Source organism: Planococcus citri, chromosome 1 (assembly GCF_950023065.1).
Source record: "Planococcus citri chromosome 1, ihPlaCitr1.1, whole genome shotgun sequence".
In the NCBI taxonomy this organism is placed as follows: domain Eukaryota; kingdom Metazoa; phylum Arthropoda; class Insecta; order Hemiptera; family Pseudococcidae; genus Planococcus; species Planococcus citri.
In genome coordinates, this window is record NC_088677.1 from 63,930,177 (window position 1) to 65,083,609 (window position 1,153,433).

At 34.1% G+C, this 1,153,433-nt stretch overlaps 86 protein-coding genes, 8 long non-coding RNA genes and 3 other non-coding genes across 149 annotated transcripts in view; 57 read left to right on the plus strand and 40 right to left on the minus strand.

The window, feature by feature from the left end:
* Positions 1-1,055: 1,055 nt before the first annotated feature.
* On the plus strand, positions 1,056-4,590 carry HPS1 (Hermansky-Pudlak syndrome 1 protein). Its single transcript, XM_065347012.1, has 12 exons — positions 1,056-1,642; positions 1,716-1,874; positions 1,947-2,059; positions 2,138-2,383; positions 2,461-2,600; positions 2,679-2,806; positions 2,875-3,116; positions 3,209-3,445; positions 3,564-3,708; positions 3,915-4,028; positions 4,102-4,187; positions 4,282-4,590. The coding sequence occupies exons 1-12, from the start codon at positions 1,526-1,528 to the stop codon at positions 4,457-4,459; spliced, it is 1,905 nt and encodes a 634-aa protein (XP_065203084.1). The 5' UTR covers positions 1,056-1,525; the 3' UTR covers positions 4,460-4,590.
* A 1,284-nt stretch (positions 4,591-5,874) lies between these two features.
* Positions 5,875-5,956, plus strand: TRNAS-UGA (transfer RNA serine (anticodon UGA)). The gene has a single exon. It is a non-coding gene; the product is annotated as a tRNA-Ser (tRNA).
* Positions 5,957-7,343: 1,387 nt separating this feature from the next.
* LOC135833301 (peroxidase-like) lies at positions 7,344-24,287 on the plus strand. Of its 7 annotated transcripts, none has more exons than XM_065347031.1 (22): positions 7,345-7,732; positions 7,846-8,192; positions 8,283-8,435; positions 8,512-8,656; positions 8,737-8,882; positions 8,964-9,028; positions 9,120-10,689; positions 16,430-16,587; positions 16,764-16,863; positions 16,999-17,124; positions 17,211-17,475; positions 17,585-17,808; positions 17,887-18,063; positions 20,538-20,734; positions 20,889-21,084; positions 21,213-21,410; positions 21,552-21,696; positions 23,075-23,231; positions 23,310-23,480; positions 23,601-23,799; positions 23,887-23,995; positions 24,095-24,287. In XM_065347031.1, exons 10-22 carry the CDS (start codon positions 17,031-17,033, stop codon positions 24,177-24,179), a joined length of 2,217 nt encoding a protein of 738 aa, XP_065203103.1. In that variant the 5' UTR covers positions 7,345-7,732; positions 7,846-8,192; positions 8,283-8,435; positions 8,512-8,656; positions 8,737-8,882; positions 8,964-9,028; positions 9,120-10,689; positions 16,430-16,587; positions 16,764-16,863; positions 16,999-17,030; the 3' UTR covers positions 24,180-24,287. The 7 variants fall into 7 exon arrangements, with proteins under 7 accessions (XP_065203108.1, XP_065203103.1, XP_065203101.1 ...); XM_065347029.1 differs by having other exon boundaries at positions 17,007-17,124; XM_065347030.1 differs by having other exon boundaries at positions 9,120-10,673; positions 17,007-17,124.
* Positions 24,288-24,694: 407 nt separating this feature from the next.
* On the minus strand, positions 24,695-30,670 carry Pex1 (peroxin 1). The gene is made up of 19 exons (XM_065347025.1): positions 30,409-30,670; positions 30,126-30,344; positions 29,937-30,051; positions 29,497-29,866; positions 28,870-29,433; positions 28,655-28,770; positions 28,473-28,580; positions 28,238-28,403; positions 27,996-28,155; positions 27,733-27,904; positions 27,471-27,661; positions 27,261-27,395; positions 27,122-27,186; positions 26,992-27,051; positions 26,732-26,918; positions 26,503-26,656; positions 26,384-26,424; positions 26,084-26,178; positions 24,695-24,923 (listed from the first exon to the last, which is right to left on the minus strand). The coding sequence occupies exons 1-19, from the start codon at positions 30,514-30,516 to the stop codon at positions 24,851-24,853; spliced, it is 3,099 nt and encodes a 1,032-aa protein (XP_065203097.1). The 5' UTR covers positions 30,517-30,670; the 3' UTR covers positions 24,695-24,850.
* A 391-nt stretch (positions 30,671-31,061) lies between these two features.
* On the plus strand, positions 31,062-34,031 carry CycB3 (cyclin B3). 2 transcript variants are annotated; one of them, XM_065347039.1, is made up of 9 exons: positions 31,062-31,266; positions 31,408-31,610; positions 31,690-32,252; positions 32,323-32,461; positions 32,532-32,771; positions 32,841-32,996; positions 33,077-33,251; positions 33,326-33,431; positions 33,503-34,031. In XM_065347039.1, exons 2-9 carry the CDS (start codon positions 31,434-31,436, stop codon positions 33,561-33,563), a joined length of 1,617 nt encoding a protein of 538 aa, XP_065203111.1. In that variant the 5' UTR covers positions 31,062-31,266; positions 31,408-31,433; the 3' UTR covers positions 33,564-34,031. The 2 variants fall into 2 exon arrangements, with proteins under 2 accessions (XP_065203111.1, XP_065203112.1); XM_065347040.1 differs by having other exon boundaries at positions 31,064-31,266; positions 32,532-32,762.
* Positions 34,032-34,085: 54 nt separating this feature from the next.
* LOC135833300 (run domain Beclin-1-interacting and cysteine-rich domain-containing protein-like) lies at positions 34,086-38,566 on the minus strand. 2 transcript variants are annotated; one of them, XM_065347028.1, is made up of 13 exons: positions 38,357-38,566; positions 37,778-37,957; positions 37,546-37,700; positions 37,289-37,472; positions 36,758-37,206; positions 36,218-36,677; positions 35,979-36,144; positions 35,776-35,904; positions 35,525-35,706; positions 35,313-35,452; positions 35,055-35,237; positions 34,790-34,972; positions 34,086-34,716 (listed from the first exon to the last, which is right to left on the minus strand). In XM_065347028.1, the coding sequence occupies exons 2-13, from the start codon at positions 37,949-37,951 to the stop codon at positions 34,350-34,352; spliced, it is 2,772 nt and encodes a 923-aa protein (XP_065203100.1). In that variant the 5' UTR covers positions 37,952-37,957; positions 38,357-38,566; the 3' UTR covers positions 34,086-34,349. The 2 variants fall into 2 exon arrangements, with proteins under 2 accessions (XP_065203100.1, XP_065203099.1); XM_065347027.1 differs by having other exon boundaries at positions 38,073-38,566.
* Positions 38,567-38,880: 314 nt separating this feature from the next.
* Atg3 (Autophagy-related protein 3) lies at positions 38,881-40,951 on the plus strand. The gene is made up of 7 exons (XM_065347048.1): positions 38,881-39,133; positions 39,245-39,433; positions 39,516-39,644; positions 39,717-39,902; positions 40,127-40,273; positions 40,412-40,539; positions 40,610-40,951. Exons 1-7 carry the CDS (start codon positions 39,062-39,064, stop codon positions 40,758-40,760), a joined length of 1,002 nt encoding a protein of 333 aa, XP_065203120.1. The 5' UTR covers positions 38,881-39,061; the 3' UTR covers positions 40,761-40,951.
* An 873-nt stretch (positions 40,952-41,824) lies between these two features.
* Positions 41,825-44,134, minus strand: TrpRS (Tryptophanyl-tRNA synthetase). The gene is made up of 7 exons (XM_065347045.1): positions 43,866-44,134; positions 43,553-43,781; positions 43,289-43,471; positions 42,979-43,192; positions 42,733-42,906; positions 42,519-42,659; positions 41,825-42,301 (listed from the first exon to the last, which is right to left on the minus strand). Exons 1-7 carry the CDS (start codon positions 43,987-43,989, stop codon positions 42,152-42,154), a joined length of 1,215 nt encoding a protein of 404 aa, XP_065203117.1. The 5' UTR covers positions 43,990-44,134; the 3' UTR covers positions 41,825-42,151.
* Positions 44,135-45,815: 1,681 nt separating this feature from the next.
* Wdfy2 (WD repeat and FYVE domain containing 2) lies at positions 45,816-48,274 on the plus strand. Its single transcript, XM_065347044.1, has 7 exons — positions 45,816-46,489; positions 46,564-46,705; positions 46,775-46,980; positions 47,068-47,307; positions 47,380-47,485; positions 47,554-47,786; positions 47,865-48,274. The coding sequence occupies exons 1-7, from the start codon at positions 46,323-46,325 to the stop codon at positions 47,998-48,000; spliced, it is 1,230 nt and encodes a 409-aa protein (XP_065203116.1). The 5' UTR covers positions 45,816-46,322; the 3' UTR covers positions 48,001-48,274.
* A 156-nt stretch (positions 48,275-48,430) lies between these two features.
* LOC135833310 (DALR anticodon-binding domain-containing protein 3) lies at positions 48,431-50,318 on the minus strand. Its single transcript, XM_065347046.1, has 7 exons — positions 50,020-50,318; positions 49,755-49,934; positions 49,411-49,679; positions 49,151-49,314; positions 48,944-49,080; positions 48,690-48,857; positions 48,431-48,604 (listed from the first exon to the last, which is right to left on the minus strand). Exons 1-7 carry the CDS (start codon positions 50,170-50,172, stop codon positions 48,485-48,487), a joined length of 1,191 nt encoding a protein of 396 aa, XP_065203118.1. The 5' UTR covers positions 50,173-50,318; the 3' UTR covers positions 48,431-48,484.
* Positions 50,319-50,989: 671 nt separating this feature from the next.
* Ndae1 (Na[+]-driven anion exchanger 1) lies at positions 50,990-107,808 on the minus strand. Of its 5 annotated transcripts, none has more exons than XM_065347021.1 (24): positions 107,639-107,808; positions 85,248-85,407; positions 72,787-72,909; positions 72,100-72,238; positions 71,742-71,961; positions 62,034-62,157; positions 60,831-60,905; positions 60,487-60,540; positions 55,991-56,079; positions 55,741-55,926; positions 55,440-55,637; positions 55,190-55,335; positions 54,838-55,101; positions 54,562-54,727; positions 54,107-54,418; positions 53,926-54,021; positions 53,658-53,837; positions 53,403-53,581; positions 53,092-53,302; positions 52,909-53,016; positions 52,692-52,820; positions 52,419-52,609; positions 52,227-52,338; positions 50,990-51,489 (listed from the first exon to the last, which is right to left on the minus strand). In XM_065347021.1, exons 2-24 carry the CDS (start codon positions 85,333-85,335, stop codon positions 51,415-51,417), a joined length of 3,465 nt encoding a protein of 1,154 aa, XP_065203093.1. In that variant the 5' UTR covers positions 85,336-85,407; positions 107,639-107,808; the 3' UTR covers positions 50,990-51,414. The 5 variants fall into 5 exon arrangements, with proteins under 5 accessions (XP_065203093.1, XP_065203091.1, XP_065203094.1 ...); XM_065347019.1 differs by having other exon boundaries at positions 107,544-107,808; XM_065347022.1 differs by having other exon boundaries at positions 52,158-52,338; positions 107,544-107,808.
* A 24,342-nt stretch (positions 107,809-132,150) lies between these two features.
* On the minus strand, positions 132,151-137,256 carry LOC135833303 (zinc finger protein 239-like). The gene is made up of 14 exons (XM_065347037.1): positions 136,960-137,256; positions 136,771-136,887; positions 136,648-136,699; positions 136,399-136,569; positions 136,129-136,202; positions 135,852-136,057; positions 135,622-135,767; positions 135,396-135,541; positions 135,111-135,306; positions 134,204-134,277; positions 134,074-134,133; positions 133,877-133,966; positions 133,237-133,800; positions 132,151-132,596 (listed from the first exon to the last, which is right to left on the minus strand). The coding sequence occupies exons 1-14, from the start codon at positions 137,086-137,088 to the stop codon at positions 132,552-132,554; spliced, it is 2,070 nt and encodes a 689-aa protein (XP_065203109.1). The 5' UTR covers positions 137,089-137,256; the 3' UTR covers positions 132,151-132,551.
* Positions 137,257-137,618: 362 nt separating this feature from the next.
* On the minus strand, positions 137,619-139,359 carry Rpn7 (regulatory particle non-ATPase 7). The gene is made up of 3 exons (XM_065347018.1): positions 139,156-139,359; positions 138,582-139,022; positions 137,619-138,505 (listed from the first exon to the last, which is right to left on the minus strand). Exons 2-3 carry the CDS (start codon positions 139,015-139,017, stop codon positions 137,736-137,738), a joined length of 1,206 nt encoding a protein of 401 aa, XP_065203090.1. The 5' UTR covers positions 139,018-139,022; positions 139,156-139,359; the 3' UTR covers positions 137,619-137,735.
* Positions 139,360-139,592: 233 nt separating this feature from the next.
* On the plus strand, positions 139,593-141,802 carry LOC135833313 (speckle-type POZ protein-like). Its single transcript, XM_065347049.1, has 3 exons — positions 139,593-139,822; positions 139,904-140,104; positions 140,554-141,802. The coding sequence occupies exon 3, from the start codon at positions 140,634-140,636 to the stop codon at positions 141,618-141,620; it is 987 nt and encodes a 328-aa protein (XP_065203121.1). The 5' UTR covers positions 139,593-139,822; positions 139,904-140,104; positions 140,554-140,633; the 3' UTR covers positions 141,621-141,802.
* Positions 141,803-142,839: 1,037 nt separating this feature from the next.
* On the minus strand, positions 142,840-144,945 carry LOC135833311 (eukaryotic translation initiation factor 4 gamma 1-like). Its single transcript, XM_065347047.1, has 8 exons — positions 144,611-144,945; positions 144,423-144,544; positions 144,206-144,343; positions 143,927-144,130; positions 143,776-143,852; positions 143,539-143,689; positions 143,189-143,465; positions 142,840-143,114 (listed from the first exon to the last, which is right to left on the minus strand). The coding sequence occupies exons 1-8, from the start codon at positions 144,642-144,644 to the stop codon at positions 143,110-143,112; spliced, it is 1,008 nt and encodes a 335-aa protein (XP_065203119.1). The 5' UTR covers positions 144,645-144,945; the 3' UTR covers positions 142,840-143,109.
* Positions 144,946-145,504: 559 nt separating this feature from the next.
* LOC135833314 (uncharacterized) lies at positions 145,505-146,979 on the plus strand. Its single transcript, XM_065347050.1, has 6 exons — positions 145,505-145,644; positions 145,777-145,987; positions 146,071-146,190; positions 146,267-146,349; positions 146,436-146,581; positions 146,664-146,979. Exons 1-6 carry the CDS (start codon positions 145,576-145,578, stop codon positions 146,767-146,769), a joined length of 735 nt encoding a protein of 244 aa, XP_065203122.1. The 5' UTR covers positions 145,505-145,575; the 3' UTR covers positions 146,770-146,979.
* On the minus strand, positions 146,888-170,339 carry stum (stumble). Its single transcript, XM_065347026.1, has 6 exons — positions 169,886-170,339; positions 162,857-164,828; positions 149,731-150,433; positions 149,117-149,240; positions 148,615-148,809; positions 146,888-148,538 (listed from the first exon to the last, which is right to left on the minus strand). The coding sequence occupies exons 2-6, from the start codon at positions 164,707-164,709 to the stop codon at positions 148,432-148,434; spliced, it is 2,982 nt and encodes a 993-aa protein (XP_065203098.1). The 5' UTR covers positions 164,710-164,828; positions 169,886-170,339; the 3' UTR covers positions 146,888-148,431.
* A 4,639-nt stretch (positions 170,340-174,978) lies between these two features.
* Positions 174,979-176,926, minus strand: LOC135833296 (uncharacterized). Its single transcript, XR_010556444.1, has 2 exons — positions 176,618-176,926; positions 174,979-175,618 (listed from the first exon to the last, which is right to left on the minus strand). It is a non-coding gene; the product is annotated as an uncharacterized LOC135833296 (long non-coding RNA).
* A 4,582-nt stretch (positions 176,927-181,508) lies between these two features.
* On the plus strand, positions 181,509-323,648 carry Cbl (E3 ubiquitin-protein ligase CBL). Its single transcript, XM_065347038.1, has 12 exons — positions 181,509-182,338; positions 264,091-264,237; positions 282,227-282,358; positions 287,528-287,665; positions 294,544-294,763; positions 300,174-300,323; positions 318,700-318,771; positions 318,888-318,970; positions 319,113-319,195; positions 319,381-319,584; positions 322,618-322,711; positions 322,824-323,648. The coding sequence occupies exons 1-12, from the start codon at positions 181,788-181,790 to the stop codon at positions 322,864-322,866; spliced, it is 1,917 nt and encodes a 638-aa protein (XP_065203110.1). The 5' UTR covers positions 181,509-181,787; the 3' UTR covers positions 322,867-323,648.
* Positions 323,162-325,697, minus strand: l(2)37Cd (general transcription factor IIIC subunit l(2)37Cd). Its single transcript, XM_065347042.1, has 9 exons — positions 325,446-325,697; positions 325,166-325,382; positions 324,934-325,100; positions 324,669-324,857; positions 324,397-324,601; positions 324,169-324,323; positions 323,936-324,101; positions 323,672-323,863; positions 323,162-323,373 (listed from the first exon to the last, which is right to left on the minus strand). The coding sequence occupies exons 1-8, from the start codon at positions 325,554-325,556 to the stop codon at positions 323,730-323,732; spliced, it is 1,344 nt and encodes a 447-aa protein (XP_065203114.1). The 5' UTR covers positions 325,557-325,697; the 3' UTR covers positions 323,162-323,373; positions 323,672-323,729.
* A 194-nt stretch (positions 325,698-325,891) lies between these two features.
* Positions 325,892-327,684, plus strand: LOC135833306 (zinc finger protein 568-like). Its single transcript, XM_065347041.1, has 3 exons — positions 325,892-326,152; positions 326,222-326,389; positions 326,461-327,684. The coding sequence occupies exons 1-3, from the start codon at positions 326,015-326,017 to the stop codon at positions 327,529-327,531; spliced, it is 1,377 nt and encodes a 458-aa protein (XP_065203113.1). The 5' UTR covers positions 325,892-326,014; the 3' UTR covers positions 327,532-327,684.
* A 2,760-nt stretch (positions 327,685-330,444) lies between these two features.
* LOC135833316 (cell division cycle 7-related protein kinase-like) lies at positions 330,445-333,276 on the plus strand. Of its 2 annotated transcripts, XM_065347052.1 has the most exons (10): positions 330,445-330,590; positions 330,664-330,710; positions 330,964-331,074; positions 331,154-331,373; positions 331,459-331,552; positions 331,621-331,763; positions 331,831-331,945; positions 332,010-332,324; positions 332,402-332,762; positions 332,844-333,276. In XM_065347052.1, the coding sequence occupies exons 3-10, from the start codon at positions 330,972-330,974 to the stop codon at positions 333,158-333,160; spliced, it is 1,668 nt and encodes a 555-aa protein (XP_065203124.1). In that variant the 5' UTR covers positions 330,445-330,590; positions 330,664-330,710; positions 330,964-330,971; the 3' UTR covers positions 333,161-333,276. The 2 variants fall into 2 exon arrangements, with proteins under 2 accessions (XP_065203124.1, XP_065203123.1); XM_065347051.1 differs by having other exon boundaries at positions 330,449-330,710.
* A 2,641-nt stretch (positions 333,277-335,917) lies between these two features.
* LOC135833343 (C3 and PZP-like alpha-2-macroglobulin domain-containing protein 8) lies at positions 335,918-338,736 on the minus strand. The gene is made up of 4 exons (XM_065347099.1): positions 338,599-338,736; positions 338,367-338,517; positions 337,090-338,277; positions 335,918-336,979 (listed from the first exon to the last, which is right to left on the minus strand). The coding sequence occupies exons 2-3, from the start codon at positions 338,401-338,403 to the stop codon at positions 337,730-337,732; spliced, it is 585 nt and encodes a 194-aa protein (XP_065203171.1). The 5' UTR covers positions 338,404-338,517; positions 338,599-338,736; the 3' UTR covers positions 335,918-336,979; positions 337,090-337,729.
* A 3,495-nt stretch (positions 338,737-342,231) lies between these two features.
* disp (dispatched) lies at positions 342,232-686,857 on the minus strand. Of its 3 annotated transcripts, XM_065347081.1 has the most exons (18): positions 674,451-674,734; positions 674,244-674,367; positions 674,045-674,161; positions 673,799-673,930; positions 673,522-673,678; positions 670,584-670,810; positions 659,328-659,504; positions 658,854-658,989; positions 658,297-658,530; positions 657,986-658,184; positions 655,815-656,196; positions 655,361-655,734; positions 654,318-654,474; positions 653,309-654,231; positions 639,666-639,802; positions 628,023-628,080; positions 361,334-361,681; positions 342,232-342,469 (listed from the first exon to the last, which is right to left on the minus strand). In XM_065347081.1, exons 1-15 carry the CDS (start codon positions 674,456-674,458, stop codon positions 639,799-639,801), a joined length of 3,351 nt encoding a protein of 1,116 aa, XP_065203153.1. In that variant the 5' UTR covers positions 674,459-674,734; the 3' UTR covers positions 342,232-342,469; positions 361,334-361,681; positions 628,023-628,080; positions 639,666-639,798. The 3 variants fall into 3 exon arrangements, with proteins under 3 accessions (XP_065203153.1, XP_065203152.1, XP_065203151.1); XM_065347080.1 differs by lacking the exons at positions 342,232-342,469; positions 361,334-361,681; positions 628,023-628,080; positions 639,666-639,802 and adding an exon at positions 686,699-686,857 and having other exon boundaries at positions 642,009-654,231; positions 674,451-674,539; XM_065347079.1 differs by lacking the exons at positions 342,232-342,469; positions 361,334-361,681; positions 628,023-628,080; positions 639,666-639,802 and having other exon boundaries at positions 642,009-654,231.
* Positions 343,354-353,053, plus strand: LOC135833344 (C3 and PZP-like alpha-2-macroglobulin domain-containing protein 8). The gene is made up of 2 exons (XM_065347100.1): positions 343,354-343,526; positions 347,908-353,053. Exons 1-2 carry the CDS (start codon positions 343,514-343,516, stop codon positions 348,342-348,344), a joined length of 450 nt encoding a protein of 149 aa, XP_065203172.1. The 5' UTR covers positions 343,354-343,513; the 3' UTR covers positions 348,345-353,053.
* LOC135833340 (acetylcholine receptor subunit alpha-like) lies at positions 353,847-371,571 on the plus strand. The gene is made up of 12 exons (XM_065347093.1): positions 353,847-354,005; positions 354,665-355,123; positions 355,244-355,374; positions 356,074-356,118; positions 361,200-361,306; positions 361,397-361,598; positions 361,672-361,816; positions 362,365-362,517; positions 362,608-362,774; positions 364,983-366,446; positions 367,039-370,558; positions 371,257-371,571. The coding sequence occupies exons 1-10, from the start codon at positions 353,927-353,929 to the stop codon at positions 365,232-365,234; spliced, it is 1,740 nt and encodes a 579-aa protein (XP_065203165.1). The 5' UTR covers positions 353,847-353,926; the 3' UTR covers positions 365,235-366,446; positions 367,039-370,558; positions 371,257-371,571.
* On the plus strand, positions 365,987-367,145 carry LOC135835522 (16 kDa calcium-binding protein-like). The gene is made up of 2 exons (XM_065349791.1): positions 365,987-366,446; positions 367,039-367,145. The coding sequence occupies exons 1-2, from the start codon at positions 365,987-365,989 to the stop codon at positions 367,143-367,145; spliced, it is 567 nt and encodes a 188-aa protein (XP_065205863.1).
* Positions 374,564-376,767, plus strand: LOC135833317 (uncharacterized). Its single transcript, XR_010556445.1, has 2 exons — positions 374,564-375,969; positions 376,474-376,767. It is a non-coding gene; the product is annotated as an uncharacterized LOC135833317 (long non-coding RNA).
* On the plus strand, positions 378,505-379,751 carry LOC135833318 (16 kDa calcium-binding protein-like). Its single transcript, XM_065347055.1, has 2 exons — positions 378,505-379,059; positions 379,472-379,751. Exons 1-2 carry the CDS (start codon positions 378,597-378,599, stop codon positions 379,573-379,575), a joined length of 567 nt encoding a protein of 188 aa, XP_065203127.1. The 5' UTR covers positions 378,505-378,596; the 3' UTR covers positions 379,576-379,751.
* Positions 381,344-381,844, plus strand: LOC135835939 (uncharacterized). The gene has a single exon (XM_065350458.1). The coding sequence runs from the start codon at positions 381,344-381,346 to the stop codon at positions 381,842-381,844; it is 501 nt and encodes a 166-aa protein (XP_065206530.1).
* On the plus strand, positions 383,064-388,238 carry LOC135833319 (uncharacterized). The gene is made up of 5 exons (XM_065347056.1): positions 383,064-383,964; positions 384,330-384,788; positions 386,664-386,978; positions 387,113-387,418; positions 387,634-388,238. The coding sequence occupies exons 1-5, from the start codon at positions 383,778-383,780 to the stop codon at positions 388,104-388,106; spliced, it is 1,740 nt and encodes a 579-aa protein (XP_065203128.1). The 5' UTR covers positions 383,064-383,777; the 3' UTR covers positions 388,107-388,238.
* LOC135833321 (uncharacterized) lies at positions 393,879-398,319 on the plus strand. The gene is made up of 3 exons (XM_065347058.1): positions 393,879-394,086; positions 396,171-397,428; positions 397,748-398,319. The coding sequence occupies exons 1-2, from the start codon at positions 394,074-394,076 to the stop codon at positions 396,644-396,646; spliced, it is 489 nt and encodes a 162-aa protein (XP_065203130.1). The 5' UTR covers positions 393,879-394,073; the 3' UTR covers positions 396,647-397,428; positions 397,748-398,319.
* LOC135833322 (uncharacterized) lies at positions 398,556-401,764 on the plus strand. The gene is made up of 2 exons (XM_065347059.1): positions 398,556-399,102; positions 401,173-401,764. Exons 1-2 carry the CDS (start codon positions 399,090-399,092, stop codon positions 401,646-401,648), a joined length of 489 nt encoding a protein of 162 aa, XP_065203131.1. The 5' UTR covers positions 398,556-399,089; the 3' UTR covers positions 401,649-401,764.
* On the plus strand, positions 402,277-407,216 carry LOC135833320 (uncharacterized). Its single transcript, XM_065347057.1, has 4 exons — positions 402,277-402,743; positions 405,330-405,428; positions 405,884-406,348; positions 406,690-407,216. Exons 1-4 carry the CDS (start codon positions 402,722-402,724, stop codon positions 407,145-407,147), a joined length of 1,044 nt encoding a protein of 347 aa, XP_065203129.1. The 5' UTR covers positions 402,277-402,721; the 3' UTR covers positions 407,148-407,216.
* On the plus strand, positions 412,295-414,725 carry LOC135833345 (uncharacterized). Its single transcript, XR_010556448.1, has 2 exons — positions 412,295-412,955; positions 414,095-414,725. It is a non-coding gene; the product is annotated as an uncharacterized LOC135833345 (long non-coding RNA).
* LOC135833336 (uncharacterized) lies at positions 419,755-428,655 on the plus strand. Of its 2 annotated transcripts, XM_065347082.1 has the most exons (20): positions 419,755-419,949; positions 420,055-420,528; positions 421,938-422,068; positions 422,323-422,367; positions 422,451-422,560; positions 422,676-422,877; positions 422,978-423,143; positions 423,236-423,354; positions 423,451-423,492; positions 424,874-424,992; positions 425,080-425,284; positions 425,411-425,567; positions 425,670-425,788; positions 425,867-425,911; positions 426,112-426,218; positions 426,289-426,535; positions 426,611-426,752; positions 427,863-428,015; positions 428,114-428,223; positions 428,415-428,655. In XM_065347082.1, exons 1-20 carry the CDS (start codon positions 419,835-419,837, stop codon positions 428,631-428,633), a joined length of 3,027 nt encoding a protein of 1,008 aa, XP_065203154.1. In that variant the 5' UTR covers positions 419,755-419,834; the 3' UTR covers positions 428,634-428,655. The 2 variants fall into 2 exon arrangements, with proteins under 2 accessions (XP_065203154.1, XP_065203156.1); XM_065347084.1 differs by lacking the exons at positions 419,755-419,949; positions 420,055-420,528; positions 421,938-422,068; positions 422,323-422,367 and having other exon boundaries at positions 422,458-422,596.
* LOC135833341 (fibroblast growth factor receptor homolog 1-like) lies at positions 440,883-446,897 on the plus strand. 3 transcript variants are annotated; one of them, XM_065347094.1, is made up of 9 exons: positions 440,883-442,280; positions 443,685-443,793; positions 443,866-443,971; positions 444,126-444,360; positions 444,480-444,745; positions 444,834-445,027; positions 445,397-445,537; positions 446,472-446,589; positions 446,681-446,897. In XM_065347094.1, the coding sequence occupies exons 1-9, from the start codon at positions 442,088-442,090 to the stop codon at positions 446,801-446,803; spliced, it is 1,485 nt and encodes a 494-aa protein (XP_065203166.1). In that variant the 5' UTR covers positions 440,883-442,087; the 3' UTR covers positions 446,804-446,897. The 3 variants fall into 3 exon arrangements, with proteins under 3 accessions (XP_065203166.1, XP_065203167.1, XP_065203168.1); XM_065347095.1 differs by having other exon boundaries at positions 446,472-446,571; XM_065347096.1 differs by lacking the exon at positions 443,685-443,793 and having other exon boundaries at positions 442,084-442,280.
* Positions 449,783-484,912, plus strand: LOC135835958 (uncharacterized). The gene is made up of 3 exons (XM_065350491.1): positions 449,783-450,299; positions 450,523-450,609; positions 484,456-484,912. The coding sequence occupies exons 1-3, from the start codon at positions 449,783-449,785 to the stop codon at positions 484,830-484,832; spliced, it is 981 nt and encodes a 326-aa protein (XP_065206563.1). The 3' UTR covers positions 484,833-484,912.
* Positions 492,507-494,816, plus strand: LOC135842448 (neuroglian-like). Its single transcript, XM_065359917.1, has 7 exons — positions 492,507-492,682; positions 492,769-492,948; positions 493,029-493,267; positions 493,335-493,453; positions 493,695-493,884; positions 494,023-494,293; positions 494,382-494,816. The coding sequence occupies exons 4-7, from the start codon at positions 493,427-493,429 to the stop codon at positions 494,578-494,580; spliced, it is 687 nt and encodes a 228-aa protein (XP_065215989.1). The 5' UTR covers positions 492,507-492,682; positions 492,769-492,948; positions 493,029-493,267; positions 493,335-493,426; the 3' UTR covers positions 494,581-494,816.
* On the plus strand, positions 494,928-499,314 carry LOC135842455 (neuroglian-like). Its single transcript, XM_065359930.1, has 4 exons — positions 494,928-495,134; positions 495,229-495,332; positions 498,780-498,879; positions 498,985-499,314. The coding sequence occupies exons 1-3, from the start codon at positions 494,953-494,955 to the stop codon at positions 498,788-498,790; spliced, it is 297 nt and encodes a 98-aa protein (XP_065216002.1). The 5' UTR covers positions 494,928-494,952; the 3' UTR covers positions 498,791-498,879; positions 498,985-499,314.
* On the plus strand, positions 501,487-505,142 carry LOC135842464 (ligand-gated ion channel 4-like). Its single transcript, XM_065359942.1, has 8 exons — positions 501,487-501,631; positions 502,338-502,821; positions 503,472-503,590; positions 503,740-503,778; positions 503,895-504,001; positions 504,122-504,320; positions 504,433-504,568; positions 504,868-505,142. Exons 2-8 carry the CDS (start codon positions 502,707-502,709, stop codon positions 504,882-504,884), a joined length of 732 nt encoding a protein of 243 aa, XP_065216014.1. The 5' UTR covers positions 501,487-501,631; positions 502,338-502,706; the 3' UTR covers positions 504,885-505,142.
* LOC135833323 (neuronal acetylcholine receptor subunit alpha-5-like) lies at positions 507,575-516,920 on the plus strand. Of its 8 annotated transcripts, none has more exons than XM_065347067.1 (21): positions 507,575-507,772; positions 507,880-508,350; positions 508,651-508,784; positions 508,899-508,943; positions 509,023-509,129; positions 509,231-509,423; positions 509,972-510,131; positions 510,355-510,485; positions 511,381-511,422; positions 513,336-513,448; positions 513,518-513,755; positions 514,435-514,600; positions 515,024-515,139; positions 515,213-515,257; positions 515,342-515,448; positions 515,534-515,583; positions 515,653-515,864; positions 515,958-516,102; positions 516,198-516,350; positions 516,421-516,543; positions 516,670-516,809. In XM_065347067.1, exons 7-20 carry the CDS (start codon positions 510,023-510,025, stop codon positions 516,525-516,527), a joined length of 1,734 nt encoding a protein of 577 aa, XP_065203139.1. In that variant the 5' UTR covers positions 507,575-507,772; positions 507,880-508,350; positions 508,651-508,784; positions 508,899-508,943; positions 509,023-509,129; positions 509,231-509,423; positions 509,972-510,022; the 3' UTR covers positions 516,528-516,543; positions 516,670-516,809. The 8 variants fall into 8 exon arrangements, with proteins under 8 accessions (XP_065203139.1, XP_065203132.1, XP_065203133.1 ...); XM_065347060.1 differs by having other exon boundaries at positions 507,576-507,772; positions 516,434-516,543; positions 516,670-516,920; XM_065347061.1 differs by having other exon boundaries at positions 507,576-507,772; positions 510,358-510,485; positions 516,434-516,543; positions 516,670-516,920.
* LOC135833324 (uncharacterized) lies at positions 520,318-534,271 on the plus strand. The gene is made up of 14 exons (XM_065347069.1): positions 520,318-520,455; positions 524,752-525,222; positions 526,757-527,227; positions 528,375-528,677; positions 530,168-530,470; positions 530,945-531,250; positions 532,207-532,303; positions 532,381-532,486; positions 532,624-532,858; positions 532,983-533,248; positions 533,339-533,532; positions 533,597-533,737; positions 533,835-533,934; positions 534,048-534,271. The coding sequence occupies exons 1-14, from the start codon at positions 520,374-520,376 to the stop codon at positions 534,171-534,173; spliced, it is 3,201 nt and encodes a 1,066-aa protein (XP_065203141.1). The 5' UTR covers positions 520,318-520,373; the 3' UTR covers positions 534,174-534,271.
* Positions 541,183-545,996, plus strand: LOC135833325 (fibroblast growth factor receptor 2-like). The gene is made up of 10 exons (XM_065347070.1): positions 541,183-541,647; positions 542,431-542,736; positions 543,659-543,755; positions 543,833-543,938; positions 544,061-544,295; positions 544,405-544,667; positions 544,762-544,955; positions 545,024-545,164; positions 545,476-545,575; positions 545,688-545,996. Exons 2-10 carry the CDS (start codon positions 542,544-542,546, stop codon positions 545,811-545,813), a joined length of 1,455 nt encoding a protein of 484 aa, XP_065203142.1. The 5' UTR covers positions 541,183-541,647; positions 542,431-542,543; the 3' UTR covers positions 545,814-545,996.
* On the plus strand, positions 563,699-573,760 carry LOC135833326 (uncharacterized). The gene is made up of 2 exons (XM_065347071.1): positions 563,699-571,476; positions 573,290-573,760. Exon 1 carries the CDS (start codon positions 564,107-564,109, stop codon positions 568,097-568,099), a length of 3,993 nt encoding a protein of 1,330 aa, XP_065203143.1. The 5' UTR covers positions 563,699-564,106; the 3' UTR covers positions 568,100-571,476; positions 573,290-573,760.
* Positions 568,705-569,442, plus strand: LOC135835969 (uncharacterized). The gene has a single exon (XM_065350503.1). It carries the CDS (start codon positions 568,705-568,707, stop codon positions 569,440-569,442), a length of 738 nt encoding a protein of 245 aa, XP_065206575.1.
* LOC135842471 (fibroblast growth factor receptor homolog 1-like) lies at positions 576,178-578,660 on the plus strand. The gene is made up of 7 exons (XM_065359955.1): positions 576,178-576,270; positions 576,414-576,648; positions 576,758-577,023; positions 577,112-577,305; positions 577,370-577,510; positions 578,230-578,329; positions 578,435-578,660. Exons 1-7 carry the CDS (start codon positions 576,178-576,180, stop codon positions 578,555-578,557), a joined length of 1,152 nt encoding a protein of 383 aa, XP_065216027.1. The 3' UTR covers positions 578,558-578,660.
* On the plus strand, positions 581,623-592,924 carry LOC135833328 (uncharacterized). The gene is made up of 6 exons (XM_065347074.1): positions 581,623-581,744; positions 586,199-586,666; positions 587,340-587,816; positions 590,240-590,716; positions 591,849-592,161; positions 592,619-592,924. Exons 1-5 carry the CDS (start codon positions 581,663-581,665, stop codon positions 592,088-592,090), a joined length of 1,746 nt encoding a protein of 581 aa, XP_065203146.1. The 5' UTR covers positions 581,623-581,662; the 3' UTR covers positions 592,091-592,161; positions 592,619-592,924.
* LOC135833327 (fibroblast growth factor receptor homolog 1-like) lies at positions 592,791-598,895 on the plus strand. The gene is made up of 11 exons (XM_065347073.1): positions 592,791-592,924; positions 593,392-593,696; positions 594,167-594,472; positions 596,843-596,939; positions 597,012-597,117; positions 597,282-597,516; positions 597,643-597,908; positions 598,000-598,193; positions 598,258-598,398; positions 598,499-598,598; positions 598,704-598,895. Exons 1-11 carry the CDS (start codon positions 592,866-592,868, stop codon positions 598,830-598,832), a joined length of 1,938 nt encoding a protein of 645 aa, XP_065203145.1. The 5' UTR covers positions 592,791-592,865; the 3' UTR covers positions 598,833-598,895.
* Positions 601,140-605,113, plus strand: LOC135833329 (uncharacterized). The gene is made up of 8 exons (XM_065347075.1): positions 601,140-601,297; positions 601,734-602,216; positions 602,792-602,910; positions 603,061-603,099; positions 603,213-603,319; positions 603,462-603,663; positions 603,781-603,922; positions 604,849-605,113. The coding sequence occupies exons 1-7, from the start codon at positions 601,225-601,227 to the stop codon at positions 603,919-603,921; spliced, it is 1,164 nt and encodes a 387-aa protein (XP_065203147.1). The 5' UTR covers positions 601,140-601,224; the 3' UTR covers position 603,922; positions 604,849-605,113.
* Positions 610,087-615,985, plus strand: LOC135833330 (uncharacterized). The gene is made up of 10 exons (XM_065347076.1): positions 610,087-610,312; positions 610,612-611,091; positions 611,449-611,916; positions 612,202-612,669; positions 613,387-613,511; positions 614,548-614,586; positions 614,672-614,778; positions 614,855-615,050; positions 615,140-615,257; positions 615,357-615,985. Exons 1-7 carry the CDS (start codon positions 610,231-610,233, stop codon positions 614,675-614,677), a joined length of 1,668 nt encoding a protein of 555 aa, XP_065203148.1. The 5' UTR covers positions 610,087-610,230; the 3' UTR covers positions 614,678-614,778; positions 614,855-615,050; positions 615,140-615,257; positions 615,357-615,985.
* On the plus strand, positions 625,150-626,714 carry LOC135835978 (fibroblast growth factor receptor 3-like). The gene is made up of 5 exons (XM_065350514.1): positions 625,150-625,262; positions 625,337-625,442; positions 625,810-626,044; positions 626,155-626,420; positions 626,517-626,714. The coding sequence occupies exons 1-5, from the start codon at positions 625,150-625,152 to the stop codon at positions 626,712-626,714; spliced, it is 918 nt and encodes a 305-aa protein (XP_065206586.1).
* LOC135842480 (uncharacterized) lies at positions 626,785-627,542 on the plus strand. Its single transcript, XR_010558129.1, has 3 exons — positions 626,785-626,919; positions 627,012-627,111; positions 627,212-627,542. It is a non-coding gene; the product is annotated as an uncharacterized LOC135842480 (long non-coding RNA).
* On the plus strand, positions 628,254-632,231 carry LOC135833331 (uncharacterized). 2 transcript variants are annotated; one of them, XR_010556446.1, is made up of 9 exons: positions 628,254-628,508; positions 628,873-629,337; positions 629,567-629,688; positions 629,774-629,812; positions 629,911-630,017; positions 630,095-630,296; positions 630,377-630,522; positions 631,102-631,164; positions 631,623-632,231. XR_010556446.1 is itself a non-coding variant. In XM_065347077.1 (8 exons), exons 1-7 carry the CDS (start codon positions 628,424-628,426, stop codon positions 630,482-630,484), a joined length of 1,128 nt encoding a protein of 375 aa, XP_065203149.1. In that variant the 5' UTR covers positions 628,254-628,423; the 3' UTR covers positions 630,485-630,522; positions 631,623-632,231. The 2 variants fall into 2 exon arrangements, 1 of the variants encoding a protein (XP_065203149.1); XM_065347077.1 differs by lacking the exon at positions 631,102-631,164.
* An 8,569-nt stretch (positions 686,858-695,426) lies between the features above and the next one.
* Positions 695,427-696,393, minus strand: LOC135833332 (uncharacterized). Its single transcript, XR_010556447.1, has 2 exons — positions 695,847-696,393; positions 695,427-695,742 (listed from the first exon to the last, which is right to left on the minus strand). It is a non-coding gene; the product is annotated as an uncharacterized LOC135833332 (long non-coding RNA).
* Positions 696,394-702,627: 6,234 nt separating this feature from the next.
* LOC135833333 (uncharacterized) lies at positions 702,628-705,183 on the minus strand. Its single transcript, XM_065347078.1, has one exon. It carries the CDS (start codon positions 705,047-705,049, stop codon positions 703,061-703,063), a length of 1,989 nt encoding a protein of 662 aa, XP_065203150.1. The 5' UTR covers positions 705,050-705,183; the 3' UTR covers positions 702,628-703,060.
* A 27,178-nt stretch (positions 705,184-732,361) lies between these two features.
* Positions 732,362-815,533, minus strand: LOC135833337 (uncharacterized). Of its 3 annotated transcripts, none has more exons than XM_065347087.1 (18): positions 815,352-815,533; positions 798,785-799,384; positions 788,857-789,027; positions 783,359-783,536; positions 778,250-778,462; positions 773,779-774,034; positions 773,369-773,491; positions 772,650-772,824; positions 772,458-772,562; positions 769,291-769,512; positions 752,606-752,692; positions 748,343-748,513; positions 748,108-748,244; positions 747,876-748,015; positions 747,582-747,718; positions 747,222-747,437; positions 746,932-747,113; positions 732,362-733,467 (listed from the first exon to the last, which is right to left on the minus strand). In XM_065347087.1, the coding sequence occupies exons 3-18, from the start codon at positions 788,989-788,991 to the stop codon at positions 733,269-733,271; spliced, it is 2,676 nt and encodes an 891-aa protein (XP_065203159.1). In that variant the 5' UTR covers positions 788,992-789,027; positions 798,785-799,384; positions 815,352-815,533; the 3' UTR covers positions 732,362-733,268. The 3 variants fall into 3 exon arrangements, with proteins under 3 accessions (XP_065203159.1, XP_065203157.1, XP_065203158.1); XM_065347085.1 differs by lacking the exon at positions 815,352-815,533 and adding an exon at positions 814,254-814,481; XM_065347086.1 differs by lacking the exon at positions 815,352-815,533 and adding an exon at positions 808,136-808,306.
* Positions 815,534-818,820: 3,287 nt separating this feature from the next.
* On the plus strand, positions 818,821-822,028 carry LOC135835986 (protein croquemort-like). The gene is made up of 8 exons (XM_065350526.1): positions 818,821-819,043; positions 819,130-819,290; positions 819,369-819,510; positions 820,581-820,796; positions 820,892-821,100; positions 821,188-821,482; positions 821,578-821,651; positions 821,800-822,028. The coding sequence occupies exons 1-8, from the start codon at positions 818,933-818,935 to the stop codon at positions 822,005-822,007; spliced, it is 1,416 nt and encodes a 471-aa protein (XP_065206598.1). The 5' UTR covers positions 818,821-818,932; the 3' UTR covers positions 822,008-822,028.
* Positions 822,029-823,479: 1,451 nt separating this feature from the next.
* On the plus strand, positions 823,480-823,552 carry TRNAM-CAU (transfer RNA methionine (anticodon CAU)). The gene has a single exon. It is a non-coding gene; the product is annotated as a tRNA-Met (tRNA).
* Positions 823,553-824,401: 849 nt separating this feature from the next.
* On the plus strand, positions 824,402-824,474 carry TRNAM-CAU (transfer RNA methionine (anticodon CAU)). Its single transcript has one exon. It is a non-coding gene; the product is annotated as a tRNA-Met (tRNA).
* A 557-nt stretch (positions 824,475-825,031) lies between these two features.
* Positions 825,032-830,397, plus strand: LOC135833342 (isovaleryl-CoA dehydrogenase, mitochondrial-like). The gene is made up of 9 exons (XM_065347098.1): positions 825,032-825,347; positions 825,451-825,540; positions 827,176-827,397; positions 827,490-827,651; positions 828,416-828,584; positions 828,665-828,758; positions 828,839-828,929; positions 829,266-829,434; positions 829,503-830,397. Exons 1-9 carry the CDS (start codon positions 825,210-825,212, stop codon positions 829,634-829,636), a joined length of 1,269 nt encoding a protein of 422 aa, XP_065203170.1. The 5' UTR covers positions 825,032-825,209; the 3' UTR covers positions 829,637-830,397.
* Positions 829,955-850,308, minus strand: LOC135833338 (bifunctional 3'-phosphoadenosine 5'-phosphosulfate synthase 2-like). 5 transcript variants are annotated; one of them, XM_065347089.1, is made up of 11 exons: positions 850,160-850,308; positions 849,712-849,830; positions 849,524-849,605; positions 835,506-835,620; positions 835,077-835,312; positions 833,307-833,445; positions 833,119-833,237; positions 832,827-833,030; positions 831,290-831,535; positions 830,525-831,212; positions 829,955-830,413 (listed from the first exon to the last, which is right to left on the minus strand). In XM_065347089.1, exons 2-11 carry the CDS (start codon positions 849,768-849,770, stop codon positions 830,313-830,315), a joined length of 1,989 nt encoding a protein of 662 aa, XP_065203161.1. In that variant the 5' UTR covers positions 849,771-849,830; positions 850,160-850,308; the 3' UTR covers positions 829,955-830,312. The 5 variants fall into 5 exon arrangements, with proteins under 5 accessions (XP_065203161.1, XP_065203162.1, XP_065203160.1 ...); XM_065347090.1 differs by lacking the exon at positions 849,712-849,830 and having other exon boundaries at positions 850,160-850,289; XM_065347088.1 differs by lacking the exon at positions 850,160-850,308 and having other exon boundaries at positions 849,712-849,897.
* A 6,579-nt stretch (positions 850,309-856,887) lies between these two features.
* Positions 856,888-859,363, plus strand: LOC135833346 (uncharacterized). Its single transcript, XM_065347101.1, has 4 exons — positions 856,888-857,585; positions 857,675-857,856; positions 858,354-858,475; positions 858,757-859,363. The coding sequence occupies exons 1-4, from the start codon at positions 857,508-857,510 to the stop codon at positions 858,813-858,815; spliced, it is 441 nt and encodes a 146-aa protein (XP_065203173.1). The 5' UTR covers positions 856,888-857,507; the 3' UTR covers positions 858,816-859,363.
* Positions 859,364-861,055: 1,692 nt separating this feature from the next.
* Zasp66 (PDZ_signaling and DUF4749 domain-containing protein Zasp66) lies at positions 861,056-893,644 on the plus strand. Of its 3 annotated transcripts, XM_065347105.1 has the most exons (12): positions 861,061-861,476; positions 861,569-861,717; positions 861,892-862,156; positions 884,624-884,779; positions 887,618-887,671; positions 888,063-888,154; positions 888,275-888,316; positions 890,108-890,249; positions 890,327-890,362; positions 890,443-890,484; positions 890,782-890,914; positions 892,817-893,644. In XM_065347105.1, exons 1-11 carry the CDS (start codon positions 861,360-861,362, stop codon positions 890,863-890,865), a joined length of 1,179 nt encoding a protein of 392 aa, XP_065203177.1. In that variant the 5' UTR covers positions 861,061-861,359; the 3' UTR covers positions 890,866-890,914; positions 892,817-893,644. The 3 variants fall into 3 exon arrangements, with proteins under 3 accessions (XP_065203178.1, XP_065203177.1, XP_065203179.1); XM_065347106.1 differs by lacking the exon at positions 890,782-890,914 and having other exon boundaries at positions 861,056-861,476; XM_065347107.1 differs by lacking the exon at positions 888,275-888,316 and having other exon boundaries at positions 861,068-861,476.
* Positions 863,316-898,528, minus strand: LOC135833353 (uncharacterized). Of its 5 annotated transcripts, none has more exons than XR_010556451.1 (9): positions 898,389-898,528; positions 898,106-898,326; positions 897,888-897,994; positions 897,614-897,805; positions 897,134-897,354; positions 896,883-897,055; positions 895,742-895,871; positions 868,862-868,958; positions 863,316-863,372 (listed from the first exon to the last, which is right to left on the minus strand). It is a non-coding gene; the product is annotated as an uncharacterized LOC135833353 (long non-coding RNA). The 5 variants fall into 5 exon arrangements; XR_010556449.1 differs by having other exon boundaries at positions 896,883-897,066; XR_010556450.1 differs by having other exon boundaries at positions 896,883-897,066; positions 897,134-897,388.
* Positions 893,955-901,273, plus strand: LOC135833350 (X-linked retinitis pigmentosa GTPase regulator-like). Its single transcript, XM_065347104.1, has 15 exons — positions 893,955-894,071; positions 896,917-897,042; positions 897,311-897,403; positions 897,481-897,543; positions 897,633-897,794; positions 897,871-898,026; positions 898,108-898,263; positions 898,351-898,506; positions 899,820-899,950; positions 900,049-900,174; positions 900,254-900,541; positions 900,609-900,660; positions 900,834-900,935; positions 901,016-901,065; positions 901,145-901,273. The coding sequence occupies exons 1-15, from the start codon at positions 894,020-894,022 to the stop codon at positions 901,166-901,168; spliced, it is 1,737 nt and encodes a 578-aa protein (XP_065203176.1). The 5' UTR covers positions 893,955-894,019; the 3' UTR covers positions 901,169-901,273.
* LOC135833347 (titin-like) lies at positions 901,109-912,726 on the minus strand. The gene is made up of 11 exons (XM_065347102.1): positions 912,505-912,726; positions 907,585-912,409; positions 904,559-904,960; positions 904,384-904,471; positions 903,235-903,443; positions 902,917-903,042; positions 902,578-902,842; positions 902,361-902,492; positions 902,015-902,283; positions 901,781-901,928; positions 901,109-901,705 (listed from the first exon to the last, which is right to left on the minus strand). Exons 2-11 carry the CDS (start codon positions 912,386-912,388, stop codon positions 901,549-901,551), a joined length of 6,600 nt encoding a protein of 2,199 aa, XP_065203174.1. The 5' UTR covers positions 912,389-912,409; positions 912,505-912,726; the 3' UTR covers positions 901,109-901,548.
* Positions 912,727-913,114: 388 nt separating this feature from the next.
* LOC135833352 (26S proteasome non-ATPase regulatory subunit 8-like) lies at positions 913,115-914,588 on the plus strand. Its single transcript, XM_065347109.1, has 6 exons — positions 913,115-913,351; positions 913,481-913,550; positions 913,631-913,733; positions 913,808-914,000; positions 914,089-914,274; positions 914,343-914,588. Exons 1-6 carry the CDS (start codon positions 913,223-913,225, stop codon positions 914,478-914,480), a joined length of 819 nt encoding a protein of 272 aa, XP_065203181.1. The 5' UTR covers positions 913,115-913,222; the 3' UTR covers positions 914,481-914,588.
* LOC135833348 (CWF19-like protein 2 homolog) lies at positions 914,489-917,169 on the minus strand. The gene is made up of 9 exons (XM_065347103.1): positions 916,936-917,169; positions 916,654-916,845; positions 916,491-916,571; positions 916,242-916,414; positions 915,804-916,170; positions 915,410-915,727; positions 915,217-915,333; positions 914,806-915,144; positions 914,489-914,722 (listed from the first exon to the last, which is right to left on the minus strand). Exons 1-9 carry the CDS (start codon positions 917,029-917,031, stop codon positions 914,597-914,599), a joined length of 1,809 nt encoding a protein of 602 aa, XP_065203175.1. The 5' UTR covers positions 917,032-917,169; the 3' UTR covers positions 914,489-914,596.
* A 758-nt stretch (positions 917,170-917,927) lies between these two features.
* On the minus strand, positions 917,928-921,271 carry LOC135833355 (trehalase-like). Its single transcript, XM_065347111.1, has 9 exons — positions 921,083-921,271; positions 920,036-920,499; positions 919,690-919,925; positions 919,437-919,561; positions 919,206-919,348; positions 918,953-919,125; positions 918,665-918,863; positions 918,391-918,596; positions 917,928-918,284 (listed from the first exon to the last, which is right to left on the minus strand). Exons 1-9 carry the CDS (start codon positions 921,220-921,222, stop codon positions 918,120-918,122), a joined length of 1,851 nt encoding a protein of 616 aa, XP_065203183.1. The 5' UTR covers positions 921,223-921,271; the 3' UTR covers positions 917,928-918,119.
* A 1,444-nt stretch (positions 921,272-922,715) lies between these two features.
* LOC135833354 (trehalase-like) lies at positions 922,716-945,786 on the minus strand. Its single transcript, XM_065347110.1, has 10 exons — positions 945,533-945,786; positions 945,247-945,315; positions 927,149-927,612; positions 926,810-927,045; positions 924,880-925,004; positions 924,590-924,729; positions 924,302-924,477; positions 924,017-924,215; positions 923,231-923,436; positions 922,716-923,077 (listed from the first exon to the last, which is right to left on the minus strand). The coding sequence occupies exons 1-10, from the start codon at positions 945,652-945,654 to the stop codon at positions 922,919-922,921; spliced, it is 1,896 nt and encodes a 631-aa protein (XP_065203182.1). The 5' UTR covers positions 945,655-945,786; the 3' UTR covers positions 922,716-922,918.
* Positions 945,787-946,384: 598 nt separating this feature from the next.
* LOC135833356 (trehalase-like) lies at positions 946,385-951,359 on the minus strand. Its single transcript, XM_065347112.1, has 9 exons — positions 951,165-951,359; positions 949,834-950,282; positions 949,510-949,745; positions 947,908-948,032; positions 947,656-947,798; positions 947,377-947,549; positions 947,110-947,305; positions 946,826-947,031; positions 946,385-946,699 (listed from the first exon to the last, which is right to left on the minus strand). Exons 1-9 carry the CDS (start codon positions 951,308-951,310, stop codon positions 946,535-946,537), a joined length of 1,839 nt encoding a protein of 612 aa, XP_065203184.1. The 5' UTR covers positions 951,311-951,359; the 3' UTR covers positions 946,385-946,534.
* A 2,727-nt stretch (positions 951,360-954,086) lies between these two features.
* Positions 954,087-957,987, minus strand: LOC135833357 (trehalase-like). Its single transcript, XM_065347114.1, has 9 exons — positions 957,780-957,987; positions 956,863-957,317; positions 956,521-956,756; positions 956,286-956,410; positions 955,404-955,546; positions 955,127-955,299; positions 954,842-955,040; positions 954,537-954,742; positions 954,087-954,405 (listed from the first exon to the last, which is right to left on the minus strand). The coding sequence occupies exons 1-9, from the start codon at positions 957,896-957,898 to the stop codon at positions 954,244-954,246; spliced, it is 1,818 nt and encodes a 605-aa protein (XP_065203186.1). The 5' UTR covers positions 957,899-957,987; the 3' UTR covers positions 954,087-954,243.
* A 7,660-nt stretch (positions 957,988-965,647) lies between these two features.
* Positions 965,648-978,299, minus strand: LOC135833358 (uncharacterized). Of its 2 annotated transcripts, none has more exons than XM_065347115.1 (13): positions 978,081-978,299; positions 976,974-977,145; positions 976,710-976,894; positions 976,560-976,633; positions 976,298-976,481; positions 975,899-975,990; positions 971,705-971,795; positions 971,428-971,601; positions 971,197-971,335; positions 970,659-971,122; positions 970,402-970,567; positions 967,485-967,589; positions 965,648-967,387 (listed from the first exon to the last, which is right to left on the minus strand). In XM_065347115.1, exons 2-13 carry the CDS (start codon positions 977,086-977,088, stop codon positions 967,077-967,079), a joined length of 2,100 nt encoding a protein of 699 aa, XP_065203187.1. In that variant the 5' UTR covers positions 977,089-977,145; positions 978,081-978,299; the 3' UTR covers positions 965,648-967,076. The 2 variants fall into 2 exon arrangements, with proteins under 2 accessions (XP_065203187.1, XP_065203188.1); XM_065347116.1 differs by lacking the exon at positions 978,081-978,299 and adding an exon at positions 977,237-977,349.
* A 14-nt stretch (positions 978,300-978,313) lies between these two features.
* LOC135833359 (uncharacterized) lies at positions 978,314-979,811 on the plus strand. Of its 2 annotated transcripts, XR_010556455.1 has the most exons (5): positions 978,314-978,446; positions 978,512-978,806; positions 978,876-979,052; positions 979,120-979,335; positions 979,432-979,811. It is a non-coding gene; the product is annotated as an uncharacterized LOC135833359 (long non-coding RNA). The 2 variants fall into 2 exon arrangements; XR_010556454.1 differs by lacking the exon at positions 978,314-978,446 and having other exon boundaries at positions 978,508-978,806.
* A 5,407-nt stretch (positions 979,812-985,218) lies between these two features.
* CoRest lies at positions 985,219-988,958 on the plus strand. Of its 2 annotated transcripts, none has more exons than XM_065347118.1 (12): positions 985,219-985,537; positions 985,672-985,734; positions 985,916-985,990; positions 986,053-986,267; positions 986,343-986,543; positions 986,619-986,702; positions 986,782-986,900; positions 986,971-987,175; positions 987,304-987,448; positions 987,532-987,725; positions 987,956-988,073; positions 988,736-988,958. In XM_065347118.1, exons 1-12 carry the CDS (start codon positions 985,435-985,437, stop codon positions 988,852-988,854), a joined length of 1,641 nt encoding a protein of 546 aa, XP_065203190.1. In that variant the 5' UTR covers positions 985,219-985,434; the 3' UTR covers positions 988,855-988,958. The 2 variants fall into 2 exon arrangements, with proteins under 2 accessions (XP_065203190.1, XP_065203189.1); XM_065347117.1 differs by having other exon boundaries at positions 985,220-985,537; positions 986,779-986,900.
* Positions 988,949-992,094, minus strand: msl-3 (male-specific lethal 3). 2 transcript variants are annotated; one of them, XM_065347119.1, is made up of 12 exons: positions 991,943-992,094; positions 991,629-991,752; positions 991,444-991,512; positions 990,993-991,102; positions 990,583-990,877; positions 990,377-990,510; positions 990,156-990,302; positions 989,971-990,062; positions 989,755-989,896; positions 989,472-989,677; positions 989,311-989,395; positions 988,949-989,231 (listed from the first exon to the last, which is right to left on the minus strand). In XM_065347119.1, exons 1-12 carry the CDS (start codon positions 991,957-991,959, stop codon positions 989,165-989,167), a joined length of 1,488 nt encoding a protein of 495 aa, XP_065203191.1. In that variant the 5' UTR covers positions 991,960-992,094; the 3' UTR covers positions 988,949-989,164. The 2 variants fall into 2 exon arrangements, with proteins under 2 accessions (XP_065203191.1, XP_065203192.1); XM_065347120.1 differs by lacking the exons at positions 991,444-991,512; positions 991,629-991,752 and having other exon boundaries at positions 991,943-992,050.
* Positions 992,095-992,714: 620 nt separating this feature from the next.
* On the plus strand, positions 992,715-1,005,563 carry Tdg (Thymine DNA glycosylase). The gene is made up of 6 exons (XM_065347128.1): positions 992,715-993,047; positions 993,129-993,271; positions 993,351-993,500; positions 993,584-993,769; positions 993,843-993,965; positions 994,048-1,005,563. Exons 2-6 carry the CDS (start codon positions 993,203-993,205, stop codon positions 995,455-995,457), a joined length of 1,938 nt encoding a protein of 645 aa, XP_065203200.1. The 5' UTR covers positions 992,715-993,047; positions 993,129-993,202; the 3' UTR covers positions 995,458-1,005,563.
* Positions 1,005,564-1,007,893: 2,330 nt separating this feature from the next.
* LOC135833371 (uncharacterized) lies at positions 1,007,894-1,009,429 on the minus strand. Its single transcript, XM_065347136.1, has 6 exons — positions 1,009,255-1,009,429; positions 1,009,100-1,009,176; positions 1,008,923-1,009,015; positions 1,008,671-1,008,835; positions 1,008,407-1,008,583; positions 1,007,894-1,008,324 (listed from the first exon to the last, which is right to left on the minus strand). The coding sequence occupies exons 1-6, from the start codon at positions 1,009,280-1,009,282 to the stop codon at positions 1,008,091-1,008,093; spliced, it is 774 nt and encodes a 257-aa protein (XP_065203208.1). The 5' UTR covers positions 1,009,283-1,009,429; the 3' UTR covers positions 1,007,894-1,008,090.
* Positions 1,009,430-1,012,913: 3,484 nt separating this feature from the next.
* Positions 1,012,914-1,016,336, minus strand: Rab6 (RAS oncogene family member Rab6). The gene is made up of 7 exons (XM_065347138.1): positions 1,015,930-1,016,336; positions 1,015,749-1,015,807; positions 1,015,603-1,015,656; positions 1,015,090-1,015,195; positions 1,014,776-1,014,981; positions 1,014,230-1,014,296; positions 1,012,914-1,014,109 (listed from the first exon to the last, which is right to left on the minus strand). The coding sequence occupies exons 1-7, from the start codon at positions 1,015,994-1,015,996 to the stop codon at positions 1,014,042-1,014,044; spliced, it is 627 nt and encodes a 208-aa protein (XP_065203210.1). The 5' UTR covers positions 1,015,997-1,016,336; the 3' UTR covers positions 1,012,914-1,014,041.
* Positions 1,016,337-1,017,086: 750 nt separating this feature from the next.
* Positions 1,017,087-1,019,832, minus strand: LOC135833364 (dihydrolipoyl dehydrogenase, mitochondrial). Its single transcript, XM_065347129.1, has 12 exons — positions 1,019,616-1,019,832; positions 1,019,370-1,019,549; positions 1,019,154-1,019,292; positions 1,018,983-1,019,083; positions 1,018,767-1,018,913; positions 1,018,586-1,018,687; positions 1,018,295-1,018,519; positions 1,018,089-1,018,225; positions 1,017,817-1,018,006; positions 1,017,613-1,017,750; positions 1,017,455-1,017,544; positions 1,017,087-1,017,382 (listed from the first exon to the last, which is right to left on the minus strand). Exons 1-12 carry the CDS (start codon positions 1,019,655-1,019,657, stop codon positions 1,017,314-1,017,316), a joined length of 1,560 nt encoding a protein of 519 aa, XP_065203201.1. The 5' UTR covers positions 1,019,658-1,019,832; the 3' UTR covers positions 1,017,087-1,017,313.
* Positions 1,019,833-1,021,161: 1,329 nt separating this feature from the next.
* On the minus strand, positions 1,021,162-1,023,394 carry LOC135833370 (TAR DNA-binding protein 43-like). The gene is made up of 6 exons (XM_065347135.1): positions 1,023,249-1,023,394; positions 1,022,827-1,023,156; positions 1,022,578-1,022,756; positions 1,022,363-1,022,503; positions 1,021,886-1,022,047; positions 1,021,162-1,021,602 (listed from the first exon to the last, which is right to left on the minus strand). The coding sequence occupies exons 2-6, from the start codon at positions 1,023,050-1,023,052 to the stop codon at positions 1,021,375-1,021,377; spliced, it is 936 nt and encodes a 311-aa protein (XP_065203207.1). The 5' UTR covers positions 1,023,053-1,023,156; positions 1,023,249-1,023,394; the 3' UTR covers positions 1,021,162-1,021,374.
* A 141-nt stretch (positions 1,023,395-1,023,535) lies between these two features.
* Positions 1,023,536-1,025,322, plus strand: LOC135833368 (nucleoporin NUP42-like). Its single transcript, XM_065347133.1, has 6 exons — positions 1,023,536-1,023,877; positions 1,023,949-1,024,029; positions 1,024,105-1,024,213; positions 1,024,309-1,024,480; positions 1,024,565-1,024,648; positions 1,024,721-1,025,322. Exons 1-6 carry the CDS (start codon positions 1,023,769-1,023,771, stop codon positions 1,025,219-1,025,221), a joined length of 1,056 nt encoding a protein of 351 aa, XP_065203205.1. The 5' UTR covers positions 1,023,536-1,023,768; the 3' UTR covers positions 1,025,222-1,025,322.
* Positions 1,025,323-1,025,345: 23 nt separating this feature from the next.
* LOC135833372 (sentrin-specific protease 8-like) lies at positions 1,025,346-1,026,694 on the minus strand. Its single transcript, XM_065347137.1, has 2 exons — positions 1,026,512-1,026,694; positions 1,025,346-1,026,381 (listed from the first exon to the last, which is right to left on the minus strand). Exon 2 carries the CDS (start codon positions 1,026,343-1,026,345, stop codon positions 1,025,698-1,025,700), a length of 648 nt encoding a protein of 215 aa, XP_065203209.1. The 5' UTR covers positions 1,026,346-1,026,381; positions 1,026,512-1,026,694; the 3' UTR covers positions 1,025,346-1,025,697.
* A 685-nt stretch (positions 1,026,695-1,027,379) lies between these two features.
* LOC135833367 (solute carrier family 35 member E1 homolog) lies at positions 1,027,380-1,030,188 on the minus strand. Of its 2 annotated transcripts, XM_065347132.1 has the most exons (7): positions 1,029,870-1,030,188; positions 1,029,324-1,029,784; positions 1,029,177-1,029,247; positions 1,028,970-1,029,107; positions 1,028,766-1,028,891; positions 1,028,437-1,028,679; positions 1,027,380-1,028,098 (listed from the first exon to the last, which is right to left on the minus strand). In XM_065347132.1, the coding sequence occupies exons 2-7, from the start codon at positions 1,029,646-1,029,648 to the stop codon at positions 1,027,928-1,027,930; spliced, it is 1,074 nt and encodes a 357-aa protein (XP_065203204.1). In that variant the 5' UTR covers positions 1,029,649-1,029,784; positions 1,029,870-1,030,188; the 3' UTR covers positions 1,027,380-1,027,927. The 2 variants fall into 2 exon arrangements, with proteins under 2 accessions (XP_065203204.1, XP_065203203.1); XM_065347131.1 differs by having other exon boundaries at positions 1,029,324-1,030,188.
* A 193-nt stretch (positions 1,030,189-1,030,381) lies between these two features.
* Positions 1,030,382-1,036,269, plus strand: LOC135833362 (kinesin-like protein KIF20A). 6 transcript variants are annotated; one of them, XM_065347124.1, is made up of 18 exons: positions 1,030,382-1,030,489; positions 1,030,598-1,030,773; positions 1,030,847-1,030,935; positions 1,031,007-1,031,161; positions 1,031,236-1,031,408; positions 1,031,489-1,031,729; positions 1,031,794-1,031,968; positions 1,032,040-1,032,168; positions 1,032,243-1,032,532; positions 1,032,608-1,032,654; positions 1,032,743-1,032,858; positions 1,032,962-1,033,193; positions 1,033,265-1,033,333; positions 1,033,407-1,033,553; positions 1,033,622-1,033,697; positions 1,033,779-1,033,909; positions 1,033,992-1,034,114; positions 1,035,278-1,036,269. In XM_065347124.1, exons 2-18 carry the CDS (start codon positions 1,030,663-1,030,665, stop codon positions 1,035,350-1,035,352), a joined length of 2,379 nt encoding a protein of 792 aa, XP_065203196.1. In that variant the 5' UTR covers positions 1,030,382-1,030,489; positions 1,030,598-1,030,662; the 3' UTR covers positions 1,035,353-1,036,269. The 6 variants fall into 6 exon arrangements, with proteins under 6 accessions (XP_065203196.1, XP_065203194.1, XP_065203195.1 ...); XM_065347125.1 differs by having other exon boundaries at positions 1,030,417-1,030,528; XM_065347122.1 differs by having other exon boundaries at positions 1,030,396-1,030,773.
* Positions 1,035,844-1,038,561, minus strand: muc (dihydrolipoamide S-acetyltransferase muc). The gene is made up of 9 exons (XM_065347130.1): positions 1,038,278-1,038,561; positions 1,037,987-1,038,144; positions 1,037,782-1,037,918; positions 1,037,460-1,037,720; positions 1,037,214-1,037,387; positions 1,036,948-1,037,141; positions 1,036,717-1,036,879; positions 1,036,506-1,036,645; positions 1,035,844-1,036,431 (listed from the first exon to the last, which is right to left on the minus strand). The coding sequence occupies exons 1-9, from the start codon at positions 1,038,415-1,038,417 to the stop codon at positions 1,036,302-1,036,304; spliced, it is 1,497 nt and encodes a 498-aa protein (XP_065203202.1). The 5' UTR covers positions 1,038,418-1,038,561; the 3' UTR covers positions 1,035,844-1,036,301.
* Positions 1,038,562-1,039,139: 578 nt separating this feature from the next.
* Positions 1,039,140-1,041,618, minus strand: LOC135833375 (uncharacterized). Its single transcript, XM_065347140.1, has 4 exons — positions 1,040,549-1,041,618; positions 1,040,107-1,040,436; positions 1,039,504-1,040,022; positions 1,039,140-1,039,423 (listed from the first exon to the last, which is right to left on the minus strand). Exons 1-3 carry the CDS (start codon positions 1,040,805-1,040,807, stop codon positions 1,039,622-1,039,624), a joined length of 990 nt encoding a protein of 329 aa, XP_065203212.1. The 5' UTR covers positions 1,040,808-1,041,618; the 3' UTR covers positions 1,039,140-1,039,423; positions 1,039,504-1,039,621.
* Positions 1,041,619-1,042,268: 650 nt separating this feature from the next.
* LOC135833374 (uncharacterized) lies at positions 1,042,269-1,045,537 on the plus strand. Its single transcript, XM_065347139.1, has 2 exons — positions 1,042,269-1,042,460; positions 1,042,575-1,045,537. Exon 2 carries the CDS (start codon positions 1,042,578-1,042,580, stop codon positions 1,045,377-1,045,379), a length of 2,802 nt encoding a protein of 933 aa, XP_065203211.1. The 5' UTR covers positions 1,042,269-1,042,460; positions 1,042,575-1,042,577; the 3' UTR covers positions 1,045,380-1,045,537.
* Positions 1,045,538-1,047,063: 1,526 nt separating this feature from the next.
* Positions 1,047,064-1,056,201, minus strand: LOC135833377 (uncharacterized). 2 transcript variants are annotated; one of them, XM_065347144.1, is made up of 6 exons: positions 1,056,096-1,056,201; positions 1,054,220-1,054,356; positions 1,052,403-1,052,526; positions 1,049,056-1,049,139; positions 1,048,818-1,048,976; positions 1,047,064-1,047,580 (listed from the first exon to the last, which is right to left on the minus strand). In XM_065347144.1, exons 1-5 carry the CDS (start codon positions 1,056,172-1,056,174, stop codon positions 1,048,864-1,048,866), a joined length of 537 nt encoding a protein of 178 aa, XP_065203216.1. In that variant the 5' UTR covers positions 1,056,175-1,056,201; the 3' UTR covers positions 1,047,064-1,047,580; positions 1,048,818-1,048,863. The 2 variants fall into 2 exon arrangements, with proteins under 2 accessions (XP_065203216.1, XP_065203215.1); XM_065347143.1 differs by lacking the exon at positions 1,047,064-1,047,580 and having other exon boundaries at positions 1,047,749-1,048,976.
* LOC135833376 (uncharacterized) lies at positions 1,055,663-1,102,895 on the plus strand. 2 transcript variants are annotated; one of them, XR_010556456.1, is made up of 8 exons: positions 1,055,663-1,056,049; positions 1,056,136-1,056,273; positions 1,056,384-1,056,495; positions 1,056,612-1,058,354; positions 1,058,638-1,058,759; positions 1,058,827-1,058,942; positions 1,059,049-1,059,169; positions 1,102,556-1,102,895. XR_010556456.1 is itself a non-coding variant. In XM_065347141.1 (4 exons), the coding sequence occupies exons 3-4, from the start codon at positions 1,058,847-1,058,849 to the stop codon at positions 1,059,682-1,059,684; spliced, it is 732 nt and encodes a 243-aa protein (XP_065203213.1). In that variant the 5' UTR covers positions 1,056,970-1,058,354; positions 1,058,638-1,058,759; positions 1,058,827-1,058,846; the 3' UTR covers positions 1,059,685-1,059,733. The 2 variants fall into 2 exon arrangements, 1 of the variants encoding a protein (XP_065203213.1); XM_065347141.1 differs by lacking the exons at positions 1,055,663-1,056,049; positions 1,056,136-1,056,273; positions 1,056,384-1,056,495; positions 1,102,556-1,102,895 and having other exon boundaries at positions 1,056,970-1,058,354; positions 1,059,049-1,059,733.
* On the minus strand, positions 1,060,231-1,080,775 carry LOC135835993 (uncharacterized). The gene is made up of 11 exons (XM_065350536.1): positions 1,080,273-1,080,775; positions 1,071,791-1,071,882; positions 1,065,909-1,066,150; positions 1,065,770-1,065,821; positions 1,065,507-1,065,611; positions 1,065,366-1,065,411; positions 1,064,993-1,065,288; positions 1,064,300-1,064,907; positions 1,062,416-1,062,586; positions 1,060,906-1,061,157; positions 1,060,231-1,060,810 (listed from the first exon to the last, which is right to left on the minus strand). The coding sequence occupies exons 2-11, from the start codon at positions 1,071,855-1,071,857 to the stop codon at positions 1,060,661-1,060,663; spliced, it is 1,989 nt and encodes a 662-aa protein (XP_065206608.1). The 5' UTR covers positions 1,071,858-1,071,882; positions 1,080,273-1,080,775; the 3' UTR covers positions 1,060,231-1,060,660.
* Positions 1,086,964-1,087,536, minus strand: LOC135836000 (uncharacterized). The gene has a single exon (XM_065350549.1). The coding sequence runs from the start codon at positions 1,087,534-1,087,536 to the stop codon at positions 1,086,964-1,086,966; it is 573 nt and encodes a 190-aa protein (XP_065206621.1).
* An 18,007-nt stretch (positions 1,102,896-1,120,902) lies between the features above and the next one.
* Positions 1,120,903-1,121,296, minus strand: LOC135833378 (uncharacterized). The gene is made up of 2 exons (XR_010556457.1): positions 1,121,187-1,121,296; positions 1,120,903-1,121,103 (listed from the first exon to the last, which is right to left on the minus strand). It is a non-coding gene; the product is annotated as an uncharacterized LOC135833378 (long non-coding RNA).
* A 19,932-nt stretch (positions 1,121,297-1,141,228) lies between these two features.
* Positions 1,141,229-1,142,723, minus strand: LOC135836009 (uncharacterized). Its single transcript, XM_065350561.1, has 6 exons — positions 1,142,658-1,142,723; positions 1,142,429-1,142,560; positions 1,142,128-1,142,274; positions 1,141,925-1,142,052; positions 1,141,546-1,141,833; positions 1,141,229-1,141,460 (listed from the first exon to the last, which is right to left on the minus strand). The coding sequence occupies exons 1-6, from the start codon at positions 1,142,721-1,142,723 to the stop codon at positions 1,141,229-1,141,231; spliced, it is 993 nt and encodes a 330-aa protein (XP_065206633.1).
* Positions 1,142,724-1,147,131: 4,408 nt separating this feature from the next.
* Positions 1,147,132-1,151,526, plus strand: LOC135833380 (aminoacylase-1-like). Its single transcript, XM_065347149.1, has 8 exons — positions 1,147,132-1,147,379; positions 1,147,472-1,147,641; positions 1,147,736-1,147,907; positions 1,147,993-1,148,139; positions 1,148,228-1,148,415; positions 1,148,553-1,148,782; positions 1,148,979-1,149,039; positions 1,149,170-1,151,526. The coding sequence occupies exons 1-8, from the start codon at positions 1,147,301-1,147,303 to the stop codon at positions 1,149,311-1,149,313; spliced, it is 1,191 nt and encodes a 396-aa protein (XP_065203221.1). The 5' UTR covers positions 1,147,132-1,147,300; the 3' UTR covers positions 1,149,314-1,151,526.
* Positions 1,150,383-1,153,433, minus strand: part of LOC135833379 (histone-lysine N-methyltransferase set-26-like) — a 37,438-nt gene continuing 34,387 nt past the window's right edge. For all 3 annotated transcript variants that reach the window (XM_065347146.1, XM_065347147.1, XM_065347145.1), the window contains one exon: positions 1,150,383-1,153,433. This exon is cut by the window's right edge and continues 1,702 nt beyond it. The gene's annotated coding sequence lies outside the window, so the exon portion shown is untranslated.

The following is a 1,153,433-nucleotide window of genomic DNA, read 5'->3' on the forward strand; positions in this document are numbered from 1 at the left end:
ATTCAAAAGGAAAAACCCGGTTTTAATTCACTCAACAGCAAAGCAGCGGTTAATTTACCCAACCGGGAAGTTAAATGTTTATACGCCGGAGTCTTATTCTCAGTATGGTTGTATCTTTTCCAGCGAGAATTTGATTTAAACAATATTTCCGTTTTTCGCCGATTCGGCTTCGTCGTAATAACGTTGCTAATTTTGTTTCTTCGCCGTATACACTCGAAATAATGACGCGAAGCAAAGAAATTGTAGCTCTTCAAAACTTTGTACGTAAATCTCGCGTATTATTTAAATATAATCAGCGATGAGGTTAAAGTTATTTAATTAGTAAAAGGAGGTTTCCGTTAAACGAGGGAAAAGCGTTATGTACACGGATCTTATAGAAAAGTGCAGCGCGGATGATGAACGAATATATTATTCGTGGCAGAAGATAAAATTAATTTGTATTACGCCTTTTAGCGACTACCAAATTAATTACCTACTAATCGCTAGGAAATAACGAGCGTTGAAACACTGATAATTTTATTCCGCCAACAAAATGTTCTCATAGTTTCGAAATTTCCAATACATAACATATACTGAAGAGCTTTTTCTTCTTCATTGATCATTGAAAAATAAAATAAAATAAAAATAAATATCTACCTACTACACTCATACATCCTCTGACTGATCTTCTTAGGGCATGTTTTTTTGTTCAAAATAAAATGAAAGTTTTTATAAGTAATTTAACATAACATTGCAAAGAAATCGACATGAAATATTACACAAATCGCGAAAAAAATTTTGAAGGGCTTACAAAAATTTTCTCGACGTAATTTTTTTCATTTATTAAAGGTTCTAGTGAACTTTTAAACGTTTACTTATTTAGAGATCAATGTGGTCGTATATTAGCCTATCATATCCACCAATTTCGTCATTAGTCGAATTCGTCGAGTCTAAAATAGACCCTGAATGATTTTTTTGAATTTTAGAAATGCTCACAAAATTTTTCTAGGCTTAATTTTTTTCATTAAATTTTTCGATTTCTCAAAGCCTGGTTTCAATTTCAAAAGTTTATTTCGAAATCAATCTCATCAAGTTATCATCAATTGAATTTGTTGAGTCCAAAATGAACTCTGAAACCCTGATTGCCCCTGATTAATCTTTTCATATTTTAGAAGGGCTCACAAAAATTCTTGAGTTATCATTTTTTTCAAAAAAAAAAAAACGAATCGGAAGGTCGGAGAGGAATGAAGAGGAGGAAATGTTATGATAATAACAAACCGGTCAGTCTGTGGGAGGGTCGAGGTGAGGTGGAATTCCTTATCAGTACATGGATGAGAGAATTCAGATAGTTTCTTTTTCAGAAATTTAGATGAAATTTGAATTAAATAAGTGTTGTGAAGCTTCTCGCGATACTTTATATTAATAGTTATCAAAAATCATTTACTGAATAAAGTAAAGTAGCGTTTTTGTACAACAAACTACGAGTGAAATGATCTAATCTCTTCTAGTGTTTCATCCGCAGTAAACCGAACAAGATTCTCCAGAAATGAAATGCTTATTAATTTTCGACAGTTTGAACGATATAATTTTCATGAAACACAATGATATTTTCTGCAAGTACATTCAAAAACTCGCCGTACTACAGGGTTTAATTCCAGAAGAAGTAATTTGATTATTTTCCTTATGTTAATTTTGTTCTCATTTTTGTTTTTAAATGCGAATTTTTCCATTTCCAGAGTAAAGATGCTCATCGAACTGATTTTAAATTGGAAGCTGATATCGTTATGCAATTATTCTCTCCCTTGATTACATCGCAACGTGTCATGTTGAATCATTTTTCAAACCCTTATTCAAGCATTGCATGTTATGATGGCCTCAACATAATATTCGATGAAGTAAATTGATTCTAGCTCGATATAACGAAGACAAAAATGAAACTACTTTAAATTATTTTCTTCATATTGCAGTTTGTTGGTTATTTGTTCGTTGCAATCGGATACGACAGCGTATATTGGTTGAAAAGATACCTTGGTGTTTTCCTGTCCATAGTCAAACATGTTTGTGGGTTAGATTTATCGACGTAAGTACAAATATACCCAGCAATGACACCATTCCAAGTATTTATTCTATATTAATTCAATCGTTCTATTTTTTAAAGATTGAAAGCGAACAAAAGTATTACTACTTTGATCAGTAGATTATTAGATGTGTGGTACAGTCGTATAGCCACAGAACAAACTTACTTAGTCGAAGCTATCGAACAATTACGCGTCCCTTCAAAGGTTTCATCGATTTGCTTGAAAGCATTGACCGAATCTACCGAAAAAATCAAATCATCTGTCTCCGTTTCTCAAGTACATGCATTCATAATGGTTGATCATCGTTTTCTCTGTCTTTATTCTACGTAAATATTTTTACTCGACCTTATTTCTACGATCATCGTGACTACAGTAAACTACAATATTATTTTGCATTCGATAGTCGAAACGCAGCGGAATTATTGCTGAGTGATGTTACGTTATTATCATTAGTCGGCGAAGCTGTCGAACCAATTTTTGATGGAAATAGCTCTCATAAAACATGCGATGAAGACAAGGAACCGGCTAAATATGAAAAATCGAGTAAGATTATTTTTTGTTTTTTTGAAAAATAAGTAAGATGTATTTCATTGATTTAAATTATTGTTCTAATTCGGATAGAATTGCAATCGAATTACGAAATCAGAGACACGATGGATGATTTTGTGTTTCTATTGGGGAAACAGAAACCATACGCCGTTCATGTTTCTCATATCGCTCGAAACATTCCAATATTTCTACTTTACGAGGTAAATAAGTGAATTTTATCAATGTAAATGAATCACGATCATGCTACAAGCATTCTAATTTTATCCAGATTTGCAACGATCACGTGAATAGTGCATTATACGAGACATTGCAGTCATTATGTTCATTACATGATTTACACGCTAGAGGCACCACAGACAGAGAAGTAATTCATTCTTGCGTCGAAGTAGTTGATAATTCGTTCAAGAAACTCACAGAACTCTTCAAAAAGAAATCATTCTCGTCAAATTTGGATAAAACTTGTTTAAATAATTTCAAAGTGACCAGTAAGAAATGGGATGCTCTTAGAAAGTAAGTTTTCTACGAATAATTTCAAGACTGAAATATTCCAATTCTGTAATTTTAAACGATCGAATCACTAATTCTATTCATTTTTCTCGTAGACAATATCAAGAATATTTAAAAACTCATAACATCGAATGGTTGCAGAAAATTGATTCAACGGTTGATAGTATCATCTCGATGTTCAGAAGTATTTATTCGAGTTGTGTTTTCAACCTGTCCATTGCTCATTCTAACCATAAAGCCATTCTTCCCATTATTCAAAATATTCAGAGAACTTTACGAAATGTTAAGGAAATTTTAAATGAATCAGAAGGCGGCTCTCTGGGAATTGGATTATATCCTTTTACATATTCGTGCATGGTTTTAAGTAGGTGTTTTCGTTTATCAATGTTGTATTGATGAGATCTTTTAGAGTAAAATTACGAGTAATATTTTCCTTGACGTTATATTTACGAAATCAACTTTAAATATTAACAAATATTTGGAAGAATTTCCGGGTCTAGTCCATTTCATCTACATAGATCGCATCACTCATCGATTTGTGGCACCTTGCTTAGACTTTTCTTCAAAAGAAACGACCAACATGACGCGTAAAAAAGTGAGTTTGGTTACATTGTGTTGACCTATATTTTTCTTACAGTGTCATTTTCGCTGTTTTTACAATCTAGTATTTTTTTTCTTTTGCTTTACGAATTGTTTAAATAACTACTTGAATAACAACGTTTTTTTATTACCTTAATCCCTTCTAATTTGATCTAAAAATAACTAGTTTGTACTTTCAAAACGTTCATTTTTTCTTTAAAGGTTTGGAACATGGTTAAATTCGCGTGGTCTCATTTGCAAGAAGGCCGAACTGCATTGATGTGGAAAGATTCTATTTTCAATTATTCCCATTTTCTCTGGTTTGAAGATGTCTCGGTAATATATTGTTTTACTTTTGTAGCATAAAAATTTTTTATAAGCGGTATTAATTTGTTTAATGATTTTTCAGGGAACGCCATTGAAACCTAAAATAAGCCCAACGGCGGTAGTCAAAACTTTACCCCAACTAGGCTATCTGCATGGAGATTTTTATCAGTAAGTATTTTTTCTCATGTACTATAACACTGTAAAGTAATTCAGGTGTTAAGATATGAAATCATCTGAAATGAAAATTTGTTATTTTTTGCAGTCAGTTGATCAAAAAATGTTTTCCATCTGTATCAACTCAAAGAATACGTTGTTACGAATTATTCTCCGTTCATTTAGGCCTAGTTACGTCATCTTGTGTTCTGGAGCAATCTAGAAGGCTAACAGCTACTATTTGGGAAGTCACCGGCGTTCCCACCAATCCTTTGGATTTACTTTAAATCTTTGTGGGTGTAAATTAATGATTATGTGCAATATTTTTTATTGTTTCATTTTTATATTATTTTGTGTTTTTCCTCTTATTTTTTCAATTGTTCAAAAAAAAAATTTAATAAACAATTTGTAATATTAATTAGGTATCTTAATTTTTACGCTATCAGTTAGTTGTGTACGTGAAAATTTTTCTCCCTTAGGGAAAAATGAATAAAATGACTTCTTTTCAGATTGCTGTAACAATTGGTGAAACTGGATTTACATAGTTTAGGATCAAAAGATGACCCACTCTAATACAGACGATATTCGCTATTAATCTCTCGTGAATGTCAACAGAAAAAAATTTTAGTTCGTGAACATTTTATTCAAAAATTTGACAAAAAGAAAAAAATCCCCAAATTTGAAACTAATGCAGAATCGATTTGTTTGTGCCCTAAAAGGCTTGAATTAGTCCACATAAGGGCTCGGAGACGAATTCTTGAGAGATCAAAAGGGCTTACAAAATGACTTCAAATTCATCCTGAGAATACAGAAATGCACAGTCTAAAACATTTTTTAGGTGCTCGATTTTTTCTTGAAAAGAGACATTTTACTTCCCTTTTCCATTCTTTCTCTAAAAACACGAGGTTATTATTCATGAAAGGGAAGAGTTTCATATTCTGGATTCATTTTGGGGATTCGTGTTTCAAACATATTAGGGTACCTATATTTTTAAAAAACTGTCATGATATACATTTTTCGAGAAATTTATTTCCTCACATTTTATTGTCACTTATTTTATCAAAAATCCGACATGTAACATTTGACGTAGAGGGTCGCAGAAAAAAGTTGTTTTTTGCATCTCCAAAATGAAAAAATAAATCACTTTCATTAAATTATAAATACCAAACACAAATTCCAGTTCAACTTTTAAACAAAAATAAACCAAAAATATTGGGAAATTTCTAGGCGTGGGAGAGGAGAGAGGAGAGACAAAACAAAACCATTCTTTGCACTTATTTACCTATATACTTTAATTGATATCCAGTTTTCACATTTTTCTATGAGAAAAGTTTGCTCGAATTTGTGAGCAAAATGTCTTCGAACGTTCGAACTCGTATTAATGGTTCTAACCTATCTTTATCGTCAATAATCAATAAAGTTAGATTGGTTCGTTGCTCGAAGAAAATGTTCTTACCTATCTATTTAAAACTCGTTCATCACCAGTCACCACGATATAATTTTTCATTCATGAGTTCTTGAAGTACATTAACTTGAAAATTTGAAACGTATGTCAATTGAATACAGCTTCAAAAAACGATTAATCTCAAAAAATCGATAAAAAGTTTTAAAAAATAAAAAAAATTAACGAAAGCTCACAAGCAAAAATGATACGACAACAACGAAAGCTTGAAACCGCTGTAGACGGCCCTATCTAGTGCATGCTGCGGTGTCCGAGTGGTTAAGGAGTTGGACTTGAAATCCAATGGGTTCTACCCGCACAGGTTCGAATCCTGTCCGCAGCGCAACAGCAGCGAAATTTTTTTTTTCGTCGAGTTCAATTTTAGGCTACATGCAAGTATTAAATTGCATTCTTTTTTTTCATTTTTTAAATAATCGAGTTTTTATACCATTTTTTTACGTTTTAAATCATCACTTTCGTTGCTTTTTTAGCTGAATACTAGGTATAAATTTTATTTTCTTGAAAATTTGAAATTATTTGTTAGGTTTTATTTAGGTCAAATCATCAGATGTCAATGTCAGATGAAAATGAAAAGAAAATGAATTGAAAATCGTTGGTAGAGATCAAATTAGGCCTTTTTGTAAATATGTATTATTCAAGTTCTCGTTATTTTTCATAATCATATCAAAAAGATTAAGAATTTAGGATCCAAGTGTTCTTCATTTTCATTTGTAATGTTAGGCACTATTTACTTATTCATAATTTTTTTTTAGTTCCCCATGGAAATTTGTTATTTGATCAGATTTTATGAAAGCAGTTCAAGATTACAAATTTTATGTACTTATATGTATGTACATTGTATGTACCTAACAAAATAATTTCGTTTCGTACAAAGATATTTTCTCGTTGATGAAATTCAATAGTTAAACTCTGAATTAGCAGCTGATATAGATATGAATATGAGGAGTACAGTTTTTTACAAAATGTGGTTTTGTTCGTTGAGGAATGCTCTTTCAAGTAAAAATGAAAACACACAGTCAAGGGTTTGAAGGGTCAAGTTTTTAAATAGGTACTTATAGGGAGTTATGAAATGAATCCAAATAAATTTTTAGACGTACGTTTTGTTCCAACTTTGAACTTTTTCTTCTGTTTTTAAAAAAATTATTTACGTAGATCGTTTTTTGTTTACAATTAAGTTCCTTTTCTGAATTCTGAAAACTTTTTATGACCTATGAATAACGTTTTTTTTTTCGTTTGTACCTACTTTTGTAGTCATTGATACTCATGTATATTAATAATTCCTATTCATACCTACCAGTACTTCCAATTTTGTAGAAAAGAAATCATGGTGCAAAATACTCGAAAATTCTTGATTTTTTTAGTCGTTTTATTTGATTTAAAAAATATACCTACTCCCAAAATATTCTTATGAATAATATTTACTTATTTATTTAGAGAGATTTTTCGTTAGGTACCTGTTTATTATTTTCATTTCATTATAATCAGTTTCAGTATTATAAAAACTTGATCCTTGACTGAGTCAACTGGGTGTTTTCAATTTTTCATTTCTATACTTTACTTAGAAATTACAAATTTCAATAGATCACCAAATCAGGAAAATGCTAATGAAAAACTTTAAAAAAATTTTTAAAAATTAAAAGACGGAGTCATTGAAAACGAACGAATCAGCGTTTAGAACGAATAACAAAGATCATTCCCCTTATCAGCTGGATTCGTTATCAGACAACTGGAGGAAAACAGAAAAGTCGAGAAATTAGGAAATGCAGTAAAAAATTACGTTTTTCCTAATCCGGAAAAAGAAAATTAGTACATAGAAAGAAATTGAATTGGTTTTCGTATGTGCTAGTACATTAACTGGTAGTTGGTGTGTATTGCAACAATGATAGAGATGTTCTTTATCTCCGCATAAAATGGGGTAAGATAGCTCGACGTTTTTTCACTTTTTGAAAACTCTGCAACCTCAACAACATACATAAGTATAACTTGAAAATCCAGAGAAATATCAATGGTGTGGATGGATTATTCCCTTATCTACAAAGTAATTCTTCTCACAAGTTTATGGAATACTGTGGGATTCTTCGGCTCCAAAACTTTATCGGTAAGAAACCACATAGTGTTTTATTTTTATCGAATATTTCTTCGAAGACAACTGCTTCAAATTTCACGTCGATTCAATCTTAAATTCAACGATTTTTTTTTCTTCATTCGCAGATTTGCTTTTCGAAATTCAGAGTCGCTGATAAACGATGGAGTTTCATCACCACAAATCTGTTGCGTTGTTCCGGATACATTTTCTGTTCGGTTGTATTAGCATTGAATTTAGCCACTGTATCCCGAGTGAACTTCTGGAAAATCCTTTTAAATCCGGAGTTTCATTCTGCCAGTGTACTGACGGAGTACAATGAGAATTTCTTACTCGTGGAAGATATCTTCGTTTTCGTTCTTTCATTTTTTCTAACGCATTTACACGAAGTGATCTCATTAAGTAATATAAAATCTTCAGAGCTTAGACGAAGCATCCTTCTGACATTGTTTTTCTTGAGCGGATATTGTTGCAAGTGAGACCACTATTAACGTTGCTATGTATTATTTGAACTACTCGATAAATATATTGTCAATATTTTGTAATAATTTAATTATTTTTGCAGGTTTTTAGGAGTAATTTTTCTCGTTGGAGCAATATCCAGTGTTTCGCTCGCATTTCAATCCGCAGGTCGCTTATTTTATTCGAATAAAAAAAGTCGAATGAGTGTGATCCACGTAGCTAAAAATCTACCGATGATATTATTGTTTGTAATATGGTAAGGAGATCTGCATCTTACGTGTTAATTTTCTGTTATCAACCATTAAAAAAGAAAATCATCATTTCTATTTCAGGATGTATCTGTATGGATATTTGATTCCCATTTATTGTTTATACCCAGTAATGTTGAAGGACACAACCAGCGTTGAAAATAGATTCTGTTTCAATGTATTCAAAGGATCATTCGCGTGTTATTATTTTGCTGAAATTTTCAACTCGGTTAGAGAAACATTTTTATCAAATTATTTTTTTACAAAAAATTTAAAAACTAACAATTTCTATGGGTAATTTTGTTGCAGATATTCGTGCAAAATATTTATTCGTTTTTGAAAAAATTTATGAAATCATTTGCGAAGCTTTTCAAAGCAGTTCGCCGACAGTATTCGAATTCACCCAGTAACTCAAAATCACAGTTAGACGAAAAAGAAGAAACGATAAAAATGTAGTAAGTGTTATTAGTAGGTACGATAAGATGCAAATTTCTTAAATTGAATACAAAATGCAATAAAATAAAATTATTACTTAGCACTGGGCAAAGTAAATCGTTTCAAGAAATCAAAAGACAGATGGAATTGATGCAAATGGTCAAATGTAAGCATTCGTAACTTCTGAGCAAGTCTGAAGAAAAAATTATTACGCAAGAAGTGCTGATTGGTGATTAACAAAAATGATTATTTATTAGGTGTGGTAGCAATACGAAAAAAACTGAAGAGGGCGAAAGAAAATAAAGAAAAGTTGCAGTCGAAGCATGAGAAAAATGAAACGCATCATTAATAGTGTTTTACTAGTCAGTACAAGGCTTATTTTATTTTTACTAAAGTATAGATGTTTACCTTATCTATATTTCCTCTTTTTTATTTGTATGTAACTATAAGCGTTAATGAATATTTTACCATTGCTCAAATTTTAAATTCATTGTACCTATTTGTTTTTGTTTTCGAAGTACGTACCTATTATAAAAGATAGTTATTTTACAGTATCCACAATGCCACATTGAATCTCGGTTCAATGAGGAAAATTTAAAAAATTATTTTCAGTTTTTCAACAAATCAATGAATTATTTTCCCAAGCGATATAATATTATGTAGTTTTCCTATTATACAGAACCCCGTTGAGACTAGTCAAGTGTACTTGAGTAAAGGTATTTAAAGTGGCTAAAGAAATAAGCTCGTGAAAAAAGTTTGGCCCAGCAGCTTTTTAAGAACTGAAAAATTCATATTCCTTAAAATATTTTCCTTGTTGAAAATATAAAGGAAAAAGGATACAAAAAATGTCATTTGAAATGACTTGATTCAAGTACATAATAAGAGTTAATTGGTCGATGATTGCAGTCAATTTATATTCATCCCATTCATTACAGAAGAAAGTGCATTTAGAAATCGTGTAAGCTTTTTTTTTAATTTTTGAAGTTTGCTTTGTGCAGAAGAAAAATTACTAAAATTTGTAATGCTCGGTGATACTGAGGTGTGATAGTTACTTAAAATTATTTACGTATTGTAAGATTTTCTTTTTCCTATTTTAATTGTTATCTTTTCATTTATTCAAGTATTTCGAGTGTTTCATTTTGTTGTTATTTTTAATTTTTTCGGCAGCAAAGTCACGTCAGTTTTTCATTTAGTCAAAACACCCTGCCACATTTTGAAAAATATCTTCAATATTAAGCCCACTTGAAATACAATTTTTATCGCATATAAGCAAGTTTGTCGATGATTTTTTTTTTTTAAATTCATTTTTCCTTTTCCTTTTAAATTGGAATTATTTTGCTATTTTATTGAACTTAATGTGTGGAATGCAGTTTAATTGTATTCGATTTGCATTATCAAAATGTAAACTTCCTGCCTCTCGTTGATAACGATCTTACATTTTAAAACATTAGTCCATTATTTCTGGTTTTATCTCATTTTGCGGCTACAGAAGTGTTTTGTGGAAGTGTCGCGACGCAGATGAGTGTACTACATGATGTATTTTAAACAGGCATCTGTAGAGAATAGGAGAGTGAGCTACGGTAGCTAGCATCGTGGTGAAAACAAAAATAGATTTCATTTCTCCGATAAAAAAGCCATTTTACTTGTTGATTTTTTTCTTTTTATGACGATGTTTGGTTGTAAGTTCGCGATAATAATTGATTCGCATTGTGCTTAAAGTTTCGGTGTTATCTACAGATTCGAACGAATATTTTAATTTGTTTTTACGTACGAATACATTCGCTTTGACCTACCAACCACAGTTGTATTAGGTAAAGGATTAAAATGGTAATAATTGCTTTATGTTATTTTTTATTTAAATACAATTTACAAGTCAATTTTGATGTACCTTGCAATGTAATATAATTATTTTCCTGCGAGTACGATTTTTCTTTTTTTTTTGGCAAATATAGTATGTACATTTATTTTATGATCTATTTATAGTCTGAGGTACTCATTTCGATGTATGGCAGTAGGAAGCTAGACAGAGACACAATACATACAATCTGCGGAAGCGCCAGGCGACGCAGTGTAAATTTTGTCTATAGAACAGTTTTCGAATTTTATTAACGAATAAGTAAATAATTTGTCGAAAAAAGTTCCATGTGATGCTTAAAAAATGATCTCAAAATTGAAGGCCAATAATTTAGTTTCTTCAAGGCTATCGGTTCTAAAAAAAATTATCCAAGCTGCCGAGTTTGCTGGACTTCGCTGTTTTTTTTTCTAACTCGATTATCTAGACGACGGTTTCCGGTTTTCAACCTCGACAGGAATGTTGTTATACATATTTACCATCACGTGTTTTTATACGTATAGCTACCGATATTAATTATTGGAATCCAGACGCAGACTGAGTTGGTTGGAGGCCCCTGGCAGATGTACCGAATGAAAAAATTTGACCACCCCCCCCCCCACTCTCTGAATCTTTCTCCTTTTTTTCTCAGATTCGGATACTTAAATGCGAATTGTTAAATTTTTTAAAATTTGCCAAAGTGAAAAAAATACCAATTTTTCAGAATAAAATGATGAGCTTTCAAGATGAAATGAAAATTTTGCCAATTGATATAATAGGTACTCACATCATCAAGTTAGAAAAAATTGTAGTTTTCATTTTCGAATTTATGAAAGTTTCAAACTGGAATTTTTTTAAAGTTTGGAGATAAATTTTGGGCCGAGCAAAACAAGGGCAAAAGCTTTCGAGAATTCGGGATCCGAAAGGTAAAAAAATGACGTTTTAAAAATTTGATTATTTCTTTTGATCCAAAATTTTAGAATTTGAATGACGAGTGAAACGAGGGCAAAAAATTGATTCGGGAAGTAAAGTTTTTTCAGGTGAAAAGTGCATTTTGTGATTTACACATTTCTTAAAATTTGAGTAATATTTTTTTGAAAGATCAATTTGATAAAAAAACAACAAAGAAACGAAAGATCCCAAACGAGCGAGGGCAAAAGGTTTTAAAAAATTCGTATTTTGAGAGATGAAAAACAATTTTAGAATTTGAATATTGAGTAATTTTAAATTTTAAATTTCGAGAGTGAAAATAGTAGGTATATTTTTGGTTTAAACATGGGGCCCCTGGCGATCTCTAGTCAACATTATTCATGTAAATACCGGGATTATTCTTAGTGTTCATAAAACAAACGTAAATAAAATTTTAAAACGCTAGTTTACCACCTAGGGCGCGAATAAAAAATAAATTTTAAAGACTTCTGTTCATGTTTATTATTGAAATTCATTTGAAGTAAATAAATGGTATGTTTGTCTAGCTGAACGATTTGTACGTCTTGAAAATTTGACCGATAAAATCATCAAGCTATAGGTATATCCTGTAATATTACGAATTTGGGGTGTAGATTTTTGAAGAATATCGACATATCACGTTTTTTGTACCTATGTTAAGAAATGTATAAAAATAGATCATTTTATTTGAATTCAAGAACAAAACCCTGAAGGAATCCACAATCAAAATGTCAACAGCAAAAAATTCAATTAACTGGTTAACCGCTTTTTGCTAAAAAAAAGCTTCAATGTGTTGTCTATATTTACAATTGAAGGAGCAGCTGCAAGTTTGAAATTGTTAATGTTGCGATTGTGTGCTTATTTTTGAAAATTTTTGAAGAAGCAGCCAATAACCTAAAATTACTTATAGTCGGGGAGCCCACATAAGGATAAATTGCACTCTCCCCCCGTCGATCCTCCGGGACAACTTTTTTCTTAAAGGGGGAGTCCTAATGGAACATTTCTAGCCCTTGTACTCAAAAAAAAAAAGTGGCCCTACATACAAAATGGCGGCCATTTTGATTGACAGGTCAGCCGAAATCGCAGATTTTGTGTTCCAACATAGGACTTGCACAAAATTTTTCAAACTGTACAAAGGTAGATCGAAAGATCAGGCCAAAAATGAAGGAAAAAATCAAAATTTTACCAAATTGACCAAGAAAGCTGAAATTTGGGATACACCCTATTTTCGACATGCAAAATCGATTGGAAACTTTTTCAAACCATTTTGAGCAGTTCTGGGGCCTCCAGCAGATTTTCGAAACTCGAAATTCCAACAAAATGTCACCAAAATGGAGTTGGAAAGTTGAAATTTATTCTGCAAACTAATTTCAATACGGTACGAAGTCAACTGCAAGGGGATTTCAAGTCATTGGAGCCTCCAGTAGATTTTTGAAACTTCAAATTTCCTAAAAATTTCACCAAACCGAGATGGGAAGTCAAAATTCATTCTGCAATTTAATTTTAATACACTACGAAGTCGTCTGCTGGTGGATTTCAAGTGGTTTTGGAGCCTCCAGCCACTTTTTGAGAGGTCGTATGGTGTTTTTTGGAAAATTGAAATTTCCAAGAAGTAGCTGGAAGCATCAAAACCATTTAAAACCATTTGAAACCACCATGTAGTCGACTTCGTATCGTATTGAAATTAGTTTGCGAAGTAAATTTCAGGTTGCCAACTCCATTTGGTAAAATGTTGCGGGAATTTCAAGTTTCGAAAATCTACTGTAGGTTCCAGTAATTTTCAAAAAGACGCCGGAGGCTCCAAAACGATTTGAACGCACCTGAAGTCGTCTTCAGAGGGTGTTAAAATTGGAGTGTATAGTAAATTTCAGCTTTCCATCCCCATTTGATGAAATTTTGTAAAAATTTGAAGTTTCAAAAATCTGATGGAGGCTCTAGGAATTCTCAAAAAGTCGCCGGAGGCTCCAACACGATTTGAAATCCCCCTGCAGTTGACTTCGTACCGTATTGAAATTAGTTTGCAGAATAAATTTCAGTTTTCCAACTCCATTTTGGTGAAATTTTGTGGGAATTTCGAGTTTCGAAAATCTGCTGGAGGCTCCAGAACTGCTCAAAACGGTTTGAAACAGTTTTCAATCGATTTGGCATGTCGAAAATAGGGTGTATCCCAAATTTCAGCTCTCTTGGTCAATTTGGTAAAATTTTGATTTTTTCCTTCATTTTTGACCTAAATTTGATTTTCAAAAATTCACCAAAAATCGAAAAACGCACTTTAGCAATTGAAATTTTGACAGGTGATAAATTTTTGCTAGATACCTGTCAATCAAAATGGCCGCCATTTTGTATGTAGGGCCACTTTTTTTTTTGAGTACAAGGGCTAGAAATGTTCCTTAGGACTCCCCCTTTAAGAAAAAAGTTGTCCCGGAGGATCATCGGGGGGTGCAATTTATCCTTAAGCGGGCTCCCCAACTATTATGATGTGTCAAAAAAAAAAAAAAAAAAATTGGGAAAAATGATATACAGTAAAAGTCGCTTAATGTTATAACGTTTGTCCCAGCCCAATTTAATAATATTAACCGACTTATAACACAAACCGATTGGACAAAAAAGTGATTTTTTCACCAAAAATTTTTATAATGGGCAATTTTTTAATAAATATGTAGTCATTGAACTAAAATTTCGCAAAAATTGCGAGAAAAGGTGTTAAAAATAGGCTGAAACTTCAAAAAGTTATGAAAAAAGTATTAAAAAATGATGTCAATCAGAAAAAAGTCTGAAATTTCAGAAAAATTAGGGAAAAACTGGATGAAAAAGTGTTAAAAACATTTTAAAATATACATAAAAATACGAAAAAAGCCTAAAAATCACTTGAAAATTATAACATTATCCGATGCTCTAATTACAATAACCGATGGAATTTCAATATAATGAGATATAAAAGATCGGGACCAAACCATTTTAATAACATAAAGCGATTTATAACATTAACCGTTATAATAATAAGCGACTTTTACTGTAATTTTGGCTGAAATTTCTCTTCGTATTCTTGAATTTTCATAGCACCTGGAGCAAATTGTACGTATTACGACTCTCGCAATGCTCGTAATTGCATGCACAGGGTGTCTAACTAAATTTCAACATAAAAAAGCAGAACTTTCACAGGAGATTTCTCAAACACTTGTTGAGATTTTATATGAGGGGGAAGGGTGGGGATAAATGATCGAAGCAAAATTTTATATTCAAATTTTTCACGTTTCCAAAGTCTTCAAACATCTCAAGATTTTTTTCAAGTAAGCGGATGTCAAAAATATAATGTTATCATTTTTCAACAAATTATTTTTGATTTCATTTTCACCGTTTAAGGTTCTTGCTAATGCAATGAACTAATGAAATTGGGTGAATACAAAACTTTTTTCAATATAACAAATTTTCAAAAAATATATAAAAATTTAATGGAAAATTTTAACGCCATTTGAGGAAAAAATACATCAATTTTTCAATATGAAACGGCGAATTTTAAAGAGTAAATATTACGTAGGTATGAATAACAATTTTGCCATTTGGAAGGTATAATTTTGCATAATACATATTCATATAACATAAAAATTTTGATTTCCCTTCAAGTCAGGAATTTTTTAATTACAAAAAAGTTATTATTTTGCTTCAAAATTTTGAAATTCAAATGATAATTTTTTTTTGGAAAAATTCAAAATTGAAAATAAAAATCCAAACAGGCTCAAGCAAAAGCTTTAGAAAATCAGTATTTGTGAGGTAAAAAAAAACGATTTTTTTGTGTGTGTGATGAATTACCTGCTTAAAAAAAGTTTATCATTTTGCTTCAAAATTTTGAAATTCAAATGATTTTTTTTGTTGAAAAATTCAAAATTGGAAAAAAATGCGAAAGGGCTTGAGCGAATTGAGGCCAAAAGCTTTCAAAAATTCATTCGAGAAGTAAAAAAAAGAAAATTATTTATACGGAGGAGTTTATTTTTCTGATTCAAACTTTGAACGTTTCTTGAAGTTTGAACTACATATTTGGAAGTAGAAGAGCAAGCTCTCAAAAATGTGTAATTCAAGTTCTAAAAAAGTCGACAAATGAGCCCTTCTCTACAAAATATTTTTTCAAAATACCAGAAAAAGAAGAAATCAATTAGATAATTTGAAATTTGATTGAAAAAAACCAGGACTTTTCAATGAAAAGTGATAAAAAGCAGGACATGGCAGGATTTGCAAAATTCATCCGCAAAAAGCAAAACTTTTGCAGGACTTGCAACACCGTTAGACATCTTGATACACGTGATTAGACCACCTACATGATAGGCAAGAACATACAGAAGTAGGTACGAGTATGTAATCTAAACAAGGGCGATGCACTCTATTGAAAAAAATCATCTCAAATAGGAGTAAAAAACCAGTTCAACTGTACTCTCTATTTGTTAACTTAACGTGTTAACGTATATTAGGTACCTACCTATATGAGAAGTCATATCACAATTTTATAGAATTCAGTTTAAAAGAAATAAATAAAAGAATCGTAGGTGTGTTATGTACTTATAGATGATAAAAGAAATAGGTAAATACGTTAATGAAGCAAATCAAGAAGTGATTAGTATAAAGTGTTACGGTTATCAGATTTCATGCTTTAATTTGTGATGAATCGTCGTCATTCGTAAGCAACCCTATAACCCTGATAGTGATAATGAATGTTGTAACAACACTTCTTTTTTTTCTACCAAGGTGCATAGGTACAGTATTTTCGTGACGTTTAATTAAAATATTTGTTTTCAGGTGGTTATTTGTGAAATTTTTCACGAATTTTTGTAGTAGGGATGAAGACACTAGACACGGTTCACATAAACATTGTCGACAGACGGAGATATAGGCTTCATCATTGAGTAATTTTTTGATGACGAACCGTGTTCATGCACTTTGGACTTTCTGTATAGGTAGGTAATACCTATCTCTGAATACATTTATTTTATATTTCTTATTTAGACTGGAATCCACATTTTAACGAACCTATACACGTACCTATAATATGTTTGCAAACAACCTGACGCGTAGATACTTGCACGTTTATCGTTTTATTAGGTATATTTATTTTTATTTACTCGTAATTTAGATTTTCATTGATTCATAATACACGCTGTGCATGCGGTTGCCGGGGCTGGTGGTATTGATACTATTCCTATACGCTTATATATCTGCTGCAATAAATTGAGGTAAGATTAGATATGTATTTACCTACTCGCTATATTTTTCCAACTTTCTAGAAGAAAAAAAACGCTCATTACGTAATAAATTGTGTGGCTGAATTTTATACGATGGCCTTTTTTCGATTCGTTGTTAATTTCTAGTTTTGTAGGTATAAATATTCAAGAAAGCAGCAATGATGATCACGATGAGGAAAGTGCAGTTCTGTATCGTGTTTTACTTCCTTTGCGAAGTGAACGCCTTATTTTATAAAAAAATATCCCATCAAGGTAATTTGAAATTGCTCTGATTTTTCTGATAAGTAATTCCTATTTTAAAAATATTTATAACGATACCTATAATGTTTTTTTTTCAGATTTGACAGAGGAAGATACGACCAATTTCACCGATGTTTTTATTCGCGATTTGGAAAACTCGATCGTTATCGCCGAAGACCAAGTACATAAGCTGGCCACTTTCGAAATGAATATTCAAACATCTGGCTTACGAACAGAAAGAGTTTCCCCTTCGCATGGTCAAATGGTGGATTTTTTGCCCTCAGATGAAGCGATAAACAACACGAAAAGCGCTTTTATTGCCATCAAAGCGTCTCAGTATTTAACATCGAAGCATTGCAGCAGGTAAACCTCTTATTTATACTCATCCCTGATCCCACACTCGTATACCTTCTAGTAAATAATCGATTTATAGGAACAAATTTGCGATTTTATCATACTCGTAATTCAACAGGTTATCAGTTAAGAAAAAAGAATGCACGGAGCAATTAAGTTCCATCAAATTATTCGGCACTAAATTAGGCGAAGTTTGCTCGGATATTTACAAAAATATAAAGTGCGATGCGAATACGACAAAGTATCGAAATTTGGACGGCTCGTGTAATAATCTTAAAACCCCATTTTGGGGCAGGAGCAACACTGCTTATAGAAGATTGCTGAAAGCTGATTACGATGATGGTAATTTTTCACAAATTGGATTCGTTTTTACTTGCAGAATGCAGAGGATCGACCAATAATCCACTCGATGGTTTTCAGGTTTATATGCGCTTTGTGGCACCACGAATGGCGGAAAAGAACTACCCAGCGCTAGATTAATTAGTACAACTTTGGCCGAACCTACTGAAATGTTGGATTTCAGTCACACTCAAGCTATGGCTATTTGGGGACTGTTTATAGGACACGATATGAGTTACACTCCTGCTTCGAATATGGGTAAGCATGCAAGCGATGGAGGAAAAAATTAAATATGCCTTTTCAATAGGATAGCAGGTATCACTATTAGGGTGTATCTTATTTATATAAATTATTATGGTAGAAAATTTCTTTTTCGTGTTTTTCCGCTCCCACCCTCTGAAGTTGTTACGTCAGGTGAGAAAATCACACCATGAAATTTTCAGCACCCCTCCTCCTCCTCCCCCCGGTGAAAAATAAATGGAGCCAGTGAGCTTTCCAATTTAAAAAAATAATATGAAAAAATCTGTATCAGGGCAGCATTTTTAAAATTGTTCCAACACCTCAGTCAAGCTCCTACTTGGGTAAAATCAACTTATATACCAATTTTAGCCCCCTATCTCCACCCAAAACTAACCAGTGGATTAGATGGGGAGAGCCCTTATTTATACCTACGAGTAAAAAAATATTTGATGACGCCCCAATGTAGTCGGATTTCATGAGAAAAATGTCTCCATTCACGTGAGTAAAAATAAGTCGTGTCGGGAATCACGCCCCCTTCCTATTTCAAAATAGGTGTATAAGTAATCAGAAAAATTGAAATTTTTACTTTTTTTTTACATTCTACTTAATCCTTGAAAGATGAATATTTTTAGATTTTTTTTATTCTATATTTTAATCCTCGGATTTGGCCAATCTTCATCAGAAAAGCACTATGTCAGACATTTAAAAACTTGTAGGAAAAGGTACAATTTCTGACATTTTGACTTTGAGAAACATTGAAGTGGGTGTTTAGATCTTGAGTCTGACTTCCAACACCAAGAGCTTGAAATAAAAATTATTATGTCAAATTTTCACAGAAGACTTATTGACGTTCTGGCATCTTGTAATATAAGACTTTTGAAGACCTGGTTTTTCTTGAAAAAAGAATTATCTAGAAGTATTCTGCTCAAAGATGAAAAAATTCCAAAAATGTAATTTGTACCTACAGGCATCAATTTTTAATCTTTTTAGATATTTTTCGATTTTGAGAGTTTCATAAAAGGAGACCAAAATCATTTGGAGGACCAGTCGATATTTTTCTTGAAAAAATGGTTAGGGATCTAAAAGTACTCTGCTCAGAAATGAAAAATTTTCAAAAAAAATTTGTACAGATGTGAATTTCTCATTTTTTTTGTTGATTTTTTTTTCGACTTTGAGGGGCTGGGTGGTGTCTGGTGAGTGGAGATTTGGATATAAGCCGGTACGACTTGAAAAAAACGTTATTGGACAAGTTGCCTATTTTTAGAATTTAAGGGGCAACCGAGTTTTGAAAAAAAAAATGAGAAACATGAATTTTCGACCCTGGGAATGGGTAGTACTTTGGAAAATAAACAAATTTTGTCATCATCAATTTTTGCATAATTTTAAAAATGAAGGGGCTAGGAATATTTTAATAGAAAAAAATAGAGAAAAACGTGTTTTTGACCTTGCGAATGAGTAGTATTTTAAAAAATAAACAAATTCTATCATTATGAAATTTTGCCTAACTTTGAAATTGAAGGGGTCAAAAATACTTTACAGTCAACCGAACAATGTTGAAATCAATTCATAACTATAAAAATGAAATCAGCAAAATCGGGGGGGGGGGGGTATTAAAAATATGAAAAATATTTTTAAAAAAACAGAATATTTCTGGCCCCTTTAATTTCAAAGTTAGGACAACAATTCATAATGACATAATTTGTTTATTTTCCAAAGAGACTCATTCCCATGGTCAAAAATACATTTTTCTCAATTTTTTTCAAAGCTCGGTTGCTCCTTGAATTTTACAGATAGGCAACTTGTCCATTTAAAACGTTATTTTCAAGTCGTCCCGATTATATCCAAATCTGAAGTTTTGACATCCACTCACCAAAACACCCTGTAGGGGATCAACATGATTTGGGAGACTGGGGGAAGGGTTTTCCTGAAAAAGTGCTTAATCAGAAATACTCTGCCCATAAATTAAAACTTTTCAAAAAATGTATACAGACATCAATTTTTTATTTTCCGCAAATTTGAGGGGCTCCCTAAAGGATCATTGGGGGGGGGGGGGTTCAACAATGGTTTTTTCTTGAAAATGGGATTATGTAGAACAATTATTCTAATGTGGAAATGGGACATTTTCAACAAATTTTACCTGATTTTGATTTATTCTGATTTTTTCAACTTTGAGGGGCTCCTCACTGGGGGCCCAATATGGTTTGAAGGGTCGGAGAAAGTTTTGTCTAGAAGAGAGGATTATTTGGAAAAATTCTGACGCAGAAACAAAACATTTTCATAGATGAAACCTTTTTTTAATTTTTTGATTTCTTTTAAATGGGGGGGGGGGGGGCTACTGGCACCGCCACTTTTTTTACAGATGGGGAAAATAAAAAATAGGGAATTATTTCCTCACCCGAGGTAACAACTGGGAGAGGGGGTGGGAGGTGGGAAATTCCAACTTTGCAAAGGTTTACCCTAATCACAAAGTATACGTAATTTTTTTTTTTTAGTAAATATCAAGACTCCGATTACTTGTTGCACAAATGATGGAAGACCACTACCTCCGCGATACAATCACATTTCATGTGCGCCGATAACCATACCACACACTGACATATTTTATAACAAATTTTTTCAATCTTGTATGAATTACGTCAGATCACTACCCGCCATGAGACCCGAATGTACTTTAGGGCCCACTGAACAGGTAAGCAACAACAAATTATCCTACCTATATACAAAAGTAAATACACAGATGAAGGTCAATAGCCAACCTTTACTTAGGTTACTTTTTCAGATAATTTATGACGAATACACATATCCACATGGATACCTACATCGTATTTCGTTTGTCTGATTAGATGAATCAAGCCTCACATTTTCTCGACGGTAGCGTAATTTATGGTTCAACTGAAGCCAAAGCTAAATCTCTGCGATCTATGTGGGGTGGAAGGCTTATAACATCGATGCAGAAAAATGGTGCTGAATATCCTCCATTGTCAGATCGAAATAAAATAGCTTGCCATCTACTAAATAATTCCAATTGTTATAATGCCGGTGAGTATTTGCACTACGATAAATGGTATTCATTTTTACGTTTCGTTTTTGGGGGGGGGGGGGGGGGGGGTATATAGGTACCTGAATTTCGGCATAATCACGTGGAATATTTCTGTTTTTATTTGTAGGTGACATGAGAGTGAATTCGCATCCTCAATTAAGTGTACTTCACACGTTATTCATTCGAGAACACAATCGAATCGCTGATACTTTGGCCACATTGAATAATCACTGGGACGACGAACTTTTATTTCAAGAGACTAAAAAGATAGTAATTGCTGAGATTCAGCATATCACCTACACTCAATGGTTGCCTCGAATTTTAGGTACATACTCAAGTTTACAAAGTTGATTTTCAATTTATTTCAATTTAAAAGCACAAAAAATGTACCTACGCATTTTTATAGGGATCTAATCGTTCATCCCGAATGCACCTAATATTTTTCATTTCAATTCATTTTATTCAGGTAAAAAATATTTCGCCCATCATATCAAAATTTCACACCTCGAATCAGAAGATTTGTACAACGATCAAGTTGAACCAACAGTTAGTAATTCGTTCGCAACAGCCGCACTCCCATTTATAAATTCCATGTTGGATGGCGAAATTGGGTAAAATATCAACTTTTTAATCAAAAGCATAATAAGATCAGATTGGCCATTGCTCTTAAAATTTTACAAAGTTTTTCATTACTTTTTCTCCTCGTTACTCAACTGCCCATCGACCGCACAGTGGGCCACAGACCCCCCAAAAACGACGATAATTCGGATTTAACCCTCATCAATGTGTAATATGTCGATTGATATGTTTTCGAGGTCGTAGAATTCGAATCTGCACTTATTTTTTTTGTAGTGGTGGGGGGTGAGGCGTGGGGAGCGGGAAAATTTCAAATGTTGCTTATATTATCGTGTAATATATCGATTAATATGTTTTCGAGGTCGTAGAGTTCGAATCTGAAGTTATTTTTTTGGTAGCGGTTGGGCGTTGAGGCGTGGGGACGGGGAATTTCAAATTCTGCTTGTATTATCGTGTAATATATCGATTAATATGTTTTCAAGGTCGTAGAGTTCGAATATAGAGTTATTTTTTTGGTAGGGATTAAAAGTGAGGCGTGGAGAGGTGAAAAATTCCAAATTTTGCTCATATTATTGTTTAATATGCCGTTTGTTATGTTTTTGAGGTTGTTTATAATGTTGATTTGAAAAAATCATTTTATACCTCAAATAATGTATTTCAATCAAAATCGAATCGAGTATATCATGATTCGATCCTAAAATTGCGATATATCCGCAATTGTGAAGAAAATTGATGTATTTTTAATAGAAAAATGGACCTGCAGAGCAAATGTGCAATTTTGTGCAAAAAATCGCGAAAGCATAGTATACACCACTCCAAAATACACCTTCCTATGCAGAAGAGAACACATTGTCTTGCCATGTTCTATAAGTTTTAGACCAAAATATGTTCCGATTTCGTGTAAAAAACTGTAAACATTAAAAATCAGTGGTATAAAAAAACATCAAAAAGTAAATTTGGAATTTTTCACTTCCCCACGCCTCACCCTCACCCCTACAAAAAAAATAAGTGCAGATTCGAATTCTACAACCTCGAAAACATATCAATCGACATATTACACAATAATATTAGCAAAATGTGAAGTTGCCTCCTCCCCGCGCCTCACCCCCCACCCCTACCAAAAAAATAACTCCGGATTCGAACTCTACGACCTCGAAAACATATTAATCGATATATTACACGATAATATCAGCAACATTTGAAATTTTTCCTCTCCCCACGCCTCACCCCCCACCCCTACGAAAAAAATAAGTGCAGATTCGAATTCTACGACCTCGAAAACATATTATTCGACGTATTGCACATCGATGAGGGTTGAATTCGAATTATCGCCGTTTTTGGGGGGTCTGTGGCCCACTGTGGACCGTAATATGATCGAGTGCAATTAAAAATCGAAAAATATGGTTTCAACAGGTTATATTTGGAAGATCGTAATGTAATGGATATTACTCAGTTGAAAAACCATTTCACTCAGCAATCGCTTTTGACTGAAAATACGTATTTCGATAGTATAGTTCGAGGCTTGGCAACTCAAAGTTCTCAAAAAATTGATACAACTTTTTCTGAAGCAGTAAGAACGCGAATATTCCATTTATGATAACATTAAGATGTCATCCATGCTTGATTTTCTCAACATTTTTTCCCCCAGGTGACTCATTATTGGTACAGTTCATCGGGAAATTTTGGAATGGACTTGTTCAGTTTGGACATTCAAAGAGGTCGAGATCACGGTATACCCAGCTACGTGAATTTTAGAAAAATTTGCAACTTGACCGAGCCAAATTCATTCAAGGATCTTCGTGGCATCATCTCTCAAGGTGTACGAACATTTTTCTCGACTAATACGTACTTATCTATCAGCTTTTAAATTTCCTTCATTTTCAGCCCCCCTCCCCCCTAATGACCTGCGTAGGTAGTTTAATTAAATAAAATCTTGCAGGTCATCACTCGTTTGGAGAAAGTGTATCGAAAAGTCAATGATGTAGATTTGATCGTTGGTGCAATCGCCGAACATCCACTGAAAGATGCCATGGTTGGGCCCACATTGCAGTGCATTATTAGTGAACAATTTTCAAGATCGAGAATAGCGGATAGATTTTTTTACGACAACACCGGGCAATCCGGATCATTTTCTAAAGGTATCGAATTTTTGAATATGGAGGGAGAAGAAGGGTAATGCGAAAAAAAGCCTATTAACGATTCATTTTTTGACGATTTTTCGACAGCCCAATTGGAACAGATACGTAGATCCAATCTTGCGAGGATATTTTGCGACAATGGTAATAACGTAACGTGGATGCAAAAAGATGTTTTTCAAGTTCCCGATGAAATAAGGTAAGAAATGTTCATCTGCGAAACTCTTAAGCATATACCAAATACCACAAAGTGAAAAAGTTCTCAATACACACATTCCTTATAATGAATCAATTTCAGAAATAACTTATTGAACTGTCGAGAAACTGCCATACCATTCGTGAATCTATCGGTTTGGAAAGAAGAAAAAGATGATGAACGATGAGTGAATATATACGCATTTAATTTGAGGTTTTATATAAATTTATGGGTAGCATTATTTAGTTTTGCTTCGATACAATGTGACGAGATTAATTAAATGTTCTAAAATGTTGTACGTTTCATTTCACTGCATTAGTTTATCGATTCGATGATTAGGTAAATCTTTAATGAATCGCGAACTTTTTTCGTTTAAGCATAGCCATCGACTCGATGAATACTTACAGGCAGACAGACGACCATGAAAGGCTAAACAGGTTGTTCTGTGGTGAGGGGGAAAGAGAAGTGCTCTCCGATGAGCTCGCAATAGTTCGAAATTTTCTTTTGATTTTCTTAGCTAAACTGCTGCGTAAAAAAATTTGAAAAAGGGATCTACCTCGAATATGCTTAATTCATAAGTAACTCACTCATTCCACTGGTCTCACAATAGAAACACAGAATGACATCTGCATAAAAATGAATAGGTAGATACCTACCTATTAATATTCCATTAAAAATTCAACACAAAGATCGACTTCAAAATAACAAAACAAAAAAAAAGTTTATTTTTCTTCTGATACAGAAAAAAATTACCCTAATACCTGTAACTCCATGATCCAGACCATTGTAAAACCTGAGTAAAATCTTTTTTTCACTTCCATACCTAATTTACGTAAATACCTCTACGTATGAGGTTTTTTATGCGTATGTCAGGCGTTGCTTTTCCAGCTCGAGGCTCATGTTCTCATCATTATGAGAAAATCTTTGGTATCTGAAAGCGAAATTTCCGCTTTAATTTCTTACTCAGTCATAAACTTAGAATAATTCTCATATAATGTGCAATGCTCCAAATACCAAAGCAGTGGTGATCATAGGTATTAGTATAGCGATTGAAAAGCTGCATTTGATTTTTTTCTATGTACATTTTCAACTTATCGTAATAGGTACATCAGATATTACGAGTACTTTGTGCACTTGCAATCAACAAATTCATTTCCTTCTTTTTTGAAAATTCCACTCAAAATCAAGAAAGAATTTCACCCACAAATACTCAAAATCAAAAACCCTCCCAAAAAAGTAGGGAAAATTCATCGTTAACCCTACGAAAATTGTTCAAAATTCCACTCGAAATTATCTCAAAAAAATCCAACAAAATAAAAAAAATAATCCTTCAAAAATTCGTGTGTGAAAAAAAAAATACAGTAGGTATAAGAAAAAGTCCTAAAACGGGTTCAGAAAAATAATCTGCAATCTTCCCAAAGTCGTGTACATATTTCCAAGAGTCAAAGAAGCAAATCACAAAAATTCCGATCCTATTTCCAAAGGATAGAATGGCGATCAACTTCAGCATATGAACTAATATTTCATTTCAGTCCTTTTTCCCCCTTTCTTCAATAAAGATTAGCTCCATAAACTGTTTTTGCGATTTTCAAAAATTGATTAAAAAGCTCAAAATTTGATTCTGAGTTGAGTGAACTTTTGATCAGTCAAATCGCAGCTCAATCTGAGCTAATAGGTGTCTAGTAAAGTTTTTATGTTTAGAATTAGTCACGATTATATCGATCTTCTCTTTATATATTTTGACAGAGATGCGAAGCGCGATTCGCACATTTTTTCAATACTGTACTTTACAGTGTTGCAATATCGTTTTTAGGATTTTTCATCGATATCGCAACACATTAGACGTAGGTAATTTCCCATCGTCAAACAACATGAAAAAATAGCATTCTATCAAATCACTTCGATTTCTTCTACTGTCTCAATCTCAAAATCTCATTGCTTGGATAAAAACGATGTATCTAAAACGTCTGTACGCAGCTAACACTAACCAGCTGTGTACCTTCCTATATTCATATGGTCGACACAAAAGGTTTAAAAAAAATCAAAAGCCACAGCTAGAAAATACCCATCACCAACGAACACGAAACTTACATTCTCTCGTAATTCAGCCTTTCTTCCATTTTCAACGATGGTTTCGTTTCTTTCACAGCTTCGATCAAAGATTCCATACGAAGTTTCGTATCATTCTAAAACGAGCAAATGGAATTAATTATTTTCACAATAATATTACTGAAAAGTTTGAATATAAGATCAACAGCGTTACGATTATGACAAACAAGAACATGGGTAATATACATGTGGCATAGGCCGGGGAAAATTGTAAATTGTAAATAAAAAATGAAAAAAAAAAGGCGAATATTCGAAATCACCATCTATGAAACGAACACTCACCTCTTCCGACATTTCCAGATCAGTTTCTGCGGAAATCAGGTCTGTAAAAAAACAAGTACAAATGAATTTTTACTTTACAACATTATCGACCCGAAAAAACATAATTCATCTCTACTTACCCACTCGGCAATTCTTCATATGAGCGGTATAAAAAACCGCTTGTAGATCGGCGCCGGTGAACCCTTCGGTAACTTGAGCAATAAGGTGAAGATCAACATCTTCAAGAATCTCGGTAGAGGAACAAATCACTTTTAAAATCGATAACCTCTCGTCCTATTCAAGAGAACATAAAATCGTTACTCGACGAAATTCACGCACAATGATGGAAATTTCGATTAGGTATCTTACTTGATTAGGCAGAGGACAATACACCATAGACCCTAATCTACCGGGTCTCAATAAAGCAGGATCAATTAGATCAGGTCTCGAGGTAGCAGCAAGAACCCATACTCCGGATACACTTTCAACGCCGTCTAATTCGGTTAGCAGTTGATTAACAACACGATCGGTTACGCCGGTGATATCGTTTCCTCGCCTGAAATGATCACAGATTAAGATGAAAAAATCGGTAGCGTTTTTCAGCGAAATTGAAAATGTTGAATGCGTACCTGGGAGCTAAACTTTCAAATTCGTCGAAGAAAAGTATACACGGTTTAGCATTTTGAGCTCTGAAAATCACGTAAGAATGATTAGATTAAAACTAAATAAAAAATACGAGCTGAAAAATGGGATATGTACCTTCGAAAAGTATTCCTAACACCTTCTTCGCTTTCACCGACATATTTCGATAACAATTCTGGACCCTGAAATCGTTACGAAAAAATTAATCACGCTGATTCGTAACATATTGGCAAATGAGGGCTTTCAAATTGACAACCTTTATCGAAATAAAATTCAATGAAGATTCACCTGCGACAGCACCAGCCAATAACGTTTTACCGGATCCAGGTGCTCCGTATAATAATACACCGGACGGCATTTTCAAAGGGCATTGCTTGAATACTTTAGGGTACTACGAAACAGAAAATACAACGATGAAATAAATCAATATTGAAAATAAAAACACACACATTCGAGAAATGCTCACTTTTGACGGCCATATTAATATTTCAGTCAACAACTGCTTAGCAGTATCAAGTCCACCGACATTTTTCCACGTGATAGACGAATTCTTATGAAAATCAACACCTTTCAGTGAAACGGGAACGATTTCGGAGACGGCTGTGTCAACATCTTGTTCGTTGACCGAAATTTGATCGATTTTTGGACATATCTTTACTGTAACGTGATGAAAAACATGAATTACACTTGAACTTCAACTCGAATTCGATGGAATAAAAGTAATTTACCTTGACGTTTAATAGCTTCGAAATAAATTCTGTCGACTAGATCGGAAATATCCTGTATACAGTATCCTTCTAACCGCTGAACAACATCGTCCAAATACTCGGATTTCAAAGTATTAATCGAGATATGATACTTCTCGGTTAGAAACTGGAGCAAAGATTCACGTCGTGCGTTCTACACAAACACAAAAAGTCAAATAAGTTCAACGAAGTAGCCCTAAATATTACAATAAATCTTTCGATGTTTCTTGATAACAAGAACGAACCTGATCTAAAGCTGGTAACCGTTTCTTGATAGAAAATATCGGTGCTCCTCGCGCACTATACAAACTGGATTCGAACGATGAAATATTCGTAGCAGTGGCCATCACAGTAATTTGATGCGAAACGTAGGAACGGATGAGATCACTAAGCATCGTCGATAATCTGAACAGAACGAGAAAAATGTTCGATATTATACCAATATACGTACATTTCGGTAAAACCACAATAGAACAACACAACGTACCTGTTCGTGTACGAAGATACGGATTTTTCGTTATGCTGCTGATCACTCTGCTTGGACGTAACGAACATAACATCAAGATCATCAAAAATAATCACCGAAGGCTGGAAATGCACACATTCTCTGAAAATTGACTCGAAAATGGTCTTCAATTTGGCAACTAATTTTCCTGCAGAAAGAAAACACCATTAATACACCTTGAAATAACGATAACCAGCAAAAATCTGTTCAACGGTACCTTTCAAGGACTTGCACTCTACGATTTTGACAAAGACTCCGTAATTCGATTGAGCTAATTCATCACCAAGTAACTTTACAAGACTAGTTTTACCAGAACCGCTATCACCTAAGATAAAACACACACATTGAAATTAAAATTCCAGCGAGTTACACAATAAAAAGAAAAAAAACACGACGAACCTTCGACAATGACGTGATTAGAATTCACGACCGAACTTTCATTTTTTAAATTTCTCAAAAATCCAAGTTCCAACAATACGGTCGAGTGAAGTTCTTGAATAACATCTTTATAAAAACTACAACCCACGTGAAAATAAAGAGAAAAAAAAAAATTAAAACTAATTCAAATTTTTACAAATTAAAAAATACCAAAATACTTCATACGACTTTCATACCTAAAATTCAGCAAGTCCAAACTAAACGGTTTCTCTTCAACAGCGTTCACATTGGTTTCAATTTTTCGTTCAACCGATACAAAATTACACTTCTGAACGTCGTCATAAGACATCTCGACGTAAGGGATATTCAGAGGATTAAAACTGAAGTACAAAACTTCGCCGCAAATATTCATCGAGCAGTAATTATTAATTATAACTTCATCATAGACTTGAGTATAAGCGTTGTAAAAACTACGAATATCATCGACAGTAGTTTTCATTTCATGAGATGAAGAAAAATTGATTTCCGTAACATTACAGGATACGGATTTCTTCACGACATCTAATTTAACTTTGCTATTTCTTTTTAAACCGAAGTTATCTCTGATAGTGTCCGAAACGAAAATAGTAGGGTAACAGTTTGCGCTTCGAAAATGAACGGTGGGTTGGAACGTAGACATATCTTCCAAAATATGAAGATGAACGTAGATTTCCTGCGTCGCGAAAGAAGTGATGTCTTCCGTTTGGTCGGATTTATCGTCTTTTAATGACTTCGAAGAACCAGAAGTAATTTGCTTCAACCTAAATACGAATATCATAAGAATCATTCAAAACGAGAGAATTCAAAAGAATGAAAAATCGAACCTGCACAACTGTATTCCTCGATTCTTGATTCGTTCGTGTTGAAAATGCTTCTTCGATACGAATACGTTGAACGGGTAAGTAGAAAACGAAGATGTAGCTTGGAATTCGAGCAGATCTATCGAGCAGCATCTGAAGACCTTGGAAAACGAAAATTCCGATTCACAAATTTCGGGTTTAGATTCATCGGGCGTTTCTTCTTTAACAGCCACGAATGAAATTAAATCTTTAAAAAACGAACTCCATGAATTCACCGATCTAGATTTCGGACTGCTTTCTGACGAACACGATGTACACGGTCTCACTTCAGTGGACACGATTACTTCGGTGAAATTCTCTAATACACCGTAGGCGTTATCTTCACTTAACTGATCTGAAACACGAAAGTAACACAATAATAAAACTTCTACGGTATTAAGTACACTAACAGGTGGTTTCCTTACCGATATGTATCATCACCGAAATAGACTTCGAAACCCATACCGTCAAATTTTGGTGAACACCCACCACGCGGATTTGGTTCAGTAAGCTGTTTTGAATCGTATCGGCGCTATTTTCCTGCACGAAAAAAATATTGATCATAATATGTAACAAAATTACTCACGAAACACACCGATTGAGTTGAAATGTACCAAAATTTCCCAATCATCGGAGCTGAACGGTGTGACGTGCAAGAATTTCAATGACTTCGCTTCCACCGAAGAAACTATGACGGTAGAGCTTTCTTCAAGAGATAGAGATTTTGCAAAAGCTGCACTGATGTTGAATGCATTTTCACCATTTACATTGTACGGAGTGGCGTAACACGAACCGTAACACAGCCTTTTGTCGTGTTTAATTTCAACACATCCCTGGAAAAAAGGATGCGTAAAAACTCAAATTCAACTTTGAAATGAATAAAGTAAGAACACTTACCGAAGGATTAGAGGCATTTCGAAATCTGTTCAATAACTTGGAATGCAAGTAGATGAAATTATTCGCGACCGGAATTAAATTAACTACAAGAGCGGTGATTTCAACCATACTACTTCCTTACTGAATTGATTGATCATAACTTCAATCACAATTTTCACGTGCGGCAACTTGTTTCCATCCATGCATGCCGATAAGCTTTTCCATGGCTTTTCCAGTCTATTTTCCAGCAAGAAACATATGATTTTTTTATGCAAACGAAACTCGTCGTACATTTTTTTAGGAATGCGGCAAATTAGAGTTGCATGAAAAAAATCGAGTGAATTTTCGTCGATGCGCATTGCGCAATGCGCAGAAAAGAACCACATTTTTCAAACCACTGTTGCTATTTTTGAAAATTTACCTTTCCTGAATATTTTTTTCCAAATTTTGTTTTTTTCCAGTATAAAATCGGAATGAAAGAAGAATAATGACATTACTTACTTTATATTGCGTAAATTCGTTTGTTATTTGTCATTTATTTCCATTTGTGTGCCCTTTTTCGAATACGAAATTTTCAAATTCTTCCCTTTTTTGTATCAAGAAGAGAGAATTTTCATTCTCATATGCAAAATTCCCGTTGCATTCAAATCATATGTGTTTCTGTTTATTCTTGATTTTTAAAATATAACGAACTTTCTAGTTTTCAAGCTTTACTACGTGATTTATTTGGAGAATGGTGGAGTGTGGATTCAAGAATTATGCGAATTTTTTAGAGAAATTTTTATAGAAATGGTATTTAAATTGAAGTAGTAGTTGTTTTATTCGTTTACTCATAAATTTCACTTCGATTAAGTGCTGATTTGTTGAGATTTTTATTGAGTAAGTAACCGGCTTTGTTTTCCAAGTCCGTTATGGTTTCCTCCCTTTTGTAAACAATCGTTACCTTTATGCATGTTTGTACGTAAACCAGTAACCAATGTTTCGTTTCGATTGCTAATGAATTGTGTATTTTATGTGCAGTTTTATCGGACGTTATTTCTTGAATTATGGCTCCTCCCCGTGCTGCTACTAGAGTTACCTTAGCTAATATAAGAAAGTCAAATTCTATATCTTCAGAAAATTCAATCATCGGTAAAAACATGTCATTTGCGAAAAGAAAAGCAGAGAATTCGCCGCCTAAAGGTGGTAATCACAAGAAACCAGCGTTCAACGATATAGAAAACGTAAGATTCGTTTCATCTTCCGTTTATTTACTCTCGTTTATGACCTGATTATGTCACAGTTCTCGGTTGTTTTTTGCAGGATAAATCGAAGCTGTTTGGTCTTAAAGGGTTGAAGAGCATAGCAGAGAATCAATCGAACGTTCCTTTAACTAGATCGAAAACTGGTAAACCTATTACGACGACAGCAACTCGAAATCCGCTCGGTAACATTCCAACGAATGCTGTCAGCGGTATCAAGTTATCTCAAAACAAAACCAACTGTCCGTTGAAAGCTAAAGATGTTACAAACGTGGTTAAAGCGAAACCTAGTAAACCAGTCACGCGTTCTAGTTCGAATTCTACGTTGAAGCCTTGTATTTCGAGTAAACCTGCCATCGTAGTGACTAAGGAACAGAAACCTAAAGAAGTTACGAAAGTTGTTAAGAAAATCAAATCTAAGACTGAACTTGATTCTACGAAGAATGTATCCAAATTAGCCGTTAAAGCTGAACCCGAAATACACGAGAATCAAGAAAACATTAAACCGGTTGAAAGGGAAAGGCCAGTCACCAGGTTATCCAGTAGATTATCGCTTAGAAAAAGTTTATCAGAAGAAAAGTCGTCTGAAAGTAGTTCTTTGTATATTTCCGCCCTTGAAGAAATGTAAGCCTATCTTACACATTTACATTCTGTAGTAATTTTCCATGCTTTAATCTTGTTTTTCATTTTACAGTTCTATTACTTCGTCGAAAGAGAAAGTTCTTGCCAAAAATGAAAAACCTATTTCTGAATTCGATAAAGAATTACTCCACGATCCTCATCAAGTTTCTCTCTATGCGATGGAAATTTTCGAATACTTGAAGTCTCGAGAGGTAAATTCAATCGATGTTCGTTTACATTATCATATCAAATCACGTTGCTTATATGATTGTTTCTGTTTAGCCTAATTTCGCTTGCGAAGATTACATGAGCAGGCAAAAAAGCATAAACGAAAATATGCGTGCGGTGCTAGTAGATTGGATGGTTGAAGTACAAGAAAGCTTCGAACTGAATCACGAAACTCTCTACCTCGCTGTTCGAATTGTAGATAAATACCTGAGTAAAGTTGTTATTCCGAAAGAGAAGTTACAATTAGTGGGCGCAGCCGCGATGTTTTTATCCTGCAAATACGACGTAAGGAGGGTTTGTTTGTTGTTTTTTTTTAGACCAACATCTGTGTTGAGTTGTCATTAATCTTGGCTCATTTTCTAGGAACGTTTATCACCGCTGATCGATGACTTTGTATATATTTGTGATAATGCGTACACGCATGATGATCTCTTGGCCATGGAACAAAGCGTTTTGTATCAGATTAAATTCGAATTAAGTTTCCCTATTTCTTACAGCTTCTTGAGAAGATACGCTAGAGTATGTAGTACGATATCCATATGATTTGATCTATCCCTTGTTACACATGTTTTAATCGATTTATTTACTCGTTTTACCAGTGCGCAAGAATCCAAATGCCTTTACTCACTTTAGCCAGATACATTTTAGAATTAGCTTTGATGAACTACAAAACAGTCACGTTGTCAGATTCCAAACAAGCGGCTGCTGCTTTATATTTAGCATTTAAAATGGTCAAGCACGATGAGTGGAACGATAAATTGGAGTATTATACTGGTAAAATATTCGGCCTAATTTTAACAACCACGTGTATCGTTCTGTCAAAATACTAAACAGAATTCTTTCCTTAGGTTACAAGAAGAGTGACTTCAAAGATATCGTTTTATTGTTCAATAAAATGCTTCACCAAGATCCTTGTGAGCAATTGAAGACTATCAAAACGAAATACTCCCACGAGTAAGCATTAAAAATTAAAAAGGTAGTAGTCTTTCAACTTTCGAGTTTTTAATTTGATTCGACTTTTCCAGATTATTTTTCCGAGTAGCCAATACTCCGCTATTAGAGGACGATAAATTGGACTTAGAGTAAAAGACGTTTATTTACTAAATTTTAAAAAATTTTATCACTATTTTACTGTTTTTTTTTAACAAAGTCTTCAGACTGCGCAATTTGCATGCGTTTTAGTTTTTAAACTTTTTTTTTGTCAAACTGATCTTTCCTTACTTATGTATTGTATTTTTTTGTAACGAATTGTAAATGTACATACTTTTGTGTTCAATTGTATATTTATTTTAAAGTGATAAAATTACGAGTTTTTTTTATACGTATCAAAATACTTTTTTAATTATTTTTAATTTTAACAATTTTTTAGAGCGGTGTTTAGCGCATCGTTCTGATTAATTTAGTAAATTACGTGAAATTTTTTTTCGTTTCTGTTGAAAAAAAAATCATCGTGTAGAAACGAAAGTCGATTTAGAAAATATTGAAAGAAACGTTGAAAGTTGGACGCTAGAAGTGTAAAATTTTGTAATATATGTTTTTCTATTGTTTGGATAATTTGATTGTTTTTTTTGTCAATGTAACTGAAACTTGAAAAAGAAAAGAAAAAAATTTCACAATCAACGAATTATATTGAAAACTTTTCACAGCGTAAGTATCGAAGTGATATTAATACCTTAATATTAAAACAGTGACGTAATAAAATGACTAACAAAAAATACGAATGAAAATAAATGAGCTATGGCTTCTATAACATGAAAAATAGAAAGGACGAAAATAAATTCAAAATGATGGTTTCCTCCAAAAAGGAATATTATCACTAAAGATTGATTTCAAATTCGATATACCGAATTTGAATTTTTCGTTTAGTTCCTGTCAAGAAACGCGTTCGTTGAGATTATCGTTTCTATTGAAATCATTGCGATTATTAATTCGTACACATTTAGGGCAAATTTTCTTCTGATTATAACATCTGATATGATGACAAGAACCACATTTGATACATCGAACAACAGCGTTGATTTGCCAAGGGAAAATGATCTCTTGTTTGGAACATATTTCGCACATGAATCCTCGAGCGTGGCATAATTCGCATTGACTTACGTGATTTTCGCACGTTTTCGATATATCGAGTAATATTTTTTTCAGTTTGTTGCTTTTCACATCTATGAGATCTTTCAACGAATAATTATCTGGATCGTTGTAAATATGCGACGGTACACTTTTCAGCATTTCTTGAGATCTGTGCAGGGAATTGAATAAATTAACATACGTAATAAAGGAGACGATGTTATCGACGATGGTAAATTATTTACCTTTGACCATATTTACACGAGAATATGAAATCTTTGATGTAAAATAAGGAGACTCGTAGAAGGCGAACTTTTTGAAGATCTCGAGCTCGATGATAAAGCATTTGATTTAAATCCATGATATTGAATAATGGATCAGTGAACATCTGGTCTAATAAGTCGAATGAAAAATTTGATACGGTGTATCTGGAATATTACAAATAACATATTTAAAAATAAAAACTCAACCAGACGATACAGATGGTAAATTCAAGATAAGCAATCTTACTTATTGAAATCCCATTTGGAAAGTACTTTGCCTGGTATTACAGCCATTTGTTCGGTATGACAAGATGTGCAAAAATATCGCCCGAGGTATTCGCAGTATCGAAATTTGGAGGCGTATTTTTGCGCTACTTTAGTTCCACAACCAGCACACCGGTAACATTGTTTCTCCATCATTTGTTTCCTTCTGTAAAAATACAGCGTGAATTTTAACGTAAAGAAGTATTTCAAAAATTACACGATTCAATGTAATTTTACAGACATAGGTGCTGGATGAGGTGTGAATATAATCTGTGGTCTAGGAGGAGCCCACTCCGATGTTCCTCGTAAAAGCGTCGATTTATCCAAACTTTGCTCATCGCCGTCATCGCCGATGAGTAAATGATTAGGAAGGGGTAAAATCTACGCAAAAATTTCAATATCAAGTTTTCTGATTATCAGAAACAATATTTCATTCGATATGAACCAACCAACCTTCTGAGGAGCATCGCCTTCGGAAACCAACCACTCGATTTCAGAAGCTGCTGGTAACTGGTTATCTTTGAATCTTCGAAGCAACGAGATCGCTACATTTTCAGCCGAAAGTGATAAACTTGGATCGTTGTTGCCTATTTTTGAACTATCCGAAAATACGGAAGATTTGGAAACCGATAAACCTGCAAAATACTGCAATATAGTAACGCATTTGTGGCATGGAAATGAAGGATGTTAAACTTTCACTTTACCCGAGCATTTATTCAGTGGACTGTTTTCTTTGGCATTCTCTTCATCTTCGAAATCGGTGGAGATACTTTCTGAAGTTGAATAGACAGATGAAGACAGCGAATTGACGCTTTGATCAGTTGTTATGGTGGCTGGAAAAATACACAACGTGAATTGATTTCAGATTGTCCGGAAACAGGCACAAGACCTGATTCTCAATACATACCATCCGTTGTTTCAGGTGATACGATATTCCTGGCGTGAACGAAATGTTTTTCTTTTTGTTTCTGTCGACGACGTATACGAATAATTCTCTTGAGCTGATTAATTTCTTCGTCACTTTCTTCGAGCATTTCATCGGCAACTACGTTCAATTGTTGATTGAATTTCGCCTGAAAATCACGATTTAGAAATTTCATTTCAGGCTCGAAAATATGTACAGAGAATCATTCTTTCATCACTTACTTGTTCCAAGGCAGCAATCAAAGCTTCGGATACATGGAAATGGGCGTTTTCTCGATCCAGTTCCGCGTAAGTATTGGTAAAAACACCAGAAGACAAAAAACTCATGATACTTTGCCCAGGGGACGGTTTGGTGAAACTTCCAACACATAAAGGTAGAGTAATATTGCCTCCATTTTCTATGAAACTTTTCCTTCGAGTAAGTTTAGGCGATGGGTTGACTAAAGTTTTCGTATCTTCGGAACACATGCTGGGGCTTTCATCATCTGATTCTTCCCATATTCGAAACGGTAACTTGAAAAATGACGACCTTCTTCGCCGCTTGTGTTTAGGAGTACTTTCAGAATTAGTTTCCAGTAAGTTTGTATAACTCGAGTTATTTGATGTGTCTGAATTTCGGCGCAATGTGATGGGTAATGAATGGCTTTTCTCTTTGGTTAGATTTTTTTCTGGTTTATCGTACCTATAAAGAGAGTAAATTCGAATTAAAATCAAATAAAATAACTACGAAATTATAGATAATCATAAAGTTGAATAACGAACCTGACTTTAAGTAAATCGGATAATAATTCTTTATCGTTAGAAGTATTTTCTTCAGAAAAGGAAGACTGTGAAAAGCTATTTCGTCTCATTCGAGAAACACGAGTCACGTTTTTCAAAAACGATATCCTATACTTCTCCTTATAATGCATTAAATACAAATCGGAAGAACTGAAATACTTTTTAAGTAAATTTTGCCTAATGAAGTGTTTCGTGTTTTTTTCATCTTCAGTCGCTTTGAAAGCCGAATTAATGAATTTTTCATTCGGTAATTTTAACGATGGTGCTTGCACATGCTCGTGAGGTGCGTCTACTTGATCAACAGGTTGTGGTAATTGTTCAACCGATTCTTTCACAGCTACTAAGGGTTTCTTAACTGACCACGAAGCATCATCGAGTTTCGGTTCAGGATACGATAAACTTCTACGATGATTGGATTTCTTTCTCGTATACTGAAAATGTAAAATAATAGACGACAATTAAGAAACTGATTTTGAGAGAAAAAAAATTACCATAATAATGTTTTAAAATTACCAAAGTTGAATCGATTTTTGCGAGCAAAGAGAACTGACGTTGTTCTACGGCTTTTAAGCAAATTAGCGTAGCTTCGCTATATTGAACTTGGCGTAAATAAGCTGTTGATTTATAGCACGACAGTAAATGTTCATGATCTGAGAGCAACCATGACAATTTTTCGGATAGTGTGTAATTTTCAATGCTGTAAATTAAAACAACATTTCGTAGATAATTTTTGAATAAGAGCACGAAAATTACGATGAATTTTTTTTTACCTTCTGTACAGCCAAGTGATAGCCTTATCTGTAGTACGAATAGGTGAGCGGATAGGTGATGCGTGGGTTCCAATACCTAAAAATGATGGCGAAGCAGCTAAAGCAGGCTGTAGCCAACTCAAGCCTTGAATAAACACCCATAAATCCGGTTCACCCTGCAATACAACAATACACAATACAGGTCACACGTTGATTAATCGGTAATTCAATCAGAATTGAATGAATAACTTACATTATCTTTGAAAAATCTGAATCCATGCTTGAATATATCAACTATGGCAATATGCAATCGATGCAGACTTTCATGAACTTCCCACAAGTTATCAGGATTACGAGATAATAGATTTTCCACCGTGATTTTCAGTTGGTTCAATAAAGTAGAATAGTTCTCTTCTCGATGATCCATTACGAGCTGAAAATTGAGGAAACAGTGAAATGTAAAAATCATTATTATGTGAGTGTACCTTATGATAACAAAAAAATTCCTCAACTCAATATTTTACCCCAAAAGTTTCTCAATAACATACCATTGATTGTAAGTAGAACGTGCGAATCATACATAAATGAGGTGAATTTCACAGGTAAGGAAATCCACGTAATTAGCCATCGTTTTAGCGGATTTATGTAGTATTTACATTGATAGATATAACAGGATATCAAACACCTGGGTAAACTTATCAAGCAACGATGAAAATTCCAACTTGGGATGAAATTTCTAGTGAGTTTGAGAGCTTTACTGAATAGTGAACTTGAACATATTCGTATTTTAAACACACAAAGCATTCAGAAATGTTGAAAATCAAAAGCTTACATCCGGAAGATAAGGGACTTTGGTTACTCCATAAACGTCAACTTCTCACTGTTGTTTCACAGGTTTATTAATTGTTCGGAAGTGGAAATTAACGATGAAGAAATCACGAATTTAACAAACCAGTTAATTAATCAACAATCAGTAAATTTCAACATGAACTAGAATAAAAAATTCAAAAAATAAAAGTCGTACTGAATTTTTGATAAAAATTTTATCAAAAATTTTTTCATTTTGTTTTCAAGTTTCATTTCAAGAGATGAATTTTCGTGATTGTTGAATCTCTCTTGTGGTTTTTCACAACTCAATTTTCTCAAGTAATAAGAAATAATGTGACTTGTCCTTATGAATTTCTCAAATATACAATAAATTGTTGAGGATTCATTTTCAAAACTAAATGATCACTGAGAACTGTTAGTGAAAATCATATTCTTGAACGATACGAAATTCCGTCCAATACTACCCACTTATGTTCAAGAAAACTGAATAATTTCAAGTACACTTCGAAATCGGTAGATAAAAATTTTAGAGATAAACATACGCGAAAAGAGATAAAAAACACCATGAAAGTTTAGAAGTCGTAATTGGAGTGTTTTAAGCATTTTAATTTTAATTTCGGTCAAGTTGCATCAATCTTGAAGCTGTTTTCGGCAACACCGAACTGAGTTCTCGCCTTTATTGTATCTTCATGTGCCCAAGAACATCAGAATGCAGAGTGTCATCAATACTGTGAAAGGCACCGCTCTTGGGGTAGCTGAATATCTGACTCCAGTATTAAAGGTATAGTAAAATACAATATATTTCACTTCTGTTGAAGTATTGAAAGATTGTACGAAATACTCGGCCTTCTTCTTTCTTTGTACTTGAACGTATTCTTATTCGTATGTTTAGGAATCAAAATTTCGGGAGACTGGCGTTATAACCCCGGAAGAATTTGTCGTAGCAGGTGACCATTTAGTCCATCACTGTCCAACGTGGCAATGGGCCTGTGGAGATGAAAGTAAAGCAAAACCATATCTTCCTTTAAGGAAACAATTTCTTGTCACCAGAAACGTACCATGTTCACGCCGTTGCAAACAAGTGAGTAACCTGGACTTGATCTCAGCAGGCAGTACTGCTGAACTGTTCCTTGTAAACTCACAATGTCTTTCGATTCTTTCAGATGGAATATAATGACGAACAAGAGAAAGTTATCGAACCTGATAGCGAAGGTGGTTGGGTTGATACCCATCATTACGATTTATCTGGTGATTTAGAAGAAAAAGTTCTAGAACTAACGTTAGATTCAGCAGTAAGTTTGCATAATTTAAATAGATATGCTTTTTATGGGGTAAACCTGTCTAATCTCTTGAAAATTTTATAGGAAGAACAATCCGATGAAGGAGCATGTAAAAGAAACAATATTTTCTCCAACGATGTAAATAATGAATCAAAATCCAATAATAATGCCGATTCGAATACGTGTAATGGCGAAGACGATGATGAAGATGACGAAGCCTTAGACATGGATGAATACGAAGAGAGTGGATTATTAGACGCCGAAGACAATGTAATTAAAATAATTCGTTTTTTACATTCACACATATAGGTATCGGAGACTCGTCGATGATTGCATCAACGTCTTCGACTTAATTATCATAATGATCTTATAATCGTTTACGAACGTCTTGTAAATTATCATAATTGGCATACGTATATTTTTGAATTCTTAGTCAAGGTAAAACGTGTGTATATTTTCACAACAACCCTTAATCCAATTTAATTATGTTACAGACAACGGTTGATATTAGTCAAACACTTTCAAACAAGAAAGAAAACACCCTGGAAGGCGAAATAGTAAAAACACGTACTTATGATTTGCACATTACGTATGACAAATATTACCAAACTCCTCGATTATGGATATATGGTTATGACGAGGTAATTCAACTCGATCCTTCCTAAATTTATCCTTGGAATTGTGAACCATGTCGAATTTAGTGAATTTGCGTGGAATTATTTGAGCGTGTTTGAAAATATACACCGCAGGGGTTCTCAAATTGTAATCGCCTGTTTCAGAATCATAAACCATTAAGCGTTCAAGAAATGTACGACGATGTTAGTCAAGATCACGCGAAAAAGACTGTAACGATGGAATCTCATCCACATATTCCTGGCCCACCGATGGCTTCAGTACATCCTTGCAGGTAATTTATTGGTTTTCTTTCAAGATGGATTTTTCCAGATTTAGGGTAATATTTTCCATATTGATTGTAGGCATGCTGAAGTTATGAAAAAATTGATCAATACTGTACTGGAAGGAGGTGGTGAATTAGGTGTTCATATGTACCTGATAATATTTTTAAAATTCGTGCAATCTGTCATACCTACGATTGAGTATGATTTCACGCAGAACTTCGCTCTGTAATTTTCATCAATCGATTGATCAAGTAATCTCGAAAAATACATTTTATTACAACCGTTTATAATATTAAGCTTTGTAAGTTTCGTTCTTTTTTTTTTTATTTTCATGTGCAGCTATCATCTTGTATTTGTTACTTAAAATTTACTAAACCATCTGAAGTGTATAGTGTATTAATAAAATTATTTGTATTGTTACCTTCTTTCTGTAACTAATTACTTGGCGCTCAATTGAGTACTAATTTGTCGATAATACGTACATACAAGATCACGTTCTTGTTCTTAATGCACTTGAAAATTCTTGATATTACAAAGTAAATAAAAAGCGTGAGAAGCTGATATCGGTTTTACGATGTATAACGCAAATAGAGTGTTGTGAATTTTACTGAACTTTGTTCGATTCGAAACTACAGAAATTTTTTATCGGATTACGTTTCCGATAATTTTGAATGAATTGAGGGAAGTAGAGCAAATATTTGAAAGAATGATAATGAACTAAATACAAGTTGATGGGCAATTGGGCAAATTAGAATTGCAGTAGATATTTTTAGAAAGCTTCAAATGCTCTGTGTGGCACTATGTGTCGATATCTATGGGCATAATATCCAGTCAAACAAGTGAGCAAATCTTCCCAATACCGTTCTATCTTTTCGCTGATGCTGAGATATCCGTGAAGAACGGATGCAGCTGAATATTTCAACATTAGAACTTCCTCAAAGACACATATCAATCGTTGGTCTGCAACGAAACTGTATTTGTTAAACGATAAAATCCCATTCAACTTTTTTTCGCGTATTTCCTGTGATAATAGAATATCAACACAATCGTTGATCTACCTATTGCATCTTCCTGCATATTTTCGACTTTCAACATCTAGTAGTCATTAAAATTTTCAATCCTGTCAATATTCTAAAACATTGATCGAAAATTGAACCCAACATCAATATTTATTTTGAAAATTCCACATTATCTCAGAATGTGAACCACCAGCAGTTTAATCCGTTAAATTAGATTGGTCGATCTTTCAACCAAGTAACTCTAAGAAAAACGTCAGAAAAAATAATCAACGAATAAAAAATGACAACAAGCAAACCCGCCGTATAATAAATAAAATAAAATTGGCACATTTTTGCTGAAAAACTTCATTAGTGAATTATTTTTTTTCAAAACTCGAACTTAAAAAGTAGGTAATAAATTTCATCTAAAACGAAGTTGAATACTTTTCACAAAAAAGCATTGCATACGATAAAAAAAATTGAAAATACTGTGTAGCTTAGAAATTAGAAGAAAAAATAAATAACGTCGTTGCACGAGAATTAGGATCATTACAACAGGGAACTGATATATAAGACCGCGAACGTCAACTAAAACATACTGTGAAGGAATTAAGTCTGGTGTCTATTTCAACGAGCGCAAATTTGTGAAAGTTTTTAAAATCTCATCACTGGTGTTCTTTCTAAGAGTTTGGTGCTCGAGAACGATGGGCTGTATAATGCCAATTAGAATTTTCTTCAATTCGCCGGTCAACATTTCACCGCTAGAATATTTCTGAAAAAATTCAAAATCGTAATAAGAACTTTTTCTTAAAAAGGTTGAATTTGTTCTGAGAAAAATCCATCGATAAGATATGAATCATGCAACCAATTCTCTCATTTAATAAAAATTACTCATACGAGTACATATAAAACCATAATAGATAAATTAATCGATTAACGATTTAAATTGAACGAGTTTTTACGAGGAAATAAATATGAGTAATATTTACCTTTCCTATCTCTTCCAATTTTTCATCATCATCCAAGAAAAATTTCAGGTACTGATAGGATACATCTACGGAACAATTTCCACCTTTCGCTCTATGCTCTTCTATCGTAGCTTGTCCGCCAGAAAATGCGTATTTATTGACCTAAATAACAAATCAACAATCAATAAATCACACCATTTCATACTCGACTCCAAAATAATAACCGTCTTCTCACTTTATTAGCAATTTGTTTCGGAGTATCTGTCATAAATATAGCAGAATTATCATCACTCGCGGACATTTTAGTCATAGCTCCTTGAAGAGCTGGGAAAAATACTGAATGTATTAGCGCAGGTTTCGGAAAACCAAGCTTAGGGGCAACATCTCTCGTCATTCTAAAATAAGGGTCCTGAAACAACATCGAAGTAACTTTTAACGATAGTGCAATAACACGAAAACACGCTTTGGAAAGTATACATACTTGATCAATTGCACATGGTATCAAACAAGGAACTTTGGCTCCTTCCCCGAATATGAAAGGAAACGATGAAGACAGCGCCGGAGCAGCTTGAAACGGAGGAAAGCTTATTTTTCCAATATGATCACTATCCGTTAAACCGAAAATACCTTTTATTTGATTGAACGTAACACATTTACTGATTTTCGATATATTTTCATAAAATGCGCCACACTGTCTGAAAATTAAGATGAAATATCACTCAGTTGAGTTTTTGATTGATACTTAAACACTTAAAGAATAATGAAAAAGTGAAAAACACTCATGAACTTACCCCATATACGTAAAATTCGTAAAAATGAACGTTTTTTCGGGATTAAATCCGCAAGCAATGATATCTTTAGCATTTTCATAGGCTAGTTTCTTAGTGTCTTCTAATTTGAAATCTTTCCAGTAAAATTTCTCGTCATCAGTCAATTGAATTATCACGGGCACATTGAATACATCTTGTAACCACCTGAACAAAAGATTACACGAATACAATCACACGTGTGTTACATTTTAATGACGTTTTGACCTTAATCTTTGATCGACCAACTTTGTAAATATAAAGGGTATCATATGACCAAGGTGCAGCGCTTGTGACGAAGGACCTCTACCAGTATATAAGTAGAATGGTTTTCCTTGTTCGTAGGCATTGAGTATTTGATACAAATCCCGATGCGAAAAAAATATCTTCCTGCGGAGAAAATGATGTGCCTTATGACCGGTAACTTTTTCGAAACGAGCTATCAAATCATCGTCTATCTTAGAAGAACCAAATCTTTCTGTAAAGCAAAAATCACAAGACGTTAGGATGAAAGTGAAATGGAAAACACACAAGTTTACAATTTTAAAATTATGATACCGACTGATCAATTTATCGTAATCCACTCCGGTAGGTGAGGTGCTCGATACTTCCCATGGATTCACAACATCTTCATCAATATCGACACCGTTCAGCGCATCCGCCACTTCTTCAGTTTTGGACTCCATTCTACAACGATTATTGAAGAAAAATTTAGCACGTCACACCATGTAAACGAAAAAATTTCACCACAAAGTAGCACCAAATAAATAGTAAAGACAATGAAATGATGAAATTTCGTTCACCACGTTATCACCGTATCAGTCGTGTAATTTAATATCAGTGTTATGGGATTTTGAAATTTTTATTTCCTCGTCAACCGTTCAGTTGAAATAAGTTAAAATGATAAACTTTTTACGGCGAATTTGAAAATAGCACCCAGCAATCCATTAGTGAGCATGGGATAATTAATTAGACAATCATTTAATCATTTTCCCCACAAAATGAAGTTGAAATTTTAAACGAATGAAATCAAGAAGGAATATTTCACACTGAATTTCTCTGGTAACATTGCTTAAGCTTTCGTCAACGATGAATAATTTCAATTTTTTTCAGTGAAAAAAATTCTACGTAAATTTTGACGTGTCGGTTATTATTTACGAGGCAGGAAAAAATCATCGTCAAAAATCGTATACAGTTACAGCAGTAAGTTTCTTGTTGCTTGCACCATGTACCTAGACCTACTTGCTGCAATATTTTGTGCAAAAATCAAAATCATCAGAAAAGTAATGAAGGAATGTCGCAGCCTATTTGCTTCATCACAATCATCTTGAGTCTATAGTTCCCTACTTGAGTCTTGAAGCCGGAAACGCGTAATGTTTAAATGATAAATCAATCAGAAATTCAAAATTGGACAATCAAAAAATGAATTTACATGCGAAATGGACTGAGACAAACAATTTGAATAATTTAATTAAAATAATTCATAATATTTTGTTCTGCCTTCTAGGCTGTTTCCTCTTTACACTACATTGTGCAACGCACTACTAAACCAATTTTTTTATTATCATTCAAATTTACGAATACTTTTCGTGGTCTATTTTCATGTTCAAAGCACCAAGGCCGAGAAATTTATTTAATGAAATATCAATGATTTATAAACTCATTACTAACGAAATATTTCATCATTCTTATGAACCTAATGATCTATTAAATTTCAAGTAAGTACCTACCTACTTACTGAGCAAGTGAGCAAACACAGTTATAGAGTAAGATTGAAAATCTCTTCTGAGTTCTGATCATTACTGTAGAACTATTTCTTCAGTTAAAATTCAGAAAATAAACGAATTAAAGCTTATTCTGCTTCAATATTGTACCATTATTCAAATTCTGAATGGTATTTAGTATTTTCATTCTATTTCAAATTTGAATTGAACATAGTGCTATAAGAAAATGTTCTTCTGAAACTTTTCGATATTCGCTGACTCGCTGTTGTTGTTGTACGACACACTGAACAAATCTAAATTTGTAATGAGCGAAAGTTTCATGCAAATTGCAAATACTCACGAAGGAGAGAATAGGCAAATTGCTGAAGAGATATTTGAAAATATTATTTACAAATTTTTGAAATTTTCCTTCAAATAAGTTTATCAATATTTTGCAAAAATTGAACGAAGTTTTTTTGCTTTTTTCAATAACTTTTCTTCGTACATTTTCACAGAAATTTATGGATTTGAATTTTGAAAGTTACCAGAAATTTTTCTGTCATGAATTTTCACTTTTCAGAAATTATACTTTCCGTGGAAAATTTCCTATCATCTCTTCTCTTCGACTTCTAACTTCAGTTCTTCGTTCTTCCAAGTTGTATTCTGTAGTTGCTTTCCTTTCCTAGATTGCGGCGGCTTCATTCTCTAGTTCTCAGTCCAAATTTTGATTTTTAAATAGATATATTAATTATTATTTGATGGTATGATGGTAATCTTTTATTTTGAAATTTTTTTTAAAAAAGGGTCAACATTCTAGGCCAACTTGCTCTGCGATTGGTTAATTTAAAAATGACGTCTTCAAAACATCCAATCAACGAACAAATTCTCTTATCAGTGCTGTCACTTATCAATTCATCTTTAATCCACCAAAAAAGAATGCAGCAGTCAGTGAAAAAAACACTGTTGAATAAATTCTAATTTATTTTATGAGCCTAAATAAATTTTCCGGTGAAAAATAATAATAAAAGTGTAAATTCAGTCGTAAGTTTAATACTTGTTCGATACTCACGTTATATTTTTATTCTGTTTACGATTGAACGCAATTATAAGAGAGCCAAAGTAATCAAACCATCAACGAAAACTTCTTGAATGTTTTATTTTTTAATCGAGTTTTAGTGATTATCTGTTATCAGTAGAACGTTTTTATTTCTCATCTACGTTGTCTAGAAGTGTCATTAAAATGAACGGAAGTTGTATAATCAGCTAAGTTCTCAAGTTGACGTTGACTCGATTATGTGTAAATAAGTTAATATACAATGGCTGCGTTAATTAATCCTGGGAGCAGTGCAGGATCTGGAAACGATAGGCAGTTTTCCAACAAGAAATTGGTCTTGATCGCCAAACTGGAAGGATGCAATGACGATATCAATCAAGCAATATTAATACCCAATATTGAAGGCGTTATCAGTGTTTCAAACGATAAGTACGTATGGTTTATTTTTAAATTCGTGAAAGACCCTTATGAGGCTAAACACTGATACCTTATTTCTTTTGCAGAACGGTTAGAGTATGGTTGAAAAGAGACTCCGGACAATATTGGCCTAGCATTTGTACTTACTTGAATTCGGCAGCTACCTGCTTGTATTATCATGGCGAAACTAGACATTTGTTCGTCGGTTTAGAGAACGGTATTATAGTTGTAAGTATTACACAGGTTGTCAAACACACGTCAGATAAACACTCAGCTAATCACACCGTGTTGTTTTAGGAATTCAATGTGTCGGATGATTTCAATCGTTTAACTCAAATTAGAGATATTCAAGCTCATCAGTCTACAGTCACAGCGGTGTATTATAATGCTAAATCCGACTGGGTTATTAGTATAGGTCGCGATAAAGTTCTCCAATATTATAACTTTCAGACTGGAAAACCCATCAATAGTTATATTTCCAATGCTTGGTGTACCGCTTTAGCGTATCCTTTTTGAAATTTCGTATCTAGGCTTGCTTATAAAATTAAGATCGATGAAAATTAGAGTATTTTCCTTAACTTGTATTCTAGGTTTGATTCCGATACGAATCATGGCTTTATTGGTGATTACTCCGGCCAAATCACTATGTTAAAATTAGATAATATCGGCGTTAAAGTCATTACTACTCTGAAAGGACATTCGGGCAGTATTCGCACCTTGACGTGGGATATCACCAGTCGACAATTATTCTCTGGTAGTTTTGATCAAACCGTAGTTGCTTGGGATATCGGTGGACAACAAGGAACGGCTTACGAATTACAAGGGCATAAGTAATCCTCTTCTGCTACGAAGATTATTACCATACAATCGACGAGTGAAACTAAATCTCGTATTATTTCTAGGAACAAAGTAACCGCTATTTGTTACGCTCCTCAAAAACGTATTTTAGTATCCGGAGGCGAAGATAGCGTTATCGTTTTTTGGGATATGCGTATTAGAAGAGAAGAAGTATGAATTATTTTTATCGAGATGTCTCGTTCTTATTAAATACTTATCTCCGATTTGATAAACTTTAGACGCCTTCGTGGGTAGAATCAGACACTTGTCAACTATGCAGTGTTCCGTTCTTCTGGAACTTTCGAGCCATGATGGATCAAAAGCAATTTGGATTACGTCAACATCATTGTCGCGGCTGCGGACGAGCCGTTTGCGACAAATGTAGTGAAAATCGTTCAGTCATTCCCGTAATGGGCTTCGAAAACCCCGTCCGAGTTTGCGACACTTGTTACGTACACAAAAAAGATGCCGAGTAAGATATATTTATTTTTTTGCAATACGAGCACATTTTTGACATTGTTTAAACCTACCATGTTATTGCTTTTTGTAGCCTGACGTCTTTAGCATCGTTCCACGATGCCAAACATAGTATAGTTTTTATGGATCTCGATGAACCAAAGAAGAAACTTCTTACTGTTGGTCAAGACCGGCTTATCAAAATATGGGATACATCTGTGCTATTGTAAAGAAACCCGTTGACCCGTAAACTCTTCGTTAAGTATTTCTATGTTGATATTTCTGTCGTTTTCCTAATAAGTTAGATCTTATTTATTTGTTTATTCATCTTTTTCTACGTACTGGGGGAATCGCATTCATTATAAACGTTTAGATGCGTTAATACAATATATACTCTACTTCTTCTAATTTATGTGATATTTAAAATGGAAAATTTTTCTGTACTAAATATCATTGTTTGATAAACGTACCTATATTTACATTCAAATAAAGTAATTACGAAGATTTGACTAGTCATTTTATTAGGAGAGTGGATTTTTAAAAGTGAATTGATCATAACTTTCTCCGATGAGTTCATCTGACCTCTAGGCTACGTGCCTTACTGCACGTGATGAAAAAAAACAACTAGATAACTATACTTGATAACAAAAATTAGGTAAAAACATGAAAAACATTTATTACGAATTCAGTACAAACAGACAGTGGCATTAAAAATCACAGAGCAGGAGCTGGCTTAATACCCAATAAATTCAGTCCATTGGTGAAAACTTGATGAACTGCCTTAATAAGGTACATTCTTGCTACGATCAATGGAAGTAATTGAGGTCGATTATACTGCAAAAAAAAAACGTTTCAAACAATATTCCTTTTTAAAAATTTAAAAGCACGTAGGTACCTAAGTCTGTGGTAATCAACTCACCAATAGTATTTTTGTACTCCTATAATAAGAGCTGACTGTACGAGACATATTGTGTAAGAAATTATACAGTATATAAGGTGAAAATTGCCCTTTCTTTATATCTTTCCCTGCATTCAACACAACGTTGGGGAATTGTAGTAAAAAATTGAAAAGGATGATCCACTCTTTCTAAAAACAAACAAATACACATAATGTCGTGTAGTAAATTTCTTAAATTTTCAAATGACGAACTAGTCATGAATTACAATTCTTACTTCTTCTTTAAGCAAACCGAAATCAACAGAATCGACCGAAGGTAGCGGAGGATAACATTTTTTTTGTACTCTTTCTTCATATTCGTGAATTATGGCATTCAGTCTCGAGTAATTATACATGATAAAAACAGCAGTGCCTGTCACAAATGAACATTTATCAAGTAGAATTCAACTATAGATTATTAATAATAATTGATCAACATTCACCATCAAAATCTTCCAACAGTGGATTTAAATTCATTAAAACTGGACTATTAATTTTCACGTGCAATAAATTGAATTTCAAAAGAGCATCTGTCAATAATTCGGTAACATGTAGTAAAAGCTTATCCCTGTCTTTCATTTCTTCAATCATTATTTTGTTTTTTATCCTGAAAAATTTGAAATGACACGTTTTAAATCCGTTCTGCTGCGGATTAAAAAAAAATGAAAAATTAGTACTTCGAATAACATAATGTACATTATACCTTCGGTATTCAGGTACAGTGATGCTGGTTTCTTTCATTTTAGTTTCAGCGTTTTTTACAACTCCACATAGAACAAGTCGGTATTGCGAGCGATCAACTGAGCTATTTGATTTATGAGTAAAGTATAATTTTTGATCACTCTCGTCGTTTTCCATCACATCGAAGCCAATAGCTGATGTTAAATTTTTTGCAATTTCTACTAAATAATTCACTCTGAAATTTGTAAGATCATCCGAGGACGTTTCTCTATCACAGATGAAACAGATTTCCTGTCGAAATATAATTTGAATAAGAATCATTCGCATACTTGAAAATGAAAAAGGTGATGATATGTTACACCTTACTTCTTTAGAAAACTGAGAACAGTGGCCATAATCAGAAGACATCGAATTGATCTGCTGAATGCATCTGGTGAATGTTTCTTTTCGATCTAATGACACCAGTATACGATTTTTCTCGATCTTTACACTCTGGATTGGTAAGTTTGAATTTTTAGTAACGTCGTCCAAAGCTTGACGAGCTGCCTAGTAGAAACACAACGTAAAAGGGCATTAGGAGCATGCAAGAATTGATTGAAATTAACGTAAAAAATCGAAGGTTTTTATTCACTTCAGCAGAAGCATCATTCGTAAGAATAACGAAGTCTCCTTCGGATATACGTTGAGAAGTTTTGAGCACACATGGGCTCAGTCTGAAGGGTTCAATTGACTCCAGTTGTTTCACGAGGGTTTTCTGAAGATCAGAGAAGATATCTGTTTCCATTTTTGAATACTAATTTGGTCGTTTATAAAAGAGGAAGGTATTATTCTCAAAATGATCATTGGAGAAAAAAATTTCACTGGGATTTCACGATTGATAACAAATTTTTGATAACGATTCCGCTCAACAACAACAATGAATTATTTAGTAAGTGGTCACACTGAATTTAGCAACTTTTTGAAAAAAAAATATGAAAATTGAAAAAAGCGGAAAAACGAAACTGAAAAACTCGAAAAATCATGTGGAAAATGGAAAGATTGTTAAATTGAATTGAAATCGATTCGGAGTGTTCAACTTATGAGGACAGGATTAAACTTTCAGCAGTTTCAGCTGGGAGCTGATGAAGTTAGTTATAAAACCTTCTGAAGTAGGTACGTTTTGAATTTTGAAATTGCATGCTGTAGAAACGTCAAATTTTGCTGAAAATAGCTGGAAGCTCCAGGTCCAGATCGGCTGGAAATTGGTGATAATTGATTCGAAAGGTCAATTTTAGTACATGAACCGAGTTTTAGTTTAGATTTAAATCTCCATTTTTGCTATTTGCTCTTTCTGTAAAAATTATTACATCCGATAGGCTATTTCTGCTATCTTCAAAAATTCACCAATAATCGAAAAATCAACTTCGCTAGCTGAAAATTTGCTTCTGAAGTTTAGGTGACATGCTGTTTCAGTGAGCCAAATTTCAGTTTGATTGGAGTCGACGAGTTGTAAAGGTTCCCTTGTAAGCATTTACTTACGAGTTAGGTAGGTACCTGTTATATCCCATGTTCTCAAACAATAGAGCTATGAGCAGGTTAAATCTAATAAAAGTAAACCGAAGAAAAATTGCTCTGGTTTATTGATTTATTTTTACTATAAACACACAAAAACATTAATTAAAAAATAACAAACATGAGTAAATTGTTGCCTTCAAAATGTTTTTAAACAACAATGGATCTATAAAGTAGTTGAATCAGCAAAATCTACTACAATGTATCAGAAATCAAATTATTCAGGTTAGGTATCAAGTATAGGATACCTACCTGTAATAAGCTGTGTTTTTTAAAACGTTGATGAATGGAATTGAATTTAAACTATTTTTTAAAAGTCTAATCTAGCGTTCACATAAATAGCTATTCGCTCTTCACTGATGAATCTTTGACAATGGTTCAAATACTACCATGGTAATGTGTAATATAAGCGTTAAGCGCTTTTGAAGAATTCTTTCTCGATACACAACGTATTCATTGAACACTTTTCAAACATTCAGACTGGTGTTTCATCATCGCATTTCATTCCATTGAATACGTAAGTTGTTACTGTTCTATAGTCTGGCTTTATCTAAATTTAAAAAAAGAAAAATCCGAATTAAACGATCAAATACAAAGCAAAGTAAAATAAGATATCAAATCTACATAAGAATTCAAAGTTCTGACGCTGATTTTAAGACCGAACGTACCTACCTATTACCTACAAAAAGGTTTCTGTAAACTATTTTTATTTAAATACAAACACTTTTAATTTTATGAAATGTATAGAATCAAATCAAAAAGGAACCTGGCTATAAGGTTATTTTTTATTCAAGTAGATATTAAGTATGCATAGTTGCCAATTTCTAACTGTCCTCACAGATTAAAAATCTACGAAAAAGCATATAAAGGTAAAACGTTGTGCAAATATTGAAGTAAATAGATCGAGTACTTTTCTCTGTTTATGTTTCAAAAACTAAGTAGGTACGTTTGTTTGATTTTTGAACAATTTTCAGTTTGCATGCAATCTAGTTAGGTAAGTATACGGTAGATAAATATATTTAAATAAAGAAAAAAATAAAACAAATCATACCGAATAACAGATCAACTAACTAAGGAGGTATAGAATTTATACCATCTTTGGAATAAGAAGAATATTAAATTAAAAAAATAAGTTTTAAAAAAGTTACTAAAAGACTTATGTGAAGGAACAGATGAAGCTCGAACTTGCGATACTGGGCATGTGATTAGCCTACTTACAATAATGTGTATATGTTACTAATGCCGTGTGGGACTGATGTTAGGAGGTGTAGGGGGGATAGTCCCCACCTTTATTGTTAAGCCTTCGTCTTCCTCTTCTTCAGTCATTGTAGAAAGTTGGTGTTTTTCGTCTTCGCAAATTACATCCTTCTTATAATAAGATTTTTTCTGCGTTTTTGATCTACATTAAAAGTACATTTTTTTTAAACAAACGATCTTAGAGGTACCTATTTATCTTTCGATGAAATAAAATTACATTACATTGTTACTGTGCTGGGGGCATTTTTGCGATCATTTTTTCCATTCTCGTAATTCACCTGTTTCCAAATACCAGTTTTATTTACCTCTTCCGAGATATTTATCGATGATAGGGGAATTTTCATGATATTTCCGTTTACCAAAGGTATCTGAAGGTTTCCCGAAGATGGAGCGAAATCTATTGGTTTTTCTTCCTGTAAAAATAATATGTTTTTAAATTGATCGAATTTCGTTCTCACGATGAAAAAATGAAAATGAAGCACGTTAACAACTCACAGCATCTCCTAAACGTAGTTCTTCTTCAGTTCGTTTAATCGTTTCAGGCATTATATCATCTAATATTTTCAATTCTCTTTGAGTAAACACCCAATCCAACGCTTTCCTTAATGCTATCATTACAACTAACTGCAAATGGCAGAAAGCAATTCAATCAATCGTTAATTAGGTATCTTCGGTTTTTCTATTCTATATTAACAGTAAGCACTCTTCTTACCATTAAAGGAAATAGAATTGACGTTGATTTAACCGATTTAATCACCCATAAAATAATTAGACAGATCAACTGAATAATGGTAAATAAATGAACTCTTTTCAGTGGCACCTGAAACACAAATTAACAAAAAAATTACCTACCAAGAATTTTCAAATATTTATAAAAGTAAAATTTTATATGCACCTGTCTTAGGAACATATGGTCAGGTTGATATTTCGCCGGCATAAATATGATTAAAATTCGATCGAAGAATTGCAAGCCTTTAAGCGAAGCCACTCCCATGTACAAAAACACTCCATATAACACAGGCATCGGAATATGACGTAAAAGTGGAGTTATCAAGACAGATAAACCAATCATGGTAAATATCAGTACATGGGTTACTCTTTGCTCTCTAAGAAACAAACAAGCAAATAATTAATCAACTCGTCGAACTGTCGAAGGATATAAACTGCAAATCACACAAGTAGGTATATTATAAAAACTCAACCCACCGAACGCCTAAAAATTGAGGCTTTTCTCCAGGAGCTGCGCATTCGGATTCCAATTTCAGCGAATTTACGTGATTAATCGATAATACAGTAGCAGCCACAAACCAAGGGATTCCCATCACGGAGCATATTATTATCAGAATCGATAATACAAATAAATCTAAATGATATCCACAGCCTTTCTGCAAAGTATAATTTCCACATTTAGCAAAATAATAAACTCAAAAAACTCCGAACGTATAAAAAAACACGAGTTACTTTTAATTTATTCTCCTTTCTATTCACAATGACAGCGGTAATTTGCTGATCCATGAATATTAATATTGTCCCGAGAAGTGCGGGAAGTATGGCAATCGGAGCTGTCCATATAGGATTAGAATTAAAAGGAGGTACAATCCAGCCACGAGTCGGTGAGGTAGGTTTAAATTCTCGAGGAACCTGAAATAGGTAGGTAGGTGATATTAATCGTATACCTACTTAAACAAGCATTAGTATAGGATAACTTTGCTGATGAAATATTAATCACCTCTAATTTAGGGGTTTTAACGCCTACAACGTAGTCCATTATAGACATACTGAATATAGCAATGATGACAGCGAAATCGCTAATGAATTGTCGAGTCTGTTAAACAAATTACCAAAGTTAGTTCTTCCTTATCTTTGAAACATATTTTGTTAAGTAATGTCGCACGTTTAAATGTAGGTACCTTTGAAGAGAAAAATAAGGCGTTTTTAAAATCCTTCAGTTGGACAGAAATTAGAAACGTCCCGAAGAATAAAATTATCGACATCAGGAAGACATCAGGGACGTATGTAGCTGGATCACAAGCTTGCCCAGACCACGTACCGTTCCAAGATTTACAAGCATCTTTATCTAGAGATGTCCAATTGACCGATTCCGTAATATCAGGTAAATACTGAGAATCTTCGGGTGGAAAACAAAGGCATTCTGCTGTGTGATCACGATGATTCGAATTTATAGGATATCTTTTACCAATTGTGGCGACATTTTCTATAGCCTAGATAAATAAATAAAAACATAAATTAGTCGGAATTAAAAGAATGAATAAAAATTTAAAAAATTAAAAAAATTTAAAAAAATGAAAAAATAAAACAATAATGATAGTGAATAATCAGTTGAAAAATAATTTTTTTTAAATACCTTATAAATAAAAATAAATGCAATAAGTGTGGCGAAATTTTCTTCGGTAAACCTTGTAATATAACAAACAAATGCGCTCGCATCAGCAGCTACTAAAATCATTAAAATGCAACCGACCCATAAACCGATCCATAACCTGAATGATAAATAATTCCATTTTCGATCTCTGCAACAGGATTACAAAAATAAAAATAAAAATGTTCGATTATCGTACAGATTGTTGCAAAGGAATACAAAGCCTTTAGATTTGATTTTTTCTTTTAATTGAACACTTACGCGCAGAAATCGTATACAATTTGTTCAAAAACCAAGACAGGTCCAGTAGAACCTAAAATAGTCAATGGCTGGCCGGAAAACAATCCATAACCGATGCCACAAACGAATCCAGACACCAGGGATTCCATTGCAGCCATGTTTTTATGCGTGGCATCACTTAATAAGCCTCCAAAAGTTATAATTGGCGAAAGACAAGCGAAATATAAAAATATCCAAGAGGCGACGCATTGTAAAGCTAAAGCATCCGTAAAATCCGATTTATACCTGGAAAAATTGAAATAATTTTCAAATAATGTCATGTTTCCAGTCAATTTCAACGAAAATAAACGGTAACAAATGTGTGAGTATTTACCAAGGTAGTTTTCTTTTAACGTCATTGATTAATCCACCAAACAATACCCCTGTCCTGGACAAGCCTGATTCCTCACGTAATTTTTGTTCATCAACTTCTGTATCTAAATCTTCTTTTATCTTTTCCGAATGTCTTTTTCTAACATCCTGAAATTTATTCGAATTTATATTATAGGTATCAATGCAGTTTTATTTTTTGACAAAATAATACCTAAATGGAAAGAAAGGGTACATAGTATTTGGGTAGGTACCTGAGGAATAGCAGCTGGCGGTTCGATTCTAATGGACGGATCCCATTCCCCAGGAGGAAGTACAGTCACAGCATCTAAAAATTCATCGATAGCCGCAAGTAAATGATTACGATTCCGAGCTTTATAAGCTACCTCGTGAAATATCTCATCTGACATTAACGTGGCCATAGATCGACCAACTTCATGATAATCTAGCCCCTGTGAAGTTCAAGATCATGTTAGGTATATGTACCCAGCCAAAAACACTATAAGTACAAATAACAACTATGATTAGGTATAGAAAAATTGAAATTATACTCACTGTAGGACCTAACAATATAAAAATAAAACGAGACGGAATAGGCACTTCCGTCAAATCACTCAGAAACACCGCTTCCGAAAGTCTAACAAATGCAGAAACTGGTTTCTCCAAGAAATCAACCTGTCCAACTAAAATACTCGACGCTTCAGCACCAGCAGGAATTTTACGCATGAAATGCGTATTTCCCTAGAAAGTAAATCATAAAGTGAGTTATTAGGATCAAGTGAGATGAATTTCAATTTTGACTTACTTTATGATCAGGATTCAAATCGCCATAACTTTGTATTCTAGGCATTCCAACGTATCCTGTTTTCTCATTTTCTGTAGTACTAATTGCACCTAAAGAATTGGATAAAATATTAAGTACTGCTTACTCCCATCATCGTATAAAAATAATTAAGAAAGATAAAGATAGTAGATTGATATTTTCAAGTTGAAGTTAAAAATTGAGGATTCGTAAAAGTCTGATTATTATTACTGAAATTCGTTTGGATCAACAAGCGCAAATGCTTATCATTCAGATTATAAGTAAAACAGTGATAAGCTTTTGGGTGCAAAAAACATGTCATGGCATAACATTTTGCGTAGTGATCTTGTTCGACTTGAGTAAAATACTTGATCGGCAAAGAAGCTGTGAAATTGGCTCGATTTTAATTTTAATAAAAATGACGCAGAAATGTTAGCGATTGCGACTGACAGACTGCAATGGAAGATTTTGAAGATACTGTACAGTTATTGAAACGCATAAAAACATTACAATAACAATAAAATAATAAAGTCTTCGGATCATTGTACGTAAAATTGATCCAATAATCTAAAAAAAATTGGTTCAAATTTACTCGTACGTTGTTCAATAGGTACCTGTTATATTGCTTCAAATTTTCGTATTGAAACAAAAAATTAGAACAGTACAAAAAAATAATGAGACTTAATTCTCTCAGAACTTGAAGGAGGGGGTCGGGGGTGAAATGAGGGTAGTTCTCTAACCTCTCAGCCTCACTTGTAGCAGGAACCTATAAAAAAAACGAGTAAAATCGAAAAACATGAGGATCGATGCAGGTAGGATAGTTTTTTTGCGTTTTTACGGCGAACTGGTTATGCAATTTTATTAACACGAATGACATCAGTCCACGAATTTCAGGAAAAAGTAAGGGGAAAATTCCGACCAGGTTAATTTTAGGTACATAGTCAACATTATATACCTTTTTGATCAAAATCCCATCCTGATTCTAGATAAACGTAGCCTCTTGGTGAGGGGGTGGAACCCAAACAAACTTAAGTACCTACTTTGCATAAATTAGATATGTACCTCAAAAACGGGTCCTCCGATTTTGGTTAATTTTTTTCTACTAGTTTCCTAGTCGGGGGCCCACATAAGGATCTACAGCACCCCCTCCCCGCCGATCCTCCTGGACAACTTTTTTCTTGGGAGTCCTAAGGAACATTTCTAGCCCTTGTCCTAAAAAAAGTGGCCCTACTCACATAATGGAGGCCATTTTGATTGACAGGTCAGCCGAAACCACAAATTTTACGTTCCAACATAGGACTTGCACGAAATTTTTTAAACCGTACAAAAGTATATCGAAAGAGCAGGCCAAAATTTATCACCTGTCAAAATTTTCAAAAATCAAATTTTGGCCAAAAATGTGGGGAAAAACCAAAATTGTATCAAATGGGTCTAGAAAGCTGAAATTTGATATATACTCTATTTTCGACCTGCCAAATCGATTAAAAACTGTTTCAACTAATTTTTAGCAGTTCTGGAGCCTCCAGCAGATTTTTGAAGCTCGAAATTCTCACAAAATTTCATCACATGGAGTTGGAAAGCCGAAATTCATTCTGCAAACTAATTTCAATACTCTACGAAGTTCACTGTGGGTGGATTTCAAGTCGTTTTGGAGCCTCCAGCGACTTTTTGAAAATTACTGGAGCCTCCAGTAGATTTTTGAAACTTGAAATTTCCTCAAAATTTCATCAAATGGAGATGAAAAGCCAAAATTTACTCTGCACTCCAATTTTAACACCCTCTAAAGACGACTTCATGTGGGTTCAAGTCATTTTGTAGCATCGAGCGACTTTTTGAAAGGTTTTATAGCGTTTTTAGACAAATTGAAATTTCCAAAAAGTAGCTGGAAGCTTCAAAACCACCATGCAGTCGACTTCATATAGTATTGAAATTAGTTTGCAGAGTAAATTTCGGCTTGTTAACTTCATTTGATAAAATATTCTGAAAATTTCAAGTTTAAAAAATCTGGTGGACACTCCAGTAAAGAATAACTTAAGGAATTTTAAATCAGAAATTTCAAATTTCAAAAGCTCAAAACTGAACTTTTAAAATAAAAGTTCAACTTTTTATTATGATTACGGTATTTTCAAAAATTTAGTTTTCAAAATATAGGGCCTCATCAACACTTCTAGTTGGGCACGAAAGCCACATGATTCATTTGAGTGATCCTTTCGAGCTACCTTTCATTCCCCATCAATGCTATCAAATATATGTAGTTGGAATGGTTTTCGAGAGCACTGAGTTTGAGAGTTGAAATATCTCTATGAGTTTTGGATGCGACCCTCCTCCTTCTCTATTCCGAAAAAATTGAAATAAGTAGGTATTTCAAATACGTAGGGCGAATTATGTGTCGATTTTTACCAATTCAAGCTGTCACCGTGTTGGAAAAAATCTGTCTATTTTTTAGGTTCGACTCATCCTCGAGTAATTTAGACCCCATAGGAGCCTCTTTGGAAGCTTGATGTGTACCAAAAAATTATTTAAAATAGTGAAAATATGCTCAATTCAAAAACTTTTTTGGACTAAAAAATTTAGTTTGAAGGTCTCCCCTCTCCTTCAACTTCAAGTTTGAAAAGTAAAAATTTCAGTTGTTTTTGCTTATAATTTCCTTGTCATTTTAATTTCTTTTTTCACTATAAAGCCACAAAAAAAACAAAAAAAAACAGAAAATAATTAATTGAAAAAATTGTTGACTAAAACTTGAAATGAACAACTGCTGAAGGCATTACACTCGTAAAATCATAAGGAAGCTGATGAATTAGGAAAGAAAGGGGGTGAAACGCTCCCAAAATCTGAGAATAATTATTCCAGTAGGTACCTATATTTTTCATTTTAGCGTTTACTTTTTATACTTATCTGTAAAACTTGTAAATAAGTCAACTTGGAAGAAAAACTTTGATCCCTTTTCCCATAATTCCTCAAGGAGCTCTTATCAAAAAAATGATCGATGTGTCACAAAAATTTTTAAATCCATGAAAATTTTCAAAATTCAAGAATATTTATGCCTGGTTTTCAAATTGAAATAAATCTTCTGGTTGCATTTCTAGAGAGGGATTTGAAGGTAAAATGAATTCAATTCTGATGACAAAATTTGTAAAATTCACGGAAATACAATTTTCGAAGTAAGAAAGAGATAAATACCTAGAAGGAAGCTGGAAGATTATAATTGAAAGTACATATTTATTTAGATAGGTACTCCAATTTTTATTATGTACATAGGTAAATTTCAATTATTTTGTAAAATTTTGAGGCAGATGACTTTCCCACCTAGCTCACCCCTTCCCATATGGACCTTTATGAAGTAAATCACATTTCAAGATGAAAAATTTTGACGAAATCAGAATTCACATACCTACTTAGGTATTAAGTAAGTATAGATGACTTTTTAATTTTTTTATTTTGGCATCAGTTTTGAAAATCGTCTTAAAATCTACTACATTTAAAAAGTGAAGGAGCAAAATATAAATTCAGACTAAAATTGTCTGTGTAATTGTCTATCATTAAAATTAACAGAATTCAAAGCATTCGGATCTCAAAAAAAAAATGGAAAAAAATTTCAAGTTTTTCGAAATTTGTATGATTTGGAAATTGAAAGAGCAACGCTTGAGATTGATAAAAATAAAAAATTTCAATACTATTTTGATTAATTTTCTGAGTTAAAATATCAAGATCTATTTTTTGTTTTTAGTTGAAATGAACGCAGCTGTGATTCGCAAATCGAACTTTCAAAATAAGGGCCACCCTCATCATGATGATTACGTCCAAAACATTTTTTCTGGGTACCTATTAACTCATTATCTTGATAAAAGGAAACTTCAATTGTAACTTACTGTAATAGAGGGAAGTACTACAATTTTAATTCAAAAATTAAATATTTGAATCAGATAACTGTCTAACGTTATCTTCGACATTTTACACAAGTATAAAACTACCTTTAACTAATAGAAATAAAGAAGAGACGTTATGATCTAAAGGTGTACAGGTGTGGAAAAGATACGTAGAAAAGTTACTGTAGTGCACTAAAAATGAAGCTGTAAATAAATCTACCGTCATTTTATTTATGTCCAATAATAAAATGAATAAGAATTACTCTCACCGAAACAAATTTTCCTTTTTCTTCATCTAAAAAAAAAGAAGCAAATTTGAGTCTCATTTTTTGGTCAACTTATTTCCTGAAGGCTGAATAAGTAACTAGGTAATCTATTCATTCATTTATTGGACAATCATACGTTTTCGATTTAATTAAATTTATTATCACCAAACTGATTGATTTTGGACAAGACTATTTATTTACTACGATATACATAGGTATGTACGTATTTTCAAAAGCTGGACGAAATACACAGAAAATAGGTACCTACTATAGGTATACGAGGTACCCCAAAAACAAACACAATGATAACTACAAAAGACAAAATTTTAACGCAGTCGATTCTCGTGCAACGTAACTTACTATATACCTTTTATGGTCTTTCTTCTACCATGCCACGTACTACTTCTCCTACTTTGAAAATCTGCAGCAGGAATTATTGATTTATGAAATTTCAAACATCATAATGGTAACAATTTTTTTAAACTTCTAGTGCGTGATAATGACAATGTAGGTAATGTTTCCTATTAAGCTCTATATGCCTATGCGGATTCTTACGTAGGTAGGTACTAGATAAGTATAGGTATTTTGAACGACGATTTCAACATTTACATACATTTATCTAATACTCGAAAACACATAATATTGGTCTCTCATCTATCTATAAACCATACACAATTAGCAATATGTATCTTAAAATGTAATTAACCCTACCAGTAGGCGCAGGTGTTAAAAATCTTCCGAGACTTTGAACAGGCACCAGTGTAGGAGCTGAATGAGTCTCTTCCACTGCAAAAAGCAATTTGTGCATTATGTTATGAGTGCTTACCTATGCCTTAATGCTTATGTTAGTAAATTAAAAAGCTGCGATTAAAAAGCAGCGACAGTTTGTTTTCGTGTTTCAATCCGCAGCCACCTTTACCCGAACGGAATTTTAGTATGGCAATTAAAACACATAACTCTCAATTAAATCAACCGCTCGAAATTTATTACTCGGTGAAAAAAAAAATTAGATTTAGTTTCGAATTCGAGAAAGCACGCGAATCTGTTCAGCAGTATAGGTGGTATAACTTGTCCTTGAAAGTAACTTATTTCTTTGAAGACAACTTTAGACTATTTGTAAGAACATGAAGGGATTTACAAATTGCCTATTCAAAATATCCATCGTGTCGTGTTTTAGTATTTCAATAACACGCTGTTTTTTCCTCTATTTTTTTTAATAGCTTTACCTTTACCCAATGAAGGGTGAATTTTACCTGCTGTCAACAAAATAAACACCGTTCCCGTAATTAACTACTGTTCGCGTTAAAAATGAACAGAACACCTCGCCGTGTTTAAATACCTTCTCTAATAAAAAAATAATAAATATTGGAAAATTCATTCTTTCACATCCTACGTGAAAAAAAGCCCGTACATAATAGTTATAATTAAAATTGAAAAAAAAAGCATAAACTCCGTTCGAGTATTTCATTTATACGATTTTTTCCCAACGAAAAATGTGAATGAAAAAATTGAATTAAAGTCTACCGCCGCGTCGATGTATTATTGGTCTTTTTTGTGTAAATAAAAATCAGCCTTTTCGCTATTCAATTTACAAGCAAAATGTGCGCTTTTTTTTGTATATAGCGGAATTACATAGTGGAAATTCAACAATGCGGAAAATTTTCCACATTTTCGATTCTCGATTCGTTCATCATATATTTTTTTCTCTCTTTTTCAAATAATGTTCAAAGTAATTCCGTATAAGTATGGTTAACGTATTGTAAAAAAAAGAAAAAAGAAAAAAAGAAGCGAAGTTATGGGATAGAAATTAATTTAATAGCTGGTTGGATATACGAGTCATAATGTTAGGCTGAAATAATTAAATTGCTCGAATAAACATATATAGCTTTTATCAAATTTATAATATAAACTTACTCTTCGATGATGAATGGCTTTTGCCAATTTCAGCCAACGAGCGTATAATGGGTAACTTAGACATATTATTATCTTTTCTTCTCTCATGCTGATGCCTATGCCTTTGCAATAAAGTTTCTTTAATCTGAAATTTCAATATGTACGTTATTATTTCTCGGCTATAAACGCCAGACAATATCGAGTTAATAATGTCAAATCGGTATGAAATTAACGTTAACGCCTTATATATTGACGGTAACTAGATATGCAATTTATTTAACACGTCAACGTTGAAAGTTTTGATGAGAATTTTTTTTTAAACGCTGATACGAAATAATGAATTTTACGTTGTTTGGTTGATTGAAGAGAAAGTAAGTACGTTTTTAGCTTTAGTTATTATTAAAATAGGTGCTAGATCTATACCTTTTTCGTGTGTTTTTTTTTACATTAAAATGTTTTGCTCATGTCTTGTAATTTTTTTGGTTACTGAAGTCAATTTTTTTGTAAAAAATTAAGTACAGCAAGCCCTGTTTTTGGAACTTTGGAACCCCTGGAAAACAACTGACTGAAAAAATAACACTCACGCATATGCGTGAGAAGACCGACTTTTCTTCAAATAAAAATCTTTTACGAACGAATTGCTTCACTTTTTGTGAAACATTTATGTAGCAATTACCTATTGATCTGTTTACAATCGAATTGAATCATTTAAGGAGAGAGTTTTTCTTTTCCAATATTATTGGACTCCTTAGTATTGGTTCATCATTTACCTACGAACGATTGGTGATTAAATAAATAAATTTCTTGGTGAATCATTCGTAAATGGATTGATTAATTTTTAGTGAATCATTCACGAACGAATTGATTATTCGTTGGTGAATCATTCACGAACGAATTCAATAATTTTTTGGTGAATCACTCGCGGATCAATTGAATAATGTTTTGGTGAATTATTCGCGAACGAATTGAATAATTTTTGAGGAATCATTCGTTAACGAATCAATTCGTATAAGTAAGCGACTCGTTCGCTGACGAATAAATTCACCTATGACCTAATTAATTTTTGGTGAATCATTCGCGACCGAATCAATTCGTAGGTATAAGTAACAAAGTAACTCGGTCGCGAACTAATACTAATAGATTCATTTATTCAATTTTTAGTGAATCATTCGCGAACGAATTGAATAATTTTAGGCGAATCGTTCGCGAACGAATAGATTTATTTAATGATTTAATCAATTTTTGGCGAATCATTAGCGAACGAATTGAATATTTTTTGGTGAATCATTCGCGAACGAATCGAATAATTTTTTGGTGAATCATTCGCTAACGATTTAATTCGTAAAAGTGACTCGTTCGCGAACGAATCGATTCACATAATCAATTTTTGGTGAATCATTCGCGAGAATCGTGACCGAATTAATTCGCATAAGTAACTCGTTCGCGAACGAATAAATTCACTTAATCAATTTTTGGTGATTCATTCGTAAACGAATTGAATCTTTTTTGGTGAATCATTCGCGAACGAATTGAATAATTTTTTGATGAATCATTCGCGAACGAATTAATTTGTAGAAGTGACTCGTTCGCGAACGAATTGACTCACATAAATAATTTTTGGTGAATCATTCGCGAGAATCGTGACCGAATTATTTCGTTGTGATCTGTCACGAGAAAACCAGGTTAGTGTCCAAAACGTAAATTTTACAGGACAGGCATTTGAAGTTTTGAATCTATGTGTTCGGGAATCTATGATTCGTAGGTCCGTGAAACTTGGACCATTTTTGACCACCAGGGATGCCAACATAACCTGACATTTTTTTTCAAAATCAGGGTTGCCAAAGGCCGATAATCGAAATTTCCCTAAATCGATTTTTTCGTTTTTTTAAAATTTCGCACCAAAAATTTCGCGAAAACTACTAAGAATGAATTATTAACATAAAATAAGTTATTTATTGAGTTTTTCAATTTTTTCAAAAAACTTGTTCAAGGTGAAAAGAGTTGATTTTTCCAGCTTAAGCCTCATTCAAATTTCAAAAAAAGGGCCTTAATCCTACAAATGTGAGCGGATATCCACAAAAATTTGCATGCTGACTCCCCCGGGTATACATTTTAAGAAAATTAAGAAAAAAAATGTTTTTTCATTTTTTTTGTAGTTGCTCTATTTTTTTAACCTTAAATTTAGGGTCAAAAAAATCGTTCGCGAACGTTTTTACCACCACAGGTAGATTCTGCACCCTGAGTACTACCAATATCCATCAAAAAAAATATATCGATTTTTTGGACACTAACCTGGTTTTCTCGTGACAGATCACGTATTAGTAACTCATTCGCGAACGAATGGATTCAACTAATCAATTTTTGGTGATTCATTCGCAAATGAATTGAATATTTTTTGGTGAATCATTCGCGAACGAATTGAATAATTTTTTGATGAATCATTCGCTAACGAATAAATTTGTAAAAGTGACTCATTCGTGAACGAATCGATTCACCTAATTAATATTTGGTGAATCATTCGCGAACGAATTAATTTGTAGAAGTGAATCGTTCGCGAACAAATTGACTCACCTAATTAATTTTTGGTGAATCATTCGCGAGAATCGTGACCGAATTATTTCGTATTAGTAACTCGTTCGCGAACGAATGGACTCACTTCATCAATTTTTGGTGATTCATTCGCAAACGAATTAATTATTTATTTTTTGGTGAATCATTCGCTAACGAATTAATTCGTAAAAGTGATTCGTTCGGGAACGAATCGATTCACCTAATTACGAATGGATTCACTTAATCAATTTTTGGTGATTCATTCACGAACGAATTGAATAATTTTTTGATGAATCATTCGCTAACGAATTAATTCGTAAAAGTGGCTCGTTCGCGAACGAATCAATTCACCTAATTAATATTTGGTGAATCATTCGCGAGAATCGTGACCGAATTAATTCGTATAAGTAACTCATTCGCGAACGAATTGAATAATTGTTGGTGAATCATTCGCGAACGAATTTAATAATTTTTTGGTTAATCACTCGCAAACCCAATTGAATAATTTTTTGGTGAATCATTCCCAAACGAATCGATTCATCTAATCAATTTTTGGTGAATCATTCGCGACCGAATTAATTCGTATAAATACGTAACTCGTTCGTGAACGAATCGATTCATGTAATTAATTTTCATTTTTTGGTGAATCATTCACGAACGAATTGAATAATTTTTGGTGATTCATTTGCAAACGAATTGAATAATTTTTTGGTGAATCATTCGTGAACGAATTGAATATTTTTTGGTGAATCATTCGCGAACGAATTAATTCGTTTAAGTGACTCGTTCGCGAACGAATCGATTCATCTAATTAATTGTTGGTGAATCATTGGTGAACGAATTGATTTGTATGAGTGACTCCTTTGAGAACGAATTGATTCGTATCACTGCTGCCTTCGCGAACGAATTGATTCATGAATTGATGAATTATTCAATTTATTCGCGAATGATTTAATAAAAAATAAATAAAAATACATAAATCTATTTGTACGCAATTTATTCTTTCAAAAAATTAATCAATTCGTTCCTGAACATTGTGATAAATAATGTATACACGAGAGTACGCACAATGATAAGACGTTTATTACATAACGAACATACATGAACTAAGCAACAATGTATCATTACATCGAGTACAGTGCAATACATATGGACAGGGGGAAAAGGGTGGTAAACGTAGATAAATTCGTAGGTAAATGGAGCAGTACCGCTACAAATCTTCCCCCCCTTTGAAAAAAAAATCATCACCGAATTAAAAATAGACAAAAACATGAGATCGATAATTAAAAATATAAGTAAAATTGCCAGTAGATTGAAAAATAGGATTTTTTTTTTTTTTTTCTAAAACATTTTAAAATTTTTTTATCGCTTTTCAACTAAAAAAGTATAAATTACATAATAATATTTAAAAGTTAAAATCTTAAACTAATGGTAACTTATCACACATTAAAAAAATACAATTTTTTTTTTCAAAATTTTTTCGTTTTTTTTTTTTTTCACATTTTTCAAAATTAGGACCAATATACACGTAAATTAAAAATTAAAAAAGGTATACTACAGAACATAGTCCGCGAATCGGGCTGGTTTTTTTATCACTCTGCCCCTTGAAGTAACGGTGCTCGGAAGATCAAATGAGACTCTTCTTTGGGTAGAGGATGAAGGTGTTTGGGCAGGCGGTGGTGGAGGGACGATATCAGGCTCTTGAGGCAAAATGGTTGCATAATGATGGGATTTTTTCTTGAGAATTGGCGTAATTTTTTTTTCATTTTCTGCCTCTTCATCTGATAGGACATAAGCAGGCTTCAGTCTGTCAATAGAAACAGCATCCTCCTTTCCGTTGATGTCAATAAGAAAATATTTCTTTTTTCGACGGAGGACTGTGAAAGGTCCATCATATGGAGCCTCCAGAGGAGCTCGGACGCGGTCCACTCTAACGTAGACCTTTTTGCACTTCCCCAGGTCCTCACTTACGAATATTTTGCGATTTTGAAACTGCTTCGAGGCTGCAGGGCTGATTTTGCGAATGGAATCTCTCAACTTTTGTACATATTCGTAATTGTTGCTAATCGCCACCGGACCTGGGGAAATAAATTCGCCTGGGAGTACTAAAGGCCTACCAAATGCCATCTCCGCGCAGCTCACGCCTGTATCGTCCCTAGGGGCTGCTCGGAGACCGAGTAGGACCATAGGCAGTCCAGTTAGCCAGTTTTTACTGCCTAGAGCTCGAAGTGCCTCCTTCAGCCTCCGGTGGATTCGTTCCACCATGCCATTAGCCTTGGGGTTATAGGCTGTGGTCGAAATTTGATCGGACCCCAAAAATTTACATAATTCGCTCATCAGATCAGAAAGAAACTGCCTGCCTCGATCAGTAGTGATCCGCAATGGCACACCATACCTCGAGATCCAATTTTCAACAAACGCAGTAGCAACAGTAATGGCGTCCATACTTTGGATAGGTATTACCTCAATCCATTTGGTACTACGGTCGATCATAGTAAGTAAGTATCGATGATAACGCCATTCTGAGAGCACAACAATATCTAGGTGAACGTGTTCAAATCGACTGCTCGGGGGAAATTTGCCAAATTCGGAGACTGTGTGGCGATGAGTTTTTACCCTTTGGCACTGGTGGCAAGTTTTCACCCATAACTTGACATCACGATTCATGCCAGGCCAATAGTAACGAATAGAAATTTTTCGAAGGGTGGCTCTCCTACCAGAATGGTCCAGATCGTGCAATTTGGCAAAAATTTCGCGACGCATCTTTTTTGGAACAATAGGCCTGCAGTGTCCGAGGTATTCGCTACATAAAAGGGTTGAACTCGAGTCTTCGACAAAAATTTCCTTCAAAACGTGTTGCCGGTAACCCTTTTGGCGCATATTTTTCACCTCGTCATCTGCCTGCTGGAAATTGGCCAATTTGGCTGGCAGGGAGATGGCTGAGAGTTCGCAGAGCTCAGGTTCAGGCCTACTGAGCGCATCAGCGACGACGTTATCAATGCCACTGGTATGAATAATATCCGTGCTATATTGCGAAATAAATTCAGCCCAACGTGACCTACGTTCGATTTTGATAGGTTTTTTTGTAGTGAAGAGATGGCATAGAGGTCTATGGTCTGTTACAATGGTGAAATGACGACCTTCGATCAAATTGGAGAAATGGTCAACTGCTGCATAAATTGCATACATTTCTCTATCATAAGTGCTCCAACGCTGCTGACTCTCATCTAGTTTCGCCGAAAAATAACCAAGAGGCTGTCGTTCGCCCTTCAAAATTTGCTCAAGGACTCCACCTACTGCAATGCCAGAAGCGTCAGTGCTCAACGAAAGTTCTGCATCATTGCAGGGAAAATGCAGTAAGGTAAAATTAACGAAAATTTCCTTGAGTCGCTCGAAATCTGCTTCTAGCTGAGGGGACCATTTCACAGGTGTTTGGTCGTTCTTTTTGGTGTGGCCCTTCAGTATGTCGTTGAACGGAGCTAAATGCTGAGCAGCATTTTTGCAAAATCGCCGGTAAAAGCCCAATATGCCAATGACGCGCCTCAGCCCAGTAATTGTTCGGGGCTTTTTCAACTGTTTAATGAACTGGACTCGCTCTTCGGTAGGTTGAAAAACACCATTTCCAATCAGGTGACCCAAGAAGTTGACCTGTTCGCAAAAAAACTTGCACTTTTTGTGGTTGATGGTCAAGCCAAACTTATTCAGGCGCTCGAAAAGGATGCGCAAATGTTGTTGGTGTTCGGCCTCGGAAGAAGAAAAAATAAGGATATCGTCCATATAGCAGAAGACGAAATCGAGACCAGAGAGAACAGAATTAATGAAACGCTGAAATGTAGCTGGAGCGTTTTTCAAGCCGAATGGCATTTGTTTATACTCGAACAGGCCGAAGGGTGTGATGACAGCTGTCTTTTTCACGTGCTTGTGGTAAATGGGTATATTGTAGAATGCTCGGACCAAATCAACACATGAAAAGACAGTTTTTCCGGACAACCGATTCGTAACATCACGTAAGTCAGGCAGTGGGTACCTATCTGGAACTGTTCTCTCATTTAATCGGCGATAGTCACCAGCAATACGAATTGCCTTCTTTTTGATAACCACAAGGGGTGAGGCCCAATCACTTGAGGACGGAGAGCAAGTGCCATTCTCCACCATTTTATCAAATTCTTGCCGGACCTCAGCCTCGATGTCAGGCCGCAGACGCCGCACTTTGTCATGCACTGGAGGACCATTGGTATAAATGTAATGGACAACATCGTGACTGGGTTTCTCGTGATATGTAGGTGGTCTCAGGAGTGCTGGGAATTCGTTGAGTAGCTCCTGGACACGCGGATCGTCATCTGCTGTGTGTACAAGATTGATTGAAGAGGAAGTAGAAAATCGTTTTGCACAAATTGCACTACACAGCGTCGAACCATCATAAATGCGTTGCTTGTTGAGATCGATAAGAAGGTGATAGTGGTCCAAAAAATCGGCACCGAGTATAGGTACATCCACGTCGGCAACCACCGCATTCCAGAGAAATTTTTTTGGCAAACCTATGTCGATTTGCAGTGCCGATAACCCATAGGTTTGGATGGGAGTGTTGTTGGCGGCTCGTAGGGTATAATCGGCAGGTACCACTGTTTTTGCGTATTTTTTTGGTATCACGGTGACATCGGAGCCTGAATCGACTAAAAAATACAGGTGAGTATTACGATCGTATATAAATAGTCGCGACGATCGAGGCACCTTCGCTGTCCGGCTCGTCACCCCGGCAGCAGGGTCTATTCGTTTTTTTCATACTGGTATTTACAACGAGGTGCGCACTTTCGCGCCCCTTCACCAAACGTGGTATGATACCAACAAATTCCATCAATCATCTCTGGACCAGAAGAGCGATTTCGCGATGCTGACCTGCCCCTATCATACGAACGGGCACGCGGACGATGAGGTGTGGGGCTGCGGCTGTGAGAACGATTACGTTCACGATGACGCGAGCGGCTATCACGCGTTTCTTTTGCAATTTCATTCACTTGCGCCTGCAAGTTTTGTAGCATAGATAACAGCAACTCGTTCGTAGCATTAGAAGCTGTCGTATTGGCGGGGGGAGGGGCGGCACTCGATGCTTGTTGCGTAGCAAGTACGTTCGCAGATTGAACCGAGGCAGTGGAAAACCCGTTGGATTCGTATGTCTCGAATAAACGATCGGCGAGCTTGGCTTGCTCGTCAATACCTGCCTCACTTACAGCCAAAAACTCGCGAGTACGTTTTGGCAACTTTTTTAACCAAATACTCTTCAATAAGTCTTTATCGAAATTCTCACCTGCCAAGGTACGAAGCTTGCCAAGGACGATACTCGGTTTTAGACCTTCTTCGACGTGTGTATCTTGTAAAAGTTTCGAGATTTCTTGAGACCTGGATTGACCATAGACGGAAGTTAACTTATCACGAGCTGAAGAGAACTTTTTTTTATCAGTTTTACTGCTGATCACATCGCAGATGTAGGAAAGTTGGTCTGACTCGAGGTGCTGGAGCAGGTTCGAAAATTTTGCTGCTTCATCTTCGATCTCGTTTGCGGTGAAAATATGCTCAACCGCTGCGAACCACGTTTTAGGGTCACTGGGGGTAAAACTAGGCAAGGTAAATCGAACCACTTTCGGAACTACGATCGCTTGAGCTTCACCAGTCATTTTGGAAAAAAATATTCTCGAAAATTACACGAAAAAAAAAAAAATCACTGTCACGGTCGCCACTTGTGATAAATAATGTATACACGAGAGTACGCACAATGATAAGACGTTTATTACATAACGAACATACATGAACTAAGCAACAATGTATCATTACATCGAGTACAGTGCAATACATATGGACAGGGGGAAAAGGGTGGTAAACGTAGATAAATTCGTAGGTAAATGGAGCAGTACCGCTACAACATAATCAACTTTTTTTTAGAGTAGGTATAAATGATAGTTTCTACTACCGAATGACCAAAATATTGTGAACCTATACCCATACCTACCCCGCCAATTAGCACAATTTTTGTCAGGGTGTAAGTAAAAAAAAATTCTGAAAAATTCTCCTTACAAAAGTATGTAACTACATACATACTTACATCCACCTTAATAAAAAGGAATTAAGATGAGTTGAAAGATAGAAACTTCTGCATTTTCAAAATTCTATGAAGAAGAGATCAGAGATGAGAAAGTGGAAAATACAGGGTGGATAAAATGAAGTATTTTCCAAGTAAAAAATTAAAATACTCAAGAATTAGCAGGTCTGCAACATTCGAGAGTGAATTAGGAGACCAAAAATTGGGTTTAAAAACAAAATTTCAATTTTTCAACTCGAGCAACATCAAAGATATTTTCTGCCAGCCAAATTTTACCTAATCCTAAAAAATTCCCAAAACTTCGAAAAATCAAATTCGATGCGTAAAATTTTACACGCTGGTGTATTTTCAAATTCTTTTTATATTTTTTATTAGGTATACTTTGGTCCAAAAATTTTCCACTCATTTAAATTACGACCTTTTTCAATGGTCATTCGTACGTACTCGTAGATCCCAAATCACACGAATTTTTTGTCGTACGAGTCTCTAGTTATCCTCAAATTACAAACCAAGCTGGCGTTTGGTGGGACACCTTGTATAAATTTTGGTCTGAAATCCGATACACTCCGATGACGAGTGTAATACCTACTCACTCATCCTTTTCTCCTTTTTTTCAAGGCATGAATGACAGGCAAAAAATTAGCTGAAAATAAATCCAATTTTTTTGTAAACGAGCCGAATTTTTTTTTAAAACCACGAACGAACCTACTTAAATGGGAATAAAAAAAAGGCTCGTTCTTTGAACATAATATCGTATTACAACATTTGTAGCTATAGGTATCCAAGTAGTATAGGACGGTACATGAATGAAAAAAACGATGTTTTAGAGCAAAATACCATCAAAAAAGACTACGTAGTGTCGTTAAAACACAAAAAAAGGGATTCTCGCACTGAATAAAACGAAATTAAATCACGTTTAATTAAATAAAACGCGCCGAAAAAGCTCGAAAAACAGGTAAAATGGTGTTTTTTTTTTGTTTCAAAGAAGAAAGTGCGGATACGTTTGTTGACGTTGAAATGAGAAAACCTGGCGTAGGATTAGTAAGTCGAGCTGTTTTATTTATAATCTAATTTAATATATTCACCTTATCCTTGCAGTCGAAAGGTATGACCGAACAGCCAATCATATTATCCAACATGAGATCAGTAACCTCCTCCAAGGAATGGGCATCAGCGTCCAAAATTACAGTACCATTCAGAATAAAGCTACGTAGTTCGAATAACGCGTGCAATGATAACGTAGCTACATGTGGCTTAGACCACCGGTTTCCTCCTTCTTCCACATCTTCTTCGAATTTAATCCATCTAATAATATCGATTAAGTGTAAGTAGATATAGACAAGGATATAAGAGAGATGGGTACACGATGAGTATCCTATACTATCGTATAATGAATGAACGATAGAACGCAATTCCAATTACTACAGGTGGTGAAGTATCTACCTCGCTGTTTCTTTCCATTCCATGCCAGTTTCATCGCGCACCAATTCTTCCATTTCGGTGAAAAGGGGGTGTGGTTCGTGAGAACAGTTTTCAGCATCTTCGCCCAAGATGAACTGTACACGTTGAGCGGGTGGTGTGACTGTAAAGTTACCATTAATTATAGAAAGAAAAATCTATCTACCCAAGCAGGTAAAATTTGCGCACCGTTGCGCGATTGATGCAATTTTTCCATCGGATTGATTCCATCCTACCTATCGTCTCTTTTTTCTTCCATTGGGTAGGTAAAGCTACATAACTTTTATCCAGTTAGGTAGGTACCTACATAATACCTATATACGAAATGAAACGAGCTGTGCTGTTTCAAAGTCCACACAACCAGACTGACATTTTAGCTCGAAATTGTTACAATATTAATGATTTTCACCGAAAACCCAACAGACAGACAATTGTCAAGCTTTTAATGTATTCAGACACGAAATTATTGTAAATCGATACGCGTACGATATGTGTAGGCTTATTTTACAGACGATAGGGCGGTGAACTTGATTAATGGAAAAATACCTACTTTATTCCGTCAGCAAACTGATTGACGCTTTTGCTTATTTATTTTTAAATTCATCGCGCACCGGTGCATCAATAATCGAAACATTCGAATAATGTCATCTAATTAAAGAGAAAATCACTTACTAGCTCTTTCGCAATCCTCCGAATCATTTTTATTCTTCGTGTGTACTCGACGATGATGCCTACGATGACGTTTCTGGTTACTAGGAACATGGAATCCGCTGAATACAGAACGTGCCCTGTGCCCTGCGAATTAAAAAACAATATTTTATCTGCGAAGAAAATGTACGTATAGTACATATTTCATCGTGTTATAAACGACAAACCACAAATTGCGATTTAATTAAATTATTCCCAAATCCTTCGGGCTTATTCTAGCTATTTATTTAGACTCGTCTACGCTGCAGATATTTACTCTGCAACAGGATTACGCCGCCTTGGTCTTAATCATCTTCGTATACCCGTCCTTACATAATTAATCCCTTTAAAAACCGCCATAGAAAAGTTTTAAATCATCCGACAGCGACGATAGCTTTGACACCGATAATAACTCGAGAAATATAATTTCAGATCAAGAGTAAAGTATATGCAGAGAGAGAAAAGAGTTGAAAACTCGACTATGAAATTGGTTTAGTTGCGATTTTGCAAGAGCACTTTTCCTTATTTTTTTTCTCCTTATGTCAAACGAACGAGTCGAAATGTGAAGTATTGAAGTACCTATCTGTAGTGAATAAATATAAAAAGTTCAATGGCGTCCGTTTTCTATACATTGAATAGAGGATTTTTTTTACAATGTGACGCCTACTTATTCACGTATAGGTACCTAGGTCTAATAATTTCATTTCACGTATTGAAAATTCAATAGGTTTTTACTGTTGATGAAATTTAACGTGCTTTTGAGATTACAGATAATGTACCATTTGCGGTAATTTAGGCTTAAGTATTCCAAACCAAAAAAAAAATATTTTTATCACAAATGTAAATTGGAATTCAAAATCAGTATAGGTAGATACCCTTCGAACACATATCAAATGAATTTATCTATTGCATTACAATTTTATTCCTTATGACAATTTTCCCAAATAATTTTTTTCCTAACTAGGTACTGAATTCTCGAATCCGATTTGCTAAATTAATACTCCCCGAGACCTCAAACTACCATTCCTTCGAATGAATTTTCCCCCAATTTTTTTTGGCTGTTTGTAATTATGTACATGATTATTACACAGATAGAAGTTCTTACAGGCAGAACTGGCATGTGGGTTTTGGGGCCCTTTCATAGAGGTGATTGTGGGTGATTTTTGTGTGGCCAATTCTCAATCTGGTTATAATGATTTATTCTAGTCTACATATTTAGTTGAGATAGGTTTTTCCAAGGCTGAGAAGTTTTTTTTTGTTGGTGAAAGAGCTTGTTTGATGTTTGGAGAGACCAAAAGTTTTGCCATTTCTTAAGCGTGCTTTAGGTGAAGGTAGATTTAAGGTCGTCAGCTGTGGTAAATATGAGAGGAAAAGGAATAGTGGGGGATTTTTCATTTTCATCTACAATTTCATTTCCTGTGATTCCAACATGGCTGGGTACATACATAAACGCTGGATGGAGTAGTTTGAATTTTGTAAATCAAATAGAGTTTTATGAATATTTTGAATTAAGGGGTGGTCAGAAAATAGATTTTGGATAGCAGTTAGTGAGCTGGTTCAATTTCCAAGTGTAAGAATTTCCTGCAATTTTAGTAGGTCACAAAAAAAACTTTTAAAGAAATTTTGACAAAGAAGAAGAAGAATTTTTTCCATTTTGGATGAAAAAAAAACCTAAACTTTTTGGCAATTTTGGCCAAAAAAGCGGTCTTTGTTTGACAATTTTGACAGAAAATGGCCCTTTTTTACAGTTTTAACAGAAAAATAGAATTTTTTGCAATTTTGGCAAAAAAAAGGAATGCTTTTTGGAAATTTTAAACAAAAAATTGTTTTTGCGATTTTGGCAAATCAAATCAAGTTTATTCGTGCAATGGGCAGCTGTGCTGCATTTACAATTACAAAAGTCATCTTAAGTTTAAGTAATGCAGGTACAGCAGTTCAAATAGATGTGTTTAAGGATAAATATAGTTAAGTACTGCTAATGATGCTAACATTAAAATTTAAATGGAATAAAAGTATACACATAAATAATAGAAAATAATACATTTCAGAGCAAACAAACTTTGCCATGATTTTACTCCAGCTGCACAAACTCATCAATGCTGTAGAACGCATATCCCTGTAACCAGTTTTTGAGTTTATTTTTGAACAGTTTACCAGATGTCAGAGATTTGAATTCCTGAGGGATTTTATTGTATATTTTAGAAGCCATAAAATCAACATTATTTTGCATATTTTTTGTCCTTAAATTTTCACTTATTGCCAAATTTCGATGTCGTGTATCATAGGTATGAGAAGGTGTCTTGAGTTTTATTGTTTTGTTTTTTACCATAATACTAATTTGAATCGGTGGGTGCAGAAAGGGAGCAAGTCACATTTTTGGAATTTTTTTTTTTCACCGATATAGGGGTTTCAAAGTACGGCGGATCGACTGGTGATGTCAGATTTCCACAAAACTGCCGGGAAAGTGGTATTTGGGCGCAGAAAAAGGGCGGATCCGCATTTATGACTTTTTTGTAAAATTTTTTAAATTCCTTGAAAAATAACCAACATTTTTGAGAAGACCATTTTTTGAAATTTAAGTTAATCTCTGAACTGAAAAATGATGAAAAAATTAACAACTTCGGCAAAAAGTCTTAGAACTAAAGGGGTTTTCGGTCAATTTAAACGAAATAGCAGTCTAAATGATGTACTTAGATGTAGAATCAAGCCCCATTCGTGCCCGAGCAATTTCAAAAGAAATTTTGTCGATTGGGTGCAGAAAGGGTCTAAGTCCCATTTGTTTAGGCAGCAACAGCGCCGGCGCACGTGAATATTTTTTTTTCTAAACAGTGCTAAAAATTGTGTCTTGGGGTCCTCTTTCAATGACCTTAAACATGTTTACCAAAAATTTTTGATTTTCAAATAAATCAGTTTTTTGTTATTCCTGAAAAATGCGAAAATGTGACTTAGCCCCTTTCCGTACCCACCGATTCATTTGTAATATGTACTCACATGGGACTGTCAGTATCTTACTTTCAATGAAGATTGGTTTGCAGGATTCTCTCGGATTTTTTCGAAACATTATTCTAATAAGTCTTTTATGTGCTAGCAATACCAGTTGAAGTAGATTGTGGTTACCACCCCAAAGAGATATTTGATACGTATAACGTATTCAACAGAATCGACAAAGTCGATAAAATAACATGGAACTGCTTTTCAACTTAAATAAATTGAATTTTATTTTTCAAATAAAAAAATTCAAAAAAATAACATCGAAATAATATAACAATTGTCGAACATAAGAACGTTGTTGACAATACGAAAATCATAAGAGGAATGACCCCAAACGTATACACTACAAAAGTTCAAAATTTTAAGTCTAAATTTTCTAAACTGGCCAAGTATTTCTGTTTTCGTAAAATCGCGTAATTTTGAGTTTTGCTCCTGGCGCACTTTGGCAACCAACAATTGAGGAGCTGGATATCAAAACGCCGTAAGTCCATTTTTATGAAAATTGAGATAAGAGTGTTTTCCGATGTAAAATTCAACGGGGAATCGATTGCAGCCATCGTCGTAAATCCATCCGCCATGCTTCACCTCGAAAATCCCACTCAAAGTTGAGATTTACTTCAAAACGCAGTAAAAACCAGCAATTTTACTTCAAAACGCAGTAACTACACTATTTTTAGCGTTTTTTGTGTTTTAAGGTGGTAAACATTGATTTCAGAAGGTGGTTACTGTTGGTAATGAAATTACAGACATTTAAAAAATTTCCAACAAATTGTTCAATCATAATCACACTTGGCCTGAACATAAAAAACAAAATCTTGTGTCATGACTCAGTCACTATGGCAAACGGCGCTTCAATTTTGAATATTTTTTTACTATTTAATAGATAATAATCATTAAAATGGTTCTCTACCCATGTGTTTTTATTTCAGTAAGAGAGTGCCGGTGTATTTACTGCGTTTTGATATAAAATGTGCGTGATTTTTGTAGCAAGTTTCAGATCAAAACGCAGTAACTGTCTTTTTTCAGATCAAAACGCAGTAACTTTTTTTCTCCCCCTCCCCACGTTCCCCCCGGTTCTCAAAAATTTGGGCACTTTCATGTTTTGAGGTCATGGTGACTTCCCCTTTCCTCTGATACCACATTTGCCCCCTTCGACTACCCCCGACCCCACCACAGTTTTTCCTCATTTCTGAAAATTTTGCAAAATGGACTTACGGCGTTTTGATATCCAGCTCCTCAATTCTTTAAACGAATATAAAATACGTAACGAAATAAACAAAAGTTTCTTAGACTAGTTTTTAAAGACGAATCTACGTGTGATATACGTACCTAAGTACGATGCCTACGTTTATAGGTATTAACGAAATCTTAACACTCCCCCTTAAAATTAACATTTTTTAAATAAAAAATAAATTTTACAATATTTCACCGAACGAACGAACATAATAAATGGGGTGGTGTATACAATTACGTGTAACATATGCGCGAAGTCAAAAATAACACAAATAAAAGGTACGTTTGATAACATTTGTCATCAAAACACGACGATTATTTCAATTTATACATTAAATTGAACATTTTCTTAAAAATCTTTCGCGTAAGGGATTTGGTCATTGCATCTGCAATTTGATCAGTCCCTGCAATTTTAACGAGTTGTACGATGTGTTTCTGTACGAGATCGCGAACATGATGGACAGAAATATCAATGTGTCGCGTACGTTGACTTTCCGTAGTACTACCGATAGCAATCGCCGAAGAGCTATCGGAGAAAACGGGGATCGTTTCGATTTTAATATTTAATTCCGAGAGAAAATTTTTCCACGCTAACCCTTGCTTAGCTGAGAACGACATCGCTATATACTCTGATTCGGCAGACGAAGTGCTAACACAGTTTTGTTTTTTTACTGACCAATCGATAAGATTTCCACAGTGATAAGTCATAACTCCACTTGTGGACTTCCTATCGATTAAGTCACCGGCGTAATCTGCATCGACGAATATTCTGAAGTTGTATCTATCTTTTCTAACGTTCATATCGTACCGTAATTTAGTTCCTATCGTTGTTTTTAAATACTTTAATATGCGTAATGCATATTGATAAATTTCAGAATTTGCAAACTGTTGATATCGTGATAAGAAATTTACCGGGAAAGCGATGTCCGGCCTAGTGCCTCTCGATATATATCCCAAACACCCTAACAGAGCTCTCACTTTGGTCTCATACGATTTATCGAGTTTGGGTTTGACAATTTTTAGATTCGGTTCCATTGGAGAATAAACGTTATTGGCTCCTTCGAGACCATACTCCTTTATCAATGATTTGATATACGCTACCTGGTGTAAGTACGTACATTTATTACTTTTATTTCTATCGATTTCAATTCCCACGAATTTTTTACTCTCCCCGAGATCACGAATTCCAAATTTGTTTTCAAGAGAATCGACTAACCATTTGATTAGTTTAGAATCCCTACCCGAAATCAAAAAATCATCTACGAAAACAACAAAGAAACATCTCAATGGATCTTTGCTATCGAAATAAACGCACGGTTCCACTTTGGATTGTACAAAACCCAACGATAATAAATACTCGTTCAATTTAGAATTCCAATTTTTAGGGGAGGTTTTTAACCCATAAAGCGACCTTTTTAAAACGAAAATTTTTCCTTTATTTTCAGGTGAAGAACCCTGAGGTGGCTTAAAAACTATCGTTCGAGTGATATCTCCGTTGAGAAATGCCGTTGATACGTCTAATTGCCTTAAGGGCCAATCGTTTACGGTCGCTACGTTAATTACCTCACAAATGATCGGATTATTTGGAGTCGGCGCGTAAATTTCTGTTAGCTCGTACTTATGGAGGTCTTTAAAACCTCTCAAGACGAGTCGAGCTTTGAATTTTACTCCCCCATCTTACGTTTGCACTTGCAACGTACCAAGAAACAAAATTTATTAGAAATTTTACTACAAACAAACCGTTAACAATTTTTAAAGATGCCATGCTAGCACCGTTACGATCGACGATTCGAGGATTCGCGTCAAATAATACCGAAAAACCGTTTTCGTTTAATTTAATTACACTCAACAGATTATGAGATAATTCTGGAACATAGAATACGTCTTTTAAGTAGTATTCTTTATCGTTTTCACCAAAAATAGGTAAGTTTCCAACGCTCTCTTTAGTAAGAAAAACATTTTCTTTAGCAACCAGAATCGTTTCACCGAATAATTTCTTTTCATTTTTTAGTAAATTTGGAAAACGAACCATGTGATTCGTGCAACCTGAGTCCACAATGAACGTCAAGTAATCTTCACCATCATCTACGTTGGAATGACCGTATGTCGTTTGTAACGCGGAATCGAAGCACCCAGAAAGGTTTGCTAACGCGCAAATCGACGCATTACTACGTTTACTATTACGATTCGAACTACTACCAAAATTTTCACTCACCGTTACGGACGACGAGGCAGGCGACGAAGCGGACGACGGAGCTACGTAACCAGAAGAAGTCGACGGTACTGGATCAATTGAGCCAGACACTGATCCGTTTTGGAATGCAATCATAGCGGTGGGTGGAGGACGACCACCAGGTCCCTTGCCAGTATCATTCCTCTTGTTCTTCGCCTCCTTGCTTCGCTTTTCGTTCGCCTCGTCTCCGTAACGAGGGCACGATTTTCCGAAATGGCCTAAGCCGTTACATCTGTAACAGCGAATGGCTTCGTTTGGATTTTGATCACGTTTCGTATCATCAAATTTTGAGCGACACGAATTCGCTTTATGTCCTACCTTGCGACATTTGTAACATCTAGGCGACCTATCTTTCTTGTCCCTATTATCAGACGACGAATTCGACTTTTTCCCCTGTTCCCCAGAGGGGCCAGGTACCACTAACGCTGTACCTTTCAACGATTCCTTCGACGATGACGATTTGTTTCTGTCATCATAGTCTTTCAACAATGATGCCAGTAACTCAGGATCGGCTGGTTTGCCGTCTAATGCTGTGCGGGCCGAAACGCAGATATTATCGAATCGCTTTTTATCTTTAATACCCGTTAATATGTACGAGTATTTCTCCGCAGCGTTCACGACAACCCCAGCAGCCTCCAACTTGTTAAAGAGCAACTGAATTTCATCGAGGTAATTCCTACACGTATCGAACCTATCTATATCGACTTTGGCCAAGGCAGTACTGGTCTCTACTAACGCGATCTCGTCTACTTGACCATAATTGTCGTCTAATTCTTTTAATAATTTTTTCGGACACCGTTCCTCTTCAATAAGACGCGCGATCGTATCGTGTAAACGTTCGAATATAAAATTGAAGGCTTTGTCCCTTTGGTCGGGTGAACAATCATCGGGGGTTAATACGCATTTCTCTAATTTTTTAGCGCGGAGCGCAATTAATAAACGACGCTTAAACATTACATAATTTAAACCAACTTTATATTGAGCAGGATTATGCTCCTTACGGTCTCCAGACATTGCCGTTTCGTATTCGCCGGACGATTCACTTGAAGAACTCCGACTACTATCTCGACTGCTGTTTCTAGAACGATTTTGACTGCGGCTACGACGTATTGGCGACGGAGTCGGCGTACGAATAGGCGGAATCGGATTTTCAACGTTTACCGGATCAGGCGTTGGCGGTTCGACGTTTTCGGTGGATTGCGTAGACGACAACGGTTTCGGATTTGCGTTATTATTCGACGGATTTACGGTTTTAGATTGATCACCGCTCGCGGACGACGCTGCAGCTCTCAATTCTAGAGATTTGCGTAACAACTTCTTACGCGCGTTTCGTTTACGATTTCGAGCTGCACGGGTACTACCTGAAGTAAACCCACGACATTCACCGGATTCGTTCAAATTTAACGAATTATCGTCGCTCGTTTCGGAATCGGACTCGTTTTTCCTCGAACTAGTGCCCAAAATCGCACTCAACATTTACGAAATCGAAAATAACAAACTTGAACTCGGATCGGAAGGTCAATGAACCTTAGCTCGTGCTACCATCTTACGTATAACGTATTCAACAGAATCGACAAAGTCGATAAAATAACATGGAACTGCTTTTCAACTTAAATAAATTGAATTTTATTTTTCAAATAAAAAAATTCAAAAAAATAACATCGAAATAATATAACAATTGTCGAACATAAGATCGTTGTTGACAATACGAAAATCATAAGAGGAATGACCCCAAACGTATACACTACAAAAGTTCAAAATTTTAAGTCTAAATTTTCTAAACTGGCCAAGTATTTCTGTTTTCGTAAAATCGCGTAATTTTGAGTTTTGCTCCTGGCGCACTTTGGCAACCAACAATTCTTTAAACGAATATAAAATACGTAACGAAATAAACAAAAGTTTCTTAGACTAGTTTTTAAAGACGAATCTACGTGTGATATACGTACCTAAGTACGATGCCTACGTTTATAGGTATTAACGAAATCTTAACAATATTCCATAGCTCATATTTGAATGAAACAGGCCATAGTATGCGATTTTTAGAGTATTTAAATTTGTGATATCACGTAATTGCCGAATTAAGTAAGTATAGGTAGAGAGTTTTTTGATTAAATGGTCTACTTGGTTATTCCATTTCAAGTCCGAGTCTATTATATGTAATTCCCAAAAATTTTGTTGAGTCAGCTATCCTGTAGTTTTCACTAATAGAATGAGGCATTTTACCAAATGACAAAAAATTTGTTTTACTCAAATTCAGTATCATGTTGTTTGCTGAAAACCAAGATATTAAATTTTCTATCATAGTTTTAATGTGATCACTGTCCATGCTTTCATTTAGTTCAATGAGAGCAGTAGTATCATCAGCAAATTATTCAGTAAGACTATGTTCAAAGTAGTGTGCTAAATCATTGATATAAATTATAAAAAATAGTGGACCTAAGACTGATCCCTGCAGAACCCCCTGCCTGATATGTTCTGTCCCAGAAAATGTATTACTGTTAATTTTTACAATTTGGATTCTATCAGACAAGTAACTTTTGACCCAATCTAATAGCATTCCTCTTATACCATATTTTTACAGTTTTTTAAAGAGGATTTTGTGATCAACTCGATCAAAAGCCTTGGACAAATCACAAAGAACTGCCAATAGGCTTTTCTTTAGTTGCAGACCATTTAATACCTCGTGTACAAATTTGTATATTGCAGAAGTGGTGTTCATATTTTTCCGAAAGCCAAATTGGGATGGGTGAAGTAAGTTATGTTTCTCAAAGAAGGCTACTAATCGTTTGTGGAATAGTTTTTCAAATACTTTGGAAAAAATTGGTGTAATGGATATTGGTCTGTAATTATTTAGTTTATCTCTCTCTCCCTTCTTAAAGACAGGTGTAACTACACTAGTTTTTATTTCATGTGGATAGACTCCATTTTCAAAGGACTCATTGAATAGTATTGCAAGAGAGTGAGCTACAAATGGTGCAGGGAGTTTTAGTGTATTCACATCAAGACCAAGATGATCCTTTGCAGAGGAATTTTTTAGAGAATTTATTATGGTTAAAATTTCATACATGTTGGTGGGTTCACAAAAAAAGGAGGGGACTGTGAAGTGTAACAGTGAGATTGGATCAAAGTCACGTGATACTTGAGGTTTGTCTGCCAGATTTGTGAAGAAAGAGTTGAAAAGTTGAGCAATTTCATGAGGATCGCAAGAAACCAGATTTGAAAAACCAGTCATTTTGAAAACAGTTTTTTTTCGAAAATTTTTCAGTTGAAAGTATTAGGTCACAAAACAAAACTTTTAGGCAGTTTTTACAAAAAAGTAGAATATTTTTTGAAATTTTGGCAAACAAAAAGTGGGGCTATTACGCAAATTATGAAAAAGGAAAAACAGGTAGATATCTATTTATGCTATTTTGGCATTAAGTTAGACTTTACGGGCAAATTTTACCAAAAAAACAGCCTTTGTTTTAGTAATTTTGACAAACTGTTGATAATATTTTGATAAGAACTTTTTTTTTTTGCAATTTTGACGATTTTTTTCTTACATAAAATGCACACACCTTTTTTTGCGACAAAAAAAGCACGACTTTCTGGAAATTTTGACAAGAAAAGATTTTTTGCAATTTTGGCGGAAAAAACAAACTTTTTTGGCAATTTTGATAAAATATGAGTCTTTTTTACAGTTCCTGCAAAAAAGTGGAATTTTGAAAAAAAGAGCAAAATTTCTTAGTGATGAGAATAAAACTCTTTTTTTTGCAATCTTGATAAAAGGACAGATTTTTTGCAACAAAAAAGCCAGATTATCTGGAATTTTTACCAAAAAAAATTTGTTTCTGTAATAATTTTGGGAATGAACAAGACTTTTTTGGAGAACCAGACATTTTGAAAATTCTCACAAGTTGGATTTTTTGAAATATTTTGGCTTTGGTTAAAAATAAGATTTCCCAGGAAATTCGACAAAAAAGATACTAGTAAAAAACTGACGTTTTATCCACTTTTGTACGTTTGCTGTAATGGAGTTGAACCTTCATAATTTTCAGAGAATGATTTCGAATCCCATTTCAACACTCTTCAATCCTGTGCAAACAGATTTACTCCAACTTCTATCGATATCATTTCACAAGCTCCGAATTTATTGATATTGAAACAAAAAATCAGATCTGTATAGAATCATTGAGAACCCCCAGCCCGAAGCTCTTGAAGAAGGGGAGTGAGGAGGCTCTGAAGTGAAATAATAGTGGTATCTCAACCTATAGAATATTTTTAACAATATCACAAGTTCTCACAAATTACTCAATTTCCGGCTCATGCAGAAAGTTGAGATAGAAATTTATGATTTTTCGATATTTTAACCAATTTCGATAGGTTGCAAAACTTTTTCCAAAACCTCGAAAATTATGCACTTCAAAAATTGCACCAAAAATCATGTTCGTCAGAATATGTGTTTGTATATTTTTTGTTGAATTTTAAGCCATTTTGATAGGTCACATGGCACTTATTCAAAAATCTTGAAATTTTTGATCTAATTTTTGGCTCAAAATACTTCAAAATTGCTCAAAAACATTGGTATTTGTCGAAATATTCGAATTTAATAAGTTGCATGAGACTGATACAACCATGGCCCAAATTTTGGGCTCAAAATTCTTAAATTTTTGCTATAGTAAAGATCCAATTATTTTTCTATGATGATTTTGAATGGATTTTTCAAATTAATGAAGATGAATGATTGATGAATTTATTTTTAGATGATTTTAAGATAAATCTTTTGAAATGATTTAGAGCAAAGTTGGTGGTGATTCAGAATTGAATTTTCGTTTTGGTAAAACATGTTTCTGAGATACCTTAATTTTGGAGGATTTTTTCGAGATGGTTATTTTTTTTTTTTTGATGAATAAATGTTTTCGTGATTATTTTGAATGAATTTTTCGTAGAGATTTAGAGTAAATTTTTTGATTGGAATTTTTTCGTGATGATTTCAATTAATTTTTTTATAGTAAGTTTGAACGAATTTTTCCGTGGTAATCCAGAATAAATTTTTCCAGTCAATTTCATATGAATTTTTGTAATACCGAGCCAAAATCTCTTTTCCTTTATTTACAAGTTTTTCAAGCCCATTTTTTAAAGTTTTCCAAAACAAAACTCATTTTGCTTGCCTTATTTTTTCCCTAGATTTTTTGAAGAACTTCTAATATTGATTGACAGATTTAAAAAAATAACTTCTGTGTTTTACCTATTTCTCTCTCTAAAAAAAAAACCATCTACTTTCATCTCCACTTTTACAAAACAGACCTGACCTGACACCATTATCACAGGTTTACAATACCATACGCAAACTTGGAAATAATTTCAAATTTCGTTTCGTGACCATACCCTAATAGTTAAAATGTATCTAAGGTAAACATACATCCATGAATTTAGAAATTTATTATCTATGTCCTTGATGGAAAATACCCTGTGCAGCTGTATAGGTATACCTGCTTTTTAAAAAAAGAGGTCACATTCGAAAGAAAATTTTCCCGCCAGTAAAATACCGACGAAAACTCGTCTCTTGGTAACCCTAATTTGCACAATAATTCAAATATAATTATAAAATATGTAAATTTAAATGAAATTTTTAAAAAGCGACTCCATAATGACCGCATAGCTTAACACTCGTGGCATTTTTTAAAAGGTAAAAGCTCGTCGTATTGCGCTGAGATACAAAAAAAAAAAAAAAAAAAAAAAAAAACTATTCTCCGTTGCTTTAACAATAGTAAAACTTCAGATATAGGTACCTTAACTTGGTAAAAATATCGAACGAAAATTTCATTAATAATTTGCTTCATAACAGAATAAAACGTGAATTCGTGAGTTTTCGTGTAATAATAATAAACCCAGCGAAAAGCTTCCACTATTAAACTAAAGCGATGTTATGTAAGCGGGATATTTCTTTTGAGGAGTAAATTATTGTCTTTTATAATGATAGTCTGTCTAACAGCGGTGGATATTTTACCTTCGAAGTCTTGCTCGGTGTATCCTTGACGGAAAGCTTGATACGCTCGAGGATCTCTGGGAGCATCCTCTAGGGTAGGATTGTCCATTTTGTTGGCCTATTAAAATCAAATGCAATTTGGTTTCTTCATAATTGACACTGGTGTAGGTATTAGGATTTTCTGAAAATAAAAACGTCATCGTCAGATATGAAAATCAATACGATTACGAAACGTTAGTCCCGAATTTTTTTCTTATCAAGTTGGCAATTCGCGTCGTAAAAAGTCAACGTTAACGTTAAAATTATATTAACTCGTCGTACAACGTCTATACAATGTTGTTTCTTTTCATTTTTTTTTTTTTTTTTTTTTTTAATGCTAAAACTGAGCATAATTTTAGAAATTAAAAGAAACATAATTAGGTTTCATCTTTCGCGACTTAATGTAATAACTCGGTTCACTAAAATACTTACTAACAGAGACATTTTGAAAAATATTACGTCGTGTTTTTAAGCCCGAAAGCGTAATTTAAGGAAACAAATAACTCTAGTTTTCCTTCTGTCTTACACAAAGTTAGTCGCAGCACGAATTTATAATTTGTAAAACTCGAGAAAAAGATTACCTACTCGGTGTTGGAATTTTCTTGCGAAAATCGCATTTCAAAAATTAGAATATTTCAAACAGAAAATAACTTATTAAAGAATTTCTTACCGTAGGTAGGTATTGAATAAATAATAAATACCATTTCCAAATTTGAAGCGTGTATTACCTACTTATTGGATTAGGTACAAATTTTTTAGTCATCGGAGATCTCATAGTTACTTCATTTTTTAATAAAATGCTCAGCAATGTTTAAAAAGTAACAAAAAATTTTCAAATTTTTCGTTTTACAAAAGAAAATGCAAAGTTGAATATTTGTAGAGAAAATGCAAAATAAGAAAATAACATTTTTTTATTCTAAATTTTAATTTTTACTGCAAATTAAGTCTGATTTTTAATTTTTAATAAAAAACAAAAACGAAAAAACGATAAATAAAAAGATTTTTCTTTTTTCTTTTCAAGTCATTTATAACTATTTTTATACAACTTTTCGCACACTTACCTTATTTTCTGACATTTGTTCAGTTTTTGGTAATTTTCATTGATTTTAATGTATGGTTTTTCTCTATATTTTTGTATTAATTTTCAACACTTTTTCATCCATTTCTTAGCAAATTTTACTGAAATTTCACCACTTCTTTGGCAATTTTCATTGATTTGATTGTGTTTTTTTTCTCATATATGATTTCAACAAATTTTTAATACCTTAACTTATGCAACTTTTTCTACATTTTACCAAAACTGTATTCTGTTTTTCTCGCCATTTAGATACAGGGTTTTATTACGCTTTTATTTGTGTGTAGAAAAACTTTCAATGATGTTTTAAGAAATTTTTGCAAAACTTTCAGTGATTTCAATGCTTATTATCAAAACATATGAGTCACGTTAGCTTTTAAAAAGTGGAGTAGAACAAAACCGTTAAATTATCGATATTGTGCAAGATTTTTAGAAATCTAGAAAAAAATATTGATCAATATTTCTAAAAATCAGATAGGTACCTACTTCTTGATTTTACAATATTATTGTAACACTTTTGAGATTTTGGAACAAAAATGGCGAAAATTCTTGAATTTATGGCATTGTTTATAAAATTGCAAAAAACTACAAATTTTTTGACATTTTTAGTTACTTACACTAAAGCAGTCCTTTACATAGATATATGATAAAATTTGATATTCTACTTTTAAAAAAATCAATAAATTACAAAAGTGGTGTCAAATTCTCAAAAACAACTTTTGGTTAATTTATTAGTATTTTTTTTTTTGAATTACCAGTAATTAGATTTCAATTTTTTGGTGGAGCGAAATTTTTTGGTAACTTACGGGTAATTTGTGGTAACTTACGGGTAATTTGTGGTAACTTACGGGTAATTTGTGGTAACTTACGGGTAATTTATGGTAACTTACGGGTAATTTGTGGTAACTTACGGGTAATTTATGGTAACTTACGGGTAATTTCTGGTAACTTACGGGTAATTTCTGATAAATTACAAGTAATTTCTGGTAAATTACAAGCAATTTCTGGTAAATTACAAGCAATTTCTGGTAAATTACAAGTAATTTCTGGTAAATTTCAAGTAATTTCTGGTAAATTACAAGTAATTTCTGGTAAATTACAAATAATTTAATTTCTAGTAAATTACTAGTATCTTTGGTGAATTACGGGTAATTTTTGGTGAATATAATTTTAATTCCTATACTTGAAAGTTGAATTACATGAAGCCGAAAGTAATTTTTGGTAACCTCGTGGTATTTTTTGGTAAATAAAATAACATGAAGATCGTTTTAGATAAATTAAATTACAACAAAGTATCTAATTATCAGTAAATTACATCAGGGTAATTTTCGGTAAATTACGGATAATTTTAGGTAAATTAGGGTAATTTTAGGTAAATTAGGGTAATTTTAGGTAAATTAGGGTAATTTTAGGTAAATTAGGGTAATTTCAGATAAATTAAGGGTAATTTCAGATAAATTAAGGGTAATTTCTGGTAAATTACTAGTACATATTTTTTTTGGTAAATTACAGGTAATTTTTGGTATATATAATTTCAATTCCTACTTGAATTAGTTGAATTACATGAAGCCGAAAGTAATTTATGGTAAATTACATCAGTGTAATTTTTGATAAATTACGGGTAATTTGAGGTAAATTACAGGTAATTTGAGGTAAATTACAGGTAATTTCAGGCAAATGACGGGTAATTTCAGGTAAATTACGGGTAATTTTTGGTAAATATAATGTTTAGTAAGTACCTAATTGAATTACATGAAGTCAAAAGTAATTTTTCGACAACGGCTGGTAATTTTTGATGAATTCTTGGTGTTTTTCCAAAAATTACAACACAGTAATTTTCGGTAATTTACTGTAATTTTTAGAAAACTGCAGAGATCATTTGGTAAGTTACCGGTAATTTGGTATTTGTTGGTGAATTGCTTGTAATTTTTACATGGATAGGTATGTTTATCAAGTAGGTACCTAGAAGGTCTGTAAAAAAATTTTCATGGCACCAAATTTCATCCTACAAATTCCTGAAATTGAGTCAGACATTCTGCAACTTGAAAAAAAGTCCTGTAGAGTTCTTATCAATGGCATTTCTAATCAGGTTTCAAGCAAAAAAATAAATCCATGATTCGAAATATATTTTGAAAAGGAAACTTTCCCTCGCAAATGTTCAATTTTCAACTTTCGAAAAAGCCTATGACTGTTTTTGAATACCATATAGTCGAACAGCAGTGAAATCAGTTGCTTCCCTCTAATTAAGATTTAATATTGAAACCCTTGTTCCTAAAACCTAATTATTTTTTCAAATGAGACTTTTAGGTCGGTAGTCCTTCATCTCAAAGGTCATAAACATAACACTAATAAAATATTACATATTCAAATGGCATGTACTGCGTTAAATTTCAACAATGAAACTTCACTGTATGCTCGTAATCGTAATACATTATTAAAATTGTAAGTTTTGGCACTCAAATACCTATATACATTTTTTTTTTTTTTTTTTTTTAACTCTAGATAAGTTTAGTTGTTTAGCCGAAAACGAAAAAAAAAAATGAAAATAAAATACTATCAATATTATACAGCTATCGTCATCGATCAAAATTCTTTCTTCGAAAACGATGTTACGTTGAAAAAAAAATAAGCGATAGGTACGTACTACATATAGTCTACTTCGTAAACAAGTAACAAGCTCTATCTTTAAAAATGTCTGTCATATTTCACAAAACACATTTCAAAAAATAGTTTTTCAATTTTTCACTTTGGGAAATAATTTAACGACGTTAGTTACATTAAAAATGATGGTAGACTATAGATGTGAAATATTTTTCCATTTTACACCGCAATGCTTTATCGTTTCAAAATTACTCGCAGCTTTTCTTATAGGTAGGTACTAGGTAGGTACTATACAAGTTGAGCGAAATGTTGCTTTCATTTGTCTATAATACATAATAGAACGTCAGATATTATTGTCATTCTTGAAATATAGGTACGCTGATTTTCTTGTCTAAAGTACCCAACATCTCACGTCATTATTTATAAGATATTTGAATAGATACGAGGAACGTGAAGTGGAAATTTCGTCGTTTCAGCATTTTAATCCTTTTTTGAATACCTATCGTACGATGCTTCAAAAAACAAAATGAAATTGTAACGTCGCGTCGAGGAGGTCATTTATAAATTATATTAAGCACGTTTTTCCGCAGCCAGAAACAAGCAATGAGGTTTTCAAAAAAGCTAACGTTGATCTAAGGCAGGTGAAACTTCACTTATATACAAGTCTATACATAGGTATACCTGGTGTAGGATCAACTTCAACTCTCGAGTGTCAGAAAAGACGAATAATAAATTGTACCTATATCTACATCACAGTACCTGTACAAAAAATAAGATGAACTTTCTGAACAAACTTTATTCGCTTATATTTTTTTGTAGTCGGGATGATAAAAACCATAACCACAACGATATTATCTGGATGGTTTCAAAACCAGATGCTGCGATACCGCGAAATGAATTTCACCGCTACTTTTTCATCTATCCTTTTCGTTCAAAAGATATCATAGATCAGTACAATAGATGAAAATTGCCAACAAAGTGGATATATTAATACCGAGCAAGTATCTAATACATTTTGTAAAAAATATACCGAGATAAATGAGTCTTTAACGTATCATATCAATAACGAACATCATATTATTAAACGGCTTCATAGGTACTTTGTAACTTAGCTCTCGATGTCTGTCGAAGCTTTTTTTTTTCTTTTTGATCGCAATCTTCGCATGGAAAAAGTTAAACTGCATAAAATCATTCCAAAACGTGATCGATATTCATTTTATTTTTTTTCCAAGGACTTAGAGAAACGTAAATCTGTTAATATGTACATAAAAGGTTTCTTTACCGATATTCGTGATTTTAGCTCTATTTTACAAATGTAAAATATGCAAATGTACCGTGATTTTTGTTGATAAGCTTTTAACCTGTATCGTTTGCAAGTTTCAACGCTCTCGTTACTTTTAGCAATTTAAATTTTCACGGTGTCTGTGCGCGTGTGACTGTGTGTATGTGTGTGATTCTGATTACCTACACACAGTCGACGACGCAGTTCTGTATAGTGTTTTATAGACAAGACGAATTTCAAATTGAAATATTCGAGTCGCTATGTTAATGTTTTATACGGTGCCTACTTTGGCTGTATATTGCGATGTGTGTTAACAGAGTGGAGAAAATGTTGCTTCTTTTCAACACCGGCAACGAAGCGAATAAGAAACGTATTGGTCTTTTGTAAGCCTTTGTATAAAAGCCTAGCATTTTTCTTGCTGAGAAATTCTACCACAGAGCATTTGAAAGCTTACGTTTATGATGCCAAAAAAGGCGTGAAATTGTTATTTTTAAGAATTTATACACTTGTTGATGAGTGTACTATAGTAGGTAGGTATGTATTACGGTGCTGCTGGCGAGAAATGCGAGTACAAGCGCAAGCAGTTTCAAATTTCCACCATCTTGAAAATGTTGCCAAATTTATTCGTGGGTGTTAACTCGAGTATGAGATGGGACAGAATTGGGCGATTTAGAAATCTATTTAGTGTAAGTAATGTAGAAATAAATAAGGGTCACTGTATCGTAGGCATATTCTCACGAGGACGATTGAATGGTTTCAAGTTATTGAGTGAGTGGAGGAGAAACTATAAAATTTAAATGTAGGATTTGAGTAGAGAATTGCTCGAAACATTTGTGCCATTTCTACAACTCATATGAAAAAAATCGATTTTTGGCTGGATAAATCAATTTCCACGCTTACAAGAGAAATTTCAAAATTCTAAAGAAATCGAGAATCGCGCTGGAGGCTCTAGACTGGCTCTAGATAGTGAAATTCGAAATTCTCATCAAAAACCCCATTCGAGATGTCCGTCAGGAAATCAGCTCAAATGTGGATAAACATTTTGAATACCTAGGTCGAAAGTAAACCAATACTCAATTTTTAGCAGCAAAAATGAATTTTCAAGCCTTCTAGGGAAATTTTAAAATCCTGGAGGAATTGAGAATCACACTGAAGGCTCCAGAATTGAAAATTTCTGATTTCTTGAATTTTTTTCTTTCAGTATAAAATATTCTGAATTTTAAAAAAAAACGAAAATAAGCCACAACTCGATGTAGCTGCCCAAACTAATTTTCACCCCTTTTGTGGAGAACTTTTAAAATTTTGGAGAAACTGAAAATCACGCTGGAGACTCCAAAGTGACCGGAAAAAATGACGAGAATTAGTCATGAAACTGATAATTAGTTTCAGGACTAACTCTCGTCAGTTTTACTCGATAAAATACTTAAGTACCTGTATTTTTAAAAAGCGTATGAGTAAATCACTGAAAATGATCAATGTCGAATTTTCAAAAATTTGTTAAAAATCGACAAATTGATTTGAGCATATGAAAATTTTACAATGAGGGTTTCAGACCGTGTTCTTTCCAAAAATCCAAGTCCTGCATGTTCATTTCTTTTTAGGACAGACATTTTTTTCACAATCTTTTGTTTCTCAGCTTTCAACGTTGCTGCTTTTAGTGAAAAAAGAAATTCCTCAAAAGTTCACTTCTCCAACTCAAAATTAATTTATCTTAAAAATCTAAAAAATGAAAATAATCCAATAAAATTGTATTTAAAAATCCTTAAAATTATCTTCTCATGAAGAAAAACCCTCCCCTAGTCCCCAAGCTATTTTGGTATCTTTATGATGGAGCCCTCAATGTTGAAAAAAATAAAGAAAAGTAGAATAGTTAAATCAAAGAGCCTACGAATAATGTGTGAAAATTTCCAAATTTCGCGTCAGACCCCTATAAAAAAATTTTCTGGATCCCTAAACAATAATTGGACCCCTGACGTGGAATTGGGTATTTTTACCTTCAAAGTTGAATATGAAGAACTGACTTAGATTTTTTTCTTGAAAACTTGAGTTTTTCCCATTTTTTTTTTTTTCAAAGATGAAATTTCAGTAACACGTATTCTACAAAATTTAGCAAAAAAATGCATAAAATATCCCACTAAAAGCATTAAAAACACTCTTAATCACCACAAACTGATGGAATTCTTATTCAAACACGAGAAAAATTGTACGAAAAAGTGTTGAAAACGTTTAAATAAAAATTTAAAACCTCGAAAAAACATTATAAAGACTTGAAACATGTAACTAACTGAATGTCGTAAATAATCCCATCTCCTATCCTCTCAATCTTCCCAGATCCTTTTTACCCATCAGTACTTCAGTCAAAATATTCTTTTTAACAACAAAATGCAGGAGAAAATGTGTTACATATTTCTTCTTTCTGTCGATTTCTTTGAAATTAAAAGTGCTCACCAAAATACTCAATTTATTCTAAATTATCAGAAAAAAAACTTTTCAAAAAAAGCTAAAAATCGAGTATTTGTTTCTTAGAAAACCGAGAGTTGAAAAAACCATGTTCAAAACAAAAAAAAGTTTCAAAAAATGCATCTTTTTGTTAACAAAAATATTGAGTGGGAAACCAATTGTTTTCAAGTTAGAATATAAAAATGACAAACGTATGATTAAATTATTTTAAAATTAAACTTTGAACGTCTGCGACTGCAAAAAAAAGTGACCTTGGATTTTTTTATTGCCAAAGTATTTTTATCCTCATCTTTGATACAAATACGATACACAACAGCCACAGCCTCGAGTAAAATTTTCTTCATCTCGATATGCTTTTTTTTCGAAGTAGATAGGTATCTAAATTGAATTTTTCCAATTTTCAAGATACAATTGGAATCGGCTAGGGTTTATTGTAAAGATTATTTATTTTAAATTTACGACTGACATCAAAGAAAAACGTTCATTCTATTGACATTGATCACAGTATGAATGGAAAAAAAAAGTAGGTATAAGTACAGACATACACCGACCTCAGAATTAAGTTATATTATTACCTAGACCTACCTATAAAGAAAGAAACGAAAAATAAATAAATACAGAATCTCTGGCGTAGGAGATTAATAACGCATAATGGTAGGTATTTTAAGATATATCGTAACCAATTCGTTAAAATTGTATGAAAAATAATGAAAGAATAACTGAATTTAAAATTCTACTTTCGTTCGAGAAATATTCTCGAGAAAACAACGCGTTTATTTCGCAAGATGATGATTTTATTTCGTGCGTTGTAACACATTTTAGTATTCAACGAGTTCGCAAAATATCCTGTAATAAGGTAGACAAGACAGAGTATTCGCTTTCTTGTTAATCTTTACGCAAACGTAGTCGTTTGTACGGGAACGTGAACGTGAGCGTGAACGTGAATGTAACAAGGTCTAACGAAGGACATACTTGGTGGTGGAAAAACAAGAGCATTTTTATGGATAGCAACATAGACTTGAAGAAAATAATTGACAAATTAAAACATCAACAGTGCTGGAATGAATATTGAATATGTAGGTACCTTAGAATCGTTTAGTGAAGAATTATTTATCAAGGGAAAAAATATTTCGATATGAATGAAAGAAATTTGATTCCCAGTATTGTGTTGAAAGTTGCGTATTTTTTACCTGGTACCTAACACAAATTGCATTTATGTAAATTTATTTGTCAGTCATAAGAATTCGAAGAGTTACTTATAAAGGTTGTAGACCAAATGTAAATTCTTTAACATTTACGTTGCTTTTCGTGATTACTGTAGATGCTTACTAATTAGCTGCTACGTATTCAATTTACAAAAGTAAATTACCAGCAGTCGCGAGCATCTAGTATCAAAGTCTAAAATTAAAAGTTCCTCAGTATTTGTGTACCTCCTTTTTCATCCATTTGAGCCCGTTCTATTTTGAAATTGGACTGAAAATCATGTCGATTTTCCAAGGTTGCATAAATTACACTCAAATTGTAAGTACCTAACCTCACCTAATTTTGTAAAAATTCGAAAAAAATACGAAAACAAGGTCCTCCTTAAATTCTAATAGATATTGGACTATAATTGAAAAGTATTTTTTTATAGCTCTGCGAAGATTACAAAATATTGTAGAGCTCGAATGGCTCACATGAAAAAAATGAGTCAACCCAGCAAATCACAGATGATGTAAATATTTGTGAATTATTTTAAGGCCTTTGGGGGTTCATTTCAGAAAACCAAATTGGAATTCGAAATTAACACCTCTAAGAACCTAGAAAGCTACAAGTCACACAATTTTTTTTTTTTTTTTTTTTTTCAAGATTTGGAAGTATTGAGTCTATAATTTACAAAAATATTGAAATACTTATGTGTATTTTTTCAAGGGTATCAGTATTCTAATCCTGAAACTCGTTTTACTTACCCAAAACAAGTCTCCCAAGAAGTGGTTCGAAAAGTTCAAAATTTCAAAAAATTTAATATACTTATTATCGAAATGTAAATTTTTTGGATCACTAGTTCTAATTCTAAATTTCGTTTAACCCCACAAATTAAAATTAATTTTATTTTTTTGAAATTTGGGACCCAATTTTGATTTTTTGAGTCAAATAAATTTATAATCAGAATCAGTTTTCCAAAAATATAAAATTCTGTGTTTTTGCTGAAATTTTCAAAATTTTGAGCCTAAAATCCTCTTCTGAAGAGCTCAATTTTCGATTTTCGAGGTCAAATAGACGTTAGAATTAGAAATTAGAGTTTTCAAAAATCTAAAATTTGATTTATGCATGCTGCATTTTTTTCAATTTTGAGTCTAATTTTCGTTTCTGAGATGCTAAATTTTGATTTTTGGGGTCAAATATCTTCCAGAATCAGAATTAGCGCCTTTAAAACCCTCAAATTCGATACCCATATTGCATTTTTTGATATTTCGAGCCTCAATCACGCTTTTGAGGGGCTAAATTTTGATTTTGAGAGTCAATTTTCAAAATTTTGGGCTCAAAGCTGCCCTTTAAAGGGAGCTCACTTTTGATTTTGGGGGCAAGCGAGGTTCAGAATCGGAATCAATATTCGCTGAAAACGTCTATTCCAATGCCTATGTCACCTGTTGTGATGTTTTAAAATTTTTATAAATCCCATCCCCTTCATTCAGGGATTAATAATTTCAAAAATACCTTCACGAAAAATGTAAAATGTAAAAATACCCCCCCCCCCCGAAGTACATCTACATATCTACTTGAGAATACACTTTTATATCGCACTTTTTCCTTTTTCACCAATCACTTGGCTGGCATTTTTATTTATTTTACTGTATTTACGGCAAACTGGTTAGGCAATTTTATTAACACGAATGAAAAGTGACGATAGTTCAGGAATTTAAGGAAAAAACATAAGAAAAATCTCCATCAAAGTGATTTTTGATGCAGTCGGTTTGAAAATTGCTATCGAGAGGGTCACGTGCACTTTTTATATTACACCCCTTCCCCTCCTTTTACCTCTTATCAAGGCACCATTACAAAATATGCCTTTTTTTATCGTATCGAATTATGATGGACGAGGAAAATTTTGATCTTTGATTAATATTGAGTTGAAACTCTTCCCAAAAAATCGTTAGACCAAAATTGAATGTGCTTGATGAATTTGATCATCATACCTCCTTTAATTCTGATATTAAGCTACAATTTATTACTAAGTACAGGTAGGCAACCTGCAAGGAAATTACTTTTAGGCCAGTGAGATAATTCAAAGGTCAATTATAGGTCAGTAAAAGAAAAGAGACTTCTTCTTATTTGAACTACAATTTATTCAAAAAAAAAAAACTTTTTTATGCTCCTTATAGAGTTCTGCAACGTGATCATGCGTCACATTCTATCTATCTGCGACATTTTAGGATCAATCATAAAGAATTGGTAATCAACATCAAACATCCCATCACTTTGCTCCTCCATTCGTCTAGTTTTAAATGACGAATCATTACAAGAATTATTCATTACTTTTTATGGAACACCCTGTACACGTTACATTCCTAAACCTATTCCATTTAAATTATTTTTCGAGCATTTATGCGTATCTAGGTTCTGTATTTTTAGCACACAGTTGATAAGCATTCTACGCAGACATTTTGGCTAGATTAACTAATTAAATATTTCAACATGGCGAATAATAAAACAGTCGTCAACGTTAATATAAATCCAACCCTTTTTGAAAACGTCTCTATATATCCCTGTGGCTGTCTCGCGTCAAATGAAAATATCAACTCTCATTTTTTAGGCAGAAGGGCAAGCAGGTACCATACCATACATATATAACCAAATGCGTCAGCACGGTTTTTGCAAAAGTCATGTATATGGACGTATGGGTATTCGGTTTTTTCATTAATAATGCATTTTCAATTTCTCCACGTACCTAGTATTGGAAAACGAAATCGAAATTGGGTCATTTTATGAGAGTATAACATACGCAAAGGTAGTGGTGGTGGCAGTGCTGGCGGTGTTGCTTTTATGGCATACGAAGAACGAGAATAAATAGTAGAAAAGAGACAATTCCGAAGATATCATAAAAGTTGAAATTTCTACGCCGATTTAATCAAAACTTGGAATTGAAAGGACCAGATGTGCGGCAGTGCGGCACACCATTTAAAACTATAGTCTATAGCTCCCTCGTAACACACTTGATCCTGTATAGTTTTCAAAGCTATATAATGTGTTTTATCTGTTCGAATGATTCAGCTTTTAGAGAATAGAAAGTGTTTTTTTCTTATTGTTGATTACCAGTTTAATTGAAGGTATTTTAGCCAAAATCGAGGACGTATGATTCAAAAAATTAAATAAAAAAGCTCGAAAGTTATTTTTTATATACGTTGTCAAGTACTTAATATCTTTATTATGACGACATTAATTGCGAGGAAGATTTTCCGCAAAGAAGATAGGTACCTACTATGACGCATTAAAGATGCATTTGTATCAAAAGAATACACTAAACGCCAAGTACGAGTATATAATTTTCAAGTTGTAATGTACTCGAACTTTTTCCTCACTGCGTTGTTGAAAATCTCTGGAAAATTTTTCAAATCAAAGTTTCGCTATACTATAAAGACGTGAAAAGCATCGTAAGCGGTAAAAGATACGAGTACTCAGATAAATACCTATCTTTTCTGTACAATTAATGTCGTGTGTTTTCACGGTTAGCATTTAATAAAAGAATTAGGTGAACACGTATCCAACTAACTAATGTGTATCTCTTTCAACACAGGTATCTACCTACTTATCGTACCTATTTAATATACGTATCCCATTCAAAATCAGATTATACCGTTTGGTTTTTTGGACAAGAGCGAGTTTGGGTTCGAAATACGAGTATTCGTACATATTAAATCAATTATATTCGAGGTATTTGGAATATTCTGGACGGATAGAATATATAAGCTCGTACACTTGGATAAATTCGTTAAATTAGGTCAAGGTGAAAAATTCGCAAGACCTTGCTAATTGATTAAAGTAACTGATAATATCTTTCGCAATTTTTTTTAACGTGTTAAAAATTTCAGTTATTCGAGCGTTTTCAAGTCCTTGAAAAAGTTCAAGTTTAAAGAAATAATTTTCGTTCTGACGTCTATATACTTTTGTATTAGATATTCTATTCGTGATGAATTTTTTCCTGTTTATTTTAATGGTTTCTTGAACCGAAGGGGTTAAGTTAGGTCAGGTAAGTAGGCACTTGTTTTTCTACAAGTGTTATAAAATGTACGCTGGGTATCGCGAACGATGATAATCATTATAGTTTATAATTTGTGCGAAATTAAAGTGATAATGTTTCATAAGTTGTCGTTTACTTTTAATTGGAGGTGATTTTTGAATATGGATTGATGAACTCAAATCTTTCAAATACAAACACAATGAAAAAAGGTGTATAATTCAATTCAAATCGATTCGTTCAATTTGAAAAAACAACGAATCTATTAAAATTTTTTTTGAGAATTTTCTTCGTGAGTAACTTATTTTAAAATTCAACTTTATAATTAATTCAAAGTGATTGAATCTTGATCGAACGATTCATGAGATACGAGTGAATCATTCGCGACCGATACAATTGAATAAAATATTTCCTGAACAATTGTTCTCTATCTAACAATTTGGTTCTTTACAGGTGCGAAATTCGTTCAGTAACTTTTTCAGTAACTGAGTTACCTACTTAATTATGAATATGAGTGAATCGTTCGCGAACGATACGATTAAAAAATGAAGTACGTACTTCATGAACCATTTGATGTGAGGTGTGAAAAAAGTCACTGTCAAATTATTTTTTCACTTATGAGAGATTCGTTCGTTCCTGAACGTTCATTTTTTTGTCAGATAGATATGAATAATTATATTGTAGGTTACGAGCGAAACGTTCGCGATCGATACAACCAAATATATAAGTAAATCAATGATTCGATTACAATAGACCGACTTTTAAAAATCTTTTACGAACGATTGACGATTAAATCAAATAAATTGATTGATTTCTTGGTGAATCATTCGCAAACGGATCAATTAATTTACTATTGATTCGGATTTTGTGAAACTATGGTATAGGAATTGATCTGTTTTCAAGCGAAGCGAATCGAGTCGATTCATTCACAATCGATTGGATATTGAACAAATTGATTGATTTCTAGGTGAATCATTCGCGAACGAATTGATTCGTATAAGTGACTCGTTCGCGAACGAATCGATTCGTATGAGAGACTCGTTCGCGAACGAATCGATTCATTTACTCAATTTTTGGTGAATCATTAACGAACGAATTTAATTATTTTTTATGAATCACTCGCGAACGAATCGATTCGTATATGTGACTCGTTCGCGAACGAATCAATTCGTATCCATCGAATCGATTCGTATCCATAACTCGTTTGCGAACGAATCGATTCGTATAAGTGACTCATTCGCGAACGAATCGATTTGTATAAATGACTCGTTCGCGAACGAATCGATTCGCATCCATGACTCGTTTGCGAACGAATCGATTCGCATCCATGACTCGTTTGCGAACGAATCGATTCATTTACTCAATTTTTGGTGAATCATTCGCGAACGAGTTGATCAACGTTACTGAATCATTCGCGAACGAATTGATTCGTATAAAGTGACTTGTTCGCGAACGAATCGATTCGTGTAAATGACTCGTTCGCGAACGAATCGATTCGTATAAGTAACTCGTTCGCGAACGAATTGATTCGTATAAATGACTTGTTCGCGAACGAATCGATCCGTATAAGTGACTCGTTCGCGAACGAATCGATTCATTCACTCAATTTTGGGTGAATCATTCACGAACAAATTGATTCATAAATTAATGAATTGATCAATTCGTAGGCCAATGGTTCTTTCAAGAAATTGATCAATTCGTTCATGAATGATTCACCAAAAATTGAAGGGCCTGATGGAAGAAGGGCCTCCTCGGCCGGAGGCCCTTTTTCCGCCTTTTGGTGATTTGAGTTCCTTGAAGTCTTTACTACCTTTGGTCTGAGTTTCAGTTCATGATCTTGTTCCTAGAGCAAGCTACGTGATGTTTTATTCATATCTCTTTGAATAAAACATCTCAATCGGCGTACTGCCATACCGCAGGTACTTGTTTCAGTTTCATAAAAATTGATCTGGAGACTAAAGGAAGCATCCTACAAAAATTTCAAGATAACAAAGTTGTAGAGAATTAAATTTCCAATCGACATCATGTCGTTAGTTTTTTCTTGAAATGCTTAGTTTTTGATTTATATCACGTAAAAGATGAATTTGAATGAAAATCAAAATCAGCTTATATAAAAAAATTGATCTGGAGGTGAAAGGAAGCATCCTACGAAAATTTCAAGAAGTGAAAGTTGTAGAGAATTAGATTTCCAATCGACATAATGCCATTGGTTTTTTTCCAAAATGCTTAGTTTTCGATTTAATCACGTTAAAAGATGAAGTTAATGAAAATCAAAATCAACTTATGGAAGAAGGGCCTCCGACGCGAGTTTTTAAATCTCATTTTTTTCGAAGATGTGGATAAATTATTTGGCAGGTGATGGTCAATACTTGTTGCTGAAGTGACACTTCAAATTAAAAAAAAAAAACCAACCACACGTTGAGTAGTTTTTGATTGGCAACAAAAGTAAAACTTTAAACGCGTTTTTCTCAAAACTATGTTTTTCCGAGGAGGCCCTTCTTCCATCAGGCCCTTCAATTGAGGGTCGTAACTCGTAAGGTAGATATTTTTCATTTTGAATGGTAAATACATATGTATCTCTTTAGGCGTAGGTTTTTGGAATTTTTTATAAAGAAATTTTTCATCCCTCTTAATGAATAGAATACCTGTTTTTCTTCAATTTCACATAACATGCAGGCCACCCTGTATATCTGCATCAAAGCAACCTCTTTGCCTGGTTAATGCTTCAACCGCGAAGATGAAATTAGCTAGCTCGTGTAAGCATTCGGTATATACCTTTGTAAAGAATCGTAACCGACTTTCGCTTCGATTTACCTAAACACGTCTACACAATTGTGTTCATCGCATTCAACCAGACTGTTTCTCGGTTTGAATATTCATTCAGCATTAATCGTCTGGCAAATATAGCATCACCTCGTGGTAATAAAACGCTTATACACGCGGCTGAATAATTTAACACGAAACCTGACAAGTTTTAAATATATACGTAAGTATAGGCTACCTACGTAATTTTCTCGCCCTCTAGAGACATTAAAAACGATGAAAAAATTTGTAATTAGGACCATTTTGCTGTCTCTCACTATGGCTATCTACGTTCAACCTTTGATTGTTCCATTTGTGCAAAATGTGTTTTAAAAAAAGAGAACTGATAAAAAATCAGCCCACCTATCTATTCGCGTATTAAATTAACGCGAGTTTTATGCAAATTAAATTAAGCATTTTAGTACAAATAAAGGATTTTATAAAAGATATTTAAAACGTCGCGTCGCTTCGGCTTCGGTTTTTAAAATTACAAAAGCTCTACTCGCGCCTTTTTATACATAATGAGCAGAAATTACAAAAGCCTTATAATTACGAGTCGGTATCTTTCACCGGAAGTAGGAAGCCGCGAGTTCAAAGAAAAACACCAATCGGATTTCGTATACAGCGTAAAAGTTAAAAAGCTCGTTCATTTGTTTGCTGCGAACTTGATGAATTAGTTCTATTTAGTTATGTATACCAAAGAAATAGATTCCAGTAATCGACCGGTGTTTGTTTTAATTTGCCTACTGTTTTATTAATTATGACGGTTAATCATCGAGTACGATTAACAAACGTTAATCTTACCCGGATTAAGCGAAATTTTCAACCGAGTCGAGCGTATACCGCATTCACTCCTACTCGCTTCCATCAAACATATAATTATCAACTTTAAACATACACATTACACAATGTACGCTTATTTTTAAATTAATCAATTAAAACGAAACTCTATTTATTTTCCGGAAAATCATTCTCGTAGGATATTTACCGAATTAGTCAGGCTTGTTGATAGAAGAAGAAGATGGTGGGGAGAGGGTGAGGAAACAGTGTATCTTTTGTTTCCTAAAAAAAAAAAACTGCTTCTCATACAGTTTTCCTCGTGAAATATGACGCAACTCATGAGGATTTTAAAGTTTTCGAGATCATTAAGTGTCTTAAAAATTTTTGTCACGTTTTAGATAAATTCACATATTATTATTATAAGAGATTAGAGAGAAAAAATTAACGCGAGGAAGATTTTTTACAGCTACATTAGCTCATTCTTTGCATGAAAAGCTAAAATTCGTTGTTTTTTTTCCAACATCAAACTACATTAGGTAGGTATCTGATGTCGGTATTTTTGGTAGCAAATAATGATTACCTACCAATTTTATTAGCTGTAGGTTATGTACATAATACATATTAGTATATTTTCAAATGATTTCGTATTTTTCTTCTTAACTTGCTACATAAATGACTGAATTACATGACAAAAATGAATTTACGTGGTCATTTAGGTGGAAAAGTTTTCCCACTGCCAAATAACGGTTTCAAAAAATACAAAAAAATTACCTGAATTTTTTATTAGATTTAAAAATTTATTATTTTTTTTAAACGACCCTTTCATTTTGTGAATAAAAAAAATAGAGATACCTACTAAATCCTAATTTCAATCGTGTTCAAAATCATGACCAAAAAAAGTAGGTATTCATGGTCAATTCATCATTATAAATGTATTTGTTCGATTTCTAAGAAGCCTTCTGATGCTCTTTCATCAACATTGAGCTTTCACGAACGATTCAATTGATTCGATCAAAATAATTCGCGAACGAATTTTTCAAACGCAGGTACCTACCTCTACCTGCGTGTAGAAATAATTCGCGAATACGAACGACTGTTTGATCAAACTTTTGACAGATTATTTTTCTACGATTAAATTCAATCGACTGCGAACATTTAATTACCTACCTACAGAAAAGTCGTAATTCGTTCATTCATAAATCATATGTTTGGAATCGTTCGCGAACGAGCCCTCTATCTATGAATGAAATTGTTCGTGAACGACTCTTTGATGAAATTATAAGCAAGTTGTTCTATTTATTTATTACCGGATTATTTCTAGATATCAGGTATGGAAATACGAGTACGCCATTTTCGGTTATAGATTTCGTAGTTTTGACGGTGATGTGATTTTTTCATTTCAGTCGTATAATGAAATGGAATCAAAAAAATGGTGGGAAAATGTTTATTTTGTGTATTAAAATGAATATGAAGTAAAAAAATAACGTAAATTGGTGGTATTATTAATAAATTTAGTCCTTAAAAATTTTTTTCTATAACCAAAGATGGCGTATTTCCATACCTGGTACCTATTTAGTTTCTTAATTATATCGGTCGCGAATGATTCGTTCATTTGCGTAATCACTCACCTTTGAACTAATATGTAGCCATTGTTGTTTTCATTCACAATCACAAGTGATTCATTTTCCCCTACAACTCATGTCAAATCGTTCAAATATGGGCTCTACATAAATAGTTTCATTTCATTACATACAGGGTGCCCAGAAATATCGAGCACCCTGTATATAAAAATCCTGACTTTGATTCACTGATTTTCCTGAATAGTTCGCGAACGAATCTCCTGAATCTTTGAATTTTTCCAGATCGTATAGAAATTGACTTGAGCAGCTAAGAATCGTTTTCTAGCTTATTTTCAACCTATTCAGTGAATTTATTTATACTTAATTGAAGCAATTTCGAGGCAAACACGTCGAGTGTGTCTTTTTGACGAATAATTTTTGAATAAGTAGGTAAGAATTCATATTTTTCATCAAGTACACACATACATATCTACCTAAGTGAATGCAGTCAATAAAACACACTCGAGTTGTTCACCTAGAAAATCACCCAAACTGTGAATAAATTCGTTAAATTGGTTGAAAATAACTTAGAACTTGATTTTTAGCTGCCAAAGTGATTTTCGCACTTTCTGGAGAAATCAAAAATCGTACTGGAGGCTCCTGTAAGTTGGTATTAGCCATTAGGTAGCTGAAAATGCTCAAATTCCAAGTCGAAAAGTCCATATTATTTGAAAAAGAAACCAAAAGTGTACAAAATATTAATCCAAAGAATATCGGAAGATGAGGTAAACAGAGTCAACATTGCCCCACCAGACTGCGAAAAAATGGTCAAAGTACTAAGCAAACCTATGGAGTGATCCCAACAATGAAATTGAAGCGGCAAACCATGAGGAGAACAAGTATGAGCCATTCTCTTGGGAAGAGCTAGATGGAGCCTTGAAAAGCTCCAGGCAGTGATAAGTTACCAACAGACTTATTCAAGAACGCCACAATAACCATTAAGAAGGGACTGCTAGCTTTCTACAATAAAATACTATTAGGTGCTACCATACTTAAAGACTTCTATACTGCAATTGTAATACCTATTTTCAAAAAAGGAGACCGAAATGGACCAGGAAACTATCACGGAATTATCCTACTAAATGCTGCTTACAAAATACTTGCAAAGATGCTAGCGAGAAGAATCAAGAGCCATGCGGAGCCAATAATATTGGAATGTCAAAATGGATTTCAAAAGAGGAGATCATGCATAGATGAGGTATATGCAACAAAGCTGCTGATGGAGAAGACACGAAAATATAACCTAGAAAGCCACATGTGCTTTATTGATCTGGAGAAGGTGTATGGTCAAGTACAAATGAAGAAGTTGTTTGAAATCCCGAGGAAAATAAAAGTGAACGAACAAATAGTATGCTTAATTGAAGAAATATACACGGATAATGTAATAAGAGTAAGATCTGGAAACATGTCAGAAGCAAAGAAGATAGGAAGAGGAGTAAGACAGGGATGCCCAATATCATGTAGTCTGTTGAACACATCAACATTTTAGTTAACCTAGACCGCTAATCATACACAAAAAAACTCCACTGGTTATGTCGCCAACTCTTGAGTAATAAACAAACGCAACAGCGCATGCGTCAACAACTGATGATGTGGTGTATGTGTGTATATTGCTGATAGTAGTTGTGTTATGCATGTGCTGTTGCCTTTGTTTATTACTCAGAGTTGGCGACAAAACTAGTGGAGTTATTTTGCGTATGATTAGCGGTCTAGGTTAACTAAAATGTCGATGGTTGAACATCTATGTACTTTGATGACATGATTAAAGAATGGGTGAAAACCAAGCCAAAAGGTAAAGGACTAGACATTAATGACACCCATGTCAATACCCTGCTGTTTGCTGATGACCAGGTGGTCTTGGCTGACAACGAAGATGACTTACAGAGAGTGATGCACAACCTTCAGGATGAGAAAGGATATAAAAGCAGAGTAACCGCAGTGGAACTGAGATTCATGCGAGCCACAGCAAGATACATGAGACGAGATAGGAAAAGGAACAAAGACATCCTGAAGGAGCTAGGAGCAGAGCCAATCATTAGAATATCTAGTGAAAGATTACAGAAAGAAATGGCGAAAACACGTTGATAGAATGCCTGATGAACAGTCCCCTCAAAAAGTCAAAGAGTACACTCCAACTGGCAGGAGGAACAGAGGAAGCCCGAGGAAAAAACTTGATGATACATCGGCGAGCAATTCTTCTACAGTTTCCCAAACAGGCTGAACAGCTCACCGGGTCAAAGTTCAATGATGAATGATGATGAAAATTCATAGATGTCAAAAAGATCTCCACTTTTAGATTTTTAAAAATTTCCAAAAAATCTAAAAATCCATCTGGGTAGCTTAAATTTTGGTTATGGGAGTTTCAGAATAAGCTCATTCTAAAAATCGTAGACCCCTCGAGTGACCCACTTGTTAATGAGAGAAGGCCGGTATCCTGAGATGGGACACCTTGTATGTAAAAAGATTAAAATGTTCTCCAACAGAATACTTTAATTGTCGATCCTAAAAAATACAATAACGAGCTTAGCTTATAAAATTCCCAAGCACTGATAATGAAAATTGAATCAAATTTTATTCATTTTAACATAATTTGGCCTTGGCCGGCCAGCAACATAATTTGGCCGGCCAGCAGAATATAGTATAAGCTCAATTTACCCTTCCAAAATGAATTTTTTTACGTCTTTTCTGTTTATAATACAATTTTTCAATTCAAAACTCATTTTTTTCAGAAAAAGATTACCTACTCACAAATATACCTATCTAATGATATTCAAAATTCTGGTTCAAATAATGTCTATTTTTCCAATATAAAATGCAATCTCATCAATCAGCATATTTCGTTCATTTCGAAATCTCATACCCTTCCCCTTTCTTCCAGCTCCTAAAACCACTCTTAAACGAAACCTATATAAAAAGCTTACACCACTAAACCCTTCGCATGTTGCACTAATTCGCCCAAATTAAAAATTCGATTAATTGGTTCGACTGGTACATATAACGACGACAAACGACTGCGACGCGACGGCGAGAAAATTCCATCAGAGAATACATAATGATGTGGTATAACTAACCCGATTTTCAATACCAGTACCTCTCGAGTCTTTTGGGATTTAAGGTTTAGAGAAAAAGAGAACAGAGTGGCAAAAAGAGTAACAATAATACCTACTCTAACCCTTTTAGAATTTGAAAAAGGTACGTAGGTATCTATATTTTTACAAAAATACACACCAAAACCAATATACTCGAACCTACAATGATCTGGATTATATTTATCTACTCGTTGCATATCACATTCAAATTCGAATATTCCAACCAATCCCAAGTAATTTTTTTTTTTTGAAATATGCGAATCTAGAAAAAGACCATTGGCAAAAACTATAAGGGAAATATTTTACGCATTTGAAAGATATATACGTATACATAAACTACCCTTGGCCTTATACAGTGAGGATATCTTGTGAAAAGATTTTTAATATTCGAAAAAAACGTCAGCAAAGGTACTCGAAATCTCTTATTTTTTTCGATTTGAGAACGAAAAAAAAAGTAATCTTATCTAAAGGGAGACCCTTTTCAATAGTCGGTAATTTTACGAATTCTTTCAAATGTCCTTTTCAATTCGCAGCAAGTTCGCTGCAGCATTCATTAAGAATTTTATTTCGAGTTTTATAATCTATTTAAAAGTATTCCTATTTAAAACGTTTGGCTTTTCAGCTTTTGTTTTTTGGTACGAGTGGAAATTTGGTCGCGGTAGAAAATCTCGAATCTCGACGACCACATTCGTATTTATACACGTCGCAAGTAGGTATAATTTAATGGTAATTGCGCGGTTAGGAAAACGTGAAGGGATTTCATAGTGTGGTGGTAAGATTGCAAAAGCCAAAACGTATTATAATTTTACATCTCAAATGCTAAACCTTTGCACGGTTTTAATACGTGGGAACTCGAGTTATAAAGTACACACACAAACACACGCTGTGTAATAAGTTAAGTGGCTCGAAAGAATATACTAAAAACCATACAGAAATAAGGTATTAAGTGTACACGAATAAAGTACATGTGGTGCTGGCTGCGTTTTGGGGTAGGATGAGTTAGACACACAGCACAGAGGCGAGGGAGGAGTAAAAGCATACACGATAGACTCGATTAAAAGAGTGGTTAGCCGGGCCACGATGACGATGACGACGATGAGGTGAGAAAAACTCGCTATAAAATATGGTAAAATCAGCTGTAAACAAGCCGGTAATTAATGAAATGGAAAAACGATATCATCGAGGGTTAAATTTTACTTTGAAATATCATCAATTGGTACACCTATCGGAAAGGATTAACGATTAAAAGGTAGTAAATTAATACGTCGCGTTAAACGACCCAACGCATGCCATCTTGATAACACATCATAACAGATAAAAATCGCGTTAAAATCACAATATGCTGTTAAACTTACCCTTTTGTTAAAAAAAAGTATACGTATATTCCACCGGAACGTGCTACACGATTTTTCAAAAAAAAAAAAAAAAACAATAATAAAGTTTTACTCACACATGTTCGCAGCACGAATCAAAGTACTACCCGAAAATTGGCTACATTTTGCATTTCGAAAATGAAAATATCGCGCGACAGAGCTCAAGTAGTTAAATCTTGACCAGCAGCATTTGATCGGCGCCCTTAAGTGAACCGTACAAAACTGAGAATGCTACAAACGCCCAGAAATTAAACGTTAGTAACCCTTTGCGACGAACAAAGTTCGCGAACGATTCGCTTGTCGGTAATCCTCAGCAGGTAGGTAAGTCACGCATTTTCGCCTTCGCTTCGTCCACGTTCCATTTCCATTTCTCGTAATGTGTACCTCTCTTTCGTCAATTAACCAATCAAACATTACAATCGTGCGTGTTGTTCGAGCCACATTTCTTATATTTCTACTGTGTAATTGTCTTCGATTTCCAACAGCTTTTGCAGGTGGTATCGATGCCGACGAGCGAGGCGAGCTTGTCGCGGTGTTATTGGGGGGAGATGATGAGGAAAGCATGTCTCGCAAAAACAATACAGCAGCAGCTCGTAGTTGTGGGTTAGGTTAGGTTTTCTTGTATGTTCTAGGGATTTTTTCGTAATTACCTCTTCCCCTTTCTGTTCTCCTCGCAGCTGGGTGAAATATGTATAATGTTGCCTATCTCGTAATTTGCGGCGTGAATAGTGTGGTATTTAAATAGCTGGGTGATTGTTTCGAGCACAAGTTCGAGTACACGAGGATTCATTTTCACCATAGGTAGGTACATATTTTGTAAGTTTGAATGGGAGGGTTGGATTTTTTAATCGAGTCGTGAATTATGATGAGAAAGAGATGGAACTCGTTTTAGAGAGCAAAAAATTTAGGATAGAATTTTATCAATTTTTTTTCTTTCGAAGGGAAAGTGATTCGGTAAATATTCGTCGACGCGCCGTTTTGAAAGAAGACTTTCAAAAAGATTAATTTTATTAGTCTGCATAATTAATCACGAATTTCTTAATAAAGAAAATTATTGAACATTGGGGGGGGGGGAGTCGGTAAAATTTTATGATAGATTAATTTCGTAATATACGTGCCCCTTTCAATATGAAAATAATCGAAAAGTGTGAGTAATGTTTTTCCAAGCTATTGATCTTGGATATTTTGCAATTTAATTGAAAAAATTGTTTTAAAATACGTATAGGTATAGAGCCAGAGTCTTTGGATAATTTATATGTCAAATTACTTGCAAATTTTTTTTATTCGTTTGCTAGATTAAATCTTATTTTTTTACTGCAGGGTAAGTTTGAAGAGTCACGTAGGTATTTAGGTACTTATTTGAAATTTTCAGCCCAATTTTCCTTCTCCCCTCAACTCTGAAAATTTTCTTTTTTGATTTACTTAATCTATCTTTTTGTACAGATGACTCACTAGAAATACCTATACTTATTATAAAACATTAAAAAAGAAACCAAAAAACAGCAATAACATTTTTTTAAAACTTTGAAGTCAGAAAATCTGAAAAATTAAAAACATAAATCCCATTGCTTAATATTTTATAAAAACAAATTGCTTTTCAATTTTCAACGATTTTGATTTTTTCGCCGTTTTTTTTCAGTTTTCTTCAATTTTGACAGGTATTAATTTCATTCTAACAAGAAAAATATCCCAAGTGACAGAAAATTTTTTAAACACGACCAAGCTAGATCAAAAAAGCATACAATACTTTATCATCAACCAAAATTTCAGATGCCAAAGTACATCTTTCGATTTTTAGTGAATTATTTTAAAATCCCTGTATCTATTGGAAACGTTTTCCTGCAGTTTTTAAGGAGTTCTGGAGTCCCCGGCAGATTTTTTGAAAGTTAAAATTTCCACAAATTTTATTTACCAAATGAAGTTGGAAAGCTAGGTACCTATGTACTTTAATTTTAACATGCTGAGTTAATTGGAGGGGGTTTAAAACCGTTCTGAAACCTTCAGCCATATTTTGGAAATTCTAGATCAACAAAAACGCCATTAAAATCTATCCAGATTTAACTTCAGTACAAATTACCGCGATCTTGGCTGAATACAAACTATTTAAAAAAAATCATTTATGCATAAATTCAAGTCTTGCTGACTTGTTTAATTCTAAAACGTGAACATTAGTGTGAGTAGAGCAGCCAAAAATTATTTTGACCCGATAGGAATTCATTTATAGTGAGATGGGGGATGCTTCAGATTTTTTTAAAAGTATGCAATTTTAAAGAATTTTGTGACTTTATGAATAATTTTGCACGTTTTTCTATCGCTTTGATTTTTCAAAAATAGAATTCGCTGACCTCGCCCGTTTCAGAAGAGCCGGAAGAGGAGGGGCTTCCTTGAAAGGATAAAGAATCGTTGGAGCAAGTTGGATCCCTCAGTCTAAACGTCACAGCATCCCCCTTCTCTTTCCTTAAAAAAAAAAAAATTGGCAGGACTGACGAAACAAAAGCCCTACTTGTGCAGCCAAATCAGCAGAAATTATGTTAAAGGATGGAGCATTTGGTAAAGTTGTTCAGAGCATTCAGTCCAGACATTAGAACACTTCCCTTTAATGAACTTATAAAGCTAGATAGGCGATTTTGGGAAACTAGACAAGCATGCAGACAACCTTGAGAGACAGACAGAAAGGCAGACAAACTTGGGAGAGAAGCCAGACAGGTACGCAGACAACCTCGAAAGGTCCGGCAGTCAAACAGACGACCTTGAGAGGCCAGACAGGAAGACAGATGGCATCAAGAAGCCAAACAGACGGGCCAATGACCTTAAGGGAGCAGGCAGGCAGACAAGTCGTCACCTTGAAATGCCAGCAAGACGTGTAAATGACCTAGGAGACCCAGCAGATAGGTCAGTAAACTTGAAATGCTAAACAGACGGAGACGGGTAAATGATCTTAAGAGGCCTGCCAGACAGACAACCTTGAGAAGCCAGAAAGACGGGTCAATGACCTTGATAGGATAGACTGGTGGGGTCAATGACCTTCAGAGACCAGGTATGAAGACAGACGGTGGTCCCAAGAAGCCAAACAGACGGGTCAATGACCTTAAGTTAGATGGAGGGAGACAGGTCAGTGACCTGGAAATGCCAGCCTGTCGTGTCAATGACCTAAAGAAACCCAAAAACATGGTCAGTGAACTTGAAATGCTAGACAGACGGAAACGGGTCAATGACCTTAAGAGGCTCGGCAGACAGACAACCGTGAGAAGCCAGAAGGACGGGTCAATGACCTTAAGAGGCTAGACAGGCAGACCAATGACTTTGATGGGAAGTCATACCGGCACGCAGACAACTTTGAGAGGCCAGACAGATGGGTCAATGACCTTAAGACGTCAGACAGACGGGTCAATGACCTTCAGAGGCTAGACAGGTAGAAAAAAATGGGATTAAAATATTCATTTAGTGTACACAATCACATCGTATTTCTTTTTTTGGATGAAAAGAAACTGAAAAATATTAAAATTTAGGTATGAATGAAATTTTTCCTATTTTGATCTGAATTTGAAATTTCCTTTAATATAACCCCTTCTGATTCAAAATGCATCTTAATAGGAAATGCATCTGCATCATTAAAAAAAAATAAAAATAACACATAGCTTGGATTTGGACCAAATCCACAGAGGTAGTTCAAAACTTGAGTTGAATTGAAAATGTCTCAGAAAAAATTTGAGTTTCCTAATGTACGAGAGCGAAGGCATGGTCTATGGCTCCATAAAGTACCTAAAGTCACTTTTGAAAGAAAAGCCTCGTTTTTTGCGAGTTTAACTCACATGAATTTATGCACGAAACGATACGTCATCTTACCCTCTCAAAAAGATACGTTTTAGGTTTCTGCAGCATGTGCCTCATCCCTGACCATGATGCAAACATGTACATTTAAATTCGAAAGCACTATCAGGGTAGAAAATGGGGGTTGAAAAGTTGTACAACACGAAACTCGAAAATTTTCAGATTTAAAGAAATGAGAATTTATATGTACCCGTTTTTTGAAACAAAAAAACGTTGATTTTTGCGATCTGCAACATTTCAAACCTCGTCTTCCACTCTTAAAATGATTTCAGATTGGGATCCTTTGACCTAGTGAGCCATCTACGAGAATTACGTACTTTGTCCAAATCCACAGTACTTACGACTTTTCTTTTTTCATCTACACCTATAGTTCATTTTTCACATGTCATTTATAGTTTTAACTCGTGTCACATGAATTTTTGCAAAATTTCGATTTTATTTTTATACTTGCGCCTTACTAACATTTTTTTTACATAATTTAAGTTTCGCTCAAATCGTTTTCAACAGCTCCCTCAAAAGTACAGATAGGTACCTATCTAACGTAAGATAAATGCGATAAAACATATAAATGTACCTACTCATATAATATGTTTCTCTCGCTTCACATAAATAACTTTTGACGTATTATTGTTTCAATTCCCTGTGCGTTCAAAATCAAATTTGAACATTGGAATTGTGGATTCAAGGGTTGAACCGTTACAATCTCGTAAAACACGCAAAATAATTCGAATGGCAATAAAATATAGGAAGTAGGTATACCATAGACCTGCCGATACCTACGCAAGTATTTATACGAATACGGTATAGAGGAAAGGTATTTCAACGGTAAGATTATAACCTGGGATTACTGATGAAACCTTTGAAATATAAGATTATCCTTTTGTTTATGCTGGGTATAGGTAGTTTTTTTTCTTCCTATACAAACCAACACACAGTAGATTGTACGTAGTACCTGTTCCTATGTAGTTCAAATAGGTTTTATTCTGACATAAACTCAATCGAGACAGTAAAGCTACGCAGGTAAAAATAGTATTTCAAATTCATAACTTCGTTTTATATGAAAATTTCATACGACTCGTTTTGTGTACGAAAGTATACAATGAAGTCATCACTCGATATACGTAAAACGGAGAAACAACGTTTACAAATTTATACAAACTTGCAAACGTTTGTGAAGAGCTGTGCATGTTAAAGGAGTGTAGCGAAATAAAATTTAATGCAAAATAATGTTTCAAGGTGGTCGCCGCGAACGAAGACAGTTTTATTATTTGCATTTTAAGCGATGTTTTTTATTTTAAAACTGCGTTTACTTTTTTGATTAAATTTTGCGGGTAATTACACGAAAATGTCGCTAGGTGCGTTCCGAGGCGACGATGAAGGGGTGGAATTTAAATTACATTATGTGTAAGGCATTTTCATTTCAATGCAGCGTCATTAAAGAAAACTTTGCAAATGAATATATCCTGCGAGCAGAATTATTTTACGAGTACTTATACTATTAACCTAGTCGTCTTTCTCATGTTATCTTTACTTTTCAACGTTACTTGGTGCTTGTACAATCATATGTTGGTACACTGGTACAGTTGTGTAATAAGTTGACATGGCAGAGTAAACCAAACAAATGGACAATTTGTTCACATTTATATAAAAGTTCTATTTTTATCTACCAACCGGTGCAATTGAAAGTAAGCACATGATGGCAATTACCTATTTGTCTACATATCGAAAATTCGTTTACGTCAACTTGTCAACTCACAATATATGTACTACCTTCTCAAATACAGCTGCCTATCAAATTCCGGACAAAATGTTATAATTTTCACATCTCTGCGTGAAAAGAAAAATACCAACTCCGAGTCTACAATGCGTAGGATGAAAGAGGTACAGCGTTAAATTCGTATTATTTTATAATAAACCTATCAAGAAAGAAAGAGAAAAAAATCACACGTCGAAATGAACATTTACGAGATATTCGCAAAGTAAAGGTCAGGGACGTTTGAAATTATTATAACATTTTCGTAGGAAGGCGTTCAAATCGTATTTTCGTCATCAATTATATAATCTTTTGTTTTATAATGACGAAACTTAGGTAGGCCTATTCTACTTGAATTTACAAAAGCTTCCAGTTTTATAATTATGCGTAAAAGCAACCAAAACACAGGCAATTAACGTTAAACAATCATTTCAACCGTTTTATATGTACGGATATACGTATCGCTATTGGGGTAAAATAAAAGCCATCGCTCATTTTAATTCAAAATGAATTTCCAAGTACACCGTTTTCGAATTAGTTGCAAAATGGTTGAAGATGTAATGTAATCTTCTTAATGAAAATCACGTACGTATACGGTTCGAAGAGAAATTTATTTCGAATTCTTTATGTAGTACGTAATACGAAAAGAGCATAAGTTTACTTCGTGTTTCATTCATCTGGAAAATTAATAATTGATATCTTTATCTACCTCTTAATACGTTTCACGAGTATCGTGGTTATGGTATTTTGTATTTTCAAGCGTTGAGCTGATCTCGAAATACTAACGATGCAATCTTGACTACCTAACCTATACTGATTTAATGAAAGAGTCTTCTTATAGGGTTGGAAAATTTCAAATCGTTGGGCAACAGAAAAAAAATTGAAGACATTTTATTTGTGCCTATAGTACAACCTCCTCAAATTCCTCAAATAAGCTCAATAAATTTCAACAAAAAATGAAAAATTTGTATCTTGTCAACTTGAAATGTACCCTGACTCACAGCGGTTCCGGGGGGTGGGGGGTGGGGGTGAAACTTTCAAAAAACTGAATTTTACCAATATGGTTGTCTATAGGTTGTTATGGATTCGCTGATTTAAAATCTACTCTAAAATGTTGAATTGTTGAAAATGATCTTTTTCCACAAACGAAATACTTGGCAGATTTCATCTTTTTTATCATAAGAAGAATTGACACAAATTTTAACGAAAAAGTGCGATTGCCAAAAATAAAAATCAATGCGAAGGAATATTTTGAAGAACTCTGGAAGGATGAAAATACACAAGATACAAAAATAGAAGATGAAATTGGAGAAACAGAAGACAGAATATCATTTAAAGAGCTACAAGAAGCTCTGAAAACGGCAAAAAATGCAAAAGCTCCAGGAGAAGATGGCATACCGTCAACAGAATTGTACAAATATGCAAGTGGTGAATTTAAAATAGGACTGCTGGAATTCCTAAATAGGATGTACTAAGAAGAAAAGGTACCTGAAGAATTCAAAACAGCGATTGTAATAGGTATCACTGTTCAAGGAAGGCAATATGTCAAACCTGAAAAACTACCAAGGAATAAGTCTATTCAAAACCTGCTACAAGATATATGCGAAAATACTGGCGAAACAACTGGCAGAAGGTGCAGAAGAAAAGATGTCAGAAAGTCAACATGGATTTAAAAAAGGAAGATCCTGCACTGATGCAAGTTTTACAGCAAAACTACTGATGGAAAAAAGGATCAAATACAACCTAGAAACACACATGTGCTTTATAGGCCTGGAAAAAGCATATGATAGGGTCAATAGAAAAAAACTGTTCAAAGTCCTGAAGGATGAAGAGATAGCATATAAAATGTGAAAGATAATAAACAGCATAAATATAGAAACACTAGAATAAGAGTACGAATTGGAAATAAACTCTCAAAACAAGCAGAAATAAACAGAGGAGTTCGGCAGGGATGCCCACTGTCTTATGTTTAATTCAATGTGTGCATGGATCACATGGTAAAAGAATGGTAGAAAACGAAGCCAAAAGGAATCAAAACAGACAGGAGGCAGGAAATATCAACAGTACTATTTGCAGATGATCAAGCAGTACTAGCTGAATACAGAATATGACCTACAGAGATCAATGTAAGCTTACTATCTAACAAAAACATCGTTAAGGTATGATATCGTCCTCTTAATACCATCAGGCGGGGTCGCTTTGATTTCGCGAGGTGACTTTGATAGCACTTATTTTTCTGCACGTTTTGATCTGTGGAGCGAGTAAAACGTCGAATTACATTTTTTTCTGAGCAAAGTGGTTACATGATGTTGAATTCATATGATACCGGTATTACCGGTGATAATTTTGTAAATAAGTATTTTTTACCACATTTTTTATCACATTTTCTAAAAACGCTACATTTCTGAAATTTTCAACTACTCAATTTAAGTTGATGTTCTAATATATTCAGGTAAGTGATAAAACATTGGCTGATAGCTTTTCATAAAGGTACACTCTTTGGGAACTTTCACCAAAAATTTTAAGCTTCTAGGTTGAGGTGCCTCTGATCCTTGGCCCATTGTTCTCCAGTGGGATGTTATTGATTTTTCATTTTTGAGACTAAAGCGAAAATCAATGCCATTTTCGGATTCAGGGTGAAATTTCATCCCATTTTGATAGGTTGCAAAGGTATTTTATTGAATATCTAAAAATTTTGTTAAAAAACTGAATTTTATAAAAAATTGAGGAAATACATGGGGCTTTTATCACTTTTTCAATAATATGACGACTTCCTCTCAGCCAAAGTTGATGAAATTTTGTATGGTAGGTAGGTCTAAAGGTGGTGAGAAATCATTTTTTGAAAAAAAAAGTACCCCTATCAAAGTGGCCCATCTTGTGGGTGACTTTGATATGGCCTTTGAGGGCAATTTTAACTTTTAAGGCACAAAAAAAACAAAAAAACAAAAAGGTCATTTGGTGCATTTTGACGTTCATTACACACTGAGTGGTGCAATTTTTTTGAAAACATCTTTCTACACCGTACAGAACAGAAAACATTTTTTTTTATCAAAGCGACCCCACCTGATGGTACATAAAGTGGCCAACTCCATTTTTTTAAATTGTTCAGGAAATGTGAAAAACAGCGTTATCAACTCTTGATGGGTGTTACATAGTTATAAGGTTACTTATTAAAGTAAAAAAAAATCTGCTAAATTTTTTTTTCACTTAACACAAATTTTAAGCCACTTTGAGTGGAGTTAGATATTTTTCCCAACTTAAAACGCTGATACTACACCACTGAATTCACCTGAGGTAATTTTCAATATTGAAAGTTATTTACAAAGTGTTCACCTTTCAGATGGTGTTCATAACACATTTTCATGTAATGTAAAAATGAAACGGTTTCGCGTAGCTAAATACACAGTGCGTTATCCTTTGGCGGAGTTAGATAATTTTTCCGACTTCAACCACAGATAATAGACAAATGGGCCTGCACAAGCGTGTTTTTAAGATTTCAACTTATGAATTGAGTGAAGTGAAGAAAAATCAAATGACGCTCATAACTCATTTTGGTCAAAACTTGGAGTTAGCGACTTTGCATATTAAGACGACGATATGAGAATATCATCAGAAAAAACAAAAACAATGGCTTTCAAAGAAAAAGAACCAGTAAGAAGCAAGATTGTAATAAATGGGAAAATCATAGAACAGGTCAATAATTTCAAATACCTGGGAAACATGATATCATACCAGGGAGAAGTAGATGTTGGTGGAAAGATTGCAAAGTTCCTGAGAGTCACTGGATTGATATGTAAATAGGACCCTGAGAAGCAGTAAGGTATGAAAAGAAACAAGATTGAAGGTGTACAATACCCTTTTGCAATACCGCTGATGACTTATGGAAGCGATGTATGGGCACTGAAGAAATCTGATAAAAGCAGAATAACGACAGCGGAGATGAAATTCATGAGGAGAACGGCAGGAATGACTCTCAGAGACAGAGTCCCATCCGAGAAAATAACAGCAGATCTCGGAGTGAAGCCAGTCATGAAGAAGATAAAAAAGTATAGGAAAGATTGGAGAAATCATGTCGATTGAGAATTGGCTTGAACTGATTTGGTTCCATAAAAGGGGAGATGTATGTCCCAAAAATTAAATTTTTGACACTTGATTTCTGAGTAATTTTCAACTCAAAATGCAGGTCTTCACTGAATTAACACTGAATTTGGTTGAAATCCTCCGACTTTAATCAAATTTTAATTTTCATCAGCCAATATGATATTTTGAATTTCTGAATAAATCAAATACATATTTAAGTAATAAATAAAGTACCTAGGACTTCATAAAAATTTTCTCAAATCTCAGCTCGTGTTCTCAACTTGTAACTGGAGCAACAGTCATCGTAAAATAAAACACATTTTCAACGCTTCACATTGCATTCGGTAAAAACTTCTTTTTGGCTATACTTATTGAAAAAAATTCGGACTTTTTTTCAATAAATCCATCATTATAATGGTCTTAAAACTCAACATTGAATTTCTTACGAGTACATTATTACGTTTTTTCATTCGTTGTAAACTTTTTCGTACGTATTTTCAATACCTACACCTATCCTCTCAATTCACTTGGACGTATCTCTACTACCTACTCGTAGGCTGAATAAAATCGAATAGATCAAAATGTCAAAACTTGGGACACGAGTTGATAAAAATTACGCCAAGTTTGAAAGCGTACCATACTTACTGTGTGTGGGTAAGGTTATATTCTCGATAAATAAATTGGTTTGATACTTTAATAATAATATACTCTTATGGCATCGCTCGAGAAATTTTATTTGCATCAGGTGTTTGTACGAATGTTTTGTTAAGATAAGTAGGCAGACATAAGTACGTATCACAAAGAAGTACCTAGTTTTATGTAGTACGCCTCGTAATGTTTATTACGACTTATCACTCGAGCTTTTTCTTTCTACGCAATTCGCGTGCTTTTCAAACAAATTGATTCGGACGCACGTTTTCAGCCAAGGAGGGAAGAAAAAATCCGAAAGAATGAAATAAAATTAGTTGGTGGTAGGTATCTAAACCTAATATAAGCTCGCTATTTGCAGAAGTGTTGTTTTAAAGTGGCGAAAATTTATCAGTTTGGTTTTCAACCATAAGGAGAAGAACGCCACGTTCACGTAGGTATAGGCCTACGCAGGTACTTTCAAATGTTTATCTGATGAAGGAAACTTGTGTTGAAATTTATTCGGCTGAAAATAAACACCATGTTTGGTTACCCATATAAGAGCACAGAGGTGTAAAAACCATATAGAATCAATACGTACCTAAATCAAAATATTTGTTAAGGACGTTATCTTTTTCTATTTTTTTTTTCTAGACGACGAAGCAGGTAGATATATTTTTTTATATAAGTATACGAATGAAAATCGTATACTGTATTTAATTTCCTGTTGGGTTTAATTTTTTTTCTGCCTTTTTCGAAAAACTTATGCCTATTTGCGACAAAAAAAAAATGCATTTTTGTCACACTTGAAAAAATTCAAATGTGTATTTAACCTAGTATTGTATTCAGACGCTGTTGAAAATTACTGTTCTGAAAGAATGCAACGATTGGTGAAACAAATTTTTTACGCCCTAAAATCCAGAATTTATTTATTTACAACGAGGAAAAATATTCATTTTACACGCGACTAAAATACTGAAAAAATTCACACGGATGATATTAAAACAGGTAGTAGGTACCTAAGTACCTACGTTTTGTAATAAAACTAGGTCATTTGAGTAATGAAGCAAATGTAAAAATTTCAACGATAGCTGAACTGGCTGATTTTTTTATGGTTGAAAATTACGATAACCAGTTTTACCAGTTTTTATTTTATTTTTTCGTAATTGAGGAATCTCTTTAGGCATTGTAGGATTATTTTAGAACATTACTTCCTTGTAAAATTTTCCAACAGATTCACGATTTACGCATTAATGCCACTTTTAGTATCAGCGTTGTTTAATTTAAATGAACAACAAATCTCCGAATTTATTACCCGGAGCTTTTGTGTAAAGCTCAAGGTCACAAAATCCCAAAAATAATTCTCGTTTCGTCAGAAATTAAAAGCAACCCCGTCACAATCGATTTCACATCTCGAATACGAACATATCTATTCGTATAAAAACTATTCGCACTTTTTTCATTCAAAATGCATCCGCCCATTAGAGACCTACTATATGCAAACGTAGAGAAAATCTCAGAAATCACAACGTTTCTGCGAAATAAAAACAACCGCGTGGAAACTAGTAGCTAGCTCGGTGATGAATTAGATTCGTATATAAATCAAGTTCAAAGCTAACAAAGCAGGTATATTCGAGACATTTATTTCACCTCATTCATCATACTTTGTTTCACTTCAATAAATCCTTTATCGATACAAGCAGCAGCAAAAACGCAGAAGGATTTAGGCTAAAAAGAAAATTAACCCTTTTTTTGGGGAAAATTTCACCCATCACGAAGAAGACGTGGTCTTTGTGTGTGATTTTCCAAGGCAACTAACAGCCACAGGGTCCGGCGACGAAATACGAGTAAATTCTAACGCATGTAAGTAAGCCTCTCTATATATAAGATGAAAAATTGCTTGAGAAAAATACACCGCAACTAGACCGTTATAAATTCCCACGACTCTTTAATTATTGTTGTAACGAAAATTTCAAAATTTCTTCGACACGTAATCGACCTTGAAAAATATCGTATCCGCTTCACGACTTGTCTTTTCACTACCCTTGAACATATTTTTTTTATCCATATTTTATTTTCGATAAAAACGCGACCTTTTCAATACTTTTTTTTTTTGGTGGCAAGACAAAAAAGTGAACCTACTCGTAGCTTGTAGCAGACGTAACCTATCTAAAGTACCCTTTGTATGGTTAGGTTATTATGGCTGTGCTATGCTAGCGTGAAAAAAGTGTGTTTTTCGAACGTAGAGTGTTCTAAAACAATTGTCTGGAGAATAATATCATTATTTATACGGTCGCAGGACGGAAACGAAAATCGTCGCGAAACGTAGCTAATTTATAAACGAGGTTTTAAAAGTCAATGAGGAAAAATTAAGCGTACAATACGAGAGAGAAATGTTGTTTGTGGTCTAAATGAATATACGAAAAAGCGTGTTCATAATTGATGACTTGTTCGGCGCGGCGCATGAGGATCGGATATAAATTTACAGTGGCGAGGCGAGGAAGGGGTGGCAGTACCGTGAAGGGAAATGAGAATTGTTGTATCGTTGAAACTGTATCGATTAATTTAGAGTTGCATAGTGTAAATTTTATTCTTCAAATTTGAAAATTCTTATTTAATCAGAACTTTGTGATGTCTTTTCGTATAGGGCTGTTTGTGACATTTCTTCAGAAGGGCTACTCATTTTTTAAACCCATTTATAGTGACCTTAGATAAGTATGATTTTATGAGTATGTCTAGACACATTATATCATATTTCAGGTGCGATTTTTTCAACATGATTATTTTTTCTTCAATTGACTAAAAACCTTAATGATCTTATAACCAAAATTTCATTTGTTCAGATTGTTCAGATTGATATTTCTCGATTTTTAGCAAATTTTTGAAAATAAAAAATTGACCAACTGACAATTTCAGGAAATTCCTGTTTTGGTCGTGTTTTTTTTGTTTTTAATATTGGAAATTTGTTTAAATTTTAGCTCCGAGGGGGGGGGGGGGGGAGGAGTCATCTTCAAAATTCAAAACTCAAAAATATGTAATTAAGTATTTATTTAGGTAGTAAAAGCGGTGAGAATTTGTCCTAAAAATAGATATTTTGGCCTTCTGGAGCTCCCAGCGCGATCTTCACAATTTCTCCAGAACGCGCCAAAATTTATTTGGGTTGCTCAAAATTGAGTTGGGGCTTAATATTCTTGATCGTCTTAACGAGTTTATCCACATTTGAGTCGATTTCCATGATGAACACCTCGAAAGTAAGTGTGTCTTTTTTAGCAGCATTTACGAGTACATATAAAGGGAAACAAAATGAAAAAATGAAAAATTTTCCATTTTTGTAGGGAAATTTTTCCAATTTTTTTGAATGTTTGTGTTGTTTAAAACCGATCAACCCCCCCTCCAAATCCGAACGGCACTATTCCGAATTTCTACCGAATAAATTCTTCCACCCACCAAGTTTTTACTTAACATCCACTTGTTTAAATTTTTCTTTTCAAAACTACCAAAAATAGAGAAAGGAATGAAGCAAAACGCATCAAAAATTCAAAATGGGAGAGACAAATTTCAAACATACTTCTTCTCCTACTCCAAACCCTCCACCAGTGAGAGAAGGCCGAGGGGTGCCGAATGGGGAGAGGGGGTGTCTCACTTTCATCGCCCTCCGTCCTGGACAGAACAATTTTAGCAAAAAATTGGGGATTTTTCAGGAAAGTTGGGTGAGTTGGGCCAAAAACTATTAGTTTCTCATCTTGAATCAACAATTTTTGTAACCTTTGGCCCTCGCATCACTCGGGCTAAATCATTTTCCTTCTTCTTTTACTAACCAAAGTTATAAAAAGGTAGAATAATTGACTTCGTTCATCAAAAGTATATGTAATGTTGATTTACTTCTAAAAAATAGCAAATTTTGATAAGTTTTTGGCCTCACTCCGCTGGGATTTTTATTCCCACCTTTAAAAATAATATAATTTCCTGAAACTATTGTTAAAATTTGAAAATGTTGACGTCATTGGAAATCAACTTTTTGAATATAAAATGATTTTGTTTCACGTTTCGAATTATAAATTTTTCACAGATTTTTCCCTCGTTTCGTTCGGCCAGATTTTACTTCTGTACTGCGTAAATTTTCAAAAATGGAAAAATTGACTTCAAAAATTCCAAAATCATATCCAAATTAATAAAAAAAAAAATCAAATTTAGTGTATTAAAACATAGTTTTTGAGAATTTAAAATTATTCAACATCTTTGTTTCCAATTTCCCCTTTCAAAATTTGTTCGACCCCCCCCCCCCCTCACTGGAAAAATCTTGAGGCTCGGAGTGAGGGACAATTTGAGGCAAAAAGTTGAGAAACAAGGACCTAACATTTTAAAAAAGGGTTTACCAATTTAAAAAATGCAATATAGACAAGAAATTTCAAATTTTCTCAAGAAGTCTGCGAAAATACATCACGAGTCGAAATTTCAGGTGCTACAACGCATTTTTTGATTCATATAGCAACTTTTTGTACATCAAATTTGGACCAAAAATGGAAAAAAATCAACATTTTGTAATATTGACTACGAAAACTGAAATTTATCATGTAGGGCCTACCTCATTTTCAACCTTTCCCTCCAGCCGAGCCGATTCAATTGGGAACAGATTCAAACAATTTTGAGTTGTTTTTTGAAATTTTAAATTTCAACACATTTCATCCAATGATGTTAGAGAGCTCTTCATTTTTGTAAGTACCTATACTCTAACTTCAACATGCTGATTCCATTGAAAACTGTTTCAAGCTGTTCTGGAGCGTTTAGCTGTATTTTTGAAATTCCAGATTTTCAAAAAGTGCTATGAATACCATCTATTAATCAACTTTAGCACGTACTTGAGCAAGTATAAATGCAACTGATGCTTATCAATGTTGAACCACTCGACTAGTTACACTCCATTTTTCTAAACTCAATTTCTACCAGTTCGGAATACTATAGGTATTTCTACAGAAATTTCACGATTGAAAATTGAAAAATTTACTGCACTCCAGGTGTTAGGTAAAAAAATCCGAAATTAGGTGAATCTCTGCCCTATTTTTGACACGAAGAGTCGACTGGAAATGATTCTCAATCGTTTTGGAGCCTCCAGCAAATTTTCAGAAATTTCCGTTTTCGAAACTCTCAAAAATCTGTCATTTTTTTTAGCTCGGGTATTCATAAACGTGATGCGTGCTTTGACTGATTAAATAGTTAATTGTTACGAAATAGGTCTCTTCCGGCGCTGTTTTTCAACTTCGTTGGATATTTTGGGGAAATTTCAATTTTCAAGAATCAACTGGAGATTCCAGAACTGCTCAAAATGGGTTTAAAACCATTTCCAATTGATTTGTAGGCTCGAAAACACGATACTTGCCAAATTTCAGCTCTCCTGGGCAGTTTCGTAAACTTTTGGTTTTCTGGAAATTTTTCGCTAAAATTTGGTCTTCAAAAATTCATTAGAAATCAAAAAAATGTGTTTCCTGGTGATGCTCACATTTTTCAATGCTCTTTCGATTAGGTTTCTCTGGTTCAGAAAATGTTCTGGCGATTGGGTTCTAAAATCGATTTCTGTCACATCAGAACTTTATATTTTTCAAATTTTCTACTTTGAAATCGGTGAAAAAATACACCTAGCACGGTTTCAAATCGGCAAAATTGATTTTGAAAAAAATTTGGTGTGCAAACGGTGAAGTAGATCACTAATAAGCATCAATTGCGCTTATAAATGATGTATCGAAATTAGTTTGAACGGTTTTTATGGCACTTTTTGGAAATCTGGAATTTCCAAAACACAGCTGGAGGATTCGGAACAGCATGAAACCTACTACAGATGCCATCTATGAACTAGTCAACATGATTTCTGACATGCTACAAAATAATGAAAAACCTATTGGCATATTTTGTGATCTCTCCAAAGCTTTTGACAAAATAATACATAATGTCCTTGTGGCTAAATTGGAACATTATGGAATTCGGGGTGTCGCCAAAAAACTGATAAAATCTTACCTATCCCAAAGGACTCACAGGGTAAAACTTGTTTCAAAAGAAGGGATCGCAATATCTGACCCAGAATACGTTACAATGGGAGTACCACAAGGATCAAATCTAGGGCCATACTTTTTTCTCATATATGTAAATGATTTTCCCCACTGCACAAAAAACAAAACTATACAATTTGCAGATGATACCACAGCAATAATAAAAGGAATAAATTGGACCCTAGCATTTGAGGAAGCTGAAAAAACCCTCCTAGAAATGCAAACTTGGTTTATAGTCAACAGCATGGAATTAAATCTAAATAAAACAACAATTAGGTATGCCATTTTGTTCAACTAACACCCAACCCTCAACTTTGATCTCCCCAGACATCTTAAGTTATCTTGGTCACACCCATACTTCAGAAAATACCACATTCCTTGGCACTGTAGTTCAGGGCTGTTGGACACGAAATGTAAACGTATCGTTTCGTTTCGGTTGAGCTCTTTGAACCAAACTGTTTCGTTGTACCATTTCGTTTCATTCCATAAAAGTGGTATCATTTCGTTTTGTGCCATTTCGTGACGTTTTGTTTCGTTTCCTTTCAGCCAAAAAAGTGAAAAAAGCGGACATTTTTATTAATAATTGAAGAAGAGAACCCCTCAAGAGGCTCTAAATGGATGAAATTTGAGTGAATTTGGCAACATTTGGTCGAAATTTACAAAAAAAACTTGCAATGAAAAATCGAAAATTGAAGAAACAGAAATGATTCGTTTCGTTATAACGTTTCGTTTCGTGTAATTTTTTTGATTCGTTTCGTTTCGTGTCTCGTTTTGTGTCCAGAGGAAAAAATTTCCGTTTCGTTTCGTGTCTTTCGTTTCGTGTCTTTCGTTTCGTTTCGTATTAACAGTCCTGCTGTAGTTTCTAATAACCTAAGGTGGACAGTACAAACTGACAAGCTAGCAAGTCGCCTCTCCACAATAATCACATCAAATGAAACAAGAAAAATTGCTTATTTTGGACTATTCCAATCCGTTGTAACTTATAATTTGGTGTTTTGGAGGGGGTGGGGGGGTTTGTCCCAACCTGTTAAACAGAATATTCCTAATACAAAAACGAATTCTACGTAATATTTATGGCCTAACTTGTAGGTACTGAAACATGTAAAGATCTATTTTTAGTAGAGAAAATCTTAACCCTTCCCTCGTTATACATTCTTGAAATGGGAGTCATGGTGAAGAAAAAAACAATAAAAACATCCACAACATCCTATTAGTACCCCACACAAAATAGAAACAACCTTACAGTAAATTATTTCAAAACAACAACTTTACAATCCAACATTGACACCATGGCAGCAAAAATCTTCAATGCTTTATCCCCTGACCTAAAACCCATCAATTCTACAAAAACATTAAAAAAATATCTGAAAGCATGGCTAGAGACAAAGGCTTTCTACACAGTGCAGGAATTTCTTGAACTTGTTAACACTAAGATTATAAGTTTAAGATGAATATGTGTACCTACCCACATTAACTTGTACAACGCCGAAAAGTGACAACGAACGTACGCAATAAATAATTGAATTGAATTGAATTGAATTGAATCTTCAATCGACTGAGCATTTTGAAATTAGGGTATAAAGTAAATTTTAAATTTATAACTTTATTGGTTCCAGAATTGCTGAATAAACGATTTGAAATTGTTTCTAATGAATTCAGAGTGCCAAAAATAGGGTACATACCAATGTATCAACATTCTAGATCAATTTGGTGAAATTTTGATCATTTCACATTTTTGGCTCAAATTCTGGGCAGTTATTTTTAAAAATTCACCAAAAAATTGAAAGATGCACTTTTGTCCATGAAAATTTGGCTAGTGATGTAGGTATACATTATTCTTGTATGTTCTTTCAGCTTTGTTTTTTCCAATTCAAAAATTTCACCACCAGTTCGGATACTTTAATGAAATTGATGTTGGTTTGATTGAATTAAGTACTGTTTGTAATTTAGATTTGGTCAATTTTTTTTGTGTAGAACCACTAAAATCACGTTCAGAATTACACTTAGTACTTAGCTTTCACTTCAGAACTATCCAGGGCAGTACAGTTTAGAAATAGGTTCGTAAGCCTTTTAATTCACAATCATACAAAGTAGAATTCGAATGGCAAAAGAGGTACCTAATGCCTATGAGTCAATTCAATTTCCCAAGACATAGTATTTCGATCGCTTTGATGATTTTAATCTTCCCTCTATACAACCACAGATGAGATAGACACTCGAAACACAAGATTAAGAAAATTCCCCATCTCATCGCTTAAGAATATAGTTCCACAGAGACCATGGTGGAAAAATAGTCCAAAACAACATTAGCTTTTCCTACGTACGACAGCACTTACGAGTAAGCTGGATGTTTACAAGACGTACAGTACGTAGAATCTAATGCGTAGGTAGACCACTTTCGCGTGTACCTAACTGTACTCATCTATCGAAATGCAAATCTTGATATCCGTACGTAAATAATACATAATACAACATCCGAGCATATAAAATGTTTAACAAACTTTGGTATAGACGAAATCGCGCGTTAAAATTCCGCAAGCTCCTAAACCGCGCGTCAGCAAAATGGAAAAAAATAAGCGAAATCAAATCTTGACTTTTCTCGAGCTCGTGAATAATTTTTACATAAAAAAGGACGCTATGTATGGGTACATACGCGTATATAAATTGGGTACCCGAGAGCTAAAGAAAAACTACGCAATGTGAATTTTTCAAAATCGACGCCAAATATTACATTTTTTTTTTTTAGTTGAATAAAAAGTGGCAATAAATATTGTATTGGTTCGAGAAAGCGGCGCGGCGCGGCGGTCCTTTTCAGCGGGAAAAATTCCAGTGTTATTTTAAATAATTCGAATATATGAAAATTAAATACGCTATTGAATCATATTTCTCATTCTCAGCAGCGCAATATTTTACCGGCACGCTGCTCTTTACCAATCGTTCATACGCAAGCGCATTTTATCGATTTTACCAGCGGCGTGGTTTATCGTCTAATCCCAACTTGAAAAACTTTTTTTCCTTCAACTTGAGAACAAATTTTTCCCGGCTTTTATACACGTATTGTTTCGTGAAACTTACTAATAAACGTATCTCTATAGCGAAAAAAAGGAGGAAAGAAAGAAAGAAAGAAATAGGCATCAGCCCACACACACGATGATTGTAACGACGTTTCCTTCTAGTATTTGTACAACTGCGAAGTCCAAACATTATATAGCTATTTAATATTATCTGTTGGATGTGTACGATAATAAGACCCATACGATGACAATAGTGTTAGAAAATTCCGCTGTACTCTTATGATCGAAATAAATACATACGTTAAGGGAGAGCATCATCGGAGAGCTTTATAATGTATATAGTTTTTAGGTATCTATTTTACACAGATGAAAATCAATACAAAAAACATTCAACTGCAAATTCGACATTTAAAATTTTGTCTAAATTTCTCGTCACGTCTTTTGAGCGGCGAAAGGCAAAAGTATCGACGAGTTTTTTACGAAATGCCGGCCGGCGTGTGACCATATATGAGACTACGTAAAGTTGCAGAGTGTTCTGTCAACTTTTTTCCCAATATCAAAATTGAAGGCCTAAATTGAACAGCAGTCGATTTTTCTTTCCACATGTGGTTTTAAATTTAGGTACATATGTGAAACAACTGCACGCTGAGCTCGAAAAACTGTGTTTTTGTTCGAAATAAAGCACTTGTGCGGATTTTTTGAATTTAAAAATCTGACTGCGATGGTCTGAAACTCTCGATGAGTGAATGTGGTGACTTTCATCAACGTTGAGTCAACAATGGTCAATAATAATTTTCTCTTTCGTTTTGAGCATTAAAAAAAAAAAAAAAAAAAACTTTTGAGTACCCATTCCACGTTAAAAATTATTATTAATGAGTAATCACATTTTTGAGCTAAACCTCTTCTATAAAACCAATATTTGGCGTTTTTTCTACTTCAAAATGTATGTATCTGGCAAAGGTTTTATCTATGCTATACTAATAGTGTCAATTTTTTTCGAGATCGAAGACTGTAGCACAAGCAGGCGCGGACTCAGTCGGCTGGAGGCCCCTGGCAGATGCATCGAATGACTAAATGAGTTCCTCAGAATTTTACCCCCCTCCCTCCACCACAGAATCTTTCTCCTACTGTTTTTTCTCAGATTCGGATACTTTAAATGCGAGTTGTACAGTATTGTTTTTAAAATTTTTTATTCATTTTTGCGAAAATAAGTCAATCTGACAAGAATAGGAAGGGGGAGTGGAGTGGAGTGAGGAGGAAGAAGATGAAATGACAATTTAGCCAATTGATATAAACTGGGATTTTTTTCCGTTTAGATATAAGAATTGGACCGAGGGTAAAAGCGTTCAAAAATTCGGGTTTCAAGAGGTAAAAATAATGTTTGAAAAATTTATTCATTTCTTTTGATCCAGAATTTTAGAATTTAAATGATGAATTATTAAATATTTTAATTTTGAAAATGAAAAGTAAACGGACCCGAATGAAGCGAGGGCAGGGCTCGTACTCAATTCCCCCCCTCCCAATTAAGTGATTTTGGTACCGAAAACGCTCGAAAAGTAACCAAAAAGTAATTGAAAAGTAGTCAAAACAATCAACAAAATGCGAGCAAAACATTCTAATACTTACATAGAAAAAAATCACAAAAAAAAGAACAGAATATTATAAAATGAAAATGTATTTAATTTTGAAAAGTTGAACTATTTCGAAACTTTTTGATGAAAAATCTCGACTTTTTGACAATTTTTTGGGAGCAAAGTAAGGATTTTGGCAATTTCTGACGAAATAGACAACTCTTGGGAGAATAAAACGAGGCTGACAATTTCAACAGAAGAAATGGTTTTCTGACCGTTTCTGGCAAAAAAAAACGTGACATTTACTTAAAAAAATTTTTTTAAAAAGTAAAAATTCAAAATTTTTTGAAAAACGACTACCTATTTTTAAAAATTTTGTTGAAAAGCCAGGATTTTTACACAATTGTTGCAAAAATCAGGATTTTGACAATTTTAGCAATTTAGATAATTTTGAAGAAAAAAAATTTTAAAGCAAAAATTTGATAATTTTAGTAAAAATCATAAATTAAGAACATTTTTTCGAAAAGTGAGATTTTTCATTTCACAACTTATGGGAATTTTACATAAAAAGTCGAGACTTTTCCACTGCGAAAAAGCTAGAATTTTCATCAATGGGGAAAAGTTTTAGACAATTTTTGGGAAAAAATAAAGTTTTTTAGAATTTTTTGCAAAAAACCAAGAATTTTGACAATTTTTAGCAAAAAGCAAGAGTTACTATTTTTGGGAAAAACCTCAAATTTTTCGAAATTATTGGCCAAAAAGTGGTACCTACTTTTTCGCAACCTGCGTTGAAAATTATAGAAATTTTTTGGTCATTGACATTTTTTTAGTCAAAAAAGCAGGATTTTTAAAAAGAGGAAATGGATACTTTATGATTTTTTTTGTGAAAAAGTAACAATTTTTGGCAAGAAACGAGCCTATTTGGAAATGTTGACAAAAGGTACAGTAAGATTTTTAGATATTTTTGGCAGAAAGGTAGACTTTGACTATTTTGCATTGTAGCCAGCTGAAAATTTTGCGGATCAAGATACAGACAAGACAGACGGGTCAATGATCTTAAGAAGCCAGACAGACAGATAGACAGACAGACAGACAGAAGGACGACCTTTGTAAGTTAAACAGACGGGTCAATGATCTTAAGAAGCCAGACAGACAGATAGACAGACAGACAGAAGGACGACCTTTGTAAGTTAAACAGACGGGTCGATGACCTTAAAAAACCGGCAGGCAGGCAAGCAGATAACCACGCGATGCTAGACCGGTAGGGCAAGGACTTCAATAGATCGGTTAGATGGGTCAATGACTTCAAGAGGTCAGCCAGGCAAATGAACGACCTTGGGAAGCTATACATGGGTGGCTCAATGACCTTGAGAGGTCAGACAGGCAGACAGACGACCTTGGGAAACTATACACGGGAGGCTCAATGACCTTGAGAGGTCAGGCAGGCAGGCAGACAGACAACCTTAACAGGTCGGACCTGTTCTTCAAATGAAAGACTAAAATGAAACCCTTTCACAGAGGAAGAAAGCTGCAGTATTGAAACCATTTATTTTAAAACGACTTGAAACACATCTGGTATTTAAAATAGTTAATTGAGGTAAAAAGCATGCTACATTTTCAAGTTTTTAAAAATATGTACAACCAAATTTAATTTTTCGACAGAAGTTGGAGCTTTGAATCATTTTTTATACAACAAAAATTTAGAAATTAAAATTCAGCTCCTGAATTTTGGCATGGTGGTGTTTGTTTGTGTAGCTTTTCTATTAATCAGTTTTATTATTATTTTTTTTAGTTGATCAAAACAATTTTCTGTTGGTTGAAAACCTCTTTTTGGAGGGTGTTGAGGTGGATGTTACGTGGAGCAAAAACAACTCAAATAAACCCCTGGATTTTTTGTAGAGCGAAAATTGAGCACCTAAATCCTGAATCTATGTGACTCACAAATTGACTCTGTACCCATTCTTCTTACCCAACTCTTGGAATTTTATTAAGTATTGTTGGAAAAAAATTAATTTTTCGTAGAATCTCAACTCACACATTTTTTAATATGGAGACCTTGTTAGATTAGATACCTATTCCATTCATTCTATACATCTCGTAAAGGAAAATGGGCACAAGTAATTTTCAATTCAAGTAAATTTTTCAAGAACTTAATGATTTTTTTTGTTTGAAAATAATTATGTCTTCAACCGCCAAGAAATAAAAATTGATATGTACTTGAAATCAGATTTTAGCGAATGAAAAATTCAATAAATTAAAAAATTAATTCCTAAATTTCTCATTTCAGTTTGTGCTCTCCAATTTTATCGTACGAGTTATAGTTACTTAAATTAAAGAATAAAATTCAATTCTTCAAATCAATAAATGTTGAAATTCACTCCTTTAAACCATGAAACCATAATCAAAATCCATGTCCTCTTACACCACTAAAAACAACAAACATGATTTCTGAAAATTTTTCACCTTCGTCATTCTCTATTTTGAATTTCAAATCAGTAAAAGAATAAAATTTTCCATCGCATCCTAAAACACACACCTGGTATTTTTCTCGTGATTTACGATTTCAGCAATTCGCTTAAATTATAGGCGCACAAAATGAAACTGTCAACACGGTAAATACGTATAATATAAAAAAAAAAACAGTAATCAGGGAATTCGATTCGATATCGCAGCGTATAATAAAAGATTTTTACGAGAAGAAATCGACTATTCGTGTTCCTGTTCTCGTCTGCGACAACGACTATTCACATATCAGGTTCATCGAACTTTCACGAGAATATTATTATACGAGATAGATTTTCAATATACTTGTACTCGAGTTATGGTATTTTTTTTCAGAATAATTTCACCCCAACTCGAACTTGTTTTTTTGCTGGATCCGTATACTTATACGCGAGTAAGTATTTTGGAAATTGAAAAATAAATAGCTCTTATTTTACACCAGTGGAAGCGAAATACAAATGAAATGAATGTTTATCGTGCGCAGAGGGCCAATTACCTATTAAAGTGCTCTCTTGTCACACAATACAGGTAATTTTTCCTTTCAACATTCTGCTCGCGTCTATATTGTGTTTTTTGAATTCGTCAAACTTCCCAAAGAATTCTTATTCGGGGGAAAATTTCAATCAGTGCGAATTTTCTCGTGAAAATATCAATAACCTACTCCTAAATAAGAATTAATTCGCGCAATTAATAATTTTGTTTCAGGTTCAGCTGAGGAATTTCATTTGAGCGAAATATCACGTTTTCCTGTCACGAAATATACGAGCCATTAATAGAATAAACCTATATTTTTATAATCTACATACAATTATTTGTGGAGTTATGTAGCCTTTGGTGGATTACCGCAAAGGCGTCGAACGCCGAGTAATTTTTTTTTCTTTTAGTAACTTCCGCAGATTAAATCAATTTTTGTTTCCAGGGACAAACGAAACGATGAAAAAAATGTTAACTATTTTTTTCAAATGTAAATTTCAACAGCTGCGTGATTTTATTTTATAAAAAATATTTATGCATGTACCTGACCTATTACAGGTAAAATGAAAAGTAACATTTTTAAAACAATTGATTTTTTTGTGAAGGTTTTATTACCTTGAAATTTGAAGTAGGAAAATGGACCATCAAATCTATAAAAGTTCATTTAAAAAAAAAAAACAAAAAAAAGCATTAAAATCACCATTATTAATTTGATTTATTTAATTTAAAATAACTGAAAAATAAAACCAACTCAAATAAAACAACACTCAATAATAATTAGATGCATTCGAAAGATGTATAAATTTAAATTACGAATAAAACCGTAAAATTTATCGGACAAAGAAAAATTGAGCGGATTCATCACTGGAAGGAAGAAATTAAAAATAGCATGAGTTACGTATTTACATGGCCATCTCTCGAATACACCGCCCATAATTCAACATTTAACATAAAAAATTAAACATTTTGACTAGTTAAACAAATATTTTTTTTAAATATATAACAATAAAAAAAAGATCGCTGTTAAACGTTGATAAAAAAATTATGCAATTAGTAAACCAAAAAAATCAAACACTAAGTTACTCCACCACCTATCTTCACAGATCTATTTTCGTATTGACTAAATCGTTCAGATCGCCAATCTATAAAAAAAAAAAAAAAAAAAAAAAAAATACCAGCATCTAATATTAGTAGGTAGCGGTATAAACACGCAAATGCTCTAAGGGGAGAATATTTTTAGAAAATAATATTTATCGTCGAACAAACAAGACTAATTTCTGAATGGAAAAACAATTCAATTCGGAATTAAGTTACAATTCTATACCTTTACTTCCTCGTTCGGTTTGAATAGCTCAAAATGAAAACGAATCGATTGATGACGCAGTTCACGATGAAATATAATAACTTAATTGGGTTCTTCTCGGAGAAACCAGCGTAGAAATTTGAATTATTTGGTTCGCGTAATAGACAGCGAATAATTATCATTTGTAAAAAAATATTCGCGAAAATGTTTCAAATTTCTTATTCGAACAAAAACATCAATAACTGGAAAATTCAGGCGAGTAGGTTTGAATAAGCGAGATATAGCTCGATGCAAAAGAAAATAAAACAAGTCGACGATCCGAATGTAAAAACGTAATAAATTAGAACGAATACCGAAACGTACATAAACAAATTTCAAATTTTGCCAAAGTTTCTTCTTCGTTGGAATGTGTTAATTTGAAAAGCGAATAAAACCTACGCTATATAAAGGAACAATAACAACAAAATCTTTGAGCTTACCTCTTCGAAGCTGATAATTGGAGTAAACGTAGCGACCAGATCTTCCACATCGATGCAGTCGGAAGTCGGCGATGGAGGTGGCATTTTTTCGCAAGAATACAGCTCTGGTAGCTGGTTTTGTTTAGTAGAACAATCTTCTTTTCGAGAAGGTAACTCGGGTGGTTCTTTTTTGACCACTGTATCGAGTGATTTTTCAACGATCAATTTTGATTTATTTTTAGCCCTGCTTCTGATTACGATAACCTTTGAGGAATCGTTTGGAACCGGTGCAGTATTTTCTTTTTTAACGATAACGAAAGAATTTGGCGTATTTGTTGATTTTAAAATTAAAGGGATGGTTTTTTCTTCATTTTGATGGACAGGTTTTGCAGGACGATTAATCAAACAAGGTTGCATTGCAACCACATTTTCATCGGTTTGGAGGGAGCTCATTAGAAATGGTTTAGAGGACGTGTCTTTTTTCTCAACATTTTGTTTTTTTTCGTTTTTCAAGTTGTTTCCCCAATCGTTCAATTTTAATGAATTTTCAGCTAGAAAATGATCGAAAGAAGGAATGAATCTCTCCTGGAAGTAAAGAAAATTCACGTAATTAGTTTAAAGGTCATTTTGTACTACGTTGAAGGGAAACGTAAATCCTTACTTTATTATTTGTATTGTCATTGCTGTAAGTCATTGAACTGTAATCAATCTCCATTCGAAGTTTGGCTTTCGACGAACTCGTTTTCGTAGTCTAATAAAACATGAAAAAGAAAAAGAAACGAACAACGAAACGAATAATAACGAATAAGACAATTTAATAAATTTTACATTCGTTCGAAAAAACTCGACTCAACTTACTTTTTTCGGAACAGAATCAAGCCTGACATTTTTTGTAGATTTTTGATTTTTCTCGTGAGCCTGAAAAAACAAACAAAATTCAGGAAAACATACCCAATAATTCAATTTCGATAGAATAATTTAAACTAACCTTTTTATGACGTAGAAAGTTACTCTGGTCTGCGAACGTTTTTTTACACACGTCGCAGGAAAATGGACGTTCACCTGTTGATAATATAAGGTTGATAATATTTGCTTTATAAATTTATTTTTGGATCGAATTTTCAGAAGAGCTTTTTTAAGTAACGGTAAGATGGTGAAATATGCCCTTTTTTCAAATTGTACGAAACCCACTCAGAGGATTGGTTTTGATGTAACATTATCTCAAAAAATTTTGCAAGTCGACTCGGACCATTCTAAAAATGGGAGGGAGATTAAAAATGGGAGGGAGATTGAAAATGTCAAAAATTCGCAGGAAAAATGAAGAGGGAGTGTATTGAGATTGAAAAAAAAATGTTGTTATACCGTAAGGAATAACATACATATTTTTTGTGGAGCTCAAAAATCGACGCAACGCGTTCAAAAAAATTAAAAACGTATAAAAACGCGTTTTTCGTAGTCTTTTGCTGTATTTCTATGCACCATCGTTATTATTTTCGAATAAATTCTTTGGAGCAGCATTCCCAACTTGAAAAAAAACCTTTTTCAAGTTTCACAAAAAATCTATTTTTAAAAAAATTTTCGCGGGGGACGTCTCATTTTCTTGACAAATTATTGAAATTTTCAACCCGCACGCCCCCCCCCTTACAAAAAAAACTCCAAATATATTTTTCTGGAAAAAAGTGACTGGTTTATGCGAAAATGAAAAAATTTAGGTAGAAAATATTGGCAATTGGAGTAGGGGGCGAGGTTCAACTCAAACAATTTTTTGAGATGGTTTTACATCAAAACTAATCTTTTGGACGAGTTTCGTCCAATTTCAAGAGTGTGTGGATTTTACAATCTCACCGTTAAGCCTCTTACCATTTAAAAACTTATACTATAGCATGTAGTCTCACCTGTATGAACTCTCATGTGTTTCGCTGTGGAGTTTTTATCTGGAAACCCCTTACAGCAGACATCACATTGAAAGGGGAACACTTGAGTGTGCCTTCGATAATGAACACGTAATATTCTATTGTTGACGAAAGCTTTCTGACAAATAGTACACTCGTAAGAATATTCTTTGTCGTGTTCGTTTTCATGCATTTTCAACTGTAAACAAAATTCGATATTGGGATGAAAATAGCATTATTTTCATCGTGGGTATCAGATTTCCGTCAGCTACGGATAAAATTACGTACTCTGGAAACTGTAGGAAATTTACGATTACATCTCGTGCATTGGTAGGGTCTTTCGGTCAAATGCAGCTTTTGGTGTCTGTATAAATTACTAGAGTATTTGAACGCTTTATCGCAAACTTTGCAATGGTATTCTCTAGCTTTCTCGTCTAATGCAAAAAAAAATTACACGGTTAAAAAAATATATATCCTCGAAGTTGAGATAGGCGTGGTGCCATTATTCCCTTACTCTTTGGGCACTCCAATTTATTTCTGACTTTTTGAGGTTTTTTGCAAGGTTCATACTCCGAAGTATTTTTCTTACACGTCTGCATATGATCTTCGAGCTGGTTCTCCGTAATAAAGGTAGCGTGACATTGAATACATTCGGACATTCTGAAAAAAAAAATACATTAAATTGAATGGTTTTAGAAAAACATTCGCTTATGTTTTCGTATTACGGTACACAAGAGCCAATACCTTATTACAGAATGAATTCTTTTGAAATGCCTCTTGAGAAGCCTATTCGAACTGAATTTTTTATTGCACTCGCTGCAATTGTATAATTTATTTTCTCCATGTTTCGAATGGAAATGATACAGTACGGAGCTCCGGTGAGAGAATTTTTTACCACAGATGTCGCAAATGAAAATTTTACTAATCGAATGTTCATCTTCAGGATCGATCTGTAATAATAAATGTTGAAAATTTTTTGATAATTAGCAATACTAAAAAAAGAAGGAAAATTAGACCTTACATTAATCTGAGATTTTCCTCCTTTATTGATCTCTTTGGTGTAATACTTTCTTCCATTTTTGGGATATTTGAAATCTATAAAAGGTGAAATATTTGAGCATGTTTGATCATTCTTTTGTAAAACAGAATTGAACTAATTAATCTAATATCGTATATTCCCACAGGTTTACAAAATAATGATATTCAAATTTATTCATGACTTAATTTCAACTACCATATGTTCCTTAACCTCTCTAATCAACAATGTTATTTCAGTATTGGAATTGTTTACCTTTTTCGGTGGGATCGGGATCATTGACTTCAACATAGCTTGGAGAAACTTGTACTTTGGATCGCTCTTCAAAATGTTTGTAACCGATCTGTTCTCTGCAAACTGTCGCATTGACGATTCTCTTCAAATTTTCTTTAATTTCATCATCAGCTGCAATCGTTGCAGCTTCATCTGCGAAAAATAGTAAGGTTAGGGTTCCAAATGCAAATGATTTTACTCAATGATGCACTGAATGCACGATTTTCTTACCTTTAGAAGCATCCAAGATCAAATCATTTTGAACGTACTGTTGGGTCTGTAACTAAATCAAAACAGGAGCTTCATGAAGAATGGCAAATTATAATACTTTAAATTGAAGCTATCCTTACGTACCTTTCTGAGCAATATTTTTTGTCCATTGATGACGGAGATGAAAAACTTGACGACGTTTTGAAAATTAGCTTTACAGTTGACACATATTTTTGTTGGTAATTTTTCCTCTTTAGGTATCTGTTGGGAACACATACGTAAGAGTGAGAAATACTTGCAAATTTATATACGTTGATTAGTTCACATGCTTACTGTAACAGGTAGATATTCGTGAATTAGAGAATAAATTTCTTTGTCTTCATTTAACTCAAAAAATGATGAACCGTTCTCAAAATATACGGCACATAAACGGCAAATATTCGATTTATTTGATGTTTTCATTGGCTGATCAACGCGTGAAAATTTGATCAACAAAAAAGTCTTTCATTTACTGAAAAGTGCGCAAAATTTTTCGGATAAATCCTGAAAAATTGCAGGATAAATTCACAAAATTCGCAATCCATATTGAAGATTTTTAGTTCTGTTCTGATACCTTTGATAATAAGCATCAAGTTGACATCAATGATGATAAGAATTCATGAACGACTTGCTTGCACAGATACGAAGAATACATAGTTTTCCCCATCTTAAAGAACGATATTTCGCAATATGAAATTTAATTTCCAGCTTCCTTTTATTTTTATTTCAATGGTTTTTAATTTTTCGACGTTGACTTGAGATTAATTCTAATAAAAATTCACAGAACTGTGTAACCCTCAACATCCCAATCATACTCTGAAGGAGGTATTTCCCAATTCATCGATAATATTCGAAAAATTACATTGTTAATATGAACTTGTTTTTTCGCTCATCTCATTTGTAAAGATGACTCCATCATCAGTAATATTCTGAAATAAGATTACTCACGAAACTAAAATTAATAAAATTATAATTTCATACAAATATGTTTATTACAAAAAAAAATATAATGATTTATTATAACAAATTAGGGCATTATACACATTATCCAAAGACATTATCGTTGAAATTTAGAAATCAATAATCCTAGCAAGTTTCTTCAAACGATTAAGAAGAATATCGCCTTTCTTGACGGTAGATTGATAAAGCATACCACGAACCAAGGTAGCTTCCGGTGCTTCGGATTGAAAATCACTTTTACTATGAGTGTAATGGCTAGTAACTACAGCTCCAGCGACGGAATCAATTTTACACTGTAATCTGCCAGCAGCAGCAAATCTAGAAACTTCAGCTTCGATAAAATCTACCGTAACTCCAAAAGATTTAGCCATGTAGTCTAAACTCAGAGATCTATAAGCCTGTAAAATCTGCTTGTATGCCCGTAATCGCATTGCTTGATTGTAATGACGATAGTGCGGGTTTAGGAGAGGATCTCGTTTCATATCAGCTTCAACTTTCGCTAAACATATGAAGAAATCTGCGTATCTGCCATCGTAAAGGGAAAGGAAATACTCCTTTAGATCTTTATACTCTGAATTAAGAGCTTGAGCCATGACACCGTGATGGAGAAGTTTCTTCTTCAACTCACTACGAGGCAATGCAATCATACAAGCGTATACGGTGTATCTAATAATTGTACCGAACGACGCGAGTTCGTAAGATTCGAAAGTTGGCACTACGTCGACGAACAGATTGGCAGCTCGGGTGAAATCTCTAATTGCTAACGACCAGATGCCTTCGTACGCTTTTAGTTTGTTACGAGCACTCCAATCACCTCCGCTGGTTTCGATCAGATCGGCCGCCTTTTCAATCACAGATTTCATCAACCTGATGTTGCACCCTAAATCAAACGAAATCATGTTATTACTTTAGTTAAAATCTGCGTCAAGTGTTAATAAGAAATACAATTAACGCACCATGGAAATAGGCGATACGAAACAATGTGAAAATTGCATCTATTCTGTGACTTTTCGGTACAGTTTTATCATTAAATTTGGTCTCAGCAAGTACAGTAGCTGCTTGTTGATCACCGATGGAACACAGGTAATCCAACTTCGCTTGCCAAATACCACTAACTTGATCTTCTTCATCGATGAAATTCTTATCGTGTTCTTGATCTAGCTCTTGAATACGTTTCTCATTCGCTTCTGTCATGTGTTTCAGTAAGGCATTATCGACTGGCCAGCCGAAATCTTGGCACACTACTTTATAATACGGAGCCATATTGCCTTCGCGGATTCCTTCCATTAGTTTTGATTTCAATTCTTCATTGTTTTTGAATTCCGGCAGCGTTAGACAGAATTTGATATTGGCAAGATTCATATACGCGGGAGTGGCGATTTCTTCTTCCATGTTGCCTGTGAAATGAGCACACAAAACGTTAACTATATTAGATGACGAGGAAAATCAAATTATTTGCCGAAAGAATTACGAATTAAATCTTTGTGAACATTTTATCAGATAGAAAATGCATACATGCAAATCACGTACCTGTGCGGTGTTTTTCAGATCTTGAGAAAACTACCTTGTAGTGATGAAGGACTAGCGGATTTTATAAAGTCTTACGAGCGAAGAAATGAGCTAAATTTACTAAATACTGTTTTTTATACACAATTTTAATTAAATTCTTCAACTTTTGTTAAAATTGTGTTACCTACCGACAAAACAAGACAAAAATTATCAACTCATTGTCACAGGTCACAGCTGTTACACGGATATTTATTATTACACCACAGATCAAAAACAAAGTTTTACGTGATACCGTATTTACTTCGTATTTACCACAATATTTCAAAATTACCGAAAATTCAGCTGAAAAGCATCAGTGCAGCTCATTGGTCATTTTTTGACAAATTTACGGGAAAAAGTTGGGAACACTGATTTAGAAAAGACGATGGCGTTTTTTTCAAAAAATTTTCTGTATCCTGTTATTTTTTTGTATGTTTTTACTTTTTGGAGACGTAAATTTTGCAATTTTCTATGAATTAGTTTAATTTTAATTTTGAGGTGATGCTTAATTGCGTATCGCAAGTCGCAATAATTAAATTATTACGGTATGCGTTATATGTGACTATTCAAGCTGCTCGTTTTGATTCATAATCTTCATTGGAACTTCTCAGCTTTGCAACTAGTTGAGGACTGATGGACAGTATCTACGGTAAGTTTAAATAATCAATTTGTTCTCGAACAAGTATTCTTTATTCTTCTAATTGTAGTTATTTTATTATTCCTTTTAAAGGTTTGCCATTTAAAAAACATTGAATCAAATACATGTTTCAAGAGATTGTTTTCGGTGTTTGCGACTTTACGTGTTCCTGCATTCGTGCTGCAAGATCTCCGGCTGAAGTCTCGACAGCTTACTAAATTGTATTACATTCCTTCATCCTTTCCTTGTCAAGTTACCAACAATCAAAAGGATTGGTATTGGAACAGTTAATTGGTGAGTGGATATTAAATAATAATTCATGAAATTTCACTATTCAGTAGTTGTTAGGTTCACTACTGGAGTGGATACCTGCTTGTTTAGATTTAACGAAATCCTATTCTTTTTTTGAAGAAAATTGCGAAAGAAAACAATACTTTAAATCGAAAGTAATTTTGAAAACTTACTACTTATGGAATCCTCATCACAATAATTCCTTTCTTCATTTTCGTGGTTCACAATCACAGTTTCGTCATTTCTCTCTTCAGTCTTCTCCTTTCTTTTGGTCATTGAAACTATTGCAAGAGATTGGATCTCCGTCAAGAAACAAACCTCCCGGAATTATCATTGGAAAGATTTGAAAAATTGACCGTGAAATTTTTTAGAAGTTGATGCTTTTTAAATGTTGTAGTTTCAGTTCAATTTTATCAGTTTCAGTTTTAGTTTCATGTTTTCTCTTGTTCCAGTTCTGAACGTGTTCTACTTCTAGTGCCTAGTTCCTGCTCCAGTTTCGTTGAGTGTTTTGTTATTGGATTATCTCGCGAACATGGAAAATAAATCGTGTAGTACTGATGTTCGAGTTGACAAAGTGAATTTTACCTGGACTATTAATAATTTTTCGTTTCATCGTATAAAGGGAGGTTTTTTAAAATCATCGGAATTTTCATCAGTATCGAATGATGAATTCGAATGGTATTTACGGCTCTGTTTTGAAAACAATGAAATTATGTTAGCACTTTTTTTGAGTAAACGAAGCAAACGTAACAAAGTATTCGTAAAGTACAGTTTTTCTGTGAGTAATAAACGGAAGCAACTTGAACAGGTATATGACGATATTGTAGAATTCGAGAAAAGTCATGGCGTAGAATCCAGTTTATTCGATGAAAAGTTCAAGTTTCAAGACTATTTAATAAATGATAAATTAATAATCACTTGCAAGATGGAGCTGTCCGAGATGAATGACATCAAAACTTCTAATCGCCGTAGACCCAAAGTTTCGGAATGTCATCTTTCTTCGGATTTGGGATTGTTATGGACTAGCCAAGAGTTCGCTGACGTTATACTTTCTGTCAAGAATAAAGACTTTCCAGCTCATAAATCCATTTTAGCCGCCCGAAGCCCAGTTTTCGCAGCCATGTTTAGACATAAAATGACAGAAACTAAAGAAAACCGTGTAGTCATAAATGATATAAACGAAGAAGTTATGGGCGAAATGTTGAAATACATGTATACTGATAGGTGCGAAAATATGGATAAATTAGCACTCGAATTGATGGTAGCTGCTGATAAATATGCGTTGGATCAATTGAGAACATTGTGCGGTGACGTACTAGGCTGCTCGTTGACTGTTGAAAATGCTGCGGACGTTTTGCTAATGTCAGATTTGCATCATGCAAATTATCTGAAAAGTGAAGCGATCAAGTTTATTGTTTCTAAATTCGCCGAAGTATTGAATACGAAGGCTTGGAAAAATATTCTGTTATCGCAACCGGAGTTGGCGAATGAAGTTTGCCTGGCTGTAGCTCGTCGATGAGTATTGGCCGAAGGAAATGATAAGTATATACTTCAAATCGTCTACTATATTTCGTTATTTCGAATTTTCAATTTTTTCAATACTTTTATATATTGTATTTGGCTAGTGTAAGTCGTTTATTGTTATGTATTTTCAATACTTATTCAAAAAAAAAACTACATATCCAATTTACTAACGTTTTTTTACTGTCTTGTGTAGTCCTTGCTCACTCGTAGCTGAAAGGTAATTGAAGTTTTTGAGCCGGACAAACTTAAAACGTAAAACCACGAATACAAAAATACATCACCAGCCAAAATTTTTGGTGCTCAATGCATTTTTCAATTTTTGGTGACTTTTTGAAAATCAATGGGCCCAAAATGGGAAAAAATAGAATTTTGTTTGTGCCTTAGGTAGGCCTTATTTTTGGTGACTCAAAATCGATCGAAAACTGTTTTGAACTGTTAAAGCTCCCCGCAGATTTTTTGAAAGATTAATTTTCCACAAAATTTTGACGTAGCTTTGTCTCGTATTTGGCTAGTTGGGATACCTCTCTTGAAAGAATGATTTTATTTTTTCTTCTCTGAAGATTTAAATTCGATAAAGCTGGTTACATAGGTACTTTAGTATCGCCAAGAAGGACTCAAATCACTTTTTTTGGTACCTATTAAATTCGAAAAGATTCCTGACAACTTTTCAGAAAAATGCGATTACTTATTTAATTCATTAATCAAGTATCTTGGTAGGTATAAGTATGCAATTCACCAAGGAACTTCTTCGTCACTCAACCATTGATTTTGCTCATTTGTTTATGCTTATAGCTCATGAGAACCCATTGCTCCAAAAAAAAATTTCAGCTGCCTTAAATAATTAATGGTCATATACGAGGAAATGTATTTTCAAAAATAGCCCGAACATTAATGACCAAGCGTATTTCTATTAGAATTTGAGATACAATCACATGATCCAATTTTCACAGGAGTGGGAATAAATAGATATTTTTTGAAGGTTCTATTTCCATTTTTTCAGAGGAATAAATGCCTTAAAATCTCGAAATTAGCGATTAGACACTGTAACTGTAGAAATCTTTCCTGTTGGTCATATTCCTATTATAATTAGGTACGTTTTGTGGGTGATTTTCGACTTTAAAAAAACAGTGTTTTCAGCGCTTAAAAAAAAATCGAAATATACTGATGCTTTGTGCTTTGGAAGGTTTAACAATGATCGAAACTACATACATAGATTAAACAGGCGATCATTCATTTATTTCGAAATAATGTAACAAGAAATACTTACATTTTGTATCACAAATTATTTTTAAAATAACAGAAAAATCATTGACGTTCATCAAAACGTAAATTTCTCAACAATACCATTTTACACATTTTTTTCAGCATTAAAGTGAAATTATTACGATGGAAGTAAAGTATATCAGCGAATAATTCGGATCTTACATAATCATAGATATTCTAAAATACGATCACAGGAAACATCATAAATGCTGCTGAGTGCTTCATCCTGATTAAATAAAAATCTCATTAATTTCGCATAAATAAAAATATAGAATAGCAATGAAATGAAACCTAACGTACTAGAAGTACCCTTGTTAAATTTATTTCTTTTCTTTTTCGATTTCTTGGAGCTTTTGACTCGATTTTTGGATCCAAGTTGTTCCGATGAATTTTCTTCATCCAATAAATCCTGTTCGATTTGTTCTAAAGTCTTGGGTAACTCGAGCTTCAATCTAGGGCACCAAGAATTATTCCTCAAATCCAAGACATTTTGTAATAAACATCGAATCCGAGGCTTCAATCCTTGCTGCGCCAGTAACACATTAATTTTCTCGAAGTATTCTTCGGGAAAATTTTCCTAAAATAAAATATGTAATAATTAACCAATTGAGAACGAAAAAATGCAAATGAAAATATATCCAAATACTTACAACATTTTTTTCGTAAAATTCACCAATATTTGTTATTATCGCGCAGATACATTCGATACACATGTTTCTTCCAGATTCAAAAAGCCTGTCTAGTATTTGAAATATTCTATTGGAATGGATCATGTCCAATTTGAATAATTCTCCAATAAAGCTGTCGAATACAAAAATGTGATTAATTATTCACGTAAAAATAAAAATACAAAATGTACTCGATTTCTAAAAAAAGAAATAACTTACTGGCAATTTTCTACTGATTGTTTTCTAACCTGACTTTCTTCCAAGTCATATTCTCTTTTTAAGAATTTCCTCGTTTCCTGCAAATTAAATAGGATTAATATCGATGAAGAAATAAAGATTAACCACGAAGTGTAGGTGAATCTATCCATACTCGATCAGTACAAGAATCAATCTCACGTCTTCGTTTGTTGAATTCTAAATCTTTATCGAAGCTTTTATCGAAATGAGTTTCACATTTTGCTATTAATAACTGACCGAACGATTGAGCAGCTCCTTCTTTATTAAGAATTTGTATGTTTCGCATCAGGTTGCATAATTTAGCGTATAAGGAACGAAATTTCCATTCGTTTATAACCTAGAGGAAAATTGAATCATCGTAAGCAATTGTGGTGTAGTGATGTTTTCAGTCTAGTGATAATATGATGCTTACTTTTTTATGAATGATATCTATTACTCCTTGCATCCTCGTCGGTGTATCAATTGATAAATTTTTCACTTTATCTTCCAACTTGTAGAAATTTTCCGGTGTTACTTTATTGAATATACTGTTGATAGTCCTGTAAAGGAACTGAAACATTTACATTGAAAAATTTTTAGTCAACAGAATTGTATTTCTGGATTCGAAATAGTAGAGAATATTAATTTACCAAGGTTTTTTTATCATCGTTGTTCAACTCAGAAAGTGCTCGATTCAATCGATCTGGTTTCCATACTTCGTATTGAGGTTCAAGTACGGTGGTATTTTGATTTTGAGCTTCGTTTTTAGCATCTGTTAAAATATCAAAAGTTAACTATGAAATGAATATTTTAGTACACATGTTGCTAGTTTACTTACCACAAACTTTAGGAGGAAGTTTTGTTTCGCCCATCGCGAATTGGAAATATCTTAAATTCTCAGCACAGGTTTACAGAGCTAAGAGGTGTTCGTTCAGTTCAGTTCATTGGGATGGATTACTGAGCCGAAGAATCGATGTAATATTACTCTTTATTCACAGGGCACGCTGTTTCCAGTCTTATGAAAGCATATTAATAATTAATAATAAAATCGATTCTAGTTTTCAAAAGCAACAGATAATTTGCAGTTTTATAAAAAATGAAATGAACAATGAACTCTTTATTTTGTTTTGATTTTGTTATCACTGTGTTATTTGATTAGAAAATTTGGACTACTAACGCCCTCTATGAATTAATGAACCAACACGTGTAGCGAAAGCGATGAAAATCCATTCTCTCTGCAAGTTGCAACAATCTGCAACGTGTAAAAATCAAAATTTTTGAAAATTAAAAGCATGAATAGAAAACGATCTACTGATTGAATTAAAAATCTGGAAACTGGCAATTTTTGAATGTAATTTCAAAATATGTTTTCTTGTGAATTTTTATTCACTTAAAGTCACTTCTATTTTTCAAGATTTGTTGGAAAACATTAAAATAAAATAGGTATCTATTTTTTTTTATAGAATATGCATTCGAAGAAACTGAACGAGATAAGAGAAAATAAAGGACAATTTAATCTATGAAACTTTCGATCTCTGTAAATCTGAAACCAATCTTCTTTAGTTAAATTATTCTGAAATCCTGGTCGATGACTGTTACATCAATCTTAGCCAGTATTAAAACTACGTGTGATATTTTACCTGTTTCTTTTACGGAGTGAATATAAATCGATATGAGAAGCAAATTGAATTAGTCTAGACCGCCGTATGAGTAGCTTAATCCTATTTACACGTCAGCCTTTCAGTTTTCACCAAGTATTTATGTGACGAGGTTAACGTGGTGAAATAATTTTAAATTATTGACATGAATATTCTACCGATTAAAATAATTCCACTGCTGGGAATATTGTTTTGTTACTTTCATAAAAGTTTAGTAAGTCAAAAATTTCGTTACATCCCAAATAACTCAATAGTTTACCTATTACCTATTTATTCTAGATTTAAATTCAAGTAGGTACATAATAACGCCATTAACCCATTATACTCAATTCCTTGTTCTGTTTAGTGTAGTACAGTTAGTTTAAAAGTTACTCATGAAGTATTCCTTGATATAACAATCGATGGAAAAGATGTTGGAAGAATAACCGTAGGTCTATTTGGCGATGATGTCCCGAAAACGGTCAAGAATTTTTTGACTATTGCCACCAAAGGAATAAAAGGACGAACTTACGCGGGAACTAGATTCAATCGTCTGGTCCCTAGACATTTTATTCAAGGTGCCTATTCTCTATTTATCTCCTCAATCGTTAATTCGATCAAGTAAATGAGTACCTATTATAGACCTGTGTTGTTTCCTTAGCTGGGGATATTGTAAATAATGATGGAACTGGCTCCGTTAGCATTTATGGCGAGCACTTTCCAGATGAAAATTTCAAAATAAATCATACCGCGCCGGGATTTGTCAGCATGGCTAATTCTGGTAAGATTTACATATCTTACGTATTAATTTTCATGCAAATTGAACGTTCGAGTCCCTAAATTGGAGATTTTTTCAGGACCTAATACAAACGGTTGTCAATTTTTCATTACAACTTTGGAAACACCTATGTTTAATCGACGTAACGTGGTATTTGGAAAAGTATGCATTATTTAATCAATAATCATCGTCTACATACAAAGAAATATTTCCAGGCTCGAATCAAATTTTGAATTAATTTCCTGTAGGTTATTAAAGGGCAAAATATCGTACATTTGATCGAATACCAGAAAAGAAATTATTACAACGAAAGGCCATTGCTTGACATACGAATCTCCGCCTGTGGTGAATATCCAGTCTCTTCGCCTTATTATGTATCCGATCATCCATATACGTGAGTTTGTAAACGTTTACTTTGGATTTATTGAGAAAGAAACCACGACTCTTTAAACTTTGAGGATTTTTTTTCAATGCAGACTTTGGGCTTACTTCAGTGGTATCGTTCCTCCGTTGTGTTTCTCTTTGGCTATTTTGGGAACTTTTCAATGGATCATGAATCGACTGGATGCTGCCTGTATATAAGCGAAATACAATTTAATCGTGTGAAGATGAAGTATTTCATGCTGTGAACGCCGTGTGACACCTGGAGTAAAATTTTTATCATTTTAAAAGAAATATTGTCTGAAAAATTGAATTTGGAAAAATGTATAAGTATCTGTATTTGCAAGAATAATGTACAATCGTTAACAACAAGTTTACAAAAATTGAATATATGTTTTCCATATTTAAAAAGTATGTACCTACTATTTACACACCTGGTTTTGTTTCATCATTATGATCAATAATTCCAGTACTAAATACCAATTGTCCTATCAAAAAAATTTTCCTTTTCAAATGAAGTTGTGCAGGGATGTTCTGTTTGAGGATTTAGATAATTCTCCCGAAAATTCGCGAAAAAAGTTGAAGGATTTTGACCAAATTCAATGGAGATCTTCATTTTGAGTTGAAAGTCACTCAGAAAAAGTTTTTACTTCTGACAGCTCTGAGGTGGCACTGGAAGGAAGACATGGGTCCTCAAAAAGAAGTCATCTTAGAAAAAATCATGTTTTTTCTCAATTTCAAAAATCCAAAACGAATTGATTTTTTTTAATTACCTACTTTTTTGGAATATTTTTTCTAAATTTTGAAATTGGCAATAGTGATCAAAAAATAGCACCACTGCATTCCAAATTATTTCCCCAGTTTCAGAAATTATATCTTTCCATGTTTTGGCTTGATTAATTCGAAATATTTCAGAAGAAAAAAATTTCAAAACACGTTTACGCCCTCTCCTCCCTCCCCCCCCCCAAAAAAACAATTTGCAAATTTCCAATTGCTCAGTAGAACCCTAAAAGTGGTTTTGGATTTTGATGTCAATGACCTAAAGCACCGCAACATCTCAATTACTGTCTTTTGAGACTGGGCCATTTTTGTCAAAACAGGTTAGGTGGAGGCTAAAGCGAAAAAAACACGATTTTTTGAAATTGTCTCCTCTTTAAGATCTTATATGTCTCTTCCAGGGTCACCTCCAAAACCAAAAATTTTCCTGGTCGATTTTCAACTCAAAATGAAGGCATCTACTGAATTTGGTCAAAATTTTCCAACTGTTTTTCTTTCTCAGTCCACTCTAAAATATATAATGCTCTCATATTATTGGACCCTGGAGCATTTTTTTGAGATTTATCTTCTATTCCATCATGCTTAATTCATTTCAAAAAAAAAAAAAAAAAAATAGTCAAAAAGTATCAAAAAAAATGTAGTTGATTATCGCAGAATTTCGTCATTCAAAAATCATTTCATTTTTTCGTTAGAAATTTCCTAACTTATAAGAATAAACATGTTAAGAAAAATTAGTATAAACGTAAAATTAGGTTTGTAGGTATGTACGAGAAAATATTTTACGCTTAAATAGGTACCTATTTAAATTAAACTTATCAAATAGCATTTTCTAGAAGGTATTTCTGGAAAACGATTTTTAAAAACGTATAATTTCCGTACAAATTGTTCTTCAATCAAATCTCCAACTTTTCCATAAAAAATCATCACACATCTCATAACGTACGTTTACCTATTTATAGTATAGATGCCAATTTCTTGGCGAAGGGCTAATGAAAACTTCATGTTTTCACCTTCGCGATAATTTTAATAAAAGACGATTAAATCTTTTTCAGAAATTATTCCCATCGGTTTTTCGTACATTTTTTACTATCCATTGGCTAATCCTCGTTCAGCGTCGTGATTCTGATTCAGAACTGGTGTCGCGTGTGATGTCCCGATTGCTTGCTCGGCCAACATTATTCGTTTATTTTTCTCTGAAAATTAAAGTCGATCACATTACATTTGTATTAGGAATCCATATAACAGAGTTTTAAAGTAGAAAGAACTTACTAGCCATTTTAAACATAATTACTCCCCACCATACACTCCAACCCCAGCCGACTAAGCAAAACAATACGGTGAAAAGTTGAGAGCCGGCGACTAGCAAGTTCACTAAAAACGCTCCTATTCTCGATACTATGGAGTCATTGGGCGAAAACCTTGGCTTACCGACGAATAAACAAAATATTCCACTGGATAATGTACCTGTAACGTGTAATAAAAGTATAAAATTCCTAACTGATTCTAGATAAGATAAGAAAATTATATGACGCGCCAGCGCCACTGCCAGCTTTTCTTTTCGCAGCATTCATGAAATATTCATTTTTATTTATTTTCTTTTTCTTTCTTTCTTTCGTTCTTTTTAAATCGCTGTACTTAATAGAATGTAGTAAAGTAGTTAACTAATTTAGAATAGGTGCATCAATTTAGTAATGCGGATAACGGTATAGGTAGGCATATTTTCAATCGCACAATTTTAGACGAATTTTTGAATTTAATTAGTCTTACTTACCAAAACCTGGCAGGAAGACATTCAAAATTAAACATATCCAAGCTAATGGTACTGGCAATACTGGTATAGCTCCTCTCATCAATGATCCATGCTCGACGAAACTGTTATCTAATTTTGGGAAATCCTGAAAAGTGAAAATTTTCAAATATTGAGTTCAGAAGTTGAATCATGAATTCATGATTTGAAAGGAATCTAGTGCTAAAGTAGACAACTGAAATTTTTAGACTAACAATTTAAATAGTTTGAGTTATGCAAGTACTCGTATTATTATTTGGAATCGTGTTCAATTAGTACCAGGTTGGATGATCCATAATAAATTAATAATAACCAGAAGATATGATGAATTATGCTGTAAGATTCGTTATGCTCTTAAAAGTTTCTCATCAATTAGTTACGCCGCCATCACTATCCTATCTAAGCTACGCATTTCTCTGCAATGTAGGTAGGCATGTGCGCGAGATGATGCTACAAAATGCTCATCATTTAACACAAACCTACATTTTATTCAAATCAATCCACTCGCTGTTTAATTTGAACACGATTTTTTCGAGTTAATACATATTTTTATTCGTAAACACGAAATATTTGGTACATTTCAAACTAGATATACTTACAGTGAACATCCTCGTCCATCTTCTTTTCCTCGGAGCTGAAATGGTACTTTTTCTACGTTCCGGCTCAGTTAACTCTTTCTTCTTTCCTCCGCAACATAAACATTTGGAGCAACACGATTTCTTACAACAGTTACTCAATTTCAAACAAAAAGCTGTATTTAGACAACACAAAATGCTGAAACATTTGAAAATGCTCGATTTACAGCTACCACAGCAGCCTGGTTTCTTCGGTACGTCTACGCAGGCTACTCCGGAATCTGATTTTGTTGCCTTTGCCTTTGCCTTTGGTGGAACCGTAGCCTTTTTCTTTTTCTTACAAGATATCTTATTGAATAAACTTCTAAAGGCGTGCTTGCAATTGAAGCAACGGAAAGGAACCGATTTCTTTTTAGGTTTGGCTTGCTCAGGTTTGGCTTGCTCTGGTTTTACTTCCTTTTTACCTTTTTTTAGCTTACATTTGTAACAGCAACAGCAGAAATATTGTTTGAAGCAGGATTTTTTTGGTAATTTGTGTACATCTTCGGCTTTGGTGATTGCGCTAATTTGTACTGTTTTTTCAGATTTTTTGAAGCATTTCGGACATCCTGGTTTGAATTTGCTCCATCGAGATTGCAGTTTCTTCGGCTCGACTAGAATTTCTTTGGAGATGTGTTCTTTGGTGGATTTCTTCAACGAGAGCTTTTTCATCGTGTTTGATACCGGTCTGGAATCAGAAACGAGGATTGATTAGTTGAATTGGATGGTGCTTCGGTTTGAAAACGAATATGCAACTTTAGAGCACAGGTAAGATAGGTACTTAATTTCACACAGCTAAATAAAGTAGGTAAGCAAGTAAAGATATTCAATTCGGATCAGCGCATTGTTCTACAGGAAAATAGGTAATGAATGAATGAAGTAAGCAAGCAAAGATGTTTATTTTCGATCAGCATATTGCTCTACATGAAAGTGATGAAAAAAATTAATAAAGAGGTAGGAAAAATGCAAAAGTCTGCGAAGCAGAACGTTAGTCGAGTTTTAAATAGAAAAACCGAACATTTATTAAATGTGAAAAAGGATTGATAATTTGGCCTACCAACTAAAATTGCGTTTCAAGTATTTGGATGTCGGTTTATAAAAAGTTATAACGATCATCTTTTTAATCAACTAACAAAGATCTTTCAGGTCTCGCCTATAAATATACCTATCTACCTTTTAAAGAATAGGTATAGCCTAAAGTGCTAAAGCTTGTATACATATATGCACGATATGCCTATAATAAAAGATATCTCGATAATTTATGAAAAAGTATATACAACTACCTAGGTAACTTACATTAGAACGAAGTCTTGTCAAAAAAAATCAAACCCTTGACCGTGAAAACGATATAAAATGTTTCCTTTAGAATTCTTCAAATATTAAAACGTATATTTGTCACACTACCGAACACAACTACTCGTTACTATCCATTGCTAAGGACTGCTGCGTGCTAGCCCCTGATTTTCATTTGCAAGTATTATTTTCTTAAATATCCCTTTTAAACAGTAAGTTTAATAAAGGGTCAGATTTTACACCGAAGAAATGTGTAATTTCAATTCAAGGTCACAGGCTAGCGTGAAACTCTCGATTTTGCGGTATACAAAGTCAAATGATTTCGATCGACAAAACGCTTGGGTGAATGTATTCTATATTATATAGTGAAATATAATTATCATTAAAAAACATTAACGCGCATTTACTAACTGTGTACTCTCGGGTACATACCTATCGTTGTTTTTTTTCATGTTGATGCATTATTTTTTCATGTTCTGGTGCATTGACTTTGCAGGTGGAATGAATTTGTTGCGTTTAGATTGTAGGTAGGTAGGGTAATTATGGTTCGTGTGGAGACAGAGTGTGATGTATTGTTTTTGAATATATTAATTGACGTGTGGAGTTTTGTTGGAAATACCCGTGGAGGTATTTTTATTGGATAGGGGTGTGTATTTCCTGAAGTGGGGGTTGATGAAGTTGAAGTTTTTGCGGGAGTGTTAAGTGAGAATTTAAAAGTTGGTCTGATGAAGAATTTCCAGTCTGCCAGAGTATTTGGGGAGTGAGTGATCAAATTGAAAATTAGGATAAACTAAGTACTTGTGAACAAAACTTATGATTAACACGTTTTGCTTACTTTTAAAATTAAAGGGTAAAGGGGATGAATTGTTGACCCTCGAGGTGAGTCCAGTAGTTCAAAACATTAATTTTTCTTTTTGTGAATTAAACCATGTTTTGCAAATATTAACATTTTTGAAAATATGGCTCTGCGTCTCCAAAATCGAAATTTTGAGTAAATCCAAGACATGTCTATAAAATGAGGTCTTTTGGAGATGCCATTCGTGTTTTTGTTTTCAGAGTGAGAGTACAGTCAATGTCACTTTTTGCAATACTTATCTACCATTTTGTAAAGTGTAACTTCATTTTGTCGTAACCTGTACTTCATGAATAATGTTTTAATAATTTTATTGCTGTCAGTTGCTAAGTTTGTTTATTTAGATTAAAGATGAAATTTTTCATCCAAAAACTTGAAAATTCGTGTGTTGTGAACATCAAAAAGAAGCATTTGTTCTTATGGAAACCCAACTAAAGATAATGTGCCATGTGCCTAAAAAATTTTGAAATCAGTAAAAATTTCTCCAATTAAAAATGTTTTGGCTAGAAAATTTAAATAAATGCTGCAATTCTGTTTTGAGCATGGTAGGTCATTGGAACATGCTGGAATGAGAAACAAAATGCCCAAAATTTTGAACTTCAGTATTTCCTCCACTTTTGAACTTTTGGTTATGGCGTTAATTTTTTTACCTCTAAAACTGGATTGAAGGTATACCTACTCTCAAGATTTACGAAAACTGCGAGAACTCGTCTAATTCAAGAATTTTGTATTTTGGAATTGAAATGAACACTTTGATTTGGAGCATGACTGGAAAACGATTTTGAATAGATGTGTTCTTTTTACACGGATTTTGACAGATTTAGAATCCACAAGAATCTGCTTGGGTAGCAGCTTTTAAAAATGGATTTTGGGTTTACTTTGAAAAAGAAGGCTCGAGGTTTTGAAAAATTGGTGAATGTAATCTCTAAAGTGTTGAAAAAAAGAGATTTTAAAAAACGTCCAAAATCCAGATTCTCGAAAATCTGTCAAAATCCGCGTGAAAAGAACACATCTAATGCTTCAGAATTATTTGAACATTTTTAAGGTGCTGCACACGTTCTTTTTAAAATTTATGGTATATTTTTTGTGACGTGAGCTATCAAAAACTAAGTCGCAACGGGCTCAAATTTTCACTTGTATGATCCAGTTTGAATCAGTATAAATTTGGGGGCTCGTTTAAAAAAATCACTCATAGTAAAAAATCAAAATTTTACCTGATATCAAAACGACATACCTACTTGAAGCGTTCAAAGAAGGAGAAGATTTGATTTTAAGAGTGTATGTAGTAACTACATTGATCACTAAAATCGATCAAAGTTCAGAAGTGTTGAAAAATAAAATTATTTTTTTGATAAAGATTCACAATTTTCTCAATAATATAAGTTTAGTGTTGAGTGCGGTGGTTTATTAAACTAATGTACCTACCTAGTTGAATCTAGATAAGCTTATAAAATTCTTAAAAAATCATGAAAAAGTTTTTTTTTGTTTTTTTGAAACACAGTTTCATTTGTAAAATTTTTTATCAAAAATAGTGAAATATTTTTTTTTTGAATTTTGACGTAGATTGATTTTTTAAAGGAGTCTATCAATTGTTGATTGTTCGGATCACAGACCAATGTTTGATACCCATTTTAGTGCAAAAGTGTTTGGTTACTTTTTTCATTGACTTGAGAGAGGTATTTCAACTGTTGGAAAAGTTTCTTAACCTTACTTAGAGGATAGGAAGAACATCTACATAAATCCCCCCCACACACACAAAATAGCAGGCGTTTAACTTGAAAATTTATCCGTTGATTTCTGGTGAATTAAAAAAAATTCAAAATGTATCCTGCTTTCTGAGAAAAAAAGACCGAAATTTTTCAGAATCTGAAAATTGGTATGCCATTTTATAGCCCCCAGTGAATTTGTTTGATCTTATAGTTTTTGAAAAAGTCCATAAAATGGACCCGAATAAAATTCAAGCACAGCGCTTGTAAATTTTTTGATCAATTTTTTAGCCAAGTTTTCAAAATCTCCTTTTTTTATTTTAAAAAAAAATTAAAATTCCCAGATTGAGAATACACAGTACAGGACAGCTTGAAATTACCACCAATCAATTTAAGACGCCTAAAATGACCCTCAACCCCCCCCCCACCTCATCAAAAAATCTCTATAGCGGAAAAATATTCCTGTAGGTATGAATTTGAATCAGCTAAAGCAAATCTTTAAAACTTATGCCTGAATCAGTGATAGAGAACCATAGGAATACTTGATCCGGATTTGTAAACGCTGAATTTCATTATTTTTTATAAGGTATTCTTATTGATAACTAGAAAATCGAAAGACCCCTCTAAAATGGCTTGAAATCACTTGGGAAGTCAAAAATGGAACATGAATAAGGACTGAAAAAAATACAATTTTTGAAAGGAATAGAAATTTTTTCTGAAATACATATTCAATTTGATGGTTTTCCTTTCTTTCTGTGTTATGCACAAATATACCTATTTCACTTGATTATAATTTTTAAAGGGCAATTAATCCTTTGTAGTTTTCCTAATTATGTACGTATGTACCTAACTTGTTTTATTTGTTATTGAAATGATTACACAATAAGATTTTCCTGCAATTGCCGGTCCAGAAATTTTTAGATGAACTGAACATAAGTCATTTTTTAGGAGTGGAGGAAGGAAAGTTTTTGAAAATTTGGTAAGAAGTCATAACCTTGTAAATATATATAATGTTTTTTGAAAAAATAAAAAGAAAAAAAAACTTGAATGCCATGATATAATATGGTCCAAATTTCTAGTTCAAAAATTTGTAAAAAAAAAATCAGAAAAATGTAATTCAGTATTTGAAAAATATGGTAAGTATCTAATTCTGAATTACGTTTGAATTTTAAAGAATCTGGTTCTAAAAGAATTGTATTCTGGCCACATAACCTCCTTGCAAAGTCGATTTTCAATTTCGGAACTTAAAAAAAAAGTGGGTAGGTACAATTAGATGTTTAGACAATTGTTTTACTTTGATGAGAATCATTTTTAAGTACAAACTTCTCGAGTAAAAAAATGATAATCAAGATGTCATATTTTCAATCTCAAAATTATTAAGGCATTGCTTGATCTAAAATTCTGAGTCATCTGTTTGCTGCGACAGTTGCAGGTCTGTGGTTCAAGAGGATAAACGTACGTAAAATCAACTATGCAAGTATAGGTAATGAAAAAGTTGCATAGCCAAAACCTGTAGAGGATAAATGAACCTAGATATATTTTCTCTCACCCATCCGGCCCATCCCTCTCCTTACCCAAAATACAGACTGCTTCCTGATTTCTGAATTGCAAATATTTTTTGCTTATAATAAATTGTATTATTGATCATACAGTTTGTCACGTTTGTCTCATTATTAGCTAATTTTTGCTTTATTCTGTTTACACTGCTGAAATTGCAAATTTTTATTACTGACATTAGTACTTTAATTATTTTTTTCTCACTTTTGTCATTTTGTAAATTTCGTTTCAGAAGTCGTTAATAATGTGGAATAAATTGATTATGCTACCAGAGTTTGCAGATTCGAACAAGGTTGTTACTCAGGAGATACCTACATACGTAGGTAAGTGTCTCAGTTTGATGCTTGAGTTTCGGTGTTGGTACTTATGTAATCAATGTAATGAATAGGATTCAATCGCTGCTATATTTTTAAAGAATTGTGAACCAATAATTTGAAGGGCGGTTTTCCAAAAAGCGATAAGTCAAAAATTGTGATTTCGAGATAAATGATGTTTTTAGTGCCCATTTCAAGGCGCGATGCACTTGGAGTATGACACCTATCCTGCATGTTGTATTGGTTCTATCTCAACACGTATGTGTTGGTTTTGTGGTGTAACTCAAGTTTGCAGCGCTTCTGCGGCAGAAAAAGTAAACTGACTTATCGCCTTTTGGAAAAACGATTTTTCATGTTTTCATTTATATGGTAGAACCAGTGTTGCAAATTGATGTAAGTCAACTCTAATTCACAATACAAAAGTATATGACCAAAAAAATTGATTACAAAAAATTTTACCTGTGTCTTAAACAAAAATTAAGTAGCTACCTATTACAACACTATAAATTGAAAAAAAAAGATTTTTGATTTAAAAAAAATCTTACCACTATTTTGGCAATAAATTTATGAAAAAAAATTTTTGATTGAAAAAAAAAAATTTTACCTGCATTTTGGCGATAGAATTGGCAAAAATCAAGTATTTATCTACAGCACTATCATTTAAAAAAAATGTATCTGCATTTTGGCAATAAAATAAAAACGAAAATATAGTACATATTACAGTACTATCTATTAAAAAAACCATATTCGCAGCTCTATTTTGGCTATAAAAGTAATGAAAACGAAGTAATCATGACTTATCGCGTTTTGGAAAAACGATTGCAATCCGCAACTTACAGAAAAGCTGGATTGTACGTAGGTAAATAGGTATTTTGGGTAGGTTAGGCATTAAATAGGTGAGATACGACCTATAGAACACAATGGCGTGAAAAACTCAATTTTCAAAAAACTTGACTTATCCACTTTTGGAAAACCGCCCTTCATTTGATCAACATACAAATTAACTCAGAGGCTGATTGGAATCAACATCGATTGTACGAGTGTTCATATTTCGTACCTCTCTAGTCTCTACCTATTCTATGTACATGCGTCGGAAACTTGACTTGTAATTACACTTTTTTTTCTTTAGTAAATCAGTGTAGGAAAATGAAAAACAAGAAATTTCAACGATTTAACACGAAATACACCTTTCAACATTATCAAATCGCCCCAACTCGAGTAAATTTAGTACAATAGCGTTAAACACGATGTAGAATTTCATCATTTCTAGGTACCTATCGTTCATGTATGCTAACGAGTAAAAAACAAGCGCGAGAAAGCGCATCGTCGGCGATGATCAAGCTTCATACATGCGTTGTTTACCTCTTGGAAACAAAATCGAACATGTAGGAAGTAATGGTATCAAAAGATGTAAATATTTTGTACACACGGGTAACTTAATGAGCGGGGAATTCCAAAAGAGTAATAATTTTAAAGTCAAGGCGTACTATATGGCGAAATATATGCAAAAGGCAAAGAGGGAAAAGTAAAGTATGTCCATCGTAGTCGACCCAGTTCGTGCAGCGTAAGAAACCGATGAAATCGCCTGATAAACACGCGATATTCTTCGCATTATGGAAACAAAGGTCTGAAAATTTTTAAATTTGAAAGAAAAGACGCGAATGCTGTCGTATTACGAGGATAGGAAATCGTGTACTTGGCGAGTGACCACGATTTTATGTTTTTAATTTACGATCGAATATACTTACTTATACTTTGTGCGAAGAAAACGCTTTTTGAAACGAGCGAAAAATTTTCTTACGCGGAGGACTCTTACATATTAAAAGTTAAATACCTAACACGATTTGTTAATTTCTGTTCAACTTCTCGGTGCAGTAGGTACTTTATTTTTTTGTATTATTTACATAATTTGTTTTCGAGATTGGTAACGTAAACAATGAAAAAATTCGCCTAAATATTACAAATTATTATTCGAAGGTTTTAGCTCGAGCTCTACTATCATCGATGGTATGTTCGACAGCCCATTTCGTGTCCGCGATTATGGAAAAACTGGCAAAAAAATCATCCCGAGTACACTTTATTGCCTATTATCGATAAACACAAAGGGTGTTCCTTTTTCTGTTTTGGCTTTTTAAAGTGAATTTAATAAATTAAATTGATCATCATGTGATAATGGATTAGACGTAAGGGCGTAACCCCTCAATAAATTAAATTGCTAAACGTCTTACCCTATTATCGAAATTTTGAGATGTTCCATATTTTTGCCATTTGTAAAATTATGATTCAAAAGGTACCTAATACTATATAATATTTTTGCCTTTTTTTTCGCCCATCGTCGTGTACCTACTCGCTACCATGTTGAGCACCATTTGCGAGACCTCGTTTTAGGAGACCGATGCAAGGTTACGCATTTTTTAAACGTGTATTTCGATATGTGTAAATTTAAAAACTGACCTATTTGAATTTTATGAAATTATAACTACGTAGGTACTTTAATCATAATTTTTTGATTCTTTCCTTTTAATAACATCCTTCTACACGAATAACATATTTACGACTCATTGATTTTAATTTTACGCAGAGGTATGAAAAATATGTATTACAATAATAATACCGTTGTAATGTTTCGCGGGTGATAATTTTTTTTTTTTTACTAATTTAACTAATCATGTACCCGTTGATTGTAAACATCCTCTTGCGGAGTTAATTTTACTCGAAATAACTATTTAAGATGGAAAGTGCATACTATTTATGACTCCTTAGCATTCAACAGTCTGTGACTTATTTTTTATTTAATAGAGCGAAAAATATAACGGACAAGTGATACAGATGAAAGAATATTCTAATGTCGAAGTTTTGAATTAAGAAACTCTTAATCTCTGTAGCGAAGAAAGTAGATAGGTAGGTGTATTTTTGAGTCGCATAGTCCATCCGAAATATTCAATGAGGTAATTTGATGGGTCTTTTATTCACTCATTGATCTTACGAGAAAGTGAACTATATAGGTGTACCTATGTTTATTGTTTAGTGTCATGTTTAGGTTTCCGTGGGGAGTGAAAAGGAGGGATGAACGTGATTTTTATGAGGTAATATTTTAAGAATGAAGAGACTGGTGCTGCAAGAAGGATGAGTTCAATATCTCTCTATTTCAATTTTGAAAAAGTTGAAAATAACAAAGATGAAATCAGTCAATTTTCAGTTCGACTTTTTTTTGGGGGGGAGGATATTCCTCGAGTTTGAGGAGGGCATAAATTAGTTTTTGAGCTGGTCATGCACTTTTGGTGTATGTAGTAGAAATTGAGACGATTTTTAGTTCCATCTGGCCTTCTTGAGTGACGATTTATGTTGAAATTTCGAAAAAATCAAAAGAATTTGTAACATTTTTAGCCTTTGAAAAAATGAAAATCATCGCTTGAAAAATAAAAATAAACCAAACAACTAAAATAAATTTCAAGTTGTCTGGCTAACTATTCAAAATATCATCAATCAGGTCCAAAAGGAGTCATTTTATGCAAAGAACAAAAAAAAAAACAGTGTAGTATCCGATATTTCATAAACTTTTCCATCAGTTTATATTTGGTGAGTTGGGTTGGAGATGGAGGGGGGGGGGTATGTGGGTTTCGATCGTGGCCTATTTGGGAAATTAAACGCTCGGAACTTTGAGTTGATTTGGAAGCTGGACAAAGAGTAAACCAAAATTGTAGAAAATCATGTTTCCCCAAGAAGCTTGATTTTTGATATATTACTTATGTATTTGCAAATAAAAACTCCATGAATTCTGAAATTTTGAAGTAAAATAATTCGAAACTTTGAACCGTTGTGGATGGAAAAAATTATGAGTAAGTACTAAAATTGTAGAAAATCCAATTTTCAATCATTATTTTTGTCATTTGATTTTTTTTTAGGTTCGAAACACTTTACCAAAAAACTGCAAATTTTGGACATTTTTACTCATTTTTTGTGGAAAGCATAAATTCGTACCTACCTACCTATTTGTGCTCAGCAATGGTAACAAAAACATCAAAATTTGTGTCTATTTGGCATTTAAAAAAATTTAGAAGTGATTTGTAACCGTGGGCGGGGGGAGCTGTGACTGCTAAAAATCAATAACCAAAAAATGATAAAATTCAATAGTGAATTTTATATCTAACCAAAAAAACAAGATTTTCATGCTACGTAACATGATTAGTTGACCAGTTTGAATAAATTAGCTGGTTTTCGTTTTTTGACATGAATAAAGCATTAAAAATCAATGAAAAATTAACAAAAATTTTGAAATTTCAAAAAAATGTTGCGAAAGTTGCGTAAAATATCCATAAAACAGTCTCTAAAATCGAGTAAAAACATTGAAAACATTGTAAATCAACAAAAACCGCTGCAATTTAAGTAAAATTTGGCAAAAATCAAATAAAAATTGGTTTTAAATAACCAAAAATTTTTAGTAAAAAAACCAATATTATGCAAGAAAATACTATACCTAACCAAAAACAAAGTGAGCACAAATTGTCGAAATTGAATACCAAAAAGCCAATACCTAATCACAGTAATCACTTGTTCAAAAATTGGCCAAAAATGAAATTGAAAATCATTTTTCCTATCTAGGGGTGAAAAGTACTACTTTTCCAACCTCGCGAGAATCGCTCGGATGTAAAAATAAGTACTTTCCACCCTCGTTCAGGAAAAATTACTTCACTAAACTCGGAGAAACAGTGATTTTGAACTCGTGTGAGTTGTTCCCCTCACTTCGTTCGGGTCACAAACCTCACCCTCGTCCAAAATCACTTTTTCGGCCCTCGTTGTGTAATATACTATTACCAACGACCCTATTATCATTCTTATGCATGCAATTTCTATGTATATGTAGATTTTCCAAATATCCCCATCGATCGCAGGATTTTTTTTCTTTCTTCAATTTTTTAAATTTTCACAATTAGGACAACAAATTGAGTACTTATGGTGAAAAAAATTAGAGAAAATTCTCCTCCGGCGTGGAATTTTTAAATCCTGGTTAGGTATGTTTTATGCCATAAACTTACGAAATGTCATCAATAGGAACTCTGAAGGATTTTTTCGAACTTTTCAAAAGTTCGACAAAATGTCAGGAAGCCACTTCAGAAGTTTTCAGTTTTCACATTGCAATATTTTTCGATTTTTTTCCAAATTTTCAAAAGTTAAACTTGAGACCTAAAAATCTACTTCAATGTTAGGTACTCAAGATGCCGGAAATTAGTCATTTTTTCCAAAGTGTTTAAAAGTTTCACATAATTTCAAGAATTTATCGCAATTTTTCCAAGTTCTTGAAAGTTTTAAAATCGATTAATTTTTTATTTTCACAAAATGTCAGGAAATTTTTTTTCACCGTTTTTCACATAATGTTAACAATTTATTGACTTTTTTCATGTTCTTGAAAACTCAAGCTGTAACAGGGCAATTTTCCTAGTTTTTGGAAGTTGAACCAGATATAAATTTTCCAAAAATTCCTCTTGAAAAAATGAATGAATTCTTCGTATTTTTCTGGTGCAATTTGAACAAAATAATGAAGGGAAGAGAGTGTTACGTGTATTTTTGGATGCATGTTTCGTTTTCTATTATGTACTTTCCTTTTCGAAAGTACAATTTTTTTAACTATTACATTCTCGAATCTGATTTTTTCAACAAATATGACAATTTTGGCGTCCTTTGTACAGAAAGTCTGACAAGATTACTTTTTTCCATTTTTAGTTGCTAAACGTTTCATAGGTATTCTCCAAAAAGATTATCAAAACTTTTAGTCATTCTTCTCAAAGTTTTGCCACAAATTTGGAGAAAAGTTGTGGAAAATGTTCAAAATTTGGAAATTGACCATAAAAACGTACTTACATATTGAGTACATATAATGTTCTTTTACTTTTTAATAAAATTGTAAATTTTCGAGAGCTTCTGCCCTCGTTTCGCTCAGGCTACGTTTACCTATTAAATTTATTTCTTTTCAATTCTCGCATCAAGAATGTTTTACTTTTCTGAAACATTGATTTTTCAAAACTTTTTTCTTCGCTAATCGCTTTGTTCGCGGTGATTTAAATCCTATTGTACTAATTTTCGGAAATCTCTGGAATTGAACATAAGTAACGAAATCGATGAAAAAATTCAAATTTTTGGAGTACGTAATACTTGCTTTTTGTATTCGTATTCAGCATTTTTGTTTCTGACTCTTCTCCCCCCTCCCTTCCAAAATAAGTTTTTTTCATCAGTCTGACAAAGATGAGGAAGGAATGAGCGCCTCTATAAGCCTTCATTTTTGGGTCTGATTGAAAGTTGCAGAACCTCTTTTGAAAAAAATGATTTAATGTAAAGCTGAGATTTTTGAAAATGTGGGTAGGTACTTTATTCTTCAGAAAAAGAAAATTTTTATTGCTCAAAGTTACTGAAGTTATACGTTTTGAGAAAAAAATCGAAGTACGACATCATTATAAAATAAATACCTATAGATGAATACATTTTGTTCTGTTGAAAATTGGCCAAAAGTACACAAAATGTTCTGCATAGCTCACTGTACGACTAAAATAAGTATGTAGGTACCTACTTTTTGTAATGATGTTATCGTGATACGTAAAATTGAAGCGTAGTGTTAATCTCCCCCATCCCTCCTCCTCCTTCGCAATAAATTCACCTAGTAGAGCCTAGAATTCGAAAAAATCGACATTTTCCTTCCTTTTCTCTTTCTCGATGAAGAATTTCTCTGGTTTTGTCCCTGACTAGTGACATTGTGTAATATTCCTTTTCAACTTGAAATTTTTATTTTTCTGTCGATTTAAACAACGCATAACTACTCAAATTTTGGAAATTTCAACAAAAAAAAGTTTGTTTACTTCTTTTTTTTTATTTTACGATTTGATGATGCGAATTTGTTCTTTCATCAGAAGAAATCCACAAACCATAAATCTTGTTTAAGATCTACCTTCATACCATAAAGTAATTTTAAGTTACGTTGAAATTTCAACGTTCGAGTAGCTGTCGAGCTTACGTTACCCTCACCAATCGCAACTTAGGGTGTAAATTGGGGAAGATGGAATAAAAATTTAGGGTTTGTTGTACGATTACATGTCGTAACGTCATTTACCACTTGATCGTAAGGGGGTCATGACGTCACCAGTGTGCTATTTACCATTCGGGTGAAAAGTAAAGGCGCTTTCGTGGCAATTTTTTTCAAGCATGTGCAAAACGCTATTATTTTACTATTAAAATGAGGACAAGATGGAATTAATGAGAAAAATTTCAAATATGACGTCATTGTAAGAGATGGATGAATGACGTCAAATTACTTTTTATATGTACCTACTGTGTACTCTATATAATCGTTGATTGACAATTAGAAAAACTAATAAGCAGAAAAATTACGTAAATCTTACTTTTCATTTAGCCACGATGACTTGCTCATTCCGTTTCGGTTCTCGTTACTGATGGGATTATTAACACTGGCAACTTCTGTATCTGGCTCTTGCTTAATCTTTCCTACGTTCGTGATTTCTTGTTTAGGTTCTTCGATTTTCGTCACAGCTACCACGTGAACTGGTTTAGGCGAATTTTTCGGATCTGCTTGCCTGTTCAATTGGGGCGAATTTTTGACTAACGTTTCTCTAGACAATTTCGGCGAATTTTTCACCTCCAACTCTTGTTTTTCTAGCAGCGACGTTCGAGTTTCAGACTTGGAGATGATTTTTTCAATTTCGTTTTCGACTTGGGTTATCGATTCGATAATTTTGTCTTGTTCGGATTTCTCAACCATTGGCTCACTTTTTTCGACTACTGGTTCAGCAGGTGGTACGTTATCGGATGTGTGATTAGTCTGGAGTTCTTTTTTAACTTCTTTGATGCAAATTTCTTCTTCTTTCTTTTCATTCTTTTCATTCATGATGGCTGATCGAATTTCATTTATGAGGTCTGGTTCTACAGGGGCTAAAGCAGGTTCAGTCGTGGTACGAATCAGGGTAGCTGATGATTCGGTCATCGTCGAGCTTCCTATCGTAATTGGTAAACTTCTCGATGTATCCGAATGTGGCAGATCTTTCTTCTCTTCTTCCTTTTTGGTCTCAGGTTCGGGGGATTTTTTCTCCGGAGGTTTTTTGGTTTTTTTCGCAGCGTTCAAGAGGATATTCGTTGTTATGGCTTTTCTCCTGATATTTTTCATCGCTGTGATTTTATCTTTGGATTCTTCGGAAGATTTATCCGCTGATTCGGACGTGGGGGATTTTTCTTTATCGGCAGGAGACGTGGATTTGGCAGTTTTATCGTCTTGTTTGGTGCTCGCTGCGGCAGGTTCTTTCGGCGGAGGTTTTTTTTCATTTTTTATTATTTTGGAAGGCGATCTGGGAGGTAATTTGGTGATTTTAGTCGGTGATCGGGCAGGACTTGGTAATTTAGGGGCGAGATTTTCTTTGGATTTGACCGAGTTTAGTTTACCTTTTTCAGGAGTCTTGGGTATGGGTTGAGGAGGCCTGCTGGGTGATTTTTTCATAGGAGATGTGATCTTTTTGGGTTCAGGGCGAGGTAACGTTTTAGTCGGCGATGCTACTGGAGTGGGTTTTTTATCCGGTGTCTTGCTTAAGTTTAGAGTCTTTGGTTTCGTCGGTTTCTGCGGTAAAGGTGGTTTTTGCTGTCGAACAGGCGATTTGACCGCCGCATTCGCTGTGGTCAAATTTTCCGAACTTTTTAACGGCGGCGGTTTAATTAGATCTCGTTTATTAGCGTTCATCTCTTTTAATATTTCCTGAGTTCGATTCGGCGAATACGATATACGACGATTTAACGGTCTAGGAATTCCGGAGGTTTTCGTCCCAACCGGACTGACGGATTTGCTAACCTTTCTCTGGCCACGTTTAGCTATCGGTAATCTACTTCTCGACTGGTGTTTTTCGTTCTCATCGTTATCCCCTCGAGTCGGAGACGCTTCTCTGGAGTGTGGTCGAAAGCCGCATCCTCTGAAAGGACTCACTCTGCCGGATGGTGACGGATCACGAGACGGTGTTCTGCTACCGAGCTCTTGTATGATGACGAAAGATGGTCGTTTTCGAGATACGATCGGAGGAAGTATTCGATACGGATTTGGAGTCGGAGGCGGTCCGGGTATTTGAGGCGATAACGGGGGCAGAACCGTGAACGAGTCGGTTTTTACGAAATGATTCGGCACCGGATCGTTTAATCGTTTGCATTCTGGATACTCTTCGTCGTCAGAGGGACCGATTTTAATCAGCGTGAAATTCATGTTCGCTAAACGTTGAGACGTTTAGCTGCGGCTCATCCATTAAATTCGTACCGATGGTAGCCACCGGTCGTTGCGAAAGCTCTGGAATGGCGGCAATTCTTCTGGAACTTGGCGCTAGACTGAAACATGTAAGAAAACGATCCGTATGTAATATTTATCACGAAAACTTCAATTTATTAATGCATTGAAATTCAAGATATAGATGTAAATAATAGTGAAGGGGATGGATGAAAAAGGATTGCGGAAGGGAGGGGGGTTATCAAATAGTTTATCTATCAACCGAGGAAGGCAAGTAAATAAATAGTCAAGTAGAAGATACCTACCTACCACATCTGTTTTAAAAATGTTGAGTGCATTATTTTTTCTAAAACTTGAAGTGTTTTTGGTTTTAAAAAAGTTAAAGATTTTACTTTTCTAATGAGAAAAAGTCGAAAATTTTTCTTTTGAAATCCAGTAGGTAGAATAATTTTTGAACCAATCAGGTATACCTACCTACTCTTTTGTTTCGTAGGTTTAAAAACACAAATTATTATGAGAGTAGATCAGTCATTTTAGCTCACTGAGCTCTACAGCAGGTCCGTGGGTGTATTTCTTCCTTTACAATCCAAAAATTGAATTCGAACCAAGCAATTTCGACAGCTTTGACTTCGATTTTTCATAACGCAGCACTTGGATCAAACAATTTTTTCAAGTACACGAGAGAAGGATTTAAGAAATCAACGAGTTAATGCGAAAAAGTGCATTTCGAGGCAGTTCAGCTTGCTGAATACGAATTCGAAATTCACTGGTCGACTGTATGAGTTGAAAAGTGAATAAGGCCGGGGAAATGGGGTTCGTTTTGAAAATTTGAAAATTGATTTTAGGGTTCAATACACAAATGGAAGGCTGGCAAAAACAAATTTAAAAAATTGATTTTGATTTTCAGCACAGTTTAGATCATCGACCTGATATCGGTCTCATGTGGAAGAAAAAGAAGACGGTTTCGAGTGATTATGGTTTTTTAATGGATTTTTTTTTCAATATTGAGATTTAAATTGATTGCAAAAACATGGAAATCCAACCTAGCTTCCACCCTATGCAAATGTTTTATTTTTATGGTCATTTTCGTAGTCAGTGCAGGAGGCCAAAGTTGCGAAAAATTTTGGAATCTGCGTTATTTTTTAAAAAATCATGTTTTGCTAGTTTTTCAATTTTTGATTTATAAAGTCAAGTTGGTATTTTTTTAGAACATTTCAAACAATTTGCATCCAATTTGTTTCAATCCCGTATTTTACTCAAATGCTGGTGTTGTAATGGCACAAAATTTAGCTCTTTGTGCCTTTTCATTATCACTATTGTCGATGGTTGAGTTTTTCAATACACATTTTTCATAATTCATCGGCCAATTTATATTAAAACTTTGTGAGCTTTGATCCAATTATTAATCTAGAGTACAGATGATCGTAGATTTCAAATTTAAAATTGGTGTTGTCTTGGAACCGATAAAATTTGCTTACGGGGGCTCAAAAAATTTCTAAAATTGGATTCTTGCGATTTTCAGTCAATTTTTGGAGAAAAAAAACTGAACATAACATAAGTTAAAATAGAATGTTCTGCAGGTTTTCAATTTAAAAAATTGAAGTATTTTGCAACGTTTTGATAAAAAAGCTATAGTGAGACTCTTCGGAATTTCTTTTAAAAATATGATAACTGGCGAGCATTTTTGCCAAATTGAAAAAAAAAATGATTCGTTTTTGCAATTTTTGTCGAAAATACGAAAGTTTTTGGCAATTTCATGTCAATAAGCGAGACTTTTGGACAATTTTGAAATAATAAGTGTCAAGTTTCCTTTCCAAGGAAAGTTTCAAATCATGGATTGGATATGTTCTTTATTGCTCAAGTGAATTTAATGTTTTGAGTTCCAAATGAACAAAAAAGTCGGACTCAATTAAAATGCTATTTTTGAATTTTCGTCATTATTTCAGCAATTTCATCAATTTATTCCAAGTGTTTACCTTTGTCAATTTTTGAGGAACTAGAATTCTAGTAAATTTTTAACAAAAAGGGAAACTAGACTTTGACAAGTCTCAGTAAAAAGCAGGATTTTTAAAATAATTATTCGCAAAAAAATCATGCTTTTTCACACTTTTTGTCAAAAATGCGAGAGTTTTTAGTAATTTTATAGATCAAAAAGTGAAACTTTGCACAGTTGTTCATGGAAAAAGTGAGACTTTTCGGATTTTCTTGCATAAAAAAATGTGAAAAACGAGAATTTTTGTCAATTTTTGAGAAAAAGCGAGATTTTGACAAATTACAGCAAAAAGCAGAACTTTTTTGATAATTATTGACAAAAAATTATGCTTTTTGTTATTTTTTTGTCAAAAAAGCGACAGTTTTTGGCATATTTAGGTCAAACGAGACTTTTGGACAATTTTTGAAAAAATGTGACCTCTTAACCAAAAAAAAAAAAAACGACGAATTTTGTCAATATGTATTTGAAAAACAGAATTTTAGTCAATTTTTGAGAAACGAGAATTTTTGTCAATTTTTAACAAAAAAACATGACTTTTTTTATGATTGTTTGCAAAAAAATTATGCTTCTCCGCTTTTTTTTGGCCAAAAAAGCAACAGGTTTTGTCAATTTTAGATGAAGTGAGACTTTTGGACAACTTTTGAAAATAAGTGACTTTTTTACAAAAAATGAACGACGAATTTTGGCCGATTTTTAAAAAGCGATAACAACGAGAATTTTTGTCAAAAAGCATAGACTGACATTTTTAGCAAAAAGTAGTTCTTTTTTTTTCATTTTTTCTTGTGTAATACATATGTACGTACCTAGTTGAAAAGACTTGAAAAATATATCCCCTCCTCCTCCTCCCCCAAAAAATTTTTATTTAAATGTTTGAAAAGATGACGTCTTTTTTTCTTAAATTTTAAAAAATACGTCAAACTCAAAATTTGATAAATGGAGTAAAATTCTGAATAAAAACTCCCTCCTCATCTCCCCCTCCCCCAAAAAATTTTCAAGTTCAATTTAAAACAAATATTTTGTGTGTCAAAGTTGCAACCAGAGATCTTACTGAAAAATTTGACGGTGTATCATTGAAAGAAATCAAATTTTATAAGAAAAACATGAAAAAAGAGAAGGAAAAAAATACAAATGTCACTTTTTATACTTACATTTTATTTTCAATCAATGTTTTTATTTCAAGTTTAAATTGAACATCAATTTTTACCTACGTAAGTGGAAAAAAGAAAGAGAAACAGTGTTATCCGTGAGAGAACTCTTTGGACTCAGATGTATTGAAAAGGAAACAAAGTGGCTGTTCAAATTGACAAAAATATGAACTCAAAGGCAAAAAAAAGTACAATGAAATACTGAAAAAAAAACAGAAGAGCAAACAGAACCATAAAATCCACTAAAATGGTTCTTGTGATGGTTATTTTTTTCTAAAATTTCAATTCCTTGTGGTTCTAGTTGGCTACAATAATCCAGGGCTGTTTCTAATCATTCATTTTAAATAAGGAGTAAAATGGGTGAAAGATTTCAATTAAATTAAACTACAAGGGTACCTCTACCTACCAAAGTAACGAGGGTGAAAAGTGAAAATTGCCCAATCCCTTCAGTATCTGTACATAGTAATGCAAGAGGCTCATATGAAAAAAATTTGTGACAGAGATTATTATTTCTTGTTTGGACTAATAAAAATGATAATTCACCCGATTTGCTTAAAATTTCTAGCCAAAAATTAAAATAGCGATTAGTGAACCTGGTTTGGCCAAATAAAACGTACCAAAGTACGTATCTCTTAGTTAAACAGAAAGCTTTATAATTCGCAGCTCATATTCGTCTTCTAAACTTGAGATCATCATTTTAGGAAGAAGCATAACGAACATGCTGTCGAATTGTTTCCGTCAAAGTAGGCAGATTTTATCAAAAATCTCGTAAACTGTCACAGAGTGAAAGTGTACAGTTATGTAAATTACATGTTTATGCTCAGTGAATCATTTTCGTCTCTATTTTTCCGTCTTACACCGGATAAGTTGGGTATCAAGTATCAAGTACAGCTAACGGATATAAGGTTTTTTGGATTATTACAGTATATAACTCTGATTTGAGGAAATAGACGAATTCAGATTTCATAATAAGTATACCTACTTCGTATTAGAACTCTAATCTATGTCTTTTTTTTACGAGTAGAATTTTTCTTATTTTAGATCAATAAGTATACTTTGTGCATTGGTAGAGTGAGAATTAATTTTCTATTTTTGTCGGATTGGATTACCGGGTGAAAGAATGTTCATGTATTTCGATAACATACCTATTTTTTCCAATGTTTATAAATCATTGCCAAATGCATGCGGGTTGTTAAGTGTTATCTTTTTTCCACGGGTAAATCACCATTAATTTTTTTAATTGCCGAGAAACACGCGATTTGGACTCTCGAATATCTATACTTAGGTGTATGTACTTCAAGTTGATGAGTTTTCCATGAAATTTCATTCAAACGAGGCTTCTGTCTTATTCTTATCTTACCTAGTTGCTGTGGAATATTTGGACACTTTGGTTCGATATTTAGAATTGATTGGAGTTTTTCCGTTTTTTCATCGGGGCTATTTTTAGACTGGTTTATTTTTTTCCAACCACTTTCTTGAGAGAGGATGCACATTTAATCGAATAAAATGGGTACCTATTTATGTGCAATATGCATATTTACAGCTTTTCTTTTTGTTGTAAAAAAAAATCCTAAAAATCTCTAATGTTTGTTTACAATATTATGCTGCAGAAGCATTATTGAAACATTCAGAGAGCTAGAAATTGAAAATATCCAAGGTAGATTTGAAACATAAATTGGAAGTGCTGCGTCAGCATTACTCAAACCTGTTGCCAAATTGATTGATTACCTGCATATTCATTATGTCAGGTGACAGGATTGAATTGGTGCCTTTTTTGAAGCATAAAAATGAAGATTTTCTTTTTTAGAAAAGCATATGTACAGCATTTGAAACGAATGAACGAACGAATTGATTAATTCGAGTGATAATAACGTTTAAAATTGATCCCATAACAAATCAGCGTTGAAACGAAAAGGAAACCCCCAATTCGCATGCGGTATAAAAATGTAAATATCTTTCCAAGAAAAATAGTGCAAAAGTATGGGTAATGAGAAAAAAATATTAAACTTGAGAAACTCACTTTTTCATAAAGTTTACACGTTTTAAAAATATGGCATAAGCGAAAAAAAAGAAAACTCAACGAAACACGCGAATTACGAAAGAAAGAAAAAAAAACTAGGTAGGTAAAAATATTCCGAAAATTATTTCAGACCGTAGATCATTTTGAACAATATGTAAATCTTATAAGAACACGAACGAATACGATTGACGATTTGACGACGAATTGACAAACGGATGCTCTCATGATGAGGAGGTTATAACATCTCGACGCGAATCGTCGATAGCTGAGAAAGCGATCGTACGTAACGAACTAGGAACTGGATTGAAATCGATTTTTTCAAAAAGCTCTTTGTTTACGATGTAATAACTTTTTTAATACGACTGCAAGATACGCGAATTTCGGAGGACGGCCGGCACCTTCCATGTTTCTTAAAAACTGCTACCCATAATCGCCGTAATCACTGATACTGACCACCAGGTATACACAGGTAGGTACACTCGAGTCACGCGATTTTCGTTTCAACGTTGATACCACTTTGCAAGTAGAGCGCGCAAACGCGTCGCTTTGGTCTTTAAAAGAATCATTTAGTATGAAAATCGTCTTACTTCCTGATATGTACTTCGGTTCGGTATACCTACGATAATTATAAGAATAGACTTTTTAATTCGCATCAGCAGCTTACGTGGTTAATGGTAATATCAAACTGACCAATTAATGCCAACCAGTGTGTTAGAATCGTTCGACAGCCGTGCAGAATGTTGCTTTTGCTACGAGTACGAAATGTTGCCAAAGTCCTTATCGAGTTTCGCAATCTGAAAGAATTTTACTGGTTACATGACTATAAATTTTGACGATTGATTAACATTTTCTTTGCTACCCTTCACGGGTGTGTTTTTTTTTCTTTCCATTTTATGACTTTGGTACGTGTATTGATTGATGATGGTGCCGTATGATGGGCGATTATTTGAAAAGATATTGGAAAATGTTGATGGTGTGTTCATGAAGGTGTGGATTTTTCAATCTATAGGACACTATTTGGTTTCAAAATTAAACTTACCCATAAAAAAACTGTATGTTTCGAGGTTTGAAATGCCAAGAAAGAGGGAGAAAAGTTGCATTACGTACAATTATTGCTGCTTGCTGTTCATATGTCAAACTAATGGTGCAAAATTATTGTCGGTTTATGGGAAAAGCCAGTGTACCCATTCACTGGAAAACTGAAAACAGTCAAGGAATCCTGCTGTTGTGAAAAAGTAAGAAGTGTGTGTGAATTTAATGATGTTTCACTCCATTATTCAGAGAAATTTGTAATTGTGGCTGGAATTGAATGCATAACTGGTCAAGATACCTGCAATTGTCATCAAAGTGATCAAAAATTCTTCCTTTTCGCCAAAAAGTAAACGTAGGTACTGTTTTCCTACCCTTTCCTCTACTTTGGAAAAAACTGAAATTTTGAGCAGTGAATTCTAAACACTTGCCCATTTCTAATGTTTTCGGAAAATTGCATGTATTTAAATTGAAATAAAATCAAGTTTGAAATTTACAAAAAATGTGAAAAAAAAAACAAAAAAACGAAAAGAAATTAGAAATGATGTAGCAGAAGGCGAAAGTAAATTTTGATAATCCCGACGCTTATTCAATTCAATTCAATTCAATTATTTATTACGTACGTGTGCGCCTTTCGGCTTTATACAAGTTGAAATAATTAAATTATAGGTACATTGGAATATATCTTATATGTAGGTACTTATAATAGGTACTAGAGTTTACATAGTTCAAGTATTTAGTAAGTCCTGCACTGTGTAGAAAGCCTTTACCTCTAACCATTTTTTCAAATATTTTTTAAACGTTTTTGTGGAGTTTATGTTTTTTAGATCAGAGGGTGAAGCATTATAGATTTTTGCTGCCATAGTGTCAATGTTGGTTTGTAAAGTTGTTGTTTTGAAAAAGTTTATTGCAAGCTGGGCCCCTATTCTCAAAATTCTTTATCCCCGCTATTCGTGCAATTTGCGTTATTTTTTTTGTATAGGTGTATTCTTGAAATTCTTTATGGTGGGTTATCTGTCGCTATCTGTGCAATAAATAGCACGGATAGCGAGATCAAAAAGTTGTCGTTATGAACGTTATGAGTGTTATTTTTTGTAAAGACAGTTGGCTAAGAGAAAATTTCTGTGCAGAAAGTGGAGTTGTCCAATGAAAATGTGATAAGCTAAGGAGATCTTGAATTTTAGAAATTTCAGCTCAGCTTAAAATGAATTTTTTTACTCCAGTTTTGAAGTTTTGGCTCTGATCAAAGTGAAATATGTTGTAAGGATTTATAAAGGTGAAAAATAAATGCTTTTATCAACTATTTTGGCACACAAAATTTTAGGTTAAATTTTTTTTCATGAATGCCATTTTTAGATAACATTGATTACACCAATAACGACAATTTCAGAATAACTCAAATTGCACGAATAACGGGGATAAAGAATTTCAAGAATAGGCGCCCAGGGTTTCTATTTCGTGTGGGGTACTGATGGTTTGTTGTGAATGTTTTTATTGTTTTTTTCTTTACCATAACTCCAATTTCAAGAGTTGTCTACAGGTTGTGAAAGTATAGTGAAAATGTAGTGATTTTCAGCAATTTTGTTTGAAAAGTAGTGAAAAATGAAAAAAAAAATGGAAAATTCACCCAGTTGATTGATAATTCGAAAAATCAAGCGCCAAAGTTCATTTGAACAAATTTTATGGAAAACTGGAATTTCCAACAACATTTCTGGAGGCTTCAAAACGGCTTAAAACCATTTCAAGTCGACTCTTGTTCCTGAGAATTTCCCCGAATGCACTTTCCCGGATGAAAAGGTCTCGAATTGCCATTTTTCCCGAAAGAATGAATTTCACGAATGAAAAAATTCTCAAAAAATCGACGACTTTTCCCTCTGTTCCTTGCTCTGAAAAGCCTGTGTGTCAAACTGAACTAGAAAATCTTGCTTTTTTTGGAGAAAATTGATGTCTACTTAATTGTTTGTCAAAATACTTATACAAAAAATTGCTGTTTTGTTGGTTGAAATTTCTGAACGTTCTGCTTTTCTACCAAAATTACTGTCAAAACCCCTAATTTCGGACACCTTTTTCACGTTTTTCGTAAAAGGCTTTAAAACGAGCTATTCAACTTGGTGTTTGTCTTCACATTCTCATAGAATGTCACCGTGTGAACAGTTTTTGAGCATCAATTTATTAATTTTACGTGATTTTGTTTGTTTAATTTGAATTCGAAAAGTGTCCGAAATTAGATCCAAGGTACCCTAATTTCGGACACTTTTTCTTTAACGTGGGAATTCGAAAATTTTAGTTGAAAAAGAAATTATTTACCCCTGAAAAACGACTCCAATCAAAAACAGCTCGAATCATGATGTGAAATGTAGAAAAAAAAGATTTTTCAAGGAAATGTTCAGCACTCTCATTATACACTTTCTTGTTAGAAAAATAAGTTGGTAACATTGAACAATTTCTTATCAAATTCCTTGTTGATGATTTTACGGCTCAGATCTTTTACTTTTCAGTATGGTTTTTAGGAAAATGAGTGAAATAATAGTGCAATTCTTCATCAAAACTAAAAACACTTGAAAAAAATACCGTTGAACTCGAAAAATACACATTTGCAAGTGCATCAGTGTTACCCTTCCAAACTCAGTAATGCGTGATCCAAAGTGTCCGAAATAATGATCCGTTTCGCGACTTTTTCAGTTTTTAGGATTTAAATACTAGAAACAAAACGTGAAATTTGAGGAATGAATTTTATTTTTAATTACCAGTGACTTCTTAATATTTTAGAGCGATTTTCATGGTTATGAAAGCATTTGGATAGACGCCGTGAATAACTTTTTCCTCACTCTTTATATGAAGCACTTTGTGAAGTCCATTTTAATGACCAAAGAAATAGCGTAAAATGAAAATTCTTACATCAGGGAGATTGTCCGTGATCTAAACTAATAGAAGAAGTGTTCACTTTTACTTGTACCCTTAGTTCTTATCAATAAAATAGCGAAAACATCAAGTGTCCGAAATTACGTACCCTGTCCGAAATTATGGGTTTTGACAGTAACTAAAGAAATAATGCTGTTTTTTTAACCAAAATTATTTTTAAAGAATCTGTTTTTTTTTTTTTGTCAAAATTGCCCTTAGCTTTGCTTTTTTGGTCAAAATCGTCAAAAAGATCTTCCTTTTTTTGCTAATTTGTCATTGTATTTTTGAATTACCTATTGTTTTATTTTTAATTTTTTTATTTTTCGAGTTTGTTCATTTTGTATTTTTAATACGTACCTACATAAGTATGACAAATTGTAACAACTTGAGTAAATGTAGCGATGGTTTTATAATCATCAAATCAATTTCAATCCCAAACAAAAAAAAATGAGAAAAAAAAAGATTTTTTTGCGGAGGGGGGGGGTTAAAAATACTTATTTGGGAAATTGGTGATTGTTTTTTAAAAGGTAGTGAAAAGGTGGTGATTTTCGGCCAATAAATTCTTGTAGATACCTTGACGTGCGAAAAATTAATATTTTTGTATAAAGTAGGTAGGTAGGTAGGTAGGTGGTAGGTAGGTATCATAAAACTATGCTATTGGTAAAAGAAATCACTCACAGTTGCTAAAAATTTATGGAATATTAGATAAAGACGAAATGTCTAACAAATTTTCCAGCGATTTTCTGCAGTTTGGGGCACTTATTGGAATGCTAAATGGGCTTGTAGGTATAAAAGAAAAATGAGTGTAAATTCGAAATCAGTACCTCCAAAACCCTAAAAAATCGCAGATCACTCAAATTTTTCACTTTTTTAAAAAAGTTCTTACGTGATAGAAATTTTACATCAGGTTATTCATTTTACCTGTGATCAGCATGAAAATTCTAAAAAAAATTCGCCAATCTAAACGATCACTCAGTTTCCTCAAACTTGAAAAAAAACACTACACGATCTACGAAAAAAGTATAAGTACCTACTTGTACCAATCTCGGTTTATGGATCCTACTTCATGAACATTGAATTTCAAAATGACTCTTCAAACTGATTGAGTAAATTTTATCGCTGACAAGTAATCATAAGAAATTATTAAAACAAAAAACCACAACTGCAACTACTACTACGTATAATGTTGAAAAAACAATGAAGTTAAGACATTATACAAATTGACTTCTTGATGTACTCTCTTGGTATTTGATTTAAAATATGTATATGTGTGTAACTATCAAAAATCTATCTATAATTTACCCATATCTAGTACATAAAGAAAATCTCACAGCCGGAAGTCTACTTCTTTAAAGACAGGGAACATCCACAAAACTGTACCATTATCGTAGCAAGACAAACTAAAATATTTTATCGATAGCGGTTGCGGATCTGCCCATTCCAAGAAAGCATTTCCATTTTTTCTTCCAACTTGTATTTTATTTCCCTTTATTGTAATCCAGAATTCACGCCATTCGTTAGGTGACACCAAGGCCTCGTTAGCTCTTGTAGTGACTATGTCATCGTTTAATGGTCTTCTTCGGATTGTTGAAAACGTGTTTACTCCTGCGCCCAGAACTATTTCATAAAATGGCGATTCTTTATCCGGGAAAAGTGTAGGTGAAAATAAGATATGAGCGTCGCGGGGAGCTTTCACTTTGAAATTCAAATGGAGACAGTCGTTTTCCTTACTAATTGGAAAAAAGTGATTATATTTGTAAGAGATGGTTTTCAAAGTGTTGAATTGTACTTCATTGATATCATCTGAAAAAAAAATGAAAAATTGTATGTAGATGGTTGGTATTTAACGGGGGGGGGGGGGGATATTTCAGGATGACTTTCATATAGGTAGTTGTTATCATAATTCCAATTAATTTTTTCCAAGTTCTTAAAAGTCAGATTGAGGTATCTTGGACTACTTCATCGCGTGAATCAAAATTTCAGAAATTGGTGATTTTTTCAGTTTTCCAAGTTTTTAAAAGTCAGCGTTACACAAATTTAGGACAGACCCTCGGCTCAAAAAAATGTATGTCAAAATTGGAGTTTTTTTGGCATTTAGCCATCAGGCGCCGATTTTGGTCAAGAATTTTAAGAGGAGCTCCTTACACAAGAAAAAAAAAAGTGGAAAACGGAGGGTGCCAAAATATTTTAAAATTGCATAAATTGCTTAATGAAAAAATGCGATTGCCAATTTTTATCTTCGAAAGCCTCTTTTCTACATTTGAATTACATTTGCGGTCAGAAAATCCATTTTGACTTGAATTGAAAAAATTGTTTTTTTTTAAGATACTCCAGGAAAATTTTCAAAGTCTGAGCTGAGAAGGCCAATTATTCTTAAGGGGTAGAGATGATTTTTAGCGAAAAAAAATCAATTTTTAAAAAAAAAAAAAGAAAGAAAACATACAGCACTGGAGGAAATGCAAATCTGCATGAAAATTACAATAGAATGTTTAAAAAATGTTGCGACAAAAATATTATGTTAAAAAATCAACGAAAACTACAGAAAAAATTGTAAAATGACGAATTTTGAAAAGATTTTTTTTCAAAACGTCTTTTTTGAACTTTAGGTAAGTACTGTGATTTTCTGGACAATTCGGTAGATTTTTCCAATTTTACTAAAACTTGTTAGGGGCTTTGATTTTTTTTATTTTTGAAATGAAAAAAAATTGAATCCCATACTACCGTTGATCAGAGGTACACCCTTAGCAAATAAATAAGTGAAAATGATTGAATATTGATCAAGTACTTTAAAAGTTACTTTACCTCCGCAACTCATTTTGAATGGCTGTGTTGAAGAATTACGCTTGTTAAATCAAAAACACACGCGAAAAATTACTGCGGTCAATTTTAAGAATGTAACTGCTCGAAAGCTAAAATTTTATGTAAGCATACCTACTAAGTATCTACGCTATTTAAAGATTAATGTACGACTCTGTGTGCAATTTTTGAACGAATAGAAACTGTGGGCGAAGTACAAAACTGGTGATAACAAATTTTGTTGAATTAATTATCTCCGATGTTGTAATTTGTACCTACTTCGTAGAAAAGTCGATGCCATTCAGCAAAAGAAGAAGTTGTTGATAATACATTGTTGATTTCAACTTTTGCAGTATTCAAGCTGCAGCCGCGAGCCGTTGCACTAAAAGTACATTTTGAACCCCAGAAGAGAAATTCTAATCATATTTTTTGAGTATGTATTGCAGAAAAAAAATTATCTAATTATGAGCGATGCCATTTTCGAATAAATAAGATAGAAAATGCCTAATCTAATAAATGAGGTAGGTATAAATCTGCAAGTAGAAGTCCAATTTATTTACATCGTGGTATACCAAAGTGAGTCGATAGTCTCTACAGGGGCGTGCTCCGAGCTTATGGTAGGCAACCCAAGGTAGTGGGCCCTCATTTGGCTGAGGGCATCACCTGGGTAAAAAGGGATGATTTATCTATATATTTAATGAATTTTTCATTTTTTGAGCCTTCAAAATGGATGTGGAAAACAAACGGGACACTTGGAAGGGTCCCTAAATACGTCTGAGTACCGGGCCCCCAAAATGCTAAGCACGCATCGATTACTTACATCTTCCTAAGGACGAAGCTGACAGGGAGGGGGCTCGGACCCCAGCACTCTATTGTCATTATTTTTTTCACTTCAAATCGTTAATTTCTTTAAATTTCTATAGTCAATTTTTTTTAATGTAATACGATTTTTGCCTCCTAAAAAGTAATTTTTTATATCACTTTTTCAATAGCAAATTTTCAAAAGTTTTCGCCCTCGATTCGATCGGGCAAAATTGTTTTCTTCTTTCTAAATTATTTTAATGTACTTGGCAATTATTTATTCAATTCTCATATCGGAATAACTCCCAGCGAATTTTCCCATATGTATTTAATATTTATAATCGCTTTAACCTAAGCCCTTATTTTATTAACTAATATAATCTAAAAAATGAATTTATAAGAAAACATTATTCGCAATGTAGCCGAATGCTTAAATGCGATGGGGTTTTCTCAGGTATATTCATATGTTCATCGGTTCATTAAGATTCACCGAAATGGAATTTTCCCAGTTTCTTTCCAATTATTTCGCTTGAATTCAAGATTATTTTTCAATCGATTCATTGAAATGTGAGTAAAAGGTCATAAATAAATAAGGGAATAAAAACATTGTATGATATGAATAAATTATAGATGATAGAGAAAAGAAAATCGGAAAACAAGTTTTCTCATCGAGCATGTTGTTAATGATCTGTGTAGACTCTGTTAATAGTAACTGATAATTATTGATCCAAAATATTGGAAATTCGTTTAAAAAGATGGTACCTATATCTACCTATCAAATTCCTCTTCTCCACATCAGCTTCTCGATCAATTGTAATTTCACCAGAAAAATGTAAAAGCATATTGAGCAAGGAAGTGGTGTGTGCCTAAAATTATTTCAAATGCTCGTACTCATGAAAATTTGCACAATAGAATTTCTTCAATTGAAAAAATTATAGTGGACGCACCGCTACTGTATTTAGTTCTGTGACTTTTGAAACAGAATGTGCATGAAGACCAAAGCAAATATTAGGGATTAACTGATGCCTGAAACTGCTCACAATTTTGGGCATATGTATGGAATTATTGTTGAGGCAAGTTTCATCCAATTTTATGCATTTGAGTTTGAGTTAAACTTATAAAACTAAATTAATTCGAAATACGATCACCTCTGCACCTAGTTTTTATACGAGTACATAGGTATAAAATGCTGGTATCGTCTTGAATCTGAATAACAAATGTAAGTACCTATCTGTTTTAATTAGTTTGACCTAAGCCCTTATGATTAGAAAACTTTTAACGAAAAAAAAAAAAAAAAAAAAATGGTACCTATTTATTACAATGTATTTCTATCTACTCGTAGCTGAAGATTTGTACAATCATTTTTTTCTCAGATAATTTATATTTCATTACGGTTCACTTAACATTTTTTACAAGTTTTAAAGATTTTTTTTTTATATACTTAGTTAATTCATTAAAATAAGAATAAAAAGTCAGATTTTTTTAAACATGCCATTGATCGAAACAGAGAAAATGCAATTGCAAAATGAGTTTCATTATTTATGTAGTTACCTATCTAAGTATCTATCATACGATAAATTCTTGAAATTAAGTAAACCAGACTTTTAAAAACAGAACAATGACTAATTTCTCACATTTCAATAGTATGTCGGAGTTTCTAGTTTCTTATCTGACTTTCAAGAACTTGGAAATAAAAAAATAATCAGATTGATTTTTGTCATAATTTTTTTCTATTTCAAAATATATATGTGAAACAAACACCAATTTGTTGGAAGGGAAACCACGATTTTCCTTGAATTCTAAGCAAAAATCTAGTACGCCTTCTTTTCATTTTTAGTCAAAAAATTCTTAAAATGGTTTTGACAACGTTTGGCATTCCATACTCAACACCTAATTGATTCTACTCGAAAATTTCTCATCGTCGCTTTTACATCGATGTAAAATTTTCGGAAAAATTTCCATCAAAATTTCGCTTCAGAGGTCTACGTACACGTATTCTTTGATCACCACCTACTCTCATTTCTTTCTCTCTATAGTAACGAGCGTTGTAAAAGTAGGTATTTCTGATTCAGGCTTATTGCTTGAAACAACAGTTCAGCCTCTTTTATTAATATCTGTCATAAGCGTAGGTTGCAAAGGATCATTTATGAATCATTCGATGATTCTATCACCTCCTACTGCTCAATTCGGTGTTGTACGTTTCCAGACTGCGTACCATATTTGAGCGAGAAGTACGTGTTAGAAATGTTGAATGACTCATCTCGACTCGAGAAAAAAAAATACCTACAATTTTTAAGGAGTATTCGAATTAATTAGTCGGTATTTCTAACTTGATAATTATTGTAAAGCTCACAAAAAACGCGTTCAGTACCGATCGAAATACTACGTATTCATGTTGTTCTCGAATATGAAAAATTGGCTGAAGGCAGAAAAAAATATGAAAAGTAGAAAAAAATCTTTAAAAAAATATCTTGAGTACCATCAAGTATAGTTATTATTGCCAAATTTCAACGTCCTATGGAATTTAATTAGGTATAGACACACATTCTGAATTATTCAAATGCAAAATTTCAGCCTGTTAAATCAGTTAAAATTTCCAGCAATTTCATAAAATTATTATTTTTAATTTAAAAATTCACAATAAGACAATGGAAATGATATAAAGGGGGTAAGAAATAAAATCTTTCACACTTTTCGGGTATTCTTCAAAAGCGAGCCTTTAAGCTCTTTGGATCTATTAGGAGATATTTTGACTTTTTGAGCCTGACACTTGATTCTTTCGGGTTGAAAGATTCAATATTAAATTAATTTCTCAAGAATCAGATGCCTAAAAGAAACTTTGACGAGTACTCAACTACTTATCTTCGTCAAAATACCTGCGAATATGAGATTAAAAATGCAATGAAATTGTGCTTCGAGTTCAATTAAAATACAAATTGATTTACCATTACGAATTTTAGTGGAAAAGTTCAGTTCTCCTTCAATAAAATGAAAAGGCTTTTGCATTTCATTGAAATATCGAATGAGTAAAAGAAAAAAATCTCATTTTATTTAGGTTCCTACAACATTCCAATAAGCGGATTTTTTTTTTTGAAACATCTTATTTTTCTAGTTATAGTCTAGATTGAATCACTTAATGCGCACTCACTCTTTATTGTACAAAACACATTCCAATTTTTAAAAAGTAAACGAGCTTAATTTTTTAATATTGAAAGAATTGACTGGGTCAATTGTCATTCAAATAATTTTCGAAACAAGATAACCGTAGTAAGCAGTCCATTTCCTTAAACTTACGACTATTTTTATTTTAATTTCATGTACCTGCTTGGAAGTTTGAAAAATTAATAGCATTTGTGAGAACAATATCATCATTGATGAATTTGTTGTATTTATGGAACTTCGAACCTTGAATTCCATTCTGTCGCCATCGAAGTATAAAATATATTTATGTTTCATCATTAACTTTTGAATGATAATGACTTGAAATATTTTACTCTTCTTGATTGCTTACTTACTTCCTTGCTTGTTCTTACAAATTTATCTGTTATATTCCACTCCACTTTGTGTGTAGTGACTAGTGAAGTAGTGACTAATAAAATTTAGATTCATTTCAATTTTCAATCAGTTTCAAAGTCGATTTCAATTTTTAGTTATTGCTGCAAAGTGCAAATTGTACAATGAAATGAATGATGAATGAAGTGAATCGAACAGAATGAACTCGACTTCATTTTTGTTAGCTTATTCGCATTAATCGCATTCTGTTATTCCAAAAATAAAAATATTCTCTTGATTTTCACCTTGTAAAATGATAAATGAGTAATGAATGATCGAATAATTTTTAATCCCTAATTATATTTTTTTCAGATGCAGATTCATGAAAAAGATGAACTCGACCAACATCAAATCAACGAACAAACTAAATCTTGTCTGGAACTTGTTTGAAAAATTAAAAAAAAATCAATTTCCTGCTTTGGTACGAATTCTTGCACTAGCACTCCTAACAGCTGCAACGGATCTTCTCGCAACTAACTCGCGTCTTCTCAACTCCCACCACCAGGCAAGTAAAGTTTGCTCGTTTGAATCCAGTACGTCAGCTTTTGAGATTGGTGTTTTTGTGTTTCGTTCATGGTTAGGTACTGAAGATTTGTGAGTTTCTGTGCAGTGGGTTTTCAAAGTTTAACTTGTTCAGAATTTTAAAAGCACGCCGTGTGAATCGACGTTAACGCGATGTGTATGTTAAATTTGTTCGAGTTGTGTCGATATTCGCGTACTAATTTAAATTTGTTCGGGTTTTAATGGCGTGTTTCTCAGTGTTATAATGATTTATCTCTGAAGTGTTTTAGTTTTCGTGTTTCAACTTCTTCTACATATAACGATGGCGGCGAATTCGAATCGAAATAAAATGGTGCAACCGAAAAATATCTCGTCCATTCTGGCCAAATTGCACGGCGCTTTCACCGAGGCCATCACCGTACCCAAATTAACGGCTGATAAGAGAACTTTGGATAAAACATGCAAGCTGATGGACAAAGTAGTGAAATTATGTCAACATCCGAAAATGAACTTGAAAAATTCACCACCGTTTATTCTGGATATTTTACCCGATACTTATCAACGTTTACGATTCATTTGTTCCAAATACGAGCATCAATTACACATGCTGCATGAAAACGAACATTTCAATTTATTCATACTGAATCTAATACGAAAATGTAAACAAGCTATAAAACTATTTAAGGAAGGTAAAGAGAAAATGTACGACGAGAATTCCCATTATCGTCGTAATTTGACTAAATTAAGCTTAGTATTCAGTCATATGTTAAGTGAATTAAAAGCGCTATTTCCTAATGGATTATTCACCGGAGACCAGTACCGAATCACCAAAAGCGACGCGGCTGAGTTTTGGAAGAAGAATTTTGGAAATAGGTATGTGTACTTTTTTGATCCATTTCATCTTCTTATACATATATGTAAAGGTATTTTGTTATGTGGCTAGCAGCTGAGGTAATTTCCAAACATTCCAAATGATCGTATTGCGAATCATTGTGGTGATAAAGTAAATTGTATAATCGCGAACCCGAACCGCGATATGTAGCTACAGCTACTGAATAGCTAGCTATAAAGCTGCGTGTGTTAATTCATCTCGCTGTATGTCTATTGTCTGTCTGTGTGTGTGTTTGCGTTACTCTAACACTACATACTCGTATATTCGCTAATGAATGAATTTCTATCCTTGTAGTATGTTTTTATTGAATGATAGATAGATTCGCTCATCATCCGCTCGTCTTATATTGATAACAGTTCCTAAGTTCATTGCTATTCTCGACGTTTCCGGTGCTGTTATGATGAAGGCATTTTACACGAACAGGCGTTCGTTGATTTCAACTATCTCGTCGAAAAGCCCCCCTGAAAAGTATACCTTCTCATCTGTTAAACATCTAGAGTGTTCGAATGGTTAGACTGTACGTTGCGGAGGTTATCATTTGCATATTCGAGTGTTGGCGTATATACGTACATAGCTGAATGAAAATGCTTATTTTTCAAGTAATCAGCTGATAATTGTCATAATATCTCGAGGACAACGAGCTACGTCGAAATAGTACCGAACGAGTCAACAGTAATGAATTGTTTACTGGCGAGAAAACAGCGAGAGTGCAAAATTGGTTGAAATGGTTGATAAGAGAGAAGCTTCGCTGGCAGGGTACTCGAAGAGGAGGCGACGATTGCAGCTCGTCGTACTTTCAGCTCTCACACGTGTGGTAATTTCAATACATTATCGAAGGTATTCGATCTCTATTTAAGTTGATTATACGTTAGGTTTTGGTACACGACACGACCAAGCTTAGCTTATAGACAGAGTATGCTCTCGCAGTGAGCCATCGTCATCATCTCTCTCTGTGATCTCGATTATTTAAACGAGCTCTCGTCGCTTCCGCGTAGATTTGTCACGCTTGTGAAACGACGTCAGTGTGCGGTAATTTTTATCATCATTCTTTGTAAACGACCAGATTGATTTGACATCTGGTACGGTGGCATTTGATTCGTCTACTCGGTAGTCAGTCACTCGTCTTAAGACGTCGGTATCGTACATCTACAGACGCGAGTATTTAGGACGAGAGTCGTTTAGGTATATACGAGAATGAACGATAATTTCCAAAATTTCACCAACACCAGCGTAATGAATGAAAATCTATTTTTATCGCGGCCGTTTTCTCCTTGAATGACCCTCCTTCCTCTCGCCCATTCGTTTCCTTCCGCACCTAGCACCGCTAGTCTATGGTCCCTTTTTAAAATTACGTTATTAATCTGCGTGTAAGTGTAAATGTACGTATACGTATGTGTAGTATGTAAGAGTATGTAGGTACGTAGATTCTCTCGTGCATTTATTGTACATACTTATGTATAGAGAGAGATACACCGACAACACCGACACCGCCATACCGATGAAATGTGAATACGTTAATGCTCCGCATTTATCTGTCTACGAAAAAGAGCTATGAAAGGAAGCTGATTGTTTTACTTAGCTTTTTAGTACCTTTTATGTTACACGAACGATTAGCGTCGTTATGTCTGCCATACTAATTGTTGTGTTGTTTCAATATAACACAGTGTGTTGAACTTGCCCAACGCACCGAGAACGACACGAAGAACGAGGAGCGACGAGCGACGTTATCGTAAAAAGCTCGTTATCGAGGCTTTGAAATTCGACACTTGTGAAAGTGAAAATGAAAATGCTCGAGTTATGATTTCATAGCTTTATGTTACGTTGAACTTCCCTCGGGTGATGTTAATTTATCTAATTTTTTCCTGGTTCAGGAAACGTGGGAGGGGGAAGTTGATGAGGTGAGATGAAATTTGAGAATTTATAGCGTTTGAAATTGACCCAACGAATGTTTTAGCGTACCTCAAATGGTCTGAAGGTTTTTTAATCGAGACATTTTGGATTTCGTACGATTTAGTTTTTCTACAGCTTCGAAATCGGTCAATTATACAATGGGGGGGGGGGAGAGGTCAACGTCCTGATTTCAATAAGCATCGGAGTAAATTTTTGTTACATCAAAGATACAATTTTTTCAATAAACTCTGTCGACTCTCTTTCTAGGTGCGAAAACTACATTGTTGAACCCACTATAGAATCGAATTTGAGTTGTTGATGATAGTCATGTAGGACATTTTCCCTTTTGAATTTCGATGAAAAAAACTTCACGCCTCTTTCTGTGTAATATCGTGTCGTGTCCATGTAACTCCTCATTCATTCTAACTTCATTTATGAGCAATTTTCACCGCAGTATCGATGATACCATTGGCAAATACGTCGAATTGATTTTCTGATGTAGATTCGTGCAATCGACGCCTTCGTATTTCTGATACATACATTCCTGCAAAATTACTTTTCATTTTACCACCTATAAGTTGGCTCATGAAGAGGTACATACGTAAAATGATCTGTAAAATTTCATCAGAACAATGCCTCCTTGAAAAAATTATTCATACTTTGTAGGTAGAAAATTGCATGCTCTAAGAAGTTTTTTTTATTCATTATTTTCGTAGAGTATCTCTGATGATTTTTAAGAATGGATTTTAGTGATGAATGATGATAAAATTGAAAAAAATGTCTTTTCATCTCAAATGGAGACGATTGAAATTTTATCGGACCATCCAAGTTTAGCGCATGTCTCAAAAACAAAGCCCATTGCAAAAAAAAAAAACATTGTACTCAGCGAGTACCTACTTGAAAATGTTATACTTTTGTATATAGTTCTTTTCATTTTTTTCGTAACACTGTCGATTTCCCCGTAAAATCGAAAACTCTTCTAATATACGATTTTTTTTCTAATAATTATATTCCTCCTATTGATACTTTTGTACCATAATCCAAATATTTGTAGGTATTTTCAAGATGCTTACATTTTCATAAATGGTGAATTTGTTAATTGGATCGCTACAATTTTACGAATTTGCCATTAAAATTCCAATTGTACGGAATAAATTTTAATTAGGAAAGAATTTCGCGAGAAGAATGTTTCTTGAGGAAGAACTTTCTACGAAGAAAGATTTTCCCTGAATCCAAAAAATTGATTTTTGATGAGAAGCAATAAAGTATGTAATAATTGATGAAATTGTGCATGAAATTGGTATCTACTAATATAGGGTGAGTCGAAAATGACAAAACTAAAATTTTCAAGTTCAAACTACATAGGTGGAAAAGTTGTCCCTCAAGCAGCTTAATAGAATGGAAAAAAGTGATTCTTATCTACCTATATCTTTCAATTGCGCCAAAGCCTTCAATTTTTCAAAAAATGAGAAAAATATTGTTTTAGAATTTTCGTAAATTACTGAAATCACAAACACGTCCCCAAAAAAAATTTATTTAGGCCAAAATTTGTGACTTTTTTATAAAAAAATGGTGTTTCAGAATTTTTATAAAATAATTGCTATTACTCGAAATTTTAAAAAATCTGAAATGATCATTTTTTTCAGCAAAAAATATCATTTTTGGTCTAAATAATAAATTTGACGACCTTTTTTTTAAACAATTTTTATCATTTTTGAACGAATTCATTTTCATTTTTTGAAAAAATGAAGCCTCTTGTGCTATTGGAAAATATTAGTCGATTTGATGATTTTTTTTTCATTTTTATGCTCGCCCAGAGGTAATTTTTTTCTGCGATATTTGAAATCGCAAAACTTAATTTCATAATTTTCGATCCACCCTATCAAATTTTGCCTTTTTATGACTGTGACATCTTGAAATGACATGAATCAAACTAACATCTGAAATTTAATTTTTCAAATTTGTATTTTTAAATCATTTCTCTTCTTTCCTTTCTATTCCTTTAATGATGAAATCTCGAAGTATATACATAAAACATTTTGAGAAACATTCTACGAGAAAAAACCTAAAAACTTGGATGGATATTTTGTTCAAAATTTCTCGGATGCTTTTAACTTTGTGACTGATAATTTTTGGAAGTAGAAAAGGAAATGCTACTAATTTTTACTGAAGTCACATTGATCGAAATCATAAAGAAAATCGTCTTGTTTCTTTTATGAAAAAAAAAAAAAAAATTATAATGAATGCAATTTTGCATGCAATCCTCCCCCTCTCTTCCCTCCCTTCACCAGGCTAAACGTGAAGAAAAATAGCTGTTTTTATTAATTTTTTTTTCTCCAAAAATTTGAAAACAAATGATGAGTTAATTGTGAAACTTTGAACATTTTTTCAAGAAATAAAATAAGTAGGTAGGTATATATTTGCGGAATTTCCACTTTCCATTTCGAATGAAATTGAGAGAAAAACCGACCTGTGATGTGTCCCTTATTCAAGATCCATTTTTTGTTGGGGAGGGGTGAATATATATAATACGTCTTTTTAGCTGCAGGAACTCTTGTACTGGATAATGAATTTTTTACATGTTCGGTGTGTTGGAATTTTGAGTGTAGGTATCTCCAGTGGAGTAGAACGTCGAGAATTTCAGTTCCAAAAATGTTTTGATCACTTTGATCTAGAATTGCGTTTTTTGAATAGGTAGTTGATTTTTTTCGGTCGGTCGTTTTTGTGACTTGAAGATCTTTATATTGCAGCAACGGTTTTAAAAGATGGTTAACTTGTCAGTACCTTCAAATTTTGGTAAAAATGCAGTCATTGTGTTCGATTGCAAATTTCCTCCTTTGCAACATTGGTCATTATGAGTACCTTTCTGAACGCTTGAAAATACAAAAATCGTGCAAATTGAGACCGCGAGTTCTGCCAAAGAAAAAAAAATAGGATAAAATTGATGTTTCGTTTTACTTGTGAATTTGATATTTCGTAGGTACATACATACATTATTTGTATTTTTGCAAAACCCTCTCGATTTTTCAGGTTCAGAATTCATTCATGATAAGAAAAAGTTGAAAATAGAACAATTTCTATCGACTCTTTTGCCACTTTATTGGACGAAAATAGTACCTAACAGCCTACCTTTAGATAAAGAATTTTTTTCTCGCTTTCAATTGCTTTTGTGCTTGTGAGAATACGAATGTGCTCTGTCCCGATGTTTTTCCTCTTCCTGTCTCAACCAAAAATATGTCCTCGAAAGAGAGGAAGCGCGATTCCATCTCGAATAAACTCATCTTCCTTTTTTTTTGGTTTCAAAAATAGAACTCGAAAAATATGAACTGTAAGATTTTATTTCGTGACAACATCGTTTTTTTTTCTATCGATAGTCTATTTTTCAAAGACGGTTGTTTTTGTTATTTTTTGTATCCACTTGAAATATTTTCTAGTATCAACGAAACAGGAATTATGTGTTTTCTCGTATTATGTATTTTGTATTTTTCATACACTTGAAGAGTGTGTTTTTACATATACAAACATCGAATTCATAATATGCTTACTCGTATGCTAAATACCTATTTATTTGTTGAAAAGGTTTCTAAAAATATGACGAGTTCGCCCCTCATCGCCATCTTCTTGCTCGGGTTTAATGTGAAAATGTGAATAACCAATTTCTGCGAAAGTGTAAAATAAAATAACGATTTTCGTTAAATTATCACGGCTCATAAGTCTCTCGAACTCGAAGTGGAACTATTTTCGAACATTATCCCATCATCTCATTTCTCGCTTTCACGCGATAGTTAATTAATCCGAACTATCTAATTTAATCGGTCCGCGTATGCGGTGGTATCGAGGATAAACGATGATCAAATCACGCGAAAGGATATCGTTCGACGTTTAAAAAGGTTAATTTTCAGCCTCTGTAAATGCTCGCATTATACGTTCGATAAATTTTCACGAACACATCGCTGTAATCATTCGAGGCTCGTTTAATTGAGAAATGAGATAATTTATCCGCCATCCGGCGATTGCAAATGTGCTTAGGAGAGAATAAAATAACCCACAGAAAACGAATCTAAATTTGAGGAAAAATTTGGAATAACCACTCGTTAAAAAATTTCGCTTTTTTGAAAATTTTTCGAATCTTTTAATTAATTGACGAAGTAATTTTCTAATTATGTCGAGCAATTAATATTAATTTATCGACTGTTTTCGTTAATGATTTTGAAAATGATAATTTTTTTCATCGATCGAAAGGCTCGTGCTATGATTTTTTTTTTAATGACTTGAGAAGAGCCGATAAGTCTACCCGATTTGTCTTTTTGATAACGACGATTTTTATATGCTAACGTATGCGAAAAGTTATTCTTAAAATGTAGGCCACCACAACATAGAGTAAACTTTACTCGGCTCGAAAATACCATAGCATGTATTTCATCGTCGTCGTCGACGACTTGAGAAGAAATTACACGAGTATTTTGTACTTACGTCTCTGCTCTCTAGTCTATACGTGCGCGGTTATGTATAGTATGGGACGAGCTTTTTAATACCTATTTCTGCGTAGATAGAGATACCGAATAGAGTACGGTTTGGTTTGGTAAAATCGTTACAGTTGGTTTACCATTCATTCGTCTGATAAGATGTTATTTCATCGGGATGCGACGTGAATGAAACTTCAATAGGAATACGATGCTCGCCGATTAAAGCTGACCAGTATTTTACGAGAGAGCATTGTATACGTGGTTTGTTGTTTCTGCGAAATATTGATACTATAGGCGAAACCTTGTCGATGCTTGAAAACATTACGTAAAAGATTAATTTGCGGTCGTTTCGAGAAAATACAAGTAACCATTCGTAGCTTGTTTTGTTAGGAGTTGATTCTAACGCAGCTAGGTCTGTGTTTTTGGTAGACTGGGAATAAATTGAAGGAATTACTGGAATAAGACAACAAAGGTGCGGAATCGACTGAAAAATTTCGATTCATTTTTTCAAAATGTGCTTCAATTTTTTTAAACCCACTGTACGATTTTTTCGAATTTTTTCTTGGGAGAGTTGTCGTTTTAAAATAAAGATGAATTTTTCCCTGCTCGAAGGTCGATTTTATCCAACGACATTTTTTTCATGAAGCTATGTACTTAGGGATTCGTAATGCATTTTAATAAATTTTCAGCTGCTCAGTAAAAAAATTGATGTGGTTTTCCTGCTACCCTTTTCTTCGATTCTCATTCAATTTTTAAAATTTGTTTCTGAATTCAGGCCTTTCTTTTTCCCCTTCCAGGAGTGCTAATTTATATCTCAAACAGATTCACTCCTGGTTCAACGAATCTCAATATACGAGCTTTCAGAGTTCGATAGTTTTCTGAGAAATTACGAATGTGTGAAAATTATGAGCTCCTCCCCCCCACCCCGACTTATATTGAAGGGTTAGGGAAGGCATACAAAACTGCCAAAGGGTACTTATGAAAAAAAAAAAATTGAACATAATTTTGGTTTGAGGTGATATACCTAGCTACCTACTAAAATAGGCACATCATAAATTTCGTGTTAAATATAATGACTGATTTACAACAACGTACTTTTTTCCGAGCTTTTCGTCGACGTTGAATTCAACGAATATGAATCGGTGAACTGTTGACTTGGTACGATACAGCTTATTGGAAGCCATAGGCGATACGAATACCTTAATGGGATACAATTTACCTAATAAGGGTTAGCGTATCTGTTGTATAAACCCAAATAAATACGAATAAATAACTCGAAATATCGGTATTACATGATAAGGCCATTTTATACGCCAAGTCTGCTAATATACGAGGATATTGTGTACCACCGTAGGCTATGTACGTCTATGTAAACACAATACAACGTTATACATAGGTATATAGGATAGGTGGGTAGGTTAGGTAGGTATACAGGGTGTTCCAACTTCGAATGGCAAGCCGGCGTGTAGTGATAGTACTCGGTGAGACGAACAAAATTTGTTGTGTACACAAGTAGTCTATCTTGTAAATTGAAGGAGCTAAGTGCTTCGCAAAACTAGAAATTTACCAATTTTGAGAGGATCATCAAAAATAAAGATATGTTTGAATCATTCAAATGATGCCCAAAACCCATAGTACTCGAGTGGACAAACAAATAATGTTATTATGACAAATTGCCTATCTTCGAAATTGAAGGGGCAAACTTGATTCAAAATTTCCAAATTTGTCGTCCAGAGATTTTGAAAATTCTGAATTTTCAAATTGTGTTTGCGCCTTTAATCTTGAAGATAGGAAATTTGTCATAATAACTTTTTTGTTCATCCATTCAAATACTATGAGTTACTGAAGTGACCTAAATGATCTAAACATTTTCTCATTTTCGGCAAATTTTTCAAAATTGTTCAATTTTTGCCAAAAAATGGTGTAAGTTCTTCAATTTACAGATAGTAAGAAAATGTCTGCATAATTGAAATGACTTCAATAACCCATAGTGCTCAAATGGGCGAACAAAAAACGTTATTATGACGAATTGCCTATCTTTTAAATTGAAGGTGCAAACACAATTTGAAAATTCAGAATTTTCAAAATCCAGGGCACGCCAAATTTGGAAATCTTGAATCAAGTTTGCCCCCTCAATTTCGAAGATAGGCAATTTGTCATGATAACATTTTTTGTTCGTCCACTCGAGTACTATGGGTTTTGTGCATCATTTGAATGATTCAAACATTTCTTTATTTTTGATGATCCTCTCAAAATTGGTAAATTTCTGGTTTTGCGAAGTACTTAGCTCCTTCAATTTACAAGATAGACTACTTGTGTACATAACGAATTTTGTTCATCTCGCCGAGTACTATCACTACACGCCAGCTTGCCATTCGAAGTTGGAACACCCTGTATAATACCTATACACGAATGGAGAAATCAAGGGAGAGATTTTAAAATTAAATTTAAAAAGGTTATACATAGATACGTATACGTTTTGGCACTACAATGTTTACATCGCTTATCGTTTAGGGAATCGAGTGCAGCATATCGTAAATTAAAAGGGGAAAAGCGCATAGCGTGGACTAAATGAAGCAATTAATTCAACAAATGGCAAATTAGTTTTAAAACTGGTAATTATTTAGCTTTCGCAATCGCTAGTTTAATTTTGGATACGCGATCGTCGACCGAATATATTATTGTTTGTAAATTGAAAAATGAAAATTTCGAAATCGTTTTGAAACGTGGTCGGTTGTGTTTCGAAAGTGTGTGCATTTTAATGTCTTTTTTAAAAAGGACGAGCGAGCAATTTTACGAAATGTTTTGATTTTTGAAAGAAAAAGACTAAACTTTGTGTAATGTTTATCTATCGAAGATTTGCAACTCTCAGAGCAAAATGAAAAAAGCGATAGTGAGATTGGCAATTCTGAAATTACAGAAGAAAATGGTGTTTTTTAAAAATAGCATCGTTTATTTATTTTTCAACGTGTATATTTACTGACAATTTTTTGTGTTCTTTTTCGTTTTCACGCTCGTCTTTTATCTAGCACATTTTTCTCAAAATTCAGCCCTCTGCTGCGAATCCTGAACTGAAAACAGAACTGTGATAGAGCTTGTGTGAAGCTTTTGCTATTCTCCAGCCTCCGGACTTCGAGCAGGCAAAGGGATGTTGAAGGCTCGAATCTCAAAAAAATAAACATACTCGTGTATATTCAAACTGAGATGTCCCGCCATATTTTCATAGTTTTAAACTTTTTTTTTCAAAATGAGGATTGGAGATGGAAGCGTATTGGTGGGGATGGGGGGGGGGGGTTCAAGTCCGAAAAAACTGTGACAAAAAGCCTCCGTAAGTGACAACATAAAAAAAAAAGTAAATTTACTCAATGTAGAAAAAAGGTCTCTAGGTCTCCCAAGCTATTTTTGTTGTGCTTGTTATGAAGCTCTCAAAAACAGAAAAAATATTAAAATATTGTTCAGGAGGCTAAAAATGAAAAATTTTCAAGAAATTTGGCGAAAACTTCAAATTTTTACTTTTTTGTTTTCAGATTCGAGGGACTCTATACTTATTCGTTCATGATCTACATTGTTGTGGAATCGAAGAAGGTTTTTTTTTTTTGGAGAAAGAGGTTGCGTAGAAAAATTCTGGCTGAAAAATGGAAATAATTTTTTTTTTCAATTTCATTTTATTTTATTTTCCTGACAACTTGTGCGGTGGGGACTTATACGAGGGATTCAATGGGTAGAGGATGAAGTTTTGTTTTGAAACTGGGATTATTTAGAATAATTCTGACGCTGAAATGAAAATATTTTGAAGAAATTTTTTTTTTTTTGTTGGAATTTTTGAGTTTTTCCACTTGCGAGGGAGGGGGGGGGGTTTGCAGTACTAAAAGTTTTCAATGAATTTTTTTCATCAAAACGAAAAAAAATTCACTAGGTAAAAGTGGTGCTCAGTCAATTATGCAAAATTCATATTTTTCATGATTTTCAGTCACAAAAGTGTTGAAATTGCATTTTGAGTCCCATTTTATTTTGTATATTTTTGCGTAGGTATTCTAATAATTTCCGCATATTATTTTTTTCTAATTTCTTGTGTTTTCATCGTCTTTTTTGGAGCATATTTTCACACTAGTTTTACAAAAATATACCAAAATTTCATCATTTTTACGATTTTATGTAATAATTTTTGGGAAAACTTTAATTGAACGACAGATTAAGTGAATTGCACGACAGAAAAATCCCACGACGAAATCGTGTTTTTGAACGACAGCGATTTAACGACAGTTTTGGTCATTAAAACGACAGAATTGAACGACAGACCTCCAACGACAAGCATAGAAAATTCACGCCACGAGAAAGGGAATGCACGACGAACATGGGAAAGCCCGACGAAATTATTTCAATTGCCCGATTGAATTGTGTCCCTTTTTCGAGTGAGGTGGCCATCTCACTACTAATTTGGACAAAGTCATATCAATGGGCTGATTCTCGAAATACTTATGTAAGTACTTAAACGTTCTTTAAAATATGATTCCTATGATTAGAAAAATCATTTTGGTGCAGCTATCCACTCTAATCAATATCTACTTACATCCTTCCCTTTACGTTCAACATCTTTATGTATTTGAATTCGAATCGAAATTGTAGTCCTTATGCCTCTGTGCAAAAAGTGTTTACTCTTCTGTGTAATTTTTTCAAATTTTTGAAATGGTCGTTTCAAATTCTGTTCTTATTATGAAAAGTTGAGCTTTTATTGTGAAAATTCGATTTTGAATCTTTAAAAAATGATCTAGTTTGAATTTCTCATCCATTCTATTTCAAAAACTGCATACATTTTCTTAAAATTGAGCCAGTCCCGAGATTAATGATTAAGGACCATCGAAGACAAATTCGTAAAAAATTGTGAAAAATCAAAGAACTAGACTTACCTAATCGTAAAAATATATTACTTATAGAGCTTCTGCTCTACATATAGAATTTTTCTGATTTGTGTATTTTTTCGTGAAATTATTTTAGAAATTAGCGTTTTGACAATCTTGCATTGTGCGATTGGCCCGTAGAAATTGTTGCTCTGGGCTACTTTGTGTAGCTTGATTGTTGAAAAGAAGATACCTAGACCTACCTAAAAAGAGGCTGAAATCTCAGAATTTTGATTCGGGTTAAAAAAAGAGGATGTGATACTTCTATTTAGAATACTCAAAATGCTCACGGAGATATACAGTACGAGAAACACTGTATTGGCTCAATTTTGCTTGAAATTATACAAAAGCTTGTCAAGTGAAATCAAGTAAGTATAACCCAATTCAGGTCGTGTACAATATTAGTTATTATCAAGTTTGAAAAATTTTTCTTCCGCGAGAAACATTGAAGAGGGAATATTCGACACGAAGTAGGCGTATTATAACGTTCGCGAAACCGAAACGAAGTTATATCGAGAAATTTCCCAGTTTCGATACGATTTTGACGACTTAATGAAAGGATAAGCATCGTTTTCAAATTGATACTATCTTCTCGACACGTGACGAGTATGGGTAAATGAAAATACCTACCTCCAATATAGCGAAATTTTCACCTTCACCGGAGTGAGCTGCGATATTTCGCCCTTCGTATTCAACGTACGAGTATAATACGTATACGCCACCAGACCGAGATAATACTCGCATTTGTATACACAAGTTGGCAAATCGGCCCGTTTTGGAACGTTGACGAATGACAGATGAGCGCCGTCGTTCATTTACATTAATGAAATTTATATAAACGACGAGGCAGCGAAGGGGCCAAGAGCGAGGGCGCTTCGATGTGGCGACAAAGTAAAATTAGCGTAAATTTACTTTAGCTTTTTCGCGCGCGATAAAAAGAGCGGCGCGGCGCAATAATTCCACCTGCGGCGAAATTTTCACGAAAGGGGGGGGGGTGCGGGGGAGCGCGATGACGGACGAACGGTATCGGATCGGTAGCTTTTTAAGCTGTTTTGTAAACAAAGAACAGCGTATCTGCGAAAATGCTAGAGAAAGGGTAGAGTAGAGTAGCCGAATTATCTGAAGCTAGCGTAGCAATTCCGTTTACGTTGATGGTTGGTTGGCTGCTGCTGATTAATTAACGTCTCGACGCTCGATTTTGTTATTTTATTGTCTCAAACGATAGGTATAGACGAGAGGGCAGAGAACGAAGACCAAATGAAAATTTTTTTTCCTGTTGTATCGTTTTTTGGTTGCCGATGATACTGTGTATAAGAAGTTCCAACGAAGCGGAATTATTGGAAGAGTTAATTGCGTAGCGTTGAAGTAGACGGACGAGGGGCGGGTTTCCTGTTTATGGAAGTTGATCGTTTTTTCATTAACACGAAAATACACTCGTATTGCTCATCGAATGAATGGAAACTTACGTAGAGAATATGGTCGATGGTATTAAATTATTTCCGGTCTATGAAATCGTCAAAATAAATTTCAATTCGTTCTTTTTAGGATACGGTTCGATTTATACTAAAACGGAAAACGCCGCGAAAAATGAACGACTGGCGTGGTTTAAATTCGTCGAATTTTCTGATAAATAAGTCTCGAGAAAAAAGAAAACCACCAAAAAAACCCAGCGTAGGTTCGAGTGTTGTTCTTTTACCTACATCTTTTGTATTTGTACGAATTCGAGAGAAGGTTTTTCTTCCAACGAAGCTTTTACAAACATCCGGTTGTAAAAAGCGTTTGTGTTTTTTAAAAAATTTAATTTTCCTTTTGTGCTTTTGTTAGGGTAATTTTTTGCGAGACGACGACGATCGAGTGTTTTTTCTTCTTCTTGGCGGTATAGAAAAGTTTTCTTTTTCTTTAACGCTAACGCTTTGAAATAGAAATAAAAATGCTAAGTTGATTAGAATTAAAAGTCGAAAAGCAGCGTTCATCGTTACGAGAGTGTTGTCGACTGGATGCGATAGCAAAAAAAAAAAGTTGAATTGGATGAAATTTTCACTTAATCGGAGTATCTAAATTTTGCCGAGTAGGTATTTATAAACTCGTTAATGAGTATTTTAAAAATTGCCATCGTCCGTATAATTCAAGTACAATTAATTTGATTGGAAGAAAAAATACGAAGAAACGTAATTCGTTCCGAGAGAATAAATTTTCTACTCCAATCAGCGAAAAAAATAAAGAAGAAATCTATAATAAAACTAATTTATTTTATTGAACGAAAGTTTTACGAAAATTCGATGTGGCGTGGGTACGAGATGGGGGTCGTTTTGAGAGAACTTTCCAAGTTTTCGGTTCGTTTCGAATGACGTCACCGTTCGGTCCGAACAATTTCATTTTACGATTCGGCTTTCTTTATAGATGTGTCGACTGTCGAGTCGAGTCGCCGCATAGAAACATATCATCAGCGGAAACGCCGGAAACGTGTAGATATCGTGCGGAAATTTTCATTTTTTTCGCATTGATGAGTTCGTAAATACGATGGAAACATGAGAGATTGAAATTAAATCTAGGATTGTTCGCTTTGTTTGCTGTTTTTTTTTTTTGCGAGCGAGGAAGAGGATGACACGTGTATGAAAATCAGAATGTATGAACTGAAGTTACCAGCTATGAGCGTGATAATTTGGATCATATTGTAGTTTCATATGAATAATGGATTATGCAACTAATATTTGTCAAAATTGAAAATGAATTAGACGAGATTGGAATATGTATTTTCAAAATTGTATTCAAAATCGAGCTTCTATGAATTTTTTAAAAGTGAAACAAATTTTCTTGTTAAAATAAAGAATTTGATAAAATATTCAAAATTGAAGTAATTTTACATAGAATACAAAAGTTTGGAGAATTTGCTATTTGATTAGCCAATCGATTCTGAAAAAAAACTTGTTCATTATCTATATTCTCACCCTCATAAATTATACAGGTGTGTACTTTACCTACCTACCTACCTACCTAATGGAAAATGTATGAATTTTGATGAATTTTTATACTCACATTCTGAGTAACAAATCAGAAATTACGTTGTTAGGTGAGCTGAAATTGATTATACACTCGGTTCAGCGTGTTGTGCTTGTGCTATGGTAAAAGTTTTCTTCGAAATATCGTCGAGATAGTTTACGTGTGAATTATATACTCGACGATAATCACTTTTGTGCGAGTTTAACGCGTTTGTGAAGTACAGCGAGGTAAATTTTCAACGAAAAATAAACGCTTCGAACCTTTTTAGAAAGTTTTTCAAGTTGTTCGAGTCGAACGAGGCGTTTTTCAATGAATGCCTGCTGTTTCGTTTGTATTTGTGTGTGATTAAGTTTAATACCTTGGTTTGTCAGCTATAAGTACATAAATATATAAATACAGGGTGTTTCGTAGCAACGAAGCATCATTTTTAGTCCAGTGAATAGGGTCCTATCTCAAGTGCAAAAGTTTATGTTCAACGATGAGTGGGTTGTTTTTCAATTTTTTTTTTGAAATTTGATGAAATGTAAAAAAAGTTATAGTCAAACAATCTCAGTAAAACATAAGGAAAATTTCAAATTTTTTGGTCAAATTTTAAAAAATTTGCAAATATTTTAAAAATTGAAAAAGAAATTGGCTCAAAGTGATTTGTTGGTGTATTTAGTACTCCCATATCATCACGTTTAAACCATTAGGAAAGCTCAAAGTTCATCTTTCGAGTTCAGGGGTTCTCAAAATAATAGTTCTTTGTCCCAAAAAAATGAATTTTTTTCAAAACCTATGAAAGGGTTTCAAATTTTTCAAATTTTGAGCTTTCGCTGGAAGCTGAGGAAAAAAAGAAGTCATTGGATCATAATATTTTTCTAGTCCCCATCAAATTTCAAATATGTATTCGAAAAACGACTCTCTTCATGACTCTTAACGCGTCATCAACGGTATATTTTTTAGAGGGGGAGGGAGGGAGTGTGAAATATTTTTTGCAAGGTTTTCAAAATCTATCAAACTTACCTTATTGGTTTATTTTGCGTTTAAAAAGTTTTCATTATTAGTGATTTAAACATACGTACTGTGAAAAAATCATAATTTCAGGTGTATTCTCATGAAAATTTATGATTGTGTCATAAAATCAGTTAAATACTGATTTTTAAAATCGTGTAGTTACTGTAGTTGATTGCTGTTGGCACTCTCAAAGCACCTTCAAAAATGCGACTTTACTTTGTGATGAAAACGAGAGAAGTGTCTCACTTTTGTCCAAAAATAGAAAAAATTCTGTTTTTTTCTAAATTGCCAGAAGCTTTGTTTCTCGCTGAAAATTGTTAAAAATCGTAGTTTCTCGCAACAAACTTAAAGAAATCCAACTTTTTTGCAAAAAATTATCAAAAATCTCACTTTTTTGGCAGGAATTGTTAAAAATTGTGAGAAAGTACCACTTTTTTTACATCTCGCTTTTAGCAAAATTGCTAAAAAAAATCACACTTTTTTCCAAAAATTCAATGCTTGAAAGTTGAGCTTTTTTGCTAAAAATTCCCACAAAACCCTGTATTTTGGGAAAATTGTCAGTATTGTAATTCTGCAAATTTGCTGTCAAAAATTCCCCTTTTCAGCAAAACCAAAAAGTTTCACTTTTTTGTCAAAAATTGCTAAGAAGCCCTTCTTTTTGCTAAAATTACTGTCGTAGTTTCGTTTTCTGCCAAAAGTAGCGAAAGGTCTCTTTTTTTTGGTCTAAATTGTCAAAAAATCTCATTTTCGCCAAAAATTGCTAAAAGTTGTTGTTGTTTTTTTTTTAAATGGCAACTGTTTCTGAATGGCAACGTTTGAAATGTATCATTATTTTTTATTTGAAATTTTTCCCAGTATTCAAGATATGAATTTTCGGGGAAAGAATGGGAGGGGGTACAGAAATTTTCGAAATTTAATTCGAGTCATTTTTACTAGCTGATGATGGATTTATAAAAAGACAAATAAAAAATGGTGGGAAAACATGATGAAAAATGAGAATGCACTTTTTAACGTAATTTAAAGATAGGCAAGTCTGAGAATTTGTAATATTCATAATGAGCTGTCTAAATTCTAGCTTTAAGGAAAGCATCTCATTTACGAAACACCCTATGCATGTCTACTCGTACTTTGAAATACTGCGAATAAATTATTCATCGTAGTGAAGAAGCATCTGTTGTGTAAATACAGTCCCTAAGCTGGGTTTTTAGCGACGATTTTAATGGTACAACAGAGAAGAATGAAAATCAACGTGCAACCAGGTAATTGCAACGAAAAACGAGGAGAAGTGTGGCGGCGTTGAAAAATAGTAAAATTCATCGCTTTCAAGAGGCCTGTAAAATGAGGCGGGAAAAAATCGCATTACGATAACGATATTGTTTAGGTATGTAAATAACGCGAGTGAATAGGCAAAGGCAGTGGCAGGTGAAGTAAAAGCTCTCGAGAAGCATTTAGTCGAAGGATAGAAGAAGAAAGGAAAGAAAGAAAAGAAAGTCAAATTAGAATATTCGATATAAGCAACGAGAACGACGACTACGACGACGACGATGACTGCTTTACTTTTGAAGAGCACAGGCAGGCACACAGCTGAAAAAGCTTGAATGAAAGAACGAGGTACTTGAAAAAGCTACCGTATAGAATGGCAATGAAACACCTCCCCCGCACACCGACTCTTCACATCTCAATAATGGCTACAAAGCGTACGTACTACAAAGAATTTTCGTATTACTCGGCTATACTTACGGTATAAAGCGAATAAACTTCGGTGACGCGGTGACAAAATTTCAAATAATTTTTTTTTTTATTATTATTTCATTCGGCCGAGTTTTTTTTCCTCTCTTCGATAACCTTGACATACATGTGCGGATTTTATTTTTATATAATACGTCGCAAAGGCTTATGAAAGTTGGATTTAGTGTATGCTCATATTCGTATACATATACCTAAACGTGTTCGAATGCTCATCCATGTACTAGCGTGATGCGAAGAATGATTGAATAAGCGCGAGATGAGAGTACATTTGGCGAATTATTTCCTATAAAAAGGATTCGTATATAGCCGAAGGTATATTACACGATGAGAACGAAAGCTCTACAAATAGTTTTTTTTTTATCCAGAATTAACTCGGCTTCGTATTTATTCTCAGCGTGAGAGAGGTTTTTTTTGCCGGGTTTATTTTTGCAGAGTTATTGTTGAATGCCGAGATATATTGCGGTATTAAACGGAGTATATACGAAGGGGGAAAAATACAGAACTAAATCTTTAACTCAACTTCATTGTTACGAATGCAGCGAGGTGATGAGAAGAGCGAGCGTATCTTCGGTCGTAACATTTAAACGCTTTTAGCTTTTAGAAAATATCTTACGAAAATACTTACTCGTACTACCAGCGTAATTTTTATACTTCTTGGGAATTTCAAAAGCTTAATTGACTCGGTTTTTCTCATGTTGTGTTTTTTTTTGCGTTTGGCTGCGATGAATTTTTCATTAATTGATGCGCAAGTCCAGAGAAGATTACTAATTAATAATTTGTTCGTGGAAAGATACACAGAAAGATGGTTTAGTGTTTATTTTTTGTAACGATTATTTTCGAAAAAGACCCGTTATCACTCGGTGAAGATATCTTTTTACAAAGTTCTTCGTATTAAACGTGTGTAATGTTTTTTTTATCATCGAAGTACTTATTATTGTTTTTCGTCACGAACTGTTGAGCCTTTGATGAAGTCATTCGACGCGACGTGGGGGATTTCTCCTACTTGGTGGTTTTTTTTGGTGATTCAATCTTGTGTAATTTCATTACTATCAGTTGGCCAATTTAATTTGATAACAAAATATCTTGACGATGTACATGAATAAGATGTAAACTATTCTCATTTTCTAAGCAATCAGGCTTGAAGATATTCTATGTACCAATTAGGGTGGTCCTCATTTTGAAGTATCGTTTTTTCTTGGAATTCAACACCTTCATTTCTGAAGGTGTTGAATTCAACACCTTCATTTCTGAAAGTGTTGAATTCCAAGACCTGTACAATGAAATGCAGGCTTTCAATTGAAAATTTTAAATTCCGCCATAGAACTCTTAAACGACTTCATGTTCAAAAAAATCTCTGTTTTCCGAACAGTGACGATTCTCGCCTCCTGTGTGAGCCCTCCCCCCCCCCACTCCTTAACAGTATAATGAAAGAAACGGTCAATATTTTCAAAAATTCTCAATTTTTGCGTAAAGACGATTCTTTATGACTTTCTTTTGAAACATTTTTCAATTTTTGTATCAGAATACCGCAAGCACTCCCCCCCCCCCCTCAGAAAAAACCTTTCCAAATCACCAAATTTTTTTTTGCAAAATGTATCTCTTATTTCACTATGTTTGATCCCCCCCCCCTGGAAACCATCGTTACTCGTATTTAAAAGACCAAGAGTATTTTTTTCTTAATAGAGCTTCTTGCAAAGAATTTTCGTTTCATTTTTTTGATTTTTTTTTTCACCTGTGGCAAGGGGTAAGAGGGCTCCTCCGTGCAGACTGCAGATCAACCAAAATTACTGGGCTGGAAAGTGTTTCCAAATAATACGAGTAAGAGTTATTTATTTAGTGCAGAAATTTGAAAGTTTTGAAATTTTTTTTACTATTAATACCTACGTTTTGATTTTTTTTAAAAAGAAAGGCTTTCTGTGCTTGCGGCCAAAATTTGCTCGATGGTGAACGGGGAGGGGGAGGTCTTTGAAAAAAATGTTATCTTAAAAGAATTCTGATGCAAAAATTTAGAATTTTCAATGGAATATTTTTCATTGCATTTTTTTGATTTTTTTTCCAAAGGGAGGGGGTGGGAGACCTCATGACATTATTCAAATTTTCATAGGGAAGCTGAAAGTTTCTGAGATTTATTTTCCTAAAAACCAACTAACAAGGGGAGCCCCCCACATGAGAATCTCCGATTTGAATGAAACTTGGACTGTTGGAAAGAGGAGCTCAAAAAACACCCATCCCCCAATTTTCAGCTGCTCAAGTTGATTTTTCGATTTTTGGCGAATTTTTGAAGTTATGTGTACACAGGAAAAGCTGTCCAACTCACAAAATGAGAAAAAAACTACAAATATCCATCTCTCCCGCGCGTATCAACTTCCGGAGCTCAAATTTGGGCCAAAGGTAGTCTTTTAGATACCTGATCGACTCATACCACCATTGGCCGGATCCGGCCTTCCGGTTAGAAAACAGAATTTTTTACTTTTTTCTCATATTTTCGGCGAATTTGAAAAATGGTCATTCTGTTTTCTGACCGGAAAACCGGATCCGGCCAATGGTGGCATGGGTCGATTTGGTATCTAGCACAGATCGTTTGACCGAAATTTGTGTCCTGGAAGTGCATTAGATGAGCTGCTTTAACAGGTTTTTCAATTTTTCCAATGACAGGCATAAAAAACCAGGTGGGCAAAAAATATGCTTTCACATGTAAATTCCAGATCCGGCCGACGGTAGTATTAATCGATTAGGTATCAAGCATAAACCCTTCGGCCAAAATTTTAGCTGCTCAAATTCATGTGGTGGGGAGAAACGGCCATTTTTCAAATTCACCGAAAATATGAGAAAAAAAGTGAAAAATTATGTTTACTGACCGGAAGGCCGGATCCGGCCAATGGTGGTATGAGTCGATCAGGTATCTAGAAGACTACCTTTTGCCCAAATTTGAGCTCCGGATGTTGATACGCGGGAGAGATGGATATTTGTAGTTTTTTCCCATTTTGTGAATTGAACATCTTTTCCTGTGTACACAAAACTTCAAAAATTCGCCAAAAATCGAAAAATCAACTTGAGCAGCTGAAAATTGGTGGATGGGTGTTTTTTGAGGTCCTCTTTCCAACAGTCCAAGTTTCGTTCAAATCGGAGATTCTCATGTGGGGGGCTTCCCTTGTAAGTATACTTTTAGGGGTTTGGAACAGAATAATTGCAAACATTTTAAAGGTAGCATCAATGATCAACCTGACCTTACCTAATAATGATCTATCCTTTTAAAAATCTCGAATGTTGAATTGTGTTTGATTATTCAACACGAATCGAAAAATTACGGTGGTTTTTGGATTTCCATTCTTGGTAGCTTTTTCAGTTCTCTGAAAAAAATCAATCGTTATGGCCACTTTGGTATTTTTTTTCAAGCGAAATCGCATGAACAATGTAATAATGTTTTAGGTTCATACCTTGTGCAATTTTTTTTCTAGGAACCACTTAAAATGCAATTACATTTTATTTTTTTCGAGAATTCATTTTATCATTTATTCATTTTCTGAGAAAAATCTTTTGAGTTAGGTTATACATTGTACAATCTAGTCAATCAAGGTATCTGATTACAGAATTTTGATTATTTGTTTATCGTTTAGTTGCACTTCATTGAAATTTATAACGTTGACGTCCCTTCCTGTTCCTTATCGAATTAAGTTTTTCTAGGTACCGTCGATTTGTCGAAAACGAGTTCTATAAGGATGCTCCGAGTGAAATATTGTTTCATTTTTATTCTTGAAAATTTATACGATTTTTGAAAACAAATCATTCCTAATTTCTTTTCTCATTTGTTTGTTCGTTTTTTCCCCACAAAATCGATGGGGTCAGTTCAGTTGATTGTGAGTACAATATCAGATAAGCTTTGATGCATTCTTTGTACTTTGGAGTTTAATCTACTAGCATATGAATGATAATTTTAATAAGCCGGAAAGTTAGATTTGGATATACCTACGTAGATTTGAGCATTATTAGATGTACATATTCAGAAGGTCACTAATTAGTATTGCCATCTGCGCGTTTAAAGCGGGAAAACCATTCATGAAATCATATGAATGAAACTGAGAAGATAGGTCTTTCTATATTTCAACGATGAATGTAAAATTTGTGATGTTTGACGAGCTTTTTCTCTCTCTTGAATTTTCAAATTTCCGCATCGCTTCCGGAATTTCCTCTTGTGTGTGGATGTTATTTTTTATCATTTTTAAATTTTCTTCCTGCGCTTGACTCGGTATTTTTCTAATAATGGCTTAGTGTTCATTTTCCTCGCTTTTAAAAAAAATTCTGGGGAGGGGAATGAGCTAAACCTTGTTTCTGGCTCGTGAACTTTCCTGAAAATTATTCCTATAATTTCACCTAGTCCAGTGTTTCGAGTTATAAATTTGAAAGTGTGTTAGAAGAACATCTAGGAAAATCACCGGTTAAATTTTTCGGTCTATTTTCTTACATATGTAGGTATTATTCGATTGATACACGCTCGTGTTACTCTGCTCGTCGAAAAATGAAAAGAATGAAAATGAAAATGGAAACAAAACAAAACAAAAAATATATAAGAATGAGAAGAAGAAAATATCAAATAAATTAACGTCGTTCATTCGGCTCGCAATGATTGCGATTTTCCACCGGCATATAGACTATTTACTCTGGCACGCAATCTAATATAATTTTCCACGCTTGGTTGCCGTATAAATACGTAACTGGTATAAACTTTCGCTTTTATACAATCGTTATTTTCTTTTCATTCGACAGACATATATATGTTATGTGTACATATTGCACGTACATATGTATACCTATGTAGTGTATACCTGCTGTTCCGAAGAGAGAGACGAATTCATCATGAGCATTATAACGTCTCGCCAGGGGAGCGGAGGACAAGGGTAGAGCGCCGTTGAAAACCACATCGGCGCGAATTTCCAATTTTATACGCTTACCTTGCATCTGTGTTTCGTTTAGTTCATTATAAATTAGGCTTGTTGTTTTTTTTTTTCATTTTCTGCAAAATTTTCTCGTATATACGGTAACATTTTGTAACCGCAAAGTGCTCTGCTCGTCGCGGAGTCGTCGTCGGTAGAACGAAATACGAAAAACAAATTATAAACTCGTCGTGAAATTTTCACCCTTATCACATTGGCCGGAGGCGTCTCATCTTTGTAACCCCCGTTTCCTGCGCCCATCTTTTTATTTCAGTTTGAAGAGTCGAAAGTAATGAAAATTTCCTAAATAAAATACCAACTGTGTATATAGCGGAGTTCGTAGTGGTGAGGAGGGTCGTTGCAGGGATCGGTGATGGCTCGGATATTACGACTCTTTTCGTAGAAACTGAATATTAATAATTCCCGCCTACTAAAGTATACGTACAAGTATTATAACTACTTTTCGCGACATTGGCTGCGGCGGCTGTGGCGGAAATTAACTTCTTGGGTCGAGTAAGAAAATCATGTTACGTATTACGAATGCGAATACCGACGAATACAGCTGGAAAATTTGTAAATGTGTTTTTTTTTTGCTCGATGACTTTATCCTTGGCCCATTTTTGGAATAATTGAGCTTTGGGAAAAAAATTATTTTTAGCTAGATATAGACCTTGGGGTAGATCGCGAAAAAGAAGTCTGAGAATTTTGGCCAAATTCGATGGAGACTTTCATTTTGAGGTGAAAGTCATTCAAAAATTTTTTTAGCACGGGTGGTATTCCTGGACTGGATCGAGATGTTGAATTTCAAAGAGAAGGCATTTTCGAAAAAAATCCTTTCTTTCCTGTTCTGGGAAAAATGACCCAGTCTTAAAAGATGGTGTTTAAAATTATACATCGACCTAAATATTTGCCATCTGAATCCAAGACCATTTTGAAGGTTCTTCTGAGCTGTTGAAAATTTGCAAATCGCTTATTTTTAGGTAAAATTGTGTTTTGGAAATTTTCTTCTCGAATATTACACATAAATTTTGCCATAATGTCGAATAATATCACTTTTGAAACTGGGGGAAAATTTTGATGCACAGAGGTGTTTTTAAAAATCGAGAGAAAAATACTTATCCAAAAATGACAAACATTGTTTCTAAATTAACAATAATGACCAAAAATTGCAGGGTGTCTAACAGGTCCTACTGGTCCTATTAGTCCTACTAAAGTCCTACTTTTCAACAATTTTATCCAAAAGTTCTACTTTTTTTCAATTAGACCTTTAAAACTTTCAATTTTTCCCTTTTTTCCAGAATTTTGAGGGCTTATTTGTTGACTTTTTTAGATTTTGAATTGCATATTTTTGAGAGCTTTCGCCCTCGCTTCGCTCGGGCTATTTTGCTCTTCTTTTCCCGCATAAAAAACTTATTGTTCAAATTCAAGAAATGTTCAAAGTTTGAATCAAAAAAATAAACTCCTCTCTCCATCAAGAAACTTTTTGTTTTCACTTCTCAAAACATGATTGAATTTTTGAAAGCTTTTGGCCTCGCTTCACTCGGGCTTATTTGCTTTTCTTTTTCAAGTTTGATTTTTTTAAAATAATCATCATTGGAATTTTGAAATTTTGAAATAAAAATTATAAACGTCTTCAAATATTACACATGAAAACATTGTTTTCATACCCCTCAAAATACTAATTTTTGGGAAGTTCTGTCCTCGTTTCGCTTTAGTGCTCTTTTCTTTTTTCAATTTTGAATTTTCCAAAAAAAATCATCATTTAAATTCTAAAATTTTGAAGCAAAATAAAATTTTTATGAGTAAATCATTACCCAAAAAAACGTCGTTTTTATTTATATTTTTGGCGTTTACATACTTGCTTAAATGAAATCATAAGAAAGGAGTTTAAAGACAAGAAAATCAAACATTTTTTACAAAAATTTGGCCAAAAACTTGAATGTGCATTTTTACCCCCCCCCCCCCGGCCCTTAAAAAATTCCAGGAGTGCCCGAAAAATGACCTGCTAAAAGTCCCGCTAAAAGTCCCACTTAAGTCCTACTTTTTTATTTTGAAATTTGTTAGACACCCTGAATTGGCATCGTTTCATTCCAAAATATTCCTCAAAAGATTTTCAAAATACGAATTTACCCAAAAATATAAGAGTTGAAATTTTTGTACCACTCAGGAGAACCTTGAAAATTGGCTTAGATTTTGATTTCATTATGTCCTTGATCGACGCAGAATCTTGGGTATTTTTTGGAACGGGGTAGGCTGAGGCGAAAAAAACCACAATTTTTTCGAAATTGCTCTATCTTTGAGGATCCATATCTCTTCTCCGAGAACACCTTCGGGATTTGAATTTTTTTGGGAGCATTTAAACTCAATATGAAGGTTTCCACTTGATCAAATTGGTCACCCATTAAATTTGACTTTTGACTTTCACATCTGCAATTTTGGACTTCAATGAAATGAAATTTTTCGTAATAATTAAAATTGCGCCTCCATTTCAAGCCAGAAAACTTAATTGTGCCAGTAAGGAGAGCTCACTCAAGTTTGAATCCCAACTTGATGTGTAATTTCAGTTTGTAACTCTTATTGGTGGGGAAAGGGAGATGATTAATCAACTGAAATTCTTCTCAGATTTTCTTTCAATCAAGATCATCGATCAATTTGCAACCATTTGAGAATATTTCATGCTTATAATGCAGTTAATGTCTAAAAATATGTACTCGTACCTATTACTTGATTTTTTGTCTTGACTGAAAATACTGTGAAATGAAAGATTGAAATAAACTAATTTGCTATTGTATTTATTTTTGTTTCAGGTAAGCACGTGTTTTCAACATAACAATTTTAATTTTATGAAATGTACCTGCTCACCTCGTACGACTATGACTTATGAGTAAGTGATCTCATCATTTATGGAGCATATCTCCTGATTATTTTAGAACTTTGAAATTTTAGCAATATTGAGTTGCTAATTGTACAGCAATGAGAACTTAGGCACCTCTTTTACCACCTTCCGTCGATCGAATCCTAAGAATAAGTTCAAATCTAACAGAAATGATCTTTAGGTTCGCAATTTCATTATTTTGTGAAGGAAAATGGTAACGTGGCGTCTTTTTTTATTATTTTTAAATTTTCTATCATTTCTCAAATTAAAAATCAACAACCTTGATTTTTGTATCAATTCCTTAAATAAATAATTTTGAAAAAAAATGTCTCAAATTGAAAAAAATCTTAAGGTGCTTCAAGCTCCCAATTTTGTATCGAGTGATAATTCAATGGTTTGCTGAATAGGTTCAGACAAAAATCATATCCGATAAAAAAATTGAGAATGAGGTTGCCTCGGAATTACAATGTACATATTTTTCCAGTTTGATAAATGGTCCAATCATTGTCTTTTAGATTTTTTTTTCAATTTTTGAAGATTTTACTCCCGGTTCAGTTTTATTTGAGGTCTTTTGTGAGAATTTCTTCATTTTTTGAAATTCGAATGAAAGTTTCAGAATATGAAATATGAATAGTGTAGAATTTTTTTCGAAATGTTCTCTCCGATTTTTTGTTAGAAAGATCGCTTCATTGGTAAATGGGTCTGTTGTAAAAAAAAAATGAGAGCTCTATCGATGACGAACCTCTCCAAGCAATATAAGGCGAATTGAACATTCATTAATTTTACATCATCGCTTACTATGTACTTCTTTAGAAAGAATAAAGAAATCAAATTTTTTCCTGCTGTGTAAGTACTCGAGCGAAAGCCTACTTGGTTTTCTTCATCATTCTCAATATCGTCATCGAGCCGTGCTCGAATTCGCCATACGGTGCGAAATTTAATCCATCCGGACGCGTATAAAAAATTCTGCCTACTAGTTCGCGATCTCGTCTCGTACGATTACAGAATAATCTATTTTTAATAAATCGTCCTCGTACGTCAGATGTCGCTTCGTTCGATGAACCAGAAATGCTTTTAGAGTCTAAAGAACTTCCGTACGTCATCATTGCGAAGTTTACTGGTATATAAAATATGTATTTAATAATACTTTTCATTACGCGTAGGTATACGTTGTACTTGGCGAAATATACGTTTACCAACTTGTACGAGTACGTAATCTAAGAAAATTGAACAAATGAACGTAGGGTATGGGCACGTTTCGAGTTTCGAATATATCATTGTTATCGTTACACGTAGCGAAGTGCCATCCTGAGACCTTTCACGTGGTACGTATTATTACGTGACTTAACAAGGTGAAATTATATTATTTTCGCCGGCAAAAGCAAAAATTCACCAACTCAACCCTCATCCTGGAGCTCGACATCTTCCTAAGGTGTATTTCCAAGGCTATGCAAACATTTCAAAAGCGAACAGCAGAGTTTACCGCACGCGTATTCGAAATTTTCTCTCGATGGTATTTCAAAATGGAAGACAGCATCGTACACCCCCTGTATGTCTATATTCTTCTAGGTATTCGCTTATGTTGGTTGTAGCGAACTCATCTCGCGTATTATACAGGCAAAAACAATCCAATTACCTTTCGGCTCAACTTTAACGCGAAAACTTGACGTAATTAAATATAAACGTATAAGTTTCGGTAACTTGCTCTGTGTTGTCTCATCCTGCTTGTGCTTGGCTATGTTTTGCGAGTATGAGTATATCCGCTTATACTCGCGTATATTTGAAGTTCCCACTTGTACGGTAAAGTTTGAAAAAAAAGAAAGAGGATTCGAGTCGTTTTTCGTTTCAATGTTTGCTGGTTCGGGTGTGTTTTTCTTTATAGTGAAAAGAAATTCGACGAGTTTTTGAAACTAGGGTCTTAGGTTGTCTTTTTGAACCATATAATCGTCTGTAAAGGGGTTGTCTGTGAATGGGAAATGTTGTCGAAGAGTGAAGATGGCGAATAGCCAATTTTTGAAGTTATCAATTTTTTGGTTCAAATGGTTCAAAATATGCATTTATGAAACTTATTGAGAGGTCTTAAGCCTTGAAGTTGAGTTTTCCTGCATGTTAACATAATTATGCTAAACTGCATTTTGCTAAAATTGAAAATATTTTCCTGTTGGATGTAAATTTTGAAATTTTTTATAATTTTTCTACAAAAAAATTCTGAAAATGGTCGGATAAGACGGTAATTGTTATTTTTACTGTGGTAGATTGTTTTGAGGGACTTTTCCCCTTATTTACTTCATTTTTAGATAACGAAAAATACATTTATTTTGTTTCACGTTGTCGTAGATATTCATACCCCCTGCTTAAAAAAAATTTGAGAGCTGGTTGGCTCATTTGTAAGGTTGTAAAAAAATAAATTGTTCAATGAAGTTTGATTTTTCCTCGAAATAAGTACATATCTCGAAAATAAAACCATCTAGAAAAAAGTTATCTCACTATATTCATGAGAAATCTCGTGATCTATAAGTAATGTATATCTTCACTTTTTTCGCGGGACTCTTCGTTTTCTTGCGAAAACCGATTTTTTTATGATGATAAAATTGAAAAAAGTTTAAATTTTTTCCATGAAGATTTAATTTTTTTGCACTTCAGGTCCAAAAAAATTTCAAGTGGACGATTTTTTTATCAACATGTTTTATTGATCTTCTTAATGACATATTGAAAGTTACGACCGATGAATCCTGTGAGACCTCCTCTTGAGGTTTAACCCCCCCCCCCAAAAAAAAAGGTGTTTTCACCATTATCTCCCCGAATATTGATCCTAAAGTAAAAATCATCAACATATATATACGTCGAACTGATGATGATGAAAATATCAAACCTTGATCTACGTCAAATTTCCCACCTACGAGTAGGTATTATGTACTTACATATCTTACATTATTGTTACCTCCAAGGTGGAGGAGAGGAGAGTATGGGAAGCGAAAGGGTCAATAAAACATGTTTTTAAAAAAATCGCTTCGATGGTAATTTCTTAAAAAACATTTTTAAAATGCAAGATTTTACTGAGCTGTAAAGGTCTGAAAAAAAGAAAAACTAATACAAAATCATGGAGTATGAAAATTTTCACTCATTGAGAGTACTACGATAATCTTTTTTCGACTTGGAGATGATTTTTTTTGAGAAATACGTATAATTTGAGGAAAAATTCGAGAGCTCAAATTTATTGAATGGTGTCTCTCTTTAGGAACTTTATCTTATGATGAGTTGTGAAAAAATATACATACCAAAAACTCGACGATTTTGAGAAATTTTTCTGTAAAATAATTCTGAAAATAATTTCGAACTTTTGTGTTCTTTTTCAATTTCAAACTCGTGAGACTGAGGTTGATATTTCTTTGGTGGAGAGAGAAATTTCAATTTTTGAAAGCACTTTTTTCTCCATTTAGTGCTGATCAGCTGTGAAATCCTTGAAATTATTTTCATTTGAAAAACGATTTTTTTTCTCGAATAAAAAAGGAATATTTTAAACTGCATTCGATTCGATTCGATTCTGCTCAAAATTTTGTAATTTTCCCCCCTCTTCCCTTCCATAAATTATCCTTTTAGGTATTTCTTAATTTTGGGGGGTTCTTGTTGAATTTATTCAGAAACCTGATATGCTCAAAATTGAAAATAAATGGGATGGAAGTTGTACAAGTGTGCGTAATTGCGTATCCTATTCGTATAGTAGATTTGTAAAAACTTGGCAATCAAATTATCCATGCAGTTGCGTGTAACTTTACTCAATGCATTTTTCAGGTATTTTCATATTCATGTTTCAAAGTGAACTGTGAGATAGGGTTTTTGGATTTTCCCATCTCAATTGTTAAATATCAGGTATGGGTAAAGGACTAATGGATAAGGCATGGGTAGAGGCACGTACTGTAGATTAGATATCTATTTTCGTCCAAACTTGGTATGATATTTGATCGTGGTTGTATTGTGCAAGAAAGCGATAAGGTGGCGAATAGCTTGCTTGAATATTTTAGAGCAGAGTTTTACTTGTTTTCGTTTGCCATTTTTTTCGTCGAAATGTGTATAATGCGCATGAGGAGCATTTTCAATCTTATTCGTGCATTTTTTGGTCTGAAAACGATCGTATAGTTTCGATCTTTCCGCGAATAATCCTATTAATCGATGTAATTTGTTTTCTGATTATTCGCGAACCAATTCTCGATTTTTTTTCGATGATGTGTCGTAATCGATATTTACGTGAAATAATTAATTTCGTTTCTTCTTGAAGATAATTTGAAGCAGGTGACTAGATTTGGTGAGTTTGTTCCTTTCTTGTTTCTATTTAGATTTATCGTTTATTGTCTGATGTGTGAAGTTCATTTTTAAAAAGGGTGAGTAATTCGTATTTGATATTGAAATGATTCATCTGTGCTGTGATATGATGAAATGTTCTTGATTCTGCGATGAGGACATTTTGAATGCAAATTTTTCATCTTGTTATATTGTAGCCTACAAAGGTATTTCGATGATGTTCAGGTTCGTTTTTCATCCTTACCACTTGTAAGTATTTTTATTGAAAAGAACGCTCATCGCCATCGCTCATGCTCGCATGTTATGTACAATTTTTATTATTCGATTTAGGAAATAAGATGTACTTACGTACACGTATAAATCGTGTCTCGAACAGTTGACACAGAAAATACATATAATAAAATGGAAAATGATGCGATATTCGAGGTTTTTTCTAGCTCCATTATATACTTTTAGCTGAAAAAACACTACCTCCTGTTGATATCGAACGGTGTATATTTAAATTGCGAATGATATAACAATCTTACAAAAGATTCACATCGAAAACAACATTCGTGCTGAGAAATGCTTCTACAATAAGATGCTTTCAGGGGTAATCCGTAGAAAATATCCAGATTGACCTTGATTTGCGTTTTTCGTATAGTAATTCATGTACAAAAGTAGTACCTTAGGGGGTTTGTTTTTCACGCAGTGTAGGGAAAATTAATACAGGAAATGGTACCGTTGGTATTCGAATGTCTGTCGTTTTCGCGAATGACGAGGTTTTTTTTTCACGCACCAGCCATCAGCCGCCTACGACTACGAACGATGGAAAATCATTGGGAAATTTTCTTTCATCGTTGAATTCATTCTTGGCTGGTTTGGTTTGAAAACAAAATAATTAGGACGCGACGTGACGTGAAAAAGTTTCCTGCGAAGATTCAAGGTTAAGCCGAAGCTGAGCGAATGAGGAAATTTGGGCTAGTTGTTGATAGTCTACGTTCAACTTATCGTATTGTGATTTTGCCGAAGTTGGAATTAGCTAAGTAGAGCGCTATCTTTGTACTCGAATTTCAGAATTTGAATACATTTTTTTACATACTTTTTATTTTAGGTCCTTCGGGATGGTTTTTTAATTGCGATTTCGCGAACGATTCTGATTGCTTAGACGATATTACTTTTACCTGAATATAGATTTTATGCATTTTCAATACCCAATTGGGTAGGTTTTGAAATGATCAAAAGCAGCTTGCAACGCTTGCAACAAAGTTTGAAAAGTTCAAACAATCTCTCCAGTGTGAGGAATTAGCCAATTAGGCATCTGAAAAAAAATAGAAGTTTACTTACATAATTGATACCTACATATTAATTATTTCATTTGCTACATTTATATCATTCAGGCTAGGTATTGGACGTAAGCTACGTTTTAGGAAATTCTGTAGTCTCCATGTGATTTTCGGTTTCTCCAACATTTTTGAATTTCTCCAGAAGGTGCGAAAAGTAATTTAAGTAGGTAAAAATCGAATTATAACTATATCTCGATCCATGTAACGAGTTCATTCACATTTGAGCTGATTTCCAGTCAGCTCATCTTGGGAGCATTTTTTGTGACATGCTCGAAGAATAATAATCATTTCAAGAAACCAAACATTTTTTGTTCCCAGTGAATTTTTTGAAATTTGCGCGAATGGCTCTGTCTTGTTTAAGACTAACACGCCAAATCCAAATTTTGCCATTTTGAGCCATTCTGGCGCTTCTAGCGCGATTTTTGATTTCTCCAGAAAGCGTAAAAATCGATCTCTCCAGAAGGCGTGAAAATCGATCTGGACAGTTACTTAAAAATCGAGTTGTAGCTTGTTCTGCACCTATCTTTCAAGTTCATCTCCATCTGGGCCAATTTCCTGGCAGACACTTCGAGCGCGTTTTTTTGACCAGTAATATATTTCCGAAGGAAAAGAATTCAAAAAAATCATAAATTCTCAATTCGTTTTGTTGACACCTTTGAAGAATTTGCCAACGAATGGTTATATTTTGTCTAAATGAATTTTCTCTTCAACAAGTATAGATATGCTGGTCAAAAAAACGCTCTCGAGATGTCTTCTTTATGGAAGTTGACTTCGTGAATAACCTCTTTGAAAGATTGATAATAAGCCTCAATTTGATTGTTAGCTACCCAAATCAGTTTCCAAGCCTTCTACAGAAATTGTATGAGTCTGGAGGAATCAAAAATTACGCAGGAGGCTCTAGAATGGCTCAAAATGGCAAAATTCGGATGAGAGGGATGGATTTACGGGAAATGCAGTCATTCGTGCAAATTTCAAAAAATTTCCTACGAATAAAAAATTTGTGATTTTTTTCATCAATAGCTGCTTGGTCAAAAAAAACGCTTTCAACCCAAATGCGAATAAGCTCGTTGAATTGGTCGAGAGTGAGTCAAAACTCGATTTTTAGCTGTTAAAATTGATTTCTGCGTTTTTTAGAGAAATTTGAAAATTTTGCGGAGAAACCGAAATTGCGCTGGAGGCTCCAGAACGTCTGAAAATGAAAAAATACGGTTCATAGAAGTTGATTTTAATAGTTTCGAGAGTAATTCTCATCATGTCTACTAAGAAGTATTTAAGTAAAAATCATAAAAACTGAAAATGGTCAATCTTATGATTTTCAAAAATTCATCCAAACTCGAAAAATGAATTTAGGCAGCGCTTCCAGAGCAGTTTTTTCTGAAAAACGACGATTATTAAGATGATTATACTTACATGTACAAAAAACGCAGCCGAATCGAAATCTATACCAGTGAACATACATATACTGCGAGCTTTCAAACTCGCAGTCGTGTCAAAAGCTTGCTCAAATATGCCGACAAAATAATCGTATCAGCAATTTCGTCTGCGATAATTTTTCGTCGATGCTTTTAACGAGCCTGCTGCGAATATTGCGCCATTTTTGCCAACGCGACGTGTGCGATGAAAAAAAATAAGGCAAAAAAGGTTACTTCATTCTTTCTGTGCTTTACTGCTTACTGAACTGTTCAGTAAACGGGTTTTTGAATAGAAAATTCATTGATGAAAATTACTTACTCTCGAAATAAACTTCAAAGAGGGGAGAAAGTAAACTGATTGTACGCATCATTGAATTAATCTCGTTGGGTGTTCACTTATTACTTTCCAAGTTGAATTTTCCAAAAATCAGGACAGGCGGGATTATTCCAACGCGTGTAAATTATAAAGGAAATTGACAATATTTCATTTTAAACCCGTAATAAGGCCTAACATTTTTTGAAACGTAAATTTTTCAAATTTTCTGATTCATCATTCAGTTGGTTGGTTCTTTCCACTGTTTTCATACGCACGAATGAGTCGAAAACAGGGATGACAAATGACTCAATTTGCAGTTCTAGGACTAAATTGAAATACATACTATTCCTCAAAAACCTCAGTACAAATGGAGTCTTGATTTCTGACGCTTTTCGCCTCAAAAAAATCTTGCATCTCCCATCCCCTTTTCTGTTCCTTCGTGAATTAGTTTGGAAGATGGTACTTCAGCATTGACAAACGTCATTCACTACCTTAGATGTGTCTGGAGGGGTTTCATCATTTTAAAACTCGGTTCAAAATGAGAAAAACAAGGCGCTTGTAGAGCAGTTTTGAACAGATTTTGATCTTTCCATAACCAAGAATCTGGATGTTCAATAAATTTAATATATCCATCGGATTCTCGAATGTTGATTCAAGTACTTTAACGAATTTCACTTCGAAAAAACTTTTGATCCAATTACCTTTTCTAATAATGTTAGTGATTTCGGGTAGGTCTAGGTATTTTCTTTTTCTTTTTTTTAAATGTTGAAAATTGTCTACCGTAATTCATCATAAATTTGACCAAATAGATTGATAATATTCAGCATAATGAAGCTCACATGTTACATGTGTTTGGCCTTTGAAAGCCAATTTTATTTGAAACAATGGGCTTTGTTTAAAAAAAAAAAATTATCGAATATCAATTCGCAAAATGTAGGGAACTGGGCAACAGAGCCTCTCTTGCATTGATAAATTAATATGCAGGTGATTTAAAAATGAATTCATAAAAAGCATCGTTGTTTTATGTCGTTTTTTTTCACGTTGAGAAAATTGCTGTCTTCCTTTCCCATCCTGTCCTGGAATATGAACAATTTGTAATGCGTAGAAACGAGTATATGCTACTCAAATTTAATGAAGTTGGGCATTGCTCAAGACGAAGAATAAAAGAAAAGAACGAATTTCTAAAGCGTACATTGTTCAACTTTTGTACGCAACTTGAAAAGAATTTAATCCTCTTTGCTCGGTTTTCCTGAATTTCTCCTACTTCGCTTACTTTGCGTTTCATGAAACAATTTAAAATACTACGTAAGAAAGTTAATTAAAAAAGAAAATGACGTAATTTAGCATTTTATTTGGAATGCTAGTTTTCTCCTCGTTTACTCTGCTGTATCTTTGAGCAGTGTGTTATCACCCTTTGTGTACTTCTTTCTCCTGCTTGACCTTCATCCTTGTAATTATTTCAACGCTGAAAACAAATTGCAACGAACCAAATGAATTAGACGTATATTTGAGCAGCTCTAAAACTTTTGGAGTATATTTTGATCTTTCAGCTTTCAAATAATGCTACAAAAGCCCAAAAATTCAATGTTTTTTCAAAAAAAAAAAAAATGATTAGAAGCACAAACCTTGAAAACTAATTAGTAAGTTAGTAATTTTCATCTTTCTAAAGCATAGGGATGTTATTTGTTGATCTAACTGCATTTCTTTTTTGAATGTCAGAGTAGTTTTGGGTTGTTGTTGAGTATCTAACAGAAATAGCAAAATTAAATTTTTTAAATTCAAATTTTCAATCAAATCTATGCAAGCTCAGTTTTCTTGCAGAGAACGCCTTGTTTTTTTCTACAAATCTCAAATATTTTACTTTCAACTTACTGTTTATTCAAAAATACACGATAGAGGAAAACAATCCAAAAAATGGAATCATTCAAAATTAAAAATCAGCATTCTCATAGAAAAAAAAAAAAAACAAAAAATGAAACCCTTCAAAAACATGTCTAAACAATGTTTCAAATTTTAGCCTTCCAAGTCAAATTTTTGACATCAAATGGGCACGTGAAATCGAGAAAGACACATTGAACAGAAAGGGGATGGATGGCGCAAGATTTCTCAGAATCAAGAAACACGAAATTCTCTGGAATATCAAATTTTAGCTCATTTTGCGTATATTAATATGGCTTATACTGATTTGTTCTTATTTTTCGAAGATGCCTAAAAAAAATTTTGAAAATGAACTTCTAATATTATAAGTCGATGGAATGGATTTTATACATAAGATATGCCTTCCGAAACTCCAGTGCCTATATTAATGACAACCGTTTCATTGAGCTTGATCTTTCATCGCTCAGAAAAATAACTGCAGCTGCTATCACAGACCATTAATTTTTCACAACAACCAAAACATTGGTTAAATGGTTAAAACAAAACCAAAATATGTAGCTGCAAGGGTTTCGACTTTTGTCGAAAACTACGCTTCTGAAAATTGAAAAAATGGTAAATTTTCAGTCTAAAGGCGAAATTAAATTCAGTTTTGTCGAAGCGTACATAATTTCGAGTAAATTTTGGGCGGATTTCTCGAGCCTTGCGGCGATAGCGTACGGTTCGATAAATAATGAACAATGTAATTCGCGGAGAATTTCTCAAATCATGCTGATACGCGTAACAATTCTTAACCCTTTACGCCGCCTACGTCGAGCTCGAGCCGCAAAATTTCTTTACCAGTGTTTCCATCTCGCCGTGTATTCTGCAGTACAAAGCAATGAAAACGGCAACGAGGTTTTATTTTCATCAATCATGCCTGCTTAATTTCGAACAAGCTGCTCTCTGGCGTACGTTCGACAAATACCGCAATCTTCAAATTTGTAATTTTCCGCTCCAAAGGTATAGCAAACAATCTATGTGTAATACCGATGTGATGTGATGAGCTATGTACGTAAACGTATAACGTGTGTTTGCGTGTATTACAGTGTACACCTTTATGTGGGTAGGTATTTTTACCTATTTTGTATTATGGTGTACCTACAGTATTTAGACCACGTATTTGTGCTATAACTAAACCGGAGTCGTAAACCTTTAAAGGGGTAAAGGTCTGTTGCTCTGTACGAACCAAACCAAAGGCTTTGAAATTTTATGATTTTCCAACCGTCCACGTTCGCTGTTATAAAAATTATCTGATTACGGTTCATCCCACGCAGATTTGTTATTTTGTTTGTAATTTTTGCGTTATTTCAGTTGTTTTTTTGCATTTTGCCATAACTTTTCATACCTTGGAATGCTCATCGCAATCAGCAAAATGTAGAAATTATCTTGCAATCAGCATTATACGTAAACATCAACGGTAAATTTCTATGTGGAAAAAAAAACAAAAAAAACACTTGAATCAAGCTCGACGTCTTTTGTAAGGGTAGAGGCACCAAATATGGACCACTTTTTTTTGGAGGATTGCCACTTGAAAACTATAAAACATACAAAACTAACCATGTTTTTGCCATCTGAACACATTTGTTCAGAAAAGCATAATTGTATCCCCATTTTCATAAAGTACAAATATTGGCGTTTATATAAAGGGTTTCCAAAGATTTAAAATTTCATCTTTTTTCTGTTTTGAAATCTTCTTTTGCTCTCCTTTTGAGAGAATTCCGACTGTGTCGAAAAAAAATGAAGTATTAGGGCGAGAAGTTGAAAGCTTTTGCGATTTGTATGCTCAAAATGCAATTTCCTGTCCGTCTATTTTTTTTTTATAGGAATCCTGAAGAGAATCCATCACACAAAAACGATAAGAAAGTGACATTGAAACGTTTCATTGGATAAAATGTTTCCTAAGGGGTCTGAAATTCATTAAACAGAAACAATTGGGTGACCCATTCCTAGTTGTCACTATTGTTGTTAAAAAAAATCGTCCAGTTACATTTCATCCAAGCAGCAAGCAGATTCGTTGTTTGCAATTTTTAGTGTATAGATGCAGTTTTGTTGAAACTACATTTATGAATTCACTTTTTCGAAAAGAAATATGAAAAGTTCTCTGGAAAATGTGAAAAGTCATGAAAAGTTTCAAAACTGAGTCGAAAAGGGTGACATTTTTCAAGATTTTATCAAGAGCTTCAAAATAATGGCACCTTGAATTTTGAAAAAATAGATAAAGTCTACCGTATTGAATTTAATGGGGGAAAGTCTCACTTTTTTAGTTATTCTAGGTGCCATTACAGTTTAAAGCTCTTGATGAAATATTTCAAATGACATCTATTCCCCTCCCCCATCAACACCCCTCAAAGAGTTTTTTGTAACTTTTGTGTCTTCTCACGCTTTTTACTAATTTTTTCCAACTTAAAAAAAAAAACAAACATCTTTAGATTACTAATGAAAATTGAAAATTGAAAATTGAAAAATTTGAATTTGGCAACATATGTTGTACATAGAATTCAATTGTGCAGTGAGTATGTGAAAGAAAAATTACTTACCTCCAGGACCACACTACAACATATGAGAAGATGATCTTCGTGTCTCAGATTTTACTAGTCCTATTGCTTATTAGCACAGTTCATCATACGTATATCACATTAGCCGGCATTATACATTATACGCGACGATGCACCACAGCCCACCACCATATTTGTACCGAGCGAAACGCCATTTCGTCGGACAATAAACGCTCGTAAATAAACTAATATTTTTTGGTCTGGTCTAGGTATAAATCTTTTATATATTAATTTCACCAAAAACGGCTCTAGTCTATTCCGTTTATTGGTAAATTTTCCAATTGTTATAGGCTGTTGAGCACGATTTTTTATGACTTTTATAGCCCGCGTTTGGTTGTTCGTGGTGCTCATCTTGGGACAGCTATGCGTGTATCGTCGTTCGCTCCTTGCTCGTGAAGGCAGCAGAAAAATATAATTAGAGATGTGAAGGTGCAGGGTATGGATGATTGGGTACACCCATTTGGAGTATCACGAATTGTCGTAGACGCGCACGTACGTGCATTTCCTCTTTTCTGATTCTTCTATCAGACGTTTTGCTTTCTCTGGTGTACGAGTATCTTGGTCGTTTGGCCAAGTGGCACCGTTCTCGCGACCAATATATTATTTGTACCATATTTTTCTATCGTCTGAGTTGACGATAGGTGACTACTTACTTGATCGACCATAATGCAAATAAAATTTCATCGTCTTGTAAAAATTTTCAGTTACGGAACTGAACTCCAACCAAAGCAAACTATTAAGTCGCAAATTTATTTAAAAAAACGCTTTACCTAGCCATAGTTGCTTTCCTCTAATTCTATATTTTGCAAACAGAAATTAATTGGTGATTTTTTTTTCAGGTAAGACCAAAACTGTAATTGGAGCTACATGCAGCTCAGGTTGTACTTCAGTATATTTTTTTGAGAGTAGTGTTGCTTAAAGGCTTTTGGAGAGGTTTACATTGTATTTCTCTGATGCCTTTTATAATATGCTGCTTTCAGCGCTTTTGTATTCGGTGACTTTTTTTTAACAAAAAATCTTAATCGAACTTAATAACCTGCAGTTTACCAAATTGCAATATTGATGAATGATGGAATAAATAAACTTACCTACTAAGTCTATTTCTGTTTCGTTTCTGGAAATTGGAGTTCTAATTCATAATTGCAATTTTTTTCTCAAACTACATTTTTGAAAATTGGCGTTTTTTTTTACTCATCTTTTTTTATTGGTTTATTTTGTTGCCTGGTGTACTGTACAGAAAAAAAGTTTAAAAATCGGTTATCAAACATCCAAGGAGGGTCGTTCCATTTCAATTCGACCAAAAAATGCGATTTTTGACCTCATGTCTTTCGATTTCATTCCTACCCACCTAACAACTCAGAAATACACCATTAGTTCGCCTCCCGCCCCCTCGAGTGGCGAAGGGGGGCTCGTTTTATTTGTGCTACTTCCCAAAGTATTCTTTTTTGGAGGCTAGTAACTTTACCGCGGTGAAACTTGGCTCAAAACTGATTTCACAGCCCAAGCACACCATCCTCCTCCCTGCCATGGCAAAATAAAAAAGATAGCCATTACAATAAAAATAAAATTGAAAGGTATAGTTTAAAAAAGTAAATAAATATACGCTCATGCAAAATAGTGCACATAACAATGTAAACGTCAGTTCAGGGGTGAAAATGAAAAAAAAGAAAAGTGTAAAAAAAGTTTTCGGACGACAGCGACAACGACGTCAAAAACGAATGGGTTTCCTTCTGCTGTGCATGGCATTGGCATGCACGGCCCTTTTGTGTAATTTTCTTTTAATTATTCCATCCGGTGAAAATTTAATCCAATTCAGACTCTATTGTTGGAATACTAGAGTTGAAACGGTGTGGTATGATCGGGTGAATAATGTTGAAATGGTTGAGATGGTAGTGTCGTCGCGAGTTTATCATCGAGTTAATATTTTCGCCGTTGATTTTATTACTGTCGCGTTTAAATTAGGACGCTTGGGAAATGTGAGAGAATTTTTTTTCGTATTTTTCATTTTACACGGGCTTTAGCATGGTAAATGAGCGGTAACGTAGGATGACAATGTACTTCCCCTGCACTGTCGGCCCGGTGGTAACCTTTGAAAAATTATATATTTTTTAAAAACCTCGTGTACGAGGGTTTCTCGTATTGTTTATTTTTCCAAAATGTGTTAAAATATGAGGTACCTATTATTGTGATGCGAAATAATACGAGTATAATGCTATACATGCGATGTAATTTGTGTAGCCGAGTTTTTCTCAAGGTTGTGTTTTTATTGGACGAGAAATTTGAAAGAAAAAATTACCAACGGGTTGAAATTTCATTTCATTTTTATGTTTATTCGTACGGTTTGAAAAATTACGAGTAATATCGTTCTTGGCTTGGTTCTTTTTTTTTTCCCACAAATGATAAATGGTAATGTAATGTTCCTTTGTAATATAAAAGAGACCAAGTCGAGTTGTACCAACCACGTGATTTCCTTTTTGAGATATCTTAATAACGCAGTATCCGCTAAAATGTTTCGAATTGAAAGTCGAGAAAAATAGCGAATGCCGAGAAAGAAGATTTAAATCAATTTGAAACCGACGAAATTTCATCTCGGGCTTTCATTTATCGGCGTCACATCTCCGTGTTACTGCCGCATCCGTTACCTACCCCGTCCCTGAAAAGAGGAATTTTGTCGTTTGAATTTGATCAAACGTTGACAAAATCTCCTCCAGTACCTCCGGTGAAAGAAAACGTTCTGTGTGGATAATTCTATTATCGGTATAAAAATGAACGTTCGAGCGATATACCATCACAGCTCGGCGACGTCTTTAAAGATACGCGAATAAATTTTACCTCGAATATACCTGTTTTTGAGGTGTAATAAAATCTGAAGGGGTAAAAAATATTTAAAAAATGAAGGTGAAAAAAATTACGTCTAGAAATAGCTTATTAAGAGAGGGAAAAACTGCGTTTCGATGATGAGATGAAAATAAGACGGCGAACGTGAAGAAAAGGCAAATCCGAAATACTTGAAAAAACCTTTTCTAAAATTTTCTGCTATCGAAACGGCGTTATTAGATTTGGACGGAGTAAAAAAATGTCTTTGTAAACTTCGAAATTCACTTAAAAATAGAGTTTGGACGGTTAAAAAGAAGAAATGGAGGAGAACATAAAATAAATATACCGAGCAAAAAATGCTTTCTGAGAATACCACCCAAACAAACTTTACTTTTTTTTTGATGGAATTTTCTTTGCTAGAAATGACGAGTAATTATTATTGTAGATTGTCTGTTGTTTTTTTTTTCAAATTTGAAAAAATTTTGTGTCCTTGGAACTGTTGAGTTCATTTTTTCGAAGAAAATGTAGAAATAGTTACTTACTTACTTTTAATTTGTTAATTTGAAAATAAATTGTCCAGGCTTAGCTAGGCTACGACCTTATAAGGGCGGTATAGTTGTCCAAAACAAAGTTCCACTAAAAAAATGGCGCAGACGGTTCACTTACGAGCCATTTCAGGAAAACATGTTGAAAAATTTCCCCTTGAGCCTGATGAAGGCGCGATGCGATATTCCTATATGAAGTACCACAGTATTGAAAAAGAAAGAGGATGAAGAAAATATGGGAAAAAGAAATCCCAAATACTCAGAAAATCTGTTTCTGAAAAATATCATTCCTCTAGGACGTACTCTTATATTAGATTTCGTTCGATGAAAAAACTAAGTATCTTTTATACGCCTCAAAATTCACTTATAAATAAAGTTTCAGGCTAAAAAAAAAAAATAAAAAAGTTTGAGAAAATAGAATAAATAAACCGTACGAAAAATAAGTCCCAGAAAGGGCGACACCCAAACAAACAAATTTGGCCTTTTTTGCTCCGGTGCTGAGAAATTTTCTCTACTAAAAACGTATACTTATTTGGTATGCGAAGAGTAACTACCAACGAAACTAAATACGAAGTGGTCATTCCCTTGCGAATTTTGTTAGTAATGTTTGTTTTGTACGAATGTGTTTTTTTTTTTTTTTGGTACAGCGCGGATGTGTTGAGAAAACGTACATCGTTTGGGTAGTTGTGGACATTAGAGCAAAGGTCTGTCTCTGAGGAGAATATTCCTAGAATTACGTACAATTTCAAAACGACGAATCTCACAATTTTAGAGAGATGAATTTGAAATGTTTCGTAATTAATGTCCCTTGCGATATGTTTACGAGGGGAGTGGAGGGGAATTGGAATAAACAATAATTGGTTGTGGCTTTTGAGAAAATTATGAATTCGGTCAAAATAACGATTTTGCTCTGTTCTATCGCGCCTGAATCTATGTGGTAATACATATGTTGGTCGCGTCTAAATCAACTCCGCTCACCGACCCAGCCGAAGCCGCAGCATCGTCTCGCGATCCGTCTGTTGACACTGAACACGCTTCATTTCGCAAGTCATTAGCCGCGACTTTGAATCCGGCTCGGATCCTTGATAATTTTGAGCGCTCAAGGTCATTTTTGGATTCTTGAAGAATTTTTAAAAATTTCAAAAATTCAAGAAAACTGTTTTGAAGACAATTTTTGAACTTTTTTTTTGAAATGTAATTTTTTGAGCAAAGTGAACCAATGTGAAGGATTCCTTCAATTCAAATTCCACACATAAACAATTGATTACTAATTTTAGGCCATTCTGGAGCCTCTAGTGGTTTTTCAATTTTCTTCAGAATCTTCAAATAGCTCTGGAAGGGTCAAAAATAAACTATATGAGCACTTATTTGTTTAAAGGGTGCCTATTGGGAACCCTTTCGATCGTTTTGAAGGAGGTGAGTCCAAAAGTGGATTTTTGACCAATTTGTGAATTCTAAAAAAATGAAAAAATCCACTTTTGAACCTATATTTTTGGAATTTTCCAGTAACACCCTAAAACGATCTAGAGAGTGTCTAATAATCACTGATTGAAGTTATAGGTACTTACTCAAGTTCATTCTTAGCCTTTTCAAAAAGATTTGAAATTTCTGGAAAAACCAAAAAAATTGCTGGAGGTTCCAAATTGGACCAAAACTAGTTGTGGTTGAGGGGTGGGAATTGATTGATGAAAGAATAACTCACATTGGTTCACTTGCTCAAAAAAATACATTTCTTAAAACAATTGAAAAATTAATCTTGAAACTTTTTTTTTTTTTTAATTTGCCAAAAATCCAAAGATGAACTCGAGCATTTGAAATTTTGGTGACGGGGATTTCACAAAATGCCCCTTCGATCCAACTCGGTTTTCTTCGAACCGGAGAGAGAGGGTAACTTCGAACGGTTCTCTTTGTGAGGAATTCTAATTTTTTATATGCATGAACTCGAATACAGAAGACATAGCAGGAAGGATGAATGAAATCGGATCGGAAAAATAGGATCATATTTACATTCAACATCTTGGAAAAAAAAACATAATATTAGAAAAAAGACGCGAATTTACTTCCATAAAATTTGCTCAATGTCCTACATTATTCCATCTAGTGATACTCTTATTACGTTTTGAATTTCTTTTCCGAGTTTTTGGCTTTTCAACGTACTTATTTTGTCAGGTGATTTCTTAGCACTGTTTTTCCGTCGAATTTATTTTTTTCAAAATGGCCTTTTCCCCCAGAAACACTATCCACGTTGGAAAAAAACACGACGAAATGAATTTATAAAATAAATAACTCATAAATAATTCATCGAACACGAAAACAAACCTAATACCACGAAGCTTTTCTTACTCTCGCGCCTTTTATTTCGTATAGTTGAGATAAATCGTACTAGTACGAATCCTCTGGATATGTTCGGTTTGGAAATCTCGTCTCAAGAGTTTCGGATTCCAATACCTACCTACAATATATACGACGAAGTATACCGAAATGAGAAAAAATTCAATAAAACTCTGGTACACACGCCGATAAATATGTGTACATCTCTCGTTCGTTCATATATTCTCCAAATCGCTTCCAATTTCCGTTTCATCGATTTCGAAAAATTTGGATGAGCGCCAATTTTGTCGCGAAAAAAAAAACAACACTCGTACACATTGTAACGGGACGTACTCGTAATTACGTTTATACTTAATTGATTTACGTAAGTGTATTTCGAATACACAACGACGTCGACAACTCGTTTCTATTTTTATTGTTATTGTTTACGTCAATATAATAAGAATAATAATGATGATAATATTAATAACGGGAAGAAAAAAGTAGATCAGTCGAGTGTAAAAACGTGATGAGCGTGTATAGACAGAAGAAAATCTATTCTAACGACGTGTTCGTACATTTTATTCACTCGTACATATTCGACGGAGCTTTTTTTTTTTTGGTTGTATTTCGAAGACGTAGGTATCTGCTTATTGGCATGGCAGCGTAAGCTTGTACGAATATAGTCGATTTGATTCGAATTCAAGAGGGGTAAAAGGCTGACTTTTTCAATCAGCTAACGACGTTTGATGTTAGCACAAGCGATAAAATAAAGGCGTAGGTGTTTGTGTGTTTTATATACGAACACGTAGCAGTAGGTTACGTTACGTTGAAAAATACGTACGTCGAGAAATGTTGCTTTTACTTTTTTTTTTCCTGGTGTGTATTTGTTGATCGTCGTGATACCGTATTACGTACACCAACATCAGCTTTTTCGTATACGTAATAGCACCTTTGGTAATTGAATAGGTATTCAAGTTTTATGCATTTTTTGTTTTCACCCCTTTTTTTCAAGTCTACTAATTCAAAATTTCGAGCTATGAAAGGCCTCCCCCTAAGTACGTCGAGTATCGGCATTGTTTATCATGTCGCCTTTCAACGCTTGAATTAAAATTTAATGGAATAAGTATCTAGGGTAAGGGATGGGTGGATGGTAACTTTGGTGGGATTCGGCTGACTGTTGTATGTACGACGACGTGTAATCCAAGGGGATCCTTTTTCATGGGTTTTCGTCGACGTCGTCGTCGTTGTCATCGTCGATGAGTATGTAAGTATATACGGTGCATATGTATGTGTATTTTCAAATAGTCGGAGCTTTTTCAAGGTTGCGTAATGAAAGCGTCGTGTTTTTCGAGTGGCTTTTGTTTTATATACGTGCATATAGAGAGCCACGAGGGGGTGTCTCATTGTAGCGCGTTTTACAGAAACACAAGACGTGTCTATTTTGTAATTTTCAACATTACACTGGCTCGGTAATATGTACGTAATACTGGTACTGGTGATAAATACGCGTGTCCTTTTTACCCGAGCTATCAACGAGAAAAGCCAGGCCCTGAATTTATCTGTTCCTCTTATTCGTACGTAATACAAGGTACTTAATCGTTTCACGGTGAAATGCTTTTAGTAGGTATGCGCCTTTTATCCTCTATATTCTGACGTTTCAAACTCGAGAGTCGAGAGATGCTGTTGTGCCCTTATGCCAATAAATAAATGAAGCAAAATTTTAATTATCGCGCCAAGCATCGAGAAAATTTTTTTACCCATTTTGTTGGCTAATTCCTTGTACTCGTTTAGGTTTCCAGGATTAACGTAGTTCGTTAAGGCGTTTTACCGGTACCAATTAATTTGCTATACAGGGGTGATTTATGTTACTTATTTTCGTAAACGATACGATTCAGAAGGAGCGAATATTTTACAGGTTTTGTGTGCGAACGAGAATGGAGAGGTGGATGGAATTTTCGAGTCGAACTTGTAGGATTTGGGAGGTTTGTTTTTTATAATATAGCTAATTTATTATATACTTAATTTCTGCGAGGTTTCTTCAATTCTATTCTCAAGAAAAAATTGCAATTGGTTGGATCAAAAATATCATTCAGTTGTCATAGAATAGAAATTACTTTCTCAATTAACAGATGTAGCATTAGAAGTGTACTTACTTTGAAAACTTCTCATACCAAACTACTATATTAATGATTACGTCGTGTATATAATTGTACCAGTAAAACATGTATACCTAGTGCGGATCGCGAAAAAAAATGTTGAAGGATTTTGACCAAATTCAGTAGATCTTCATTTTGAGTTGAAAGACACTCAGAAAAAATTTGGGACTTGAAAGTGCCCCTAGGCAAGAGATATGGGTCACCAAAGAGAGGATATGTTTGTAAAAAAAAATTTTTTTGCTCCATCTCTTGCTCATTCTGTTTCCGTCAAAATACAAAACCATTTTCAAAGTTCTACTGAGCAGTTAAAAATTTGCAAATTGCTCATTTTCAAGTTGGTAAATACTGTCTTGTTTTGACAATTCTTTCTGCTCGAATATTTCGTATTAATCTAGCCAAAATATGGAAATATATAATTATTTCTGAAACAATACTTTGGAACGCAGTGATACCAACTTTCGTGGTCATCGCTGTAAAAAAATCGAGAAATAATAACCAAATACTTGACAAATTTTTTGGGTTTTTTGAAATCGGCTTTAATGATTGAAAAATGAGCACCACTGTATTCCAAAATATTTCTCCCATTTCATAAATTATATATTTCCACGTTTTGGTTTGAATAATGCGAAATATTTTAAAAGGGATGATTTCTAAAACATGAATTCGCCCAAAATAAGCGATTGGCCAATTTTCAGATGCTCAGTAGAACCCGAAAAGTGATCGAATAGTAATGGCCTATAAGTTAACCGAGAATCTCAAATATGTACCATCTTTAGAAACTGAAATTTTTTCCAAATCAGGATGGGTAAGGGCTAAAGCTAAAAAACCACGACTTTTTGGAAAATGCATCCTCCTTGAGGACCATATTTCTTCCATAGATATACCTCCAGAAGTGAAATTTTTCCTGATTGTGGGTGACTTTCAACTCAGAATGAAGTTCTTTACCAAATTTGGTCAAAATTCCTCGACTTTTTAAAAAATGATCTATCCAATCGGTAAAAAACACCCCAATTCAAATGAGATGCCGAAGGGCCCGAATGGGAGGGTGGGATTTGTAAAGATTGCCAATTGAATGGCTGTGGAATGACTCTGCCCCATTAGTTATTCGTTCTTGGCTCCATAGATGGAATTTCTGCCCACATTGATGGAGGAAATTTGGTGCTATCTCGATTAAATCCCAAAATCCATCCCCAACTTCTTCTGTAGGGAGGAAAGTAAGGCCAAAGAAATATTTCAGCCATTTCCCAGTTTTAGTATTTTGGGTATATTCGTGTACCAATCCAGATATTATTTGCATAATATCGAAACCAGGCTTGGCCCAAAGTGAAACCTACAGCCAAAACTTTCACAGCGAGGAACTACTGTACAAAAGCCATCATGAGCAGCTAATTCAAAATCCATGCGAATGCTCAATGGTGAAGGCGTGAGGTCATATTGAGCACACGTCCCGATTTTGGTAACACCAGCTCAGGTGAATCAATTGTCGTCTTATTTTAATTTCTTCGATCACTTTTTCTGCTAATTTGTTTGCATTTGTGTATAACTGGAATATTCAAAGTTGAAGATACGAGGTAAAATATATCATTATTCTGGACTGACTGCAGGTAGAGAGAGGTACATCATCATCAACTTCAGAATTTTGTTCGGATCTTCTTAACATGACATTTTTGGCTTTGTTGTGCAAATTGATTCTTGCTCGTCGACTGATAGTAATAATGATTTATACCATTTAAAAGAGCATTTTATCCTTATCGGCGGTGAGGGAGGGGAGATGGATGTTTGTCAAAAGGAGTCAAGAGACCTGCTGAATGATCATAGCTCACTTACACTGATGAGGGACTTCCAAGTTCCATGTTTGATGCTGAACAATCCGTGGCTTTTTGCTGATGAATAGAGATTACTTACTTACTGTTGCAAAATAATAGAGTGTTCTTGTTTTTGCTTATTTCTAGATTCGTTCCTTCCATTTTTTTTATTTTGAGCTTTGCGCAGAAAACCCAATGGACTATTTACTATTATCATCGTTTGTTGCGAAAATCATTTAATAGATACTTATATGAAAAATACTATACATTGACGCAGTGAAATCGAAATTAAAAATTGAAAAAAGTTCGCCACTCGAGATGGCAATTCTGGGTAAAAATCAAAACAAACTCGGTAATAAAATAAAGCCGTCTTTTTTTTCTATTTTGAAAAAAAACGAAAATTTAATTTAATTTTCTTTTAAACGCGCCAACGAAAAAACAAACATTACGCCTTCTTTGATTTCCTTATTGTAAATTTACATCGGGCTGGTTGAAATTTCCATTTCCTTTTCTGTTGTGTTTCCTTATCCGAATAAGAGATGGTTTGCGCGATTGAATTGTCAAATAATGAAATGAGAAAAAAATAAAACGAAGGAAAAAATAATACTTTGTGGGGTAGGTTTAGGTTTCACGACGAGCGCGACCATTGCGTGTCTGGTGGTGTCGCCGTGAAGAAAAATTTAATTCGCGGAACGGGTCACGAATTTTTCATAAAAGCGTAGGTGGCGAGCCTTCCATCCTACGACTTTCGGTTTCGCCGAAATGCGCTCCGAAATCGATAAATTGTAAATTCTTAGCGAGTATCTGTACAGACGCGCGTGCTGATTTCTTTCTCAAACGACAATACGAACGTTTTCGAGGGAGATGAAAATTTACCCGAAGGGTCCTTCTGTAGATTTTTTTCGCTTTGGATGGTATGTTTTAATGGAACGAATTTTATCGCCGTTTTATCATAGAGTGTTCGTGTTGTTTGTATGTGTTTGATGGGCTATTTGCAAGGTTTCTTCAATTTCTGACATCCGGGGTAATAAAGCAGCGATGAATCCTGCTTCGGAGGAGAAAAGGACGGGTGAAATCGCAATTTTTCTCATAAATGAAAATTTTGTGCGAAACCAAATTGGCACAAACACCATTCATTGTTAAAACATTAGAGAAAAATGTTGGAGGAGTTTGGACAAATTCAACGGAGAAGCCTCTACCCAACCTGTTTTGGGAAGAATGATTAGTTCTGAAAGATAGTATTTGAGTTTTTGCGTCGATCCAGGCCATTGGCATCTAAATCCAAAACCTCTTTTAGGGTTCTACTGAGCGTTTGAAAATTTGCCAGTCGCTCATTTTTGGTTAAATGGGCCATTTGAAAAAATTTTATTTTGAAATATTTCGCATTTTAAACCAAAATATCGTGAGATGGAATTTCTGAAACTGGAAAATATTTTGGAACGAAGTGGTGCCAATTTTTTTAACCATTATTAATAGAGAAAAATAGCGAAAAACTTGGCAAATTTTTCAGATTTTTGAAATTGGCAATAATGGCCAGAAAATTGGCACCACCGTATTCCAAAATATTTCTTCAATTCCAAAAATGATACTTTTTTGATGTTTTAGCATAATTAGCTAACGCAAAATATTTGAACGAATTTATCCAAAGGTGAGCGATTTGCGAATTTCGTTCGCTTCTTCATTTTTAAGGTTGGAAAAATATCAAATTAATAGAATTGGAAAATGAATATAAAAGTGTCATGTTGTTTGCTTACCTATGATAAGTTTTCCACTTTTGCGGTTTTTATAAACGTTTATTAATTGAAAAATGTCCAGTCATCTTACTATACATAGTACATATTTTTCGCGTATATTTTATACGAAGTTTCACCTGAGTTCTACAGCCTTCAGCAAGTTTAAAAGTTGAACTTTCTTCAAAATTTTATCAACTAAAGTAATTGTAAAGTCGAAATTTACCTTATTACTTTATTTCTACGCGCTGAATCGATTGACGGTAGTTTCACTGGAGATTCAAATTTTCCCCCCAAAAAATGCACAAAATCTATCGGAATAAACTTCGGTGCCTATGAACTTGTTCAGTGCATGTTGATGACTCTCTTGATCAATTACACTTCAATTTTACGAAGCCGATTTCTGGCTGTTCAAATCGTTTATTTTTCTGATCTTCAATTAGATAATTATGAAATCGCTAGAGTAGGCCGATTTTTGAAAAATGATCGTGTAATTGGTCAAGTAGATCACTAACAAGTACCGATCACGCGTTTATGTACGGTATGTGCTGTTGATTTGGGTAGTTTTTATGGCACTTTTTTATAATCTGGAATTTCTAAATGTATAGTTGGAGGCTTCAGAACGACTTGAAATCATCTCCAATCGACTCAGAATGTTAAAATTAGAGAATGAGGTAAATTTTAGCTTTCTGCAACTTCATTTGGTAAATTTTGTTTGTGGAAATTTGAATTTCAAAAATTTGCTGCTGAAGTCGCCAAAGCTGCTTAAACCTCTTTTCTTAGAAGTACTGTCAAATACAGATGTTAAATCGTTATCGAATCAAATTTAGAAGAAAGAAGCAGGGATTCTTTTGCAATCTGGTCTTCCAATTTATCAAAATAATTTTCAAAAAAATCATGTAGAAAAAATCAAGTTTCAAATGTTAAACACACATAGCCACAACGTTTCGGCACGCAGTGCCTTCATCAGGCATCCGTCGAAGAAAAACTGCGTTGGCATCCGGATGCTGGCTTTCAAAAAAAAAAAGGCCGCAGAAGAATTGTTCAAATTTTGATCGCAGTTCGTATATTTGTGTCATCGAGTATAGTTCTATGTATTAGAGAATTCAAAGCTAACCCACTTACCACCCTATTTCCTTCTTAATATTCTGTCGGTCGTTTCGATTTAACTGTAGAATTTATAATGGCGAATTGCATCATAAATGTAAACACATTTTCGCTTCGTCCGCTGCCCTTTGCTCTCCGTTCTCCTACACCTCTTAGTCTCATTTATGGTTTTGTACGTGTCTTGGGCAATTGTATACTTGCGTATTGTTTGCGACTTCTGATGTTGATTCCATTTCACATGCAATGTACTAGTCGATTCTGTACGATTGATGAATTCTTGTAATTTTTTTGGTCACGTGTTGAAAATTTTTGGAATATTCAGTACCATGGAGATGACGTGGGAGGTATTTTGACATCGGATTTTTGATTCGAAATTTCAAGTTTTTATTTGGTGGGCTTTCGCAGAGGAGGGGGGAATAGTTGATATGCTGAAATTTTGTTTTGTTTGTTTTCAATGAGAATAATTATCCATGATTTCATTGTTGAGTAATTTATTTTTATAAAACTCGCCTCACCTTCCTTTGTTTTGGCATTCTGAGATTTTATCATGGCCTTTCAAAAAATGATTTTTTTGTAATTTTGAAGTTAGGCCCTTTCCTTTCTTATGGTCTTAATCTTGTGCAAATTTTACAACTCTCAAGCCATGTTAAAGCAACTTGAAGTACTTTTGAGTGGTCAAGTTCTCTTCAAAGTACATAGTGATTCCCCTGTCAAAACACCTGCTTTAATATTACTTCGACGAAAAAATAAATTTCTCTCTCGACTAAAAATGTGATGGTAAATCTTTCATAGGTTTTAATCCATCCATTCAAAATTAACGCCTGGTTGTTCTAATTTTCGCAACCATCCTCCCCTTCAAGCTCATCAGCTGATTTTTTTCTTTAAAAAAAAATTAACTCACTTTAAGTAACTTTGGCGACCCCTGCAGTCAGAAATTACGCCGCTGCCGATTAACATCCTACTTCTCGAGTATACTAACACAGATTTAAAAACACTCGTATCCGACTACAACTACGACCACTTGCTCATTACTATCACCGTGTTTCCGAGAGAGTATTTCTATGTGATGTAGAAAACGTAACGGCATTCCAAGTACCCAACAGCACCTAATAAATGTTTGACCGGTTCAACCTTAAACTGATAACCAAAGCCAGTGGCATCGTCAAACGTATACTACTTATATACTACAACGTATGTAGACCGTCGAGTCGACGTCGATTCTACTATATATTTTTTGTAAACACCTTTCATTTCCAATTGATTCCCCTCCTTTGTACCCTTTTTTCATCCTCCTGCAAGAACATTGTGTGGTTCGTGTACATATAATAATCTTACACGCTCCATTAATAAAAAGTGAATGATTGGAAATACGTATCGAGGAGTTGGAAGAATTTTATACAATCGTTTTTTCAAATGATAAGGAAATTTTTGGGTAAAAAAATTTATCGAATTGAACGCAATAGCTGTGATATTTGTTCGAATGTCAAGACTGTTGATTTGGAACGTACAAAGTGTTGTGTCGTTTAAACTCATCGAAATATCTCTACATTCTGCTTTTAAATCGCAGCTGCGGTCTCGTCATTCTTCTGAAACACATTGAGAAAAATTTTCACATCACACGGTTATCGACCTTTTTTTTTTCAAGTTGAAGAGTTCGTCGTCGTCCCACTGATTCCCAAGTACAAATGATGGAAAAACCACTCGACTGAAGCGAACTTATTCTATGCCTTTATGGGTCGTTTTCGAATGAAAATTACTTTCACGAGTTTACAAAACACGAGTGAAAAGAAAATTGGAAAATTTTCCATCGTAAGGCTTTGCGAATTGGTAACAGGATTATAATTTGGTATCCTGTATGCGAATTTTTCAAAGTTTAAAAATCCTAATCCTTCTTTTTAGCATTAATTTAACCGAGTAAGGTAGAATTAGGAAATCCTTCTGTGGTCGTTTCAAAGTACTCATATAATCGTGTTTTATCGTGGGTATCAAATTCGCATCAGCGTTATCATTTCTTTTCCAAGAAAACCACCATGGAGGACTACCTACGAAGCATATCGGAAATCTCAAATAGACCATTAGTTTTATTTTGGCGAACGCGAATCATTCGTATACGTTTGCAAAAAAAAAATCGAAAGCCATTGATACCACGCACGTACTGGTAATTCATCCTACTGGCGAAATACGACTCGTTGATGACGTGTTTTAAAAAATTGCTTACTCGTTGAATTGCAATCTTGGGACTGTTTCTTTTCTTTCAATTAATTAATGATTCGATGCTCGAATCGACTCGGGATAGGTATGTTCCTAAACAGATTTCCGAGTTTTAGACTGAGTTGAATCATTTTTCCCATCTCCGTTGAAGTGTGATTTTAGTCGTTTTTTATGTTTCCTAATGTCACTAAAGACATTTTTGTAGCCTTCATTGTGAAGAAATACCGAAATGAATCCAACGGAGTTCGAATTTTTGCTCGAGGAGCTTTTAAAAACGAGCGAAAAAAATTCAGGCTGAGTTATGAGGTGTCCTAAAAATGAAAAACGAAACGTTTGAGAGAAATGAAATGAAATTGACTTTTGATAGATGATGATAATACTACGTTGGTGTTCTCATCGTAGAGATTTCCTCACATCCTGCTGAAAAAAAACAATCATTTGAAAATAAAAAATTACTTACTAATTACAGTAAAATGTAACTTGACATTCTTCCTTCCTTTCTATAGGCGACCTTGTATCAAAATTTGGTATAGACTCTTCCAATTCGAAGAAAACTTCATCGATGAGTTTGGCCCAAAACCAGATTTTTTTCTCTTTTCATCTTATGAGATTTGATCGGTGGTCTCGAAAGAAATGACCTCCTCCTCTTCTCCATTTCCTATACTTTATGCTCGAATAATCGATTAATTACTAACTTTCAACGTTCGAAAATGAGAAACAGTCCGGATGGAAAATTCTGATTTTTTTTTTCGTCTTTCTCGCTCGTCGAAAAAAAGTTTTACAATTGATTAAATAACCAAGATTTATTCGGCGCGAAATACAAATTTTTTTCGTTCTCATTTTAAATTAAGATAAAATGAGAGAAACAGAGAAAAATATGAATAATTTTTCAACATTTGCATTGTAATGGCTCAGCAAGGGCAAAAAAAAAATTCATAGCAGAAAATCTCTCCGGTATTGTAATACTCGAGTAAATACATATTTCATCGCTACGAGAATTTCAATCAACTTTGATTTCGAAAATGACACGTTTGATAATTTTTTTTCTTCGCTGTAATATTGTTTGTTTTTGTGTTTTTTTTTCTTCTCTTCCGCGTAATATGAGAGAAAATACCATCGCTGTGTTGTTTGATTAAAATATAGAAGATATCTTTTTTGAGCCGGAACAGCGTGCAAATTTGTCCAATTGTTGACATTCTTGCCAGCGTAGCGAGAACGGAACTCAAAGAAAGCGATTTTATTTGGAAAAATTTCGTTCGTTTTTGAAATTTGTGTTTTTCCTGTTCGCTGTGTACATATTTAAAAAGAAGAATTTCCAATTAAAACTTTGTTTCGGAATGAGAACACGGCGAAAATTAATTATTCAAACAGCGAGAAAAAATACGAGCTTTACGAGAAGGATTTCCCGAAGCTGTGAAAAATTGGCTGTAATTTTGATGTCGGAGGAGTAAGCGGAGGGGTAAAAAGCGAAAGAATGAGTATACTATAACCGTGATGAATGGGAATGTGTTGAGAGATTATCGAGTGTATATTTTTTTTCTGTTTGGTATTATAAGTCATTTAACTCTCGCGCGCCTTCTTCCTGTATGTATCTAGTGTGTATGTCTGCATCTTTCTCTCTCTCTCTTTCTCGCTTTGGCTGCATCATTGGTACACGTCATGTGATTGTTGGTATTACTGCACCCTAATCGCCTCCACCGATTCGCCCACCGTTTCCGATAAGCTGCCACCACTGACCACACTGGTACATTTTAAGTTCACTCGGTTGATGCAATTATAACCGGTCGTTGGCGCTTGACATTGTCGAATGACGTAAATCGATGACTCGGGATTAACTCGTCGCCAGCGTGCGTACCTCTCGCTGCATCCTTTTTCTCTGTACCAGACTCTGGCTATCTCTCTCTCTCTCTCTCTTTTTCTCTCGTATTCTTATAACACCTTCGCGTACTCGTATATACGCGCGTATTATTTTTATACCGCGTGTACGTCTGTACGAGGTGCACGCAGAATGGAGCAGAGTGTAGAGAACTATACGCTTAAAAACCTAGTTTTCGATTTATGCATCGAGGTCAATCTGATTTATAAGCTTTATTGTGTCGGCTAACGTTGCGTGAAAAGCGCTAAGACGCGCGTACATGTGTTACTCGAATGATGTCTAGGGTGATGGGAGGAGGCTGGTGAAGGCAGATGCATAAGGTGGATTGTATATCGTAGTTGAAGTTGATTTTTCCGAAGTATTTATTTTTCTAAGGTGCTCACTGGAGTGTGAGTGTAAGCCTGAGGTAGTTCTAAAGTAATCGGGCCCGCCTTTGGAAGTTATCTATAGGGGAATAATCTGTATCAATTCGTGAAATTTCTTTCAATTTTTGAAATTCATTTTTTCCCTCCTTCCGTATCAGTTAGTCGAAAAAAATTTTAATCCAAAAACCAACCTATGGCTGAAGGTTTATGAAAATTTGAATAGCGAGAAGGTATGTAATTTTTTGTAAAGAGCTGCAGAATTCAAAAAAAAAAAAAATAGATGGTTCAATTTGATAGACATTTAGGTGGGAAAGAAGACCAAATCTAGAAAGATAGTATTTGGGATTCTGCGTTAACTTAGACCGTTCTCCTTCAAAGCCAAGATTACTTTTAGGGTTCTATCGAGTGACTGAAAATTTGAAAATCACACATTTTTGGGAAAATATTTCTTCTTCTCGAATATTTTGAAATAATTAAGCCAAAACATCAAAAAAATCATAATCTCTGAAACTGGAGAAATATTTCAGAATACAATGGTGCCAATTTGTTGGTCATTATTACGATTTCAGAAACGGAAAAAAGGTAGGTTTTTAGCCATTTTTCTCGCTTTTTTGAAATTGGCAATAATTGCCGAAAAATTAGCACCTCTGCATTCCAAATAATTTCCCTGTTTCAGAAACGGCATTTTTTAATGATTTGGCTTGATTAATTCGCAATATTTGAGAAGAAAAAGTTTTCTAAATACGAATTTACCCAAAAATAAGCGAAATTAAAAATTCAATCAGTAATGATTTAAGTAAGGCTTGCTAACAACAATAGAATTTTATTTTTTTAGATGAAAATATCTGTAACTTTTTTAAAGAAATAGCCAAGCAGCGAAGGAAAATGGCTGTGAAGCCAATGGTTTTTTTTTTTTGGTAACATTCGGCAGTTCAGCACCTAATCAACTTGAATTTTTCATCTTCAGTTGTGCTACTCTGGTACAGAGTTCACTATTCTGAACATTATTATGAGTAATTGACTGTGAAAAAAGGGACAGAAACCCTCTTGCAATCATACAACTTTTCTGAACGCGCGTTCAATAAGATAATCCAGATGAATTCATTAAAATGCAGAATAAAGTTGTGCCGGGAATCTTCCCTCAAGTTGATAACAAATTTTTAAATGTATTAAAAAAAAATTAATGATGAATAATTGCCAATTTATGCGTATGTAAACATTACCTACCAACTAACCCTCTTGGTAAACAAAACCTGCATTAATCTTCTAAGCCATATTGGCCTTACTTCACAAAGCCCTTTGAAAGTGAAAAATATCTATTTTCGAAAAAAATATTCGAAATTTCTACATTAGAATTTGTGTACATGAACCCCATTTCAAAGAAACCTAACTCCGCCCAAAGTTTGGAAATTTAAAAAAAAATCGAATTAATAATTTTCCAACAGTTTATAATTTTTGTGTTAGAATTACTGTAAATGACCCCTTCTCAAGAAACAACTTTTTCTGGCCTCTTGAACAATGCTTGCCTTGCCATATAAAGACACCCTGCATATGAAGGGCGGTTTTCCAAAAAGCGATAAGTCAAAAATCATGGTTTCGAGATAAATGACGTTTTTAGTGCCCATTTGAAGCCATGATGCACTTGGAGAATGCAACCTGTCCTGCATGTTGCATTAGGTCTACCTCAACACATACGTGTTGGTTTTGCGGTGAAACTCGAGTTTGCAGCGTTTCTGCGGCAGAAAAAGTAAACTGACTTATCGCCTTTTGGAAAAACGATATTTCAGTTTTTCATTTATATGATAAAACCAGTGGTGCAAATCGATGTAAGTCAACTGTAAATCACGATACAAAAGTAGAAGACCAAAAAAAATCGATTACAAAAATTTTAACCTGTATTTTTAACAAAAATTATCCATTTTAGCAATCAAATAAAAACAAAAAGTACCTATATTACGGTACTATCTAAGTATTGAAAAAAAACAATTTTCACAGGTCTACTTCAACGAACACTAAGTATTACAGTAGGTACAAAAAATTTAACCCATATTTTTAACACCGAATTCAAAGTTCACTGGATAAATTGTGACTTATCGCATTTTGGAAAAACGATTGCGATCTGCAACTTACGGAAAAGCTGAATTGCGAGTAAATAAATAGGTATTTTGGGTAGGTTAGGCATTAAATAGGTGAGATACAACCTATAGAACACAATGGCATGAAAAACTCAATTTTCAAAAAAATTGACTTATCCACTTTTGGAAAACCGCCCTTCATATGTACATCTAAAAAAAAAATAAATGAAGAAAATTTTGTTCAAAGATTTTTTGGCGAGATGGAGACGAAGGTTTATTTCTGAAGAAGTTATTTGAAGGAATTCGAACTCAAAAATTGAAAAATTGTGGAAGGTGTTCATTGACTCTTCTATCTTTTATTCAGTGTTATTGATTCTTTTGATTTTGAGGGCTATATATCAACTGTTCGGTTCTTTTATTCTATCATTTTCATTTTTTTTGTTTTTTTGAGGAAGAGGAGAAGAAGGAGAAGGAGTAGGTGCTCTGTACAAAAAGACAACACTGCTTGTAGGATCGGAGAGGGGATCTTCTCTTGAAAATGGGTTATTTTGAAAAGTTCTATCGCGGAAATTGAAAAGTTTCAATAAAAAATTCAAGTATTACATTTTTTTTAAATCTCGATTCTTTCATAAAGCAGTTAGACCTAATCATTTACAAAAATATGTAAATGCTTCTATAAATATGTAAGTATGAAATATGTATGTCGAGTCTAAAATAATGCATAGATCAAGTGAAGACGAGGTGAACTTTTGTCAAGGAATTCGATTCAAATACTGAAAAAAACGAAATAAGTTACTATGAGCTTTAATTACTGCCTATGACACTGAAAAAAAAACAGCAATGGTTGACTATTGTTGCAAAATGCCGAAAATATTTGGCAATATGTCCGAATTATTATTCGTACAATCCTTCATCAATTATTCAATTCAAGAGTCAATTTGTTGGAAAATTCTCATTTTGCGTAATAATGTAAGTAAAGGTATTGACAATTGAAATATAGTATTACATTAGCTTATAATTTTTGAGTAGGTATCTCAGTTGTAAATTCAGTTTTCAAAAAGTTGCTCGAGTGCATTATAAAAACTTTCCAAAACAAACCCAGTAGTCCACCTCAATCCAAGCCATTGACTCAAATAAGAAAGAGTCTTTTCATATTCTGCTCAAAATGAGCAAAATAGTTTTTCACCAAAGTGGATCGTTTCGTTTTTTAATTTTTTTCTTCAAATTTTACGCAGGCTAGAAAAAGATGATGGCCAAATGAGCTCACCAACACGTAGGAAAATGTTTTCAATTTTTAGTGCATGTTTAACACCCTCCCTCGCCTCTCGGTGAGAGTTCAAAGCTTGGAACATTTGAAATTTTTCGTGTATTAATTTTTTTCAGGAGGGTTTGAAAAATTTTTTAAATTTGAAAAACTTTGCGCTTTCGCTGAACTAGAAATTTTAAATTTGTCGTAGGTATTGTTGAGGTCATTTGGCCATGACTTTTGCTAGGTTTCATCAAATTTCAAAAAAAAAAAAAAGTGACTTACCCTATTTTTCAACTTCTATTAAGATAACATAATTGATATTGAACACAGACTTATTTTTTGAGTGTTCGGTTTTATTTTCTGATCAAACGTCGCAGTTCAAGTGATACGGATACATTTCCTCATCCTAGATTTATCCGAATCGGGACCCTTTCACCAAATTTTGCTACTATGAAAAATGCTTCCTCAATTAATTCTCATAGGTAATTCCTGTCGACTTCTCAGCTTCGTAGAATAAAGGAAAAAATTCCACCACTACAGTATACCGGCCAGCCACCTCAAATGCCAGACGATTAAAATATTTAAAAAAAAGCACAAAACCACTTAATTTACAAGTTGGCATTCGTCTGTGTGGAAAGAGGTTTACAAAAGAAATAAAAGAGAACCACCGATGATGGTATACGAGTAACAACGTAATTTCATGCCATAATTGAAGGTTCTTCTGTTCGTGTTTCTACTAATTACCTGTTATAAAGTGCTAGGAACGCGGTTAAAATTACCAATAATACAGAAACATCGTATATGCACATCTCGCTTATTCATTATTATTATACCTAAGCATGTGTTGGGAATGTTTTTAAAAAATAATAATCGAGGACTTTGAAAAGAAACAAAAAAAGAATTATTCGTTTGTGATGAAAAATTTCCAATTTTGCTTTCGTTTCACACGCGATGATGAGGTAATCCTGGATTGGAAATTTTTCCCGGTTACGTGATGTGTTTTTTGCTAATCTGGTAGAGTAGCCGGTTTCGGTTTGGCCCACGTGTCTAATATTGGTAGTTTTGAATTTTAAGATCTGATTCGAAATTTTCAGTAGAAGAAATTACTTACTTACTTATGACTCTTATGAGTTTTGGAATTATGGATCCATTTTTTTAAATTTTTCTCATCGTTGGACTTTTTTTTTCAAAATCTTATCTGAAATGGCATTTTTAGAAAATTGAAATCTCGTTGCTCATTCGCTATAGTACTAACGCACATAGGAAATAGCCGAATAGCTTTTAACGTGTGGGTGACCCGTGTTCTTCTTTCTATGTCGAGTATACATCGTGACGCTTCTACAAACCGGTTCGTGCCTATGCTCTTTAATGATCCGGATATCAAAACAACATCGTTTTATTCGTGAACGTGTGTATCGTAAATGCGAACCAATCGAGCTCTCTCAATTTACGCGTCATGAATGAGAGATGCACTATAGTGGTCCAGTCACCAGTACTCTGTTCGAGTCTGCAATTGCATTACATAGATGCAATGCGGAATGCAGTGCACAAGTCTTTCTTCGACTTCCCAGGTGCTTGCTACCAAAACGAGCTGTGTAATTGTTTCGTCTCCGACTGCCTGGCCATCGCCATTCGTCGAAGTACTCGTATTTTACTCGTACATCGAAATTGACTTTTTTTTCTGGGTCGGTAGGATTGATAACGAGAGTTGATATCCAGTGACCATATCAATCGTTGGGAATTTGCGCACGTCCTTTTGGATCATATCCTCGACACATTATACGTTGAATTTGTCAACCGCACCAACAAAAGTGACAGTTTAGTCATCACTGCGATTTATGGATGCGGTGTGCTTCGGTATCGGTACGGAACGGTGCCATGGCATGTCGCTGTATGAGATAATAAATCAACGTTACGCGGATAAACACCGGAAATAACCTTGCAACACTTTTGACACCGCGTGCATTATCTGGTGAACGAGTTCACTTGCAATGTAGTAACTTACACTAATGTGCTTAACACGTGGGTGGATTTTCATCAGTCAGGTTATTTCAATTCAGCGTTTTTTCCTACCCTGATGGTTGTTATGGACAGGATGCCTCAAATGTTGAATTTCCTCTGGCAATGGGTAACATGTTTGCGGTTTTTGAGGAGATACAAATTTTAAATTGGATTGCCCTTCGATTTTTAAAATAGAAAAATTGTTTGGTGGAAAGGAGTGAATGGCACGAATAATTCCTTTAAAACGATGTTACATATTATCTCTTTTTAAAACTTGAAAACTGAATATGCTGTGCATCTCATCTACACAATATAATATACGTAATACATTAGGGTGGATCATAAAAAAAATATCTTGGAGGATTTTGACCAAATTCTGCGGAGACCTTCGCTTTGATTTGACAGTTTCTCAGAAAAATTTTGCCCTTGGAAGGGAGATGTAGGTCCTAAACGCGGAAAATTTTTGAAAAAATTGTGTTTTTTTTGCTCTAGCTCCTGTCTAATCTGTTCTGGGGGAAATGGCCTAGGGCAGTACCAAGTTGAAGTAATTGAGATTCTGTGTCGACTGTGGGTAATTGTCTTCAAAATCCAAAATCACTTTCATGGTTCTACTGAGCAGTTATTTCTTCTCAAATATTTCGCGTTAAATCAAGCCAAAATTAAGCCAGAACATGGAAAGATATGATATCTGATTGAGAAATATTTTGGAACGCAGTGGTACCACTTTTTTGATTATTATGGTCAATTTTTAAAAAAACGAAAAAATTGGTAAATTTTGAGCTGGTTTTTCGATTTTTTGAAATTAACGTATTGACTAAAAAATTGGCACCACTGCGTGCCAAAATATTTCCCAGCCTAACAGTAGTCTTGGATTTTGATGACAATGGCCTAGGTCAACGCAGAATATCGAATGCATCTTTAGAGACTGGGTTATATCTCCTAAAACAGTTTAGAGGATTCGTATATTTCCCCCAAGGAGTACCTCCGGAGACAACATTTTTTCTGAGTAACTTTCAACTTGAAATGATGGTCTTCGTTGAATTGGATCAAAATTCTCCAAATTTTTTTTCTATATTTTCGCGATCGATTCTACGTACTATAAATACTACGAAAGGGCCAAAATCAAATACATGAATCAAAAAACACTTGAAACTAAGTAAATTTAAAAAAAACAAAATTTTAAAATTTTTACAAAAAATAACGAAAAAACATTTTGAGTTGGTGAGAAGAACTTACCTGTAGTGTTGTTTGAGTAATTATTAATTTTTTGAAATTGACACATACATGGGATTGAATTTGGATTTTTTAGTCTAACCAATCACGATACCTACTGATTTTTATTACACCGGTATAGGCTACGTGTGTAGTCGTGTATCATATCATAAGTTATTTCCCCTTGAGTGATAACACCAAGTTACCGGTGAATTTTTTTTTATCGAAGTACGAGTACATACTACATACCTTCGCGGTGTTGTATTCATCTATCCACACGTAATTACGTACTTATGAATCAGAGACATATGAGTGTCCATTTTCGCAGAAATTAATTCGTTATAATTACATTTTCGTATGTTAGTTGTGCCGATGGAATTTGAATTTCAAGTAGATAACGCGACGCCAGAGAACAATATCTGATGATTTTTATACGGTTTTTGCGCGATGCACGAAAAAACTATATTGTTTTCTTTCTTTCATTAATTTCCAACTTATAGCCAATCAGCGAATAGCATTTCAAAGAAGCCAATCGAAATCAGCGATTGAAAAAATATTAGTTTTTTTTTGGTGTTTTGTTGAAATTACTTTTGAATGGCAAAATTAATTTTTTAAAAAGCCTCAAAACATAGCCAAGTATTTTTCAACCTGTAATAGTAGGTAATTTGGTTCTCTTCGTGTTGATTTTTTTAAAAATTTGAAATAAATTCTCAATTTTATGCATATCTGATATTTTTCTGTGTATCAAGAAGTGCTGAATGGATTTTTAAATTAATGTTGATGTGTGCGGTTATTTCATCAATCTTACCATGGAGCAGTTAAAGCATCCAATAGGCAAAAAGCGAATGCAAAAACTCTCTTGCAATCAGTGAATGAGAAAACAATTCTCTGGAGGTGCCAGATGCTTTCCAGTAGTTTTCCAGTTTGCATTTTGCTTAAATGTACCAAAAACTTGAATATTTCATGAATTTTTGCGATCATTAGTGGGAAAATCACATATCCCCTGTACGCTTGTGCTTTAACAGGTGGTTAAAAAAAAAAGTTTCTCAGTTTTAGGAAAACATTTTGAAAATCTGTGAAAGTTATTTTTTTAAAATTTTCTGTGGTATTTTACCTGAAATAATCGTTATTAAAATTTTTTTCCTCGAAAAAAAAACAAAGAAGTTCATCGCAATTTTTTTATATTATATTTTTTTGTTTCTCAAGGACTAAAACTGAGGATTTATTGAAAATGTTGACTCGTTACTATAATACCTACTTTTCTTTATTATCAATTTTTCAAATTGATTTTTATTGATTTTTCAAAGTGATACCACTTTTGTTGGTGGTTGAATATTGAATAGCCCTTTTATAAATTACGTAGTAAAACAAAATATTATACACTTTTTTTTCATTACTTATTGCTTGTATTTTCTAACGCAACTAAAGCATAAGTTAACATTAACACGAGTAATTTAAATTAAATCAAAGTTTTTTTTTTCTTTTTTAAACGTCTCCTGATATTAGTTTCACGGAGAGGTTAAAAAAAAACATAATTACAACGACTACTGAACCCAGAGCTACGAGTATCCGCATCTGAAATGTTCACGACGTAATATAGTGTAAAATTTGAAATGCTCATACTTATTTTGGGCAATGAAAAAACACAGAGACTTCCGGTTTTCATCATTTTTTATTGTTCGATGACCGCTGCATTCGTGCATAATATTTAAAAAATCGATGACCCATATCATAGAATTTTTGTTCGATGTGACATTGAATTTCTCTCTTAGAATTTTATTTTTCAGAATTCAACTTAATTCCACACTTTTCTTTGAATATTTTATGTTCGAAAACAAAACGGCCGAACTTTCATACGAGTATTTACTCAAAGGTAATCACAAATCACGTGATTAAATGGCTGGCTCAAATATTTTGCGTCGCCAATTCTCGCGGAAGAAACCCTTTCTTTTCTGCTGAAAAAAAATGATAAATCATAGATGAATGTATTTTTAGGCTTACTTACTTTCATTCAATTCAATTTGTTTTCATTATTCATGGATGTTTTCTAATTTCATCTACTTTACCACACATCTAAAAAGGGTTCAATTCCTTCGAAGTTGAGAAAAATACGGAATTTTATGTCAGGTGTTCTGTTTTCCTGTGTATATTTTCTTTTCTTTTTCATGATCACGACTTGGCAAAAAACTTATTTTTTCGGCCTCTTTTTGCAAATACTCTCAAGCTGAACTCTATATCTATAATTATGCAAAATTAACTACATGTTCTATTGCTGACTGTTCTGCAATTCGATGATTATTTATGGGGGCATCTTTCGAGCATTCACCTAATAGGGTTTTTTCTCTCATCTATCCGAGTTAGTCAGAATCCTGCGTCTTGAAAGGGATCCCTTGGACTGACATTCTCCGATTGGAACGAAACCGAGCTATCGAAAGAGTATGTCCTACAACCCCCATCTTCAAAATTGTAAGCAATTAAGATCATTTTTAGGTCATTGGCGAATTTTTAAAAATTTCAAAAGATACAAGAAACGGTAGTTTTTATGGAGTTTTTGAAACTCTTCTTTGTGATTTTTTTTTCAAACGAAATGAACAGGAACTAGTGTGAAAAATTACTTACTTTATTTGCATTATTTTCTTACAAGTTTCAATTAGATATTCTTTTGAGGCTTCGGTGTTTAATTTTTTATATTGAGATTTCCATCGAAATTTGGAAAAAAGTTTCAATCTATGATAACATTTTTCGTTTAAAAATGAGCTTCAAGAAAATATCAGGTACATGTGCTTAATTTTTTTGATTGGTCCCATTCTTAATATTCTTGAACACATTTTTAATGAAATCTTCATCAAACGAAGTATGTAGTAAAAAGACCTGATTTCGTGTAAAAAGTGCGATAAAAATAACTAGACATATGAAATAACACGTAGATATCTATACTCGTATTTGATGTTTTTATTTTTAAGGCACTTTTACGGTCGGCGTATTGTTGCTTTTTAATACATATTAAGAGAATAAAGGAATAGACACAGACCTACGCGATTATTCTTACCTGACTGGGTATTTTTATCGAGATGAACGAGAGGTTATAACAGTGAGAGAAAATATAGAAGGTACAGGGGTTAATGCGTTCTGTACGGTGAATGTTGATCATCAGGTGTCTTGTTATTATTAAAGTCAGGTTTGATGATGGATGACTTGTTTCTTGTGTATTCGTATATATAGAGAGGTACCTCTCCTTACAGGTGTTTCGCGCTTTTGGTTAATCCTACGGTATGAATTAAGAGAGCTGCGTAGGTTGCCCTCTCAGTTGGTTAGTTTATTGGTATTCACGAATAGTGTGGTTTTTATCTCACTTTTTCCTTTTATCGAATCGTTTGCTGCAGGTTTCGTATCTGTGTGGATTTTTTTTTTTTATTGTTACATCAAATCGTTTCGGAAAACGATTGCGTAATTTTTTTTTCAACGGAAAATGAAATCTGATGTTTTTTTTTTATCTTACCAACGATAAAAAATTAACGCGATAGGTTAGGTATATCGTTTTTGAAAAAATTGATTAAAACTGTACGATATGGCGAAACAATGTCGATGTCGTCCGGGAAATGGAAATTGTTTTCGAATTACGTGTTTTTAGGAAGAAGCTCGAACGTCATGTCGGATTGAATTTTTTTAATTTCACTAAAAATAATTTCAACTCTGAGTTATTTTTTAATTAATTGCGAAGGATATGGCGGAATCAAGGTACCATATTATATGAAGAGAACTGAGAGACAAAATGAAAATTACAGTATACGTGTTTGTTTTAGATATTTTGTTGGTTTAATAAATCGTCGAGTGTGTTGGTTTTCTGGTCAAACATGAAGGTTGGAAAAAGGCTTCTGTTTTTGGGTATACCATATATCGGCTGCGATTATTTTCGTATGTCATTTCGGCCTGTTGAAAGCGCGTAGCCTTTTACAAAGTACAAACTTCAAATACGCGGTGGTGGCGGCGACTTCGACGTTGGCGAAAAATAAACATTGTTGGAAAGTTTATTATTTATACGTCGTCGATCGGTTGTATAATTGTATACGAGGTTTCTAATGGATTTAACAAGTTGTAGGATCGATGCGAAACCTATGATAGATTACTGGCGTAAAAATGTCCTCGTGTGGTCATTCACGTGTATAGTTCAATATTGTCCTAAGGGTTTTAGTTGGATAAAATTTTGCTTAGGCTGGAAATTTCTTCGTTGAGGTTTTGCTTTGACTTTGTGAGTTGCCATCGAATGTAAAAATGTTGGTAGTTTGCAAAGATCAGATATTTTTATAAAAAGTGAATTGAAAAAAAAACGAAAAATGTGCCTTACCGTCAGCACAAATTCGAAAATCTTATCGTTTTCTATTGCTGTACAAGTAAACTTAAACGTAGAATCCTATGGAACCATCGTTGATCCCGGATGTGCACTCTAAACTGGCTGCTGAAAAACTGCTCAATACCTTCATAAAATACAATAACACTCGTTCAAAAAACTGTTGAAAATTAAGTCCAACTTTTTTTTAGAATGTATCCCTCAATTCGAGGAAAAATTGACAAAAATTAATCAATAAAAATAAAGTAGAAAAAACGAAGTACCTACCTGTTTAAACAGATACAAATAACTACATATTAATTAAATCAATTTCAACTTTGATTTTTGCCTTTTTTTGGCACAGTTTTTTGTTTCTGTTTACAGCTGGTTTTTCGAGTAAAATGTTCGATTTCGATTCACTAAGGGTGTCCCCTTCTCATGGACATCAGATTCATCTTCCGAGATGTCGAGTTGTTCAGCCTTCCGTTTTGCTTCTTTGGGTTTAGGTGCAACTTTGTCTTAGTATGCCGAGCCAAAAGGAAGTTCAAGTTGATTTCTTCATTTCTTTTGGTATCCCTATCCACTTTCCATTGCAGATATCCAAGCATTGCTCGGTTCTTATTTTGCGCTGCGCAGTTGTCCGCAAATGTTACGAGTATTTTGGCTGAATGCTGCTGTAAGTCCAATATGGAAATGACGCTGTTCGAGAATTCCTCGTCAATTAGATAATTTTACTGGACTTTTGTTCCTTCGTTGGCGATCCCAAAAATACCGCATTTACGTAAGGATGTAAAGTAAGCGGTGCCTACTTGTGGTCGAAAATCATTTTTATTACAATGTTTTATCATAAAAGATAACGAACCAAATTCGTAAATTTTTTCCATGTTTTATAATTTTAGAGCATAGCCAGGTAATGTACAGTATGTACCGTGCAAATTAATGTAGACGATAACAAAATCGCGAAATGTGCACTGTTTTGCAAAGCCTTGATACAGCAGTATCGCGTACAATTTTGAAAAAAAAATATTGGGGGTGAAAGCCAGAAAGCCTTATCCTTAAATAACATTTTTCATGTGTTTGAACCAAAAAAATGTTTTTCACAAAAACTCACTGAATTGAAAATGATCAGATTTTTAGTTTTTTAGCTTTTCGCATAGACCGAACGAGCCCCGTACGTCCCAGCAAAAATCTGATGGCAATAATCTGAAAGAAAATTAAATTTTCCACAAATTCGTAGAATGCTTCGTTTCGGAGTTGTACGGCTTTGAAGTTGAAGTATTTTGCAAATTACTAGAGACAGAGTATTGCATCAACTTTTGTTACTCCTAGTCCAACTTCAAACCAGTACAGCTCCGAAACAGAGCGTTCTACGAAAATTACGGTCTAAGGAAATTGTAGAGAATTTAATTCTCTTTCAGTTGATTGTCATCAGATTGTTGCTTGGGCGTACGGTTCGTCCGGTCTACACGAAAAACTAAAAATGTGCTCATTTTAATTTCAGTGAGCTTTTGTGAGCTTTATAGGGAAAATTTATTTTTGGTTCAAACACATTAAAATTTTCTTGAAGGATAGGGCTTTTACCCTCAATAATTTTTTTAAAGATTGTAAACGATATTATTATGCTACATACTTATAGCGAGGTTCTGAAAAACAGTTCAATTTCGCGATTTTGCTATCGTCTACATTAATTTGGACTGTACTGTATAGATGATTTGGCTCTGTTCTTGGATTTTGAAACCAACTGCTTGAAGTTCTTCATTATGTTCAAAAGGACCGAAGATGAAATTTACAGATTGATACTTTACCCCTAACCTCTCGAAATTTCAGTTATATACTCGGTTATTTGCTTATTGTTTTCACTTTTTAAATATTTTCAATTCATGAATTTTTAACTTATACCCAATCAGACTCAGAGAAGCATTCTGAATGTGAGACCGAATTAGCTTTTTATTAATGTATTAATTTGTATATTGACGAAGTTGGATTTTATACCATCAATTTACAGTTTGAGCAAACACAACCAATAAAATCATTTTCAGTTGATTTTTCAATTTTCAGCAAAAATAGCAATGAATGATATTGATTAAAAATACTTACTAAAAAAAAGCAAACGCAAAAACTATTTGAAATCAGCAAATATCTGATGGCATGGCATACACATTGTGTACTTTCCCGCTCGTTGTATATCCAATTTACGAAAAATAATTTTTTTTGGTAAATGAGCTGTTACAAATCAGCCAAAATTTTGTATAAAAATTATTCAAAATTTATATTTTCATCATGTGGTAGCGTTTTGAAAACATCACTCGTTGATAAAAAAGCGCCATTCACCAAGTTACTAGAAGACGAATTGAGACAGCCATCGGTCATTTGTAGTAAAATGAATTATCGCGTTGATGGTGCAATAAATTTTCTATGTGATGTTTATAGAAGAAGGTTCCAACTTGTCTAACCGTATCATTTATCACTTCTGTATACGTTGGTTTTCCTGGTGCACGTACATTTGCGTGTATATCATGCTTGTGGGTTATGAATACTCACGTAGGTATATCGCAGTCGCACCTATATTATATTCTAGGTATATGTAGGTACAATACGCTGTATTGAGGTAGTATATGTAACATAATATACGGCGCGACGTCGCGATATAAGTAGAAAATTCCCTCCCACCTTGCCTCTTGTGCAAAATTGCGAAATGATATCTAAAATTTACTCGTAGTTCGTGTATCATCGTATCTTTCTTTTGTGAAAAGAGCTCGAGAGGGTAGAGGGTAACACGAATTTATACAGTATCTACCTCTATAAACCTACATTAAATTACGTATTTTTACGCAGTAAGTAGGTGGAAGATGGTCAACAAGTTTTTTCCCCTTTAAATTTATTACTATCAGAATCACCCGTATACATTCGAGAAAGTATATAAGCTTTGGAAGAAAAATCGAACGAAAAGTTGCCGAGTTGTTTATTTTCCCTCCTCAGATAACTAACTCGGATGAATTACGAAGTGCCTATCTGATAAGTGAGCAAGTTGAACGTGTTTGGTTTTTCTTTTTACTTATACGTTTTTTTTTCTTTTTACTTATACGTTTTTTTTTCTTCATTGGTTAGTTGGTTAGTTCGTTCGTTAATAAGAGAAATTTCGAAAGTTAAGCTTCGATCGAAATACAAACTAGGTAAAATTTATCGGATGCTGGAATGATGGGCGAAGCGATAAGTTTAATACTGAGGTTGAAGTTTATAGCCGAGTTGAAATACGGAGGTCGGAATTTAATTTTGTTTCGATGGATTGAGCGAGGATTTTAGGGTATACTCAGACCCAAAGCTGTATGAAATGTCGTATTCTACGATCATTGTGACCTTTTGCAACGGAGTACGAGTGTGGTACGAAAATGTAGATTTATTTGATGAAAGTGTGTTTGTTTTTATGATGCTGACTGTAAACTTGTATGATGCAATTTTTTTGAATGAACGAATGGGACAGAGCAGGGATGAAAAATAGCGTTATACGGTAATTTTGTTCTATGTACTCGTATAGTTCTAGAAAATGAGAGGAGAAAATTGTAAGGAAATTTACACATCTAGCTGCGACCAGATCAATATTTCCAAGCAACTGGATCGAGGTGTTTTGCAGTCGAGTTGACAAATATCGGTTCTGATTTTTTTCATTTAAACTTTTTTTTCTACGTCCCATTTCAACAATTCGCGATTATCTCTGGTTGCATCAAATAAACCAACGATTTCAGCCTCCTATTGATGATCTTGTAATTTAGTATTTTTTCACTAAGTAGATTTTGGGTGTTTTGTATCCTCAATTAATTATTCCGAGTCAAGAAGGAGACATTTATTTACTTTTTCATTTGCAGGCATCGCAAGTGGTCATTTTAATAATGACTTGGTCATTTTTTTCAATCTTGGTCATTAAAAGTCATTTTTTTCGAGAAAGTCATTTTTAGGTCCTTATTTTCATGGTTTTCCCTCTTTTACACAAAAAAAAAGAAAAATGTAACAGTTATTCCAAATATTTCATCATTTTTTTCTATTTTTATACTTTAATGGAAATTGATGTTACTATTAGTTGTTAGTTTCATGAAAATATTCCAAATAAAAATACAATAAAAGCTCGTTATAACGCTTTCGGTTATAACGCTGATTTTCTCTGGTCCCTAGACAACCCCATTTAAACCAATGTAAAATTATTCGCGATATAATGCTCATGAGCGATTATAAATCACGTTTTAACGCTCTAAAATTTAAGAAAAATCACATTTTTAAAATGATTTTGACAACATAAAACCAATTTTTTGTGACAAAAAAGCTTACTTTCATGTAAAAAATTCTCACTTTCTGAAAATTTCGGCCGCAAGAACAGTTTTTTTGTGCAATTTTTACAGTTTTAATTTTAGAAACAGTAAAAAAAAACTTATATGGCAAAATTTTGCAACAGTTGCAGTTATACAAACAAGTAAAATTACTTTCGATTTTGGCCAGAAAAAGTAAGATTTTTCAATAACCTTATCAAACTTTAATGGAAGTTTGATTACAATTCTTACAAAAAAGGCAGTTAAGTATCTAGAATTTTTACAAAAGAGTAGAGTTCTAAATTTTTTGTCATAATCTTGAGAAAAAAACTGAAAAGTGAAATTTTTCAAAACTTTGGTAAGCTATATTGATTACTTTTTAGTTTTTTGGAAAATTTTGAACAAGAATGCAAGGCTTTCTGAAAATTTTGACCACAGAAAACAATTTTGTAAAACTGACATTACTATATTCATTTATTACTTATAGCAGACCTCAAAATCAAAGTAAAATTTCAGATTTTTTTCATTTTCAATTGGAACAGTTGTTCAAATTCAAAATGAAGTTCACGTTTTCACTTCTTTTATTACGCTCTTTTTGCTTTAAAACGAGAATTCGCGGTATTACGCTCATCAGCGTTAAAACGAGACTTTTGCTTATAACGCATTTTGGCTTATAACGCTTTTTTTTTTTGATCAATTGAAGAGCGTTATAACGAGCTTTTACTGTAATTTCAAAGCTTTTTTGCCGCGTACATTTTTAGCTTGAAATGTTATCAGTTCATAGCCAATAAAATGAATTGTGTTGGTTGATATATAGGGTCTAAACATCTAAAAATCGAAAATTTTAAGGTCATTTTTTAGTCATTTTTTTGGTGAAAAAAGGTCATTAAAGTCATTATTTTTTTTCAAAATTCAATTGCGATGCCTGCATTTGTAATATGGGGAAGAATAGGGCTGGTTGTGAAACTTTCGTTTAGAAAATGCTGGTCCTTCTCCTTATAATGACTGAGTCAATATTTCAAACAAATAAGATCTCTGAAATTTTTCTTAATCCATTCAATAATGCTTGCCTCTTGATAGATACTTTAATTATTATTGGTATGCGCAGGTCTTTTTTTCTCAATTTTGTGTCTGGCATTCGGCCGATCTGAAAATATCTTCACTTATTTACTCACACATTTTAATCGATGTTAATTTTTGTTAAGATCCAATAACGTGTGAGATGTCTAGATCAAATATACAATGTTATGTTATGAACAACGGGTATTTTTGGTTATTTCACTTCTCATAACTTCACATAAGAAATGAAATCCCCCACCTTTAATGATTTCTGAGTTTTTACACCATTCTGATGAAGCGAGAATCAGATTTGAGTCCACTATTGAGGTGGAAAACACACTCAAAGTTCCAAATGAGACAATTGAAAATTTTTCTTATTCAAAAAAAAGAGAGAAAAACTTCAAATTCTTTAGCTGAGAACACGAGTTGTTTCATTTTTTGAGCTCAGGAAATTTTCATTCTTGTGATCCATAAATTTTTAAGGTGTGCTTTGCATTGTATGTGAAAATTGCCTCTGATTTGGGTATCCTTGCATTGAGGAAGATGAATGAAACCCAAATCACTTTAATCAGAAACGTAGGGAATTTCTTGTACAAATGTAATGTGGAGTGAAATTGCAGAAAACGGTGCGTTTTTTCAGTAATAACTATTGCGGGGACCCATAGCTCTGGACTGGAATTTTTATGAGACACTTGCTCAAACTGTCTCGTATGAGTGATCCTAATCCCAAAATGTGGTTGGTTGTGAAACTTTCCTTTTCGAAAGTGCTGGTCCTTCTCTTTATAATGGCTGAGTTGATATTTCAAATAGATAGATCTCTTAAATTTTCAATAATATGTACGAGTACATTGCCTCTTAGTAGGTACTTGTAATAATTATTAATATGCGCAGGTCTTTTTTTCTAAATTTTGCGTATGTATGGCATTAGACTGATCTGAAAATTAATATCTTTGCTTACTTCCTCAATTGCTTTTGAGGCTATAAAAAGCGTTTTTTTTTTGTTTTTTTTTTTTGGTTATTTCACTCCTCATAACTTCGCATGAGAAATTAAATCCCCCTCTTTCAATGCTTTTTGAGTTTTTACACCATCCTGATGAAGCGAGAATCAGATTTAAGTCTACTTTTTATGAGTATTTTAACATTATATTTTTTTTAGAGTCAAGTATTATAAAAATTAATTTTTATTTGATTTCAATTTTAATTTTATTATTTTGTAGATTTTTAGTTCGTTTTCGAATACATAAAATATTTTTTTTATTATGAAAAGTTTTTTTTGAGGTGGAAAACAAACGTAAGGTTGCGGATGACACAATTGAAAATTTTTCTTGCTCAAAAAAAAGAGAAAAAAACTTCAAATTCTCTAGCTGAGAACACAAGTTGTTTCATTTTTTGAGCTTAAGAAATTTCCATTTCTGTGAATCTGTGATCCACAAATTTTTGCGTGTTTTTTCAGTAATGACTATTTTGGAGTCTCGTAGCTCCGGGCTGGAATTTTTATGGGACACTTACTCAAACTATCTCGTACGAGTCCTAAATACCTTCAAGTTTAGGCCCCGAAATTCCACGTTTTCATCATTCTGAAAGGGGTAGGAGGCATCTAAACATCATACAATGGTTTTCTAATGAAAATGGATCAAATCCATGTATGTATTAGAATAAAAAGCGAACGTAAACATTAAAATTTAGTAAATATGTTAACTTACTTACTATTCTCCATAACTACTTTTCTACAGTGCTTATTCTTCTTCAGTGCATGGTTATTTTACTTATTTTCTTTCAGTGGTCTACTCGTAATTATTGCTTTCTTTTATTTTCTATAACTAAGGATCAAAATCATAGAGTAAGTCGACCGCTTATTAGAATCCAGCTGGCACCAGATATGTTTGATTCTATTAACAGGAGTATTCTAAAAAGTGGAAGGATAAAAAAACGTGAAATTCCAAATTTTGTTGAAATTTCGTCACCTTTTGATGTTTTTTGAAGTTGATTTTAATATTTTTTCAGTTTTTTAGTTACGTCTGTTTTCCTCAATTGAGAAAAATCCAATGTATGTATGTATCCAAAAATCACTTCCATTGCATTGGAAATAATCAAAAAAAGAACTTGACACGTAAAGAAATGTAGAAAGTATGCAGTAGGTATTGCAGATTGTTCGCTTACTTTCTCAAGAATTTCTTCTTTATGTTATTTTTGTTGATTTTTCTTAAATCAGTAGTTTTCTCCAATTCTTTAATTTTAGACGATTTTGCTCTATTATCTTTCTCTTATGCTATGCATGCATACTTAATTTCAGTTCCGTTTGTTGGTTTGGAGCATCTTTCTGGAAAATTTCAAGAAGTTTTCCTTTCTAAATGTCATTTTTATTGAGGTTCTTTGTAGAAAAAAATTTGCTCTTTGTAATGATGCAACGCTCATTTTTCATTTTTGTTAAGTTTCAAGTCTTAAGGTAAAATCAGTCCAAAAAAAATTCAAAACTTTTTTTTATGTTCATTTGTTCAAAAATTATGAAGCGGCATAATACAAATAGAAAAAAATACTTTGAATGATTTTTATGAATTTTGAACAATGTTGAAAAAGAATTGAATTTTTCAAGACTTCAAACAAACAGAAAAGCAAAAAAACTCTTGCAATCAACGATTAACTGACGGCTGTTTATGGTTTGGGATGCGATCTAGATAGACATTTTAATTCTGCTTGCGCCCGTAAATGCTCGCAAGCAAAAAAATAAAACACCTAAAAAATGATCAGTTGAAGTAATCAGACATCAAACAAACTTTTTCAACACAAAAAAACAATCTACCCCTGGAAGAACCTTGATCACCTAAACAGAAAAGAAGAAATAATAATATAACCCGTCTAAGAATAGGTCACTCTAAAATCACACACAACCATCTCTACCAAAAACTTCCAAAACCCCCCTGTCAATTCTGTGAAAATGAACCTACATCCGTCCAACATTTACTATTCACCTGTCCCAAACTACAGCAAACAAGACTATCTCTCCAAATAGACCCAAATTCAATGACCATTCCAGATAACCCTTCAGAAATCCAGAAGTTTATAACCCTACTTAAAAACACCAACCTAATAAACCAAATCTAAACCCTTCTTTCCACGGGTGTAATAATCCTGCAATTATAAACACCCAAAAAAAAAAAAAAAAAAGAATGTTGGAAATTATTTAAAAAATCCAACATTCCTCTCAAGCTGAATTCTATCTTGAAATTATTCGAAAATTCAAGAAGAACATTCGCCAGTTCATAGAAAATTGTGCTACAGCTTCAAAAACGGTCCTTTTTTGATTTTGAAAAACTATGTACATTTTATGATAAAAGCTTGAAATTTGGTAAGATGCAGAAAGACCCTCAAAGGAGAAGCCATTCGCTAAACCGAAACCCTCATTTTTCAAAATTTAGTTACCTGACCATTCTTCGGGTTATAGTTTCATATTTTATTCTCGTTGAGTTCGAAAATGTCATTACTTTTAAGATCCGAAGGGGAAGAGTGTCTCAAATTTGAGTTTTCTCTAATGAAAATGTTGCTTTTTCTCTGAGAAAAACCCCAAAAAGTATTTTGGATTTATACGACTACCTCTCTTCGGACAAGATTTTCATGACAATTCTCAGATTTTCGTCGATTTCGAATTATGTATTTGATAATTGTAATGTAGCATTTTTTTTTGTCGAATAATTGAACACTACTCACCTCACACGAAAAAAAAATTAATAAAAATTACTATTTCAGTATAGTAACCGGATCCCATTCAAAAATAATAGTGATTTTTACTCAGCCAAAAAATACATTTTACCTATAGAATTAGGTAAAATTTATTACTCTCATAGTAAAATTTACTAATCTCGTACTAAAAATCGCAATATTTTTGAATGGGATCCGGTTACTGTTTGAAATAGTAAAAATTATCCATACTTTTTTTTTCCCGTGCACAGTATTACAACTCCTGACGTCCTATTTGCATTTGTCAGGTCTCAAAGAGAAGGCGCCCTCACAGAAGGAATTGTCAAATACTACCGAAAATTTCGATGATCACTAAACTCGGTAGTCGGTTTTATCAACTTCATGCCCAGCTATCATTTACACCTTGCATTTTGCCACATTGGACTTAATGATGCGAGGCCTTTGTGGTTTTCCCAGCAAAAGCATGAACGACTGAAACGAACGTATTTCGCCGAGGCATTTTTCATGTCTGAAAAATACTGTCGGGTCAGTGGTTGCTTGTACATACGATTGGAACGTAGGTGGTTGTAAAATACGAGTACCAGCTGTCATTGTGCGGTTCAGACGAGTGAATGTTCGTCAATTGCTGGTTATTGCGGCGAATCACATTACTAAGCTTTATCCGAAAGTTTAGCGGCCGAGCTAAAGTTTATAAATTAAAAGTTCGACAGACGTGATTTTTGTTTTAAAATAAAACGGCTGTGTGGTAATAGTGAGTACCCGCAAAGACACGTTTTTATGATTTCTATGAAGAACACATACGCATCTAAACAGCCCATGAGAAGCGCGCAGGAGTAGATCAGCGATGGTTTTGTTGACGACGAGTGTTATTACGATAACAACGAAACGGTTTAAATTGCTCCGGTGAGCTGTATAGCCAGCTAGCTATCGAAATTAAGCTAATGTATCCCATTAAAAGCGGTTTTATACGCCGAAAACAAACTGTTTGACAGGGTTTTAACTTTTTAAGCCGCGATGGGTAAGCGGTGCAGACACAGAGCGATGGCGATAGTGGTTTGCGAATTGTTGACTGTTTTATATATGTACGTATGTGCGAGTGTGTGGTTGAAAATGGCTGCTGGTATTTTTAGCCTTAAATGAGTATATAGGGTACGTATATATATACGATTTCGGCATCGGAGCTGGAGGCTGACTGGGTGGGTTCAAATTCGCCAACGCAAGTTGAAATTTTTTTCGCCCCAATCGATCGATTTTTTTCCCTCTACATTAACACCCTCGTTGCCCAACTGGTAGGTGAATTTTAATGAAGTGTGGTAATTTAGAGCGCGTTATTAAAGGTTTTCCTCGAGGGAAGAAAATTTCGTTCGACAATTTAATTCCAATACAGAGGCGGACGAAGTGGAAAGGAGCGTTTTCCTGCAGAATGTATTTATAATTTGGCAGATGATCGCGCGCCTACGAGTACATGTTTCGAATGACGCTTCGTCAAATATGACATTTTCCTTATTGCTGTATACCGAAATTTTCGAATATACGGGCTAATTTGGTGTATAATGAGAAGGAATTTGCATGTTCTTTGTGTATTGTGCTGGGTGCCTTGTGCGTCAAGATGCTGGGTAGGTGATGTTCGAGTTGTCATGGATGATGATGAAGGAATTGGGACAAAGTGTCTTTACTCGATTCTTGAGGTGCGAAGTTGTGGCTCTATCACTAAACGCCAGATTTTTGAAACCCATTTATCTGATTTTTAAATTATTTCGTTTTTTTTTTTGGTACAAGTAAGGTCCACTACTCAATAAGTTGTCTATTTTAGGAAAATCTCGACTACCTATGCTAACTTGAGAACAATGAGAACATCACCTGTGAGAAAAAAATCAGTTGTACAATAATTCCTTGAAGTATTTACTCGTATTATCTTTCGTCAAATTTGGAATTTTTCTGATAAATTTTTGAATTTTGAATGGGATAAAGCTTGCCTGCTAAAATTTCCGGTGCTAAAGTGCATTTTTCAATTTTTGCTGAATTTTTGGAAGTAAAATTTAAGTCAAAACCGCAGAAACATCGACATTTTATCAAATTGACTTTAAAAGCAGTAATTTGGTGTGTACGAGTAAATGTACCCTATTTTTGACGCCTTCCCCTCATGAATCGTCTAGAAACGGTTTCAAACCATTTTGACGAGTTCTAGAGCCATTAGTGCACACATCATGTTTGAAAGTTGAGATTTCCACAAAGTTTTACCTACTCAATGAAGTTAACAGCTCAAATTTCAACTCACTTAGTCGATTGGAGGCGGTTTCAAGTCGTTCTGGAGCAGCCTCCAATCATATTTTTAAAATTTCCTATTCTCAAAAAGTACTGAAGTACTCAATTTTTTTTTTCAAAATTGGTTTCTTCCAGTTTGCAAACGATTTCTCCAGCGATTTCATAATGTGAAAATTTGACAAATATGTGTACGATTCTGAATTGGAGGAAGCTGATTTTGGAAACATATGTAGTATGAAATCGGTCAAATAGAATACATCCTCGAGTTGATTTGAACCACATTTATGACACTTTTTGAAAATATAGCGTTTCCAATATATGGCCGGAAGCTCCAGTACGACTTGAAACCATCTTCAGTCGACTTAGCATGTGGAAATGAGAGAGTGTATAAACTACGTAAATTTTAGCGTTCCGACTTCATTGGGTAAAATTTTGTGGGAATTTCAACTTTCACGGATGTGCTGCCGAATTCAGAACAGGTTTAAATTCTTTTCAATCGATCTGATGAGAAGGTTGAAAGTTCGAAAATAGAGCACATACTAAATTTCAGGCTTCTAGGTTAACTTGGTGACATTTTGGTTATTTTGCATTTTTGACCCATGATTTAATTTTCAAAAATTCGTCGAAAATCTATAAAAATAGTGCCCTTTAGTGCATGGAAATTTGGCTTTTGATGCTTTTTTGCTAGAGGATTATCTATACCACCCCGATGCGATATACCTACTATTATAACGAATATTCGACGCTGAGCAACCCTTCTCCCAGTATGTTGTTGGGCTAGAAACCCATTGTAATTGGATCACAATTACTCGACGGAACCGTAAAATAAAGTACTTACTCTAGTTTCGTTATGCTGCTCTTGAAGTTGCGTAATATAAATAATAAATGTGGTCTTTTGGGTTAACTTGATGTAATTTTGGTTATTTTGCATTTTTGACCCATAATTTAATTTTCAAAAATTTATCAAAAATCTATCAAAATAGCGCTCTTTAGTACACGAAAATTTGGCTTATGATGCATTTTTTCGAGAAGATTGTCTATACCCTGATACGAAATATCTACAATTATAACGATTTTTCGACGCTAAGCTACCCTCTCCGAGTTCCCCCCTCATCAAGATAATAAGTGTTAAAGGGCTAGAAACCATGGCATTGAGATTGAATCACAATTTTTCGACGGAACCATAAAATAAAGTACTTACTCTAAATATTTCATTTTCGACGGTATAATCAAACACTGTCTTCATTTTGGAATCATAATCTGACTCACATAAGTTAAGAAACAAATTGTCAAAATTTCGCATCAACAACCAAACATCAACGCAGAATACCTACATTCAATTAATTACTGACGTAGACGCCATTCATCATCCGCAACCCCTTACATAACCTCTTCACATCCCTCGTAGATGTAAATATCGAGGGCGGGAAAGAACGAGAGACGATGACATTATTGTATAGAACACGTAAAACGTCTGCTGTCTGCGTCTGGAACACAGCAAAACAATGCTCTTATTTCTGCGGTATTTGTCAGAAATGATGATCGTTGAGACGAGATGACGATTAAACAAAGAACACTGCGGTAATTCGAATTCTCCGTGGTTATGTACGGTACGTGCTATGGGAAGGGGATGCAGTGCGGAATGGCTGCTGCAAGCTGCCGTAGTCGTACTGACTGACTTCGGTGTATGCTATAAGGCTAACAATTATACCTTATGGAAGCCAGGTGATCGTGTCTTAGCGAGACTGGTAATGATGACGATTATAATTACAATAGATACTGGTTATGGTACATAGATGGTACCTATAAGTAGTGAGTAAGAGTATGTACTTACTGGAGAAGTACCAAAACCTGGGTTTGTCTTACCTTTACTTACCTATGTTAGTAGTTTTGCGTGGTTGTGCGCGCGCAACTGAACTAATAAATAGACTAGTCGATTGAATGTGCGCCAAAGAGGGAACCGGTTCATTTGCCATTATTCTATTTCCCTATTTCCTTTAGTTGTAATTCGCTGTATTATGTTTTTATTCGTGAAGAGTTTGAATTAGGTCTTTTGAGCCTTTGAAATAAGCTATTTACATGGGACAGGGGTGATGGAACCGTATGATTATCTTATTGGGAGTTTCATACATGTGAAATTTCAATATGCTGACAAATTGGCTTCTCTCAATTGCGCCCTTTTGGTACTAAAGTAAGCACGTATATTCTTTTGAGCCTGTTAAATGTAGCTTTAGCAAACACACCGTCATTCCAACTGTTTTGTGTTGATGGTACTTAAACCAACCTACGACTCTGAATTGCGAAGCCGTAACTTTGCCACTAGACCTGATCCGAATTTTTGAACCCCTAAAATTCTTCTGTACTACTTTTTAAAACTTTGAATTTTGATGGAGCCGGATGGATAAAAAGAAAAAGATAAAAAGCTAGTGCGCACGCATTAGAATTTTTCTGTAAATTTATTGGCTGATCAGAAGAAATTTGAGGCTGCCAAATGGTTTGTTGACGATTTGCCTTAATGTTTCAATTTCAGATTGGTGATTTTACAGAATTTTTGGTTCAATTGACGATTTTCGATGGAATGTTGGACTATTAGAGTGAATTGTTAAAAATTATGCAGAATCACCCCAAATAACTTTTGGTTACTTTTGGGATTTCCTCCCTTCCAACTCCCAAAATGGTGACCTCTGGTGAGAAAATGATCCCCTATTTTTCATTTTTTCCATCTTCGAAAAATTCGGGCTGCGGTGGGCCCCTCAATTTTCAAAAATTGTTATAAAATACAAATTCTCTGTAAAATTTTAAAATTTTAAGTTCTGTTACTATCTCTAAAAAGTCTCTTTTGAGTAAAATGAACTCTCATGACGATTTTAGCTCCCTCCATTGAAAACAAAGCTGACTCTCTAAAGTAGCTGAAATTTAGTGTTAAAATACGAATTTCAACTATTCTAGGAGACCGACTTCGTTTTCTAAGGATGGGGTTAATATCCTCACAAGAGTTCATTTTACTCAAAAGAGACTTTTTAAAAACTTTAAATTTTTAAAAATTTTGCTTCGAAGTTGATTTTTTAAATTTTTGAAAATTTAGAGGCCCACCGCTGCCCTAACTTTTCAAAAATGGGAAAAATACAAAAATAGGGAATTGTTTTCTCACAGGAGGTCACCACTTTCAGGGCTGGGAGCATCAGAAATTGCGATTTTTTTTTATCATGCATTTAAGGGTCACCCTATTGTACTTCAGTTACTTTTTTTCGAGAAATCGTCGTCGTAACAGATTCCCGCGCCTTTTTCAGAGTTGCCAAAATGCTTCTTTTCTGGCTAAACCCAAAAGTATCGCTTTTTCGCCAAAAATCACCAAAATTTGTCAAACAACTGCCAAAGAAAGAGTGCTGCTTTTTGCAAAAAAATTGACAAAACGCCTCACTTCTTAAAAAAATTGTATAAAAAATTTCACTTTTTCCTAAAAATTGTTGATCTTTTTTGTCAAAAATCATCAAAACAATCAACTTTTTAGCGAAAAGTTGTAATATTGTAAAGCCCAACTTTTTTGACTAACATTGCGGAAAAAGATGATTTTTTTGCCAATTTAGGTAGTTTGCTGAAATTGCCGAAGTCTGTCTCGCGTTTAGCAAAATTGCTTTCAAGTCATACGTTTTTTCTTTTGCAAAAATTACCCCAAAAGTCTCGATTTTTTGCCGAAAATTTCCGAAAAGCATTACTTTTTACCGATGATTTAAAAGAGTCAAAAAGTCCTGCTTTTAACAACCAGTAAGCTGTAGGTGAAGCAAAAATCCTCTTGTAATCAGTGAATACTTAGCTGATTAGAAATTTCCATTGGCTTCATGATGGTCCATCAATTGATTTTGTTTGTGCACGAAAGGGAGCCCATAAGAAGGGTTTGTGGGGAATAAAAACTCATACAGATTCAGCGCCCCAAAGTTCGAATTTTTCAATACTGGTTACCACTAAATCAGCAATGAATGGAACCCCTTTGAACTTTTTTTTCACCGCTCGAGTTCATTATTTATTTTCTAAATGAACCAGCAGCACAACAAACGGCGTTCTCAAGTTGAATGGAATTTGACCGAAAGCTTTGTAATCGTAAATTTTCCAAAACCTGCAGTTGATTCAAGGTGAAAAAAAGAACTCTCGTCGAGCTGGCTGAAAAAAAGCTACGAAAATTGGGTAAAATATTAAAGCGGCCCAGAAATTGAGCTCGTTAAAATCGCTAAGAATGAAACGGAAGGTGGATTTAACGTAGTTGACCGTACGCTGCTCCTTTCCGTTCCAAAAAAATGAATCTTTTCAGAAGATAAATTATTAATATAAAAAGCCCGCCGCACCGGGGAGAACGATTCGGTAATTTTACAACTTGATGAAAAATTTCGCTGCCGAGATGAATAATATTAAACGAGCTAATTCGAAGCTTTAATTTATTCGAAGAAACCAAGAATAAAGAAAAAAAACGTCGCGTTGATGAGAATTTATTTTAACTGTCGTAATTATGCATTAAGTAAAGCAAGTTGGTTTTTCGTTTTTTCCATTGTTGACGCGATGCGGGCTATACGAAGTATCAGTTTGTTTACCTGAGAGATTTTTTCTTCATCGCCGCTGGTGTCATTAGTGTTGAGGTTTTCCCCCCTCTCTGTAGGTACCACAGTCCGAAAGTAATTAGAGTTTTGAAAAAATAGGTGTTTTGGAAAGAGACAACCTCATCTCTAAAGTGTTGTCGTGTCTCGTATCTTACACGAGGTATTACCGACATCAATTTTTTTCCCCCTTTCGACCTGTTTTCATGTAGAGTGTGTTGTTGTTGAATCGGTGTTGGGATGGAAAAAAATTATATACCCTGAGTAGAAATAACGAGGTTTAACGCGATAAGACGCGCATTTAGACGCGAAAAGGTACCGCGCGAACTGCTAATTACATATAAAAGTATAGAGGTCGAAAAACAATTATTTTTCTTTGTACGTAGGTAAAACGTGTGCGTGCCACAAGTTTAAAAATGCAATCGGTAACCAGCATTAGAGAGAGTATTCGTGTAGGTACCTGGACCTGGACCTGCGAATAGAAATACGAGTATTTCATCCGATGTAATTATTTCAACTTTGAATCCGTCACCGAGTAGAGCATTTTGTGGCACGAAACGTGAAAAAAATTTCAATGAAAAGGTAACTAAACCAGACTAAAGAATGTAATCTGTTTTTTCTTCAACGTATAGTTGAAAAAAAAAGAAAAGGGTTTTGTGGTCGAAAATTTGATAGATTTCGTGTAACATCTGGAATTTGGAAGGACCTTTTTTTTTTTTTTGGATAAGAGGATTTCCTCTACTTGGGGATCGTGAGAAAACAAATTTTATTCTGGAATTTTTTTTCTCATCCTAAAGTATAACTTAAGCTTATCAATGATGTATTGGTTTAGTAGTATCGGTATTAGAGAAGAGATATTCGAATTGTATAGGACTGAAGGTCGTCTCCGATTGGGTATATTTGTTGAGGATAAATAAGAGGATTTGTATTCGACTCGGCTTGGCTTAACCAGCCCACATGGCAGAAAGGAAAATTTTGTTTCTGGTGTGCGCCTATTTTCAAGTTGCAAATGGGCTTAGCAGTGGCTGAAAAAAATTTCGTGTGTTTTCAGGGTGAAAAATTAGGCTGAAAAGGTAGCGAATCGGCACCTATTGTGAGATTAAAGAAATTAATAACCAAGTTGAAATTGCTGCTGAAATATTTTATACCTATGGAATCGTAATCCTGGTTGATTTTTTATAATGCCCTGATTACTCCAAAATCTGCCAGACCCTGTTGTAAAATATTGATAGTACCTTTTATACCGAGCTCGCTCTCAATCCTCTCCTCTTTAATTTTATACTCGTATAAAAGAGATTGAGCAGGTCATGTGAACAATTTAGTAGTTCATTAAATCAACTAACCTGTTGGTGTTACTGAGAATAATACGCTCACATACGTTAAACGAGATGATTTTTTTTTCTTTTTACAGTACATTGGTCCCATGGAAAATATTCCGGCAAGTTTTAAACGAAGTGCATCCAATCAGTTCAGGTTTAGAAGCGATGGCCTTGAAATCAACGATCGATCTGACCTGCGACGATTATATATCAAATTTTGAATTCGATGTGTTTACTAGGTGAGTAAAAAATTTTATTAAGGAAGTTACGTGTCAAAGTATTATGAAATTATTTTAGTCCGAATACCGGTTAACATCGAGTCAGTGGTAATTTGAAGTTCATTACAGGTTTTTTTGTACGCTCATCGGGTGTTCTCGGCGTGTTGTTTCTTTTTAATAATTTTTTTTTCTGCTGTAATTTCGTATACTTATCCGTTATATATTGCAACGAAAACCAGTTTGATCGATGTGATTCACTCGTTACTATGTAGGAAAAATTGAACGTAATGTGGTAGAGGTCGTTGCTGGGTTTTTAAAATGCCATTGTCGAATATCGAGATTTGTTCTGGGTTTGATGATTTGATTTGATGGTGTATTTGTTTACGATTGGAGTTTTTATTGCTAGATTTAATACGTCGAGTGTTTGATGATTTTGGGTGGTGGGACTGCCTATATTTATGCGAAAATTATTGGTATTAAAAGCGAACGGGCGTAAATTCTTTTGAGTGTGTTGACAGTTTGAAATTTGTTACGACCACTCGGTTCCTTTATTTCAATATCGAAGTTGCTGTTACTTTTCTTAATAATTTTTTTTTGGGGGGGGGGGGGGGAATGAGCGTCTTTTTGGAAAACTAGACTTTTGGGCAATTTTGACAAAAAGCGTATTTTTTTATAAATTTTACCAGAAAATGAGATTTTTTGCAATTTTGGCAAAAACAAGACTTTTTGATAATTTTGATGAGTAAAACTAGTAATTTTAATAATTTTGACAACAGATTTTCCGTGGCAATTTTGATCAAAAAAAGTAGCATTTTTTGCAATCTTAGCGAAAATTATAATTTTATGATAAGTTTGGTCAAAAAAAGAGGTTTTTTTTCCAATTTGACAAAAAAAGAGTTTTTTTTGCAATTTGACAAAAAAAGAGTTCTTTTTGCAATTTTGGCTAAAAAACTAGATTTTTGCCCACTTCTGTGCATTTAGGATGATGGGGTTAAGGAAAAGTGTTATCGGGAAATAATAGTACCTAATTCGGAATAATGTATCCCGGAATAGACGATGAATGGCCTCAACCGATGGTCTCTGTGATTTTTTTGATTTTCTGAGATAGGTATAAGCATTTGAAATTTTACAAAATGGTGTCGTTTAAAAATTTCAAATAGCTTCAGTTCCAATTTCTGTAGCCATGAGCTGTGAATTTTTTGTTTATGAATTTAAACTTGAATAAATAGTACAAAGACAACGAAATTTTAATTTTTTAAAAATGACTCATTATACCTAGCCCTTAATAAATAATACATACATACATTAAAAAATTGCTTAAGCGTTATTTGTTTTTTTCAAATTAGAAATTTTTAAAGATTGTTATTTTTAGTCAACATACCTCTAAAAATAAAAAAAAAATGAATTTTACAGTTTTACAATTTTCAATGTGTTAAGTAACAGAAAATTGAAAAAAATTCCCCTCACTGCCTAATTGAGCGCAAATGTACATACAGAAATTTCTTAGTTTTATCTTCTATGATTGCAAAAATTTGTGAAATATCATAATTCAGAATTTTCAGTTCAATTTGTGCTTTATTAGGCGATCTGAAAGGAATTTTTTCACTTTTCTGTTGGTACAATAATGATAACAACTGCAGAAATCATTTTAATAAAAATTAAAGGTATTCCAACTGAAAATACTTGACAATTATTGAAAAACTTTCTCCCGTAAAAAACAGATAATGCCATCGTAATTTTTTGATGTGTTATTCCATATATCAGGGGCTATAACTGAGAATTTTCTAAAATTTGAATTCAACTTGTTGTCTTCGTAATATGTTTTTTTTTTCGATCATTGAAATTTAAATAGATTGTTGTAGGTTTTCAAAAGTGGTAACTTGATTTTGTCGTCATGCTACAGCAATTGAATCCGAAGCTATCTTCATTTAAAATTTCCTAGCGATGCCATTTTGTAACATTTCAAAATATGCTTATAAATATTTAAGTGACATAAAAATTGTGGAGATCTCCGGTTTGCGTTTACGTTATTCGTCATCGTTGGTTAACACTCTTAAACTTAAGCAAAGTATTTTAAAGGATCGGTAACCCATCGTGCAAATTGTGTTTGGTCTAACGACGGGGAATCTCTCAATCATATTTTATCCATGTCCAAAATTCAAGATACCTACTAAAGGAATTTGAAAGTTTCAGTCGATCATAGCTCCCTCAAATTGTCACAAATCTTTGACAATTCTGCAACATGGCAGAATCAGATTCAATCTACCTGTAATATTTCAAGAATTGTGAAACTTTGAAGAATCCACCAAAAAATAAGAAAACCCATAACATCGTGCCTTCACTTTTTAGAGTCGAAGAACATTTAAAAAATATCCGAACGCAAAGACCTACTTGCAATCAGAGAATACTTATTAGTAAATATAGCATTAAAATCGTTGGGTAGCCTATGCATTTCACGATGTGGAAAACATTCACAAGTGATGCAAACTCCCTAAATGATATGTATGTACTTACTTAATATTTGCAAATTGCCCAAAATTGATGGAAGGTATTGAAGGTGGATTTTTTATTCATAATAAATTTATGCTGTTTGAATTTTAGGGTGTGGTTGAAAAGAGGATGATGAGTCTGTAGTCTATAGTGAGATATTCCAGGTATACCTACCTATCATAATTTCCGTTGGCTCTTTGTTTTTAATTCTATTGTCGAGCAAGTGCTCTTATAAACTTGTGAATGGAAAAATTGTCTCATGGCGATGGAAACCTTCGAAAATTGAACTATTGGTCTCTTCGTGGATGGAAACCTCCGAGTAATTGTGATCGACTAGTTAATGAAAAAAGGAAAGGACTGGCTGTTCAGTTTTCAGATTTTTCCTCCAGGAAGAGACCCAGTGGTTTAATTTTTGGAGAATTTCCTCCGGTTTGCGACCTTGCATTAGTTTACATAATTTCACGCTATTCAGTCAATTCTGATTTTTATTGTGAGTTCATGATTCCAATTTTTCAAAGTGATGTGATAATTTCTTGACATTTTTTTTATTTTTACCTTCGGAAATTTAAAGAAATGGAAAAGTAAGAACTCTTTTGCAATCAACGTCTATGATAATTCGCTCATTTCATATCATAAAGGGCTTTCACTCTTGTTGTTCATTTTTCGGGTCCTTCGTCAGCGGCATAATGCGTGATTACAGAACAAAGCTCCACACTGAAACTCCCTGTACACGAATGGATACGAGCAGTGAAGTTGAACGACGCTTGACAAAGTTCGAATATGGGGAACACGCTGCGAAATTAAATTGATTAATTTTGTTTTTCGTGTCAATCTCAGCGTATATCTACATACACAACAACCGACGAACTATTTGATATAAAATGAGACAAGTCGCGAGTGAAAAAAAGGCCTATGCAATATCGCCCGCCATCGCCTCGGGCTCAAACGATTGATAATTAGGTATACGAGCGAGTTTGACATTTGCAAAAGCCATCTACCTACCCGTTCGCGCTCATACATACGAGTAGTAGGTGTAGTATAGTATACGTGGTGCGTTTTTTAATGTATACGCATTAACTCCAAATGACGAGCCTTTTGGGAATTGTGGCGTATAAAATTCTCGTTAAATATCGGTACGCGAAGACATAGAAGTTATCGCCATCCATGTCGACGTGAACGAGACGGAAATTACATTGTTTAGCTTCTGGGAATGATTATAATGGATTTCGTTTAAATTGTATTGTTCGCGACGCGACGCGACGCGACATACAATATATTTTTAGTATACGCGAAATGACGAAGAATTATATAAAATTACTAGCGTATAAAGTAAACGAGCTCGAGCTCTCGTAAGAATTAATTATTCATCGGTCGTAAGCATGAGCGGTGAGTGTCTATGTGTAATGAGACGAGAGTCGAGAGGCACACCGGCAAATGGACTGAATCGCAGTCGCAGCTGCTTGTACTGGACACGTACGTACGCGTTTCCGTTATTGTTTTATTTTATGTAATTTTTTCTTTCTTTTAGCGTGAAGGTTACGTAATCGAGAAAAATGCTTCGACTTCCTCGTTATTGTGATAAATGAAATTGAAAATTCCACCGCGCCGATCAACGAGAACGAGCGAAGATGAGGGTTTAGGTAGAAGCTTTTGGTGGAATGCGTTTGGGGAATCGTATGTGTCGTCTGGAAGACTTCGGATTTTATTTTGAATGAGTGTGTGTGATTTGGACGGGTTTCTTCGGTTGTAACGAAATTGCATTTTTTGCTTTAACGAGGAAGGAATTCGCGCGTAAAAATATGTAATATTCTAACGTTCATTTTTGAACAAAAATTTACCAATTTTGAAAAATTCGCTAAAAATGAGAAAATGTCTGGATCATTTAAGTGACTTCGCCAACTCGTGGTATTTGAGTGAATGAACAAAAAAGTTATTATGACAAATTTTCTACACCCAATTTGAAAATTTGAAATTTTCAAAATCTAGGGCACAGCAAATTTAGTAATTTTGAATAAAGTCTGTCCCTTCAATTTTGAAGAAGGGCAATTTGTCATAACATTTTTTGTATTGTCCATTCGAGTAAGTACCTATTATGGGTTATGGGCATCACTTAAATGGTTCAAATATTTTCTTATTTTTGAGAATTTTTTTCAAAATTGGTAAATTTCTAGTTTTGCGAAACCCGTGGCTCGTTTAATTCACAAGACAGACAACCAGTCATTTGGCAGACAATTTCCGGAATACCCTGTAACTGCTTTGTGGGGATTTGGCCGTTACAAATGTTCGGCATAATTACCTACTATGAGGTATTGGTTTTTGAGGAGCTAGTAGCTGCATTGAAAGCTCTTGCGCAGCAAGAAGATATCAATCGATCAAAATGATCTTTCATTTTGTTTCAAGAATAACTAAAACATTAATAATATTCTGACATCTGAAATACCATAATAATTACTTATTTAAAAAAACGAATCTCTCAATTTTATTGAACTGATTTAAAAAAATTTTGACTTACTCTCTAGATGAGTTTTTATGAAAAGTTGTCGGCGGCCACACGATCTGGCACAGTTGATCGCACTTTTAATTTTTGTCCAGCATGGATTTCATAATTTTATCCATCTGACGAGAAAACAATGCATGTTGAATGTTGAACTAATGAGAGAACCTCATGAAATGTTCCCCAGTGATTTTGATGGAAAGTGGTATCAGTGGTTGCCTTTGGTCCAAGTACCGTATCGTTTAAATTTCAGCCGCCAGTTTTGGTCAAATTTTCCAAAACCGCTACCCCGACGCTCAAGTTTTTACCACCACGTTGTGAGAAAATGTTGACCCAAGAAATCTCCCTCGAAAAATATAAAACCCGAGTAATTCCAGCTAGAAAAGCTTAAAAATATCAATGTTGTTATGCTATAGGACAACAGCACAACTATAAAAGACTTCAAAGAAAGTATGTGCTGAACTTATGATCAAGTGGTGCATCATATCGTTGCCTTAGTTGCAAAGTAGCGTATGTCCATCTGTTAACTTGATACTTCGTGTAAAAGTGCTTTCAATCTGGAGCGCCATCTATTGGGTTTTAGTGGTAGCCAATGGGTGAGTATGCTGGTGGGACATGTCTCCGACATACCTACCCATTGGCTACCACTAAAACCCAATAGATGGCGCTCCAGATTGAAAGCACTTTTACACAAAGTATCAAGTGAACAGATGGACATTGCTACTTTGCAACTAAGGCAACGATATGGGATGTAGCGCGGACATCACCTAATTATTCATATGTTCACTAAATTAATTAAGGTCCGAAGGCCGTTGTGCATAATTATTTATTGTAAATAAAAAAAAAAAGTTACTTGCTCAGCGTACGTCTTGCTCAGCTTCCGTTAATTCTATTTCGTTAAATTTCTGTTAAGTTGGTGTCATTTCCAATTTACCAATTAGTGGTGATCAGTAGAACCACTCAATTTTTGAAAATTTTGAGAATTCCAAATTTCAAAATTTTACTGTGGGAGTTGAACCCAAAACTGCAGCCGCTAAAACTTTAATGGTGTGGTACCTGGGCCGCCGAGACCACGTTTCCTTCCACCAATCTCCCGAGGGACACTTCATGTGGTTCCCAAAGTTGATAGGTAATTAATTCAGTACCTATTCACAGCAAATTTACTTTTTCTGTCATCCCTTTGATGGCATCTTTTTCGGCATACGTGATGAATGCAATTCCACGATTATAATTTCAGTTGCAATATCTCCTTTTCACCGCCGCATCATCATCAAATAATTTCGAAAGTTTGTCTCTGAACACACTTTTAGAAATATTTGTACAGGATACCTGCAAGAGTAAAGTAGTTGAAAAGAAATTACCTGGAGTGTAATAATGTTAGATGGCACAACATACTTCGTAACCAAAGGAATTAATAATAAAGGTGTGTTTTTTGGTGTGAGATTTATAAAAAAAAAAAATATTTATATTGTTATTTAAATTGAAAAGAAAAATTTTAGATAAAAATTAATAGGTAGGCCTATAATGAATCACAAAAACATGAATTTTCCAATTTTTAATATTGAAGAAGATAATAACTGAATTCAGAATATAGAAACTTCAACATGAACTTTAATCAATCATAAATGAAAAATGAAATTACTTATTCTTTCTCTCAGGGTTATCTTCAAATACAGCAATGGTCCTCTCACTAGCAGTTCCAATAATTTGGGTGAAATCGTCAATGTCTTCTAAATTATGCTGTAAAAAATTACCTATCCAATTAAGTATAATATCTTGAACTCTTTTTTTTTAAAATTTTGATTCACCCTACTTCATATGCATAGATGGATGGAATGTTACAATTTAATTTTAAAACAAAAACTTTTTTGTATGCTCAGCATGGCTCTTGGACAAAGGATTCTCTTGAGGAAGTCCATTTGAACCAGGGCGCCTATTCTTGAAATTCTTTATCCCCGTTATTCGTGCAATTTGAGTTATTCTGAAATTGTCGTTATTGGTGTAATCAATGTTATCTAAAAATGGCATTCTTGAAAAAAAATTTAACCTAAAATTTTGTGTGCCAAAATAGTTGATAAAAGCATTTATTTTTCACCTTTATAAATCCTTACAACATATTTCACTTTGATCAGAGCCAAAACTTCAAAACTGGAGTAAAAAAATTCATTTTAAGCTGAGCTGAAATTTCTAAAATTCAAGATCTCCTTAGCTTATCACATTTTCATTGGACAACTCCACTTTCTGCACAGAAATTTTCTCTTAGCCAACTGTCTTTACAAAAAATAACACTCATAACGTTCATAACGACAACTTTTTGATCTCGCTATCCGTGCTATTTATTGCACAGATAGCGACAGATAACCCACCATAAAGAATTTCAAGAATACACCTATACAAAAAAAATAACGCAAATTGCACGAATAGCGGGGATAAAGAATTTTGAGAATAGGGGCCCAGGTCTTATGTTATTGGAAGACAATATCTGTGACAACAATGAAATCATACTTCTTGACGATGTGTAAATTACTCTCCTTTGATTTTTTCTCTTTTCTTGCTTCATAATCTAATTCAGCAAATTTACTCAATGACTGCATCAATTTACCATGCATTTGTAAGTGATTACTATTCACTTGCTTTAATATGCAGTTATGTGGGACAATCGTCTTGGTGTATGAGTTTTTATACTTGGAAATATTTACCAGAGTATGTAATTTTCTCTTGATTTATACTTCAGAGTACGAATCTGTACATAACATTAATGATTCCCCTTTTGAAAATGTCCAAATCAAGAAAAGGTGTTGGTGTTGAATACAATTTATCCTAGAATTGAATTCACTTGTGAAGTTCCTGCCTTTATCAGTGATTTACAAAGTTGTTTCCCTTTTTCATTAAAAATCTAAAATAATGTCTTACCGCTGAGATTACAGTTCTCATTCATTTTCACTCTGACTACACTATACTCAGAGGACCTTAAAGCCAGAACCATCAAATAACTCTGAAAGGATATTGGAATATGCTAAAATGATAGGTTAAAACGCTCAAAAATTCAAAAAAAGAGCACTAACAAGCTTGAATTAAATGGACTGGATTGTATACTGTGTTTTCACCTCATCTCAAGATCGAGAATTTCATTGCAATACTTGTATTTCTTGTGACCTTACCATTAGAATTGCTCCCTCTCTTTCTATAAATTGAAAGGTGGATAGAGGTACTGCCTCAGCATTATATTTTCTTCAAATAAGGCAAAGGAGCCTGCACTGACGTCAGATTAGCTGCATTGCATGCGATTAATCGAACAACGCTCCATACTCTCGAATAAGTTTTTCAAAGCTGGGAAATTTACATTACAATATAATATCGGAGTAGAAAACTCTAGAGAACGTTGAAAATTACAAAAAATCGTTATCACAAAGTCGTTAAAAAGTTTCTTATTCGTAAAACAAGCCGCGCTTCCTTCCTTTTTACTGCATGTTGACGTTTAAAAGGATAAAACTACGCGGACTAATCGAAACTGTAAAAAAAAGAGAGGGAAAACCTTTGGAAGCTCAACTTGAGAAGATGTTGATGTGTTCTTCTTTCGTGTTTTGGTTTCCTGGGGCTATCGCTTTACTTAAGATGTTTCAAATGTATTTATTTTCTGTTCGATATCGTAAATAAAAAGTTGTATGTGTAACTTGTGTCAAGGGGTGTTCTGTGACATATGCGGTTAAAAAAACAAGAGCGAAACAGTTTGTCAATAAAAGTCCTGTAGTTTTATTTTCTAAATACCGCGATTTAGTTCTGTTTTTTGTGAAGGTTTTAAGCTTCTGCTGTATTCCTGAGGTTACATCTTGAGAGTTATTACCACTGTAGGATGTGAAAAACGTGTTGATACAGATGGTAGATTTTTTCAATTTTGAAAGAAGTTGTGTATGGATTGCTTTAAGCAGGGTTAGAAAGATCTTAGTGTAAATTTGTGGCTGGAAAAATACTTTGAAAAATGAATTAATAACTTGCTGAGTGTTCTAGCTTTCAATGCTGGTTCACATTTGATCAAAGTGTTACCTAATTCTGGTTTTTGCGTACAACCCCGGTCATTTTCGTTTGAAGAAAATAAGGTTTGGGTTTCTGAATCTCCCTGGCTCATTGACTATAAAATTCAAATTCCACTTTTTGCGCTAACAAGTATACAAAGTAACCTGAAGGTTGGCAAATCGCAAATAATCCGATTTCATATCAATTTTACAGCACTATTCCATCCTTAAAAATTCTAATTCTGAGAAACTAACTACAGACTCGTTCTTAGCCGCTCCGATAAACGTCTTTTTTGCTATTATTATTCTGATGTAATTTTCAAAAGCCATGTGTATTTTTTCTCTCATTTTAGTGGATTGTTTGAAAAATTGAACCAAACAAAAGTGAATTCGAGCAGTTTTATCAAATTGGCCGTATGAAGTGTGGTAATCGGGACATTTCGGCCTGTTCGGCCTAAATCCAGCATTAGTTTACATCAAAAGGAAGTTTTAATGGTTGAAAAGTGCCATGAAATGGATGAGAAATCAAAGTTTTTGCGATCTGCCAATTTTTAAGTCGCTTGTAGTTTAAAGTTAATGGATAAGGGACGTTCAAAAATTCAAATCACAATGCTTTAGGAAGGCGACTGAAATTTCGCACTGGATAATGGTGTGTAAAAATGTCAAAAAAACACGATTTTTTCAGAAAATAACCGTAATTTGAGCATCCTAGGATGGACCTTTCTGTATGTGCAGGGAACTCGGAATTTTCTGGGTAATTTCCCACTCAACAAGCTGATCAGCTTGTTGATTTTTTTTGAATTTTTTAAATTTGATTTCACAAAAAGAGAAGCTGAAACGCAACCAAGATACTTATACCTACAAGTACATGAAGCAGTGTTCAAAAAGCAAACACACTGCAATCAGTTGAACCCTATTATAACTTTTTTTAGATCAACGAAAAAATCGTCAATATATAATTTTAGAAAAAAATCGTGAGTTACACTTTCTCTTCAAGTAGAAAAATTTCGTTTCGGGTACAGTTTTTTTTTTATAGAGTTATAAAACTGAGTTAAACATCTCTTCGATCTTTTTACTCGTTCCACGTTAACATTTCATATGCCCTCTGTCACGACGTTGATGCTCTTCAAGGATCAGTGATCGGTCAACATTCGACAATGGTTTTGCAAATTAGTAGAAAAGCATCCGTGCGTCTCCATAATAAGAAACGTTTAGGTTGTGGAACTGTTTAGTGATCCGCGGCGCAATCACCGTGACGTATATTTATTGAAAATAAAACAGTTGGTCTCGTGTACGCGATCACGATACGAGTACAAGCAAAAGTAACCAGTTATCCAATTTGTAATACCCTTGTTGAGCAGAATTTTACAGCGTGTAAAATTTCATCGATGGGAAATAGGTTTGTGTGATTTTTGCCCAAGTCCAGTCCGGCTCGAAAAATACGTTACGTCGTCGCGCAGAGTCCATCAAGGTAATTAAAATCACCGTACAAATACAGACAGGTACGCAAAATAGAAACGGACCTCTAGATGGAATTCATTAGTCGACGAACTTGATCTAATTTACGTAGTTTGACCGTCCCTTGTAATTTGATCGTCGATTCGATACGGTTTTATATACGAATTTAACTATCTACGTACATTTGCTTAGCTGGGCTAGTGATATTCTCTTTTTATGTTACCGGTTCGTATTGAAGTGGTGATTTTTAGGTTAATTTTGTTACTTACTTACTAGTCCGACTAAGTAGGTAAGGGTAAGGTGCCCTAATGCCGACCACTACTCTAATTCCGACCACCTGCCGATTTCATTCAAATGATGCCTGAACTTTTCCGGGAAAAATGTATTTCTATTCCTTTTTCACAGACAAAACGAATGACACCAAAATCGTAACCCTGAAACCAAAATTGACTTAGATAGAGCAGAAAATTGGTTTTGAAGGGTCAAAAACTTTTTGGCGCCTCTCACGTTGCGTTTTATGACTTCGGTGATTTATGTGATTTTAATTATGTGAGGTATCTTTCAAGAATAAAAAAAGACGAGGAATTCAATGAAATAAAAATTTTTCAAATTTGACGAAGGCAAGTTGAAAAATTTCTCAAAAATTTTTTTTTTTGAGAAGTGCTCTAATATCGACCACCTTGTGTTTCTGCTTAAATTACAAACAAATCACATTACCTATACCTACCTATTAGGGCGGATCTGAAAAATTTACGCAATCTTTGATTTTGCTAAAAATTGAAATATCATGTTGAAGATTCGGAGTTGAAATGGCCCCAAAAAAAATTTTCAGCTTTCACCTGCCCCTGCTGTGGAACGGTGGTCTCTCGAAGTAGGGTCATTTTGAGAAAAAACACTTGGAATGCTCTCGAAAAATCAGTATGTCTATAGCTATTGCTTGAATGAATGATAAAGTTATGAAAAGTATTTTAATTACTCGCAAATAAATTGATTTTGTACTTCTTTTTACACATTTATTTTTCAATTTCGGGGGTGGTCGGAATTAGGACCCAAAAATTTGAAATTCAATTTTTGAGTTGTTGAGGAAAAACTTTTGTAAAAACTTTGAAAATTTATTGATGTCAATGAGCTTTTGGCATGTGTTGGGGGAAAGATCAAGGTGTATTTTAAGCCATTTCGGGGATTTTTATCTCATAACGTGTTCGTTTGGCAGCCAAAAGAAAAAATGTGGTCGACATTAGAGCACCTTACCCTTATATGTGACCAAAATTGTGTAATTGTTTTTTGTTCGAATACTCGAGTTATTTGTATATTGAGCTGAACTGTTGAAAGACTGTGTTCTCAATGTACATAATGAATGCATTTTTTTCTTTACCTTTTTGTACGTATTTGTTTGTATGTTCTGTATAGTAACGTGAGAACGTATTACGTGTTCAATTAAAGGGACACGCGTGATGGCAAATTGGACGTATATGGGTTACACTTTTAGTTTCGATGTATGGGAGAGAATAATGCACTGACTGTATAGGTAGATGTTTAATTATAAAACGCACAAATCTTACGTAAGGTAGGTATGTGGAACGTGATTCGCATTACCGAACGATATGGTCCCGAATTAGTTAGAATACATTTTTTCAGATATCGAGGACATTCGAACTCGAAAGAGGTGCATGTATAGTGTCGAATGATTGGTTCGCTACGAATAGAAAAAATATTTTTTCAAACAAATTATAGGCAGATTCGGCGAAAAAGAGGTAAAAAAATTTTGAGAAGATCCTGAAACGCTTTTTAAAAATATTCTTTGGTCGGTGGCTATCCTGATTCTTGAAACAATGAAACTTCATGGTAAATCTGTGACTGTAGAACTAAAATCAAAATCAATTTTTGAAGAAAAATTTAAATTTGTGTATTCTTAATTTTTTATCAGATTAAATTGCGAAAATTTTTAAAATTTTTTGATGATTTTTTTTGGAAAAGAAAAATGTAAAAGATTACCTACTTTGTGTCTCAACGGTCATGGAAGACTTGAGTTGGTTTTAGTCTTTTCTCAAACTGCCTGAGACGCTAGAGACTATATGAAGGGTCATTCGTGGACATTTTTTCATACGTAGGTATCTTTTTGATAAAATGTGCAGTTTTATTTATTTTATGGTATTTTGGTAACATTCCTTCGAAGGTGCAATCACCAAAAGAATATACATATATTGTGCATCTCTTCTGGAAGTAAGACAACCTAGGTATATTTTTCCAGAATTTTTTATATGGGTGAAAGACCTTCAAAAATGAAAAAAGCTGATTTTTTCCACGATTTTTCTCGCCTGAATTGGCCAATTTGAATCAATTTTTTTCTTGCCATGTATCCTATACCATCGACCTGAATTTGGATCAAATTGGTCAATTTTTTCAATGTTTCATCATTTTTATTTAAAAACTTGAAATTTGAATCGTTCCTTGTCGAAAATCCCTGACGTTTTTTCTGATAATTGACCCAACGGGCTAAAATTCATATCTAGATTCAATATCAACTCAAAACAGATCGTATATTTCACAATTTTGGAGAAATTAGAAATCTGATATTAGTCCAGACATAAATTTTTGTTCGTTGGGTTGTTTTAAAAGGGAGCCAGGGGTTCCAAAATGACGCTATCCTAATTTTTAAATTGAAAGTTATAAACGTGGAAAAATTAGACAAATATGACCAAAATTCAGGTTGATGGTAAAGTTGAGCATCATTAAAATATTTATTGCGAAAAAAATTTCCGACCAAAATTAATGACTTGAGGTGGGAAAAGTCGTGAAAAAATCGGTTTTTTGAAGAACGAGCTTTTAAGTACATGAAAAATTCTGTAAAAATACATGCTGTACATCTGGATGAGATACACAAATATATTTTTGTGATTGCACCTTCGAAGGAAGTTACAAGTGTCATTGAAGAACTAAAAATGCTGCACTTTTCATCAAGAAGATGAGTTTGAAAAAATGTCCATGGGTGATCACTGATCAACGACCACTTGTAGAGTCTAGAAGCTTACTGCGACGGTTTTGGACCACAAAGATCAACTTCCACGGGTTGATTTCAAAATTCCAGCTCAGCCGAGAGCCGATTCACCCTTCTTAACCCACCCTGCTGTTTACCTCAGGATATAGGCCTCACTTGCTCAGATTTCTTTCATCAGACTTTAATGGGAAAGGGTTATTCTTGTTTTTACCATTGCGACTGTAGTGTATCTGTGTAAACTCATTTTCAAGTCGGCTTTCACGCGAGAAAATGATCAAATGGAGTTACAATAGCGGAGGTTCACAATCATTTATATGGATATGTAATTGTATATCTCGATAAACATCTACACTTATTTGATGTTCGACCTGAAGCGACCAAAAAAAAAATCATCGAGGCGGTTAAGTATTCCCACGTGGCCGCGCCTCTCTACGCTTCGATTCGGTTTTATCAACAAATAAGGTCGGTTTTAGGTGTAAATAATTCGATACTCGGTATGTAGCGTGCTGGATGTATGAAAATTCTATAAATAATATATCTTGTTTACTTCCCACCTTGGAATTTATTAAGTATATCGGTATGTACTCGTACTTGTAATTCCATCTCATTTTGTGAATGGTTATGATTGTCATGAGTTGAGAATTATTTCATTTTTTGAAATGGAGAATCAACGTAAGTGTTCATTTGGTTAGAGCTGAAACCCTTTTGCAATCTTTTTTCGCAGCCAATTTGTTGATGTACTTACATTTTTGTCATTTTGGTTTCAGTATTTTTTACCTACAAAAATGGTACCATTTGGTAATTGTTATTGAAGTTAAGTTTTTTTCAGCACAAATACGACCAATTTTATTGAATTTTTAAAGACCATCGCGCTGACAACATTTTTTTGAAAATATTAAACATGGAACTAAAAATCGTGTTTCGACAATATTTTTTAGTCTCTGAGAGCTATTCTTTCAGATCGAATTATTTTTCTATTGTCATGTTTGAATTTAGCGAGTCAAGTCAACTCATCCCAATTTTTCCTCTTCTCGCGACGATTCAACTAAATTATAAATATTCTTTTTTACCTTGAAATTCGCAATTATTCATGAAGAATTCAGTTCAGAAATCGAATTCGGAGGGAGTAAGCCAAATAATTGCGAAAAGAGGGCATTTCAGGTTCAAGATGGTTCAACTCGCTGAGGAAGAAGTTGAAGTGTTTTTAATCGACTTATTCAGTGAGTTGAACTGCCTCGATGAAGTACACTCTTTAATCATACAAATTAGTCCTAGGTACATTTTGGATTCGATTTCATTGAAAAGAAAAAATTGGATCATTTTTTGGAAAATGCAATCTGGTGATGAAAAATGCATGATTTTCATCATAATCCTGTAGTTGAGTATCTATGATTTACGTGTACATGAGGCTAAGGCTCGAAGAAAAATCCAAAAGTTATCAAGTGAGCAATGAGCGAAAGCCGTCTTGTAATCAGCAGTCAATTTGATTTCGAAATCTTTCTTTCTTTGGAACATTGTTAATACGATACTTGATAAACTGACTTATTCGATTACTGTAAAAGAGTAAGTAACACATTTACATGCCTTCTTTTTGTATTTTGAACTGAAGAACTTGATGTAGGAATTTCAAAGTAAACTCCAGATAACATGTTGAATTTACACTTCCTAAATTGAACGAAACCAAGCTAGATCGAAAAGGCCTATCCTGAAACTCCAGTAACTAAAATTTCCTGCATTAAGGTCCATTATTGGACTTTGGGGAAATTTTTGAAAATTTTAGAAAGTTGTTTCAAGGGCGATTTTTAGACTTTTTTCGTGAAATGAAAAATGTTCTTGTGCAAAGTGAAACCGATGTGAACAGATCGTTTAAATCAACTTTCCCACATTATTAACTACTAGTTTTAGACCATTCTGGAGCCTTCAGTAATTTTTAAATTTTCTCCAGAAATTTTAAATCACTTCGAAAGGCCCAAAAACGAATCTTAACACATGTAACTTTGGTCATTGCTTATTGACACCCCTTTGACTGTTTGAGGTGATTATACTGCGAAATTCCTGGAGGTGTGAATTCCAAAGCAAATTTTTGACCAATTTGTAAATTCCAAAAAAAAATTAATTGAAAAATCAAATTTTCAAAGGTATATAACGAGTGGTTTTTTGACGAAATATCGTCAAGTGTGTCTTCACGATTAACCATCTCGAAATCTATCAAAATTTAACCTTTTTGGGACCTGCAGTGATTTTTCTAATTCCAAAAATTTCAAATCTCTCTGGAGAAGCCAAAAATAAGATGTTTTTGAGCCGGGTGATCGACTGATCGTGTCTCGCGAAAGACCCTGCTCGTTATATGCCAACCTTCTTTTTTTGTTTATATTTTCTGAAAATTTAAAAATTTTGGTCAAAAATTCACTTTTAAGCTGGCACACTTGGAGTTTCGTGGTACCACCTGAAGTTGTCGAGAAAGTGCCCGACAAGTACCGACCAAAGTGGCTTCAAAACTTGTAGATTGTCATTGGTTCACTTTGCTCAAAAAAATTTACATTTCGCACAGAAGTTCAAAAAAACTGTGTTTTTGAATTTTTTAAAATTTTTAAAAATTACTTGGTCAAACATTTTTCTCCTTTATTTTTCTTTTTTCCCGGAAAATGGAACGATATAAATGTACGAGTACAATACATATACATTTTACGGCTCTCTTCGACTTGAGTTGAAAAATCAGAAGGTATTGTGGCCTGTTTACTTATGTCTCCAATGTGCAAGTACAAAATCATGTTCAATATTTTGAAAAAAAAAAAATTGTATCTATCTATTATAGCACCTTATCTGAAAAAAATTCCCCTCAGGCGTTTCAAAATTGAATCTTTTTTTTACTGCGATTTCTGGTTGGTATACTCATGATAGATTCGTACATTGGTACGTGGGAAATGTTGATTTTATGTATTAATCCTCGAAGAAAACAGTTGATTGAAATTTTACCATAAAGTTTGTTTAGCGCGACAAGAAAAGGCGAGAAAAATTGACGTGAATAAAATTTGATTTTGTCTGCGAGTACGTTGGTTCACGCTGCGTATATGAATAATGCACGCGAAGCGTAAAATTATTCTTTTTCAACGAATATTGTTGTATGTTACCTATGTAGGTACATATATTGAAAAAATTCCCTGACCTAATATCGTGTATTAAACGTGTATGTGTGTGGCAGATGGATAATACCTGTTCATAAATATTCGAATATATACAAGAATGAGAATTTATTTCACGCGCAAAACGACTACATATACGAGATGTTTTGTAAGCTTTTTTTTTTCTTATTCATTTGCACAGCAGCGTACGTATACGTACGTAGGTACCCGGAGTAATATTTGGATATCGTAGAAGAAATATATTAGGAAAATTTGTAATTTCTTCATCGTTCGATATTGCAAAATATTCGTACGTTTTGCGAACGAGCTGAAAGAATAGTGGGGTTGAAAATCAAATTATCTATTTTACTACGTAGATGTGTGGGTAGGGGTATGAATTTTTTGCTAATATGTTCGAGCAAGTAGGTTGAAAGAGGGGGTAGAGGTTTTGAAAATGGATGAGATGCCGGGTTAATGAGAGAGTGAAAGGTTACTTACATTCACCTCTAATGGATTTACCCCAGGCTTGTAGTATTCATGTATCTATGATGCTGGTTTCCAAACGCTGTCATATTAAAATTTTTCTTTTGGTTGGGATATTTTTCTCATTAGTTTTCCAATTATTAATGCTCAAAATAATTAATTTGTATAAAATATGAATAATTGAATAGAAAAACGTGACTTTGTAAAATGTCGAAAATTTTACAAAATTGTCCACAAATTCAATTATGTATTTTGAAGTACTACCCAACTTCTTATAATTTTGTTTCTTGAAACTTCAACATCTGCAACCCTATCTACAGTGGTGTAACTTGGGTCACAGTCACATCATACATATTTAAGACTTTGCGATCGAAACACCCTGTATAGATGTGAACGAGGTTCGAAAATACGTCCTGCAATCTGGTCGGATACCATCGCACTACATCTCATCGTGCGGCATCACGTTGTCATGGTCGTGGTCCTACCTGCATGAAGGGAGTGGCTCGGTGCGGTGCTTAATATTCGCATCTAAGCCATGTACGCACAATATTAAATTCTATACGAAGGAAACTTACTTATTGGAATATTTTATCAAGTTTTTAAGCGATTCGCGTGGGATAAAATTCATGTATGAAAATTTCATTCGATTCTGTCACGATGATTTTCAACGAACCTTCTTCTTCGTATATTCTGACTGAAGCGCGTTTCGCGGAAATCCGCCAAGTTCGGTTACGCCGATGGCGGTTCCTCGAAAGGAAAACTTGTCGTATTTTAATTTGAATTAATAAATTGAGGTTTTGCACGTTGCTGCGGTTTTCGCAAATGCGTATGTCGTGTTTTTCATTCATATAGAGTCGCGTTGCCGTTCATGAATCAAATTATGTGCCGGGTTTATATGTATGTACCTTTACGAGAATTGTTTTTGAAAACGTGGAATTTTCTTGTGTTACAGATTGTTTCAACCGTGGTCGACGCTGCTAAGGAATTGGCAGATTTTAGCTGTAACCCATCCGGGATACGTAGCATTCCTAACGTATGATGAAGTTAAAGCTAGACTCCAAAAATATATTAAAAAGCCTGGAAGGTAAGAACGAATTGTTTTTACCCTGAATTATGTACTATCTATGTAGGTATAGATAGGTAATCACTAATCATGGTATACATGGAAGAGACGAGCGTGAAATCGACGTTCGTGTAAATTAAAATTACGTACGACCTGCTTCGAGCAAGATTTGTGTTACCTTCTACGTATCTTTCACCTTCACCTTCGCTTCATTACTTGATTACTTGGAAAGTGCTGCTGTTTTATTAGAAATGGCAAGTTTGTTGGTGTTTCACGTATTGTATTTGCGTTGAAAACACATGTAGGGGTGTCTCATTGAACGTCTGTTATACTTGAGATTTTAGAAAACCAACGACAGGGTGTGAAAAACGAAACACTTTATGCATAGGATTGTCATTTCCTATTGAAAAAAAAACAAATAATTCACCAAAAAACCTACCTAAGTATTGTTAAAATTAAATGTTACATTCAGGGAGTCTAACGGTCCTTCCGCGGTCCTTCCAGGTCAGTAAAAGCCCTTCTTTTTGCCTATTGGTCCTTCTTTTTCAGAAAGTCCTTCAAAAGTCCTTCTTTTTGCCCGAAGGTCCTTCTTCTTTCCGAATTTTCTAATAATTCTGTCATTTAATAAAAATTAGGAATGGTGTTCTCTTACGTCTCATATTGTATCAATTTTGCGCAGCTTTCGCCCTCGCTTCGCTCGGGCTAGATCGTTTTTCTTTTCTTCTCTTCTCTCTGACCGAAGTTGAAGGGTAGAAGAATATGACTCCTCAAATCAAAAATAATGCTGTTTTACTACTCGGGAATTGTGAATTTTCAAAAGCTTTTGTCGCTTCGCTCGGGCATTTATTCATATTTTTAGATATGATGAATACCTATGACATTTCCTGAAAACTTCTAAAATTTATTTTGAAGCTATGAAAAACAACTTTTTGCATAAAAAATGATGTTTTACGTTTTGAATTATCAATTTTTCTCAGCTTTCACCCTCGCGTCGCTCGGTCAGATTGCAATTCTACTGCAAAAATTTTCATTCAAACATTTCCTAGAATGGAAAAATCAACTCCTCGAGAAATTCCAAAAACATAATCCAATCAATGAAAAATTCAAAATGAATTGTTTATTCGACATTTTTGTTTCTAACTTCCTTTTTAATAGTATATTACACAACGAGGGCCAAAAAAGTGATTTTGGACGAGGGTGAGGTTTGTGACCCGAACGAAGTGAGGGGAACAACTCACACGAGTTCAAAATCACTTTCTCTCCGAGTTTAGTGAAGTAATTTTTCCTGAACGAGGGTGGAAAGTAGTACTTTTCACCCCGGTGGAAAGTAGTACTTTTCACCCCTAGATAGGAAAAACAATGTTCGACCCACATCTGGCCAATTGTTTGAAAAAAATTTGAGCGCGGAGGGGGGGGGAGTTTGGAGTAGAAAATTGGGAAAATCTAGCGAGACAAATTGGAAGAATGTCTCAGTCTCACCCCTTCTCCATCTCCCACCAGGCATCGTTTCATCACGCCTCTGAAAATAAAATGTGTACCTAATGTTTTGTGTAGAAAGTTTTTTGCTCACCTCCTTTTTATTACATTAAACATTTTTTTAGTCACTTTTTTCATTACTTTTTGGTTACTAAAGTTATTTGTTTGAGAAACGTTTGAGTACCATCCCTGATATTGAAATTTGTCATCAAAGTAGTTTCCCTTACTCAATTTTGATGTCTAAAAAGTAAGCGAGGGTACGTGAGGCGTGACAAAGTATAACTTGAAAAATATGAAAAAAAATACGAAAAAGAACGAAATTTCGTTTTTTGGATTTGGTAGTCATTTGACAAAAAATTTATCAGGTCTATTTTGAATATTAATAATTTTTTTGTTTCTTTTAAAAATTATAAATTTTCGAAGTTTTTTTTGCCAATTTTGTAAACATGAATGAGGGGGGGGGGAGGAGGTCAGTAGGTGCATTTTTAATTTTGAAAATATCCTTCCAAAAGGTCCTTCCAATGTCCTTCTTTTTAGTTTTCAGATTTTGTTAGACACCCTGAAATCGGTAATTTGGAGTAAAACTTATTTAAAGTTTATTCCAAAAAAAATTATTTTAAAAATTATTCTAAAAATTAAAAAATATAGGTGTATAATTAATTAATTATAATACCTTATTCAATTATTAATTACAAAACGAGTCACTAAAAAACCTAAATAGATTAACTCTTGATAAAATAAAATTGACTAAAAATTAATTTAAAACTTCATTCCAATTATTTTGATTTTTTTTCAAATTAATTTTAAAATAATTTGGAAAATTTGGAATAAATTTGATCAATAAAAAAATCAAAGTAAATATTATGTATTAATGTACTTACGAAAAATTTAACAAAAAATTAATTGAATTGAATAAAGAAAGTAAAAATGCATGTAGGGCTATTCGCCTTTACAACTTAGGAAGTGAATCCAGAATAATTCAGATTCGTGATTCAAAAATCAAAGCACGAACGCTGCAGAAAAACACTGAACGTGAAAATGACTAGGTAAATGATTCTTAATTCAAACGAAACACTAGGCCAGTTTTTTTTTGAAGATACAACTTTCTTCGGCTCTCCAAACAATGTTTTTGTTTTTTCTTCAATTTTGGAGGGAATATATGTAATATGTAGGAGGCCAACTTTATTTGGGAGACGAGAAAGACATTTTCTCAAAAAGGGAGGATATTTAGATAAATTCTGATCAGAAATGGGAAATTGAAAGAAAAAAGTTACCGACTTTGATTAATTCCATTTTTTTTTTGATTTATTTGGGGAGAGGGAAAATTTTCACTTTGGAATACACCATGAATTCTGAATAAGATTGGATCTTGGTTTCAGCAAAATAATGAAAAATGAACCAATTTCGCTTATTTTCTGAAGAAAAATTTACTGGCAGAGAATCCTTCGTCGTGCCATGTTTCAGATACCTATATTTTGTGTGTTTAAAGATTAATTTAAGATCTGTGTTCAAATTCACCAAGTACTCTTCGTTGCCATTTTTTTTTTTTGAAATGTTGAAAATCATCAGGTTATGGCCGACTTATTTCCTACAAGAAGCAAAAAGCAAAAATAAAATCGAGGCCTCGCCCCTTCATTGGAATTTTTTTTCACACATCCCTCCCGGTGTAGAGTTGAACTATTAACCATCAACATATTGTCTCAACTCTTGGAGGAGGTGGGGAGGTGTGGAAGCAAACCTCATAATTTTCACTCATGCATTGGCGATTTTGTACGAAACTGCTCTGCTTTGATGGCTCATTTTTCGAGAATGATTCAACTTGTAGCAAATCTATTTGCGAAGTTTCAAAAAGAATATGTAAATCAAAGATTCAGAATTAGTACGCTTAGTCGAAATCAAAAAAATTCAAAGTTGAACTTACTTCCAGTGTAAGCTCCGTTTTTCATGAAGTGGAATTGTCACTATGTAGATGATTTTTTATCTTTTAGCTTTTTCAATTAACTAATTTTCAAAATGGGATCTCAACATCCTTGGGAGTGCAAGAATTCAAAATTTTGATTGAAATTCAAAAAAAAAAGTTGAAAAGTCAATTTCAAGGAACCAAGTCCGAATGTTTACTGATTTCTTCGATCCGGCCTTTATTCGCCCTTTGCCTTTCCCCAATTTTGAAAAGAAACCATGAAAAATCACGAAAATATGGTGCAATAACTTCCAAAGGCGCTGAATCGAATATCTGAGCTCCCAAATTGAAAAAAAAAAGGTTCGAAAATGTAATGTGACATGTTGATTGTTGGTTGCTATTAACTTCAGAGTGTATAGTTCCAGACACAACTGAATTTTTCAGACACACCGCTCTCATTCCCTCCCTCCATATAAGAAGAATAAGCGTGTCACATCACAATTTTCCAATCTATTGTTCATAATTTGCCTATCAACATTACAAGTGGCGGAATTCATTATTTAATTTTTGGCAAATTTTTAAAAATCAATGGGTCAAAAAGTAAAAAAAAAAATTATCCGATTGAGCTGGAGAGCTAAAATTTAGTTTTCTCCCAGTGTTTAACTTTCCAAAACGATTGGAAGCAATTTCAAATCCTTTTAAGCAGCTCTATAGCCTTCAGTAAATTTTTGAAAGTTGCAATTTCTTTAAAATTTCTCCCGATTAGGTTGAAATTTAGCACATACCATATTTATTCATTCTCTCAGATCGACTGAAGGAGGTTTCAAGTCATTTTGAAGCCTCTAGCTGTATTTGAAAAATTTAAGATATCCAAAAAAGTTCATTTTAATAGATTTTATGACATTTTTTGGATAACCGGAGTTCTCGAAATGTCGCTGGAAGCTCCATAATGACTCGGAAGCTCCTTCAGTCAATTTGTGTGGTGAAAAAATGTGAGATGTATGTACTAAACTTCAGCTTTCTAACATACGAGTGCAATATTTTGTAGAAATTGTAATTTCTATAAATTTTCTGGAGGCTCCAGAATTGCTCTAAACTGCTTGAAACGGCTTTTAATGGTTTTAATCAGGTCAAGAATAAGGTGTTTACCAAATTTCAACTTTCTAGCTCAATTAGGTAAAATTTTGGATTTTTTTTTTTGCTTTTTTGACCCAAATTTGAAGAATGAATTAACTTTGATTTGTGGAGTATTTTTGTGTGTTCTTTCGATTGAACTTCGTTTGGACCCTAAGTTTTTCTATCGATTGAAATACCTCCCTTTTGAGGAGAAATTTCTGAAAATTTGGAAATAGTGCTTCCTTCAGTCCAGCTTCTTCATACTACGTGATTTTGGTTGCTCAAAGTTCATTTTCGCTCAAATGCAAAGTAGGTATAGCAAACGTTCAGCAGAACTCCCTGCATATCTATTACATTACCTAATTATACGAAAAGGAAAAACAAAACAACGTGCATAGATATTAGAATTTATTTAAAAGAACTTCGAACTTTGGTTATCATTATCATCGTCGAATAATTTCATTCAGAGTTGCAATAATTACAAAAATAATTATTTTCGTACCGGAAACGAGGATTTATTCAAAACAGGAAAACAAACTAGCGATGGTGATGAAGCGAGGGGGGATCAAAAGGAAAGTGAGGGCGATATTTATCTAGCATAAGTTTACTCTAAAGTTTAAATACGTTTACGTTTACCTACTCGGTAAATTTACGAGGGAGAAATTTTTAAACGATATTTTTGTATTATTGCGTTTCAGTTACGTTTTTCGATTAAGCTGCACAAGACTCGGCCAATGGGCTATTGGCTATGTAACAGCTGAAGGTGATATTTTACAAACCATTCCACAAAATAAATCTTTATGCCAAGCTTTACTAGATGGATATAGAGAAGGATTGTAAGTATTGTACCTACTATACCTATTCCACTCAGATATATATTATGTGTATACCTATACCTAATCACCTATGTGTAATATAGACGGTAGCAAGTACTTAAAATTTTATTTATCGACTCGAGGTACATAACTTGGGTTTTTACGCTATGCGACGTATTGTGTCGTATTTTATTATTTCATCGTGTGCGATCTTCGCCCTCAACGATATTTTTCATCTCGGAGTTTTGGGTGATAAACTTTCCTCTATAGTTTTGTCGTCGGTGTATCGGCGCTTAAAGCGTTGGAAATTGTCAAATGGTGTTAGAAAGAGATAGCATGAAAATTGCTCTGCTCCATTCATAACTGCGATATTAAGTAAATTGAAAATTCGTCGCTGTAAACAGAACAGACCTCATCGCTCGGATGTTGATAAAAAGCTTCTAAATTACGTCGTTGTTCGCTTTAGCTCCTATACTATGTGCTGCAGCGAAAAGGTTTGAATGAGTTTTGCTCGAGTCGAGTCGACCTTGTTTCATAATGAAATAAAAACCCCGAAAGTAAAACTTTTCACCGGAGGGATCGATTCGTTAGAGAAAAAAAAAGGTATTATAAAAGAGAAATCTTTAGAATATTAATTTGACGTAAGTAAAAGTTTTTTACCGCATTTTTTTATTCGTGGCAAAATGTCGCACCGTCGGTGTTTTTTTCTCGACAGTTTGCTACTTTTTGATTATTTAAATTAGAAGGTATTCAAAGTAAAGGTTCTTGTTGATGAATATTTACTCTAATTCTCAGCTTATAGTGTGTATAATAGGTGACGGGTGTGAAGCATTCTCGAGATGGAAAATTTTCATCTGGGCGGCAATACGGTTCTATTTTGAAGCTATTGTGAATGGAAAACTTGGTCTATAATCGATGAGATGTAAATAATAGAGGGTTTTTCTTTGATCCGTTAGTACGTAGGTATTATTTTCTGCTGATTTTGGGTTTATTTCGAATTCATTTTTCATAAGGATAAAAGAATCATTTCGAACGGAGATGTTTGAAAATTTTATGACCGAATGTCCGACGATGATGGTTTTTTGCCGGGAAAAATGTCGGAAAATGAATTGACGTGAATGAAAAAAATTATCGAGAAAATGATTTCGGAGGCTTTTCCTATCACTTTTCTATACCAATTCAACGGTATGGGGTTGAAATTATTTATCAGTTGTCGATTTGTATTTTAGTTTTTTTTTTTCATTTCTCGTAACTGTTCGACATTTTTGTTTGAAATTGTTATTTTCAGCTGATTTAGAGCTTCCAGTAGGATTTCCGAGTTCTGTTTGCTATTTTAGATTTTTTTAATGTTTGGAAATTGACTTTGGGCAGCAAAAGAATTGATTTTCATCAATTTTTCATTTACTTCAAATAAGGTGCCCAATTTAAAAATTCAACATTTCAGCGAATATGAACCGAACTCTTCGAATGATTTTTTTTTTTGGACAAAGCATCCCAACCAACAGAAAAAATTTTCCATCAAATTGAGAAAAATTGAAAGGCGCTTTAAAATACCCCGCTAGCCCAGATTTTCAGCGATAGATTATGTTTTCGATTTCATGTAGGTACCTATCTGTTTTTCTTTTAAAAAATCGAAATAATAAAACTGAAGTAAAACGCTGAAATTTGGTTTGTGCCCTGTTTTTGATCTCCCAAAATTGGACTGGTGGTGGTTTCGAACTGTTGTGGACCCTCCACCGGTGTTTTGGATTTTCCTGTTTTAGAATAATTTGTGATAAAAAGAGGCCGCAATGAAATTCAGGATTTACCGTTTTAAGTTTGAGCTATCTGGAGCTTTCAGTAAATTGTTGAATTGTTCAGTTCTTAACAAAACGTATCAAGTAATATGAATTTGAACTAGCATAATGAAGTCTAATAGTATTAGACCACTGCCCTACACAAGTACGCTGAATTTCATTTTGGATTTTTTTATGACATTTTTTGAGATGCTGGAAAATTCAAAAATCCGCCAGATGCTTCAAAACAGCTTGAAGTTGCTGCACAACAATTTCTGGAGGTCGAAAACAACGTATAAAGCAAATTACACCTTTTTACCTCATTTTGGTCACATTCTCATTTTGTTTAAAAAAAAAATGGCTGGAATTCGAATTACTATAAATTTGCCAAAAATCGAAAAATGGAAATGCAGCCCCTAAAATTTCATCTTGGAGTGTATTTTTGGATACTCTGGGAAACATTCGTTTATAAAAATTCCCATTTCACTACTTTCTATGTTTTAACGAAGTTCCTGTATTAAAAATGACTGTGCATTTTTGAGTTGAAAAACCTCAAAGAAGATGATTACTTGATTCTTGGCTATTCCAATTATGGTAGATTTCATGCTCAAAATAACATTTGATTTGTCTGGTTAGAATTCATTGGAACGATGGATTTCGAAATTATTGAAAATAGCCTCGAGTGATTTTAGATCTTTTGAAAGAAACAGAGAAATCATTATCTCGCTGTAGGCTTCGAATCGAATACGATTTGTGAAATTTTGTTCTGATATTCTGTTGAAATTGTTAAAAATATTTTTCGAATTTAATTTTTATGAAGGTCAAACATCTTTCTGTCAAGAAACGGATAATAAATTTTTAAACTGATGCTAAATTGTGCGGCTATTTTATAACCTTGTAATCAAGAGTTATTTGAAGAAAAATTCTGTAAAAAGCAAACGCAAAAATCTTCCTGCAATCAACAAATAGCTGATAGTTGAAAATTTGATACCTATTATCAACGACGTTTTTTTCTTTGATTTTATTTTACGTCTTACAAGTATAAAATTTGTAATCGGTGTCGTTGTAAAAAAACTGGATGTGGGGGAGAATGGTGGTATTGGTGGTAGGTAATAGCTCTCACAAGAATCATAGATTGACATTTCTCATCAGATGAATTATATGGAATACATATTTCAAAGATGTAGAAGGCCCTACTATACGAGTATTTCGCAAAAAAGGCGAGGGAAGTATCTCAAGCTCAACCGATACAACAATTTTTTGAACTGGATAAACAAAGGGGAATCAAAAGAGAATACCAGAACGCACCATCACCAGTAAAAATTTCAGGAGCTTAAATTCATTTTTCAATTTTTTAAAAAATTTGCCTCTTTTTTATGAAAAAAAAAACGAAATTTGATCAAATTGACACGAAATGCTGAGTTTGTATTTTATTTTCGACCTTCCGAGTCAATTGGTAATGGTTTCAAACCGTTCTGTAGCCTCCAGCGGATTTTCAGTTTCTCCAGTTTTCGGAAAAACACTGTAAGTGAACCCAGATGTGTCATCATTTGCAACCCTTTTGATCTTCAAAACCTTTTTGTGCCGATTCATATTCAAGATTTTCTTTCGCGCTTATTTTTGAAAAAAAGTTGAAAATTTTGGATTTTAACCAACACAAAAAGATTGGAAATCACAAAGAAGGAAATCATTACCAATCGACTCGGGAAGTCAAAAATAAGGTTTAAGTCAAATGTTAGCCTTTCAAGTCAATTTGATAAAACTTTTTTTCTCAAACTTTAATTTTTAAAAATTATCTAAAAATGTATGAGTAGAATTTCGTCTTTTTCAATTTTCGCTGGATGTGTATTTTGGCCTTTGGGGGCTTATTTCGATTTCCATTCGGGTTCAAAAATTTTTGTACCAATTTGGATGCTTTCTTTGCCAGTTGTGCGAAATGAAAACGTATTATCTTCTACGTATTTTTAAATACTCCATATAAATGATCATTTTTATATAGAATTAGGTATAAACAGAGATAGAAATATGTACAAAAAGAAAAAACACATCAGGTGACCAGGTGCTAGGGATGAACGCGGATGATTGATTTTGACAGGAACAATCTCGAGAAATTGATATACACCGACGAAGAACATAGCAAAATAACACCGATACTCGACGTGTTTTGAAAGTTTCAACGACTAAAATTAATACTCGCTTTTGAGGCGGTGTAGAAAAAAAAGACAGAAAATGAATGAAAGTATTCGAGGTGTTGTTTTTTTTTCAAACGACCGCTATATTGACGTTACTTTTCATTAATAAACGTCGACTTATCCGAAACAGTTTGGGATTAAGTGTGTACAACGTGTACTCTTTTCTTTTCTCTCACTACCCTAACCCTTCTTACATTTGCTTGAAATGAACGGTAAACTGTTCACAGAAGTTTGAAAAACAATTTTTTGTTTGTACTTTAGCCATGAGACAGAGTATTCCAACTTACATCAAACATTAGGAAAGTCAAGATCTACATATTAGCAATCGCGAAATGTCTTTTTTACACGGATTTTGACAGATTTTCGAGAATCTGGATTTTGGATGTTTTTTAAAATCTTTCTTTTTTTAGCATTTTTTAGATTCCATTCTTGAAAGTTTGATTTTTTAAAGTTACATACTTGAAAGCCAAAAGAAATCAATTTTAATATTTCGGTTGATTTTTTCCTTCGTATTTTTTCTTCTTCAACTTTTCGTCGTACATATTTTTTCGTTGTTTTTTTCCTTCAATTTCGCGAACGATATCGGAAAATGTTTCAAAAGAACATCGACCGCAATTACGTTTTTTCTCACAAAACTCGACTTTTTGTTTCGCGAGTTCTTTTGTTAATTTTTATTATACGAAGGATATTTTAATAACGAAGAAAAAAAATCGCATTGTGTTCAGCGTGGGTTCTTTCTTTTATTTTTTTTGGCTTTCCTTATTAGTGTTACTCACAAGGGAAGTACCCCAACTGGTAAAAAATTTTGAACCGGACAAAAGGAAATCGAAAGAAGACTACAAAATACGTATACTACCAACCAATAGCATTTCAGATGCTGAAATTCATTTTTCGAGTTTTGGCGAGCGTTTGAGAATTCAAATTTGATTTAAAATTAGAAAATAGTGCAATTTATCGTTACTTTGAAATAGGGGTTTCGCACGATGAAAAAGAGGATTGCACGACAGAAAAATGTACCATACGATTCAATAAGAAACGTACGACGGATTAGGTGATTTTCACGATGTATTATATTACATAGAAAGAAAAAACAAAAATTTAAAAATTTTCACGAGGAGTTTTCAGCAGAATGAACGATGAATGAGGCGATGTAGAACATAAAGTTGTTTGGCAAACTTTGAAATAAAAAAAACAACTTTTTAGGCCTGCAAGGCAAAAATGAGTGCTTTTTGGACGTTTTGGCAATAAAAAGCACAAATTTCTGAGCAATTTTGGCAAAAATTACGATCATTTGATTATTTTATCAAAAAACACTTCCTGAAAATTTTGATGAAAAAACATTACAATTATTTTTCGTCAACTTGCCAAAAATTGACACTCTCTGATAATTTGATTGAAAAATGGGATTTTTTGACGATTAGCCAAAACATGATTTTTTCCAGCAATCTTGGCAAGAACAGGACTATTTGAAAATTTTGACAAAAATTAGACCCTATTGACAATTTTACCAGGAATGAGCATTTTTTGAAAATTTTGGCAAAAATTAAACCCTTTTGACAATTAAGTATTTTACTAGGAATGCACACTTTTTAAAAATTTTGACAAAAATGGGCACTTTTTTGTTATTAAACCTAAAATTGCGCTTTTTGATATTTCAAATTGACACTCTTTGACTTGGGAAAATTTTGCAAAAAAAAAAAAAACAGAACATTATAAACACAAATAACACGACTTTTGCTCGACAACGTTGGAACAAAAAGAGGACTTTTTAAACGTGAAAATCAATTTTTTGTGATGTCGGGGTGGGGGGGGGGTATGAAAAATTATTGACTTACAAAATCGACGGATTTTTTTCACGAGGGAGTCTTCGACTTTTTTCAAAATTAGATCATGTGTAGAGGTCATCAAACGATGGCAAATGAACGACGCAAGGACATTTTTCCGATTTTTTTAGCGGAGCTGTGGGACTTCCAAGTTCTCCAAAATGGCCGAAAATGGAAAATTTCGGTTGTGAATTGCTCTGGTTGTACGTGGTATAGAATTTTGATTTTTTTTTCAAATTGTACATACCTAGTACTTTGAGAGGGTAATCGACGAATGATGTCAAAATCAGTGTTGCCACTTTCGAAAACCTAAAAAAATCGTTTTGAAAACTTATAATTTAAATATAACCACGATATCCGCGAGTAAAAATTCTGAAAAATTCTCAGTTTTAGTGCTTTTTATGTAGAATAACATGTTAAAAAATTGGACTGGGATTTTTTTCATTTTCGAGAAAAAAAATTACAAGTTTGGCACTTATTGCAAAAATACCATGAGAAACCTAAAAAAAAAGAAAATTTTTGCATTTTTGAGATATTTTATCAATATGTAGACGAATATTTGAAAAAAATTTCCCTCTGCCGCAATTTGTCAACAAATTGACCAGAAATACCATTTTTCGTGCTATAATTTTAATTTGAGGGGAGGGGAATTTTTTTCACATGTTTCTGGAGCCTCCAGCAGATTTTCTGTTTCTCCAGATTTGGAAAAAATGCTGTAAATGGGGTGAGATTGAAATTCAACCCCTATAAACTCGGATTTACCATCCTTGCGATTCTTTCAATCGTGGAAAAATGAATTTCAGCGTTTGAAATTTTGGTTGATAGTATAATTTGTTGTCCTCTTTCAATTCCCCTTTGTTCGGTTCAAAAAATTTTATGCCGATTGGAATACTTCATTACTTCCCTTGTCAAGAATCAATAACGCTTCGACGATCTCTATAAATGCGAAACTATACAGAGTTAAATTTACCTATACAACAATCAAATTAGGTTAACTACACATACGTTAAAGCTTCGGTAATCGAGGTATTGAAATCGATTCCGTCGACTATGTAATTCGGACGATTAATTTTCAATTAATACGAGTTTATCTGTGTATTTTGTTATAGTTACCTGTATCCTGACGGCAGAAATTCGAATCCAGATTTAACGTGGGCTGTGCAAACAACGACTGAAGATCATATTAAAGTTACGCAAGAGCAATACGAATTATATTGCGAGATGGGCTCGACTTTTCAATTATGTAAAATATGCGCCGAAAATGACAAAGATATTAGATTAGAGCCATGCGGGCATTTGTTGTGCGTACCATGTCTGAATTCGTGGCAGGTGTGTATGATATTATCAAGCTTTGTTGTACTCGTATAGTTTATGTACGATATTATGATATGGTATATGTATTATATTAGGATGGGGATAAAAAAAATGACAGCTTTAGTTTGCTCCACTCGCTGTGTGTGTGTGTTTTTTTTGGGTCATAATTTTATTTTTTTATAATCCCTCCTCCCGAGTTATCCTACTCATCGTGGCGAAAATTATAAAACCTTAACGAGGTCATTAACAAGATGAAACTTTCTCGTCGCTCGAGTAAATTTTACAAAATCCTGAATAAAGTACCTCTCATTAGGCTATTTCAACAACTACGTCGACCGAACTTTGAGAGAGACGTTACGTTAGCTCGTATTATCGAATTTTATTTACTTAACGAATTATACTCTCTCGGAGTCTCTCGCGAAGTACAATGCACGAGTACCGAACCGACGAGTCAACCTAGTTGGTACCATTTTGCGAAATATTATTATAAATAAAAGGCGCTGAAGCAGGCGTTAAAACACAAGTGTCTATTCCATTATTATATTATGTCGAGCAGTTGACGATATTTAAACTAGCCTCGAGATGGAGAATGGCTTTCGACGTTCGTCTTGTTATTTCTGTTCGTCTGTTCGACTACTTTACGTAAGTACTACGTCTTTCAAAACTGCGAAATTTCTAATTTCCAGCATCTGTTGGGGTTGTTTTTTGTACGTTTTATCGCGATAAATGCGGCCAACGGAGTACTCGAGGGTACAAAAAAGGAGCTAATGGTATCGCCAATTTTATCGTCTCGGTTTGGTGTAATCGTGCTTGGTGATTTTTTTTTGGGAGATTTGAACGATGTGGTGGTGAGTGAAAATATGCGAGTAAGGTTATGTACGACTGTACGTATGTAGAATGTAGATAGGTAAGGGCTCGTTTAGTAGCCTATTTATATTTTCGAAGAAGATTTTTTTATTCGGATGTTTTCTGGAATGTGTTTTGAAATACTGGAAAATGCGAATCCTGATGATGGATTCAAATCGCGTAGAAAATTGTTGGTAATTTGAATATTTTTCTTTTTTTAGCGTTATTGAAAAATCCGTGTTATGGCGTGTGAGGCGTTTTGTTATTTCAATATGTGGCGAAAATTTTTATCGAATGCGTTTTTAAAGTACATACTTACATTTGGAAGGAATCCACCGGATTTTAATTATTTTGTATAAAATTGTATACTCTTTTTGAAAATCCAGTTTTTTAAATTTTTTCCCGAATTTCCAAATTGGTTGAAAATATTTATTTTTTTGAACAGGCACGTCTATATAATTTATTGGTGGCCATTTAAAATGATTTAGAAAATGTCCAATAAGCACCAATCAAATTTGTAGGTGATGTAATAACTCATTTTTAGTCCATCTAGAATGATTTTAAATTACGTAGAAAATTGAAAGCCAACTGGGGGCTTTAGAATGACTAAAAATCGGTCATTTTCGAAATAAGGGGTAGGAACAGGGTGTCTACCAGGTCGCGAAAGTCGTGAAAAAGTCGCGATTTCGATAATAGGTCGCAAAAATCGCGAAAAAGTCGCTAAAGTCGCGATTTTTACCAAAATTGACCTTTCTCATAAAAAAAATGTTTCGTTGAAATTTTCCAAAAAGGGTCGTTTCAAGAATTCCATTCGAAACTGCCAGAAAGTCGCAATGTCTGCTAAAATTACATTAAAAATTCCCCATTTTTTGTCGAAAATTCTAAAAAAATTTCCAATTTTTTCCAAAGTTAGTTCTTTTTGAAAATATAAAAACCATGTCCTAAACTACCAAAAAAAAAAAAAAAAAAAAAAAAAAAAAATGAAAAATTGTGAATTTTTGAAAGCTTTTGACCCCGCCATGCTCAAGTCTTGTTCATATTTTTAAAAATAGGTAGGTGTGCATATGAAAACTAATAAATGATCTTCTTCTTCATCGTTCATTTGTATCTGAGCATTGTGACTATGGAGCCTCCCGGATCAGCTGCCTCCAACCTTCTCTGTCTTCGGCCTGTCTGGTGCATTCTCTAAGGGTGAGCCCTGTAGCCTTTTTGATAAGGTCTGTGTACCTTGTGGGCGATCTCCCACGCGACCTCTTTCCCTCTACTTGTCCTTGTACAGTCAGCTTTTCTAGGTTGTCTTGCCGCATTATATGTCCGAAATATCTCAGGATCCTGCTTCTTATAATGGTGCTGAGTCTATCTTTCACACCTAGCTCTTCCAGTGTTGATCTGTTTGTTCTTTTCTTGGTCCATGAGATTCTAAGCATTCGTCTATAGCAATACATTTCAAATGCATCTATCCGGCTCTGGTCTGTTTTCTTCACTGTCCACGTCTCTAAGGCATGTAGGAATATTAAGAATACAAGCGTTTTTACAATCATTAATTTTGTTCTCTTGGTGATTCCATGGCTTTTCCAGATTCGGTAGAGTTTTCCTACAGCTGTTTTTGCAATTGATGCACGCCTTCTTATTTCATCTTCCAAACCTCCACTGTTGGTTATTAGGGAGCCTAACATTGTACAAAGCTTTGAACCACTTCTATTCCATCTATCTCTTACAGCTCAGGTTGGTTGTCGTTCACCCTGTCTGTTATTATTATCTTGGTCTTTGATTTGTTCACCTTCAGACCCCTGGCTAGGAACTTGTTCAATCTTACCCATGATCGCCTTCATGTCGTTGATGTTTTCAGCCAGTATTGTGGTTTCATCCGCATCAGATTCAATGTTTTCCTGCCTCCTAGCGTAACTCCTTTCTTCCATCCCTCTAGAGCTTCCTTCATTATCCATTCTCCATAATGCATTGAACATAATTGGGCTGATGAGAATGCATCCCTGTCTCACTCCTTTGCAGGTGTTGAAGTGATCAGTCAATTCCCCTTCTACCTTAACCTGTGCATTGTTGTTTTTGTACAGGTTCTTCATCAGGTCTATCCGGTGTTTTGGTACTCCCATTTTCCCAAGGTTTACCCATAATATCTTCGACTTAACGTTGTCAAAGGCTTTTTCTTAATCAATGAAGCAGAGGTAGATGGTTTTGTTGAATTCTCGAGCCTTTTCAATTATCTGATGAATGTTGAGGATTTGTTCTCTTGTTCCTCTTCCTGGAACAAAACCTGCCTGTTCTGGAGGTATTTGAGGAAGTATAAATGACTTGATGCGCTGATCGTGTATGATGTTTAGGATAAAGCAATGAAATCCAACTTTTTGCATCTTGAAGAGTTTAAGAATGATGTTGTTTTCCGTTCAGAATTGTCAATTTTGGATAGCTCTTTCCCTCGCTTCACGCCAGCCACATCTTTTTCCTTTTTCTTTCTCTGACCAAAGTTTCAAAGTAGAAAAATTGACTCCTCACATCAAGAGTACGTTGTTTTTCTTTTGAAAACTTGTTGAAGTCATAAAAATTAATTTTTGCAGAAGTTATTTTACTTTTCAAGTCATCAATTTTTTCAAAGCTTTTGCCTTCGTGAAATTAATCAACTTCAGAAAATCGAGAAACATACCGAACCAAAACAATGCACGGTTGGTATCAGTGTAAAAAAGTGTGAAATAACGAAAAAATATGCGAAATTTCATTCAAAAATACTGAAAAAATACGAAGACAAATTAATTTTCGAATTGATGGTTAATGTCTGAGGTGAGATTATGTTGATCGTGCCATCAAGAGTTGTTGAAAAAAGATTAAAAAGCATACCTAAACCATTAAAGCAGCCAATCAGCAAAAGACATATGCAAAAACTCTCTTGTAATCAGCGAATAGCTGACGGTTTGTTTATTAATCGATATTTTGGATTTGTTAGAAATCTAAAAAAAACATGAAAAAGTGTGAATTTTTGATTTGGTATTCAAGTACCAACCTTGCAATAGAACAATTCAAATTTTTGTCAGTATGAAAGCATCGTTTTACAAATTTAATTCCGAAATTTGTTCGAATCCATCTGGTCAATTAGCTGGAAAAATCATGAAAAATGTGAATAATATGAAGTACTTTTAATGAGTCTTTTCCCATTTTAACGAATGTTTTCCCAACTTACTGAAATTATTTTTGAGGTAATTGATATTTAATATAAGATGTGTGGGCAACTAGGCAATTGGTATTCATGTATAGGTTTTTGCATTCGTACGTTTTGACGTGGTTATTTTCCGTTAAAATGAGGAGGAAGGGTTCTGAAGAAAAAGTCGCGAAAAAAGGGTCGCAAAAAAAAGGTCGCGAAAAGTCGCGATTTTTGAATATCAAATTTTGGTAGACACCCTGATGGAAGGGTGATCAAGTTGACTTGATGCAGTTACATAAAATAATGCTGGTTTATTTTATTTTGAAAAAATACGTATTTCATACACAAATTAAAAAATCATCTTAAAAACATTTTTTTTTGAAAAAATTCAAAAAGCGGTTTCAGGACCTACCATTCTAATCTCACTTGGTTACACTCCATTCAAATCGAACAAAGCTGACTCAAAAGCCATTTCAACAACAAAAATTTTGAATACAAATATCAAAACAGTGTCATTTTCTGAAATGACATTGAATTTTCAACAAAGGCTTTGCTGTCAATAAAAGAGTCAATTTTTTTTTCAAATCAAAATAATCTCTAAAACATTGCATTTTTTCATTTTTTTTTAAATCATTTTTTTTATCTGATTTCTAAAATTATTCACAGTTTGTTTTCTTGATATTATCTGTTCAAGTGGACGAATGCTTTGCTTATTTAAAAACGCCATAAGATGTCTAAAAACCTTCATTTTCTCAAATGATTGTTATTTTTTTTAGCGAAATTTAATACTTAATTTGAATGAAATGAATTTTAAAAAATTATACAACAATGAATAACAATTTTGAGCCCTTCTTTCTTAAAACAATTATTTCTTCATTTATTTTTTCAATTTTTTCAATTTTGAAAAATATATGTTCCAATGTTTTTCTAGACTTCTCTCCAGATTACTTCTTCCGTTTTTCGTCTCTTTCCTCTATCTCACATATTAGAAATTTGAATGTTTTTAACATAGTTTTGAAGTGACTAAAAATTATTCTAAATTCTGGGGTTGAAAACGCTATTTTTTTAATAATGGTAATTTTGTTCAAACATCAGATGAATTTAAATAGACGATGGAAACTGAAAATTATAAAGTACCCAAGATCTTATAACTGAATAGCAGCTCCAAAGTATGAGGAAATTAAAGTAAGGAAATTAGAATTGGGTCACGATTGCGAATTTGAAACAATCGTATTCGTTTCCTTTTTGATCTTTATCGAGATCATCGAAGAAACGTATTAATTTAGTTTGTAATTTTTCGGTTAAAATTTTATTAAATTTATAATCCTACGTGTAGAGGAAACTCTGCGAACCCAGATTTCAATTTTCAAATATGTACGATTGAATTGTGATTTTCATCCAAGATTTGTCTTTATTTTTTGTTTTCAGGAAAGCGGCGAAATCCACGGTTTAGGATGTCCGTTCTGTAGAGCAGAGATAAAAGGAACCGAGCAAATAGTAGTCGATCCGTTTGATCCGCGTAAACAACATAAGCCGGGCACCGTCGCCGTCGATATCGACGATGAATTCGATGACGAGGTATCCTAAAATTGAATATAATCTGAAGTTTACTTTTGCGCTATTTTTTTTTTTTTTTTTTTAGTTCAAAGTTGTTTTGGAAAGCCCAAAAACCCACTTTCCTTTTCATCGTATAACAATAGCTTATGATTTGCATACTCGTATATATACCGTATACGAATGCGAAGTATACATAACATCGTTTATGTGTTTTTGAATTTACCAGCTTCATCTGCTCATATTACCAACATTTTTTTTCTTTTTCTTTCCTTATATTTTTTTTCTTTTCTATTTTTTTTTTTTTTTTTTTTTTTTTTTTTTTTTAGTCAAAACGTTATTAAGATAATTGTTAATTCTGAATACACGATTGTGATATATTCGCTGTACTTTTTGAATTTATGTTCGCGTCATTGAACAAACAACAACAGCAACGTTGTAGAAAAACTCGCATGTACAAACCTGTGAGTTTATTTATTCGTTCGTAGAAAAAATATGCTCGTTTGTAAGTTTAAATAAATTTTATGAATTATGACAAAGCGAACAAATTTTCAAATCGTATTCTGTTTTTTTTTCGTTTTTTTTTTCAATTTAATTTAGTAGAATTAACAGTTATCCTATGTTTTTCACATGTTACTTAATAATTTTTGTTTCTCGATTATGAGAAAATTTTTAACGTGAAGCAGTATTTTAAGATTATTTTTTTATGAAAAAATAATTTCTTTTTTTTTCTCTTTCTCTCTATGTAAATATATTTATTGTTTGTTAGCTGCGTGTAGTTTTTTTTTCTTTCAAAGCTCGCTCTTTTACGCTTTGCTTCTTCGAATCATGCGTATGTTTTCAACCCTATATTTTCCTTTCTTTTTTTTACCGAAGCGATAGCTTTTATTTTGATTATTTTTTTCTTCTTCTTCTAGAGCTCTAGCATGATTAGTCTTTTATCCTCTGTTGACCATTTTTAGGAAAATTGATAATTGGATACGGGTTTGGTTTTTATGGAATAAAAAAAGAAACGTGAAATCGATATTACGAGTATTTAAAGATTGGAAAAAAAGGAAGAGAAAAACATGTCAATTTTGTGAGAAAAAAATTATTGTTTTACGTTGCTGGAAAAATACGAACGTTCACTCGAATTATTCACGAAGACGTGCGTTTTTTTTTAAATCGAGTTCGAACACGATGAATTTTTTCTAATGTAATGCGAATATTCGTCTCTACGATTTTTTCGAATTATGGAAATTTTTGACAAGTCGAGAAAAAGATGACTACAAATTGAGTTGGAATTTTCCTGAAAATGGTTAATAGGGTGGAATCACCTGTTTTGACGTACCTATATCAACGATTCAGGTAAGTGAACACGTGTCTTTTTGCATGTAGGTATTATGAATCATTAGTGATTTGTTAGTTGGTAATGATGCTGTATTATTGATGAGAAAACGTTTTTTTGGTCGATTTTGTAAAATGACCTTCATCCTGAAATTGAAATTGCTGCACAAATTCTTGATCTGGTTTTCGAATAATCAATTAAAAGTAAAGTACAAGATTTTTTCATCAATAATTGATGAAAAAGGTGCGTCTGTTTTGTCTAAAAATATTCGATTGAGAAAAAAATGAAAATAAAAATGGTGTTTTTGACTCTTTAAACTCGAATCTAGTTTTGTCAAAAGGTGAGCTAGTTGTATAGTAATTGAAATAGATAGAGAAGCATCTTGAGCGCCTTCTGTGATGGTATTAGGTCTGAAAATGCCCTCGTTAGTCGTGGTACCGCACTAACAAAAAAAAATGAAAAAATACTGGACGAATTTTGAAAAAAAACTGGAATAGAATAAAAATTTTCATTTTTTTTTTTTTTATAGTTTTTGCTTAACCTTTTTTACGAAGTTTTTCAATTCATCAATTCTCAACTTTCAGCCAATCAGCGAATAGTATTTCAACGCATAGCCAATCAGAGATTAGGATTTCGATTTTATTATAATACTTAGTAATAATATTTTGGCGCCAAATTCGACAAAGTATCCAGCAGTTGGTTGCGTCCATGATGATTTAAAATTTCAGCACTGTACTCATCAAAAATTTCTTTGCAATTTTTAAATGGCAGTAAATAATTTTTTGAATTCAATTTTATAGAAATCGAGCCTCTTTCTATAAACAAGAAATGAAATAATAAATTCAGAAAAATAAATTTTCGAATTGATGGTCAATGTCTGAGTTGAGATTATGTTGATCATCCCATCAAGACTCCAGAGTTGAAAGGCAAATGCAAAAACTCTCTTGCAATCAGCGAGTAGCTGATGACTTGTTTTTTTTTCATTTCTGCCCTCATCTTCTCACTTAGGTGTTTCAGTTTCGAGTATAAAGCTTTCAATTCGTATATCCTGCTTTAGAATTTCGATTCTGAGGGGGTGTGCTGGACTTTATAACTAAAAAACTATGACATTTACCTACAAAAATTTTACAAGAGTCATTTTTTGTAGAAAATTAAAAAATATGTCCAATTTTGCATAAATCTTGAAATTTTATGCCATAGATGTTGAAAGATACCTATCTGAAAAAATATAAAAACAAAACCTTTTTCTCAATTTGTTTCATTTTTTCAATATTTTGGGTTCTGCTGCATAAAATTTCAAGATTTTTGCATAATTGGTCATATTTTTTCATATTTTACAAAAAAAAAAACTCGTGTAAAATTTTTGTAAATGGCATAGTTTTTGAGTTATAAAAAATGTGCTCAAGGAAGAAAATGGCGGTCTAGCGTACTCCCTGTTGTAGTACCGTAGATACAGGTTTCTCGTTTCAGTTTCATGATCATTTTTTTCAGTATTGTTAGTTCCCATGGAATGGAAAACTGAAACTGAAAGTAGCAAAATTGGAAATTGAAAAACTTATTTTTTAAAAAAATTGTTTCAGTTTTTCTGAATTTTTTTCTATTTCTTTAAATAGGTCAATACCTAATTGCATTTTTTCCAAGATCATCATAAAAATGTATCATTTTAAGTGGTAAAACTGAAAAAAAAAAAAAAATACCTACTTCATCTTGCCTACTGAATTTTGAAATTATCCATGATTATGAACTGAAATTGTTTCTTTTTCATTCGGTTTAAATCAGCCATCTCCGAAGGTAACGTAGTGAATCATTTTCTCGCATGAGTGAAATTTCGAGAACTCCTTCAAAAAGTTTGAGAGCTGATCTCTTTAAATTGTCTGCAAAAGTGAATCGTTGTTCAAATAAACAATTATGGAGGTTCAACTTTTAAAGATGAATTTTTTGTGAAATTTAATTAGGATACCTACTTCAAGGTTCAGAGTAGATACAAAATTTTTAATTTAGGAGGGGTGAGGGAGCGGACGATTCGAGGGAAACCTCATGTAAGTCATAAGTATAGTTGACTTTGAGGTTGTGTACGCTTGGTTCATTGCCCATACTTGAGCTAATGATCTCAATTTTTGTTATGGAGACAGTTTGATCTCAATCCAAAAGGCAGATAAATACTCTACCTTAGTATATGTTGAAAAAAACTTCAGATTTGGATATAATCAGTGGCGGACTGGCCTATGATGTTACCTGGAAATCGCCAGGTGCTCCTCGGGGTCATGTTTAAACCAAAAAAACATGTTATTTTCACTATCTCTGACAAAAAATTTTGCAAGCTTTTGCCCTCGCTTCTTCGTTCGGGCCAGTTTTCTTTTCTTTTACCTATTTAAAAATCTAAATTTTCAATTTTAGTACATTCAAATTCTAAAATTATGTGGTCAAAAAAATAAACTAATCAGTCGCCACAAAAAATTGTTGACCTCTCAAAATACAAATTATTGGCATTTTCTGCCCTCACTTCACTTGGGTCTGTGAATTTTTTTAAAATAAAAATCTATTAACTATAGATATTTAAATTTCAAGAAATTTTCTAATAAAAAAAACACAATTTTTGCTTTTCATTTTCAAATTTGAAATTTTTGAAAAACAGTCATTCATGTTCTAGAATTTTGAGGTAAAAAAGTAAACAAATTTTTCAAAAACATCGTTGTTTTTTTACCTCTTGAAATTCGAATTTTTAAAAGCTTTTGCCCTCGCTTTGCTCGGGTCAATTTCTATCTCTTTTCTAAACAAAAAAAAAAAAAAACATTTTTGAAACTTCCATAAATTCAAAAGAGAAAATAAGAATTTTTCATAAGCTCAAATGCGAATTATACATATTATTAATTGACAAAATTGTGATTTTATCTTTTATTTCACTTCGAAAACTTGTCATTTTATTCGGTAAAATCGGTATTTTTTTCTTTTGGCAAATTTTTCGTCCTCTCCCCTCAAAAAATCTGCACTTTTTTGCTATTATTAAATATCGAATGAAAAGACAAAAGTTATGGACAAGTTGCCTTTCTTTAAAATTTAAGGGGCAACCAAGCTTTGAAAAAAACGTATTTTTAACCTTCAGAATAAATATTACTTTGAAAAATAAACAAATTTTGTCATTAAGTCATTATGAATTTTTGCCCAATTTTGAAATTGAAAGGGCTACAAATATTTTCAAAGAAAAAATTGAGAAAAACGTTTTTTTGACCTTGGGAATGGGTGATACTAAAGTAATATAGGTGATACTTTGGAACATAAACAAATTTTGTCGTTATGAATTTTGCCTAAATTTCAAATTGAAGGGGTCAAAAATATTTTTGGCTAATTCAATTTCAAAATTGGGAAAAAATTCATAATGTTAAACTTTTTTTATTTTCCAAAGTACCTACTGTCCATTTCCAAGATCAAAACCAAGTTTTTCTCAATTTTTTCTTTCAAAATATTTCTAGCCCCTTCAATTTTAAAGTTAGGAAAAAATTCATGATGACAAAATTTGTTCATTTTTCAAAGTACTGCCCGTCCTCACGGTCAAAAATACGTTTTTCTCAATTTTTTTTTCAAAGATTGGCTGCCCCTCAAATTTTAAACATATGCAACTTGTTCATACGTTTTTTTTTCAAGTCGTATAAATCCAAATCTGAAGTTTTGACATCCACTCACCAGACACCTTGTATACGATCCTGTCTGCGTAGGATGTGTGTTAGATTGACCTCCAAAATTTATCTAATAAATAATAATTTTTGAAAAAAAACATCCTTGGAAAACATAATCAATGTTAACGAATTTTTCAAAATTTTCCTTCGACAAGGTTGCCAAGTAATGAAATATTTAGCCATCGAAATAGAATTGAGATCGAGTACCTTTTAGACGGCCCTGAGATGAGAACTTGAGAATCCAATTCGAACTTGCTGTCAAGGTGTTAAATTCGTTTCTTCAAGGTAACTAATTCCACATCCACACACATACACACACCTCACACATACATATAACTTTACCCAGACGAGAAAGCAGAATGTAAGAAGGTGTTAAAATTAAAAGATAAATTGAAAGAAAAGAAAGAATTAGAAAAAGAACGAAACTAGACGTTTCTATTTGATTATAGGTACCTTACGCCTTTTCGTTTATCTCGCAAAAGCTTTTATATAAAATACGCCAAAATGTAGCCTTTAATTCCGGCAACGTCTTTCAGTTTCATCTAGGTGTACCTTACCTACCTCTACCTACGTGATCTTACGAGTACCTACCTACTATTTCTGTTCGTAAAACTAACGCAACGAGGTACTTATAATATAAGCTAAATTAAACGATCTATTAATCTCGACGCCACCGCGTTTAGAATTAAATTCTTACATTGGCTTTTTTGAAACCCTAAGTTGATCCCAGGAGTAAACTCATTTTTCATACGTTTAAATGTTGCGTTGAAAATCTCACCAGGACGATTACGAAAATTGATTCTGTCAAAGGTTCACCTTGACGTTGTGATTTTAACATTTAACTGTCTCATCTCGTGTGTCTGGAGAAAAAACCGTGAAAAAATAATGACGTTTATCTAACGAGATGAAGAATGTTTCGTGTAGGTACTTGTACGTATTTGGCTTTCTTGAATTCTACAGCTTATACAAGGGTAGGTTGTAGGTGGTTAACTAGGGTAACCAGAATTTCAAAGAAATCTTTCGTCGTACGACGATTAAAAATCTGTTTTTTCGTTCAAGTTTTCAAACATTCACCGCTCGAGTGGATCTCTTCATAAGTAACTCTCTAACTATTCGTAGTAACTAAGTCGAAGTTTACGCTTGAAAATACTCACAACTTCAAAGGATTAGGTAAGTTTGCGCGTTGTTCTCCAAAACGATAATTATTTATTAATTTTAAACGACTTTACGTGTACTTGGGCGACGGAAGTTCTTATAGTTTTTTGATTACTTAACCTGGATAAGTAAAAAATAAAAATTGCATGCTACGAGTAAATTAGGTACCTACCGAGCTGTAGCATTTTATTGGAATTTAATTTCGTAGCGCAATTCTCCCCCCCCCCCCGGATATCAATTTACTTAGTTGTAGTTTACAGTATTATTAGGTACGAAAGAAAATTTGCATGATTTCAATGGTCGGTTTCGATGACAAGTTGAAAATCAACCGGTGTAAAGTAAGTATTTCTTTTTTATTTCTTTTTATGATCGCATGGAGTTTTTTTTTCATTAGGTATGCAAATGCATGAACTTAACCATAAGTATAATCGCTTTTTCGTTTGTTGAATCGCGTGAATTGTGTAATTTATTAGTCTTGGAACAAATTAATTTCATTCGTCAGCCCTTGTAAGGACATGATTTAGAGAACGTTGAGTGTTGTATAGTTTTACTTTGACTCGACGTCTGACTGATTTGAATAATTTGATTACTACCCCCACCCAAGAGAACTTACCTAACCTAATTCTCGATTCGTGTGGAGTCTCAAGTTGTACCTTTTCCCCTTTACCTATAATTACTCTAGGTAGGTACTTAGATCTGGAATGATGATCGTTGTTTATTATTATTTTTTTTTTTAATGATCAAATAGCCAAAAAAATATCTTAATTTTTCTTAATTGAGTTGGAAAACTATGATTTAGTGAGCAAATTGAGCATTCTATTTTTGAGCCTTTTCAATCGATTGGAAAAGGTTTTGAGCTTTTCTGAGCAGGTCTGGAGCTTAAAAAAAATATTTGGAGGCTTAAATTTCCACAGAATTTTATACAATAAATCGGGAAGTTGAAATTTGGTTCAAACTCCATTTTGAACAATGTGTTTGAATCGGTACATTTATATCCAAAATGCATTGAAATATTGTTAATCTATCAAAATATGAAATTAAATCAAGCTTCCAAAAAATTGTCAAAAAATTCGATTGAAAAGAAAGTTTTTGAAAAGTATTTTCAAAAATCTAATTAAAAAATTTACAATTTTATTTTTCAAAAAAAAAAAAAAAAAAAGGCATGAACGAAGAACCTACTTACTCCATCAATTCTTTCATAGTTTTAGGATTTTTCGTCAGTTTCAAGGAAGCCTAATCTTAATTTGATGATATTTAAAGCTTCCTTTATAGTGGCAATAAGCTGGTAATAGAAAATTTCTACAGAAAATCGTGGAATTTTTTCAAACTCAATTTTATGCACTTTTGAACCTCTAAACTTGTAAAATAATAACATTTCTGATAAATTCTGATGATTATTCACTTTGATAAAAACTTTTCAATCTTCATCTCATTCATCACTTTTCTATGGAAAAGTTGAAAAATTTTGACTTTTCCATAGAAAATTGATAAAATTCCACAGCCAGTATAAATGCTTCCATTTGAATCTACACATTTGACTTTTCTGTAGAAAAATTCCATGGCCACTATAAAGGAAGCTTTACGCTTATTGGATTCAGTTATTTTTCACAGTAATTTTTTTGAAATGAGATTTTAATAAATTCAATCAGTTTTTCAACAATTTTATCAAATTTCAATAGAGTATTATTAGGTAGTTCAATTTGAAGATTCATTTTCATTTTTCAAAATCTTTCAGTCAGTTTTGCTATTTTAACAATTTTTGATGTTTATTTTCCCTCAGAATGTTTGAACCTCTCTTCCAGAAATACGAGCTAGAAGCTCATTTTGGGGCTTCAAATTGAGACGAATAAGAATTGTATTCAAGATTCAAGAATGGCGTGTTTCACTACGTTTTCTGACTAATTCGAGGTCGTTGAGGAGGAAAATGACGTAAAAATTGAGACATGGGTTTGTAACTTTCAAGAAAATTGAATTTTTCGAGAAAAAAATGTGATCAGTACTCCAAATAGACATGTTTAAAACAATTTTTTTTAAAAAAACCTTGTTAAAAAAAAAAACAAAAAACGTTTGAAACGGTTTTTTTGTTGTTTCAAACGTGTTTTTTTCGCATCTCCAATTTTCTGAAAAAAAAAGTAAAAACACTTTTTCAGATTCTCGTAGAAAAAAAGGGGAATTAAATGAACTGTGATTATTTTTAGACTTTCATTTTTCTCTCTGTACTTTTTAGAGTTTTTGCGCGCAGCACGAAAAAACTCTTATGTAATCAATTTTTTCGTCGTCGTCAATACGTTTTTATCCAATCAGTGATTAGTATTTCAGCTATAATCCAATCAGTGATTGTATATCTTGATTGGTTTCATCGTGTACGTTTCTCAACAAACATAAAAATTTTAAAATATTGAAGTTCATACTGAATCTGTAGAATGTCGATGTAAAAGTTCTCTAAGTGCCACAATTGTTGGTATGCTTATTAATTGTATAAATTCAAACCCTTGTTCTTAAGTTGGGGCAGTTCAGGCAAAAACTCTCTTGTAATCAGCGATTAGCTGATGGCTTGTTTTAGACTAATTTGTTATTTTGATTCAAATTTTTTGATATTTCTTGAGCCTTAGGTACAGCAATTTTATGACGACATATCTTAGATGTGTTCTTTTTACACGGATTTTGACAGATTTTCGAGAATCTGGATTTTGGACATTTTTTTAAATCTCTTTTTTCCAACACTTTTGAGATTACATTTACCAATTTTTCAAAACCTCGAGCCTTCTTTTTCAAAGTAAAATCCAAAATCCATTTTCAAAAGCTGCCACCCAGGCAGATTCTCGTAGATTCTAAATCTGCCAAAATCCAGATCCTCGAAAATCTGCCAAAATCCGTGTAAAAAGAACACATCTCTTAAAAATTGATGACTGGATTACGGATATTTAAAAAGCTGAATCCAAAACAACTAAATTTGTGTTTAAAACAAATTTTATAGTTTTAAGCAAGAAAAAACTTTAAAACAAAAAAAAATGTTAAAAAAAAAAGTTTCTTTTGTTTTTTTAAAACACGTTTTTGTACAACCCTGTAGACATCAGATTCGGATTCAGCGATTTCAAATCAGTCCAAGAAGACCTTTTATATGTACTTCCCAGATTTTTTTGAAAACTGATAAAAATCAAAAAAACGTAAAGGGCAATTTTTCATTTGGGAAACCCTTTTTTGTCACGAATCCGGTCAAAATTTCGACTAGGAGAGGGGAGGAGGTCGACACAGTGAATTCATTTCCGGTGTCAGATTTTTCTCACAGTCAGTGAGCCGTTCTTCTGGAAACTGCTGATTCTGAAAATCCAGTCAATTTTTGTTATGAAAATGTGTAATTTTTACTTATCTCAGAATGTTCGACGTTTAATATCATCTCTCATTTCAAAGCTTAAAATTGGGCTTGGAATTTTTCTCCAAAAATAGCATTCCGTATGACGTTCCCTGAAAACCTAATTTAAAGTCGTTCAGAACAAAAATGACGTCCAAATTGAGCTTATCGTTTCGTAATTTTCGAGAAAATCGAATTTTTCGGCAAAAAGAAACCGGGTTTTGATATTGGAGCGACTAGAACACTTCAAATGGACGCCCGGATTCGAACTCAGCGATCTTGAATTGGACCACTTGATGGTTTTGGCTTTTGGCGTCTGTAAAATCGCGATAAGTGCAAAAAACATTCAAAAAACAGCATAACTGACTCAAAGAAATTGAAAATTGAAACAATAAAAAACACTAAAACACTCAAAATTTATGAAAATTATTGAGAATGATTGATTGTTTTGTAGCCAATCGGTGAACAGTATTTTGGAGAGACGAATCTGTGATTAGTGTTTATCATTGCCAGATGAGAGATTTTATAATTTTGGAATTAGATTAATAATATGTTTTTATTATTTACCTATTTGAATGATATTTTTTCGCCAATAATTATTCATTCAACATGTTTTATGTCAAATTTCGAATACCGAATAGTTTTTTAAATTAATAAATAGGTAACTTGAAAGTTGAAAAATGTAAAAAGTACCCAAATAGAAATATCTGCACTTGAAAAGTAGGTATTTAAAAAAAAGATCAAAGGTGATTGTGAAATTTTGAATCTCTTCATTAATTTTATTTAATTTATTATTCATTTCGTGGTGATTTTGATTTATTGAAAAATTCTCATTTTTTATTTTTACTTTACTCTGTAAATTTCTTGCTTTTAGCTGTATTCAAACTTACAAAAAAAAAAAAAAAACAAAACAAAAACTCTTTTACAATCAGCGAATAGCTGATAGTATTGTTTATTCATGGACGATTTTCTTCAGTTTTCTTTACCACTTTTTGAGTTCTAAGTACTTATTATTCAATAATTTGAGTTTTAAGGTATGTTTTCACGCTTTTTAAAATGAGATCAAATTTTAATAAATCAAGTACATAATTTAAAAATACCTGCGAAAAAAAGGATCATAATATTCTTCAAAAATTTCTCTTTCGTTAGGCAAATGAATCCGAAAATCAGACCTCCTCCGTACCTCCTTTCACTTAGTATGAAAAGTTCGCAAATTATTTCCACGCAAATTGCTCTCTAAAAGAATTTCAAAGTTGAAACAGGTATGGAAAAAATTCAGGCATACCTATCCTCGTACTTCAAAGGCCTGAAATTCACGATACTTACCTAATTGCATTTGTTATCTGAGATAAAAACGAGATAGAGTAGGTATTTATTTAAAAGCATTTCGCATTTCTTTATAAATAAAAACCCATCTAAAGCTAAATGGTAAATAGGAAGGTTAAATTTTAAATGGTAAATCCAAAGTAGCAAGAAGCAGCGAGACCTACGTATACATGCCATCATAAAACTGGCTCGCGTTTCCTTTTGCAATATCCTATAACGACTTTCGAGAGCCTGGGCACTTGTAAGTTATTTTGTATCTTATCTAGAGAGTAATTCTGCGAGATTTTCTTGTACACGAGTAGGCGGCTTACAAAGAGTTTGAATCTGTATACAGAGGTACTTATTTTTCTATGGCGAAAGGAAAGGAAAGAATTCATCGAAAGTTCATAAGTTACATAGTACAACAGTTGAATTGACGGGTTTTAAGGTTTTGTAATCCCAGCTTATGAACCTAAAACGCCAAGTTTTCAAAAAAAAAAAAAAAAAAAAAAAAAAATACAAGGTCCGGTATACTGTTGGCGTTTTTGGTTGTGTTATGCTATTTTACTCGACGTATTCCCTTGTGTTTGTTCGTTCACGATGGCTTTATTTCTTCTTGTAAAAATTTATTGCCGCCGTGTAGACGCCATTTTTTTTAAAAACGAAATTTCTATTTTCTCTGGCAAAGGGTGATGTTTTTAATAAATAAATGATTGATGTAGGGGTATCCGATGTCATCGTGGTTTATTCGCTTCAGGTCTTGAGTACGTGTAATACGTATAGATTATTATGTGATGGGGAAAATGTCTGGATTTTTTTAGTGTGCGTAGCGAGCTATTAGGCCGTACTTTCAGTCTGTACGTTGAAAAATTCTTTGGCTTCAATGTGCTCTTAGGGGAGTAGACTGATTTTCTCCAAATTTTTACACGTAGGTGGGTGATAACACTATTGATGAAATTTTAAAATTTTAATTATCAATTGTGTTTCAAAATTGAATAATAGGAAAGATAACAATAACTTTGATAAAACATTTTTACAACTCATTGTTTTCAAATATTCATCCTGGCTATTTGTATTTTATCAATAAATTAAAATTAATGACTATTGTCATGTGCATGTATTTTGTGGAGATTTCATTTTGATAAGAATTCTTGTACTACTATGTAATGAGATTTTAGAACATTTCTTTTGTTGAAATTTCATTTTTTAAATATTTTTTGGCCCTATTGTGTCTACACGTTTTGTATTTCTTTCTATCTCAAAGGCTGTTATAAGGTTGATAATGAATTTTTGTGATTGCTTATTTAGTGAGGGTTATTGGTGGGTTATTCTCATTCAAAAATTTGTTTACTTCAGAAGTATGTAGGTAGTAGGTACATAACTAAAATTTTGAAGCCCATTGTACTTAATTTTCTAAGGTAAATTTTCAGATGATTTAGAATACTTACGTGTTGATTTCAAATTTTTTGATAATCTCGAATGAATTTTTTTTTGTAGCGATTCAAAATGAATTTTCTGGCGATTAGGTATTTTTAGTGCATTTTTTCAATGGTCATTTCGACTACTACTTTTGTAGTAATTTTTATTAGAGTGTTTTGTGGTGATTTTGATGCATTGTTATTAGAATTTGATTTTTAATTCAGGTCCACGTAGCACTGATGAGATTGTCAGTCAAGATTGACATAAGTATCAACACGATTTTACATGGGTGAAAAAATTCAAACTTTTGTCCTAAAAAAGGTCAATGAGAGTAAGTTATTCACAATAACTTAAGCAAAAATTGAAATCATTTTTAAATTTTTTTTTTTTTTGACATTTTTTTTTATACTGGGCGTGTATACTTATATAATTGCCAGGATTTTTACGCCCAGTTTCGAGGGGTTTGTGTTGAGTGGAGATTATTTCAGAATTGCAGAATTGACAGGTGGGTTTAGGAGCTTTGGTGTACAAATAGCTGTGGGTTAATTTGGTATGACCAATTCGGAGGCGGGTGATTATAATTTCTTCTGATCTATTTAGGTGACTAAGGTGCTTCCAAGGAAGGATTGATTTTTTGTGGGTAAATAGTTTGTGATTTGTTTTTGAGTTCCATAGGTTTTGCCAATTGGAGTTTTGGATGATTTTTAGAATGTTAATAACATCATCATGGATCACAGAGAAAATTTTAGAGGGGGTAACAGCTGTTTTAGCTGATTCATTTACTGCCTGATTTCCTTCAATGCCTATACATGACTTGGGACAAATATAAATTTAATAATTTTGTCAGTAGACTGAAGTTTATAGATGATTTGATGGATCTTATGAACAAGTTGATGTTCAGAAAATTTGTTTTGAATTGATAAAAGAGCAGAGAGTGAGCCCGACTGAATCAGGAATTTTTTGTTAGGGCTTTTTGAAGTAGAGATCTTTTGTAGGCAATGGAGTATAGCAGAAACTTCTAAATTGAAAATTGAAGAATATTTATGAGCTGTGAAGTTGGTAATTTTACCATCAATAGAAACAGCATAGCTTGCATATTCAAACTCATTTTTAGAACCATCTGTGAAGCATAAAATAAATTCATGATATTCTGCTATGATCTCAGTATATTTTTCTTTGATGAAACCAGATGGGTACTCATTTTTTTTTGTATTGGTATAAGGATAGATTGAATTCTGGTAAAATTAATTCCCAGGGAGGAAATTTATTGTACTCGGAATTGAGGTCTAATAGGTTTACATGGTAATTTCCTAAAGAATTTTGGAGAATACAGGAGTGATTTTCAGAATGGTTTGAAATATTTTGAATTTGTTTTTTGATTAAAGTTCTGACTGGGTTTGTTGGATTTTTTGTTGCTGATACAATGAATTTATTAGTAATATAGAAATTCCTGAAGTTTGGAGAAGGTTCACTAGCTTCACAGTAGATGCTGTCTATAGGAGAGGATGGTAATGCTCCAATACATAGGCGTAAGGAAGCATTTTGTATTACTTTAAGGATTGATAGGTTTTTATCTGATGCACTGATATAGGCTGGACAGCCATATTCTATTTTGCTTCTAATTAGAGATCTATATAACTGAAGTAAAAGGGATCTTGAAGGGTTATATTTTGGATTTTTAATCACTTTCAATAGATTTAGGGTTTTCATTAAGTTCTGTTTAATGGATAAAAAGTGAGGTGTCCATTTGAGCTTGCAATCGAAAATCAATCCAAGGAATTTTGTATGTATTTGATTTGAATTCAAGTTTTTTACCTTTGAGAGTTAGGGAAGGAAGTTCAATTTTGTTTTTTCTAGAAAAAAGAATGCAATGGGTTTTAGACTGTGAGAATGAGAGACTATTTGAATCTGCCCATTCTTGAATTTTATCAAGGGTTTCTTGGATAAAGAGCTGTGCTATTTGTAAGTCTTTGAAACATAGGGAGATGTTCATATCATCTGCAAATAATCTTAGTGACATTGGGGGAGGGATAATGCTATGAATACTATCAATAAGGAGAATAAAAAGAGTTGTACTCAATACAGAGCCTTGTGGAACACCATTTTGAATTTCATATACTTGTGATAAGGTATTATTTATTCTAACTTGAAATTTACGATCAGAAAGAAAATTTGAAATTATGTTTTCCAAAATCGTTATGTAGATGGAAATGTCGATGGTCGACAAAATTTGTCTAAAAAAAGTACAGGAAGAAAAATAGAAATTTAAAAATACAGTTCATTCAATTTCACTTTTTAAAAAAGTGTTTTTTTTAATAGAAAATTGAAGTTGAAATAAACTTTTAAACGATTTTTTGTTTTTTGTTTTGTTTTTTAAAATTAGTTTTAAATGTGTTTTTTTTCAACTCTAATTTTCTAAAAAAACACACGATGTTTTAAACATGGGGTTCAAAGACAACACTTGGACAACAACACATTATCTCACAAAACTGAAAAAATTTTCAAGTCTGAAAACAAAAAGAGCATGTATATAATTTTAATACCTTTTAATGTACCTGTTGTGATGGTCGAGTGATTAGGAACTCAGAAAAAAAATATCCACTTACTCAGTTTTTTTTCTCTAAAAAATTTTTATAATTCGATAGAGATTTCTAGGATTAGGTACTCCTTTTTAAAATGAGATAACAGAGATTTGGCCACTATTTACCATATTTTTAAGCAAATTTGGCCACTGTTAGGCTCGAAAAATTGGCATCAATGTCGCTATTATGTCGAGGCGAGCAAGATAAATGGGAGACGATAATCAGTTTTGACATCAACTTCTCACTCATCTTGTACTGACATTGGTGTCAATTTGTGCTGGGTCATTCCATGTCAATTCGACCAACGTTTTTGAGTCATGTCTTTCGATTTCGCTCAAATTTTTTTTACAATATCTACCCACCCAGTAAGTAAGAAACTCGCCATCAGTTTGGTTCCCATCCCCCTCGGGGGGCGGGTGAGGAGGCTTACTTTATTTTCACATTGTCTCGAGTTAAGGTAGAGTGTGACACTTTGAGAGGGCGCTGTGAAAAGACTATTACACGGATGAAGCTGAAATTTGTACCACTTATACTTCAGGGGGTTCTCTATCGATGGTAAAATTTTGGTACAATTTGGTCCAAAAATCGTGGAGAAAAATTGCAATTTTAAAATTTGAAAATCGACTTTGGGGTAAATGCAAAAGTAGGCGATATTTTTTTATTTTTTTGAATTTTCAACATGCTCACTGTGTAGTGTGTTCTACGTGTCATTTGCTAACTTTTGATGTATTTGTGGTTTTGATTTGGTAAAAAATTCGATAACTTTTCCGCTTCCCAAAAAAATTTTTAGGGGAGTGAAAAAATGTTGAAAAATTATTTTTTTAAAACTCGCTAAAATGAACAAAAAATCAACTATTGATCATTTCTGATGTTTTTTATGTAAAAAACTCGTCATAGAAATACATTTTTCGTCAAATATAGCCTATTAGTAAAACATTGAAAAGGAGCAACAATTTTAAAATTCAGTAAAACTGTTAATCACTTCTCTGACGTGTAACTCATTATGTGACCGTGGAAGTTTATTTTTTTTTGTAATTTCGAACCATTTTCAAGTTATTTAGGGCAAAAAATTTATGTGGTAACTGCAAAAATGAAATAAAAAATCGTTTTTGCAATTACCCCAAGTCGATTTTTTCTGGGGTAGTTGCAAAAACGCAATTTACGGCCAAAATAAAAAAAAATTCAAATTGCGATATCTTACCTTAAACTTACGTAAATCCTTCATGACCCTAAATCGTGAAAATTCCAGATAGATCGACAGTTTTTTCATGTCGGTAAACGTTGTTACTTCGACATGCCCTAGTTGGCACAACCAGAAAATTGACATTTTTTTGCACGAGGTCACAATTTTGAAATTACCCCATTTTTGCAACTACCCCACTCCACCTTACTCAACTTCAGCAGCGAATTCCTCCAAAACTATGATGTTTTGATCAAAACTAGTTTCACAGTTCGAAAGGATAATAAATTTTGAACTTTTTAAGCATTTTGAAATTTTCAAAATTCGAAAGTTGAGCTTTCAAATTGAAAGTTCAAATTTAAAAATGGCACTGTAAGTGGGAGCTACCATTTAAAATTCTGAAAAAATTTCCATAGATGTACCTTTTGATGCTTTTTCGAAATATTTAAGTTTCGAGATGGGATCTTTTGATGGAGGGGGAGCACCCCCACCCCCCATTTTGGGGCAAAACTTCCGAAAAAAATCTGGGGCATGTGATATATCGAACTGTATGTTTTTGGTGACGCTGAACACGAATATGACGTTAGATTTTTGATTGGACCCCATCCACGGCCCTCAGCACCTCCCCAAATGGGGTAAAAGTTCAAAATAGGGTTTTTTTCGTGCGACACATCAAATAGTATGTTTTTGGTGACGCTGAATACGAATATGGCGTCAGATTTTTGATTGGACCCATCCACGGCCCCCAGCACCTCTTTAATGGGGGTAACCTAACAAAAAATGGTTTCAATCGTGTGACACATGAAATAGTATGTTTTCGATATCGCTGAACACGAATATATCCGTAGTTTTTCAAATTGACCTCACCCATGGCTCCCAGAACCTCCACCAATTGGTAAAAGTGCAAAAAATTTGTTGGAGGCCGTAGATGGGGTACAACCAAAAATAAGTTGAATAAAATTGAGTTCTGGTACACCACCATTCATCAAAAATTATCTACATACTGCAGAAAAAAACTTGAAATCTCAAAAAAAAAAACCGAATTAAACCACCCAGATCATCCTCGAAAAACTTCATTTGAAATCACGAAGAAAATTCAAACTGAATTTAAAAAATGAAATTCTAAATCACGACATGGCAGAAAATTTGATTTAGAAATCACAAAGCAGAAATCATCAAAAATTATTCGTAAGTTGATATCGGCATATTTTATGACGTTTTTTCCTGTTGTTTTTGTTTTTTGAAATTTTGAAATTTCGACGAATTTTCAAAATATTGCGGAAGTCTTCAAAACGGCTTCAACTAGGTACCTGAAATCGACTCGGAATGTCAAAAATAGAATATAAATTGAATTGATTTTTTTTGTACATTAAACGCTGAAAAAGCAGTGAAGTTGATTTGGACAGTTTTTATGGCCTTTTTTTTTTGGAAAACTGGAATTTCCAAAACTATCCGAAGGTTCCAAAACGACTTGAAACCATCTCCTGAATTTCGATTTTCCAATTTCATTTGGTAAAATTTTGTCGAAATTTCAAGTATCAAAAATTTGCTGAAGGCTCCAGAACTGCTCAAAATGGCTCGAAACTTATCTCAGTCGATTTAGCGGATTGAAAATAGGTTATATCCCAAATTTGAGTTTTTTTTTGTAAATTTCGTGACATTTTGACTTTTTTTCATTTTTCCCCAAAGATTTTTAAAAAATTCGCCGAAAATCTAAAAAAACACATTTCCATCCAGAACCATTTGTATGTAGTATTAAAAATGATCAAACCTCGATACATCAATAAAACTCTAGAAACAGTTTACATCACTGAGAAAAACGATAGGGTTGTAATTTTGGAATTAAGCCAATGCATACTTACCACCAATAGAGATTGCACGATGAGAAAAAGGGATACGTAGGTATAAACCTATCGCAGGAATGATTAACGCGGTAGCTTCTAAACAATCGTGTAAAACAATGAAATATGCAAAGTAACGCCTTTGATAAATTATACCTACCTAGCATTCTAAAAGAATCGACGCTTTCGAGCAAAAAAGCTACGTCATAAGATACCTTTACGATACGTAAACCTACTTTATATATCTACGTAATACATAGTACATTTTCGACATTTTGTATTCAGCTTTGCGTGGGTTCCCTCTAAGATACATAGACGACGAGTATCTCTACTCTACCTTAGATATGCGTGAGAGCTGATAAATTCAACGCGAAGCTTGTGTGTGATTTTTACACATTCACGTTGAGTTGAGAAGAGATGAAAATACATTATCGGTAGACGCGTGTTTGAAATAAGGAGGCAAAGGATTAAATTAATAATTCATATATGGTACATTAAAGAAAACACATTTTGATGATAGAGATTTGTTGAATAAACATGGCGTACGTATATGTTTTTGTTACAGGAATTGATATCCGGATTAAGCAATTCATTAAGCGCTTTATCTCTTTCACCTAGATCTGAGCTCGGTTTCCAAGTAAGTTAACGAGAGAGTAGAGCTCTTTCTCTCTCTCTCGTGTACTTATAGACTTACGCCTCCGCTTTATCTTTATCTGACTATAACGTGCAATTTATTTAAAATTCCACTCGCAGGAGAGCAGAAGTCCTAGGATATCGCCCAGCACATCTCCGCATTTTTTTCGCCGCAAGAATCCTCCAGTAGCTCAAAGGAATAAGTGAGTTGAGTTTATTATCTAAGTATAGGCATCTTCTATATAGGCTTATTACGGCAGACGACATTATAAGTTTTATACGAATATCTGCGCGTGAATTTGCTCATCGTGTAGTTGATTAAATTAAATTTTAATTTGATAACAGCGTTCGAAATCAATTAACAGTTCCATTAGAAGACGCTCCGCCGATTCCATTGAGTGAAGATGCGGTGTCGAGGATATCGCATGGTATGGTATTCGTATTATACGTAGAGATTACTTCCTGCTTTTGCTTTGTTCTGTTCCTTACTACGAGTTACGACGATGACGTATATTAGCTTATAGCGTGTAATTTAGATACTATCTGTATACTAATTCAATTAACTGATAAAACCTATCTACCTATTTTATGTGTATTATAATATGAATTACAGATCAGAAATGCGCCGATGAGCAAAGTACTTTAGATCGACATCAATCGTGCCCGTCTGTCCATTCCCCTTTTATTAATTCTTTATCTAAAGCTCACACTTTACCGCAACTTTCGCCTCCGGCGCAACCCACCAATGATATTATTCCGCCGTCTTACGATCAATTGAGATTTACGACTGATTACGAAAATGCTTCTATTATTCCAGGTACTTATACTTACCTACATTTAATTAATTGTTCTTTTTGAAGAACTGATTCTTTTCGGTGAATATCCGAATTTACAAAATAATGGATATAACAATAGGACAGCCATTGTTGAAAGTGTATCTGAGTTTCTGATTCATAAGACTACGATCTTTCTAAGAAGGAAGAAACCGAATCTTCGATTTAAAAATTTGTTTCAACATGAGTTCTCAGAACAACGTTCAGGTGAAAGGCACCTTAAAATACTTAACAGTGCTGCTTATCCTGCTGCTAATAGTCTTGGAAGTCTTTGCTTTTTTACCAAAGAATTCAGAAAGTCCTAATTTTTGTATTAATTGCCAAAAAAAAGCTATATTGGTGAGTACCTAGACCTACCTATTTTCCATTCTTAATTGCTTGTCATGAATGCAGAAAAATTTTTGTTTTGTTCCAAATTTGATAAAATTATCTAGAGGTCTTTTTTTGATGTGCTTAAAAAACTGTCAGAACAGTCCTCTTTTTTTTTCTTTTTTTTTTTTTTGCCAAAGTGATCCACAAGTTCTACTTTTTTTTACCTGGATTCACGAAAGTTCACTTTTGGCTAAATTGTCAGTTTCTAAAATTACTTATTAGAAAACTCAAGTTCTTTTCAGAATTGCCAACATGCCCTTTTTCTGTCAAAATTAAACAAGTACCTAGATTCCAGAAGTTTTAATTTCGTTTTTTTTTTTTGCCAGAATGACCAAATTATTTAGAAGTTCCACTTTTTTGTAGAATTGACAAAAAGTTCTACTCTTTTAAAAATTTTCTACAAGTAAATATCTTCCTACTAATTATTTTCCAAAATTGTTGAGAAAGTCTTCCTTTTTCACCAAAACAAAATAAATATGAAATGATCATAATTTTTCTCATAAATGACGAAGAAGTCCCGATTTTTTGCTTTAAATAACCATCAAAAGTCCTATTTTTTTGTTGTTGTTAAATTCAAAGTTTTCAGAAACTCTTGTTTTTATTTTTTGCTTAAGTACATTGCCAAAAAATCTAAGTTAATTATTGCCAAACCCAAAATTGCCAACAAAAAGTTGTGTTTTTTATTCATAATTGCCAAACACTTCACGTTGTTTTGCGTCCAAATTTTTCTCATAATTGCCAAAAAAGGTCCTGATTTTTTTTACCATAAATTCTTCAAAAGTCTTGTTTTTAGTCAAACATAAATTTTTAGGAAACTTCTGTTTTTTTTTCATTCCCAAAAAAATCTATTTTATTGCCAAAGTACCCAAATAAGTATGGATATTTGTTTTTTTTTAAACCGAAATTTCCAAACAAAAAACATCCTATTTTTTGCCAAAAATATCAAGAACTACCTGCTATTTTTTTGTCAGTCTGATAAAAGCCCTGTTTTTTAAAAAAATTATCAAGAACTATTTTTTTACTGAAATTGTGATAAAAATTCTTGTTTTTTTCCAAATGCAATAATCGTACAAAAACCTGATAAAAAGTAGTGTTTTGCCAAAGTTTTCTCAGAAGTCATAATATTATTATGTTTTGCCAAAATTGTCAAAAAGAATAATTGCTTTTCTACCAAAATTGTCAAAAACTCTCGTTTTTTCCACAAATTGCAAAAAAATTCCCATTTTATTTGCCTAGAGAAGTCCTATTTTTTGCTACTTAGTAAAGTTGTCAGAAAGGACTATTTTTTTTTTTTTACCAAGATTGTAAGTTTTGTTTTTGCTTAAATCGTCAAAAAAAGTCCTGTTTTTTACACAAATTGCAAAAAAGTCCCACTCTTTATCAAAATTGCTTCAAAAGTTTTTTTTTTTGGCCAATGTTTTATCACTTGTCACTCAGAATTTAGAAATGATTGTTCGTTAAGAACTCTTGTTTTTTGCCCAAATTGCCAAAAAAGACCAATTTCTTGCCAAAATTTATCTTTTTGCTGGAATCGCCAAGAATTTTTTTTTGTCAAAGCCAAAATATGCAGGCTCAAAAGTTCATTTTATGCCCATTTGTCAAAAATAGCTGCTTTTTGGCAAAATTATCAAAAAGTGCTGTTTTTGCACAAACTGCTAAAAAAGTCCAGTTATTTGCGAAAATTGTCAAAAAAATCAAATTTTTTTCTCAGATTGCTAAAAAATACAATGTTTTGCAAAAATTCATCTTGTTATCGGAATTGCCAAGAAAATTTTTTTGACCAAAATACGCAAGAACTACTGCCTCGAAAGTTGATTTTTTTGCTCATTGTCAAAACTCAAAACAAACTGTTTTTTGCCAAAATTGTCAAAAAGTAGGTACTGTTTCGGCTCAAACAGCCTAACTGCAAAAAAAGTTCAGTTATTTGCGAAAATTGCTAAAAAATCAAATTTTCTGTTGAAATTATAAAGAAGTAATTCTGCTAAAATCGCCAAAAAATTCAACATTCTAACAAAAAATGCTTACGTACTTTTTCGCCAAAATTTCAAGTCGACTTTTTTCAAATTATTTTTTTTTAAATTGAGAAATAAGAAAATTTTATAATATTTAAATTAACCTAGGTATCTATTCCCAAATTGAAATATTTAAAACAGAAAAATAACCCTTTTTTGTTTTGAATTTTTGATTCTTTTCGCTTACATAAACTTGAACAGTACCTAAGTCTAATTTTAAGTACCTAGGAGGATCTATGACAGTTGCAAGGTAATCTGACCTGACTATGGCCGTTTTTTTTTTTGAGAAGAGAAGAGGATTTGGGGCATAATATTAAGAGCACTCTATTCAGCATAGGATCATCAACAAAAAATTTATCATCGCTTTTCCCAATATTCAATATCAAGCTAGTTTTGGAACTTCTAACTGACTCACTCAATGTGGTTTTTGCTTTGGAGATTCCATTACGTTTTTGGAAGACTATTAGTAGTTTTTTAAATTTTGCATCAAAGATTCGGATACACTTCTTAACAGGTGCATTTCAATTTATATTTTTCTTGACGATTGGTACATTCGAATGCACAGCCATTATTATAAAGTGAATAAATTTCGCATCTTTTCACAAACCAATGTTTTGTATTTTTTTTCCTCAGAATGCGTCGAAACCAGAGTAATATCAGCTAAACGTAATCCGTACATTTCAAATGCAAAACAAAATCTAGTCAGATCATCGTTGCAAGATTCTAGGTAGGTAAAGGTATACTCGTAGTAAAACACCGAATCCAGAGTAAATAAAAATACACGTTCTATTGAAATAGCATTGATATGTAGGTCATTTAACAAAAACATCTTGTTATAGGTTACGCAGCGGAAATTATAATCAAAACTTCGGATACAATTGAAGAAGACTAATTTAAACACAATAACAACTAATAAATAAATACTATGTACTTTGTAAAATAATTTTGTTTTCCTATTTATTTTCTTCTTTTTGTGTTTGAAAAAAAAATTGTTGATTATTTTATAAATCGTTGTTATTCTTCTTTTTTTTAACGGATATTTTTTTTCGTGCGAATCCGTTCGTAGAATGTAATATTTCTTTTTTTAGATTCTTCTTTTCAGTATTTCGCTTTTATTTATTATGTGAGATTTAATAAAGTATGTACCAGAATGGAAATGATGACACTTTCAATAATATTAAGAAAAGAATTTGAAAATTTATTGTTTGTTCGTGGCAAAACCATATTCTTTGTGAATGAAAAGTACAAGATCGAATAGTTTCACTTTTTGTACAATAATTTACGATACAATCATTCTTTTTTAATACGGAATTCTTCGATCTTTCTTGAATCATGTTTTGTAATTATGTGTCAATATGTCATCTTCAACGAGATCCTTCTTCGGCGAAGCTGTAAATCATAATACGCGTTTGTTATTAATTTATTAATAATATTAAGATACATATTATTTCGAAGAGAAAAATACTACATAAAATATTCGTAAAGTAGTTTGTTTTGCCACAACGACGACGTAATCAGCTTCGCACAAGTGCGAATTTTTTTTCCTAGTTGATAAATCTTATTTATAATTATTTTAATTTTTTCTCGATATTCAAAGGTGTATATTGTTTACTTTAAAATTGGTTACCATCTTTTAAAATAAACATATCACGTATTTTTGTAAATGAATTTTTAATATCAAACTCACCTGTATCATCTTGATACAAGAAAACAAATCGTCGAAAAATATCGCTTCACTGGTAAGATTAATTCGCCGAATCTGTGATCTCTTCGTCGTCGTTTTCGAAATCCATATCTTCATCACTCATATCGAAATCATCGTCGTTGTAAGTTTCATCGTTCATGTCCACATCGGAGCTTTCTTCGTCATTCTGATCGGCTGGAAAAATCAAAACTTTATTATTTTTTGAAATGATTCGCTATCTATGATTCCAAAAATCAAACTGCTTACTTTTATCGTGCTGAGTCGAGTTGAGAGTTTCGAGAATATATTTATCGATTGTTTTACGAATTTCGTCGCAAAATTCTTCGGGTAACCAGCCATTCTTCAAGTCGTACTCGCAGTCGTCGAAAGTTTCCAATTTTTGTTGAATTTCCGGTATGTGAATATCACAAAGCTGGAATAAAATGAAGAAAAATTAGTAAAAAGCAGAAATGTGACGAAGATTACAAGATTATCAGTACTTGATAGAACATTTGGCCGTGAGGAGGTAAATATCCCGGTTTAAAAACGTAACAGTTTTCTTCTATGTTGACTTTTTCATCTTTCCAAGGCTTGTGTTTATTACGAAAAGCGTACCTGCTAGGGTAACGTTCAACCAGCAACGTTTGAACATTACCTAAACAGTGAAAAAAATTTAGGAATTCGAATTACACGAATTAGGCGTTGATGTAGTTCATAAACGTACGAACCTCTGATACGATAATCCACGGTTTGGTATTTCTTAGCTGCAGGATCTTTACGAGGATCGTATCCGAATCGCACCCACGATATTCTGAACGGTCCTGATGTAAAATGATAAGCGCTTAGAGCTAATAAATATTTCAGGGCTACCTCGTTGATTCGAGTGATATTGGATAAAGCATTTCTGGTCCATACCGGTCTTAGCTCGAATAGCTGAAATAAAAACAAAAAAATTAATCACCGGTGCGCAGAAAAATAAACCGAAGATCGAAACACGTACTTCTTTAATTTTCAGAATTTGTTCTTCTGTGATTAATTTAGTTTTAAGGTAACGAAGCGTATTAGCATTAGGAATATCTGGAATTTCTTTACATTCGTGGCTAACGAATTTAACGAAATTGCTTCTCCTATCACGTGTACGTCCAGTTAAATGAGTCGCATCATCGGTAGGTCTTGAAGATAAATATGGCTAGAGCAATTAAAAACAGAGTTGGAATTAATGGAAATCGGTAAAATTAGAACGAACGTAGATAAAAAATGCTTACTTGTACGGTATCAATACGAGCGAACGAAGCAGGTGGTAAATACGATAAAGTAGGTTCATCGAGCCAAGATACAGGTTCCAATTTCGTAGGAACGATTTGATCATGTAAACAAACCATCTCACCAGTTTCATCTTTTTCAATAGGTAAATATTGAAAGTCAGCAAGATCTGGTACAAAAGGATAGCTTATAATATCGTTCAAAAATCATCGATAAAGACAGTAAAACACTCACTATTGAATCGGAACACCTCTTTTACTTTTCCTATCACTTCAGGAGTACATTGAACTGATTCATTACAAGTTCCATCTTCACTTTTAACGATGGTTCTTTTGATTTTCACTTTCATCAAAAAATTTGAGCTATCTTTCTTGTCACCGTTGGTACCTTTACAGAATTTGTCTTCTGGACGGAATCTGCATTCTAGTTTGGAATTATTTGAAGAGAACGCCTGTTGCAAAAGGAATAATGGTTAGAAAATTTTCAAAGGGAAAGAATATAAAGCAATACTTACATTGGAAATTGTATTTATTCCTCCTAAAGTTTGTATCATACGATCGTCATTTTTCACGTTAGCCGGATATTCGACGCAATATAGATTTTCAATGGGGGTTTTTTCGTTCATTGTAGGTTGATTTTATATGAAAGTGGATTCAGATCTTCGATCTTACGTTTAAAAACAAAATAACTCAATTAATTCTACATTAGAAACGATAGAAAAGAAAAAACTTCTCCACTCACGCCGGAAATTTAGTTATCATCATTCTTCAAAAAAAATTTCTTTGTAAACAAACACGCGAACTCAAAAATAATATCATTGGCTTTGATCAAAATGACGTCACAGAAAGCTGAATTGTGATTGGTTGAAATGTTATGAATCAAGATGGCGTTCAATTCAAAAGTTCGCGAACGAATCATAACACATTTTGCGAACGATTTCACTCATCAATCTACGAAATGAAAATAAAGATTATCTTATCAGTGAAAATAGACGAAGCAAAAATTATAAAGTGAAAAATTTTTCATTTTCTTTTCCAAATTTGTGAACATTTTCCCATTTTTTCATCTTCAAATTGTCGAAATATGTCCAATAATGCGGTTGGTTTCGATAAAATTTGCAGATTTTGTGGCTACGAGAAACCTGATGGCAAATTCATATTCAGTTCAGAAGCAGTAAAAATTGGATTATTATCGAAAATTAAGCAGTTATTCCCAGAAGAGGTAAAATTTCTAATATTTCAGTATCCTTCTATCTTGAAAAACGTATTGAAAATGAATTCTTTTTTGTAGACCGAACTCATCAACGCTGAAGTGATTTTACCCAAATTCATCTGTAATTCTTGCGAAACCACCATTGATTATTTTTTCGAATTCCACAACTCTGTGAAATTGGTGCAGGAGAATCTAAAGAAGAAAATTCAACCGAGTAAATTACTTCAGAATGAACTTTGCCCCGATGTAAGTACATCTGTTTGATTTCGTCACTCGTTGTAATTGATATTTTCAGTCAATATGTGATTTATTTTTAGACTCTGTACAAGCCACCTCATCTCTGCCATGAAATCCAAAAACTAGGAATTATCACAATAAATTTCGATTCGACTGGTATAATAACTTGCTGCGACTGTAACATGAAGTTGAATACCGACGAAGTACGTTGTTTAAACGAAAGACTATCCTATTGCATCTGTAACGACTGCGGTTACAAAGACGAAACACATTTATTCCTACCCAAAAAGAATGGTAATTTGACATGTCCTCGTTGCTCGTTCATGAATAAGAAAAACATTTCTCAACAAAACACAACCGAAGTCGTTCAAAGCTCTAAATTCAAATGTGACATTTGCGGTAAATCGTTTAGTTCCAAAGGTCATCTTAATCGTCACAGTCTTACTCATTTCGGAGCTAAACCATACCTTTGTGAAAATTGTGGCACCGGATTCAACCAAAAATCTTCGTTAAAGACGCATACCATGATACATAAAAAAATGAACCCTTTTACGTGCAAATGGTGCGGACAACAATTTCGTCATAAACAAACACTCCTCAATCATGTAATGAGTATACACGGATACGTTAACGAAACAGGCAACTTGTACGAATGCGACGAATGTGAAAAGAAATTCATAAATAAGGCGAAATTAAGACGACATTACAGAAGCCATTCGGGTGAGAAACCTTTCAAATGTAACATATGCGATAAAACATTCTCCCAAAATGTGAACCTGAAAACTCACTACAAGAAACACGAGGCAGAAAATCAATTCCCCAATATTTCCATGTACGCGTCTCAGTCGGTTTTGAACGAGACAGAACAAGGTAACCTGATCCAGGAGTTGTTTACAGATTGCCAACAGTTGAGTTTAGGTCTAGAGAGTATTTCTACCGATGACGCTAGTTTTGGTTCGGATATTCAGAAGAATTACAGTACCGAAACAGATATGAATTTGAAAGAGTCTAGTACCAGTAACGAGATGTTTTATGATATGTCATCGTCGTATGGTTTGATGTATTCTGATGATACTGATTTGTATGATACGAGTGATGTGACGAAATCTTCCATGTTACCTACGTTTTCTAGTTTGAATACGGTACCTTAGGTTTTTGGAAATCTGTGCTGATTTGATTTGTAGTTTTTTTTTTTTGTATTTTTTTACTTATTAGTAAAATGGCCTAGTTAGAATTCTTAAAAAACACATTGTTTTGTATTTTATACTTACCTACTTGTACTTATAAATAACATATTTGCAGGATATTATTATCTTCATGTTATAAATTTTATCGTTATTTTTATTTTGTTGATTGATTGAACTCGGTCAATTTTATAAATACCTATTCGTAATTTTGTATTTGTTACTGTCGTGTTTTCTTTGTCGTTTTTCCAAGTATTGTATTTATTTTTTTGAATTATCGTTTCTTATTGTATTGTGCCTACTTAAATAAATGTATGAATTATTTTCTGGCTGACGTGTTAATGAATTTCTAGTGAAGTGGTAATCCACTTGTAGTGGAAGAATTTTCTATTTTTTTTTATTCTAATGTTATGCAATGGTGTTGAGTTTTTGAGTTGTTTTTTTCTCTCTATTTTTTAGGTACTTTTCAAGGAGTGATTTTTTTTGTTTAAAGAGAAACGTTTCGAACTTACACGCTTCAATTTTAAATGAAACCAAACTATATTGAAAGAGCATGCCCTAGAACCCCTGTACCAAAATTTCTGGTTCCAAAAAACATTTTTTGATTCTTGGTGAATTTTGGATGGTACATGAAATCTCGAAAAAGCTATTTCAAGAGCGATTTTTTGAGCAAATCGTACCAGTCCTTCAATTCAACGTTCACACATCAACAATTCGTATTTTTGGGCCATTTTTGATTGGAACCTCCAGAAATTCTAAATCGCTTGATTTTTCTCTACTCAGTTTTAACCAGAACGATGTGATTATTTTCTAATTTAGAAAAATTTAATTCCCTTCACCTAGGTCTAAGATTAGGAAGAATAATCCAAAATTTCTAATTTTGCTCAAATTGAAACTCCTACAGGGGTGCCCAAAAGTCAGTTTACTCCATAAAAAGTCACATACAATTCAAGATTCAAGAATTAAGCCTCCTAAAGAAAAAGTAATGACATTGATCTGATAGGAAATTTTATCCTCTACAATTTTCTTCATGGTCATTTTTCTCTAGGATGGTCTACAATTTTCTTCATTGTCATTTTTCTCTAGGATGCACCGTTCGCCGGGAAAATCAACTTTTATGTCAAAAAATGTGAATTAAAAAAAAAAAAAAAATTAAAAAAATTGGGGAAAAAATTTAAAATTAGGTATTTCAGCAGTTAATTTCAGCTATTTTTAACATGATTCCCATAATTTGATGAAATATAAATTTTCTTTTCAAAAAAAAAAAAACGCGTCAAAATTTTTCTTCTACAAAACCGCCAGACCCTGTTAGGGGGGGGGGGGTGTTACCAGAATCAAATTTTGTAAAAATGAAAAAAAAAAAAATCGAGCGATATGTCAAAGTATAGGTTGTTTGGGTTGAGAAATACGAATCTGAGGTCCTTTTTCCCCTCAAACCCCTTGGGGAGGTGCTACCAAAATCAAATTTTGTAAATATGAAAAAAATCTAGTGATATGTCAAAATATTGGTTTTTTGGGTCGAGAAACACGAATCTGAGGTCCTTTTTTCCCTCAGACCCCTCGGGGGCCGTTGGGGAGGTGCTACCATTCTTGAGATATCTCGTCTCAAACGGGACTATATTTTAACTATGTACCTACCTAAATTAACGCGAAGTAATTGTAAGTGAATAAGGCATAAGTCCGCGATTGCATGAAAATGTGTGTTTGAGTGTGTAATTGTTAGGGTACCCATAGAGGCTGAGTGAAAAAAGGACTTCAAATTCGTGTTTCTCGAACCAAAAAACCTACATTTTGACGTATCACTCGATTTTTTTATATTTTTACAAAATTTGATTTCGGTAGCACCTCACCAAGGGTCCTCAAGAGTACTGAGGAAAAAAAGTACCTCAGATTCGAGTTTCTCAACCCAAAAAACCTATAATATTTCAATATATCACTCGATTTTGTTTCATTTTTAACAAATTTGATTTTGGTAGCACCTCCTCAATGGCCCCCGAGGGGTATCAGGGAAATGAGGACCTCAGATTCGTGTTTCTCGACCCATGAAACCTACATTTTGACATATCACTCGATATTTTTTTTCATTTTTACAAAATTTGATATTGGTAGCACCTAGCACCCCCCCCCCAATGGTCTGTCGTTTTTGTAAAAAAAAAATTTGACGCGTTTTTTTTGAAAAGAACATTTGTATTTCGTCAAATTATGGGAATCATTTAACAAATAACTGAAATTAACTGTTGAAATAATAAACTAAAAATTTTTTTTCCCAATTCTTTTAATTTTTTATTTTTTTTTTAATTTGCGTTTTTTGACATAATAAAAGTTGATTTTCCCGGCGAACGGTGCATCCTAGAGAAAAATGACCATGAAGAAAATTGTAGAGGATAAAATTTCCTATCAGTTTAATGTCATTAGTTTTTCCTATTTCTATAGGAGGCTTATTGAATCTTGACTTGAATTGTATGTGACTTTTGATGGCGTAAGTAAACTGACTTTTGGGCACCCCTGTGGCCTGTATACGATGTTAATGTAGTGTTGTTTTACTTGTTTTTTTGAATTTTTTAAATTTGAAATGTTCGTCGGGTAGGTACTGAAGTTGGAAGTTCATATATTTGGCCCTTCCGGAGCACTGGAGCAGTTTGAAAGGGTATACTAAAGTCAAAAGTGAGTAAAGACACAGAAAATCATTCATATCATTGACATAGTCATAGAATTTAAATTTTTATTTCCAATTTTCCAATCCAATTTGAATTTGATTGAATATCAATTAGTGAATTTTCAAATTTCAATTCAAGTATCAAACCACTACGCATCTAGTTTGCGCATGCTGAGTTGAGTTTTGAGTTCAATCACCGGAGTCGAAGCGACTGGAACGCGACGAAAAGCCAAAAAAGAACAACACAAATCAGCTGACGCATTTTCGTTTACGGTTTTCCGTTTTTGGCGCTTTTCTGCCTTCGTTGTGTGACTTTATATAATTTTGCCACTTCTTTCATTTTCAATCTCTCGTCAATTTATTATTCGAGGTATTTGTTAATTGACCTTTGAGATTCAAAATTTGACTATTTGACTTGTATTTTCATTACGATTGATTTTAAGGACAACGTGTTGGCATCTGTGTTAGACGAAGCACATTTCAAACAACGGTATGTACGTTTTTATTCATCTACTTGTAGCCTAAGCTAATCGTATTTTAATTCTTTAAACAACCATTATGCTTTATTATGTAAAAATACAACAGATTTAGAATCGAAATTTCAATACGTGGCTGTTATATAATTAGCTCATTCGTACTAAAGCCAGGCGTTTCTACTAGATTAATCAACGTTACAGTTATTAATAACCATTCCCGTCATTTTCGAGCTCGAAACACTAATCTCTTGTTTTTATGAATTACAGACAATCTTATGGAACCATTATGTACGTTGAATATGAGCGCAGTGACATTAACCAAAACACCGATCAAATCTCCTGAAGACACGAATGTGTTGCCGAAAAATGACGTCAAGGGTAATTTGAAAAAAATACGTTAGTTTGAATATCACTCGCTGTAAACATCGTTCGTAATTTATTCCCTTTTATTGTGCAGATAAAAAAGACACTTTAGTCGAAAAACTCGTTAATAAGCTACCGGAACTCAATCAGTATTTCATAGTTCATAAAAAAATCGGCGAAGGAACCTTTAGCAATGTGTTTGTCGCTACCAGTAAAGTACTCGAAGAGAAGAAAAAGTTCGCTATTAAACACCTGATTCCAACCTCGCACCCTACTAGAATAATCCAAGAGTTGAAATGTCTCAAAGATATAGGGTAGGTTTTTGATCGTGGTTTTACATTCACGTATACTTGATGATTCGTAATTTAAACTAATACACGATACTCTTTATTTACACAGTGGTCGAGATAACGTCGTCGGACTCGAGTTGTGTTTGCGTAATAAAGATTCGGTTGCGTTCGTAATGCCATATTTTCCTCATGATTCGTTTTCGGTAAGATTTCATTATATTGATACCTGCAAAATTACCGCGGAGTTTTACTCGGAAACCTCTGTTAATAGAATTATGTCACGGAGATGGATCCTGCTGAAACTCAGCTGTATATGAAGAATTTGTTGATTGCTTTACAAAGAGTGCATTCGTTTAATATCATTCATCGTGACGTTAAACCCAGCAATTTTCTGTACAATAGAAAAGAAAGAAGGTAAAACCGTACATCTTGTACTTTATTCGAGTCAGCTGTTCGGTGTGCTAATTGTGCTTTTCGATAGATTCCTATTGGTCGATTTTGGATTATCGCATCAGGTAGATAACGGATTGAAAAAATTGTGCAGTTCGAGCAACATCCAAAACGAACGTAAAAGAGTCATCGATCCTTTTGAACGGGTTAGTATTCTTAGTTCGTTGTAGAGCTACTTTGAGTTCGATCTAATTGCTTTGATTTTCGCAGGATAACTGTCCGACTGAAGTTAAACGACCAGTACTGCATTCTTTGAGTAGCAATGTACCAGAAAAGGCCACCGATCGGCAATGCTACAAGTATCCGCATAAAAAGAAGAGTCCGCTGTTTAAAGAAAATTCACCGGTTTCGAAGAACGCCAACATTAGTCGAAATATAAACTTAGTGAAACGTAATTTGCAATTTGGTAATATTACGGCGGAGGTTAAAAAGGAAGTTATTCCTTTAATATCGAAAAACTTGAAAGCCGAGTCTCCTGGCGGTTTGTCTTACGGTTCGAGCTTCTACAGGATTCAGAATTCGCAGGTAAACGTTTGTTCGCACCGATAGTTTACTCCTGAAGTTGTAACAGTCTGAATCTAAAAATGTCTCGTTTGTTACAGATTAAAACGCAATTCTCGTTGAATTCAGCATCGCCTATGTTTCGTAAACCTGTATCTACGAAAGTCTCATCTCACGGAGTTTGCGGTTGCGATACTAAACCGAGAATTTGTAATCATTGCGTGACTAGGAAACCTATGCATGCTCCTAGAGCCGGTACACCGGGATACAGATCACCGGAAGTATTGTTGAAATATCCTCATCAAACGACTGCCGTAGATGTATGGTCTGCCGGAGTAATAATGGTGTCGATTATGAGCGGATCGTATCCGTTCTTCCGAGGTCCAGATGATGTGACAGCGTTAATGGAGATGGTTACGATTTTCGGTATCGAAGATATCCGAAACACAGCCACAAAATTGGGTACGTTTTCGTATACTTCACTCGTAGGCTACTAGTGAATCATATCGAATATATTTTTAAAATGCATATTTTATTTTTCAGGTCGTCTTTTATTATGTAATGAAAATCGTAAACCGATTGATCTCAGTAAAATGTGCGAAAGATTGAGGCAACGTTCTTCTTCGGAGGTGAAACGAGAAAACACCAATTTGCCAATGTGTCGTTCGTGTTATCAGAAGGTATTACCCGAAGGTGGTTGTTTATGTAAAGATACAACCCAAGGGACCAAACACTCGCCCAATTACGTCTTCCCAGCCGAAGCTTATGATCTTTTGTCAAAGTTATTGTGCGTTGACCCCGATAACAGATACACTGCCAAGGATGCGTTGGAACATGCCTTTTTTAAAATCAAATTTTAATCGTCGGTCGTCGTTTTATTAGTCAACTTTTTTTTTATTATTTTAAATTTAATTGAATTAAGGTTTCGATGGGATTTTTATTCGATAGGTAGGTGTATTTTTATGCTACACGTTGACGCCGTGTATATTTAATGTTTTTTCTTTGGGTTTGATTAACCCACGTATTGGTTTTTTTTCTATGTAATTAGAAATGTTTACGGGAATTGTGTTCACGTATTATTATATTTGCTAGTCTTTTATGAAATATGTTTTTCTTGTAAACTTTCACTAGCAAAATAAATGATTGGGTTTTGAAATTGTGTTTTGTTAATTGGCTGCAAAAAGTTTCACTGGATTCTTCGATGAAGAGTTTTTCAATTTTTTTTCTTGATTTTTTCTGGAAAAAAAAGTAAAAAAATAATTGCACTTGCAATGCTCGGCAGAAGACCGTTGAAATTTAGCCAAAACCAGGGATGAGGCCCGGCCCAGGACCAGGACCCGAAACCCGAAAAAGCCCTGATTATTTCTTTGAAGCCCGAATGTCCAAGCCCCTAAAACCTCAAAAAATTGTCACCTACAAAACCCTGGCCCAAAACCCGAAACCTTTTCCTCTGAAAACCAAGCCCCGAACGTGAGCCCCGAAACCCAAACTGTGATCAGGGCTTTTCGGCCTTTCGGGGCTTGTGTACATTTTGTAAATTATTGTAATTACCATTCTGTGCATCTCACAACATCAAAGGTCAAAAAAGATGATTTTTCAAAAAAAAAAACTTTAGCAAAAAGTTTAATATTTTAAGGAGGTTTTGGTACATTATTTATAATATTCTGTAGGTAGTTCATTGTTCTTTGAAAAATGATACTTGAAAAATTTGGACAGTAATTAAAAATTCCAAAAAAATTTAATTCTGATTTAAAAAAAAAGTGTTCCATTCCATTCAAATAATTTTGAAAAAATCAATTGGGATCTGCCCTTGAATTTTTTTTTTCAAGAGGAAATCAAATAAGATTTTACTTTATTCTTCATTAAAATTGCAACTGAGGGGCTTCATGAAAATAAGGCTTTGGTTAATTTTTTTCACTGATTTTTATAAGTTCAAATGAACTTGAAAATTTTTTCTACAAGCGAACATTTGCCAATTCGTTTTTTTTTTTTTTTTTTTTTCATAGAAGAAGAGAAGAACTAGAAGAAGAACAGTTCAATATTACTAAAAATGGTGAAATTAATAAAAAAAAATTTAATACATTCAAAATTGTGGATCAAAAAAAAAACAAAAAAATGACTAAGGCCTCTTTACATGGAACCCTTCAATTTTAAGCCCCGGACACTGAGCCCTGAAGGCTGAAACCCAAACCCAAAGTTTCCTGAGCTCCAATCCAAGCCCAAGACCTGATAAATTTTTGATTGAAAGCCCAAGCCCCGAAACCCGGAACCTGAAAAAAATCATTTTGGGGCCTCATCCCTGGCCAAAGCCAAAACATTAAATAAAATTTCTGAATGATTTGAAAACTTCAACTTGGTAATTAAATCAATTTAAAACTTGAATTTATTTATTTGTTCCTCTTTCTCGCATCAAGAAACCCCTACGTACATCTATATTGCAAAAAAAATCGTGTGAAATTCAAAATACGACTGTAGCGCTATCTGTGGCACGTAAAGTGAAACAACCGCTTTAAAAGAGAACGAATATTGAAAAAAATTGGAACAGCGCTTCAGGCGGCAGAAAGTGGAAGTTGTTTTGTTATCCTCATTTACATAAGGAAAAAGAAGTCTTTTTAGCGTTCGAATGAGGATAACAAAAGAACTTCCACTTTCTGCCGCCTAAGGCGCTGTTCCAAATTTTTTCACTATTCGCAGTTGACAGTCCCAATAGATAGCGCTGCTACGCGCTGCTACGAGCAATGAAACTAGGATAACATTTTTCATTACATGTATTCTTATGGGAGATTTGCGATTTTCAAAAATTAATTAAAAATCGTGTAATTATTGTAGGAGTGTAATTTTTACATCAAATGAATGTTTAATTCTTCTACTTTTTGAGAAAATTGATTACAATTTCTTAAACATTGTTTTTCTTGTGAAAAAATTGCTTTGCACTTCCTATGTTTTTCAGCATTTCAGGATACAATAAACAATGCAAATACGTTGTAAATGCGGTGCAATTTTTTTGCAAGAAAAACCATGTTTAAGAGATTGTAATAAATTTTCTCAAAAAGTAGAAGAATTAAACATTCATTTGAAGTAAAAATTACACTCCTACGATAATTACACGATTTTTAATTAATTTTTGAAAATCGCAAATCTCCCATAAGAATACATGTAACGAAAAATTATATCCTAGTTTCGTTGTAGTTCTGTTTCGACCGCTAGATGGCGACTACTTTGCTGTCAAGTGCGAATTTGTTCTCTTTTTAAGCGGTTGTTTTACTTTTCGTATCACAGATAGCGCTGCAATCGCAGGAATTAATTTGAATTAATTATTGAATTATTTGAATTGTTTTGTGGCCAAATCAATCGTACGAAGAGTCAAAATAGATGTTTTTAGACACGAGGAATTGAATGGCGATATTTATTTCATCGTTTAAGTAATATTTAATGAGGAAATCGTCATTTTCATTGGAAAATGATACGTTTAAAGGTCAAATTGATCGAACAAATAGTCAACGTAGACGTTTTTTGACACAAAGAATTCAACGCCAATATCTATTTCATGGCAAAAACGTCATTTTTATAGGAAAATTATATACTTTAAAGTGAAAATTTAATGAATAAATTCTGAGCCATGCATCAATTTCTTTTATTAATTACAATAGTAATGACAAACATTGAAAAATACACATAAATTCAATCCTACTTATTTCTATTGCCTTTATTGAAGTTTACAAAATTGAAAACAGTCAAATTATTTTACGACAATTTTAAAAATGATCACGATCACAATTTTACAACCAGCTAGTTCACGAAAAATTGGACCAATTTAAAACTTGAAAAAAGACGAGTCGTATTCAAAAAATTAGAAATTCTTACGTCATCTAAATAATATACAACAATAAGCATGAAAAAAAGTCCAACGAAAAGACCATTGAAAACATTTAACAAGTTGTCACAAATGAAACATTCAATCAGCTATCCAATTGAAAACACACTTCGGTCCCACAAAATTGAAACTACAAATACCCAGATCATAAACTATCAATTCGTAATAAACAAAACACTCGACAGATATCCTTATTTTTTTCCTTCTCGAGACATAACGAAAGCAATCTCAAATTCACACAGAAGACAAGTTGAATTTCCACTTGAAAAAAAACCTAACAACTCCACAAACCAAATTCAACTCATTTTCAAACCATAACTCGTCAAGTCGTCGTCATTAACATTAGGACCACATTCGAAAGACCACAACGCAGCCGTATTTTCCCAACTAGAAAAGCTACAATATTGGATATTCAACGGATACGGATCCTGCCATAACATGAAAGGCAACTCGTTACCTTTTTTACCAATTTCAATCAGTCCATTCGAAGAAATCTTAATCCAAAACCATCTCCATTCGTCACCGCATACGATATTTTCAAACTCGACGTGGGTTTTGTTACACGTTATTCGTTGTCTTCGAATACAGCAATATCTATTGTGATCAGCACCCAAGACGATTTCATAAACTGGAGCTTTATCTCGAAGCACAGTTGTCGGAGTAAATAAAATATGAGCGTTGCTGTAAGCTTTTACACCGAAATTTACGCAGATTTCTTCGTCGCGTTTTGCCACCGGAAAAAATCGTCTGTATTGGTAATGCATTGTTTTCAGCGTCGTATCCTTGCGACCTTTATTCGGATCTGCTGAGAACACACGTTGAAATTAATTAATTCGTTCGAGTACTGGAGTGCCTATCATTAAGTTTCAATCTACATTTACTACTAGGTAGTTTGAAAAATGGTCAAATCCTTACCTTTTACTGACTCAGGTTTCGTATTGGAAATCTTCATGATGGAATAAAGCAGTTTATCAACGAGCTTCTCGAAAAAAACAATTCACTTCGTAATTTCGTAACCGAGTAACGACTGATTTTCAAAAATTTACTCTACGAATTAGATAATCTGAAACAAAAAGATGCAAAAAACACGAGATGTAATTTCACATTTGCATCAAATACAGATTTCGACTTCACTTTCAAATACTAACGCGTTGAGATTGGAATACTTTGGGTTGTTCTCCTAATCGTAATTTGTAACCGACGACTAGGAGTGTTGAATAAATTGCCTACACAGTTCGAATAAAGGAACCTTTCACTGTGTTGATTAAATTGCTTATTTTTGCTCAGTTCAAGAGGCAATTACTCATAATTAAAAACAAGATTTTTTTTTTCAATAAATGATTGAATTTTAGAGTTATTTTCGAAGCTATTTTAGAATATTGATTGGTCGATAAGATATAAATTTATTTTTAACATTAATTATCTGAATTAAAAAAACCTACTTATTTTCGATATTCATTAATACGATGAATGAATAAGCAACTATGAAATCATAATTTCTTTATATACTTAGATAGATACATAATATTTATTACTTTGTGAATAACATAAAAAATCAAACTCTATAATCATACAAGTTCAAATTCATTACCGAAAGCTTCTTCATCAAGTCTTCACTGTCACTCTTATTAAGGTTAATATTATTGGAACTACATTCGAAACACCACAACGCAGCAGTATTCTCCCAACTGGAAAAGCTGCAATATTCGATATTCAACGGATGCGGATCCTCCCATAACATGAAAGGCAACTCGTTACCATCCTTACCGACTTCGATTAATCCTTTCGAAGAGATTTTTATCCAAAACCATCTCCATTGGTCACCGGAAACGATATTTTCCAAGTCAACTTTGATTTTCTCACATCCTTGTTGTCTTCTTCTAAGGCTGCAATGTCGATTGTGATCGGCACCCAGGACAATTTCGTAAACTGGAGTTGAATCTCGAAGTTCTTTCGTCGGAGTAAATAAAATATGAGCGTTGCTGTACGCTTTTACACCGAAATTTAGACGAAATTCTGCGTTGGAGTTGGCGAACTGAATAAACTTTTCGTATCGGTAATGGATAGTTTTCAGTATCGTGTCTTTACGACGTTTCGGATCAGCTGGAATAAATATTAAAATTACATTAATACCTAGATATTAATATTAAAAAGTAGGTAATATGTTAAATATTTGTGCCAATAAAGCTTACCTTCGTTTAATTCAGGTGTACTTTCAGAAATCTGCATGGTGGTTTTGAAGAAAGCAGCCAAATAAACGAGTTTTAAAGAAAATCAATCACCACACAAGTTTTCCACGACTAGGTAACCTTCGAAAATTTCACCAACGATTAATAAAATAATCTAAAACAGATAAAGATGGAGGAAAAACACAAATATAAGTTCATATTACACGTCAATAAAAACATTACGACTACTACGTACTTCCGAGTTCGGTACGTGAACACGTCATGAACTCGTGAATAGCAAATGAATCGCGTAATTGAAGATTGAACGAAATAAATATCCTAACAAGCGAAATGTAAAAAATCTAGGGTCGAATAAGTTGCCTAAATAATTTGATGAAGGATCACATTATAAGAATTCAATTTCGATTTTTCTTTACACTTTTTTTTTTGACCGAACATGGATTTTTGAAAAGTACCATTTTCAGAATCGCTGCCAGAAAAGGCAAATGTTAGTTAAGTAATAATGATTTTTTCAAATGCTTCAAATCTCTTTTGAAAAGTTGTTGGGTGGCTTCGATTTTAAAAATTATCACCTCACCACCCCTCCCCCGTTTAATCCCGTGATCTACAAATAATACAAAAAATCAAGGTGTTTTAGATACATAGGAGCAAGATCTCCTCCTACTTCCACCGCCAGAGTTTCAAAGGATCATTTTCTCATCACGAAAATGAATTTTTTTTAGAATGAACACTTGAAAAAATGTTTGGTAAAAATTTCATATTTTTGAACCTTTAATCGATTTGTCATAATTAATTTAACCACTTCTAATCAATCCTCAGGGGCCTTGAGCATGATTTCGATACATATAAATTAGTTCACTTTCAAATTACTTCCAAAAATGTGACAATTGATTACTGATTGGGCTGCTGAAAAAATTGATTTCCAATCACAATCATGTTGACCAAAATAATATTGAAATATTTTTCAAAATGCGCTTGCTAAAAATTTTAAAACGATATGTTTTTGAGAAAAAATCGATCATCATTTGTCTCCATATCTTTCCAAGATAGTTGAACTTGAAAAAAAAAACAGAAAAGTTTTCTGCAAGGAATGTTGTTTTTTTAATTATTATTTGAAGCATAATTTAATCTAATAGTATATTACAATACATGTTTGGTCGAGTGCGATTTGACACGCCGAGTCGAAGGCGAGGGGAGATAAAGCACGAGACCAAACATTCTTCACGTCGCTTCTTGCATTGTAACTTGTAAGATATTTTTCATTATTCACGCTACGAAAATAAGTTTTACGTCCATTTTTGGTTAAACCGTTTTTAGTCCAGGAAAAATAGCATTCCATTGGGAAAAGTGAGGTAGAAAGCTGAATTTTGGTATACTGGTCCATTTTTTAGTGCTGAACACGAATCCGATGAGTCCCCGGTCGTCCCTGGTGAGCGTTCTCCCCTATTGTGGATCTAAGCCCCCCAAAACCAGTTTTTTGCAATTTTCTCCCCCGTATTGCATTTTAGCAAAAAATGAGGTTAGATACAAGAATCTACGTCAAATTTCCGATCTAATGATATATCAACTTCACTTCTACCCCCAAGGGGGGTGGAGCAGGAACCATTCAAATGTGAGGGGTTTTCTAAAAAACACAAAAAGGCTATCGGCACATAGGAGGGGTGAAATGGGCCCCGAGAGCGTCCGGGTTGATATCAGCATTGAAAGTGGGTACCATCGAGAAACTACCCCGTGAAAAATTTCAGATCCACACCACCTCCCCTTTTTGCGGAACCCCCCTTTTTTGAAATTTCAGTAACACTTTTCTCAGCCCCATTTCAACCGATTTTGAAATTTTTTCTGGAAGTTATGTATATCCTTAGTAGGTATCCCTACAAAAATTTTCAACCCCCTCCCCTCATATTTACCCCTCAAAATGGTGTTTTTTTCATTTTTTTTATGCCTATTAACAATCAAGATTGCGAGGTACAATTTTGTAAACATTTTTTTTGGATGTATTTTTGGCCCTCAAACATCATATACTATATTAGAAATTTTTGCTTTGGTGCGCCGTGGTGAAAACTTGGAATACTCGTAATGTATCGTAGGGGGTAGGGGGTGAAATGGGAATTTTGAAAAAAATAACTATCAATGAGTAGGGTATCGTTTTCATATGATTCGATACCGCTGAGCACAAATATGACCTCAGATTTTCTGCTACACTCACCTACCCCTCTCCAGAGCCCCTCAGCTTCCCTCAATTTTCACGATTTTCGAAATATAGTTATTTTGATGACATTGGTGTCGTTTTCATATGATTCGATACCGCTGAGCACGAATATGACCTCAGATTACATATCTGCTACACTCACCTACCCCTCTCCAGATCCCCTCAGCCCCCTCAATTTTCACGAATTTTCGAAATAAAGTTATTTTGATGACATTGGTATCGTTTTCATATGATTCGATACCGCTGAGCACGAATATGACCTCAGATTTTCTGCTACAATCACCTAGTCCTCTGCAGACCCCCTCAGCCCCCCTCATTTTTCACGCTTTTCGAAATAAAGTTATTTTGATGATGTTGGTTTCATTGCTATATGGGAAAATTACATAAGTTCATTGTTATTGTACATACAATTTCTCGTAGAATAAGCTACAGCACATGGCTCCCCCTCGAGGGGGGGTGGACTCTTGAATTTTCTTAAAGTTTTATTTTTTTTTAAAATTTAAACCTTGAAATTATTTTTTTCTAGAAACTAAAAGTACAAAATACAAAAAATTTTGTTAGATTATTTTCAAACTACATAGAACTTTGTTTTCAAAAACTCGACTTTTATTTTTTTATGCAAGAAAAAGCATTTATGTATTATGAAAAAAACCTGATAAAGTTTTCATTTTGCGATTTTTTTTATGAACAAAATTTTCAAAAATGTTTTTAAGAATTGAAAAACGCTTACATTAAAAAAAAAGTGAAAAATGCCTAACCAAATAAAAAAATATACTTGAAAATTGAATATTTTTCAAAACTTGAACATTTTTATTCGCATTAAACTGTTCTTTTTTTTTCATTTCTTCGAAAGTTGAATTAATCTTGCTGAAAGTTCTACCTATGGACTGAAAATTATTAAATTTGATCCTTTCATAATTTCTTTTGGAAATATACTCCATTCAGAAGAATCGCGTTTTCGTTTTTAAAATGCTCACTTTTGGTAGAAAATGTTTTCAAACGTTAAAAAAAACAATCAAAAAACCAATCAAGGTATAGGTAGATAAAATTTTGATTACATGAGTTTTGGAACAGGCTCTCCAAAAACTCCCTCTTATTCGTTAATTTTCAAGTTGGTAAATTCTGAAATCGATCAGGAACGCGTCAAGTTGTATTTCTACCAATTTTGAAACGAGTATTTTCAATTTGACCTTCTGAACTTCAGTCTTTGTAGAATAGAAATAAAATTTAAAAAATACGTGTAAAATAAAAATTTCCTCTGCGATAAAAATTAAAACCCACCGAAACTTCCACCTGATCAGTGATCAACTTAGCAGTTCTAAGCCAAGGCCAGTTTTTTTCCTGGGAAAATCCAATTAATTCAGTCTTCAGTGAGCACATAACATTCGAATTGCTCATTCAGAATACGACACAGCGATCTCCATTGTCTAAACGATAAACGTTATTTTTTATCTGAAAAAATATGGAAAAAATTGAATCAATATTTTATCATTTTTTAAAAATTATTTTGATTAAAAAAAAGGAAGTTCTGATTAGGTATAATCATTTAAAACGATTTTTTAAGTACGTAGATTGGTCGTTCAATGATTATTAAGGTTGCATTGACGCACAGAGTATTACTTTTTCCTCACATCACATCGATATCAACGAAATGAATGCTTACCGGTGTGAAAATTATCAATTTTTTTGAAAAATCATTCGTCGCAATGCTACCAACTGACGACTGGAACAGAACTGTCATGAAAAATTCGTGTTTTTTTTTCGATGCTCGGATGGCTGGAGCTGGATAGTTGATTACGCTTTCTTTTTTGAATTATTTTCAATATTTCAGGCTGATCCTTAATCACTGAAAGTGGGCAGGAATTCGGCGATTTCATCTTTTAAGATCAATTCCGACCTGTTCAGAAAACAATTTCACTTGAATTTAATTAGGTACATAGAACTTAGAAGAGAATTTGAACATTTCTTAAAATATTTAAATGTAGGTATTGAAATCGAGGATTTTTTACTGGTTTCTAAAAAAACAAAAACAACTATGATCTCTATCGTTGGCTTCTTTTTTTGGCAGTTGTAAATAAACCATAAAAAAATGAAGCGCTTTGATTTAAAAAAGAAAAAACTTCCTTATCTACTACCTAAATTCAAAAAGAGTACCTATGTCCTGAAACCCCAATAACTTAAAATTTCAAGAATTTAAATTCAATTTTGGATGTTTAGCGAATTTCTCGAAACACAAAAAATTCAAAGCAGCTATTTTTGCAGCTAATTTTTAATTTTTTTTTTTCACGAATTACGTATTTTTTTCTTTAATAATCTGCATAAATCAACTAGAATAATCATCTCATCAATCTTATAACTCGAAAGCGACAACCTTTCAACCAACCAGAAGCTTCCAGGGAGGTTTCAGTTTCCTCCAGCAATTCCAAATTGCTCTGAAAGGGGCAATAGTCAAATCATCACTAATCATAATCCCTTCATTGCTTACGTCTTGTAAAATTTTTGACCTCACCCCTCATTCGAGCCCCAGCCCATGAAAAAATATAAATCCCCTCACGCTACCCTATTGAAAAGTTCAGCAAACGATTCAATTTCAAATAACCACGTTTACTACGTTGCTATTCGCCGAATTGAAAAGATAAACATTAAAATTAAAAATACCTAAGAATTATTCACTTTCTTCGAACACATCTTACAACGTCATAGATGACGAAATCATCCAGGTTAATCAGAACAACTTTACGAAATTCGTCATCACCTGCAGTAGGTATTTATTATGTCCACAGTACCAATTCGATCATAGAAATTGCCAGTTTCAACAGTCGAATAGTCGTACATAAAATTTTACTTTTCGAGTAGGTAGTCGACATCTTAAATCGATCAAAGTAATTTCTCTCGTGTGTTCTTAAATTTTCAAGAGTAATTTTTCAACATTACATTCAAAATGAGTTCTACAGGTAAAGTAATTTTCAAGATATTTAACCAATATTTAATTTATTTGACTTATGCAAACATTGTATTACAAGGTCATTATCGTGCATATCGCCTGAGGTGATTTTACCTTGAATCCCCCCCCCTCCATAAATATGGCAACGTGTGAACTCTTATGACGTCAATGACGATTCGCGAACTCGAGGTAGCGATCGCACATCATCCGAGTACCATCATCTTTATTCATTCTTTACTTGGATTTAGTCAGTCGCGATGGCAAGATCCTCGACTTGACCTTTACCCTGTTTAACTTAGGATGTGTCGTGAGTTCTGTTTTAATATTTTTAACCACTTCTTTGGTGAATAAATTTGTAGATAACGTGGCCCCCGTTATGTCGTTGTGGGTCATGGTATTTTTCGGACTATCTCTCCAGAATCCGGACTGGAAGAGATACTTACAAATATATCCAATTTAAAGTGTACATACCGCGAATCAGAGTTTCCTATTATCGACTTAGTATGAGTAGTCGTACAGAAGAGGTAACTAAAGTGTATAGTGTTTGGGATTTTACCCCGATCTCTGATTTTAAAGATTATTATTTATTACCTACTAAATTTAACGTAATTAATCGAAAATCTACCTTTGAGTTTGGACGAAAGGCACGATTACATCAGATGACCATACTTCGTAACTTCTTAAGTAAATTATCAGCCTCAACAATTTATAAAATTACATCGATTAAATGGGCAGGGTAAGCACAGGTAATATGGGGTACATAGGTAGATGCAAACTCTTCCTAAACGAAGAGAAATTGATGAAAAATAAAAATTTTGGCAACAATCGAAAATTCAAACATTTATCTATTCCTGATAAAAATTATGGCCCGGAAAAATCATTTTTACTATCTTTAATTACTGTTTGAAAAAAAGTTCAAAATCAAACATTTCAAAAAATTGCAAGTAATATGGGGTAGTTAGAGTACCAGTAACAATTACAATAAAATGACTTTTAAAAAACCAAAAAATATTTTTTTTTCAGTTTTTACATTTATGTCACATGATTTCTCATGATTTTTAAAATAATTTTCTGATTTTTCGAAAAAATTGTTGAAAATTCACCAAATGTTGCAGATAACATGAAGTATTCGTAAAAATGAAAATAAACGGATAAAACAAACAGAAAAAATGATTTTTATTCATCCATTTTTACACATGCCAGTATTTTGGTTCTTTTTTAGGCATTTTTGGTCCAGAATAAGTATGTCAAAAATCTGCGATTGTCCTCGTATACTTACCTGATGTTTAGGTACTTTTTTCACGCATCCTCAATTTGGGTAGCTTATTTTTTTTTTTTCAAAACAGCTGCTCTAAAAATGAGAAAAAATCAGTGTCTGATGGCTGAATGACCGAGATAGTCGGGGAGCCCGCTTAAGGATAAATTGCACCCCCCCCCCGTCGATCCTCCGGGAAAACTTTTTTCTTAAAGGGGGAGTCCTAAGGAACATTTCTAGCCTTTGTACTCAAAAAAAAGTGGGCCTACATACAAAATGGCGGCCATTTTGATTGACAGGTCAGCCGAAATCGCAGATTTTGCGTTCCAACATAGGACTTGCACAACATTTTTCAAACTGTACAAAGGTAGATCGAAAGATCAAGCAAAAATTTATCACCTGTCAAAATTTCAAGTGCTAAAGTGCGTTTTTCGATTTTTGGTGAATTTTTGAAAATCAAAATTTAGGCCAAAAATGAGGGAAAAAATCAAAATTTTACCAAATTGACCAAGAAAGCTGAAATTTGGGATACGTCCTATTTTCGACATGCCAAATCGATTGGAAACTGTTTCAAACCGTTTTGAGCAGTTCTGGAGCCTCCAGCAAATTTTTGAGACTCGAAATTCCCACAAAATTTCACCAAAATGAAGTTGGAAAGCTGAAATTTATTCTGCAAACTAATTTCAATACGCTACGAAGTCAACTGCAGAGGGATTTCAAATCGTTTTGGAGCCTCCGGCGACTTTTATAGAATTCCTGGAGCCTCCATCAGATTTTTGAAACTTTAAATTTTCACAAAATTTCATCAAATGGAGATGGAAAGCTGAAATTTACTCTACACTCCAATTTTAACACCCTCTGAAGACGACTTCAGGTGGGTTCAAATCATTTTGGAGCCTCCAGCGACTTTTTGAAAATTACTGGAGCCTCCAGTAGATTTTTGAAACTTGAAATTCCCGCAACATTTTACCAAATGGAGTTGGCAAGCTGAAAATTTACTTCGCAAACTAATTTCAATACGATATGAAGTCGACTACATGGTTGGTGGTTTCAAATGGTTTTAAATGGTTTTGAAGCTTCCAGCTACTTCTTGGAAATTTCAATTTTCCAAAAAACACCATACGACCTCTCAAAAAGTGGCTGGAGGCTCCAAACCCATTTGAAATCCACCAGCAGACGAATTCGTAGCGTATTAAAATTAGTTTGTAGAATGAATTTTGACTTTCCATCTCCGTTTGATGAAATTTTCAGGAAATTTCAAGTTTCAAAAATCTACTGGAGGCTCCAGTAATCGCTGGATGCCCCAAAACGACTTTAAATCCTCCTGTACTAGACTTCGTAGCGTATTGAAATTAGTTTGCAGAATAAATTTCAGCTTTCCAACTTCATTTTGGTGAAATTTTGTGGGAATTTCGAGTCTCAAAAATTTGCTGGAGGCTCCAGAACTGCTCAAAACGGTTTGAAACAGTTTCCAATCGATTTGGCATGTCGAAAATAGGACGTATCCCAAATTTCAGCTTTCTTGGTCAATTTGGTAAAATTTTGATTTTTTCCCTCATTTTTGGCCTAAATTTTGATTTTCAAAAATTCACCAAAAATCGAAAAACGCACTTTAGCACTTGAAATTTTGACAGGTGATAAATTTTTGCTTGATCTTTCGATCTACCTTTGTACAGTTTGAAAAATGTTGTGCAAGTCCTATGTTGGAACGCAAAATCTGCGATTTCGGCTGACCTGTCAATCAAAATGGCCGCCATTTTGTATGTAGGCCCACTTTTTTTTGAGTACAAAGGCTAGAAATGTTCCTTAGGACTCCCCCTTTAAGAAAAAAGTTTTCCCGGAGGATCGACGGGGGGGGGGGTGCAATTTATCCTTAAGCGGGCTCCCCGACTATCTCGGTCATTCAGCCATCAGACACTGATTTTTTCTCATTTTTAGAGCAGCTGTTTTGAAAAAAAAAAAATAAGCTACCCAAATTGAGGATGCGTGAAAAAAGTACCTAAACATCAGGTAAGTATACGAGGACAATCGCAGATTTTTGACATACTTATTCTGGACCAAAAATGCCTAAAAAAGAACCAAAATACTGGCATGTGTAAAAATGGATGAATAAAAATCATTTTTTCTGTTTGTTTTATCCGTTTATTTTCATTTTTACGAATACTTCATGTTATCTGCAACATTTGGTGAATTTTCAACAATTTTTTCGAAAAATCAGAAAATTATTTTAAAAATCATGAGAAATCATGTGACATAAATGTAAAAACTGAAAAAAAAATATTTTTTGGTTTTTTAAAAGTCATTTTATTGTAATTTTTACTGGTACTCTAACTACCCCATATTACTTGCAATTTTTTGAAATGTTTGATTTTGAACTTTTTTTCAAACAGTAATTAAAGATAGTAAAAATGATTTTTCCGGGCCATAATTTTTATCAGGAATAGATAAATGTTTGAATTTTCGATTGTTGCCAAAATTTTTATTTTTCATCAATTTCTCTTCGTTTAGGAAGAGTTTGCATCTACCTATGTACCCCATATTACCTGTGCTTACCCTGCCCATTTAATCGATGTAATTTTATAAATTGTTGAGGCTGATAATTTACTTAAGAAGTTACGAAGTATGGTCATCTGATGTAATCGTGCCTTTCGTCCAAACTCAAAGGTAGATTTTCGATTAATTACGTTAAATTTAGTAGGTAATAAATAATAATCTTTAAAATCAGAGATCGGGGTAAAATCCCAAACACTATACACTTTAGTTACCTCTTCTGTACGACTACTCATACTAAGTCGATAATAGGAAACTCTGATTCGCGGTATGTACACTTTAAATTGGATATATTTGTAAGTATCTCTTCCAGTCCGGATTCTGGAGAGATAGTCCGAAAAATACCATGACCCACAACGACATAACGGGAAAAAGTTGTCCCGGAGGATCGACGGGGGGTGCAATTTATCCTTAAGTGGGCTCCCCGACTAAGAGGATCCAGGCGAGAACATAACAATTTCCACGCGTGATTAAAATATGATTTGGAGAAATAGATTCATTAAAAAAGTCGTACATGGAAATCTTTTTCATGTTTTATCATTAGGTAAATATCTATTTCCGTCTACAATTTTTCATTGTTTTTCAGATCTCGGTGAATTCGCAGTCAGCGATTACGGATACCACGTTTTTTTCTCTTCAACTAATAAACAAGAAAATGACACTATCAAGCTGAACTTCAAAGTGAAAGCTCCCCGTGATGCTCATATCTTACTTTCACCTACACATTTCCCAGAAGAAGAATCACCAGTTTACGAAATCGTTTTGGGGGCAGGAGAAAACACATTTTCAACAATCCGAAGAAAACAATTAGGCGAGGACAAAGCTTATAGACATTCCGAAGAGTCTTTGGTGTCACCTGACGAATGGCGCGGATTCTGGATCGAAATGAAGGGAAATAAAATACAAGTAGGAAGAAAGGGCAGCAGTGCTTTCATGGAGTGGCAAGATCCCGAACCTCTGACCATTAAATATTACAGTTTTTGTTGTTGGAATGATGCCACAGCTAATTTTAGAATTAATTAAGCCAGTACTTAATTTTTCTTTTAATACTATAGGAACCATCTATATATTAAAATTATGACCGGATTCTTGTGACAGCGAGATCTCAGGAACGGCTGAACCGATTTTGATCGACGAAGTCTCAAAAAAAAGCTTTTGACCCGTAGATGTGCAGGTTTTAATCAAAACTTCAAAAAGTTGCGCCGTAAAGCTCAAAAAAGCTCAATAATTGATTTTTGTCCATACGTAGCGCATTCGATGTATACACAGTAGTACGTATATTATACCTTGAAAGAGCATCTAAAAAAGTCAAATGTTGAAGAAAAAAGTTCACAAAAAAGTTGTGCCTTAAAGCTCAAAAAAGCTCAATAATTGATTTTAGCCTATACGTAGTGCATTCGACATATATAGAGAAATATGTATATTATACCTTGAAAGAGCATCGAAAGAAGTCCAATGTCAAAAAAAAAGTTTACAAAAAAGTTGTGACATAAAGCTCAAAAAAGCTCAATAATTGATTTTAGCCTATATGTAGCATATGTCACGTATTCACAGTAGTACGTATATTATACCTTGAAAGAGCATCTAAAAAAGTCAAATGTTGAAGAAAAAAGTTCACAAAAAAGTTGTGCCTTAAAGCTCAAAAAAGCTCAATAATTGATTTTAGCCTATACGTAGTGCATTCGACATATATAGAGAAATATGTATATTATACCTTGAAAGAGCATCGAAAGAAGTCCAATGTCAAAAAAAAAGTTTACAAAAAAGTTGTGACATAAAGCTCAAAAAAGCTCAATAATTGATTTTAGCCTATATGTAGCATATGTCACGTATTCACAGTAGTACGTATATTATACCTTGAAAGAGCATCTAAAAAAGTCAAATGTTGAAGAAAAAAGTTCACAAAAAATTTGTGCTTTAAAACTCAAAAAAAACTCAATATCTATATATTAATAGCAAGGTGTTTTTTTTTGTGATTGTTCGTTTGGAAGAACCGCCGAACCGATTTTGTTCGACGATGTCTAAAAAAAAAGCTTTTGACCCGTAGATGTGCAGGTTTTGTTCAAAAGTTCAAAAAGTTTTGAAAAAAGCTTTCAAAAGACTCAAAAAGCTCAAAAATTGATACAGTATAAACAAGCGTGACGATGTATACGCGAAAGTACGTATGGTCCACCTAGAAAGAGCTTGCCAAAAAATACTTTTTGACCATATTTGTTAAGTTTTATAAAAAGCTTAAAGCTCGAAAAAGTTGAAAAAGCTTTGTACATGACGTAAACAATTAGAATTCTTCAATACCCCATAAACATTTTAAATTACGTAAGAGGTCTACCCAGAAAGTGCTTGCCAAAAACTACTTTTTGGCCATATTCGTAAAGTTTTTGAAAAAAGCTTAAAGCTCAAAAAAGCTCAAATGTCATATTTTCCTTATATTATATTGTGTAATATGTCGATTGATATGTTTTCGAGGTCGTAGAGTTCGAATCTGGAGTCAGTTTTTTGGTGGGGTTGTGGTATCAAAACTTTGGAAAGTTCTGATTCAAGCTTTGAAAAGCTTCAAAAAGCTCAAAAAGTTCAAGGTAGTATAAATGACTGTGTCGATGTATACGCGCAAGTACGTATAGTGTACCTAGAAAGAGCTTGCCAAAAAATGTTTTTTGACCATATTTGTAGAATTTTGTAAAAAGTTCAAAGCTCAAAAAAGTTCAAAAAACGTTATACATGACAAACAATTAGAATTTTTCAGTACCCACCCAATAACTATTTTAATGTATGTATGGCCTACCTAGAATGTGCTTGCCAAAAATACTTTTTGACCATATTCGTAAAGTTTTGAAAAAAGCTTAAAGTTCAAAAAAAGCTCAAATGTCAAATGTTTCTTATATTATTGTGTGATATGTAGATTGATATGTTTTCGAGGTCGTACAGTTCGAATCTGGAGTTATTTTTTTGGTGAGGTTGTGGGGTGAGTCATGGAGGAGCTTAAAGCTTTAAAAAGTTCAAAAAGCGTCATACTTCATGAGAACAATTAAAATTCTCCAGTGTCCAATGAATATTTTAAGTATGTATAGTCTCCCTAAAAAGAGCTCCCCAAAAAAAAATGTTTGACCATATTCGCAAAATTCTGAAGGAAGCTTAAAGCTGAAAAAAGTTCAAAAACCTTCAGATATGATGTAAAAATTAGAATACTCCAGTGCCCAATGAATATTTTAAAGTAGGGTGGTTGCGGGTTAGATGCCCATAGTCGGGGGTTAGATGCCGGTGTGTCGCGGTTTTTCGAGCCTCACTGCCATAATTTTCATCGAAATGATTTCAAATTTGCGCGAATCGGTAGAGCAATTATTCCTCTATATTATACTAAAAGCGTAATTTTTTTTATCCAGTAGTTTTTTTGCAATTTGAAAAAAAAACAAGGTCACTTTTTGACCGGCATCTAACCCGCACCTACTGGCATCTATCCCCCCAGTGCGGGTTAGATGCCGATTTGGTGAGGGATAGATGCCACTACCCAAAACCCCCCCAAAAAAGGCTCCTGGAAGATTGAATTCGATGAAATTCTTATATTTCATGCACAATAAATAAAATGAACATCAAAAATTCACAATGGAAGTTTAATTAATAAAAAAATGAAAAAGGTGTTTTTGAGAATTGACAATATGTGTTAAAAATGAATGTAATTCCAAAAATTGACCACGCCAGTTGAAAATATTTAAAAAACCATCATTTTTGGACTTTTTGCCGCAGTATTGACAAAAAAAATTTTCACCTTCCTCACTCCCATTTAATTACTATGGGCATCTATCCCGCTCACAAAAACCGGCATCTATCCCGAAATGATGGGTCAGATTGCAAGGTCAATTTTCATACCAGAATTGAAACAAATTTTTGTAAATTTGCTTGAATATGTTAGTTCAAGGTATATACTTATGCGTGAGATACTTACATGCAGTTTTGAAACACTTTTTCTGGAGAAAAAATGCGTTTCAAAAATTAAGTGAAAAAAGTATCACTGGTTTTAGCTACATAAATTTTTTCATTCGCATATCAAACCAGGTTAACAATAACCGTCACAGATCAAAACTTTAACACAAACTATGTTCACCTTAAGGTATAATCTGTGCTAATCAGTTTTCAGAAAGAGTTGATAGGGAGCGATTGGTGACCACACCGGCATCTAACCCGCACCGGCATCTAACCCGCAACCACCCTATGTATAGTCTACCTATATCGAGCTTGCCAAAAAATACTTTTTGACCATATTCGTGAAATTTTGAAGAAAGCTTAAAGCTGAAAATTGTTTAGAAAGCTTCAGATATGACATAAAAAATTAGTATTCTCCAGTACCGAACCAATTTAGAGTACTCATAGTCTACTTAGAAAAAGCTTGCCATAAAATACATTTTGACACATTCGCAGTTTTGAAGAAAGCTTAAATGAAATCCTAAAGCTTAAAAAACATGAAAAAGCTTCATACAATCAGTATTCTCTACTTCTCAATAATATTTTAATTTGAAAATAGCTTTTAAACTTTAGTTGTGATGGTTTTTATCAAAAGTTGAAAAGTTTCTGAAGGAGCTTTAAAAAGTTTTTAAATAGCTCAAAACAGAAAAACAACGGAGTTGATGTACACATGAAAAAGTGCTATTTTTAGCACATTGGGTATCAAAATTAATCCTGGAACCATGGTTTCATTTTTTTGAGTTCTGGAGTGGTTATATCTAGCATCTCACTTTTTCATCAACTTATGCAAGTTTCGTACTATTTGGGAAAATGTCTACTGTTATATGTAGGAGTTTAGATTTTTCAACTGAGGGGTTGAATTTTTTTTGTGAGTCCTTGACAAAATTAGAGTCACGTTTTAAGGAAATTCCTAATTGCATTTTTGACTCGGAAATCTTGGAATATTTCTAAAATTGTGTCAAGTAAGTACCTAGGTATTTTATTGAAGTACATATTCTCCAGTACCGAACCAATATTTAGAGTACTCATAGTCTGCTTAGAAAAAGCTTGCCATAAAATACATTTTGACACATTTGCAGTTTTGAAGAAAGCTCAAAAAATTTCCAGGTCAAAGTTAAGTGAAACTTTGAAATTTTCAGTTATGTGGTATTAGATCCAATCCGATGTGTTAGTTTCATTTCAACTGTAGGAAAAAAAAACAAGTATTTTTGGAATTTTTCAGCAACTTCTGCTAAAAAAGTGATAAGTAGGTAGCCTAATTCGCAATTTTGCCTAAAACTTGAAATTTTTGCCAACTTTAAATGAAACCATGACTTTTCAGGCAATTGTTATAAGAAAGCTGATACTTTTTTTCAATTTTTGTAGAAAAGTAGGACATTATTTTAATGAATGATAAAGCGATGACAGAGTGATGCTTTTCAGGATATTTTAGAGAACAATTTACGCTTTGGGTTATTTTTGATGAAAAAGTACCAATTATTGGAATTTTTGCTTTGAAACAATTTTTTTTCTGTCAATTATTAAAACAGCCATGAACTTTCACAATTTCCGGCAAAAAGCAACATTAACAATGTTAGCAAAAAGCAAGACTTTTTGGGAATTATAGGCGAAAAAAGATACTTTCAAAATTTTCAAAATGAACAATTCACGTCTAGAAGAGGAGCGCAGTATGCGCGAAAAACGGGTTATCTAGTAATAATTAATATTGTAGTTGTTTCCATTATACAATTCATTAAGTTGTTTGATTACGTGCAATAAAATTTACAAACAATGTTTTCCCCTCATTTTATATTTTTAAAAAATAATGCGAGTAATAAGCCCCCCCTCCCAAAAAAAAAATTTACCCCACTGAACGTGATTGTTATTCAAATGTGGCAAGAAATTAGACTTTCATGCCGGACTATTGTAGTTGACTGGCCATTGAATAAAAATACAAAAAAAAAACCATAATAGGTACTTTACTAATCTAAAATCACCACTGAAAAATTTTTCCGAATTACCCAAAAAAAATCGAATTGAATCGTCACCGAAAAATTGTTTTTCAAATTCTGAGCCGAATAAAAAAATGAAATTTAAATCACTAGGTAGGTAGTGAAAAATTTATTCTAAAAATCACCTAAACAATTTGTTAAAAATTGCTACTTAAAAAAATTCATTCGAAATCATCAAAAAAAAATTCCAAACTGATTCATCCATTCCAACACCCAATTTGACCAAATTTTTGACAAGTATTTCGACATTTTTAAAAATTTAAAATCCAATGTGAAAAAAATTGCACACATGCATATGTGTAGACACTTAGACAGACCTGAGACTCCCAAGAGAACCTCTACAATTTGTTTATTTTGATTATTTTCGTAAAATATCGCTAATTAATCTTCAGTCCAGTGAATCTAAAAGTTATACAAATTCGGCGTCACATACATATGTTGGTATGTTCGAATTGAACCTTTTTTTTTATTCTCTTATCGCTTTATAACGGAAATGATTCACACTTTCCTGTCATTTTTTTCATTCGAAGGGAACATCGACAGATTGGCTGATGTATTTAAATCCAGCAAAATGATACTTTTTGTTCATAATTTTATGGAACTTGAGATAATAAACAGAATCGAGAATTAACGTACGTAAGTCGAACGTGGTGTAAAATGTTCGCGAAATTCTTTGTGTTTTGTTTTCTGACGATTTCGTATTCGGTTTACGGAGAGGACTGCTACGAAGAAATAAGTAAATTTAGAAATTTCTACGATACCTATTTATTTATTACTTATTTATAGAATTATTCAATATAATGTCTTTATAAATGAACCTCTAGGTCTATCATAGCCATCGAATTTCGGAAATTTTTTCAACTTGAGCGTTTGATTATTTTCAAAATACACAAAAAAATCACACGATTAAATGAAACCTCAATTCAAAAGACCTGGCAAGTCATTATTTCAAGAACACAATTTTTTATCACATTTCAACACACCTAATTTTGAAACTAAAGGAAAATATAGAGTATTTTTAGAGGCTCTTTAAATTTGATCAAAATTTAGAAAAATACCAAAAACTGAGAAAATTTAGTATAGGTACTCTCAATCCTCTATTCTCAAAAAAGAAAATACTGAATATACATAGAGGTCAATAGTCGAATTCAAAAAATAAGTACACATTTGAGCCCAGTGGACCTTAAATTGGCATATCAAATTGCATTTTAAAAACTTTTTCAATTAATATTTTTAAATGTGGGAGTGATCTTCGTTGTACTTATGTATTTTGTTTCTTTGCCACCAATTTTCACTTCCCAATGTGCTTTCTTCGTTAAAGCTACTACTAGATAATTGCACTTTCGTCGAGATGAATTTCTCAAACTGATTCGTCGATATGTTTCAAATCTCTAGTAAAACAAGACAGCTGTCAAATTGTGGAAACGAATCGTACTTCACCCAGTAAGAACTACTCAACTGCACTGTACAAAAAAAATAGCACCATACTGCTTTCATTTTATGTAAAAGCAGCGGAAAATGCGACTATAATCTTAAAAGAGTTGAACGACGACGCGCACAAGATAGTTCTAGGAACCAAGAATAATAACAATGCTGAAATTATGGGATGGTTCCGTGACAGCGATTACTCAAGTAGAGTAGACTCGAACAAAAGCAGAATAATATCGAGCCAGGAATGGCGAGCATTTTGGATCGAAATTATTAACAATGCCCAGTTAATTAAAGTGGGTCAAAAAGGAGAAAAATCTCCTTTTTTAGAACATCAGACAAATCTGGAAATGGATGTAACTGATTTTTATTTTTCTGCTGGAGACAATATCCCTGTAAAATGGGCGTTTGGTTGTAAAGATGATGGTAAGTTGATAGGTATAGTTTACTAGTCTTACATCATATGTACTTGCAAGCAATGCAACATTCGTTAGTTCTTTTTGTTATTTTTTTGCATAAGTTTTTTTTTTATTATTCACTCCGCAGGTGGTAAATTATTCAAGCAGCAGAAGAAAGTCAAGCAATGTCAATTGCTGCAAAACAACGAAAAATCTGCTCCGGATCTGGTCACGAAATATCAAACAGCTATTAAAATGGAAGCCCGTCATATGAATTTAGTAAGTTTTTCTCGAAATTAGAACCAAATTCAATGCTTAGTAGTATTCATGATGTTAGATTGGAAAGTTCGAATAATTCTCTTTATAACACAGCAACTTCACTTGCTATTACACACGTGTTAATTAATTTGCAGACCTAAGAAATGAAAGGGAGAATCGTCAGGTATTGGGCGTTAATTCTCTATAATTTCTTGAATATTAGAATAATGCCAAATATGACTGTGACATTAAAAAAAACACAACACAGTTTCTTTTAATTCCAGTTTAAATTAATCGAACGTGTAGTAATTGACTGAAATTTCTAAAGTATTTCAACACTTTCAATTTTGGACGTAATATTAGACGTAGATAAAATATGAATATAAAATTTGTAGAGCATTCAAAAGTCTATAAATTAGATTCTGTTCTGTTTTTACTCATGTTCAAAATTGGAGGAGCTACAGCATTTTGAAAATTTCAATCAAAAATATAGCTACCTCTTTGATTTCTACGTTGAAATTAAGAAAAAAACTCGTTTGTGCTCCTTTTAATTATCTGGAAAATGGAAACCAATTTATATACTTGAATGTAATGTGGGTTGCTGTGTTACCTGGTGAATTAATCGTCCATTGTAACCGAACACCCAGTACAAGCTAATTCTAATTTCATCAATGCTTATTCGTAAAAAAAAGTAATCTTGTTGTTTGCTCCATTTTACAGAGTCTTGAACATGAAACTTTACACATCGATGGCAAAGCTGTATTAGTAAGTGAGCTTTTTTCAAATTATATAAAATTCAAAATAAATGAAAACAGGGCCGAACTAGCCTATGATGGTGACTGGCAACCGCTAGGGGCCCTCAGGGCCATGTTTAAACTAAAAAATATATACCATTTCACTTTCTCTAAACATAAATTTTCGCAAGCTTTTGCCCTCTCTTCTCTCGGGTCAATTTTCATCTCTTTTCTAAACCAAAAAAAATCCATTTTTGAAACTTCCATAAATTCAAAAGAGAAAATAGCAATTTTTTATAAGCCTTAATGCGAATTATATTAATTGGCAAAATTGTCATAATTATTTCACTTTAAAAACTAGTAAATTTATTCAGCAAAACTGGTGTTTTTTGCTAATGGCAAATTTTTACCCCCTTCCCACCAAAAAAACACCATTAGTTTTGTTCCACCAATTCTTGGAAAATTGAATAAAAAGGCAAAAAAACAAAAATCAATAGCACAACTTAAGGGTGTCTAAACTGCCAGACAAAAAAATCATTTATGACTTTTTCATGACCTACAGCATGAAAATACCCCCCCCCCAAAATGAATAACTTGAAACTGCAAGGAAATCGAACAGGGTTGTCATTTTTTACAGGATCAAAAATTAGGTATTTTGGTTTTTTTTCATTTCTCTGATTTTTTTCATTTTTTTCCATTTTATGGGCTTTTAAAAAAAATTTCAAGTGTGTTTCGAGCAAAATTCATGATTTTTTCATGACTTTCATGACCGTTAGACACCCTTGCATTCAAGTATCCGAACCTGAGAAAAAAACAAGAGGAGAAAAATTTTCAAGGGGTGGAGAGGAGATAAAATTTTGAGGGTCCCTTTCAGTGCATCCGCCAAGAGCTCCCAAATGATCCAGTCCGTGCCTGAATGAAAACAATCAAAAGAATTTTCAAAAATACATCATTTAGCCAAATTTCAGTCGCATTACCTACTTGAAATTAATTTATTAATTTTTGGTTCTGGAGCCTTCAAATGGATTCAAACATTTTTCTGTTCTTAAAAATAGGTAAGTGCCTAAATACCATAAACCTGTAGAAACAGATTTTGAAAACTTATTCGATCGAAGAAATTGACAATACAGAGAATTCAAAATTGTAAAAGCTTTTGGAGCCTTTCAATGTTTTTTTTTTTTTTTTTTTTTTTTTTTTTTTTTCTGAAGCCATTAGAATAACGAAAAATTTTTTGGTGGCTTCGCAATGGGTTGAAATCATTTCCAATCAATTCAGTAGGTCAAAAATATGAAGGAAACTGAATTTCAAATTTCGACTTCAATTTATTCAATATTTTGGTAATTTTGTTAATTCTTATAGTCGGGGAGCCCACTTAAGGATAAATTGCACCCCCCCGTCGATCCTCCGGGACAACTTTTTTCTTAAAGGGGGAGTCCTAAGGAACATTTCTAGCCCTTGTACTCAAAAAAAAAGTGGCCCTACTTACAAAATGGCGGCCATTTTGATTGACAGGTCAGCTGAAATCGCAGATTTTGCGTTTCAACATAAGACTTGCACAACATTTTTCAAACTGTACAAAGGTAGATCGAAAGATAAAGCAAAAATTGATCACCTGTCAAAATTTCAAGTGCTAAAGTGCTTTTTTCGATCATTTGGTGAATTTTTGAAAATCAAATTTAGGCTTAAAATGAGGGGAAAAATCAAAATGTTACCAAATTGACCAAGAAAGCTGAAATTTGGGATACACCCTATTTTCGACATGCCAAATCGATTGGAAACTGTTTCAAACCGTTTTGAGCAGTTCTGGAGCCTCCAGCAGATTTTTGAAACTCGAAATTCCCACAAAATTTCACCAAAATGAAGTTGGAAAGCTGAAATTTATTCTGCAAACTAATTTCAATACGCTACGAAGTCAACAGCAGGGGAATTTCAAGTCGATTTGGAGCATCCAGGGATTTTTCGAAAATTACTGGAGCCTCCAGGAGATTTTTGAAACTTTGAATTTTCACAAAATTTCATGAAATGGAGATGGAAAGCTGAAATTTACTTTACACTTCGATTTTAACACCCTCTGAAGACGACTTCAGGTGGGTTCAAGTCATTCTGTAGCCTCCAGCGACTTTTCGAAAATTGCTGGAGTTTCTAGTAGATTTTTGAAACTTGAAATTCCTGGAACATTTTACCAAATGGAGTTGGCAAGCTGAAATTTACTTCGCAAACTAATTTCAATTCGATATGAAGCCGACTACATGGTGGTTTCAAATGGTTTCAAATGGTTTTGAAGCTTCCAGCTGCTTCTTGGAAATTTCAATTTTCCAAAAAACACCATACGACCTCTCAAAAAGTGGCTGGAGGCTCCAAAACAACTTGAAATCCCAGCAGACGACTTCGTAGCGTATTAAAATTAGCTTGCAGAATGAATTTTGACTTTCCATCTCCGTTTGATGAAATTTTGTGAAAATTTAAAGATTCAAAAATCCACTGGAGGCTCCAGTAATTTTCAAAAAATCGCTGGATGCTCCAAAACAACTTGAAATTCCCCTGCAGTTGACTTCGTAGCGTATTGAAATTAGTTTGCAGAATAAACTTCAGCTTTCCAACTCCATTTTGGTGAAATTTTGTGGGAATTTCGAATTTCAAAAATCTGCTGGAGGCTCCAGAACTGCTCAAAACGGGTTGAAACAGTTTCCAATCGATTTGGCATGTCTTGGTTTGATGAAATTTTGGGGAAATTTCAAGTTTCAAAAATGTACTGGAGGCTCCAGTAATTTTCAAAAAAGTCGTTGGAGGCTCTAAAATGACTTGAAACCCACCAGAAGTCGTTTTCAGAGGGTGTTAAAATTGGAGTGTAGAGTAAATTTCAGCTTTCCATCTCCATTTGATGAAATTTTGTGAAAATTTAAAGTTTCAAAAATCTGCTGGAGGCATCAGGAATTTTTAAAAAGTTGCTGGAGGCTTCAAAACGACTTGAAATTTACCTGCAGTACTTCGTAGCGTATTGAAATTAGTTTTTAGAATACATTTTAGCTTTACAGCTCCAATTTGATGGAATTTTATGGGAATTTCGAGTTTCAAAAATCTGCTGGAGGCTCCAGAACTGCTCAAAACGGGTTGAAACCGTTTCCAATCGATTTGGCATGTCGAAAATAGGGTATATCCCAAATTTCAGCTTTCTTGGTCAATTTGGTAACATTTTGATTTTTTCCCTCATTTTTGGCCTGAATTCGATTTTCAAAAATTCACCAAAAATCGAAAAACGCACTTCAGCACTTGAAATTTTTACAGGTGATAAATTTTTGCATGATCTTTCGATCTACCTTTGTAAAGTTTGAAAAAGTTCGTGCAAGTCTGTGTTAAAACGCAAAATCTGCGAATTCGGCTGACCTGTCAATCAAAATGGCCGCCATTTTGTAAGTAGGGCCACTTTTTTTTCGAGTACAAGGGCTATAAATGTTCCTTAGGACTCCCCCTTTAAGAAAAAAGTTGTCCCGGAGGATCGACGGGGGGGTGCAATTTATCCTTAAGTGGGCTCCCCGACTATTAAAAATTCCTCAAAAATCTAAAAATACCTAATTTGTATTTCAGGATGTCATCTGCATATTTTTTTGTACGGTTCGACATTTTTTTATTCCCTGTTGAGGTGGTCTCCCGTAAGTAGGTATTTATTTGTGCATACTCAGGAGTTGAAATGACATTTTTGAAAAAAACATGTTAAAAAAAAGTTTTTAGGTTTTAATTAAACACTTTAAACATTTTAATCATGGGGATAAAATTTGAATTTTGAGGCGTTCTGGAGCTTCCAAAGAGATATTCATTTTTTTTAACGAAAGAAGAAGCTCAGGCAAATTTTATTTAGATTGGCTGAAAATCACTGAACGTGGTCTTATGTCGCAGTACACAATTTTTTTTTCGAAATAATCACTTGATTTCCCAATCGCATTTTTTTTCGATAAAAATGACTCTAATTTCCTTTTTTTTCCAATACCACGTCCTCGCACCAGATAAAAGTTAACCTAACACAATGATAGGAGGATGTTAAAATTCACCACATTAATAGCGCGATATTAAAGGTAGGTATGCGGAAATACTTGCGATACTGTAAAATGATACGTAATTCGTCCGAAAAAATATCCATGATTTTCAAATTTTTCATTTAGAAGCGTATTTTTTTCAAATTCAGATATATTTTTCAAACAAATACATACAAAACATTTAGAGAATGAACTCTGTCTGGAGTGAATAAAATAACAGATAAAATTGACTGTTGGAAAGATTCGGAGATGCAAGGGGAGGGGGTGTCAATTATCAAGTATAAATCTATTTTTAGATTTTTCTCTTAGAATTTATAGTTTTAAAATTGAAAAATCACGCCAACTTGTGAACTTGGTCCATTTCAAAAAATTTCCCGAAAATCATCAACATTTACAGATTTTACTCGTAATTTCTACACTTGGCATTTCAAGGATCAAAAACTCGTCAAAATGAAATGAAATGAAATGAATTTTTTTGAGTGTTTCCAACTACTTAGATCAAAACTTTATTTTCAACCTACTGATTGCAAGGCAAAATTTCAGAAAATGAAATAATTTTTGGAGGATTTCTAAAAATTTACATTTTGTTTATTTCCTATTAAAAAAAATAAATAAAACAATTGAGTGTTTTCCGATTCTAAGAAAATATCATTAAAATGAAATTAGCAGAAATTGCGCCTTAATCGATCGAAAAAGGTCGCCAAAACAACTGAAGTATTTTTCGAAAACTGACAAATCCAAAAATGTGCCAAGGCCCTAAGAATTCCTTGAAACCACAATCAATCAACGCAGAATGAGGTCAATAGGGTGTAAAACAAAGTTCATTTAATTTTTTTCTCGTGGGAAACAAGCCATTGATTGTTCAAAAATTCGACAAAAATTGAAAAATGGAACTCATAGTCAGACCCTGAAATGTTTTTTTGCTGGTGTATTTTTAAATGTTCAATCATTCTCGTTCAGTAACTTTTTATGGCAATCAAAATATTAAATTTCCAAATTGGGGAGGTACTTTCAAGGGATAGCCTGTATACGTAGGCATACATTCACTAATCCAGAGTTCTGTTACTTTTTTACTACTCAGGTTTGGTTCGACGAGCGATTACGTTGGGACGAGAACGATTACTTCAACGAATACAGACCGAGCTTCGAAACCAATTCAACATGGAAACCTGACATAACAGTGGAACAGTAAGAGAATAAAACGCAACTACATACCTATTTCCCCATTGATGAACAATATCAATAACGCTAATGCCTCCGAAATTTTCAAAACCACAGCAGCAATATAGAACTAGTCCGCAATAAACCATTCAGCGGTGGTAAAACAATCGTATCGAGTGATGGTATCTTGATGTGGACAGCTTCAATGCGTTTCCGAACGAAATGCCATATCGATATTAAATACTGGCCATGGGACGTGCACACTTGTTCAATTACCTTGAAGCTTGAACCATCAGGAGCAAGATTTGCCTTGCCTTCCGTAAGTCCATCCTTTGCACCATTTCAACAGGTATCCGAATAAATGAAGAACTCATATCTCTGGGTTTTTTCAGATTCAATATCCTGAAACAGAAAATTGGATTGTTCAGAGAAACGGCGCTATAAATTTTACTACGATGAGTAATCCATTATCAATCGAGATATTATTGCAAAGAAAATCTGCATGGTTGCAGCAAATGCTGCTGTTCCAATTTATAGGTTTGTTTTGTACTGATACATGTAAATATTGTAAGGTGGAACAACCCACGTTTTGTTTTCGCTGGAAAATAATTTCATTGAAAATTTTCGACTCGTCTAACGTAGCTATTATATCGATGAAAAAACAAATGAGGTTGAACAAAAAAACATAGTATCTATTAACATACACTTTTCTATATGCATCTACTTGAAAATAATATTAAAGTGCTGTCAAGATGAATGAATATCGTCAAAGTAAACAGACAGCAACAAATTGCCAAATTATTTGTACGTTTCACGTTATACATACGCATAAATGCTCGTTATTTTTTCTCAACTACCATCTCATGGGGGAATTTTTTCTCTTGTCAAATTTCGTACAATCGAGCCTATAAATATGGCAGATACACACGTGTATCTAAAGTTTTCCATAAAAAAAAAAGAAAAAAAACGTAACGAAGATCAAAACACTGTATTTTTTGCAAGTTTCCGAAGTTCACCAAAAACACTGAATTTTTTATGACTGTTGTCGTTAGAAACACCTTCTAATTAGAGTTTTACTTTTACAGCTACGAGTGCGGTTCTGTTACTTTCTTTGGGAATATCGCCTTCGAGATGGGGTAAAATGGTATTGAATTTGATATCAGTTTTGTTACTGGCGTTCTTTTTTTACAAACTGAAGTCTGAAGTACCACAGAGCAATTTACCGGAACCGGATTTACGTAAGTGGAAAAATCACATGTAAGGTATATGACATGGACTATTTCAAATTTGAAAAGACAATTATTATGAATTACTACCTAATTTTTCAGTGCATCTATACAATATGTTATTCTCAATGGGCGCATTATCGAATTGTTTATCGATTTATTTCACACAAGTGGCGAGAAAATCTCGTAAGAATTATCCGTGGAGATTCGTACTTTCCGTCATAGATAATCGTCTGGTGAGATTGGTTTTATTCCTGGCATTCCACAAGGTAAATGAATTTTTGGTAGAAAATTCAAAATATATTTTACATACGACTTTATTGCACCTATTTATGGATAGTTTTCCTCAAAAGCCCAATAATGCATTCTTCTCTAGCCATTACGTAATTAACAAAACATGTGTCTCACTTTTGGCGGGAAAATGTCAAAAAATCGTGCTTGGAATTTTATTTTTCATACCTAGTTTGAAAACTTTTTTGACAGTTCATACATATTTTTGAAAATAATTTTAATATGTATTTCATTCAAAATAATCCTACCACTTTTTTTTAAAAATTGAATTTTGAATTTGTTTGAAAGCCAAAAAAACAACACACAAAAAAAACATGAAAAAGAATGCATTTTTTCTGGTTTTCAGTACAAATCTTGAACTACCAGAACTGCTCAAAACAATTTGAAATCGTTTCCAATCGATTTGGTAGATCGAAAACAGAGTATATTCCAAATTTAAGCTTTCTAGGTCAATTTGGTAAAATTTTGATTTTTTCCCCCTCATTTTTGGCCTAAATTTGATTTTCAAAAATGTACCAAAAATCGAAAAATACACGTTTAGCACTTGAAATTTTGGCTGATGATGAATGTTTGCATGCTCTTTATATCTAGCTTTATCCAGTTCAAAACATTTCGAACGAATGCTATGTCAGAAAGCAAAATCTGTGATTTTGGCCCAACTGACTTGTCAATCAAAATGGTCGTCATTTTGGTAGTAAGGCTTAATGTTTTTGGAAGTTGGCTTTAAAATGCACCTCAGGATGTCCCCTTTGAGAAAAAAGTTATCTCGAGGGATCGGCGGGGGGAGAGGGGAGGTGCATTTTTCTATTCCAAATTGTCATATGCCGGACTAAAAGGTTCATTATGTTTGAAGACAGGTTGTAATTTCCCGATTTAACACCTCTAATTCTAATCCCTCCTTTTTTTTGGTTTCTTAAACTTGATCAAATCAAAATCGGAGTACATACCTATTTCTTTCTTTTTGGATGCGATCCCCTCACTTTCTCACAGCTCCCCCTCCCTCCCTTCCTCGAATTTTACAAAGAATACGAAAATTCATAAAAATGTGACGTGTGGCACGTCAATTCTCACTAAATATTCACCCAATTTTCGGATTTGACCTTTCAGCGACCCCGCACCTGCCCTTTTTTCCAAAATATGGTTTCAAATTTAAAAATCCAAACAGTGTCACCAATTCAGGAAAAATTTTCACTTTTTTTCAAACATAAAAACAATTTTAGTAACTCTTTTAATAATTTAATGTGATTTTGTATTTTTCCCCCAACACTTTCTATTGAAATTTTGCTTAAAATCACCGCCTTCTTCATAATTTTTCATCACCTTTGCTACACGTGGAAATTGTTTTGAAAGGAATGAGGATTTTTTTTTTAATTTGAAAGAAAATTTTTCGTGAAAGTGAAGGGTTTTTTGAAAAAAATTTAAAAAATAAAATTGTAATGCTTTCAACTTCACATTAATGATAGTCTAATTATTTTCCCGTGAGAGAATTTTTTTTAAATGAGATATTTCGAGTAGATAAAAATTAGTAAGCTCAACATTCATTTAGGATTCGTATTAATTCATCAAAAATCCAATTTTCCAAACGATATCACCTCAAATTCAACTAAAAATCAAAATCATTGAAGTACATTTTCGAACCATTCTGAAACTTTCTGCATGCTTTGGACTTCCCATTTTCTTGGAAGTTCAGCTACAAAAGCTTCAATTAAATTCAATATTTTAATTGGATCAAGTGTATTCGTGTTAACTTGAATTGATTTCAATTTTTTTTCTCAAATTTTAATTTTTCGGATTATGGGCTCAAATTTGATTTTTCAAAATTCATAAAATTTAATATCAAAAAATGTCGATATTACTGCTTTATGAACCTAATTTTCCGTAAACTAGAATCTCGTAATCTGATATTCTATTGAAGGTTCCAAAAAAAAAAAACAAACAAAATGAAACCTCAAGAAATCAATTTAAAAGGTTGAAAATATATACATGCATGAAATGCAATCAAAATTTAGATCTACAATCTACATGAGTAGGTACATTGAGATATTTTTCAATTTTCATGGTGGCAGAGGCTATTTTTGGACACTCTTGATTTTAGAAACAAGTGGAGGGGCTTCAGTTCGCAGTTATTTTGCCTGTTGAGATGTATTTTTTTTGGTCTAAGCACATCATTTTTTTCTGCTTTGAAGAAATCTGAAAAATACGAATACTGCAATGACCGAGAATTGGAAGACCTTCGAGCCAAGAAAAGAGGAGAAGAAAATCCGCAAAACACATCCGAGAACATGCCGAAAAATTATAGAAACGACGCTGTTCAACAAGATTGGCTCAAAGTGGCTGTGGCAGTTGATCATTTGCTATTTATAACATGCTGTTATTTTATAGGGGCAGTTTCGATGAATTTCGCGCGCGGGGGGAAATTTTTAGGAGCACAGTGGTAATTTTTCGCGGGCGTTTTCAAACGTAAATAAATAATATTTTTCTGAATGAAATTTTAAAATGGATCTCTTCTAGGAGATACCTAAGTTAAAAATTAAAATGTAAGTTTACTCAATATTTTTTTTTTTTGTAAGAGTTAGTTCAGCTACGCTAAGAAACCTTAGAATTAGTGCATTTTTTTTTTTAAATTCAAGAAATCACAAGAAGACATTTTTCCTAGGGGAAAACAAGTTTATAATACTCGTAATGGGATCAATAATATGTATTACTAGATAGTTACACAGTTTACCTACATATTTACGATCGATCAGAAAACTTTTGACCTTTTATTTGTATTTTAATGAATCATTTAGAAATTTATCTTTGAATTTACGCAAAATAATCAGTTAATAGGAAAATACGTGCGATGAATTGTAATTTGTCGATGAAAGTTGTACTTATTTTAAGGGGAAAAAAGGTTGTTTCAAGTCTTTAGCTATATTTTAATGAATAGGTAATTTTTTTTATACTCATTAAATTTATTTTTTAAATCATTAGTATATCAAAATAAGAGCTTATAGGTTAGACAAATAAATGCATTATGTATATTAAAAAATTCGCGCACGATTAATAAATCTTCAACTTGATTGTATTTGTTATTCGGATTCAAGAAAAAGTAAATACAGAGGTCGATTTCATTTCAAATCTAGTTTCACACGCTAAAACGTCATTCATTCGTCCATTGGTTGTTCGTTCGTTCGGTTCTTTTTTCAATATGCATTCTTTTTTTAAATACACTTGTTACCTATTGGTAATTTCGTGCTATTTGCACGTTGCTACAGCTACAGGGCAATGTACAAGCCCAAAACCGTCGGTATTTTGTTTCGGTTCCCGCATTAATAGCGGTTCGGATGTTATCAAAGAAGCTGACAAAGATAAAGATGGAAAACTCAATGAAAAAGAGGCGTTAGACTATCTCGGAAAAACAACTAATATCAAATGGGCAGATGGAACACTCAAATTAGAAATCAAATCGATAGATAAAAATCACGATGGATACGTGACTGCAGAAGAAATCGATTTTCCTGTTTCCACTTCACCTCAACCGTCCGGCGGCAGAACTCCGAGTGATATTGTGAAACAAGGTGACAAAAACCACGATGGAAAACTCGATTATGCCGAAGCACAACAAGCTTTTCCCGTCGTACTCCCATACAGATTGTCAGCTGAAGCAAGTAAGTGTACATCATTTTTTCAAATTTTACGATCTATAAAAATCTTCATTTCTGAGGGGCTTCTATAAAGTCAAATTTATTCACCGACAAAGTATCCTTTCTTTCACGTTCGCTTACTCTAAGTCTTTCATGGTCCAAATAAGATTGTCTCAAGTCAACAAATGAAATCATAAAAAATGAACGAAATAATGATTTTTTTAAATTTTAGGAGCACTAAACCCCTTCTCTCTTCAACCTACCCCAAAACCTTTAAACCTGAATCTAATAATCAAGCCAAAATAAAGCTCGAAATTTTGTAACACACAGTCTGCCCCCCCCCACCCTCAGGTTAAAATAATATTTCCAAGTTTACTTCTCCACGAAATATATAGTTTAAAATTTAAAAAGTCTACTCTGCAACAAAATGCTCGTAAATGAAGGAAAAACTGATTTGTAAAATGAAGAGGGCAATGACAACCTCATTCCAAACATTTGTCCGAAGACTTTTGAACTATAAACATGAGAATTAGGTGTCTATTTCATTTTTTAATCGAAAAAATGCTTCAATTATTAGGCGAAGTACGTAATTTACGATATTCTATTTTTCTTCCAGTTGAAAATGAAATCAAGGCGTTGGATAGAAATCACGATGGATATGTGGTAGCGGAAGAATTCGATAATGATTCACAAGCGACTACTCCAAAACCATCAAAACCATAATTACAGAGTTCGACGTTTTAATTAAATGCCTACCTGAGTTGATAACGTGAATTAGATTATCTTCATCTTGACATTTTTGTTGTTTTTTTTTTGAATTCTTTTATCAGTTTATACTTAGTACTTTCAAAGTCGATTAATTTTCAAATGAATTTAAAAAATGATTGCTATTTGCCAGGAATACAAAAATAAATGCTTACCTACTTCTCAATTTTTTTTTTATTGGTCTCGGTCTGAGAAAAGTCCATCGATGCTTTTCAGTTGTTTTTTGTGCAATTTTACACGATGTTCAATTCAAGTGAATAAGTAAGTTGAAATAAAGATAAATGATGAATTTATATTATACATAATATTATTCTGTAAGCACCAGCGCTGTTGGAAAAGCTGCAGTGGGGAAGGAGGAAGTTGAGGGATGCAATTTTCTTCAACATACTTACAATAAAATTACTAGAAACGAAACAAAGACGGAAAGTCTAAAGCCCATTTCTAAAGCTGAAAAAAGAACAAATTATTCGGGGATCGATTAGGTAGGTATTACCAGACAGTCATATATGCATGTTCGATAATGAAACTCGTTTTGCACTTTTGCATAGGTATGTACATATTTTCTCAATGCCTCTTTTGATTTTAGAAACAGGCGGAAGGGCTTTAGTTCGCAGTTTTTTTTGCCAGTTGAAATAGGTATATTTTTTTTTTGGTATAATAAGCACATTAGTCGGGGAGCCCGCATAAGGATCTATTGAACCCCCCCCCCACACGATCCTCCGGGACAACTTTTTTCTTTAAGGAAGAGTCCTGAGAAACATTTCTAGCCCTTTTTTAAAAAAAAAAAAAAGTTGGCCCTACTTACAAAATGGCGGCCATTTTGATTGTGACAGGTCAGCCGAAATCGCAGATTTTGCGGTCCAATATAAGACTTGCACGAAATTTCTTAAACCGTACAGAGGTAGATCGAAAGATCAGGCAAAAGTTTACCACTTGTCAAAATTTCAAATGCTTAAGTGCCTTTTTTGGCGATTTTTTGAAAATCAAATTTAGGCCAAAAATGGTGGAAAAAATCAAAATTTTACCAAATTGATCTAGAAAGCTGAAAATACCCTATTTTCGACCTGCCAAATCGATTGAAAACTGTTTCAAACCGTTTTGAGCAGTTCTGGAGCCTCCAGCAGATTTTTGGAACTCTAAATTCACACAAAATTCAATAAAATGGAGTTAAAAGGTCGAAATTCATTCTGCAAACTAATTTCAATACGCTATGAAGTCGAAAGCAGATAAATCTGAAGTCGATTTGGAGCCTCCAACGACTTTCTGAAAATTACTGGAGCCTCCAGCAGATTTTTGAAACTTGAAATTTCCCCAAAATTTCATCAAATGGAGATGGAAAGCCGAAATTTACTCTGCACTCCAATTTTAACACCCTCCGAAGACGGCTTAAGATGGGTTCAAGTCATTTTAGAGCCTCTAGAGACTTTTTGAAAAGGTTTATGGCGTTTTTTTTTTGGAAAATTATATTTTCCAAAAAGTAGCTGGAAGCTTCAAAACCATTAGAAATCACCATGCATTCGAATTCTTATCGTATTGAAATTAGTTCGCGGAGTAAATTTCAGCTTGCTAACTCCATCTGATAAAATGTTGTGGGAATTTCAAGTTTCAAAAATCTGGTGGAGACTCCAGTCATTTTCAAAAGGTCGCTGGAGGCTCCAAAACGACTTGAAATCCACCTGCAGTTGACTTCGTAGCGTATTGAAATTAGTTTGCAGAATGAATTTCGGCTTTCCAACTCCATTATTGATGAAATTTTGTGGGAATTTCGAGTTTCAAAAATCTGCTGGAGGCTCCAGAACTGCACAAAACGGTTTGAAACAGTTTTCAATCGATTTGGCATGGCGAAAATAGGGTATATCCCAAATTTCGGCTTTCTTGATCAATTTGGTAAAATTTTGATTTTTTTCCTCATTTTTGACCTAAATTTGATTTTCAAAAATTCACCAAAAAATCGAAAAAGGCGCTTAAGCACTAAAAATTTTGAAAGGTGATGAATTGTTGCCTGATCTTTCGATTTACCTTTGTACGGTTTTGAAAATTTCGTGTAGGTGCTATGTTGGAACGCAAAGTCTGCGATTTTGGCTGACCTCTCAGTCTAAATGGCCGCCATTTTGTAAATAGGGCCACTTTTTTTTGAGCACAAGAGCTAGAAATGATCCTCAGGACTCCCCCTTTAAGAAAAAAGTTGTCCTGAAGGATCTACCAGGGGGGGGGGTGCAATATATTGGCTCAAAGTGGCTGTGGCACTTGATCATTTGCTGTAAGAGTTACCTAGTTCAGCTATAAGAAACTTAGAATTAGTGCATTTTTTTCAATTCAAGAAAATGAACTTCCCATGAGTCACAAGAAGACATTTTTCTGAGGGGTAAAAAAAACACATGTTAAATAATGGGATCAATAATATTACTAGACAGCTACACAGATTATGCACAATTATTTATGATCGATAAGAAAAATTTCGACCTTTTATTTGCATTTTAATGAATCATTTAAGAAATTTATCTTTGAATTTATGCAAAATAATTGGAGGTGAATCGTAATTTGTCGATGAAAGCTGTCTTATTCAAGGAAAAAAATTGTTGTATACCTAAGTCTTTAGCTATATTATTTTAATGAACTTAGGTAATTTTTTTTTACTCGTTAAATTTATTTTTTTAATCATTACCTATTTATCAAAATAAGGGCATATAGGTTAAACAAATAAAATATGTGCATGCATATTAAAAAATTCACACACAATTAATAAATCTTAAACTTGATTGCGTTTGTTATTCGTTTTCAAGATAATCCCAATATTTTTACAAAGATCTATACAAGTACACGCAGAGATCGATTTCATTTCAAATCTACAAACTCATTCATTCGTCCATTGTTTGTTCGTTCGTTCGGTTCTTTTTTCAATATGCATTCTTTTTTCAAATACACTTGTTACTTATTGGTAATTTCGTGCTATTTGCACGTTGCTACAGCTAAAGGGCAATGTAAAAGCCCAAAACCGTCGGTATTTTGTTTTGCTTCCAGTGTTAATAGCGGCGCGGATGTTATAAAAGAAGCTGACAAAGATAAAGATGGAAAACTCAATGAAAAAGAGGCATTAGACTATCTCGGAAACACAACTAATTTCAAATGGGCAGATGGAACACTGAAATTAGAAATCAAATCGACAGATAAAAATCACGACGGATACGTGACCGCAGAAGAAATCGATTTTCCTGCTTCGACTTCACCTCAACCGTTCGGCGGCGGCAGAACTCCGAGTCCGAGTGATATCATAAAACAAGGTGACAAAAACCACGATGGAAAACTCGACTACGCCGAAGCACTTGAAGCTTTTCATGTCGTACTACCATTCAGATTGTCAGATGAAGCAAGTAAGTGTACATTGTTTTTTCAAATTTCATCGCCTATAAACTTTCTTTCCTGAAGTAAAAATTATTCGCGGACAAGGTATCGTATTCACTACCAAATTCGAATATTCATTGTTTTAATCCTACTTCTTGAATTATAAATTTTCAAGAGTTTTCGCCCTCGCTTCGCTCGGATCAGATCATTTTCCTTTTCTTTTCTCCAACCAATCTTATTAGAGAAAAGAAAAATTCACTCCTCATATCAAAAATAATGTTGTTGCACTTGAAATTCCCCTCTCCCCCCAAAAAAGGCCTCTCCGTGTCCGATACATTATGCCAGTCAAAATTTCCAGAAAGTATCAACTTAAGCTGAATATATCAAAAAATGTCATATTTTTCATAGAAAATTCGGAAACAATAATCGTTTTTTGTATACTTGAAACTATTCAACATTTTTGTTTTTAATTATTCCCCCCTTCTACAATTTGTTCGAATCACATCAATAATGGAAATAAATTGCGATGATCTGGGGCTTGTGGATTGAGAGCAGGAAAAACGTGAGTTGGGGTTAGAAAAAAAGCATTGGAGCAGCAAGAAGCATTAGGGGTAGGTAGCAAAAAATGGGACAGCAAAAACCTGCAACACGCCCCTAACTTGAAGTACACTTCTGATATGTATAAATATAATGACTTATTTATGATGAAAATATATTTTAATTTCAGTTGAAAATGAAATCAAGGGGTTCGATAGAAATCACGATGGATATTTGGTATTGGAAGAATTCGATAATTCCCAAGCGACAACGCCAAAACCATCAAAACCGTAATTACAGGTTCGCAGACGTTTTCATCAAGTACCTATCTAAATTGGTAACGTGAATAGGTTATCTTTAAATTGTTGTTGTTTTCGCATTATTTTATTAGTTTATAGTAACTTATAACCTATATTTAAAGTCGAATAATTTTCAAATTAATTTATAAAAATGATTGTTATTCGCCAGTAATACCTACGTACAATAATAAACGCTTATTTCTCAATTTTTTTTTATTGGTTTCGGTCTGAGAAAAGTCAATCAATGCTTTTCAGTTCTCTTTTTTGGGTGCAATTTTATACGATGTTCAATCCAAGTAGATAAGTAAGTACAGGTAGGCAAGTTAAAATGAAGATGAGACGTTCGATAATAAAACTTGTTAGTTGTTTTGCACTTTTATTTTTCCAATTCCATCAAAATGGCATGTTTGTTTTCAAATGTTGACCATTTAATCGTATTTTAGGTTTAACCCTTTCGGCTACGAGACAAACTGACGGATAAAATTTGAAGTGCTTTAAACTGAGTGAGGTCGGTTGCTGCCTAGAACTCAAAATTTGCTGGAAATCGCACATTCAGAAAATATTTATGTCACAAATGGTAATAAACCTTAAATTGTCTATTATTCCATTTATGACACCGAATAGAATTATAAATCAAAATCAAGCCTTCTGAGGCATCTGATATTCCAAGATGAAAATATTGATAACAAGCATTTTTGAAAATAGAAAAAAAGATGAGCTAAAATAAAATAAGTTTGTGTAAAAAAAGAAATTATTGAAGAAAAACAAGGCATGCGACTTCAGATAGTTATTCAAACTGCAAATGTTTGAAGATTGCTTGTGGGAGGATTAAAATTGATGGAAAAATCTTTGTGTTATAGAGAGCATTTTTCAAAATTTTGAAAACTCGTGTCACAATTCAACCTGAAAAGTATGCCATCATTTTCATTTTCTGACACATACATCTCTCTTGAGGCGATTTGCTTGGGTGAGTAATGTGGTATAGGTTTAAAATTTAAGAGAAGGAAATTCGTTTTTGGGGAAGCTTGACGTGTCCAAATAGGTAGGTAAGGATTTTGAATAGAATTTCTAAATAGGATAAGTGGGTATTTTTACAGGAAAGTGACATATAGGAACCTGCCTATACTCCAGATAATTAAAATGTCTTCACATGAGAGTAATTTATTTCCTATCATCGAAAAGAGTTAGTAAGAAGGGACTATTTACAAATAGGTAAATACCTATCAAAGTTCAAAAGCATAGTTTGAGATTGTAACCTCTTTTAGGTGATAGATATTTATTCGATCAATTAGGATTATTCAAGAATAATTACGAACATGTTAGACACGTTAAAAATTGGATCGTTTACTCGATCATATAAATTTCTAAGAGCTATTGAAATATCATACCTGATATATTTAATTTATAGTTCTAAAAACCCGACATTACCTTGACAATTTTAATTTTTTAAACTAAGACCAAGTCAATTAACATGACTATATAGTAGCCCTACATCAGAAGAATTCGACCTAAATTCACACCATTACCTGGGCGTGTGCCTTAGCACCGCCATTACTGGCTTAAGTGACACAGGTTTACTCTTCCATAATTAGACTTGATTCATTCGAAATAACTTGCGAAATCATTATCGAAAATTCAATTAAATTCAAAATCGAAATTAAGTCATTTTATTGACATACTCGAAACATTACTGATAAAATAAAAAGAAAGTAAAAACGGATTAATTATAACGCGATTGCGTAACAACACAAAACGTACGTACTATCTTACCATTCGAAAAACTATAGATACCTACTACGTTAGGTAGGTCTTACCTAACGTCTGTAAGTTCAACTTTTCCCCACTCTCATCACTTAAGCCCAAGATCATTGAAAAATATGTAGATAGGTTAGTCTACCCTAATAAAAAAAGGCAATCAACTTGACCTATTCAACTTGACCTATGCTACAGTAAGTTACCTCAGAAGGTAACTAGGTGAACTTTTGCGAGCATTTGAATTTTATGATAGATACTGTGTCATAATACAGCCCTCAATCTGTTTATCATAAGGAGATAATAAAAATAAAATACGTATGTCATGTTGTGGAATTACTGGAATTACTCTTTAAAAGTCATCTTACTGATAATGAATTGATTGAGCGCAGTCTTTATGACACAGTATTCATCATAAAATTCAAATGCTTGCAAAAGTTTACCCAGTCATCTTCTGAGGCAACTTACTCGCCCAAGCAAATCATCTCAAGAGAGATGTATGCGTCAGAAGATGAAAATGACACATATTTTTCAGATTTTCATTGAAAATTAGAGTTGAATTGTGACATGGGTTTTCAAAATTTTGAAAAATGCTCTCTATAACACAAAGATTTTTCCATCAATTTTAATCCTCCCACATTCCACAAGCAAACACCTTCAAACATTTGCAGTTTGAATAACTATCTGAAGTCGCATGTCTTGTTTTTCTTCAATAATTTCTCTTTTTTACTCAAACTAATTTTATTTTAGTTCATCTTTTTTTCTATTTTCAAAAATGCTTGGTACTAATACTTTCATCTTGAAGTATCAGATGCCTCAGAAGGCTTGATTTTGATTTATAATGCTATTCGGTGTCATAAATGGAATAATAGACAATTTAAGGTTTATTGCCATTTGTGACATAAATACTTTCTGAATGTGCGATTTCCAGCAAATTTTGAGTTGTAGGCAGCAACCGGCCTTACTCAGTTTAAAGCACTTCAAATTTTATTCGTCAGTTTGTCTTGTAGCCGAAAGGGTTAATAAACCATTTGAAGAAGTAATCGCGAATTTTTTGCACGAATAATAATTCACGAAGTATACTCGTACAAGGAAAATACTCGTAGTTCGACTTTGTCGATAAAAGTTGATTAAACCTTGGGAGGTTCTCTAGGTTCCCATTTTGGGAAAACAAATTCCATTAAAGGCTGTAATAGGGTACCTTGCCCACCTGACCAAATCACAAAAAAGTTGAGTTTTCAAAGAAAAATCTTGTGGGAAAATGAAAGTTTTGAAAAAGCTCAAATCCTTCATTTCCAACAAAACAAATTAATATAAATTGGAATTCTTTTTTTTTCAAAAATAATTCAACAACATGAGTAAAAAGCATTAACCAAAAGCATTTTTTGAAAATATTATTAAAAAATTAATAACAAGGAAAAAATCGTAATAACGATAGTAAAAAAGGTCGTCTGGCAGTTCACAAGTAGGGCAAAAATAAAAACTTGGTAAAAGAAATGCCTTTGATCAAAAAATGAAAAAAAATCAAGGATGTTAAGAGAGGATTTTTTATCAAGTAGGTACCATATGTAATAAAATCTTGTCGGAAATTGGGCCGAAATATGACACAATATTTCGCGAAATTGCGAGCTTTGTAGTGGGGATAACTAATAATTTTTGCTTTAAAGTGTAGCGTAGAATTTTCTTTCATTTTGGAAAAAAAATGATATGAAGGATTTGAACTTTTTCATAACGTTCATTTCCCAAGATGATTTTTCTTTGAAAGCTCAACTTTTGTGTGATTTGGTCAATTGGGCAGAATACACTATTACACCCTTCAACGAAATTTTGTTTCCCCAACATGGGAACCTAGAAAACCTCCAAAGGTTCAAATAATGGGATCAATAATATTACTAGACAGCTACAAAAGATTATACATCGATACGAAAACTTTTGACCTTTTATTTACTATTTTAATGAATTATTTAAGAAATTATCCTATAATAATTGGAAAGGTAGTTATAAGGAAAATACGTTCGGTGAATCGTAATTTGTCGATGAAAGTTCTATTATTTGAGCAGAAAAAAAGGTTGTTCTAAGTCTTTGGCTATATTTTAATGAATAGGTATTTTTTTTTTACTCATTAAATTTATTTTTTAAATCATTAATTATCAAAATAAGGGCTTAGGTTAAACAAATAAATGTGCATGCATGCATATTAAAAAATTCGCGCACAATTAATAAATCTTAAACTTGATTGTATTTGTTATTCGAATTCAAGATGATAACCAATATTTTACGAATGTCTATAAAAGTAAATGCAGAGGTCGTTTTTATTTCAAATCTCTAGTTTCACACTGCAAAACAAAGTCATTCTTTCGTCCATTGTTCGTACGTTCGTTCGGTTCTTTTTTTCAATATGCATTCTTATTTTAAATACACTTGTTACCTATTGGTAATTTCGTGCTATTTGCACATTGCTACCGCGGCGCAATGTACAAGCCCAAAATCGTCGATATTTTGTAGCCGTGTTAATAACGGCGCAGATGTTATAAAAGAAGCTGACAAAGACAACGATGGAAAACTCAATGAAAAAGAGGCATTAGACTATCTTAAAAATACAACTTTTATCAGATGGGCAGATGGAACGCTCAAATTAGAAATCAAGTCGATAGATAAAAATCACGATGGATACGTGACCGCAGAAGAAATCGATTTTCCGGCTTCGACTTCACCTAGCCAACCGCACAGCTCCAACCAACCGAAAGACATCATAAAACAAAATGACAAAAACCATGATGGAAAACTCGATTACGCCGAAGCACGTGAAGGTTTTCCCCCTGTACTCCCATTCAAATTGTCAGCTGAAGCACGTAAGTGTCATCATTTTTTCAAATTTCACCGCCTATAAACTTTCTTTTGTGAAGAAATAAAATGCGAAGATAAAATCAGAATGATGATATTTTAAATTTTAGGAGCATTACACCTCCTCCCTCACTAATCAATCTCAAAATCCTAAAACTCGAATATAAAAGTAATCAAGTCAAAACGAATCTTGAAGAGAATATTTCCAAGTTTACTGATCCACAAAATATTATTTAAAAAAAAAGTCTACTCTGCAACAAAATGCTCGAAAATGAAGGAAAAACTGATTTGTAAAATGAAGAGAGCAATGATCCCCTCTTTCCAAAAATTTGTCCGAAGACCTTTGTACTCCAAACATGAATTAGGTGCCTATACTTCCTTTTTAAATCGAAACAATGCTCCAACTAGACGAATTTTCACTTTTTTTTTGTTACATTATTAACATATGAGGTACACGTCTTCTGATAGGTATAAATAAGTAGGTAATTTATGATGTTCTATTTTTCTTTCAGTTGAAAATGAAATCAAGGCGTTGGATAGAAATCACGATGGATATTTGGAATTGGATGAATTCAATGGAACCCCAACGACTACGTCAAAACCATCAAAACCATAATTACAGAGATCGACGTTTTTATTAAATACTTAGGTACCTGAGTTGGTAACGTGAAGTAGATTATCGTAATTTTTTTTTTCGAATTGCTTATTTATTCATTTATAGTACTTTTAAAGTCGATTAATTTTCAAATGAATTTAAAAAATGATTGTTATTTGCCAGGGATACAAAAATAAATGCTTATTTCTCATATTTTTTTTTTATTGGTCTCGGTGTGAGAAAGGTCCATCGATGCTTTACAGTTTTTTTGTTATTCTTTTTTTGGTGCAATATTGACGTGGACGAAAAATAGATTTTACGGCTAAACGAAGCCTTGTGGAAAAAAATTTCAAAGAAAGAAATTTGTAGCACTTAAAATTTTCAATCGGCCATAAACGACTAATTTTTTTCTGGGATATTCAGATTCAAAGATTTTTACAAAAAACAAAAACTATAAATAATCGTGACATTTTTTTCCATTTTTTTTTTCTAAGAGCAAAGAGATAGCCTGCCGTTGACTCCGCCCACAAGGTACCATTTGATTCAGTATTGAATTTCCTTCAAAATGAGCTATCGAAAACCTTTTTTAGGGTTGGTTTAGCGATTTTAAATGAAAAAAACACTAGAAAATCTTTTGACTCATTTTTCTCAAAACCATGTTTTTCATAGTGTCGTGTACATATTTAGACGACGTAGGTTGAGTAAAAATCAACAAAATGTTATCGGGTTTGCTCCATTCGATCAGGAATAGACCAAAGTACAACTTGGCGGTCTTAACTCAATTTTGTCAAAGTGGGCCCTTTCACTTTAAAATTACACATTTGTTGGAAAATGAAGATGAACACGAAGAGAAATAGTAAAAAAAGTAAACAAAAATACAAATTCATCTGCGAGTTCAGTCTGTCATTTCGTTTACGCTACGGATTTGTGTTTTTGGTCACTATATTTCTCTCTATCTTCATCTTCATAGGTATTCCAACATCTGACTAAATGGTAAAATATGTATCTACTTATTTTTTTCCAACATGAAAGAAAATTTTGGATTTTAAAGCAAAAAAGTTTTTATTATTAGTTATACCCCCACTAGAAAGCTCGAAATTTCGCCAAATTTTGTGTCATATTTCGACCCGATTTCCGACAAGATTTCATGACTTGATAAAAAATCTTCTCTTAGCTGCTAAGATTTTTGTTTTTTTCATTTTTTGGTCAAAGGCATTATTTTTGCTCAAAATGTAAACTGTCAAACGACCTACCTACGATTTTTTTTCTTTTTAATTTTCCAAAACTATTTTCAAAAAGTGCTTTTGGTTAATGTTTTTTACTCGTGTTGTTGAATTATTTTTGAAAAAAATTCCCAATTTATATTGATTTATTTTGTTGGAAATGAACGATTTGAGCTTTTTCAAAAATTTCATTTTCCCACATGATTTTTCTTCGAAAGCTCAACTTTTTTGTTATTTGGTCAATTGGACAGGATACTCTATTACACCCTTAAAAGCAATTTGTTTCCCCAGCATGGGAACCTAGAGAACTTCCAAAGGGTTAATTAGAGAAAACGATAATTGCAAGAGCCTTCAACCAAGTAGGTACCTAGATAGGTAAGTACATTGAAATGAATCATTTTTTTCTTTACACTTACACAGAATTCATTTTATTTTTTATTTTTTATTTTTACATCATCAATAGTAGATACTGTCAGGAAAAAAAATAGTAGATACGATATATTTAGAACAAGGACTTAGGTCATGCGTTAAATTGTCGTAAACGTGCAATTTTGCGCGTTCTGCAATTTCGCGCGTGCTGAATTTCGTGGGTGTAATTTTTTGTACGTGCAATTTGGCTTTCCCCAGATCAATTAAGTAACATAAAAGTAATAAAACTAGCTATGAATTGATAAGTCTTAATGGGATATTTTTTGTTTTTTCGTATATTTTAAACCCGCTGAAATCCATTTCATTTCAAATCTACTTTTGCACTGCAAAACAAACGTAATTCATTCGTACATTGTTCGTTAGTTCGGTTCTTTTTAGTTTTTTCAATATGCATTCTTATTTTAAACACACTTGTTACCTACTGGTAATTTTGTGCTATTTGCACGTTGCTACAGCTAAAGGACAATGTAAGATCCCAAGACCGTCGGTATTTTGTATCAGTTCCCGTGTTAATAGCGGTGCGGATGTTATAAAAGAAGCTGACAAAGACAAAGATGGAAAACTCAACGAAAAAGAGGCATTAGACTATCTCGTAAAAACAACTAATATCAAATGGGCAGATGGAACACTCAAATTAGAAATCAAGTCGATAGATAAAAATCACGATGGATACGTGACCGCAGAAGAAATCGATTTTCCTGCTTCGGCTTCACCTAGTAAACCGTCCATCGCCAAAAATGCACGTGAAATCATACAACAAAATGACAAAAACCACGATGGAAAACTCGACTATGCCGAAGCACGTCAGTTTTTTGCCACCGGTCTTCCATACAGATTGTCAGCTGAAGCAAGTAAGTGTTCAAAATATTGATTATTTTCCAAATTTCAGGGTCTATATAAATTTTCTTTTCCGACAGCCTTCTATGAAGTCAAAATTATTCACCAACAAGGTATCCACTAACTACTTAAAACGTAATTCGAATATTCCGTTTTAGGCTCAAAAAAGATAACGAAATTATCTACAATTCATGCAGATAGGAGAGATTTTTTTTTCTTTCATTTTTGTCTGAATTTTGGAGGTTTTATTAGCATCTATTTTGGAAGTATTTCAGTACCTATCTAATAATCTATCAGTATGATATTCCCAACGAGTCAATTTTTCACAATATCAGTACTTGAGGTGATGATGTATCTGGTACTTCTGAATAGTGAATAGGTATAAATATACGAGTAGTACTTTATGATATTATATTTTTCTTTCAGTTGAAAATGAAATCAAGGCGTTAGATAAGAATCACGATGGATATTTGGTAGCGGACGAAATCGATCCACCCCAAGCGACTACGCCAAAACCATCAAAACCATAATTACAGAATTTCGACGTTTTCATTAAGTGCCTAAGTTGGTACGTAAATTAGATTATCTTTAAATTTTTGTTTTTTTTTCGAATTATTTTATCAGCTTATAGTACTCTTAAAGTCAATTATTTTAAAAATTAATTGTTATTTGCCACTAATACAAAAATAAATGCTCAAGTATTTCACATATTTTTTTTTTATTGGTTTCGGTCTGAAAAAAGTTCATTGATACCATTCAGGTTTTTTGGTGCAATTTCACACGATGTTCAATAATTCAAGTAGATTAGAGTGTACCTTATTTTGAAAAGTTCGAATTTTGTAGCTCCCACCCCCCAAAAACATGACCTCAGGTGAGAAAATAATTCCCTATTTTTATTTTCCCCCTATCTGTAAAAAAGTGGTGCCGGTAGCCCCTTAAGTGGGGAAAAATCAAAAAAATCAAAAAAAGTTCTATTCATGAAAATTCTTTGTTTCTGCGCCAGAATGTTTCTAAATAATCCCCTTTTTAAGAAAAAAATTTCCCCGGCCCTTCAAAGCATATTGGCCCCCTAGTAAGGGGCTCTTCAAAGTTGAGAAAATTACAAAAAATGATAATAAATCAAAGTTTTGAAAAATTTGATGAAAATATCTCATTTTCACATTAGAATTGTTCTACATAACCCCCTTTTCAAGAAAAAACCATTGTTGGACCCTCAAATGATTTTGGCTCTCTTGCATGGAGCCCCTCAAATTTGAGAAAAATAAAAAATTGATGTCTGTAGAAATTTTTAGAAATTTTTTTATTCATGTGCAGAATCTTTCTGAATAAACTCTTTTTCAAGAAAAACCTTCCCCCGGTCTCCCAAACCATGTTGGTTACCTATAAAGCCCCTCAAAGTTGAAAAAAATCAACAAAGAAAATGAAAAATTCATATCTATGCAAATTTTTTGATAATGTTTCATTTCTGAGCAGAGTACTTTTAGATAACCACTTTTTCAAGAAAAGCACCCTTTTGTCCTCCAAATGATGGTGGTCCTCTTTCATGAGGCCCCCAAAATCGAAGAATATTGAGAAATATGAAAATTGATGTCTATAGGTACCTACTCGTAATTAGGTGAAAATTTTTCATCACTGTGCAGAATGCTTCTTTTCAACATACAATAAAATGATTAGAAAGAAACGAAACAAACACGGAAATTCTAAAACTCATTTCCAAAGCTGAAAAAAAACAAATTATTTAGGGATCAATTAAGTATGACTAGACAGATATGCACGTTCGATAATGAAACTCGTTTTGCACTTTTATTTTCCCACTGCCATCAAAATGGCACGTTGTTTTCAAATTTTGACCTTTTAATCGTATTTTAATGAACCATTTGAAGAAGTAATTGTGAATTTTTTGCACGAATAATAATTCAAAAATGTAGGTATACAAGGAAAATAGTTTGAATTTGTCGATAAAAGTTGATTAATAGAGAAAAAAATAATCGCATGAGCCGGTATCAAGTACATTTTTTCTCTTTACGAGTATACCTACAATGAATTCATTTTTTTTTTTAAATCATACGTAGTTTATACTGATAGAACAAGGGCTTATAAGTTAGACTAATTAAAATGAATATTATAATTTATAAAATTGGCGATGATTGATAGGTCGTTATTGTGGAATTCTTTGTTGTTTCACGATACAAATAGTTTAAATATGCTGAGGTCGATTTCATTTAAAATCCAATCGTTAATAGCAACACACGTACCTATAAATCAATCGTATCTTGTTCGTTCGTTTTTTTCGCCAGTATGAATTCGTATTTTAAACTCACTATTTGCGTATTCGTGATCTTACAATGTTTACACATCCATACCGTGCACTCAAAAGACGTTCATGACATTGTAAAGGAGGCTGACAAAGATGGCGATGGAAAACTCAATCAGGCGGAATCTCTTGCTTATCTCACTAAAACTCTTCCCCCTAATTTATCACAAGAAACGATAAAAGCTGAAATTGCCAAGTTGGATAAGAATCACGATGGATTTTTGACAGCCGAAGAAATCGATCCTCCCAAGAATTCAAAGGATGTTCATGACATTGTAAAGGAGGCTGACAAAGATGGCGATGGAAAACTCAATCAGGCCGAATCTCTCGCTTATCTCACTAAAACTCTCCCTAATTTGTCACAAGAAACGATAAAAGCTGAAATCACCAAGTTGGATAAGAATCACGATGGGTTTTTGACAGCCGAAGAAATCGATCCTCCCTCATTCACAACGACAACGACTAAACCAAAATCGCAAGGATAATAATTATCTACGAAGCTCAACGTTTTCCTAAATTATGTTGGTAAAGTGAATTTAGATAGTTTTTTTTAGTTTTTTTTTTTCATTTTAATGTCATTTTATCAAGATATTGTACTCTTATAGTCGATTAATTTGCAAATGAATCTAAAAAATGATTGTTATTCATCATCAATACAAAAATGAATAATTCTCGTACCTAATTGTTTTTTTTTCACTTTTTACAATAAAAAAATAGGCGAACATTACTAAAAACACAATAAAACTGTTCAAAACAGCATGAAAATTATTATCAAAGGACTAAGGACTAATTCAAGTTTAATGAAATGTAATTAAAATTGTTAATTGTTTCGAATTATGAATATGTAACACAGTAAAAATTGGTTATAGAGTCGTGATAGGTATACGAATGATGAAAAATACATTCTAATTTTACTTATCGTATCACAAAAGTTACAGAGATGAAGCTGAAATCATTTGAAATGCCTTGAAAAGAGGAAAGAAACAATCGAAATGGTTCAACATGTGACATTAATTTGTAAAAATTTCTAATTTAATATGATCGGAAAATGAAAAAAAAAAGTAGTTCATCAATAGAGTAAGTGAAAATAACACCATAATAACGTCTCGAAAGGTTTATTCTCATGAAATTATGAGCTTATCAGTGGATTTCTAGAGTGATATTCTTTTTTTTTTTTTTTTGGGTGTTTATAATTACAAGATTATTACACCCGTAAAAAAGGGGGTAATATATTCGACTGAACCTTAAGTCCACGAAATTATGGGCACTTGATTCCCTAGTAAATATTAGAATTGTGTGAGCGTTGGAGAAGATTAGGGAACTAGATACCAGGTAGGTATGGAAATACGCCATTTTCGGTTATAGATTTCGTAGTTTTGACGGTGATGTGATTTTTTCATTTCAGTTGTATAATGAAATGGAATCAAAAAAATGGTGGGAAAATGTTTATTTTGTGTATTAAAATGAATATGAAGTAAAAAAATAATGTAAAGTGGCGGTATTATTAATAAACTGAGTCCTTAAAAATTTTTTTCTATAACCAAAGATGGCGCATTTCCATACCTCCTTAGAGAAGATTGTTTAGCTAGAATAGGTAAGTAAAATTTTTTATATTTTGGTAATTTCATCAAGAGAAGTCCTTGCAGGGACAAAAATGCGAATTTCTCTGGCATGTCACAAAATCCAACAGGCAAAAAAAAAGGTCTCACCAAGGCTTGTGCTCAATTTTTCTCAAGGAAAAAACCTTCTGAAATTTCAGAAAAATTAAGCAAAAAAAGTGTGAAAAAGTGTTAGAAACATTTTAAAACTACATAAAAACTCGAAAAACTTCATTAAAATCAGTTAAAAATGATAACTTTATCCAATATGCTCCGATCACAATAACCGATGGAATTTCCATACACGTAATTAGATAGGTATAAAATATCGGGACCGAACGATTTTAATAACAATAATAAGCGATTGATAACATTAACCGTGATAATAATATAGGCGGCTTTCGCTGTATCAAGAATGTGAGGCATTATTCAACGAACTGTCGATAAGGGAACGTATTAATTAGGTCTTGAAAATTATTCTCTATCGCAATCGACAGCATGGTCATTTTTTGGGAATACCTGCCTAATTTTCGACTTTTCTATGAAATACAAGGTATTTCAGAGAAAATATTGAAAACAGTCAATACTACAAAATTCTTCAAATCTGTCGGTAAAATTTGATTGAGGTCATTAAGAAGAAAAATAATCAAGTATTTCGGTACCTATAAGAAAACTAATCAAAATAAATACAATACATATATTTCAAAGAATTTCTCAAAATGAGGGCCACTTTGAAAGTATAAGAAAAGAAAAATAAATAATTAACAAAAGTAGAGGAAAATGACTCACAGCTTTCTTCGAATCACACTCGCGATAATGCATGGGCCAGAGATTTCGATTATGGGTATATAAAGTCAGTAAGTATTTTCATTTTGACGTTATTAAAGTGATGGTTGTGGCGAAACTGGTGAAAGAAAGAATAAAAATGTTGTCGTTGATTTACGTTACAAGTGTGATTTTGGGAAGTTTTATCAAAGTGTCTGAAGTTGGAGGTACAAATCAAATAGGTAAGTTGAAAATTTTCGAATTTTATGTTATCGTAGATGTGTTATCCACCCAGGTGCGAATGGGGCCCTCAAAATTTTACCCCCTCTTTCTCTCACTGTTTTTTTCTCAGGTTCGGATACTTGAATGTGAGTTGTACAATTGTTTTTTTTCTTAAATTTTTATTCACTTTTCGAAAGTAAATACGCCGATGTGACAAGAAAAAAAACTGGACTTTGGAGGGGGTGAAGTGGGGAGGGGCTGTTGACTGAAAACTTGTCGACTGATGAGAGAAAAAAACAATAATTTTGGTGAATAAAATAACGAATTTATAAGATGAAATACCTACAAATAAAAGATCTATACCTGTCTACAATTTTTTTTCCAGATGCCGATTTGTTTACTACCAACACCACGGGTTACGGATACCAAAATTTTTTTTCAACTGGTAAACAAGAAAATGACGGCCTCAAGCTGGAATTCTATGTGATTGCTCCAAGGGACGGCCATATCTTACTATCACCCGAACAGTCTCCAACATGGGAATCACCAGTTTACGAAATCGTTTTGGGAGCAGGAAAAAACACGTGTTCTGTAATCCGCAGAAAAAAACTGGGCGTACACAAAGTTGTTACATATTCCGCAGAGTCTTTGGTGTCTCCTGACGAATGGCGTAAATTCTGGATCGAAATGAAGGGAAATAAAATACAAGTAGGAAGAAAGGACAGTGGTGCTTTCATGGAATGGGTAGATCCCGAACCTCTGCCGATAAAGTACTACAGTTTTAGTTGTTATAACAATGCCTTAGCTTCGTGGATTATAATATCATCACCATCAGCCAGTGCAGGTAAAGTAATTTTCAAGATATTTGACCAATATTCTATTTAACTACTTACTCATTTGATGTATGTAAAGGGTACCCCCTCCCTCGGTTAAAAATGAATCGCCCTTCTACATAGGCTCGAAATGTATGTAGGTATGTAATATAATATTCCTGGAGTATCAATATTCTTATCGCCCGTCACTTTAGATCAGCGCATTCAGCATCTGCCAAATTGATCTAGGATAATGTACATATACCTACATCTACGTACATATTTCGTTTGTGGGTTCGGATATTTTTTCTTTCCCTCTTCATCGTTTGAAGTCATTCAGACAAATTTTACCTCCGGAGGTGCTCCTGAATGGAAGATAAAGGTTCTCAAAGAAGTCAAAGAGGAATCATTTTGAATAAAATCAGGGTTTCCTCTCTCTAGCTCTTACCCAACCTGTTTTGAGAAAAATGGCCCAGTACCAAAAGATAGTACATATTTGAGATCCTATGTCAACCTAGGCCATTGCCATCAAAATCCAAGGGCTCTTTCAAGGTTCCACTAAACAGTTGAAAATTTGTAAATCACTTATTTGGGTAAATTCGTGTTTTGAATTTTTTTCTTCGTAAATATTTCACATGAATTAAGTCAGAACATAAAAAGGAGAATAAAAAAAATTTCAAACACAAAATTTACTCGAAAATAAGCGATTTGCAAATTTTCAAAAATGCACTTCTTATGACTATTTTTATCTGACAAACATTCAAAACAATCAAAACTGTTTGTCAACACTTTGTATGTACGAAATTTGCTCAAAAAAAGTGAAGTTTTTTGAGATGTACCCTTATAACTCCAAACAACTTGCAATATTGTTGGGATTTTGAGTTAGGCCATTTGCGTTTTTTACAAGATCTAGATGATGTACCCAACTGAAAGTGTTATTTTTGGTTGAGGGAGGGGGGGGGGGGTTCATACAATCCCCCAAAATGCAAAAATGTCAAAATCAATTTTTTTTGAGATGTAACCTTATTACTCCCGAGGTGCGAAATGATATCTTTTCATGTTTTGGCTCGATTAATGCGAAATACATGAGAAGAAAAACACAAATTTACTCGAAAATAAACGTAAGGTCGTCGCAGAATCTCAAAAAACCACTTTTTTACGGTTATTCTCCCTCTCTCCAGGGACATTTCTTGACTTCCTAAGCTAACTGTTTTTCTGATTGACTTCCAACTCGAAATAAAGGACTTTTTCGCGATCCATCATACTTTCTCTCCTGAAGTATGGGCACTTTAAAGGAAGGTTGAACTAAGTGATTGTTTTGTGGTTTTTTTTTTCAATGCAAAGAACATTAGTAGCCAAAATTTCACGTCTTAAAATGAATTATTGACTTTTTAGTATACTAAATCAACTTTTTTCCAAATTGACCTATAGAAAGTAGAAATTTGGTATGCATCCGGTTTTAGACCGTCTGAATTCATCGCAAACGGTTTTGAATAGTCAAATTTTTGAAATTCAAAATAGTCTTGAAAGGTAAGATGGTGAAGTTCACGCTTCACCGAAATTGGCGAAACTCTCTTCTCGAAGAAATTGTTTAATTAACGCCCTCTCCCGCCCCCTTCACTGCAACTTGGGTATGATCAAATGTGCTCAAAATGTAATATTTTTCGTCTCTGGAGAGGATTGTACAAAATCATTGAAGTTTTCACTAAAAGTAGTCACTAGGTAGGTGAGTACAAGCCTACAAGAAATTTTTTCAAAAAAAAACTAATTGAAAAATGTGTTGAAGAACAGCGTCAAAAATTAAATTGTATTAATCCATAGGTAATTTTAATTTCCAAATCAATTATTTGATTTGATCCTCTTGATATTCCATTATTTACAAACTTTTTAATCCTTTTATACTTTAGCCAAACCAGAACCACCCAAGAATTTGTGTATTCTTTCACCATGTGGACCAAACAGCGAATGTCGTCAAGTAGATGATTATGTTGCATGTTCTTGCAAAGAAAACTACACTGGTTCGCCTCCGCAATGCAGACCTGAATGCACCACTGACTTCGATTGCCCTCAAAACAAAGCTTGCTCCGAGCAGAAATGCCAAGATCCGTGTATAACAGCCTGTAGTCAGAATGCACAATGCCTGGTAGCCAATCATACCCCTATATGCAGTTGTTTACCTAGTTTCACAGGAAATGCGTCGGTAGAATGCGTCAAAGAGCAACGTAAGTAATTAAATTTCATTGATCCAGACACATCATTTTAATTTTCAAATCAATTTGCTGTATTCAATCCTCTTTGATATTCCATTATTTATGTGCTTTTTAAATTTTAATCTTTTACACTTTGGTGTAACCAGAACCACCCAAGGATTTGTGCATTCTTTCACCATGCGGACCAAACAGCGAATGTCGACAAATTGATGATTATGTTACATGTTCTTGCAAAGAAAATTACACTGGTTCGCCTCCGCAATGCAGACCTGAATGCACCACTGATTTCGAATGTCCTCAAAACAAAGCCTGCATCGGGCAAAAATGCCAAGATCTGTGCGTTGCTGCATGTGGCCTAAATGCACAATGTCTAGTGACCAACCATACCCGTACATGTGAATGTTTGAATGGTTTCATAGGAGATCCGTTGGTAAAATGTGTTGAGGAAGGACGTAAGTACCTCCATACATTTGTATTGTTTATGAATTATGATGCTCCTCCTTTTCGATTTTCAACTCCATTAGTGCATCTGATCCCATAAACATCTTTTAGTACCTCATAACGTGGGTCAGATCACACATAAAATCTCTTTCACGGTTCCTCGTATTATTCTCTATCCCCCCCCCCCCTAAAACAATAACCTTAAAAATTATTTCTTCGTTTACAGAACCCGATGAAAAATGCCGTAACATTTGGATAACCCACGATTACAAATACGAACACTTTTTTCCAATTTCTAAACGAGATAATAACACCATCGAGCTGAAATTCAAAGTGAAAGCGAACCGCGACGCCAATATGGTATTTACACAAAATATGTATCCTATACATGGAGATCCAGCTTATGAAGTGGTACTCGGTGACCAGAATAACACACGTTCAGTAATTCGAAGAACTAGATATCATCCAGATGCAGTAACCACAATAGAGGAAACTGCTCTGGTGTCACCCAGTGAATGGCTCGAATTCTGGGTTAAAATTGAAGCTAATACGATGGAAGTAGGAAGAAAGGGTAAAAGAGCTTTTATGGTATTAAAAGATTTGAAAGAAATGCCAATCAAATATTACAGCATTGCTGGTTGGGGCAATGCTACTGTTTTATGGAGCCTCCCTTGTGTTGATGAAAAAGATTTCTCGTAGTGAATGAAATTTTTGTTTATAGGTACCTTACCTAACTAATACCTATACCTATGTTACCTACAGTATACTTTGATGACATATGTACAAGTTTGTAGAAGTTTTAGGTAATAATTATATTACACGTACATTAGATTTATGGGTAATTAACTGAATAAAAACAAATTCTTCATATTGAATTCTGTCTTGACTTATTTGTTTTTACAATTTGATTGAATTCTGAGTTCTTCATGAAAAATTGGTAAAATTTTAATTTTCAAAAGTACTTATAGAGCAGGCAAATAGCGGTTTTAAAAAGGAAAAAATTGGCACATCAATTTTTTCATTGGGAATGTGTTCAGATGGACCCTCTGAACTACCAGAAAAAAACCGACCCTCCTACCCCGGAGGAAAATTTTTTAGGGGGCTAAAACCGCGGTTCCGATTTACGTTTTTTGCGATTTACTCCGTAAATACTGTATTTACGAGAAAAACTACCATGACGAAAAATGTTCCCCTTCAAATTCTCGACAATTTGATACTTACGTTCGATACCCATCTCTCAAAGGGGATGTTTAAAAAAAGGGGTGGAAAGAGTAGGTGTTTCAAAAAAGATCAGCACAATAAACTAATCAAAGTTACTACTTAATATCATTCGTTTTCGCTTGATTGGAGTTACTCTCGATGGGAGGAGGGGAGAGGTATAGGTATTATTAAGGTATTATCGAGATCGCTATTCAGAAATTTTGAAGGCTTTTTTCACAAAAAATAAAACAAAAAAATCATTTTACACTTCCATATTTTTTTGAAACGTTCACTCACATATCAGTTTTTGATTTTTTTAAATAGAAAATAAGATGGAACTAATAAATAAAATAAAAGGCTCAGGACCTGGTAAACGATACTCATTACTCACCTAGTAATCAAGAATGACAATAACAATTTATTAGTTTTTAAACTTTTTGAATCGATTGGTGGTGGTTTCAAGGTTTCAATCCCTTCTATAGAGCTTCCATTGAATTTTAGAGTTTTTCAGTTTTAAAAAAGTCCCATAAAAAAGTTGAAAAACTGACCTCACAGAAAACGTGATGAATAAGTCTTTCTTTCATATGTAGTAAAGAACGACAAAACGTCATGTTAATTAAAATTGCCTACAAATTAATTACCTATTTATAATGTTTTTTTTGCTTGAAATACTCATGCATTCGTCAAATATTTCAAAATAAAATCTCGAAAACATACCATTTGATATATCACATGACTGACATGGCCTCTCACAATTTTTAAATATGTTCAAGCTTTTATGGAGGCAGTTATAAGCTTCGCGGGGTTGGGCCCACAAAATACGTTCATATTCGTATTCAGCGACCTCGAAAACATACCATTCGATGCATCACTTATTTTGGCCCCCTTTTTGTGGCACTGCGGGACATTGAGGGGTTGAAAAGAGGATAGTTGAAGACCAATCAACGGTGGTTTAATTATTAGTTAGGTGAGTAGACTTTGTAAAAAAATTTGAGCGAAAACGAATGATATTAAGTAGTAACTTTGATTAGTTTATTGTGCTGACTTTTTTTGAAACACCTACTCTTTCCACCCCTTTTTTTTAGACACCCCCTTTGAGGGATGGGTATCGAACGTAGTATCAAATTGTCGAGAATTTGAAGGGAAACATTTTTCGTCATGGTAGTTTTCCTCGTAAATACAGTATTTGCGGAGTAAATCGCAAAAAGCGTAAATCGGAACCGGTTTTAGCCCCCTACAAAATTTTCCTCCGGGGGTAGGAGGGTCGGTTTTTTTCTGGTAGTTCAGAGGGTCCATCTGAACATATCGCACCTCGGGAGTAATAAGGTCACATCTCAAAAAAGTGAAATTTTACAGGAGAGTGATTTTCTTTTTTTTAAAAACTTGATTCATTATTTTTATCAACTTATAATTAATTCTGAGGAATGAATAGCACCTCATTTTAAAGATCTGGTATCCTACCTTCATTTAGCATAAGAACACTTTGAAAAATGAAATCTTAAAGAGGAAATATTTCAATGTTTGGAAAACATTTTGAGTTATAACCTTTCATTAAAGTTGATGTGGAGGCGAAAGGAAGCGTCCAAAAAAAATTTCATGATAGCAAAGTTGTAGAGAATTAAATTTCCAATCGACATAATGTCGTTAGTTTTTTTCTAGAGTGCTTAGTTTTTGAGTTTTTCTCAAAAAACTAAAATTTCATGATTTATGTGCAAATTCATTTTTTCTGAAAAGTGATCAATTTAAAAAAATTTTTCCATTTGGTACAAACCAATAAAAAATGCACTCCTTGTGACTATTTCTAACTGACAAACATTCAAAACAATCAAAACTATTTGTTAACACTTTGTATGTACGAAATTTGCTCAAAAAAGGCGGAGTTATTTGAGATGTACCCTTATAACTCCAAACAACTTGCAAAGTTGTTGAGATTTTGAGTTAGGCCATTTGCGTTTTTTACAAGATCTAGATAATGTACCTAACTCAAAGTGTAATTTTTGGTTGAGGGGGGTCATACAAACCCCAAAAATGCAAAAACATCAAAATCAATTTGCCAACTCAAAGTGTAATTTTTGGTTGAGGGGGGTCATACAAACCCCAAAAATGCAAAAACATCAAAATCAATTTTTTTTGAGATGTGACCTTATTACTCCCGAGGTGCGATATTCCCGAAGCAAAAATTGATGTGTCAATTTTTTCGTTTTCGCCTCTGCTTTTTTACGTTATTTTCCCGCTCTATTAGGTATGTAGATGTACATACTCAATTCCAGCTTTTCAATTCAAAATGCTGCAATTTCGAAAATTTTATTTTCAACACATTTTTGTGAAAATAATATTTGTAGATTGAAAAAAATTGCTCTTAAAGAAATCTAGACTTTTGATTTTGTTATATGTATTACACTAGGCAACGGCATGCTTGTGTTCGGGTTGAAAATGGGCTTAATCGATAGTTTAGACCCTAAAACAAAAAACAGAGTGGGATTTTTCAATTTGAATTGTTTTTGTGGTCAGGAGAGATGATCAAAGTTTCAAAAATGGCCGTTTTTGCCCTATTTCACGAGTTTCTGGCGACACCAGTATTGTTTTTCGAAAAAAACCAAGGTCATATTCGGATTCTACGCACTTTTTTAAGTAAACATCTTTCCCGGATTTTCGATTTTCGAAGTTTCAAGCGCATACGGACGATTTTTGTTTGTAACATATTTTAAAACTCGGAGCGCGCGACGCTGGCGTTACTCCACGATGTAACCGTGGCGCGGAACCGTGTTCGCGCGGGCGAGGCTCTCGTGCAGTAAAAATCTCGTGTTACAAACGAAAATCTTCCGTATGCGCCTGAATGTTCGAAAATCAAAAATCCGGTAAAGATGTTTACTTAAAAAAGTGCGTAGAATCCGAATATGACCTTGGTTTTTTTCGAAAAACAATACTGGTGTCGCCAGAAACTCGTGAAATAGGGCAAAAACGGCCATTTTTGAAACTTTGATCATCTCTCCTGACCACAAAAACAATTCAAATTGAAAAATCCCACTCTGTTTTTTGTTTTAGGGTCTAAACTATCGATTAAGCCCATTTTCAACCCGAACACACGAAAAAAGTCAAAAATTGTTGCCTAGTGTTATTGATCTTGATTTCACCCCCCTTTAATTTAATACCTATCTATTTTACGAGTTCTTTTTTTTCTCCCAGCAGGGATACTTACCAAAATTGTGATTTTTCTCAATTTAACATTTCTAGCTGTTTACAGTCTCACTCTCAACATTTGAGTACCCAACAGGTAAGTTAACTATACGAGTAGGTCTAGTTAGGTATAGGCAATGGCAATTTAGGCATTGAAAGCGCTAAAATGATTGACTCAGCGATATGCGATAACGGTAAACAGCTGGTATGCCGATTAGATACCCGAAATTAACAGTAAGTACTAAAATAAAATGCAGTAGAACGTAAACGTATACAGGTGATGAATGTACGTTACATTGTTTGTAGTAACTAACAACAACAGCGAAGCGAATTCTGCGGAGAGCAGATTTACGTGGAAACAGAGGAGTGAAAATGTATAAAACCTAAGGTACCATCAAACCGGTGAGCTGACGTGCAACTTCTCAATAAGCATCTACCGATCATCAATGGTCAAACAAACGGTAGGAAATTTATTCATACCCAGTCAGGGTTGTTAAATTACCGTAATTTATTCGCTGGTAAAATACGGCGGTAAAATACGGTAAAATACGGTATTTTACCGTATTTTACCAACTTGAATATAATGAACTTATAGTGTTCAAAGTTCAAACTTCAAACCTTCAAAAGTTCAAACATATAAAATTATTGTATATTATGTAATGGGTGGAAATTTCAACAGTGGCGTAGCCAGGATTTTCTCAAGGAGGGGGCAAAACCAGATTTTTAGGCATGAAAAATCGAAATCAGGGGTAATTTTCTGAAAATCTATTGTGATGTGTGGTGATTTCATGAAAAAGAAAGCAAAATTATTGCTTGAGCGAAAATTTTTAGAAAAAATGGGTCCAAACAACGAAAAAACGTCCATTTTGGCATGTTTTCTTACAAATTTTTGCTCGCAAGGGGGGCCATGGCCCCCTTCGCCCCCCCCCTTGGCTACGCCACTGAATTTCAATAATTTTCTGCTTGAAATTTGAAAACAATATGAAACTATAAAAGGGTTAAAATTAAAAATTACATTAACAAGTTAACAACACATGAAATTGAAAAACATTGAAGTTACTGAAAATTACTAAAAAGTAAAAACTAAAAAGTGATGAAAGATGGCCAATGCCAATGGCAATGGGGAAAAATTAATTGTATAACCAATAACCATGCATGGATTAAAATTAAAATTTTAAATCATTCAACATTGTCAAAAAATAAAAAATTGACCTATTTGGTTATTTTAAATAAAATGATTGAAATAACCAAAATTTAATGATTTTGAAGTACATTTTAATGACATTTCAACATGTTTTCACGATTTGATGCAATTTTTTCTGATTTTTGACCAATTGTGAATAATTTTCTGGCAATTGTTTGGTAATTTTCAAGATATTTTCCTGTTTATATGTAGCATGTATCAATTATTATTAGCATTGATGCAAATAAATTGTGAATTTTGATGCCAATCATCTTCAGCTGTTGATTCATCCTTTCAACTTTCAAATAAAATAATGTGGCAAAAAAATGCTTTTTGGTAATTTACGGTAAAATACGGTAATAAACTTTTGGTAAAATACCGTAAAATACGGTAAAATACCGCCGTAATTTACCGACATAAATTACCTTACAACCCTGTACCCAGTCAAAAATTAAAATTAGTGAGGAAGAGAAAATACCGCTCAGACTTGCCAATTTCTCAATAATTTTCAAGATTTTTGTTGATATTGGAAAAAAAGAAAGGAAGATGTAGTTTTTAGTTTCTGAACGGAGGAGAGGAGTGAGGTCATCTTGGTCATCTATGGCTTCGAAAGTTTGAATTGAAATATCAAATCACCATTATTTTCGATGTAAATTTTCTTGTCATTTCACCAGCATTACCCTAAAATAGGTGAGTACCTACTTAGGTAAAATGTAATGAAATGAATGAAATATAAAATACATTTTCGAATCTAGGTACGAAGAAACAAAGATCAAATACGAGTAAAACGAAACGCTCCCATAAATTCATTGATGCGCTCTCAGTTGAGAAGCAGTTTCGCTTCTTTACTCCCACTTCTCATTTTTACAGCGAGCGGTATTTTATCACGGTCGGGTCGCTACGTATGATAATCAAGGTTTACTTTTTAATGGTTCTTGGTCGCCAACTCGCTATGAACTATTTTGTCCTTGACGAATTTTAAAACGCTGCTGTGTAGTGTTACTGTTAGACGAGTGAACTGTGTAAAAAGTGTGTTTTCGTGTTGTACTTCAACACATTTATACCGATTTTAAACAGCGTTGATTTCCCCAAAAAAATCGATCAAAATGAGCAGTTCTGGTAAATCATTTTTGAAATTTAATAAATACCTGATAAGGTGACTGATAAAGTGATAAGTGTACGAAAAAAACTCACGATTAGTTTACGTAGAATAGCAATGCACCATACCATAAGCTATGCTATAATTAAAGTGATAAAAATACAAGTAGCTTTCGCCGTACTGTATGAGAATGTCTCATTCGCATGTGCTTGTATTGTTTAAAAATCCCTTCCTTTCCGCACTCTGTCTGCTTTTCAACTCGATTCTGCTTCTGCGCGTTTACGTTAGAGATCAGTTCAATAATAGGATTTCTGAAGGGGATGGGATCCTTTGATTTTGTTTTTAAAAAAAATTACAAGGATATGTCAATGTCATCATCACTCCAGCAACTAAAAACGTAAAAAGTCATTCGATTCCAGACGTACCTATGAGACATGCATGGAAAGGGAAAGAGAAGGGAATTTCGTTGTACATAATATATATTCATTCTGTTTTTGTAATAAGTATGTATTTGACGTAAATCTGTCTGCAGTTAAAAAAAAATCAAAGAAAATTCAATTTGAAATAATTTTTTGAAAATTTCCAATACCTATAAAAGTTGAGCTTTCTTTTCATAGGTGCAACTTCCAATACGATGAAAAAGCTCCAAAATACAAATTTACGAGTAAAAATCTGAAAAAATAGAAAAATACAGTAAATGTATCTTCATAGACGACATCAGGATTGGGTTTCGAAATTTCAACATATGTTTTATCACTAGGAATAAATGTTTTAAATAGCGTCTGCTGCTTTATCTTTGTAATTACGAATTATAATCTTCGAGATATCTCGATTACTCGCTCTCCTATAAATATTTCCTGCAAATTGAAAAAAATCAAGCTTAAAAACTATTTCAATATGACTCATGAGTCATGAGTTTTATTAGTAGGAAATGTTTTAAATAGCATCAGTTGCTTTATCTTTGTAAGTGATTAAGAATTATCATCTTCGAGATATCCACATTTCTCGCTCTCTTCTCAATATTTTCTGCAAATTGAAAAAAAATCAAGCTTAAAAACTAGTCAGCTCAGCGTGGCTTAGCTGCCATAAGTGCGTAGCTTCAGTCAATCACAATTTTTTAGAGGGATGTGGAAATAATTTTAAAAGCATTAAAATCATAATCTTGCCATTATAAATAGGTACCATAAAAAAATTCAAATTACAAAAAACTGAAGAAATTTCAGTAAAATTTTGAAAAACTTGGCAGTTGGCAAAAGAATGATTATAAAATTACAAAACCTTATCATTAAAATTCTCAGAAATCTCCAGAAACTGAAGAACTACTTACATAAAAATCTTGAAATTCTGAAAAATTACCAAAGTACCATACTCATTAAACTTTAACAAAACTTGTCAAAATTGAACAAAAATTTGTTTAAAAAAAACATAGTGAAAATAATATGTTAGAAATAAAAGTTATCGAAAAATAATAAAATTTATCCTGTGGTGAAAGTTGCATAAAACATTGTTAAATTATGTTTATGGTTGAAAATTATTAAAAAGTGATGAAACTTCAGTGAAAATTTTCAAAATAGGAATTGAAAAAAAAAATTAACACAAAATTCTTGTTTTTCAGTTCAAAATATTTTGCAACCGATTTTCAAATTTTCAAAAGTTTAATTTGAAATTATGAATTTTAAAATTATAAGAAGTCTAAAGGAGTGATTCGAAAATATTGAAATTTATCCCTAGGCCTACTTTTCTCCATTATTTTGGAATTTTCATTTTCAAAATTTACAGAAAAACAGGCTACATAATTTTTTAAAATTTCAAAATTTTTATTTATGACTTTTCTTTCTCCTTCTACAACCCTAGAAATTTTTTAAAAATCAAAAAAAATCCAATGTTAGGTTTCTCAGAACTTTACTCCTCCTTTTATTATAAATCTTGCTCCCTCAGTCAATCAGATCAATCTCTTGGCTCTTTCAAAAACCAATTTGAAAAATTTTTTCTCTATAGTTTGGTGCGTTCATCTACCTAATTACTAATTAGATTTCAATATTTTTACCTATTTCTTACATTTTACCTACATATAAATTCTAAAGATAATCTTATTTTTTCGCAGATCTCGATAAAAAATACCACAACTCGTTGAAAACATACGAATACAACTACCACACATTTTTCCCAATCGGCGAACCGGACGAAGAAACGATTAAACTGAGATTCAAAGTACGAGCCCATCGCGACGCTCACATATTATTATCACCTTGCATGTATCCAGAAGAAGGATCACCGGTTTACGAGATTGTCCTAGGTGCGGGAAATAATACTTATTCGGTGCTGAGAAAATGCCAGCAAGGAGACGAACAAGCTATGACCGAATCCGAAGAATCTCTAGTATCGCCGGACGAATGGCGCGAGTATTGGATCAAAATTAAGAAAAATAAAATCAAGATAGGAAGGGATGACGAGAAAGCTTTTTTAAAATGGAAAGATCCGCAACCTATACCGATCAATTTCTATAGCTTTTCCAGTTACGAAGGAGCAGCTGCTTTATGGATTTTTCCTTGTTTCAAAGATAAGGATTTTTGGTTGTGAGATAACGATACCTTTGCATACTATAATGTAATATTTTTATACTGTATCTACTTTCAATAGGCCCAATGTAAGGCTACCTAGTTTTTAACTTACGTGAGTAAAATATAAGTGTTTTTATACGTTTTGAAATTTCATGAAATAATTTCTTTGTAATTATGATTCCTGATAATGTTTCTAATACGTAGTCTTTGAGATTGATTTTTGAAAAATGTTTCGCTCTTGCCTCGTTCAGGCAAGAAGTATTTTTCATTTTGAGGAAATATTTAGCTGTGTTTCAAACTATTTTGTTTTCTCCTGCCTCATCATTTCTGTTTCGAATTCCATCAACATTTTGAAATTCCTGGTACGAAAAGATGTATGTAGATACCAAGAATTACCTTTGCCTCCTATTCGAGCTCATGCAAAAATAAAAATCCCAAGAACGTAGATAAATAAAATTAAACAGTGATTTAATTCTATGCAGTTCACTGCTATCGGGCCTCATCTTGGAGAGAGAAACTTTTTAATTCTCGCCGGATTGATAAGTCATAACGATAAGCTTAATTAACGAAATTACTAAAATCTTATTCAACTTTCGACAAACACAAATATCAACAAGGGTTAAGAAAACATAGTCGTGCATTAATTTTTAAATAACGAAGTAACGGAACCGCGTGAAAAATTTTACTCTTTGAGCAGTCGCATTCTTCAATTGACCAGTGACTAGTGTAATTTTTTGCGTGTTTTTAAATCGACAGAAGTAATTTTTCATTCAACACAACCATTCGAAATGAGCAGTGCAGGTAAACTAATTCTTGACATTTTTATGGTGTGTAGTGGGCTAGGTGGTTTTACAATTACAACTTGCTTTGAATTTTTATGCAGTCTGGCAGAAAATTATGGCCAAATAACCTTAACTTCTTTGAGTATTAAAGACATTGGAAAATAACAAAAAAAAGTACAATTTCAGTATGACAAATTGCCCATCTCAAGAATTAAATGGGCAAACTTGATTCAAAATATCCAAATTTGAGATCAAATAAACTTTTTTTTCCTCCACTGTTTGGTATTCATCTAACTTAGCCACATCTGCAAATATTATTCTATTTTTTTTTTTTACAGATCTCCATAAAAAATATCACAACTCGTTGAAAACATACGAATACGGCTACCATAATTTTTTCCCAATAGGCGAACCAGATGAAAAAACAATTAAGCTGAGATTCAAAGTGCGAGCCCATCGCGACGCTCACGTATTATTATCATCTCGTATGCATCCAGATGGAGGATCTCCAGTTTACGAGATTGTCTTAGGTGCGGGAAATAATACATATTCGGTGCTGAGAAAAAGCCAGCTAGGAGAGGAACAAGCTGTGACAGAATCCGAAGAAGCTCTAGTGTCAGCGGGCGAATGGCGCGAATTCTGGATCAAAATAAAGAAAAACAAAATAAAGATAGGAAGGGATGACGAGAAAGCTTTTTTGAAATGGAAAGATCCGCATCCTATACCGATCAATTTCTATAGCTTTTCTAGTTACGAGGGAGCAGCTGCTTTGTGGATTTTTCCTTGTTTTAATGATAAAAATTTTTCGTTGTGAGATGTTTAATAATGTCACCATTAATGTAAATATTTATACTACTTTCAATAGGTCTAGGTTTATACTATTCGTGTGAGTAAAATGTGTGTTTTTATACGTTTTAAACTTTTATTGCTGGTCATGTTTGTATAATTGAAAATTCTTGAAATTGACGACCGCTGCGAGGCCGAAAATCAAAATGATAACTTGTTCAAGTCTCTGTTTTCATAAATTAAATAGGAACCATAAAATTAAAAAAAATAAATTACGCGTATTGCGAGTAGGTACGTATAACTTATTCAGTAGACTTCAGGACGCCATCTTGGGGTAGGAAATGTTATAATTTGCCTGCTTCGTAAGATAATTCATCGTACGAATACGAACTCTGTTATCACCAGTTTTGTGCAATGTTCACAGTATTTGCAGATAAATTATCACGTTCTATGAAAATATCACACATCTATTTCCCATTTCTGTTCGCGTTTCATAGAACTAGTTCGACTAACTTGTAAGTAAATATTTCCACAAGTGCAAACACAAACGTATTGACGTACCTATTTGGAATTTTCAGATTTTCAAAGGGCCATTGTAATGTGATAAAGTATCATTTATGTCTTGAGAACAGGGAATTTTGACTTAAACTTTGCCCCCACTCATAATGAAAAAAAGTTTGCTTATTGATCGAACATTCAGTCATAGGTGTAGGTGTAAATCGTGAAGTATGTATTTGTAGTTACGGAATCATGTGAAAAATTGTGTTTCTGGAATAGCTGTCTTAAATCAGTTAGCCAGAGTAACTTTTTTTTGTGTTTTTAAACTATCGGGAGTGAATTTTTCGCGTTTTAAAATCAAACATAGCTGTAGTAACTTTTCAACAATACTTCACAATGAGCAGCGCAGGTAAAGTAATTTTTATCGATAAATACAAACAATACTCTTGAATCCTATTCCCTTTCCTCTACATATTTTTAGAAAGCTCTCCACTCAACCCACTACACCCCTCCCCCAAATCAAATTTTTCACAGGAAAATTTTCAAAAAAGTTGTAAAAGTATTTTCCAATTTCAATCAACTTTTTTCAATAACATGAAGGTTTTAATTGCACGTTTGAATTTTTTTATTTTTTCACCACTTTTTTTGACAAAATTCACCATTTTTTCACTATTTTTCACTACTTACCTATTTTTAAAATCACTACTTTCTCACTACTTTCACAACCTGTTAGATACTCAGCATTTTTGAAAAAAAAATGACGCTCAAGTTAATTTGGACGGTTTTTATACCAGGTTTTAGAAAATCTGAAATTTCCAAAATATACCCGAAGACCTCCAGAACAGTCTGAAACCACTTCCAATCAACTCAGAATATTAAAAATGGGGTCCTAAGTAAATTTAATTTTAACAACTCAATTGGGTAATTTTCAAAAATCTGCTAGGCTCCAGAACTACCACTCAAAATGGTTCGAAACCGTTTCCAATCGATTTGGAGGGTCGAAAATAGGGCACACACCAAATTTCTGCTCTCTTGGACTTTTTGGTAAAATTTTGATTTTTTTCCATTTTTAACCCAAATTTGATTTTTTAAAAATTCATTAAAAATCAAAATTGTTTGCGAACTCAAAAATTTGATCTAATGTTTCCAAATTCGTACTCAGAAAATCAGATCACCTGAATTCAAACCTGATGGACAATTGTTTCAGCTGGTTTTCAAATTCCGCGAGATTAGAATTTTTTTTTTGATTTGCCATTGGAAATAAAAGGTCACAGGTGTAGAAGTGACTAATGTAACTTTCCTCATAAGGATTATAAAATTACTTACTTATTCTAATACGCAAGTTCACATTCTATTATTTTTGGAAGGAAATTTGCACTCACCTGAAACAAAGAAAAATTACTTAAGGTCGATTAGTTAGTTCATAGAATTATTATTGATAAATCAACAGATATACATATGAAATAATAATCGTCGAAGGCCCAAGTAAAAATTCTGACGATCTCGACGCTTAATAAAGAGCAAGAAATGAATATTCACAAAGGAAAGTACATCATAAAAATTGTATAATTGATTGTGAAAATCCTAAAAAATATCAATTCTCAAAATTGAATGGAGATTTTTCAAAACTGCAGAAAGTGGCATAAAATTTGTTGAATTGACCCCCCCCCCCCCAAACAGAATATCCAACATGGTATCGAACGGATTGTTTTTGTTGAAAAAATCATCACGTTTTCACTATATTTTTTCAAATACATTTTCAAAAAGCTCTCCACTCGACCCCCCTCCCTCCTCTTCCTACCTCTCATACAAAAAAATCAACGAAGGGATTTTCGAAAAAATTGAAATTGGAAAAAATTTTCGATAAATAAAGTAGGTACATATTTTTCAATTTCAACCAAAATTATATTTTTAAAAAAAGCAATACAAATGAACGCATAATGAATTTTTTCATTTTTTCACTACCTTTTTGACTAAATTCACTACTTCTTCACTCTAATTTTACTACCTGTTAGATACCCTGCAAAAGAGTCAACATTATAGTTCTTTTACATAATTACTTTTTCAAACACAGATTTGCAAGAAAATGCTCAAACAAAAATTGCAGAGCATTAGAAAAAAAACGAAAAAAATTATATGTTTTTTTTTGCCATTACGAATTTTTTCTTAGGGCCTCATTAAAGAAAAAATTGGAAATGAAGAGGCTGTTGCGGTAGTGTTTGGGAGGGTCAGATTTAAAAACAACGTTGATATCAGAACAACTCAAAACGTTCACAAAACCCTAACAAACGATACATCAAAATGCATTATTATTTTTTTCACCTTCGGACCAAATCAGACTGTTTGGGGTAGGTACATATCATTTCAAAAACCAAAAAAGACACATTCTTTCGTTTTACGATCCTTTTATCCTCTATTTCCCATTTACTTACTTTTTGTCAACTTATATGTACTATGTAATCTTTTTTTTTGTTGGCAGATCTCAATGACACACATCACAATATTTTAAAAAGAACAGAGGGATATAATTACCATACTTTTTTCCCCATCGTCGGTAAACAAGATGAAAAAACAATCAAACTGAAATTTAAAGTGCTGGCCGAAAGTGACGCGCACTTACTGTTATCACCGTGTAAACATCCAGATATAGGATCACCAGTTTACGAGATCGTCTTAGGTGCAAGAAATAACACATATTCGACCATCAGACAATGTCAGCAAGGAGATGACGAAGCGACGACTGATTCAGAAGAATCGTTAGTGTCACCTGATGATTGGCGCAAGTTTTGGATTAAAATCAAGAAAAATAAAATAAAAATAGGAAGGAATGGCAAGAAGGCTTTTTTGAAATGGAAAGATTCGAAATGCATGCCGATCAATTATTTTAGCGTTTCTAGTTATAATGGAGCAGTTGCTTTATGGATTTTACCTTGTTTTAAGAATAAAGATTCTTAATTGCGAGGTGTTCAATAAAAATACCTTCTCTTATTACGGTAACATTACACTATACTTAATTTCAATAAGACTGTCTATTCATACCTACGAGTAAAATATAAATGTTTTTTATACGTTAAAAATTTCATCTATTATTTGTCTGTTCACCCAACACGGAAAATTCTAGAAATTAGCCTCAGGAGAGACTTTTGAACTTTACAACTTGCAACTGAAAAATCTACTGCGAATTCGGTCAAAATTTTGAGATGCCTCGTGTATCTCTCATGTACCAAAAAATATGTACATTCCCACAAGAAATCGTAGTTTTATAATCTCAAATTCATCCCGATCTCTAAATCCCAGCCATAGAATATTGCATTTTTTAAAACCAATTTTTTGGCTGATACTTGACACTAACCCTCTCACACTTGTATACATACAGTAAAGTTATCATTCATCATAATCACCTCATTGCTCATTAAGTCTTTAAAAATTTTTGACTCCCAATTGAGCTCTATCCCTAGCTCTAGCCCATGCAAAAATAAAAAAACCAACTACGCCAGTTCTTCCTTGTGCTACTCTATGGAAAAATTGAACAGCGATTCAATTTTAAATACGTACATTTTACTACATAAGGTGGTTTTTCAGCTTACAGCATCGCGCGTCATCATGTTGCGGGAAACGTAGCGATTTGATCAGATAACCATTCAAATTAAGAGTGCCTAGTGCCTACATAAGAATTATTCACCTTCTACGAACGCATCATACATCGTCAAGAATAACAAAATCATCAACATTAATTAAAACTTTTCGCCGAAATATTGCAAAATTTGAAGATGACCAACCTTACGCAATTTGTTATCACCTGCAGTATTTAATACGTCCACAGTACCTATTTGATCGTGTAAATTGTCAGTTTCAACTGTCGAATACATAGTCGTGCATTAATTTGTAAGTAGCGTACTAAGTAGTTGCGGAATCGTGCGCAATATTTTTATTTACTTTTCGAGTAGACGCATTCTGAAATTGATCCGAGTAATTTTTCTCGTGTGTTCTCAAAGTTGCGAGAGTAATTTTCCAACACTATATTCGAAATGAATTTTGCAGCCTCTCCGGGTAACGTACCTAATTTTTAAGATAATTGACCAATATTTAATTTATTTTATTTATGCAAGGGTACCCCCCTCCTTCGGCTAAAAATGAATCACCCTTCTAGACTCAAAATTTAATCATATCTAGAGCATCAATTTTCTAATTTTTTTATTCAATTTTTGGACTGTATTAGAAAATTTAGTTATACTAATAAAACATTTCAGCTTCATCGCTCCGGAGGAAAGAAATAGACCCTTAAACAGGGGACATTTTTGCAAATCGCTTACCTATTTTTGGATGTTGAATAATTTAAAGTTTTCAAAAACGATGCTCTTATACACAATTACAAAAAATTGAATTGTTCTATTGAAAATTTTTTTTTTTATTTTTTTTTTTTTTTGGGTGTTTGTAATTACTTGATTATTACACCCGTCGTATGAGATTTAAATCGAGTTGGTAAGGTCAAACATTTTAATTAGGTCTAAGAATTTTTTAATTTCGGAAGGGTCGTCTGGTATGAATTGGGATCTTTCATCTATTTGTAGGGACAGTCTGTGCTGATGTAAGGAGGGACAGTGAAATAGTAAGTGTTGGACAGATATAAGTTCTGACAGGCAGAACTGACATGTGGGTTTTGGGGCCTTTTCATAGAGGTGATTGTGTGTAATTTTTGTGTGGCCAATTCTCAGTCTGGTTATAATGATTTCTTCAAGTCTGTTTAAGTGGGAGAGGTTTTTCCAAGGCTGGACTAATTTTTTAGGTATGTTGAAAGAGCTTGTTTGTGGTTTGGAGGGACCAAAAGTTTTGCCATTTCTTAAGTGTGCTTTGAGTGAAGATAGATTTGAGGTCGTCAGCTGTGATAAATATAAGGGGAGAAAGGATGGTGGCAGATTTTGCATTAATATCTACAATTTCATTTCCTAAGATTCCAACGTGGCTGGGTACATACATAAACTGTATGAAGAAGTTTGAATTTTGTAAGTCAAATAGAGTTTTATGAATATTTTGAATTAGAAGGTGATCGGAAAAAAGATTTTGGATAGCAGTTAGTGAGCTGAGGGAATCACTTTGAATTAAGAAGGACTTATTTTCTGATTCATAAGTGAGTGAGTATATCACAGAGACAGTGGAAAATAGCGGTGAGTTCGGCAGTGTAGATTGAAGAACAGTTATGGATTTTAAAATTTGAAATTCTATCATTTATAGAGTATGCATATCCTGTGTGAAGTGTTGGTATTTTTGATCCATCTATAAAGCAAAGATTGAATTTTTTGTATTCTGATAAGAGTTCAAGATAGTTCTGTTTTATTACTAATGAAGAGTGGCTATTTTTTGGGTAGTTAATAAGCTGTAGGTTGACTTGAGGAGGTTTTAGAAGCCAAGGGGGGTATAATATTGGTTTTTGGACGAGAGTTTTAGGATTGATTTGAAGATCATTCAACATTGTGATGAAATTAGAAATGGGTCCTTCTATATGATCAAAATGTTGGGGGTTGGGAGGGTTAATTGAGTTTTGGAGTGGATGGGAAGGGTTGGTGGATGCATTTGAGATGAATTTGTTTGTTATGAGAGTTCTTCTGAAATCTGGGGGTAATTCTGCTGCTTCACAATATAGGCTATCTATTGGAGAGGAATAGAGGGCTCCTAGACAGATCCTTAGGGCTGAATTTTGAATTGTTTTTAGGATATTTGAAGTTTTATTTGAGATATTTGCAAAACATGGGCTTCCATACTCAATTTTACTGCGAATTAGAGATTTATACAAGTGAAGTAGGAGTTTGCGAGATGGTTTATTCTTGGTGTTTTTGATTATTTTCAACAGATTTAGGCGTTTCATGATATCTGATTTTACTTTTAGAAAATGAGGAGTCCAATTTAGTTTTCTATCAAAAGTTAAGCCAAGAAATTTAGTTGTGGTTTTGAATTCTAAAGAGTGTCCTTTGAAGTTGAGAATGAGATCTGGAGAAATCTTATTTTTTTTTGGTGAAAAGTATACAGTGGGTTTTTGACTCAGAGAAGGTTAGACCGTTTGAATCTGCCCATGATTCAATTTTTTCAAGGGTTTTACTTGAAGAGCTAGTTGAATATTATTTGAACGAAAGGAAATGTTTATATCATCAGAAAAGATTCTCAGAGAAATGGGTCTAGAAACAACATTGGAAATGTCATCAATCAAAAGTATAAAAAAGACTGTGCTAAGAACTGAACCTTGGGGGACTCCATTTTCAATTTCAAAAAACTCTGAGTATGTATTGTCAACTCTCACTCTAAAAGTACGGTTTGTTAAGAAATTCTGAATAAAGTAAGCCAAATGTCCTCTAATTCCAATGGAATGTAATTTTTGGAGAATTTTATAACGCCAGGCTTTATCAAATGCCTTTTCAAGATCAAAAAAGACTGAAAGAACACTTTCTTTATTCTGGAAGGCCGAACTAATTTCTTTTTGGAGACTAAAGAGGTGATCTAGGGTAGATCTTTTCTTTCTGAAACCACTTTGATAATTGAAAAATTGGTATACTGAACTCCAAAATCAAAAAAAATCGCAACTTTTTCTTGTTATCTACCATCTACCGACTTACTTTTTGTATTATTATTATCATTTTTTTTTAGACATTGAGTTTCAGAAAATTAAGTGTAAAAAGAGGACAGTTCATAATGGATGGAACATTTTCGATTTGCCCGAGAGAAGCGAGGACGATAGCTTTCACGGTAAGTTTACTGAAATGAATTTCTCATTCTTGAAAATTTGTGAAAAATCGTGCGACAAAATTTAAATCTGCCCGAGCGAAGCGAGGACAAAAGCTTTGAAAAAATCGAAAAAGTTGATTTTCATAGCTTCAACATTGAAAAATGTTAACAATAATTTTCAGGAAATTATAACATTTCCAAAAATACGAATTAATAAAGACCAGGGCAAATCGAGGGCAAAAGCTTTCGAAAATTAAGAATTTGAAATAACACTATTTTCGATGTGACAAGTCAAGTTTTTTACCTCCAACTTTTACACATGAACTTTGGCTAGGAAAAGGAAACAAAGAATGATCTAGCCCGAACGAAAGCTTTTGAAAATTTATAATTCAATTTGCGCTTCTGATTCTTTGAAATGTATTCTTCATCAAATAGATATCTACCTGTCTATACAATTTTTCATTTTTTTTTTTCAGTTCTCGACCTAGCAACTACCAAGGGTTACGGATACCGCATGTTTTTTCCAATCAGTAAACAAGAAAATGACGGTCTGAAGCTGAAATTCAATGTGAAAGCTCACAGCGACGGTCATATCTTACTATCACCCGAACAGTATCCAAAAGACGAATCACCAGTTTACGAAATCGTTTTGGGGGCAGGAGAAAACACGTATTCGGTAATCCGCAGGAAAAAAAGGTGCGAAAACAAAGTTATTACGAACTGCAAACAGTTTTTGGTGTCTCCTGACGAATGGCGTGAATTCTGGATCGAAATGAAGGGAAATAAAATACAAGTAAGAAGAAAAGACAGCGGTGCTTTCATGGAATGGGAAGATCCCGAACCTCTGCCGATAAAGTATTACGGTTTTTGTTGTTGGAATGATGCCCCAGCTTCGTGGATTGTATTACCATCACAACCATCACCACCATCATTCTGGGCAGGTACCTAAAGTAATTTTTAACATACTTTTGACCAATATTCAATTCATTTCGGTTAAAAATGAATCGCTCTTTTAGCCCCAAAATTTAATAATAGTCCTGGAGCATCAATTTTCTAATGTCTTTATTCAATCTTGTACAAAATAGGTGAGTACTCCAAAATAAGTGCTCTGAAAATATCATACAGATTGATTAGTTACTTTTTAAATAATTCACTGCCAACGTGAAATAAACGAATAAAATAAGTGATTTTTACATTATTAAAATCTTTTTGAAATGTTTTTTCATCAAATAATAAGTACTGTCTGTCTATAATAGTCTACAATTTTTCATTTTTTTTCCAGATCTCGATGTATCAAGATCAACCCATCGTACCACGGGTTATGGATACCACATTTTTTCCCCAATCAGTAAACAGGAAAATGACGGCCTGAAGCTGAAATTCAATGTGATAGCTCCCAAGGACGGTTATATCTTACTATCACCCCAACAGTTTCCAAAAGACGAATCACCAGTTTACGAAATAGTTTTAGGGGCAGGAGAAAACACGTATTCGGTAATCCGCAGAAAAAAATTGGGCGAAAACAAAGTTGTCACATATTCCGCAGAGTCTTTGGTGTCTCCTGACGAATGGCGTGAATTCTGGATCGAAATGAAAGGAAATAAAATACAAGTAGGAAGAAAGGACAGTGGTGCTTTCATGGAATGGGAAGATCCCGAACCTCTGCCGATAAAGTATTACAGTTTTAGTTGTTATGACAATGCCATAGCTTCGTGGATTATAATGCCAATTTTATTTTAATACTAGCATAATATTGTAGACTTGTTTCCATTATACAATTCATTCGATTGATTACATACAATAATATTTACAAAACATAATGTTCTTTTTTCACATTTCAGATTTTCAAAAAATAATAATAAATCCCCCTCCAAAAAAAAGATCCCCCCCCCCTGAACGTGATTGTTATCAAAATTAAAATTCACGCTATTTTTGCTCTCATAAAGATTTTTTCAACCTCAAACCGTCATTTCAAAGTTATGATCCTTATTCCTTCTTCTTTTGATATACTAAATAAAAATTTCCTCCACTCCTTTTTCCAAAATTTTTTCAGCAGTTGTCTCGTACAATTCTTGAAAAAAAATTGTCATTTCAAAAAGAACATACTCGTAAAAGTTGAACATTTTCAACTAATATTATAGAAATGGAGTTCTGATTGCACAGATGATGAATACCTCTTCAGGTAGTCAGATATGTAGTACAAGTTGAAGGAAGCAATGCGATACTCCCAGAGTCTATAAACGCCCCTTATTTTTAATGACATGCAACCGAACTTGCAAACGTGATTTTCTCAAAATTACTCGTATGTTCACTCGACGACGCGTCGTGTTCTTTTTGAAGAGACTTATTCTAATTCAATCGAGAAAGATACTAGATACTGTTTTCAATTTTTTACACGTAGTTCGTCACATTAGTTAGTAAACAAGAGGATAATAATACGAGTAAGTATTATAAAAATTCGCTGTATGTATTTCTCAGTCGACTATACGGAAAATTGCGAGTAATCGACTGAAACTGGGAATGTCAGTTTGAATTTTGTTGCCGCTCGCAGTAAAATAGATAAAGGACATTACTAATGAAGTACATAATCGAAGCACGTAGGGTACCTAGTTGAGTTTTAATTTTTCAATCGTGCGGTATCCACAGTACCTTACCTACCAACGAGTATTCGTTCAGAGAGTAAAATTTTACCTTTCAAGTAGGTAGTCGAATTCTTGAATTCACTAGAGTAATTTTTTTCGTGTGTTTTTAAATTTACAAGAGTATTTTTCAACGCAGCATTTAACATGAACAGTGCAGGTAAAGTAACTTATAAGATAATTTTATCAATATTATTAAGTGCAAATGGGTGAAAGTTTTACACAATCGAAGTCCGCAGGTGACGTAATTTTTAGATTTTACACAGCACATTGATCACAACATTCAATAATTAGTTATGGTAAAGGCCAACTTCATTGTGTAAAATTTTGTGGCAATTCTAACTTTCAGAAATATCGTATGCTAAAAGGTTCTAGGGTCATTCCACGTCAATTGGACCAAGAAGTGGTGGGTGGGTTCGGCGATTTTTTTGAAATTTTTCCCGTGGAAAGACCCTCCGAAGGGATGACCAATGGCGCAAATCGCAGCCCTCTAGCCCATTTTTAACGGCAGCCAGGGGGTGTCAAAGTATTCAGTGAACCTAAAATATCATCCATTTCAACAGTGGATTACTCGATAACCACGATACCTACCAAAATGGAACTTTTTCCCATAGTTAGGGGGTTTGAAAGGCTTTTTGGCGATATCATAAAAATCAGTGTTGCCACTTTTTTTCGTACAAAAAATTAGCTCAAAAAGTTTCAAAACGTAGTTTTCATATCGTTCCGACTCTCAAAAATTCTGAAAAAAATATATTATGGACAACTGTTCATGCTGAACAACATATTAAAAAATTGTGATGGTAACTTGTCGACAAGTCGATTTAAAAAAATTTTAAGTTTGCAAAAAAATACGACTTTTTGATTTAAAACATGAAAAAAAGTTATTTTTACGTATCTGTTGAAAAAGTTGAAAACCCTCCCGCACCCGATAAAAGGAACTCATCACAAAAAAAATCAAAATTCGAAAAAATTCAATTTTCAATTCCAATCATCAAAAAAAGTTTAAATTTATTCCGTTGTCTTATTTTGACCTCTTTCGAACGTATTCCATGAAAAAGTTGATAAAAATCAAACTCACAGTAAAAAATTAAAATTTGTTCATTTTTTGAATTTTTTCGAATTTTGATATTTTTGTGATGAGTTAATTTCACCGAGTGAAGAAGGTTTTCAACTTTTTCAACGGATATGTAAAAATAGGCGTCAAATGGGTCAACTTACCAATCAAAACTTTTTTTCATGTTTTAAATCAAAAAGTCGTATTTTTTTGCAAACTTCAAATTTTTTTAAATCGACTTGTCGACAAGTTACCATCACAATTTTTCAATTTATGTTGTTCAGCATGAACAGTTGTCCATAATATATTTTTTTCAGAATTTTTGAGAGTCGGAACGATATGAAAACTACGTTTTGAAACTTTTTGAGCTAATTTTTTGTACGAAAAAAAGTGGCAACACTGATTTTTATGATATCGCCAAAAAGCCTTTCAAAACCCCTAACTATGGGAAAAAGTTCCATTTTGGTAGGTATCGTGGTTATCGAGTAATCCACTGTTGAAATGGATGATATTTTAGGTTCACTAAAAACTTTGGCACCCCCTGGCTGCCGTTAAAAATGGGCTAGAGGGCTGCGATTTGCGCCATTGGTCATCCCTTTGGAGGGTCTTTCCACAGGAAAAATTTCAAAAAAATCGCCGAATCCACCTACCACTTCTTGGTCCAATTGACGTGGAATGACCCACTAGAAATACTCAAAATGGTTCGAGATGGGTTCCAATAGGAGGAAAGGGGGCGGCTAATGAAGAGTCCAAATCATAATTTAAGCATTCTGGGTCAATTCGGTGAAATTTTTACAGATCCCTTTGAAACCATCCCCAATCAACTCAAGATTTTGAAATTAGGATACAAAGTGAATTCCATCTTTTCAATTCCATTGGGTAAAATTGTGTAGAAATTGAACTTTTAAAAATCTTCCGGAGGCTTCAAATCTGCTCAAAATTGTTCGGAATTGTTTTCAATTAAGAGAGGAGGGGGTAGAAAAAACACATACCAAATTTCAGATTTCGGCAAAATTTTGACTTTTCTCCCCTTTTTTGGCTCAAATTTGATTTTCGAAAATTCACTAAAAATCGAAAAAAGGCACGTGACATTAATACCTGAAATGTTATCCGATGATGTAGATATTTTTTCATACTCTGACAATCTAGCTTTGTCCAATACCAAAAAATTTCCTGTCAATTCGGACACCTCCTTCATTAAAGAAATAGATCCATAAAAATATTAGACACACGACTAAATGTCTCCAATTTTGCATTTATTTTTGTTTCAGATCTCGATGAAAAATACTGCAACACTTTGAAAACCTGCGGCTACCAATACCGACATTTTTTTCCAATTAGAAAACAAGACGACGACAGGTTCGATCTGAAATTCAAAGTAAAAGCTCATCGCGACGCTCATATTTTACTATCTCCTGAAATGTTCCCAGAAGGCAAATCACCAGTTTACGAAATAGTTCTGGGTGCAGGAAAAAACACATTTTCAACAATCCGAAGAAAACAATTATGCGAGGACAAAGATGGCACATATTCCGAAGATGCTTTGGTGTCACCTGACGAATGGCGTGAATTCTGGATCGAAATAAAGGGAAATAAAATTCAAGTGGGGAGAAAAGATAAGGGTGTTTTCTTGGAATGGGAAGATCCGGAACCACTGTCGATAAAATATTTCAGTTTTTGTTGTTGGAGTAATGCTACAGTTTTGTGGATTTTTCCTTGCTTTAAGAACGAAGACTTTTCGTTGTGAGATATTTTTCTATATACTACTTACGATATAAGCTAAATTAAATTGATATTTTAAATCGTGTACGAAATACATGCCTACTACCTGCTCTAACAGAATTGATTTTGTATTGAATTATAACCACTCAGCACAGCATAATAGATAAGAAAACTAACTTTGCAATTGTATTTTCTCTTTTACAATCATAGCATGTTTAAAAAAAAACAAAAACAAACAAAGTTGGAAAATACATTTAGTGAACCGTAATTTGGCAGTGAAGTATGAATTATCTTAGAAAAAAAATTATTGTATGAATGTTTAGCTACGTTGTAATGAACTGGTAGCATTTTTTTATTTTTTTTTCGTTAACATTTTTCCAATCGCGAGGGCTTAGGTCAAGCCAATTAAAACAGATAGGTACCTAGACAACCTGCATTTATTATTCAGATTCAGGTCGGTATCAACATTTTATATGTATTAAAAATATAGGTAGTTGAAGAGGCGATCGTACTTCGAATTCAATTTTAGAATACCTATGCCCCATATGATTGCGAATTAGGTTTTTTAAGTTCAGCTAAAATGCATCAAATTGAATGAAACTTGCCTCAACAATTCCCTAAATAACTATGCCCAAAATGATGAGCAGTTCCATGCATCATTAGTTCTGTTACTCCCTGATATTTGCTATACTTTTCAAGTATTGTCTGTTTCCAAAGCCAACAAACTAAATATGCTCGATGAGAAAACTTGTTTTACAATTTTATTTTCTTTATTATCTATAATTCATTCATACTATGTTTTTATTCCCACATTGATGACCTTTTATGTACCTCTTATTTTAATGAATCGATTGAAAAATAATCTTGAATTTATACAAAATAATTGGAAAGAAACTTGAAAAATACGATCGGCGAATATTTTTATGATTAATAGTTGATAAAATAAGGGCTTAGGTTAAAATGATTGAGAATACGAAAAAATTCGCCGGGAGTTGATGAATCGTAACTGTACTGTATTTGATATTCTAATATGAAACGATCCCTACCAACATTCTGTAAGGCAGTAGGTCCATTTCGATGTCGATCTCATTATTTTCATTTTCAATTTTCAGATTTAGGTACCTATTTTCAGAATTTCCAAATTCGTTTTTCTCAATTTTACTTAAGTACGTACTTTCATTTTTTTTTATCTTACGTTTTAAACTATAGTTTTCAGAATTCAAATTTCTCTTTTTGTTTTTGATTTAATTTTCAGAATTTTCAATTTCATTTTCAATCTTAGATTTTTATTTTAGTTTTAAAAATTTTAATTCGTTTTTAAAGTTTTTGGGATCATTTTAAAGTTTTTGGGATCATTTTTCAGTTTTGGATTCTATTTTGATTTGATGAGTATTTAATTTCGATCGTAGGTAGGTACTTTTATTTTTTGATTTCATTTGAATATCGCCCACCCTATTGAAGATGGCCTTTCTTTGCTGGAAATTACCTCTCCTATAAGATACAGTACTCATTGATCTCAAAATTTGAGACTATTAAGTCAATTTGAAAAAAATGATAATTTTTGTGAGGTGTGCTTGGTGCTCATTGTACCATTGGTATAATTTCTGAACATTTTGGAGCCTTAAGTGAGATGGGGATTTTTTTCAATTTTGTCAATTTCAATTCACAATACTAGAAATTCCACACGATTATACGAAGCTAATATTACGGTTAGGGTTTATTTTGAAATAGGTAATGGAGGTTCTAGAAAGACGGCTACAGCTTGAATATCGCAAAAGTTGTGATAAATAATGTAGATAAATACCTATCTATATCAACAACTTTCTCATTTTGCTAAATGGCATCGACTTTTTGATGAAGTATTATTACAACATCAATGATAATCAACACAACAAAATTAGTTATCACCATTTTTGTACTTCGCCCATAGTTCCCATTCGTTTAGAAATTGCACTCAGTGGGGCTTTAATTTATAAATACCGCAGGTATTAGATAGTTCGGTTACAGTATCATTTGTAAAATTTCACTTTTCGAGTTGTTGGATTCTTAAAATTGACAGCGTAATTTTTCTCGTGTGTTCTTGATTTAACGAGAGTAATTTTTCAACACAGCCATACAAAATGAGTTGCGGAGGTAAAGTAACTTTTATGATCTTTGATCAATCTTCAATCGTTTGAATAGTCTAGAAAATCACTGCACCCAAAGTTCAAAAAGAGGTTTTCAAAAAAATGTTATACTTTTCGTTAATTTTTTATCACGCACCTTTTAAAAATTCTATAATTATCGTAATTTTCATGCAGAGTTACATTTCTCCTAGTGCTGTATGTTTTTTTTTTTTTTTTTTTTTTTTGAAAAATTGATTTTTGTTCTTCCATCCATAAAATCTTTTTCTGCTGTTAAAAATGAATCAGCTTCCCAAGTTCGGATTTTTAAAATTTTCCTGGAGTATCTCTGTAAAAAAAAACATTTTTTCAATTCACGTCAAACATGGATTTTCTGAACAAACTTTCAATTAAAATGTGACTAGAAAGGAGCCTTTCGGGAATAAAAATTGGCAATTAAATTTTTTCATTGAGAAATTTATGCAATTTTGGGACTATTTTTTCTGATTCGCGAGACGCTGATTCCTGTAACGCTGACTTTTAAAAACTTGGGAAAAATGCTGCTGAGTTCATGATAATTGTGCCAGACATTTAAAAACTTGGGGAAAAATTTGATCAATTTCAAAAACCTGAAAATCGTTTTATTTGACTTTCAATAACTTAAAAAAATAACGATGTTTTTTTTTTTTGATATCATGGTCAGACCTAATTATTTCCTAGTCTGACTTTTGAAAACTTGGAAGAAATATTTTGTCTCACTTTCAAGAAAAAAATTGGCATGAATTCGTAACAAATGATGTCAGACTTTATAGAAAACAATCACTGAATTGAAATTTTGATTCACGTTGAAGTAGTTCTAATAAATGTTAATCTGACTGTGAAGAACTTGAAAAAAATTGATGAATTTCTGAAATTATGTCTAACTTTCAAACATGACTTTTCTGTTCTTTGAATTTTAAATATGTAGGTACTAGGTAGGTACTAGGTAGCTATGTATTAGTCAACTTGAGCAAGATACGTGTCCATGATTCAGAACATCCCTAGGAGAACAGACCTTACCCCCATTTTTTCTGTAAAATTGATCCATAACAATGTTACAATGAAACTTATTCTGAAATATTTTTCCGTTTAATACCTACTCATCTATACAATTTTCAATTTTTTTTTCAGAGAACATCGACGAAGGACAATTCAACACTGAAAACCAGCGAATACAAATACAATCATTTTTTTCCAATTAGTAAAGAAGATGACTGTCTGCATTTGAAATTCAAAGTGAAAGCTCCCCGCGACGCTATTATCTTATTTTCACCTAAACTTTTCCCAGAAAGAGAATCACCAGTTTACGAAATAGTTTTGGGCGGAGAAGTAAATACGTGGTCAACAATTCGAGCAGGACAATTGGGCGAGGGAAAAATCTACGCAAGAGGTAAAGAAGCCTTGGTGTCACCTACCGAATGGAGTGAATTCTGGATTACAATAAAGGGAAATAAAATACAAGTAGGAAGAAAAAACGCAAGTGCTTTCATGGAATGGACAGATTCGAAACCTCTGTCGATAAAATATTTTAGTTTCTCTTGCTACACTGGTGCTTCGGCTTTGTGGATGTTCCCTGTCTTTAAAGAAGGAGACTTCCGGCTGTGAGATTTTACATATTTTACTATGAGTAAATTTGTATGTAGATAAATATTGCTAGTTACATACATTTTAAATCAAGTACGAAGAGAGCACATCAAGAAGTCATTTTGTAACGTTTAAACTTAATTGTTATTTCAACATTATACGTAGGTATGTAGTTGCAGTTGCAGTTGTTGTTTCTTGTTTTAATAATTTCTTTGATTACTCATCAGTTATCAACGATAAAATTTACTCAGTCAATTTGAAGAGTCATTTTGAAATTCAATGTTCCTGAAGTGGTATCGATAAATCGAGATCGGTACGAATAGGTACTTTCTTCGCAGATAGTTTGGTGGTCTTCACTCTTCAAGACGAATCGTATGATATTATTTTCGAAGCTTTGATATAGTGAGATTAAACACGATTGAGATAGATGGTTTTTATCAGAATTACTACCTACTTGGTTGAAACAAGAAATATTCCCTAAGGTAGTGAATATTTGCCTCGCCTGGTTAGCTCAATATATTGGAGAGGTCTCAGTCATACTACTCACTTTTCACAGAAATAATTCCCAATCACCAATCAAATGCATACATACAAGATAATATGATTTATTGTTGCTCGGAAATAACATAAAAATACATATTATGAAAGTTAAACGAGCATAAAATGATTTTACTATCTTAGACTCGAGTTAGTAAATTAAGTAATAATTAATATTCGTTAATAGATAATGAGGTTGGTAATTTCTTACCCATTGAAACTGTACACATTTCCTAGAAAATGTGCTATTAATGTTGATGACTCACACATCAGGTTCACAAACTGTCCGCTTTTCCTGTCTCTTCGGGGTGTCCCTAATACTAGACACAGTCGACAGGTCTTGGTTATTTTTACTGAGGGTGCTTTTCCAGACGAGAAGTATGTTCCGATGGCTAGCAGGATCGGAGACATACCCAATAGAGAACGTGAAGAATTACGATCGATAATTTTAATCACGAAGCGAAATAATATTAACCACTATAGAAGTGGGCGAGAACGGAATAAATAGGGGATGAGTGTCCCCGTAGAGGGAACTCATCCGCTTCTAACATACATAAATACACTTTGTGACCAAGAACCTGCCTTCGCGACGGTCGGATTCGAGATACACGAGCATACCATTTAATTGGTACAACTTGATTATAAATTCAGATCATTTTAAGTGCAACTACTCGGTAGTCTTGCGACTACCTCGTAGGTGCAGCTTTATCCGAAAATACAACTGGATTAAAATGCAACTTATTTAAAACACGACTACAACTACTAGTTTGGCTCGTGGCTGTGTTGCTCTATTTATAGTCGTAGGTGCATCGTTCGATGCGCGGCTATTGATGACATTGAATTGTCATCAAAACGTATTAGAAGAAGTTCTCACATTACCAGACTTGCGCAGTCTTTGGGAGTTGTTATTTTAATCATCGCTACGGCGATGCTTCTTATACTCATCACTATGACGATGCTTCTATTAATCATCCCTTACGTGATGAAGGCATATTTCCTCATATCAGCTTGTTTGATTGGTGAAAGTCACAAGACATGTCAAGTGAACAACATCGCTTCAATAAATTTTTTTTCGAAATTTTATTCCAATTCATCTTGTATGTATTGTAAATAATGATGGAAGAATTTTTGTCAAAATCACGAATAAAATAATTGCCACAAATAATTACGGGGCAATATTTGTACAAAATCAGATCTTAAGCACAAGTTACAATATGTAATGTTGCAATAATGATACTTTGAAGATAATGAATTACCCCTGAAACTTCTCAGAGTCTGCAAACCTTTGTACACTGGCTAGATTTGGGCTGCCGTTGCATGCAAAATATTCAGTGAACGGAACATCCACCATAATGAAAATCAAAGAGCTGAAAGTGCATAGCCGGGTAAAACAGACGATTTGGCCCTATCCTCAGATTTTGAAACGATCAGCAGTGGAATTTGTTCCTTAAGGTACAAAAGGTACAAAATCTATGTGATGAAATTTTTAGATGTCAGATCACCTCTAAGTAACTCCTTCAAAAAGGACGAAATTGCGATTTTTGAAAAGTTTCAACTTTAGCAGTATTCAACTTATTTTTTTTTCAAAATTGCAGAAATGTTAGATACCACCAAGAGTTCTTTATGGAAATTTTTTGAAATTTTTTCAAACATGTCTTGTGGGCAAAACGCGCATTTTTTAGCTTTTAAGTGGCACTTTAGGTCACTTCTTTCAAATGTGCATTTTTTCAGAATCTTTTATGTAGGTTAAGCCATTTAAAAATGCAAAAAACTGATTTTTTTCATGGTTTTCCACCCGAATTGGCCAATTTTTGGCCGAAATATTTTTCCTTACAATATAAATCATAAAAGATGTCCGACTACACCCCATCAACCAGATTTTGGGCAGAATTTGTCGGTTTTTTCATAATTATGTTTCATAATTTTTACAAAGATAATTTTGATTTCTGTCATTTGGAAAACCTCTGAACCACCGTTGATAGACCCACCACCCACCCCGCCAAAATTCAAGTAGATATAGACTAATATCAAATTGAAATACATCATATAAATTTCAGAAAAATTGAAAGTCATTAACGATGCACTTTTCTTAATTTAAAAAACTTGACTTTGACAAAAATTAGTGAAAAAAATCGAAATTTTAAAAATTCTCTGGAATTTAAATATGATCAATTTTGAGATGATATTAGTCTATACATGAATTTTGGCCGGTTGGGTGACCTGGAAGGCGGTTTAGGGGTTCCCTGACCAATGGCGGAAATCAACTTCAAGAAAATATAAAAGATTGGATTATTTCCATCGTAATTTTTTTAAGTTGAAAATAAATCTTGAAGTTTACTTGCTCCATATTGCCTACACTTCTCACCGTTGAACTCATCAAACGAACATATGTTCTATTCCATCTAGTCTGGGATTACTTATTCTCTACAACCGGATCTTCCATACAAATTAATTACGATTTTTTAGTCGCAATTTTTTGTCGCGAAACATCTATCCAATCAAATCGTATCAGACAATAGACTTCATCCGATGTCAAAAATCTATTGCGGACCGATACGAAAACACTTACATCTAATTTGAGACCGGTTTTAAATCTGTAAACCGGTTCCGAATCCACACATTCAAAACAATGCATATTTAATGAAGAATAAACAGAAGCACAATCCGCTAAATAGTGTGCCTGCCTAACCTCAGTACATGGTTCTGTGATGATTTTCGACAGTTTTCGCGAGCTATGTTGCCCACTCGACGGAAATAAAAGAGCGATAACCTATCAAAATTTACACCAGATAACTACCTAGAATTATTTTTATCAGCTATGGCTTCGTAAAGAATTTGTCAAAACGCCTAGTATCTGTTTTAAATTATTAATAAGCTCGAAAGTTCACACCTTATCGTTAAAATGGCGATAGCAGCATTTTACGCGATGATTTATTTTTTAGCTGGTGCATATCAGACCTTCGGATATAATTGCAAACCAGATGAGATGAGCAAAAGTAAGAATACCTCACAAACCAAATCTAACCCCCCCCCCCTTACGGGTGTAATAATCTTGTAATTAAGTATAAACACCCCAAAAAAAAAGAATATTTCAGTATATAATATTATACCTACTGATATTATTTTAATTTGAAATTATTTGGAAGTCACCTAGATACATAAAAATGTATGGTTAAGGCGAGATTTTGACACCCCCCCCCCCCCATTTTGGCTCATTTTTTTCAGTAAAAATTCCTTATTTTTTTTTATTTTTCCAAAATGAAATTTTATTCTCAAAAATTCATCAAAAATCAAAAAATGCTACTTTTAGCACCTGAAATTTTGTCATGGTAATAAATTTTTACATGTTCTTTAGAATTTTTTCTGTCCGGGTTTAGAATTTGTTTTCCAGTAGGGATATTCTCCTCACAAGTAAGTTATTCAACTCTTAATTTTTCAATTTTTTGCACCTCACGTATATTATGTACTACCACATTAAATAAAAATAGTGATTAATGATCAATTTTAAAATTCACAAATCAGAAGGGAAAATTCACCTCAAGGTATATTTACCATTTGATCTGATCTTGGCACAATACTCACGAGTCCAGAAGGCCAAAAATTCTATTCACTCTGTTTTTCAGGTTCGCCCCAGGGTTGTGAAATTTCAGAAACCCAGGGATACTTTTACAGTGATTATTTCCCAATCGGTAAACAAAGCAATGGAGACGTTTTCTTGAAATTCTACTTGAAAGCCAACAAAGACGCTCATATATTATTTTCTGAAAGATCTGCACACTGGACTGAAGACGTAGGACGACAGTACGAAGTAATTTTAGGTGCAGCAAAAAACAATCACACGGTCATAAAAAACGAAAGAAGAGGCAAGGAAGAAATACGTCACTACGAAAGTAACATAATATCACCTCACGAATGGCGCCAGTTCTGGATTAGAATCTCTGCCAATGGATTGATATCTATGTATTGGAAAAGGCACAAGCAATACAGCATTTCTAACTTGGAAAGATCCGAATCCGTTTCAAGTCGGTTATTATGGGTTTTCCTGCGATGGTAACGAAATAGATGATTATCCAGATCCAGATAGCGATAAACCAGATGAAAGGAGTTTGGCGTTTTGGATTCATCGATGTATCAATGATATCGGTAGGTTGGACAATATTTCTGTAAAGAATACTGTGAAGTTGGCGATTGAATTGCAAGAGTGAAGTTTCCCTCTGCATGAAACAAAAGCTGACTAAATCTCAAAAAATTATATTAGATACTTGAACCAATTTGAAATTTTGGAGAAATCAAAATATTTTTATGTAGGGTACAAGTTTAGCTTGAATGCTCAAGTACGAGTAGAGTACCCATATCTCCCCTCCAGGAGCACCTCCACAGCCAAAATACTCTCTGAGTGACTTTCAACTCAAAATGAGAAGGTATTCATTGAATTTGGTCAAAATCCTCCAATATTTTTATTCGAAATCCATGCAACTCTACAATATGACAAATTCATGTCTTCTGCGGATACTCGGGTAAAAAAGGTTATTTTGTCGACATTCTTATCATTTATGATATCATTACACAAACTACAATTGCATGTAATGCCCAAGCATCCACCGGAAATAAGAATTTGATAATGAATTCGAGTTTTCCGTTATTTCTTCGTGATAGGGAACCTCAGTACATACTGAACTTTTTATGAAAACGTTCGTCGTTTTTTCGCTCGCGAGTGCTCCGTTCAGAATGCAAATTTAACACGTTAAAAATGATTTTCGGCCAAATTTCGGTGTCATTTTACGCTATTTTGCAGATATTGTTAAGCCTGACTCACACTAATGGATTCCACTGCAAAATTGATGATCGTTACTTAAGTGAAGTATGTAAGTATCTGTGTTCCAAGTATACCACACTTAGGTAGGTTATTTGTACCTACAAAATACAGCCTCTGAATGCTCGATAAAACGAAACCAACTCGTATTTTTTAGATTTCCTTCGTAAAATGTGCAATGAGAGTGTTTCTCCCTGGCACAATATCACCAATTTTTTTCCAATAACTAGAACAAATGGAACCGCATGGCTGGGATTTTACGTACAGGGTAATCAAGACGCTCGAGTATTACTTTCGGCAGAACCAAAATTGAGAAAAGCAAACGAGCCAGAAAAAGTTTACGAGATAGTTTTAGGAGGTTGCAACAATACGTGTGCAACAATTCGACGAACCAGGTTGAACGGAAATAAAACTCATTTTAATGAGAAAGGCATCATATCGCCAAATGAATGGCGCGAATTCTGGATTATTATAGATTCGGACGGATCGATTCACGTCGCAAGAAGTTCAACCGAAGAAGTTTTCATGTCTTGGAAAGAACCCAGTCCGTTTGAAATCAATTATTACGCTTTTTCCAGCTCTTCGCAGAACGAGCACATAGATTGGATGCATGATTGCAACAATGATACTAGTATGGAAACGACTTTATCTCAGACTTTTTTTCCCTAATTTTATCGTATGATGAACTTTAGTAGTAATGCAGATATCATGGTAAGATTTTTTTGTTGAAAAAAATCACTACTTTTATCACAACCTGTCTTCAACTAAATTTTTAGAAAACTCTCCGTTAATTTGTATGGTTTTTAGACCACTTTTTAGGAAATCTGCAATTTCCAAAATACAGCCGTGGGCTCCAAAACAGCCTGAACCCACCTCCAATCAACTCAGCATGTTAAAAATGGGGTGCTAAGTAAATTTCATTTCAACAACTCAATTGAGTAATTTTCAAAAATCTGCTAAGGTGCTCCAGAACTACCACTCAAAAGGGTTCGAAACCGTTTCCAATCGATTGGAGGGTCGAAAACAGGACACACACCAAATTTCAGCTCTCATGGTCTATTTGGTAAAATTCTAATTTTTTCCATTTTTGATCCAAGTTTGATTTTTTAAAAATTCATTAAAAATCAAAATCGTTTGTGAACTCAAAAATTTGATCTACTGTTTCCAAATTTGTATTTGGAAAATCAGATCGCTTCAATTCAAACCTGATGAACAATTATTTCAGCTGATTTTCAAATTCCGTGAAATAAGATTTTTTTGATTTGCCATTGAACATAAAAGGTCACAGGTGTAGATGTGACTTACGTAATTTTTCTCATAAGGATTAGAAAATTACTTACTTATTCTCATACGCGAGTTCATATTCTATCATTTTTGGAAGGACATATTTTGTACTCACCTGAAACAAAGAAAATTAAGGTGGATTAGTTAGTTATAAAATTATTGATCAATTAACAGATACTTATATGAAATAATAATGGTCGAGGGCCAAAGTAAAAATTCTGACAATCTCGACGTTTAATCAAGAGCCAGAAATGAATATTCACAAACACAGTATCATAAAAATTGTAAAATTGATTGTGAAAATCTCTCAAAAATATCAAAGGTTGATGAACCATCAGAAAACGATAAAAATTTGAAAAAATGTCCCACTTGGATTAAATTTTGCACAGACTGCTTAGATTATTGAAAAATTGAATGACGATTTGCCAAAATTGCAGAAAGTGTCATAAAATTAGTCAAATTGACCCTCCCCCCCCCATAATTGAAAATTACCAGAATTTGATCATGGTTTCTATCGAATTTTTTTTTGAAAAAATCACTACCAACTTTTTACACTAGGTACCTTTTTACAACCAAATTTTCAACCTCTTTTATCAAATGTACAAATAGGCTACCTATTTGAAAAATATAGAACACTCTCCTGCAATTCAAGATGTCTTACTTATACTCAATAAAAAAAACATCAAAATCAACTGATAAATAGGTAACTACTAGTGTATAGAAAATTGTACTAATTCAGGCAAATTATTCCGACAGAGGATCCACGTCAATTTTTTTATGAAGAAGATCTTATATGTCATCTGTTTCAAACTTATGATCATACTCGACCAACATGGATCAAGGCAAACAATACGAAAATTGCAGTTTCTTGTTGGTATGTGAATTTGGTAAGTCCCTACCTACAATAATTTCTCCATAAATCTAAAACAGTCGAATTTCACTGTTTCAAGAAAACACAGTAAGTAGGTAAATTATTTTACTGAAAATCCAGTCAAAACCTACTGAATTTAGCGGTAGTAATTTTACGACATTGTGACTTCTTGAGCAGTGAAATTTGACTGTTTCAAATTCACAGAGTTTGTTTCTGCAAAATCCTGATTCTTCTATCGTAAAGTGAAACTAACCAATTTCAATTTTACAGGATACTATGAATGATATTTTCGAATTACGCGGAATGATAAATTACGTAAGAATAACCTACGTAACAATTCTCTGAAAATTAGGATTATTCGAAAAAATATTCCTGAATTTGTACATTATTATTATTAGACATGGAAAGATGAACGACTGACTTGGAAACCAAAGGACTATGGTGATCACTATTTCATAAATGTTACAAATAATAATTTGATATGGAAATTGAAATTACAATTAACGAAGTAAGAAATGATCAACCAATCAGAATTATCAATTAGGTACCTAATACCTATACTTACTTAGTACTTACTCAATTTTAAAAATTGATATTTTTTAAAATTTTATTGGAAATTTCAGTCAAGTTTTCGCTTACGAGGAATTCATAGAGCCAGGAAATACAACATTATCAAGTGATGGAACAATAACACATATCGCACCTTTAAATATACGATCACGAATAAAATGTACCGCCAGTTCAAGTTCACAGCTCTCGGATATCTACGATTGCAAACTTAACTTCAAAATGAATATCTTTCGTGCCAATATCAGTTTTTCCCACGTAAATACATACTCGTATTAGATAACAACTTGACTAGTAATTAGATCCACTAAGAAACAACCCTTAATCATACCTATTTTCGCTGTTGCTTGTTTAAAAGAATAATTACTCAGATGTAATATCACCATGGATCATTACAAAAACTCCCCCTACAATAATACGTTTCTCGGAAAAAAACGAAACAGAATTATTGAAAAAATCCATACAAATCGACCTGACATTAAAAAGGAGTATTTCTCAGCCCAAATCTTGTAGTGAATTTGCAAGTTCGTATTTGGACATAGATCGCAATATCTACATTCTACAATCTACATATTGGTACTCAATTTAAAATACTGAATCATATTCCATTTATCAGGCAACTCATCAGAGAAACTCAGATGTCAATTGTTTTCAAACTACTCGTACAAAACATCAAACATGGCATCTCAAGATCTTTTTCAAACACTCAACTTGACTATTTTTTACGCTGACATAGTAAGTTTTTTCATTTGTCAACTTGAAAAAATAATATTACGTATCAACGATCGTGTCAATAAATATTTCTTGCTAAGTAAGGAATGAATTTTACAGGATGTTTCAGGACTGTTCCAGATGATTGGAGAAGTAAACGTGGTAAGTGGATGTTTCGTAATCGTAATGCCAATGCGATGGTTAGATCTAAAATTGTACGCGTGAATTGAGTTGCCAACTCTAATAACCGAAGGAGCAAAATGGCGGAGGATTTGGACCGAATTCAGGGAAACTATTCTTATTTAGATAGATTTCACAAGCCCAACAAGTTTCAGGAGGGGAGGAGGCCGCCTTGAAGGGATAAAGCTACCAGCCCCTACATTAGAATGCTTCCCTCTCCCCTCATCACATTTTTAAAAAATCTTCAGGTAAGGCTGGTGAAATGGTTGCTCTATCAGAGCAGCCAAAATCTGTAAAAATTATGTGAGAGGATCTATGTAGCATCCATAGAGCTGTTTAGAGTACATATTGCGACTCACAATCAGTACCGACGTTATAGAGCACTTCCCTTTCCCCCTTATTGCAGAACAATCTGTTGAGCCTTTTAAGGTAGTCTGTCTTGTCAATCTGGTCACTCAAAGTCACATTGTTCGCCAGCCTCTCGCAAGGTTATTTCTGACCTCTCAAAGTTATCAACCTATCTCTTTGCCTTACAAAGCTCATTTGTCTGACTGTCTGGTCTCTTGAGGTCACTAACCTACCTCTCTAGCATCTAAAGGTCGTTTGTCTGCCCACCTGGCGTTTTGAGGTCATTGACCCATCTGTCTGGCTTCTCAAGGTCTTCTGTCTTCCTGTCTGGTCTCTAAGGTCCATGGACCCGTCTGTGGGATTTCTCAAGGTCATCTGTTTATCGGGCCTTTGAAGGTCACTGACCTCACTGACCTACCCGTCGGGCATCTCAAGGTCGTCTGCCTGTCTGAGCCATCTCTTCAGGTCATTGACCCGTCTGTCTGGCTTCTCAGGGTCACTAACCTACCTAGTCTAGCCTTTCAAGGTTGGCAGGGTGTCTGTCTTGGCCTCTACAAGTTGTCTGTCTTCCTGCCTGGTCTCTTAAGGTCATTGACCCATATGTCTAGCTTCTCAAGGTTGTCTTCAGCCCGCCTGTCGGGCTTCTCAAGGTAATCTATCTGCCTGTCTGACCTATTTACGTTATTGAACCATCTGTGTGGCCTCTCAAAGGTCGTCTGTCTGCCTGCCTGCCTGCCTGCTTGTCTGTTTGTCGAGAATCTGAAACTTCTGGAGGCCACTGACCTACCTGTCTGGCGTCTCAAGATCGTCTGACTTCCTGTTTGTCCTCTAGAGGTCACTGACCATTGACAAAACGTTGCAAATTACACTTATCAGGAAATTACAGATAAGCTCGTTGAATAGCGATTTTTTTCAATTTTACATAATTACTTCTGCAGAGATAGGTTTAGGTACCTACCTATTTATATCCGTGCATATGGCATGAGAATGGTTTTCAATTTATTTATACCTATAGACTTGGGAGGATCATCAATTGACCTGGGAACCGAGCAAATATAACAATACATATACTTTAGACTTAGACATGCTTAATAATTCGAATCAAATATGGAAACCGGCTTATGTATTGGTCAAGTAAGTCACTCATTTTCAAATAAATCACGTATGTGCAATGTGCATCCCTCTTATCTCAAGAGTATAATGACTACATCTTTATTGCAGCAATCTATTTTACGACAACAAACCTTTACTCAGTTCAGACCATATTACTACAGTAACGTATCAAGGAAAAGTAACACTGTGGACAAAATCTATCAGTCTACAGACAAAATGCCCAGTTCTGATGAGAAAGAGACCATGGAATGAACAAATTTGCTTGCTTCGTTTTAAAACCAACGTATCAGATGCCAAATTTGACGTTAAACAAGTAAGTAAATTTTCACCTTTTAAGCTCTTCAGCAACTCATTTATAAGTACCTACATATGAGACTCATGAGTCATGAATTAGTATTTTCATGCTCAGCGTTTATTTTAATACATTACATTCATCAAGGGTGCAAAAACTGGCATTGAATCACCATGGACGGTTCATGAAATTATGACCAGGATGAATGGTAGCTTGGAATCACCCGATAATTCTATATTGCTTCACGTTCACTTACGCAGAAACATTGGTTATTTTAAATCTACACAATGCATCTCGTCTGCAAGTTTGTATCGATATAACTTGATTATTTTCCCAGAGCATTTCAATAATTCCAATCATTTTTAAGAGATGCTGATTTCATTTCATAAATACAACTTTTCAACAGGCAGCTACGAAGAAGAACTCAAATGTCACTTATTAACAAAAGTCCATCCTAATATATCTTCAGTGCAGGCGTTTGCATTCGGCCCAGGAGTGGATATGATGATCTCATACATCGAATTGGTGAGATTTCACGCATTTTTATACAGCAGAGTGTTTTTACATTGTGATTAAAATTTTATTTATTCAATTGTTTCTTAGAATCTTGAAAATGGAATACTCTTGTTGAAAGGGCAACAAACGATGGTAAATGGATTTTTTCACTAATTGAACTTCATTATGCCAAGTCAACGTGGAAATTCATCAAGTACTTTTTTGGGGTGAGGGGTGGATGCATAAAAACAATACCACGACAAGATGGCAACACTCCCTCGACATATTCAAACGACAACGGTTTCTCATCACGTAATTATTTACAAGTCATTTTCTATTGTACCCTATCACAGATTTGGGAAGACAAACGAATGGCTTGGGATCCAGAGAGATTCGGAGACCAGTTCGTTATTAAAATGGAAGAAGATGCATTATGGAAACCGTGTTTAGTACTGGACAAGTAAAAACTAGTATGTTTCAACCGATGATCATTGTGATTGAAAAGTGACTAACGTCATTAAAAATTTCAGCGAGTTGTTTCAAAAAGGCGTAAATCACGGATCTTACGATAATGATGATGTTGTACCAACATGCAACGTTGGTACGGGTCACTTGGATGTATCGTCAAATGGCGACGTGATCTGGACATCGCCAATGAATCTAGACACTACATGCAACATGGCTTTTAATAGTTGGCCATGGGATCCTCAAACATGTAGCCTTAATTTTACAACCAATACGATGGATATTAAACATTTACAAGTGAATTTATCTCGAGTAAGCTTCGTAATTTTGCAAAAGACTCTGTACTCTTTATTAGTTATTGGTATACTAATGAATCTGAATCCAAAGACAGAGTTATCCATAACTAAATCATTATGGACAATCACCAATATTACCAAAGAATTTGATGACAATTTTAGAATGAGATTTGAAATCACTTTAGAAATGAACAGTTGCTCGTTGCAGGTCACGTTGTGTTTGATATTTATAGGTTTGTATGAGCTTACTGTACGTTATCTAGTCTCCCGATTGACAATTGAATGTGCGTAACGCGTACTGCCTTCAGTATACGGATCGGCATACAGAATCCGCAAACGTACTGCAGGCAGAACGCCTACTGATCAATACTGAAAGTCAACTTGCAGGACGTCGGCGTATGCAGTTGGCGTATTTGCTTACTGAACGCGGACTGATCTCGGTAAACCTTCTTTAGAATACCAAATACTCTCAAGTTTGCGTATAGGTCTGCGTAACGCTGGCGTAACGCGTACGCTAAACGATTGAATTCTATTGGTCCATACTTTACCACCTCTCCAAAAAATAAAATAACCGTTTTTTTATCACATTTTTTCAACCGTGGCCTATGATAAGAGTTTAAGAGTGAATTAGTGAATAGTGAACTTGAAATTTGTGTGTTTGTAAAAATTATATGTGCTTGTTTTTTGGTTAGTTGTTATAATGTCAGATTAAATGACTTCCGGCATGTCCTGAATGCATCTAAAAGAGCTACCTATTAGATGATGTGAGTACTTTGAAATATTGATACATTACATGACATTTTTCCAATTTCGAAAATCATGACCAGATTTTGGGGTTTAAAATTCTTCAACAATGCTCAAAATATTTTTGTCAGAACCATTTAAGCAAATATGCATGTACGACTACGAGTAATACTTTGCAGGAAGCTTAAATATCACTTCGCGTTTACACCTACATAAACAGCTTACGCTTATTCAAGGTTTACTCATACGCATACAATCGGTATACAATCGGTATACGAACGGTATACGAACCTTATACGATACGTGCTCCATGGTGTGATCAAAATACTACATATCGGCCCGCGTTCGGTAAGCAATACGCAAACGTTCCGCAGAATGTCCACACTAGGTGAGTGAGCGTTTCAGTACGCGTATTTGCCGAAATTTGTCCAACTTTCGGCATACGCGTTTTGATGGCGTTTTTTTTTAAATACGCACACTCATTGTCAATCGGGAGCTCATATGCTTGATTCCTAATTATTCATATTACATACAATTATATAAATTCACACTCGATGGTTTCATGAAAAAAGTCAATAAATAACCGACTCATTTTACAGGAGTAAGTTTAGTGATGCTGCCATCATTTTTGATATCACCAGTGAGCAGAATTAAACTGGCATCGAAAACATTATCCTTCTTACTTCTTGTAATTTTTTTGGTGATATTGATCAATTCAATTCCTCATTTCACCACACGCGCTCCCAACTTCCGTAAGTTCAGATGGACTAATTAAATAAGACATTTTATAAAATCATCTACGTAAGTTTTCTCAATTAGGTAATTGGTTAATGTTTTGTATGTATTTCAGTGATTGGACTCGCTGTATTATTATCAACAGTGGGAATATCTACCTTCGTCACTGCCTACTTAGTACGACTAGCAAGAGAATCACATTCGAGTAATCCATCGCTGAACATGGTACGTGATAAATTTTTACTTATATCTTATGCAGTTAAGGAAACTAGGTACCTAACATTTGGATTTACAAAAAAATCTAAGAGTTTGAAACATGATCTGATATGGATGTTTTTTTAAAGCTCATTCAATTTTCTGCCAGTTGTAATGGGATACCAATTCAGTTACCATTTTTTGTATGTTTCCAAATTTAGGAATTTGCAAATCCAGAAGAAAACAAACGCGAAAATGGTACCATGAAAACAGTAGTCATAAACGCCACTACACGTACTGACAACGAATACACTGCCGAGGTTCCTGCTTTGAAAAAATCCCAAAATCAGTGGCTAAAAATAGCCGCAGTGATAGAATTATCATCATTTGCAATTTGTTCGATTGTTGTTGTATTTCTTATCGTGAGCTTGATGAGTTGAAATAAAAAATTTTAAATTTCAAGTCGATTCTGTTGTAATTTCCAAAAAGGGTAGGTAATCAAATCATAACCACTACAAAAATCACCTACAAATACGTACTTAGATTTGTCAAAGATGTAGGTACCTATTTATTGCATCATAAAATAAAATAAACTGGTAGGTCTAGATCCAGTTTACAATATTTACGAATGACATTCGCAGTGCTGATTTTAAAGGGGTGATTGGGTAATTATCCCCCCACTCCCTAGAGTCAATTTTTTTAGAAAAAAAATTAATCGTAAAAAGTGACAATTTTCCAAACATTTTTGTGGTCTTATTTTACTAAAAATGATTCGCTAGAAAACAATTTTCAATCAGTACTTAGATACCAATTTACAATAAGCTTTAGAAAATATTCGGTTTGTCTAGGGATTGATTAATTATTTCCTGGTTCTGCTTGAAATTATACACTCATCAAACGTCAATGTTCGATTGCCCAACTCAACGAAAAAAATTATTGCGCATGAAACGAGATCACAAGGAAATGTTCAATGTCATTTAAACGATGTCAACGTTTTGATAAATTGTTTATCAAAAATTTAGTACAATTGAAGCGATAGCACTGGAAAAAAAGCAATTTTTCACGATTCTAATCACCTTTTCCTCACTAATTATCCTCATATTATTTCATGTAATCGCGATAAATTCCAACTGAGATTAAATAACGTGGAATGCATCATTTACTTCCCATTTTAATGATGACTAGACACATTTCCGAACTGATAGGTAGGTACTTCTCTGCGGAATATTACAGCATTTGCATAAATTCGTAAATACAATTTAATTAAACTAACGCGAGAACTGTGAAAATTTAGTATTCAAAATGTTCCCACAGATTAACGTTATTTTTGTTATTTCAACGTTCGTCCAAGTCTTGAGTGAAGTCAGCAACATAGATGAAATTGGTAAGTTCAACATTTTTGAATACTTACAGCGGGTAATATTTTTGCAACTCCGGAGCGTGACCAACCTAACATAAAATTTTGCGAAGTGGTTGCCGATTCGTGCACCTTCTTCATTAGATAAAACACATTGTTTATTTTTATGAGCCTGGTGAGGGAAGGATTTTAAATGTATAATGTACATACATATAGAAGTGTTGGGTACCTACTACCTAGGTACGAGTTGAGAGAAAATGCGGTTCTCTCACGCAGACTTGCGACTGAGTTTTTTGAGAGTTGGCAATAATGACCATTGGCACCACATGCGTATCAAAGTATGTATTTGCCCAATTTCAGAAATGATACATATTTTCCCATGTTTCAACAATCAACATAGACATGTACTTACTTAATTCATACAAAATATTTAAGTAGAAAAAATGTTCAAAAACTCAAATTTACTCAAAAATTGGTGATTTAAAAATTCCTAATCATTTAGCAGAACCCTAAAGGTGATCTTGGATTTTGATGGCAATGACGCATGTCTACGCAGAATCTCAGATATATACCACCGAGAAAAACCACAGAGAACTAAGCTATACATGGCCCTTTTTTCATTTCTTAATTGCTCAGCATTTACTCATCACTACTGAGCAAAAACTAATTTATTCCCTCCACCCCAACGGTTCTCATATTTTGTACAATTTTCTTAACAAATGGCTGGATAGTTTAAAAGAACATTCAGGTATAATTACAAAAGAAGAGCGATTTTCCAAAACGCTCTTTGTCCATTTTTATTGAAATTGGTTTTTTAGCACTTATGCTGTACATGGTAGATGAAGTCCTACATCATCAACCTGCTCAAATGAAGTGTTAAAGGTTAAAGTCACCTAAATAACCAATTTATCAGTTTGAAAGGGAAAAGTTTTTCATTTTTCCCGTAAAATTTTGGAATATTGCTCTTCAAAATTACTCCTTTCAGACTGAGACCAATGGTGTGCCACACACCTTGAAAATACAAGTTATAGTTACATAGGTACCTATGTATCCGTGTATTCTATGAGCAAAGCCTCAATATTCTTTTAAAACTAAAAGTTTTTTTTCAGATTTGAAGGGTAATTGCAAAGCATTACATACTAACTCATACAATTACAGCAATTATTTTCCAATATCTAAAAATAACGAAGGAGAAATAAAGTTGGTATTTCACGTGAAATGCGAACGAGACGCTCACATATTGCTTTCGCCAACGCCAAACTTGCCAACATCAAAGGAACCAGAAAATGTATACGAGATAGTTTTGGGTACTGACCAAAATACATATTCAACAATCCGAAGAAAACGACTTGATGTAAACATCCAGACATATGTTGAGCCGAATATTACATCACCGGATGAATGGCGTGAATTTTGGATCCATGTATCTTCAGGTGGAATCATTCGAGTAGGAAAGAGTAGAGAAAATAAACCTTTCTTGTATTTGAATGAACCACATAAGTATCCAATCAACTATTATAGCTTTTCCAGTTATGGTAGTGTCGACGTATATTGGTTTCATCAATGCACCAGACTAATCGGTATGAAAATGATTGAATGTACCTCTACCTACCTTATTTTCACATTTATTTCAGATCGGAAGAGGTGCAGATGACGAGGATTCGATTTTTCAACATTTTCTGGACTTTACGTTTAATACATACCTATACTTACACTGGAGTAAGGGAGGCTCCTGGTCATTTTTTTGTAGTATTTACTACATTTTATAGTATGTAGGGTCAGGGGCGGTTAGTTGTCAAAAAAAAAAATGTTTTTTGAAGTTTCTGAAGCCATTTATGAATATTTCTTCGCGGTTTTGGGCTCATTTGAAAGCTTGATTTTTTGCGCATGTTTTCTTTTTTTAAAATTGAATTTTGGTCCATGTGATGAATAGTTAATGGTGGATTTAGTGTGGTACTTTTTTGTGACAACTAACAACCACCCCTGTTGTAAGTTGTCAAACCCGCATTCACTACTGATAAAAAAAACTTACAATTCAATTTTTGTTATGTATTAGTGTCGTGTATCAAGAGTGTTCTGGAATGAGAAGTGTGTAGATGGTTTGAGATGTTATCTTCTTGTAGTTCTAGTTAATGATGGAGTATTCTAGATAACGTAGGTTAGCTTATATATAGCGCTACCTCGTAATGTCAGTTCAGTTGTTATCAATCGTTCGAATAGAATAAATACTTTCAATCAATCGTGTCTCACAGTCTCAGTGTCTAACATTTTTGGCGACGAGGATAAAGAAATAGTGTCGAAGTGATCATGTTTATTTCGCGAATACAGTGAAATAGTGCGCGAACTGTGTAACATATGTAACATATTACTATTAGAGTGTTCTAGTGTTGATTTGCGTATTTTTTCGCGTAATTTTCGCGCAGTGACGTGATAATTAATTCGAGAATGTAAAACATCATTCATTTAGTGTGTTCTAGTATCAATTTTAGTGTCAAATTGCGTGTTTTCGCGTAATTTTTCAATTATTTCACAGTGTCAAAGTGCGTTATGTTATCAGGTGACCAATTCACCGAATTTCTAAATACAATCCGCCAGCAGTTAACTACAGCAAGCGCACTTCAGCCACCTCAGGTAACAGATACGTTATATGTGTCAAAATTCGAAGCATTCAATAAGAAAGAAGAATGCTTCACTCAGTATAAAAGCCGTTTCAACAATTATATCGCCACAAAGGGCATTACAAATCAAGATAGAATCAAGAAGATATTTTTGAACAGTATTGGTGAGACTCTGTATGGCTAAGCAGAAAGCATCGTAGCTCCAGATAACTTGGATAGTTTAACATATGATCAAATAGTGTCAAAGATCGAAGATCGCCTGTGTCCTAAACCGAACTCAATTGCTGAGCAACATCGATTCTTGTCAAAGTGTCAAAATGCCAACGAAACTGCCGGTGATTTTATTACAGCCCTGAGTAAATTATCGTTATCCTGTGACTTTAAATGTGAATGTGACAAATCAGTAGCTGATCTATTCCTGAGAGCGTAATTTGTTCGTGGTGTTCGAGATGATAAAGCCAGAGAAGAAATTCTTCAAGTGAGCGATATTTCTTTGAAAGATGCCATTGAGAAAGCTCAAGCAATTGAAGCTTCTTGTATCACGAGTAATGATATGAGTAAAAATTCATCTTCATCCACAGTACCTCCAGCTGTCAATTATGTGTGAAAACGCCAAAGTAGTTCAAGAGCTCGAAGTAATCAATGACCAAATGAACAACGTCATCGGTCTAGCAGCTATCGTAGCAGTTCACAAAGAAGAAAATCAGTCAATTTCAAAGAATTGGGTATTGATAATTTATGTATTTGATGTGGCCGAAACAATCACCTAGTCAAAGACTGTCCAGTTCCCAAAGATAAAGCTACATGTAAATTATGCAATAAAACGGGACATGTTTCGAATGTATGTATTTCAACGCTCATAAAGAATAAGAAACAAGTACATATGGTTGATAGTGTATCTGACGACGAACTAGAATCTGTCAACAACGTGGACCTCAATTTTTCAAGTATCCATCAAGTGGTCGAGTTACATAATCTGGCCAATGTTGACAATGTGCGAAAGTACTTAGCCAACGTTTTAGTGAACGAACAGCCAGTTACATTTGAAGTAGACTCACGTTGTGGCTATAAGTTATTGCCAGAACATGAATTTCGTAAAATGCAGCCAGCCCCTATGCTGAAAAAGACGTCAATCCCATTTTGAGATTATAACAAAGGCTTGATGTACCATTGGGTATAGCCGAAGTAAATGTTCGATTTTTGGACCAGACTTCGAAAGAAGAAGTGTATGTCGTTCCAGATCGTTTCGAAGTGTTATTAGGTTGAATATGGATCTGTCATCGCGATATTGACCTGAAGAAAATCGATAATTTGCTCGATTGTGACAATTCTTCAACCAGTTCAAATGTCAACTCCATTCATAGTTTACCAACAACAGAGGAGCTCAAGCAAAAGTTTCCAAAGGTTTTTGAACAACACAGAAATGCAAGACCCAGATATATCCGTCCACGAGAAGTTCCATATGCATTACGTGCAGCAGTTGATCAAGAACTAGACGAATTAGAACAAGACGGTTCATAACAAAAGTCAATACCAGTGACTGGGGTTCACCAGTGGTGCCAATCAAGAAGGAAAATGATAAAATTCGATTGTGTGGCGATTATAAAGTGGCAGTAAATAAACAGCTCGTCGATAATCATTTTCCAATTCCAAAAATCAGTGAGTTATTGCCTCAACTAAAAGGTGCTCGGGTATACCTACTGTCGATTAGATTGTTTCAAAGGGTACTTGCATTGTGAAGTCGATGAAGAAAGCGCTGAAATTTTAACGATCTCTACGCATAGAGGTACTTACCATGTCAATCGATTGGGATTTGGAGTCAAAACAGCACCTGGCGAGTTTCATGAGATCATGAAGAGAATATTAGCTGGTCTACGCGGCATAATTGTATATTTTGACGATATTTTAATATTTGGTGCAAACAAACAAGAATGTTTGGAGAATCTACTCGCAGTTTTGAAACGCTTAGCTGAACATGATCTCCATTTGAATGCATCCAAATGAGAATTTTTCAAGAAACGTATCAAGTACCTTGGTTATATTATCGAAGGTGACAAGATTATGAAGAATCCTGATGGTGTTAAAGCGATTGTCAATGCACCGAGGCCCAAAAACGCAGATGAAGTTCAACAGTTCCTGGGTTTAGTGACCTATTATTCAAAGTTTCTGCCAAATGTGATTTCCATCACCTGGCCTCCATGTAAACTCACCAGAAAGAACTCCTGGTTCCATTGGACAGCTGATTGTGAGTCAGCCTTCCTGAAGCTCAAGAATTTAATTGCCAGTGATCAAGTTTCAGTCCAATATGATCCAGAATTGCCAGTTGTGGTCGCATGCGATGCCAGTCCATATGGTATTGGAGCAGTATTGTCTCATATTGTCGAAGGTGAAGAGTGTCAGAGCGACCAGTTCTATTTGTTTCAAGGTCATTGACATCCGCTGAACAAAATTATAGTCAAGTCGACCGAGAGGCTTTAGCAGTGGTATTTGCTGTCAAAAAATTCTTCAACTATGTCTATGGACAAAAATTTACGCTGGTAACCGATAACAAAGCCGTCACTCGAATTTCCCATGAGCACAAGAACTTACCTCAAATGACAGCAGCTTGATTACTATGTTATGCGGCGTACTTGAGCATGTTTGACTATCAAATCAAGTATTGTAAAAGCGAAGATCATGTTAATGTCGACTACCTGTCAAGAGCTCCGTTGAAAAATGAAGCATCAAGTATTGCGATGGCTATCGAAGCTGAAGTCAGCGAGTGCATGAATTATACGTTAAATAAAACTTCAGGCGAAGTGGTAACAAGTGCAACCATTATTAATGAGTTGAAAAATGATCCAGAAATTTCAAAGTTGATCAAAGGCCTTCAAGATGGTTCAGCGTTAGAAGAAAAGTATACATTGTCAAACAGTATTCGATTCAAAGTCGAAGTGGCTGGAAGTTTGAGTATTCAAAAAAGGCCAGATGTCAGAAAGTACCATGGTAGTGTTAGAGGATATCTTTTCTACTCATGGTTATCCACAATTTCTGGTGTCAGACAATGCAACGCTATTCAAAAGTGAAAAGTTTCAAGATTATTGCAAAGTTTGAGGTATTTTCCAGATATTTACTGCACCAGGAAAACCAAGTACAAATGGCTTAGCAGAACATTTTGTTCAGACGTTGAAAAGTAAACTTATGAAGATGAAGGATGAAAACCTGTCGACTGAAGCGTTAATTTCGAAAATATTATTCAAACTTCGAAGTACGCCATTGGCAGATGGTTTGAGCCCAGCTGAAAAATATTTAAAACGTCGTTTATGTATTAGATTGGATGCGATAAAGCCAACTCATCTTCACTTCTTCAGGCAAGAACGTCAAACCCTGAATGCTCAGTTAGAAGTTTCAATGTTGGAAATCGTGTTGTTGTCGAAAAATGTCGAGTTTTGGGAAAACTAGTATGGACGAATGGCACAATTCTTTGTCGACTGGGAAGACTACATTATATCGTTCAACTCGACAATAGTAACCAAGTGAAGAAACATATTGATCAAATTCGTTCAATGACTTTTGTAATCAAAGAAGATCGAGTAGAAGAAACCAAAGAGAAAAAGCGTCGAGTTACATTCAAAGACGAATTGGCTCGTCAACCGACTAATCCAGAGAATTATCAGAATATCGATGAAATGGTAAACGTTCCTAACCAACAACCTGAAATGGTAAATGTTCCTAATTAACCTCCTCCACAACAAAGACCTCAACGGGAAAGGAGACTTCCAACTCATTTGCAAGATTATGTTCTACATTAAATAATAATTAGAATTAGATTAGATTTTTATTCAAATGTATATAGTTGAAATGTATTTCTAGGGTGGAAGAAAGTGTTATGTATTAGTATCGTGTATTGAGAGTGTTCTGGAATGAGAAGTGTGTAGATGGTTCGAGATGTTATCTTCTAGTAGTTCTAGTTAATGATGGAGTATTCTAGATAACATAGGTTAGCTTATATATAGCGCTACCTCGTAATGTCAGTTCAGTTGTTATCAATCGTTTGAATAGAATAAATACTTTTAATCAATCGTGTCTCAGTATCTAACAATTTTCGAAAATTTTCTAAAAAGAAAACACGTGAGAAGACTAAATTTTCAGATAAGACCAAAAACTTGAAAAAATATCCATAAACAACGCCAAAATCTTCAAAAAACTTTTTTGTTTGACTGGTCATTCTGTGAATTTTTTCTTGCGTAGGTAAGTAAATCGATCAATTCAACTTTTTTATTTGTTTTATAGAATGAAAAGCAGAAAAAAAATTATTCAATAATGCAATAGATGATTTTCTGAAAATATTTTTCTACTTTGATGCATATGTTACCGTTAAAGTATTTACTCCAGGTAATGTATGAAATAACTAGTTATTTCATACATTAACGAAAAAGTGTGAAATAGAATTTTTTCTACACTTTACCTAGTTATTTCATACATACACGAGGTGTGTTTAGTTAAAGTGTGAATTCAACGAATGAACTGCGATAAAGTTAGAATTCTTTTTTTTTTTTGGTAATCATTTACCTAGTATGTTTCTAACCTAGGTATTAGAACATACATGAAGGGCGATTTCACGCCAATTCGACCAAGAAAGGGGAAGGTGGGTCGACGATCTTCGAAATTTTTCCTGTGTAAAGACCTTCCGAAGGGATGACCAATGGTACAAATCGCAGCCCTCTAGCCCTTTTTCAAATGCTGCTAGGGGGTGTTAAAATTTACAGTGAACACTTGAAATATCATCCATTTCAGCAGTGGATTACTTGATAACCGAGATACCTACCAAAATGGAACTTTTTCCAGTAGTTAGAGGGTTTGAAAGATTTTTCGGCGATATCATAAAAATCAGTGTTGCCTGTTTTTTTCGTATGAAAAATCAGCTCGAAAAGTTTCAAAACGTAGTTTTCATATTGTTCCGACCCTCAAAAATGCTGAAAAAAATATATTATGGACAACTTTCCATGCTAAACAACACACTAAAAAATTGGAATGGCATTATGTCGTAAAATCGATTTCAAAAAATTGAAAGTTTGCGAAAAAAATGTGATTTTTTTATTTAAAACATGAAAAAAAGTTTTTACTGATGAAATTGACTCATTTGACTCCTATTTTTACGTACCCGTTGAAAAAGTTGAAAAAACCCCTTGACTCGATGAAATAAACTCACCACAAAAATATTTTCAACAGCTCATTTCATGATTTAACTGATCACACATAGCTATTTCATAGAATAACTAGATTCTTCATACATTACCTAGGTAAACTGTGAACAATTTACTAGGATTAAATACTTTTTCGTTAATGTATGAAATAACTAGTTATTTCATACATTACCTGTAGTAAATACTTTAACGGTAACACATAGGTATATTGGTAAACTGTCTCATTGACAACTAACAATATTCCCTTTTTTGACAACTAGCAACTTCTCGTTTTTTCACTTTGTACCAAAAACTTTTATTCATTTCGAAATTTTTTGTAATTGAACATGTGATTACTGAATCCGTGATAAAATTTCCTTTATATTGATGTATAATTTATTTACCTTTGACAAATTTTTGATGCTTAAAAACAAAAAGTTAAAATTTAACATGCTTAACTTCGCACCTGTAAAATCACTTTTTTCAAAACTGTATCCCCAAATAAAAAGCTATGTTGCCAATTTTGTATGTTGGAACATTAGTAGGTATAGCATGAAGTTATTATGAAGGTTTCGTTTGGATAGCGTTCGTGTATCTTTTTAAAAACGCAATAATTTGACAACACAATTATGGACAACTAACCACCCGTGACCCTACAATTGTACATAATACATATGCCTATTGTAGTACTCTGCTACATTTTTCAGTAACATGAACTATAAAATTTAGTAAATTTAATAAAAAAGGTAGGTAATCAGGAGGCAACTTTACTGAATTTCACAGTAATTTTTATTAAACAGTTCTCTCAGTATACCTATTGGTTGAAAATTCACATTTGGACAGACACTCCTGAAATGTCGCGATGATCACTTACTTCTTTCAGACCGAGACCAAAAGTGACCTACACACATTGAAAACCACGATTTCTCTAAAAATCCCCCTTTCCTCCTACAAGACCTACATCTTTCCTTCAAGGACAACCTCCAGAACTAAATTTCTCTGAATGATTTCCAACTCAAAATGGCTATTTCCAATGGATTTGGTCAAAATCCTTCAACATGTTATTTTGCGATCCCCCCCCCCCTCCATTGCATGTACAATGTACGTAGTATGAATATCTAGGTACTTCCGGCAGTTTTGTTAGTTTTGTCTGCTAAAAAATGCAATAAGACATTTTCTGCATCAGAAACTGGCAAACGTGTGTGATAGCATATTCCAGTAAAGTCTGCTTCAACTAGGTAAAGTAAACTTTCAACAAAAATCAACATTAATGTTACCATAGGTACGACTACTTATAAGTACATAAGAATTTATGTTGGGTGTAAATGTTGATTTTTCAGTTGAAGTCGACTTCATCTAATTAGAGTCTAGTTTAACATATGAAATCAGTTAATGTGGAGAAAGTAAATACGGCCAAAAAAGGACACATTAATCTCCAACACATCAATTATCAGCTTCAGCAGCTGAAACCTGCGCCGACTATTTTTGGCCAAATTTTCAAAATTGCAAAGTGAAAATCGAAAAATTGCTCTGGACGGCAGCAAAATTCACTTCAGCAGCTGAAAATTTTCCATTGACCAGTCTCAGCATATGTACCTACGAGTATTAAAATGCGCGAATAATATGGGAAGTTTAGGAATGCGACCTGCGCCGCTAATTTTTGGCCAATTTTTCAAAATTACAATCTGAAAATCGAAAAATCGCCCTGGACGGTTGAAATATCAACTTCAGCAGCTGAAAATTTCAGCATAGGCTAGTCTCACCAATAATATAGAAAGTTTTGATATGCGACCTGCGCCGACTATTTTTCTCAGTTTTTCAACATTGCTACGTATTAATCGAAAAATTGCTCTGAAAAATTGAAATATCAACTTCAGCAGCTGAAAATTTGGGGACAGACTATGTTCGATGTCATCTAATGGTGCACGAATCATTAAAATCTGTGCATGTTACCTGGGGGACCTCCCTTGTGAGACCGTTCGTGTGCCACACATACTGAAAATATTTATGTATCCGTGTATTCTATAAACTCTGCCTCAATATGCTTTGAAAACTCGAGTTTTTTTCCAGATTTGAAGAGTAATTGCAACGCAATACATACTAACTCATACAATTACAGCAAATTTTTTCCATTCTCTAAGAATGTCGAAGGAGAATTAAAGTTGGTATTTTACGTGAAATGCAAACGAGATGCTCACATATTGCTTTCGCAAAGGCCAAACTTGCCAGCATCAAAGGAACAAGAAAATTTGTACGAGATAGTTTTAGGTGAATACCAAAATACACGGTCATCAATTGTAAGGAAAAGAGGAATTAAAAACGTCCAGTTTTATTATGAGGCGAATATTACATCACCGGATGAATGGCATGAATTTTGGATCCTTGTATCAATTCGTGGAACCATTAAAGTAGGAAAGGGTAGAGGACGTGACAGTTTCTTGAGTTTGCAAGATCCGGACCCGTATCCAATGAACTACTATAGCTTTTCCAGTTATGATGATGTCGACGCATATTGGTTTCATCAATGCACGGATCCAACTGGTATGGAAATGACTGAATAAGTATACCTTATTTTCACACTTTTCTCATTTCCTAGGTACAAGTCATTATTTTGGAAGAGATGAAAATGACGAGGATTTGATTTTTCAACATTTTCTGGAATTTACATAGGTACCTAATTACCTATTGGTTGAAAATTCACATTTTTGAACTGGTACTCCTGAAATTCCGCGATAATCACTTAAGTACACCTTTCAGACTGAAGCCAAAAGTATTCTGCACCCGCTGAAAACCAGGATTTTTTCAACCACCCCCCCCCCCCCACTTCAAAACGCGCGTCTTTCATTCAAGGGCACTTCTAGAACTAAATTTTTCTGAATGATTTTCAACTCAAAATGGCGGTCTCCAATGGATTTGATCGAAATCCATCAACATGTTATTCCGCGATCCCACCACCCAAATGCATCTACACATACAATGTAGAGTAAGTGGTAGTAAAATGGACCACCTAAGCATTTTTTGAGTTTACTCTTCACCAAATTGACCATTTTTGGTCATCAAGGGCTTAAATGATAGATAGGTACATGTGTCTAGTTTAATAATATTTGATAAAACTACCTCACAATTTATATACAGGTGGAGCAATTTTCATTTTGGCGAAGGTATCAAAAAACGGGGTCTGACTTTGTGGGGTAGTAAAATAGACCACAGCAAAAAACACCTTAAAAACGCATGAAAACACTCAAATGGTAGAACAATAGAGCACCTTAGCTTTTTTTATTTTTGCGATTACTTTTCACCAAATTGACCATTTTTGGTCATCGAGGGCTTAAATGATAGGTAAATATGTCTAGTTTAAGAAGATTGAATCAAATTACTTCGCAATTGCCTAAATCAAATCAAAAAAATTGGAATTATTGTTGTGGTCTATTTTACTACCTCACAAAGTATGACAGATACAAATACATTACAGATGAATTTCATTATGAAAAGCTCGAGCCAAATAAATATGTCCAATAGATGAAAATAAAGCTGAAAGTATGTACTACTTAACTAAAGTTATTGTTCAGCAAGAAATAAATTACAAAAAATCCAATCTGCATTCCAATCAAAATGTTTAATTTTTTATTGAAAATGAGAAATTCACACATTTCAAACAAACTGCCTTATCACTTCGAAAGTCGGCAATAATGAGTGATGGTCACATTGGTCACCTAAAATGAAGTATCAGGTACAAATAACACCAGTTTCTGTCATTTCTCACCAGGTTGCGCTAGTGGATATCACTGAAACTGCTGGTGGTCCATTTTACTACCACTTACTCTACATATACATAGAATAAATAGTCACCCAATTACTTCCGACAGTTTAGCTAGTCTTGTCTGCTAAAAAATGCAATAAGATATTTTCCGCATCAGTAACGGGCATACGTGTTCAATAGCATATTCCGGTGAAGTCTGCTTTAACTACGTAATATTGAGTGGGAGACTACCCAGAAAAATTTTGAGCACCCTAGCGATTCATAGAATTGAGCCAGGAATCCCAAAAGAATGGTAATTTTTGAAAAATCCAAATTTAATGACTCAGCATAGGTTTTTTGTGAAAGAAATTTATTTTATTGAAGAAGTGCTGTGAGGTTGACGATAGATCGTAATTTTTGCAATTTCTCCATCTTCAAGTGCTTGCGGTTGCGAGGTAAAAAAGTAGTCTTCAATTTTGAATTTAATGGATCAGGGAGGTTCAAAAACTCAAACTAGGGAGAAGGAGTGCCGAAGTACAGCACACATAACTTCACCTAAAAATGGCAAAAAACCATGTGAGCGGCTAGGAGACTCAAAATATTTCTAGGTAGTCTCCCACTCTTAAATTAAATAAATTTTATTGCCAATAGTAATTGAAACCGAAACTATCCGCATTTGAAATTTACAAAAAACGACGACATTTTGTCAAAATTCAAATTCTTATATTTCTGTCAAACAAAAAAAAAAAAAAAATCGCAGAGATGTCTAGTTTGTGTTATTCCTCATTGTTTGATAACCTCTATACACATGCAAAATATTTAAAAAAAGAATCTATTAGACATCGTGCAATGGTTATTAGATTTGACGTGGTATAGTTCTAATCATTTTTTATGCCTAATAGAAACAAATCTATGTACTCTTTCGCCATGCGGACCAAACAGCGAATGTCATATAGTACCAACAGGCTTAGAATGTTCTTGCCAGAACGACTACGTTGGTTCGCCTCCAGAGACGATGTGCAGACCCGAGTGCAATTCAGACTCTGAGTGCCCGCAGAACAAAGCCTGCCGAGAGTTAAAATGCCAGGATCTGTGTGTAGGAAAGTGCGGTAGTAATGCACAGTGTCAAATGATTAATCGCGAGCCTATATGCAGCTGTTTACATGGATTCACAGGAAATCCTTTCACATACTGCACAAAAGAAGAAGGTAAGCAGTGCACATCTTTCTCAGTAATCCAATCCATATCTTGATTTTCAAATTAATTATTTGATCCCATCTTTTCAATGCCCAAAATTAACTCCTTGGTTTTGAAAACATTTTGTGGCTGACTCAAAGTTTTTAAGGCTATGATCAAAACGAGCTCATTTTATCAATTTTTTGACGGGCTATATAAACTTTAAAGCTCAATTTCAAAAAGATGAACTTTTGAAGAGAATGGGTTCAACGTTTGCATATATTTCCACTTCTTCCAACATAAACTCAGAATTTCAGAAAAATTAAGCATTCTAAAAAAAAAAAATCATAGAAAACAAAGCAAATTGTGAACTTAAAATTTCTCATTTGCTAATGCCTGGTAAATTTTTGCTGGATTTCATGAAAACTATAATAATTAATAAAATTCTCGTTTTTTTTGTGCTTGCAACGTTAACATCGACTTTATGAGAAAAGCATGTAGGTATCACAAGAAAAAAGATACTCGGAACCAAAATTGTACCCAAGATATTTGTAAGAAACTTAAAAAGATCATGGATATTCATTCATAAACCCCAACATAACTGAAATTCATATTTTATATATTTTATACATGTTCTGCGCACTTCTGTGTCATTTTTCGATCATATGAAATACAGGATGGTAATTTCCATCAGAATCTAACAAATTCCCAGTCGCTTTTTATTTTTATTTTTTGATGGGAGGAAGAGAGGATTCTTCCGCAAGAAAAACATGTTCATGAAAGTTGGCAAACTACTTCCATGCTTTTCAATTTTAAGTAGGCTTATTCACACATTCAACAAAAAATCTTATCTTAGTACAGTAAGTCCCGCTCATTAGAATTGCGGATAATAGAATAATTCGGTTAATGGTTAATCGAATGAAGCGTGCTGGGACAGAGCGTTTGTATCTTCTTAAATGCCGATTCTCCCGCTTATTAGAATAGAAAAGCCCATTTCACTCGGTTAATAGAATTGAAGAATCTTCAATAGTTTCAGAAAATTAAAAATTTCAGCAAAATTTAACAAAAATTGGAAGAAAAAGTGTTGAAAAAATGTTAAAATGTCATAAAAACAAGAAATAAAGATTTAAAGCTAGTGAAAATTGGCAAAAGCATAATGAAATTTTTGTAAAACTTTATAAAAATCATCCAAAAAAGTGTTCAAATCATTTTAAAGCTTGTACATCTAAAAAACCGAAAAATCATTGAAATTAACTTCGATAATCATCAAGAAGTGATAAAATTTTGCGTATTTTTATTCTTCCGCTTTATAGAATACTTCGGTTCATAGAATCAAACATACCTGGTCTCAACTCGATTCTAATGAGTGGGACTTACTGTATTTTGATTTTTTGTTTTCAAATGATTTCATCATCTCAAAAATCAAATCTTGCTAGGTATCTTTGGAAACGACGATTCCATCAAGAAGCTACTGGTTCCTGTGTTCATAATAATGTTATTGTTTTGCATAATAATTGGCACTTGTTTTTTCTGCAAATACAAGAGGTGATCGCGTAGAAATGTTTTTTTCATTAGACATTACTACCACTTTGAAACACTAATACGTGAAATTTGCAGGGAAATGGAAAAAAGAAAAAGAGAAATTGCGAACATGACACGACTGGTGAAAAAGATCGTTGTTCAAAAACAAATTGACACCAATGGAGGTTTTCAGGATATTATGGTATACTATAGATTTGTGTAATGTATTTAACCTATATAATACACATAAGTATGTACCTTACGAATATGTAATGTAGGTAGGTAAGTAAGTAAGTAAGTAAGTTAGTAAGTACATAAAATTACATGATTTAAAAGGATTTACTCCTGATTAATAGAGCATGCCTGTTGTTTCGATTCAACATTTAATAAGTGGAAAAGATGGACGTGGGTTGGTATCGGATGGTGAATATGAAATGTCATTAGACGAACGTTGGGAATATCCTCGAAAGAGCTTACGCATAATAAAACCTTTGGGGGAAGGGGAATTTGGACAGGTTGTTCAAGCTGAAGCGAGCAATATTTTAGGACAAGAAAACGGAACTACAATTGTAGCAGTAAAAATGCTCAAAGGTTAGTAGCCCTTCAAAGCGAAATCAACAACTCACGAGTACAGACTAAACTCGAATAGTAAATATGTACCTATAAGCATTTAATCTTAGCCTTTAATGATGTTTTCTTAAAATTTTCAGACAATCATACTGACTCAGACATGATAGATTTGGTATCTGAAATGGAAGTCCTAAAAGTTCTAGGAAACCACCCAAACATCCTACAGCTACTTGGCTGCTGCAGCCAAGGGGGACCCCTGATTTTAATTACAGAGTATGCTGATAACGGAAACTTGAAACATTTTCTTGAAAGACACCACCGTCAATCTACCGACCTGGCAGAAATTACTCTTTTGATTTATGCTCGTCAAATTGCAAATGGGATGACTTATCTAGCTTCTATGAAGGTATCTAACTTTGTACATAATTCACAAGAGACACACATTTAAAAAATTTTTAAAAGCAAATAGGCTAATCTCTATTCAAACCTTACAGTGTATTCACAGAGATTTAGCTGCTCGAAACATTCTTGTAACAGCGGACTACACGATGAAAATAGCGGATTTTGGCCTAACTAGAAATGTATCAAATTCCGAGTACTACAAGAAAACAACAGATGGTAGACTTCCTATAAAATGGATGGCACCTGAAACTTTATTTGACAACAAATACTCCATAAAATCTGATGTGTAAGATACTCGTAACTGATAAAATGACCTTGTACCTGGTGTTAGGAATAAGGGGTTATCATTACTTTCAGAAGCGAAAAAATCCTCCAATATAAATAATTTATACAGGATGATCTTACTCAACTGTGAGTAAAAATACACAAATTTCATGAAATAATTTCATTTTAACGAAGAAAAGTAGTAATCAATTTCCTCTAAATGGAATGAACCTACATGAAACGAACTAATCCAGTATGATTTACTGATAAGTGATAACGTTTGTTAATTTCTGAAAGGGAATTTTTTCTTCCTTTTTTCCCCTTGATAAAACCCCTTATTCCTGGACACCCGGTAAATAAGACGATTATCTTTAATAATGGTATTTTACAGGTGGTCATATGGTGTACTATTATGGGAAATTATGACTCATGGTGAGAATCCATACCCTTCTGTTAAAACCCACCTTGGAATGCTTCGCGTTTTGAACGAGAATCGTCGACTGGAAAAGCCCCCAAACGCATCTACAGATGTGTAAGCGCAACAACAAAGATTTTTTCTAAAATTGATATGTGAAAATAAACTGAGTGCAGAAAATTACCTATATCGCACCTTAGGAGTCATAAGGTTACATCTCAAAAAATGAAATTTTACAGAAGAGCAATTTTTTCTTTTTAAATACTTGATTCATTATTTTCGTCAACTTATAATAATTCTACATACCTACCTATATCATTAAAGAATGAATAGTACCTCATTTTAAATATTAGATATCATACCTTCATTTAGCATAAGCATACTTTGAAAAATACGTTCTTAAAAAGGAAACATTTCAATGTTTGGAAAACATTTCGAGTTGTAACGTATCATTAATACACCCTAATTAAAACCAATTTGGAGGCAAAACGAAGCGTCATACAAAAAAATTACATCAGTGCAAAATATTGTAGGGAACTAAATTTCCAATCGTCGCATGTAAGGTAACCTGACCATGTGTATGATCAGCAACCAGTAGTTGATCACACTGCATAAAAGTGAAAAACTATCAAATGAGTAGGTGAACTGTGTAAGAACATGATCTAGAATAAATCTGTCAACATTTGTGAAGCTAGTTTCCAAATACACTCAACACGCACATTTTAATGCAGTGTGATGAACTACTGGCTGCTGATCATACACTGGCCAGGTTACCTTGATTAGTTTTTTTTTAGAATGCGTAGTTTTTGAGTTTTTCTCAAAAGACTGAAATTTCATGATACATAGGTACAAATGTCATTTTTCTGAAAAGTATTCCATTTTTATCATTTTTTTGTTGTTTTGGTACAAGATCTAAGGAGCATACCCAACTCAAAGCTTTATTTTTGGTTGCACAGGGTCATACGAACTCCAAAAATGTCAAAATCCATTTTTTTAGATATAACCTTATTACTCCGAGGGTGCGATATAAAGCAAGGGTCATTTCTCACAGGTACAATTTAATGTTGGATTGTTGGAAATATGAACCAGGGAAACGTCCAAATTTCTTAACCATTGTTGAACGCATAACAGAATTATTACCAAATGTTGAGGTACAAGTAACACGTCTGGTACATATGATGAGAAATCTTAGTTAACTATTAGGCATTAAGAATGTGTTGCTTTTGTCTTGTTCTATTTTTTTTAAATTTTGACATTCAGGTGGTCAACGAGTCGTCCGATGAATCTGATTTAAAAAGCACAACTTCTACAACAAACCCAACTGAATTAGACAAATTGATTACAAACTGCTCGCATAAAGAGAACGAGTATCTTTCAAGTTAAACAATAGAATATGAAGTCATTGTTAGAATAATACCCAAGTATGTAGATTAAGTTTTAGGTTTTAAGATATAGGTATTAAAATTGCAGACATTTAGGCGAATTATAAACTTATCTTTATTATTATTTACTTAATTTACTTTTATAATAAATAAATTTTTAATTAAATTAATTTAATATAAAATTATTTAATAAATTTTTTTTTGACATTTTTTTATACTGGGCGTGTATATTGAATGTAGATCTATGCAGCAGCATCAGGGTGTCTAACAAAATCTGAAAACTAAAAAGAAGGACTTTTGAAGGACCTTGGAAGGACCTTCTGGAAGTACATTTTTAAAATTGAAAATGCACCTACTAACCCCCCCCCCTCATTAATTTTTACAAAATTGCCAAAAAAAACTTCGAAAATTTATAATTTTTAAAAGAAACAAAAAAATTAAAAATATTCAAAATAGACCTGATAAATTTCTTGTCTAATGACTACCAAATCCAAAAAACGAAATTTCGTACTTTTTTCGTATTTTTATCTTTTTTTTTCATACGACATATTTTCAAGTTATACTTTGTCACGCCTCACGTACCCTCGCTTACTGTTTAGACATCAAAATTGAGTAAGGGAAACTATGTATGTACTTTGATGAACAATATTAATATCAGGGATGGTACTCAAATTTTTCTCAAAAAAAAAAAATAACTTTAGTAACCAAAAAGTAATCAAAAAAGTGACTAAAAAAATGTTTAATGTAATAAAAAGGAGGTGAGCAAAAAACTTTCCACACAAAACATTAAGTACATATTTTCATTTTCAGAGGTGTGACGAAACGATGCGTGGTGGGAGATGGAGAGGGGGTGAGACTAAGACATTCTTTCAATTTTTCTCGCTAGATTTTCCCAATTTTTTACTCCAAACTCCCCCCTCCAGCCCCGAAATTTTTTCCAAAGAATTGGCCAGATGTGGTTCGAACCATTTTTTAAAAAGGGAAGTTGAAAACAAAAATGTCAAATGAAAAATTTATTTGAATTTTTCATTGATTCGATTATATTTTTGGAATTTCTCGAGTTGATTTTTCCATTCTAGGAAATGTTTGAAAATTGTTGTACCAGCTGTGAAAAATTGATAATTCAAAATGTAAAACATCATTTTTTTATGCAAAAAGTTGATTTTCATAGCTTCAAAATTTACAAATTTCAAGTTTTCAGAAAATTTTATAGGTATTTATTATAGTTAAAAATAGGAATAAACGCCCGAGCGAAGCGAGGGCAAAAGTTTTCGAAAATTCACAATTCCTGAGTAGTAAAACAGCATTATTTTTGATTTGAGAAGACATATTTTTCTACCCTTTAACTTTGGTCAGAGAAAAAAAAAGAAAAATGATCTAGCCCGAGCGAAGCGAGGGCGAAAGCTGTGGAAAATTGATACAATATGAGACGTAAAAGAACACCATTTCTAATTTTTATTAAATGACAGAATTATTAGAAAATTCGGAAAAAAGAAGGACCTTCGGGCAAAAAGAAGGACTTTTGAAGGACTTTTTGAAAAAGAAGGACCAATAGGCAAAAAGAAGGACTTTTACTGACCTGGAAGGACCGGAAGGACCGTTAGACACCCTGCAGCTCCCGTGTTGGATCAGATCAGATCAGATCAGATCAAGCCTAAACAAGAATGTAATCTGATCAAAACTATATACAGATGGAATATTCAAGCTTCTGGTGGATGTTCAAATTTTTCAAAACTCGAAAAAACTTTCAAAATACAAATTTGAACTTGCAGAAATAATTTCTGAACATTTTTCCGCGAACATTCCAGAACAGCTTGAAACCAGCATCACTTGATTCATTGAGTCGGAAATCAATAATCTTATACCTTCGACTCTTCACCTCAGTTTTTAAAAATTTTGATGTTTTAATGGAAAATGGGTTAACTAAGTACTCTCATACAATTTGCATTTTCAAAAAAAGCTAAAAATCAAAAAATGAAATTCAGCGTTTGAAATCTGGTCTGGGGTGTATTTTTGGATGCTTTTTCAATTTTTCTGCATCATTTAAGAAATTTCTGCCAGTTGGGATTTACATTACTTTTTGTGTGTTCCCAAATAGGAATTCCTCAATCCGGAAGAAAACGAATGCAAAAATTATGCATTTAAGTACAGTAAGTTAAGCATACCCTTCAACATCAAAACGTTAAACAATTTATCATCGTTGATCTTTGCCTTTTGACGGTTGGTCCGCTATGTCTCCTTCTTTTATACCTAAGTCTTCGGTTCTACAAATGTTTTACACGTGACACTGGCAACTAATGGTAATGTCAACATTGTTGAAATTTTATCCAATTTTTCATATTTTGGTAAGCATGAATCACAAAAATGAACACGAGAGCAAAGCTCAAGCAGGTAAGCAGATCGTTTAAATATTTCTCACATTACATTGCGTTACAATGAAAATAATTAAAAATGGTGTTACAGATTTACGCTTTTGGTGTTATTTTAACCATTTTTAAAGTCGTATGTGGAGGCAACAATGCAGATAAAACAAGTAACTATGTTCAAATTTTTCATTTTTTGTGAAAAAACAAAAGAGTAGGTACGTCTAGAATCTTTTCCGTTAAAAATTGAAATAAAAAATCCAAATTTGGCTCATTCATTTGATGTATAAATAAGATGCCACCTTTGGTTTGCGCGCCATTTTCAACCTTACAAATGAACTGATCGCAAGTTTTAAATAAATTCTGTAAGGAGTATAAAAAATATTTATTGCTTTGTGACTTTTTCCTTACGATTCTTGTGCATAAAATTTTCACGCCCAATTTCCAGTTATTCAAATTCAGAATTATGTATGGAAAATTCTTAGTTCAAGAAAGCGTCAATGGACAGTGAAACTTTAGCATTTCTTAATAGAAAAATGAGCCTACAAAGCACAATGGCACTTTTTGGCAAAAAATCGCTAAAGCATAGTATACACCACTTCAAAATACACATTCCTATGCACCAGAATGCACGATGTCAAGTGGTCAACCATACCCGTACATGCAGTTGTTTACCCGAATTTGCAGGAAATGCGTTGATAAAATGTGTTAAACAACATAAGCGTGTAATTAAATTTTTGGCTTTAATTTCAATTTCCAAATCAATTAGGTATTTGATCCGAGCTTCTCGACAACTTATTATTATTTCTTTGTTATATACTTTAGCCAAACCAGTCAAGGATTTGTGTTGTCCTTCGCCATGCGGACCAAACAGCGAATGTCGCCAAGTGAACAATTACGTTGCATGTTCTTGCAAAGAAAACTACATTGGCTTGCCTCCGTTATGCAGACCGGAATGCATTGAAGATTCCGTATGTCCTCAAAGCAAAGCCTGCATCCAGCAGAAATGTCAAGATCCGTGTATCGCGGCTTGTGGTCAGAATGCACAATGTCTAGTGGTCAACCATACCCGCAAGTGCGAATGTTTACCAGGTTACACAGGAGATCCTTTAGTAAAATGTGTCGGAGAAGAACGTAAGTACTAGTTTCTTTTTCATAAATATGTACTTTTTATCCGTTTTCAACTTGAAAACTATAAATTCACTTAATTATCGAATATTCTCATTTCTGTGACCTTCATAACACTACTTCAAAATCGTATTTCCCGACGATAGGCTTTTCACATTACATAAGTATCCTCTCTTTCTCTCATTAAACATCAATTGTTGAAAAAAATAGGTAATATCTTTGTTTTCAGAACTATATGAAAAATGTCACACAATTTTGAAAACCCGCCATTACAACTACAGATATTTTTTTCCAATTCGTAAACGAGATGACAATAATATAGTGTGTCGTGTTAAACTTGAATCCCTTGCCTGATTCAATAACAAAACGTATTTTACTCTCCGATATCGCGCGCGTTTTTGATGTGCTTGGAGTGCTCTTGCCAATCACAGTTCGTGCTAAAATTATTTTGCAAGACTTGTGGCGTGAAAGTTTAAAATGGGATGATAAATTGAGTGATCATCTCCAAGATAAATTTCTGAAATATCGGTGTGAATTAAGTCAATTAAAAAAGTACTCTGTGCCGCGTTTGTGCGTTCCGTTTAAAGTGCGAATCGAATTGATTGGTTTCTGTGACGCGTCGCCGAAAGCCTATTGTGCGGTTGTGTATATTCGGTGTGTCGATAAGTGCGGTAATGTTAAAGTAAACTTCGTGTGCTCAAAAACAAAAGTTGCACCTCTCAAACCTGTACTAACTATACCTCGGTTAGAACTACAAGCTGCTCTCTTATTGGCAAAACTCATGATTCGTGTAAAAAACAATCTAAACATTGACTCAAATAACTTATATGCATTTTCCGATTCAATGATAGTTCTCAGTTGGTTAAAACTACCTCTGAATGCTTTGAAAACCTTCGTCTCAAACAGAGTCGAAAAAATTCTTGATCATGTAGGTAGGTGGATGTATGTTGATACTGCATCCAACCCAGCTGATCTGGCTACTCGTGGTCTAAATGTGACTGAATTTATGGAAAGAAAAAATTTATTGTGGTTGAAAGGACCTGTATGGTTGGGAAATAATTTCAATGAACATTTAAATTCTGATGTCAAAATAAGCGACAATATAGAATTGCTTGAAATGCGTGTGCCTAAAATAGCATTTGTGTGTTGCTCTATCGAGGCTTCAACCTTATCAACCTTTTCGTCTTATTTAAAAGCGATTCATGCTGTGTCTTATATGTTTCGTTGGGTAGATAAAAAACGTGGTATTCTACATCAAGGCGAATTGACCACTGAAGAAAATATTCGTTCACTAGATGCTTTAATTAAGTATTCTCAAAACATGTTCTTTGGAAAAGATCTGGCTCGCTTAGCCAATGGTCAAAACCTTAAAAAGGATAGCAGTTTACGATCTCTCGATCCTTTCATTGATGATAAGGGTATTTTACGAGTAGGTGGAAGGTTGAAAAATGCTCAACTTCCTTTCGATAAACGCCATCCTATTATTTTGTCTGCTAAATGCAATCTTGTAAACTTATTGGTAGATTATGTACATGAGAAGTATTTTCACTGTTCACGTGTAGTTGTCTACTCTTATATTCAAAATCAATATTGGATTGTTGCTGGTGTCAACAATGCCATAAAAAAGGTGATCCGTGAATGCGTTCTTTGTTGTCGACTACGTGCGGTCACTGGAAAACAAATTATGGGCCAACTGCCCTCAACACGTATCACACCAGCTCGTCCCTTCCTCAATGTTGGCATCGATCTGTGTGGACCTTTTACTGTGCGCTGCCTTGGACATCGTTCCTTAAAACACAATAAGGTGTATGCTGCATTTTTCGTCTGCATGTGCACAAGAGCTGTGCACATTGCACTTGTTTCTGACCTGTCTACTGATGTCTTTCTGAAAGCGTTTCGCCGGTTTGCAGCTAGACGAGGTCTACCTTCCCAAGTCTATAGTGACAATGGAAAAAACTTTGTTGGTGCTAACAACATTCTAAAAGAACAATATAAAATTCAACAATATGCCGCAAATGAGCAAATCAAATGGCAGTTCATCACCCCTCGTGCCCCGCATCAAGGTGGCTTATGGGAAGCTGCTATCAAATCAGGCAAATCGTTGATTGTAAAAGCCTGCAAAAATCATGTTCTCAATATGGAAGATTTGCATACTGTGACTTGTCAAGTGGAAAGTATCCTGAATTCCCGTCCATTATGCTACCAAAAGGAGACTTTGGCAGATGAACCGTTTGGTGTAATTACTCCGGGTCACTTTCTGATTGGTTCAAATCTTCTTGCTCCACTTCTCGATGATGATAATTCTTCAGCTGACTTGAGTTCTCGTCTTAAAGCCCAGCAATCAATTATTCAGTCATTCTGGAACGAGTGGAGAAAATCTTATCTCAATTCACTTCAAATTCGTAACAAATAGCAAGCTCGAGATTTCAATATTGCTGTCAATGATATTGTTGCCCTGAAGGAAGACAACGTTGCAGTCCTAAACTGGCCAATGGGAATCGTCGTTGCTGTCTACCCTGACAAAGAAGGTGAAATACGAAATGTTATGGTGAAAACTTCAACTGGTAAATATCAACGAGCTGTTACTCGGGTAGTTAAGTTGTTATCTGCTGAGGAAGCTCATGCCCCTCAGCCTGGGGGAGTGTGTAACCAATACATGTATTTTACGCCAATAAAAACTTTGTACCTCAAACTGACCAAAATTTAGTATAGAAGAGATCTGATCTCTGTGTTACTAAATTATCAACTTTCAACTTACAGAAAACTTTCTTACAATAGCGTAGAAAGTTTGTTTGTTAAAATTGCCTAATCTGCTCCTACTTAAGATTTTGAATCGTTGAAATATCCCTATCTAAGTCCCTCAGTGCAGGGCTACGTAGAAACGTAGCAGGAAAGGAGGAGGGGAGGAAGACCTACCTACCTACCTACCTACCTATAGCCTATAGGGTCCGCGCTATAAAGCAGCAAAACCCACACAGAGAGAGACAGAGACAAAGGTCAGCGCCAATGGAAACCAAAGGCAGCCAGGACCCACTACATATATGTACAGGAACACAGGTCAGCGCCAAAGGCAGCCAAGACCCAGTACGTACATATACGTAAGGAGTTAGGATTTAATTCGGCGCCAAAATTAGTGGTCTCAAACGTATTGATATTATCGATAAATATCGATATTTTTAAATATCAAAAATATCGATATTGAAAACAAATATCGAAATATATCGATATTTTTGCAAAGCATTTTTTAGTAGCAAAAAACGTTAAAATTTTCTTTTTTTCACTTAATTTGAACTTACGCTATAAAGAAATACCACAAGGCAGCTGAAATAAATTAAAAATTAATCACATTCCTGATTTTACAAGCTAAAAAACATTCACATTCAATTTAAAACTCTCTTCTGTGGTTTTAGACTTTAGTGGTACGGTTGGTACGACTGGTACCTACTTACTTGAGGAATTTTTATTTAGGGCCATATTCATAGACGTTATAGGGATCACTTAGCCAAGTGGTTAATTTTGAATTTTTGATTCAATTTTTCTCGTAAACGAAACGAATAAAAAATAAAAAATTTCATATTTAATATTTTTAAAATGATAAATCGATACTCCGGAGTCCAATCTCTCAATTTAAATAAAAAAAAAATTTAAAAATGCAGTCACTCCTGGAAAAATTGCTTCAAAATTCACCACTCAGCCAAGTGATCCCAAAGTAACGTTTATTTGTAATGGGAGAAAATTATCACTTTTAAGTCACCTATACTGGGAGAAAACTAATCAATTTCTCCCACTTATGGTGACAGAAAGCTGTTAGAATTCTACTGCCTATACTGGGAGAAAACGTAATATTTCATCTTATACTGGGAGAAAAATATGGCTTTTCTCCCACATACACTGGGAGAAAATATCGACCTCGAAATAATGGAATTAATTGTATTTTATGCCGACTACGTGGGAGAAATATTACGTCAGAATCTGTCAACTTATACTTGGGAGAAAAAACATTGTTATTTTTCTCCCTCCATACACGAAGAAATATTTTGCGGATCCCTGAGACATCGAAATATTACGCGATTTTAATGACCACTTAATGTACATTGACCCCGTCGACCTCCCTGCCTACCTGTTCAGTCGATATACCTACCTTTAAAAAGATGACGCAATTATCGGAAATATTACATAAGATTTCCGTATATGATGCAATCATACGTGAATATTGCGTCATTCAATCGACTTCCTGTTCATTTCTGGGGGTAGCGCTTTAGCCAATCACAACGTTCGGCGCGCGCACAACTTACTCCTACTCTTTTCCTTAAAAATACACATTTTATGTTAACAAGCGGCCTGAAAAACTCTAAAAAGTCAGTCTTGTTGCAGTTTCTCGTTTGGCTTAGTCTTGTCTTAGTACATTCCTTTTCCTTTCGTTGTAATTCGACTCCCGATTCGTTATTGACCCCGGGGAGAGGCACCTACACTCATGGGCAAATAGCAGTCGGTAATATTGGATCCTGTGTTGTTTTATATGCTGTCGTTTCCAGAGCTATGCTTGGGACTAGCTCCCAACATAGCAGGCAGTTCCGTTCCGGTTCTTTTCGACGCCGAAATATTCTACTAAGTTTCAGTTTTCTGGACTTAGTAAAATTTCCAGATCAAGTTGATGTATTCGACCTCTCATCTTATAGTAACGCAGCTTATAATGGACCAGCCCAATTAGGAATTGTAAACCAAATTCCATTCGTGAGTGTTCCCTCGGGGGTCGTTGGTGTTTTCTTTACGTACTCAGACCACCTTCGTATATGTATCGTGGAGTTCGTCTTATTAGTTTCCTTTTCCTTATTATTTCCTTACTAGGGGGCTTCGCCCCCTAGGTCGCTCCGCGACCTCACCCCCCAGCTCGCGCACTCGCTTCGCTCGTGCTGCTCGCCCTGGCCCTCGCTTCGCTCAGGCCTCTCGCCCCTTCGGGGCTTGCTTTTTTGACAACTCAACTCATGACCCTGCTCCTAAATGCAAATCAGCTGAAATGTGTCAATAGCAAATTCTACTCTGGTTCTAAAGTACAATGTTTAAAAAATCAAATTTTTCAAGAGAAAAAATTCAAGTTTGAACAATATTTCTATCAATTTCTACAATGAATTAACGAAATTTTTTTCCTCGAAAAATCTATCTATTCACTTCAGATTTATACTTGGGGTGTTGAATTACTCTGGTATAACTACTTACTGACTTGATAATTATCATCATTTTTTAGGAGTAAAATTTCTGAAATTCTATAACATGTAAAATTGGGTAGAAAAATGTTTGAAATTCTTGTAAAATGATGGCATAAAATGAGTAGGTAGTGAGTATGCTGGAGTAATTCAATCCTATTAAATGAAAATTTGAGGTACATAGGACAGTCAAATTTGTATCCCAAGTATAGAAACCCTACCAGTGGTGGCTTAGCTAAGGGAGGGACGTGACTTGAGCCACCCCCCCCCCGCGAGTGAAAATTAAAAATAATGCACGCAATAATAAACCGTTTTTTCGACCCATTTTTTTCAACAAATTTTCGCTCTCACTTCACTTGAGCAGTAATTGCACCTTCATTTCCATACAAATTATCATACATTACGAAGGGTTTCCATAACATAACCACTAATTTCGATTTTTCATATCTAAAAATCTGGTTTTGCCCTCTCTTTGAGAAAATTCTCCCTTCCCCATCTTCACTTCAACTTTTTTACAAACAATGTTCCACTGAACATTTAAATGTGTGCTGTTGAAATAAAATCCTAACTCAAAAATGATCTCAAGTGTAGAACCTCCTCTCCTTATTAGTTTAACAGATATCACATTCCAGTTTTGAAAAAATAAAATACTATAGCAATGAATGTAACTCGCAACACAACATAACATCATTCCCTCTTCAACACTCCTACACTGTAAACACGCCCATATAGCAACGTTCTGAGTGTATTGTTGTCGGTGTGCATTGTAATACGATACGTGCATTTATACACAATAGAGGAAGTGTTTTTTCAATTTTTTCAGCCCTTAATTTGAAAATTTTCGATTTTTTTTCTTGATGACATATCTACACGTCAAAAGGAACGTTTGAAAAAAAAAATTGTCAAAATCAGTTCGATAGAAAAGGCTGGCGGATTCTATCAAGGTTTTTACTCGAAATTCTATTGTTTAAACACAATAGAAAACGTGTTTTTTCAATTTTTTCGGCCCTTAATTTCAAAATTTTCGATTTTTTTTTCTTGATGACATATCTACACGTCAAAAGGAACGTTTTAAAAAAAAATTCGTTGAAATCGGTTCAGTAGAAGAGGCTGGCGGACTCTATCAAGGTTTTCCTTCAAACATCTTTTAATATATAAGGATTGACCTAAGCATCCTCGTGTTATTTTCCTAAGTTTATTGACCTAAGTTTTATTGACCTAAGCATCCTCTTGTTATTGACCTAAGTAATCCAAAAACCAGTCCTAGGCTTATTCTGATAAGTTTCCCGTGTTATAGACCTAAGTTTTCCAAAATCTATTTTTCCACAAAGTAGTCAAATAACCTTCAATTAACCTCCCTTAAATGGTGAGAAAGAATTGGTATTGCGATGCGTTTCAAACCAATTAAATCGTGTGTTACGAAGTTATTTGTGTGTTCTCGATTTATTCCAATCGTAATTAGTTCGAGTGTATAAGCCGAGTATATAATAAAATGTTCAAAATGATTATTTTGAACATCGAATCGTCGAAGTATTTTCATCTTATAATGGTATAAAACGTAAGTATAAAAGTCGAAAATCTTTATTTTCGACCTATTTTCCAGCAGTTACCACTGATTTCGGCCGACTCAAGACATCTTATAGTAATTCATCTTATAAAAACACGCCCAACTCCATTTAATTATTTTTATGTCGTACCAACAATATCTTAAATCTGTCTGCGATCTATCACGACCCTGAGGATTCTATGAGCTAGTTAACAGATCGCAAGAGATATCACCTTATAATTCACAAGCTATTAATTCATCACAACCCAGTGCTTAAAAAGATATCCAGAACAGGCAAAGTGGTATAGATTAGTCTATATTTCTATACTTCAACAGAAATCTCGGAATTGTTATCCAAAAATTACTATTTTTGGTAATTACGCAATTTTGATGGTTTATTTCGAACGCTTCATAAATTTTGGCGCCCAACGTGGGGCTCGAATTTATATTCGAACCCACGACGTGGATTTTAGCCCTCGACCCCACTGGATGGCGGCGCCTCATAAATTTTGGCGCCCAACGTGGGGCACGAATAGCTCGAACCCACGATATGGAGTTGGGCTCTCGACCCCCACTGAATCCCTCAGTGGGGCATGGATAAGTATTTTCATCGTACTGTTACGCTGTAACAATGCCTACTTAGGTTTCGGCACAATGGATTTGGATTTGAAATACTCAAACCCATAGAACGGAGTTGGACCCTCGACCCCACTGGACCCCCCAGTGGGGCAAGAAGATCTATTTTCATCTTATAACCGGCTCAATTACAACTAATAACGGAAGAGTTATGTTCCTGAAATCGATCCGAAAGGCTAATTACTCAAGAAATTAGACCTGATAATTTCATCTTTAATTCGACATCGACTACGTGGGAACAGCAAGAAGAATTCAGATAGTCGACCGAAAAGGCTAATTTTACGAGAAATTAGACCTGATGTGTACATCATAATTTTCGGTGAACAATATTTGAATTATTTCAGAATTTAGCTCATAGATTGGAACGGCTAATTTAGTCAAAATTAGTCCCGATGATAACATCTTTAATTTCATACGATGATACATGAATTCGAAACTAACTCGACACAGCCGACTCGTGAATATTCCAACTACATTCACAAAGAAGATGTAAATATATTTTCGACTCGACCGACTCCTAACAACTCCAGAAAACCGCACCGAAGAATTTGAAGTCACGATTGCTGCACTGTTTTCAACATCACGATACTCTCGATCGATAAATCCTTTCACGGCTCAACTTATAACACCGTGAATCTTCAGGATTGGATTATGGACATTTTTACCATCCCATTTCGAGACTAAATTCATGAAACAGCTTATACTTACTCGACCATGGCATATCAGTATACGTCCATGGAAGTACTTCAACGATTTCATCGATTTGTGTGGGGAAGAGGAGCACGAAAAACTAATTTACGATGAGAACACGAACATTGTCTTATGTATTAGCAGTGATTAATGTTCAAGAAAATCCTACAACAACAAGACACGTTGTAGGTGTGAAGACGATCGAAAAAGCAATCATATTTCACAAATTCATCTCATATGGCCATAACGGAGAGAATTCTGCTTATCATTAGCTTCCATCGATATGTCTTTTCATACCCATTTCCAGATTCTCCTCATTAGTATTGATTATATCATCGTGTTCGACCTACCGATATAAGTACGCGACTATGTTGGTAAACACGAACTCGAATAATTGAGAAAATTTGGATTGAGTCACATGTATTTTTGTTAACACCGCGCATGGAAAATATTCCGTAATTTCAGCGATTAAACACGATAGTTTCATCTAATAACACTGCGATTCGCAAATATCGACACTACGCGAAGAATTGATAATTTATTTACAACTTATACGAAGATTTGGAAAAACACCACCGGATAAATTGTCAAAATACTTACCTCTATTTGCGAATCAATCCAGATGAACACCATTCGAGCAGAAGAAGATGGAATTCGAAAGAAGCTATTTATTTACGTCGACCCTATACATCGATGAAATAATTATTAGTTTCATGAAAACCTGACTTGTCGTCGAAAATGCAAACTCCAAATACGCATCATTTCGATCACATTGGCATTTCACTCGAATGGAAAAGAAGAATAAAATTCTGTTTCAACTTATAATCAAATCAGACGGAATTTTACACACGAGTATATAAACAATATTCGCGTTGAAGAAAGATGGAATTCGTACGACGATTTTATTAAATCCACGAAAACCTGACTTGTCGCCGGAAATGCAACTTATAAAACGCATCATTTCGACCACATTGGCACTTCGAACGCGAACAAAAAGACGAATTTTATTTTCGTACTTACTCAAAATCAAGTTGACGATTTCATCCAACACGAAATTTTCGATGATATTTGGAAATACTTGGTTTTGGGGTAGTTTCTTCACATTTTTGTTGAATTTGGAAACACGTAGGTTTGTTCATTTTCCATCATCGACCAGCTTATAACGAAGAATACTCGATTTCAGCGATTTCAACACGGAAGAAGATTTTATTACACGTAGAACTCGTAATAATATTCACAAGCAAACTCGCATCGATATTTTCGAACGAAAATATTCTAAGTTGTTCGACATAAATAAACCAATTTTCACGATCCGACAAACTTTCACAGTTCGACAAGATTTATGTTGATAGGAAGTGAAACGGGTTGCGGGGAGGTGTGAGTCATCGATGTCAACAACACGACCTTGAACCTCTTCCCCCCACCGTACGTCGCCGCCGCTTACGCAACGAAACAACTACCAGCTGTCCGCGCATCGTTACCCCCACTCCTACCGCACGCTGCCTCAAACCAATTTCCAAATATTTCGTCGATAATACGAAGCGTTTTATTTCGAGAAATCATTATATTGTCATCGCTCTCTCGGATAACTTCACTTCTCATCTTATAGCTTGGATCAACAACTTCCGACCTGAAAGCAGAACTTGGATTATTCTCAGCTTATAACGGATAATATTTTGAAGTAAATATTCGACTTCGCCTGATTAAATTTTTCACAGGTTTTCATCGAACGTGAACATCGATTTGGCCCAACTTATAATTCAACTTATATGTGGATATTCCTCTGGACTCATCTGCTACTACCTTGCCAATTGATTTTCTTCACGTTAACGTTGTATTTTTATCTCGATTTTATTCTAACTATACTCGTAGACAATCTCGACATCCTTCAACGACCTGTGGATTATTACAATTTATCATTAGACGAATCCTATATAATATTCCTAATATTATTTAAGCTGACTATAGTTTGGTATTTTCTGATTCATCGTAGATTTTGAGTATGAATTCCGATATGTATCGGAACAACGCTGCTATGCCTAGTACATCTAATAACCGCATCTATAATGTGAACAACGATGGACGAATTCGACTAGAGGCGCGACGAAGAAATGACCCTAAACCGATTCCTCAACACGTAATGGATCCGCAGGTCGAAAATACTGCCAGGTACCATGAATATCAACAAAAAGTGAATCAAACCGATATTGGTCAACCGCTACCGCCACGGAATTATGAATACATACATGGAATGCCAGAAGTCGAATATTGGAATCACGTATACTCCACAGCGCCGAATTTCGATACAACCATACCACCACCAAATATACGACGACTTAGAACCAGTTCAACTGATACTAGAAGTTCTTCAATCAATGGAAATTCTCGACCCAGTCAGGATATTTCGGATCTACCACCGGAGCCGCGGCCGCAGAGAGAATATTGTTTCGATCCAATTAATCATGAAGAAGAGTTCCCGAATCCACCGACGATTGAATATAAAATGCCGATTGATGATTTCGCACCAAAACTCGATCATACTACCGGAGTGGTAAACTGGATTAAGGCTGAAAAGAACGCGACAGATTTGAGGCTCCATAATGTTCAAGAAAGGATCAGAAGAGTTGAATCCGGACTTACTGTAACCCGCGCTGACTTCCAAGACTTTTTCCATTTATCTCAAGAAGACCGAACCAAGGATCATGAAGCAGTGACTAACTATCTAAAGGAAAACTTCGAAAAGATAGCCCAACGATTCACGGCGAATGCAAACATGATGAAGGGATTGAATCAGAACGATACTATGATCATTATGGAACAGCGAAATCTCCAACGGACATTGAACCAAGTAATTTCGGTTTTGAACAATCTACAAGGCCAGGAACAACAACATCGACATGGACAAGATGAGAACATCCTAAATGGAAATCCGGAACACGTATACGAAAATCCAAATATGCCAAGGAACGATGAAAATTTTCGACCAACTCGGAACCTAAATGGACTACCTCCGGTGAATCAGCGTGAACCTAGCGGAAATGTTTTCAACGTATCGACATCGCTGCCAGCACCCATTACCACGCGTCAACGAAGACTCCGGTATAATATCAGATTTGGAGATGGAAAAAATGACATCAAACCTAAACATTTGATGGATTTCAATATTTATTACAACAACAACAATAAATTTGAAGTCATGAATTTTATCCAGAAATTCGAACGTTACATGGAGATGCATCGATGCAATGAATATCAATTTTGCCTACAACTCGAACAGATGATACAAAGCGATATTGGTATGACATGGAAAAACTCAGCGAATTTCGACGATGGATATTATGCTTACTGAGACTCTTTTGTTCGTAAAGTATGGGACGGAGTACAACAAAGCAACGCTTACACACATTTCCTCAATCTACACATCGACAATCGTTCCTCAATGCAGCTTGGAATGGAGTTATTAAAATGGTTCCAGATTCTATGTGACACCGACTTACCAGACTCGACAATAATGAATGCAATTCTCATGAAAACGCCAAGTAGTTTGAAATATCATTTCACGACGGAAATAAGGGAAAACCGAATCTTGTTTGCGAAGAAATTAATGGACATGGCTCGTCACGAAGAATATGCCGACAACCCATTTCAGATCAGAGATCCGCCGATAGCTTCAACTTGGAACAGGAATCCAGTAACCGGACGTTTTGAAAATCCTAACCATACAGCTCGTCCTATTCGCAATCCTAATCAACCTCAAGCTGGGGCACCTCATAATAATACGCAGAGAGACGGGAATAATCAAGATACTACCCGCAATACTCGACCGCAAACGAAACCGAATTTGAATTTGATGGGTTATAGTCAACCGACCTCACAGTTTGACGAAGCAGGACAAATCTTCGACGATATACAATCTAGACATGAAGAAGAATTCTACACCAATTCGTCCCAAGATTCAAAAAACTTGATGAACCCCTCTGCCCAAGCGGAGGGAGCTTTCTAGTAAATTCGATTCTTCCGGTTGCTGTCGACACATCTTATAACTCTCCGCTTGACGATTACGAATTTATCGGCGATGATTTGGCATATTTCATTAAATACGGCATAGCTGGAGTGAACGACGAGTGTCCATCATATCTACGAGAAGGTTTGAATTTGCGAGAAATTGCCACCGAAATCGACAACTCCAAATATACAAAGAAAAATGTTTTGATCTCGCTCGGCGACTACGAATTGAACAATCAATACATGAGTGTTAAATTTGTCGAAAAACTACTCGATAAAATACTCAGTATTTTAGTCAACAAAAAATTCGACGACATACTTGTTCTCTTCCCAGTCACCAAGCCTAGAGCTGACTCGACATCGACAATTCCAGTCAACCGCTGGTATGAGTTCCTGTGCGTATTCAAAACAATCTGTGATAAACATCATGTTCGGCTTTTAATCAACGTTGCACTGAAGTTTTTGTATTACGACTTAAATTTCAAAGAAGGACATCAACTTATACTCGCCAAAGATACCGACGATATGGTTATTCCGGATATGGACTGTTTTTATTTCAGTAACCCTGAAAATATACCGAAATTCAGCTTATACATACGCAACGCCATCTTATACACACTGAATGAATATTGCAATCCAGATTATCGACTCAACATCGAACGGGAAGCTGTAAACATACCAGAAATAACGGAAAATGAATTCGACGTCTACGTATCGATCCCGCAAGGAAACACCCATCGAATACCCGTCAACTCTATGCAGATTATACACGACATACTTTCGTTACCGGATAAGGAAGCTGCGCTGCAGTACATGGAAACAGTTAATCAAACATCGAAGGATGAGTTAATCAAATTGGTGCTACCACTTGAGATTAATGGAGTTCCAGCTTCCGAATCACCTGATACCGACTTCTTATCAATTGAAGAAATTTCATCTAATATGTCATCGCTAACAATCGGCTCCGAAGATGAATCTCAGCGACCAATGGTTTTAAATACCATGACTATCGTCAATCGAATCGACACATCGACAGCTGAATCATCTAATAACCTCGACCTATCGATTTTACCGAAACCACCTACAAAGGAAGCAGATGCCGATATTAATGTGAAATCTCAATTATTTTCACCGAAAGAGAAGCCATTTACCTGTGTGATTCCGTTGCGCCTTGGAAAAGTTCGTTATCCTGCCCAATTGGATTCCGGTGCCACGCCGAACGTCATCTCCGAGAAAACTGCTCTCCAGATTATTGCAGACCATTCCGATGAAATCACCTATATTCAACTTGATAATCCAGTTGTTTGTGTACTTGCGAATAACATCGAAGCCAAAACGGAAGACTACGTCATCGTTCCAACTTTATATTTCGGAAGTCATGCGCTAAAGATTCCATTTTACGTGCTGAAAGATTGTAATCAAACATTCTTAATCGGAACTCAATCTATGCGATACTTGGGAATTGACTTACGTATGAAAGAAAATTTCGCACTTTGTCAGCCTCATAAGGATGCAGAAGTTGAAGTACTCGAATTTCTCAGCCCAGATCAATATAAAGACAAATTGATCATTTCGCATGCTCATATGAAGAAGGAATATCTCGATGAAATGGATCACGTTTTACGACGCACGAACACCTGGATTAAGTACGATAAATTACCTAAAGGAGTTCATGATGATGGACCCGAAATATTCGTCCAACGACTAAAGGAAGATCTCGCCGAAGCTGTCACCGCTAATCGACTATCTCAAGCTCAGGCCAACGAAGCTTTCGACAAACTATGGGTTTTCAACGACGTATTTTCGAAATTTCCTGGAAGATATACCGGAGATAAAATCGAACTACTTTTTAACATCCCAACCGACGATATACGCTATCGAGGGGCAAAATACAACCCTTCCAAGAAGCTAATTGACGATTTACGAAAGGAAATCCAAGTTATGCTTGCCACCAACGTCATCGAACCATCTAATAGCACCTATATCAACCCGATCGTCGTAAATGTTAAAAAATCCGGAGAAATCAGAGTTTGCCTCAATCCAGTCGACCTCAATCCAATCCTAATGGAAAATTACAACGAAGCCGGATTACTCGACAGAATCATCACCGATGAACCAGACGCTAAACTATTCAGCAGCTTGGACTTCGTAGCGGGATTTTGGCAACTTGTACTGAAGGAAATTTCGAGAAAATATTGCGCCTTTCAAGTGGACGGAAGAGTCTACCAATTTATACGACTACCCTATGGTTTAAAAGTTTCATCTGCCTATTTCGTCAATATGATCAACGAAGTAATACCTGACACTCCTGGGATAACGAAATACGTCGACGATTTACTCTTGCGTGCTGCATCATTTGAAAAAATGTTGGAATTGATAATTCTTGTATTATCGATCTTACGAAAGCACAATCTACGATTGAACGCCAAGAAGACGATGTTTTTCAAGAACAAGACGGAACATCTCGGATTCAACCTTGGACCAGGAAAAATTTCAAAGCAATCCTGCAAAATCGAAAAATTCAACAGTTACATTGCGAAACACACGTCCAAGGGAAAAGTCAAGTTGAAGAATCGCATTGAAATATTGGAATTCATTGGACTCACCGGCCTATACCGCAGATTCATTCCAGCTTATCAACAAATTCTCGCACCTCTATACAAATTAACATGCGAAGATGTACCCTTTGAATGGGGCACCGAACAGGAGGACGCAGTGGAGCAGCTACGAATCGAATATACGAAGAATTTTTCACTTCATGCAGCAAGAGACAAAATCGACCTATACCTCGACACCTATACTTCAGTCGACGCAATGAACGCGGTACTATATCAGAATTACGAGAATCAAGACGAAATTGTAATGTTTACAAGTCATAGCTTCAAACCTCATCAAAAGAAATACACTCTTTTAGAAAGGGAGATGTATAATCTTGCGAAGAGCATCAAGAAATTACAGCTATGGCTACACGGACGAACAATTCACGTACGCAGCGATTTATTGTCGATAGTTAACAAATTCGAAGCGATAGCAGAAGTTCACAGAAAAGCAGCCGGCTGGATAACTCTGTTCAATTGTTATCATCTCATCTACGACATTCGAAAACGACACAAGAAATGGTTCGGAATACAAGCTCCCGAATTGACGATAAATTCAATCACCATATCCAGCTCTGTAAACGAAGATGACGATTTACCAACACGCATCAAGAAGCAATTACACGAATATTTACAGAAATTGGATCAGATTCAACGTCGAGATGCCAGATGTACGAACATTATGCGCCGCCTGAAGACACCTGATAATGAATTAACGCAAACGACTAGAGCTATCAAGAAAAATTTAGCTAAAAAATTCTCAATCGACAAATTCAACGAACGCGAAATTCTGATGTATAAATACCTAGACAACACGAAAGTACCAGTTATCCCAGACGAAGTATTCAAAGACTTGATACTATTTTTGCACGAAATATATGGCCATGTTGGAGCGAACAAACTTGAGACGATTTTTCGACGATTGTACTATTCAGCTAATGCAAAATACTACATACGATTCATCACCGGTGAATGCTTACATTGCAAAGCGAACAAATCCTATTCGGAGAAGAAACCATTAGAATATGCGCGAATAGTATCCTATGGACTTGCTGACGTTGTATCAGTCGACATACTTGGACCAATAGCGAACTATTCAGATCAACCTCGATATCTGCTCGTTTCCAAAGATGTTTTGACTGGAAAAACTTGGATCAGCGCCTTACTCGACATCAAACAAGAAACTGTTGTCATCGCCATGGAGTCAGTGATTTCCTATATAACTTCAAGAGGATTAAAGATCAAACGAATTGTTACTGACAATGCTACGCAGTTTACGAACGCCTTATGGAATAATTTACTTACGAAGCATAAAATCAAGATTACTCACTCCACAGCTTATAATCCACAGTCGAATTTGGTAGAACGAGCAATGCGAGATATTGGCCAGCGACTTAGAATAAAGATGAACACGAACTCGGACGGAGCATATTCTCATCATGGTTGGAGCGCTTTCATCGGTGAAATCGAAGCTGAAATTAACAATACTCCGAATGACGTCAACGTTCCTCCAAATGAAGCCTGGGGCATAGACGATTTTGACAACGAATTACCGGCTGAAAAATACACGATCAATGCGAAATACGAACTACGCAAATTACGTGAAACGAAGAATCAGCGGAAATTACCTTCGGTGACAAGCGACGAATTATTCATCAATAAACTCGACCTCGTAAACGACGTATATACTTCTCCAGATGGATTCATCCACATCTCGATCGATGGTGCCTGTGCTGATAATGGATCACCGAATGCTATTGCTGGTATTGGGATATGTTTTCATCCTGAGGGACAGAAAAACATCTCACAAAGAATCACGAATTCTAATTATCCATTAACCAATAATTTGGCAGAAGCTGTGGCTTTACTTACCGCAATGAAGATCATGTTATTTAACGACATTAGGAAGCTGCGCGTAATTTCTGATTCCTTCTACTTGACATCGGCGATTAATGACACAGTAGCGAAATGGTCTGAAAACAAATGGAAAAATTCAGCTAATAAACCGGTTCACCATCAGGATATTTTCAAAGAAATAATCGACCTAAAGAGCAAATTTGAAGACTTTCAACTTATACATGTATATGCTCGACAGACGGATTTTGGAAATTTCACAGCCGACGAGTTAGCTAGAAAAGCTGTATACAATGATGACCTCGACATTTCCCGGATGGACGTATTAACCAATCGACAAGCGCTGATTAAATTAATCAAAGAGCGGAAGAAAATAAAACATCAATCAAACGAACAGAGACATAACAAGTGATACGGCGACCCACGTATATTTCAACCAGGAGAATTGGTTATGATTACCAATCATCAGCAGTCATCGAGCGATAAAGGAACATCAGCGAAACTCTATCCAAAGCGATATGGGCCATTTGTTGTTGTAAATCATGTTGGTAGAAACTGCTACGAAGTACAGAAAGTTGGTGATAAAACAGACAAGCGTCTGATTAATGTTCGACAAATCACAACTTATTTAAATCTCTACCACCTGAAGATTCTACGCAAGGAGCCGAAACTGCGATCCAAATTCGACGATAGATCCTTACGTAGAAGAATTTACCAATTTGCTGAACACAAGGACATCTTGGAGAAATACCTAGAAGAAATCGAAACGCCGAGAAAGAAAAGAGTTCGTAAATTTGATGAAATGAACGAAGGTGAAAAGTTGGAAGAATTCGATGAAATTCGCAAGAAATATCGCAAACAAGCTGATCGCAAACAAGCTGATGAAAATCAATGCAAACAATTCAACATCGTTCTATCAAGAGTAATTCCAGATCAATCAGCACGAGAAGAACTTGAAAAAGAAGCTGACAACAGGATGCGCATGCGCAAAAGAAGAAAAAGGATCGACTATAACGAGAATACCGACCTACCTGAAGATACGACAAAGGTTCCGAAAAAGAGATTCAAAAGCGTCAATTTCATCATTTTGAACATGTTGAATTTTGCAGAGCGCATGCGTTTTACTCAATTATTCTCTACACTTCAAGATTGGTCTGTCGATTCTCCCACCACTCAAGAATTAGTTTGTAAAAATCATTTTCAGAACGATATTTCAGCGAATATTCATTACTATTTCGGCTCTGAAGCAGTTCAATCATTTCTTCCGGAATCATCAGCGCAACCCAATTCAGCTGAATCCAACTAATACGATCAAGCTGAACTTTACCGATTTTGACAATACTATCCTGGACAGATTTATACTTATTATTTCAAGAAGATTTTTATTATTTCAACTTATATTTTTCCGAGAGGATTTTATTTCAACTTATAATCTTGAGAAGATTTTCCATTCTCAACCTATTATTTAGCAACTTATAAGAAGATTACATCTTATAATTTTTACACGAATTTCACCGATTGGCAACCCCGTCGGGTGTAATTGACTCACCCACCGAAATTCGTTTATTTTAATCGACATGTTTCATCGAATTGCACCTAATATGGAATTACCAGAAGTTCCTGACGTGAGAGTGATCAATGAAGCCGAGAATTTAGTTCGTATTCGACGATTCGATGGTACCTACCAAGATGTCATTTTGCCGATCAATTTTGAAAACATCGAAGACAAATTGAGAGAAGAAGGATGTCGATGGGGACCAGCTCTACCTGCCAGCGTACCAGAATATTTCCATTTCGTCAATCAGCACTTATTTATCAGTCGATATCGCTCAATCTCTCGATTTGATGGCACTAACATCGTACACGCATTTATCAACGGATGGTGGATAATCGGCGACGGAGTTGCACATGGAATTATACGTGAATTTTTCAAGAACGACGCTCGACTTAGAAATGCTTGGGATTATTCGAAAGTATCTGGATCCAATTTATCGGCACGAAGACTACTGTTCAACCTACGTCGACATAAAATAATCATTCCACCAAGGATTATACTCGCTATGGCTAGCCACGATTTGTTAAAAGAACCATTTCAGCGAGCTTGTCATAATACGAAAGAGCTAGTATCATACCTGATTAGCGAAGGAGCCGAAGAAATCCTAGTACTGCCGAATATCAATTCATCTATGATTCCAGACCGAACGTTGAGAAATAAATACAGAAAATTCCTACAACACGAATTGCCGAAAATCGACCCGAATACCGTTGAATATGCACATACTTACTGCGAAGTGATGGATAAAGCTGATCCTTGTTATAAAGACAGAATCGGAAATTACTACTGCCATCCTCTGATACACGCCGAACTTGCATACCGAATTGTTCGTCATACGCAGGAATTCTCACCATACTATCGACAAGCTGAAGATGCCTACGAAGATCGACATTGATTAATAATCAATAAATTATCATTGTTTAACTCTCACATTAAATCGAACTTACCCATTTTTATAGAGTTGTATTCGTGTATTTTTTCCATCACGTACTTGAAAATAAAATTTCACTCCAAAACTCGTCATTATTTGCTCGGTCGAAACACACAGCGCTTGCAACAAAGAAACCAAATTCATCGAAATAGCACCGCAGCGGAGAGGGGAATTCACCACATCACCCCCGCCTACTCATACGCTCGCTCACACAAAAGCCAACTCCTTATCTGTTCTTGGAACTGACTGCGCAGATTTCATCGATTAAACCGATTGCGACACCGCTGCTCATTATTACTGTGCTTTTAATATGAGTATGTTCGTATTTGCTATTTGCTTGTGTCTTGTGCGTTTTTTCTGACTTTAATTTGCGGTTTATTCGAATTTATTCGAAAGGTAAGGAGTTCAACTTATAATTAAAGCGTATTTACATCTTATATAATTTCGACGACCTCGATTAATTGAATTAATCCTGATTATTTTTGTTCGATCGAATAGTGCTATTTTCGTTCTGCCATCTTTAAAGGAAGAAGAATTTTATTCAATTGGTTTCTATTAGCGTTGATTTTCGATTTGAGTAAGTAATTCGATTTATATTACAACTTATAATCACCTTATATTCGGAGTGTTTATTTTATTTATCGATTGATGGAAATTATTTCGAGTTAATTCGACACATGTGTGTTATCGAGCTGATCGAAATTCTCGCCTTTGTGTTTTGGTATCGATCCTCATAAACACCCCTTGTTTACATTGACTATCGATACCTACATTCTGTACATATTATTCTAATTACTTGGCGACTCTTTCTGCTCACACTCGGTAATACCAGACGTGTTGTATTTTTCATCTCATAACCAAACGATAGTTCGATACTCAGTAGTTCCATATACCTGCATGAAACATACGTGTAATTCGATATAACTAGTGAAAATGCCGATTCCTAATCGATATGTTATTATAGGTCAAGATTGATCCATCTCCGGAAATCAATCATTCCTTAGAGCTTTTGTTCGAATACCTTCGCTTAAGAAGACGACGTCCTGTTAATCCACCTCCAGCGGCGTGAATTTTTCGTATTTCAACTTATAACCCAGCTTATAAGGTAAATTTCGACCACTCTATCGACCTATTTCATATCGAACCGGGAATTAATCGTGTTTTCATCTCATAACAGTTTGCTGTCAATTTTGAATTTTTGTGACCTGCTCAAGCGTTCTTGTCGACGAGGAAGAAATTTTCGGTGTTATTTTATTCGTTTTGGAAGCTGTGCATTTCGTATTTGGTAAATATTCAACTTATAATTATCATCTTATAGTGTATTTGCCATGTTTACTTTCGATGATACCGTTTATACGTATAAACGTTTGCCATACGAAACAAATATTACGAATTTCCTACGTACACCTATCTTTACGACTAAGAAACCCGCTAAGTCACCTCGTCAGCCACTCTCGTCCGGGTATTCGTTAGTTTCATCTTGTTCGACATCTTGCGAAGACATCAATATTCGACCTGACAGTCCTGCATCTGATACGACATCTAATAGCTCGGTTACTTTATCGGAAAATTCATACGGCCATCCAAATGCTGACCATTACAAAGAAGTTCGACAACGACTCGAAGAACGTGGACGCAATCGACCTTATTCATTCGACCAATATTGCTACGACTATTGCCGGAAACTATATGGAAGAAAAGAAGAAGCGGAGAAGAACAAAGCACGTACTTTCGATGAAATTATGAATTTTCCGAAGACTGAATACGACGTACCGACTTACGACCAATATTTTGACATCTTGGATAAACTATTTGATGCGAAGATTGATATCGAATATAGATACGAGGATTATCACGATGAATACCTTCATCAGCATCCATTCGACAACAGAAAAGTGCTAAGTCGACCAGATTCGCCAGTTACGAACGATATCTTGGAACGCAATCCATGGTATATTCCAAATAAATTCACACACGACAGAATATTTCAGAAACTGGATAAATCTGGAGATTTATCTCGTGGCAATTTCGCTAAAATCTACAATCAAGAAATGGGACGCTACGGACCAAATGATATCGATAAACCGCCACGAGATCGACCTGTTTCACCCAATTCTGTCGATTTCAATTTATCCGAAGGAGAAATGCCTACTGAAGTCACGTTCGATCGACTCATGCATCAATGGTGGCTACGCGGATGGGATCGCGAATACGACATCGATACCTACTACGAACATCATGAAATTCGACACCCGGAGTTATATGAACACGAACGAGAATGCAGAGAAGAAACAAGAAGATTGGATCTAATGTATCGACTCAAACAATTGGCAAAAATTCAACGTCTAGAGAAGATGGGCTGCCCATTAGCTTGTCCGTTCCCAAGTTGTATCGACAATGATCATTTCTGTCCTCGGTTCCAGCTTGATTACCAGAGACTTATGAAGCTCGATCGAGAAAAACACGATGAATTCAAAGAAGGCTGGCTAAAATTCGAAGAAAGAACAATAAATGATCGTCGAGAAGGTGCTTCAATGCCGATGCAGAAAAAATACGACAATTTGATGAAGAAGAATTATCCTGAAATTGTACGAAAATGGAAGTCAAAATCGAAGAAGAAACCATCGATTCCAACACCATCGAAGAATCGACTCCTGAATTGTGCAGTTTCTGGCTGTGAAATCGACGACGCGTATTTTCCATCTCATAAACATTCATGGATTGATATTTTCAACAGTACCGAGAAATCTCATCGACGACAACTTACCAAATCAGATCGTGAATTTATTCAAGAATGCGAAGACCTTCAAATCGACACTTTTCTATCTGAAACCTATCCCGATGATGACAACTATTCCAACGAAGATGCGATGAGTATCGACACCTCGCTCAAGATATTTATTGAACTACTCGAAGACAATAAGGTTCGCGAAAACGAACCTAGCAATTTTGAAACTGTTCCTGAAGTATCTATTTTGAATCGCGAACTCGTTGAACCTACTCAACAGCCTATTCAATCAACTAATAATGATACATCGGAAGCTGTGAACAATATTGCAAAGTCCATCGAACGAACGAGGGGGATTTCTGACGAAATTTGGAACTCTTTTCTGTCTCATATCGAACGTAAAGAGAAAGCCATGGAAGATATTACGACGTCATCACAACCATCTTATAACTCAAATAATACGACTATTGGACATGCTACGTCGATTACATCGCTTCCCAACATCATGATATCAGCGGCGAAGGAAGAACTAAGAGACGCTCTCGAAAAAGTTGATAATGATTATTACCTAGCTCGAATGCTAGCTCGTGGCCATTTTCTCGAAGGCTTGTCAGTTTACGATTGTTTGAAGTCTGATTATAACGAACATTGTACCAATGGAAAATCCAATCCAGAATTACTCGAATTTTGCATGAAATCCAGAGACGACCTTCATGAGATGAATCAACAACGACAAAAAATTCTCAACAAACTTCGACAAGTATATCACTCGACTATCAGACCAAAGATGGAGAATTTGAAGCTGGCTTCCATTACTGGAATATCAGAACTCATCAGAATTTACAACCCTTCACCGTTTCCCAGCGAATACGACTTCGAGCGTGAAGAATGGTTTGACCCAGACTTAGATGACGATTATCGTTCTGTCAAGATTCGTACCGACGCTCCAGTTATAATGCCTGAAGAATTATTGGAATTTTCATCGATATGCAAAAACGCCATTCAAGAAATTCGAAAAATTGAAATTCGACATCGACGAACTTGCGAATCAATAATCGACAAATACGAAGAAAATCTATGTCAACGAGCTGAAGCTAAAAAATTGGCTAACGAAGAATTGACTTTAGAAGAAAAATCGGCATTACAAGAAAGAGAACTCCAATCGACTTCGACTCACCCACTGGAAACATCTCATACTTCAACAACTCATAACTCATCGAACAACAATAATCCAAGTACATGTTTACATTCTCGTTCATCTAATAATTTTTCATCTGATAGTTTGGATTCGTCTCAATCAACTACGATACCTAAAATTCGACTTATTCCTGTTAATTTAGACGAATTCGTTGCTGTTCCAGCGAGAATGTTTGACGACACCTTAAGCTACCACTCCAGCGAACCGGAACTTGAAGAAATATTCGACCCAGATGAGCGAACCTACTGTTGTTTAATCGAAGGAAACCCTGACGAGAGGTGGCAACCCGTAGACTCCCCCTATGCTTGGAATGAATATTTATATCCTAATTCTAACTCTATTCTTAATCTTTATAATTCCAGCAATATGGAAGTCGACAATCCACCCCAGCTACGTGCCATCTGCCAATTCTGCGGCTTACCGTTCGCTCATGACCACCAGACGCTGAGAAATCCGACGTGTCACCATGTCTATCACCGTGGGTGTCTTCGTAGCTTAGTGCTAGCACCGGACTTTCGTGGTAACATCAAGAAGACCGGCAATCGCTGCCAGCACGCGGACTGTGATGCGGTTTTGGAATTCACGGAAGAATTCGTCTTGGAATTTAGATACGAGCCAATCGACACTGACCCTCATCGTGATGAACGTCAGCAGCGGATCGCTGTACTTGAAGCGCACGTGACGGCATTAACCGACGAAAGAACCGTACGGAACCGCGAGATCGACAACTTACGAAGAGATATTGATGGTACCCGACGAGCTCATAACGAGCTATACGACGAATCCGAGCAGCTCAAACAACGAATCCTGGACCTGCAACGTAATCTCGAAACTGCTGATGCCCGCGTCAATGACTATCAATTTATTCAAGCACAAGCCGACACTTCTGCAAGAGAAATCAATCGACTACTACGCGAAAACCAGGAGTTCGCTCAGACTCGTGAGCTAAATTATCGACTAACTCGAGAATTAGCCGACGCCGACAATCGCATACGTGAACTCAACGAAGAGATGGGTAAGCGTTTAGTAACATCTTATAACAATTATACCAATTTTGCATCTTATATTAATTATCATCTCATACGCTTTTTACATAAAGAACACCGAGTCGACGAAGCTGTTTCCAATCGTCTCCGCCAATTAGAACGAAATCGAAGAAACGATGGTCAAGTAGCTCAGCGATATGTTCCTGAACCTGACTGGCCTCTCGCAGACGATGAAGAAGCTCCCGTTCCGGTGTTGCAACAACCTCACCTTGGCGCGGTCGAACCAATACGCAGCCGAAACGACCCTCGATTAAATCGAACAGCTCATGTCCCTATTGGCCGTGGTTTCGCAGTTGTCTTACCAATAGTACAATACGACAATCGACCAGCTGGTAATCCAAATGAAAACCAAAACGTCCAACGAAATCAACCGATGGCTATTCGCGGTGTCTCTCGACGACGACTAAACCAACCTGCTCGACAAGAAGAAGTAATTCTTGGACGCGACGATTTAAGACGCATCGGTGGAATGAATCCAGCTGACGACGAAGCTCGCATGATCGTCGACCAGCCACCCGAAGAAGTAATTGAAGTTCCCGACGATGACTCTAATCGATCTAACAGTCCAAATTCCGATTTAATGGTAATCAGCGAAGAACCAATTCCAAGCTACGACGACGTCGTTGAGGTACCTATCAACAACGGTGACGTGATTCACGTAGGAGCTCCGATCGCTGGGTCATCGAATTCGACCGCCGATAATGCCGTCATTCCAAGAAACAATGGAACAAACTATCGTCTAGTCATTTCCAACGTTGTAAGTCAGGCACCGTCAATCATCGAACCAGCGGACGAACCGATCGTCAACCAACCAATTCCATTGCTCGCCATTGAACCACCAGCGAATCAGATAGCCGACGAAGAACCAGTTGTAGACGACGCCGAAGAAATCGCCGATAATGGTAATAACGCTGACCAACAACAACCAGAAGCGCTTGCCGACCCTGTTCCTGCTGCCAATGCGGCGAACGAGGAGAGGGTATTTATCATCGACGAAGATAGACATATTTGGCGCGATTGGAATATTTTGAACTTCAGAGACGATGACGATTTTCCCGGAGAAAATTTTAACGACCGCCGACCAATTCTACGCTACGCTGATCTAGACGATGAACCCTACCAATACGGAGTATTCCAACATCGACTTACAAACACGATGGATGATATACGCGAGCTAGGATACGATTTTAATACCCCATTGAATCGTGAATCGGCCCGACATTTTGAATTCAGATTCCAATTCGACTACACATCTATCTTTCGGACCCGATCTAAAGACAAGGACGAGCCCAAGATGTACATTTACTGTGCATTTCTGAACGACTATCTGGTAATCGGCGACGGCGCGGCGCATGACGTCGCCGGAGAACCGCTCCGACACCATGAAGTTCACCAGAAAAGCTGGGATGCCAGTAAACTGTCAGGATCCTTCATGTCAGAGCAGCGTTGCCATTATAACATCTTGACTCATCTATCATATTTACACGACAAGATGATAGTTTCATTCGGCAATCACAACATCATCAAGAAAGAGTCAGAGGAGACCATTCGACTTCATACGACATATATATTACGAAACCTGCTCCGACAAAACGTTATTTCGATCCTTATCCTACCACCAATAATCGCTCCTCGACGTACGGCCGATAATGAAGTTGAACGACGTCAGAATTTCCGAGAATGGTTACGAACCGAAGCTCCATTGATCAGCAAGCAGGGAGTAATCCGGTATTTGCACGAGGCCGAAGAAGTTATCGACAGAATGGAGCCCTACAGAATCGACCGCTCTGGCACAGTTTACTTGCATCCCTTCATAAATTTCGACCTGATCCATCTGCTCGCTCCCATCCTTCACGACGATGAGGAATCTGACGACTAAAACGACCAAAACGACAATCATCCCGAAGAAGACATCTAATCGACCAATATCCACCTTATATCGACGAATTCGACCCAATACCTAGTCATCGACCTCTCGTTCTCAACATCGACTCAGGCTCTCGATATATGCCTGCAGATTTTCAAGTCGACGAAGGAATTTTCGATCACCGGCTGGACTTCGCCTGGAAGCAGCCAATTCATCTTATAACACCGACGAGAGGTCAACAACCTTTGTAAATAATTGTTATCGTGAATTTTTCGTGTTCAACTAGGTTAAGTTTGTTTTGTTTTTCGTGAGTTATTTGTGTTTATATCGCTCTGCGATCAATAGGATTAAGTTATCGCTCTGCGATTGATATTAATTAGGCTAAGATTAAAATTTAGAGACTTTTCTAGTCTTTTCCCACTCTGTGGATGTATATAGTTTAGGTTTAGACGCACTTTTGCATAGTTTTTGACAGTCATTTTTCTATTTTTAACTCTATTTTTATAAGCCTAGTTATGAATAAGTCGACCTGCGATGTAAAGCTTCCGCAGGAATTTTGACTTAAATCTAAGAATTTTTTGACCTTTTGGTTATAAGCTTAGTAAATTTAGGTTTTTTGTCTCTTTTCACGAAATAAAAACAATACAATCGTGTCGAGTATCAATCTTATTTACATCTTATAACCATCTCATAATACAGGTTTCAACTTATAGATATATTTGTGATTTCGAATCAAAATATATTAACCTGCAAATTTTACACGAATTTCATCGATAGGCAACCCCATCGGGCGCTCATAGAAGTACCCACCGAAATTCGTTTTATTCCAAAGTTCACCTCAAGAAGAAGAATTTTGCGTTAATTTCAAGAAAGAAGAATTTTCGATCACGTAAGTACCAGTGCATGAATATTTATTCCAAAGTGCTCGATTTCAACTTATATTTCCATTTTCGACCACAAGTATTCATGATATCTACGTATTTCGACAAACTTTCCAATTTCGACGACTTTGCAAAGTTATGCAAGTTTCAATTATTGAACGTAGAGCAGAGTGCGCAACTGTCAATTTGGCAACATTCGACCTTTTGTTGAACATTCCGCCATTTTGTATCGACCATTCAACCCATTCGCCTAACGACGCGCGCATATCAGCTATTATATAACTATTTCAGCTCATAACCGGACGATGCGCTATTATTATATCGACTTCTTTACGAATTGGTTCTCTCTGTATACTTACGCAACTGTTAAGCGTTCAAAATACTTACGTGATCTCAACTTATAAATTCACCTGAATTAATGCACTCAGTTCTCGCCTAAGGTGTTACTTTCAACTTATAAATCTCAACGAAGACTTCGCTCCTACTCATCTCATAATGGCATCCAAAATGGAATATACGGGAGATCTAGCATTGACGATTCCAGCTTGCGTTGGGTGTCAGAGTTCATTGGCTGAATTACCGAGCAAGAATGCCAGCACGAAAGCCGTTGTTGCACTACGATCTTGTCGACATACCTATCATCTCGTCTGCCTGAAAGTCATGATACACGGTAAGGAAGAAACTTTTATTCCGACATGTATTTACGTGAACCCAGATACGAAAGTGAAGTGTGATTCACCAATCAACATTAAGAAATCGATCCCGATCTCGATCTTTCCGCAACCGATCAGCGACTCGCTACGACTACTGGTAAATAATTCAATTCGACAGAAAATCATTGAATTACAAGAAGAGAAATCATTTTATTTTAACCAGAACCATAAGTTACATAAGTTAAACTTAGAATACTTAAAAACTATCGACAAATTGGAAAACGACGTTCTTCGCAGTAATGGTATCGTATGTGAATTAATCGACAGCTTTCATACTAAGCCAGAAGTGCAGATTTCATCTAATATTCTCGAAGATAAACCGGACGAGTACGACGACCCTGACATTATCGATCTCGACACTTCATCCCTCGACAGCGACGATGATTCAGCAGCGACAGTAATCGAAGCATTTTCTAAGATAACGACGACTACGAATGCAGCTTCAATGCCGACTATCTCGGATCTAGCATCATCTGATAAAACTCCGAACGTGACAGCAATTATGAACGATGGCACTCAACGTACGAATATTGTCGAAAAGATCACTGATAGCGTAGTTACTGGCAGCGTAATGATCCATAACGCGACGATTGTAAATGAAAATAACGTTAATCACAATGTTACTCATCATATTCCGGAACCATTATCGTCTGGGACTTCTGAAGATCTTGATACTCCTTACACGGCAGTTTGCGATTCAAAACCATCGACCAGTTCTCGCTATGTAATTCCAAAAGTTCGTCGCGATGAAACCAGTAAGGATAAAAAGTCATTTGATAACATTACTCCGAAAATTCGACGCGAAGAAACTCATGAAGATCGACGATCATCTGATAACTCATTCATTATCAAAGGAGTACCTAAACACGGAGATTTTGTTAAATTATCGACTCGTAATAAAGCCATGCTGGATATCGCTGAATATCATCAACTTTTACCGTACTTACCGACTTTCATCGATCGACATGTTCCAGATGAGCTACGAATTCATTTAACTGAAGTCTATGATGCCGAGTATGCGTTAGCTGCAACTTTTAATCAAGAAAAGACGACGAATACAATTTTAAACGAACCAGTCTTCTTCATTCAGCAATATTTGGTTGTTGGCGACGGTATGTGTTTTGATCTTGTGAACCATATCCCCAAAATCAACCTCAAGAAACGACCCAGCGTATTCCTAAATCAAACACACACCGCATTATCGATATTGGAAACATTCGACAAACACGTTGTTACATTTCCGAAGTTTATATTACTATCATGCGAAAACATTGGAATTGCTAGCACTAAATCAATTTCATTGATTAAAATTGAAGTAATGAGACTTATCAACTACTTACTCGACGCTGAAGTGAAGAAGATCGTCATTCTGCCTCCTTCATCGACTTCAAAATATCTAGACCGATGCACCCGTCTTCGGCAATTCCTCCGGAAAGAAGCTGTAACTCTCAGTAAATCTGGCAAGGTAACTTATTTGCGAGAAGTTGAAGAAATCATCGACCGACAGAAACTTGCTGAAGACGTAGACTCTATACCGACGCATTCATTGCATACTATACTGGAAACTGCACTTGGTTTAATCCCGAGTTTAGGTTCAAATCTGGTAATCCGACGACGCTGTGTTCCAGTTCCAAAATCATCTCGACGAAGTCCAGCTCATAGTTCTCGACCACCATCACGACAAGTTCCAATTTCATCTTCCATCAAACGAATTTTGGATTCGAAACCGACGGCACCTGTGAAAAGACAACGAAGAAATTAATTCACAAAGTATCGACATCGACATTCACTAAATCATCGGCGAACAAAGCTACTTCCCGTGTATTCCATTTATTCGATCAGTATCATTTTGACTGCCACGCGGTAAACATCTCATAAAACCTGAAACAGAAAGCAGATAAGAATACAATTATTCATCAAGAAATATCAAATTCTTCTTCTTCTACCTAATCGATTCGACGTCACGATGAACCAGACCAATCACATCGGAATCAGCTTATAAGAAGATTTTATTTTTTATTTTATTTTAGTTCCTGGAGAATTATTCTTATTTTTTAAGAATTAATTATCGTTGTTATATTTGAGCAGTATTATATTTTGTTGAGTTGAATTATATTCTTCCAAAATGAATGTCATCTTATATCATGGTATTGCACATAAGCTACTCCTAGCTGCTGCGAATGAACAATTATTGATTTGGCACCAGAATTCGGCGATGGCGATTTGGAAAGCAAGTGTTATGCACTCTTCCATTTCCCATAATCCAGATTTGATTTCGTTGATTCCAAAAACATGTACAAATATCGATTTAGGAATTTATGATACCAGTACTCGAAGATTTATCGTCTCACCTAATAACTACGATCATAAATATGTACATGATGGCGTAAATCTGATACCATTCGACCAAATCCATTTAAACTCGTTCCAGCCACAGTCGAAAATAGTCGTTGTTACTAAAGAAACTCTAGTCCTTAGTGACTATGAATTATACTTTACGTGCAAGACTTTTGTTCTGGATTTCGACCGCATACCATTCATCAAAGTTGTCCAAGGAGTTCCCGGATGCGGCAAGACAACTTATATTTTGGAAAATCTTCACTATACCAGTTTAGACTTGGTCCTATTTCCAACACGTGAAGCATCGATCGACTTTCGCACACGGTACTGCGCCAAATTTGGAGTTTCACCTGATACCGCCTGGCTGAAATATCGCTTCCGTACCATCGACTCATATTTAATGGGTACTGACAAAAACATATATAATCGACTATTTATTGACGAGGGGTCGATGTTGCATTTTGGGCAAATAGTATTTGCAATGTGCAAAAGTTCGGCGAGATTCATCATCATGATTGGAGATACCCATCAGATTCCATACATTAATAGATCACCGATTCCAGCGATTTTTCACAGTTTGATTCCAGATAACCTAATAAATGAAACTGAATATTTATCAATTTCACATCGGTGCACGGCGACGGCTTCATTTTTACTTTGTCATTTCTACAAACATGGAATGTTTACAACATCGACAGTTCGCCGGGAAATGAAAGCTCACCCATATGTAAATATTCGACAACTTCCACTTATCGATGGAGCTCATTACCTGACATTTACCCAGCAAGAAAAGGAATTTCTGTCGAAACATGGATTTCCAACGAATACCATTCATGAATTCCAGGGCAAGCAAAATGAACATATCATCGTCGTGCGTTTCATCAAGGACAAAGTAGCTGTGTTCGAAAGCATACCTCATCAAATAGTTGCGCTAACACGACACCGGAAAAAACTGGATTATTATACCTCCGACTTCGAAGATTCGCTGACGACATTCATTAAAACATCTTACAACTTAACTGATGCTGATTACGATGCGGTCCAGATACGAGTCACGGACTCTCTTTAAAAAAAAAAAAAAAAAATATATAATTATCAACAATATACAGTAAAAATCCTTTTTATTTTTCATTTAATTTGGACAAAATTAATGTCATGTATATTTTTGGAAGCTCTTAATTCACAAACTTTTCATTTGTAAATTTTCAATTTTTTCTTTTCATATTTTTCATAAGATTTATATTTATTCATAAGATTGTAATTTTTCACTTACTATGTACGGAGGTTATTTGACACAGATTTTATGGTTCTTCCTTCCTACTTCTTTACAATATTAAAGGTCACTCTTCGTTCCTAAAATACGATACGAAAATCGGGGCAGGGGTCATACATCGGGTCATTAAGGTCATTAATTCATCTTATAAATATTTCGATTATTCAACTTATAATCAACAGATTACGCCGATTCGATACATATCATCGATTTCAACTCAGACTTCACCGATTCCAGTACGTCCCATCGACACCAGTATAGGCACTCAACTTATAAAGGATATTTTCCCGCTGTTTTTACGTTGGATTTACGATACCATATTTTCTACACTCATATGTCACCCTAAATCGGGGCATTTGTAATGGGAGAAAATTATCACTTTTAAGTCACCTATACTGGGAGAAAACTAATCAATTTCTCCCACTTATGGTGACAGAAAGCTGTTAGAATTCTACTGCCTATACTGGGAGAAAACGTAATATTTCATCTTATACTGGGAGAAAAATATGGCTTTTCTCCCACATACACTGGGAGAAAATATCGACCTCGAAATAATGGAATTAATTGTATTTTATGCCGACTACGTGGGAGAAATATTACGTCAGAATCTGTCAACTTATACTTGGGAGAAAAAACATTGTTATTTTTCTCCCTCCATACACGAAGAAATATTTTGCGGATCCCTGAGACATCGAAATATTACGCGATTTTAATGACCACTTAATGTACATTGACCCCGTCGACCTCCCTGCCTACCTGTTCAGTCGATATACCTACCTTTAAAAAGATGACGCAATTATCGGAAATATTACATAAGATTTCCGTATATGATGCAATCATACGTGAATATTGCGTCATTCAATCGACTTCCTGTTCATTTCTGGGGGTAGCGCTTTAGCCAATCACAACGTTCGGCGCGCGCACAACTTACTCCTACTCTTTTCCTTAAAAATACACATTTTATGTTAACAAGCGGCCTGAAAAACTCTAAAAAGTCAGTCTTGTTGCAGTTTCTCGTTTGGCTTAGTCTTGTCTTAGTACATTCCTTTTCCTTTCGTTGTAATTCGACTCCCGATTCGTTATTGACCCCGGGGAGAGGCACCTACACTCATGGGCAAATAGCAGTCGGTAATATTGGATCCTGTGTTGTTTTATATGCTGTCGTTTCCAGAGCTATGCTTGGGACTAGCTCCCAACATAGCAGGCAGTTCCGTTCCGGTTCTTTTCGACGCCGAAATATTCTACTAAGTTTCAGTTTTCTGGACTTAGTAAAATTTCCAGATCAAGTTGATGTATTCGACCTCTCATCTTATAGTAACGCAGCTTATAATGGACCAGCCCAATTAGGAATTGTAAACCAAATTCCATTCGTGAGTGTTCCCTCGGGGGTCGTTGGTGTTTTCTTTACGTACTCAGATCACCTTCGTATATGTATCGTGGAGTTCGTCTTATTAGTTTCCTTTTCCTTATTATTTCCTTATTGACCTAAGCATCCTCGTGTTATTTTCCTAAGTTTATTGACCTAAGTTTTATTGACCTAAGCATCCTCGTGTTATTGACCTAAGTAATCCAAAAACCAGTCCTAGGCTTATTCTGATAAGTTTCCCGTGTTATAGACCTAAGTTTTCCAAAATCTATTTTTCCACAAAGTAGTCAAATAACCTTCAATTAACCTCCCTTAAATGGTGAGAAAGAATTGGTATTGCGATGCGTTTCAAACCAATTAAATCGTGTGTTACGAAGTTATTTGTGTGTTCTCGATTTATTCCAATCGTAATTAGTTCGAGTGTATAAGCCGAGTATATAATAAAATGTTCAAAATGATTATTTTGAACATCGAATCGTCGAAGTATTTTCATCTTATAATGGTATAAAACGTAAGTATAAAAGTCGAAAATCTTTATTTTCGACCTATTTTCCAGCAGTTACCACTGATTTCGGCCGACTCAAGACATCTTATAGTAATTCATCTTATAAAAACACGCCCAACTCCATTTAATTATTTTTATGTCGTACCAACAATATCTTAAATCTGTCTGCGATCTATCACGACCCTGAGGATTCTATGAGCTAGTTAACAGATCGCAAGAGATATTACCTTATAATTCACAAGCTATTAATTCATCACAACCCAGTGCTTAAAAAGATATCCAGAACAGGCAAAGTGGTATAGATTAGTCTATATTTCTATACTTCAACAGAAATCTCGGAATTGTTATCCAAAAATTACTATTTTTGGTAATTACGCAATTTTGATGGTTTATTTCGAACGCTTCATATTAATACGGCCCTTAAATTTTAATTATAAAATGAATTCCTTTCAATTTTTTTTGCATTCCGCATTTTCAATTTGTATTTTGTTTGCATGAATATTGAATTACAAAATTTCAAATCTTTGAGAGTTATTCCCCCATGTCATAGCACTCATAGCAGATACAGACGCGAAGTATTTTCTTTTCTTATTTACCAATGGATTAATATCGATATTATCGATATTTATCGATATTTTTGAATATCGTATCGAAAATATCGATATTGAAAAATGCATCGATATGCGAACACTAGCCAAAATAGGCAGCCAAACATACCCTTGGACTGTCCGTTCGTCAGCGCTAGAAGCAGCCACGAACGTATGGTCTAAGGGGCGAAGGAGGGTTAAGAAGGAAGCAAGAGAGAGAACACAACATTAAGAGAGAGAAGGGAATCTTCTCCAACCACCTTGGTAAAACGTAGTCAGCGCGAAAAGCAGCCAAGACTACCTCCAAAAATACAAGGCAATAAACAGGTTTTAAATCCGTTTATTTGATCGGAAGAAGATGCTGCTACACAGCCTCTTCTTAGCTTATATTCACAAGGGTACATAGTTTATCTAAGAGTAGTAAACTACCCTTATTTTAACACTAAAACAACGCATCTCCGCGTTACAGTATAATAGCTATACTAACGTTCGCGTCATCCGCGCTATTCTATTCTATTTATTTTATTTTACGTTTAAGAGATCGCGTCATCGCGATTAAAATATTTATTTTAGTTGAAAAATCGCATCATTCGCGATTAAAAAATATTATTTATTTACATGCACGTAATTCGCGCCTAACATATAGAGTTAAAATTCAAAGTGAAAGCGAACCGTGACGCTCATATGTTATTTTCACAAGATGTATTCCCTAAAAACAAAAATACAGCTTATGAGATAGTACTGGGAGCATGGAATAACACCGGTGCAATAATTCGAAAAACTAGATATGATCCAAATACAGTTGCAACCAAAGTGGACGACGGTATGCTGTCACTCAACGAATGGCGCGAATTCTGGATTGAAATTACAAATAAGGATAATAAGAGTAAAATAGAAATAGGAAGAAAGGGAAAAAGTGCATTCTTATCATCAGAAGATTCAAAACATCTACCGATTGAATATTACGCCGTTGCTGGTTCGAACAATGCTACTGTTTTATGGAGCCTTCCTTGTTGATACGCATCGCACTGATGGTTAAAATCATACACTATTTGTACATATAACTTATGGATACCTAATTGACCGAATAAAATTTAAAAACAAATTTTTTGTATTAAATTGTGTCTTGAATTTGAGATTTTTCAATTTTACCTTATTAAATTTCAAAATTGAATAAATCAGACGACGCGGTAGCGTGCCCCCCCGCCCTCCCACGGTTTCAAGCGTGTAATGAAACGCGTTCAACCATAGACGGCGCACCGCCACACGGAGTTATATTCTGTAACTATTTCGTAATGCAATTTCCCGGAGTTTCAAACGCAATTTTCTCAAAAACTATGCGTTTATTCAAAAAACGCATAGATACTTTTTTTCTTATTTTTCAAAAACCTTTCAGAATATATAAGAATGATTTTTGTACGATAAAAATTTGGGAAGTTTCAAGTACCCTGTTTTTTGTAATTTTGGTAAAATTGTTCTTCAAGTTCCACTCAAAGTTAGAAGGATTGACCAAACCGATTTTAATGAAATTTGGAATATAGCTTTGATTTGTTATCCATTACTGACTAAGGGTATAAAATTGTGAATTTTTTGAAAATTGACCCTGCACCCCCCCTTTTTGGGCCCCAAAAATTTTCAAAATTGACCCAAAATATCAAAAGGCACTTCTCCACCACAAACTTGATGTTCATGCAAAAATTGAACTTTGTAGCCCAATTACATCAAGCTTGAGTGGAGTCTAAAGATGCTGAAAAATGACAAATTTTGAAAAAACGAGCATTATATTTATCCAAAGTACAATCAAACCAAAGCTGGGATAGATGTACGTACATCAAAAGGCACATCTACGATGTTCAAAGTACATTTGAACAAAATTTCAGCGTGATTTGTGCCCTATTCGAGGCTGTAGCTTTGTCTAAAGAAACAGTTAATTTGTAATACTAATTTTCTCCATTATTGATTCTTTAGACAAAGCTACAGCTTCGAATACGGCACGAATTACGTTGAAATTTTGTTCAAATATACTTTGAACATCGTAGAAGTGCCTTTTAATATTTTCAAATTAATGTGAGCTTTAATTTATGTGCAATAATAATTATTATTGCACATACACGTTCAATATCAAAATGTCCGTTAAATTTAAAGCACAACACGTGTTGCTGTTACAACGTGAGCGTTGTATGCAGTTGAAATGCGATATGTGCTAAGCAGCCCAAGTGGCTGCTTGGTTTAAGCTGCGGCTCGCCACACACTGGTTCAGATTGAAATTTAGCGTGCCAAAAATCAAAGCATCGATATTGTGGACGTGTAGATGTTGATTAAGGGGTAATTTGAGGCGCAGAATTCATTTTTGACGTTATTTTTTACCCTAGCCCCAAAATGGGCCCCCGAGGGGGGGTGCAAAGGGGCAAATTTTGGAATTTTACGAGTGAGGTGTCGAAATCTACGTAATTTTACATCCAAATTTCGTTTTTGACATTAGTTTTTACCAGGGTTGTGCCGTAGAATACACCATGTAGAATACATGGACATTCTACGCGTAGAATAGCACATGTAGAATAGCCTGGAAATAGTGTAAAATGCGTAGAATGCGTAGAATGTGTAGAATGCGTAGAATATGCGTAGAATAGGTAAATGTGCAGACAATTTTTTTTCAAAAAACTTTATTTTTTCATTTTTTTAATCATTTATTTTATAATCAGGTTACATAATCAAAAAGAAGATTCACATTTCCAATTTAATTTGCTGAACAAAATAGTTGAACTTTAATTGTTCAAATCACATTTTTGATAAATAAACAATATTTTTGGCGGTACCACCTCTTGTGTTAGAATGGCCAAGTATTAGAATGGTCAAGTTGTAGAATTAAGGTACTGTAACCCGGGTATGTCAAACTCCCATTTTGTTCCTTACGAAAAAAAATTGTAATTTTTCGATTCAAGGTTTTTATGACGGAATTTCTGGCATAGAATGAAAGTAATCATTGAATTAGAGCACATGCTGTGAATTTCACACAATTTCAAACTATTTTTAACGCAAAAATGAAGTGCTGAAAAATGACTGAAATTCAAAATAAATAAATGTATTTCAATTGATACATGTAGCATACCATTGGAAAGCTCGTTCAATTCTCTTTCAAAGATGTTATTATGAAAAAGTTGTAAAAGTGCACGGTTTTGAAGATATACGCGGTTAAAGTTTGCCGAATTCCCATATACTGCAATGCTAAGTTTGTCAAACCAGGAACAAAATGGCCGTCTGACATACCTGGGTTACAGTTCCCTAGTAGAATAAGAGGGAAAAAAAGGGAAAAATATTTTTGTTGCCAACCCACTTTGTTTGGAGAAGAAAATTTTGTAAAATAATTAAAATGAAAAGTAAAGCCCAAGTATTAGAATGGTCAAGTTGTAGAATAGTCAAGTATTAGAATGGTCAAGTATTTGAAAAATAGGGGGAAAAGAGCAATCTGTTATAAGAGGATGAGGAAGTGGTACTTAGACTTAGTACTTTTTTGGATAATAGGGTACAAGGGTAGCCGTTTTCAGGGTTGGGGGGCGCTGTGTCCGCTCACCTCGGCTTCGCCTCGGTTGCGCGGGTCGCTTTGTTGTTCATACTATGTCTGTGAACTTCCCTCGGCCTTCGGCCTCGGTGAGTAGTGAGTACAGTTTTTTAGAAACTACCGCAGGTACTGTCTACATACACGGTAATGTCCAGCCTCCGTCTGAACTCACCAAGGGGAGTAATGCTCATTGAATGAAATATAAATTTTAAACGGCTCGGCTTCGCCTCGCCTAATTCTCACATTCTCCGAGTCCATCCTGATATTTGTATTTTTCATTTTCTAACACTTGACCATTCTAATACTTGACTATTCTACAACTTGACCATTCTAATACTTGGGCTTTTCTTTTCATTTTAATTTACAAAATTTTCTTCTCCAAACAAAGTGGGTTGGCAACAAAAATATTTTTCCCTTTTTTTCCCTCTTTTTCTACCACCTGACCATTCTAATACTTGTCCATTCTAACACATGAGGTGGTCTCATTTTTGGCTTTCAGATGGGTGATTTTGTCGCATTCTACGCATTTTACATCGTATTTTACGCATTCTACACATTCTACGCCTATTCTACGCATTTTACACATTCTACATCAAATTTTACGCATTCTACACCAAAATGTAGAATAGGTTATTCTACGCGTAGATACCCAACCCTGGTTTTTACCATAGCCCCAAAATGGGCCCCCGAGGGGGAGTGCGAAGGGGCAAATTTTGGAATTTTACGAGTGAGGTGTCAAAATCTGCATAGTTTTGCCTCCAAAATTCGTTTAGGACATTAGTTTTTACCCTAGCCCCAAAATGGGCCCCCAAGGGAGGGTGCAAAGGTCCAAATTTCGGTATTTTTTGAGTGGGGTGTCGAAATCCATATTTTTTCCTTCCAAATTCATTTTTGACATAATTTTCTACCCAAGCCCCAAAATGATCTACCAAGGGGGAGCTGAGTGGTAAAATTTTGGAATTTTTCGAGTGAGATGTCAAAATCTACATATTTTTCCCTTCTAAATTCACTACCTGGCAGCGTTGCCATAAATGTGAACAAAATATGGTTATTGCAGTCTGGATTATATCATCCGGTGTTTTGTCCGATTCTCCCAAATTTTCTTTGATGTAAGTCAACAGACTTTTTTTGCAGTACCGCTATTAAATTTCAATTTCCTACCTCGCAAGTACGTGTGTAATTGCCTGTGTGTAAACATCTTACAAAAGAAACAAATTTATTATTAATACAAGCAATACCAATTATATACACACGAGATGTAAGTTTCCATTTTAAACTGATACAGAAATCAATATGTCCGTATCATTTTTGAAAATGTTTAGTATTTGGTACCCCCCCCCCCCCGGGTGTTCTGTCAAAATTAGATTAAAAATGTAACCCAATACCCATTCTAACAAAAACATCATTTCAATGCCCATAATTTTGAAAATTTTCAGTTTTGGCAACCCCCCCCCCTCCTTCATTAAGACAAAATTGACTCTACTGTCGAACATGGATTAAAAATTTAACCTAATACCCATACGACCCTCAAATTCAATATTCAAGAGCCTTTTATTTTAAAATTGATGATTTAGACTTTTATTACTTGTATCTAAAAATCTAAAAAGCGTGAAAATAGCCAAAGGTGGAAGAAGGTGGAAAAAGTGCATGCACAGTCTTAAAGCTGATACTTGGGCCCTCTAAATGCCGATACGTTTTTTTTGGTATCTCTTGGACGGAATTAGTTTGACACTAAAATATCAGTAGAAAAAATTCAAAAAATGTACCAACTTTGTTCGCAAAATTGAAAGATCCATCAAACGATAATTGAAAAACAAATACACCACGTGAAACTAGAGAAACTCAGCTTTAAAATGATATACTGGGTTATCGCTTTTGCATACGATAAGAGGAAAAGACAAGCATTGTAAAAACACACACAAGTAGCCACGATTTTTATTATATGTATAGTGACATTTTATCTCATGGATAAGGCAATAACAATTCTACATTAGGTCTTAATACTCTGGATATGTAGGTTCTAGACTATACTTAATACTTTGGCACTATTTTGAACTTTTTTAAAGGACTTTTTTTTTTTATTTTTGGCGCGCTAAATTTCAATCTGAACCAGTGTGCGCCATGCAGAAGGCTTGGGTTCGAACCCCATCCGATCCTAAATTTTTTTTTAATTTTTCAAGTTGATTTTTTCAAAGCAATTTTCATTTTAAATGCTTAATTTCTAAAAATAAATTGCGAAATCAAAAAAATACAACTCATCACAAAACAACGTTGTTTTTCACTTCTTAAAATAAAAATTTTCTTTTGTCCTAGCTTGGCTAGGCTTGGCTTGGGCCTCTTGTGTTTTTTTTTTCAAAGTGCACATTGAAAAAATTCCATTACTTAAATTTTTTAAAACTCGTACATATTTAATACAAATAAGATAGGTAGATACTAAAGCCCGGAACGATGTCGTTAGTGATGTAGTTATAACAGCTATCGCATCGTTTAAAAGCGATACCCGTTAGTAATCGGTATCGCCAAATAAAACCCAAACCTGTTAGTTGTTACAATCACTTTTTATAAAACGATTATTTCAGTATCGATTATGCATCGGCACAGAAATCCTTATCTGTTGCATGAATATATGAATGGTTGCGCACGCTTATATGAGCGCGGGGGTGTGTGAGTGTGTGTGAGTCATATTCAAAAGCGTTAGCGATGGCGATACCAAAAGCGATACTAACGACATCGCTTCAAATAAACTTGTTAGAAAGCGATGTGAATAATTCGCTGATAAGAAAAACCTGTTACTAACAGTATCGTTAACAGTTTTGAAGCGATGACGTTGTAACGACTAACGACATCGTTCCGGGCTTTAGTAGATACACTTTTCACCAGAAAAATATTGTTTTTTTTACTTCTTGAAATAACGTTTTGGCGGTTTTGCCCTCACTTTGCTCAGGTTTTTTTGTCTTTAATTTTCAAAAAAAAATTTTAAAAACTTTACATTTAAATTCCAAAATTTTGAAGCCAAAAAAATGAACAAATTTCTAAAAAACACATCGTTTTTCACCTCTTGTATTTTTGAACGTTTTTTCACTCCCTTCACTCAGCCATTTTTTTATCCATTTCCTAAACTAAAAAATTCCATTTTGAAACTTCAAAAAATTCAAAAAGGAAAATAACAATTTTTTAACAGGTAGGTATTATATAGGTAGGTAATTATCAATTAGTGAACTTGTCATTTCATCTCTCATTTCATTTTAAAAATTTGTATTCTCTATTCATCATTTTATTTGACAAAATTGAAATTTTTTCTTTTACTGGTTGGCGAATTTTTGGTGGTCACCTCCCCCCTCCCTTCCATCACCCTTGAAAACCCACTGGTTTTATTCCAGTCAGTTGAATGAAAAATGTCCGGTAATCTTTCCACTATCTGCATGCTACTGCCTACAATGCTATTTTTCATTCATCAGATTAATCACTTCATCACAACATACATAGAAAAAAAATACTGATATCCTCCAAAAAAACTCTTCAAAAAAGAATTACACCCCGCCCTCTCCACGATTCCTAATGAACTAGAGGTAAAAATATTTCAGTAAAAAAATGTTATGATATAATGGTGGAATCCGCCCCTGATAAAAAATACCTACCACTTCACCAGATGGTATGAGACAAACTATGAAACAGTTAATGAGCCAAAAATTTGGGGCGGACAGATCCCTCAAATAAGTTTGATAATCTAACTTGACTCTGGAGTCTTCTGGTAGATTTGTCAGCCCCCAAATTTTTGGCTCATTAACTGTTTCATAGTTTGTCTCATACCATCTGGTGAAGTGGTAGGTATTTTTTATCAGGGGCGGATTCCACCATTATAAGTATCATAACATTTTTTTACTGAAATATTTTTACCTCTAGTTCATTAGGAATCGTGGAGAGGGCGGGGTGTAATTCTTTTTTGAAGAGTTTTTTTGGAGGATTGTATTTTCTTTGCAATTTTTAAAAATGAATTTTAAAAATTTTGGTGCTCTTCCAGTTTAAAGAGAAGAAAGAAAGCAATTTGTGACGTCACTATGAGCTATTTTTTTTTACAACGCTGTTTCTGGCGGATACTTAAATTTTTCGAGAGTTGAAAAAATTTTCAGAGAACAAATTTAAAATTTGAATCGCTGCTCGTTTTGTCCAGGGACTAATGACGCAGTTCTTTCCTGTTTCTGCTTGAAATTATTTATGTACAGTCGTAAAACGCCGATGTTCGATTGTCCAACTCCACGAAAAAAATTATTGCGCATGAAACGTGATCACAAGGAAGCATTCAATGTCATTTAAACGATGTCAACGTTTTGATAAATTGTTTATCAAAAATTTAGTACGATTGAAGCGATAGCACTGAAAAAAGCTATTTTTCACGATTTTAATCTCCTTCCCCTCGTCAATTATCCTCATATTTCATGTACCTAATCTCGAAAAATTCCAACCGAGATTAAATAACGCGGAATAAATCATTTCCTACCCATTTTAATGATGACTAGACACATTTCCGAGCTGATATGTAAGTACTTCTCTGCGGAATACTACAGCATTTGCATAAAATCATAAATAGAATTTAATTGAATTGACGCGAGAACTGTAAAAATTAAGTATTCGAAATGTTTCCACAGATTTACGTTATATTTGTTATTTCAACGTTCGTCCAAGTCTTGAGTGGAGTCAACTGCATAGATGAAAAGGGTAAGTTCAACATTTTTGAATACCTACAGCTGGTAATATTTTTACGACTCCGCAGCGTGGCCAACTTCGCACAAAATTTGGCGGAGTGGTTGCCGAATTCGTGCACTTTTTCCATTAGGTTAAACACATTGTTTATTTTTATGAGCTTGGTGGGGGAAGGATTTGGGTACATAGAAGTGTTGGGTACCTACGAGTTGAGCGAAAAGGCGGCTCTCTCACACAGTGTATTGACTGAGTATTTTAAAAATTGACCACAATGACCATTGGCACCACTGCGGACCAAAGTATTTGCCCAATTTCAGAAATGATAATTATTTTCACGTGTTTCAACATACGTATCTTACTTAATTCATACGAAATATTTGAAGAGAAAATTTAAAAAAAAACTACGTCTATCGTTCAAGATATCCCGAATGCTCCCAAGTTGACTAACGTAGCGTGTAACGCAAAAGATGCTGATATTACTTGGATGCCAATGGGTGACAACCGAGCATCTATTTTAAATTACGTTATTCAGTACAATACCAGTTTTACTCCAGATACATGGGATACAGCTCATGATTCGGTTCCAGCTTCGGATACTACGTACAAAGTACGTCATTTTAATTGAAATTGACCTTAGCTTAATATGTCACGTATTAAAAATAGAATATTTTAATCATTTGTATCGCGTTGTAGGTTAAAATGACACCTTGGGCCAATTACACATTCAGAGTAATTGCTAAGAATAAAATTGGACCTTCTCCGCCATCAGCACATTCCGGTATCTGTCGAACTGATCCCGATGTTCCGTATAAGAACCCAGACCACGTGGTTGCTCAAGGTACTGAACCTTCCAATTTGGTGATATCGTGGACGGTAAGTAGGATTTTGTGGAATCATTTTCCCAATTCTCCAGTTTATCGAAAAACTTGAACGAGTTTTTTTTTTCATCGTAGCCTATGCCAAAAATCGAACACCACGCTCCTCGTTTCTATTACGAAGTTTGGTGGAAAAGAGATACACCCGGTAGTACCTAAATGGGACAATGTTGCCATATCGAAATGGGAAGTAGGAGAACACACAGTAATTGACACACCGACTTTTGAAAAATACTTAGTCAAGGTTATCGCCGGCAACGAACTTGGTCAAGCAAGAGTTATCCCTGTAGAAGTCGAAGGGTATTCTGGAGAAGATGGTCAGTTAGCTCACTGTAATCTATTCATTGCTATGAATAAGTGTTAAAACGTTCTTTTTATTCACAGTACCAATCGAAGGTCCAAAGAATTTAATCCTGATACAAAACATATCAGCTACTACTGCGAATGTATCTTGGCAGGGAGTGACCAAGGAGTCGATGAGAGGGCATTTCAAAGGATACAGGGTAAACTATAGTATTTTAATTAGCAGATAAATCTAAATTACTTACTTTCAAAATCCTGTTAGAACTTAGACTTGTAAAAAAAAAGATAAGTCGCTATTCTAATACTACGGTAGATAGCAAGTTTTATATTTAGCATTCGTTTCATTTTCAATGTTTCATCATTCATCCTGAACATTTTGTTCGTTCTATTCATTTTGTGAACATCGTAAGCATTATTTTTAATCATTTCTGTATTTTTTAGATACAAATGTGGCCGGATTACGATCAACTGACAAGTAGAATAAAAGAAGTGCTGATACCTAATAACGTCACCACTGCCATCATCGATAAATTAACTCCAAATACCATAAACAAAGTCCGAATTTTGGCGTATAATGGAAAATACAACAGTGCACCTAGTGATGATTTAATTATCGTTACTCCCGAAGGAGGTTTGTCTACAATTGATGATTTATTAATTATGTATTGTCATACTTCTGGACATGCTAGAACATATAGAATAAGCAATCCAAACCGATACCATGAACAGAGATTTTATTTATTCGTGTATTTCTTTATTTTTATTACAGTACCCGATGCCGTCCAATCTTTAGAAGCAATAACGTTAGGTAGTTCTGCGTTTTATTTAATTTGGAAACCTCCTATCGAAACGAATGGTGTATTGACCGGATACAAAATCTATTACCAAACCGTTGTTGGAACCGAATTGGGTCCTTTACAAGAACGTCATCCGCAAATTGAAGATCCTAATAAGACACGTGCCAAATTAGCTGGCTTGGAACCAGGAACCAAGTACAGGATTCATATCAATGCTACTACTCGTGCTGGCGAAGGAGAAAAGTACGTTTCATCAGTGGTTTAATTTAATCGTTTTGAAAACAATTCGTCGTATGTTTCAATGTTTACATATTTCATGTTGAAAAAATAGGTTCTCAATTGAACAAAGAACCAGAGGAACTTTGAGCTCTCCACCAGTGAAACCACATTTTGAAGTTGAACGCTTCTATGTAGATTCTGACATTTTCTCATCAGTGAAAGTCTCTTGGTTCCCATGCGGTTATTACAGAGATCTCAGTACTTGTTCTGAAAAATCGGTTGGATCTCACTTTTACGTTAAATATAGGTAAATTGATCGACGCGATGTGAGAATCTCACCCGTGAATTTTAAACTCACAAATTATACGATGGTTTTTATTTATCATTAGATTGAAAGCCGAACCTCGATTTGACCAAATTACCGAAATTAGCGAAGATTACGTTATCGTGCGGAGTTTAAGGCCGAACAAAGTATACGAATTTATTGTCGGTTCCGTCGATGGTAATTATACTTCGGAATCCGATCCCAGAGATGTTGAAACATACGGACCAGGTAGACAGAAATTTAATTCCATCGTCGCATATTTTACCACTGATTACCTAATTATTATAACTCGAGTATTGTATGTATTTCATTTTCGATCTACGTAGCCGACAATCCTATCGTACAAGCTGAAGAAAACATGGCTACTGCCGGATGGTTCGTCGGCATGATACTAGCTATCGCATTTCTCATACTCGTCCTCATACTGGTATGCTTAGTGAAGCGTAACCGAGGCGGTAAGTACGTTGTACACGAGCGAGAAGCTGTAAACGGAAGACACGATTACCCCGAAGAACTTGGTTTCCACGAATATTCGCAGCAGTAAGTAGACTAGCACACACTTACTCCTGTACTATACGCTTCTGTGTTATAATTATAACCTCAATATCATCCTGACAAATACGTATTTGCGTAGGCTGGGTGGCGCTCCTCGTACCCGTGACTCATTAAGTAGTGAAAAGAAACCATCTCCGGAGAGTGATACAGATTCGATGGCTGAGTTCGCCAAAGGTGATACCGGTAAGTTACTGACCAAAAAAATGACCCAAAACAAAAAATTACTGATATCTCCTTTATGCAGGGAGTTGGAGAATGATTGGTGGATACTTCATGAATGCTGGAAATGGAAATGTACCTACTTGTCTGAAGAAGTGGGCGGAAGTTGTGAAATTTTTGTTCATTTTGCAAAGACTCTGAAGTAGGTTCATAGGTAGGTAAATAGGTAGAGGTACCAACCAATCATTCTCCAACTCCCTGCATAAAGGAGATATCAGTAATTTTTTGTTTTGGGTCATTTTTTTGGATATTCTTCAGTTGTTTTCTATTATGGAGATTTTTTTGAAGTTTTTTTTTTTTTTTGTAATGGTGACGAGCCTTTCATAGCGCGTTCTTTTTCAACACCCCCTCTTTTTTTACCGTGAGGTACTTTTTTGGGGGATATCACCAATTTTTTCTGAAGAGTGCACCATGCTACCATGTGAAAATGAATGAGAAGGCAGTGGTTGAGGGAGAATTACAAATCTTTTCTCTCTAGCACCAGAGTCTTGTTCAGTTCATATCAGTGGTGTTCTCAAATTTTGTATTTTTATAAATTTTATAAATAAAACATTAGGTTAGTGCATTCACTTTCACTTAAACATGGTTTCCTTAAAAACCTTGTGGAGGGGGGATTAATTCTCTTCTGGAGATTTTTTTGTTCTAGTGAATGTTATTCATTTATTTATTTATCTATTTATTTTAAAAGTAGCGTAGGTAGATGTAAAAAATTTGGGAAAATTTCACCTTGATTTGGTAACATTTTGTGGAAATTCCAACATTCATAAACCTGCTGGAGGCTCTAGAACTGCTCAAAATGGTATAAAACCATTTCCAAACAATTTGAATTGTCATAATTTACATACAAAATTTCAGCTTTCTAGCTTAGCATAGTGAAATTTTGACTTTTTTCATTTTTTAAATTATTTCTTTCAGATTTAAAAAAAAGCAAAACCAATTTTCAAAGTCGAAAAATTCAAGAATATAAAATGAAGTGATGACAATTTTTTAATAAAAAAAATAATTACTTGAAAAAAAAATCAACTTGGAAAAAAATTTTTGTACATAGGTACAGGTGGGATTCGAACCCAGGGCCCCCTGCGCAGTAAGCCAAAACTTAAGTCATGCAGCCAAGTGGTTGCGTTTTTGTTGACGCGCGCGTTTCAACTCCATACAACGCTGAATGCGTTGAATGCAACATGATAAATTTTAAATCTAACGGCCATTCTGAATATTGACGTTGGTTTTGAGTTACTTAAACAAAGCTACAGACTTTTAAACAGAATCATTTAGAATGAAATTTGGAATATAGATTACTAACACAATAGAGAAGTGCCTTTTGTATGTTTTAGCTCACTTGCAACAATACTTTCTGAATAATGAGCATTTGAAAATTTCAAATTCGGAAAAAAGTGGTTAAAATTCGTTTTTTCAAAAATGCCTTCGTAGTGACCTGAATTGTGTATAAATACACCATCATACAAAATTTCATCAAATTTGACCCAGCAGATTTTCTGAAAAGTGTATTGAAGAAAATGAAGAAAAAAAACAGTGAAAAAACGACATGTTTGAAGATCTCGTGCACTTTTGGTATTCAACCTACAGCTGTCAAATTTTGATATGTTGATAAGCTCGTCAAGATCTTCAAAATGACGTAGGTATTAATTTTTGAAATTGGTGCGATAGTTTTTGAGATTGAAAGGTACTAATTTTCACGTTTGTTGGTCTCAGAAGAGTAGGCGTTTGCGGTAGCGGCTACATTCTTTTTCCCAACCCCCTCACCGTGCTACCGCCCGGCCTGATGACTCATGGCAACTATTTGGTTTCATGATATGTGAAAATTTTATTTTTCTGAAAAGTGTTCCATTTTTATATTTGAAGAGTGATATTCCAAAACTCGCTTTGTCCATTTTTATCAAAGTAGGGTTTTCAGTGGTACCTGGTAGATGAAGTATTAACTCACATTCCTACCCACGCGAAACAGTACCAGTGGTCACCAGTGGTCACCAATGGTAATGTATGGTAGACCAGTGGTACTTCACTGATACCCACTGGTATTGAAAATCACCAGTGGTATGCTAAGTGGTTTTTACCAGTGGCATATTTTCACCACTGGTACCAGTGGTATTGCTATTGGTGATACCATTGGTACCAGTGGTGAAAATATGCCACTGGTAAAAACCACTTAGCATACCACTGGTGATTTTCAATACCAGTGGGTATCAGTGAAGTACCACTGGTCTACCATACATTAGGCCTACCATGTCTGGTGATATTGGTATTTATCATGCTGGATATTTCCAATGTAATTTAATTGAGAAACAGAAAAATTTAGAAAGGGAAATCAAATGCATATTCACAAGGCTCCTAATCATACTTCAAGAAATTTCTTTCAAATTTAAAATTTAGAATAATAAAAAACAATTGTATAGTATGTTTTAAAGTGATTTTTTTTAAAAAGTAACACGTGAAATTTTTTGTAATGAAGTAAAAAAATTACCAACCTTCAAAAGGTCCCATATCCAAAAAATTTAATCATGTGAACAGGCACTTTTTATTTGATAAAATCATGTAACTTGAAATTTTTATAAGTGCAGAATGCTGAAAAGCGCATATAAACGCTTTAAATACGCACTATTTCATCAACTCCAATGGCTCAATTGGTAAGGTAGACGGCTACTGAACTAGGGGTAGTGGGATCGAATCCCCCCTCGGGCAACAAATTTTTTTTGGCGTTTTAAATTTTTTAGGAAGAATCCTTTGTGGTAGGAGGGTCTGCAATCAAAAACAATAACCGGGGTGCCGTAAATATATTTTTAAAACAATTCGCAATCCAAAAAATTGTGACATTACCATTGGTAACCAGTGGTAATGTCACCAGTGGTACTTGACGAAAGTACCAGTGGTAATATCATTGGTAGTTTTCTCTGGTAAATACCACTGGTACTGTTTCGCATGGGTACATCATCAACCTACCAAAATGAGGTGTTAAACTCACCTAAATAGCCAATTCACTAAAAATTTGTAAAAAAAATAATGTTCCAAAACGCGATTTGTCCATTTTTATTGAAATTTTTTTCAGCAGTATTTAGTGTATGAAATGTATACCTACACTCCTACATCATAAATCCACCCAAATAAAGTGCTAAACTCTCCTAAAAAGCCAATTTACCCGTTTAAAGGGAAACTGTTTTTCCTCTCTCCTGAAAAGTTGTGAAAATGGACAAAGCGAGTTTTGGAATATCACTCTTCATTTGTCTGTTTTGGTACAAGATCTAAAGAGCATACCCAACTTGAAGCTTTTTTTTTTGGTTGCTGGAGTCATACAACATACTGCAAAAATGTCAAAATGTTAAAATCTATACATTTTTTTTTGAGATGTAACCTTATTACTCCGAGGGTGTGATATGAAGCAAGGGTCTTTTCTCACAGGTACAATTTAATGTTGGATTGTTGGAAGTATGAACCTGGGCAACGCCCAAATTTCTCAAATATTGTTGAACGCATAACAGAGTTATTACCAAATGTTGAGGTACGAGTAACACGTTAAGTATGATGAGAAACTTTTAGTCAACTATTAGTTATTAAAATTGTGTTACTTTAATTTTGTTCTGTTTTATAAAATTTTGATATTAAGGTGGTCAACGAGTCGTCTGATGAATCTGATTCAAAAAGCATTTCTACAACAACCCCCACTGAATTGGACAAATTGATTACAAACTGCTCACATAAAGAGAACGAGTATCTTTTAAGTTGAACAGTAAATATGAAATCATTGTTAGAATAATACCCAAGTATGTAGATTAAATGTTAGGTTTCAAGATAAGTATTAAAATTACAGACATTTAGGCGTTCTATCATTTTTCCTCGTATGAATTAATGTTGCATCAGAAATAGAAGGGTTGTAATAATGTGGAAAGGAAGACTCTCCAAGAATCATAATGTACTTAGTAATAACCCAGATAGGATGGTTTATTTTAAATAATTATGAATCACATCTCCCACGTGTTTAAGAAATCTTCCAAGGAATCCGTAGTATGAAAATTCAGCTTTCAACTGACTAATGCTGGTATTTAGAAGCAGATCTTAACATATGTATAATTGTATATGTTACCTATGAACTTCCTCACTAATTTCGGAAAAGGTATTTTTGTTTTGTTTTGTGGTATATCGCAAAAAATTTGAAGGGTGGAAGTCGCTCTGAAAAAACATTAGTTCCAGAGATATCCCTGAAGGGAAGATGTGATCCTAGAATATTTTTCTAGCTCGTTTTCATCATCTATGAGTATTTTCCAATCTGGAAAAATCTACCAATTATATACAAATAGCCTAACTGTCTAGGTCACCCGAAGGGGTGTCAGGGGTTTCCAAAATGATACAATTCAATTTTTATAATAAAAATAATGGAACTTGAAAACAAAAAATTCAGAAATTGGTTCACGTCGATGTTGTATAGATAGGCGTGTTTGATAATGTATTGAGAAATAAGAAATTATTTAACAAAAGTGACTACTCAAGTCAGAGAAAATCGTGAAAGAAATCAGTTTTTTATATTTTTGAAGGTCTTTTAACCACATAAAAAATTCTGAAAAAATATACGTTGTGCATCAAGACCGAGATGCAAAAATTATATATTTTTTTTTTTGGTATTTCACCTCTGAAGAAAGTTAATCATTTGCATCCCTTTAGGTGGGGTGAGGGCTGCACTGGTGATCTGAAAAATTGTCTCGGAAGTTCCATACCCCAATGACCAACTCCGACTCGTTAATTTTAAAATCCCAGCTGGAGGGGAGGGCGATTTGTCCATCTTATATGGCTACGCTCTTATCATCGAATTCACGAACTACAAAATATATACTGAAAACCCCATTTCCAAAAATCAAGAAAAATAGTCAAAAAAAACTAAATTTTAGTGCATGTTTTTGAAATTGACACCACTGCATTCCAAAATATTTTTTCAATTTTAGAAAATTATATCATTCTTATTGCCGCAATTAAAGTGACATTTTGAGTAGAAAAATACCTAAAAGTTATTTCAAAACATTAATTTGCACTAAGATTTAGGATAGGCAAACTTTCGGAATTGATCTAGGATAAAATTTTTGGAGTTGATACAGGAAATTGATTTTCAATTCGGTTAAGAATTTTTCTGTGACCATTCGGCATCGATTTTTTTCTCCTTTCAAAAAAACTTTTTTGTGGGGATGAGTGACTGCTTTTGGATTAATTTCAGATGAATTTTTTTGTAGTAACTTTGAATGAATTTTTTTGTGGTACTTAATTTTGGATCAATTTTATTCATAGTGATTTGGGATACAATTATCTGCGATGATTTAAAATTTAGATTTCAATAATGGTAAAGAATTTTGTGTAGCGATTCAGAAATTTCGTGAATTTTGAATAAAATTGCTCATAAGACGAATTTAAAACCGGAAAAAAAATTAGCAACATATGAAATTTCAAACTCCGACGTGAAAACTTTTTTACAGATAAAACCTCGCGAACCATCATCTAAATTCTAACTTTCTACGCTACATTGATTATTCAAGAAAAATGATTTCACGCAAGTAGGTAATACCAAAAATCTGTCGATTAGCAGGTAGGTATATTACTCATAAAATTCCAACGTATTAGATAGAGAATGCCCATATTCATAATGAAATTTATCGACACAGCCGTCATGTTGCTAATTGTAATTACATTCTTGGTACCTATGTATTACGATTACAGGTACAATACTTCGAATCGAAGTGATAAAAGCTGCGAACTCGCCTTCGTTTGTGTTTTTTTATCAGTTTTATAAGTATAATAGGTTGGTATTTAATTCAATAAATTTATTTCGAATATCCAATTATTTTATAAATGATAGAAGAAATGTGTCATAATTTCCCGAATTTACTCTTTCAACTTAAAAATGAAATTGAAGAACTAGTGAGAGTCCGCAAATAATTAGATACGCAATTCTGACCCGATCGCGAGAATAAAAATAGATAAATACGTAACACACCTTATCATTTCTTTTTCATGTGAAACGGTGACGCATTTCCGAATGAACACGCTTTTTGAAGAATTTTATTAAATTTTTTATAGGAAATTCTGTAGATATGGTAGGCCCAGGAAATCGTAAGTATATAAACGCATGAAAATGTATACCACATTTAGTTTCGTTTTGATGTGATTAATGTGACAACGGAGCAAATAATTATTCAAAATGTTCTCAGTGATTCAAATCGTTGTTATTACTTTAACAATTTTTGTCGGATGTGGAGTTGCAAAGGAGCCCGGTAAGTTGGAAAATTTCAAATTTAAACTGCATGTGTGTTATGATCAATACCGCAATTTTCTCCCAAAAGGGAAGAAGGGGGTTTTATAATTGAAGCATGCGTTTCCAAACGCACCATTTTCAAAGATTCTGAGGTTGCAAGGCCATCTAGATCTAGCATAAAGTTGCGGCCCAAAATGACTGATTTTTTGATAGATATGTTGTGCCCAAGGGTCTTGGCTACAACATATCTAAAAGATCAGCCAATTTGGGCCATTTCTACGTTTTTAAATTGTACTAAGTACCATGAATTCCTTATCAATTTTTTTTTTGGACTAAGTGCGTTTTGGAAACGTATGCTTCAATTAATGAACAAGAGAACTGGAGATAAATTATTCTTCCTACACATAGTACTTACCTACTTATTGCTTTATACCTACCCGGTGAAAAAAATTCAAAATTTTTTCAATTGAACGAACTGTTTCACAAAAGTTTAAATCTGGTATAGAATTTGAAAACGTAAGTGTATTTTACAAAGAATTGTCATTGAATTTTTTCGTCTTGACAGATTAATTTAAAGATGAGATTAAAGTAGTGTTTTATACCCACTGAGTGCACCGAACTACTCAGCCATTCATCACAATACACAAAAAGTCATCCAATTACAATTTTTTTCAACCGTAACACTTCCACATTTGCTAACCTCACATAATTTTCACTATTCGCAGATTTTTCAAAATGCAGACAAGATTTGAAATCTCAAGATTACAATTACAGACTTTACCCAATAGAAGAAATAAAAAATGACAACGACATTTATTTGGAGTTCTACGTAAAAGCTGGAAAGGATGCTCTAATCATTTTTTCCCCAACAAATGGTCCAATGAAAAGCGGTCCAAATGTCTATGAAGTACTGATAGGCGGTTATATGTAGTAATGAGAAATCAACAATCCGAGAAACTCCAGGAACAGGAAAAGAACTGGTTGAATATTACGAGGAGAATATATTATCACCTACTGAATATCGGCAATTCTGGATTCGAATTTCTCTAAACGGATCATCGATTCAAGTGGGGAAGAAAGGGAAAGCTCCGTTCATGCAATTGTTCAACAGGAAGTCTAGGAACATTACCTACTATGGATTAGCTACTTGGAAAGAAGATTCTCGTGAAGTGAACTGGTATTTTCCATGTTCCGATGACGGTAAATATGGTAAGTAAATTTAAATAAAATTATTCAGTGTTCAATGAACCATCGCCAATTTTTAAAACAGTGAATTCATATTTTCGCCCAACAAACGGTCTTTCAAATTACATCTGAAAGAAAAATTACTAATAAAAGACCATGTAAAAATAATTTTTCGGTTCAAGCAAAGTGAATTTTTTAAAATCAAGTTAGCATTTATTCCCACGAGAAAATCAAAAATCTACCGAATTGGGACAGGAAGTTGAAAATCCCTTCGGATCTTGAAAGTACCTACTTAATGACATTTTAAACTTAGCCGGGTTGAATATGAAAATGCTCCCAAAAAAAGGTTAGATGACTAATTTTAAACAAAAATGTGGAGCTGAACTCCCCCCCTGAACATTCTGTGCTCTCCCTATTATGGGATTTGACAGATGGCTCCGATCTGTAAAAATTTCTTTTGGGGCCCCCTCGTTCATTATACCAAATGTCGTGCTTCTGTCAAGTGTCATTTTTGCTAGAGAACTGGTAAAATAGAAAAGGAATTTATATACTTTGGTTTAATTTTTTCACTATAGGGAATTACCTGCCACCAATCTAGTTAAGCAATGTAATGTCTTTATGTACAGAGCGTAAGAATACTAATCGATTGAAATAATTTAATTTTGATTCCACAGACGTGAAGAGAAACCGTATTATTGATACCGTATTCGCCAATTATTCATACACGTCCCCACCAAATCACAATAGTACTCAAGCAAGTATCACGTTCCTAAGCCAAAATACGTATTTTTCGGTAAGTTCGTGTAGTAATAACTTCAGATCAATCTCGACAATTTTTTAATTTTTTACGAAAAGAAAATTTTTCGAGCAAAGTAAACCAACGTGAATGTTTGTTAACTAAAAAATGATTATTGTAATACCTGTGTAATTTTTTGTTCTCAGGATTCTGAAATCGTACAGATAGATGGAACTGCAAATATCGTAAGTTCTCGACATAATTTCATTTTCCTCTTATTCATTCTCATCAGAGATAATAGGCATTGTAAGATGACTAATTATGCATCATATAAAATAAATTATTAACGTTATGATTACAGACGTGGAAAGACGAACGATTAGCCTGGAAACCAAAATCTTATAATAATTACCGATCTGTAGATGTGAAATACAAACGAGTATGGAAACCTAGCATTGCCCTCACAAAGTACGTACCTATAACTATCGATTCAGCTGCACCTAATTATAGCAAACAATATGTTACGTATCGACTACGCTTTGCTAAATCCTTATAAATACTTAATGCAAAAATTATTTGAATTTACAGAGGTGAATTAGTCAACGGAACAATGAATTCTGTCAATAGTTCGATATCCTTATCTTATGATGGTAACGTAACATGGACCACTCCATTCAGATTAAGAACACCATGTCTACCTAAGGGGGGAAATTCGCACAAACCACGATTGTACTGCTCGATCGAACTGACATCAAACATTATAAGTATCAACTTCGATTTTTCAAACGTAAGTAAAGTAAAAACCGCAGAAATTCACTGAGCGATAATTTCAATTGATGGTTTCAACTGCTGCTTACTTTACATATAATAAGTGCCTACACTATGTATTGAACTTTCAGGATGCCAATTCTACACTCCAATTCAAAAGCGCATCGAAATTTGACTACCAGTATGTGGAAATTCAGGATCAGAAGCGAAATAAATCCAAGTTTACCGGAGAATTGATCTACAACAAACGTGACCGTTCAAACAATGGTTGGTATTCATTGAAAATATTAAAGAGCTTTAGTTCTTTCACATACAAGTTCTTTTCAACGGTTAAATAAATTGTCAGTTCATACGAACATTTTTAACCCTCCCGTAGATGATATTTTTATACATAATTTATGCTTTTGAATTAAAATACAAAAAAGAAAAAATGGAGCAAGAAATTCTAGAGTAAATCTGAGAATTAGTCGTTCTGTCTACAGAACCCCCCAACGTTGATTTTACGAGTCGATTTTATTTTCACATTTAATGCTCATTTGAAAAATGATGTTTATTATTGTTTTCAGAAAATCATAACAAATGAGAGGAGATCATTCTCAACAACACGAATTTACTGATATGATTAGCGACAAACCCGAACTGAAAAAAACAACTGCAACACATTGAAAAATGTTCCTTATTTCCTTAATTAAACCCAAGTACAAATACATATAATGTGCCTTTTTTAAATATTCTATTTTTGATTAAGTTTACGACTGATTATTATTTTCATTAAGTATATGCTGCCATGGTAATTTTTTAAAAATTATGTTAGTTTCCTCAAAGAATAAATTATATAAATTAAGTACTTATGTCCTTTTTATTTCATTTTCATTAGGTATAAATTTTTATTTTTATGATTTTTCAGGAAACTTGCAAGGAAATTTTGTCGAAAGATTTAAATTTATGTATCTTTCTGTTGACAGAAGATAATTTTGTAGAACTTCAGAGCAACTTTTGCATTGATTCGCGAAATTTTAGCATAATTTTCGGAATTTGCACAAAACATTGGACTTGAAAAAAATCCAAAGTCGTTAATTAGAAGGTTTTTGTAGCGGGTTTTAATTTTTTCATTATTTCACTATCACCACCTATTTGACTAAATTCACCACTTTTCCACAACTCTCACTACCAATTTTTAAAATCACTATACTTTTTCACCACTTCCACTAGGTACCTGTTAGACACCCTGCATTAAAAAAAAATTACGCTAAAGTTAATTTGGACGGCTTTTAGACCACTTTTTAGAAAATCTGAAATTTCCAAAATATACCCGAAGGTCCAGGACAGCTTGAAGCCACTTCCATCGACGCAGCATATTAAAAATGGGGCTATTAAGTAACTTTTGCTGGAGGTTCCAAATTGGCTCGAAAATGTTGGCAATCAAATCGGGGGTATTTTTCAGATTCATTTTCTATATTAAGTAGGTATTTATTCTTTTTGTAGAAAATTATACATCAAGAGCCTATTTCCGCTAATTTTGAAAATTATCTAAAAATTTGGAAATTCTTCAAAATTTTGTGTTCTTTTTTGACTTGGGCACATCACTTCATTTTTTCATCTTTTTTTGAGAGAAAGAGGATTTTTTCTTCTTCTCAACACTTGAAATTCTGACTACCTAGTGGAGTGGCAAATGAAAAAAAATGGCATTTGATGAAAGAAGCGTGAATTTTGGTATGATGAATTTTGGAACCAAAATGAAGTACCTATTCAAGACCGGGAGCCACTCGAGCTCCCGGCAGGGGTGACCATTTGTTAAAAATTCAATGATTGCTTCTTGCTTGAACCAAACGCCAACAGGTTTGCTTGTTTTCATCTCACAAACATACTGCTGGACAGCTGATGAAATTCTCTAACGATCGAGTATAAAACAGCTTGGTCTGTCCCCTTGAATGGGTGGGAGGTATGCGATGATTCCGACACTTTCAGAGATCTATCAATATCGAAAAGTAACTGGCTTAATATTTCAATTCTGGTGGAATTTTGACCAGTAGGGCATTTTTTGCAATTAGGGGTTGATGGGGGCGTGTGAAGAGGGGATTCATAATTTTTTACGCTATTTAATACTGCTTTCAAAAAATGTTTCTTATCAGTTTCTGGAAGAATTGACATTTAGCTCACCATTTCCACTATGTTTTAGCATAAAAGTGGCAATTTTGCGCGTTTTTAAAAGTTTTGAGGTGCCTTAGGGGGCAGAGGGGGGAAGAAACCAAAAAATAAACCACCAAAATTATTTGTACACTTTTCGAAGGATATTTTCACAAAATTACATTTCCGAGTCTCAACGTCTTCTAGATCCACAATTTAGGGGGCTGAGCCCTACGCCAGGGGGAGAGGAGGGACGATGGCTTTAACGGTGAAAATAGAAAAAGCTGATCAATATCTAACAGCAGACACCATAATATTGGATTTCTAATTGAAACTCATATCCACAGGAATATTCTCAAAATTGTAAGCCCCACCCCTCTCCTTCGAGGGGAGAGATCGAGTGGCTCCCGGTCTTAAATACTTCATTTTGGTTCCAAAATTCATCATACCAAAATTCACGCTTCTTTCATCAAATGCCGTTATCTCCTGTATGTATTTCAGCTGTTTGCCACTCCACTATCCGGATGAATTTCAGTCACTGAAGTTCCCATTTTGGAAAAAATAAATAAATATATGACATAGTTATTTGGCTTTTGCCTCGCGGCCCAAAAAATGGGGCGGCAAAATTATTTCGTTTCACCCAATTATCCCCCTCCAATGAAAAATCCTGGCACCGGTACTGGACATTTGGCAAATAGGTAGGTAGGTATTGAATAAGACATCAAAATCCCACGAGCTACCTAAAGCAATTTTAAAAATTTTAACAAAATAAATGTAAAATAAAACCATAATTCTCGAGTACTGAATCCTAATCTTTAAACTCTGAACCCCATAAAATCCGACTCCTGATCCTAATCTTCCATTCTTCTCAGATCCCAGACCCATGTTCCCGAAATTAATCGCGGACTTGCCAGCCCTACTTTTCTGCCAAAAATCTGGATTTATTTTGTAACAAGATAAGAAAAATACGATAACATTAGACATTTCCTATATGATTAAGAAACTAAAAACCCATCATGCAAATTTTACGTAGGTAGTTAGGTACAGCATATTCAACGGAAACAAAAATTTGATAATGATGCAAAGTTTCCTTTGGGTTATCTTTATGTACAGACATTCAGATACTTTCAACGATACGACTCAACTTATGAGTAGTTGAATTCTTCATTCCACAAAGACCAACAGTATGTTTTTGCATTCGAATTTGACTCTTTGAACCCACATTCAATATATAAAAAATAAATTTCAGTCAAATGTTGCTGAAATCTTACGCGATTCTTCAGATTTTAATCAGTGTGATTTACATAAATGGATACGATTCATACTGCGAACAACCAGAAACAGGTAAAAAAAAAACACACATTGATAATACGAGTATGTATCCATAAATTCTATAAACATAGCTTTAGTATGCTTTGAAAACTTACAGTTTTGTTTTTTTTTTTTTTTAGTTTTTAAGATCAATTGCAAGGCATTACGTACTGAATCATACAGTTTCAATGATTTTTTTCCAATTTCTAAAAATAACGGAGGAGAAATAAAGTTGGTATTTTACGTGAAAGGCGAACGAGACGCTCACATATTACTTTCCCCTACGCCAAACTTGCCAACATCAAAGGAACAGGAAAAGGTGTACGAGATAGTTTTGGGTGCTGCCCAAAATACATATTCAGCAATCCGAAAACAACGAGGAGTTGCAAACGTCCAGGTACATAATGAAGTGAATATTACATCACCGGATGAATGGCGTAAATTTTGGATCCGTATATCTTCGGATGGAATCATTCGAGTAGGAAAGAGTCGAGAAAATATCGCTTTCTTGAATTGGACAGATCCGAATCCGTTTCCAATCAACTATTATAGCTTTTCCAGTTGGCATGATAACGACATATATTGGTTTCATCAATGCACCAATCAAACTGGTACGAATATAGCCTACTTTCATATTTTTCTAGCTCGAAAAATTCAATACATCGTGAAAAAATTTTAAAAATCGCCCTCAATATTTACCTAGTACAACCTTATGAATTTTTTGGATTTTTCGAAAATTCACCAAAAACCCAAAACTGAACTTCAGGACCTGAAATTTTGATTACGAGGGTTTTGGGACACGCTCTTTCGATCAATAGCTTTGTTTCGTTCAACTCGAAAAGTGCTAGTTGGAACAATCCAATAAATCATACTTACTCAGGCTCACTAATTCTGAAAAAATATTCCAACAGAAGATCCAATCATCAGGTATCAGGAAGAAGAACTCAAATCTCATTTGTTTTCAAATTATGATAAAGTAAATCGTCCAACACAGGCCAATGCAAATTCAACGCAAATCACAATTCAAAGCTCGTACGTGGATTTGGTAAGTTTGCAGTTTTTGCATGCTTCAACGCTTTATTTAATTTTTCTTGAACTAACCCAATCTTACACATCACCCCGTGATAACTTTTTTCATCTACCTATTTCCATTCCACAGAATACTGCAAATGGCATCTTTGAATTACGAGGAACGATTTTTATTGTAAGATCATTGTAGACCAAGTAACTCATTCACATCTATTCTTCTCAAAAAATATCACCAAGTTTGTATATAAACCTAGGATTGGTCCGATAAACGGCTGACTTGGAACCCAAACGAACAACATGGTCTAGATTCCTTAGAAATTGAACCGAATTCCATTTGGTGGCCAGTAATAAAACTAACAAAGTAAGAATGATCAATTACTGTTCAATGATTAATTAACATCAAGTTAGGTTTAGATGAACCTACTTTCAAAGATATTTTACACATATTAATGGAAATTTCAGCCAAGTTTTTGTTCACGATTACTTTCTCGGTTTTGGAAAGACGACTGTATCAAGCAACGGAGTAATAAAACACGAAGCATCTTCAAATATACAATCAAGATGTCAAATCAGTACAAATTCTCAACTCTTGGATACGTATAATTGCAATCTCAACTTTACAACCGATTTTCACACCAATTTCACTTTTTCCCAGGTAAACATATAAGATATTGTAAAAACAATAAGCCTACAACTAGATTCATTACTAACCGTAAGGGCAGAAAGGAAGGTAAGTCAAGAAAGTCAAGACGTGTTGATTCACTCACACTCTATACGAGTAATTTCAAGAAAACCTAAAAAATAGTTGAGAATATTAACTGAAAAACGAATAGGTATTTTAATAGACACAAAAAATGTTGATGAAAATGAAAACGAATGTTTTAATTGGAGTAAAATTATCGATGCAAGTAAATCACAACTTGACAACATTACGTTGGCATTAAAAGGGTAAGAGATTATTTGAAATTTTTTTTTCTAATTTACAGTGAAAAATCGAAAAAAAGTAACCTTCTGTTGAAAATAGTAATAAAAGGGACATTTTGGTGAAAATAATAACCAAAAGTAACCAGGGGTGAAAAAAATAAACAAGTTAGTTTAAAAGTAACCTAATTAGAATGCCTGCACCTAGATTACTGAAAAAGTAATGAATGTAGATATGTACTTTTAATCTGACATTTATTTTATCTAGTTTTTTTTTTCAAGCTTAATTACTAGGATGTAATATCACCGTGGATACTCATAAAAACTCAATCTATGTATTCGCTAGAAAAAAATGAAACGAAGCCATTTATGGAGAATGTATCAATTAACGTGACATTACAAAAGAATATTTCTCAGCCAACATCTTGTAGTGAATTTCCAAGTTCGTATAATTTGAACTTAATAATTAAAATGGTGTCTCATTCTTTTCAGAAAATTGTACGCGAGTAAGTATGTTCGTAAGTATTTTTTTTTGCTGCCTATCCATGACGATGATCACTCTCGTCCAGATTTTTCACGCCTTTAATCCCAATATAACTTTGCTAACAACAACGAAGATCGTACTACCTACTTACTCTACTACATATGTAGATGAAATTTTTCAGCAGACAGCTCTTCTGAAGAAAAGCTTATATGTCAATTGTTTTCAAATTATAATTCATCTATCTTCCCGAATACCACCTCTCAAGATCATTTTCACGAAATCCAATTTAAAATGTTTTACGCTGATATAAGTGTAAGTTTTTCAGTCAAATTTTTGATAATATACAAACCTGTATAGTGTATACGTAGGCATCAGTAGGTAGGTCTAGGTAGATACGAGGGGTGATCAAAAATAACATAGACAATTGCTCTGGTGAGCGTACTATTGAAGCTACACAACTCACAAACATATCATCTGAAAGCTGCATCTTTCCTCTATAAAATCAACCTTAGTATAAGTATTTCTGTTCAGTGGTTCCCAAAATATGGTACATAGAACAAAAGTTCTCAAGGTGCACTCGGCGATTTTTGTTTAAATAACAGAAATTGGGTGAAAAAAATTTTTATGCACAATTAATTTTTCATCATTTTTAAAGTAACAACTACCGTTATCGATACATTTAGCCCAACAGCCTTTCAACTGCTTAAAACATGTTTGCATATTTGAAAGGGGAGCGGTTTCAGTACATCAGCAAAATTCAATAAAACACTGTGCAATGATTTTCGATTTTGTGCCATTCGCGTCGTGGAATCAAACACGTTTTTTAAAAAGTTGACAAGCCGTTGGGCTAAATGTATTGATAGCGGTGGTTATTACTTTGAAGGTGATGTAAAATTAATTAATACTCCTCATGCAAATAATTAAATAAACGTTTTTTCACCCAACTTTTGTTATTTAAACAAAAATCGCAGAGTGCACCTTGAGAACTTTTGTTCTATGTACCATATTTTGGGAGGAATGGGAACCACTGAACAGAAATACTTATACTAAGAATGATTTTATAGAGGAAAGATGCAGCTTTCAGATGATATGTTTGTGAGTTGTATAGCTTCAATAGAACTCTCACCAGAGCAATTGTCTATGTTATTTTTGATCACCCCTCGTATGTTTATGTATTCTTTGCTAAAAAAAGAAATCAATTTTATAGGATATTTCGGGAATTTTCCAGATAGTTGGAGAAGTTGAGGGAGTAAGTATTTCAAAATCCAATATGAAAGTACTTCCCGAATTCATAAGGTCTGTTTACAAAATGTCAGTTACGCTACCAGCTATTTGCTTTTGCTGTTTACCTACTTATAGGGAGAAACATTGTTTACTGGGATTAGAACTTTATTTGTTGATAAGCGCCATACTCAAGTCGAAAAATGTAAAAAAAAAAAGGTTACTTACTTGTAGTTTTGGTACCTAATAGAATGTTTTTTGAATTTTTTTTTAAAACTCTCGACCTGCCCCTCTACCCCTGCACACGCCAAAAATTACCAAAATCATTTTTACAGGATACTTTTCAAAAAAATTGAAATTGGAAGAAAATTTATGTACAAAGTGCATATTTAAATCAATTTTTTCAATAGTTTGATGGTTTTTGTTGCGCGTTTGAATTTTTTCATTTTTTCACTACCTTTTTGACTGAATTCACTACTTTTTCACTACTCTCACCACCCATTTTTTAAATCACTACCTGTTAGATACCCTGTATTTTTAAATAAAATGGCGCTAAAGTTAATTTGTACGGATTTTAGACCACTTTTTAGGAAATCTGCAATTTCCAAAATATACCAGAAGGCTCCAGAAAACTTGAAACCACCTCCAATCAACTCAGTGCGGCGTATTAAAAATGGGGTTCTATGTAAATTTCATTTCAACAACTCAATTGGGTAATTTTCAAAAATCTGCTAGGGTGCTCCAGACCTATCACTCAAAATGGTTCGAAATCGTTTCCAATCGATTTGGAGGGCTGAAAACAGGCCACACACCAAATTTCAGCTCTCTTGGTCTATTTGGTAAAATTTTGATTGTTTCCATTTTTGACACAAGTTTGATTTTTTAAAAATTCATTAAAAATCAAAATCGTTTGTGAACTTAAAATTTTGATCTACTGTTTTCAAATTCGTATTCGGAAAATCACATCATCTCAATTCAAATCCTGATTGAAAATTTATATCAGCTAATTGTCAAATTCCGTGAAATTGGAATTTTTTTTGATTTGCTAATTGAAAATCAAAGGTCACAGGTGTAGAAGTGATTTACGTAACTTTTCTCATAAGGATTACAAAATTAGTAAAATTACTTACTTATTCTCTTACATGAGTTCATATTCTATCATTTTTGAAAAGAAATTTGTACTCACCTGAAACAAAGAAAAATTAAGGTGGATTAGTTAGTTATGAAATTATTGATCAAACAACAAGTATATAAAATAATATTAGTCGAAGGCCAAAGTAAAAATTCTGGCGATCTCGACGTTTAATAAAGAGTCAGAAATGAATATTCACAAATAAAGTATCATAAAAATTGTAAAATTGATTGTGAAAATCACTCAAAAATATCAACTTTTGATAGGCAATCAGAAAACGACAAAAATTTGAAAAAATCTTTCATTTGGGTGAAAATTTTCACAGACTGCTTAGATTACTGAAAAATACCAAGAATTAATCGGAAATTCTCAAAATTGAATGATGATTTGGCAAAACTGCAGAAAGTGTCATAAAATTTGTCAAATTGACCCCCCCCTCCTTCCAATAATTGAAAATTATCAGAATTTGATGACGGTAACTATCGAATTTTTTTTTGAAAAAAATCACTACTTTTTCACTAGGTACCAACCTTTTTAAACCAAATTTTCAGAAAGCTCTCTACTCGACCCCTCCCACACACACACATATACACACACAAAAGAGATAAATAAAGTAAAAATTTTTAATTGGACGATTTGTAATATTTTTTCACTTTATCACTACCTTTTTTTTTTTTTTTTTTTTTTTTTTACTAAATTCACTACTTTTTCATCACTTTCACTACTTATTTTTAAAATTCCTCGTTGTTCTGTATACATGCGACGAAAATGAAAATATGCTTTCTAATTAAGTATTATTTACTTCACAGAAGTGGAACGATCATCGATTGACTTGGGAGCCAAGCGAATACAATTATACATATGTTCTACAAATTGAGAATAATTTTCATCAAATATGGAAACCGAAGTTTAAATTAGTCAAGTACGCCGTTTATTTTCAAAATACCCAATGAGTATGATAGATGGTAATCATATTTAATCACCATTGCAGCGGCGCGTTTTTTGAAGATACATTTCTATTTGATTCAGACCATATTGCCTCTCTTGTAATAACGTATGCAGGAGCTGTAACACTACGGATGAGGTCTATCAATATACAAGCAGAATGCCAGGTGACAGTGAAAAGTAGACCGTGGAATAATCATACTTGTCAACTTCATTTTAAAAGCGACGCGCCAAAATTCGATATCAAATATGAGGAATTTGACCAAGAGACGACAGCTGTAACTGTAAGTACCTACCTATATATATATATATATATATATATATATATATATATACACATGAAAAGTGGTATTACGCAGCCCATACTAGATAAACCTCAGACTTTTTGCGGCCCACCTGGACTTTTTGCAGCCCAGTACCGGGCTGCAAAAAGTCTTTTCTGTTTTCACTCGCCACAGACATTAAAAACAAGCAACGCAGTGTAAATATGAGGCAGAATACCATTAAAGACCTGCATTATCCGATTTTATGAACTTGGCGTTACATGCACGAGCTATTTGAGTTCCTCACCTCTCTGGAAGCGAATGAAAACATTTTTTTGATGGTGGAAAAAGTCTGGGGAATATCTACAAAACATACACTTGAGTGGGGAGCCCTCCTTAAAAATTGAAAATTGAATTACAAGCATAAATATAAGTCTTTCTCCAACCTGATTGAGTATATACCTTCATTCCATAGCCCAGCAGTGAGCTGCTTTGAGAACACATGGAAAAAATCAAGCGCGCCCTTGCTAGTGCAAACCAAACATCGGTCCGCAAAAAGTCAGTGAAATGTCATGGGCTGCGTAATGTATGGGGGCAATCTATATATATATATGATTTTTGTGAACTACTTGGACCTACAAAAAATGTATTATTTTCACCCTACGATGTAATATGTAACACGTATATAAAATTTATGAAGAATGCAAGAGCTTATTACATTGTATCACCATGGATGGTTCATGAATTTCGAGAGGTGAAGAGAATAAATGGCAGCCTTGAATCATCCGATAATTCAATTTTTATTGACGTTGAATTACACAGGGACATGGATGATTTTGAATCAACACGATGTAACTCATTTGCAAGTATGTATCAATATCATTATCATTATTCGTTAGTGATGAAGCTACAAGCAAAAAACAAGAGTAAAAGAAAGTTCAGCAGGCTCTCATTCAGCTCATATTACACGCAACCAGGAAGATATTTTTATAAAATAGAAAGCCCTTGACGAGTACTTGAAGCGAAGAATATAGCAAAAGGACAAATTTTGATTTTAAAGGACCTAAATTTGGGGGAAGGAGTGCTAAAATCAATAAAAATTTTTTGGAAAAAATGTTTTATTCCAAATCTCATTTTGAACCTAGTTCCAAAATTTGACAATATGGGATACTTGATTGGATGTGACCAAATCCGAATACATCGTGATCAGACCTCATTGATCAGATCAGATCAGATCAAAGTTTTGACTGAATACTGTATAACTACATACAAATAAAATGATTCATCAGACAGCTATGAAGAAGAACTCAAATGTCACTTGTATTCAAAAGTCGGTCGTCTAGTTCCTTCAGAGGCGTTTTTGAATGGCCCACAACTCGATATGACCATCTCATACGTAGATTTGGTAAGATTTTACGCACTTTTAAAGCTACAAAGTTAACGATGAAAACTTCTATTAAACTGATCGAATTTCTTAGAATATCGAAAATGAATTATTTCAAATGAAAGGGCAACTGGTTTTGGTGAGTAAATCTTTTAAAAAATTGCCACGTCAACGGTATTTTCTGATATATTAATTACACGTGTACTATATTTACATTCTACAGAAATGGGCACACGAAAAAATGGTTTGGGACCCGAAGAAATTTGGAGACTTGTTTGTTTTAAAAATCGAAGAAGACACAGTATGGAAACCAGCTTTAATATTGAAAAAGTAATAATCCCCATTCCAAGTTTGAAAAATAAATTGCCTGATGTTTACGTTATAAAAATACAAATAACATGATGGAACGTTTCAGTGAAGTGTTTGAAGAATATATCAAAATCGATCTCGAATTTCTCGGTTCGGGTAAGTTGTGTTAACTGGTATCGTCGAAGGAGGATTTGTTATATTGAACGGAACTTCGTTGAAGTATAGGTAATTTTCGAAACTCGTCAAATGATGAATATTTTGGCGCGGGTCATTTGGAGGTAACGTCAAATGGTGCGTTGACGTGGACTTTGCCAATGAATATAGACACAAGATGCAACATGACCCTTAATAGTTGGCCGTGGGATCCACAAACGTGTCAACTCAATTTCACAACTAATACCGCGAAGATGCACTCACGAATAAATGATTCTTCTCAAGTAAGCTTCATTTACCTATACTCATATTCGTATGTTTTTTGTACCGTCAAAAAAATTCATTTTCGCGCGTTATTTATGATTGTAAATTCAAAGATGAAATCACGATCCGGAACGATATCATTGTGGAAAATCACCGAAATCTTTAAAGGAAACAATACCCTATTCCAATTAAGTTTAATGATTACTTTAGAAAATAAAAGCAATTCGTTGCAGGTCGTATTATGTTCGACACTTACAGGTTCGTATAGATGTATTTTCATTGTTGGGGTTTCAAAACAAGTCATCACACTTGCTTGTTTCAAAAAAATAACAAATAATCAACCCATTTTACAGGTTTAAGTTCGGTGATGCTGTCATCATTTTTAATATCACCAACGAACAGGAATAAATTGCCATCGAAATTATTATCTCTATTACTCCTAGTAATTTTTCTGGCAATAATGATGACTTCAATTCCTCATTTCACTACACAAGCTCCCAATTTTCGTAAGTGATCAAAAAATAGGTACGTTTTATAAAAGTTTTCTACAGTTTTGCCCAATTTTTTTCATATTAGATATGTATTTTAGTGATTGGATTCGTCATGTTATTGTCAATAGTAGGAACATCCAGCTGTATCACTGCCTACTTGGTTCGATTAGCCAGGAAATCACATTCGTATAATCCGTCGCTGAATGTGGTACGTGACAAATATCTATTTATTTAAAACAGAATGCTTTGTTATAGTATGTACTCGTATTTATCTAAAATATGGAGCAGACACCTCTAGGTACGTATTTTATATTCTGTTCATTTTCAAATTTAGAGATTTACAAGCACGGAAGAAAACGAAGGCGAAAATTACGCAATGAAAACAGCATTGATACAAGGTGTTCCATTAATCGATGACAAAACCACTGATGAGGCCTCCGCAGCGGAAAAATCTCAACATAACTGGTTAAAAGTAGCCATGGTTGTAGAATTATCATCATTTGCAATTTGCTCGATTGTCGTTGTATTTCTTATCACGAGTTTGATGAATTAAAAATAACATAATATATTATTTTGAATTCTCAATCGACTTCATTGTTATTTCCAAAGGAGGTATTCAGCAATAAGGTGGGTCGTTTTTCAACATTTTTCCTATTTTGATGGACCCTAGCACAAAATTATGGCCAAATAACAGCAGTAAGACGCAGGAAAAATTTCGAGGTTTTAGGTACACGTTTGACCTCTCCCTCCCCCCCTCGGGCTCAAGCTCAAAGTTGTCAAAATTTGAAAATTTTTCAATTGTTTCAGACTGTGGAACCCGTAGTTTTGCGGACTACACCAAGGGTCCTCTTACTTTTGAAAAAAAAAAATCGGGTCAAATTTGTGACTGCACACTTCTGAGGTTCCCTTATCGATGAGTTTTGCAAATAAATCAGCCATGTCACGCACTCTTACCTTTTTTGTATCTTTAAAATTTTCATCTATGTAGTAAAAAAGCTGCGGAAGTGTGTTGATAAAATTTCAAAAAATCACAGCATATTTTTTCTACGGGAGGTCAAAAATTTGTATGGAGAGTTTTGACATCAAAGGTAAACTTTTGGACCACATTCCACATAATTTTGAACCAAAGGGAATTCATTCAAAAAAAAGTAATGAATTTGCGAAAATTGGAGAATCCAGAAAATGGGGATTGTTCAACACTGGTAACATTTTCATAACGAATGGTAGTTAATCCATTAAGACGCGATGAGAGATTAAGATTTTAAAATTTGAGTGAGTACTTGATATTAATTTTAGAATTGATTTTTTTTAACAGGAAACAACAAAGAAAACTTCAAATGTCACATATTTTCAAATTTCAACTCGAGTGAATCTCCAGATTTTGCGATTCTGGATCAAATTGATCCAATGGTTCTCAAAATGAAAGGTTAAAAATAATTGTAGAGATAGAATTTTCATCATTTGCAATAAGGCTTTTGACGTATTGCGGATTGCATATCGGTTTGCCTGAACTTTATCGGTTTGGTGGGCATTCTTATCAGTGAGTATCAAAATTTCATATTTTGAGCAAATTTCACAAGGTGTTTTTGAAATGTATAGCTTTTATTTAGTTTTTTCTTCAATTTTAAACACTGTTGAACCCTGTAATGGAAAAAGATCCTCTCTTCGTCGAGTTTTAAAGAAGTTGACAAAACGTCTTCGAACCTCGACAAAGAGCGGATCTTTTTCCATCACAGGATTCAACAGTGGTTAAAATTGAAGGAAAAATTGAATAAAAGCTATAAATTTCAAAAACTCCTTGTAAAAATTGCTTAAAATATGAAATTTTGATACTCACTGATAAGAATGCCCACCAAACCGATAAAGTTCAGGCAAACCGATATGCAACCCGCAATACGTCAAAAGCCTTATTTGTTTGATTGTTGTCATATTTATTATCATAAGTTTCATGATGTGAAATAATATTTGAATTTCGTGTTGATTCTGGCGTCAATCGTTATTTCAGAAGAATACAGATAATTATGGTCTTCTTAAAAGAAATTCCACAAACTAGTACCTAAATAGGTAAGGTTATCAATTCTGTTTCTTTTATACGTAACATAATACGAAAAAAAAAGGAGACTAAACCTCAATCATCAAGAAAATGATTCACTATAGAAAGCCATTTTCAATTAATACATACATATTTTATAACAATTTACGAATGAGCTCTTGAAAATATTAGATATGGCATATACCTACATAGCATCAACATTTCACAGGGAAAAATAATTTTTAAAATTAAAAAAACCTGCAAACTGCACGTATCCGTTCTATTAGGACACGAGTATAATACATATAAAATAACATTGTTCACTTTTATGTATTAACAGGGTGTCTAACAAAATTCCGAAATGAAAAAAAAGGACTTAAAAAGGACTTTTAGTAGGACTTTCAGGTCATTTTTCGAGCACTTATGGAATTTTTTGAGCTGTGTGAGGGGAGGGGGGGGATCAGCATTTTTTTAAAAGTGGGAGGTTCAAAATTTTCATTCAAGTTTTTAACCAAAGGAATTTCAGCAGGATTTTTAACAGGACAGTTTTTGAACACTTGGGATTTTTTAAGAGGAGAAGGGAGTGGGCGAGATTTCTCCTTCAAGTTCAGAATTTATTAGTATTTTGAGAGGTATGAAAATGATGTTTTTTTGTGTAATAAGCTACCTATATTTTGCTACAAAATCTTAAAGTTTAAATGATGATTCAACACCCCAATTCAAAAAAAAGAAAAGAAAAAATTCAAACTTGAAAAAGAAAATCAAACAAACCCGAGTGAAGCAAGGATAAAAGTTTTCAAAATTTCATGTTTTGCTGAGAAGTAAAAAAAAATCTGTAAGGAAGGAGGAGTTTATTTTTCTGATTCAAACCTTGAACATTTCTTGAATTAAAACAATAAGTCACTGATGAGGAAAAAGAAGAGCGAATAGCCCGAGCAAAGCGAGGGCAGAAGCTCACAAAAATGTGTGATTCGAGTTATAAAAAAGTCGACAAATTAGCCCTTTTCTACAAGTTCAAAATTCCGAAAAAAAGGGGAATAATTGAAAATTTGAAAAAGTTATTTTGAAAAAAAAGGACTTTTGGATAAAATTGTTGAAAAAAAGGACGCTAAAAGGACAAAAAGATGTCATGAGCAAAAAAAGGACTCTTGTAGGATACGAGTAAATAAGATAAATAGGAGTGTTAGACACCCTGATTAATAACCTCAAAACGTTCGTTTTACTGAAGCATTCAATTCTGCGAGTCAATTTTGAGGCACACCCTTAACGTCCCCAAAAATTTGAATCGATGCTCGGTTTGTCTAGGGACTAATTACGTGGGTAGTTCTTTCCTGTTTCTGATTGAAATTATATGTACACTCTACACTCACAAAACGTCGATGCTTGATTGCTCAACTAAACTGAAAAAATTATTTCACGTGAAACGAGATTACAAAGAAACATTCAATATCATTTAAACGATGTCAACGTTTTGATAAATTTTTTATCAAAAATTTAGTTCGATTAAAGCGATGACACTGAAAAAAAAAATCAAAAATGCTCACGACATTCACAGTGGTTCCCATTTTTAATGCTATTTTTCACGTTGTTAATCCCCTTCACCTCATCAATTATCCTTATATTTCATCATCCCATTAAAAATTAAAATATTAGGAGAAAACAATCGTAGGTATCCACCATAAAGATGCATTTTTCAACTTGACGCCAAAATGAATAGTTTTTGTAATGCGAATAGTTTCATTAAAATGTTTGAAAAGTCCAGAAAATTATTATCGCAAGCGATTCGTTTCAGATAGCAATTTATACGTAGAATACTATGTAATCTCGATCAATTCCAACCGATATTGCACATATATAACGCGCAATGAATCATTTCCATTCCGTAACGTACATTTCCGAACTGATAGGTTTTATCCCGGGGAATATTACAGCATTTACATAAAATCATAAATAGAATTTAATTACTTGTAAATTAACGCGAGAACTGCGAAAATTAACTATTCAAAATGTTCCCACAGATTTACGTTATTTTTGTTATTTCAACGTTCGTCCAAGTCTTGAGTGGAGTCAGCTGCATAGGTGAAATTGGTAAGTTCAACATTTTTGAATACCTAATCAGTAATTATACCTACAGCTGGTAATATTTTTACCACTCCGCAACATGGCCAACTTGGCACAAAACTTGACGGAGTGGTTTCCGAATTCGTGCACCTTTTCCATTAGGTTAAACACATTTAGACTATATTCTAACCATCAAAAGAGCGATTCTGTAAATCAAATAGGGGAAGTGAAATGTTTTGCGCAGAAAATAGGCTTACGGACGAGCTCTTGCTAAAAAAGCAATGTCCCCAGCGCTGGACCCGCTTATTTTCGAAACTGGGGCCCAAATGGGGCCGATTTTGGGTCCGTAAATCATTCGAGGGAAGTGTGGGGACATTACATTTTTGGATAGTGTTGGTATCGTAGATGAAAAATATGCAATGTCCCCAGCCTCCCCCCAAGCGCTTAATTTAGGCTCACCCTCCTTTCAAAATTTCGACTTTCCAATAAAAATTCATTAAAATGCGAGTAATGAACATTTTTGGATGACATTTTGCATACTAACTAATGAAGGCATGAAGAAATCATATCCGGCGAGTTTTGGTTTTTGCAAGCCCCAGTTTAAGTTGGGGTAAATCGTCGATATTGGTGTCGTTTTCATATGAAACGACCATGCTGATGACGAATATGAAGTCAGATTTGAGACAACACCACTCAGTGCTTAGGAATGAGGAGATAATGCATGTGAAATTGAGTAATGAAAAACTCAAAAACTGAAGAAATAGTTATTAGGGTCTCAATAGTATATTCCGCTCGATCATGCTGTTAAAAGCGATTTTATGATTGATTCTCATTCTAGACACTATTACAAAGAAATTCAGCCTTTTTGTGGCCATTCATACTATCTCCCCCTTTTCCGAGCCCCCCCCCCCCATATTACAAACTGGGATGACGTATTGCCTTCCCTATAGCTGGCTCCCACAAAAAAATCCAATCATATCGTTAGAGTGCTACCAAAATGTTAATTTTTTTATTATGACATAGGCCAAGTCTGAAATGGAATTACCCAATGGATTCACGTTCATTTTCTCGAATCCGAGCTCCCAAATGCACATTTCCTGAAATGGGATGTTTCCCAAATCCTTTGTTTCTCAAAATCCAGAAAAATCTCTCTTTCAACGAATGAGTTTCGACACTTTCTTTTCTTCTGTTAAAAAAACTAGTTAATTTTCAAAATGGGATCTTTACACCCTTTGAAGGAACAAGAATTCGCAATTTTGATAAAAATACAAAAAAACTTTGAAAATGAAGTGACATACATATCGATTTGTTACCAATTTAAAGGTACATACTATACGAGTAAGTTCAAAAATTTACTCAATTTTCCGATCCGGTCTCTCTGACCTCCCCCTCCTCTTCCACTAGTACGTATGTTTCTCAAATATCTTCAATATATTCTCAGAAAAATTGAAAAAATGACTTGTGGCATGTCATTTGTTTGGTTTCCGAAGTACATATGATTGGATTTTTTTGTGGGAGCCAGCCATAGGGAAGGCAATACGTCATCCCAGTATGTAATTGGGGGGGGCGGAAAAGGGGGAGAGAGTATGAAAGGCCACAAAGGCTGAATTTCTTTGTAATAGTGTCTAGAATGAGAATCAATCATAAAATCGCTTTTAACAGCATGATCGAGCGGAATATACTATTGAGACCCTAATAACTATTTCTTCAGTTTTTCATTACTCAATTTCACATGCATTATCTCCTCATTCCTAAGCACTGAGTGGTGTTGTCGCAAATCTGACTTCATATTCGTCATCAGCATGGTCGTTTCATATGAAAATGACATCGACACCAATATCGATGATTTACCCCAACTTAAAAATTGGGAGTGGGGGTGCTCCTGCAGCCCCAACTGGGGCTTGCAAAAACCAAAACTCGCCGGATATGATTTCTTCATGCCTTCATTAGTTAGTATGCAAAATTTCATCCAAAAATGTTCATTACTCGCATTTTAATGAATTTTTATTGGAAAGTCGAAATTTGGAAAGGGGGGTGAGCGTAAATTAAGCGCTTGGGGGGCTGGAACATTGCATATTTTTCATCTACGATACCAACACTATCTAAAAATGCAATGTCCCCACACTTCCCTCGAATGATTTACAGACCCAAAATCGGCCCCATTTGGCCCCCAATTTCGAAAATAAGCGGGTCCAGCGCTGGGGACATTGCTTTTTTAGCAAGAGCTCGTCCGTAAGCCTATTTTCTGCGCAAAACATTTCACTTCCCCGATTTGATTTACAGAATCGCTTTTTTGAGTGTTAGAATGTAGTCTAATTGTTCATTTTTATAAGCCTGGTGAGAGAAGGATTTTAAATGTACCTAGATAAAAGTGTTGGGTAGTAGGTCTAGGTACCTTCAAGTTGAGCGAAAAGGCGGCTTTCTCACGCAGTGTATTGTTTGAGTTTTTTTTAAAAAGTGACCATAATAACAACCATCGTCACCATTGCGGACCAAAGTATTTGCCCAATTTCAGAAATGATATTTTCCCATTTGGTGATTTAAAAGTTTCTAATCAGTCAGCAGAACCCTAACAGGGACGTAGCGAAGTGGTTTTGCTGGGGGGGGCAAAGATCCTAAGATTCCCAACTAATTTGACTGAAAATTCCCAAGTTGAATGAAAAAAGAGGTATTTAAGTTACAAGTAGTGAGGGGATTGTATCACGACATTTTGTAGCCAAAAAATTGTAACTTTGCCGACTATAATCAAAATTTTAACGTGCTGAACACTCTGGTATTAAAAAATTTTGAAAAGCTAGTGGTTCTGTTCTGAAAGAAATGAAAAATTTGAATTTTTTATAAGCTTCGAATATTTTGAGTACTTCTGTAATTTTTCTGTTTAATTTTCATATTCTTAAAATTTTCCAGCGAGGGCAAAAGTTTTGGAAAATCTATGATTTGATAAGTAGAATAACATCAATTTTAATGAAAGAATTCGGTTTTTCTAATCTCAACATTTTTCAAATTCAATCATAGATTTTTAAAAATATTGTAACTTTGTAGATGAGAATCAATTTGGACCGAGCGAAGCGAGGCTGAAAGCTTTAAAAAGTTTGAAGTTCGCAAAGCAGAACAACATAAATTTTAGAGTAAGAATTCGGTTTTTCTGATCTCAACTTTCTTTTAATTTTATCAATGGTTTTGTGAAATTCTTAGTGTGAAAAAAGAACTAAATTGGCCTGAGTGAAGCATTGGCAAAAGTTTTGGAAAATATGTGACTTGAAACGGAAAAGTAGAACATCAATTTTAATAAAAGAATCCAGTTTTTCTGGTCTCAATATTTTTCAAATTCAATCATACGTTTCTTGAAATTGTAACTTAGTAGAAAAGAATAAAATTGGCTCGAGCGAATCGAGGCTAAAAGCTTTGGAAAAATTGTAATTCAAAAAGTAGAACAATAATATCTATCAAATTTAATGAAAAAATTCAGTTTTTCTGATCTCAAATTTTAAGGAAATTTATCAATAGTTTCTTGAAATTTTCAAGCGTGAAAAAAAAACAAATTGGCCCGAGCGAAGCGAGGGTAAAAGATTTTCAAAATTTGTAATTTCAAGAAGCAAAACAGTTGTGATGTTGATGTGAAAAGGTACAACAGTTTTGCCCGAGCAAAAAATGTGAATTTTAGTTGGGAAAATCATAGATTTAGAAGCTGGTTTGGCTTCAAAAGTTGGGAAAGTTTTCAACTTTGATGATTGTAAAAAATTTTAATATTTGAAAACTCCAAAACTGAAATACTTACTGCCGCAATTTTTGTATTTTCCCAACTTTCTTGTATTTCTCACAATTTCCCAACTTTTCCCAACTTTCGCGGAACACTGGGGGGCAGCTAGCCCCCTTCGCTTCGCCCCTGAACCCTAAAGGTTTTCATGGATTTTGATGTGCAATCACGCATATCTACGCAGAATCTCAAATACATACGACCTAGAAAAACCACCGAGAACCTAGCTACATACATGGCCCTTTTTTCATTTCTTAGGAAATACCCTATCCAAATAAAATATGAATTAAAATGACAATTGCTCAGCATTCATTCATCACAATTGAGCAAAAACTAATCTATTCCCTGCAATCCAATGATTCTCATATTCTGTACAATTTTCTTAACAAATGGTTATGATAGCTTAAAAGAACACTTACACAGGTACAATTGAATTACTTCTTTCAGACTGAGACGTATACCTATGTAATGTGCCGTGCACACTAAAAATAGTTGTGTATCCGAGTATTCTATACCTAAGCACCGCCTCAATGCTTTTGAAACTCAAGTTTTGTTTTTTTTTTCAGATTTGAAGAGTGATTGCAAAGCATTGCATACGAAATCATACGGTTACAATGATTTTTTCCCAATTTCTAAAAATAACGGAGGAAAAATAACGTTGGTATTTTACGTGAAAGGCATACGAGATGCTCACATATTACTTTCACCAACGTCATACTTGCCACCATCAAAGGAACAAGAAAAAGTATACGAGATAGTTTTGGGTGGTGCCCAAAATACGTATTCAACAATCCGAAAGAGTCGAGAACGTGGAAACCTGATTTCTTATTATGAGGCGAATATCTTTTCACCGAATGAGTGGCGTGAATTTTGGATCAGTGTATCTTCGGATGGAATCATTCAAGTAGGAAAGGGTAGAGAAAATTATGGTTTCTTGTATTGGAGAGATCCGGATCCGTACCCAATCAACTATTACAGCTTTTCCAGTTATTCTGATGTAAACGTATATTGGTTTCATCAATGCAACATTCAAATTGGTATGGAAATGATTGAATACACCTTAGCCTATTTTTACATTTTTCTCATTTCCTAGGTACATGTCATCATTTTCCAACATTTCTTGGAATTTACAAATTGGTTGCAAATTCACATTTGAACTGGCACTCTTAGTCCAGGAGAATTCGCATTCCATAGGGAAAAGTTTGATAACAAGCTAAATTATGGTATACGGGGGTTTTCTGATAGGCTGAACACGAATTTTGGGTGTCCGGGTGAATCCGGTGAAATTTCCAGTCGAATGAGGGGTCAGCGAAGTTTCCGACCCCAAGAGGGCTGGACCTATAGTCACTCAAAGAAGGCGTGTTTTTAGTTTTTACCTATTCTGCAATATGTATTTTTATGTAAAAAGTATCAAAAAAATTCACATAGAGTACAATGATGAGATACAACTGTTTTGTAAAGTGGTGTTGGGATAGGACTGAGGGTATAGCAGAGTGCTGTTATCTAATCTTGATACAAGTCCCCTTTCGTCTTTTTTAGGAATTTATGCATTAAAATAATGAACTAAAATTGCAATTACTCAGCAATTACCCATTTAAATTCAATGAAAAACAATCTATTCCCTCCGCCTTAATGATTCTCATATTCTGTCCAATACGCACAAAAAAACGGTGGGTAGTTTAAGAGAACAATCAAGGTAATGCAATTGAATTTCTCAGACCTAGACCAATAGAGTGCTACACACACTAAAAAGGGTGGGATTTATCGGCATGACAGTTTAGGGTGTTTCAACGACGAAAATATATAATAATGTAGTTTTCATGACAAAAGAAATGTACTTAATGCCCCGCCATATAAAAATTGAACGACAAACAAAAATTGAACAACGAAACCATTTTACTTCAGCGACCATATAAAAATTCAACGACAATATAAAAAATTCGGCGAAGGAAAACGAAAAGTAGCCCAACTGCAGTCAATGACAGATTTTAAAAAATACACAACATTTTTGTATCTGAAGAGTGATATTCCAAAACTCGCTTTGTCCATTTTTATCAAAGTTGGGTTTTCAGTGGTACCTGGTAGATGAAGTATTAACTCACATTCCTACATCATCAACCTACCAAAATGAGGTGTTAAACTCACCTAAATAGCCAATTCAATAAGAATTTTAAAAAAAATAATGTTCCAAAACGCGCTTTGTTCATTTTTATTGAAATTTTTTTCAGCAGTATTTAGTGGATGAAATGTATACCTACACTCCTACATCATAAATCCACCCAAATAAAGTGCTAAACTCGTCTAAAAAGCCAATTTACCCGTTTAAAGGGAAACTGTTTTTCCTCTCTCCTGAAAAGTTGTGAAAATGGACAAAGCGAGTTTTGGAATATCACTCTTCATCTATATATAAAATAACGACGAAATAAGTATGTGGATGGTTCTATTGTTTTAGCAACACTCAGACTGAGACCATTACTGTGCCATACACACAATGAAAATGGTTACCTATGTATCCCTGTATTCTATAAGCACCGCCTCAATAATATGCTTTCAAACGAGTTTTTTTTTCAGCTCTGAAAAGTAACTGCAAAGCATTTCATACTTCTTCATACCAATACAGCAATTTTTTTCCAATCTCTAAAAATAACGGAGGAGAAATAAAGTTGGTATTTTACGTAAAATGCGTTCAAAACGCCCTCATATTGCTTTCGCCAATGCCAATCTTGCCAACATCAAAGGAACAAGAAAAGGTGTACGAGATAGTTTTGGGTGGTGCCGATAATACATATTCAACAATCCGAAAGAGTCGAGAACGTGGAAACCTCCAGGAAAATTATGAGAATAATATTGTCTCACCGGATGAATGGCGTGAATTTTGGATCAGTGTATCTTCGGACGGAATCATTCAAGTAGGAAAGGGTAGAGAAAATTATGGTTTCTTGTATTGGAGAGATCCGGATCCGTATCCAATCAACTATTACAGCTTTTCCAGTTGGTATGGTAACGACGTACATTGGTTCCATCAATGCACCAATCAAACTGGTATGGAAATGATTGAATATACTTTATTTTCACATTTATCTCATTTCGTAGACACAAATCATTATTTCAGGTCGTAGGGAATAGAGACGACGAGAATCTGATTTTCCAACATTTTCAGAGATTTACAAATTAGTTGAAAATTCACATTCAAACTGGCACTCTTGAAATTTCGCGATAACCACCCAAAACGGATATAAAAAATTGTATCTTTCAGACCGACACCAAAAGATTTTTTTTTAAATACTCCACCCCCATGAAGACCCTTGTCATTCCTTCAAGGTCACCTCCAGAACTAAATTTTTCTGAATGATTTTCAACTCAAAATGGAGGTTCCCACTAATGTTGGTATTTAGACGCACGTGAATATGTACCTCTACCTAGTAAGGGTGAATCGAAGAAAAAATACCCTGAATTTTGACGAAAATTGGCAAAGGAGTTTACTCTGAGTCGAAGACCACCCAGAAAAATCTTCATCACCCTAACTGTTTGTAGAACTATAAGCCGAGGAACCCAAAAGGATGGTAATTTTTGAGAAATTCAAATTTAATGACTCAGCCTAGGTTTTTTTGTGAAAGGAATTCTTAATATTGGAGAAGTGCTATGAGGTTGATGAGAAACTGTAATTTTCGCGATTTTCTCATCTTCGAGTGCTTGAGGCAGAGGACCAAAAAAAAAATAGTCGTGAATTTTGAATTCAATGGATCAGGGAGGTTCAAAAACTTGAACTAGGGAGGAAGGGAGCCGAGGTACAGCATTGGAAATTTCATCTTAAAAGGGCAAAAAACGTGTGAGCGACTAGGCGACTCAAAATTTTACTAGGTAGTCTCCCACTCTTAAATCAAAGTTCCTCGCAAATATAATTTTTTTTCCATGCACAACCAACAGAAAAGTGTATTGATAGAGCATAGGCTATCCACAATTAAAATTTTCAAACGACGACGCAATTTTGTCAAAATTCAAGTGCTCATACCTTCTGGCAAAAAAAAAATCGCAGAGATATCCAGTTTGTGTCATTCCTGATTGAGTGATAACTACTATACACATATGTACAAGCAAAATATTAAATAATGAATCTATTAGCCAATGTTCAATGATTATTTGATTCAACATAGAATAGTGTCCGTATAATTTTCTATACATATTTCAGAAAAAAATCCATGTATTCCTTCACCATGCGGACCAAACAGCGAATGTCGAGTAGAAAATCATCTCACAGTATGTTCTTGCCAGAAGAACTACCTTGGTTCGCCTCCGACGACGATGTGCAAGCCCGAATGCAATTCAGACTCTGATTGCCCGCAGAACAAAGCCTGCCAAGAGCTAAAATGTCAGGATGTATGTGTTGGAAAGTGTGGTTTTAAAGCGCAGTGTAAAATGATTAATCACGAGCCTATATGCAGTTGTTCGCCCGGATTTACAGGAAATCCATTCGAATACTGCACAAAAGAAGGTAAGTGCACATAAGTGCACATCGTTTTGTAGGAATGCCTATCCTGATTTTCAACTCAAATACTATACTTTGATCCTATCTTTTTGATGTTCAAAATTAACTCCTTGGTTTTGAAAACATTTTTTGATTGACTCGAATGTTTTCAAGGGTTGTATTAAAACCAGCTCATTTTATCAATTTTTTGACATGCTACACATGAACTTCAAAGTCCAATTTCAGAAAGATGAACTTTTGAGATATTTTTCCACTTTATTCAATATGAAACTTAACATTGCGGAAAACTAAGCATTATAAAAGAAATTTCATAGTAGAAAAAAGAAAGTGTGAATCTTAAAATTTCTCATGCATTGTAAGAGGATGATAAATTTGCAATCAAAAATCTGACGTCATATTCGGTTTCAGCGTCGCCAAAAACATACTATTTCATGTGTCGCACGAACAAACCTTTTTTTTTGGAATTTTCATCTCATTTGGGGAGGTGTTGGGGGCCGTGGGTGGGGTCCAATCAGAAATCTGACGTCATATTCGTGTTCAGCGTTATCAAAAACATATAATTCGATATGTCACATGCCCCAGGTTTCTTTCTGAAAGTTTCGCCCAAATTTGGGGGAGGGGGTGCTTCGCTGCCCCTAAATGGGAATTTGTGAATAACGACTCTCAAAAACATCATTCTCATTTAAAAATTACAACATTATAAACAATACTCCAGAAATTACTTCAATAGCAGTGGCGTAGGTACCACATTAACCTTATGTATTACTGGTGAGGGGGTGTTGGTTTTGGTCGAATTTGACTATGGCGCACCCGAGGTACAATTTTGGGTAAGTTATATGTTGTTCTAGGATCAATACTGCATCTAAAAAATATTTTTCGAAAAGTGTGCCAAAAGGCCTTGGGGGGTAAGGGGGACCTCAAACAATTGAATCTAAATTTTGAAGGGGGAAAAGTGGGGGGAGGGGGCTGTTGATTTTTTTGGGGAAAGCCCTTATGTATACGTACACTTTGGTTCAAGTTTGAAAAAAATCGGCCGAGTCAATCCTGAGAAAAAAATTAAAAACGACTTTTGATTTTTGAGGAATTACTCAAGAACCACTCGGAGTTGAGGTCCAAAACTTGGGGAAAATACTTATCTTGGGCCCTTGGGGGTACCTATACACCACATGAGTTTCATCTCTGAAGGTCCCGGGGGCCGCTCGACCATACTTATCTGCCTAGGGCCTTTCTCATAAATGTTAAGAGGCTGATAAATTTCTGTTATATTCTAAAAAAAGAATTCATCATTCATCCTGCAATGATTACTTGATTTGACGAGAAATAGCCCTTTCAATTTTCTGTTACAATTAAATTTTTAGAAAAAAATCCATGTATTCCTTTGCCATGCCGGCCCAACAGCGAATGTCAAAAAAATGTATCATCTATCCTCCTGCAATGATTGTTTGATTTGACGAGTAATGGCGCTTATCATTTTCATTTTCTATGCTTATTTTTAGAAAAAGATCCATGTATTCCTTCACCATGCGGACCAAACAGCGAATGTCGAGTAGAAAATCATCTCACAGTATGTTCTTGCCAGAAGAACTACCTTGGTTCGCCTCCGACGACGATGTGCAAGCCCGAATGCAATTCAGACTCTGATTGCCCGCAGAACAAAGCCTGCCGAGAGTTAAAATGTCAGGATGTATGTGTAGGAAAGTGCGGTTATAATGCGAAGTGTCAAATGATTAATCACGAACCTATATGTAGTTGCTCACCCGGATTTACTGGAAATCCATTCGTATACTGCATAAAAGAAGGTGAGCAGTGCCCATCGTTTTCAACTTTTTAGTAAATGCTTATCTTGATTTTCAACTCAAATATTTGATCCTATCTTCTGATGTTCAAAATTAACTCCTTGGTTTTGAAAACATTTTAAAATTTACTTGACTGTTTTCAAGGGTCGGTTGCATCAAAACTAGCTCATTTTATTAATTTTTTGACATGTTACATGAACTTCAAAGTTCAATTTCAGAAAGATGAACTTTTGAGGAGATTGGGTTCAAAGACATTTTTCAGATTTTTTCAACATAAAACTCAACATCGCAGAAAAACCAAGAAATCTAAAAGAAATTCATAGAAGAAAAGTGATATTGTCAATCTTGAAATTTCTCATTTGTTGAGAGATTGATGAATTTTTGTTGGATTCTTGAACAAAAATTAATCATCCATCAGGCAATGATTGTCTGATTAGACGAGGAATAGCCCTTATCATTTTCTATTGCCATTTTTAGAAAAAAATCCATGTATTCCTTCGCCATGCGGGCCATACAGCGAATGTCGAGTAGAACATGATCGCTCAGTATGTTCTTGCCAGAACAACTACTTTGGTTCGCCTCCGACGACGATGTGCAAGCCCGAATGCAATTCAGACTCTGAATGCCCGCAGAACAAATCCTGCCGAGAGTTAAAATGTCAGAATGTATGTGTAGGAAAATGTATTTATAATGCACAGTGTCAAATGATTAATCACGAGCCGATATGCAGTTGTTTACCTGGATTTACAGGAAATCCAATCGCATACTGCACAAAAGAAGAAGGTCAGCAGTGCACATCTTTTTTAGTAATGCTTATCTTAATTTTCAACCCAATTTCTGGCTCCATCTTTTCAATGCCGAAAATTAATTCTTTGATTTTGCAAACATACTAGTATATTTTGTGGTTGACTCAAACGTTTCAAGACTTTGATCAAAACGAGTTCATTTTATTAATCTTTTGGCGCGCTATACGTACATGTAGGAACATACTTCGAAGTTCAATTTCAAAAAGATGCAATTTCGAAGGGAATGAATTTCAAGTTCTGCATATTTTTCCATTTTTCCCAACACGAAACTCAAAACTATGGAAAAACGAAGCATTCTGAAAAAAATGGTTTAGAAGAAAACTGAAAATTGTGTAAAATTTTCTTGGATTCGTAGTTTGAGAATATGTAATTTCATAAAAATTATTTTAATTTATGGTATTCTCATATTTTTGTGCACGTAACGTCAACATTTATGACTTTATGAGAAAACCATGCAACCCGAGTAAAAAATATTCAGAACAAAAATTGTACCTAGAGCATAAATTTAATTCTTTCTAGAATAAGCTAAGTATGTATTACTTACTTTTTTTTTATAAGATACTTTTTTCGAAAGATATTTGTAAGAAACGTAAAGCTTTTTGGATATTTGCGTAAACCCCAACATTACTCAAAATCGCATTTCATACACGTCTGCGCGCTTCTGCGGCATTTTTTGATCTTACCATAAAAAATAGGACATTCTACCTTAGAATTTAACAAATTTCCAATCGCTTTTTTTTATGGGAGGAAGAGTGGATTCTTCTACAAGAAAAAAATATTCATGAAAGTTGGCAAACTATTTTAATGCTTTTCAATTCTAAGTAGGCATGTCTATTCACGCATTTAACAAAAAAGTCTTATCTTAGTATTTTGTTTTTTCTTTTAAAATGATTTCATCATCTCAAAAATCACATTTCGGTATCTTTGGAAAAGATGGTTCTATCAAGATGTTACTGATTCCCGTGTTCATAATAATATTATTATTCTCAATAATAATAATTGGTACTGTTTTTTACTGCAAATACAAGAGGTAAGTAATCTCGTTGAAATGTTCCTTTTCATTAGGCATTACCACTACTTTGAAACACTAATACGTGAAATTTGCAGGGAAATGGAAAAAAGAAAAGGAGAAATTGCGAACATGACACGAATGGTGAAAAAGATCGTTGTTCAAAAACAAATTGACACCAATGGAGATTTTAAGGATATCATGGTATACTAGATTTATAATATGTAAATGTATATTTGACCTACACAATACACATTAAAATGTACCTAATGTAGGTAGATAAGTAAGTAAGTACTTACATAAAATCACATGATTTAAAAGGATTTATATTTGCTTAATAGAGCATGCCTGTTGTTTCGATTCAACATTTAATAAGTGGAAAAGGTAGAAGTGGAATGGTATCGGACGGAGAATATGAAATGTCATTAGACGAACGTTGGGAATATCCTCGAAAGAACTTGCGCATAATAAAACCTTTGGGGGAAGGCGAATTTGGACAGGTTATTCAAGCAGAAGCGAGCAATATTTTAGGACAGGAAAACGGAACTACAATTGTAGCAGTGAAAATGCTCAAAGGTTAGTTTAATCGCCCTTCAAATAGAAATCAACAACTCACGAGTATATAATTACACTGGACAAATGGTAAACTCAAATAGTAAAATAATGCGTTTACTCTAAAATGATATGTTTTCATTTTCAGACAATCATACTGACTCAGACATGATAGATTTGGTATCTGAAATGGAGGTACTAAAAGTTCTAGGAAACCACCCAAACATCCTACGGCTGCTTGGCTGCTGCAGCCAAGGGGGCCCCTTGCTTTTAATTACAGAGTATGCTGATTATGGAAACTTGAAACATTTTCTTGAAAGACACCGCCGTCAATCCACTGAACTGGCAGAAATTACCCTGTTGGCTTATGCTAGTCAAATTGCAAATGGGATGGCTTATCTAGCTTCGATAAAGGTAAGTTTCTAACTTTGAAATTTACAAGAAACACAATTTTTTTAAATTTTCAAAAGGGTGTAGGCTAATCTATTATTTTACACTTCACAGTGCATTCACCGAGACTTGGCTGCTCGAAACATTCTCGTAACAGCAGACTACACGATGAAAATAGCGGATTTTGGCCTGACTAGAAATGTAACAGATTCGGAGTACTACAGGAAAACAACAGAAGGTAGACTTCCTATAAAATGGATGGCGCCTGAAACTTTATTCGACAACAAATACTCGATAAAATCTGATGTGTAAGATTACTGATAAATTGATCTTATAAATAAGATGATTAGCTTTAATACTGGTATTTTACAGGTGGTCATATGGTGTACTATTATGGGAAATTATGACTCATGGTGAGAATCCATATCCTTCTGTTAAAACCCTTCCTGGAATGCTTCGCGTTTTGAATGAGAATCGTCGACTGGAAAAGCCCCCAAACGCGTCTACAGATGTGTAAGCGCCACGACAAAGATTCTTTCTAAAATTGTTACATTATGTGAAAATAAACTGCTAAAAGTTACCTATATGAAGCAAAAGTCGTTTCTCACAGGCACAATTTAATGTTGGATTGTTGGAAATATGAACCTGGCCAACGTCCAAATTTCTCAAATATTGTTGAACGCCTAACAGAATTATTAACAAATGCTGAGGTAGTTACTAGTAACACGCCAAGTATGATGAGACAATATTTGGTGAACTTATTATTTGTTAAAAATGTGTTGCTTTTTTTTTCTTTTTTATACCTAAAATTTCGATATTTTAGGTGGTCAACGAATCGTCGGATGAATCTGATTTAAAAAGCATAATCTCTACAACAACCCCCACTGAATCGGACAAATTGATTACAAAGTGTTCGCATGATGAGAAGGATTACTTACTTACAAGTTGAACAGTAAATACTTAAGACAATGTTGAAATAATTATTTAGATTAAATGTTAGGTTTTAAGATAGGTATTAAAATTAGACATTTGGGCGTTCTTTCATTATTTATTGTATCAATAATTGATGTTGCATCGGAAATAGAAGTATTTTAATGTTGTGAGAAGGAGGACTCTCCAAGAATGATAATGTACCTAGTAATAACCGAGACAGGAAATTTTATTTTAAAAAACTATTTGCATGAATCACATCTCCCACGTCTTTAAGAAATACTCCAAGAAATCCTAAGCATGGAAATTCAGCCTTCAACTGACTAATCCTGGAATTTAGAAGTAGGTAGATCTCAACATACATGTTACCTATATGAACTAGCGCACTAATTTCACAAAAGGTGTTTTTTAAGCGAAAGTTTTGTAAAAAATGATGGCTATTTCGGTACACCGGGAATCGTCTAGTTTGAGCTCAAAACATCGAGAACTATCAACATTTTTGACCCACGACCTTTTTATCCAAATTTGGGCCTACCGCAATAGCCATCATTTTGTACAAAAATTTGGCTAAAAAGGGGACTAAACCTAAATCATCAAGCAAATGATTCGCTAGAAAGCAATTTTCAATCAGTAAGTATATAAATAATAATTTACGAAAGAGCTCTTGAAAATACTGGGTATGCCACATGGCATCAAAATTCCACACGCCAAAATGATTTATAAAATTGAAAAAATAAAACAAAACCAGAAAACTGCACGTGTATCCGTCCTATTAAGACACGAGTATAATATAAAATAACATTGCTCATTTTTATGCATTAATAACCTCAAAACGTTCGTTTTGCTGTCGCATTCAATTCTGCGAGCCAGTCTTAAAGCACACCCTTGATGTTCCCAAAAATTTGAATCGTTGCTCGGTTTGTCTAGAGACTAATTATCAGTTCTTTCCTGTTTCTGCTTGAAATCATACGCTCATAAAACGTCAATGTTCGTCTGCTCAACTCAGCGGAAAAAATCAATTTTTTTCATATTAGATATGTATTTTAGTGATTGGATTCGTCATGTTATTATCAATCGTAGGAACATCCAGCTGTATCACTGCCTACTTCGTTCGATTAACCAGAAAATCACATTCATATAATCCATCGCTAAATGTGGTACGTGACAAATATCTATTTGTTTGAAACAGAATGCTTTGTTATAGCTAGGTACTCGTATTTATCTAAAATGTAGAGCAGACACCTGTAGGTACGTATTTTATATTCTGTTCATTTTCAAATTTAGAGATTTACAAGCACGGAAGAAAACGAAGGCGAAAATTACGCAATGAAAACAGCATTGATACAAGGTGTTCCATTAATCGATGACAAAACCACTGATGAGGCCTCCGCAGCGGAAAAATCTCAATATAACTGGTTAAAAGCAGCCATGGTTGTAGAATTATCATCATTTGCAATTTGCTCGATTGTCGTTGTATTTCTTATCATGAATTTGATGAATTAAAAATAACATATTTTGAATTCTCAATCGACTTCATCGTTATTTCCAAAGTAGGGTATTCAATAGGGTGGGTCGTTTTTCAACATTTTTATTATTTTGATGGACCCTAGCAAAAAATTATGGCCAAATAACCTCAGTAAGACGCAAGAAAAATTTAAAGGTTTTAGGTACACGTTTGACCACTCCCCTCCCCCCTTCGGGCTCAAGCTCGAAGTTTTCAAAATTTGAAAATTTTTCAATTGTTTCAAACTGTGGAACCCGTAATTTTGCGATTGGGTAGCTATAAATGTTGTGGCGGACTACTCCAAGGGTCCTCTTACTTTTGAAAAAAAATCGGGTCAAATTTGTGACTGCACACTTCTGAGGTTCCCTTATCGATGAGTTTTGCAAATGAATCAGCCATGTCACGCACTCTTACGTTTTTTAATCTTTAAAATTTTCATCTAGTAAAAAAGCTGCGGAAGTGTGTTGATAAAATTTCAAAAAATCACAGCATATTTTTTCTACGGGAGGTCAAAAATTTGTATGGAGAGTTTTGACATCAAAGGTAAACTTTTGGACCACGTACATTCCACATAATTTTGAACCAAAGGAATTCATTCAAAAAAAAGTAATGAATTTGTGAAAATTGGAGAATCTAGAAAATGGGGATTGTTCAACACTGATAAAATTTGCATAACGAATGGTAGTTAATCCATTATTAAGACCCGATGAGGGATTAAGATTTTAAAATTTGAGTGAGTACCTACTTGATTTTATTTTAGAATTGAATTTTTTTAACAGGAAACAACAAAGAAAACTTCAAATGTCACATATTTTCAAATTTCAACTCGAGTGAACTTCCAGATTTTGCGATTCTGGATCAGATTGATCCAATGGTTCTCAAAATGAAAGGTTAAAAATAATTGTAGAGACAGAATTTTCATCATTTTTTGCAATTTGTTTGATTGTTGTCATATTTCTTATCATAAGTTTCATGATGTGAAATATATTTGAATTTCGTGTTGATTCTGCCGTCAATCGTAATTTCAGAAGTAGGCAGATAATTATGATCTTCTGAAAATGATGACAGGCCACAAAATTCCAGAAACTAGTACCTAAATAGGTACGTAAAATTTGTTTCTTTTATACCTAACATGATGCATACAAAAAAAAGTGACTAAGTAAACCTAAATCATTAAGCAAATGATTTGCTATAGAAAAGTAATTTTCAATCAGTATATAACAATTTATGAATGAGCTCTTGAAAATATTGGATGTGGCATATATGTATGTAGCATCAAAATTTCACAGGGCAAAATAATTTTTAAAATTTAAAAATTAAAAAAAACTCTGCAAACTGCACGTGTTTGTTCCATTAGAAACACGAGTATAATATAAAATAACATTGTTCATTTTTATGCATTAATAACCTCAAAACGTTCGTTTTACTGAAGCATTCAATTCTGCGAGTCAGTTTTGAGGCATACCCTTCACGTCCCCAAAAATTTGAATCGTTGCTCGGTTTGTCTAGGGACTAATTACGTAAGTAGTTCATTCCTGTTTCTGATTGAAATAATATGTGCACTCATAAAACGTCGATGTTTGATTGCTCAACTCAGCGGAAAAAATTATTTCACGTGAAACGAGATTGCAAAGGAACATTTAATATCGTGTCAACGTTTTGATAAATTTTTTATCAAAAATTTAGTTCGATTGAAGCGATGACACTGAAAAAAAAAATCAAAAATGCTCACGTCACGGTGGTTCCAATTTTTTATGCCATTTTTCACAATTTTAATTCCCTTCCCCTCACTAATTATCCTCACATATCATCATCTTATTGAAAACTCAAATATTAGGGAAAATACTCGTAAGTATCCAACATAAACATGCTTTTTCAACTTTACCCCAAAATGAATAGTTTTTGTGGAATGAAAATTTTATTAAAAAGTTTTAAATGCACTGAAATTTATTATCGCAAGAGATTCGTTTCAAATGGCAATTTATAGAATACCACGTGATGTCGATCAATTCCAACCGAAATTAAATAACATGAAATTAATCATTTCCGTCCCATTTTAATGATAACTACTAACCAGACACCGACACATTTCCGAACTGATAGACATTTTCCCGCGGAATATTACAGCATTTACATAAAATCATAAATAGAATTTGATTACTTGTAAATTAACGCGAGAACTGCGAAATTTAACTATTCAAAATGTTATCACAGATTTACGTTATTTTTGTTATTTCAACGTTCATCCAAGTCTTCAGTGGAGTCAACAGCACCAGCATGCATGAAATGGGTAAGTTCAACATTTTTAAATATGTACCTACAGCTGGTAATATTTTTACAACTCCGCAGCGTGGCCAACCTAGCACAAAATTTGGCAAAGTGGTAGCCGGATTCTTGCAGACGTGCACTTTTCCTATTATGTTACACACTTGTTTATTTTTATAAGCCTGATGAGGGAGGGATTTTAAATGTACATAGAAGTGCTGGGTATCTACGAGTTGAGCGAAAAAGCAATTCTCTCACGCAGTCTTGCGACTACTGAATTTTTTAAAAGTTGACTATATTGACCATTGGAGTTTGGGGACAGTCTACCTTGCGCAATTGCACACACTTCAGACAATTTATCTCCAGAGAAAATTCATCTCACGCGAAAATTTACCATGTAAGATAGTTATGATAGGTAATGTTAAAATTCTAGTATAGTAAATTGATATTTTGAAAGTAAAGCATCAAAATTGCACAGTTGATCGATCGATATTTCGCACCTTCGGAGTAATAAGGTTACATCTCAAAGAGTGAAATTTTATGGGAGGGTGATTTTCTTTTTTTTCAAGACTTGATTCATTATGTTACATAACAGCGGGAGGTAAGTGGCACTTTACCGCCCGCTGCGCGGGCGATAAACGTCACGTTCCTCCACCGCAGGCATGTAAAATCGCGTACACACGGTGGGAGCTGATAAAGAATGCCTCCCTTGATGTGTAATATACTATTCATCAACTTATAATTTTGTAAGGAATGAATAGCAGCTCATTTTAAAGATTAGGTATCGTACCTTCATTTTGCATAAGAATACTTTGGGAATAAAATCTTAAAGAGGAAATATTCCAATGTTTGGAAAACCTTTCGAGTTACAACCTTTCATCAAAATTGCTCTAGCGGAAAAACGAAGCGTCCCACAAAAAAATTACATGGACCAAAGTTGTAGATAATTGAATTTACAATCGATGTAATGCTGATAGCTTTTTTGAGAATGCTTAGTTTTTAAGTTTTTCTCAAAAAAGTAAAATTTCATTATTCGTGCAAATTCATTTTTCTGAAAAGTGTTCCATTTTAAAATTTTGTTGTTTTGGTACAAACCAATAAAAAGTACACTTCTTCTGACTATTTACATCTGAAAAACGCTCAAACCTATTGAAACTGTTTTTTAACACTTTGTATGTATGTACAAAATTTTCTCAAAAAAGAGGAGTTTTTTGAGATATACACTTTCAAGTTTCAACTCTAAACAACTTGCGATATTGTTTGGAATTTTGAGTTATACCATTTGCGTTTTTACAAGATCTAGGTAGTGTACCAAACTCAAGTGTTATTTTTGGTTGCAGGGGCTCATACAGACCCCAAAAATACAAAAATGTCCAAATCGATTTCGCTTGAGATGTAACCTTATTACTCCCAAGGTGTGATTTAATCTGGTGGTACACATATAATTAGGAATTACCATTGTCGAAAGGGAAGGGCAAGCATAATAGGTAATGTTATGAATGAGCAACTCCTCTCAGTACTCCATGAGATTCTCATCTTTTGTTTCCGAGAATTTCGAAAAGACATTTTGCAACTTGAGGGTGGCATCTCGGTAATTTTTTTTTCTGTGGAGGTTCACCAGCAATCGTTTGCTCATACCGAGCCTCAGTTCGTGTATCACCACATTCTACATTATGATGAATTTCCTCACGAGATCAATTATTTTATGCGGTAAATTTTTGCAAGAAATGGATTTCTCTGGAGATAATGTTTCAGGAGTGCAATGGCGAACGATAAATTGCGCAAGATAAATCGTTCATATACTGTACTTACTTAATTAATACGAAATATTTAAGGAGAAAAAATTTTCAAAAACTCGAATTTACTCACAAATTAGTCATTTAAAAATTTCCAAACATTCAATCAGAACTCTTAAGGTTATTTTGGATTTTGATGGCAATGACGAGGATCTACGCAGAACCTCGAACACATACCACCCAGAAAAACCACAGAGAACCAAGCTACATGGCCGTTTTTTCATTTCTTAAAAAATTATACCTATTTGTCCTATCGCTAAATAAAATATGAATTAAAATTGCAATTGCTCAGCATTTACTCATCACAACTGAGCAAAAACTAATCTGATACCTATTTTCAGTGTGCCTTACACACTGAAAATAGTTATGTATCCGTGTATTCTATAAGCAAGGTCTCAATATGCTTTTAAAACTGAAATTTTTTTCAGATTTGAAGAGTAACTGCAAAGCATTAAATACTTACTGGTACGAATACAGCGATTTTTTTCCATTGTCTAAAAATAACGGAGGAGAAATAGCGTTGGCATTTTACGTGAAAGGCGAAGAAAACGCTTACATATTGCTTTCGCCAATGGCAAACTTGTCAACATCAAAAGAACAAGAAAAACTGTTCGAGATAGTTTTGGGTGAAAACAAAGATACACGTTCAACAATTAAAAGGGTAGTAGAAGATGAAATCATCCAGTATTATTATGAGACAAATACTTTATCACCGCATGAATGGCGTGAATTTTGGATCCGTGTATCTTCAGATGGAATCGTTCGAGTAGGAAAGGGTAGAGAAAATAACGCTTTCTTGTATTGGAAACAACCTAATCCGTATCCAATCAACTATTACAGCTTTTCCAGTAGGAGTGATTTCGACGTATATTGGTTCCATCAATGCACCGATGAAATTGGTTAGAAAAACGATTGAATATACATTATTTTCACATTTTTCTCATTTCCTATAGGTACAAGTAACTATTTTAGATCGGAGGAGGTGGAAATGATAAGAATTTGATTTTTCAACATTTTCTGGAATTTACGAATTGGTTAAAAATTCACATTTGATCTAGCACTCTTGAAATTTCGACTCTCAGGTATAAAAAAATGGGTGGGATCTCGGCATGACAGTTTGGGGTGTTTCAACGACGAACACAATACGTAGTTTACACGACGAAGTAATTAATGCCCGGCCATATCAAAATTGAACGACGAAACAATTTTATTCCGCGGCTATATAAGAATTGAACGACAATATAAAAAAATCAGCGACGGAAAATAAAAAGTAGCCCAACTAAATACACGACATTTTTGTATAAGATAACGACGAAATATGTAGGTAATTCTACTGTTTTAGCAACACTCAGACTGAGAGCATTAGTGTGCTATATGCACACACTGAAAATAGTTATGTATCCGTGTATTTTAATAAGCATCGCCTCAATATGCTTTTAAACGTTTTTTTTTTTCAGTTCTGAAAAGTAATTGCGAAGCATTTCATACTTCCTCATACAAATACGACAATTTTTTTCCAATTTCTAAAAATAACGGAGGAGAAATAACGTTGGTATTTTATGTAAAATGCAATCGAGACGCTTTCATATTGCTTTCGCCACTGCCATACTTGCCAACATCAAAGGAACAAGAAAAGGTGTACGAGATAGTTTTGGGTGGTCACAGTAATACGTATTCAACAATCCGAAAGATCCGAGAAGAAGGAAACCTCCACAAAATTTTTGAGACTAATATTGTTTCACCGGATGAATGGCGTGAATTTTGGATCCGTGTATCTTCAGATGGAATCATTCAAGTAGGAAAGGGTAAAGAAAATAACGCTTTCTTGTATTGGAAAAATCCGGATCCGTATCCAATCAACTATTACAGCTTTTCCAGTTATGGTAGTGCCGAAGCAAATTGGTTCCATCAATGCGCCGATCAAACTGGTATGGAAATGACTGAATATACTCGTACTTATACCTACCTTATTTTCACCCTTTTCTCATTTCCGAGGTACAAGTCATCATTTTAGATCGAAGGAGGTGGAGATGACGAGAATCTAATTTTTAAACATTTTCTGAGAATTGCAAATTGGTTGAAAATTTACATTTGAACTGGCACTATTAAAATTTCGCGATAACCTCCAAAAACGGATATGAAAAATTACATCTTTCAGATGGACACCAAAAGTGTCTTCCACACGCTGAAAACCATGATTATTTTTATAAATACCCCCCCCCCCCCAGGAAGACCTTTGTCATCTTTGTCATTCCTTCAAGTGCGCCTCCAGAACTAAATTTTTCTGAATGATTTTCTACTCAAAATGTTGGTTCCCATCAATGTTGGTACATATTTAGAATGTATATATTATGGTAAGGGTGAATCGAAGAAAAAGTACCCTGAATTTTGACGAAAATTGGTGAAGGAGTTTTACTTTGAGTCGTAGACCACCCAGAAAGAGCTTTATCAACCCAACTGTTCGTAGAACTGAGCCAGGAAATATAGTTTTTTTTTTTTTTGATGCAACATACAGAAAAGTCTATTGATAGTGCATAGGCTATCCACAATTGAAATTTTCAAACGACGGCGCAATTTTGTCAAAATTCAAATGCTCATATTTCTGGCAAAAAAAATGCAGAGATGTCCATTGTCCAGTTTGTGTCATTCCTCATTGTTTGATAACTTGTATACCCATGCAAAATAATAAAAATTTTCTATGCTTATTTCAGGAAAAAATCCATGTATTCCTTCGCCATGCGGACCAAACAGCGAATGTCGCGTAGAACATCATCGCTCAGTATGTTCTTGCCAGAACAACTACTTTGGTTCGCCTCCGACGACGATGTGCAAGCCCGAATGCAATTCAGACTCTGAATGCCCGCAGAACAAATCCTGCCGAGAGTTAAAATGTCAGAATGTATGTGTAGGAAAATGTATTTATAATGCACAGTGTCAAATGATTAATCACGAGCCGATATGCAGTTGTTTACCTGGATTTACAGGAAATCCATTCGAGTACTGCACAAAAGAAGAAGGTGAGCAGTGCACATCTTTTTTAGTAATGCTTATCTTAATTTTCAACCCAATTTCTGGCTCCATCTTTTCAATGCCGAAAAGTAATCCCTTGGTTTTGAAATTATGTATTTTGTGGTTGACTTGAAGTTTTCAAGACTTTGATCAAGACGAGCTCATTTTATCAACTTTTTGGCGCGCTATACTTATGTAGGTAGAGGTACATACTTCGAAATTCAACTTCAAAAAGATGAACTTTTAAGGTGAATGGATTCGATGTTTTGCATTTTTTTTTTCCTAGCACATAAAAAAATTTCATAGAAGAAAACTGAAAATTATGTAAAATTTTTTTAGATTCCTAGTTTGAAAATGGTTTCATAAAAACTTCAATAATTTATGGACTTCTCATATTTTTGTGCTTGTAACGTTAACATGGACTTTATGAGAAAACCATGCATCTCGAGAACAAGAAATACTCAGAACAAAAATTGTACTTACCTAGAGCATACGATTTACTCTTGTCAAAATAAACTATTACTTACCTACTTTTTTTAAATAGGATGAATGGTTCAAAAGATATATGTATTTGATGAGAAACGTAAAACTCCTTGAATATTTATATTTTATAAACCCCCACACTAAAAATCGCATTTTATAGTACCTACATATGCGCACTACTGTTGCATTTTTCGATCATTTTACGAGAAAGAGGTTTTTTTTCAGCAGAATCCAATAAATTCCCAGCTGTTTTTTTTATGGGAAGACGGGAGGATTCTTCCACAAGAAAAAAATGTTCATAACAATGGCAAACTATTTTCATGATTTTTTATTTGGAGTAGGCCTATTCACACATTTAACAAAAAGATCTGATCTTGGTACATATTTTGATCTTTTTTTCAAATGATTTCATCGTCTCAAAAATCACATCTGCTATCATTGGAATAGACGATTCTATCAAGAAGCTACTGGTCCCCGTGTCCATAATAATGTTATTATTCTTAATAATAATAATTGGCACTGTTTTTTTCTGCAAATACAAGAGGTATGTAATCGCATTGACATTTTTTTTCATTAAGCGTTACCACTATACTTTGAAACACTAATGCGTAAAATTTGCAGGCAAATGGAAAAAAGAACGCGAGAAATGGCGAACATGACACAACTGGTGAAAAAGATCGTTGTTCAAAAACAAATTGACATCGATGAAGATTTAAAGGATATTATGGTACACTGCATTTTTATAAATATGTACCTATACACATAGGTACTCATGAATACTGAGTGCAGGAAGGTATAAGCACATAAAATTACATGATTTTAAAGCATTTTTTCATGATGAATACATAGAACATGCCGGTCGTTTCGATTCAACGTTTAATGAGTGGTGAAGTTAGAAGTGGGATGGTATCGGATGGAGAATATGAAATGTCATTAGATGAACGTTGGGAATATCCTCGAAAGAACTTGCGCACAATAAAAACTTTGGGGGAAGGAGAATTTGGACAGGTTGTTCAAGCCGAAGCGAGCAATATTTCAGGACAGGGAAACGGAACTACAATTGTAGCAGTGAAAATGCTCAAAGGTTAGTCCCCATCAAAGTGAAATCAACAACTCGCGAGATAATTACTCGATAAATGGTAAACTCAAACAGTAAATGCGTTTACTCTAAAATGATATGTTTTCATTTTCAGACAATCATACTGACTCAGACATGATAGATTTAGTATCTGAAATGGAGGTACTAAAAGTTCTAGGAAACCACCCAAACATCCTACAGCTGCTTGGCTGCTGCAGCCAAGGGGGACCCCTGCTTTTAATTACAGAGTACGCTGATAACGGAAACTTGAAACAGTTTCTTCAAAGACACCATCAATCCACCGAATTGTCAGAAATTAATCTTTTAGCTTATGCTCAACAAATTGCAAATGGGATGGCTCACCTAGCTTCTATGAAGGTATCTAATAACTTTGTAATTAACAAGAAATGAAAATTTTTTTACTCGTAATTTTCAAAAGCAAATAGGCTAATCCCTGTTTTTTACTTCACAGTGCATTCACAGAGATTTGGCTGCTCGAAACATTCTCGTAACAGCAGACTACATGATGAAAATAGCGGATTTTGGCCTAACCAGAAATGTAAAAAATTCGGAGTACTACAAGAAAACAACAGAAGGCAGACTACCTGTAAAATGGATGGCACCTGAAACTTTATTTGACAACAAATACTCCATAAAATCTGACGTGTAAGATACCTAACTGATAAAATGATCTTGTAAATAAAATGATAAGCTTTAATGCTGGTATTTTACAGGTGGTCATATGGTGTACTATTATGGGAAATTATGACTCATGGGGACAATCCATACCCTTCTGTTAAAACCCTCCTTGGAATGCTTCGCGTTTTGAACGAGAATCGTCGACTGGAAAAGCCCCCAAACGCGTCTACAGATGTGTAAGCGCAACAACAAAGATTTTTCTAAAATTGCGAAAGTGAAAATAAACTGCAGAAAATTACTTATATCGCCGCTGAGGAGTAATAAGCTTACATCTCAAAAAACTAAAACATGATAATATATGCATGCAAATGTCATTTTTTTGAAAAGTGTTCCATTTTTATTTTTTTTTCGTTTTGGTACAAGATCTAAGGAGCATACCCAATCAAAGGGTCATTTTTGGTTGCAGGGAGTCATACAACCTTTTTTTGTCGAGATGTAACTTCATTACTCCAAGGGCACAATGTGAAGCAAGGGTAATTTCCTACAGGTACAATTTAATGTTGGATTGTTGGAAATATGAACCTGGGCAACGTCCAAATTTCTTGACTATTGTTGAACGCATAACAGAATTATTAACAAATGCTGAGGTATGATTAACACGTCAAGTTATGATGAGAAATCTTTGGTCAACTATTAATTGAAAAATGTATTGCTTTTGTTTTGTTCTGTTTTTTTTTTTTTTTTAATTTTGACATTCAGGTAGTCAACGAGTCGTCTGATGAATCTGATTTACAAAGCACAATTTCTACAACAACCCCTACTGTATTGGACAAATTGATTACAAACTGCTCACATAAAGAGAACGAATATCTTTTAAGTTTATGAAGTCATTGTTAGAATAATACCCATGTACGCGTATGTAGATTAAATGTTAAGTTTTAGAATGGTATTAAAATTAAAGACATTTAGGCATTCTTTCATTATTCCTCGTACGAATTAATGTTGCATGGGAAATCGAAGGGGCTGAATGTTGAGAGAAGGAACTCAGATATAGGATAGTTTGTTTAAAAAAATTATGAATCACATCTCTCAAGTGTTAACGAAGTTTTCCAAGAAAGAAGAAGGGGAGAGGTACTAATCTGTAGCATGAAACTCAACCCAACTGACTAGTGTTGGTATTTAAAACCAGGGATAGATGTTTTTTTTGTTTCGTATAGAACCGCGAAAAAATTCAAAGGCCGGAAGTCGCACTGGAACAAAAATAGTCCCCATGATATTCCTGAAGGGAAGATATGGGTCCTCAAGATTTTTTTCTTTCTTATATTCATCAGCTATAAGTACCTATTTTCCAATCTGAAAAAACGTACCCATTACACCTGAGTAGCCAATAACACCCGTTGAAGCCACCCGGAGGGAGTGTCAGGGTTCTTTGAAATGAAAATGACAAAATCCAATTTTTATAACAAAAAATTTGATGATGGTGCATTTTTATAATTAGTACACAAAACTTAAAAATTGACAAATCGGGATCAAATTCAGGTCGATGTTGTACAGATAAACAATTTATGGTGAAAATAACGGCTTTTTAACAGACTGGTAATAATATTTCCGGAAGGGGCACGCGATGTCAAAAATTTGAATGGAAAGTTTTGAAATCAAACTTTTGGGCCACAATCGACTCAATTTTGAACCAATGAGAAAAAAAGTAATGAATTTGAGAAAATTGCAGAATCCAGAAAATGAGGATTGTTCAAAATTGATAACATTTTCATAACGAATGAAATATGAACCATAAGAAGCGATGAGGGATCAAGATTTTAAAATTTGAGCAAGTAGTTGATTTTATTTTAGAATTGAATTTTTCAACAGGAAACAACAAAGAAAAACTCAAATGTCACTTATTTTCAAATTTCAACCTGAGTGCATCTCAAGATTTTGCGATTCTGGATCAAATTTATCCAATGGTTCTCAAAATGAAAGGTTAAAAATAATTTTAGGGATAGAATTTTTATCATTTGCAATTTGTTTGATTATTGTCATAAGCAGGCAGATAATGATCTTCATAAAATGATGCTAGGCCACAAAATTCCACAAACCAGTATGCACCTAAATAGGTAAAATTATCAATTTTATTTCATTTATACCTAACATAATACGAAAAAAGGGGGATTAAACCTAAATCATCAAGCAAATGATTCGCGGGAAAGCAATTTTCAATCAGTAGAACCAATTAACGAATGAGCTCTTGAAAATATTGGGTATGGCACATGGCATCAAAATTCCACAAGCCAAAATGATTTTTAAAATTGAAAAAATAAAACAAAATCAGAAAACTGCACGTGTATTTGTCCTATTAAGACACGAGTATTTTACTGGAGCATTCAATTCTGCGAGCCAGTCTTAAAGCACACTCTTGATGTTCCCAAAAATTTGAATCGTTGCTCGGTTTGTCTAGGGACTAATTATTAGTTCTTTCCTGTTTCTGCTTGAAATTATACACTCATAAAACGTCAACGTTCGTCTGCTCAACTCAGCGGAAAAAATTATTTCACGTGAAACGAGATTACAAAAAAACATTCAATGCCATTTAAACGATGTCAATGTTTTGATAAATTTATTTCGATCGAAGCGGTAGCTTTGAAAAAAAAGAAGTCGAAAATGCTCACGTCACAGTGGTTTCCATTTTTATGACATTTTCACGATTTTGATCCCATTTCACTCACCAATTATCCTCATACCTTCATGATCCTATCAAAAATTCAAATATTTGCGGAAAATAATCGTAGGTATTCAACATAAAGATGCATTTTTCAACTTGAACCCAAAATGAATAGTTTTTGTGTTGTGAAAAGTTTTACTGAAAAGTTTGTAAAGCAACGCAATTTACTATCGCGAGAGGTTCGTTTCAGATGGCAATTTATAGAATACCACGTAATCTCGATCAATTCCAACCGATATTAACTAACGCGGAATGAATCATTTCCGTCCCATTTTAACGATGACTAGACACAGACAAATTTTCGAACTAATAGGTAATTCCACGCGGAATATTACAGCATTTACATTAAATCATAAAGAGAATTTGATTACTTGTAAATTAACGCGAGAACTGCCAAAATTAACTATTCGAAATGTTAACACAGATTTATGTTATTTTTGTTATTTTAACGTTCGTTCGAGTCTTGAATGGAGTCAGCAACATTGGTGAAATTGGTAAGTTCAACATTTTTGAATACCTACAGCTGGTAATATTTTTACCACTCCGCAACGTGGCCACTGGCCAACCTAGCACAAAATTTGGCGGAGTGGCTGTCGAATTCGTGGACTTTTTCCTTTTAATGAAACACATTGTTTATTTTTATGAGCCTGGCGAGGGAAGGATTTAAGATGTAAATTGAAGTGTTGGGACCTAGGAGTTGAGCGAAAATGGGGTTCTCTCGCGCAGTTTATTGAGTTTTTTAAAGATGACCACTATGACTATTATTGGCAGCTCTGCAGACCAAAGTATTTGCCAAATTTTGGAAATGATATTTTCATATGTATGTTAATATGCACATGTACTTATCTAATTGATACGAAAAATTTGAGGAGAAAAATTTTTTCAAAAACTCGAATTTACTCAAAAACTGGTGATTCGAAAATTTCCTATCATCCAGCATAACCATAAAGGTTATCTTGGATTTTGATGGCAAAGACGTAGATATATGCAGAATCTCAAACACATACCAACTAGCAAAACCACAGAGAACCTACCTGCATGGACCTTCTTAGGAAATTACCAATCCAAATAAAATACGAAATAATATTACAAATTGCTCAGCATTTACTCATCACAACTGAGCAAAAACTAATCTATTCCCTCCACCCCAACGATTTTCATATTCTGTACAATTTTCTGAACATTCAGGTATAGTCAAGTTAAATATTACTTCATTCAGACTGAGACCACTAGTGTGCCACGCACACTGTTAGGTATTCGTGTATTCTACAAGAGATAAAGCCGCAATATGCTTTTAAAATTCAAGTTTTTTTTCAGATTTGAAGAGTAGTTGCAAAGCATTACATACCATGTCATACAATTACAACAAATTTTTTCCACTTTCTAAGAATAACGGAGGAGAAATAACGTTGGTATTTTACGTGAAATCTAAACTAGACGCTCACATATTGCTTTCGCCAACATCAGGGGAACAAGGAAAGGTGTACGAGATAGTTTTGGGTGCTGGAAATTCGTTTTCAGCGATCCGAAGGGAAAAACACGGTGAAAGCATGCAGGCTTTTATTGAGGCAAATATTATTTCCTCGGATGAATGGCGTGAATTTTGCATCCGTGTATATCCGGATGGACTCATTCAAGTAGGAAAGAGTAGAGAAAATAACGTTTTCTTGAATTGGAAAGATCCTGATCCGTATCCAATCAACTATTACAGCTTTACCAGTCAGCATGGTGTCGGCGCATATTGGTACCATCAATGCACCGATCAAATTGGTAAGGAAATGATTGAATACATATATGACGAGGATGTGATTTTTAAAAATTTTCTGGGATTTACAAATTGGTTAAAAATTAAAATTCCCGTATTTAAATCTGAGTAACCTTAACCAATAACCTTAACCTTTAAGTATTCCAAAATTTGATTACTTTAACCGTAACCTTGACCTCAAAAATTGCGGTTAAAAACCGATTATAATTACAAATTTTTTCCGGTTTTTTTTTCACTTTTTGGTTTTTGTAGAGCAGTTAGTAGTGTTTTGTTTTTGTTTAAAATTTTATTCATTTTCACAACTCTTAACAGTTCTGACTTTTGAGCAAAGATTTGATCAATTTTACTTGAATTTTGTAATTTTGAAGTGATCATTGGCGATTTTCACACCAATGTTGATGTTTTTTTTGCACATTTTGTGCAGTATTTGCAAAATTTTTAGATTAATTTGCAACGATTATCAATGATCTGTTTTTTTTTTAATGTTTCGAGATATTTCATCAGATTTTGGTTGTTTCAATTTCATTTCAACGATATTTTGAGCAATTTTTCAAAGTTTTTCTCAATTTTGTCAATTACTGGCAAGAAAAAAGATTTTTTCACATTTTTATTCAAAAAGTGAGATGATTTTGCAGCTTTATGGCAATAAATCAAGACTTAACAGAACTAAATTTTTCCAAAGATTTTCAACTCAAAATATTTGGTCGAAATTCTTCAACACGTTATTCTGCAATCCCCCTCTTCCTATTGTGTGTACAGTACAATGTATCGTACATACATGGTATATGTACCTAAGTACTTTCGGAAGTTTACCTAGTTTTGTCTACTAAAAAATACAATACATAAGACATTTTCTGCATCAAAAACTGACATACGTGATAGGTCTCTAATTCGGACCACCCAGCAAATGAGTACTTTTGAAGCCTTCAAAAATCCAGTTTCTTTGCTCATGACACTTCGAATTTTCGATATCATAAGGTTTTTAGACCATTTCTACCTATTCTGCGCTATTTCTATGCAAAAAGTATCAAAAAATTCACAATCAAGTGGTTGGAATTCGAGCATTCTTCATTATAAATTTTGGCCAAAAATTACTCGTACTTACTTGGAAATTTCAATGTGTTTAATTTGAGACTAAGGATAAAAGTTCATCCGCACACGCAAACATTCGAAAAAATTGAATTTTTCACACGTAAAATTGTATGCATACTTACTTATGTTCTGATAATGTTTAAATTCCTTGATTCGACACAAAATGGCGTATGCGGATAGTTCCCCTATATTTAGAACTTTAGTCGATACCAGACACTTTACTCGAATGAGCGTGCAAAGATACCATCCAGCCAAAGTTTTACGCACTCAAGGACATTTTTTGATTTTTGGCAAATTTTCAAACTCAAATTTGGCTCGAAAAATCAAAATTTCACCGACTTGACCTAGAAAGCTGAACTTCCGTGTATTTATATTCTACTTTCGACCCTTTGAATCAATTTGAATCATGCTCAAATCGTTTTGAGCAGTTCTGGTGTCTCCGCCAGAATTTTTGAAAGTTGAGATTTCCTCAACATTTTGCCAAAAGATGTTGGAAAGCTCAAATAACGTGCTGACGCTGAGTGGACTGTAGGAAGTGTGAAACCGTTCTGGATCGCTGGAACTGCCCCGTTCAAAAATATTGGGCCAGTTGGGATATCTCCTTAGCCAGAATTATCATTATAAATGTTTGTGCTGGAAATTTCAGCAAAAAAAGCTACAGAAATTAGGAACCAAAGTTGAGTATTGGATATCACACCCGATCCGATGGCTAAGAGGATTATATAAAATCAATTTCCGGCGTGGAAACTTCCTAATGGAACTTTCGTTTCGAATAATCTGCTTGAAAGTGACGAATAACATCCCGAAAGCTTCAATTTTTATTCAAAATCATTTTACCTAGACGCCAAATGTGGTCTCAAGGTGTGGATAACATTTCGGTTGTATAGTGAATTTGTGTGAACTTTTTTTTCGTTGGAAATTTCAACATCCAGAAATTAGCTGGAGAGTGGAGGGCCCACGGTCAAAAATAATTGTTCAAGATTGCTTCCAATCGATTTTGGTAATCGAAAATAGGGTACACCAGCACTACATATTATATGTATGCACATATACGAAAAGGAATCAAACTAATTTTATTATTTCAACAATTTTTCACACCTATTTCGTTATAATCATTTCCTGTGATCCCTCGTCACTTTTTTTTATAAGGGAAGGAGAAAGAGGGCTGCACTAACGTCGGGAATAGCTGCACTAACCTGTACTAACAATGCACAATGGACCCTATTTGAGTTTCATCCAATTTCACGTAATGGGTGGGTCCACTGAAATATACATATCTCTTTGAAAACTCAAGTTTTTTTTCAGATTTGAAGCGTCATTGCAAAGCGATAGATACTAACACGAGCCATTACAGCAATTTTTTTCCAATTTCTAAAAATAACGGAGGAGAAAATATAACGTTGGTATTTTACGTGAAAGGCGAACGAGACGCTCACATATTGCTTTCGTCAAGGCCAAACTATCCAATATCAAAGGAACAAGAAAAGGTGTACGAAATAGTTTTGGGTAAAAACCAAAATGGAGCTTCAGTAATCGAAGGGAAGACATATACTAAGGGGAATTTTTTATCAGCGGATGAATGGCGTAAATTTTGGATCCATGTATCTCCGATTGGAGTCATTCAAGTAGGAAGGAGTGGAGAAAATCGCGCACTCATGACTTGGAAAGATCCGGATCCATTTCCAGTCAACTATTATAGCTTTTCCAGTTATGATAATGGTCACATAGATTGGCTTCATCAATGCACCGATCAAACGGGTATGGAAATGATTGAATATACTTTATTTTCACATTTTTCTCATTTCCTATACATAGGCACAAGTCATTATATTTCGCGATAACCACAAAAACCATAAATTATAAAAAAATTACTTCTTTCAGACCGAGACCAAAAGTATCCTACACACACTAAAAACCACCAATTTTTTCAAAAATACTCCTCCTGCTATCTTTTCTTCAAAGACACTTTTAGGACTAAATTTTTTTGAGTGATTTTCAACTCAAAGTGGAGGTCTCCAATGGATTAGGTCGAAATCCTCCAACATGTACATGCTTATTTTTTATAATGGGCACGCATTTTTTCGTTTTCGAAAATGGGAAAATAATAACATCTTAATGATCGCAAAAATTCTATAAATATCAGAATACCTATACTTATTGAATACGAGTGTAGGTACTTTATAAGGTAGTGTGGGGAGTTTTTTTCACTTTCCTGTCAACATATCATGAAAACACGTTGAAAATCTGTATAAGTCATTTTACCTATATACTTACGTACGTATGTACTACATCAAAAAATATCTACCTAGCAATCTTTTTAAAAAAATTTCTCGAAAAAACAAAAGCGTCATCTCAATTTTTTGATAACGTGATTCCACACATCCAGTGCTGAAATCAATAATTTTTTCAAAATGTTGACTCACCCCTTTCATAGATACGTTCCATAAGACGGCGAAATTCAAATTTCTGACGTCTGGCAAGTTCGCTGATGTAAAAACCAACTGCACACAGTCTTTTTGCTTCTTATCCATTGACTTTTCAGTGTATAGTCAATGTAGTCATACCCGCTCGAACAATTACCTTGTTTTCCTGAGAACGTATTTTTGTTTTTTTTTGCTTACAAATTCGATCGTTGCAATTTTTTTGCCGGAAGCTCTTCCAAATTAGTTTTATTACTAAAAGTGACCAAAGTAGGTATGTGCAAAATTTCATCTATTTTCTAATGCGGAACTCAGTTTTTTCATTAGTGTTCATGTTCATGAATTGACTAAAATTTGAATTCGCATAACCAGTCCTATGATAGCGCAGTTGTAAAAGCGGAAGCTTCGCAGCAACAAAAATGGGTAGATTTAGGTGAATCGTGTAGTAGCGTATATAGTGTGCCTGATGTTACATGTGTCTGTTCAAAATATTTCATAAGAAGGCATTACTGCGAAAAGATTGAAAAAAACGGGATTTTCAGCCAACAATCACTGAAAAAACTACTAACAGCCTTCAGACAAAAAAATTGTGGATAAATTAGGCTTCCTAATGCATAAATAGGTACAGTAGATTTCTGCACTCAAAGTGTATATCTCTTTGACATTAAAATTTCGGTCAAATTTAAGTGATATGTTTTACAGTTTTACTCTAAAATTGAAAACGGAGCATTTGATCTTATTTACAATTCATTCAATTAAGACAAGAGTTTGAAACCAAATGTTCTACGTATTTGGTGGTAAGTACAAAGTAGGTAGATAGTCTGAGTGACCTGCCATCAAATTTTTGTCCATTTTGGTTGGTATTAGGACTAGGTATCAGGCTTCGGGAAAAAAAGTGCGACATCTTAGGACAGGGTCCCTTACCTATGTACTTATTTTTTAAAAACCAAATTGATCTATGTACATATATTGTAAACGTGTTTTGAACGTTTATAGAACTAAACCAGGGACCAGCATGCAATTCAGACTCTGAGTGCCCGCAGAACAAAACCTGCCAAGATTTAAAATGTCAGGATCTGTGTGTACTCGAAGGAAAGTGCGGTTATGATGCACAGTGTCAAACGATTGATCACAAGCCTATATGCAGTTGTTCACCAGGATTTACAGGAAATCCAACCAAACACTGCACAAAAGAAGAAGGTCAGCAGTGCACATCTTTCTCAGTAATGCTTATCTTGATTTTCAAATCAATTATTTTATCCCATCTTTTCAATGCCCAAAATTAACTATGATCAAAACGAGCACATTTCATTAATTTTTTGACGTGCTACATGAACTTCAAAGTTCAATTTCAAAAAAATGAACTTTTGAGTAGAATGGGTTAAAATTTTTGCATATGTCTCCACTTATGACTTATTCTTTCAACATTTATCTCAAAGTTGCGGAAAAACCAAGCATTATAAACAAAAATCATAGAAAAAAAAACGGCTGGTAAATTTTTGTCGGATTCTTAGTTTGAAAATAAATTTTATGAAAACTATAATAAGTAGGTACGCCTATTCGCACATTTAACAAAAAAATCTTATCTCCGTATTTTGATTTGTTTTTCAAATGATTCCATCATCTCAAAAATCACAACTTGCTATCTTTGGAAAAGACGATTCTATCAAGAAGCTACTGGTTCCTGTGTTCATAATAATGTTATTATTCAGCATAATAATTGGCACTGTTTTTTTCTGCAAGTATAAAAGGTAATCGCGTTGAAATGTTTTTTCACTAGGCATTAAGTACCACTGCTTTAAAACACTAATGCGTAAAATTTGCAGGGAAATGAAAAAAAGAACAAGAGAAATTGCCAACATGACACCAGTGGTGAAAAAGATCGTTGTTCAAAAACAAATTGACATTGATGAAGATCTAAAGGACATTATGGTACAATGGATTTTTATAATTATGTACCTACAAGCAGAAAATACCCGTCCTTCGGACGGGTGGAGTGGAAAGATGGAGCTGCATTTTTAAAATTCATTTATGAGTAAATAAAAAATTGTTTGGTAATTGTCGTCGTATTTTACCTAATGTGGGTAATGACACTAATGCTCCTCCAAAAAAAAAGACCTTTCTGTAATTTGAACCTTTAACCCTCTCCACTTCAGGGGTCAGCTATAGTTCCTGAAAGTACTCCTTTCCTCGATCAAGTTTTATTTCTGAACATCTGAACTATTAGAACAGTTTCCAGGCTGAAAAATTGAAAATTCAAGTATGTACCTATAACCTACCTACATAAAATTTGACACGTCGTGAATCATCTAGTTAGTTTGAGCTCAAAAACTTGCGAAATATCAAACATTTTACTCACCCGTCTTTTTTCTAAAGTCGGCACTTCTGGAATAGACATAATTTTTGAACAAAAATTTGGCTAAAAATGATAAAATTGGTCAATTACTGTTTTTAAATCTTTTTTTCATTTTCATTCTTCAAAGTTTGAAATTTTTATTGGAGAGATCTAGAGCTGTTTTTGTTTATTTACATATGAATGAATAAAAAATTGTTTGGTACTTAATCATCTTATTTCACATTTCACCTGATGTAGGTAATGCCAGTACAACCCCTCCAAAAAAGCGACCTTTCTGTAATTTTCAACTTGAAGTCTCTCCACTCCAGGGGCCAACTCTAGTTCCTGAAAGTTCCCCATTCCTCATAGTTTTATCTCCGAACATTGCTGAACCATTAGAACAGTTTCCAAACTGAAAAATTGAAAACTTGAGTACGTGCATAAAATCTGACATTGTGAATCATTTACGTAGTTAGTTTTTGGCTTGGCTACAAATGAAAAAATTGATGAATTACTCTTTTTAATTTCATTTTTTTCATTTCCAATTCAATATCAGTGATTTTTGGATAGTGGCATTTTTCAGACACAGGCCAAATTATTGTTCTTTGAAGTTCGAAATTTTCATTTTTTCCCGCCAAATCACAGTCACATAAGGTACAAAAGGTCAAAAATGGTCACATAAGATCACGACCGTCCCGACAAATGCGGTCACAATCTTGATGGCCTAATATGATTCTTCTTTCTGGTGCATTGGGTTCACTGCTCTTCTTGATTTTTTTTTTTTTTTTTTTTTTTAAATCGAGTTCAAACGTAAAATTTTATACCTCAGGCGACCTCAGGAATAAAATTGAATGTGATAAAAATTTCTCCTATCAAAGCATTCACCTGCTTTTTGAAGTACTTATATGAATTTAGTGCATATGAGTCAATTTAAAATTGAATTTATCAGAAATTTCCTCTTTTCAGAGAGTCTGACGTACATACATGAGTGTTGAAAAAAAAATTTCAGTATTCTATTTTCTCTAATACAGTAGTGATTTACTGAGCCTGAGGGTTGCATTGCAGCTTTTATCATTCAAAAGTTACGTTCAAAATTGTATACATATTTTTCAAAGTGAACTTTTTTATCCGGGAACCCCCTTAAAATGTTTATTTAGATAAAAAAATAATACCCTGAAAGTTTCAAGAAAAAAAAAATTTTACCTGTCCCTCAAAGGGATTGAAGTTGCATGACCCTTAAGGTACGCAAAACGCTGAGGTGCTCACTGAAAATTTCACGCAATTTTAATTCATTTCATTTTTACTCCTTGCAACTGTTTTTATAACTATGAACCTGAACTGAATAACTTTCTAACAATCAAAGCAACAGCTCTCAGTAAAAAAAAAAATAAGAAAAATAAGGTTCTGGAGCAAATTCAAAATTCTGGAGAAACTTAAAAATCACGCTGGAGGCTCCAGATCGGTGGAAAATGGTGGAATACGGTCTCGGGAGGTTAGTTTTGGACAAAATACAGCGATTCGTGCAAATTTGAAAAATTTCCTCGCAAATGGAAAACTTTTGATTTTTTGGATTTTCTATTTGAAAAAAGCTGGTCAAAAACCACTCTTGAGGTGTCCGCCCCAAAACCGACTCAAATGTGGATAAACTCGTTAAACAGATCAAGTATAACACACAACTCGATTTTTAGCTGCTCAATTTCATATTCACGCCTTCTGGAGCAAATTTGAAATTCTGGAGAAATTGAAAAATCAGGCTGGAGGCTCCAGAATGGCTGGAAATGGTGAAATTTGGATTTGGGTAATTCATATTGACCATTTTTATTGATCAAGTACGTACTTTTTTAAGAAACGCATAAATCGACAAAACAGTCACTTTTGAATTTTCAAAAATTCGCCAAAATTTGAAAAATGAACTTGGGCAGCTGAAAATTTGGATTTGGGGGTTTTAGAACATGCTCTTTCCAAAAATTGCGGTCCCGTTCAAATCGAAGGCGGACAACTCAAGAGGTTCCCTTAGTACATACATACCTAGACCTACCTATTCTGCATTTCTTATCCCTTCACTTTGGTTTTTCTGTTTTGAAGTGTGCCTCTATTTTGATTTTTAAAAATTCATGAATTGGGGTTTTAACATATCAAAAACCTGGCAACACTGTTCCGAACTGCTGTATGGAGATGATACATACTCGTATTTCACAACCTGATAGACTCCTACTACACTTAGAACCACCCCACTTCCAGCACCTACCCTCAATGCAACCTAATACACTCGCTTTGCAACGAAATTTTACCTCGTCTCTCCGCAAACTGGTTTCACCTCCGCAAAGTCCAAAAAAGTCGTCATTTTTTTCAACTTTGAAGCTTTATAACAATTGTCCTTTTAAACTCTTTCAAATTTTTTTTTGCTATAAACACTCTCCAGCTTACAGGCGTTCGTGTGTATAAAAATTCAGAATTTTTGGATCGGCAAGTTTTGAGTTTACCCATTACAAAAAAAGGGGACTTTCCTTTATAGTATTATATGTAGATACGCATACACACACATGAATATCTAATGCAGGCAGGTATAAGCACATAAAATTACATGATTTAAAAGGATTTCTTCCTGATGAATACGTAGAACATGCCCGTCGTTTCAATTCAACGCTTAATGAGGGGTGAAGTTAGAAGTGGGATGGTATCGGATGGAGAATATGAAATGTCATTAGATGAACGTTGGGAATATCCTCGAAATAACTTGCGCATAATAAAACCTTTGGGGGGAGGCGAATTTGGACAGGTTGTTCAAGCCGAAGCGAGCAATATTTCAGGACAGGAAAACGGAACTACAATTGTAGCAGTGAAAATGCTCAAAGGTTAGTCCCCTTCAAAGTGAAATCAACAAGTCACGAGTATAATTACTCGACAAGTGGTAAACTCAAATAGTAAAATAATGTGTTTACTCTAAAATGATATTTTTTCATTTTCAGACAATCATACTGACTCAGACATGATAGATTTGGTATCTGAAATGGAGGTACTAAAAGTTCTAGGAAACCATCCAAACATCCTACGGCTGCTTGGCTGCTGCAGTCAAGGGGGGTCCCTGCTTTTAATTACAGAGTACGCTGATAACGGAAACTTGAAACATTTTCTTGAAAGACACCACCGTCAATCCACCGACCTGGCAGAAATTACTCTTTTGACTTATGCGCGTCAAATTGCAAATGGGATGACTTACCTAGCTTCTATGAAGGTACCTATCTAACTTTGTAATTCACAAAAGACACAAATTTTTTTCAATTTTTAAAAAGGTGTAGGGTAATCTATATTTTACACTTCACAGTGCATTCACAGAGATTTGGCTGCTCGAAACATTCTCGTAACAGCAGACTACACGATGAAAATAGCGGATTTTGGCTTAACCAGAAATGTATCAAATTCGGATTACTACAGGAAAACAACTGACGGTAGACTTCCTATAAAATGGATGGCACCTGAAACTCTATTTGACAACAAATACTCCATAAAATCTGACGTGTAAGATAACTGATAAAATAACCTTGTAAATAAGATGATTAGCTTTAATGCTGGAATTTTACAGGTGGTCATATGGTGTACTATTATGGGAAATTATGACTCATGGAGACAATCCGTACCCTTCTGTTAAAACCCACCTTGGAATGCTTCGCGTTTTGAATGAGAATCGTCGATTGGAAAAGCCCCCAAACGCGTCTACAGATGTGTAAGTGCAACTATAAAGATTTTTCTATAATTGCTTTGTGAAAATGATCTACAAAAAATTATCTACGAGTATATCGCAATTTCGGAGTAATAAGGTTACATCTCAAAAAAGTGAAATTTTACAGGAGAGCGTTTTTCTTTTTTTTTTAAATACTTGATTCGTTATTTTCGTCAACTTAATAATCACATATCATTAGAGAATGAACAGTGACTCATTTTCAGGATTATATATCGTACCTTCGTTTAGCATAAGCATATGAACTTTGAAAAATAAGTTCTTAAAAAGGAAACATTCCAATGTTTGGAGAACATTTTGACTTGTAACATTTCATCAAAACACCCTAATTAAAACCAATTTGGAGGCAAACCAAAGCGTCCTACAAAAAAATTACATTTACCTAGAGCGAAATTGCAGAGAAGTGAATTTCCAATCGTCATCCTTACTGATTCGTTAGTTTTTTTTCTAGAATAATTATATTGAATAGTTTTTGAGGTTTTCTCAAAAAACTGAAATTTCATAATAATGTGCAAATGTCATTTTTATATAGGTATCTTTTGTTTTGGTACAAGACCTAAAGAGCATACTCAACTCAAAGTTTTAATTTTGATTTCGGGGTGTCATACAAACCCCAAAAATGTTGAGATTTTGAAATCGATTTTTTTTAGATGTAACCTTATCACTCCAACGGCACGATATGAAACAAGGGTTATTTTTCACAGGTACAATTTAATGTTGGATTGTTGGAAATATGAACCTGGGCAACGTCCAAATTTCTTAACTATTGTTGAACGCATAACAGAATTATTGACAAATGTTGAGGTACGAGTAACATGTCAAGTATGACGAGGAGAAATCTTTGATCAATTACTATTAATTGAAAATGTGTTGCTTTTGTTTTGTTCTGTTTTTTAAAATTTCGACATTCAGGTGGTCAACGAGTCGTCTGACGAATTCGATTCAAAAGACGCAATCTCTACAACAAACCCCACTGAATTGGACAAATTGATTACAAACTGCTCGCATATAGAGAACGAATATTTTCTAAGTTAAACAGTAAATATAAACTCATTCATTGTTATCATAATACCCAAGTACATATGTAAATTCAGTTTTAGGTTTTAAGATAGGTACATATTAAAATTACATACATTTAGGCGTTCTTTCATTAATCCTCGTCAGAATTAATGTTGCATGGGAAATGAAAGGGGTTGAATGTTCAGGGAAGGAGGGCTCTCCAAGCATGATAATGTGATATAACCCAGATGGAATAGTTCATATTTAAAAAAAATTAATCATATCTCCCACGTGTTTATGAAATTTTCTAAGACGGAAAGAGGGGAGAGGTGGCGATCTGTAGCATGAGAATTCAACCTTCAACAGACTAATGCTGATATTCAGAAGCAGATCTAAACATCAGCGTGTAAAAAATCAACAAATTGGGTCCAAATTCAAGTCGACGTTGTACAAATATGCGTATTTGATAATGTATTGAGAGAAAATAAATTTTTGACCAAAACTGACCACTCATATCGGGGAAAATCGTGAAAAAATCAGTTTTTTGCATTTTAGAATGTCTTTCACCCATAATAAAAAATGCTGGAAAAAAATATGATGTGAAATTGCGCATCAAGTAGAGATGCAGAAATTACATTTTTTCTGTTATTGCACCTTCTGAAGAAAGTTACCAAAAGTTTCCATCGAAAAACTGAAAAATGTGCATTTCACTTGAAAGACATGTTGGAAAAAATTTCCACGAATAACCATTGGTATGTATCTCCAACCGCTGCAAGAATATCATTTACATTCCTTTAGGAGGAGGTTAGGGCTGAACTAGCGATCTGAAAATTTTGTCTCGGGGAGTTTTGTACCCTAAAGACCAACTTTCCATGGCCAATTTTAAAATCCCAGCCAGAGGGAGGTGATTCGCCCATCTTACGTGACTGTGCTCTTTTATCAGCGAATTCACGAACTACAAATAGGTACTGAAATCCCCATTTCAAAAAATCGAGAAACGTAGGTATAGCCAAAAAATTTTTAATTTCTTTGCATGTTTTTGAAATTGGCACCGCTACAACATATTTTTCCAATTTCAGAAAATTATACCTGTCTTATTGGCACAATTAAAGCGTAATATTCGAGGAGAAAATACCCAAGTTATTTCAAAACATAATTTGCACTAACAATAAGATTTAACTGATAAACTTTTTGGAAGTGATCAGTGATGGCAGACTAGAATTTTCCCAAGTGTTGCCAGAATTTCGAAAGCTGTGTCCCCCTAAACGAGACTATTCAGAGTAACACCCCCCCCCATGGTTGATTTTTATACATTTTATTGAATCAAAATTAACAAAACGGGACAGTTTACGGTGAAAATAAGTACTAATGGCTTTTCAACAGATGGGTAGTAATATCTCCAGAAGAGGAGACGTGAGGTCAAAAATTTGAATGGAGAGTTTTGAAATCAAACTTTTGAACCACATTCAACTCAATTTTTAACCAATCGAATTCATTCAAAAAAGTGTCATGAATTTGTGAAAATTGTAGAATCCAGAAAGTGGGGATTGTTCAAAACTGATAACATTTTCATAACGAATGAAAGATGAACCATTAAGAAGCGATGAGGGATCAAGATTTTAAAATTTGAGCAAGTAGTTGATTTTTCAACAGGAAACAACAAAGAAAAACTCAAATGTCACTCATTTTCAAATTTCAACCTGAGTGCATCTCCAGATTTTGCGATTCTGGATCAAATTGATCCAATGGTTCTCAAAATGAAAGGTTAAAAATAATTGTAGAGACAGAATTTTCATCATTTGCAATTTGTTTGATTGTTGTCACATTTCTTATCATAAGTTTCATGATGTGAAATATATTTGAATTTCGTGTTGATTCTGTCCTCAATCGTAATTTCAGAATTAGGCAGACAATAATGATCTTCTGAAAATGATGACAGGCCACAAAAATTCCAGATTTGTTTCTTTTTTACCTGACATAATACGAAAAAAAAAGGGACTAAGTAAACCTAAATCATTAAGCAAATAATTCGCTATAGGAAGTAATTTTCAATCAGTATAAATAACAATTTACGAATGAGCTCTTGAAAATATTAAATATGGCATATGGCATCAAAATTTCACAGGCCAAAATAATTTTTAAAATTTCAAACATTTTAAAAACCTCCAAAGTGCGCGTATCCGTTCTATTATGTGAATCGTTGCTCGGTTTGTCTAGGGACTAATTACGTAGGTAGTTCTTTCCTGTTTTTCATTGAAATTATCTCGTACACTCATAAAACGTCGATATTTGATTGCTCAACTCAGCGGAAAAAATTATTTCACGTGAAGCGAGATTACAAAAAAACATACAATAGGTATCATTTAAAGGATATCAACGTTTTGATAAATTTTTTATTAAAAATTTAGTTCGATTGAAACGACGACACTGAAAAAAAAAGTCAAAAATGCTCACGTCACAGTGGTTCCCATTTTGTATGCGATTTTTCACGATTATAATCCCCTTCTCCTCACTAATTATCCTCATATTTCATCATTCTATTGAAAACTCAAATATTAGGGAAAATACTCGTCAGTATCCAACACAAACATGCATTTTTCAGCTTTACCCTAAAATAAATAATTTTTGGGCCATGAACATTTTATTTAAAAGTTTAAAAAGCACTTAAATTTATTATCGCAAAAGATTCGTTTCAGATGGCAATTTATAGAATACCACGTAATCACGATCAATTCCAATCGAGATTAAATAACGCGAAATGAATCATTTCCGTCCCATATTAATGATGACTAGACACAGACAAATTTCCGAACTGATAGGTAATTCCACGCAGAATATTACAGCATTTACATTAAATCATAAAGAGAATTTGATTACTTGTAAGTCAACGCGAGAACTGCGAAATTTAACTATTCAAAATGTTACCACAGATTCATGTTATTTTTGTTATTTTAACGTTCGTTCAAGTCTTGAGCGGAGTCAGCAGCATAGATGAAATTGGTAAGTTCAACATTTTTGAATACCTACAGCTGGTAATATTTTTACAACTACGCAGCGTGGCCAACCTAGCACAAAATTTGACAGAGTGGTTGCCGAATTCGTGCACTTTTCCCATTAGGTTACACATATTATTGTTTATTTTTATAAGCTTGGCAAGAGAAGGATTTTAAATGTACATAGAAGTGCATGGGTACCTACGAGTTTGACTGTTTTTTAAAAATTGACCGCTATGACCATTTGCACCACTGCGTACCAAAATATTTGTCCACTTTTATACATGATATTTTCCCATGTTTTAACATAATGTATACTTACTTACTTACTTAATTAATACAAAACCTTTGAGAAACAATTTTCAAAAGCTCGAAATTACTCAAAAATTGGTGATTTGAAAATTTCTAATTATTCAGCAGAATCCTAAAGGTTATCTTGGACTTGATGGCAATGACACATATCTATTATCTACACAGCTAGCAACATGGCCCTTTTTTCATTTCTTAGGAAATTACCCTTCCAAATAAAATATGAATCAAAATTGCAATTGCTCAGCATTTACTCATTACAACTGAGCAAAAACTAATCTATTCCCTCCACCTCAATGATTCTCATTGTTAGCAGCATATCTGCTACATTGTATATTTTTATCTCGTTTTCTCGCTCTCCTTCGTTTTCGTTCGGTTGTATCCGATCTTAGCGCAGGTACTTTACCTATTTGTGCTCTGCATCGATGTTTTTACGTCATTCGTTGTATCTATGTACCTGTTTGTGCATAATTGTGCTTATTATGTTCAAGTACGATCGAATTATACTGTTTGATCGTTTCTGTGTTCGTTTTTTATTCGTACAATTTTTTATCGTGTATATTCACGAAACAATGGTCCTCCGAGCCGGATATCTAATTTCCGGGAACAATTTAATTCGTAAATTTTCGTAAAAATTTGTCGTTTTGGTGTTCGTTTTGGACCAAATATGGTCAAGTTTTCGCAAGAAAAATCGCATTCGTAAGTTGAACTGATTATTTTCATTCGTAATTCGAAATTTATTCGTTATTATCGTTCGTTCATCCTGAATAATTCGAAAGTTTATTCGTTATTATCGTTCGTTTCATCATGTCGGCTGAAATTGAGAAGAAGAAGAAAAGTTTGACTCGAGAAAAAAGGGTAATCACGTTGGGTTTGACCAGAGATGCTGCCACCGTCTCAAGTTTATTATCCCAGAACCCTTCCTCTACAGTAGTGAATCAACTCCATGCCTACATGGACTCATGGAAAGATAGCCTTGGAAAGTTGAAATTAATCGATGACCAATTTATGGATCTTATCGACGATAACAAAACCATCGAAGAAATCACTGCTGAAGAGGTGAAAATTCTTCACGATTACGAGACTTGGCGAACCAACTTTCACAAAAACGTGGGTAAGGTGAAAACATTCGAGTCAAAAATTACTCCAACGTCACCACAACCTCAAACTACTCGTCGTTCGACCAATTTGTTCGATAATACGTTGGTGAATCCCATCTTGAAACTTCAAGATATTCCAGTGCCACTATTCGATGGCAATTACGCTTCGTTTCCTGATTGGTGGGCAGAATTTTCTTCGATGATCGATTCCAACGAAACCTTCGATAATTTTCAAAAACTCTTTCTGCTCAAGTGGTGCATGGTTGGTAAAGCAGAAAAGTTGCTAAAAGATATCGGTAATGGTGGTGAAGTTTACCAATCCACCTTGGCAGATTTATATAAGGAATTTTTTAATCGTCGTCGTATTATTTCCGAGCATTTTGCCAACTTATTCGACTTGCCACCAATCAAAAATTCTACAATTCGTGATAGTGTAGATTTAGTTCGAAGGTGTTTACGTGGGTTGCGAGTATGTGGATTAGAACCGGAAAAAATGTCTCCAATGGTCGCTTTTTGGGTCGCGAAAAAACTGCCAGACAACCTTCGCCGAGACTGGGAAAATCAGAACCATGATTTTTCCACATATCCCTCATTCGAATCTATGGCAACCTTTTTGATCAATCGGAGTTTTGCGGTGGAAACCAGTGTTGATAAACCAGAGAAAGAAAAGCCAAATTCGAGTTCCAGTGTTGGCGGAAAATCTGTCAAGGGCAATAAAGGTTCGTCTGTTCCAGAAAAAAGATCGTTCGTCGCTTCGCCAACCTCTCCAGCCCCTCCAAAGTGCATTTTATGTGATGAAGTGCACTACCTGAATCAATGTCGCAGCTTTTTAAGCAAGAATGTTTCGGAAAGGTTTGAAATTGTAAAATCGTATAAATTATGTTTGAAATGTTTTAATGCTAATCATACTGTGTCGAATTGTAAATGGAAAAATTGTAATCGTTGTCGTGGTAATCATAATACGTTGCTACATAGGGAATATTCGTCCGGGTCTGTTGGTGGAAATGGACAAAATTTAGGTTCGAATTTGTCTCATTCTGGTGCTAATAATGGTCCAACTGGACAAAGTGGTTCTACTGGGTCAACAGGTCAAAATGTTCCTCCTAGTGGCCAACAAGGGTCAATTGCTATGACAAATTGTGCTTTGTCATCGAATAAGACTGTATTTTTGTCAACTGCAGTAGTGAAAATTCAAGGCCCAAAGGGTATCGAAAAGGGAAGAATTTTTTTTGATCAGGGTTCGGAAGTTTCGTTAGTGACTAGGGAATTTTGCAATCGTGCGAAATTGAATTTAACTCGTTCGGAAGAGCCTACTGTCTTGTTTGGCATCCATAATGACTCAAAAACTTTGGAATATGGTACTCAATTTGTGATAAAATCTCGTCTGTCTGATTTTAGTATTGCTGTTTCAGCAGAAGTAGTTGATAAAATACCCTATAGTGTAAATCGAAGTGATGTGAAAAGTGTTTTGGGCAATTTTCCTTATCAATTTGCCGAATCATTAGATTTACCTTATAATACGGTTGATGTACTTTTAGGCAGTGAATATGTTGAGTTCGTTTTGAAGGAGAAACGTTACTTCTTTGAAGGGATATGCCTTAGAGATTCTCATTTCGGATTTGTTATCTCCGGTTCTGCTAGAAAAACTACATTTTTTTCAGAAAAAGCTTCGTTCAGTTCTTTTTGTGGTTTGTCTAATAATGAATTATCAGATCAATTTGATCGTTTTTGTCGTATAGAAAATATTTCAGATCTCGATGAAACAAAAAATGAAACTATCGTAGAACATCGTTTAATTCGTGAACATTTTGATAAAACCTACTCTCGTGACGAAAATGGTAGATTTATATTGCGCCTACCTATTAAACCTACAGTAGTAAATTTGAAAGGGTCGTTTCATAAAGCTAAGATTATGTTGTTAAAATCTGAGCGTCGTAGGTCTGAATTAATTCGTAAAGCATATTGTACTTTCATGTCCGAATATGAACATTTGAATCATACGTCGAAATTGAATAATTTTAATGGTAATTGTGATACTGATAATGTCTATTATATTCCTCACCACATCGTAAAGAAAGAAACTAGCTCGACAACGAAATATCGAGTCTTTTTCAACGCTTCTAGTAAAGACGAGTCGAATACCTCGTTAAATGACCATTTATATGATGGTCCTGTTATTCAGCCAGAGCTTTTTACCAACGTTATTTGCTTTCGTGATTTTATTATCGCATTTGCAGCTGATATCGAACATATGTATCATCAAATTTTAATGCATGTCGAAGATCGAAAATACCAACGAATCATTTGGCGTTACAATAGGTCCGATCCTATTGAAACTTGTGAATTGAACACGTTAACGTATGGCACAAAACCTGCCGCGTTTTTGGCTACGTATTGTTTGGAAAAAGTAGGTATCTCAATTCATGAAAAATCTCCTCATGCTGCTAAATCTATTCGTTCTCATTTTTATATCGATAATTTAATGACAGGCGCTGATAGTGTTGAGGAAGCTATTGAGCTACAAAAAATTATACACAATACGTTGCAAAATTTTGGATTTCCTTTGAGAAAATACATGAGCAATTCAACTGAAGTTTTGAAACAAATTGATTCGTCGTTAATCGAGCCGCTAAATTCTCGTATTTTAGGCGGAGATTCGTTCATTTATGTACTCGGTTTAGTGTGGTGTCCGATACCAGACACTTTGCATGTAATGCTAAATCTAGATACGTTACCTAAGCAGATAACGAAACGAATAATGTTGTCCGATGTATCGAAGGTATTTGACGTACTCGGCATGTTATCACCTGTTACTGTGAAGGCTAAAATTTTGTTGCAAGAATTATGGCGAATCGCGATTGATTGGGACGATCCGATATCGTCAGAAATCGAAAATGAATTTTTGGCTTATCGTTTGGAATTGGAAAAGTTGAAAAATTTCTCTGTACCTCGGTTGTATTGCTCTAATGATGATATCGTTTCGAAGCGTCTCATTGGTTTTTCTGACGCGTCTACGCGTGCTTATGCTGCTGTAGTGTACATACAATGTGTTGATAATTTCGGTAATATTATCAACTCGTTCGTTTGTGCTAAAACACGTATCAAACCGCTCAAGGAAAATAATATACATCGTTTGGAATTACTTGGAGCGCTTTTATTAGCTAATTTATTGAATCGTATTTGTAATGACTTGAAATTTGATCGTTCGAAAATGTTTGCCTTTTGTGATTCTCAAGTTACTTTGTGTTGGATTAATCATCCTATCTCAAAATTAAAACAGTTCGTTTCGAATAGGGTGGAAAAAATTACAGCAATAATACCAAGTAATCGTTGGTATTATATTGATACAAAAAGCAATATCGCTGACTTGGCAACTCGCGGCATTTCTGCTGAAAATTTATTGAAAAATAATTCGTGGCTAAATGGTCCAACATGGTCTGACAATGATTTTAAAACTATCACCTCGACATCGTTCAAAAGTACTGAAAAGGTACTTGAAACATATGATATGTTGATATGCTTTAACGTGATCGCTAATGAAGTCATTCCACTGTTGATTTTGAATCGAAATTCGTCTTTTTTGAAAAGCATTGGTGTTATGGCCTATGCAATTCGTCTTTTAATTAACGTAACCACGATTAAAGATAAATTTGTGAACAGTTTGATCGAAGTTCCAAAGACCAAATTACTAACATACTAACCCTCGAAGAACGTGATATTGCTTTGCATGTGCTTATTCATTTTGCTCAAATGGAACATTTTCGAAAAGAGTACATTGCTCTCATTAATCAAAAACCAATTTCGAAACGTAGTCCTTTACTTTCGTTGAATGCTAAAATTTTTCTTCAAAGGGATAATCTGATTCGCGTAAGTGGTCGTTTAGAGGCCTCAAACTTTTCCTTTGAATTGAAACATCCTATTATTTTGTCGAAAAATTCTCGTTTTCTGGAACTTTTTATTGAGCATATTCATCGAAAATATTTTCATGCCTCAAAATCGTTTTTATTGAATTTTGTTCGTAGCAAATTTTGGATCGTCGGAGGTGGGTCCTCAATCATAAAAAAGGTGCTTCGAAAATGCATCCTTTGTACTCGTGAAAATGTTACTCAAGTTCGTCAAATTATGTCTGATTTACCTCGCGAACGTGTTACTATTTCAAGGCCATTTACTACTACTGGTGTGGACTTCTCAGGCGCATTTCAAGTGAAATGCACAAACCATCGTTCGACAAAATTTAATAAAGTATATGTTTGTTTTTTCGTCTGTTTCGTTTCACGTGCTGTGCACATAGAATTGGTTGAAGACATGACGACTGAGTCATTCCTTGCTGCTCTTGAACGTTTCGTAAGTCGACGCGGACTTCCTAACACCATTTATTCAGATAATGGTTCAATTTTTATCGGTGCCTCGAATGTCTTATCACATTCTCAAAAATTGTTAAATTTCGCGAATCTAAATTCGATTCGTTGGCGTTTTATTGCTCCGCGAAGTCCACATCAGGGTGGTATTTGGGAGGCTGCAGTTAAGGCCGGAAAAGCTTGCCTGTTGAAAGCTATTGGTAACCAAACGTTGAATTTTTCAGAATTCAATACTGTTCTATCGAAAGTCGAAGCTATACTGAATTCGAGACCAATTTCCTACCGTAATGTGAACCAAGATTTAGAGCCGTTGACCCCAGGTCATTTTTTAGTAGGTGGTTCGTTGCTTGAAACTCCTATTTCTGACGATCATTCGATCAAATTAAATTCTCGTTTTCGGTTATGGAGAAATATTGTGGATTCGTTTTGGCAATCTTGGCGTCATGATTACCTAAATCAACTTCAAACTAGATTTAAATGGAAGGAAAAATTTCCTAATTTGAAGGTCGATGATGTAGTTTTAGTAAATTCGCCTAATGAGCGTTCGATGTATTGGCCTTTAGGACGAATTATTGAAGTTTTTCCAGATAAAGAAGGCGTTGTACGTAATGTGATGGTTAAGACAAAGGATGGTATCTTTAAAAGAGCTGTTCAAAAATTAGTACTTTTACCAGTCAATGACTGAAATTTTCGTTTTGATGTTTTAATTTGATAATTACTTCGATGTAATTAGTTTATATGTACTTATTTGTTCATGATATTTTTCTTAAATTATTGTGACAATTTTGTATACTTCCTAGTACTAATTTAATTTTCTCGGATTTGTCAATTTTTTTTCTCTCTCGATTTTGTCAATTTATTGCACTGATTTGTAATCATTTTCTCGATTTTGTAATAACTTGTATACTCGATTTTGTAATTTTTATTTTTTATTTTTTATTTTTTTACTGTATTTTCTTCATGGACCAAATTTGGCCTCCTTCGTTTTCGTTCGGTTGTATCCGATCTTAGCGCAGGTACTTTACCTATTTGTGCTCTGCATCGATGTTTTTACGTCATTCGTTGTATCTATGTACCTGTTTGTGCATAATTGTGCTTATTATGTTCAAGTACGATCGAATTATACTGTTTGATCGTTTCTGTGTTCGTTTTTTATTCGTACAATTTTTTATCGTGTATATTCACGAAACACTCATATTCTGTAAAATTTTCATAATTTTCAGAACAAATGGTTGGATAGTTTAAAAGAGAGGGCCGTTTGTTTTGCCGCCACCGAAAAAAGGTTATTTCTGAAATAGCGTTAATTTCACCGCCAGGGTATACCTACAATACTAATACGTAATACGTATCCATCTGTTCATATGTCCATGAAATGAAATAGCCCAGGCAAAATACAATTTGACCCAAACGTAATTGCGCGATCAAAGATTTTTTTGGTGAGTATTGTCTAGGGTGGTGTGCTGAACAACATACTAAAAGTCCCCGCCCCTACCCCACGAGCTAATTCTCCCACAATGGATCAAAGTCCCCCGAAATCAATTTTTCGTCAAAAACTCCATGAAATATTAAATTTTGAGTGAAATGAGCTTAGTGATCATTTCATTCCCTCTAAAATATCTATCAAATGAGCAATCGACCAACTCCCTATCCCAAGGGGGTGGCGCTACGACCCCGCAATGTGATGTGATTTTAATAACTTTACATTTTATGACTTTGGAAGTTCGGACTTTGAACCTATTCTAATTGATCAAATGAAGTCAAACTTGGGGAATGGGATTCTTTTGGGAGCTAGAGTTGACACAATGGGTTTCCACTTTATATTCTGCCTTAAATGGGGTGGGGATGACCTAGGAAGTTGAGATTTGGATATGTTGATTCGATTAGTGAATATCTTGAGGCGATTGCCCATAGCTTGTACTCGTGAATTTGAATCATTTTCCAATTACCTATACCTATGTAGTTATAATTTAATAATTTTCATTCTAATAAAATATACTTAATTTCATTTTTTATCTGAATTACGCAATCTTTCACCATGGCGGCAAAATAAACGCTATTTCAGAAATGAACTTTTTCTGGATGTACCTAGGTACGAGCCTTTTAAAAGGGCATTCAGGTATAATTTTAAATTACTTCCTTCAGACTGAGACCAATAGTGTGCCACGCACACTGAAAATAGTTATGTATTGGTGTATTCTACTTATAAGCAAAGCCTCAATACGATTTTCAAACTCAAGTTTTTTTTTTTCAGATTTGAAGAGTGATTGTAAAGCATTACATATTAACCAATACAATTCCAGCCATTTTTTTCCACTTTCTAAAAATAACGGAGGAGAAATAACATTGGTCTTTTACGTGAAATGCAGCTATGACGCTCACATATTCCTTTCGCCAACGCCAAACTTTCCAACATCAAAGGAACAAGACAAGGTGTACGAAATAGTTTTGGGTGGTCACTTTAATTCGTGGTCAGCAATCCGAAAGAAACCAGAATCTAAATACCTCCTGCAAATTAATGAGGCAACTGTTTCACTGGATGAATGGCGTGAATTTTGGATCCGTGTATCTTCGAATGGAATCATTCAAGTAGGAAAGAGTAAAGAAAATAACGCGTTCATGCTTTGGAACGATCCGGATCCGTATACAATCAACTATTACAGCTTTTCCAGTGGGAGTAATACCGACGTATATTTGTTCCATCAATGCTTCAATCAAATAAGTAAGGAAATTATTGAATTTATCGTATTTTCACATTTTTCTAATTTCCGAGGTACTAGTCATTACTTCAGATTAGAGGAGGTAGAGATGACGAGGATTTGATTTTTCAACATTTTCTGGAATGGAATAGTTTACAAATTGGCTAAAAATTCACATTTTGAATCAGCACTCTGGAAATTTTGCGATAACCACCAACACTTTTTTCTCTCAAAAATACCCCCCCCCCCCCCCCAACCTGAAGACTCATATCTTTCCTTCAAGGGTGTCTTGACAACTAAATTTTTCCAAATGATTTTCAACTCAAAATGGAGGTCTCTAATGGATTTGGTCGAAATCCTTCAACACGTTACTCTGCGATTCTCCCTCTCCCTAACGTATGTAAAATGTACAACAGTATGAATACCTAGGTACTTCCGGCAGTTTCGCTAGTTTTGTCTACTAAAAAATGCAATACACAAGACATTTTCTGCATCGGTAACTGGCATGCGTGTGGAATAGCATATTCCGGTAAAGTCTGCTTCAACTAGGTAAATTTTTTTCGATTTTTGCTAATCATTTTAGTAAAAGTACCCAAAATGGGATTTTCAATTTTTGGATGCATAAATCTGACCATCTCTTTTTTCCCAAAAAAATGAGTTCTTAATTTGGTCCACCCAACAAATGAACACTTTTGAAGCCTTCAAAAATCCGGTTTCTTTGCTCATGACACTTCGAATTTCCGACATCATTAGGTCTTTGGACGTTTTCTACCTATTCTGCGATAGGTTTTTCTATGCAAAAAGTACATATCAAAAAATTCACATATCAAGCAGTTGGAATTAGATCATACGTTATCATTAATTTTGATCAGAAATTACTCGTACTTATGTACTTACTCAAATCGATACACAAACCAATTGCAGTATTGAAATCAGCGCAAAATTTATTTTTAGAACCAAGATTATTTATAGAAAAATTGTATACTTGCAGCAACCACATTAAAAACGCAAACACCATCGATTTGCACCAAGAGAACATTTTTTCGAGAAACAACTTTTTGAATTTGTCGACAAAGTTTGGCTTTAGAGACTTCAGGATGGTTTTATTCGTTTTGTCTGTAAAAAATACACGTGGAAATATTTTTTCAAAATTTTTCGTGGCATTAGTTTAAAAGATAGGTAAGCGGTGTTTGGATTTAGAGCACTGGTCAATAATAGAACACTTCATTTCACTCTTAGGTATAAAAAATGGGTGGGATTTATCAGCATGATAGTTTAGGGTGTTTCAACAACAAACATGTGTATGTTTTCATGACGAAGTAATATAATGCCTGGCCATATAAAAATTGAACGACAAAAAAAAATCAGCAACGGAAAATAAAAAGTAGCCCAAATGCAGTCAACGACAGATCAAAAAAAATACACGACATTTTTTTATAAGATAACGACGAAATTGAAGGGTACACGGAAAGAACGGCATAACTGGTATTTTGCAAATTTTACAGGAGAGCGTTTTAAAGATTGAAATGTTTCTCAGTTTGAAAGTAGAATGTTTCAGATATATTCCTGAAGTCTATTATAACAATTCTGAGCATGAAAATATCATTCACGAGTTATCAGAATACATTGAAAGCATTTTTAAACTAACGCGCAAGCAACAAGTTATGCCGTTCTTTCCGTGTAGGTAGTAGGTATCCTTCAATGAGAGTAATTCTACTGTTTTAGCAACACTCAGACTGAGACCATTAGTGTGCCATACACACTGAAAATGGTTATGTATCCGTGTATTCTATAAACACCGCCTCAATATGCTTTCAAACAAGTTTTTTTTTTCAGCTTTGAAAAGTAATTGCAAGGCATTACATACTGAATCATACGGTTACAATGATTTTTTTCCAATATCTAAAAGTAACGGAGGAGACGTAATGTTGATATTTTACGTGAAATGCAAACGAGATGCTTTCATATTGCTTTCGCCAACGCCAAACTTGCCAATATCAAAGGAACAAGAAAGGGTGTACGAGATAGTTTTGGGTGGTGGCACTAATACATATTCAACAATCCGAAAGAAACGAGGAGGTCCAAATATCCCGGAAAATTTTGAGGCCAATTTTGTTTCACCGGATGAATGGCGTGAATTTCGGATCAGTGTATCTTCGGATGGAATCATTCAAGTAGGAAGGAGTAGAGGAAATAACGTTTTCCTATATTGGAAAGATCCGGATCCGTATACAATCAATTATTACAGCTTTTCCAGTTGGGATAATTCCGAAGCAAATTGGTTCCATCAATGCACAAATCAAACTGGTATGGAAATGATTGAATATACCTTACTTTCACATTTATCTCATTTCCTAGGCACAAATCATCATTTCAGGTCTTAGGAAATAGAGATGACGAGAATCTGATTTTTCAACATTTTTTGAGATTCACAAATTGGTTGAAAATTCACATTTAAATTAGCACTCTTGCAGTTTTTCGATAACCACACAAAACGGATATAAATATAAAAAATTGCACCTTTCAGACCGAGACCAAAAGATGTCTTACACAAGTTGAAAACTACGATTTTTTCAAAAATACTCTTTAGTTTCGAGAGGCTGATACATTTTTGTTGGATTCTTAAAAAAGAATTTATCATCCAAACTGCAATGATTGTTTGATTTGATGAGGAATGGCCCTTATGATTTTCTCTATGCCTATTTTTATAGAAAAAAATTCATGTACGAGTATTCCTTCGCCATGCGGGCCAAACAGCGAATGTCGAGTAGAAAATAATCTCACAGTATGTTCTTGCCAGAACAACTACATTGGTTCGCCTCCGACGATGATGTGCAGACCCGAATGCAATAATTCAGACTCTGAGTGCCCGCAGAACAAAACCTGCCGACAGTTAAAATGTCAGGATCTCTGTGTACTTAAAGAAACGTGCGGTTATAATACACAGTGTCAAATGAATAATCACGAGCCTATATGCAGTTGTTCACCTGGATTCACAGGAAATCCAATCACATACTGCACAAAAGAAGAAGGTCAGCAGCGCACATCTTTTTTACAAATGCCTATCTTAATTTTCAACTCAATTTCTGGCTCCATCTTTTCAATGCCGAAAATTAATCCCTTGGTTTTGAAAATATAATATATTGTATTTTGTGGTTGACTCCAAAAGTTATCGAGACTGATCAAAACGAGCTCATTATAATAATTTTTTGGCGCGCTATGCGTACGTGTAGATAGGTATGCATATTGCATACTTCATTCCTGACAACATCAAGCAGATGGAAAACATTCTTAAATACATCAAAGAAATCAATCTTTCAAACCAAATCTAGACAAACCCCTCGAAACTGGGCGTAAAAATCCTGGCAATTATATACGCCCAGTATAAAAAAATGTCAAAAAAAAAAATTTCGATTTCAAAATGATGAATTTTTTGACGGGAAAGGATACAAAGTTTTGCATATTTTTATATTTTTCGCAACATGAAACTTAAAACTGTGGAAAAAACGGGGCATTCTAAAAAAATGCCATAGAAAAAAAGAAAACTGAAAATTGTGTAAAATTTTCTTGGATTATTTATTTGAAAATATGTACCTACAATAATTTAGGGTATTCTCACATTTTTGTGCTTGTAACGTCAGATTGCCTTAATGAGAAAACCATGCATCCCGAGAAAAAATACTCACAATCAGAACAAAAAGTGTACCTAGAGCATAAATTTCGTTTTTTCCACAATAAGCTTTTTTTTTAAATAAGATGCGTTGTCCAAAAGATATTTGTGAGAAACGTAAAACTTCTTGGATATTTATTCAAGTATAAATCCTAACATAACTAAAAATCGCATTTAATATGTACTCATGTTTGCGCCCTTCTGTGGCATTTTTCGATCATACCATGAAAAAGGGGATACCTAATTATTCTCCATCAGAATCTAACGAATTTCGAGTTCATTTTTTTATGAGAGGAAGAAAGGATTTCTCCACAGGAAAAAAAATGTTCATGAAAGTTGGTAAACTATTTGAAGAGTGATATTCCAAAACTCGCTTTGTCCATTTTCACAACTTTTCAGGAAAGAGGAAAAACAGTTTCCCTTTAAATGAGTAAATTGGCTTTTTAGGCGAGTTTAACACTTTATGTGGGCGGATTTATGAGGTAGGAGTGTAAGTATACACTTCATCCACTAGATACTGCTGAAAAAAATTTCAATAAAAATGGACAAAGCACGTTTTGGAGCATTATTTTTTTTTTAATTTTTAGTGAATTGGCTATTTAGGTGAGTTTAACACCTCATTTTGGTAGGTTGATGATGTAGGAATGTGAGTTAATACTTCATCTACCAGATACCGCTGAAAAACGCACTTTGATAAAAATGGACAAAGCGAGTTTTGGAATATCACTCTTCATTTGTATTTTCATGCATTTTCAAAAGTAGATATGTACATTAGGCCTATTCACACATTTAACATAAAAATCTTATCTTAGTATTTTGATTTTTTTTTTCAAATGATTTCATCTCAAAAATCACATTTTGCTATCTTTGGAAAAGATGATAACATGAAGAAGCTACTGGTCCCTGTGTTCATAGTAATGTTATTATTCTGCATAATAATTGGTACTGTTTTTTCCTGCAAATACAAGAGGTAAACGCTTTGAATTTTTTTAAATTTTTTTTTATTGGGCATTACTACTAATTTGAAACACTAATGCGTGAAATTTGCAGGGAAATGGAAAAAAGAAAAAGAGAAATTTCGAACATGACGCAACTGGTGAAAAAGATCGTTGTTCAGAAACAAATCGACACCGATGAAGATTTTCAGGTAATATGCAATACTACGTTTATATAAATATTTGCATTAAAACCTATACACATGCTCATTAAATATCTAATGTAGGGGGTAGGTAGGTTATATGTAGGTACATAAAATTACATGATTTAAACGGATTTATTCTTGATTAATAGAACATGCCTGTTGTTTCGATTCAACGCTTAATGAGGGGTGAAGTTAGAAGTGGGATGGTATCGGATGGAGAATATGAAATGTCACTAGATGAACGTTGGGAATATCCTCGAAATAACTTGCGCATAATAAAACCTTTGGGGGGAAGCGAATTTGGACAGGTTGCTCAAGCTGAAGCGAGCAATATTTTAGGACAGGAAAACGGAACTACAATTGTAGCAGTGAAAATGCTCAAAGGTTAGTAGCCCTTCAAAGCTAAATCAACAACTCACCAGTATAATTACTCGATAAATGGTAAACTCAAACAGTAAATGCGTTTACTCTAAAATGATGTTTTCATTTTCAGACAATCATACTGACTCAGACATGATAGATTTGGTATCTGAAATGGAGGTCCTAAAAGTTCTAGGAAACCATCCAAACATCCTACGGCTGCTTGGCTGCTGCAGTCAAGGTGGTCCCCTGCTTTTAGTAACAGAGTACGCTGATAACGGAAACTTGAAACAGTTTCTTGAAAGACACGACCATCAATCCACCGAATTGACAGAAATTACTCTTTTAGCTTATGCCAGTCAAATTGCAAATGGGATGACTTACCTAGCTTCTATGAAGGTATCTAATCACTTTGAAATTTACAAGAAACATAATTTTTTTAAATTTTCAAAAGGGTATAGGCTAATCCATATTTTACACTTGACAGTGCATTCACAGAGATTTGGCCGCTCGAAACATTCTCGTAACAGCAGACTACACGATGAAAATAGCGGATTTTGGCCTAACCAGAAATGTATCAAATTCGGAGTACTACAGGAAAACAACAGACGGTAGACTTCCTATAAAATGGATGGCACCTGAAACTCTATTTGACAACAAATACTCCATAAAATCTGACGTGTAAGATAACTGATAAAATAATCTTGTAAATAAGATGATTAGCTTTAATGCTGGAATTTTACAGGTGGTCATATGGTGTACTATTATGGGAAATTATGACTCATGGAGACAATCCGTACCCTTCTGTTAAAACCCACCTTGGAATGCTTCGCGTTTTGAATGAGAATCGTCGATTGGAAAAGCCCCCAAACGCGTCAACAGATGTGTAAGCGCAACTATAAAGATTTTTCTATAATTGCTTTGTGAAAATGATCTACACAAAATTATCTACGAGTATATCGCAATTTCGGAGTAATAAAGTTACATCTCAAAAAAGTTAAATTTTAAGGGAGAGCAATTTTTTTTTTTTTAAATACTTGATTCGTTATTTTCGTCAACTTATAATCACGTATCATTAGGGAATGAACAATCAACAATAACTCATTTTTAAGATTTAATATCGTACTTTCATTTAGCATAAGAATATGAACTTTGAAAAATAAGTTCTTAAAAAGGAAACATTCCAATGTTTGGAGAACATTTTGACTTGTAACATTTCATCAAAACACCCTAATTAAAACCAATGTGGAGGCAAACCGAAGCGTCCTACAAAAAAATTACATTACCTAGAGCGAAATTGTAGAGAAGTGAATTTCCAATCGTCATCCATTACGAGTATATTGAATAGTTTTTGAGGTTTTCTCAAAAAACTGAAATTTCATAATAATGTGCAAATGTCATATTTCGGAAAAATGTTCCATTTTTATATATCTTTTGTTTTGGTACAAGACCTAAAGAGCATACTCAACTCAAAGTTTTAATTTTGATTTCGGGGTGTCATACAAATCCCAAAAATGTTGAAATTTTGAAATCGATTTTTTTTTTAGATGTAGTTAACCTTATTACTCCAACGGCACGATATGAAACAAGTGTTATTTTTCACAGGTACAATTTAATGTTGGATTGTTGGAAATATGAACCTGGGCAACGTCCAAATTTCTTAACTATTGTTGAACGCATAACAGAATTATTGACAACTGTTGAGGTATGATAAATACGTCAAGTCAAGATGAGAAATCTTTGGTCAACTATTAATTGAAAATGTGTGTTGCTTTTGTTTTGTTCTGTTTTTTAAAATTTTGACATCCAGGTAGTCAACGAGTCGTCTGATGAATCTGATTTAAAAAGCACAATTTCTACAACAAACCCTACTGAATTGGACAAATTGATTACAAACTGCTCTCATAAAGAGAACGAATATCTTTTAAGTTGATCAGTAAAAAATATGAAGTCATTTTTATAATAATACCTAAATATGTAAATTGAGTTTTAGGTTTTAAGATAGGTATTAAAATTACATACATTTAGGCGTTCTTTCATTAATCCTCGTAAGAATTATTGTTGCATGGGAAATTGAAGGGGTTGATATTGATGGAAGGAGGACTCTCCAAGCATGATAATGTGGTAGGTAGTAATCCAGATGGAATAGTTCATATTTTAAAAAAATTAATCATATCTCCCACGTGTTTATGAAGTTTTCTAAGATGAAAGAAGGGGAGAGGTGCCGATCTGTAGCATGAGAATTCAACCTTCAACAGACTAAAATGCTGATATTCAGAAGCAGATCTAAACATCAGCGTGGAAAAAATCAACAAATTGGGTCCAAATTCAAGTCGACGTTGTACAAATATGCGTATTTGATAATGTACGGAGAGAAAATAAATTTTTAACCAAAACTGACCACTCATGTCGGGGAAAATCGTGAAAAAATAAGTTTTTTGCATTTTAGAAAGTCTTTTACCCATAATGAAAAATTCTGAAAAAAATATGTTGTAAAATTGGGCATCAAGAAGAGATGCAGAAATTACATTTTTTCTGTTATTGCACTTCTGAAGAAAGTTACCAAAAGTGCCATCGAAAAACTGAAAAATGTGCATTTCACTTGAAAGACACGTTAGAAAAAATTTCCACGAATAACCATTGGTAGGTATATATAGGCATCGCGGCAGGCTTACGAGCCAATTTTTCAAAATTTCAAAATTTTTAAAATCATTTTCAATTTCTGTTCTAATTAACTAATCGAAATTCTAATTGCACAGTCATTGAAATATATAATTTATCTGTATCAAGAAACAGAATAAAAAATTTTTGGAGAAAATTTTTTCAAAAAAATTTTAAAATTTTTTGAACTATATTGAATTTTGTGAAAATTGCTTGGCTGTCAAAAAGTCTGAACCACATCAAAATTTTTGGTATCAACAGTATTCCCATAGAGCAATAAAATGCAGAAAAATCATTAGTCAAATTTATCATCGTGCATACCTAATTTCAACAGGGCTTTGGGTATGCCGACCAGTACTTCCTATTCTATAGGCCTCATGTTAGTACTACATCTAGCGAACATCTCTGAGAAACATTTGGTGCGCGCAGCTAACTTTGACAAAACTAGTTTGAAACAGGTGGCTCACTTGTTATGTAACTTTAGCCTTTACAAAGTGAGCCAGGCTGGTAAACCTACTGGTTCACTTCTTATGCAAGATTAACCCATACATGGGTTCATAAGTGTGCTGTCGTGAACATAGGTATATATATCTCCAAACGCTGCAAGAATATCATTTACATTCCTTTAGGAGGAGGTTAGTGCAGAACTAGCGATCTGAAAATGCTGTCTCGGGGGTTTTGTACCTCAAAGACCAACTTTCACTGGTCAATTTCATGATACCAGCTGGAGGGAGGAAATGCTCTTATCAGCGAATTTACGAAATGGAAAGTTTTGAAATCCAACTTTTGGACTAAATTTGACTCAATTTCGAACCAATAAAGGAATTCTTTCAGAAAAAAGTAATGAATTTGTGAAAATTGGAGAATCCAGAAAATGAGGATTGTTCAGAACTGATAACATTTTCATAACGAATGAAAGGTGAACCATTAAGAAGCGATGAAGAATTAAGATATTAAAATTTGAGTACCTATAAAATAAATTATTTTGTTTTAGAATTGTATATTTTTCAACAGGAAACAACAAAGAAAAACTCAAATGCCACTTATTATTAAATTTCAACTCGAGTATACCTCCAGATTTTGCGATTCTGGATCAGCTTGATCCAATGGTTCTCAACATGAAAGGATAAAGACAACTGTATAAACCGATTTTTCGTCATTTGCAATTTGTTTGATTGTTGCTATATTTCTTAAGATAAATTTCATGATGTGAAATAATATTTGAATTTCGAGTTGATTATGTCGTCAATCGTCATTTCATAAGCAGACAGATTACGGTGTTCTTAAAATAACGCCAGGCCACAACATTCCACAAACTAGCACCTAAATAGGTAAAATTATTCAATTTTATTTCTTTTATGCCTAACATAATACGGAAAAAAGGGGACTGAACCTAAATCATCAAGCAAAATATGATTCCCTAGAAAGCAATTTTCAATCAGTATATAATTATATTATACCAATTAACGAATCGGCTCTCTAAAATATTGGATATGGCATATGGCATCAAAATTCCACAGGGCAAAATAATTTTTAAAATTGAAAAAATAAAATAAAACCACTAAACACGAGAATAATAGATATTTACAATGTTCATTTTTATGCATTAAAAACTTCAAAACGTTCGTTTTACTGAAGAATTTAATTCTGCGAGCCAGTCTGAAAGCACACCCTTTGATGTCCCCAAAAATTTGAATCGTTGCTCGGTTTGTCTATAGGGACTAATTACGTATGTAGTTCTTTCCTGTTTCTGATGAAAATTATACACTCATAAAACGTCGATGTTTGATTGCTCAACTGAACGGAAAAAATTATTTCACGTGAAACGAGATTACAAAGAAACATTCAATGTCATTTAAACGATGTCAACGAGTTCGATTGAAGCGATAGCACTGAAAAAAATAGTCAAAAATGTTCACGTCACAGTGGCTCTCATTTTTAATGATTTTAATCCCCATTCCCTCGCTAATCATCCTCATATTTCGTCATCCTATTGAAAACTCAAATACCTTATTAGGGAAAATACTCGTAAGTATCCAACATAAAGACGCATTTTTCAACTTTACCCCAAAATGAATAGTTTTTGTGCCATGAAAATTTTATTGAAAAGTTTAAAAAGCACTGAAATTTATTATCGCAAGAGATTCGTTTCAGATGACAATTTATAGAATACCATGCAATCTAGATCAATTCCAACCGACATTAAATAACCTGGAATGAATCATTTCCATCGCATTTTAATGATGACTAGACACCTACAAATTCCCGAACTGATAAGTACTTCCCTGCGGAATATTACAGCATTTACATAAAATCATAAAGGGAATGCAATGACACTGTAAATAAACGCGAGAACTGCCAAAATTCACTATTCAAAATGTTCCCACAGATTTACGTTATTTTTGTTATTTTAACGTTCGTCCAAGTTTTGAGTGGAGTCAGCAGCATAGAAGAAATGGGTGAGTTAAACATTTTTTAATACCATACCTACAGCTGGTAATATTATTACAATTTCGCTACGTGGCCAAATTTGGCGGAGTGGTTGCCGAATTCTTGCACTTCTTCCATTAGGTAAAACACATTGTTTATTTTTATGAACCTGGTGAGGGCAGGATTTTAAATGTACATAGAAGTGTTGAGTACTTACAAGCTGAGCGAAAAGGCGGCTCTCACACGCAGTCTATAGGCTCAGTTTTTTAAAAATTGACCACTATGACCATTGGCACCACTGCGGACCAAAATATTTGCCAATTTTTATAAATGATATCTTCCCATGTTTCAACATATCATGTATACTTACGTATGTACTTACTTAATTAATTAATACAAAACCTTTGAGGAGAAAAAAATGTTCAAAAACTCGAATTTACTCAAAAATTGCTGATTTAAAAATTTCTAATCATTCAGCAGAATCCTGAAGGTTATCTTGGACTTTGATGGTAATGACGCATATCTATTATCTACACAGCTAGCAACATGGCCCTTTTTTCATTTCTTAGGAAATTACCCGTACAAATAAAATATGAATTAAAATTGCAATTGCTCAGCATTTACTCATCACAACTGAGCTAAAACTAATCTATTCCCTCCACCCCAATGATTCTCATATTCTGTACAAATTTCCGAATTTTCTGAACAAGTGATCGGATAGTTTAAAAGAGAGGGCCAAAGTTCATTTCTGAAATAAGCTTAGCGTTCATTTCGTCGCAAGGGTATAACCTACAATCTATATACATATTGTCGGATGTTACTGATTACTGGGTGATAATAATGATTATGGAAACTATGATAGCTAGAAAGCTGAAATTTGAGATGTGGAAAGGGTTTGATAACAGGTCATCAGGAAAAATCTAAAAAGTTCGAAATGTCAATTAGGAAAGCTTCTGGAGCAATTTAAAGCTCAATAATTATTAAAAATTTATCATTTGGTAACACTGTAGCGAAAAACTTTATGGAAAATGCTTAGCAATAAGAAATGCATCGCATTATCGCTTCGTTCCTAAAGCTCAATAATTATTAAAAATTTATCACTTGGTAACACTGCAGCAAAAAATTTAATATGGCAAATGCTTAGCAAACAATTTCTTCTTCATACCTAAATAAACTTTTTGAAAAATTTGTATTCTCTAGCTGCATTTTACAAATACGTAGTTGAGAGAGACTTGGTGGCTACCTCGAAAAAACGAGTTCTGAGAGAGAAAAGAGAGATTGACGGGGGGTTTGGGGGGCGCGAGTGAGTTTTACAAATTTTTAATCTCACAAAAATGGGTTTCCATGGGTAGAAAGAAGGAAAGAGAGGGGGAAAGAAGGAAGACTTTGCTTATATCAATTGGATCTGTGAAAAGTGAGGACTTTCAACATTCAACTGAGGTTTTTTGAGATTGCCTACAAGATTTTGAATTGTCTATAAATTGAACGTAAATTTTCTTTCAACTCATAACACAGGTTTTGGGCAAATAATTTGCTATGAAATTCCTTCATTGAATGAGCGAAAATGAAGAAATTTGGTTCGTGGGAGTTGATATTAGTTTTGGGACTAATTTTCATAATTTGTACCTAATAAATACCTGAATGTACCTGAATATGTACCCTTATTTTTTTAAACGAGCATACATCACCGAAAGTGGTCGATTTTGGATTTTTGAAAAATCGTCAAAAATTGTAAAATCAATCTGAGAAGTCAAAATTTTGGTTATGGGGATTTCAGGCCATGCTTTTTCTAAAAATTGAGATCCATGCAGAGGCAGACACCTCGATTTAATGATGATTTACTAAGTATGTGTAATTAGGAGATTTGATCAACTTTTGTGACTCTTGTGCCCGTTGGGGGGAGGGGGGATGTTGAAAGTCTATTTTGAAAATTAGTTTGTCAAAAAGAGACTAGAAAAGGGTCCTAATTTTTTCAAATATTCAAATGGTAAGTTTCAGTCTTCTGTTAATCATGACGAGAAGTTACATTTTTTAAATTTTAGCCAATTATCAATCTTGAGCCTCATATTCACCTACTCCATAGAAAACTTCAGAGACAGATTTAGGTATGTACTTAAAGTTAGGTCAGTCTCGAGGTATGCGCCTTCGACTTCGACCCCCGCAATTATTTCTGACATTGAAATTTTGAATAATGTGCAGATGTGGCCTTTTAATTTGATTTTGTTTATCTACCTATTTAAATAATTGTTTGAAATATTTTATCATCGGTTCTCTCTATAACCTTTACCTAACTATTTCAAAACTTTTTGACGAAAAATCGAGACTTTTTGACAATTTTTTGGTAACAAAGTAGGAAAGGATTTTGGCAATTTCTGACGAAAAAGGCAATTCTAGGAAAAATAAAACGAGACTTACAATTTTAATAAAAGGGGTTTTCTCAGAGTTTCTGGCAAAAAAGCGAGACATTTCGACAATTTTTTTAAAAAACATATAAAATTCCAAATTTTTTGAAAAAACAACTAGGTAAGTGTGTACGATTTTTACAATTTTTGGCAAACAGCGGAATTTTGACAATTTCAGCAAAAAGAATAACTTTGTGAGAATTATTGGCAAAAAAAGATACTTTGGCAATTTATTTCTGGCAAATACTTACCTAAGCTGAGCTTTTAGATGATTTTGAAGAAAAAAAATTTTAAAGCAACAATTAGATAGGTAGTTTTAGTAAAGATGAGCAATTTTTGAAAATAAGAAATTAAGTACACCTTTTCGCAATTTTTTCCCAAAAAGTGAGATTTTTCACTTTGAAACTTATGGCAATTTTACGTTGAAAATAGAGACTTTCCAACTACATACGAAAAAGCTAGAATTTTCAGCATTAGAGAAGCCTTTCGGACAATTTTTTTGAAAAAATATAACTTGATAGAACTTTTTGTAAACAACCGAGAATTTTTACAGTTTTAAGGAAAAAGCAAAACTGACTATTTTTGGAGGAAAGCACGAATTTTTCATAATTATTGGACAAAAAAATGATGAGTACTTTACCGCAATCTTCGTTGAAAATGGTTGACATTTTTTAGTCATTGATATTTTTTCATGCAAAAAATGGGATTTTCAGGTCATTTTTAGGAATAGAAATGAATACTTCATGAACTTTTTTTGCAAAAATTTTTTTCAGGTGAAAAGTGCGTTTTTTGGATAAACATTTTTTTTTTAATTTTATGTTGAGTATTCAGGGGGGTTTGGGGGCGCAGCCCCCAAGAGCTAGTTCCGAGGGCGAAGCCCGAGGAACGAGTATGGGGGTTGCGTCGCGAAGCGGCCAGGGGGCGAAGCCCCCTAGTACGTAATACACGTCTGTTCATACATGAAATGAAATAGCCCAGGCAAAATGCAATTTGACCCAAACATAATTGCGCGATCAAAGATTTTTTTGGCGAATATTGTCTAGGGTGGTATGCTGAACAACATACTAAAAGTCGCCGTCCCTACCTCAAGAGCTAATTCTCCCACAATGGATCAAAGCCCCCCCCCCCCCCAAATCAGTTTTTCGTCAAAAACTCCAGAAATATTGAATTTTGAGTAAAATGACCTTAGTGATCATTTAGGGCCGTATTCATAGACGTTACTTATGGATCACTTGGCTAAGTGGTGAATTTTGAAGCAATTTTTCCAGGCGTGATTGAATTTTTGAAATTTTGTTTTTGAATAAATTGAGAGATTGGACTCCGAAGTGTTGATTTATCATTTTAAAAATATAAAATTTTTATTCGTTCGTGAGAAAAATTGAATCAAAATTCACCACTTATCCAAGTGTCCCTTAAGTAACGTCTATGAATTCGGCCCTAAATCTCCTCTAAAATATCTATCAAATGAACAATCGACCAACTCCTTATCTCCAAGGGGGTGGCGCCACGACCCCGCAATGTGATGTGATTTCAATTATTTAACATTTTATGACTTTGGAAATTTGCACTTGGAACTTATTCTGATTCATCAAATGAAGTCAAACTTGGGGAATGGGATTCTTTTGGGAGCTAGAGTTGACACAATGGGTTTCCACTTTATATTCTGCCTTAAATAGGAGGGGGATGACTAGGAAGCTGAAATTTGGATATGTTGATTCAATTAGTGAATATCTTGAAGCGATTGCCTATAGCTTGTACCTACTCGTGAGTTTGAATAATCTTCCAATTACCTATGTGCTTATAATTTTATAATTTTCATTCTAATAAATATAATTTCATTTTTTATCTGAATTACGTAATCTTTCACCGTGTCGGCAAAATTAATGCTACTTCAGAAATGACCTTTTTTTGGTGGCGGCGAAACAACATGTACTTACCCTTTAAAAGAACATTCAGGTATAATTAAGTTATTTCCTTCAGACTGAGACCAATGGTGTGCCACGCACACCGAAAATAGTTATGTATTGGTGTATTCTATAGCAAAGCCTCAATATGCTGTTAATCAAGTTTTTTTTTTTCAGATTTGAAGAGTGATTGTAAAGCATTACATACTAACTCATTCAATTTCAGCAATTTTTTTCCAATTTCTAAAAATAACGAAGGAGAAATAACGTTGGTATTTTACGTGAAATGCAAATATGACGCTCACATATTGCTTTCACCAACGCCAAACTTGCCCACATCAAAGGAACAAGAAGCGTACCAGATAATTTTGGGTGGTTCCTATAATACGTGGTCAGCAATCCGAAGGAAACTAGAATCTAGAAATCTCCAGCAGTATAATGAGGCAAATATTGTTTCACCGGATGAATGGCGTGAATTTTGGATCCGTGTATCTTCGGATGGAACCATTCAAGTTGGAAAGGGTAGAAAAAATAACGCTTTCTTATACTGGAAAGATCCGGATCCGTATACAATCAACTATTACAGCTTTTCCAGTTGGAATAATTTCGACGTATATTGGTTCCATCAATGCACCAATCAAATAGGTAAAGAAATGATTGAATATACCTTATTATCATATTATTTTTCTCATTTCCCAGGTACAAGTCATTATTTCAGATCGGAGTAGTAGATGGAGATGACAAATATGTGATTTTTCAACATTTTCTGGAATAATTTACAAATTGGCTAAAAATTTACATTTGAATTAGGCCTCTTTAAATTTTGCGATAACCACTAAAAATGAATACAAAAAATTACTTCTTTCTGGCCCGAGTACAAAAGTGTCCTGCACACACTGAAAACCAATTTTTTTCATGAATACCGCCCCCCCCCCTTAAAGACACATACGAATATCTTTCCTTCAAGGGTATCTACCTTCACAACTAAATTTTTCTGAATGATTTCCAACTCAAAATTGAGGTCTCCAATGGATTTGGTCGAAATCCTTCAACACTTTACTCTGCAATTCTCCCTCCCGCTAACGTATGTATAATGTACAATAGTGTGAATACCTAGGTACTTCCGGCAGTTTAGCTAGTTTGTCTACTAAAAAATGCAATACATAAGACATTTTCTGCATCAGTAACTGACATGCTTGTGGACTGTGGAATAGCATATTCCAGTAAAGTCTGCTTCAACTAGGTAATTTTTTTTTGGTTTTTTGCTAATCATTTTAGTAGAATTACCCAAAATGGGATTTTCAATTTTTTTTTTCAGCTTTGAAAAGTAATTGCAATGCATTACATACTTCGTCATACAAATACAGCAATTTTTTTCCAATTTCTAAAAATAACGAAGGAGAAATAACGTTGGTGTTTTATGTAAAATGCAATCAAGACGCTCTCATATTGCTTTCGCCAACGTCAAACTTGCCAACATCAAAGGAACAAGAAAAGGTGTACGAGATAGTCTTGGGTGGTGTCTATAATACAAATACATATTCAACAATCCGAAAGAGTCGAGAATATGGAAACCTTCTGGAAAATTTTGAGACTAATATTGTTTCACCAGATGAATGGCGTGAATTTTGGATCAGTGTATCTTCGGATGGAATCATTCAAGTAGGAAGGAGCAGAGGAAATAAAGCTTTCTTGTATTGGAAAGATCCGGATCCGTATCCAATCAACTATTACAGCTTTTCCAGTTGGTATAATTTCGAAGCAAATTGGTTCCATCAATGCGCCGATCAAACTGGTATGGAAATGATTGAATACTTATAGGTACCTTATTTTATTTTCACATTTAAGTATCTCATTTCCTAGGCACAAATCATTAGTTCATTACCTATATCAGGTCGGAAGAAATAGAGATGACGAGAATCTGATTTTTCATTTTCTGAGATTTACAAATTAATTGAAAATTCACATTTGAACTAGCACTTTTGAAATATTGCGATAATGCACCAAAAATGGATATAAAAAATTGCACGTTTCTAATTTGGTCCACCTATGCAAATTAACACCTTTGAAGCCTTCAAAAATCCGGTTTCTTTGCTCATGACTCATGACACTTCGAATTTCTGATATCATTAGGTCATTGAACCATTTCTACCTATTCTGCGATAATAGTGTATTTCTATGCAAAAAGTATAAAAAAATTCACAAATCAAGCAGTTGGAATTAGAGCATACTTTATCATAAATTTTGGTCAAAAATTACTCGTACTTACTCAAATTGATACGCAGTGCGCAATTACAGAATTGAAATCAGCGCAAAATTTACTTTTAGAACAAAGATTAATTATAGAAAAATTGTACTTGCAGTAACCACATTAAAAACGCAAACACCATAGATTTGCACCAAGAGAACATTTTATCGAAAAACAACTTTTTGAATTTGTCGACAAATTTTGGCTTTAGAGACTTCAGGATGGTTTTATTCGTTTTATCTGTGAAAAATACATGTGGAAATATTTTTTCAAAATTTTTCTTGGCATTAGTTTATGAGATAAGCGGAATTTGGATTTAGAGCACTGGTCAATAACACTAGGCAACAATTTTTGACTTTTTTCGTGTGTTCGGGTTGAAAATGGGCTTAATCGATAGTTTAGACCCTAAAACAAAAAACAGAGTGGGATTTTTCAATTTGAATTGTTTTTGTGGTCAGGAGAGATGATCAAAGTTTAAAAAATGGCCGTTTTTGCCCTATTTCACGAGTTTCTGGCGACACCAGTATTGCTTTTCGAAAAAAACCAAGGTCATATTCGGATTCTACGCACTTTTTTAAGTAAACATCTTTCCCGGATTTTCGATTTTCGAAGTTTCAAGCGCATACGGAAGATTTTTGTTTGTAACATATTTTAAAACTCAGAGCGAGAGCCTCGCCCGCACGAACACGGTTCCGCGCCACGATTACATCGTGGAGTAACGCCAGCGTCGCGCGCTCCGAGTTTTAAAATATGTTACAAACAAAAATCGTCCGTATGCGCTTGAAACTTCGAAAATCGAAAATCCGGGAAAGATGTTTACTTAAAAAAGTGCGTAGAATCCGAATATGACCTTGGTTTTTTTCGAAAAACAATACTGGTGTCGCCAGAAACTCGTGAAATAGGGCAAAAACGGCCATTTTTGAAACTTTGGTCATCTCTCCTGACCACAAAAACAATTCAAATTGAAAAATCCCACTCTGTTTTTTGTTTTAGGGTCTAAACTATCGATTAAGCCCATTTTCAACCCGAACACAAGCATGCCGTTGCCTAGTGTAATAGAACACATCATTTCAATTTTAGGTATAAAAAATGGGTGGGATTTATTAAAGCTCTTTAATACAAGTATGGAAATAGATTATACTCTTAAGAAAGTCATAGCATTTTACGTATGTGTTACGTACTGCGCATGGCAGGTTGGTGTCGTCACGCGGTGGTGGTGGGTGGAGCAACCAATACAGCTGATTTGATGCTTGCTCGCGCACTGCGCAGTACGTAAAACTTACGTAAAATCCTATGACTTTCTTAAGAGTATAATCTATTTCCATACTTGTATTAAAGAGCTTTAGGATTTATCGGCATGACAGTTTAGGGTGTTTCAACAACAAAAATATGTAATTTTCATGACGAAGTACCTAATATAATGCCTGGCCATATAAAAATTGAACGACCAAAAAAAAAAAAAAAAAAATCAGCAATAGGAAATAAAAAGTAGCCCAACTGCAGTCAATGACAGATTAAAAAAAATACACGGCATTTTTGTATAAAATAACGACGAAATTGAAGGGTACACGGAAAGAACGGCATAACTAGTATTTTGCAAATTTTACAGGAGAGCGTTTTAAAGATTTAAATGTTTCTCAGTTTAAAAGTACATATAATGTTTCAGATGTATTCCTAAAGTCTATTAGAACAATTCTGAGCATGAAAATATCATTCATGAGTTATTTGTATCAGAATATATTGAGAGCATTTCTAAACTAACGCGCAAGCAACAAGTTATGCCGTTCTTTCCATGTAGATAGTAGGTCTAGGTACCTACAAGGTACCAGCTTCAATGTGAGTAATTCTACTGTTTTATCAACACTCAAACTGAGACCATCAGTGTGCCGTACATACTGAAAATGGTTATGTATCCGTGTATTCTATAAGCACCGCCTCAATATGCTTTTAAACGAGTTTTTTTTTTTCAGCTTTGAAAAGTAATTGCAATGCATTACATACTTCCTCATACAAATACAGCAATTTCTTTCCAATTTCTAAAAATAACGAAGGAGAAATAACGTTGGTATTTTACGTAAAATGCGATCGAGACGCTCTCATATTGCTTTCGCCAACGCCAAACTTGCCAACATCAAAGGAACCAGAAAAGGTGTACGAGATAGTTTTAGGTGGTGTTCATAATACACGTACATATTCAACAATCCGAAAGAGTCGAGAATATGGAAACCTTCTGGAAAATTTTGAGACTAATATTGTTTCACCAGATGAATGGCGTGAATTTTGGATCAGTGTATCTTCGAATGGAATCATTCAAGTAGGAAAGAGTGGAAGCAAGAACGCTTTTTTGTACTGGAAAGATCCGGATCCGTATCCAATCAAGTATTACAGCTTTTCCAGTTGGTATAATTTCGAAGCGAATTGGTTCCATCAATGCACCGATCAAACTGGTATGGAAATGATTAAATGTACTTTATTTTCACATTTATCTCATTTCCTACGCACAAATCACTATTTCAGGTCGGAGGAAAGAGAGATGACGAGAATCTGAGTTTTCAACAATTTCAGAGATTTACAAATTGGTTGAAAATTCACATTCAAACTGGCACTCTTGAAATTTCGCGATAACCACCAAAAACGGATATAAAAAATTACATCTTTCAAACCGACACCAAAAGCGTCTTCCACACATTGAAAACCACGATTTTTAAAAAAAAATACCCCCCTCCCCTCACGAAAACCCTTGTCATTCCTTCAAGGGCACCTCCAGAACTAAATTTTTCTGAATGATTTTGAACTCAAAATGGAAGTTTACACTAATGTTGGTATTTAGAAGCACGTGAATATGTAGTAAGGGTGAGTTGAAGAAAAAATAACCTGAATTTTGACGAAATTGGTGAAGGAGTTTACTTTGAGTGGGAGACCACGCAGAAAAATTTTCATCACCTTAAATGTTCGTAGAACTGAGCCAGGAATCCCAAGAGGATGGTAATTTTTGAAAAATTCAAATTTAATGACTCAGCGTAGGTTTTTTTGTGAAAGGAATTCTTAATATGTATTGGAGAAATGCTATGAGGCTGATGAGAAACCATAATTTTTGCGATTTTATATAAACTTCGAGTCTTGAATTTTGAATTTAATGGATCAGGGAGGTTCAAAAGCTCACAAAGTAAGGAGGAGAGATGCGGAGAAACAGCACTGTTAACTTCACCTAAAAACGGCCAAAAAAACATGGGAGCGACTAAGCGACTCAAAAAGTTTCTAGGTAGTCTCCCACTCTCAAAGTTCCTCACAAATAAAATTTTTTTTTCGGTACAATTTACAGAAAAGTGTATTGATAGTGCATAGGCTATCCACAATTGAGATTTACAAACGACGATGTAATTTTATCAAAATTCAAATGCTCATATTTCTGGCAAAAAAAATCGCGCACATGTCAAGTTTGTGTCGTTCCTGATTGTTTGATAACTTCAATACACATGCAAAATATTGAAAAAATAATCTACCTATTAGCCAACGTTCAATGATTTTTTGATTTTACGTGGAATACTTAGTCATTACCATTTTCTATGCCTATTTTAGAAAAAAATCAATGTACTCCTTCGCCATGTGGGCCAAACAGCGAATGTCGAGTAGAAGATCATCGCACAGTATGTTCTTGCCATAAAAACTATATTGGTTCGCCTCCAACGACGATGTGCAGACCCGAATGCAATTCAGACTCTGAGTGCCGGGTGCCCGCAGAACAAAGCTTGTCGAGAGTTAAAATGTCAGGATGTATGTGTAGGAAAGTGCGGTCACAATGCGCAGTGTCAAATGATTAATCACGAGCCTATATGCAGTTGTTTACCGGGATTTACAGGAAATCCATTCCTGTATTGCATAAAAGAAGAAGGTGAGCATTGCACATAGTTTTTAGTAAATAATCTTATCTTGATTTTCAACTGAAATATTTGATCCTATTTTTTTGAAGTTGAAAATTAACTCCTTGGTTTTGAAAATGTGTATTTTGTGACTGACTCGAAGTGTTCAAGACTTTTATCAGAACGAGCACATTTTATTAATTTTTGACGCTATATGAACTTTGAAGTCCAAATCCAGAAGGATGAATTCAAAGGTGAAACGGTTCAAAGATATTTAACCATTTTTTCAACATGAAACTCGCTATCGCGGAAAAACTATGCATTCTAAAAGAAAACTGAAATTGTGAATCTTGAAATTTCTCATACATGTTAAGAGGCTGATAAATTTCTGTCGTATTCTAAAAAAAGAATTCATCATTCATCCTGCAATGATTGCTTTATTTGACGAGGAATAGCCCTTTGAATTTTCTATTACAATTACATTTTTAGAAAAAAATCCATGTATTCCTTCGCCATGCGGGCCCAACAGCGAATGCCGAGTAGAAGATCATCGCACAGTATGTTCTTGCCAGAACAACTACATTGGTTCGCCTCCAACGACGATGTGCAGACCCGAATGCAATTCAGACTCTGAGTGCCCGCAGAACAAAGCTTGCCGAGAGTTAAAATGTCAGGATGTATGTGCAGGAAAGTGTGGTTTTAAAGCGCAGTGTCAAATGATTAATCACGAGCCTATATGCAGTTGTTTACCGGGATTTACAGGAAATCCATTCCTGTATTGCATAAAAGAAGAAGGTGAGCATTGCACATAGTTTTTAGTAAATCTTATCTTGATTTTCAACTCAAATATTTGGTTCTATCTTTTTGATGTTGAAAATTAACTCCTTGGTTTTGAAAATGTGTATTTTGTGACTGACTTGAAGTTTACAAGACTTTGATCAAAACGAGCACATTTTATTAATTTTTGATGCTATATGAAGTTTGAAGTCCAAATCCAGATGGATGCATTCTGAGGTGAAACGGTTCAAAGATATTAATCCATTTTTTTCAACATGAAACTCACCATCGCGGAAAAACTAAGCATTCTAAAAGAAATTCATAGAAGAAAACTGAAAAATTGTGAATTTTGAAATTTCTCATAAATGTTAAGAGTCTGATAAATTTCTGTTGTATTCTAAAAAAAGAATTCATCATTCATCCAGCAATGATTGCTTGATTTGACGAAGAATAGCCCTTCAATTTTCTATTACAATTAATTTTAGAAAAAAATCCATGTATTCCTTCGCCATGCGGGCCCAACAGCGAATGTCGAGTAGAAGATCATCATACATATGTTCTTGCCAGAACAACTACCTTGGTTCGCCTCCGACGACGATGTGCAGACCCGAATGCAATTCAGACTCTGAGTGTCCGCAGAACAAAACCTGCCGAGAGTTAAAATGTCAGGATGTATGTGCAGAAAAGTGTGGTTTTAAAGCGCAGTGTCAAATGATTAATCACGAGCCTATATGCAGTTGTTTACCGGGATTTACAGGAAATCCATTCCTGTACTGCATAAAAGAAGAAGGTGAGCAGTGCACATCGTTTTTAGAAATACTTAACTTGATTTTCACCTCAAATATTTGATCCTATCTTTTTGATGTTGGAAATTAACTCCTTCATTTTGAAAATGTGTATTTTGTGGTTGACTCGAAGCTTTCAAGACTTTGATCAAAACGAGCATATTTTATTAATTTTTTGACACGTGCTACGTGAACTTCCAAGTCCAAATCCAGAAAGATGAACTTTTCAGAACATACCTACGTTCAAACATATTTTTCCACTTTTTTAAACATAAAACTCAACATCGCGGAAAAACTAATCATTCTGATAGAAATTCATAGAAGAAAATTGAAATTGTGAATCTTGAAATTTCTCTTTTGTTATGAGGCTGATAAATTTCTGTTGGATTTTTTAAAAAGAATTCATCATCCATACTGCAATGATTGTTTGATTTGACGAGGAATAGCCCTTATCGTTTTCTATGCCTATTTTTAGAAAAAAATCCATGTATTCCTTCGCCATGCGGGTCAAACAGCGAATGTCGAGTAGAAAATCATCACTCAGTATGTTCTTGCCAGAACAACTACTTTGGTTCGCCTCCGACGACGATGTGCAGACCCGAATGCAATTCAGACTCTGAGTGTCCGCAGAACAAAACCTGCCGAGAGTTAAAATGTCAGGATGTATGTGCAGGAAAGTGTGCTTATAATGCACAGTGTCAAATCATTAATCACGTGCCTATATGCAGTTGTTCGCCTGGATTCACAGGAAATCCAATCTCATACTGCACAGAAGAAGAAGGTCAGTTAGTGTACATCTTTTTTAATAATGCTTATCTTAATTTTCAACTCTTCAATGCCCAAAATTAAATCCTTGGTTTTGTAAAGATGTATTTCGTGGTTGACTCAAAAAAGTTTCAAGACTTTGATCAAAACGAGCTCATTTTATCAATTCTTTGGCGCGCTATACATTCATGTACATACATGTACTCGTAGGTACATATGTACTTCGAAATTAAGTTTTAAAAAGAGGAACTTTTGAAGGGAATGAATTTCAAGTTTTGCATATTTTTCCATTTTTCCCAACACGAAACTCAAAACTATGGAATAACGAAGCATTCTAAAAAATGGTTTTAGAAGAAAACTGAAAATTGTGTAAAATTTTCATGGATTCGTAGTTTGAAAATATGTAATTTCATGAAAACTTAAATAATTTATGGTGTTCTCACATTTTTGTGCTTTTAACGTCAAAATTTGACTTCATAAGGAAACCATAAATGTACATCCCGAGAAAAAAATACTCGGAACAAAAATTGTACTTAGAGTATAAATTTTATTCTTTCCAGAATAAGCTATTACTTTTTTTTAATAGGATGCTTTTTTCGAAAGATATTTGTAAGAAACGTAAAGCTTTTTGGATATTCATTTACTTATATTAGTGGAGGCAAATTAGCATCATATTTCGAAAATAAAAACATTTTTGGCTACCCAAGCTTTTATGATGAAAAATTGTCAAGGGTGGTCCCCTGAATAATTCCTGAGAACTACCACCCCACAGACCCCTAGCTAATTTTTTTATGGGGGGTTTAACCCCCCCCAAAATGGATTTTTTGCACTTTTATCCTCAGGGGTTGATTTTACGTCGAACATAGCTTTATTTTTGAATTCTACGTCAAATTTCCGATCTAGTGATGTATCAACTGTCCTTCTACTCCCAAGGGGGGTGGGGCTAGAACCATTCAAATTGGAGGGGTTTTCTAAAAAACACAAAAATGTTATCGGCGCATAAGAGGGGTGAAATGGCCCCCGAGAGCGTTCGGGTTGATACTAGCATGGAAGGTGGGTACCATCGAGAAACTACCGCGTGAAAAATTTCAGATCCACACCACCTCCCCTTTTTGGGGAACCCCCCTTTTCTGAAATTTCAATAGCACTTTTCTCAGTCCCATATTACCCGATTTTGAAAATTTTTCAGTATGTTATGTATATCCTTGATAGGTATCCCCACAAAAATTTTCAGCCCCCTCCCTTCATATTTACCCCTCAAAATGGTGTAAACATGTGTTTTAGGGAGGGTTGAGGGTAAAATGGGAATTTTGGGGAAATCACTAAGTATTAATAAGTAGGGCATCGTTTTCTTATGATTCGATACCGCTGAGTACGAATATGACGTCAGATTTTTTGCTACACTCATCTAGACCTCTCCAGAGCACTTTGCCCCCTCAATTTTTATTATTGTTGAAAAACATAAAATAAGCTGAAAAACGCTATTTTGAGGGGTAAATATGAAGAGAGGGTGCCGAAAATTTTTGTGGGGATACCTATCAAGGATATACATAACATACTGAAAAATTTTCAAAATCGGGTAATATGGGACTGAGAAAAGTGCTATTGAAATTTCAGAAAAGGGGGGTTCCCCAAAAAGGGGAGGTGGTGTGGATCTGAAATTTTTCACGCGGTAGTTTCTCGATGGTACCCACCTTCCATGCTAGTATCAACCCGAACGCTCTCGGGGGCCATTTCACCCCTCTTATGCGCCGATAACATTTTTGTGTTTTTTAGAAAACCCCTCCAATTTGAATGGTTCTAGCCCCACCCCCCTTGGGAGTAGAAGGACAGTTGATACATCACTAGATCGGAAATTTGACGTAGAATTCAAAAATAAAGCTATGTTCGACGTAAAATCAACCCCTGAGGATAAAAGTGCAAAAAATCCATTTTGGGGGGGTTAAACCCCCCATAAAAAAATTAGCTAGGGGTCTGTGGGGTGGTAGTTCTCAGGAATTATTCAGGGGACCACCCTTGACAATTTTTCATCATAAAAGCTTGGGTAGCCAAAAATGTTTTTATTTTTTCTTATTTGCCTCCACTATATGTAAACCCCAACATTACTAAAAATCTGTGGCATTTTTCGATCATACCATGAAAAAGAGGATATTCTCCATCAGAATTTAACAAATTTCCAATTGCTTTTTTTTATGTTAGGAAGAGTGGATTCTTCTACAAGAAAAAAATGTTCATGAAAGTTGGCAAACTATTTTAAAGCTTTTCAATTCTAAGTAGGTATGCCTATTTACATATTTAACAAAAACGTCTTATCTTAGTATTTTGATTTTTTTTTTCAAAATGATTTCATCATCTCAAAAATCACATTTCGCTATCTTTGGAAAAGATGGTTCTATCAAGATGTTACTGATCCCCGTGTTCATAATAATGTTATTATTCTCAATAATAATAATTGGTACTGTTTTTTACTGCAAATACAAGAGGTAATCGCGTTGAAATGTTTTTTTCATTAGTCATTACCGCTGCTTTGAAACACTAATACGTGAAATTTGCAGGGAAATGGAAAAAAGAAAAGGAGAAATTGCGAACATGACACGACTAGTGAAAAAGATTGTTGTTCAGAAACAAATTGACACCAATGGAGATTTTCAGGATATCATGGTAGGCATACTAGATTTATACACATATGTAAATGTGTATTCAATTTATACAATACACATTATATGTACTGTACCTAATGTATGTACTTACGAGTAGTTAGGTAAGTAAGTACATAGACATACATAAAATCACATGATTTAAAAGGATTTATACCTGATTAATAGAGCATGCCTGTTGTTTCGATTCAACATTTAATAAGTGGAAAAGATAGAAGTGGAATGGTATCGGATGGAGAATATGAAATGTCATTAGATGAACGTTGGGAATATCCTCGAAAGGACTTGCGCATAATAAAAACTTTGGGGGTAGGCGAATTTGGACAGGTTGTTCAAGCCGAAGCGAGCAATATTTTAGGACAGGAAAATGGAACTACAATTGTAGCAGTGAAAATGCTCAAAGGTTAGTTTAGTCGCCCTTTAAATAGAAATCAAAAACTCACGAGTATAATTACTCGACATGTAGTAAACTCAAATACAAATAGTTAAATAATGCGTTTACTCTAAAATGATATGTTTTCATTTTCAGACAATCATACTGACTCAGACATGATAGATTTGGTATCTGAAATGGAGGTATTAAAAGTTCTAGGAAACCACCCAAACATCCTACGGCTGCTTGGCTGCTGCAGCCAAGGGGGACCCTTGCTTTTAATTACAGAGTATGCTGATAACGGAAACTTGAAACATTTTCTTGAAAGACACACCCATCAATCCACTGAACTGGCGGAAATTACTCTTTTGGCTTACGCTCGTCAAATTGCGAATGGGATGACTTACCTAGGTTCTATGAAGGTATCCACTACCTTTTGTAATTCACAAGAAACACAGTTTTTTTTTCAATTTTCAAAAGCGAGTAGGCTAATATTTGTTTTTTACTTCACAGTGCATTCACAGGGATTTGGCTGCTCGAAACATTCTCGTAACAGAAGACTACACGATGAAAATAGCGGATTTTGGCCTAACCAGAAACGTAACAGATTCAGAGTACTACAGGAAAACAACAGAAGGTAGACTTCCTATAAAATGGATGGCACCTGAAACTTTATTCGACAACAAATACTCCATAAAATCTGACGTGTATGATAACTGATAAATTGATTTTATAAATAAGATGATTAGCTTTAATACTAGTATTTTACAGGTGGTCATATGGTGTACTTTTATGGGAAATTATGACTCATGGTGAGAATCCATACCCTTCTGTTAAAACCCTCCCTGGAATGCTTCGCGTTTTGAACGAGAATCGTCGACTGGAAAAGCCCCCAAACGCGTCTACAGATGTGTAAGTAAACGCAACAACAAAGATTTTTTTAAAAATTGCTACATATGTGAAAATAAACTGCTAAAAGTTACCCATATGAAGCAAAAGTCATTTCTCACAGGTACAATTTAATGTTGGATTGTTGGAAATATGAACCAAGACAACGTCCAAATTTCTCAACTATTGTTGAACGCCTAACAGAATTATTAACAAATGCTGAGGTACTAGTAACAGGCCAAGTGTGATAAGAAAATATTTGGTGTACTCATTAATTATTAAAAATTTGCTGCTTTTTTTCTTTTTAAAACAAAATTTCAATATTTTAGGTGGTCAACGAATCGTCTGATGAATCTGATTTAAAAAGCATAATTTCTACAACAACCCCCACTGAATTGGACAAATTGATTACAAACTGCTCGCATGATGAGAAGGATTATTTTCAAGTTGAACAGTAAATATTAAGTTAACGTTATTAATTTTAGATTAAATGTTAGGTTTTAATATAGGTATTAAAATTAGACATTCGGGCGTTCTTCATTATTTTTCGTATCAATTAATGTTGCATCGGAAATAGAAGGATTTTAATGTTGTGAGAAGGAGGACTGTCCAAGTATGATAATGTATTTAGTAATAACCTAGATAGGATAGTTTATTTTAAAAAAATTATGAATCACATCTCCCACGTGTTTAAGAAATCTTCCTAGAAATCCGTTGCATGAAAATTCAGCCTTCAACTAAGTATGACTAATGCTGGTATTTAGAATAGATCTTAACATACATGTTACCTATGAACTTCCTTACTCATTTTGGAAAAGGCATTTTTTTTGTTTTGTGGTGGATCGCGAAAAAATTTGAAGGCTGGAAATCGCTCTGAAAAAACATTAGTCCCAGCAAGATTTTTTCTAGCTCATTTTCATCATCTATGAGTATTTTCCAATCTAGAAAAATCTATCCATTATACACAAGTAGCCAAACTGTCTAGGTCACCCGAAAGGGGTGTCAGGGATTTACAAAATGACAAAATTCAATTTTCATAATAAAAATAATGAAACTTGAAAAAAAAAAATCAGAAATCAGGGTCAAATTTACGTCGATGTTGTATAGATAGGCGTATTTGATAATGTAATGAGAAACAAGAAATTTTCTAACAAAACTGACAACTCAAGAGGGTGAAAACTGAAAATCGTGAAAAAATTAGTTTTTTCGTTTTTGAAGGTCTTTCACCCACATAAAAAATTCTGAAAAAATATACGTTGTGCATCAAGACTGAGATGCGGAAATTATATTTTTTTGGTATTGCACCTCTGAAGAAAGTTGATAATCATTTTTATCCCTTTAGGAAGGGTCAGGGCTGAACTGCCGACCTGAAAATTTTGTCTCGTTAGTTTCATACTCCAGTGACCAACTTCCACTGGTTGATTTTAAAATCCCAGCTGGAGGGGAGGGCAATTCGCCCATCTTACATGGCTACACTCTTATCATCGAATTCACGAACTACAAAATAGATACTGAAAACCCCATTTCCAAAAATCAAGAAAAATAGTAAAAAAAAACCTATTTTTTTGCATGTTTTTGAAATTGACACAACTGCAGCATTCCAAAATATTTCTCCAATTTTAGAAAATTATAACATCGATCATTCATATTGCCACAATTGAAGCGTAGTATTTGAGGAGAAAAATACCTAAAAGTTATTCCAAAACATTAATTTGCACTAAGATTTAGGAAAGCAAATTTTTGGAACTGATCCAGGATAAAGTTTTTGGAGTTGATTCAGGAAATTGATTTTCAATTCAGTAAAGAATTTCTCTGTGACAATTTAGAATTGATTTTTTTCCCTATCAAAAAAATTTTTTTGTGGGAGTGAGTGCTTTTGGATTAAATTCAGGTGAATTTCGTTGTAGTAACTTTGAATGCATTTTTTGTGGTACCTAATTTTGGATTAATTTTTCTCATAGTGATTTGAATAAAATGTTTTACGATGATTGAGAATTTTGGTTTCAATATTAGTAAAGAATTTTGTGTAGCGATTTAGAAATTTTGTGAATTTTAAATAAAATTGCTCATAAGACGAGTTCAAAACTGGAAAAAAATCAGGAAACATAGAAAATTTCAAACCACGACGTAAAAACGCTAGGTAGGTACACTATTGATTATTCAAGAGAAATGATTGCACGCGAGCAGGTAATACCAAACATCTGTTGGAATTGTAGTTCAGCAGATTACATTACTCATAAGATTCTGACGTATTAAGAAGAAAATTCCAATATTCCTACATAATAAAATTCACCGGCACAGCCGTCATTTTGCTAATTGTAATTACATTCTTAGTATTACGATTAAGCACATAGGTTTAGGTACAATGCTTCGTATCGAAGCGATAAATTGCGAACTCGCGTTCTTTTTTTTTTATCATTTTCTGCTTCGTTGTTACGAAAAAGAAGCGAGTCATCTGTGATAGTGTGATATGTAATTCAATATGTACGTTTCGAATACCTATCTAATCATTTTGTAATGATAGAAGAAATTAATCATAATTTCCCCAATTTACTCTTTCAACGAAAAAAAATGAAATTGAAAAAAAAAACTAGAGAGAGTCCGCAATTAATTGGATACTCGATTCTGACCTGATCGAGAATAAAAGTAGATAAATAATACAGCATCATTTCCTTTTCATGTAAAACAATGACGCATTTCCGAATGAACACGCTCTTCGAAGAATTTAACTAAATTTTTCATAGAAAATTCTGTATAATATGGTAAGTATATAAACGCATGAAAATGTATACCACGTTTAGTTTCGTTTTGATGTGATTAATGTGACAACGGAGTAAATAATTACTCAAAATGTTCTCAGTGATTCAAATCGTTGTTATTACTTTAACAATTTTTGTCGGATGTGAAGCTGCAAATGGACCGGGTAAGTTGGAAAATTTTTAATTTCAACTGCATGTGTGTTATGTTCAATACCGTAATTTATTTTCCCAAGAGAGAACAAGAGGGTCTTATAATAATTGATGAACAAGAAAACTGAAGATGAATTATTCTTCCTATACCTAGTACCTACTTATTGCTTTATTCGATGAAAAAAATGCAAATTTTTTTTTAAGTACCTAGGTAAACAAACTGTTTCACAAAAATTTAAATGTGGTAGAATTTGAAAACGTAACCTTAAGTATTTTACAAAGAATTGCCATTCTTTTCGTCTTGACAGATTAATTTAAATAGATTAAACCACTGAGTGCATCGAACTACTCAGCCATTCATCACAATACAAAAAAAATCATCCAATTACAATTTTTTTCAGCAATAACACATCACATTTGCTAACCACACATTATTTTCACTATTTGTAGATCATTCAAAATGCAAACGAAATTTGAAATCTCGAAACTACAATTACGAAGTTTACCCAATAGACGAAATAAAAAATGATAACGACATTTATTTGGAGTTCTCCGTAAAAGCTGAAAAAGATGCTCTAATTATTTTTTCTCCAACAAACGATACAAAGAACAGCGGTCCAAATTTCTATGAAATACTGATAGGCGGTTATACCAATACGAAATCAACAATCCGAGAAACTCCAGGATCAGGAAATACAGAACTGGCTACACATGACGAGGACGACATATTATCATCTAAAGATTATCGTCAATTCTGGATTCGAATTTCTCTAAACGGATCATCGATTCAAGTGGGGAAAAAAGGGAAAGCTCCGTTCATGCAATTGTCAAAAAGGCAGTCTAAGAACATTGCCTACTATGGATTAGCTACTTGGTTTGAAGATATTCGTGAAGTGAACTGGTATTTTCCATGTTCCGATGACGGTAAATATGGTACGTAAAATTTAATAAAATTATTCAGTGTTCAATGAACCATCGCCAATTTTTAAAACAGTGAATTCATATTTTCGCCCAACAAACTGTTTTTTAAGTTACATCTGAAAGAAAAATTATGATGAAAAGACCACTTAAAAATAATTTTTCGATTCAAGCAAGGTGAATTTTTCAAACTCAAGTTGGCATTTATTCCCAGGAGAAAATGAAAAACCTACGGAATTGGGACAGGAAGGTGAAATTCCCTTCGGATCTTGAGAGTAATGACATTTTGAACTGAGTGGGGTTGAATATGAAAATGATCCCAAAAAAGGTCAGACGACTTTAAAAAAAAAGTGTGGAGCTGAACTCCCCCTTAAACATTCTTTGCTCTTCCTATTATGGGACTTGACAGATGGTTTCGATCTGATAAAATTCATTTTGGGGCCTCCTCGTTCATTATACATACCAAATTTCGTGCTTCTGTCATTTTTGCTAGTGAACTGGTTGGTACATAAAATAGAAATGTAATTTCCTTATGTATGCAGAGCGTAAGAATACCAATCCATTGAAATAATCTAATTGTGATTCCACAGACAAGAACAAAACCCGTATTATCGATACCGTATTCGCCAATTATTCACACACGTCCCTACCAAAAAATGAAATTACTCAAGCAGATATCACGTTCGTAAGCCAAAATACGTATTTTCCGGTAAGTTCATGTAGTAATAAACTTCAGATCAATCTCGACGATTTTTAAATTTTTTACGAAATTAAAATTTTTCGAGCAAAGTAAACCAACGTGAATGCTTGTTAACTAAAAAATTAATATTGTAATACCTGCGTAATTTTTTGTCCCCAGGATTCTGAAAACGCAGAGATAAACGGAACTGCAAATATAGTAAGCTCTCGGCATATTTCATTTTCCTCTCAATCATTCTCATCAGAGATAATAGGCATTGCAAGATGACCAATTATTCATTGTAAAATAAATTATCAACTTTATGATTGCAGACATGGAAAGATGAACGATTATCCTGGAAACCAGCATCTTATAATAATTACCGATCTGTAGATGTGAAATACAAACCCGTATGGAAACCTAACATTACCCTCACAAAGTACGTATACGAAACTATATCGATTCACCTGTATCTAATTATAGCAAAAAATATGTATGTTACGTATCGACTACGTTTTGCTACGTAATAAGTACGTACCTACAATCCTTAGAAATAATGCAAAAATTGTTTGAATTTACAGCGGTGAATTAGTCAACGGAACACTGAATTCTGCCAATAATTCGATGATATCCTTATCTTATGATGGGAACGTAACATGGACCACTCAATTCAGATTAAGAACACCGTGTCTACCTGAGGGGGAAAATGCGCACAAACCACGATTGTACTGCTCGATCGAATTGACATCAAGCATTTCAAATATAAATTTCAACTTTTCAAACGTAAGTAAAGTAAAAACCGCAGAAATTCACTGAGCGATAATTTCAATTGATGGTTTCAACTGCTGCTTACTTATAAGTGTAATAAGTACCTACCTACATTATGTATTGAACTTCCAGCATATCAATTCTACACTCCAAATCAAAAGCGCATCGAAATTTGACTACAAGTATGTTGAACTTCAGGATAAGAATCAAAATAAATTCAAGTTTGCCGCAGATTTGGTCTACGACAAACTAGGCCGTAGCACTTCAAACTGAGGTTTGTACATTACATACTAGTACATAATACATTATACGTAATAAGGTGAAAGAGCTTTAGTTCTTCTACAAGTTTTTTTCCACTGTTGAATAAATCGTCAGTCCTTGCGAACATTTTTAATCCTCCCGTAGATTATATTTTTATACATGGTATCTAACGGATTTTTTTGTAAAAAAATCACTACTATTTCACTACTTTTTTCACTACCTTTTTTCAACCAATTTTTCAGAATGCTATCCACTCGACTACCCCCTCCCTCAAACACACAAAAAAATTAACAAAGTAAAACTTTGCTTCAAAATTTTGAAATTCAAATGTTTTTTTTTTTGAAAAATTCAAAATTGAAAAAAAGCAAACGAGCTCGAACGAAGCGAGGGCAGAAGCTTTCAAAAATTCATGTTTCGAGAGGTAAAACAAATTTCTTCATGCAGGGAGGAGTTTATTTTTCTGATTCAAACTTTGAACATTTCTTGAATTTGAACAATAGTTTTTCACGGGGAAAAAGAGTGAACAGCCCGAGCGAAGCGAGGGCAAAAGCTCTCAAAAATATGTAATTCAAGCTCTAAAAAAGTCGACAAATGAGCTCTTCTCCACGTAATAAAGATCGAGAAAAAGAAACGAATTTGAATTTTTTCATTTTTTCACTACCTTTTCAACAAAATTCACTACTATTTCACTACTTTCACTACCCACTTTAAAAATCGCTACTTTTTCACTACTTTCACTACTTGTACTACCTGTGAGATACCCTGTTATACAAAGCTTTGGAATTGAAATACAAAAAAGAAAAAATGAACGTAGAAATTTTAGAATAAATCTGAGAATCAGTTTTTCTGCCTAGAGAACCCCCCTAACGTTGATTTTACGAGTGGAGTTGATTTTTACATTTAATGCTAATTTGAAAAATTAATGTTTATTGTTTTCAGAAAATCATAGCAAATGAGAGGAAATCATTCCCAACAACATGAATTCACTGAAATGTTTAGCGACAAATCAGAGTGGAAAAAAACAACTGCAACACATTGAAAATGTTCCTTACCTATTTCTTTAATTAAACTTATGCAATGTACCTATTTTTAATATTCTATTTTTGATTAAGTTTAGACTGTTTATTATTTTCACTATTTTGCTGTCATGGTAATTTTTTAAAAATTATTTTACTTTCCTGAAAGAATAAATGATGTACCTATTTCCATTTTCATTTTCATTAGGTAAAGTTATAAATTTTTATTTCAATTTTCTGATTTATCAGGAAACTTGCAAGGAAATGTTGTCGACAGATTTTCAATATGTATAGAAGATAATTTTGTAGAACTTCGGAGCAACTTTTGCAATAATTCACGAAATTTTAGCACCATTTTCGGAATTTGCACAAAACATTGGACTTGAAAAAATCCAAAGTCGTTAATTTGAAATGAAAAGTTAAAGTTAATTTGGACGGTTTTCAGACCGCTTTTTAGAAAATCTGAAATTTCCAAAATATACCAGAAAGCTCCAGAGCAACCCGAAACCACTTCCAATCAACTCAGCACATTAAAAATTAGGAATTGAGTAAATTTCATTTCAACAACTCAATTTGGTAATTTTCGAAAATCTGTTAGGGTGCTCCAGAACTACCACTCAAAGTGGTTCAAAATCGTTTCCAATCGATTTGGAGGGTTGAAAACAGGGCACACACCAAATTTCAGCTTTCTTGGTCTATTTGGTAAAATTTTGGTTTTTGTCCATTTTTGACCCAAGTTTGATGTTTTTAAAACTTCATTAAAAATCAAAATCGTTCGTGCAGGGCCTATTCTAAGGCGCAGCTCCGCACATTTTGCGCAGTTCCAAAAAAAATGTGTGTAGTTCCGAATTAGTTTGCGCAGTTCCAAAAATTCAGCTGCGTACATTTTTCGTTTTATTCATTTATTAATTAAAAAACAATTTTGAACAAACAATTCGGAAAATCAAAAAGTTACCAAAAACCATGGATTTTTACTTCTTTGAAATCAAAATTCTCAAAAGTTTTCGCCCTCGCTTCGCTCGGGCCAAATCATCTTCCGTTTGCATTCTCTGAGTATAAATTGGAGAGTAGAACAATTGTCTTTTCACATTAGAAATAATGCTGTTTCACTTGAAATTTACCAAAAGAAGGTCTCTTCAATCCTCTCATAACTAAGCACATATGTACCAGAAAGTCCCAATTTTTCGCTAAAATACCAAAAAAAAGTCCTGTTTTTCGTCAAAAATTCGTAAAAATTTTGAATTTTGTCCTGAAAAAATGAAGACTTGTGAATTTTTGATAGCTTTGCACTCGCATTCCTACTTTTGAAAATGTTTTAATTTTCTTAAAACAAAAAATTTTGAAGCCATGAAAATTAATTTTCTGCATCAAGATTGATGTTTTTTTGTGCTTCAAATTATCAATTTTTCGCAGCTTTCGCCCTCGCTTCGCTCGGGCTAGATCACTTTCATTTTCTTTTTTCTGACCAAATGTTGGTGAAAAGTAGAAAAATTGACTTCTCGCATTAAAAATAGGTAGGGGTAACGGCCCTATTATTTTACCCCCCTAAGGACATATCTTGAAATTTCTTCTGACCTAATGAAGCTAGAGAAAAACTGAAAAGCGCATTGAAATCAGCAAACATTCATTGACAAGATTCAGTGTTTGCCAAAAGTTTAATTTCATTAGGTTCGCCAGAAACAATTTTTTTTTGCAAAAAAACGAGTTCGCAATTTTTTTTACCCCCATTCGCTATTTCGTTTACCCCCGTTCGCTATCAATAGTAACCATATAGATTCAACGTTTCCTGACAAATTATCAATTAATCATGCCAAAAAGTGCCCTTTCCGTTATCATTAGTGTATTCATTGCTTGAAAACCTAATTAAGAATAAAATTGAGAATTTATAAAGATTATTTGTGCAAATTTTCAACAAAAAAATTTAATACACGTATTTTTGGACTCTAAAATTCCTGGACCACCAGATGAACGCATTTTTTCACAAGAAACTATTTTTTAGACATTTTTTGCGGATATTGATGGTGAAAGTTCCTGCTACAATTTTCTGTTTCCATGTTATTGCTATACTTAAGGTCTTCAATTTTGTACCCGTTTTTGTTTTGTTTTGCTTTCACAGACAACCTATATTAGAGGGGTATCAACCATATTTTATTCAATTTTTTTAGTTGATTATTTACATTGATGTAATCAACTGTAGAAAGTGTTTTTAGACAATATTATTTACAAAAGTTCAGAGCCATACATTCAAAACTTCCCCAAAAATGAATAAAATTTATATCACGCCTTTAAACGGTCTTCAGCGAGCAAAAATTCTGAAAATAGTGGGGGGGGGGGGTAAAAAAATTAGAGAACAAAAATTAATATGGATTTTCTATTTTTTTACCCGGTAAAAAAAATAGAAAACTGGGCTTGAATCGTTCCCTATTTTTTTACCCCCTCTAAAAATTTTTAGAAAACAATTTTGATGAAAACTAACCAGCTCATCTAATAGACCAGAGCGTGTAGAATTCAGCGATGTACTCATGAACTCATTTTGATGGAAATTAGTGCGTCCAATCCTTAAAATCAAAACACACTTTTTTAAAATTTTGTCAAGAAAATCGACTAAAATTCACATTACATTTTTCAAAGTCCCCTGAACCATGAAGATTAAATGGAAAATGCAGTTTTTCGAGGGCATTGTGTTCCAAAAGAACCACAAAACATGTTGATATGGTTTTCAATTCGATTCATGACTTTGGTGGCTTATTTTTCAGAAAATTCTTGGGGGGTAAAAAAAACTAGAGAGGGTAAAAAAAACTGGGCCGTTACCCCTACTTAATGTTGTTTTACTTCTGAATAATCATTAATTTTCAAAAGCTTTTACCCTCGCTTAGCTCGGGCCTTCATTATTATTTTTGATCGGTCGCATCGTGAGCTATGTTTGCGCAGCTCCAAATTTTCCTTAGAATAGGCCCTGCGTTCGTGAACTCAAAAATTCGATCGATCGACTGTTACGAAATTCGTACTCAGAAAATCAGATCACCTCAATTCAAACCGGGTGGACAATTATTTCAGATGACTTTCAAATTCCGTGAAATTGGATTTTTTTTTTTTGATTTGCCATCGAAAATAAAAGGTCACAGGTGTAGATGTGACTTACGTAACTTTTCTCATAAGGGTTATAAAATTACTTACTTATTCTCACACGCGAGTTCATATTTCATCATTTTTGGAAGGAAATTTGTACTCACCTGAAACAAAGAAAAATTAAGGTGGATTAGTTATTTATAAAATTATTGACCAATCAACAGATATAATATTATGTACATAAAATAATATTGGCCGAAGGCCCAAGTAAAAATTCTGGCGATCTCGACGTTTAATAAAGAGCCAGAAATAAATATCCACAAATAAAGTTCCTATCATAAAAATTGTAAAATTGATTGTGAAAATCACTCAAAAATATCAAAAATTGTTGGTCCATCAGAAAACGACCAAAACTTGAGAAAATGTCTCATTTGGGTTAAAGTTTGCACTGACTGCTTAGATTATTGAGAAATACCAAGAATTAATCGGAAATTCTTAAAGTCGAATGATGATTTGTCAGAACTCTATAAAATGTCATAAAATTTGACAAATTGACCCCCCACCCCCACAGCAATAACCTACATGGTATTCAACGGAATTTTTTTGTTGAAAAAATCACTATACTTTTTCACTAGGTACCTTTTTTCAAACAAATTTTCAGAAAGCTCTCCTCTCGACCCCCCTCTCCACCCACACAAAAAATTAACAAAGTGAAATTGAAATTGGAAGAAAATTTGAATAATTATGAAGTATTTTTCAATTTCATTCAAAATTATATTTTAAAAGAATAATACAAATGAGCGCATTAATGAATTTTTTCATTTTTTTACTTACCTTTTTGATTTTGACTATATTCACTACTTTTTCACTAGGTACTTTTACTACTTTCACTATCTGTTAGATACTCTTCAACCTAATATTTGGCAGCTGAAAATTTAATTCTATCATTAGTTCGACATAAATCTGAGGCGACGAGTAGGAAAGTGTGTCTAAGATTAGTATTTTTTTTATACAAGTGTCAAACTTATGACAGGATTAAATTTCCACCTGCTGAAGTAGATTGAAATGTCTTCTGAAGCGATTTAAAATTGCTAGAGAAAAACTAACTTTTACTGAAGGCTCCAGATCGATTGGAAAATCGTGGCAATTGATTCGGGAGGGGGGTTCGACATGACTGCATAGACCGAGTTTCAGATTCTTATCTCATGTATTCTTTTTTTTTTTAATAGAAAATTTATACACCATTAGGCTATTTTTGTCAATTTCAAAAATGCGTCAAAAATCAAAAAATCAACTTAGGCAGCTGAAAATTTGGTTCTAGGGTCTTGAGGCATGGTTCTCAAAGGTGAGTCAAATTTCAGCTCGATCGGAATTGACTGGTTGTAAAGATTCCCTTCAAGTCAGTATCATCTCCGGCTAACAAGGAAACATACTATTTTCACATCGCTGAATTTAAATTCAGGAGTGTCAAAATATTTAGAAGAGGGTGGAAGGTGGTAAAAAAAAGTCAAAAGAGAAATCAATCGAAAGGAAATCAAAAATTGTGCAACTATACTCGTATCTAAAGCTCAACCTCCTAGAAATTTTTGAGGATGAGAAAACATGGGGTTTCCTGATTTTTTGACCTTGAACCCCCCCTCCCACGGTGGCATACACCACTTCTCCAAATCAAGCGAGAGAAAGCTGAAAATTGACATGCACATTCGCAGAGTTCTCCCCAAATAAATACGCTTCATGAGGGTTTCAAATTTCCAATCCTTTCGTACCCCTTTGCAGCTACAAAAAGTGAATTTTTACGACTTTTATACTGGTTTAGTAAAACGAAAGCGAGGAACAATTTGAAATAAAATCATACACCAAGAACATATTATAATTATAGGTACCTAATAAATTGTATCACTATCTTATTAATCACCCGTATCTAATTACGCGTATGAATCACAAAAATTTCGAATTCGTTAACTTTATCAAGCGTCTCGATAATTCTCTGTATTGAATAAATTCCCAATATACGATTTTCTTTTGAAAATGAAATCGAATCACGTCAAAAGCGTAAAAATAAATAATTTCCTAAAGTATTCGAAGAATTTTATTCAATCGCCTCTGGGTACTTAAACCTACTATATCAAAATTTGGGTATATTAACAGATTGAAAATGTTCTAGACGTTCATTTTATTTTTAACGTGACTGAAGTGAGTTACTATTTACCCATAATTGTGAGAATAATTGTTCGGTATGTTCTCGCAGATTTCTCGTGTTGTTTTCATTTTGATTTTTATCAATGTGGCGAATGGACTCGGCGATTCGAATGGAATAGGTGAGTAGATAATTATTGAAATTTATAGCAAGAAATGTATTGATGCGGTTCACTATAGAAGGGAGAAATATAAGCCAAAGTCGATATATGTACATTAGTAACAATTTACATAGCTATGAGGGAGAATTTTGGTTTCAACTTTTCAAGAGGGGTGTATAAAAAAAAATTCATAAAATGAGGCAAAATCAATAAATCATTCCTCAAAAATCAGGACACAAAATCAGCGTTAAATTTTCATATTTTTTTGCCGAGTTTTAGCACAATAATTACTCACATCATTTTATATTCTATGTTTGCAGATCTTTCGAAATGTAGTTACTTAAAAACCAACGATTACGCATATTCATTTTATCCGATCCAAGAAGTAAAAAATGGCAGTGGAATTTTTCTGACGTTTAAAGTGAAAGCTAAACGAGACGCTCTAATCATCTTCTCTCCGACAAATGAGCCAGCGAAAAATGGTCAACAAGTTTTCGAAGTGGTTTTAGGAGGTTATGGGAATACACGTTCGACAATACGAACAACTCCAAAGGGAGGCGAAGAGATCAGCTACAATGAGACAAATATAGTATCGTCTGAAAAATGGAATCATTTCTGGATTCGAATCAACTCAAACGGATCATTGATTGAAGTCGGAAAGAACAACAGCGACGGTAGCTCCGCAATCATGACTTTTAAAACCAAGCCCAGGACAATCAAGTATTATGGATTTTCTAGCTGGAACTATGAAAACGAAGTCGAGTGGGCTTTTCAGTGCAGCAAGAACGATAATTCAGTAGGTAAGTAAAAGCATCAAGGTTACTAATCCTGAACAAATATATTACGAAAAACTTTGATTTGAACGAAACCAAGCTAGATTGAAAAAACAAGTCTTGGAACCCCTGTAGCCAAAATTTTGGGAGATAAAATTCGTTTTCAGTATTTTTAATGAATTTTTGAAAATTCTAAAAATTAAAAAATATGTAAAACAAATTTTTTAATTTTATGCAAAAAAAATAATAATATAATATAAGTATAATATTTTTAAACAAAGTAAATAATTATTGATGAGAATTAATTTATCACCTCCTCAATACTCTAGATCCAATCATTTTTCACCACAACAGCTCACCATCTTTTATTTTGAATTTTTGCAGAAGATGTTTCCAAATGTCGAGCTGTAAACACTGACGAATACGTATACACGTATTATCCAATCGACGACATAAAGACTGCCACAGGGATCTTTTTGACATTCAATGTAAAAGCTGGACGAGACGCTTTAATAATTTTTTCTCCAACAAACCAGCCAAACAAGACTGAGAAAGTTTTTGAAGTAGTCTTAGGTGGTTATAGGAATACTCGTTCAATGATTCGGATAACTCCAACGGGAGGTGAAGTGACTACACGCAATGAGACCGATATATTATCTCCGGAAAAATGGCGTAAATTCTGGATTCGAATTAACTCGAATGGATCATTAATTGAGGTGGGAAAACACGGAAGGCCTGCTTTCATGTCTGTTAAAAATCAGTCTAGGCCAATTAAGTACTACGGATTCGCTAGTTGGATAGATAAGAATCCTGTTAACTGGACTTTTTCGTGTATCCAGAACAACAAAACAGGTATGTATGCAAACTTCAATAAACCATACGAATTATAGAAGCTTTGAAATTTCTGGTTTACTTTCAAATTTTAAAGAAATTTTCTAGGGGCAATTTTCGATCACTTTATGTAAATATTTTCACACATCTGAACTGATCATTTGGACACCTTTTTTTTATCACAAATGTTTTTTTCCATTTCGATATTTTGAAAAAAAAAATATTCGCCAATGAAATTTTTCAAAATGAACCCCACTTTGAAACAATACGAAAATTTGAAAAACTAATCACTACCTTTTTTTACAGATCAATGCCACCCAACGAGTTTAACAACGACGAAATACGACTACCAATTGTTCCCAATCGACTACCTCGTAAAAAATGAACATGGAATACTACTAAATTTCAGCGTAAAAGCTGAACGAGACGCTCATATTCTTTTATCTTCAACAAATCAAACAGTCTCGAGAGGTCAGAATGATTATGAAATAGTTTTGGGATCACATAGAAATACGAAATCGGAAATTCGACCATCGACGAATGAAAGTAACGAAAAAGATATCGTAACTTTGAAAGAATGGCGTACATTCTGGATTCGAGTTTCGTCCGATGGATTAATCGAAGTAGGAAAGAATGGAAATAAATCTTCATTCATGTCGTGGAACGCTACCGGTGGCACGAATTTTACCCATTTTGGATTCGCTAGTTGGAATGGCAATACTGTGAACTGGATGATCCATTGTAGTCAGATTCGGGATGATAAAAATAAAACCAGTAAGTTAATTTTGATTTAATTTCAAGCAATTAGGTACTTGGTCGTTCGTAAAAACATAAATTCAACAGCTTTGATACAAAGTGCAGATTTCAATTGAGTAAATAGGCCAAAAAAACAGCATTCAGTGATTCCAAAAATATCCGAATGATTCACTCAAATTCAGCAATGGATGCAGTTTTTTGAATTTTTCAGCTTTGTTTACTTTTTCAAGGTCTAGAGAGTTGTTTTTCTTCATTTTTAGTCAAATGTGCTTTAAAAAGTTAGATGAAAAAATGACAAAGTATAAAAAATGACCCAGTTTTGGAGAGTTTGAAACCACTGATCAAAGTCCAAATTATGTACTATGAATGTTGAAAATTTTCGACAAGTTGGTTTGATTCCATTTGGCCACCATCAAGACCTCCGATTTATCAAAATTCCATCGAAAGCGCAAAAAAATGACCGACTCTTGTAAACGGTGGCTATTTTTTTTTTTTTGAAAATTTATCCAATTTCAAAATGATTTCCAAGGTCCACTTTTGAGGAAATAAATTATGAGGAAAATGGAGGTAAGAGAGCGAGGACCAAAGCGACCTAAATGCAGTATATTTTTGTAACTACATAAAAAAAAAAATAGGCCATTAGTTCATCCTTAATGTTACCTACAAACTTAGGTACATTTTAATACTGTACAAATACCAATTGATTAAAAAATGAGTTTAATCTAAATCCAACAGAAAATGACAAGATCCTCGCAAAAGATTTGTTGACGAACTATTCTCGATCTACGCCTCCAAATGGTAATGGAACATTTCTGGATCAAGCAAATATTACAATCGTAATCCAAAATTCCACTTTCTCGGTAAGTACTCGTACTTAATAGTAATAGTGATGTTATTATTAGATAAAGCAAGGAATTTCATAACCGAAGAATCTAAATAAAAGGCCATTAAATATGCGTTCTCCTGATCTAAAATGCTGCAGAAAATTCAACATAACAAGAGCGAATGAGACTAGGATTTTTCACTGGGTTCTACAGGTTTGGGGCTTCAGGTCCTCAGATCCTTAGACGTGCCATTTTGATTGACAGGTCAGACTGACTCACACAAAAATGTTTGAATCGAACAAAGCTAGATAGAAAGAGCTTTCAAAAATACATAACCAGCCAAAATTTCAAGGGCTGAAGGGCATTTTTCGATTTTTGGTGAATTTTTGAAAATCAAATTTGGGGCAAAAATGAGGGAAAAAATCAAAATTTTATCAAATTGACTGAGAAAGCTGAAATGTGGGAAACACTCTATATTTGACTTGCCAAATAGAAAGAAACAGTTTTGAACCGTTTCGATCAGTTCTGGAGGCTCCAGCAGATGTTTGAAACTTGAAATTTCCACAAAATTATAACAAATGAATGTTGGAAAACCGAAATTTAATCTGCCCTCTAATTTCAACGCGTTATGAAAACCGACTCTAGGTGGTTTCAAGTCGTTTTGAAGCCTCCAGGGACTTTTTGGAAAATTCCTAGAGTCTCCAGCGGATTTTTGAAACTTTAAATTTCCACAAAATGTTACCAAATGAAGTTTAATAGCCAAAATCCACACTGCCCTCTAATTTCGACACGCTCTGAAGTCGCTTATAAGTGAGTTCAGTCTTTTTGGAGCCTCCAGGAACTTTTTGGGAAATTCCTGGAGTCTCCAGTAAATTTTTGAATTTCGACATTTCCATAAAATTTTACCAAATGAAGTCGGAAAGCCAAAATTCACTCTCCAACATTAGTTCAACACAACTCCATCATAAAATGAAGATATTTCCTTGAGCAGTTGGCAAAGAATTTTTCTCAAAATACAGTCGGTACCTATAATTTAAAACTAATGTATGTTGATTTTGCAATTTTTTTCTAGGACCCTGAATCTGTCGAGATAAACGGATTAGCAAAAATAGTAAGTTCCTTCTCATTTCGCTGTTTTAGAAATGCCACATTTGAGTACGTAATAATCTCGAAAATTATGCATTTTTATTAATTAGACGTGAAAAGACAATCGCTTGGCATGGGTACCAAAATTATACAACAATCTCTCGACTTGGAACATGGATTATGGATTAGTATGGACACCTGATATAACCATTAAAAAGTAAATATTAGAATATATTAACATTGATTTTTATCAGAATGTATTTTTTATGCACATTCATTTCTCGAAATTACAGCAACCAATTAGCCAACAATATTTCATTGGCATCTGGCAATGTAACGATTTCATATAACGGACGCGTATCATGGACTACTCCTTTGCATATAAAAATATCATGCCTTCCGAAGGGAAAAAATTGGAAAAAATCACAATTAACATGCAAGATTAATTCTACGTATATTGCATCTCATGTCGACTTGAAAATTTCACAAGTGAGTAGTATCCACATGGTGGCATTCGTCCTTCGATATTTTCATTCAATAACACAGCTAACTTCTGTCCTATGTAATTGAATTTCCAGCATTATACTTCAACAAACAACGAAACAGCTCCATTTTTCTTCAATAAAAGTCAGAATTTGCAGAATAGAGAACCTGATTTCACCGTAGACCTAATCTATGAAAACCAGATTACCAAAAGTAGGTGTATTTTTAATAAATTGGTGACAATAGTTCAATTTTTTAGATTATTGTACCTATCATGTCCATTAACTCTACATTTCGTCAATTTATTTACAGATCTCTCTGCGTGTAAACAAATAACGACCAATAGCTACGATTATAAATTTTATCCAATCAACGGTCTGAAAAATGCAAGCGGAGTTTACTTGAATTTTTTCGTAAAAGGAGAAAATAATGCTCACATCATCTTCTCTTCCAACAATAAATCGGTTAGAACGGGTGAAAAAGTCTACGAAATAGTTTTGGGAGCTTATGAAAATACACGTTCGGTAATCCGGTTATCTCCAACGGGAGACAATCTTTACAAACATGAAGTGAGCAATATCATATCACCCGATGAATGGCGTCAATTCTGGATTCGAATCAGGTCAAATGGGTTAATCGAAGTTGGAGAAAATGGAGGTTCCGAATTCATGCGTTTGGAAACAGATTTGATACCAATTGAGTACTTCGGATTTGCTAGTTGGAAAAATGGTAACATTGTGAATTGGGTTTTCCAGTGTCCCGAATAACGACGCCAGTATATAAATTTCACTGGGATGATTCGAGACGAGAAATATCGTCATGGATTACGAACAAATTTCAAGTATTTGCATTAATTTAATTTTTTTTAAAATAAGACATATTGTTAACTCTTTCTGTGATATTTTGATCCTAAGTGAAAATAAAAAGAATTTATAACACTATTTTGTTCGGACTTCGTTTCAATATTTTCATGTTTTAATGAAAATTAGTAAGGAGTAACAGTATAAAAATTTAAACCACTCATTAAACCTAGGTAATTTCATTATGAGTTTCACACTCCTCGGTATTATCCTTTTTTCCCGTCTAAAAATTTTTTTAAATCATTCATTTTTTTTATTCGCATCGTTCATTCAAACTTCTGTTTTTCTTTCGAATTGCGAAAAACCAAAACGAATCTTTTCTCGTTTAAAAACCTACTCAAATTGGAATCTTTTTTCAATATAAACAAAATACGTAGATGTTTTCAGGGAGGAGCTTATGTTTCGGTTCTAAAACTTCAAGAAGTTGAATGATAGGGTATTCTTCTTTAGAAATTTCAATTTTTAAAAAGAAAATAAAACACGACCAAGCGAAGCCAGTGAAGGGAAAGCAAAAGACATTGAAAATTTGCGTTTCGAGAAGTAAAAAAACGATGTTTTTCTTTCATCACAGGCTCTTCTTTAGATGGGTCCTCCAGAAAATGCGGGCCCGGGGCAAACCATACCCTTTGCTCTCCTCCTCTTTCAACGTCTCCGGGGTTTTGAGTGGTAAAACTATAATTATTTTGATATTTCATGAAAATCGCAGCATTATTACGAACAATTTAGAAGAAATGCCTTCAAAAACAGAAAATCAAATAAGTAGTTGTTTTTTTCATTAGAAGCGTCAAAAACCCACAACTTCAAAAAAGAATGGCGAATCATGATAAAGTTTTTTCAACGAAGAATTTTTCTAAAACGCGATACATCAAATCCCTGGTGGGGTATTGGAAATTTGAAAAAAATACTCCGCGAATTCGTGATGTATCATTAAAATTAATCATCATTGAATTCCATCAATTTCTACGTGAACACAAAAGAGTGAATAATCAATTATCATTTACTTATCAGTGCCAATGACGGAAGTTGATTTAAAAATAGTTAGATATCAAGTTTAAAAAATTAATTTTACTTATCACGGAAACTTTTATAGCCTGAATCATTTTCGATCATTTCCGACAGTCAAAATGATAACATACGTGACGTATGTACATATATATAATCAACATTAATTAGGTACCTACCTACTTACTGCAAAATGAAACGCGAATAATGAGGTACACGGAAAGAACCAGCTTCATTGGGTAATAATTCGCAATTGTTGGAAAGAATAGAGCGCGTCTAGCACGTGTAATTAGAAATTTTGTCAATTTTAAATAAAAATGGTAAGATGCTCATAAGACGGGTTCAAAACCAAACCTGAAAAAAATCAGTAACATATGAAATTTTTAAACTCCGACGAGAAAACTTTTTTGCAGACAAAACGTCGCGAAGCATCATCCAAGAACAATGATTGCAAGTATAACTAACACAAACCTTAAGTGGAATTGCAGTTCAGCAGAAAGCAGAACTGTTTCGCCAGTTTTTAATACATAATAGCCTATTCATAAAAAATATTCTAGGCAACAATCTCGTAAGGTAACCTTTTTCTAAATTAGTATACAAGAAAACTCATAACGTTTTAGCAGACTCGTAACCTTTTTATTTTGAATTTTTAAATTGTCAAAAATTGCTCCCCAACGCTCAGGTATTTCCCACAGCGTTATCGTGTGAAAATGCTGACCCGCACGTGCTTGCGCAAGGGACTTCTTTCATTTTCCCATTCTTTCAAATAAATTTTTCACATATTTTTCAAATATTATTCCAATTCTTTATTTTCGAAGAAAATTTGAATAATCCTTTAAAGATGTAATATGAAAAATTTAGTTAAATGAGAAAATTAATGAAGTCCCTTATGCAAGCGCGTGGGTCAGAATTATCCCACGGCAATACCGTGGAAAAAACCTAAGCGTCGGGGAGCAATTTTAAAAAATTCAAAATTTCACTGTGGGAGCTAAATTTGAAACTTGCAGCTAAAATTTTAATGGTGTGGTACTTGGGCCATAGGCTACCATTGAGACCACTTTCCATCCAAATCCCTTGGGGGACACTTCATGAAGTTTCCTAGATAAACGACGCAGCCGGTTGCGAGATGCACCTCTAAATCAGGTTTGGGGCGTTGGCGAATCTACGTTTAAACGGATCGCGAAATTGTTGGCGGCAATGTACATACGTAATACGTACATAAAGCAAGCTACAACATGCTTTCAAACAAAGTTGTATAGGGTTATTAATTTGAGTTGGCATTTTTAGAAAATTTTTGAAGCGGATTTTGCAATGCCATATGTGTATAGAACTTGCTTACTATCCGAGACCCAGTACATCGTACTGACGATCCGAGGCCCGCGTCTTTGACACTTATAAAAATTTTAAAGTGTCAAATAAATTCGTTCGCGCATGCGCCTTGCTAGCGACTATCAAGCATGGTCTAGACTCTAGAGCCGTTTTGGTGCGATCTCCAAGGAATGATTTATACAGGAATGGCGCGAGTATGAAGTTTCTGAGTGGGGTGAAGTAAGGTAAGCTGTATATACTGTAGGTATGATACCTAACTTACATTGTGAGTCCCAGACAAAAATTTGTCTATAGCATCCCTGAAGTGTGTACATCATGAAAAATATATAGTTTTTAATAGGAAAACGTTCCGAGACCAGCTAACGGGCCTCGGAACGTCGCGTAGGGTCTCGGATAGTCGATGTCACTTCCATAAACGGGCCTGTATAAGCTGTAGCAAGCCTATGTAGATGTACATATACGAGTACATGTAAGTATGTTGGATCTCACAATACACTAAACGGTTAGTCATTGGGAGGGGGGGGGGATGTCAGTCAGTATCGGTGACACGTTTCCAAGTGAACATGTCCTTCGAAAAATATTACTAAATTACGAAATGCCGTAGATATGGTAGGCCTAGATACATGAACGGTGTGAAAATGTTTACCATATTTAGTTACCTTTTGATGTGATTACATATTGTGAAAATGGAGTAAATGATTAATCAAAATGTTCTCAGTAGTTTACATCATTCTTATTACTTTAACGATTTTTGTCGGATGTGGAGTTGCAAAGGAACCCGGTAAGTTGGGAAATTACAAATTTAAACTGCAAGTGTTTCATGTTCAATACCACAATTTTTTTCCAAGAGGGATGAAGAGAGTTTTATAATTGATGAACCAGAGAACTGGAGATGAGTTATTCTTCCCACACATAGTACATAGTACATACTTACTTACCTACTTACTGCTTTATACCTACCCGGAGAAAAAAATGCAAAATTTTTTAAATTGAACGAACTGTTTCACAAAAGTTTAAATCTGGTATGGAATTTGAAAACGTAAGTGTATTTTACAAAGAATTGTCATTGAATTTTTTGGTCTTGAAAGATTAATTTAAAGAGATTAAAGTAGTGTTTTATACCCACTGAGTGCACCGAACTACTCAGAAATTCATCACAATACACAAAAATTCATCCAATTACAGTTTTTTTCAATCATAACACATCACATTTGCTAACCACACATTATTTTCACTATTTGTAGATTTTTCAAAATGCAGACAAGATTTGAAATCTCAAGATTACAATTACAAACTTTACCCAATAGGAGAAATAAAAAATGACAACGACATTTATTTGGAGTTCTACGTTAAAGCTGAAAAAGATGCTCTAATTATTTTTTCCCCAACAAACAATCCAATGAAAAGCGGTCAAGATATCTATGAAGTACTGATAGGCGGTTATAGTAATAAGAAATCAACAATCCGAGAAACTCCAGGATCAGGAGACGAACTGGCTGAGCATCTCGAGAACGACATAGTATCGTCTAAAGAATATCGTCAATTCTGGATTCGAATTTCTATAAAAGGATCATCGATTCAAGTGGGGAAGAAAGGGGACCCTCTGTTCATGCAATTGCTCAACAGGAAGTCTAGGAACATTACCCATTACGGATTTGCTATTTGGAAAGAAGATGCTCGTGACGCGTCTTGGTATTTTCCATGTTCCGATGACGGTAAATATGGTACGTAAATTTTAATAAAACTATTCAGTGTTCAATGAACCATCACAATTTTCAAACAGTGAATTCATATTTTCGCCCAACAAACTGTCTTTTAAGTTATACATCTGAAAGAAACATTATGATGAAAAGACCAAATTTAAAAATAATTTTTCGATTCAATTCTGAACTCAATTTAGCAGTAATTCCCATGAGAAAATTGGAAATCGGCCGAACTGAGACACCAAGTTGAAATTTCTTTGAAATCTTGAAAGTAATGAGTGACATTTTGATCTCAGCCGGGTTGAATATAAAAATAACTCCAAGAAAGGTCAGATGACCAAATTTAAAAAAAATGGGTAGCCGAACTTCCCTTGAACTTTCTGAGCTCTTCCTATTATGGAATTTGACAGATGGTTCCGAGCTGAAAAATTCCTTTTGGGATCTCCCCTCGATCATTATACCAAATTTCGTGCTTCTGTCATTCTTGCTAGTGAATTGGACAAATAGGAACAGAATTTATATATACCTTGGTTCAATTATCTCACAAATGGAGAATTATGTACCACCAATCTGGTCAAGAAATGTAATTTCTTTATGTATGCAGAGCGTAAGAATACCAATCGATTGAAATAATCTAATTGTGATTCCACAGACAAGAACAAAAATCGTATTATCGATACCGTATTCACCACTTATTCACACACGTCCCCACCAAAAAATAAAATTACTCAAGCAGATATCACGTTCGTAAGCAAAAATACGTATTTTCCGGTAAGTTCATGTAGTAATAACTTCAGATCAATCTCGACGACTTTTAAATTTTTCACGAACTGAAAATTTTTTGAGCAAAGTAAACCAACGTGAATGTTTTTTCAACTAAAAAATTAATATTGTACTACCAGTGAAATTTTTTGTTCCCAGGATTCGGAAACCGTCAAGATAAATGGAACTGCAAATGTAGTAAGCTCTCGTCATATTTCATTTTCCTCGTAATTATTCTCATCAGAGATAATAGGCATTGCAAGGTGACTAATTCATCATATAAAATAAATTATCATCTTAACTTTATGATTGCAGACGTGGAAAGACGAACGATTGGTCTGGAAACCACAATCTTATAATAATTACCGATCTGTAGATGTGAAATACAGACCAGTATGGAAACCTAACATTACCCTCACAAAGTACTTAACTATATCGATTCACCTGTACCTAATTATACGAGTAGCAAACAATAATATGTTACGTATCGACTACGTTTTGCTACGTAATAAGTACGTACAATCCTTAGAAATAATGCAAACATTGTTTGAATTTAAAGCGGTGAATTTGTCAACGGAACACTGAATTATGCCAATAATTTGATTATATCCTTATCTTATGATGGTAACGTAACATGGACCACTCAATTCAAATTAAAAACACCGTGTCTACCTATAGGAAAAAATCCGCACAAACCACGACTGTATTGCTCGATCGAATTGACATCAAGCATTTCAAATATAAACTTCAAGTTTTCAAACGTAAGTAAAGTAAAAACCGCAAAAATTCACGGAGCGATAATTTCAATTGATGGTTTCAACTGCTGCTTACTTAATGTACCTAAGTGTAATAAGTACCTACATTAAGTATGTATTGAACTTCCAGCATATGAATTCTACATTCCAAATCAAAAGCGCATCGAAATTTGACTACCAGTATGTTGAACTTCAGCATCAGAATCAAAATAAATTTAAGCTTGCCGCAGATTTGGTCTACAACAAACTGGGCCGTAGCACTTCAAACAGAGGTTGGTACACTTTAAAAATGTGAAAGAGCTTTAGTTCTTTTACCTACAAGTTTTTTTCCGCTGTTGAATAAATCGCCAGTTCTTGAAAACATTTTTATTCCTCCCGTAAGATGCTATTTTTATACCAAGCTTAATTGGAATTATTAAAATCCTAGCAATTATACACGCTCTATATATAAAAATGTAAAAAAAAAAATGAATAAGCCTTAAAAAGAAAAAAATGGACGTAGAAGTCTTAGAATAAAATCTAAGAACCACTCTTTCTGTTCAGAGAACCCCCTAACGTTGATTTTATGAATCAATTCAATTTTCACATATAATGCTCGAAAGAAAAATTATGATGAAAAGACCATTTATTATTTATGTAGAAATAATTTTTCGATTCAAGCAACGTGAATTTCCAAACTCAATATTCAGCATTAATTCTGAACTACAAAAATCTGTCGAATTGGGACAGGAAGTTGAAATTCCCTTCGGATCTTGAAAATAATGACATTTTGAAGTGAGCCGGGTTGAATATGAAAATGACCCAAGGTGAGATAAATAATTATTCAATATTCAATGAACCAAAAACACATCTTTCTACGTGCAGTGTTACTGCGCATATCGATATTTTCTTTACGTTTCATAAAATTCTGAGTAAAATGAGCCCCCATAAGTATGTACTCGTATGTTATCGGATATTTTTACATATTTACATTTGAAGAGCTCTATTCCAAAGTGGGTCAAGTCATTTTTTTCTCCAAAAAATGCGTTTAAAGTTTTTGATGCTGAAATTTGTTCTGTTTCCAAAGGTTGGTGCACCTTTACTTTCTTTGGACATAGAACAATTACTTGTAGAAAAATTTACTTTGAAAAATCGATCACTTAACGCACTTTTGACGTAAAAATCTCTGTAAAACGTGCCTTTTTTTGAAATGACTTAACCCACTTTGGAATAGAGCTCTTCATTTGTTGGCGCATATTTGAGCGTATTTTGCTTACGTTACTCATTTTCATCATTTTCTATTCCTATTTCAGAAAAAAATCCATGTATTCCTTCGCCATGCGGGCCAAATACCGAATGTCGTGTATCAGAAGATGATCGCACAGTATGCTCATGCCTGAACAACTACCTTGGTTCACCTCCAACGACGATGTGCAGACCTGAATGCGATTCAGACTCTGAGTGCCCGCAGAACAAAGCCTGCCGAGAGTTAAAATGTCAGGATGTTTGTGTAGGAAAGTGTGGTAATAATGCACAGTGTCAAATGATTGATCACGAGCCTATATGCAGTTGTAAGCCTGGATTCACAGGAAATCCATTTGTTAAATGCATAAAAGAAGGTAACAAGTACAAATCGTTTTTGGTAATGTTTATCTTGATTTTTAACTCAATTATTTGATTCCATCTTCACGATGTCAACTAATTAACCACTCAAAATTGTGAAAAAATTAAGAATTCTACAAAAAATTCATGGAAAGAAACTGAAAATTGTAAATCTTAAAATTTCTCATTTGCTCGTTGGTCTTAAAGTTTTGTTGTATTCTTAAAAAAGAATCTATCATTTATCCTCCTGCAATGATTGTTTGATTTGTCATGGAATGCTCCCTATCATTTTCTACTCCTATTTCAGAAAAAAATCCATGTATTTCTTCGCCATGCGGGCCAAACAGCGAATGTCGCGTAGAACATAATCGCGCAGTATGTTATTGCCAGAACAACTACGTTGGTTCGCCTCCGACGACGATGTGCAGACCCGAATGCAATTCAGACTCTGAGTGCCCGCAGAACAAAGCCTGCCTAGAGTTAAAATGTCAGAATCTGTGTGTACTCGTAAAAAAGTGCGGTTATAATACACAGTGTCGGATGATTAATCACGAGCCTACATGCAGTTGTTCACCTGGATTCACAGGAAATCCAAACGAATACTGCATAAAAGAAGAAGGTAAGCAGTACACGTCGTTTTTAGTAATGTTTATCTTGATTTTCAACTCAATTATTTGATCCAATCTTTTTTTTGTTCAAAATTAATTCCTAGCTTATGAATAGATTTTGTGGTTGACTCGAATGTTTTTAAGGCTTAGATCAAAACTACATGGATCATTTTATTAATTTTTTGACATGCTAAATGAACTTTTGAGGATATAGTCCAAGAGCTATACCGCTGTGATTGGGCCGAAATAATTGAAAGCTGGGGATGGTCTCAAAAGTTAGTATACATACCCCTATTTTGAAAGCACTTGGTCTGCCGATCGGCAGCTGCTGCTTTAAAGCTCAGTGAAAGCTCGAAAGTTCAAAATTGTTCTGAACTTTCAGCTGAGAAAACTGATGGCTAAAATTGGTGCCTAATTATAGCATTTTTCGCGCTGAATCCGAATATATCGGTCTGCCGACCCATAAGTGCCGCCAAAGCCCCGCCAGACTGGGTCAAAAGAGGAGCTTTAACAAATTTCATGTTTTTGGGCTAAATTTCCATAAAAAGCTACGAAATCGGGTTAAAAATTATTTTCAAGCAGTTTAACGGAATGCTCTATGGCTAAGATGATTTTTAGGCACCGAAATTTGTCAAAATTTTCATTTTTTGGGGGGTGGGGCGTGAGGGGAGTATTGATGAATTCAGCAAATATGGCCTTGTGATACATCAAAATATATGTTTTTTGGCCGTATTGGTCTCCGATGTGAAAAATATTGCCATAATTGAATTCTACGACTCAAAAAACATACATTTTGATATATCACAAGGCCTGAAATTTGTTAAATTTGCTCCCCTTTTGACCCAGTCTGGCGGGGCTTTGGCGGCACTTATGGGTCGGCATCGGCAGACTGATATATTCGGATTCAGCGCGAAAAATGCTATAATTAGGCACCAATTTTAGCCATCAGTTTTCTCAGCTGAAAGTTCAGAACAATTTAGAACTTTCGAGCTTTCACTGAGCTTTAAAGCAACAGCTGCGGATCGGCAGACCAAGTGCTTTCAAAATAGGGGTATGTATACTAACTTTTGAGACCATCCCCAGCTTTCAGTTATTTCGGCCCAATCGCAGTGGTATAGCTCTTGGACTAATAATGGGAGTTTCCATTTTTTCTAACACGAAACTCAAAACTGAGGAGAAACGAAGCATTCTACAAAAATTTCATAGAAGAAAACTGAAAATTGGGAATCTTAAAATTTCTCATTTACTCGTACTGCTGCTCGTAAAGTTTTGTTGATCATGCCATGAAATAAAGGATAGTATTCTTCATCAGAAACTAAGAAATTCCCAGTAGTTATTTTTGTTCGGAGGATGAGGGGAGGGTTCTTCCAAAAGAAAACAATTTTCATGCTTTTTAATTTTAAGTAGGCCTATATTCACACATTTTATCAAAAAATGTTAACTTAACATTAGTATTTTGATTTTTTTTTCAAATGATTTCATCATCTCGAAAATCACATTTTGCTATGTTTGGAAAAGACGGTTCTATCAAGATATTACTGGTCCCCGCGCTCATAATAATGTTATTACTCTCAATAATAATAATAGTTGGTACTGTTTTTTACTGCAAATACAACAGGTAATCGCGTTTAAATGTTTTTTCTATTATAGTCATTACCTCTACTTCGAAACACTAATACATAAAATTCACAGGGAAATGGAAAAAAGAAAAAGAGAAATTGCGAACACGAACCGACTGGTGAAGAAGATTATCGTTCAAAAACAAATGAACATCGATAAAGATTTTCAGGATATTATGGTACGCAGCATTTATGTAAATACACATGTGACGGCGTCTAGCAAAAGGGACCTTAGACGCCGATTCATGACTTTTCAAGCGCATGTTACGGGGGTTAGCGGGGGTCAAATGAAAAAACCAATTACACCATACCCTACTTTGGAAGGTCACCGTTCACCGCAGGGGCACCTGGGGGGCTGGACATTTTTTTGCGGCAATTTCAACTCAAAATCTCTAACACATTTTAATCACAGCGAAATCGGAAATTATGATTTTTTCTGGATCCACCCTACTATACATTCTACTCACAAATATCTAATGTAGGTAGGTAGGTACTAGGTAGGTACAAAAATTACATGATTTAAAAAGATTTGTTTCTGATGAATAGAACATGCCTGTCGTTTTGATTCAACAATTGAAAAGTGGTGAAGTTAGAAATGGGATGGTATCAGATGGTGAATATGAGATGTCATTAGACGAACGTTGGGAATATCCTCGAAAGAACTTGCGCATAATAAAACCTTTGGGGGCAGGTCAATTCGGACAGGTTGTTCAAGCTGAAGCGAGCAATATTTTAGGACAGGAAAACGGAACTACAATTGTAGCTGTAAAAATGCTCAAAGGTTAGTCAAATTAACAACTCATGATTACTTGATAAATAATTGTAAACTCAGATAGTAAACAAGCGTTTGCTCTTAGCCTATAATGATTTATGTTTTCTTAAAATTGTCAGACAATCATACTGACTCAGACATGATAGATTTGGTATCTGAAATGGAGGTACTAAAAGTACTAGGAAACCATCCAAACATTGTACAACTACTTGGCTGCTGCAGCCAAGGAGGATCCCTGCTTTTAATTACAGAGTATGCTGAGAACGGAAACTTGAAACATTTCCTTCAAAGACGCCAAAATCAATCCACTGAAATGGCTGAAAATACTCTTTTGGCTTATGCTCGTCAAATTGCAAATGGGATGACTTACCTAGCTTCTATGAAGGTACCTATCTACTTTTATAATTAACAAGAAACACACATTTTTTTTACTCGTAATTTTTAAAAGCGAATAAGATAATCTTTGTTTTTTACTTGACAGTGCATTCACAGAGATTTGGCTGCTCGAAACATTCTTGTAACAGCAGACTACACGATGAAAATAGCGGATTTTGGCTTAACCAGAAATGTAACAGATTCGGAGTACTACAAGAAAACAACAGAAGGCGTACTTCCCATAAAATGGATGGCACCTGAAGCTTTATTTGACAACAAATACTCGATAAAATCTGACATGTAAGGTACCAAACTGATGAAATGATTTTGTAAATAGAATCATTAGTTTTAGTGTTGGCATTTTACAGATGGTCATACGGTGTGCTATTATGGGAAATTATGACTCATGGTGACACTCCATACCCTTTTGTTAAAACCTACCTTGGAATGCTTCGCGTTTTGAACGGAAATTGTCGTTTGGAAAAGCCTCCAAACACATCTCCAGATGTGTAAGCGCAACAACAATGATTTTTTCTAAAATTGCTATGTGAAAATAAACTGCTAAAAATAACCTATATGAAGCAAGGGTAATTTTTTACAGGTACAATTTAATGTTGGATTGTTGGAAATATGAATCTGGGCGACGTCCAAATTTCTCAACTATTGTTGAACGCATAACAGAATTATTACATAATGTTGAGGTAGGCATAACACACCACATATGATGAGAAATCTTTGTTCAACTATTCATTAAAAATGTATGGCTTTTTTTGTTCTGTTTGCTAAAATTTTGATATTCAGATGCCCAACGAGTTGTCTGATGAATCTGATTTAAGAAGCATAACTTCTACAGCAAGCTCTACTGAATCGGACAAATTGATTACAAAGTGCTCGCCCGAAGATAACAGTTATCTTTTAACTTTAAGTTAATGTTAGAATAATACCAAACTATTTAGATAAAAATGTTAGTTTCAAGATAAGTAAGTACCTATTAAAATTTTATTACAGACATTTACCTAGTCATTTTTTTACTATTTCTCATATCAATTAATGTTGCAAATCATCACCAATTCGGCCGAAATTTTTTTGTGAACTACCTACGTCTAAAGGAAAACAATGAGCGGGCGACACGATGAGAATTCAACAAAAAAAATTTTGCCATGTAAATGTAGACAACCCTAAATAACCCAGATAGGATATTTTGTTTTAAAAAATTAAAAATTACTTACATCTAAAGTTTTCCAAGAAAACAAAAGGGGAGAGGCACCAATCTGCAGCATGAAAACTAAGCATTCAACTGACTAATGCTGATATTTAAAAGCAGATCTGAACATGAGTGTTACCTAAGAAGTTCCTCGCCAATTTCAAGATTGGTGTTTTTTTTGTGTTTCATGGTGGTCACTCGAAAGGGGTGTCAGGGTTTCCCAAAACGACTAAATTCAATTTTTATAACAAAAATAATAAAATATGAAAAAAAATTGACAAATTAGAACCAAATTCAGGTCAAGGCGCTAACTGCTTTGAAATCCCATAACAAGCAAGAAAAAAACATCTACCGCTTTCAAATCATAAATAAGAATCCACGATCAAATTTCGAAAAATATTGGCTTACCTACATATATTACACTCGATCTATTTCTATGCTAGCTCAACTACTTCTCGTTCTCCTCCTAAAACATACAGAAAAAGAAATACCCGATTAGTAACGTTGTTTCGCTGAAAAAGTACTTACATAAACATGCTTAATGCAAAATTACGTCTTTCTAAGTGTAGATAAACCTTATTCGTGTACCAAGAAAAAATTTACATCCGGTCGATACGTTTTTTTTCTCATTCAAACAATGACGTTATTTATCGTTCTAGAAAATCCTAGATCGTATTATTATATCAGATTTCTCATCTTGAATAATGAATACTGGCTACATCAAAGATGAGAATGTTTAGAGATGCACAGTTTCACTTCAAATGTAACACTATAGAAGGAAAAATTATGTAAGTTTGTATTGTTTTACAATGTTCACAAAAATTTGTGCAATCGCGTTCATTTTCGTTGACTTTTCAAACTATGCGAGTGGAAGTAATCATGCCGAAGAAATAGGTAAGTTTAAATTAATATTATGCATACACACCTAAGTATAGGTAATATTTATCGTAGATGTGTGTGAGAAGATTTTTTCTGAGAGGGCAATTGTAATATTTTTGGCTTGGAAAAATGAAAATATTGGCAAAGAGTCGATGAGAGTGAATTTTGGTTACAGACGATGACGTATCATTTTATCAATAATTAATTTAGTTTTAAAACTAATTCAAGGTCAGTCATCTTTTTTTCGCTTCAAATGAAAATCCAAGTCGAAAGAGAAAATTGAAATAAAATAAATATCTGTCTGAAGTGAACATACGAAGGAAATGTACAAATTGATAGAACTGTAGTCAATTGGTATTTCCTTTTCTTTTTTTTGCAGAACTCTCCGAATGGAAATCCTTAACGACTCGATCATACGACTACACCCCCATTCCAATCGATCAAATAAAGAACAGAAGCGAAATTTATCTCGAGTTTTGTGTAAAAGCTGAACGAGATGCGCATATAATTTTCTCCCCAACAAAAACACCAGCGAAGATACATGAAAAAGCTTATGAAATAGTTTTAGGCGCCGATGAAAATAAATATTCCGCTATCAGACTATCTCGACAGGGAGAAAACATAAAACAAGATGGCCAGCATGGTATCATTTCATCAAATTCATGGCGTAATAAATTCTGGCTTCGAATTAGTTCGAATGGGTTAATCGAAGTCGGAAAGTACGGAAATCCAGCATTCTTGTCATGGGAAGACAAAAATCGCATGAATATTGATCACTTTGGATTCGCTAGTTGGATTAATAACAATTCGGTTAATTGGCGAATTAAAAACACCTGGACTAAGAGTAAGTAAACTATAGCCAATAGCCATGTTTCTCAATAGATGAATGGATTTCAAAATAAAAATGTAGGCTATCATCATAAAAACTAGAAATTGAGATGTTACACCAATCAAAAGATACTTTGGTATTAATATTTTTAATTTTCATTCAAAATTTCACGAAAATATTATTCGAACATTTTGAAGAATTTCAAGTACATTTGAATCTCATCAATGATAACCATTAATTTCAGATGAAACTAAAAAGGACCTTAAACGAGTTTTGTTTTTAAATTACGGTAAAACAGTGCCCCCGAAAAATAGTACATTATTAGATGAAGTAAATATTACTGTCACAAACCAGTACGCATATGAGGTAAGTAAGTTATTTAATGAACTGTTATAAATAAATATGTACTTATTACATTTTGCTATTGTGTTTAACAACATTCAATTCACAGAGAAGGGGTGCCCTCGAAATAGTTGGATTAGCAAAAATTGTAAGTATTCAAGCTTCCTTTTTTTTTCTTCTTCTTCTTCTTTTGTTATTTCATACGGATAATAATAAAAGCTGAAAAACTATTATTCTATTAATTAGGCATGGAAAGATGACCGTTTAAAATGGAACTCAACTTCGTACAATAATTGTGAAAATATTTTCGTAGAATACGACTCGATATGGAAACCCAACATAACAATTACAAAGTAATACCTACTATTGATAAAATTACACCTAAGATGACAGACTCGTGAAAGAATGCATAATTCGATCGAAATTACAGCGATCAACTATGCCTCCGCCCTAGATCCTTGCATACCGGATATGTGATTTTATCACACGAGGGTATTGTTTCATGGGTCACCCTGTTGCATACAAAGTTATCGTGCTCGCCTAAGGAACATTTTAAGCTGAGTTCTCATCAAGCAACGTGTCCAATAAAATTGATTTACATTGCAAAGAAACTAAGTCTTGAAGTTCGAAACGTAAGTAACGTTGGTACCTAGTACTACTCGTATTAATGTAAATTAACCATATCCTCAAAAATTTTATTTAAAATTTACAGAATTTCGAAATGCCATTACCGTCGCCATTCTTCTGCAGAAAAGTACAAGCTTTGAAAAACGAACAACCTGAATTCTATGCTGAATTGATCTTTAAAAGACAAGGATAGTAAAACATCGACGAATTTTAATTTACTTGACGAATAAAGTAGGTACCTAGTATTTACAGTCACCATGTTGCTAATTACGTTCCTGGTATTACATATGATTAGCTAGGTAGGTACTTAGCTAGGTACAATACTTCTTACCGAGGTGATATGTAAATTTCGAACTCGTCTCCGTTTTTTTAAAAATCATTTTCTGCTTCGTTTTTACAAAAAAGAAGCGAATCATCTGTGACGGTCTGGTATGTAATTCAATATGTTTATAGAAATGCATGCATCATAATTTTCTAATTATACATATTTTGTAAATGATAATATGGAAATGTATCATAATTTCCTCCACTCGCCCTTTAAACGAAAAAATTAAATTAAAAAACTAGCGAGAGTTGGCAATTAGTTGGATACTCTATTCTGACCCGATCGAAAATAAAAGTAGATAAATGACACAGTAATCATGGTGACACATTTCCGAATAAACATGCTCTTCGAAGGACGTTACTAAATTTTTCATAGGAAATGGTGCATATGTATACAAACCGCATGAAAATGTTTTACCACATTTAGTTTAGTTTTGATGTAATTAATGTGACAACGGAGCAAATAATTATTCAAAATGTTCTCAGTGATTTACATCGTCGTTATCACATCAACAATTTTTGTCGGATGTGGAGTTGCAGATAGACCAGGTAAGATTGGTAAATTTCAAATTTAAACTGCAAGTGTGTTACCTACTTAAATTCAATAACGTAATTTTTCCACAAGAGGGGAGAAGAGAGTCTTATACGTAATATGTATCTGATGAACATGAGAACTGGAGATAAATTATTCTTCCTACACCTAGTACCTACTTATTGTTTTAATCGGTGAAAAAATGCAATTTTTTTTTTTACCAAACAAACTGTTTCACAAAAATTTAAATCTAGAGTACATAGAATTTAAACTTTTCGTTTTGACAACGTGGGGCAATATAAATACTTACCTAGATTAATTTAAAGAGATTACTTAAAGCAGTGTTTCATCCTCACTGAGAGCACCGAACTACTCAGCCATTCATCACAATACAAAAAAAGTCATCCAATTGAATTTTTTTCAACCATAACACATCACATTTGCTAACCACACATATAATTTTCACTGTTCGCAGATTTTTCAAAATGCAAACGAAATTTGACATCTCGAAATTACACTTACGAAGTTTACCCAATAGACGAAATAAAAAATGAAGACATTTATTTGGAGTTCTACATAAAAGCTGCAAGAGATGCTTTAATTATTTTTTCCCCAACAAATGATCCAATGAAAAGCGGTCAAGATATCTATGAAGTACTGATAGGCGGTTATAATAATACGCAATCAACAATCCGAAAAGCATCAGGAGGTGAACTGGTTATTTATCGCAAGGATAATATATTATCGCCCAAAGAATATCGTAAATTCTGGATTCGAATTCCACTAAACGGATCATCGATTCAAGTGGGGAAGAAAGGGAACTCATCTCCGTTCATGCGATTGTCAGGAAGGAATTCTTGGAACATTACTCACTATGGATTTGCTACTTGGAAAGAAGATACTCGTGAAGTGAACTGGTATTTTCCATGTTCCCATGACAGTGATGTTGCAGGCATCATATTATTTTACTTTTAATTTGAAAAGGTGACTCCGCTAGCTGTGGCCACTATAAAAACATTAGCAACTTTATGTATTTTTTACTCGGAGATAAATAAAATAAAGTTCAGTTTTGTATTTTTTTCGATTTAGCGGATTTTCTTGATTTGAAATAGGTAGTAGGTACACCTTCATTTCAAAACATTGAGTAAGTATCTACTCGTATATAAAAACTAATCAAATAAAAACGAGATATCTATCACCCGGTCAGAAAAGCACATCTTAGGCCACCCTCCATCATCTATGGCCACTATAATATTATTGGTTTTTATTTCGAAATCTAAATGAACCAAACTTTTCCATTTCTCAGTTCAGATTTAATTTTACTATCCGAAATCATTTTTGGAAATTTTCAACTCATCAGGATTATGAATTTCAGATGATTAAAAAAACGTGAATAACCGAGTGACCGAGTAATATTATTTTTTTAATTAAAAATTAAAAAAAAATCAGTCTCATCCAATTAGCCTAATTTCTAGAATTTCCATCATTCTGTAACGTTACTGGAGTTACTCAAAGAAGAATTGATAGACGAATTAGTTGACAGATGGGTAATCAACAAAATCATGAATATTAATCAAGAAATTCACAGTAAGTATACAAACCGCCGTTATTAATCATTAACATTAGCGACTAATTCACCATTATAGCCCAAATAACTTACGCGTGTTACTGTCAAATAACAAGGAATAACCGTATTTTTGGATCTGCAATAAAAACAAAAGATTATAAATCAACTCAGAGTAACGTTCACTTTGGCAATCGAAATCGGGTATACGCAATTTCCAATTGGAAATTAGGTACATACAACCAATGAAACACAAATTAGTTCATTCATTAAGGGAAATTGTGAAATTAATTGGCGAACAATAAGCAAATTTCTCTGAATAAAATGAATACGTATGAAGGGCACAGGGAATGAACCAGATGAGTTAAAAATGATTTCGGATGGTAAAATTAAATCTACACTGAGAAATGGAAAAGTTTGGTTCATTTAGATATCGAAATCAAAACCATATTTGAGACTGTTTCGGAATTTAATTTTTAATGCTTTTTTTATTCATGTACGGATGATTTTATCTAGTTGAATGTTCTAATTTACGAGAAATTTATCCGACTTCATTTTAATAAAAAAAAATTAGGTAGAAATTATAGGAAAAAAAATCAAGAAATGAAAAATCAGCTTGAAATTAATATTTAAATGTTAGTAAAAATCATAAAATAAGTTGAGAAACGTCATTTCGAGGGGGTTAATACATATGAGGAGAGGGAGTTGAAAATTTTTGAGGGGATCCTTTTATGGATGTCTGAAATACCTATACTAAAAAATTGAAGAAATACGTTCACATGGGGCCGACAATTTTTTTTAATTGCAATTTCATAAAGGGGATTTTCTCAAAAAGGGGAGGGGCTAGAGGTCTGAAAATTTCCACATGGAAGTTTAATGATTTTACCCACTTTCCAAGTTCCATGCAAATATCAACCCGGAAGTTCTCAAGGACGGTTTCATCCCTCTTATGCGCCAATAGCCGCTCACTTGTATTTGTGACGTCAAACACATTTTATTAGGTATTCGTGACGTCAGACGCGAGAAATATTCGCGACTCTTCAACCCTTCCACGATACCATCCCATATTTGCTGCCGCCAATGAGATACACGCGACGCGCGCCGTTATGTCCCTACTTTTACGCCAAATATCCGTCATCCCTGCCGCTTTTACATTGAACTTTTTTGTCTATAAAAGCTACTGCACAAGCGTTTTTTCCTCAGTTGTTAGTTCCAACAACTCACCACGCTAGCTGTTCCAGTTGTTGTATGCATTCCTCCTCACACTCTCGATTTCTTGCTGCCCAGTGAAAGACCTTAGGTGGTCTAGATTACGAGTTTGAATTTATGCTGCGGATATGCTTTCTAAGGACACTTGGAACTTATCCCATCCTTCGCAGACCAATATACTGAGTCACACTTTACATCTTCTTATATCTCCACTGTATCGTGGGATATAAGTTACAAAGGATCATAAATGAGGAACCGTGGAATGTAACTAGCACTTGGGCATCGGGGTTATAAGCTCGTCAGTAGACACAGCAATCTAGAGAACGCGATGTCCTTAACCAAGACCCCAACAGGGGGTTGTAAATGAGCTTTTCGGCTTTGAGCTCACTTTGCAACTAAAAACGTTGAAAGCCTGCCACCATATTACACTTTCGATTTGTTACGCATTTGACTAGAAGATTATAATTATTATTTAATTATAGAAGACTCATTCATGTATATGAATTTGAGCAACCTGTGATATTACGAGTTTACGTTATCAATACATAAATTTATTATTTGGCTAGTTGATGTCATAATTTCCTTACGATACGCTATATACCTGAGAGATTTAACACCAGGGCTTCCTACCTGACCAATTTATGATGCATTCTATTATTTTATGACTTTGTGCTTCACGATATCAAGATCCCTGTTAAATCGTGAATTACTTACGGTTCACGAAGCTCCTTAGTAAAGAGTCATGGGTCATAGTGTTGGAGGATAATATTGTATTTACCTATGCGAAGAAATACAATTATTTTGAGAACTGAAAAAGTAATGTGTTCAAATACGCGTTAATTCCTACCTGCAGACCAGGACTAGATCAATTGTCATCATCATTCAATCACTTAGAGCCAGTAGCACAACGCAGGTTTAAATTTTGGTTTAGCTCTTGAACCAGGTTCAACTTCTGTAGCGTTGCACAACATTGGTTCAGGTTTAGATTAACTAATCCTTCGATTAACGCGTCATTCAACCAAATTTTGTCGCAATTATTGTTGGTTATGTCCGTGATATCACTGATATCAATGTTTTGGAGTGATTTTTGATTACATTTTTAATGATTAGAAATACATATCTTACAATTGGAAATAATGTTCTAATTTTTGAATACATTTTTAAAAAAATAAATATTCTCGAACGGATAGTTGACTAGATTTAATTTTTTTGCTGCAGGAAATTAATTTGTTTGAGGGAAAATGTCCAATTTTGAACAATAGTCATCAAATTTTTCAGTATGGTGGTGATGTGATTCGAAATTTTACATTCAACAATATTATTCTTGTTTTTTGTCATTCAATGTAAGTAATTATACTTCGTCTTTGTCGAAAGTTGGTATTATTTGAAGTTATCGGTTTCCATTTGCAATATAATCAGTAATCACACAACTTAAAACAACCAATGAACAGGCGCCAATTTGTTAAACCTGGGTTAACCTCCAAAAATTGAGGAGTTAAGTAAAACCTGGTTTAAGCTGCAAAAAAAGTTTAACTGTCCATTGTGCTACACTGCATTTTAGTTAAACCAGAGTTAACCTACAACTCTGGTTTAAACCTGCATTGTGCTACTGGCCCTGAGAATTACTTTCTCCCACCACACATATGCTTCAATTGATTGACTGTAGCTCCACTTCCCTTAGGGGGACGAAGTTGGTTCATAGGTCATCTGATGGAAAATTTGACGTAAAACAACTTTCATGAACACCATTTTTGGGCTAGGACCGTAATTTGGGGATATAGGGGTGAAAAACCTCTAAAAAAAACCTCATTGGGTGGCTAAAATCCACAATAGAGAGGAAAGCTCACTGGAGACAAGTGGGGACAACACCAACGATTCTTGTTTAGGGCATAAAAATAAGCCAGTATACAAAAATTCAGCTTGACTCGAAGCGTTTCCCTATACAATGCTAATTCTCTTAGGCTATTTTCCACCTGAAATTATCGTTTTTGATGTACATATTTTTGAGTGTTTTTTAAATTTAGCTGTAGTCGATTTAAATAATTTTCTTTCGGTCGAGATACCTCTCCACTTAAACTACATCACCGATATTGGTAAAGAGAAACAATACAAGAGTACAACAAACGAGTTAAAAGGGTTCCTAACGATATCATTTACGACAGAATATCAAATAACCAATTTAAAATAATATTTTTACTACAACGCGAGGATGGTAAAGTAACCATGACTTGTTGAAGGATAGATATCGATATCGGGACACAATGTCAAGGATAACCAACTTGAGAAAGCGAAATTGTCGTCGAAAAGATGGAACCAAGTTCTGTGAAATTTGCAGGAACAAATGATCGGCAATTCATCTATTACCAAATTAGCACGTATTAAACAACGCCGATATTCAACTCGATTACCGGTACGATAAATAGACAAATTAAAATACATATTATACCTACTCGTGTCTATAATTTATCCACCAGGAAAATTACATGGGTAAACACGGTATAGCGTCGAAGTAAATTATTATAAGATAATTTACAACCATCTCGACACGGCATGTTGGGAATTTTAACACAAGCTATAGCGAGGAAAATGTTCACTAGGTAGTTATTCGGCATTTCGACGGTAAATTATTTCAAGATATGTGATACGATACCTAAACGAAATGTACTATTTGTGGATTACGTTACACTCCATTAATCGTATCCGTTGCAAAGGGCAAATTTCCAAAAAGCTTTTAACCATCTGATACAATACCATTTAAAATTCCGTTCGTCAAATAACCACCCTTTCTTCGCCGTGTTTTCTCTCTCTTACACTCGTATTTGATAGCGACACGTGTCAAGCGTTAAATTTAATTTCGCCATTTTTTATGCTGCACTTCGACCCGTGAACCAGCGTTATTTAATTTTTTATCCGCAACTTGGCAAGCCGGGCGTAATGGCTTGTCCGAAACACCTTTCAAAAGACGAATACGAGTTGCAATTTGCTCTATATGGTACATGTACGAGAATCACCTGGGACATTTTTTATTCACCTTGTTATCGCTACCACGAATAATACAATCAGCGCTGGCTCACTCGAGATGTCATCTCGTCTTCATCGGCCCACGCATATGGTAAATACAATTTAGCTGTATAAAAATCAACTCGTTGAAATCGTATACGCGATCCGACTCCAATACCTATCTATATTAACAGCAACAATGCGTACCAAATCCTCTCAGAATCTATCGAACCGAATCAATATAGCCGTTAAAAATGTCGTGTAGACGTAGCACGTGACTTGTAAAAAAATTCAGCCAACAGGCTTTCCAACAATTGAATACCGTCAACCGTGAACTTGTACATGAATGTCACGTGTAAAAAAAAGCACATAAAAAAACGAACTCCTTCGAGCGTACAAATATGAACGAAATTAATATTATTCGTCAACGTAGCTAGAGCAAAATCTACACACGATTTGGTGTATTCGCATTCTTTGGTATCACAATGCTTACTTGGGGTCATTGGTCGAGTATTTTTTCCTACTTTTAGAATTATCGAAGAAATACCGCAGCAGAAAAATTCAATAATTAGACAATTTGCTGAATCAACAGGTTGAAAAATTTTCTTCATCATAAGATTTTATGAGAAATAAGGGCCCCAAACTCAAAAAATGAGCAGAAACCAAGTTTCAACAGATGACGATATCACAATAAAGTCATGAAAAATTGATATGAGCTAAAGATTTGAACTCGAGCTCATTACAAAACAAAGCTTTCTTCCTCTGTATGTCTATGTACATCCCCTGGAGGGTTGGAGCAAGGACGACGGTGGTTATTTTACTGGGCCATCAAAAATTAATCATGAATACCTACCAGACTTCTCATATGGTTTAAGTTTATGAATAAGGTCAATGGAGAATGAACTCGCGTATTTGCGGCAAACTGGTTATGCAATTTTATTAACATCTATGAAAGAAGTTCTACGGTTTGCATGTAATGATTTGAAGGCAAAACACCACCGCACTATTGCGTTAGTCGAAGACAGTATTTTTCATGTTGGTTCGAAATAGGCATTCTCAATGGTTCACAACTTTCGAAAAAGATCTAAATATAGTAGAAATGGATATAAATGGAATTTTTCAAAAGTGCAATGAATATCACTCAATTTTTCAATCTGGCTTCTTCTGATCCTCTTCCCTGATCATTAGTTCTCCTAGTTCATGTTTTCAGTGACTATGAAAAATATTTCAAGAGCTCTTTACGTATTTGTTGCCTTCGAATTTTTGAAAAAGTACCGCAGTTTCTTCTCTAACCACTAGATAGACACATTGGTCTTCAATTGTAATCAGAATTCAAAAATACATGGTTCGTACAAAATTTTTTCAAAAAAAAAAAAAAAACAAAAAAATGAAGTAGATAACTTTAGTAACCAAAAAAACTTCAAAAAGATGATCAAAAAGCAACCAAAAAAGACGCGAGCAAAACAGGCAATTTTATTTAACAAAAGAAAGGGTATTTTTTTCTAGGAAAAAAGCCAGACTTTTGGACAATAATTTTTGGAAAAAAAAATAATTTTTCGCAATATTGGTAAAAAGCAAGAATTTTTTTCAAAAATCCAAACATGCCAATTTTGGTAAAAATTGGTAATTTTTGGAACTTACTAAAAGCAAAATTATATATGTACCTACATTTTTCACAATTTTTTTTTCGAAAGCGATCCAGACTTTTTTCTGCATTTTTTAGGTAAAGAAACGACATTTTTTGGTAATTTTTGATAGAAAAGCGAGACTTTTCAATGGCTGGAAAACTAGAATTTAAAAAAAAGCAAGCCAATAGGAAAATTTTTAGAGGGAAGGAAGACTTTATGGAATTTTTTGCAAAAAAAGATTTTGTCATTTTTTGAAAAATTGAGAATTTTTGACAAAAGCAAGACTGTCAATTATAGCAAAAAGCAGGATTTCTAACATAGGATATTCTCCATCCAACTTCAACGGAGAAAGAAAGAGGCTTTCGGTGGAATGTGTTCAATTGTCATTCAGCAATCATCATCAGTTTTTGTTTTAGTTTCTGCGCAGACTGTCTCAACTCCTCCCCTTGCCAAAAAATTTCATTTTTTTTTTAACTTAGAAAAAATGTGTACAGATTTTCAACAAAATTATCACTTAATTCCTGAAAGAGTGAAAGAAGATGAAAGAAATTTCAAATAGGATGGGGATTTTTGATGAAAAAATGACCATTGCTTCCTCGTGGAAAAGCGACAATTCAGGGAAACAAATTAATGCATGTGCTCATTTTCAGCCTAGAAAATCAAGAAAATTTTTCATTTCAGCGAAAAAAGCAATACATATTTGTAGCATAAAATGACAACTTATAGTGAAAAAAATGTAACAATCTTAGGTAATTCGTAAAAAATAATGATGAATTTTCAATTTTTAGAATTCAAGACTGAAAAATGAAAAACAAATGATTTTTTTCTACAATTTTTCTGCAAATGAATGGCCTGCTGTAAGAACATTTTCTACTAATTCTCAATATGCAAATAAATCATTTTGAAAATCAACATGAATTCTGACAGCTGGATATCAAATGACATTTTCGCAGTTGAACAATCTCCCCCCCCCTCCCCAAACGTAATAAGAAAACAAACTGTCTAAACAATAAATTATAAAACATCCGAAATAAATTCTCAAGGCTACTGAACGAAAATTGATGCAATATTAATCATCAAGTGGGTAGTAAACGTAATCCTTGATTTAATAACTTACCTTGAATTCAGTCTACCGTGCTCAGGTGTACACAAAAGCCGCAATATGTAAAGATGCTCGAAAACCACATATCACATTGTAAATTCCAATTTCGACGCCTCCGTATGAGAATACAACAACCTACATCATAGGTCTACCTGAAAATTAAACAATTATCCAAATAATTAATGAAGTGAAATGAGACGAGGGAACCAGATTTTCAATTTGGACGAAGTTGTGGGAGTTTTAAAATCGATTTGAGCTATTTTTTCATGAAAAAAATGTTTAAAAACTGTAGAGTCAAAGAAATGGTCATTTTTTTAGGGCACGCTTTCAAATCTACAAACTAGCCAAAATCTGTATTTTATCAACAAAACATTTTTTCCCACTTGGATCTGAAATCTGATTCCTGAAATTTGTGTATTTTAGATTAATGAACATATCACATGAAGATTTTGATAAAATAAACATCAAGTTACACATGATATAAAAAATGAAGATCAAACAATGTAATCTGCAATTCAAAATTGAAAGAGTCCAAAAATTGATGGTTTGGCAATGTTTCAATTTTAAAATTTTTTCATCTTAAATTCGGAGTAGAAATTTCTCACTAATATACGTTCCTATTCGAGGCACATCAGGGGCATAAAATTCACAATATCTCGGCGGACCACAAAAAATAAAATCGTGAAATAAAATTCAAAACAGAGGCAACGAAAACAACCGCGATTTTTACAAAGTGTCAAGAAACACGTTTTACAAAATTATCCTCTCTAAAATAGAGACATTTTATCTTCCAATCTGACTTGAGCTTATTTTACTCGCGAAAAAACATCGAAGAGGAAATCCATCATTTAGAAAATAAATACCTACGACACCTTGTTACCTCCACCTACACACATCACAACTTTATCGCAACCTTTTTTGAACTAATGTACTTTTCTTCCTATCTTTATGGAAAGGGTCACTTTAACAACTCGCCAGAGAGATTAATCCCCCTGTTAATTTGAAAATCGTTTGAAAACTTTACGCTGCAACACTTGTAACTCCTGCGAACACAACAAAGGCAACACATGTTTGTGACACTTCTCTACACCCATCAAACATCGTGGGTAGCAGGATCGCCAATTTCTGCATAATTTAAAAAAAAAAACTAACATGGCTTTAGTTCAACAAACATGATGGTACATTCTTATCACGTGGATTTTATCATAGCGTAATAATTTATGTATCCTTTCCAGTCTCAGCACCAGGTCAACGTTCTCATAGAATACGCTTTACTCGAGGGTAGTTGACACAAGAATTAGGTCAACTTATGAAAAAATCGTATCCTTGGCTGTTGGAAGAAGCTCTCATTTCGTTTTCGTTTGCATGATTTTTCAGAACACTAATCCAAAGCGTCTAAACCACATTCCATTTCATCCAGTAGATGAAAAATGTACCAATGAAACAGGCTTTTCGAAATATACACTGACACTCCCTCCTTCGTTTCCACAGCCCTCTTCGGCGGAAATTTTCAACATTTTGCCAATTAATTCGCGAACGTAATTTTCACTTTTGCGAGGACGGATTTCACGTACAAAATACGCGCGCCGTTAAAAAACCACATCTCAGGTCAAAAGCCAACGAAGGAAACAGCTAAACAATTACGGGATGAAAGTATCAAACTTCTCAACTTACAAGATTTTAATACGTTTTCCAGCATATCGACCTAAATACGCAAATTCCCTGCGGTAATCTCAACTACCAAACGAAATATGTTTCGCCGTAGAAAATAATGTAGGGGATTTCATCATCAAGTGCTCTTTTCCGCATCTCTTTTCAGGTTGATTTCCTTCAAAAAGGTCAGGCTATTGCACTCCGTCGGTCTCTCGAAATTATAGGCGAGGACAAACCTAAAATCTTTTTCATATCAGTGGACCTGGGAGTAAAATTTAATTACATTTGGGATTTTCATTAATAGTTAGATCCACACTTATAAAATTTGCTCAAAATCGGAGTGAAGTGGCGAATTGAAGGGAGTTGAGCGCGGATGATACTCAACCAAGATAACAGAAGAACAAATTTTTTATGGAGGGGGGAGGTCAATTTTTCAACTCTTCAAAAAGCAAATTATTGACCATTTCTCAAAAACATTATCAATTTTTGAATAAATTTTCAAATAAACCGCCCAAATACACTCAGAGGACAAAAATTCAACATCATCATTCGAAGGGCACTTTGGATATACGCTAATTAGGGCGTTTCAACTTTAAAACTCTTTTCTACCTTGAACAAGGAAATTTTCACGGAGTTAAGGTACAGAAACCCACCTCATACGAACCAGGATGCTTAAAAATTTGTAATTCAAATACAATAAAAACATACCATAAACGTATACAAAGTACACGGACAATTTATTTATGAAGAGATAATTACACACAAAAAAAGCATTTGTTCATTCACCATACAACGGTTTAAAAAAAAATTCAATAAAAAATACAAACAGGTATCGAGAGAGTACACAAAATAACTGTAAAATAAAGACACAAACAACACGTAAAACGATATCGTAAAACATACCACATTCTATTTAGAAAAAAGTCGTATTGGGTAAAATCCGCAACGACGTCACATTCAATCTTATCACAAAAATCAAAAAATATCCAAAGAAGTCAACTTACTTCACACACACAATGGTTACTTTCTTCTTTAAACTTGTATAAATATTAACAATCTTAAATCTGCATTTCAATTGCTTTTTTCATTAAGTTTTTTGCACATGAAAAAATAAAACATATGTACAAAATGTATGCATACGTAAGTAAAAATTACGTAGTGTAAAAGGAACTTTGCACAGAGTACCTATTGGGTATATAAAACATTCTTTCTATCTATGTACAAAAATATACTTATGTACAACACTCAAACTATAGTTTTCGAAAACGGTAACAATAGTAAGGGTAACAAAATTTCAAGTTGTATAGCACAATAATGAGGGAGAGGGGATATTTTGATTATAAAAAACTTTTATCAAAGGAGGGGTTTTGTTTCAACACGGTTTAGATCGAAGATGTTAGTATTCGAGAGCAAAGCTGTAAGTAAATCAATTTTTATTGAAAATAGCATGACTGCGCCAGTTTATAAATTTTGTTATGATATTCCAGTTTGCAACACATATTTTTGATTTCAAACTGAACACAGGATTTTTGTTGCTGATCAGTTGGTTTTGACAAAATTCTCATTTTAAATAAGTGTTCAATTTGTATTTTAATTCTTAGCTCATTTGGAGAAAATATCGCTATTCTAATGTATGTTTAAAAAATAGCAGTATGACATAGCACTGCATAAAATGCATTTGGAAACCTACATTACGATATCCATTGGATAATGGTGATACATCAAAACGACGCATCAATCAATTAAAGAAAACTTAGGGGAAATGTGTACTCGTATCATTCGAGGATGAAAACACTCTTCCTACATCAGTATGAATGCAACCATAATGACATCAACAAAATGTTGCACCAGAGATCTTGGCCACTGAGCTAATAATCACCATAACAGAGCCAAACATTGAAAGATGGAAACCAGAAACATAATTGTATAATTATATAGCCTGGAAATTAGTAAACACCAATTTCAAGAAGATTGAACAGAGTTAAAACACCTGTGGTCAGACTATTACATTAGTATTTTAATTCATTTATAAGCAGAGGAGAGAATGTAATGTAATATCCCTCCCCTCCAATTAGCTATCAATGTACAGTACTAATTTAAATGTTTTTCTAATAATTTCATTTTGTTTCAACGCAAAGTACCAATGCTACATAAATTGAAACCAGAACTAGAATGTTTGCTGAAAAATGTTATACCTGAATTTCATTGAAGTGAAATAATATGTACAATAAGCAGCTAAAGATTCTTTTTAGCGAAAAAGATTGAAAAAGGTATGTGATGAAAACTTGATGGAAAATGTAGCTGCTCATTTTATCGAAACGCCAACTAATTCACAACATAAAGCTGCTCTTCAACTTGATATTTCTCAAACAACATTATAACTTGCCATGAAACAGCTAAAATTTCAACCGTATGATCCTAGAATGCTCCAAGCTCTCAGCAAGGATGATTTTGACCAGAGATTACAATTTTGTGAAGAATACTTGGTGTATTTAGTGGTCAAACCACGTTTACCTGAATTGATCATTTGGATGGACGATGCACAGTTCAAGCTGAATGGGCACGTAAATCGGCATACTTCTGTCTATTGGAGCGACAAAAATCTGCACATGATCATGACCAAAGAATTGAATGTCAAACCACAAATGTGGTGCCCAAGACAGTTCTTAAAAAACCTGATCTTATAACATATTTGACAGGGTTGCATGGATCCGGATCATGATCCGGATCCTTTTTTTATGATCCATGATCCGTGATCCATGTAAACTTCCTCACGGATCAAATTTCACTGATCCTTTTTTTTCTGGTGTCTGTGACTTCTGTGTGGCTGTCGCTGTGGAAGTGTGGATTATCATTTTATCATATCGAGAATTCGAGATCGACAGTTCTGTTCTGTTCAGTTTTCAGTTTTTGCCGCTTTGGTTGATTTGATAATTTAATAGTGTGCTATTTTGAAATTCGAATTGATTTTATGAACGATTCCATTCCAATTTTGGTAAGTACATTGAATTGAATTTCATTAACTACCTATCATTACGTTTACTACCACAGGGAAAGTGAAATGAAATGAAACATGTGACAGAGAGAGACTGAGAGACCAGAGCAGGAGAGGACTAGAGGACCAGACCTGAATAAAAAATAATTTTTTTCAATTTCAACTCTTCTCATTTCATTTATGTGTTTCAACTTTTACCTTTTTCCAGGAAAATAAAAAGACCGGAATACCGGAAATATGTCAGTTGAAGACGATGTTAGTAATAGTATTGGTATAGCTGCAGCAGCTTCAGATGGCAGTGAGCACGACAATTATGATAACGCATCTGTATACGAGTTAGAAATTTCAAATTCGAGTTCAGAGGAGTCCAACTCGGACATAGCAGATGATGTCGAATGTATCGAAATACTCAGAAAAAAAAAGATACAACGAAAACGAGCAACAACAACTTCCGACGTAGCACAAAAAACCAAAAAAAGAAAGAGAGAACAACAACAACAAGCAACAATTTCTTCATTTTTTAAAATTAAATGTAAGTCATTGATCATTGAATGCTTTTATTGAGTTGAAAAAATTTATATTTTGCTACTTTTAATTGTCATATTCATATGTACATACATCATGCTGTTTTGCTATTGCTAAACTGCACTGGCTGAAAGTGAAAATAGTGAAATGCATATTTAATTTAATTACATCGCAAATTCGCAAATCGCAACTGCTATGATTAGCTGAAATCATTCATTTTGCACCAAATGACTTTTGGATCAACAATAGGCATAAATATAAAAATGTATATCAAATTGCTAGGGTTATTAATTCAGTGCCTGTTACACAGACATCAGTCGAGAGACTATTTAGTTCTTTGGACTTTATCCTAGCAAAACGACGAATGAATTTATTAACAAAATCTGTGGATGACATACTTGTAATTCAAAGTAACTGGAATCACTTGATGTAATCGAATCACATTTCTCAATCGCTCTGTGTAATTGTAATGTAATTGCAATCGCTCAATGTAATCAATTAATCTTAATCATTCTCTTCTCTCTAGAGTGTCTCTGGAGAATTTTTTCAATTTTTTCATTTTTGTAATAAAACTTTAAAAAGATATTACTAATTACTTTTTGTCTTTTTATTTCTAATTTTCTATTAAATTATTTATGATATAACAAGATATTCACTTTTTATTAGTTATTTTGCCAATTTCAGCTATAAAACTCTGTAAATAACTCATTTTAAAAAAAAACAAAAAAACAAAAAAAACTGAAAACTTGTACTAAAAAAATGAAAACTTGAAACTGAAAACTAGGAACTGAAACTCGAACTAATATCATTTCAGTTTTCCATCCCAGTCAATATCATAAATAGGTATAAATATTTATATTGATATCCAGGTGACATTCACATTAAGTAACTTTTTGCAGATTTGTACCCTTGATTATCATATGAAAAATTTCCTTTAAGTGAATGTCACTTTGGATACATTTAGCATTTCCAGTTTTTTTTTATATTATTAACAAAATGTACTACAGCTGGAAGCCAAAAATTTCTATGTGGTGCTGCTGAAATACATGAGCTCTCAGGCTCTCACGTTTCATATCATCATCTCATTTTTAATTTTATGTGATTTATTTACATAATTCGTATTTTGTAAATTTGTAATATATAATTATATCATTCATATTTTGTCATATTGTGTTGTGAAATGTGAATTGCAAAACAACAATGTCTTCAAATTCAAAATTGAAACAAGCTGCTTTGAATTTAAGGTAAGACTTTAATATCCACAATTACAATGGTATCTGAGATCAAGGTTCTTTTTGAATAATTTTGTGCTGTTTTATTATAACAACTCAGCAGGGCAAACAAAAGTTTAAGTCACAGCTGTGAGAGGAACTCTGATCAAGCTGTAGCTACACCAGTACTAGTTGTAAATGAGCAGGCTCCCACACAGAGACAGAGATCATCCACTGTTGTTCATAAGAGAAAAATATCAAAAGTCCATGGTTTTTTATTGTAAAATCTGGAAGACCCTAATAATGAAAATCTATACATCAAGATTTGTAGGTTATGCAAACAAAAAATTAATATGAGCAATAATACAACAAATGCTGCAAATCCTATGAAAAAATATCACAGGAGCAAGTGGAAAGCAATTGCTTCTGCTTCTGTTAGTGATCCAAAAGTTGATGCTAATTCCACTGCTAGTGACATAGAAAATGATATTAACAATTGGATGGAGGAAGATGATCCATCTGAAGTTGTTCACCCATCTACTTCTACATCAAAGTAATGTAGAAGCACTACAAATACAGATCAATTTTTAGCTAAATGATGTCAGTATTTTACGTTTATAATTTGTAATTTTGTGTTTAACATATTTGACATTTGTAACTAAGTATGGCTATGGCTAAAAGTAACATCAAAAGAACAAGATTGGTGAATGATGACAATAAAAGTTCTATAAAATCTGCTTCATCAAGCTCTACATCATCTTCTTTAAAGAGGAATGTAAATACATTGCAAGTACAATAATATGCATTGAATTTGAACTATACAAATTTTATAGACTTTTTTGTGTATGAGGTGAGGATGACAATGATGAGGAATGAATTGATGATGTTCAACCCTCAAAATTCACACTGAGAAAAAAAATTTTAGCATAAATTATCATAATTTATAGTAAATGAGCTCCAGTTTTGGCATTATAGTTGAAATTACTATAACTATAGTAAATTAAATACTATATGTATGGTAATATTTACTATATTATAGTATTTTTTATTATAATTACAGTATTTCATTTGATATAGTTAAAGTAATTTTTACTATAATTCCAAAACTGGACCACGTTCACTATAAATTAATTGTAATTTATACTATACATTTTTCTCAGTGCAGGAAATGTTGAATCAGAATCTAGTAATGAAAATTCAAAAGAAACTGCCGAAACAGGCTCTTCAGAATATCAAAATAATGTTCGAGTTGGTTAGCATAACTCATCTTAACCTCAACCAAATGAATCGAAGTCTATGAAGACATCAATAGCAAAAGAATTTTTTGCAAATTATAATTTAACCCATAAAAAATGCAAAGACTGCGGAATGTTGATCAAAAGTTGTGGCAATACAACAAATTTCATTAGCCATGCCAAAAGCCAACACCCTATATGTTATCATACTGTTTCAAAAAAGTATGGTGTGGTTACTTTGGTTGGTGAAAATGAATCAGTTTCAACACCAACATGTGAAAGTACAGAAAAGGAAGTGAATCAGGATGCAACCAACAATTTCTGTTGTTGATGATGCCAAAACTTTCCATCAGACAAAAACTAAGAATACTTTGAGTAAGTTGACTAGGATATGGTTAGAAATTTAATTAACTGCAAACAATGTATGTATCTTATACTCTTTTTTTTATGTTGGAGTAGTGTTGTACAACCTACAATTCCCGCTATTGTAAATAGGATTACACCATATTCAACAGACTGAAAAATGATGGGAACTTGATAAGCTGTAGGCAAATCAAACTCAATCCCAATGCTACCAACACATACTGTTTCTTCAAGCAGAACAAGCTCTTATCTCTCTACATAATTAAACCCCAAGAAGAAATTAAAAAGTGTTGCAGCAAAGACTTTGAATAAGTTGAATTTGTTCAGACATTACACAAAAAACCACTCTACTCCCTCACATGATGACATCTCATCTTAATCTGAAACTTCAGGAAGCAGAGTGACTCAAGTTACTGAAATTGGAAGTGTAAAAGCCCTAAAAACTATAGCAACAATTTTGAATATTCTACTTCTGAACAAGTCAAAAGCTTCATGACAAAATATGATGAAAGTATACCAGTAGTACCGCCAAAATGGTTCACAAAATTCAAGAGCTCCAACTTTGAAGGTTTATTTGAATCTAATGCTAAAGATGGAGAAAATGTATTGATTATATATATTAAGTGTACCACATGCAAACATTTTGTATGCTGGTCACTCAATTCTTCTTGGAATTTAAAACATCATTCAACAGTAAGCTGATTTTTTTAGAGTATTATAATCATGAAATCAATATTAGGAGTTTATTTAGTTTAGTTATAATTAACTTTTTTGGTTACTTTTCTTGTTTTGTTTAGAACAAGCAACTAACTGTGAAATTGAGTATTCCAGAAACAACAAAACCAGCACAACAACCTTATCTGCATGATATTATCCAAAACAACATCCTTATGTATGACTAGTTAAACAAACAGGTGCTGAAAAGTTTTAATAGTAGATTAATACCTTATGACTTTGTTGAGAATACATATTTTAGACATCTCATCCACAGTCTCCAAAATGAAAGTGTGATAAAATTGGACCTAATGCATCGCAGACAGCTAATGACTCTCCAGGATAACATAAAGCACTAAAATGAACACACTGAGCAGAGCGTGAGTACAAGCATTATAATTTGGTATGAGACAATGAGAGTGAGCTCAAAAACCCTTGAGCGGCCCATCACTGTGTTATATACAGTATATGGAAATTTGGGCTCAGCTGTGTGTAAAGTTTAGAGAAAACCGATATAAGATATGTTGGATTGTTTAAAGCCTTTCACAGATGTGAAGCTGGAGATGTGTGGTGACAAATATGTTACCATGTAACTAGTCATCTTGAACATTAGTGTTCTATTTTGATGAATTGTCAAAAGTAGAACCAAAATTTCAAACAGCTGAAGGCATAATATTCCTTCAAAATTTGCATTCCTCTACTGGAAACCCACTCTCTTCAAACATTCCGTATTTCTAATGATCGAGTAACAGGAGCATTGAAAAAATTATCATCTCCTACTATTAAAGATAATCGCGGAAATGTTGGTGGAGGAAGTTTGAAGCTGCCAGAAAGTACAAATCATTTGGTAAAAGACCATATCAGCTCATTTCCAGTTTACATTTCACATTTCACATTACTGCAGAGAAAACACAACTCACAAATACTTACCGGAGTACCTTTCCATCAATTTAATGTACCGATTGTTTCAAGAGAAACATCCAACTGTGAAATGTTAGTTGTCGTCATATCGCAAAGTATTTGTTGAAAATTTTAATCTTTGTCGTAAAAAGAAGTAAAAAGAAGCAGAAAGATACATGCAATACGTGTGATATTTTTGATGCTCGTATCACAAAAGCGCAAAGTGATTCTAAAAGGGAAGCGTTGAAAAAGGCCCTTGATGAGCATATCAGAGAAGCAGAAGACGCACGTGCATTGATGAAAAAAGATTTGCAACTCGCCAAAATCCAGCCAAATTTAGAGACGCTCACCTTCGATTTGCAAAAAGCACTACCTCTTCCGAGATTAACGACTAATGTTGTTTATTACAAGCGCCAAATCATGTTCTACAACCAGGGAATTTTCTCTGGCAGGTATTCTCGCGGCTCCTGCTTTTTGTGGATGGAGCATGAGGCCGGAAGGGGTGCACAGGAGATTGGTTCGTGCTTGAGGAAATATTTCGAAGTTGAAAACGATCTGTACTTTAATGAAATAAACCATTTAATCCTGTGGAGCGATAGCTGCGGTGGTCAAAACCGTAATATTAAAATGATGTTAATGTTGAAGGCATGTTTCCAAGAATATCCGAACTTACAAACCATCACCTGCAAGTACCTGTTTTCTAGGCATAGCATGCTACCTAATGATTCAGACTTTTCCAATATTGAAGATAAACTGAGATGCCAAGTGCGAGTATACACTGCTGACGATTATCATCATGTAATTCGGACTTGTAGAACCAAAAATAAATTGAAGGTATCTATTTTTTTTCTCATTTTTTTTGCATTTTCAAAAAATATTTACAACAATGTATTTTTCTTAGATCTATGAAATGAAAGATTTTCAAAGTACTGCAGCCCTTGAAAAAATGATAACGAATTGAAAATTGTCTGTGGATAAAATCAAAATCAACTGGCTGAAAACGAGGCAGATCATGTCTAGAGAAGAGCCTTTTATAATCAATATGCGGCAATCTTTTGATGGAGCTGCTCCTTGTAAAGTTAATTTGGCAAAATCACTCAAAGGAAGACCTAGTAATGGGAACTTTGCTGAAAATTTGAGGCCGCTTTGGAGTGATGGTTCGTAGGATATTACGATTAATAATTTCATTTTCAAACGGAATATTTTATTACATACGATGTGTTTTTTTTAGGCAAACCTATTACAGCAAAAAAACATAAAGATTTAATGTCCTTAATGAGTTTCATTCCAAACGATGCCAAAAGCTTCTATCGTGAAATACTCCAGGTTGATATTCAACAATTCAAAGAAGACATTGATGATTTTAATGTTCCAGAAGTGGACTTTGATATTGAAGAAATAGAGTTGGATTTAGATGACGATTTCGATGATGAAGCGATGGTAGACGTAGAGTAATTTTCTTTATTAATCTAAAAATATTTTTCAACTTTAGTGTTCTTTTTTTTCATTTTTACTATTCCGAACTTCCGACTTCTTTTAATAAAATGACGACGTTTTATTACTAATCTCTCTTTTCAGTCACGAAATAAGGAATTATTAAAAAATTTCAATTTATTTGTTTCCAAATTCATTATCGTATTACATTAAAATTGTTCAACTACATGACCTTGAAGAAAAATAACGAATGAAACCCATCCAAGCACCAGAAAAAATATATCTGTATTTAGTAATAACCGTCCAAGTGCCAATGATTTTTTTTAAATGCGTATTAAACAGCCTAATATTATGCATCGAAGATATGTGCGCATTGCAAGTTGCCTAGCAAGGTACAACAGTGATGATTTTATGTGGTACACATTTTCTCAATCATTTACCGATTTTTCAGGAATGAGGGAACTTTAAAAATTGTTTTACTCAGAAAACCTGTTCTGTTGCTTGGCCGATTTTAACATAACTATGTCCAGTTAGCTTAGCCAGAAAATCTTACAAGACCATTAATGTGGAAATTAAATTTAGTATTGAAAATTTGCATACTCCTTTGCTATTCATTGTAGGCATACCTTGAATTCTCAATGATGGACCCAATTACAGGGCAAATATTTGGCTGCAAACAGAAAATTTTCAGTTCAACCCTGAACCTGATCCAGATCCTTTAATTTGGCGCTTTTTCTGGAAACTTACCTGGGCCACCTTCATCCTCTAACTGTAATATCGCTGATAATGAAAAATAGACAGAAATCTCAGCCTTGAAGAAAGAAATTGAAATATATTTCAATTTGAAATGTATCAAACTTAAAGCCAAAGAAGAAAGCATTGGTGCATTTTATAATAACAATAAATTGAACTTCCCCAGAATTGTTGAACTATGGCAGATTGTTCAATCAGTACCTGCAAGTGAGGCCTCTGTGGAGAGATTGTTTAGCTTTACATTTTTTTGTAAATGAGTTGAGGACTTTGTTGAGTAGGATGAATGTTTCAATAAATAGAAATGGTTTTCATTGTAGCCATACCATTTAATGATTGCAAATTTGATTCATGATTAATAGCGTAGCTTAGCTACACGTTTTGTTTTTTTTTCTTTTAGTGATTAATAGTATAGCAATTACCATAGCTATGCAAGTTTTGTTTTTCTTAATTTCAAGTTGTTTTTTGTTTTACATCAATAAAACCTTTTTGACATTTATATGACATAATAATAATAATGATTGCGAATTTGATTTGTGATTAATACTTATTAATATTGTAGCTCAGCTACATGTTTTATTGTTCTTTCTTTTAGCAATTAATAAGTTAGTATAGCAATTAACATAGCTATGCATGATTCGTTTTTCTTCATTTTAAGTTGTTTTTTCAGTTTTTTGTTTTAAATATCGATAAAACCTTTTTGACATTCCTAAAATATAATAAAAATTGCAATCAATGGCATAATACAGGTTTTGCTTTTCCTTTTTAAAAATTGTATTTATGTTGGATAAGTACCAGTTTACACATTTTTCATCTAAGTGTTGAAAATTTGTTTTGCATGTTGTTTTTTCTTTATTTTATACTTAGTTATTGTTTGATTATGTTTAATCTTTCGCTTTATTTTATAGTTACTGTTCGATTACTTATACCTAATGTTTTTACCCATTGATTTTAGAAATTACTTCCAAAGATGAGATTTTTTCAAAATTCAAACCAGCAGTTGTGGTTTATGTGATTTCTCTTTATTAAAGTGAGCAATTGTGATTTGTGAATTATTGTGATCCTACTTTTTTATTGTTTATAATTTTTCTCAATAACAGTAAAAGCTATGCAGTTTCATTTTTTTTGTGCCCGTATGTTACGATAATTTGTTATTACAAGACAACTTTACCACCAGTATTAAGAAGGGATAAACATGGGAGAAACTAAGGAAATTATTCAAGGTTCTGCATGGGAAAAAATGGGAAATTTGACATTCAATTTATTTTCTTGTGGGAAAAAGTGGAATTTCAATATCCCAACACTGTGTTAAACACAGGTGTTCAGACGCACAATCTTGTAAATCCCATGAAAACTGCAAAAAGTAAAATTTAAAAAATCAACACTTTTCTCTCCATAATTTTGACTGATTGAAAACTTGAATAGTGTTCTCAACCTCAATTAAATTTTCACGGTCGTTTCATTGTTTTCAATTGCACTTTAGAGATCGTAATGCTGTAGATAACCTGTAATGACTGTAATTACTTCCAAAATTTGAAGCGACTTGGACCGTTTTATCAAACACGATAATTATTATAATTTCAATTTTTCAATCAGGGTAAAATTTTCAGGGTGCATTGTGGGGTATTGATTTTCTTCATCATTATTTCAAATTTTTGATAAGGGTAGGTACAATATTCAAACTGAATGAAGTCATGGGAAGAGGGCTAATAAAATATCATAATGAGATCATTGATAGCAGAAATTGCATTGCTTTGCGATCAGCGATCACTGCTCAAAACCATCTAAACCGTGTTTGCAGACAAAAAAAAAACACCTCATCTGAGGTGTAACACAACCAAATCACCACCACCAGGATAAGATTACATTTCTACATACGTGTTCATATTATTCCTGTCGCATTCATCGTCATGGATGAAAGTAACTGAACTGGCGCCGGAAGGTATCTGCTCCAAGCTGTACGATAATCTTCGCGTCGATCTGGTCATACGACTGGGTGCATTGAAATGGCTAAAACTCTCAGACCGGTGACGTTCGTTATCCGGCTTCTTGATTTTACTCAGGTTTTCCATTTCATGCACAGAGTACATCGGATTAGACGTTTGACATCGACGAAACAACGATCGAAACCATTTCCCACCAGCGGATGGGTTACGAACAAACCACTCTCTGAGCACTCTGATCAAAGCATCTTTGGTCGGAAACGAAAACTGACCATAGTCATTCTGTGGTCCGTATCTGTACAAAATGGACATTTGGAAAAACGTAGCGTAAATCCAGCTCACGACCGAAACGACGATTAAAAAGATACCGATTTGAATATACGGCAGAACCACGGACGGTAACATAAACAATCCTGCCGCTCCTGTTGTGATAGCGGCCATCAAAGAAGGAGTAGCCATCATCGATAACGCATGTACAACGCACGTCTTACGATTAGTCTTATCCATGCATAGTTTGTAATTAACCGCGTAATGTAAGCTAAAGTCCACCGATAATCCGATAGCCACCGAGATCGCTATCGATTCTAGTATATTTAGTTTCCAACCGAGCACTATTAACGCCGAAACTGATACGAATATAATGCAAGTGATTGTTAATATCGCGACTAAACTCAACGGTACGTTTATCGTTACAACGAATAGAACAACTAATGCGACGAACATCGATATTAGAATAGATATAGCTGTGTCTTGAGTTAACGTTCGTTGTAAATCGTAGAATGCTAAATACGTAACGAACCATCCGTTCTTCAAGCCGGGCGGAGCAGTGCTGAATTCTGTACGACTCCATGTATCTACCTACGGTAACAGTACAGACACATTTAGAGTTATGTACTTTTAGGTTGGTTGTATTATTACAAATGAGTTAACGCTCAAGGACTTACTTGCTGGTAAAAAGTATTCATTGCTTCGAAAGAAGTTGTAAACGACATGTTACTGTTGAATTCGACGATGACTGCTTTGATCTTTGGAATCTTCTTCATACTGACGTTCTTCGAAAATCGTGGGCCGGCTACGTCTGAAGCCAGGAACGAGTCCACTCTGCGTAGTAAAACATTAAAATCATAACTTTAAACCGATATTAAGCCGCAAAACACGAATTTTGAATCGAAATAGAAATAATAACACGAATACCAAACACTTGACTAACTAAACAAATAAACAAGAGTCAGCCATTTTGTAGTTTGTTTGCACGAAAGGACAAGGAATGAAAACAATGGCCTGGTATAAGAGTATGAGCACAATTCAGATTAGTTAATTTTTCGTTTGTAGGTTGCGCTGCGCGTCTAAGATTTAATAGAAATTTAAAAATTGAAAATTTTTGAAAATTTAATTCAATTTTTCGTCTTTTTGAAAAAAATTTAAAAATACGCAAATTAAATCAATTAAATTTTCCCACGAGGCCACGAATTTCTGAACTCTGAAGAGGGGGCAAGCTAAAATAATTCCATTCCAGAGGATGCGTCTGATGAAGTGATGAGATATGAGATGTTGCCGTTGGAGTCGAGAAAAGAAAAGAGAACACCATCATTTTCATTTTCTATTGGTGAAGTTTCAACTTTCAATTTTCAATTTGATTTGAAATCCCTGAGGCCTGAACCAACCTTTAGGTAAAATTTATGTGTTAAGCAGATCAATTTTATGCTTAACCAGAACTTTCTAATCCAATTTTTGAATCATTTTTAATCGTATGTATGCCAATTGTGAATCGCTAAAGTAATAAGGATGCAGGAAAATAAATTAAAACTCAAACTCAAAAGGCGATGTTTCCAGTTTTATAGACTACCTAATCATTGCATCAACATTTTAAAAGTTCAAAATCCAATTCGCGGCGCATTATTGCAGATCTACAAGAAGGACGAAAACGAAACAAACAAGCATACCTACTTATTAAGTTATAAAAGAAAAATATCAATAATCCACTCACCTATACAAACTAGCCATCGCTTTAACCACACAAACATTGAACACTCGTCTAGGATACGGGAAAGGAACTTTATCGCAACAAGGATATCTATTCGTTCCATCGATAGGATCAACACATTCACGATCCATCCACTTTTTGAACGTCTCAATAAAGCAGTTAGACAGTGTAGGACCCATTGTAGCTTGATAAAAAGGCTGCATACGCAATCGTCGACAAAACCTAAACAGCCATTCTTGCGAATCGTTGGAAGCCAAGTCGAATTTCGGATCCATATGCAACTTGCCTCTGGATAACGGATCCAGATAGTTACCAGTATCCGTAGGTAAAATCCCCCATACAAATCTCAGAGGTAACTTTTGATCGATGTTCTCTTCCTAGAAAATACACACATCGAATAAATTACAAAACCCAACCATTCGACCCAATTAAATCCTCAAACTGCCTAGGTACTTACCGAAAACACATGACTAAACCGAAAACGATCCTGAAAAATCAAATCATACTGCTCGAACGGATGCTTCCTTTCGAATAATTGAAACTCGGACGAATCAGGCACCTGCAGCTTAGGCCAACACAGTACCGAAAACGTGCTCAATACGCTGACAAAACCTAATACCGCCATTAAAGGCACATGATACTGCTCGACGCAGTACGCTATACAATGATCGAACGTCGACTTCACATTTAAAATATTCTCGTAAATGACATCGGCGTCGCGGGAAAAGCTCCAGTGTATTAAAGGTATATACGGCCATTCCGACGATATTACTATTCCGCTCAGTATCCACGTTATCATAAATGCAAAATTCAACAGCACCGATAAACCGGCGAAAATACTGCGAACAAGAAAAACACACAACAAAATGAAAAAATTTATCCTCGACGTATTTTTATTGGCTATTGAGTTACCCTGCTTTTTTTTCTCTCTCTCTCCTCTTTTCTTTACGATCTTTCGGTATTAAAACAAGTGGAACGAAGTTAATGACTCGCTTTAGTACAACCGACTTAACGCCGAAGACAGCTTATTTTTAACGTAAGTACGTAACCGAGTAACGGTAGCCCGCAACCATAGCGATTAAAAATTAAAACCAACGATGTGCACGTTAACCAAATTTTTAAAGAAAAAGAAAACGCTCAATTATACCGAAATAGTACAACTGTCTCCGGCCAACTACGAGTGCGATACTTTGGTCGTTATAGCAGTATTACTAATTGAGATGGAAGGGTTCGGCTTCAACCTCGTAAAATTTGATCAAGATGAAAGAAAATGTTGAAAATTTATCGTGTACTCATTCTTGAGGATTATTTATCACTTTCGCCCTCTCAGTAAAAAAAATCAACTTCGAACACTTCAAGATGGTCATATCGAGAAAATTTAAAAGTTTTATATTCAATAGAACTATTTTGTTCAGAATTAATTAAACGTGGTGCTCGTATTTTACAGGTTTTGATTTCAAAATCAAGGGTTCATCACTTTTTGGATTTTTCTTGGGGTTATTCTTTCTTGTGGCACAAATTCAATCAAAACATAATTTTTCTGAGTGACTTTCAATAAAAATTTGAGGTTTCTACAAAATTTGGTCAAAATTCTCCAACATGTTTTTTTCGCGATTCACAGATTTCGTTCGAAATTGCCTTTTTTCACGTTAGATTTGTCTGAGATTCATCTCCTTCTCACAATGAGCCACGGTTGAATACGAATCTGGCTATTGGATACCTACGTATTATTTCATTTCTTCGAATGTTTCTCAAATTTAAAATATACCTAGTTCTCGATTTTTGGCTGTTATGTAAATTTCTAGACAATTTTCTAAACTTTGTAACCATTTTTCTTACAGATTTTTCCCCAGAGAGCAGTTTTCTCTGATCAGAGTCACAACTTAATAAAAACTAAAAAGTGCAATTTTCAAGTTATTTAAAAAATTTTTTTTTTTAATCCAAAAAATTAAAAGAAAGGAACCCAGAATTTTAAAAATTAAATTTCGTTGGTTTTCAACTTTTTTCCCTCTATTTTGGTGAAGAACGTAAAAGTGATTATTGCAAACTGAACTGGCAATTTAGCGATGACCAAATTAAAAAATGACTTTACTGAAGCAGGTATTTTTTTATTTTAGTCGTAAACGAGTCAAAAGTTTGTTTTTTTCCTATGTGGATTATTTTGAATAATTTTTCAATTCTGTTTCATTTTGTTTCATTTTTCCTGTTGCAAAGTTATAGAAAAAAACAACAAGAAAAAAGTCGTTGAAAAGTTTTTAAAATTTAAAACATTTCTACTTTCTGTTTTTTTTTTTTTTTTTTCAAAAAATCGAAACAAAACAAAGAATTTACTACAGCCCTAAGAATTTTGTTTTCAAACCAATTTTCTCAATTAAATTTCAGGAATAACTTGTCAATAAAAAAAAGTTTTGAGAGCACTGGCACTGCGAATCAAAACTGGAGTTTTAAATTATCTGTAAATGCATGGAATATCACCCTTAAAAAAAAAAAAAAAAAAAACACTTCCAATCGATATTCTGCTATGAACTAATTTCGTCTTCCTTCTTTTACATTCTCACAATCCATCAATCACACCGATAATACTATTCCTTGCTCAGATTCGACATAATTACATGAATCCAAATTCACCTGAAACATCTCACAGCCGTAACCGAGCTCCAATACGAAGACAAAAATGCTGCCACCGTTGTCAGCGTCGTCACGAACACAGCCACAGCCGAATGTTTGATGACCAGTTGGACGACTTCGTTTTTAGACAAATGCGAATTTTCTTTCTTCGTTCGATCCCATACTTTACACATGATGTAGGCGTCGTCCGATCCGATACCTACAAAAAGGAGCGAAAAAAAAACACCATAAAAGTAAAGGAACGTGTACACATTTTACGAGTGTTATTACTTTATTGTCTAATATTTTATTCTCTTAACGTTTCGCCTTACCTAACGATACGATAATCGCCAAAATATTCATGAAAGGGAAAAAATGCAACCCGAATACGAAGGTGTAAATAAAATACGCGTTAACCAGCGAGAAGAATATCGCTGTAATGGTGAGTATGGTAACGAACGCGCATCCAGTATAAATCCACATACAAAAAACGATGAAAATAGAGCTCAGCAGTATGTATCTGATATCATGTAACAAGTACTCGTTAAACAACGAGTATTTCAGTCCTGTAAAAAAAAAAAAACACACATTCGTTTGCAAATACGCAGTTTTACATTTCAGTAGCATGTAGCAAAAAGCAGCATTTTAGCGAGTATAAAAATCTCGTAAAGTGAAAAATAAAAACTAGCTGTGGCATTCATTCAACATAAATCCTTTTTCGTCATCGTGTTCGTTAGTCAAGTTTTATATGTAATACCACAGCATACATGGCAACTTTACTCTTAAGTCGCGTACAGTATATGAAGCTTGGTTAAATCAAAAGCCAAACATGTCTGCGTAAATATTGAATTATATGAAAGCTCTCTCGGTGAAAGCTGTTCTCTCGTACCTAAATCCATTGCGGTTATTTTAAAATACTGCGACGTAAAGGACAAATCTTCTACATCGTGGAACAGTTGCAAAGACGCCGAACTCTTGGGAATTGGTAAATACACCGATGTATCTTTTAATACGATATCTTTACCCTGTATGGAAAAAAAGAAACAAAAAAGGCATCACATAACGCCCGTTATTAATCAAGTAAATTTTGAGTCTCGCGTTGGTAAAACTTTCGACTTTCGTTCAACCCTGCGCCCCATTGGCCCATGTTTTAAAAGCGTCGGCTCCAAGTATATTTTTTTTCTTTTCATCTCATCGCTTTTTTCAGTCGAGTAGAAAATTTCCACATCGTACGTATAATTTTAATACGACTATATACGAAGATGAAAGATACGTTGTAGCAACGTAAATATAGTATTTTTCATAAAGCCGAGAGAGTAGACTGGCAGACTACAGTCTACACCTATCCTATATGTATACGTACCTCGTTAGGAAGGAAATCAACGTCGACGATATAATGCATTATATTATAAACATCGCTATTTTGCGAACACAACCGCGGTGGTGGCTCTTTACCATTAAAACTCGGCGAAAGTTTACCTTCGACGTAATACTTCCAGCAGGATTTTAGCACCGATAACGTGCTATTAATTTCTTTCACCTGTAATTAAATAACACATTTATTCAACGTCGCCGTCACTCTTAGCATAATACGTATACATACAAACAAGTCGCTATATTAACCTAGGCGTATCTCTACTACCTATTTAACAAATAACCATCATTTCAACGAGCACCCAACGACGCGAAATTAATATTTAGCCCTTTTTACTTCACCCATCCTCATCATTATGGCAGCAGTCTAAACGTCAACTTGAAATTAATTTCATTTCGCAGGATATTTTTCCAGACACGTCGTCGTTGTCGCCTCTTATCCGCGGATTCGCCGCGCCAAACGTTGACTAGGAAAGATTTCATTTAGAAAAACTCTCTGAGCCGAGGTACATTATGAAAAGTCTTGTAGACGATTCGGCTGCGAAGCGAAAGTGTTTCGAAGAACTTTTTGCCAGATTCTATTATGTTGATAATTCGAATTAAAACCTCTAACTCGAGATGAAATGGGAATACACGATTTTAGCAAAACTTCAATTTGAAACATGAATAATGTAAGTATCTAAGTGTTTCTCACGTGAGGAAAATGAGTAGGGGAGGTCAATCTAAAATGATCAGAAATTAGAATAACAAGTAATGGTGATTCTTTTTAAAATTCAATTTGAAACGTGAAAAATATTTCTAAATCGATTGCTACCATTTTCCAACGATCTGCAGCTTCCAGAAATTTCAAAGGGCTCCAGCGAACCAGAAAGCGTTATAATCAATCCAAGCAGCTGAGAATGTGATTCTATCAGAGCGATTTGATGTTTCTGGAGAAAGACCAACTTTGGTTTAAGGCTCCAGATCGACTTGAAAACAGAGGCAATCGATTAGGTGGAGAGAGAGCGATCGACTTTAGGAATTGATAGAAATTTTCAGTAATCTGTTCCAAAAATTTAGGATTTTTTAATATTTTTTAAAACTGAGGTTTCCAACTCATTTTTTAGCCCATTACGTCAGATCGCAATCCGCCCACCTTGATCAATTCAGAAAATCGAACTTGAGACAAATTCGCGATTTTTCTCAAACTAGATTTCGAAGCTCACCTTTGAACATCATTTTTTACAGTAGGTATAGTTTTCAAAAAAGAATAGTTTTTCTAAAAGCACAAACAATGATGCGTCCAGTTTTTCTAAACGAAAAAATACAGGACGGGGGAGGTAAGTTACAACTTTCAAAAGACCCCTCCCATTTGATTTTGGAATTTTGAAACTTTTCGAACTTTAGTAAGTATATTTTGGCAACTTGGCAAGTGCCGAAAACTTGAAGAATTTCTCACTTTTATTCATAATTCATAAATAACTTTTTAAACCAAAAAAGTTCTTACAGAAAGCCCAAATTGAGACCATTTCAATACTTGGCTACGTAAACTACATACCTACAAGCATACGAGTAAAAAGATCCTACAAAATTTCCTTAAAACTAATCGGTTATGCAATATTTTATTATGATCACCTTGATGCTAATAAAATTGCATACCTCACACCCATCCTCCCTAAATTGACAATTTTTGAGAAAATTATTAAAATTTTGAAAAAAAAAAGTTGAAGAAAATTTTGGAAAAACTGTTACTTACATGAGAAAATTTAAACAAAATTTTGGTAAAATTCTGTATGAAATCGTCAATAAGGTTCTGAGAATCGTATAAAAATCAAAACACTTCGTTTTCATGCAATTTTTCATACAAAATTTAAGGAAAATTGATAAAATTTGAAAAAAATTGCTTTTCAAAAATGCTTCAATTTTGTATGAATTATAAAAATACACAAGATTCAATGCAATTTTTAAAAAAATCTCGCTCTTAAAAGTTTGACTACATTACCTACTTCAACACATGAATTTTTGAGATTGTTTTTTTTTTTACTGAATATTTTTTTTTAGAGCAAGGAGGAAGAGTTTCTCTTATTTTTGAATTTTTTCCTTGGTGAGCCTAAAACAGCTATTTCGACAGTTTTTCTGAGAAAAATTTCACTTCAACTTTTCAAAATTCAAACGCTTTTAAATTGTTTGAAAATAAGGAACTTACGTATTAATTTTTATTTTAAAGAGTGCAAAAGAAGTTCACGAAAAAGTAGAAGAGAGAGAGCAGACAAGCAGATAATTTTTTTCTTTTCATTGTTGGTATAGGTATAGGTATAGGTACACTGGTACATTTTTTTGAATTAGAAAATATTATCCACTTCCATGAAATCGAGAAGAAAAAATGGAATGAAAATTTTTGTTTCGATATAAATAAATTGCAATTTGCACCTGGAGTGTTTTGAAGTTATACACTAGGTAGTCTGAACATGAATTTCAGCAGCCTAACAAAAAAATTCTCGGAAAAGTGAGACTGTTTCACAACTTTTTGGCAAGACTTTTTGGGTATTTTTGACATAAAAGTGTAAATTTTTGGCAATTTCAGGCTAACAAGCAAAAATCAGTTTTTTTTTTGATTTTTGCCATTGGAAAAAAATTGAGCCTTTTCTGAGATTTTTTTGCAAAAAAAAGGACGTGAAACTTTTCAACAACTTTTAACAGAAAAAGTGAAGTTTTGGCAAATTTGGTATTTTAGGTAAAAAAGCAAGATTTTTTAATAATAATTTGGAAAAAACGAGAATTTTTGGCAAAAAGCAAGACAGTTTGGAAATCATGACACTTTTTTGAAACATTTGGTAAAAAAGTTACTCTAGGTATTCTTGGAAAATATTGAATGACAAGAAAGAGAGATTTTTACATTTTTAGAATAAAAGCAAGGCTTTTTTTTGGCAATTTTTGGCAACAAAGTGAGACTTTTGGGCAATTCTTGTAATAAAAATTGAGACATTTGAAATTTTTTGCAAACCAGCGACAATTTTTAACAAATTTTTAGCAATAAACGACACTTTTTGGCAAAAAAGTAGGGCCAAGATTTAAGAAAAATTGAATTTGTGGATTTTTTCAAAGTAACTTTAGTAACCAAAATCTTGAAAAAGTAACACTTTAGTAACTCGGTTACGAATACGAGCACAGAATTCACATTACTGGAGAAAAATCGGCTCCAATTGGCGACTTTGAGAGAGAGACAAATTGAGAAAAAATCAGATTTTTGTATTATTTTGAAGTCTTTTATCCATAAAAAGATCTGGAGAAATGTTTCTATATCGCATATTTGTATTACAATAAACAACGTTTGAGTCCTATGGTATCTGGTGAGTGGATGTCAAAACTTCAGATTTTGATATAACCGAGTACCACTTGAAAAGAACTTTATAATGGACAAGTTACCCATCTTTAAAATCATTTAAGAGGCAACCGAGCTTTGAAAAAAATTGCGAAAAACGTATTTTTGACCTTCGAAATGGGTAGATAGTAAAAAAATGTTTATCATTATGAATTTTTACCCAACTTTGAAATTGAAGGGGCTAGAAATATTTTAAAAGAAAGAAACGATCGAATATTTCTGATCCCTTCAATTTCAAACTTGGGCAAAAATTCATAGTGATAAAATTTGTTTATTTTCCCACGGTCAAAAACACGTTTTTCTCATTTTTTTTTCAAAGCTCAGTTGCCCCTTAAATTTTAAATATAGGCAACTTGTCCATTTTTTCAAGTCGTACCTGGTTGTATTCAAATCTGAAGTTTTGACATCCACTCACCAGATACTGTGTAGTATACATGTGAACTTTAAAAAATTCGGTTAAAAAGAACCAAAAGTGAAAATTTTAAAATAAAAATTACAAATTACTTTCTTGAAAGAGTTGGAAAAAAGATAGTGATCTAAAAATTTTAATACGAGAATTCGTAGTTTATACAAATTAAAAATTGGGCAAAAACTCATCAAAATTTTTGTCATCCATGATCAGCATCGATAGAATAATTTCATATAAGTACATGGGTAATTCTCAGAAAAAGGGTCGATTTTGATATGCATAATTTTGAAAAGCGAAAATCATTTTTTTGGAAAATTTCAAGTGGGAATCATTTGTATATGTGTCCCAGATCCCTTTTCTAGTGTTGGCCTCAATTCAATCCCCCTCACTGTGGACCCCGGCCCCCCTAAAACGGCGATAATTAGAATTCGACCCTCATCGATGTGTAATATGTCGATTGACATGTTTTCAAGGTCGTAGAATTCGAATCTGGAGTTATTTTTTTCGTAGTGGTGGAGGGTGAGGCGTGGGGAGGGGGAAATGTCAAATTTTGCTTATATTATCGTGTAATATGTCGATTTATGTTTTTCAGGCCGCAGAGTTCGAATCTGGACTTATTTTTTTGGTAGGGGTAGAGGTGAAGCGTGGGGAGGGAGAAAATGTAAAATTTTGCTTGTATTATCGTGTAATATGCCGACTAGCGCGATAAAAGTACAGCTGTCTGAAATTTGGCCAAGTCGAAGGACAAATGGGCGCTGGACAAGCCGAAGGACAATCTCAACGTTTTTTCGTTTCTAGCCTTACCTACTGGACATTATTCGATTTTTAACACGTAATAAATGTGTACTTATCATGTAGAATAACTTCCCGTGCTCAATTATTGGTTTTGGCGGGTTCATTGGCGTAAATGAAAACACCAAGCCGAAGGACACAGATTTTGCGAAATATCAAAACTTCACAGATAAGTACAATCAGAACGAGCTGTAATGTAGTTTTTAAAAACGACGGTGCGGGGTAACATTTCTATGAGAACAGTGAACCAGTGCAGCCACTCACCAGAAAAAAATGTTGGATTGGGAAGCTACCAAAAATAATTGAAAATTGCTCGAAAATTTGCGCAAAAAGTGTGTGACAGTTTTCAAATGTGAATTGTGAGCTTCCTATAGACTTATTGCAATTGCAATTTGCACAATAAGAGACCTTCGTGTTCTATGATAATGAGAACGTGTCAATTTTTCCAAAAAAAAATGAAGTTCATGACACTTTATAACATTCATTTTCAAAAACATGATGTGTGACAGCCAAGTCGAAGGACATTTGGGGTATAAAATCAAATGTACTCCAATGAAAGGAGGGTCTAAAAACCTCAATACCATGTGTGAAATGTGTGCGGGGTCATTCTTGAATGGACCAAAAAAAAAAAAAAAGAATTCATGCTAAAACCGTTGAGAAATTTGCCATGTACACGAATTTTACCTTTTTCTGAGAATTACCCACATACGTAGATACATGGAAATGCCTTCATTTGAATTATTTTCATAATGATGATATGTAAACACAATCATGAAATCATTGATGTATGTTTGTATAATTATTCGTAATGAAGCTTGTTAAATTAAAGAGAACATTTTCAAATATTACTCCAGATTAAAATGCAAAACTCGCATACGAGCTTCAAGGTGAATGTACGTATCTAAATAATTTAAATTTACAAGTCGGTACATAAAATTCGTGTAGGTATTTTTACAAAACCGCTACTAGTGAAAATACGAGTATCGTGTACCTTCGCAACAATTTCGTATTTCCAATAATAGGCCTCTCATGAGCTTTTTGTAACCAGAAACTAATCAACTTTGGAAAAGTGTACCGTTGGGATCAAAATTTGAACTCTATCGGTTTCCCATTACAACTTCGTAGTAGGTACATTTTACGAGTACATTGTAAGTATTCAAGTAGCGCATTATCGTCAAGAGAATAAAATTGCTATTTGATGATACAAAAAAATTGAATCCTGTCAAAAAAACTCTTTCACGTGAAAAAAGTGAAGGAAATATTTAATTTCTGTTCCATTCGACGTTGACCTTTTTTTCCTTCGTAGGTATACCTTTTTAGAGATGTATGGTACCATTCAAATCAATGCAGTATAAATGTATAATAGATGTACATCTACCTACGTGCTTGGACTATAACCTTAATTTCGATGCACTTTTCAAGGTTTTTTTACTCCCACCTTTACCCTATATTTATTCTAAAAGGTTTTAGCGATGTTTTGCATCGTCTATTTTGGCCATTTTATTGCGTACTTAATATACGAGCCGCAATTCGGTCGAATACTTCAAATAGAAAGGAAACTACGGCTATTATATGTCGTCGCCTGCTGCGACGACGTATTTTTCATTTCAAATTAGTACCATATCCTAGCATTCGTATTCGATGAATGGTTCAATTAATAGGTACCGGAGATTTAAAACAATTATACGTAAATGTTTTGAAATTTCACGTTCATTTTTCCCAGTCCTTTTTTCGTTCGGTTTACGAAAATAAATTTTCGACATACGTCGAAGAAAAACAAAATATTATAAGGCGTGATGATTTTCATTTTTTCCCCGCAATCTCACACACACCACGGACCAGAGTTCTATTCCATAGGGGGATATTTGTAAATAGAGTGGTTCCTGGATGTGGATAGGTTTTTTTTTTTGCGCTGCGTAAAATCTGAAATGTCATCGAAATATAGCACGAACACATTTCGACACGATCGAATTTAATGGAGGGATTATTCTTAGACGAAAATTTCCAGCAACTTGCGAGGTTTATTTTATTGTTCAACTTTCTCATTCTCACTGTCTTGACAGCGAGTTTTCCGCGAGGTAGATTATAAGGTCAAAAGACTTTTTTATGGACGGTGTCCGTAGTATACAGCGAGATGTTCACTTGGTTTTTTTTTTATCCTTCTTCAGAGAAACGCTGGCGCGTGATAAAAGAACTCATTAATTTTTTGACGTTTCTCGTCGTTCGTCTGAGAAAATTGTATCTCGTTTTTTAATTGGTTGGTATTACTGGTACGTTTATATCTGGTTTCAACTTTCAAACGTAGGTTCAACCCCGCAGGGGGAGAAGGTAGAAGACTGCGATCTCGCAAATAAATACTTAATTCGAAAGAATTATCTTTTAATTAACCCCCGAAGCTTTTTTTTCCATCTCGAAAAAAGGTTTCCATTTTTGAAAATTGTTCACGTGTAAAAAGTAAAGACCATAGTAATTTGATAGTTTTTACTCGTACGGATGAAATGGCAGATCGATTTCGACGAAATGAATTTTATATATCTAGGTGCTGTTTGAATTTTGATACGAGATTTTATATACCAGTGTAGTAGTGGTTGAAATACATAGCTTTTGTATTGGGTATTTTTCGATTCGTAGTTTTTACTATACGTATTTCAAGGGTAAAAGTTTAGAAAACAATCGATTCGATGACTTTGGCTGGCTGCTGTATCGTCTGCATTTCGAAATGCGAATATCGCTCTTCTTCCTCCTCCCCGCAACTAATAATTTATTAACCCGAAGAGTCAACTTTTCCGACGAGCTTGGCGGATAAATAACGCTGCTCGTACGACGATGAAATTTAACGAGATTTTGGATCGTATTGATGTAGATAAGGCGGGTTCAAAGTTCCAATTTTAGCTATTTTCGCAAGACTGGAAAAAACGTGATGTTGGAAAAATTCAAGGAAATTTTTTATACGAATAGACGTTTTGCTGGGTTCGTTGGAGAATAAAAAAATAAATGTGTTTTTTTTTGGGGACGCAGCTGTGTGAAATAAAGCTATAAAAAAAGTATTTAGACTTGGTGGTCAAAGGATTTCAAATGATATTGATCAGTTCTAAAAGTTTGATTCGACTGATTTAGAGAGATAAAATGCTTGTTTAGCTCAACTTTTAATTTCTTTTGGACACATTTCGAAAATTAATTCTAGCGATAAAATAGGCTATCGAAAGAACTATTAAAATAACTTTCAAGTTCGAAAATAATCTCTTTTTGATGGAAAACATCTGTAATACCGATTGAATCGTGAAATTTATGTAAAATGTGCAGAATAATCCTAAATGTTGAAATGGTTTTTTAGAAGGGAGAAGGGAGTGTAAAAAACAACTTATTTATGCTAGTGAAAGAAATTTTTTTCGATCCCCCCCTTCAATTTTATTTACAAAAGCTGTCAGTTTTTATAAAAACAAATTTCTCAAAATTTTAGCCCCCAATAAAAAATCATTCATTAAAAATCCTGAATTTGTGCATCAGAATCAGTCTAATCAATAATTGAGTGAATTTAAAAAAACATTGAAAATTTTTCAAAAAATTTAAATTTTCAAGTGAATAAAAATCAAAAAAATTAAATGAAAAATTTCTCAACATCTTAAATTTTTGTGTTAGAATGTTTTTTTTTCCAAGAAAAAGCCTTCGATGGTCTCTTAACCAGTATGGATCCTCAAAAGTTGAAAAAAAATTCATAAAATAAACACTTTTTCCCAAAAAAAGACGTTTTAGAAAAATTCTGACTGAAATTCAACATTTTCAAAACCTTTTCATATGCTTTTTATTTCTTCTCTCGATGATTTCAATTTTGAGAACTGTGCAGAGGGAAAAACCATCATCGTTGGGAGGAAAAAGGGGGAATTGGAGAAATTTCTTCTAAAAAAAAATTATTTAGAAGAATTCTGACGCAGAAATTTAGAATATTAAAATTGAGAAAAATTTTCTCCCATTCTACATATTTCAGTTTAATTTTTTTAATTTTTGGAGGGCTCTGTGCAGAAGGACCAACACTCATTGGAAAACTCTGGAGGTTTTTTCTTTAAAAGGGAATTATTTAGAACAGTTCTAACGCGAAAATGGAATCTTTCACCTTTTTTTTCAACTTTGGGGGCTTCTTATTATAATCTTTTTCATACTAAGGGAAAATGATAAATTGTTTTTTGACTAAAACCAATCATTTGAGAGAAGGAAGTTTACAAAATCGAAACTTCAAATTAGGAACCAGTCCGAACAACTTTAGAAAACGCTGCTGGTAAATCTGAAAAATATTCTCAAATTTTTCAAATGATTTTTCAAGGTTTAAAAAATTAGGGAATGAATAAATTCTAAAAAGCACAAAAAAAATCAATTTTACAGCTTCTTTCTGTGTACTATTTATATACGAGTACGTACAAGTGGAGTGGGTGGCGATATTTTTTTAAATTAGTAACATTTGGCAAGTTTTATTAATTTTACCTACTCGTACAAAGTTCATTTTATAAAAATTAACATCTCGAAATTAAAAATACCTATTTAATAATTTTGGCTCTAATTAATTTTAGAAATGAAACGTACCTTTTAATTTGAAAACAGATACATTCGAGACCAACAAAAGACAGTGAATTGAGAAGAGAGAGGAAAAGTTTGACATGTCAAAAAATTTGAATCATCAATACCTATACTCAGCTTATTATTTTTTAAACAATTTGTTAGAACTGTGCGGCGTCCCAAAAATCTTCAAAAAAATTGAAAATATTTAAGGCTTTTTTTCTTTTCAATTTCAAGACTCTAATACCCCAAGGCTCAAATCAGAGTTCCCATTTCAATTTTCAATTCATAAAACCAAAGATTTTTCAAATAAGGTGTAACTATTGTCGTATAGTTTTACAAAATTTCAACACACGCGAGCCCCCTCCCTACCTTCAGTTTTCAAGCTGAGAAGTCAACGAGGTAACAAAATGTTCAAAACAAAAGTGCAGAAAATGCTGCTTTTCAAAATTTGGAGGCATTCGTCCCCTCCTCCTCCTCAATTATTCCAAGACCCTTATACACCCTAAACCAACGTGCAATTAAAATTTCAACAACTTCAATTATTATTCAGTTAAAAAGAATGGATTTTTAAATTTTTAGGTAAAAAAAATGTTATAGCGAAAGTGAACCGATTTAACAATTTTGGTATCAATTAAATCAGGGTTTTTTTGTGGGGGATCGCGAGGGGTAGCGTCCTCCCAAAGAAGAGTTCGAAAAATTGCCATAAAAACTAAAAAAGTGAAAGAATTTTTAAAAAATAAAAAATAAATAAATTTGGTAACTTTTTAAAAAGATTTTCAATTTTTTTATAGGTCAACATTATTCAAATACAAAATCTGTCAATGTTGTCAATTGAAATTTTTGAATTATTGAACATTATTACCTAACTTGAAGAGCAAAAAAAAGTAATCAAAATTTTTCATTTCATGAAAGTTCAAAATTTCTTTAAACAATAAAAAAATAATTCAGGTACTTTGTTTTTTTTTTATCAATACACAGTGGCGAAGAGGGGGGGGGGTATGAAAATTAGGGACTTGCAACTTCAATTTAGCGCCCCCCCCCCCCCCCCGGAAAGAAATACAAAAAAAGGCTCGAATAAAATTGTAATAAAATTTCCAAATCAAGGTATAAACAAGAGCCTTGGGCTTCCATGGTTTTCCAAACACTTGGACAACCTGGGAAATACTTCTATTTATGAAAAGATTCAATCTTTTACAAACAATTTATACTTTCACTTTTTTCCAACATTTTTTTAACCCCGTTTTTTTCAACGATCATTAACTTTTTTTGAACCTTTTTCCTCTCTAAAAAGAAGTAAGATTATTTCAGTTGAAAAATATCAAAAACAACTTTCAGTAACGATAAAATTTCATTACAGCCTAAGGTAACGAAATTATTTTTTCATTTTAAATACCGTCGAGTAAAACATGGCGCAAAAAAATCGTTATTACAGTGCCTCAGGAACGGGCATGGGCAGCAGAGTGGTTTGAAAGTACAACATAAACTTTAGGTGAATTTATACCAAAGTTATTCCCGTTTATTGTACTATTTTCGTTCGGTGATGGTTTATTTTAGTCGAGAATGAAGAGATTTAGGTATAATGAATTACGAATTATTTCGAGACTATCTTCGCAGATTAACTTTTCATTCAGCAAGATTGATGGGATTTGTTTTGTTTTTCTTTGTCACTTCCGGTTAAAAGGGATGAAAAAGGGACACTTTATAAAGCGATCTTACCAGCATTTTATCTACACGAATTTCAAACAACGTTATTAATCTGAGATATTACATAACCTTCAAGTACCCAGCTGTACGCAAAAGGTCCAAAAGATTCGTCACTCGTTAAGGAAATCTTTTAGATTTTAATCGAAGACGTGACTCGAATATGAAAACTATTATCGAAATAATTCCAATATCACCCTCAAGTAATGTTTAACGAAATTTACTCTGAATTGGATGCAAATCGCTTCGTAATGCATTCGCTGAGAAACCTCAAAACCGAGGAAATTTGTAAATGAAGAAAGGAGGGATATACAAGGGTCCTTCTATCCGACAAACTGATCATCTAAACTTACATAACCCGACTAAAAATAAGTAACTCGAATTGTACTTAAAACAATGCAAATTAAAAACAAAATGCAATCATTACGAACCGTTATCTGTTTACAAGATGGTAACTTCATCAACCACGAGATGTAATTGGGTAACGACCACATATTGCAGCATCCTCCAGATTCCGACGTAATACAAGCTCTCATGTAATTGGGCAGCGATTCCAGTACAGTTTGGTATTCGCAAATGCTCGATATGGCTTCGTATGTAAATAGATTCTCAACACCAGTCGATTTAGCAGATAGAACAATCTGCGCGTATCCAGGCTCTGCAACACACACACGTCGAAAGTTAGTACAGCAGTCTTACGACGAGACAATTTATTAAATTGACATCGTGCGGTTTTTGTTTCACCCTCATCTCGCTCTCGCCTTCCGCTCGGTTCATTTTTTCGACAGGAAAAAAATATATACGGGGAACATATGTCGAGGAAACCTTATGAAAGTTGTTTCTTTGATGTTCGTGTATCGGTCGTGCTTGTTTTTGTGTGCGTGTCAAAATGTTTCGGAACAAAACTACATAAAAAAAAATATTTGTTTTTCGCCCGCAGCTTTTCTTTTTTTCCTCTTACCGGCGAAAGTTGGAGTTTTCATAAACAAGTCGAGCAAAGAGTACCGACAAAAATGTTTTTCGAGCACGAATAATTCATGCTCTCAAAAAGATACCAACTATATGGTCGAGCTGTTCCCAAATTAAGCACTCTTCGCCGAATTTTCTTGAGAAAAATTACGTGCAATAAGGGTGTAAACGGCTGAAAATGTAGAACTATGCCGAATATACGACGTTCTCGTATTTCCGCCGTTGTTGAAAAAGTTTAAACGTAGTAGGAAGATGTTTTTTCATTTTCATATTTCAAGATGAATTTCTAGGTTTTTTCCCATCAGTTTTAAAGGACGGCATCGGCATGGACTTGAATAGAGAATCGAAATAATGAATTGATTCGAAGTTTATCGTATCCTTGGCCTTGGAATGTGATTTTCAACCCTGTTTCCAGCAAGAAAAGTTAATGAGAAAATTTCTAATTAAAATTTTTATCGATGTCCATTTTTTGAAAACGTCAACCAATCGATTAAACTCAGTTCAGTTTTCAAATCAGTAATAACGAAATGAGAAGAATCAAATAGAACTGATGCTGGTCTCGAAAAATCGCCTCATAATTGATCTTTAAAGAAAACGAAATTTCAATTTTTTGGAAAATTTTATCAAACTTTTAAAAAATTTCTCTTCTTTGGATTCGTACGCATTTTTCCAAAAAAAAACAAAAAAAAAACAAGTAACTTTAGTAGCCAAAAAGTTTAAAAAATGACCAAAAAAGTTACAAGATGTAAGCATATTGTAAGCAAAACACTTTAATATGAAAAAAAATTAGGTACCTACTGAAAAAGAATCATTCTTTTCCAAATTCATGTCAGAAAAGTGAGACTATTTCATAACTTTTTGGAAATCAAGCAGGAATTTTTGGCAATTTATCACATAAATGTCAGAATTTTTGGGGAAAAAGTGGAATTTTTTCAACTTTAGCAACAATTTTCGAGAAAAAGGCGAGATTTTCAAGTACTCAATTTTTGAGAAGAAAATTGAAATTTTCCAACTTTTTGCAAATTTATGGTTGAAAATCAAGATTTTCTGTTCATGTTTTGCAACTTCGACTAAAAAAGCAAAACATTGAAATTTTGCTAAAAAACGAAAATTTTTGACAATTTTTGTTTCAATTTTTAGTGAAAAAGCGAGATTTTTGGGGTCAATTTTGGGGAAAAATCAATACCAGGTAACTGGAATATTCCAAAAAAGCAATCATTTTTATCAATTTATTTTTCCAGAATTTTAAAATTCTTCAGAAAAGCTTAAAAGTCATCTCGAGTAACTAAAAATAAAGAAAATTTTTGGAAATTGGCTCCAATTTAGGATAAACTTTTTAAATAGGTCTAGAATAAGCAACAATTTGATTTTCAGTCACCCAAATTAATTTCCACGCCTTCTGGAGAAATTTCGAAATTCTGGAGAAATCAAGAATCACAAAAACTTACTTCGAACAGAACAACTTTAATTTTTTGAATTTTTAACTCGTAAATAAACTCTGGTTAGTAAAACACATTCAATGGCGTACACCTGGAAATCGGCTCATGTGCGGAGAACCCCTTTATACGGGTCTATAAACTCGATTTTCAACTCCCCAAGTTAATTTCCACTCCTTCTGGAAAAATTTTTAAATTCTGGAAAAATCTAAAACTGCGCTTGGAGGCTCCAAAATGGCCAGAAATGGTGAAATACGGTTCGCGGGATTTGATATATCAGTTTCAGGACTATTTTGAATCATTTTTACTGACGAGTAGTTAAGCAGGAATACATTTTTTTCAAGTACACAATTCGGAAATTTTAATAAGTTTTCAAAGACAGAACATTTTTTTCTAAATTCTCACTCACCTCGGAAAACGAATTAAATAGCCACTCTTCATAAATTCCTTACCCCACAAAAAGATTTTTTTGCAAAATTTTAAGTAAAAATCAAACTCATATTCTGTACTAATATCAACGCCTACAACTCTATCAAAAAAAAAAAAAATTGACTCAAAATAACATTTTAAAAAACCACTCGAAAGCAGATAATTCATACAGCACGAATGAAAATAACTCCATAATTCCCAACCGTTGAAAAATTATCTCATCTCGACAAAGAAGCACGAGGAAAATTCAAGGAAACATCTAAAATAACCCTTCGAGTAACAAACATCACTCCAATGTAATCAAGACAACAGAAACAGATTGACACCGACAACCGACACGTCCACCCCTTTAGAAAACACCGAAACCGTAACAAAACTTAATCTGGGTATCGTTTTACATGTAAACAGTGTTATTTTCGTAGTTTTCCTTCACTTCCGGTTGTCACCTCTAAACAAATCCGAGGCGACTCCGAACTAGGAGGCGATTCTGTGCTAATAAAATATATGCAAATGCTACCTAAAAATATACACTTACGTAACGTATCACAAAAGAAATTAGTATCGTAGCTGTAACGATAAATCTTCTTGTACTGTTCATCGTGAGGACGAATTTCATCCCTTTTCGGAAACTGAATTTGTTTCAACTGTTCCCATCTTTCTTTATTTTTCTTCTTGGCGCAATTTTTCTTCGTCTAAAACAGGACGTGGAGATATATACGAATAAATAAATAGTACACACATTGCACACAGATTCATGTCAACAGTTCGACAGGAAAACGAATACTTTACACACAAGGTGAATAATAACTTACTTCTTCGTTGTTTTCATCGTTATCATTATCTTCGTCATCGTCCTCTTCTTCTTCTCGATCTCGAGATGTTCGAAGTATAACTCGATCCGGTGTTTCTCGAACAGCTGCTCGTTTACTTATTGGTATTCCAGTCTGGAATATTGATAAAAATTAGATAGGCACAGTTCTTTTACTGTAAGTACATCGAAGTACATACGTAATAGTACGTTTCGTGAAATTCAATCGATATCAAAGATCAATACGAACCTTGGGCAATAATTCGCTAGGATCCATCGTCAACGATCCGTACGGTTTAGATTCATCCATTAATTTATCCCATGCTACTAATCTCTGCGATATCTGCGTTCCCCGTGTTTCGAAGCCCTGTTCGAAAACAATACGATAACTTATAGTAAGTAAGTATAAAACACCTTAGGGTATAAAAAGTTTCTTGAACAATAATTACCAGTTGGGGATCTTCGAAGTCAGGTAGTTTTCTGTCATGAAAAGATACATAGAATGTGACAATACACGTAACACTTATCACTCCCAGAATAACAAGCGGATAGGTAGTAATTACTCGAGAGAACCTACGAAATACATCGAATTAAAATCACTATAAATTTAGCTCACACATAAATAACAAAATAGCATTAATAATACAACATCTTACCAAGCCATTTCTATACGATTCACATTATGAAGACGATATTTGATCGAATGCAAAACTGCATCATTTGTATGGAAGATTTCGACGAGGACCTGAGGAAACAGAACACTGCTCAATACAAACCTACATACTTTCTACGTAATTTAAACTCCATAAATAATAAATTAAACGCTAAGCATTTGAAGCACATGACATAGCAAATACATTTAACTATTCTTCTAACATCTCGAATGAAATACACAACAAACGTGACTGTAAACAAACGAGAAAACCGGTCCCAAAACTCATCTCAGGTATAAAAAGGTTAGATGAGATGACCGGCGGTCGAATGCTGCGCGAGCTGCGCGCCAGCCGACCAGTGCTACCATTTCTTCGACAAAATAATATTAATTTTTACAAAGAGTAAAAAATATGTAAGGTGCTAAAGAAGTAGATACGTAAACGCATACGCCATCTTGGGTCATTTGGGTAGTGAATTGGTGATCTACAGTTTTTCATATCAGTGAAATAATTAAATATGTATTACCTATGTAAACTATGCATGTTGTATATTTATTATTTTATTATTTTTGATTGAAGTTGATTTCGACAACTCTCCACAAAATGGAGCCGAATAAATCAAATTCCTTGGATTTGAGACAAAGAAAGGCTTCAAAACTGCGTGAAAGATTCTATGGATGGTCATAAATTTGAGGTAAATTTAAGGAACATTGAATTTTACACAAATAAAATGTACATCAGGTAAGTATACCGTATACCAATACCTACATGAATTTTATTTTTAAGAAAATTTAATTTTTCTACTACTTACCTACCTTGTTTTAATGTTTCCCATTTCTCAAAGGTGTTGGATTGTTTCAAAAATTCGTTTAAATCAAATTTCGAAAATATATATTTGAAAAGAGCATGAAATTTCCCTGCAGATGACTAGAAAAATTCTACAGTTTTCCAAACGAATTTTTTTCAGACAACAACTCAATGTACAGCTGCTGTTGGTTTATGTGGGATTTTTCCAAAGAGACTGCTGTTAGCAAGGGATGATCAAATTTCTAGAAATTTACTTAAATTTTGGAAACTTCCGGAAACTTTCTAGAAAGTTACTAGAAAATATTTCTTTAAAATATGAGGTAGAGTTCATAATTATTTTTAAAAAATGACAGTTTGAAAATATGTAATTTATCAAATCAATATTTTGAAGAAATTAGCATTTTCTCGCCATTTACTATAATTTTTCTTCATAAAGGGTATTCCTGGTTAAGATAGGTGAAATGGCCCTGTTCTCAGATTTGGAAAATCATGATGGATTATTGTTGGGTACCTCCAATAAAAATTTTCGAGCGGAATTTCCGCCCCCCAACCCACCCCCCTTGGTCAGTATAGCCAAAAAACGCGTTTTTTGCGCGAAAAATTCGGTATCCATGAGTGGTGAGGATAAAATTCTGGTACCACGCGGAATGTGTAGGGAAAGCCTGGGCCTTTCAACACGATTTTTTTCAAAATTTTTTATCGTAGTGGTGGGGGTAAAATTGACAAAAGAAAACTTTGAAGCGCCACAGCTCCGAACTGAAGGGTACTACACAAAAACTGTTTTCGCCAAAATGTGTCTTTTTACTAGTACTTTCTTCCTACTGATCCATGAAATTGAAATTTTGTCTGCAAAAGGCTCCTATTTGCAAAAAACTCTGAAAAATACGCGTTTTTCGCGTTTTTTTGCAAAATTATGCGAAATATGCGAAAAATGTATAGAACAAAACATGTTGAGCGTCGAATTTTACCCCAGAAAACGTGTTCAGAAGGTTGTCAAAACGCTCATCTACTGAAGTTAGCTTAGATTGTAATCATGAGCTCTCAGAATAAAAAGATACCAAAAATATTCAAATTGAGGTCAGAGCGATTCAGTTATAATTTTCACAGTCTTCTCATTTTAAACACGTTTCCACAATGCTTGGTCAAAAAAATTCTTCAAAATGAAAATATCGCAAGTCAAACTTACAAAAAGTTACCAAGAATAGGCAAATTACCCAAAAATTGTTCAGAAATCCAACTCGAAATCAGTAAGCATCTAAGCAAAAAATACAAATTTCGATTTCAATTTCAATTTTCAAAAATTTCAACAAAATCTTTTTCAAATCCAATAGGTACCATACATACATGTTCAACAAATCTGACCAAAATTCAAAAACTTGACCCATCATGAGGGACAAATTGTTTGAAAAATCAATTTTTTTTAGCATTTTTGAAGATCCTTTACCCATACTACATATTCTGTAAAAAAAAAGTATACGTTTTGTATCTTATCCATAGATTGATGTGATAAACATAGGTACCTATCATTTTATTTACAAGTATGTATAATTGAACATTTTTTTCGGGTCAGAATTTTTCTATTTTTAAAGAGAACTGTAGAAAATGAATAGAAAAAGAAATCGAGAGAAAAAATACTTATAAAATTACAAGTATTGATTTTAAAAATGGGAAAAGCAGCACTTTTGAGACAAATTCTGATAAACCTTAGGACTTTTTGACAATTTTTTCAAAAACCGTACCTTCAATCTATTTTGGCTAACACGAGATTTTACTAACCATTTTGGCATAAAATAGATTTTTTTGGATAATTCATCAGAAAAAGGCCTTTTGCCCACAATATTTCGTCAAAAAAGTGGAACTTGCAGACAATTTTGACAAAAAGCAGTAGTTTTGAAAATGTTGGCTAAAATCAGAAGTTTTTTTTCCGATACCTAGGCATGTAATTTACCTATTTATTTTGAAATAACTATTAAGAAAAAATTAAATTTTGACAATGATTTGCCAAAAACAGGATTTTTTAAGGATAATTTTTGGAAAATCAAGAATTCTTGCCAATTCAGGCAACAACATTTTTTGAACATTTTGGCAAAAAGCAGGAATTTTCTTTTGGCAATTTTTACAAAGTTAAGAGTTTTTTTTAATAATTTTGACAAAAAAGGAACTTATATTTACGATTCTGACGCAAACGAGATCTTTTTTAAAATTTAGGCAAGAGCAGAACTTTGCAGACAATTCTGGCAAAAAACGTAACACGTACTTCTTAGGATCATTTTGGCAAATGAAGGAAATTTTGAAATTTTGGCTACTAACAAAGTTTTTTGGTCATTTCTGCAAAAAATATTAGGACTTTCTTGATAACGTCAAAAAAAGGTATTTTCTCAACAATTTTGGCAAAAAACTGGGCTTTTTTGGAAATTTTGACAAAAGTTGAGATTTTTTACTTAGTTTTTTTTCACAATTTTGGCGAAAATGAGACTTTTTTTACAATTATTCTGGCGATAAGACTTTTTGAATATTTTGGCATAAAACATGTGCTTTTTTGGCAATTTTTACAAAAAGTCAAGATTTTTTGATAATTATGGCAAAAAATTGGAATTTTTGAAATTTTGGACAACAACAGGTTTTTTTGCTCATTTTTACAAAAAATATTAGGATTTTGATACTTAACTTTATTCAGAAGAAAATGTGTTTTCAACAATTATGACCAAAAATAGTAATTTTTTGATAATTTCGACAGAAGTTAGAATTTTTTTATAATTTATACAAAAATGTGACTTTTTTGATAATTTTAGCAAAAGCAGGATTTTTTGACAAGTTTGCAGTAGCGATTTTTCGCCTCATACTATGTAGCGACATCACCAACGTGACAATTATCACTTTATCAGATAGCGCACAGTGAGGTGCCATGGACCTCATCTCATGACTTTGCTGTAAAGATGTGATGTGTGCGCCCGCTTAGCTCAGTAGATGAGCGTTTTGACAACCTTCTGAACACGTTTTCTGGGGTAAAATTTGACGCTCAACATGTTTTGTTCTATACATGTTTCGCATATTTCGCATAATTTTGCAAAAAAACGCGAAAAACGCGTATTTTTCAGAGTTTTTTGCAAATAGGAGCCTTTTGCAGACAAAATTTCAATTTCATGGATCAGTAGGAAGAAAGTACTAGTAAAAAGACACATTTTGGCGAAAACAGTTTTTGTGTAGTACCCTTCAGTTCGGAGCTGTGGCGCTTCAAAGTTTTCTTTTGTCAATTTTACCCCCACCACTACGATAAAAAATTTTGAAAAAAATCGTGTTGAAAGGCCCAGGCTTTCCCTACACATTCCGCGTGGTACCAGAATTTTATCCTCACCACTCATGGATACCGAATTTTTCGCGCAAAAAACGCGTTTTTTGGCTATACTGACCAAGGGGGGTGGGTTGGGGGGCGGAAATTCCGCTCGAAAATTTTTATTGGAGGTACCCAACAATAATCCATCATGATTTTCCAAATCTGAGAACAGGGCCATTTCACCTATCTTAACCGGGAATACCCTTTCTAGAAACTTTCTGTGGAAAATTCACTATCATTTCCAGAGCGATGTATTGGACGAATTTGAATGATTAAGAAATCATTGTCTGGGGCTTGAAATTTTCTATACATACAATGGTGCCCTCGAAAATTGATTTTTTTTCTCAATTTCCCTGATAATACAGGTCATTTTCTCAATTTCCAGAAAATAGAGGAGGAGAGTGGGGAGTTGAAGAGGTCGAATCAAAAAAATTAGTTGACATTCGTACTTATTTATGATTCTCAGAAACATACGAAAAGATACTTCACACTATTGTCATTTTTTTTAGTTTTTGGCCAAAATTTTGGAGCTGTAATCCCCCCCCCTCTTCAAAAATTTTCCGAATCTTTACTGGTAAATGAAAATTAGTAGGCCTACGGAAATGAGGGATTTAACGAACCAACAAAAAGTCTCATATTAGCTTTTGAATATTTCCTGTATTTTTGGTGCTCGAAAACGAATGAAACCCCCTCAAAATGAATTTTTTTCCATCATGAATACAGTGCAAAAAAATTGAAAAAAAAATTCATGGATATTAGTCAGGCTTTCAAAGACGAAGCGAGGAACAATTTCTGACATTTTGATGTTATTAGACTCTTGACAAACTGGGGGGGGGGAGATTATTAGTTTGTTTTAATCTGATTTCAAAGTGTTTTCTCTGGCTTCCAAGAACTTGAAAAAAATTTCTATGAATTTTAGATATTATGTGTCAGACTACGTACCTACCTAATACTTTGAAAAAAAAAATGGTCAATTTCTGAAATTTCTACTCGGCTAAATTTAAATTTTCGACATTTTATTCAGCCAAAACACCTCAAAACCGCGAGTGAAAGATTCAATGGATGGTTATCAATTTGAGACAAATTGAAAGGACATTAAATTTTACACAAAATAATGATTAATAAAGTAACATACATTATATCAAATAACTTTGAGAAAATTGGATTTTTCTACTTTCCTTTTTTTTATTTTTCTCACTTCGTATAGGTGCTGGATTGCCTCGAAAATGCGTTGAAATCAAATGTCGATAACATATTTGAAAAGAGCATGAAATTCCTCTTCATATGATTGAAAAAATCCACAGTTTTTCAAACCAATTTATTCAGACAGCAATTTAAGTAAATGTACCTGCTGTTGGTTTATAAGGGATTTCTTTTCAAGTGAGTTTTTCTGCAGAAATTGCAGAGTTCAAATACGAAAGTCGCGGCTGTGAGTAATCTATTGAGCGGATTCGGATGATTTAGGTATCATTGTACGGGGCGTAAAATTTCCTGTAAATTGGTGCCTTTTGAAAAATTGATTTTACTCAATTTCCCTTAAAATAAAGGTCATTTTCTCAAATTATTGACGTTTAATTCAATTAAATGACCTCAAAAGTGAGTGAAAGACTGAAGAGATGATCACGAATTTAAGACCATTCAAAAAACATTGAATTCCTTTCGATAATGATGTATGCCAATTTTTCTTCAAAGTTATTGCTCCTCAGAGATCAAAAACCCAAATTCGATGAATTCGTGTAATTTTTTTATTCGTGTTTTTTTTTACAAAATGTACATTTTCTAAAATCATCATTTTCTCAACAAAAAATGTCGAGGAATTTAAAAATTTTAGTGCCAATGAAAATAGAATAAAATTTCTTTTACCACGATGTGAAAAAATTAAGGGTTATACTCGAATAGATTTCGGGAAAAAAATCGAATTCATTTCTCAGTCAACCTCACGGTCCACCACTTGCAATTGCAAGTGGTGTTAGGAGAAACAAAATTAATTTGTTTCTCCTAAGCTGTTTTCACTTTTCGGTACAATTTTTTTCTTACGCGAGGATTGCGTTTGCGAATTTAGAAAAAATTATACCACTGGAAAGAAGATAAAATCGCCTTTATTGTGGTATAAAAAAATTATGGGCTTCTGGAGGTGAATTTGAGATAAAATGGCTCAATTCATCACTTGCAACCTGTTTCTCCTAACATTAAGCAATTTTCCCCTTGAAGAAAAATTTATGTATTATTGCACAAAATAATTTTAAATGAGCATAAAAATAATAGCTTAAAATAGTTCAACTTGAATATTTTGCAAGTTTTATCAACAATTATGAAGGTACTGTAAGTAGTTTGATACCCTTCGATAACAACAAGTGACCCAATATGGCGTATGCGTATACCCACCTTATCTAGCGCCTTAGTAAATCAAGCGAAGGCCGATGAACGATGAAGAATGAATAATTCATTCATCGTTTTCTCATTGCTGAATGTAGGTTCAAAATTGAATCAGTTTACAATAGAGAAAAGAAAACATACTACATTTGCAAAAGAGTATACGTCGTCGTTGGGTGTTCACGATAGAACGAGGACAAATTTAAATTCCACCAAAAACGTGAGAGCAAATATAGATGATCGCCCTCGTAATTGGAATTTCGTTCACTATTCCTCGTATTTAATTTTACAGTATACTCGAGCGTGTAAATAAATTTGTAACTTTCTCGAGTAAGTATATTTTCCCCATGCCCATAAAATTCAATTTTTTTTTTATCATGTCTACGTAAGCTTATACAAACATGTAGTCTGCATAATGTGAGATAAAAAATTGATTCTGCTCGTAAGTTTATCGATAAATGAATACGATAGCATTACAGGTGGGTGAAGTTTGGAAAAAGGTGGCAATTCTTTTGAAAATTTTGCCACAATAAGGATTACCAGATTACTTCTACGTTGAAAGTAGGTATTAGGTAGGTACCTATAAGGAAAAAAGTACCACCTATCGTAACTTTCAAAGCCGAATTTACTAAATGTTATAGCTTTCGGCTCGAGCGAAAAAAGGTACACTTTGAAATAAGTTATATTGAATAATTTATATGCCTACATCATTTCTGTTTTCACAATAGACACTTATATATTTTATAATAACACGCCGGATGAGGAAAATACGCGTAACTACGTACCTACATCCAGCCAAATTTATAACAGTATAAAAAAAATAAGATGCAGAGTTAATTTGAAAGCTCGAAACTTCCTAAGGCATATAGTGATATTTATCTAAGACATTCGTCTGTTCCAGATACGAATAAGTACATACGAAATTTCAAGTTTTCCAGCGAATTTAGATAAATTCGAGAGACTGAAATCTTGGTGAAATACTGAAAATTGCACCAAGTTAAAAATGCCCAGAGGGAAATTGGAAGGTCGATACATAGTGGTTAATATGCAACACTCTAAACAGCCTAACAGGTCCATTTCAATGTTTCTCTCAGAGAATTCGTATTTCTGTGGGCCTAAAGGTGGATGGAGGGGGCGGGGGAGAGATGAGAGATGAATCATTAACTTTAGAGAAAATATCAAATCTAAATGAAGAGCTTGAGTATTTTGAACACTCACTGTTTTAGTTTTTTTTTTTCAATTCATTGATTAGGGAGGAACTGCAGTAGTTTAAGAGATAGTGAATCGGCGATCAATAAAGTAGATTATTTTGTGATTTTTTTTCACGAAAAAGTACATATGGCTAAATGAACTAAAAAAGTAAGTGGAAAAAATTACAGTAATTTACTCTTCCCTAATCTTCCGTAAAACGTTGTGATGTTGCTTCAAAATTGTGACAAAAATAATACAGTCAAATACACCCCCTTTTTCCATATTTTTGGGCTGTCCAAATTCTTTAAAACGGTGACGAATGTCGAATAATTTACCTTCATACAACAACCCAAACCACGTGAGAATAGGTTGGACTGCCGAATCTAGAAACCAAAGGAGCATAGTTATGGGCTATTGTGTTGATTTTTCAAAGTATACTTACCTAGTATCTGTTAGTGCAGTGTTGTAGAATTTTGAATGGAGAGTTACAAACAAATTATTTTCAATTTTAGTCCACCATCAAAATTAAAAGAAGTACGATTGATCAAAATTTCCAAAGTGCTCTAGCACCTTCAATTTTACCCACAAGTAAAATAGGGGCATAACTTTTTCTGTACAATGTTCAAAGTTCTACAAGTTGAGTTACCTTATTTTATTATTTGCCTAGAATAAAAATTGAAGTCACTAGAACACATGGGTATATTGAATTGAAATTTTGATTTCAGGCAGAATGAATCTTAAATACAACTAAATTTCAAAGAAACCATGCATGGTTATTAAAAATCTCTCACAATAATACAAAACAAAATTTACACTTGTTTTTCCAGCACAACCATAAATTTTGGATTTTTAAAAATTCTTTTCAGTGACTCGTTTCGTAAAAAAAAAAGTAATTTTGGGATCAAAAAGTAGTATGGAGACACCAATAAGTTCACTTGATTGAAACGATATTCATTTCAAAAAAAATAAGTACTTAGGTAAAAAAAATTTGAGCCACTTTCTAGAATTTAAAAAAAATATCACAAAATATACATAATGTATTTGATCTAAAAAAAAAACATAATTTGAAGCAATTTTGAACATTTTATCAGGACATGAGGACACCATAGAGCAGCTTTCCAATAGAATTTCAGCTGCTCAATAAAAAAAAATTGGAACCCTACGAGATTCTAAATTTTTTTAAATGATGCAAAAATTCCATGAATTGATTGGAAAATTGATTGACCAATTATAATCTACCTACTGGAACCAGAACCCCTTATTTTTAAGCACATTTAAATTATAATCTCATTTAGAGACCTAATTTTGGAGTACTGAAGATAAATTGTATTTTTTTCAAGTAAAATTTTTTCAAAAAAATGCCTCAAAAATTTGAAGGTTTTTTTTGGGCAGCTACAACAACTGAAATCTTCTTTGTGGGTAGTATTCTAGATATCAATAAGTTTTGAAGGCTACTTTTCATATTTGTGAGAAAAGGTAGGTATATTTTTTATCCCAAATTTTTTCATAATTTTTTTTTCAAAAAAATGCATCAGAAATTTTTAATTTGAGAAAGTATACTTTTTATGACAATTTTTTTAAAAATATGCCTCCAAAATCTCGAAAGGTGTGATTAGGTAGCAATAAGTCTCAGATTCTTCTTTCTACATCATAGTTTAACTATCGATGTTTGTTGAGAGCCTTTTTCAAAATGAGAGAAAAAATTATATTTTTTGAATCCATTTTGCCAAAATTAGGATTACTACCAATATGAATGAGAAAAAATAATTTTAGGACGGATATTTTTCAAAAAAATTCCCTAAAATTTCAAAATGAGCGATTGGACAAAGACGACTTTGAAAATCTTTTTTCTCAGTCATATTCCAACCTCAATATATTTTGAGGACCATTTTCGACCTATCTGAATGAAAAAAGTCTACTTTTCGACATTTTATTACGATATTTAAAAAAGTTGGGCTCCCGAAAAACGTTACTTTTCCTTCTGATATCAAATCAATGCCTCTAAGTAAAACCCTGGATCTTTTGTCTGACAGCTAAAAAAATTTTCCAGACTACTTTATGCGTTCCCACGTTCTGAGAACGATCAAAATCGGAGACTGAGTGACCAAGAGATATAGATTTCTCAAGTTATGTAAGAAGGGGGAAAGGGGATGGAAAATTTAAACCTCCCATTTAAAGACTACTTTTCTAACCTGCATGCCAAATTTTAGCCTCTTGGGTCACTTGGTAGGCTTCGCAGCAATGAAAGTTCGTTAAAAATGCCAAAATTCACTTCTTTATAAGGACAATCGAGGCGTCAAAAGTTCAATCTATTGACGTTAGAAAGGGGTAAGGAAAGGTTGGAAAACTTGAAACCTCAAAATATGATTATCAGTCAAGGGAGGGAGGGGGGGAGTTGATGGTTGGAAGCGTGATCCACTATTTTTCAAGGTTAAAAATCACGAAATAGCAACCGGTTTTCTCAATTCCCAATCGCACCAGAATCTGATTTTTGTAAGTAAAGTATACTTTTTTTCGATTGAAATGATTTTCCCACCAGCCAAGAAAAAGTTTTTCAAATTCAGAGCCTTTTAATAGAAAATTTTTAGCAAACTGTGTTGGACATAGTTCCTTCTCAGACTCAGACCAATGAAATAGAAATGGAATTTTGGGACCACTCATCGAATTCTGTACATGAACAAACCCCTTCCCCCTCCTTCACCTTCTGAAAATCTGACATGTTAATAAAGCATAAGAATATTCCGGTTTTCCAAAATGAAAATCACGCTTGAAAAAATGATAAAGGGTTAAAATCCCCATAAAAATCCCAAAGAACGAACGTTGGCGTTGAAACTGGTGTTTCTTGAAATTGAGAAATTACCTTAATTTTACGATTTTCGTGATTTATACAGATAATAACTCAGCAACTGCGAATCCGTTTACGAAAAAAATATTATTTATTCAAAATAAAGAGTTAATATTATTACTCGTACTACCGTTATCATTTTAAACATTCAACATTTCGCATTTGCATAATATTACTTTTTTAGCTGTATAACATTTTGGAAACTCAAAATAGGCTCCTATTAAGATAAATACTACGTCGTTTAAGTTGCCAACACGACGATAAATGTGAAATGAAACGGAAGTACTAAAAGCACATTTGTTTTGATGAGTTTATCACCAAACAGCTTTTGAAAGCTTTTATTGTATAGGTGAACTGGTAAACTATACAGCAGCGGTTCTGGGTTGTTTTCTATAAATCGAGTTAAATTACATTTTAATCGATTTAGTTTAAATAGAATTACTTTAATCTGTCAGAGAAGTTAGGCATAATAAAACCATAGAAAATAATCCTTCAGATATACTTAATTGTAACTTTGAACAGCTTTTAAACTTCGACCAATCACCATTGGATTTTAATTTTATTCTCTTTTTTTTCAAACAAAAAAACTATCAAAATAAATTTAATTAAGTATAGGTATAATAATGCCAACGAGCCATTTTCTGTCTTTTTAGTTGAACAACTTCCCAAAATAAATTTTCAAGTTCGAAGCTCTTTCTATGTAAAATAGGTATATACCTGGAATTTGGAAACTTTTAAAATCTTATTAAGATTTTAAGCTTTTACCCCGATTTAATTATATCTACAAACGGTGGGGAGTTCATTTTTAACTCAATTGCGTGATAATTTAATCTTTTTAAAGGTTCTAGACCCATTTCGATAAATATTTAATTTTTTGCCCAATTTGTTCGAAGTATTTCCAACTCCAAGGTACGTTACGTATGTAGGTAATTTATACGAACAGTTTAGATAAACGTGAAAATAAAAGTTTCCTCATATCGAAATACTGATTATAATAAATGACACGTTAAATCCGTATAAATCTATTAGCATTTCTGATAAATCAATTTCTCGTTTACCCAACACCATTTAAATCCCTGTAAAATTAACGTGAAAATGTCAAAACCACCGGTATGGAAATTTTTTCACCAAACCGACCCTACTTTTTACAAAATTTATGTGTCGGAATTTCTTAATCGATTCGGTTTCAATTTTTTCACACGAATTCATTTTTCAAATACACGCTATCGATATAGTAATTAATTAGATAAATTTCTTTTAAATTAGACGAATAATTTATGGACTCCCATTCAAAAATGGGGAAAATATCTTTCGGAATTATTCGAGCGAAAAATAAATAAGAGAACTAAATAACGAGTTGAATTTATAATACGGTACGATTACTTTCAAACGGTTTCATCTTCCAATCACAATTTGATAATTTAATTGGCAATATCGTGTTCCAATAAGCATATTAAATAAAATAACACGTAACCATTTCGATCGAGTAGGAGTTCTACGATACTAACAGAATACGTAGCAATGAGCCAAGCAAAACCTTGGATTTTAGTATAGGTATTTTGAGACCATTATTCAATTTAAAATAAATTTTCGAGATACACATCGAGTTATTTTGAAATAAAAACCTACGAAAAATTAAACAAGCGTTTAAAAAAAGCTCGAAAATAAGCGAAAAAATAATACGAAAAAATATTTACTCACGTTCTCGTACAATTCCTCTTTAAATAAATATAATTTTGCGAATTAAAACCAGCAAAAAATCCGAATCACGTATTATAAATATGCGGTTTAAAACACGACGACGACGCAGAGTCGAGCATAAAACACCCCAAACGAAATCACAACCTTTTAAAAACAGGGTGAATTTCATACTGGTGAAATTTGCTCGAGAAGATTTTGGTTTTTGGTGGTCGTCGTCGACGTCGTCGTCGTCATCGTAGGCGAAGAAGGGAGGTGAAAACAACAACGTAGTTTTCCAACGAACTTGCTCAGAAGCAATTTATCCCTGTTGTTCGTTTCCCTGTATACGAAGGGTTTTAAAAATTTTCGTTTCGAGTCGAGTTGGTGTGTTGATAGTGGAATAAATATTGGCGAAATCTTTACAATTTGGGGGAAAAAATGGAACGTAATCAATCACCTATGGATATTTCAATAAGTACCCTACTTGTTTACCTACCCTCGATCTCGAAAGCAAATACATAACGGTACAAAAGAGGCGAAAGATGCCATTTGAAATCATACCATACATATTCTCCATATTACCAGAGAATTTTCTTCTCCGGTATACGAATAATAAAATTTATTCCTAAAAAGATATTAAGTTTTTATGGCGCATTGTTGCGAGGCAAGTTTTCATTGTGATTAAGTCTCCTCTCGTCGCGGCAACAAAAACGTAAAGTTGTTGCATTGTTTTGATAAAATTTTTTTTCACCATCTCGGAAACCAATTTAATTAACGAAAGGAGCTTAAAAGTGCTTTAACATTAATAAAATTAAGAAACGAGCAACGAAGACGTGTCTCCAGTGGGCGTTAAATCTTAAAACTATGAAAGATTTTTACCAGTCGTTTACTGCATTAAATTGTTGTATACCCGATGGGATTTATAATTACAAAATGTCGAAAAATTTTACCATCTTTTGGAAATATTATTTACTTTGTTTCGCTCGAAACAATAGCTACCTTTTCGATGTATTGTTGTTGTTGTTGTTTCGTTATTCCAACTGGTACCCTTTTATAGGTAGGTACCTATTTAAACAGGAATCAATAGGTATAAACACGAATAAATTTATACACAATTGTGAAAAAAAGCCTTGAAAAATCTTTCTGCCATGTTTACAAGCAAGTTGACATTACAACAATCACAACACCTGAGAATGACAACTTGAAAACTTAACAACGCCAACGCCTACGTCTCCGTGTTTATACGTATTACAATATAGCGAACTTAAATTGTAATAATTCTTCGAAAATTTTGAGTACCTATTCGTGGATCGAGTTTTCATAAGGCTAATGAAACTTTTGCCATTTTCCATTATATACAGGGTGTTCTGCTCGAGGTGTCGAATAATTCGTTTGTTTACGAGCGACCCAAACTACGCGAAGGTAAATTAATTTGAGGATTGAAGAAAGTGAAGGAGAAACGTTAGAAGGTATATTTGACGTTGACGCTTCAACGTTGCAGGCCTACAAGTCACGTATCAAACTTCAAAACCAAAGGAGCTGTTATTGATTCAAGTTGTTGAATTGTTACAGATTACGATGCATTTTGGACCTGGAGGGATATTGGAAGTGTTCACAGGATGTCTAAAAAAATCTGAAAATTAAAAAGAGAGACCTTGGAAGGACCTTTTGGAAAATATACTGACCCTTCTCCCATAATTGCCAAAAAAAGTTTCAAAAATTTATAACCTCCAAAGAAACAAAAAAATGACCAAGAAAATGGAAATAATAATTTAGTTTTCATTAACAAAATATTTAATTTTTTGCTATTATTTAATTTAATTGCCCCCCCCCATCATTTGAGAATTAGTTTACTTTCAAGAATTATGAGATGGAAATGGAATTGAACTAGCATCACTGAGCGCGGCTATCAAACTTGCCAAAAATTGAATTTCTCGAATTTATTTCGATTTCTTAGCTTCATATCCCCTCTCTCAAGAAAATCCATTTTGCATTATTTTCTGAGTAAAAAATACATTTATCAATTGTGACCTGAGATTAATACTTTGAAAAATGCAAATTTCGATCTTAAAAAATGAATGTAAAAAGAGAAGAGAATACGATTTTTGCTGCCGGAGCGAAATGAGGGCGAAAGCTTTTGAAAATTTACCATTTTTGTGGTAAAAAAAATAATTATTGGGTATTAGAAGTTTCAATGCCAAAATTTGGTGATTTTTCATGTTATAAAATGGAATTTCGCATCTTTTTCCGTCATTTTATGCCACAAATTATTATCATTTAATTTTCAGGATAAGTACGTATTTGATTCATTTTTGGTAATTACCTTCAAATTTTGGACAAAAGGATGATTTTTTGGTAACTTGGATGACCTGGTAGACACCCTGATACCCAATTTTTGATTTTCCGAGTCGTTTGGAAACTAGTCCAGTCGGTAAAGCACTTTATGAGGGCAAACCCAAACAAAACTGCTAACAAAGATTTTTTTGCTTTAAAATGTCCAGGAGGGTGTCCTAAACAACATATCTCGACCCGTCCCCGATCCACGTGGAGCTTTCCCCCCCACAGTGGATTTTAGCCCCCCAAAACACGTTTTTCGCCATTTACTCCCCCGCATTGCATTTTAGCGAAAAATATGTGGTTAGATAAAAAAATCTACGTCAAATTTCCGATCTAATGATGTATCAACTTTCCTTGTACGCTCAAGGGGGGTGGAACTACGGCCATTTAAAAAAGGGGGTTTCTTGAAAAATACATACTGGCTATAGGCGCCTAAGAGGGGTGAAATGGTCTCCGAAAGCGTTCGAGTTGATATTAGCATGTAAGGTGAGTACCGTAGAGAAACTTCCGCATGAAAAATTTCAGATCCACACCCCCTCCCCTATTTAGAGAGCCCCCCCTTTTCTGAAATTTCAATAACACTTTTCTCAGCCCCATGTTGACCGATTTTGAAAATTTTTCAGTATGTTATGTATATCCTTAGTACGTATCCCCACAAAAAATTTCAACCCCCTCCCCTCATATTTACCCCTCAAAATTGTGTAAAAATGTGTCTTAAGGAGGGTTGGGGTAAAATGGGAATTTTGGGGAAAATAACCAAGTATCAATAAGCAGGGTGTCCTTTTCTCATGATTCGATACCACTGAGCACGAATATGACATCAGATTTTTTGCTACCCTCATCTAGCTCTCTCCAGAGCACTTAGTCCCTTCAATTTTCACTATTGTTGAAAAGCATAAAAAAATTAAAAAACGCTATTTTGAGGGGTAAATATGAGGGAAGGAGGTTGAAAATTTTTGTGGGGATACGTACTAAGGATATACATAACATATTGAAAAATTTTCAAAATCGGTCAACATGGGGCTGAGAAAAGTGTTATTGAAATTTCAGAAAAGGGGGGCTCTCCAAAAAGGGGAGGGGGTGTGGATCTGAAATTTTTCATGCGGAAGTTTCTCTACGGTACTCACCTTACATGCTAATATCAACTCGAATGCTTTCGGAGACCATTTCACCCCTCTTAGGCGCCTATAGCCATTATGTATTTTTCAAGAAACCCCCCTTTTTAAATGGCCGTAGTTCCACCCCCCTTGAGCGTACAAGGAAAGTTGATACATCATTAGATCGGAAATTTGACGTCGATTTTTTTATCTAACCACATATTTTTCGCTAAAATGCAATGCGGGGGAGTAAATGGCGAAAAACGTGTTTTGGGGGGCTAAAATCCACTGTGGGGGGGAAAGCTCCACGTGGATCGGGGACGGGTCGAGATATGTTGTTTAGGACACCCTCCTAGAGATCTTAAAGCAAAAAAACCTTTGTTAGCAATTTTGTTTGGGTCCAACTCCTTACCGACTGGACTAAACGGTTATCTGAAATAGTTTCCAGCAGTTCTGGAGGCTGTAGCAGATTTTTGAGACTTCAATGAAGCTGGAAAGCTGAACTTTACTCTACACGCTGATTTCAACACGCTATTAAATTGACTGCGGTTAGTTTCAAGCCGTTTTGGATCCTCCAGAAATTTTTTGAAAATTCCCGGAGCCTCCAGCACATTTTTTGAACTTTGAAATTTCCACAAAATTTTACCAAAGGAAGATGGAAAGCTGAAATTTACTCTGAGAAATCAGTAAAAATTTCCAAAAAATCACTGAAGGATTTTCGCCCCAAGTTTCATTTCCAAAGATTGGCCAAAAATTGAAAAGTGCAACTTTGTGATTATGGGTTGCCAACTTACTCATCAGCTAAACAGTCAGCACTCAAAGCACTGAACAATACAGCTGTTCGACTGGCTACTGGAGCCCTCAGAACCACTCCAATACACTTATTTTATTGAGAAGCATTTGAAATCCTAATACCCTCTATACACAAAATGCATCCTTTTCAAATTCTTCATTCACCTTAAAAACGTTGACTGTCTCCCTATCACCAATTCACCACAGATTCAAAAATTGATCCCATCCAGAAAATCCTGCAAAAACTAAGTAAATTAATATTCTCTCATTTCATTTGATACATCATTACTTAAATACAGTAAAAGCTTGTTATAATAATGCTTTTGGTTATAACACTGATTTCCTCTGGTCCATAGACATTAGACAACGCCCATTTAAACCACTGTAAAATTAATTGCAATATAACGCTCATGCGTGATTATAAATCAAATTTTAACGCTCTAAAATTCAGAGAAAATCACATTTTTAAAATAATTTTGACAACAAAAAATCAAGACTTTCTGAAAATTTTGGCCTCAACAACAGTTTTTTTTTGCAATTTTTGCAGTTTTAGTTTAAAAAAAACTTTTTTGACAAAAAACTCTGTTTTTCAACTTCTAACAGTTTCAGATTTTTTGATATCAAACTTTAATAGAAGCTTGATTACAATTCTTTTAAAAAAAGGCAGATATCTAAGTACATACGAGGTATAGTCATAAAGTAAGTTTCACATTTTTTTTTTAAATAGAAGGCGTGGATATTTTTTGACCAAAATTGGAGGGGATGTAGTTCAAACATTCGACCAGATCTGACAAAATTTATTTTGCATTTGGGTGCGTTGTTCGTATTTCACAGAGTGATTAGTAAAGTGCTGATAGAAAAATGCAGTCCAACCGTGCCGACATTCAGCAGATTATCACTGAACAATTTACTTGATTTGGATTTTGATTGAATCAAAATAATGTTAGTATGTTATGTCTTGAGTGGTTCTCAATCAATTTTCCGATGAATTTTTATTTTGTTAGGTTGAAAAATTCATTTTTTCTGAAATATAATTTTTGGACGGCATTTTTTTATCAGCACTTTACTAATCACACTGTGAAATACAAACAATGCACCCAAATGCAAAATAAATATTGTCAGATCTGGTCGAATGTTTGAACTACATCCCCTCCAATTTTGGTCAAAAAATATTCACGCCTTTTATTTTTAAAAAAAATGTGAAACTTACTTTGTGACTATACCTCGTATCTACAGTTTTTACAAGAGAGTAGAGTTCTAGATTTTTGGCCATAATCTTGAGAAGAATACTGAAAATTAAATTTTTCACAATTTTGGTAAGCAACTGAGTACTTTTTGGAAAATTTGGAACAAAAAAGCAAGGTTTTTTGAAAATTTTGACCAAAGAAAACAGTTTTCTAAAACAGACATACCTAATTACCTATATTATAGGGATTTGACAAGACAACTGTTGCCCTCTAGGAAATTGTACGAAAGGTCCTGTTATTATCAGCAATTTTCAGCAATTTTGACAACATAACATTCCAATGTTTACACCTGGACCTTTCATCAGCTAATCAGAAACAAGGCGACACTAGCGCGGCGCACCTCTGTCAAGTTCCTATTGTAGCAGATGTCAAAATCAAAGTAAAATTTCAGATTTTTTCTATTTCCAACTGAAACAGTAGTTCAAATTCAAAATAAAGTTCATGTTTCCACTTCTTTTATTACACTCTTTTTGCTTTAAAACGAGAATTCACAGTATTATGCTCATCCGTGTCAGGGCCGGATCCAAGAACACGGAAAATTTAGCGTCCCACTGAGATATCCCATTTTAGCGACCCTGATTTTGGGCTCCTCAATTAATTGGCCAAATTTTTTCTCTTATTTTTTGAAGTGCAGGACACTGAGCATAAAAATTCATTCAGAAATTTTTTAAGCGGCCCAGTTTTTACCTCATAGGCTCAAATATGTTGCGGCCCACTGAGATTTTCTTGGTAACTCGGTGGGTGGGTCCGGTCCTGATCAACGTTAAAACAAGACTTTTGCTTATAGCGCGTTTCGGCTTATAACGCTCTTTTTTTTGTCCCTTGAAAAGTGTTATAATGAGCTTTTACTGTACTCTCAACTCAACACTCAAGTAGTCAACAATGACTTTATTGCTCAGTATAATGATTTCATTTCATTTTAGACTGATGGATCAAAATCCGCAGATTGTTGTGGTTGTTCAGTTGTTTGTGATAGCGAGGTTTTGCGATATTCTGCTGCCATGCTTGTTCAGAATTCTTTCCAGCAAATGATACGCTATACTTATGCCCTTAAGTATGGCAACTGAGAACAGACTCAATAAGGTTGTGATCTCACAGATTTACTTAATTCCATCTCTCAACTAATATCTAAATCTAAGCAACATCCAATTGCCTCAAAAATCTCATGTCTCCAAGGTGACATGCAGAGCTGCACCCCAGAAAATGGAAAGTTAGTGGCCTACCAATATATCCCATTTCAGCTGATCACCCACAATGTATAATGTATTTTTCTGCCTTCGAGTTTCTCTCAAGTAGATTAATTTTTTAATTTTTATGTCAACTCGGAAATTTTTTAAGGGACCTCGTTTTTATCTCACTAGCCCAAATACCTACATTGTGGCCTACCAAGATTTTCTCGGTAACTAGGTTGTATGGTCAGGGCCTGGTGACATGAGTGTTACAATAGCCTGGATTCCAGCCCACTCAGGAATTCTGAGAAACGAAACAGCTGACTTGGAAGCAAAGCAGTTACTAAAAATTTTACCTGTACTATGTAGAAACACCTGTCCCTGTGTCTGATGTGATGGAAGCCATACATTTGCAGTTATAATTCCCCGCCGAAGTCACATCTCCAACCTTCAAGATTTGCCCAGGAAGCATTTCATTGCCTTATGTTGTGTACACACAGACCATACCCTTCTCATCCACTTGTATCTCTTCTAAAAAGAATTCCCTCCAGCAAATATACTTGACATGTCAAGGCTGACTCACTATCTCCCACATCCTACTCACCTGTCAAGATCATACTAATTTAAGAAAGTCACTAAACCTTCCGCCTCGTAGCTGTGCACAGCACAGTGACCATTTGACCAACCAACAGGTAACAGGTAATTTTGGCTGGTGATTCAAAATGGCCACCACTTTGATAGTAAGACCAACTTTTTTTTAGGCAAGTTTGCTCTCCAAAACCCCTACTTGGCTCTCAGTTTTACCATAAGCACCAAAGTGCCCATGTAAGGGTAGAGTATTTCACTAACTTTATCATCTGATGCTGTTTACTGATGGTGATGATATGATTCGAGTTCTCCATCAAGTAAAAATAAAGTGATCCAGTAAAAATTTTTAAAAATACCTATTGAATAAACACGTCGATGAATTTTTTCCCATGTAATAGTTATCAACATTATAATTATTCATCCTGCTAACAAAATTTTCTCACTTTGCGCACCCGAATAATTTTGAGCCAGACGGTATTATACAAACCTATCGAATACAGTTGAATTACTTCGTATATTATACACACATAATTCCACATCGCAAATCGAAACAATAACGTCAAATATTTCAATAATAGTTCACTCTTGAGAATAAACTTTCAAACAACGTGAATGAAAGTGTTTTTCATACTTGCTCAGTCGACTGTTACCATCATCAAAATTCGAAAACAAATACCTATATATAAAATATCTATATAGACTTACAGAGACACCGAAGAGCCCTCGCAGTCTGCCACAAATTAAAGTTTTTACGCGTATAGTTTTTCAACAGCAGCGATGAATGAGAGTTGAAATGTGAAAAGAGGAAGTAGCTCGTACAAAACGATAAAAGAAATTTTCAACCAAAACTGCGTGGTAATATAATTCCATTTCAGTAAACTTTTCTCATAGCAAGGCCAAAAAAAAAATCACTTTTTCATTTACATTCGACTGGAATCTCTCAATTCTCAATTGACGGATGAGCATTTTAATCATTGTTCAGCATTTGCAAACAGCTATATTCAACCACGATAGCAGAAAACGAAAGAGAAAAATTAATTATAATTCTTGTATTATAGAAATTGGACTGAAATACATCAACGAATTAATAATATTTTCTAATTTTGTATAGACTTTTGGAATGATAAATGGTCAATTCGCGTTATACCCACTTTGAAGATTAAAATCAATTTATTACGTATTCATCATACTCGACTCTACGATTTGAAACCTGCTTACTCTTTATTTTTTATTTTAACCTTAATTAAAAAAGTTGGCATTTTTAATTTGAAATTTATTCAACTTTGGTTTAGGCCTGTGACGTAATTTCGAAGTTATATTTCAACATTGGAACCTAAGATACGAATTTTGTTTACAAAAATTAGGTACCCATCACCTGAGCCTTGAATTTGCGTTGTAGGTATTTACGATTTTCAGTTTAGCGAAAAGTTTTTGTTTATTAATAATATACATGGTGTCCTGTTTAGAATATCGAATGATTCTCTTGGTAAACTAGTACGTAATTTATACTGAAACTCGATTAATGGTATTTTACTGATTTTATTTCTTCTTTCAGGTTCACCTAGCACTTATAAAAATTTATCAGAAATGACAGAAATGAATGCAGATAAGTCGTAACGGGACATATCCATTTTTCCATGGTTTTAGAAGCTGACGGGACACAAACGAGGGAGATTTCATCTTGAAGAGCTGAACAGATCATAATGGAGTGTGGCAGTTAAAGTCATTCATAACTGTATTGATTTTATTAAATTTACAGGAGCATTGTTTCAGATTTCGATGCGATTCTGTGGTCAGCAGGTATCAACGGAGGATTTGTAAATCACGGTTTCTACCTAACAAGGGTCATAAAGGAAAGCAACATGATAATAATGAAGCGAAACAGTGCATAAAAATAATTTTTTCCACAAATACATACATAGGTATTCAATCAACTTACAAACATGACAGTTGGTTCTAGGCAAGTAGAATAAAAATAGGAACAAAGGTGGCCCAAAAATACAAGCAAACGGTATCCAAAAATCGCAAAACGGGCACAATCTTTTTCATTTTTTTGTCGCAACTTTGAAGCATTCAAAAAAATTACTTAGCGAATGCTGAAATTATACCAACAAATGAATCAAGTACCTACCTAATACCACTCTTATCGATATCGGATATGATTTAAATGATACCATTTTCGCTATCTTTCTAGAAAACTGGGCTAGATAAATATATTTTTTATCGTTGCATCTTTCAAAGTTTCATCAATGTATCCATCTCAGACTTTTGAAGAACAACGAATAAAGCGAAAAATACATTCTCAAACAATGTCATATTTTACGAAACTAAATAGCACGTGTTACCCTAATACTCAATGAAAACTATACATCGCTTTACGTTCATTTCTGGTAAATCCTTGTATGTGTAACAAGAAGAGGCAGAAGAGCAAAAGTGATCGAATAACAAACGCTATGTCTCGAATGAAATACCAACAGGCATCCTAGCTCGCAGTTAAACCACAAAATAAACCATTTCAAGTCGATATTATCGACGATGTGTTGTTGCTTCCAAATCCAAACTACCCGGCTGAATTTATTTCAACGAGTGGAATAATGCGAACATTGCATGAATAAAACAATGTTTACATTTTCAATTCGGAAATTTCCAAATACTTGTACCTGTAGGTAGGTAGGTAGGTAGGTAGGTATAGGTAGGTACATAGGTAGGTAGGTAGGTAGGTAGGTATAAGGAAGGAAGGTAAGGTAGTCAACACTCATCGTACGAGAAATGTGGTATTTTAGCATTTGTCTACTTTAATTTTTGTTTCGAAGAATAAACTTGAACATGGTTTTAGCACGGATAGATATGGATGTTCAATAAGGTGAAAATTACGTCGCATTAGAAATAAATTCGAACAGATCCTATAGACTCGAAAATATACTTACCTAAAATACATAGGGAAAAACATCGTAGGTTGTTATCGCTCTGTTTGCTGAATTTTTAGAATTTATTTTTTGTATGGTTCGAATCGTAAAGGTACGAAGGTGACTTTAAAAAATGTACATTGAATAAATACACCATTACTGCTTGGATTTTGGATAAGGAAAGCCACATTTTCGGGTTGGTTCAAAATAAACGTACATTCCAGTGCATGGACATTGAACACGTCGCGTCGTCCCTCCCCCCACTTCCTCAACTTCGCCTGAACTGAACCACGATCTCCATTCGTGGATTACTTATCAGTTATCACATTCGTTAGAGCTTCTTCTTTTACACTCTATCCTGAAACTTTTTTCATGATGCTCAGTTTGCAAAATGTCAAAATCTAAATTTAAAAAAAAAATCCAAAAAATTGAAAAGTTAACCAGAAAGGCTGAAAGGGTATTCCCGGTTAAGATAGGTGAAATGGCCCTGTTCTCAGATTTGGAAAATCATGATGGATTATTGTTGGGTACCTCCAATAAAAATTTTCGAGCGGAATTTCCGCCCCCCAACCCACCCCCCTTGGTCAGTATAGCCAAAAAACGCGTTTTTTGCGCGAAAAATTCGGTATCCATGAGTGGTGAGGATAAAATTCTGGTACCACGCGGAATGTGTAGGGAAAGCCTGGGCCTTTCAACACGATTTTTTTCAAAATTTTTTATCGTAGTGGTGGGGGTAAAATTGACAAAAGAAAACTTTGAAGCGCCACAGCTCCGAACTGAAGGGTACTACACAAAAACTGTTTTCGCCAAAATGTGTCTTTTTACTAGTACTTTCTTCCTACTGATCCATGAAATTGAAATTTTGTCTGCAAAAGGCTCCTATTTGCAAAAAACTCTGAAAAATACGCGTTTTTCGCGTTTTTTTGCAAAATTATGCGAAATATGCGAAACATGTATAGAACAAAACATGTTGAGCGTCAAATTTTACCCCAGAAAACGTGTTCAGAAGGTTGTCAAAACGCTCATCTACTGAGCTAAGCGGGCGCACACATCACATCTTTACAGCAAAGTCATGAGATGAGGTCCATGGCACCTCACTGTGCGCTATCTGATAAAGTGATAATTGTCACGTTGGTGATGTCGCTACATAGTATGAGGCGAAAAATCGCTACTGCAAACTTGTCAAAAAATCCTGCTTTTGCTAAAATTATCAAAAAAGTCACATTTTTGTATAAATTATAAAAAAATTCTAACTTCTGTCGAAATTATCAAAAAATTACTATTTTTGGTCATAATTGTTGAAAACACATTTTCTTCTGAATAAAGTTAAGTATCAAAATCCTAATATTTTTTGTAAAAATGAGCAAAAAAACCTGTTGTTGTCCAAAATTTCAAAAATTCCAATTTTTTGCCATAATTATCAAAAAATCTTGACTTTTTGTAAAAATTGCCAAAAAAGCACATGTTTTATGCCAAAATATTCAAAAAGTCTTATCGCCAGAATAATTGTAAAAAAAGTCTCATTTTCGCCAAAATTGTGAAAAAAAACTAAGTAAAAAATCTCAACTTTTGTCAAAATTTCCAAAAAAGCCCAGTTTTTTGCCAAAATTGTTGAGAAAATACCTTTTTTTGACGTTATCAAGAAAGTCCTAATATTTTTTGCAGAAATGACCAAAAAACTTTGTTAGTAGCCAAAATTTCAAAATTTCCTTCATTTGCCAAAATGATCCTAAGAAGTACGTGTTACGTTTTTTGCCAGAATTGTCTGCAAAGTTCTGCTCTTGCCTAAATTTTAAAAAAGATCTCGTTTGCGTCAGAATCGTAAATATAAGTTCCTTTTTTGTCAAAATTATTAAAAAAAACTCTTAACTTTGTAAAAATTGCCAAAAGAAAATTCCTGCTTTTTGCCAAAATGTTCAAAAAATGTTGTTGCCTGAATTGGCAAGAATTCTTGATTTTCCAAAAATTATCCTTAAAAAATCCTGTTTTTGGCAAATCATTGTCAAAATTTAATTTTTTCTTAATAGTTATTTCAAAATAAATAGGTAAATTACATGCCTAGGTATCGGAAAAAAAACTTCTGATTTTAGCCAACATTTTCAAAACTACTGCTTTTTGTCAAAATTGTCTGCAAGTTCCACTTTTTTGACGAAATATTGTGGGCAAAAGGCCTTTTTCTGATGAATTATCCAAAAAAATCTATTTTATGCCAAAATGGTTAGTAAAATCTCGTGTTAGCCAAAATAGATTGAAGGTACGGTTTTTGAAAAAATTGTCAAAAAGTCCTAAGGTTTATCAGAATTTGTCTCAAAAGTGCTGCTTTTCCCATTTTTAAAATCAATACTTGTAATTTTATAAGTATTTTTTCTCTCGATTTCTTTTTCTATTCATTTTCTACAGTTCTCTTTAAAAATAGAAAAATTCTGACCCGAAAAAAATGTTCAATTATACATACTTGTAAATAAAATGATAGGTACCTATGTTTATCACATCAATCTATGGATAAGATACAAAACGTATACTTTTTTTTTACAGAATATGTAGTATGGGTAAAGGATCTTCAAAAATGCTAAAAAAAATTGATTTTTCAAACAATTTGTCCCTCATGATGGGTCAAGTTTTTGAATTTTGGTCAGATTTGTTGAACATGTATGTATGGTACCTATTGGATTTGAAAAAGATTTTGTTGAAATTTTTGAAAATTGAAATTGAAATCGAAATTTGTATTTTTTGCTTAGATGCTTACTGATTTCGAGTTGGATTTCTGAACAATTTTTGGGTAATTTGCCTATTCTTGGTAACTTTTTGTAAGTTTGACTTGCGATATTTTCATTTTGAAGAATTTTTTTGACCAAGCATTGTGGAAACGTGTTTAAAATGAGAAGACTGTGAAAATTATAACTGAATCGCTCTGACCTCAATTTGAATATTTTTGGTATCTTTTTATTCTGAGGGCTCATGATTACAATCTAAGCTAACTTCAGTAGATGAGCGTTTTGACAACCTTCTGAACACGTTTTCTGGGGTAAAATTCGACGCTCAACATGTTTTGTTCTATACATTTTTCGCATATTTCGCATAATTTTGCAAAAAAACGCGAAAAACGCGTATTTTTCAGAGTTTTTTGCAAATAGGAGCCTTTTGCAGACAAAATTTCAATTTCATGGATCAGTAGGAAGAAAGTACTAGTAAAAAGACACATTTTGGCGAAAACAGTTTTTGTGTAGTACCCTTCAGTTCGGAGCTGTGGCGCTTCAAAGTTTTCTTTTGTCAATTTTACCCCCACCACTACGATAAAAAATTTTGAAAAAAATCGTGTTGAAAGGCCCAGGCTTTCCCTACACATTCCGCGTGGTACCAGAATTTTATCCTCACCACTCATGGATACCGAATTTTTCGCGCAAAAAACGCGTTTTTTGGCTATACTGACCAAGGGGGGTGGGTTGGGGGGCGGAAATTCCGCTCGAAAATTTTTATTGGAGGTACCCAACAATAATCCATCATGATTTTCCAAATCTGAGAACAGGGCCATTTCACCTATCTTAACCAGGAATACCCTTTTGACCATGGAAATTTATCGAATTAATTCTGAATGAACGAAATAATATTATGAAATTAAAAATGTTTAAAAATCAGGGCCTAAGATGGATGTAAAATCCTTCATCCAAGGAAAAATTTTAATCTTGGATATATTTTTTGCTTAAGTCAACATCAATGTTTAGAATTCCAAAATAATAAAAAGAGAAGTCTGACAAATCTTTTTTTTCGTTTTCAAAAGTCTGATAATACAATGTTGGAAAATGTTAATTTTTTAAGAAGTTTTTAGAAGTCTGACTTGATGTCAATAATTCATTGGATTTTTTCCCAGGTTTTTAAAAGTCTGGCCAAATATTGTAAAATCAGATCTACTCAGAGTTTAAACATTAAAAAATGTTAAATTTTGGTCATTTTTAAAAAATTCTCTCAAAGTCTGAAAATGTTAGAAATTTATCAGAATTTTTTGCAAGTTTTTTTAAAAGTCTGACGTGGGAAGGTAATGTCAGAAATTTAACCAAATTCTTATTACAAATTTCAAACATATTTGAGTACGTATGTTAAAACTGTACTAGGTCAATTGGGGTAGTTGTAAAAGGGCAGACAAGCAGACAGACGACCTTAAGTAACTAGATCGGTAGGTCAGTGACCTCGAGAGTTCATACAGACGGGTCAATGACCATCATCAGAAGCCAGACAGGAATACAGACGAATTTGAAAGTCTAGACGGACATATCAATGACCTCATAAAATCTAGACAGGCAGACAGATGATCATGAGAAGCCAGACAGATGGGTCAATAACCTTAGGAAGCCAGACAAGAATGTAGACTACCTTGAAAGGCCAGATAGACGGGTTAATGACCTTAAGAGGTCAAGCCAGGAGTACAGATAACTTTGAAAACGTCAGACGGACGAGTCAATGACCTCAAGAGGCTAGAAAGGCATATTGACAACCTTGAGAAGCCATACTGAAGGGGTCATTGACCTTATGAGGGCAGATATAAATATGGTCAATGATCTTAAGAAGCCAAACAGGAATGTAGACGACTTGAGAAATTTGAACAGATGGGACAATGACCTTAGGAGGCCAGACAAGAATACAAACTACATTGAAAGGTCACATATACGGGTCAATGACCTTAAGAGGTCAGTCAGGAGTACAGACAACGTTGAAAATGTCGGACGGACGGGTCAATGACCTCAAGAAGTCAGACAGGAATACAGACAACCTTGAGAATTCATACTGCAGCGGTCATTGACCTTATAACATCACATATGAACTGGGTCAATGACCTTAAGGGGTCAAAAAAGACGTTCTTTAGAAGCCAAACAGATAGGCTAATGACCTTAAGAGGCCAAACAGGAATACAGACAACATTGAGAGGCCTGGAAGACGGATCAATGACCTTAAGACGGGCAGACATACAACGGGGGATCTATTCTGACAGGTCATATGATCTTAGGAGGCCAGACGCAAGGGTCAACGACCTTGAGAGGATTTGCAGTGAGACGGTCTTGGACAGACAGACAACTATAAGCAGGTAAACGGGTAGGTCGTCGGTGACTTTGATAGGCTACTCGGTAATCCATTGGAAATCGTAAGCGAATTACTGCTAATCTCTGGTGAAGTGAGGAAATTTTTGGTAAGTTGCTCTAACAACAGTCTAACTGGCGAGTAGGTAATTTTCTGTAAATTGAGCTTTATCTTCGGTTAAGTTGCAATTTCCGGCGAAGTGTGGAAATTTTCGGTAAATCACTGCAGAAAATAAAATTATATTAAACTCTCACAAATGACTTTTTGACATTTTGTGAGCCTTTTGAAAAGTTGGAAAAATCCTGAAGAATTCCCATCAATGACATTTCATAATCAAGTTTCAAATAAAAAACATACCCGTGATTTAAAACTTCCCTTTGGTAGTTGACTTGGTTTACCCCATTTCTGTTTTCATCATATCGAGCTACGTAATTTAGAGCCCAATCTTCTCCATGACTTTCGAATTTTTCCTAAAAATTTCAAAATTGGTTAGATGATATTAGAATTTAGTTCTATTCATCTTCGATGTATTCAACTCAAAAATCTACCATTCTGATGGATTTTGACTTCGCTTACGATCGGAATTGAGGATGAGGGGAAATGACATTTTGACAATTTTCAGTTTACAATGTGCTCTCAATTATAAACTTGGGCTACACACGAAGATGACATCCTGAGAACGGTTTTAATTGAATACCTGAGATCCTGAGAATCTATTATTAGTTAGGTAAATGATTTTTCGAGTTCATAAGTATCTCTGCTTTATTAAGATTATCACTTTTTTTCTACCTGACTTGCACATCTACTTATGTATATTGTATATTACAAAAGTGAAAACTAAGCACAAGATTGAACAAAACATGTATGTACTTCATCGATATTATTATACAAAAATTGATATCATCTCGATTATGCAAAATCAATTACTTCACAAAGTAAGTATAAGTAGGACGAGTACCTACTTATTTCAATAACAAGAAAACTTTTCAACCACATCCTTGAAATATTAAATAATCAACAATAAGGCAAACTCCACTCGAGTCAACATCATACTATACTTCTCCTATATTATGTATTAAAAAACGGTACGAAAATTCGCCAAAACTTTGTAAGACTTCGTCGTCTTCTATACGAGAAGGACACGCCACGCCGAAACTGAAACAAATCAACTCCATCATCACTCGAATAACTCTCGATAAAATTTATTTTCAGCGAGAATATCAACGGTGCCATTTTGACGGACGTTTATGCCAATAAATTTCAACATATTGAAGTTATCATATATTCTAAAACTTTGCGCTTTGTTTTTCGCTCGTCTCAACGCCTCTTCAGCTGATATCTCATCCAGGCTACTTTCCAATACCGTAAGAACGTAGTCGTCCGAAAATAACGCCATTTCTCGCCCGTAAGTAACCAGTCTTTTAAACCTATCGAAAAAAATGATCAAAAAATTGACCGAATTATGAATCAGTTCTTCGTCCGGTTGAGCTATTCGGCCCGGATCTAATAATATTTTATAAAATTTCGTCATCAGTAATTCCAAATTCGGGCAGTTGCTTTCGAAGTTTCGAGAAAAATCGTAGAATTCGGACGACATGAGAGAAAAGTACGTATGCAAAATATCCGACTGGACTTTGAAATCTTTATCGTAATACGCCAAAAGCTCGCCTTTCATGAGGGCTAAAATGGCCTCGCTTACGAACTGGAATTCGAGCCGGTCCCCAGTCGAAGAATTAGTAATGGTTAAGAAGCCAGTAGCGTATAAATATTTCATGGCAGATTTTACAAAAGGTCCGCAGGTCGATTCGTTCGTCGGAGGTGATTTCAGTATCCGGAAATCTAACCTGTCAAAATGCACGTCGCTGATATTAATATCCGGTAGGGTATAGCTTGAAACTAACCCACTGTACGCGTTACGAAACGATACAACGTCTAGAAATTTATGGAAAAATGTCGCGTACGATCTCGGTACCAAACAAGAGCCCGAATTACAAGCCAATGTCAACGGATCGTACGATAATTGGGACGATTCGAGGTTCAAACGATAGCCCAATCTAACAGCTCGAATCATGCCACGAGCTAGTTCATTTATACCAATTTGCCGGAATATGTTTTCCGTTAAATTATCCTCGCAGCCGTAAAACGACGATAATTCGTTATGCCGGATACTGAATTCTTTTGAATTATTCAACGTCGGCATCAAAGAGCCTTGTTGCAATAAAATCGTTCCGGTTAGAATAGCTTTCTCGATGGAATTCGTCTCAATCAACGTACACGTTACCAAGCCTTTGAAAAATTCAATAATCAAATCCTCGTCTTTAGTGCTGAAAAATTTATCGCTGAAAAGCGTATGGTTCAGAATACCGTCGTAATCGTCTACCAATAAAATCACCTTTTTTCCATAATTCTCGTACAGGGCTTCGCACAAAAACGCCAGACTATTTTGCACCTCTTGCAAGGTGCTCCTTTTGAAAGCGTGTTTTTTAAACGTCTCGATATTATTTTCAGCTCGTTCTTTCTGCTGCTGGGTACTTCTCGGGTTACTCGATATTTTACGAAATGCTCCCAACAGATGGTAGAATTCTTCGTAAAGCTTGCTTATTTTTAGTTTCAATTCGTCGACAACTTGGTCGAAAGTATCGCCTTTTGAGCAAGCGAAACTGATATAAACTACCGGATACTGGCCGAGATACTGATTGGTGAAATTTTCGTGACGAGTTGCGATCAACAAAGGTCGTTTCAGGAATTCCGTGTTCTTTTTTCTGTGTACGATTTCACCGAGTTTGAATAAACGATAATGAGTAGTTTGATCAAGCGGTTCGATGGTGTTACCGTCTACGTCGACTTGGATTTCGAAAAAGGCTTGTATCATGCCTAAATTCATGGTTTTACCGAATCCATTCGGCATCGTGATAATGAACACCTTGATGTCTTGGTCGAAGATCTCCTTGATTAGTAAGCTCCTGTCGAAGAAAATTACGCTTTGTTCGACTAAATGCTCGAAACTCAAAGCTTGAATGAATATTGGACTGGCTGGTTTCACAAACGGTTCTCTTATCGCTAATTCTGGTACTTCGATGGGAGCATCTTCGGCCTTATTGTAGCTGCAGCAGGTAGTTTCGTGATGGTATAGGAGCAAGTTGAATAGGAGTATGAAAAGTAACATGATGAATTTGAATCAATTCTTTACAATAAAAAAACTCGTCGTTTGTTTGAAAGCAATTAACACAGAAAATACCGGTCAGGTACCTAGATCAATACTTGTAAGTTTACTTTCCTCAATGATAAAAATACATGATGGTTAATTGAGATAATCATAGACTACTGATAATACCGATTTGATAATTAATTTTTTGAAGTTTCGGGAAACCTCGGTTTCCAAGAGGAATATAATTGAGTGGATTATGATTTTCAAAGTGTATTTCACTCTCAAATCCAAATTCTTTATCCTAGCCAAAGTCGGAATTGATCAGAACGATAAGTATATTTTCAAGTTGAATACCTCGAAAGTAAGTAAAAAATTGATTTTTAGCAGCTGTACCTAACCAATTTTAAAGTGGTTAAAAGATAGATATTCGAAAATGATAAAAACTGAAACTTTACTACGGTCCCTATATTTTATACAATGTACATAAATAGGTATACACGGTAGGTAGGTAAGGTAGGTACGGATACGATACCTACATAATCAAGTTCAAAAAACTTCGGTAGAAAATTGGAGAATTCAGAGAATCGATTAGGCTAACTAAAGCTAACAACACAAGGGAACCTCGGTTTTTGGAAAAAGCATGGACGAAAAGCTCACAACTAAAATTGCGAGTAGGTAAAATGAATAATATGACCATTATCAGAGATTTAACCATCCAAATCCGAATTTCATCAAGGCCGGATTTAACAATTTCGCGCCCTTAGACAGTCGGAAATTTGCCCCTTCCATATTTTCCATCCCCAATTCGCCGGTAAATTTTCATTTTGAAGAATGAGCCATTCATAAAAACGCAATTTTTTAATGGAAAACGTATACTTAAATTTAATACAAATAAGTAAAAAAAAAATCACAATTTATCAATTATAAGTAACGAAGTGTTGAATTGAATTGTTGGGCGATTTTTAATCATTTTAGTTAAAATAATCAATTATTTTTTAAATACCTACCTTGGAATGGATGGAAAGTACAGGGTGCCCAGAAATATCGAGCACCCCAAAGAAAGTTTTTCATTAAAAATATAGGTTGACAACGTGAAATAGATGCATATGATTGGTGGAATGTTATCTCTCCAGTCCAACAACCAATCATGTGCTATCATTATTATCATTCACTGTGACCAACCAAAGTATTTTAGTAGGAAACGTTTTTAGGGGTGCTCAATGTTTCTGGGCACCCTGTAGTGAAAATTTTTTTGAGTTTTCTCAACTTGCAAGGACATTTGCTTGAATTTAGATTTTTATTTAACCAGAAAAAAAGCTATTTTTGCTGGTAAGTTTTCTTAGAATTTTTTTCTGGAATCTTTCGATAATCAGGATATTGAACTCACTAGCCAAACCCCATAGTTCAATACCATAGGACCAAATTGGTTTGAATAAACATTTGTATAATTAAGATACTGTTTTGTTTTGTTGGTTCAGCATATTAGTTCCAGGAAGCCAATAAAGCGATCTGAGTTTTATTTTATCGAGTTGAGTTCTCTTCTTCAGAATATGATCTCTTCATGTGAGATGGTTATTGAGGTGTAATCCCAGATATTAGACGATGTTTGTTCAAAGTATTTCATCGTTATTAAACATTGTGAGAGAGTTGTTTCGACTTTTCTTCTAGTAAAAAGGACTCAGCTTGGTTTTTTACTATTGATTTTGATTCTCCAGGTTTGATACCATTCATTTATTGTGTTTAAGTTGTTTTGTAATTTGTCCATTGCAACATCTGGATCAAAATCTTGTGTATGGTAACTGTAACATGTCGTCAGCAAATGTGGCGCCATTCTGATGTCACTCGTAAAAGGGATGTCATCTGTGTAAAGAAGATATAATATTGGGCTCAATATGCTTCCTTACAGTACTCCTGCTTGCATTGTTCTGAAGTCAGAGAAAGCATTGCCATATATGACTCTGAATTTTCTATCATTTAGATAGTGAGCTAGAAGATTGCATATTTAGTAGGTATATCTGCAAGATGGTTTACAAGTTTTATTAAGAGACCAGTATGCCATACGTGATCAAAAGCTTGACTTACATCAAGAAAAGCTGCAGTGTATAAAATTTTCTATCTTCAAGAGAGTTTTTAATTTTTTTCACAAGACAATGTACCTACTGAATAGTATTGTGTTTCAAAGGAAATCCAAATTGGTGGTTTATAATCAGCTTTCTCTTTTCCCGAATTGGTCATAGCCTTTGTAAAATTAGTATTTAGAAGATTTTAGATAGGATTGGCAATAAGCTGATAGGTCTGTACCAGAGCTCGAACCAGGACAGAGTAGTACCTACCTGGGTATAATCGTTACCGTATTTGGTTGAAGCAGTCCCGGGTTACCAGTTTGATGAAGACAAACCTGGGACTGGGACTATCCAGTCCCAAGTTGGCCTTTGACGACCTACACATCAGCCATGACTCATTTCAATTTTAGAATCAAATGATGAGAATTTGTATGCGTGTGTGTGCATGATGAGAAATGAATGAATGAATGTATTAAGTGACATAATACACTAGCGAGTTGACACTTGACAATAACCTGGGACCCAGGACTATGTACCTGGTTACCGGACCATATCTGTCGGCGAAAATAGAACTGAATACGAGTACTGGAATACAGTATTGTAATTGGTCCCAGTTTCGCCTGAGCCAGGACTGGGTATATTTGGTATTTGGACCAGTTCCAGCTCTGGTCTGTACAATGAGGTTTCATGTTTTGGTTTTCCTGATTTATGGATGAGAATAACTTCAGCATATTTCCATTGGTTGGGATAGGATAGAATCCAGTTGTAAGTAGGCTATCAATGCTATCATGTTAAAAATTTGTGTGATATACCAAATCAGCCAAGGTCGAAATGCTTTGATAATTTTTCTGTCAACTTTGTCGTATCCAGGTGATTTCTTGTTTTCAATTTTGTTAAACAATTCATCTAACTTTGTTGAGTGTGATTTTTGGCATTTTAGTGTTGTTTCATTCTGTAGCAGATATATTTGGTGGTGATCTACATATGGTGGATGAAGTTTGAATTGTTTTTCAAGGTGGCCAGCAAAGATTTTGGCTGTTTCAGATGCCTTATGTGTCCATTCATAATTTTCTTGTCTCAAAGGTGGTGTCGCTTGTTTTGGTCCTTTTAGGTGTTTCGTTAATTTCCAAAGAGAATAATCTGTGTTGGCACAAAATAAATAAATTTTTGCTGATTGCAAAAAATCATGCATAAATTGAAAAGTTGATCCATTTTTCGATTTTTGAAAAATTTGATTTCTTTCAACACTACAATAAGTCACAAAAAAATCAAGTTTTAAACTTTGGTCGAGCTGCTACATTCAACAATTTTTCTTCTAACCTTTTTCTAATTTTTTTTTGACAAAATTTGCCATCCTCTAAAATCTGCTGAAATTTGCTGCCCTGGGTACGTGCCAATGTTGCCCTTCGATAAATACTGTGGCTGCCTTTGATCCAAGTCGTTGTGGAATGTAGAGCTCAACATAAATATTTTTTATAAAAAAAAATGGCTTTAGGAACCAAAAAAGCTCGAAAGTCACCAGAAAAGTGACAAAACGTGATCAAAACATTTTAATGTAGAAAAAAATTACAAAAGAAAAAAACAGAAGCTAATTCAAATTATTATAGTTCATAAATTTAAAAAGTTGAACAAACCTTATTTTGAAATTTTTTGATAAAAAAGCAAGACTTTTTATGGTAGTTTCTGGCAAAAAGGTGGGAATTTTTGCTATTTGAAAATTTTAACAAAACAAAGGGCATTTAGGTACTTAATTTTAGGAAAAAAGCTACACTTTTGGACAATTTTTGGGGAAAAGTAAGACTTTTGGGAATTCTTGACAAAAGAACGACAATTTTTAACGTTTTTGTTAAAAAGCGAGAATTGTTGACAATTTTTGGCGAAAAGCAAAATTTTTACAATAAGAGACTTTTTTTTGAGATTATTGACAAAGAAATTACCCATATTTTAACCAAAAAAGTGACACCTTTTAAATTTCTAAAAAGCTCGAATTTTTGACAATTTCTAACAAAAAGCAAAGTCTTCTGGACAACTTTTTTTGAAAAAAGTGACATTGGAATTTTTTTAATCCAATAATTGGCCGCCATGAAAAACATCTGTTGAGCACACAATTGTACAGAATCAATCAAATCGTATCGAAGATATTTCTCTGGGTCATCGAGAAACCTCCGTACTTTGAATTTCAGTTTTCCTCCTTTTTCCTTATGACATCATTTTTTTTTCGAGTCAATTCTACAGGAAACAAAGGTGGGGAGAGAGATTTCATACTTCGAAAGTTTTCGTTGTTTTCATGATGGCTATCTACCTATTGTACGAGTACCTACCTACCCTACACCTACGTAGATTGTGTCTGGGCTGAATAAATTTTCCAAGAGTTCAACCATGCATATTAAAAGGCCTTATTAGGTACCTATATTTATTAAAACTAAAATATAGCATGCTGCATGTGTCAAATATCCCGTCAAATTTTTCTGTCGTTTACAGACAAATGATTCAGGTTGTACTCTTAGGTAAATGAATCACTTTTGAAAATATTACAAAAATATACCCGAACAGCTGAAAGAAGTAGGTAAATATAACGATGGCTCTTTTTTTTTACCGAATTTATGACGAGATATTCCCTCGAGATAAAAAATTTAGTAAGTATAGTTTACTTTTACTCGAGTATTACTCGGGCCCAAAGGTGATGTCAAACTCTCGACGAATGAAATATATAGCTGCGTAATTTTCATCAATAAAAGTATCAATTTTGGATTTTTTTTTTCAAAGTTACCTACTCTTTCAAAAAGTCAACTATAAACAATGACAGACGAACGCTATCGGTGCTACCGTCGTCGTCGTCTTCGTGAACATAGGAAACGATAGGTAGGTATTTTTTGCGAGTCGATGTTTTATGGTTAAATAAATAAAATATCGTTTACGCGTATATATACAATATATATGTACCTAGTGTTGTTCAAACATTTACATGGGCCTTTTTAAGATTGGTTTATTTATCGTACCCGAGGCGTTGAAAATTTTCCGTAGCCGTCGAATAAATTACGAAGCTTTTTGGAAAACGGTTCGATGTTGGCGGAGGCACGAGACGAGAGAATTATCATGTTCGAATTCGCCGAGGAAGTAAAGTTTTACACGTGAGAGGTGAGCTGTGAGCTTCGATGTGAATTATAGAAGAAGAAGAAAAAGCACTCGTAGATTTGATTAAACATTCGGCCTTGGAGTTAGTTGGAAGATACTGCGCGAATAATTCAACGATAACGCCATCGCCGTGGGAGGTTTTGCCATCAACATGAAATTACCTCTACCTGAATATAAGGAAGTTTTTAAACGGTGATTTAACTTTTAAGTGCGACGTAGCCCACAGTAGGAGTAGGAGCAGCTACCACGTCGAGAGCTATTGCGGTGAAATCAATTTTTAATCTGCTACCGTTTTATGCCCCAAAAGATAATTTTTAATTGGTTCGCCGAGTAATCCTGAAACACAAGATGCGACGTTATACTTTTAAACGCACAAAGCCTTATATCCTCGTCAATATTCAGCTCGACGACTACTATACTCCTGTGCTGCGAAGATTTTACTTAAAAATAACATCTCTAATACAGCTCTTTGATCCCCGACCATAAGATGAATTCAAATTTCACCGAATCATAACCTAAACGTAAGCTGCGAACTCGACGACGAGTTTTAGTTTATCGAAGTATTATTCCGAGTGTAAAATTATCTCGCTTTTAAGCTTCGCCAGCTCGATCTCGTTCTGTGTTATGTACCATCTGTCGAGCATGTTCCAAAGGTGGTAATTTTTACCCCGACACGACGATGAGACGCGACGCATAAATTTTAAAACACTCGTAACACTTAATACCACTTAAAGCTTCTTTGCATATTTTACCAGGTAGAATCGTGTTACCTACCTAACGAAAATCGCTCATTTCACTGTAATTTTCATTTTTTTTCCTGATATCTTATTTCTGGATGAATGAAACGTTTGAGGAATTACGATATCTGTGTAATAGAAGCGGTCTGTTTGGTGTTGGTTGGTGGAGCTTTATAGCAACCTACGTTTGTGGCAAAATTTTAAAGAGTTTTTCCCAATTGGGGGCGTATGCCAGATATTTTAATATACGATGGGATGGATATAGGCATTGATTTATCGAAAGATATTTCATGGTAAATACCAAGTTTAAAATTCGTTTCAATTTTGATACCGCAGGATTAAACCGTGTTGCAACGAGACTTTGAAAGGATAAAAGTATCTGAAAAGAGGTTTTAGTATTTCGACCTACGTAAATTTACATTTTCGATGGAAGAAACCGCCAAATCTGGGATTTTAATTTCATTGATAGAAATTGATGAATGAATATCGAAATGCTGTGGATGGTGTAGGTATTCTAGCTATTTTTATTTTCACGTGAAAATTTTAGAGTGAGTAAGTAAGTACTCGTATATTAAGGTGACCAGTGGTCACTTGGTCATGCAGAATAATCGTTTCGTTCTTTTGTAAAAATTTGCCAAATAGTCTCGTTTCTTGCTGAAAAATTGTATGCTTTTTCTTGCAAAAAATTCCAAAAAGTTATAAATTTTTTTTCAAAAATTACCTAAAAGTTTCAAAAAATTCCAACATGTAAATATAATGATATTATGTACCACTTGGTGATACTTGCATAAGCTGAATACTCAAAGAATATATCACTTACCCCGGCTGGAGGCTATACCAATTATATCACACAATGAGTAAAATGTAGTCACGTGTAAGACACTATGTATTAAACGTAAAAGAATAAACACAATTAAATACCTTTTAAGAAGGTTTATAGTATCAACACGATACTTTACACTTAACACTAGTTACTTATAATTAAACACAATTAAAACTAATATAATACGCTTTCTTGCCAATTATGGCTATAATACACCACCGAGATTATATCGCGTCGACACGTCCGATCACTACGTACCTCAACAATATAACAATCGGCCGCAGCGCCGCTCCGTGGGCTTGTAGCCCTGTGTCGCGACGCGTGATCAGTGTTACCAACACATATACTTAATCCTATATAACCCTTACAGGTCCGGCATATCTCCCCTCTATCATATGCCCCTTCGTGGCTTTACTCAATGAGTATAACCAGTCGTGGAAAGCACGGATCAGAGAGAGAAAGATATGTCGAAGCTGTAAGGCTGGTCCCTGTGGGAGCAGTCTCTGCCCCTCGTGGTGTTCCACTGCGGGAAATTCGAGGCAGAGTAAATCCAATTTTAGCCCACTGTGCACGTAGCAATACCCCCGAAGCTCCCCTTCGCGACCCTGCACCACCCGCTATCGCATCCGAAGATACGAGCAACGAATAAGGACAGAATACACGAAGTTGAAAACATCGGGTAAGTATGTGCTATCTAGCGACAGAAATCAAAAATAAAGACGTTTTCCTTATTCTACTAATTTTTTCAAACTCCCAAATCGAAAAGGATAGACGAGACAAAGTCGAAGAAGCGAACCGAAAGTTGGATGCTGTGCATTAAAGTTGAAGGTACTTGTCGTCTACCTGTGGTAGTGATTCGTGTCGAAACTCGAGTGTGAAAAAATTACAAGAAACTTAGAACTTCTAAAAATTTACAAAAAGTTTACAAAATATAATAATGGGACTGTATCGATGCGTCGAGAATACAAATCTTAAAAATAAAACAACTGTCCAAAAATACGCATCGTAAAACAAATTGTCAAATCTTACAAAATAAAACTAAATCTAATCAGTCCTTTCGAAAACAAAATTATAGATAAATAAAAATTAATCAGTCTGTGACCGAATAAAATTACATGTAATCAAATTATAACAATCAGCACAATAATATATCAATCGAAAAATGCAACGTAGCGGATTAATAATCGAATTATCGAACCAAAATACAGATGATTATCGTCGGATGTTAAAGTTGACTTCTTCGAATACAGATAACGACGTTGAAATAAAACGTTGGCGGAATGTTACCTCGCCTTGGTTGCGATGATGCCAAGTCAGTGGCGACTACGATGATACTTCGACGATTGCTGTTGAGAAAGTTGATTAATAAGGTACCCTGTGGGTAATTTTTACAAAATGTCAATTTGACATCGCTGCGCGATTAGGTTAAAAAGTAATTTTGACTCATTTTTTGCAATTTTACGTTAGTCCACTCGATTTTGAAAAATTAAACAAAGTTCAAAACTACGAAAAATAAGTGAGACTTCGAGTGGAAAATTTTTAATGAAAATCCTGGTGAAATTGGTCCCTAGGTTCAAACCTTTTTTGAATTTATCAGTACCTACTTTTATTCGGATAGGTACCTACAATTTGGAAGTTGAAATTATTATTTCAAAAATGGCCAAAATTTCTATCTTTTCTGAGTCGTACGTAGTTGTTAATTTTCACCAGATTTTATGTATTAGACTGTGTCTAAGTCGTGTTTACGATTGTATCGTATTAACTCTCTGGCATGTCAGCATCTTCGTGAGTGATCGTAGCGTTTGCGCTATCTTTGTTGCTATTCGCTTCGCCTTGTTGGCGTTGAAGTTTCGGCGTACTAGTAAGGAAGTTTGCTGCATTTTGCGACTTATTTGGCGATGGTCCTGTGGATCCTTGCGTCGTGTTTATCGGCGCCTGTGGCGTACCAGGGTTTGACGTTGAAGGGTATTCTGAAAATGGAACCGTTCCTGGTAGAACAGTCGTTTCCACTCCTTCTTCCATTTTTTCAGGTGTGTTTGGGCTGTGTCCAGTGTACTCAGTTTTTCCATCTCGCAAAATGGTGAAAGCTGGTTTATCGATCATTGGGGGTAGCCCGTGGTGTTTTGCAACTTGATTGTTTCCAAATGGTTGCATTTGTTTCGTTTCAGGAACATGTTGCTGAATAGTTTGATTCAATTCGTCGCAAGCTTGATTGAATCTGGTAGTCGAAATGTTCATCATTTGTTGTCCTCCAGGTACTTCAACCATCTTTTGTACCGTTTCCGGTGTGGTTTCGATACCTTCCATTGCAACGTGTTGTTGCGCTTGTTGCGCTTGTTGAGCGTTGAATTGCTCCAAGTTGGCTTGACTAAGTCCAGCGTTTGCGAGTGTATTGTCTTTAGCTCCAGCTTGTTGCTGACCAATCGGTATGTAATCCGTTCCTGGACTTTCGAATTGTAATTCGGCTTGTTTTTCCGGAAATTCATCGTCCTGTTGAACGAAGTGTTGAGATGATTGCGAGTATTCCGAAGAATTATCATCGTCGTAATATTGGAAGGCGTCTTCTTCTCCTTCGTTCTCTTCACGTTCTCGCTCTTTCGGATCTTTCGGCGGCATGATAAGATCGTCGCGGATTGCGAATACGTAATCGTGATAGACCTCTGGTTCAAACCAGGGTCCAAAGTCGTCCATATTTGGTCGCATGTTGCCGAAGAAGTTTTCAGGTCCCATTATCTCTACGATACCATTGTAGGTTCTAGACCAAGAATCTGTAAATACCTTCGTATAAGCCTCTACGAGCTGCTCATTTTGGTCGGGAAAATACATTAGTGGCATAATGTAAATTTCTTTTACATTATACTTTCGCATGAGTCGTAGTAGTACCGCATAATGATCGCGGAAAGTCCTCGCAGACATGCCATTAAACATGTCCCAGTTTCCAATTGAGTACATGACTCGCGGTGGTGCGTGTTTTAGTTTTGTTAACGTATCGATGAGGTCAACGATACTCAAATCACGTCGGTATAGTCCTGGATGTAATGCTTGTAGCATATTCTCTCGTAGTCGTAGCATATACTGGATCATTCCCCAGATATACCCATCTCCCATCATTAGGACGTCTTGAGCTGCAATTGCAGTGTATACGCCGTTCGCGGCTTGGTTGTTAAACGTCGCAAGAAGTGAATATCGACAAGGGTAGAATTGTAGTGGAAAAAATGGAAATAATGTCGTTGCTTTTATCGCATATCATCGAAAAAATCGATCGTGTTCTCGTTTCGTCTGTGCGAAAGGTCCTTTACGATCTCGTTCTTGTTTGCTTCGACTTTTTGTCTGTTGAGTTCGATAAATGCTGCGTGTTTGTGTCGATGGCGTGTGTAGCGCAGGTGGTATCAATTTGCCTTGATCGTCGTATTGTGGTACCTGGTCCATCACCGAAACGTGCGGAGGTACCTGGTCAGGTCTGGCTGCTGCCAGATTTACGTTGGCATTTGGTGCCATTTGCTGCTGTGCTACTGCGGCACGTTGTTGATTTGCTTTCGACATTCGAATGTTGCCGGGAGATACTCCTCTTGGTAGCCGTGGCGGCGGCATTTGTTGTTGTAACATCTGTTGTTGTGAATTGTAAGTTGGAGTCGGAGCTCGGCCTCTTATCGCTGGGTTTGGAGCAAAACTCTTCTGAATATTGCCTGTTGGCAATTTTTGACCTTGTGTACTTTTTAGCGGTGGTCTGTATTCATGTATCGGACGTTGAATGTTTTCGAAGTCCGGTTGGATTGCGGCTGCAGCTGCGTATGAAGCTGATGACGATGTTGATGTACCAGGTTGGTTTGTGTTGTCAGATTGAACTGATAATACGTTCGCAGCTGTGCTGAGAATAACGGATGCGTCGTCAGCGTTTCTCGCTGGTGTAGTCGATCTTGATCGTGATCGCCTCTCATTAGCTTTAGATAAAGCTAATTGGTAAAGACTTTTAGTCTTAGCGAGTTGAGTTTTCGTACTCGTAAGTTCTGCCTGTAGCTTCGCTACTAAAGCTTGGGTTTGCGCGATTTGTTGCTCACTAGTGGCGTGACTATCCTGCCAGAATTGAGCTTCAATTTCCACCGTCGAGTTTGCCAGCGCACGTAAATCTAGCGCTTGTAGCGTTGTCTGCATTAAATGAAATTGTGAGGCGTAAAGTGTCATGTTACACTGATCACGTGGGCAGAGGACCATTTGTTGTCCGTTGGCGCTTGCCTCGGTACACATGTCTCTTACGCATGCTGCGTGGAATACGTGTTTGCAATCACTTGTTGCGAGTACGGTGGCGGCTTCCTTTAGGTCTGCCGTGATCGCCGGTTTGAAGATTACGAGGTGGCATTTTTCGCACGTTAATGCTGGAAGCGCCGACATCTGTGAAGCAGAATGAAACGAAAAAATACGCGATAAATTCGGCACTTGTTCACGGATGTTTCGATTTTACGTAAATAAAGTCATGCATTAAAAAGCAGAATAAATATGTGTTATTATTTACACTCACCGTCTTTGTCGTTATTAGTACTTTTCGTACTTGAAGTTGGCTTGTCTGGTCCAGGTTTGGCCTCTTTCACGATTTTTCTCGCTACTCTGATCCAATCACCAGGTTTGGTGGCAAGCCCGAATCGTTGTGTGTGATATGCACAAAAGTCGCGATTTTGCGTCGCTAGCACTTCGGATTCGTCAACGTTCGGATTCGTCGACACTTTCCACTGTGGGTCTATGTCCGCGAGCCGTTTTTCGATCGGTGGAAATTCGTATACTTTCTCACCTTCCGACATTCGCACTCGCGATTAGAAATTAAGCTTTCGAGCTTAAGAGTATGAAATAAATCGCACTTTACATAAAAGTATGATCGTGACTTGAATCGCACGTCTCACTACCGAGCGCACTTTGGATTCCGAAATCCTTTCGCATAAATTCGCGAAAAATGTTTGGATTTTTCGATAAATCACGTTACCAATTAGTTCGCGAAGTAATTCGCACGATTACACGTCAAAAACGACACGTTTTATGAAAACTTTCAACTTAAAGAAGTAGAAATTAGCAAAAGTACACGAGCAAGCACATACCCGAACGAAGAACCAAACAATAATGTTCGCAAAGTATGGCGTGTCGCTCGATGCAGCCGGTTGTATCGGCTTATCTGAGTCCCCCACCTACCTACTTCTTCTACGTTCGTAGCGTTCGGTTGGCGAAAACGGCGCCGGTCGGGCGGCTGGTTGCGAAGCGATCGTGTAAGTGATGTGTTTGTAGTGGTAACTACGATAAGTTCCAAGAATTTCTGCTGTCCAATTTCAAACGTGTCGAGCTATGCTCGATTTCGATTAATTTTACGTCATATTTCAGTTGCTAATTAATATTTCAAAATTCTGTTTCGATAGAAATGTTCCTAATGAGTCTGTGCATCTTTTAGTATAAGAATATTTTTCCTTTGTTATGTAATTTTAATAAAAACTTGTTGTTTTATGTGAAAAAATCTAGTCATGTAATCGGTTGATACAATCAGCTCGATCGAATCGGTTTGTGTTGGCTATGTTGCCAAATGTCGCTTTCATCGTGTTCGATGAATTCTCTGAAGTAAACTCGTCTACTTCTGTTTATTCGTTGGTTTTGGAAAAATTTTGACTTCGAATCAAAAAGTGATGCTTGTCGCAATATTAAAAATTCAATTTTGGTTCGAAATGTGTTTCAAAATTTTGGAAAAGTCAGTTTTAGGTATTCGCTACGCGAAAATAGTTTTGAGTATTTGAATTTAATTATTCAGTTACGTAGGTATTACTTACCTATTTTGTACCTAATACTTACGTATCGAACTTGTAGTCTTGATGCGAATTACTCAAATTCGGTTTTATTCTTGTTGAAATAAATTTATTTACCTGTTTTTAGCTTGTTATTTATTTTTAAGTTTTACCTAAATAAAAGTCTAGTCATTTTAACGTCGTGGAGAATTTTTATTCGAAAATTTTACAATCTTAATTCTAGTCCTATTATTCTAGTCAAAATTAAGCCTTTTGGCTGAAAATCTTCGAAAGTAGCGACTGTGTCGCAATATGTTAAGTCTTCGACTCGAAGTTGAAGATTTTTTCTTCGTAGGTAAATTTTAAGTCTTATTAAGGTCGTCGGATTCCAAACGAGCGGAAAATTTCTCGAAATGTGGATACCGGGATGTTGGGTCGTGTACGGATTTGTCCATTGATTTTCACCGTCGTACGAATTACATCTCCTCTTCGCGCAATTCGAGTTACCGTGATCACGTACCCATCGCTGCTTGAAATTTCTGGCTCGTCGAAGATCAGGAGGCTGCGCATCCAATTCAAAAAGGTCGAAATTCGGATTTGTCTATAGGCGTCTCCGATGTCGCTCATGAAATCAATGCTGATGGTCGCTTCTTGACGTCTTTGACGAACTTCGAGGATAAAGCTGTGAATAGCCATTGTTAAATACGTTACGTTTAGCACTCGCGTCTATAGGTAATCGGTTTCGACTTTATCGCGAAAATACACTCAGTGTTTTTGCTTAGATGCAAAATTGAACGTGATACTGTCTCGAAAATCGATTATCTGCGATCGGTTTGTCTTTTATCAATCCGTATTACGTATATGCACGCACGTCGTTGGAAATAACTTCACTTTGTCTATTCGAAATTTTACTTTTTCGATATTTCACAAAAAACAACAGTCAAGATCGAAATACTTTCCGTTTGTCTAAATTTTACTTGAGGTTATTTTTCCCTTTTTTCCCTCGAAGGGAATTTACCTAATTTTGAGGGAAAAATTAACTTCGCGAATTTTAATCCGAATTGAAAAATTCCAACTGCGTTGGTCAAGTGCGGTAGTTGTGATTACATGAAAATTGTCTAGAAAATTTTTTATGCATATTTTTGTTAGGTAGGTATGTTACCTATTTAGTCGAAATTTCGCGATTTTTCCGAAACTTTTTACGTATCGTCACTTTCTCGTAGGTCATTAAGCTTTTTCTTAGCTTTTTCCAATGTAATTCGTTTTTCTCGTCTATCCGCCATGTCTTGGCGTAATTTTTCGTGATTTTCTTTTTTCTTTAGTTTTTCAAGTTGTACTTGATCTCTTATGTATTTTTTTACTGAAGCGTCACCTACGATCTTGCTTACGCATATGTTTAATTTTGGTCTCATCTTTTTTGATAAGTTTGAGTAATTTTCAATGAATTTTTGCTTGATTTTGTGTTTTTCAGCTTCATTAGCTTTATCGTAAACCTCTGTGGGTTCAAAGTCGAGATCTCTTTTGATCATGTTTTCTATTTCCTGTTGTGAAGGACGTTTTAGGATTGAAATTTTCTTGTTCAGTTTTTAACTGATCTACGTCATCGTCGTCTGTTAGCGACATTATGATCGATTGACCGTCGTCGCTGCTATTGTCAAGCTCAGATTCGTCATAGGAGATTTCGGTTTCATCCTTGATTAGCTCACAAGGATCCGGTGCAAAATAGTTGATGTATTCTCCATCAGTGTAATCGATTACGTCGATAGCATCTACGTCTATGACGTTTAGTGTTTTCTTAAGTTTTTTAGGCTTTGTAGGGCCCATTCTTTGCCTGTAAGCGGCCATGCGTTCTGATCGACGTAATTTGATTACACTTGTGGATGGTTGGGGGTTTTGTGTCCCTGAATTTTGAGTAGTTGTGGGTAATTTTATTTCCTTTTTGGTAGGGTTTTTTACCTCTTTGTTTTTTAATTTGTCGTCAGTCTTAGGTGGCTGATTCGTAAAATTCGCTGCAAGTTTTACTCGCTTTTTCTTTTTTATTTCAGCTTTTTTAGCTTCATTGTCTGATTTTTCTTGTTTACGCTTTTTGTATAATTTTTTGCGTAGCTTTCGAGCTTTTTGTGCCCCAGTTGATTCGTCTGTCGAATTCTTGTCCTGAGTACTTTCTTTTTCCTCATTTTGTGTTTGTTTGGGCTGAAGCTGCGCTTCTAATTTCTTTTTATTACGTAATTGAAGTCTTTGCTCTCTAGCAACGTCAATAAGTTTTTTTATGACCATTTTTGATCCTTCGTGGAAAATTTTCTTTTCCGCATCAGTTGCTAATGGTATACCTTGAATTCTTTCGAGCATGTCCTCTTCCGAGTCAGTTGTTGATGATTTTTGATCATCATGTTTATGTTTGTTTAGGAAGTCTTTGATTTTGTCAATCATTTTTCGTTGATCAATGTATGAATGTAATTTGTCATCCTTTTCCATTCTGTCGATCTCCTTTTGAGTTAGGAAAAGAGTGAGTTGCCTTATGTTGGCTACACGATTGATGTTTGAGTCGTCTGTGGGCTCTAGTAAATAGGAATTTATTCCTGTACGTTTTATTACTAGGTAGGGACCCACTTTTTTAGGGTAAAATTTTTCTCCAGTACACTTGTCCTTACTGGATTGTTTGTGGTTCGTGAGTAGAACCATGTCTCCTTTTTTCAAGATAGTAGGATCAGGATGCTCCTTATTGTATTTGTATTCTTCTTCAATACGTTGTAGTCTACGTCTTTCGCGTATGTAATTCTCAATTATTTGAGAAGGAGTCATTGATTCCACTTTGGATTTCATGTGTTCAGTCGTGTAGACTGCTTTTTTCGCCAATTGATCTGCAATTACGTTTGTGTACTCGATTTTACGAGCATAGACGTGTATAAACTGTACACTTGTGAATTTTTTCACTAATTCCAAAATTCGTTCAAATAAAATTTTGTGGTGTACTGGCTTCTTACGAGAATTAAGCCAGTTGTTTTGTTGCCATCTTGTGACAGTATAGTTTAATGCTTTGATCGCATAATTGGAGTCCGAAAAGCATTTTACTTTCTTAAAGTTGTTCTTTAACATTGTCTCTAGTGCGACTATAATTGCCTTTAGTTCGGCATAGTTATTAGATAGACTAAATTCACCGTCAAATTCCAATTTCTGTGAAATATTTTTTGTACTGTCAGTTGAAAAACAAATTCCAATGCCTGCTACGGCGTCTTCGTCTCCATTTTTGGAGCAGGCTCCATCAGCTGTCACTCTCGCATAGCCGTCTGGATCCGAGTATACATCCTTTTCAGGGGTTAATGTTGTTTTGTGATTTTGTTCGATTGTCATCGAAGGTAGTTTAATCTTTGCTAATTTATGTAACAACTTTATCAGTTTATGTTTAAAATCGTACTTGGCTCCTTTGTGTGGCATTTTGTCAGTAATACAGTCTTGGATGCCCCAGGCCTCATTGGGTTTAAATCCAAAAGGACCTGGTGTGTTATTAATTTCGTCTTCAATTTCTTGAACGTATGTGTGCCACCATATGTGCGTTGTAAAGGGATCGTGTAATTTATTGATTTTAGTCCGGAGTTTGTCTCCAATAATCCGCATCGTTCGTTCAACCGACGACGATTGTGGATTGTAGGCATTCGTGTGTGCCACTTTTATATTCCTGTCTTCCAGCAGGTTGTACCAGTCGTCATTGATAAATTGTTTCCCATTGTCTGAGATTACTTTCTTAGGTTTAATACCCTTTTTGTCTATCCATGCTAGGATTGTTTTCATCTCTCGACAAACGTTTTCTTTTTTGATTTCTGGCATCGATCTTAGCCAATTTCTACCCGTGAAAATGTCTTTGGCTACTAGTAGGTATCTAGGTGCCCCTTGTATAGCTGGAACTGGTCCATAAATGTCTACAGAGAGTACCTCTCCCATTGAGTAAGCTTCTATTTTTCCGAATTCAAGCACTTTTGGCTGAGCGTAATTTTTATTGAGTTTGCATATTATACATGCATTAGTGATTTCTCGAATGTAATCGAGTGATTTTGGATGGTAATAAATGCGACGAAATGCTGCGTCTAATTTATTTGCACTAGTGTGGCCATAGGCAGTATGTAAAAAATCGACTGTGTCATAAAAAAGTTCGGTTGGCAAGTAGGGGACGTATGTATCGTCTTCTAGTCTTTTCATAAGAATTTCCTTTTTCTTTACAGTGTCTTGAATCTCTTCGTCTGTGTCGGATTCAGTACGTTCTCCGATATTCGTATTGCATTGATTTACAATTTTGTATCGGTTTAGTAACCGTTTCTTTTTGTCTAATTCTTTTTTGTTTTTCACCGGTATATATTCCTTCATTATTTTCATCATTGCGATGCAATTTTCATCAGTTTGTTGATATTTTGATATGTTTGACATTTTGTCAAAAAGTCTTGGGACATTTTCGTCCAAAAATTTTAAGTCAAAAGTAGAAATCATCGTTTCGAAATTTTTTATTTCAAGTTCAGGTGCTTTCATCATATAGAGCATCCTATTTGATTTGGTCATTGAAAATTGTAGGTCAAAGCAGTTGAGCATTGTAATCCAATATGCTGCTTTGCGATGCGTTTGCATCATGTCTCTGTATTTATTTATTGTGGCTAATAGGTTTTTCTTTACGTGAATTACACGTCCGAATACCCACATTTGTAGGCGTTTAAGTACTTGGACTAGCGCCATCATATCCTTATCAAAAGGAGTAAAATTCTTTTGGTGAGCTTCGAATGCGATCGATACAAATAAGCATATGTGCTTTTGTTCGTCATCTTTGTCTTTATTTGTGATGTAAAATAGAACTGCGTTCATAGCATCTTCACTTACGTACGTATCGAGATATAACTCGACGTCATGAGGTGGTGGCTTCAGTGTAAAATCTGCACAGAATTCTGTCTTCAGCTTTTCAAAAGCTTCTTCTTGGGCTGGGCCCCACAGTATTTTGCCATCTTTAGCACTTTTACCTACAGTCAAGTTATAAATTGGTCGCAATAATTGCATGTAATTTGGAATAAAATTCCTATATAAACCTGTTAGTCCAATTAGTTGTAGTAATTGTTTTACTGTCGTGATATTAAATTTACCTTTTTTATTTGTGTGTTTGTCCACGAATTCCATAAATTTGGTAACTTTATCCTTTTGTTTGGAAATTTCGTCTTTGGATATTACAAATCCTAAGTGCTCCGCATATTCGCGAAAAAATTGTGTTTTTGTAGGATTTAGTTTCAATCCGTTTTCACGAATACGCTCGAATACGTGTAGTAGTCTTTTTAGTGTTTCTTGGAATGTAGCTCCAGATACCTTCACGTCATCGACGAATTTTGTAATTCCTTTTTGGTCAGGAATGACTTGGTTCATCATGTGGACGAATTCTCCACTTGATATTTTTAAACCGTAAGGGAGTCTGCAGAACTCATATACTTGTCCGCATACTTGGAACGCTGTGAATTTTCGTGATGCTTCATGTAGGACGAGTTGCCAAAATCCTGACGTAAAGTCAAGAGTACAAAAATATTTGTCACTTGTGTTCTCGTAAATTATCCATTCTATCGGACTTGGTTCAGTGAGTACTTTCTGTAAAACTGCGTTTAATTCGTCAGCGTCTAGGCATAAACGTATATCTCCAGATTTTTTAATTACTGGAGCTGTGGTGTTTATGTAGTTTGACCTTGAAGGTCTAATTATGCCTAATTTCAGCATTTTTGATATTGCTCGTCGTAAAGATTCAATTATCTTTTGTGAGGGTCGGAATTTTTCTCCTCTCCATTTTTTCAAGTCAGGTTCTTTAATGTTATTTATAAATTTGAATCGGACTTGTTCGCCCTTGTATTTACCAGCATTAAAGCTGAAAATGTCACAATATTCTTCTAGTTCTTTCCAAGCATTATTCGCTTCTTCAAGAGTAATCCATCCCTTAACTACGAGATTGTTTAAGTCTATTTTCATATTTTTCTTGTAAAGCTCTCTGGCTTTTTCTTGTTCGTGAGCCCAATCTTCATCTAGGTATTGTGTATGATTTTTTATCATTCGTACTGTACTGTGTACATTTTGTGGACATACCATCATGTTTTTCAATGGTAAGCTACCATAACCAAATCTAGGTGTTAGTTCAAAACGTTCATCTTCTGTGAGGAAAGGTATTGTGAACGGTATACCATTCTTTGGGTTGCAGATAGCTCGTTCTTGACCATTTTCACAGTCAATTTTTATACCTAAGTATCTTAGTGAAAGTCTACCAATTATGACGCTGTATCCGTCAGTGTCTAGTATAAAAAATGGCATTGTTAGCATATGGTTGCCTATGCGTACACATACCTCTACAATATGTGTCATTGCTCGTATGATTTTATTATCAGCTAATTTTAAGTTTACTGGGTGGTCCAGTTTTATGTATTTGATCCATTGAGGATGCTCTCTTGTTAGGTAATCTACTACCGGTTTTGTCATTGCATTGGGCAATGCCCCCGTGTCCAGCTGAGCTGGTATAGGTACATTGTCTATAAATATGGGGATTGCGCAGTAGTAATCTTCTGTGTTTATTGTTGGTCGTTGTAAGTTTGTTTCGTGACGAGCTTCACTCTCATTTGTTTTCATAAATTCTAAAATGTCTAAAGCTTTTTGCTCTAATGTCAATTCAATCTTTTTGATTTGATTTGGATGTTCTTCATCCTCGTTTGGCTCATATTTGGATATTTTGATCCATGGATCGTCTTTTAAATTGTCTACAAATGATAGTTGTACATCATTTAAGTCCATTATGTCAGGCATCATTAAAATTGCCTCGTTCAGACGATCATTTGGTCTCATTTGTGATGCTTTGTCTTCGTAAATTTCTCGATTTCCGAGGTTGTCTATTTTAATTTTTTTTATTCCAAGTATCGAATCATATTCGTAATAGTCATAGTGTAAAATTTTGTCCGGTGGTATAGTACCATTCATGTTCAAGGATTTTACCTCAAATGTTTTTATCTCATTTTCAATGTCGGTTTTATCTTCACCTTCGATTTGTTTTTGTTCTTCTAATATATGTTTCTTTGATTTCGGCTTCATTGCCGTTTCTGCGTTGTAGGGTTTTGAAAGCTGTGCACTTTTTGTAGGTGGATCGTAAGTTATTCTTACGAATTCGGCTTTTCCGTTTTCTTGTGATCGAAATTCTCTTCGCATGTATTCTCCAGTAGCTGGATCTATGTCTACTTTTTGGGCTAAAACAGCTACCAAAGTTTTCATCATGTTGCGATTAAGTTGTATTTTGTCTTGAGTTTTTTGTGTACAGCATTCGCTGAATTTATTTTCTCGTACGTAGCTTATTGGTTCTTTCAATAGACTACCTGTTTTGAGCATTTCTTCGCCTGAATCGTCTACATCTAGCAATATTTTGCATAATAAGTCCATTACTATGGGGTACATCGCCATGTCAGGATAATACCTGTCGTATTCTTGACAATAGTGAAAAGTAGCCTCAATCGGCATAACCTCTCCGTTGGGTGATTCTTCGGGTTGAATGAACCATCCTTTTTTGTTACTTTCGACTGTTTCAGTGCGTAAAAATTCGTAAGCTATTTGCTTATGAAATGTCACTCTAGGGTGGTCGTCTGCTATTTCTTGGAACATCTTACGATACTCTTTGTATCGATGTAGGCTCGTGCCTTGTTCACCTTTCTTCGGTGGTTTTGCTATTGGCATTAATAGTATTATTCGTTCCGCTTCTTTCTCTAGCAATGCGTTTACGATTAAACGTAATTTGTCTTTTACCATTTCAGTAGGCGCATTAAAGTGATTAAATTCAATTTGTCCTGCGGACAGTATGTATTTGGCATTTTTTGGAAAGTTGGTTTTGCAAACTAGTTTTAGTAATGTTCTAATGTCAATCTGGTCCCTTATATATTCTGGTAGTTGTTCGGCTCTGCGTACCGTTCCTCGTCTTATAAAGTGTACGATGCCGTCGCCTATCCATATATAATCTTCTGTGAATGCATTTTTTTGCATAATCGGTGGAGGAAGCATTTTGCTAGACGAAGCCTCCACGTCGCCTAGCTCTACTTGTTTCCCGTAAGTTTGTCAGCTTTTTCTTTTTCTAAACGTTTCTTCTTCTCCTCTTCAGTTTCCTTCTTCGGAGGAGGTAAAATCGTAATTTGCGCTTGTGTTTGCGCATTCGTTTGGTTTAGCGCGTTTACCGGCGCTGTGAGTGTGCCTTGAGTTACATTCGATGATTGCTGCTGCGCAGCTTGTTGTTCATTTAGCGCTTGTAGTGCTGCTTGTTGAGCTGCGAGCGCATTTGGATCTACCTGTGGCATGACAGTCGGCATTTGCATTTGCATTAGCGGGTAGGGATAATATGTGGGTGCTTGAAATACCGGTGGATATGGATATGTCATAGGTGCTTGTATTTGGGTCATCGATGTATCGAAGTAATTCTGCGATGAATTAGAGGCTGTGTCTGGGTAGCTATCATCCAAATTATTGTCATAATTTGTGTTGTTGAAATCGACATAATTGCCGTAGTTATCATACCCGTAATCGGGGGTGTATTCTTGACCGTAGTCTGGCATTACGCCATCCATTTCCATTTGTTTCACTGGTAATGTTTGTTGTTGATTTCCTCCTTGTGGAGGTAGGTTGTTGTTGCCTACCTTGTATTGGTAGGGGTGGTCTCTGTGTACCTTGTTGAAATCTATTGTGTTGTTGGCGTTGGCCGCCATTTGCTTGGTTATTATTTTGTTGTCTTTGAAATCTTTGACCATTTTGATTCCAATTATTTTGATTTTGGGGTCTGTTGAATCTTTGATTCATTTGTTGATTGTAGAATTGAGCATATTGCTCCGGTGTAAATCTAGATTGGAACTGTTGTAGCATTTGCTGTTGCTGCATCAATAGATTATTTTGTGCTGTGCGTAAATCAGGTATGTTAGTATTTTGTGTCGTAAATTTTTCGGGTGTATATTTTAGTTCCTTGTGTTTGGGATTATGTTCTTTTTTCGAGATTTGTCTTAAGATTTCAATAAATTCGTCGATCGTTAGGTCCGGTTTTTGGACATATAATGCGTACATTTTTGGTGTCTTATCTCTCATCATGTCAACGATGAATTTTTCATCTCTAATAGTGGAGTTTTTGAAATTTTCCAACCATCGTATCATAAATCCAATGATTTCTGGTAATGAACGGCAGTATTTTGCGTCATCGCAAAAGTTTTCAGCATCTTGCTGTGCTTTTGCATTCCAGTAGAAATTTAAAAAATTCGTGCGTAAATCGTTATATACATGAACTTGTAAGTTAATACTTTTGAAAGCCCATTGGTCTTTCGTGTCTATGTTCGCACGGAAGGCTGCGGCCTTCATAAATTCAGTCACATTAAATCCAAGAATGTATTCTTCAAACGCATTAATGTACTCGTATGGGAAATAACGTCGCTGTTCGTTAAAGAACACGCCAGCGTTACGCATAGCTGTGTAGTCGATCTTCGTTGGTCGCGTGTCTGCGCCTGTGATCGCACGTTGGTGTGGATTTGCTTGTAGCGAATCGTGAATTTTTAATACTGTATTTGTAAGTGCCATTTGGTTGATAGTGCAATTGTTCACTAATTGTACTTGTTCAGCTACATTTTGTTCGATGCTTTGCATTCTGTTGTCGTTTTCTATAAATTTCTTTTTAGCGCTTTCGTCTAATGTCGTATATTTGTTTGAATAATTAACTGCCCAATCGTTCAGTTCATCTAATTTTTGGCGTACGTATTGTACGTTTGTAGCTGTGTCTTGCGCTTGATTGCATGCTTCGAGTGCGTGTGATGCCGATGTCGACGCACTTTCAGCTGCGGTTTGAGCGATGTTTCTCGCTTCAGTTGCTACCGATTTTGTTGTTTCGATATGCGATGCTAATTCGCGTTGATTATCAAAAATTGTTTGCATTTGTGTATTGTCATATTTCCATGACTCTTGTAATAAATTACGTAGGTGTTTGATATCATCGTCCTCATCGGGAGGGTGGGCGGGAATATTCGTGCTACGAGGAGTGAATGTGTATTTGTCGTTCATGTTTTCGTTTGATACGATATCGGATTTTTCCAAAGTTTTCTGATTTTGCTTTTCAGAAATCGGTTTCGGAACACTTTGTGTTCGACTGCGCCTATGAGTTCCCCCTTGTAGAGTTACCTCGTTGTAATCTACACGGCTTATACTTCTCTCACTACGTCTCAAGTTTGACATACGCGCCAAAATAAATTCACTACTGTGTAGTTATAAATTTTATTACAAGTAATACAAGTCACAAATAATAATATGTACAATTAAATGCGTATATATACGCAACGTGGTAGATCACGCTGTTTAAAAACGCGCGAAAACACCTCGTGTTGAAAAATACGTTACGTGCAGCGGCAGCTGCGACAGTATAATCGTCCGAGGTTGCGGCAGCGACAACGGCTCCGTTTTCCGAATTCGGCGGCTGGACGGGGCGGCGGTGGCAGCACGTACCACGTTGATTCGAGTGCTTTTGCTTCGCCTCTTCTTGGCTAATTTTCTCAAATTAACCTACGCGAAAATGCAAATAAAAGCTCTTACTTATGTCTAGATTATTAATAAAGCCACTTTTTAATCTCTTATTTGCGGATTTACCACCAAAAAGAAAAATAGCAAGCGTGTACGAGCTCTAGCGGCTCTCTATTTGTCTGTAGACAATAAGCAAAAAATGAAAAAGTACTTGACGTTAGGCGCCAATGTAAATATAATGATATTATGTACCACTTGGTGATACTTGCATAAGCTGAATACTCAAAGAATATATCACTTACCCCGGCTGGAGGCTATACCAATTATATCACACAATGAGTAAAATGTAGTCACGTGTAAGACACTATGTATTAAACGTAAAAGAATAAACACAATTAAATACCTTTTAAGAAGGTTTATAGTATCAACATGATACTTTACACTTAACACTAGTTACTTATAATTAAACACAATTAAAACTAATATAATACGCTTTCTTGCCAATTATGGCTATAATACACCACCGAGATTATATCGCGTCGACACGTCCGATCACTACGTACCTCAACAATATAACAATCGGCCGCAGCGCCGCTCCGTGGGCTTGTAGCCCTGTGTCGCGACGCGTGATCAGTGTTACCAACACATATACTTAATCCTATATAACCCTTACAGGTCCGGCATATCTCCCCTCTATCAAACATTTTTGTAAAAATTGTCAAATAAAAAAGCACCTGTACTTATTTTGCCAAAATGTTCAAAAAATCGCATCGCCAGAATAATTTTCAAAAAAATCTCATGTTTGCCAATATTGTACAGAAGTTTCTTTTTTGAAAAAATAATTTTAAAAATCCCAACTTTTGTCAAAATTGCCAAAAAAATCTTACTTTTTGCTCAAGTTATCGAAAAATATGTATGTACTCTGTTGATGTTATCAAAAAAGTCCTAATATTTTTTGTTAGAAATAACGAAAAAACTGTGTTGATAGCCAACATTTTGAAAATTCCTGCTTTTGCCAAAATTATTCTAAGAAATCCTTGTTAAGTATGTTCTTTGCCAAAATTGTCTGCAAAGTTCTGTTTTTGCCTAAATTGTCAAAAAAATCTCGTTCAAGTAGGTATGTCTAAATTGTAAAGAAGTTCCTTTTCTGTCAAAATTATAAAAAAACTCACAAATTGGCAAAACAAATTACCAAAAAAACTCCTGCTTTTTGCCAAAATGTTCAAAAAATCCTGTGACCAAAATTGGCAAAAATTCTTGCTTTCGGCAAAATTATCCTAAAAAGTCCTGATTTTGCCAAATCATTATCAAAATTTATTTTTTTACAATTATCAAAAAAAATGGTTTTTTTACCAAAATAAATAATGGGCCAACTTGGGGTCAGTATGATTTACACTACAACTGCTAATCCCAGGAGTAGAGAAGACAAACCCTAAGAGAGGTTTGGAGCGTTCATTTGGACCAGTCTCTCATGTAGATAGCGCTAGTGTGCCCATTGTTGTAGAGTTCAGACGGGGCTTTTTTCTTAATCTTTTCTTATCAGTCGTATAACTCGTATTTTACCAAAACGTTGGATTTACAAGTTGAAAAAGAAAATATGATTCAGTCATGAATAATAATTATGCAATAATTAATACAGTAAGTCCCGCTTATTAGAATCGCGGATAATAGAATAATTCGGTTAATGGAATGGAATGTGCTAGGGCAGAACATTTGTATCTCCGTACATGCAAATTTTCCCGCTTATTAGAATAAAACGAGCATTTTATTCGGTTAATAGAATTGGAAAATATTCAAAAATCACAAATTTTGGCAAAATTGGACAAAAATTGTATAAAAATGTATTGAAAACTTGTAAAAATGGCATAAAAACACGAAATGAAGATTATAAATTGGAGAAAATTAGTGTAAGATGATGACATTTTTGTAAAATTTTATAAAAATTGTAAAAAAAAGTGTTCAAAACATATTAAAAGACCAAATGTAACTAAAAAACCGAAAAAGTATTAGAATTAACTTCAAAACACGTCAAAAAGTAATAAAATTTCAACAAAATTTGGAATTTCGCGTTTTTTATCTTTCCGCTCTAATAGAATACTCCGGTTTATAGAATCAAACATACCTAGTCCCAAATCAATTTTAATAAGCGGGACTTACTGTAATCGTAAAAATAATGTACATCAAATTATTTTTTTAGTTTTAACCCTCTAAATTAATGCTTTTGTAAACGCTGATAAGAAAAGCCCCGCCCCTGTCTAAAAAATGTAAACATTTGACAGCTCACTAGCGCTGTCTACATGAGTGCCCGGCCCAAATATCGGGGAGGTCTGTAACTCATGTTTGGCAGGCTGGAAGCTGATGAAGATGAGGCTAAGACCAAACCTAACACCTTGGCATGGGGATGGCGTGTGCCCAGCGTCAAAGCTGCAACCTGAATGGGCTACAACATCAAGCCATCTCAGGAAGTAGGGGAGAAGAGAAAACAATCAGAGAAATATCCCTGAAGCAGCAACAGGAAGAGCAGCAAAGCTTGCAAACCCTGATACGCAAGAGTCATAAATACTGCTAGTGCTATAGGCATGAATCCTATACAAAAAGTGAGAATTTGGTGCTATAACTGTCAACTGTACATAAATGGACGAATAATTCAAATCAGAGTAACATTTTGGATGTAGAATCCAGGAAATATTCTGCACATGCGCCAGTTTACTGGTGTTGGCAAAGTAGTTGGTTGTGTTATGTGTGATGTTGACTGTGTAGCAACCAGAGTCCAGCACGGTGTAGTTGAAAGTTATCTGCGTTACTTGTCAGAGTCAGACGAGTGCGGTAAGCTACCAAATATAACTCATCCAAAAGGAGTTATAAGTTGTAACTGCATTAGCCATTGCGATTATACCGCCAAACGATTATTCTAACCTAACTTGTAGTTAAAATAACTACAGTACCTGCGATTATACCACGTTCTTATCGGAAAAATAATGTTTGCTTCGTTCTTATCTGTTTGATGAGTCATCAAAATGTATTGATGAGACATCTAGAGAATCGAAGCTAACTTACCGCTGCATTGGCAGGTAGTTGTAGTTAGTTACTTGTTGGTTGCGCGTGCTGACAAAACTAACTACAGTTAGTAACATGTAGTTAGATTAGCGGATAGCTCCGGCAGTTATCCGGCTATTTTAACTACACCATGCAGGACTCTGGTAGCAACTGCAACAATGAACTGTCTATATACCAGCGCCTGACCACTCAGGACACTATAAACATCATGTTTGGCGCATGAGCAGAAGGTTTCCTGGATTCTGCACCCAAAATCTAGCAGTCACATTTTGCCTCATTTTCAACGTTGAATTATTCGTCCATTATTTGTATGGTTGATGGCTATAACCAAAGTTTGGGAAAGTCGGCTTGATGGCATAGAGGGCAGCCTTCTCATCAAGCTATACTTCCTTGTGCTAGAAGCCCATAGAAGCAAAAAAAAACAACTTCTGGAGAAAGCAACCAGAAGAAGAAACTTGCTGGAAAATCAGGGAACCCAGTTGGGCAGCAGGCAAAAAAGCCCACTCAATGGAAGAAAAAACTTAATGACACATCGGCAAGCAATTCTTCTACAGTTCCCCAGACAGGCTGAACAGCTCACCGGGTCAAAGATAATGGTTTAAAAAAAACTTCGGCTTTTAGCAAAAATTTTCAAACTCCTGCTTTTTATCAAAATTGTCAGCAAGTTCTACTTTTTTGACAAAATATTGTAGGCAAATACCTTTTTTTGACAAGTTATACAAAAAATTCTCTCTTATGCCGAAAAGGTCAATAAAATCTTGTTCTTAGCCAAAATAGTCTGAAAGTACAGCTTTTTTGCAAAAATTCTCAAAAAGGCCTAACGTTTGTCAGACTTTGTCTAAACAGTTCATAACAAAATTTTTAAAAATTAAAATAATGCAGATGAGTCCATAATGATAGATTAAAATAAATTATTTCATTTTTGATCCTAAAACTGAAATGATCTTTCTCCCATCCACCCTCTTCCTAAGAATTCGAGCACGTGTCACTTTTGGATCAAGGTCATCTGCATCCAAAATAATTCCCACAGCATGCCACTACTGAGATGTCCAAAAATTCCAAACGTGTACTACACGTGCTGAAAATCAATTGAAATAGAGTTCTAATATGTATCATGAATCGTATTATTTTTGAGTACCTACACTCTTCCTCTCACTCAACCAGACATAAATAGGGACAATAACACCCCGTTTTTGTTTTTTTGGAAAAAGGGAATTCCTACGGTTAAGAAATGAAAACGCCAGCCATTCAGCCAAGGTGTTACTTCTTTATTATTCACATCTTTACGCGTTATTTTGATAATTACGATAATTTTTTTTTTTTGTATACAATAAAAACAACGCATTTTAATGCCACATTTTTTAACGTCCACATGATCACACACGAGACAAACTCTAATTATCTAATTCGCTAAATTAAAATTCTCATACCCGGCGAATAAATAAATTACAAAACAAAAAAACAAAACAAATAGGTATACCTATACATATAGCAATGTATCTAATAATACTGTTTTTTTGATATCCTGCTTCTTGTAAAAACAATAATGATAGATAGAAAATTACACAGATGAAAAAAAAAAGAAAGAGAAGAGAAAAGAAAACAAGAGTAGAGAGAGATTTTAGTGCCATTTGGAGAAAAAAGAAAAGAAAATCGATAAATATGAAATTTTTCGAGAAGAAAAATACGCTACAAAAAGAGATTCGGGAACCGGAGATATGGAATGCGAATACACCACGATAACTAAAATTTAGTCAACAACTAGAAGAAGAAGAAAAAGAAAAATGAGATAAAGCGTAGGTATATAGTATACAGTATAACAAAAGGACTACAATAAAATACAATATTGCACCATATTGAAAAATACTCTTACAATATGTATAGTGATTTTATATAGAGGAAAAACAAAACGAAACGAAAGGAAAAGGAAAAAACAAAACGTAATGATATTTTCACAATGAAAGATTAATCCTTAAACATTATAGTAGGTAGGTAGTATTTGATATAATTTCAATAATTCCTTATCAAATATAACAGTCGAAGTTCACAATTTCACCATAAAGGTGTATAAAATAGGTAGATACTTAGGTACTAGGTTTATATGATACATACGTAAATATGTATGATATTGGTAGGTAGGTAGGTATACTATAATTATTTGGACTTGGTTAGCAAAGCTTCTAAAAGCTTCAGTTTAGCTTTGGTATTTTTGTAGCGAGAACGTAACGTATGAATACAATATTTACTATCGTTTAACGTTTTATTTTCAGCCTCTTGCTCGTACATGTAGATACGATTACGTAGCTTCTTTTTTTCATCTTTTGTAGCTTTGTATTCCATCATAAGTTCGGGCCTGCAACAGATGCGAAAAGAGAGAAAAGTGAAAATTAATGTTGGAAAATGTAGGTAGGTTAATAGGTGCTTTACACCGACTAATTATGGTACGTCTATGTATGTCTATCTCCATCTATTTTTTTTTTTTTTTTTTTGCAAAAAAAGTAAAGAGAATAATGTTCCTAAATTACATACCAGACTATCTAATTTGCGAGTAGGTAATAAAAATAGACCACTACGAACACCTTTTCACGAGAATCGATCGATATAGTATGAATGATACGAATACTTACTCCATTCATTAGCATTAACCGATATAAAACTTACATTTGGCAACATTGCATCGACGACGATACTAAACCTATCAATTATAACAGAAAAATAGGACTACACAACGAATCGACGAATTCCAGAGAAACAATACGGCTTTAATTTTTACAAAATGAATAGATTTTTCATCATCATCACTCAAACCCAAACCCTAATTATTGAATTGGACAGTGAACTTTCACGCAAATTCTCCCTTCGACTCCCAATCCCTTTTTAAAACGTAGTGAAATTTGAAGCATCGCGAGCCAGTATTTGACCCTTCGTCACCATTCAATTCACATGAAATATTTCAAACTTTTTTTTTTTCAAAAATCCATTGAAAACTCGACACAGAAAAATTCAAACAGCAGTACGCAAAATTTCAAAAACAGAATTTGATTTTTGAAGAATTTTTGAAAATTTGAACTTCTTGAGCTAAAAATTTGATGAACTTGAGATAAAAAACAGAAAGGTTTATAACCCATTATTCGGACTTCCAGAACTTCCTAAATCGATTGATGGTGCAGGCTTGACATTTTTTTTAAGTTAGTGGATTTTTGAATGATTCAATTTCCAAAAATTTCCATTCCACAGGCCCAAATAACATTTAGCACCTGTATTCATGACTGTGACTACTTCGATCAATTTAGACACATTCGAAGATTTTCAAAATTTGTCACCAACGATTCAACGTTCCTTGAGCAATCATTTCTGATTTAAAAAAAAAGGAAAAGATAAGTACTCAATTTTTAAAAGAATGGAAATCCAAAAAATCTGCTGGAAGCTTTAAACGGCTTGAAAATGAGACAAATTCTTATGGGAGGGCCAAATTTGAGCCTGCTACCTTAATTTTGTTCATTTTTTCTCATCGGAAAGAGAGAATTAATTTTTTTTTCAATAACACAATAAATTAGGAACATACGTACGTAGAAATTATTGCGTCATTCGATCCATCAACTTATCCTATTTTGGTTCTGATTATTTTGCTCGTGTTTTACTATCCTGCTTTTTTTTGGTAAAAATTGTTGAAGAAGTCCTATTTTTATCATTTTCAAATCAAACTTTGAAATGTCAATAATTCATTCTTTCTTTTTCAAAAATTGAAACTTTGAAACATTTTACCCAACAATTTTTCCCCCTCCCCAACGCTCCTAAAATATTTTTAAAATATCGTGAATTCTCGGTTTTCCCATCTTTTTCATGTTGCCTTGCTTGTTTGACACTTATGAATATACTTTCTTCCAGTTTTCAATCATCAAAATGTTATACTCTTTTTCTTGTTCTTCTAGAATTTTTATTTTTGAAAAAAATGGTCTTGAGCGATATAGAATTAAAAGACAACAATCCGAAAAAATGTTGACCCTTCTCTCCTTAACCTCCTTAAAAATTCTAGAACATTTATCTTAGCATTTTATTTTAAAACAAACCTTGACATTTTCAGTTAATTTCTTTTTTTGGAGTTTTGTTTCTTTTCTTTGATGATACAGAATATTATAAATTTTAACACCCCCCCCCCCTTTCCACAAAAATTCTCCCTCCCGATTAAAAAATATATTTAGGTAATGTTCGGTTATCCCATACTTTTCATAAATCCACACGTTTTCCAAATTGGTGGATTGCAGAATGGGAAGAAAAATCAAGTGCATGCACCCTCGAGAAACCAACAAACGGTGAGTCATATTTTGGTCTGGTCAGGTTTAAAAGGACATTGGAAAGGTGGAGGAGGGGGGAGGGTGTTGAAAGAAATCAGTTCGAAAAAATAAGTCAATATTCGACATCAGCGCATCGAATTAGTTCTAATCGATACGTCATTTCAATTTTCAATTTTTTTTTTAAATTTTGATCAAAATTAGGGTCTCTTGAACCCTTCGAGGGTGTTGAAATACCATGTATTTTGAAAATTCTTTTTTCACAAAGAGGGTAAAAAAGACTATTTACTAAAATGTTTTCAAATTAGGTATAGATGACAACTTTCAACTTAAGTAAGTAGGTACAGGGACATCGAGATATAAAAATTTTCATTTTCTGTTTTGGATTTTTGTGGGCTCAAATGTGAAACTTTTCATTTTAAACGAAGAGACAAATTGGTTCAAGCGAAGCAAGGGCGAAAGTTTTGGGAAATTAGATTTCACGAGGGCTAAAACCAATGTTTTTTTTTTCAGGAAGTGGATTTTGAAAAAAAAAACGAGGAAAGGCCCGAGCGAAGTAAGGGCGAAAACTTTCGATAATTTGTATATTGAGAGCGCTGAAAATCATGTTTTTTTTATGCAAGAAGTTCATTTTTTGGCCTATAAAATTTTGGAATTTAAAAGATTTTTTAGGATGTTAATTTTGAGAAAGAAAAGAAAACAGGCTCAAGGAAAGACAAAAGCTTTTGAAAATTTGTATTTCGAGAGGTATAAAAACAACGATACTTTTTATTTGAAAAGTTTATTTTTTCTCTTTAAAACTTAACGAAGTCGGAGGTCCCGACTTCACTTTTGTTTACCTACTTGAGATAATTTCGATAGTGTTAATAAAATTGCATATCTACTCAGTTTGCCGTAAAAAAAAGCGAATGGTGGCAATCGATTTCGGGAGGTGGAACAAATGAATAAGTTGTTCAACAATTGACGATTTTGGAATTTTTTAAAACTTTATAAATTTGTCTACAGCAGCAGAAGTTACAGCGCTTTCTTCAGTGATTTAAATTTTCTGGAGGAAAGTCAACTTCTGCTGTATGCTCCAGATTCACACAAAGTAGGTGGCAATCGATTCACCGGAGGGGGGGGGTGGTTATAAATTCATTTTCATATTTCTTCTTGTATTTACTCGTTTGTAGAAAATTAATTGACCAATAGACTACTATCACTATTCTCAAAAAGTCGTCGAAAATCGAAAAATGAACTTTGCCAGCACGAAAATCAATGGCAAAGAGTCCAATTTCAGCTACTTGAAGAATAATTCCAGTCATGCTGGAAGGTGCGAGGGAGAGAAAAAAGCAACTCTGTCACACTTTCTTCTCCAACTGCAGAACTACCCAGTCATTAATTTCTCAAAAGTTCACTTTCCACCCCTAGGAATTGGAGGTGATGCTAATTGCCATTGCCAACTTCCCATCAATAAAAGGCACGAGCACGGTTACATTTTCGTAACAGGTGTACCGTGTACCTACATACAAAGAAAGGATGCCTGCGTCAGAAATCAGACACGTGAAGGTTTTCGGTTAGACATTGGCAATGAAAAAATTTTTCACGAACGCCGATTACTAAATTCAAGTTTAAATTGAAACAGCTTGCGGCGCTGGTAAATTAATACGCTCGTTAGGACATTTCTGGAGAAAAGGCTGCGTCATTCAGCGAACCATTCGTTTTTAGGCCTGCTGCGGAAAGGGAAAATGCCGATTGAAATTTCAACTTCGCATCGCAGCCACACAGTTGACATTGTATTCATCAATTACACGTTACGCAAACGCAATGTAGGTCTAGAGGTAGGTATACCCTTGTCTAATCCACATGTTTGTTCGATTTGCCGACGTGGTTAACAACCGTAGGTAATAGAATAACCCCAATGGCAATATTTAGACGTTTTTACACATTTTAATTTCTACGAACAATATTCCACAAATTATTTCATTCTAAATTGAAAATTCGGCTGAATTATTCGAGTTATTTTTCTGTGAAATTAATTTTAAATAAAATTAACTTCGTTTGTAGGTACATCAAAGGGAAAATAGTGGAATGTTGAGGAATGAGACTTATTTACTCGGCGTGTTTTTCTTTTCATCATTTTCATCAACGAACACTGAACAGTAAGTATAAGAAAAAAAAATACCCAACTTCCAGCCCACGTGCTTATTCGTATTACTCAATTATGCCAGAAACTCTTCGAAATACTTAAGGAAAAAATCTTATCGTCGTCGCATTTGCTATCAGCATCCGAAAAGAATTTTTAAAGAGAAGAGTAACTGGTGAAAGTTTCCTTTTACAATCATTTTTCAGCGAAAAATCCCTAACAAATGATTTTTTCACAATGCGAATCGTTCGCTTCGCAAACTATGTACTATACGTAAATAATTCGGCGAGCAGCGGGCGAAATACCTTCGACATACAATTTTTGCACGCAGATGTACAGTAGAATTTGCTCAAAACTTCATTTTTACTACCCACTTTGAATTGTTGTACGTACAGTTCTTTTCCCTCTTTTTTTGGAATTCATTTCTTTCGCATAAATCTAGGTTTTATCGTTTCAGGTGAGTAGGAGTTTCGCGGAATCTTAACCATGTCGAAAGGATCATTTTAGCCATATTTACCTACTGTGAGACTCATGTGAGAGGGAATTGCACCGGTTTCATGACGAATTTGAGAAAATATCGAAAAGATTTTTGAAAATAAAACATCCCACTCGTATCATTTATGAAACATTAACTAGTTTGAACATCGACGAATCAATATCGAAGATTCAGTTTATACGCAAATAATCAATCTACAATCTACATACATTCTACATCGTTTTAAAAAAATCGAAAAGCCCTCTCAAGTTGAAAAAAAATTAAAAGTTATGTGATATACTACCATGCCTACATTGTCTACGTGAGGGATATTAGGAGACACAGGTTGGTAACACTGGGATATTCGCGATGTCCTGGTCCTAGACCAGGATATGAGCAGATATCCCAAGCCAGTTCGCTATCCTGAGTCGACGCAGAGTAGTGTAATTCGCGGACAAATAGTGCTGTTAATAACTGACCCTTAAGGTCGTTCATTCGATCCCTTCTTTCATTAGAGTTAAGGTGTTTTTGTTATAATCTTTGTGGTAACAATCAGTTGTGTATTAAATTGAATCGTTCATAATTGTTACTCCAAAATATATGGTATTTGGTGAGTCACTACGGTGTTTGCTTATTTATTATATATTTACGAGAGTATTAATGATTTATTGCTGTTTGAGCTAGTCTGGCCCCTTTGAGGAATTATTCCCGGTGAATAATTCCAGGAGTCAATCCGTGTGCTTGTTACTAGTTATATCCCATCAAGTCCCTTTAGCCATAAATCTATTACTATCTCTCATTGGCGCCCAAACGTCAAAAGAATAAGTCTCACGCAAGTGCCACTTATTCGAAAAAATTTATTTTCTTAGAAAATAAATAAAATTACTCTCGTTTTCAAAAACGCCAGTAATTTATACAGATTTATTCCAGTATAAAGATCGACCGAGGTCAGTGTCTTTGAAAGAACAAATCTAACACTTATTCCAGTATAAAGGCCAGCTCTTACCAAGCCAGTACCTTTGAAAGAATAAGTTACATGCTAATTCAATAGGAAACAATAAGCTTGTAAAAAACGCAATCGTGTACCTTTCTTCACGCACCTAATTTTCTATACATTCAACACAGGTAAAAAATACCTGTACTGGACAACAGAAAACAGGAGCCACACAGTACGTCGCGGTAAAACCTCCACTACCCCGCCACCACCCTATTATACACACGAGTGCATTTCTTTAAAAAAGGTCAATACCTATTGTGTAGTTTTAAACAAATAAGCTATTGTTAAAGAAACATTTATTCTCGCATTTCATTACCCAAACCACTTTGCTTTTTACGATGAATGCAAAAAAGCAAAACGGTCCTGCCGGAAATCTGAGAAATAAGAGTAAAACGATGCCAACCACAGCTGGCATGTGTCTATGCAAAACCACGCCACACAGCTCTTTCTGTCCACGCTATAGAAAGAGAGGTAGACCTGTTAAAATAATTAAGTTAAAAAACCAAACAGCGGAGAAGTCTAGGACCTCTCCACTCATATCTTTCGATAACCTATTCGAAAGCAATTCGGACCGAAATGCTACCGACGCTGAATCCGAGATTTCTGACATACCCCAAGTAATACCTCAGAGTGCATATAGAGAAATTCCGAACCAAAAAGCTCGTTCAAGACAGCCTCAAATTCCTGAGAATTTGACGCCGGAAAATCCAGCTCATGATCTATTCCAACAAACATGGAAATGGCAAGCTGAAATGGAATCGGAGATTCAAACCAATTACGCGATTCACGAAGGTGCCATTCAAGATTTGTCAGAAGACCTCGATAAACTATCGCTTAACACGGAGGAAAGGCTATATCAAATTGAAACCAAAGCGAACCAATTTGAAACCACGTGCAACGCTTGGTCCGATAAAGCCAAGGAGTGTGCTGCGTCCATGAAAGAAGACATAGCACACAATAAAAGGACATCGGACAAAGCTCTAAAGATAGCCACAGACGTTAAGCTTGAGCTCAGAGACAAAACTGAGCACATTGTAGAAAACATCTCGAAACTCACAGAAGATTGCAAAAAGATGGCAGACGACTATTACAGTCATCCAAATCAACGCAATTCTGGAGGAGAATACAGCAATGTGGAAAAAACCAAAAATATGCCTATCGATGTAAATTCTGTACGCAGTGCAGGAGCATTTTACAACGATGCGAAACGCTTTTTTCCACACGAATTCATAACTGAATTCGAGACATACTTCAGACGTACGAACGCAAATGAAGACCACATGCGTTGTGCATTTAAAAGCAACGTTCTAGCGAATGATGCAGAATTATGGAGAAATAACCTCCATGATTCACTCACATATGAGGAAGTAAAACAAGATTTCCTCAGGCACTATTGGAGCAAGCAACGACAGAACGACGCATGGGAAGAGTGTACAAAAAATTTCACGTACGCTCCGAGCCTCGAAGCAATGGCTAAGGAAATGGCAAGATGGGCCAGGCAGCTAAGCTACATGGACTATGCCGTACCCAGGCAAATAATCGAAATGCTAACGAACAAAGCTCCATTCACTCATTTCGAATATTTAATGTCAGCCGGTGATTCGATTGACAATTTCATTGGATGCCTAAAATATCTAGGCAACCATCAAACAGATCCAAGGCGTGAAAGAAAGGTTATGATCGGAGAGGAGCCCACAACCTCCAAAAAACCAATCACAACCAACACAAATTTGAACCAAGCTACAGGCCAGGGCTCAAATGTCGACAAATGGAACGATGTGGAATTCTTACGAAAAGCACTAGCACAGGCGCTACTTGCCAAAAAGAAACCGAGGGCCCCTACACCCCTACCAATCGAATTTCATAAGAAAAACTTTCACAATCGAAACAAAGACGACCGCCAGAAATCTAACACCACGAGCGATACGAATGCGGCGACCACAACTCCAAAGGAGCAGCAGCCCATAAAAAAGAAGAAATTCGACTTCAAAATGCCCTCAGGAGCCATACCAGTACAATGCCTACAATACCATGAAGAAATGGGATGGGTATACGTACCTCCAGAACCAGAATCGGAAGAGGAAGCAGAACAAGAGATGGACTGCAACCAAATTCTGAATGAATTACTAAGTGAGCCCGAAAGTGACAATTTGCCGGGAAACGACCAAAGCTAGACCTGGTCGGGGCAATGTCTAGCAATTTGAAAGCCCTCGGTAACACAATTTTCACAGAATTCACATGGATAGGCGACGGCTTAGTTCACTTCATGAAACGAGGCGAACTCCGGATGCGTCAAAATTTAAAATCACGGAAGTGTTCGACACCGATTGGGGAAGTAAATACAACTTCATTTACTCCCTACAGCGGAACTTTCTAGCTGAGCTAGAAAGCTCCAAGGTAACCTTTTTTTCCGACGGCCCGAACTACGATATGAAGAAATACGTACACGTCGCCGAAGCGATTAAATTGGCTCTCATCCCACAAGTCGTCGGTGAAATTCGAAATGGCGTAAAACTCGAGAAAGAAGACGTACGTACGATGCTGCCGCCAAAGAACTACGTACCGCCGCCAAAACCGGCCTACAACGGCAACATCCAACAACCAGCCACAACAACCACGTCAACTACCGCCACCGAAACACCCGCGGTAACGACACAGGCCAACAATACAGCTTCAACGTCAACGGCGTCAATGACACCGACAACACCAGCGACTACTTCCCAGCCAATACAAAGTATCGTGACAGGAAATCAACCGCAACCGATCGCAGCCTATAACTCGCAGAACCTGCTGGGCTTTTATACTGACCAAAATAACGCCATGGATACGAGCAATTTCGAAAACACTTCTTCAATCGACGGTCTGGGTGCTGATTTCGCCACACATACCAGCCTAAAAACCTGGGAAGGTAGCATTGGTACACGACAATCGTTCAACGCTCTGAATACGACTCCAGACAGCTCGTTCCATTTCGAGAATACACTGAACGTCCGTTCACAATCGACGTCCAACGTGTCATTAGCCAAATCAGCGGACATTAACTTCTATCGTAGAACTTCGCTACAAACCGACGATTTGCAACCTACGAATGAACCTGCGGCGATAACTGCGACCGAATATTCAAACGATTCAACCCCGCTATCAGACGAAAATTGGACAGAAGGCGATATCGAACAAAATATACCAACTCCCAATTTATACGATGTAACGAAGCATTCAGAACCGCAGATTTAAACGACGAAACCTGGGGTAACGTACATCTGAACTATCTAAACTTACGTAAAAGCGCGCTGCTAATATATTTCGAATATGTAGATACTCGACCTATGTATTTAAAACAATTTTGCCCATTAAATATGCCAACGATGCAAAACATTCGGATAATTTTACTTCTAATTTCTCCTTTTTATTTTTTATTTTTTATTCAAGAGTTTTACTTTATTCTTTACGTCAAATATATCATTTTTTTTTTTCTTCAAATTGTCAAATGTTTGAAATATTTTTCTTTGTATCAATACTATTATAGTTTTCATTTACCTATCTTTCGTATTTCATTACCTGGATATGTCACTATAGTTTGGCATTCGTCAAAATTTTTTTTTTTTTGTTTGAAAATACATTAGATACACCATATTTTCTTTTATTTTTATTTTATTTTTATATTTGTATTACATTGTCTTGAAGTAGACAAATACCTTATTATTTTAAAAAAAAAAAAAACCTTTTTCTTTTCTAATTGATTATTTTTAGATATAAAATTTTTATTTTTTGTTTTTTGACCACTACTAACCCAATAATCTTGTCAAAACTTTCCACTTTTATAACTGTATCGAAATAATTCTATTCCTTCTAGATTTAATTCATTTTTTTTAACGTATTACTCTGCAAATGTTGCGACTCTACATTTAATTCCTGATAATCAAGAATTAAAATCAAAACAGAAAAGTGTTGACCAGTCTATCTTCCTCAAGTATCTCTCACCAAAACACATTCGACCTTGTTTTGATAATGGGGGCTCTGTTCAGGTTCTGGTAGAGGGTTCCCAAGGGGATTTTCGAAAGAAAAGCCACTTGGGGCTACCTACGGGATATTGGATGAGCCTCTCATACTCACAAAATTACACACACTCCAACGTGTCTCGCCTATCCTCGTAGCAACGCACGGGGGGCAGTTGGGGTGTCCTACAGGACAATGACATTAGGTACGTGGTAGTATACATTCTTACCGTGTGTTTCTCCGTGGATTGCCTAAGGGTAAACCCACGGGGGGCATATGTGATATACTACCATGCCTACATTGTCTACGTGAGGGATATTAGGAGACACAGGTTGGTAACACTGGGATATTCGCGATGTCCTGGTCCTAGACCAGGATATGAGCAGATATCCCAAGCCAGTTCGCTATCCTGAGTCGACGCAGAGTAGTGTAATTCGCGGACAAATAGTGCTGTTAATAACTGACCCTTAAGGTCGTTCATTCGATCCCTTCTTTCATTAGAGTTAAGGTGTTTTTGTTATAATCTTTGTGGTAACAATCAGTTGTGTATTAAATTGAATCGTTCATAATTGTTACTCCAAAATATATGGTATTTGGTGAGTCACTACGGTGTTTGCTTATTTATTATATATTTACGAGAGTATTAATGATTTATTGCTGTTTGAGCTAGTCTGGCCCCTTTGAGGAATTATTCCCGGTGAATAATTCCAGGAGTCAATCCGTGTGCTTGTTACTAGTTATATCCCATCAAGTCCCTTCAGCTATAATCTATTACTATCTCTCAGTTAAAGAAAAAAAAGTGAATTTAATCGCAAATTTTTCATTTTTCAAGTTCGAATTCTTTAAAATAGGTAACCTCCTTTACAATCTGTTTCCTTTGTATAAATCTTCTAAAAATTTTAAGAAATAAAAAATGAAAAATTGAAGTCTGAAAACATTTTTTGAAAGTTTTTCATTTCTTGTAAAAATTCTTGTAAATAACTTCATTTTCTTGAGATGGAAGATACTTAGAAGAATTTTGATCAGAAATGAAAAATTATTCAAAAATGTTCACAGACTTAAATTTTTTCATTTCTTACATTTTTTCCAATTTTTGGAGGACTCGAGCTCCATATAATGTAGAGCGAGCATTATTTAGGGGTCAAAGATTGTTTTTTTCTTTAAAAAGACGCTGCTTGGAAGAATTTTGACACAAAAATGGCAAATTTTAAACAAAAAAAAATTGACTTTAAATTAATTCCATTTATTTTTACCAACTTTTGAAGAAGTTCATACAAGAGGAACAAATAATTTAGAAGAATTCTGAGGCAGAAATGATTTTTTTTTTGAATGAACACGAACTAATTTTTTTTGGATTTTTCTTGACAGGTGTTGGAAGGGGGCAGGGGAGGGGAGGGGAGGGAAGCTCTAAACACAATCTTCTTTTGGAACTGGAAAATTATCAAAAAAATATGGAACTAATATTTTATAGAATTCAATCACTTCAGCGGATGAGAATTCGAGAAAATGAAATTTCAAAATAAGAACCCCCCCCCCCCCCCCCGGGGGAGATTGATACAGAGTACTCGCATTCGTTCCATAGCAAAACTTCTTTAAATTAATCGTAACATTGACAAAAATTCTCTCCAAAAATAAGACTTTTTTTAGACACTGAAAGAGTGCAATGCAACAACAGGGCGTCTCCTAAATCCAAAAAACTAAATTTGAAAAATATACTACAAAAAAGTGACCAAAAAACTTTAATCCATACTAAACATAACATTTCATTTCCAGAAGCGTGACGAAGCGATGTGTCGTGGGAGGGGGGTGGAGACTGGAATTCACGCAACTTTTCTCGTTAATTTTTCTCAATTTTTTACTCCAGACTCCCCCCTCCCACACCAAGATTTTTACAACACTAATTGGCCAGATATGGTTAAGACCATTTTTTAAAAAGGAAAGTTGGAAACAAAAATATGAAAATATAAAAAATTTATTTGAATTTTTTCATTGATTGGATTTGTTTTTGGAATTTCTAGAGTTGATTTTTCCATTGAAAATTCACAATTCTTTAGAAGTAAAACATTATTTTTGATGGGAGAAGTCAATTTTTCTACCTTCCTAATTTTGTTATAGAGGAGAGGAAAGTGAGGGCGAAAGATTTTGAAGATTTATAATTTAAGGAATAAAATCGATGATTTTTCGTAATTTTTTTACAGTAAGTAGAGAAAAATCGATATGCAAAAATTTTTCAAACACAATTTTTCTTCATTTCGATTTTTTTTTCATTTTAAAGATCCTTTCCAAATTTCGTACATTTTTCACGGTTTTTCGTACTTTTTCAGGTCGTTTTCCAATTTCGTACTTTGTTCGTGAATTCGTAGTTTTTTCGGCCAGTACACACCCTGAACAATAAATTTAAAAAATTAAATATCAAACTTCCCCCAAGATCCCTGAACATATAATTTCTCCATTCAGGAAAAAAAATGCTGAAATTGATTCGAAGTCCAGTTGGTAGTTACATATAAGACCAACTTTATTCTAAATTTTATAAAAATGCAAACACTAGATATGAATATCTTAGTGGGTGGGAGGGAGAGCATCAAAAGACCGTTTTCGCGCAACCTTCAAAAAAAACTGCGTAAAAATAGATTTACAAAACATGTTGAAGCTTATAAAATTTCATAATTATTAGGGGTTCATAGGTTCACTAAAAAAAAATGTAAATCTCACAAGAATTGATTAACATTGTTTTGTAGGAGAAAAGATGAAAAATTCACATTGGAATTTGGAGGTCATTTCATCAAAAATTCCAGCTAAACTCACACAAGTTTTGAAAAAAATTGAAATCGACTCATTGTAGGCCATGCGAAATGTATTTGAAAGATAAAATGCTCCGAACATATTTGAGAAAAGGAGTCAACATAAATAACACTTGAGAGAAGTGAAAGAAAGCGAAAATTTTGAGAAAAATCGTTCGAAAAAAACTCAAAACATGGAAAATACTTTTGAAACTTCTCACGTTTTGAAGGGAAAATTTCACTTTAAAATTACTGCAGATTAAATAATTTGATTTTTCGAAAACTCGTAGGTAGGTACCTACTTTTTTCATAATTCGTACTTGAATTGAACATTTTTACTTTTTTGCAGTATCCATCATGAAGAAAGGTAATGGAAATGAGGTAAAATTTTTTTCAATTTCTTATTTTTTAGAAAATTTCTCAAAGTGTTGTTAAAAATGCAAAATTTCTTAGGCTTATTTAAACGATGCAGAATTAATTTAAAACTGATTTTTTTAGCAATGAAACGGGATAGATTACCCTCATGAACCACCTTATGCATATTGAAAAAACTTTCCACGAACAACCATTTTCATATTCAGTATTGCAAGGATTTGTTTAGAAATTATTTATTGCATTGTTACCAGTTCACTGAATTATTTGTTTTTAGATAAGAATCATTCTATCCGGCATCCCCCTTGCATCACACGAATCAGTGAATCATTTTAATTAGTAAATTCTTCGCAAAATCGTCTTTAAAATGAGATTCGTTTGTTCACACTTCACAAGCGATTAAATAATATTGTCATTTTGCCTCTTTCTTCAAATAATTCATCATGCAAACAAATAGACTGCTCAAGAAGAAGGGCATCGTTCAAATTTCAGAGCAATTCCATCTCAAACTCCGATCAGTATTCAGCAGCCCTTCGAGGTGCTCAAAAGACAGGGCAGATTCGCAGCAAAATTGTGCCCGTATTTCAGAAAGACATCAGCATCCAACAAAAAAATCATCGTAATTGCTCATTGCGATGCAAACATTTTCTCATCTTCTTCGAATTCAATCGACCCAATCACTCGCATGCAACCATCACCTCATCACACGCCCACACACAAAACCAAAAACTACCATAACTAACTACACAATACATGCGTATTGAAAAAATTTCCACTTACGATGATAGTTCGTGTATATTACTGATTCGAACATCGCTTCCATCAGCATTACACAGAGGCTGGCACTCGGCAGAGGTTGATTTGTCTTCGCACATGGTTGCTATCGTATTAGCCGGATCGAAATCCATGGTTTCATTTTCAATAATAGTAGCCAAATCGGACGAGGCTTCTTTCAGTTTCAACTAAAGTAGGGGGAAAAAATACCGTTTAATCATTTTACAAACCACAATCTCAATTTACTCAAAGGTACGAGAAACTCCTTCACAATAAGGTTACGACGAGACACTTACCGAAGCAGTAGACCTCGCTAAGAATCTCTTTACTGTCCGGTAACGAGAGTAAATAGGATGAAATAGGTCTTCGTTTCGAGCCGCAGTCTGACCAAAAGTGCTTTCTAAATGTAGCAATTCTCTCTGAATGGATACCTTTTCGTCTAACAGCTGCTCGTGTGTCATGTCCTCGACGCATTCTGGCCTTTCGGTGGCGATACGTTTTTCACATAATTGCTAAGGGATGAAGAAAGAGGTCAAAAAAAAGAACCAACGTAAAAATACTATAGTATGGTAGGTAGGTATATCGTGTAACGATGTCTGATTAATGAAATTTATTCTAGGCACGGTAACGTGTTAAAACAAGCTACGGCGTATTACCTTTTCGGCTTCTTGGACGGCTTTTTCTTTATCTATCGGCGATGACGAGAATAAACCCAGATTTACGCTGTTATTTGGATTCTTCGTGATATGTAGTCGATGCGCGGAAAAACTTTCGTTAGCTTCTTTTCTAAGTTCTGTACGAGGTGCAAGAAAAAAAAACAAAAAATAGATATTACATCGTCGTATGGTAACGTAAGTTTTGCGAAACGAAAAGTTTCATTTTTACGATAATTTAAAGAAGAAGAAGGAAGAAGAGAGGAATGATGGGTAACGAGATTTCGGCCAACTTACGTTTGAGATTATTTTTCAAATGGATAATACTGGCTGACATTTGTTTATACTCTGGATGCGCCATTTTGTTCGAGATACTGGCCGTTTCACCGAATTTACTTTCGAAATCTTCTTCGAATCTTTTCTTTTTTCTTTTAACCCTGTACAAAGACGAAAAAATGGACACTTGAGTTTCGAGCAGACGTAAAAAAACATACTCTGAAACGAGCACTAGGTAATTTCAACCACTTACCATTGTAAATGTTTATTAACTTGTAAAATTTTCATCTCTATGCCGGATAAATGAACAGCGTGAGACGAAGCGGATAAATCGTGAGAATGATGACTCAAATTGATGGGAATTTTAGGCGAAACTGATCTTTCGATATTCTGCAACAAACAAACACATCGTTCAATTACCTGCTTTTGTAAGTACATATAAATCGACTGAACGTAATGATTTTCAAACATTTATTCTCCCCACTAACCGAATTATGAGGATGGCGATGAGCGAAACTCCAATTCTCGTAACTTGTTAATGGTTCTGATATGTCGTTAAAATACTGAGCAGGTTCAGGCGAACTGTTCATTCTAGTCGGGCTCGATGATTCCGAAGACGAGTCGGAAGAAGTTGAACTAATGGAATGCGTATCGCTATCCTGTAAAAATAAAAACCAAAGTTCGACTATTAAAAACGTATTTTTACCCTCGATGAAGCCGGATTACGAGTACAGTGAAGATAATTCGTTGAGTAAATATTTTTCTTTTTACGGTCATCCGAGCTCGAGCAACTCGAGTACGATTTTTATTGTTAGTATTCGCGATGCTAAGTTCATTACACACGACTTGGATGCTTTTAGGGTATAAAAAGTCGAATCGATTCGATATTAACTATAAGGGGTTAATTTAACGTTTTATAGATCGAATCTTCTTTTATTTTCTAAAAATAATACCGAACATTTGTAAGATATTTTTATCCGACTTGTAATTTAAAATAAACGTCTGAACGTCGACAATTACAATTTTTTCAATTTTGTTTTTGAAAGAAAAGTACAGGTAGGTATGTTGTAATTTTCAAAGTGGTGTGTGGGATGAATGAAAAACAGAGACTTTACGAACGTACCAGATACGAGTTTGAAGTTTATTCGATTCGAAATCAAACTTGAACTTGACCGTAATTTCATTAAAGTACGTACACCTTAGATAATACCTCTACCTACCCGTAGTCCCCTACTCATAGATTTCAGTAAGGTAATAAAATAAAAGAAGCGAAAATTCATCAAAAAATTTGAGAAAAAAGTACCAAGTCAACAGTTGTATCTTTTGAATTCTTTTCCAACGTAGAAGGAATCTGATATCGTACATGGAAAAAAGCCCCATTCAATTTTTTCATTTTCTTACTTAATTTTTGTTTCGCTTTTTTCATCGAAAAAGAATCGAATAAGTATACATATTTGCTTGTGAATTAAAAAGTGAAATTTTACAATTTTATTTAAAAGAATAACACCATCGAATCGATTTTTAATGCTGGGAATGAATTTAAAATGCTAAACTGAAATGAAAATTCAAGTTCACAAAAAAAATAAAAAATAACAGAAACGTTTCGAATTGATTTTCCAGAAAATTTGATTCCATTTTTACATTATTCAGAATACGAGTTCGGAGAGATTTCCATTAAATAGTCGAGTCGAACAAATACCACACTTTTTTACTGTTGGCCATTTTCAAATTCCAGTAGAAAAACGTTGTTTGTAATTTTCTCAATATGGATTGGTTATATTTTTTCAAACTGGGAACAATGCAATTTTAAAATTGTTGTTTTTTTTTCATTGTCGTTGAATCGAGTAAGCTTATTTTAACGAAGAAATATTTGAAATACCTAAGTTGTATTTTCGATGAAATATTTTTCAATTGTTGATTTGTTGCTAATCATCACTATTGTCATAAAAAAAGGGAAAGGGGAAAAAAGAAATGGCCAGAAATCTTCCAAAAGCAACTTGAATTAGTGTCCATGGAGAGGGAGGGAGGGAGGGATGGAAGGAGTTAAAAAATCTATGAATTTTCAGTCTCATATTCAATTAACAAACCTCCGAAAATTGTGTTTCAAAAAATAAAACAATTTACAGATGAAAAGCAGTCCCAATGTGACGTATCAACAAATAAAAAGAATTTTTTAAATAGTGGTATATTTTATAAAAATTAATTTAAGCAGAATTTACGATAAATGCATCGAAGTTGATCAATATAAATTGATACACCTATTACGATAATTAATCAATTTTTTCAGCAGGGAAAAGCTTTTTCAAACGAGGAAATATTTTTGAAGGTCTGAAATCTAAATTCCCCCATTTTATGCCTAAAATAATCTTGTAATTATAAACACTCACCAAAAAAAACCGATTTTTTTGAAAATTATTGCCTACTTTTTGTTGTTTTTTTTTCAAAGTAGAACACCAATTTTATGAAAATACTTCTAATTTATCGTTATTCCAACAGAAAAAATTTGTCAAATGAAATCACTTTTTTGAATTAAGAAAGCTTTTTCTCGATTTTTTTTTCAACAAGGGAGCTGCTCGGTCTGACACACTCCCATGAATCAAACCAAGCAAACTTAAAAAGACATGTCCTAAAACCGTTGTAACCAAATTTTTAGACGTTCAAGTTCATTTTTGGATTTATGATAATTTGTTGATTTTTTTTTCATTATCAAAAATATTTCTTCAACAAAAAAAAAACCAGCACATAATCTTCCAGCAATTTACAAATTTCTGCAGGAAAATCGAATCGCTCCTCGAGGGCAAGAATTGATCGTTTTCTGAGATTTCATTTGATAAAATATTGTGAAAATTTCATGTTTCAAAAACCTCCTGGAGACTTCAAAAAATTTCAAAAAGTCACTGGAGGTTCCAAAATGACTTGGAATCCACCCGCAGTTCGACTTAATTAGCAAGTTGAAATTAGTTTGCAGAATGAATTTCGGCTTTCAACTTGCATTTGATGAAATTTTGTAAAAATTTTAAGCTTCGAGAATCTACTGGAAGCATTTTTTGCCTTTCTAGAACAATTTGAAATTTTCTAGAAAAAATTGAAAATCAGCTGGAAGTTCCAGAGTGGGCTAAACGTGGTCGTTGTAAAAAAAAAAAAAGAAAAAAAAGGTAATTTTTGTTTATTTTTAAAATGTACTTAATTCATCAACAAATTTACCAATTTTTGTTTTTTCACATTTTCTTCTTTCTGAAACAACGTTTGGAACCCCTACAAAAAGTTCTGAATTAAGTATCGTAACTTGGTTCTATCCTTTATTTTTTTCCAAATACCTATCATTTTACGTTTTTTTTTTTTTTTTTTTTTTTTTTGAAGTTTCATCTTTAAAAGCTTGAGAATTAGCCAATTTCAAAGATATAGGCAGAGCTTAGAAAAGTAGGCATAGTAGGCATCACTTTTGAAGAAATTCCCTCTAGCACTAGAAAATGACCTTGACTCATTTTTTTTACCAGGGATATAACTTGATCCCTTTATTCCTCCCTCTTCTGTGGAACGCCACTAATGATTTACTAGAAATTAGAAAATCATCATTCTTAAATTTTCAGAAGTTTGTCAAATGTTAATAAATGGACTTTGTCATGTCGAATTTTGATTATGGACGTTTTGGAGCATGCTTTTATAATTTACTTACTTAGTTTAGATTCATTCGCAAATATTTTCATTTTTTTTTTTTTTAAAGCTTAAATTTTACGGCATTTTATTTTCATTTTCAATTGAGAATAAATCAAGTTGTTTCAGATTTTTCAAGCTCTTGTATTTTCGTTTATTTTTCAATTTTCAAGGCAAAAATGCTTCAACTTATTCATAAATGAAAAAATTACAAATGAACGAAATTTTTTCCTGCCAAATAAAAAAATGGCTCCTCAAAATTACGAGAGAAAAATGGTTTTATAAATTCAAAGAGAAATTTATGATTTTTTTGGTTGTAATTTCATATTTTTTCAATGAAATGCTTAAATTTTCAAAATTTCATTAAAATAACACCGTCAGGGCCTAAAAAAATCGATATTGTGAATTTGAAGTGAACTATAAAAAGTTTGAAACGTTGATATGTGAGAAGGCAGAGAGGGGGGGATTGCTCTGGATGCATTTCGATTCTAATCCAACCATTTACTTATATGAACGATTAAAAGTAGTCATTGATTGCTTTGCCAAAATTTGTTACGTTTGAAAGCTTCAAATTTCCAAAAAAAAACCGCGAAGATGTGAATTAAAAATGAGATAAAAAAATATCGTAAATACTCTTCCAGGAGATGTGCCTTTGATTGAAGGAACGAAAATTTCCTTTCATTTGTATCTACTAAAACAGCTGTTGAAAATTTCTGAAGGGGGGAGGTGCAGGAGGGACAGCGATAATAAATTTCTACCAAAATTTTTCTCATCAAGGGACAATAAGTTATATCTGAAACCTCAAAAAACCAAAATCATAAAAAATGAAAATTTTAGATAAGAGCATAAAATAACATCTTTCCCAAATTGGATATATTTTCGTTAAAAAAACGTGGTCATTTATTTCACAAAGAGCGTCGAGCAAAAAACCGTTCTAAAACTCATCCCCCTTCCCCTTCGACCCTTCGCTTCACAACCACTGGGATTTAAAACTGTACTACGTCATTATTAAAGGATAAAAGCTCGCTAATAGCTTATATGTACAATGCACATTGTACCTACTACGATAATACACGTTAAGATATAAATTATCATACCTGAAAAGTCGACTCGGTAGGTGACCGGTTAGATTCATTCGCAAAGCCATCCACGTTGCAGCTAATCTCATCGTAAAAATTATTTGGCTAAAAAAAGAAGAAAAAAGTTTCCATTAATATCACCATATTTGAAACTTACATCTCGAAGTTGAATCGAGGATTTCTACAAGTAGGTATATAATTTCATTTTCATTCAAAAAGACGACAATACTGAAATATCTCACCTTTCAAAAATAAAATTACAACGAAATACGAGTAAGTAGGTGTACGATAGGTTTGGCTGCAATAAAAAAAATTGGCGAGAAATTCGTAGCAACGCCGACGAAGATGCCTTAGGTGGTACCTAGATAGGCATTTATAAAACGGCGTAGAAAATAATTTTGCAGACTCGACGTAATAAATTTTAGCGGCGAGAATTTATAATAATTCTTGATTAGACAAACACGCCGCGCTGCCGCGTGCCGCGGATGGGTAAGGTAAAAGTCTAAGTAGTTGCACGAAAATATAAGAATTTCAATACAAAACACAGTACATGTATAGAATAACTAAATAAAACTAGATTACATAACAGTTGAGTTTACTATATACGTTCTTCTTTTAAAACGTAGATATAACTCAAAAAGTTTCAACGTATTCCACGCTTTAGTCCAAGTTGCAAGTTTTCACACTGTAGACTTATTATTAAGAGCACGCTCACCCTGTTTTTTTTCCCACCTCATATTCTACCTGCACGTTTTAGGAACCCACGTTCCCCGGGGAGCTTAAAAAACGTGCATTCGTACTCGAAAGCTGTGAAAAATCGATTAATACCAAAAATTTTTAAGCCTTTGCCCAAAATTAAAAGCTAAAGCTTGCGTATACAAACGATGAAAATATATCAATAGGAATCCGCCTTTTGCGGTAGTTTTCTTTTCTTTTTTTAGCACTATAAAGGCATATTTTAATAGTGGAAGTTTGCTAAATTTTCAATACCAACGGTATTAAAGCCTACACGTGGATTAATTTTATACAGGGTGTCATATTCGGAGTAATCTCCTTTGAAAACGGTGACATAGGTAGGTATTCATTTTTAGCTCATGTGAGAATTTTTACCTAGTCTTGAAATGGAAAAGGGCAGGATATGTTCATACATATTTGGACTCAATTCAAAGTAAAAGGCGCTAGAGCACATTAAAACCTTCAGTCAATCATATCTCTTTCAGTTTTCAAGATGAGCTAACACTGAAGTGAGACTTTGTTGTGCTCATTCTCAAGTTGCACAAAAAATGTTGGAAGGATTTTGACCAAATTCATTGAGCCAGCCCCTCCATTTCGAGTTGAAAGTCACTCAAATAAAATTTTAGCTCAAGAGAGGTCCCTGAAGAAGAGATCTGAATCCTTAAGGAGGGGGGAGGGGGCTCGAAAAACTTACTTTGAGTAAATTTGGGTACTAAAATTTTTTTCTTCTCAAATATTTCGCATCATTTTGACCATAAAATCAGAAGATATGATTTCTGAAATAGGAGAAGTATTCTAGCATTACAGTGGTGCCAATTTTTCGACCATTACTGCCAAGGTCAATTTCAAAAAATCGAAAAAAATTTGTCAAGTTTTTGGCCATTGTCATTAGTCATCATTTTTTTTGAAATTGACAATAATGACAGGAAATTGGCAACACTGCATTCCAAAAAATTTGAGAAAAAAAATTTTCAAAATAAAAATTTACCCAGAAATTAGCGATTTGAAGGAAGCGTAAAAATGGTTTTGGATTTTGAGGGCATTATCTTAGGTTGAAGCAGAATCTCAAACACCAACTCCTGGAATCTGGACCATTTTTCTTTCAACAGGTTAGGTAGAGGCTAGAGCGGAAAAATCACAACTTTTTCGAAAATGTCCGATCCATATTTCTTCTCCAGAGGCAAATATTTTGCATTAATCAAGCCAAAACATGAGAGGATATTATTTCTGAAACTGGGGAATTATTTTGGAACGCAGTTGAGCCAATTTTTTGGTCATTATTGCCAATTTCAAAAAACCGAAAGAAAAAATGATATTATGTTTTCGGCTATTTTTTCAATTTTTTTGAAAGTTGGTACCACTGTGTTCCAAAATATTTCCCTGGTATTAGAAATTGCATCTTCTCATGTTTTGGATTGATTAAAGCGAAATAATTGGAAAGAAAAAATTTTCAAAATAGAAATTTACTCAAAAATAAGCAATTTGCAAAGGAGTCCCAATAAGGCTATTTTTTTGAGCTCCAGGAGTTTCCAAAGTAGAGAATAAAAAATAAATTTTAGGAACCACTGTAACTTTCATAATTGAGCTTTTTCGGATGAAATTCTGAGTCTTTAGGTACTCTTTGAAAAAACTTTGAAATCACATTTTCACGATTTCAACGAAGTAAAATCTCAGAATTTGATCCAAAAAAAGCTCAATTATGAAAATTACAGGAAAAATCAAACGAAAAATTATCGAACACTTCATGAATTCTTCAATTTATTTGAAAAAACGTGCAGAAACACCTTTTTAGGGGTGCCTAAAGTGGGGGGGGCTCTAAAAAGAGGGTTCAAAATTACGAATATTTGAAAATATATCTCAAAACGTTACGTTTGCAGCAAATCGCAGATTTCTAGTATTCTCAGGGTTCCCAAAATATCGAAAATTACGAAAAATTGAAAAAATTGGATTTTTGAGCACCAGCGCAAAATTTTATTGAGCTAAAAATTTGGTAGGATGGAGGTCTTTCAGATACTAATAAAATGTAAAAAGCGTTTTAAGCGTGATGGTTCCAAAATTTTCTAAAAATTCAACCCCCCTCCCCATTTCTGCTCCGAGGGTCGAAAATAGAAAAATCACCTCGCATAACATTTATCGGGTTCAAACAGATATTTTACGCTGAAAAATTTTTTAAAAATAATACTCAGTGGTTCCTAAAAAAAATTTTATTTACAACTTTGGGAACCCCTGGAGTCCAAAAAATGGGCATTATGGGTTAACTAACCACGGATTCGTATTTGGGATATTTATTATAATATTTTAAGACTGGTCGAGTCGATAATTTTCCATGTCTGGGCCCAAAAAATGGCCTTATCGGGACTCAAAACAGACCCCCAAAAATAGGCCAAAAGTGTTCCTGGATTTTGATCACAATTATTAGGTCGACGCAAAATCTCAAATAACGTCTTTTCGAACTAAACGATTTTTCCCAAAACAGGATTTTCGAAAAAAATCACGATTTTTTTGAAAATTTCTCCTGTTTGAGGCCGCATATCTTCCCTTAAGGGACACCTCCGGAGCTAAAAATTTTTCTGAGTGACTTTCAAACCAAAATAAAGATCTTCACTGAATTTGGTCGAAACCCTCAATATTTTTTTTTCAAGATCAACCCAAATGAGGCAATCACATTCAATCTATCTGCAATACCTACTCGAGAATTTATATGCAGCCTTGAAGAATAGAAACACCTCCAAATACCTCACAGCATTTTCCCTTAAATTTCCAAAATCGACAAACTAATCTACATTTTCGAAGTGAGGGCTGCTTCATTTCTAATAAAAAATTTTTAAACCTCGAATAGAACACTTTTCACTTTACAACACCAGGCAAACATGTACACACAAACTCGAGATGAGCTACCTATCTCACATTCGAAAGCAAGATTCCTACCAGCCAGGACACCCTGTATACTGCTAAAATATGGGTAAAAAGTTGACGCGCACGTTTTCAAATGAAACTTAGCCTGTTGCGAGAGGATAAAACGACCCAGCGGTTTAATTTTTTTAAAACCTTTTCCATAGGTAGGTATACAATTCGCAACTTAGCACATGTTACCTTTTAGCATCCCCAACTGCATAAATTCGTACACTACACGCGCTTTGTAATCAGCATGTGCACGCCATACAGTAACTGTTGTATCCACCGCATAAAGAGGCATTAGCTGCCACCAGGGCCAAAAATGACACCTCAGAATACTTTGAAACTTTTACAAACTTAGACTAAAAGTTATTACATAATAAAACGCAACCGTTCGAATGCCATTTGCAATTTTCCTTAATTGCAAATTCCAGCGTACTCCTTTTGAAGTCCCCCTCCAAGGCGATCCTCCTTCTCGACGTCGAAATGAAATTAAAATTTACAAATTTCCATCATCGTCGTGAGAAAAAAATATCCGCTCAAAAGATGAAAGCAAAAATTTCATCGAGAATTTAGGCTCAGGTTCACGCACAGTCGTACCTACTCGTAGTCGACGTAGCGTAACTTTTTCCTTATTTTTTATTTTTTTTTGCTGCGAAATAAGTAGGTAAGGTACTCGTATCTGCTGCGTAATAAAATTTAATTTTTGTACCCTTCGAGGTATCTACAATATGTTTAATTTTAATCGATTTCCGCATCTTTATATTTTTTAATAATAAACGAGTTTGTAATACTTGTAAGTAGGCCTACGGTACAATAAATGAATGTCTTCTTTGTAAATGGTGAATCGCTGCGGTATATTCGGGGGAACATGGCTTTTTACTTTAGATCTTTCGAATTCGAGTTGCTAAGTTTCGCATCGTCGAATTTTTCTCAACCACAAAAGCGAAAAGGCAATGGAAAGTCTTTTGTATTACCTTTTCTTTTGTTGGGAACGGGTTTTTTATGTATTTAGTTGACATAACGCTTTGAAAATACTCGCTCACGAGTCAAAAATAATTTATTTTTTATACGTTCCCAAAAAAAGTCGTAGGCATTATAACGTATCTCGTACTTTTCTTGGGCACATCAATCGTTTGTTTGAAAAATAAATAAAGAAATCAAACACCAGAAACAACTGTCAACTTGGAGAAATTTCCTTGAATTTAATTAACGACGGAAATTTTTTTTCACGTTTTGTGAAAAATGTTGGCAAATTTTGAAAGGAATTTTATTCCAACAGAAGTCGTCGCATTTTCGATATTTCAAGAATTCAGGTGTTCTTAATCAGAAAATAATATAAAACGGATCTCAATTTTTTGACGCCTGTTGGAAAAAATTCTCGAAATTTCATTTTTTTTTTATTATTATTATATATGAAATAAATTATACAACATGGACAACGTTTTATCTAATCTTTGAGCTCAAGGGGCAAGCTTATCGACTACTTCTTCAATTTCACAGAAAAACTCGATAATTTTTACTTTTAACTGTCCTTATGATCATTCTGCATTAAAAAAAAGGATTTTTCTCAAAGTTATAATATGCTTCCCAATTATCTCAAAATAGTTTCAAAATTTGAACAAAGTAGATATTCTATAGAATTCTCAAATATTGTGAAGAGAATAAGTTTTTGAGTTCCGAAACGAAAATAAAAAAAATTGTCTGAAAATGATTTAATTTGAAATTTAAGAGAAGTCTCAAGAGGATGATGACATTGATGACTGATGAGACACAAATCAAATGAAGTGCAAATGTTAATCTATTAATGATGTTTTACTCTGAAAATGAAAAAGGGTCTAAAAAAAGGCGAAGTCCAAAGCTGAACTGGGCAGACCTAGATCGAAAGAGCATGCAAAAAATGTATCAACAGCCAAACTTGCAAGTGCTTGAGTGCATTTCAAAATTTGGTGAATTTTTGAAAATCTCTGGGCCAAAAATTATTATAAAAATCAAAATTTCAACAAGAACCCCTGAAATTTGAGATATCCTACACCCATTTTAGAACCACCAAATCGATTAAAAACAGTTTCGAATCGTTTTGAGCAATTCTGAAGCCTCCAGCAGATTTTTGAAATTTGAAATTTTTACAAAATTTTCAAAATGAAATTTGAACGCCGAAACTAACTTTGCACCTTATAATTTCAAGTTGCTGAGTTGACTGGAGGTGGTTTCAAGTCTTTCTGGAGCCGCTGGCGACTTTTTGGAAATTCCAGTTTTCCAAAAATTTCCATAAAATTTATCCATATCAACTGCAGCACGTATGCTCTCGATTGGTGCTTGCTGGTGACTCACAAATGCCAACAAAATGATGAGGGAAAAATCAAAATTTCCAAGAAGTTTGTTTTTGCTATCAGAATAAATATTTTTGGGAAAAATGAGAATCCCAAATATGTTCTTTCATACTGCTTCTGCTACACTTATTCTCCAAAAAAAAAAAAAAAACATTCAAAAAGAGGACAGGCAGAACTTCAAGTTCTCAAAATTTTGTGTTTGCTATCAAAATATACCTAATTATGTTTTTGGACTCCTCAAATACATTTTCCAATAAGTAGTGTTTGCACAAAAATAAAAATAAAACAAAACTCAAATTTTAAAAATGTTTAGGTATACTGTTTGGTATCAATGACAAACCATAAGGAGATCAAGTAAGGTATGAGCCACTTTCTTGGGAGGAGCTAGATAGAGCCTTGAATAGCCCCAGAAATGAAAAGCCCCAGGCAGTGATAAGTTACCAACAGACTTATTCAAGAACGCCACAATAACCATTGAGAAAAGACTGCCAGCTTTCTACAATAAAATACTATCAGGTGCTACCATACCTGAAGACTTCCATGCAGCAATCGTAATACACATTTTCAAAAAAGGAGACCAAAACAACACACAAAACTACAGTGGAATAAGCCTACTAAATACTGCTTACAAAATACTTGCAAAGATGCTAGAGTAAGAAGAATCAAGAGCCATGAGGAGCCAATAATATTGGAATGCCAAAATGGATTTTGGAAGGGAAGATCATGCATAGATGGGGTATACACAACAAAGCTGCTGATGGAGAAGAGACAAGAATATAACCTAGAAACCCACATGTGCTTTATTGATCTGGAGAAGGCGTATGGTCGAGAATGAATGAAGAAGTTGTTTGAAATCCTGAGGAGAATAGAAGTGAACGAACAAATAGTACGCTTAATTGAAGACATATACACGGATAATGTAATTAAAGTAAGATCTGGAAACATGTCGGAAGCAAAGAAGATAGGAAGAGGAGTAAGATAGGGATGCCCAATGTGGTGTAGCCTGTTCGACATCTACTTCAATGACATGATTAAAGAATGGCTGAAAGCTCAACATCTACTTTGATGACATGATTAATAAAGAATGGCTGAAAGCCAAGCCAAAAGGGCTAGACATCAATGACACCCATGTCAATACCCTGCTATTTGCTGATGATCAGGCCGTCTTTGCTGACAACAAAGATGACTTGCAGAGAGCGATGTACAACCTTCAGAAAGTAGCAGATAAATAAAGAATGAGAATCTTGTCGTTAAAAACAAAGGTGATGTCTTTCGAGGGGAAAGAGCCAATACGCAGTAAAATTGTTGTATATGGACTGCCAGTAGATCAAGTCAGAAGCTTTAAATTTCTTGGATGCGAGCTATCTTATGAAGGAGAGGTCGATACACAACTTAAGATCAACAAATTCCTGAGAGTAGAGTACGCGGAGTGATAAACTGAGCAATCCCTCTAAGAAAAATCAGAGTTGATGCTGAAACTCTGATAAGAATCTACAATACGCTGGCAAGACCAATGCTGCTGTATGGAAGTGAAACATGGATAATGAGAAAGGATATAAGAAGCAGAGTAACCTCAGTGGAAATGAGATTCATGTGAGCCACAGCATGGGGCAAGATATATACGAGACACCATAGGAAAAGGAATGAAGACATCCTGAAGGAGCTAGAAGCAGAGCCAATCATTGGATGGGTGAAAGATTACAGAAAGAAATGGCGCGAAGACACTTTGATAGAATGCCTGACAAATGGTCCCCTCAAAAAATCAAAGAATACACTTCAACTGACAGGAGGAGCAGAGGAAGACCGAAGAAAAAACTTGATGACACATCAGCGAGCAATTCTTCTACAGTTTCCCAGATGGGCTGAATAGCTCACTGGGTCAAAGTTCATGATGATGACATATATTTCTGAGAATTCCACAGCTATTTTCTGTATGCTTCAAAAACGAAAAAAGGTCCAAAAATGGAAGGAGAATAAAAGCTCGAAATTCTCAAAGCTTTTGCGTTTTTTTGGTATCAAGATACATGTTTTAGTGCACCCTAGGTTCCCTAAGTATATTTCCTAGGTCGAAATGTATAATTTTGGGTGCCATTAGTAAATTTATAATATTATTGGACTCTAAGAATGCAGATAAGACCAAAGGAAAAGGAGGAAAACATAAAATTTTCATACGATTGTGTGTTAAGAGGGTGACAAGAGGAATTGCCAGATAATGCAGGGGTTCTCAGAGGATGATGAGATGAGAAACATGACATTCTTTCAAAATATTTGTGTTTTCCATATCAAAACATACAAATACTATACATGACTTTGTTAACCCCAAAAAAACACACACATTCTAAAACCCATTCAACGCCTTCAAATTCTAAAATTCCTTCAAAAAACAACCACCATTTTCTTTCAACTTTTTTCACGCTGTTTACCTTTTCACACACAAACATCTAAACATCTAAATAATAAAAACAGAACGAAGCAAAAAGGAACCCTTATTACCTACACATCCTACATACAAAAAATCCATCTAAAAATAACCTAATAAAAAAATTACCAACAAAGAGAAAGTTTTCCTCACGCTGTACTCGAGATAATATCACAACAAAACAAAAACCCACCAGTATGGTTTTCCAGCACACAAAAACGACCACCGACTCGCCAAGTTGATCAGACTATATTGAATTCCCGAACAAAATTTTTGCCACAAAGCGTGAGATAGAGAGCTAAAAAACCACTGTGAAATTTCATACTCGATACAAATACAAAATAATACCGACACAAACGAAATCAGTAGGCGTCAGTCGCCAAATCGGGTATCGGGTTCAAAATACTCTTCCAAATGAGAAAAATTTGTTCAGTCGATGAAATTTTATTAATTTCGGGCTTCCCACATTATATCGGATCGAATATAAGAACGTCGCGGTATAGAATAAGGTACCCAATACGTAATCGAGAAACTAATTTAATATAAATAATAATCGATTAGAAAAGTTTATGCCTCGTTTTTCGAGTAGGGAAGTTGAACTAACAAAATTAAGCTCGCAAACTAACAAACATCAACTCGTGTATTAAAATTTTATACCTACGAAATTTTCTATATACAGAGGGACAAAAGAGCGAGAAAGAAAGATGAGAGAAGAAACAGATGGCAAAAAAGCGTGTTGATACTTTTTTTTCGCTTTTTCTTTTTTTTTTATGCCAACGTAAACTTGGGAAAACGATACGCTTTGAAGTCATCCAAGTTAACTTGTTTGAAAACTTTTCACAGCAGTTAATTTAAAAGAGCGGTAAAAAGTTTGAAAATTTGATATTCTGCCATTGAAAATGAACGCATGCAAGGTGACCTCGGTGTTGAAAAAATTTTCCGCGACAGTTGAACGGTTGCTTGACACTTGAAAATATGCAACAGAATATTAGGTATGTGTTTTGTACCGAAAAAAAAAAAAAATAGAAACACACATGACATAATGTTTGTTTACCCATCGCATCGCGACAGCGTGTACGTGTGTTTTTTCGTGTTTTTTTTTTAGGTATATTTACTTGTGTGCTAACTCACAATATTATATTGCGAGGATATTTGTGTGTTTGGTATGTGTGGTCTGAAGATCTGGGGTGCACTTTTTGTATCTACGAGTCGAGTACATAAATTTACGAGGCTGCTATGCTCACAATGAGGAAGTTTACACGCTCGCCAAAGCCTGAAATTTTTACTCGATGTTCGTGCGACTGTCACGTATGTCTACAGTAGTCGGTGTCCCCTTGCGAGCTTCCTAGTACCTAGTCAATTATCGGTTCAACGTTTTATTATTGCTCTTTGATAGGTGTTTTTTTGTGGTTTGGTTCTTATATGTAAGGTATAAATCTATATGGGAGATCGTGTCAAGCACGATGATCCGTGGTGTTTTTTTTTCTTAAATTCAATAATAGGTAACTACAATCTACATAGATAATGCGATGAGTTAGCTATAGCGATAGATGGCAGAATAAAGCTGTAAGGGTATAGCAAAGCGTATGGCGATAAAATAGTCCTACGTAAAATCGACCCACTTGTTAGAAAGCCTGCAAATCACATTAGTCAATCTGTAGTGTGAATAGTTTTCTTCGTTTTGTTCCCATCTGCTTACTTAAATATTAATCACTCTCCTCCTGTTACTCCAGCTTTTACTACTCAGATAAACGTGATTCATTCAAATCGTGATAAGAGTAATTAAAACTGACTCAATTATGCCAGCATTCTTCAGAGTACCCCATCAAATATCCCTCGAGAATTTTAATGAAAAGAAGTAGATACAAAGGTAGCTCATAGGTCACAGATTATGCCACCAAAACTTTCCGCTGTCAGTTTTGAAATTGAAATATTTGGAAAACATTCCTAATTCCAAGAAATTTGAAAAAAAACTGGATAATTACGGCTACATGACGAATGAAAAAATTCGTGCTCGCATCTTCACGAGTCATTTCTTGTCAAATCAACCAGTTTTTGGGCCCAGGTACTTACTCCAATTTTGCTCAATATTGTTTTGCAGGTTCCTTATTATTGGGATAGAAAAAAAATCGTCATCATGGGATTCTCAAAGTCCCCTTTTTCGGTGTAAGTTGGGCAAGTTTTTTCAACAATTGAAAATTTCTCGTCATAATGACCAACTTTGAACTCTCAATTCTTCGAGACAGCTGAAATTTAAAGAGAATCTGTTTGTGGAGTTTTAAAGATAACTGAGTGCAGTTTCAAAAATTTTTGACCAAATTTCAAAATTCGAAGTCGAGCTTTTTTCAAAAGTTCAAAGTCGGGCTTTTTCAGAGGTTCAAAGTTGAGCTTTTTTCGAAAGCTCAAAGTCAGGCTTTTTCAAACGTTCAAAATTGAGCTTTTAGTGAGCTTTTCTAAAAACTCAATTATTGAAAAAAAAATCGATAAGCGTACATTTTTATGGTATTTACAACAATGAACTTTTCGTGATGGGATTGGCAAAACCATAAAGAACGGTTGGGGGGGGGGAGTTGAAGCCCCAAAATTTCGGTCAATATGTTAAAAAAATGTCAAATACTGTGTGACACATCGTTTCATATGTTTTCAATAGTGCTGAATACGAATATCAATTTATTTTGTTGATTTAGACCCCCCTTCCCCTGCAAACGACCCTCATCAAACCCAAAAATTTCCTGGAAATCAAAAACGTCGTGTGATGGTTTATTAGGTTTTTGGGAGCTCTGAAAACAAATATGAACTAATTTTTTTATTTCGGCCTCTTCATCGCCCCCATCGACATCCAAAGTTTCTCGAAAATCGAAAAAATCAAGTGAAATTTGGTTTATTAGCTTTTTGGAAGCTTTGAATATAAACATAAGCTTGTTTTTATATTTTCAAAAAAACGAAATAACTTGAGTGTGCCTTTTTATGAGTGTTTTCAAGTGACTCGATCTCTTCACGTCCAAAGAAGATGGTTCACCAAATTTTGAGCTACAATATATTGTGAAAACCAGATTTTAAATTATACAGTTTAGCATGTATTTTCATCATAGTATATTGTGAATACAAATCATTTCATGCAATTTCTGTTGAATTTCTTCCAAAAACTTTCAGATTATTTTCTCCAAAAACTTTTAAATTTTTTTCATCATGATCAGCATCCAATTAGTTGATATTCGTACACAGCGCTCCCAAAATCTAATAGACCATATGTCATGTCACACGATATTTTCAATTTTTAGACAATTTTGGGGTCACCAAGAGGAGGCGTTGGAGGAATCTAATCAAAAAAATAAGTTGATATTCGTACTCAGCGCACCCAAAAACCTAATAAACCATATGTCACACGATTTTTTCAATTTTTTGAAAATTTGGGGGACCAGTGGGTGCATTGCAGGGGTCTAATCAGAAAAATGAGCTGATAATAATATTCAGCGTCTTTGGAAATGTATGAAACGATATGTCACACAATATTTGACTTTTTTTTTACATTTTGGCCAAAATTTTGGGGCTTTGTACCCCCTCTCCCCCACTCCCATGGTTTTGCGGATCTCATCACGAAAAGTTCACAGTTGAAAATCATAAAAATGTACACTTCCTAACTTTATTTTCGAACTTTTAAATTATAGCTCCAAAATTTGGCAAGATTTTGAAAATTAAACTTACGCTAGCTTTCAAAAAAGCTCAACTTTGAGCTATTTAGTATTTTTGAAATTGCTTTAAATTTCCTTTTAAATGCCGAAGAAAGATTTTCTCCCAGTAACAGCGCTACCGAGTCTTCAAAGCACAAAGTTGGCTAATAAGAAGAAATTTCAGTTACTGAAAAAAAACATCCCCCATCTGTCCCAAATGGGATTAGAGGTAGTAAGAAATATTTTTGACATTTTTTCAAAAATAATTGTAAGAAAGCTGTTAAATTTATTTAAAATTTCAAGACATATCTTAGTTGTAATTTTCATTCCATCTCAAACACAGATAATTCAGTTTCCATGGATTCGTTCCCTTCACGTAGGCTGACTTCTCACCCCAATCCACCCACTTAAAAAAGCAATGAAAAGAACGAGAACATTAAAAAATACTATCCGAAATTTATGAAAGAAGAACTTCTCGAATTGTAAAAAAATTTCCATCGTCGTTATAAATAATTTTAAATTGTTACTAAAAAAAGAAAAAGAAAAAAAAATGAAAAGAATCACAGATGATTTTTTTCCCTATGCAAGTACGCATAAAAAGAGAACCTATACAAATCGGTGTGAAAAATTATATGAGAAAAGTTTTTGGTAATTTTTTTCACATCGAGTAGAAAAAGACGTCTAGTTTCACGCCTCGTTAAGTTTTAATAGTTTTTCGCCTCGTTTAGACATTATTTTATTACGTCAGTTAATAAATTTAGGTATCAAATTTTTACAGCACGTCGCTATTCGCTAATATGATTCGTTTCGTCGTCTCAAAATTTATCCTTTATTTATTCCGACACACCTTTTGTCGTGAAAAGCGAAAAAAAATTGTATAAACTTGATAAAAATCCTTCGGCGATGAACGCGGTGTAGTAGGTCTAGGTCTAGGTACACACATTTTTTGAAAATACTCGAAAAAGTACTCTTTTAGCGAGGCGTTTCTTTTCTCATACATACGAAGGGTTAACAAACAAAGGATTTACAATTTTATGTTGAAATCATTTTTAAAAAAATGTCTCAAGGACGATAATTTTTGTTCTTTTTTTTCGGCAACTCGGTATATACACGAAATGTTGGCCGCCAGGAATAAGAGCGTTTTTTCCACTTTTATCAGAATTCCAGTCGCTCTTGTATTTGATCCTTTCTCTCGCATTAAAAATAAGAGAATCAACAAAAGCTAGAAAATTTGAAAGAAGAAAAAAATTCTCGCTGTGACGAATGATACCGATTCAGAAAAAGAAAAGATCAACGAAAATGAATTATTACGTAAATTTTTTTCAATGATAATCGCAATACAAGTCCTGCAGATGAAGAAATCGTCGTCGTCGTCGTTCGTATACGATTAAGAGAATAAAAAACTGAGTTAATTCGGTGAAAAAATTCAGCATTTAATTAGGCGTGAAAATAATCTACTCGACGATGAATTCGCCAGACGAAGGAAATATTATCACGGAGAAGAACGCTACATAAATTTTCCACTGTGTTTTTTTTTCCGCTGTATTTTTCAAGTTGGATGGATACTTTTTTTGGATAATTAATTTCCCTCCCTTAGAATGACAAACTCTTACAGTTCGTCTTCGTACTTTTTTGTTTCGATTTAAAACAGAAAAAAAGGTTAGTGACGTAATTTTATAATTTTGAATGATGGTAATTTTTCCATTTAAAGTGATCATTTTTTTTAAAGAAACCGATTATTTTTTGAAATAAACCACAAAATTTGCTGGTTCTTTCACAGATACAAAGTAGAAAGGTAAAGGAATCGTTTGGAAATAATTCGTCCAATCAACGCAACAAACAAGAAAATATTTCAATGAATCGTTCGCGACCGAATATTGCCAACTTCGTGCAAATTATATGATACTTGAAAAAATAACCCAGCCCATTCAACCCAAAAATGAACCAAACAATAAAATTTTTTGAAGCAAGAACCAATCGTTCATAAAAAGATCATTAAGTAGTTGGGAATCGTTCGCGAACGAATTCAATTCCAAATCCAAAAAAATTGTTTTGCAGAAAAATTGTTCAATTGAAAACCAAATCAAAATTTATAAACAATGGGATTTTTCGAAAAATGAATCAATTTTTCCATAGAGATTCCTTTTGAAAAAGTCGTTCGCGAACGATTATATCTGATTCTAGACAAAAATACGGCTGTAGAAAAATTGTTAAGCTAACAGTTGAGTCAACTAAGGATAAACAATGAAATTCTTCAAAAAATGCATAAATTATTTTTAAAAAACTCAATTCGAGAGAATCGTTCGCGAACGAATATGCTTGGCATGGGACGAATAGCGAATTAAGCAGCAAAAAATAATCTTACCAAGAAACTAAAAAATGAACCAAATAATAACAAACAATGCAATTTTTTAAAACACGAATCACTCGTTCTTGGGGAAATATTATTATAAAGGAATCGTTCGCGAACGAACATAACAAATTTCAAGCAAATGAAGCTGCAAAAAAATTGTTCCGCCATAAAATGAATCAAACAAATGATTAATTTAAAAAAAAATAAAAATCCGTCATTCTTTGAAGATACATTTTCAAAGAATCGTTCGCGAACGAATATGTCCAATATTCCACAATATTCCATTTCAGCAGCAGAAAAAGTACTCAATTGATGATGCAGTCAAATTGGAATGAAAATGTAATCATTTTGAAAAAACTAGTCAATCTTACTTGAGAAGTTTGCTTTCAAAGAATCGTTCGCGAACGAACATAACCTATCTGATTCTAAGCAAATTGAGCTACAGGCAAATTTTCATGAGACCATTAATAATACATTATTAATTTTTAAAAAAAACATAAATTAGTCGTTCTTATTTGAGCGATTCATTTTTAAAGAATCGTTCGCGAACGAATATTTTCGATTCAAAATGAATCGAGTAGCAGAAAATGGTCCAGCAGAAAACTAAGTCAAATACTTGATAAAGAACGATGTAATTATTTGAAAAATGAATCAGTCCTACTAGGAAGGTTCATTTTCAAAGAATCGTTCGCGAACGAAAATACCCCATATGATTCCAAGCGACTTGTCATTCGTGGTAAAAATGACAGAAAAATTGCTCGATTAAGAATGAACAACCTGATATTATAAAAATAGAATTCAAAGCAATGAACGTCATTTTTAGTGAATCGTTCGCGAACGAATGATCAATTTCGAGCAAATTATGAAGCGCAAAAATCATTCAACTAAAACTGGATCAAATGATAATACATAATAGATTTTTTCAGAAGTTGAATCAGTCGTTCTTAAATGATTCATTTTCAAAGAATCGTTCGCGAACGAATGTCACATAACAAGCGAATAATGCAACAGAAAAATTAAGCAAACGAAGAAAAAAAAATCAAAAAAACAATGAAAAATTAAGTTTTTGAAACTTGATTAATTTCTAATGAATCATTCGCGAACGAACATATACTTCATACCTACCAATATTAGAAAATAAACGTCATCTTAAATTCAAAACATGGGTGAATGAGCCTCAAAGTCCAAACCCAAGGGGAAAAAGAAAAAAAAATGATAATAAATTCGTTCAAAAACGATTAGTTTAATCAAAATCATCCCCTAATGAATCATTTGAAAACCAATTATTTTAATTTTTTTCAAACTAATTTCAATGGAAAAATTGCATTAAAAATTATGAGACTGAACATCAGATCACCCACCAATCCAACCCTGTGCAAACGATTCACCACAACCAAAGGTGTAAAATATTCAACTCGAACAGAAAAATAAAGCAATGAACACATAATCTCATTCATTCCACGCCAAAAATTTCGTCTTCATCACGCCACAAATCATTTAATCACACCGAATAGGTATTGTTTTATCGACAATAAAAAAGAACGATTCACATTCCCAGTGGCACATTAAATGTTCAACGCAGACGAGGTACTGCATTTTCGCATGGAATTATTATCATTTGCTGACTCGATTTGATTACAAATAGGTACTATAACTGCCATTCAAGCATTATGCCCGAGTCATGATAAAACACTACTCTCAAGTAAAATATGTACATCTACACAAACACATCAAATTGCACATACAACAGAGGTACATAAAGGAATTTAATCTACAATCTACATTGATAAAACCGTATTAAAGCTTAATCAGGAGGTATCAGTCTATTCATCCCACGACTCGAGATAATTCTTTTCTAAATTATTAGAGTTCTTTAACACAGGTAACACAGCCTATTCGATAATTTCCCAACATTAAATGTAGGTACAGGGTACACAAACAATGTAAATAGAAAAGAAAATACAAAATTTTTAAAAAATACACAGGAGGAAAAAACGAAGAAAATTTTCACGCAGCAAACTGGTAATTTTTCGCCGCAGTCAAATATTAGAACTACATCGAATTCACACCTGACATCACGTGTACCTATCTCATAATCAGCCAAATACACCGAAAAATGTTTCGCTTTGAATTTCGCACATGGCGCAAATACCAAAGCATCCATCGAATAAGTACAGGAATGGCGAATAAGCTAGGGCCCACAGGCATGGTAGCGAAAAAGCGTACAGAAATCGCATAGCTCGCTAAATATAATTAGGTATACTCGCATAAAAGCACACTTTTCAGTGTTCACCTACCTTCGATTCACCACCATAAGGCGGTATACTCGTGTTTTGCTCAAAAACCGCTTTTATCTTCGGCTTAACGCTGTGCCCTTGGTAAATGCCCCGTTTTCGTCGGCCCACGTTACGGTACATGTTGAACTGGGGCGTGAATCTTTCAGTGTTTCTGATTTCCTCTTGCAGTTTATAGTCTTCGTTGTAATTAAACGGTGGCGGGGCTACCAGTACTTCGGCATCCTATGAAATGAACAAAACAGAGAAAACGTCGAGTGGATAAATAATAATCAACTTGAACTAATCGAAATTCGAGTATACTTATTAAAAGTAAATCTCTATTGAGAATTTAATCAGGTGGGTATTACGAGTACGAAAAGCGTTGATTGACGCCGTCTAGATTAGTATTGCCAAATACCAATGTAGGCAGGCAGGCATATAACAATAAACTTATTGAAGTAGCGAATCATACAGAAAGCTGTCAATATTGATAATACTGTCTAAATCGTTCGCTAATGTACTGTACGTAGTGGTTTTAAAGTACTCGAAAAAAAATAATTCAATCGGCTAAAATGAAGTGTTTTTACTCGAATGTTTACATAACTGGGTCACTCCTAAAATGAAAATACCTTCTATTATATTCGAAAAAGAAAATTTTGAAAAGAAACCTGATGAAATTCGAACCATGATGTGGAAAATTTCAACATAAATTTCAATAGGCATACAAAAAACATACGCAACGGTAACAGCGAAATAAATTTCGTGAATAACTCGCTGTGAGTTCAACAAATTTTCCGAATAAATGCGTGCAATGTATCTTAATAAAGCGACACATCGAATGAAGCTCGTGTAGAAATTTTTTTCTCAATTTTTTCCATCTCTTCGTTTTTTGATTGAAAATTGTTCCACGAGACTTTCATTTTTTTTCTTTAAAAACTCTTCGTGATTTTTATTACTGGTTAGAGAAGCGGAAGGGGGGGGGAGGATACGTGGAACGTTCGTTTCGAAAAATATTTATTCAAAATCGATAACATTTTTCACCTTTCCCTCGACCACTCTCTCCTGCTCAGGAGTATTTCTTAAGAATTTGCACTTTGAAGGAGACAGAAATTCAATTAATAAAATAAAACATACAAAGATGGGAATTTTTGGAATTCTATTCAAAATATTAATTTTCGTTTTGGAAGGTCAATTAAAGTGGATACTTATTACACAATACGAGGAAATTAAATTTTTTGCACAGATGACTTCAGTTATATTTCCAACTGTTGTTGCCAAAAAAAAAAAAAAAAAAAAAAGTTAAAAACTAGAAAATAATTAATTGAAGAACCATAAAAAATAATCACTTTACAAGTTTATTTTAGAAAACTATTTGAAAAAGACGTGGTAAAAATTTGAACTCATCGAGTTGATATTCAATGTTTCTCCTACATCTACTCCTCCTCTCCCCCTTCAATTTGATAAAGATAGACTTGATTGCTTAAAACCCTTTTTCCTACAAAAATTTCAACCAAAAAAAGTTGATAAAAGAAAAAAATATTGAATTATTTACAACACTAATTTAATTTTTAAACAAATTTTTTCAAGTGTTTGAAAATTTAAAATCAATTTGAAGAGTTCAAATTTTTATTCCATAGCCTCATTAGTTCCAAAAAAAATTTGTAAATTGAAAAAAATGAAAATCACTGCGTTCATTACAGAATAATATTGAAGAAAATAGATGGGCGTCGATTCCTGAAATTTTTTTCCGTTTTCAATTATTTAATTTTTATCGACTAATGAAAATTTTGAAGATTGAAACACGTGTTTTTTTTTGAGTTATCCAATACAAAAAAGATGGAACAAAAACAACATGTTTTCATTTCAAAAAAATGGGTATGTTAAATTTCCAACAAACAAAAATATCTCACATGTACAATTTTTCACATTTTTTGAAAATAATTTCTAGAAATGGACACTCTTCAAAATTTATCTCCAAAAAAAAAGAGCTTTCAAAGAGCTGTAATAATTGAAAGTTCGTAGATTTTTTACAAAAATATAGTGCGAATTTCTGATTTACCCCACGAATTTTTTACAAATTTCGATAGGAACCCTAGCATTTTAAGATCCACAATCCACATGTCTCTGTATTCAAAAAAAAAAAATCGTATCCTCATTACTCACAAATTACAAATTCCAAAAAAAAAGCTTTTAACAAAATTGGAGCGTCCATCACCCCCGCCCCCCCAATTCAAACAAATCCAACTTCTATTTTAGGTACTCAACTTGTTACTGGCATCATACAAATTTATAAAAATTACGATTTTTTTTAATAATCGTACAAAATACATCAATTAAAACCTTGCCAATTTCTCAATTTTGATATTTTTCACCAGATTTCTCCATGATGAGTGCCAAGTAATCAAAAGTCAATTAAGTAGTGGCTATTTAACAATTTAAATGTTTTTTTTTAGTAAATGTCTCTACCGTTTCTCATCAGTTTCATCACTTTTCGACTTAAAATTTCAATGGTAGACATTCTAAAAATAAGTGAAATTAAAAGAGTTACAATAATATAAAGAAGAAGTTGAAGATTAAAATCATTTATTCCTGATCCCAAGATTTAAAAATTGCACTCGCGAAGTTCCCGAAATGAGCAAAACAAAATTAGGATCATAAAAAATATTGAAATCATTTCGAATTTTTCAAAAAATTGCTTCTCAGAAAGGGTAAGTATGAGAAAAAAGTGCAGGAAATTACTGATTTTTTCGACAAATAGATCCTCGTAATTATTCGCATATTTTTTCAAAAATCAAAATAATTATGTAATGATTAAATGAATATATAATTCATTTTGGATTCCAAAAATACTTTCAAGTGTTGAATTTTTTATTTAAAAAAAAAAAAAAAAATTAAATAGAACGTGAATATTTTAAAATTTAGCCAAAATTTTTTTTTCTTTTTAAAATAAATGACAAATTTTGAGTAAAAACGCAAGACAACCTGCAGATTTGTTTCATAATTACAAAAAATCTCAGAACACTCAACAATACAGTTTTATAAACAAACCACTATTTTTCCTATACACAAAAAAAAAATACACAAAATGCACTCCAAACAACATACATGGTATGATGGTAATTCATACCTAAGTAATCATAAGAATCATAATCCATCATCGTGTACACTGTACAGGGACTTCAACTCACCTTTTCGGCAAAATACGTAATTCTATTGAAACTATCAACAACCGGTTCGTCATATTGCGGATCATAAAGTCGACTGATTTGATACCTCGACATGTTATCAGCATCCTGAAACATGACCCAGTTTAATCACATCGATTCCATACAAATACAAATACGACCTTGCAGAAAAAAAAATTAAATTAATTCACTCACCGATGCACCATTCTGTTGATTATCGACAATGACTACTTGGACCGGTTTACAGTAACCGTGTTGCAAATGACCACTGAAATCTTCGTGGCTGTTGACTCTTCTCATGTTTAAATTTTTCATTGCCAAGTTCCGATTGTGATCGCTTCTAATGCTAAGCTTTTCTTCGCTGTTTGACCTGAACGATACAATGAAACGATAAAAAATTACTGTCGAACATGTACATACTCGTACATATAGTATGTACTTCGTACAAGAACTAACTAACCAAGTCTTTTAAAAATTGCAAGTAAACCGTATGGATTTTTTGTTTTTTAGTTTTGCCTCGAATTCGCGCAGGATAAGTATAGTAATTTGAATTGAAGTACTTCACAAAGTATCGCGACGGTACCAACTTTTCGTTAAATGTGAAAAAAAAGTATTCGTACGATGAGGAAAATATTTACATTAAGTCACGCACGATAATTTCATGATACGAAAATATTATAATACATAATTGTATCATGTATGCACTGTAGGTACTTTTAAGCATACTTAATATCTATTCCATGCTACACATGCGCGAATAACTGACTAAATTTTTGGTCACTTCAAAAGTGTAGGTACCTTGCGATTGATACAATTACAATTGACGTAGGTAAATAATGTCCAATTCTAAGTATAATATGTATTACATACGATTACGTACATCACCTTAAATGGATAAATATAATCATAGGTACCTGATAAGTTTATCGACCGAAGATAACGATACATTTCCACAATCACCGGTGATAGTTAAATCAACTCCATCACGATTTTTCTTTTCTCTCACCAAATATAATTTGAAAGCTCTTTCGAGTATTCTGAAAAAAAAGTGACGAAGAAATGTAGAATGAGTCATTCAATTACAAACAATAATTACAATATAGGTTTAGGTAGCAGGTAGTAGGCACTAGGCAGGTACCGTACTAATCTACCTTTCAAGTACAATGGTTTATAAACATGAGTCAATAAAATTGATATCATTATGTAGTATCTTGACTCGTATTACTCATTATTATAAATATAAGTGTTCAGAATGCATTCTACATTCGTGTGTGTCGTACTCAAATCAATTAATCAAGACTATCAAGTACGTATTATAGCTCACCTTTCGTTGAAAATATCTCGAAAATTATGTATCAATGTGGTGACAATTTCAACGTGTTCGATCATCGAGTCTCCGATTAAAATCTTGGCAAACATTTCAGGCAATTGGTCAACATACGACGCCGGGTACCATTTAGTGACGTAAAAGTACAGCAAACGAACGACCGTGTATAAAACTCCCAAATTTAACGCCGGGCAAGCCAGCAGTACGTTGCATAGTTCTGCATTCAAATCGTATACCTCTTTACGTTCATATTCTGTAAACAGCAATTAAAATTATTTTTTAGCGTCGAACACTCGAAAGCAAAACTTTTTTTGGCAATAACATATGTTCATGTTGTGTGTAATGCAGGATGGTTCAATAACACACAATATTATACCTAGCAAACTAGAGACAGAAATCGCTAATTTTTGCTTCTCACTCGAACCGAAATGACATCGCATTCGCAGGGTACAGGGTTTTCTGTCGCGAAATGAATTTACGAAGTTAACGATCCGATGTGTTTATTTTACGTAGGAAGGTAAATGAAATGAATGCGTTTATATTTACTTTTCGTCTTCTCCTTCGTTACATTTATGTACATCAAAGGGAGAACTTACAATACGTCTAGATAAATGAGCATTCGCGCGGTTTCGTTTCCTCGTTCGAGGTTATACGGCGAGCTCAACAATACAGACATGTGCTCTTATCTCTCAATGACTCAATGAGCTCTTTTTCACGGTTAAAATGAAACGCACCAGGTGTAATGGCCGCGTTAAACTTATGTAGGTAATAGGTATGTATTTATAAACGATCTTCGTTATAACGATCATTTTTCATTTTGGAGTAGAATTTTTTCGGAGAATTCGCAATTACCTTGAGACCTCGATTCGGTACCAATTTTAGAATCTGTGCTTTCGCAAAAAAATAGTACGTTATGAGAGGAATTGCTATGTAAACAGTTGAGAAAAATAACGTTTCTGATTTCAAATTTTACTTTGATGGTCAGCTGTGAATTTGTGACCATAATTCCCATCGAAGTCCTCCAAAGGGTTATGAGATGGGCTTTATAATTTTGACGCATTTGTGATTTGATGAGAAACTACCTAAATTTGGAACTCGAAGTAAATTTCCACAGGGTTTTAGATAGATTAAATTGAAAAAATGAGTCATTACAATTCAAAAATTTCAATGAACTGAAAACCAGCTTAGTGTTCAAAAAATCGATATCTTTTTTATGGTGGATAATAGTAGTACTTGGGTGCTGAATCCGACTGTGGGGGTTGAAACGTTCGCGAACGATTCTCTTGACCCTAAATCCGAGGTCAAAAAAATAGAGCAACTGCAGTAAAAGTTCAAAAAAATTTTTTTTATTATTTTCTTGAAAGGTATGTTCTGGGGAGTTGAAATGCAAATTTTTGCAATAATCGGCCCACATTTGGAGGATTTGTGCCATATTTTGAAATTTGAGTAAAGCTTGAGCTGGAAAAATCAACTCTTTTCACCTTGAACAAATTTGTTAAGAAACGTGATAAATTTAATAATAATAACTTATTCTTCATTAATAATTCATACTCGGGTACTTTTCGCCACATTTTTGGCAAAAAATTTTAAAAAATCGAAAAAATTGATTTTGAGAAATTTTGATTATTGGACTTGGCAACCTTGAATGTGATGATTCTGAAAAAAAAATATCGGGTTATGTTGGCACTCATGGGGGCCAAAAGTGGTGCAAGTTTCACGGACCCACAAATTTTAAATCGCCTGATACATAGACTCAAAACTTCAAATGTCCTTCCTGTAAAATTTACATTTTGGACACTAGGTTGGTTTTCTCGTGACAGATCACAATTTTTCATGATAAGTAAAAAAGTCAACTGACACTTGAAAATTTGAAAAAAAATTACAGAAAATGTCCTTTCTTTACTCCTTTTACGACAAACTGATTTTTAAAATAGGATCTCAACATACCTTGGAGAGCATTCAGATCCTCAATTTCAATCAAAATTCAAAAAAAAAAAAAAATGGACTTGAAGTGAAGTATTGATTGTTGCTAATTTTCAGACGTGGAGTTCGAATATTGATTTATTTTGCCAATCAGAGGCCCCTATGACCCCCCCCCCCTCACCTCCTGACCTTCGCTCCTGAATTTTCTCAAGAATAGTTCATTAGGTTTTCGAGAAAGCCGAGCTCAAATTCATATTTATACTTAATTTTTTCGGATAGGTATGTATGATTTGCATTTTGCAGCGAGAGTCATTTTCCAGCCTCCTGCCTCTCCCTCAATTTTGGAAAAAAAAACGGAAAAATGATTGAAGATATTTTTTTGCCCTCTCTGCCCTTGAAGATAACGTGAATCCAGCCCTCACGAAATGACAAAAAATATCAAGCAGGAACCTGAATAATCTGAAACAGATGAAAAAAATGCTTTCATGCAGATGAATCATTTTCAACCCATCTGATCAAAAAAATGATCAAGACATCTTGGGACCACGCTGGGGGGGGGTTAAGGGGTTCAATAATTGATCTAACAATAGAGCATAACATTTTTCTGACATGAAAATAACATTTTAAAAAGTGATCAAAATTCGCCAGCTTTTCGAACCAACTTCAATTTTGAAGCAACAGATTTTTCAAATGTTTTTTGAATTTTTGCAACATATCTTGAATTAGAATTTTATTTTTAGGAGGAAGAGGCCTATAGATGTTAAAATGAGCCATAATTTTGGTTTTTTGTTTTCAAAATTTGAAAGTGTTTTAAAAAAATGAAAAAAAAAAAAAAATACAACCAAAATTCATTAAAATTATAAATCTGCAGAACAGTGAAAAAATTCACCTCTCGATCTTATTTTTTTTTCAATTCTATGCTGAGATTCATAATCAGAATTCAGAATCAATCATAATGTTGCTCGCGATCTAAACTTTGCTTATAAAATTCAAAATAATATAATTTCCATTACTTTGTTCAAGTTAAATTCTATTTTTTTTTTTCAACTCCACTTTTATCAAGGTGATTAATTCCTCGAAAGGGAAAAAAGGCTTGGTCCGGAATCCCTGAATTAAGTTAGAGAGCAGAAACATTCACAAGTTTACTTTTTCAAATTACAGACAAATTTTTGGAAAAAAACAAAAAATGTGAAAGACTATCCAAAAATATATGACAATGCAGAATTTCATATCTCGATTTTTGGCAATTTTTTTAATTTGAATGACCTTTCTACATCACTTCTCTGACCTCTAGCAAAATTTCACGTGCTGAATTTATATTTTTGATTGTATGAAAAATTTTGAATTCCGGTCATTTCCTACGGAAAAGAATTGATCAAATTATCCTTGAGCCAATTTGGACTTGCTCGATGGAAAAGCTTACCACAAAACCCCCAGTCGAAGTTTGTTGCAGGAATTGATGATGAATTTCATTTAAGCCCTTTTCAGGGAATTTTTTGGTTATTGGAAAATCCAAAGATGTGCTGGAGGTTCCGGAAAAGTTGGAAATCATTATTAATGAATTTGGGAAATTGAAAACAGGCTACTTGTACACACCTCATTTCAACTTTCTGCCTCAATTTCATTGAAAATGCTTTCTCGAATTTTTTTGAACAGTTTAAAAGTTTTAAACTTTAGGATAGGTACTTTCTTTGATCAAAATTAGACACTTCGAAATTAAAAAAAAAAAAAAAAAAAAAATCAACGACCATTCTATGAAAACGTGTTCAACTTTCGTTTATCAACATTGAACTCCCTAACTCGAAACACTTCACAATTTTTCAGACGGACAAAATGTGAAAAAAAAATCTTTCTCAATAAGTTGGATTAGAAAAATTTCAAAAATTTCAAAATAACTCAAAATGTCACAATCAAGTACCAAGACCAGTCAATCTCGAGTCGTTCAAAAAATCGAAACCTCTACGAGTTGACAATTCTACAAGAAACTCATCAATCCACAGCAGATTACTTCAAAAATTCAAATACCTTAACTATACATACGACTGACTATAACACCACATATCAGTGGTCTTATTTACCTGAAAATGCAACACAACACATTTTTTTCTCCACAATATCCTAACCTATATTAGAACGCTTATTAAAAGTAGGTACCTAATTTTCCTACCAAAACAAAAAATACGTCCGACACTTTGACGGACCAAAAATTGCTGCAGGTAAATTCCATCTGCGAAAAAAATTCACCCTTTGCCTTCGATAAATCGTAAACTCTTTCGCGAACTACGAAAAGGAAAACCGGTTGTCGACGCGAGGTATAATTAAATATACCGTAGCAGTAGGTAATTCGAATACGAATCATTCCACTCCATAAATTATCATCTACGAGTACATACATACGGTCACGAAACGTTAAAATTTTAAAATTCGCATTTTTTTTATAACCTAGCTAATTGCAGACTCGAGTTAGCGATTCGTTTAAGGCTATCGGCGGCGGTTATTCCAAGATCTACCGTTTGGTTCGGTTCGTTCATCTCGACCAACTTACTTTGAAAAACCGTTGTTAATCTGGCTATCAACCTTTGAGGTATCAAGGGATGAGGCAAATCGTGCAACCATAACTTCAACAATGACGCAATTACTTTAACATCGTTACAACTTTCTAAATCAGCGTCACCGGCACGATCGAAGGAAATCTTATATCTTTCTACGAGCTTTCCTTGTTTTTTGCAAACTCCGAATAGATCTGGTTCTTTCAAGCCTGAAAAACAAACGAACATCGTAGACCGTTAATTAACTAGGTATTTAAAATCAGTATTATTATAAAAATTATAAATTACGATGCAAATATGTAAAAAAAAAAAAAAAACTGTTTCCAAACGTGTATTACCTCTACCTATAGTTCATTATGTAACACTAATACACGAATCTTCATTCCTCGTATAAGAATATAATCGTTTTATAAATCCAAGTAGACGACAAGAGAGAGAAAAATACGTCGTTTATGATCACTTCACCCATATGTACGTTCTTGAATACAATGTCATTACTTTGCATAAATCTTTATAGATACTTATACGACATCTGCCATATAAAGATGGGCATACTTTATAGAATTTTTTTTCAACGTGGCGGAGAAATAATTGAAATCTCCATAATTGGTAAACGATCTGAGCGAAATACCTTCCTGGAATCTCCCAGAAGAGCTTTTCTCGCAATTCTTAACGCAATTTACCATTCATTTATTCCTTACTCGTCGATATTTTACCACTTGCGGAGACAGATAAATTCGAACGAGCGCAAGTAGCGATGTACTTGGCTCTTAAATGGATCACGTTGCGAGTTTTCCACGTCCTTATGGTGTATTTAAACAGCCATTAATCATAATTCGGTCATCGAATTCGATCTAAACGACCTCCACGTAAACAATCACAACACTCGAATGAGTCATCGAAAAGAAGTGTTTTCGTATTACATAATTGAAAGTGGAATATGCATATAAATGTGAATGTACGAAATCTGTATTCTTTAGGTATACCTACACGACGTGTGAATTTTTTTCCTATCATTTCAAATAGATTTGTACGATAATCGATGCGTTATTCTAACACGTGAAAAGATTGCAAAACATCATAAAAATAGAATCTACGAACGATGAAGATAAGATTACCTATACAACAGAATATACATAGAAGAAGGCTTAGGTATAAAATTCCAAAACAATATTCAACGTCGAAGTTTTTCCTTTCGTTTACTTTCGATCACCGATACCATTTTCACACTTTCGTTAATGGATTATAGACACAAGAGGGGGCAAAGAGAAGACACCTTCGTCAAGTTTTTTGAATTTGAAACCAGCGACAGCGACCTTGATGCCATTTTCCTTTCTCTTGTACGTAAGAAAAAAGGAAGAGGAAGAGGGATAACGACCTCTAGAAGTCGAATTTTTTTTGCCCGAGTTACCCATAAAAAATTCATATCGTTAAGTCACGAACGATAGGCGATAACGTAAAACCAACTCCTTGAAAACAACGTCGAGCGTTCTCTACCAACCCTCGAGGGAGAAAAATTAAAAAGCGAGATGGCTTTTAATAATTCGTGTCGGTCATTGTGTTAAAAAGTTGACCACACTTAGAGCGAGAGTGGAATAAATACAATTAAGTAGCAAAAAAAAACAACTACTTGTCGGTTATTTGGTAGTTTAAACGACGGACAGAAATTAATTAATTATACGAGGCGGCGCGATGTGATTAAAATTTATATTATCGTTTACAGTGGTGGCTAAAATTGACCAACAGAAGGCAATTTTAACAATTTAATGATACTACGTTCTTAATGGATAAATTTACAGCTGGTTGGCATGAAATTATCAATGAAAATTGATTAATAAATAGGTACCTACATTGAAGTTTTGACAAATTTCCCAGGGGGGATCACCGTGGAAAGTGAACTTGAAAAAAAAAAGAACAACAAACACGAGTGTTTATAATGATACTCGAGTTGATTTTAATATTTGAAAGGTTTCAATTCGGTACGTCCTGCGAAAATTCAATTAAAGGCATATCTCGAGTGAATTTTAGTTTTACAATTCGTAAAAAATGTGCAGGTATTTCGTATGGAGTCTTTACGAAGAAATTTCAATTCATCAATTTCTTTTTTTGGTGAGGGGGGGTGGTCAGAAGAGGTCTTACCCGTCCAGAACGAAATTTTAGTCCATATTGTGTACCTACTGAGAAAGGAGAAGGGAGCAGATTAAAATGTACCTTACTCGTACACAATCTAGAAATTCAAGGGGAAAATCCTAAATGCCCAAATTGACAAAATTTAATAAAATTTCTGATCTTTTGGCATACTTTTTGGAAGAAGACAAAAAAGTTTCTTTCATAAAATGGTGATTTCCAAAACTGAAAGAGTTACCTATAAGTAAGTAGTTGTATTTTTAAAAATTATTTTTCACTCAAATTCTTATAAATTTTCAAAAGTTCGAAATTTTGTGGACTTTGAAGATGAATTCTGATGTAACTTCTCGAAATTAACAAAAAATGTGGAGTGATTTCGTGAAATTGCCAATTTTCAAAATTGAAGGAGCTTGGGGCAATGCATTATTGAAATTCTGAGATTCCTTAGAAAATAATTTTACCTACGGTGGCTTCGATTTTGAAGGTAGCTAGAAAAATTGTGATGAAAATAGTCGTTAATGATTCGAATAGACAGAAGACATTTCTGACCGTTCTCTTCTGAAATTTCAATTTAAAAATGAAAAATAAAAGAACAAAATACTTTTTGGTTTTAGATTTTGAAAGTATAACTTGTCTTCTAATTTTGGGGGGGGGGAGGAAGAATGTGGAGACAGGCAAAGGAGCAAAAAAGTAAAATAATCGACAAAAGAAGTTTGTAAGTACGTATCACCCAACTAACAATATTTCAAATTTTAAAAATTGCAAAGAAAAAAATCAGGAATTCATTTTTGTTAGTTTCAGATTTCCCTCCAAAGAATTTTAAGTTCTGGTAAAATTGAATTTTCCGAATTTTTGTAATTTTGAAATAAATATCTCGATTTTTTTTACTGTTCATAGACTTATTTCGAGAATCTCCACTTCAATTTTCGATTTTCCCCTCTTAAGGTCATTCATAAGGGTTAGAATCCGCAACTTCGAAATTTTAATAGGTCATTTTTTCTCCTTTTAAACGTTTTCCTCGACTTTTTGAGTCACACTTTGTTTTGAAATAGGTGAATAAAAACCATTTTCCAGCTCACAAAAAAATTAAAAGGATCGAAAGACTTCGAAAAAATGGCGTTCGTTAAAAATTTGTTCAACTTGGGTAAATCATTCACGTATTTTGAAAACAATTTACTGCAATCTGTGAACTTTTCAGTTTTTTTACTTTTTTGATGGCTGAAGAGTGGTATTGATTTATTTTGAATCAAAATAATGATATTAAAGACACTCAATAAAAAAAATTTTAAAATGAAAGTATAAAAAATTATTGTAATAATTTTTCAAAATTTTGCAGCAGCAGGGTCTTATCATCTAAATATGTACCAGAGTTGAAGGTCTGAAATTTTCGATGCGTCAATTTGAGCCACCTTAGTTGCTATCGAAACCCACCCAAAATAAATACCAAAAAAATAGATTTTTTTCCAAATTCCAAATTTTAAAATAGTGTTTCTGTAATGAAAGAAGAGGTGGAAGGGGGGTGGTACATCGATCGTGCCCTGTACACATTTGGATTTTTGACAATGATTTTTTTTTTACATGTTAACAGTTTTTTCAAAAAAGAACAACAATAGCAACAAAAGACGGTCCGCTGTGATTGTTTTATTTTTTCTCCCACCCACACATCTTCAAAATCTAAGAGTCTAAGAGCGAGGTTATAGTCGCAGGGTTGCCACTTTTTCCTTGAGGATGGGTTTCTAAATAATATACGCAAAATTCTTCAATTTTTTTACCTATGAAGGAAAAGTGAAAAGGACGTTTTGCATGACCTAGTTTGTTTACCTTTTCAACGAAAATTAAACGTAAAACTGTTGGATTTGTTCCAAAGCAAAACTGTAAAGCAATTATCATTGTAATACTAATTTTTAACAAAAAAAAAAAAAAAAATAGAGTTGAGAGGATAATTTAGAAAATTGTTTTTAAAAGGGTTATTTGATCGTTTTAAAAAATGTTTTATCATTTGAGCATCAAATTCAAAAGTTGGGCATTTCTATTTAGGTTCGGTTTTCGCAGAAAGTAGCAATCCAGGAATACAATATCGCACAAAATTGATTTTACTATTACTTTCACTTTTCAGTTAAAAAAAAAAAAAAAAAAAACTGAAAGGAACGGTGGACACAAAAATAAACATCTCGTTTTCGTTACGTTATCGAACCTTAAATTTTTACTTCGATAACACAAAACTTGTTCGGTTTGGAAAAAATTAATTCTAAGCTTTGCATAAAAAATGGCATCAACGAAAAATATCCTCCCCTTTCTTCCCCTCCCTCCACCTCTCCTTATACCCAGAAAAGATCACATTTGCTTTTGAAAATCACGTTTCGATTTAAATACCTAAGATATTTCAAAAATAATCTCCTAAAAAATAACGAAAAAAGAAAATCAATTGCAAAAAATACGCATGCAACTAGGTACATAGCAGCATAGCCGCATAGCGCTATTAACCAATATTCTTCACTTGACTGGCTCATTTTCGAGATAGATTACTTTCGATACAAAATTAAGCATCTCATTGCTATTCATATTTTTGTTTGGTTTTTTTTTCAACTTATAAGAGATGCCTAATTACTGTGCATACGATGCGATTGGGTTTCCCTTTCCACCTACGATGCAATGTTTTTAAAAATGCGACCTCGTTATTCGCCGATGTCTTTCTCAAGAGAAAACCTATACTAGAATATCTTAATTAAACGCCTGAAATAATCAAAGAAACCGTATCAAAGTCGGACTGGATAAAATCGAGAAGTTCATTTACATTCAACTCATTTAGTTTTCCTCTCCTTTGAACTTTATAACCATCTATCGGAGTATAAATTCTATCTAATTTGTACCACCTTGCTATACATTTGAAAAGACACATTATCGCGAATAGTCGATATACTCGTATAATAAGTAGAAACAAACACGATGAGAATTTAAATTCTCAAATTTCAACTTACCATATTGCTCTAAATAACAACACAATCGATGAGCTATTTTAGGCATTCCTTGGCAATTCAATGGTAAATCTTCCAAAGGCGCTCCGAATATTTTACTGCGGCGCATTTTGCCTTTACTCAACGAATCCATAAGCATACGTCCGACTTTCCAGATCGGAGTACCATCTTCTTCTTCTTTCTGCGAAATTGAAATATCTATCATTATCATGTTAATTCGATGGCACGTGTCAATTTTTAACGCATTTTCATTAATGAGAAGACGCTGACGTTTGAGTCACGAACGAAACAAGATTAAGTATAGAAATTCGAATAAATATTTGCCAAGTCTCGCCTCTCGCCGAATAGCTAAACGTCGATGGATTAATGGCATTAAAACATGGAGCGAATTTCGATCGAATCGTTCGTAGAACATTTAGCCGACAATTTATTAAACTGACAATGAATTGAAACATTTTTACGAAGAAATACCATGTTGTATAATTAAGTATACACGTTAAATAGTTTCTCATTGCTTTTATAAACAGCTGAAATGCAAAAATTTATCGTAGGTGGCGTAGAAGTTGCCATTTTTCTACTAAGTAATTGAAAACGTACCTATTGAAAATTTTCGATCAAATTATGTACTATACGTGAAGAAGAAAATCAAGGTGTAATAAATAAAGATCAAGGACAAATTGCAGATGCAAAAATGGTCAAAAAGACAATTTATATTAAAATTTTCTAGCTTAGGAACTTTTTTCTTTCAAGAATTCTGTGGGTGGTGAAACTGGTGATTCAACATTTTTCAGGAATCTTGAGGTTTTATGTAACTAGAACTACTTACCTAATCTTTTCAAGATCACAACAGAAAGTCGAAAACACAAATTCTCATTAGAACATTAATTTTCATTTTTGTCAAATAATTTTTTCTCATAATTTTTTAAAAATTTTATCAAAACATTGCTGCCTTTTCGATTTTTTTTTTTTTGAAATAATTCCTGAATGTTTGAGAATACCTACTTTTACTTAAATTTTTTCAGTCAAAAATTTTTTCGGATCAAAAATTAATCGATTTTAGTGTTCGATTAATCGATTGTCGATCATGATCGATTTTTGAAGCTAACCCTAATTTTTTATTTCGAACATTAATCGATCACATGAGTTCAAAAATCGCAAATGAATCGATTTCTGGTGTTCGATTACCTATTCGATTATTCGATTTTCGATCATGATCGACTTTTGATCGGATGGTCAATTTTTGAGGCTAGCCTCAATTTTTTGTATCGAACATTAATGTGCCTGAAGTTACCTTGCAAGATAATCTTCGCCTTGGTAAATCAGAAGGCGAATTTACACTGTGCAAGTATGCAGGAAAGTTGCAGGAATCGTATTGTGAGCACACCGCAGTACAAGACCGTCAACTGACACATACCCAATAACCTTTGGACAACTTTTCATGTACAGGAGGGGGAGGGGGGATGTTTTAGGTGGAAAAATAGCCCTTTTTGAGGAAAACTATTTTTTTTGATCAATACGAAGAGAGGTGCGGCTAAGGTGATGATGGTACGTTGTAGTATATGCCAAAACTGACTTACCGTGCAATTTTCAGAATTTTTCTATGCATAGGAGGGGAGAGGGGGGCGTTTTAAGTGGAAAAATAGCCGTTTTCGAGGGAAAAAATTGTTTTTGACCAACACGAAGAGGGGTGCACCCAAGGTGGTGATGGTACGTTGTGATATACCTCGAGACGAACTTACCGTGCAATTTTCAGAATTTTTCTATGCATAGGAGGGGAGAGGGGGGAGTTTTAAGTGGAAAAATAGCCGATTTCGAGGATAAAAATTGTTTTTGACCAATACAAAGAGGGGTGCACCAAAGGTGGTGATGGTACGTTGTAGTATATGCTAAGACTAACCTACGGTGAAATTTTCAGAATTTTTCTATGCATAGGAGGGGAGAGGGGGGAGTTTTAGGTGGAAAAATAGCCATTTTTGAGGGAAAATTTTTTTTTGAACAATATAAAGAGGGGTGCATCCAAGGTGGTGATGGTACGTTGTGATATACCTCAAGACGAACTTACTGTGCAATTTTCAGAATTTTTCTATGCATAGGAGGGGAGAGGGGGGCGTTTTAAGTGGAAAAATAGCCGATTTCGAGGATAAAAATTGTTTTTGACCAATACAAAGAGGGGTGCACCAAAGGTGGTGATGGTACGTTGTAGTATATGCTAAGACTAACCTACCGTGAAATTTTCAGAATTTTTCTATGCATAGGAGGGGAGAGGGGGGAGTTTTAGGTGGAAAAATAGCCCTTTTTGAGGAAAACTATTTTTTTTGATCAATACGAAGAGAGGTGCGGCTAAGGTGATGATGGTACGTTGTAGTATATGCCAAAACTGACTTACCGTGCAATTTTCAGAATTTTTCTATGCATAGGAGGGGAGAGGGGGCGTTTTAAGTGGAAAAATAGCCGTTTTCGAGGGAAAAAATTGTTTTTGACCAACACGAAGAGGGGTGCACCCAAGGTGGTGATGGTACGTTGTGATATACCTCGAGACGAACTTACCGTGCAATTTTCAGAATTTTTCTATGCATAGGAGGGGAGAGGGGGGAGTTTTAAGTGGAAAAATAGCCGATTTCGAGGATAAAAATTGTTTTTGACCAATACAAAGAGGGGTGCACCAAAGGTGGTGATGGTACGTTGTAGTATATGCTAAGACTAACCTACCGTGAAATTTTCAGAATTTTTCTATGCATAGGAGGGGAGAGGGGGGAGTTTTAGGTGGAAAAATAGCCATTTTTGAGGGAAAATTTTTTTTTGAACAATATAAAGAGGGGTGCATCCAAGGTGGTGATGGTACATTGTGATATACCTCAAGACGAACTTACCGTGCAATTTTCAGAATTTTTCTATGCATAGGAGGGGAGAGGGGTGCGTTTTAAGTGGAAAAATAGCCGTTTTCGAGGGAAAAAAATTGTTTTTGACCAACACGAAGAGGGGTGCACCCAAGGTGGTGATGGTACGTTGTGATATACCTCGAGATGAACTTACCGTGCAATTTTCAGAATTTTTCTATGCATAGGAGGGGAGAGGGGGGAGTTTTAAGTGGAAAAATAGCCGATTTCGAGGATAAAAATTGTTTTTGACCAATACAAAGAGGGGTGCACCAAAGGTGGTGATGGTACGTTGTAGTATATGCTAAGACTAACCTACCGTGAAATTTTCAGAATTTTTCTATGCATAGGAGGGGAGAGGGGGGAGTTTTAAGTGGAAAAATAGCCGTTTTCTAGGGAAAAAATTGTTTTTGACCAACACGAAGAGGGGTGCACCCAAGGTGGTGATGGTACGTTGTGATATACCTCGAGACGAACTTACCGTGAAATTTTCAGAATTTTTCTATGCATAGGAGGGGAGAGGGGGGAATTTTAAGTGGAAAAATAGCCGATTTCGAGGATAAAAATTGTTTTTGACCAATACGAAGAGGGGTGCACCCAAGGTGGTGATGGTACGTTGTCTCGAGGTATATCACAACGTACCTTCACCACCTTGGATGCACCCCTCTTTATATTGTTCAAAAAAAAATTTTCCCTCAAAAATGGCTATTTTTCTACCTAAAACGCCCCCTCTCCCCTCCTATGCATAGAAAAAATCTGAAAACTTCACGGTAGGTGAGTCTTAGCATATACTACAACGTACCATCACCACCTTGGGTGCACCACTCTTCGTTTTGGTAAAAAACAATTTTTTCCCTCGAAAACGGCTATTTTTCCACTTAAAACGCCCCCCTCTCCCCTTCTATGCATAGAAAAATTCTGAAAATTTCACCGTAAGTTAGTCTTAGCATATACTACAACGTACCATCACCACCTTGGGTGCACCCCTCTTCGTATTGGTAAAAAACAATTTTTATCCTCGAAATCGGCTATTTTTCCACCTAAAACTCCCCCCTCTCCCCTCCTATGCATAGAAAAATTCTGAAAATTTCACCGTAAGTTAGTCTTAGCATATACTACAACGTACCATCACCACCTTGGCCGCACCCCTCTTTGTATTGGTATAAAAAAAATTTTATCATCGAAATCGGCTATTTTTCCACTTAAAACTCCCCCCTCTCCCCTCCTATGCATAGAAAAATTCTGAAAATTTCACGGTAGGTTAGTCTTAGCATATACTACAACGTACCATCACCACCTTGGGTGCACCCCTCTTCGTATTGGTGTAAACAAATTCTTATTCTCGAAATCGGCTATTTTTCCACTTAAAATTCCCCCTCTCCCCTCCTGTACAAGAAAAGTTGTCCAAAGGTTATTGGGTATGTGTCAGTTGATGGTCTGGTACTGTGGTGTGCTCAAAATACGATTCCTGTAACTTTCCTGTATACTTGCACAGTGTAACTTCGCCTGCCGATTTACCAAGGCGAAGATTATCTTGCAAGGTAACTTCAGGCACATCGAACATTAATCGATTACATGAGTTCAAAAATCACAAATAAATCGATTTTTAGTATTCGATTATTCGATTTTCGATCATAATCGATTTTTCATCGAGAGAGTTATCAAGGTTCAGGCCGAAAAGTAAAATTTGATTCTCATTCGGAACATAATCGTTCATCTGAGATCAGAAATCGCAAATGAATCGAGTTTAGGGTTCGATTATTCGATTTTCAATCATGATCGATTTTTGATCAGGTGGTCCAATTCTTTTGAAGTTAATAAAAGACCATGAAACTGATTCTTCATCTCGAATAAAATCGATCATACGAGATCAAAAATCGCAAATAAATCGATTCTTGGGTTCGATTAGTCGATTATTTAATCATGATTGATTTTTTATACATATAGACTTCATTTTCATTTTTTGAAAATGAGCTAAAATTAATTTTCAGTTGAAAAATGATTGATCAATTATGAAATTGAAAATCGAATATCGATAATAAATCGATTTTTGGGGTTCGATTAATCGATTTTCAACCATGATCGATTTTTGATTGGAGGTCCTATTCGTACTTGTGAAGAAAATGAAACACCCAAAAATGTAACATTCAAGGTTAAAATTTGAAAAATTTTTGGTTTTAAAATATTTCAACTTTTTGTAATTGATTTTTTTTTTTTGATAAATAAATTTTTACCTATCAGAGGTCCATATTAAACAGAAAATGCTTTCATTAAATGACATTAAAAATTCACTCAGATAAGACAAAAAATGTCATAAATGACTTTCAGGAAACTTGTGATCAAATTTTCGCAACAACCTCCCTCCTTCCACCTCAAAATTAAAACCAATCGATTAGAAATTGAACCTACGCCGAAATTTTAGATCACTATCATGAGATAAGATAAACAAACTACGTGTTTGAATTTCAAAAATCATGAATTTTACATCCAAAAATCACGCTGCAATGTAAGACATTATTATGACTTTGGTGATTTAGCAAACTTCATCGATACAAAATGTTTCATCATGGTAATCTTCCAATCAGGTACTCCTAAAGTATACTCAATAATGTAAAAAAGCCTCACCTTGGACGAGGCCGTCGATACACTTCTGCTACAGATAACATGACCACTCAAATTATCATTTCTGATCGTTTCCTCAAAAGACCCCTCGGTCTCGGTATCTTCAACCGTATTAGTATTATTCGTTGGTCCACGCATAACTTCTCCACAACAATCTTGAACAGCGATCCAACACTGAAACATAAACAAACGAAATGGTCCATTTTAAAATAAAAATCATATTCGTCATCTTAAGTCATAACTCACAAGCCATCATCCTAAAATCACGTGTACGTTCGCTTTCGTTTCACTATACCCCTTCTCCCTCCCCGTCTATCATCAGTGGAAAACTCGAGCTTGTAAAATGTTGCCAAAACCGTCCTTATCAATTTATTGGCAACTCAAATAGACGTAAAATTTTTAAAACCTTATTTTAAAGCTAAATTGTAGCTATAGAGTCGTACAAGATGAGATCTCAGAAAAGAAAATCTGCGAGCAAAAAATTTTCAAAAGGGCAAAAAGAACGTCAACAGTAAACATTCTGTTTTTACCATCTTTCTAGTTCGTGTTCGTGATCTTGGCAATGATTCTTGAAATTAAAAATTTTTATACCGGCTCGTAATTCTTTTTTTATCACAAAATATACGATAAAAGAGTTGGGATCAGCGTGTCGTTGTTGTGTCGTCTAGCCTCACGGTTTAATTCTTATTGAAAATTGAAAGAGAAAAAAAATTGAGAAATTGCAAAGACGTCCTTTCGGTCGATAACAATATTAATTTTTCACGGTTATTGAAAAAACAAAATTAATATACCGGCTAAGCCTATAAGCCCCACTTGGACAATAAACAACGCGAGTGTGGCCTGTGGGTTCGGTTTGAGAAAATTATTGATGCAGTTTAATTTCCCATCAATAAACGTCGCTGGTAATTTATTTTAAAAAATTGCAATAATCGATCGACGACTATAGGGTGGTTACTGGTGAGAAGACCAGAAGTTGATTCAATTTATACATATTTATTCGACCTCTAAAAAGGAACAACCATAGCCTATACGACCATTAATCATTTACTAAAATGGACACATACCGCCAAGGAAAACCACCAAGGTTAAGGAAGTTTCGTTTTTCATCGCGAGAAAAATTAATATCGACAATCCGCACAATTGCCAGAATTAATATAGCACAATATTGCATCTTCTCAATAGCGATGAACGATTTGCCAAAACCTTTACCATGGGAAGATCTTAGTTTAATCCTAATTACCTTTAAATTTTTTGAAAATTTTCTTGTTGGATTTCGTTGATTTTATTTCATCAGTCATCAGTGATTATAGTCATCGGATGTTACTTTTTGGTATATCCGGATCGAAGGACCATCAATTTGGCATTTCGATACTTGGATTATAAAAATAACTGAATGAATGGCCAGCGTAGGTAAGGTTTTATTGCATTAAAATATCACCAGGATCTTGGAACGTTAATCAGTAAGCTCATTACAGGGTGTCTACCAAAATTTGATTTCGCGACTTTTTTTTCAATACCCCCCCCCCATTTATAACGAAAAAAGCTGGGGTTTCAATAGATCTCATGAAATCGGGAGTTGATTTTTTTCTTCATGAAAAATCACCACTTGCTACTGTATTTGTATCTATTTCTCAACACCTAGCAACTTATGTCTATTCGCATTAAAAACAATTTTTTATAGGTTCATTTCGTATTTATTAATGCATCGTAATTTTTAATATGCACCTTTTTTGCCATTTTATGTGCGTTTCAAATTCGAGGAAAAAGTTTATTCGCAGGAATTTGAAGATTTTTATGGGAAACGATGCTATAAAACTTTATTAAGGTGTAGAATTTTTAGTTACCTATTGATCCATCATAAAATTGACCTTAAGTGTTTGTGATGTGAAATGGTCCGTGTATTAATGATGAACTTTCCTGTACTCGCGTTTTGCTGAAAATGAATAGTAATTCATTCTTATTCGAGCAGATATTTAGTTGACGCGACAGTAGCTTCAAAAAGTTATCGTAATGAAAATAGAATGGATAATTTTCTCGTAATGAGTTGAAAAATATTCCATAAAAAAGACGACATTTTGAAATTAAAAATCTCCCAATCTTCTCCCCCCTCTTCCCCACGTGACCAAAATAATGATGATTTTTTTTTGTCCAGGGGCCTAAAAATCGAAAAAAATCAAAAAAATGAAATGAAAAAAAGCCTAGGAAAATGGTTGAAAAAAGTTGTCATTTTTATTTTTTTTTTGTGAGAAAAATCACTTGTAAGAGACTGGAAGAATATTTTTCTTGAAATCCGAGTCAATTGGAGCCATTCTAATGCAAAATTCAAAATCAAAAAAAAAATTTTCAATCTCATCCAATGACATTTCTTTTATACGAGTATGGTTGAAAGGGCTCTTTTCAGAGAAGAAGGCAACATTTCTAACAGTATTAGTGATTTTTTTTATTGAAGAGGGGTTTGTTTAAAGGGATTCTCATGCATAGATCATATTATAAAATCTTTTTGATTTATATCACAAAAAAACCAGCAACTTTGGGTATTTTCTTCCAGTATAAATGGCAAATAAAGACCACGACCACCTCTTTGGTAATCATACGAATGGCAATGAAATCGGAAGAAAAGAGGGGAAAATGGCCAAGATCATGTCTGAAAATTACGTCCACTAAAGATTTCAAAAAAATGCAGCCATCCGATTAAAAAATTGAGAGCGACTGTTACGGTTCGAATGTTCCAAAATGACCCAAAAATTGCATAAGTAACAAAAGTACAGGGTGCGCCAATTCTTATGGCCCTGTTACTCAACAGGCCATGCTCAAAATATAGGGCAAGGTTTGCAATGTAATATCCATAAGTTTGAGGAGAGAAATAGCACGGTTTTTGAACACAATTTATGAAAAATATGAATACATTTTTCAAGTAACTACCTATACAAATCCTTCTAAAAAAAATGTGTACAGGGTGTCCCCTCGTTTCTGGAAATGGGTTTCCCTGATTTTTACATTTTTTCAGACCTTTTTTAAAAAAAAAATTAAAACATCGTATTTTTAAAATGACCCCTTCTTTGCATTAAAAAAATCACTTTTATCAATACGTTCGGTTCCAAGCCAAAATTAAACGAAATTACCCGAGCGAGGAGCGACGCGAGGGAATTTTTTTCCAAAAAAGATATAATAAAACAACTAGAAATATTAAAAAATTACAGATGAACACTTTCAAAAAATTACCTGACTTTTGAGGAAAAATTGCTCGAAATTTCTGAAATTCCCTGACTTTTCCAGGGTTTCCAGAAGTGTGGACACCCTGTGTGTAGGTATATTTTTTTTACTTTTTCGGCGCACACTTCCAAGATTCAACTTCTGTGAAACTGTTTAATTAATTATGATGAAAATTGGAGGTGTGAAAGAAGAGAGTGGGGGGGGGATTTCATGGCGAAATTTTTCTTGTATTGAATAAATGGTTTGAGTTTTCCAAAAATTCAAAAAAATTTCAACTTTTCCCTACTAAGTAGGTATGTACTTCTAGGGTGGTCCTTAACTACATGGCAAAAAAAATGTGCGATTTTTTCCGCTCCCACCCCCTAAAGTGGTGACCTCAGGTGAGAAAATAATTCCATATTTTTTATTTTTTCCATTTTCAAAAAATTCGGGCTGCGGTGGGCCCCTCAATTTTCAAAAATTTGAAAAAAACCTAATTCAAAGAAAAATTTTCGAAATTTCAAAATTTCGAGTTCCATCATCTCTAGAAGGTCCTTTTTGAGTAAAAAAGCCTTTCATGGCGATTTTAGGCCCCTCCCATGAAAACCAAGCTACCCCCCCCCCCAGAATCGCTGAAATTGGTGTATTATGTGAGATGTCCTAAAATTGGTTGTTTTTGGTTTTTCCTCCTTCCAACCCCACAAAGTGATGTCCTTTGGTGAGAAAATAATTCCCTATTTTTTATTTTTTCCATTTTCAAAAAATTCGGGCTTCGGTGGGCCCCTCAATTTTCAAAAATTTGAAAAAAACCAATTCAAAGAAAAATTTTTAAAATTTCAAAATTTTGAGTTCCATCGTCTCTAAAAGGTCCCTTTTGAGTAAAATAGACTCTCATGACGATTTCAGCCCCCTCCCATGAAAACCAAGCTGACCCCACCAGAATAGCTGAAATTTGTATTTACTTCTTTTACAGAAATTTCTCCCATAGCCCTTGATTTGCTCAGAAAATCAATTTTTATCAGAAGAAGTCACAATAAAAAATCTCCAACCCGATTTAAATTCGAAAACAATTTTATCATAGGACTGCCCAATTTCTGCTTTCAATCTTCCCAATTTTTGTCAAAATTCATCAGACAGTCTCAGAGAAAAATATGAATCTGCAAGTACCCACTTCATAGTATTTTTCAAAAATAATTGCAAAAAGCACAATTTTTCTAGACGAATCTGTACTTTGAATATCGACTCAATTTTCATAAATTCCTCCTCTATAATATTTCGATGGGTCAACGACCCTCGTAGTACGCACAGTGTTGCCAGTTATCAAGCGATTCCAAAAGGTCACAAGAATTGGAATACCCAGTAATACGAAAGTACTTTTGAGAGCCTTTCTTCAAAAATTGAGTATAATATGACCAAAAAAGTGATACGAAAAATTATTCAGCACTGCTCAAAATAGGAAAAGAAATTCGCCAAAACCGTTATTATTACCATCGGAGGCTCGTCGTTTAAATTCAACTCGCCTTCAAATCAATTTTTGGTGTAATTTTTCATTAAATTGTATACGCGAAACGAAGGTTAACCCTACGTTAAAGATACGTATCAATGATGAATGTATGTACCACCAACATGTGTGAGAGCATAGTATAACGTCGTTAATTAAGAATTTTCTTGAGAATTCGCCAAATGACGCGGTCCATTTATACGACTGCGACGACCTTTCCATCGTTTTTACGCCTTAAGCCTACCGAAATGAGACAGCGACGAGCCGTACAGGAGGCGGACAAGATGCGGTCACCAGCAGACAACAGAACAGACGCAAACACCACAATTTATACGATCGATAATACGAGTAATTACTCTCTATGTCTTTCCTCTTTCCTCGTCTGGCTCTGGTTAAATAACCGTTTAGTCGAATAATTTTCGCTCGTTAGCAGTATCTTGTAAAACGTTTTAATTCGATGTACCACATTACTCGTACTACGAAATAATTCGACCACGTTGAGATCGTCGCGAATAAAAAAAATTCATCGTCGGCTCGTCGTCGCATCGCGTTTCAATAACGCGAATTAAAAAGGGGGAAGTAATGATAGTATATTTACATTGCTTTACACCACAACACGCGATTCGAACGTGATCAAATCGAGTCGGAGTCATTAAAGCGTACCAATTTCTCCTCGATACATTCCTAAGCCCATTAAAACCTTTATTATTACAATCGTTTGAAAAATTCAACAATTTTTCAGGATTTGCATAGACATACTAGTATCTGTATGTAAATTACAGACGTAACCTAGTCGTATATTATGGTTGTATTCATTTCAAAAAATTTCATATTCACCAAAAAGAATTTTCCATTTGACCGAGAAACTCGTTTCAAATTCCGCTCACCTGTATGAAAATTTCATCGTTTTTTCACTCCTAAAATACCAGCGTTTGGTTTCACAGTTTGAATAATTAAACGCCGGTGTATGGTTCATGAAACACAACAAGTCGAGGAAGGGAAGAATGAAGAAAAAAAGGATAAGGGGTATAACCTTGTACACGCAACACACGTCGAATTTTTTTCAAAATGATAAAATTTGTGAAATTTTTTAACCTGGTTATATGGCTTCACTAGGTGTACCTTATTACCTATACCTATCCTACGCATAAATAAACGATTATCTGCTGCTCGTATTAATTTTTCATACGAGAGAATAGGTAGCTCGGTAGAGAGCATGAGGCGGGAGTATCGAGGACCGAGGTTATGTAAGTTTTTAAAGTTCACAAAACCACGTTATGGAAATTTCGCGCGCCGTATAATAAAATTGTAAATTTCTCCGAACGTACTATTTTTGTAAAATTATCAGCGAGTAACTCAGTTTTTCAAATTGATTTTACTCCCAGATAACGAGTAATTTTACATTTCGAGTGTATGTTCAAATAGGGAGTTTTTCTCGTTTTTCTTCGAATATACGTTTTTAAAAATAGACTACGAGTACATTATTACGTTTAGATAGCGGCTGCCTTTTTTTTTCAGATACTAATATAATCGAATAAAAAATGTAACTTTGTTCTCGAGGGATCAAGTTCAGCAATTTCGAGATGAATAAAAAATCCAGTTCGAAAATAAAAATTGCGAAAATTGAAAATTATCACGAGCAGGTACCCACTTATAAATTTTGTAGCACGAATATGAAGAGTTGGCTATTTTGGTAACCTTTATTTACTGTTAAAGTATGAAATCGAATCGTCTCCTTTCTCATTCTGAAATAATTTCAATTTTTATTCACGCGCGGTTACAGCGAATTTCAACGTAATAAATTCAACTTTAACCGCGGGTTCAAAAAATAAACGAATTTCACCCATTTTCACGTATTTTAAACTCGATAGGTTCAATCCTTAAATTAATGTTTGTGCATTAGGAAAAGCTCCCACCCCCACTCCCTCCACCACCGTCCAGCAGTTCAGAAATTTCACGTCAACAAGAGATTAAAATTCAATTTTAAAACATAAAAATCGTATTTATAGTGTCAAAAGAGCTTAAAGAGCTATGAATTTGTACGTATTAAAATTCAGGAATTTATGGATCTTTAGACTTGCAGTTTGAAAATTTCCTTCTGTACCTATTAGGAAAATCTGAAATATGTATATGAGTAAATTTTGAGCAAACACCTGATAACGCATGGGGGATTTATTTGACCAAAATTTATGAACGATTCTCACTTGTTTGAAATTACGTAAGATAAGATATTTTTAAAATATATCAGATAACGTCCAATGATAAAGTTTTTTCGAGGCATTAAATCAATAATTTAGAACAATTCATTCGTCAATGAGCGAATTTTGGCGATCCTGAATTTTCCGCTGATAACACACTGAGAGCATACCCTGAAGACCTTTCGTCTCCTATACTCTCCAAAAAAGTCAATATCATCTTGAAACACAGAAAAAACGGTAGAAATACAAAACAAAATACTGTTTAAATTTTTAAAAAAGCTCATTTTGTATTTTATATTTTTTGAAAATCAAAATAATTATGATCAAAAAACGGAGTAGACTATTGTGGTGCTTTAGTAAGTGAATGATTTTATTTTTCGTCGATTTTTTAGGTTAAGGAGTAGCACGAAGAAATTCTAAGTCAACCCCCCTTCCATCACTCCTCATTTTGAACATCTAGAGTATCGGCCAAACGTTCATTTCAAATTTCAGTGCCTTAGCCAGGGAAAAAAATTACAAATCGTTTAAAAATTTGAAAAAATCTACTTCTTTTGTAGCTGAAAAGCGATGGAAACTCATTGGAAAGGAATCGAAAAATTGAAACTCCCAAAGGACACCTCTGGCGAGGAGCATCCAAATGCACGTTTCGGTCAATTAGGGGGGGGGGAGGTCTAGCAATGACACAAAATTAAACATCACTAAAAAAAACTCAAGAAAATTCGGTTCATGTCTGAAAAGGGGTAAAAAATGGAGTAAAATTGGAAAGTGCAAACCCTAAACAAGCACACGATGCCAAATCTTAGCCTTTCTAGACCTTTTCGGAGGTGCTAGCGAGATACGAGCTTGAAAACCGTGAAAGTGGAATGGATGGGAAGGAGTTGAAAATATGAAACTCTTAAAATGATAATTTAATAAGGAATTCTCCACCCTCAAATCGAGTCTATATATAACAAGTTTTATAAAATTCAGTTCGTTGGGGCAACGTTCTCAAAATTTTGTAAAAAAATTAACAATAATGAAAAAAATATTAGATATACACATAAGTACCTAAAATTGATGAAAAAAATTGACCTTCTACCTAAGACCATGAAAGGCTACGAATTTGTCACGTATTCCATCAACGTCGTCTAGAAATACATTTTTAGAGCAAATTAAAGGAATTATTTTCACTCAAAAATTGAGACCACCTTTACAGGGACTTCTGAGATTGGTTTTTAGAATTCCTGAACTAGTGAAAATTTTGATTAGAATTTCATCAATTCAAGATATCCGTGCCCCCCCCCCCCATTCACAACCTTAATAAAAGTATCCAGTACCCAGCCCTACTAAGAATATTTCGAAGAACATCTGACATTTTGTGATCATATTTTTAAAGTGATTCATTCAAATTTCAATGCTCTTTTTGTTTTTTGATTGCAATCATTTTTCATTTATGCAGAAATTAATCAAGCACATGACAAATATTCGAGGCTTTTTTCAACTGAAGTATTTTTTTTAAAATTTTTTTTGCTTTTGGGGTGTCCTATGAACTTTTTAATTTTAGAAGGGTTGTCTGGTATGAATAGGGATCCTTCGGATCTTTCATCTATGTATTCGTAGGGATATACTTTGCTGATGTAAAGAGTTTGAATAGCCATAAAATTCTTCGACTTGGCTGTCAAAAATTGTTTTTTTTTTAAATATACCTAATCTCACGTTTGTTTTCAATTTTAGCAACCGGAGTTGATTACAACATGCTTTACAGAAATGTAAAACAGCTGAAGAAAAGTTGACTTTTGCTGGAGTCTTTTGATCGGCTCGAAAACGGTAGTACTCGACTTCAGTAGGCGAACCAATTTTAAAATTTTAATCTCAAAATTCATTCTATGCATTCATTTTTACCATTTTTCAAGAGGATCCTCTTGGTAATTTAAAAATTGTGGGGGTGTTTTTGGGGGAAAACGATTAAATGTGTAAGTACTCATATATCACGTTTTTACGAGATAGGAAATTGTATTCACGTGAAAAAAATTATGAATGAATCATACACAATTACACATAATTAAAACATACGAACAAATATGCGAAAAATTATGAGTGATTCAGCTGAATTATTTTGGCAAAAGAGACGAGAGCTAGAAAAATTATAGCTATATGTATAGCTTTAAGCCCTTCCTATTTCATTTTTTCCACGTTTATTCAAAGGAAAAAAACGGAAATTTGTTTTTAAACAGGGGTCAAGTTTTACAAGAAATTATCAAACCTTCTCATTCGTTTTTTTTTCAATTTAAAATTTAATTTTGTGAAAAAACAGTTATGTAGTTTATTACTGAAAAAAATTACCTTCGAAAATTTTCCAGACTGGCATAAAATTTTAACAAAATAGCCGACTGAACACTGACTGAGGATTATCATCTTCCTCACCCCTCTCACTCTCCACAGCTGAAGCTTTTTCCGGTCTAGTTCAATGACAGGATGGGAGAGCGAGGGATAGCTGATCCCTGCCTATTGCATTTTCATTGAAAAATTTCCCTAAAATAGGTTCTTTTTAGAAAATTAGAAAAGCTGAAAAAATTTCATACAAAAACATTTGAAAAATGGAAAACTGGTTTTTTTCTTTTCAAATTGAAGTTTTACAAGGGTAACTGTCATAAAACAATTCAAATCAAAATAACACAAAAAATTCATAATGGGGAAAAGGTGAGAGAGTTGTGAAAATAATTATGCACTATCAAATTTGCAATGAAGACCAAAAAAAAATTGAAAAAATAAAAATTATGTGATCCTCCCCTCACCATCTTCCTTCTCCTCGATGGAACACCAGAAGCCTGTTCTCAGAGTCAGTTTTAATAAAAAGATACCTACGTTAAAATACGGAGATAATACCCCTCTTACCCTTACCTCTAAAAAACTCAAAAGGCCATGAATTTGATATCAAATCAAAACTAAAATCACATTCAATCACATTTCGCTACAGCTCAACTTAACCCACAACATCGACGTACCACGCGATAAAAAGCCAAACACACGCAAAAGCTCACGAGTAAAAAAATCTACTTACAAAACAGCCTTTAGTAAAATTCCACAGCTTGAACCGGTCCTCGGTTAACTTTCGATTCTTCAAGGTATGCAATGAACAGACGTCTTGGCTGGTGGTAAAAAAATTCTACGCTAGTTCCTCAGGAGCGCGCGCACCTAATGGACCAGATGTACGCGCACGTTTCTCAATACAGCACACAGCTCGTGATGAGAAATGGATCTCCGATCAATAATCGCTCTAATATCGATGTATCGCGTGTATTTGTATACTCGTATATTAAGGTGCTCGATACACTTCGAAATTATAAATTTAAAAACTCGCGAAAAAATAAACGACGTAAACTACGCGAATATACGGAGGAAAAATGATAGCGAGAAGAGAAATTACAACATATCACGATCGCGGCACATTTCCGTTGTGAAAAAAAAATTACGGCTGTTTCAAGAAATGCGTCGACACCAATCTCAATTTCAACATGGAACGAAAGTACGAAAAGTTGAAGCTTTACGTTTGGGAAAAAGGCTCGCCGGGTAGCCTTTTTTCGCTTATCAGTTTGTCGTCAACGTACACGCACGTTTCGCTAACATTTCACCAACTGATACGCTGCAACTTGTACACCACCTGAAACATTGGTAAAACAAACGAGGTGAGATGGTTTAAAGCAGCGGCGGTTTTTTTTTATCACTGTTCCAAGGTCTACCGAAATCATCTGCCATCGGTGCTGCGATGATTAATTATACTCAAATTGTACTTTCGTAACGCACCTGATCACATAATATACACACCATCGTACCGTATATCCTACAAAATATTTGTATTTCAACTTTCAATAACATTGCATAAACCATAAACTAGCTACTCGTTCGTATAGCTGGCTCTTTGAACGACGACGACGATGGAACATTTACATCGCCGTTCAACATTTATGGGGATTCCCAGGCCAACGCAAGCTTCCAGCGTGTAGGTAGATATAACAATTATCGTCGAGAAAAAAAGCGCTCGTGAGACGAACGAAAGTTCAAGAAACTCGCTTACGCAAGTTGATTAGAAACCTCGTAAGATAAACATTGTTTTCGTATAGCACAGCTCGTACAGGGTGTATCGAAAGTTCTACGACGTCGACTTTCTTTGGCTCGACATTTTGATTTTTTTGATAGTAATGACTCCAAAAAGTCGTCAACTCTTTTTTAAAACAAAAAACAGATTGTCCTATCCTAATAAGTTGATATTCAACTAATTTATTAAGGGGTTTGAAAAGGACCATTCACAAAATCCGTTTTGTGATGGTCCATTTTCTTCGATTATAGACCAGTGTGACTTTTTTTACGGAACTTGGTGAAGGAGGGGGAGAGAAGGGATGGAAATGCCAAAAATAAATCAAAATGGCGATCAATCGAAAGGAAATCAATGTTGTATTCAGATATTCAAAAATCAACGTTCAAGAGTAATTTGAACTGAAGAGGAGAATTTTGATTTTTGAACTTGAGAAACCTCGTGTCTCCTCCCCCCCCCCACCATTCCACCAATCAATATTGAGTGCTGAAATTTGGCTCGTACTTCTGAAGAGTGTCTTCGGTCATGTAGACGTGCCTTAATTGAGGGCAAGATTTCGACTTCTCAACTCTATCCTCCTCCTTTTCAGTTCCGAAAAAGGTATATTTTCTCGCCACCTTTAAACAGCCTTTGATCAACTAGATGGACTTTTTGAGGATTTTGACTTTTCAACCCCTGCTTTTAAATTTTTTATCAAAGAAAAGTGGACTTTTCAAATTTGTTCCGCGATTTCAACCCCTTCGAAAGTATTTGGGAGATTAAAATTTGGAATTTTTATCTATAATGATGTTCTAAATACGTCTAAGGAAGGGGGGGTGGTTCTGTCTTTTCGATCTCTCCCAGCCCTTTTCAGGCAACTAAAAAGTGAATTTTCGGGCCCTTTTATAAATACAGTTTTCAATTTTGTGATATTAATGAAGATCTCTTGGCAAGTATAGGAGTTCAGATGTCCGACCTTGAAAAATGATTTCAACTTGAAAGTTACACATCATTTTTTTAAAATACATGCTTTTGCGATTATTCATGCAATAGTTTCAAATCCTATTCACCGAGTGTGCAAAAAATTAAGATGTGTGTTTATTCTTCGATTTTTTGGTAATTATCAATTTTTTTCAAAAAAGACGTTTTTACCATAACAATCATCCTCCCTTCTTCTTCGTGAAATTTTCAGAATTTTCGTTTACGGTTGCCTCCCCCTCTACCTTGCTCTTTTCTCAAAAAAATTTTGTTCGCAAGTTGCAATTTGAGACTCTTTACTTATTGAATATTTTCTTCGCTTGAGCTTTACATTTTTTGCTGAAATATAAAAAATGGGTAGGTAAGTTTTTTTGAAGTATAAAATGATATTTTTTCAATTTAAAATAAAAACCACATTCTTTTTGGCTCCAAATACTTCAAAAAAATTCTAAGCAAGGAATAAAAACAAGCTAGGAGAAACGAACCATAAACGGGCAGAATATTAAGACAGAAAAAGCATCAACAAAAAATTGAACTTGTGCCATCAAAAAATATTACGAGCTAAAAATTTAAAAACATGGATTCAAAAACGTTCTAAAGACTTCGAATTTATTACCCAGGTGTTATTTTGTCTCAGGACTTATTAAAAGACAATTTATTTCATTTGGTGGAACCAGATTAAATTAAAATCATTATTGAAATCAAAAAAAAAAAAAAAAAAATGTTTTAAAAATCACCAGTCCCGAAGCTTTTTCTGAAAAAAAAAATCATTATTGTTAATTATTATTTTTTTTCAAAAATGGCTTTTAAATTTTGATAAGATTTGATAAACAACCTATACCCACTGAATTAATGCCCCCCCCCCCCACTTGAATAGTGTCTCCTCTAATATTCGATTTTTTGATATTATGATTAATGATTATATTTGAACGAACCCCTTCGAATAATTTTAGATCAAGATCAGTATGAATGGGAGAAAAGAAAAACTCAGAATTTTTCAAACTGAATGAGGATTTTTGAACTTGCCAAACTAATGTTTTATGCAGTTTCTGTGTTTCACTCAAATAATTAACAAAAATTTCAAAAAAAATCAACATTTTTCGAATATCTACATTTTTGACCATTTCTTGCAACAAGAAAAAAAAGGTAGGTACCTCAAATTTCTAAAATAATTAAGCTAAAAGTAGGAGTCATGATGGATTTTTTTTCAAGTACAATTTTGGAGTCATTTCGCCTCTTTTTTTCAAAAAATAAAAAGTGAGCAATAAACAGAGCTAACTTCATTAAAAGTATTCAGAAAACCTCCACAAAAAATTGAAATCATGAAGCAAAAAATTTTCAAAACTGTCGAGTTTGATACAAATTCCACATAATATGGGCTTCAATTCAATTAATCATAAAATTTGTTAGAATATTGAAAAATATCAACGACTTTTTTTCTGACAATTTTTCGTATGATTTTTAAAATATGTATTTTGAGCAATTTTTGACTTTTGAAATACATTTTGTAATTATTTTAATCAATTTTTTAATTTGTTTTATTAATTCTTAATCAAACAAGTTTTCTTTACGTTAGGCAAGTTTCGAGACATTTTAGAGTTTTTGAGTTGTAGATCGAAAAAATTCTACTACTTTTTGTATTTTTTCATAAAAGGATTTTGGGAACCAATTTATCCACAGCTAGTTGGAAATACGTCTTGATCTTGCTCAGCAAGGAATAAAGTTCTCAGAACTGGTCAAAATTATCAAAAATTTTGCCCATGATCATGATCATGAAAATCGAGTTTTTTTTTGACACATCCAGGATAAATTCAATTCTAAGATTGAGTACCGATTAATTGGGGTTCAAAAAAATATCACCGCTTGAAATTGCTAAAAAATAATACGTATGCAATCAATGTATACTGAACTTGAAATAAAATATGAAGTCCAATTACTCATAGTTTTTTTGTAAACGGGCAATTTTTTCAAAAAATGAATTATGAAGAATTGAAGATGTACGCAAGTAAAAAAAAATTCACATCCTTCATTTTATGGTATTTTTGAGACACACTGTAGGTACTAGGTAGCCCACAACGAAACCAGATCAAGAAAGATACACATTACATACACAGGGAATTCCATAGAAGAACTTTACACTGTCATAAGACATTATATCTACTACATACATAACCACAAGCTTTACGTACTTATGCCTTGCGACATGGTTTTCATTACCAATCTCGTACAGCATCATCACACATACATAATAATATTAGTACTGTTTCCACATATGTTTATAAACTACATATGTACTTATGAATAATTAAACTTCAACCAAGCCGCATGAACCATATACCTAGACCTACACAAGAAAAAACAAACCAACTCACTATTTACCGTTCAATACGACTAAGTATTTTGTATCATAAACCGTAACAATGGCGTAAAGGTATCTGAATTTTCTTTTTCTCGCCACGGTCATGCTACCTACACTATTACAATTTAGTATGTACATCCAGTCGACTTGAATAAATCCAACCCTAAATCTCTGCCCCTACACCAGTATACGTACGTATGTTATTTATGTGCGAAAATATTGCACCGACGCGACGCGATTCGGCTTTATTATCATAGTTTTTTTTTATGGCAAATTTTAAAAATACTCCCGTCGTAAAAGGGTTTATATAAGATGATTTACGGTTCAGATGAATCCCTGGGTTTTTTTTTCTAATTTCTGCCGAGGTATAGTAAAACAAACTAATAAACTTGTAGGAATCGTGGGAGGTCGAAGGTGGGATTTATATGGAATTAAGATAAACGAACCGAGGAACATAAAAAATTCAGGGGTCACATCTGAGGCATCATTGGGCAGGGAATGAGATGGGAAAGATTGCAGAATTGAGATTTAAAAAAAAAAAATGAGTGAGAGTAAAAATGTTCCAAGTTGTGTTACAATTAAATTTATTTTCAAACCATTTTGAAAATCTCTAGCACCCTTGAATATATTTCATCACAGTTTTTTTTTTTTTTTCAATAAAAAATGTAGGTATCTCTCGATGCAAAATCCTGATACAATGATCATAATTCATAAGCAAGACTATTTATCCAAGATTGTATTTCTCATAAGCGATTTTATTGGTAATGGATCGATTCATAGAAAACAAAAAAACAAACAAAAAAAACTCTCTCTAACAATCTTCATTTTGACAAGTAAGAAAATATACACTCACACTTACGAGTATCTAAATAACGTCATACTCATGTTAGCCATCTTACGTAAATTGAATCAAACAAAGGTTACTTCAAAAACATGTCAATTTCCAATCCCTTTTAAAACATATCAAATTCTCACCTCATCGACATTAAACGAAAAAAACTGATGACGTCAATTGTTCGAATATTTCTTGTAGCGTGAATAAATTGAGAAGTGACAGCTCGAATGATTTCAGTAATTTCTTTATCCGCAAAAGCCTATCGCTTCGTATTTTCAAATAGGAATAATCTGATAGGAGAAAATTTTGAAAAAAGTGAAATCAATTTGTTTTGACAACATTTTACAACGTCCTCTCTCCTTCTTCTGTAAAAACTACAATTTCGAGTCTCATACTCGTACAGAAAAAAAAAATACTCAATTTTGAGCAAACGTCACATTTCAGACCAATTCTTTCATTTGCGAATCTTTCAACAAAAATTATCGAATTTTGTCGCAATCAACCAACTGAATTGAAAGATTAATCCTCTTGAAACTGAATTCGAATCCAAATCCAAAAATCACAGATTTAAAAAAAATTCAAACCCACCGATTCACCTTTAACTGAAATGTTTATGTTGATGCTTCAATTCATCAAAAAAAGGAAAGCGATTACATACTTCCCATTATGCAAATCAAACTGCTGAAGAAAAAATCCACCCCTTTGAGACTCATCGATTGTATTGATTTTCACAACAATTGCAGCTCAAAAAGACAACATAATTTTCTAACTACTACAAAAGATCAAATTACTCCTGGTTACAAAAGTGTGGGTGAAAGAGCGGGGGAGGGGGGATTTGAAGCATATAAACCTTCAAAATGAACATTTGCTGGGGTACCCTCCAAATTCAGATGTCAAATTTTAGCACTCTAGGTCACTTAAGGGGTTCTTCAGCCATGATACATAATTTAAATCCGTCAAAAAAGGCGCGAAAGTCCACTTTTTTAGAACTATGTAAGGGATGGAGAGGGGTTGAAAAGTCGAAACTTGCAAAAATCACTTCTAGGCCATCCTACCGATGAAAATGCCAAATTTCAGCCTCCTAGGTCAATCAGAAAGGGCGAGAAGCGTGGTACAATAAAGGATTTCAAGGGGGGGGGAATACAAAACAAACGGTTTCCTCTCTTCAAACTGCTCTTAGAGACTGATTTTCTATTGATTGATTTTTTTATTCTGACTTTATTTAAAAACCTCATTTTCACAATGAAATGAAAAATGAAAAATAAAAAAAAATCTGCAGTAAAATTGATAAAAATAGACCAATCTCATCCCCCTCCCCCAAACAACAACCGTACCTCAAAAAATTGCTATAAAACGTTGACTTTCGGATACGTTAACATACAACTTTCGTTTTCCAGTTGATTGTCTCCTAATTTGACTTTTTTTTCACACCTTTCATCCTTTCACTGTCACTCCTGAAAATTTTAACATTGCTGATTCTGATTTCAAGATCAAGGTTCATTCTATCTGATATTTGAGCAAATTTTTTTGAAATGATTTTGGCAGCGGGGTTCCTAAAGTCTCGTCTGGAAAAAGGTTCAAATAACATATTCAAAATACGAGTGGGTCATTCCATGCCAAATCGGCGGATTTTTGCACGAGGGGTCTTCGATTTTTTTCAAAATCAGATCATTTGTAGAGGTCATCAAACGATGACGAATGACGCAAACCGGACATTTTTTCGATTTTTTTAGACGGAGCTGTGGCGCTTCAAAGTTCTCCAAAATGGCAGAAAATGGAAAATTTCAGTTGCAAATTGCTCCGGTTGTACGTGGTATAGAATTTTGAACTTTTTTTCAAATTGTAGTACTTTGAGAGGGTAATCGACGAGTGATGTCAAAATCAGTGTTGCCACTTTCAAAAACCTAAAAAAATCGATTTTAAAACTTATAATTTAAATATAACCACGATGTCCGCCAGTAAAAATTCTGAAAAAATTCTCAGTTTTAGTCCTTTTTATGTAGAATGACATATCAAATAATTGGACTGGCATCTTTTTTCATTTTCGAGAAAAAAAAATTACAAGTTTTACAATTGCTGCAAAAGTACCATCAGAAACCTAAAAAATAAAAAATTTTGCATTTTTGAAATATTTTACCAATGTGTAGACGATAATGTGAAAAAAATCCCCCTCCCCCCAATTTGTCGACAAATTGACGAAAAATGCATAATATTTCACTCTTGAAATAAAAATTTATAGCACGAAAAATGTCAATTCGTTGACAAATGGGGGGAGGGGGATTTTTTCACATTATCGTCTACACATTGGTAAAATATTTCAAAAATGCAAAATTTTTCATTTTTTAGGTTTCTGATGGTACTTTTGCAGCAATTGTAAAACTTGTAATTTTTTTTTCTCGAAAATGAAAAAAGATGCCAGTCCAATTTTTTGATATGTCATTCTACATAAAAAGGACTAAAACTGAGAATTTTTTCAGAATTTTTACTGGCGGACATCGTGGTTATATTTAAATTATAAGTTTTAAAATCGATTTTTTTAGGTTTTTGAAAGTGGCAACACTGATTTTGACATCACTCGTCGATTACCCTCTCAAAGTACTACAATTTGAAAAAAAGTTCAAAATTCTATACCACGTACAACCGGAGCAATTTGCAACTGAAATTTTCCATTTTCTGCCATTTTGGAGAACTTTGAAGCGCCACAGCTCCGTCTAAAAAAATCGAAAAAATGTCCGGTTTGCGTCATTCGTCATCGTTTGATGACCTCTACAAATGATCTGATTTTGAAAAAAATCGAAGACCCCTCGTGCGAAAATCCGCCGATTTGGCATGGAATGATTCAATATGATATACTTTGATAAAAATTTGATACAAAGATGCTGTTTGGTAACAGACTTTTTTCAGCAAAAAAAAACACCTACATTTCCATAAACACTGCAATAAAATACAAACTATTGAAATTTGAAAAAAATGACGAGGGCCTCTCGTATCACTAAAAATAAGCCATCAGCCCTTCATTTCCAATTTTTTTTTGCTTCATAAATTTTGCGAGTCAACGTCTGTTTAAAAACTTTCAAACTCCTTTTCATTATTTTTTCCATTCATTAAAATTAATACTCGAGTTATGTGCTTTTTAAAATGTAAAATATTATACAATATTCCATCAAATAAAATTCAATAAACGAAATATTTTTAAAATGGTTCATTTTTTTGATTATTTCATCAAGATATATCTATCACTCTTTCATCGATTTCTAATCTCCTCTTTCTAAGTTTCTAACTGAATGATGAAATTTCGTCTTTCGCAATTGCGCTATAAATAATGTGTAAATTCTTTAAAAGCTTATATCTCTTCCCCCTTTAAATACTTTTCTTCCCTCAACAACTTTTATTTTTCACTCCATAAACAATAAGCACAAAACCAATTCATTCGAAAACCTACGTCATCATAGACTATACTTTTATATAGCTAATCGAGCAAGGAAAAAAACACTAAATTGAACAGAAAAATCCGATTCACTGGAAATGACATTTCATTCATTTCAAATCATTAAAGGTGAACCTTTCGCAATGACGTATTTTCTACACAAAATGTCTGTTAAATATCTACATCAACTTTTTCCCGGTAAATCCTCGTTTTCGGTACATTAATCACTTGACGACATAAGCCTGCGTAACATTTTTTTACGTGCATTTTATTTGACGTCAGATCGTCAAATTCTTCATTTTTTTGGCCACAAAAATAACCACATTTTGGTAATTTAAAACACGCCAATTACCACGATCACCGTGTACAATTGCACATTGTAATTTACTATTTGGTACATTTCATTAGTACAGGTATTAAATTACACCTCGAAACTATTTCATGACAGATCTTCACGTTAGACGATAATTTTTCGCGTGACAACGCATACGTTACGTATACGTAACGCACATGTAACTCAATTAAAATAACGCATACTTAACATACTCTCGTATAGGTAAGTGTATTTAAAATGTAAATTGTTTGCACGCGTTTAAAATCGAGTAGGTACTTCATAAATGTACCTAACTTGTCACCAAAAGCTCGACATTTTGAAAATTTCAACTTGAAAATCGATTTAACCTTACGAGCACTTCACATTGACGTAACAATATTATTTAAAAATGGCGAGCGAAAATTTACCTGCTTAATCAGCATAATTTTTCCATTTCACAACAACCAATCGATCGATAGTCGCGGCAAAATACGCGAAAATTTAGACGATATGCAATTTTGGGCTTGGGCTGAAGGGGGACGAGACGAGACCGGGTACACGAACAAGTACCGATGTGTATCGTAACAGTATGAAGTATACACGAGCATTATACATACAAACACAATGCCAGAACTTTATACAATAAGTTCAGTGTTACCTTTTACCACAGGTTGATTTTCTCTTTCAATGGATTTCAGCGGTATATTAAATGAGAGAAAAATGACTTTCAGAGATGAGTAAATTAATAGGTATGCGAGAAGGAAATTCCAACTAAATAACGATGTCATTAAATATAGAATACGTATAGCATCTTCTTTGAAAAGGTAAGCGATATTCTTCGCGAAGAAAAAAAACGCGAGACAAGGTCTTTGTACTTGACAAAGAAAGCATTTTCAATACAAGATGAGGAAAAAACACCACCACTTCGAGATGCATTCTTACTCCGCTCATGATGTGTAAAAGTGAATAATGATGAATAATTTATCTATATTTAGAATTTGATCACAGCGTGAACGAATATAACGATGGAAATTTCCTACTGCAGTCTTCATTCATTATTTCATCCCAAAGATTACTATACGGTTTTATTTTTTGTTGTTATGATAACACTGCTCAGCAAACACGAAAATCAGAACGTCAGATTTCCTTTCCGTAAATAAAACATTTCAGGGCTGAAATGAAAAACATTGCAGAATACCCCCATTGGTTCTTGCTTCATCTACAGAGCTTGAAAAGAACTTTTGAATGAACTGCCTGTCTCAAAAATTGAAAGACAAACATGGTTTTAAAAAAAAAAGAAATCATTTTTTGACTTTGAAATAGAAAGTATAGGGAAATTGAGAAAAATCAAGAAAATCAAGATTTTGACAACCACATTGCATTTTTCAAAATTTTGGGACTAGATTCCCTCCCTCCCCCCTCCCAATCGATAGAAAGTGCAGGCAGAAAAAAAACAAAAATCAGCACTTTTAAAATTTAAAATTTTGACACCCACATTGCGTTTTTCAATATTTTGGGCCTAAATACATTTCTGAAATCCCACCAAACCATAAGTTCTAAGAATTTTACAATTTTTTTAAAATTTTGGCGTTCACTGCGAGATTTAGAGAGCTCATATCAAAAACGTAGGTACATGCGTTGAAATTTGAGATCAACGCTTTCAAAAAAATGCTTTACAAAGTTTTTTGTCAACATCTAACCAAAATTGCTGGTGAGGGGGGGAGACGAAACGACGTGTCTTCATTTAAGATGCCAAGATCCTAGAACGAGTAAACTCCAAATTTTTCAATGGCAGTTTTCAAATTTGGAATTAAATTTGAAAATTGAACTTTCACAGAAAAATTAAATTTCAAGCTTTGAAAAAAAAATCGAAAAATTGAAATTTATGCGACCTACGGTTTGTTGGAATTCCATATACGCTGAATTCAAATTTAAATTTGTTTTTTTGGTAGGAGTCCTTCAAATCCTACAATGGACTCTCAAATTTCAAAAAAATTGAAAAATTCGTGCGACATATAAATTTTAGCTCAGTTTTATGAGGCGCAGAGGTAACACTATGGCGATCTTTCAACCCATCAAGGAGAAAGGAACCCATAAACAAATATTGGGAAACATTGGAAGACTTGGGACCCAAAATGATCGATGTTGGTACAAAATAACCCATCCAACTTTTCGAATCACTCAGTGGTGTTATTTCTAGAAAGTCCCATTCTTCACAATTCACCTCATTCGTGCTCTTCAAGACCTTTTTTCACGTACGGGGGGGGGGGACAATCAAGTGGATTTAGCTCCGTATTTCTGTAATTAATGAAGAAAGAAGAATTTTAGGTGAACAAAAATAGTTTAAATCAATCATAATTGAGACGTTATACTTCGAAACGCTGTTGATTTTTTTCTCTAATCTCAATTAAAAAGAGCAACAGTTCAGCCCTTTTTAAAGATTCATCAGATTTCTATGTAATTAAATTTTTTCTAAACCTCAAATTTTAAAATAAATTTTATTTATAAATCAAATCCATATGAAAAATTTTCCAATATTTTTGCACAAAGTTTATCACCCTGTGAATTTTTTTTTTGAAAACATTTGTACTATTTTTATTTTAAAAAAGTTCTGAAAAATTTTGTTCATTTTCAAAATTTTTCAGTCTCTTGATTAATTTTTTCTAAGCCACAAATTTCAAAATAGACTCTATTTCAAATTTCAAAATGAAAATTTTTTCAATTTCTGCCCAAAGTTTATTAGTTATTACCATACAGAAATTTTTTCAAAACATGTGTTTCTAAAAAAAAACCGTTTGAAAAATTTTCCAAATTTTAAAAATTGTTTGGTCTCTTGATTATTTTTTTTCAACCTCAAACTTCAAAATGAACTTTTTTTAAAATTTAAAAAAGACTTCTGAAGCATGACTAAAGATTTTTGAATTGCTCGCTCAAGAATTAAAAAACTCGTTTCGAGAAATTCTTCAATTTTCACAGTGAGTATTGAATAAACTTTAAGTTTTGAGCAAAACCTTCAATACCATAATTAAAATTTTTCACTTCAAATTGAACATCTGTAATGAAATATTTAAAAATTGATCCGTTGAATTACCAGTTGAGAAAAAGTACTCTATTGATTATGAATTGCGATTAATCATCGAGTTTCAATATAACTATGCTCGCAGGTACGAGTACGAGTATAAGTAAGTACTCGTATTATGACTAACTAGTCCACACAATACCACGTGTTTTCAATATACGTAGGTACATGTATCATTTGATAATCATTATCAAAACTCACTTTGTTTCAGTTTCGTTGTAGAAAATATCGTTATCATATTTTCCTATTAAGTAAATGCGCACCAAGCATATTTACAAAAAAAAAATTCATTAACAAAATATTCAACTTAATCGGGGTTTTCCTACGATAAGGAAAGCACTACGAGGATAATGAATTTTCACGCTCACGTAATACGACAAAATTTTAAAACGTACCTACAATGTTTATTTTTAAATCGAGAATTTTTTAAACGCAAATTACCAACAATATCCTATAGGTAAATGGTGCATGGTACCCATTATTTTTGTTTCTGATCCAGTAATATTGTATTTTTTTTTCCATTTTCATTTTCATTATTAATCGAGGTGACATTGACATGAACAGTATACGTTCAAAAACGTTCAATATTCATACTTGTGGATAATGTATCAGTGCGTCAAAGTTATATCAAATTTGCAGAATTTTTTACTGAAAATTTATACCTACTACGTACTTATGAAGAAAACAAAGTTACTACATCATCTTCGTATTCCTAGGATTTCTTTGTGACCTTTTTTCTTTTTCAGAGAGAAAATTTCTTGTTTACTAAATAGGTACCTTAGCTTTGGGAAATGGTAGATCGGATTTCGTAGAATTATCGAGTGCTCTAATAATTATGACATTTTCAGAATCGAAAAACAAGTTGGTAATAATGAATTGATTCAATGTCATCAATTTTTTTCACAAAAATATAGGGACACAATTTCTAGAAGCCTTAAAGAGAATTTTTTAAAAACTTTTTTTAAATTGTTAATTGTTATCAATTTTTTTTTTCATCTTTAGCAATACCAACAGGAGAAATTTCACGAAACGAATTAGAACTAAAAATTTGTTAAAACAGTTCAAACCTTTCTAAAAGGTAGCTTTTTTTCTTCAAAAAATTGTGAAAGTATTTCAGCGGTGTTAGAAAATGATAAATGTTGCAAAAAAGGCAGTAATATGTACATAAAAGCTTAAAACATTTCAAGGATGTGAAAAATACAACAGAAATTATCCAGGACTGGCACATTAGACGATTAAATATTGTCCAAAATTTTATTTGTAAAATTCGTTTCAGAATCAAAAAAAGCTGTAAAATGTGTGCCCGATAAAAAAAATATTTGATTAAAAATCATTCATAAGATACGTTGATATAGATTGTAATTTACTCTATCAGCAGAAAATTTGCGAACAAATTCTCAAAATTTATATTTTGATGAATGATAATGTATACATTATTACATCCCACCTCGATTATAGGATAAGATTAATATGGCTCGGTTTCATAGCCTAAGTGTGCTTGAATCTATTTTTTTTTTTTTTTTTTTTTTTTTTTGAATTGAGTTAAGATATTTCAGAACGGCCTCAGTCCATTTTTCACACTATTTCGGTGGAATGAAAAAATTTGGAACGTGATTTTCGTATTCAATTGAAATTTTGTTTTCATTTCTTATTTCAATTTAATTTCAATATTTTGAATCGTTCAATTTTTCAGAAATTTTATCAATTTTTTGTGCAACTTTTTAATGCTTTGCAAAATGCTGATAACTTTTAATCAATTTTGCCACCATTTTTTCCCCTATTATGATGAAATTTTCAACATTTTTTTCAATCATCTAAGCAAATTTTATGATGTGTTGTGACCATGTTTCGAGCAATTTTTCAGCAATCTCATTCTATTTTCATGATATTTCATAACAAATTTTCACGAATTTTGAATCATATATAAAAATAAAAAATATAAAAAATAGTACTTATAGATTTATTAAGAATTAAAATCGAAAAAAATAATTTTTTTTCTCCCAGCAGCACAATTATATTGATCAATAAATTTCAGAAATTTCGAATTCGAAGCTGAAAAAATAGCATTCAAAATATTTAGCTATTTAAATCTTTGCAAAAACAGTTCCCTGCCTACTTTTTGACCAAAAAATGACTGAGATTGAGCTAAGAGTTTGAAAATCCTGCATTTTGAAACAGAAACTACAACCCCCAGAATTTGGTATAACTGCGAAGATGGGGGTCTAAAACTATACGTACATTACGATTGCAAATAGGAGCTTTGAAAAAAAAAAAATTAAAGTGAACACGATGACGACGAGTAAAATAATTATTCATCAAAAATGTAGTCACGTGATCGTTCCGAAAAAAAATATCCGACACAATTTATATCTACCTACTCGTATTTTTAGATGCATATTAATAAAGATACCCAAATTATTCAAAATTTGGTTATTTATATCCGTCGATTCATTAAAAATGCGAGACCATTCACATCTACTCGTATTCTACAATTCAATTCGAAATAACAGACCATGAAAGAGAGATCTGATTAGCAATTACGATTCGAAAAATATGTATCTTCATCTCTATATCTATCATCCAATCCATCAGCTATTCGTCGCACTCTAAAACAGCACCTATATCTACTCCTCCTATCTCAAACACATGCAGATAGATAGGTAACTAATCAATTCAACAATCAGATGCAGATGAACAGAAATTATAGGTACGAGCATGTAATTCGAAAATTATCGTAATACAAAATAATACAATGATAGTTAATTTCACACAGATATTTACGCGAGACTACTTGCGCAGATAATGACGTCAAGAAAAGTCGTTTTTCAAAAAAAAATGAAGTCGTCAAGAGAGATAAAAAGTAAAAAAATTGACCAAATATTTCAACGTACGAGTATGTACTTATTTCTCGTACTAAAATAAACGACTTTCGAGTGTACAGGACAAGTTCATTGTTAGGGACAGGACAAGACAGTTTCAAATTAATACACCATATCGAAGTGTTTACATCACTATGTGGACATAAAGGGAACATATGCTATCGAATAGTGATTTTCAAAAAGCAAAACGTCTCGGTCAACCGTGTAGATTGACGAGTAAACACTTGTGCATTGAACACGACACTCCATCGTGCTTTAGCTGTTAAAAAGACGATAAAAGTAATGGCAATATTATTACTTGGTTTATAAAAAAAAAAAAAAAAAAAAAAAAAAAAATACAGATAAAAAAACTTCTAATATAAAATTTGCCAATGAAATTTTTTCCAACATTAATAAAATACTACTCAAATATACAGGAAAAAAAATCATACTGATCGTAAGGATATAAAAATTCATCTCACAATATTCAATTCAACCATTCGAGACAAGCATCTGAATTATTCGTTCCAATATTACCATATGTTGGCAAATGTTTATCAACAAAAATGAATGATAAACATCGAAAAAGTATAAATAAAATAGTCATACCTTAACACCACCAACTCCACTCCATCGATGTAACAAACCGAGAAGTATAATTTGGTCTTTAGCTCATTTTGTTGAACTCGAAGATCAAATTCAACAAACCGATTAAACTCGTTGAAAAAATACACCGCGTACAATTGAATTTATCCCTTAATCTAATCTCATTAAGAAAGACGTAAGATATTTCGAAAAAGTAAACAAGAACCGAAGAACGTGGGCGATATATATAAAGGGTAATACCTATAGGAGTAAACTGCGCATTTAAAATCACACGTCTACCCTTAAAATATCGATCTGAAATACCACCCGAGAGTCGAGTAAATAAACAAATTATGCTGGTTATGTACGTAGGTATTGGGTCAGACTTTTCTCAGCATCGATCTGGGGTCGTAATATTTCCAATTTCTTCGCCCTGTGCCCTGACTTGCGTCTAAGTTTTCCGTACCGTATGCTATGAATGAGTCAACAGACAGGTGGGAACTGGGAAGCCAGCAACGTGTATTCCGCGATGCATTTGATGGAGTAATTTCAGCGTTCGACTTGATTTTATTGTCTTTTTTATTAGAAAAAAGCTCGTCTATGAGATGGGGGAAAAGGTATAGCAGGGGTTATCGCCCTCCTCCCTCCCCTAGTACTGTAATGTAGGCAAGGTACCTATACGTAAGACCGAAAAATAAATTTACTAAGGTACCTACTCCTAAATCCAAACGAGAAGAAACTCGTGTAAATTATGTCCAAATAAAATTTTTATTGAACTCCGCTGACTCATTTTAAAAATTTACATAGGTAATATTTTCTTCTTTCACATCGAACCCTGAACTTTAAACTTTATGCTCGGTATTAAATACAAATTATACACGTGTATGGAATCTCATCCAGAAGACGAAGTTATCCAGTCCTCAGGTGAGAGAACATGAACATTCGATTATTAAATCGTCTTTCGAGTTTCGAGTACATTCACCTTTTCCAAGAATATCTCTGGTAACTTTCCCAACTATACTGAATAAGTACCTAATAGTATGTAGGTATATGAGAAGGTAATAATAAATAAACCATTTCACAATAATAATAATTACCAAACAAGTCGTAAGAATAACTCACCTATAAAATTACATTTGATCAAACCAACTATCTAACACAATCCGGTGAAGAAAATAAATCTAAATCTTGTATTTTTATCGAAGAACTACGCGAAATAGTAATAAATATCAATTCATTTTAGTTACTCGTAACAACGATAACGAATTAACCACATGAAATCGGTCACAGCACTGAGCACTGAACTGAAATCTCATTCAATATCATTCAGTCATCGTCATTCGTCAACATGGAAATTCCATCTCCAGACGGAATTGCACTGTTGCATTCCAGGAAAAAAGCATAGAGCATAGAAAGACGTGCATAGATTGAAAACACTCGATTACTGGAGTACATTCTGGAAAAATGACGTGTAGAAACGAGTATTCCGGTTGAAATTTTTTTAAATTGCGAAAGATTTGATTTGAAATGAAATTATAATCCAATAGTAAAGTAATTATTTATTTTAAGAATGTGCTTGAAAGTTAAAAATTGATAATTATGGTGTTTTTTATTCTCTCTCTTAAATATCAATCAACATCCAGGATTCAAAAATGATACTTTTAACAATTTCTGAAAAACAACGTTACTCATGATCGTTACTTGAGACTTGAAATCCAGTCATCTTCAACGGTGCCAAGTCTCAAGCAGTACAGAAACTAATGTTGTTATTCAAAAATACATTTTAATCGCAATTCAACGATAATTATAATAGCTCATAATACGATGAAATACAAAAATAATTAAAACTGACACGAAAGGCATTTTCGTAGTCTAGATTGTAATCAGTTTCAATTAAAACAACAAAATGCAGCATAATTATAAATCATTATGCATCGAAAGACGAGATCAAGATTGGGTAAAGTGTAAAGTCCCTTCAACGAGTTTAGAAAATTCCTACGAAAAATATTACTTACGTTTTGAAGCATATTAAAATAAATTATTTTAGTTTTTAAAAATTCTGAACAGTATTGGATATTTAAAAAAAATAATTTTTAATCGTGGACGTGTTTCAATTTCATTTTGTTTATTCAACATTCTAAACGTAATAATCATTAGTGATGATGAATTATCAAGAAGAGCAATCTTTTATTTTTTTAACTACCCAAGTAATTTAAGAAGAGTACGAAAAAATGAAAACTCAAACCTAGCAGTGTTCAACAAAGTCTGTTCAATTTTTTTTTCATTTCTCTGTTTTTAAAAATACATATACATAGGTACAATACCTACTTTTAATATTTAAAAAAAATCAAATGCACTTCTAAGAATTACCAATACTCAATTTTTGAGAAACTTTTTATTCCTGAAAAAATAAATCTTTAGAAAAAAATTCTATTTCCTGAATGAGGCTTCGACTTTCGACACCACACTTTTTTGAAATCCAATTCTAATTTAAACACCAATGCATATTTTAATTCGAAAAAAAAATAAAACTTAAGTACACCAAGACCTAGAAAAAAAATTGATGCACATATGTGGGAAAAAATTAGAACTAAAAATAGAGTCATCGTCAATGTTCCAAAATTTTGCTAAAATGGAAAAAACGCTAATACTGAAAAGAAAACTGTAAAAAAAAAAAAAAAAAAAAAAACGATAAAATTGAATGCCCTTTAAAAAACTGAATAAAAAATCTGGAAAAAATACATACTAATTCAAATACCAATGCTCAATTCTAAAAAACTCTTAAAAAAACTAGGAAAGATACCAAACCATAATCGTTTTTTTAATTGATGAAAATTTCCTACAAAAAATGCTGATTGAATTTTATTTTATTATCATTATCAAGAAATTGATGCATCGTAACACGGCCCAAGAAAAAGGAATAAAATTGCAAGTATAAATAAAATAAAATAGTTCACATTTGGGAAACAATTCCTTAAACTTGAAAACGATCAAGAAAGTTTAATAATAATTTTAAATAAATTTGTTTATTTACAGCATCATTCTTTTGAAATTGTTCAGAAATTGTTTATTGTAATTTAATCAGGCTGTTTATTTTGGAACCATTTCCTAAAAAAGAGAAGTTAACTTGAATTAAAATTTTTTTTTAAATGAATGATTTTTTATCTGAACACTTTGAGTAATGCTATAATTTTGAATTCATGAATTCATGTAAAAAAAACATTCAATTTCAGGAAATGACTTTTTTTTTTTAAATCAAATTTTGCTCGAACAATGTTTCCTTATTTTTAATTTTTTTTTCTAACAACTGATGGCATTCAAGATATTAATAAAGGCAGTATTTTTTTTAATGTTTTTTTTTATTGCACCTAATGTTGAAAAAACGGTGTTTCAAATAAAAAATGATTAAAGAAAAAAAATTCACGAATTGTGATCAAAATCCTCAATTTGCACACTTGCAGCTGAAAATTCAAAATTTTTCAGGATTCCTGATCTCTAAGGGAGACCTTGCCCAGTTCCATGCCTTGCCCTCTCACCACCATTTTGAAAAACACGGCTCGTACAATGTGAAATTAAACAAACGATAAAATTTCTTTCAAGTTGAGTTAGGTGAATCAAGAATTAAGAAATAATTCTATTTACATACATATTTATAATCAAATCTTACTTGAGCTAGAACAAAAAAAACCCCTACGAGGTACAAAATCTTCAACTTGAGAAAATGAGAACCGTATTAGGTACCTACTTTACAGACGTAGGTACTTCTGAAAAATTATTCATTTAAAAAATTTTAGTATTTAAAAAAATAATTTTTCAGGAAGAAATACATTTTGAATTTTAAAATTTCAAATTTACTCTCAATCAAAAAAAAAAAATTGAATATTTTTCAAAAAACCACTGACAATGAACTTATTTTCCTATATTATTTTATAATGTAGGTTACCTTGAATGCGCATGAATTTTCGAGTGGAATTATTTTAAATGCCCTGATCAGCTATTTCAGATAAAACCTCCCTAATACATACATGTAAAATTACACCCAAGTACAATTTACGAGTAGGTAATTTATGAATTGAGCACATGAAAATCTATACCACGTTCAATTTTATATCAGATAATAATCGAACACGAAAAAAAGTAATTTTACCAAAAAATAGTTTAGGGAGAGTATTGCACATCGTCAATTGACATTCATTTTTTTTCCTGGTGATCCATTTGGCACACACAAAATGAGCTTATCATACATGTGAACGCATCAGTTTAAAACTGTCACAATGTCAGGTGAACAAGGTGAATTTTTTTAACAGTGATTTTTCTTCATGGATAATTTCAAATTACGACACAGATATTCGAGTTGAATCGGTTTTTAAAATTTATGTCATCTTCTAAAGTAAAAATATTGAAGTGAGTTGAATACAGAGACAAGAATACAGTACGTAAATACCTAATGAAGTGATGGTGTAGATTTTTAAAGTTTTGCTGATTCTTATAAGAGATGTTTTTGAAATGATTTCCACTTTTACAGCAACATTTAAATTCGTTGAGTAATTTTATTTCGTCCATTTCTTGATTGTATCTTCATCTAATTATTTTGAAAAAAAATATTTATACACCCCAAGAACTGATTTTACACTTTTAAATTAATAAAAACTTATCGAGTGACTGCAAATGATCAAGTACCATGATTTTATTCTTACACCAACATGTTCTCTGCGACCAAAATCTTACTATACGTGTTCGGGAGCATAATAATAATTCTAGGAGCAACCATCACAGTAATTTGGAAACCACTGCTGAACCACATAATCGATTCTGTGAGATTTATGAATTTTTTTGAATTTTAATAATAATTTTAATTTATTTATATGGTGGAATAAATTTTTCAAATTTATCATTTTAGAGACTGGTCTTGGCAAAATGTTCAGAAACTGAACGAATATGGAGCAATAGTTCGGTTCCTATTTATTTCAAAGTGTACATGTTTAATTGGACTAATCCAGAAGAAACATTGGCCAAAAAACAGAAACCAAATTTTGTTGAAATGGGACCTTATACGTTCAGGTTTAAATTTTTAGTCAATTGTTATTTTCGAAGTTCGAATATCTCGAATGGTTACATTAAATTACATTAACTATACAGGTTTACTCAGATGAAGTCCGATATTGTTTGGAATAGCAATTATACGATAACATTCAGAGCTGATCGAATTTGGAGTTTTGCACCAGAAATGTCCAACGGCAGGCTTTCTGATCGTATTACGAATATAAATGCTGTTGCGATGGTAAATCAACTTGTAAAATCAACACTTTCTAATTTTTATTGGGCCATTTTTTTAAAATCGTTCAAATGGAATATTGAGCAATGAGCAGGACCCAACACAAAACCGAAATTCACAGTCACACAGATCAAAATTTTTAAGGGGCAGTGGAAAGGACAAAATTTCTTTAAAAATGGGTGTACAGTCTCCTCTCTATGGAAAGTTTTAAATCATGGATAGATACGTGTTTTGGTCAAGTCAAGTTGGCTTGATGCTCGATACCTACTGACTTGTCCCTGTGGCTTCCTAAGGTCGCCTGTCTTCCTGTCTGGCCTCTTGAGGTCCTTGACTCGTCTGTCTGGCTTCTCAAGGTCATCTATCTTTCTGTCTGGCCTCCTGAGGTCATTGACCCGCCTGTCTTGCTTCTCAAGGTCGTCTGTCTTCCTACCTGGCTAGCTTCTTAAGGTCACTGACTCATCTGTCTGGCCTCTTCAAGTCATTGACCCGCCTGTCTGGTATCCCAAGTTCGTCCATTTGTCAGGCCTCCTGAGGTCATTGACCCATCTGGCTAGCTTCTCAAAGTCGTCTGCCTTCCTGTCTGGCCTCTGCAAGTAATTGACCCGTTTGTCTAGTATCCCTAGGTCGTCTACCTGTCAGGCCTCCTGAGGTCATTGACCTCTCTGTCTGGCTTCTCAAGGTCATCTGTCTTCCTGCCTAGCCTCTCAAGGGCATTGACCCATCTGCCTAGCTTTTCAAGGTCGTCTGTCTTCCTGTCTGGCATCTTCAAGTAATTGACCCGTTTGTCTGGTATCTCAAGGTCGTCTATCTGTCTGGCCTTTTGAGGTCATTGACCCATCTGTCTGGCCACCTCCAGTTTGTCTACAAGAATTTGTTGACCGAGAATCACTACTTTTTCACTTCCTTTCAAAAAAAAATCACTATCTTCCAAAATATTCTAACCCCCCCCCTCCCCTAAATCAATTTTTCATTTTTTAGGGGCTTCGTAATTTTTTACATCGGAGTACACGTGTTCATCAATTTGAAATCGGAACAATTTTTTCCAAGTTTTTAAAAGTTAGATGTATCTATTGCAGGTTGTGGGTGATCGATTCAAAGACAATATGTGGATCACCAAAGTAATGATAAGCGGTTTCCTAGAATTACTGGAAAAGCAGGTTTACATCACGAAAACTGTGGAAGAATTGCTGTTTCAAGGCTACGAAAATCAAGTTCTATCCATTGGAAAAACTCTGAAAGAATTGGGAATTGACGTAGGTCATCTGCCAGATAGATTTGGATGGTATTTCAACGTAAGGAAATTCAATTCAAATTATTACTAAATAAAATTATTACATTAGTACATACATCAAAATTACGTTTCTTTTCTTCTTTTTTTTTTTTCAAGAAAAATGCGAGCGAAATAAATATTTTCAACATCCACACGGGTGCTGACGACCTCAATAATTTAGGCAGAGTACGTTCGTGGAATTACAAAACTCAATCGGAAATTTACACAGATCGATGTGATCGAATACGAGGATCTTTAGGAGATCTATGGCCAAAAAATATCAGCAATGAAGATTCAACTTCTATATTCATATCCGATTTTTGCGGGTAAATAAAAATATCTACGACTATACCTACCTACCGCACGAACCCAAACATTGCAGAGTAATTAACATTCGTTTTTTCCCCCACCAGATCATTCGAGTTAATTAAATCAGGAGCCCACAAATTACACGGAGTCGACGCAGTCCGATTCATAGGCACTGAAAAAACATTCGACAATGGCAAAGTATACCGAGAAAATCGTTGCTATTGCAAAAATAACAAATGCACGCTTCCATCAGGGGTCAGAGATATATCAGATTGTGTACATGCGCCTATTTACATATCGTTTCCACATTTTTACTTGGCCAATGAGAGTTACAGAAGGAGTGTGGATGGAATGAATCCGGTGGCTGGAAAACATCAATTTTTCGTCACTGTACAAAAGGTTAGAAAAATCTCATTGATTTAACCCTACTTTTGAACATGAATTGTGAAGACAGTTGCAAGATTTTGAATGTTTTTTGGCACTTTTTATTGCAGGATTCGGGAATGGTGATGGAAATATTTGCAAGATTACAGATTAATATTATGGTCGAACCTTATCCTAGTTTAGGGTGAGTATTTTAGGTTTATACTATTGATAGGTAGAAAGTACCTAGACCTACCTATGTTGTGATTTTCAAATTCTTCTTTAAATTTAGAAATAAATTTGTTTTATTTGAAGTGATCTAAACTATTCTCGATGCATTGGTAAATTTTCAGATTTTTCGCCAACCTACCAAGAATGATGGTCCCCACAGTGTGGTTCGAAGAATACATCGAGATGCCCGAAAATCTCAAGACTAAAATTAAGTTGGCTTTTAATTTAGCGCCATTTCTGCTATCAGTTTGCGGATTCAGTTCAGTAATTATTGGAATAGTGCTAGTACTTTGTGGATGTATTTCTTCAAAATTACAGCGCCAGAAATGAATAAATTTCACTTTTTATGGACTCATTATCATTATTTTGAAATATTATTCCAATATTATCATAAAACATATGTTTATACAAAGCAACAAGACTCAAGCACGTGCGGTTATTTCAATTAAGTATGGATAATTACAACTTCAAAAATTACCGCTACTTTAATTTATACGAGGATTGATCAGTGCATCAATTCATTTGCATCTAGACAGATATAGGCTACTCGGTAAAGTTTACGACACGTATTAGGTAGGTATTGCTTGAGAATTGAGATGAGAATCATTTCCTCAACAGAGCTCGAATTCATTTACGATTTTAAAGAGGTAATGAGAATGTTCTTTGATTACCTTCGCTTCTGAAAACTTCCCCTACGAGTTTTAAAAAAAATTTTGACAGGAACTGAAAAAAATTACAGAAAGTGATTTTTTCCATCAATTATGGTCAACGACATTTTTCTCTAGGAAGCTTACAATTAGTACAATTTGCATGTTTTATCAAAAAATAAGACGTACCTATCTCGAATAAACGAAACATTTCAGCAAAAAAATTAATATGACTCAAGTTGTAGGGGAATTTGTGACCTACGATTTTGTTTCTATTTATTTTTTTCGTAGGATCGTTTTTTCGTCTGATAAAGTACAGGTTTTCATAAAAAAAACAACTTTTGAAAAAAAAAGTTTCTTGGGTTAACAAAGGCTCCTACGAATAAAATAAACAGAAATAAAAAGCTCAGTTTTCGAGACATTTTAATGCAAAAGATGAGTTGATTTTTCAATCATCTTAAATACTAAAATAGGTATCAAGCTTCGAAGGAAATACGTAAGTAGGTCATGTTATTACAGACTCCATTGAAGGGAAATTTCATATTCATACCCTTCAACTTTATTTCGACGATCTTTTGTTAGCTCAAGAAAATTTTTTTTACACGTTCAGATTTTGACAGATTGATTTGATATTACTGTTTTACCTTAATTAGGTAATCAATATTTTTCAAGTTTTTTCTGCTTTGAAATTCGTTAACTTTTCTTGGTTGAGATTTGTTGTAGGAGATCTCTCCCTTTGGACTATATGTAAGTAGGTAAGATACCTATCTATACCTATCTAATCATTTTTATCAGTGATGGCGTGATGGAAAATTTTTCAAAACGTTTTCGTTTTCAACATTTCAAATTACGAGAGTAAAATCGACAACAACTCAACAAAGTAGCATTCATACCGAACCGAAATATACGATTCAAAAAATAACGATTGACGCGCAAACACGTGATATGATAACACTTCAAAAGTCATTAATCTCTAAATTATTTGGTACTTAAACTCTTTCACGATTATGATAAAAAAAATAAATACGATAGCAAACGTCACCACAATATTTTTAAATTCAAAATTCGCATAAATACGGATCGCAAAATGTTTTACTTTCGAATTGCGACGTTGCCGTTCTTTAACACGTCACCAATTGACCTATCCCACCATGAGCCTCGGTAGCGCAGTAGGCAGCGCGTAAGTCTCATAATCTTAAGGTCGTGAGTTCGATCCTCACCCGGGGCAAAAATTTTTTTACTTTTTATTCCGATCAAAATTTATTTTTTAGTCATTTTAAGCTATTTTATCAACTTTTCCATAATTTTTGAAGCATTTAAATGGAAAATTGCAACAATAAAACTTTAAAATGGAATTATTATGTACATCAATAAGTAATGTAGGTAAGCTACAGTTCGATCAACAGCAAACTTCATTATCCTCTCGAAGATTGAATTCAGACAACGGCGCTGGAACCTGGCGGGAGGGGGCTAAAAATGACAAATTTTAAAAATATGTACGTGATTGAAATATTTCAGTCATTTGAGCTCAAAGTTGATGGGAAAAAATCCAAAAAATTGTACATCCGACAAAAAATGCGAATAAATTTTCGTCAATTTTAATTCTGGATGAAAAATTTTCATTATAAAATTCATTTATTTTACTTTTCAACATTCTTTTAATTTTTTCAATCATTTGTGATAAATGATTTTGAAAAAATTTGTTGGTACTTGGTAGTCCCTTCAACAATTTCTGAATTATTGAGCAAAAAATCAAAAATTTATGCAATGAAATTTTTACAAAAATTTTCATGTACCATACACTTCTATGATGAAGAAAGATTCATTTTAACCATATTTTCCTGAAAAAAGGCATTTTGTTACAAAAATTTTTATTAGTGTAGGCAACGTGCTGATGAAAAATTTGTTGATGGTACTTGATAACATTCGAATATTAATTAAGGTCACTTCTCTTCCCTAGCCCTTCAATGATGAATGAATTCAGCCAATACCAGTCATCCTGTTCCATTTTGGAGACCTTTGATGATGAGACAAAAAATATAGTGGGAAATGCAAAAAATGACCAACTTCCCCACGAGCCTCGGTAGCGCAGTTGGCAGCGCGTAAGTCTCATAATCTTAAGGTCGTGAGTTCAATCCTCACCCGGGGCAAAAATTTTTTAAATTTTTTTAATGCACAATGATTGATTTTTCGTCATTGTTACGCCATTTCCTCAATGTGTGCTCTTTTTTTGATTAACAAATGCCACAAAAAAAATCAGACGACATTTTTGGTCGTAATGAACTAATTCATCACTATTATTACATTAGGTAGTCAAAGAACAAATTACATGAAATTTTCAATAATGGCAATGATTCTTCGCCATTTCCTTAGTAATCATTTAACCATTCATTGCATGATAATTATTTTTCAAAAATTAAAACAATCTGAGATTTGAAAAATTGGATTTAAAAAATACTCATTTGTATTTCTTCATGCTTTTAGGTTTTGATGATCAGTTATCGTGTCTGTATCTTTCAAAATAAAGAGAAAACATTTACCAAACCTTTATATGTATGTACATCCCTCCTTCACACAATGTCTCATTAAACGGCACCTGATTAGTGATAACGAATGGAAATTTTCAGTTTTACTACAACATATTACATTATGAAAGTGGCAGTTGAAAGATTCAAGGACGAATTGTACCCATTTAGGTATCGTCATTCCACTTACACTCCCACCAAAACCTGATCCATCGCGTTAATGTTTACAGCAAAATAGATGTGTGTCAATTGATACAAAATAATTACATTGTACAGAACAGTTCTGCAATAAAATCGTAATTTCGTTACATTGTCAGTTTGGTGCTCGCGCCGATAATACACGTAAATATTATTTTCACGATGAGTTTGAAGTTTTCGAAAAGAATCGCGACGTTGATAAAAAGTAATTCGAAGTGGTACAATATAAATAAACGAACGTTGTCTCAGTTTTATCCTATAAACGAAGAAATATTCGGATTATCTGAGGATCAGAAACAGGTAAACGAAAAATTATCCACGTAATAAAAATATCTTAAAGCTAGATATTTGTTTTTAAAAAATCATGAAATGTCCTATTTAATTATTTTTTTTTAAATTGCAGTTGAGAACCACTATTTTTAATTTTGTGCAAAAAGAATTGGCTCCTTTTGCTGCAGAAATTGATAAACAAAATGAATTTAGACAACTAAGGGTAAGAGTGAAAATATTTTAAATTGTGATTCGCATTTTTAAAACTTAGTAGAAGTTCATTTCACGAGTAAAATTTTTATTTTGTAGCAAAGTGATAAATTATGAAGAATACTTAGGTACAGTAGTAGTCCGGCATATGACAATAGGAGTAATTGCACCCCCCCCCCGCCGATCCTCCGGGACAACTTTCGAATTTAGGCCAAAAATGAGGGAAAAAATCAAAATTTTACCAAATTGACCAAGAAAGCTGAAATTTGGGATATACCCTATTTTCGACATGCCAAATCGATTGGAAACGGGTTCAACCCATTTAGAGAAGTTCTGGAGCCTCCAGCAGATTTTTGAAACTCGAAATTCCCACAAAATTCCATCAAATTGGAGTTGTAAAGCTAAAATTTATTCTAAAAACTAATTTCAATACGCTACGAAGTACTGCAGGTGAATTTCAAGTCGTTTTGAAGCCTCCAGCGACTTTTTGAAAATTTCTGATGCCTCCAGCAGATTTTTGAAACTTTAAATTTTCACAAAATTTCATCAAATGGAAATGAAAAGTTCAAATTTACTCTATACTCCAATTTCAACACCCTCTGAAGACGACTTCAGGTGGGTTCAAGTAATTTTAGGGCCACCAGCGACTTTTTTTGAAAATTACTGGAGCCTCCAGCAGATTTTTGAAGCTTTAAATTTTCACAAAATTTCATCAAATGGAGATGGAAAGCTGAAATTTATTCTACACTCCAATTTTAACACCCTCTGAAGACGACTTCAGGTGGGTTCAAGTCATTTTAGAGCCTCCAGTGACTTTTTTGAAAATTACTGGAGCCTCCGGTAGATTTTCGAAACTTGAAATTTCCCCAAAATTAATTTATCAAATGGAGTTGGCAAGCTGGAATTTACTTCGCAGACTACATGGTGGTTTCAAATGGTTTTGAAGCTTCCAGCTACTTTTAGGAAATTTCAATTTTCAAAAAAAAACGTCATACAACATTTCAAAAAGTTGCTGGAGGCTCCAAAACGACTTGAAATTCACCTGCAGTACTTCGTAGCGTATTGAAATTAGTTTTTAGAATAAATTTTAGCTTTACAACTCCAATTTGATGGAATTTTGAGTTTCAAAAATCTGCTGGAGGCTCCAGAACTTCTCTAAACGAGTTGAACCCGTTTCCAATCGATTTGGCATGTCGAAAATAGGGTATATCCCAAATTTCAGCTCTCTTGGTCAATTCGGTAAAATTTTAATTTTTTCCCTCATTTTTGCCCTAAATTTGATTTTCAAAAATTCACCAAAAATCGAAAAACGCACTTTAGCACTTGAAATTTTGACAGGTGATAAATTTTTGCATGATCTTTCGATTTACCTTTGTAAAGTTTGAAAAAGTTCGTGCAAGTCCTGTGTTAAAACGCAAAATCTGCGAATTCGGCTGACCTGTCAATCAAAATGGCCGCCATTTTGTAAGTAAGGCCAACTTTTTTTTTGGCAAGTTTGCTTTAAAATGTTCCTTAGGATGTCCCTTTTAAGAAAAAAGTTGTCCCGGAGGATCGGCGGGGGGGGGGGTGCAATTACTCCTATTGTCATATGCCGGACTATTAAGGCATTGTACAAAAACTCATTAATCTATTAATGAAATAATTCTAGGAATTCTGGCGTAAACTCGGATCACTTGGATTGATAGGTATTGAGACGAAATCCGAATATGGTGGATCAGAGGGTGGTTACCTGGACACGATCGTTGTAATGGAAGAATTATCTCGAGCCAGTGCCGCAATCGGTTTAAGTTACTTGGCTCATAATACGCTATGTTTAAATCAAATCTCTCGACACGGATCTCACGAACAAAAACTAAAATACTTACCAAAAGTATATGAATTTCATTATTTTACGACGCTTTCCTATGTATATTAATAATCACATTGTATTCTTTTATTTATTTTCATCTCCGGATATACTAGCTTTGTTCAGGAGAACACATAGGAGCTCTTGCTATGTCCGAAACTGGCTCAGGATCTGATGTCGTATCAATGTCATTGACTGCTGAAAAACACGACGATCATTATGTTTTGAACGGAAATAAATTCTGGATTTCCAATGGACCAGATGCTGATGTGCTCGTGGTATGTTTTTTAGTCGCTTCTGTCATTAATACGTTTACCTTTGAGCGTCATTTCCATAGCTCTTCCTACATTTCTACGTTCCTTGACAATCAATTTATTATCAAAACGTCTTCGAGACCTTGATCTTGATTATGAAGTGAAACACTGACTCAAATTCTTCGATCCAATTTAATAAAATAGCAGCATAACCAGTTTCCTGTGAAAAAAATCACTATCATTAGAATAATAATATTATTTTTGAAACTTTTATATTATTCATAATCAAGGAAACCTTGTTCTTATCTCAATTCGTATTTCGTTGTCATACCAAAAAAGATAAAAGTTATATGGAAATAACGATGTAGTATGCCAACATTGAACATATTTACTCAGTAGCACATTTCCGTTTGAATAATGTTTGATAAATTTAAAACTAGTTTCGATTAAGATAATGGGTAGCTGTTACGTACAAGGAAATAGGAGCAAGGTTATACAGATGCTTCGTGATTTTATATTTCAACAGAAGCACATGCTAATCATATGATGGTCATTTTTGCTATCAGCTTATCATATTCATACGCACATTTGATTCTTGAAAAAAATTAATTCTTTGATTGAGAAATACCTACAATCTACGACCTCATGATCTGATGCAGATTTAATTTAAATTTAACAACAAAGATCCGCCTACTTAGGTATTTCTTGATCAAACTTATGATCGAGATTTTCAGCAATGAAAACCTTATACTAGTTCCAGGAATAATTCACTTGATTCATCTCCACAGGTTTATACCAAACTTAAAAACGATAAAGTAACTGAAGGAAAGAAAAAAATAACAACTTTCATCATCGAAAAAGATTTCAAAGGATTTCGTACAGCGCAGAAACTCGACAAATTGGGCATGAGAGGTTCAAACACTTGCGAATTGATATTCGAAAACTGCATAGTGCCAAGTAAGTTGATTGATGAATTCTGTAGCCAATACTAAATCAACCCTTGATGATTACTGATTGATTGATTTATTTCATTACAGAAGAGAATGTGCTCGGCGAAGAGAACAAAGGAGTATACGTCTTGATGTCCGGTTTAGATTCTGAACGATTGGTAGCTTCTTCTGGACCAGTAGGGTATGTTGATGATTATCTACAAAATATGGTAATGAAGCTTTTTCAGTCTCACCCTGTATTCATTTTGCATTATACCGTAGAATTATGCAAGCTTGCTGTGATATTGCTTTTCAATATGTCCACGAACGTAAACAATTCAATCAAAGGATAGGAGAATTCCAAATGATGCAGGTTCGTTTACAAACAGTACTTTAAAATTTAAAAAATAGCTCTTCAATTACTCACTTCGTATATCTCGAACAAAATACAAACATTACTTTGAATAATTAATTAAAATAGAACATTTAAAACTCAAACACACGTTACGTTATCATCAATATTACGATAATTTTTTTTAAAAATGCTACCCACGTGATCCGGCAAGAGCAAGTTCAACAAATTGCCTAAGTACCCGAAAATGGAGCAACTATTGCAAACAATTTTTCCTGCATTTTTTTATGATTTTTAATTTTCATTTGAATTTTTATTAAATTAATAATGGATAATTTTTGTATTTTTTTATGATAGAGTAAGATAGCCGATATGTACGTTGCTTTGAACGCTTCTCGTAGCTATCTTTACAACGTAGCTAAAGCTTACGATAGAGGATTTGTTAGCAGCAAAGATTGCAGTGGAGTGTTCCTTTTTTCAGCCGAAAATTCAGTCAAAGTCGCCCTCGATGCTATCCAGTGCCTTGGTAATTATTCTTACAATATTTCGTTCATTTTAAATACATTATCCTGACTAAAAATACTGTATTTTCAGGAGGAAATGGTTACATAAACGATTACAATACCGGACGATATTTAAGAGACGCTAAGTTATATGAAATCGGTGCTGGTACTGTCGAAGTTCGAAGATTAGTCATTGGAAGAGCTCTTAATAAAGAATACAGTTAGCTGAACGGTTTATCTCGAAGATAAGACCACTTTTCATACATTATATAAAAGTATTCGAGTAAAAAAATCATATCATTTGACACCCTAGTCTAAGTACATTCCCATTACATTATTTGGAAAAAAATTTCCATTCGGCTGTGAAACGTATACGCAGTTTGTACACAGATAAATTGTTGGTATTTATCATCAATTTTATATACGTAAACGTGTTAGCTAATTTGTGATACCTACTCTTATAATAAATAATTAGATAATAATACTTTCATCAAATCAAACACAATCATTTGTTTCCAAAAACAAAACTTTTTGAACAACGAATTACGACACAAATGACGATTACGTATATTTAACACAATCGTATACAAAAACATACTTTAACAGGGTAAAACATCTCTAACTTTATTCTGTACATAATAAAAATACAAATTAAACAACAACAAAAAAGAAATATAGGTACACGCAAACAAAATACGATAATGAAATCAATTCACTCAAACAATAATTAACATACAACAAAGGTATAAAAATTGGTAAATACGTAATATCCCGCACGATTCATTTTTTTCATTGAGACATGCTCGAAACAATAAAAAGAGATGGTAACTCGAGAAAAAAAATTAGGGAAATTAGGAATACGTGATAACAACGAAATGTTAAAATGGAATGTCAACGAATTTTACGCCTTTTTCGTGATATCTTGATAATAAGTAGATAAAACTTTCCAAGCTTGAGGAGCCATGAAACCTTCTGGAGGTTCTTCTCCATTACGAGCAAAACCTGGAAAACAGAATTGTTTGATTAAATATTGGTTATTCAAAAGTAACTAGAAATGATTCAATAACTTGAACAGTTGAATGTGGTCAAATTACCTACAATAAATATTCTTACCTCTCATCTTGGTCCCCGAAATAAACAAGAATTCATCTTTCCTGGCCGGATCGAAGAACTCCATTTTCTTCGTCTTCGTATTATAAGCTGCCACTCTGAAGGGTACAATCTCCAGATCCTTTAATCCAGGAGCCATCTTCAAAACCATACCACCGTCCACAGCATCGTATAAATCTTTACCGGGATTATTTTCTTTATCAGGATGAGGAACGCCGGCCGGATCTCTACCAACGATATAAAAATTAGCACCGGCTATCATCCTAGCCTTAGCATGCCACTGAACTTCAGTCGGTCCGGCGTAGTACATCGGGGATGGGAAAATAGCCAACACGGTTGATTTAGGATCCAGTACACCTTCTTCCAAGACAGCCTGATGTTGACGGATACGAACAGGTAAAGGTACATCGTCGTCTTTGGTCCAACCACCTAAAGGATGCAGCAACAGGACGGGGTTCTTGTATCCTCTGCTCAATAGCTCACGTCTGGTATCTTGCATCAGTAAAGCGTGCCCATTATGGATGGGATTACGTAGTTGGAAAGCAAATACAGCGTCGGCTCGCATTTCTTTGAATTTTGTTCGTAATTCGTTCGGTGTAAGGCGATATTGGTCTAAGCCGTCATTCCATCGTATTCTCTCCAATACTTCGAGATCACCGCCGACCAGCCAGTCACCGCTTTCGTAAATCATCTGTAGAATACACAGGATTAGTTACCAACTAAACACTTGGTTCAATTTCAAAGTGTAAATGGGTTTTGAGATCTTACTTTAATATAAGGATGATCTTTATGGGTGGTTCCAAATTGTCTAGCGACACGTTCTTCTTTACGGTGAGGGTAGAATTGTGGTTTACGAATGATCGCGTATGGTTTACCTTCGTAACATAATTTGAACGAACTGACTTCTTCCAGACGTTCTTTATCAGCTGTCGAAACTGGCAGAACGATCAAAATGGAGTGATTAATTTCGCCAAGGTGTTCATTTTGTTTCGGTAACTGATTGAAATGCAATGCCTGAAAAAAAAACGTAATTTAGAATATTATGTATAATTTAAGGGTGCTTAATTTCGACAAATTGTTCGCCAATTGAACTACTCCATATCTCACCAAATCAACACAACAATTCGATTGAATCATTCGATTTCCTTTTTTTTTTTTTTTTTTTTTAATACTTTGGTGATCTAGTGAAACAATCATCACTATTTCAGTGCTAATCAATCCTCAAGAAAGATGGGAGAAGAAGAGGAGGAGAGAGGATGGGTAGTCTCGTGATTTTTGAGAATTTCCAATTGTCTCTTTCAAATGTAGGTAAATTACAAACTTGAAATAAATTTAAAAATTCTACTTTCCCAAATCTGAAGGCTCATGTCACAAGAAGGCCTAAACTTTGTTTGAAACCACCTTGCACCTGTAACTCTCCGAACAATTGCAGGTGCAAGATGGTTTCAAACAAATGAAGCACCTTCGCATAAGGATCTTGAGATAAAGTGGGTAGATGAAGTTGTCAGAGAATTTAAGAAGTATCTTAAGATTGTAATATTAATAAAAATGTCAAACAAACCAAAAAAAGACAAAACTAAAAATTGAAATTTATTCATTTAAATTTGAAAATTACGAAACGAATTTGAACTTTCAAGGCGAAGGCTCAGCTTTTCATAAGGAATACAAAAGTAGAAAAACATCGTTTAAAAATTTGAAAAAAATTGCGGTACAGACGCTTTTTTATTCTCTTTGAAACGAATGAAGCGAGCTAATTTCCAAAATGAGATCTCAAAATCTATGAAAGGTCCAAAATCCCTCCACCTCATATAGATCAAAATTAACAATTTAAAAATTTTTTAAAAAATCAAGCGACATATCGATAGTTACTAATCTGAAGATGCTGAGATCGAATTTTGACTTATTTTTTTATTTTACCCTTCTGCCCTACCTGCCCTTAAATAGGTATGGCCAAAATGTAAAAAAATTTAAAACAAAGTGTGACGTGTCGTTTCTCGAGTTCAAATATACGATTATTTTTTTTAAATAAGATCCGTCAGTACCCCTCCAGCCTTCATTTTTGAGGTAAAAAAATTAAGAAATCACGAAAATATGGTATGAAAAGTTGATTTCAACTAATTCTAGGCCACTGAGTTCAAATATTTATCAATTTTTCAAATTCGATCCATCACTTTCCTTCATCTCTCTTTTTTTTTTTACAAAATGCAGAGCTGACCAGATCACCAAAAGGAACTCTACAGCAAAATCGAAGAATCCGACTCAATATGGAGAACTTCAATTATTGTGAAAAAGTAGTCTCACGCACTTGTAAATATTGTTCTTTAGTCATAAATCCTTTAAGTGGAGCAGCCCATCCTTCGCTGATCACTTGAACCCATTGTAAATCGACTTTGGAAATGTCCAACGAATGTAACTCATCCATTTCTCGACTAACACTGGTGATTTTATTTTCAGCCACGAATAATTCAGGAACGGTATCGCTTTCGCGACTTTGTACTGGAATGATTTCCTATTTGACAAAATAAATAATTCGTTACTCAAATCGTTAACAAGTTTTTTAGCCTGTTTGGGCATCAATGTGGAGTCATCTCGTTTACCTTTTCTTCTAGCAGCTGAATAACTTGGAACATGCTGTCTTCGATAGTATGATCGGCTGTTCGAACGATTAAGTCGGGGTTTTTAGGTCTTTCGTATTGTTGATCGATACCAGTAAATCCTGAAAAAAAATTAATATCGTTAGAAAATTCACTCAAATAGTACATTTTCACGTGTCGAGGTCGCTCACCTTTGATATTACCAGCTCTGGCTTTCTTATACAGTCCTTTGACATCTCGATCTTCGCAGACTTCGAAAGGAGTATCGACGAAAACTTCAAAAAATGGCAATTCAGCCGCCTCGTGGATTTTTCGAGCCATTTCTCGATCCTAAGGTCAAAAACATAATCATCATAAATTACTATACTCAGTTTTAAGAGCGTTATACTATATAATAATAAAGTTCTCAAGATAATTCATAAACCTTGAAATCAGCTCAATTTCAACTCATCAAAAAAAGCTCAGTTATCTCGAACCGCGCACAAAGCTCGAGATAATAAATTTTAAAGCTTTATCAACTCCGTAGGTGAAATGACTCATGGAACAAAATGATAAAAAAGGACATTTGGCGAAGAAAAATACACCGATATCGTTTTTACAATTATGTGCATAATAATTTCAGCTTCAACAATGTAATTTTAAAAATATCGCCCTCGTGTTTGCTGATAACCTGTACCTACACAATGTTGTAAACGTCTCAAACCATTTGATAATTTGTAACAGATATAATCGCCCTACGTTCGTTTCAACTTTACACTTTTGGTTGTAATAAATTTGAGCTTTTTAATGGAATTTTACAAAAAAACAAATTATCGAGTTGAAAAATCGAACAACGTGGCTGTTCAAAAGCTATACAATAAAAATTTATCACAATATTCTACAATTTCAAAAAACCTTATCATTTTAGTAGGTACCTAAAAGATTGCAACAAGCTAACGTGGCCTCGGTATAAAACATTTGAAAAAATAAATTGTGAAAATAAATTGCCGCCGGGATTATCGACTCGAATTAATCTCTGATTAGAATACTTTTTTTCTTTTTTCTTTTCTTCAAAGAATCGCTAATTAGGACTTCAATGCCGAACAACGAGATCATTTTAAAATGGATATCTACGTGATACAATTATTATTACGGATTTGAAACACCAAATTCATTACGTAACCAGTATATTTGGCAACGTGGCTAATTTTATTTTTCTAATTGAATCAATTAAGTAAAAAAAAATCAAATTGAATCACAAATATCTATTCGAAACAAGACAAAAATATGTTACAGAAAAACATTCATCTCATTTAGTCCTTCTCCTAATTAAATTCTCCAAAAAATTGGCACTTGATACTTGATCGATATTCAACTTGTATTAGGAATACAGTTCACTAATTCGTACTCTACTCGTAAAATATTCTGATCCATTACAATTTCCTTACATGTAGAACTAGCATGATTATAAAATAAATAAAATGAAGCCATTTTTGCATTTTTTAGAGAGAAAATTTACCCAATTAGAGTTTATTGCTGGTTTCAAAATTTTGAAAAAAATACGTAAATGAATTTTACAGATATTTTTCAATTAAAAATTCGTCATTATTTTTTCCCCAATTTATTTTTAGAAGTTCAAATTTTTGACAATTTCACTGGAAGGTCATAAGCATTCCTAATAATTGTGAAATCATTCGATTTTTAAAATTCAAAATTTCTCAACTACATATTTCCATTTCTTTCAAAATACAAGTAGGACCTTCTGATTGAACAGGTATTCAAATTTGAAATTTATACAATGCCCAAACGCGTTGCTCGGATTGGCTTTGAAATTTGAATACTTAGGCTACTACTCTTTTATTAAAAAATAATCCTATCATGCAACTCTGCTCTTCAATCAGCACACATCATCCCATCACTCAGCAATTTGTATCCTATGATCAAAAAATATAACACCTTTTCGACTAGTAATCATTTCTTACCCCGGCAAAAGGAGAAACAAAACTGCACAACGCGATAGTCCCACTATCAGCGAACAATTTCGCCACCTCGGCCACCCGACGTATATTTTCTTCGCGATCTTCCGGGGTAAATCCTAAATCTTTATTCAATCCGGTACGAATATTGTCACCATCCAATCCGTACGCTGATATTCCACGTGAGATGAGCCATTCCTCCAACTGGAACGAGATCGAGGTTTTACCGGCGCCAGATAATCCTGTATGAATCAGAAAAAAAGAGCAAAAATAAAATTAAAAATACTCGAAAGTACGAAGTACGAACATTCGGTAGCAAGTAGGGACATGGTGTATGCAGTAACCGGTTCCCAAATACCGGTAAGACCCCACACGTGGGAAATCTCTACATTACAGGTACGAGTACACGCGGTTTTTTCCATGCTCATTGCTCACCTGTGAACCACACGGTGCATCCGCGAAAGCCTCGGTGTCTTCCCAAGATATGACCACGTTTATCGCGAGACACATGATGTTTCTGGAAAGTTACATTCGTAGCCCTTTGTAATCCCTGTAAACAGAAATTGAAATAGAAAAGTAGGTTAAAATCAGGATTTTACATTTATTTTTTTACAAATTAAATTAAAACATGAGGGCATTCATTCGGGAAAAGAATTATTATTTCTCCGCGATAAGGGTTATGTTGTTCTCATTTTACTTCGATGGGGAGAGGAGGAGAGTAGAGGGGGGAGGTTGGCGGTAGATTGTTGAGAAAAAATTCATCGTTGGATACTTTGAGAAGGGGTCAGATTTTTTAAATACAAATTGGAAGGAAAATGAACTTTTGTCTACTTCTTCTTCACTTTAAGCTTACATGGTCCAGGTACTCAGAATAAGAACCCTCTCAATTGGACTCCCTACCTCCAAATAAGTTACATGACCAGAAGAGGAGGCGATTGCGATGATAATTTGATATCAAATTTGGAAAAATGAACGTTCGGTTTTTAGAAAATTATTTCAAATTTCGACCTTTTCAAATCTAAAAATCCTGTTTTGTTCTCTTCTTGGCCACTTGGAAAAGTCTAGGCTACGTCATCACTGCCTCAAATTGAAATGACTGTTCAACACAAGTGAAAAAATTAAATGTTATTAATTTTTAAAAATTACAAGTAGAAAGAGAGGGGAAAGTTGCAGCCAGTTTAGAGTTGCAGATCTTCCCCTTCCCTCCCCCATACGCGAAAATAATGCTGATGCGTTGTCACAACTTTTTTGTTTCAATTATTTATCTAATTAATACAAGAAATAATGAACAAATCATAAAAAAAAAATATTGAAAAAAACAAATTTAGCGTGAAAAATTGAGGATATTTGAGTTCAACGCAGACTCATGCTTTATTTTTAGCCAAACTTGATCAAAATTAGGAGATTGGGACCTTTTCAGCAGAAGGGTAGAAAGACAGTTGCATGTCTGGAGAGCCATGTGCTTCTCTTTGACATTTTTTCAATGAATGATTTTTCTTCTAATGTTTTACAACGAAAAAATTGCACATAAAAACATAATTATACCTACTTTCAATTTTAGTTCCAAACAATATTGTTCAATGAAATCGAGCATTCTAAATTTTTATAGCATTTCAAAATACGACTGAATGCACCTTACAGGCAAGCAATTTTATGCTACACAATTTTGTTTCCCTTCATCCCCCCCCCCAAATTCTTAACAAGTCTCAAAAATCGATTTTTGACGAAAAAATTTTTTCAAAGAAACTTGGAATTTTTGTAAAAGAAAAAAAAAGTTTGCGACCAATAATGAAGAGACACAACTTGTATAATATAAAATTTGCCATCAGGAGAGAGTGATTAATTTTTTGGGAAGGCCTCGTTTCTGAGATATTTCCAGCTTTGGAGGGAAAATATACTTACATCTTGGAATAGAAAATTTGCAAATTTTTCGTTTTTTCCATCAAAAAAAAAAAAAAAAACTAGAACGCAAACTGAATGGCATAAAATTTGACATCCAAGCAGTACGATTAATTTTTCCCAACAAGAAAAGTATCATGACTGGCAAAAAAAATGAAAAATAAATCGAAAGACCACACAAAAGTACCTACACTACCTGTCAAAATTTCAGATGCCAAAATCATTTTTTTTTTCAATTTTTGATATAAAGGGTTAAACAAGAGGAAAATCAGATTTTTACCAAATTAACTCAAAAATCCGAAATTAGGAATCACCAAAATATGTCTGGAAGCTCCAGAATGGCTTTAAACCACCTCCAATCGATTCAGCATATTAAAATCAGGGTGTAAAGTAAATTTTAGCTTCTAAAATTCATTGGGTAAAATTTTATGGAAATTTCAACATTCAAAAATCTACAGGAGGCTCCAAAACTGCTCGAAACGATTCGAAACAGTTTCTAATCGATTCGAGGAATTGAAAATAGGATGCACACCAAATTTCAGCCTTCTGGATCAACTTGGTAGAATTTCGTTTTTTTTTCAATTTTTGGCCCCAAATTTCATTTTTTTAAACATGGTATCTTAACTAAATCTTAACGGTTTTTTTTTGTTGAAAAAACACTACTTTTTCATACTTTTTTCTACCCAATTTTCAGAAAGCTCTCTCTCTCTCTACCCCCCTCCCCACCCCCTTCACAGAATAATTTACAAAGTCAGATTTTTCACAGGAAAATTTTCAAAAAAATTGAAGTTGGGAAATAATTTGTATACAAAGTACATATTTAATTTCATCAAAAATAAACTTTTTTTCAATGATTTGAAGATTGGCCTCCATGCCCTCAAATTTATGCTCTCCCAAATTTTTACGCCGAAGAAGAAGACAACCTGTCTCTCTCACTTCTGATTCACTAGTTTTTTCATCACCTTTAGATCAGATAAGCCCTCAATAATTAGCAAAATTGAAGTGCTCTTCTACAATATTAGTTATCCAAGTAAGACTCCAGTGGCAACAATGAATAATTAATAATTATTAAAAAAAATTAAAAACTATTTTTTTCAGTCCAAACCCCAGAAAAGTAAGAAACCTTCTTCAATTTCAGGTGAAAGTGAGCAAGTTTGAAAATAATTTTAATGAAGTAAAAAAAGGTGCTTCGACATGTTGACAAAAATCGTAACATTTTATTAACAAACTAACTTATCAGATCGGAAAAAAGTTGAAAAGGTTTTGCTGTTGCTACAAAAAAAAAAAAAAATGATAAAAAATGTTCAAAAAATGAAAAAAATAAAGACAGAGACACAAGATAGAAACAAGGAAAACTTTAATAGATCCATTCATGACGTCGTCTGACTTCAAAAGTGCCGAAAAAGTTGCAAACTTTGAAAAAATTACTGCATTTTGAAACAAATTTCATTTCGAATATTTTGGGTAAAATTTTTACATAATTTTTAAATCACGAAAACTTAATCCCACTGGGCAGAAATTAGGCCACGTAACAGATACCTTATAGCTTATCAATGGAAAACCCAATCTCTCAATGGACTTGGAATTTTACGAAATCCACACTTCGTACTGCATCATCGCATCGTCTCTTTGAAATCAACAAAACAGCTCAGAATCGGGCAGAACTTTCCGAATAAACGTGTAAATAACCGCGTGATAACGGCAAATAAATAACGTCGAAAATCATAACAACAATTGCATAACTCGCACAATAACCATATTAACGCCTAATCAGCTGGAAAAAAATGATCAATTAATGAAAACGAGCGATAGTGACGAGACCGACAGTTAAATAACGAATCTAAGTTCAAGGAAATAATTCACGTAGGTTTCCTAATGATAAATTTTTACCAACTGCTCAAAAAATTCCGTCGTCTGAAATAGGTATGTAATAATTTCTCATAGAAAACCTATCGAATCATTCGAGCGTATAATTAAGTCACGAGATCTCGAAGCATTTTCTTAGAAAGACAATAAAGTACTAATTACACGCACCAAAGTATTCATTAATAATTAATAAATCCGAATATTCTTAATTGAATCTTCGAAACGATTAGCATTATTATAGGTATAGGTATGTATGTACAAGTGAAAGCTTATAAGAATCTATCAAACAAAAAATATGAAAAACCCTCAGCTCCTTGAGCATTACAAACGAACTTATTCGTCGAATTGAGCCATAATAATACCTATACTGAAAATCAACAAAATACATATTTTCTGTAAGGTCAAATGATTAGGAACGAATTATAGACACGTAGAAATTAATCTCGCCGACTGATAATGCTCTATACAGTCGACTATACATACATCAAAGTTAACATTGTAGGTAAATTGTTATAATGAGAATAATTACAGCGGTGTGAGATAAGGAAGTTCTCCCCCCCCCCCCCCGAGTAATTTCCGCGCACATTTTGGTAGGTAGGTATATTCTTCGCGTTATCATGGACGTATAAAATGAATGAAAATTTATTACAATCATTCTCATTATTAATTTAATATTTTTTTCCATTTTACTCTATGATCGAGACGCAAAAAAGCCGCAAAATCTGTACAAAATTAATCTTTGATTCGTGTATTATTCTTATCGAAACCACTACTGACAAATCATCTGTTGCACGAGTGCTTATTATAAAAATCAAGTAGACTACTTAAGGCTGCGAGTAAAAACGATATCGTAACAAGGTTTAGATATGCATCGACAATATTATACATATTTTTCAGCTTGAATAATTCTTCTCGTGTTCGATTCATCATACAATACGTGATTTTTGACGCTATTATCTGTATTTTTATCAAACGTAGGTATAAACTTACTGCTTTACTTATGGTAGACGTGAAAAATGAGAGTACTTATTAAATCGAAGTGAAATAAATTCAACAATTTTATCAATCATACACCTTTTTCTAATTTTTTATTAGTAAGCCCTCAGCCCTCGAGCAGAACTGAATTCCAACCGGAAAAGGTATTTGAAAGAGTTCGTCCCTCTCCTCTTCCTTCGAAAACAAAATGTTAAAAACAACGAAAAATTTTTACACCACCAAAAAAAACCAAACAATTTAAAAAGTAATCTCATAAAATTCCAATTCAAAATCTCTCGCAGTCACACAATTTCCAGTTTCGTATCCACCCTTCATTTCCTTCACCTTCAGAATTTGATAAATCGACTACGAAAATAATACCATCAACCCAAAGTAATGAAATTCTAAATTACGTAACATATGTATTTCCAGTTTTACCTGCATATTATACATTGATATACTGTCAGGTGTTAGTTCGCGACTCAAATCGAGCTCACCACAAATGAATATCACAAGTAGATACTTTTCGAATGGAACATCGACTACATGAGAGTTGGTCACCTTACCATTTTTTCAAAAATACAATGTTGGAATATCAGCATAGGTAGGTACTCGATTAGTTTAAAAGTATTTTTACATGTGAAACTAACTCATTATTACACAATGTCAACTTACGTAGGTAAGTATGCTTGCGATAACGTAACATATGATTTTTTTTTTCAAAAAAATAGGAGGTGTGTTGAATTTTTTATTTCTTTTTTGATAATTTTTACAAGTGATTTATACGTATTTTTCAATTCCAAGTAAGCACGAGGTTTTTCCTTTTTTTTCTTCTGCTTTATGTACCTCACCTGCTGGTTGGAAAAAATCCATCCATTTTCGATTTTTAATTTTCCAACAAGGTTTGCAGGTAGGTAATTTAGACAAGCAAAGGAGACAGAAGGTCAATGACAAGAATTATTTTTCAATACTAATTTTTTTCTTCAAATTTTGATAAATACTGAAAAACACTTGGGCATGCACACTGCATAAATTGGTATCTATTAGCTCGTGCAATTTGATAAGTTTTACTTTTTTACATTTTACTAACGATGTCATTTTCAGCACGTGACCACCTCCCACACCCCACCACCCGAAGTAGAAAAATTATATCAATTTTGCTTTGGTTTCGAGTAAATTTTAAAAAGAAAAATATTAATTTTTTTAGAAAATATTAATTTTGTATTTTTTCTTATTTCATCCTCTCATTCGTCGCTCAATTTTCTTCATTTTTTACATCACCTCCGTCTTCCAACGTCACAATGAAGCAAGATTCTTGAAATAAAATTCAAATTTTCAAAAAAAAAGACTCAAAAAAGATAAAAAAATTGGAAATTCTGAAATAAGAAGAGAATACATGAAAAATTCCAAAATGTGACTAAAATATAAAAAAGATCAACACTAGTAAAATTTTTCTACATTTTTTTTCAACAAGAAAAATTAGAACTTTTAGCAATACGAGTACATTTTTTTCAATTCAAAAATTCAGAGTGAGGGGGAAAGAGGGGGGTGGCTCAAAACTTTCTGATCAAAGTGCATTCAAGTCGAAACTCTCAATTTTCAAACAATCAACTCAAAAAAACCAAAAGTAATTATAATATTAAGTAACGATAAAAAATTATTATTTCAAAATTCTGAAAGAGAAGGAGAATAAACTAAGGAAAATTCCAAAATTTTACTAAAATATGGAAAAGAGCAAGATTTCTCAGAAATTTTATCAGAAAAACAGAACAAAATTAGAACTTATACTTAGCACAACATTTTTTCAAATGTTTCAATATTTTGTGAGAGGAGGGGGAGGGGTCGACATTTATCTAGTCAACGATTATTCAGGCCAAAAAAAATAATTTTCAAAAAAACAATTTGAAAAATATGGCAAAAAATTGAGGAAAAATAATTTTGAAATTCTGGAAGAAGAAATCAAATGAGTTTGTTCCATGGAAAAGGGGCCTTAGTCATTTTGTATTTTTACAATTTTGAATGTATTAACAAAAATGTTTTCTATCAATTTTCAAGTCCATTTAAACTAGTAAAAATTGGTGAGAAAAATTGACCAAGGCCCCCTTTCTATGAAGCCCCTCAAATGGTACATCTAAAAATTTACTAAAATAACAAAATATTTTTTCAAATATTTTGGGAGGGGGGAGACTCAACATTTCATCTGGTTAAGGATTATTTGGTCATTTTTTTTTAATTTTCAAAAAACCAACTGAAAAGAAACTACAAACAAAATAATTTAGAAATTCTGAAACAAAATAGAAAATTTTAGAATTTTAGTGAAATATGGAAAAGAGCAGGTCTTTTTGGTCATTTATTTGGCAGGAAAGCAAGAAGAACAGGATGAGCAGGCTTGTTCTACCAAAAACATTTTTACTGAAGGTTGTTCAACATTTGAAAATTACACATTCACCGAATAAAAAAGCGGTTCCTCCCTTTTTTTCAGACGATTTTGCACGAATGATTCCAGATTGAGTCAAATTTTATCAAAAAATTTTTCCTAATGCCCTTCAAGTATTCCAATTCAGATCAGAAAAATTTCATGAGTCATTCTCGTTCAAAGAATTACAGAACTAACAAGATTTTTCTAACCTCTTCCTTCGTTTGGCTTCGGGGGGGGGGGGGGTAAAAATTATTTTCAAAAACATAGATACTGTGTAATATATCGTTTGTTATAGTTTTGGAAGTGCTGAGTCCAAATTTTGACTCGATTTTCAGATTGGACCGTTGCAGCTTTGATGGTATCTCAAATTCAAAATTCAAAAAACTTCCACCATATCAAAATTCTCAATTTTTTGTCGAATAACCTACCTAATTTCTATGAGATTTCTATGAACATTTTTCTCCATCTCTCTGTTCTACTTTTCTTGATAAACTACGAAAAAATTTATTCGAGAAGAAAAAAATTGAATAATTTTAAAGATCAAAAGTCATTTTTTAGTCAGAAAGTGGAGGGGGAGGAGGGTTAAACAGGAGACCAACTAAAAATGAAAATGATTTTGTACCATTCTTCTTGTAATCACTTGAAAAATAAGTTTCAATGGTGCACTTTTTTTACGTTTTTAAAATTTAAAATGGGGGGGAGGGGGTAAGCTAAGATGATCATGGAATCTTCAGATTTCTTTTTGAAATAAATATGTACATAATTATTATAAAAAAAAAGAACAAAAACACAAGAAAAAAGTAAAAATTGAGAAAAAATGTACTTGATGTGATTTTTCAATGGGAGGAGGGGATAATTGAGGTAACCCATGACCCATGACTCCTGCATGAAATTTGATGCGTCTGTTTTAAAAATGGATTTTACAGATTTTACACTCCCTCTCCCCTCTTTTCTTCTTTGGCTTTCATTTAAAATAATTTCAAATAATAGTACACTTTTTTACAATCTACGATACAGAAAAGGGGTAAGATTCAAGTAAGTACAAGATATTTTCATTTTTCTCTAGGAATCTTTCTTTTTGAAATAATTTGAATAAAAATTGGCAAGTTCGACTTAAATGGAGTGTTTGCAGAGAAAAAGTCAAAATTTTTTTCTATCACAAGGAATTTAATTTTTGGGAAAAATAAGGAGTCCTATGAAAAAAATAACACGAAACAAAAGTGATAGAACATGAGATATTCCAGTTTTCTTCCTCCTTATTTGAATTTTAAAAATCCTCCTTCAGAGCAAAAATGGTAAAATATCTGACTTTTTCGAAACGATTTTTAGAAACATTCTAATCGGACCATCCTGCATACTTCATGAAATGAGCCATCCATCAACCCCCCTGCTTCAACACATCTCAATTCTTCATCAGATAAATTTCAAGGTGCAGACCATTTAGCCTGCGATAAATAGACTCGAATTATCGACACCTTTGCCATGATATTCACCTCATTTGACCTCAACTCGCGATCCATAACCCCTAACTCGATTATCAAGAGTTCAGCGAAAAACCGCGAGAAATTCATCTCGATAACATCAACTATTATTACAAATGAAACATTCATTGAGAATCTAAGTAAGTAAATTACGGTCAACGCAACAAGCAAACCTCTAAAATCATTTCCACATCACTTCCTATCCGTGTCATCCTCGTTATTACGACACAGGCCGATTGGACGTAAGGTGAAAGTCTTTCTAATATAAAATACTATTCAAAGAAGTAAACAAGTTCCCGGAGAAATATACATATATCGAGCATCTTGTATATGTAATGTACCAACACCAACGTGCTTGCTGTGGTTAAATGCTTCAAATTTTTTTCATATCGTGAGGTAATATTGTTATACAATTACCATATATGCATTTAATCTTCTTCTGTGTTATTTTGCTCTGACGTTAACATACCTACATCTAACTACCTTCCTGAGTATAAATGGAATAACCAGACAATCGGTGCATATGGTCGATTCGTCATATATTACAATACGAGATAGCGAATACACCGGTTAAAATAACATATAGTTCATGGACTTTAATTCGGTCAATATGTTAATACCCTGGCTGAACAATAAATACCTATTTTTCTATTCAAAAAAAAAAAAAAAAAATACATAAAAGAAAAAAATGTCTCAATATTACGTACATTATGTCCATTTTGAATCCGAGATCCATCATTTTGAAGCGAACAAAAATCTTGTAATTTTTTAGTCTGTATCATTTTTATTTTTTAATTTTTTTTTCTTTATTATTGGTCAAAAACACAGAAAAACACCAAACACTTGGACAACTCAACGCGACAATTACCTTTACGTTAATAATCAAACCTTACACTGAAAAAAAATTTTCAAACGACGAACCAGCGAAAAAAATTTTTTTTAGATAAATTATCGTAATTTCGTACACCGCTCACATTCTGACAGCCGCACAGGTACGTAATGTACTACAAGTCGTTAGAAGCTACTAAAGTCGAACGTAAGTGAAAAGTAGTGCGATAAGCGGTAACACCGAGGAAGGGGAAATAATGGAAAAAAATTACCGTATAGCTTCCGGAAATTGGGTATATAGCGATTTTAAGCATCACACATACAGCTTGAATATCAAGGATTTGATGATTCTCACTCGCCACGGAGAACAAATTCTTACACAAGGTCGTCTTGTTAAATTCGATTAAAATGACCCGTCCATTTTACACCGTTTCTTCATTGTAAACCGGGCTCCGTGTTTTTTTTTCTTATCGTGTTTTTAGGTGTTTTTCCAATTCGTTAAATTGTTGTTTTTCTAAAAATCGCGGATTCGAGAATGATTTCATGATTTTTTTATTTTATTTTTATTCTCTTATGTTATAGTATGTTAGTCATTTATTTTATTTTTTGTATAAGAAGGATGCGAAGAAGAAACGCGGATTTACGATCGATTTTTCTTCATGTTAAAAATACCTATAGCGTAACGTAATCGTAATTATTTGATTTGATAGGGTGAGGTATGAAGACAGGGGAGAAGGGGAAGGAATAGAACAGGATACAAGAAAAATTGATCGATCGATCGGAATCAATGCAGCTAGAAAAGCTCGAGGTAATAATCATGCCTTTTTTTTTTAAAGAAGAAAACAAAGAGCGATAAGAATTATAGAAAAATAGGATTAAAAAGGTGTCAACACATAAAATATTGGTGAAAATGATATAAAAGTAATAAAAACAGCACGAATACTGTTTAAAACATTATAAAAATGTATTCGTAATACGCAAAAATGAGTAAAGATTTTTCAAAAATTTTGTGGAAGTTTTCAAATGTTGTGAAATAGGTCCAAAAGTCCCAAAAATGAAATTTAAAAAAAAAAATCTTTGAAATTGAATATAAGTCGAGCGAACATCTTTAGAAAATTGTCCAAAAAGCGGTAGGAATAATTCAAATACCAGAATTACGTTCTTCTTCCTCCCTCTTCCTCCAAAAATATCAATAATATAAATAAAAACAAAAATGAACGAGATCAAAGAAAAAAAATCATTAAAATACGACCTCTAAATAACTTTTTTTTTTGAATAGGAATTTTAAATACAAAACACAGAATTTTTAAGTCGATAATGATTGATAATGATTACCTACATTATTTCACTGATGTTTAGACAATTTTTTCAATCATGTTTTCCAGTTTTTTCAAAAAAAAAAAACACATTCTACACCTATCAAGAATTTGAGTTTTTTCATATTGCTGATCATTTTGATTTTTATTCATTGGAAAAATGAGTCAAATTTACATACATTTAAAATCTTTGGAATGGTCCTTGGAATTTTCTATGCTCAGTCCAAAAATGTTTCAATGATTCAGATGCCATTCGTGTTGAGCAAATGTTTCTCCTCTTCTACCATCTATTGTCATAGAAAAAATAAATCTTCAAAAATCATGTACCTTCTCAATCGGAAATTTTATAAATTGGAAAGAAAATGACTTGGTTTATCTTTGAAATTAATTTCGAAAAGAACATGGGAAAAATTCTGTTTTGGGATCAAATTGGAAAATACAAGGCGAATCTTTCCTTAAAAACTTGATTTCAAAATGTAAGAATTTCTTGCAATTTCAGCAATAAAAAAAACTTTTTTGACAATTTTGATGAAAAGCGAGTCTTTTTGCAATTTGGATAGAGAAGTGAGATATTTTTGAAATTTTGGTAAACAAAAAGGACTTAATAGGGAAATTATGACGGAAATTTTGACTAATAAACAAGAGTTTTTTTTTAGCAACTTTGGCAAATAAAAGACTTTTAGGAAATTTTGGCCAAAAAAATCAGTCTTTTTGATAATTTTGTCAACAAACAAGTTTTTCTTGAGAATTTAAATACAATTCGGGGCATGTTTTGTTTTTTGAAAAATGACTGAACCAGTTTTCTACAAAGTTGATTTCGAAAAAAATCCATTTCGCAAAAAAAAGTTGATTAAGGATTCAAAATGGGTTAGAAAATTCTGTCCAAGTAAAGGTAATTTTTTTAAAAAATGGAAAATTCTATTCGTCACGCTAAAAAATACGTATACTTATTAAAAACTAATTTTAATCGCATGTTTCGCAAAGGGATGATTTTTAAAAAAAGTTCAGATAGTCCATTTGTCTATTTGGCAACAAAAAAAAATTGATAAAAAATAAATCAAAATAGACCAAAAAAAGTAAGCAAAAATTCAAAGAAAAATTCTACTTCTCATGCTAAAGAAAACAAAATTGAAAAAACTTTATTGCATTTTTTCTTTTTCAAAAAATCATCAAGTTTTTCAAAATTTGATTTCGAAAAAATAAAATAAAAAATTTCTATTTGGCTGTGGAATAAACGTAGGTATAGCAGAGAAATTTGAAAAAAAGAACACGAAACTGTATCGTCCAGCTTTCAGTTGTCAGTCGTTTTAGAATTTTTTCACTCTAAATTTTCATAATTTTACGACGAAATGGTCTTGAATTTTGAAAACTTGAAAAATTATTCAACCAATAGATATGTACTTTGGATTAACAAAAATTGATTGCTTTGATGATTTTGTTCGTCGGGTCTGAATTAATTAGCGAATGATCTCTGATAAGCTCGAAAATTCGTTGATTAATATGTACCTAACTACAAGGAAGTGTATTTAAAAGGTCACGAAAAAATCTGACAATCAAGTTTAGCTTCACAATTTTTACTGCAAATATCTTTAAAAAATGTCCGAGTAAAAAATAACCACACTTTGCAAATAGGAAATTTCATGCTTTATTCTTTCCATATTGTTCGCAAAACTTTTGGATTTTCCAAAAAACTCGTTTGTGTCAAATTTTTTACTATTGAAAATTAATTTCAATGAAAAACTGAGGATCTTGCGAACAAAATGAAGAGATCGGAGCATTCAATTTTCTACGCGTAAACGATGATCAATTTTTAGCACGAGACTTAGTTGTGAAGATATCTCAAGCAAAGTAATTGAGTTTAACTCGAATCACCTGTTTGTGTTTGTGGAAAAAAAACGAATTGCAATTCTTTGAATTCTCTCAGTCAAAAAGTCCATTTTGAAAAAAAAACTACAGGAATCCTAACTAAAAAAAAAAACGAAAAAAAAACAATTATAATGTAATTGTGAAGCAAAAAAAAAAAAATAAGGACCTTGCGAAAAAGATTGTAGAACATAGAACTTTCCATTTGCAGGAGATTAATTTTTTCTTAGAGGCTTTTTGGAACATCTACGAATGAATTCACCTCTCAAACTTATTTTCAAATCGCAACTCCTTCAATTAGGCTCACTTGAAACCAATCTTACGCGGAAATCAACATTTTCTAGTTTAGCAAAATAATTCGAGCAGTTGATTCAAACAGTAGCAGTAATCACGTGTATAACTGTACAAGATCCTCATTAATAATTACATCAGCTCGTAGCTGAAATTATCTGCGAAATGAATCTGTAATATTAAACACACACACAGTCTATCAGCGCTTGTACACAACCTGTTAACCTTACGATTGATTCCACTCGTTCACATCTTTGAATAAAATAATCCATATTATAGCGTGGTGGGTGCAAAAAATCAAATATCCACCCATCGCCAATTTTTCCCTTCCCTCTGGAAACTCAAAAATTCGCGAGATAATCAAATCAGGTTTTTAGGGTTTAATGAGCAACGTGTTAATGACTTTACCCATCATTAAAAATATATTTAATCGAGTTAGTTACATAATAACTTCGGAAATTGACGTTATTATCGGTAATTTCTTTCCTACTCGCGTATTGAACCTAATCCTCGCGTATCCGGCTCGATATATAAATTTTGATACCTCTATTATCTACAAAGAAGAAAAAAAAACATCATTTCATAAGGTTTTGGTTCAAGTTGGAATTTCGTTAACGAATTCGAATTCTCAAAAATATGAAATACGAGTAGACCATGATAAAATACGATAAAGATGGTTCAGCTTTGGCAAGGTTACTGTACCCTGGCTTCGATAGGGTATCGTATCCACGCGAAAAAATTCTAGGTATAAAAATTTGCTGACATATTTATTTGCCTCGGGCGTCACATCGTGCCACTTTAATGTCTTTGTAGCGCGTCACGAAGCTGACTAAGCTTTTAAAATAAAATAAAATAAATAAGCTTCACGGAGGTATTTGCGAGCTCATTTAGCGTGTCGCTAATTTGCAATAACAAATTCGTCAAAATTTATCAACCTTGTGGATAAAAATTAAACAAGACTCCTACCGAAACTAATTAACGTTGAAATTATGTATAAAAAATGATGCGCATTAGCCATCTACCTAATCGATTAGAATTACGCAACTATAATATTGTTCATTTAGATCCAAACACAATAAATTCTTATCTAAAGTGTTTTTATTCATTTTTTTTTTTTTTGAATCAACGGGGCAAAAGGAACTAATCAAACGGTACAAATAACTATAGATGGACGTAATATACGCTAATGATATTTGAAATGTATGGAATAAAGTAATACAATAGCCACCGCCAAGGTTAAGACTGTATGATACTTGTATAGAATTTCGATACTACAAATACCTATTGAAAAGCTACGTAGACGTACGGTATGTCTACGTCCATCTGTTCTGTACACAAACAAAATAAATACACTTGTAGGCAGAGGTATTTCGATTGACCAGCGATTATCATGGTTGGAATTTTCGCCTCGTTCGACGTACCACAATAAGTAGGCTACGAAGTACCTAATATCTCAGTGTATTTACATTTTGATTCTACGTACAAAATTCTAACAAGATGCAGCATCCTACTTACATATTTCCTCCTTGGGACTTCTTCGCACTGATCTATCTTCTCCAATCCTTCCTTCGAAGATATCATTTTGGAATGGACGACGCTGAAAAAATAAAATCACCACCGTTTAGTCGAAACCCCAAAGCAGCAATATCATCTCTAAAGAAAGAATTTAGGGCAACGTTTAACTAAGTAAGTATCATAAGTACCTCGTATCATACTGAGTTATTAAAAAAACACAGTAACACACCCATCGAAACACGAACATGATGGTAGATCGTAGATCTTCGAGATTGATCCGCGATACAAGCCCAAAACTACATGTCGGCTTACAGAAAGGAATTTGAAATAGATAGCGATTAATATCTACCATTTTAAATGAGATTTAGCGATATCGATCACAGAAGCTGGTCTTTGTTAAGGCAGGTGTAGCTAAATTGGATTATATAAATATATTAATAAGCTCGTGTATGGATTGATTTGTGCAAAAGAAATTTAATTTTCTAAAATTAAATCTACTGTGAAGAGTTTTATCTTAAGATAGCACGTTTTTTATGAAAGCTCGTAGTGTATTTTGTGAAAGCAGCTAACGGTGCGAGGTCTAATTAAGCTTTGAAAGCTGGTGATACGATACGAAAAATACAGCTTTCCACATACCTATCCATGTCTTTAGTTCTAATTTTTCAACATTTCGAATAAATAATAGCTTGAAAGCTGGAGATTTCAGCGAAATACTTTGAAAATATTGAAATATTTCGAATATTTATTTTTTCGCTGTCGAAAAAAGATAACACTTGGGTGTTATCCGAATACTTCACTGCGAAGGAAACAAAACAAGAGAATTTTATTGTCACAGTTGGCTTACAGCAGTGAATGACCTCTCAAGCAGCTGTGCGGAGGGACGCATGCGCAGTTGCTTAAAAAGCTGAAACGAATCATAATGAGAGAATTTCAATTTTCAATTTGACATTTGAGATTTGACTGACTATTGAGACTTGACTTGAGACTTGAGAGAATAATAATATAATAATAATATTCTCATTTCATTCATATTTCTCACCTTATTCTTATTATCAGTTTCTCATCAGGCGACGCGGTAGCGTTGCCACCCCGCCCTCCCACGGTTTCAAACGCGTCATGAAACGCGTTACCGTAGGCGGCGCAACGCCAGACGGAGTTATATTCTCAAATCATTTCATAATGTTAGCCCAGAATATTTCCAACGCAATTTTCTCAAAAACTATGCGTTTATTCAAAAAACGCATAGATACTTTTTTTCTTATTTTTCAAAGACCTTTCAGAATATATAAGAATAATTTTTGTACGATAAAAATTCGCAAAGTTTCAAGTAGCCATTTTTTTGTTATTTTGGCGAAATTGTTCTTCAACACTTACTCAAAGTTTGAAGGATTGGCCGAACCAATTTTGATGAAATTTGGAATATAGCTTCGATTTGTCAACCATTACTGACTAACAGCAAAAAATTGTAAATTTTTCGAAAATTGACCCTGCACCCCCCCTTTTTGGGCCCCAAAAATTTTCAAAATTGACCCAAAATATCAAAAGGCACTTCTCCATCACAAACTTGATGTTCATGCAAAAATTGAGCTTTGTAGCCCAATTACATCAGCATTTAAGCATTCCTTACATACATTTCAGCAACGCTAAATTTTTCTCCACTCTGATTGGCTCTCGCGTTCATGCACGATCTCGCCCGACACCTGCCGAACTCCTTATCATCATTGCCATTTTTGAACTTACAAAAATTTTCAAGCTCACATCGAAACTGCAGCATTGTGCACCCTTCGGATTATCGCAAATTACATCGGAAATAGACAATGCAGAAATGGAGCCCATTATATTTCAGCCACAAAATTAAAACCGGTGATTTACCTTTTACCGCCCAATAGTGTTATCGTTTCCAATGTTGTTAATGTATGCGAAATTCGATGCGCGATAAAGGATAAGGAATATATTTTATTTGTTGATTTTGGTCACTTTGGTGATTATTTAGTTTATGTTGTAAATCTGAGTCATTATTTTATGAAATTTCGTACCTAAGTGAATGAAGTTACTGTTTACTGTACTGTAATGACTAATGAGAGCAAAACCAAAAGCTACCAAAAGCATTATAACTATAAAATATTTCATTTTGTTGGTTAATCTAACTAAGCTAAGCCACTAAGGCATATGTATTCGATAATTTTTTTTGTTTTTGTACCTTTTGCATAATAAAATATGGTCATTTAGATCGTAAATTGTCTGTGTATTGAAAGCTAGATACAGGTTCGCATGAAACTTAAAAAATTTTCCAAGTTCAAAATTGATAACGATGATAAGAGTTCGGTGGGTGGGATCGTGCGAGAACGCGAGAGCCAATCGGAGTGGAGAAAAATTTAGCGTTGCTGAAATGTATGTAAGGAATGCTTAAATGCATTACATCAAGCTTGAGTGGAGTCTAAAGATGCTGAAAAATGACAAATTTTAAAAAAACGAGCAGTATGCAGTATATTTATCCAAAGTACAATCAAACCAAAGCTGGGATAGATGTACGTACATCAAAAGGCACATCTACGATGTTGAAAGTACATTTGAACAAAATTTCAGCGTGATTTGTGCCCTATTCGAAGCTGTAGCTTTGTCTAAAGAAACAGTAAATTTATAATACTAATTTTCGCCATTTTTGATTCTTTAGACAAAGCTACAGCTTCGAATACTGCACCAATAACGCTGAAATTTTGTTCAAATATACTCTGAACATGGTAAAAGTGCCTTTTACTAATTTCAAAGTAAACGGAGCTTTGGTTTTATGCGCAATAATTATTATTATTGTGCATAAAATGCTCAATATCAAAATGACCGTTAACTTTGAAGCACAACACGTGTTGGCGGCGTTGTATGCAGTTGAAATGCGCTAAAACGTTGAACAGCCTAGCGGCTGAATGATTTAAGCTTCCGCTCACCACGCAGTAGACTCTGGTTCGAACCCCATCAGAATCAAAAATTTTTTTTCAATTTTTAATTTTGTAAGCTGATTTTTTCAATATGATTTTTATTTAACATGTTCAATTTTTAAAAATAAATTGTAAAAAAACGTTGTTTTTCACTTCCTAAAGTACAAATTTTCTTTTGCCCTTGTTTTTTTTTTTAAGTAAACATGGAAAAAATTTCATTACGCAAATTTATTTAAAACAAACAAGATACATTTTTTCACCTGAAAAAACATGTTTTTTTTTTACTTCTTGAAATGACATTTTGCTTTACTTTGTTCAGGTTTGTTTGGTTTACATTTTCAAAATTTAAATTTTTAAAAAGTTGACATTTAAATTCCAAAATTTTGAAGGCAAAAAATGGAACCTGAAAAGCATAATTGTTTTTCACCTCTTGAATTTTTGAACGTTTTTTCACTCGCATCACTCAGCTATTTTTTCTATCCTTTTCCTAAACTAAAAAATTCCATTTTGAAACTTCAAAAAATTCAAAAAGGAAAATAATAATTTTTTAATAGGTATTTTTATCAATTATTGGTAAACTTGTCATTTCAGCTCTCATTTCATTTTAGAAATTTATATTCGCTACTTGTCATTTTATTTGACAAAATTGAAAGTCTTTTTTTTACTGATCGGTGAATTTTTGGTCAACCCCTTCCCCCATCACTCTTGAAAACCCACTGTTTTTATTCCAGTCAGTTTAATGACAAATGTCCAGTAATCTGTCCACTCTCTGCATGCTCCTGCCACCAATGCTATTTTCATTCATTAGATTAAACACTTCATCACAATAATTGTAGAAAAAAAAGTACTGATATCCTCCAAAAAAACTCTTCAAAAAAGAATTACACCCCGCCCTCTCCACGATTCCTAATGAACCTACTTCATGAACAAAAATTAAAAATTTCAGTAAGAAAATGTTATGATATCATGGTGGAATCCGCCCCTAAGAAAAACAACCTACCACTTCACCATTTATCATATAAGACAATCTATGAAACAGCTAATGAGCCAAAAATTTGGGCGGACAGATCCCTCAAATAAGTTTAGTAATCTAACTTGACTCTGGAGTGTGGAAGATTTGTCAGCCCCCAAATTTTTGGCTCATTAGCTGTTTCATAGATTGTCTTATATGATAAATGGTGAAGTGGTAGGTTGTTTTTCTTAGGGGCGGATTCCACCATGATATCATAACATTTTCTTACTGAAATTTTTAATTTTTGTTCATGAAGTAGGTTCATTAGGAATCTTGGAGAGGGCGGGGTGTAATTCTTTTTTGAAGAGTTTTTTTGGAGGATTTCATTAATTTTGTGCTGGAACAAAATCGATTCTCTCCAGGGCCAGCTCATTTCCTTGATTTCCTGCCAATCCAGCCAGCAGTGAGCCAGCGAAGAACATTACCGCAACTTCCTGGCAGTCCTGGCTCCTTCATTATGTTGAGTTGACAAGTTGATCAAAATCAACAAATCAATATCATCAGTAATAAGCAAATAAAATAAAATCTTCAAGTTCATTCAATTTTCATTGCTGATGATGCTGACGTTCATCAATTCAATACTAAAACACAGAACAAACAAAAATTCAAAAAACAACTGAACTTAACTTTCCCAACACTCAAATATTTTATACCTTAAAAAAATGCATCAAAAGAAAATAAATTAAATAATGTTTTGAGAAAAATCGTATTTAAAATTAAATTAAAAAAAATAATAAAATGATGATATTTTGCTGAAGCTGAAAGGTCAACATTCTCAACAAAATGTAATCATATTTTGATATTTCTGAAAATTGAAAAAAATGTACTTCAAAATAATCATCTTAGTGATATGATAAGTATTAACCCCAAAAAATGTACACGATGAAAAAAATAAAAGGAATAAATATCAGTTTTTCCATTCCTCTCTCCAGCCTCATTATTAAAAATCAACTGAATCTACCCATACAAAAATGTTAACAAACAGTTCGTAATTTGTGAGTTCATTTATGATTATGTCGAACAAAATTGAATTTTTTCAGTGAATAAATGAATACAAAATTTCTTTATGCCCCTAAGTAACTTCTTGTTCTCGTCAAGAAATCAAAACCTGAAACAAATTTTTAAAGCATTCAGGAAAGCTGTAAGGCTTTTTAAATAGGTACTCAACATTTTTTTTCAGCTTACAAAGAATAATTTATTCAAAAATGCAAAAATTGGTCCATCTAATCTGAATTTAGATAGGTAGGTATCATGTAAAAATGTACTCGATGGTAGTCTAGTTTTGAGTTTGGTTTTCGAATTTTGTTCAACATTTTTTAGGAGTTCTCTTCGATGATTTAGTAAAATAATCAGCACTTCGTTCTAAATCTTCAGAAGGTTGAAGGGCACGGAACGAGCGTCGTAATTGGTCATTTTCATGCATTAGCAATCTCTTCTGAAAAAGTTGAACTTTGAAAGCTCATATCTCACGATTGGTTGAACTTGAAGCGACGAGCTAGAAAGCTTTTAACCATTTTTGGAAATTTATGTGTTTTTAAAAAAATATAAAATTTATTCAGTGAAAAAAAATTGATTTGAAACTAATACTTATTTACTTCCTTGAACCGAGTTTCACCATTCTCTGGCATTCTGGAGCCTCAAGTGTGATTTTTGAGGTCATCAGAATTCTTGAATTTCTCCTTAATGAGGCCCAAATAAATTTTCACGTTTTCAGGAGAAATTTTAAAATTCTGGAGAAATCGAAAGTTGTGAAGTTCGGTTCTTGGAAGTTGATATCAGCAGTTTCAAGTCTAATTTTCATCATGTTTACAGAATAAATTTTATATACATAGGTATATTTAAAAAAAAAAAAACATTAATCGCCGAAAATGGTCAATTCGGATGTTCAAAAAATCACTAAAAATCGAAAAATGAATTTGGGCAGCTGAAATTTTGGTTATGGGGGATTCAGACCATGTGCTTTGGATCTTTCCAAAATCACGGTCCCGTTCAAATGGGAGATCACCGCTCTCTCACTGAGAAGATCAAAGTGATCTATAGACACTTCTTCCTGGTTTTAAGAAAATAACGACTCTCCAATTCGTGATTTTCATTTTTGGCCCGCGACTACATAAAATAATAAATTCGCAAAAAAAAAGTAAATTCATTCTGAAATTTGTTTCCCTTCTTCCCAGATAAATCTAAAAAAAAGCTTAGCACAAATTTGTTGATTTTCTGACTGAATGACAAATTTCAGGAAAAAATCAATGAATTACCAAAATTACCTAGGTAATTACAACTACCTATCAAATTTTCAAATAAGACTTTCTGATATTTTTCAGGGCTTTTTTTTATTTTGGAATTTCAAACATTGAGTGAATTTGAGAAAAAACATATCCATAATTTAAATCATTCTTTGAATTTGAAAGAGGAGACTTTACACCAGTTTTTCTTTTTTAATCAAAGAAGGTATGCACTTGTGTAGAATACTAAAACGATGTGTAATAATTAATATCCTATCAGTTCTTTCAATTTTTCTCTGTATAATTATGGTCAGATAGGTACAAAGAAGCGTCTTATTCATATCGTATTCTTAATTGTAATTTAGGTAATACCTATTACTCTAATGAGAACGCTGATATTATGTAATTAAGATGTTTTAATCACTCAAATTCATTCATTAAATCTTTTTCAGTTTTTCCCACAGCCTACTATACATTGAAGGCAGGTATCCGATTCAACTGATTTAATTAGATAGGTACTTCCGTGAAATGTCAAAATTTGAGCCCAGATTCTTAAGTAGGTACGTCAGAATTTGAAGTAATTTTTAAAAATACGACACTTATTTCTGCTTGGAATTGAAAAAAAAATCAACAGCTGAACACTAATCTTACACTCTTCCTCCAAAAACACTAATCTTTTCTCTCTTACTCGTATTTTGAAATAAAGCATTGTTCTTTGACTAAAATAGAAATTATGGCTTTAAAAAATACCTATAAATGTACTTCAAGAGGGTTTTACTGTGAAATGATAAAGTTATAGGTTCAGTGTGATACGATCCAACTACAATGTGATACGGTTTATGCATTTGATTTCCAATTTTCCTATAGAAATTTCGGATTAAAAAAATAGATAACGAAACTCGTAAATTACTCCAGTCATAAGACCAGGTGAGCGCGTGAATGTAAAATTAATGCAACAGGGTTAAACATGATTAATCATTTTGCGTGACAGATGGAACATGTATATGTACAGGTAAAATGATACCTATGAAATTTCCGTAATTACCTATGTGACTTTTTAATTAGATAATGAAAATTTTTACAGTAGGTAACTACATATAATCTTTTTAAATAATTCGTTTTATTTGAACTTGGAAAATTCCCAACATGAACTTTAGAAAACTGACCTGTTTTATTAATTCATCATAATACTACGAGTAATATAATGAGGAAACCTGGTACCTATACCTAACTCAAAACACCGACAAAGTAGCTCACAAAAAATGTCAACAACTGCTTGATGAAAAACTTGAACGTTTTGTAAAGAAATCACACGGATGTTGAATTTAAATTGAAATATATTAATTTTTTCATTGCTCTTCGAGTTATAGTTGTTTTGTTCGTTTATGATTCAAGTTGAGGGAATTAATACAGGGATCTGTTGCGTTTTAAATAATTACACGTCTTTGTTAGTCAAGTTGATTAAGCGAAAATTCAAGTCTGCTTCGAATCGGTCGCAAAATGAATGGATCGCTCACGTACTTAATCGTCGATCGAAATCTAGAACTTTTGTTGTTTATGAGTGACAGAGACAGAGTAACAACCATTTCAACAACTGATAAATTCGGGCAATTCAGCGTAATCGAAATTATTTGAGATAACAATGCAGTTGCCTTTTGAAGGAGAAGGAGCTATTAGCTTAGTCAGTCGGAATATTTATTGATACCAACCGGTTGTTTATTTTGTCATAGAATATACGAACGTGCCTAATTATTTTTATTCAAACTGTGCTACTTGGTACGAAATTTGTAGTGTAAATTCGGAAAGAAAATACCACCATGGTGAACTGGATGAACAAAGGCCTATTTAATCGAAGCCCAAAAAAGAATCGAACTTCAAAACCAAAAGAGGAAAAAGTAAGTTTTGATGTTTTAAATACCTATTAAGTACCACCTCCGAAAATGGTGTTTTCTTCGTTTCTAAGACAATCCCCACTTTTGTACAGGACAATGATCTGAAATCGAATGAAGAAAAGATGAATGAATTACTTTCATCTACCCGAAAACTGAAACAGCTTGTATCCGAACTGAACAGCGATTTCACTTCTTTCCGATGCAACCATCGTAATGCCGAAGAAGAGGTACGAAAGTTGAGAAAAGAAATCAACACGAACTCGTCGATAGAAAAGTAATTTTTAGATATTAAGGTAAATCGCCAATACCGGACGAAATAAGGCGAAAATTTTATTATTACTTGAATTACGGAAATATTAGGTACCTACTTTGAATTTTCCTCTTCATTTGTGTTTAATTTAGGTTCAAAATACTTTTGGAGGTGCAATATATTTTTTTGAAAAATGGTGTTTTTTTGCCCAATAGCGGACACAAAATTTTTAAGGCTTTAAAATACTTGCCAATCTTTTTAAATCTTAGACTCTACTAAATATCACTAATCTCACAATTAGATGACCAGCTGATCAGCATTGTTCCTGACATATGAATGGTTTCTCCTAACATATTTATAGTTTTGATATGTAAACCATTTCAAAATCGCAATAATTTTGATTTTTTCAAAAAAGTGATCGCTACCTATTGGGTTGATGTCTGTCCGATATTGGCAATTTACAGAGCTGGCCTAAACCCATAAATATAAAAATTAATAAATGATCCATTCTGTTCCTTTAGAGAGTTTACGAAAAACAAAAAACGTGAAATAGATGCTACAATTGTCTGCCTTGAAAATTATTTAACGATGGAAAGGGTGAATTTTGAATTTGCCTGGATTCATAAAAACCTATTCAGTGCTGGTAAGATATTTATGTACTTATTCAATTTAATTTTTAAATTTTCAAAGTTGAAAAAATAGGAGATTTTTACCTCCATGTTTGCTTTTTTTGAGGAAAATTAACTCCAATAAGACACATATTTCCACCATTTTCAAAAATTCGCCAGTAGAAAATAATTAAATCGATAAAATGCTAAACTGAAAATTACATGCCTCTTCGTACTACTTTTTTTCTCTCCTCTCATGAATTTGCATGTTGCAGTCGTTTGTGTGATTCTAAACTTTACTTGCAATTCATTCTAGAGCTGTTGCAATTGGAAAACAAAATTTTGGAAATCAGAAAAACTGCATCTAAAACTTAATCCAGGAAACGATTGCAGAATAAAGTACGTGGCTGAGAAAACTCGAAATCACCGAGAATAATTAAATCCATCTTGCAAGGAGCAGCAAGATTGTGCTTTCACTTACGATTTTCAATTTTCATACAACGTTTTTGTGATTTTTTTACATTCCTATTCCCAAAATAAAATATTCATTTTTGTAATTGTCACATAAACTTAAATTTACCCAGGTATTATGTAGTTAGTCATTCGTTTTGAATAGAAATAAGCTATCTCAGTAGGTATTAATTTTCAAAGGTCAACATTCTTCATTTCAATTTTAAGCATTTTAATCATTGATTTGTTCCTTTATTCGTATTTACCTAATTAAATTTACCAAGGTATCATGTATGTAGTTGGTCATTCGTTTTGAATAGAAATAAGCTACCTCAGTCGGTATTAATTTTCAATGGTCAACATTCTTTCATTTTAATTTTAAGCATTTTAATCATTGACTTGTTCCTTTATTCGTATTTACCTAAGATATCACTTGGTGTTAGTACATTACATTTTTATACATTTGAAGAGTAAATAATGAATAGACAAAATATCGTTTTTGAATTTTGAAAACTCCGATTCAATTTCAATTTCTCAGATCAGATTTTCATTTTCCTAAAAAAAAATTGAAAATTCTCAAAAAACAGTGTAACTATTTATCAAAACCCAAAAAATTCACACAACATTTCATCGATGGCTGATAGGTGATGTTCGAAAATATTGCTGTCTTCTTAAGGTCGTCTGTCTACTAGTCAGGCTTCTAGAGGTCACTGACCTATGTACCTGTCTAGCCTTTCAAGGCTGTCTGTGTGCTTGTCTGGCTTCCCAACATTTTCTGTCTGCCTGTTGGGACTCTCAAGGTCGTCTGCCCGTTTGTCTGACTTCCCAGAGCTTCAAAATGCAAATTGAAATTTCGTAATTTAGAGGTCAAGCAGGGTCTAGAAATTGATTTGCAATTTTGTAATTATAAAGGCTATGTAAGCTCGAAATATCAATTAGAAATTTCATAATTTGGGGGCCATGCATGCAATTTTAAATTTTGTAATCGGGGGAGGGGGAGGGAGGGTCATGCGAACTCCAAAAATCAATTTTGAAAATTTGCATTTTGTCGGTCATGCAAACTTAAAAAATTGATTCGATTTTTCATAGTGTGAAGTATAATGAATTCATCAATCCGTGAGGTATAACTTGAAAAATTCATATAAAAATTCGATTTTCGTGTTCTTTTTAAAAACAAGTACACAATTTAGGAATAATGTTTTTTTTTCAGGCGATGATTCCTTTATTGGGGAGGGGGGAGGGGGGTTCGCTCTGAGCTGGTTTTGACTATCAACAGCTTTGATAAGATCTGAATTGAACACTGGCAGGATTGCAGCTGCCAATCAAACTTTTAAAATTTTCTTTTCTTTTTTCTTTTTTTTTTTTCGAAAAATTTGCCCCTTAAAGACACATTTTTCCTACTTAGGGTATGTCGAATTTGAACTTAGTGATGAAAAATTTCTGAGTTGTAGCTGACCAATTACATTTATCTTACCCAGTTTTTTGAAAAATTGATCCCTTTAATAAAATACTGCCCATTTTATGCAATGCCCGGGTATTAAAATTGGGTTTTCAAATGTGACTGCACTTAAGATACAACTAGAAACACCCTATGAGCTATGGGACCCCGTTCCATATTGAAAAAAATGACCAAAATTGGTGAACTGACCAGATTCATTCTTTTTGAAAAAATATCAAACATGTACAATCTCAACCAGAATTAAAATTTGAACATAAAAATTGGATTAAATTTCATTTTCTGATCCTCAAGTCGTAATTGAAGCAAAAAAAATTGAAAATACACAATCCACATCCCACATCCAAAGTCTGGCCCTTCACATCTCCCTAAAATTCAATAAAATGTTTGTTTTTACAACTCAAAAACTGATTCAAGAAAGAATTACCAGAGAGTACATAGGACAGGAGATGAGGAGAGGACGAGGAAACCGCAAGACACCGAGTTGGGGCGTCAACGCACATGGTATAAATTGTAAACTTGTACGTTGCATCAAGTTTACACATGTAAGAACGTACGGTACCTACGTACTCGTACATACACAAAATGCAAACACGAACGCACTATTTGAACTTCTAGCTCTAATAATAGTGAAGATGTTAGGAAAAATCTTCATTTGCCAAAACGGTATCAGCATTGTACAGACTTTATTGCGAAGGCTGACATAGTTTTGGTGGACGGGGCCCGGGGATAATGCGGTAGATCAACAATTTAGCGCAGTTTATATCCGTAGTCAGACCTTGCGATTCTTATATCGCATCTACCGATTTATAAACCATATATTGGCGCGATTTTATTCGATTTTTTACCCAATTTGTGTAATATTTCGGTATCATGTAATCTACCTATAGTACAGTTCTTTTGTCGCGATTCATCCTATATTGTTTTTAGTTAAACATATCCTTATTATATTGTTTCGTCATCGTCGCATAATTTCCTCAAGTACTCGTTATCACGCGATCTCAAAAACACCGATGCCGAATAAGATAGCAGTTTTTGCACTAACTTTAAATCGAGATGGTATTTCACTTCCATGGGGATTCCGTTTATCAGGCGGATGCGATTTAGACTGCCCTTTAGTCGTTACCAAGGTAATGAAGAAAACTAGTATAAATTTCCATAAAAGTAACACTCGATATATTACTATGTAATCACCTATACGTGACTTCATGTGTTGCAATAGGTAATCGTTGGTAGTCCCAGCGATGGTGTTTTGCAAAAAGGCGACGTTATTAGAAAAATCGCCAACTACGATGCTCGTGATCTTAGACATTCGGATGCGTTAAATTTATTCAAAAACGCAGGCGGTAGCGTACCAGTCGTGATCGAAAGGTACCAGGGTATTTTTTTTAAATATACACGAGCTATTTCGTAATTTTCATCTTCTCGCTATTCAATAAAAACGCTACCTATAGAATCTGCTAAGAAATGCTTTTTGTAAAATACTCGTAACATTAGTTAACGTCTTTACAAACGTTTTCATTTCAATTTACCTGATCATTTCAGAGAAGTTCCTTATAGTCCAATTGAAAATCACCAATCTCGTAATGCTCTTCCATTCATACCTCAGCCACCAATTCCAGGAGCTGTTGCTACTCCATTTACAGTCGCAGGTTTACCGCATTACGAAGGCACTCAGCAACATCCCAGGAATAACTTATGCAGGTTTCCGCCATCGTTAATCGAGCCTCAGAGATCTGATAGTAGACTGATGAATTCATCGCCGCATAGACTGGAAGTTGAACAAGAACAAGAACTTGTTAATGAACAGGTAGGTGCCTATACTCATTTAAATATCGTTAATTTTTACAGAGGATGGAAGGAGGGGAGGGGTAAAAATTGTCGAGAAAATGATTTCTAAACAAAGAAAAGTTCCTCTTCAATATATTTTGTACATCTACCCGAACACTTCCTACCTTTTTAGTAGAATTCTACATTAAGGAAGTTGTTTCATAAAATCCCAAAATTGGTGCCATTTTTTGAAATTTTTTCCAAAATTTACTGAAGATGCAAAATGTGCATATTTTTACCTCGAGAAAAATGTTCAGACGAAGCAAGAAAAAAATCAAAAATTCACCAAGATAGTTCAATTTTGAGTACATATATGTAATAAATTTTATTTTTCAATTTTTGGCAAATTTTTTTGAAAATTTTAATTGTTGCTATCTTTATGAAGAAATCTTCGACCTTCGAAATTCACGTGGTAGTGATTTTGAATCATTCTGGACTGCGGAGCCTCCAGCGAATTTTCTAGATCTTTCAGGGGCTCGAAATAATTTTCAATCTTTCCGAAGATTGTGAAATAATGCCTATATTTCTACATCAATCTAATATAATTTTGATTTTTTTTCATAAAAAATTAACAGAAATTTTTGCTGGTGAGAAATTTGCTCAGAAAATTTTGTAAGAAAGAATCGAAAATTTTGAAAAGATAAAATGATCACTGAGAATAATTTTTCACCAATAGAACCCTGGTCCAGGTACTTCAAGTAACATTTTTTACCTTTTTTCAACTTTTTGAAAAATACATAGACATACCAATATTTATAATAGAAAAGTTCAAATGAAGAATGAAGAGGAGGGAGATTTACAGCACAATCATCCTGAGTTGGTGAAATCATCAGATACGATTTTCTCATTGCTTCTTCCCTCTTCCAACTTTTCTGTATTTGCTGTAGCCCACTCCTCACCTCCTTGCCCCCCCCCCCATGTCATGAAAATTACTTCCAATGGTCTTAAGTGGTCATATAATTTTTACTAGTCAGATTTTTTTTCACAAATAATTTAATCTCCACATTTGGCATTCAAAATCGTGAAAAAAATTAAAAATTTCAGACCACCAAAGACAAATACCTATATTCACTGAGAGTGAGTATGAAATTCAAGAAAACTGCTCATGTATTTTGAATACCTTCAACTAAAGTACATACCTACATTTTGGGGTTAATCAGCAATCAGATTATCACCTCAAGAACGATTTTTGCCATCTGAAAAGAACGAAATTTTGCCAACAATTATTATACCTATGCATTAAAAATTGAGTGAGGAGTGATGTAAATGGGTACTATTGTCCAAAAGTTTTTTTTCTACGGATTTCAGCCCCCAAGTTTTGGAGACAAAAAACGTATCACAAAATAGCAGAAAAACTTGATGCAAAATGCACTTTCACTTTCTCCTTCAAAAATGGATATTCCCTGAAAAAAATGGATAGCAACAACCAGGCCTTTTTTGTGACTTGGAGGGAGGGGGAGAGGCACACTTTCATTTTCCCCTCCAAATTCTTTATTTTTTTCAGTTTTTAAGACAATCTTTCCACATTTTCGAAAGTGCCTGATTCTTCTTCCGAGGGGGGGGGGGTCAAAATGCTCGTATTTCCACAATTTTCAAAACCATTTAGACCAAATTCCCAAATTCATTTTTTTGCTAGAATTTTTGAACATCTACCTACCAACTGAAATACTTGCTTGAAAAATATGAATTTTGAAAATTTGTTCAAAATAATCGCCATTCATCCCCTTCTTCTCTTCCGGTCAAACCTTTTCAAATAAATTAACGCTACGAAAAATGAAAGTATCAAGTTTGAAAATAAAAAAACAGGATTTAAAATAAATTGACTGCAAAACCTCTCACATCATTATAGGAAAAAAAATTTGGTCAATTTTTTCAACGTTTCACGAATGTTTTCTTTTAAAAATAAACCACAGGAAAAAAACCACTGAAATTTAAAAAATTATTTCAAAATGAAAAAAAATCTCTTCATCCTATAAAACATTGTTCAGATTTATTTCAAAAATCAAGCACTAAAATATACTTTATGCCCACCCTCTGGAAAGATAAAAAATACGAATAAAATAAAAAAATGTCTAAAAATACTCCAGACAGCATCCCAATAATTCATTTTCACGCCATCGTCCACAGCACAGAATTTACATACATTCGAGCGAACGTGATAACCTTGGTAATTAAAAACAAATAATTTTTCAGCATCGGGTTCACATCAGACGCGAAAACAAATTCACCTATTAACGATTGGACTGAATCCAATCATGCGTTATGAAAATTACATCAATAATGCGAATTTATCTTCGACTTACGATTAAAAGAATATCACAATCGTCCATTAACACCAACTGCCTAGTGCCTAAACCGTTATCGCGAGAAAGATCTCGCCAACATGTGTACATATTTCGCATATGTTTCATAAAAATCCATATAGCCAAAAAACACCAAACATATTGAAAATTTAGCACGTGCAACATGTACCCAGATCCACCAGCACATAAAACACGAATTAGTTTGTAGCATTATACATAAATTCATTCGATAAATACACGTATGTGGTAAAATACATACGAGCGCATAGCTAACTTGGGAATTAAGCCAAAATATTTCTCAGGTGGTAAAAAAAAATATGTAAAGCCAGCGTAAGAAATGCGCCTTATAATAAGCCAGTGAAAATGCAATTATTCGCACGCTGCGAATGAATTTTTTCAGCATTTAAAATCGAGGCATTTATATTCAACATCTTGACTCGTATAATTACCTATACTTTTTTTTTTTCATTCTGGAGACAGAATGACCAAATTAAAAATTCCTCGTTACCTAGATCCACACATACTACAAACATAGGTACTCTTTAAATCAAAATCTTTACTTTCCATCAGATAATTTTTTTTTTTTGCATTTTAATAAACAAGTTTACTGGGGCTTTGCCAATATCTATGTACTCGAGATACATTCGTGTAACATAATTCTAATGACTATTTTATAAATAAGTTCAAACACAATAAAACTAACGTAACGTAGGGTACAGTAGGATTTTTATTCGAACGTTTGAAACTATACTCGTATCATCGTTTCGTCATTTTATTTGCTTTTTTTGTACTACCTATGAGCTTTTTTTTATGATTCACCATGACCACTGTGTTTTCAACACGCGGACACGAAAATGGTAAAAGTTGAACTTGATAAGATACGAGTTCATACTTTAGCTCGATCTTATATTTCATATATTTTTTTTTACGTACTTTTTCACTTTTTTCATGTAAGTAAAGCGATTTTAAACACGCGATAATCTTCGGTCACGATATCTACCATCGGTTTCGTACCTTTTTTTTAGTTTTTAGCTCGATGAATTTCAACTTAATTTCATTCAGGTCAGTACTCGTACATAAACAGAAATGCAGATTTTTATAAGACACAATTGCAATAATAATAAAAAAAATGACCTTACTCAAGAAAATAAAAAATTATCCGTGCACTAAAGTCTAAAAATACTCGATTTCAATTTTTCATATGTCATATCACACGTGGCAGCAAAAACATTATTAATTATCCAAACGGATGCATGCGCTACACGTACGAAATTTTTCGTAAATAATGATTTGGAATTACGTCAATAATAATGATAAACAATTGACAGACAGAGACAGGAAAAATACACTAGGTATAACTCACACATTTTTTTCATGGCGAACGCCTCACAAAAATACGTTTAGGCAACCAATCTGGTATAAAGAAATTTAGACAGCATACCCAATGCCTTGAATAGTACATAGAAAATGACTGCCGATGCCGGAACCAATAAAACCATTATTATTAACTGGATGACTTTAATTTCAACGCGTTAGTATTGCATGATGTACTTATATTCACTGTTGAAAAACATTTGACGAGGGAATAGAAATTTTAATGTTTTTTTTTCAAGGGGAGGGAAGGGAAGAGGCGACTTTTTGGTTAAAAATGAATAAGAACCATTCTCTTGTAGACCTGAGAAAATTTAAAAAATGAAGCATTTTTGACAGCGTGAAAAGAAAGATGACTTCAGCACACTTTTATCGGCTGATAAAATTTCTTATAAAGGAATCATTCGAGAGACCCGTCTCCAATTTGAAGAAATGAGCTTTCGGAAGAGCTCAGTCTTAACCCCTCCTCACCTCCCCCCCCCTCCATAACCTAATATTTCAGCAGCCGAAGCAAATTTTTCGAAATACAACAGAATTTTTAGTAATCAAACGGTAATTTTCTATTTGTTTGTTTTCAAAAAACTGTACCTACCTACTTTTTCAATAGCTCCAAGTCTTCTTTTTTGGAAATTACAGGCAAAAAAATTATACTTTTTCCAAATTATTGTCCGAAAACAAAGACATTTCGCAACTTTTTAGTAATCTTTTAGACAATTTTTGACTTGAAGTTGAGAATTTTTGGCAATTTCTGACAAAAAAAAACGAGATTCTGGACAACTTTTGCAAAAGGCAGAGCTTTTTTGGGAAAGAATCGAAACTTTCAAGCAATTTATAGAAAAAAATAGAGACTTTTTGACATTGTATGCAAGCGACAATTTTCGATAATTTTTATCAGAACAATGAAATTTCAACAATTTTTGGCAAAAAAAGAGACTTTTGACAATTTTTTAGCAATTTTTAGGTAAGAAAGTAAGACTTTTTGAGAACTACTGGTGAAAAAGTGATACACTTTTTGCAAATTTTTTCTGGAAAATATTACCGAAAAACAAGACTTTGACCATTTTACCAAAGGTAGGCTTTTTTGGTAGAAAAGCGAGACTTTTGGATAATTTTTGGAAAAAAGTAAGATATTTGACATTTTTTGCAAACAAGCGACACTTTTCAGCGATTTTAGGCATGAAACGACACTTTATGGCAATTTCGACCAAAACCGAGCTTTTTTGATGTTTTTGGCAGAATGACATTTTTTTTCTTTAAAATAGTAAAGCCAAAGATTTAGAACAATTTTAAATTAAAATTTTGAACCATGGCAGGCATAAACCAAAACTTGATCTTTGACTGCTTACGTCAATTTCAGCATTTCTTGAAGGGTGAATTCGAAAAATCTGGAAATCTCAAAAATTGTGCTAGATACTTTAGAATGACCGAAAACGATGGAATTCGAATGGGTGATAAAGTGGGTATTTTCAGGTTTCAAAAATTACTCTACAATCATAAAATTTTTGATTTTTTCAATTTTTTGCCTCATAAAAATACTTATGCTGGTTCAATAACTTGTAGCCACCCACATTAATTTCCTCGTTTTCTGGAAGAATAAAAAGTTTTTGAAAAAATCGAAAATCGCGCTGGAGGCTCCGGTATGACTGGAAACGATAAAATTCGATTGGAGAAGTTAATTTTAGCTTCATAAGTAATTAGTGTACTTATTTTATTGCAAATCTAAAAAGAAAATTCTAAAATCTCAGAAAACCGTCATTTTTGAATTTCCAAAAGTACACCCAAAACTGAGAAAACCAATGCCGGGAGTTGGGCTCCTACTTTTTCCGAATTGAGGGAAGAGTAAAAACGACTCGCCAGAAACCTAAAAACCTAAAAAAAAGAGACGAAATCATAGCAAAAGTGGGAAGAATTTTACATCTCTTGATTTGTTTTTTTTTTTTTTTTGGTACTCGCAATTATGGAACCACTTAAAACGCTCTACCCTGATTTAAATTTAAATTGGATTGTAGAATGAACGCAAGTAGGTACATAATTATAAACACCTCCCCCCCACCCCCACCCCCCCCAAAAAAACACCAGAATACAAATACAATCGATCAAAATTAATCTTTCAATTTTCACCGAATTTTCCAAAACTTGGAAATAGGTACATAACTCTTTAATTTGAAGCGAAAATTTGAATGGCTATAAAACATTGTTCTTGAAACAAAATTTTATAACATTCAGTCGATCTGAAGTCTAATTCAGTCAAATATTTTCAAAATTCTACCAAAGACGTGGAAAATCATTTTTAGACCGGTAAAAAACTCGGTGAAATAATCGATCAATAGGCTGAGCACCCCGAAAGTATAGATGGAAACCAACTTTTCAGCATCTCAAATAATTTCACACGGTTTCGAGGTAGAATTTTTCAAAACTTCCTAAAGGCTACAGAATGATCAAAAATTATGAATTAATCGATTGAAATGAAAAATTGTGAAAATTTTGATCATATTTCCAAGTTGAAAAATTCTCCAAAAGTCAAAAAATTGTGATTGATTAATGGTCACGTATAAAAAGTTGACAAAAATCAACTATACCAACAAAATTTAAATTTAGGTACTCAACATATTTTTTGATAACATCTTTGAACTTTTTCTTCATTTTTTATCCTCTCAATTTTCTTCTTATCGCTCAAGTAGTAAGTCTAAGTGTACGTACCGTTATTATTTTTACATTATTTTTTCTCCCAATCTCAGCAATTTGACATAATATAATCAAATTCAAACGCTCCATATTTAATCCCTCCTTTCAAGTAAGCTTGCTCAGCGATCAATAATACTAATGTAGTAATTCATTGTCACAATGGGGAGTAATAATTCGTCATTCAAAAGCCCATAAAACCGCGAAAAATGACGGTCAAGTTGATGGAATTTACGCAAAAGTCAAGGACAGAGTTGTACAACCCATTTCCATTCAAACAACGGATATGAAATAAATCAATGGATACACGTGATCCAAAAATAACTCACTCGGTTGAAATTCTTCAAAAACACTGACATTAAGGTGAAAATACATCGATTCCGCAATTTTCAATTTTTTTCAGAATACGAGAGATTCTGATGAGTCCTGTAACAGAATTCGTCAATAAATGATTAGTTTATTCAGAAGGTTATCAATCATTTTTAGTACAAAAAGCAACAAGTCCCTATTAGTAACATATTAGATAAATTCCATCAAAAAATCAGAAAATCTTCCAACAAACACATCAGATCTTGATAAAATCTACTAGCATGAAAAATATGTATACCACATCCCACCTCATAATACCCCACAACTTTACATTTTCCTCTTACTTTCTCAATCCCCTCCTAATGATCTTTTGGCTCGAGTAAAATCACGACGAGTCGACGATACATAGTACAAAAAAAAATCTTAAAATTACATTCTCGACGTGTTGACAATTCAAATTCAAGATCATCGACTCCTAAACACTTTGTTGCAAGCTGCAAATGTACGAGTAGGTATTTCATTTCTCACGCAGCTCGTTGGACCCTAATCGTGATTAATACGAATTGGCTGATTCACTTTCACTCTGTTTATTACGTAAAATCGCGTAAATTCGCTAGTCGTACTCGTATTTGAATTTGACGAACGTCTGTCTGAAGGACAGACTCATCTGCGTGACACTAAACAGAGAATAGATATCTGTGAACAAACGATTTAAAAATTGTTGGCTCAGCGCGATTCAATTTCTAACGTAGGTGGATCGCGCTAAGGAAATAAGGTTGCCGGGCATTTGGCCAGACTAAAAAGTTGAAAAATTCTGGACGTCGGCCAAATGATGTTGATTTTGTATTTAATATACTTATGTATGCACAAGATATATACATTTTTTTTTTTACAATTTTCAACAACTGAAATTGAAATTATTCAAATTGAATTTTCTTTTAAAGTATTTGATTTACGATTCTTGGTCGCGAAATGTTACAGTCTTACTTCGGATAAGGGTCTCGATATTATATTGACGGTTTCCAAACACGACTTATGAGAGGTTCAGACTCAGACCCATCTTTTTATACGATCATCGACATTGTCGTTTTTAAGATTGTTATCGTATTATTTGGCCTATTTACTACACTTATATTTTGCTGTTAACATAACGGATCTAGTTCAAGTCCAATATTACATCACATCACGCAAAAACAGACTATTAAAATTTGTTTGTTATTGTGAATATATATTTTTTCAAACACACGTATGCGCTTGTCTACGCGAGAGATAAATTTTTACGACAAAATTTTACGACTATTTGGAATTTGCCTTCTGCAAATAGATATACGCGAATTGATGGTCAAGCGTGGTAATCGTCATTAGCAAAGGCTCGCTGAATCATTACAACCCCCGTACTAAGAATTTAGGTAGGTACTCTATTTGTTCGAAGTTACGTAATTACTACCTACTTTGATTTAGAACGTAAGATTGGCGTCTGAAGAAAACTCGAAGGAATTGTATAAGTATACCTTTCACATCATGGGTCGTTTGCCTCACTTTTCTTTTCGCTAATACAACGTTTCTTTCTCATAAAGATAGTAACACATAGATTGAAAATTTTTAGTTGTATTTTTTTTTTGGAAACTCAGCCAGAGATGAAATTTTTGGTTAAAATCAGCTGAAATTGGCAGAAACCGAGAGAGAATCCAAACATACACCTCTACAAAAACTACAATGCATTGAATTTCATTTTTAAAAATATGGACAAATTTTTGAAAATTCAAATTCGGACTGCAAAAAAAAAACAAATTTTGATGCAACTACGGATATTTGAAGGACAGCTATATGAGCTGAACTTTGAAGTAATATTCTTTTCCACTGTCCAAGATTGATAAAATACCGATTTCGAGTCACATTCTAAGCTCTGAACGCCAGGAGCTTCCAGCGAAGGACAAATTTTTAATTATTTCAATAGTGGAAAAATAAGGATTTTAAATCAGAAGAAACGGACGACGAAAGAGAATTATGCGTATAACAATCGAAGGAAATCACGAAATACAGTTGACGTGACAATTTTTCGTGAATCAGGATTTTTTGAAGGAATTTTCAAAAAACTGGAGACAAAAAATTGGCCGCAGGAGCCAGAATGGTTCAAAACCACTTCCAATCGATCTGAGAAATCAAAAATAGGTATAAGTACCTAATTCAAATGTCAACTTTTCGCCTCCATTGCATCAAAAGGAAGGAGTTGAAGGGTCAGAATCCACGAAAAGCTCATCTGGGTTACCCTTCGAGTGTCTGTCGTCTTTCTATGCCAAATTTCAGCTTCCTGATTCGCTTTAAGGGAGGGGGGTGCGGAACAAAATCTAAAACCCCGAAAAACTCGCAATCATCCACTTTATAGCTGAAAAGGAGCAGAAGGGATGAGATGATGTGGGATGTGGTTAAAAATTCAAAACTTAAAAAAAAAGACATCTGGAGTGTCTTCAAGAGTCCATGCCAAATTTCGGCATTCCACGTCAGTTTGAAGAGACTGGAGACATGCAAACCCCACATCAATTGGGTAGCTGAAAATTGAAAAGAATCAGAGAGCGGGAGAGGTTTAAAAAGTCGAAACTCTCTCAAAAAGCACTCCTAGAGTATCTTATAAATCAAAGTGCGAAATTTTTGCTTCCTACGTCAATTTAGAGGCTTGAGAGGACTTATAAAAAAAGATTTTTTCCAAGTATTTCAACTTTTTGGTGTTTTTTTCTTTTTTTAGGACGGAGAAAGGGGTTTGGTCAAAATTTATTCAGGTAATCATTTTTCAAATTTTTAAACAAAGAGAACTGAAACGAGAGAAAATTTAAATTTTCAAAGAAAATGGAAAATACCTATCCAATTCAGTAAGTAGGTCCTTTTAAGATTATAGTTCCATGAATTTACCTCCACCTATACGATTTTAAAAGTATAAAAAGTTAGACTTTTCTGCAATTTTGGCAAAATATTAGAACTTTTAGCAGAAAATCTTTATAAATGTTTCAATAGCAGGAGGAGGAGGAGGAAGTAAGGGAGGGTTAAATTTCTTTATTTGCGAACTAAAAAAATGAGTAAGAAACAATGTTCTAAAAATAGAAAAGAATACAATAATATGAGAAAAAAATTTGAAGTCAAATTAGAGAAACGAAAAACAGCAGAAACTTTTTTTCACGATGTCTAACAGGACATTTTTCAATATTCCAATCTGTATATATTTTTTTTTTATCAATCAATCAATCTATATTTATAGCACTACAGAACAACTGCATCGAGTAACTAGCATTGTAAACAATACCCTTGAGAACAAGCAAACGTGTGCTGCTGCCTTCCTAGATGTGTCTCAAGCATTCGACCGAGTATGGCATCAAGGCCTATTAATGAAGCTCAAATCATACCTACCTACCAAACTATTCAACTTATTACAATCGTATTTATCTGGAAGAAGATTTCGTGTTAAATATGATGATGAATACTCTGAATTCAAGAATATTGAAGCTGGCGTACCTCAGGGAAGTGTACTAGCACCGATCCTCTACAGCTTATACACTAATGATATTCCTCACAATCCGGCAAATTCAACATTAGCTACATTTGCAGACGATACCGCCATCTTAGTCCAAAGAGGAAATGCACATGAAGCTTCAGAAATACTGCAAAGCGAACTGAACAAAATTCAAGACTGGTGCAACAAGTGGCGTGTTAAAATAAACGAAGGTAAATCTTCACATATCACATTCACTCTGAAAAAAGAGAACTCGCCAACAGTCAGACTGAATAATGTTCCTTTGCCGCAAATGACTGAAGTAAAATATCTTGGATTACACTTCGATAAACACATGACATGGAAAAAACACTTATCAACAAAAAGAATTCAACTTGATCTGAAACTAAGGCAACTCTACTGGCTAATTGGACCTCGTTCAAAATTAAACCTACAAAACAAACTGTTGATTTATAAAATCATGCTGAAACCCATCTGGACCTATGGCTGTCCTATTTGGGGAACGTCAAGTACTTCCAATATCGAAGTCTTAGAAAGATTCCAGTCCAAAGTACTTCGTAAAATAACAAGCGCTCCCTGGTACATTCGAAACGAGACGTTGCGTAATGACCTTAATTTAAATACTGTTAAAAAAGAAATATCAATTTACAGTACAAATTACCAAAAAAGAATGGCAAAGCACCCGAATAGCCTAATTCTAGAACTAGTTAATCCTAATGACACATATAGACTAAATAGATATCATATAAGTGACCTAAAATCTAGATTTACTTAGTTTTATTCAATTTGTAGAGGTTGAAAATCCTCAATTCCTGTAAAGCTAAATGTTACTATGTAACAGATTGCAGTAAATATACCACTACTACTACTACTTATTCCCAAAAATACTTGGAAAGAGGGAAGAAAGAGTAAACATTTTTTCAAATCAAAATTTTTTCACTTTCGTGTTCTCACAAGAAACATTTTTTTTTCAATTATGCCTTATCAAAATTATGAAAGAAGAAGGGGAACTTGAACTACGGAAAATTCTAAAGCAGAAGTTCATTTCTTTGCTGTTGAAAAAAGAGAGATGGAATATTTTGGTAACCCAGGGTGTCTAACAAAATTTTAAAATGAAAAAAAAGGACTTAAAAAGGAGTTTTAGTAGGACTTTCAGCAGGTCATTTTTCGATCACTTATGGAATTTTTTGAGGGGGGGGGGGTCAACATTTTCATTCAAGTATTTAGCCAAAGGAATTTTAGCAGGACTTTTAACAGGACAGTTTTTGAACACTTGGGATTTTTTAAGAGAGGGAGGGAGTGAGCAAGATTTTCCCTTCAAGTTCGGAATTTATTATTAATTAAGGAAAAGAGAAACAAACTGGCCCTGGCGAAGCGAGGGCGAAAGCTCTAACAAATTAGAAGGTATTTTGGGAGATATAAAAAATTATGTTATCTTGAGTGATGAGTTACTAAGTACATTATAGTATTTTGCTTCAAAATTTTGAAATTCGAATAATGATTTTTTTTTTGAAAATTGAAAATGAAAAAATAAAAGCAAACGGGCGCGAGCATTGATGGCAAAAGCTTTCGGAAATTAATATTCTGAGAGGCATAAAAACGATGGTATTCGAATGATATTCAAAACCAAAAAATAAAAGTAAACGGGCCCGAGCGAAGCGAGGGCGAAATTTTTCGAAAATCAGCACATTTCGAGAGGTACAAAAACAAAGTTTGTTTGTGTGAGGATTATTTCTGTTTTGCTTCAAAATTTTAAAATTTGAATTGTGATTTTTTTTTCATGTTTTGTAGAGAAGTAAAAAAAAAATCTGTAAGGAAAGAGGAGTTTATTTTCCTGATTAAAACTTTGAACATTTCTTGCATTCGAACAATAAGTCACTTATTTGGGAAAAAAGAGCAAATAGCCCGAGCGAAGCGAGGGCAGAAGCTCACAAAAATGTGTGATTCAAGTTCTAAAAAAGTCGACAAATGAGCCCTTTTCCACAAGTTCAAAATTCCGGAAAAAAAGGGAAAAAATTGAAAATTTGAAAAAGTCATTTTGAAAAAAAAGGACTTTTGGATAAAATTGTTGAAAAAAAGGACACTAAAAGGACAAAAAGGTGTCATAGGCAAAAAAAAGGACTTTAGTAGGATAAATAGGATAAATAGGAGTGTTAGACACCCTGTAACCTTATATGGCGCCCCTCCCCGCCCCCCCCCGCTACTAAATTGATAAAAATTAACAATAAAAATAAATGTCTGCGACAATTTTTTCAATTTTTTGAAAATTTTTCATTTCTGGTCAGAATTATTCTAAATTAAATCTTAATATTTTTTGTCTTCGAGGATTTGGAGGGACTGGGAGCTTAAAAAACCTTAAATGAAAGCGCAAAATCTGTCTAATTATGACTTGTCTTGAAAAGTCAAAACTCTCAAAAAAATTTCTCTAGATCGATTTGCAGGAGTTGAGGATGTGGAACAAAATTGAAAACTACGAAAAAAATCTAGAGAAATCTACTTCATCAAAACTGGAAAGAGGTGGAGAGAGGTGAAAAAAGGAGCACATAAGTAGGTATGAATTAACAAACCAACATCAAGACTCCACAGTCAGTTTGGAAGGGGTGAGAGGAGCTGGATTTTTTATATTTCACTTGACTAGTCTGGAATATTGATTTTTTTGGACACGTGATATAATTTCTGATTCCTTTCAATGATTGAATCCTTCTTCGATTGTTAAAAATTCTTCATCTTCATCCCCTCTTGAAAATTTGTACCTGGAAATTCTGGATAAAAGACTTCCGCTCTAGAGTCCCCTAAGGCCGCCCCAACACACAATTAAACCCAAATAACGAATCTGAGCGAATTTTATACATTCGTATATAGCTTTTACTGAGATGTTCTTCATTCGGAGGGAAATAGGGATGGAGGGAGGGAGGGAGAGAGAAAGGGAGGGGGAAAGAAGTATTAATTTATTATGCACGCCTAAAATTTATTAAAATGGGCACTATATGAATTTCTCTCAAGAATCTGTCCAAAATTCTAATAAATTAATTATGCACCTATAAAGTCGTGTTTTTTTTTGTTTTTTTTTGTTTTTGAAAAAATCAAGCTCAATGTTACTGCATTGTAAACACAAGAAAATTACTTTCAAAATTTTCTAAAATTCAAAAAATGAAATTCAGCGTCTGAAATTTTTTACTTTATAATGTTTTTATAGGTTTTATCTGCGTTTTTTGTTTGAACTTGAAAAATTTGGATTGATTTGGAAAACTTTCTTGCAAAATATTCATAAGAAAAACTACCCAAATGAATAATTATCATTTCCCAAAACCACTATAGCAATTCAAAAGGCACCTAAAGTTTTCATAGACCAATTACAATCATAACAAATCGCATCTGTATCCGGTAATAAATCTCAGATTCCTTTTAACATCGATTACGTAACAGCACAAAGTTCACATCGCTAATACTCGTACCTACCTTCACAGATCACACAGACGATTGTACGTATTTGTATATTCTTCATTAAAATGCAATTGCATTTCCAGTTTTTATTCTAAAGATCTATTTTTAATTAGCAAGGTCGTTTCGTACCCTAATTAAAATGCCTTTCAACTTCTCATTCAAGCTTCGTAAATTCCATCTAACCGCGAGTAAAAATTATTCCTCGCGTAATCTAGAAGTTCATCTCGAAGCACGAATAATATGCATAGCAATGCGCGGATATAAATAGACTCGAATGTAAAAAATTACAAAATTTTAATGCACTGTAAGCACACAGAACATAGAGAAACTATGCGTAAGATATATGTACAAGATCGTTTCATATACTTGTCTGCTAAATTATTGCATTCGAGTAGTATACGAGTACGACTATGAAGTATGTATATGAATACGATGTAATGTACGTAAAAACCACGAATAATACACCACCAGTCACACACGATTTCAAACCGGCCAAGATAATTTATTTTTGGATGTTAACTCTTGAGTAAACGTGCATTTGTTTTTATTATTTTGTTTACAATGACCAGTAACATCTCGTATACAGTGTCGTTACCTACGTAAATGTGACGACTCGACACCATAGGATTTTTTCTCAAAATCAGGGACAAATAGGTCTACCATCATAATCCATTCCAATTTGACCCTGAAAATCGATCAAAATACGTTCATTTGTGTATGTTTTTTTCTCTTTGCAATACCCCGTGTAAACTACTTTGACCCTACAATGGTAATTTTATCACGACGGACGGGGAAAAAATAATTCAAAAATTTGACGCGAATGATCTGGCTCAGATCCAAATTCCAAATCGATAACGCGTGATTTTACTTTCGTACGTAGATTTTTGCGAAAGCGTAAAAGTCACACAATTATTACACAGAGTATATGGTACTGTAGAGCACGTCGAATTAAATTTAACCGCCGGTAAATACCCTTGACCGTGTACCCATCTGTGGTCAAAGCCGTGATGAAAAAAATAACTCATATACCGGAGAACAATACCGCGCCTTCGACTTGCACATTTACTTACGCAGGTAACCTTTCAGCAACGCACCTAAAGGAATTTTTTTTGTAAACATCTGCAACAAATCAGGGGAACATCTCTCACTCTACGTGTCTCTGTGACGCAAAACTGGGGAAAATTTTCATCTCGAATACGTTATTTTTGCTTCTTTGACTCGCTTTACCCCGTAGAGGGGACAGACCGCGAAGCCGGCGAATATTACACTCATATACAGAGTTTGCCAAATGTTAAGAGAAAAGAGTGGGCGCTGCGGAGGTGGGCGTCCAGCTCGCAAAACGATGAAAAAATAGACCCAACTCCTCAAGCGTCGTTTAGAAACCTCTCATATTTCTTAATTTCTGTGTAATTTTCTGCTTTGGTGCTAGTGAACTTTTGTCCGGTCGTGTCTTAAGGCGAATTTGGCGTTTTTTTCTCGTTTTTGATACGTGCTCGCGAAAAATTTTACATCGCTGAGGTTTTCATTGTGCGTTTACTTTGCACGACTGTATTGTTTAGGTGATTATTTGCGAAAAATCCAACCACCAAGATGATGATGTCTCAGCCTCCCAGTCGAAAATTATATAACGGATGTGATCCGGAGAACACGTTGTTATGGGTATGTTTGTATTTTGCTCAAATGCTCGATAGGATTTTTGTTAAGGTACCTAGCTATTAATTTTAAAAGAATTTCGACAGCATCGTGCAATTTTTCAAGTCGATAAGTAAGCAAAAATCAACTCATGAAGAGTCCAGGTTTACCGATTCAAAATCTGTCTGAGTCTCTGCTTATCAACTGTAACAGTAATGTGAATTTCCCTCTAAACCCACCTCAGTTTTCAGTTCATCTTCACTAGCTAAAAAAGTGTCTTATACTTTACGAATCAAAAATAGATATAGCCGGTAACCTGATAACACGATAAATGATATTTTTCACTCTGACATCACGAATTACAAAATTTCAAACAATTAAACGCTCTATTTAGAATAAAAAATTAATCTTTCGAGAAAAAGCTGACAAAATGGACGTTTAAATAATTAAAATTTTGTGAGATTGCCAAACATCAGACTTTTACGAAGATTGGCTATCATCGAGTTGAGGACCAAAATAACTTATTCGTAGAAGTATCTTTTTTATTTAATACTATGTAGATATTTTTATCAAAATAATTATCAATTATGAATCATAACACAGAAGTCAACTGGATAGAAAATATTTTTGCAAGATATCAACATTTCATTAGAAAATCTCTGGTGATTGGGTATCTAATTTTAAGCTTCAAAATCAATTTTAGTTTAATAAGTAGGGCAACCCAATATATTTTTTTGAATCTTTTTTTGTTGCACTCCGTTTACAAATGTAACAAAATCATTTTACGTTTCAGAAAATTGCCTTTCATTTAAGACCTACTTCATTTCGAATATTTTCGAATATTTTGCCTTAAAATGAATATTTTCGCATATTTGATTGCTATTTGAATATTTTTGTCCAAAATTACCACATATTTTGCAATTAATCGAATATTTTTGAATATTTTTGAATATTTTGGAAATTTTTGCATTTTGAGAATCGCAACACAGGAAACGTCATTTTCATAGAATGTTGAAGATGAAAAAAATGGTTCTTTTTAATGATGATGATATTGATGATTGATGAAATGATGATGAAGATTGAATTTTAAATCAAGCTTAGATTTTTTTTCTTTTTTTGACGATCAAAATAGAATTTTAATTCAACAATTTTGTTCCATTTTGCAAAATTGCGAATAGTTCATGTGATTTAGGAAACAAAACCGAACGATGTAGCCATTTTTGTAATGTGCTTGTAAAGGCGAGTGAAACGATACCAAATTTGATTTCGAATATTTTCGAATATTTTAGGGGTAATCGAATATTTTTGTCGAATATTTCACCTCAAAAAATCGAATATATATTGAATATTTTACCTTGAATGAGAGCATATTTTGGGTTGCCCTAAGGACTTTTTTGGTTGCTTGGTCATTGATTTTTATTATTTCTTTATTGAAGCATGAGAATTCAAAGAGATAGCTCGCAAAAAAAAAATGTTAGCTGCCAAATTGAAAAATTAGGGATGCTATAAAATACACGTTTTCTCATCACCACGTCGAAAGAACACATCAAAATTCGATGATAGTTTGAATACAACTGAAATAGAAGACTTACAGAGATGTTTCCAGTCCCATTTTTTGACAATTAAACCTTTTTCTTGAAAAATAAGGGCGCCAAAAATATACTTTTTCATACATCTCGTATGTCAACAGAGGGTCTTGAAATGCAACCGTATATGGTTAAAATACAAACCTAAATGGAAGATTCTTAGAGTTGCATCTGCGCATTTTCATTTTTCGAGACTTCATCAAGTATGGCTTTTTTTTGCGAAGTGTACGATTGTAATTTTTGGACCATTTTGGAAAATCTAATTGAACGCGGTGTAGGATCTTCAATTTTTCGATTACTAGGAGGCTGAAATTTTGTTTGTGAGTAACCCTATAGATCCATATTCTAACAGGTTGACAAAGAGTTTTTTTTTGTGAGAACAATTTGGTATCAAAAACCATCGAGATCGCAGCAAAGATGCACGCAGGTAATCGATATAATTCAACTGGAAATCGATTGTTTAAATAGAAAAATCGTAATTGACCAATCCCGATTCCAGAATCAGTGTACTTACTGCAATTTTTGGGATTTAATTAAAACAGACATTGAAACAGTTGGTTTAATTCTGACCAATGATATTCAATCCTCTTTTAATTATAATTCTATCTTGTCACCTCCCATCCAATTCGATTAGATTCCCCCCCCCCCAAATAAAAAAGGAAGAAAAATCATACCTATTGAAAAAATCGAAATTTAATAAAATATCATCACATCTCTAATTCCAGTCATTGAGAACTTGCAACAATGCAACAACAGTCTGAGAGGAAGCGGAAAACTAATAAATGTCTCAAGAAAAAAAACTTCACTTTATGAAAATATCCAGTGAATTAGTATTCGGGATCAGCTTAGTCAATCTTAGAAAAGGAGGAAAAAGTAAAAAAGTAGACCACGTGGAATAAGTGTGTGGCAATACAGAGAAGAAAAATGACCTCTTTAAGCCTTGAAAATGAAAAAAACATCAGTATACTCGTAAGAGTACTCAGAAATTAAACAAAACCGATGTTTTTCAAGCTTGTGTCCAACAAAATTGCAAAAATAACAATAAACAAACAAGCAAACAAAACAAATGAACGAGTTTGGCATTGTTTATGGTTACAAGAACATTTTTATGAGGCCCCCTCCCCTTCGCACCAACAAATGCAACCATTTTTATGAAAAATTCTCCATTTTTGAAAATTGCTTTTTAATTTTCAAGGAGAAATTTCAAAAAAGTGACAAAGAAGTCACTTCAAAATTTTGAAAGAAGAGAAATAAAATAAAAAATTTCAAAATTTGATTGAAAAAATGAAAAGAGTTGATAGGTACTTTTCATAATTTAATTTTTTAAAAGGAGTAGAATTATTACGCGTGACAAGGCGAAATATTGAAAAAAACTATGACACATGTCGATTTTATTCACGCTATATTTTGAAAATTATCAATTAACCGTACGTTTCGGCACTCTCGTTGCCTTCTTCAGCGGTAGAAACAAGACTGAAAGTATAACACAATTACGCAAGTACAGAACATAGATGAAACGCAGTACATAGATAAAAAGATGAATGAGACTAGAAAAGACAGGAAAATTCCACACCACCTCAACCTATAACCAGACGATAAATTTCGTTAAAATTAGACAAATCAGTCCTGAAATTGATCGCATTTTTGGCCTGATTGATAAAAATACATTCGAGAATTCGTCTTTTTAGGGTGTTTTTTTCAAAAGCCAAAATTTTAGTATTGTCAAAATCAAAATTATGCCCTGTCATTTTCGAATGTTCGCACAGAGCAGTAGATGTTTTTGAATTACGTACATCGTATTTGTGCCTGTAAAGACGATTCGATAGGTAGGTACCTGTCTCGCCAATATATACGCTATCACATTGACTACATTTTATAGAATAAACCACATTACTACATTTGAGTTTTTCATTGGTATCTTTGAGTTTAGAGTAAAATTTAAATTTATTACTATTGCAATTTTTGGCAGCAATTCTGGTGGAATCACTATTCACTATGTGTTTAATTCTGTTGAAGTACCTACCTATATATGGTATGGAGAAATATTTAATGCTAGGTTTATCAATAATATTGTCAACATTAGGAGTATTCTGATTAAAATTATAGTAACCATATTCGAAAAGTTGTTTAGCTACAATTTTAGGGAAATTGTTATCCTTAAGAATATTCAGAAACTGAGCCTTAATATCAGCATGAAATTTAGAAGATGTGAGTCTCAACATACGATTGAGGAGATTTTTAGCTGTGTTAAGTTTGTAATGTTTAGGTAGAAACGACAGATAATTAATCATACGATGAGATTTCGTGGGTTTTCTGTAATACTTAGTAGAAAATTTATTGTCTTCCAGGTTTTTGTAGACAGTGAAATCCAAAAAATTGATACAATTATTTTGCTCAGTTTCTAATGTAAATTTAACACGAGTATGTATAGAGTTTAAGAAATCTGAGACAGAGTTCGCTGAAGAAGGCAACGAGAGTGCCGAAACGTACGGTTAATTGATAATTTTCAAAATATAGCGTGAATAAAATCGACATGTGTCATAGTTTTTTTCAATAATTTAATTTTGGCAAAAAGCAAAAAAAAACAGGACAAAGATGATATGTCGAACATTTTGAACCGAAGAGATTCAAAATTTGAAAAAAGTGAAACTTCAAACTGGGTGAGGGCATAAATAAATTCAAGTTGAAATTTTTCCATTTTTAAAGAAAACTAAAAGATATAGAAAAAATTTAAAATGAACGAACAATTTCAAAGTTAGATCAAAAAAATAAAAAATAGTAAAACTTTTAAAAAACGGTGGCAAAAAGCAGAACTTGGCAATCATTTTTTCAAACATTTGATTGGGGGGCGGGGGTAGGTTAAAATTTTCAAATTCAGAATTTTCTGTCCTCAAAGAAAACTAAAAAAAGAAATCCAAAATTTTTAAATAAGGAGAGAATAAACAGAAAATTCCAAAATTTGATTAAAATATAGTAAAAAGCTGTGTTTCTTGGAAATTTTGGTGAAAAAACAGTAGGAGAAAGGACATACAAGTGAAAATCTGCAAAAAATTAAGCTAAAAGCAGAATAAACAAGACTATTCGACAATTAGACACTCTTAGACACCTTGCGTCAACAAATGCATTCGGATCCATTGATGACTGACAATGCTGTTTTTCGATTGAAATAGTGAAAAGTCAACTTTATCAGAACTTTGGCCTCACAAAAAATTATCTTGACCAAAAAATAAATTCAAAAACTAGTAAAAAAAAAAGTCAAAATAAAAATAAGGGAATTGAAAATCATAGTCTCAATTCGAGTAAACTGCAGAAAATCTTCTAGACTACGAATACGCCAAAATATCCAAGTAAATAAACAATCACTCTGAAACAATCACCCCTCAACATCATTTTTTCACACAATCATCCCAGATCTCAAAACAATCCTCTTCTGCGTAAAAATCAAAATAAATAATATTTTAAAATCAAACAAAGCAGCTAAAAATTTCCACATCACTCCACAGTGAGTAAAAAACAACGACGAGGAACCCGATCCCGGGGATATTTTTAGTCCAGAATCCCGTAAACATCGCCACACTTTGCAATGTACGTATAGCTGGACATAGATCATTACGAATTCGCATGGAGCGGAGGTGGAAGGAGCCAAAGAGCCAAAGTACTTCGCATGCTAAATAAAAAAAATTAAAAATACACATAAAAACATGCCAGTTTTCACGTACCTTATACTGTAGCAGGCGGTGGAGTAGTGGAAGAGAAGAAAAAAGAGAAAGTGTTAAAGACTTCGTGAGCTACATAAAATTAAAACAAAAAGAATAAAAAATGAAAAACACGTGATTTTTTTTATGCGAAAAAAACGATTCCAGTTTAATTATCGGACGTTCACCTATGACAAGTTTAAGGATTTTATAATTTTTGGCGAAAAAAGTTTATTAATGACGTAAAAGTTTTTTAATGGGGGAAAATAAGGAAGATTTGGAAATTTGTGGGATTTATGTTAATTTTTATTTCAATTTTTTCCAACTGCTTCGTAATTTTATTCTTCGTTAATTTTTAAATGAGAAATTCAACTTTTTTTCAATCAAAAATTTCTTCCAGTAATTTAGTCTTCGGACTTCCAAAAGACGTAAGGAGGAGAAGGAAGTTCATCGAATTCATCCATGAACACCAGCATAAAATAATACAATCATCTACATATCTACATATTTGAAAATTAAAGTTTTTAAAATTTTTTTAAAAATTAAAAATGATGAAAAAAGGGGGAAGTAAGTATTGCAAGCAGAAAATATGATCGACATTTTGATTCATTTCAATATTTACAATTTACCTAAAAAATATCAACATTTGAAAACTCCTTTCCCTCCCTCAGGTTCTATCAAAAAAAAAGCTCAATATTTCTCAAACAGACTCATAATTAAATTATTCAGCAACATCGCAATCATCTCTCTATAAAATCAACGATCTTGACCATTCCACCCACATCTACATCTAATTTTGACTAATCATTTCCAAAAAATAAAAAACAATTAAATCATTCCGGAGAAGGTCAATATCTTAAAAATATAGAAACTCATTCGTCACGTCAGCCTCGCTCTATTTACGTTTTCATTTTGTCAACATGATATATTCTCTAATTCTTCAAAAAAAAATAAATAAACAATACGAAATTTCATTGTTTATATTAGCAACACGCACCGTATCCTTGATTGCTGTCAAAATTAAAACAATCGAGCTTTCGCGATTACTCCAGAAACTTCATTCACAAGTTGAATCCTTTTCCACGTAAATATTTTCAATGAGCTCGCGAAAAATAGGGCATTGCTCAAATGATCTATTTAGTACACTATGTGTGTCAGTATGTTAAGAACTTTGGATATGTTTTCAATGTTTCAAACACCTAAATATACGTCTCAACGTAGGTATGGTCTAGAGTCGAAGCTAAAAATAAAAAGCTCGGGACTTTGACATACTACTGGCGAAACTTCTATCCAGAATGAAAATTTTAATTATAATCGTTACGCTTCGTTTGATTCCGAGTAATTACGTAATACCTTTATTTTACTAGGGGGTCATCGTACTTCGGAATAATTTACCTACATCGATGAAGCATTTATACGAAAAAAAAAGAAAAAAAAATGATAGTTGCACGATATAGGTATCTAGACCTATACCCAGTACCTACGACGACGATAAAACAATCGAATCAATTTTTCAATTTACAAGTTTTTTATTTCTAATTGTACCTATACTAACGATTTTAGGGATGCATATCTCATCTATAGGCATATTGTTTCCGTTTTCGTTATTCCTAATACCCAATATTCTATCTAGTATATCGTGTAAATTACTCGTGTTATCGATGCACGCGATCTTTGCATAGAAAAGCATACCACAACACACCCAGATCAGATCAGGGGACGAATAAAATCAACATTTACATACAATGTGAATTCCATGTTCTAATACGAGTTGATCGCCATCGTAATTCAACCCCCTCGTCTTCGATATTATCGATCGAATCGTCTCTATTTTAACTTGAACGCTTATGCTAACTATCAATGTATTGGAAAACCTCAATTTGAAAGCTTTCTAAACGAGCGATTATTTAAATCTGTTTTCAGCCTTACAGAACAAATCCATTGGTGCTTCCTGGCGCAAAAGCCACCAAGGATCCAGCACCTACGATGTCGTATTTACGTCACCATCCGAACCCAATGATGCGATCTTCGCCATCTCATTACGAATGGATCCCAATTGATATTGCTAAAAAGCAACAGGTATGGGAATAATTTCAACAATAGTCGAGCAGTCAGTTTAGAGTCTAGATTCAGGAATGTTTTACGTATACAAAGGATGTGTTTTTACAGAAATTTCAATGTTTTTGGGAAAATTATAATTCTGACTCCCCTCCCTCTCACAGGTTAGAAGGAGATAGTGTCAGGGTACGAAAGGGCATTGAAATTGAAAGGTAAATCTGAGGAATAATCAAAATCAAAAAATCTAATTTTACAGAATACCAAAGTGACGTACCTTTTTAAATTTGGAGGCTGAAATATTTTTTCTAAAATGTAAAAAAAAGTTGTCAAAATTTAGAAAAATTAAACAATTAAATAAAATAATAATTCTGGCAGTCCTTTGAAAAATGTAGCTAAAAATTCATAGAGCTTTGCGTTATTGAAAAACCAATATCATTTTCATAAATTTCAATCATTTTTTTCCAATTTTTTTCAACAGCAATCAAACCTTGGTAATTAGATCGATGCAAAAATATAACATCAGCCAAAATTTCAGGTGCTAAAATACAAATTTCGATTTTTGGTGAATTTTTAAAAATCAAATTTGGGCTAAAAATGATTTTAAAAATTTTGAATTTCACCAAATTCATTTAGAACGCTGAGATTTGGGATGTTCCTTATTTTTAACCCTCCAATTCGATGGAAAACTGTTCCGAATCGTTTCAAGCACTTCTGGAGCCTCTAAGACAAGCACCAATTTCGAGCATTACGAGCTACAGTTGATTTGGACTGATTTTATGGCATTTTTTGGAAAACTGAAATTTTCAAAAAGTTATTAGAGGCTCCAAAACGACTTAAAATCACCTCCAATCGACTGAGCACGTTGAAATTAAGGTACAGTGTGAATTTCGACGTTCCAATTTCATTATTTTGGTAAAATCTTGTGGAAAATTCAAGTTTCAAAAATCTGCTATTAGAGGCTCCAGAATTGCTCGAAATGATTCGAAATCGTTTCCAATCGACTTGGCGGGTCGAAAATAGAGCACATCCGGAATCTCATTGTGCTGGGTCAATTTGGTGAAATTTTGATTTTTTTTCTCATTTTTGACTCAAATTAGATTTTTGAAAATTCATCAAAACTCAAAAAAGCACTTTGACGTCTGAACGTTTCGCTGGAGATATATTTTGGCATGCTTTTTTGATCTGGCTTCGTCCGATTCAGAAATGTTTGTGCGAGTTGGGAATCTGCTTAGTAAAATTGTTTTTCAAGTTGATCTAGGTATGACTTGTTTTAAAAGAAACACACGAACAATTTGGAAGTTTAAAAAAAAGGGTACACTGTTTGAAAACACTATGTTTTTAAAAATATATTTCATAGGAAGTTTCGAAATCTAAGAGAAGCAGAGTACAAAAAATTTTCAGAAATAGACCCACTTTTCGATGATTTTAAAGATTTAAAATAGACGAGAAAGAACAAATGAAGAAAAATTCAAATGTGTGATTTTACATGATATTTTTTTTCGAGCTATCAATTCTGAAAAAAATGGTGTATTATTTGATTCCCAGAATTCGAATCGACTCAAGATTTAATCGACCAAAGTCTGACTTTTTTGAGCACTTTCGAAGAATTTTCAGCCTAAAATTGAGCTAATTTTCTAGGTATACTTTCGATAATTTCTAAAAGTTGATGAAATTCCAATCTGAAAATTTTTTTAAATACCTACTCAAAAAAATTTCGATCGCTATTTTTGATTTTTTCAAAAATTGTAATCTCATTTCCCAATTTTGGGATCAAAATTCTTTGAAATTGCTCGAAAAGCATTTTCATTGTGCTATTTGAATTTCTTAGAAAATTTTGACACATTTTGACATGTCGTAAGACAGTTTTTCAAAAATCTCGAAAATCACGACCCAATTTTGAGCTTAAAACTCTTCAAAAATGATCTAAAAACATTTTTTAAATATTTGAATTTATTGCGAAATTTAAACTCACTTTGATAGGTCACATGACACTTTTCCATAAATCCCAAAAATCACGTCTCAATTTAGGGTTCAAAATTATTCAAAAATGCTCAAAACCCATCTTCATCGGAATATTTGGATTTTTCGTGAAATTTTAACCTATTATGATAGGTTACAAAGACACTTTTGAATAATTGTACAGCAGTTCAGTTTTATTCGAAATTGGAGGGGGAGGGGAGAGTTGATGTTTTAGACCCACATTATTATTGAAAGCTAACAAAATTTTTTGAGCTGTAAAAATTCAAGCCACACTTTAATTTAAAAGCACTTTTTGCCAGTTGGACTGCCGACTAAAAGTACTAGAGAAGTTCACATGGCTGAGAGAAAAATCTAAATTTTACACCTTCATGAAAAACAATGCCTTCTGTTCCACTTCAGCCTACTCTAAAAACAGCAGTTGAAAAGAATACAAAAAGGACGTTTTTTTTTCTTTCGGATTCCAATTAGTAAATCCTAAAGCATATTATAATTACTTGACCAACATTTGAAATGCGGAAGTAGAGCTTTTGGAACGCAATGTAATTAAAAGCTGGCAAAATATACTCGTTTCAGAACTCCGCAAACTGCTTTTAACATATTTTATTCGGACATGAACAAACTTAAAGTTTTAAAATACATAAATACGTAAACGTATCTATTCATAAACCATTAGAACCTCAGACAAAAAATATAGGTACAGAGATGATTTTTTTTTTATGAGAAGAATGATAAAATGTCAATAGCAACTATCTCTCCTCAATTCCAGATTTTTTAGTAGGTATTGTTTGGTTCTAAGGATCCCCTTAACTTGTAAGACGATTAATTCTGGAATTTCAAAAATAAATCACTAATAAATAACCAATTACGATATTTTTTCAGCTGGCAGACACCATTCTGGAGAAAAACATCGGAAACGACAAGCCCAACAGAAAGGTAAGCATCGCCAATCGTCATCAACGCTGTATTTCTTTCATTACTCCATTTTTCTTTTCTTTTAAACCATACTCGTACCTACAGTACATTAATTTGAAACACTTGTCAAAACAAGAATATATGTGCGATGAGTATGATTCATTTAGCAAAAATGTGTCCACACGTCCACCTACGAATGTCATTACTGTAAAAATATTCACATAGTAAAAACAAATTTCAACATGTTTTCACCTCAGCCAATTTCGTTAGCAATATCTCGCAGTATAGATGAGGCCTTTTTTTTTTTTTTTTTGGTACACAAATATTTCAACGGATAAAAATCAAATTACACGCTCATTAAATAATGCATATTTCATCATCTGATTATTTTCAAAATGATTATTTTTCGCAGATCGTCACAAAACCATACAATACCCCGATTGGATTATATTCCGAACAAAATATCGCCAATACACTCAACGCACAAACCGGAGGATTCACACCGTAAGTATCCATTTTCGATTGTACTTCACTCTCCTAATATCTGGTTCTCCGAAAATGATCACATTTCACCAAGAAAAAAATGTACTTAATTTATCCTTCTTTATATGATTTTCTTTTTAGGAATAGAAGGGTAGTTGTTTATAATCCGCCAAAAAATACTAGGCAAGTAAAAAAAAGTAGAGAAAAAAAAGCTTAGAAGTCATTACGCGTAACGATACATGGGTCATTTCATAGCTAAATTATTCACAAGATGCCACGTTGCGGATATTACGCAAAAAAATACACATTCGTAGGCTCAAAAACGTTTATTCTGTTTGGACGTCGTCGTCGGTTAGCTGCGTATTTAAAAATTAACTCTACAGTCGATACCCATGAGAAATTTTCACTGGCACGAATTTTTTTCGACTAATTTTCAATTGATTTATTAATGCTCAACAAATTTAGCTCAAGAATACTAAATTTGGCAACGTTTGAAGGGGGAAGGGGGTGAAATCTTCGTGAGCTATATTTTAGATGATTTTTTTCCCCCTGAACTATCAATATTTTCGTTTCTTTCCTCAAACAATTCACAGAAGGGGAGAAAAAGTTCAAAAATGAATTATAAATTATATAATATTCTATTGTCAGGTGTTTGAAGATCCGGAGTCCAAATTTTAACTCGATTTTTAAATCACCCTTTTCAGTTTTTTCAACCTCGAATTTAGAAAAAAAATAAAAAAAATTCCAGGGTAAAAATTGAGACCTTTTTGAGATCTTATCCATCTCCCTCAATACATCTAAGAAAAATATCATTCACAAGAAAAGGGTTGACGAACTGCAAAAATATGAACCACTTCTGAATGCAACGTTGCCCCCCCCCCCTGATTCGAAAAAATTCGTAATATACGCAGCGTGGCATTTATTTATCCATCGACTACACATAAAAGTAGATCTAGTCACCTGTAGGTATTTTAATTATTTGGAAATTTTTGGACATATTGATCATACAGCCCCTCTTTAGTACTTTTTCTTTCATTTATAGCGTTTATAAACAACACATTTGAGACTACAAGTACGGAACTGTTGCTATAATTTTAATGTTTAGTATTTTCATTGATCTTTCTTTCCTGCAAAACAAATTCCAACCTCCTAATAAATAATCCGCATATTCTTTCGCCGAGTCCACATCCTCAAACTACGTTTCCAGTTTTTCCAAAACTTTATCTCATAACACCTCTTTACGTATTGGATTTGTTGTTTGTTCAACATGTAACATTTTATACGTATCATGAATTCCGCCAAAACAATGAGATGAATTTTATTAACAACAGACTAACTGTGTTGAATTTTGCAAATTCATCGAGTTTTTCCATAATAAAACAAATACCTACATGCGTATGTATCGTCGAAAAGCCTTCAGAAGCGGCCATAATTTCGTTATGTCGTGCCGAAAAAGTTGGTCGTGTAATCATTTATCGTTGATTTGGCCGACGAAAGAAACTTTTGAGGCGCTTTTCGACGATGTTCATTAACATTATATTCATTGATGCGAATTATTATGTACAGAAAAAAAAATCAACTGTGTAAGTAAATTCGTACCTACGTAACAAATCCAATGAGAATGATAGATTTTATTTTAAAGTTTAAACCATACCAGACTCGTAGATTCTCATTATTGTATTTGTACAATGAATAACTCCATCTATAGAATACCTAGAATACCACCTATAGACCTACTCAAACTCAAATCATCAGATGTGAACGAGGATCGATAAAACCCTTCATACATATAAATGAATCGAAGCAGAATGCAAAAGTGAAAAACATGTACAAATTTTGGCCACTAATTTTATACTCTTTTAACCTAAGTAACCAAAAAAAAAAATGTTTCGTTTGCTTTGTACTAATCGATTAAATTATTTCTCGTCTTTCCTCTACATTCCTCGTCCTTTCCTCGACATTTTCTAATTACAGATTACGAAAGACTGTTGTATACGATCCATCGAAATCCGAAACTTTTAAGGCTCTTCAAGAGGCTGAAATAGGCAATCACGTTCAAGAAGTCTATACATCACCAACTCCGCGAGTCTTTTCTCCAACTAAGACTCCTAATAAGGTAAAAATACGAATTTGTAATTTTTATAGCAAGATATATCTTCACCAATGCCTCATACTGATAATTTGTTTCAGCAGTTGGCTCCTCCAACAAGTTATAATTATAATCCGAATGTAAGTGTAAAACAATTAATAATTCATTTAAAAAATTAATTTTTTTTGAAAAAATTAACTAATCGCTTTTTTCCTCACAGAGAGCTTCTCCTCAACCTCATCCGACGGCTCCTCATTCAAAGGTAATTAGCTAAAACAATTTTTTAACGAAATAACAGATACGTTTGGCAACACTGCTAACGAGATTTTGAAATTTTTCAAAATTTTTGAGTTGATTTAAACTAACTTTATAATAAAAAAAATAAAATTTTGGGATTTTTTTGAGTCTAAATTTACTTACTAAAATTACTACGAAAAAATCTTGAATTTTTTGTGAACTGCGACGTTGCCAAATATACCTTTATTTTTACGTAAAATTACGAGGAGAAAAAAAAGAGTAAAATTTGATATTATAATAACGCTCCAAGTTCATATTCCAGATCGAATACGGAGTCACACCGGAAGAAATTCACCAAAGTCACAGCTTTAAACGTTTAATGAACATGGTTATGACCGACTATTAAACTCAGTTCGTGAAATTTTGCCCATAAATGAGAAATTACTCTCGAAATTGTAAGTATTCATTTGAAAAAAAAAAATCCATTTCAAAAATCATCAGCATTATTTGTACATAGAAACGCGGCAACGTCGCGTGATGATTCATCCCTAGCCAGACACTTATCATCGCCCAATTGTGTCTAATAAAAATTTAAAAAAGAAAAAAATTGAAACGGGTTTACCAGTAGATACAATATACAGACTACAGAGTGACTAAAAAAGATTGAGCTTACTAATTTTTCGCTCGGAATAACATAAAAGCAAAGCCCTCTCGGAGAAAATAATCACACTCTTTAGGTGGGAAACTTTATGCTCCACAAGTTGCTTTTTTCCATTTTTTGCTCAGAAGCATCACAACTTTGGAAATTCAACTTAAGCTCTGAGCAACGATTTAAAACCTGAAATCAACAACATCAGGTGATTTTTTCGAGCAAAATATCCTCATTAGAATACGGGAGAGGGCACAAACAATTTTCCAAAATTTAGACATAATTAGGAATACTACGTATTTCTATACAATTTAAAAAAAATCAAAATCCGTAACATTTTTTAAAAAATTGCTCAATTTTTTTTATAATTTTCCAGTTTTTTTAATAGAATTTTAAACTGAATGAAATTTTAATATAGGGTACCTCTACCTACTCAAGTAATTCAAGGGTAATAAAACTGTTCAAAAATTACCCGATTCTTCAAAACTTCATTCCATTTTTTTCAAAACATTAGGTACTAACTTTTCAAATTTGTTTTCAATTTACAAAAACATTACACAATTTTTTCAACAGTTTGTTGAACTTTTTCAAAATTAGTTTTTCAAAACTTTGTCAGAATTTTCAAAAACTTTGACACATTTTTCAAAATTTTGTGAAATGTTTCAAAATTTTCAAAATTTTTCAATACTTTCAATTAAGTTTTTTTTTATGGATAATTGCACAATTTTTTACACTACTTGTTGAACTTTTTCTGAATTTTTAGAATTTTTTGGAGCGAATTTTAAATTTAAAACTGGACAAAATTTTCATAAAAATTTTAAGAATTATAAAATTGTCAAGAATCACTCCTAATTTTTCAAAATTTATGCATTTTTCCAAAATTTTACTCAATTTTTTGAAAACTTTGTAAATTTTTCTACAATTTTGAATAGTTTTTCAAAATTTTGCGCTTTTTTTGTTCAAAGTTTTCGTTGTTTAATTTTTGACACCTTTTGTTAAATTGATTTCGGTGATTTTGTTGACGAATTTCGAGTTTGAAATTGAATAAAATTTTCAATTAAAAATTTTATAAGTAAATCGTAAAATTGTCAAAAATTACTCGATTCTTTAAACGTTTACCTATTTTTCCAAAATTCTCAAAAATTTGGTAAATTTTGCCAATTTTTTAAAAAGATTTTCTCCAATTTAGCAACATATTTTATTTTATCAAATTTTTCCAAACATTTTTCAAAGTATATAAAACTTTGCAGGTTCTTCAAAAATGTTACCAAATTCTCAAAATTTTGGCAAAATAGTTTTGTCGAATTCAGGTTCTGAAACCGAATAAAATTGTGTCCAAACAGAACCTCATAAAATAGTTTAAAAAGTAGGCTACCCAGTTTCACAAAATTTTAAATTTTTCTAAAATTTCATATTTACATACAAAATTTATCAAACTTGGAATTATTTTCCAAAATTATATTTTTTATTGAAATGTAGCCAAATTTCATAAAATTTTATCGAACTTGGAACTCCTTAAAATTTTGATACCCCCCTCCTCCCCCCTTGACTCCTCATCGTTTCTAACAGATTCATTCACATTCACAATATTATTATATACGTATTTTCATAAGTATCATCAAAATAATACACGCAACGTTGCCAAATATCGCCTAACAATGACACATTTGTTTTTTTCATACAATTTTCTGCATTTTCCGTGTTACAGAATTTCAACAAAACTGCAAAATTCAACTCGAACGTTGCGTTTTTTGTATAATTTGTACACAGATACCTACGATACCGAATATTTGTACTTTGTTATAAATATGTAACTTATTTTTAATAAATTATTCAAACGAAAAGGAAAACGCTACCATTATTATTTATTTACCTATTGTTTAATTAGGCTATAATAATTTTTAAGTGAAATCGATCATCTATTACCATATAGTAAATTATTTCAATGTGCTTATATTTTATTTGAAAGGGGAACCCACCCCTTGGAGTGAAATTTATCGAGTAATTTTACCCAGCTGAGTAATTTTTATACTGCATAATACATATTATGGTACATTTGCGATGATCATAGAATTTCCCCTTCTACCCCCATACTATGTTCCATGATTACATTTCGTTAACATATGTTTCGGTTGAGTGTAACTTCTAGTCATGTTTATTTTTGATTTTAGTCGGAGCAGCGAGTACTATTTTGTAATAACTTATTAAATTTAACGAATTATATTCGTAAGATGTTTTTAATTACCTACTTGTTAATTAATCGCGAAACCAAGAAGAGTACGTATTACCTATCTATGTAGAAATTTAAAAAACGCAAATTTCAAATACGCCTATGGAATTAAGTAATATTGTATTTTCTAGATTTCGTATAATATTTTACTTATGGTAACCAATGATTGGAAGATTTCCTATTACCAAATTGTACGTGTATGATTTGTAAATATATACGTCGAGAAATTTTTAATAACCATTTGTGATGTAAAATATTTATCTACATATTGTTGAAAATATAAAAAATTTTACATTGTTATAAAAATATTATTGATTTCACATCGACATAGGAGTAAATCGATACTTATCAGCCAAATGGTAGGTATAAATGAAAAAATTCGCAGTAGACTACCGAAATACATAATAAAGAAGAGCCTTAAAACATGTAACGGTCACTCACTCGTGTTAACTTGTAACGCCAAAAACGCCACGTACACGTAGCCTACCTGTACCTACTCTGTACATTATTCGAGGGTAGAAACAACAACAACAGCAGCAGCAGGTGTGCCACACGTAAAATTCTACTTGTAAAGGGTGTCTAAATGAATGAACGAGGGAGGGGCTGTGGTGTATCACTATAGTGATAAAAGTGCGTTATTGTATATCCTAAAATTCGTCCAAATACAATTCCTAGGTATAGATGTTTATAAACGTTGTCTGTTTAGGTATCATGAATGACGTTGATATTCCTGGTAAGTTTTTTAATATTAATTTATCTAGTTTTTTATAGTCATATTTTGCACCTATGTAGGTTTTGTTTCATCAATTTGTAGTTTGTGTAGAAAATCTGAAATGATAATTTTGAAAACTATTTTAAATCATCTTAACAAGAGTAATTTGCCAAAGTACCGGATACAAAGCGTTCTTTTGGATCGATTTTTTATAGTGTGATAGAGACGAAACAATTTTTTAGACATAACATCGAAATATCATATTTACGAAATTTATGCACGGTATCGTGATCATATTTCTATATTCGTGTTACAAGGTACCTACACTTTTCAAACATGAAATATTGGCCTGATGCTTTTAAAAAGACATAAGTTATGTCATGTTTATGTGTACTCGAAAAAATTGAATTTATTTCATGCAAATAGGCTTGGAACTGAGTAGGTAGGCTATCTCTCTAATTGACAAAATTTTTGATTTGAAAAAATTACATAAAAAGCTTCGAATCTCGTTTTATACTTTTTTTTATAAAAAAATTAATTCAAAACAAAGGATTACCAAACTTTTGAATTGAGTAATGATGGCGAAAATGCATAGCAAGCAATTCTGTTCAGTTGTTGACAAGAAAAAGAGACGAGGAACTTCCATAAATAGTAATTCTTTCAGTTTCAAAGAGAACGTTTTTATTTTTGAAGCATATTTTTTGAGAAAACTAAAAATACATAAGTCAAATAGGTAGCTTCAATATTCATGTTTTAATCCAATAAGATCATCAATGGCAATTTCTTTCATCGTCCCTGAGAGCGTTCAAAACAATGAACGTTCAAAAAATGTTCATTTTTGGAAATGACACATTTTGAAAAATTTTTGAAGATTTAAAAAATCTTATTTTCCAGCAAAATTCAAAAATATTAATTTTCTACCAAACATCCATACTTTCCAAAACAAATTCTCATCATTCCTATGGTCGATTCGGAGTCTCCAGAAAAATTTTAATTTTTTCCCACAATTTTCAAATTTCTTTCAAAAGCACGAAAATTGACTAGAGCTTTTAAAACTTTGATTTTTGAAAATTACATTTTTCTAGTGAATTCTACCTGCTCAAATAAATTCTGATTTTCTAAGTCTGGTTTTGAAATTAATTATAAAAATTATGGAATTTTGACAAGCCATCTCTCTACTTGACGAAAAAAATTGTTTCCTATACAAAATCCATCGCATAGAACTAAATTTCACCTTTTTCATTTCATCGAGTTTCCAGGAAAATTTCTAGTACGTCCATAATTTTCAAACCCTCCAAAGAAGTAGAAAATAGGTAATTAGGACGAATAAGGATTTGATTTCCACCTACCTACTTTAAACATACTCAATCCGAACTTGACCAATAAACAGAATTCTAAACGAAAAAAGCAAAAATATTTAAAACTCTAGAAAGAAGGACAAAAATAAGTCAAATCTTTAGCAACTTAAATCCATTCTCAAACTTTCGAGAAAAAACTCCAAAATGGTGAAGAAAAATTTCAATTCATAAAATCTTACAAAAGACTCCGGATTTGCCTGAAATGACAAAAATTGATTTCAAGTTCGATGCATTTCATGTGATGTTTAAGTTTTTTATGATTACACAGATATACATATGAACTCGAATCAATAAAAATACAGCAAAAATTTAATGCAAAAGCAAATTACTCACGTCAGTAAAAATAGTCAGCGTCTTCACCAAGATTATCATCTCACAGCTGTACATGTCGAGATTTTTCTGTCTGCATTTGATTAACGACAATTCCAAATTCATTCGAAATACTTGAATTCCATTAATAGAACTGAAATCAGCAACAAAACGAGGATTTAAAAAGTATTTTTTTACTGGAAAACCTAAAAAGTGTGCATATTTTAGCAATATTTTTTTTCTTTCTCTCTCTCTCTCTCTCTCAAAAAAAAGACCAACAACTACGTAGGTAACGAGGTAAGTATCCCAAACGGCACAAAGTTTTTTAAACCGGATATGAGGGAATCGAGGACTCCAAAATACAAATTTCAGAGGTCAATTTCTGATGAAAAAAATCAAAATTTAGTCGAACTGACATAAAAGGTTCAAATTTGGATTGTATTCTTTTTTTGACCTACCGTAAGTCGATTGCTGATGGTTGAAAGACGTTTTGGAGCCTCCAGCGGTTGTTCAGATTCTCCAGCTTTCGAAAAAACGCCGTCAGATGAGTGAAAACCAAATTTAGTACCTATAAACTGGAATCTACTATTTTTGCGACCCTTTCAATCGATTCAGGAATATACTATCAAAATTCTTTTGTGCCAGTTAAATTCCAAAATTTTCAATTTTTCAAGTTTTTTTTCAATACGCTCTAGAAAAAATTTTGAATATTTATTGAACTTGTGAAAATTTTTTTCGAAAATGAAGAATCCAAAAATCCGCTGGAGACTCCAGAACGGTCCGAAATCATCACCAATTGATTCGGAAGTCCAAAATGAGGTACAAAAAAATTTCAATCTTCTATGTAAGTTTGATCAAATTATAATTTTTTTTAAATGAGAAAATGCCCAAATTCAAATTTTTGAAAATCCGTCAAAAATCTAAAAACGAAGTTCAGAACCTGAAAATTTTGCTGGTGTGCCACTTGAGATAGGTACTTTCTTACTACATACGTTATTACACCTCTCCCCTTTAAATAACGTTACGACACCGACATAAAAATTCCATCAAAAATATTAAAATTGAACTCCAAAATTCAAATTAATAAATTGACAACAAATACTGCTAACTGATGAGACAAATATTTAAACCACTTTCATTCTTTAAAGCTATACAGTAAACCTACCAATCAGCAATCAAACTTTGTTCATTTCCAACAGAAACCGGTGCAGTATTCACATTCGGCCAAAGCAGGTTCGCAGATAACATCCCGAGCCATTTTTTCATCAAGAATGATCCAATAATAGAGATTTCCTGCGGCGATCAACATACGGCCGTTGTTTGCAGTAAATATTTCAACTTATTAATACCTATTTTTTTAAAAAAACCCTCATGGTCAAAAAGAAACGACATGCGAAGGGTATTAAAACTAATTACTTTGAGGAATGTTGTTGGACACAGACGATGCATCGATTTTCACACGCGATGCGTTCCACACTTTTCATTTTCATTTCATTTGTATTATATGTTTTCATTTCTACAGTAGGTAGGTAGGTACGAGTACATCGAAACAAATCAATTGAATAATATTTCTCCTTCTTTTTTCACGCGTAGAAAATGGCAGAGTTTTCAGTTTTGGCAGTAACGAATGGGGACAGCTAGGATTAGGACATAAAGATCCGGTTAACAAACCTAGTTGCGTAAAAAGTAAGCTTAATATTCAAATATTGGATAAAATGGGCAGAATTTGAGACAGAAGTGTTTAAATATTCTTGTTATCGTAGGTTTAAAGCCAGAAAAAGTCAAACATGTAGCTTGCGGTAGAGTTCATACCGTATTTACAACCGGTAAAGCATACCTAACTATTACATTCCTATCGTTCAACTGAATCATATTTAAGTATTCACTAATACTCACTAATTTGCTTTGATCGTAGAAAATGGCAAAGTGTACAGTTGTGGTTGCAATACCGATGGGCAATTGGGCATTGGCGATAGTGAAATGCTTGATTACGTTGCGTTACCGATGTTCGTTACAGAATTAGAAGACGAGATAATACAAGTATCAGCAGGATCTCAACACTCAGCTTTACTAACAGGTTGGTTTAGTCTGCAATTTACGAGACAAAAGAAAACACATTTTAGTAGGTATCTTACTTAATTTCATTACCACAGCTAAAGGCACAGTATACGTTTGGGGAAGCAACAGCGATGGCCAACTTGGATTAGTTCAATCCGATGTCAGCATATATGCAGATCCAACACAACTCAACATTCCAGAAACGATAGTCCAAGTGAACTGTGGATATTATCACACCGGTTTCGTAACAGGTAAATTACAAACATTTTACGATAATAAGTAGTTACTCACACCTTCAATTCAATATTTCTAAACCCAATTAATACTTACAGATTCAGGTGACTTGCTTCTGTGTGGTAATTGCGAAAATGGGAAACTCGGTATCAACGATCACGATCAAAAAGAGCAATGGATTCCTACCAAAACATCAATTCCAGCTAAAATAATCTCCGTGGCTTGTGGAAGTCATCATACCATCGCGTTGACAGGTAACTTTTCATCACTCAGAAGTCAGAACGTTCATTGGTTCATTGCACAAATCGTTTTGTCATCTAAACAGAGTTCAAATATTACAGATAATGGAAAATGTTACGTTTGCGGAGATAATACGTACGGTCAATCAGGACTTGATGATGTTAGTTCGACCGAAAAATGGACCGAAGTTTCATTGCTGAGCGATCTGTTTATAACACACGTTTCGGCTGGAGAAAGTCACTCCATGTTTTTAACAGGTATACTGACGTAGATTTTTTCTCATACCTAGCTTAAGTGACTGAAATTGAGCACCAAATACCAAAAACTACACAAAACTTCAATACATATTTTCGCAATAATTTACAAACATGCTGCACTATATAGATTTTTTTGAATTTGATTAATTATCAAACAAATTAGTGGTGTTGATATATCGATATCATAAACGATATATCGATATGAGATCCAATATCGACATATCGATATGAAAAATCAATATCGACGATATATCGTATCGTCAAAAATTGAGGAAAAAATGCACGAAAACAGCCAAAAATATGAGTAAAAATTGAAATTAGAAAGAAATTTTAAAAATTTTTTCAAAAAAAAATTTTCTCACTTTTTTAAAAATCTATAAAAAAACTTTTTGTCGTACCAAATTTTTTGCAGTTGTTAATTCGCAATTAAACTTAAATGACTGAGTATACAAATGGGAAAAATAGGTACTTTCAAGGCAATATTGAAGATATCGATATATCGTCGATATATCGATATCTGTTGGAAAAATATCGTGATATATCGATATAAAATTTTTCTAAATATCAACATCACTAAAACAAATTCCGCTCCAGATCGCCGCCAAAACAATTGACGTTCTTTAATGCGCATGCGCGAAAATTTACCACTTGTTAGTAATCAGTGCTGCCAGATATAAAAACAAAATAATTACGATTATTTAAAATTGAAAATCTTGAGAAAAACTTGAGCACGAGCCAGGGGTTGAAACTGTTAAAAACCCCAAAACCAAAAATGAAGGAAAAACCAAATATAAATCTGTTTTGTGCAAAACTCAAAACCAAAAATAAAAAATATTTGATCAAAATCACTTGACCAAAAACCAAAAATGAAAATATTTGATCAAAACCACTTAACCAAAAACCAAATATAAAAAATTTGAAATTTAAATCATCAGAAATGTCAAAATATGTGTAATGTTTTGACATTTTATGCATTAATTGACTAGTAGAAATGAATACAATAATTAATAATACTAATACTACCTAGAATTAGGCGGCATAATGCAATAATTGGCAGGAAAAAAAACCTGAAAACTGAAACCAAAAACCCAATACCAAATAAAAGTAGCAAAAAACTGTAACCAAAAACCAAAAAACCAAATAAAGGTAGCAAACAACTGAAACCAAAAACCAAAAAACCAATTATCAAAAGGTGAAAATTGAAACCAAACCAAAAACCAAAAATCAATTTTCAATCAGTTTCAACCCCTGGCACGAGCACTCAAATTTCAATTTGAATAGAAAAACTGGAAAATTATACGTTTTTCTTCCAGATGGTGGAATGCTTTATGCATGTGGAGACACACGATATGGTAAACTATGCATTAACGAAGCCATATTGGAAAATTCCGTTACCAAGCCAGTCCAAGTCCATTTTCCTGTACCTTCAATGAAACTAAACACCGTAAGAAAGATCCCTATCTTCAAATATTTGAACCATTGAATTCTCCAATTACCCGAATAAACATTGATAATTATGTCAAAATGAAATAATATTTCCAGGTTGTATGCGGAGGTTGTCACACAATGATCATGGCATCACCTGTAACCGCATCCAATAAACTCTCTCCAGTTAAAGAAATCAAAGCGCCTAAAATAGACAAAGATTATCTATTAGTTAACAAAAACGTAATTAAAATACTACATATTTTCATTTCAGATAACCCGAAAGATTCAAAAATATCTTATTTTGTATCCTCTTTTCTAGGAAAATAATCATTCTACCAAAAACGATCTATCTCCTTCGAAGAAACCAGACCAAGATTTGACACCTATATCCAATAATAATGCAAACAACGATCATCAATCAGAGGAAGTTCGTAGTCTATCTTATACTACGAACATCGATCGTAACAGTTTAGAAGATCTATCGGGTAGAAATTCTCCTAATGTAGAAAAAACCAATTCAATGACCAGTGATGATTTAGATACCAAGAATATCAATAGTCCAAAACCTACCAATGGAGTAGAGTTACAAAATATAAACGAAATAAAAGTACGTTAGTTACGGTTATTTTTTCTATTGGGCATTATTCAATATTCATTCAACATTACTTTTCCAGACGGAAGCTGCAAACGTTGCTGAAAACAAATCTGTTTCAGACAACACACATGGTAATAAGATTTTGATTGATTAAAATTTACATATTTTGTACCGAAGTATAGTTAGGCAAATTAAACTTCTAAAATTTTAAAATCATTTTTCAAGATACCGATATTGAAATCTGCTTTTAAAAAATTGATTTAAAAAATCTGATACTAATTTTCTAATCCTTTATTGTAATTAGTTCATTGCGAAGGAAGATTTAAAAAACTCCTAAGACAATTCGGTTTGCAAAAAATCGTCCATTCCAAGAACGAAAACAATAATGTTCCAGCTTCTTTCACAAGTAAAAACTTGAATTTTAATTCTTACATTTCAAAATTTGTTCTACGCCAGAAATTAAAAAATGAATCGTAATATTTTCAGATTCGCAAGATAAAAAAGAAGACAACAAATCAAATGAAAAAAAGGTGACCGTAAGTATGACTACGCACGTAAAATAAAATAAAATGAAATAAGTATCAGCCATTACTAAAATATATTTTTCTGTTTCAGTCCAAAGTTTGCACACTCCTGTAAGAAAATTTTACATTATTTTTTATACTATCATTTTTATACAACAGTCGTGTAAAACCAAAGAACATTGAGAATTGTCGAATTTTTAATATACACGTTTGAAATCTATCATTGAATTCTGACTTATTAATACCGCTTAAAACAAACAAAAAAAGATGTAAAAAACAATTAAATATGCTTTGGAAAGAAGACGTGACTTATAATTAATCCATTTGTCGTCATCGACATTCATAACTAGGTTGGAAAAAATCGCAATCGATACGATCTATATAAAAATACTGTTTACTGGAGTAAAAATAAATACACGGTTTAAAATTCGTCTTAAAATGATTAATATTAGAACAAAAAAAAAGCGTAGCGTAAAAAAAAGAAGTAAAAAATAATCAACCGTCATGCGCTTCAATAAGCCCCGGTTCTTTGAACACGTCTCTTACCGGGGTGGAATTATTTAAACACAGGTTGTTTTCAACGACGGTGCATTCTTGACACTGCCACCTTCCAGAAGGTACCTTCTTTAATCCAACGCAATATATATGGTAACTGCAAACAAAAAAATAATAAAATGAGTAAAAACCCTCGGGAAAATAGTTTAAAAAATGATCTTCGATTACAAACCCTCTATCGCAAATGTCACAAAACAGCATTTTATCCTCATCGGCATTTTCTTTACAACGAGCACAAATTTTACAATCTGGACACTGCCAGGCGTACTTTTTAATATGAGGAACCATATCTAACGATAAATCTAAACAACTAGGATGACCTGCGAAAAAACAAACGAAAATTAGAACACAATTGGAAACTTCGAACGAGTGGCAAACTTTCATCGATCGTCAGGAACTATCTTACTTGTAGAAGAACATTGCGAACAATATATTAAAACCTCCGGCACGTTTTCTTTATTGCGAGTGATATTACCGAGACATATTTTACACAGGATCTTAGCAGTCTCGTCCATGATAAGTTCGCGAGTATTTTCGCTCAATTCCATCGTCATTTGTTCCTTTAGCAGGGTCAGATCGTGCGATTTATCTAGCTGCGAAGATTCATCGACGCTCATATCTTTATCAGTATCTTCGATAGTATCTTCAGTACCTTGAGTACCTTCGCTGGTAGTACTACGAAGAAAAATTCCATATGTTAGTTATCGATCGATCGAAGTACATAAGATTCAAAATACACGTATTGTTCAAACCTCGACTCGTCTGAAGAAGAACTATCATCGGAATCAGTTTGACTAGCGTCTCCTGGCCCAGTAGCGTGTGGTTTCAGTGGACCATACATGACTGTATTGATAGGCATGTATCGAAGTTCTGTCGACGTGTAACTGAAACAAAAACAAAACAAATTCATTTACATAAAATAATCTCGTTTAAAATGAAAAAAAATGAGCAAATAAAATTATTCCTCACGTTTTATAAAAATCGCAAAACTGTCCTGGCAATATCGAGACCGGATAACTTCCCATTTTCGGCGTAGGTATCGTCATCTTCCTAGTTCTGGTTTTCGGGTAATGGATGATGAACGTTTGTAAATCAATCGCACATCTTCTATCATCAGATCTGCTTTTATTCAACGCTGAATTCCAATTCGAAGCCGATTCCATGGCTCTCTTTTTCAAATCTTGTTTCGTACCATCGGCCATCAAAAACTTGTATCCTAATCCACTGGCCCAAGCTGTGGAAAATTCCGATTCATTAATAAAAATTCTCCATAAAATAAATAATCACGTGCTCGAATATTAAACAAACCTTTTTGTTTAAACGACAACTCTTTCATTTGCTTCTCTCTCATGTACTTTCTCAATTCCTCGTATTTATCGGGGAAGTCGGCGCACATGATATCTAAAACTTCAGCGCTACTGACAGCAGTTAAGCCTGAAATACAAAACGTAAAAAAAGTTCTTAAAAACAGTCTAAAGTCTATTCTACATTCTAATTATCTTAAGTAACCCGTCGAACTAGCGATAAATGAACCCACCGTCCACGTCCCAGTCAAACGTGATAAGAAATCATACAAATAATACAGAGTAGACATAATATATCTACTAAATAATGAAATTTATGCACCTAAATCGCATAACGTCTCAGATACCAGACCGCTATCCACCAGGTACGCTTTTTCTTCCGAATCCACAGGACGTCTTTTGATATCAGGATACTTTCGTTTGAAAGATTTCACTCCCAAGTAATTGGATACTTGTTCTTGGATCATGTACAAGTCGCCTCCTTGAATGGGCCATTGATATTCGGCTATTTGATCCACTGTCAAGTCTCTGCTGTAAAGTTCGTAAATAACAATACCACGTTGAATATTCATAATTGACCGAAATTTAAATACAAATACTGAGCAATTCGTTCTATTCTAAACTCGTCGTTGAATTCGAATGTGCAGATATGATAAGATTTATGCTCGTAATTAATTTTTCAAAATTATTACCTACTGGTAAATCGATCTTGCACTGATTGAATCAAATTTTAATTGATTTGATCAATCGATTATTGAATTTTTGAGATTCCGTGGCGCAGAATTTTACTTCGAATAAAATAAATGTTTGTTGTAAAAATTGAATGAATTTTTTTTTATTTTATTTATTTTTTTTTTCAGCTCGAAGCAATTTATTTTCACGAAAAAAAACTCCCTCTGTCGCCTGCATTCGGCTAAATAAGTATTTACTTTCCTGTACAGAGCCCCAATTTTTTTTTTTAATTTTAAAAAATGAATTCTCAAGAAAGAATAGACCAGGCCAGACCTGATCAGTAAAAAACATATCCATGATTTTAAACTTTCTTCGGAGAGGAGACTTTACACCTATTTTTCTAAAAAATTCTCATTTGAGAGAAAAAAGAGGAAAGTTCCTTGAAAATGGAGTTATTCAGTAGAATCCTGACACAAATAAAGAACATACTTATTTAATAAATTTTCACATATTTTACCCCCCCCCCCCCATTTTTTTTTATTTTTTCAAATTTTTGACTTTTTATTTTTTTTTAATTTTTAAAGTTTGAGAGCTCTCCACAGAAGAATTTATGTTGCTTGGAAATTTTTTCACTAATTTTTGAAATTTTGTTTCAACCTACTTTTTTTTATTGAAAAATTTTTCGATGAGCATAAAAAATGAATAAGAAAATAATTTTGATTTTTTGCGTTAAATTGACTAACTCATTTTGACAAAAAAAAAGCAAAAAAAACAAATCAATCTGCAAACGTCAGCTTACCTGTCGATATCCGTAACTTCCATTCGACTCTTCTTCACTCTCTGACTCAATTCGGTTGTCGCGTTACTCGAATCTTCATCTCCCATACCTGAAAATTCAAATGGAAAAAATTAAATTTAATCGTCATAAAAATAAAATACCCCAAGCACCGAAAAAATACAAGTAGCGAACTAACCAGTACTAAATGAGACGTTCAGCGATTGGCTATTCTCAGTGCTCATCCTTGTTTCGTCATCGAAGCTAGGTAACGACTTGGGCAAATTCTTGATCTCTTCCTCCAATTTCTTTTTCTCTTCTTGCAACATGCGTCTTTTCTCCTGCATCCGTTTCTGTCTTTCTTCGGCTTTCATCTTCTGCCTGAGACGTTTAGCTTTAACGATATCATTACGCTCTCTAGCCTTCTGTCTTCTTATCTCATTACGGCGTTCTTTTTCTTCTTCTTTCTTAATCCTCTCCTCTTCTAGTCTTTTGCTTTCCTCCGCTTCGCGTTCCGGATCCATGGTGGTTTCGGAGGCGCTTTGCTCGGCATCGGAGGACTTCTCCATTTTCTCGCTTCGCGATTTTCTGCCGCGTTTCGCTGCAATGCAAAACACCAATGGAATGCATATTATTCGACGAACTGACCGTGAGCACAATAAACGGACTTATTACACGAATACGAGTATTTTCGACGTATCATCGTCATTTATAGTGTATGCACCGCGTTAATTTTACCAAAAGAACAAAAAAAAAAAAAAAAGTACGCTCGCAGTTGTTATTTTTATTCACCCTATTACATTCTCTCTATCGGTTTTGCAATGAAATTTTGATAAAACAAGTGCTAACGTTACTGCAACGTTGAGCAGGAACAACGAAGAAACCCATTTAACTGGCTGAAAATGTTATTGTTGTATCAAAACGTCAAAAAACATGTGTCATAAAGTCGACGCATCGCATCGTATCGCCCGAACTCTTCACCCCCTCCATTATTTTCTATAGATATGTAGTTTTTTTTCCTCGTGATTTTCTTTGAACGACGCGAATTTTCACGATATTTTCTTCATTTGAATAATAGCGACGAAGACGAGGACGACGTGAAATAAACGCGATTTTTCGTCTTCTTTCGAGGCTGCATTTTGATAAAATCATTCGTTGAAATGGGAATCGAAAAATTGAAATTACGAGTACGAGATTTTGTCGATGTAGTTATTCGTATGCATACGAGCATTAGAAATACGAAGGTATAGAGTAATTATGCTTGTCTATGATGCGATTGAACGAAAACTTGAAGTATTTTTAAACACCGCGAGACGTTTTTATCGCCTACAAATCGGAGTATAATTAAAAATAAACTCGACTTCGACCGTTTGTTTCACCGGTGAGCTCGAGTATTTCCTAGACAGACGACCATTAGAGTTATGATATGTAGTACAGTTAGTTAATTTTTGTTACTCTTGTTCCACGAAATGACAACCAAATCAAATTACTATTAATGCATGAATTTTTTAACTATTTAAAAAAAATTGTAATATTACAGGTGGGTAGGTAGGTACAAGGTAGGTATACAAATCGTGACTTCAACTTTTACACGACTGATTTGAAATTTGTTTGAAGAAAATCGAAGTATTCAGGGATTTTAGATCGGAAAAAAGCAATGAAATGCAATAATTCCAGGAGATCAATATCAAGTGGGGGCAAATTTTCTCAATTTAAGTAAAAATTTACTCCATTAAAAAAATAATAGATTTTCGCCAAAAATTTGGTCACTTCGAAGGCAAAATATTGATTTTCAAATTATTAAAAATTCACTGAAAAATGAAAATTTAGTAGTTCAAATTTTAGTAAGGAAGTTTAAATTTTATTTAAAAAATTCAAAATCGTCATTTTTTTTATTTTTACTAAAAATTGAAAAATTTAAAATAGTCGTTTTTTTTCATTTTTTTTTTTTTGACGTCTGTATTTTACACTACAGTTGAGTAAGCCAGTAAAATATGATGAAAAACTTGGGATCTTTTGAGGAAGTAGAGGGAGACAGGGGGAATGACACAAATTGAGCTACTGTTCTGTGTCTTTATTGGAGGTAATTTTTGAACTATTCTAAAAAATTGTCATGTCACTTTTTCAATTGGTATTTTTGCAATTTTTTATTTGTAATTTTAAGAATAATTTGTCAATATTTTTTTTAATAACTTTATTTTATAAAATTTTCGAAATGTTTCAACAATTTTTTGATCATTACTAAAACCAACATTTGATCTATTTTGTAGATTTTTTATTTTTTCTGGCAATGTAAAAAATTTTGCCAAATTTTTTTTGTAATTTTTCAATATTTTAGTAAAATTTTTTCCTCAATAATATTTTATTCATTTTGCAGCATTTTTCCCCTTTTTTCAGCAGTTTTTTCGACTTTATGACAATTATGTATATCATTTTTGTTGATTTTTTTAAAATTTTGTTCTGAATTATTTCGACTTTTCTAGATAATTTTAGGAAATTTTGCCACTTTTTTGTTCGCAGTTTTTTGATACTTGAGCACGCAAATTTTTTCCTTCATTTCACAATTATCAAAGATATGTTGCTCATTTTGCAAAATTCAAGTAAATTTCAGCAGTTTTTTTCAACTATTTTTTGCATCATTTTGGTGTTATTAAAAGTTTGTTTTCATTTTATGGTAAGATGTTAAGAAATTTTATCAACTTTTTTTGTTTTTTCATCGTTTTTAATAATTTTTATAAATTTCGCTGAATTTTGAATAAATTTGAAAAAAAATTTTATTGACTTTTAAAATGAATTTTTCCAATTTCAAAGTAATTTTTATCAATTTTTTTCCAATTTCAATAATTTATTGGTACTTCAATCAAATTTAAAAGCTCTGGTGATGTGGGGAGGAGGAAAAAAATTCGGATGGATCAGATTGAAAGAAAATTAGTCGATTTCGAATCAGTACCTGCAAAAGTAACCATCAATAATTTACTTTGCTCATTTTTTCTAGAATTACAATCAAAATGGTGAGTGGAGAGGCAACCAAGAAATGGATTATTTTGGAAATTTTTTCAACAACCAACGTACTTTACAACTTTTTTTTAAAGATTAATTTTTAAAAAATCAGTATCAAATTTTGACAAGAAGACTTCCTGCAATATAAATTATCTACCTATTAATAGATTAACCAATTGAATCCCTCAGCTAAGAGGAAAGAAAAATCTAAAAAGATGTACTCACGTTTAAACAAGTCCTCCGGATCGGTGATATCGAGAATAGGTACAGGAATAGGCGTCCCTTCACTGGCTTTCTGGGTGGCAAGTTGTTTGAGATTTTCTAGGGCGGCTTCTTGGCTCTGTTTCAACGCTTCTCTAGCGGCTACCATGGCTTTCGTAGGTCTGCCTCTTTTCTTAGGGAACGTCTGCAGCAAAGGTGCAATTGTTGAATCGAGTTCAGCTTTAGATTTATCAGCGGTCGATTCTCCATCACTGGTAGAACTAGTGGTCAACGACGAAGCCAGCGATTGGAGCATTTCGGGTGTAGGTAAATTAATCGGTACCAGATCCGGAACCGATTTCAACTTCGGTTTAGAGTCGGATGAGTCGGATTCGGCGTCGGTTGAATCTCTCGGTTCGATTTTACGTTTATCAGCAGAAGCGAGCATTTTACGTATTTCTGACCTGATATCGATTTGTTTATCGGCGCTGGACGTAGGTGTTTCGAAACCTTCTCTAAATCTGAGGTGATCGATAGCTTCACTTTTCGAGTGATCAGGCCTTTGAGGAGTAGTATTTTTGGACGGAGAATCTTCGAATATTGGTGTAATAGAGGAGGTAGCTGTTTGCAAAGATGATACTGTTGAGGTCACCGAAGGAGTGCTGAATTTCGGCGCAACGCTGGGCCTTTTTTTGGCTGCGCTTGGTATAGGCTTCGATATGGTATGCGGTGCAGGAGCTTCCTTTGGGATGACTGGAGTAATGGTGATATTTGATTCTTTCAGGAGACGTTCGACACGTTGTAAATCAGGTCCAGACCATGCTGTAGCTGCTTGTTCCATCATATTGGGGATGGATTCTTTTTTACGAATATCTTCGGATACTTCGCGATTTTTATCCATCTCCGAGGACGACGAAGTGCATTCGATAGTTACGTTGGAGTTTTTCATGATTTTCAGCTTGATTGGCTGCACTTTGGTGGGAGCAGATTTAGCCAAATCGTCCGAATCGATCAGTATCGGTTCAGCTGAATATATTTTTTCGGTTTCGCGCTCCAAATTCACACTCAAATCGACACATTTCTCGGCGCTAGCAGATGCGACAGGTTTATCGTTTTGGTCGTTCTCTGGGGCAGCGGCATCGTCGGCTTTAGCAGATCGATTTCTAAGCTTGTACGATTTTTCCGGCTTGAGATTACCGTCTTTGTTACGTTTCCGGTATTGCCTTTTCACTTTAACTTCGCCGGTTGACGTGACGCCCGTAGAGGGTCCTTTTTTGATGGATACTTTATCACCTTGAAGCGATAAATGGAGCTTAATTTTCTTCTTGGTTTCTTCACCATCTGCACTGCCGTCACGTCCGCTGTCGGGATCCATTTGAGTTGGGAGTTCTTCTAGCGGAACTTGTATTTCGAGTCTTTTAACACCAGGTTTCCCAGTCAGGGCTTGTTCGAGTTTAGATAACTCTTTGTATGATCGTTCAGGAGTAGGAGTAGAACTTTGCTCGGGAGTGATGATTTGCTCAGGCTCGTCGTCTATGTCCATTGGAATATTTTCGATATCTTTTAAAGATTTTTTACGATGATCTGAACGTTCGGCGGAAATATTTTTCATATTTTCTGAACGAGTAGATTGCACAGGTCGCTTGATAGGAGTAATTTTGATAGTTATCGGAGGAGTGGGTTGAATTGGACGTTCGACAGGAATACTCTCGCTTTTCTTGACCACAGAGGTAGATTCATTTGATTTTTTCACCGAAATACTCTCAATTTTTTCTGAAGAAGACGTAGGCTGAGTCGAATTTTTGACGCAGGTATCCTCAGTGTTTTCCAATAAAGTTGAAGGCGGCTTCGTTTTTTCAGCAGGAATGCCCTCAATTTTTTCCAATAAAATTGTAGGTTGTTTCAGCTTTTGTACCGGAATATCGACGATAATTTTCGAAGATTGTGTAGGCTGCCTCGGTTTTTCGATCGAAATTTTCTCGGTAGTTTCCAGTGGAGGCGTAGGCTGTCTCGGTTTTTTGACGGGAATTTTCTCGGCGTTTTCCAACGGAGGTGTAGGCTGCCTTGGTTTTTCGACCGGAATTTTCTCGCTGTTTTCCAACGGAGGCGTAGGCTGTCTCGGTTTTTCGACCGGAATTTTTTCGGTGTTTTCCAATGGAGGCGTAGGCTGTCTCGGTTTTTCGACAGGAATTTTCTCGGTGGTTTCCAACGGAGGCGTAGGCTGCCTCGGTTTTTCTGTGGAAATACCTATGTTCTCCAATAAAATTGTAGGCTGCTTCAGCTCTTTAGCGGAAATTTCCTTGATATTTTTCAAAGATTGTGTAGGCTGCTGCGGTGTTTTCACGGAAATATTCTCGATATTTTGCACAGAAGGTTTAGGCTGTTCTGATTTTTCGTCGGTAGTATTCTCGAAATTTTCCAAAGAAGGCGCAGGCTGCTTTGATTTTTCGACGGAAATATTCTCGATATTTTGCACCAAAGGCGTAGGCTGTTTTGATTTTTCGGCGGAAATATTCTCAACACTTCCCGAAGATGACGTAGGCTGCTTTGATTTTTCGACGGAAATATTTTCGATGATTTTTGAAGAAGGCGTAGATTGAACAGTCTGTTCGACGGGAATATTTTCTGCACTATTCGACGTAGGGATAGGCTGAATAGATTCTTTGACTACCGGAGATTTAGGCGCCGATTCTTGATCATCAACATCCATTTCTTTGACTTTTTCGATTCTGTTCTGAGTGGGTGGAGATGCTACTGGTTCTGGAGACAGAACAGGTTCAGGAGGAGGCGTCGGATCTCTGCGCATAGAAATAGGCGGCATTCTGTCTTCTAAGTAAAGCTCTTCCTCGTGAATTTCCTCCTCCTCTTCTTCTTCTAGCTCGCCTTCGCTTTCATCATTCGACACATCGGGTTCGGTTTTATCATCAGCTAGATCTTCAGATTCAGTGGTGATATCGAGATCTGCGTTTTGAACGTCTGACTCTAGCGCAGATTCAGTTTGAGATTGAGTCTCTGGCTCGGGAAGGTTTTCTGGTTCTGGAATTATTTTTGTTGAAATGGGTTTCGTAACAGCAACTGGTTCAGAATCGGGTAGAGTACTTTCTTTTTCATCGATAAGTTCATTTATTGGGGGAGAATTAGGTGCTGAAACCTCAAGTACAATATCTGATTCAGAAACAGATTCTTCCGGAACTGATGGTTTTAATTCGGATTCTGGAGCTACTGGTTCAACTAATGTTGGTTGAGCCGAGACATCGTTTGACGGCGGTAAATCGTCGTTCAATTTTTCCGCTTGTTGGGTTGGTTGTTCGATAATTTCGTTTTCGATTTGCTGAGGAATTGATGATGCGATTGCTGAAGCTTCCACCTGCGGTTCGATTGGTATAGATGAAAGTTCAGTTGACACGAACGAAGATTCGACAGATTGATCCGGTTCGGATTCGACTTGTGGTGCCTCAGGAGTAATGAGTTGAGGCTCAGGTTCAGTCAACTGTGAAGAACATTCGATATTGCTAGGTTCAGGTTCAATTGGCTCAGGCTCAGGCTCAGGCTCGATAATTTGGGGCTCAGATATGATAGACTGAGACTCTGGTTCGATTGACTGAGAGGCAGATTTAAGTACGATTGATTCCGATTCTGGTTCAATTCGTTGAACGGAAATAGGCTCGTTATGAACGATTGGCGAATCAGTAATTTTTTCATCAATATCAGCAGTTCTTAAAACTGGTTCGATACTTGTCTGTTCTATCATTTCAACATTTTCAACTAATTTATTCGACTCTTCAACGTCAAGCTTAGAGTTGGTGATTTCACTCGATTCTGGAATTGTTTCACTTTCTCTGGGAACTTCTACTTTACCCGCTTCAACTTGCGGATCACACTGGTCTTGAGAAACACTTTGGGTGTTTTTCTCAACGCTGCTCGTCGATGATGGTTCAGTTGATTCCGATCGAGAGATTTCTTCGCTACTTGACACAGCAGCAGGAGACTCCTTAGCAGCGGAAGTTTTCTCGTCAGCGGGCAACATAGTACTTCTGTTCTCATTTTTAATGATTTGAATGTTTTTGTTTTCACTAGGAGATACTGTTTCCGGTTTGACCGGTGAGGTCACATTATTGAATTTGGAATTACTGTCAGAACTAGATTCGTCTGAGAATTTAGGTTTATCAGTGTTGAAAAATTTGCTTCGATTCAGTTTTACTTTTTTGACAACTTTGCTCTCATTTTTCGTTTCGTTTTTATCGCTTGGATGCACATCGAAATTGTAATCGGCTGCTTTTACTGTTTCGGTTTCCTTGAAGAAACCTCGTCGAATTGCGCTAGAATTGAATCTATCAAGTGGATCGTCCGCAAAAGTAGGAAGACGCGACACGAACTTGTTTTCTCTTACTTTCGGTCCTTCCGATTCGAATATACTTTTACGAACGTTATCAGAAGCTGGATTTTTCACAGCACAAGCATCGACATCATCGGTAGAAGCTGCTGACTTTTTATCAGTAACTGAAGTTGGTTCTAGTACGTCAACCGCGTCGACGAATTCGTCACTATTATCAGAAGTTACAGAACTAGCTCGTTTGAAATCATTACTCGATGTACTTCCAGTCGGTAACTTGGCAGCTTTATCAATAACAGAGTCTGCAGAAGTTTCTTGTACTTTGAGTTTCTTCGCCTCGTCGGGGCCGATATCAGTGGGTTTTCTTTTACCAGTGGATACATTTTCACTGTTCAGTGGATCACTTTTCACTTCACCTTCGTCAGAAAAGTAATCGGATTTGCAAGCGTCTTCAGCGTTATCCAAATTGGTCTCGGATTCATTGGGTTCCAACATTTTCAATGATGGAGGTCAACACTGAAATAAAGTAGAAACAGATGAAAATTCATATAGTACGATTTGTGTCAAGGAAAGGAACACACCGAGTACAGTTCGATATTTCATTTACTTACCTCAAAAAAATGTTCTCCAGAGGAAAAAACACGTAGCTGCGAACATAACAATGATACAACTTCGACGTGCCACTCAATATATCACGTTATATAACTCTCCTACACGATGATTAAAACTTTACAGTATTTAAAAATGGTACTATTAAAACTTATTTTATAAAAATATTCGAGTAAAACAAGTTTTTTTAATCAAAACAACCAAACTTTTTTCAAGATAGAAAAAAAACCAAAATCTACGCTAAAAGAAAACCGAATAAGACACTGCGAAAAAATAGCTTCTTCAATTTAAAATGCCTTCGTAACAAAATAATACCCGTAATTTTGAAATAAAAATTTTTCAAAAATCATTGTCGTTTTTTAATTTCATTGTTACCAATTAATCAAATTTTCACGGTACGGTGGAACTTTCTCTTAATTATTTTTCTTTTATTGTACAATTATTTTGTTTCGCTACATAAAATGAAATTATTCTATTTATTGTGTTGCTAATTTACACGATCATTTTGTGCCATTAATTTCTTTATTTCTTCAAAATTATAAATGCGTTTAAGCAACTTAGCCATTTTTCAAAATGTCAATTTTTCGATTATGCAACGTCATACACTGCAAATCAAAATCAAAACATGACGGTGTTAAAAATTTAGAGGAGGTGCGTTACAAAGAAAGTAATAATTTTTTGAGAAATTCGCAAGAAAAATTGTCTCAAATTGATATTAAAATGGAAAGCGAGGAAGCGAAACGGGCCAATTTAAAGACGGCGAAGCAGGCTTTTCAAAAACTCAAAACCGAATGGTCGAAACGTCCTCCCAATTTAGAAGTTTGTGGACAGTTACTCACCGAATTGAAAGTAAGTAAATCGTATTCTAAAAAACTTTAAGTTAATCCACGATACTTTTGAATTTCCACGTTGTATAGTGCATTACTGATACTTAGATTCAGTGTGATTGAATTTGTAATAATCTATAATTTGCCTTAGGTGTTACTGCTTGAATTACAATTCCTGCCTACCAACGCTGATGCATCAGAGGAAGAATTATTATTAGCGAGTAAGTTATCTTCGGTTGATATAGTATAATGTATTTCTATTGATTAACTATTTAACATGTATCTTACATGTATTACCTAGGGAGCTGTCTTGAAATCGGCGCACAATGGAGTATTGCTCAAAGAGAGATTGCATCGTTTGAACGTTACATGAAACAGTTGAAATGTTACTATTTGGATTACAAGTAAATATTGTACTTGATTTTTAACCAAAATTCGTATAAAAGTATTTCAATTTCACGTTTTTTCTGTTGTTTAGGAGAAAACTACCCGAGTCGGCTCAGATGTACCCATTATTGGGATTGAATTTATTATTTTTACTATCTCAAAACCGAGTCGCTGAATTTCACATTGAATTAGAATTATTACCTATTGATAAAATTTTGAATAACGCTTTCATAAAACATCCGGTATCTTTAGAGCAATACATTATGGAAGGCAGTTACAACAAGGTACGTCAAGTTTCTATTTTTTAGACTAATTGAAATTCTGTATCAATGTACAATTTCTGTTCTCATACGTACGTGTAATGCTTCACAGGTACATACTGCTGCTCACATAGTTCCAGATCCTTCTTATGCTATATTCATGGAATCCTTAATTGAAACAATTCGAAACGAGCTAGCCAGATGTTTAGAAAAAGCATATCCGAAAATATCTGTTAAAGGAGCTATGTCGATATTAAATTTGCCTAATGAACAAGTTTTGGCCCAATACAGTAAAACGGTAAGTTGGCTTGATTCGTTTTCCAAAGCGATCTCATCTCCTGATCTAAAACATTCTTACTTTTACAGAGAAACTGGCAGTATCATGATGGTTATTACATGTTCAGCGGAGATGTCGATGAAATGGCTGTGGATGAAGAAATGCCTTACGTAAACGTAGCCAAAAAAATGTTACAGTACGCGAGAGAAATGGAGATGATTATTTAAGAAGATACTTTTTGTGTGTTATAAAAATTTCTTTTAATGTTATTAATGCAGATGAATTGGTTTGTAACATTTAACTGTAAAAATATTCAATACAAATTTTTGCTATAATATTTTCATCATGATTCGACTGTTTTCCACAATTCTTTGAATGCGTTCACTTTTTTGCATTGAGTTTCGAAATCATCTGCGTGTTGTTTTCGCCATATGAGATGATCCAAGTCGAGCATACCGCCAATTATTTCCTGTAATCCAGAAAATATTTTAGATTATGATCTAATTAAGGAGTAGATTAGATCTCGTTGATTTCGAAAAATAAAAATTCAACCTGAGCGAAATTTTTCGGGAAGTATTGTTCCTCTTCGATGACATGAGCGAATCCATTATCCATTCCAAAATTCACCATGAAATAAGGAAGCTCTTTAGGTACGGATTTTCTTATATCCATTTTTTTATACTCGACTAATTTTTTATTAATGGCCCATTCTTTTTCACATTCTTGAATGGCTTTTTTGAAATAAATCGGAGCCAAGTTGCCACTTTCGTAAGGTACTGGAACACAGTGTAAAACCATATGAGGATGATATTTGAAATTCATGGCTGTTTCGAAAAACACGACGTCTTGGTTTTCAACTCGGAACATTCTGACTAATTTTTTGCAATAGTCCTGAAAATCCACAATTGTTATCACTCAATACGCTAACGTTTCAAACGGTTTTTTACGAATGAAATACAATACCATAATTTCATCCCAGACATCTTCATCTAATAATGTTATACAAGAGGAATGGTACGTAGGAATAATTAAACAATGTCCATCGGTAAGTGAATGAAAATAAGGGACACAAAGGTAACACTGTAAACAGAGAAAACAATACATTAATCCATAAAAAGATAAATTCACGTACATAGTAATTTGTAAAGCAACATACTGAGGATCCTTTAGATACGATGAGATGTTTCTGCATTTTATTATTGGTCAAACACCATTTACAATTTTCCAATACTTTCTCAGTTCTTTGATGTTTACTAATGGCTTGTTGCATTTCCTTTTCTTTTTCTCTTCTCATTTTTTCTTGTTCCTTCTTCGATTTCGCACCGGCAGATTCTTCTTGTACAAATCTTTCTTCGATGGGTTTTCGAGAATCAAAATCGTTCATGCCTAATATGACTACTCTGGATGCTTCGGTTTTCTCTTGACGAGCTTTTCTAGCATTTTCAAGTTTTTCTTTCAACTGTTCCACGAGAGCCTGAAAAATCAAACGCGCTTGAATGAATAATTTTGATTGGAAATTAGGATTAATTTAAACGGTTCGTGCGGTTTACTTTATTGCCAAGAATCTCGGCTTTGAGAATCTTTGATGCTAAAGCATTCATTTCTTCGTCACTCAATAACATCGAAGTTTTAGGTGGCTCTGGTTTTACTGGTCCTTCTTCTCTGTTTTTCTGACTGTCATCGGTTCTTTTTGGATAATCTTCATATTTTTTACGGTCATGTTCGTCGTGTTTTCTACGATCAGATTCGTCGTGTTTTCTACGATCAGATTCGTCGTATTTTTTGCGATCAGATTCCTTATATTTTTTACGATCGTATTCGTCATATTTTTTACGATCGTGATCTTCATATGTCTTACGATCATATTCGTCATATTTTTTACGATCGTGATCTTCAGATTTTCTGCTGTCATATCTTCTACAAAAATAATATCGAAGAATTAAACGTAACAAGTTATCAGTTTTTTTTTAAATTCAGAAAAAACTTACTCAGACGTATTTGGAGATCGACGTTCTTCTCGTGCTGGTTGCTTTCGCCATCGACTTTGAGTAGTATGTTGGGTTCGATTATAAACGTCGTAAGATTGTTTATCATCATCGTCGTCTGGTTTCATAAAAGATCTGCTAGGTTTACTTCGATGATATTCTTCATAACTTGAAGTCTATGCAAAAAAAAAACATCAACTTGAAAAATGTAAACAGAAACTTTATTAAACGGAATTATACTAAAATGCACACCTTATGACTGCGTGATTCTTCAGGCAAACCAGTTCCTCCATTTTTCCAATAAGGATTCAATTCCCTATCGCTTTGACCTGGCTAAAAACAAAAAATATACTCGATTAGTAAATTCTCCGTTACTCTAAAGAGTATTTTTAAACCTACGTTATTAAAAACTTACGTTATCCAAAATCGATTCTTCTTTTTCTTCATCTTTCTTCTTACTCTTTTTATCGTGAATAGAATAAGTGGGTACGAATGAAGTATCCATCATCCAGTCATCTCTTTGTTTTCCTGATGGTTTACTTTCAGGTTTTTTCTCAATCCATTCATAATCACTGAGTGAATCGTTACCGCTGCTGGCAGAGCTAGACTATCGTTCAGAAAAAATATTTTTTTAAATCAATCGGTAAGTAGATGAAATTTTAAATAGTGAATAGATTCATACAAGCTATCAACTTACTTCGGATTCGGAATCTGAGTACTTCTTTTTGTGTTTCTTGTGCTTTTTATCTTTATGCGATTTATGTTTCTTCATTCTTTTACTCTTTTTAGGCATTTTAATAGAAATATAATCTAATTATTAGTGAAAATAAAAGCGAAAAGGATACCGCAAAATTATTTCAACGAAATTTTAGTTCTATCTTCTGATAATTTTATTGATAACAGCTTCTGATGTTGTTTTGTTGTGCCTCTATTTTCAACAACTTTTTGGACATGTTTTCGTGATGAGGTGACAAAAAAATGATGTGAAAGAAGTTGCCTACTTGGTTTGCCGTAAATATGTAAGTTTAATTTGCTGCATCACATCATCTTCTTACGGGTAGGAAAGAAGATGAAGAGGTAAGTAGAGGAACTTTTATAGCTACACTTGAGATTGTGTGACGTTCTCTCTTCAATCATTGCTTGCTCTTTCAGTTTCTTCTTTTCTTCCTTTATTTCTTTCAGAAAGTTTTTCTTCCGATTCATGTTCAGCTTTGATTTTGAAGTTTAAATAACAATAATACATAGAATAGAAATGAGTATTATTCTCCTGAATTGTATTTTCATTAGAAACATTCAAAACTGCTAAAAGAGATCAACTTTAGAAGCTATGAGAAGTTTTGTTGAGTAATTTGTTGCAAAATAATTGACGGTTTTGGATTTTTTTTATCATTTGGATTATCCGACTTGCAAAAAATTCTCAATACTTTTCAACTTATCACCTCTTTGCAACTCATCTTCCTTAATCGATTCAGAAGGTCGAATATGTGACAGGATTGAATTTTTAGCAGTCGAAAGTTGATTACATTTGGCAGCTCAAAATTGGCTCTGAAGTTTAGGTGTGATACGCTTATTCAATGAGCCAAATTTTAGCTCGATCGGAGTAGTTATTTAGGAGCAACCTTCATATGAACCAAAGTTGAGACTACATATTTAAAAGCAGTTAAGAATTGATTTTAAAAAACTTCGAAATCGTGTAAAACAGTTTTATTTTCAATTACTAAATCAAATGGTACATGGAAGGAAAGGTGAGTGCTTATACAAGTAACAGGTAAGTCATCTTCTATCCACGTAGAATCTGATTTGTCAATTCAATTGTGTAGGTATCTATTCTATGCTTTCATACGTAGTTAAACAAACAGTATCCGAATTTACTTCGGGGACTTAGCAGGAAATGCATTTCGATTCATTATACTTATTTGGGAACTTTATTGGAAAACACGGCCAAATCTCGAATAATTCGAAAATGAGACCATTTGTCCAACCAAAACCAGTCTGACAAGGATATTCTCCTTTTTGACCCTCTTGGCCATAGGTTGTTGCATTATACTAGAAAGTTAATAGGCATATTAATCATCACAGTAGATACCTTTGTAAAGAAAGTTCAACTAGGTAATTGAAGTAGAAAATAAATGCAAAATACGTAGGTACTTACTTTTTCATACAATTCACTACGCTTTAAAAATGCTTGATATGCTGTTCCCACAAACGACGTAGCTATGTTGAATGCAACTTTCTCAGCTGTTGGATTATTGCTTTCTTTTAACCCTCGAATGACGAAAGACTGCAAAGGAGCCCAAACATTTGGGTAATCCCATTGCTGTTTCGATTCAGACTCGTTGACACCACTTGTAGGCAAGCCTAAAAAATACTCCTTCAAATTTATCCATTTCACAAGAGTGACGATAACATTATCCAAAATAACTTACCAAAATGTTCAGAAGTCAAGTTCTTGAATATCATATCATTTTTTTCCAAGTAAACTAGAGTTAAATTTACTTTGGTGGCATTATTTTTGTACGCTTTACTCCACAGTGGTGCGAAATTACTGGCAAAGAAATATTTTCTACTTTCTCCTGCTAGAATATCGTAATCTAACCACATTCCTTCTTCTTCATTCCACAGTACCTGAATAAGTAAATGATGATAGGTATTAAATATGTCTTGATTGTCTACGCATACCAAGCCAAAAAAAATTGGATAAAATAGGTACCTACATTATCAATTGCGTCCAAAAACTTATCAGCCATCTTGTCGTATTTTTCACCTTTGCTTTTCCTGCCCATTTTACGATTCCAATCAGCTAACAACCTTGCGTTAGAATACATTATGCTGTTCAGTTCCACGTAGACAAATTGAGCAGGATTCATATCCCTCAAGCCATTTTTCACTGACCATTGAAAAAAAAAAATGTATTTACTCCAAATTAAAACAATAATTTTTTTGTGTATTAAATAACGAGAGGCTTACTGTTTTTAGAGTTTTCTGGATTTCTCATATGTCTACTGGAAAAGTCCCAGCCTGATTCCGCCCCTGATCTGATACCACTGAAAATCACCTTCGCCAACTCTGGATCTTCGGGCGAATAATTTTCCAGAAGTTCGTAATCTTCCCTAAATACATAGAATTTGTTAATGGTTCAATTATTCTAGTCATTACATTGTTCAAAGGATTACGAATGATTAGTTCATTGTGTCATACTTATAAGCTTCTGGTCGAGGATAACAGCTAACTGCATGATATCTAAACATGTGGTACGCTCTGTTATTCTTATTCACGATCACTTTTCGATGATTCCACCACCAGTCAAATTCTGTTTCTAATTCCTACAGACATTGAAAATAAGATTGATTGAGCACATTCTGGCGAATTGAGTATAGGTAAGTATATTATTAGGTTTAGGTATGTTGGATATTGCTGTTAGGTTAGACATATAAAATGATCCATAACTCACTCGAATATTTTCCTTGAATATGCTTTCATCTTTGGTCGCTTGATAATAAACGTCCACCATTTGAATGAGCATAGGTGGTTGTGATCTTTTTGAATAATATATCCTATTTCCATTCGGTACGTAACCGAATTTCCGGACCAAATGAATCATGTTTTCAATTATCCCTCTTGAAGTGTTGGCCATATCACATGCTAGCAAACCTTTTATGACCCAATACGAATCCCAGTAATACATTTCTGCGTGTAAAGGATTAAAATAACAGTAAGTATAAATTAATTATTCGTAGGCATTGCATATGTAGATGTAGATTAGGTTAGAAAAATCGATTATTTTTTCCAATGCTTACCATCAAATCTACCTCCAGCTACAATAAATGTATTCGGCACATAGATATAAGAAGAGAGCCTGGTTTCAATCGATTTTTCTTCCTTTTCAATGCCATCGGATAGTTTTCTTGATAAATTTCTCCAAAAAAGATTCATATATTCCAGCCATTCGTGAAATTCGGGAGTTTTTACTTGCTGAAGGATGGGAGGATTTTCATTAAAATCAGGCAAGGTTACGTCTGACTTCAAATCTACACTTCCATTTTGAAAGTTATCATGGATGAACTTATTGAGCTCATCTTTACATAAATGATTATTCGTGGCATTCATTTTTGCTTCGTTGTAGTTCTTCAAAATTACAGATTCCGGATGCATCATTCTGAGCTTGAGGAATGTGGTACTATCGTTGTACAAATGACTTGTCTGTACATCATGTAGAAATGTGGTTTGTCCATCGTCATCTATGCCGATGCAGAATATCTTGCTGAAATAAATATATCGCAATAAGTAGGTAAAGTTTATTAATTTTGTTATAACAAAAAATAAAATTGTTTGTAGGTAGTTTTTTATTTTTCTTAGTTAACGATAAGACTCATTCAAAAAAAAAGGGGGGGGATTTTTATTGAGTTCAAATTACTTAGAAGAAAGGTAGCCTAGCCTATATCCCAATCGACAGAAAGTATTCAAAAATACACCAATAGTCAAAATTTCATGCGCCGAATTTGGTTTTTGGTAATTTTTTTAAAACCAAAGGACCAAAAATGCAAAAAATCAAAATTTCACCAAAATTACCTGGACCATTTCGAGAAATTCTGGAGCCTCCAGCACATTTTTGAAAATTGAAATTTCCACAAAATTTTACCCAACGAAATATTGGAAGCTAATATTTACATAATTCCCTAATTTTAACGTGCTTGATCGAGTGGAGATAGTTTTAAGCCATTTTGAAGCTTCCAGGCATATTTTGGAAAATCCAGAATAATAAAAATTGTTTCAATCTTTGCGATTAATTTTTTTTTTTTGAAATATAATTTTAATTTTTAAAAAGTTGTAATTATAATGTTTACCTATCACAGTCTGGTTCGCAAGCGTCAGGATCTTCTAAATTCCAGATATCTACATGTCTACCGAACACCACACTATTCGAAATACACATCAGAATTAACACAATTAAAGGGGACATGTTGAATACGTTATGGCTAATCATGTAGACCACCAGAACAGATTCACTTGTCCGACAATAATACAAAAAATCTATGATTTTGGTCGAATTTATATACGACGGTGTAGTCGATAAAATGAAATCATTTAATGAATCATGTATTATAATAAGGTACCTAGGTATTCTTTTATCGCTTTGAAATTTTCCATTTGGCGAAATTTCAAAGCATTTTCCGTTTGTCAGTTTATTCTCAAAATGAACGGACTGAAACTCATATCCGCAATTCGTATCCTTTCATGATAGGTACTCGCCGCCTTTATCGCACTTCGAAAAATGATAAAAATGCATACGAGCATATGCAGTGATAACGATCTTAAATTCAATGCAGAGCAAGTTGCAATTTTTTTTTTAGGTCTGTTTTTTATTTCTTGTTATCACTTAGGTATCAAACACTGATAGAATTTCGGTAGTAATATCTCTTTTTATAACTACCCTCAAATTATATAGCAAATAGATATTAATCCTATTATTGAAAAAAAAAATTGACCACGATTTCTCTCGGAAATTTTCAAAGCGCAAGATAACAGAATTGCGAGTATTTTTCGATTGTAATTTATCCTTCCAGAAACACTACCATTCTCATGGTTTTCTTGAAAATATGTATACTCGTACATAGTAGGTAGGTACCTAACTAACAATATGTGAGTTGAATAGATGAATTCGAACGTGACGAATGTGACGATGTGCCATACATGTTGCAAATGGGAATTCCGCAAAATTATCGCAAATAGGAGTGAATTTTCAAACCTCACATTTTCGAGAAAAAAATCGCATCATATTCTAATCATATTTCCAAATTATCATCTATTTTTGACGCTCATTTTTGACTTATACAAGGGGTATCTCAACCGACAAAAAATTTATGAATCGGAATCGGACAGAGCTAAAACAGAAGATCAAGTAAAAATACAAATCACTAACCAAAATTTCTGTAGTTCAGTTTTTCGATTTTCAGCGAATTTTTGAAAATCAAACAGCTAAAAGTAATATGTAACTAAATTTTACCAAACTGATCGAAAATGCTGAATTTTGGTAAAATTTTGACTTTCTCGCATCCTTGAGCCATTTAATTTCAAAAAATAGCACCTTAAAATTTTGGAAGGTGACGTATTTTTGCAAGCATCTACGGGCAGTGGATTCTCCGAGTTTGGCGGCCGATATAATGGTACTATTTTAGCGATTGTGGCGTTCTGAGAGGGAGGGATGGTAGTAAAGTTTTGTTTATGGCACTTTATGGTAAAAGTAGGTATGTACTTACTCAATCAGCGGTATTAAAACTTACATTTACTTTTCTCTCTCCCACTCTATTCTCTTTTTCTATACTTATTTAATGAAAAAATACTCCAAAAGCCGGCCGAGCACACCCCAGGTATCGGTACTTCTTAAATTACTTATCAATTTTCGAAAGCTTTTGCCCTCGCTCTTGAAAAAATTAAAAATGTTAATAATGGTAAAAGAAATTGACTTCGAACACCAAATATGTATTTATGTAGGTATATTTGGAAAATAAGTCTTGTCTAAATATTCATTCCCAAATATCTAGACCTAAGCTAAGGATATGTAGGTAGGTAAATATTATATTAAGTATATTTAAGACACGCATTAAGAATATCATTTATGTGTACTCGTATGTATGGAAGTAAAAGAAGTCAGTAGAACGCATCAAACGTTTTAAACAGAATTAGATCTCTGGTGCACTTGGACATCTAATATTAGGCGACAAAGGGAAACAATTCCACAAGCTGAATAATTCGAAGATAACGCCATTTGTCCAACCAAAGCCAATCTGACAAGGATATTCTCCTTTTTCTCCTTTTTTACCACAGACTGAAGCATCATACTGCAAAATATATCAAACATAAGTATACCTAAGCAAATAGGTAGGTGACCCTATCCATCATCATTCATCACAGTGCACATTATTGTAAAAATCTGGTAGTTTATAGATATAGGGGACAGGGGTAATAAAAGCACAAAATAGGTAGGTACTTACTTTTTCATACATTACTCCATCATTCAAGTACGCTGCGTATGCTGTTTTCATAAAAGAAGTTGCCAAGTGGTAAGCAACTTTCTCAGCTGTTGGATCATTGCTTTCTTTCAATCCTCGAATGATGAAAGATTGTAAAGGAGCCATAACACTTGGGTAATCCCACGTTTGTAATGAACTCGCTTGGTCCACGCCACTTGTTGGAATTCCTGAAAAAATATTCCCTTAAATGAAGTGGGTTTAATTTTATAGGGTGCGTACTGCGTAGAAATACCGAGTGGTACCTCCAAAACAGTTTTCTGCTAAATGTTTCTGTTGGTCACAGGGAATGATAATAATGATAACACAAAATGATTTGTTTTTGGACTAAGGTGATAACATTGCATCAGTCATATGCATCTGCTTCACGATACCAACCAATAGATACATTTTTAACGAAAAACTTTCTCTGGGAGGCACTCGATATTTTTGCGCACCCTGTGGCTGAAGTTTCAAATGCTACCTTTTAAAAAAAACTATTCGCGCGTTGATGAAGTGTAGAGGTTCTAAAACTTGTTAGTAACAGATATGTAATTGAAGGAATAAGTACATGCATGTGTAAATATTTTAGGATAATGTGCTTTGAGAAACTAAAATAAAAGTACCTATGTACATTATTTCAAACACATTTTCGATCTAAAACAAACAAATTTTTTCATCTGGAATTTCAAAAACTGGGCGATTGACTTTAGGTAAGTCTAGTTATTTATTTATTACATAAGTACCTAATATTAATGTGCAATGACTTACCACAATATGAATTTTCCAAGTTTGAATGTATCATTTGGTTTTTTTCGAGGTATTTTAATGCAAGTTGTACTTTGGTGTGATTATTTTTGTACGCTTTACTCCACAATGGAACAAAATTACTGGCGTAGAAGTACTTTCTGTTTTTTTTTGAAAGTATATCGTAATCTAACCACATCCCTTCTTCCTCATTCCATAATACCTGCACAAATGAATTCACCATGTAGCTAATGAAATACACTGTACCTACCTATAAAAAAGAAAAACCGTAAAATATATTCGAAATACGTTTTCTATTGCATCCAAAAATTTGCTGGCCCACTCGTCATATTCATCTGCTTTTGCATTATTTTCAGCAAAGTTACGTTCCCACTCAGATAATCTCTTTGCGTTAGAATACATAATGCTAATCAGATCCACATAGGCGAACTGACGAGGATTCATATCCCTCAAGCCATCTGGCACTAGTCATTGAGAGAGAAAGGTATAGGTACGTATTAGGTATACCTATCTATTTCTTGAATTGTCTAAAAAATACTCACCCATTTTTGAGGCATAGGTAAATTAATGACTTACTCCTTTGAGCGTTTTTTGGATTTCTCATATGTCTACTAGAAAATTCCCATCCTGATTCTAGCGCTGATCTTGTTCCAGTATAAATCGACTTTGTTGTCTCCAGATCTTCAGCTAAATAGTTTACAAGGTCGAGATCTTCTCTAAATAAAAATAAACATAATTATAGAAATTGGTTAATAAAAGGACAATTTTGTAGGCCGACGACATATTGACAAGGCTAAATGAAGTGGAATTTATTTCAATAGATTATTTCAGTATTCTATTTTCTATTACTTCATAGTTAGGCCTACTTATAAGATTCGGGACGAGGAAAGCAGCTAAGAGCATTGTATCGAAACAAATAGTACGTTCTTCCGTCTATTTTAACTGTCACGTTTCGATTTTTCAACCACCAATCAAATTCTGCTTCCAAATACTGTGCAAATAAAACATAATATGTACCTACCTATGTAATTAAGTAAAGGCTAACTCTGACACATGAGTGCAGAAGAATAAATCGCACGAACATGCTTACCCTGAGGGCACGTTTGACACTCAGGACACAATGCCAGAGGAAAAAAGTGCCAAAATTTGACACCAGAGTGTCAGATTTATCCTGGTTGGCAATGGTTTTTTTTTGTGCAGTCAGATTTTACAATATGACTGGGGAGTGGGGATATGACTACTGTAATTAATTAGCGAAATAGACAAATTTTTGAGATTAGAATACCGTGAATGGGGGCTATTCGAGAAATGTATTGCTCTTTTTTCATTATATTTATAGATCGTGAACTATAAAGGAGGGGCTATACTGAATTAAAGGGTACACTTATTCCCGTAACTTATACTTATCTAAGCTTGGTTTATACTGAACTTAATGTCCGTTAACGTAAAAGTTGCCTTTGTTCAACTTCTAGGGTTAAGTTCAAGGTTATGGTTAAATTCAGTATAGTTCCTCCTTAACACCTACAGAGCTGGTCAAGGTCTCATTTTATTCTCTGAACCTTCCTCTACCATTATACGAGTACATTCATACCAGATTTTTACCCGCTCTCAAAAAACCCTGGAATTTTTTAAAACAAGCAGGGTCGATTTCCCACAAATGGGGCCATTTTCTGCAAAATGTCGTCAGAAAAGAAAAAAGTGACTGGATGGTATGACTGGCGATCTGACTCGTTCAAAAATGAAAGTAGCCATATTTGATTTTATTGTTTTGTGATTGGTTGATTTTTTCAGTAGTCACAACTGAAAAATGTAACTGAGGTTATGACCAAAGAAATGATAGGTAGTCACGATTTTCAACAGCTCCCTATTGACAAAAATTGTGCGTACAACATGCTGAAATGCATGTTTTTTTGCATATCACACGCATGCGTGAATTTGGACTTTTTCAAAAAAATCACATGCTATTCAGCCAGCAAATAGCATGCTTAAAAGTAAACTAAAAGTATGTACAAAAAGTGCGGAAATTTTGGCAGAAAAATTGCTCATAACTCACAGGTAATACTATCTACGGATTAATTGTGAATTTTAAGACATTCCATAGATAATTTTTTCAAAAAAAATGAAAAAAAATTGAAAAATTTCCAACATGTGCGGCCACCTTGCAGCTTATTAGACTAGAGGTTATTTTTGCATAAATGTTATCAATTTTTAGACTTGGAAAAAATTTTAATAGTCACTGGTGCATTTTAGAAAATACTTGGTTGCTAGATTGCTTCTGTTTAGCATGCGAAAATGCACGCTTTTACACCAGTCCAAAATCACGCATTGTTACGCATGCTTTTAAGCATAATTTTGTCAATAGGGCTCTTACCAATTGGGAGTAGTCTCACTCTCTTTTTGACATATAGAGCGTCAAATAGTGGTACTAAAGTGCCATACGTGCCCACGGGGTAGGTGTAGAATAATTTGAATATAGGTAGGTAGGTAGGTAGGTAGGTACAGGTACCATTACGTTAGTGTTCTTTCTTTGATGAGAAAAACATACATGGTGCCTAGAAATATCGAGTACCCCTAAAAAAGTTTTCTACTAAGTACTTTGGTTGGTCACAGTGAATGATAATAATGATTAATGATCACATGATTGGTTGTTGCCTGTTGGACTGGAGAGATAACATTCCACCAATCAAATGCATCTATTTCACGTTGCCAACCTATATTTTTAATGAAAAACTTTTTTAGGGGTACTTGATATTTCTGGGTACCCTGTACTAGGCACCTACCAATTATCTAGCTTACCCGCAAATTTTCTTTGATTATACATTCATCGTTTGTTGCTTGGTAATAGGAGTCTACCATTTGTATGAGCATAGGTGGATGTGATCTTTTTGAATAGTAAATCCTATTTCCATTTGGTACATAGCCGAATTTCTTGACCAAATGAATCATGTTTCCAATAATTCCTTTCGTAGTATTTCGCATTCCACATGCTAACAATCCTTTTATGATCCAATACGAATCCCAGTAATACATTTCTGCGTGTAAAGATTTAAAATAACAGTATGAAATAATTAACTAGGTATTGTATTGTATATTAGATTAAGTTAGAAATATCGATTATTTTTTCCAAACGCTTACCATCGAATCTACCACCAGCTACAATAAATGTGTGCGGCACATAGATGTAAGAAGAACGCATGGTTTCGATTGATTTTTCTTCCTCTTTGATTGCAGGCAATAGTTTTCTTGATAAATCTCTCCAGAAACGATTCATATATGAGAGCCATTCGTGAAATTCGGTAGTATTGACTTGCTGGAGGATGGGAGGATTATCATGGAAATCAGTCAAGATTACGTTTGACTGCGAATCTATCCTTCCATCTACAAAGTTATCATCGATGAACTTCTTGAGCTCTTCATTACTTAAATGATTATTCGTGGCATTCATTTTTGCTTCGTTGTAGTTCTTCAAAATTTCAGCTTCCGAATACTTCATTCTATGCTTGAGGAATGCGGTACTATCGTAGTACAAACCACTTGTCTGTATATCATGTAGAAGTGTGGTTTGCCCATCGTCATCTTTGCCGATGCAGAATATCTTGCTGAAATAAGTATATCGCAATAATTAGGTAGGTATCTAAAGTTGATTTTATAATTTTATTATAACAAAAAATAATAACTTCGTTTGCAGTTTTTGATTTTTCTTAGTTAGGTAACAATAAGACTATTCAAAAAACATAAACAAGCGCAGAGATTTTTTATTGAGTTTAAAATCAACTCAGAAGAAAGGTAGGCTACGTAGGTAGGTATACCTATATGCCAACCCGCTGAAGAGCGTACAAAAAATACTCGTACATCAACAGTAAACATTTCAAGAGCGGAAGTGCATTTTTTGATTTTTGGTGAATTTTTGAGAATCAAAGTGATATAGTGGGAAAAAGCGAACATACTATTAGTGGTATAGTTTAGAATGACTATTACTGGAGGGAAGATTAGAAATATTCCATAGGCGGGGAATATTTTCGAATACCTAGATAGCTCAGAAGGGCGTAGTTTGCTCGATCGCTCTATACATCATTTAAAGAATATACGCAATAAATACGAATTCTGTTTTACTTACTACGTATATTTACACTTTTTACATAAATTCATTGGCATACAAAGCAGTCTATAAATTTAGTGAGACAGTATGACCTAACGAATTTCTTCATAATTATGACCAGGTCACACAGTGACACAGGTCAGCCAAAATTGACAATAATCTATCAAGTAGATTTTACCCTAGTCAACAACAGAAGACATAGAATAGGAGAAGAATACATTCATATAATATATACACGAGAATGAAGCATTTTAGTTTAGTCATCGTGGAGGCAACACCATGGTCCATATCTCCACGAGAAAAGATTAATATTATGCACTATAATTATTTCAGTTGGCGTTTCCACCACTTACTTCAAACTGTACACGTTTGTCATCGCTTATCTTGGCCTGTCCAATACTGTAGGCTTGATGACACTTAACTAAACGAGGTATCACTTTAAACTTTGCGAATTGAGGTGATTTCCGGATAAATCCCTCAACACCAAAAAGGCTCACGTTATTAATCGATTGATGATCGATTAATCTAGATTTCACAGTAGTATTAACCATGCGCGGAATGGTGTAAATCGAAAAGTCTTCGTCATGGACTCCCCTCAACTGGGGCGCTTCCATGACGTAAATTTAATCAACATCGACGAATGAACCGACTATCGCGAATTGCCGAAACACTAGTGATTTCTTCAGAGTAGAAATCGTTATTATAAAGACGCTACTTTTGTCTTAATCTCCACCCCTAATTAGGGGGGACCAATAGCGTACTTGCTAAGTACAAATACTTTTACATAAATTGGAGAATTTATGTGATTTTGGTTATTTATGTCCAAAATCCCTATCTTCGGCCATAAACGTCAAAGGCTCGCGACCCTTCTTAATTAGAGAAGGGTGCCGCCTTATATGCGCGAGTATGTCGCGTATATATTTGTACTTAGCCTATTTCCTAAAGTAGTTCAGACGTTACCAATATTTTCAATATAAGGGGTTCGTAATATAAGCACTACCTTACGGCAGTGGGGCCAATCTGCCCTCTATCAAATGCCCCTTCGTGAGTTCACTCAGAGGAGAGCAGATCATCGAAGTGGATCACGGATCATGAAAAAGCATAGAGGAGATTGATCCCACGCCGTACAGACCCTGCCATCCCCCTTCCAGTCCTATATGCATGCCACTGCCCCTCCGTTTTGCACTGCGCTGGATCGCAGCTTGTTTTCTGAGGGAACAAACTTTTCAAAGATGGTTCGGAGGCGGGACTGTTTCAAATTGCAAATATAATTGCACATATCCTCCATATGTATCGTCAATAAGAGTATATTAGAGTCAGTCTTGGTTACTATTCGATTTCGAATAATGTGTGGCCCTGATAAAGTCTCAACTGTCCATTTGACAAGCACTCACACGCGGTGGCGTGTAGAGTCATTGAAACTATTGTAGGAGAATAAAAAAGACGTCGAAAGACTGAGGAGCTCTAACTACTACTTGATTAATCGATACATACAACTGACATGCCAACTATATCGCCGAAATTTTCAAAAAGAGGGAGTTTTTCAGAAGGTGGTAACAATTTTTGGGAACTTATTTTTTGCTTATCAGGCTCAATTTAGGATGGGGTCAAAAAAAAAAAAAAAATTTTTGTATCATGTATGATATCGAAGAACTTGCTATTTTTTTTTTTTTTTTTTAATTAATTAAAATTTGAAAAATAGTGAGGTTAGTGGGTAGCCAGATATCTATTAGCAAGGGTGTCAATTCGAAAAGGAGTCTTTCACTTATGGTTTGTTGTTTGAAATACATAAAAGTTGCTCTCTCCATTTTCTAACTTGTTCGAATTATTTAGTTAGATCTTGAGCTAGATTACGTATTTAATAACGATGTCGGTTCACTGTCGAAGTATTGACCTTTTGTAGAAATTTGACCTATATATTTTTTAAATTTTCATTTACGTATGATTGTATTTTTCGAACTTCCGGTTTTTTCTTAACTTTTTGAGTCGCATTTTTTGAATTTTCATCTATCATACGTATTTTTCTCTAACTAACGCGCGTAATTTCTTAACCAGGTGTGACTTGAAAAAATGAAGAAGATTATCGAAAATGATTGGATCTTTTACAAAAAAAAAAATTATGTCACCCTGGGTTATTTAGTTTTCTCATTGGATCGAAAGGTTGTTGCGTACAGTATGAAGGGTGGTAGAATACGTCTACTCCTGAGTCCTAACCTAGATACTATGTACATACTTAAAGGAATAAAATTTAAATATATTTTTAAATTTTTACGAATATTGATTTGTCCATCAGTTATGTAGTTGGGGTATCTCCTTGTGAGTGGATATGATGTTGTTATACCGATTAAATATTTACGTATCATCTCTATTTTGGCAACTACGATGTGTTTCTCAAACTGTTGAACAAATGTAAAATATTAGAAAATTTATATTTATAAAATTCGACTGACACTCCGTGTGGGTCGAATTATTAATGCTAAGCTTATTGTTAGTGTTTAGTGCTAAAGCTTAAAAGTAAAATTTACGAATTCGATACGGTTTTACTTATTCTTCCGGGTTTGGTTCAGGGGTTTGCAGTGCGCGTATGTATCTGTTGGGTCCTGAATTGAAACTTTGGATTATTCCTGCTGCTCGGCGGACCTCTGGGTCCTGTTCTGATTCCTCAGCCCAAGACTGTAGATTTTGAAGGCGTACGAATGGTTGAGGCATCTCCTCAGCGCTACGAGGTATTTCGGTGCCATTTGTCATTCGGCGATTAACGACAGGTCTCGAGTTGGTGATTTCAAACGTGTCATTGGCCGTTCGTCGAATCGTGCATCTAAGTGGCTCACCGGAATCGCTGGCTTGGAGTGCTTCTGTCATTGTAACGGGCTGTTTCGTTGCTAAATTTACTAAATCAAAGTCTTTAGAAGTGGATGGGGTCGGATTATTGTCGACTTCCATCAAAGATACATTTGAGTTAGGATTATTAGTATTGATTAATATATTCGAACTTGACGAAGTTCCTGGCTGTGGAGATGGTTGCATGGTTTCGTCAGTAGATAGGTCTATGGCTGATTCCTGTGGAACTTCTAGTTGATCAGCTGTGGTTTGATCATTTCCGGCTGCAGGTATGGTAGGTGGTAGTAGCAGGATGTCTCTCTTCTTGTTGGTCTCTGGTATGAATTGTCGGCGAATAGCGTCTATGGTCTCGTCATACATCGTTATTGGGTAGTATGGACCGGCGCTGTTCCAGTTGGGCAAGTGTTGGCTTATCATTGCGAAAATACCTGGAATTCGAGTTATTTTCGCATCTAATATGCGGGACCAATCATAGTTGAGAGCGTCTGAAATTTGAGTCGAATTAGTTAAATTTGCTTTGGGATGTAAGATCAAAGGCAATATAATTAATTCTTTTACGGCCCTTGTATTGAACAGAATGCATAGTTTTTGCATATTTTCGAAAAATTTATCGTATGGTGTACCGCACTGTATATCATATGTCCCTATCGATAGCATGATTCGAGCAGGGATTTCTTTGAAACTTGAAATAAATTTTACGAGGTCGTCGAGTAATAAATCCTGTCGGTAGAATTCTGTGCTTACTTGGTGGGTGTAAGGCCTACCTAACGAGAGATTTTTTATGATGCCATATACGTGTCCGTCCCCTATCATGAAGATGTTATAGGTAAACAGTACCACAACGTATCTATCTTCATACACCTCGTATGCCGCCGCTGTGAAGCCTTTTGGGAACGAGTTTATGGGATAGAAAGGAATGAGTCCATTGGAATCAGTTCCAAAGCGCTTGCGGTATTTATTGTGATTATTTCCTTTTTCAGCCGCAGTACCTCGCTTTTGTTTTGGCGGTGGAATTCGTGCCTTTTTGGAAATGTGAGTACCTATCTGACCATATTCCCTTTATTTTTCATCGCCGGTTAGTTGGTTATCGAATCGGGATTCATATTTCCTGATGTCGTCATCGAATGGGTCGGAGCTGATTGGCCGCTTTTGACTGCTACTTTCAGTCGAGGATCCGTGTGGACGAGGCGTTGAGGCACGAGAATTCACTGGTGTTACAATGAGGGTACTAGTCGACGGCTTCGGAAGGATCGATCGATAATTTGTAGTCGGAACTTGAACGAGATTTTGAGTACATAGAAAAATTGGTTGATCGGTAGGAGTCGGAGGTGGAGCATTTAATGGGGTTGAAATTACTGACGGTGGAGGAATATTCATATTAGGAATTGGAGTCGTGATATTGGTCGGAATAGAGGCATATGACATCGATGTAGGACTGTATATCGGAGATTGCGGTCTATAATGCGGTGGTGTAAAAGAACCTATCGGGGTGTTCCTGGCCCTAATGTTAGCATACAGATTGCTGGTTTGTTCATCTATCAGCATGTTGTATCGAGCCTGTAAATTTGCGTATTCTCTTTGAATGTCCTCATATTGAGTTCTCAAAGTAGAATTTTCACCCGAAATGTCTGACACTGTGGCCTGTAGGCGAGTGTACAGATCGCGTTGCATCGTGAGTTGGTTGTTTAAATCACGAATTCGCGTATCGTTGTGCATGTAATGCACGATTTTTGAAGAATGTTTCACTACCGAAAAGTCAGTCCCACATAATTTTTCTCGACAACCTCGACGCATACACGTAAAAATTTTCATGTTATGAGCATTGGTTTCCATACTTTGAATGTAAAAGTTGTAGATGCAACTATAGTGAAAAAGGTGTAGGCACTTAGTGATCGAAATTCTATCCCTACCTGTGACTACGTCGGGTCCACAGTGGGTTAATGGACGACTGCATTTGTCGCATATGAGTTCGCAGTGGTTCATAATGCGATAAGTAATTCACGACAAATGGAAAAAACAAATTAGCGAAAAAATCAAGCAATCCTGAATATTGCAGTATACCACTAGGGGTGTGCTGCAAGTACATATACGAGACAATGCAAGATGTGAAAAGCAAAATATAAGTAAGTAGAAAAAGTGTCGATCTCACCAAAGGTAGAAGTATGTCCTCCTGGCACTGGCTTCACTACGTATATGGTGGTCTGTTCTTTTTGCTAGGTACTTTAGACGTGATTTTTTGACTATTTTGTATTTTGAACAAAGTGTCCCTACTCCTTTTTACATAATTTTTAGTGCGTTTTAATTTTCTCGCGATGTTTATGTGTAAAAAGTCAAGAAGCGAAGGGTTTGTTTTCAAAATAATGACCAAGAGCGAAAGATATGGGTATGAAACAGAAGATAAGAAGTTACGCCCTTAGGTAATAAAATTTTGGGAGTGTGAGAACGTGATTTTCAGTGGTTTTTAATTTGTGACAAATTAGTTGCCATAAAAGTCACTGAAAAGGGATGAAGATCTCGGAAGGAGAATCTTCTATGTGTCTGGTATTTTAATTATTGTTTTTGGTTCTTTTTTGATAATTTATTTACGAATTGGATTAAAAGAAAAGGCAGAGAATCGGTTCGTCGCCTACAATGTATGGCTTATGCGCATGTTATTTGTATGTATTACGCACTCTTGCTACCGGTTTTACACGGTGGGCATCAGGTCATTAAGTAGTTTACTTTTTACGAGCGTGTCACTGTCCGTGATCTTAAACACGTTAACTAGGGTGGTTTTCTCACTTCGGTCTGACAGTGATTGATGCGAGTGTTGAACTGTTGCTCTGTAGTAGCGATGCACATCGTAGTTTCGAGACGATTTTTCCTATGCTTATTCTGGAATGAGTATATTAGTATGGAATTCGTATTTAAATTATAACTAATAATGATAATAAAGCTGTTTACCAATAAATTATAATAACTTAAGATTATTGTTACCATTCTCGTCTATATGGTTTTGAGATTTTTAGGTCATTTTACGTGGAAAAATCATTGTATTTTCGAATTAATGATTTACGTGATTTTAATATTTGCATTTGAAGAGTGCAAATTCAATATGTTCATGTAGGTGCATAAGGCATCATATGGATTATAATTTTTTCTACAAGCGATTTTTATTCTGATGCATTGAGTGTGCGTATTTTTAGTCGTGTCTTGCTGTTGGGACAATTGACGTCGGGTCGAAGAGATTACTCAATGTATTGCTTTTCAGAGTCTCGGTTATAGTAATATGATGATCTGATTATACAATTTATTTGCATTTGAAGAATGCAAATTTATATTAGTTGTTTAGGTGCACAAGGCATCTTGTGGATTATAATTTTTATAGACGAGTTTGGTTTTTATGTACAAGTTGTACGCGTTGTTCGCGTCTAGTTTTTGTCATTAAACATTCACTTCTATTTATGAACAATTATGTATACTCGCCTGCTTTTCAGTAACTGTATGACAATTGGTAGATCAGCATTAGGTGAGCATACTGACTTATTCAATGTAATTGAGACATGAATGTTCATCTGTCGATAGTAGATGTGTAAATTGTGTATTCATCTATCTTCTTCTTCTGTGAAAGGTGGGGCAATCGACAGAGGTTCATGTTTGGGTGAGGTAGATGAATACACACTTCTTCCTATTTAGTAAACTTGCGCGTCGAGAAGGCAATGTTTTGAGGGAGTCAAGGCCGTCGGCGTTTGGTTTACTGACACGGTGATCGTATTGTGTAAGATCGACAGACTGGTTGACTATAAATGTGCGTTTTTTCAACACGTGTGTTTGAAAAATACATCATTTACTTGATTGTAAATACTTTTTCTATTTTTGTGGGTTTTTTTTTTTTAATTTTTTCTTCGCGTCGCGTAATGAATACTCAGATTTTGAATTGATCGTGTTTTTGCCCTATAAGGCAAAAAGATGAGTTCCTTAATTACTTGGGTGATCCCACCTTTTGTTGTTTTTATTGGGATCGACTATGACTTCGACTGAATTGGTTACAAATTGTTTTTTCCAATAGGACTCAGGTTGGGGTCGTCCTAATCTGGCTCTTACGCGATCGGAAATTCGGATGATAGGTAGGGGAGGATATCGAGAATTGTAAGTCTCTTCCTGGGAGTCATTTTGGGATTGTGAGGCAGGCTGCTGCGTTTCTACAAATCCTGAGTCAGGTGGAGAATTCTGCGATTTCCTAATTCTTTTGAGGATTATGACTGGGTTTGATGTTAGCGTAGGCTCTTGGGATTCTATTGTTATCTCCTGGTTGTTATTATTATTGTCAGGAGTCTGTTGGGAGTCTGGCAACGTTAGGTCAATTTGAGAGTTATCTGGAGAGCTGGTTTGAGGGTCATTTTCCTTATCTGGGGGGCTATTTTGAGAGTCGTTTTCCCTATCCTTTTTGGGTCTTCCCCGTTTTTTGGATTTTGGGGTTGAGGTCTCAGGTGCCCCTTGAGAGGGTTGATCGTCATCGTCAGTTTGGGATGATTGGCTATAGATGGTTTCCTGCGAGTCGGTTAAAGGGTTTTTCCTTGGCCTTCCCCTATTCCTTTTTGGCTGTGAGTCTTCGGCTACAACTGCCCCAGAAGAGGAGGGAGGTGGATTTGCGAGGGTAGCACCATCTTGGAATCGAGAATCTAGTTTGTTTTGTGCTGCACGTTCGGCTCGAGCTTTTGCGCGGTTTTCTCGTTCTAACTGAGCTTTTGCGCGATATTCTCGTGCTGTTTTTGTGACCTCTTTCATAACAGCTTGTGACGCTCGACTGAAGTCTTTGTTACTAACGATGATCTCACTCTCAATATCCTCGTCATCAGAATTTGAATCATTTTCCTCTTCTTCAGAGTCGTTTTCAATATTATTACGATAGTCTGTGAGGAAGTCTTTAATTTTTTGTTCTAATGTCCGAGAGTCGATGTGGGATTGTAAGCAAATTTCGTCTTTTAATTTTTCCAAATTTTCTTTAGTGATGAATAAGGTTAATTGGCAAATATTTGCCACACGTTCGTCTGTGGTATTCTCCTTCGGGGTTCCTAAAAATTTCAAATCGTGACATTTTTGTTTTTTGAATGTCTCTTTGTTTTTTGTTGTTAGGAGGGACTCTTTCTTCAAGAATTTCTATGATTTTTTTACAGAAGGGATCATGTTTTTGATGAAAGGCGATGTTTTGTAGCCTTTGATTAAGTTCCGAAATGTTTTCGCTTAAGAATTTTAGCTCAAAAGGTTCGATACCTGTCTCAAATTTTTCTGTCTCGATATCAGTTAGGTAGTTTTCCTCTTCGGGAGAATCCACAATCTGGACACTGTTTATCTCTAAGTCTGGGGCTTTTATGTCGTAAAGCTTCTTATTAGAGGTAGTTATGTCGTAAACTAAATCGTAACAATTTAAGATAGTGATCCAGTGAGCTGCCTTCCTGTGTGTTTGAGCAATTTCGCGAAAACGGTTTACAATGGGTAGGAGGTTCGATCTTACATGTATTCGTCGACCGTGTAACCAAATTTGTAATTTTTGAATGCACTTTACTAAGCACATAATTTCGCAGTCAAAAAGCGTAAAGTCTTTCTGATGGTCTTTAAACGCGATTGAGACAAATAGGATGATTCGTTTCTCTGTTTCATGCATGTAAAACAGGACTCCGTTCATTGCGTCGTTTGTGATTTTGGTATCAAGGAAGAGGTCCCCTTCTTTTTGAGCTTGTTGGAGCTTAAAGTCCTTACGAAATTCGGCTTTTAGTTTTTCGAAAGCTTTTTGTTGGACTTCAGTCCATTCTACGGGTACATCTCCCTTGGTAAGTTCGTAAATGGGGTTAACGATTTGCAAGTATTCGGGGATAAAGTCTCTATAGAGTCCTGTGTTCCCTACTAGGGCTAGAATATCGTTTTTCTTTGAGAGAGAAAATTTACCTCTTTTGGTATGTTTTTTCTCGAATTCATCCAACTTCTTAATTTTTTCGTTTTGTTTTCCCACCCCTTGATCAGAAATTACGAATCCTAGGTGGTCTGCGCAATTACGAAAAAATTGGGTTTTGGTTGGGTTTAGTGTTAGGCCATGTTCGCGAATTTTTTGGAAAACTTTTTCTAATCTAGCTATGGTTTCTTCGAAATTTTTTCCCGATATTTTTATGTCGTCTACGTATTTCGTGATTCCATCTTCGTTATCGATGACCTGATTTATCATGAGAACGAATTCGCCAGACGAGATTTTTAGACCATAAGGGAGTCTTATAAATTCGTAAACTTGCCCTTCAGATTGGAAAGCTACGAATTTTCGCGAATCTGGGTGTAGTACTAATTGCCAAAATCCGGCAGTGAAGTCTAATGTACAAAATAGTCGGTCTCCAGCATTATCATAGATCATGCTGGCTATAGTATTCGGCTCAGTAAGTACATTAATTAAGAACTTATTTAATTCGTCTGCATCGAGGCAGATACGAATGTCCCCGTTTTTCTTCACTACAGGGGCTAGGGTGTTAATGTAGGGTGAATGTGAATATTGAATGATTTCGAGTTCGAGCATTTTCGCGATTGCGCGACGTAATGCTGGGAGTAGTTTTTTACTGGGTCGAAATTTTTCTCCTCTCCAGGGTTTGAGATGTTCATCACCCTCTTTGAAGTTGAATTTTACTTGTTCACCTGAGTATATTCCGGGGTTTAGATCAAAAATATCGTAAAATTTTTCCAACCTCTTAAATCCTTCAATCGATTGTTCCTCTGTGATTGAGCCATTTTCAACAGCTGCCTTTAAATCTTTACGTAAATTTTCACGGAAAGTTTTTATAGCTGTCGCTTTATCCTCAATAATCTCTTTCTCCACTTCGGTGAAACTTGCCCCTGCCATGTAATCGTACATTCTGAGGTATTCATCTTGCTCCTCGAATGTCATGGAGTATACGGTGAGGGCACTTTGGAACTCAATTGTGGGCATAAAAGGGATTACGAATTCGTCAAGATGTTCTGGCTCGCATATTAGCTCACGCCTGTGGATACTTATCGTCATACGTAGGTGTTCCATTGAGACTCTACCCATTAAAAATGTTTGACCAGGGGCGTCCATAATGTAGAAGGTGGCGCTAATTATTACGGGTCCTAATGTCATTTCTATCTGGGCGAGGTGTGTAGCTGCTACAATTATTGAATTGTCTGCAAGTTTGAGTTGGACTTTCTTTTTCAACCTAATAAACTTCACACTTCGGGGCGCTTCTTTTAGGAATGTTTTCAGTACTGTTTTTGTGAGAACATTGGGAAGTGCTCCGGTGTCTAATTGCAGTGCTACTTTTCTCTGACCTATGAAGACAGGTACGACACATGCGGGGTCGTCAGTGCGTTGTGTGACTATTTGACGTGAGATTTTGGGCTCAGGTTCTCTACAGGGTATCGCATTGTCGATTGCGTCGATTGATGTAAGTTCATGTTTTATGTAATTTACCAGGGGATTTTTATTTTTACGTTTTTTAGCATTTCTAATTTTTAATCGGTTTTCGTTAATTTTGGATGTGAATATTTCGCCTAAATTTTGGTTTGGAATCACTCGAGGGTCATTTTGTAATTCTCTGAATGCAGCCCTAATGATTTTGCCTGGTTTGGATTTTTCGGAATTTGTGATTGTTGTTATATTATGAACCGGCATAGTTGCTCTTCCCCACATCTCGCCTTGAGTATTAGTATAATTTTGCTCTTGTTCCATTGAATCTACGTGTTCAATCCATGCCTCAAAGTTTCTCTGGCGTATTAATTCCATAATAAGAGAGTTTCGAACATCGCGATATTCAAGAATTGATGGGAAGTATCGTTTAATTGCGGGTACATAATGAAATTTTTGTTCGATCGGTAGAAGTTCTTTGCGATTTCCTGTCTTGGGTCGTGTAAAAAATCTACCTTCGTCACAATTTACTTCCGTTTGTAAAAATCATAGGGCTGGGTTTTTCCAAAAAAGTACTTTTGAGTGGGCCGCTATGCGAGCGTACATGTTTTTGAAATTTATATACCTATATAGTTTCACATCGGGCTCTTCTATATTGCGCGGTTTTACCAAAGGAAATAAAAGAATTATGCTTTCTGCTTTCCTATTTAGTAACAAGTCAACGATGTTTTGTAATTGTCGTTCAATTACTCGATAAGGTTTGCGAGAGAAGTTAAATTCTAATTGTCCGGCCGAGAGTATGTAATTTGAATACGGTGGAAATTCAGTTTTTGATAATCGATTAAATAAAGTTTCAAGAGGAAGTTGGTCGCGTAAATAATTGGGTAGTTGACTTGATAGGATCACCTCTCCTCGAGCCATGTAATGTGAGAGACTGTCCCCAACCCATATGTAATCGCTTAAAATATCCTTGAATGGGGCTTTCTTAACACTAGGCGATGCCCCCGGGCTACCTAGTGATATGCGTTTCCCGAACTCAAGCTTTCAATTTCTTCTTCACTCTCTTCAGGAGACATAGCGGAGGTTATCGAACCTACTTTCAGAGTTATGGTTTGAAGGTCTAGTTGTTCGGGTTGATCCTCAAACATCTGATTAAGGAGATTACATACCGATATAGTTTCCTCTAAGTCCTCTGAGGGGGTGTCGACGATAACATATTTGTCAGTTTTTTCATCAAATTCTACCGTTTTGACGTCGGCAGGTGGTGTACGCGGCGGTCTTGGTTTATTCGCGATTAAATTTCCGTATTTATCAACATTAAAAGGTTTCGAATTTGGTTTTTGTTGAGGTGGAGTCTGAGTGGAAGCCTGATTAGATTTTGGATTTTCTGGTTTGTTTTTAGAATAAGTTGCAATGGGTTTGTCAGCCGAAATTGTGGCTTCCTCAGAAGTACCTGAACGATTGTTTTGATAATTATTATTGGGTTTCTTGGCTTTCTGGGATAGCATGTCCCATAAATTTTGTAATGTTTCCTGTGGCGGATACGATGATTCTATTTGTTTTGGGGGAGGTTGCGAAAAAGTTGGGTAATTTTTGTATCTACGAGCTCGAGAGAAAGTTATCGGGACTTCATTCACGGTATCGCGTTGGATGTCAGTGAGCCTGGATAATTTATCAATAAAGTGGTCCAAAGTTTGCCCTTCTTCTATGAGCCTATTGTGATATTGTTCTGGAGTTTTATTGATTAACATTTCGATGAGGTCCTCGGCATCACCATGGCGATGGTGAGAAAGGGATCGCGCCCATCGAATCATGTTATTAGCCATGTCCTTGACGTCGTTCGCGGATATGAATTTGTATTGACAAAATTTCATCGCTTCGTTTTGAGCATGTCTGTCCCAGTAGTAATTTAAAAATTTCTTTTTTAATTCGTCGTAGCGATGGATATTACGAACTGTTTCCAAAAATTGGGGAGAATCTTTTGTAAGAATGACCTTTTTGAAAGCAAATACCTTGTGGCTTTCGTCAGCATTTGCGTTGTTAAAATATTTGTCGAAATCGTCCAAAAATTCGTGGGGGAAATATTTTAATTCGTCCGAAAAATAGACACCTGCGTTTCTCACTGAACCTGGATCAATTGGGTTGGTTTTAACCTTCCTAGTTTTGACTGGTAATCTACGAATTACGTCCTTCATAAAATTTAAATCGTTTTGTAGCTGGCCAGAGGTGTTGTTCCTATCTTGTGATTCGTTGTTCAGTTGTAACATTTTTTCCAAAAGTTTTTGAATGGCAGACGAATTGCTAGCAGAGTCAATTTTTGCTTCCGATACATTCAAAGAAGTTTCCTCTAATTTTTCGCCTAGTTCTTTCAACCATTCAGTGGTTGATTCGACAAGTTTAGATTGTTGAATTGAGATGTCCTGCAATTTATCGTTTAAATAGATGGCGACCTTTTTTGCTTCTTTAGCATAATTTTTCGCTTTCTTATTTTCCTGAGTAGTGACATCGATTTTTGATTTTAATTTTGATTGCATTTTCTTATTCCAATCCCAAGTCTTTTTGAAAATTTTGTAAACCTCATCGTCAGTCGAGTCCCTAATTGAATCGGGGTCAATGGGGTACGAAGTATCCTGAGTACCAACACCTTCATCGGAAAGTGTATCTGAGTTACTATCATCCATATTTATACACACCGTGGTGTATTCTTGTGGCTGATCACTAAAATTATTTGAATTATGATTCTCTTCGTTCATATTCAAATCCGGATTCATTACGCGAGCGGGCTTTCGGCTACTGTTGCAAAAGTCCAAAGAAATCAAAGGTTTTTCTTTACTTACTCTGCTACGAGTGCTTAAAGCTGGAGGAGTATTCATAAAGCGCGAAGTGCAAAACGAAATAGTACTGTAACCCACGCGAGTCGAAAACAGAATAATTTTTGTGACAAGTGTACAATAGTTGTATTAGCATTGACCTGTTGGTGGGAGGTGCTAATGTTCAAAGGATTTCCCCCTTTTTTTTAAATCGTCGCCTTGGGCTATTAAAAAATCTTGAGATTTATGACCTTGGCTTCGCGCCTCCGAGTAAAAGGGGTGACACTTGTTGTACAAATATACGTAAATACATAGTAGCTAAGTATCCCTATTTTAACTTATTTGTCGGAGGTTTCCTTTGAGAAATACCGCCGGTGGTGGCGGGGTTGGTGGAGGTAAACGTAAACTCTAAGTACTATTTTCCACTTCCAAAAATTTCCTGCATCCCTACTCTTGAAATTACAATATCTATTCGACTATAACTACGCTCTTTCGGAGAGCAAACTACGCCCCTATGCGCCAAGTCTAGGTGACAGACTTCTTCCCCCTTTTTTAAAGAATTTCAAGGGAACTTCAAGGACGAAAACTAGCGGCGTGTGTAAAGATTGCACCGAAAAAATCATGTTATTTAGACAAAAATGCATCTCACCCTAATTTACAATGTTGTCATATTTACGAGTATTTCCTTCCAACAAATAGTTTAAAAATGTGAGCAAGTAGCAGGCTGAGTAGGATTTTAAATATTTTCCTTGAAAAGCGTAAATCTACCTGGTATTGACTATGTAATTATTTCGTGAAAACGAGGTATAAAAATCTATATTAGCCATATGTAAATTTAATTAATTCAAGTGTATCAATTTGGTGCTGATTGGTCTAAAAAGATAACTCCGAAATTGAGGAAAAATATATACGCTAAGTTGTTAACCCTACGCATGTCATATTTTCGACACTGGTTTGGCTGTGTTGACCTTTTTGTTTATAGGTCGTCCAAGGCAGTATCAAAAACGAGGTAAGAAAGTGCATTGTATTTTTTGTCTAAGTGAAAATCTTAGCTGCATGCATAGGAAAATTCTCACTTATGTTATCGAAAAAATACAACACACATTCTTTGTGGGTTTCAATAACCGTTGAACATTGGAGTTCCGAGTTATTAAATCCATGCGGTAAATTATTTAAAGACTAAATAATTACGTGTAGACACCCTCTTTGCTGAAAGAGAGGTGTTTCTTTTAATGGTGCTATGGTACATTAAAAATGTCACGTATCCCTAGTCTGCTGATTACATTGAAACGCGGCATCGTCGTCACCCTCGTCTTGTAAAGGACGCGATGCGAATTCAACATCCTACTGACCTAGTTACCTACTGAATTTTTGGTACTATTTGGTTCAAAAATACTTCGTGACAAGTCGGTCAATTTTGATGGGAATTAATTTTGTCTAAAAATAAGTTAACCTAGAGTATAACTAATAGTAACTATTGGTTAGTTCCTATTCTCAGTCCGACACAAATTCATGGAATTTAGTTGTAAAAAATAGTATCAAGGACGAGATATGATATAGAATTAAAGTATGCTTAAACTTTTCTAATATCGAAATCAATTTTATGTTCTCAGTCCGACCTTGTTTGAACCTGTTAGAGTTGAGTGACAATATCAAGGACGAGGTAAAAAATCTAAATCTAGATATTTTTGAATTAACTACTAGGTTAATTTCTCAACTTCCAACATACGTTCCGCCCCATAAGGTTTGGAGAAAATGCTGAACGAGTAAAAATCTAAGCATAATGTAATTTTAGGGTAGAATTCGTGATAAGTCTGGAGCATTGCCATACTCGAACTGTAGTGAATATAGTGAGATATTTCAAGGCCAACCAAAGACTCCGATTTCTCGAAAGTCAATGAAAGTGCGATCCACAACAACAGGTATAATTTCAACTCTTGATGCTTAAAGTGGATCTCCCTACATTTTTTGAGGCTAACCAAAGATTTCATGATGGCGTTACACTCACTTCGGAGACAAACCAAACGAGGACGCAATGAGAGTGCAAGGGGTCTCTGTGAGTTTAGTAACCTTCATGAAATCAATGAAAGTGCGACCTACACAACTGATCTACATTAAGGTCAATTGCTAATGTAGGTCTCCCTAGAGTCCTAGATTTTATAAGCCGAAAACGGGGACAATCACGACCCATTTGATCTCAATTTGGTACATAGTATCCAGGTAAAGAATCAACATTTTCGTCTCAAAAATCTAGGAGTGCCCTATTTCTGATAGATGAGAGGTCATTTTCGAACTCTCTCCTATCAGAAACTCATCCACTCGTAATCCGAATTGAATTTATTCGTTTTATGAGTAGGGGGACCTGACTACAGGCTCCTCCAACTGGTCAAAAAGATCGATTTTTGAACAGTTAGGGGGTCAAATTAAATGTTAAAAAGGTCCCTAATTCACTACATCGAGCACCTCAAAGTGCAGACTTATTAACCCATCTTTAATTTATGAATAAATTAAAACACAGGTCCCACGTTCAGGCGCCAAAATAATGCTATAGTGGGAAAAAGCGTTACTACTTTGGATTGGTATAGTTAGGAAGGAATACCATTGAGGGGAAGATAAGAAATATTCCATAGGCGGGGAATATTTTCGAATACCTAGATAGCTCAGAAGGGCGTAGTTTGCTCGATCGCTCTATACATCATTTAAAGAATATACGCAATAAATACGAATTCTGTTTTACTTACTACGTATATTTACACTTTTTACATAAATTCATTGGCATACAAAGCAGTCTATAAATTTAGTGAGACAGTATGACCTAACGAATTTCTTCATAATTATGACCAGGTCACACAGTGACACAGGTCAGCCAAAATTGACAATAATCTATCAAGTAGATTTTACCCTAGTCAACAACAGAAGACATAGAATAGGAGAAGAATACATTCATATAATATATACACGAGAATGAAGCATTTTAGTTTAGTCATCGTGGAGGCAACACCATGGTCCATATCTCCACGAGAAAAGATTAATATTATGCACTATAATTATTTCAGTTGGCGTTTCCACCACTTACTTCAAACTGTACACGTTTGTCATCGCTTATCTTGGCCTGTCCAATACTGTAGGCTTGATGACACTTAACTAAACGAGGTATCACTTTAAACTTTGCGAATTGAGGTGATTTCCGGATAAATCCCTCAACACCAAAAAGGCTCACGTTATTAATCGATTGATGATCGATTAATCTAGATTTCACAGTAGTATTAACCATGCGCGGAATGGTGTAAATCGAAAAGTCTTCGTCATGGACTCCCCTCAACTGGGGCGCTTCCATGACGTAAATTTAATCAACATCGACGAATGAACCGACTATCGCGAATTGCCGAAACACTAGTGATTTCTTCAGAGTAGAAATCGTTATTATAAAGACGCTACTTTTGTCTTAATCTCCACCCCTAATTAGGGGGGACCAATAGCGTACTTGCTAAGTACAAATACTTTTACATAAATTGGAGAATTTATGTGATTTTGGTTATTTATGTCCAAAATCCCTATCTTCGGCCATAAACGTCAAAGGCTCGCGACCCTTCTTAATTAGAGAAGGGTGCCGCCTTATATGCGCGAGTATGTCGCGTATATATTTGTACTTAGCCTATTTCCTAAAGTAGTTCAGACGTTACCAATATTTTCAATATAAGGGGTTCGTAATATAAGCACTACCTTACGGCAGTGGGGCCAATCTGCCCTCTATCAAAAGGGCCAAAAATACGAAAAATCAAAAATTTTACCAAAATGACCGGGAAAGGTCTCGTAGGTACTACATATGTCTACCGGTACCATCAAATCTGTCTCCATGGTTCATTCACATCGGTTCAATTTGCTCAAATACATCTGACATCTATATTTCATAAAAAAGCGCAATAATCACCTTTAAAAAAGGTTTTATCAATTTTTAAATTTTTTAAAAAATTATCAGAAATTCAACAATGAACTAATCGCAAGATCAATCAAGAAAATAGTTTCGTGTGGTGAGTGTCAATGTGAAACTGAAATTTTAATTCAACATTATTTATTAATGGGTGAATGAAAATATCCTTACCTGTCACAATCTGGTATACACCCGTTCTTATCTGGAACAGGTCCTTTGATTTTCTCAATCTCAACATATCTATTAAACATCGCACCATTAAAATTACATACAATAAAATTGAATGAATAATAGGCAGGTAATGTTTCTTTTCTCGTTGGAATCGGGAAAAAATGAAAATTTTTTAATTTGATTAAATTACGATGCAGTTGTATTACAATTTTGGTGAATTCATTACCTATAATTTTTTAAGCCTAGGAAGTAGCTGAAGTGGTATTTACAAAATTTCATCATTTACCTGTCATCCTTACAACTTTTTTTTGCTTTGACAAACATCATTACACCATCAGAATCAGAAACACCCACCAAAGTAAACACAATTATTGTAATCAACATATCGAATATTTTAGAGTCAAACATAAGCTAAATTCGCTAGTCCAGTACCAACCCTAATTGATTTTACTCGAAAATAAATGAAATCACCAACGAAGTTTCAACTTCAGGAGTTGAAAATACATACAAATACATAAAATCTGAATTTAACAGTTTTGAAAAAAAAACTGATATTCCATTTATACTTAGTCATCAATATATATATATATCATATATTTTCCATGAAGGAAGTCACCGCAGTTATTTTAATCAAGAAATTATCACTTTATCCGTTTATGCAACGCGCAAAAAATAAATTGATCGTATCGTCATTGTCATACGTATCCTCCCCATAAAGGAAATCGTCGTCGCTAATGCAAGCAGAATAAAATATCATTTTGTCATATTATTTTTTTTCCTGAAAGGAAAAGGAAGTGGGTATCTATTAAAAACAAGGTTAAACCTTTTCCTGTAAAATTGATTGTTGAACGAATTTAAAGTAGATCAACATAGGTACCTAAAAGATAGTTTGGGCATAAATGGATTTTAAAATGTTCATTTGCGTTTCAACTGATTATCATGGCTTTCCTTTACCTATGTATTTTTTTCATTCCTGATTATCTTTTTACCTAGGTACCTGCTTATTTTTAAATGTAGGTACCTATGTACATATACCTAAATTGTGAGATAGGCTTCATGCCACATCAATGTAGAATTCATCAGCAGTATATTTCTATACTTTGATGATACTTACAACTCACAAGAAAGTCAAAAAAAAGTTAAGCACAAAAATATAATTATGAGCAATCTTTTATACATATAAAACCTTTGACTACATACTAAATGTATAAAAAAATAAAAATCATGCATGAGTGAAGTAGGTCATAAATTCATAATTTATCACAGGAAACCGTCTGATAAGTAAGATTTAAATTTTCGATGAATTTGGGCAGGTAATATTCGATGTCAATGGAAAACAAGACCACAAGTTGAATAATTCGAAGACGAGACCATTTGTCCAACCAAATCCAGTTTCGCTACCTTCATATTCTCCCCTCCCACTTCCAATTCTTCCGTAGGTTGTAGCATCGTACTAAAACATCAATCAAACACAACGATATGAATCATCATTACCTAATATGTATGTACGTACCTATTATACGTACATCTGAGAAATCTGCGTAAGTAGTTCAAATAAGAATATGAAATAGGTACTCACTTTTTCGTACATTACTTTATCTCTTACGTAAGCTGCATACGATGTTTTCAAGAAAGATGTAGCTAAGCTATACGCAACTTTCTCAGCTCTCGGGTTATTGCTTTCTTTTAATCCTCGAATGATGAAAAATTGTAAGGGGGCCCAAACAATCGGAAAATCCCACTGTTGTTTCGATTCAAGTTCATTATCAGCACTCGCGGGTAGTCCTAAAAAATAATTCGTTGTTTAGATTGATAGGTAACTTCACAAGATGCACTTTGCCTATATATTTCAGCTCGACTCACCATAATATTTAGATGTCAAGTTCGAGTATATCATGTGGTTTTCTTCTAGATATTTTATAGCACGATCTACTTTGGAAGAATTCTTGTAAGTTTTACTCCACAGTGGTGCGAAATTACTGGCATAAAAATAGTTCCTGCTTTTTTTAGCTTCTATGTCGAAATCTAACCATATACCTACCTCATCGTTCCACAACACCTGAAAAGTAAACGGTGCTGAATTAGGTACACGTCTACTTCTCTAATACAATGAAGAGGGGGGATGAGTACATTTTCTATCGCATTTGATAAACTGCTGGCCCACTTTTCGTAAAGTTTGGCTTCACTTTTACTATCGTATTTGCGTTTCCAGTCAGCTAGTAATTTTGCATTCGAATACATAATGCTGTTCAGTTCCACATAGGCATATTGAGGAGGATACGTATCCCTCAAGCCAACATTCTCTATAGTCAATGAAAAACAAAAAATGCGGTTGTCAGTGTTACGAATTTTTTTTTTTTTGTATGGAGATAGGTACATAGTTTACGAATGAAATTATCGTTGACTCACTATCTTTAGCATTTTCTGGATTTCTCATATGTTTGCTAGAAAAATCCCATCCTGATTCTGCAGCTGATCTGATTCCAGTGTAGATTTCTTTTGTTGCCTCAGGATCTTCAGAAGAGTAATTCTCCAGGAGCTCGTAATCTTCTCTATATTAATTCATTAGGAGTAATGTTTAGTGTGATAAAATATGTAAGTGCAGATACATATTATATCGACCTATTTCATGTTTATGTACTTCATAGGTACTTATCTTACTTATAAGACTCAGGCCGAGGAAAGCAGCTAGGTGCGTTGTATTGAAATAAATTGTACCTTGTTTTATTAATTGTCACATCTACTCGCCGATTAGCCACCCACCACTTGAATTCTTTTTCAAGCATCTACGTATGAACATGAAAAATAAAATACTTAGTTAATTAAGCATTCTTACAAGGGAACCACTCGAAGAGTCTACATATCTTTAATTTGAATGGGAATATGATTTTTAGAAATATAATATTTATGGTCTGAACACCCCATAACCAAAATTTCAGCTGACCAAATTGATTTTTCAATCTTTGAAGAATTTTTGAAACTTCAAATAAGTATGACGATTTTCTAAATCTATTTTTTTAACGCATTTTTTCAGTAAAAATCAGAAAAATGACGAAATTCAGTTTCGAAACAATTTTCAGTCATTTTGAAGTCACCAGCGTGATTTCCAATTTTTTCAGAATCCAGACTCAACAGCCTGAGTGAAAGATGGGCGGAAGGTATAATCGAAAATTCTAAATAAATCAGTTTCTTTTATTAAATATTCCCTCCACTTTCTTCATTTCTCTAAAAATCTGGAAAAATTGGAGTGTTTGAGAAAAAAAGTGCAATTTTTTAAAAAACTTTTGTCAGATTAAGAAATTAGCTTCGGAAAATTTTTAAATTAAATTCGATATTTTGCTCTTTAATTTTTTCGAAAACGTACTGAAAAAAGGACAAGTAAGATGCTCGAGCAATGCGAGTGCAAAATTTTGAAAAATGTCAAAATAATTTACGTACCTAGTCCATAAAAAAAAACTACCTATCCAATCATTCTAGTCTGAAATATGATTTTCCTGCCTAATTTTAATTATTCAGTAATTAGAATTTTTCCTTATTTTTAACCCAAAAAAAATTTTCAACAATTTAGTTCAGGACTATAAAAAAATGCCAACTGCTGCAATTCAAGAAATTTTGTTTTTTTTTTGTTGAAAAAATGACGTTGCTTTGGATAAGTGGTAATTTTTACAAGTATTCGTGCAAGTTTCAAAAATTCCTCCACAAAAATTAAACTTTTGTTTTTTTGAATTTTTGCCTCCTAATAAATCTGTTGATTTTTTAGAAATGCCCTCGAAATGCCCTCAATTGAGAACCAATAGGTCGAAAATTATATTATAACTCGATTTTTGTCCACCCAAATTCAAATCCATGCCTTCTGGAAAAATCGCAAGTCTCGATGGAGGCTCCAGAATGTCCAGAAATGGTCGAATTTAGTTTGGAGTGAGGTCGATATCGGCTTCAGAACTGCTTTTCAACATTTTTTCTCAAAAATTACCTACATTATTTAGGAAAAAGGAACGAAAATTGTCACTTTGGATTTTCAAAACTTTGCTAAACATCGAAAAAATCACTTCAGGTAGGTACCTATCTGAAATTTTGGGTATGGTAATTTTAGACCGCGCAGTTTCCAAGGAAGTGAATACTTACTTCGAGTGGTCTACCCCTTGTAAGGTTACAATGAATAAACTGGCTTATTTTTCAGCGAAAATGTAGGTACAAAATATTTATCTCAGTAATGCAATCTAGTGCGTAATTTTTCTTTGAAGCGATAGGTATTCAACTTACTTGCATGTTTTCTTTGATTATGCTTTCATCGTTAGTCTCTTTCGTATAAACGTCTACCATTTGTATGAGCATTGGTGGTTGCGATCTTTTTGAATAATAAATTCTATTTCCATTCGGTACGAAGCCATATTTCTTGACCAAATGAATCATGTTTCCAATAATTCCTTTCGTAGTATTGTGCATTCCACACGCTAACAATCCTTTTATGATCCAATACGTATCCCAGTAGTACATTTCTGCGAATGAAGTTCAAAATAATCAGATACAAATAGAAAGATTGATAAATAAGTACATAGGTACCTATACTGATTTTCATATTCTTACCATCGAATCTGCCGCCAGCCACTATAAATGTATTCGGCACGTAAATATAAGAAGACCTCATGTTTCCTGTCTCTTCTTCTATTCGAAGAGATTCCGGCATTTTTCTCGATAAATTTTTCCAAATTTGATTCAATTCAAAAAGCCAATCTTTAAGATCAGGGTTCTCAATTTTCTGAATAAAGGGAGGGTTTTCCATGAAATCGTCCAGTTTTCCGCATTCCAGGGTTTTATTTTCAAAGTTTTTTCTCACAAAATCTTCCAATTGAGTTTCGTTGAGTCGTTTATTGGGGTTTTTATTTTTTGCAATGGTGTAGTTCTTCAAAATTTCACCTTCTGAGTATTTCATTCTGCTTTTGACGAATGTTGTACCGTCGCTATATATTTTGCTAACTTGAACATCGTGCAATAGTGTAGTGTTTTTGCCAACTTTTCCTATGCAGTATATTTTGCTGCAAATACACGACCCGAAATTATTTTCCAAGTTCTAAATGTTAATGTAAGTACATACATATTGTATTTTTTAAAATCAAGTACTTAAGTACTATTTGCGACCCTTGGCTTTAAACTATAGGATGAAGCCAGCCAAAAAAAAAACGTATTCTAAAACCCCGATATCCAAAATTTTGGACGCCAAAGTTCATTTTTTGATTTTTTTGTCAATTTTTGGAAATTTTAAAAACGATGAAAAAAATTAGTTTCTACGGCGATATTTCAACATTTTTTCCCCTAACAAAATCGTATTGTGAACATTAAATTAATTACTATCACTTTGCATAATATAATATCATATACAGTGTTGTCAGTTTAAAACAGTGCCGTGTGTTTAAAACAGTGTTTTAAACGTCGAGAAAAAAACGGACCATGTTTAAAACAAAGTTCTGTTTAAAATGGTTTTTTTTGTTTTAAACAAGTTTTTTTTTCAACTGTAATTTCCTAAAAAAAACACGTTTTTTTTCAATTTCTCGTTAAAAAAGTAGTGAAATTGAAGGAATTGAATTTTTAGATTTTCATTTTTCTTCTTATACTTTTTTTTAAGGCAAATTTTGTGTTTTGATTTCAATTTTTTAATATTTCTTGAGCCTTATAGCTATTTTATGACGTCGCATCTTAAAAGTTGATGACTGGATGACGTATATTTGAAAAACTGAATCCAAAACAAATGAATTTGTGTTAAAAACGTGTTTAAAACACATTTTAAACATGTTTAAAACACGTTTAAAACACATGAGAATCCGGCAGTTTAAAACTCTGTTTAAAACAAAAAAAACCGTTTGTTTTGTCTTTTTTTAAAAAACACTGATCATATAGGTAGGTAAGTAATTTAAATTCACCTGAGACAATCTGGTTGACAAACGTCCGTTTCTCGTGCACTCCACGTATCTATACACTTACCGAACACCACACCATTGAAAACAGTACACATTAAAATTATCACAATCAAGGATAACATGTCGACTACGTTATGGGTACTGATCATATTAGAAAACCACAACAGATTCGCACTTGTTCGCAAAGACTCAATGAAGACAATTTATTAATTTTATTGAATTTATATAATGTTACTCTTTACATCGTTACAATAAAGTAGGGTCATTCAAAATGAATCATGCTGAATATTTGAAAAAAGCCTCAATTTCTTGGAGCCATGTACTCAAGATAATAGAAGTATTGCGTTTGCGCCCGCAACTAATCTACCTATTCCAAAAATCAGCGAACCGCATACGCAGATCTGGCGATGTACGAGTATATGTGTATGTTTCCCGAAATGCAGATGATCTGATGATTTTACGAAGACACGAACGTCAGTGATGATGATACTCTAAACGCAACATGTGTGACTTATGTCACCAATGCAGATAGAATTTTCCCTGCATTTCCAAAAACTATCTATCTTGAAGTCTTGATTCCACTGAACAACCAACAACCGTCATACATATGTACTAACAAAATTTACACTGCAGTTCAGGTTTCTTTTAATGTATTTGAAATCATTTTTTGAATTTTACACAAATTTTTTTTTTAGGATGTGATGAAGAAACGCTAAAAAAAATTTGAGCCTCTGACTCGAACCTTAATGAGATACGTGATGTCTAAAATTTTATTTATATAGGTATTCCAAACTTTTTAGCTATAGAGATTGTGCGCATTCAATCAACTGCATCTAGGTATTCCATTTTTTTCGTGGTTTTTATGCCTTACCAATTGAGAAAATAGGTATTTCGATTTAGAACGTACATAAATCAGTTTCGGGCAACCATATTCTCCCTACATTGGATGCAAATAATTCAAAATAGATACACAGATCATTAATGGAAGTAAGTAGGTACCTACAAAATTCTAGAAACACTGCCATTCTCATGGTTTCATGAAAAACGTAGGCAGTGAGTAAACCTAACCTAATTAACAATATTTTTACATTCACCCAAAATTATTGCGAATCGAGTGAAAATTGAGATGACTAAAAATTTTCCATCACAAACGGCTAGCTGTCTTGAAAGTTGAACACATGGTCAATATTTTTTCTTTTGAAAATCTGGAGAATGGACCTTGAAAGACGATTGAAACAGAGTTCAATACTTTTGAATTTTCAAAAAAATGAAAAAAAAAACGTCCAATTTTTTCATGATAGGTAAAGTATGTTGTGACCCAAATTGCTCAAAAAATCCAAAAATTAGCTTTTTGTTATGAAAATAGCTCAACTTTTAATATAGGTAGTAAAAATTGAGGTGGGGGCAGAGACACTGGAGGGGTTCGGATGAGAGTAGCATAAAACTGAACGTCATATATGGTGAATGCCTCAAGTAGGTGCTTACAACATACTAAAAAATTGAGAAAATCGACTCACATGGGGCTGCAAAAATGAATATAATATTTTTAGAAAAGGGAGCTTACCTCAAAAATGGGAGGGGGACCGGGTGGTCTGAAACTTTCCTGACAGAGGATGCTCATTGCTCAATGGTACCTTACCTACCCACCTTCCATGTAAATATCAACCCTGAAGCTCTCGGGGGGAAATTCAACTTTTGTTCATCAAAATTGATATTTCCCAATAAATTCTGATCTACTGGTCTTTTCTCTGGTTTTAAAAATTTTTGACCAAGGTTTACTACTCAAAAAAACCTGAAAAAATTTTCACGAATTAGACTCCATGTACTCTTTTAGTCAAGTGATCGAAGAAAGAATAGGTTTTTTAACATAGAAATCCCAATCTTTTTCTTAAATGTAGAATGAGGGGGAGGGGAAGACAAACCAAATTTATGCGCTTAAAAATGTTTTTTTGGTCCCCTAAAGATACCTTTGGATTATATTCAAAAAATCCGAGCCGAGGGTCGATTCATCACTCTTAACCCTCGAATAAGTCCCCTTTAATGGAGAGTTCTGATGGTGAGAGGGGGTATTAGAAGTGCAATTTCAATTTTGACTTGATATATGTGTTCAGAGGCATCGAATTATACGAAAAGGACACATCAGTCATCAACAAATTGACTTTTTTAAAAAAAATGCTGTTTTTACTCGTCCCCCCTCAAGTTTTTCCAATTTTTAAACACGACACGCCCAACCTTTTTTCTGAAAAATTTTTTTTTGGAGGGATCAAAAACACGTTTAAAAATGCCAGTTTCGTAAGTTACGAGATACAATTTTAACTAAGGGGAAATTATAGGTGAAGGGGGGTGTCAATTTTTTGAGGGGTGACTCTTTTAGGTACCTACAACATACTAAAAACTAGCAAAAATGGTGCTGAGAATTTTTTAAATCTCTATTTCACAAAAAAGGGGATATCTTAAAAATCGGAGGGGGTGGGCTAGTGGTCTGCAAATATCAACCCCAAAGTTCTCTGGGGCCAAATCACCATTCTTATCCCCCTCTGACCTTTCAGGTTTCTACCTTAACTTGATTAAATTTTGAATAAGGGACGAGCTCATTTTCAATTTTTTTTAATTCGTCAAAGAAAATTATACCTACCTATTCGTACCTGAAATTTGGATCATCGAGTTGGAGGTACGGACATTGTAAAGATTAAACCTTCATTTTTTTCACGAAACGTCAAGTGGGTTATCAACATTTTTTATAATTGGAACTTCTGAGCATGACTCACAATTCTATCATGGTTCAATGAGTAGCGCAAGATAAAATTTACCGAGCAACAAGAACAAAACATTTTGTAAGAGCACCTTGAAGTCCAGGACTAGACCCACGTGCATAAGTAGGTACCTACCTACATGATTTCAAACTCCACAAAAAAAAATTCAAAATAAATGCATAGTTTTTATTGCCAATTACTGAAGTATCAGGCGTACATAAAATTAAAAATAAATATCCATTGTAAAAATACGAGTATAATTCATCAGTATCACGATGAATTCAGTGTTGTATAGGTAGTTGCATCCATCGTCTAATGGACTAAATTACCTATTCAATCTTCGGAGCATTCGGACATTTAATGTTATCGGATAGAGGGAAACAGTTCCACAAATTGAATAATTCAAATACGAGACCATTTGTCCAACCAAAACCAGTAGCGCAACCATATTCTCCTTTTCCTCCTTTTTCACCGTAGACCGAAGCATTATACTGAAAAATCAATCAGATATAAATAGGTAGGTAGGTAGTATAAGTAACTTTATCGATCATCATCATCATCATATTCCATTGGGAAAATTCTGTAGTTTGGGTATGGGGTAAAAACACAGATTTGTACTTACTTTTTCATACATTTCTTTATCATTCTCGTACGCTTTGTACGATGTTTTCATGAAAGATGTAGCTAAGTTGTACGCGACTTTCTCAGCTGTCGGATTATTGCTTTCTTTTAATCCTCGAATGACGAAAGATTGTAAAGGAGCCCAAACGTTAGGGTAATCCCACTGTTGTTTCGAACTAGACTCGTTGGCACCGCTTGTAGGTAGTCCTGAAAATTATCTCGTTGAATTTTATCATCTTCATGATTACATCTACCCTATAGAAATAGATAGGTACCTACATACTTATCAAAAATCAAATGACTCACCAAAATGCTCGGATGTCAAATTTCCAAACACCATTTGGTTTCTTTCGAGGTATTTTACAGTAAGTTCTACTTTGGTGGCATTCTTTTTGTACGCGTTGCTCCACAAAGCTGCGAAATTACTGGCGTAGAAGTAATTTCTGCTTTTTCCCGACAGTATGTCGTAATCTAACCACATTCCTACTTCCTCATTCCACAATACCTGTGCAAATTAATGAATACTCTAGGTAATTACAAGCCCTTATGCGATGAATTATGAATAATGTAGGTATTCAAAGTTGTACATACATTTTCAATCGCGTCCAAAAATTTGCTGGCCCACTTGTCATTTACATCTGCTTTCTTTTCATCTCCAAATTTACGTTCCCACTCTCCTAATAACTTTGCGTTAGAATACAAAATGCTGTTCAGTTCGACGTACGCAAATTGGGCAGGATTCATATCCCTCAAGCCATCTTGCACTAGTCATTGAGAGAAAAAGATGTTAGATATTTTCAGTGAACATTTGAAAGAATTCTTCATCGTCATTTTGATAACGAACGAGGGTGATTATATTGAAACTTACTGTTTTTGGCATTTTCTGGATTCCTCATATGTCTACTAGAGAAGTCCCAACCCGATTCCGCAGCTGATCTGATTCCACCGTAGATAACTTTCGCTATCTCTGGATCTTGGGGCTCGTAGTTCTCAAGGAGCTCGAAATCTTCCCTACGTAAATGAATTAAATTGATTAACATTAGGTATACCTACTTGAACTTATGTGTTCCTATCTAGATAGCTTAAATGCTCGTCAAGTTGTCAATTTTTTTTTCAAAAGAAAAACATGAAAATGATTACCTATCTTTGATTTCAACGTTGCCCATAAAAACCTGTGGAAATGGTTGCTAAGTAGGTACTTAGATAAAGTTTCTTACGAAAATTATCGAAATTCACGTTGGTTGATGGTGAGAGGGGGAGAGGGACGGAGTTTACTGAATTTTGAAAGAATAAGGAGCAAGAAAAACTGAATTCTTAAACAGAGATTTCGCTGTCTGAGGGTGAGAAGGCTCGGCGCTTTTGTCCATTCCTGATTAAGAACCTGATTTTAAAGCATTTTTCATGCATTGATTAGCGTACAAATCATCATTTTTCATCAAAAAGAAACACCTAAGCAAGAAAAAGAGATTTTTCGAAAAAATTGTTGCTTTTTTGAAATAAGTCATCATTTATTTTCCAAAAATTTGAGCTTGGAATTTTTTTGTTGGGAGAGTAGAAGGTTTGGAAATTTTCAAAATTGGTTTGGGTCATTTTTATGGAGGAGCGGATCACGAATAAATCATTTTAGTAGATGAAAGATATCGGCGGGCCTGCTTTACAAGCTTAGGTACATGAAATGTCTACCGATATGAAGTAGGTAAGTAAAGTACATAGAAAGTAGGATTCATTGTATGTAGGTGATATTTCTTACTTATAAGATTCAGCCCGAGGATAGCAGCCAACAGCGTGATAACGGAACAAATGGTACGTTCTACCGCCTTTTTTCACTTCTACTTTACGATTTTTCAACCACCATTCGAATTCTGATTCCAAGTACTGCGGAAATTGAATACAAAATTACATAGACACATTACCTCGTTATGCTTTGATAAGGATAATCACACAAAAATATGCCAAATTTTAGTAAAAAAAATTGATGACTTTACTTTCAAATTGTCTTTGATTATGCTTTCATCGTTTGTCTCTTTGTAATATGTGTCAACCATTTGGGTGAGCATAGGTGGCTGCGATCTTTTTGAATAGTATATCCTGTTTCCATTCGGTATGTACCCGTATTTCTTGATGAGATGAACCATGTTTCCAATGATTCCTTTTGTAGTATTTTTCAATCCGCAAGATAATAATCCTTTTATGATCCAATAAGTATCCCAGTAGTACATTTCTACAAGTTAAAATGTGCCAAATAAATAAATGAGTTATGTAAATGATAATTTAGCCTAGGAAAATCTACATTACGCTTTTTATTCATGGTGGGGAGGGGGGCTTACCATCGAATCTTCCTCCAGCTACTACAAACGTATTTGGTACGTAGTCATAAGAAGAACGTCTTGTCTCGTTAGACTTTTCCTCTTGTTCAAGTTCCTTTGGCACATCTCTAGATAAAGTTTTCCACAGCTGATTCAGTTTTAAGATCCATTCTTTCAGAGCCGCGTTCTCAATTTTTTTTAGAATAGGGGGGTTATCAGTGTAATCAGGCAGAGTTCCATTAAGTAAACTTTGATTTTTGAAGTTTTCACTGACAAACTTCTCCAATTCAGCTGAACTTAGCTTTTTATCGGCTTTCTTGTCTTTTGCAGCTGCGTACTTCTTTAGGATTTCAGCTTCCGAATACTTCATTCTGCTTTTGACGAATGTCGTACCATCTTCGTATATACGAGCCATCTGAACATCGTGCAAAAGTGTGTGCTCTCCTTTTTTATTTACGCCTTTACAGTAAATTTCGCTGCAACATACGCGTCGATGAGAAGAATTATTAATTTTGCAATTTTTTATAATATGTAGGTAGTCTAGGTAGGTACCTAAAGAAATTTTAATATTTTTTCACAACGGCAGCAAGGTCCATGTACTTGAACAGTTTTCAAATATAAAATATACAGTTCTTGGTGGAATTCGTCAATTTTTTTTATAGGGTTTGTTATTCTAATGTAAGAACCCACCTACTCAAATAAAATACTAATACGAAATAATTGAAATAATTTCTTCGAGAATTCAAAGTCCACGCTCAGTCTTACCCTTCAGTTTTAAAAAAAAACCTATATAGAAATGTTTGTATATTTTTACCTACGTTACTAACTTACTACAGAATTTCTGTTAGGTCGTAGGTACCTACCTACTTATACCTATCTAAAATTATTTTCACATTTTTTAGACTACTTAACTATCATTTTATTTAACGTAGATTTACCTGTCACAATCTGGTATACAACCATCATTCGATTGGGTTTCGAATGCGATGTCTGCATACCTACCAAACACCACTCCATTAAAAATACACACCAAAGTAAACACAAACAAGGGTGACATATTGGATACGTTATTGGTAAGTCACCATAAATAACTACCTACAAACAGATTCACCAGTTCCACAGTAATGCAGAACATGTACAAAATTCGTCGAATTTATACGTTTTTACGGTCGAAAAATATACTCATAAAATGAATAATAAATGCTAATTGGCGTCCGATAATCCGGTAAAATCTTTTAATTTCTAGATAACAAAGCGTTTTCCGTTTGATAATCTGGTTGGGAAATTGACAATCTCGCGATCACATCCCGTAATTTATCCATCCGGTGTGATATACTGATCCGGACGGTTGGTATAGAAAAATATGAAAATATTTCTGATGATAAGGGCGTTTAAACACGAGCGTGTAGTGTGATTGTCTCTGACAAAGGTTCGTGGATTTTGAAAAACTGTTTTCAAAAAACTTGTGTAGGTATCTTATAATGTACTTAGATAGGTACTACATACATATATGTGGAGAAATTATCAGAAATTGACTTCTTGTAAAAATAAAATACCCAACAATTTACTTCTCGAATTATAAAATTTTGAAAACATCGTACTTCGCTTCGCTCAGGCCTGTTGATTTTTCTTTTTCAAAATCGAACTTTCTAAAAATCTATTATTCACACTCAAAAAATGTTTAAATCAAAAAATGAACTACTCGAATGAAAAGTGTACCTACTTTCTTTTACCTCTTCAAACTCAAATTTTTGAAAGCTTTTCCTCACAATATGTTCAGGCTTTTTTTATTTTCCTATTCGAATTTGAAATTTACGAAAAACCATCATTGATCAATTTCTAAAATTTTGAAACCAAAAAAATCAAACTCTTCACATAAAAAAGCTCAAATTATGAATTTTTGAAAGATTTTGCCCTCAGTTCGTTCAAGCCTGTTTGCTTTTCATTTTCAGAAGTGGAATTTCTAAAAAAAAAAAAAAATCATTCACCAAAACATAGAAAATTCCCATTTGACCGTGTCTGGTGACTTTTTGAAGACAGGTTCACCAAGCAATAAGCATTTCTGATCGATTTTTTACTTGGAGACTTTTGGTGAATCCTGGTGTCTGAGTCAGTCACCAAGAAGTCACCAGAACATAAAAAATTCTCAACTGACTATCTGGTGACTTTTTGGTCACAGGTTCATCAAGCAGTCACCATGTGATCGATTTTGTACTCAGTGGTAACCTTTGGTGAATTCTGGTGACTTGGTGAGGACTTGGTGAGCCATTCACCAAGAAGTCACCAAAACATATGAAAATTAATATGTATATGACTCTCTGGTGACCGATTCACTATAAGCAGTGCATCCATGTGATTGATTTTGTACTTGGTGACTTTTGGTGAATTCTAATGACTTTTGATGAGTCATTCGCCAAGAAATCACCGTTGTCATCGTCATAGTCACACTTCTTTACAGGAGATAGCCTATATTTCCATCTATATTAGCCGGTTTCTAGCGTATCAGTTTCTTTCAGGGTCTAGCCTCTACCTACATAAATACAGATTACAAACAAGAATGCATAAGAGCTACAGAACACCAATAACTCACTCATTCCAGCCCTAGAGAAGTGCAGAGCTTCACAGTGAGAAGACAAATGCCAGTGCCTAAAAACTGGCAAATTTGGGCAAGGGAGTGAACCGCAACAGAAAATCATGGTGGAAGGCAACAGGAAACCACCAGTACCATCCACCATTAATTTCCCTAGAATTGTATGGACATCAATTTAGCAATGGCCCTAAGTCTCTGTCAGACTGATCCTCATCCGCCAAGACAGCCGGATAGGGTGCAAAGAATATGAGGAGTCAAAACAAGGTGGAACAACATCAACGTCGCAACCTGGAATGTAAGAACTTTGTATCAAAACTGAAAACTTGCTAATGTAATTATGATAGCCAGGAGAAGTTACCAAAAAATATGAAAATTAATATAGGTACGACTTTCTGGTGACTTTTGGGTGACAGATTCACTAATCAGTGACCATGCGTGATTGACTTTGTTCTTGGTGGCTTTTGAAAATTTTTCTTTCCACGAATTCAAAAATTTTTCATTCCATGAATTCAAACATTTTTCATTCTACGAATTTTATTCAAAAATTTTTCATAAAAAGTCTTCTCAGGAAATTGGATATAAAAAAAATTGAACGAAATGATCACAAAGATGTTCATTTCAGGGCTGCTCAGCTCACTGAATACGAACCTAGCGTTCATATGTAGGTTGACTTTCATGGGTAGGAAAATGAGTTTCCTAATTTTTTTCTCTCTTGATGTGCATAGGACTAGATAGGTACTACCTACCTATTCACATATTTTTAGTGCTTATGACTTTTTAGCCAAAAACTCGAATTTCAAAGTTGTAGGTATACGTATACCTATCTATGTAGAATTCAAAGGGACCTAATAGTCAAAAACCAGTTTTCGAGTTACATATTCACGTTTAAAGTTTTGATAAGTGAATAGTTCAGAGTCAAATTTCCATTGGGTAAAAAATTAATTCTGAATACTAAATGTTGAAGTGTTTACGACCTTCTTGTGCAAAAATTGGACCTTATTTGGAATTTTTATGCAATTTTGTGGAAGTTTGGAAGCATTGTGTTTTGATAAAAATAAAAATAAATGTGACCTGTTCTGACAATAGGGGCCATAAGTCGGGTTTTTCATTTTCAATTTTTTGGCCATTTTGAAAACTAGACATCATATCGAGTCGAATGAGACCAATCCCAGCCTCCTAGCTCATTTTTTCCCACCTTTTTTCATTTCTTAAAGTTGAAGGATTGAAAAACAAAATTTTGAGAAAAATGCATTTAAAGAAAAAAATTTATGAAAACTGATAATGTGATGTTTTCCGAGAAAAGGTACATAATGTTTCAAAAAATGGATTCTGGTACTTACTTGAAAGTGCGTAGAATAACATGAAATAAGTTAAATTTAAGATAAGAACACGTTTGCATTATAAAAACGTAAAAAAATGAGATAAAATGAGAACATTTTTTTTTTAAATTGAATTTTTTCGATTTTTACTTTCTTTTGCAAATAGGTATATCGAAAACTAAGCCTCCTAGAAAAAAACTAACGAGACTATGACGATTGGTAATTTAATTTTCCACAATTTTCCTCGACATCATTTTTTTGTAAAATGCTTCTTTCCGCCTCCAGAAAGCTTTAAAAGTTTTGAGCCCCCAATATATTTTGAAGTGACACTTAGGACCTTTTGCATTATTTTTAAAGCTGGACTTGAAAGGAGGCGACATATTTAGAGCACGTTTTGAATTACCTACTTGAAAATAGGTAAATGGAAAGGTTCACAGTGTGCTGGCCCAGACCCGGGGGAGGGGTTTTTTATAATTGCAAGATTATTACACCCGTGTAGAGAGGGGTTTAGATTTGGTTTATTAGGTTTAATTCGGCAAAGATACATTATTTTCTTATTCGTATTATGGAGTCAAGCTGTTTTTAAATTGAGCTCCTTTTGCAATTAGGTACTTTGCTAATTTTTTCAAAATTTCAACATTTTTTTTTAGGGCTCAAAAAAGTACATCTTTTTAAAATCGTGTTATACGTATGATTATCCCAGAAACACATTGATAGTAGGAGAATTGCCTATAAAAGTTTTTCAGTTTCCAGCGCCTCAAAGGCATATTTTGAGATTTTAAGGCTTTTGTTGAAAAAATTATAGCCTAAAATACTACATACATACTCGTCTTTTACTCTTATCAAAGGTTAATCATTTAAATATTATCATGATTTCGTGGGATAGTGATTTGTTATTTGATTTTTCTCACAGAATAGGATTTTTCAATCATTTTGACAATATAGAACCCCGTAGGACCTTCAGTTATTTATTTGAGAAGCAAAAACATTTTTTGAAGCTGCTTTATGTTTCTCTATACTCTGTTGAAATATGAATTCTTATAATGAAAGTTACTCAAAAAATATTTTAGCTCTGAAGGTGCCTCTAGAGGGAACATTTTCGAAAAAATTATGGTTTTTTGGCTTTAGCCCATACCCAACCTGTTGTAGAAAAATGGCCCAGTCACAATTAAGGGTTCTACTGAGAGACTAAAAATTTTCAAATCGCTTATTTTTGAATAAATTCTTGTTTTGAAGATGTTTTCTCCGTAACTATTTCGCATTAATTAGATCAAAATATTGAAAGATGCCAATTTTTTAAAAAAATTCTTCCTCTTTGATTGCTCATCTCTTTCCTCCAGGGCCATCTTTGGAGCTAATAAAATTTTTTGAGTAACTTTCAACTTGAAATAAAGGCCTCTGCTGAATTTGGTGAACATTCTCCGGCTCTTTTTGGCAATCTACCATAATGTAGATACTTGTTACAGAGATGTAACGATCTCGATTCGATCTGATTTCGATTTTTTCACGAGATCGGATGGATCCAGAATTGCCGAATCACGATTTTTGATTTTGTGATCTTTTGTTCAAAATGTTCGAATGATTGTAAAAAAAACATAAAAAATTCATCACACGTTCATTATTTACAGCATACGATTTAGATTGCGATTTTCGATCTGAACCAATATTCGAAAAAAATCGAGGAATGAGATCGACATTCGACAAGATAGTTTTGAAAAAAAAAACTTCATAAGGGGTGCAAATAGGCATCCATAAGTGCTCGATTGAAATCTTGATCGATTACTCTCGTACCTAATTCAAAATAGGCACAACGTTTTTCAGCTAAACTGAAAAAAAAAACAATAATAAATACGATTGCATGTTTGAAAAACAATGCTGTCAATTTCCAAATTTGTCAACTATTTGGGCAGGTAGGTAGATAGATAGGTAGGTTAGGTACGTTAGGTATAGTTCGTGCTGTATCATTCTTATCTGCTATAATAGATACGAGAATAACACCTATCTAGTTTTTCATATCATTTTTGCAAAGGAAGTCGCTTCCATTTTAATCAGCGAACGACTCGAATCCGCGTAAATAATCGTACCTTGAAAAAAAATCGCATCACTTTTTTGTAACATCACATCCTTTTAACAAAGGAAGTCGCCGATATTTTAATCAAATGATTATCAATATATACCGTGAAAAAAAATTCAACCGCATTGTCATATCCTTCTCACAAAGGAAATCATCGCTGATCTAGAGTGACATGACGTTAAAAAGCCACGTTTGTCGATTTTCATATTATTCTTTTTATCCTTTTAATTGGAAAAAAATGTCAAAGCCAAGGTTACTAAATAAGGCAGTTTCCGGTGAAATATATGATATATTCCATTTTTATGCCAATAGCTTATCGGGAATTTCCTGTCACAAGTTTCGCACTATCTCCTATCTGCTTTGATAATTTGATTTTTTATGATTTTTCAATTTTTAACAAATATTTTAAAACCGTGAAATACACGTAGGTACCTACCTACGTATGTAGGTTGTATTCAAAATCTATTTAACAACATAAGTATTTATGTAATTAGAGTAGCAAAAAAAATTATGCCAGGAATTTCGATCGAATTCACGAAGAAAAACGAGATAATACCTATACTTACACTTTGAATTAGAATCTCAGTCATTGATCAAAATGCGTATGACATTCGGGGAAATGAGAGTCAAAAACAATTTTTTGGGGTAAAATACAAAGATTTACATTTTCTGACCTTCTGAGTTCATTCTAAATTTAGTTTCACGAAAAAAAAAAAAATGTTTTAAAGAAACTCCATTTAGGATTTCGAAAAATTATGTGTCCAGTGATTTTTTTTGTTTAAAAAATAGGTAGTTTTAAACTTATGAGTTTCAATGTGTGTTTGAAAAGCGTTTAAAACATTATTCAGTTAATGATGTCACAAATTGCACTGTTTCCTCTTTCAGTATTTTCTTAAAAATTATCAAGATGAACATTTGAACCCCCCCCCCAAAAAAAAACCTGCACACCAAGGAAATACAATTTGTTCGATTTTAAATTTTAAATTTTTTTTTTTGAAAATCAATGTTTGAAAGAAACAGGTTTAAAACAACAAAAAATGATATTTTGTAGTTTTAATGATACTTTACATAACTTTTGTCTAATTTTATTCCACTTTGATGATAATTTGATTAATTTCATCAATAGTTCTACTTATATTGTTTTATAATCCACCCAAGTTTCATGGAATTTCTAATTTTGCTCAAATTCTAGTACACTTTATCAATTTTTGGTTATTTTTGGTTGCTTTCATGTCTTTTTAACAAATCTGTCGAAATTCAAATTGCATAAAGTTTTTGGTAATTTACAGCTATTTTCATGTCAATTTCAAGTTTTAATAGTACTTGTAATTAATAATTATTTCGTGGCATTTTAACACTTTTTCAAGCAATTTTCATAAATTTTGCTCAATTGTGTTGATTTTTTCAAAAATCAATTTATGGCTATATTTTCAAAGACTGAGAAGTCAGTTTGACAAGTTTTATATTATTTTCTACCCTATAATTCTCACAATTTTCATGTAATTTTGAGAACAACTCACGAGACATTTAACCAAGTTTTAATCTTTTTTAAATGTTTTTATGTCATTCTCAGAAGTTTTAATTAACAAAGTTCAAGCAATGTTGTGCACAATTCCTCTGATATTCCAAATTTTTGGTAACTTCAAAGTAATTTCTGTGCCAATTTCAGTGTTTTTAATTTGCTCAATTTATTTCTCATTTTTAATATTTTTTTTTCATATTTGAGCATTTTTGCAATATTTTTCTCAACTTTTGCTAAGTTTCATTGATTTTTAGTCAATTTCAGATATTTTCATGACATTTTGACGAATTATTAGGTAGGTAGGTAAGCGATTTTCGCAAAACGTTGCTCATTTCCTATTCTGATTTTTAAGATTAATTTAAGGATGGTGACCCTAATTATCAATCATTGTGAAGTCAATTTAATATTTTTAAAATAATATCTACAATTTTGACAAATTATCATTTAATTTTGAGAATATTTGATCAATTTTTGGTACCTAATTTTACAGTTATTATGATACCTACTTTAACTACCCACAGAGATGAAGATTTATTTCTTGCACTTTATTAAACGTTGGAGATGATCAGGTTTATTTTAGCTTTCGACTGTTAGGTAGGTGTGGTTGAAGATTATAATTCAAGAATGTAATATTTAAACAATAAAATCAGTTTTTATCATTATTTTTTTTTCAAATGAAACACATGTTCAATCAAAAATGATTTGCATTCATCAATCACGAATCGTTAATTTGCGAAAATGAATCAAATCATTTTTTTCAACAGTGATTCGTCATCCGTGATTTGAATCGAATCATATGTAAGTATGTATTTTTTGTGATCTTACCTAATCCTGCTTTGACGCACATTTCAAAAAATTGTGATGTAGTTACCTTAAATTGCCATTACAATAGCGTTTGATCCAAGCGATTTCCAGTAAAACGAGTGAATCCGCAGATACTAATTTCTAAAACTACCCACCCACCGGCTAATGACGTACAATGGAATTCAGTTTCTAAGACTGACGATGAAGGAATTACCTACTTACGTAGTTAGAAAATGAGTGTAAAAATTTTTAAATTACGTGTACCTACCTACGCGCTGGATCTTTCTCATAATTATGACTATCAACTACAATCCCATTTTCTCGACAAGAAACTGAATTTTCATCTCTAAAAAAATAAAGCTATTTGTTGGTTAATTTCTCTAATCTTAATTCAATCACAAATACAACATTTTACATAGACTCGTGCACTCATTACCGTTTTTAGCTCTAAATAACACTCCTTCAACAATAAAGTAAAAAAATCAAACGAACAAAAGTTTAAAAAAATAAATATATTGACAATATAACAAGAAACAAGGCAAACATTTGCAATTGTGTAGGTAACCTTTTAGCTTATACAAAGACATCAGTCTAGAAAAAAAAAATTAAAAACAAAAAACTGCACGGTGATATTATGGCGAAATTACACACGAGAAGAACGAACCAACGAACAATATCCAAAATGTAATTATTTTTTCACAACGGTAATAGTATGTAAAAATAATTAACGAACGACGTGAAGTAAAAATTAATAAAAAGCTTAAGCTACGCGAAAGATTCGATGAAATCAGATCAATCTAAGCATCTCGCATATAAAAAAGCTGTTACAATGCACCGAATGCTAAAAGCAAATGGTATAAGTAAATAAATCCTTCGAATTAAAAATCTTCGATACGACTAATTAAAAAAATAAATAAATAAAAAAAAATACAACATCCATTTCGTAGTAACTCGTGTATGCAGCTTTATAATGTAATTAATGTAGGGTAAGGTATTAAGGTACGTATAATGTAAGAAATATGAAATTGTATGAATGCATTCTAAAAATTCACAACGAAAAATTGGCTCTGATTACGTAACAGTCAGACAGATTAGGTACTTGGTATCAAAAAGGACAGACAAATGAAAAAGAAAAAAAAACGAAAACAAAACGTCTTACATAATAAATCGTAATAATATCAAACATTCTTATTTGATCCGATAAAAATAGTATTACATGAACATGAATTTGTCAGATTTACCTCTTAAACTACGGTTTCCCGCGTGTATTTTGGATTCGTTTAATGGCAGTATCACGTAACCCCGTTTACGTGTACAGAGAGGTATGTATAACGAATCCTTTATTATCACATATTTCAAATAATTCGAAACTTGAAACATTCACGAGGGAAATCAATTACTCGGGCGTTGTCTTAACTCTACGTTTCTCACGTTGAATAAACGTCTACACTCTGTAGATCGCCAGGAAGGTAAGATAGTAGTTGAACTTCAGTTTGAAAAATAAAATTTTAAAAAATAAAAAACGAATTGTCATCACAACCGATAATTATTAACTCGAACTCGGTTATATCTTATGAGCAGATACGTCACAAACGTGATGCTTAATTTGAAATTCCAAGGGGTCTACGGTTAGGAAATTTTGGAACGATAATTTTAAAATTGGTTCAATTCAAAGAAGTTCAAAATTAAGGCGACGTTCGTAATAAAATTTCAGCTGTATTCAGATATCGCTACTCAACTGGCCCACATTCTATTCTACTTTGACGGTGATCTAAAATGCAAAATTTAAAAACAAAAAAGAAGAGGGAATTTAAAAAATAATAGATCCAAATCGAAAAAATTTGAATAAAAATAATAACGAAGGTAAACCTGACTAGAATTAAAACTAAAACAACTTATAATATAGGTAATTCAAATTAAAAATAGTTAATTATGTCTAACAGCACAGAGTGATAATACCGTATTAACGCTATGCAGCTGGATGACCGGTACCATTGTATATGTCATAGGTATACTTTCGGTTAATTTAATCAATAAGTCATGCACGTGGTTTAAAATTAATTGTTGGCTAATCGGATAGAATACTCTGAGACTGCAGACAGAATCAACTGGTTGGGGCTCGCCGCTCATCAGTTTAGCCAGCGTGTATTTCAACACTTGTTCTATGTGAAACTGTTGTAATGGTTCTGCTTCTTCAGTTTCTACTGAAATATCACCTTCGACGCTGGCGCCGTTATCTGAAGTGAAGAAAATTGCGAATATTAGAAATAAGTCGATTCAAGAGGATAAGTATATGAAAAATTTTTTTAAAAAATAGCATCGAAAGTTTCATACCTCTAGTTAAATAGCAAACAACAGCTGAAACTGTATTCTCGTAATTAAATCTTCTACGCAAGAAGGCTTTGTGTCTTTTATCAATTCTGCATCCAGTTTCTTCGTCTGAAATTTAAAATACAACGGGTAAGAATTAAAAAAATTTAAATACGAACGGACGTCATATTTTTAAAGCAAACTATGCATTCCCTAAATTAACTTTAGTTTACACACAAAATATACATTCACAAGATGATTCGACAACATGTCAATTTTTTCATTTTACCAGATTGTAGATCTGACTGAAATGAGCAAAAAAAAGGTCATGTTCATGGTCATATGTACAGTACATGACTTGATAATTTAAAGAGGGTGATATTTTTTCGTGTCTGAAGACTGTTCGATGCCTTGAAAATTATTTCTGATGACATTTCAATTTTTTGAATCACTAATTTTGAAGGGGAAAAAATAAAAATCAGAAAAAAAATTGAATCCAAAACAGAAACTGAAACAGGAAAAGCTAAAGCTAAAAACCAGAACTGAAACCGATAAAATTGTAATTCAGTTTTGAATCTTGAAGGCTCTACCAGAAAGAAAAAAGACGACTTGATGTTCATTCCTCCTTCTCCCCCACATAAAAAATATTTTAAAAATCATCGAAGAGGGTTTTTCATCTGAAAAGGATTGAGAATGTGTTGATATTCAGATCCGCAGCGTCTCAAAAACACTGATGAATAATATACCATAAAACGTACCTAATTTACCCATTATTGCTTAAATTTTGGAAAAAATTGTGAAATTTCTACGTTCTCCTAAATGTTTGATGATCTTCAAGTAAGAATTGAGTTTCACGATCGCGAATGTACATTTTCAAAAAAATGCTCAAGTCTTCTCTGTGCTCTTTTTTTTCAGTGATCTTTCTGGAGCGTTTTTAGTGATTATTCAACACTTTTTTAATTATGTTGGTTTTTGCTCAGTTTTCTGCATTTTTTTTTTTTTTTGAAATTAAATTCTCAATACATAAATATTTTATGCATTGGTTGTCTTTTTTCGTACTTTTTAATCGTTCAACTTTTTTCATTATCTTGACGATTTTTCGTTTTTTTGCTCTTTTTCAAGTTTTCTGATCCTGCAATATTTTTCCAAATTTTTTTGTTTTTTTTTTCGTTTTCTTCGTTTGCTATTTTTTCAATTCTCTTTGTTCTTGTAAAAGTTGTAACATGTTTTTTAGTCTACATAATTCTTTTCTCATCTTCTTTCATTTTTTAAAATTTTTCTGTCAATTTCATTTGTTATTTTTTCATACTTGTAGCTTCTTTTTCAAATTATTCCGTTCTAATGAAAATTTTGCTGTTCTGCTGCGAGCAATTTTCCGATATTTTCAATTTTCGAATTTTATTTTGATTTTTTTGTTTTATTTCATTGTTTTTCAGTTGTTTATGATGTTTTTTTTTCAATTTTCAATTTATGTATGTACTTAATTTATGGTTTTTTTCAATTTTTAATTTTTTAGTAGATTTTCTGTTTTCTTTTGTTTTTTTAAAAACAATTTTCCGTTTGTTATTAAACAAATTTCTTACTTCTTTTTCATTTTTTCAAATTTTTTCAGTTCTTACTTCATCATTTTTTCGTTATTTTCTTTAATTTTTATCAAAATCCCAACTTTTTTTTGTTTTTTAATGTACTTTTTTGTTCTCAGAAATTTTTTTTTAAATTCTTGTTTATTGGGATTTCTTTCCCCCTATAATATTTTTGTTTCTTTTGGTTTTCAATACATTTCACGGTAGCTTTTATCGAGGAGGAGAAGGGGGAAAGGTTCTACAATTTTTAGTTACTTTCGCTTCTTTTGATTTTTAAAATTGTTTTCATTTTCAATATTTTTTCAGTTTAATTTGGTTTATTTCCATTTTATAAAAAAGTTTGTTTGATTCACTTCGTTAGGTTTTTCCAGTTTCCTTTTCTTAGTTTTTTTTTTAATACTTAATTTCTTTTCTTTTAACTGCCTATAATTTGAATTCTTTAAATCTCATTTTTGAGAATATTTACATGTCAATCATCAAAGTTTATTATAATATTTTTCCTAATTTTTTGGTTCTTTTCCCTTCATTTTTCTAACTATTTTTTCGTCCTTTTTCATCGTCTCAACTTCTGTTTCTTTTTTTAGGTTCTACTCTTTCCATGCATTGTTTTGGTTTTTCTGGTTTTTCTCATTCTCTTGGACATTTTCCCTTGCTTTTTAGTTCCTATAAAAGTAATGTTCAAGATCTTTATTTCTTTTACAATTTTTTTGGTTCCTTTCTGTGTTGTAAATTTATTTTTTTGAATCTCTAAATTCTTATCTGTCCTTACTTCGTTCTGAATTACTTTTTCTTTGGGAGGAGGGAGGGGGGTAGGGGTATGACGTTGTAAATTTTTTTTCAGTTTTCAGACTCCTTTCTGTTTTTTTTTTGTTCGTTTGATCATTTTATCATATTTTTTAGATTTTTTAATTTTTTTTTCAATTCTTTCACGTTTTAATCCTTCTTAAAAATTATTGATGAATCAAAATCAAAAACCAAAAGTTCCTTATTTAAGAAGTTGAACAGTGAACCGATGAGCTCAATTTATTGTCAGACCTACTAGAACCTGACATAACGCAATCGAAGTATCAAAGGCAAAAATTTGAAGAAATTGAAATCAAATGACTCTTCTAGATAAATAAAATACCCATAAAAAAATTAAGATTCCATCGAAAAAAAAAATCAAACAACATTGCTACACGTACACAGAGAAATTTAGGTAGAAACCGTCTTCCTACAAAATCATTCGGTTTCACATAGAATACCTATTACGGTTTCCTACTCAAGCAGATGTATCAGTAACCAACATCGAAATGAATCCATGTACAGTAAATTGTAAAAAAATAAAAAAAAAAAACCATGACATCGACGAAACTCACATTGAAACCTGGCATTTCCACGATGAGCCCAAACTTGCCATTCGATATTGGCGTTTCTGGGCAAGGCAGGAACCACGATGTAATCAGCGATGGCATTATTCGACCTCTTTTCCCATTCTTTGCGAGCTGGACGGATGAATTCGGCTTCAGTAACGTAACAGATCACCTAAAGAAAAGACACACCACACCGTCCGTTATTTTCTTTTTCAATAAACAGGTCTACAGAAATAATGTATTCTCAAACAAGAATATCTTACTTGAACAACATCACGCAGTAAAGTATTTTGATCAATGGCGTTGATAATACGTCCGACGTGCCTTAAAGCCAACCTGCACTCTTGGAAAATGCCACCATCGACCATTTGCATAATACCAGGCACTAATGCGATTTGTCCAGCGACGTATATAATATCTCCTACTTTGATGGCTTGGCTATAAGGGCCGATATTGGCAGGAGCCCAATGGGATATACTTTGAACGTGCATAGTTCGTCTTTCGTTTTGAGTAGGACTGGCGTTGATAGCCTTATGAGCGAGAGCTTCCATTAGGATAGGAGACGTCTCCGGTAACTGTGTTTCGACGCAGACACGTACCGGAGCTTTATTTATGTCTATCACATTTACGTATGCTGAATTGACTTTCGAGTATTGTGACATGTCACTAACGAATAAGGTAACTGAAACTAAATCTCTGACGGAGAACTGGTTGGCCTGGAGCAGATCTGTAAAAGCCATGTTATCGAGTTAAAGTTGTTTTTAAAAGTGCACAGGGGGAATTTGTCTTCTAAACGCGTACCTTTTAATTTATCCAAAATATCTTGTAAGGCTACTAGAGCATCGGTACTATTACCAACCAGTGGGCCGATCCAGCACCATCCCGAATTGTTCAGGTGCACTTTGGGGGACAGATTTTGAAATATTTTTATATCACAGCGCTGAATTCAAAAAAACAATGAATAATTTCGTTATTAAATCTTAGATTATGATGATAAAATTCAATTTTTACGATGAAAAGTATGCTACTTACATCCTGAGCGACGACTGAATTACACGAAGATCCGTCGTTAACGTCTTTTGAAGTATCACCTTCATTAGAATTATCGACAAGTTGCTCATCCGGTAGTTCTAGATCACTTACGTATTCTAATGGACCCTTGACCGATGTAATCAAATCGGACAAATTTTGCGGTTCGCCAGAATCCTGTAAATTGAAAATATAAACGAATTAATTTTTCAAAAAAACGACTATTTTTTTATTTGGCGATGTGAATTTTTTTTACAGAATAATAGATTTTAATGCTTACCAGTTTATCGACTAATAAAAGTTTTTTAAAATTAAGATAACCAACTGGCGCAAACGCATCGTCAGAATGTATCACAGTATCGAATTCGTCTCTGCAAAACAAACACAAAACAACGACCGTTTAATTAGTTGAAAAATTCGCCCTATTTTGAAAATTAATATGTTGAATGTTTCGATTACGAATTTATTGCATGTATAAAAATATTTAAAATGAAGTTAGTTCGATGAGAAATCAATTCGATAAATGGAATGGATGATATGAATCAAGTAAGATTATCATTAATAAAATGTAAAAAAAATATATACTTATATGATAAAATATTCGTTTACATGATTTTTTTAAAAATGAATCTATGAAAGCAGTTTTGTTTTTCTTACACGAAAAAGCTTCGCGTAGAGAGCAAAAATAAAAGCTCAATTTTCTAAATTGATATCATATATCCTGAAAAAATTTATTCAGATTTATTTTGCGGTCTTTGGAGTTGGACCATAATGGTCCCAAGACTTCATGTTATGGCTTGTCGACAGTAATGCATAAAAAATAACGCAAAAAATAACACAAAAATAATTTCAAATTTTTTACTGAAGAGGGGAGTTATCCCAACCTCATTGAAAGAGCACAAAAAATACATAACAAGATGAAATTTCAGGAGCTAAATTAATTTCATTTTTGAATTTTCAACCTTCTGAATTAATTGGTGGGAATTTTAAGTCGTTCTAACACCCTAGCGGATTTTTGAATTTTCAAGTTTTGAAAAACTTGACCAAAAAAAGGTCCAAAATGAAATTTAGCACCTATGAAATTTCATTTACTGTTTTTGTAATCCGTTTGATCGACTTGGGCACAAGTTTTCAAAATCAATTTCTGTAGATTCAAATCTAAAATTTTCTTACCAAAAAAATGAAAAATTTCTTATTTACGAATTCAATAAAAGTTGAAACTTGTTTTATACTTAATTTTCAACCCATCGATTTCGAATTTCGAAAGCTCATCGTCTTTCTAACCTTTTCAATCGATTCAGACACAAATTTTCAAAATCTGTTCTTATTAGCAATCCAAATCTATAATATTTTCAAAAATGTTTTTTTTTCAAAGCCTAAAAATTCGCTTGAGGCGTTAAAATGGCTTAAACTCACCACAGATGAATTCAGGAGGCCAAAAAGAGCACTTAAATCAAATCTGAGCCAAATTTTAATTTTTAGAAACTCACGAAAAATCAAAAAATGACTTTCACTCCGAAATTTTTGCAGGATTTTCTACAAGATATTTATTGCCCCCCTAACTAACCAAATTGAAAAAGTTGATGTTTGAAAAACACATTCTTTGATTAAACTGTCATTGTAAGCTGTTTTCTTTTCGCATACTCCGAGTAACTCCGAGTAAAAACGAGGTGTCGGTTCCTGACATTTTTGCACTTGCACTGTAGCGTAAGTGTGAAAATGTCAGGAATCAATACCTCGTTTTTACTCGGAGTTACTCGGAGTATGCGAAAAGAAAACGGCTGTACAATAGCAAATTTTGCATTTTCAATGACGGTTTGGACTAATTCGATAGGGCTGATTTCGAATATGAGCTGCGTTTTGCGATCGGACTAGTATTTTGTTAAATGAAAAGTAATGATAGTGTTCAGCTTGTTTTTTTTTCAATTTTTTGAAAAATGGCCTTTTTAGAATTTTTTAAAAATTTTTGCACCATTTTGCCAAATTGAGTTCTATTTTATTGCATCAATGACTTCAGTCAACAAGAACCTTGAATAATACCCTCAAAATTGTCAAAAAAAATTCAAATTTTCAATTGGTCAAAGGGACGAGGGTAATTTTAGTTTTATCATCGACTTTTCAAACAAACCCTGAAATCATTTTTGAATTTAAAATTTTAAGAAGAGTCAAAAACTAGGCAACCACTCGAACTATTGGATTTTTGGAAAGCGCATTCTTCAAATTTTTCTTGGTTTCGGTCAAAAAAAATTCAACTCTTTCTGCTCTGCAAAGCGTTGAATGAGACTGATCCACCTTGAAAAATTCCCATCCCTCAATTTTTAGCTGGAGATGTTTATTTTTGAATTTTTGGCGATTTCTTGAAGTTTTTGTTCTTCATCGTAATCGGTATAAATTCAAAAAATCGTCATATTTTCCCACCATATGAACTTCAGCAGCTCAAATTTTTAGTCGAAGGATGTAAATTTGATACCTGATCGACTCATATCACCATTGGCCAGATCCAGGATTCCGGCCAGAACTTGGATTTCGCCGGATCCAGCAAATGGTGATATCAGTCGATTAGGTAGGTATTCAAAACACAACCTTCATTCAAAAATAAACCAAATCCAGCAGCTGAAAATTGGAGGAGGGTTTTTTGAGGTCTTCTGTCGACCAAGATAAGTTTCGTTTCAATTGGAGACTCCAGAGTCGAGGGAAAGGGGGGGTTCTGGTGAGTTCTCTTGAATATAGATCAAAAATGAGCCGGGTTCGTTGATTCTTTACAGAGACAGCTGAAAAAAAAGGTGTAAGTTGACACCCTTTTTTCCCTTTTTTTCCCCATACAATTCGGTTGAAATTTTGAATCTAATTCAACAGGAGTGCAAAATTCGAAATTGCCAGGTCAATAATCGACCCGAAAAAATTCCCCCTCTGTAGGAAGTTAAATCATCAAGAATGTATGTATGAGCATTTTGATTTTTTTTTTAATTTTCCAAAAAATTTGCTAGTTTCGATTTAATTTTGAAAATTGCTGGAAAATGAGGAGAGAGGCCCAAAGAAGATCGATATTTTCAAGAACAAACTTTAATCTACAAAAATGATGGGATTTCAAAATTTAACACCTCGACTGAAAAAATGATTTTCCAATGAAAAATCGACTGAAATAGAGATGAACGTGAAATTTTTGTTATGATGAGTTTTGAACCGTGCTCTCCAAAAATCGATTTCTTTTTCAAATCGGAGCCTAAGATCTCGAGTAGTTCCCTTGCTAGAACAAGTTTAAGAAAATAGAAAGTTCATTCGTTCAACTCGTCATAAAATAAATAAACGAACTATGAAACATTTCTGAATCATTATGCATGGCGATTAAGTAGTCACATTAGTACATTGATTTCGCTTTCATGAAAATAAACAATTACTCGGGAATGATCTGAATAATAATATTTATCGAATAACAACTCGGTAGTAATAAATTCTTCCAACAACGTAGGAGTGAATCATTTCCGAAATGACTAATTTTCTCTGATTGAACTAGGATCGTGATTTGTAAAATAAATCATCTCTCTAATAATCAATCAAAAACTAGTACTATTCGCGAAAGATAACCTTATTTCTTGAGAAGCATCTCAGAATTCCTATCATAGTTCATGACGATCGAATAGGTTCACCCAAATAGGGCGAAAAATGATTCATTCAAATAAAACGAAACATTAATTAACAATTTGCATGTAGATAAATGAATTAAAATCATTTTTTCAATACTTCACGTACAAAGCAAAAACGTATTTTAATTACAAAATACCGAAGTTTTCCAATCTCTCTTTCCCTATCAGATTAGGAAAAAAAACAAAAATACCTTCGCTAATAAACCTCAGCGAAACAACCCACCACCCACAAAATCAATTTAGAACTAACAGGCGAAAAAAATTCTGGACGATTTTAGACTTACAACTACATAGGTATGCATATTTAATACCAATACGCGTAGATGATTAAATCACGCATGGCTACCGAATGTACGACCCAATAACCCACACACACACACGTGAGTACGAGTAAAATCCCCAGATTTAGAGCACCGATGTCCACATTGGTATAGGATTTCTCGGTAGTAAAATTCTGACAGCACGAATGACCTCGATTAATTTTATTTTTCTATTTCCCACTAACAACAAACTGCGTCTAATCGCGAAAGTAACCGCGATAATAAACAAACCAGATAAATAACTATGTTCAACTTGCTACCAACAAAGTCGCTTAAATATTTACTATCGATAAAAAAATCATATTTCATTATCGAGTTAAATAATATTGTAAAAGCGCAACTGATTAATAATATTTAATATGTATGTATTAGGCAACAGTGTCGAATTTGCACGTGCAAAATTAATACAAACAAGACACTGCGATAATTGGAAGACGAAATGAGATGCGAGAAACAAACAATATAACCCTTTAGGCTTTAGGTACTTATTGTACACGTAAAAATACTTACATGACGATTCTTTTTCTAAAGAATGGGCAGTCGAGTGTAAACGTTTCGTATTCGCCGCCCTCTCCACAAATATTTAATCCGTATTTTTGATTCTGGAAATTAATTACTTAATGTCAAGAACACACTAAATTACCTCAACGCTATCGACTCGAATAAAATAATTTCCTCTTTTTTTCAAAAAAAAAAAAAAAAACATCGATGAACTCAACTCGATCAAAATACACTTGTTCGTTGTACAATCACTATAAAAAAGCTTCTAATCGCTAAATCCTGGCTTTGGGGGGAACTGTCCATCGTTCTACGTACTAAGTATCGCATCCTCGATGAAAGCCAACGCTAATTACACCAACTACAAATCATATATGGGTTCTGTTCGAGTAATAAAATAATATTATTTACCATTTTAATTAAATGAGGTTGTATTTCGACTAATCGCATGCCCAAGTGTTTATTCGGATCCAGCCCTAGGGCAGCTACTTTGATGACGACTGCTTCTACTCCGCTGTCGATCATCTCTTGCAATAATTCGCCTTGATCGCGCCGCCATAAGTAAGCTAACGATACTAAACCCAGTCTTGAACACCTAAATCAATCAATCGTTAAGACATCTGCGTGCTTTTATGGTAGTATTTTTTTTTCTACGTAGATATATTCAACTAACACATTCTCTACTCTTAATCGTTGATAGTCTGATAGAACAGCGCCGGTGGAAACGCCATCAAAATCGATTTCATTCTGGAAAAAAATACGCAGGATGTAAATCGATGAACATAGAGGAATACAAAAAGAGCATTTATTTTAAAAATCTAACCTTTACTCTGGCTAATAGATTGTAAAGGTCTTCGACTTCGTCTCCTTCTGTCGGCGTATACCATTTGTGATGATGGTGGGCAACTCCACTCGTTTCTTCTCTAAATAAAGGTAACCCCATTGCTTCTGCGTACAAATCAACTCCTTGATGACCGACGGTTTGGTACATAAAGCTATCCAATTCATCTGTAATTTGATTTTTATCGTTTAATTAAACGTGTACGAGTACTTGCATACGATGGGATATTTTTCCAGCGTATTTTACCTTTGCTTTTAGGTTGCAAGTTAGCCAAAGCGACAATTTCGTGTCCAGCTGCGACACATTGGAGTAAATTATAACAGCTATCCTTTCCACCACTTATAAGTGCAACAACCCTCATGATGAATGATTTACAACCAGATCACAACATTCTGACACGGATGATGTTTTTAATAAGCTGTAAACAGAATAATAGGTACATTATTAGCCTATGTGTATACTTCAGAATACGATTTATTTGGTGAAATTCAAAATAAACGCGCAGCTACCAAAAAAAAAAATCATCACAAACGGATGCGCAAGCGTTCGATCAAAAACAATAGGTAAAAATATAATGTAATTAAAAACAATATAAATTAAGTAACGCTTAAGTATGTAAGCAATGAAACGTGAACGCCAAGACAGTGGATTTCAAAATGAGGTTTCGGAGCCGTTTTAAAAATACACTTTTCTTTTCTTGGCATTATAAAGCTACATCTAAATCTTTGTCATTATATTACACGTTTATGAAAATTCACCTTGACATATGTTTTGTCGGATTTACTTACTAAAGTATTTCCGCTGCGTAAACCAATTGCAGAATTTCAGGAATCAATTTTTTTTTACGATGTTTACATTTTTTTTTCATCTTTAAAACAGGTTTTAAAGTACAACGACGTATTGTAAGATTATGTGAAGTTTATTTTTAAACGAATCTCGAAAACAAAAAATAAAAATTAATATTTTATCACTTCGGATTACGTGTAATTAACTTTTTTTCAAAACGAAAAGCTTTATTTTTAATTAGAGATAAAATATTGAAAAAGTGTATCTATTTTGGTGCGAGGGAACTTTGACATAAACGATGCTATTTGTATAGTAGAATGGCAAAAATGTCAAGTTATGTGAATTTTTAAACAGGATACGAAGTAGAATTTCGTCTGATACGAGTTCTTGTACATTTCTCATCGATATGTGACGAAAAAAAAAACCATAATGAAACGTTTATACCGTACGTTGTCCTATTATCATTTTATTTTCTTCATACGTCGAATTAGCTAGGTACATTTTTGAACACTGGAATATCGTTGAATAAATCACCAAATGAATAAAAAAACAAATGGAAGCACTCACCGTGAAAATGTGGTATTACTTTTCGAAATAAAATGTCAATCGAACCTACATAACATCACGAAAGCACGAATAATATTTTGCTTCGGAGTCAGACAGATGTAAAGTCATACTTGCGGCACAACACGAGTTCATCAATTAAAACTCACATTAGATGGTATTGCAGAACAATTAACATCAATAAATTCTAATCAAAACTCCGAACTAATTACGAAATTATTACAGATTTCTAAATAAAAATAATCAGAAAAAAATTGCATTCATTACTCGAAGTCGAAGATACAGAGAAGATTACGAATTTCGTCGATAAGGGGTATCTTTCACCAAGTTGCCAAATCGAAGAGAAGATTTCAGCAGTAAATTTGCAAGGTTCGTTTTCGAAGAAGTTTATTAGCAAATTTAACCTTAATCAAGATATGTTAATTAATTTTCAGCTATAAAAGTATTCTTGACATGAAATACAACATCAATTAGATAAATTAACGTGTGAAAGTTTTAAAAAATGAATTTCAAATCAGCAAAATTACGGTAAAAATGGCGTAAAATCCAACTCCGCCATTTTTCAGAAAATACGACAACGTTGCATTGGGAATTTTTTTTTAAAAAAATGAATGAAAAATAAAATTGATTGAAATGAGGAGTTCATTGTGCGTGTTCGGCTTCGGTGTTTCCTCCTTTGTTTTAAATTTAAGCATTGCCGGCATATTTATGATGAAGATTCAATATCTTGTGAGTACGCTTGTACGTAGACTTTGACCATTATGCGATCAATTTTATTTCAATTTTTCATATTTACAGCTCGAGTTGAACGAACTCGACGTCAATCCATCGTCTCTGAGGAGTTTTAAGCTTATAAGATGTCCAGATACCTGGATGGCTGTGATAGAGGCTTTCAGAAAAACTGTATCGAATGGACGTTGATCGCTTTTGCCTTTTACAGAATAGGCAACTGAAAAATCAATTTTTAAAAAAAAGGTAGGTAGGTATTTTGAAGAAAATGAAGAAAAATACATATTACGCTAACTCACCTCTGAATTTTCAGTGATTTGCTCATACGGAAATAGGACGAAACTTTCTCCAGCATCGACCTTGATGAAGGAAAAAAATAAAATGCAGAGCCAACCTTTGGGTTGTTTCGTGAAACCTTGCGGAAAGTTGATCGAAAATGCGAAATTGTACGATTTGATCGGGAAGGACTAGAGCAAACAGAAACAGCACAACGCACCCTAGTTAATTTTATTTTTCAAAACATCAAAAGGTGCTCAGACCATGATGAAGTTTTATCGATGATTATTAGCTTGTAATTAGATCTCTGAATCATTTTCTTTAATATGCGTTTTATATTTTATTTTAGGTTGTCCCTTCAGCCGAAGTATAAAGAACTTGATATACAAAGAAAAAGATTGGTCGTCGGATTTTTAAAATTTAAATTAGAAATTTTTTTTTCCTGCGATAAAATTGTCATAGATACCTATAGTTTAGAATAAAGATGTAGGTTGAAATCATGTGATAGCAATGCTATGTTTATGGGATGCAGGACCACTTACCTACTCATGCTTTTTAAGAAAATTCCTGAACGAGGTCCGAATTCAAATGGAGACTCAGTATTTGTTTATTATTTATTATTATTATTAATTATTATTTTATTTTCAGAGTAAATACTCGGTATTTGGCAATTATAAATATGAATCTGTATCCTAATTCAAAATAAAAACTAAATTTGTTTTTTTTTTACCCCAATGTTTATTTTTATTTTATTTTTCAGCGATATGTCCATCGTATATCAGGTCAAATTTATGCAACATTTTGAATACCATACCTACTTTTCGACTGTGTCCCTGATTGGACGAGAATTGCATTTCTGCACCCAGTAGATGTGTATGCATAATGATAAATCATTCTCATACATTTATTAAAGTTATAATTTCACCAATTACCTAGGTTTCTTTAAAAAAAAATTGAGTGAGAAATAAGCTTTTGTAGTATGGAATTGGCAAGAGTTACTTACACGAGGTACACAAAATTCACTTAGGTATATATAAAATTATCGTCGTATTATTCAACGTTGAAGTGAAGAAATAGATTAGATATAATTAATCGAATAGGTACTTCAGTCGAGTACAAATTTTATGGAATTTTATCCATCGTAAACGTACGTACATAATTAATTAATGCAGTGTGGAGAGCCCTTCGCACGTTCCGTTATTTTTTAAATACATATAAAGAGAAATCAATGAAGACTTCTACTGCTGAAAAAAATTTAGTTACAAAAATCATGAACATGAACGTAACATCATTTTTTCATGTTTTTTTTATGATACTGTTGACATATTACGATTAGGTATTTTTCGTGTTGGAAGTACATACACGTACCTACGCTACAGAGATGCTATGCATTACGTGTAAAAAATCCACATTTTGAAAAATGACATGGCTCACACGTTGACTAATATGTATGCACCTAAGTCATAAGTGAGGAAACGCCCAAATTTCTGATAGGGATTTTTTTATTGAAAGACTTTTGAAGACATTATAGATCAAAATTTCATATACCTATGTTCGTCAGAACTGTGTAATTTTTTACGTAAACAGAAAGAAAGTAAGTATAACCATGAAAAAAATTAATAGATCACAAGTGTGTGAGATGTGTAGATGTAGAAGTAGAACTGTAGATTTCAAGGCCAAATTCGTCAATTACATTTTATCGATTTTTGTTCAAACTTCAATTTTTTTTAGGAACTTAGTCTATTGGAAACCCTCCTGAAACGATTAAAAATTTAAAAATGAGCAAAAGAAACATGGCTGCAATATATTATTGAATTGAAATAAAAAATTGGAGGATACGTGGATACTTGCTACTTGCAGTAAATACTTTTCCAATGGTGGGGGTGGTGTATGCTGGAAGTGGTATGGGAAAAAAAAGTTTCTGTAGGCCATCTTGATAGGCTAACCAAATAAGATGACGAAACCCCCATCGCTCTTATGAAATTCATGAAAACAAAAGAGCCAGTGGATCTGGATTTAAAAGACAAAAACTTCAAGTTCAAAAAGCCTTGATTCTGAATAATTTGATTTTTGATTTAATTTATCAGAAATGAAATGATACCTATTGTTTTTGAATTTTTGAAAATACAAATGAAAATTTTATAATATTGTTCTTCATTTCTTCAGACTTCAAGTTTGTTCTCATTGGCCATTTTTATTCAGAAATTGAAGGATACGAATAGCTTAGCAGTTCGTGCACTCAGCAACGGTTACTTGGGCTGGGCATCCCTAGGAACGCGTTGATCAAGGTGCAGGTGCAAAAACGTGATGAAGCTTTTGGAAAATAAAATATATTGACTTTGACATAATTTAATTTTGCGTTATTTGGGTGGTTTTTTTCATTTTTTTTTTTTTTTTTTTTTTGTCATCATGAAGATTGAATTTAAAATCTGAAGTAGGTACTTGCTACTTGGTATTCATTAAATGATGCATTGATGCTGATGCACCCTCCCATCGGCCATCAATGCCCAATGGTGCATATCATCACGTATTCACGATCACGTTTCTGTTCTGTTCGATCAGCCCAAAATATTAGTGGGAGGAAACGAAATTAAAAATGTTCAAGGGGATTACAAGCCTATCCATAATTTCTCGTCCCATTTGTGAGCGACACTTTTTAAAATCACTTCATAAACCGAGCTCAAGTTTTATTTTACGCAATTTTAAGAAAAATTATTACTAGGCCGCTAGTTTTCATCAAAAGTTTAAATTCCGAAATGAAATTGGTATTTATTTGTCACATGATGACGTCAAAAAGATTGAAAATTTTCAGAACTTGTCTTGAACTCGAGAAGAACTAATTGGGAAGAAAACGTGAGCTCGATTTTTGTAGAGGGCGCCTGATGCAAAATGCTTACTCCTAAGTCCTAATTTCCTGTGCTAAACTAAACTGCTAAATGAAAATGAATGGAGTATGACTAGGTACTTAGTATGAGTAATTGAGTATATTACACATTTTGAAAAAAACTTATAAATCATGTTTCTCAATAAATTACGAGCGGTTAAACAAGCGGATTATTGTCATACCTATCTACATTATATTTTTCCTCATATGAGTATAATGATTTGGAAATTTGGAATACTCATTGAATATATGTATGTACTTGAACACGACTTACCTCGGTATTTTTTCTACTTTACATAACAGTTGAAGACAGAAATAAAAAGTGAACTGAATATTGAATGCATAAAAGCTAGCATTCGATAGGTAGGTATAGGTACCTAATTAATTAATACCTTAGTTGAATAATTATTAATTTTCAAAAACAACTGTGTTCAGTATTGAGATTGAGATTGATTAAGATTGATTGAGACTCGACTTAAGATCGGAGAAATTGTAATTTATTTCATTTTAATTATTATTCATTTTATTACATTACCTACGCAATCTCCAGTCATCCAGTCCATAGTCCATACAAATTATGTTTGAAATTGAAATTGAGGACTAAAGACAACAAAGAAAAGAAAAGAAGTGAGGACGAGGAGCGCCGCGCCGAACTCATTGCAAAAATAGCCCAATTGTCACTAAACAACTGCATTGTATGAATGCATCAGTATTCAGTATTATAGCCCTCCAAAAGTTTTTCTGAGAGTAACACGATCTACTCAAGTTGATAGAAAAAAACAAAAAATCACTGATTGGTTTGAACACAGTATACCACTTCTTCAGGACTTTACAGTGGTTTTTTGCCTTGCTCGTTTTTTATTTTCATTTTTGACAAGGGCTATTTTTGCAATGAGCTCCTCAACCTCAAATAGCCCAAATAGGTTATTTAATTTTTATTTTTATTATTTTTATTTTTTTTAATCTCAAATTCTGTACCCCAAAGCGAAAAGGATAAAAGTCCATTTTTTAAAATTCTTAAATCATTGGAAAGATCTTGTAAGCCTCGTCGTTCCAATGACGTGAAAACTGAAAACTGAAAATCGAAAAGAATGAACTTTCCATCCTTTTTGCTTGCTTTGGAGTTGGACTTTGAAGTAAGTAGGTACAGAATTCAATGAATTCATAAATAATAAATTCATAGTCAAATATCATTAATAAATACATATATCAAAATCAATCAAATCAAATTCGAAATTCAGTCTAATCAATTTCAATATCAATTCAATAATAAAGTCAGCGACGATGCCCAGCCCAGGACCAGGGACCGAAACCCGAAAAAGCTCCGATTATTTCCTTGAAGCCCAAATGTCCAAGTCCTAAAACCTTAAAAACTGTAACCTACAAAGCCCGAAACCTTTTCCTCTGAAAACCAATCCCTGAACGTGAGCCCCGAAACCCAAACTGTGATCAGGGCTTTTCGGGGCTTGTGTAAATCTTGTAAATTACTATTGTAATTAGGTACTGTTCTGTCCATCTCAAAATTTCAAAATTCAAAAAAGATGATTTTCAAAAAAAAAATTACAACTTGAGACAAAAGTTTAATATTTTAACTTTCAAGGAGGTTTCCTCTTTGGTACCTACATTATTGATAATATTCTGTAGGTAGTTCACTGTTCTTTGAAAAATGAGGCTTGAAAAATTTGGACAATAATTAAAAATTCCCAAAAAATTTAATTCTAATTAAAGAAAGAAAAAAAAGTTCCATTCAAATAATTTTGAAAAAACAAAAGCAGTCGGAATCTGCCCTTGAAGGCCTTGACCTTGAAAAGTTTTTTTTCATAAGATTTTACTAGGTATATAGTTATTCTTTCTTTATTGAAAATTTGAAATTGCGATTGAGAGGCCAGAGGGGCTTCACTGGCTTCAGTTCAGTGAAAAGGGACCTCAGTCAATTTTTGTTCACTGATTTTTATAAGTTCAAATGGACTTGAAAATTTTTTCCACATGCCAACATTTTCCAACCAATTTGATTTTTTTTTTCATAGAAAAGAAGAACAGTTCAATATCACTGAAGTATAGACACTGCACCTGTCTGTCTATACTATACACTGAAGATGGTGAAATTAATAAAAAAAAATTTAACACATTCAAAATATTGTAAATTGTAAATGAAAAAAAAAAATGGCGCCCCAATCCCCAATCCAAGCCCAAGAGCCCAAGACTTAATAAATTTAAAATTTTTTGATTAATTAAAAGCCCAAGCCCCGAAACCCGGAACCCGGAAAAAAATCGTTCGGGGCCTCATCCCTGACCCTGACTGAATAAACTATTATAATTTATAAAGTATTCAATTTTCAATCAATTCATCAAACTCAGTACTCACTCAACTGAGCAACTCAAACCAAAAACTCACTCAAATATCAATAGTCCTCCTCTTCAGTCCTAGTCCTAGTCCAATGGCATAAATAAATTGAGGAGGTTGGTTACAAAGTTAGACAAACGCCACTTCGACAAAAATTGAGTTAGATATTGATTCTTATGGGATTTTTAACGCTCTTTTCATTGCCAAGGTCTGTTATTTTCAATATAGTGCGTAAAAGGGTAAAAAACGTGCTCAAAGTTTTGCCTTAGTTTCAAAAATAGACATGTGCAAATTGTCTTAGTTTCAAAAACAGACATATCCAGGATATGTCTGTTTTTGAAACTAAGATGATAGGATATGTCTCATTTTGAAACTAAGATAATGTTCACATGTCCGTGTTTGAAACTAAGGCGCAACTTTGATCGCGTTTTTTCATTTTTGACCTTTTATGTACTATTTTGAAACTAAGGGACCTCAGAAATGGAAAGAGAGTTAAAAATCCTTTACGTATCAAAACCTAACTGATCTAGACAGCTTCAATTTCAAATTATCTTCATCTTGGTTTCAAAATCAGACAAGTGCATTTTCAGGTTCTTTTTATTAGTGGTGGGGGGTGATGGTGGAAGGATATTTTTTGTATTTTTGTTACTCAGTATCATCACTACAATTTGTCGAATATCCCCCACCTTTACAATGCTGTATATTTTTGTAACAAAAAACATGGATTTTCTCAAAATCAACCCTGTGGCGTTTGTCTAACTTTGTCACCAAGCTCCTCAATTAAATAAAATAAATTAAAATTTTAAAATAACGTGAGAAGCAAGTATCTCGCATCGCGCGCCCTCTACAATTCGAGGACATCGTAAAGCACGGTATATGACGTACACTCTCATCTTTCCTTTCTTTATATAGTCTATAGCAACGGCCAATGAAATATGAATGGCATGTTGAATTTTTTGTTTTGAAGAAGTCTTCTTTGGGAACGTGAATTTTTGAATAATTATATTTTTTAAATTTGAATTTAAATTCTCAAAAGGTGTAGCAAACATATCGGAACTCACGATGCACCTATGAGAAACATTCGTAGTTTGTAATTGACGCGAAAAATTTTTGTTATTGATTCGATGTTTTTGGATTCAAATATGGATTATTACAAGAATAAAAGTCCTGCTAGCTCAAACGGAAATGATAACGACAGCGACAGCAGTTCTTCGACCGAAGAAGAAGGTAAGCAATTCCCCGAATAATTTTCTCATCGTAAAATTTTCCACCCCTACGTACCTGTCAGTCATCTCATCTACCTACATACAGATACGTTATTTCAAAAACAAAAATTAATTTTTTCTTTTTTTATATTTCAGAAAACAAAATTCGTGTCGGAAAAGATTATCAAGCTGTTGTTCCAGATCTCATACCGGAATCAGGTTCGTATTGTAACACTTACTTTCTATGTTGAAATTTTTGTTTCAAAATTTCCCATGATTCATACGCATCTTCCTAGTATTCAAAAGTCATCTGAGCAATTAGGCCTGAAATTTTTAATTCATTTTAATATTCCTTAACCTTTATTAAATGCGTTATTAATTTAATTTTTTAATTTTACAGAACGAAATTCAGAAGAATATTTGGACAAAGCATTACTCGTATGGTCTCCAACATATCAAATTAGCGATTTAGAAGGTATATGTTCTGATAATTTTTAATCTTGATCTGACTGTAAAATAATTTTATTTTCATTTCAGTGGACGATTATATCCATTTGGCAAAAAATAATTACGGCTACAACGGCGAACAAGCTTTGGGTATGTTATTTTGGCATAAACATGATTTACAACAGGCGATGAACGATTTGGCCAACTTTACACCATTTCCCGAAGAATGGACACCGGAGGATAAAGCATTATTTGAACAAGCATTCCAATTCCATGGAAAAAACTTTTACCGAATCAGGCAAATGGTGAGAAATTATTTTCAGAATTAATTGATCGTTGGTTTTTGTGTGTGTTTTTAAGGCCATTGTGTTATTTTACAGCTTCCAGAAAAGTCAATTCCTACTTTAGTTAAATATTATTATTCTTGGAAAAAAACGAAAAGTAGAACCAGCCTAATGGACAGACAAGCTCGAAAATTAGCTATTACACGTAATAACAACGCTACAGAAGAAGGCGCTGCACCTACTAGTGATCATGGTTCTGAGGGTGGATCTAATACGGATTCGGACTCCGATGATAAAGTAAATAGCTCGTCGTTTAAAATTTTTAATTGGAAAAAATTGAATTTAACAAATTAAAATTCGTATTAATTTCAGAAATGGATTATACATCGTGGCATACGTCGTGAAAGTGGCTCACCGCCTCGTCAATCTCTTTCAGGTGGAGAAAATTCGAAAGATGTAAGTACATTGTATGAATCGCCAATTTCGTGTATCTGGAATACATTAATGGCATTCCTATTCATTTATTTATCAGAAGGATACTTCGAACGGTGGTCAAAAACAAAACAACACTTGCGTTAATTGCGGAGTTTTGTGCAATGAAACACACTCCACTGCTAAAGGACTCATGTGCAGAACTTGCGCTCTTCATTTCAAGTACGTATTCATCATTGCGTTGAAAGCTCAACTCAAATTGGTTTCTAATTTTTTTTTTTTTAATTTTCAGGAAAACTGGTAACCCTCGTCCTACTTTTGGACCGGCCCGTGGACGCGCTGAGCGCCACCATGTATTACCCAGAAATAAATGCACTCCACCTAGAGGAATGTATATTAATCACGACGATTTGATCGCTATTGCCTCCGGATCGGAAACTCAACCGGACTATATTCTCAAGTCCATGGATCGCGAGCTTTTAACTCTAAAACGTATTGTAAGTGTTTTTTTGGTGTTTCTCCAGCTTTCGTGCCTTCGTAATGGATTCAGTACCTCGACAAGCTTCGAGGAACAGCTTACCTAGTAATATTATTTTAGAATAATGTTGAGTATTCAATTTTTTAGGTTCAAAATAACAAACAGAGCATCAGTTTGGCTAAAAACAGAACATCCAAAGGGGTCGAAACGTATAAACGAATTATCAACGCGCATTCGAACCACCGTGTTTGCCCAACTTGGTCTAATGAGGAAGTATTGCTCGCGGTGCAAGGTAAATTATACACAGAAGAAAAGAACACTTGAAATTGCTATTTTGAAAATGTAAAAATTTATTCAATTATTTCCTTTGTTTAGCTATCCGTAACTTCGGTAAAGATTTTCAAGCGATCGCTGACATCGTCGGAACTAAGACTAAAGCGCATGTGAAATCATTCTACACCACCAACAGAAAACGTTTCAATCTGGATTTGTTGTTACAAGATCACCAGAGAAATTTCGGAGGGCTTCCTGGTCGCAGCAAACCAGCTAAAAATGCTGAAGCGACCGATGTAAGTGTTCATAATCTTGCAAAAGTATCACTTTTTTTAAAAGGAAAACCGTGCTGAATTCTTGCTGAGCTTTTCATTTTTTTCAATACCTACGTTTGTAATTTTTTTAATACATCCTTTGAAAGGATGACGAGATAATTTCTTGGTGTCGAGTTGGCAAATTCGAAAAGCAGTTGTGCTTTTTATTTGAATTGCACGAGATGATAATTAATGAAATGTACGTGTTTCAGATGGACGTCGTAGAAGAAATATCTTCCGATAGTGAAGACGTGGATGACCCGGACCCAGTACCGAATCCGAATTCGTCACCCTCATCGCCTTTGTCCAACATCAACAATAGCAGTACAAGTAAAGCTCAAACTGTAGCCGCTAAATGATGTCGAGTGGATTTTTTTTGTTTTATTTTTTTTTTATTTTTTAATCGAATACTACGACTCTTGTGCTCAGTACTCGAGTCACCTTCACTTTTTTTTATACACGATTCGAAAAAATAACGTTGATAAATTTTTCGCCACCAAAAAGTCTGGCATTTAATCGTAGCTTTGATTTGAAATTTTCTCGTTGAGATGGTATAGTTTTAACGTCACTACAGTCTATTTAGACAAAATATTTTATTTGACCTTTATTTTAATTTTGATTATAAATAATCTATTCTTCTTATGTATGTATTTGCGTTGATCGTGATTAGCACGAAATTTATTACGCCCACTCCAGCGGGCTGCGACGTTTAAAAAAATTATCGGTTCGAATAATCGAATAAATTTTTTTAAATACGACCTTTTGGATTTCATTAATTTTTCCAATGTACATAATTATATTCGTTATAATTTTTAAGTCATGTTAATTCTATACGCATGCGTAATTTTTAAACGATACGATTTGTAACAAAATTTTATTCTTCTGTATGAATATTTTCATTTTTTTTTTCATAAGTTGTTAAAATGTCAACGTTTTGTTTACCGTTTTCGTGACTTGGCCTTTTTTTTTTTTTTTTGTATTTTTCTTCACAGCGTTCAATGAACCTCGAAGTTCGTCGAGGTTATCGAGCATTGGGCATCGTCGTCGTCACCCTTCTGTCCATTTGGAAAAACGACTACCTATGCAGGATATTGTCATCGAGATCGATTGAGAAAGTCACTTCAAGATGTGATGATATATAGATGTATACTGCCTGGGATACCGTAGTCCCAATGTTATTGTAATTTATTGAATATAAAAAAATATTGAAAAGAATCGCATTATTTATTTTGTTCGTCAAACTATATATTATAATACTGATGAAAAAAATATTACAAAAAAGACAAAAAAAATGCCAACGTATTGGCATTACATTATGAAAACTTGATCACAGAATTAAAGCGTAAAAAAAACGAACTCCGTCATGGAGACATGTAGAACTACTTGGTTCGTAAAGAAACGTACGTGATGTATTTATTTTATCAATCATATTTCCCATCTTCAACGTAATGGGATTCTCCAAACCATTCGGGGTGTTCGGCCAAGAAACTGAAAAAAAAGAAACTGTTCAGTCGACACGAAATCATTGATTTCCATTTCAATTGCAAAAAAATGGAACGAAAAATACCTCAATAATAATTCGGAATATTCGATAATTGTTTCCTGTACTTCTGGTCTATGCGAGGAGTGCTGAAGAATTTCGGGTAATTTAACTACAAGTAAAAAGTTAGTATTAGAATTCGAAGCAGTAATGTTAGCCAAGCTAACCAGGTGGATCAAAATGCATACCGAATAATCTGGCTATATGAGTAGCTCCATAAACCAGTGAAGGTTTCAAGGGTTTCTGTTTATATAAACTATCTGGTATTAAATTCCATCCAGTGATTTCCTTTTGGACTAATTTCTTGATATGTCGACTGTAAATTATGGAACCGTCGAACCTCAAGCTGTACGGTGGAGTCACACCGTTCGAGGAACAACTACTGCTCGCGATGCTGTAAGATGCATAACATGAGTTAATTCAGACTGACAGAATATTAATTTAATTTAATTTGTTGAAGTAATTCGCAACCTATTTTGGATTTCCTCTCTACTTTTAGGGGCAACGTTAGGGTCCGGTTTGGCTTCGGCGACAGTAGGATGAGGTTCGTTCGTCTCAGGTGCTGGATGATGATGCTGAGATCTCAGTACTCGTTTAACGATATTTGGACCAACTGAAAATTGAAACAGACTTAATTAAAATTCAAACGAGAAAATATTTCTACACAAATGGGTCATTTTTCAATACCTTTGTTTTCGACTGGTGCAGGCAAGACGTCGAGAACTCGTACTTCTCTAGGGAGAGTACTCTCTGCTTCTTTAATTTTACTTTCCAATGCACTGAAAATCGAATCACACGAGTATTACTTTGGAAGAAGACGACGAACAAATAAAATTCGAATCTCAAAATGCGTAAAACATGGAGATACTTACCAATTCAACGAACGAACCGGAGGTTCCAACGTGATATGTCTAATTTCACTAAACTGGCCTCTTTCTTCTCCGTACATCAATAAATTATCAACAGTGAAATCGAAAATGATACGTAGTCCGTCCACCATTTCTTTAGCTAGCGATACCCTGAAAATGAAGAACAAAAATCGATGAATGTACTCGCCGACTCAAATCTGAAAGGCAGCACAAGAGTAACAAACCTCGCAACTAAATCTTCGTATTTCAATTTACGAGCTTGTTTGGAAATATACTGTCTTAATCCATGGGTAACATAATGCACGACAAATGACTCCAATACCGTAATTATATTCGGATTTGCGGGTAACTTGTGCAACTGAAAATGAAACACGATATAGAAAATTGGATGAAAATTCGATTCCTGTATTTGGAAACATGATCAGCTCACCTTCTTCTTTTTAGTGACTAAATATTCGTCATAACCGAGGGTTTTTTTCATAATGGCGGGAAATTTAATCTGAAGAGGCGGAGGAATATCTTTCAACGAGATACTCATGCCTTCGTCGTCGCTGGATTTATCGGAAGAATATTCATCTTGAGTGGTTTCACCCTGACTCATGCCTTCTTCGTCGTTATAGGAACGCTGAGTATTCGAGCTAATATTTTCACAATTTCGTGATCTCCTGCGTGAAGAAGAAGATCGTCTTCTGTTTCTCATATCTCGTTTGTACAGGTTACCACCTCTGCAGGAAAAAAAAACAATCCATAGAATAAAAAACCGTTGAACCGGATGATAATTACGTGCATATGTTAATGATGCAATATAATATTGGAAAAATTAAAAATAGTACTACTAACGGAGTGAGTTGAGCTTCGTTGGCTAATTCTTGCTGTAATTTTCTGTTTTCTGGAGTATCTTTTAATATATAATCTTCAGTTACGTATCGATCCCAAGTAGAATTCCAACCCTTGAAAACAAACACACGATATTTAAATACGATACTCGAACAAACAATGGATCGAACAGTGTTATTACGAACGCATAAATTATATCGTAAAAGAAAAATGACCATGTTGTAACCAATGCGAGTAATGTTACTATTTGTAAACACAAACAGTTACAATAGACGGCATAATTTTCTTATCATTTGTCCAACTGGTTACTCCGTTCCATATCAAAACACATTAATAATAGTGTTCAGAAATTTTTAATTATTGTTTTTCTAAAGCTTAATTCAATACGATCGTTCCGATTTATTTATAGAGAAATTATTCCATCATGACACCTATGATAGGATGCGGTACTCACATGAAAATGAATAAGATATTCTTCGTATCTTTTATCGTTATCGTCATACTTTTCAACGATTTGTATAACCTGTAAGTAATGTCGGCGTTGTTATACATAAATAAATCATTGTACGAGGGAGTAATAAAATGGTAATTTGTAACAAGGCGAATTCAATGGTAAACGCAATCGACGCGTTTGTTTACCTTAGAGCTATACAGAACTTTAGTTTTTGCAGGATCAGGTTCGTAACAGAGAACTACTTCTCCTTCGGAAAATTTACTCTTTCCGTGCCTTTTCAAAAGCTGTCTTCGTTGTGCATTTCTAGAACTGTAAAATTAACATGATTTTGGGCCATGGCATAGAAAGCATGCAATTTAGGAATCGCTGAAGATTCGATTTTGAAAATGATATGCATCGTCCCAGAACATGGATATTCAGGGAGAATTACACCAAAGAAATGTGGTAATTGTCGCTTAAATCGTTAATGGAATGAGTATCTGTAGTAGAAGATACTTACCGGCTCCTGAATGGCATATTTAAGTTGAAAAACTTGCATTTAATTAACAATTTTTCTTCAACAGACGACTGAAAAACTATTCACAAGTTTAAATTTAAAATTCAAATCAAAACAAACAATCAATCAAAATTCAAAAATTATCATCAAGTTGGCGGCAACACTGTACCCAAGAGATGAGCGAAAAAAATTATTCAATTTTTATTAGAAACGTCAGTGAGACGAACTTTGAAACGAATTTTACATATTTTCATCTCTTTTTTGAAAAATGTATCAATTTTAATAAATTTTAAATTCAAATTTTTGATATTTATTTATAACAAATTTGTAAAATATCAAAGTATTTCTAAAAAAAATCAAATTGAAGCATTCCAATTTCAGTCCAACAAGTGGGATAAAAATTTTCGATGGAATTTGAAATGAAGCAGTGTTGCTAGAACTTTATACTTTTTCATCCAAAATGATACTTGAGAATGCTTGAATTTCGAAAAAAATAAGACAATGAAGCATTATTTAGGTACGAATCAGCTTATAATTGATCACTTAATCATAATAACATTGTTTGAAACATAATTACGACGATTTACTATCCAAATATTCGTATTGAATTCAACCACGAAATCGGTTCGTCGTTATTCTTCGCTGTAACGTTGAAGACACTGATTATTCCAATATTTACGATAATTTGGAAATAATTTTAATTAATCTCAAGATTGCGAGATCGATCACTGATTAGAATATTTAAGATCATTTTCTTTCGTACTCTTTCAAATAAATCGTCGCTCTAGGAAAATATACTCCATCTTATCCGCAAAATGAATAATACTGAAATTTTCATCGTCAATTCAAATATTTTCAGTTTTCCAAACACCTAAACTGATTCGTATTATCAAACAGTCGGATTTTGATGGCTGATGGCTGATTTTGTTAAATAGGAATTACTGAAGCGAAGCAGGAATTAACATTTATTTTTCGCAAAAATGCAACGATTTAGTTTTTAAGTAACCACGATTCCTTAAAATGTAACCGCTTTATAGAACAGTTAGCTCAATTTTTGGCGAGTTTCGAGTAATACACGTTTGTAGTGGATTTTTCCAACATTTCTGAAGTAAGTAATCGATTAATTTAACATGCTATAGGCCTAGCGAATATAGACCGTTTTATACACGTATTTTACTATAATTTACAGAAAACATGTGTTCAACGTCGCTGCTAAACATATTGTTACGATTGTATTCGAAATATTGTTAATATAGAATCAAAATGACCGAAATGGAAGACGATCTTATTTTAGAATCAGTCACATATTTCAAGTATCCGTCTTCAACCAATGTTCGTAACTCTCGACTAGCTTTAACGATTCCGTAACCCGGTACATTTTAACTAATGCTTCGTTGTATGTATTTTACAGGAAAATGAAATGAGCTTTGATCCTGCGAAAGTGAAAGAAGAAGCGTCCGAGAGTAGTACCGAAGCTTACGAATCCAACGACTACCCACCTCCCGCTGAAAACTACCCGTTTAATAATTATTCGTCGTATTTTCCGCACCAAAATAATCAAGTACTGTATAGTCATTTTAATGAATAAGAGAGTATATTTAGTAGGATGGAATTCACTCAATGATATTTGCTTGTTTTGTGTAGTGTCACTACGAAAATAATGGCTACGGTCAGTACAACAATTACCCGATTAAACAAGAAATAAAATCTGAATACAATGATTATTGCAATAAAGAACAAGACTGTTATTCGTCTCCGCTTTCGTATATGAATACGCAATATGGTTATCAACACCCACCTCCGCCGCCTCCGCAACAGCAGCCCTATCAAGTACGAGTGTTAAGTTTACATATATAGAAATAAAACGCTGATAATATTTTATCTACAACGTTTAACCTTTTAGAATGGTCAATATTGGAACGGATGGTCTCAACCGTATCAAGAACAGTCATGTTGTTCCCCTCAGAGTGTCTCTAGTCCGGCACCTTTTCCGGAATTGAAATCACCTCAGCCGTTCGGTGATAATGTAAGATTATCGTCTATTCGTTATTTCATTTCATCGAGTATGTGTAAGTATTCTTGGTACTAATTAACGTTGTATTTTTCAGAATGGCGCAAAGAAACGAGGTCGAAAAAAGAAAATTAAAGTCGAGCCGGACGATGGGGCATCCACATCGAGTAACTTTTCAGTCGACATGTCGCAACTATCCAACGATAACGATCGCGGTGATATAAAAACCTTGGTTAAAGAACGCCGGAAACACGATCGATTCAACGGTATGCCGGAAGAAGAAGTATCCAAACGTACGTTACCGGATTTACTGGCGTCGAATTTGGATATCGTTATAATCGGTATAAATCCGGGCTTATTCGCCGCCTACAAAGGTCACCACTACGCCGGGCCTGGTAATCACTTTTGGAAATGTCTATATTTATCCGGGCTAATCGGCGAACAGCTGACGGCCGACGACGACTATAAACTTCTTCAGTGGGGCATCGGGTTTACGAATATGGTCGAGAGAGCCACCAAAGGCAGTTCGGATCTGACACGTAAGGAGATCCGCGAAGGAGGCCAAATACTGTTAGAGAAGTTACAAAAATTCAAACCTAAGATAGCGGTATTTAATGGGAAACTGATATTCGAAGTATTTAGCGGTAAAAAAGAATTCAATTTCGGTCGCCAGCCGGATTTCGTCGATGGCACCAATACGTATATGTGGGTGATGCCGTCATCGAGCGCGCGTTGCGCTCAATTGCCTCGAGCTTCTGATAAGGTACCGTATTACACGGCGTTGAAGAAATTTCGCGATTATCTGAACGGCGCCGTATCGGTGCTGGACGAGAACGATATCGTGTTCCAGTACTGTAAATTGAAAACGTTTCCGCGACACCCCAAAGAAGAGATTAAAGTCGAAGAAGAAGAATTAGACGACGACGAGTTGGGCTCGCCGTCTAAATTCCGAGACGATTTAGCTCCTGTGAAAAGACGTAAATCGAAATGCGAGATTAAACCAGCCGAGACTACTACGACGACGACGACACCGACCGCGTTCAATAACGACGGTACGGTGATCGTGAAAAAGAAACGTGGCCGACCTAAGAAAATACGACCATCCGAAGATACTACGTCAACTCCTCCGACGCCGACCAACGGTACTCCAGCTGCAGCTGTATCCGTCGCTCCATTCACCGTCGAAAATGTTAACGCGATTAATAACAACGCTCCGGCCACGTCTGCTGCTGCGTCCAACTCCAATTCGTCGGTGCCCACCACTCCGGTCAATACTTCCAAGTATTTCTCCAACGAAGTCCACTCGCCTGGATATTGCCACAGTAATAACTATTCGCCTTCATATCAACATCAGTTTTCGTCACCTAGTGATGCCGGATACTATAGTCAGAATTCCTTAGAATCAGCTTTCAACACATTTGATTTCCATCCGTCGGAAATACAATCGCATTTACGTAGCTTTTTACCATCATCCAAACCCGAATCCGCGTGTTCGTTGAATGAATAAACCTCTCCCCATGTTTTTTTGTTTATCCTACCGTCTTTTTTTTTCTCTCGTAATCACGCCATCTGAATCCTTCTATCCTACATACATCTCATCTATTTTCTACGCTTGTTTTTTCCGATTCCAAAGCTCGAATTTCTGAATTACCTCATTCTATAATCGCGGGTGATTTACTGGCATTGCCATCGTCAGCTGGATTGGTTTAATTAACAGGTATGTGATAACAATATTCTTCTAGCTTGTTGTTGGTGTTCTTATCTGCGACTTTTTTTTATTTTTTCGTTCTTGGTTTTGTTAATTTCGTATCGTTGTTGCGTTATTGTTGGTTCAACCATGTACGACTCGTTAGGTGGTATTTCACAATCCGCATCATAGGTACCTACCAAAAAATTTTCAATTTTTACACGTTTTTCTATTTTTCATTTTGTTACTGGTTTGTTGGAGATGACGTTAGAAATATTCCACATTTTATTAAGTCGAACAGTATTGATTGTTATCGCATCGAAACGGAAATAGCTGTGTTTATTTTACGCTGTCCAAGTTTCCTGTCCGGTGTGTATTCGTAAAGCTACCGTTCGTTCGGTGGTCGATTCGACGATGCATTTTTTATTAACACCACGTAGGTACTAGGTACTACGTTCGTCGTCGTCATCGTCATCGTCCTGCTGCCTGCCTGCCTGCGTAATTCACGCTAACTTTCACAAGCTCCAGAATATTCAAAAACTAATAGGAATTATTTACGATGCGTTGGAAAACGACTGTGTATCTACGGTGGAAATTCCAACGTCGAGAAGGCCAGCAGGGGGAGGGGGAGATAAGGATTTTTGTAAATAGAACAGTCGAGTTGAAATTTAAGGTGGAAAAATCGATCGTATTAGGTTCGAGAGTTGATTTTTTTTCACCGATGAATAGGTCGAGTTGAAAATCTGTAACCGGTTAATTTTTTGATTACGAGAGTTTTCAGTTTGAGGTCGTAAATTTGAACGAAAAAGAACCCTTTTTCCATGCTTCTTTTCCACGCGTTCTTCTACCAGTTTCTTTTTCTTTCTCTCTTTCAACCTTCGCTGTGACGTCATTGCTGTTTTCGGTGAAGTTATTTTTTTTTTTTTTGGGAAGCAATGCGAGGGATTAGGATCGGAAAATGGGGATTTTCGTTCAAAAATGATTTGTCTAACTTTCGTATGCGTTTTTCAAATAATTTCAGGTTCCGATTTTTCGATCAATGTGATATTGTTCGTTCTTCGGTTTCATTATACCCTATTTCTCTTGCCTTCTTTTTACAACTGAAGAGTATTTTCAAAAATCCAGTCTTTATTGAAGAGGCTAATCGAGACTCTCCACCGTTTAAAAACCCTACATCTCGAGTATCAACTATTGAAATTCGATGAACGAAGAATTCCCTACACTTCCATGCTCCTTGTTTTCACGTTTCTTCATTTCATCATCGTCATCATCGTCATCACCCTTTGCTATGACATCATAACGGTTTTCAGCAAAGGTTTTTTTTCTCCTGAAAAAACGTAGAAAATTAGGGATCGGAATGTAGGGTATTTTTTTTGTTTCCTCGATTTTCTGTTACGTCAGATTAGCCGTCTATTTAAAAATCCAAAATTATTATTTTCAAATTTTGCCTAAATTCAGAAATATTACATCTTTTTTTTTTGAAAATTCGTGGGAAAATTTTGACTTCGAGTCAGTAAGCCCCCCCCCCATCCTACTTTTTTCTTTCACTTTGAACCAAAACCAAAACAATTCAAAATAAACAAATAAGTATTATTAGTTCTTCTTCCATGCTCCTTTTGCCTGCTTTCTTTTGCTTTTCGTCGTTCATCGTCGTCGTCGTAGAGCTTTGCTGTGACGTCATAATGGTCTTCAGCAAAGTTTCCCCCTTTTTTGCAAAAGAAAAAAATGCAAGGGATTAGGATCGGAATGCAAGGATCTTCGTACTTTTTAAGTACATAATTAAAATTATTTTATTAGTAGATAAATTTTAAATTAATTAAAAAACATTTTTATTGCCCTTCTTCTCTAGGGGTTAAAAATATTAGGGATCTATAAATTGGAGATTTCTCTCTATTCCATGCTCCTTTTGCCTGCGTTTCTCCTCATCTTCTTCGATTTCGTCTTCGTTTTCTTCTCGCTTCGTCGTGACATCATTGCGGTCATTGGCGAAGTTTCATTTTTTTTTTTCTCGGGGAAATGCACGGAATTGGGATCGGAATTGGGGAGATTTCTTTCAGAAAATATTAGATTGAATAATTAACTCGAAATTAAATTAATACTTTAGTTTGAATTTCAATTCTTGTCCCCCTTCCTCCTTTGATAATCAATGATCGAACGATCGATAAACGAAAATTTTCTCATTTCCATGCTCTTTTGACTCGCGTTCCTCCACGTTCTTCGTCGTCGTTTTCAACTTTTAGCTTTGCTGTGACGTCATTGCGGTCATTGTCAAAGATTCTTCAATTTTTGGGAGGTTCGTGAAGAAACTAGATCGGAGATTTGGAAGTTCGTGTGGGTTTGATCGATGTTTTTGAGGATTCAAGTTTTCAACTTTCATTTTTAAAAAGTCTTGTTAATTTATCAGTACAAAATTGCCATTTAAAGGATAAAAAAAATTCTATTTTCCATGCTGTAATATCCTGCGTTCGTCCATTTTAAGTTCTTCGTTTTCTTCTTCCTTTCGCTTTGCTGTGACGTCATTGCTGTCATTGGCAAAGTTTCATAATTTTTTTGGAAGTTCGCTAGGAAATTATATCGGAAAATGTGAAGCTTTTTTTGATTTTTTTTGGAAAATTTCAAGTTTTTTTCCAAAATGTATGAAACACTGTTAAATTAATTAAAAGTTGAAATGCTCGAATAAAAAATTTCCATTTTCCATGCTCCTTTGGACTGCATTTCTCTACCTCGTACGATGATTTTTTCTTGATTTTTCACTTCGCTATGAAATCATTGCCGTCATTAGTGAAGTTTCATTTTTTTTTTCATGGAGAATCGTCAGAAAATTGGATCGGAAAATAGAAGGTTTTATTCGAGAGAGGAGAGGGGGAAGAAGGGTTCAAAAAAATTGAATAGTTGTCGTGCTTGAGCCACGTCTCGAGTCGATATAATTAAATTGCATTAACACATTGTTAGAAAGGGTTTTCGAAATGAAAGTTATAGTTGAATCAAAATCTAGAATTTTGAGAACAAGAAAGACCTTTTTTCCATGCTCCTTAGCCTCACGACTTTTTCACCTCGGTTTCTTTCTTCTTCTTTCTTTCTAGCTTTGCTGTAACGTCATTGCAGTTTTCGGCAAAGTTTCATTTTTTTTTCTCGAAAAACCGTGCGTGTTTTGGATCGGAACATTGGTACTTTCTGTTCGATTAAAATTCTTATTTTGATGAGGTATTTTTTCATCTGAGACCTATTATGATCTCTGTGCAGATCACAGAATTTTTAAAAAAATCTTAAGTATGGTTTTTGGTGGGAGAAAAATGAAAGGAAAAAGTAGGATCTTCGTAACACCAGGAGCAGGACAACTTCAAACCTCGAAATTGACCCAAAAAAGTCAAAAAATTTACGACGCGAACTCTTCGAAGCTATTAAAATATAGGGTAAAAAAAAAATGCAAATCCAGAATCACATTCATCAGTAGTAGTAGAGATATCTCTGTACTACGATGAGGAAGAAGAAAAAAAATCAATTCTCTATACGATCCGACCTAGCTTTTTTTCCACCAGGTCTACCACCATTCGGTACCCCTGTCCCCTGCGGCCTGCGGGCCTTTACGAGGGGTAAAAAGAATATCCATCAAAATAACCTCTTTAAAATGAATCGTCTAGTTACTCGTATATAGATATATATTGCCTCTCTGGTCGAAGCACAGCCATTACACCGTTGACCCCCTTTCTCATGCGCCCCCTTGTGCTGCCCCTTTCTACTCAGGCAGACTAACTCGGTCGTACGAGTAAAGAGAGAAAATAAATGCAAGCAAAAAGCAAAATGCGACGATATAAAATCGATCGCTGCCGACGACGTGTATCGTCAACACAACTGCGTGTGCTGCGAGCTTTCGGGGGTTGTGGGAGGGGGAGGGGGAGTAAAGAGATAGGGGGCCGAGAGCAGGACGAGAACGATACGTCACCGGACACAGCAGCATCAGCTTTTTTTCCAGAACATGTACCTGTTAATTTAAGAGTAACGGACGTGTGTAAAAACCCAGTGAGACCGGAGAGCTTTTACATTATGTTCCGGTGATGTGATGTGCTGTGTGTATAGTGTGTGTATTATGCTGCGAGTAATTCTTTATCTGGTCCTGGTCGTTTGTGCATGTGTGTAAAACACTGTCTATCTTTTTGGTGAAATTGTGTATTGAGAGAGTGTGTGTGTGTGATGGGTTTAAAAAAAAAGAAAAAAGAGGAGAGGAAAGGAACAGGACCTATCGTGTGTGAGTGTGGAATACTTCTCTGTCTCTATACCCAGTTCGCCGAGTATCGAGATTGGACCTTGAGATAGTGTACAGGGTGTTTCGTTGAGTGGAGGATCTCTTTCGATGTGCCATGTAGGCAGCACTCATGTCGAGTGTAATGTTCTGTTTGCCTTGTATCGGATTCCAGGGACAGATATCGATCTTTTGCTCGATGAAATACATAGAAGCTCTCGTTTTTGTTTTGTATGATTTCCGTAGCTGATTTTGAGCCTCGAGAAGTTTCGATAATCGAAGAAGGTTTTCATGCTTAGAAATTTTAGGGAATTTTGGTATTTTACCTCCTAAATTATAGACGGATTTTTACGTGTTTCATTTTGGTTATTCTGTTATTGTGATTTTTAATGAACTTTTCAAAGCAAGTCTCCCTTCAGGCACCTTTGCATAGAAAACTCAAAAAAAGTTTGTTGTATTATTGTTACCCATTGGCATTGCTGATTGAATATTTTCCCAATGTCGAAAATGTATCGATATTCAAATTTTCCACAAATCGATATTTCTTACGATAATTTTAGGATTTTGAAAAATTTTAATTGTGAGAGTAAGGAATGAAAATGTATGTACATAGTACATAATTGTGAATTCAGAATGTTTACAGTAAGTATCGATCTATCGATATTCGATTATCGAATTTTTGCGAATCGATGTTTTCTTCTATACCGATATGCAGTTTAGGATGTTGAAATTTCCATCATCTATTGCTTGAATTTCCCTTGTATCGATGTATCGATAATCGATATTTTCCTGATGTCGATATATCGACAATCGATATTTCCCCGATATCGATAATGTTTAAGTTATCGAAATTTCAATAATCCATCACTTTTAAATTTGATATTTTTTTTGGTTTTTAAAGCTTCAAAAATTGATTGAATTTCAGATTTTAAGAAACGATTAAAAGTTCGAGTTGTATGCTCATTGTGACCAAAATTGATTAATCGATTCTCTGCCGACGAATTTGTATTAAAATTTAAATATTCGAAACCTATGCCGAATGATTTCCCAAAAGATTTATTTAAAAACTAATCGATTTAACGATTCGAAGGTGCAAATTGAAAGTATCGATTTACTTTCGAAATCGGTCTTGATTGAAAATCGATTAACTTTCGATTAAGAATACGTGATGAATTGCTTCTTCATTCCGTTTCAAAAAAGACGATTATGAAAGAAAATTTCTAGCTTTGTAGTTTGACTGATCGATCGATGCTTTCTAAAAATCGAATCCATTCGATTGAAGGTATCGAGTTTTCAGTCGATTCGATTTCGATTAAGAATCAATAAATGCCGAATTGTCGATTTTCAATTTTTTTTAGTTTGACTGATCGATCGATGCTTTTTAAAAATCGAATCCATTCGATTGAAGGTATCGAGTTTTCAGTCGATTCGATTTCGATTAAAAATCAATAAATGCCGAATTGTCGATTTTCAATTTTTTTTAATTTGATCGATCGATGCTTTTTAAAAATCGAATCCATTCGATTGAAGGTATCGATTCGATTTCGATCAAGAATCAATAAATATCGAATTGTCGATTTTCAATTTTTTTTAGTTCGACTGATCGATTGATGCTTTTTAAGAGTCGAATCCATTCGATAAAAGGTATCGATTTTTCAGTTGATTCAATTTCGATTAAGAATCAATAAAAATGTCAATTTTCAAATTTTTTTCTAGTTTGAGTTTGACTGATTGATCGATGCTTTTCAAAAATCGAATCCATTCGATTGAAAGCATCGATTTTTCAGTCGATTCGATTTCGATTAAGAATCAATAAATGTTGATTTAAATTTTTTGTAGGTAATTTTAAGAATATTTCACACTTGATGATTGATTTTGATAAAAATTTTGAAAATTGATGAACGATCTATATTTTTTGAAAATCTGGTACCTATCCAACCTATTGAAATGGTAAATGATGAAAATTTTTTTTCCCATTTTGGCTTATCAAAACATATCAAAACCCCTTATCCTTGGACACCTTGTATGAATTAAAATTTTGGATTGTGTAGTCGATAGATCGATATTTTCCGAAAGTCAATTCCAAATTGCATAATCGATCGATTTTTCGGTCTACTTTTGATTAAAAATCGATAATATAATCGATCGATTTTTCGATCAACTTTCAATATTAAAAATCGATAAATTATGTCGATTTTCGTTTTTTATTCAAGGAATGATTTTTATAGAAAATTGAAATTTCAATTTTCAAATCGCGTAATCGGTCGATTATTTGGTCGACTTCGATTAAAAATCGATAAAAGTCGATTTTCAGTCTTTTGAAGAAGATTTTGTTTGAAAATTCAAAACTTTTTAATTGACCAATTTTTTTTTAGAAACGATTATAAAAGAAAATTAATTAGTTCTGAATCGGTAATTAATCGATTATTTATAAATCGATAAAAGTCGATTTTCATATTTTTCGAAGATGTTTTTTTTAAAAAATTCTTTTTTGGATAAGATTGAACATTTTGAATTGGGTGATCTGTCGACTGACTGATATTTTTCTAAAAAATCGTTCAAAATTGCTCAATATTTTACTAAAATTTATTTTATTTGATGTATGCCTCCCTTACTCCGTCACAATTCCACGTGAAATTGTTGTAACAGTTTTCTACGGTTTTAGATTGAAATTTCAAAAAAAAAAATTCAAACCCCTTCGAGCTACCCCTGGAATCCGTTGATTGGGCAAACAAATCGCATAGATTATTAAACAGCACAATAACTTTTGGAACACCCTGTATGAGTTGAGTAGTTCGAAAAAGAGCTTTTTCCATCGCACCCCTGACGACTTTATTTTACATTTTTCTTCACTTTCCCACCGATCCGTTGCAAAATGGCGATTATCTTGTTTTACCTAAATTACCTACCCTATTTACCTTTACCTACACATCTATAGAGTGAAAAAAACAAGAAAAAACATGGCTTTTTTCTACATTGTACTTAAATAGTATTTATATCTGGTATTATTTATAGGTGAAAATTAAAGGAAAAAAAAGAAAATGTTTTATATACGTACGATAGCGAATGTGTATTTATTCTGCGTATGGTCTTACCAAATTATTATTCTACATAAAATAATATATATAAGACAAACGCAGATATTATAACTTATATACGTAAAAAAAATCTTTCGTGTTTTTTTTATCATTATTATTACTATTAATAATAATTTACATAATTTCTTCTTTTTTTTTTCGTTAGTTAATTTTTTTCGTTTTTTCATTTTGTTGTTATTCCTTCCGCATAGTGATATTTGATTTTTTATATGTACTTTTTATTTCATCATTATAATATATTTGTTACCTTTTACCCGCAATTCAGAAAAAAAAAATTCGCTTCATTATGTTCGTTTTTTCCCCCTTTCTCTTCTTTTTTTGGTATTCTTATTTTTTATTACGATATGAGATTATTTTTTTGTTTTGTTCTATATTCTTTTTTATACGTGTTTTGTAAATTATTATCCTTTTCACACGGTTTGTTTTTCTTTTGGTATACAGGTTTTAAGAGAAAAATTTCTCGTTTTTTTAAAAAGAAAATTTTTATTTAAAAAAATAATATTTATCTGTGTAATTAATTTCTTCTGTTTTTTTTTGTGTAAATATATTTTTAATTATTTAAACAAAAACGTATAGAATAACATGAAAAAAAAAAAATTGCAATATCTGTTGACAAAAAAACATGAAATACGAAGCTTTTAAAAAATTATATTTAATTTTCTTTTCTCTCTCTCTCTCTCTCTCTCTTTCTTTACCTATATAAATGTAAAAACGTGTTCGATATTAGTAGATATCTATATATAGCCGTGGGCATTTTTTTTTTCGTTTTGTTTATGATTATAATTACGTATTTATTTTTAATTATGTGCACAATAACGTAACCACTATGCCTGTTAATCTCTCCTGTTGCAGTTACCTTTCTTTTTATTGGACTAATAATAATAATAATAATTAATAATACCTGTGGAAATTTATGATATGGTAATGGCGTTACCGCTCTTTTACTTCTTCATCTCTGTTAAGTTATTAGGAATTTTTTTTACAATGCCTACGTTATACGAGTATTTACCTATGTGCATTATGTTTAGTCTGAGTTTTGTTTTCATTTTTTTCCTCTCCTATTATTTCGCTTGTTAACGTTATATTTCGCCGCATTCGTCGTTGGTTGTTTAATTTTTGGGCATTAAATCCGAAATTTTGAAACTTGCCTCTTGCCGGTTATGATGTAGGAATGAATGGTTTATATAGATGGGGGGGGGAGGGAGGAGGGTTGCTCTAGTCATTTTATAACTGTTGATGAATTAATTAAATCTCTTGTTGTATTTTATTGAGGGTATTTTTTCTTCTTCTTCTTCTTCTTCTTCTTCTTCTTCTTCGTATTATATTAGATTTTATTTTTGTGATTTTTTTCCTTTTTTTTCGAGTATTTTGGACTGATTTATCGAAATGTAGTGTAGGGTTTTCCTTTTCCTTTTTTTTTTTTTTTTGTTCATTTTACTGGAGATGAAAATTATCAAATATCGGCTAAAGTATACTATGGTGCTATAGGAATTAATGCTGTGTGCTGCAAAAAAAAAAATTAACTAGTCCGGTCGAGTTACCATTGTTGAATAGTTTTAACGCGAGTATTTGCACTGTTTTTTTCGATTATTTTGTCGAATTTGAATGTAAAAGAAGGATGAGAGGTGTAAAAATTGGAGGAGGGTTGCAAAGGGGTTGATTTTTAGAGGGAGTGGTGGGTTGGAGGGTGGAATTTGTTCGATTTTGACGAATAGATTTAGAGGTGGTGGATTTTCGTCAAAAGAGGTTAAAAATCTAGGTTTAAATTGTGTGTGTGTGGGGGGGGGGTATTTTCATGAGAACTTCTCCATGAATTAGAAAAAATTGATTTGTTTTGAATTTTCCCCTATTTTCTTTAACAATAATATAATTTCAAGTCCTTCCCTTAGCTCTCTCCCTTCTTTCAGTCATCATCGAGGCTAGAAATCATTGTTAGGGAAGAGAAAATGAGTCCTAGAGGTGAAAAAGTCCAGCATTCGACTCAAAAGTCCCGAAAAGTCCAGATTTTGAGCTGAGAAAATTGTGAAAAATCCAGAATTCGATATAGAGATGCTTTCTTAAGGGGAACTGCTAAACGAAAACGTTTCGAAATGATGAGTGGACGGAGGGGGAACGGGGGATGAGAGTTTATTTTTCGAAGAGGGAGAGGGGAATGAAACCTGAAAAATTCTGCGCTCGAAATCCTGTAGAAATGTAATTTTTGCTAAACGAAGCCTGTAAGAAAAAAACTAATCATCGCTGCAAAGAGGAAATTTTATGGTCTGCAATTTTGTTTCTATTCATTTTTCTCGCAGCATCTTTAGTTTCTCATCAAAATTGAATTTTTGTTTTAAAAATTTGAAATATTTCTGAAGAATTAAATTTTTTGAAATATTTTGAGCAAAAAATAAAAAAGCTCAACTTTACTGTACGATTTTTTTGTAAAAATTTTACTTTTGAGACACCCTGTATATTTCCAAAACGCTTCATACGTTCTGTTTGTTATTTTTAAAAAAGTTTTGAAAAAACAAGGTTCTACTCGTAAGTACCAAAAAAAAAAAAAAAATTGAAAAGAAACAAATTTGTGAATTATAAAATTTCTACTCTGAGATTATTGAGAAAAAATCCTACAAAATAAAACCGAAAAGGATCAAATTATAAAGCATGGAGTTTTTTTTTGAAATATTTTGATCAAGAAATAAAATAACTCAACTTTATTGAACGATTTTTTTGTAAAAATTTTACTTTTGAGACACCATGTATATTTTTAAAACACTTCATGCGTTCTGTTTGTTATTTTTAAAAAAGTTTTGAAAAAAAAAAAATTCTAAGTACCAAAAAAAAATAATTGAAAAGAAACAAATTTGTGAATTATAAAATTTCTACTCTGAGGAGATTATTGAGAAAAAATCCTACAAAATAAAACCGAAAAGGATCAAATTATAAAGCATGGATTTTTTTTTGAAATATTTTGATCAAAAAATAAAATAACTCAACTTAATTGAACGTTTTTTTTGTAAAAATTTTACTTTTGAGACACCTTGTATATTTTCAAAACTTTTCATGCGTTCTTTGCATTTCTCAACTTTTTTCGATTTTTAAAATATGCATTTTTTGGGGAAAATACTAAATCAGCCTGATGAAATTTTTTTAATACCTAATGCTGCTAAAATTTTTGAAAAAATCAAATTTTATTTGGTAAATTCTCAATCATTGAATTTGAAATCAAGATTTTCGATTTTACTGAAACCAAATTTCTCATCGAAACTGATACTTGCGTACTTCGAACTAATCTTTTCAACCCTTTCATTATATTCTCAATTGTCTAATTAATTTGAACCGTGTTTATGAAAACGAGGGCGAAGAATTAGACTTTCTCGAATATGAAAAACGATCTCACAAACGTCGTAAAGAATTTAATTGGGAAAATTCCATTTATCAATCTGCATCGCCTACGTATAGGTATTCGTCTCGTACCTACGTTAGTTTTTCATTTCGAAAAGTCAATGACCTCTGTAATTTCGCAATTCAACTCGTAGGTAGAGTAGAGTAGAGATGAACATCTGAAAAAATTCTATCTACGATAGGCAGATTGGATTCTAGAGAGGATGCCCTATTGTCCCTGAAACCATACGGGTGCTGAAAAATTTCTGCTCCGGGTTCACAAAAATGTGTTGGTTAAATTGACGTAGGCATATGGTTATTGCTGCTCACCCCACTTGCCTAATCTATCACACCTCGAACGTATTTCATTTGTACAGTACTGGTGTAAAAAATTACACACCTGTCGATTCGTCTTTTTTTACAGGTGTTTTAGCAAATTTTTTCATCGTCATAGACGCAGGCCTCGTTCAACACAGCGCAAGAATTGCGATTTGCAAGTTACGTGCGACAAACCCAGATAATGGGCGACTTTTTACCCATTTTTATCTGAAAAAAAAAAATGAAATCTAGCCTCGATATACTCGTATCTAAAACCTAGAAAACTTTCGCTTTCCCTTTTCATGTATTTCTCCAGAGGTAGTAAAAGTATAGTCTGAATTTATCCAAGTTGGGGAAGAATATATAGAAGAGGGGAAAAACAGTGCAGATATTCGTATTTAAATGTTGACGCGTTATACTATTTGAATAATAATATTAAAAATGTCGAATTTGATGGTGATTTTTCACGCTCCAATGATTATTACTAGATATTGCAACTGTCGTATCTCGTCATCGCGAATTTTGTAGTCTGGAAGGTTTCTCGAGTATATTATAGAGTGAAACCCTTTGCATTTATTTGATGGAAAGAAATTGAGAACGCTTATTTTTAATTTTTTTTGTTTAAGTTAAATATTCAAGAGGTTTAATTAAAAAATTATTATTTTTTTTAACAAGGTTGCCAGATTTACCCATATTGCACTCGGTAAACCGTTATAAAATGAATGATAATTATTAAGCGACCCGAAACATTTATAAATTATTCCACGTTAGTTTAATTTTTTTCGTTACTTTGCCCTTTTGGAATTTCGCATGTTGATCTTAATTCTTTATTATGCTTAGAAACGCTTGTGTATTCGATTCTCTAATTTACTATATCGATTTACTAGATAATTTTACATATGGAATATTTTATCGATAGTTTAATAACTGTTTTCTTTTATTTTTTTTTTCGACGTTCGGCTTTAGATGTTTATTGTGTTTCCCAATATTTTTTTTTCTTTCTTTGTTAAGACTTAATTATATATTCTTGTTTAAATGTGGTATTTGTTTTAAAAAAAGAAAAAGTTTCGATTTTTCAAAATATTGATCGATTTATGAATTTAAATAAAAAAATGAAAAAAAAAATATGGTAAATAATTATCGTCTTTTGTCTGTTGTTTTTATTAATCTAAGTTGTATATTTTATTTAATAAATTCTTTTATTTAAACGGTGTAATTAAATTTTGTTCGAAATATATACGCAGTAAAATGAAATAATTTATTGTCACACGGGAATGAGTTATACTAAAATATCAAGTTTAAAATAGGTAGATAAAAAATCGTTCATCAATTACGAGTACATTCGAATTCGAAGCTATTAAAGCTACAAAAAACACGATTGATTTACTAGTAATAATAATTAAAAAAATAAAAACATAATGCTAGTTAAAATTATTATGAAGACATGTCGTATCTCGATCGTAGTCTGTTTTTCCTAAGCATTAATTTACTAGGAGCCGAAGCGGTTATATCGTTCAAAGGAAGAGGTACATTTTCATCTGATTCCAATCCGAGCTTTTTACGTTCTTCTTGTATACGTTTCCATTGCTTTTGACGTAGCACGTTTTGAGGCAGTGATACGGGAGGTGTTACTGGGCAAATGTTATCCACAGCTACTAAAGGTACTCTCTGTAAAATTAAAAAAAAACAGATTAGTATCGAGAATAATAAAATTGACGTATTAGTGTTAAAATGATGAAAAAAGGATTACTTTTTTATTCGGCGTGTAGAATAATTTCTTGGCTGGATTTTTAATCTCGAGTTGAATATCGGCAAATGAGTCGTCAGGAGTAACGGTTTCGATACATGATTTCTCACTCGATAAAACTATACTATCCGATACCGGTTCGATTGTTTTGGGTGTCTCGACTGCAGTTTCTTGATCAATCTACGTAGGCACACAAAGAATAAGAAGTAATAAATTACTGAAGTCGAAGTCGGTTTAAAAATAACACAAGAGATAAGATTAATTTACTTCGGGTTCTTTTTCCAACGTTTCGGAGACATTGAAATCTGAAACGACCGGTGATGGATCACACGACGTAAGATTTGCTTCTTCTACTTCCATCGTAGCGCTAAGAAACGATGTGCTGGAACTCGATGTATTCCTATCTTCTTCCAAATCCAAACCCAAATCGTTCTAGAATATCGAATAATATCCCTAACATTAGTAATGAAATTAGCTTACAATTTCCAGGGTTAAAGAAGTTGGATTCGGACTGGTTACCACTGCTTCTACGGAATTCACATCGTTATCGTTTAAAATTTCGCATGTATTTTCATCGACGGACATATTAGCGTCTTGAGCTTGATGCAGTATCTGAAACAATGCCAGCTTGAGTGTAAGAGTAATGTTCGAAAATGTATTTCTTGAAATGAAAGGTTTCTTGATGAGGAAATTTACCATTATAGGAGTCCTTTGGAAAGCTGTCGTAGGCGAGCGAGGATCTAGTAAATCGATGACTCCGTGTGGACCTGTAACTATTCACCGATATATGAGTTAGAAATAGTATGTTTCAACTTGAATTATGGAGGAGAAATTAAACATGAAATACTTACAGGATTGATTTGGAGTTGAATTGGACATATTTTTAAGTTACTGATTAGTCGATAGTTATGAAATAAAGGTCGTTAAAATAATACACTACGTCGTAATTAAAATTTTATCAAAATTTATACTGAATAAATTTTTCGAATCGTGAAAAACCGTTATGAAGAACAACAAGAACAACAATAAAATTATCATATCAATATTTTCGAGCGCTACCTATCGGCCATCGATGAAATGTTGTGTGAGTTTTTTTGATTTCGATAAGTGGTTACACTGTTTTTTGAGGATTTTTAAATTTTTTATTTTTTTTTGGAAATTTGAGAATTTTAAAATTGAATTGAATTGGAATTTTATTTTAAAAATTCATTCAAAAATAATATTTTCTTATTTTGTCTTTCCATTATTTATTTTTCACATGTAAGAAACTGAGAAACTAGAACGTTGAAAGAAAGGAACAAATCAATGATTAAAATGCTTAGAATTTTATTGAAACAAAAGAATGTTGACCTTTGAAAATTAATACCTACTGAGACATCTTATTTTCTACTGGAAACGAATCAACTTTGTGAATTGAAACTCATAAGACAAGAGTCATAAGTGAAAGCACAATCTTGCTACTACTTGCAAGTTGGATCAAACACATACCTATATTCTCCGATCTTTTCTTAGATTAGATTAGTTTTAGATGCAGTATTTTTGACTCCCAAAATTTTATTTTCCAATTGCAACAGTTCTGGAATGAATTGCAAGTAAATTTTAAAATTATTACACATAGAAATACCTACTTACTCGGGAACCTTTACAACTTGTCGACTCCGGTCCAGCTGAAATTTGGTTCACTGAAGAAGTATGGCTGCCAGACCTCCTGACCAAATTTTCAGCTACTGCAGTTCATTTTTCGATTTGTGGTGAATTTTTGAAAATTGTGAAAATACCCCATTTACATATCAAGTAGAATTTATCTATGGTAATAATTTTCCATAAAAACAGCAAACATGGAGATGAAAATCTAATGAAACTTGGTTTATTAAACAGAGTTCGGCCTCCCGAACCGATGCCCACCATTTTCTGGTAATTTGGCAACCTCCCAAAAAATGTGATTTTTCTCCAGAAATTCAAAATTGATTCAAAAGGCGTTATACCTGATCAACTTCGGCAACTGAAAATTTAATCTTACCATAAGTTCGACATTCCGAATTAGTTAGGTCCGATGAATTGCAAATCAGAATTTTTTTTTTTTTTACTTACAAGTTGAAAAGTCTCAAATTTGAAAAAATCCAAAATTGCCAATTTTTGAAAAAAAAAGTTCTTAAAGCTTTGTCAACCCCCTTCCTTCAGATTTCATGCTCCTAACACTGCATAAAAACAAGTTATAAGGTAAAGTGTAGGGTAATTCCATTCACTCGATTCACTCGACGTTCAATTTTTGATCCTGTAAAATCAAATCAAGGGGGGGGGTGAGTAAATTTCATTAGGTGGACCGTAGACGAAGTTTTGAGTAATTTTTTGTAAAAATTGGAGTTCTTCGACTTTTTTTAAATTTGTGATTTTTCAATTTGTAAAAAAATGCCTACTCTTTTCGAGTCATCACCTCGGTTACCTATTTCATTTTTATACTATGTAGCATGATTTCTAAATTCATGAGAGGACTAGCTATTCATCAACCTTCAGGGAAGGTACCCCCAACATGGCCAGTTCCGGTTAGCAAGGAGAAAAGCATAATATAATATCAAATTAAGCCCACATCATAATATCGGTATCTTACTACCACTGAATAGGTTTTTTACGAGGCTAGGCCAATTCAAAATTAACCCTTTTCAAGACAGACGATTCTATAGCAGTTTCAACGTTTCTTATTTCTCATAAACTCTCTAATAAGAAGGAAAATAAATAATTTTCAATACAGGTTTAGATATACGAGTAAGCTCTTCAAAAGTTAATAAGGACATCATGACTTAAATTACAAATACCTACCTATACTTTTCTATCGACGAGTTCACTTTTTTCAACTTTCGTACTTCGTCTTCATTTCTTCAACTTTACGATGGGTGCATCGAAGAGTACCTGCCTATACTTAGTGAAATCGTTATCAAGTTAAGATACCTACATACAAGTTATTGTTTTAGTAAAGAAATCGTTATTAGGTTAAGATACATACAAGTTATTGTTTTAGTTCAGAAACGAAGGAAACTCCATTACGATTTTTTTCTTGACGTCGATTAAATAGGCGTTTGTTCATCTAATTCGCCATAGCAGTACTTTCTTATCAAATTTACACAACAAATTTCGAACCAACAAACACAGTTTGAATGCTTTAAAAATAAGTAGGCTTAATATATGAACAATCGATATGAATATCTCGATTACCAAGCTACCTCTCATTCAAAAAGTGATTGCTTCGATTATGCTGAATCGCCTGAATTCGTCAGTTACTGGAATGCTCATGACTCCGTCGCATAAACAAAAGCTCTAGATTTTAATCGACGATTACGTGAGAAATTGATAAAAATATATACAGGGTGTTCCAAGAATCGTCTGCCAAAATTCAACTATAGATAGTACTCGAGGAGACGAACAAAAAACTTTTTAGGACAGGTTGCCTATCTTGTGAATTGAAGGAGCCACGTGCTTCACAAAACTAGAAATTTACTAATTTTGAAAAATTCATCAAAAATAAGGAAATTTTTGAATCCTTTAAATGATGCCCATTTTCCATAGTACTCGAGTAGAGAACAAAAAATATTATTATGACAGAATGCCTATCTTCAAAATTGAAGGGGCAAACTTGTTTCAAAATTTCCAACTTTCTCGTAACCTAGATTTTGAAAATTTTGAATTTTCAAATTGTGTTTGACCCTTTAATTTTGAAGATAGGCAATTTTGTCATAATAAGTAACCTTTTTTGTTCGTCCACTCATATTCAAATACTAAGGAATCTGAGTTGATGGAGTCACTTGAATAATCCAAACATTTTCTCATTTTTGGGGAATTCTTCAAAATTGGTCCATTTTTGGCCAAAAATGGTGTAATTTCTTCAATTCACTGATAGTAAGAAAAATGTTTGCATCATTGAAATGACTTCAGTAACCCATAGTGCTGAAATGGACGAACAAAAAAAAATGTTATTATAACAAATTACCTATCTTCAAAATTGAAGGCGCAAACACAATTTGAAAATTTTAAATTGAAGCATCCCAAATTTGGAAATTTTGAATCAAGTTTGCCCCTTCAATTTTGAAAATAGGCAATCTGTCATAATATTTTTTGTTCTCTACTCGAGTACAATGGAAAATGAGCATCATTTGAATGATTCAAAAATTTCATTATTTTTGATGAATTTTTCAAAATTAGTAAATTTCTACTTTCTAGTTTTGCGAAGCACGTGGCTCCTTTAATTCACAAGATAGACAACCAGTCTTATTAATGTTTTTTGTTCGTCTCCTCGAGTACTATCTACAGTTGAATTTTGGCAAATGATTCCTGGAGTCTCTCAAATCCATTAGGTAGGGAGGGTGCCGACGATTCACTGTATTAATTTTGCCATCCGAAACAGATTTGAATTCCCAGTGAATCAACTAGGCTAACGAAGACATACAATAAAACCAATCAAATCTCTGCATTAATATCCTTTCATTCAACCTAGACCAACAAAACAATCAACACGAAGAGCAATGAAAAAATTAATATATTTTAATTTAAATTTAACATAATTTACAGTAATTAGTGTAGATTATTTTGACATGCGTTATCATTTTCGTTACGAGAAAAAAGGTCGACGATGAATGGAAACGAAAAAAGCCACACTCAAATTCTCAACCATATTGCACAATAGAAAAAACTGAAAGACGTACATGTACCACCAGCATGTTTCTGGGACCCTTAATGGGCAAGTTTTTTCTAACTCTTTGGCGTTTTCGACATCATCAAAAAATTTTGCAATGTATATAAAAATAAAAAAATCTACAAAAATTACAAAATAATTTAATCGTCGTAATGAATCAAAAAAAAATGTTTAATAAATAAATAAATAAAATAACGAAGCACGAATCGATTAAAATCTAACATTATATTGCTTCGTACATTTCTAACATTTCATCTAAAAAAAATTTCATTCTCACGATTTAAATTTTTTTTTAAAAATGAATAAATAAAACAAAACGCACCAACAACAATTTCTCTTTTCTTTTTTTTTTGCACTAATAACAATTTATTTTTCTTGCTAATACTGAAATGAATAATCTAGATGTTTTCGTTTGGTTTTCCATTTTTATGTTCATATTTGATCGTTTAGACGCACACGAATAATTAAAAATATACCTTCGATTATTTCACAGCATATTGTATATCTTGTAGAGAAAAAAAAATACAAAGAAACTATCGATGCCAAAAATAATTAAGCCTAATAGACGTCGTTTCATTTGTACACAATATCTAATTGATTTAATACATTTTTTGGAAGCCTATCAATGATGTACCAGCTTCATCAAAAACCCGATGCTTAAATCGTAGGTTAACCAAAAATATTAACGTATAAATAAAACATTAAAACTTATTTTACAAACGCAAAACGTTTAGTTTTATTAATAGTAATTAGACAAGATTAATCCATTTCAGTTAAAAGTTTCATTACTCTCGGGGTAATAAATGTTTCCAATGTAAAAAAAGATGGCTTATAAGGCGGTATTACTGGCGATAAGAAATGTGTGTACATAGCAAGCTCGCGAAATACTGGAGGAATGAATCGTGCTTGGCAACAACGGTAGTACAACAGGAAATTATACACAGAAATGCTATGTCAGCATGCGCATCCTTCTTCGTTGGTGGTTGCTTCGTTCGGCGTGTCTTTTAGAACTACTTCTTGCACTGAAAATTCTTCGGTTAAGGAAAATATCGAGTGGCATTGATTTCATAAGAGTATTGGTACCTAACATAATCATTACTCAGAATATTCGAGTATTAAAAATTGTATAATAAAAAGGATACTGTCTTCAGCTGGTTTATTTTCCGAAGAATCCATTCCAGGCAGAGCTGCTGCTACGCTTCTGAATAACTGAAACGTACAAAACATCGATAGAATTAATTACCGGATATGTATTTTGATTTAGTAATACGTTTAAAAATTATTTCTTCGCAATTGACAGCTGCGATTTTTTAGGTAAATTATTCCCTAACACGTTTGAGATATTTTGAATTACAAAACAAACGAAGAAGACGATAAATTTATGTGAACGCGTTAATTTTTCCCCAAACACGTGATTAAAAAATAACGACAGTTCATTTATCGGAATCATATTTCGCATATAAAACGACGGATGGCGGGAAAAACGCGTGCGATAAATTATTTCGGCAATAAACGAGGCTAACAACTGCACGAGCAGCCAAGTGTAACCGTATAACTGTACGATGAGACGTCGATGGGCGAGCGGTATATCCAGCGTAATAAGCATACATGTAAAATATAATATTTTTTAGCTGCGTTCGCTCGAAACATTGTATTAAATTAAATCTGGTCGAGTTCTTTGAACGTACCTGCTTAACATTATATCCAGCTTTGGCACTAGTTTCAATAAACATAACATTTAATTCTTTCGCTTTGCGATCACCTTCATCGGTGGATACTTGTCGTTTGTCCGACAGATCGGTTTTATTTCCTACTAACATAATAATTACATCGCTTCCACGTTCCGTCCGAACGTCATCTATCCATTTGGATGTTTGATGGAATGAATTGGCATCTGTTGGGATAATAATTTCGAAATTAATACGATAGAATTTGTGCCGAAACATCTTCGAGGTATTGAATGAGTAATTCTTCTACGCATTCGTACGATAAAAATACTCACTAGTAATATCATAAACAACTACAGCCACAGTCGAATCTCGTATATAAGATGGGATCAGACTTCTAAATCTTTCCTGACCTGCAGTATCCCACAACTGTAATCTCACCTACGAAACACACGAAAGAACAAGGTGATTAAAAAATGACAATAAAAACAATTTCTGTTGTGGTAGCATAATGAAAATTATTCGAGTCAAATCAACGATTAATCTCGCTCAAAAGAAAGGAACAATTGATGTAAACAAACGAATCAATATTGTACGAAATTCTAGTAGGATCGAATGAATCATTGGAACATATTTGACGTTCGACTTAGCTCGTACGAAATCACACGAAACTTTGACAAGTAAAGGTAAAACACCGGATTGATAAAACTAATCACACTTTTCCTCACGGTGGCATCCTTCACGGTGTAATTTGTCAATAGCATGGTTAATTCTTGATTCGTACAATCGTTACCGTTCTTTTGAGGGTCAAGAGACATCACACAATCATAAACACGATAAACACTTACTGTTCTATCTTCTAGATACATTGTCTTTGAAAGAAAATCTATACCGATGGTAGCCTGCACATAAGAATCACAAACCATACGTAGAATTTAATCAATTTAACAGAATGTAATCGAGTAAATTGAAATGTTAATTAAATAGCACCGACCTGATAAGTGTTATCGAAACTATCATACATAAATCTAGTAATCAGGGAGGTTTTTCCAACTGAAAAATTAACCACAATGTTAAAAATGCAATCGAAATCGACGTTCGAATGGTCAAATATTATGACAATCTGTAGAATGATTAATTCATAGTAGAAGGCGTATAGTTATCGTCACACTTACCGCTTTGTTCTCCCAAGAATACTAGTTTGAATTTACGTAGAGGATTGCCGAAATCCCCGGACGCCATCCTTAATCGTCAACTTTATAAATAATGCGATAATTTATAAATTATTTAAAAAACGATAAATCGAAGAACATTAATTCTATCGAATACTATTAAAACTGGCAGCTATTTGTTATTCTGCAATTCATCACGAATAAAGAGAACAAACCACCGTCCATTTCAGTAGAATTTTACGACTGTAAGATACACCACAAGATCACGTATTCGAGATAAGAATTTGTACTAAATTTATCAATTTAAATTGCAATTTTCCACTCATAAAATTACTTTTTCTCAAGCCACGTATAATGCCATTGAATAGCCGACAATTCACGACTCACTACTCCTATTGGGTACTTGATGAAATGACAACGCTAAACTTTCCACTTTTGACGCTTCATATACGCAGTGTTGCCAATGCTAAGAGAAGTTGAGAAATTTCATATCGCTTTTCTTAATTTTCTTCGAATTTTCCGATGAAAGTTTCCGAGAAAATGAAGATAGGCTGTAAATTTAGGCGTGAATTTTATGTGAGGATTTCTTCGAAGGATGCAGAAGGATTCTTGAGGAAGACATAGTGAATTTGAGACTAGTTTGATGTTATTTTGTTCGCAAGAAGGTCGAGTTCTGTTGCAGCTACATTGAGACGAACATTTCTTCGAAGCCTACGTTCGAATTATTTGTTTTCCAATTTCCATCTATGTGTGTCATTTTTCTTTTTAAACGAATATTTCTTGCATTATGGATCATCGTTGTTCAAAGAAGTGTTCATTTAACGCTCATATCTCTCGGGGAAATTAGGTAGGTAACCTTCAGAAAACACTCGTTGAGCTTCTGCTCAACAATTTCTCTTTGTTCAATACAACTTTCAGTTATTAATCCATCAAATTTTACACCAATTGGATTACATCAATGCAGCATCCAAGCTCAAGCTTGCATATTAACGAAAGACTTCTTTTATTTTCACACTCACCAAAATTTTTCAAACAAATCATATTCGTGATTTTCACGATGACTCATTCGGATTCATGAATGAACTTCAACCATCTATCTAGTATCTACACCCAACTCGAATAGCGGAAATGCAGATGAATCACATAAAAATAAAAAAATCTTAGAATTATTTTTTTTTATATACAACACGTAATTACATTAACACTTTGAATAAATTACATAATGAAACGATTAATTCGACATTTCAAGCATGCTCGTGGAATTTTTCATTGAAGGTACATCACCTTTGGTACAATCATCTAATGATTAAATGGCGTTTAAATTTAGCATTGTATGATTGATAAAATTGTTCATCCGTATCACTTTTGTTTCATCTGAACCTGATTCTTAACTGAAATTGATAGCTTTGCCGAAATAGGCAGCCAAATTAGCTTCTCGTAATGCTTCCGAACAGGTCTACAAAAATCAACAACACCAATTAGTAAAATGTTCAAAATGAGGGAATAAAATTCATCGAGTGTTAATTACCGGATGAGCGTGACAAACTCTAGCGATGTCTTCGCACGATGCTCCGTATTCCATTGCTAATACAGCTTCGTTAATTAATTCGCCGGCATTCTGAAAATAATATATTGATAAAGAAATAGGTATTTAGAAGGGGGAGGGAGGAGTCAAAAATTACTTACTGGTCCAACAATATGGCAGCCTAATAATTTATCGGTCAATTTATCGCTTAAAGCTTTAACGAATCCTTCAGTTTCGTTGTTTGTTTTTGCTCTGCTGTTGGCAGCGAATGGGAATTTACCAACTTTGTATTCGATTCCCTGAAATCATTTTGTAAATATTTAGATAACGTCGAAGGGAAAATGTTACGTGAAGCAGATACGTACATCTTTTTTTAAATCTTCTTCTGTTCTACCGACCCAACCAACTTCTGGATGAGTGTATATCACAGATGGGACGCAATTGTAATCTATGTGCACAGGAGCTCCGGTAATACCTTCTACGCAGACAATACCTTCGTCTTCAGCTTTATGGGCTAACATAGGTCCATGGATACAATCTCCGATGGCAAATATGCTGTAAAAGTATCGTTAGCGAATAAAATATAATGCAAAATCATTGATTTGATTTGTTCGTTCAGACATTAAACATGATTTACTTTGGAATGACTGTTTGGAAACGAGAATTTACAGGTATTCTGCCTTTTTCGTCTTTTTCAATTCCTAATTCTTCTAATCCGAGATTATTCGTGTACGGTCGTCTTCCAACGCAAACCAGCAGAACGTTGCATTCCAACTGAAAAATTCGTGCGATGATTAGATTTGAAACATTAATTATACGTTCTATTGTTTAAAAAAAAATTACTTCTTCTTTTTTCGACGGATCTTTGACATTTTCAACTTCAACGACGACGTTTCCACCTGTCTTATGTGCTCCTGTGACTTTAGTTCCGAGTTTGAAATTAATACCTTGTTTACCCAATATTCTTTGGAATAATTTAGCAACTTCGCCGTCGATACCGACACCTCCGATGGAATTCAAGTATTCAACAGCGGTAACTTCGGCTCCAAGACGTTTCCATACAGAACCCTAAAATACAATTGCTCAGTAACTGAACGAATTTCGTAATAAGGGATAATTCATATGAATAATTACCAATTCTAAACCAATGACTCCAGCACCGATAAGGACTAGTTTTTTAGGAACCTCGGTAAGTGATAATGCTCCAGTTGAGGAAACAATTTGTACTTCGTCGATCTACGATTTAAAAAAATACCAATTTAACTAGAGTGAAAATAGTATAATCAGATATTACGAAGAATAAAATAAGAATTACATCAATTCCAGGGAAAGGGGTAACTTCTGATCCAGTGGCGATTAAAATATTTTTAGTCTTAATTTCTTCGGTTACCGAGCCATTCTCATCTAATACAGCGACGGTATTAGCGCTGGTAATTTTACCGTGACCTTTGGCCGATCTAACCTGCGAACATTGTACCTCGTTAGAATTCCAAATTAACTTGTAGCTAATTAAATCGCTAAAAAATCTTACTTTATTGGACTTGAATAACGAAGCGATACCTCCGGTTAAAGCTTTTACAGCGTTGGTTTTGGTTTCCATCAATTTTTCTAAATTCAGTTTCACTCCTTCGACTGTGAAAAAATTACGGATTTATGGAACCAGTTCGATTAAAATCAAATGTAAATCATTCGAGAGCATTACCTTCGACACCTCTGGCAGCTAAATCTCCAGAATGGGCCATATGATAATAATGCGAATTGTTGAGCAGAGCTTTAGAAGGGATGCATCCGACATTCAAACACGTACCTCCCAATGTAGCGTTCTTCTCAACACTGACAGTCTAAACAAAATACGATTTTGTTCGAGTGATATGTGTAACGATAAGTATATGGAGCAGTAATAGAGAGTTACACTCACATTCATACCGAGTTGAGCTGCTTTTATGGCAGCTACATAACCACCAGGGCCGGAGCCGATGACAACCAAATCGACTTCACCGCCGGAAGAGTAATATCTTTTTTGGCGCCTGCTGAGTGAACCAGATAACACGGTGACTGAACAAGGAACATGGCCTTGTTGCAAATGGACGATCACCGGCTGAAAATCACGTATAATTAGTATAATTAATTAATGATCAATAGGCAAGTGAATTTATTTTCTTACTTTGAGTGAAGTGGACAATCGACTCATGATGTTGCTCTGCATTTTCGGGCTTCGAAATCGTTTAAAGTTCGGATAACTTTGAACGGTTCACTCAAATTGAGTTTCGATTACGGATTTAAATCGTGTAATGATATCGATAGATATAAAATAACCTTAGCGGGCGGAGGGACGTCCTTCAAAGTTCATAACAGGGTCAGCAGGTGACGAATTTTGGGCCCAAATTTCTCACACGTTCTGTGATTACTGATAGTTTGATATCAAATCCGATGGAATCGCTAGTGTAGTGAGTGATTACGAAAGTGTTTCGACAGTGTTTTGAATTTTGATTTTTGATTCAATAAATTTTCACTTTATCGTGGATTTAAAATCTAATAATTAGTTTTAACAACTATTCTCAAGTATGAAAAGGCTCGATAATTTATGAGGATTTCGAGTAACTTTGGGAAAAAAGAAAAAAACTTGAAAATAAAAGCAGGTTTAGGTTTTTCATGTTTTTTTGATGGTGAAGTAGGACTTTTCGTGGAGAGCTATTTATCACCAATATTCGGAATTTACTTTTCAGGTGGCTACGGCCAAACTGGAAAGCGACATGTTTCTACCGGCTTGATTAGTTGATTTTTCTGCTCAGCTTTTGAGCGATTTTGTATTTCAAAATCTACTTATTCGAGACTGCTGACATTGAGAAAAAAAATTTGCAGCATTTTAAAGGTGAACGAGAGACACAAGAGTATACTTTCAAAAATATTCATCAAAAATCAAAACTTTCAAAAGCTTAAAACTGCTGTTTTATCAAAAAACTAAATTTTCAAAATCTCTCCAAATTTCAGAATTGATTGGAAAGTTTGGAAAAAATCTAGGAACCATACATTTTTTGCGATAGGATTCTTCAGACCATGGTGGGTAGGGTGCCCCAAAATTTTAGTCAAAATATAAAAAAAATTGCAAAAAATTGTGACATTAGCATCGACCTTTTATTCAAAGGTCGATGGACATTAGTATTGCACGAAGTTCTGCCAAAGCACCGCCTTGAACAGAATTGTAGGTATCTTTTTTTGTCATAATCGCCTATCAGTAAAGTAAATAAGTTATTTCATTTCAACTTTGTATCTTTTTCATTAAAAAAAAAAATTCTTTTGCTTAAATGGGTATATCCCATTTGGCAGGAGTTTCTGAGTTTGTTAGCTTATGAACATTTGTAAAATATGGTATAATTTAGTTGGATATCTCACTCTTGCGAGCTAGATGTAATTTTTTGCCCTTCATTAGTTGCATGTATTTTAATTTTTATTTTAATGTAGGTATGTACATCTTTCGAGTTTCAAGTAACAGTCCACTGAGTTTTTGATCTAAATGTGTTTCGTTTCTTTTCCATTGCAAATTTGCATTCATGGTACAATTTATGACAATTGAGTACCTACATTGCCAACTACTTCTGTGATGATTTTATTGAGTTTGAGGGTTACTTTCGTAGATGGATTTCAGCTGACTATGTATTTTTTCAAACGAGAACTTCATACATTTTTTGTATCAAATTGTTATCAAAAAGTAAATAAAAACATTTTTTATATTTTATACATAGGAACAATAATCACAAAGGTACATCTTAATTGTATTTTTTTTTTTACATCTCACGAATAAAATCCTTCCATTCCTTACTGTGTTATTAGTAAAAACAGATATTGGTTTTTTCTTTCATTAGTCTCCAAAAAATCAGGAATCAACTGAATACAGCTCGTCATAAAACCATTGTATTTTTGGGTTATTCATCAGTATCAAACGAATCCGACCTAGAGCGTAGATGAGCAAATTTGACAGCTTGCTCCATAACATTATCGATTTCCGCCTCCGTGCTAAAAGGCCAGGACTTCCATAAATTTGATTTTGAGGCTAAATCGTCAAAAAATTCTGAAAATTTCTCATCGTCTTCGTGTTCAATTAATAATGCGCAGTGTTTCTCCAACATTTTAGTTCTTGCTTTAACTTTAACCTAAAAATTAAACCAATATTGAATTCATTAAAAATACTTGATCATAGACGAAAATATAGTGTATCTTCGAAAACGTATACGTATGGTGAATTTTACAATATCACAAAAAACACATTATTTTTCACGATATTCATGATAGTAACAAGCACTTATTTCAATTGAAAATAGTACGTATCACTCAAATAGGATAATGGAAAGACTAGTAGGTATTCTACAGGCAAGGAATGACTTTCTTTGATAGATAGTATAATGATGAAAAAGTAAATTAATATGCATTACTAACCAAATTGTCTTCCGCTTTCTGTCGCTCACTGCGCACCTTTAATAGGTCTTTCTCAATCTGGACGCAATCATTCTGCATAAAACGAATTTTTTCTGCCAAAACACTGATCAAGGTGTCCTCATCAGGAGCCGAGTGAACTATTTCCTCAATTTCTTTCTTTATCTGAAAAATATAATCAAAACTTTAATTCGACAGAACTATTTCAGTTGTTCAAGAAATTAAGTGCACTGAAAAACTGATAAGAAATGCCAAAGAGCGTGTAGATTCATTGATTAAATTATGGGAAAACAGTGACAAGATTGCGTATCATTTCATAATAATGTTTTAAAAAAATTTACATTTCTTTTACACAGGTAACAAAAATGACACAGCACACTACCGTCTGTAGCACGAAGAGAATGCTCAACATTTCGTAAGCATCAAAACGTCAAAAAAATAATCCCCGAATAAGACATTGTTAAACATTTTATAGCTCACCTCGGATTTAGGAATGTGTATGTTCAACCATCGGCCGTCGATCTGATGTCTTTGCCATATGACTCGTCTTCGAACTTCTTGGTTAGCGAATCTGATAAGACCAAAGCGTGTGGATTCCTTCGAAATGGGATCGATTTTGACCTGGAAATTGCGACCATCGGACGTTAACAAATGAGTTAACAGAGGACAAATGAAAAATCACTGGAGTAATATACCTGCGCGAACTGTACTTCGCCGAATTTAGAGAAGTAGTCTCGTAATTCCTTATCCGTTGTTTTACTAGGTAACCCAAACACCTCCAAATCGGTATGAACCTTTCTCGACTCGGTATCCACTTTGAAAGTTTTCGACTCGGACGTTTCTGAGGCATCTTCAGCCTTGCGTTTTGTGTTATCTGTAAAATATTCGTAGGTAATAAACGCACATGGCGAAAGGAACGTGGCGGTATGGATAAAAATACGTACCTTTCTGAAATACAAGGTAGTAAGTTCTTTCTCCCCAACAGTTTTCCGGCGGATATAATATTCCATTAGCTGGTTTGACAGCACGAGTGTGGCCGTTTAGATCATACTTCAATCCGGTAACACCCGGGTAGAGAGCTGCTAATGATGAAAGGGCGAGTGTTCCATCATCTTTAGATGGAAATTCGATGAGTTTTGAATCTTCGACGTCGATCACAACGTACTGCATATTATTCAATATTCGATTTGAAAGGCTGATTACGCGACAAGCTGGCAAACAAACAGCTGAATACAGCAAAGCCTCAGGACGCTACCGAAAACGGCTCGAATAACCTGTACAAATTACAAAATACAAATGTCATGTATGTAGGAAAATGTAAAATGAAGATAGGTACCGGATCTCAATATAAACAGGGCTTACTTACACTCGACCAAGGAAGACCAAAATTTTATAACCAATAACGGAAAACAACGCGAGGTGTTCACGTAATTATAATTCAACTAAAATTTAAAAGAAAATTCATAATGATGCACAATTAATCAACGCCATAAGTCATTCTTTCATTCAAGTAAAATTCTGAAACTGATAACATAACTTTTGTGTCCACCGCATAAACTAAGACCTTACAAATGTTCAAAGTAGCACGTAAACTAAACAACATGCTCGCTGATAAAAAAATTCGGTGCATGGCGAAAATTCAAAATTATTTATGATCGCGTTCTCTTCTCTTGTAGTTTTCCGTACTTTGAGCTTATTTTATTAATCATTATTTATTTATGAATTGTTTATTCGAAAACCTAAATCTCCAGCAATGTAAATTCATCCAGTGTACTGCATTTTATAATGAAACGTTGAGCTGAAATTCGTAATTTCCGTCTACTTAAGTACTTATAAGGAATGAAATTTTCGTACTGTCTTCTGTATTTTCATTGATAACAACCAAAATGAGTCAAATTTGTCGGTATTATTTAAAAGGCGCATGTCGATATGGAAATTCGTGCCATTTCATTCACGAGAACAATCATTATTCCAAAAATAACAGAGACTATTCAGGTAAAACAACATACTCAGACTTAATCTTCTTAAATTGCTTGAAATGAATTTAACGAACTTTTTTTTCGCAGAACATTCCTATGGATATAATCGAAACAACTACAACGAAAGCTACTTTTCTTACGGAAATCGTGATTCTCATTCTTCGTATGGTAATTGTCTTAGCTCTTTTCTAGCATCAATGTAACTTGGAACAATTCGTTCAAACGTAGTCAATTCGATTTCAGAGCCTGCTCGCAATTACAACAAAAATTATAACCGATATCATGTGGATCATAGGCAACAATCTCAACCAACTGAAATCAAGCCTGAGGATATTACTCCGTCGCAGTTCGTGTTAGTATAGTACTGAAACAAATTCAAAAACGTTTAGGAATTTTCCCACCAATTATTGAATCCGACTAACTTCTTTATTAATAATTTATTTGCAGTGATTTAATTAAAACCGAAGTGAAACAGTTTGAAGATAGACATGTATGGAAATTATCTGTGATATCACCGCTCAAATATTTCGGCAATATACCCGGTTTTCAGGATTATTCGCCGGAAGAAATAAGATACCAATTTTATATGGCTTCGAGTAATAACACGTTACATGAATTTGTAAGTCTCTCACCTACTATAATAATATCATTTTTCATCATTTTTTGGATTACTTTGATCTTACGTGTATTTTATTTTATGCAGAAAAGAACAATGGACGAATTACGAGATAATCTCATTTTAAGTTGTCAGCGAGTGAACAACAGTGCTTCGGCGCATAATATAGCGGTAAATATTATTCACATTTGCATCACAAAAACCCTCAACTTCTAGTAATTTATTGAACTTTTACGATTACAGAAACAAATGATGTCTGGCAACTCGACTGAAGAAACTGTGAATTCGTTTCCAACGTCTTCTGCGTCATCATCAACTTTCAAGTTTGATATCAACCAGTTGCCTAAACAAAGTGCAGAATTTGCTCCACAACAATCTGTTCCTCAGTCAACTGCACTCAGCTCGTTTTCTTTCGCGAATCCTCCTTCTTTCAATACTGCTAATAACGCTCAGTTCAACAGCATTAATCCTCAGTCTTTTCCCACTGAGCCTTCTCAAGCTAACGCTCAAATGAATGCTTTTTCTTTCAATAGTCAATTCGTATCGACAGCGCCAGCAGCTGCTTCGTTTCCTGGTACATCGCAGCAATCACAACCTCCAGTAAATGAAAATAATCCGTGTTATTCGAGAATTGAAGAATTATCGTCTGAGAAGCTACAGGCTTTTCGAGATCCTACGTTCAAATATGGTTATATACCGTTGCAGCCTCCTCCTAAAGAATTATGTAATAGATCATCGTATTAATTTATAAATTTTTTGATACTGTCGTGATATTATCGTTTATCATTTTTTCGAATCGTAAATTGTGTATAATTTATAATAAATTTTTTGTTACGTTGTCAGTATATCAAAGAATTATGAATCAAAGTTTAAACGAAACATTGACAAATTTATTCAACAAGAATAACATGATAAAAGTTAACTACAAATTGCAAGAGTACATATACATTATTCGAGAATCGAAGAATTGTTAATTTATCCTTCAAGCACTGGATACTGAATGAGATTTTGTGCTTCTATAACGAAAATAATACTTTTTAACTAACGAATATCCAGTCGTACTATAAATATAAGCTCATGTTGACGATCATTCAGTCAAAAAAAAAAAAGAAAGAATTAATAACAGAAAAAATACAGGTGAACTTATATCTAAATTTTAGGAACCACTGATTCCAATCAGTGCTATAAAGTAAAGCCAAAGATTCAGGTACTAAGTATCTTCAGAGAGAGGCGGCATTGCGTTTTTGTAAAGTAAAAATTAACGTTAAAATAGCAGCTCGCTTACATTTGACATCTTCTTTATTTATAACGCCGATATTATCCAGTTTACGACGATTCAACACGTGCTTTGCAATATTGTCGACGTTACATAATAAATAAATACCACAATCGTAACTATTACTTTGCTGCAGAGAATTGCACTCTTTTACATTAGCTACCCTATCTTTTTCGAAATAATGCTGTAATTTAGAAGCTAATTTCGTCGCTTGCAGATCATTTACACCATTGGAAGAATCGAAATGGTAAAATATACCGTCGTTACGATAATACACGAGTAAACTCCAATGTGATCCGCCCGATGAGTATACATTTTCGTTATTATTTACAGGGAAAAAGATCACCAAGTATTGCCTCGCTGATAAAGGATCCAGAAAGACAGGAATTTCTGAATGATGCGTTGACTTGATACATTGAGTAACCTCAGGACTTATGAATAGGAAATCTTTATTGGTGTATATTTCAGTTTCCAAATACTGTAAGTAGAATCCAATTATTGAATCTGTCAGCCAACTGTTACTTTTCAGAATATCAATATCGGACTGGCGGATGACTGTGTCGTGATAATTTAGCACCACAGTGTTCGACATCTTGTTCCGAACTGTTCAAATTAAGTATATTCTAATCTGAAAAAACATAATATGAAGATAAATTAACATCATGAAACTGAAATCCAAACTTTTGCTGGATTTGCAGGTGGTGCAGATGATAATTTTCAGCATGGAATTGTTACATGTATATAGGATTATTACGTACCTTAGTCGAAAAATTGCTTGAATAATTCAAAATCGAAGCACTCGTTCATTTCATTGCACGAATAAACCACCTCGTCGATTATTTCAATGCGAAATTTTCAATCAATTTATCTGTAGCAAATTTAAAACAATCGATGTTTTGATTTTGCAATTTGTTTTGAAAAAAATTATCAAACACACAAGGATTTTTAGAGAAAGAGGACTTATTTTTCAGTGGGCTCTGATTGGTTCATCGAAATGACGTCATTGTTACCATGGAAATTCTTCAGCTTCTGATTGGTCGAAAAACATGGTTTCATTTTTTGTTGAATTTTTTTGCTGATGTTGCACCTTTTTGCTGAAAGGAAAGGATTCTGGATAGTGGATACTGGATTTTGAGGGGAAAAAATGTTGGAACACATCAACACATGTCAAATTGTCCATCATGAATTTGCATTGCATCAATTTCAATTTTGCATGTTCTTGAAATTTAAATTTATCGAGTAGGAGAAGATGATTAGATGAGATGAGATCCATTGCTTCGTTTTTGAGCTGAAGTTCCAGTTCAAAAGAAAAGGAAAACGAATTAATTCATCGAAGAGAAAGAAGACGACTAATCCATATTCCTGAAGTTCTGTTCTGATACTTCTGATTTCATTTTCCTATAATGTTATCCTGAGTATTATTGATTCAATACTTTTTGGGAAAAACGAAAATTAGCTTATTAAACAAAAATTAGCTAGGATCAGGTGAAACTATGGATGGTTATAAATACTTCATGATTTCAAAATTTAAAAAATGCCAACTCATCAAAAAACACATCGGCTAAACAATAATAAAAATAAAATAGGTTTTACTGGAAAAACAAATTGAGAAACGAAGAAAACGAATACAAACAAGACATTTATTCTCAATTAACATCATGATAACACAGCCATGGTCAAAATTATTATTGCACGAGTTCAACAAGAAGATAATAAGAAAACAATGATCAATGAAATGCAAATCACAGGATTTCCTTATGTAACTACTCTTTTCGTTTCGTTGTATCATATCAATCGTATTGAAAACACAACGAAATTGAGATTGAAATTCATTTAAATTCATTTTCATCATAAAAAAAATCGTATTAGAAAAACTTGATCGCAAAATTTGCCCGCTTACTGTACACATTTATTTGAAATAAAAATTTAACCTAACTTAATCTAAGAGAGTTAATTACTTAAACGCTTCATTTCGTAGAAAATGTTGAAATTTACATGATAGTGATGTTTTATCGCAGGATGACTTTCTCGTAACGTAGGTAGGTACAAAAGTAGGAAAAAAAATGCATCGATATTCTACATATTTACAGCGAGGTACACGAAATGAAATTTGAAAGGAGCTTTTCTATATAGGCGAATGAAAGTACGATTTTAAAAACTAATACAGGCAGTGTTCACACATTATCGGCTCCTTTGCTCAATTTACTGTATCCATTCATCAAATATCCATTATTATGATTCAACTTATGATACTTATAGTCGAACGGTAATTGATCTTCTCTTCTTGATTTAATAAATGGTAACAAGGTCTTTTTACTGTCTGACATGCGCGCGTCGTATTTCGCCTGTAAATCAAACAAATTAATTAATTTCACTGCAATAAATCCTATAAACCAATAATACAGATTACGTCATTATAATCGCAATATATATTTAAGTAAATCCATGGTCATTTACGAGAAACTGATGTTCATTTAAAAAAATAGGAAACTCAAGTAGGCGAATTCGCTCAAGAAGTATTAGTACCTACGTCAAGAGTACTTATCAACGAAACAATTCTTTCTCTACACGGTTCTTATGTCGTTATCAACAAACTCGTGGACGAATTCAGCGATAATAATTTTAAATTCTGTCAGAAAACTAAAAACTAATTGTAAGCTAATGGTACCGAAATTGTATGTACCTTATTATACGCTAAAACTCCAACAACTGCTAACATCATTCCAAACACATTTACTGGGGTAACTGGGTTTCCAAGAATGAATAACGATAAGAAAATAATAAAAACTCGCTTCGTAGCATTAGCTACTGCAAACGTAAGAGAAGTCACCATTGACATGATCGTGAAAGCGAATATATTTTGTAACCAATTTAATAAACCGTCGGCAAATAATAAAGCCATAATGTAATATCGTCGATCTGTCATCTGGAACATTAAAAAAATAATAATTTAGATTTATTTTTCTATTTCTTTTTGTTGTTGAAAATATGAGAAATTTTCAATACACTTACGATAACTGTTTCGGAGAGAATTTTCTGTAAATCGAAGTACAACCAAAATGGGATAAACATAAAGAAGGCTAATCTTCCTAAAATATGAAGAAGTCTCAGGTGGTGAATACCAACATCTTGCAAAACCTGTGGACGATAAATTTCATAGCAACTTAAATAGATAGGAATACATTGTATTTTTACTAATCACTAATCAATAGTTACCTTTTTTGAAAAGATATTTTGCAATGACATTTGTAAAGTGGCAACCAAAGCACTGATTAGACCCATCACATCGAAGGATAATTCAGTCAGCGTGGCAATAAGTACTCCGGTGACAATCGGTAATAATGAAGCGTACACCTGTAATTTTACATTGTTTAAAATAAAATTTGAAAAAATTTCACTTTAATTCAATGTGATCCTACTTACTCTACAAGTTTGCTTCTCTCCTAGAATCACCCTAGACAACACGACAGAAAATAGTGGCATGGTTGCTTTCACTAGACAACAAAAAATAATCAAAATTACAAAACGATACGAAATGTACAATAAAATGACAGATATTAAAACACTCACCAGTATGCGCGTATGAAACAGGTACTTTCCATATGCTAACATGGGTCAACACCGAAACAAAAAATTTTCCTAATGCTAAAGGTACGATTATTTTCATATAATAAGGCCAGCTAATATCGGCGAATTTCCGAACACCCCATACGTTGAAAAATGGTCCAGAATACACAGTTATAGACAGCAATTGAACCATAGTAACCGTCATAGGGAATGGGAATTCATTCAGCAAAAGTTTACCGATTACACTGTTACTGGAGCTGGACGAATACCACAATATGCATAACGTCAATATTGTGATAATCTCTTTTCTGAATTTAGGATCAACCATGGTGACAGAATTGCAACTCGATTATAAGAAATACTTTCAAGGGAACATCCAATATTGGCGAAATTTCGACATCTTCGCTAACACGAACATACTCCGTACACGTCGACATGAAACTTTATGTGAACGGGAAACATCGCTAAAAATTAACGTTGAAATTATAATTCACCGAAGAACTGAAATTCACGATTTACATGTTCGCAAATTCGTAGGTAGAAACTTACAAAGTGTCAAACCGAGATCGCGAAATTTGAATCCAAAATGAATTTATGGGTCACAGACGTATTAACAAAACAAAACACGTTGGAAAACGAGATAACCAGGTGGCTGAAGACGAGAGTTGATAAAACTACAACCTAATTTCGCAACGATTGAGCCTCGGGCATTACTTCATTTCGTTCTTGAATTCGCAAACGTACCGAAAAACTTTCACACTGGAATGATGGTCATAAACTAGGAGTCATGTTGCTTTAAAAAGTTGAACTTGAATTTTTTAATTGACCAAAAACTTTTATCATGGATTTAGAGATTTAGAAAAAAAAAATTTCGAAAAATGATAAAAAATTGATAACCAAGAATCGATAATCGAAATCGAATCAATTTTTCGAAAATTTTACGTAGTTACAAAATTGCTCACTAGGTTCGCAACCTACGAATTGTTTTTTTCAGAAGTTTTCTTTCTATAGAACAAAAATGAGTGTTATGCGCATGCGCAGCGCCTCTTGTAAATATTCAGCAAATTTTTCAAATCAAATCCGTAACGTTTTTTCTTCAATTTTACATTCCATCCATCACAAAAACTTGTATTTATTAAATTATTCCTTCATATTTTTGTTAATTATCCGTGATTATTAAATTTGTTATGTTTTAGTAAATCGTGAAAGTAATTTAAGTGTGTTGTGAATCTAGTGTATCGTCCAATGCTTGTATAAAATCATGTCGTTGATTCCAGAAAACGATCACCCGTCGAGTAATCATATTCATAATTTTAAGTCGTACAATCCGTATCCTAGAGGAATGGCGGCTCGAAAATTATTCTCACAAAGTAACGACGATTGTGACAATGTCTTCGATAAAGATGCTAATTCTTTCCATGTTTACCTCAGAATAAAACCTAATCCAGATTACGTAAGTTTATCTCGTACCTCAGTTATTTTGATATTGACAGTCGGCGAATTAATTAAATTCTTCTCATTTGCAGAGAAATACGATAAAAATTGTCGAAGGATCGAAACTAGTTTGCAAACCTCCTATTACTTCGAAAGTTTACAAAAGCTCCGATAAAGCAGAGTGAGTGACTCGAATTTCATTATTAATCCGGTAAGGTTATGCAAATATCTTATGCTGGTTTTTTCGCGTAGATATACGTTTTCCAAGATATTTGGACCAGAAACTACCCAACAGGATATATTTGAAGAGACTGTTTTACCCTGTGTTAACGATTTGATACGGTCACATAATGGTTTGGTATTTTCATATGGTACTACAAACGCTGGAAAAACATATACTGTTCAAGGTTCGTTATTATCGATGATTTCTTTTTTTTATATGTATAGCAGAATCAGTGAATAATTTTTTCTCCATCAACAGGTGATGTTAGGAATCCAGGTCTTATACCTCGTACTTTACATGCTATTTTTTCGAGAATTACTCCCGACGAAGAAATTAAATTCGCTCCTCATCACGCGACTAGTATACGAAAATTGAATATTAATGAAAGTACCAACGCTATAATTCAGAAAGAAGATATTCTCAGGATGCACGTAAGTTTCACAGGAATACTTACTCGTATTTTGTAGATAATCGAAACTAGCTTTAATCTTGAAATCGTAATTTTATTTAGGCATCATCGAAAAATAAAGGTGGCGTGTATCCTAATGAAATTTGCGACGAGTATAGTAAGTTATCTGAAGGTTTTGAAGACTATTCATACGATCAGGAAACTGTACTACCGACTTGTTCAATATGGGTATCTTTTATCGAAATTTATAACGAGCTCATCTACGATTTACTGGAACCTTGTGGCTCTTCTCGAACACAGTTGAAATTATGCGTCGATGGTCACAAAAATTATTTCGTTAAAGGTATCTGTCGTTTTTATGAATATTTCTTTTACCTTCTTTCTTTAATTAGTTTTTTAATCCAAAGGTTTGAGGCAAATTTGTGTTCAAAATGCTGCCGAAGCGTATTCCATTTATTTGTACGGCAAGAAAAATTTGAGCGTTGCTTGTACCAAGATGAATGAAAATTCTAGTCGTTCGCATTGCATTTTTGTTATTAAATTGTTGAATCAATCCGATCCAGAATTCGTTACAATGTCAAGGTAACTGTCGTTAATTTCCAATACTGATCGTGTTTTTTTTCTTTCAAATTTTTCATAACTTTTTTTTTCAGCTTATCAATTTGCGATTTAGCTGGATCTGAACGACAGACGAAAACTCAGAATACTGGAGTTCGTTTAAAAGAATCGGGAAATATTAATTTGTCGCTATTTACGTTAAATCGATGCCTGAAAACGCTAAGGTTGGTGCACTTATTTTCAAGCAAAGAATGGAGGTTTTTTATTTTCTATAATTGTGTGTTTTTTTATTTCGCAGAGAAAACCAAATGGGTAACCCGATACAAGTTATGCCGTACAGATCGTCGAAATTAACCCAATTGTTGTGTTCAGCTTTACTAGATAGAAATGAAGAAAAAGTTATCATGATAGTGAATATTAATCCGGCGCAGGAATTATACGATGAAACCCAGCAGGTTCTCAAAGTCTGCGCAATCGCTTGTGAAATACGTTGTAAACCTTTGAGTACCAGAAATATCCGACATAAGACCAGATTTTCAGCTTTGGTTTACGAAAATGAAAGCGAGCATGGAACTTATCGACCTTACGGTAATTTTTAAAATTCAATCTTTATTTAATTGTTTGCTTTTCCGATGGTGATTTTAATCGACGGAATTTCCTCAGATTTGGATGGCTCAGATTGTGAAGAAGAACACGATCCGTTAGTTGAAGTAAGATTCGTCTCTTTTCCTAATTTTTCATTCCAATTAAATTATTAATCCGATAGGAAAAAAATAACATTGAAACATCTCGTTTTAGGGATTACAAAATCAAGTTACGAAATTGAACGACGAACTGAAGAAAAAAGTAGACATGATCGAATATTTGCACAAGACTTATAAAGATATGCTCGATGATTCCGCTAAATTCCACGAGTAAGTTCTTACATAGTTAGTTATGGGATAAAATGAGCTTTTGAAAAATATTTCTCAAGTTTGAAATAATTCTCTCCGATTTTTTATTACCTAATTATTGTAGAGACGAAGTTGAACAAATCAGAAAAGAAATGAAAGCAAACAACGAAAGCAGAATTAAATCTATAAAAGATTATTACGAGTGGAAAATCGAAGAATTGAGCAAATCCGACGGTTCCAACGTTGAAAAGTTGAATAACTCCGATCAAATGGAAAGTATGGAATTGAAGAATAAAATATCAGAATTGGAAGCAGCCATGACCTCCTTAAGAGTAGAAAAGGAACAGACCATTAAAGTAAGTCAACTTTCAGTCGACTGAATTCCATTCGAATCGGAATCAATTTTACAATTTTATTGCGTTTACAGGCGAAAGATGTCGAAGCTGAGAACCTCAAGTTGAAACAAGAATTATTAGAATCTAAAGAAAAAATAGCGGTAATTTTGTTTTCATTATTTTTACAATTCAATTTGAACATGGACTGAAATAATCGTGTTTTTTTTCTGTCAGAATTTGGAATCATTGTTATCTGAAGCCAAAGAAGAATATAAAAACTTGGATAAACAATACGAAAACGCAGCTATCAAATGTTCAACGTACCGAGAACAAAATAAAGTCTATCAGTTGAACGTAGACAGTCTAGAACAATCAATCGAGGTGAGCTTTATTCAAACACTTACTTTCAATACGAAGATGGATTTTCTAAAACAAAAATTTCATTTCAGGCCTTGACCCTGGAGCTGGAAAGCAAAGATAAGGAATTAACCGATAAATCCAACCATATTCAGTACTTGGAAAAATGTGAGTTATTGAAACGCATGTTTCGCAACGCTCTCGTACTATTTGAATTTCGTTGTACTAAATAATACGTCTAATTTACAGTAATTGGCGACAAAGAAAACTTGAAATCGAAGAGAAAAACCGACAGAAAGAAGAAATTATATAATCCCGATGACGAAAATATAATCCTAACTCCTGAAGATTTCGGTTCCGATCGCGAAGTTTTCAGAGAAGTGAGTCTATGTTGTTTTTAAATTATTCCAAATGTTCCTGGGAGGTGGTCCCTATCATGGTGGAAATTTTTATCGTTTTTAGAGTTGTGTTAAATTTTCTGCGAGAACTCAAAAAATGGTTTCCACTGCTTTGACCGCTTTTGGTCAAAATTCTTCAAATACGAGTAAAACTCCTCGTTCCAAAACCGATACATGTCCCAAACAAGTAAATTTTTCTCATTTAAATCCCTCGACGATTTTTTTTTTTTTTGAATACCAAAGGCAAAGCATGAGCTTTTGTGGTTAATTAAGTAAAATACGTTTATTAATGATTTTATATACGTTTATAGGGTCGTACTAGAAACGAAGTTGCAACGCCAGCTATGACCGTTCAATCTCATAGGAAAAAAAAACCTTATTAAATCGCGGCATGTTTACGTACTTGAATATTTTTAAATATTTTATTTTTATTTTTTTATTTCATTATTTTCTTTGCTTATGTGATCGTGAAAACTTTGAAACTTAGCTCATTCGTAATATTTTTAACTTGATATATTTTAATTATTGTCTTACGACGTGTTTCTTTTATCCATTTTTTTCCTTTTTTTTACTGTATAAACTATGAAGTAGAGAATATATATTTTTTTAGGTTAACGAATTTCGTTCTAATTTTTATTCTAATTGTTATTAGAAAATGGTGGGAAGGTCGTGAAGCTTGAGACTGAAAAGTCGATTCAATTTGGATTAATTATTGTTCTTCAATAACTCCATAACTAGCGATTTATGGATTCTAAAAACTTGATAAAACGATAGAAAATAATATTTCGGGTAGTGAAGGCAAATGACTGAAATGACATTTTGAATAAATTGAAAAAAGTGACAGACTCGAAGGTTTTGGAGTTTGTTGTGTATAAATTATTAAAAAGCATAATTGCTCAAACACCCCCCCCCCCATCCATCCAGGGCCCAAAAATTGAAAAGTTTGGTTAGAATTAAGATAGAATTTTGCTTCTCAATATTAATAATTATCTCTAATTGAGATTATCTCCCTTTTCTGAAATTTTTTGTGTCAAGAGAACCCCCCCTCCTCTCCCCCCTCATTCCCTCCAAAAAAAAAATCATCAGTTATTCAAAAACTATTTTAAGTTCTGAAATTTGAAAATGTGTCACTGATGAATCAAAACAAACTCGTATTTTGTTGATTAATTGAACACTTGAAGTTTTGAAAGTCATTTTATTCAAAACTTCTCAAAAACATTTTTCATTTTCTTCTGAACTCCTTACTCAGGGAACGCTTTCAATTTCAACATTATTTTTTAATCATAATAATGACAAAACTCTCTTTCAAATTCACATTATTTTGACCAATTGGAATTGATTCTGTTTCAGATTTCCATTACACATAATTCCACCATTTGGTTGGATTTATCAAACGAACCAGAAAAAAATTACTATTTTGATTAATTTCTAATTGTACCTGAGACTTTTGTTATTCCTGCAACAAATAAATTTATTTTTGTTCTTATTTAAGTTAAAATTACTGATGAATTACCAAAAATACAGAAATTTTTAATATTTTTTTCTTTTTACTAAAAATTTGGATGTGTTTTTTATTCCAGTAGGGAGCTAAAAATGATACCGAATACGTAATTTTTAAAAATAAAGAAGCTTGAAAGGTTTCTCACGTAAAATGTAATGATTCATTATTCCTTATTCGATTGTTCGCCCCCTTTCTGCTCGTTGATAAAAATAAACCAAGTTTTATCGTGAAATTAAAAACGAAAGTTTGAATTATGACCTCACAACCTTGACAATTCTTCAATTCAATTCGATAAGACGTTCAGTAAATGACGCTCTTGACCGATTAAACTAGCATTGTTTCACTCGCTACCAAAATTTCGAACGTGAAAATTGCTAATTCGTATTCAACGATACTCAATTATCAAACTAACGCGTGACAACTCATAAAATATATTGTACAAACATAACATAAACATTACTCAGAAGAAATAAAGAATTTCTAAGCTGTTTTTTACAATATTTTTTACACGAGATTTAATTTCTTTTCTTCTTGGTGAAAAAAATCCCTAAAAAGTGGTAACGTCAAACGTATCGTAATTTGTTAAACTACGAGAAATAAATTACTTAGAATATATTTGTTCGTATTAATACTAATCTCAAAGTAACAGGTTTTACTCACGCATCCCTGACTGGTAATTATTTTCACCCTGTTATTAACGTCTGACGTTTTAAAAAATACAAAATCAACAACGATTTACACGCTCACAGAAGGAGAAGGGATCTTAAAGAATATATTCACAGTAGAAGGAATGCTTACTTAGCCAGAGTTTGGTCAATAGACGTTTTAGTATTATGTTAAGCCTGTTTTGAAAAAAATTAAGCTTCGAATATTTTATAACAACATGTTGGTCGGGTCTTCGATGTATTTACGGAAAGCGAGCAGCCATTGGGCACCTACAGCACCATCAACTACACGATGATCGCAACTTAGGGTAAATTGAATAATATCTGATACTTTAGTTCTGTAAAATAAAGCCAGAGGTTATTTATCGAAGAAGCTGAAAACGAGTACCGTGAATTTTTTTTAAAAATTTACCCATCAGCAGAACTGGAATCGGGTACGAGTATTCGTTGAGTAGCTCCAATTCCAAGTATGCAAGCTTGAGGTGGGTTTATTATCGAAGATACGCTTTTGATATTGAACATTCCTAAATTAGAGACGGAAATAGTGCCTCCCTGGAAAAGAAATTAATCCGATAGAATCTTGAAATTGGGTATTTTATTTTCGTAGAGTATGTCGAACTTACTTGGAATTCTTGCGGTTGAAGTGAGCCCTCGCGAGCCTTAGCTGCTAATCTTTTAACATCTGAGCTGATTTCAATCAATCCTTTTTTCTCAGCGTCGAAGACTATCGGCGTAATTAAACCTTTATCCGTGCTTACTGCTACGCTTACGTCGACTGCGTTATACCTGAAGAAGTATCCAACGTAGTAAAATGATTGGAAATATGATCCAATATGCATGTACCGGTGACTTACTGTCTAATGAAGGTATCCATCCAAGCGGAATTAGCTTCTGGTACTTTTCTAGAAGCCAATGCTGTAGCTTTGATGATGAAATCATTTACAGTCAATTTAACCTGTTCTTTTTCTAATTCAGCATTCAGTTTCTTTCTAAGAGCTAATATTTTATCCAGATTTAAATCAACGGTGAGATAATAATGTGGAATCGTCTGCGAAACAATTATACTTTCGATTAATTATCGTTTACGAGATTTTTCTATTTTAGAATACCAACAACGTACTTGTTTAGATTGAAGTAATCGTTTAGCAATGACATTTCTGACACTGGAAATTGGTCTATCTTCGTAACCATCTCCTGGTATAGATTGAGAAACACTTACAGGTTGTGCAGCTCTCGCTTTACTCAAATCTTTAGCAACGATCGAACCAAATATACCGGATCCTTGGCCAACGGTCTACAAACGAGTAGGTAAAATATTACTAACAGCCCAATTGGTATTTTACAACGGTCAATATCGTATACTAACACTTAAATCGACTCCTTTCTCGGCAGCCAATCGTTTAGCGAAAGGACTGGCAAATATTCGATCCGAAGATTTGGTAAACGAAGGTTGAGGAGTCGGAGCCGAAGGAGCAGCTACTTTAGGTTGAGGAGCAGCCGGAGCTGGCTTCGGAGGCGGTGGTGGAGCAGCTGCGGCTGGTTTAGCAGCAGCTCCTGCGGGTGTATCGTCGACGTAATCTTTGAAAGCAGCTACGTCTTCTTCGTTTTCAACGATGATACAAACTAACTGCAAGGATTATTGGATGAGTATTTTTACTAGGTGATTGAAGGAGAAGAAAGATACTGACTTTTCCTATTGGTACGTCTCTGGTTCCTGCTGCGATCAAAATCTTAGCTAAGTAACCTTCTTCGGGTGTTTCGAAGCCCATCGTAGCTTTATCCGTTTCTATCTCAGCGAGTAGATCTCCCTCGTTGAGTTTATCACCTAAAAAAAATGATCGGGTAAGTGGTCTGATGCAATATTATTCGCTCGTTGGAATTGTTAAACGGTACCTTCTTTTTTGGCCCAGCTGACAATTGTACCCATGTCCATGGTAGGTGAAAGTGCTGGCAGTAGAACTTTATTGTGACTAGGTAGATTATCAGATGAATAAAATCGTTTACTATAAGCTGGTAATACGTACTGCCTACTCGAAAGGGCATTGTAGAAGCTGTAAAACACATAAGAAGTGTTTATTGTATAAATACAAATGTAAAATATGTAGAATTTAGAAGCGGTTTATTACGAAGATATAGCATTTGTACGAAAGTGAAGGTGCTTTAGATGTCACCTATGATACTTACTGTTTGTATTTATTAATCTGTTTAACATTTCTGCACTGGATGAAGCTGATACATCGAACTGTATTGTTGGTGATTTTAGCCGGAGCTTTGGTTTTCAGGCTGATGTTTCTCAATACTTTAGACATGTTTAATATTACCATCGAATAATTTAGATTAATAATTTAAAAAAGGGAGACTAGGATTACGAACAACACCAACGGACAACGGATAACCCGTACCAAAATATCGAAACACGCTTGCTCAGAAGGACGTGAAGGTTAAAATCACGAGTTTCTTATCATTGCGGGTTTACACGTTATCAGTCGCCCGAATGGCTGAATGTGAAATTTTTTTTGGAAGGAGGGAAAATGAACGAGAATGCTCGTTCACTTCTAAAATGTAAAAAATTTCGAAAAAATTTTTCGATGAAAATGAAAAGAAGAAATCAATGATGTCAGATGTGATGATTGATGAATTTGAAAATTGATTTTTTTTTCATTTCATTCATTTGAAATTCAAAAGAGTTAACTTTTGGCAATTATTAGCATCGTATCAAAGTAGGCTAGGTTTGAAACTGTAAAGACGTGTTTCAATCTGTGTTAACTTTTGAAAAATCACTCTTACATCGTGTTTCAATCTGTGTTAACTTTTGAAAAATCACTCTTACATCGTGTTTCAATCTGTGTTAACTTTTGAAAAATCACTTTTACATCCTAAAGTGACAGTTCAATTCAATTTACAAATTCATCGTACTTATTCGTAGGAAAATGAAATTGAAATCTTGAACGACAGTGATCCTATTTTTAAAAAATCTGAACCCTACGAGAAATTAAAATTGAAATTATACCCAACTCGATGTCGATGTGTTTCTAATAAAGCAAAATCAAGCTCTGAAAAATGTATTCTAAAATGTTGATCATTTTATAACAACACTTTTTCAAAAGCGATGAAAAAATAATAAAATTAGTACATTAGAACATACAAAATGACTTGGAAATAATCAGATAATACATTATTATCCTCTATTAAAAACAGGTACAAATTTCATTTATCAACAATAATAATTTAAAGATGGAATTTTGGCAGGAATCATCATCCAAAAAAATATTCCATGGGTTTTAATACAACTCTTGAGCTTTTGGCAGGAACATTGGGTAAAGATACATCCTGCGATATAAAAACGTATCACATTATTCATGTTCATTATAATTATTTTTACAATGTAACTTACGAAAATTTTTAGTTACCTCACTTTGACCCTGCATAATAATTACTGAATTCTGAGAGGAAGGTGGGATGAAAACTTGTTTCTCCTTACGCTTTTTAGCGTTAAAAAAAGTCTGATCGTCGATTTTATTCGTATGACTAAATGGGTGGCTGATTTGATTCCTTCGATACTGATGAAATTATATCACTGATACGATCAAGATGCATGGACATCTCGGATAGTTGTTCACTGTTCCAAGTTCCGGCTTCAAGATCACTTAAAATAGCCGAACATTTTGCCAGCACTCTACTTTTCTCAATTTCTACTTGTTCAGGTTGTACCAGGTCATATTCTGGCAAGATATACTCTTCTACTACGCACGATTCAACGCTTATGCAATCATTTTGGTCTTGGATGAGAGAAGAATCGATTCCGAAGGATTTTTTTATGTTGTATAAATCATTCATATTGGCATAAATAATTCGATCGTTCGGTGATTTAGCATTCTGTCTAATATCAGCCAAAATACGCTGAGGTGGTATACCAGCGATCAATTTTTCTGATAACAGAATTCATAATTCATGTTAGATGATGGAATAAAATGACAAAACATACATGATATGTCATTTGGTTAAAAAATTACCTGCTAATAAAGTTCTGTCTTTAGTACTAAGTCGTAATCGTTCTACTGACGTTTCATGTCCTAAGTGAGTGGAACAAAATTCTACTTTTACAGCTCCATCGCCACTCGTTGAAGCTTTGATCATTGCAGGGCAAGATTTTGATACCTTGTTACTACCAATACCTTTCTTTTTATTAGCAGTTTTTCTTATATATTGTGTTTTCCCCAAAAAGGAACGGTGACAGTAGAAGTAATAATATGTAACACAATTCTTTCTTTTTTTAGCAGAACTGGTTTGAACAAACATCGACGTCGTTTCTTTTTCGAAATTCTGTTTCCAATTCTGGAATTCTAGAACAAAAGTAAAAAAGCAATGTTTCAAAATTTACAGTCAATGAATGGAAGCAGAATTCAGGTTGTGTTCGTCATCACCAGAGTTATCAGTTATCACAGTGTAATTTACCTTGCATACTAGAGAATTCCAATGTTTCTTTGGTCAAGGAAACGTTATGTACTTTTTCGAGATGATGGTGATAATTGGAAATTGTATTGAAATTCGAATCACACGATTCGAATGAACACAAAATTCGACTGGCTCTATTCGTAACACCAACATTATTTTCCTTTTCTAGCACCAACACATGTTGTTTTTTCAGTATGTGTTTTTTGAGGCTTTGTTTGAATTTGTAAACTTTCTCACAATGAGCACATGTAAAACTCATTCTTAGGAAAGAAAAGAATAATAACCGCACGTACTAAAGTTCATTAAGCTTCCTTTATAGTGGCGGTAAGCTGGCAATAGAAAATTTCTACAGAAAATCGTGGAATTTTTTCAAACTCAATTTTAAGCACTTTTGAACCTCTAAACTTGTAAAATAATAACATTTCTTATAAATTCTGATGATTATTCACTTTAATAAAAAGTTTTCAATCTTCATCTCATTCATCACTTTTCTATGGAAAAGTTAAAAAATTTTGACTTTTCCATAGAAAATTGATAAAATTCCACAGCCAGTATAAATGCTTCCATTTGAATGTACACATTTGACTTTTCTGTAGAAAAATTCCACGGCCACTATAAAGGAAGCTTTAAGGCTATTCTCTACCCCAGTGAAAACGTTCGAAATATGAAGCCGATTTGTTCGTTATTTTCATCGTTCGTTCATAAGATTGCATGTAATCGAGTGAACGAATTTAGTCGTACTTATGTTCCGCGACCCGCTCCCATCTAAACTTCAGACGGGGATTTCTCCGTGAATTTTCAAAATTCTTTCAATTTTTTTTCACCAATGCTAATAATTTATCATTAAAAGCGAGGGTATGTAGCCATATTTTCCAATTTAGCTTTTCCAACGGAGATCTGAGCATCAATAATACCTCCATTCAATTCCCAATGACGGCCACAAAATGACATAAATCAAAAATATCTCGACATACCCTCGCTTTTGAATGTTTTCTGAGTAAAATAAACCAAACCCCACGAAAATCCGTCCAGTAGTTTTCGCACAATCCCCGGCCAAAGTTCCAGGGATCGCGGAGGGGGGGGTCTAGTGCCTCAACCTCCAGCTCCGGCTCCCAAAATTTTTAAAAAAATACCTCCGGCTCCAGCTCCAGCTCCGGAGATTTTTCATGAGTACCTCCACCTCCACCTCCGGCTCCACTTGATAAATTTCAAGTACCTCTTGCTCCGGCTCCGGCTCCCGGAGCAAGGCCCAAAAAAGGGTATCCTCCGGGGGCTCCTGCCCTCCAGCTCCGCCTCCGGAGGTCAAGGAGGGGGGGGGGGGTTTGAGCCTTCCCCTCCGGCTATTTGAAAAAAAATACCTCCGGCTCCAGCTCCGGCTCCGGTTTTTTTTTGTAAGTGCCTCCGCCTCCACCTCCAGCTCCAGTAAAAAATTTCAAGTACCTCTTGCTCCGGCTCCTGCTCCCGGAGCAAGGCAAAAAAAGGGTACCCTCCGGGGGCCTCCGGGCCTCCACCTCCGCTCCGCTCCGCGATCCCTGCAAAGTTCGTAGTTTTCATCAAAAATCGCTACTGATAACAGGGGTAGAGAATAGCCTTAAGTTTTTTGTAATTCAAATAATTCAAACTTCAAAACTTGAAATTTCCGATTTCGAATTCGAGTTATCACCAAAAAAAAAACAATCATAATTCATAACATTGAAAAAAAATAGAAGTTCAACGAAGTGGTTCCGAAGGAATCCGAAATTAGCCGAAAGACTTCTAACCTTATCACTACAGTTTTTTTATCAAAATTAAAATTTTTTCTCAAAAATATCACAATTTGAGGCGAATAAATAATTATTTTAAATCGCACCGAGTTCGCTCGTATCTTCTTACAGGAAGCTGTATCTGAGAATGTGAAAAATCAAATTTTCAGGTAAATACTTCTGAATCTCGAACATACTTGATACGATTCCCTTTTCTCATACAGCTCATTACAACCACCACGATATCATTGTTTCATCTATTAATTCCACTTTCTTTGCTCCAGATAATGAGTTCAGATTGGCAAAAGGAGGCTAAACGCTGTCAGAGCGAATGGGCCAAGATTCTCCACTCTTGGAAATATTTCGAAAACGAAGACGATCTCGTTAAAACATACCTTGGAATTTGCCTATTCGGGTTCGTGGAAAGCGAAGAAATCGAAAATTCATCGCTTCGCAAGTATCATCTCAATTACAAAGAATCTCAACGTACCCATATCGATAAAATCTTCGCTCATTTGGTCTCATTGAGCGGCCATCAAATAGAACTCGGACACACTTTCTTATACCTGAACGAGAACTGCATCGTATACTGCGTATTCCGGTTCAGAATAAAGAACAAAATCTTCTTCATCGAACCCAACGGCCGCTTTTACAACTCGTGGGTCCATTTCCTCGATACAAACGAACTCCCAGCTTGTCAGTTTCTAGCTCCTAAGAACGGAGTTTATGGAAAACCCGGCGAACTGAATGAAATAGTCTGCTATCAAACTTCCGGATCGAAAAAGTGGTTCAGTAAGAGCCTATCAATTATGGACTGGGTTTGCGCAGTAGCTGGAATCGGTTGCACGTTACTAGGAGTATTTTCACTCGCTCCAGGTGTCGCAGCAAGTGCAGCTATCACAGTCGGTGCGAAAAACATGCACAAAGCTGTGTCTAATTTCTTAGATCAGGAAGAACATCGGCAACTGAACGCATTAGGATCTGTGAATGGTGCCATTTCATTGGCTACCGTTACCATGTCAGCTTTATCCGGAGCTTCGAAAACGTACGAGATGATTTCACTGGCTGGTGAACATGGTATCCTGTCATTGAAAATTTTACAGTCGTTGAATTTCACTAATCGTCTTATCGACGCCGGATATTTCGGTACTTATTTATTGCATCTATCGTGTATTGCTCGAAAAGGACGTGTATCGGATGTCGATGCTTTAGAACTAGCAGCTCAAATATTCATTTTACACGGAGCTGTAGTCGACGTAAAGCATCTTCACGGTATCATCAATTGCGAGAAAAAAATTGCCAGGAACGATTTAGCTTGTGGATTCAACGAATGGAAATATAAACTAAATAAAAGCGGCGTTCACGTTAAAGATTGCCATCCTCTCGTTGGATTAAAATTATTAGCGAACAGATGCAAAAATCCATTGCAGATTTTATCAAAGTTTTACTCCCGAGAAGAGCTTATTTTAAATACGTGTTTCGATTTGGAACACTTTACTCTCGATTACTTATGCGATAAAATTTCCATTAATCAGTTTTGTTCGGAAATACGACCGTTATTCGTGAATTTTTCGTATTTTCACAACAATTATTACGAAGAGCTTACGAATTTGGTGCGTTATTTTGTCGGCCCCCTTGTAAACGAAGAAATTCCAGAAAACGATTACAAAGATATCTGTAAATTACTCGTTTACGCTACATCGGTGATTAAAAAAATTGAACCAGAGAGTGATCCGATTCCGGTGGAAAAAATCGTAGAAAAAAGTGCCATCGATGTATCAGAATCCGACTCGGAGACGACCGAAAATTACAAAATATTAATAGACGCCGCTAAATCTCTCGTCGTAAAGAAAAATATCTACGTGAGCATTGATCAAGTAATAAAATCCTGCCACGATTCCATTCTATTCACTACCACCAAGTTGAGTGAAATTATTACCGAAGCTTATAATTCCATGGTTGATTTTAATCGCGGAGTCGTCGGCGAAGATAGACTGCAGATTATACTCGAACGTGTCCACGCCTCAACAGTGGATGAATATTTCCATCACGATGAAGCTTTTAAAAACTTCGTGAAAAAATTCAAAACTGAAACCGAGTCTCTACCCGGGCACGAATTTGTCCCCGTGAATCCATCTAAACTGCCCGACTACGAAGTCGAAGAAATCAGCGATAAAGTAATGAACCTTTACGAATCGGCTTATTCGTTGCAAACACGATCTAAAAAGCTTAGTTTACAAGACACGATGAACACGTTACAGAAAATATCTGCCAACTGGAATGAAAAATTGGATACGAAAATGAACACCCCTTGCCTCGTTCCTGCTGCGAATGCAACTTTATATTCTCAACTGAATGCTAGACTTGCAGAAATGAGCGTAGACGAATCTATCGATATAGCAACATTTCGTCGAAGTTTGAAAGATCTGGAATCTGATCTGAACACTGTTTCGGAATTTCAATCGTTCGGAGATTATATTTTGATCCGGAATCACGTTAAATTAGAACGAAGCGACTCTCAGTTATGCGAAGCTTTGGTCATCATTTGTAGTAATTTTTATTACAAAATTGCCAGTGCTTTGAACGATGAACAAACGAGCAAAGTTTTATTGCTTAGAAAAGTTTTTCATTTTGTTATAAGTAAATTTCTAACAATAATGGATACGGAAGTGAAGGTTTTAGAGAACCAAGATGATAGCAGATCTATTTTTTCTCTCTATCCTAAATCTCGATTTTATTCAACGATTCTGCGTTTCGACGATATTGAATATCTCGACAAACTGAAACCAGAGTTTGAAAATTGGCCTTTCGACAATGTTTGGTCGTACGATAAAATTGATATCTGGAAAGGTATCATCGATTCAGATTTATTTCATCTTCGAGTCATTCGTTGTACGAAACAAGATTGCAAAGAATTTTATAAATCAATTTCATCGGAATTGTTCGATATCACCGTTGATCACGAATACGATGTTTTAATAAATGTTAGTTCTGTGTTTTTAAAATCTTTGAGAAAGTTTATAATATTTAATTACGTTAACGATTGTGATGTTATTGTTACTTCGCTTAATTTAAAACTGAATATTTGAAATTTCGACTTGAAGCATCTTTACCATACCTATCTACTCGTTATTCGATTTGAAATCGAGTTTTATTGTTTTATGTATTTTTTATACTGTAGTTTTTTTGTATATTGGTGAGTTTTGTGGTGTACCTATTTTGTATCTATTACATTTCTACGTTTTCATCTTTTTGTTTTCAATTACGTAAAAAGAGAACCTTTACAACTCGTCAACTATGATCAAGCTGAAATTTTGCTCACTGAAAGAGCATGTCACCTAGACCTCTCAGAACCAAAATTTCAGCTGCCAAAATTGATTTTTCGATTTTTGGCGAATTTTTGAAAATAATGGATGTTGCATATTGGTATATGAATTTTCCATAAAAACAGCAAACATGAAAAAAAAAATCTGAAACTCGGTTTATAAACTTGAGTCGACGTTCTGAATCGATTACCACCATTTTCCAGCATAACTGCAGCCTCCAGCAGAAGTTGGCTTTTCTCCAGCAATTTAAAATTGCTCCAGAAAGCGTTGTATCTTAAATTTTAAACAAATTCTAGAAGTCCTGATTTTTAAAACAAAAAAACAATTTACTTAAAACTTAGTCTACCTTCTAATGTCGACTCTCCGAATCGATTGCTAGGCTACCATTTTCCAGTCGATCCGAATCCTCCGGTAAAATTTATCTTTATTTCAGGAATTTCAAATCGCTTCAGAAGGCGTTGCAATTAACTTCGAACAGCAAAAAATTCAATCCTACCTATCATAAGTTCGATATTCTCTAACAAATTGATGCCGGTGAATCGGAAATCCAGCTCGGTTACTTTGCATTAAAAAAATGTTCAAAAACTTAATTTTTCCAGATCTAAAAAAAAAAATTATAATATTGATAATTTTCCAAAAATTGGTGAAAGTGGTCATATTTTTTTGAAAAAAAATTCTAAAATTTCTCAACTTTTTTCGTAAAAATTGCCCAAAATTCTTCAAAGTTGCAACAAAGTATTGCTTTTTTCCAAAATTACAAAAAAGTATCACTTTTTTGCCAAAAGTAAAAATTCACAAAAAGACCTAATTTTTGTTTAATGGCAGGGATTTCCAGCCAGCCAATAGCTAAAAGCCAATGGTATTTAAGCTAATAGCCAAAAGCCAGCTTAATGAAAAATTGCCAGCCAATAGCTAATAGCTAAAAGCTAATGAACTTGAAGTGATTTTCGAATTTTTCAATTTTTGCAATTTTTTTTCCATATATTTCATGTTTTTTTACTCACAACTCACGTCTTACAATCACTGACGTCACAAAAATGAAATTGTCCTTTTTAACAATCATCTACGCATCATAACGAGTATTTTGAGTGAGGGGTCACATGTACATGTATTTTTGTTTTTGTAAGCCAAAAGCCAGCCAATCGCCAGCCAATGAAATTTTGCCAGCCAATAGCCAGCTTTATTTAAGCTAATGAAAATCAAGCTAAAATGTAGTGGGTAGGGGGTGTGCAGCGTTCTGCCGCGTACTATGTCAGTGCGCTACTCGCAGATAAGTTGTGCGCCCAAGGTCTATAAGTACTAGAAGCTAGCCACGGTAAAGTTGCCCAAGTTGGCTCATTGTTATTTGATGTTGCTTCCTCCACTTCTAACATAGAAATATACTCACTGTTAGATGATAAAGGAAATCAAGGTCTTTAACGTGGCGAAGCTTACTGAATAATCGTACGCGATTAGTTATTTAATTATAATTAGTAGGCTGATTATTCATGGGATTTGTAATTGCTTATTGTGTAATAAAGATTTCTGTACCCGACCCTGAGAGTATTCATTGTGTTCTAGAAAGGTATTACTGAGTATTAAACACTATAGAGTGCTCGTGTGTGGTATCACTGGTACCCACTTCACTGGCGCCTGACAAAGGGACAGATAATTTTTTACACTAAAAAATAAGCCATTTTTTGTTTCAAAAAAAAAATAAGCCCGCAACGTGTGGCAAAAAATCGAACTAAATTCGATAAAATTGGTTTTCATTTGGCTAGAAAATCAATTAAAGAGTTTTATTGGAGTTGAAAATAAAACAAAATTATTATCCGAATAAAAATTTATTTTGAAAGAAAAAACGGATAAAAATAAGACTCCTCGTAAGTCTTTGCTAGTGGAGAATTCAAGTCCAGCAAGAATTACCCCACCCCAAATTCGGAGACATCGTAGCAATCGCTTGATTGACACTTCTTTGCCAATACCTGTGAAAACAAGAAACAGCAAAGTAGTAAAGATGATAACCGAACAGCAGTTTAATGAGTTCAAGTCTCTTATCGACGGCAAAATTAAAAAACAAGTCGAAGATAAGGTGACGGAACTGGAAAACAGCTACAAAGCAAAGATAGATGAAAAGAACAAAGAACTCGAAGACCAGTATGAAAAGAAATATACTGAGAAATTAAAAGAATTTGAAAACACTTTAAAAACAGATGCCAATAAACAATTCGAAGATTGGACCACAAAAACGAATGTGGCAATTGGTTCAGCAATAGGTGAATTCAAAGAGGAAGTTTTTAAGAAGATGGGTGAAGAAGGAATGGAGTTATGGAAAAAGAATGAAGCGGAGATGCAAAAAACACTGGATGCTGTGCTCAGAGGAGCTGAAGCTAGAGTGGCATCAGGTGGAGGCGGTGTAAAATCGTCATCTGAGCAGGTTTTCATCGATCTGTTTAGAAAAAGCGCCACCATGTTTACCCAAGAAATTCGCCACCATCCGGTCCGTTTCGTGAAGCAATTCCAAACAAAATATATTGAAGAAAACTTGGGAGCAACAAATCGAAGAATGTTGTTTATTTCATGTGTTGAATACAAAACCCAAGCATGGACTTCAAAACTCCAGGATTGCGACACATTAGATAAACTAATAGCTGAATTCTTGAATCTTTATTGGGATCATTCAGCAAAACAGTCTGCAATCGATTTCTTTGATACAAGCCCTCCCCAAAACATTAAAACAATGGCGGATTATATTGAGTACTTCTCATTATGGTATGATACTTTGGCTGAAACTCATCTAGATAAAGAAGGTCTAATGTCAAAAATATTAGCCAAAATCCCCGATCCAATAAAAAATAAAATAAATCTCGAAGGATTGGAAGGAAAAGAAGATCTAGTTAAAAAATTGAGTTTGATTAAAAAATCGGTCACAGATGAGTATATCGCCATGTATGTAAACGTATCTACCACCAAACAAATTTACACCAATTTTGGGCACACATTAGAGGAAAAACAAACCGAAGAAACTCAAACAACTGGTGAAAAGCCCAAAACGAGCAACTATAAAGGGAGAAATTTTACCGAAAACGAAGATTTTCGAAAATTCAAAGTATAAAGACCAAGGGGAGAAAAACACGGAAAAACAACAACAGTATGCACAGCAAAATAAAGAACACAACGTGAAAAAAGTGCACAAAATGGTCCAAACTGAACCAGACATACTCCCGATTCCAAAAATCGTTGTTACTCCGCCGGATGAATTTCCAAATCAACAGCCAATAGTTTCAACTCCAGCAGCCATTCCAGGAGTGGCAAATTCCGAAAAAAGTAGTTCTGGCTCCAGGCAAACCAGACTTGTCGTTGGAAGCGATTGAAAAATGGCTGGAAATTGAAACAAAAGCGGATCAAAATAATAAAACATCGAGTAAAAATGTTCAAAATGACAAAACAACTCACTCACCGCAAATATTAGCCGCCGAAATTGAAAAACCCCAAATAGAAGTTGATCCTAAAATCCAAAAAAGCTCTCCGGAGTCCAATGAACCTGAAACAGAAAATGAAGAATTACCTAACTCGTGTGTAATCGAATGGGACATTGAAGGTCGTGGATACTATGGATTAGGGTAAATGTGCCTAAGTTTGCGCACCTAATTTTCAAACAGTCACTACTTTTTATGAAAAGGAGCTAGAATATTGAAATTTGTACAGAAGGTTCTTCAAACATTTGGCTATGATTTGCCCCAGAAATGAAATTTTTAATCGATTTAGTTTTTGATATTTTGACCAAAAACCAAAAAAAGTCAAATGCGCAAACTTAGGAATATGCCTTCCTAAGATTGCGCATTCACCTTCCCAAGATTGTGCACCAGTGAAAAACATAGAAATTCGTCAATATTGTTTAATTAATGATGAAAGCAAACAAAATGTCTCACGTGAACGTGCATTTGAAACTTCTAAGCAGGGCTTAAAACCATTTGGATTTTATTGGTTGTTGTGGTAGGTGGTTTTTAAAGGACTCAAAAATAAATGGTTTTTGGTTATGGTTTCTGAATTGGTTTTCCAATCACAAACCATAACGGTTCCAATTGGTTTTAAGGTTTAGGTTTCAAAGTTTTTCTGGTTCTGGTTTTGAAATGGTTTCAATTTTTTTTAATAAGGTGTGGATGTGGTTTTGGTTCTGTAATAATAGTTTTTTTTGCGGTAGTGGTGGTTTTTCACATCAAAAACCATTTCAAATTTTCAAATGGTTTTGGTGGTTGTGGTGGTTTTGATATCAAAAACAATTTTGATTTTCAAATAAATTTATACAAAAACTAATTCAGGACTACTAAAAGTATGATTTGAGACAAAAAACCAGAAAATTTCCATCACAGGTCTGAAAAAATTGAAAAAAAAATAGCAAAAACCAAAAAGAACCATTTCATGAATTGGTTGTAATTGGTTATGGTTACATTTGAAAATTGAAATGGTTGTTGTGGTTGTGGTTTTCTCCAAAGAACACAACTTTTGGTGGTTTTGGTTGTTTCAATTCAAATTTTTTTCCCAAATGGTTGTTTTTAAATGAATTGGTTTTCATTTTTTTCAAATATATTGGTTTTTTGTTGTTGTTGTTGTTTTTGAAATTTACAAAAAGAAGTTGAAATGGTTGTGGTAGTGGTTGAAAGTTAAAACCAATTAAAAACAATGGTTATGGTGGTTTTATTTGGTTTTGGTTTTGGTGGTTTTAAGCCCTGCTTCTAAGTGAATCACACTGGAAATGTGCTCATATCTGGTATTTACAGCATTACACCCATTTCTCCCTTGCTTTTGACAAGGAATAAACTCGATACACATATAGAAGGTGTCATTTCATTCAAATAAATTGAATTCTTAATGAAAATTTCGAAAAGTATCATTATTAGTCTAGAAAAGTAACAAAAACTGAAAATCGCAATCTTAGGCACAGGGGTGCTTTTTTAAAAAATTGAAAAATTGAAACTTAATTAAAGCAGAAAATACTTGAAATATGTGCTTGTTATAATCCCCAGACAATGACGAATCTAAAAATAGCTTATTTAGATTTCTACAGCCATTTCCATAAAAATTGTCGCGTGTCGCTTTTATTGGAAAAATTATAAAAAAATTTGAGAAAAAAGTTTTTCGCTTGTCAATTTGCAACACTTGGTGCTACCATCACCAAAAATCGTGAAGTATGGTCATTTTGATTCTTCTTTCAAGTAAAGGCGGTATCAAATGTTGTAACTCTCACTGGTTCTGAGAAATCGTTACTGCGCAATCTTAGGAAGCGCGCAAACTTAGGCACATTTACCCTAATGGACACAGGGGCTGAAGTAAATTTAATTAGCGAGCGATTAATGCAAGTAATTGAAAAAAATCACAAGAAAAAAATGGAATACGACATACCAAAAAATCAAGTGGTAATAACGGTAGCCAATGGCAAAAAAGAAAACACCTTTCCATTTTCGGTAAAAATAAAAATGAAATTCCAAGACATCGAAATCGAAATTCCATTTTACATTGTGAGATATCTTCCGTGTGGTTTTTTGATCGGCAGACACACGATGAAAAAAGAAAAAATTGAAATTTCAATGGAAAAAACTCGTGCAAAATGTAAACTACTAGAAGAAAAAAGATACTTAAACTTCACAAATGAAAGCGTAAGAGAAGCCTATGGCGTGAAAAAAATAAAAGTAGCTGTATTATCGAACGAAATTTATGAAAATCAACAAATCGTAGACGAAAAGCACAATTTTTCCAAATTAATTCGCCAAATTCGTATTCAAACATAACCTACGACGAAAAAATGTATGCCATTCAGCAAATCTCACCATTTAAAGAATGCTGGAGAGATGAAATTGGTTACGACAGGAGTGAAGAATATGGGCTGAAATTCAAAATTGACCCAAATACAGCAGAATGGAAACACAGAAACTTCATACCTAGCAAACACAACGAAGAAAAAGTGTTTGAAGAATTGAACAAAATGTTGGTAAATGAAATTGCTCGACCATCAGAATCAAAATTCGTAAGTAGTACCCTAGTGAGGGAAAAAGCTGATGGCCGAGTGAGAATATGTATTGACCCCCCCATATTAAATATGCTACTCGAAGATGACCCCAATGAGGCATCAAATTTAGAAAAAATTGTTCACAGCGGTCATGGAATAAAATACCAATCTACATTTGATTTTAATTATGGGTATTGGCAAATGAAAATACACCCAGATTTTTGGAAATATTTTGCTTTCAAAGTAGATGGCCAAACATACGAGTATATGAGAATGCCTTTTGGAGTAAAAATAGCCGCTGCCTATTTTATAAAAATGTTAAGAAAAATTTTGCACGGTCTAAAAGATCTGGACTTATACGTAGACGATGCCAGAATTAAATCAAAAAATTTCAAAGACCATGTAGCATCAATTGTTGAATTTTTGAAACGCATACAAGCAGCTGGCTTGACCTTGAATGCTGACAAGACAAAATTGTTCAAAGAAAAAATTGACCACCTTGGCTATGTCTTAGACAAAGACAAAATTGGCAAACAGCAAATCAAAATCGAAAAATTAGAAAAATTCAAAAATAAATATTGGCAAAAAAGAAGAAATGGTGTAGTATTAAAAAATATTCGGCAAATTCAACAACTAACAGGCTTAACGATGCTGTATTCGAAATTCATAAAAAACTATCAGGCAATTCTCAGGCCAATGACCGATCTGTTAGAAAAAGATGCGAAATGGGAGTGGGGGGAAAAACATATAAATGCATTTAACCAACTATACGAAGCATTCTGCCAACCATTTGAACTCACCGCTCCTGATCCAAACAAAGAATTCTTCATCGAAGCTGCCCACGACCAAGACACCATCAGTGCAGTAATATATCAAAAAGACGATGGCGGGAATGACAGCATAATTATGTTCGTCAGCTCCTGTCTGAAAAAACACCAAAAAAATTATTCAATGATAGAGAAAAGAATACTTACGCTAATTACTGTACTAAAAAAGTGTCAAGTTTGGTTGGTAGGTCGAAAGGTCAACGTACCCCACGCCCTCCAATCAATGGTCAATAAAATACGCAATGTGGGGCAAATGCATCTAAAAGCGGCATATTGGGTAACGATTTTAAACAGCTTCAATATTGATTATTCTATCAAAAAAGAGCACAAAAAATATTTTGAAGCAATGCCGCCCAAGGTAACCCTAAAATGCAATTTGATAAATTATTCTTTCACACGATACCAAATACCTCCTAAACTACGCGACGCCCTAGAAATGATGGAAATTCTCCAGCAAGAAGATGACAATTTAAGAGCCATCAGAAATGTCATAGAACGCGGCAAGGTCGAATTAAAGGTCGAAGTAAGGGGGCAAGCTGCAGTAAACAGCAAAATAACAAATATAGAAAGAAAATATGAAATGACAGATGGCGTATTGTATCGTAAAGTGAAAAGACACAAGCTGGTAGTGTTACCAAATAATCTATTCGCTGATGTGGTCAATTATTTACATCACTGGTATGGTCATCTTGGTAGTGCACGACTGGCAACAATCTTTGAACGGGTATACTACTACCCGAACGCCAAAAAACATATACAAGTAATATTAAATTCGTGTCGAACTTGTAAAACGAACAAAGTATATGGTTTCAAAAAATACCCCCAATATGCAAAAATAGTAGCTAAAGAGGTCGGTGAACTTGTCACTATGGATATTTTTGGCCCATTGCCAAACAAAGAAGGCCAATCCAAAGCGGTCATTGTAGGTAAAGATATCTTTAGCCATTATACATGGTTCTATGATGCACCGGATATGACCACCGAAAGGTGCACTGATCTTTTATTGCGCATACGCGACGAATTAGCAGCTAAGGGGCATAAATTGCAAACAATAACTACTGACAATGGCCCCCAATTCATTAGTGAAGAATGGAAAAATACTTGTGCAAAAAATAACATTAAGTGCACACACATTGCACCGTACAATGCTCCAGCTAATTCATGTGAGCGTACGATGAGAGAATTGGGGACATTGCTCAGAATTGCAATAAATGAGGAGTTTGATGATTTGAGCCATTATACCCACGAAGGTTGGGAAAGATATGTCCGAGATGCCGAAAAAGTGATGAATTTGAGACCCACCGAATTTGGACTGACCCCAAATGAAATTATAGGGGCAGAAAATGAACAACCCGACCCTGAAGTATTTTTAATCAGGGCTTCAAACCCGTACCCGTACCCGTACCCGAATACCCGAATACCCGAACAAAAATCCAACAATTTCTGTACCCGAACCCGTACCCGTACCCGAAAAATGAAATGAGGAATACCCGAACCTGTACCCGTACCCGATAGAGACTATTTTGAACCCAAATACCCGATAGATCGGGTACAGTTCGGGCATTTCACCTAAAATACCCGAACCCGTACCTGTACCCGAACGTTTAAAATTTTCATACCCGTACCCGATACCTGTACCCGATCCTCTGAGAAATAAATCTGTACCCGTACCCGATACCCGTACCCGAAAACGTTCGGGTTTGAAGCCCTGTTTTTAATTCATCCGTTCGACATAGATGGCGAATACCAAAAAACCAGAGAAAAATTAACAAAATCATTAGATTACATACCGTTTGACCAAGTCCAAGATACTCGAACAATTGAGGACGATGACCTCTTGATTGAAAATGGAGTGGTCCACATTTACACCGATGGTGCATGCACCAGAAACGGAGATGATGATGCGGTGGCTGGAATTGGTATTTGCCTGAAACCATACGGAAAAATGAATATCAGCCATAGGCTAAAATTGAATAAAAATACAAATAATATTGCAGAGCTCACTGCAATAGAAATAGCCATGGAATTGATAAGTAGAAAAACTGAGCATAAAATATTAATAATAAACACTGATTCTCGATATGCAATAGATACCATAAAAAGAACTGACCAATATATCATCAAAAATTGGCGCAGTAATGGTAAAGATATTTTAAATAAAGAAATTTTACTCAGAATCAATAAATTGAAAAATTCATTTGAGCATATCGAGATCAGATACGTAGAGGGGCATAAATATGATTATGGCAACGCAATTGCAGACCGTTTGGCAAAGGCTGCAGTATACGAAGATGAACTCGACGCCATTTTGAAAGAAAATCCAAAAACAAGAATGGAAAAAATTAACACCTACATTCGGCTCAAAAACCATGAAAAAATAATCAAAGATGAGCAAGAGTTCAATAAAAACGATAATGTAGTGAAAAGGGTCGAGGTCGGTGACCTTGTGATGTTGGACACTCATTGTCAGAGTGACAGCCACAAGATGGTGTCCGGAAAACTCTACCCCAAGAGAAAAGGACCCTATATAATTTTGTATAGAATTCATTCAAATTGCTATAGAATGCAAAATTATAAAACCACCCAACCAGAAGATAGACCTATCGCTAATATTCGCCAAATGACCCCCTTCGTTAACAAACAACAATTGCGTATGCTGGAGGATGACGTCAGATATAAATCAGCATTTGATGAACGTCCTTTCCAGCAGAGAATTTACGACCGAACTCGCCTAACTGAGAGAAAAGAAAAGAAAAAAATTGAACAAAAAATGGACGACAAAGAGGCCTTATTTGATACCCTATTAAAAGAAGAAAGAAGAATGAGGGAGCTCCAAGAAAGAATTGAGCAAAAAGAAAAAGAAGAAGATATGGCCATAAATCATTACAAGGCAACAGGCGAATGGCTATATAAATTACCCAACAGGGAACTCGACGAAGTACTGCACGAACACCTAAAAGATTTGAAAAAAACGCGAAAAATGCTAATTGCCGAGAGGCAAAAACAATTGAGAGAAAAAAAGGAGCAGGATAAAAAATTAAAAATATCGGACAAAATAAAGCAAGTCCACATGATAATTAGAAGCGACGATATTGAAGACCAAATTTGGTTACAGAAGATAGGTAACATAATAGGCGAAGATAGGTTGAGAGATGCGAGCATAATGTGCCTATCAAAAAGCAAAGAAATAAATGCAACGCCAACACTGCGCTCACATCTCGTTTTGAACGTGTTGAAGGTCGAACAAGTATACTCAATATTCAAGCATTGGGACTAACTACCCCAAAACAATGGGAAACCACCTCCATGTACCACTGATAACGCGAAAATGCGAGCCGGATACAATGTATCCGACTGAACAACTCGCCAGTGAGTTTTTATACGCCGTACGTAGTACCTACCTACTTGTTGCAAGTAAAAATCCGCTCCGTTTTTTTTTGCCAAGTTTCACTTGGAAAATTTTTAAGTATTCCATAGTGCAAAATTGTCCGAATTTTTCGTTCAATAAGTGTTGGATACGTCAAATTAATTAATTGTGGCGTTCAATCTGATTATTAAAGCGTTAATCGCGAAAAAACGTGCAGAACGCGTCGTGAAAAAACAATAGCCAGTTGTTACAGGTAAATGATCGTCATAATTGAGTAATTAATACTACTAACTACTTACCCAATAAATCGAGGAAGTAATCGTAAGATTCATTTCGTAGTTTTCGTGCTGGAATTTGGCTATCTGTGTGGTGTATCATCCGTCGAAAAAGCGTGCCACGTGCAGAGTCGTACTACGGAAAACTAATCGATAAAAGCGGTCAAATATTTCGTGTATCGAAATCGTCGAATCAATAAAAGTAAGTACAAACACCAACTTACCTATTTTGTATAAATTTCATCGCCGAACAAATCGAACATAAAACCGCTCGACGCAGATACGAGTATCAATATAAAAACGTGTTCGTAGGTGTTCGTTATCGATCGGTCACCGGTCAAATAAAAATACCAAAGCGGTACCAACGTTCCCTGGAAAAACACCAGCGTAAATTTCGACGAACAAGCCGTCTACGAATCAAAAGGTAAATTTTTCCAGTAAATCAAACACGAAACAAAGTACACACCTCGTACAGCGATGCAACAGCGCAAAACGTTCGACGAATCGTGACAAAAAAGTAATCCAATCGTGTCGTTACAGGTTCAAAGTATTGGCGAACCGCAAAGCGAAAAATTCAACGAGTACTGTCCAGCAATACGAAATCGAACCTGCGGGAAAAATTATACGTGTAAAAGCGAAAAAATATCGTCGTAAATAAAAAGGTGAAAAAAATTAGAAAAACCAGAGTAAAAGATGAGACAAAAATGTCCATCATGAAGAGTGAAAAAAAAGAGCTACAGTTGTAGCAAGAAGACTTACCAGCATCCAGACATCGTCAGAAGAGTACCGTCGAGAAAATCGACGTGGAAAAACGGCCATCGCTATAATTTTAAGTATTAAAAACCCAAATTTGGGAAATAAATTCAAAATTTCAACCATTATTTTTATTTTTCCTCGTGTTTACAAACACAGAGTGATGTTGTTGTTGTTCGTTCGGCCCAGAAGTGCCAACCTCTGCAGGGATCGCGGAGCGGAGCGGAGGTGGAGGCCCGGAGGCCCCCGGAGGGTACCCTTTTTTTGCCTTGCTCCGGGAGCAGGAGCCGGAGCAAGAGGTACTTGAAATTTTTTTACTGGAGCCGGAGGTGGAGGCGGAGGCACTTACAAAGAAAACCGGAGCTGGAGCTGGAGCCGGAGGTATTTTTTTTCAAATAGCCGGAGGGGAAGGCTCAAAACCCCCCCTCCTTGACCTCCGGAGGCGGAGCTGGAGGGCAGGAGCCCCCCGGAGGGTACCCTTTTTTGGGCCTTGCTCCGGGAGCCGGAGCCGGAGCAAGAGGTACTTGCAATTTTTCAAGTGGAGCCGGAGGTGGAGGTGGAGGTACTCATGAAAAATCTCCGGAGCTGGAGCCGGAGCCGGAGGTACTTTTTTAAAAATTTTGGGAGCCGGAGCTGGAGGTGGAGGCACTAGACCCCCCCCCCTCCGCGATCCCTGAACCTCTGTTCAAAATTTATTACAAGTCGCTACTACAGCGCGCTCTATTGTTACATTTTTAAACTATTTTAGACAAAATTTTGTTTTTTTTAATTATAAGGCGTTTTTGCCAGTTTTTATTGTTTTAAACTTAGTTTTAAGAAAACTTATTATTATATAGTGAACTTAGAGTTAATTAGGGGGTTCTTTGAACCAAGTCTTTTAAAATTTTCGGTCCTTGGTTGGAAAAAATTGGTCTAGGGAAGCGCGAAACGATCTACTCGTAAAATTCGACCGTTGGTCTTATTTGAAAAGTAGGCTCGGTGGCACCCCCCCTTCCCCCGCTAGTCGCTGCCGTGCCTGTTCAAGGTGACCCCTTGGACGGCCCGGGGGGCAATGTAGTGGGTAGGGGGTGTGCAGCGTTCTGCCGCGTACTATGTCAGTGCGCTACTCGCAGATAAGTTGTGCGCCCAAGGTCTATAAGTACTAGAAGCTAGCCACGGTAAAGTTGCCCAAGTTGGCTCATTGTTATTTGATGTTGCTTCCTCCACTTCTAACATAGAAATATACTCACTGTTAGATGATAAAGGAAATCAAGGTCTTTAACGTGGCGAAGCTTACTGAATAATCGTACGCGATTAGTTATTTAATTATAATTAGTAGGCTGATTATTCATGGGATTTGTAATTGCTTATTGTGTAATAAAGATTTCTGTACCCGACCCTGAGAGTATTCATTGTGTTCTAGAAAGGTATTACTGAGTATTAAACACTATAGAGTGCTCGTGTGTGGTACCGCTGGTACCCACTTCAAAAAGCTGATACTGCTGATAGCCAAAAGCCAATCGATGATTGGCTGGAAATCCCTGCTTAATGGTATGGTCTGATGATATTTTATAGGTTGATCAATTATAAGTAGTTAATTAAGCGCTTTGAAAGGACATACGCGGTTTCTAAAGACAAGATACGAGGTTTTCATCATACTTACATAGGACTTACGTGGTTTTTAACGAAGACTTACGAGGTTTTCAAATTTAAAATTGATGAAATTCTTGTAGTTACGTGGTTTTTATAATAGAAACCTCGTAAGTCGGACTTACGTATTTTTCATTCATTATAGAAACCTCGTATGTCGGACTTACGCGTTTTTCAATCTTAGATTTTCGCCGATTACAGCGTTAGGGTGCATTTTCGACTTACGAGGTTTTTATATTCAGATTCCTCGTTTTTTTTTTACTAAAGAAACCACTAAGAAAGCATTTTTGAAAAACCTGGACTTAGGTACGTGTTTTTTAAACTAAGCCATCGAATTGTAAGTTAGCTGTAAAATTTTCGTTTTCTTACGCAGAAATATAAATAATATTTAAAATGTCGGATACTTCTGCTTGGAAATATGCATATGACCAAATGCTTGTTTCGTATACTGAAGCCTGCAGAGCGAAAATTAATGCAGAAATGAAGTTGGTAAGTGATTGATTTCGGATTTCTCTTCCTCTTATAGATATTTTTGATGTTGTGCAAGTTGCAATTAGCACGAATTCGTTTGTAATGATAACCTGTATGTTTTCAGAAAGAGATCCAAGAAAAGTATAATAAAGTATACGGCGTCGAAGTTGTTCGCAGTAAGATAGAGGACAGAGAGATGTATTGGTGTGATCTAAATTTCAAGGAAGATCGATCGTCATTCGCCGGTATGGATTCAATTGCAATATCGTATGAAGTTAGGATGCAGAAATGGTTCTATATGTTGACGACTTGCACCGATGATAGAGTTATTTTTCTAAGAAAGTTGATTTTACTTCATCATCTCGATCCCAAGTATTATAAAACCTTCAAAGGTGCATCCTATAAATCAGTCCTTAAATTATCCGGTTATTTTAAATTCGTTGAATTAAACAAGTTGCGCATCGAACATTTGCAAAAGAATTATCAGAAACAGGATTCTTTTATTTGCGCTTTGCTAGATTACCTGATAGATGATCATGATCTAGATAGAAAACCACCGACTCATGATACTTTTACTCCTTGGTACCTTCGGCAGTTTTCAGAATTCGCCAAGAACGTTGCCGAAATTCACTCGGTAATATGCCATAAAATTCATAGAGCTCGATTCGCAAAAGACGATATTGATATCCCAAAAGAATACGATATTTTAGAAAAGCCGGAACTGAAACTTGTTATCAATTTTATTATGTCCTTTTACTAGTAGAATGATTTGTAATCGATTTTTTAAACAATGTTTTTTTTCAAGAAAACACTTTTTTTTGCTATTCTCAAAAAAAAAACAGTTTTTGTAAAACCCTGAAGGCTGAAATAGAGGGAATCGATATGGTTTTTTTTAAAGTTTACTTATCGAAATGAATTGTTCAAATTCTGACGTTCTAGTTTTTTATTGACTTTTGATGGCTTTCTAATTTCTATTCTTCCTTTTATTTTTTCACTGGTATTCATTACTATTCAGCTGATTATCTGATGTAATTTTATGTTTTTGAGTTCGATTTAATACGTAAGAACCTTCAACGTTTTAAGTTTTCTCTGACGAAAATTCAACACTAGTTCGATTTAGTGTGAAATTTTTTTGTGTTCAATTTGAACACGAGTTGTTGCCTAATTTTTTTTTGAATATCTCAATCTGGTCAAAAATTCAAAATGTCTACGAATTACAACACTTCCAATTCAATGCCAGTTGACTTCAATCATTTTTCTCACTGTTGATCGGTTTTCATTTTAAGCAAAATGGAATGTCGAACGATCAAAATTAAATTTTTTATTTTAACAGAATAACAATTACAATGTTACAAAAAGTTTTATTTATATTGTTACAAATCTTTTTTAATGCATAGATGAATGATTAAATTATAAAAATTATTCACATAATTAATGTCAGATGAACAAAATTTCTCAACGTAAAACAAATAAATACTCGAAGGTGGATTTAAAAATTCAAATTAAGTGCGACGTATAAATAGTAATACAGATAGGTAGGTCTAGAAAAACATACTTTCGCATTCGTAGTGAATAAAATTGACAGATTTTTTTGGTAACATGGAAAAATTTGATTTCAATTTTTTTAATACTCGTATCTTCGTCCCTATCTCCCTCCCTTCCTCCTCCTACTATTCTTCTTGTACTAATTTCGATCACAAGAAGATAAATGAAGAGAAATCTTCGAAGATGAAAAATTACATAATGGCGCAAGGCAAAGCGCAGCAGACAGGACAACACATCGGCACGATTGTCTTTTTAACGTCTGAATCTTCCTTCATTTTGCTACCACTTTTGTACTCGTATTTAGCCTTCCTTTTAGCTTTCATTCCTCCTCCTGCCTCGCACTATTGGAAAAATAACGTGAAAATGAAATCAAATTAGTAAAAATGAATATTGATTATTGAACTATATATTTAGATGCTTAGAAAGGGGTGCTGACCTTTTGCATTGCGGTAGATTCTTCCTTTTTTGTGAATAATGGTCCGGGAGGGTAGTACACTGCAGGACCAGCAACTCCGTTTACTTTTTCTTTCCTGTATTCGGTTAGTTTTTGAGGTTCAGCTTTTTGAGTCGGAGTTGATGGAGGTGAAGGCTTTTTGACTTGTACTATTTTTTCGGGACCTGGTGTGGGGCATCGATAGGTCGATGAAGAACGACTGGTGTGGTAACGATTGAATACTTCTTGACGGTGCTGTGACAAATGATTTTTGTGTGAGTTATTTCAATAGAATAGATACACAGGTGAAAATTTTATTCAATAATGAATTTTTCACTCCCTAAAAGTTGGAAATTTTATTTTCAATAATTTTTTCCACTTCACTTTTTTTGAAAAGTTTTTAGTTTTCCTCAAAAATTCATTTTTTTAAATGAGAAATTTTAGATTTTGTTTTTCAATTTTTTGAAAAAAGACGCAAAACATTTTTACATGTTAGTTTGAGACACCCTCCTATTATTCAGAAGTGATTTTGCGACCTATCAAAATATTTTAAAATTTCGCGAGACATTCAAATATTTCCACGAAAATGTTTTTATTCAGCATTTTGAAGAATTTTGAGCTCAAAACTGGGTCATAATTTCTGAGATTTTTGAAAAAGTGTGACTCTCGACCCATCAAAATAAATTGAAATTTTGCAAGAACTAGAAATATTTCCATGAAAATATTTTTTGAGCATTATTTTTTGAAGAATTTTGAGCTTACTCAAAACCGTGTCATGATTTTTAAAGATTTTTGAAAAAGTGTAAAAATTAGACCTACCAAAATGAATTAAAATATCGCAAGAAAATCGAATATTTTTACAAAAAAAAATTTTTGAGCATTTTTGATGAACTTTGAGCCCAAAATTGGGTCATGATTTTTGAAATTATTGAAAATTGTAATGCGACCTATCAAAATAGATCGAAATTTCGCGGGAAAATCAAATATTCCCACAGAAATTATTTTTAATTATTTTTGAAGAATTTTGAGCTCAAAATTCGGTCATAATTTTTGAAATTTTCGAAAAAATGTAAAGTAACCTATCGAAATAGGTTAAAATCTGGCGAAAAAATCAAATATTTTTTCGAAAATGCCTTTCGATCAGTTTTGAAGAATTTAGAGCCCAAAATTGGATAATAATATGAAAGATTTACTCACCAAAAAGGTTCTAAATCTCAGTAGAAAATCAAAAATTTCTAGAAAAGTTTTTTTGAGCACTTGAAACATTTTTAAGCTTAAAATTGTGTCAATTTTTTGAATATTTATGAAACAGTGTCATGTGATTTATTAAAATATGTCATATGTCACATGAAAAGAATCCAGTATCGTAATCTACTTTCACAATTTTTTAAAAATTTCTCAAAAATTTATAGTGGAGACGAATTGGTTTTAAGTATGTTTCTTTCTTTGGAAATAATTTAATACACCTGAACCAATTTTTTACAAGGTTTATGTAGATATATCAAACACTTACTTCGGTATCAGAAAACGAAGCCATCAAATCGTCAACATGTTTCGGTGGTCTTTGCTCTCTAACTTCAGGAGGCGGCGAAGGTGAAGGGACGAAAGGTCTCGTATAAGCCGGCGCACACTGGACCGGCCTAATGAAAAGTGCGCGCATGTCAATTTTTTGAGAAATGATGGCCTACGACATGAAAAATATGACCTTCCCTTATGTAATTTTTCACGATAAATTCGATTTTGGTATCAGTTTTACCCCTAACCCCACTGGGGGGGGGGTGGTACTCGCTCAAAATTTTGGAAATTTTCAAAAAAATGATCATACATATCAATATGTAGGTTTTCGAAGGCGTAGAATTCGAATTGCACACTATTTTTACGCTCCTAGGTTCAGGGTTCAAGATGTGGGGGGCTGGGGCGTTGAAATTTGAAAATTTTCAAAAAAAATGATCATACATATTGATATGTAGGTTTTCGAAGGCGTAGAATTCGAATTTCACACTATTTTTACGCTCTGAGGTTCAGGGTTCAAGGGCGGGGGGTGGGGGTGTAGAAATTTGAAAATTTTCGAAAAAATGATCATACATATTGATATGTAGGTTTTCCAAGGCGTGAAATTCGAATTTTACACATGACAATTTCTACATTCTGAGGTTCAGGGTTCAAGGGGTGGTAGATGGGAGGGAGGAGAGTTGAAATTTGGAAATTTCCAAAAAATGAGATGGATTTCAACCTCTCTTCCCTGGCCCATTTTTGGGAAATTTCACAAAAATGATGTAGGAAATGGATTCAGGGAGGCAAAAAACATATATTTTGATATCAAAATGACTTTTTTGCGAATTTTGGATTTCAACACCCCTCTCCGGGTTCACCTTTGGGAAATTTCATAAAAATAATGTGAGAAATGGATTCAGGGATGTGAAAAACATACATTTTGATATCAAAACAACATTTTTTCGAATTTTGGATTTTGACCCCCCCTCCCCGGGTCCACCTTTGGGAAATTTCACAAAAATGATGTGAGAAATGGATTCAGGGAGGTGAAAAACATACATTTTGATACCAAACACGGCTTTTTCACAAATTTTGGATTTTGACCCCCTCCCCTGGTCCACGTTTGGGAAATTTCACAAAAATGATTCCAGAAATAGATTCAGGGAGGTGAAAAACATATATTTTGATACCAAACACGACTTTTTTTTGCGAAATTTGGATTTTGACCCCCCTCCCCTGGTCCACCTTCAAGAAATTTCACAAAAATGATGTCAAAAATGGATTCAGCGTATTCGAAAACCCCCGGATCATGAGTCTTAGACTTTTGGAACCCTAAACACGAAAGATTGCAGAAAGTTCAATTTCAGCAAAAATTTGCAACTTTCACACGTTTTAACTTGAAAAAGTAGTCAATAAATCGAAAATCCGCAAGTTTCCGCAGCTGGAACTATCGTAATAGTAAAAAACACATTGAAATTAATAAATTTTCACGAAAATTTTTTTGATCCACCTTGATCCAAATAAGTAATTGTACAATGAACAGGTAAAAACAGCTTAAAAGTACTGCTTATTTTGCTACCAGTTATTTTGTAAACAGTAACATATTAGAGAATCTTGTTCAAATATTTCAAAAAAGTACACTTTTCTCTTAATAATAAAGTTTTTTCCAAAAATTTTCATGCGTTTTTACCCGCTAATTAAGAGCAAGCAATTACCTGTGCTGTGTCACGCGACAGTGCAATGTCGCGCGCAACGATCGGTCGCGTTAGGGGAAGGACGGGGCAATGGGAAATTTTGTTTTGAGTGTTTTTGGGTTCGGGGAAGCATGTACCTTCTACAGGACCAAAAAAAAACATATTCATTTGGTATTTTTTTTTTGGGTCCATGCGTGCACTTTTCATTAGGCCGGTCCAGTGTGCGGCGTCGGTTCCGGCCTATACGTGTAATCATCATCAGGCGGATACTTGGACCTTTGGGTCTGCTGACTGGAGTATTTGTAATTAGGCGAAATTACCGTATGACCAGGAATAGCATCGCGACTAGGATCAGAAGGGCTAAACTTTTGTTTCAAATTCGGCGACTGAGGTCGAATATTCCGTTCAAAGTTGTAACTTTTGACCGACGTTTCCAACGGCGGATCTGGTGGCTGAGCGAACGACATTGGTGAAGGGGATCGATGAGGAGGTGGGGTCGAGGGTGAACGCTGGGTTTCTCTTCGGCTAGTCTCTTGGATGGTTTTCGACGATGAAGAGTATAAATTCTTAGTGATCGGTTGAGGAGTCGTGTTGCTTCGTACAGAAGACGTGGTCGAATAGTACGATCTGACTGGCGAAGGTGATCTATGGGTTGTGCTTTCTCTGACCGTGTTACTGCTGTAATTATGGATCGATCTGGCCGGCGATGGTGATCTGTTGTAGTCGTAAGGATAAGATGTGGCGTTATCGGTGACATCCGATTCGTAATTGTAGTTTCTCGATATCGATCGTTGGGGCGAAGGGTCGGAGCTTTTTTCTGTAAACACAAAAAAAAACGAATAGGAGTTGAAAAAAAAATGTAGGTAGGTAATTTTAAGCGTATTCGTATCGAGCCTGCTTACTGGTTGAAGAGCTTTTAGTCTCGTAATGGTAAACTTCTTGTAATTGTCTGCCTGGCGAAGGTTCTCTGTGTCTCAGGCTACCTCCGGTGTAAAGTAAGTCTTTCGTCGAGTCGTTATTTGAATATTTATTGTGGTATCTCTCGATGGGTTCGCCATTATAAAATACTTCTTTTTTTACTTCGTGACTTCTGACCGGAGGAGCGACGCCGTTCGAACCGTATTTTTGTTCTTCAAAGGTGCGTTCTTCGAACCGCGACACGTGTCCTTTTTGAGGAGTGCTGCTGTCCAATGGTTCGCTAAAGAAGAAGAAAATAAATTGATATAGGTATTACAAAGAAATTGATCAGCAGTACGACAGATAGAGGAAACTTACAGGAATCCCGAATCGTATCCTTTCAGTCGATTACTGTGGTTTGAGGCTGCAATTTGACATATTTGATTAGGCATAAGTAATTGAAATTCAACGATAAAGGTACTCGTATTAATAATCGAATGACGGACAAAGCCAACTTACTGGATAGTTCCATTTTTTGAGTGTGGTTCAGATCATCCAATAGGGTGTCTAATTCGTTAATATTTTGCCTGAATTTCACTCCGGGTTTTTCTGTCATTGGAGTTGCTGAAATATGACGAGAAATTAAAATTGTGAATTTAATGAATTTTTTGTGCAATTGGGAAAATAATAAGTAACAAAACTATACGAAAATTGGATTTCAAAGTAGGCTACATAGAATAGGTGACAATGTACTGTAGGTATAAGTAATGTAATACACTAACTTTGATTTTCAGTTTTCTTGGTATTAGAATGATACGAAACTGTCTTGTTTTCCTGTTGATAAAAATCAAAATTGAAGAATGAAATTTCGTTTCAAAAAATGCAATTGCTTGTAAAAAAAAAAATCAAATACACGCGTACTTTATCATAGAACGGACTTTTCGGACGTTCTGGTATGACACACGTGTTATTCGACGGATTCAAATACTCGAATTGATATTCCCTAGAAGACTCAGCAGGTTTTCCTGTGCTTTGTGTTTGGACCGATTTGAAGGTTTCTTTGTATCCGGTGGATCCATCTCGATACGACGACGATGACGACGTTGTACCATTCCACTTAGGCCTTGTGGCAACGGTGCTTTGTAAATCTTCCAATAATTCATCTGGAAAGTAGAATATCGTGATTAGAAATGAAAAAAGATTAGGTATACCTATAAAATATAGTCTGTAGTCCAAGTTGTAGAAAGTGGCAAATTGGTTTGGATTTTTGCGACCCAAAAAAGTTTTGGTCAAGGAGTTCGGACAAAAAAGGGGGTAGGGAGGTGGTTATGGTCACAAATTATTCAGATTGGACCATTTTTAAAATATAAACCCCCAATTACTCCTATACAGCGATCTTCAACTTTTCAGTGGTTCCCAATTCCTAAGGTGATTTTTTCAATTTTAATTTTTTTCAAGCCTCTTGATCAAACGAAATAATTTTGTAATTCAAAAACAGTTTGAATGCAAAGAAAATCAGAATTTCATAAACAAAAATTGGGCATTTACGAGAAACACGATATACTTAGTGACAAAATTATTTTTTTTGCAAAATTTGCAACAAAAAAGGTTTTTATTATTTTTTACTAAGAACGAATCGTTATATGGGCAAGAGTTCCTGAATATCTGAGACAATTCATGAAGCATTTCAAGTGCAAAGATATATACACATTAGAGTTGTGTAAAAGCAAACCATGCTCTAAATTTTGACAAAAATTGTTGAGAAAGGGAGGAACTACCCAGAAAAATTTTGAGCCATCTATAAGCGCAGGAAGCTGAGCCAGGAATCTTCACATGTCCCAAAAGTAGCAAAAAAAAAACAGTTTTTTTAGAAAAAATAAAAATGACTCTAATTTGGTGCTCAAAATTTGGTCATGATGTTTGATATTTTTGAAAAAGTCTGACTCGACCAGTCGACCTATCAAAATGGATTGAAATTTTGCGGGAAATTCAAATATTTCCCCAAAAATATTTTTTGACTACCTATTTTTGAAGAATTTTGGCTCCAAAATTAAATCACGACTTCTGCTATTTTTGAAAAAGTGTAATATGCCCGATATAGCTTAGAATTTCGTGAAAATTTCAAATGTTTCCTTGAAAATGATTTTTGGAGAATCTTAGCTTCAAAATTGGGTCATGATTTTTGCTATTTTTGAAAAAAGTGTACTATATGCATAATTTTGAAACGAACAAAACGAAATTGATGACTGTTCATCTTCATTGGCTCCTTCTCCACTAAATTTTTAATAAGATATCTCGAAAAATTGTATAGGTACCTAAATTATTTTCATACTGGACTTTCTCTTCACGTGACGCATTACGAAAGACCACATGGCACTTTTTCATAACTACCTGTTCGAAAAATTGTCTCAATTTTAAGCTCAACATTTTTCAGAAGTGCTCAAAAAAAGTTTTACGACTTTTTGATTTTTTGTGAGTAGAAATTCAGAACAATTTTGATAGGTTAAATGACATACTTTTCGGATATATCAGAATTTTTAAAAAACGTGTTTATAAAAAAATTTGATTTTCTAGTGAAATTTTAAGTTATTTTGTTGACGTGTCTAACAAAACTTCAAAATGAAAAATCAGGACTTTTGGCAGGATATTTTTCAAGCACTTTACGACTACCTACTTTATGAGTTAAGGGAGGGGGAGAGCAGGACTCTCAAAGTTTTACACGAAAATTTTTCGCTTTTTTCAGTGTCTTCGGTAGGTAGGTACTTCTAGATTTTTTGAAGAGAGGGGGGAGGGGGAGTCAAAAATACCTCTACCATTTCAATTTTTCAAGGGTAAAGTATTCTGTAAACACTGCACAAAATTTTAACCTGAATTTTTCACTTTTTCACTATATATGTATTATGGGGGTTTCCAATATTTTTTATTTTTTCGAAGGTCGAGGGAGGAGTTTTTACACCTGAATTTTTCACTTTTTCACTATATATGTATTATGGAGGTTTCCAATATTTTCAATTTTTTCGAAGGTCGAGGGAGGAGTTGAAAATATTTCTATCATTCGTTTTTTTTTTTTTTAATTATTCAGCTCGTTTTCAGCACTTTTGATAAAATTATCATCATATTTTTGCAACGTAATTGTTCCTAAAAAAAATTGAGAAATAATTCGTCGGAAATTAATTTATAAAATAAAGTGAGGTGAAACATATTTGGAAAATTTTCAGTTTAGAACCCTTTTAAACGTTTTTCAAAAAAAAAAGGGTACCCCCGGATAAGATAGGCAAAATGCCCTTAACCTCAGATTTCGATGAAACTCACAGGGTATGTTTAGTACCCCCAAAAAATAATTTTGGGCCCATAACCCGCTCCCCACCCCACCCCCCTCAGGCAGGGGGGGCCAAAAAACGCGTTTTTCAAGGGAAAAATTCTGCATCAGCGAGTAATTGAGATAAATTTATTCTGTAAACGAATATAGTTTGAGGATACATGGGGGTACCTCCCTGAATTTTTTCAGAATTTTTCATCGCATGGGGGGAGAAGGAGGGACAAAAGAAAACTTTAAATCGACATTACTCCGGAACGAAAAAACATACCAAAACGATTTTTTCGTCAAATATGTATTTTTAGGTCTACTTTCTATAGAAATCATCACCCGGCCATTTGAAGTGGCGGGTCAAGCTCAAAAGTTCAAAAAACTCTCAAAAAACCACGTTTTTTTACGTTTTTCTCCAAAAATATGGACAATTGGCGGAAATCGAAGAGAACCAAGTTGTTCAGCGTGAAATTTTACCTCAGAATGTGTAATTGAAAATTCGTTTATACCGCGCGATCGTACGGTAAAACTACACGCGCAGAAGTATTTTTGCTTATATGTATGTATCAAGATAGCTGAAAGGGTATTCCTGAGTAAAATAGGTGAAATGCCCCTGTCCTCAGATTTCTGAAACTTTGATAAAACATCGTTGGGTACCTTTAAAAAAAATGTTGGAGCCAAAAAAAATTCCCTCACCTCACTTCCCTTGCCCACAATAGCGAAAAAACGTTTTTTTGAGGGGAGGGATCATGCTTCAACGAGTTTTGAAAAAAAATCTGTATTCACTCAAAATATGTAGGTACTGGAAGAAGATATGATTCTAGCAACGTAAAATTTTTCAAAAATTGTTGGTTCCCCAGGGGGAAGATATTGACAAAAGAAAATTTGAAGCTGCCGTATCTTCAAACAGTTCAAACCTAATTCAAGCACATAATTTTTTTTTCAGAAACATAAATCAGCATGAGTACTATACTTAATTGGTATTTTTTTTCAAATTTTTCCTCCAGGTGGGTCATCTTCAAAAACTCAAAAAACACTCCAAAATTGTGTTTTTTGGGTCACGGCACCACCAAAAAAAAAGCGATCTGTAATTTTGCCTTCTGGCCTCCAAGAACAATAGAAAACCAACCAACTTCTTGAAACTCCAATTTTGGGGCCATAGGCACCCCCTCTCACAAATTTTGGGGCGAAAGTAGATTGACAATATGGGTATCGTTATCATAGGTATGAATCGAACTCACTGAACACGAATATGAAATTTTGTTTGCAGTTGGATCCTCCTAACGGTCATATTGTGGAAAGGGGTTGCCCAAAAATTAGATTTTTTGTGAAAAATGCTTCATTATAGCGCAATTAACGCCATGCAAGTTCTTAATCAAGATTTTCTTGAATTACAAGTATTTTTCTGGTGTCGACCATTAAATCTTCATGTGAGTTACCTACCAAGTACATTGAAAACACAATAAGTATACCTACCTGGTAGATGGGTGGATCGCGAAATAATGGGGAAAATACTGTGAATTTTTATCAATTACAGCAAAAACCGTCGTTTTGAGTTGAAAGTTGCACAGAAAAATTCTAACTCTAGAAGTGCCCCTAAAAGGAAAACATGGGCCCTCAAAGCTAGGGGTATTTTCAAAAAACCCGTGTTTTTTCACTGATGGCCCTGTACCCAATTTGTTTTGAGAAAAATGACGACCCAGTCCCAAATGAAATTATTTGAGATTCTGCGTCCATTCTATGCTATTGTTCTTAATTTGTTATTGCCAATTTCGAAAAATTACCCACAATTTAGGAATTTTTTGCAATTTTTCTCGATTTTTTGAAACCTAAAACATTGGCGTCACTGCGTCCCAAACTATTTCCTCAGTTTCAGAAATATATCTTTCAATGTTTTTTCTTCATTACAGCGAAACATTTGCTAAGAAAATATTTTAAAAACCGACTATTAATACCCCCCTCCCCCAAAAAACCCGATTTGCAAATTTTCAATCGCTCACTAGAACTCTAAAAGTGCACTTGGATTTTGACGGAAATAGCATAGATCGACGCAGAAACTCAAATATGTATGTACTTTCATCATACTATCTCCTCTATATATTTTGAGTAAATTTTTTTCAAAACTCGTTAAAGCATGATCCCTCCCCTCAAAAAAACGTTTTTTCGCCATTGTGGGCAAGGGAAGTGAGGTGAGGGAATTTTTTTTGGCTCCAACATTTTTTTTAAAGGTACCCAACGATGTTTTATCAAAGTTTCAGAAATCTGAGGACAGGGGCATTTCACCTATTTTACTCAGGAATACCCTTTCAGCTATCTTGATACATACATATAAGCAAAAATACTTCTGCGCGTGTAGTTTTACCGTACGATCGCGCGGTATAAATGAATTTTCAATTACACATTCTGAGGTAAAATTTCACGCTGAACAACTTGGTTCTCTTCGATTTCCGCCAATTGTCCATATTTTTGGAGAAAAACGTAAAAAACGTGGTTTTTTGAGAGTTCTTTGAACTTTTGAGCTTGACCCACCACTTCAAATGGCCGGGTGATGGTTTCTATAGAAAGTAGACCTAAAAATACATATTTGACGAAAAAATCGTTTTGGTATGTTTTTTCGTTCCGGAGTAATGTCGATTTAAAGTTTTCTTTTGTCCCTCCTTCTCCCCCCATGCGATGAAAAATTCTGAAAAAATTCAGGGAGGTACCCCCATGTATCCTCAAACTATATTCGTTTACAGAATAAATTTATCTCAATTACTCGCTGATGCAGAATTTTTCCCTTGAAAAACGCGTTTTTTGGCCCCCCTGCCTGAGGGGGGTGGGGTGGGGAGCGGGTTATGGGCCCAAAATTATTTTTTGGGGGTACTAAACATACCCTGTGAGTTTCATCGAAATCTGAGGTTAAGGGCATTTTGCCTATCTTATCCGGGGGTACCCTTTACTTAGATACATTATGTACAACAGAAAGACACGTTACTGTCCAAGCGAAGCAAGGGTGAAGCATTTTATGAAAATTTTTATGTTTTTCCGTCTGTTGTTCTTACACAAAATTTTTCAATCAGTCAGGTGGGAAAATCGACACCTTTTTAAAAAAAATTCCACAAAAGAGGAAAATAAATGAAAGTTTATTTTAGTTTGAAAAAATCAGGACATCAAGATAAATTCGATAAAAAGTACCTAGGACAACTGCAGGACTAGCAGGACATGCCACCAAAAAACAAGACAAAAATGGGATTAGCAGGGTAAGCAGGACTGTTAGACACCCTGTAATCATAGGTGCATTACATCTTTTCAAAAATATTACCAAATTTTGGGCTCAAAATGTTTTAAAAATACTCAAAAAAAAAACATTTTCGTGGAAGTATTTGAATTTGGTGTCATTTTAGACTCATATCTATACCTACCTACTAAAACCAACCTGGATTTTTTCGGTCGCAAAAATGCAATCCAGCCTATTTAAATTTCACGTCGAAAGCTAAACTGAAAGTATCCTTACCTAGTCTATTATCGCTATTAGTGTTATAATTCGACGTCACCGTCGACGTATGGTATCTGGACGACATAACTCTGTATCAGCTGAATCTGCAACTGAAATGAATAGTTTGATATGTAAGTGTATAGATATAAATAATTGCTCGCATAGGCAAAAAAGTCACGTATTTTTTAAAATTTGCGGTATGATTTTTTTTTTCAACACCTCAACACTCGTCATAGCAACTTCAACATCCAACAACCTACTCGCTGCTACTCGGAGTTTATACATTGCTATTTGCTACCACATTTTTCATATTGTGAATAGGTTGGTTCAAGTTTTAGTTGACTATAGCAAGGTATTTATTGATGGAGTGTACCGTTCACCTCCTACACATCGTTTTTTACATAGTTACACCTGATATGGGACAAGATTTTTTACGTCTGATGCAAAACGTGATGCTGACGGCTTCGCTGAGCAAAGCGGTATCCGGCCTAACAACATCCTACGTCCTGGCAAGACACCCACCCTATCGACATGCGCCTCTTTCAGTCCAAAGCTCGATTGAATGCAGATGTATGTAGCACAATATTGAGCAGAATGTACAGGTGCCTGCCTACTATTTGGAATATTATGCAGGTCAGATGTGATCTCTCTTCTCCCCAGAAAAATAGTATTCGCGACTTTACGTTTTTTAGCACACGATGAAAACTTGTGAGCAGGGATGGGGATGGCGGTTCCGATCGATTTTGTTCGAAATCATAGGTCAGTGATCCTGGTTCAGGGTTTAAAGGTTTAGGTTACAAGTTGAATGTCTAAATAAAAAATAATTATAAAACCATCATGTTATTTTACAGTCATCAAATTTTGAAAATTTTTCGAACATAAAAATGGGTAATTTGTCATTAAATTTTCTCCGGTTGAATTCGAGAAAATGGCAAAACTTCAAAATAAGTCTTTTGCTCGCCAACGGGCAACGCGGTTCGCCATACGCCGCGCCGTGGCCGCGACTGCCAACTTGGTGTGTTAGGTAATTTCGAACAAAATATAGTCAAGCCTATTTCATGATCCGTTGTCCAGACAGGTGAAGATTTACGCATAGAATGAAACTAGAAAGAGAATCAGAGAAGAAAAATACGCTATTTCGAATAAAATAAACACCGACGAGAGAGAGTAAAAACTATGACATTGGATGTTTGCCCAAAATCCAAAACTGACTCAGATGCATCGCGTATGATACAGACTACAGACACGATTCAAGATGTACCAAGTATACACTACATATATACATAGTAGGTACAACGTACATGCATGTCAGGATATCAGTCAGTTCATTTTTTTTTCAAAAAGGTGTGAAATTTAGTCGAAAATATGAAAAATCCATCACACGTCAGTAAGCATAGTAAAAACCAGAAAAAAAAACTCCCTAGAAACTGAAAACAGTTAGCAATTTGGGAGGGGGAGTGGAGAGCTGGCATTTTGCAAGGGTCGGTTGGACATGTGAGAAAATTAGTTCAATTTGTCAAATGAAAGATTTAAATGCTCGCAGCGAGTGTCCTAATCAGCTTGCAATTAAAATAGAAATATAAAAAAAAAACGAATTTGAAATTCTATAAAAATTCTTAGAAATATATTTTTTTATGTACGTAAAACATCATATCAAAAAACTGCGATACAATTTTTTTTATATTTTTGAGAAAAGGTCATTTAACCGTCTGTCTGACTTCTTAAGGCCACTGACCTACCCGTTTAACCTTTTGAGGTCGTTTCCCTGCCTGTCTGCCTAGCCTCTCAAAGTTGTCTGCGTGCCTGTCTGGCCTATAAAGGTTGCTAACCCATCTGTCTGGTTTCTCGAGGTCATTGGCCATTCTGACTGGTCTATAAAAGTCGTTGACCCACCTGTCTGGTCTTTCAAGGTCATCTGTCTTTATTATTCATGCCTCGTCATTCAAAGTCAACCTGCCAGGCAAAGACTCAAACGACCCTAAAAGTTACCACCTTATATCATTATCCATTACTATGTCACATGTCACCTGTATAAGATATTTGAGCGAGTGGTCCTAAATTTAGTAGCTGAGCATATTGACTAGAACCTAATCAGTCAGCAGGCAGGTTTCAGACCTGGGAAATCTTGTACTGGTCAGGTCCTGAGTTTAACACAGCACATTGAGGATGGTTTTGAACAGTGCAAGGTCACTGGTGCTGTATTTTTGGACCTCACTGCAGTGTTTGACACAGTGTGTCATTGGTTACTTCGGTACAAGATTTATGTACTGACCAGGGACTACAAATTTACGGAAATCATTATGACACTGCTTAAAGACTGGAGGTTCTATGTGACTTAAGATGGAAAGAACAGCACTTGGAGAAGGCAAAAGAATGGCTTGCCGCAGGGAAGTGTCCTATCACCCATTTTTTTTAATATCTACACCAATGATCAACCAATTGGAGGACCTGTACATCGCTTCCTTTATGCAGACAACTTGGCGCTCACAGCACAGACTCAGTGTTGCGGAGCGGAATGAATTTTGTTCCGGGTTCAGGGTTCAGCTCCAGCATAAAAAATAATTCTGTTCCGGTTTCCTATATCGTTCCGCTCCGCTTAAAAATATTGTTCCGTTCCGGTTTAGCGTTCCGTTCCGCTCCGAATTTTCTTTTTTGTTTTAGAGAAGGTTGCATTCAAAGTACATCAGAATTTTCATGTTCTGAGCAAAAATTAAAGTTGAAAATGTTGAAAACCCCGAAATTTGAAAAAAATGGTTGAATTAGGAGCGTTTTAATGAAATTTAAAGTCCATCTCACATGAGAAATTTGAATTTTGATTGCTGAAAATTGCAGCTTTGTTCCAAAAGTAGGAAAAGTACATTGTATATGGTCTTTTTCATGCCATTTACCATGTCGTTTTATAATTTTCTAGTTTATTGAGGTAAAATTTCAGCAAAAAACACCTTTTGTTCACACTATTATCTTGCAAATTGTTCTTTAAAGGTCAAAAAATTTTGTTAGGTCGGAGCTTTAAAAACCCAAATTTTTATTCCGGTTTGGTTCTGGTTTCGTTCCTGTATATTTTTTGAAAGTTGCTCCATGTTCCGTTCCGCTCCGCCAAAATTCTCCCAAAAGTTAGGGGTTTAGCGTTCCGGTTCGTTCCGGTTCAGTTCCGCTCCGCAACACTGAGCACAGTGTGACACATTTGTAGAGGTGGAAGACACACTGAATCAGGCAATAGAAGAACTTGACAAATACTATAAAGCCAACCACCTCAGGCCAAATCCATCCAAGACAGAAACCTGTTTGTTCCACCTGCAAAACTGTTAGGCCAAGAGACAGCTCAACATCCAATGGGGAAACACTGTACTGAATCACAATGACCACCCCAAATATCTAGGTGTGACACTGGATAGATCACTCACCTACCGGCAACACTGTGAAAAAACCAAAATGTAAAGCTCTTTAATACAAGTATGGAAATAGATTATGCTCTTAAGATAGTCGTAGCATTTTACGTATTATGTGTTACATACTGCACATGGCAGGTTGGTGTTGTCACACATTGGAGCACCAATGGGGTGCGACGTTGTACAATGTGAACAGATTTGATGCGTGCACAGTATGTAAAACTTATGCAAAATGCTAAGACTATCTTAAGAGCATATATTTCCATACTTGTATTAAAGAGCTTTACCAAAATGAAGGTGGCTGCTAGAACAAATCTGATCCGAAAGCTGGTAGGTAGCAGATGGGGAGCTAAACCACAGGTCCTGCGCACATCAGCACTAGCGCTGTGTTACTCAGTTGCAGAATATGCTTGCCCAGCATGGGGACAATCAGCACATGCTAAAAAAGTAGATGTGCCCCTGAATGAAGCCTGCCAATTGGTGATAGGATGCCTCAGACCAACTCCACTCACAGCTCTGCATTGTCTCGCAGGGATTGCACTACCGGAAGTGGGTAGGGAGGTGGCTGCCAGAGCAAAAAAAACTAAAGCAACACACAACCCCCTACACCCCACCATGCATAGCTACTTAGCTACAACGAATTACCAGAGAGCAGACTAAAATCTAGACACAGTTTCATGAGAACAGTGAATGAATTGAGTGCTCCTGCCGAAGTTGAACACTGTCAAATCTGGAACACAACATCAAGTAGCTATAATACTATGAGCGAATCAGTGCCCCAAGGCAACCAACTGAAGTACAGCCTCTGGAAAACGCTGAATAGAATTAGAAGCGGAACAACACGCTCAAAATCCAACCTACACAGATGGCACTTGGCTGATGACGATCTGTGCGAATGTGGCGAGGTACAAGATGACAGACACCTTTTCAGGTGTCGATTACCTCGATTATATGGTGACTTTGACGCAGACAAACTGGACTGGATAATAATTGATGACGAGGGAATGAAGTTCCTCGAGTATTGGGACAAGAAGGGAATTTAGATACTTAGTATTACTGACCGGACAAGAGAAAAAAAAACAGGCATTTCTCGAGGCTTTATTAAATTAATAGCAAATTCCAATTAAATATCTCAAATTTATACCCAGTGAATAAATTTCTATCATGTCATAAATTTGACAACTTAATTAGCAGATTACATAGTCTTGACTAGTTGAGCATAAAAGTGCACATGACCAACTTTTTTAAAGCTAAGTATAATTTATTAAAATTTCTGAAATTGATGTCTTCTCCTTTTGTCGCTCATTACAATGTATAGGTAATTAGGTATTCGGTTATGTGTCTGTGTAGAGTGTAATAAAAAATAGAACTAACAACATAAGGCTTGTCATTTACGATGATGTTAAGATAAAACATGGGCCATGGAGCCATATTTACGTCTGAATTTTATCTCATGTACAGCAGAATCAAAAAGCTGAAACTGGTTCGAGCGTCTATAGAGGTCAACACTGAGGAGCTCGGGTCTCTAAACTACCCGGCTAGCTCCAAGGTGCTTGTGTAGATGTCACTAGAAAGCAACGGGAAACTACTAGTGGAAGCTCGAAACAACGTCGATTCCCTAGAATAATCGCAGTGGCAATAGGCATACGCCTCCACCCTGTTAGGGTACCACAAAAATGCGATTTCCAATGTCCTGTAAAGGATAAGGAACCACGACGACGACGACGACTTGTTAGTACGTACTCGTAAGTACGTACTCGTAGATTAGGTATGAATATAGCGAATGCGAATGGTATTAGTCTTTAAGAAAAAACTACATCATTAGCACAATTTTACAATCGCTCGATGAGATCGAAGAAACGAAGAAGTGGGAAATTTTTTTTCTAGATAGGTACAGCATTCTAGAGCGCTGCAATATCGGGCTATAAAATTCGAATGGCAAAAAAAAATAAATAAGTGTGAAGAGAGAAGCGCCATTTTCAAGGCTAAAAATATAATTTAAGACAGACGTGCATGATGAAGTCGAATATTGTAGCAAAAATGATCGCGAGTACAATGTACGAAGTACTTAGATATAAGTATTTATCTAACATCTAAATCTGAACGATGCCAGGAACTCCTAGGGCTCACAAAGCGAAAACGATTGCTCATCATGTTATGGAGACGCGACGATTGATTTTTAAGATGCCAATTTATAGGTACCCAATTTTGAAACAATTACCTAAATCACGCTTTTGTTATTAAAGAAATTGCTGGATGCAAGTTGTATAAAGATCAACTATAGGTACCTACACAATATACTAGCTATCACAATTACGTCTATTACGAGTAATTAGAGACTATAAGACTACGTACAACGACCTATTATCCACTCCAGAACAGAACTTGCCATTAGTCTATTACTCACTTTAAAGAGTATTTTGCTGTTATGATGGTGACGTTTCATCGAACATAGAGTAATAAGTAATAGTACAAAAACGTATGTTCAAGCTGATCCTACCAGCAGAATTATAGTTATAGATCTAGGTATGCCCATGTATAGAAGATGTACCTCGTTGACCGTGCCTTTCGACAAGGTTGTTCGAGATACACATTACAGCGGCACCACATCAAGTTACCTTCGCATTTGGTCGCTAGAAATTATTATGGATAAACACAAACAGTGAGAAACGATTTGTGCATCATACTTTATTCTTTGCTTCTTTGGACGAGCGAGTTATTTTTCTAGTAAAGATTTGAGGGTATTTTCGCATACAATGACGTCATTTCATTATAGAAACCTACGAGTATGTGGGATTTAATTTAATGCCCATTCAGCGATTCTGCGAAATTACTGCTGGACTGTGTAATAATAACGATATGGTGTGCTGGGTATACATAATGATTAATGTATTGCTTCTATTCGAACGACGACGTATGTATAGATTTTCAAACTGTCGTCTTACGAGCTTTATGTACTTATTGGTGTCGTAAAAATTTCACTAACCGACGACTTGGCTGCGTCATTGTTCAACTAAAATTAGCACCGAATGTACGAAAAAAATAAATAAAATAGTAAACAAGCATTTAGCAATGGGACACGTGTAAATGAATAAGGGCCCAAAATTAGGAAAAATGACCCAAAGTAAAATTATTCATGTGACACATCGTTTTTCACGTTACAAGTTTTCTGGGGTACTGTGTACAAAAAAGCACTCCATTTTTACCAAAATCCCTTTCATTTCCATTCCCTTAATGACAATGAGCTAAAACTTTGAAGTTTCCTTCGTGAATTTTTTACAAGGAAACTCTCGAGGTAGATCATTTTTCTCTTCTTTTCACCGAACGAAGTTGGTGGGTTGAAAAATTGACTTCTCATATCGAAAATAATGTTGTTTTACTTTTGAAAAATTATCAATTTTCAAAGCTTTTGCTCTCGCTTCGCTAGAACAGATTTGAATTGGAATGTGCAATTTTTCAAAAGTTTTCAAGAATGAAAAATTGACTTCAAAAATTCAAGAAACATAATATAACCAAATAAATGAAAAAAAAATGCAAAATTTCATTCAAAAATAAGTCAGGTACCTAAAAAGCACAGAATTTTGGCGTCGAAACTTCTTATATTGAAAATAATTTTTTTGTACCTCACAAGCAGTAAATTTCCTAAAGCTTTCGCCCTCGTTTTGTTCATGCAAAATCCAAAATGTTCCATTCTCTTTTGGAATTTGATTTTTCAAGGGCCAAAAGACTGAAAAAAAATACGAAAAAATTGCGAATTTTTGATTTCTGATTTCAGAACCGATCTTGCAATAGAACAATTCAAATTTGTTGTCAAGTATAAGAAGCATCGTTTTTGAACATTTAAGATTATTCAACATTTTTGTTCCCAACTTCCCCTTTCAAAATTTGTTCGAACCACATCTGGCTAATTAGCGTGAAAAATAGTGAAGAAAGGGAGGGGGTTCGGAGTGAAAAATGAGCAATTCTGGCAAAAAAGTTGAAAAATTTCAGTTTCACCCCCTCCCCGTGATACATCACTTTGTCACCCCTCTGCAAGGGGTCTATAAAAAGATAACCCCAAAATACACCGTTGGCCAAACTTTCAGAAGCTGAAATTCATTTCTTGACTGTTGGCAAATTTTCAAAAATTAAGTTTGGGGGCCAAAATTAGGAAAAAATCAAAATTTTATCAAATTGACCTGGAGGAAATCTGAACTTCAGTTTATACTCTATGTATTTTCGACTTGCTGAGTCGATTGGTGAGGGTTTAGAACCGTTCTGGAGCCTTCAGCAGATTTTAGATTTCTGGACCTAGTTAAAAAAAAAAAAAAACGCTATGTAAATAATTGATGACGGTTTTGAATCATCACCAATCGACTCCGACTCGACAGGTGAAAAATATCAAAAATATGGCTCAAACCAAATTTCAGCTTTTTCCCTGATTTTTGCATTTTTTTCACTGGAGAAGATTTTGGATTTGAACCAGCACAAAAAGATTTTGATGATATGTGCCTAAATTGATCGAAAGGTTCGCAAAGATGGTAAATCCGAGTTTATACGCGCTGAATTTTATTTTTACCCTATTTACAGTACATACTTTTTTTTGAAAACTGGAGATACTGAAAATCCGCTGGAGGCTCCAGAACGGTTTGAAACCAACACCAATCGACTCGGCAGGCCGGAAACAGGGAATAAACCAAATTTGAGCTTTCTAAGTTAATTTGCTGAAATTTCAATTTTTTTCTCATTTTGGCCCAAATTATTTTGAAGTTCAAAAATTCACAAAAAAAATCAAAAAATAAATTTCAGTATCTGAAATTGTGGCTGATGGCATATTTTGAAGTCCTCCTTCGATTCCCCTCTGTCCGATTCAAACATGTTTGTGCCAGATGGAATACTTCCCTTATCAGTAGGTATTCTGAAAAATGCACTAAAAAAAATCTAATCAAAGTTTTAAAAAAACCATTTCAATCTTTTCAACCAAACAAGGGATCTTAAAATTTCGAAAAATCGTACTCATCATCAAATCACATCACATCCGAAAAAATAATAATTTCCGTCTCTTTCTCTGAGCAATCACGAGCTGCAAAAATGTACAGACCTGACAAAAATCATAAAAAAGTTCAACTTACGTTCACGTAAAATGCTCATAAAAATCGAACAAAGTCGAAAAAAAATCACACTATAACAAATTGGGCACACTAGTAGTATGTTGAAATAACGTACTATTTTCACAGGTCAACATATGGTCACACACAAGAACGGTAGATGTAAAATTTTCGCATAGTTTCGCGACAAAACCGGCAAATTGCGTTAATTTGGGCGGTTTTTCTAACGAGCGGGGGGGCTTTTCAGGGATGAAATTCACACTACTGATAATTTGCTGAAAACTTATAACTTCGAATCGGTTATCAAACTCGAGCCTCACCAGCGAATGATGAAATTTCGAATTAGGCGCGCATACGGTATGGCTCGGATCAGCGCAATAGGTTAACAGGACGAACGCGTACACGCACTCGTTACAGCGTGCAATTTAATAAACTCGACTGACTGACAGTCCACCAATGTTCTCTCTATAAGGTTTAATTTGTAGGTATTCGTAATCGTAGCATTAAGGATTGCGACTTGGAGTGTGAGACGAGAGCGAAATCGAAGAAACCGAGGAAACTATCTCCCCGCTTCCGAGTTAGAAAAGACGCTCAATATCCGCCAACATTAACTCTTCGCCTCTCCGCCTCCTTTTGTTAGCCAAACTTGGTAGCTAAATTAAGAGTGTGCGTGGGTGAGACTTCAGAATCCGCGTATGGTTTACCATCATCGTCATCAACCTGACGAGTTCGCGTGTTTTAGAGTTTTTGCGCGTAATGCGAAAAACTCTAATGTAATCACTTTATCGTCAATACGTATTTATCCAATCAGTGATTAGTATTTCAGCTATTAGCCAATCAGCGACTAGATATTATAGAAATGATAAGCAATATGCAAAAATCAATTTAAACAAGCCATCAGCTAATCGCTGATAGAAAGACAGTTTTTCCGTTTTTTAAATTGCTTTAGAAGGTAGTTAAATCTCCCAATGAATCGATAAAAAATTATCTACTCGTAATGTAGCAAAATTTTGACATAAGTTAAGCATTAAAAAAATTTCAAATGCTTACCACAAAAAAAAAGTAAAAACATAGAAAATCGGCAGAAAAGTCAAAACCAACTAAAAGTGATACAAAGTTGGTTTTATAGGCAAAGGAAAAGCGCCAAACTTTGGTTAAAATATTTGAGGTTTTGACAAAAATTTATAAGAAATAGTTCTCAGATATTTTTGATTAGATAAAACATTTCTATCTAAAATAAATTGGTCAAATTTTTCGAAAAATGTGCATAACAACGCTTTCTTTCTGCTATCGTTTGTAATAAACCATTTCTTTTAGAGAAAGTCGATGATATTTCAATAAATAAGAATTTCCATTCTATAGAATTTTGTTTGTAAAAATTTTTATTGTTTTTTTTAGTAAGTTACAAAAAAAAAGTTACAATTAGCGTTAACATATTCCAATAAATTCAAACCCTTAGTCGTAAGATGGGGCAGAAAATGATGAGGAGTTGTGATAAGACCATTTTTTGGCCCCACCTATTTGTAGTTGTCGACTCGATCACTCTAAAAATGTTGCAATAAATGTCCGAAATACGAATCCGTGGTTAATTAACCCAAAATGACCACTTTTTTGGGCTCCAGGGGTTCCCAAAGTTGCGAATAAAAAAATGATTTTAGGAACCACTGAGTACCTATTATTTTCAAACATTTTTTAGCGTAAAATATCTGTTTGAACCAGATAAATGTTATATGAAGTGATTTTCCTATTTTCAACCCTCGGGGGCAGACATTGGGGGGTTTTGGGTGGGGCCAAAAGTTATAAGGGTACATCTCAGAAAACTTCGCGTTTTTTTTTTGTTGAGAAAAACTCAAAAACTTGTAATAGTGGTAATATAGGAATAAACGTAGTAGGGTGAAAAGTATAGTAATTACTAATTACTTACCTACATCAATAGGAACTAAGATGAAAAATACTCCTTAAAGAAGGAGATTTTCCCAGAAACCATTCTAGAGTGGTGTTGATATATCGATATCTTAAACGATATATCGATATGAGATCCAATATCGACATATCGATATGGAAAATCAATATCGACGATATATCGTATCGTCAAAAGTTTAGGAAAAATGCACGAAAACAGCCAAAAATTTGGGTAAAAATTGAAATTTGAAAGAAATTTTTTCAAAATTTTTTTGTTCACTTTTTGGTCAATTTATACCTAATACTTAATGAAAAAAACTTTTTGACATGCCTATTTTTTCGCAGTTGTTAGTTTGCAATAAAACATAAATGACTGGGTATAAAAATGGGAAAAATAGGTACTTTTAACGCAATATTAACCCTTTCGGCTACGAGACAAATTGACGGATAAAATTCGAAGTGCTTCAAACTGAGTGAGGTCGGTTGCTGCCTAGAACTCAAAATTTGCTGGAAATCGCACATTCAGAAAGTACTCGTGTCACAAATGGCAATAAACCTTAAATTGACTATTTTTCAATTTATGACACCGAATAGCATTATAAATCAAGATCAAGTCTTCTGAGACATCTGATATTCCAAGATGAAAGTATTGGTAACAAGCATTTTTGAAAATAGAAAAAAAGATGAACTAAAATAAAATTAGTTTGAGTAAAAAAACGAAATTATTGAAGAAAAAAAAGGCACGCGACTTCAGATAGTTATTCAAACTGCAAATGTTTGAGGGTGTTTGCTTGTGGAAAGATTAAAATTGATGGAAAAATCTTTGTGTTATAGAGAGCATTTTTCAAAATTTTGAAAACCCATGTCACAATTCAACGCTAATTTTCAATGAAATTCTGAAAAATATGTATCATTTTCATCTTCTGACACATACATCTCTCTTGAGTTAATTTGCTTGGGTGAGTAAGTTGCCTCAGAAGATGACTGGGTAAACTTTTGCAAGCATTTGAATTTTATGATGAATACTGTGTCATAAAGACTGCGCTCAATCAATTCATTATTTGTAAGATGACTTCTAAAAAGTAATTCCAGTAATTCCACAACATGACGTATGTACGTATTTTATTTTTATTATCTCCTTATGACAAACAAATTGAGGGCTGTATTATGACACAGTATCTATCATAAAATTCAAACGCTCGCAAAAGTTCACCTAGTCATCTTCTGAGGTAACTTACTCACCCAAGCAAATCACCTCAAGAGAGATGTAAGTGTCAGAAAACGAAAATGATGTCATACTTTTCAGGTTGAATTGTGACACGAGTTTTCAACATTTCAAAAAATGCTCTCTATAACACAAAGATTTTTCCATCAATTTTAATCCTACCACAAGCAATCACCTTCAAACATTTGCAGTTTGAATAACCATCTGAAGTCGCATGCCTTGTTCTTCTTCAAAAATTTATTTTTTTACACAAACTTATTTTATTTTAGCTCATCTTTTTTTCTATTTTCAAAAATGCTTGTTATCAATATTTTCATCTTGAAATATCAGATGCCTCAGAAGGCTTGATTTTGATTTATAATGCTATTCGGTGTCATAAATCGAAAAATAGTCAATTTAAGGTTTATTGCCATTTGTGACACGAGTACTTTCTGAATGTGCGATTTCCAGCAAATTTTGAGTTCTAGGCAGCAACCGACCTTACTCAGTTTAAAGCACTTTGTACCGGGAGGGGATGCGCCCGCAGCTTCCACCTAATGGGAAGTTGTGCTCCGGAGGAAGTGGTATCACTGCCAATGGAAAGTTCCGTGGAAAGTTCCATAAGGCAGAGACATCTATTGGACTTGGTCCAAGGACCACTTCCGACATTGTAACATGGGCAGAGCCAACAGTTTTAATATAGCCGTGCTCGCGTATAGTTATTATTAATCTTGTGCTAGGGAAATCGTTTTTGGCCTAGTGCCATGTACATTTTATTGTCTCTTTGTTTTAGTAATGAAATTGTACTTTACTCGTAAATACAATTTATTACAAGTGCGCACCTCCGGTGATTTATTTATTTATTTCGAGTCGCATCGCGATACAATTTCTTTCTAATCTCGTTAGTCAGAGCTAGAATATAGGTCTCCTGCAGTGTTGCAAGAGTGGAGTAAGAGTAGGAGTGAGGAGTGCAAGGAGTGAGATTTTTTGAGGAGTATATGCTTGGAGTAAGAGCACTCCATGCTGTGGTGTGGAGCCATACTCCTATGCTGGAGTACTCCCACTGTTTCGAAAAGGAGTAGGAGTGGAGTTGGAGTGTTGCCAAATCAAAACTCCTTACTCCTCTTTTTCCCCCTAATTTTGTGGCTAATTACATCAAAATGTTGCTATTACTCGTGTATTTTTAATTATTTTATTTGGTTATTTTACCATTTTGCTCATTAGTTATTGACAATTATGTTATTTTATTGATTATTGATATACTTTTACCATCTTATACCTTCACTTCACGGATATAATCAATCACTCAACATCTGTACGGTCAAATTTTGGTGAAATTCCTGAAAAATAATAGGAGTAAGGAGTGGAGTGGGAGTGGAGTAGGAGCGTTGAAAGTTTGGTTGGAGTGAGTAAGGAGTGAGTATTATGAGTAAATTTTAAAACTAGGAGTGAAGAGTGGAGTATGGAGTATGATGAAAATGCTTGGAGTAAAAACCACTCCTCCGGAGTGCTAAAACCAGCACTCTTGCAACACTGGTCTCCTGTATTCACCTATGTGGAGTTGGTCAAAGACTGCACTTTCTAAAAGTACTAGTCACCCCCGGACCTCACATTTGGCGCCCAAACGCGGATATCGATCCCAGGGAAATATTTTGAGCTGCAAAAGTGCAGGTATATTCAACTTTCCGAAGAAAAATTCGGTAGACTCTTCATTTCATCGTGAAGAAATCGGCGAAAAAATCACTAAGTTCAGACTTCCGGTTGGTAAATCGTCTAGAGCTGAAATAAGAAGAAAAATCTCAAAAAAGGGAGTTTCATCTGTCAAAAAATCGGCGAATTTCATCGAGTTCCAGCCAACAACGTGGTCAACTTGGAGACCCCAACGTGTCAAAAAAAGTCAACTTGGCGACTTATTTCAAAGGTACGCATTCGTTAAAATATTCGTAAATCGTGTAGAAGTGCGTTATTCGCGAAAAAATCATCAAAATTGCGTAAAATTGAGCCTTTGAGCAAAACTGTGCAAGCTTCAGGTTGGAAAATCTGTGCACAGTTGAACCTGACCATAAGCAAGGTTCAAGGTCGAAGTGTCAAACCAACTACGACACGCTTACCTGTGAAAAACACGAAAGCTGGTTAGTACCTAGAGTACTGGTAGACGTTTTCTGTTTTTTCCTGAAATTATTACCTGACTTATTTCGACGGAGATTTTCGAAGATGTCATATGGCAATCGTAAATTTTCCAATACCGAACTTGACAAGCTGCAGAATGACCTCTGTTTGAGTGCTTTTGCCAATCGAAGCAGGAACAATTCTGAAAATGAAAATAAAAATTTAGTCACATATTTTTCAACTGAAAATCAATTATCAGATACTGACCAGGTAGATGACGACGAGTACGTTGAAAATCCTCGAAGATCGAACAGGGATGCTGCGAAGGTAGCTGACGAGCGTCGACGTGAACAGTGCGGTATTAAAAATGCTCCGAAAACTCCGAAGAAAGCTGAAATAAAAAAGAACACCACGTTACACAAAATGAAATTAAATATCAAACAACAACGTAAAGAAGCTAGAGTGCCAGCATCGCAATTCACTGACGAAGAATACAGACGAGCATTGGAAAATGGTGATTTGTCATTTCTCAAATTTGGAACTGAGGAGGTAGATGGTAACTCGGCACCAGTGCAAACTAGTGTAGCAGGACCTTTGAGTGCTCAGCAGCTTATACAGCAAACCAAAGAAGAAGAAGAAATTGACTTGGAAGTGGAAAATAGGCTAAATACCACCATAAAGCACATTAAAAAAATTTCTGATTCGAAAATGAACGATGTATGTGATTTCAAGCCTATAAATCCTGCTAAAATTTTTCCATGGCAAACTACACCTAAGCCAGAAGTCTTGTATCCAACAGAGTACTCAGTGGAGGAAGAAAAAACATTCAGAGATTGGGTGTATACTCGAATGGATAACCATGATGCGAATGGTAAAACTGCTAGCGATAGATCATTGAGTATTGAAACAGCCCTTACTCGAACAAGAAACGATATGGGTAAAATTTATTTGGAATTAAGAGCTCAAGCAACTGTAGCAAAACAAAAATTAAGAAAAGAATTCGAAGAAGTGCTACAAGCTCAGAAAAATGAAATACTCGAAATGTTTGAAGCTTATAAACAGACTTACGATCATAATTTAAAAATATGTGCAGTTCAAATCAACAAGCTGAAAGAAAGAAATTTGGCTATGAGTGAACTTATGCACGATGGTCAAAAGCAGACGGAGGAGCAAACCAGTGAGCTCAGAAACAAGTTCAACGACCTCGACGGCAAGGTAGAAGACTTCTTTCAAGAATACTACTCAGAAGATTCACCAGTTGTGCACAACAACGAAAGTGGCAACCCTGGGAATCAAGGTAGACGTTCACGAAGTCATTCCAGAAGCAGAAGGAGGTCACCTCCGCACCAAAATAGACCTAATTCCCAGTCGCCGAGTGACAGGGGCAATTACAATAATAATCACAATAATTATAATAATAATTATAATCGAAGTAATGACCAAAGGTGTGGCTCACCTCAACAAAGCAATTCTCGTCAGAGATCGCCTCAAAGAAGAGACTCACCGCGAAATGATCACAGGCGTGATAGCCAAGGTGGCAACAGCAACAGTCGCAACAACAACAACGACTGGCGCAACAACCAAGGTAGCAACGACCGTTATAATGATCAAGGTAGACGCAACAGCTGCAGTGGTGGTGATTACAACAATCAAGGTAGACGCAACAGCTACAGCGGCGGCGGACGCAACAACGATCAGCAAGGTAGTAGCTACAATAATCAGAATAACCGTGATCGACGCGATGACAGCCGAGAATATCGATCTGATAACGATAATAATCGCGATAGACGTGACAGCCACGACCGAAGAAATGATCAATACAATGATCAACGCAATGATCAACGCAACGATCAACGTAATAACGATTGGCGCGATAATCGAAGAAATAGCGGCGATAGACGCAGCAGCAGCGGCGGCGGCGGCAGTAGCGGCGGCGGTAGCGGCGGCGGTGTTGACCCAGATGAAGGGGTACCGCCTGAGCGCAGGTTGAAGCGCAATATTAGATTTGGAACCTCGCAAATGGTGATTTGTTTGGACAGATTGCGCGAATTTCGAGTTAAATATACTAGCCATAATAAATATCAACCTTATCAGTATATTCAAAAGTTTGAACGTAGAATGGATCAATACGGAGTATCTGAGAGTCAATATTGTGATACTTTTACTGCACTTATTGATGAAACTAAACTGGTACACATGGCAGCTTGGAAAGAATTGCAAGAAAGTGCAACTGATTATTACAAACTCAGACAAGATTTTCTAAACTGTGCATGGAGTCCGCAAAAGCAGACAGAAGCAAGGAATTGCTTCCAAGCATTGGCTGTTGATAGGAAGAGTTCAACAACCCAGGCAGCGGAACTTCTCATGTGGTTAAAAATATTCAAAACAACCAGTACTCCGGAAGATGAAATCATTATGAGAATTTATGGCAAATTATCAACAAGTTTGAGACCTAGATTCACGGAGGTAGAGCTTCAAAACATTGATGTATTTGAGAGGAGACTCAACAATATGACAAAAATTGAAGAATTTCCACAAACTCCGACACCTACTCAGCAAGTTCAACAGCAACAATCTCGAAGGTTGCAACAAAATGAGTATCGTGATAAATATAATGATAAACATTCAAACTATCAGAGAGACAGGCAGTCTGGGGCATCCGAATCACGAAACCGTGCAGCCAACACCGAAGGTAGGCGCACAACTGGCGAGTATAAAAAACCGAATTATGAGAAATCGAAGCAGTATACCAAAGTAGATGACTCCAAAAATTCCCAAAAAGACAACAAAGGCGAGAAGAAGTTTAAAAAGCCTGAAAAGACCTACAAAGTCAACACTGCAACAGGGGAGGAAGAGTCAGCTTCTGATATTGAAACTGAGGAAGTGCAATCTCCGGCACGCTCAGAAGCTTCGGATGATTCAATCAATCAGCCGTCGGGAAACGAGTAGTTGACGCGTGCAACTTAGCACAAGTGGAAGCTTTTCAAGAGCTACCATTCGAAGAATTCGACATCATTGGCGATTCCTTAGCTTATTTTTTAGCGAATATTGTCACAAGAAGAAAACCTGATATAACGCATCCTTATCTCAAGGAACAGATCAGTGTCTCTGATTTACACAAAATTATCAGTGTTACCAACTTTACACGAAAAAAGGCCATTCTATCGTTAGGCCAATATGAAATCAACTATGGTGGTTTAGACTCAAGAATCCTGAAGAGAGTAGCAGCGGAAATTATCGAGCTCCTGAAGGCAAAAGGGTTTACTAGAATAATTCTATTATTTCCGGTGATAAAGCCCAAAACCCCAGGCAGAAAACCAGTGCAAATGGATACGTACTATGCATACAGAAGAGCTTTGCAAACACTGGAAGATGACATCGTTTCATTTTGGTGGACGCCAGCAGCTGTATTTTTGGATCTTAAAAGAGATTACAGAAATCATGAAATGCGGCAATTTCGAGTTGATAAGGATTTCAACATGATTCCTATTCAACATAAGTTTCACCAGAATAAAAAGAATGGCAGATATTTTCCGAGCTTTAGTCGCAAAACTGGGTTTTTGGGTGAATTGGACAAAATGTATAATCATGATTATTACAGAATTCCAAGATCGCAACAAAAGACCAGTGAATATTCAGTTGAAAAAGAAGAAACTGAAGAAATTGTGATTGAAGATGGCGTTCAGGTAGAGGTCACCAACACCAAGTCATTGATTGAAAAAACCAAGAAAGATCTAACAGGTAGTGTCAACTGTCAACAAGGAAGTCGATAAAATTATGAAAAAGGTAGCTAATCTTAAAAAATTTATGAAACCAAAAGCTCTCCAAAAACTACTCGATAAAATTGGAATTCCTGTTCCTCCTGGGGCAGAAAAGAACCAGAAACAAGCTGAAGAATCATCAATAGAAGTAGAGTCAACTGAAGTACACGTTAATCAGCTGACAGGGGCAGAACAACAGCCTGAAAGTTCACTGGGTGCACAACCGACTAATGAAAATTTGTTGAATGCAGTCAGGGCGAGTCAGTCAACACCTAAACCTGCCCTAAGAGAAGATCAAATTCAAGAAAGTGTCAGCAATCAACTCCTTGGAGGTAAAAAGAACACATTCTCGTGTGTAATTCCATTGAAGATAGATGACGTCACCTATCCGGCACAGCTTGACACAGGAGCGACGCCAAATATTATCTCGGAAGAAACAGCCAACATCTTGCTCAGAGATCACTATGACAGTGTGGAATATATTCGATTAAAAAAGCCACTAATATGTCACTTGGCAGATGATGCCAAGGTTGAAACACTCTATTATGCCATAGTGCCAAAAATCAATTTTGGAAAACATGAGCTGATGATACCTTTCTATGTTCTACAAGGTTGTAATCAGGTGTTTATCATTGGTACGAATACAATGGAAACGCTGAAAATGTACCCTGATGTGGAGAACAAAAGAGCTACTTGTCAACCTACAAAAGACAGCCAGGTAGAAGTCCTCGAATTTATGAATCAAGAAGAATATCACAAGAAGCTGACGATAAGGCAGATGAGAATAGTAGAAGGTTCAGAAGAAGAGATTGCTCATATTTCAAATAAAGTAAGTTTAGCTGATGAATATGATGGCATGGAGCCTGAAGATTTCGATGATGGACCTAAAATATTCTTGGAAACCTTGGCAGAGGATTTGAAACAAGCTGTAGCTGAAGGCATTATCACAAAAAAGCAATCTTTGAAAGCTTTTGAAGTGCTACAGGAGTTTGCTTGTGTATTTAGCAAGTATCCTGGGAAGTATATAGGACCTAAGATGAAACTGACATTCAAGGATCCAAAGAATATCAAGAAATTCCATGGACCAAAGTACACACCATCCAATAAGCAGATGCCACTCGTGAGAGAAGCAGTCAGAGTGATGTTAGCGAAAAAAATAGTAGAGCCATCTAAATCACCTTACATAAATGCCATAGTAGTCAATATAAAGAAGAATGGCGAGGTGAGGTTATGCCTAAATCCAATGGAATTGAACCAGATCTTGGAAAATGACTACAATGAGACTGGGCTGTTGGATCGCATTGTTACAACTGATGGTAAAGCCAAGATGCATTGTTGTTTGGATTTCGTTGCTAGTTTCTGGCAGATGGTCTTACATGAGGCATTCAGAAAGTATTGTGCTTTCATTGTAGATGGAGAAGTCCTGCAGTTCATCAGAGTGCCATATGGCTTAAAAGTTTCAACTGCTCTATTTGTGGCACTTATCAACAAACTCATCAAAACGAAGAAAGGCATAACCAAGTATGTTGATGATATACTATTGAAAGCGATGACGTTCGAAGAAATGATGGTATTACTGGTAGAAGTATTGGAGATTCTTAGAGATAATGGCCTGAAGCTCAATCCTCGAAAATCAAGATTTTTCAAGAGATCTACACCTCATCTTGGATTCACGATCGAACCTGGTGTTCTCAAGAAACAAAGTAAAAAACTCGAAAAATTGGATGAATTCAAAAAAGCTCACACTTCAAAAAAAGGTAGTTTTCAACTTAAGAACGAAAAGGAAGTTATGGCATTTCTGGGAATTATTGGCTATTACAAGCGCTTTATTGCTGATTATCAACAAATTGCAAAACCTCTCTATGATCAGTGCTGTGAGAACGAACGAAAACGGGAACGGGAACGCCTAAAGAACGCTAGTTTTTAAATTTCCTTCAAAGAACGAACGGACAATCACACAAATCTTCTTGAAGAACGTTCTTACTCAAGAACGGGGACAATAAAATTGCGAGAACGGAACGGGAACGGGAACGGAGTGCTAATTTGGCGTTCTCAGATGTTCTTTCAGGGTCCTCTAATTACCTCCCAAAATTCTGAAAAATAGGGAAAAATAAGCTTTTTCTACAAACTTTTAGTTGTTTTATGGTACAATTGAAGAAAATGAAAAAATTTCCATTAAAAATTGCTTGGCTTGTACCACAGAACACTATTGAGAATGGGAACGGGAACACAGGAACGTGAATTCTGGAAATTTTTTTGAGAACGAGAACGGGAACGGGAACGCTTCTGCTTATGGAGCAGAAGAACTAGGAACAGGATCGAGGTGTTGCATTTGGGAACAATAAGGAACAAAGAACGGCGTTCTTTATAGTGAGAACGAAGAACGGGAACGGGAACGAGCACTTCCACGTTCTCACAGCACTGTCTATGATGTAATTCGTAAAGAAAACTTCAAATGGGGAGAAGAACAGCAAAAAGCACTGGAAGAGCTGGAAAAAGAATACAGGAAGGACTTTGAACTAAAGACCCCTGTCGAGGGGCAAGACTTTTATTTGGAAACAAAAGTCACAATGGATGCGATGAATGCTGTATTATACCAAAAAGGGGAAGATGGCCACGATCAAGTTGTGATGTTTGTTAGTAATACTTTCAAACCACACCAGAAGAACTATACCATTATCGAAAAGGAAATGTATGTGGTAGCCAACGCCTTAAAGAAGCTGGAAATTTGGATTTTTGGTCATAAAATCCATCTTCGTAAAGATTTGATGTCAGTTGTGCACCGATTTAACACCTTAGCACAAATACACAGAAAAGCTGCGGCGTGGATCACTCATTTCAACTGTCACGATTTGGTATATGATCTCAACAAGAAGAAAGGCAAATGGTGGGACCTGCAAGCGCCAGAATTAACTCTGTATGAAACAAATTGGACAAAAATGGTGCCACCTGGTGAAAATTACAAAGACTTAGTAAAAGAACAGCTGGTCGATTGTCTCAAAAGATTGGATATTTACCAAGGCAGAGATGAAAATTGTATCAAGATTATCAAGAGATTACAGGCAGAGGAAACTATAATGAATGCCAGGCAAAGAAAAGCCAAAAGAGTCCTTGAAAGAAAGTACACTATGGTACAAGAAGAAGACAACATTGAAGTACTCTATCGAATTCGTGAAGATGGATCACTGGTGCCATATGTTCCAGATGAATTATTCAAAGATACCATTATGTATATTCACGAAGAGTATGGACATGTTGGCGCTGCCAAGGTAGATGCCATCTTTAAACGTATGTACTACTCGCCTGCTGTTCCTAAAGCTGCAAGAACTGCTACTAGTGAATGTCTCGATTGTCGTCATAACAAGAATTTTGGGCAGAAAAAAAAGTTGGAGTATGCTCAAATAGAGTCCTATGGCGTTGCAGATGTTTTATCGGCAGATTTGATTGGTTCGATTGCCAATAAAGCCAAAGATCCGAAGTACATGTTGGTTGTCAAGTGCGTTTTCACATCTAAAGTTTGGATGAAACCTCTGGTAGTAGCTACTAAGGAAGAAGTCGTCAAAGCAATGAAACAGGTACTTGAAGAAATCAAGAAATTTGGTCACAAAGTGCGCAAGGTCATAACTGACAATGGTACCCAATTTGTCAGCGAAGCTTGGAATCATTTACTGCGATCATTCGATATAAAAATTGGCCATACTACAAGATACAATCCACAATCCAGTTTAGTGGAGAGGACAATGAGAATGATTGGTGACAGACTTAGAGTCAAAATCAATCAAAATGCGGTAGAATGCGACTACACTCATCATGGGTGGCATAAATATGCCAAACAGGTAGAGAATGAAATCAACAACACGCCTACTGAATTTGGAGTAAAACCTAACGAGGTCTGGAAAATAGCAGATGACATCTTAACTGATTTACCAGCACCTATGCATGGCATAAATGCCAAATTCGAATTGCGAAAACTCAGGGAGGAGCAGAGAGCCAATAATGTTCCTTCAATTACTTCAGAAGAGGCGGAGAAATTAAAAATGGACCCTAAAAAACTCATTGTCGACAAAAAAGGATTTGTATGGGTAGCAGTAGATGGTGCCTGTTCCTTAAATGGTACAGAAGAAGCAATCGCGGGTATCGGAATCAGTTGGACACCCAGTGCTGAGTTCAATGTATCTGAAAGAATTGTGCACGAAGCCTACCAAAATTCCAACAACTTGGCTGAAATCATTGCCCTAATCAGAGCTATGAAGATTGCTCTTAAAAATGAGATAAAAAAGCTCAAAGTTTTCTCTGACTCGAATTACCTCGTCACAGCTGTGAATCATAATTCAAAACGTTGGATTGAAAATAATTGGAAGAATTCGAATAAGAAACCTGTTCACCACAAGAAGGTTTTCCAAGAGGTCATTGAACTTTCCAAAAAATTTGAGGAATTTGAACTCAAACACGTTCGTGCTCGTCGTTATGATCACAACAATTTTGTTGCTGATAAATTAGCGAGAAAAGCAGTTTATACTCAGGAAATGGTAGATGACAACATTGAAAACATGTCTGATCAGCAAGCGTTAATTAATTTTATACGCGAGAAGCGAATGCAGCAACGAATCAACAACGAAGTTGCATTCAATAAGCTTTATGGACCCCCCACGATTTATGAAAATGGTGAATTGGTAATGCTGACGTCACACAGACTTTCATCGTATGAAAAGGGCCTATCCAAAAAGCTATTCCAGAAGCGAGATGGTCCCTATACTGTGGAACAACATGTAGGTAGCAATTGCTACATGGTCAAAAATGTAGCTGACCCCACAGATGAACAAATTGTTAACACTAGGCAGATGACTTCTTATTTGAACAAAAACCAACTTGAAGAATTGAAGAATGACCTCAAACAAAAATCCAAATTTGACAAGAGAGATCTTGTTCAAAAAATCAAGGATTATTCACAGCAGAAAAAAATCCAAAATTCTGAGGAATTCGAGGAGGAAGAGGAAGTAGATGAGGAAGAGGTCGACGACCCCACCGATCTGGAGTATGTACCTCGCCAACATCGAAAACAACCGGAAAAAAGTCTTGAAAAAATTCGCCAAGAAATTAATGCTGAAAAAAGGTCAACTCGAAACCTACCTCAGGAAGAAGAGGAATTTAGAAAAATAAAAAAGTGACTCAGAAGAAATCTCTCACCGGAAGAAGAACAAAAACTGGAAGAATGTCTGGAAAAATCAATTCCAGGTAGGCGCAACTATAAAAAAAGAAGAGCTGATGCGCAAGAGATCTTTGATAGGAAGTTGCAACTACGATCCAATTCCCGAAAAAAGGCTCAAGAAATTCCAAAAAATGCGGCTGATGGTGTAGATAATGCCAGGAATAAAAAGAAGAGAAAAAAATCAGTCAATTTTATTCAACTTGAGTCACTCAACAAGGATGAAAGAGCCCACTTTGTTCAGGTTTTTTATTGCTATGATGAAGATAAATTGGACCAAAGTTTAGACCAAGGAGAGAATCTAGACGCAACAGAGTAGGTGATTTCAAGGCCAATTACAACTTCAAGGCCGAATTGCGAGTGGTACTGGCTAATTTTAGCTGTTTTTAGACTTAGTTTTCAATGATTCTAGTTTTACTGATAAGAACGTAATGATATTTTTTTTTTCTCTCAAATCCAAGTGCAACGAGTATTACTTTGTACATGCAACATGCATCTTCCTTATCTTTAACAATAGCCTAGTTACCTAGTTATCAGATATTAAGAGATTAGGTTTTTCCACTCACCATCATTAGCAGCCTTTTGCGTTTTCAATCTGTAAGCTGGTTCATTCGTTGTTCTAATGTTGTTAGAGTACTTTGCTGCGTGTTAGCTCATAGAGTAATTTTTGCTGGTGTAGTTTTGCGCGAATTTTCGTGTTCAAGTATTTCTTTATTGAAATTTGGTTCCTGTAATTAAAATTATATTAATTAGTAGCTGTATAATTACGTAAGTAGTTTTAAATTCATAATAAGATGTGTAAATAGTGAATGATCCCTACTTACTGTAGAATTTTGAAAAGTTAGTACAGCCAGTTGGTTTGGTCTGTTTTTTGATTCGCTTATTTAGGTAGGAAGATGTCTTCTCTCACGATCACAGTAAATTCCAGCAGCGAAAAATGTCCGGTATGCTCCAGGGATTTGTATGGCGAAGACCAGCAACCAGTGATCTACACCCTTTCCTGCGAACATTATTATCATAAATCATGCTTTGAAAATATTAATCGTAAAATGGACCCAGTGACGTGTTTTGTTGAGGGTTGCAAGCATGTTCTATTTATCAAAGAATACCGCACCTGTAGGGTCGAGGTAGATGCCAACTTGACAAGTGAACGAGTTGCCAAGGTTAGCCAAGGTTTGAAAGACCTATCCATCGATCTTACTGAAGCTTCCAAGGAATTGGATATGGAGGTGGAGGTAATTTCAGTGTCATCAGATGACGAGATGAATTTGGAGGACTGGAAGAGGAAACCTCTGCCTGATCTCAAGCTGTTTGACCAGGTTGCGGTGTCACTGGTTCCGTGTGATCAGAAAAGAGTCGAATTCGCGCCTGGTACCAAGTCACCGCCAAAATCGATCCTGAAAAAGAAGAAAAATGGTGATAAAAATGTAAAATTCGAAAAACCAAGGCAGAATAAATCAAAGGAGTTACCTAAGACAGAGCAGCCGCCGGTAGTTGTGAAATCTGAACCGGTTCCTATCGATAAAGTTATAAAAACTCGTCGTCGTCGTGCTGAGCGGAAGGTAGAGTCAACTGATGAGAATTTGAAGAAAAAATTGGTTCCAAAAAAGCCAATCAAACGACTCGCAGCTAGGAAGAAACAACTGCCGGAAAAAGTCAAGGAGAAAGTAGTAAAAGTTGCTACAGTTGTCTTGACAAAGTTGACCAATCTGCCGAGGATTCTGAAAAAGAAGCCCACTGATCCTGGTACGAGTTCGGTGCAGAGTAAAAAAGAGTCATCTCCAATGACTCAAATCTCTGAAGCTCTAAAATCAGTGATCATCGATCCGAGGAAGCCGCAACGTGACCTAAAAGAAAGTACAAAATTTGAAGAAAAGAAAAAGGTAGAGGAAACTGCAATTCGTAGAGTCTCTGTACCTGTAATGTCGTCAAGTTCTTCAAGCCAGGCTCCAGCTGCCTCTCAGGATTTTCGATACCAATCGGCGAATGGTCAGAGAGCTGGATTGTCGCTCAATCAGTGCTTTCGTCCTCATCCTCAGGAGCAGTCACGTCAGGAGGAGGAAAGGCGCGAGGTTCCGGTTCGACAGCCTAGAGTTGAGCCATCAAGAAGGGTTCCATGGGCGCTTAGGACCTACGATGCGCTACCACATCCGGTTCCTCCTGCAGAATACATTGTGACGATTCCAACGGTGTTAGCGGCTAATACACGAGCTTACTTTCCTATCGGTGTACAGGAATACAGGCAGAAGATTACTAGAGAAAGGATGCCACAAAACTTCGGCCTCTCTGATGCGGTAGTCGATCGATTCGATTTTCAACGTCAGTATATACCGCTACAATGCTTTTCCATGCACGGTGTCGACGAGAATTGGTATTTTTTGAACGGATATGCGCTGCTGGGCGACGCCGTCGTCTACGGATTAATAAAAGATCCAATTTACAAGGATAAATTGCGAGTTCAGAAGCTCAAGACATCTCTTTTAAACGGATCGAAGATGTCTATCAAAATGATGAAAGAAAACTTACAGGATTTGCCGGTACTTCCATCTCATGTCATCTTAGCGCTGGGTACTTTCGACACTAGCTACAAGTCGCACGAATTGACGATCGAACGATTTTCATCTTTTCTTCGGTTCCTTTATTGAATGGGAGTGCGCTATTTGATCATGTTACCGGTTGCTTTCTACGATACCTGTTATATAGAGAAGATACAGTTTAATAATTTCCTGAAAGAACGAGCAGACAGGGAATTTAATGGAAGTTACAACTATGCCTACGAAGTAGAAAGAATAATTCGACGTTGCCCTCCAAAAGAGGAAGAATCAAGAATTCCTTTTCTCTATGAGCAACAACATTATGAGATTGTTATAGAGTTACTTGGAAAAACAGCAGCAGAGAGAAGAAGGCAACATTTTGAAAGAAGAGACCGTTACTGACTGTCTGTTTAGTTTATGTTCGAAGTTGTAGATAATAATCTAATTAAATTATCTAAAGTTGCACTTGGTATTTGTTAATTTATTTTGTGCATAGGTTAGAATTTTGACTTACTTGTATTTGTGTTGAAATAATCAAGTTGAACAGGTACTGGGTAGAAGTCAACAATTTCCATCTTCGTCAGTGGCTGCTGTGTATTTTTGGATGCCTGAAAGAATTCAAAAATGGTTAATTTTTGGTTTCAAAATTGGTAGAATCTACATGGGAGCTGAGTTTGGTTCGTGAGAAATTGCTATTTTTTCCATTCGACGCATAAAAGTCAAGATGCGGTGAAATTTTCGTCGAAAGCTTTCTCACAGTTCAGTCAACAGTTATCACTTTTGAGTTGGAAAATTTTCTACTTTCAAAACATGGAAATTTGGATTCAAAAGTGAATTTTCATCGATAGGTAGCATCTACTCTGTGTTTGCGGTTCAAAGTTCGTATCTGCCTTTGAAAATTTGGATTTTGTCTTCGTAGATTTTCACTTCTGTTATCAGTGAAAATGTTGGTTTTCAAAAATGTTCGTATTTTGGAAAAATCAACTCAAATTTGGAGGTAGTTTCAACTAAAGCCACACGCAACCGATTCCGATGCTTTTCCGACGAGTTTAAATCAAGAAAAAAGCGAGAATAAAAAGAAAAACTCACTTTTTGGAAATTTCCGGTGAAATCAGCTTACTGTTTGTTTACTTTCCGGCAATCAATTTGTCATCGTTGCTACTAACTCGGTAGATGTTTTCTGCATCTGAAATATAAAAAAGAAGCATCAATGAACGTCAAAGAAGAGATTATTCCATCTCCGGTCACTAATTAATACCTAAATTAATTAGATTTGTATACTTACATGTTCGGTTCCGGTGAGTTGGAAGTAGCTGTCTTCGAACGTTCGGCACTCGGTCATTTCTTCGCCGATTTTGTTCTGATAACCTGCAACAGAGAAAAGAAGAGTTCCTGATTAGTTTACACATCATCTAGTATTAATTAGGAACGAGTACTAATTAAAAAGTTACCTTTAGTGCAGAAAGTAGATGTCTTCTTCCTCTCGTGTTGACAAACAAGTGTTATCAGCGGCGGTGGATTTTACGTGTTGCAAGTTTTTGGGTTTGTGACGTAGGCAGCGCTATTGGAACCCAGTACCGTAAATTACCGTAATTACGGTGTAATTTGATTTTTTGTGTTTTAGCACTTAGAAATTTTGTACTCTTTGCCTTTTTCGAGATTTTTTGTAAATTTGTGAATTTTTTATTGACTAATGTGTATTTTGAGATGTTTAAAAATATTTTTGTACACTTTGGTTTAATTTAAGCATTCGAAAAAGGTAGAAGTCTTCAGGTACGTGGCCTCAGCTGGATTCAGTTTTCCTGGTACAAGCAGATGTCAACTGAGAAGCTGCGGGTTCATGGAAGCGGGGCAAGGGGCCCTCCCGTCCGTCGTCCGAGGGTCCGAATGGGCTTCAATGCACCAGCATCTCCTCTGTCCACGCTGTTCATGGAAGCGGGGCAATGTACCGGGAGGGGATGCGCCCGCAGCTTCCACCTAATGGGAAGTTGTGCTCTGGAGGAAGTGGTATCACTGCCAATGGAAAGTTCCGTGGAAAGTTCCATAAGGCAGAGACATCTATTGGACTTGGTCCAAGGACCACTTCCGACATTGTAACATGGGCAGAGCCAACAGTTTTAATATAGCCGTGCTCGCGTATAGTTATTATTAGGGCTAGGATTTTTATGATAATGCTTTTTTTTTGTAGCAACACCCTATACGGCATAAATATATTTTCTTTGCGTTTCATTCCATTCTGAGACGAATGGTGAAAGTTGATAGTGCTTTTTTTTGCTTTTTTTGGGTGTAAATGCTTTAAAATGCTTATTTTGGGTCAAAAAGGCAGAAATTTTGCTTTTTTGAGGCTTTTTTTCGTCGTTAGCGCTTTTTTTGGTAAAAAATAGGTAAAATTGAAGAAATTAGTTCCCAAAATACAAAAACTTATCAACTTTTTGCACATTTTTGGAAAAAAAAAAATTTTGAAAAAAGATCAGTTTAAAAAAACAAGGGAGAAAAAACTGAAAAATAACAGATTCAGTTTTCATTTTTCGATTTTTAATTTATTTTATTTTTTTTCCAATTTTTATTTTTAAGTATTTCAGTTTTTTCCTTTTTTTTTCATTTTCTTCTTTTCGTTCATTTTGGTTCATGTTGTACATATATTTAAGGGAGGTATCTTGCTGGGTTGGAAAAAACCTTCATTTTGATATGTAACATGGTAGGATTTGATAGCGCTTTTTTTTGCTTTTTTCTTACATTTTTAATGCTTTTTTATAGCGCTTAAAACGTGTTTGATAGCGCTTAAAAATCCTAGCCCTAGTTATTATTAATCTTGTGCTAGGGAAATCGTTTTAGGCCTAGTGCCATGTACATTTTATTGTCTCTTTGTTTTAGTAATGAAATTGTACTTTACTCGTAAATACAATTTATTACAAGTGCGCACCTCCGGTGATTTATTTATTTATTTCGAGTCGCATCGCGATACAATTTCTTTCTGATCTCGTTAGTCAGAGCTAGAATATAGGTCTCCTGTATTCACCTATGTGGAGTTGGTCAAAGACTGCACTTTCTAAAAGTACTAGTCACCCCCGGACCTCACAACTTCGAATTTTATCCGTCAGTTTGTCTCATAGCCGAAAGGGTTAAAGATATTGATATATTGACGATATATCGATATCTCTTGAAAAAATATCGTGATATATCGATATGAAATTTTTCTAAATATCAACATCACCACTAATTCTAGCTCAAAATCGTCAGAGTTCACCCTTCCTACCACCAGTATTCATTTAAATTAAAAAAGAATGTAAACAAAAACACTCATTTGAATCAGCTTGCATCCTTTTTAATCGATGTAATTTACAAGCATGATTCTGCTAATAATATTTTAAGAATAAGTGCAACTAAAAAATAACCATTTAACTTGAGAAAAAACACCTACATCTAAACTAAACAGGTCACGTAATACGAAGTTACAAATCATATGATCGTCTACAAATAATGTGAAATTGTATATTGAAAAATAATAAGAACGCCTGATGTAATCGCGTCTTTCGTCGTCCTACCTATGACCATGGTTCACACTAAATCCCCATGTCTATAGGTAGATTATGACTACTTACGTTAATTAATCTAAAAAGGCATAGATCGGGGTAAAATCCCAAACACTGTACACATTAACTTCCTCACCAGGCTCGTAGCCAGCGTAGGGTTAGCGGCTAGTTGACAATTTTAAGCAACAAGCAAGATTGACTATTTTTGAGAAAAAGCGAGAATTTTTGGCCAAAAAATTTATTATTTTTTTCGCAACCTTCGTTTGAAAATGGGAGACATTTTTTGGTCATATTTTTTTAGGAAAAAAAGCGGAATTTTTAGGTAATTTTTAGGAAGGGGAATGGATATTTCTTGAATTTTTTAAATACATAAAAAGTAACAATTTTTGGCAAGAAATTAGGCTATTTTTGGAAATGTTGACAAAAGGTGAGATTTTTAGCCATTTTTGGCGATGAAAGTGTATATGTATAAGAAGGTCAACTTTCTCAAATTATTCACTTATGGATATTACTAGCATGTTTTTCTCATCAAGGTAGGTACAAAAATTGAATTTTTGAAATGAAAAAAAAAAAATTTGAGAAACCAAAACTGCCTATTGAAAAAGTAACCCAAAGTTATTTTTACTAACTTTAGTAACTTAGTTAGGTACTTAAAAAATGACTAAGTACGAGCCCTGAGCGAGGGCAAAAGTTTGTTTTGAGAAGTAAAGTTTTTTCAGGTGAAAACACGTTTTTGGCTCAACAATTCTTTAATTTGAATGATATATTTTTTTAATGTTGTTTGGACGCGAGTCAAATCTGACTATTGTACATGAAAAAATTAAAACAAAAACAGCCGCAGCCGAAGAATTACTACAAAATTTTCACAGTAAATTGCACCGATTACATCTTCAAATCATTGCCTATGGCAATGAGTACAATATTAACCTCCTAAGGTGGTCAGGGCATATTTCCCCATTACATTTGCCCCTACAAGGGTATACTTCAGAGAGGCACCTTAACGATGTGAAGCACGGACCAATAAGGATGAACCCGACAATATGCCCTGTACCCCCCCCCCCCCCCTTGTTCCTAGAATCATCCCTCAAAGAGGATATCCACTGCCCCTCCGTTCTTTTCTGCGATGAGTGCAGATTAATTTTGAGTTGACAAAGTTTTTCAAAAAAGAAAGCGGAGGCGGGAAGTTTTGGGGTGGCAAACTTAATCTTTCATAATGTAACCCCAACCCCAATAAGTCATAGTCTAAAAATATACAACACTGATGACCCATTGTGGTCAAGATGTCCACTGGTCCAGATTAGAGCGACGGAAACAGGGTCAAAAGGGTAGTTGAGTATTGAAGGTATAAATATTCGACAATCGTTTGAGAATAATACATGGCAAAGTGTGTGAACTGTGGTGTCAGAACGATTCCTATGATTATTGATAGAAAAATTTTGGATTTTCATTTTACGTCAAAAACAAAAAATTGAAAGAAGATTAGAGAAATTATTTTCTGAATAATAAAGAAAAATTAGAAGAATTCGTGTAAAAAGAAAGTAATTATCGAGAGGAAATATATGGGAGGCAAGCATGGTGTCAATGACCTTTGAAATTTTTGCCTAATAATTTTGAGTTTAAAATAAAATATTTTCTCAGACTGAGGATGTGTCTTTTTATTTTCATTGTGAGTAACTATGGCATCGGAGGGTTCCAGTTATTTTTTATGAGAAAAAAGAAGCACGAATCTGAGTTATTTTTCATGTATCAGGGGTCAGGCCATACTACAATTGTTTGAAAAAATCTATAAGAATAATGGAAAATAATAAAAAAAAAATTTTTAAATATTGTTGTTTGTTCAGGAGTGACGAGTTTAAAAAGAGAAAATATGAGAAGTCGCATGTTTTACGTCATCCTGAGTTTGAATTCCTATGTGAAAAACAGTTGACGCATACAGTGTGAGACTGTCCCCCTCTCTAAGCAATAAAAATATGCATAAAAATACAATTAGAACATAGAAGTGCAAAAAATATACATATATATACATGAATATCGAATTAATGCAAACGAAATATGTAGGTACGGTACAATGTCGTGATTTCCTGGATCGGCGAACGGTGGTGATTGATCATCGGCGATATGGCGCGAGTCGTGAGCGGATAATATCGTTGTAATTGTACGTCATCGTGATATCATTGTAATTATCTATCATACTACGGACATTGTGGTCCCAATTTCAGTAGCTAAACTCGTACTGGGACAGGGTTTGCATTAATAAATTATAATAATAATAGAATACATACGACGGTATGTGTTTTAAACTTAAGGGGATTAGTACATATAAGCATCATGCATTGGTTGTTAATTTTTATAACGATAAAACTAATCCTATGAATATAATTATAAGACTATCAAGTTATTCGGAGGAGCTATCGCTGTCATGATCAATCGGGAGTGATTGGCGATGTTTGATTTCGGCGAAACCATCGAGAATTTGTGCTGTAAGAGGGATATAACGTTCTTCCACTTTGCCAGAGTTTTGGTGGATCGAAGTATTGTTGAATGGGTAAAAATCTGTCACGGTGCAGGTGATTCAGGTTCAGATGGTTGCGGGGTGGTTTTTTCTTTAATTGCTGGGATAAGATGCTGTTGAATAGCGCGCGCAACTTTCAAATTAATTAATTAATTACGAGTAATTAATGTTACTATGTAATTTTTATTTGCGTGAAGAAATTGCTCAACTCGTCAACGCAATATGAATCTCTTCCTTTTCCTACCCTTTCAGTCGTTGAAACGTCTACAGCAAATTGTGACGTCAGACCGTTCTGAGTGTGGACGGACTATACTCATATGCAAAATTATCCCACTGCTTATGTCGCCAACTCTGTGGATTTTGAATTTGAACTGTGAACAAATGCATCTGCACATGTCTCACGAATTGATGTGTATAAATAAACTGTAAACACCACCTCCTCACTAGTACCACCACTAATCCATCCACTAACAACAAAATACACACACACATTTCCTGACGCATGAGCAGATGCGTTTGTTCACAATTCGAAATCCACAGAGTTGGCGACATAACCAGTGGGATAATTTTGCATATGAGTAGCCTTCTAGATAAATAAAAGGTCGATGGATGAAGTGGGGGTAGTACTCTCAAATCACCTTTGGTAGCACTTCGGCATATACATATAAACCTCTAGGCACTAGAGACTAGAGCAAGTTTTCTGACTTACCTGTCGACCGTAAATAATGGACAAATAATTCAACGTTGAAAATGAAGCAAAATGTGACGGCTAGATTTTGGATGCAGAATCCAGGAAACCTTCTGCTCATGCGCCAAACATGATGTTTATAGTGTCCTGATTGGTCAGGCGCTGGTGGAGAGAGAGACGGTTCAGTGTTGCAGTTGCTACACAGTAGGGTGGAGCGGAAAAAATGTATAGTCTTCGATTTCCCAAAGTAGGGTCATTTTGGGGAAAAAGGCTGTTTTTTGGATTTAAAGGTACCAATACCTAATTTTTCCGAAAACGAGTAGCACTCAAAAGTTGCGATTTGAGATGACGAATCGAATGGCGTAATTGGTTTTTTGATTTGACCCCCGCTAACCCGTCCCGATTTCGTTTGAAAAGTCGCGAATCGGCATTTTTTTGCTATTTTAATTGAAAATACAGTCGATTTAGACTTCGAACGCGATTTTATGATTGATTATTACTTTTCACATTGAAACAAGTGAGTCTAGCTCGTATTCCAATCCCTTCCCTTCCCCCTTTTCTCAGCCCCCCTCCCACACATTAAAAACTTTCCTATCACCTTGAATATCGTTCCAACAAGAAAAATCACGAAATAAAAGTTGTTTCTTGAAAAATTTTCTATATTTTGGTTCCAACAAAAATTTCATTTGGCACCACCCTTGGGCCCCAAATTCTCAAAAACCATTTCCAAAAAAGTCAAAATCGCGTTTTTAACGTTTTTTACGAAAAATTTGTAATCAAGAAACGTGGACGTGCTCAGAACTAAGTTTTAGGTACTTATTCATTTTTCTTTTTCCCCTGCCCCGCTCATGCAGTCCTCTCCAGCCATATCACATCAACATTTTGAACTGTTCATTTCAAAATAACGTCTCAAATCTCATTATTTTTTAAAAATCAGCAAAATTATACTTAAATGAGAAATGTAGTTTTGAACATGTCCACGTTTCTTGATTACAAATTTTTCGTAAAAACGTTAAAAACGCGATTTTGACATTTTTTGGAAATGGTTTTTGGGAATTTGGGGCCCAAAGTCGACGTCACTCATAATCGTAACCATCTCGTAACACAACCAACCACTTTACCAACACTAGTAAAACTGGCGCATGTGCAGAATGTTTCCAGGATTCTGCATCCAAAATCTAGCCGTCATATTCTCCGATTTGAATTATTCGTCCATTATATACGGTTGACGGACTTACCCGAAGATTCTGCCTTGCCCTGGTGCACCTTATCTTACATCTTGCTGTCATTTGTCATTTTACGTTTCTCACCTGAGATTAATTATTGAATCATAACAACGCGTAAGTATTTATTTATTTATCTATTCGTTTTTTTATTTTTGAAACAGTTCCAGCAAAAATACGTTGGTGAATTATTAGCTGGTGTCAACTACACCAGGGGCGGATTGGCAGAGACCCCATGTTTAACCAAAAAGAAAAAATGACATTTTTACTTTTTCTGAAGATGAATTGTTGCAAGCTTTTACTAGATTCCCTCCCGCGTCCGTTGTTACACGCTCCTCCTGTTATAGAGCTCTCAACGTGGATGTGATGTTATCACTTTATGAGCATATTATAGCCAAGAAAAAAAGTACTTTTTAACCCTATTTAGGTGAACCATAAGAAAATAAATGACTTATCATTCGGAAAAAAACAAATGAAAAAAATTCAAAATTACCGTCTAACCACCATTATTTCACCCAGCAAGCCCATAAAATACAGTTGGCCCCGCTTATTTTGAAAAAACACAATTTTCACATTAAAAATTTACTACAATTGTACATGCATACTAAAAATACGGATTAAAATTACAATACTCGCGAATTTACGATTTATGCACATAACATATTATCTATTTTTCCAATTTTCAAATGTTTAGATTTTTCCCCCAAATTTATCATCACTTGAAAGAAAGTTTTTAGAAACTAAAATTTAAAAATAAGAGAATAATAAGTGAAAAATCCAACAAAAAATTTTGATTTAAAGTAAGTATGAAAAAACAAGCCATTACCCCAATAGAAAGGGGAGTCACAAAATTTTCGTTCCATGATTAAAAAATAGAACAAAAGAACAAAAGTATAACAATTTCTCCAGTTTTATTAGAATGGAAGGAGGAGGGGTTCAATGTCATTTTTTCACTACTTCAGAAAGCATTTCGATTTTTTTTTATTATTCAGAATTTCCAGATGTTTAGATTTAGATCTCCCTCCCCCTCTCCCCAATTTTATCATCACTTCAGAGAACATTTTTAGAAATTCAGATTTCCAAAAAATAAGAGAATAAACAATGTAAGAAATTCAAAAATTTTTGATTTAAAATATGAAAAAACAAGGTATTTTCCCAAAAATACCGCAAAATGTCTCACAAAATGATTCTACTAAGCAGGGAGCTTGATTACATTAAACGAGTAATTTTCTGTGTAATTAGGTACAAAAAATTGGGACCGATCATTTTGAGCATATTAAACAGGTGATTCTATTAAGCGGATCTATAATAAGCCGGGCCGACTGTACATACAAAAATGAGGGAATCCTACAAGTAGGCTTCCCTCATTTGTTGCATTGAAAAATTTATCAAATTGGTTTTCTTACTTTTTGGCGTGAGGTTCTTGAACTTGTCAAAAACACCCACATTATAAAGATTACCTAAAGCGTCTTCCGTATCAAAAATGGTGGTTATCCTGTTTATCCACAGAATTTGACCGAATGAGTACAGGCGGAATTTCTTCGTTAGCTGTAAAATGGCTTCATCTATTTGTTTGTCCTGAAAACAAAATCATCATTAGAAGAACAAGAACAAACACGGGCAGTGAGACATTTGATCCACGAGACACTCCACCCATAAAATGATTAATTCGCCATTTTTGAAAAACAACATTTGACCCATGCGACTTTTTACCCATATTTTTAATGTGAGTATTGAAAAAATGCAGTCCTTTCAGATAGGTACTCTATTTTTTTCAATGCACAAAGTAATATTCAAAGATCGATTAACTAAAGGCAACATGAATGTTGAAATTGGTGATACTTTCAAGGCTTAGTGCTAACAGTCTCACGCAGGCGATCAGCCCGAGCGAAGCGACCCATGCAAAACAGTACCAGTGGTATTTACCAAAGGATATTACCACTGGTACTTTCGTCAAGAACCACTGGTGACATTTCCACTGGTTACCAATGGTAATGTCACCATTGGTAATGTCGCCATTTTTTGGATTGCGAATTGTTTTAAAAATATATTTACAGCAACCCAGTTATTGTTTTTGATTGCAGACTCTTCTACCACAAAGGGATTCTTCTTAAAAAAAATTAAAATGTTGAAAAAAATTTGATGCCTGAGGGTGGTTTTGAACCAGGTCCCCTAGTTCAGTAGTCACCTATCGTACCAATTGAGCCACTAGAGAAGTTGAAGTGATGTGTGTTTGAAGCATTTATATGTGCTTTTCAGCATTCTGGAGTCTGGACTAATAAAAATTTCAAGTTAGATGATTTAATTTAATCAAATGAACATTGCCTGTACAGTGTACACATGATTAAATTTTTCAAATATGAGGCCAAATTTTAAAGGTAGGCATTTTCTTTATTCAACATGGATATCAAAATAGGGCTTTATAGGGTCCATAAAGTTAAGTTTAACATTCATATTCACTTTAACCTCGAAATGAACCATCCAAAGAGAATTTCAAAATGAACCCTCAATTTTCGGAGAGGGTGCAAAACGTGCAATTTTGAAAAATTTAATGTGGGTATCGAAATAGGGGTTTTTAGGGGTCGCTAAAGTGGATACAACGGGAATTCACAAAAAAAGCACAACGCGAATTTGAGAAAAAGCACTATGAGATTTCGAAAAAAAGCACTACGAGATTTTGAAAAAAAGGACAATGCGATTTCGAAAAAAAAAGCACAATGCAATTTTGAAAAAAAGCACAACGCGACATTTTTACCTAGCAAAGATTTTTTGCGGGAAATTGTCGAGGGTGACCCCCTGAATAATTCCTGAGAGTTACCACCCTGTACCCCTCTTGCTAATTTTTTTATGAGGGGCTGAACCCCCCCAAATGAGGTTTTCGCAGATTTCTCCTCAGTGGTTGATTTCAGATTTTGTGCTACACTCACCTAGCCCACCCCAGAGCCCCTCAGCCCCCCTCAATTTTCAATATTTTTGAAATAAAGTTATTTTGATGACATTTCTGTCGTTTTCATATGATTTGATACTGCTGAGCACCTTTACCACTTCAGATTTTCCACTACAGCCACGTAGTTCTCTCCAGAGTTTTCAGCCCCCCCTCAGTTTTTATTATTCCTCCTCGAGGATTGATTTCACATTAGAAATAGCTCGGTAATCGTGTTGTACATCAAATTTCCTACAAATTTTGTCCACTAACTTTTCCCCCTCCGACCACGGGAAGGGGTGATGAGGACTCTTAAAATTGTTTTTTTGAGAAAAATATACAGTGAAAAGCTAGTAATCCTCTCTTTATTTCAGAAATATTGAAAATTGAAGGGGGCTGAGGGGCTCTGGGGAGGGCTAGGTGAGTGTAGCACAAAATCTGAGGTCATATTCGTGCTCAGTGGTATTGAATCATATGAAAACGACACCTATGTCATCAAAATAAGTTCATATCAAAAATCGTGAAAATTGAGGAGGGGTGAGGGGCTCTGGAGAGGGCTAGGTGAGTGTAGTAGAAAATCTGAGGTCATATTCGTGTTCAGCGGTATCAAATCATATGAAAACGATACCCTACTCATTAATAGTTATTTTTTTTCAAAATTCCCATTTCATCCCCACCCCCCTAAGATACATTATTCCAAGTTTTCACCACAGCACACCAAAGCAAAAATTTTTAATATAGTATATGATGTTTGGGGGCCACAAATACATCCGAAAAACGTGATTCCAAAATTGTACCTCGCAATCTTGGTTGTTAATAGGCATAAAAAAATAAAAAAACACACCATTTTGAGGGGTAAATATGAGGGGAGGGGGTTGAAATTTTTTGTGGGGAGACCTACTAAGGATGTACATAACTTCCAGAAAAATTTTCAAAATCGGTTGAAATGGGGCTGAGAACTGTGTTATTGAAATTTCAAAAAAGGGGAGGTGGCGTGGATCTGACATTTTTCACGCGGTAGTTTCTCGATGATACCCACCTTCCATGCTAGTATCAACCCGAACGCTCTCGGGGGCCATTTCTCCCCTCCTATGCGCCGATAGTTTTTTGGTGCTTTTTAGAAAACCTCCCTCATTTGAATGGTTCTAGCCCCACCCCCTTGGGGATATAAGGACAGTTGATATATCACTAGATCGGGACGTAGAATAAAAAAGTACTGAACTGTTTTTAACGTAAAATCAACCACTGAGAAGAAATCTGCGAAAACCCCATTTGGAAGGGGGGATTCAGCCCCCCCCCATAAAAAATTAGCAAGAGGGGTACGGGGTGGTAACTCTCACGAATTATTCAGGGGGTCACCCTCGACAATTTCCCGCAAAAAATCTTTGCTAGGTAAAAATGTTTTTTTAATGCGATTTTTCAGCTAATTCGCCTACACTATATCAATGTATATTTTTATAGGTGAAAAAGCTTTGTTTTTTTAATGCGAGGAGTCGATTTTTTTGGTTTAAAATTTTAGAATTCGAATGATGTTTTTTTTTTTAGAAATTTCAATGTTGAAAAAGAAAAGCTAATAGGCCTGAACGATGACAGAGTTTCGAAGAGTAAAAAACGTTTGTTTTTTATGTGAGGAGTACATTTTTTGATGAAATTTCATTTAGCATTTCTTTATGAGAAGGAGGTTTCGGAATTGCATCATCTTCGTCAATTTCATCTGTTTCATTGTCAGATTGATTTACGTGGCTCATACTCAATAAAAATTCATCTTTAGCGGTAACACAAGAAGTGACAACATTTTGATCGACGTTCAACCATTCTTCATACATTTCAGAGTCGATATCTTTGGGTATCGGTAGAGATTGGATAGTTTCTTCATCATTATCGTAACATTTCGAATTCGATGTAAAGCCGCCTTTTTTGAAGCAGTTCCGTATAGTGGAATCTGTCACAGAATTCCAAGCAGTCACAAGAATGTGTAGAGCGTTCAACAGTGATGTTTTTTTTTGCCAAATCATTAGCCCGCAATTTTTCTTTAGTAGGAAGTGCCTCGTCAAAAAGATTCAAAATTCTGCTTCGCATTTGATACCTGTAGTACGACTTCATTGTTCGAATAATCCCTTGATCACATGGCTGCATAATAGATGTCGTGTTGGCAGGGAAGGTAAACAAGTTTCATGTTTTTTAAAGCAAAATTACACGAATGAGCAGTGCAATTGTCAATCCGAAAAAATGATCGACGTCATCCAAGCATTCGAATTGGCACAATATTCTACTGGCAGTTTTTTTACACCTTTGAAACACCGCGGGTTCTTGCTTTTACCGATTACCAACAGTTCTTTTTTCTCACCTGCCATGCTAGCACAACACAGCACAGTAACACGTTCCTTGCAAGCTTTCACTCCTTTAGCATTTTCTTTTTGAACACGTAGGGTGTACTCCGGTAAAGCTCTGTAGTACAGAGCAAGAGCAGTCTCATCTGCGTTATATGTACATAAATGTCCTCCGCAGAATAATCGTTTATGATTGTAGGCTTACCAAGTCGTTTACCAATTTCTTCGGCCTTTTGCCTCATTAGAGGGCCACTGACTCTGGCATCTTTGTCACAAACATTTGTAAACCAAACTTTCAATGCATTTTCAACTTCTTCGTCTTTGCCAGTTCTCTTCCGCTTCCTCGTTAGTTTTTGGGCTGCAGCAGCTTGACTCATTCGCGGAAGCTCGTCATATTTCCTCAGTTCATCACAATAAAAAGTAACAAAGAAAGAACTTACTAGAAAGAAAAAATACTTACTTCTTGAAATTTTGTTTTACGGAAGACATATTTGAATGTCTTCCATAAAAATCTCCAACTTGAAATTAATGACTGGATTAAGCCAATCACCGTCATCAATAAGGTTAATAGTATGGCGAGCTTTTCTAAAACACTCCAATTCGATTCCGATATGGTATTAAATAATTCGACGATGGTCATTTTAAATTGATTAGTTAATTTTCTTTGTAATATACTTCCTAAAGCACTGTTCTTGGTGTGTTTTTATTTTTTCGGATATTTTGCAACGTCAGAAGACGTTACCCACATCCACATCCACAGTGAAATGCACACAGCTAAGCAGAGCCGAGCAGCACTATGAAAACCTGGTTGCTCAATTCCAGATCAAACTGTTTGAAAACAAAAATAAAAGCTGCGTTCATGATTGTCCGTAATCAACGGTAATAAAAGTTACGGTCTGCTACGGAAAAGTAAAATACAAGAATTCTTATGGCGTAGTTCACGTTGTCCGTAACCGTAACGTTTTGTTTTACAGAAAAGAACAAAGAAAATTACAGAAAAGTAAAAAAATTTTTACTTTTCTGTAACAGGCCGTAAGAGTTACGGACAATCATGAACGCACCTTAAATAAAATTACTGTACCCTTTAATTATTATTTTTACTAGATAGTGGGGGGGAGGGTAAGTGAGTAGAGTATTCAAAAATTTTTTTCGAAATTCCAATACCGTTGATAGTCAAAGTGAATTTGACGCTCGACCATAGACCCCGACCCGTACCCAAACAATCAGCCATCCTTATCACAGTTTTGGACTTGTAAAAATTCATGTTGTTGATCGTTGATCCAATCGCAAGCAATAAATAAGATGAGTTCTGAGTAATTTTTATTAAAGATCAAAAGAAAGAAAAAACGAAAAAAAATCCTATAATAAGTAATGAAACAACAAAAACAAATGCATAAATTTATTGGGTACTTTTTTTGAGTAGATACTCAGCCGATTCCATCTTTACAAAAACACTGAGTTTGCTCAACAGCAAGTGATTGAAATTACAACGCCATGAATAAACACATAGAAAGAATTTTCAATTTTTCCCTTCGTTTTCTCTTCCATCAGTTGTATATTTTGTGTTGTGTTATTACTTAGTGATTTCGAAGATTCAGCAGTGAGTCTTCACATTGGCACATACAACATGACCATGTAGTCGAATCTTTTAAAACAATTGCTGGGAAATCATGAAATTTACGCATTGTGACGATTTCTGACTAGAATTTTGAGCGAATTCAACACCACAGATCGCACATAAAACTGGCACTTTTCAAGTTTCATTTACTCATTATAGGATTTTTCTTCGTTTTTTCTTTCTTTTCTTATGATTTAGTGATTAAATTTAATAAAATTACTCAGAACTCATCATTTATTGCTTGCAATTGTATTAACGATCAACAACGTAAATTTTTAGGAGTCCAAAATTGGTGATAAGGATTGCTGATTGTTTGGGTACGGGTCGGGGTCTATGGTCGAGCCAAAGGGAACGGCAACGCTAGATCTGCAGGGATCTCCCAACTAAAAATACCGTTAAAATTGAAAAGAGAGCAACGTGAGTCGTGAACTTCATTTCAAGTATTTTGAATAATGCAAATTTTCACACATTCGATTGCTTCTTGATTATCATCGCCTAAAATTGCCACATATTTTACAGTTGATCAAATAATTTTGAATATTTTCAGAATTTTTGTGAATTGTTAGATAATTAATTTTGAAATATGTACGTTGAATTTTTTGCAAACAAAGCGACAAATTTTAGCAATTTTTGGCAAGAAATAACTTTTTGGAAAAATTGACAGAAGCAGAGAATTTTTGGTATTTTTAGAAGAAAGTGAGAATTTGAGAATAGTCTGTAGAGCTTTCTAACTGTGAGACAGAAAAGGGAGGTGACCAGTTTGAAAAGAATTCTTTTGTAAATTATTTATTGTTCATATTGCTACCTAACACTTTTTTTTTCAATTCAAAAAGTAGAACCCTGATTTGAAAAAAATTAAATGTTGAAAAAAAGTTTATTTTGTAGGTCATTTATTAAATACGCGAGTATGAGCCCTGTGACGAATGACGATGAAACAATGATTAATTTGCTAAAATGCTTCGAACTGATGAATTATTCACAAATTACATTTTGTTGCTTCATAAATCATAATATTGCAATTTTTGTAGTTCGAGGTCAGGAACAGAAGCGAAGCAAAGTAGAAAGACGAATTTTTTATATGTATAATTATTAGCTTGTTATAAAGAGCCCAAAAAGAATGAAGAGTATCAAAAAATGGTGATGAAAGTTGGCTGGAGTGAGCGGAAAGATTGGAGAAGTCTTCGAAAGCTTTCGGAATATCGGCAACCCTAGGAAAGCATGAGAATTTTGTAATAGCGTAGTTGACAGACAGCAGACTTCACAGATGATTTCAGAAAAGTCCGTCCATTTGACCACTCGATGATAATTGATATCACGAAATCGATCTTTTCTACGTAGGTAGTTCTTCAATTCATTTTTTCGGTCAGTTCTTCATTAGTAAGAAATGGGGCCAGATAAGAAAATACATGAACCCCGAAGTTTTGTTATGTGCAAAATAGGTCATGTCATCACGCGAATTAAATAGTGGTGGGAAAAATGTAGTAGTTTACCTAATTATTTGGATCGATTATAGGTACCTAATCAATTAAAATCTATCAAAATTTCACCAAAAAACACGACAGTTTTGGAGGGAAGATGAAAAACTTTTCTGAAAAAGTCCAGCAGTAATTTTATTGAGGTATTATGGAGCTTTATTGTTTTTCAAGATTTTTATTTTCCACTTTTCGAGTTTCTTTCAAAAAATGATTAATTTTAATATTTGCGGGAAAATTATTTCGGACACTTGGTTTGCCATTAAATGAACTGCAACTACTGATTTATTATTACCTAGTCAGTTAATCTTATTTTTGACCAAATTGATTGGTAAGAAATAATTCAGTATCACTAACTTGAAATGCTTACTGAAATTGAATTTTGTAGCTTAAATAAGTACAGTAGGTAATGGAGAAAAGTGAAATTCTTTTTGAAACTAACCATACTTGGACATTAAACTTTTATCATTGCCAATCACTCAACTCTTCCTAATTGTAGGACACGAAAAAAAACTTCAAGAGAAGATGAATTTGAGAAATAAACTTGCCCAGTTACAAAAAGAAGTAACCGAAAAACGTAAACTTGATGCTGAGTACGCCAGGAGATTCAACAATTAAATGTACAATCATCGATTCTGTCCAATGAAGACTGCCATCAATTTGGTAAAAATTGAATTAGATAGGTGTACTATGCCAGAGACACCTGATTAACTAAACATACACATTTAACAAATTCAACGCAATTTAAAATTAATTTGGCTTTATTATATAAATACCTAAATAAAACAAGAAAATGCAAAACTATATAAAAATTAAAAACCTAAAAAACTCTTGACGGTTCGTTAAATTAATTCCTAAGGAAACCATTTCTATATAAAATAATAAGTTACATACAAATCGTCTATAAATATACATTTATACAAACACTCGGGATTAAAAAAGGGAAATATATAATCGAATGATAAAAAAGGTGATTAGCACGATAACCATTTGAACGATAAAACGTGGCTTAGTAACGTTAGTTTAGGTGGTAAGCACAGCATTTTTCAACCATTGAAAAAGGTGTCTAGCCCGATAATTTTCATTGATAAACACGATATTTTTTTATTGATTTGCACGATATTTTTCATTGACAGAAGAAAACGCTGGCACACAGTGGGACAGATTCATTTTTTAGGGTATCAAAAATCAGATCTCAGAAATAAATGCAAATTTTGACATCAATCTTTTTGATACACGGGTATTTTGAGGCGCCGCTGAATTCATTTTTGTTGTTATTTTGGTTCGAACCTCAGATGGGGCCCCAGGGAGGATGTAAAGGGGTGAATATTTTGAAAAAGTCGAGTGGCGGGGTATCGATATGTACGTTGTTTGGGCTCCAGAATTCATTTTTGACGTTATTTTGGTTCGAAACCCAAATGGGGCCCCAGAAGGGCGTGCAAAGGCGATGAATAGGTAAAAAAATATAATTTTTCGTAATTTCATTGAAAATCTTCGATTTTTTCAAGTTCAATTATGGGAGAATCGGAACATTTCGGGAAAAAGTATTAGGCTCAGGTGAAAATTTACCGAATTTCAACTCGCCCTTGGCAGCAAAATCCACCCCATTGGGTCAAAAACGTAAACGAGGTCGTCCGGCGTTACGGCATTATCTCGTAAAGCTTTATTGAAGTAGATACCTAATAGAACACTTAATTTTTTATTCACTCGCGAAAATCTTATACTTTTTGTCGTTCATTTATCCTTATTTATCATGGACATCACTTATTCATCGTTCATTCTGTCAAAAACTTCTCGTGGAAATTGTTTATTTAATATTTTTTATTGTTCTTTCTATCATACAGGGTGTCTGGCGAGTGGATGTCAAAACTTCAGATTTGGATATAACCGGGAACGACTTGGAAAAAACGTTATATGAATAAGTTGCCTAGGTATCTTTGAATTTGAAGGGGCAACCGAGCTTTGGAAAAAAATCGAGGAAAAACGTAATTTTGACCTTGGGAATGAGTAGAACTTGGGAAAATAAACAAATTTCGTTATTATGAATTTTTGCCCAACTTTAAAATTGAAGGGGCTAGAAATATTTTATACAAAAAATTTGAGAAAAACGTGTTTTCGACTTTGGGAATGGGTAGTACATACCTATCTAGGTATCTAGGTACTTTGAAAAATAAACAAATTTTGTTATTATGAATTTTTGGCTAACGTTAGAATTGAAGGTGTCAGAATCGTCAGAAATATTAATTGTTTTTCTTGAAATACTTTTTTATTTTTTTTCAAAATAGGTCTATTTCTGACGCTTCTGACGCCTTCAATTCTAACGTTAGCCAAAAATTCATAATAACAAAATTTGTTTATTTTTCAAAGTAGATATGTACTACCCATTCCCAAAGTCGAAAACACGTTTTTCTCAAATTTTTTGTATAAAATATTTCTAGCCCCTTCAATTTTAAAGTTGGGCAAAAATTCATAATAACGAAATTTGTTTATTTTTCCAAGTACTACTCATTCCCAAGGTCAAAATTACGTTTTTCCTCAATCTTTTTCCAAAGCTCAGTTGCCTCATCAAATTTAAAGATAGGCAACTTATCCATATAACGTTTTTTCCAAGTCGTACCCGGTTGTATCCAAATCTGAAGTTTTGACATCCACTCGCCAGACACCCTGTATATATCGTGGATACCACCTAATTTATCGTTCGTTTTTTAAGAAATCGTGCAATACATTTTTTTATAGTGAAATACACTTTTTTATCGTGCAATCCTCTTTTTCATCGTGAATACTTATTTATCGTGATAACCCGCTATGGTTATCGTGCTAACCCCCTTTTTTAAAGTAACGATAAATTGCACCCATTAAAAAAGCTGATTCGTAGTTTAATTAAGCGTAAAATATAAAAATAGTAATTGATAAAAGCAAAGCGATTACGAAGAGTTTTCCACTTCATTTCTGGCATCCATTGAAAACCTTTTCAAGTTCGACTGAGTCGTTAAATATCACTGATTGGTCTTCGTTACATCTTTGGGCATTTTTGCACAGCAGTATGAAATCATATTCTAGCTCATCTATCGACAAATACTGCAAAAAAAACACAAAATTTCAATTTTTTCCGTCAGTTGGTTCTACTTGAACCCTTTTCATCCAACCGGTGGTGGGGGGGGGGAGTGAAAATGAAGCACATACAAAAATTCAGATATTTAGATCAATTTGAAAAAATGTTGATTTTTCCCATTTTTAGTCCAAAAATGTTCAAAAATTCTCCAAAAATCAAACAATGCACTTGCAAGCACCAGAAATGAATTTCAAAAATTCTAAAATCGAATAATGAGGTAAATTTGGTTAGTTTTTGATTTTTATTTTCTTATATTTTTAGTCCGAATTTAATTTTTAAAGATTCTCCAAAAACAAAAAAATTCATTTTCAACCACTTAAAGTCTTTGTTCGTGATGTATTTTTGCAAGTTCTTTTTCTGGAAGCTCTAAAATTTCTTAAAATAGTTCGAAACGGCTTTCAATCAATTCGCGAGGCGAAAATAGGATACGTATCAAAATTCAGATTTCTAGGTCAATTCAAAAAAATTTTGATTTTCCTCATTTTTAGCCCAAAGTTTTTCGAAAATCGCCAAAAATCGAAAAATGCATGGTTTGTGATTAATTCGAAAATTGTCTGTCAGATAGGATAGCTCACCATGCGAGTCCAACGCAAATTCACAATGTTCACTGCAACAGAGTCTTAAAAAGCACAGTAGATCTTATTGGTAATTGACTAAACCTCAGTCAAATTTGTAAAAAAAGAAGTAAAACAATTACATTAACGAAAAATAAAAGAGGAACCACAAACTAGGACCAAAATACAAAATTAAAAAATTACTTTGCCATCGTTGATTTTGGTGTTAATTTTCTGAATATCGATGGGTTTCTTGATCATGTCTTAATAATCGGGGAATTTCCTTCTTGAAGGCAATTTTGGAAACGGTTCGCTTAGCACTATGTTATCCCTGCGGAAAAAACACACCGACCAATTAATAAATTTTTCCAGGTACCTATCTTCAGTTTTTAGCCAAATTTTTGTAAAAAATGATGGCTATTGCGGTAGGCCCAACTTTGGATAAAAAGGTCGGGGATGGAAAATTTTGATAGTTCTCAACGTTTTAAGCTCAAACTAGATGATTCCCGGTGTGTCAGTTTTTACATATATATACATGTAAAAACCATACATTACGAGATCCGTTTTATATAAAATCGGGCATTGCGAGATCCTGAGATCCTTTTGCCGGATCTCGCAAGTTCTCTCATATGCCACGGTACTCGTGAGATCCGGGGGACCCTGTACACGCATTTTTAGCCGGATCTCGTTTTGCCTACTATTCATATACTTATATACAATTTTTGAAAATAGATAAACAACGCATCTTGCGAGATCCACCCCCAAATCAGGTTTAGGCCGTTGGTGGATCTCGGTTTATGCGGATTGCGAAATTGATGGCGGCAATGCATAGAAAGGCACTGTTTACACACTACAACGTGCGTTCGAACGAAGTTGTAGGGTTATTATTTCAGTTTTTAGCATTTTTCGGATTTTTTTTGGGTGGATCTCGCAATGCCTGTGTATATGTCGGATCTCGCAATGTACTCTAAGACAGTATATATATATATATTTGCTTGCGACCAGACATGTCAACTGTGCTTGGCATATATGCAGAAAAGTGAACAAAATTCTAAAATTGGTATAATTTCTGTTCTAAATCACTTATTAAAATTTTATTTGCAGATTCAGTCTAATATTAAAAAAATCTATGTTTTGAAAAAAGTAATCAGATTTTTAGGCTAAATTTTGAAGAAAATTTTTGAAAATGGAGTCCAAGTAATTTGAATTTTGAGAAAGTTAAGACACCAAAAGAAAGCTTAAACAGCATAAAAATTTTTGATGTTTTTAAATTTTCCATAGGCCAATAAAATACTGAAAAATTTCAAGTCAAATTTGTTGTCGTGTACACTCAGGATCGATGTACAGTAGACTTCCGATTATCCGGACTAACTGGGGAATTTGGTTGTCCGGATAAGCAAAAATCCGGATAATACGGATTAATCTCTTTTTGGTTGAATTTTTGGTAGAAAATGACTGTTTTTTCTTATGATAAAAGGTGTATTTTACAATTTTTAATAAAAAGTACAAGAAATGAATGTTATTTCTTCAAGAAATAGAGAAAATTAGAGAAAAACAAATTAAAAGCAAAGATTATAAAAATTTTTTACTATGTACTCGTAAGTAATTTGTGTATGATTGTCCGGATAACACGGATTTTGTCCGGATAATCGAAAAGTCCGGATAATAAGGAGAATTTTTTTCGTCCGGATAATACGGCTGTCCGGATAAGCGGAAGCCGGATAAGCGGAAGTCTACTGTATTTGCATACATCTCCACCAGCACATCACATTCTACTCACTACAAATTGACTGTAGACCCTGCGTTCGTCCTCGCGCCTTGATTTCTAAGCCATGCGCCCTCTGGTGGAAGTTTCGGAAAACTCATAGTTGACTTGTATAGTAAAATTAACCCATGACTTGTCAACTATAGTTGAGAAGTTGGTCAGTCCACTTGTATAGTAAAATTAACCCATTCAATAGTTGACATGTCTGGATACTAATACCTATATATATATTTATTTATATAGAAGTTTCACCAAAACTTGAATTTTTTACTTTTTGAATCAAGAGACGTTCTAATGAATGAAATGGGATAAAACATGGGCAATAGGGTTCTTTTGGGAGCTAGAGTTGACCCCTGCAGTGGGGAGGGTCAAAGTTCAAAATTACAGAAAGGTCATTTTTTTTGGAGGGGCATAATATGGCCCCAAATGAACGAAAAAGGTCCAAAATCATACCATAGGTCCATACCTCCATTGTGATCAACATACCCAAATTTCAGCTTCCTAGGTCATCCCCACCCCATTTTAAGTGAGAAAAACCACATTTTACCCCTATTTTTGACCCCCTCACCCCTAAAATTGACCTTAGGAGTCCAAATTTTCAGCATACAATGAGAGGATGCCCCTTGAGTTCTTTTTGCAGGTTTCAACCTTCCAACCCCATTTAACCCCTCTCCAGGGTCAAAAAAGTGGATTTTTGCGTGTTTTTTGACGTTTAGTCAAGCCTACAGCCCCTCCAAATTGACCTAGAGGGTCCAAATTTTCACAGTACATTGGGAGGATGTACCCGAAGTGCCTTTTGCAGGTTTCAACCTTCCAACCCCATTTGACCCCTCTCCAGGGTCAAAAAAGTGGATTTTTTCATCAATTTAACGCGTTTTTTTGAAAATTTCAACATTTAGTCAAGCCTACAGCCCCCCCAAATTGACCTAGAGGGTCCAAATTTTCACAGTACAATGGAAGGATGTACCCGAAGTGCCTTTTGCATGTTTAAACCTTCCAACCCCATTTTTACAGAAAGGTCATCTTTTTGGAGGGGCATAATATGACCCCAAAAAGGTAAAAAGAGTCCAAAATTATACCATTGGTCAGTACTCTTATTGTGATCAACATATCCAAATTTCAGTTTCCTAGGTCATCCCCACTCTGATTAAGGTGGGAAAAACCACATTTGACCCCTATTTTTGACCCCCTCACCCCTAAAATTAACCGTAGGAGTCCAAATTTTCAGCATACAACGAGAGGGTGCCCCTTAAGTGCTTTGTGCAGGTTTCAACTTTCCAACCCCGTTTGACCCCTCTCCAGGGTCAAAAAAGTGGATTTTTGCATGTTTTTTGACGTTTAGCCAAGCCTACAGCCCCTCCAAATTGACCTAGAGGGTCCAAATTTTCACAGTACATTGGGAGGATGTACCCGAAGTGCCTTTTGCAGGTTTCAACCTTCCAACCTCATTAGACCCCTCTCCAGGGTCAAAAAAGTGGAGTTTTTCATCAATTATACGGGTTTTTTTGACAATTTTGACATTTAGCCAAGCCTACAGCCCTTCCAAATTGACCTAGAGGGTCCAAATTTTCACAGTACATTGGGAGGATGTACCCAAAGTGCCTTTTGCCGGTTTCAGCCTTCCAACCCCATTTCACCTAAATCAGGGTCAAGACCGGTTTGTTACCACATTTTTTGAAGGAGAAAAAAGAGAGTTGGGCGAAGCCCGAGGGGGGTGCAGGGGGGACAACGTCCCCCCGCGAATATAAGAAGGAAACAGCGGAAGGAGAGAGTTGGGCGAAGCCCAAGGGGGGTGCAGGGGGGGACTCAGTCCCCCCGCGAACCGAAGAAGGAAACAGCGGATGGAGAGAGTTGGGCGAAGCCCAAGGAGGGTTTAGGGGGGACAACGTCCCCCCCACATGCAGGCGAAGCACGGGAGCGAAGCGAGGGTGCGAGTAGTCCAAGAGAAGCGCAGAACATGAAAAAAAGCATGCATAGGAGGTAGGTGGGCGAAGCCCAAGGGGGGTGCAGGGGGGACAAAGTCCCCCCCAAAAACAGGCGAAGCACGGGAGCGAAGCGAGGGTGCGAGTAGTTCAAGAGCCCTCAATGTTTCTGGCACAAAAATTTGGCTTTTACGTAGCGGCAGACTGCTACGACTTTTTTTATAGGTACTTGTAAAAAATGCCCCAGATCGAAACTTACTTGTTTCTGTATTCTATGACGATATCCATAATACGTCTCATTTGCTTTTTCAATTTTTCATTGTGGACTATGTCTGCTGGACTTTTTTTTTTTTTTTGATAGGATACCGAAGGATTATTGTTATAGTCATTCGATAATCGAGCCTCGTTTCTTTCGTTTCCTCGTCGCTTTCTAGGTGGTTTTGATTTCTTCATCGTCATCACCTTTATTGCAAGTATCGCCGATAGCCTACAGATATTATTCAATATTATAATACATATCTCGACTTGAAAAATATTTATCGAGATAATTATTCAGATAGGTGTACCTACCTTCCGCCATTCTGTTTCCGTTAAACTATCAGAATGGTCTACTTCCTTAGGTGCTCTCGATCCACCTCCCATGCTCGCATTTAATGTTTCTTGATCATCTTCAATGGTCCATTCTCCATTTTTCAACCTGTAAAATCAAATTTATATGAAAAATTTCCAAAATTTGGAATAGGTTATCGGTGAAAGAGAAGCGTAGGAGGAAATTACCTCATCATCATCTTTGACCAACCAGTCGGGTGACTTGAATTCCTCTAATAGACATGATTTACGATTCGGGCCAAGTTTAGCATCCTGTCTACGTCTTTCTAGATCCATTTTTTGAAACGTTTGGAATTCAGTTTCGCTCCTAGCGATCATTTGGTTCACTGTGTTATCGTCAGGTACTTCGTTTTCCTCCTAACATCAAAATTACGCTCCGATTAGGCATGGGTTCGTTTACATGTTTCGAAAAGTGAAAAAAAGTCGTAGCAGTCTGCCGCTACGTAAGAGCCAAATTTTTGTGCCACAAACATTGAGGGCTCTTGAACTACTCGCACCCTCGCTTCGCTCCTGTGCTTCGCTTCTATATGGGGGGGACTTTGTCCCCCATGCACCCCCCTTGGGCTTCGCCCACTTACCTCTTAGTCGGGGAGCCTGCTTAAGGATAAATTGCACCCCCCCCGTCGATCCTCCAGAACAACTTTTTTCTTAAAGGGGGAGTCCTAAGGAACATTTCTAGCCCTTGTACTAAAAAAAAAAAGTGGCCCTACATACAAAATGGCGGCCATCTTGATTGACAGGTCAGCCAAAATCGCAGATTTTACGTTCCAAAATGGGACTTGCACAACATTTTTCAAACTGTACAAAGGTAGATCGAAAGATCAAGCAAAAATTTATCACCTGTCAAAATTTCAAGTGCTAAAGTGCGTTTTTCGATTTTTGGTGAATTTTTGAAAATCAAATTTAGGCCAAAAATGAGAGAAAAAATCAAAATTTTACCAAATTGACCAAGAAAGCTGAAATTTGGGGTACACTCTATTTTCGACATGCCAAATCGATTGGAACCTATTTCAAACAGTTTCGAGCAGTTCTGGAGCCTCCAGCAAATTTTCGAAACTCGAAATTCCCACAAAATTTCACCAAAATGTAGTTGGAAAGCTGAAATTTATTCTGCAAACTAATTTCAATACGCTAAGAAGTCAACTGCTGGGGGGATTTCAAATCGTTTTGGAGCATCCAGCGATCGGTTCGCGGGGGGACTGAGTCCCCCCCCTGCACCCCCCTTTGGCTTCGCCCAACTCTCTCCTTCCGCTGTTTCCTTCTTATATTCGCGGGGTTGTCCCCCCTTCACCCCCCTTGGGCTTCGCCCAACTCTCTTCTTCCTCCTTTGACAAATGTGGTAACAAACCTGTCTTGACCCTGATTTAGGTAAAATGGGGTTGGAAGGCTGAAACCGGCAAAAGGCACTTTGGGTACATCCTCCCAATGTACTGTGAAAATTTGGACCCTCCAGGTCAATTTGAAGGACCTGTAAGCTTGGCTAAACGTCAAAAAACACATTTAACCCTGGAAAGGGGTCAAATAGGGTTGGAAGGTTGAAACCTGCAAAAGGCACTTGGGGTACATCCACCCATTGTACTGTGAAAATTTGGACCCTCTAGGTCAGTTTGGAGGGGCTGTAGGCTTGGCTAAACGTCAAAATTTTCAAAAAACACATAAAATAGATGAAAAAATCCACTTTTGGCCCTGGAGAGGGGTCAAATGTGATTGGAAGGTTGAAACATGCAAAAGGCACTTCGGGTACATCCTCCCAATGTACTGTGAAAATTTGGACCCTCTACGTCAATTTGGAGGGGCTGTAGGCGTGGCTAAACGTCAAAAAACACTGAAAAATCCACTTTTTTGACCCTGGAGAGGGGTCAAGTGGGGTTGGAAGGTTGAATCCTGCAAAAAGCTTTCAAGGGGCACCCTCTCATTATATGCTGAAAATTTGGACCCCCCCAGGTCAATTTCAGGGGGTGAGGGGGTCAAAAATAGGGGTAAAATGTGGTTTTTCCCACCTAAAATAGAGTGGGGATGACCTAGGAAGCTGAAATTTGGATACGTTGATCACAATGGAGGTACTGATCTATGGTATGATTTTGGACCCTTTTTGTTCATTTGGGGCTATATTATGCCCCTCTAAAAAAATGACCTTTCTGTAATTCTCAACTTTGACCCTTGAAACTTCGGGAGTCAATTCTAGATCCTAAAAGAACTCCATTTCCCAAGTTTGAGTTGATTTAATCAATTAGAACAGGTTTCAGGTCAGAAAATGTAAAAATCTCAATTGTGCTGAAACTTATAAATAAATATATATAGCCGCATACAGGTAAACTCATAACGTTTTGTATAAAATACAAACTCACGTCCCATCTGTAACTTCGTTACTGTGCATACGCTCGACGCGTCACCCCATAGGCTTGATAGTACTTGATGTTAGGCCGCGTTATATTCCATAACTTGATTTTTGGGGGCCCTGTGGAAAAGTTGCTCATTGCCGAAACATCAATTATTCAGGAAAGCTTTTTTTTTTCAAGTCCTATGCATCCATGTTTTTCGCAAATACTTTTTGAACAAAGCATCCTCCAAAAAAATAACCAGCTCTGAGCAGAAAGGAAATTTTATGCTCTACAATTTCCTTCACGGCATTTTTTTCATAGGATGCAACGATGCATACTTTCCTCGTAAAATCAATGTTAATGTTGAAAAACACGAAAATTCGGACCTGCATAACCAACTTTAAATTGAAATTGAGCAGTCAAAAATTCATTTTGGACGATTTTTCACCACACCATGTGAAAAAGGAGACCTTCAACCACCAGAATCACCAAACAGAACGTAAAAAATGAATAAAATGATTCTTGGCAATAAGCACCTTTTTCTCATGTCCTCGTAGATAATAATTAGGCTATGAACTCATTTGAAAATTGAGTCAAATGAGAAAGTGTGTGAACAGCAATCTCACATCCCTGCTCAAACTTTGCCAGTAGACTCCCCACACCTTATCGAAAAGTCACGTCCTAAAAAGGTTACGAGTTTGTCAAAACGTTATGACTTATGAGTTTGCTGGTTAATCAAGAAAAAAGTTACGAGTTTACCCCCTAGAATATTTATCTATATACATGTAAAAACCATACATTACGAGATCCGTTTTATATAAAATCCGACATTGCGAGATCCTGAGATCCTTTCGCCGGATCTCGCAAGTTTTCTCATATGCTACGGTACTCGTGAGATCCGGGGGACCCTGTACTCACATTTTCAACCGGATCTCGTTTTACCTACTATTTATATACTTATTTACAATTTTTGAGAATAGATAAACGACGCATCTTGCGAGATCCACCCTCAAAACAGGTTTAGGCCGTTTTGGTGGATCTCGGTTTATGCGGATCGCGAAATTGATGGCGGCAATGCATAGAAAGGCACTGTTTACACACTGGAACATGCGTTCGAACGAAGTTGTAGGGTTATTATTCGAGTTTTTAGCATTTTTCGAAATTTTTTGGGTCGGATCTCGCAATGCCTGTGTATATGTCGGATCTCGCAATGTACTATAAGACAGTATATATATATATATAAAAACTGACACACCAGGAATCGTCTAGTTTGAGCTCAAAACGCCGAGAACTGTCAAAATGTTTCATCCCCGATCTTTTTATCCAAAGTTGGGCCTACCGCAATAGCCATCATTTTTTACAAAAATTTGGCTAAAAAAGAGACGTTGTAGTCGTACCTCGTCGTCGGCATCATCTTGATGCAAAATAGTTTTTAGGATTTGCTGTCTTTCGGATCCGGTGGACTTTTGATCAAATATACCAGCTTGGATAAATTTATCGTCCACGTTCAACTTCACCGTCATTAAACATAACACGCGTAGGTACTTAGTTTTGTTGGCCGATACGATGGGCTCGATCTTGAGCTTGTAAATCCTATGAAATGTTTCAAGTTGAACGAATTTTATGGAAAATGTAGGGTTTATTTTTAAAAATGACTGACTTGATGAGGATTTCAATCTGAATCGAATATTCATAACCGAATCGGCGGATTGCAAATTTAAACCTAGACCACCGGCTCGTGTACTCAATAAGAATTGGAAGTATTCGCTGGCAGGGCTGTTGAATTTTTTCAGTACATCTCCTCGATCTTCAGCTTTGGTTATACCGTCCAAACGAAGATATGTGAATTTGCGCCAGTTCAGATACTCTTCTATGATGGGCATTATTGGGGTCATTTGACAAAACAGCAGTACTCTGTGACCGACGGCTTTCAATTTAGGTAGGATTCTTTCGAGTAGTTCGAATTTACCCGAGACACGGTGCAGATCAGGTCTGAAAATCAGCACAGATACATTGAGAATATTTAGTACATAAAATTTCAATTCCTGCAGAGCTTTAAAGCAACAAGCTGAGCTGAACTAGTCATTAAAATTCTATTATCCTTACCAATTTTGAAGTACCTACCATTGGACCGAACGTGATCGTTGTATTTCTCCTCGATATGCTGGAACATGAAGGGGTGATTACATAATTTTCTCAATTGCACGATGGTATTTATAAAAGCTTTCGCTCCTCCTTTGCCTTAGGTATTGTTTACCTTTGTCTGAACCATCGGTGAGCAGAACACCTTTTCTTTGCATGTGTCTGAAAAAAAATTCCCATTTTTAATTCAATCCTATGAACACTGATTACCATCATGCTTCGAAAATTAAACTAACACAACACAATACCTATGTATTCATGTAATATGGTTATTAATACTTGAAAGCTAAAAATTGAACCTGTCCATTGGTACGCTTTGGTCGGCAGCGAATTCAAATTGGTATTGATCTCTGCCTTGAGGACCAGTCTGTACAGGATGGACGAGCCTTCTGCAAATGATTTCTTCTTCAGTACCGAAATACTGTTCGATAATGTCGTATGCGTTACGTTAAATGATCATATTTTCGATCATATTTTCGTTAGATCAATCAAAAGGTATCCCTGAGTACTTTGGTAGATTATGAGGAAATTTTTTTTGGGGCCATATTTTTTGAGTATTTCCATTTTCAAAAAAATGCGGCATCTCTCCTCAAAAAAAAAAATTGAGGAAAGATGCCGCAGGTAAAACACATATGTACACTATGGGGGAGAGATGCCGCACCTGAAATAAAGCACTAAAACACATGACTGAAAGATGCTGCGCCTAAGAATAAAGTAAAAAATTAAAAATCGAAACATTCTAAACCAGATAAGGAAGTATTTATTCTCTTTGAGCCGCTATTTTCTTGATACAAAATTCGCAAGTACAAATATCAGCTGTTTCTAGTTTCTACAATCCCGGCACAACACTATGTACCCAAATTGAGTAATTTTGGCATATCTATGAAATACGAATGTAATTGGTGCGGCATCTCTCCTCAATGTCAACTTAAAGCTCTTTAATACAAGTATGGGAATAGATTATGCTCTTAAGAAAGTCTTAGCATTTTGCGTAAGTTTTACATACTGTGCACTATCAAATCTGTTCACATTATACAACGTTGCACCCCATTGGTTGCTCCAACGCATGACGACACCAACCTGCCATGCGCAGTATGTAACACATACGTAAAATGCTATTGACTTTCTTGAGAGCATAATCTATTTTCCATACTTGAGGAGCTCCTTCCAAGTGTACCACCACCGCCATACATACCGCAACCGCAGCTACGTCATTTCGTAAGTACGCCAAATTGTCTGCATGGATGCGTAAATCCAGATCTTCTCTTAGTTCTCTTTAAGGACTTCTTGCACATGGTATAATGGACTCGGAGGATAATGTGAGTAATTAGGCGAGGCGAAGCCGAGCCGTTTAAAATTTATATTTCATTCGATGAGCATTACTCCCCTTGGTGAGTTCAGACGGAGGCTGGACATTACCGTGTATGTAGACAGTACCTGCGGTAGTTTCTAAAAAACTGTACTCACCGAGGCCGAAGGCCGAGGGAAGTTAACAGACATAGTATGAACAACAAAGCGACCCGCGCAACTGAGGCGAAGCCGAGGTGAGCAGACACAACGCCCCCCCCCCCAACACTGAAAAGTTAAAACTGCTATCCAAAAAAAGTAATAAGACTATGAAAATGCCATATTACTTACAAAATTACGCTCCTAAGTTCTGATTTTATATAATCAATTGCATTACATTCATGTGTAAGAAGTGCCTACAACCAGAAACTGGAATTAAGCATCCATGCGGACGATTTGACGTACTTACAAAATGACGTACTGACAGTATGACGGCGAACCGCTTGTCACATATGAACTTTTAGACCCTTTTCACTGGATTGCACCTATTTCCAACTGCAGAGATCATGTTGTAATGATGAAATGACCGTCAAGTTGGTCTACCCTGAGTAGCCCTGAGAGGAATTGAGGAGCTGAGAATCAAAACTCACATTTGCCACCATAAACAATTTTGAGAAAAACGCGAAAAACTGATTTAGTAGTGTTGCCAGTTGAAAAAACTTATAATACCAAAATGAATCATTAGATAGCGCTACTAGCACACGATTCCGTGTGTTGGCTGATTTTCACCTAGCTCCCTTCTGCTTTAATATCCAGACAAAGAATGGCAAATGTGAGTTTTTACTCCAAGATTTGCGATCAAATTTTTTTTCACTGTTTTAATTACGATGAAGGTAGAAGTTCGCAACTGTTTCATTTGTCAAGTGTTTTAAAACAAAATATACACAAATTATTCCTGTTTAAGTTGCATTGAAGGTAGAAGTTTGCGATTATTTCATAGTCTAGAAAAATTAGCTCAAAAATAGGGTCATAGGGAAAAGTTTGATAACAAGCTAAATTTTGGTACTCGGGGGTTTTTTGATACGCTGAACACGAATTTGGAGTTTCCAGGTGAATCTGGTGTACGCTTCCCCCTTTTTTGTGGACCTTAAGCCCCCAAATTTGTTTTTTTGCGTTTAAGTCCGAAAATATGCAATTTTATGCAAAATGCTTCTCATCGATTTTGTTTTACTATTCCGCGTCGAATGAAGAGTCAGCGAAGTTTCCCACCCCGAAGGGTGTGGACTAGGGTGGGCCGACATTGACTTTTTTTGGAAATTTGGTGAGGGGGGGTGCTAAAAAGTTGTGGGGGGACCTCAAAAGACTGTAGGAAAAATTTGGGGCCCCAGACTTCACCCAGCATTTTGCGACCAGGGTTCAAAATTTTGAAATTTTCAAAAAAATCAAAATTTTTTTTTGAAAAATATTTTTGATTTTTTTGATGGTTATTGGTTCAATTATGCCTATTGAGTAGTAAAAAGCCATTTTCAAACGGTTTTTTCACTTTATTGGCGATTTTACCTCGATTTTAAAGTAGGCAAAAACAGCTATTTTCAAGATATTTCGCAATTCGTTTTGATTTTTACAAATTTGTAATTCATTTGAAGTCTAGAATGCCTTTTGTCACTATGTGACTTGAAATGACCCCTACCCTACCTCCCTCCACCTCCAGAAATTCTCAATTAGCGCATAATTTTGTTCTAACAAAGAATTTTCCATCCTCCGAATCAACTTTGTGGGGCGATTTCGAGCGGTTTTACTTCTGTAGCCTTCAGTGAATTTTTGAATTTTTTAATCCTCGAAAAAACACGATTAAAATCTGAATCTGAATTGGTAGAAATGATTTACGAAAATACATATCAACCTTTAATCTATAAAAAGCCACGAAATTGGTAATGAGAGTTTACTTGCATCTTCCGAATTTCGTTTTGATCATTTTTGTGACAGTTTTTCCAAACTGAAAAATTTGATAATACCCGCCCCCTCTGAGACTCTACAATTATTCAAAATCGCCACCAATCGATTCAGCATGTTGAAAATGAAGCATAGGTACGCCAAATTTCAGGCTTCCTATCTTAAGTACCACGATTGAATCAAATGATGCATTCCATTTCCAAAGTGAAAAGTACTTTTGAATAATATAGTCAGTTCAGAATCCTAGTAATGTAATTTCTAGAGATATTTTGGCGTTTCTTTTCGATTTCTCATCAGTTTTATTGTGCTATTTCAGGTACCATCAGAAATTCTATTTTAGATTTGTTCCCATTAGCTTTTACCCCTGTAAACTACTATTTCGACAATATTCTGATTAAATTTTCGAATTTCTTCTCTCTATATGGTTTAGTATAGATGTTTGAAAAAATTGAATTCAAAAGCAAAAAGAGAGAATCTAGACAATTTGATTGAAATGACCGCACAAAGTATGGTAATCGGGGCATTAAGTGAGAGAATCACAGGTATGTATTTTTTAAGATTTCTAATACCAATAACAATTTTCTATCGAAATTGTGCGCTAATTGAGAATCTCTGAAGGTGGAGGGAGGTAGGGTAGGGGTCATTTCAAGTCACATAGTGACAAAAGGCACCCTAGACTTCAAATGAATAACAAATCGCGAAATATCTTGAAAATAGCTGTTTTTGCCTACTTTAAAATCGAGGTAAAATCGCCAATAAAGTGAAAAAACCGTTTGAAAATGGCTTTTTACTACTCAATAGGCATAATTGAACCAATAACCATCAAAAAAATCAAAAATATTTTTCAAAAAAAAATTTTGATTTTTTTGAAAATTTCAAAATTTTGAACCCCGGTCGCAAAATGCTGGGTGAAGTCTGGGGCCCCAAATTTTTCCTACAGTCTTTTGAGGTCCCCCCACAACTTTTTAGCACCCCCCCTCACCAAATTTCCAAAAAAAGTCAATGTCGGCCCACCCTAGTGTGGACCTATGGTCACTCAAAGTAGGGGTGCACAGTGGACTGTGAGCACCCTCAAAACGGGCGTAATTCAAAAACATACAATAAACCCTAAAAAAATGGTACAATGGTATCCTCCCTTATATTTTTTGGGTCGCAGAATACGAATTTGACAATATTTTTTTTTGTAGGGTGGGGGGTGAGGGGGTGAGAAATTCAAAATTTGACTATAATGATGTGTAATATGTCGAAATGTATGTTTTTGAGGGTGTAGATCACGAATTTGACAATATTTTTTTCGTAGGGATCAATGGTGGGGGCTGAGGGGTGAAAATGGTTAAAAATTCAAAATTTGACTATAATGATGTGTGATATGTCGAAATGTATGTTTTCGAGGTTGTAGATCACGAATTTGACAATATTTTTTTCGCAAGGGTTACTGGTAGGGGATGAAGGGGGTGAGCAAAAATTATTTTTGAAAGACAGTGGAGATCATGAATAGGATTTTTATAAACTTTTTTATTCTTCTCAAGGAGAAATTTTTTTAGAAGTCAAAAAAAGAGTTGCACGAAAGGAAAAAAACTAAAAGCTTCGAATTTTAAGTCTTAAGGGCCGATTCCGCATACACGATTGCATACCCGGTCCGCCTGATTTTCGAGTGTTGAGATCTCGAGATCTATCCGACGAAAATCAATGAAATTTGAAATATAGATACTATGAAGCAATTAGAAAAAAATGTCGGATGGGATTTTTAATTACTTGAATAGTTTTGGAATTATCAATGATTGAAAAGTGTTCAAATTTCGTTCATTTTCAATTTCAAATTCTGCGAAAAATATTCAATCAAATGAAAATCGCTTCCGACATTTTCTTTTAATTGTTTCAAAGTTATATATTTCAAATTTCATCTAATTCTGTTCAGTAGATCTCCAGATCTGAAGATGCATGCTGATAAGCAAGGTTTACACGCTGCTAGTTTATTCAATTCAAACTACCGCAAGTAACTTGATTTTTTAATTAATTGACAGATTATCCATTCTATTTCACGATGAAAAATAATAAATACAAGTAAATTTATTTGATCAGAGATAATCAAGTACTTAAAAGTGAATGTACTTAAATTAAGTAAACTTGCAACGTGTGAATCTTAGTCAAGGATTCTGCCTGCTGCTTATGCAATAAAGTATGCGGAATCGGCCCCAGTGATGGGAACTTGAAATGTCGTTTTTTCCCTCATGTCAGCTTGATTTTTCCCATTTTTTCCCTCGCGTCATACCAAAATTCTCACGTTTTTCCCACAAATTTTACTTCAAAACCCCTTCAAAATTAAAAGCTCTTTCCCCCTTATTTCAAATTTAAAGCAGGTTTCAACAAAAATAATTGAAAAACTTCAATTGCATCCACACAATATTCATTATTTTTGAATTTTCAATATATGAAGGAAACAAAATATTGAATCAATTTTTGATCATTATTGGTAAAAATTTAAAAAAAAAAAAAAACAGGAGAAAATATGACTTGAAAAAAAAAGAGAATACCACGTCTAACAACTGCGGTCTGCGGGTAAAAATTTAATTTTACAGAAAAACTTCAAAGAAACTAAACGAACAAGAAAGAAAGAATTTGAAATTTTGAATTGAATATCATCAAAAACAGAACTTAAAATGTCGTTTTTACTTTTTTCCCACATGTCAGCTTGAAATTTCCCATTTTTCCCCACAAATTTCACTTCAAAATTAAATTTTTTTCAAATTTAAAACTGGTTTCAACAAAAATAATTAAAAAACTTCAATTGCATGCACACATTATTGAAAAAAAATAAAAAAGTATAAAAAATACTCAAAATTCCCACATTTTTCCCATTTTAAAGTCGATTTCTTCAAAATTCCCACATTTTCCCTTTTTCCCACGCGATTCCCACAGGACTTGAAATCTCCCATAATTTGGGAAAAATCCCACGAGTTCCCATCACTGATCGGCCCTTAAGAAGGTAAGACGGTTTACGAAGTAAACAAAACGGGAAGGGGTGGTGGTACTGGTGGTCGTAGAAGTTTATGCAAAATACAAGATTTATCAATTTTGTCTGCCCGTAAAAAAATACCAAAAAAAAATAAAATTATGACAAGTTTGTGGTTCTGAGTTAAAATTATCCCAGAAATGGATTTGTAAACCAACGAAGTTGTAAATTTTCGGTTTTGATTTTAATCTTCCATTCTTAAGTATCAAATTTTGAGTTTGGAGTCAGTTTTTTGCTTTATTTTAAGGAAGTGAAAAACTGAGGATAATCATGTACCTATTCTTTTAAATGCAAAATAATCAGCTCATAGAATTCCTCGCATCAAATAGCACATTATTTAACTGGGAAAGTAATGAGATTTTCGACTTTTGAGGTTTATTTCGCGAGGAAAGCAAGTAAAGTAAATTAAAACTGTAGTAAATCGTTTTACTTTACCAGTTTAATAATATAGGTACCTATTTTATCTAATCGTTGGAAGAAAACGCGTATTTTAATCACTTGAGCGATTGAATAATACGCGTTTTCAATTCCCGTTGGCCGAAATATGAAATGTTACGTCTTTTTCGCATTCGCATTCATCCGGATTTAAAAATGATTGAATAGCGTGCTATTGTTATTAATTCCCTTCAAAAACACGTGATAAGCAACTTGAATAACAGAAGGTCAGAATTAAAATAATTATTCTGTTCTTTTTTTTTTAAAAAAAAATAAAAATAAATTCCAGCTCTGAACTAACGTAGGTAGCTTGGTAACATTACATTCAACTGACCGTTCGTAGTTCAATACACGTTCGCGCATTCATCGTTCTATTATGATTCATATACCCCTAAATATAGGTAGTCCTATGGGTTGTATTCTCGCTTCTCCGCGATCACCGTAGGCGTAGTCTGGTCACCTTCACCTACCCGTAGTAACTATATTCTCGAGATCATTCAATGCGACTTGAATCATTTTTACATCTGGTATTGCGAGTAGCGGTGGAATACAACCCTGAAATGCAGAATGCCATGATTAGAAGAGGTTCGCTACCTTCAAGATGACTTAATCCGCCAGTTGCAGTTACCTTGTTTACGAGATAACGTACATGTTCAACTGTGCCACATCATGTAGCATTTGCCATAGCCCAAGCAGCCTTTTTTCCAGTTTTGAATTCCGATTTAGGTAATAAGTATATCGATCAGTAAAGGAAATATATTGGCATCTACGACAGCCTTTAAATGAAAATACACGAATTGGTATTCAAAGTCGAAATCTTCGAAGAGAAAAGCGAGAGAGAGCTAGATGCTACCTTGAATTTGATCTTTCTTTCCAGCTGTAAAATTTGAAATTGTCCAATATGTCTCTTTACGAATTGATTATTTCGATGCGGTAAGTAAATTCTGAAGGCATGGTAATATGGAGCAGTTGATTATAACTTGAGTTTTTGTATCGCCACCTGTAAGTATTACCGACAGCTCGCAATGCTGCTGAAATCACCGAATGATGAAATGATGATGGTACCTGTGAAGTTGAAGAAATAAAATATGTAAATCATAAATATACGAATTGGAAGAAAAATGCCCTGGAAATGAACGCAGGTGGTCGTCAGAACTCACATTAATAATTCGACAAGTCTTCTATAAGCGCCAGCATCGATGACTGCTTAGATTTTATCGTTAGACCCATCCGACAAATATCGGCCAACAAATCGGCGTCAGAATGAAAGAGCAACCGAGACAGATACGGAAGTGCTGGAGAAACGGATGTGCTAAAATCTGGAGGAGTTATACCTCTGCATAAATTCGATAAAGCCCATACTAAATTTTTAATCATGGTTAATTTTGAAGACGTGCTCAGTAATCTGCGAAAAAATCAAGATGTTGATATAGGAAAACGTTACATTTGAAGAAACTTGACTATAGTAAAATACGTACTTCACGAAAGGACTTCATGCACCGCATTGTAGAATGCAATCGCGACAGGCGAATCTCCGGCTATATTAACCAGCCCCCAGACTGTCTGTTTTTGAAGGTCTTCGTAAGGAGAATTCAAGCAAGTTACGAATAACTATAGGTACCGCACCGGCGGCTATTACGACGCTAGTTTGAACCGAAGTAGCTACCAGATACGATATTTGTTAAAGCCCCGCGCTGTTTCGCACTAAACCAAAGGCATAATTATTCAAGATGACCAACGGTCCAATCAAATCGCATTTAACAATTATTCAACTCACTTGCAAGGTTTGGTTGCTTTTATCTTGTAAGAACTCAACAAATTGCGGTACAATTCCTTATTTAATTACGTCATCGATAGGCGGGTTAGGTTCGCGGGATAATAATTTACGAAAATGCTGCGTAACTTCCGAACGTTGGTCCACTGGGTTCATCGAACTCAAAGCGTATACCATGTTTTTTAATAATACCTTTCTCGATTGTACCAGGGCTGTTAATACGAAACGAAACGAAACGAAAGACACGAAACGAAACGGAAAATTTTCCCTCTGGACACGAAACGAGACACAAAACGAAACGAATCAAAAAAAATTACACGAAACGAAACGTTATAACGAAACGAATCATTTCTGTTTCTTCAATTTTCGATTTTTCATAGCAAGTTTTTTTGTAAAGTTTGACCGAATTTTGTCAAATTCACTCAAATGTCATCCATTTAGAGCCTCTAGAGGGGTTCTCTTCTTCATTTATTAATGAAAATGTCCGCTTTTCTCACTTTTTTGGCTGAAAGGAAACGAAAGGAAACGACACGAAACGGCACGAAACGAAATGATACCACTTGCCGGTTCCAGACTATGCGCGAATCACCACGAAAAAAACATGATTCGCGAATATATCGCGAACTGCGAATAGTGTGTAGATCACATTTCGCACCTGTTCGTGGTGATTCGCAATCATCACGAATCAGTTTTTTCACGTTTCGCGTTTCGCGCCCGATCTCTCGACCGGGCGGTTTTTAGACGAATCGTCAAAGGGATTCGCGATTCGTTGACGAATTTTCAAGTTCGTTCTTGTCAAATGTACATATATCAACGAAATACGAATAGTGTGTAGAGTGCAAATTCGAGGTGTTTCGTATTTCATCATTTTTATCGCGAATCCTTCACGAATCTCAAAATGCGAACCACGAAACGCGAACCGCGCATAGTCTGGAACCGGCAATGGAACGAAACGAAACAGTATAACGAAACAGTTTGGTTCAATGAGCTCAACCGAAACGAAACGAAACGTTTACGTTTCGTGTCCAACAGCCCTGGATTGTACTGATCGATGTGACCGATTCCTAAAACACATAAGGTAGAGTGGGGTAACGGTAACTGCAAAGCACTTTTTGATTAGTGACACTTTGAGAGGGCGCTGTGAGAAGACTATTCCACGGATGAAGCTAAAATTGGTACCGCTTATACTTCAGGGGGTTCTCTATCAATGGTAAAATTTTGGTACAGTTTGGTCCACAAATCGTGGTGAAAATTGCAATTTGAAAATCGACTTTTGCATTTACCCCAAATGGGTAATATTTTTTTTATTTTTTTATTTTTTTGCATTTTCAACACACTCACTGTATTCTACGTGTCATTTGCTAACTTTTGAGTTTTGATGTATTCGTGGTCTTGATTCAGTAAAAAATTCGATAACTTTTCCACTTCCCAAAAAAATTTTTAGGGGAGTGAAAAAAAATTAAAAAATTATTTTTTAAAAAACTCGCTAAAATGAACAATAAATTAACTATTGATCATTTCTGATGTTTTTTATGTAAAAAAATCGTCATAAGAGATGGGTCATTCTATGCCAAATCGGCGGATTTTTGCACGAGGGGTCTTCGATTTGTTTCAAAATGAGATCATTTGTAGAGGTCATCAAACGATGAGGAATGACGCAAACCGGACATTTTTTCGACTTTTTTTGGCGGAGCTGTGGCGCTTCAAAGTTCTCCAAAATGGCCGAAAATGGAAAATTTAATGGAAAATGTCAGTTGCAAATTGCTCCGGTTGTACGTGGTATAGAATTTTGAACTTTTTTTCAAATTGTAGTACTTTGAGAGGGTAATCGACGAGTGATGTTGAAATCAGTGTTGCCACTTTCAAAAACCTAAAAAAATCGATTTTGAAGCTTATAATTTAAATATAACCATGATGTCCACCAGTAAAAATTCTGAAAAAATTCTCAGTTTTAGTCCTTTTTATGTAGAATAACATATCAAAAAATTGGACTGGCATCTTTTTTCATTTTCGAGAAAAAAAAACTTACAAGTTTTACAATTGCTGCCAAAGTACCATCAGAGAAACCTAAAAAATGAAAATTTTTGTATTTTTGAAATATTTTACCAATGTGTAGGCGAATATGTGAAAAAAATCCCCCTCCCCCCAATTTGTCGACGAATTGACGAAAAATACCATTTTTCGTGCTATAAATTTTTATTTTAAGAGTGAAATATGTGCATTTTTCGCCAATTTGTCGACTACGAATGGCAGAGCTTCTATTGATGTTTACTCACTTGTATCTCATTGTTGGATACACTTTGTAAATTGACATTTAGTCTCTTGGATAATTGCTCGTTTCGTTTGTGTTTACGTAAATGGATGCCTTTTTCTTCTCGTCTTCTACGTAACTCTTCTGCGTCGACCAACATTTTTGTATCCTTTGTGGGCGGACATGATTTCGCTTACAACATTTTATCGGAGATGTATTTTACAAAGGGAGAGGGGGTGAAAAGAGTTACCAAAAGTTACCCCAAGTAAATTTACCATGTAGGTATATTTTTTAAAATTTGAAAATTTTGTACCAATGTTGGTACGATGTTTTGATTGAATATTTTGACTCATTTAATTTAATTTTTTTTTTAAATCGAAAGGCCAAATCTACGAATCATTTAAGAAGACTCCGAGTGGAAATTTCAAACTAATAAAGTCGTGAAACTTAATTTTTGCTTGAAAAATTTTGAACTTTGCGAAAAGGTGTTTCTTTTCTTTCTATAATCGTTTTCCACGTAGGAAAATTGAAAAATGTCACCAGTTTTTTGATTTTAAATGCTTAAGAATTTCGGTAATTAAAATTTCTGCTAGAAAAATTTTGAAATTTGCGAAGTTGTTTTTTTTTTTGAAGTCGTTTTCCATGAAGGAAAATTGAAAAACTTCACCAGTTTTTTGATTTTAAATATGTATTTGAGAATTTTGGAAATTGAAATTTTTGATAGAAACATTTTGAAATTTGCGAAGAGGTGTTTTTTTTTCTTTTTAAACTCGTTTTCCATAAAGGAAAATTGAAAAATGTCACCAGTTTTTTGATTTTAAATGTTTAAGAATTCCAGTAATTGAAATTTCTGCTAGAAAAATTTTGAAATTTGCTAAGAGGTTTTTTTTTCTTTTTGAAGTCGTTTTCCAATGAAGGAAAATTGAGAAACTTCACAAGTTTGACATAGTGTAGATGGCCCGCAGCGCCAGAGGTGATTCTTATGTTAAGAACCACTCAAGGAGATGCCTATTTTAACTACCCCTTATACCGATAGGTAATGGATCATCCAGCTGGTTATCACTCAATACTCTGGACATTTCTTTTTCTAACTCATGAATAGTGAGTTTGGCTGGGCTGGCTATTACAGGATCATTTGTATAAGTTGGTACCGTATGTACAGGAGGAGGAGCTGGTGGTACATGATTAATTAAACGCTCAGCATTCCAAGCATCCGCTTGTACCAACAACATTTTTTTGATTTTAGAATCCATTTTAATGTGATGTAATATAATTCAATAAAGTGTTCAAGGTTGCTCCAAGAAGGATTGGTAAGAATATCCTTTTCCCAGTTTGAACCAATTGCATTCTATTACGTTTCCACGATGCTCTTCTTTGAACAAGAGTATGCAATAACCTCTTATAACGAGCTAAATTCTTCTTCTGATGTGAACTTAATGGTACTGTTCCTTTTAAAGTACCTATTCAAGGCACACTCACAAATGGCATTAATTAATTTTACATCTGCATTTTTAAATATATTCACATGTTGCATACCTACTATTTACTTTGGGTAGAGCCTTAAGGAGCTCAATGTTGTTCTTCACATTAAGAGACATTTTGCAAAACTGACTTTTTTATTAAGAAAACAAAAGTATTTATTCATTTTCTGCAAACATAAGCATAGCAGCCTTTATCAGATGGGAAAATGTTGGTGATATATCGCTCGATCATACAGATCGCGCTAGTATCTATTCGATTTGTTCGATTCCTATTCTACTCATACTATGTTTAGTTGACATTTGTCGTTTATATTGTATTATGTTTTAAATAATAAAATGCATGTTTATTCATATTGATTGATTTAATTAAAATGTAAATGAAAGACTACATTTCAGTGGCGACCAGGGGTGCCTAACCGTAACCGCAAAAAACCGAAAACCATAACTGAAACCCAAACAGGAACCTAATTTTAGCCATTTTCAAACCCTAACTGAAAACAAAAACCGAAATTTCATAAGTTTTTTAAAAAATGCCCATAATTTTCACTTTTTACCAAAAATTTCAAGTAATAAGCTTATTCTTTTTGCTGAAAAATGCTAAAAAATTTTGCTTTTGTTTCTGTTTCTGCCAAACTTGACAAAAAGTTGTTTTTAGTCAAAATGATAAAGTTTTTTTTATCCAAATTGCAGAAAATAGCTTAAAATTTTCGATATTTGGCAAAAAAAACTCCAAAAAGTTACTTCAAAAAACTGCTCAAAAAGTCTTGTTTTTTCCCACAAATTTCTAAAAAGCTCCGTTTTTTTTTCTAAAATTGTCAAAATCATACTTTTTGCCAAAAATTGACCAAAAAAGCTCGTTTTTTACCAAAAAATTGTAAAAATGTATAGATATTTATTTTTTGGCAAAAATTTTGAGAAAAAGTATCACTGTTCGCCATTTTGCATAAAACATCTGCTTTTTGCTTGAATTTTCAAAGTGTTGCTTTTTGCCTAAAATTTCTGAACATTTTCTTTCTTTACAAAAAATTTCCAATAATCAAATGCTTCACTTTTTTGCAAAAAAGTTTCAAAGATGTCTCACCCCCCCCCCCCCCCCCAACGACCTCGAAAGTCTCATTTTTTTGCCTTCAATTGCTATAAAATTGTAAAAATTTTGCATTTTTTCAAAAATTACCGGAATTTTTTTGTGAAAGTGATTGTTCTCTACCAAAAATTATACCCAAAGCTTTTACCTTTTTCATTTAGCACAAATTGCAAAGATAAATCGGACTTTTTTGCAAAAAATTTTTAAAAAGTCATTTTTTTCCAAAAATTTCTAAAAGACATGCATTTTACTAGAATAATTTTCAACAATTTGTCAACGTCTCATTAAGTCATTAACTCATTATATGTACATATCAAAAATCAAAAAATCTCATTTTTTTTCAAAAATGACTTGAATTTCTTGATTTTTCCAGACTCGTTTTTTGTTGAAAATTGCTAAAAATTCTTAATTTTTTTCAAACTAAAAAAGGTAAGTTACGAAATAATCCACCTTTTTTGTCAAAAATTTTCCAAAAATGCTGTTTCCTGCAATAAATGGTTGAATGTTTCTATCGAAGATTTTTTTGGTAATTTTATTCTGCATTACATTTTTTTGTTCATCTTTTCTAACTTTTTTAGTTACTTTTTGATTAATTTTCAGATTTTTGATTGCACCCCATTCCCAGCACTTTCCCAAAGGGAGTAACCTAAAAAAATGGTTTCATTCGGGTGACACATGAAGTATAGGTATAGTATGTTTTCGATATCGCTGAACACGAATATAGCCTTAGTTTTTCAAATTGACGTCACCCACAGCTCCCAGAACCTCCTCCCATGGGAAATTGTCCAAAAAAATTTTTGGGGGCCGTGGATGGGGTCCAATCAAAAATCTGACGTCATATTCGGTTTCAGCGTCGCCAAAAACATAACTATTTCATGTGTCGCACGAACAAACCCCTTTTTTGAATTTTTACCTCATTTGGGGAGGTGTTGGGAGCCGTGGGTGGGATCCAATCAGAAATCTGACGTCATATTCGTGTTCAGCGTTACCAAAAACATATAATTCGATATGTCACATGCCCCAGGTTTCTTTCTGAAAGTTTCGCCCAAATTTGGGGGAGGGGGTGCTTCGCTGCCCCTAAATCAGAATCTGTGAATAACGACTCTCAAAAACATCATTTTCATTTAAAAATTACAATATTATAAACAATACTCCAGAAATCACTTCAATAGCAATGGTATCTAGGTACCATATTAACCTTATTAGAGGTGAGGGGATGTTGGTTTTGGTCGAATTTGACTATAACGCACCCGAGGTACAATTTTGGATAAGTTATATGTTGTTCTAGGATTATTAATACTGCATCTAAAAAATATTTTTCAAAAAGTGTGCCAAAAGGCCTTGGGGGTAAGGGGGACCTCAAAAAATTGAATCGAAATTTTGGAGGGGGAAAAGTGGGGGGAGAGGGCTGTTGATTTTTTTGGGAAAAGCTCTTATGCATACGTACACTTTGGTTTAAGTTTGAAAAAAATCGGCCGCGTCAATCCTGAGAAAAAAATTAAAAACGATTTTCGATTTTTGAGGAATTACTCAAGAACCACTCAGAGTTTACGTCCAACATAAGTTTCACCTCCGAAGGCCCCGGGGGCCACCCGACCACACTTATCTACCTAGGGCCTTTCAGTTACTTCATCTTGTTAAAAAAAATACACTTTCTGGAGAGTTGCTGGAAAAAAATTCGATTTTTGCTGGCGCCTCCAGATCGGCTGGAAAGTGGTGGCAATCGATTCGTGGGATCGACTTCAGAATATAAACCAAGTTTCAGATTTTTATCTCCATGTTTACTCTTTTTGCAGAATATTAATACCTACCCATACAAATGCCTAAGCTATTTCCACCATTTTGAAAAATCGAAAAATCAACTTCGGCAGCTGAAAATTTGGTTTTGGGGTCTGTGTAACATGTCTTTCATTGAACCAAATCTCGAGCTCGGCCGGAGAAGACGAATTGTAAAGATCCATGACTTTTACTCGTGAATTTTCTGCTATCTTCATCTTCCATTACTATAACCAATTAATTCTTAAAATTGCAAAATGATTCTTCGATTTTGGATGACTTGAAAAATGGAAACTTATTTCCATAAAATAACATATTATATTATACCCTCGAGGTCACGCAAAATACATTAGAATACCTATCAAAATAATACTAACGAAAATACGTACATATAAGTTACACCCTTAAACCCTATACACAATATTACGATTGAAAAATGTATAATTATAATAGGTAATCTCGATTATAATAATACATAATCGTCGTTTAAAAAACGGTCAATTTATTATTGCTATCGAACCCAGCCGAATGGCCACCATTGCGAACTACAAAAATTTCACCATCGTAGTGCATTCGCCTTTCTCCTCGTCGTACGAATAAATGCTTCGGTTCTTCTTGAACGCCGACGGATGCTGTACAATGCACAAAAGGCGTAGTAATTCCACTAGTTCCTTTAATACTGGTTTTCATTTGAATTCTATTATTATCTCGGCTTACTCTGCAAAATACCAAGTTCAACGTTAATAGGTACCTACAACTTCTTATCAAGAAAATTGAAATTCTTCCTGATGCAGAAAATTTACTTGACGAAACCATCAGCGTTTTGTTCGATTTTAATTCCATGAATGATCCATTTTTCGTCGCCGTTATTTTTCACCGTGTATCGTGCTGTGTTGAGTAAAGTAATGCATTCGTCTACGAATTGAGGCCCGTGTAAAGATTCGGCGAAAAAAACAGATTTGGAAAAATCATAACTGACAATATCACAGAATGTATCGGTCGTCGATCGTGTACCACCTTCGTCCAATAGAAATACCAAAGCCGATGTATCCGAGGTAAAACTGATACCTCCGTGCCACATTTTAGCATATCTGAGAATAAATTATTTCAATATCCAAGTTGAATATCTCTGTCAATTCCACGATCTAAGTAGGTATTATGCAAGTGGTTGAAATGGATTACTTATTGTTCACTTTCCCTTTGCCAAATCCTACGGTTTCGACTCGACTTCCGTACTGATACATTCTTCCAGTTGGGGATAGTAAAGCTGATATTCGTCCCGAAGGAGTGATTGATAATTTCATATTTATCTGTGAAATCAATTGGCTTATTTGAAATAAAGTTCGATCAGCAGTTTAGATGAGGTAAAATTTAAATATACTGACTCTATTATTAACTAAACGAATTGCTCGATCAACTGTTATATCGATTCTTATATCATTGTGAACCATTATCGAAAGATAGCCTTGTAAAGTAGCTATCATATCACCCGAAGTAGGATTTGTCACAGCAACCGGCCATCTTCCAAATTGCTACGAGAAGTAAACAGTTCGAAATTAGGTATCATCAACATTATGCTTACCTATCTTCGATGCTCTATCCGTGAGTCGTGAGTCTTTCTTTGGCATCCTATTACAAGCATAATACTTTGATAGTAATTAGAACTGTATTGTATTAGACACGAACCCACGTTTGATAAGACGATAAAATTTGCCAATAACCACCGGTAACAAATCTAGAAGGAGTTCGAATTGCAGATTCTTGATCGGTCAACGTATCATATAGAACGACATTATCAACATCGACAGGTCTGGCGAACTAAAATAGGTACATGGAAAGTGGTTAACGTATTATTAGGTAGGTATAGTAATGAAATCAGTGTTCATTTTCGAGTACTAAAAATGTGGGTATTTACTTTAGAACAAAATACTCCTGGTGGTTTGTAACAATCTCCGGTTGCATTTTCATTATCCTCGAGCATCGAATCACCTTGTATATTTTCGCGCAAAAAATTTCTTCCAAACATTAATTTTATATTTTAATACTTCGGTAATTTATGATATTTCAATTTTTGTCGATGATCTTTGCATTTGCAGGATATTTGTATTCTTTTCGTGTACTTTCATAACGAAAACAACATTATCATTAGTGACTTTTTGTAGCCGAATATTTCCCTTTTTTTGAAAGCTTATCAAATGAAAATTCGAGCGAAATAGATTTCGCTACGTTCGAATGCTGACAGAGCAAAATTATATCAAGTACCTAGGTATGTAACCAACCTATGAAGCTACCCTAAAGTGACCGCTTGGTGTTCAACTGGAAAATTGAGAGCCAAGAATTGGGATTTTGATTTTGGTATTTATTGTAGAGCTAGGACATGTCTATGATACCAGATGCCATATGCCTTATGAATACATTTTCTTTGCGATCTATTCCATTCTGAGGCGAATGGTGAAAGCTGTTAATGCTTTTTTTTTTGATTTTTGACTGTATAAATGTTTACAAATGCTTATTTGTGTCCAAAAAGGTCAAAATTTGGCTTATTTTGTGCTATTTTTCATCATTGACGCTTTGTTGAGTAAAAAATCGTCAAAATTGTATTAATTAACTCTAAAAATCCAACATTTTATCAACTTTTTGCACATTGAAAAAAAATTAAAATTAAAAAAAATATTATTTTTGGGAAAGTGGGGAATGGAAAAAATTTTTAATTTTTCAATTTTCACTTTTCAGTTTTTAATTTTTTCAATTTTCAGTTCCAGTTTTTTTTTAAATTTTCCTTTTCTTCTTTTAATCAATTTTGGTTCAAGTTACCTATATTCAAGGGAGAATCATGCTAGGTTTGAAAATACCCTCATTTTTATTTTAAACATGGTGGAATTTGATAGCGCTTTTCTTTTTTGTTTTTCTTCTTACATTTATACAGGGTGTCCGGGAAGTGGTAGTACAAACTTCGGATTTGAAATTAGGATATAACCACGTATAAGTAAAAAACAGTGAAACTGAAGGGGAAAAATACGTTTTCAAAATCCAAGAACCGAAAACCAATTTTTACCATGGGGGTCTGTAGTACATACTTTGAAAAATGAACAAAATTACCTACTATGACTTTTTGCCTAACTTGCAAATTGAAGGGGCTACAAATGATTTTAAAGGTTATAGGTGAATAAGTGTGGCGAATTTGCCCCCGAGAGCTTCAGAGTTGATATTTGCATGGAAGGTGGGTACCCTTGAGCACCTTCCGTCACAAAAGTTTCAGACCACCAGACCCCCCCCCCGTTTTTGAGACCCCCCCTTTTCTGAAATTACATTAAAAATATATTTTCGCAGCCCCATGTGAACCGATTTTTAAAATTTTTTGGTATATTGTAAACATCCATAAGAAGTATCCCCACAAAAATTTTCATCCCTCTCCCCCCCATATTTAATTGGACGTCACATTCGTGTTCGGGGTGTTTGATTCATATGAAAACGACACCAATATTATTATATACCTAGCTCAACTTTTAATATAATAGCAAAAATTGAGGTGGGGGCAGAGGCACTGGAGGGGTAAGGTTGAGGGTAGCATGAAATTGGACGTCATATTCGTGTTCGGGGGGTTCGATTCATATGGAAATGACACTTCGTTTACCAAAAACAATAATTTACACCAGAATCCATTTTACCCCCTCTGATGTAAGTTTTTTCAATTTTTGACCACGACCCACCATAAATTTTTTTGTGAAAAAAATATATGTTTTTTAAGGGTCAAAAACACACTTAAAAATGCTATTCCCATTTTTGTGCCGAATCATGGTCATCGCTAAAACAGACAAAAAAAGCTAAAAACCGCCATTTTGAGGGGAAATTATGGGGGAGGGGGATGAAAATTTTTGTGGGGATTATACTTCTTATAGATGTTTACAATATACCAAAAATTTAAAAAATCTGTTCACATGGGGCTGAGAAAATGATGTTTATTGTAATTTCAGAAATGGGGGGTTCTCAAAAACGTGGGGGGGGTTCTGGGGGTCTGAAACTTTTGTGACGGAAGGTGCTCAAGGGTATCCACCTTCCATGCAAATATGTATCAACCCTGAAGCTCGAGGGAAAATTCGCCATACTTATCCACGTACTATAGCCTTTCAAAAAATCACGATGAAAAAAATAAATGCGAAAATGAATACTAGGTACTTCAAAAAATAAACAAACTTTGCGATGATTATTTTTTACTTTCCGATCAGCGCGCAGCGATGTAAGGGAAGTATTGTAATCGACCGGTTTTTCGATTTCGAGTTTTTACGGAATTACACGTTTTAAGGTCCAAAAAGACTTTTGAGACTATTTTGAGCGTGATGTTCCGTGTGTGTGTGTGTGTGTGTGTGTGTGTGTGTGTGTGTGTGTGTGTGTGTGTATGTATGTATGTATGTGCATATGTATGTGCACAAAAGTTTGTGAACACGGTTTGTGAACACGATTGCAGACGCCCTAATTGAGATATTACGTTGAAACTTGCACCTGATAACAGGTCCCATTGAAGGATGTCATAATAAGCTTTTCAGCTTCGTATGTAAAATCAGAAAAAAATTACGAGCATTTTGACGCGAAAACTCATGGCGTTCCCTATTCAATGGTACGTCAGTGACGTCACAGAAAACCAGTTGTTATCCTTAGCGCAGTGAACGCGAAGGCGCGCTCCAGATGTTAAGAAAAAGGTGAACCTTTTTCATGTATACAACGAATAAGTGTGCATAAACGGCTAGGTTTTTGTGCCAAGTGCTTCCCAACGTTCGGAAAGTTTTGTGATGCTTGCATCACGGTTTATTTTTTCTTACCTACTCTAAAATTTTAAAGGTTTTTGAAGCTCACCAATTTTCGATTTGCTAAAAATTTCATTAAATTTACAATATTATAATTTTCAAGCTTCAAAAACTTTTTAAATTTTAGAAGAAAAAAAAATGATCATAACAAAAATTGAAAACTTTTTAACGCATTATTCGGATTTTTATTTCGTAAAAAAAAAATCAACAAAAAGCTTGGTCGGTGTCAAATGAAAGCGTATAAAAAATTGGCTTCTTTGAGATTTTTTTTTGCGTTTCTCTCGGTGGTGGGAAGGAGGGGAGGGGTCACGAACGTGTCCCTGATACGTATTTACGGCAAACTGGTTAGGCAACTTATGTTACAGGTACGTACGAGCTTATGGCAAACTGCATGAGGGCTATATCATCTTTCACAGAACACTACTCAATAATTGTGCTTAACACAACTATGAGATTTTCTCAAGTCATAAGTAAAATTTACTATCATAGAACAAAACTTAATTTGAGAATTTTCTTTTACTTACTGGTATCACAGAACGAAATAAATGTAAGTTCTCTAGAAGTAGAACTACCTACGCTAAAATTTATTCTAAGAAATCATCAAAAAAAATTTATTGAAGAGTACAATTAAAAATTCATTTTAAATTAATCACAAAAGAAATCCAAACTAAATCACCATGAAGAAATGTTGCTACTAAATTAATAAGTTTATCTTATTTTATTGTTGTTTTTTTTTAAATTTTCATTTCAAACCTTTTTGTACAATAGGTATTCAAAAAATTGTTCTCACTCACGAAAGAGTATTTCTAAGTGATTTTCTAAAATTATTTGTATACCTACTTTCTATTCATTTTTTTCTTTAGGCTGTACCATGTTTATTGTAATTTAAATTTATGTATTAATCCTTTTTTATTTATTTTTTTAATGTTCTTATTGTTGTACATTGACATTGTAAATATAGCGAAAGCTGTCAGCTGCAATAAATTGAATTGTATTGAATCATTCATCACTCAATCATTTTTTTCTAAATCACTCATGAAAAATGCACTCGAGATCATCGTAAAAAATTCTGTTGTCATCGCTCAAAAAAAAAATTCGATAGAATTCAACATAAAAAAATTCATTTGAAATCACCACGAAAACTTCTACGTGATCTGAATTTTTAAAAATGAAATTCTAAATCACAATGCGAAAATTTATTCTACAAATCACCAAAAACAAAATTATTAAAAATTATTACTTACAAGTACAAAAATTTGTAAAAATTTGAACTAAATCACCACTAAATAATTTAGTCAGATTTTTGTAATTATGTAATTGGAATTACTCCAGAAGCTACTTAAGTAATTTTATCCGCTGACTGCCTCATGTTAGGCCTCACCAGCGTATAAATTATTTCAAAAAAATCGGTCCATTCCTCAAATTTGTAGAATATTCAAGCCAAATAATTTTTCAACGTTCATACTGAAAGTAATAGTATGCTACATATCATTGAATGTACATAGAAGTAAGAAAATAAACGCCCAGGTTGAAGTTTAATCTGTAGTGCTGAATATGTCGCCATGCCAAGACACAAGTAATACGTATTATCTAATCTTCGCGTCTCATTAAGTAAGATTATTAAGTTGTTAATTTCCAATGTGATTTTTTTCCACACGGTCTTTGACTCAGTCATTTGATACCATACTTCGCTTACGTTTACTGTACCTACCTACCTACCTACCTACCTATATACTCAACGGTTGGAGAAAAAAAAATGGAAAAAGAACACCAAGCGGTGACTACTTTTCGAAAATACCTGAGGATTCCAACGGTGCATCCGAACGTTAACTATGGTGAGTGCATTAGACAAAATGATATTTTATTTTCCATTATAAGTATTATTATATAACAACCCATCAATCTTATATTATTTTTTATTTTGCAGACAAATGTGTTTCATTTTTAACCAATCTTGCTGATGAACTTGAGCTACCATTTCAAATAATTGAAATAGTTGAAGGAAAACCATTGGTTGTTATAACTTGGATAGGTACCAATCCGAAGTTGCCATCTTTGTTACTGAATTCGCATATGGATGTGGTACCAGTATTCCCAGTAAGTGAGGCACCTACTCCTATACTTACTAAAATTATTGTTCTAAATTACCTATAGGTATTACTATGTTTAATTGAACACAATATTTTAATAGAATAACTGGAAGTACGGACCTTTTGACGCGTTTAAAGATGAAAATGGTAACATTTATGCGAGGGGAACTCAAGACATGAAATGTGTTGGCATTCAATACATCGAAACAATTAGAAAATATATCAAAGAAGGATTACGGTTCAAAAGGACAATCCACATTTTATTTGTGCCCGGTGAGAATAATTTGACTTTTCTGAGTGTTTAAATATGCAGTATAAATTTTTACTCGGGGATACTAATTGAATAAACGAGTTTCAGATGAAGAAATTGGAGGCGAGCAAGGAATGGGTATTTTTGTTAAAACGCCAGAATTCCTAAAATTAAACGTGGGGTTTGCTTTAGACGAAGGAATGGCCAATGAATCTAGCGAACTTTACATTTTTTACGCCGAACGTCCAATTTGGTGTTAGTTATTGTTTTTTTCCTCTCAATATCAAATCAGAAGTCCTGGTTTACTTATAATAATAATCAAATTCTTGAGATAATTCTGCAGATGTGTCGGTGATTTGTAACGGAAACACTGGCCACGGTTCTTTGCTTCATGAGAATACAGCAGCCGAAAAACTTCAACGTGTTATCAATAAGTTCTTGGAATATCGAGAAAAAGAAAAACGTAGGTTGCATTCCAATCCTGATTTCAAGGTTGGTAATGTTACAACTATAAATCTGACCATGGTTCAGGTAAGTTTATATCAGAATACTTCTACTGGATTGAGTGGATCATCTAATCGAATATAATACCTACACATCTACAAGCTACATATACGAGTACCTCTATCTACCTATTATACCTACCTAATATCTTATTATGCAAGTAGGGTGGAATACAAATGAACGTGGTACCTCCAGAAATAAGCGTAGGGTTCGATATCAGACTTTCTATTGATGTTGATCACGAGGAATTCCATCGTATGATTGAATCGTGGTGCAAAGAAGCTGGTGAAGGCGTTCGATTAGAATTTCGTAAGAAAAATCCTTACGTCCCTCCCACACCTTTAGACGATTCTAATCCATGGTGGATAGAATTCAAAAGTGCTATTGAAAAAATGTAAGCATGATCGTTATAAAGATTATTATCAAAATAAATATAAAATATAAATTATATTTATCAAATATCAATTTTTTTTTAAAAATTATTTCTTTTAATTATACTATAAAATTCCAATAAAAAAATAACAATATACACATAGATAGGTAAATAATTTTTTGTTTGAAAATAATTCAGATTTTAATTAATCCATCAGGGAATTGAAATGGAAACCCATGATTTCTACAGGCAGCGGTGATATTCGTTACATCAGGGAGGTAAAGACATATACTCACTTTTATGATGATAAATTGTTATTTGTTTTCTACCCAATTTTTCGCAGAAGATATATTATCTCATCTTTAATGATTAATTCTATTCGCCTACATCACGTTAATTTCACTACAGGTTGGTATTCCTGCCATTGGGTTCTCTCCGATGATTAATACGCCTGTATTGATGCACGATCACGATGAATTTCTGAACGAAAAAATATTCCTGTTTGGATTAGACGTGTATTACAATGTTATAAAAAATCTAGCGTCATTATAGACAAGGAGATTTAGGATAAAGATTTTAAATTTTATTGTAACTAAATAAAGTGAGTTTAAAAAAAAAATATATATACAACCTGGCAAAGTTGCAAGCCATGAATCACCCTTACTGGCTTCATTCAACACCATATCAATCGAAAGTAAAGAACTGGATACAACGCAAGTGAAGTAATGAAACTGGTCAATGAGGTCATTGACCCTTTTTTCGAAGTCGTGTGATTTCAAAAACTCAAGGTACAAAAATTCGATTAAAATTTTTGTAATTTTTTGGGCACGCAAACACCAGAAATTGATTTGAAATTTCGTCATTTTGAGGTCATTTGAACTTCAAAAATTGATTTAAAGTTTCATAATTTGAATGCAACGCAAACTCCAAAAATCGATTTGAAATTTAGTCATTTGAAAACCAATAACTCCAAAAATTCATCTGAAATTCCCGAATTTGGAGGTCATGTGGTCACCAAAAAAATTAATTCAAAAATAAGGTTCCTATAGGTTCAAAAATTCTAGCTTTGTATGTCAACTTGGTAACATTTTGTTTTTTTTTAATTCATATTTTTGCACCGATTTGTTTTTTAAATATTCACAAATTGCTCAGAATTTAACAGGGTTATAAATTAACTTAATTGGAAATTTTTTACGTTGCAACCATCTTGGATGGAAGCAGAAAGTTATCAAAACATATGATTTGGAGACTCTCTTATACGAACGAATTCAATTTTAATACCATTTCATCGAAAAAAATCAAAAGGAGCTTTTGAAGGGCAGGGGCAAAATTCGAAAATAAGTTCAAAATCTCAAGTGACATATCTAAACACATGTTTTCAAAGCTGCAGAGTACGAATTCAGCATTATTTCAGCGACCAAACCAAAAAGGGCTTTTCATGGGGAGGTGCCAAATTCGAAAATATGTTCAAATCTCATACAGATCAATAGAAAATATATTTTTCAAATCAACCCATCCGCTGAACTAAAATATAATCCGAGCTAAATCCAAAATAAAAAACAAAAATCGTAATCAAATCTTCCACACCTTATGACCCACACGCCAAACAAATGAAAATAAATTTAAAAGAATATATTTTATTTTGACAAAAAGTTAAAATTTTACAATGTCATATAAACAATAGAAAATAAACTATAATAACTTGTTTACATTTTGTACATTTTCAGTACACGTTTTATCAATTATTCATAATAATAAAATTTTACTTATATTTTTTCCAAATAAATAATAAAACGTTTTAAAACTTACAAACAGAAGGGGAGGGGCATCCAAGACGGAAGATGATCAAGTGGAGGAAAAAAAGAACATAAAAAATAAATTACTTCTATAAGAACAATCAGAGAAAAAAAATAAAAGAAAAAAATGACACGTTACATATGAACGCCGCCCCTGACAATGGTCGGTTCTTTAAAACAATCTCACCTCACACAATATATACAACAATACAAAATTTTACAACTATACCTACAAATTTTTTTTTCATCCTTATATATTTTCTTATTTTTTATAATTACCATTTTTTTTGTATTATTTTATATAAATTTATCATTTTATCTAGAAAATGAGCACGTAACGAAAAAAAGAGAAAGAAAAACAATAACAAAATGTTGCATTCGATTAAACCAGCAACGACATATTATACTCGTAACAATTTTATACACAAAATTTATACAATGACTTATTACAGCAAGTGAAAGAGAAACAAAAATTGTAAACAATACATAATCTAGAAAAAAAAAATCAAAAAATCGAAAAAATCATTTCTTCATTATTTTTATACACAAAAAGCTTAAAAATCTACAAATTTTTTTTCATTTTTTTTTCTCGTTTTACTAAACACGACGTAACAATAAACAATAAAAACAACATACGCCTTCGAACATTTTCTCAACATTTTTTATACAAAAAAAATAAAAATATAATAAACACTCTATCGTCCTATATAATATAATTAAATCGAAAAATGGTAACTAAAATAAATATCCCTTTCGTCCATTTCTCTTCGTATATCCCTCGTCAATTTAATTATTTTATTTTCCAAAAATCAACTAAGACGACGCGTCGACATCAATCCAATATCATTTACCAACGTAAATCGTTTCAATTTCAAATTACAAGACCATCCAGTTTTTTTTTTCATTATTGGTAACTTTGGGCATGAAAAGGGAAATTTTTGATTTTTCAAACCGCGCAAAAAATTATATCTCAGATGACGGTCGCGTACGTCTTTCGATAAATAAATAGGTACCTACATAGATACTGAAGGAGAATTTTCGTCCAAGATGGCACCTTAAAAGAAATCATATCCGTGTAAACTCAGCTTTAGCTGATTCATCATAAGTTCAACAACAACTAAGGGAGTAAGGGATAAAAAAAAACACAGAAGGGATAGAAAGTCATCGCATATTTACACACATTACAACAGTAAAATTAGTACAAAAAAAAATTAAGAGAACGGTAACTGTTGAATAGGGGCCATCTGTGTGTCGAAAAATCGCCTCGATACATTTTTTTGAGATGAAATTTTCCAAACGTCGTCGTAAAAAATAAGAAAAATAGACGCTAATTGGTCAATCCGGGTTTGGGAATTGCCAGCAAAATTAAACTCATTTATGTTACCAGCCTTCGCATGGTATGTACCTTCGGATCACTAGAAAATTTCACCGGAAATCGAACTTTCACCGAAAGGTCACTCGGGCTGTTTATTTTAAATACAAAAAAAAAAAATCAAAATATTAATTGTACGTACACGATATTTACAATATAAAAATTAAACGTTATTATTTTCTTTTCTTTAAGCATTACAAGAGTAAAATTGAGACACGCGATAGACGCGATTTTCATTTTCAGCTATTTTACTTTTCAACTTGGTAATAAATTTTCATCATATAAGAGTACAAAAATAAGAGCAATTTTATCACTTTTCTTAGACGATTGTATAATAGAAAGTTATTCGATCAATTTGTACAAAATGTGCTCACTTTTTTTTTCTGTTGGCGATAGTAAAAAAATGAAAATTAGGTACTCGTCAATTTTTTTAAATCGAATACTAATTTTATTGATTTTTTTCAAATAGAATTGGGCTAAATGTAGCGAACTTTTTTCAAATAGAAACAGCTACGCGGTTGTAAGGAGAGGAAGAAGGAAGGGACGGGGAAGGGGACAGGGAGGGTAATAGCGAGGTAAACAAAACCGGGCGCAGACTGCCAACTGCACGAATTACCACAATCAGATCTATGCTTAGGTATTTTCTTTCAAATGTACTCGGAGAAAGAGTCAAAAAAGGTGCACAGGTGTTCTCAAAAATGCATTTTATAAAATGAACCTAAGAGCTCCGAAGTCATCGATAGCTCGACCATCGAGTTGGTTCCCGGACACTGGGTCGAATTTGGGCGAGGAAAATGTAACATTACCCGATTCTAATATTATAGTTTGGAAAAAATGACCCTGGCATGAAGTAATTTGCTGACCATAGGGATGTAAGGGGCGAATTTCAAGATCGCGTACGTCTTCAAAATCTAAAAACGAGGAAACAAATTTGAAAAATATAAATTTTGCCCGTTTTCAAGCATAAATTCATAAAATTCTTTTCGAAAATAATCAAATAATCTCGATTTTCAAATAATTTTTCAAACAGTGTAGCAACAAATCCAAAGAAGAGAAATCGTTCATTTTGATTTTTTTGAATAATACGAAAAGCATGGAAAATTCGATTCTTTCCGCAATGAAAATTCTGTTTGAAAGGTCAATGAACTCAAACACCGAAAATGATCTAAATCAGAATCATTCACTAAAACAGCGAGACTGAGAATAATGAAAAGAATCAAATTTGCCATGCTTCAGTAACTTCGAAACGATTTCTATTGATAGGATTTTACAACTTTTCCAAGTCCAAAAAGCTCGAATAATTTAATAAAAATCCGCATTCGACGAACTGTCCGAGAACCTGGAACCATAGGGTACGGAAAAAAATCATCAACTCCCTTTTTCTTCACCTTCCCCGTCAAAACCAACAACCTTCTTCCCATCTGTATCAGATCTAACTTGCCTACTACAAAAACACACCTCGTATTTCCGAGATAAATCGTTTAAAAAAAACAGCAAAAAAATA

Excerpts from the sequence above, each read along its gene's own strand:
- HPS1 (XM_065347012.1), top strand. The coding sequence starts at position 1,526 with ATGAAATGCTTATTAATTTTCGACAGTTTGAACGATATAATTTTCATG. Across the intron at positions 2,384-2,460 it reads TTTCTCTGTCTTTATTCTAC|TCGAAACGCAGCGGAATTAT; the intron begins GTAAATATTTTT and ends TGCATTCGATAG. Across the intron at positions 4,029-4,101 it reads TCTGGTTTGAAGATGTCTCG|GGAACGCCATTGAAACCTAA; the intron begins GTAATATATTGT and ends ATGATTTTTCAG.
- LOC135833301 (XM_065347031.1), top strand. The coding sequence starts at position 17,031 with ATGATGATCACGATGAGGAAAGTGCAGTTCTGTATCGTGTTTTACTTC. Across the intron at positions 17,476-17,584 it reads ACATCGAAGCATTGCAGCAG|GTTATCAGTTAAGAAAAAAG; the intron begins GTAAACCTCTTA and ends GTAATTCAACAG. Across the intron at positions 20,735-20,888 it reads CTTTAGGGCCCACTGAACAG|ATGAATCAAGCCTCACATTT; the intron begins GTAAGCAACAAC and ends TTGTCTGATTAG.
- Pex1 (XM_065347025.1), bottom strand. The coding sequence starts at position 30,516 with ATGGTTGAAATCACCGCTCTTGTAGTTAATTTAATTCCGGTCGCGAAT. Across the intron at positions 26,919-26,991 it reads TTTGAAAGTTTAGCTCCCAG|GCGAGGAAACGATATCACCG; the intron begins GTACGCATTCAA and ends TGATCATTTCAG. Across the intron at positions 26,425-26,502 it reads TATGAAGAATTGCCGAGTGG|ACCTGATTTCCGCAGAAACT; the intron begins GTAAGTAGAGAT and ends GTTTTTTTACAG.
- CycB3 (XM_065347039.1), top strand. The coding sequence starts at position 31,434 with ATGGCTCCTCCCCGTGCTGCTACTAGAGTTACCTTAGCTAATATAAGA. Across the intron at positions 31,611-31,689 it reads CGTTCAACGATATAGAAAAC|GATAAATCGAAGCTGTTTGG; the intron begins GTAAGATTCGTT and ends TGTTTTTTGCAG. Across the intron at positions 33,252-33,325 it reads TAAATTGGAGTATTATACTG|GTTACAAGAAGAGTGACTTC; the intron begins GTAAAATATTCG and ends TTCTTTCCTTAG.
- LOC135833300 (XM_065347027.1), bottom strand. The coding sequence starts at position 38,102 with ATGATTCGCACGTTCTACTTACAATCAATG. Across the intron at positions 37,958-38,072 it reads CGTTCTACTTACAATCAATG|CTCGTAATGGATCATCGAGA; the intron begins GTATGTTATTGA and ends CTCAATTTTCAG. Across the intron at positions 37,701-37,777 it reads TCAGATTTTTCAAAGATAAT|GGTGAACCGGATTTATGGGT; the intron begins GTAAGTTATTCA and ends GTTGTATTGCAG.
- Atg3 (XM_065347048.1), top strand. The coding sequence starts at position 39,062 with ATGCAGAGTGTCATCAATACTGTGAAAGGCACCGCTCTTGGGGTAGCT. Across the intron at positions 39,134-39,244 it reads ATCTGACTCCAGTATTAAAG|GAATCAAAATTTCGGGAGAC; the intron begins GTATAGTAAAAT and ends TCGTATGTTTAG. Across the intron at positions 39,434-39,515 it reads GTTCACGCCGTTGCAAACAA|ATGGAATATAATGACGAACA; the intron begins GTGAGTAACCTG and ends CGATTCTTTCAG.
- TrpRS (XM_065347045.1), bottom strand. The coding sequence starts at position 43,989 with ATGGAGTCCAAAACTGAAGAAGTGGCGGATGCGCTGAACGGTGTCGAT. Across the intron at positions 42,907-42,978 it reads TACCATGTGCAATTGATCAA|GACCCTTATTTTAGAATGAC; the intron begins GTATGTATACTT and ends ATGTTGTTTCAG. Across the intron at positions 42,660-42,732 it reads CGAAACAAATTGCTAATAAA|GTCAATAAATACGCATTTTC; the intron begins GTGAGAAGACGG and ends TTTGTTATTTAG.
- Wdfy2 (XM_065347044.1), top strand. The coding sequence starts at position 46,323 with ATGGCTGCGTTAATTAATCCTGGGAGCAGTGCAGGATCTGGAAACGAT. Across the intron at positions 46,706-46,774 it reads TAGAGAACGGTATTATAGTT|GAATTCAATGTGTCGGATGA; the intron begins GTAAGTATTACA and ends GTGTTGTTTTAG. Across the intron at positions 46,981-47,067 it reads GCTTGGTGTACCGCTTTAGC|GTTTGATTCCGATACGAATC; the intron begins GTATCCTTTTTG and ends CTTGTATTCTAG.
- LOC135833310 (XM_065347046.1), bottom strand. The coding sequence starts at position 50,172 with ATGGAAACAGATATCTTCTCTGATCTTCAGAAAACCCTCGTGAAACAA. Across the intron at positions 49,935-50,019 it reads CGAATGATGCTTCTGCTGAA|GCAGCTCGTCAAGCTTTGGA; the intron begins GTGAATAAAAAC and ends TGTTTCTACTAG. Across the intron at positions 48,605-48,689 it reads GGAGTACAAAAATACTATTG|TATAATCGACCTCAATTACT; the intron begins GTGAGTTGATTA and ends TTTTTTTTGCAG.
- Ndae1 (XM_065347021.1), bottom strand. The coding sequence starts at position 85,335 with ATGGACAATCCTACCCTAGAGGATGCTCCCAGAGATCCTCGAGCGTAT. Across the intron at positions 54,728-54,837 it reads ATTGTATACGATTTCTGCGC|AGATCGAAAATGGAATTATT; the intron begins GTAAGTGTTCAA and ends ATCCTGTTGCAG. Across the intron at positions 51,490-52,226 it reads ACGAAGGCTTAACAATAAAG|ATAAAGCCAGACTATAGAAC; the intron begins GTGGGGACTATC and ends TTTTAAATTTAG.
- LOC135833303 (XM_065347037.1), bottom strand. The coding sequence starts at position 137,088 with ATGAAAACATCAAATAAATCGAATATTTGCCGTTTATGTGCCGTATAT. Across the intron at positions 136,570-136,647 it reads GATCTTGGATGCTTCTAAAG|ATGAAGCTGCAACGATTGCA; the intron begins GTAAGAAAATCG and ends TATTTTTCGCAG. Across the intron at positions 135,768-135,851 it reads AGAATTCATTCTGTAATAAG|AATGTCCGAATGTATTCAAT; the intron begins GTATTGGCTCTT and ends TTTTTTTTTCAG.
- Rpn7 (XM_065347018.1), bottom strand. The coding sequence starts at position 139,017 with ATGGAAGAAGAAATCGCCACTCCCGCGTATATGAATCTTGCCAATATC. Across the intron at positions 138,506-138,581 it reads TCGTATCGCCTATTTCCATG|GGTGCAACATCAGGTTGATG; the intron begins GTGCGTTAATTG and ends CGTTTGATTTAG.
- LOC135833313 (XM_065347049.1), top strand. The coding sequence starts at position 140,634 with ATGGAAAATAAATCGTGTAGTACTGATGTTCGAGTTGACAAAGTGAAT.
- LOC135833311 (XM_065347047.1), bottom strand. The coding sequence starts at position 144,644 with ATGGGCGAAACAAAACTTCCTCCTAAAGTTTGTG. Across the intron at positions 144,131-144,205 it reads TAGATATCATTCATAAAAAA|GTTATAAACGAATGGAAATT; the intron begins GTAAGCATCATA and ends ATTTTCCTCTAG. Across the intron at positions 143,466-143,538 it reads AATTTTACGAAAAAAATGTT|GAAAATTTTCCCGAAGAATA; the intron begins GTAAGTATTTGG and ends ATTTTATTTTAG.
- LOC135833314 (XM_065347050.1), top strand. The coding sequence starts at position 145,576 with ATGAATATTCTACCGATTAAAATAATTCCACTGCTGGGAATATTGTTT. Across the intron at positions 145,988-146,070 it reads CCCTAGACATTTTATTCAAG|CTGGGGATATTGTAAATAAT; the intron begins GTGCCTATTCTC and ends TTGTTTCCTTAG. Across the intron at positions 146,582-146,663 it reads GTATCCGATCATCCATATAC|ACTTTGGGCTTACTTCAGTG; the intron begins GTGAGTTTGTAA and ends TTTTCAATGCAG.
- stum (XM_065347026.1), bottom strand. The coding sequence starts at position 164,709 with ATGAATTTCACGCTGATTAAAATCGGTCCCTCTGACGACGAAGAGTAT. Across the intron at positions 149,241-149,730 it reads GATGGACGAGGATGTTCACT|GATTTCCCAAAATTAGATAA; the intron begins GTAAGTATATCT and ends TTCACTTTTCAG. Across the intron at positions 148,539-148,614 it reads AATTATGTTTAAAATGGCTA|AGAAAAATAAACGAATAATG; the intron begins GTAAGTTCTTTC and ends TTTAATTTTCAG.
- Cbl (XM_065347038.1), top strand. The coding sequence starts at position 181,788 with ATGGCGGCGAATTCGAATCGAAATAAAATGGTGCAACCGAAAAATATC. Across the intron at positions 182,339-264,090 it reads AAGAAGAATTTTGGAAATAG|TACATTGGTCCCATGGAAAA; the intron begins GTATGTGTACTT and ends TTCTTTTTACAG. Across the intron at positions 319,585-322,617 it reads AAATGCTTCTATTATTCCAG|AATGCGTCGAAACCAGAGTA; the intron begins GTACTTATACTT and ends TTTTTTCCTCAG.
- LOC135833306 (XM_065347041.1), top strand. The coding sequence starts at position 326,015 with ATGTCCAATAATGCGGTTGGTTTCGATAAAATTTGCAGATTTTGTGGC. Across the intron at positions 326,153-326,221 it reads AGCAGTTATTCCCAGAAGAG|ACCGAACTCATCAACGCTGA; the intron begins GTAAAATTTCTA and ends TCTTTTTTGTAG. Across the intron at positions 326,390-326,460 it reads AGAATGAACTTTGCCCCGAT|ACTCTGTACAAGCCACCTCA; the intron begins GTAAGTACATCT and ends ATTTATTTTTAG.
- LOC135833316 (XM_065347052.1), top strand. The coding sequence starts at position 330,972 with ATGGAACCATTATGTACGTTGAATATGAGCGCAGTGACATTAACCAAA. Across the intron at positions 331,553-331,620 it reads TTCCTCATGATTCGTTTTCG|AATTATGTCACGGAGATGGA; the intron begins GTAAGATTTCAT and ends CTCTGTTAATAG. Across the intron at positions 331,764-331,830 it reads TACAATAGAAAAGAAAGAAG|ATTCCTATTGGTCGATTTTG; the intron begins GTAAAACCGTAC and ends GCTTTTCGATAG.
- LOC135833343 (XM_065347099.1), bottom strand. The coding sequence starts at position 338,403 with ATGCAGATTTCTGAAAGTACACCTGAATTAAACGAAG. Across the intron at positions 338,278-338,366 it reads TACACCTGAATTAAACGAAG|CTGATCCGAAACGTCGTAAA; the intron begins GTAAGCTTTATT and ends TATTTATTCCAG.
- LOC135833340 (XM_065347093.1), top strand. The coding sequence starts at position 353,927 with ATGTTCGCGAAATTCTTTGTGTTTTGTTTTCTGACGATTTCGTATTCG. Across the intron at positions 354,006-354,664 it reads GGACTGCTACGAAGAAATAA|TAAAACAAGACAGCTGTCAA; the intron begins GTAAATTTAGAA and ends TCAAATCTCTAG. Across the intron at positions 362,775-364,982 it reads TATTCCTGGCATTCCACAAG|AAATCTGAAAAATACGAATA; the intron begins GTAAATGAATTT and ends TCTGCTTTGAAG.
- LOC135835522 (XM_065349791.1), top strand. The coding sequence starts at position 365,987 with ATGCATTCTTTTTTTAAATACACTTGTTACCTATTGGTAATTTCGTGC. Across the intron at positions 366,447-367,038 it reads CAGATTGTCAGCTGAAGCAA|TTGAAAATGAAATCAAGGCG; the intron begins GTAAGTGTACAT and ends TTTTTCTTCCAG.
- LOC135833318 (XM_065347055.1), top strand. The coding sequence starts at position 378,597 with ATGCATTCTTATTTTAAACACACTTGTTACCTACTGGTAATTTTGTGC. Across the intron at positions 379,060-379,471 it reads CAGATTGTCAGCTGAAGCAA|TTGAAAATGAAATCAAGGCG; the intron begins GTAAGTGTTCAA and ends TTTTTCTTTCAG.
- LOC135835939 (XM_065350458.1), top strand. The coding sequence starts at position 381,344 with ATGAATTCGTATTTTAAACTCACTATTTGCGTATTCGTGATCTTACAA.
- LOC135833319 (XM_065347056.1), top strand. The coding sequence starts at position 383,778 with ATGGGCCAGAGATTTCGATTATGGGTATATAAAGTCAGTAAGTATTTT. Across the intron at positions 383,965-384,329 it reads TGGAGGTACAAATCAAATAG|ATGCCGATTTGTTTACTACC; the intron begins GTAAGTTGAAAA and ends TTTTTTTTCCAG. Across the intron at positions 384,789-386,663 it reads ATCACCATCAGCCAGTGCAG|CCAAACCAGAACCACCCAAG; the intron begins GTAAAGTAATTT and ends TTTATACTTTAG.
- LOC135833320 (XM_065347057.1), top strand. The coding sequence starts at position 402,722 with ATGAATTTTGCAGCCTCTCCGG. Across the intron at positions 402,744-405,329 it reads GAATTTTGCAGCCTCTCCGG|ACATTGAGTTTCAGAAAATT; the intron begins GTAACGTACCTA and ends ATTTTTTTTTAG. Across the intron at positions 405,429-405,883 it reads CGAGGACGATAGCTTTCACG|TTCTCGACCTAGCAACTACC; the intron begins GTAAGTTTACTG and ends TTTTTTTTTCAG.
- LOC135833336 (XM_065347082.1), top strand. The coding sequence starts at position 419,835 with ATGATTTTCGGCCAAATTTCGGTGTCATTTTACGCTATTTTGCAGATA. Across the intron at positions 422,368-422,450 it reads TACGCGGAATGATAAATTAC|ACATGGAAAGATGAACGACT; the intron begins GTAAGAATAACC and ends TATTATTATTAG. Across the intron at positions 425,789-425,866 it reads TGATCTCATACATCGAATTG|AATCTTGAAAATGGAATACT; the intron begins GTGAGATTTCAC and ends ATTGTTTCTTAG.
- LOC135833341 (XM_065347094.1), top strand. The coding sequence starts at position 442,088 with ATGTGCAGACCCGAGTGCAATTCAGACTCTGAGTGCCCGCAGAACAAA. Across the intron at positions 444,746-444,833 it reads CTTATCTAGCTTCTATGAAG|TGTATTCACAGAGATTTAGC; the intron begins GTATCTAACTTT and ends CAAACCTTACAG. Across the intron at positions 446,590-446,680 it reads AGGTACAAGTAACACGTCTG|GTGGTCAACGAGTCGTCCGA; the intron begins GTACATATGATG and ends TTTGACATTCAG.
- LOC135835958 (XM_065350491.1), top strand. The coding sequence starts at position 449,783 with ATGCACCAGAATGCACGATGTCAAGTGGTCAACCATACCCGTACATGC. Across the intron at positions 450,300-450,522 it reads AAAATGTGTCGGAGAAGAAC|AACTATATGAAAAATGTCAC; the intron begins GTAAGTACTAGT and ends CTTTGTTTTCAG. Across the intron at positions 450,610-484,455 it reads TCGTAAACGAGATGACAATA|ATATAGAGTTAAAATTCAAA; the intron begins ATATAGTGTGTC and ends TTCGCGCCTAAC.
- LOC135842448 (XM_065359917.1), top strand. The coding sequence starts at position 493,427 with ATGAGAGGGCATTTCAAAGGATACAGG. Across the intron at positions 493,454-493,694 it reads GGCATTTCAAAGGATACAGG|ATACAAATGTGGCCGGATTA; the intron begins GTAAACTATAGT and ends TGTATTTTTTAG. Across the intron at positions 494,294-494,381 it reads CGTGCTGGCGAAGGAGAAAA|GTTCTCAATTGAACAAAGAA; the intron begins GTACGTTTCATC and ends TTGAAAAAATAG.
- LOC135842455 (XM_065359930.1), top strand. The coding sequence starts at position 494,953 with ATGGCTACTGCCGGATGGTTCGTCGGCATGATACTAGCTATCGCATTT. Across the intron at positions 495,135-495,228 it reads TTCCACGAATATTCGCAGCA|GCTGGGTGGCGCTCCTCGTA; the intron begins GTAAGTAGACTA and ends GTATTTGCGTAG.
- LOC135842464 (XM_065359942.1), top strand. The coding sequence starts at position 502,707 with ATGCAATTGTTCAACAGGAAGTCTAGGAACATTACCTACTATGGATTA. Across the intron at positions 503,591-503,739 it reads GCCAAAATACGTATTTTTCG|GATTCTGAAATCGTACAGAT; the intron begins GTAAGTTCGTGT and ends TTTTGTTCTCAG. Across the intron at positions 503,779-503,894 it reads TAGATGGAACTGCAAATATC|ACGTGGAAAGACGAACGATT; the intron begins GTAAGTTCTCGA and ends TTATGATTACAG.
- LOC135833323 (XM_065347060.1), top strand. The coding sequence starts at position 510,023 with ATGTATTCGCTAGAAAAAAATGAAACGAAGCCATTTATGGAGAATGTA. Across the intron at positions 510,132-510,354 it reads ATCTTGTAGTGAATTTCCAA|CAGACAGCTCTTCTGAAGAA; the intron begins GTTCGTATAATT and ends GAAATTTTTCAG. Across the intron at positions 511,423-513,335 it reads TAGTTGGAGAAGTTGAGGGA|AAGTGGAACGATCATCGATT; the intron begins GTAAGTATTTCA and ends TTTACTTCACAG.
- LOC135833324 (XM_065347069.1), top strand. The coding sequence starts at position 520,374 with ATGTTCCCACAGATTTACGTTATTTTTGTTATTTCAACGTTCGTCCAA. Across the intron at positions 528,678-530,167 it reads CGAATACTGCACAAAAGAAG|AAAAAGATCCATGTATTCCT; the intron begins GTAAGTGCACAT and ends GCTTATTTTTAG. Across the intron at positions 533,249-533,338 it reads CTTATCTAGCTTCGATAAAG|TGCATTCACCGAGACTTGGC; the intron begins GTAAGTTTCTAA and ends TACACTTCACAG.
- LOC135833325 (XM_065347070.1), top strand. The coding sequence starts at position 542,544 with ATGTGCAAGCCCGAATGCAATTCAGACTCTGAATGCCCGCAGAACAAA. Across the intron at positions 544,296-544,404 it reads AGCAGTGAAAATGCTCAAAG|ACAATCATACTGACTCAGAC; the intron begins GTTAGTCCCCAT and ends TTTCATTTTCAG. Across the intron at positions 544,956-545,023 it reads TACTCCATAAAATCTGACGT|GTGGTCATATGGTGTACTAT; the intron begins GTAAGATACCTA and ends GGTATTTTACAG.
- LOC135833326 (XM_065347071.1), top strand. The coding sequence starts at position 564,107 with ATGTCGGCTGAAATTGAGAAGAAGAAGAAAAGTTTGACTCGAGAAAAA.
- LOC135835969 (XM_065350503.1), top strand. The coding sequence starts at position 568,705 with ATGACGACTGAGTCATTCCTTGCTGCTCTTGAACGTTTCGTAAGTCGA.
- LOC135842471 (XM_065359955.1), top strand. The coding sequence starts at position 576,178 with ATGGAAAAAAGAAAAAGAGAAATTTCGAACATGACGCAACTGGTGAAA. Across the intron at positions 577,024-577,111 it reads CTTACCTAGCTTCTATGAAG|TGCATTCACAGAGATTTGGC; the intron begins GTATCTAATCAC and ends TACACTTGACAG. Across the intron at positions 577,306-577,369 it reads TACTCCATAAAATCTGACGT|GTGGTCATATGGTGTACTAT; the intron begins GTAAGATAACTG and ends GGAATTTTACAG.
- LOC135833328 (XM_065347074.1), top strand. The coding sequence starts at position 581,663 with ATGTTCCCACAGATTTACGTTATTTTTGTTATTTTAACGTTCGTCCAA. Across the intron at positions 587,817-590,239 it reads TCAATGCGCCGATCAAACTG|CTTTGAAAAGTAATTGCAAT; the intron begins GTATGGAAATGA and ends TTTTTTTTTCAG. Across the intron at positions 590,717-591,848 it reads TCAATGCACCGATCAAACTG|AAAAAAATCAATGTACTCCT; the intron begins GTATGGAAATGA and ends TGCCTATTTTAG.
- LOC135833327 (XM_065347073.1), top strand. The coding sequence starts at position 592,866 with ATGCAGTTGTTTACCGGGATTTACAGGAAATCCATTCCTGTATTGCAT. Across the intron at positions 597,118-597,281 it reads GAGATTTTCAGGATATCATG|AGCATGCCTGTTGTTTCGAT; the intron begins GTAGGCATACTA and ends CCTGATTAATAG. Across the intron at positions 597,909-597,999 it reads CTTACCTAGGTTCTATGAAG|TGCATTCACAGGGATTTGGC; the intron begins GTATCCACTACC and ends TTTACTTCACAG.
- LOC135833329 (XM_065347075.1), top strand. The coding sequence starts at position 601,225 with ATGTTCTCAGTGATTCAAATCGTTGTTATTACTTTAACAATTTTTGTC. Across the intron at positions 602,911-603,060 it reads GCCAAAATACGTATTTTCCG|GATTCTGAAAACGCAGAGAT; the intron begins GTAAGTTCATGT and ends TTTTGTCCCCAG. Across the intron at positions 603,100-603,212 it reads TAAACGGAACTGCAAATATA|ACATGGAAAGATGAACGATT; the intron begins GTAAGCTCTCGG and ends TTATGATTGCAG.
- LOC135833330 (XM_065347076.1), top strand. The coding sequence starts at position 610,231 with ATGTTCTCGCAGATTTCTCGTGTTGTTTTCATTTTGATTTTTATCAAT. Across the intron at positions 611,092-611,448 it reads CAAGAACGATAATTCAGTAG|AAGATGTTTCCAAATGTCGA; the intron begins GTAAGTAAAAGC and ends GAATTTTTGCAG. Across the intron at positions 613,512-614,547 it reads TCCAAAATTCCACTTTCTCG|GACCCTGAATCTGTCGAGAT; the intron begins GTAAGTACTCGT and ends ATTTTTTTCTAG.
- LOC135835978 (XM_065350514.1), top strand. The coding sequence starts at position 625,150 with ATGTTTGGAAAAGACGGTTCTATCAAGATATTACTGGTCCCCGCGCTC. Across the intron at positions 626,045-626,154 it reads AGCTGTAAAAATGCTCAAAG|ACAATCATACTGACTCAGAC; the intron begins GTTAGTCAAATT and ends TAAAATTGTCAG. Across the intron at positions 626,421-626,516 it reads CTTACCTAGCTTCTATGAAG|TGCATTCACAGAGATTTGGC; the intron begins GTACCTATCTAC and ends TTTACTTGACAG.
- LOC135833331 (XM_065347077.1), top strand. The coding sequence starts at position 628,424 with ATGTTCACAAAAATTTGTGCAATCGCGTTCATTTTCGTTGACTTTTCA. Across the intron at positions 629,338-629,566 it reads TAAAAACACCTGGACTAAGA|ATGAAACTAAAAAGGACCTT; the intron begins GTAAGTAAACTA and ends CATTAATTTCAG. Across the intron at positions 630,297-630,376 it reads TAAGTCTTGAAGTTCGAAAC|AATTTCGAAATGCCATTACC; the intron begins GTAAGTAACGTT and ends TAAAATTTACAG.
- disp (XM_065347080.1), bottom strand. Across the intron at positions 674,162-674,243 it reads ACTTCGAAGATCCCCAACTG|GGCTTCGAAACACGGGGAAC; the intron begins GTAATTATTGTT and ends GTTTTCGAACAG. Across the intron at positions 658,185-658,296 it reads GGCGATTATCGTATCGTTAG|GTATCGGATCGGACGACGCC; the intron begins GTAAGGCGAAAC and ends TCCTTTTTGTAG.
- LOC135833333 (XM_065347078.1), bottom strand. The coding sequence starts at position 705,049 with ATGTTACTTTTCATACTCCTATTCAACTTGCTCCTATACCATCACGAA.
- LOC135833337 (XM_065347087.1), bottom strand. The coding sequence starts at position 788,991 with ATGCGTGGACCAACGAATAATACTAATACGGTTGAAGATACCGAGACC. Across the intron at positions 773,492-773,778 it reads CGAGATATTTTCAACGAAAG|AATACTCGAAAGAGCTTTCA; the intron begins GTGAGCTATAAT and ends CTTTTTTTTCAG. Across the intron at positions 769,513-772,457 it reads TTACGTATTTTGCCGAAAAG|GATGCCGAAGTACTGGTAGC; the intron begins GTGAGTTGAAGT and ends TTCATTTCATAG.
- LOC135835986 (XM_065350526.1), top strand. The coding sequence starts at position 818,933 with ATGTTCTCTGCGACCAAAATCTTACTATACGTGTTCGGGAGCATAATA. Across the intron at positions 819,511-820,580 it reads ATATAAATGCTGTTGCGATG|GTTGTGGGTGATCGATTCAA; the intron begins GTAAATCAACTT and ends TATCTATTGCAG. Across the intron at positions 820,797-820,891 it reads GATTTGGATGGTATTTCAAC|AAAAATGCGAGCGAAATAAA; the intron begins GTAAGGAAATTC and ends TTTTTTTTCAAG.
- LOC135833342 (XM_065347098.1), top strand. The coding sequence starts at position 825,210 with ATGAGTTTGAAGTTTTCGAAAAGAATCGCGACGTTGATAAAAAGTAAT. Across the intron at positions 825,541-827,175 it reads ATGAATTTAGACAACTAAGG|GAATTCTGGCGTAAACTCGG; the intron begins GTAAGAGTGAAA and ends AAATAATTCTAG. Across the intron at positions 827,398-827,489 it reads AACTAAAATACTTACCAAAA|CTTTGTTCAGGAGAACACAT; the intron begins GTATATGAATTT and ends CGGATATACTAG.
- LOC135833338 (XM_065347088.1), bottom strand. The coding sequence starts at position 849,875 with ATGGTAGATATTAATCGCTATCTATTTCAAATTCCTTTCTGTAAGCCG. Across the intron at positions 833,446-835,076 it reads TTGTTTCTCCTTTTGCCGGG|GATCGAGAAATGGCTCGAAA; the intron begins GTAAGAAATGAT and ends TTTTGACCTTAG. Across the intron at positions 833,031-833,118 it reads TTCAGCTGCTAGAAGAAAAG|GAAATCATTCCAGTACAAAG; the intron begins GTAAACGAGATG and ends TTTGTCAAATAG.
- LOC135833346 (XM_065347101.1), top strand. The coding sequence starts at position 857,508 with ATGGTGAACTGGATGAACAAAGGCCTATTTAATCGAAGCCCAAAAAAG. Across the intron at positions 857,586-857,674 it reads CAAAACCAAAAGAGGAAAAA|GACAATGATCTGAAATCGAA; the intron begins GTAAGTTTTGAT and ends ACTTTTGTACAG. Across the intron at positions 857,857-858,353 it reads ACGAACTCGTCGATAGAAAA|AGAGTTTACGAAAAACAAAA; the intron begins GTAATTTTTAGA and ends CTGTTCCTTTAG.
- Zasp66 (XM_065347105.1), top strand. The coding sequence starts at position 861,360 with ATGCCGAATAAGATAGCAGTTTTTGCACTAACTTTAAATCGAGATGGT. Across the intron at positions 862,157-884,623 it reads AAGAACTTGTTAATGAACAG|CCTTACAGAACAAATCCATT; the intron begins GTAGGTGCCTAT and ends ATCTGTTTTCAG. Across the intron at positions 890,363-890,442 it reads GTTATAATTATAATCCGAAT|AGAGCTTCTCCTCAACCTCA; the intron begins GTAAGTGTAAAA and ends TTTTCCTCACAG.
- LOC135833350 (XM_065347104.1), top strand. The coding sequence starts at position 894,020 with ATGTTTATAAACGTTGTCTGTTTAGGTATCATGAATGACGTTGATATT. Across the intron at positions 897,795-897,870 it reads ACACTCAGCTTTACTAACAG|CTAAAGGCACAGTATACGTT; the intron begins GTTGGTTTAGTC and ends TCATTACCACAG. Across the intron at positions 898,507-899,819 it reads TCACTCCATGTTTTTAACAG|ATGGTGGAATGCTTTATGCA; the intron begins GTATACTGACGT and ends TTTTTCTTCCAG.
- LOC135833347 (XM_065347102.1), bottom strand. The coding sequence starts at position 912,388 with ATGTTGGAACCCAATGAATCCGAGACCAATTTGGATAACGCTGAAGAC. Across the intron at positions 901,929-902,014 it reads TTCGCAATGTTCTTCTACAA|GTCATCCTAGTTGTTTAGAT; the intron begins GTAAGATAGTTC and ends GTTTTTTCGCAG. Across the intron at positions 901,706-901,780 it reads TGTGACATTTGCGATAGAGG|TTACCATATATATTGCGTTG; the intron begins GTTTGTAATCGA and ends TTTTGTTTGCAG.
- LOC135833352 (XM_065347109.1), top strand. The coding sequence starts at position 913,223 with ATGGAAAGCGAGGAAGCGAAACGGGCCAATTTAAAGACGGCGAAGCAG. Across the intron at positions 914,001-914,088 it reads TGGAAGGCAGTTACAACAAG|GTACATACTGCTGCTCACAT; the intron begins GTACGTCAAGTT and ends AATGCTTCACAG. Across the intron at positions 914,275-914,342 it reads TGGCCCAATACAGTAAAACG|AGAAACTGGCAGTATCATGA; the intron begins GTAAGTTGGCTT and ends TTACTTTTACAG.
- LOC135833348 (XM_065347103.1), bottom strand. The coding sequence starts at position 917,031 with ATGCCTAAAAAGAGTAAAAGAATGAAGAAACATAAATCGCATAAAGAT. Across the intron at positions 916,846-916,935 it reads ACTCAGATTCCGAATCCGAA|TCTAGCTCTGCCAGCAGCGG; the intron begins GTAAGTTGATAG and ends TCTGAACGATAG. Across the intron at positions 916,415-916,490 it reads AAGAATCACGCAGTCATAAG|ACTTCAAGTTATGAAGAATA; the intron begins GTGTGCATTTTA and ends TTTTTTGCATAG.
- LOC135833355 (XM_065347111.1), bottom strand. The coding sequence starts at position 921,222 with ATGATTAGCCATAACGTATTCAACATGTCCCCTTTAATTGTGTTAATT. Across the intron at positions 919,562-919,689 it reads TATTCAAGGAAAATATTCGA|GAATTAGAAACAGAATTTGA; the intron begins GTGAGTTATGGA and ends CAATGTCTGTAG. Across the intron at positions 918,597-918,664 it reads CTTGACTTCTGAACATTTTG|GCTTGCCTACAAGTGGTGTC; the intron begins GTAAGTTATTTT and ends AGTATTTTTTAG.
- LOC135833354 (XM_065347110.1), bottom strand. The coding sequence starts at position 945,654 with ATGTTTGACTCTAAAATATTCGATATGTTGATTACAATAATTGTGTTT. Across the intron at positions 927,613-945,246 it reads TGTATACCAGATTGTGACAG|CAAGATATTCTGCATCGGCA; the intron begins GTAAGGATATTT and ends TACTTATTTCAG. Across the intron at positions 924,216-924,301 it reads TTTTGGATGCAATAGAAAAC|GTATTATGGAATGAGGAAGA; the intron begins GTATTTCGAATA and ends TCATTTGTGCAG.
- LOC135833356 (XM_065347112.1), bottom strand. The coding sequence starts at position 951,310 with ATGATCAGTACCCATAACGTAGTCGACATGTTATCCTTGATTGTGATA. Across the intron at positions 948,033-949,509 it reads TAATCAAAGAAAACATGCAA|ATGCTTGAAAAAGAATTCAA; the intron begins GTAAGTTGAATA and ends GTTCATACGTAG. Across the intron at positions 947,550-947,655 it reads TCCAGAAAATGCTAAAGATA|AGAATGTTGGCTTGAGGGAT; the intron begins GTGAGTCAACGA and ends CATTGACTATAG.
- LOC135833357 (XM_065347114.1), bottom strand. The coding sequence starts at position 957,898 with ATGTCACCCTTGTTTGTGTTTACTTTGGTGTGTATTTTTAATGGAGTG. Across the intron at positions 956,411-956,520 it reads TAATCAAAGACAATTTGAAA|TACTTGGAATCAGAATTCGA; the intron begins GTAAAGTCATCA and ends CAATTTCCGCAG. Across the intron at positions 955,041-955,126 it reads TTTTGGACGCGATTGAAAAT|GTATTGTGGAATGAGGAAGT; the intron begins GTATGTACAACT and ends TAATTTGCACAG.
- LOC135833358 (XM_065347115.1), bottom strand. The coding sequence starts at position 977,088 with ATGAGGGTTGTTGCACTTATAAGTGGTGGAAAGGATAGCTGTTATAAT. Across the intron at positions 976,895-976,973 it reads CTTGCAACCTAAAAGCAAAG|ATGAATTGGATAGCTTTATG; the intron begins GTAAAATACGCT and ends ATCAAATTACAG. Across the intron at positions 971,602-971,704 it reads TTTTATTAGTCGATAAACTG|GATTCTGGCGAACCGCAAAA; the intron begins GTAAGCATTAAA and ends TTCAATTTACAG.
- CoRest (XM_065347117.1), top strand. The coding sequence starts at position 985,435 with ATGTTTTTGGATTCAAATATGGATTATTACAAGAATAAAAGTCCTGCT. Across the intron at positions 985,735-985,915 it reads AGATCTCATACCGGAATCAG|AACGAAATTCAGAAGAATAT; the intron begins GTTCGTATTGTA and ends TTAATTTTACAG. Across the intron at positions 988,074-988,735 it reads CATCAACAATAGCAGTACAA|CGTTCAATGAACCTCGAAGT; the intron begins GTAAAGCTCAAA and ends TTTTCTTCACAG.
- msl-3 (XM_065347119.1), bottom strand. Across the intron at positions 990,511-990,582 it reads TAGTCACTAAAAAGAAGAAG|TTGCACAAGTTACCCGCAAA; the intron begins GTGAGCTGATCA and ends TTTCATTTTCAG. Across the intron at positions 990,303-990,376 it reads TACGAAGATTTAGTTGCGAG|GGTATCGCTAGCTAAAGAAA; the intron begins GTTTGTTACTCT and ends CTTCATTTTCAG.
- Tdg (XM_065347128.1), top strand. The coding sequence starts at position 993,203 with ATGACCGAAATGGAAGACGATCTTATTTTAGAATCAGTCACATATTTC. Across the intron at positions 993,272-993,350 it reads AGTATCCGTCTTCAACCAAT|GAAAATGAAATGAGCTTTGA; the intron begins GTTCGTAACTCT and ends TGTATTTTACAG. Across the intron at positions 993,770-993,842 it reads CGCAACAGCAGCCCTATCAA|AATGGTCAATATTGGAACGG; the intron begins GTACGAGTGTTA and ends TTAACCTTTTAG.
- LOC135833371 (XM_065347136.1), bottom strand. The coding sequence starts at position 1,009,282 with ATGTCCAATTCAACTCCAAATCAATCCT. Across the intron at positions 1,009,016-1,009,099 it reads TCCAAAGGACTCCTATAATG|ATACTGCATCAAGCTCAAGA; the intron begins GTAAATTTCCTC and ends GCATTGTTTCAG. Across the intron at positions 1,008,325-1,008,406 it reads TCTACACGCCGAATAAAAAA|AGAGTACCTTTAGTAGCTGT; the intron begins GTAATCCTTTTT and ends TTAATTTTACAG.
- Rab6 (XM_065347138.1), bottom strand. The coding sequence starts at position 1,015,996 with ATGGCGTCCGGGGATTTCGGCAATCCTCTACGTAAATTCAAACTAGTA. Across the intron at positions 1,014,982-1,015,089 it reads AGTTGTTTATGATATTACTA|ATGCCAATTCATTCCATCAA; the intron begins GTGAGTATTTTT and ends TTATCCCAACAG. Across the intron at positions 1,014,297-1,014,775 it reads CTGGATATAATGTTAAGCAG|TTATTCAGAAGCGTAGCAGC; the intron begins GTACGTTCAAAG and ends TGTACGTTTCAG.
- LOC135833364 (XM_065347129.1), bottom strand. The coding sequence starts at position 1,019,657 with ATGCAGAGCAACATCATGAGTCGATTGTCCACTTCACTCAAA. Across the intron at positions 1,018,914-1,018,982 it reads CGTTATTCAAGTCCAATAAA|GTTAGATCGGCCAAAGGTCA; the intron begins GTAAGATTTTTT and ends CAATGTTCGCAG. Across the intron at positions 1,017,545-1,017,612 it reads GCTGCCATATTGTTGGACCA|AATGCCGGCGAATTAATTAA; the intron begins GTAAGTAATTTT and ends TATTATTTTCAG.
- LOC135833370 (XM_065347135.1), bottom strand. The coding sequence starts at position 1,023,052 with ATGCAGTACGTTGTGATCGACGTCGAAGATTCAAAACTCATCGAATTT. Across the intron at positions 1,022,504-1,022,577 it reads GCGAAGTACAGTTCGCGCAG|GTCAAAATCGATCCCATTTC; the intron begins GTATATTACTCC and ends CGCAATTTCCAG. Across the intron at positions 1,021,603-1,021,885 it reads AGAAAGCGGAAGACAATTTG|GTTAAAGTTAAAGCAAGAAC; the intron begins GTTAGTAATGCA and ends TTTAATTTTTAG.
- LOC135833368 (XM_065347133.1), top strand. The coding sequence starts at position 1,023,769 with ATGAGTCAAATTTGTCGGTATTATTTAAAAGGCGCATGTCGATATGGA. Across the intron at positions 1,024,030-1,024,104 it reads TGATTCTCATTCTTCGTATG|AGCCTGCTCGCAATTACAAC; the intron begins GTAATTGTCTTA and ends ATTCGATTTCAG. Across the intron at positions 1,024,649-1,024,720 it reads CTTCGGCGCATAATATAGCG|AAACAAATGATGTCTGGCAA; the intron begins GTAAATATTATT and ends TTACGATTACAG.
- LOC135833372 (XM_065347137.1), bottom strand. The coding sequence starts at position 1,026,345 with ATGTCGAACACTGTGGTGCTAAATTATCACGACACAGTCATCCGCCAG.
- LOC135833367 (XM_065347132.1), bottom strand. The coding sequence starts at position 1,029,648 with ATGGTTGATCCTAAATTCAGAAAAGAGATTATCACAATATTGACGTTA. Across the intron at positions 1,029,248-1,029,323 it reads TGTTTCATACGCGCATACTG|TGAAAGCAACCATGCCACTA; the intron begins GTGAGTGTTTTA and ends TTTGTTGTCTAG. Across the intron at positions 1,029,108-1,029,176 it reads GAGAGAAGCAAACTTGTAGA|GTGTACGCTTCATTATTACC; the intron begins GTAAGTAGGATC and ends GTAAAATTACAG.
- LOC135833362 (XM_065347122.1), top strand. The coding sequence starts at position 1,030,582 with ATGTCGTTGATTCCAGAAAACGATCACCCGTCGAGTAATCATATTCAT. Across the intron at positions 1,032,859-1,032,961 it reads GATTCCGCTAAATTCCACGA|AGACGAAGTTGAACAAATCA; the intron begins GTAAGTTCTTAC and ends TAATTATTGTAG. Across the intron at positions 1,033,698-1,033,778 it reads TATTCAGTACTTGGAAAAAT|TAATTGGCGACAAAGAAAAC; the intron begins GTGAGTTATTGA and ends TCTAATTTACAG.
- muc (XM_065347130.1), bottom strand. The coding sequence starts at position 1,038,417 with ATGGTAATATTAAACATGTCTAAAGTATTGAGAAACATCAGCCTGAAA. Across the intron at positions 1,037,142-1,037,213 it reads GATTACTTCAATCTAAACAA|ACGATTCCACATTATTATCT; the intron begins GTACGTTGTTGG and ends ATTGTTTCGCAG. Across the intron at positions 1,036,432-1,036,505 it reads GATTCCAGTTCTGCTGATGG|AACTAAAGTATCAGATATTA; the intron begins GTAAATTTTTAA and ends TTTATTTTACAG.
- LOC135833375 (XM_065347140.1), bottom strand. The coding sequence starts at position 1,040,807 with ATGAGTTTTACATGTGCTCATTGTGAGAAAGTTTACAAATTCAAACAA. Across the intron at positions 1,040,437-1,040,548 it reads GGAATTCTCTAGTATGCAAG|AATTCCAGAATTGGAAACAG; the intron begins GTAAATTACACT and ends CTTTTGTTCTAG. Across the intron at positions 1,040,023-1,040,106 it reads AGACAGAACTTTATTAGCAG|AAAAATTGATCGCTGGTATA; the intron begins GTAATTTTTTAA and ends TTCTGTTATCAG.
- LOC135833374 (XM_065347139.1), top strand. The coding sequence starts at position 1,042,578 with ATGAGTTCAGATTGGCAAAAGGAGGCTAAACGCTGTCAGAGCGAATGG.
- LOC135833377 (XM_065347144.1), bottom strand. The coding sequence starts at position 1,056,174 with ATGATACACCACACAGATAGCCAAATTCCAGCACGAAAACTACGAAAT. Across the intron at positions 1,054,357-1,056,095 it reads TTACTTCCTCGATTTATTGG|GCAAATACCAATTCCAGCCA; the intron begins GTAAGTAGTTAG and ends GTATGGTTTCAG. Across the intron at positions 1,049,140-1,052,402 it reads CTTTGTTTGGATCAGGAGCG|GTTCATTGGACTCCGGAGAG; the intron begins GTGAGTTCAAAT and ends TTTCTGTTTCAG.
- LOC135833376 (XM_065347141.1), top strand. The coding sequence starts at position 1,058,847 with ATGTCGGATACTTCTGCTTGGAAATATGCATATGACCAAATGCTTGTT. Across the intron at positions 1,058,943-1,059,048 it reads TTAATGCAGAAATGAAGTTG|AAAGAGATCCAAGAAAAGTA; the intron begins GTAAGTGATTGA and ends GTATGTTTTCAG.
- LOC135835993 (XM_065350536.1), bottom strand. The coding sequence starts at position 1,071,857 with ATGTCGTCCAGATACCATACGTCGACGGTGACGTCGAATTATAACACT. Across the intron at positions 1,066,151-1,071,790 it reads TAATAGCGATAATAGACTAG|ATGAATTATTGGAAGATTTA; the intron begins GTAAGGATACTT and ends TCTACTTTCCAG. Across the intron at positions 1,064,908-1,064,992 it reads GACTAAAAGCTCTTCAACCA|AAAAAAGCTCCGACCCTTCG; the intron begins GTAAGCAGGCTC and ends TTGTGTTTACAG.
- LOC135836000 (XM_065350549.1), bottom strand. The coding sequence starts at position 1,087,536 with ATGGCTAGTATATTTAACTCGAAATTCGCGCAATCTGTCCAAACAAAT.
- LOC135836009 (XM_065350561.1), bottom strand. The coding sequence starts at position 1,142,723 with ATGCTCGAGGATAATGAAAATGCAACCGGAGATTGTTACAAACCACCA. Across the intron at positions 1,142,561-1,142,657 it reads CAGGAGTATTTTGTTCTAAA|TTCGCCAGACCTGTCGATGT; the intron begins GTAAATACCCAC and ends TACCTATTTTAG. Across the intron at positions 1,141,461-1,141,545 it reads AACGCTGATGGTTTCGTCAA|AGTAAGCCGAGATAATAATA; the intron begins GTAAATTTTCTG and ends GGTATTTTGCAG.
- LOC135833380 (XM_065347149.1), top strand. The coding sequence starts at position 1,147,301 with ATGGAAAAAGAACACCAAGCGGTGACTACTTTTCGAAAATACCTGAGG. Across the intron at positions 1,148,783-1,148,978 it reads AAAAGTGCTATTGAAAAAAT|GGAATTGAAATGGAAACCCA; the intron begins GTAAGCATGATC and ends TTAATCCATCAG. Across the intron at positions 1,149,040-1,149,169 it reads ATATTCGTTACATCAGGGAG|GTTGGTATTCCTGCCATTGG; the intron begins GTAAAGACATAT and ends ATTTCACTACAG.